At 44.0% G+C, this 1,109,244-nt stretch overlaps 117 protein-coding genes, 6 long non-coding RNA genes, 7 other non-coding genes and 1 pseudogene across 280 annotated transcripts in view; 59 read left to right on the top strand and 72 right to left on the bottom strand.

Moving 5' to 3' along the window:
- Positions 1–6,448: 6,448 nt before the first annotated feature.
- Positions 6,449–68,610, top strand: LOC100679661 (ensconsin). Of its 22 annotated transcripts, none has more exons than XM_032602263.1 (19): positions 6,449–6,627; positions 14,139–14,740; positions 15,196–15,530; positions 29,154–29,210; positions 43,723–43,791; positions 48,009–48,056; positions 48,987–49,055; positions 49,481–49,679; positions 50,615–50,961; positions 53,088–53,264; positions 54,953–55,525; positions 57,397–57,588; positions 58,465–58,766; positions 58,844–59,245; positions 59,327–59,568; positions 59,695–59,818; positions 59,879–60,246; positions 64,264–64,502; positions 64,582–68,610. In XM_032602263.1, exons 2-19 carry the CDS (start codon positions 14,397–14,399, stop codon positions 64,593–64,595), a joined length of 4,101 nt encoding a protein of 1,366 aa, XP_032458154.1. In that variant the 5' UTR covers positions 6,449–6,627; positions 14,139–14,396; the 3' UTR covers positions 64,596–68,610. The 22 variants fall into 22 exon arrangements, with proteins under 22 accessions (XP_032458154.1, XP_032458157.1, XP_032458156.1 ...); XM_032602266.1 differs by having other exon boundaries at positions 6,454–6,589; XM_032602265.1 differs by having other exon boundaries at positions 6,454–6,627; positions 14,193–14,740.
- LOC107980835 lies at positions 9,437–10,597 on the bottom strand. The gene is made up of 5 exons (XM_016983466.3): positions 10,394–10,597; positions 10,206–10,319; positions 10,054–10,124; positions 9,728–9,974; positions 9,437–9,642 (listed from the first exon to the last, which is right to left on the bottom strand). The coding sequence occupies exons 1-5, from the start codon at positions 10,444–10,446 to the stop codon at positions 9,519–9,521; spliced, it is 609 nt and encodes a 202-aa protein (XP_016838955.1). The 5' UTR covers positions 10,447–10,597; the 3' UTR covers positions 9,437–9,518.
- On the bottom strand, positions 11,972–12,902 carry LOC107980855. Its single transcript, XM_031921825.2, has 5 exons — positions 12,786–12,902; positions 12,668–12,703; positions 12,526–12,587; positions 12,208–12,454; positions 11,972–12,129 (listed from the first exon to the last, which is right to left on the bottom strand). Exons 1-5 carry the CDS (start codon positions 12,836–12,838, stop codon positions 11,991–11,993), a joined length of 537 nt encoding a protein of 178 aa, XP_031777685.1. The 5' UTR covers positions 12,839–12,902; the 3' UTR covers positions 11,972–11,990.
- Positions 19,228–20,891, bottom strand: LOC100678213. The gene is made up of 4 exons (XM_003425501.5): positions 20,638–20,891; positions 20,523–20,572; positions 20,200–20,443; positions 19,228–19,719 (listed from the first exon to the last, which is right to left on the bottom strand). The coding sequence occupies exons 1-4, from the start codon at positions 20,730–20,732 to the stop codon at positions 19,542–19,544; spliced, it is 567 nt and encodes a 188-aa protein (XP_003425549.1). The 5' UTR covers positions 20,733–20,891; the 3' UTR covers positions 19,228–19,541.
- On the bottom strand, positions 21,435–23,030 carry LOC100123346. The gene is made up of 4 exons (XM_001607536.6): positions 22,544–23,030; positions 22,422–22,471; positions 21,766–22,012; positions 21,435–21,687 (listed from the first exon to the last, which is right to left on the bottom strand). The coding sequence occupies exons 1-4, from the start codon at positions 22,645–22,647 to the stop codon at positions 21,504–21,506; spliced, it is 585 nt and encodes a 194-aa protein (XP_001607586.1). The 5' UTR covers positions 22,648–23,030; the 3' UTR covers positions 21,435–21,503.
- LOC107980851 lies at positions 23,804–25,026 on the bottom strand. The gene is made up of 5 exons (XM_016983540.2): positions 24,828–25,026; positions 24,671–24,733; positions 24,545–24,591; positions 24,222–24,465; positions 23,804–24,010 (listed from the first exon to the last, which is right to left on the bottom strand). Exons 1-5 carry the CDS (start codon positions 24,881–24,883, stop codon positions 23,857–23,859), a joined length of 564 nt encoding a protein of 187 aa, XP_016839029.1. The 5' UTR covers positions 24,884–25,026; the 3' UTR covers positions 23,804–23,856.
- LOC100678392 lies at positions 24,414–26,974 on the top strand. 2 transcript variants are annotated; one of them, XM_016983526.2, is made up of 5 exons: positions 24,414–24,475; positions 26,101–26,181; positions 26,263–26,318; positions 26,396–26,654; positions 26,731–26,902. In XM_016983526.2, the coding sequence occupies exons 1-5, from the start codon at positions 24,429–24,431 to the stop codon at positions 26,849–26,851; spliced, it is 564 nt and encodes a 187-aa protein (XP_016839015.1). In that variant the 5' UTR covers positions 24,414–24,428; the 3' UTR covers positions 26,852–26,902. The 2 variants fall into 2 exon arrangements, with proteins under 2 accessions (XP_016839015.1, XP_008202903.1); XM_008204681.4 differs by lacking the exon at positions 24,414–24,475 and adding an exon at positions 25,379–26,021 and having other exon boundaries at positions 26,731–26,974.
- Positions 29,833–31,113, bottom strand: LOC100678275. Its single transcript, XM_003425502.5, has 5 exons — positions 30,709–31,113; positions 30,570–30,629; positions 30,440–30,498; positions 30,147–30,372; positions 29,833–30,073 (listed from the first exon to the last, which is right to left on the bottom strand). Exons 1-5 carry the CDS (start codon positions 30,762–30,764, stop codon positions 29,893–29,895), a joined length of 582 nt encoding a protein of 193 aa, XP_003425550.1. The 5' UTR covers positions 30,765–31,113; the 3' UTR covers positions 29,833–29,892.
- LOC103315494 lies at positions 32,679–33,658 on the bottom strand. Its single transcript, XM_008204682.4, has 5 exons — positions 33,493–33,658; positions 33,397–33,432; positions 33,279–33,334; positions 32,946–33,201; positions 32,679–32,878 (listed from the first exon to the last, which is right to left on the bottom strand). Exons 1-5 carry the CDS (start codon positions 33,558–33,560, stop codon positions 32,755–32,757), a joined length of 540 nt encoding a protein of 179 aa, XP_008202904.1. The 5' UTR covers positions 33,561–33,658; the 3' UTR covers positions 32,679–32,754.
- LOC107980859 lies at positions 57,588–77,248 on the bottom strand. Its single transcript, XR_001728952.3, has 4 exons — positions 77,155–77,248; positions 57,959–58,089; positions 57,806–57,886; positions 57,588–57,715 (listed from the first exon to the last, which is right to left on the bottom strand). It is a non-coding gene; the product is annotated as an uncharacterized LOC107980859 (long non-coding RNA).
- Positions 76,252–92,000, top strand: LOC100123305 (histone-lysine N-methyltransferase ash1). 7 transcript variants are annotated; one of them, XM_031921798.1, is made up of 22 exons: positions 76,252–76,567; positions 78,154–78,583; positions 78,658–78,857; positions 78,933–79,250; positions 79,347–80,055; positions 80,245–80,748; positions 80,837–81,091; positions 81,202–81,524; positions 82,545–82,986; positions 83,447–83,917; positions 83,998–85,255; positions 85,422–85,988; positions 86,088–86,347; positions 86,428–87,191; positions 87,270–87,479; positions 87,553–87,974; positions 88,056–88,382; positions 88,460–88,632; positions 88,706–88,872; positions 88,956–89,165; positions 89,246–89,395; positions 89,736–92,000. In XM_031921798.1, the coding sequence occupies exons 2-21, from the start codon at positions 78,421–78,423 to the stop codon at positions 89,387–89,389; spliced, it is 7,887 nt and encodes a 2,628-aa protein (XP_031777658.1). In that variant the 5' UTR covers positions 76,252–76,567; positions 78,154–78,420; the 3' UTR covers positions 89,390–89,395; positions 89,736–92,000. The 7 variants fall into 7 exon arrangements, with proteins under 7 accessions (XP_031777658.1, XP_031777657.1, XP_031777660.1 ...); XM_031921797.2 differs by lacking the exon at positions 76,252–76,567 and adding an exon at positions 76,575–76,723; XM_031921800.1 differs by lacking the exon at positions 76,252–76,567 and adding an exon at positions 76,588–76,798.
- Positions 90,305–101,788, bottom strand: LOC100123298 (heterogeneous nuclear ribonucleoprotein U-like protein 2). 2 transcript variants are annotated; one of them, XR_511934.4, is made up of 13 exons: positions 100,934–101,788; positions 99,467–100,017; positions 98,790–99,392; positions 98,573–98,723; positions 98,204–98,488; positions 97,822–98,122; positions 97,538–97,739; positions 97,333–97,461; positions 97,086–97,260; positions 96,785–97,006; positions 96,453–96,708; positions 95,833–96,320; positions 90,305–93,815 (listed from the first exon to the last, which is right to left on the bottom strand). XR_511934.4 is itself a non-coding variant. In XM_001606872.6 (13 exons), exons 1-13 carry the CDS (start codon positions 101,085–101,087, stop codon positions 93,681–93,683), a joined length of 3,552 nt encoding a protein of 1,183 aa, XP_001606922.2. In that variant the 5' UTR covers positions 101,088–101,788; the 3' UTR covers positions 90,305–93,680. The 2 variants fall into 2 exon arrangements, 1 of the variants encoding a protein (XP_001606922.2); XM_001606872.6 differs by having other exon boundaries at positions 95,933–96,320.
- Positions 101,789–102,982: 1,194 nt separating this feature from the next.
- Positions 102,983–105,853, bottom strand: LOC100123290 (SET and MYND domain-containing protein 4). The gene is made up of 8 exons (XM_016983415.3): positions 105,664–105,853; positions 105,058–105,575; positions 104,513–104,979; positions 104,172–104,443; positions 103,889–104,089; positions 103,675–103,806; positions 103,349–103,588; positions 102,983–103,266 (listed from the first exon to the last, which is right to left on the bottom strand). The coding sequence occupies exons 2-8, from the start codon at positions 105,555–105,557 to the stop codon at positions 103,111–103,113; spliced, it is 1,968 nt and encodes a 655-aa protein (XP_016838904.2). The 5' UTR covers positions 105,558–105,575; positions 105,664–105,853; the 3' UTR covers positions 102,983–103,110.
- An 810-nt stretch (positions 105,854–106,663) lies between these two features.
- LOC100123283 (H/ACA ribonucleoprotein complex subunit 2-like protein) lies at positions 106,664–109,573 on the bottom strand. Of its 3 annotated transcripts, XR_004345332.1 has the most exons (5): positions 108,849–109,573; positions 108,576–108,691; positions 107,194–108,495; positions 107,020–107,092; positions 106,669–106,938 (listed from the first exon to the last, which is right to left on the bottom strand). XR_004345332.1 is itself a non-coding variant. In XM_008204676.4 (3 exons), the coding sequence occupies exons 1-3, from the start codon at positions 107,363–107,365 to the stop codon at positions 106,707–106,709; spliced, it is 477 nt and encodes a 158-aa protein (XP_008202898.1). In that variant the 5' UTR covers positions 107,366–108,508; the 3' UTR covers positions 106,664–106,706. The 3 variants fall into 3 exon arrangements, 1 of the variants encoding a protein (XP_008202898.1); XR_004345333.1 differs by lacking the exon at positions 108,849–109,573 and having other exon boundaries at positions 108,576–108,792; XM_008204676.4 differs by lacking the exons at positions 108,576–108,691; positions 108,849–109,573 and having other exon boundaries at positions 106,664–106,938; positions 107,194–108,508.
- An 81-nt stretch (positions 109,574–109,654) lies between these two features.
- On the bottom strand, positions 109,655–113,274 carry LOC100116524 (bifunctional purine biosynthesis protein PURH). 2 transcript variants are annotated; one of them, XM_001607463.6, is made up of 7 exons: positions 113,116–113,274; positions 112,050–112,253; positions 111,534–111,822; positions 111,061–111,412; positions 110,837–110,976; positions 110,098–110,752; positions 109,655–110,027 (listed from the first exon to the last, which is right to left on the bottom strand). In XM_001607463.6, exons 1-7 carry the CDS (start codon positions 113,132–113,134, stop codon positions 109,908–109,910), a joined length of 1,779 nt encoding a protein of 592 aa, XP_001607513.1. In that variant the 5' UTR covers positions 113,135–113,274; the 3' UTR covers positions 109,655–109,907. The 2 variants fall into 2 exon arrangements, with proteins under 2 accessions (XP_001607513.1, XP_016838908.1); XM_016983419.2 differs by lacking the exon at positions 113,116–113,274 and adding an exon at positions 112,760–113,108.
- A 104-nt stretch (positions 113,275–113,378) lies between these two features.
- On the top strand, positions 113,379–116,680 carry LOC100116488 (charged multivesicular body protein 5). 2 transcript variants are annotated; one of them, XM_008204677.4, is made up of 5 exons: positions 113,379–114,345; positions 114,547–114,713; positions 115,057–115,374; positions 115,448–115,675; positions 115,746–116,680. In XM_008204677.4, exons 2-5 carry the CDS (start codon positions 114,645–114,647, stop codon positions 115,794–115,796), a joined length of 666 nt encoding a protein of 221 aa, XP_008202899.1. In that variant the 5' UTR covers positions 113,379–114,345; positions 114,547–114,644; the 3' UTR covers positions 115,797–116,680. The 2 variants fall into 2 exon arrangements, with proteins under 2 accessions (XP_008202899.1, XP_032458171.1); XM_032602280.1 differs by having other exon boundaries at positions 114,473–114,713.
- LOC100123263 (tubulin epsilon chain) lies at positions 116,006–118,630 on the bottom strand. The gene is made up of 9 exons (XM_001606829.6): positions 118,440–118,630; positions 118,124–118,356; positions 117,934–118,049; positions 117,675–117,863; positions 117,361–117,615; positions 117,147–117,293; positions 116,924–117,073; positions 116,685–116,859; positions 116,006–116,601 (listed from the first exon to the last, which is right to left on the bottom strand). The coding sequence occupies exons 1-9, from the start codon at positions 118,462–118,464 to the stop codon at positions 116,455–116,457; spliced, it is 1,437 nt and encodes a 478-aa protein (XP_001606879.1). The 5' UTR covers positions 118,465–118,630; the 3' UTR covers positions 116,006–116,454.
- A 25-nt stretch (positions 118,631–118,655) lies between these two features.
- Positions 118,656–154,187, top strand: LOC100123215 (zinc carboxypeptidase-like). The gene is made up of 8 exons (XM_016983439.3): positions 118,656–118,744; positions 151,909–152,073; positions 152,247–152,400; positions 152,663–152,917; positions 153,041–153,392; positions 153,486–153,688; positions 153,775–153,859; positions 153,940–154,187. Exons 3-8 carry the CDS (start codon positions 152,254–152,256, stop codon positions 154,140–154,142), a joined length of 1,245 nt encoding a protein of 414 aa, XP_016838928.1. The 5' UTR covers positions 118,656–118,744; positions 151,909–152,073; positions 152,247–152,253; the 3' UTR covers positions 154,143–154,187.
- Or217 (odorant receptor 217) lies at positions 120,421–123,043 on the bottom strand. Of its 3 annotated transcripts, none has more exons than XM_016990351.3 (9): positions 122,803–123,043; positions 122,600–122,725; positions 122,413–122,526; positions 122,065–122,258; positions 121,249–121,377; positions 121,077–121,167; positions 120,862–120,998; positions 120,650–120,782; positions 120,421–120,571 (listed from the first exon to the last, which is right to left on the bottom strand). In XM_016990351.3, exons 1-9 carry the CDS (start codon positions 122,971–122,973, stop codon positions 120,515–120,517), a joined length of 1,152 nt encoding a protein of 383 aa, XP_016845840.1. In that variant the 5' UTR covers positions 122,974–123,043; the 3' UTR covers positions 120,421–120,514. The 3 variants fall into 3 exon arrangements, with proteins under 3 accessions (XP_016845840.1, XP_031777525.1, NP_001177579.1); NM_001190650.1 differs by having other exon boundaries at positions 120,515–120,571; positions 121,978–122,258; positions 122,803–122,973; XM_031921665.2 differs by lacking the exon at positions 121,249–121,377.
- Positions 123,283–126,334, bottom strand: LOC100123249 (low-density lipoprotein receptor-related protein 2-like). Its single transcript, XM_016983450.2, has 6 exons — positions 126,144–126,334; positions 125,662–126,061; positions 125,380–125,581; positions 125,044–125,305; positions 124,652–124,968; positions 123,283–124,572 (listed from the first exon to the last, which is right to left on the bottom strand). Exons 1-6 carry the CDS (start codon positions 126,211–126,213, stop codon positions 123,430–123,432), a joined length of 2,394 nt encoding a protein of 797 aa, XP_016838939.2. The 5' UTR covers positions 126,214–126,334; the 3' UTR covers positions 123,283–123,429.
- Positions 127,401–129,102, bottom strand: LOC116415959 (prolow-density lipoprotein receptor-related protein 1-like). Its single transcript, XM_031921821.1, has 2 exons — positions 128,795–129,102; positions 127,401–128,695 (listed from the first exon to the last, which is right to left on the bottom strand). Exons 1-2 carry the CDS (start codon positions 129,062–129,064, stop codon positions 127,514–127,516), a joined length of 1,452 nt encoding a protein of 483 aa, XP_031777681.1. The 5' UTR covers positions 129,065–129,102; the 3' UTR covers positions 127,401–127,513.
- Positions 128,995–130,201, bottom strand: LOC116415960. Its single transcript, XM_031921823.1, has 4 exons — positions 130,079–130,201; positions 129,424–129,967; positions 129,191–129,349; positions 128,995–129,108 (listed from the first exon to the last, which is right to left on the bottom strand). Exons 1-3 carry the CDS (start codon positions 130,146–130,148, stop codon positions 129,220–129,222), a joined length of 744 nt encoding a protein of 247 aa, XP_031777683.1. The 5' UTR covers positions 130,149–130,201; the 3' UTR covers positions 128,995–129,108; positions 129,191–129,219.
- Positions 147,480–149,443, top strand: LOC103315530 (GS homeobox 1-like). Its single transcript, XM_008204927.3, has 2 exons — positions 147,480–148,073; positions 148,162–149,443. The coding sequence occupies exons 1-2, from the start codon at positions 147,797–147,799 to the stop codon at positions 148,767–148,769; spliced, it is 885 nt and encodes a 294-aa protein (XP_008203149.1). The 5' UTR covers positions 147,480–147,796; the 3' UTR covers positions 148,770–149,443.
- A 1,648-nt stretch (positions 154,188–155,835) lies between the features above and the next one.
- On the top strand, positions 155,836–160,368 carry LOC100123205 (vascular endothelial growth factor receptor 2-like). 3 transcript variants are annotated; one of them, XM_016983401.2, is made up of 17 exons: positions 155,836–156,003; positions 156,082–156,212; positions 156,284–156,470; positions 156,618–156,772; positions 156,867–157,187; positions 157,265–157,421; positions 157,510–157,656; positions 157,722–157,892; positions 157,966–158,346; positions 158,422–158,519; positions 158,595–158,745; positions 158,850–159,074; positions 159,158–159,329; positions 159,403–159,514; positions 159,585–159,913; positions 159,996–160,101; positions 160,180–160,368. In XM_016983401.2, the coding sequence occupies exons 1-17, from the start codon at positions 155,940–155,942 to the stop codon at positions 160,285–160,287; spliced, it is 3,015 nt and encodes a 1,004-aa protein (XP_016838890.1). In that variant the 5' UTR covers positions 155,836–155,939; the 3' UTR covers positions 160,288–160,368. The 3 variants fall into 3 exon arrangements, with proteins under 3 accessions (XP_016838890.1, XP_008202896.1, XP_008202897.1); XM_008204674.3 differs by having other exon boundaries at positions 159,400–159,514; XM_008204675.2 differs by lacking the exons at positions 155,836–156,003; positions 156,082–156,212; positions 156,284–156,470 and having other exon boundaries at positions 156,675–156,772; positions 156,905–157,187; positions 159,400–159,514.
- Positions 160,369–160,480: 112 nt separating this feature from the next.
- TRNAP-UGG lies at positions 160,481–160,552 on the bottom strand. Its single transcript has one exon. It is a non-coding gene; the product is annotated as a tRNA-Pro (tRNA).
- Positions 160,553–164,847: 4,295 nt separating this feature from the next.
- Positions 164,848–164,919, top strand: TRNAP-UGG. The gene has a single exon. It is a non-coding gene; the product is annotated as a tRNA-Pro (tRNA).
- A 524-nt stretch (positions 164,920–165,443) lies between these two features.
- TRNAP-UGG lies at positions 165,444–165,515 on the top strand. Its single transcript has one exon. It is a non-coding gene; the product is annotated as a tRNA-Pro (tRNA).
- Positions 165,516–166,437: 922 nt separating this feature from the next.
- Positions 166,438–166,509, top strand: TRNAP-CGG. Its single transcript has one exon. It is a non-coding gene; the product is annotated as a tRNA-Pro (tRNA).
- A 682-nt stretch (positions 166,510–167,191) lies between these two features.
- Positions 167,192–167,263, bottom strand: TRNAP-AGG. Its single transcript has one exon. It is a non-coding gene; the product is annotated as a tRNA-Pro (tRNA).
- Positions 167,264–176,334: 9,071 nt separating this feature from the next.
- Positions 176,335–176,406, bottom strand: TRNAP-UGG. Its single transcript has one exon. It is a non-coding gene; the product is annotated as a tRNA-Pro (tRNA).
- Positions 176,407–202,861: 26,455 nt separating this feature from the next.
- Positions 202,862–259,266, bottom strand: LOC100677905. 3 transcript variants are annotated; one of them, XM_016983898.2, is made up of 10 exons: positions 258,906–259,266; positions 257,658–257,783; positions 240,141–240,454; positions 226,515–227,063; positions 225,917–226,334; positions 219,452–219,627; positions 216,011–216,266; positions 214,571–214,792; positions 212,789–212,984; positions 202,862–211,321 (listed from the first exon to the last, which is right to left on the bottom strand). In XM_016983898.2, exons 3-10 carry the CDS (start codon positions 240,414–240,416, stop codon positions 211,312–211,314), a joined length of 2,103 nt encoding a protein of 700 aa, XP_016839387.1. In that variant the 5' UTR covers positions 240,417–240,454; positions 257,658–257,783; positions 258,906–259,266; the 3' UTR covers positions 202,862–211,311. The 3 variants fall into 3 exon arrangements, with proteins under 3 accessions (XP_016839387.1, XP_031778113.1, XP_031778114.1); XM_031922253.1 differs by having other exon boundaries at positions 257,658–257,743; XM_031922254.1 differs by lacking the exon at positions 257,658–257,783 and having other exon boundaries at positions 258,821–259,266.
- LOC107980893 lies at positions 216,975–218,707 on the top strand. The gene is made up of 4 exons (XM_016983955.2): positions 216,975–217,119; positions 217,194–217,455; positions 217,516–217,986; positions 218,061–218,707. Exons 2-4 carry the CDS (start codon positions 217,221–217,223, stop codon positions 218,588–218,590), a joined length of 1,236 nt encoding a protein of 411 aa, XP_016839444.1. The 5' UTR covers positions 216,975–217,119; positions 217,194–217,220; the 3' UTR covers positions 218,591–218,707.
- On the bottom strand, positions 230,872–233,938 carry LOC116416019. Its single transcript, XM_031922257.2, has 3 exons — positions 232,951–233,938; positions 231,129–232,813; positions 230,872–231,046 (listed from the first exon to the last, which is right to left on the bottom strand). The coding sequence occupies exons 2-3, from the start codon at positions 232,208–232,210 to the stop codon at positions 230,887–230,889; spliced, it is 1,242 nt and encodes a 413-aa protein (XP_031778117.1). The 5' UTR covers positions 232,211–232,813; positions 232,951–233,938; the 3' UTR covers positions 230,872–230,886.
- LOC100677840 (translation initiation factor IF-2-like) lies at positions 247,157–248,461 on the bottom strand. Its single transcript, XM_003425497.4, has 2 exons — positions 247,852–248,461; positions 247,157–247,738 (listed from the first exon to the last, which is right to left on the bottom strand). The coding sequence occupies exons 1-2, from the start codon at positions 248,133–248,135 to the stop codon at positions 247,618–247,620; spliced, it is 405 nt and encodes a 134-aa protein (XP_003425545.1). The 5' UTR covers positions 248,136–248,461; the 3' UTR covers positions 247,157–247,617.
- LOC100123128 (probable cytochrome P450 4p3) lies at positions 248,258–267,288 on the top strand. Of its 7 annotated transcripts, none has more exons than XM_032602256.1 (14): positions 248,258–248,348; positions 248,609–248,800; positions 264,657–264,730; positions 264,848–264,954; positions 265,045–265,135; positions 265,209–265,394; positions 265,497–265,593; positions 265,685–265,784; positions 265,862–265,967; positions 266,038–266,144; positions 266,219–266,287; positions 266,348–266,516; positions 266,585–266,764; positions 266,835–267,168. In XM_032602256.1, exons 3-14 carry the CDS (start codon positions 264,658–264,660, stop codon positions 266,996–266,998), a joined length of 1,449 nt encoding a protein of 482 aa, XP_032458147.1. In that variant the 5' UTR covers positions 248,258–248,348; positions 248,609–248,800; position 264,657; the 3' UTR covers positions 266,999–267,168. The 7 variants fall into 7 exon arrangements, with proteins under 7 accessions (XP_032458147.1, XP_032458148.1, XP_008202892.1 ...); XM_032602257.1 differs by having other exon boundaries at positions 248,311–248,497; XM_008204670.3 differs by lacking the exon at positions 248,609–248,800 and having other exon boundaries at positions 248,324–248,348; positions 266,835–267,288.
- LOC100123137 (pre-B-cell leukemia transcription factor 1-like) lies at positions 260,012–262,143 on the bottom strand. The gene is made up of 3 exons (XM_001606698.5): positions 261,711–262,143; positions 261,187–261,574; positions 260,012–261,100 (listed from the first exon to the last, which is right to left on the bottom strand). Exons 1-3 carry the CDS (start codon positions 261,870–261,872, stop codon positions 260,487–260,489), a joined length of 1,164 nt encoding a protein of 387 aa, XP_001606748.2. The 5' UTR covers positions 261,873–262,143; the 3' UTR covers positions 260,012–260,486.
- Positions 267,289–268,556: 1,268 nt separating the features above from the next.
- LOC100123119 (homeobox protein extradenticle-like) lies at positions 268,557–271,435 on the bottom strand. Its single transcript, XM_031922262.1, has 5 exons — positions 271,163–271,435; positions 270,405–270,599; positions 269,980–270,325; positions 269,467–269,887; positions 268,557–269,402 (listed from the first exon to the last, which is right to left on the bottom strand). The coding sequence occupies exons 2-5, from the start codon at positions 270,511–270,513 to the stop codon at positions 269,073–269,075; spliced, it is 1,206 nt and encodes a 401-aa protein (XP_031778122.1). The 5' UTR covers positions 270,514–270,599; positions 271,163–271,435; the 3' UTR covers positions 268,557–269,072.
- A 123-nt stretch (positions 271,436–271,558) lies between these two features.
- Positions 271,559–274,806, bottom strand: LOC100123111 (origin recognition complex subunit 3). Its single transcript, XM_008204668.4, has 14 exons — positions 274,659–274,806; positions 274,407–274,535; positions 274,230–274,344; positions 273,977–274,134; positions 273,748–273,908; positions 273,563–273,671; positions 273,326–273,490; positions 273,078–273,260; positions 272,872–272,997; positions 272,510–272,800; positions 272,199–272,432; positions 272,012–272,125; positions 271,875–271,939; positions 271,559–271,797 (listed from the first exon to the last, which is right to left on the bottom strand). Exons 1-14 carry the CDS (start codon positions 274,680–274,682, stop codon positions 271,704–271,706), a joined length of 1,968 nt encoding a protein of 655 aa, XP_008202890.1. The 5' UTR covers positions 274,683–274,806; the 3' UTR covers positions 271,559–271,703.
- A 283-nt stretch (positions 274,807–275,089) lies between these two features.
- On the bottom strand, positions 275,090–281,928 carry LOC100123101. 5 transcript variants are annotated; one of them, XM_016983700.3, is made up of 11 exons: positions 281,830–281,928; positions 279,552–279,708; positions 279,414–279,467; positions 279,148–279,332; positions 278,955–279,075; positions 278,357–278,885; positions 278,073–278,278; positions 277,762–277,999; positions 277,477–277,693; positions 277,223–277,395; positions 275,090–277,139 (listed from the first exon to the last, which is right to left on the bottom strand). In XM_016983700.3, the coding sequence occupies exons 2-11, from the start codon at positions 279,683–279,685 to the stop codon at positions 277,041–277,043; spliced, it is 1,956 nt and encodes a 651-aa protein (XP_016839189.1). In that variant the 5' UTR covers positions 279,686–279,708; positions 281,830–281,928; the 3' UTR covers positions 275,090–277,040. The 5 variants fall into 5 exon arrangements, with proteins under 5 accessions (XP_016839189.1, XP_001606708.1, XP_032458144.1 ...); XM_001606658.6 differs by lacking the exon at positions 281,830–281,928 and adding an exon at positions 280,780–281,265; XM_032602253.1 differs by lacking the exon at positions 281,830–281,928 and adding an exon at positions 280,537–280,788.
- On the top strand, positions 281,285–282,372 carry LOC116738706. Its single transcript, XR_004345330.1, has 2 exons — positions 281,285–281,536; positions 281,813–282,372. It is a non-coding gene; the product is annotated as an uncharacterized LOC116738706 (long non-coding RNA).
- On the bottom strand, positions 281,562–288,257 carry LOC100123092 (probable tubulin polyglutamylase TTLL9). 2 transcript variants are annotated; one of them, XM_008204664.3, is made up of 5 exons: positions 287,924–288,253; positions 287,540–287,857; positions 287,274–287,442; positions 286,818–287,153; positions 281,562–282,141 (listed from the first exon to the last, which is right to left on the bottom strand). In XM_008204664.3, the coding sequence occupies exons 1-5, from the start codon at positions 288,041–288,043 to the stop codon at positions 281,714–281,716; spliced, it is 1,371 nt and encodes a 456-aa protein (XP_008202886.1). In that variant the 5' UTR covers positions 288,044–288,253; the 3' UTR covers positions 281,562–281,713. The 2 variants fall into 2 exon arrangements, with proteins under 2 accessions (XP_008202886.1, XP_031778116.1); XM_031922256.2 differs by lacking the exon at positions 281,562–282,141 and adding an exon at positions 286,406–286,661 and having other exon boundaries at positions 287,924–288,257.
- On the bottom strand, positions 282,218–284,314 carry LOC116416020. Of its 4 annotated transcripts, none has more exons than XM_031922258.2 (5): positions 284,185–284,314; positions 283,957–284,042; positions 283,718–283,863; positions 283,569–283,648; positions 282,218–283,488 (listed from the first exon to the last, which is right to left on the bottom strand). In XM_031922258.2, the coding sequence occupies exons 3-5, from the start codon at positions 283,812–283,814 to the stop codon at positions 282,454–282,456; spliced, it is 1,212 nt and encodes a 403-aa protein (XP_031778118.1). In that variant the 5' UTR covers positions 283,815–283,863; positions 283,957–284,042; positions 284,185–284,314; the 3' UTR covers positions 282,218–282,453. The 4 variants fall into 4 exon arrangements, with proteins under 4 accessions (XP_031778118.1, XP_031778119.1, XP_031778121.1 ...); XM_031922259.1 differs by having other exon boundaries at positions 284,136–284,313; XM_031922261.2 differs by having other exon boundaries at positions 283,569–283,627; positions 284,136–284,311.
- On the top strand, positions 285,567–286,070 carry LOC116738707. Its single transcript, XR_004345331.1, has 2 exons — positions 285,567–285,765; positions 285,844–286,070. It is a non-coding gene; the product is annotated as an uncharacterized LOC116738707 (long non-coding RNA).
- Positions 288,258–289,621: 1,364 nt separating the features above from the next.
- Positions 289,622–291,625, top strand: LOC100680410 (kelch-like protein 18). Of its 2 annotated transcripts, none has more exons than XM_016983801.3 (5): positions 289,622–289,955; positions 290,051–290,181; positions 290,382–290,888; positions 290,969–291,042; positions 291,332–291,625. In XM_016983801.3, exons 1-5 carry the CDS (start codon positions 289,839–289,841, stop codon positions 291,541–291,543), a joined length of 1,041 nt encoding a protein of 346 aa, XP_016839290.1. In that variant the 5' UTR covers positions 289,622–289,838; the 3' UTR covers positions 291,544–291,625. The 2 variants fall into 2 exon arrangements, with proteins under 2 accessions (XP_016839290.1, XP_016839295.1); XM_016983806.3 differs by having other exon boundaries at positions 289,660–289,972.
- Positions 291,626–293,051: 1,426 nt separating this feature from the next.
- LOC100680373 lies at positions 293,052–293,859 on the bottom strand. The gene is made up of 3 exons (XR_004226493.2): positions 293,615–293,859; positions 293,429–293,532; positions 293,052–293,314 (listed from the first exon to the last, which is right to left on the bottom strand). It is a non-coding gene; the product is annotated as an uncharacterized LOC100680373 (long non-coding RNA).
- Positions 293,860–294,434: 575 nt separating this feature from the next.
- On the top strand, positions 294,435–296,020 carry Cyc1l (cytochrome c-1-like). Its single transcript, NM_001134311.1, has 4 exons — positions 294,435–294,634; positions 294,700–294,922; positions 295,403–295,681; positions 295,754–296,020. The coding sequence occupies exons 1-4, from the start codon at positions 294,435–294,437 to the stop codon at positions 296,018–296,020; spliced, it is 969 nt and encodes a 322-aa protein (NP_001127783.1).
- A 378-nt stretch (positions 296,021–296,398) lies between these two features.
- Tmtc4 (transmembrane and tetratricopeptide repeat containing 4) lies at positions 296,399–299,270 on the top strand. The gene is made up of 10 exons (NM_001134310.1): positions 296,399–296,444; positions 296,526–296,751; positions 296,820–297,003; positions 297,067–297,246; positions 297,311–297,771; positions 297,864–298,247; positions 298,323–298,430; positions 298,502–298,643; positions 298,720–299,017; positions 299,131–299,270. Exons 1-10 carry the CDS (start codon positions 296,399–296,401, stop codon positions 299,268–299,270), a joined length of 2,169 nt encoding a protein of 722 aa, NP_001127782.1.
- Positions 299,042–301,573, bottom strand: LOC100680335 (snRNA-activating protein complex subunit 3). 2 transcript variants are annotated; one of them, XM_008204659.4, is made up of 5 exons: positions 300,778–301,573; positions 300,442–300,691; positions 300,097–300,366; positions 299,727–299,968; positions 299,042–299,655 (listed from the first exon to the last, which is right to left on the bottom strand). In XM_008204659.4, the coding sequence occupies exons 2-5, from the start codon at positions 300,655–300,657 to the stop codon at positions 299,289–299,291; spliced, it is 1,095 nt and encodes a 364-aa protein (XP_008202881.1). In that variant the 5' UTR covers positions 300,658–300,691; positions 300,778–301,573; the 3' UTR covers positions 299,042–299,288. The 2 variants fall into 2 exon arrangements, with proteins under 2 accessions (XP_008202881.1, XP_003425540.1); XM_003425492.5 differs by having other exon boundaries at positions 300,442–301,573.
- Positions 301,574–302,670: 1,097 nt separating this feature from the next.
- Positions 302,671–303,489, top strand: LOC100123069 (histone H1). Its single transcript, XM_016983829.2, has one exon. It carries the CDS (start codon positions 302,745–302,747, stop codon positions 303,417–303,419), a length of 675 nt encoding a protein of 224 aa, XP_016839318.1. The 5' UTR covers positions 302,671–302,744; the 3' UTR covers positions 303,420–303,489.
- A 535-nt stretch (positions 303,490–304,024) lies between these two features.
- Positions 304,025–305,240, top strand: LOC100116453 (histone H4). The gene has a single exon (XM_001607316.5). It carries the CDS (start codon positions 304,877–304,879, stop codon positions 305,186–305,188), a length of 312 nt encoding a protein of 103 aa, XP_001607366.1. The 5' UTR covers positions 304,025–304,876; the 3' UTR covers positions 305,189–305,240.
- LOC107980521 (histone H2B) lies at positions 304,159–306,177 on the bottom strand. Its single transcript, XM_016981300.3, has one exon. The coding sequence runs from the start codon at positions 306,024–306,026 to the stop codon at positions 305,652–305,654; it is 375 nt and encodes a 124-aa protein (XP_016836789.2). The 5' UTR covers positions 306,027–306,177; the 3' UTR covers positions 304,159–305,651.
- Positions 304,215–304,625, bottom strand: LOC100116419 (histone H3). The gene has a single exon (XM_001607280.5). The coding sequence runs from the start codon at positions 304,623–304,625 to the stop codon at positions 304,215–304,217; it is 411 nt and encodes a 136-aa protein (XP_001607330.1).
- Positions 306,178–306,202: 25 nt separating the features above from the next.
- Positions 306,203–306,713, top strand: LOC103315490 (histone H2A-like). The gene has a single exon (XM_008204648.3). It carries the CDS (start codon positions 306,285–306,287, stop codon positions 306,660–306,662), a length of 378 nt encoding a protein of 125 aa, XP_008202870.1. The 5' UTR covers positions 306,203–306,284; the 3' UTR covers positions 306,663–306,713.
- Positions 306,714–307,450: 737 nt separating this feature from the next.
- CYP4AB17 (cytochrome P450 4AB17) lies at positions 307,451–310,309 on the top strand. Its single transcript, NM_001170903.1, is given in 12 exon segments — positions 307,451–307,667; positions 307,738–307,844; positions 307,936–308,026; positions 308,113–308,298; positions 308,389–308,485; positions 308,559–308,658; positions 308,728–308,833; positions 308,900–309,006; positions 309,096–309,164; positions 309,255–309,423; positions 309,506–309,685; positions 309,812–310,309. Coding segments are annotated over 12 exon segments (1,533 nt in total). The 5' UTR covers positions 307,451–307,513; the 3' UTR covers positions 309,979–310,309.
- On the bottom strand, positions 310,210–315,558 carry LOC100123036 (RNA polymerase-associated protein CTR9 homolog). The gene is made up of 8 exons (XM_016983686.3): positions 315,193–315,558; positions 314,771–314,869; positions 314,459–314,698; positions 313,679–314,371; positions 313,307–313,617; positions 311,737–313,223; positions 310,849–311,644; positions 310,210–310,761 (listed from the first exon to the last, which is right to left on the bottom strand). The coding sequence occupies exons 1-8, from the start codon at positions 315,235–315,237 to the stop codon at positions 310,722–310,724; spliced, it is 3,711 nt and encodes a 1,236-aa protein (XP_016839175.2). The 5' UTR covers positions 315,238–315,558; the 3' UTR covers positions 310,210–310,721.
- Positions 315,559–315,664: 106 nt separating this feature from the next.
- LOC103315491 (SET and MYND domain-containing protein 4) lies at positions 315,665–318,633 on the top strand. The gene is made up of 6 exons (XM_008204650.4): positions 315,665–315,850; positions 315,993–316,887; positions 316,970–317,253; positions 317,341–317,535; positions 317,638–317,772; positions 317,910–318,633. The coding sequence occupies exons 2-6, from the start codon at positions 316,032–316,034 to the stop codon at positions 318,168–318,170; spliced, it is 1,731 nt and encodes a 576-aa protein (XP_008202872.1). The 5' UTR covers positions 315,665–315,850; positions 315,993–316,031; the 3' UTR covers positions 318,171–318,633.
- Positions 318,634–319,022: 389 nt separating this feature from the next.
- LOC103315492 (SET and MYND domain-containing protein DDB_G0273591) lies at positions 319,023–321,626 on the top strand. Of its 2 annotated transcripts, XM_016983743.2 has the most exons (7): positions 319,023–319,146; positions 319,260–319,335; positions 319,397–320,302; positions 320,392–320,675; positions 320,757–320,948; positions 321,031–321,165; positions 321,307–321,626. In XM_016983743.2, the coding sequence occupies exons 3-7, from the start codon at positions 319,411–319,413 to the stop codon at positions 321,568–321,570; spliced, it is 1,767 nt and encodes a 588-aa protein (XP_016839232.1). In that variant the 5' UTR covers positions 319,023–319,146; positions 319,260–319,335; positions 319,397–319,410; the 3' UTR covers positions 321,571–321,626. The 2 variants fall into 2 exon arrangements, with proteins under 2 accessions (XP_016839232.1, XP_016839234.1); XM_016983745.2 differs by lacking the exon at positions 319,023–319,146 and having other exon boundaries at positions 319,245–319,335.
- Positions 321,627–322,646: 1,020 nt separating this feature from the next.
- On the bottom strand, positions 322,647–327,695 carry LOC100123002 (solute carrier family 35 member F2). Of its 2 annotated transcripts, none has more exons than XM_031921852.1 (8): positions 327,422–327,695; positions 326,398–326,507; positions 326,135–326,328; positions 325,893–326,055; positions 325,648–325,804; positions 325,356–325,566; positions 325,130–325,257; positions 322,647–324,930 (listed from the first exon to the last, which is right to left on the bottom strand). In XM_031921852.1, exons 1-8 carry the CDS (start codon positions 327,589–327,591, stop codon positions 324,660–324,662), a joined length of 1,404 nt encoding a protein of 467 aa, XP_031777712.1. In that variant the 5' UTR covers positions 327,592–327,695; the 3' UTR covers positions 322,647–324,659. The 2 variants fall into 2 exon arrangements, with proteins under 2 accessions (XP_031777712.1, XP_031777713.1); XM_031921853.1 differs by having other exon boundaries at positions 322,647–324,915; positions 327,422–327,688.
- Positions 327,696–329,924: 2,229 nt separating this feature from the next.
- Positions 329,925–331,152, top strand: SP133 (serine protease 133). The gene is made up of 4 exons (NM_001172600.1): positions 329,925–329,984; positions 330,094–330,437; positions 330,516–330,773; positions 330,854–331,152. The coding sequence occupies exons 1-4, from the start codon at positions 329,939–329,941 to the stop codon at positions 330,998–331,000; spliced, it is 795 nt and encodes a 264-aa protein (NP_001166071.1). The 5' UTR covers positions 329,925–329,938; the 3' UTR covers positions 331,001–331,152.
- A 98-nt stretch (positions 331,153–331,250) lies between these two features.
- Positions 331,251–333,720, top strand: LOC100680187 (putative ankyrin repeat protein RF_0381). Its single transcript, XM_003425491.5, has 2 exons — positions 331,251–331,469; positions 331,587–333,720. Exon 2 carries the CDS (start codon positions 331,599–331,601, stop codon positions 333,135–333,137), a length of 1,539 nt encoding a protein of 512 aa, XP_003425539.1. The 5' UTR covers positions 331,251–331,469; positions 331,587–331,598; the 3' UTR covers positions 333,138–333,720.
- Positions 333,721–335,342: 1,622 nt separating this feature from the next.
- LOC100122956 (growth hormone secretagogue receptor type 1) lies at positions 335,343–339,838 on the bottom strand. 2 transcript variants are annotated; one of them, XM_001606516.5, is made up of 10 exons: positions 339,318–339,837; positions 339,095–339,243; positions 338,847–339,009; positions 338,659–338,767; positions 338,174–338,245; positions 336,680–338,099; positions 336,444–336,609; positions 336,227–336,353; positions 336,011–336,155; positions 335,343–335,920 (listed from the first exon to the last, which is right to left on the bottom strand). In XM_001606516.5, the coding sequence occupies exons 1-6, from the start codon at positions 339,349–339,351 to the stop codon at positions 337,601–337,603; spliced, it is 1,026 nt and encodes a 341-aa protein (XP_001606566.1). In that variant the 5' UTR covers positions 339,352–339,837; the 3' UTR covers positions 335,343–335,920; positions 336,011–336,155; positions 336,227–336,353; positions 336,444–336,609; positions 336,680–337,600. The 2 variants fall into 2 exon arrangements, with proteins under 2 accessions (XP_001606566.1, XP_031777723.1); XM_031921863.2 differs by lacking the exon at positions 338,174–338,245 and having other exon boundaries at positions 339,318–339,838.
- On the bottom strand, positions 335,744–336,811 carry LOC100122966 (farnesol dehydrogenase). Its single transcript, XM_001606527.6, has 5 exons — positions 336,680–336,811; positions 336,444–336,609; positions 336,227–336,353; positions 336,011–336,155; positions 335,744–335,920 (listed from the first exon to the last, which is right to left on the bottom strand). Exons 1-5 carry the CDS (start codon positions 336,809–336,811, stop codon positions 335,744–335,746), a joined length of 747 nt encoding a protein of 248 aa, XP_001606577.2.
- Positions 339,839–339,995: 157 nt separating the features above from the next.
- LOC100122946 (armadillo repeat-containing protein 8) lies at positions 339,996–343,298 on the bottom strand. The gene is made up of 8 exons (XM_001606503.6): positions 343,074–343,298; positions 342,860–342,933; positions 342,147–342,594; positions 341,564–342,058; positions 341,195–341,486; positions 340,591–341,114; positions 340,351–340,517; positions 339,996–340,265 (listed from the first exon to the last, which is right to left on the bottom strand). The coding sequence occupies exons 1-8, from the start codon at positions 343,098–343,100 to the stop codon at positions 340,229–340,231; spliced, it is 2,064 nt and encodes a 687-aa protein (XP_001606553.2). The 5' UTR covers positions 343,101–343,298; the 3' UTR covers positions 339,996–340,228.
- Positions 343,299–343,333: 35 nt separating this feature from the next.
- LOC100122934 (probable proline--tRNA ligase, mitochondrial) lies at positions 343,334–346,054 on the top strand. 2 transcript variants are annotated; one of them, XM_003425490.5, is made up of 5 exons: positions 343,334–344,136; positions 344,401–344,652; positions 344,732–345,175; positions 345,249–345,464; positions 345,545–346,054. In XM_003425490.5, the coding sequence occupies exons 1-5, from the start codon at positions 344,038–344,040 to the stop codon at positions 345,824–345,826; spliced, it is 1,293 nt and encodes a 430-aa protein (XP_003425538.1). In that variant the 5' UTR covers positions 343,334–344,037; the 3' UTR covers positions 345,827–346,054. The 2 variants fall into 2 exon arrangements, with proteins under 2 accessions (XP_003425538.1, XP_016839278.1); XM_016983789.3 differs by having other exon boundaries at positions 343,862–344,136; positions 344,384–344,652.
- Positions 346,055–347,029: 975 nt separating this feature from the next.
- On the top strand, positions 347,030–355,433 carry LOC100122916 (anaphase-promoting complex subunit 1). 2 transcript variants are annotated; one of them, XM_008204644.4, is made up of 22 exons: positions 347,059–347,143; positions 347,207–347,432; positions 347,630–347,767; positions 347,856–348,173; positions 348,261–348,331; positions 348,403–348,527; positions 348,607–348,876; positions 348,953–349,313; positions 349,392–349,581; positions 349,658–350,066; positions 350,149–351,105; positions 351,189–351,442; positions 351,526–351,784; positions 351,855–352,358; positions 352,429–352,633; positions 352,706–353,026; positions 353,104–353,332; positions 353,405–353,610; positions 353,677–354,016; positions 354,099–354,660; positions 354,740–354,877; positions 354,953–355,430. In XM_008204644.4, the coding sequence occupies exons 2-22, from the start codon at positions 347,409–347,411 to the stop codon at positions 355,033–355,035; spliced, it is 5,964 nt and encodes a 1,987-aa protein (XP_008202866.1). In that variant the 5' UTR covers positions 347,059–347,143; positions 347,207–347,408; the 3' UTR covers positions 355,036–355,430. The 2 variants fall into 2 exon arrangements, with proteins under 2 accessions (XP_008202865.1, XP_008202866.1); XM_008204643.4 differs by having other exon boundaries at positions 347,030–347,432; positions 354,953–355,433.
- A 191-nt stretch (positions 355,434–355,624) lies between these two features.
- On the bottom strand, positions 355,625–360,756 carry LOC100122907 (serine/threonine-protein kinase GA29083). 6 transcript variants are annotated; one of them, XM_008204630.4, is made up of 7 exons: positions 360,173–360,653; positions 358,115–358,375; positions 356,978–358,042; positions 356,721–356,898; positions 356,359–356,652; positions 356,042–356,284; positions 355,625–355,956 (listed from the first exon to the last, which is right to left on the bottom strand). In XM_008204630.4, the coding sequence occupies exons 3-7, from the start codon at positions 358,024–358,026 to the stop codon at positions 355,879–355,881; spliced, it is 1,842 nt and encodes a 613-aa protein (XP_008202852.1). In that variant the 5' UTR covers positions 358,027–358,042; positions 358,115–358,375; positions 360,173–360,653; the 3' UTR covers positions 355,625–355,878. The 6 variants fall into 6 exon arrangements, with proteins under 6 accessions (XP_008202852.1, XP_008202855.1, XP_032458104.1 ...); XM_008204633.4 differs by having other exon boundaries at positions 359,992–360,629; XM_032602213.1 differs by having other exon boundaries at positions 355,626–355,956; positions 360,567–360,756.
- A 7-nt stretch (positions 360,757–360,763) lies between these two features.
- LOC116415964 (serine/threonine-protein kinase grp) lies at positions 360,764–363,502 on the top strand. 3 transcript variants are annotated; one of them, XM_031921862.1, is made up of 8 exons: positions 360,764–361,085; positions 361,194–361,288; positions 361,759–361,982; positions 362,064–362,384; positions 362,459–362,662; positions 362,732–362,955; positions 363,055–363,186; positions 363,285–363,502. In XM_031921862.1, exons 2-8 carry the CDS (start codon positions 361,227–361,229, stop codon positions 363,468–363,470), a joined length of 1,353 nt encoding a protein of 450 aa, XP_031777722.1. In that variant the 5' UTR covers positions 360,764–361,085; positions 361,194–361,226; the 3' UTR covers positions 363,471–363,502. The 3 variants fall into 3 exon arrangements, with proteins under 3 accessions (XP_031777722.1, XP_031777721.1, XP_031777720.1); XM_031921861.1 differs by having other exon boundaries at positions 361,190–361,288; XM_031921860.2 differs by having other exon boundaries at positions 360,807–361,085; positions 361,163–361,288.
- Positions 363,173–366,102, bottom strand: Dctn2 (dynactin subunit 2). Of its 4 annotated transcripts, none has more exons than XM_031921656.2 (10): positions 365,971–366,084; positions 365,727–365,852; positions 365,405–365,476; positions 365,175–365,314; positions 364,974–365,079; positions 364,697–364,851; positions 364,363–364,609; positions 364,106–364,282; positions 363,891–363,993; positions 363,474–363,793 (listed from the first exon to the last, which is right to left on the bottom strand). In XM_031921656.2, exons 2-10 carry the CDS (start codon positions 365,760–365,762, stop codon positions 363,615–363,617), a joined length of 1,215 nt encoding a protein of 404 aa, XP_031777516.1. In that variant the 5' UTR covers positions 365,763–365,852; positions 365,971–366,084; the 3' UTR covers positions 363,474–363,614.
- A 153-nt stretch (positions 366,103–366,255) lies between these two features.
- On the bottom strand, positions 366,256–368,441 carry LOC100116349 (protein FRA10AC1). 2 transcript variants are annotated; one of them, XM_008204626.4, is made up of 5 exons: positions 367,620–367,863; positions 367,382–367,414; positions 367,135–367,294; positions 366,780–366,939; positions 366,256–366,698 (listed from the first exon to the last, which is right to left on the bottom strand). In XM_008204626.4, the coding sequence occupies exons 3-5, from the start codon at positions 367,222–367,224 to the stop codon at positions 366,442–366,444; spliced, it is 507 nt and encodes a 168-aa protein (XP_008202848.1). In that variant the 5' UTR covers positions 367,225–367,294; positions 367,382–367,414; positions 367,620–367,863; the 3' UTR covers positions 366,256–366,441. The 2 variants fall into 2 exon arrangements, with proteins under 2 accessions (XP_008202848.1, XP_031777726.1); XM_031921866.2 differs by having other exon boundaries at positions 367,382–368,441.
- Positions 367,749–369,932, top strand: LOC100122874 (DNA methyltransferase 1-associated protein 1). The gene is made up of 5 exons (XM_003425489.5): positions 367,749–368,647; positions 368,770–369,091; positions 369,161–369,317; positions 369,386–369,540; positions 369,640–369,932. Exons 1-5 carry the CDS (start codon positions 368,091–368,093, stop codon positions 369,739–369,741), a joined length of 1,293 nt encoding a protein of 430 aa, XP_003425537.1. The 5' UTR covers positions 367,749–368,090; the 3' UTR covers positions 369,742–369,932.
- A 7-nt stretch (positions 369,933–369,939) lies between these two features.
- Positions 369,940–371,572, bottom strand: LOC100122860 (mitochondrial inner membrane protease ATP23 homolog). 2 transcript variants are annotated; one of them, XM_008204625.4, is made up of 6 exons: positions 371,418–371,572; positions 371,123–371,333; positions 370,767–370,812; positions 370,618–370,699; positions 370,322–370,546; positions 369,940–370,242 (listed from the first exon to the last, which is right to left on the bottom strand). In XM_008204625.4, exons 2-6 carry the CDS (start codon positions 371,319–371,321, stop codon positions 370,039–370,041), a joined length of 756 nt encoding a protein of 251 aa, XP_008202847.1. In that variant the 5' UTR covers positions 371,322–371,333; positions 371,418–371,572; the 3' UTR covers positions 369,940–370,038. The 2 variants fall into 2 exon arrangements, with proteins under 2 accessions (XP_008202847.1, XP_032458143.1); XM_032602252.1 differs by having other exon boundaries at positions 371,123–371,572.
- Positions 371,573–371,792: 220 nt separating this feature from the next.
- LOC100122852 lies at positions 371,793–373,948 on the bottom strand. 2 transcript variants are annotated; one of them, XM_001606407.6, is made up of 5 exons: positions 373,727–373,948; positions 372,972–373,208; positions 372,682–372,870; positions 372,477–372,612; positions 371,793–372,395 (listed from the first exon to the last, which is right to left on the bottom strand). In XM_001606407.6, the coding sequence occupies exons 2-5, from the start codon at positions 373,192–373,194 to the stop codon at positions 372,257–372,259; spliced, it is 687 nt and encodes a 228-aa protein (XP_001606457.2). In that variant the 5' UTR covers positions 373,195–373,208; positions 373,727–373,948; the 3' UTR covers positions 371,793–372,256. The 2 variants fall into 2 exon arrangements, with proteins under 2 accessions (XP_001606457.2, XP_008202843.1); XM_008204621.3 differs by lacking the exon at positions 373,727–373,948 and adding an exon at positions 373,302–373,575.
- LOC100122829 (histone H2B) lies at positions 373,883–375,478 on the top strand. The gene has a single exon (XM_001607141.5). It carries the CDS (start codon positions 375,045–375,047, stop codon positions 375,417–375,419), a length of 375 nt encoding a protein of 124 aa, XP_001607191.1. The 5' UTR covers positions 373,883–375,044; the 3' UTR covers positions 375,420–375,478.
- Positions 374,005–375,657, bottom strand: LOC100122841 (histone H2A). Its single transcript, XM_001606397.6, has one exon. The coding sequence runs from the start codon at positions 374,781–374,783 to the stop codon at positions 374,388–374,390; it is 396 nt and encodes a 131-aa protein (XP_001606447.1). The 5' UTR covers positions 374,784–375,657; the 3' UTR covers positions 374,005–374,387.
- A 378-nt stretch (positions 375,658–376,035) lies between these two features.
- On the bottom strand, positions 376,036–376,648 carry LOC100122816 (histone H3). Its single transcript, XM_003425487.4, has one exon. The coding sequence runs from the start codon at positions 376,499–376,501 to the stop codon at positions 376,091–376,093; it is 411 nt and encodes a 136-aa protein (XP_003425535.1). The 5' UTR covers positions 376,502–376,648; the 3' UTR covers positions 376,036–376,090.
- Positions 376,649–376,703: 55 nt separating this feature from the next.
- Positions 376,704–377,114, top strand: LOC100116387 (histone H4). The gene has a single exon (XM_001607149.4). The coding sequence runs from the start codon at positions 376,753–376,755 to the stop codon at positions 377,062–377,064; it is 312 nt and encodes a 103-aa protein (XP_001607199.1). The 5' UTR covers positions 376,704–376,752; the 3' UTR covers positions 377,065–377,114.
- A 168-nt stretch (positions 377,115–377,282) lies between these two features.
- On the bottom strand, positions 377,283–379,213 carry LOC103315529. Its single transcript, XM_008204925.4, has 3 exons — positions 378,859–379,213; positions 377,841–378,605; positions 377,283–377,541 (listed from the first exon to the last, which is right to left on the bottom strand). The coding sequence occupies exons 2-3, from the start codon at positions 378,069–378,071 to the stop codon at positions 377,443–377,445; spliced, it is 330 nt and encodes a 109-aa protein (XP_008203147.1). The 5' UTR covers positions 378,072–378,605; positions 378,859–379,213; the 3' UTR covers positions 377,283–377,442.
- An 850-nt stretch (positions 379,214–380,063) lies between these two features.
- Positions 380,064–390,714, top strand: LOC100122792 (popeye domain-containing protein 3). 17 transcript variants are annotated; one of them, XR_004226492.2, is made up of 13 exons: positions 381,009–381,127; positions 381,209–381,364; positions 382,402–382,639; positions 383,070–383,167; positions 383,245–383,631; positions 383,710–384,071; positions 384,149–384,306; positions 384,399–384,501; positions 384,577–384,717; positions 385,204–385,390; positions 385,839–386,035; positions 387,338–387,367; positions 388,120–388,282. XR_004226492.2 is itself a non-coding variant. In XM_032602244.1 (12 exons), the coding sequence occupies exons 5-12, from the start codon at positions 383,355–383,357 to the stop codon at positions 388,185–388,187; spliced, it is 1,326 nt and encodes a 441-aa protein (XP_032458135.1). In that variant the 5' UTR covers positions 381,007–381,127; positions 381,209–381,364; positions 382,402–382,639; positions 383,070–383,167; positions 383,258–383,354; the 3' UTR covers positions 388,188–390,714. The 17 variants fall into 17 exon arrangements, 15 of the variants coding, with proteins under 15 accessions (XP_016845656.1, XP_008202837.1, XP_032458134.1 ...); XR_004345326.1 differs by lacking the exon at positions 381,209–381,364 and having other exon boundaries at positions 380,997–381,127; XM_032602244.1 differs by lacking the exon at positions 385,839–386,035 and having other exon boundaries at positions 381,007–381,127; positions 383,258–383,631; positions 388,120–390,714.
- Positions 390,715–391,966: 1,252 nt separating this feature from the next.
- Positions 391,967–393,875, bottom strand: LOC100116309. The gene is made up of 4 exons (XM_001607075.6): positions 392,972–393,875; positions 392,696–392,883; positions 392,432–392,597; positions 391,967–392,346 (listed from the first exon to the last, which is right to left on the bottom strand). Exons 1-4 carry the CDS (start codon positions 393,044–393,046, stop codon positions 392,296–392,298), a joined length of 480 nt encoding a protein of 159 aa, XP_001607125.1. The 5' UTR covers positions 393,047–393,875; the 3' UTR covers positions 391,967–392,295.
- Positions 393,864–395,753, top strand: LOC100122783 (N-acetylglucosaminyl-phosphatidylinositol de-N-acetylase). Its single transcript, XM_016990166.3, has 6 exons — positions 393,864–394,185; positions 394,476–394,821; positions 394,892–394,973; positions 395,045–395,241; positions 395,315–395,445; positions 395,516–395,753. Exons 2-6 carry the CDS (start codon positions 394,500–394,502, stop codon positions 395,660–395,662), a joined length of 879 nt encoding a protein of 292 aa, XP_016845655.1. The 5' UTR covers positions 393,864–394,185; positions 394,476–394,499; the 3' UTR covers positions 395,663–395,753.
- Positions 395,754–395,863: 110 nt separating this feature from the next.
- On the bottom strand, positions 395,864–403,337 carry LOC100122772 (neuronal membrane glycoprotein M6-a). Of its 2 annotated transcripts, none has more exons than XM_003425484.5 (4): positions 402,829–403,337; positions 399,388–399,707; positions 399,160–399,310; positions 395,864–399,076 (listed from the first exon to the last, which is right to left on the bottom strand). In XM_003425484.5, exons 1-4 carry the CDS (start codon positions 402,830–402,832, stop codon positions 398,760–398,762), a joined length of 792 nt encoding a protein of 263 aa, XP_003425532.1. In that variant the 5' UTR covers positions 402,833–403,337; the 3' UTR covers positions 395,864–398,759. The 2 variants fall into 2 exon arrangements, with proteins under 2 accessions (XP_003425532.1, XP_001606372.1); XM_001606322.6 differs by lacking the exon at positions 402,829–403,337 and adding an exon at positions 400,755–401,493.
- Positions 403,338–403,585: 248 nt separating this feature from the next.
- Positions 403,586–404,607, bottom strand: LOC103315488. Its single transcript, XM_008204609.3, has 2 exons — positions 404,384–404,607; positions 403,586–404,301 (listed from the first exon to the last, which is right to left on the bottom strand). Exons 1-2 carry the CDS (start codon positions 404,578–404,580, stop codon positions 404,106–404,108), a joined length of 393 nt encoding a protein of 130 aa, XP_008202831.2. The 5' UTR covers positions 404,581–404,607; the 3' UTR covers positions 403,586–404,105.
- A 993-nt stretch (positions 404,608–405,600) lies between these two features.
- Positions 405,601–407,165, bottom strand: LOC100679041 (protein lifeguard 2-like). 4 transcript variants are annotated; one of them, XM_032602251.1, is made up of 7 exons: positions 406,977–407,165; positions 406,639–406,889; positions 406,499–406,552; positions 406,333–406,423; positions 406,137–406,262; positions 405,926–406,075; positions 405,601–405,846 (listed from the first exon to the last, which is right to left on the bottom strand). In XM_032602251.1, exons 1-7 carry the CDS (start codon positions 407,028–407,030, stop codon positions 405,697–405,699), a joined length of 876 nt encoding a protein of 291 aa, XP_032458142.1. In that variant the 5' UTR covers positions 407,031–407,165; the 3' UTR covers positions 405,601–405,696. The 4 variants fall into 4 exon arrangements, with proteins under 4 accessions (XP_032458142.1, XP_031777724.1, XP_031777725.1 ...); XM_031921864.2 differs by having other exon boundaries at positions 405,926–406,081; positions 406,959–407,078; XM_031921865.2 differs by having other exon boundaries at positions 406,959–407,078.
- On the top strand, positions 407,116–409,615 carry LOC100122756 (ubiquitin thioesterase OTU1). Of its 2 annotated transcripts, none has more exons than XM_001606304.6 (4): positions 407,116–407,629; positions 407,803–408,255; positions 408,334–408,650; positions 408,742–409,615. In XM_001606304.6, exons 2-4 carry the CDS (start codon positions 407,859–407,861, stop codon positions 408,958–408,960), a joined length of 933 nt encoding a protein of 310 aa, XP_001606354.1. In that variant the 5' UTR covers positions 407,116–407,629; positions 407,803–407,858; the 3' UTR covers positions 408,961–409,615. The 2 variants fall into 2 exon arrangements, with proteins under 2 accessions (XP_001606354.1, XP_032458141.1); XM_032602250.1 differs by having other exon boundaries at positions 407,303–407,671.
- Positions 409,616–410,568: 953 nt separating this feature from the next.
- On the bottom strand, positions 410,569–410,650 carry TRNAS-CGA. The gene has a single exon. It is a non-coding gene; the product is annotated as a tRNA-Ser (tRNA).
- Positions 410,651–410,846: 196 nt separating this feature from the next.
- Positions 410,847–459,845, top strand: LOC100122747 (phosphatidylinositol 3-kinase regulatory subunit alpha). 3 transcript variants are annotated; one of them, XM_001606295.6, is made up of 19 exons: positions 410,847–411,376; positions 411,638–411,969; positions 412,047–412,421; positions 412,493–412,599; positions 412,879–412,974; positions 413,064–413,111; positions 438,317–438,426; positions 446,310–446,444; positions 448,216–448,477; positions 450,350–450,442; positions 450,537–450,722; positions 450,787–450,915; positions 450,999–451,203; positions 451,287–451,502; positions 451,952–452,303; positions 452,391–452,638; positions 452,722–452,898; positions 452,983–453,225; positions 453,368–459,845. In XM_001606295.6, exons 4-19 carry the CDS (start codon positions 412,515–412,517, stop codon positions 453,690–453,692), a joined length of 2,910 nt encoding a protein of 969 aa, XP_001606345.2. In that variant the 5' UTR covers positions 410,847–411,376; positions 411,638–411,969; positions 412,047–412,421; positions 412,493–412,514; the 3' UTR covers positions 453,693–459,845. The 3 variants fall into 3 exon arrangements, with proteins under 3 accessions (XP_001606345.2, XP_031778111.1, XP_031778112.1); XM_031922251.2 differs by lacking the exons at positions 410,847–411,376; positions 411,638–411,969; positions 412,047–412,421; ... (1 more) ...; positions 412,879–412,974; positions 413,064–413,111 and having other exon boundaries at positions 431,945–438,426; XM_031922252.2 differs by lacking the exons at positions 410,847–411,376; positions 411,638–411,969; positions 412,047–412,421; ... (2 more) ...; positions 413,064–413,111; positions 438,317–438,426 and adding an exon at positions 445,785–446,097.
- A 3,360-nt stretch (positions 459,846–463,205) lies between these two features.
- Positions 463,206–625,744, top strand: LOC100122716. Of its 3 annotated transcripts, XM_016981314.2 has the most exons (17): positions 463,206–463,794; positions 525,934–526,050; positions 536,558–536,728; positions 539,853–539,997; positions 580,010–580,137; positions 585,949–586,251; positions 587,644–587,826; positions 596,720–596,846; positions 597,121–597,273; positions 598,755–598,895; positions 599,623–599,828; positions 602,000–602,407; positions 604,899–604,963; positions 605,299–605,503; positions 606,253–606,398; positions 606,873–607,019; positions 619,905–625,744. In XM_016981314.2, the coding sequence occupies exons 1-17, from the start codon at positions 463,605–463,607 to the stop codon at positions 620,160–620,162; spliced, it is 3,093 nt and encodes a 1,030-aa protein (XP_016836803.1). In that variant the 5' UTR covers positions 463,206–463,604; the 3' UTR covers positions 620,163–625,744. The 3 variants fall into 3 exon arrangements, with proteins under 3 accessions (XP_016836803.1, XP_016836804.1, XP_032451675.1); XM_016981315.2 differs by lacking the exon at positions 585,949–586,251; XM_032595784.1 differs by lacking the exons at positions 463,206–463,794; positions 525,934–526,050; positions 536,558–536,728; positions 539,853–539,997; positions 580,010–580,137 and having other exon boundaries at positions 580,681–586,926.
- Positions 485,209–487,258, bottom strand: LOC103315487. Its single transcript, XR_511929.4, has 5 exons — positions 486,690–487,258; positions 486,092–486,608; positions 485,931–486,004; positions 485,680–485,849; positions 485,209–485,618 (listed from the first exon to the last, which is right to left on the bottom strand). It is a non-coding gene; the product is annotated as an uncharacterized LOC103315487 (long non-coding RNA).
- On the bottom strand, positions 535,953–538,797 carry LOC116738473. Its single transcript, XR_004344410.1, has 3 exons — positions 538,599–538,797; positions 536,556–536,711; positions 535,953–536,244 (listed from the first exon to the last, which is right to left on the bottom strand). It is a non-coding gene; the product is annotated as an uncharacterized LOC116738473 (long non-coding RNA).
- On the bottom strand, positions 592,030–594,514 carry LOC100679371. 2 transcript variants are annotated; one of them, XM_031922079.1, is made up of 4 exons: positions 594,413–594,514; positions 594,245–594,347; positions 593,470–594,153; positions 592,030–593,395 (listed from the first exon to the last, which is right to left on the bottom strand). In XM_031922079.1, exons 2-4 carry the CDS (start codon positions 594,318–594,320, stop codon positions 592,884–592,886), a joined length of 1,272 nt encoding a protein of 423 aa, XP_031777939.1. In that variant the 5' UTR covers positions 594,321–594,347; positions 594,413–594,514; the 3' UTR covers positions 592,030–592,883. The 2 variants fall into 2 exon arrangements, with proteins under 2 accessions (XP_031777939.1, XP_031777940.1); XM_031922080.2 differs by having other exon boundaries at positions 594,466–594,513.
- A 1,686-nt stretch (positions 625,745–627,430) lies between the features above and the next one.
- On the top strand, positions 627,431–633,754 carry LOC100122706 (histamine-gated chloride channel 2). Of its 3 annotated transcripts, none has more exons than XM_031922078.2 (9): positions 627,431–628,429; positions 628,495–628,570; positions 628,706–628,837; positions 630,196–630,373; positions 630,445–630,671; positions 630,750–630,836; positions 630,980–631,291; positions 631,531–631,736; positions 631,947–632,605. In XM_031922078.2, the coding sequence occupies exons 2-8, from the start codon at positions 628,497–628,499 to the stop codon at positions 631,727–631,729; spliced, it is 1,209 nt and encodes a 402-aa protein (XP_031777938.1). In that variant the 5' UTR covers positions 627,431–628,429; positions 628,495–628,496; the 3' UTR covers positions 631,730–631,736; positions 631,947–632,605. The 3 variants fall into 3 exon arrangements, with proteins under 3 accessions (XP_031777938.1, XP_008202828.2, XP_031777937.1); XM_008204606.4 differs by having other exon boundaries at positions 627,445–628,429; positions 630,750–630,832; XM_031922077.2 differs by lacking the exon at positions 628,706–628,837 and having other exon boundaries at positions 627,457–628,429; positions 630,750–630,832; positions 631,947–633,754.
- On the bottom strand, positions 632,507–716,586 carry LOC100122663 (potassium voltage-gated channel protein Shal). Of its 5 annotated transcripts, none has more exons than XM_001606223.5 (7): positions 714,599–716,586; positions 679,371–679,533; positions 663,104–663,292; positions 655,566–655,718; positions 643,331–643,414; positions 640,549–640,918; positions 637,937–638,021 (listed from the first exon to the last, which is right to left on the bottom strand). In XM_001606223.5, the coding sequence occupies exons 1-6, from the start codon at positions 715,711–715,713 to the stop codon at positions 640,772–640,774; spliced, it is 1,851 nt and encodes a 616-aa protein (XP_001606273.2). In that variant the 5' UTR covers positions 715,714–716,586; the 3' UTR covers positions 637,937–638,021; positions 640,549–640,771. The 5 variants fall into 5 exon arrangements, with proteins under 5 accessions (XP_031777936.1, XP_001606273.2, XP_016843089.1 ...); XM_016987600.2 differs by lacking the exon at positions 643,331–643,414 and adding an exon at positions 647,756–647,833 and having other exon boundaries at positions 714,599–716,585; XM_031922076.1 differs by lacking the exons at positions 640,549–640,918; positions 643,331–643,414 and adding an exon at positions 647,756–647,833 and having other exon boundaries at positions 632,507–638,021.
- A 6,464-nt stretch (positions 716,587–723,050) lies between these two features.
- LOC100122650 (rho GTPase-activating protein 190) lies at positions 723,051–739,057 on the bottom strand. 11 transcript variants are annotated; one of them, XM_031922067.1, is made up of 22 exons: positions 738,532–739,056; positions 737,048–737,300; positions 736,626–736,968; positions 735,627–736,540; positions 735,346–735,555; positions 735,007–735,018; positions 734,363–734,665; positions 733,886–734,277; positions 733,429–733,801; positions 733,088–733,354; positions 732,606–732,784; positions 732,318–732,501; positions 731,789–731,997; positions 731,054–731,388; positions 730,819–730,939; positions 730,447–730,728; positions 729,960–730,375; positions 729,591–729,876; positions 729,387–729,518; positions 729,127–729,177; positions 728,820–728,916; positions 723,051–728,660 (listed from the first exon to the last, which is right to left on the bottom strand). In XM_031922067.1, exons 3-22 carry the CDS (start codon positions 736,794–736,796, stop codon positions 728,462–728,464), a joined length of 5,133 nt encoding a protein of 1,710 aa, XP_031777927.1. In that variant the 5' UTR covers positions 736,797–736,968; positions 737,048–737,300; positions 738,532–739,056; the 3' UTR covers positions 723,051–728,461. The 11 variants fall into 11 exon arrangements, with proteins under 11 accessions (XP_031777927.1, XP_031777926.1, XP_031777932.1 ...); XM_031922066.2 differs by having other exon boundaries at positions 727,219–728,660; positions 738,426–739,056; XM_031922072.2 differs by having other exon boundaries at positions 727,219–728,660; positions 731,054–731,361.
- Positions 739,058–740,812: 1,755 nt separating this feature from the next.
- On the top strand, positions 740,813–742,258 carry Gr41 (gustatory receptor 41). The gene is made up of 4 exons (NM_001190529.1): positions 740,813–741,748; positions 741,818–741,886; positions 741,963–742,052; positions 742,142–742,258. Exons 1-4 carry the CDS (start codon positions 740,813–740,815, stop codon positions 742,256–742,258), a joined length of 1,212 nt encoding a protein of 403 aa, NP_001177458.1.
- Positions 742,259–742,685: 427 nt separating this feature from the next.
- On the top strand, positions 742,686–744,118 carry Gr42 (gustatory receptor 42). The gene is made up of 4 exons (NM_001190530.1): positions 742,686–743,618; positions 743,682–743,750; positions 743,824–743,913; positions 744,002–744,118. The coding sequence occupies exons 1-4, from the start codon at positions 742,686–742,688 to the stop codon at positions 744,116–744,118; spliced, it is 1,209 nt and encodes a 402-aa protein (NP_001177459.1).
- A 4,256-nt stretch (positions 744,119–748,374) lies between these two features.
- On the top strand, positions 748,375–750,845 carry LOC103315486 (putative ankyrin repeat protein RF_0381). The gene is made up of 2 exons (XM_031921787.1): positions 748,375–748,714; positions 748,789–750,845. Exon 2 carries the CDS (start codon positions 748,807–748,809, stop codon positions 750,781–750,783), a length of 1,977 nt encoding a protein of 658 aa, XP_031777647.1. The 5' UTR covers positions 748,375–748,714; positions 748,789–748,806; the 3' UTR covers positions 750,784–750,845.
- Positions 750,846–752,062: 1,217 nt separating this feature from the next.
- On the top strand, positions 752,063–754,983 carry LOC100116270 (tubulin alpha-1 chain). 2 transcript variants are annotated; one of them, XM_001606820.6, is made up of 4 exons: positions 752,063–752,258; positions 753,315–753,537; positions 753,620–754,503; positions 754,592–754,979. In XM_001606820.6, exons 1-4 carry the CDS (start codon positions 752,256–752,258, stop codon positions 754,832–754,834), a joined length of 1,353 nt encoding a protein of 450 aa, XP_001606870.1. In that variant the 5' UTR covers positions 752,063–752,255; the 3' UTR covers positions 754,835–754,979. The 2 variants fall into 2 exon arrangements, with proteins under 2 accessions (XP_001606870.1, XP_016843117.1); XM_016987628.3 differs by lacking the exon at positions 752,063–752,258 and adding an exon at positions 752,815–753,098 and having other exon boundaries at positions 754,592–754,983.
- LOC100122554 lies at positions 754,910–756,203 on the bottom strand. The gene is made up of 5 exons (XM_016987642.3): positions 755,598–756,203; positions 755,470–755,523; positions 755,332–755,394; positions 755,196–755,243; positions 754,910–755,111 (listed from the first exon to the last, which is right to left on the bottom strand). Exons 1-5 carry the CDS (start codon positions 755,650–755,652, stop codon positions 755,026–755,028), a joined length of 306 nt encoding a protein of 101 aa, XP_016843131.1. The 5' UTR covers positions 755,653–756,203; the 3' UTR covers positions 754,910–755,025.
- A 55-nt stretch (positions 756,204–756,258) lies between these two features.
- LOC100116238 (alanine aminotransferase 2) lies at positions 756,259–765,486 on the top strand. 2 transcript variants are annotated; one of them, XM_003425478.5, is made up of 7 exons: positions 756,259–756,364; positions 758,457–759,370; positions 763,406–763,539; positions 763,623–763,821; positions 763,907–764,351; positions 764,429–764,697; positions 764,778–765,486. In XM_003425478.5, exons 2-7 carry the CDS (start codon positions 759,029–759,031, stop codon positions 765,054–765,056), a joined length of 1,668 nt encoding a protein of 555 aa, XP_003425526.1. In that variant the 5' UTR covers positions 756,259–756,364; positions 758,457–759,028; the 3' UTR covers positions 765,057–765,486. The 2 variants fall into 2 exon arrangements, with proteins under 2 accessions (XP_003425526.1, XP_032451673.1); XM_032595782.1 differs by having other exon boundaries at positions 756,289–757,786.
- Positions 765,487–765,565: 79 nt separating this feature from the next.
- On the bottom strand, positions 765,566–772,804 carry LOC100122545 (cysteine sulfinic acid decarboxylase). Its single transcript, XM_001606103.6, has 5 exons — positions 768,758–772,804; positions 767,199–767,519; positions 766,916–767,111; positions 766,217–766,841; positions 765,566–766,137 (listed from the first exon to the last, which is right to left on the bottom strand). Exons 1-5 carry the CDS (start codon positions 769,022–769,024, stop codon positions 765,903–765,905), a joined length of 1,644 nt encoding a protein of 547 aa, XP_001606153.1. The 5' UTR covers positions 769,025–772,804; the 3' UTR covers positions 765,566–765,902.
- Positions 772,805–774,209: 1,405 nt separating this feature from the next.
- LOC100679126 (brain protein I3) lies at positions 774,210–779,183 on the bottom strand. Its single transcript, XM_031921792.2, has 3 exons — positions 776,287–779,183; positions 775,434–775,582; positions 774,210–775,348 (listed from the first exon to the last, which is right to left on the bottom strand). The coding sequence occupies exons 1-3, from the start codon at positions 776,372–776,374 to the stop codon at positions 775,217–775,219; spliced, it is 369 nt and encodes a 122-aa protein (XP_031777652.1). The 5' UTR covers positions 776,375–779,183; the 3' UTR covers positions 774,210–775,216.
- A 1,618-nt stretch (positions 779,184–780,801) lies between these two features.
- On the top strand, positions 780,802–801,629 carry LOC100122517 (high affinity cAMP-specific and IBMX-insensitive 3',5'-cyclic phosphodiesterase 8). The gene is made up of 20 exons (XM_031921786.2): positions 780,802–781,045; positions 784,506–785,097; positions 788,519–788,616; positions 796,459–796,521; positions 797,448–797,638; positions 797,814–797,873; positions 797,957–798,023; positions 798,144–798,311; positions 798,396–798,610; positions 798,765–798,919; positions 799,191–799,321; positions 799,457–799,564; positions 799,647–799,855; positions 799,936–800,214; positions 800,324–800,450; positions 800,574–800,714; positions 800,786–800,947; positions 801,050–801,179; positions 801,256–801,323; positions 801,409–801,629. Exons 2-20 carry the CDS (start codon positions 785,016–785,018, stop codon positions 801,487–801,489), a joined length of 2,535 nt encoding a protein of 844 aa, XP_031777646.1. The 5' UTR covers positions 780,802–781,045; positions 784,506–785,015; the 3' UTR covers positions 801,490–801,629.
- On the top strand, positions 814,737–816,271 carry Or4PSE (odorant receptor 4 pseudogene; annotated as a pseudogene).
- Positions 817,154–824,542, top strand: Or193 (odorant receptor 193). The gene is made up of 9 exons (NM_001190640.1): positions 817,154–817,303; positions 817,368–817,487; positions 817,565–817,679; positions 817,762–818,026; positions 823,701–823,832; positions 823,905–823,995; positions 824,074–824,210; positions 824,287–824,425; positions 824,495–824,542. Exons 1-9 carry the CDS (start codon positions 817,154–817,156, stop codon positions 824,540–824,542), a joined length of 1,197 nt encoding a protein of 398 aa, NP_001177569.1.
- LOC107982207 (kelch-like protein diablo) lies at positions 818,138–823,133 on the bottom strand. Its single transcript, XM_016990199.2, has 8 exons — positions 820,939–823,133; positions 820,618–820,742; positions 820,117–820,527; positions 819,528–820,030; positions 819,263–819,461; positions 818,959–819,190; positions 818,701–818,873; positions 818,138–818,639 (listed from the first exon to the last, which is right to left on the bottom strand). The coding sequence occupies exons 1-8, from the start codon at positions 821,089–821,091 to the stop codon at positions 818,444–818,446; spliced, it is 1,992 nt and encodes a 663-aa protein (XP_016845688.1). The 5' UTR covers positions 821,092–823,133; the 3' UTR covers positions 818,138–818,443.
- A 454-nt stretch (positions 824,543–824,996) lies between the features above and the next one.
- On the top strand, positions 824,997–827,247 carry Or194 (odorant receptor 194). Of its 2 annotated transcripts, none has more exons than XM_031921664.2 (9): positions 824,997–825,233; positions 825,320–825,439; positions 825,517–825,631; positions 825,708–825,975; positions 826,041–826,178; positions 826,287–826,377; positions 826,487–826,623; positions 826,693–826,831; positions 826,913–827,247. In XM_031921664.2, the coding sequence occupies exons 1-9, from the start codon at positions 825,090–825,092 to the stop codon at positions 826,976–826,978; spliced, it is 1,218 nt and encodes a 405-aa protein (XP_031777524.1). In that variant the 5' UTR covers positions 824,997–825,089; the 3' UTR covers positions 826,979–827,247. The 2 variants fall into 2 exon arrangements, with proteins under 2 accessions (XP_031777524.1, NP_001177570.1); NM_001190641.1 differs by having other exon boundaries at positions 825,090–825,233; positions 825,320–825,442; positions 826,913–826,978.
- On the bottom strand, positions 826,855–833,764 carry LOC116415958 (kelch-like protein 28). 5 transcript variants are annotated; one of them, XM_032595781.1, is made up of 9 exons: positions 832,811–833,388; positions 832,470–832,603; positions 831,757–832,374; positions 831,403–831,533; positions 831,141–831,324; positions 830,768–831,002; positions 830,488–830,660; positions 830,197–830,375; positions 826,855–830,132 (listed from the first exon to the last, which is right to left on the bottom strand). In XM_032595781.1, the coding sequence occupies exons 1-9, from the start codon at positions 832,976–832,978 to the stop codon at positions 830,122–830,124; spliced, it is 1,833 nt and encodes a 610-aa protein (XP_032451672.1). In that variant the 5' UTR covers positions 832,979–833,388; the 3' UTR covers positions 826,855–830,121. The 5 variants fall into 5 exon arrangements, 3 of the variants coding, with proteins under 3 accessions (XP_032451672.1, XP_031777650.1, XP_031777651.1); XR_004344408.1 differs by having other exon boundaries at positions 826,855–830,375; positions 830,488–830,677; positions 830,758–831,002; positions 832,811–833,764; XM_031921790.2 differs by having other exon boundaries at positions 830,103–830,375; positions 832,811–833,387.
- On the top strand, positions 827,645–829,571 carry Or195 (odorant receptor 195). Its single transcript, NM_001190642.1, has 9 exons — positions 827,645–827,800; positions 827,865–827,984; positions 828,064–828,178; positions 828,279–828,543; positions 828,694–828,825; positions 828,900–828,990; positions 829,068–829,204; positions 829,314–829,452; positions 829,524–829,571. Exons 1-9 carry the CDS (start codon positions 827,645–827,647, stop codon positions 829,569–829,571), a joined length of 1,203 nt encoding a protein of 400 aa, NP_001177571.1.
- A 163-nt stretch (positions 833,765–833,927) lies between the features above and the next one.
- Or196 (odorant receptor 196) lies at positions 833,928–835,691 on the top strand. Its single transcript, NM_001190643.1, has 9 exons — positions 833,928–834,095; positions 834,158–834,277; positions 834,361–834,475; positions 834,550–834,814; positions 834,883–834,993; positions 835,059–835,149; positions 835,220–835,356; positions 835,431–835,569; positions 835,641–835,691. Exons 1-9 carry the CDS (start codon positions 833,928–833,930, stop codon positions 835,689–835,691), a joined length of 1,197 nt encoding a protein of 398 aa, NP_001177572.1.
- A 1,064-nt stretch (positions 835,692–836,755) lies between these two features.
- Positions 836,756–838,577, top strand: Or5 (odorant receptor 5). Its single transcript, NM_001190502.1, has 7 exons — positions 836,756–837,103; positions 837,168–837,375; positions 837,445–837,751; positions 837,829–837,928; positions 838,110–838,220; positions 838,293–838,451; positions 838,524–838,577. The coding sequence occupies exons 1-7, from the start codon at positions 836,756–836,758 to the stop codon at positions 838,575–838,577; spliced, it is 1,287 nt and encodes a 428-aa protein (NP_001177431.1).
- Positions 838,578–838,829: 252 nt separating this feature from the next.
- LOC116415956 lies at positions 838,830–844,855 on the top strand. Of its 3 annotated transcripts, none has more exons than XM_031921781.1 (3): positions 838,830–838,935; positions 839,056–839,186; positions 839,252–844,855. In XM_031921781.1, the coding sequence occupies exon 3, from the start codon at positions 839,309–839,311 to the stop codon at positions 844,760–844,762; it is 5,454 nt and encodes a 1,817-aa protein (XP_031777641.1). In that variant the 5' UTR covers positions 838,830–838,935; positions 839,056–839,186; positions 839,252–839,308; the 3' UTR covers positions 844,763–844,855. The 3 variants fall into 3 exon arrangements, with proteins under 3 accessions (XP_031777641.1, XP_031777640.1, XP_031777642.1); XM_031921780.1 differs by having other exon boundaries at positions 838,832–838,935; positions 839,000–839,186; XM_031921782.1 differs by having other exon boundaries at positions 838,837–838,935; positions 839,113–839,186.
- LOC100122381 (Bloom syndrome protein homolog) lies at positions 844,839–850,247 on the bottom strand. Of its 3 annotated transcripts, none has more exons than XM_031921784.1 (13): positions 850,077–850,247; positions 849,769–849,806; positions 849,352–849,688; positions 848,244–849,281; positions 847,952–848,173; positions 847,508–847,869; positions 847,172–847,430; positions 846,569–846,955; positions 846,340–846,493; positions 846,090–846,277; positions 845,687–846,017; positions 845,398–845,596; positions 844,839–845,325 (listed from the first exon to the last, which is right to left on the bottom strand). In XM_031921784.1, the coding sequence occupies exons 2-13, from the start codon at positions 849,786–849,788 to the stop codon at positions 845,136–845,138; spliced, it is 3,687 nt and encodes a 1,228-aa protein (XP_031777644.1). In that variant the 5' UTR covers positions 849,789–849,806; positions 850,077–850,247; the 3' UTR covers positions 844,839–845,135. The 3 variants fall into 3 exon arrangements, with proteins under 3 accessions (XP_031777644.1, XP_031777645.1, XP_016845687.1); XM_031921785.1 differs by having other exon boundaries at positions 849,765–849,806; positions 850,081–850,246; XM_016990198.2 differs by having other exon boundaries at positions 850,081–850,246.
- A 91-nt stretch (positions 850,248–850,338) lies between these two features.
- Positions 850,339–860,776, top strand: LOC100122365 (brefeldin A-inhibited guanine nucleotide-exchange protein 1). 3 transcript variants are annotated; one of them, XM_016990191.3, is made up of 17 exons: positions 850,339–850,856; positions 851,506–851,644; positions 851,734–852,245; positions 852,327–852,970; positions 853,036–853,440; positions 853,521–853,928; positions 854,021–854,332; positions 854,573–854,814; positions 854,900–855,180; positions 855,242–855,575; positions 855,647–855,774; positions 855,859–856,327; positions 856,399–856,619; positions 856,705–856,956; positions 857,432–857,740; positions 857,825–858,101; positions 858,191–860,776. In XM_016990191.3, the coding sequence occupies exons 2-17, from the start codon at positions 851,521–851,523 to the stop codon at positions 858,730–858,732; spliced, it is 5,460 nt and encodes a 1,819-aa protein (XP_016845680.1). In that variant the 5' UTR covers positions 850,339–850,856; positions 851,506–851,520; the 3' UTR covers positions 858,733–860,776. The 3 variants fall into 3 exon arrangements, with proteins under 3 accessions (XP_016845680.1, XP_016845681.1, XP_032451671.1); XM_016990192.3 differs by having other exon boundaries at positions 850,357–850,551; XM_032595780.1 differs by having other exon boundaries at positions 850,407–850,551; positions 856,705–856,908.
- LOC100678950 (low-density lipoprotein receptor-related protein 5-like) lies at positions 858,751–863,722 on the top strand. The gene is made up of 4 exons (XM_003425476.5): positions 858,751–861,865; positions 861,927–862,176; positions 862,246–862,860; positions 862,929–863,722. Exons 1-4 carry the CDS (start codon positions 861,095–861,097, stop codon positions 863,606–863,608), a joined length of 2,316 nt encoding a protein of 771 aa, XP_003425524.3. The 5' UTR covers positions 858,751–861,094; the 3' UTR covers positions 863,609–863,722.
- Positions 863,723–864,229: 507 nt separating this feature from the next.
- Positions 864,230–867,825, bottom strand: LOC116415957. The gene is made up of 2 exons (XM_031921788.1): positions 867,700–867,825; positions 864,230–867,615 (listed from the first exon to the last, which is right to left on the bottom strand). The coding sequence occupies exon 2, from the start codon at positions 866,264–866,266 to the stop codon at positions 864,311–864,313; it is 1,956 nt and encodes a 651-aa protein (XP_031777648.1). The 5' UTR covers positions 866,267–867,615; positions 867,700–867,825; the 3' UTR covers positions 864,230–864,310.
- Positions 867,826–868,525: 700 nt separating this feature from the next.
- LOC103315481 (MYCBP-associated protein-like) lies at positions 868,526–870,838 on the top strand. The gene is made up of 3 exons (XM_016981395.2): positions 868,526–868,757; positions 868,834–869,318; positions 869,393–870,838. Exons 1-3 carry the CDS (start codon positions 868,696–868,698, stop codon positions 870,832–870,834), a joined length of 1,989 nt encoding a protein of 662 aa, XP_016836884.1. The 5' UTR covers positions 868,526–868,695; the 3' UTR covers positions 870,835–870,838.
- Positions 870,835–874,261, bottom strand: LOC103315482 (carbonic anhydrase 1-like). 10 transcript variants are annotated; one of them, XM_032595927.1, is made up of 14 exons: positions 873,923–874,033; positions 873,673–873,837; positions 873,452–873,593; positions 873,277–873,382; positions 872,915–873,017; positions 872,721–872,857; positions 872,516–872,617; positions 872,325–872,449; positions 872,111–872,245; positions 871,816–871,957; positions 871,509–871,614; positions 871,281–871,383; positions 871,076–871,212; positions 870,835–871,015 (listed from the first exon to the last, which is right to left on the bottom strand). In XM_032595927.1, exons 8-14 carry the CDS (start codon positions 872,347–872,349, stop codon positions 870,899–870,901), a joined length of 765 nt encoding a protein of 254 aa, XP_032451818.1. In that variant the 5' UTR covers positions 872,350–872,449; positions 872,516–872,617; positions 872,721–872,857; positions 872,915–873,017; positions 873,277–873,382; positions 873,452–873,593; positions 873,673–873,837; positions 873,923–874,033; the 3' UTR covers positions 870,835–870,898. The 10 variants fall into 10 exon arrangements, 4 of the variants coding, with proteins under 4 accessions (XP_032451818.1, XP_008202800.2, XP_008202799.1 ...); XM_008204578.4 differs by having other exon boundaries at positions 872,516–872,631; positions 873,923–874,011; XR_004344457.1 differs by having other exon boundaries at positions 870,984–871,015; positions 872,516–872,631; positions 873,923–874,005.
- LOC100122284 (carbonic anhydrase-like) lies at positions 874,076–876,713 on the top strand. Its single transcript, XM_031922087.2, has 5 exons — positions 874,076–874,244; positions 874,309–874,581; positions 874,652–874,887; positions 875,134–875,358; positions 875,417–876,713. Exons 1-5 carry the CDS (start codon positions 874,190–874,192, stop codon positions 875,516–875,518), a joined length of 891 nt encoding a protein of 296 aa, XP_031777947.2. The 5' UTR covers positions 874,076–874,189; the 3' UTR covers positions 875,519–876,713.
- Positions 876,714–877,664: 951 nt separating this feature from the next.
- LOC100678640 (tetraspanin-1) lies at positions 877,665–886,118 on the bottom strand. 2 transcript variants are annotated; one of them, XM_031921729.1, is made up of 9 exons: positions 885,962–886,118; positions 881,419–881,495; positions 881,140–881,352; positions 880,427–880,615; positions 879,362–879,484; positions 879,132–879,185; positions 878,966–879,058; positions 878,720–878,803; positions 877,665–878,657 (listed from the first exon to the last, which is right to left on the bottom strand). In XM_031921729.1, the coding sequence occupies exons 2-9, from the start codon at positions 881,464–881,466 to the stop codon at positions 878,595–878,597; spliced, it is 867 nt and encodes a 288-aa protein (XP_031777589.1). In that variant the 5' UTR covers positions 881,467–881,495; positions 885,962–886,118; the 3' UTR covers positions 877,665–878,594. The 2 variants fall into 2 exon arrangements, with proteins under 2 accessions (XP_031777589.1, XP_031777590.1); XM_031921730.2 differs by lacking the exon at positions 885,962–886,118 and adding an exon at positions 885,400–885,916.
- Positions 886,119–888,400: 2,282 nt separating this feature from the next.
- LOC107982088 lies at positions 888,401–890,427 on the bottom strand. The gene is made up of 2 exons (XM_031921704.1): positions 888,961–890,427; positions 888,401–888,884 (listed from the first exon to the last, which is right to left on the bottom strand). The coding sequence occupies exons 1-2, from the start codon at positions 890,411–890,413 to the stop codon at positions 888,535–888,537; spliced, it is 1,803 nt and encodes a 600-aa protein (XP_031777564.1). The 5' UTR covers positions 890,414–890,427; the 3' UTR covers positions 888,401–888,534.
- A 2,212-nt stretch (positions 890,428–892,639) lies between these two features.
- On the bottom strand, positions 892,640–894,671 carry LOC107982137. Its single transcript, XM_016989617.3, has 2 exons — positions 893,386–894,671; positions 892,640–893,301 (listed from the first exon to the last, which is right to left on the bottom strand). Exon 1 carries the CDS (start codon positions 894,648–894,650, stop codon positions 893,508–893,510), a length of 1,143 nt encoding a protein of 380 aa, XP_016845106.1. The 5' UTR covers positions 894,651–894,671; the 3' UTR covers positions 892,640–893,301; positions 893,386–893,507.
- On the bottom strand, positions 894,535–897,288 carry LOC107982092. Of its 2 annotated transcripts, XM_016989540.3 has the most exons (3): positions 897,091–897,288; positions 895,689–897,023; positions 894,535–895,625 (listed from the first exon to the last, which is right to left on the bottom strand). In XM_016989540.3, the coding sequence occupies exons 2-3, from the start codon at positions 896,972–896,974 to the stop codon at positions 895,160–895,162; spliced, it is 1,752 nt and encodes a 583-aa protein (XP_016845029.1). In that variant the 5' UTR covers positions 896,975–897,023; positions 897,091–897,288; the 3' UTR covers positions 894,535–895,159. The 2 variants fall into 2 exon arrangements, with proteins under 2 accessions (XP_016845029.1, XP_016845035.1); XM_016989546.3 differs by having other exon boundaries at positions 895,689–897,260.
- An 805-nt stretch (positions 897,289–898,093) lies between these two features.
- LOC100122201 (cadherin-99C) lies at positions 898,094–1,011,247 on the bottom strand. 2 transcript variants are annotated; one of them, XM_003425467.5, is made up of 23 exons: positions 1,010,771–1,011,247; positions 974,426–974,482; positions 947,389–947,454; positions 932,862–932,931; positions 927,544–927,609; positions 925,240–925,418; positions 924,067–924,189; positions 922,893–923,156; positions 911,790–911,939; positions 911,501–911,719; positions 911,194–911,388; positions 907,668–907,955; positions 907,269–907,586; positions 906,815–906,955; positions 905,865–906,149; positions 905,596–905,769; positions 905,178–905,519; positions 904,581–905,096; positions 904,207–904,505; positions 903,651–903,986; positions 902,204–902,434; positions 900,246–900,475; positions 898,094–900,156 (listed from the first exon to the last, which is right to left on the bottom strand). In XM_003425467.5, exons 1-23 carry the CDS (start codon positions 1,010,771–1,010,773, stop codon positions 899,852–899,854), a joined length of 4,857 nt encoding a protein of 1,618 aa, XP_003425515.2. In that variant the 5' UTR covers positions 1,010,774–1,011,247; the 3' UTR covers positions 898,094–899,851. The 2 variants fall into 2 exon arrangements, with proteins under 2 accessions (XP_003425515.2, XP_031777553.1); XM_031921693.2 differs by lacking the exon at positions 947,389–947,454.
- Positions 908,218–909,467, top strand: LOC107982143. Its single transcript, XM_016989628.3, has 4 exons — positions 908,218–908,820; positions 908,897–909,016; positions 909,081–909,152; positions 909,236–909,467. Exons 1-4 carry the CDS (start codon positions 908,760–908,762, stop codon positions 909,445–909,447), a joined length of 465 nt encoding a protein of 154 aa, XP_016845117.1. The 5' UTR covers positions 908,218–908,759; the 3' UTR covers positions 909,448–909,467.
- LOC107982118 lies at positions 913,372–917,576 on the top strand. Of its 3 annotated transcripts, none has more exons than XM_031921719.2 (4): positions 913,372–913,905; positions 913,974–916,009; positions 916,119–917,291; positions 917,362–917,576. In XM_031921719.2, the coding sequence occupies exons 3-4, from the start codon at positions 916,144–916,146 to the stop codon at positions 917,417–917,419; spliced, it is 1,206 nt and encodes a 401-aa protein (XP_031777579.1). In that variant the 5' UTR covers positions 913,372–913,905; positions 913,974–916,009; positions 916,119–916,143; the 3' UTR covers positions 917,420–917,576. The 3 variants fall into 3 exon arrangements, with proteins under 3 accessions (XP_031777579.1, XP_016845090.1, XP_016845087.1); XM_016989601.3 differs by having other exon boundaries at positions 916,085–917,291; positions 917,371–917,576; XM_016989598.3 differs by having other exon boundaries at positions 916,085–917,291.
- LOC100122183 lies at positions 930,276–931,289 on the bottom strand. Its single transcript, XM_001606475.5, has 4 exons — positions 931,161–931,289; positions 930,920–931,036; positions 930,617–930,691; positions 930,276–930,550 (listed from the first exon to the last, which is right to left on the bottom strand). Exons 1-4 carry the CDS (start codon positions 931,219–931,221, stop codon positions 930,342–930,344), a joined length of 462 nt encoding a protein of 153 aa, XP_001606525.1. The 5' UTR covers positions 931,222–931,289; the 3' UTR covers positions 930,276–930,341.
- Positions 955,715–972,921, top strand: LOC103315480 (uncharacterized protein C15orf61). Of its 7 annotated transcripts, none has more exons than XM_008204556.3 (7): positions 956,191–958,042; positions 958,112–958,594; positions 958,684–959,180; positions 959,250–959,455; positions 959,529–959,865; positions 959,945–960,360; positions 960,721–961,028. In XM_008204556.3, the coding sequence occupies exons 3-7, from the start codon at positions 959,059–959,061 to the stop codon at positions 960,780–960,782; spliced, it is 1,143 nt and encodes a 380-aa protein (XP_008202778.1). In that variant the 5' UTR covers positions 956,191–958,042; positions 958,112–958,594; positions 958,684–959,058; the 3' UTR covers positions 960,783–961,028. The 7 variants fall into 7 exon arrangements, with proteins under 7 accessions (XP_031777585.1, XP_031777584.1, XP_001605715.1 ...); XM_008204557.3 differs by having other exon boundaries at positions 956,191–958,323; positions 958,432–958,594; XM_031921725.1 differs by lacking the exons at positions 956,191–958,042; positions 958,112–958,594 and adding an exon at positions 955,715–955,943 and having other exon boundaries at positions 959,043–959,180.
- Positions 974,534–975,354, bottom strand: LOC107982146. Its single transcript, XM_016989642.2, has 3 exons — positions 975,222–975,354; positions 974,969–975,132; positions 974,534–974,905 (listed from the first exon to the last, which is right to left on the bottom strand). The coding sequence occupies exons 1-3, from the start codon at positions 975,237–975,239 to the stop codon at positions 974,644–974,646; spliced, it is 444 nt and encodes a 147-aa protein (XP_016845131.1). The 5' UTR covers positions 975,240–975,354; the 3' UTR covers positions 974,534–974,643.
- Positions 1,011,248–1,011,922: 675 nt separating the features above from the next.
- On the bottom strand, positions 1,011,923–1,014,159 carry LOC100122067 (39S ribosomal protein L1, mitochondrial). The gene is made up of 8 exons (XM_001605619.6): positions 1,013,969–1,014,159; positions 1,013,417–1,013,606; positions 1,013,146–1,013,347; positions 1,012,889–1,013,068; positions 1,012,698–1,012,812; positions 1,012,500–1,012,618; positions 1,012,257–1,012,354; positions 1,011,923–1,012,184 (listed from the first exon to the last, which is right to left on the bottom strand). The coding sequence occupies exons 1-8, from the start codon at positions 1,014,105–1,014,107 to the stop codon at positions 1,012,034–1,012,036; spliced, it is 1,194 nt and encodes a 397-aa protein (XP_001605669.5). The 5' UTR covers positions 1,014,108–1,014,159; the 3' UTR covers positions 1,011,923–1,012,033.
- Positions 1,014,160–1,014,346: 187 nt separating this feature from the next.
- Positions 1,014,347–1,109,244, top strand: part of LOC100122037 (CCR4-NOT transcription complex subunit 6-like) — a 287,898-nt gene continuing 193,000 nt past the window's right edge. The window contains exons 1-4 of one of the 3 annotated variants that reach the window (XM_031921706.2): positions 1,014,347–1,014,886; positions 1,015,507–1,015,544; positions 1,015,631–1,015,946; positions 1,016,242–1,016,417. In XM_031921706.2, the coding sequence (XP_031777566.1) occupies positions 1,015,520–1,015,544; positions 1,015,631–1,015,946; positions 1,016,242–1,016,417 (517 nt within the window). In that variant the 5' untranslated portion in view covers positions 1,014,347–1,014,886; positions 1,015,507–1,015,519. Of the gene's footprint in view, positions 1,014,887–1,015,458; positions 1,015,545–1,015,630; positions 1,015,947–1,016,241; positions 1,016,418–1,109,244 lie in introns of all 3 variants that reach the window. The other 2 variants (XM_031921707.2, XM_031921708.2) reach the window with 2 other exon arrangements.
- On the top strand, positions 1,063,924–1,070,445 carry LOC116415948. Its single transcript, XM_031921699.2, has one exon. It carries the CDS (start codon positions 1,065,253–1,065,255, stop codon positions 1,067,302–1,067,304), a length of 2,052 nt encoding a protein of 683 aa, XP_031777559.1. The 5' UTR covers positions 1,063,924–1,065,252; the 3' UTR covers positions 1,067,305–1,070,445.

Here is a 1,109,244-nt window from a genome sequence, read left to right as displayed (position 1 = left end):
GTGCGATTAATCAACGCTGCGGATGATTAACGCAAAATCGAAGGGATCCACGCACACGTGTAGTTGTGGCGGAAAAATTAATGCTCGCTTGTAGAGGACCTGCTGGTAATGGCGTTATTTTACCGTAACGCCTCGTTTAATTGATTCAGTCGTGGTCCGCATTGCAAATGTGCGTACTATGAAAAAATCATTATTGACAAGACCCTCTACTCAGACTATAGCATGCAGTCAATTAAGATGAAAAGTCGTCTTCTCGCTGTGCGTTAAATATTTTACGTCTCGAGCGGAGCTGTCTACATTTTAACGAAGAGCCTCTTAATCATCCTTTAATACTAATGAATGTTTTCCGAGGCTAATGAAACCTTCCCCTTCACAGAAGCAACACAGCCAACAAACATTTATCGTCTATCACCTCGACACAAAAACAAAACCATTTCATTAAACGAGCATTAAAGGCATCGAGTTTCAAAACAATCAAGATAGCCCAAAATCCAGCCGACGTTCTATCGAACGGAAACTGTAATCCGTCCGCCCCGACACTCCTGATGGCCAAGTTAAACGGGCATTCTTGCTAATACCCGGCAGCGGGATCGACGGTCCCCGAGGCAAAAGGTCTTTCGCGTCCAGAGCGTTTAATGAAATTCGCACCCCGTTAACCCAAGGCGACGTTGTCGGACCTTTTTGCCGGAGGCTGCAGTGACGCTGCTACGGAGTTGAATTGTCCCTGATGAGGGACTCATTTGGTTATTAGATATTTTAGGACTACTTCAGCCGATGAGGATGATATTCTTTGTATCTAGATTCTAATTAAAAATCCTATCCAGACCCATCGAAAACTTTCCTCCCCAAAACTCGCTTACCCACCAGACCGGCCCTCCGAACAATCGTCCAATCCAAAAGATTAATCCACGGCAATCGGAAACAGCCGATCACCTCCCGACCCTCGGATTAATTATCTTCCCTGACCTGGACGAAAGGAGCATTAGTCGGGTCTCCGGATATGCCGCTCGATGAGCTACTATGGATATTTTATTGCCAGCAGAGCTTCTCGAGCTTTTGTTTCCCCCGAGGAGTATCTCGGGAGAGTGAAGCGAACGCCGGGATTGAATTTCCGCGAGGACTTTTAATCCCCTTTAGCCTCAGCCGCTTGCAAGCAAACATCGCGTGAGAGAAGGGGATAAGAGGCCGCGAGATAAATATTCATTTTGTTTAGCCAAGTTCGGGCCGAGCTTTCCTTTGTTTTTAATTAATTCAGCGAGTTCGACCAGTCAGAGAGACGAAGCCATTTGCATGAATGAACACAATCGCGTGTAGGCAACTTCACCGATCGTATTTACAGTCCGAAAATACGCCGTGTTTTTATTTGGATATACTTGTATACAATCGCGTTGTAAAGCGGAAAATTCACACACGCGCTTGGGGAATCACTTTGACCGACTTTTATGCGTCTGACCCAATTGAAGTCTATGCTACAGCGGCTCATTGAAAACGTTCGACGTATTTAGCGTAATCCAGTTTCATACTCCGTAAAACTGAAACTTCCATCGCGAGATTGAACAGCCCAGAGGTCGAACGTTCGCTTCATTTGATAAGTCGAGGTATAGACTCCGAGAACAATTTTCTCTCACCGAGCTGCTATTCCTTCGCAAAATCCCGAGCGATATTTTCGTCAGTGTCTACTACTCGTTGTTTCTTCCTGAATACGAACCTGGCCGGTCCGTCATCCCGAAATAGCATCTCATTCGGGAAGAGGCTCTCGAGATAACGAAGCTCGCTTAATTTTCCTCCATTGTGTTTCTCTCGGGGGAGGCTGCAGTGGAATATCCCCATATTCTCGCGCAGCTATGATACAGATAGGCGAAGGTCAGACACATCGCGCGCGTAGACAGCGAGAAAAGAAAAGCCGATTGCCCGCGGCAGGCGCGTCCTATAAACGTCGCTTTTTCTCCCACGACGAGATTTCCTCTTCCTGGTGTTCCTCTATTCTTCTCTTGTTCTTCTCGTTCTCCATCATCGAGGATTTCAGAGGTGACATTTATACTCGTGTCCTCATGGATGAAGAATTTCGCTTGCACCAATTAGTAATGGGCTGATTAAAGAGATTTTATTTTTCTTCGTTCAAGAACACCTCGTCGTCGTCATTTTTGTTCGTACGAATTTAGCCCCCCCCCCCTCTGGAAACTTGTATAATAATATCACGTCTTTCTATCTCGCGCTCGCGCTTTTCCCTCTCATTTTTCTCGCGTCCCGCGAGGAGAAAAGGCGACAGGCGGCAAAGTGGCAGCTCCGCGACGCCGGACTAACTTTTTTCCCCACCGGCGCGCGGAAAACGAGACTTTCCCCTTTTGAGTCGCCCGAGGAGAGAACAGCGCGCGACACCACCCCAGCAATCAGCGCTATTTCTTCCTTCTTATTGACTGCGCGAGAGCCGCGCTGTACATTTTCTTCCTCGACTGCGTAAATACGCGAACTCCAGGACTCTCCTCTGCAGCTATGATTATGTCTTCAATCGCATTATTGAAAGGCCGCGCGGACGATCGATGATGTGAAAGGTAAACAGAAGACGTGGACGTCGATTGATGTTCATTCATCGAACATTACCAGCGCGACCGAAGTGCAAAGAGTAAAAATATCGAGTATAGCTCGTCTTTAAATGAATCAAGTTATCCGATGGACGAGCTCGTCTCCATTAAACATCTTCCCACTTGAATGTTTGAACGGTACGCGTCTATCCCTGAGAAGTCGGTTGATCAAGCAAATGCGAGGGTGTATCCGGAATACCAAGCTCGAGGGGATTGTATTTTTTTAAACCTCGAGTAGTATGTACTCGCCCGGCTCGCTTTTTACAGAATCTTTTATTCATGCGAAGCGCGGCCCTCTTTTGAATTATGAAGACTGTTGGAGGGGTTGTAAAAGACTGGGATAATTTTAAATTTGATACTGGTACAGCAATGGGCTTCGCGGTCGATGCCGTTTGGATCGTATAAGGCTTTTGCGCCGTTGTTGCAACAGCAGCTCCGAATCTCATGATTATTATTCAGCCGTTTAGTCTCGAAGCTTCTCTAATGGAGCTTAAAACTGTTACAAGCTCGAGTAGCTGGTCCCCAGGCTTGCCGTTATTGTTCGCCTCGCTTGGGGAGCCCTTTAACGGGACAAGTCTTAAGTTTGCTGTTGCTGAAGAAAAACACCCTAGCTTGTCATTAATATCACGTTGAGCGTCAGCTGTGTGCAATCGATACGGTCGAAGCTCTTGCTTTGAATTTTCCATACACTTACACATTCTTCATCTCAGATTTTCACTAAGTTGCCCTCAGTGCATCAGCATACAAAGGATAGACACATTTCTCGTGGAAAAAGATGTTCAGGAAACAGCTTCAATGGCCATTCATCCAGTTTTTCGAAAAAATTGAGGCCAAGTGTCGCGTGGGAGAGCGACAATATTGATTTTCGAGAAGTCGCCGGTTGAGATGAGGTGCAATTTGCAGTTCGCTCGCGCTTCGAGCAGCGAATAATTTCAAGTGCCTCGAGTGTACGACAAAACATATCAATTAAGTTTTTTCCAGACCAGCCCAAACATTACGCAACCTGCGAATGAAAAAACGTCGATAAACCCTCCGCAAGCTCCAGTACAGAAAAAACGCGATACAGCTCAAACATTCCCGGAAAAACACAAGCATACGAGTCAGCGCCAAAAAACACACACACGCGCTGGTCTTCAAGGTCAGCAGCTCCCCTCGTCGTCATCTCAAACATCGACTCGCGCGCGCGTCGCAGCGAGAAAGGCTATCGACTCCAACGGAGAGAGTAGAGTGTGGCAGCACTGCAGCATCGCGGCCAGACAAAGACACAACGGGAGCCGAATAGCGAGCTCTGTTTTCTTTTTCAAGGTCACGCGAGTTACCGCCCCTCGCGCTTATATCGCTGCTGTGCTCTACTCCCACTCCGCGATGGCATAACGCCGCGGCGAAACGGATCTGCCTCCGCTGGCGAGTTCAACCCCGTGCCACTCGCCGCTCCGGGCACCTCATCGCATGCACGATCTCTGTCTGTCGTGTTTACAGCGAGGAGTGCGCATACAGCTGCTTTCGAAAGACAGTGATGGGCTTTAATCGCCCTGCCGACTGTTTCTGGAAGTTTAACTCGGAAGTTGATTATTTTTCGTCTGCTCCGTTTGAATTTCGCGCTAATTTTCCTATAACTTGTATCATTCGACCTTTCAAAGAGAACACTCGATACGATCTGCAGCTCGAGCGGTAAATCTCAAAAGCTCATCTCTGCCGCCAGCGTCACCAATAGGCTTCTCCGCATGACAAAGAGCACACGGTACATCGACTCTCACGGATGCTCGGAGAGCAACTGGTCGATAGCTCTCGGAAGCGCATATAGAGATAGACTTTCGCACGGGCGACGCTCCGTATCACCTGTGCACGTGTGTCCTTCAAAATGGCACCCCTCTGTTTTCGCGCGCGCGCTCGGCCCACCCGTCGATGGAGCGAAAGCTCCGCTGCAGCCTGGGCGAAGATCGATCGACACCCCGCGCGAGCGCGCGCGCGCGCACCCCTAACCTATGTGTGCTATATAATATCGGGGCCGAAAGGATGATGCAGACGTTGTCGGAAGACGAAACGCTGGGATGTGCTGCCGATGCAGTTACGATGGCTTCGGACGGATCGACTGGTTTAAGGGGATGTCAGATCGAGGATTTCATTTGATTTTAGCCCGATGTTGCAGAGCGAGCGTATGGATAGGACGTTGATCTGGACGAGGGTTCTTGGGAGGATTGAAGGAGGAATTGTGGGGATCATTGTAGGCAGTTGGTAGAAGTTGTTACGATTTATTCTTATCCCACGTTTCATTACGCGATACAAATACCTTCGGGAAGAAGAAGAAGAAGTTTCGGAGCAAGGATTTCTGGAAGTAATCAGTATTCTCGCGCAGGTTAAAACGGTATTTTCAGACTCGAACAGTAATTTTAAACGTGTTTGTATGATTTAACGATCTGGAAGAGACGTTTAATAAATTCGCTTTGTTTCGAGACTCTTGTGCGATTTTGATGATTATTTTACATTCCAAATAACGAATGAATAAGGTAAAAGCGAGATGCGCACGCGTAAATGTCAATTGCGGATAAAACGGGGATAAGAGCGTTGAAATAGTCGACGTAATTAACTGAAGGGCTGGGGAAAAAGAAGAGTTCATAAAAGGAAGGAGGGTGATAAAAAATGATATTGTATAAGAAAACAAAGGGAATTGAAGACAGTGAAAAGGAGGAGTAGAAAATAATTATGGTGACAGATTTGAGAAGATAAATACGAGAAGGATTTCGGAGCAGTAAAATGTTAAACTGGGATACTGATATTTCAGCGGTGTTCCGTAGACAGACGGCTGACCATATGCAGCCGTTACTACTGCTTGCGTAACCAAATATTTGAGTGACCTTTTGGACCAATACATTATATTTAAATCTACCTTTTGCTGATAAATAACTGTATGATTGTACATTCTTTAAATTAATGATGTATTTTTTTTTGTTACAGGTAAGTGTTGCAAAAACTCAAAACCGTCACTATTGTCGCTATCTCATGCAGTAAGTAACGAACAAAGCTCATTTACAACGATTATGGAACTCGAAAAAAACACTTCCGAGAATAACACAATAAACTCCAGCTTATCGAATAACGGAATTGAACGCGGGGTTCAGAAGATAGAGAAAACTCAATTTGGCAGCGTCTCCCGTAGGGTCAACAGTCGGCTTCAAAACAGATTTCTCGCCATCGGCATCGGGGACAAAAGCTTATTCACGTATACTGTCTGATAAAAGAAAAAAGCGTCAACAACAAGTCCGTCCCACATTTCTCGAATCGTCGCATAGTGAAAATAAGTCGACTACGCGTACGAGTATCGACAACTGACGCCGACGACGGCCTGATTTTAATTACAAATATTCTAATGGAATTTCTTGATTAAAAAATGTAGCCCAGATATTTATGACGGGCTAGAGAGCGGGTTGGCATTCGAACGAGCTGCAAAAATTCCTCCATTTCAAAGGGTGATACCAGAGAGAGCATTGATGATCGATGCGCCGAACTCGCTTTGTGTTGCTCTGCCATTCCATTGTTGCACGTAAAATCAACGCGATACAACTCTCCGAAAACATCCACTCGTCCCAGAAAAAAAATTTTTTTTTCATCAAATTTGCCACCATTAATCAGTAGCAATCGTCGGCGAGGTTCGATCCATCTCGTCTCGTGGCTAAAGAGTGCGTCAGTCAAGTCTGCACTCTCGCGCATCGCTTCTTACGGCCCTGCACGTACCCTCTCTCTCCTCTTGGAAGGGGTGAAAGACTGCGGAGGGGAGGCGACGGTTGGACCGCCGCGCAGAGAGCACTACTTCCCCTGTGTTCCCCGAGAGTAGCAGCAGCAGCAGCAGCAGCAGCAGCGCTCCGGTCAGTCCTCGGCTGAATGCGGAGCGACGCGCGTCACGTTGCGCTTCCGCTGACGCAGTGTGCTGCGTTCGTTCGGTCGTGTAGAGACGTAAAAAGTGATTTTTTCCCCGCTATTTTTTAGAGGGCTACTGAGGCGAGCTAAAGGTGTCATGACTGCTGTCGTGGTTTACCCCTCTTCGATGGTAGATAGATAGATAGATCGATGCAGAGTGTGTTGTTGTTGTTGTTTGGAACAATGGCTGGAGAACAATGTTTACCCTCGCGTACACGTTCCAATTAGATTTTTATTTTTGTTTGGAGGAGTGTGGCTGTATTTACGTTTTTCCTTTTCTCCCAGCGAGATTAAAATAGCGCGGGATAGTCACCTTGAATCAGTACTAATGGTTTTTTAGCGAAATTGACCCGCTGTGCGGTTTTACCTCGCACTCCTGATGTGTTAACGTTATTCCACACGCGAACTATCAATCTTCGATTGTAGTGAGTGCAGTAACGCACATAAAGCGTCTTTTATCTCGTTTTATTCGCTGCTCTTCCGCTAGTGTGAGCAGAACGGGTGCAGTGCACAGGCGTAGAACTTTAGGTAAAAGTCAAAGTCGTACCGTCAAAGTCACGGGAATATATGACGCTAGACTAGCGCATTTGCATCTGCGTATTATATGCACGAGAAATATCGCAAAAACTAAGTAACTCGAATAAAACTAGCGTAACTATTGCACCGGAAAACTACTCGCTTAACCTCACACTTCATCAGGCGGTGTGTATGCACTCGACGTAACGCAGTAAAAGCAGCCACTTAATTATCATACCGTGGAAAGACGCTAATACTCCTTCACGCGCGAAACATTCAAAGCAGCGTCTTGCTCGGCTTTATCGCCGCATACATTACGACGACTAATATCCTCTGTAAATCTCTCTCCGGTAAACTTGTACTTTTACACGAAACATTTCGCGCGACGCAAGAAAGTATAATCCGATGATGCGTTTGCTCCGGATACGCCGTATTCGATACCGTTTGGATATAAATTTATGGAGGACATTATTTATCGTCGCTAGCTAATGAGCTATCGTCGATGTAAATTTGTCAGATCGACACCGTCGGTTGATCGTTCGATTAATGATCCGTGTGTGCGTCGGGCCCAGTTTTCGCCGGAAGTGACAGGCGCCTCGAGTTCACTGTCTGAATTATTCATCCGACAAGTTTTTGACACGTGCGGATTTGGATTTTCCGTGTTACCACGTTTCTGTGCACGAATATAGTTGCGTGTTTTTCGAGGACTCGCGAGGAAATGTTAATGTTTTATAAATAGAGCCTTGTGTTTGTGTGACGGGTTCATTTGTAACTAGTAAATGTAGCTTTGAAGTGACGGAGCGGGTGATTAATTTAAAATTCTAATTCTGCGGCGTGTAATTGAAAAGTACAGCACATGCATGAAACATTCATCAACTGGATCGGTTTGAGTAAATGAAAGCAACGTTTACCTTAGAAAAAAAAATAATAAAAATTCGTCGCACGTAAACCGATGGTAAAAATCGAAAATCACGTCAAAGTGAGCGCCAGGCTCTCGCGTGCGTGAAAAAAGAAAGCTAGACTCACGAGCGACAATGCTGAAAGCTGCCCGAATAATAGACGCCGAGAGAATACGGCTTTGCACCTCTTTTATCTTGCGCTGCCACTTGCAACGAACGATGTACAGTCTTCCCTTCTAAGCCTCGATATAAAGGGCGCTTGACGATAGTGCGATAATAAAAAACTTTGATAAATCTCTTTCGACCGCATTTGAGAAAATTAGGACACACTGATCATATACCACTCGGCACAACAAAACCGCAGTCAATACATTACACGAGGTTGATTCGGGCTCTCGAGCACTTTGTCCCCCCCCCCCCCCCCCTCGGAACTTTTTTTCACGGGGCGTTCATCGTCTCCGCTCTCGGCGAACTTTTAATTTACTTTGAACGAAAAAAAGGCGCACACGCCACACGAAAATGGCTTAGCCTTCCATATATATATATAAATATACGTACGGTACAGGCACTCTCGACCGAGTTGTGCCATTATTAGCTTTATTCGGTTAGCCTGATGGTCCGTAATGCGACTTTTTAAATGGCCAAGTGCGCCGCCGCCAACGTTGGTATAAAGTCGATACTGTAGAGGATGTCGGAAAGTTGAGAGCCAAGTTTTTATGAGATTTCGATGTAAAGCAACTAACTGAACGGTTGTGCTCCTCTTTTGAAACAATAAAATCTCGTTGAGTAATTTCCTTATGGAAAACCATACGAAAACATCTCGGACATCTTGGAACGTCGTTCGCAAACGGCCGGGAGTCTGGGAATTCACGCATTGTACGGCAAAAGCACAACGACAATGAGCCCGGTCTCGCCCAAAAACAATGGGCCGCAAAAACACTTTTCCGTAAATTACGCGCGTGAAAGCTGCGTCGGAACAATGCAAGCTCTCGCGTGCGCGCGCGACTACAGAGGAGGCATTAACGAAGCGGCGGCGACGAAAAACGTGTCAAACAGCTTTTCCGTTTTATGGCTCGACTGTCGTCCGTGGATTTCCACGTGCTTGTGGCTGCAGCGAGATAAAGAGAATTTCGCCTGGAATGATTATATTTTCACAGCGCGATTTTAATGAGAATTATAATTTTAATGAGTGGCCCGTCATGTGTCTGATGAGTGTCAATACTATGGGCATTGAGTTTTTCTTCATCTGATTTTGCTTGTCGCGAATTTAGAGTTTTTGATTTTAGTCTGATCTAGATATAAAATCGTGTCAAATAATTTGGAAAGAGTTTATGCTTCTACTTTTTCTGCTGACTGAACTGAAACCGTACGAATCCACATTTGGACCCTAGGTTTATCTTTCACGTGAAATCATCGTTTCGTAATTAAAGTGCATTTTTTTACTACTTAGCATAAAAAATCTTTAACGATTTTTTGTTATTAGACAAATTTGGAAATAATGGAAAATGAGCAAGCAAGAAAAAATTTACCGAAATATCATTACATTAGTTTATTACATTAGTTGATTGTGAGTACAATGGCAGAAATATACTTTTAATAAACATGATCATACATATGTAAAAAACGCGGCAACTGACTGAGATTTATAATTATCGGACCCATTGAAATCTAAACTAATAGTTATCTTCCTTCCAGTAGATTTGACATTTTCTAAATGTTCATCACCAGCCCTGTAATTATATAACAATTGTATTTAGCCAATAACTTGAAGAATATTTATATATGATATTTGTTCGTTTTCTACTATTGACTTACTTGAATAATCGTTTTGATTCATCCACACGATCGCCATCATAGATGCCCACGTTCAAAGCATTACTATAAGGATTCATCGTATCAACCCTACTCGATGGGCTTACAACAGCGTAATCGAATCCGTAAACATAAACATGTTTACCCTCTGGTGCTTCAATAATCCAAGAACATTGAACTGGCGAATTTTTAAATACTTTCACAATCAGGGATGCTGGGCTTTGCAAGTCAGACAAAGTTTTCCATTCGCCTACAAAATAGTAGTAATTACTGTATAAATAACTGCAACAATGATTACACTGTAGGATTGTCACTATGTTTTTACTTACAGTCACGATTTTCATGTAATTTATACACGTTACGTGAAGCCAAATCCCAAGGGCATATAGAATGATTTGAACTGAAATCATAACAATTTGCAGTAACTGATTATTTTCAAATAATGCATATCACAATGCTTTTTTGCATAGGTTAACCTCACCTTCTATCTCTTAAATCGAAGAATACCGTATGATATAAATCGCTAAAGTTTTTGGCATCGGGGCCTAGACATATCTGATATCCCCCTATCACTGGATTTCCGCACACAAAAGACCTTTAAATATCATTTTTGTTTATTATTAATCAATGAAAGATAAGTTATTTTTTACTGAAATTTGAGTTTTTTACTTTCTAATAAATGCAAGCCATAACACAAATACCAAAAGTAATTTTGAGTACATCTTGAAGAATTACGGCCAGATGATCGTTGCTCTTCGATGGAATCGCTGTACAGACTGAATTAAAATAGTGCAGAACAATATTTATACCAACGATTTATCTTTTTTTTATCAAATCATCGTCATTTCACGAAGAACGGGGTTTTTACGAGTGAAAACATTTGGAAAGTCCGCATCTTTGGCTTATGGACGTAGCTCATTATCGAATTCTTATTATTTTATCTTTATTTTTGCCTTAGATAACTATAGTAGAGACAAACTATCGCTGCGGCTTCGTTTCAATTGCTAAACCTACGAACTGAACTGTATCTTTTTTTTTATCGAATTATTTTTGTTTCGCAAGCAAAGCTAATTATATTCGAGCATTTTTACACGGTTACCAAGTGTACGACACTAATTTAAATTACATTTTTATTGATTTTTCAATTTTATTACAAACTCATTTTGATAAATATGAAATTTGAAAATCGATGTGTTGACTTTTATATACATCTGATTTCTTGTAATCCGCGGTGATAAATAAATACCTCCCAGTAGATGTGACATTTTCTAATTTTTCATCGCCAAGTCTGTAATAATATGATAAAGTATGATATCGACATATGTCTTAAGTAATATTTATTCTTCATTTTCTACTCCATCTTTTTACTCACTTGAACAGGCGTTTTGATTCATCGACTTGATTGCCATCGTAAATGCTCAAATTCAAAGCGTCATCATAGGGATAAATTTTAGAATGGTTTGTAACTCCCTTGATAGGTCTAAACTGGTAATGCACAACATCAACGTGAGCGCGCTCATTCAATCCCGCATCAATGATGTAAGAGCAATTAACTGGTAAATTGTGAACTATCTCTAACTTCAGAATACTTGTGTGATTTATAAGTCGTTTACCTGCAATCGAGTCATTATAATTACGCTACATAACATTTGCAATAATTAAGATGTGATTATGTTGCTGTTTTTACTTACAATTGGCATCAGGGTGTAATGTAGAGAAGTCAATGAAGCCTACGGTCCAATTTTTAAGATTGCTGCAATTATTTTTATTTATAGTTATTGATCACAAACAAGTATAAATGTTTTTATTGAGTTATTAATCTTACCTTTCATCCTCCAATTTAACATATTCTCCGTACACAAATGACCTTTAAATAATTTTGATTTATTTACTATCAATTAATTTAAAATAATTTTTTTTTCTATAAAAACATTCGCTTCTTACTTTTTGGCAAATAAAAGGCATAATACCACACAAAGTAATTTTGAATACATCTCGAAGAACTATAGGAAACTTGTAGAATATAGACTGCTATCGCAAAGTAGCTTCGTTGTAATTGCTTTGCACACTGAATCGAAACCGCGTACAAAACTATATTTATATGAACGACTTATCATTTTTATTACATCGTTTTCATTTCGCAAGCAGCGTGATTTTACGAGTGTACTTTGTTACCAAGTAGATGTTTGGCAGTAATATTTGGTTTTATAATTTTGACACTCATCTGAGATACTTTTAAATAATAACTTTATTGATTTCACATTAATTACAAATTCATTGACGATATATATGCAATTTGAATGTCAAGGAACTGACGCTCATATACATCTGACTTCCTGAAATCTAAGGTGATGGTTAAATTCCTTCCAGTTGATATGACATTTTCGAATTTTTTATCGCCAAGTCTGCAAAAATATAATAAATTATGACATACATACAGATGTCTCAAATTATTTTATTTTCAGCTCTAACTTTCAACTCACTTGTGCAGACGTTTCGATTCATTTACTTGATTGCCATCATAGATGTTCACATTTAAAGCGTCATCGACAAAAAAATTTTTAGATTTGTATGAGAATCCTTCAAAAGCTGTGAAAATGTAGAGCAATTCATTGATATAAACGCGCTCACCCGGTCCTGCATAAATGATCCAAGAGCAATTAACTGGCAAATTGTCCACTATATGTAAACTTAGAATACGTGTGTGATTTGATAAGATATGCTGTTTGCCTGAAACCATATCATTGTAATGAATATAGATAACATTTGCAATAGCAAAAAATGTCGCTGTGTTTACTTACAATCCAGATCAGGACGTAATATATAGGTGTCATCTCTGCCTCGAGTCGAACCAACAGGATAGCTGCAATCATTTTTATTAATTTTATAGTAATTAGTCATTGGTAAATACCAAAACGTTCTTTATTAAGCTGTTAACTTTACCCTTTATCTTCCCATTTAACATTAAATCCGTACGACCTTTAATAATACATAATGCGTTGTTTATTATTATTATCAATTAATTAATTTAAAATTAATGTTTGTTTTTATCACTACTCACTTTTTGCTGAACGATAGGCATAATAGAATCATACAAAGTAATTTCGAACACATTTTGAAGACCTATGGTCAGCTTATAGCATGTAGACTGCTATTGCGCTGTCTTCTTTGTAATCGCTTTCCACACTGGATCGAAACAGTAGGAAACTATATTTATATGAGCGGTTTATCATTTTTCAATTTTATCAATTAACCTCGTTTCGTAAGAATCGTGGTTTTTCCTAGTACAACACTGTATTACATATAAATTTATAAAAGTCAGATTTTATTTAAAATACATGGTTAATTTTTGAATATTGTTTATAAGTAAACCAAAGAAAAAATTTATTTATTCCGATTGTCAATTTATTCCATTTTAACGGGCCACCTACTATGGCAGAAGAATATTCAGTGAACAGCATCATAAAGTTTCTAATATTATTTAAAATAAGGGTGACCGATACGAAGCTGCCCTGCAGCTGAGAGGCAGTTGGCAACTTTAGGAATATTAATTATTTCTTCCCGCCTTTTTCTCTGAGCGCGTGGCGAGATTTTTAAATTTGCATGAAAATGCATCGAGTCTAGGTCGGATTTCGTCTTACTTTTTCTCTGGAATTGGTTTTGAGCTTGAATAAGAAGCTTTTCTCTCATTTTATGGAGCTGCGAAGTGTGAATTTGTGCTGAAGTAGTGAGTCGTTAAATGGTTTTTAACGTAGGAAAATTTTAAAGCCATTCGAATGTCGTGATGGTTCTTAGAATCGGTAGTTTCAATCTTAAAATAGCTAGCATCGGAAAATTGAAAGAAAAAAAAATAATCATCACTATAGTAGCGCACTTACATCCTACCGAAAGTCCACGTCTATGCAGTAAGAGACCATTTCACCGTGGTTTGTTGCGCAGCTTCGTCCGCTGGGAGACACTCGGAGAGGAAGAAAAAGCGATTATACGAGTTGTGTTCTGCGAGAATTTGCGGCTCCACACGCAAGCTTTTAGCACCGATCAACGGTCACAGCATAGCTGTGGCATAACTTTGCGTACAGGCACGCGTGGATTTTCCGAGGGGGGATCTCCCGTGGTCGCACAGACAAATTTACGGCCAGGTCTGGGTGAATGTCCGCCTGATTGTGCGATGGCTGTTTTGGCCTATAGCTGGATTATGCATTTTTCGCGAGGATTGTGCTCCTGGCCTGTTGATGGGTATTTATGGCGGCTGTAACTTTACTTGGATAAAGATGTAAGAAATGCGAGCTGGGCGTATTCTCAAGTTGTGAATTTATCGGTATAGATGGAAGCTTTATATTTGTAGTGCATAAATTATAATATTGCTATACCGTTTTAATACCACATTAGTACTGATTCAATGCTTGATTCAAAGTAATCATCGAAAAACTTCAGCTCGTCCCAGCTAGAAAATTTCGCTGATCCGTAGCTCGCGTGAACCATCGAGGATTTCAGAAAAGTGAAAAACGTGACAAAAAAAAATGCGAAAGAAAGGCCGGCGCTGTAGCGAGGCAACGTTCTTACCGATCGAGTGCCACCGCTGAAGAGGGCGCTAGCGTCGTGTCGGCCAAAGAGACTGAGCAAGAGAGAAGCAAGAGAGCTGGTTGGGTAGGGTGGCCATGGGGGTGGGGCGATGTTCTCCGAGCTGTGCAGGGAGACCCTGCGTAAGGCCGCGGTGTGCTACAGTAGCGGCCGCTCGTCTGCCAGCCCCTCGCCCTCGCCGCCTTCCTCGCCGCCGCCCTCGCCCTCCAAGGAGCCGGCCACCTCCTCGCGCTCTCACCACCACCACCATCACCACCACCAACCGCACCACCAACAACACCACCACCATCATCACCACTCGTCCGAGGCCACCATCGAGACCCGAGATGTCGGATGCTCCAGTCGAGCCCAGTCCGCGGGAGATCACCATCAACAGGACGCCGCTGGCGGCAGCCACTTCTCCAGGAGGTCGACCAGTCCTCCTGAGATTCGGGAGTACGTTATAGAGAAAATTAGTCGTTGCTCGTTCGTGGTGTATTGAGATGCCTGAGGTTTTGAGACTGGTAACTGTTTTACCGGCAGACTGCAGCGCTTTCGATAAGGGTCCTCGTACCTGTTTTATCGACTCGACAACGCTGTTTTACTCGTACCTCGCGTATCTTTTGTAGAAAGAAGGCTGCACCGAGGGCTTTCAATTTCATTAAAAAGACAGGTAAACAAAGGAGAGGGCGAACGTCTCGCATAATGAGACTCCCTCGGGGCGGTCGAACCAATAGCCTTAAAACCTCCTCTCGCGCGAACGTGCTCCGGCAATTCAATACACTTCGAGCCAGGCAAAAGAGAAAGGGAGAGAAATGGAGAGAGAGAGAGAGGGAGAGAGAGAGAGAGAGAGAGAGAGAGAGAGAGAAAAAGAGAGAGTGAGAGAGAAAAAAATGGCCAATCGAACGCAGGAAACGCGCGGCGACGCCGACGAACGTCAGCAGCGGTCGGCGCACCAGCGGCCTCGAGTCGAGGGACGGACGTAGGGCGCCTTACGCTGTCACCGTCGACTACTCGTCGTCCTCGGCTAGGGAGTCTTCTTCTCAGCAGCAGTATCATTCCCATCAGCATCATCACCAACAGTATCATCAGCATCACCAACACCACTACCAGTGCCACAGACGCGGCAGATCCGCTTCGCCGGAGATGCTACGAAGCTTCAGCTACGAGGAGCAGTCGTCGCAGCAGCATTCCCCCGGCTCCTCGCCCGAGCCCGACGACAACTCCTCCACCTCTGGCGACGAAGGTAAGCTGTCCGAGGGATTCCCCCTGGGGGCAAGCACCGTACAAGCCGATCTCGCTTTATTCCTTCGAGTTTTCGTCGCAGGACGGAATCGTCCGCCGCCGTTGGGGACTTTTCGGGAATTTCACTTCAGTGATTAAAATTATAATTATTTTCACGATTAGTAGAAAAATATAATGAAAGTGGCCGCGTACGGCTTCATATCGCAGAGGCGCCGCGCGCGGATTTCTCTGCCTCCTTATAGGTCGCAGGCTCGTGTGTCTCGCCTCCCCCTCATCTTCCTCCCGTAACTGCGGCACGTGATCGGAAGATCGACGAGGGCCGCGCGCGGATGTAGAGCCTCGCGTGACTTGAATCCCCGCGTAATCGAGTTTGCTCAAGGATTTCGAGCCGCTGCTGCATACGGTCCCATGATGCGGCGGCGGGACCTGTTTTACCCCTTGTATTTTTAATAGAACAAACGTTTACCGATGACATGCCCGCTCAGGGGTATAGGAAGAAGTTTGTTGTATCGATTTCAGCTTCTTTCGTTTGCGGAAGTATCTTTTAACACATTTATTTTTTTATTTCGTGAATCGAAAACGTGAGATATAATCATAGAATTAAATAATTATTGTGGAATTTTCGTATTTATCGTCGCCGAGTTCAAACACCTCTCCGGAGCATTAATAAGTTATTATTTGTCAAACAGTAATGGAGAAATCAATTTTCCGCTTGACAACGGCACAAAGCGTTAGCGCAATAAATAATTATCGAAATCAAATAGCTGCGGGTCATATTCCTTGCCTCGATGAAAGCTGATAAATACCGAACGCATTTCTTGACGCAACGATTTTCAGCTCGACTAAAGACAGCTGACATCATTGTTGCAACGTAATTAACAGTCGATTCGATTAAAGGTACATCAGTCGCTCGTCGTCCACTTCCCGCATCGGTTCTCGAGTGTTTTTCTTTGTTTACTCCGACTCGACTCCTCGAGGCTGCAATGTCGTATCAAAAACAAGGAATCTCGTTAACAATGCAGCTCTCAAACTTAACTTTGTTTAAGCAGCAACGCGGAGTCTTCAGAAAAACTTGAAAGTGACGCCGCTGAACTTTCGCCCTCGACTCGGCTAATTTAACGCGAAATCGTGTTACGAATTTTGAGGAAGTTTTCTTTGTAATTAAACTGGCTTTTGGTATTTATGAAATCTTGATTGTTAAAAGGCTCGAATTCTCGGAGTTGTCAGATGTAAGAACTTTTTTTCTTACTTATTCAATGCTGTTTCGGCTTGAATGGATAATCAACGTAAAGCAAGCTCACGTCAGTCTTTACTGCATGAATAAACCAGCATACAAACATCTTTCCCAAAGAAACTCTCGGGCTTTGTGCAAATCTCTAAAAAAAATATACAAACTAATAGGACGAGCTTTTTCTATACGAACAGCATTAATGCTTAATTAAAACGCTTTTAGCAAGCTAATTATCTCGTTAAATATAAAGATTTAGCCATTGGGGCGTGCATAACTTCTCTTTCTGCATCTGTAGGAAAAAGCCGCACAGAAAACAAGTTTTCGGGTCGTCAAAAATTTATTTCAAAAAAGGGGCCAATTCTAGGCGAGGATCAGGCCAGGGCACCTGTAAAAGAGACCGTCGTCTCGTTTCGCGCAAAAAAGGACGAATGGCGCAGCCCGGATTGCAGTTTCGGTCCGCTTTTGTGCCGCGCGAATCTCCGCGGAAGATTTACCTGCGCGTGAGTTCGACACTTTTTTCTTCTTCTTCTGTGCAGCAGCAGCAGCAGCTTCTCTCTTATCCCCCGCGACTTTTCTGCTCGTTTTATACTGCGGCAGTTAGCTACCTATGCTGGCTTAGAAAAGTGGGACTCGACGATTGCGGATTCTCGTGATGTATGGTATTTCCGTGTTCGACCTTCCTTTTAAAGTTGAATAAATGCGATAAAATTTCGTATCAGTGAACAACGAAAAAATGAGATTCGAAAACTCGCGAACCTTTCGTAAATTCCTATCTATATCCTGACATAAAAAAGCGAAAACAAAACCATTCCATTTTCCTCCAGCCTGTGCATCTCGCGATGTCGTGCAGGATTATAAATCACACGAGCGCTGACGACGACGCGGCGATGATCGAACGCGAATTGATTCAGCAACGGAAGAGGCCAAGAGCCTCTTTCCCTCTCTCGAGGGACTTTTGGCTCGGTGCAGTACAGGTGGCGTGACGCCGAGCAGAAAAAAATATCGCGAAAGCCGATCCTCGGGAGGTCGCGTTGCGAAGAAGCGAGAGGGAAAAAAAACTCGCAACGAAGCGCGCCTGTTTTATCTATCCGTTTTATGCATGCATGTATGCGCGAAAAAATGGGTTATGCTTTTTGCGCTTCTCTTAAGAATATTGAATGCGGACGAATATACCTTCTCCGTTGGGACATCCACCTCTTTTTTACAGCCGCATTCAAATTAAAAAAGTTCGCCGAACAATCAAGACGACGCTGTGAAATTCGCGTTTTTCGCAATCCGACGCCACTATACAAGAGCTGTAACGACGCATCGCAAAAAACAAGTAGCACTTCAGTATACGCCGCAGAAAGTTCGGACTCCATTATCGCTGCACCTCCCTGGATACGCATTTGCATAGAAAACAGGGTCTCGCGCGGTATACACAGCCAAATCAGCCGCTGTTTTGGGAGGGGCAAATACGCGGTACACATCACCGGCCACCGGCCACCGGCTTAATTGTCTCCTGTACCTGCGGCTACTTGAACCTGGCTGAACACGTATACGCGGGCTAGAGGAGATCGAGTTTTCAAGTTTCGAGGGGGCGGGAGCTTTTCCGAAGTTTGGCAAGTGCAGCGCACTTTAGTCCGGTTGTTTTTAGCTGATGGCTTTTTCGAAGCTCCGAGCGGTTTATGAATAATTTCGAAACGGCGTCGCGTGCTGATGAAGCTTTAATGGGGTTAGAAGTGTTTCTGATAAGAGGGGAAGTAAAAATAAATTCGAATGCGGATTTTCGAGTTCTATTATCTGTATAGCGCATGGCCGTAGCAATTTTATCAATAATAGATTATGCAGGACTAACGAAAATTTCTTTTTTCTGTTTCAGGTAAGTTTCCATACGTACTACGTTAATCCACTCGGAACTTCCGGAATCACGTAAGTCTGTAAAAAATTGATAGCCCGGCCCCAAGATACGCAGGAATTAATTAAACCCCGAGACAAGACCGCCACGCAACTTTTTCAATTTTCAGGAATACAATCAAACTCCAACGTAAACAAAAGGCCACGTTCTTCGGAAAACTTTCATCCTAATCCATTCAGAAGCCTCGACCCATAAAAATCCCCGGCGGGAAATTTAAATTCTTTAATCAGCTGAGTACAATAGACCGAGCGAGCGAAATGTTTGATCGAAGCGCTATCGGAGCTTTCTATTGACTGAAGCAGCTCCGGCCGACGCATCTCCGAGGCGACTCACGCAGCGCCGACGTTTCCGGCCGCGAGAGGTCGTTGCGCAACATAATTTCCAATCGATGCGTACTGCGTGGATATTATTTAATGAAGTGTCGTTTCTTCTTCCCCTTTTTCCGCCGGCTTTGCAGATCGGCCTGAATTAATTTTATCGAGCGAACGCTGCGCTGCATATTTCAATAATTTTAAATTTATATTTGGAACGCTTTTTTTGCTAACGATGATTAATAATATAAGGCTCGGATTTTTTGTGCAGTGTATTTTATTCTTATATAAAAACTCTTTCGGTTTCACGTTCACAGCACGTCGTATTATACGCGATCAACGTCTATTAAAAAGTTGCACAGCCGTATCACAAATAAATTGCTCCTAGAATTTCAGAAACTCGCGTCCTTGTATACAGCGAACTTTGATATTAAATAATGAGCGCACAACCTTCGGCTTGCTAATAGCCGTCAAAATCACAAAGCGCGGAGAGAAAGAAAGAAAAGTGTCACGACGTAACACTTATTGTGCGTAGCGGCGCACACTACGTGCTCGTTAAGAAGTTTCGTCTCTCTACGTGGCGCGAAGCAACTCCTTCATTTTTTCGACATCGAGGAACTCGTAGTTAACCAGGATCTTCTGGCTTGCGAAATCCTTGTTGTCGTGGTACTTGATCTCCACGACCATGTCCTGACTGGAGGAGATGCTCTGGACGAAGTAGCCGACCTTCTCCTGAGGCGTGACGAAGTATCTGAAAATAGGATTAGCGGATGTATTTCACTCTCGGAATTTAAATGCATTATAAAAGTCTTCTTTTTATCGCAATCGCGCTGCAAGATATGTGTTTTAGCCGCGATCAAGGCGATTTGAAAAAACTCCTTGATTTTAGTGTGAGTCATTTTCAAGGAAACCGCTTCGATAAGAGTTTACACTACACGTTACTATGAAAATCGCGAAACTAATACTAAGGACATTAAACTTGGCTTCATTTTGAAACAATGATGCGATGTATGCATAAACATCAAGTACTTAGCAGAATCATTCGCTTCGAAATATTTTTAAACTCCCGAGTCTAACGACTATTTACTCCTTCGTGCACAGTTATCGTATGCAATGATTCATCCACAATTATATCTATCCTTGATTGTTAAGCCACGAGCACTTCATGTGTTTGTTCTAACGGCTTCTCGGAAGGCTTACGTAGGATTAATAAAATAGATCAATGTCTCACCTGGTAAGCAGCTTCTTCTCCACGGCTTCTCCGCCGTCGTAGAGCGAGATGGTGCTGGTCTTGACGTCATCGTCCTTGCTGGGCTTTATCTCGTCTTCCAGGACGAACAACACCGAGATTACGTTAACCACGTGATTTTTCGGCGCGTGAAGCTTCCACGTGCACTTTTCGTCCGAGCTGGCCGAGCCTTGCTTGTAAGTGTGCTCCAGGATGCCCAGAGGTTCCGTTACTTCTTTGCCGCACTCTGTAACGATTTTTTTTTAATTTTAGAACCGAATCACAAGTAACAGTTTCATTTGTAATAAAATAAAGTTGATACTCACCATTAATGAGGCTAGTCGTTTTGTTCGCGCGTAGAGGTATGAAGATATCACTGAAAAAAGATACATTGGTTTGAATAATTAAGAAAAATCTAATTAAAAAAATAAGGATGCATACCTCTTGACGCTCTTGGCAGTGAACTGAACCCAGTATCCCTCGGATCGAGCCATGGCAACGCAAGCCAGAGCCAGGCACATAATTACTGTCCTCATCTTGCGTAGTTGCTATACACGTGAGATACGACTGAGACGAGAGCAAGACATAAAGTGTGACGGGCGAAGGACCAACACTCGATCTTTATAGCTGGTGTCTGGCTGCTCCTCTACGCACACGAGACAGACGAGCCGGTAGTGGGGTGGAATAATGATTTTTGTATGGATACGAGGAAAAACATCGGCGAAGTGTAAGTCGGATGTTAGGAGTGGGAGTTGGTAATTAATAAATCTTTTTTGCTGTTGTTGTATGTGTTGATCAAGGCTTGATATAAAAGCAAAAGAAATTTTCTCGAGTAGATGAAAGTTCGGAGACACGATGTCCGAGTTGCAAGATAGGGGAAAAACTTATTTCAAAGTAAAAAGTATGAAATGCATCGAAGAGACACCTTATCACTCTTCGCATGTATCTACTTGTAATAGATGGCTGAATTTTTCTTACCTATTCCTTTTGACACCAGGTTCTGCGAGCGTAAAAATAGTGAGTTTATTCACTCCGAAGCATAGTATTTCACGTCCAACAATAAGTAGATTAAAGCCGCAGTCGAGTAATGGATTGTCGTTTTACACGCCATTCAGGCTTGCATTTAGAAAGCTCGTTAATTAATAGCATCCATTCTTTCTCACAAATTAACTTGTAAAGGCCTTATAGAAACAAGCTTCAGGAGTTTGGGAATTGCGGCAAATAATAACTGCAAATTGTAGCGATCCAATCAATTATTTATTCGAACGAGTATTATTTTACATATCACAAAATTTAACAACTATTATCTAGTGATATTTATTGAGAAGCTCTTGCATCTTGTCAACTGGAAGGAATTCGTACTTGATTTTGATGTTCTGGGTGTCGTAGTCTATGTTGTCGTGATACTTGACCTCCACAACCATGTTTTCTTGAGAAGAAATGCTGTTGACGAAGCTCGATGATCCGTGTTCTTTGGGACTAGTATAGAACCTGAAAATACAAATTTTATCATCGTCCATCTATTTTGCTTTAAATTTTCTAAAATACGTGTAAACAGTCAATGCTTACATGGTCATGAGGCCTTTTCCGGCCTCCTCGGAATTGTACAAGAAGATTCCGCTGGTCTTGGCCGAGTCGTAGTCGCTGGGTGTATCGGTATGGGCATCCAAAAGATCAAAACCCACCGAGATGATATTGATACGATGGTTCGCCGGTGCGCGGAGTTTCCAAGTGCAGGTGGCGTCCGCAGCTACTTGACCGCGTTTGTAGACCTGCTCGAGCTGGCCGTAAGGTTTCGTCACGACGCTTCCACATTCTAAAGAGCGTGTAGTAAAGGCAACAATTTTTAAAACAACGATAACTTTTGTTGTTGAGAATATTAAGTTTGAAATCAACGATGTAAGAAAAATTGTTTTCTAATTTAGAATTGGCATGTAAACCACTAAGAAGATCTTGCGTAAGCGTAATAGCAGTATAATTAAAATGACAAAATTAGGCACTAATTATCGCGAGCTCGGCTAACTGAGTAAAAGAAACAGTAATATAGGAGCTAGTTTAAACTCAAAAAGGTTTTAGTACTAGACGCTTTCAGTCTATTACATTTAATTCTAGACATCAACTGAAGAAGATTAAAAACTCGAAACCCTCGTATTCACGCTTTCAGTGCAAAACTATGTCAAGAGCTTCTCTAATGAATTAAACAAAATAAATAACGTTGGAATTACCTTTGATGACCTCAGGATTTCCTTTTGGACGCAGCGATTCGAAAATGTGACTAAAATTTTGAATAAAAGTTAATTAATCTGCATCAAAATAATAATAAAGAGTTTGCAAAAAAGGAACTCACCTGCGAACGCTGACAGCCTGGAAATTCCAATCGTTTAATTTTGCGTGTGCTAACGTCGCGCACAACGCCACAAACAGGCAAAATAGCGAAAACTTAGTCCTCATGATGTCGGTCGACGGTGCTGTAACTATCGCGCAAACAAGAGATCGACTGTGCGCTGATACGGATTGACTCTCTATTTATAAGCCGCTGTATCTTCTTTTCCGTCGAGGCGATTCCAGTTTTGCCGGTGTTTTTTATAAGCTCGTGTTCGTGCTTTAAATGAAAAGGTCCTTGCTAATGTGAGGCGGGAGAGGCGAAGCGACACTTGAATATATTTTAACGACTCGTTCATTAAATTCTTTTTCAAAAATGTAGATATCGTATCGTTGAGTAAACCTTAATTGACGTCGTATAAGAAAACGTTGAAAATTATGGATATGCGTGGACTTTTAGGAGTCCCAGATTGAACTATTAAATTTACTGCAACCTTCATTATTGCGAGAATAACCGATATTAATTGTTAATTAAAATTGATAAAAAATTTTTTTGCAGATATTGGTAGTATTAGGATTACAGCCATAAATCTATAAGGATTTGCGACTCAGTGTCTTATCAATCTGACATGGACATTTTTTAAATAAACGTCCAGTGATTCTAATCGTTTTGTTGTTTCTTGGAACTATTAAAGCCTAATATAAAAATTATTAATTTTTCAATCAGTTATCAAAATATATTGTTGAATCCTGTTTGAAAACCATTTAAAGTTATTATTTAATCAATTTATGTAAGTTGTAGTTTTGAGATAGGCTCAATCTTAATAATTTAAAACACCTTACATGAAATCTATACATTTGCATCACTAATGAGGCGTAGATATTTCGATGCCTGGTTTTGAGGATTATACATTTAGGTTATCGCCGAGACGGGTCAACGTGGAAAAAAACAATTTAAATTTCGATTAGAAAAAATATAACTAACGTATGAGAGACCTTCATGCTTTTTTCGATTATCGGATTATGAGATAATATTATTATGGCACGTGGATAAAAAAAGTAGAGATTAAAGACTTAAACTCTTGCAAGACGTAAACAACTATAAATTTTACTTCTGTTTGTCGCCAGTGTTGATGTAAAAATAATTGGTCCAATATTCTTGTTTCTTCAAACTGGAATTACCCGTGGATATATTTTGCACTGATATTCTTTCACGCTTACGGTGCCGGTATGAAAAATATCAGAGGCAAATTCATTACGTAATTAATTGTATTATTTATAAGTCATTTAGAAAAAAGCATCATATTTTATTACAAATTTATGTAGTACATTTTAAAATTAAGGAATAAGATCTTCAACTATTGAACTTTCGACAAAACCGTATTTTATGACAGCTTCTTGGTCAATATGTCTTCCAGACTCATTGTAGGTCAAGCTAATTGTTAAATCCTGCTCACTGGATAGGCACCGATTCAAATTAGCATCACCAAACCTATCGAAAACATTGTTTAGTCGATTACATTTCGTTAATATAATATACAACATTAAAGCTATCATATATGAAAAAAAAAATAAATAAAATTCAAATATTTGAATCATCAGTATCAAGAATTACTGTTGAACTAAATTTAAAGCTACCTGCTCAATAATAACAAGGAAATCGACGTTCATTAATCATAATATAAGTCTGTTGCTCGACTCACCGAAATAATCGATTCTCCTCGGTCATATCTTTGCCGTCGAAAACCTGTATGAACGGTGCGTCATCGAATTTGCTCGCATCAGCGTTCTGCAAAGTCGTACGTGTAATCCTCAGCTGCTTCACGTAGACGTGATGGTTTTCGGGTGCGTGAATTCTCCACGTGCAGTTGACCTTGTGCATAGGATTTCGTGAAACGAAGAACTGCTCGATGGTACCAGGACCTTTGGTTATCTTGCCGCCGCAATCTAAAGAAAAGTAAAATTTTGTTCATGTGGTTTTATTTGTAAATTTTCTTAAAAATTTTGGATGTAAACCGTCGATTACCCGTGTATTGTCTTTTAACTGGTTCATCTGAGACTCTTGGACGGATCCTGAAAGTTTGTTAAATGAGATTTTTATTTTTTGAAATAGATTATAATGCGGATTTTTTCATTTCATATCATCACTCACTTTTCATTCCATTTGTATACTGATGGTTTGGAAATTCGTCTGATATATCCAGATGCCATAAACCTGCAAAATTAACGGAATTGTGCAAGGGATTCACTGTAGTGCTCTTTGCTAAATTTTTCAATTTTGAGCAAAAATGTAGTACTTCAATACAAACCTTTCATTGGACCAAAACAGAAAACAGAAAAATAATATAAATAACTTGGACTGCATTTTGTGTCGACTCTTGTCAACGAAAACCGAAAACTAACCAAAAGTTCTTACCCGTGTGCGGTATTTATAATGGATACTTAAGCTGAAAATATTTTGCCTGGAGAAATGTAACAATATGTCGTTGAATTCTACTCCGATTGTGAAAATTTAATTTTGAAACTTTGGACACACTTAATAGTCATAACGGAAAGAGTGTTATAACTATCATGAAATCTTACCGAAATATCGATATTTTCAAAGCATTGTACTTTTACGTTGATATTCAATTTATATTTTTGTTTATAATGACATTATTACATTACTTTATAACACAAGACAAAGTTATTGCATAATTAATTATTTGTTTCTTTTAGACCTAAGAACTATTTATATTCAGAAAGTTTTAAGTAGTCTTTATGGTACATAAATCCATAATACAAAATTAGCCATTTTTCTTTGACTTCAGAATAGTTGATCTTCTCATACTGAAAAACAATTGTCATATTTTGTCCGATTGAAATACCATTATCAATACTTCTGACATGTGGTGTTCGAGAATCCATTCTACAATTGCAATACAATATGCACATCATTCTAATGTTTGTCACATGATGTATTTTAGGCAAACTTACTTGTACAATAGTTTAGATAGTTCAGCTGTCCATCCATCGTAAAATTTTATATCTACCTTGCCGAAATCCCTAAAATAAAAATCATTTAATATATAATCAAAATGGAATTCCTGAACAAAAACATGGTAGCCGCAGTAGGTGCGTGTATCTTCCAAGTGTATTGAATGTATTAAATACGACCAAATAAAATAACATTTTTAATGACAGTAATTCGCTCGCAGTAAAGAGTTCCACGGATTTTCTCGCATCCACGCATATTAACTAATTTATGAAGGAATAATCTGAAAGCCACTTATCAGCATAATATTGTACGTAAATTCATGTTTATTATAAAACGAACAAGTGTAAGAAGATTCGATTGAACCGATAAACGGCTCGTATAAATACGAATTTACATTATTCCGGCTCAGTCTGAATACCAACCGTGAAGGAGTATCAGTCGACGTTGAACGTTCTCTGTGTTATCGTCTCACAATGTACTCGAAATTCTTTTGTATCGTTTTACTCTGTGTGGCGTACGGTGAAAAGTTGGTGAAATTTAAGAGTTTAATCTGATTTTCGTGGTAATAAATAACCTAATTTTTGTACGGCGAATTTCTATTGCAGAGCTTTTGTTCTTGGATTATTAGATGCTGAGGGAATCATTGGTTCTCTTGGAGATATTGATCATGAGATAGAAGATCACAGGTGAAATAAACGAAAATCTTATAATTGTTGCTAGACGTTGAAATTGTTTACAATCGTATAATAATAACGTAATGCTTCCAGTCTAACTGCAAAGTATGATAATTTAGATAGACACAACGTCGTAGCTGAAATTGAAAGTAAGTAGATCCGCATCGGTTCGATTCAGAAGTAAAAGAATGCAAAGTCAATTAAAGAACAATGAAAAAACTTTCAGTATGCGGAGGACGCTTTAATACCTTGAAGCATACTTCTGCATTCGTGCTGAACTTGAGCAAAAATCAAGCAAAACATTGCACGTGGATGGTTGAAGCTCCAGCGAATAAGCGCGTTGCTGTTTTTAATATCCAAAATGTGTTAACCTTTGATGACGATGATGATTCGAAGGGCAAAGAGCATGAAAAAGCCTTCGATGACGCACTTAATTTGAGTGTATACGATGGTGACAAAGTCAATGCTTCCAAACTCTTGTTCAGGTACGTGAGGAAACGTAATTTTTTCTTTAACTGTACAAAATTCTTTAATTAATTTTGAAATATTGTTTTTCAATAGTATCAACGATTGTGAACTACACGCTGTTTCCAGCGAAAGAAAATTGACTATTGACGTTGATTATAAGAAGTCTTCAGTATATAACTCAAGAGAGATTTTTGTGCGTTTTGGATTCATATAGACTGATGCAAATTTTTTTGAGAGTTTCATTTTGACCAGTGATATTTTTTTACTTACGAAGTTTTTGATATAATTTAATTTTTGTAATAAGATATAAAAATAAAACATATTTAACCACTTGCAAGCATATTGAATGTTTATTTTCGATCCTCTTTTGTTTCTAAATTAAATAGAATACAACAATCAATAGCAGATCGTTAAAAAATATGAGTGAGAAATGATGTTAATCAACAATAAATGGTTTTATCTCTTCACGTTGATAAAAAATCCACGACGGATCCTTTCGAAATACCCACTTCTTTTACCAAATCCATACGTAAACTCATTTCCCTTCCTTCCTGATAAACCCGAACGGCGTCAATCTAAGATAACCGCCATATCAAAATATGCGAATCGTAAACACATAAAAACTGACCCACTTCTTCTCAAACCGTGAGTAGCCGCAACATCGTCGCAAAAAATACCCCAAATAAATGTCCAAAAGCATCGAGCGCAAGAGACCATCATCGGAGATTACGCAAGCACCCTTCTATTTCTATTCCATTCGTCGCATCCGCTTCGCTTTCTCTCCCACCTGCTTTCCTCGTCGAAATTCGTCTTACAGTCGGGCTCGAGAATCGCTGACTTATTCCCCGGTACTCTTGATCGACGGCCAAGCGCAAAAATGCCAGTCAGCTGACTCGCCCGCCGGCTGCCAAATCTCGACGCGGACTTTCCGGCTATGCATTACACTCGGGGATTCTTCGCTTTCGACTCGCGTGTCTTTGCGGAGACTGCTGTGCTCGAGTGTCGTTGATCTCTAGACTTGTCTGACGTCAGGAATTTTCGGTGACCGGGGCGTGCCAGAATGCTCGAGCGGATAATCTGCATAGCCTTTGTCGATTGGATGTGAGGTGTACTGTGTTGCTGCTTTTTTGCCCTGAAATCGAGTTGCTGCGATGTATTTTGATCGTAAACTGAAAGTCGCTGTTAATTTTGTCAATATTTACTTCTAACGGTGCGTCACTTTCGCTTCACCGAACTTCCAGGTGTTATCGGGGGGAAACGAAAAAAATGGTTTACGAACAGCGAGAGACAGTTTGAAAAGTGATAATATAGCTAGTTTCGCTATAGAAGAGCCTTCATTAAAATTTTGCAATTAGTAGACCAGTCGAACCGAGACCCAATTGAATATGCTTTATTTACTATAGCGCCGCGAAACGTGAGATGTTTACATTCGAGATTCCCCGATTCGATTCATCGCATGACGCGGTACACTGCTGTACGTGACAAAAGCAGCAAAGATAGGATTCAAAGCGAGAGCCCCTGCGGGGACTTCGACAAAAGGTGAATATACCTCGCCTACTGAACTGCCATGATAAAATGGCATGTATCTTTCCGTTCTTTTTTACGCCTGGCTATTTTCCCACTGTCGTAACTATTTTATGCTGCATTAAGCAACCTTCATTTCGCAGGCTTCGAACGCAGAACCTTTTTCTTTAAACAAAATTCTGATAAGTCGCTTACTTCGCCAAGCTTTTGGTAGTTTCATTACATTTGATTTTTCAGTCCGAATTAAAGCGCAATGCTTACCTAAAAACGTTATAACGATTGCTTCGCGTGTCGAATCCCACCACAATTACTTTCTAATTTACCTCAAAAACTACTCCCCTCGCTAATTTTTCATTTTTGCTGTAAAAGTCCACGGATCAAAATTCTCCGATAAAAATTTATGATCCCAGGCCGTGAGCAAGTCTCGCGACACAACTTTGAAGAAGAAGACACGACGTCAAAGTGTCAAACGACCAACTTAATTAGACACAATCCCCTACACCCAAGCCACGGTACTAAATAATCGGAATCTCCGCGCTGATCAAAGGCCGAGTTCCGGATCGAAGTCTTCTAGCTCTCGTCTCGACTATAATGCACTCGCTGGATTATTCAGCCCCGTCGCTGTCTTTGGGTTAGCTGGAGAGTGGAGCGAGATTTCGGCGCGTTCTATTTTTTCGCGGGGCTTTTTGCGTTTTTGCATTATTTACGCGGCACAGCCGGCTCGGGATTTATTTTTGGACTGGCTGCGCTCATGCTGCGCTTTTGAGGCGGGAATTTGGAGCGGCGGGCTTTGGAAATTCGGCCTTCGTTTGAATTTTGACGTTTTTTGAGCGGATAAATTATTTCGAGGGTGTGTCGTTTAGCAGATTTGCTCGAGGAGTTATTACGGTGGGGGATATAACTGCTCGTTTTACTCTTAGGTTACGTTAGATTATTCACGGTCTTTAAGTGAGACGTAAAAAACTAATAAACCGTTTTATTTTCTGTTCCAGGTGAGTACCATTTATGTGACCCAGATCCGATGCGTATTACGAACTCATCAGCGTGTCGTAAGTATATGAGATCGTGTTAGATTTGCCTCGATGAAATCAAACAGCCTCAAAGTTATAAAGCCGTTAAGTTCAGTCTGCAAACAGATTCGGTAGCGTTGTACAGCATAAAGTTCGAATGTGTGCCGCGTAACTATAAACTTAAATGTTTAACTAGACCAGAAATAATGCATACATGCACAGTCGAAATCTGCAGCTCCTCTTGAAACTTCCTATAGCTACTCCTTCGTCTTTAAAAAAAAAAAAAAAATAGTCGGAGCTCTTTTTACCCACTGCTATAAGGTTAACAAGAAAAATTACACTCTTTACAAGTAGCCGCAAGCAAACTTCTTATAATTCAACGCCTCGGCAGAGGGAATCGCCTTTTGTAGCAGTAACAGTAGAAGCCAGCATCGAGAATCCCGGTGTCTCAAAGTGCGAAAAAGGAGCAAAAGAACTAAAGGGCAATTTTTCGAGGAAAAGCTTCGCGAGCCGAGGTATTGCGAGGTTCTGAGGAATTTATTGGGGGTGGAGCTTGAGACCGGCGGTAGAAATAAAATTTTGTTACCCTTTTCTCAAAAATCCTCCTTAGACTGGTCCATTTTTCTGGAAATTATATACTTACGAGTAAAGAATCATCGTGATCTTTTTAAATTACAAAAAATTCATTTATTTCATTTTAAGTTCTAAATACAGAGTCTCCTCAGTCGTCTTTACCACCAAGTATTTCATCCTTAATTATGTTATAGTCGTGATGGTCGATAAAGTGAAACAGGATCATTATCCTGTGATTGCTATACGTTTCACTCCTGTTATCGTGCATCATATTAATCGTCAAGTATCGTCCGTGCGAAATCGCATTGTCCAATTGGTCTTTGCCAAATCTATAGAGAAAGAATGACGCGTTTAATATTTTTAAGAGTGACATCATTGATTGAGAAAAAAGTCACGGTTTACCTGTACAATTGCTTGGACGCGTTTACTCTGTCCCCTTCGTATACATCTATAACAAGGCTGTTGTCCCGTGTGCCTCTTTCTTCGAATTTTACATCATAATTTACGGTGATTTCCTCGATGTAAACGTGATGACTACTTGGTGCGTGTATCTTCCAAGTGCATCGTCGGTTATCTTTGATGAGCAGATCGATTTTTCCCGGTGCCACTGTCAAATTTCCACCACAATCTGGATGCGAAGAAAATAAAAGATCGTTATTTTTTGAAGTTTGAATGCTGCTACAATCTAGACTTACCATTGACTTCGACGATTGTGTTTTTCTCGTAGTAATCTTGGGGCAGTAGGCGGTCTAACCTATAAAAATGAAGTATGTTTATCGAAACTGTTGAACAAGAGAATTTAAATGGTTACAGTCAAGTTTTCACCTGCTAGTCGTTTCCGAGGATCCCGCACCAACTGTCACAAGTCTGTCGCACTCCGCCAATCTAAAGATGTTCAAAATTATTAGACTTTTCTGGATTAGAGTATTTCTATTCTTCTTATAATTGTACTTTCGATAATTACCTTCCACCGGACCAGAAAACTGCGGAAAATAAAATTAAACTAAGTTTGAGATACATCGTGAACAGGAGTAGTAGACCTCGCTAACTAAGAGTACGACACAAACTGAACTATCAAAGCTTACTACGTCTAGGAAAATCCCATTTTATATTTGCGATAAGGTCCATCAGTGGCACATCAATGTCAGATAATGCTTATGACGAAATAGACCAGTCCATCATAAAAAATTAGACTCATTCCATTTATCACAAAGCTGACCTTGAATTTCAAAACACTACATTACTAATATCTCCGAAATCTTATCCATAAAACGATATTCCGAACCGATACCCCTACGACACACACTCGACACATCTCTCTCAGCATAGGCAACGGTGCGAACAGCAGCAGCAGCGACTACTGCAATCTTATCTATCGCTGAGGTCGCAATTACGCTTAAAGACGCGCGGCCTTCCATTGTGCTTCTCTCTTTCTCCCTCTCTTTTGTCACGGAACTCGGCCACACTCTCTTCCTCCCCCTCGGCTTTAAAGACACCCCTTCTTTTTGAGAGAGAGAGAGAGAGAGAGAAAGAGAGACGAGCTACTTCTTTTTTTTCCTTCAGCAACTTCTCCTTTTTCCGCGCCTCCTCTCTCTCTCTCTCTCTCTCTCTCTCTCTCTCTCTCTCTCTCTCTCTTTCTCTCGATTTCTCTGTCTCCGGGTAATTAAGAAGTGCACTTCGTTACGAAGGAGAGAACAGTCGATTGTGCGCCGGGCGAGTTCGAAAAGTCGCAAGGAATCGAGAAGCGCTTGAAGAGAGAGAAAGGGACGGAACAGTGCAAACTTCGTGCGGAAGCGAAAGTTTCCGGCGACGCGCGCAGGGCTATATTGCTTGTATATTAGTTTGCTGTTTCGGAAAGCCGGCGGGATCGAGACAGTCGATTGGAATTTTTCACTTTGAGCTTTTCATCGCGCTTGTACGCGTGGATTCCAGAAAATCACGCATAGCAAGCCATTAATCAGGATCGAAAAACATGATCCTCTCGCTTTTTGTCACCCGCCGGCAAATCGTCTCGCCCTCGCGCCATCAAGCCGTTCGCCCGGAGAAACAAGTGCTGCAGCGCAAGTAGAGGGCTGGTCTCGCGTCCGTCGCAATCTCATTGGTCGGATGGCTCGAGGCGGTCGTTACTTCGCATAGAGCGCTATCTACCACTTGTGCAGTTTTCCTCCCCCTGTGTACTGTGCTCCGATCGTACCTCGCCTCGCAACTCGTGTGTCTCTTTCTTTCCGCGATATAGCCAATGTAACCCGCTTAAAGCCACGGCGTTACCCAGATTTTTCAGCTCAAAGACTGTATACACTGATCTTTTGTCGCAAGATTTTTTTTACATCGTATACTTTTATTTGGGAATTACTCTTCTGCGTGTGCAATATTGAGGAGAATCGACGGCTTACGAACGAAAATACAAAATAATCGAATGACTATGAAAATAACACCATTGCAGGATCCCGTTTGCCGCAAAACGTCATTCTTCGCGTCACAGCCGACTTGAATTTCGAGCCTTATCGCGTTCCGCTCACATTATTCTTCGGCCCGCGCACCGCTGCCTCGGATTTTCGTTGCTTGACATGATGCCAAATGCCGTGGCGCGTGTGCGAGAGCATCAAAACCACACACGCCTCCAGCTCGACGCCAAGGCGCAGAAACACAAGCTCGTAAAATCTTGCCCTGCTGCGCGCGCTCGCCTACTTCAGGGCTGTTTTTTTTCTTTTTCGCGTCGCTCGGTGTGAGGAGAAGGGCCTGCTAACGGGCTTATGGTTAATATCCGTCTTAACAAAGACTGATGCAGACATATTCAAATCTGCGTATTTAGATATGAATGCGTCGCATCATCAGAATTATTTATCGAAACACGAGTGAGATAAATGATATGTCGCAATGATTTATCTCATTATGGAGAAGTTTTATCACGTAAGCTTCTTCCAGAACAAGCGATTCGTTTGGTTAAACTGTTTATTTAGCTTTATCATGAATTATAACAGTTTAGGAAAATAAACAACTCCAGAATCATCTACAGCGATCCAAATCTCGTACCGATACTTTGTCCAATATATTTGCCAGATTTTTCAAAGTTCAAGTCGATCGTCAAATATCGTCCTCTACTTACAACGTTGTCCAAGTATTGATCACCGAGTCTAAAAATAAATTCAATTTAATACAAATGTGATCAGTATTTCGTGTAAAAGTATCGAATTCACGTACTTGTACAGACGATTTGACTCGGTCTTCTCAGTGCCGTCATAAATGTCGTAACGAAGGTTGGGATCGTAAAGAGAGCTTTCGGGAACGTTTGAAAAATCTTCAGTAGAGGCGATATGGTTGACAACGTGAAGAACGACAATACGCTGACCTTCCGACGGTGCTTCGATCGTGTAGGTGCATTTTCGGGATGAATGGGAATACAGCTCTTCGTCAATTGCGCCTACCTCCGGAGAAAGCTTCAACGTTTGGTTGCACACTGTAAATAATTATTGTCAGATATTAATCAATTTTTTATTGAAATCCAAGAATGAAATTTGTTGTACGTCGACTTGCCTCTTTGTTGCACGCTTCCAGCAGTGCGATATAGTTCGGGATGTTCGCGCAGAGCTCTGAAATATAAATAGGCAATGCATTGAGAATGTCGTAGATAATAAAAGTGGCCAGAACTTACTCTTTATTTTGTACTAAAATCCTTTTTTCATAGATTCTGAAACATAATGTTAAAATATCAAAACCCTAAAAAGTATTAGACAATATGGACACCAACTTTGGTTCATTCGATGTCAAACTGGACGACACGCATAGTAGAACTATGCAAAATAATTTCGAGTACATCGTCGAGACAATACGAGTACGTCCAACGTCGATCGAAATGAAGACTGATCAAGAGTCCCGCTTTAATCTGTACACACACGCGTCATCATTATCGCAACTCGCTGTTTTGAAATATGCGCCGGATAAACGATGTGTAGCAATCTTTTATCTCATAATTACGTTATATATTTATTCCCAGAATATACAGTATTATAATTACTGCTCCAGAGTATAAGATCGTGACAATTAGTTGAATTTCGCTCGGAATTAACGCTACTCTTTGCGCATCTCTCGCGGCAAAGGCGTAACGCGATAACTAGTAGTCGCGCTTACTTATCCGCGCAAGCTTCGCGTCTCTTCAAACAGACATCAGACAAGATGATGCTCTGCTCGAAAGAACTGATTTTCCGAGTAGTTAGTTTGCAATTTTCTCATTAAATCCAGCCTGTCAAACCTCGAATTTCAGCTCCGGTAACACATCCGCTCCGGGAGAATTTCCAAAATTACATTTCTCATTCTCGCCAGCAATACGTATATAAAAAACAGATGCACCGCTTTACGAGCTCTCTCTCTCTCTCTCTCTCTCAGTACAAATTCCAGCCTTAAAACACAAGCCTGTACACCGCACCAAAGCGCGAGTCATAAATTCGCCATTATACAATTCGCTGCTGGCTAGAGGTGCGATCTCACACACAGTTATATATCTATAAAACGAGCGGAGGAAAGCCGAAGCCGTTTTCTTGGTCTGAAGAACCCTCTCTATTCCATCTCTCTCGAAAAAATTCCGCTGCAGGTCTCGAAGACGCCCTCAAAGAAGTCAAACATTCGCTGCTGAGATATATATGCACCTCTAGGGCCATTCCACGTCAACTGGCTCGGATATGATAAATTCTTCGAGGATAGTTGCCGCTGACTCTCTGACCCAGAAGGAGAATAGCGCTCGCTTTTCGCGCAAGCTTCAAGAGGAGTGTTATTGTTGTTTCGAGCTTTTTTCATCCTTCGCTCTCTTCCTCTCACTCTCCAGTGTTACGGAAATTCGATAAGGCTAATTATTGCCCACCTCTCTCCGAGCCAATATCATTAGCGCTAATGAGGAATATCGTTAGCGTAGGAATGCCAGAGCAATAAAGGCTCCGCTTCATTAAAATTGCTCCGAAATTGAGCTATCGCAGCGTCGTTCAAATTTTCAATTCTGTCGCAACGTTTATCCCGCTGATAATAACACAGATTAACTCGAAACGGTCTTATTCAAAAAAAGCCTTTATCCCGTCCTCTTTTAGGTCACAAGGCATATAGGATCAGGCTTATTTCGAGAGAGAAGATGTATTTTTCAGCTCAGGCCGACACATTTTTCCTTTGTTCGAGCGATGAGATGAGCCTGCATTTTTACGGGCCGTCGCCACTCGCCGCGCGCGAATATTGTATATCCATGCATTATCCCGTTGTCCGACTCTGCGAATACGAGATACGAAGAAAAGCTGCTTTCCCGATTTTCCCGACTTTATTTAAACGCACACCGTAATTAAGCTTGATCGCCGGCTCACGCACCGTTTAATCCGACGGCACCTCATTAGTGCATCGAAATTTCATTCGGGTCACAGCAGCCCGAAAACGCATCAGCGTAGTCCTCGAGACGGCAGAGCCGCGCGCGACATCAATCATCCCTTTTCGCCGGGCGTTTGCGCAGCACTCGAGCGATGCACGAACGCGCATTATGTGAAGAGTTCAACCGCGGAACAGTCGCGATTATAGAGCGTAAAGGAGATAGGCTCTTATCCAGCTTTTAGGAAAATCCTCTTCTTCTCCTGTGTACCTCTTTTTTCTCGTTTAAGCTTCGACGAGTGAGTAAACGGGTTGTACTCGTGAAACCATCAGGATTGAAATGAGCATTGTGCCAAGGGCTGTACGTGCGTGCGCTTAGCGATTTGTCGGTATACTTGAAACGTAATGAAGCAGCCAGGGGATCATGCTCTCGCTCGAATCGGGGATACTAGATATATTCTACGGACTATCACTCGAGGCCGAAATCAATTAACATTTGTTGTTTGAGGTTGAACCGTGATCGACGTTTCGAATTATTCGCTTTAAACTCGCTAGTGTGGTTTCCAACTATACATTCTCATCTTTTTAAATAAATAATTCATCAGCCACTAAAAAGGTATGCTCTTTTCATTGAGCATTGACTCAAGCAAGCTCTCGCTCCTCCGCCGCAAGGTGGCGCTGTTTCCGTGACCGCAGTACACATCGTCGTGCACACAGCGAATATACCGAGGAAAGTTTAAAACTCCGGTGCGCGCGAGTTGTTATTCTTCGAGAAATGCAAATGTGCACTAACTGGATGTATAATACCGCGCTGCTTAAAATTCAGAGGGCGAACTCGACGTGTCTCTTTCTCTTGGACTTGGAATTGCGTAAACTGCGGTATAATCGTGTTTTAAGTGCACCTTACGTACTTCCCAGCTGAAATAAAAATAAAAAGAGAATAAAAATCAAAATTGATCTCGTAAACTCTGGCTGCATCAGCCCTGTACGGAAAACTAATGAATCAAATTCAGCCTCGTATAAACCTCCTCGTCCCTCGGCCATCTCCCGACAAGACCCGCAATCAAGCCCTCCAGTCTGGCCATAATCGGCAAATAACCTCTGCAGCCCATATGCATGCATCATCCTTCGCGCGAGTTTGGTCGTGCTCCAGAGACTATATACCAACGATACTGCTTCCTCGTATGCGCATATATTTCACCGAGAGAGAGAGAGAGAGAGAGAGAGAGAGAGAGAGAGAGAGAGAGAGAGAGAGAGAGTTCGGCGAACTAGTTTTGCGGATATTTTTTTCGTCGAGTAACGTGTATAGGGGATGACGCTGTTGTGTGATTTTCCGGGATTAATGGGAGGCGATTGCGCGCAATGCGCTTCGAGTTTTATGGCAGCTAGAGCAGGACGACGACGACGGAAAAATTATGTGCCGCGGCTCTGTACGTATACAGCCTCGTTTGTTTTATCGGGAGATAAATACGTTGAACGTCGGTTGTTTGGCTGGAATTCCGGTGTCCAGGGAATGAGCGATGATGCATTGTTAAAGTCGGGGATCGGATTTGGAATTTTGTATTCGGAGCTGCGTGTGTGACTCTTCTTCTAGAGTGTAGCAACAGTTTTGGACTGGCCTTTCTCCTACCGCTTGGATTACTTCTCGGCTCTCTAGTCTCCGGCTAACGACGATAGGTGGCGCGTGGGCATTTTTCGGTTTCCCTTGTCAACTATCTGCGCGCTGACTGTAGATATAGAGGTTAGCCTCTCATGCCAAAACTGCTTTATTGGATCTGCTGCTGGGGCCGATCATACTATAACTGCAACTGATTCTCAATTTTCCGTTGACTCCTGAACATTGAGTAGTCGCATCTCAAAATATCAATCCACAGAACATGCAGGTTAACTTCAACAACAGCAGCTGCCTATGGGAGTATAACAAGTTTCATGAGCGCAGCATGTCTAGTGTGTCTCTGCAGACGGCTATTAAACGCAGTACAGCTCCGACGAGAGATGCTGAATGCAAGTCGTCGCGTCGGTCATTTATATCGCACAACCTACGAACCCTATGTGTTCCAGTTGAAAACTTTGATGACGCTCTAGGAAAATTTTTTCTTCCTTAATTTCAACACTCGACGGGCTTGTCGAGAAACAAATTCCCCGATTTTTCGCCTAATAAGCTATCTTCACGTGTTGCTGTACACGGCATTACAAGTATTGATCGCGGCAGCGGTGTCTACTCCGTCGTCGTCGCGCGGAATAATTTTGTTTCGAAGCCGATATTGATTCTGCATTAGTTGCAGTCGTATCGAAAAATTTGATATGCGTAAATGATCGCGGCGGTGATAAGCGCGAGCACTGATAGCCCGTACGATGTTATATCCGTGTTTCTTATTCGGACTGTGTACGAACGAGCGAAAAATTGCGGCGAATTTAATCTAGTATATACGTACTCGTGCGCGGAGAGACCTTACAAAAACGTTCCCGGATTTACATAAACCGGAGCTTTGGAGTAGCAACGGAGTTCGCTGGGAAAATAAATGAACCCCTGAGCCGCAGCTGGAAGAAAAACGAAAAGCGCGTCGATCGAGTTTTTCACTGATTTCCCTTGTTTGTCTCCTTGCCATAGCTCCCCTGTTTGTTTTTCACGGGAACGTCTGCTTTTTACCGGCTGAATCGTCCGCGATTGAATAATGCATTCGAGATTGGAAGGCGCCGAGTCGAGAGACTCGTGTATCATTCGTAGAAGAAGAAGTCGTCTGCAGCGCATAATATCGGAAAATTCAATCCGGGCGAGGTTTTATTGCTTGTTCAACTACCGAAAAATTAGATTCGTATTTTCAAAAAAATAAAGTTTCCAGGCAACTGGGTCAGGACCTCGTCGCGAAAACTTGCCGGGAGACGGATAGAGAAGTTGAAATCAATACTCGATGTGACGTAGCTCTCTGCAGACTTTTTTCTCGAGCTATTACTTTTGAAATCATCGAAAACCCATCGAAACTCACGCAAATTGGCCTCACTTCCACCTACTCCGGAAAGTCCGGCCTATCGAGCCTCTTGCTTTCTTTCAATCTACGCGGACGCACAGCCCTCAGCGGCCCTCGTGTCCCGCACATGCGTCGAGGCTGAAATTCCGGCGCCGAGAAAATCGAATCAGGCTGCAATTTCCGTGGCTGCAGGCTCGAGGAGGGGCCCCCGATGCAATTAGGCGCAATCACTGCAGCCGGCCCTTCGAAAAGAAAGCGGCGCTCTTGATTTTACGGGGCGCAGAGAGAGATTTCTTCTATATTGAGTTATAAAAAAACGCGACCGGCTGACGCTCGCTCTCCGATGTTTGTTTTTATGGCTTATTGATTTATCGGATTCGCTGCTGCTGGAAAGGGTGCGCGGCTGCTTTTTTTATTTTTTCAGAAGCGATTATTTTTTTTACGGTTGGTGAGAGTTTGTGATCGAACTCTTTTCGGAATGAATCTCCTCGGGGGCTGGTAACAGTCTGAGAATTCAATCGAGGCTCGAATTGGAGAAGATCGTAAACTTCCTTGAGAATAAGCGACTGCCTTGTACACCTGATTTCTGGCATAAAGCCGTCGCGAAAAGGCAGCCGTTCTCGAAATTGGCTCATGGGATGCCTTCGTAAAAGGGAGAATTCGCCGGGGAGAAACGTTGATCCGCTCGTAAACGCGCGTGCCCGGAGCGAAATATGCCAAAAACGCGCCGTCATCGGGTTTTGATCGATCTGCGTCGAGTCCTGATACACCGGAAATCGGCCCTCGGAATTTCCCGAGCGGCTAAGTGGTGGATCGCGAAATTTTCCGTTCTCGATGATGTGGCTTGTTTCGGCGTCGATGGAAATTCTTCAAGCACACACAATAAAGCCTATATCGAGAAAAGAAAGCTCACGCTTTTCCATCCGCTTATGTCAAAGCAGCCCGAGTTTGGCCAACTTTTTCCACTCCTCGGCGCTGCACTCGAGGTAACAAAAAAGGAAAAGATGACTAAGAATTCGGTGTATACGCCGTGATAAACTCGCGCGAGGAAAAAGCTCTTCAATCTTCGGCCCGCGCGCGACGTCTTCCGGGTAAAAACTCTCCACGCGATATTCCCGGCCGAGTGGTTGGTTTTTTGCCTCAATAGAGCCGCCGCAGTGAGTTTCTTCCAAGCTCGCGCTGGGAATAAATGGCCAATTCGAGTGCGGCCGCGAATGTTCTTCTTCTCGAGAACGATTTCATAAGGCAGCTATTGAAGTTGCGTAAAGGGGCGCTAATATCCGTCGTTTATTTTTCTAGATTGAAACTCCGGGCTCGGAGGACGTGCGCGTGGGCGGAAATTCAAAAGCAAACACGAGGCTTTGAGATTCAATCGAATTTCGAATTTCCCATGGTCAAACATTGGACGGGTATCGCGGGTCGTTCTTATACCGCTCCGCGTCGTTTGCCACACGCTAGAAGCGTATCCGTCACGAGAGTTGCTGCTAATCGCATCAGTTTGATTAGCCTGTGAATGCAATCGGGCGCATCCGGAGATTGGCCCTTGACGCGCGTGTGTGTGCATCGGATTGGTTCTGCGCGAGAGTATTTTTACAGGAATAATGTAGCTCGATTTTCAAAAAAAGCGCGGGAAAAGTATCAACGTCTAACGTCATTCAGGCACCGCAAGCGACATTCGAATATCTCTCGGAGAAAAGAGAGTATCTCACCTAAAAGCCGTAAATTTTCAAAGGTAAATCCGGCTTCTCGCATATACGTATAGCTTTTTTCTATCCTCGTATCGACTCGCGCGAGAGGGCCACGTGCGCTCACTTTCGACGAAAAACAATATGAGATAAAACTGGGTCTCGAGACTTATATTCTGCTACTCCTTTCCCCAGACGACGTGGATTTATATACGTTATGTGCACATAGATACGATGTATCGAGAAGTCGATAGCTATAAGTCGTAATTGCGGAAATATTTTTTCGAAAAAAAGAAGAAGACCTTACGCGGTCGTTGTGTCGGTATTACGTCAGAAGCTGCAGCTGACGTCAGTGGCAGAAGAAGCGCCGGATTTCAAACTTGCAGAAGATCTTCGACCCCACTGCAAACGACACTGATTTCGTTATTTTGATTCATACGATCGACGCTTGTAACGGCCGATTTTATGGGGGCGCGGGTTATGCGATACCCGGAGCTGCGTATCGTCCGTGAAACTGTTGTCAATTATTATTATTATTTTGTTTTTTCGCATTTGCCTGTACCGGTTGTAAAGCTTTTTGCGCGTGTTATCGTCCGTGCTGAAGTTTATAACCCGAATATACATCTGAATTTTTATATCCATTACAACTCGTGTAAGGGAGAGTCCGTTGTTTCAAAATTTATGGAGAATATGAAAAAAAAAATGTAAAGCATTTCAATAGTGGGTCAGTTCGTCACGCAATCATCTCGGAAAAATCCTTCATCAGCAATGAAACCGTCGCCCTAAACTGGACCTGCCCTTCTCATCAACTCGTAAATCCGCGTGGAAAAGTTCAAAAAGGCGACATTCATGAGTCGGAAAAGAGCGACCGCAAATGCGCGCGCCGCCGACGCGGATCACGTGACCGACGTAAATCGTCTGCTAGCGTCATTCTACATCGGTTCGCATGGCGACCGGGGCTCGTTTGCCGCTCGTTATGCAGATGAAGTGTTTTCCACGCGCGCTCGCGGCCCCTTTATACTGCTACTGGCTCTGACGTCTCACTCTCGCTGACCCGCCTTTATTTTTTTTGCACAACTTCTCACTCTCGCTCCTGCGGTGGAGCAAAAAGCCAAGGTTAGGTTGGGCTCTTACATCGCGAGTTTTTCGTTCGAATGTTCGAGCGATGGAATGTCAAGCTTACGAATTCCTGAAGGCTCTGCTAGCAAATATGACAAGATCAAAATTTGATTAATACAAGCTTCACTGTGCACAAACGGCAAAGCGCATTAGGCTGATTCCACGTGTGCAGAAATAATTAAGCGAAATATGCCAGTCGGCAATTTAGATCAAAGCCGCGCGCGACAGCCGAGATAAACGAATTAAGGAACGACCTAAACATCAAAGTTGTAGCGAACTACGAGATGTAATCCGCTCGCGTGCACCTGAATTCAATTTGACTCCCGTGTCACAGCGCTAGAGAGAGAGAGAGAGAGAGAGAGAGAGATAGAGAGAGAGAGAGAGAGAGAGAGAGAGAGAGAGAGAGAGAGAGACGTCGTCGCGGAATCAAGGCTCGAACGATTCTGGACAATAATTAATGCGCCAACCGTGTTATCTGCCTAAAATTATTGTGATTGAAGGGCTTTAAAGTTAATCCAGTTATTACGGATGTTGAAGGATAGTTTATAGCGCTGGTTCATTAGAACGGCTGCAAAACGAATTGCCATATTCCAGGAAACTCGTTGACGGCCTAAGTTTATAAATCCTCGTAAGGTCCTTTTACTGGCGAAGACTCTTTTGGATGCTGTTGGTCGTGGATCACCTAATTTGGCTCTATATTGGAGGCTATCAAGTCAGCACTTTAGTTTTATATGATTAATACACGGGGTGCTTCGATGAAACTCGAGATGACTCATCGGTTCGCCTCAAGTTTTAGCTTAACAACTTTGAGATAACGTAAGCTCTCGGAAGCTCTGACACTCGACTTCTTAGTTGAAAATCTCAGCTCACGAGAACGACTTGCTTCATCATATGTCCAAAAACAAATCCAACTAAAACCAACGGAATAAATACTCCGAAGAATCCACTCAACCGTGTATATAACGGAAGAAACACTACCTCGCAAAGCGTGGCTGCTCATAATTAGCCCCCTTTTTGTCAGCTGCAGCGTCGCGCGTCGTTATCCTCCTCCAATTCTACAGGAGCACTCGAGATTTTTTCTCACCACTTGTGTTTTCCTTTTTCGTCTTGGGCGAGGATGAAGAGCAGCAGCAGCGAAGGAACGTCTTTCAATTATTCGGCCTTGCGCGTCCCGGCAAAATTGATCGTTCAGGCGCTGCAATTTCACGGGATTCTCTTCGGCAAGTTGGGGAAAATTGAACGGGAAATTGTATGAAAGTATGTCGTTGTCGATCCTTTTCTTTTTAAGTTTCTCGCCCATTACAGAGAGAAGGTTTCGACAAAGACATATTTTTTTAACAATAATTCAATTCTTTTGAACGTACAGAAAATAACTGATGATAGTTTCGAAATAAACAGAAATCGAATACACCGCTCGCATAAGCCGATCAAAAAAAAAAAAAGATTCGAAAAATCCATTTCCATGAATAAATAAAAACAGCCGATGTATAAGCCTCATCCGCAAGATCAAACGAAACAGAAAGGAGGTCGCGCATTTGAATTCAATAAGGGCGAAATTGCGCTCTCCTCTTCCTCGCTCATACAGCTACAGCAGCACACATGACGTATATACCTGTTGCAGCGCAAAAACGAACTAACACAGAGAGAGAGAGAGAGAGAGAGAGAGAGAGAGAGAGAGACGGGGAGAATGTATATCGCTTTAACAAACTTAGCACGTCATATCCTCCCATAGAAGCGCGCACGGCTATATAGGTGCTTTTCGCAAATGAATGGAAACTAACCTATATAGACACACACGTACACATATAACGTCTAGAGAGAGGCATCTCCGGGCGCGCTCAATAAGAGCAGCCAACGTGTAAGCGGCTGCTGTACAATAACAAAGCTCCCCCACTTCATCCTCTCTCGCTCGAGTCCTTTATTCAATGTGACCTAGCGAGAGAGTTACGTCTAGGCGAAAAATTGAGCGGTATTCCGGTGTTCCTATTACTGCCGTTGGCTGCACTGCAGTTATGTAACTCGCTGTAAATAGCTTCGGGGATTTCCGCCGAGTCCTGGAATTTCCTTCCTCCTGGGATTCGACTCTGGTATGGCCTTCTTCGTTTGATGCCGAATTTCCAGCGGTACTCTGTGCCTTTTTCCGCTTCTGCTCACCTTATACCCTTAGTATTTCTGCCGATATTTCCACCTCTTATACCACTGAATATTTCCATTATTACTATCGCCATATTAATTCATATTCGTTTCCATTGGCTCTTTGTGGAAGAGAGAGAGCTTTCACGCGATTTCCGAAAATTTCCATTCCGGTCTCACAAAGAAGACCTACTCTGAAATTTCATCAAACGTGCAGATATATTCCACGCGAGGCCTCGATCAATTCACGAGTAGATTCGCGAGCATAATTCTGGGATTCCCCGGCCTGAGTCGAGGGCGATAGTCGCGCTGCAACGGATAAGCCCGTCATCGGTGTAGGATAGATATGGATGAGGCGTCTATTCATCGCGCGAGCACCGGCTGCGACATTCTGCCGGAATTAAAGCTCGGTACAGAGATGTGTGCCATAATTGGATTCTTGTTCTTTCGTCTGAATTCGCCTGAGAGTTTGCGCGTTTTTAAACAAGCAGCTGGTTCGAAAATCGAGGAAAACAGACACGTTTATACGAGGATGGGTTATGTCAAAGAGAGTCAAGAGCTCTTGGAGTGTACTCGTGGAACACCTAGAATTTCCGAAGCGTTTGACGTGAAAGGAGTTTTGCGAAAGCTTTATTTGCTTTGCACTTGGAGATAGAACGTGTACTAAGGTTTCTCACTCACGTAACCGAAAGCTTTTGACTTGACTAAGGTTTTTCCTCTGTCTCTCTGTTACAGCTGGAGCCGCTAACGACGAAAATGGCCAAAGGTCCAGCTCTGCACACAATCGTCACTCTCTTACGAAGGGTAAGTTGGCAAGATCAATAGAGCTGGCCGGTGTGCTGGAAAATGGTAGAAAGAAGTTAATTAACTCGTTCTGGAGATAAGCAGATTTCAAAAGACGAAAAACGTTGATTCGAATCTCCCGAAAAGCTCTTCTACCATTTTGCCTACTTATTAAGATGCATGGTTTGTTATACAAAAAGGATTGCGCATGATGATTCTAACGAATTTTGCTTGAACATGAGGGATATTTAGAATTTCACCGAAATAGTATATTTTCTATAGTAATATTGCAAGTATCTATATCCTTTAGAAAAATTGATCAAAAACTATGAAAAAAACCCTTAGCAACACTTCCACCCTTAGCGCTTATCGCTACTCAGAAATCCAAGGAAAAAAAGCATTTCCACGTCGACTCGGACATAAAACCGTAAGACCTCCTGAAGTGTTCATCCCTTATACGTCGAGAAACAATAATCGTCCCGCCTACTTTCTCTCTTGGGCGACGCGTCGTAAAAGCTTCGCGGCAACAAAGGTTAAGATGGAACGTGTCGTGGCATTCGGTTCACGTAGTTCTTTATCGCGTTTTTTTTCTTAGCCGCTTTCCGGAATACAAATCCACGAAAGCAGATCTGATTTTCCGGTCGGTTGAGAGACGTCCAGCTATCTTTAATTTTAAAGAAGAAAATTTGCTCACCCTTTCCGTACAGCGATACCTCGCGAAAACTATTTCCACGTCACGAATTCACGCCTCGAGCAATTGGAGAAACTCTAAGCTCGCCCAAGTAAATAATCGCGATCGATAAATCGGACCCCTCCATTTTCCTTATCTCCAGCTCGTTTCGAGCTTCTATACAAGGCTCGCCCCCTTTGCGGACGGAGAAAGAGCTTGCAATAGGTTTCGTTTTCGTTTTCGAGTACAGTCCTCCGGATGTGTACGGGAGAAAGAAGCCGATTCCGGAGGACGATAACGACGGATGTCGGCGTTTGATATCGGACGGTTCTTATTATTCTTTTGCCGCTTCGTCTTCTTCTTCTTCTTCGTTGCTTTTGTGCGAGGCTGACGAGAAGTGGAGTTTCTTTGGGCGAGATCGAGCGACTGCGAGGATAATTGTTGGAATGAGGACTCGTGGTTGTCACGTTTGATGTCTTTTACTTAGTTAAATGCGCGGCTCGAAGCTTTTTCTAAAAGCCGCTTATTCATGATTTAAATGGATTTCTGTAAGTTAAGCCGAAGCTTTTAAAGCTCCTTAAAGGAATCATTCTAATTACACTTTGAAAGAGCAACGTCTACCACGGACATATCCGAGTGGCGGAAGCTTTATTAGTTTGGATTTTCACACTTGGAAGTAAACTGGTGAGGATTTCGTTTCAACTTCCTTGCGTTTGAAATGTTGACGCCCGCTGGTAAAGTCATAAAAAGTATTTTCTCGTTTCAAGTTAAGCGAAATTCCGTCTTGATACACACGCTCGATCTTTATAGAACGCAATCACACATTTCGAAAGTTTACACGTGTTTACTAAATTTTTTATTATCCTCGGTTGTTTTCACTTTTCAATATAAAGTTTCGCAAATGCAAAGCTACGGCGCATAGAAAGTTTTAGGAATTCAAAACTTCGCAGTACGCTCGGACTTCGAACTTTTAACAATTTACAGTGACTTCTTCGGCAGTTGTTCGAAGCAATAAATTTTAACAATTCCATTGTAAAAGTAGAACTGGACGATAATTCCAATGCGAACTTTTTAAAGTCCAAAACAGAATACGTAGCGCGATGTAATCTAGTCGGCAGTAGCTTGACGTCAATTTACTGCAATATCCCTTGATCCGAGCGTCGAAATTTGACGGAAACCTTTGTAACGCGCTTTAATATCCCGGATTAATCTCTCAGTCGGTGATTCATTGTATACCAAAAATGTTCGACGGGCTTTCGCTATACAGTCAATCATCCGACGCCTACGAAGTATTTTACCCGCGTGTACAGGTGAATTTTTCGAAAACGAGATTAATAACATTCGAAGAACGAAAATTTCAACGTTGTTAACGCCAACGAACTTCCCATTATTTTTTATCTCCGAACTTCCGCGGCATAACCCAACCCCCTTAATTAAAAAGGAAAACTTGTGAAAAACTGCACATTAACGCAGTTTTACGAACAAAACGGCGTAAATTCGCGAGGCTAACGGGTCTTGATTAAGAAAATACGTTGCCATAGTTTCCACCCTCTTCCTCTACTTTTCGCCGCATTCCCGGCCGCGAGAGTTTACGCGACGACGACGCCTATAAATTACGCAGCTTACCTTCAGACTCGTCCGGGGGCGCAAATTGTAACGCGGAAGAAATGCCCGGCGAAGCTTACCAGCCGCCAGAGAGATAACATCGTCATTAGGACTAAACGTCGCTTTGATTAAAGGGCGCCGGAGAATTATACCGGCCGAGAAGCTTTTTTAAAGGATTACCGCGAATTTACCTGCGGACGAGTGTCTGCTATTGCGATGTAGTTTATTCTATTCTGCTGATCCTTGTTTAGGTAGTTGTATTTTTGTTCTGTCGTAGAGTTTTGCTTGTGTTTTTTTAAGGATAGAATTTACTCGGTAGCGTGAATTAACGGGCTGGAATTTTATCGTTGAAATATTTACAATATTACATAATTTTTAAAATATTCAATATAAGTTAAAAATTAATGCTAATTATTCCAATTTACCGAAAAAGCGATCTCGTCGAATAGCATCGAAAAGCAGGGGGGAAAAAAGCACGAAGCGACCGGTAATTGTTCGGCGAACGTGGACAATTCACAAAGTTCGAGGAAATTAAAGGGACGAGGAGGCGTAAAAAAAAACGAAAAAAGAATCCGCAAAAAGCGAAATTCCCGTTAAGTCGCCGACAATTAGCGTGACGCGTCCCCCGCAGCGGTGATACGCGCCCGGATTGAAATGGTGGGAAAAGTAAGCTAAAAAACGTTGAAGAGAGGAAAAAGCGCGAGCTAAAAATGGAGAGACGCTTTTGTCCCCGTCGTCGTCGCGATAAGAAAGTAATTAATCAGCTTGATGATATTATGCTCGTTTGGTTGTTGTAATAACGAAGTAGAACTATGCAATACGACCTAATTCTCGAGGATCGTGTTTCTTTTTTCAACTAATCGACAGGGGTCTAGACACCAGCGCTTTTTTTATTCATTCGCGCGCACAAAGCGCCGTGTTTACCTTCGCGTTGATTATCGGGCTAATTGGGTGTTATTTTTGTCGGTCTGCAACTTCCAACATTTACGAACTTTCAACTTGCACGAGTTATACGACAGTTCCAAATAACAGATTCTCGAAATCGCAGCGCGTAACTATTCATGGGAAAAGTCTGTAACACGAGCTGACGATATTTCGAAAATCGGGTTTTCAGACCGACGCCGGTTCATTTCAGACACCGCATTTGTCCCCTTGTCATTCGCAGAGAGTTCGACAACTTTCCATTCGAGAAATACAACATACTATTATGAAGCCGAAACTGTAGAGAAAACCGAGCTCCCACTTTTTCACTTCGAAACGCGGAATTTCAATCCCAAACTCCATTCGCTACGCATCGCGCAAATGAGGTTGCGTGTCGTCGACCTCACGCGAACGTCGACGCGTCTATATAATAGACTATCGCTGTCAGCTTCCAGCTGACGGCGGTGGACGTTTCATATCCGTTCTGCACTTCCGATCGATGTATCAATTCTCCGTGCCCGAACGCGTTTTACGTAAACGAATCAGTGGAGCTGATACACTCCTTCCGAATCTTCGAATCTCATATCAATCCATATGATCAAAAACGTGGTACTCGACATTTTCTTCAAAACAAAAAAAAAAAAAAATTCACGTGAAAAGGCAGAGAGATCAAAGCGAGCCTCGCGAGCTAATCAGTCGCCTCCCTTTCACGCATTCCCTCTGTCCCGGATATACGTTCAGCTATTCTCCTTGAATTCTCAATACTAACGAGCTGCGTCGAGTCATCAACTGCAGGATACGGCATTCGAGATATACCCGCTGCTATTAATAGACATCGAAAGCTGGAGGATGCACTGAATGGAGTCAAAGACTCCCTTTCAGCGCAGTGTAATGCGATTCGGATTTTTTGGCCCGTGAGATATTTGACAGGATTTTTGTTTAAGTTTGAATTAGATTAACAGCTTTTTTGTGTGTTTTTCGATACGCTGCTGCTTTCGATTGATCAAAGATTCATTTTGACGATATACTTTTATTCCTTCAGAACAAACGATGCATTGGTTTGCCCAAATTGGTTCTGACGAAGATGCAGGTAAAGATAACAATCATGTGAATGATTCCGAGATTTTTGTGGTTTTGCTCTTTTTTCATTTATAATAACGTTTGAGTTTGAAGTACTAAACCCTTTTTATACAGCTTTTGGCAGACAATTAGATTAAACATCGAATTTTTTTGACATAATAAAGTTTGCTGTGCTGTTTGTTCGATCATTTTAACGAAAATATTTACACTCTCAACTGCGATTGTTTTGTAATTCGATTTTCTTATATTTTATTACTCTTAATGGCTATGTTTTATCGAGCTTTCGAAAAAGCGAATTGAAAAGCGTCGATCGAAGCTGGAGTTGATGAAACATACAGGAAAGCTGTAGCACGGCGTCCGATTACACGCGGACTTGTACCACTTAATTTAGTGCCGTCGCCATTGCATGATTCATCAGTCGTTGCGACATCGTCGATTGTTTTCTAGTTTTCAAATTTACAGCTATACTTTAAAAACGCATGTCGCATGTCTCGTTATAATACTTAGTAACAATCTCGAACCGATCTTGCATCCCAAAAATTACCCCATATCCGCACACTCTTTGCTCGTAAAAATCCGGCTATCCTGCAAATAATGGCGGTCAAATTTTTCCGAGCAATGAAACACTCGTGTATGTATTCCAATACTCCTGCAGCGAATGCGAAGACGCATATTCTAACATTCGAATGCTCGTGTGTGTGGCTGGAATAATCGATCCCCTCGTAATTTTCGCGCATGTTTTCCTCCTCTATCTGCCTGTATAACACACGAGAATGTTCGAATTGCTTCGGTGCACGAGCCACAAATCACTCGACATATAGATAGATAGATAGAGAGAGATGTACCTATTGTGTGAAATCTTTAGCCGATGAGGTTGGATTCACGATGTTGAGATGAGAACGATCGGAATTTCTGCAAAATATGATTTGTTGTTCGGCAGATTTGAGGCGTCGCAGTAGTCAGTTCGATGAAGACTCCCTCGATGGCGATCATCCATACGAACACCAAGGTGAACACAATACATTCATTTACCATTTTTTTTTCATTTATTTTCTTGATATACCATTTTCTTTTATGCATAAGCCATTGATACATTTTAGGCACACGATAAAGTTACGTTTTCCGGGCGTAAAATTCAAAAACCATGATTATTCTTATTTCACTTAACAGTAATATATTTCAAAAGTAGCTCACTCGCTGTGTATTATAACGCAAACACGTATTCAAACATTCCGCCCTCTCGCGCGCGAACGAGCCAGCCCATCTCCATAAAAACAAAGAGCGGGCCAAGTGTGTCCTCGTAAAAAAAGAAGCCCTTTCCACTAGAGCAGCCCCGAAATCGCGAAACGACGACAATATACCGACGAAAAATAAAGAGAGGGTGAGAGAGAAAGGTAGACGTATAACTGAAGAGCCTCGTGACTCGTGTTGCAGGTCGAGAGTCGACGGGCGGCGGGGCGAGCGCAAAGGACCTGGACAGGGCGAAGCTGGTGCGCGACAGGCAGAACGAGGAGCGCCAGCGCAAGCTCGAGGAGCTGCGCCAACAGGCCCTCGCGGCCCAGAAATTCCGAGAGCAGCGCGAGGAGGAGAGGCGCAAGCGCATCGAGGAGCTCAGGACCAAGGACTACGACAGGTGAGCTGCTGTTTTTTTTTTTCAAAAAGCAAATTCAAGTTTCCGACACTATACAATATACTCGAAAGTTCGGAATAACAGAAACGGGAATGTTATGCTGTCATGCGCGTGTACAACGCGGTGTTTCCATTGTGCTGGGAAAAGTTACGGTTCGCGAGAATAACGCGATTTTTCGAATCGAAAGTTAATTAATTCACTCGGACTCGGAGGAGAGATAATTCCGGTCGGCCGAAGTCGAGTAATAAGAGCAGCCGAACAATTAAATTCGCTTAGGTATATTATATGAGCGAATTAAGTTCGCCGTGTCCGTTACAGCGTAGGGGAATGTAGGTTGCACACACACGAGTCTCTGAATTATCTTCTCGGGTCAGGCGGCATTAGTATATCGCGAAGTTTCCATCTATCGATTCTCCGCGCGCGAAACTTTTCATTTCCACACCTTTTGGTCCAGGATCGAATTTGCTCGCGCGGCGAGAAAGCCCCCCGTAACTTTTGTTTATTGCGAGCTTTTTAGTCGGTCGCCGCCGCCGCGAATTAATGGCTTCGGAAGAGAGGAGATTAAAAAAGTTTTGTTGCGGACTTTCGTCCTCTCTTCTTCGCTCTGCTCTGCAGTTTTTATGCCGTAGCGTGTATCGAGTGTACATTATGCCTTAGACTGATTCTCGTATGCGCGATTTATCGACTCGTAAAAATCTGAGAAGCCCTACGCAAAGTAATAACGCTCGCGCCTGAAAGGTTTCGCGTATCATGTCTAAAACTCTTCTCGTTGTATTATACGCGCTGTCGTGCTATAAAAATATTGATTGGATTTATACGAAAATGTTCATTGTGTTTCGCGTAACAATCGCGTTACCGAGAAGCACGATATAATAGTCTCGTGTATTGAATTTCGCGTAACAACAAAAATGAAACAATAACAATTCTAAAATTTTCAGACGAAGCCAGGTAGAGGAGCGCAAGCGGCTGATATGGGAGGCGGAGCGAGAGAGGCGCGAGGCTATCCTCCGGAAGAACCAGGAACGCGAGGCCCGGATCGAAGCGAAGCGAAAGAACGAGCGCTCGCACATCGTCTTCGCGTTCGGCAGCTCGACGCCCCGTATGCTCGAGCCCGCGGACACCGGCGGCGCGACTTTCTGGGGCACCCGACGAGCCACCTCCACGACCAACGTCATGATGTTCTCCGCGGCCCAGCCTCTGACCAGGCGCTCCTCCGAACGCGAACTCGACGGCAGCAAGAAACGCGCCACGTCCGCTGGCGGCCTCGACAGGAAACCCGGAGAAGGTCAGCCATTTCGATGTTTCTTCCCTTGTACCTCTACTCCTGAGGCCTATATACGTTTACATATGTGTTCTCTATACTCTGTTTCACTAAATCGTAAGTGTTACCTACTCGCGGTGTATATGTGTATACGAAGGACGTTCTCCAGCGGGACAACGGAGTGAGTATCGTTTTCTTTCCGGCGGAGCCGCGGGTAACTCGTTACATATATAGGATTTATACTCTTATGTATAGACATTGTAGATATTATGTTGATGTGCTCGTCGAAGGAACGATTCGGCTGTGTGTGATGAACGAGACTGTATCGTTCCCTCGAGGAGTCGAAAGAAAGTTTGTGTTATTAACGAGAGATATCAGCGTTGTTATGCGACTGACTGGTGGTGCTGTCGATTCTCTATGACTAATGTGAGTAACAATGGTATATAACATAGTATACGCATTGCAGCGAGCAAGGCGGCGCAGTTGCCAAACTTTTTCTCATGCATACATGTACATGTGTGTCATTGACCTTATGATTTTTATACGTATTATATATACCTTTTTTTGTTCTTGCTGTTACATTGAATTTTGAACGTTGATACACCCGAGCCTAGTACGGTTTTTTGAATGTCGAATGTATACTTTAAATCTTTTGAATTCGGTTATACATTTCTATTTTGAATCAGCATACGAGGTGACGTTCAACAGCGCAATTATGTCTTCCTGTTTTTTATTTTTGATGTATACTGCAGTTCGAGGCATGGTTACATTAACTCATACATGCCAGCTCTACTTCTCTCACATCCACAGAAGGAATGTCTTCGAGTCAAGAAATCATCGTTATTCTCTTTTATTTTGCTCCCGTGTACAACAGTTACATCCACAATTTCGTTCAGTAGCTCTACTATACTAATTATTTCTTTTGGCTGTGTATTAGAATCTCTCGAGGTCAAGCATAATTACACGTACTAAGCGTCCACCGCGGCAGATCAAATTAAAAAAGAGTGGAAGAACTAACTCGATGAAATTAGACTTCCTTACCGTAAATTCACCTCGAGAGATTTAGGGCTAAAACAGCGGCAAGCAGCACGCGTGTGCAGCAGCAGCGAAAAGAGCGATTACTTCGCTTGGCACACAGCGTCTTTTATTCTTTTTTCGCTCCACGTGTATACTCGGAGCACTCGATCGCAATTTTTTTTTCTTTCTCTCTCTGCTGCACGTTACTTTTCACCACCGCCAGCTACATCACCCACCATTCACCTCTTCTCTTTCTCTCTCTCTCTCTCTCTCTCTCTCTCTCTACTTTCTCTCCTCGCAATCTCTATAGCGATGGTCGATGGGTTTTCTCCCTCCCCCTTTATTTACGTTTACAGACTCGTCGGTGCTTCGTTCTTCGGGCTGCGCGGGCTCTTTATTTCTCTCTTTGCCTTATCCCTCTTGTCGTGTACACTCTTTTGGGAAATACATTTGCAAGGGGTGAGTCTGTTTTTGATGAGATTTTTTTAAGGGAGAACTGACTGCACTCTGTAGATGTGTTTCTGTACATACTCGTGACCACTAACGTACTCGGTGATGTGTGATAATACATAGGTAGGTTTGGAAGAGGTACATCCACTATGTCGTTTAACTTCTTTCACTACTCTCATGGTAATTGGCATATAAAGGATACATTTTACTAATCTATGTATATAATTCATTGTTTACTTTTCACAGAATAACTTTTCACCGAATCAAAAATATTTCTTTTGACTAACCCATGATGAATGTAAAGATTCTAATTTTTAATTATGAAAAGAAATTTTTTGATTCGAGCACGGTACCAGGGTGAAATTAGTATATTTATAACTAAAACTACATTGTGGTACTTTTGTTCAAACGTTTCACCATGGTACAAGTCTTTTGACAGGGGTTTTAGTTTCGGTTTTTTAATTTGCACATATCTCAATGGTCTAAATTTTGCTCCATTTGATTTCTCGCTTTGAAACCATCAAGCATAAACCCCTTTCGAAGGACGAGACACCAAAGATGTATACAGACTTGTAATAACTCACAGCATTCCGCTATACCAGCATAAAAGAAAAAAACACAAAAAAGCAAAGACGAGGGAAGAGTTCTGACATCGAGGCGTGTCGGCCGATTTGTTTTTACAGATATGAGAATGTCCTCGTCCATGTACGAGGTGTTCAATTGGAATTGCACTCCTGATCCCCCCTTAACTCCTGCGAAAAACAAGAGAGCCAGCCTCTCACTGCCCCCCACGACCGACATCTTCTCCATTGACGATATGTCAATGATCGATCGTCCGATGATACAGCGGGGGGCTAGCGGTGAGTCTCTCTCCTTCTCACACACACACCTACACACGAACACACGTATCAGAAGTCGACAAAAACATTGTATATCGTAAATACAGCTCTGTTTCTCTCTCTCTCTCTCTCTCTCTCTCTCTCTCTCTCTCTCTTTCTTTCACCTTACGTTACGACACGGGAATACATATCTCTTAACGTTTGTCTCTTTCTCTTTCTGTCTGTCTGGATCTTTGTCTACTTTCTACGTATGGTTAGTCGATGCCGATGCACCGTCTCTGCTGTTATTTCCAACTGATGTGGAATGCATAAATTGATGTGCATAGATGGGTAAAGGAGATGGTGCTTCGGTATTTTACGATTCTACCGTTCTGTATCTGTCTTATTCTATCGGAATGACCTGTCAATACGAATCTCTCTTTCTTTCTTCGCATATTTTTCACACTAGCACCTTTCACTTCATTCTACTATTTCGTGTGTGCTCTATTTTTATTCGCGTGATTCTTGTCAGAGGAAATAAAGATTTTGTGAATAAAAAAAAAATTCTGTCAAGGATCACTCAAGTTGATCAGCATGTGCTTCTGTCATTCATTTTCATTTGCCACTGCGGATTCGTCAATTCATGAAACGTAGGAATTGTTCTTCGTTATCAGTGTTGGTCGCTGAATACGTCGGTGGCTTTTGTTTAGCACTTTTATTTTATCTCTTTGTGCATCACTGGTTTCCTTTTTGTTTCGCTTCTTTGTGTATACGTATTACGTTCGTTAGATATCCAGAGCGATTTTTCTTTGATCGGGGCTATTTCTAGTCTTGCTGCGTACACTATTTTCGCAGTGAATTATTCTTTGTACGATTTTTATTTTGCATCAACATACTTCGACTCACGCTTATTTTATTTTATTCTTGGAGAGAACAGCTTTTCATGATAAGTCGCATATCTTCTCGAAAGCTAGTTTTATTAATTTTACGTAATTATAAATGAAGAGCTTCTCTCCGTTGCTTGTTTCGGCGAATATCATGTACATGTAATTTCGATCAAAGCTATAAGCACGTAAAAACTACTAAAAGTCGAAAATTCATGAAAATAATGTAAAATTACGATATTATGTTCATAATACGATATTGTGTTCTCCGTTTATTTGCGTTTCATCGGCTGAAAACTCATTCGCGCTTCACATTTCAGCAAATATTCACGCTGGGAATTACATGTAAATGGTAGCAAAACGTCGTTTTATTTTGTTTCGTAATCACGTGGTGCCTGTGTGTGTGTGTATTTTTATTACTTTTTCTTTTTAAAAAAGTTTGATAAATGGCTTGAAAAAGCTTGAGTGTATATCCCGCACTGTTTTTAGAGCATGCATGAGACCCCCCAGTGTTGTTGTGTCAAGAACGGGAATGATAAATTACAGTGGCTCTTCTAGAAATTCTCGAACGTAACTTATGATTTTTATTGATGAAACTACACAAAATAACTTCTTTTTTTCAAATTCAACGCGTTCAAATACAAAGAGCCATACGCATGACGTGACGCGTGAACTGTGTTGGTAGGACCACTCAGTGTATCAAAAGAAAGAGTTCTGATCTATAAGAGTCAATAGAGCATATCGCGGTTGATCCGAGCCAGCAAGCAGGGACTCGTAGAAAAACCAAGTTGTGCGATCTGAGCGAGCCTGAGTGACCAAAACGATGTGCGGTTGTTGCGTTCGCAGGTGACGATAACGACGGTACGACGCTAGGCACCCCGGGCTCGGTAGCCGCCGGCTGCGTGACGCGTTACGCAAACCGGCGTCGGACCGACCTGATGCCGACGATCCCCTCGCCGAGAGAGAGCAGCAACGGACCTATCGCCTCGGGTCGTTTATCCAGCGCCAAGTCGTTCACGCGCAGCCCAGGTAGGACATACTCGATGTCGAGGCTGGACCAGCTGGCCCAGCCCCGCAGGCGCACGCCATCCGCAGCCGCAGCGCCCTCTGCAGCCGAGAGCCTCGCAGCTTCGAGCATGAGCCGCAGCATGTCGCACCTAGCTCACGCGGCCTCCGCCGCCAAGGGGACTCCCCAGCAGGCTGGCCAACTTAAGCGCGGCGACAACTCGCGCAGTATGGGCAACCTGCCGGGTAGCTCGGCCATTGGCGGCGGTGGCGGCGGCCTGGCCCATCACCTGATGCTGCCTCGGCCCACGCGGGCCGAGCGGCTCAGGCGCAAGGCTAGGGAGCATCAGAATTACAATCAGGCAACCAATGCCGCCAGCCAACACCTCCAGGCTAACGGCTCTCAGCAGACAGGTAAGATAGGACGTCACTGTGCCTCATCCCTCAACTCGATTCGCAACGCGCACTCACCAACGCAGGAATCTCTTGTCTTTGAGCTTATTTGTCCAGTATCGCATTGCTTTTCCTACCTTTCTCGCTTTTCGCTCAATCCTCGTTTTGTTCTATACTCATTCGCTCTGCGCAACGTTGCGAGCGTAAAATCGGCAAGGTAGGAATCGCCATTGGTGTACTAACTTTGTACATTTTTACATTATACGTTCCAGTCTGAGCTACGAATGCGTTGAAGAGTGAACGGAAAACTGTTGGTCTTAGATTCTAGAGACAACCAGCACTTGTACATCCCTATGGTAGCGTAACTTATTGTCACAACCTCTTAGAATCCAAAATTAGAAACAATACGCCACCGAATCGACCGAATGCTCGAGCTAAAATTGTACAGAAATTTGTTTTTTGTCGAAGCGCGTTATACACGACCTTCTTACAATGGTGTTATTAATGAAAGCGCGCGTACAATTGAGAGGAATCCTTTTACGCTGCATATAAGCGATGCGTAAAGAGTCGGCTGAAGAAACTGGGTTCCCGGGACAAAAACGAGCAAACAGAGAGAGAAAATTTTTTTTCCCTCTTGAACGAGCGCGCGGCGAGAAATGCGGGCGCGTGCACTGCGAGTTGGGAGAGCACATACGTACTTTGCATGTTTCTTGAAAACGGGAACTTCTCTGCGAATCAATTGAGTTTATTAAAACTTGCTTATTCTTGGATGAAATGACCATGTTAAATCCGATGAACAGAGAGCTCCCGTTTTGTATATATCTATGAAAAACAAAACCGCCACTACAAAGCAGCTTTTTGGAAGACAAAGGTGATGGTAAAACGCTATTTCTTCGCTCTCGGTAAGCCGCATATTTTTACAATTCAACTAACACCAAACAAAAGACAATACAAAAAACGAGTGTATTTATTGTGCAATAACACCATAACTCACAATCTCTCACAGTTTTTCTTGAGTGTGCTGATTCCATTTTTTAACTTTGATTATTATGATTTTTTTTCGATCAAGTGAGTAACTTACGCAACATCGATGCTGATACATTTTTTTCACTTCGATTTTTTGTTTTGTTTTAATTTTGTTTTTTTTTTCTAACATTGGCAGCGTGCAGGCAAAGCTTCGGCTATTGGTGGTGGGCCTTACTAGCATATTAAGTTTGCTTTACATGCGAATAATCAATTTATAAATAATAATCTGCTTAATCTGTTTGTTTGTCATTTCACATGACGAATATACACGAGATCATTGCAAATTTGATTTCTCACTGCTTGCATACACTCTTTGATGTTTTTGTCACGAAAGACCCAAGATTATCCAAGAATTTAGAAACCTTCTTACGTATATTAGTAGCAGCTTCCCTCACGATTATTAGATTTTGAAATTATCAACGAACGTAGGCAGTAAGGAATTAAATTTTATAATATATGTATATGTGTAACATAATAATAATTAAGTGTAAATTCACGCTAACGATGATAACAAACGACATTGTTTGGCGTGGATTTTTTCAATGTAAATATATAGCATATCCCAGTGGATTATTAATTATCTTCGAGGAAACAGATTTTTGCTCGCCGTTTCAGCAAAACTTTTAAAACATGAAAAATGCATTACCTACTATCCAGCAGTCGCTAATTAATAATCCCACTGCCAATATCAACACCCAGGAGCTTGCAGCGAAACAAGTCGCTAAAAGCATCACGAATAATTAAAAAAACACTAATACCTGCAAGCTCCCCAAATGTTTCCCCGGCGACCATAAAAAAATTAAAAAAATAAGAAACCATCAAAAAAGAGGACAGTCGAGTGAGATGTACGAATGCCGGCTATGTAGGTATCCGGAGCGGCGAGGCGACGCCGAACAGTCCGTCGCGGCCCCACAGCTCGATGAGCCAGCAGAGCGGGACAAGCAGTGTGGCCAGCAGCAGTGTGAACCTGCGCCCCCGAACCGGCACCCCGAGGCGTCCAAGGCCCGCCTCAATCGCCGGCACCGGAGTCAGCGTCTCTTCCTCCGTCGAACGCAACAGTGAGCATGGCTTATTTGTCCCGCCGCCTCTATTCTTCCTTCTTCCATCGATGCACCTCATTTTTTCCGTTGAGAGATGATCTCGTCCGCTGTATATCGACGTTATCATCGCTCAGAGTAGTGGAACCTTCGGTGAAAAGACGAGAAGTGCACTTGTTCATCTTTTCTCAGAGCACTGTTTATATCTTGTTAAATAAAATTGTTGATTTGTACATACGTAATATAAATATGAAAGTAGATCGTAACGATGGCATGTCGTAAGTCTGTGTATCGATGTCTTTTTTTCTCGAAGGTTCAACTGTCAAAGGTATATGAAAAATTATATAAATAATTTTGTACTTCTTTTTGAATCAATTTTTTCTTTCTATACATGTTTTATGAAGTTATGATGATGAAAGTTTCACTTATTTTCATATATTCGCTGTAGGATCGCTGACCATCGCAATTTGTTTTTTTAATTTTTTTTTTATTCGCTTTTTCTCTTGATTAACAGTCCTCTGCCTGAAAAAATTGCACAATTAAATACCAATACATGGGAATAATTTGCTTTCATAATTTTAAGCCATGCGTAGTTTAAGTACATTGCTTTCGAAGAACGCATAATGCAGAGATTCACGTGATCGAAGAGTATCGTAAGAAAATGATGGTTTAATTTTTATAGAATAATTTTTCATGATTCACAATATGTTTGCGATGCGTGAAAGTACTGTTTTTCAAGCTTATCCAAGAAGATAAGAGACAAGTGACTCAGTAGTAACGGACGAATTCGGTCGGACATAAAAGTAAAAACAGTACTTTCAAGCCCTCTAATCAACCCCACCCCCACCTTCCATAAAACCTCTCATCAGCCAACTAACTCAACCATCGTTTCCACAGACACGACGAACGACACGAAGGCGCAGAAGGACTCGAAGCCTCCTCTGCCGAAGGTTCACAGCAGCAGCACGCCGAAGAAGCCGAGCGCGACGTCAACACCAACCTCGGCCAAGTCGGCCAGTGCCTCCACAGCTGAGCGCAAGTCCTCAGCCCCAGGCACGACGAGAAGCGCCCGAGCCTCGCCTCGGGTAACTCCCAGAGCCACGCCTCTGCAGAGTCCGGGTGTAGAGCATCCGCCCGTCTTGCAGCTTGATCCCAAGCAAAAGAGCGAGGAAAAGGAGGTGCTTGATGAGAAGCCCCAGGTTCGCTCATTGACTTGCAGATTTTTGATAATTTATATAAGCTCCGCCAACTCGCTTATTCACGAACCACTTCACAGCAGGTCAGTCAAGAGAGCAGAGTTACCGAGCCGGTGCAAGTCGAGGCCAAGAAGGAGGAGAAGCCAGAAGAGCTAGTCGCCCCCGTCAAGGAGGAGGTGGTCGAAGTTGCCCCACAAGCAGTGCTTCCTCCGGTGCAACAGCCTCAGCAGCAGCAGGAGCAGCAGCAACAAGCTCCTGCTCCAGTCGTCGAGAAGAAGGAGGAGCCAAAGGTCGAGAAGAAGTCTCCCGAGCCCGAGGCTCCCGCTTCCGGCGACCTCGAGGAGGTCTGCGACATGACCGCCTCCATGATCCAGAAGATCCGAATCACGACCGAGGAGGAGGCCAAGGCTGCCCTGGCTGAGCGCAGAAGACTCGCGAGAGAACAGGCCGAACGAGAAGCTGAACTCGAAAGACAAAGATTGGTAGGTTTCGTCTGTGTGATATGCGAAGTACTCGTTGTCCGCGAAAGGACGATTAGCGCTGACATTTTTTTTCGATTGCAGGAAGAGGAAGCTCGTTTGGAGGCCGAGAGGTTACGCGCCGAGGAGGAGGAGCAGCGCCGCCTCGAGGAAGAAACGTTGCGCCTGGCTCAGGAAGCCCGCGAGGCCGAGGAGCAGCGACTGAAGGCGGCCATCGAGGAGGCCAAGAAGCGCGAGGAGGAGGACAGGAAGCGCCGCGAGGAGGAGGCCAGACAGAAGCTCGAGAAAGAGGAGGCCGAGCGAAAGGCCAGGGAAGAGGCGGAGAAGTGAGTACAGTTGCTAGCTACCCTCTCTCTCTCTCTCTCTCTCTCTCTCTCTCTCTCTCTCTCTCTCTCTCTCTCTCTCTCTCTGCAAGAGCTTCATTAGTAATCTTTCTAATCGCGTCTTTTCAGGCAACGACTCGAAATGGTCGAGCGTCTCAAGAAGGAGGAGGAGGAGAGGAACGCCAGACGCAAGCGCGTCGAGGCTATCATGTCCAGGACTCGAGCAAAGAATCAAGCCAGCAACGCTCAGAAGGTAGAGTAAACGAGTTTTGTGCTTCGTTAACGAGGTGGTTAACCGGAATGATTTATGCAGGGCGAGGGCAACGACGGCGAAAAGTCGAAGGAGGATAGCCCCAGCGAGGAGAACAAGCCTGGACCCGGCGACAAGGCTGCCCAGGACCTCATGACGGCCAGTCTGATATCGGAGGCGACTCAGCAGCTGATAAGCAACGAGCAACGCGCTCATCATACCGATTCGAACAATTTGCTGATGGACGAGCTGCCCAGCAACAATGGCTTGCTGCGCAACGGCGGACACGCCAACGGCATCGCCGATTCCTCGGCTAAGCCACAGCAGCAGCTCCTCGATAACGAAGCCGAGGAGCTCAACGGCCACCACAACAACACGAATCACGGGAACGGCATCGACGGACAAACGATCGCACTCGACAATGCCACTGTGTAAGTATCAGCCCTCCACCCCCCAAACAACACTTATAGTCACTGGCTTCGGAAAGCCTGGCTCCCCTCCACCGATGGAATTGCGAGAGATTGAGAGACTGTGATCTGAGAGAGACGCATACGCTGACAGACGATGTAACCATCTGCGTCGTGCTCCTCCCTCAGATCGGCTGCGTCTCTGTGAGAATTAAAGATGTACGAATGCAAGGGTCGTCATGGCCTTTAAACATTTATCTGGGACTGAATGCACCGTGCCTGCGAGATTACTTTCACAAAACTACTTCATCGCGGTTATTGCGAGTAGTCACTTGAGTGAGTTTTTAAACGATGTTATTGTTAGAGAATTTTTATATAAATGAAAAACTTATAGCAAACAAGTTGAAGCAAGTTTTCGTTTTTAAGATTTATGTAGGTCGAGTAATATGTTCTTCGTTTTTTTTTGTCGTAACGTTTGTATTGGAATAATTGATCATGAGATCTGTGCTTTGAACTCACAAAACTGATGGTAGAAAAGGGAGTCACCATTGCAAACTAATTAATCAAACAATAATAAAGTTGCGTATCATGCTTCGGAATTAGATTTTAACTCTCCATACAATAAACTCTTTGGATCATTCGTTATATGCATAATACTTGAATCGAAGTAATGTAACTGCGATGGTCGTTTAATTATTTTAAATTCTGTTCTATTAATTACGATGCCATGATGTCCGTTGTGTGGGATATTCAATATTAAAATATTTGTCTGCGTGTGTTACACTTTACGCGTTATATGCTGGTAAAAGCATACTTCATTACTAATGATTACAGAAAGAATCAAATGAAATTCTTGCAAACTTTGTTCAATAATGATAGCTCACATATGTATTCCTATGCTGATCAAAGCAAGTGATTCGATATGTCGCAAACTTATCATATTATATATATATAAATTAATAATGCTCTTATTAAGGTCAGTCAGAAGCACGAAAGTTGTAAAGGCAGCGTTGCTTTTAAAAGAACGATTATTGCAGGAAAACTGTCCGGATTAAGGAAAAAACCGAGAAACGTGATAGCATTCGCAAGAACTTGAAAAATCAATTAAAAATACATATACTGCCTGTATTCTTATAAAGTTTAGCTTTGTAGCGGAGTGTGGTGAATTTCGAGAAAGCAGAGAGTCACATAAGATATGCGAATTTAATTGCATTTCAAGTACTGTACATTGCAAAAGTAGCCAGAACAGTTGACCATTTGATTATAATCACTTATCAACTATAACAGTAACAACAACTACATGATATATAACTTCGTGTGATCAAACTGCCGCTGAATCAATGGTATAATATCGAACGTATAATACACGGATTTCGTCACGAAAGATTGTATATTGCAATTGTACATTAATCGCAATCATGTATATTTTATTATTTATATTTGCTAAAGAAAGTGTGCGTTTTACTTTTTCTCTCAAGTCGAAGGTAAAACACTAGTGTTGTGCTGCTACTTTGAAAAGTAGTTGGAGAACAATGTTAACTATTATCAAAAGAATAACACTTTAAAGAAACTATTCAGAAATTATACGCTTGTCGTCTATTTATGTTAGAATTGTGCCAGTGAATGCATCATTAAAGCACTTTTATATAAGCCAATGGGTCATTTTTCTTTTTAAACGCTTAATACTAATTTAATCATTCAATTGAAAGATTAACTGAAAAAAATCTCGATTTACGTGTTAGACTAGTAGAGAAAGAAGAGTATACGAAAAATGGCCTGTCAACTGTCTCTCAAGCGATCGACTGCACATAAAAGTAACATACAAAAGTGAGAATGCTGATCCGATAGTCTTTCGACGAGGAACCGTCGAATTTAAGATTTTAAGGGAAATTCAATGTCGTACTACCATAGATAAGAATTAAAAACAGTGTACATAATGTAAAGTGATCGAAGAATAGCATAAATGCAATGAGTCATCAAAATAATTGTTCGTGATTTCATGCAAACACACAAGGGCTTACTAGAGAAATACCTATACAGCATTGATTATTTTTATCTTCATGATATACACTTATAAAAATCGAAAAACTGTGAATAACATACGTACAAAATCTTTATTAAGCTCTTTCTTTTCCACCTTAAAGCCTTTTCAAACAAAAAAGAATATAACGTGGTGCTGTTCTCCAATAGTTAGATGTCAAGTAAGATAATAAAGCTTGTTTGATCGCGACAGCACGAGCTAACGCACTCACGATTTTGTTAAATGGAGATTTTCCAGCAGCCGTCAACCTAAACACCTTCAACCACAACTTTTGAGAAAGCACAGCTTTGAACCTATGTACCTTGACACTGCCTGCCATCGATAGCATTCTTATCGACCATACATGCATGCATTATTTTTCATTACGTTGCACAGTATAGTTTCGTTTTCCTTTGTAATTATTTTGTTTATTTTACATTATATAATCAACACAACTATTACAGAGGCTTTTTTTACACTCTAACGATGTTTTAGGCTACGAACAAGTACAACTTTAACTAGAGAAATCGAAAATCGTGTCTTATAATAAGAAATGATTGTGTATTAGGTGTAATGATGGATAATGTCCCTTTACGTACTATTCTATACTCGAAATTCTACTGTGCAATGCATCTGTCATACCTTGTCCGAGTGTCAGTGTAATTCTCCTGTATCGCTTGTTTTCGTTTACATGCAGATGAATCCACTTTATGTTACATGTATTTATTCACATATACACACGTCAACTTACTGCCTACTTTTGCTGTGTACCGAAAATTCTACGGCTCGCCGTTGCCACACTTTGAATTCATCGGCGATTGGTAAATTACTTGTGATTTTCTTTAAAAAAAAATATATATATACATTTCGATATATTATACATATAATAGTCAGAAATATGCGTTGCTGCGAAAACTTTTTTTTGTAATTCTCGTAGCAGTTTTGCGTTAATTTAACGAACAGATTAATTGCTTATGACCATTTTTTTGTAAAATAATTAGGAATACGCAGAGAGACAAGTTCCTCAGTAGGTTAGTCTCGGAGTTGGTTAATGCCTATTTTTGTAAAACAGAAAACGACTTTTTGAGCTTGCGAACATGCTTTTTCATGTAGATTTAAAGTTTCTTTGAGTTTATTACGAGGTTTGAGCGTTTATTGAGTTTTATAACATTTTTCTGTTTGTTATCATACATAGTCCGAAATCCTCAATTCTACTTATCACAGTTACCTATACCTAATTTAAAGGTCTTACGGCTTAATGCTTCCGGCTGATAGTCCAATCAAATCGATGTAATTTTTAGATGATCAGACGAACTCTAAAAACATTTTAAGGATTTTTATAACAATATCAATAGCTTTAAAATGTTTTATCGTTAATAGAAAAAAAAATGAACCATGTGTTATTTCGTAGAATAGTGCATCCCTATTTTGTTTTTAATATTTTAATGCGAAACTACGTTAGTTCATGAACTTTTGTAGTTTTGCTATGCGTGATTTTCTACACAATATGCACAAAGGTGTGTTACTGTGTCGAAGGATCACACGATATCTCACATCCATATCACACTGCATCTGAAACACTATATATACTTTTTGAATGCTTTATATTTTTGTCGAAGATTTTGAGTATCCACAGTGCAATTCTGAAACTTTGTATACATCTTGTCAAGTCATTCAGTTGTGTATTCTCAGTTCCATCCTCATTTCAAACTTTACTGACTTGTTTGGTTGATCATTTATCAGTTTTTTCGACAAAAATTCAAAGACAGCTTTCATACATATCTTCGTAAGACCCCCATTATTAATTGACATACATAGACAGATATTGTCGTGACCGCTTATAATCGCCACGTAGTGCCTTATTAAAATATCAGACTTAAGAAAAATGACAGAGCGATATGATAACAATATTAGTGCATAGTTTACATCCTTTTTCTTATTTAATTTAAACCCCTTTATTATTTTGGTAATCTAGTTTGGCTTGTTTGTTATTGTTTGTCTCGTTTGGCTGGTTCTTATAGCAAGCAAAACAACGTGACCAACAACCTGTTGGATCTGTCGGAGTTTGACACTCTGAGCAATAGCAATAGCGGCCCGATTCTGCTGATGCAGCCGAGCGGCGTCGTCGAGGACAGCCTCAACTCTAATCTAAATCCAACTGCGATACCGTTCACGCCGAGCTTTGGTATGTCCAACCAGGCCAACACCAATCCCTTCCAGGACGCCTTCACCAACAACAAGCAGGACAACCAAGTACCAGGTGAGCAATCTTTTCATTCTCACTTTGCTCTTCAAAGAAATGAGTATGAATTCTAATCGAGATTCCTTTTCCTTTGCAGACCTCCTATCATAAGCTAGCCGTTAGAACGTTGCGGTGTCTACTAGAAAACGAAGATATAAAGAAGAAGACGGATCACAGGAAGAAGACGAGAGTCGAAGGGCAAAACGAACTGACGTTGCCCCAAGACGAGACGAAGCAAAGTGATACGCCCTCGTACATCTATCCTTTCTTCTTGCAAAGAAGTGTGTAAATAAAATAATGGGGGGAAGAAGCGAGAAGAGAAGTAACGAGATACCCGCTAATGAACATAGCTATTATGGTAAAATGAGAGTTGCGAGGATTCAAGAGGCGGCGCGCTTCTTTTGTTTTACGTTTTTTTTTTCTTGCGCGCGAGCGGCTGGATGATACGCGCAGGACAGTAGCCTCTCTTCGTGCGCGCGCGTGTCACGTCACTGCAGCGGAATCCGCAGGAAGTGTAAAATAATATATAATGTTAATTAATAATTAATAATGGTAAACAATAATGATTAATATTATTATTAACGCTGGTTAAGATACATACGAACGGCGAACTTAGAGATTCGTACCGTCTCTTGTAGGTTATACAAAAAAAAATGCTAACTTGATGATAATTGAGACTAACTTTTTAGTGGATCTTCTTTTTTTCTTGATTTCGGAGGGATATATACGACAGATGAATCTATATATAATATATATATCAATTTATCGCGCCTATCAAATATGGTACAGAGTTTCGTTGGATATCGTTTTTTTTTTTGCACATACGCGTTGAAACAGACCCGAAAAAAAGGCGACACCCACGCCCAGATTTTTTTATGTTTTCTGTAATGCTTTTTTGAGACAAAAAATTATGTGTTGTATGCGTTATTTATTTAAATTTTTTTAAATGTGCAATCGAGTAAGTTGTAAACTTAAATCTGTAACTAATAACAATGATGAAGACTTACTCCCATTTTTTTTATTTCTTTCAATGGCTATAAAGTGTAATTCTCGGTGTCGCTTGAGCAATCGGAATTTTGTACCAAGCCAAGCATATTCTGTTTTACAAAGGCTAAGCATTTTTTCGAGATAGCTTTGCGTTTTTTAAATTTGTTCATTCATTTTTTAATTGCATCCAATTGTAAATTTGTTCGTTTGCGTTTCGTCTATATCGTCTTTTTTTATACCGCATTATTTTGTAATTATGATAGTCACGATAATAAAAAAAATTTTTGAAGCTGTTTCATTTTAAATGTTTAGCCTCCCATGAATTGAATATATATCACAAAGGGTATAACAAAACCAATGTAAAGCATATTAAGCTTCTTCTTCCATTAAGTAATTTCTTTTTTCTTCTTTTTTCGGGGCGTGCGCTCACTAGTCAAGCGATTTTACTGTTTTTATCACACTTTGTTCAGAGACTTTAACGAGAGAAAGATTGAGTGAATGAGTGTGAAAGAAGGATGATTCGAGAAATTAAAGGAAAACCCCAATGGAGGTAGACATTCGAGCTGCATGAGAAGAGCAATCAAGGGAAAAGCTATATAACCGAGCGGAAAATTGCATGAAATAACTTCGGGTAATAATAAGCTAGATCTTCATTGTTAATCGCTATCTTCTTGAATTAAGGCAACGTGAAAGTCCACTGTTACCGACTGAGCAGAAATCCTCAAATTATCCTCTCGTTTCTTTTTATTGTAAGTGAAATTGTATTATTATGCGCAGTCAGAGTTTAACGCTACCTAGATTTCAAAACGGATTCGACGCACTTAAGTCGAACACTTTAAACGTTTGGGTGATCTGCGATACTGTAAATGAAGCCGGTAATGCGATTTTCTTTACAATGAAACGACCGTAAACAAAAATTCCCCTCGTAGAATGTGGCTCGATCGCTAACAGCGTACGTTTTTCAAAGGATAATGTAATAAATAAAGTACACGATAACACTGCGATACTGGCGATCGCACCTTCGCACAGCCATTGCATCAAAAGGGGGGTAAACTCTCACGAACACGAGCACATACGTGCAGATTGAACAGAAGTAAAAAAAGATTGTGCACTCATGTATGCACACTCACACACATACTTTTTTCCGGACGATCGTTCTGCGAGATGATTCAATATTTATTGTAATGAAAAATAAAAACGGCATCTCTTTCACCGAACCCTGCATCCCGTGTGTATTTAGCCGAAGTGAAAAGAACTCATCGACTCTCGCAATTCGGGAATTTTTTCATTCGAAATATCATGCAGATTATAATAAAAGATGTATTCGTGAAAAATTTATGGCTATATAAGCATACATGTATAAATATATATGTTTTTATCTTAGACAGTGTAAAGATTAAAAAAAAATAATAATAATAATAAAATAAAGATTAAAGTAAATACAGAAGGCATTTTAAAAGATTGGGGGCGATTGTAATTTAAAGTTGCGTTACACACGACTACCACATTATACTTGTTACGTTTAATGGCATTATGAATGTGTTACGTGAAAAATGGGTTGGAAAATTTTATTAAAGAGCAATCGAATTTATTGAAAAAGTTGTCCGCGTATGTGCCCTTTCGTTTTCCTGAATCAATCCGAATTGCAATGGCAAACAAAAAATCGCTTTTACAATATTGAGATTCAATAAAATTTTCTAACCGGCTAACATCGAGCTTGCAAGAAACGTTATACGATGCGACATAGTTGCACTGGTGCATGTCCGTTTGAGCCACGGTTTTTAGTGTTAAAAAAGCGATTCGCGTGTTATCGGCTCTACAAGGATGAAAAAGTATATATTATATCCTCACACGTTGTTTCGTTTTTAAGATTAAGTGATTGTACTGATATAAGATATGTTGGGAATTCGATCGTTCGAAGGGCGTGTTGAAGAATCGAAGCACGAATCCCGTGAAAGAGAATTGTGTGATGGTAATTTAGAAAAAAAAATTCTTTTAATTAAACGAATTCGTTCGACGTTTTGTTTACGTGTATTCATTGGATTATTCAAACGCGTATTTGACGAATATTACCGAAAAACGTTTCTCGCTCAACAGATTATGAATATAAATGGAAAGTAACGAGTACACAGCGCGATGAGTCACACCGTAAGCATAAAACAGCCATTGATATATCATTTCGCAATGTGATACACGTGGATATCGTGCGTTACACCCAGAGAACATAATACTCATCGCATACTACGAGCAAATTCGACTGTATAAACACAATTTATGTAATCGAGCGTACATAATTCTCTCCTAGGGATATAAACATTGGTGTATTAGGTGCTGAGTCATTTTTTCATAAATAATAAATGTCTGTTTCGAAAGGCATAGGGGAAACGAGCGAAGGTTCATTATGAATCACAGTCCGTTCGACTAAAATCACAGTCTCGATGTCAACTGTGGACGACAATTATACAACGTCGCATATAGACACACACGTACATTTTTGCGATAGCTCACTGTACTCTGTTTGTCTTTCCAACATCCCCGCGTGCATGAGGGCGACGTAACTGTACGCGAACAAAAAAGAGTATAACCGGACGTCGGCGTTTGAGCGAAAAAAAGGGGTATGTCCCTCCCGGCAAACATATAAAAGAAAGAGCAAATACATATGTATAAACGCAATCATTGCACTCCCACTGCCCTCGTACATGTGAAACAATTGATTGCCTTCGTCGGGTGAAATTTAATTTTCCGTTTTTGTTTGCGTATTTTTTGCTTTCAACCGACGCGTTTGGTTTTTTCGCTCCGCGAAAATAGCGGAGGGAGAAACGATACGACGATGGATAGGTATACAGACACAAAAGAGTCTCCTTCCCCCCCCCCCCGCGCATCAGGCTCGTTTTCGACTTTCATTAGCGATTCGAAATTCACATATAACAGAGAGCAATATCAATATTGTACGCGCTTGCGTTTTTCAATCCGACGTACACAGCTGTGCGAGTTTAGGGATCAGCGAATGTTGTTGCAATTGCTTTTTTTTCAATACGGCGTCGACGCGAGAACATTTAATATTACCAGACATGCCTAAAATACTTCATAATGTAAAAAACAATGCTTGTATGTAATAAATACTTAATATCAATCGTAAGCTGCGTCTCTCACGTTTATTGTTCCCCTCACCCCTATGGAACAAGCGGCATAAGTGCGTACAGGCCTCATCGGCTACTGCATCGAAAGTAGTATCACCGAGTGAATAGTCAGACCTCAGCGAGGAGCAACGACGAGGAAGAAGAAAAAAAAAATCGCTAAAAGCTCCCCGTCGAATCATTCCTGAATGTATACACGCGCGGCATAAGCGGCAACACAATAGCGCGCGAATGCTTCCGCTCTCACGCCCCGGGGCACATATTCAACATTACGACGCTTCCCCACGAGAGCTATAATTAACGGATTACTCTCGAGCCAACTCTTTTTTCCTATATGTACACACACTCGGGATCCCGATCCGATGTGCACAGACACACGCGACTCTTCGAGAGGGGAGTTACATCGTAAAATGCAAATCGCAGCCCAATCAGCTTTCAATTCGAGCGGCGTTTCATACGCGTGCTGTACACATAAGCGCCGCGAACGATTCCATTACCGTAGTAGCTTATAGAGACGGGCGGGAGGGGGGGGGGAGACGTGTAACGCGCACGGGGGTGTGCATATATTATTATACTAGCGCGCAGAGAACTGCACGCGGGTGCTAATACCCCGAGAGTCGAGTGCCAACAGCTTTGGCTTTATTCAAATCGAGCCGCAGTATATGGAGAAAACGCGTCGATAATTCAAACTCGAAATTCACCGCTGCTAAGCTTGTACGTGCGTGTGTCCCTTATTCTATGGACGAAATTGCGAGGCGCGATTTCGGCGAGACGAGCCCGAGCTGGAAAAATGTGCATCGCGCTGGGGTATGTATATGTACGTGTGTTATGTATGTAAGTATCCGATTTCGGGCGAGGGGTGTAGACTCCGTTGGGAATGATAAACTGGGAAAGTGGATGTAAGGAAGGAAAAGTTGCGGACTTTTTATAGGGACGCGATGAATGCTCGGTCTTATATTTGTCGAGCTTTCGCGCGCGATTATTCGACTGAGCTAGACTTTTTCCTCGATTTTAATATTCCGTATTGCTTTTATTTATTGTACAACGCGAAATAAGTTTTGTTTTTTTTTTTCTAGTTTATACGCAGCTTATATGACCGACCACATTTTCCCCGGACGCGCCAATTAAACGAATCCGGATAAGGGATCCGGCTGAAACTTTGCGCGCAGCGGTTTCTTGCGCCGAAGTTCCGTCCACAGTATTCAAGCCCTTCGGCCAGCCGCGAGGAGTTTCGGGAGAAACCGATAAAACTTGAAAATTTGCCCAATTAATCCTCCACCGCACGCGTTACTCGGCGAATATTACCCTCAGACTCGAAAAAGCTCGAATCAAAGAAACGAGTCTCGAAAAAAGCGCAACTTGAAACAGAGCAAAGACTACTGAGCGAATAAGCGTTATAAAGTTCGGGGCTGGCTATAGTTAAATGCCCGTAATGGGCTCGGCAAAAAGGATCGACGAGCCTCGTAACCCGCGCTCCCCATCTTCTTCCATACCTATATATACACACAGCTATACGCACTCTCTCCTTAGCTTATAAATTCGCGTCGTCGTCGTCAAGGGCGCGTTTTGCCGGCTGGCTGCTCACGCACTCTGTATAAGCTTTAAGCTGCTGCTGATGCCGGTTATATTGAATCGAAAGCGTGTTTCGCCTTTTTTCCCCTTTTGTTGCCATACTCTCCGCAGCGCACAAGGAGTCAAGTGCCCGTTACGGAACAGCTTTGTTTTTCTCGCGCCGCTGAGCTTTTCTTTTTTTCTTTTCTGCCCCGAGGATTTAATGAGCTTCCGAGTAGCGAGCGTCGCGCACGTTTTTATTTACCCCCTTTTTTTTTGTTTATACCGCTGTATAAAACGCTGTTGCTTCGTTCGAGTGTTGGAATTTCGCGGGCGAAGCTTTGATTGCGCGGAGCTTTATTACGAGATGTTTTCTTCTTCTTTTGGGGGAGTATATGTGAAACGCGAAAACGAGTGTGTAACTATCTCCGAAATACTGTTCTTTTTCATTTTTATTATATTCACTGCAGGATATAACGTGCAGAATGGCTGTGCGCGTAGAATATTCGAAAAAGGATACCTTTTAAGAAAGCGCGTTATTAAATGCGTAAGATATAGGTAAAACATCTCTCGAAAAATCCTTCAAAAGCACTCTAACGCACACGCAGGCCGAAAACGATAGAAAACGCATTCGCTCGATCGCGCTCGCGCGCACCAGTAAAACCTCTGCCCCGTCATCAAAGCCACAACATCTGCACCCCGCACCACACACACACGTTGCGAAAAAAGTGTATATAGTATACAGTCGGAGGGCGAGTATACAGCGCGCATATATCGCTAAGTGCGGCTGCAGGGCGTAATTCTCTCTCTCTCTCTCTCTCTCTCTCTCGTCATAAAGGCTCGCTCTCACTCTCACACACGCACACATGCGCGCGTCACCCCAAAGGACAAAGAGCAACCCCACATATATCTATATACGCGAGGCTCGAGGTGGGAGGAGGAGGTCATAAACCGATTCTCGCGCGGCTGAGGCATCCGACGCACTACACCTTACGCATCCCTCGTCTCTGTGTGTGTGTGTGTGTGTGCGTGTGTGTAAGAGCGTCGAAAAAGTTTTAATTGTTCTCGAACGTTTGTCTTTGCGGTTATACGCAATTCCTTCTTCTTCTTCTTCTTTTTTCGAATATTCCCGCCGAAATCGATCCGTCGACGCCGCATTAGGTATACAGTATGTATGATTGAGTGCTCTGGCGTAACTCGTAATTTTTTCCGCAATTAAGCTGCCCCGCGCTCGCATACACTCGTCGTTCTTTCATGAGCAATATCAGGAGAGAAAAAACGTTCGCGAAATAATTCATACGCGTATATCAGGCGTATATCGTGTGTGTGTGTGTGTGTGTAGCGCGCGAGAAGCCTCAATATTTCAAAAATCAATAAGCTAATGTAAGTAACGCAGTGCGCGGCGGCTCTCGATGCTCGCGCGATATGTTTTATTCATAAGAAGGAGTAAGATACACACAGACGCAATCGCAAACGTCGGATTCGCGGCGGAGCACGTAGGATTTTTTTTTTTTTTCGTCCATCTTTTTCGCTCTCACTCTCACTTCTCGCCCCTTGATACATTACTCTGCAAATACGATTTGTTTCTCCTCGACCCCTTGTCTCTCTCTCTCTCACGAGCGCGTGTGTGTATACATTATACGCGACGCCCTCCTCCTTTACCTTCGGGGGGGGGGGGGGGGGGGGGGGGAATCTCGTTCGTGCGCGTGTGTGTAAGATCAAGCCGCTATGGACTTTTTTATACCGAGTTTTCGCTCCGAGCTGAATTGCGTATTCGGCGAGCGTCGGAAATCGACAACTATTAATCAGAGACTAAGAGCCGAGGAATTATCGGCAAAGTTCCTCCGCGTTTCGGGCAGCGTAATTGACGTAAATGTATACGCGCGCGAGGGGTAGACGAAAAAAAAGAGAGAGAGAGAGAGAGAGAGAGAGAGAGAGAGAGCTCCCTCGGGTCGTCCTTAACTTTAAGTGTATCCATTGTTCCAGAATAAAGGACCCGTGGACTCGAATCTTTCCGTTATTATACGCTCTTTTTTCCTTCCTTTCTTATACGTAAAGCAAAAAAGTAGCTCTATCAAACATTCGATTTGAATTTTTTTTTTTTTTTTCTGTTTCACTGGATTGGGCATATGCTACTATACGGGGAATATTAAACGGGAAATAAAGCAGTGACATTTCAATCGCCGAGAGCGTCGCACTTGATTAGGATGCGGCGCGCGGTGAATTTTTAATTTACAACGTTAACGCCGCCCGCGCAAATTGCGCATGCGAGCAGAAGCTTCTGGGGGATGTAATCAACGCACACACACACACACACATAAAGGGCGGCTAAGAGGGCGCCATCGCAGCTTCGCTTGTCCCCTGGGCCTATCTTGCTCCTATTCTCCCCTAATTAACCAGCTGTAATTTACATATAAATTATAGCGAGTTATGGCTATGCGGAAATCGTATGCATGAGATGATTCTTATCTGTTTTCCGCGCGCGCGCGCGCGCGCGCTCGCTGTGTGTATTGTCGCTCTGAAATATATGGAAGTCCGTTTGATTTTCCGCGAGTCTTGCCAACTCTGGGGTGTCTGGACATATGGCGGCAAGTGGTTGTCGACGTTGCCACGGTGTTGTATATGTATATAAAACGGAATAGATCGGCTCTGATCAAAAGAAGCCGCTATACGAGTGGACATCAGGCCTCTCGGCGTTGGAAAACCCGAGAAAATTGCTCTCCCCCCATGTTATAACGAAGTTGATGCCTTCGGCGCTAAAAGCTCGTCGGGCGAAAAAAAAAGTGGTAGCATTAGCCTAAACGTCCTTTTTTTCCCCGGCTAAATTCCGAGCTGGCTCAAAGATTGTTATATGCGCGTATTACGCATGATTCTTCGGGACTGTATATAAGCAGGGCCAAGTGCGCACGAGGCTAATTCGAGGAAATTGTTTTCTTCCATCCGAGGGACAGCGAGTTGAAAGTTTCATCAAGAAAAAACTCTCCCCTCTTAAGAGGGTCACCGCTGCAAAGAGCCCAGAGTATAGAGGATCAAAGCAAATCCCGAATAAGCGAGCTCTAATTCAGTTTCGGCCTGAAAATTTGACGAGATCTTTCGCGTCGAGGGCTTTTCACATTTGCCCTGTGTATAATAGGAAACAGGCGAGAATTATTACGTACACTCGCAGCGGTCAATAGCTCGATATATCCGGATAATCCTCGTACTGAGGCGTCAGTAGTGCAGTGTAGAGTATCGAGTAGCGCGACGTGTTTGCAGTATCTCAAGCGTATCTCGTTTCTCCGGTTCCGAAATTGTGTAAGGTTGACGGTCCATTTCTCAGCCGGCGGCGGCAAGTCGTCCCGTATATATATTCAACGCTCGGTTTTCTTGTCTACGGCATTAGGCAGTCGCGCGGGACGAGAGACGCGTTATCCGGATTACGCGGTGTGCGAGCGCGCGGCTCTCTCTCTCTCTCTCTCTCTCTCTCTCTCTCTGCAAACTCGGCTGATCGACGAGAGCGACGGAATTGGAGAGATTTTACCTCGAGCTAAGCCGGCGGAAAATCGAGGGACGGCGACACTTTCCGAATGAAAAGCGTGTGAGAGAGAGAGAGAGAGAAGGCTGTGGGGTTTGATTAATCGTCTGATTAATCTCATCGAGTGGTTTGTCTTTCCGGATATCGGCAGACGGGGGAAACTTTGAAAAAAAAAACAAACAAGTACTCCCATCGAAATTTCATCACCCTCGCTTATGTATCTTTCTCGTTCCGAGAGCTGGCGCATCGATCAATAAGTACTTAAAATACGATTAGCAAACAGAGTCGCGCGCAAAAAGCGTCGAGAGAAAAAAAGAGCTAGAAAGAGAGCAACGCCCGGATTCTCTCTCTCTCTCTCTCTCTCTCCGGAACCACGCCTCTTTCTCGCCCCGCGCCGAGATTAATGACATTCAAATAAAGACCTTCCGCGCAGCGAGACGAGCTAGACAGTCTGCAGAGAGGGATAGCCCCGCTTTCGACAACTGTCCAAAATTTTCGTCCGCAGCGCGATCTAAATAACAATCCTCGCCATCTCACTCTCCGATAATTAAATTTCCCGAGTATCTCATTCTCTCTCTCTCTCTCTCTCTATCTCTATCTATCCTTGTATACAGCCGCTACTATCGTCATATCTCGCGCACAGCCCCTCTCTCCAGAAGTATGAGGGGGCACAATGGCGTCGTCGCCAAGAGGATCTTGTCATTGTCGAGGCAGTAGTCTTCCTACCGCCCACCACTATCTATCTCTCTCGGACTCTCAACTCCAGATCACAATAGATTTCAATTCCAATTTGTCTCTCACCCCCCACCCCACCCCACCCCACCCGCCGCGCGATGCTATGCCCTCCCTCCGTTATCCGCACACGGCTGAGCGGGAGAGTGGAGAAAAGCGACTCCTTCCGATACTTTACATTTTCAGTTGGGAAACGACTTGTCCCCCTCCTCCGCGCGGCAAATTGTCCAACCCCGAGTGTTCGAGCCACCCGCGACGGCGCGATATGCGCGTCAGGGGAAAAAACGCCGAGATTCCTTCGCGAAAAGTGTATACGACGCATGGGAGAGAGATATTTTCATGATGTTGGCAGAGGCTCGTATATCGAACGGTTTATAAGTGACTCGGCAGAGAACGTTTAATATACGACGAAAGTCGTCGGCTGACGGCCCGATGAGTTTTGGAATTTCGAGACTCCCCCTATATACGCGTTACACACACATACACACACACACACACATGCGTATACGTGTTACGTATAAGTATATCGAATGTTGACACTCGAGGCTGTTCGGGGAAATTGATATACGGGATAGGATTGACGTGCAAAATTGGAAAATCTCAAATTTAAAGTACCCGCGCGCCAGAGAGCGCATTCTCATGCTAAATCGACCGCGAGTTCGAGTATACACATATAAGCGGATAGAGATCGCGATTGACTCTGAGAACGAAAGATACGTGTATATAAACATGTAAGAGGACGTGCGGCTAATGCCGAAACGCCTCGTTGCGCGCGGCCGCAGAGTAATGCCAGTCACGCGAGAGAGACGTTCCATTGTTGAAATATCTCTCTTCTACATACATGCAAGCTTGACCCTCTCGACGCCGCGTTGTTTCCGAGAGAGAGAGAGAGGCTGTTTAACCTCTCTCCCTCGTTAATTATATCGAAAATTTCAATAGCCGACCGAGCGCGCGAATCCAATCAATTAAAGTCATGATCACCGCGCACTGATATAATACAACATCTTTCGCATCATATACAAACGCGATTTTCCCGAGAACACGCCACGCACACACGGCCGGCTGGCGAATGAATTATTAACCGTCGATACCCGCTGTTAATCCGACTAGTCGCCGCTCTCGCTCTCACTCCGTGTGTATCCCCCTCCACTATACAGGCCGCGCGCAAAAGGGGTCATAATGCCACGCACACGTCTGTATATAATCGCCACTGCCGTCGCTGCTGCGCTCTCGCTGGTCACTATTTTGCAGCGGTGTATGCGTGTATACGCGTAATACTCCCCTAGTATATCCTCTCTTCCGAAGCCGGCGTTCATTGGTAGCCGGCGCTGCATGTGTAGCGAGAAAAAAAAACCGAGAGAAACGCGTGTAACCCCTCCGGCGAGAGTTTTTCTCCTCCTCTCGATCGATGCTTCGATTTCTGCATGACGCAGGATTATGGTAAACAAAGAGCGGCTATTGACTTTCCGAGTTTTTTGCCCGTCGGTGTAATATCCTAGCTTCTCTCTCCCTCTATATCCACCTCATTAGGGATTATCCCTCTTCCTTTTTTTTTACTTCTCGGTCGCAGGTTCAGTCACACCGGTGTAGCAGCGCCGGCGGAAGATATTCGCATTTTTTTTCGTGAAAAAACACGCGCGTACGAGAGAGAGAGAGAGAGAGAGAGAGAGAGCTGGCGGTTACGTATAAGCGCGCTACACCGGCGCAGCGCCACGGCGAGTTCCATAATAAAAAACGAGCCACGAGAAGGGGAACAATAGACGAGGACGACACTCCGACCACTTTGCGCCTCTATATATATCTGCCGAGAGAGTCGCCGCGAGAAATGGTGGGGAGGGGAGCGGACAGTCTTCCTCGACGCGCCTAAAAGACACACAGCCGAGCGAGAGGACTCGCGAAACAAGTATACACATTATAGCAGATATACATCGCTGCGTGTCTATGTGGGAGTGTCCTTCGACGCAACGCGCAGACACGCACGCTTACAGAGACAAAGTGTCCGCGGCCATTTTGTGTATGCGCGCGCACTATACCTTAAAAAACACGTACGTAAAGCTCTCGCACGCACACAATCGTGACACTTGTGGAGGCTCTGCTCGCTCTCTGCGCCGCTGCTGTGCAGAGAGAGAGAGAGAGAGAGAGAGAGAGAATGCGCCGCCGCTGTAAGTATACTTGCCAGTCACAAGCAGATCGCACGCACGCGCCAGTAGTAGCGGACTTGACTCGCTATTCCGATAGTCAACGCGAGAGATATATATGTATATATAGCTATACGTAGCTGCTGTACGCGTATCAACTCGCTCTCGAGAGTAAACATTGTAAGTGCTGTACAAGTGAACAGTGATCGCGTCTATTATATACTGCACATCATAGGGGCTATACGCGCGCGCGAGGTGAGAGCGAATAAATAGAAGATTCTCGGCGAGAGAAGAAACACCGCCTCCCTCGCGCATTCCTGCGCCGCGACCGCACATACCTATATACGCCGAGAGTAAGCGAGAGAGAGAGAGAGAGAGAGAAAACGTCGATCCCAATTAGAGTGAGCAAGCGAGAGAGAGAGAGAGAAAGAGAAGTGCCTCCATGACAGGCCAGTGTGTATAAGTTTCGTGTACATAGTGTTGTCAGAGCAGCAGGAGCAACGTAAAAAAGAAGGGGCCAGATGCAGGAGGGCGCGCGCGTTCTCGTTTCGCGCCAATTTCTCTTTCTTGGCTCCCCCTAAAACGGCATACGTCGAGAGAACAGCTCTCACCTGGACACTAATAAGTACTACAGCTGCTCCGTCGGCTCGAGATCCCAATCGGTACTCCGCGAGCGTGAGTTCGGTGTGTGCCCTCTCGTTCCTCTTCCTCCTTCTCCTCCTCTCTTCGTCTGCTGCTGCCTCCTCCTCTCTCACAGTTCTTTTTTTACCGTCGCGAGTCGACATCTTTCAGAAGTGAGCTCTGTTTTGGAGCTGGAATTCATGGGCTCTTTTTGCCCTTACTCTTCGAAGCTGCTGCAGTGTTTGTTGTGTAAAAGTCGAAAAGTGAAAAAGTGTCCTCTGGTTTGTCCACTCGATGGTTTTATACATGCTGTGAGACGGCGATGATCCGACGAGTGACTTGGGGTTAGGTTGAAAGAAGTGAACTGCGTTTGTTTGTGGTGCTCTAAAAAAGATTGCGTTTCACTGTATCGGCTTGAATATTGTTGGAAGGGTTGATTCTTGTGCAGTTGTCCGTGTTTATTTTGGGTTGTAAGAGTTGCAGAATAGTAATAGAGCGATTCCACCATTCATGCTAATCCATTGTGCTCCAGCTTTCAGTTATGTAAATATTTATGTAGCTCTGGTCAATGGTTATCTTTCATTCAAAAAGAGTTTTGTTGGTTTATCACTGGACTTCAAATCACACTGTTAAACTTTGTAATTTACTCTAGAAAGCTTTGCTCTGCTGGTTGCTATGGCTAGCTTATGTGAGTTCAATATAATTCATGAACAGAATCTGTGCAATGTAACTTGTTGTAGATTCTACATTCTATGAACGCTTCATACAAATTTTCTAATCGTAAGGCTTCAACTTTATTTACATTTGTTGAAATATTGATAATCAATTGCGCATAATGTTGTGTTAGGCAATAATTACATAATATCATTTCTTATCATCAATCTGTATGTTTCAATTGAATTTTCGATTCAGTCTTCATTTAAATACTGTAGTATGTATTTTTAATTTGGTGTAAATATGAGGTATTAACAAGTGTATTTTCTTTGCAGGTATACAGTATTACCTTAGAAGAACCAGCCAATTGTTGATGATTTGTTAATGTGCAGCCAGTGAGAGTGCAATGAGACGGCAGTGCTTCATGAAAAAACATTTTTTCAAATGTTACTTTATTTTGTGAAGTTAGTGTTGAAAAGTACTGAAACCATGTTCAGTAGTGAGATGAAATTCTTGAAACTGTGAAAGCCTTTAAATTGGCATCCTAAATTTCAAGGGATGAAATTATATACGATTATAGTTCACGTCAGATAAGCCGAAACATGTCTGGTGACTCCAGCTGGAATGCCGTTATCCATCACCCATCAGAACTGGAATTACAAAGCTGGGATTGGGATGGCAATGATGGCGAACCAGAGCGTGAACTTCCCTCTACAGTTGACATGGGTGCCATCAAAGATGGTGGCAATTGGAATCCAGTCACTGGTATGCATGCCTGCAAACAAGAGTATTATGTTTCTCTGCGATAAGCTGTTGTAATTCATTTTTATTTTTTCTAGGTGTAACTACAATAAATTCAGAAGATGACTCTGATTCAGAAGAAGACAGTTCTGGCGGAAGCGATGGCAGTTGCTCTTATTCTGATTCAAATTCAGATACAGACAATGATAGCAGTGATGGTGATAGTGATTCAAATTCTGACTGTACGTCAGATCACAGCGAGCAAACGTTTTCAATTCGAGAAACAAACTTTGAGCAGGTAAAGCATATTAAAAGTCTAAAAATTGTTGTGCAATGTATTTTAATTCTTCAATAACGTTTACAAATATTTCAGGGAGGTTTAAAATTAAAAATAAGCATGAAAGTACCTAGGAAAGAAGATTTAGAAAAATTAAGACTTGACAAGGCAAGGCGTTTATTGCCTAGGAGAAATAAAAATATTTTAGTTAAGGTATCAGACTGCAGTACTGATGATTCTGATGATTCATTAAATCAAACTGTGGCACCTTATTCTCCAATCCAACAAACTTTACTGCAACAACAAGCACTGCAACAGGCAAAGCAAAAATTACAGCAGCAGCAGCAGCAAAAAGAACTGCAGCTAAAACAACAACAGTTAAAACAACAGCAGCAACAAAATCAATTGAATTCGGTAAGAAAATACAGATGACTGCTAATTGTTTTTAAATTCAAAAGTGAAGAACCTTGGTTTAATGAATATTTATCTAAATATACCAATTGCTTGCAGACCGCGCTTAAGCCAACGCCACCTCAACCAGTTTCGTTGACGCAGTCTCACCAATCTCCGCATTATTCCACACAACCACAGCAACAACATCAACCACTACTGCAGCAACAACCACCTCAACGACCGCAGCAGCCTCCACCGCTACGACAGCAACAGCCTCACCAACAGCAACCGGTCATTGCTACGGCTCCCGCGTCGCAGCCCCTGCAGGAGATCAATCAGGAAGACCTCGCAGCAATACTACCTGATCAGGAGCATGAGGATACGCCGTTCGATGGATTCGAGGACTCGGAGAGTGGTCGGCTCGTCTCGAAAGCGATCGAGCGTATGTCTCTTGGTGCGGATTCAGATTCCTCGGAGAATGTGAACGAACGCAACCCGGTGCCGGTTTATAGTTCCTCATTGCTGCAGCAGTTTGTCGAGAAGACGGCTCAGCTGTCGGAGCCACGTTGCAAGCGACGAAACGTCAAACAGCCGGTTGAGAGAAAGGCTCGTGAACCCGCGGAGTACGTTTGCACCTCGTCCAACGTCTCGCCGGATTCTGGCATCCAATCGGTCGACAATAGTCCGTTGCATCTCGTCAGCTCGGTCAGTCCGCCTCCCGCGGCAACTGCGGCTGCTACCGCGAACGCTGTCCAGTCGCCCGTACAGGCGGGTGCTGCTGGAACGAGTGCTGCTAGTGCATCGACGAGCAGTAGCAACAGCAAAGGTAAAGAAATATTAATTGTTCTAGTCAGGAAATATATTTCACGTTCAAATCGTAAAACTTTATTGGGCAATAACTGGCCGCCGTAAAGCAATGCATTTTCAAGTAACTAAGAATCTTAGTCTTTGAATAGTACGCTGTCCGCGACAAAAAATGCGATTGATGATGTCACGGCGATTTTTTGCTCTGCAGTTTCATCTACATCAGCAGCGAAGGCCAGTAGCACAACATCTTCCTTTAGCACGGTTTCAACGACCGTGACGACGACCACATCAGTGTCGGCGGCGACGGCCGCAGCGCTCGCGGCAAAATCGAAGCCAGTTGTAAACGTGGACCGAGTGCTGAATCCTCCCAAACGCAAACCCGGTAGACCAGCAAAGGTCACTTCTTCCTCGACACAACCACGTGGACCTGGTAGGCCGGCAAAACCAAAACCCCAGGAAACTATTGTGCCGGCATCTAAAAAGGAAGCAGCACAGCCGTCAGAAAAGCCGACAGTGATTACTAAAGACAGTCCGTGTTTAAAAAGAGCTAAGGTCGTTGTGTCGCAGTGTAGCAGGCCGCCTGTTAAACAGCCGCCGCCGCCGCCACGACCACCACAGCCCCAGGAAGATGATGATGATCTTGAAAGCGATGAAACGCTTGACCAGAGGTTAAAGAACAGAAAATCTGGTCTCAGAAAATCGATCGATAGTGGTAAGTAAAATACGCGTCAGTCGTTGACTTTATTTTGTATTTCATCACGGATTAACTTACGATATTTACCTACATTTTTATTTAATAGCTACAACAAAGCAGAGTACACAAGTGCATCAACCGGAAGATGCAAAAGTGTGCTTGACTCGTAAAAAGTGCCTAAGCAAACCAGCGCAAGCTTTCGTCGCCGGAAAGCGCGCTAAGGAGACAAAGTCCGAACAATCTCAAAGCAGTGAGGAGCAACTACCCGGCAAAAGAATGAGGCGGGAAAAGTCTACGAGGAAGGACGCTTCTTCCAGTACGCCTAAATTGACGAGTACGGAGCGAAGCGACGAAAACACTGGTAATAGTCTATTGATTATTCAGTTAAATACGTTGATCTAAATTATTCGCGATGTCAAGCCAATCTCCTGAATTGCAACATTAATCGTACAATCTTGTTTTTCGCTCCAGGCAAATTGGATAGTAAGAAGAGTTCAAAAGAAAACAGGCTGGACCTGACAAGTCTGAGTAAACGGCAACTACCGGCGCGAAAGACTCAACAACAGCAAGTCCAGCAGCAGCAACAACAGACACTGCCGACGTCCCGGCGAGTGCTCAAGGAAAACAAAGCTAATAAGAAGGCCACTACGACTAATAACAATAACAATAACAACGATACCAGCGACATTTTGGAGACGAATGGTGTCAGTGTCCAGGCCATCATTTCTTTGCCCGTAATCAATCCGATGAAGAGCAGCGATTCAACTGCGGATAGCGGTGGTGGCGAAAAGAAGGTGTGTACTACAACAAGATTACTAAATATTCATTTAAATGACGTCCTCACTTGTTGATTCAAGTTTATTTACACCAAAGCGATCAATGACAATCCACACGACATAATCCGAACATAGCTCGTCATCGCTCTGACAAAAGCTCCCCCAAAGCACATTCGCAGCTCTCGAGCCTCTCACGCGCACACATGTGCAGATCGAAATTTTAATTACAAGCTCGGCTTTTTCCGCTCGGTTCGCGCGTTGTGTCGCGCAAATTCTAGTGGAGCTGGGGCAACTCCTCCTTCCACTCTATCGTGGTGGTGAAATCAGCCCCCGCGGAAATTGATTAGCGCGCCCGACTAGCTTTCTCCATTAGAGAGAGGGTCGACCGCTCTAGCACCGGCGGCGATTAGGGGAGATTCCTGTATGTGTATGTGCGCGCGCGCGTGTCGCCGGCCGCTGTCTCTCATGAAAGATGCATGACACCGTGCGTTGCGCCGAGGAGACGACGAGAAGCCGGGAAATCGTTGGTTGAGAGCAAAGGTCCGCCCGCACCTACGCTATTTCCACAGCTGTCGCTACTGTTTGCTGCTAATTAATGTCACGGCCGTGTTCCGTGTACAAGGGAACCTTTTGGCCGCGGGTCGGTGTGTCTATGTGTTGGAAGTCGGAGAATTGAAGCAAAATGTCTTGGGGGCTTTTTAGCGAGTTTCCGGGAGGCCCGAAGCACGGCGATGAAATTTTTATGAACTCGCTTGTAATACGGGGATTAAGGATTTTCATTTTTAACCGGGTGATGGGGATGTCAACGTTATCTGATCGTAGTGCTTTCAGAAGCTTTAATGGAGTATGCATATAACAAATCCCGTTTCAAGATTAAATGTGAGCTTTAAGTAGATAAGCCCATTGCCAGACTACACAATTACAATTACAGTCCTAACCCTGCAGTGATACAGTATCCGATTACGCGTACAACTCAATCTTGAATTGTTTTTTAAACATTTTCATTAATTAACTCGTGTTTTATTTTGTATAACACAGTTGTCGATGGGACGTGGCTACCGACAACCGAAGCGTGCTTCGCAGCCGTCGCGTGCCGGATCGGACAGCAACGGTGCCGCCTCAGAGTCTCAATCAAAACAACAGCCACTCCATCATCACCATCATCATCATCACAAACATCGGCGACGTGTTGCTCCACCGAAAACGCCTATTCGAGTCGATCCAGCTGTGGGCCAAGAACTCGAGCGTCTCATCGACGAGTTCAGCAAGCTCTGCACACTCGGAAAACCAGGAACTACTGGCGGTGCTCTTGGAGGTAGCGGCACAAACGGGGTCAATAATGCAGCTGCAGCGGTCGCTGCCCTCGCGGCTGGTGCGCAGATGGGCGAGCTCCTATTACCCCATCAGATATTTAGGGTTAAAAAACCTGGCAAGAAACGCAAGGGTGCCGAAATTAGCCTTACAGAGGAACAGAATGCTGGTGAGTTTTCTAATTATTTTTTCATTTCTTGAAATTTCTGTCGGAAATCTTGTGATTATCTTTATCTAGTATACCGTTGAACGTTCATTCATTTACATTTATTTTATTCTAAAGATGTATAGATCATGTTTAAGAAACCATTTTTTATATTATCTGTGCTATATTAAGTGAAATTTTTTTAATTAATATGTTTTGAAACTTATTTGCATCTGAGAGTAATATTAAACATGCTGTTTTGAATACCTATTTAAAACGTGTTGTATATATTGAACATACGGCTCGTGTATCGACAGTGTCATATATTAATATTGACAACTTTTCAAAACGTAAGCTATGTATATTTAGACTTAAAATCAGTAGTATTCATACGCGTGCAATCATTGATGATCGGTTCGATGAAAACATAATGCGTTACAAATTTTGGATTCTTCTGGTAAAGTACTGATTTTTAAAATATTAGGCAAAGTCTTGAAGCGTCGTGTGAAGAAGGAGAAGACGGGCAGCAGTAGTGGAAGCTGCAGCAGTGGCAGCAACAGCAGCAACGCCAGCGTAACCGAATCTAGCAACCCGAACGAGCAGCGACTGCCGTTAAAAAAACGTCACTATCACGTATCCGGTGTAAACAGTAGCTCACAAGAGCAACCTGCTGACGGTGAGGACGGGGAAGTCGAGGAGGGTGACGAGGATGACATTGACGAGGAAGATGATGATGACGTCGAGGAAGACGAGAATGAGGTAGAGCATGAAGAAGAAGAGGAGCGCGACCAGAGTCACGTTGAGGAGTCTACCGAGACTCCTATCGAGACTCCAACTGTTCCTGCTTCTACTCCACCGAAGAACGAAGCAGAGAAAAAAGAGAGCGTGCCCCCAGTTAGCGAAAGTAAGAAGAAGGTCAAAGATGCCCTAGAAAGTACGGCTGTTGATAAAACTGGTAAGTTGGATTTATGTACTTTTTTCTTGAAATTAAAAATAAAAGAAATCTATTTAAACGTTTCAATATTACAATTTTAGAAACTGAAACCAGTGAATCGAACGCCGATAAATCGCAGAATCAACTCGATTCGCAGCCTAGGCGTAAAAAGAAAATTGTTAAAGATTTACGTGTGACGGTAACAAAATTACCCGTTGAGAATAATCACATTATCGATAAAATCGAAAAGTTGGAGAAGATGTGCGCGGGCGACAAGACATCAAAATCCAGCGCAGAAAAAATGTTGAACAAAGTTGCGAAGGTTTTATCAGAGAAAATTGACAAACCAGAAACACGCTCTTCCGATCATAATTTGCGCCCAGAGCGGACTGCTAAAAATAAGCAGTCCAAAGAAGATAAAGAAACCAGTGCAAACAAACCTACTAAGAAAGATTTGGAAGCCATTAAAGCCGGCAAAAAGGAAACCGAGACGAACAAAACCATCAAGAAAGACATTGAAGCTAATAATAGAACTGTAAAGAAAGACGTTGAAGCAAATAAGTCTACGAAAAAAGATACAGACGCCGGTATTAAAGTAACTAAGAAAGAAAGCGAATCAAATAAACCTCATAAAAAGGTCAGTCCTGATAATGCAAAATTATCCAAGAAGGACGTCGATATCAACAAGATAACTAAGAAAGATCCTGAAACTAGTAAAAAAGATTTAGACAATAAGTTAAGCATAATCAAAAACAGCGAGGTAGTTCTTCATAAAACAATTAAGCACGAGGCCATCACCACTTCTGTCACGAGCTCCACTAGTAGTTCCTTAGCCGCGATGATGATCAAGAAAAAAATCCGCCGCAGAAAGGCAATCAATCGAACGGGCTTCCCTACTCTTAAAAAGAAAAAGAAGAAGTCAATCACAACTGCCATATTGATGAAGGAAGAGTTGCAGAAGGCGGCAGTCAACAAGGTCGAGAAGAAACCAATTCTAGTGAAGACTAGTTCTGCCGAGGTGAAGAAGCCGAAGGTAGAAGCGAAAGAAACTAAAGAAAAGAAGAAATCTGAAGTTCCTGTGACTAAATCCGAAGTTCCTCCGGTAAAGGAAGCAGCAAACAAAGACGAGAATCTCGAAAGCAAAAAGTTGGGTGATGAAAAAATATTGTGCGATAACGATCATGCTAGTCTGGAGGATAATACTCAAACGTGTTCGGGACAACTTAGAGTTAGGAAAGACTTGGTGATCGAGTGTGACGGAACTAAGCCGTGTGATAAGTTATGCCCGGTGAAGTACGAAAAAATTCAGGACTCCAGGATGTACGATGAGAATGCAACTCTTGAAGAATCTCTTGAAAGGTACGTACAATATTCAGGCAAACTCAATTGAATTTTCCTAAAGTGATTCTTCATAGAAAAAATATAATTTTTTACTGATACAAAGCTGTTTACTGAAATCACCGCATTATACTAAAATGAATTGCATTACGTATCGCTCACAATTTATTATTTTCTCAATTTACAGATACAATCAGAGCCAAAAGGTCGCTGTACTAAGCGAGGAAAACGTACGCAAACTCGAGTGTGCTAACTCGCACGTAAGCGTTAAGCTCGAAGCCCATGCCTGTCTTAATAATAATAACCATCGACACAGGATACGCGGTTCGGCCAGTCCGTGCCCCCTTACAGTAAAGAATCTCAAGAGGTTGCGAAACGACTACGACACGGAGAGCGATGCGCTACCCAGTAGCGACATCGCCAGTGACGATCACGACAAACAAGCTGGAGGTTCAACGCGTTGTCGCAGGAAGCAACCTCGCTGGAAGAAGCGCTACCTGCAAGCCGGTCTTTTCTCCGATTACTTTAAAGAAGACGAACCGCGCAAGGCTTCCAGTTCCGACTCCGGAGCTAGTAAGAACAAGATGGTCTACGACCCTAACGAACATCCGCACGGTCTTCTGCCGCCACCGTATCACTGCGGCAAGTTTCTCAGACAACGCGAGATCCCGTTCCAGCTACCCTACGATCTCTGGTGGCTGCACACGCATTCTAGGCTGCCTGGCAGAGACCTGGTTCCATCTTGGAATTACAGGTAATTGTATTTTAAATTTAATTGGTGATTGTTTAAAATTTGATTTTGGTTGGAGATCAAACATTTACGATCTTTTACCTACAAAATTCAATGTTGCAGAAAAATTCGTTCGAACGTGTATTACGATGTTAAGCCAACTATGCATTACGAAGCACAAGCTTGCGAATGTAAGCCCGACGCTGGTTGTGGTGACGATTGCATTAATCGTATGGTATTCAGCGAGTGTTCGCCTCAGTTGTGCCCATGTGGTGAACGTTGCAAAAACCAGAAGATTCAGAAGCATGATTGGGCACCTGGTCTGCAACGATTCATGACAGAGTCTAAGGGCTGGGGCGTCCGTACTCATGAACCCATCAGAAGTAAGTAATTTTTAAGTTATTATTATATAATATTTTCAAAAATTACTGCAGCGTTTATATTATGATATTTTTCTTCATAGCCGGTGAATTCATCTTGGAATACGTTGGGGAGGTCGTATCCGAGCGCGAGTTTAAGACGCGGATGGCTACGCGCTACGCTAATGACACACACCACTATTGTCTACATCTTGACGGTGGCCTCGTAATTGATGGACACCGCATGGGAGGTGATGGTCGCTTCGTCAACCACTCATGTGAACCTAATTGCGAGATGCAAAAGTGGAGTGTCCATGGTTTACCACGTATGGCTCTATTTGCTCTGCGCGACATCACCGCTGGCGAAGAACTGACTTACGACTACAATTTCGCCCTGTTCAATCCATCCGAGGGACAAGAATGCAGGTGCGGTAGTGAAGGTTGTCGTGGAGTTATAGGTGGCAAGAGCCAACGAGTCGCAAGGCCTGCCCTACTGTCAAATCAGTCGTCTGGCGGCAACAGCATTAACAATAACGGCAACGTTCCTACAAGTGTCATCCCGACCATCGAAAGGCGGTCAGTGGGTCGCCCACGTAAAAACGCACGCAAGACCAATAGCATTGGTAGCGCTGCGCCTGGACACGCAGGCCAACAGTCTGGACAATCGAGTCTGCCGGCCTCTTCTAGTCGCAAAGGCGGTCTTTGCAAACGCAGAATCGGACCAGATGGAAATCCCTTACCGATGCCTCAGATCAAGCCACTCTCACATCAACAGCGCTGCTTCGTACTCGAACACCGTTGCTTTCTTGTGCGTAATATCGAAAAACTACGCAGAGGCAAACTACCTGTCTCGCAGCCTAATGCTCAGGTACGATTAATACTCTTTTCTATAGATATTTAAATCGATAAAAGCTGTTATTCTATTATGCATGAATTCTTTTTTCAGAATAAGGGTGTAGTGAAGGTTGGTGGAACTGTAGGAAGTGGAATGCAGACAGCGAAAGAAAAGGGTGTGGGTGACGTGAAAGCCAACGCCGAGGTATTTTTCACTCATCTGACTGCATTAACCAACACGGGTTCAAGAACCGTAAGAACCAGGAGGCTTGCGCAGGCGCAAGATGATCCTGAGGTTAATAAGACTGCTAAACTAGCTAAGGTAAGCCCACTTTACTTTTTAATTTATTGCAAACCTATTTCGAAATTTACAGAATCTTCCTGTTATTTTGCAGGTATTAAAAGATCTATATTCTATAATAACAAACGCGAAAGACGAAAATGATGCGCTTCTTTGCACACCCTTCATGACGCTACCGCCGAAGCGTAAATTACCTGAGTATTACGAGAAGGTTCAGGAACCGATCGACCTGACCACTATTGACCAAAATATAGACAATGGCCAGTATAAGACTGCCGAGCAGTTTGACCAAGACGTTATTAAAATGTTTGACAACAACGTGAGGTTCTTTGGTAGAACCTCTGACATTGGTATATCAGCTGCAAGATTAAGGAAACTCTATCTTGGCAGTAAGGCTGACTTCGTTATTCCAATAACTGAAGCCACAGGATTACCACCCTCGCAGGCATTCCTACCTCCCAGAGGTTCAACCGCTGGCGAGGAGGATGTTATTAGATGCATTTGCGGTTTGCATAGGTGAGTCAAACATACGCCATTTTTATTTTATATACAGCAAAATGAGGCGAAAATTTATAATTGACTTTTTATATATTACAGGGACGAAGGTTTGATGATCCAGTGCGAACGTTGCCTGGTCTGGCAGCATTGTGACTGCGTTAAAGCAGACACAAGCGCAGAGTCTTACTTGTGTGAACGATGCCAACCTCGAGTTGTAGATTACGAGATACCTCTTGAAGGCGAAGAAGAAGAAGAAGGCAAAAAGTTTTATGTCACACTGATGCGAGGAGAGCTGCAGTTGAGGACGGGGGACACAGTCTACGTGCTCAGAGATACGCCAGAGAAACACACATATAAGACAATACAAAAGTTCGATTACGAGCAGATGGACATCTTCAGAATCGAGAGATTGTGGAAAAACGATAGGTCAGATTAAATTTTATCACATCTAGCTTTTTTGATTAAAGTTTCTTGAATTAATACTCATAAAACGTTTTTTATAGTGGCGAAAGATTCGTATACGGGCATCATTATCTACGACCGCATGAGACGTATCACGAACCAACGCGTAAGTTTTATGAGAACGAGGTTGTCTGCGCGCCGCTGTACGAAGCTGTGCCTTGTGAATTAGTGGCCGGCCGATGTTGGGTTCTTGATCCGCATACATTCTGCAAAGGTATTAATCAAATGCTAAGCGATTATTCCAAGTACAACATGAATAGTTGTATTAATGATTATAACAATTTTAGGTCGCCCAGTTAACTCGAGCCCAGAGCACATATATGTATGCGAGTTTCGCGTGGATCGACAAGCTAGACTATTTACGAAAGTCGCCAAATCGCGACATCAAGTCTGCACAAAACCGTATGCTTTCGAAAGTTTTCCGCAACGTATAAAGCACTACAGGACTTATTTTGTAAATACAACTTAATATTAATATTTTCAATCGATGAAACCAATTTTTATTATCTAGCTAATTTATCCTTTGAATTTCTTTAGCCTCACAGTCTCGATGGCATTCAATCCGGAGGAAAAGGTACAAAAGATAATAAAAAGAAAAATGGCGCAGAAATTGAACATAGTGGCAACAAAACAGAATCTCGGAATAACAGTAAAGTGAATAACAAAGAACAGCAGCCACATAAACCTCGAGGACGAAGGCGACTTGTTGAAAATGCACCTATAACAACAGACATAGACTTCGATCAGGTAATAACGTGAACTTTTTAAGTATTCAGACATTTGGTGTTATGTAATGATAATACTAATCACAATGTATTTAATTTTAGAGAGAAGAAAGAAAAAAGAGACTGAATAGCATTTTGCTAAACTTACTAGACAGAATGCCAAATAAAAGCGAACCCTTGGATGTGTCAAATCTTTTAGAACGCAACAGAAGAAACCGGAAAAGGCCGGGAATACTGAATCCGTGATATTGGGTAAGTTTTGCTCATCTTTTATGATTAAATATTAGTAATTGTTTTAAAACAAAGTTTTCTTTCATGTAATTCGATTAAAAAGCAAATGTATAAATACAATTTTTAATCAAATTATTTTATTTACAAATGTTACTGTATAAATACATCCACATATTTCAATTGTTCACATCTTTTGACTAATAGCAAAACATTAGTATGATATTATGTTTTTTATATCAAATTTGTATTATAATATTTTAATATGCGTTGTTATTATGCAAGAATATAATAAAATTTCATTTACTTTTTTCGTTACTTTTCTAGATATTTTTTTTTCTAATATTTTGTTTTTGTCTTGCAGGTTATTTAAATGCATAAATGACGGCTCGGGTGGCTAAAAAGATGGAATTCAACATCGTTTATTTTTTTGCAGCCATGTCTCAAGACAGTCTGCCGAGCGCGTGATTTATAGCATTTAAAGTCTTTCTGTCGGACTCACTAGGAAAAATACGTTTCATGCAAGGAAATAAACTTTGCGAGTAGGTTAGCAAATTAAAGAAACAGCTGTGCAAAAATGTCGAAACGAATTGCGAAACTGCGATGCCACTGTTCGTGTAACAAAGAGATCAATCGCATTGTGTATGGAAAAATTGAGTTATTAGGCACACTTGCCTACTTGTAATTATATTACCTCATCGGATAATTAAAAATGATCTGATGTCTGTAAAAAGTTATACACATCCCCGAGGCGCGCGCATTAAATGAATATTTAGAGAATCGCAAAGATTTATAAGCTAATTTAAACAAATTACCCTTGGGTTCGAAAGAAAAAAAGATCTTAAACGTTCTCATTAGAGGACTGACAGACTTTTTTTGTTTCGTACAACGTACGTTATTTAATGTATATCGAAAAAATACATTTGTACAGAGTTAATTGTAAATTATTTTTATTTTTATCAAGTTAATAATCATTGTTAAAACCAGAATAGTCGATTGTACAAATTATAAAGTGCGCCCTCAAGAAGTCACGCTTAAAGTCGCGCAATATTTAGTATTATATTTTTCATAACCCTGGTGTAATTAACAAAATAGGGCATAGACACTTAATGAATGAACCGGCGGCTGATTTTTTTTTTGGTACTTGTGCATTACTTTTGTAATCAAATCGCATCGATGTAACTTCCCTGTTGTATGATAAACTTTTACATGTCAACTTCTTAACTTGTTAAAATCATATAAAAGAAGAGACATTTCAGTGTAAAGTCAAAGCGAAACATTAGATTCATCCTTTATATAGAGCCTTAACAAAATGATAAATGTCTTTTGCAGAATCAGGCATCTTATAACTGTGTCTAAGAATTTTAATTGCTTGAAGATATATTCATTTACTTTTCGTAGTTTTAGCATTTTTAGATTGCTACACAGTAAACATAATAGCATTATTGATTAGTTGATTGCTTTCAAAAATATTCACCTATAATCAATAAAAAATATCTTAAAAGCAGACGTTTATAAACAAAAATGACATTTTACATTACTTTTGCGTTTACGATTTTTGAAATGTATTTCGACATGAAATAAGTATTTTTATAAAAAAAAAAGTAAAACAGCAAGCATGTACACGAAAAAAATCATTTTTAAAATATTAATACATAAAAGGAAAATATCGTAATGTACTTAGATGTCCAACTCAGATCCCTGCGAGAAGATCTAAAATTTAGAAAAGACACTTATTGATGTCACGCTTGGACTATCCTCAAGAAATGTAAAATGATTGAATAATCCCAAACAAAAAGCTTTTGTGCTATTTACAAGCAACATTTGTACAAAGCGGGTTTTATTTTCGGTGGAATAAGAGTTCTTATACATCCCGATCCTTTAGAATCTTCAGTCTGTTTTTAACGCATAACATCGAAATGGTCTTATACCTTTTCACACCTGACAGGGCTTGTGTAGCTTTATATATGTATTATATATATATGTAGATGCGATAATGCTTTTGTACGTTTCCTCATAATGCCGCTTGTTACACACAAACTCAGTATCCGTTCTCTAGCGTTCTTCCGTTTTTTTTGCCTCCATCAAAAATCTATTATTATTATTATTATTTTTAAATCTAATTTTTGGATACTTAAAATACTATTTCACTGACATACTTTAAACGTATGCATTTATCAGAGTTTATACTTGCTAATTCATTTTTCGACCATTTCTTGCCTAGATAATTGTGTATCTACTTTTTTATTTATGACACTTTAAAGGAAGCCGTTGATTTAGGCAAAATCAAAAAATATGTGCACTCAATTATGCAAGGGATATTTTGAAAAACGAAGCGTTAAATAACTTTTGAATGATAAATTTTTCATAATTTTATTAACAAAAAAGTAAGATGAAATTTCTAAATATACCCTAAAGATTTATTGTTTTTATAATGATTTTGTTATATGCCAAGGCGCACGTAGAAAACTCCTGATTAATCACGGCGAATGTGATTACTCTTACAAAGAAATTTTTATTTCTATAATATATGTCGTTTGAAATAACTTCCAAACGCGATAACGTTGTGGTAGTAATGTGTGCTATATAATCCTAATTTAAATAAATTTTCTGGTTATTTCTTAAAAAATATTTCACATTCTTCAAAAACCTTTGTTAATTATCCTCCTAATTCTCATGTTCTCTAAAAGATATCTTTTACCGGTATTTTTGGGCGTAATGCGGCTTTGACGATGTTCAAAGGTACACATAATATTCCTTTTTGTTTTTTTTTTCACTATTTTTATAGAAGGATGATTTTTTCCAACATTCTGTACATTTACAGATCTTAACACCTAGAACTTCGTAACTAATTACTTTTACTTATAAGTCATATACGCATTTTTTAAAGAAATTTAAAAGGAAATTCTTTAAACGACTGCATACAATGTCATTGATCAGTTACTCGATAAATTTCAATTTGTTTTATCATTAGACAATATTTCCATTTTGACATTTGACGTAGGTATTATGCATATGGATATCAACATATCACTTTTGCCTTCGATTTCACGAAGTCAAGAAGGCTTAAGTCGTAGACTGAAAAAAATGTAAGAAAAGTATGAATGAAAAATAAAAATACGCAAACGCTTTGACTTGGAGGAAAAATTTATTATTTTAATTAAAAACATGAACATGTAAAAGGTAACTGATACATTCAATCTTATTTAAAAAAGGCGATGTCAAAGATATTAAATAAATGTACCTTATATTGAAATAGGGATAATTCATTTTCCTTAAAGCGAATAAATCAAACTAATTGATTTATCGCACGGTAATCATGCAGAGCAGTAAGAGAAAAACTCGAGCTATTATTTATTACCATAAAGTGAATATACGTACATGATAATTGAGCTTTTGCTTGATAAGCAGCAAATGTGTTCCGTTACAAACTGAGCTTTTTGATTTGCAAAAATTGACAAAATAGAGCAAAAAGATACACATAGTTTTTCAAGAAATTACTACGAACTCATAGTGTTTATACTTGTACCAGATTCATCATCCTGTCTCCAAGAAATCGAAAGGTTAGTACAAATTTTTACATATTTACATAAAGCTCTGCAATGTTGATGCCTGTCAGGTTCTCCAATTCATCGTATGCCCGTCGCCGTCTCGCTTATCCAAGAAAATTTCCTCATTTCCTATGTATAATAATAATAATTATATATCTTCCCAGATTAATTTACTCTTTTTTCTGTTGCTAATCCCCAGGGAATATCTTGCATCGGCCCAAAATGAAAATGCTTAATCCTGGTGCTTTCGACAGTTCCTTCCACGCATATTTTCATTCGCTATTAAACTACTCTCGACTCAGTATCATTTTGTCCTGCCTTGAATACAGTATTACGTCAATGCACTTATATATATTTTTTATATAAAAAAAGATCCTAGCCTATAACAAACTGCTATCTCTTATAGTAAAAATAAGCTTCTTCTTTCTACAATGAAAGAAACTAAAAGAAAGAGAAAAACACCGATCCGCTGTCGCTTTTATAAAGGTGCGCTCACACACAAAAATCACTCTTAGTCTCAGGTGCTCTGTCATCTCTCTTACTCGAAACCTAAGAATTCTCATCGAAAAATGCTCACATAGCGTCAAGTCACTATACAGACTCACAATACAGTGTATAATAATCGTGTATATATTTAAATGTGTGTCTTTTCGCATACATCTTAACTTTTTTCGTTTGTTTCCTCAATATTTGTGTAACGACGTATGTATCATCGAAGGCGCGAAAATTGGAATAGTAGTAATGGTTTTTTAGTCGATTCATTGCTGTTGCTGCTGTTCTTGCGATGTGGTTTGCGAAGTCGCTTGATCGGGATAAGTGTACGACGACTGCGAGTAGCCCTGCCAGTCCGAGGAGTAGTCATAGCCGTCGTTGTATGATTGCGTTGTGCTTGCCTAGAAATTAGAAACAAGAGATTATAATCAGTTCTTTGACACTTATGTGCGATCGATCGTGAGCATTATTTTTGAGAGATCGAAGATAGAATACTGATTCTTTCATTAAAAAGTTAGAAAAAAACCACACTTCTAAATCAGGATTTTATCTTCTACGACCTAATTATGATAAACACGATATGATTACTTGTTTTATGATATGAATTGAAAAATAAAGTTTTTAATATGCAATTGAGTTAAATTAAGTTATTAATTTCCCAGTTTACTGTTAATAGTTAACCAAATGAAGTTTTAGAGTAGCGTGAGACGTGATTCATTCGATAATGTGATATTAAAATATATTAATGGATACGATTCTAGATAAATTACCAAAATAATTTCATACTAAATTAGTTGACAAAAATAAATTGTTAGATAATCATGAAGTTGCTTTTTAACTTCAAATATTCTATTTTATTATAATAAATGCACTAAAAACAATAAAAACATATACCTGAAGGTATCATTTCAAACCCATATTACGAATACTTACACGGCTCAAGTGTCGATGTTAACGACATAACGAGAAAGTAATTTTTTTTTAATAACAGTATTAGCACATGGTAATAATTTTGTTGATACGTTTTGATTTAACAAAACATAATTTCGTGTCTAGAAATTAAATGTCAGAAAGTGAGGTAATATGATGTAAAAATGATATCGTATTAAATACTTTTAACAGTTAAAAGTATTTTTTAACAACAGTTTTAATTCAATTAAAAACTTAAATTAAAATTTAATTACGGTAAATTACAATACTTTTAAGTACGTTTGCAAAAAGAAAAATCGATCCATTTGATAAAACTTGACAAAATGACAATAGGGGCACCTAATTTTTTTTTGACTATGCATACTTTTAAATATTACAAAAGATTTTTGTAAAATGTATAGTATTATATTCAAGATTTCGATATCCATTAATGTAACAAGGGAAACCGGGGCCAAACAGAAATTTATTGATTGGTTTTACTCTTGCGGGAAAACACGAGGCTTGCGCGTCTTTTGATTTAATAGACACACGCCATCCTACTTTATCAAAGGCAAAAAATAATAGACTGAAGTGTTTTTACTGTGTAATATTGTAAATATTACTATATTTATTTATAAAGTATATTCATTATTTGGTCATAAAAATTTACAACATTTTATTGAATATTCAATAAACAGATATGTTCTAGTGCATTATCGATTTATAAAATTTTACAATCCGATGTTATGTAAAACCATTGAAAAATCATTGACTAAAATTTCGCCTATACTATGCACAAAATCAACTTATGTCTTATTTATTTTTATTTTGAAATCCCTTATAGATATATAGTTCAAATTAAGTAACTGATAACTAGAAAAAGGGTGTAAAATTGTATTTTCTCCAGCTTTTAATGGTTCAATTTGTGATACGACAAATATATTGAAGTTGCAACTCTACATGTACATGCTAACGCGCATCTCTACCAACACTAAATTTTACTGCGCTATTCAAACGTATATCTATTTTAAGCGTATTAAATATTTTCAACAAAAATTTATGCAAGTTAATTACATGAAATATATCAAGCTGAAGTGCGAGTTAAAACGGAAATCTCCCTCTGTTTATCGTTAATTCTTATGTTAACAACTGTTACGCTGAATTGCTTAACATTTTCCACGTATACTCACAAAGTACTAACTGTTAGTACATCGACTACTCTCACAAAACTTAAAAAACTAATCATTTTCGCAAAGATGCGCGTACATTGAGCATTACGTAACCTTTATCAACGGAATCACAACAAATAAGAAAAATTCCTAATAGGCAACAACCTTCGCGATTCTTGTAGACAAACGTACGTAAATGTATTGTTCGTAGAATTGAAATCGATAAGAGGGTGGATCATAAAATAATGTAAAATAAAAGATAGGCAAATCAGAAAAAGGGCAGTTTACAAGATACGCGGCAATTGATATATCAATTGTAGGTGTGTGTTGTTCTATATACCTTACTTTCTGTCATCCGATCTCGCAACGCTCAAACCGTCTCTCGCATGTCTCTCGCTCGCTCGCTTTCTCTCGTGTGTGATGGATTATTTTTTGCTTACGGCTTGGCCGCCGGTACCGGCCGCCGCCTGCGTCTGTCCACCGGTGCTCTGGGTGCCGGATGATGGCTGTTGCTGACTGGCGGTGCCGGTGCTGCCGGTGCTGCCTCCACCGCCTCCACCGCCACTGCCACCCCAATACGGATTGTAATACTGCGAGCCCCAGTTGTTCCAGTTTCCGTTGCCGTAGCTACCGGCAGATTGGCCGTAGCCTCCCGCAGCTCCCTGACCGTAACCCTTCCAACTGGAGGCGCCACCCCAGGCTTGCTGCTGACCACCGCTGCCCCAAGCGCCACTTTGCTGACCGGCCCAGGCTGACTGGCCACCGCCACCACCCTGCCAGCTGCCTCCCTGGTTACCCCATGCCCCACCGCTCTGGCCACCTTGGTATCTGCAACGATTAAATTCATCAAAACATTAATTTACACTTTTTCGACATACATTCGACATAGACTGTCTTAATAAACTCAAAATAAATTATATGCAATGAATTGAAATTTGCGACTTTTTTCAATAAACTTACCCCACGGCGTTCCATCCACCCGATCGGTTTCCAGACCTATTACGGTCGTTGCCTTGTCGCCTGTCGTTGGCTCCTCGGTTACCTCTGGGTGGTGGTAAGGGAGAGCCGCCGCTTCCTCGACCTCGCCAGGCACCAGGTGGACCGTAACCACCACCATGTCTCATTGGGCCTCCACGCATGCGTCCACCATCTCGCCAACCGCCACCACCTCCTCCAGAACCACCACGCCAAGCGCCACTGTTTCTTCTGTCGTTGTCTGTAAGAATCAACGAAGGATTTTTTAGACGTTTAATCCTCGTGCTATAATTATGTATTTTTTATTTAATACTTACAACCAGGGCGTCTGTTGTCACGATTGTCTCGGTTATTGCGATCCTTTTGTCCATTATCGAATCGAGATCGTTTGTTTTGTTGTTGTTGTGGACTTTGTCCATAACCAGCAGATTTGCCTTCTGTATTGTAAGTTTCGATAAGCTTCTTGCCTTCTTCTTCGCTAAGTTCTGCCCAAACAACTTCTTCAAACGATTCACCAACAGTTGGCGCATTGATGTTTGCTAAAATTATTTAATTTCATGGTATTTTCTATACCTACAGTATAAAGAAATTAGCTTAAAATCATAGAATCTAACTAACCTTTAACTTCTAAAATGGAAGATTCCCTGATTTCTTCACCATCAGCAGCTTCTTTGCGTTTAGCCATGCGTGATTTAAATTCTTCGTCCGAAGGTACCAAGATTACAGCTTTTCTATGAAACCCGTAGAAGTTTCTCATTTTACGTTTTTGCGCGGATCCATAAACATTTGCTTGCTAAATGTACATAAGTAATTAGACATTGAGTGATTGATTAAAATTATCATGCGTTAAACAGTGTTAACTTACTTGATCCAAAATATAATTTCTTCTTCTCGATGGCGCAGAGTCTAATAATTTAATAAGAGCTCGTGAGCATTTTTCCACAACATTTTCCCAACGCCCTTTGAAACTATCTTTCAATGGCAATCCATCGACCTGTAAACAAAAATAAATAGTTCTCATACTTCTACCGTATCAATACAGAATGCTTACAAAAAAATATGATATTTACATTCATTCTTTCAATGAGACTGTGCGTTCCTAGAACACTGTACATTTTTTCTGGATGTTCAGCAACGTGTTTTAAGGCCCATGAGGTTTTTCCGGAAAACGGTAAGCCACATAGCAAAATAACTTCACAGTCTCCTCTCTTTTCGGACCTGCGAGGACCTACAACTCTATCGTTGAGATCGACTTTTCCAACAGATTGATATCTAAAAATTTTAATAAAATAATTTAATAACATTTTAACTATTTTATTTTTAATCACAATATTTTAAGATGTAATAAAATTACCCTTCCAAAACATCTTTGCTCCATGGTTCTTCTTGACCAAGGTTGACTGTGAACGTACAGTTCTTACTGAGCACGTGTGGGAAGAGCGCTTTGCCTTCGAGTTCTTCTTTTTTCAAGACAAACGCAGACCCTTGATCCTCTCCGTTTACCGTGTATGACAGAGTTACATTTCCGTCAGTCTCAAAGTCGGCATAACATCCAACAACGTCGGACTTGCCAAAGGTCTTGCCATATTCAGTGAATTCCTTATTTGTTGACTTTTTAGCTGTGCCTTCAAAACCGTAAGACAACTTTTCTTCGCCTATAGAAGACAATAACGAATCGTAAATTTTTTTTTCACAATAGCCGTTGTGCTTGAATCAGATTCAGTATACAAACGTACCTAATTGAAGAGAAGTAGGAATGGTTGACCAGCCAAGCCTCAGTAAAGCTGGAATCTTCTCTTCATCAGCGGGTAAAGCTCCACTGTTGTCTCGGTGAGCAGTCTGTGCTGCTGCAGCAATATTATTGAACTCTGAATCGATTCGTGCCTCATAGTAGACGCGACCTTTATTGAAACCGTGAGAGACTCGTGCACCAGCCCACATGAAGTTAAAACCGTCACCTTGCATAGGCGAGGCAGAGAAGTAGTTGGTTGGGTTGATTACCAGGTTCAGGTCAGAGTCGTCTGTAGGAATCAAGATTTTTAGATTGCGAGTTTACTGTTCGTTACTAGAACATTTTTCATCCAGGATAAATAATGAAAACTTACACCACGACAGTAAAACAGCTGTGTCATCATAATTTGGTTCGTTTTCAGGCCTTGCAATGGGTGGAGCTCGTGGAGCGTCTTCTTGAGGACTTGGCGATCTCTTCCTTTTCCTTTCCTCTGATTTCTCGTCAGATCTTTCGTCTTTCTTGTCCTGCAAAAATGAAATATAAATAATTCAAGTCGGCGTAAACCTGAATAATGTTAAAAAAGACAGTACTTGTTCGTCTGTTTCCATTTGTTTGGCGTCATTTTCCTGATCAACTTCCATCGATTCTTCAGTGGATTTGTTTACATTTTCCTCAGAATCTGCGTCATTCTTATCGTCAGTTTTTAGCTTTTTGTTTGGACTCTCTATCGAATCTTTCTTTACAAGGCTCTGTTCCATTTTTTGTGGAGAGGAAGGTTTGACAGGACTCTGAGTAACAGCCTTAGCTGGGCTCTGAGCAGCAACTTTAGCCAGACTCTGAGCGTCAGTCTTAGCTGGGCTCTGTGCAGCAACCTTAGCAGAACTCTCAGCATCAGTCTTGGCTGGGCTCTGTGCAACTTCCTTTGTAGGACTCTCAGTATCAGTCTTGGCAGGGCTCTGCGCAGCTGCCTTTGCAGGACTCTCAGCAGCTTTTTGCGGAGTAGCAGACTTGACTGGGCTCTGAGCAGGTGCCTTGACTGGGCTTTGCATCACAGATTTAGCCGGACTAGCAGGTTTGGCTGGACTCTGATCATTGGATTTTTTACAAATATCTTCAGCAGATGTTCTGGTGATTTCTTGTGGCTTATCAGCTACATGCTTTTCTGCTTCTTTGACGGTCTCCAATCTTGTATCCTGTTGATGTAAACATTAGAATCAAGGTTTTTTTAGATATGAAAAAAATTTATAAATAAAAAAATATTAATTACCTCATTCTGTACTACACTATCTTTCTTAGGTGTAACAGGTTCAGCGTCTTTCTTGGGTGTTGTTGTAGTTACTGGTGTATCATCTTTTTTAGGAGAAGGAGCTGGGGCAGTTTCTTTTTTAGGTGAAGCTGCTGGAGCCTCTTCTTTTTTGGGAGAGGGTGCTGGAATTTCTTCTTTTTTGGGTGAGGGTGCAGGCGCAGCTTCTTTTTTTGGTGTAACTTGAGCAACATCTTTTTTGGGAGAAGCAGCAGGTGCTTCTTTCTTAGATATTTTGTCTTCCTCTACTATGGGTTCCAAAGTAGCAGCTTCGCTTACGCTTTCAGCAAGAGTCTGTTTTGCAGGAGACTGTCTACTAAGTGAAGATCTAGAACTACTCCTTCTGGTGGGAGTTTTGGCCGGAGTCACGGGTTCTCTGGACTGGCTTCTCCTCCTAGAAGACCTGCTTGGAGTCCTGGGTGGCAATTTTGCCGGCTCCTGAGACTTTGATTCCAAGTTGCTTCCGTCATCTTCACTATCAGACCCCCTTTCTGATTTTTGACTTGAGTCAGATTCTGTAAAAACAAAATTTGATATGAGCAAAGCGTACTTCTTATCACATAATATCTTATCTATTAAAAGTTGCATATTCCAGTTTTATCTCAACAAAGGCGTTATGCTTAACCTTCAAATTTTACAAGTAACAGTTTTCTTCAAAGTAAGATTGAAAATTGACTGAAAATTTTTGCGGAATAAAATCGTATTGACTGTTTGAGACCCTACATACAGAAACAACCCAACAATGAAAAGAATCCAAAATCTATATCATAAACATAGGGATAACATCCACATCTGTATCGGTCTCCGGAAAGCTTTTAACTATAAATACAATGAATAATATTACATAACTAAAAATTTGAGTAAACAGCTTTGAATCGTTGCAAGCTTGAAAATTCCCTAAGCAAACTACAATAAACTTTTAAACAAAATTATATAAAACTTTGGATAGTATGCAGCGCTTTCTTGTCTTTCAGCTCCTTTGGGACATAACTGTAAAACATCAAAACATCCTCGAACATCAATGGCTAGCAGTAAAGAATAATGAAACCAACCAATTTGTAACCGAAAGTTTTGTAAAAGCATCCATAGAAGTTTTCAAAGCAGCCCAACCCACCAAGTCCGAAACCCCATGTTCTCGCGCCCACACCCCTGAGAAAACAAACGTCGAGCCAACGCAAGCCAAAGCTCGAAACCCCGATCCCATAGGTTAAGTAGGGCATATATAGGTAGGCGCGATCGGTGCGTCTGTTTCTCTCTCTTTCTCCCTCGTTTGGCGCGAGCCGCGGCCTCGTGCTCGCTGCACCTCTTTTCGAGTCAAAAGCCGCTGCAGCAGCAGTAGCAAAACACTAGGTAAGCGTGAGAGGCGAAAAGCGAGGGAAAGGCCGCCGCCGGCGGCGTGGCTTCGGTAGAGGCGTGTAGAATGTAACTCACGGGCTGAAGCCGCTGCTCCTTTCGGCTGATCGGACGATGACTCGAGTGCCTGGCGTAGCCGCTCGACGAGAGCGGCCTTGTTACCCTTGGTGTCGAGACCGCGACTGCTCAGCTCTGCCCTAAGCTCGACGACCTTCAGCTTCGCCGGATCCATGTTGTCGTCGTCGTCTCTCTCTCTCTCTCTCTCTCTCTCCTCGATGGCGTCGACGCGCTACTGATGATCCTTGCCTGTATAATGATTCTCTAGCTTGTAATGTTCCGACTGTCCTGTCGTCGTCGTCGTCGTCGTCGTCGCCGCCGAACTGTCTGTCCGTCTGCCGCTACTAAACGCGCGCGCGCGCATACACTACTCTTTTTTTGCTGCTGCACTACTGGAACACTCTCACCGTGCATATAACGCTTCCTCACACGCACACGACGTTATATGTAATGGGAGGGGGCACCGCGCGAGATTTCCGCGTATAAGTACTTTAGCTGTAGGTATGTACAGAGACGCTGATTCTGTGCTTATTACGACGCGCCGGGAATCCCGAGAACAGTTGAGACACCAGGAGGCTCGCTCCTCTTCCGAGAGTTTATCTCGCGGGTTAACTAATGCTGACGCCGTCGTCGTCGTCCTCCTCCTCACGGCCCGGGACGTTGTATTTTCGACTGTTGGCGCGGCACACAGTGTGCGTGTGTAGCGCGTGCCCCAATATGGCGGCGACACACCACTCCAGCAGCGCCAACACGTCGGCGGCGCCGCTCACTCCGCGGCTCCCGTATTATAATAATATATAGGTATAGTATAGCGTGTGTGTGAGCTCTGTGTTGTCGTATAGAGGCGCGACGCTCTTTGGCGCGGATGCGATTTTCGTGTCGTGTACGGATCTGCGGCGTGGATATTCTATTTTCTCCTAACCGTTTTTCGAGCGCAGCGACATCTTTGGCAAATAATTCTTGTGAGGGGATTTTGAAATTTTGAATTTGGAAATGGATAAATTAATTGCTGATGTGGTATTCGCCTTCAACGAAGAGTTTATCGTTGATTACTTATTTTTCAGAGAATTGATGGATGTTTCTTCTTTATAAATAAATTCACACGCAAGCATTGTTGGGGAATCAGATTTGACTGTTCTGTAGGAACACATTTCTTATACCGATTAACAGAATAAATCACTGTTGAAAAACAGAAGTTGATAAATTTGCATTGATGGAGGAATTTCAGGTTCGGAAGGAGCAATTTTTTAACGCCGACAGGAACTCGTTATCTTCAATATTAATGTCCTTATTGATGCGTGCTTTGGCTTTTATTCATGCAAGAAATTAAACTAAAGAAAATTTAAAAAATTGTAGATTATAATGGAGCTATTTAAATTGGAGTCATCTGCGTTTTATTATCGTACCACCGAGTAGGCTCTATGACAAGTACGTTGACAGAAAATATAGGAGTGGAAAGCATTGCTTTGTACCATAACCTACAAGTACTCCACAGTAGTATGGAAGTAGTAAATATCAACATAAGAAAGCATTCTAAACAGTACCTACAGCATTTACTTACTTTTTAAAGATAGATAATAACAGTGGAAATGAAATAAATATACAAAAACACTAATTTACTCAAACCAAACAGTCGCATTACATTTTTATAATGTGTGAACCTGGTAAAAAAGAAGAATCTGACTCAGATGAAGAATTTAATGTAGAAGCTTTAGAAGAAGCAGTTGATAATCAATTTTTTAAAACCTCATTTTTTTGCGGCGAAAAAGAATCAAGTAATGTGTAATTCTTATTATGTTTGCATTTTATTATCAGCATTTTTTATAGTATTAATAAAATTTGATATTTTTTCTAGAAGATAAGAATGAAGATTTAGAAATCAACAATCTTATTTATAAAAGTTATCCCGAGGATGAGTCACAAAAGAATGAATTGACAGAATCATGTAAAACTTTCATAGCAAAAAAATTAAATGAACGACTAGATAAGTAAGTGCAGCAGAATTATAAAGAAAGTTACTTGTTAATATACTAATATTTCCAAAAATTACAGGGATATTATATTGAAAAAAAGTAAAATATCAAGTGAAAATAAGAATTGTCCTGAAAATATCAAAGGAATCAGACTTTTTAATTCATCAACAGCTATTTTGAGGAAAGACAATATTAAAGTGAATAAGCCTGTGAAAAGAAAATATGCTAGTGAATTGTGTAATCAAGAAACACATATGCTAAAATGTAAACAAGTTGCAATAAGCACAGAACATGTACTTTCTCAGAGTGATACGTCTTATTGGACAAATAGAAAACCACAAAAACAATATTCGTACAGCAAACTTGCAAATGGTACACTGGCTGAAATAAAATAATAGGAAGAAAAGTATTCATAGAAAAATATATTCATTGTCATCTAATTTTTTTTACATTTATCTGGTACCTGCAATTTCATGCCATAAATATAATCAAAAACTGTCCACAAAGTAGATATCAGTAGAGCTGTGACATATGACGGTGGGATCAAGCTTGAAGTAGCTTTTTCAATATTTCCTGACAAATAATCTAAAGTACTTAGACAGTAATGTGCATCTAAATTTTTAGTCGATTGAAATAATGGTCGTAATTTATCAAATAATTTTTGTTCAAAATCTTCATTTTCCTTCTTGACAATAGTTTTCGTCTAAAATTAAGAATATTATTAAATATAATTATAATAGAAAATTACAGTAAAAAATCTCAATAGAAATTTTGATGAACTTTTCTTACTTTATCTATTAAAATTGCTGACCACTTTTTTCTGCAAGGAGTACAATTGCAAGTGAAGTTAAATTCTTTCATTGCCAATTGTCTTTGTGACATAGGAGTTTGAAAATAACATCCTAAGTAAGAATCAAAAAGCTGCAATTGAAATATTTTAATCAAATTATAACTGGAATACTTATTAATACATACAAAAAAAAACAAATTAAAATGATATCACTTGAGTGTTCTTTTTGATAGGTTGAAGGGCATATATAATCAGGTGCATATCCTCTGTGAAGCATTTTCTGATATTTGGATCACAACTATGATTTAACATACTAGGTATGGGAGCAATGCAAGCACCTCTTGCACAACAGCGATCTTCAAGACACTGATTCAAATTTTTAGAGAATCTGCATAAGGAACTTCCTTCCATTACCTATAAAATAAAATTTCTTTACTTTGAATCAAAAATACGTTAATTTGCTAAATATTGTTTTTAAAATTAAAAAGCTTCTCACTGAATGTGTATTAATATCACTTATTTTCAAGAACTTCAACAATAGTGAACCAATAAATATTACATCTTTATTGGACAAAAGATCTTTACTTTTCATAAACTTCATATTTCTCCCAAATAATGTAGTAGATTTTGCTAGGACAATCAAACTCAGTAAAGCATGATCAATGTGTACCTTTAAAGCATCTTCTGAAGTATGATCAGATAAACTATAAATGCTCTGAAAGCGATCATTATAAAATTTTCCATTCAGAAAACCTTTGTGTAACTTACCTAGAAATTTTAGATATACCATTAACTAATTTGTATGAGAATAATTTATTTCTAATTAAAGATACTTACTGTTACAATTATCTACTAGATCTAATTCTTCTTTGAGATTTTGGATTCCTCCAGCTTCTCTAATCGCCATAACAGTTGATCTTAATGCAAGTTGCTTCCAGTAATCTCCCAACTGATCAAACATTATGTATGGAATCACAGGGCACTCAATATCATGATATTGTTGCCAAGCTTCTTGCTTACAATCCTCTGAACAGAACATACACCAGTTACAATAGTCACATGGAATGGTAGCCCATGAAGTTTTTAAGCAATGTCCACAGAATGCATGCATATTTTTTAGATTTAGACACTTGATGTAAGGTTTTATGACCATAATTATTTCTCCTGGTTTTATGTAACGATTGGCTATCAAGTGTCTACCAAACTTTTCATTATGCTGAATAGAAACAGAATCATATGGATCCGCAGCTTTCTTTGTGGCTAATATTTCTTGAATTTTAGCTTTGTCTTCTTCAACTTTTTCACTGTGTATTTGCAAAATTAAAAAGAGATCATCAATTTATAAAAAAACGTTAAATTTGTATTACATGAAAAAAACTCACCTAAAATTGAAGTCATTATTAGGAATAATATTAGAAACATTTTTCATAAGCTCTTCTTTATTTAGCGAAAGAACTTTGGTTTTGTTACCAATATCTTCAGCAGTCTCATCTTCAGCAAGAGCAGTCACACATGTTGCTTTACGCTTGAGCAGTTTCTGTTTTAAATTGCTGGAGGTAGTAATTGCCAGAGCCCTGTCTATATCCCTGATGCTTTCTTGAAATTTTTGCAGATGCAAAAGTAACGCTGATCTGTTTCCATATGCAAGAGCCAGTTCGTTAGATGCACTGGGAGCATTGGCTATACTTTCTGAATAAAATTTCCAAATATTCTCATGCATCTCGGAATTGTGGCCTTTTGCAATAAATAACTGGTTCCCATCTACTCTTGCTTTAATAGAAGCATCAGTTGACTTCATTGGTCGTTTAAACCAAGCTTTTAGAGTCATTTCTACTTTAGGCTCTGCTAAAGCTCTGATAATAGCTTGTCTCTCATTATCCATTGTTCAGTTTTATTTTACCTATTTTTAAGGAAATTGACATTTTTAATAATCATAAACATCAGAGCGATTTTTTCATCACCAACGTGAGTGAGATAAAAATTCTTACCTTATCTCGTCAGATCAAGCAAGTACTTATTTGAAACAAAGAAACGTCGATTTCTTGACCCACACGCGGTTGTGACTGCACTTCACCGGCTCACCTCACGCTCCATCAGCTCGTGTAAACCGTAATATAATATATCAAATACTTATAAGCTATACTTACCGCGGTTCTTTGCTCAGCGCAAGCTAATGTTATAACTATCTAGAGATTTTTAGTTATGGCTTCCATTGAGTTTGGTTTACGTATAGGTAAAAAAGTTGTCACTTGTTTTGACTTGTAGTGAGAAGAAAGCAAACGCAAAGGGTATTTTTACCTATACGTTTTACGTGGGTTATTTATTTTCAAAAGTAAACAGTATGAAAGTTTGCGAAAGTGAAGTTGAAGCTATTGAATCTATCTCAAGATTTATGAGACGAATATTGGTTTAGATTTTTATTATTGACATTTTGATTTTGAAGAAATGTGAAAAATCATTCTTCTGGATTTTGTCGACAATTTATAAGGTTAGTTTATAACATTATTTTATATTTTTCTAAATTATATTATACAATGTTGCACATTAAATTTTTTTATACAACAGGTATATATCTTTAATACAAATAACTCTTAGTATTATAATTAGATAGGTAGCGGGGGCATGACATATAAGAACATTTTATTCTACTTTAGTAATTTAAAACAACTTTAGAATATTATTTTAAGTGTGTATTTATTTTCTCATATAAAAAATTTTGTATATTGAAATAGAAGTTAATATACATATTTATGATTTTTCATTCAAAAAATATTAAACAGAATTGCTAATCACATTATTTGTGCATAAGCATTATTTGACGATGAGTTAATCCATCAATTTTTTCATAATATTTATGAATTTCATAATATTATGAATCTTTGCATTAAATATAATATATGAATCTTTTTATAAAAATTGAATTTTCTATAGATAGCTTGAGCTTTTTTGATTTATATAAAAAATATTTAAACTGGGTTAATACATTTGTGAGATTTAAACTTAAACAAAATAATATATTTACATGGTAAGATTACAATGGAGTTGACAATGTTTCTATAGCACCTTTAAGTTCATCATATGAATCTTTGTATTCTGCGTGTTCTTTAATTAAAACCATTAAACTGCCTCGTTTGACTCCAAGGGCATGACCGATATCTTGCCTCGATGGTGTGTAGCAGTAGGGAATGTTTTTGTTTTCACAAACGACTGGTAAATGGCACATTATCTCTATTGGGTAAACATCACCAGCAAATATAACTAATCTGTAAAAAATATTTTTTCTCAGAATTAAGTATGCTCTAATAATGAATTAACTAGTAAGTGAACATATTAAAAATTCTTACCCCGTCTCTCCTTTGCGAATGTGTTTTTGAACATCTTTTAATCCATTTCGAAGGTAACCCTTGTGTTTTGACGCTATTTATAAAATACAAATATACAATTTAACAAAGTTTTATTCTGCAAAATCTGCAATTTATTCAGAACGTCGAATAATTCAGAAATGGTCTGCTTCGTACCTTTTTTAATGAGTTTATAAATCTTTTTTGTCAACTTCTTTGGAGCCATGGGACTCGCGATCTCGTTACAGATTTTTAATTTGTCCTCGTAACTGACCTCCTTCAAGTTGGACAGATCCAAGTTCTCCTTGGTGTCGTCGTCAACTTCCATTTTTATTTTCGTCACCTCCATTATTTACAATTACGAATATTGTCAATTTGCGAAGCAACAAACCCAACACTAGAACCACGTGCGCGGTGTGCGGTAAACAAATGCACGATTTTTAGGTTAGGTATCCGTCAGAATACGAAAACGTGCGGCTATAGAAAACTGACTTGCCGATGCGTTACCGCCAACCTTAAAATGCCGCCACGATTGGTAAAAAATAAAAAAAAAGTCTCGACCATTAATTATTCTTCGTTCTGAAAAATTTCCGGAGAAGGATGATGATTATCAGGAACAACAGTCTTGTCAGCATGTGTCAACTATATAACAATATTTATTCATACTTAAATCTAACAAAAACAAAAAAAGTAAAAAGTTTTTACAGTGTGTATGTACAAAATAGCTATTACGAGTGTCTACCTTAACATATATCTATATGTAAAAATAGTGAAAGTTTATATAAATAAATTTTGAAAACAAGACCAGAGTCGATCCAACTATATGCGCTCTACACGCGTTGCGATCATTAGAATAAAGAAATCGCATTACTGCTTTGCATATTTTGTTTTTTGCATACTATAAATAGTAGGACAGTCGATAAGTTATACCCAGGAGCAAACAACATATCGCAATATCGCTGATCGAAACTATCATGCTGTCCCGGATTTGCTCGAGCGTGAATGAGGCACTTCGGAGAAAATAAAATCGATAAAAAAAAAAAATTTCTTCGGCCCCATCGCCCATAAAAAAAGTGTTGAGTGTGATAATAACGGACGTTTGCACAGCTTTAGCTCAGTATACTCATTTCGACTTGCTGGGACTGCTGGAATGTGGCTTGTCGTTGTCTTTACCGCAGAGTATATCTTTGGGCCTTTGCGTCTTGGTGGAGTCGTCGACGATGGTGAACTTCCTCTTGAAATTCGCCGAGTTTACCAGGGCTATCCAGTCCATACGCTTAATCGGGTAGCAGGAGATTGTGTTGACGACCTTGAAGTACTGAGGTGTGATCATGTTAGGCGGTGGTTTGCGGTGCAGCGAGCCATGGCCGTCGGCTTCGTTAAAGAACTTGCGGAGCTTTTGCTCCAGAGCTTTTAACGCGTTCGAACTGCTCGAACGCTGTGGTCGCCGCTCGGATAGCTCGATGGCGTCGAGTTTCACTGCGGATCGGAGAGAAAATTATTTAATTTAATTTATTGCCAGAGAGGGAGGGTGAATTTGGCATTTGTTTGTTACTCACTTGTAATGATGGTCTCATTTATGACCGAATCATCCATTGGTGATTAAATAATATGATGTGTTGAATAAAGGTACGTTTATACAGCTTCGCGACGGTTACTGCTTTCTCTTCAGTGACTGTAAAATTTAGTTACAATTGCTTTGAATCTCTTACCGATTGAAATTGACGAATAGAGATCGTGGAGAACCATTGATTTGACAGAAAAAAAAATAAAAAAGCTCTGTTTACACAAAAATGTTCGCATATACATAAAAAACGGTAAAATTTACTCACTACGTAAAAATATGCCGCAGCATTTCCTACAAAAAACGTGCCTCTTATCCAAAATCCATGTCAAGACATTTTTCTGCCTCGAAAGTGAAGACGACTTGCCTGAATACGCAATTATGTCTCTATATCTATAATTACATGAATTGCAGTAATATTGCGACACCTTACACGCTGTATACAAATTATCTCGCTACACCTAATTCCACTCTCTACACGTTTATCCGCTCGTCAACATCGGCAGAAACAATGAAAAACGCAGAAGACAAAATCTACAACGCTGAGGGACGAAAACGCGGAGGGCGCAGCAACGGCAAACTGCCTGATGAAAAAATAAAGAAAAAAAAGTTACATACGCAGAGCTGAAGTGTCGGGACGAGTCGCCAGAAGCTTGCGAAATTCGCGAATCGCGAGAAAAGCGCTCACGAATAATCCCGAGATGCGCTCTTCGATCGGTAATAATAAACTCGGCCGTTACGACACTGGCGAAATCGCCCGACTGACAGCCGTGTCGAACAGGGGAGAAAAATGCGCGTTGGACGCGAGAGAAAAATGCTGTACCGGACATATATTTTTGCCAATGAGACTCTCCTTCCTTCTTCTCATTCAAATACGAAAGCTCTTACGCGGTTGGCATGTATATAGGCATGTCTCGAGGTGAGAGGATGAGATTTTGTTGACACGTGCGAGTCGCGCCGGGATCGGCAAGGCGAGTCTCTGCAGCGATCGAGCTTGTTTACGCGGCAGATTTAATTTCTTCGGATCGTCAGAAGGATCAAGTTATTGTAGAATTGAAATAGACAAGCACCAAGTATTATGAAAAATTTCACCAGTTTCAGGCTGGTAAGCAGGTTTATTGGTGAATGTAAAAATGTATAAATCTTGTGTCACACGCTTTCAGCATGTGTGAAACAGCAACATTTCGTATATAGCGTATATAGGTGATTCATTTTAAAAATGAGTGTACAAAAATAGTATATATAACAAAATTGCATAAAGCTACAGAGATTATCAGAGTGTTTTACACATAACGATTTTGTGTATAAAAAATGACTTATGCTTTGCTTAATGGTGGAAAAGTCGGATGCCAGTGTGAGCCAAGACAATGCCGTGCTCGTTGCAAGCTTCAATCACAGCCTCGTCGTTTGTCGAGCCGGCAGGTGCGCCGATGTAACGTACGCCACTCTGTAAACAAATTTATTTTTAAAGTCAATTTTACAACGATGTAAATGTCGAAACTAGAAACGAGACTTACCAGTCTAGCCCTGTCGACGTTGTCACGGAATGGGAAGAAGGCATCACTGCTGATGGCCACGTTGTCGAGCTGCTTCGCCCAATCGTCCTTGTCAGCTTGGGTGAGCTTCTCTGGTACGACCTCGTACATAGCCGCCCATGCGCTCTCTTCCATATCGCGACCGATCGTACCATTAACGTAGTTGTCGATGGCGTTTGAGATCTCAGCGCGCTTGACGCCCTTCTTGAATTTCATTCCGGTAACCTTGGGGTGTTGACGCAGCCACCAGTTGTCGGCCTTGTCACCGGCAAGCCTGGTGCAGTGTATCCTGGACTGCTGACCGGCACCGATACCGATGACCTGTCCGTCTCTGGCGTAACAGACCGAGTTACTCTGGGTGTACTTGACGGCGATCGTGGCGACGATCAGATCACGGAGACCAGCCTCAGAAAGATTCTTGTGCTTGGTGACGATGTTGGAGAAGGTCGAACTGTTGATCTTGGCATCGTTGCGACGCTGCTCCATCGTCAGACCGAACAGAACCTTGCGTTCAATTGGCGAAGGCTCGTACGAGGGGTCGATCTGCAGTACGCAGTATCCGCCGTTCTTCTTCTTGCGGAGGACAGCCAGAGCTTCCTCGGTGTAGCCTGGCGCGATGATACCGTCAGATACCTCTCTGAAAATGTTTGAAACCATCGTTAAAATTACACAACTGATTTCGATGAAACCAAACGTAGATTTTCTTTAAATAGTTATTCACCTAGAGATGATTTTGGCAGTAGGCAAGTCGCAGGGGTCAGACAGAGCGACGAAGTCTCCGAAACTGGACATTCTGTCGGCTCCACGGGCTCTGGCGTATGCAGTAGCCAGAGGTGTCAATTGATCCGCAATGTCATCGACCTACAAGATGATTATTAATTTTATAAAATTCCGAGAAATTAGAAATTAAAAAAACAGCAGATTACAAAATCTGTATCAACACACCTGACAAAGCTTAGCGTGAACCTTATTGAGGGGAATACCAACAGCGGCACCAGCGGGACTGACGTGCTTGAAAGAGGTAGCTGCGGGCAAGCCGAGAGCCGCCTTCAGCTCCTTAACGAGCTGGTAACCGTTAAGGGCATCGCAAAGGTTGATGAAGCCGGGTGAGCCATTGACAACAGTCAGGGGCAGCTTGTCCAGAGTCGTAAAGATCTGGGCAGGCTTCTGGTGTGGGTTCATACCATAACGAAGGGACAGCTGGGATACGTTGGCGCTGTACTGACGACGGAAGTAGTCCGAGATCGCGTCGTCGTACTGGGCAGTGTGGGTGAAGGCCTTGACAGCCAGAGTCTGTCTGAAATTCGTTAAATACCGAGTTAGATAAGTACTAATATAAGTATGCATACATTTTTTGCTCTAATCGAAATAAAATTGATTATTACAATTATGCATTGAAAATTAAATGCTCAAACTACCTTGTTTGCAAAGAAGTATCCTTGTCTGCAGAATTTTGTAATTCTGAGATAACCTTTTCGTAATCATTGGGGTCACAGATAACTGTTACTCTGGAATGATTCTTGGCTGCTGCCCTCAACAACGTCACTCCACCAATATCAACGTTTTCTACGGCATCTTCGATAGTCACATCAGGCTTGGAAATGGTGTTGACAAAAGGATAGAGATTGCAAACCACAATGCGAATGTATTCAAAGTTTTGCTTGGCAAGATCAGCCTTGTCTGATTCAGTTAATCTGGCCAGGATACCTGAAATATAATTTAAATGACTTGTTTACAACTGATTAATTTCTATTTTTACTTTCTCAAGCAAACAAGACAACATGTTTCTGATGTAATATTTAATCTAATAAGAGAAATCAGTTTCATAAACCAGTAAGAAACTGTTTATGCAAACAGATATGATTTCAGGATTCAGCTTTGAAGCATCATTTTATGTCATAATAGGTATTCATAGAATAATTTGTTAAACTTACCACCATGAACTGCTGGGTGCAATGTCTTGACACGTCCACCAAGCATTTCAGGTGCACCAGTAATGTCTGAGACATCTTTGACTGGAAGTCCAGCATCTCTCAAAGATTTAGCTGTACCTCCAGATGCCACCAGAGTCAGACCAAACTCATGGAGTTTTTTGGCAAAAGGAAGGAGATTTGTTTTGTCGGAGACACTCAAGAGAGCTGAAATAATACAAACAAAATGTGTTATTATTTTCCAATATTTATCGCTATATCGTGTCTTATAAAATTCAAGTTGGAAATGAATACTCAAAAAGGGAGAATCACTTTCTTTGTAATGTAATTCATGAAAAGCTGACAGTATGATATTAGATACCACTGGATGAGACACCTTGAAAAACCAGTTTCTATAGCAATTACGTAATGAATGCAAATTTAATTCCTATGTGGTTCTGTTATGGTAGAAGGCTGTAAAGTAGCTTTACCTTAAGTTTTAAAATAAAATTCAAGTGTCAAAATGTTATTCTGGAGAATAATTTCAAAAATCAATTTGTGCATGAATCACTATCCAAAATTTCATGACAATCAAAGCTAATTAGTATATAGGAATACACTCTTATCTAGTCATCCAATGATAATTACATAACCCGCAGATATTAATTAAATTCCGCCCAAACTTATAATTAGAAACTAGCACAACAAAAATCCTCCTAAGCAAAAATACTTGCAGTATATTTTCTTGCAAGACATTTAAATTTCAAACATATATACGTAATTGCCCGCAACTTTTAGGTTAGCCCAACTCGGAACGGAAAATCCCTCAGTTTTTCACCCCGACAGTATAAAAAAACAGCGTAATCAAAACACCGAAATCTCAATCTCCCGAATATCATTCAATCTTTCGTCAATCTCCACTCAAATCACGAGATAATCTAACTGATCGTCGTGTGCCGGGAGATCCACGTCTACCTCGTGTGCTACCGCACAGAAATAGATCCCGGACCGCGGAAAATCACGGCCATTCGTAAGTTATAGTGCAAAAGAAACACAAGAGCAAGTAAGAACGGAGAAAATGCAAACATACCGAGTTTTCCGCCGGACATCGTGTCGGTTTATCGTTGTCGAACTTTTCGGAGAAGATGCGTGTCCCACGGAATCCAACAAGTGTTTGCGCGCGAGAGATAGACTGGAGTCGTACTGGAGCGGAGCCCGTGTGGTCTGATTCTAATCTCTCCTGCGAAGCAATATAGGCGTTACGAAAGATCGTATTATGCTGAGAGAGAGAGAGAGACTCCCACTCTTTTTTTCTGACGGAGGTTTTTTAAAGTCTTCTAGCTGACTATGTGATGCGTATATAGTGGAGAGAGATAAAAGCGCCGGACTGGTGTATGGAATCAGGTTTTTTGTTGGCTCTAAATGCGGATTTAGAGTCTTGCTGCTGATGAAAATCATTTATTCGCGTCATTGTGATATGAATTCGTTTTTCACCGAGTAAAGACATAATGAAAATGTTTTGAAACTATTGACTATATATCGCTTATTTTGAAACTAATCTGAGACTATGGAAAGTATTTATTTTTGTATAATCGTTAGTAAATTTTCCTTGCCCGTAAAAAGCAATTTCTTATCGAATTCAGTGCTTTTCCGAACAACAACTTTCGAACTGGAGAGAGTATTTTAGGCTCAAATCCATTACTCCGATAATGTTGGTGATTAGATAATGATTTATTATAAAATCCATGTAATATTTAGATATTTTATATTCGCAATGTTAACAAAATTGTTCATTAAATTTATAGCACGAAATTTGCATTAGGAAATACCCCATTTACCGGTATTTTTGTGAAATAATCATTTCGATCTGAAAAAAGAGAGACATCTCGATGTTTTGATACGTATTTTGCGTCAATTTCTGCGGGGGTCTTGATGCGATGAGGCGGGTCGAATGTCACGTCGTTCGTCTGATGCTTGTGTGATGTCTTTATCTGAGTAAATAAATACGTACGAAGAAGAAGTGAATATAGAGATAAGACGCTAAGCGAGTTGAATGAATTATTGAACGAGCGACTATGCCGAGTGTTATTTCGCGGGCTTATCTGCGTCTGACAATTTTTCCTGTGCATAATCCGTTATTTTCTCCTATTTCGGTCTCTGTAACACGTCAATGTCAATATCGTGTCTTTTGGAATAATATTTTCGTATCTGGGATATGTGACTTGTTATGAAGAAACGTCAAAATGTGAATATTGTGATTTCGAGAAATGTGTGAAAATTTATATTTTTTCACGCCTTTTTAAAGGATAACAAGTGAAAGGTAGGTGTTTATGATATTTTATTGATTTAATTAAAAATTTGAAGAGTAATTTTCATTTAAAAAAAATATATATATATTATTAAAATAATAAGCAATATGAATAAAAATTCAAAAACTACTTGTAAAGCCCGCGCAACATGGCTTCCGCGCATGAGCAAACGAGCCTCTGTTTTCCTCTCGAGAAATTTGACGTTTTCCTAGTCAGCAGAAGGCGAGACGCAAAATATCACGCCGTTGTCATCGAAATTCCTGTGTATCGGTCGATCAAATCCCAGTGAGTCTTTCAAGAAATCGTCAAGATGAACCGATTGTTTGGACGTGCCAAACCCAAAGAACCTCCACCAAGTATCAACGACTGCATTGCGGGGGTGAGTTTTGATTTTATTGTCTTGCTTTTTAGGTTAGCTCGCGGAATCAGGTGAATCATTCACGCCTATTTTTTTTCTTTCAAGTCTCAAGTACTTGCAGGGATTGATTACGTACTACTTATTAAGCAAAATTATAGTTTATTTCCGTTGATAGCTTCGTGTTTTTGAGTAAACCATGATGATGATTTTCCGTCGGATGAGATTTAAATGGAAGAAAGTATGAACGTTATTTACAATGGCTTTTAAGGGCATTGTTCTTGTTTTGATGCTCGTTCTTGACAATCGTCTCGATCTTATCATCTTGACTAGCGTGATTTCATTCATTTTTTTGTTCGACAATCAGGTTGATAGCAGAGCAGATTCAGCCGAGAAGAAAATTGCTCGCTTGGATGCTGAGTTGAAAAAATTCAAAGACCAGATGGCTAAAATGCGCGACGGTCCAGCCAAGAATGCTGTAAAGGCTAAGGCAATGAGAGTTTTAAAACAAAGGAAAATGTATGAAAATCAGGTAGACAATTTACGCCAACAAGCATTCAACATGGAGCAGGCTAACTATGCCACTCAGACATTGAAAGATACTCAAGCCACAGTTGTTGCCATGAAAGACGGTGTCAAGCAGATGCAGAAAGAATTCAAGAATATCAATATTGATCACATAGAGGTAAAACTACTGTTTTCTAGTAATAATTTTTCCAACTTTTGATGAATAAAACTTATGTAAAAATATTTTTTAGGATATTCAAGATGATTTGGCAGATATGTTGGAACAAGCAGATGAAGTACAGGAGGCAATGGGAAGAAGTTATGGAATGCCAGAAATTGATGATGATGAGTTGGCTGCAGAACTTGATGCTCTTGGTGATGATTTAGCTTTAGATACAGATACCTCCTACTTAGATGATGCTATTAAAGCACCCAGTGCACCTGATAAGGAACCTGGTGCAGCTTCTGTCACGAATAAGGTAAGTGCTTTTATCTGTTCATTTAAAATTTTCTATCTGTACACATCTACTAAAGTGCTATATATTTCAGGATGGAGTACTGGTGGATGAATTTGGCCTACCTCAAATACCAGCTAGTTAAAAACATCAAGTGCACTTGACTGTCTGCTTCCTTCTGTTTAGGCGATGAAATATTTCGGCGTTTCCAAAGATGCTTTGCAATTTGACGGTAACAATTCAGTCAGTCACATTAAAGAACACTTGACTTTAAGAATCAGATACCGAAGCACTTAATAGGCCAACAGCTTGCGGCTGTCGCGATTTATTAAATAAATGCGATGGATAATGACGTATTTCTTTTTTTATTAATAGAATTTATGTACATGAACTATTATTTCTTATCGTTAGTGAGGTAGTTTTGCAATTTATGAACAAAAGCTATTGATAGAAAAAATACCAGAAATGGATCACTTATAGTACAGCTGTAAATGCTTAGTTTTAATATTACATTATAAGAAAGTTCAACACTGTATTCCAAAAAACTATATGCATATAAATATGTACAACAGTTTTAAACTCGTTTGGTGATATGTGACAAAAACAAAAATTATGGAATAGTATTATATTTTTATGTTACACTGTGATTTAAAAGTTGCTTAATTTATACACAAATTATAACAAGATGTTATACTTCATTTTCAACTTTCACGATTTGTACATTTTAAAAAGTTTCTGTGTTTCAAATGTGATCCAATAATTATATAACAGTTAAAAATAACAAGTTTTAAAGCTTTTAAATATTAGTTTAACTGCAACCTAGAAATACTGACAGGGTTCTGCTTTTCAATTTTGTTATACCGCTCAAACACACTGACTATTCTCTCTCTGCTTTCAATAAAGTCTTCTTTCTCAAATTGGTCGACTCGCAAGTAATGATGAATATGAGCCTGCAATTGAAAAGCGCACGAAATAATGTAAACATTAAATTTTGCAAGATGTTTGAAATACAACTTTTTATCGTTTAAATTACCTGTTTCTTGTATAACCTATCAAATTGTTGAATAATATCTTTAAAGAGTAAAGACATTGAAGTCGAATTCATCATGCATAAAAGGGAAGCTGGATGTCCTGCAGGTGGAACTGAACATAAACCTATTTTCATTGCCTCTTTGCTCCAACTTGTAAACTTGGCTTTATTTTGAAATCTGAAAAAGATAATTATTTACTTTTGTTATGAACTAGACGGTCGGATTTGCATAAAACACTCACCTTTCGATATTTCTTCTTATATCGGTCAATGATGAATCGCCGCGATATATGTGCGCTGCACCAATGACGAGTGATCCTGATTGTAATGGATCAACCTTTATCAACTGATTATTCCTGGACCACGCGTTTGTAAATAATTCGTCTTGATATCTAAAATAACGATATATTTCAATTTGAAACAAAACGATTTTAAAATTAAAACGTAATATTACGAGGCTTTTACTTTGTGCCATTTGTTGTTGAAATTTGAGACGCAGTAAGTGCCACTGGACTGACACTGCTAAAGATATAATGTAATTGTGGGTATGCAACCAGATTTGTCGCTAATTCGTTCATGTCTGTGTTCAAACATCCAGGGAATCTTGAACCACTAAAATAACATTTTTAATTTTTAATTCTCGCATAAACGTTTTATAAAATCTTCGTTTTTTATTTACCTTGTCAAATGTAAAAGCATATTGACTATAATGCTGTTCATGTCTTGAAATGGCAAACAAGAAGCATTATACTTGGCCTGATCAACATTTTCTCTCCTGTTATTCATGTAGACATTGCACATGTCTTGAAGTGCGCGATTTTCAGCTGGAAAAACGCAGGTAGCATGTTCAATCAGTTCTCTTGTGGCCAACAATACGTTGTACGGGGCTGTGATAACATCCTGGGTACTTGCTGGATATACACAGGAGACAAATCTGTAAAAATTGATGATTAAGATAGTAATAGTAATTAAGAAAAGTAATTCTGTATGCACCTGTCAACTTGAGGGTAATAATCATCCAACAATTTCAAGGTGGCAGTCCCTAAACCAGAGCCAGTTCCTCCTCCTAATGAGTGCGTCACTAAAAAGCCATGTAGGCAATCACATTTTTCAACTGTCCGCCTTATTGTCTCTTCCAATTTGTTATGATACTCTATGCCATGAGTATAGTAACCAACTGCCCTAAAAAGCAAATGTGTCTTTAGTTCTCTCGATTAGCGGTACATTAAAATAATAACAGAAATTCAGAAACCAGTTGTTGCCAGATCCCGGATAATTTGTCACGGTGCAAGTTTGATCGAATAGATTTCTCAGAGGGCCTTGTCGAAATCTTCCAACTACACTGTCTTCCATGTCGATCAGTACTGCCTGCCAAAAGACGCATCTTTTAAAGATACCGCCAAAAGAATAAAAATAAAAATAACGAACTAAAAAATACAAACTCTAGCTTTAACCCGAGCCAACTCCAAATCGGAGACATGCTTGAAAGCAAAGTCTCCCCGATGATCCGGCACGTGAAAGAAGCTGTTAAAAGCCTCGGCGAGTTCCTTGCTGTTCCTCCCATAGTTCTTGTGAGTCTTGAGTAAATTGACAGAACCGCTGGTGGTCTGTACACCATATTCGTGCAGCACGAGCGGCCAGAAGGCCGAGCCGATTTGATTGCCGCATTGTCCAACTGCAAGATTCAGAATGTAAACAATGGGGCTTTTGGAGGTTAGGTTAGTCCCGAATGAAGAATTGTCGAAAATCGACTCTCACCTTGGACAGTGACGAACTGACTCATATTCCGATGGTTGGAGAGTATGGGTATATACGGCGAATATAAGCTAGAGATCGTTGATCTTCGAAGCAGCGACGGAAGAAGGAGGTCGAGACGTACTTAAGCACATCATTGGCGCGACGCGTGACTCACTCCGCGACTGATGACAGCCGGCTTGTTTGGTTTGTGCGGTATAAAAGTGTGCAGTGCAGTGATGTGGAGACCGAGTGAGAAATGGACGTATATGGGAGGAGGAGAGTGCAGTCAGGGACGAGTATAGATGCATTGATTATTTATCTACGACGTGAGTATAATACGCCTCGGTTTTTATTAATTTTATGTCGTTGTTGCCAATAGAGATTTTCATGATGAGTATTAGTACGAATAATTTATTCAGCATTAGCCGCGTACGCAGCACCGATTAAAAGTTATAGCGACGAGGAAAAAAAAGGTTCGCGTCGGCCTCACGGGAAACTATCGTTTATAAAAAAGTACTTTCAGAAAGTTTCATCGAACTCTAAATGACTGAATAATGCTGCCGCATAAAGGCTATTAATTCTTAATTTTTTTCTTCACACTCGACCACGCTTGAATAAAAAATTCTGAAATTTCTCTCAAAATACACTACCACCGCAGCATCTGGTGCTCCCGAAATTTCACCGATTTTCGCTAATTTCGGCATTTACGGGATTAATTCGAAGCGATATGGCGCTGCAGCTGCCGAAAGCGAGCCCCTTCAAACGTATAAGCGGCTTATGCTGATTTTTGCTCTTTTTCGGGGAAAAAAGGAGCGACAGCAACTATACGTCTAATCCGACATCCAACCGGATCGACGGATAATTTCCGTCGTATGGCTGGATAATAATGACGGGTCGGTTGCGGGAGAGTGACAATGCTCTCTCTCTCTCTCTCTCTCTCTCTCTCTCTCTCTCTCTCTCTCGCGCGCGCCTCGTGTGTCGTTGATCATTTTGCGATTGTCGGACGCATCAGACGCACGTGACCCGCGTTATAATACCTTAGCGCAATGTATTGTGTTCGTGTGAAGGGCCCTTTTCGCGAATTTTATCCGACGCGTCGTCGGGGCTGTTTTGCGAGATTTTGGGAAAGCGTTAGCGTGCGCCCTATATAGTCTCTATTGTTATAGCCGCTGTGTATTTTGTCGCGACAGGAAAGAAATTCCGTTCCACATATTGCATGTATTTTAAATAATTTTTAAAAATTTGATTATTTGTTATTGAAAGTGAATGTTACCTCATATCGTACACACACACACACACACGCAGGCCCATGTATGTACCACGTGTATTACCGCGCGTAAACCTACCCCATATTTGCTCAAACAGTCCGAGAGTCGATCGCTCCTTTCACCGCATCACGGCCGGATCTAATCCCACGATCTATGGGCTCGAATTTGTAACTCGAGTAATCTCGCGCGTAGGTATACACGCGTGTGCCCATAGCTATAATTCACGGAATTACCTCTGCGCGCGCTTCTTCGCTCTACATCCTATTTTCGCGCTTTTTTCCCGCAAACGTGTATGTGTGTGTGTGTGTGCGTGTACCTGCGAATGAATGGCTCCCGTTTATTAGATGTAAATACGATTAATATTTATCAGCCGCGGGAACATATGCGCCGCTTACCTATACACGTGTCTACGGCGATTTTGGAGATGAATATGGCTGCGAGAATTACGCGCTTTGTTAGCGCGACGAGATTTATCGCGTTCTATGCTCGGAGTTTCGGATTTTTCGAAGGCTTATTGTATATTCTCGAGGTTGACCCATTTGTTGAGATTGATTTGGCGTTTTTGCGAGGAGGTGTTACAATCTTTGGCTACGGATGAGTTTACGTTGTTTATAGTTCTTATATTACTTTGTCAGCGTCACTTTTTTTTACAAAAAAATAATTCATTCTGATTTTCAGTGCACGATGATTTTCGCGCATCTAACTTTAATTCAATTTTCGAATTTCTTTACGTATAACAATATGCTCACTATATTTATTTATTTATTTATTTAATAATTATATAGGCTATTATATAAACTATCATCGGCGATACGTCAATATGATAAATTATTCATCGTTCATTTGCAATATAACCATAGCGTATGACATCGACGTCTTGGAGACCTGAACATAACACAGTTGTATAATTATTTATAGCTTCATCTCACATATTGTACAAAGAGTAAAAAGCGCTTTACTTACAGACGCAAACTGCTGAAAATTCAACTCCGCAATACCTCCGGCGGTCAAAGTAAGGGGGATGATATTTTTTTGCATCATGAAATAAACGAGCTTCTGTCCCTTCACGGACAGATTATACCAGCAGGTTTCGCAACTACGACAATCAGAACGTACATCGGTATTTTTGCGTATAATTGCTCGGATTACGAAAATAATAATAATAATCGTTATACGCTGCTAGGAAAATTTGTTCGGTGCTGTCCGTCAGCTTCTGGGCTATCCAGTTTATGTAGAATATAAGAATTTGTATGCCGATGAAAATCACGAGACCGGTCATCTTTTCAAGCGGGTGCTTCATGCTGAAAATTAGCTGAACAACGATAAGACTAAACTCGTTATGCCTTGTTTTATCGCAAAAGTTTGATGGTATCGTTATGGTGACACTTACGTCGAACATGAGCAAAGCAATGCCCGTAACGGTACCGATCAAAAACACAAGCCAATTCATTCCGAACGAGCTCTGAAGTAACTCGACGCTACTGAAAGTTCGAAGAATATCACGATTGCATTATAAAATATAAGAGCAATGTACGCATGTATAATATAAAGCTAAATTTAACTCGATTGAAGTTCTGTGCATGCCGCAGACGTGCTTTATCTGCCGGACAACTGTTATGTCATCGACTCTTGCTATTTTCTCTCCCTTTGCGTTGATCTCAAGAGTTGAGCCAATCTTTCTCAGTCTATGCCTAGAAAGAATTTGCTATACTCTTTGAATGTTATCAATTGAAATTTGAAAATTTTTACGTATAAGTCCCTGGTAGACAATTTCCGATACGTTCTAGCGCGTAATTATACTCCGTATTATATTGTCTGCCTTGGAACAGATGATATCGGTTTTAATTATAAGTATAACATTATAAAGACGGGATTATCCTCTTTGGAGAACACAGAAGATTCGAGGTACAATTTTACCTGCTGTCAGTCCATAATAGAACTACAGTTGCCGTACCCAACCAATTAGAATTAATAATTAAGGTTCTGCAAAGCTAGTGCAAACAAAGTGTTGGTGGGTACAACCAGTTATAATAAGCATCATAATTACTACATGTGTATACAGTAAGTCTCCGAATGTCAAATGTAAAACAATGCGAGTGTGCCGAATAAAAGAGGGTGATTAGAACGGCTATTTTTATAAGCGGCAAAGTGGTGCTCGATCAATAGTGACTTTTTATCGGGGCTTTTCAAATTTTACAAAGTTTCTAGCGACTCGCTATCGTGATCACTACTACCAGGAATGTTCTGTCTTTTATAACAATAAGAGTTAGCTTTTAACTGAAATAATGTACCCCACGATATGGAACAATGCACAGATATGTTGAACGTTAAATGCTGTCATGCTATCAACGGAAAGACCGACCATCGTGGAGACGTACACTACACTGTTGCCATGGAAAAAGTAACACTCGTAATAGTATTTTTCGGCGTCTATCAGGTCGAAATAATAAGGGTGGTAAGTCCGTATACGAACTCGGCTCTCATTGCTTTCTAAAGGCATCCAACGGTCCAGTCCCAGAGGCAAATACGGAGACATGTTAAAGTAAAACGCGCCAATTGCTGCGTAGACAAACTGAAAGTCGAACACGTGTAACCACTATTATATTTACCAATCGCGCGGAGAAAAGTCGCGTGTAAAATTTATTTTCCTCTTTCTCTAGCTGTGTACATTTTATAGGCGACTTTTTCCAAGTATTTTAGTAAGAATGTACGTTAAATTTACTCACGTAAATAATGGATAGCAATCGTGCGAATTCTGAATATTCTTGTAAAATTTTTCTTTCTTCTTCATCGGTCGTAGTTCGCCAATCTTCGCCTACCTGATGATAAAGCCGTAGAATCTGCATAAAAATGAAAGAAAGTATTTGTTTTATTTTTCGTCCGTTAGCATACGGTAAGCAATGAAAAACTTACTCTTCCTTCGAATACACTGTACGTGAAGTATTTCGACGAAGCCACGGTTAGGTACAACAAACCAATCAAATCTTCAACCACGTACATTATCCTACCCTTGTGAAAGTAGTGTATGGCGCCAGCACCCTTTATAAAAATGGTTGTCGAACGATGAGTTAGCACTATTTTATAACAATCTGAAATAAAAAAGGGATAACATGTACCATCGGTATTATCAGAGACGTCATCAAAAGCGCAAAAAGAATCATCATTATAATTTTCCTTGGTCTGCTGAGCTCCGGCCACAATCCACATATTTCCAAGAGCTTTCTGTTATATTTATAATAATCCGTATAAAAAATTGCCAGAGGATTTTCTGGATCGGGTATGCCCATTTTAGAAAATCAAAAATCAAATTATCCCTACAAATCTTACAAATACAAATCAGCATAGGGAAATAAAGAAATCACCATACTCTTCTTCAGAAATCGATCCAACCGTAGTTGCGACGAATCGCATTATGTATTAATGATGACGCGCGACATATTAACTGCCCATAATTATTGCGTTATTATTTCTTCAATAATTCAGCGAGCGCAATATTATTCTTATTACGCATGCGATAGTAATGAAAATAGAAAATATTCCCTCGTACAAAGGAGATTTGGCCTAATCGAGGAAAAAAGTGGCAAACCACAACTGAATAATATTTTCGTAAGAACTTTTATTGGTTTTCTTATTATTATTATTATTATTAATACAATGCTTTACAAAAAATCAGTTTCTATCACAGACATTATGAAAAAATTCTAAATCGTAATTAATTTTCAATACTAATATCAAAATATTCACTACATTTTATGGCAGCTAGAACCATTCTCCTGAAGCTTCTGATCTGTACCACATGCACAGACTCTTTTCAACTGACTCATGGCTGCATCTTGCCTCGGTACTGCGAAGCAGAAGGATTCACAGGGTTCATCAGTGCTTACACATGGGTGGGATTCAACGTCTACCTTCCTCGCGTCCTTTGCCGAGACTTTGATGCCCACACTGTCGTGCCAAAGTTGCGAATCACGAGATAAATCGAGATTTCCTGATTCTTGCCCAGTGAGCTTGTCGAATCGCCATATCTTTATTTCATCCGCGTTAACGAGGTCAAACATGTCTTTGACGTAAACCCAATCACCGAAGATTCGAAGGGTTACCACTTTGTTCGCAGGACTCTTGAACAACCGCTTAGGACTGGTTCCATCCAGGTTGGCAAAGTTGACGTACTGGTGCGAGTCCAGCCAGAAGAGTTTATCGTCCGTGAGATCGGTCGCCAACAGAACGGAATCATTTATATTCCCGAGAATGATTTTGTTCGAGCCGTCTGTGTTCAATCTGATTACTGAACCATTTTTAAGGGACGCGTAGACGTAGCCTCTGTATGGATGTACCACCATGTGCACTGGTTCAGGAATTTCGGCCAGGTATACATCATCTGGGCTGACGTATTTTTGGATTTCATCAGAATTATTGAAGCAAAGTCTTTCAGGCCTGTCTAACTTCAATACCGTAAGTTCAGCCAGATCGTCGCTGTTGTTCGATAGCTTGGCATAGTACAGATTTTTGGTCACCCAGTCGAAAGCTAACGTTCCGGCGAATCCATTCTCGTTGGATCTCAGCGCAGGGGAATCGTGCTCGCGTCGCGTATGACAGTTGTACGATCTCACGTCACCTAAACCCAATAGACTAAACATGAACGACAGATTAGGATTTGATGTCAGTGTATCCTCTGGGAAGTGACTGTCCTCGAAAATGTCCTCTCTGTCGTGGCTTATTTCTAAAAAGCGAAAAGGTGACTGGTACAAGATACGATAAGCGGTTTCATATTTCAATTGGTTCAACAGATTTTTCGACACGGGAAATACACTGTTGTTCGCTAGCTTCGTCAGAGATGAGAAGTTCATATATTCTGGGATATAGAATTCTTCGTATACTTCTTGTACCTGTAATGGGATAACGTAAAAAAATTACTTCTGGAAAATTGAATTTATTTTATCGATATTTTTCACTCCGTTATAGTACCTCCAATTTTATGCAATCCTTGAAGTTCTCCGTTAAAAAGTAGCCTTCCTTACAAGCGCAGCCGTGGTTCGATTGGCTCTCGTCATTCGACTGTTTAATCAAACACTGATGTTGACAGCCTCCATTATCGGCTGCGCAGGGATTTTGAATAGATTGCGGGCGTGTCTCTACGGATTTAAGTCCATGCGACGACAGTAACTCCTTCCCTTCCTCGAACAATTTTATGCTGTCGTTCAAGCAAGTGCCGGTTGTGCCGTTGAGTTGACAGGTCCAGATGTTGCACTCTTTATTGATACACATGTAAAGTTTCGATGCAGCTATGAAATCGATACGATTATGAGAAAATAGCTCTATTATTACACGAGAAAACATTGTTTTTTTTTTCAACTTACATGTGTTGGCATCCGACCAGTAAAGTGTCTCGTTGTATACAGTTATGGTTAGCGGTGCCTTGGCTTCGGCAACCTTCGCTCTTCCATTTCCATCGTAATCGACGCTTTCGACCATCGCATTATTGAAATTGGCGAAAAATATTCTCTTCTTCAGGGGACTAATGGCAAATCCGAATTTTTCACGTACAGTAAAGTTTCCTAGGGATTCTACTTTACTAACGATGAGCTGCCGTGATGTCCCATCCATGTTTGCGCGGTAGATCTGCCGAATGACGAACAGTTGTAACGATTTGTTGAACAAATTCTTTCCAGTGAAATAATGATTAGTAAATTTACCTGCATTGCTTCAAGCTCTACATTAGCAGCCAAAATGAACATCAGACCTCTAGGAGAATCGACCGCTACTTCGAATGGTATAAGAGACTCGTTGTGAAAGACTGTAGCCTTATTTTGACCGTCCAAATCGAAAACGTTAATTGCTCGATTGGAAGTATCTACGATGTAAAGTTTATTTGCAACGTAATCGACAGCTAGAGACCTATACAAAATTTACAAACGCGATCAGAAGCGTCAGCTATGCTAAAATAAAACATTACATTCTAATGAATTATTTCTTACCGGGGATTCCAATTCTCCTCCTCGTGCAGCTCTTTGATTTCTCCTCTTACATCCTTGTACATTGTCAAATGGCCCTCGTTATCAACAGAACAATTGAACGGTTTCAAGATAGCTTTCCTGGACTGTCTAGTTCCTTCGGATTTATTCTGGCAGATAAAGTCCGAATCCCAAGGTACCGAGTACAGCTTGGCATTTTTTGTCCAATAGCCAAATCTTGGGCTAGTGAAGAACAGTGTCTTCGAGGGCGCGTGATAGTCTAGATTGGCTACTTTGGTTTTCGGTAACGTCACGATTCTCACCGGGTGATCAGCCGAGTGTTCGGTGACGTAGAAAAAACCGTTCCATGGACTAAACACGAAGAGTCGCTCGTCGCTGCTGTACTTGTTCGTCGTGACATTTTCTACAAAATGTAAATTCCAAAACGATTAGTGTAATTGTTATTATTACGTTTCTTGATATCTATGTTTGTATTGGTTCATTACCGTTGGATTTTGCAGCACTGATGAAAAGGCAGTTGGCAGCTACGAATAACAAAATCTTCGTGGCCTGCATTGTTGAAGCGAAACTGGTATATTATCTTCACTGAAAATTATCACACACTCGCATATAATTATTCGTAGCAGAAGTAGGAAAAACACATCTTTGAGAAGGAGCGAGTGAACCAGTCGGTCTGCGAACTTCGACTGACGATGTTTTTGTCTACTCCCGTTATATATATGCTCTGGCGGTCGGCTAACGGTACATTTCCTTGAGCATTCGTGTTGTGCTCTGCCCATCGCGAGCATCTTTTTCTTTAAACTCATCAAACAGGTTCGATGTATACTTTTCTATGTGAATTGTTATTTATTGACATTTAATATTCCAAAAAATTATGCATAACATAAGAGTTAGAGTAAACTACTGTTATTGGTATTTTTTTTTTAAATTGAGGTGCAATCAGCGATTAACAATGTTTATGACTTTTTCTTGAAAATCAGCTTTACAGATTAATCAACAGCTTACACGACGGTTTGTTCACCATAGGGAACGGTACCAACGGCTTGGGAGTTTCCGAATCCGTCAGTGTAATTGTGAAACTGGAAAAACCTTCGAATCAAAGGATACTGTGCCGTTATGGTATCAAACCAACAGACTCTTTGCAGTCAAGACGCGTAGCTTGTTGGTCCCATTTTCGTCCACGGATTTATGGATTTCCCGATTTGATATTTTTTAATAAATTTCTACACCAGCAAGTTTAAACTGTAGTAGAGGAGATAGTTAACTCGCAATAATTGCACTATTTTTAAATGGCCTCATAATAGGTACAAATAATTTATTATACAATATATGGTATTGCGTTAACCATAAAAATACAGCGAGTTTAACGAGATTCATTCAGAAAAAAGAAATACAAAATTCGAAACTTGCTTCAATCCGGTTTTTGACTTACTCGCCAAAACGAACATCAGGCCTTTGGGGGGTTCGACCAATGCTTCGCATGGTATCGTACACGGACTGGTTTTGAAAGATACATTGGCCACTTGAGGTCCACGACATTGACCGAATATCGTGCTTGTACACGAGGTATACTTTGCTACCGCTGCAACGCACTGTCAATGACCTGCAAATAAATAACTTTCTAGAAACTTTTTATTTCGTCACATTATTTAGATTGTATTTATTATTATGTATCAACAGGTAAATATTTTTCGATTATTATCAAATTTTAATAAAATGTTTTATTATTAAAAGTATTTCGCTTTTCGTGGTTACAACATATTATTTATTTCAGCAGTACTACAGATTTACGGACTACAAATTATTTATTTGATAAATATACTATCACAGACATCGGGAATAGGAAACAATCATTTTATTCATCCTCGTATTCCTCAGACTCATTTTCTGGCTCCTCGTTTTTCAGATATTGGCACTTATCATTATGTTCCAAAAGAATCTGATCCGAATCGCAAGCACAAACTTTTCGTAGTTTGCCAGAGCCTTCCTTCGACGGTACTGCGAAGCAGATTGATTCGCAACCTCCATTACTGACGGCGCATGGATTATCGTCAACGTTGACGTACTTCGCGTCTTTGTCCCTTACTTTGAAGCCCAAACTTTCACGGTACAATTGACTCTTTTTGCTTAAATCTTCTAGAGTTCCTGATGCTTTCCCTGTTACTTTGTTGAAGCGCCATAACTTTAGTTTGTCACCATTCCAGTTTTCGCCTGTTTTTTCTGTCATATAGACCCAGTTACCAAAAATTTTCATGGTCAACGTTTGGTTTATCGGATTCTTGAACAGTTGCCCAGGATCACTTCCATCTAGATTCGCGTAGTTTACGTACCCATCAGAGTCCAACCAATAGACTTTGTCTTCGCTCAAATCCGTCGCCAAAATGACGGAATTATTGACATTAGGAAAGTCTATTCTATTGGAACCATCCGTGTCCAGTCTTATGAGTGATCCATTACGGAGCGATGCGAAGATGTAACCTTTGTATGGATGTATCTCCATCGATGCAGGTTCTGGAATTTTAGCTATGCTCACGACGTGTTGACTTAGGTAGTGCGAAACCTCTTTCTGGTCCCTCACACACAATCTTCCCGGTAATTCGAATCTGAATACCAGGAGTTCAGGCTGTTCATCGCTATTGTTTGATAAATTAACGTAGTATACATTTTTAGTGATCCAATCGTAGGTCACAACTTGGGCTAATGATGAGTTTCTCGACCACACTAGATCTCGATCAGCATTTCTACAGCTATAAGACATGACATGACCCAGACCGATAAACGCGAGTGCATAATCTTGATTCTCATCAGATGTCATAGAGTCTCGTTCTCCAAATTGCTTTTCTTGAACTCTTTTGCCATTCTCATCTATTTCCAAATAGACAAAAGGCGATTGAACGAAGACGCGATTTGGTCTTTCGTATTTCAACCGGTACAACAGGTTTCTTGATATAGGGTAAATATTTTCACTGGAAAGATTCGACAGCGATGACAAGTTCATTGGGTTTTGCAGATAAAAGTCATCGTAGACATCGGTAACCTACATTTGAACAAAAAAAAAAAAAAAAAAACAATTATTGTCATGTAACATCGCATCGACATATAGAAAATTTTGAAGGTTATGAGAAGTTTCACGCACCTTAATTTTGGTACAGTTTTTAACGTTTTCCGTCAAACGATATCCCTCTCTGCAAATGCAACCTCGATCCAAGTCACCATCGACACTCGATTGCTTAAGCAAACAGTGGTGTTCACAGCCGCCATTGTCCACTTCACAAGGATTCGACTTGATTTCAGGATGCCGAATGATAGACTTGATACTGTATGATGCTAGAAGTTTTCCTTCATCGAAAACTGTAGTACTATTGTTAATGCAACTTCCATCAGTGTCGTTCATTCGACAAGCCATAATGGAACACTTAGTTCTAATGCACAAGAAAGATTCGGCCAGAGCTGCAAATGGTTTGAACACAGTTTAATTCGTTAGCTTGTAATATATAAAAGAATTCTTCGATTTTAATTTTGGCATACTTACAAGTGCCGCCGTTGGACCAAAAAATGGTATCATTGTAAGCAGTTATCGTTTCGGAAGACCAAGGCCTTATTTCGGCCATCCAGATCATAGACGCTGACGGCCGCATCGCTGGTGTCCACGATGTATATCTTGTCGCCTACGTAATCTACCGCAATCGATCTGTAATTGAGATGAATTATGAAGAATTGAGTTACAGAATCCTTTTTTTTCAAGAATAAAAAAATGGCATTTACCTGGGATTCCAATTCTCTTTTTCGTGTACAAGTTTTTTGAGTTCTGATAATTTTTTATTAAAAATCACAGATTTATTATCAAGCTTATCAACAAAGCATACCGGTTTGCCCTGCGTAGCAGCGCTAACAAGTCTATCCAGCTCGCTCATTAAGGCTACCTTATCGGCATTTTCGTCATCGTCTTCTTTGGAATCATCTTTATCAGATTGCTCCTTTTTTTCGGAATCATCTTTCATTTCAAGTCGAAGATCTTTTACCTCGGCCGTAGCTGCCGTACAAATGAAATCTGGATCCCAGGGAATAGAGGAAAGCTGGGCGTTTTTCGACCAGTAACCAACGCGTGGGTTCGTAAAGTAAAACGTCTTAGTACGCGGATGATAATCTATCGAGTTTATGTGTATGTCGGGTTTCAGCATAACATTGGTCAAGTATCCAGTTGACGGGGATGGCAGATCGGCTGTAGGAATTTTAACGAAATGAAGAAAGTGCGCACGAGATTGCAGAAAAAGCACCAGGTCGCTGCTGTTGTTAGTTGATTCTTGCTCTGGAAATTTCAAAAACAAAAAATATGCGATATTTATCACGGGAGAAATTTTGAATCAAACATCGCGAGTTCATTCGCTCTTAATGCAAAAAAAAAGTAATTTATACTCACGGGCGGATGCAGCAGTTAACAGCAGCCCAGACTTGATTAGAAGAATTAAAAATATATTTTTAAACAACATTTTCGCCTACTGCACCAAGCTCGACAAACACCAGACTTGAACTGCACAGGTTTACCCACAGTCTCCTTATATATGCTGCCGCGTTGGTAACGGTACACATCTTTGATTTCGGAATTCCCCAACGCATCGCGAAGATTACTCCCTGCACGTGAGTTGTCGACAAAGAGAAACCATTACGGACTATTAATTCATGCTGGGCAGGTGTTTTTTAAAATACTACCTAAAAATAATGACACTAATTTTGACGTGATCTTATAATAAAAGACATCAGTATTTTTTTTGTTATTCATTATTAGGTGTTATTCGCATCATAATAAGAATTTAATTATGGGACAAAAGTTAACTTTTGAAGATATGGATCATTTAGCTTCCGAGTACCGGTAATTTATAATACAATAAGTTTTTGTATAAATCATCAATATAAGAATCTCGGAGGACTGTTCAAACAACAAGAAATTCAAAATTAAAAACTTGCATGGGCCCGGTTTTCGTCTTCGCCGCCAAAACGACTATCAGGGCCGTAGGGCGAGCGAACAGCGAATCGAATATCATACGCATATAAACTGGTTTCGTTGGTCGAGGTCCATGACATTGATCGAACATTGTCCTTACGAGGAATAAATTAGCAGTATATGATTGTCGAATAAAGTAAAGTAACTTACTAAACAACATTCAAAATAAGGTTCATGAAATTTTACAAAAGTATTAAAAATTTGATTATCTGTTTGTGACAACTAAAACTATATTGTTGTTCGCATAACATGTTCGCAGAAGCTTTATTCAGGAACAATTAAATGTTCAAAAAGATCAACAATTTTTCCGTCCTCTATAATTAGTAACATTTACCAGAAAACGTGCCGAGGTATCGAAAACGCCCAATAAGTGGACTCAAAAAAACACCCGATTTACAGCATCAGGTTCGAACCTACCTGATTTTCCGTATTTTTCCGTCCTCGTTTAGTTCATGTAAGTTTGATCAACGTAAAACGTGAAAAAGTAATAAAATCAGCATACAAAAGAAGAATGAGCTCACGCAGCTCACCTACTCGGAACTGTCAAAACCCCGGGAAGATCCATCTCCTCAAAAACTCGTCTTCCCTGTCATATCCCTGATGCGCAGAGCCACACAGGGACGCTGCACGCCGTTACTCTTCATATTTCCGCCGGGCGAAAATCAAACGCGCGCGTCCTCCGCACAATGTATCTTTCGGCGTGTCATCCAATCTCGCTTTGACACTACTCTCTCGGTCGCTCTCTCGCAAAAAGCGACACCTAGTCTTCTAAACGCGGATCGAATCGACGTAAAAGCTCCGGCAATATTGCAGAGGCCTCGTGTACAATGACGACGCGACAGTCTCGAGTATAATATGCTCGCGCCCTCGAGAGCCTATTTACGAGCTTTCGACATGGTGTGTTAGTTATGGCTGCTGCTGCTGCTGCTGCTGCTGCTCGGCTCTGGTATATGAATTATCGACGGACGAGTCGCTCGAGAGGATGTGTGTTATATAAATGACACGCAGTTCGGCATCGGAAAACCATTTGGGGGCCGTAGGTATATGTGCACGTATAGAGGTTTGGTCGTCGGTTGGATTACGGGTGTCAGTGTTGCTACTTTGATGATTAAACGAGAAACTTGGCGTCTGGAGATGGAGATACGCTAACGACGCTTGCTATTTATAGTTTGCGCTGTAAATTTTCGTGTACATACGTGTAACACCGGTAGGAAATTGCCTTATTATAATTTTCTCGTTTAGATAATCAATACATAGTGTAACGAGAAATTTAACTCGATTCTGATGCGATATAAGATAATAAAAGTTTCTCGTGCATCTCTGCTCCTATAGGTATACACATAGTTTTAAAAAATCACCTGCAACCCGACACCTCACTCGCCAAAAATTGATAATCACAACAAAAGCGCGATAATGAAGTCTCCAGGAACAAAAGCCAGAGACAAATATACACAGAGTCCTATTCGGTGCTCACGGTATTATCCGTGATTTACGCGAGTTTTTCATGCCCCCGTTTCTCACCTTTTATCCTCTCATTCGTTTTACCCGCACATATTCATATCTCTCTCTCTTTCGCCCCTTTGTCTCGACGCTTCGTCTCTCTCTCTCTCTCTTTTTCCCGCTCATTTCTCCGGAGATTCACCACCGCGTACGCTCATACATATAGCCGCGCTAGCCCCCGTATTATACGTACTTATACTTTTTCTCGACTCAATGGCCTGCGAGCGACGACAATTGATTCGAAATCGCTCATTGTGAAAGTGCGACGATCGAGTGGAGGGAGCAGAGAAAAAAGGGAAAAAAAAAATTAATAACCGCTGGTTACAGAAATATCGATTCACTCGCGGTGCTATGGCCATTCACTGCTGGCGCATGTACAGTGCGTTGGTTTTATTGTCGTTTTGTGGAAAGTTGTCGCGGTTTATGGATCCGATTTAGTTTTCGGTGTCCTACTGTTATTCTACGAAAAAGTATTAAATTTTCGTATCGGCGAATCTTGAATTCCGGGAAAAAGCGGAATTAAAATTTATATGCATGCTCGCTACCACTACGCACGAAAAATTTTACATTCGCTACAGCCATATGCTTTTTCTAAAAATAATTATAAAACAGCCGTGTAACCGGCAATCAATAACATCGTAACACACTTTTCCTCTCGTCCTCTCCCTCATAAAGTTCCGAATTACGCTGACGCGCGTTCTTCCTCTTGCAAAAAATCCCGGCGGATAACTCGGTTACGATTTATGTATTGCGCTCGACTCGAGCTGCTGCTGCAGCGATATTGCATTAGCTTCGCGCGCGCGCGCACGAGTAAAAAATGTGTAATGACAGCGACGGCACAAAGTACCTCGCTGATGTATAACGAGATTAGCGTCATCCCCCGTTTGACTGACTGCCGGCTAACTAAGTCCCGAGACAGAGACGCTCCGGCGAAAGTTTAAATCGTTTATAGTAGGTATAGTGCAACTAGTGATGAAAGTTTCGGGTGAGTGTAATTGTTTCGTTTATTCGGATGTTCGTTGGTTTGATTCGAACGCGTGTGACAGTTTTTTAACAAAGTTGATTCTTACGCGCGGTCATCGTGTTACCGTTTGCTGCTACGCCGAATTGTATACTTCTAGATAAAAGAGGAACAGCAGAGAGATTACGCGATAAATTTTCAAGATTTTTCGAAATGTACAAATCCGTGGGACATATAGTATCCAACGAACTAGCGTGAAATTGAGAAAGTCGGAGTCGCCGCGAAAAAGAGAGAGAGAGAGAGAGAGAGAGAGAGAGAGAGAGAGAAAAGCAAACATAATGCGCACTGAAAAATGAGATACAGGAGCCCACTGCATAATGCACGTAACGCCGCGCGCACACCTGGAGCGAGTGGATCTCGGCTTGGTGGATCTGGCCGATTGGAAAATTGCCGTAAAATTGCGGCGAAAGCGATATTTTATTCCTTTGAGAGAGAGAGAGGGACGCGCGCGCGACACCCCGACACTCGACGCGCTCGCTCTTTAGGGCTGTTTACGCCGCTTTATGGACTCGAGCTCGTATAGGTCGAAGGTGTGTCTTTCAGCGTTGTACACGAGCCGCTGGATTATTCGTTATTCGATTTTCAATTTTGTACTTCTCCTTTTTTCGAATTCCGACTCTCTAGTCTCTGACTAGTGACGATAGGTGGCGCTCGGCCACATTCTCACTTCCCGCATCAGCTATCGGCGCGCACACTGTATGTATAGCGATACCAAAACAGGCTAATCGTTAGGTCTGCCGATGCTCGGCCTACTCGTGCTCTAACTGTTTGACCGCAGGCTTGTAGAAGATTTTTTACTGCGATCGTAGTAATTAAATCTGTATCGCTTAGTAAGTAATTTGAAACTACCGACCGACAACTATGTACATCATACAATCCGGCATCCCCTCCATCTCCACAATACCATACACTCTTCGATCGAGAGAAAAGAAAGCCGCAGCGGAGGGTGACAGCAGCAACTCCAACACACCTGGCCAAGGCGTAACAGCCGCAGTATACACGCACACACGCGCGCGCGCAAACCTTCTCATTCTTCCCCGATCGACGCCAGCGTCTTGACTTCTTTTCTGAATCGCCGCCCCGGAGTCTCTTCTTTCCTATACACGTAAGTGCTTCTCGAGCCTGAATAAAAGCGTTCCGCACGCTTTTGAGTAAATTTACTCCTCTCCGACACGCCGTCTCTCGGATGCTCGCGGCTCCCTTTTGTGCAGCTTCGATAGCTCGCGGCTGCGACGACGACGAGCATCACTCGAGGTTTGTGACAGGATTTCGGGGATTTCGAGAGTAAATTGAGCGTCACCTATAGGATATATTTTTTTTTTTTCGATATACAGATGAAAGGCAAGCTCGAAGTTTAAATACTCGCGGATGTAAAGTTTATGCGCTCGGCGGTGTCGTCAGCTTTTACGGCTCATTAAGTAAGAAGTGCGTACATAGCGTATGAAAAGGAGCTTAGTCCGCGGAAAAGTTAATTCCTTCACCGCGAAAGCGGGATTTCCAAACTTTTAGCCCCTTTTTAACTGCCCTCGCTGGTATTATAGCAAAACCGGCGATTTATCGCGCGCCAGGAGAATAAGTTGTTGCATTATCGTCGCAACTGTAGAAGAGAAGAATTCATCCGACTCTCGTGTAAACTCTCGCCTATTCCAAACCAAGTCCGCCGGCACTCGAGTAGGACATAAAAAAAAAAAAACGTACGATATACAATTGCACTCTGGAAGAGCCGCGAGTAGGAGTTTTATCGCGACGTGGACATAAAAACGCATAAACGGGGGCTACTTTAGACGGCCGCTGCTGCTGTATAAAAACCGCACAATGAAGAGAGCTCGACACGCGAGCGGAAGGAAAGAGGCGCGCAGGATGTTATAACGACGTTACGTTGCGATTTCATTGTGCCTACACGGGACCTGATTAGAAATAAGTAATAGAGCGCGTGCGGCGCGAATACTCTTCCTCCCGGCGCGCGCATCAGCCGGTTTGAAGGATAGGCGGGAACTGCGCGCGTATGTATGTAGTGGAGACTGAATAGCCGCTAGTTACTGGTCACGTGCGCTTTGTCGACTTTTCTCAGGCTCGCTCTATGCTATTAGCTGTCGTTATTGTTGCTCTATGGATACATGGGAGTTGGGCTTCTTCTTTTTTTTGTAAGTACTGCTGTGCCGAATTCAAACGGAAGGATTGCCCTGCGCGGCTGCTGAAATTGCAGTGTGCTCGTGCGGTAGATGGGAAAATAATGTAGGCTCTTTGTGCTTTACGTTATATACTGAATCATTGCATAAATATTGCTTTCGAGGAGCCAGCCGGTGTCGCCACCTGACGGCAAGACTACGAAGCCTCGGCTGATCGAAAGTACCGCCTCTCTTTCTCTCTCTCTCTCTCTCTCTCTCTCTCTCTGTGCAACTCGGCCACCTGCAGCACGCACTGCGACGTCGCTAACTCAATAATTCAGAGGGTAAGCGGAGAGCCATTAAAAAATTTAACGGTATACCTGCAAACAAAAGCCCGAGAGATTTTCAACGAGTTCCGAGCTTTTAAAACACGTGAAAACCCAACGAAATTCAAAGCCTCTTAAAATCTCGAAATCCCAACGTCAATCGCGGCGCTGAACTCTTTTCCCGAAGGCGACGACAATGAACGAAGCCGCTTTTATGCAGCTCTGGGCGCGCGGGTATAAAAAGATGTTCCACACGCGACCTGTGCGCCTATAAAGTGGCGCATGCATAGAGCGACGAGAACATTTAATAATGACCGCGTGTAAAGAGGAAGCGTAACGTCGACTTTTTAAAAGACTATACTTACGCCGAGGAACATTATGTAAGTTCGTTACAAAGCCGCTCACGTATTCGGTGCCTACGGGGAAATTCGAGAGCTGAATTTTTTTTGAAAGAGCGTTTTTGAAAATTGAATTTATAAAACCGAAAAATATACGCTTCGCGCGCTTCCGGTGACGCGGACGCATCGGCCCTGGAAAATTCAATTAAAATCCGTTGCGCGCAAAATCCCAGCCGACTGAATAATTATGCAACGAATAATACAGTAGCGCGTCACATTGTGCAAGGACAGATGGAGATTCATCGACCTGTGCAACTCTCGCGAGCGAGGAACGGGTGCGTAGTGAATTTCCCATGATAGAGGGGCTGGAGAGCAGTGTGTGTGTGTGTGCGTGTATTCGTTGGAATAGACGCCGAGTCACCGGCGCATCATTATTCGCGATCTTATTGGCTATTCGCTTCCTATATAGATCGAACGTCAAATTTAGTCTAACGCGCTGCCGTCTTTTTTCGTCCCGTCACGCGGTAATTATATCGTAGAGGGATCGTGTGTGTGTGTGTATGTGTGTGTAATATATCAACATTCAAATATTTTCCCCGTCCGCGCTTACATTTGCAATTTTACCGGACGAAGATATCTCGAAAATCCCATTAGTCTCGCTCGATCCGGCATCCATGAAAAATTCAAAACGGCGTATAATACAATATAACATTTCGAGAGTATAGGAAGAAAGCGAAACCGAGACAATCGAGACAAAGGCTTCCGCAGAGGACTTCCGGCATCATCATCATCATTATCATCGGCGGCTGGCTTCTTGCGGCGGCCGCGAGTAGAAGTGGCCAGCGATCGGATTTTCGCATTGTTCGCAGTCCCGCGCGGTATAATACTTATGGAGAGAGAGAGAGAGAGAAAAAAGAGATGCGCTTAGCGCCGCACGACGGATCTCTCTCACGACGGCGGCGCGAGCGAGCGAGAGAGTATATAAGTAACTCCGTCCGAGGGGAAAAAATGAGCATTGAGACTGGCCAACGAGCCGTGGGCTATCGCTTATAATGGGGGCCTCTTGTGCGCGTGTCAAAACAAAAATAGCCCACGCGCGAGGTATTATGGGATATATGCGAGCGAGAGAGGGATGCGCTTTCGGCGGCTTCTTCTCGATATAGCCGCTACTGTGTATATTGAGAAATTGATCCGCGTTTCCTTTCATTCTTCCTTTTTTTTTTTTTTTTTTTTGAGGCTAGCGTGTGTTTTGTTGTGGAGGATTTTTGAAGCTCTTTACTTTTCGACGATAACTCGCGTCCGAGGATTCAAAGGAATATAGAGATAATATAAATGTTTATAAAGTGAAATTTTAAAATCGATCAAATTCGTTTCATCGCATCAATTGATCGCACATATACGCTTCAGAGGATTACTCGGCCGAATGAACATCGCGGCATAAATATGTACCGACGCGTTCAAAATTATCGTAAAAATAAAGAAAATAATAAGCGCGACTGAATTTTCACTTTCAACACACCATCACTTAAAAAGCCGCTGACAGTGTCAACGGATCCATTGCATCTTCCGGAGGTGACCTTGTGTCCGCGCAATAAAGCGTCTCGATCAGCCGAGAGTCACGTATCCGCGCCGCGAAGCAGCCGGTTAAACCCTTCGGATCTTGTGTACACGTATATGTATAGCTTTTCGATAAATAAAGAATACACCGATGTTTGCTCGCATCGATTCTTTATGTGGTATCGATCGATCGTTTGTTTCCTACCCTACGATGAATTTACTTTAAAGGATTTTCAGGATCTTGATCCACGGGTTCTCCAGGCGAGACAGCGTAGCGTCCCCTGATCCGTCGCAGCCTTATTGTCAAAGACGCGACGGCCGATGCTCGATAAAAAGAAAGGGTTTTTCGGGAAAAAATTCGCCCATTATACACGCACGCGCGCATATCTCACGACCGACTAGTCAGGCTGAAAGGAGAGCCCCGTAAATCGCATTTGCCGCGTATATTACAATACGCATTCCCATGCGATGTCGGGAAAATTTTTTCCTTTATCGCCGATGATGACCATCTTTGGGGATGCTCCTTTTGTGCCGGCGCGCACTTTTCCGAGTGAAATGAGCCGCGATAATTCCCTAAACGTTTTTCCGCCGGCTACTGTGTATAAGCGCGCCTGTACGGGTATAATAGCCCATAGTGGCGGCGGCAGATTTCCTCTGAAGGGCTCAAAGGAGTGAGTGTAGTGTAGTATAGCGCTTGAAAAGCGAAGCTGGAAAATTGATTTAACTTCGTTTCCCTGCGCGCTTTAATCGACGCCCGTCATAACACGCGCTCTGGCCTTCTGACAAGTTCATCATTGTTATCGACGTTCTTTTTCTTTTATACATATTTTTCAAAATATTTCTGATCGCTTGATGAGCACATCGGCGAAGCGTTTCGCGAGGGGAAAGTTTTAATTTAACTGTCCGAAGCAGCGGAACTTTGCTGGATGATGTGCGGTGAAAAATTTTACAGTCGACGTTTTTATCTCCGAGAAACCTACCCCTTAACTAACCCCCTAAAACTTGCTGTACACGTCGAGAGAAGCGTAAAAAATATCAATCGCCGAAAAAAAACACCGATTTAAGCGCCGTAAAACACGTTCGTCCGTGCAATATAACGATAAGAAAACGCATAGGGCATATCTCTCTCTCTCTCTCTCTCTCCGTCTCGCGCGCGTAAAGTCGGATATTTTTCCCTACAGCCGCAGACGTCCGGTAAAGGAGTTATGACCTCGGTACACACACATACGAACGTATATAAAACTCCTCGGGCACATCCATCGAAAGGAGCCGCGAGAAATAAGGTCGGGCATCAGTGCTGGAGTATGTGCGCGCACATATATATAGATATAGACGATACGTAGGCTGAAGGGCAGTACTGCGCCGCGCCCTCGTCAGCTTCGATCACGAGATTCCATTCGAGAACTTTTTCCTTTTGTTCGAGAGCACCGCTTCTCCACTTTCGGCAGACACTTCGTTTTTTTCTCTCTTCGACGTCTTCGGCTTTCTTTGCGCTATTGCTCTCGTCTCCCAGCCCTTCTGTTTCCGAAAGACGAAAAGGGATAGCTCTCGTGTGTGTGTGTGTGTGTGTGTTTTCCCGATGATCGCATGCCTGGATTCCAATTAGACGATCGGACTTGATGATCGAGTTTTGACTGGTGGAGGGTATTGTTGGGGTATGTAGGGGATATGGGTTGTTTGCTGATGGGCTCGACGATGGAGATTACAATGGTTATCGAGATTTTTTTCGAAGATATACGTGACGTTATAATAAAATTCGAGGTGTACAGTATGCAGTATCGATTTTGAGATATGGATTTAGAAAAAAGGCAGACTTTGAAATGAGCTGACAATGTTCTTTTTATTTCTGAAATAATTAGTTCTTTTAGAAAAATGTTTAATAATTGATTTTACTCGAAAAGCAGAATTCCAAATCACCTGGCAATGTTTTTCGCTTTCGCTGATCGACTGGAAAAAGCGAGTACAATGACTGAAATAAATTTATTTAAAACGACTGCATCGCCATGCCATTTTTGGATTTTCAGTGAGTTCAGTTTGCTTTATTCTTGCTTATTCTCTGGACTCGCGAACATCGGTTTGCTATTATAGTAAATTAGTCAACAATGTTGCGAATACTGTATATTTTGATAAGTTTCCTCGTGATTTCCGCAGTAAGCCTAGTCCAACAAAGTTGGATAGATCACGTCGCTAATCGCATGAAAGTGGAACGTGCAACGTTTATGATACCATCGCCAAGCAAGATTTCTCCGATGTCTTCGTTAATAATGCAAACGATGATAGCTAAATTTAAATCTTGCGTAGTACATCTTGAAACGGTGTCAGGTGACTTGAAAATGTTCTTGGATTCTTGCAAGGATTTTGAAAGTCATAGGTTTGATTTAATAGGCGGTTTAAATTTTTTAACTAGAGTATCATCCGACGGTTCAAGGCCCTACGTACTGATATTTTTCATCAATAGAAACAATACATTTAATATACCATTTTTTTTAAAAACCATATGGTCCACAGCGACCATAATAGAAGTGATCGATCAGACAAGTTGCAGCAAACAATTAAGTACGTCGACTTCTATGCCAACAGCAAATAAAAGCTATGTTCACCAGTACAATCCGTTCAACGGCCATTATGAAGTTGTACCTCTGTTTGAAAATGACAAATGGTTCAATGAAAAATTGAAAAACTTACATGGACACGTTATGAGAGTTAGTTATTTGGAAGAGGTATTTGTCGCGTATCCAGCTATAGATTTTTCTGGAAATATCATACCAGATTCTCTTGAGGGTATGGATTATATGTTAATGAAAACCATAGCACAAACCTTGAATTTCACTATGAATATTATAACATTAAAAATGCCACCAAGTACGGTCGCAAAACTCATTGTTCTATCTCTAATACAGCAACGTCTCGATTTTTCCATCTCAAGTACAACTGATGACGCACTATCAGGCGTTTTGAGGGTCTTTTATCAAAGTTCTTACAACACTATAAACATGATCGTAAAGCAACATGGATATTTACACTGTACAAGTTCCTAGCGATTCGCATCAACGTACAATATCGCTACGATTTTACTCGGATTGTCAATACCCGCCGACCCGCAAAATTTGAAGGAAAAAATCCTGTTTGTCCATATTCACGAATTCGATAGAATAATTAGGAGACTACACGAAGCTGGAATGCCTAATAGTTTTTGGCTAGAGCATCATCTTAGAAATGTTTCATTAAGGAATAAAAAACTTAAGTTTGATGCTATCGATGCATTAATCCGATTGAAACTACTTATAGCACCGAGAGTGAGCGGTCACTGACATTGAGATTGATTTATTTATTGGTCATAGGCTATGCCTTCTCAACTTTTATTTTTACGATGGAAATTATTGTTAGAAATATAACAACCGCAGAAATGAGCGAACAGGTAATATTCTTTGATATTTTCCGAAACGCGAATTTCAGCGTAAGTTATTCTTTTCTTGTTTCAGGACATTCTTAAAAAAGTGTGCTAAATTTGTGCGATTTTACAAAGTGTCTATAATACAAAAATGTCGCTTTTTTGAACTCCTTGTAAGTTTAAACCGAAATAAACAAAATACTTCAAACTTCGCTCATCCACTGTCTTAGAAGTGTCGTCATGATCAAAGAAATATCATTTTCTTCGTAGCATATTGGGAGTCTGCGACTGGCTCGTATCGACTTTTCGTGAAATACTCATGAATTTTATTTATCACGAGTTTGCGAGTATGAGAGAACATTATTTCGCGCGTGGCAGCTTTCCTGCAAAAGACACTTTCCGTGGAAATATATAGGTCGAGGAAAATTGGATCAAATCTGATTATACCCATTTTATTATTTTACACGCCAATTCGAGAGCGAATTAATTGCAACGCCATTAGAGAGTATTATTCAACGCGTGGAAGCATTATATAGAATTCCCGTGTACAGTTCTATGATTTATTTGTTTTCCGATACAACACAGAGGGATTACAGGCGGCCGAAGTTTGTTCGACTGGAAGCGAATCCGCGAGTGACCAATTTTCTCAATTAAAATAATGGATCCTGTCAGAGCCGGCGTTATTGCCGCTGACAGAACGAGAATCCGAGTTTATTATTTTAGTGCCATTAGAGATATTTGAGATTTTTACGATTACTCCTCGATAACAAGAGCCGCGATGAAGATCTCGTCAAAGTTACATTTATCGAAACTTGTTCGCGGCGAATGCTTTGCATTCATCGGGTGAATGCGGATTTTGGAAACGACGAAAAACTTTTCCCCGCTATGACTTTATATTTACTTATATTCAACTTCCTTCGGAGAGAAAGGGAGATCGAGATGGTGAAACTCGACGGAAACTTCGAGCCGTTTGGACATTCGCGATCTCAGAATTTTAGCGTAACAGCAAAGTTCAGCCGCGAACGAACGAAAAAAAAAAATTAAGACGCGCGTCTACAATCGTATAATCTCCTCCGGCTGAAAAGGCGCATATCCTCTTGCATACGCTCTGTAATCCTCCGAGCAGAACGAAGGCGGTATTTTGCAATCCCGTATACACTATACATACCACCAGAACCTACCGCACCTCTCGTGTGTACCCATACACAGAGATCAGTTCATTCATTGTGCGCCACGAGGTTCGTTCACGAAAAACTCGGCTATTTCTCCGAAGCGCCGACGTTTTCACTGCTCATTCACGAGGCACTTCTTCCCCGGTGGAAAATCTTACGCAACGCACGAGGGTATATATACATGACTGTGCGCCGTACCACCCGTGGCGCGATTTTCACGAGTGATTAGTAATGGGAACTATGGCCCCCGTAAGTGAGCCCCGAGTGGCTGGTGCGCGCGAGTTTGTTATTCTTTCGTTTTGGGAGAGAAAATTCCGAAGGCGAGTATGTGCGTGAATGAAATTCTTTCGGGTTTTGTTGCAGTTACTGCGCTTTTGAAGCTTATATACACATTGTATACGCGAGCGACTTTTACGTACGATTAGTAGAGCAATTCGTGAAGATCACTCAGCAAAACGAAGAAGAGAGTCAACATATAACATTCACAGAAGATAAATCTCACGTGCGTCGAGTCCGCGGAAAATAATGAAGCCGCGACAACAAAAGACTCAGCCAGGCGCAAAGGCATCGGAATATATTAAATCCTCGATTGATTCTAATTCGATGAGATCGTCGTATACTATAAATACACGGCAGCAGCATTCCGAACCGTATGAAAAACTATTATATACCTCGGCGCAATATCAGCTCTCTCGTTTGGTCGGACCCTCGCGCAGCTGATTCGCGGATAGCGGACCCCTCCGACGGCGAAGGGGACCACGCGGACACGCCTATGAGTCTCGTCGCCGACCAATGAGACTCGCGTGTATAGTCGGATTTTGTATAATATGATAATGGACGCGCTGCGATGGGGGTATCGATTTTTAAGGAGATATTAAGTTTTGCACCAGCGAACTCTGATTTTACGAGGAAAAGCTTCGAGCTTTTCGCCAATTACTTCGATTACGCGCACCGTATACACGCATCCTTGCCTGTAACAGCAGCGTGTAATATTCCCCGGGCTTAATAACGCGCGCAAATCCCATTAAGAAGACGCCGCTAGCCCTGCGCAGTATCTCGGCGCATTAAAAATCATGGAGCTGCGCAATGCATATATATAGGTAATGCTGTGTGTCTTGTACGTCGGGAGTAGCGAGAGCTGAATAATACAATGGCCATCGGGCATATGTCGGGGCGGCTTCGACGGCCGCTGTATATGGGTTCCGCATACGCGCATGGTTTAGGGGAGAAGACAACCCCTCGACGCTTAGGGTTGAACTTGCGACTCGGTTTTTTGCCGGCTTCTCTCTCTCTCTCTCTCTCTCTCTTTCTCTCTCTCTGCGATGTGCAACTTTCACGAGGAGAGGAGAACGCGTTTTATTAGTTGCCGCGGATATATAGATGATGTTGTAATGTTGTGCTGTGCTGACGCGATGCGAAGCGAGATTTTCATTTCGAGCCGTTTCAAAGTGGAATATGAGAGGTACGGCTTATGAATTTGAATAATTATCTTTAAAATGCAAACGCTTTTTCGTTATAGTCGCGTATATAGCTATACATATACAGTCACGGTTTAGTGTATGGCCAAACAATAGGTGGCGCGTGAGTACTTCTCTCTTTCCCCAATCAGAATTTGAGCGTGGAATGTACTTATAGATGTGTGCCACCTATGCCACAACTATAATATCATTGTTGGAAGGGCCGGACCATTTGCTTGCGGCGGGCAGCTCATGCTGTAACTGCAACGGAAAGTCTATTGCTAACATCATAGCATTCTGCTAATATTCGCGCGGATAAACGGGCTCTTGTAAGGCCCCCCGTGCGAATTAGTAAAAGCTCACGGGGTAAAAAATTGATTGTTATTTGGGATAAAATACAGAACTCTGGCATATTCTTATGTTATTCTCCACAGCTCGACCTCCGAGCGGATGATATTTTATTTTCATTAGCGATAAGTTTTCCTGTCAATATTTATAAATTCGATTACGGCTCGGCCTCGCTCTCTCTCTCTCTCTCTCTCTCTCTCTCTCTCTCTCTCTCTCTCTCTCTCTCTCTCTAGAGCAAATAAAAATCAATGTTTGCTGAAAAAAAAAAAAAATCTGTACACTTTCGCGCAAATAAGTTGGAAAATAAAATCACACGCACGTATAACATTCGGCCCTTGTCAACCGGGAGGAACGCTTTGTAGTTAAAGTTTTACTCGTCATTTTAGTGCGCGCGCGCGTCCCGCCGGCTCTTCGCGTAATGAAATGTATACATCATCCCGAGGGGCTGTTTCGTCGCGGACGGCCGCCGAACGAGCCGTACGCTGATGCTCGCGGATTACCAAGATTTTCTCGTAAAAACGACGACGACGGAGATAAAGTTATATACCGAAGTGTGTGGCATCGTCAAACGTATGTGGCGAATTTGCTCGTCGCACTGATGGAACGCGCCGTTTTAGCCGAACTTTCGAACGATATAAATTGAATACTTTGCATTTTCTGTCATCAGCGAGATAAAGCTGACAGAATTATTCAACGCTATACACTATGCCGCAGCTTATGGCTCGTTTGAAATTAGTATTGATTACCGCGCGCAGAGCTATACATAATACAGCGTGTAATGCGCGTATTAGAATAACTTAGCGCTGATGAAATCGCCAATATTGAATGCGTATATAGCCGCGTCTTTGTTAACTTTAGCAACGCAATTTTCCGCCTGCGCCGGTACGATATATTTCACCGATACGCTATTTCGGACTCGTCAGCCGCCCGCGATTCGTAATAATGCTCGCGTTACGCACATTACGAGCGGTAACCCATATAATATGTCGTCGCCGAACTCGTGGGCGTGATGAATGTTTTAATTTAAGCATCGTCAGTGGTTTACTTGAATAAAAAATGAAATACGCAGAAAATAGAAAATAAAGCGCACAGCACAGCCGCGGGTAGAGCGAGAAACGGTAAAAAGGTCATCAAAGGGCCCGATCGCCCCGTAAACGTATCATGGCCGGAAGAGTCGGGGGGAAACAGGTGTAAATAGCCGACAGGGTCTCGATCGACTCGCCCACGAAAACCGCGATGAGTTTGTACATACCAGCCGCTGGTTTATACACGGCAACGATGACGAAGCCGAAAAAAACACACACGCGTGTATAACGCAGTGTAAACGTTAATTTTACGCTCTATGATTCCGCGCGCTCGTCTGCAGCCGCTTATAATATCCACAGCGATGATGAAACGGTCGAGTAGCTTTATTTTTTTCAAAATTCACAATCGAAAACGTCGGCTTGATTTTGTGAAACGTATACATATTCAGGCATATTGTAACGGTCCATCACAATCGGTCATCGTTTAATCGATTATCGCCTCATCGCGACTATCGAGCTTCTCTGTTTATTAACCGCAGAAGCTCGGGACGCCTATAGTCGTACAATCGCGGACGTTTCGTCTCACAATATATCGCTCGATCATCAACTTCTCTATGCAGCATCGACGCCGGCAGTTTAGTCGCGAGCGGCACTTTCGATAATTCAATAAACGCTGCAGTCCACGTCAAAGCCGCGCTAATGATCCGTCGTTAACGAGAGAGTGCGCGAGGCTTGCATATGTGTGGTTTTTTTATAGACAAATATCAGCATAATCGACGCGATCGCGATCGCTGCGCTTTATTTGCGGACTCGAAAATGGAAATTCTCTGATTAAGGCTCCATATCGGAATCGATAATCTACAATTTCGTTAAAAGGAAGGGGCTCCCTCCTGCGCGCGCCCCGATGACAGTCCAACCGAAACGGCAATCTCAATTTCCATTCGAAGGCGGCTGATTAAAGTATTAGCTTCATGAGCTGAATTTGGCCAGACTCGTTGGCGAAATAACGTAAAGTTTGAGATTTATTTTTATCGGAGTAAACTTAGCTCGGATTTTTCTCGATAAAAAGGCGCGATATTTTTTTCAAAAGCCTCGAGCGACTAATTTTATTCAAGCAAAAATATACGCCTCGCCCTACATATCCCTAATCTAAAAACTGCGATCGGCAGCAGAATTATCGGCTTTCCTCCTGTAAAATCCCATGGGAAAAAGAAGGAAGTAAGAAAAGAAGAAGGGAAAAAATCCCGCAGAAGCTCCGCCTTATCCTTAATTTCCCTCCTCTAATTTCATTTTCGCGAGTGCGAGGGCAGAGGAGCTCGTTAAGCTCGCGCACGAGTCGAGCCGGATAATTGCGGCCAACTCTTCTCCGACTGATTCTCAGTCAAGCGTCTGTTTGCTGTGTACAGGGAAGATGTGGGCTTTCGTTTTCTCTCTCTCTCTCTCGATCCGCCGGAAACTTCGATTTGTAGGAAGTTTGACGTTGCGCTTTGTTAGCGCGGAAAACGCGAGCTTTTTGAAATTGTTTGTAAACGGTTGCGTTATATATTGCTACATTTCAGTAAACCGGTTCATCCGATCACCGACAGATGGCAGTGCCTCGTGGAAAAGGTGGAAATTTCAAGGGAACCGAGAAAAGCGCAGATTCATTCTATATATTCGCTCTAAACTGCGGCGAAGGAAACTATAGTATATACCCACTTCTCTCTATAGTGTACACAAACAGCCAACTTACCGCACAGCATCTTGTGATTCATACCCTCTGCTTTATTCCCGACTTGAGTTTAACATCTCCGAGCGGAATTTCTTTACTCGGAGTAACGCCTATAATAGACCTATAACAGTAAGAGTCGATCAACCGATTCTCACTCCTGCACACCTACACACACAACACGAAAAATACCTTCCAGCGCATCCCTCGAGCGGAAACGCCATCAGTTCTGCGGAGGGATAATTTTTGCACGCGATATTAATCGCGATCGAATTGAACCTCGCGACGCATCATTAAACCCACTGGGCTCTTAATTGCCGCGGAAACAGCGGATAATGCATAACGCGCGCGAACTCGTTATATTACCGTAATAATACACTTACGCCACGCGAATTATACGCTCGCGCCCACCTTATGTTTTTCGCGCTGCCCTTGTAAATAGCCGAACTCCTCGACGAAATATTTTCTCGAAGGATCGACCGATCGCGCCGCTTGGCGAAACTTTTACGCACGCGATACTCATTACTCGAGAGGATTAAAAAGACGACGCGTATACGCGAAGCGAATTCACCCCAGTAGCATTACATCGAGTCGTCCTCGAGCCGGCGAAATTTATAGCCCATCCGACCCTCTCCTCGGCGGTCATTCAAGAAATCATGAGAGAGCATTGGTTCGGCATACGAAGCACGGCTAAAAGCTTCTCTCCCCCCTACCCCTGGAAAATATTAATTTCTAGCCCCGTCGAATTAGCGCAGCGGAGAACACATCCTCGAGAGAGAGAGAGAGAGAGAGAGAGAGAGAGAGAGAGAGAGCGACGTGAGTAGGGGGAAAAAAGACTCACTCTCTCTCTCTCTCTCTCTCTCTAGTCCCCCCCGATGTATATACGCGACGCGCTGTATACGGCGCGGTGCTATATAGACAGGGCGGGGCCTTGGACAAAGGGCCCCCGAAAAACCAACCCTCGACGGGGGCTACAGGGGTGGAGTCTAGCGTCTCCCCGAGTTTCTATATAGGCCTGCGGAGAGCCCGAGACGCTTCAGAACTCGGTGCATCGCCGAGCGCGCAGGATAGCCACAGACAGGCCCTTCGTTCGAGTGCGTCAGCTATACAGCAGTGCTTTTCCCCGCGAGTTTGTGCGTCGATCCTCGTGTGCGTTTACGCTTGAGTTTAGCGTAGCAAGTGAAGATGTCGCGAAGCTTCCTCGTCGACTCGCTCATCGGCAACAACTCGCCGCCGACTTACCCGCTGCCCTACTACGGCGGCCAGCTGCCCAACTACATGTTCAACTTCTTCAACCTCGGGCTCAACGCCTATCAGCAGCAGCAGCAGCAGCAGCAGCTCGCCAGGCCAGTGCCGAGGCAGCTGGGACCAGTCGTGAGTCCCGTTCAAGCGACCGCCGTCGGATTACCCAGACCAAGCCCGCCCTCGCCGGTGCACAACTCCGCCGCCGGCCGACTATCAGGTGAGAATCGCTTCCTTCTCAAAATCCTTCTTGGAAAAATCATGGCAAAATTGAAAAACTAAAGAAAACCCTCGCCACCTGCTTACAGACGCCTCAGTGCCCACTGCCGAGTCGCCGTCGCGTCGCTCGACGAGTCCGAGCTCCCCGCCGCCGTCGCGCAGCCCGAACGGCTCCGTCGTCAGCAGCATCTCCAACAGCATGAAGCGCATCCGCACGGCCTTCTCGAGCACCCAGCTGCTGGAGCTCGAGCGCGAGTTCGCGGCCAACATGTACCTGTCGCGTCTGCGGCGCATCGAGATCGCGACGAACCTGCGACTCTCGGAGAAGCAGGTGAAGATCTGGTTCCAGAACCGTCGCGTCAAGTACAAGAAGGAGGACGGCCCCGCGGGTAAAGGGCCGAACTCCAAGTGCTGCTGCCTGCGCACCTGCGGCAAGAAGAAGGACGGCAGCGGCAGCGAGAAGTGCGGCCAGGACGAGAGCGACGAGGAGAAGCAGGAGGTGAAGCCACCGGTCATCTGGAGGCAGCCCTTCGAGGAGGCACACGACCTCTCCAGAGGATGCAAGAGATCCGCCGAGGACGAGGACGAGCAGCATCAGCAGGAGGAGAAGAAACGGAGAGTCGAGAGTCCGCCGATGACCGGATTCAGACAGCTCACCTGCACCAAGTACACCGTCGACCACATCGTCAACTCGTGATTCGCGGAGTTGCTCGGGAGACTTTGACCCAGTGCTTTCTTAATGGCCTGACGACGAGGACAATTTTTGTACATATGTAAATGGCAGTTTTGTAAATAGTATGTGTATTGTATGCGGGAGAGAGTGAGGAGATGCGATGACGAGTCTGTTGTATATTTTTCCAGAGGCTATTTTCAACGACTCGGATCGATACTGCGTGTATAGTATTCGTATAAGCGACAATCAAAGTGATTTTAGATTAATAAAAGTATTTTATAATAATTAATTCATGATTACCTCACTCTACCACACCAACATCCCCTCTTACCGTATGTAACGTACTCGCGTTATACTTTTCAATCTCACGTGCAACTTCGAATACGAGGATATATTTTCAACAAAGCTGAGAGACGCGCGGAAAAAACTTCATTATTGCGAAAGCGTATAATGCAAAAGTTCTTAACATTTATCACCGGCTAACTCGGGAACGATGAAAAGTAACGGATTCGAGGCTGAAAAAATATGCAAAAGGCCATGGCTAAAGTGGACTTTGTTCAGCGAGGCACGATACACACTACGCTATAATCGTAAACGTAAAAAAGCTGGTCGGCTGCTTTACTGCGAGATGACTGTAGAAAATCGTTAAACTTTCACTAAAAGTTCGCACAAAGCTTTATTTTTTAAATACCATGAAAATGAGATAAAATTTAATTTGAGAACATAATAATCCGCTCCTTGTCCGTTAGGTAACTCGAAAAAAAAAAAACGATTAAGAAGACCTCACAGGCGCGACGTCCCTCAAAAAAATCGATCGACGCTCAACAAACGCCTCTTCAAACTCATCACACACGTCCTACAAATTATCACGTCCCATCAACTCTCGACACACGCACACACATCTCCTAGAAATCGAACGCCTCCGTCGTTACGCGCCAGAAAGATAAATATTTTTACCCAAAGAAGCATCAGGAATTCGGCCTAAATCATCCAAATCGAGAAAGTGACCTCCTCCCCCCTCCCCCCCTCGCCCCTCTGACCATCAGCAAAGTAAAAAGAATTCCAAACGAATGAATGAAACCGAAAACCGACTCGCCAGACAGCGCGTCGCCGAACAGTGTCTCGCGCGCGAAACGCCCACCTTTCTCGCGTGTGTAAAAAAAGAAGCAGCAGCAGCAGCAGTCGTGTCGCGCTAAACGTCGTTTAAACGTCGCTCGATGCTTTGTAGCTTTTCGACGAAGTCGATCCATTGAGACTCGCTCGCATGAATGAAGTGTCCGCGCCGGTGCGAGGGGCCTCGTCGTATAGGTATATATACAGCGCGGAGGGAAGAAAAAAAAAGAGAAGCAGCCCTGTAGCTGTAGTATACCGCCCGCTGGGTCTTTCGCGACACAAGTGTGCCATTGTAGGAGCGGGCAACTCTCTGCGCGACTGCCGCTGCTTAACGCCATTAACTACGTTTTACCTTAAATTTGACCGAAAGTGGAGGCCCTCTTGACAAATTTTCGAGAATTTATGAGGCCCCCGAGGCGCGCCGCTTTGCTGGTACTTGCTGGTAGGCCTTCTATATACCTTTCTCGCTGCAGCAGCAGTCTGCGATATTCTACGGGGAGGGGATGCGCTCATTCAAGAGAGGCGAAAATTTCGGAGAGAGTTTCTTTTTTTTTTTTCCTATATACGTACGAGTATTCGTCGATCTGTCGCGGGGGATCATTAGGTTCCGAGAAGCTGACTTCGTTCCTCGCTGAATCGGACTAATTTTCGTTCCCATAGGGATCCGTGTAACGGAATTCGGAGAGTGTGTTTTGCCGTTTTCGATGCACTCTCGGCGCCCCTCTTGAACTCGAGGCAGAGGAGACGCTTTTTACAGCTCGACGAGAAAAGGCTATGCGCAAAAGGGTTGGAGGAGAGACGGAAAAAGACCGGCGTATTGATTGAAATTCGTCGTCGAGTGCGTTTTTCCGGTAAATAGATGATCAGCCGGTATACGAAGCGGTCGATAGATCTCGGTTTATTGATTGATTCAAATCGAGCGTACACGAGTACGAATAAATTTATCCGCCGTTGAGATAACCGAGTGTTCGGAATGCGAGTCGTTTGCTCACTGTGAACTGAATGAGAGATAGTCCGCAATCGCGGGAGGACGGTTTTTTCGCTCTTTATTTACTAAATACAACTGATGAAAATGTTATCAACGTGTGTGGATACCTGTCGATTTAATTCAACCGGAGGTATTTCACTATTGATTAGTGCAGTTAGTCGGAACCGTGCGTTTACCGATATTTTATCCCTAACGTTGCCGTTTTAATTATACCCGACACGCTATCTTATTGATTATCGAACAAGTGACCTACGTTCATATCGCTATGAAAAATTAATTATTGCAATAAATGTTGCCGTGATTTTTATGCTGTAATTTATTCTGTCGCACATATTTACTCGAACGAATACATTTTTGTTTGCCAGACATATTTACATACAAGCTATCGGATCAAAATGAAAATTGTTTATTCTTTCTATGTGATGGACGTATACAATAAAATGTATTTTAGAGTTTATCTAAACGTTCGTTCGACTGATAAATCGATATCAAAATTCTTCGTCGAAAGAATCACTATATCAGAGGCAATAATTACAATCGAATCTTTCGATAAAGATTCCACCATTTCATTCAGTGATAAGGCGAAAGCTTAGAAACCTCTGTGCAGCTAGAATAGAATTTATAGCGATTGGTTGTCAGTTCTTTCCTTTGTCTTTGTCCGACGGAAATTGCTCTAGATACAATCGCAAGGAAAAAAAGTAAAATTCTTTCTAATGGAGTTAAAATAATCGTTTTGATTGCCAATATAATGTTGGGAAGATCAAAGTCGAAACAGGTGCTTGAATGATTAATTAATGTGGTGCGTGTGAGGTTTTTAAGGAAACGATAGATTTATCACGAGTTCGTAAATCGATGAAATGATGTAGAGAATTTTTGGTAAAATTATTGCAATAATGATCAGCAAACGTGATATATCATCGATAGTTGTATTTAATTGCAAGTTGTGAAAGTTTTTTTGTAAAAAATATATGATTTATAACACGCAATTCTATCTACTCTTATACGATTAAAGCATACACATTCTATAGAAAAAAACGTATACATAAAATATAAAAATTTCAGACAGTGTACCCATTGGCTCTTCAAATACACTCTATCTATACTACACAATACTCGATGAGGAGCGAGATTATGAATATACTTGTATATAAAAATGGAGTGGGGTGACTAAAATAAATAGGAGCTGCGCGCGATAACGGGTGTCACATCTCCGGCGTTTACCAAAGGGTAAGCATCCTAACAATTTATCAGTTCTAAATTGATTATCCAAAATTTTAAACGGTCCTACTTTTGTGTCATTGTTATTAAAGTTTTTCAATTCAATCATCAAAATACAAACGATATTTATTTGCAATTTCGACAATTTTGAGTATTCGATTCACCATTTAAATTATTTTCAGAGACAAGATGCTGCGCACCATCTTTTTCGTCGCCCTTGTGGCTCTCGCCACGGCCAAGAAGGTCACCTTCGAGGACTACAAAGTTTTCCGAGTCATTCCCTCTTCGGAAGAACAGTTGGACCTTCTGAAGCACTTGGAAGGACTCAATGAGGGCGTGAGTATTTCCGAACGTTTACTTAATCAAACAAAAGTACTCGAATTGCGCCTTTATTTCTCAATCTTTCCTTACGTGACCAGCGATTCGTATTAGATAAAACAAAGCTCGACGCGCATATCTGATCGATCGCAATCAACAGATAGTGACTCGCGGTTCTCGGTTTTTTTTTTAAATTTCACTCTTTCAGTTTTTTACCCGTACTCGAGATAACAGTAGGAAATAAAAAAAAAAAATTAATCCCAAAAAAATGGTCCCGCAGTTCTCCTTCTGGGCCGAGCCAAGCCGCGTGTTTCAGCCCGCGGACGTGATGGTCGCCCCGAGCCAGCTGGACGAGTTCACCAAGCTGATGGACGCCTCCGACATCCTCTACGAGACCTACGTCCAGGACGTGCAGAACCTAATCGACAACGAGAACCCCAAGACTCGTTCCGGCAGCTTCGGCTGGACACAGTACCACACCCTCGAGGAGATCTACGACTGGCTCGAGTCTCTCGCCAAGCAGTACCCCGGCAAGGTCTGACCTTACAAACGATCGAAGTGTAATCGTTATGTGTTTAGACGATTTCTTTTTTTTTTTCGTCGAACCGAATATCTCGATCGTTGGGTAAGAGTCGGCAAATTCTTGAAAAATTCACAGGTCGAGGTGGTGAACGCCGGCAAGACGAGCCAGGGCCGCGTGATCAAGGGCGTGAAGCTGAGCTTCGGAGCGAACAAGCCCGGAGTCTTCATCGAGGGTGGAATCCACGCCCGCGAGTGGATCTCCCCGGCGACGGTGACCTACCTGCTCAACCAGTTCCTCACCAGCAAGGACCTCAGGGTGCGCAAGCTCGCCGAGGCTCACGACTGGTACATCTTCCCCAACTTCAACCCCGACGGCTACGCTCACACCCACAATGCGAACCGCATGTGGCGTAAAACTCTGTCCAAGAACCCGGGCTCATCCTGCCTCGGAGCCGACGCCAACCGCAACTGGGACTTCCAGTGGATGAGTAAGTTCTGATCGGCGAATCTCGTGTAGCCAATAATGTAGTCAGTGCGAGGGAGAGAGAGAGAGAGAGGTTGTAACGCTTTGGGTTTATCAGGCGGTGGCGCCAGCCAGAATCCCTGCGCCGAAACTTACGCCGGAGCCGGAGCCTTCTCCGAGCCCGAGACCAAGTCCATGGCGGCTTACATCAAGTCGCTCAGCGGAAAGCTCTTCGCTTACATCTCCTTCCACAGCTACTCGCAGCTGCTTCTCTTCCCCTACGGACACACCACTAAGCACCTCGACAACCACGACGAATCCGTAAGTTTCGATCCCGTCCGCTATACTAGATATATAAAGTTACTTTGCCTTTACTCAATCGAGCCTCTTTTTATTTCCACGCGCAGAAAGCCATGGGTCTCAAGGCCATCAACGCCCTGTCCGAGAGGTACGGAACCAAGTACGTCACCGGAAACATCGCCGAGACTATCTGTGAGTAATTTTACACTGCCGTTTATTATATCTTGTAATCGTACGCTTAAAATAAAACACACTCAACTTTGCCGCTTCAGACATCGCCAGTGGCAGCTCCATGGACTGGGTAAAGGCCAACCTCAAGGTGCCAGTCTCCTTCACCTACGAGCTCCGCGACACCGGACGCCACGGCTTCATCCTCCCAGCCGACCAGATCGTTCCCAACGGCGAGGAGATCCTCGACTCCTTCTTGGCCATGTTCGACGAGGCCCTCAAGTTCGGCTACCCGAAGAAGCAGTAATTTTTTCAATAAATCGACTCGAATTTTTTTCCTCGACGAGCATAACGGCGCATTTTAATTTTACACAAAGCCCCTCCTTCCTACTCGTTGCGTTAAAAAGAAAACAAGCTTAAACAATGTACTCACGTCACGAGAGTCTCGGCTCAGTCGTCTCTCTCGAATATCAAAAGTAGCAAACCGGCGCAACGAAAATATTTCACGCTCGGACGACGACTACAACAACAACAAACAGCAGACTGTACAGCGAATCAAGTGCCGATCCTTTCCGGCCAGCTAACTAACGTCGAAGTGGCCGCGAAGAAAAGGCCGCTCTTGAAGACCTGCACAAAGTACATAATGCGAATTCCGCTAATTCTTCCGTCCGATTACCCCGGGAGTGGGCCTCGCGCGCGACATTAACATACAGTCAATGAGCTACTCCGAGCGGAAAATTTTAAAACTCGCGGCAAAGCTGCTGCGCAACGACTGATGTATATGTTTTGCGCGTCGCGGTCGAGAAAAGTTAATTAATCAGCGGCAATCCGCAAAGAAAGCAGCGACATTTCTGTTTACGCATCCACTCGATTATATACTCGAGAAGCATTCGAGCGCGAGCTGTGTACGATGTATAGCCTATGTAGCTGTGATGTGCAATGGTGAAAGGAGGCGGACGAAAGAGAGAGAGAGAGAGAAACTGAGAGAGAGTGCGCGTAGTATAAGTTTTTCGCACGAAGTTCAAAAGCGCGAAAGGCGAAGGCTGATGTGTCCTCCATAACGCTCGATTCGGCCGGGCTCGAGTGGCGCTCCATCAAAACCGGAAAAAAGCCGGCTCTCGAGAGCGATGACACATTCGAGAGCCGGACCGTTTCTCTCTATCAGTGCTATATGGGCGACGACGAGTCCGTTTTATTTTTCGAGTTCGCGGGCTCGTTGTTCGGAAAATCTGGTTCATATGAGAAAATTGTTGATTATGCCAATTCGAGAGAGCGATCGTTCTATGTATAGTCGAAAAAGCCGCGCGCTCCTCTGGCAACGAATGAATCGCTCTTTCTCTCCCTCTGCGAGCTGTATGGAGAGGACAAATTCTTTGGCGATGCAACACACAAGAACCACTCGTGGCTCCCTTTGAACTCGATTTTTTTTTGTGCATCGCGCAAACCGACGACGTGTCAGCCTGATGGATTTTAATGTTCGAATGAAACGTTCTTTATGGCGGTGGAGTACTCGCGATTCTTCGGTTGCGATTCAAGGATATTTTATACGAATAAACGAATTTCCGAATAGTTCGCCTGTATTTTTATTAAAACTTTGAAACTCGCACTATTCAATTTACTCCAATTCTGGATAATCCTGCTTTTGGTTCTTGCTTCTCGTAACTAACGTTTTATGAAATGTCGTTTGAACTATGCGAAACCAAACGAGTAAAACGCACAAAATATCAATTTTTGCATTATGAACACGTGATACGTATTTAATAGGAATACTATAAATATACTCGTTTAATATTTAATCGTTTGGCACGTGATTTTCACTGGTGAGCGCAGCGAATTTCATGAATTTCAGAGTCTCGTGTAGAAAATGTTCAGGCTTTCAAAACAATTAGCATCGGTTATCAAATTTAGACGCTCTTATCAGTAGAAATCCCATCCCACTCTCGCGGAGGAGAGCGCGATAACGGAAACGTACATCCGCGCACTGTTTCAAAAAGCCTTTCATGTAGTTGTGTTCGATATCGAGCTGCGTGCGCATTCGAAAACTTGTATACGTTTCTATTGAAATTAATTAGTAACCTAAGTATTTACTAGATATACTATAACGATGTTGACGCCATCGGGCCTGATCGTTTTTGTGAAGTGCATCGTTATTATCCACACCTTCACGGGTATCGTATATACACATTCTCCTTGCTCTCGATCCCTGAAATTTTATTAAAATACGCGCTTATTTCGCACGAGTTTAGAAGCATTCAAGCCTCGCCTAACACCCGACGTGCCAGAGCTCATCATGAACGAGGGGGAAAGTCTGGAAATAACCTGCTTGAGTTCGCGTCAGATCAAATTGTTTTATCCTCAGTACGACGTATTCAACAGGGTTAGTACCTCGATGTAAGATTTTTGTACACACTGGAAATCGCTTCAACAACGATAATAACCCTTTCGCAGACGAAGCCTTCCGCTCACCAAATCGAGTTCCAAGACGTCCTCGGTCCTGCCATGCAGTGGAAATTCCGTCGCAATAAAACGATTTTCGGCGACACCGGATGGTACGGCTGCGCGGACACGGCGGCGGAAATTTCGTCGGGGCATTACCATCATCCCAATGCGAGCTTTGTATACGTCTACGTGCAATGTGAGCATCGAATGTTTGTCATTTTTTTTCACGCACGTGATTCGTATTCGCTATCAGAGCCTCGATATAGCCTCGAGATAAAGTGGAATGCTGCGTGAAAGTTGTTTTCAACGAGACTTAATTTACACGATTTATTTTTATTTACAGCCAATGTCAGCGGATTCACCGAAGACTCGCAAGGATTCGCTTTGCCGAATCCGAAAAAGCCTATTTACGTCGACGATCGGAGCGATTTCGTCGTACCTTGTCGCGCAACGTCTCCGTATCTGAATGTGACTTTGATACGCGATAAGAGTAATGCGGTAAGTGACACGATGAGTTTATTATTCCTCGAAGAATTTACACGGGTCCAAACGTTTCTCTGTTTAAAAATACATTTCTATATCGATAATGTAGACTGTTCAAGCTGAAAATATTGTGTCTTACGATCCTAGAATCGGCTTCGTAGTGAAAAATTTTACGGTGAATAGACAGGAAAACCTCACCTGTTACGCCGCATCGTCGAACGCCGACGAGGACTTTAGCTATCGAATTTCGTACAGCGTACGGAAGAAGAACAAGACGGCTCACAAGATGCCGGAAATAGTGATATTCGGCGAATGGATGAGTCAGATTTATTTCGACGTTAACGGAGATTTGATCGTCATGTGCAAGATCCAAGCGGAAAACAAAGTCAACTGGGCTGTCACGCTCTCGACACCCACGCGCGAAGTTCGGGTATGAATGTGACGAGAAGGTTCTTTTTTTCTTCAAGTGCCTCCATAGGAAGCTATAATATGTGTAAAAATCAGTAGGGTATGCACGAGAGAAAGAAGCTTTCGGAGAGCGAAGTAGAGATCTCCTGTCAGTATCTACTGCGGGACCTCACCTACGAGAGCATGGGGATGTACACTTGCCAGTTTACCGGCCACGGAGAAGTGCTAACGACCGAGAAATACATCCACGTGCATGGTCATTGAACAAACTCCATGTACAATTTTCAGTAGGTATGCGCGGAAAAGCGACCGAGACGTTAAACGAGATTATTTTTGTCCTCCAGATAACTCGTCCATTTTAATGCTACAACTTCACGATTACGGAGCCGACGTGGTTGAGAACGATAACGTCAGTGTTATATGCATGGCAAACAACGTGAGCGCCAGTTTAAGCTGGTTGGACGTTTATATGAACCCGTTGATGAGCACTGGTGAGTAATTAGCTTCGTTCTGCGCAAAAATCACGAGACCTGGTCTGACGACGTAGAGCTTCCAGATAGGTTGAATCTCGTCGCGGTCGACGACAGCAATGATGCGGATCATTTGTACAATTATCTGAGACTGGACCTCATAAACGTGACTAAGTCGAACGAGACCATATACGTCTGCAAGTCAGTGGATGAAAGCGACGTGAACCATTACAGATATTACAATCTCGTTGTCGAAGGTTAGCGCAAGTTTAATGAATAATGATGATAACGAATCATCCTGATCTAAATCTTCTTGCGATTGATCTTCAGAGCCGGATACGGTCGGGTTCACGGACGTCAATCTGAACAACACCGAAGTGATCATAGACGATGCCAATCCGCACGAGCCTATTTTGAAATGCGGTGCTAAGGGCAGACCGAAGCCTGTGGTGACTTGGTACCAGGATGGGGTACAGCTCCAAAAAGACGAGGACAGTTCGATCGTCTCGAAGAAGGAACTGGATTTGCCCGTGCAGGAGAGAGAGGAGCACTACCAACAGTTTATCGATCAGGAGTACTTGCCAAATAACGACAACAATCCTCAAATTTTGTCGATAAAGTATCTCGTGCTGAAAGTCAGCACGAATTACACCTGCGTCGCGAAGAACAAGTTCGGCCAAGTCAAAGCCTACCAAATATTCTCCATACCAGGTACGAATCCATGCGTGATTTTTTTTTTTTAATTCCATGATATTGACTGTCGTTAATCGATCGACGTCTCCTCAGGTAAAAACGATTGGGCCCATCCGGCGATCGCCTTTTTCATTGTAATCGTCGCCATCGTGATTTGCAATTTCGGTTTCATCAAGATCCGATCTCGAACGGTAAGAAACGAACCGATGTTTTAGATCATCTTGTGAAACGTAAAAAAAAAAAAATCCGAATTTGTTCGTCTCAAGGTACGAAGAAGATGTATGCGGGAAGCAGGTCTTTTATACTTTCAAAACATCACGGACGAAGAACTTAGTCCTATAACTATGATTTACGATCAGGTGGATTTACTGCGCTACGATAAGAAGTGGGAATTCACGAGAGAAAGATTGAAATTAGGTTGTTCAAATAAAAGTATATCGCATAGAGAAGCGTATAACAACGTTTCTTCGCGGAAATCGTCGAATAATAGAAGAAAAAAAATTCATTATTTTTTCCAACAGAAAAGAAATTGGGCAGCGGAGCTTTCGGAATCGTGATAAAAGCCAAGGCGTACGGCATCAGTCCTCACGAAGCGGTCACCACGGTAGCCGTGAAAATGGTCCGCCAATACGCCGAGACTTTTCAGGTTCGAGCATTGGCCAGCGAATTAAAAATCATGATTTACCTCGGTAGACATCTCAATATTGTTAATCTGCTGGGCGCTTGCACGACTAACATTATAAAAAGTTAAATCCCTATTCTGGTAATTCGAACCGAGCGGACTTGTAGCCGAGAGTCGTTTTGAAAAATCGCTGTTATCGTTTTGCAGGAGAACTGCTGGTCATCGTGGAGTATTGCCCTTACGGAAATCTGCACGACTATCTTCTTACTCACAGAAAACAATTCATCGACCAAAGAGATAAAAAAACGGGAACGATCGACTTTTCGATAGGGCAAGTGGCGACTTTCGATGAATGCGTGTCTTGCTTGAGCGTCGAGAGGTATGGATCCCTGCTGCCCTTGAATTTACTGTTCTGAGACCATTCAACCGATGAAGCTTTATTTTCACAGCAGCGAAGAAACTCGAAATATCGAGAGTTCGCGTAAGGAGTCGCTCTGCACTCAGGATTTGTTATCCTGGGCCTTTCAAGTGGCCCGTGGCATGGAGTATCTGTCGCAGAAAAACGTACGTTGAGAAATCGATTTTAAAAATATTCACAGCTCGAGGTATTCACGCGTAACACAATCGTTCGCAGGTTTTGCACGGCGACTTGGCAGCCAGAAACATCTTGCTGACTCACAACAACGTCGTCAAAATTTGCGACTTTGGATTGGCGAAAGTAATGGAAGACGATAGTTACATGAAGAGAAGCCGTGGGCTGCTCCCGATTAAATGGATGGCGATCGAGTCCATAAGAGATCGAGTTTTTTCGGTCCACTCGGACGTTTGGTCGTTCGGTATCGTTTTGTGGGAATTTTTCACGCTGGCCCAAGTTCCCTACTGCGATATTCTTCCCGAGGTGCAGCTTCAGAAGCTTCTCAAAGGGCATCGATTGGAAAAGCCGAAATACGCGAACGGCGAAATGTAAGCAATCGTTGTGTTCTCGTGAAAATTTAAATCGATTTTGTAAATCATCGCTATGTTACTTGTATTTTTCGAAATGTAGATACAGTATAATGGTTCCCTGCTGGAACGAAGAACCTACACTCCGACCGACCTTTACAATGCTCGTTGAGCAGATTGGCGATTTGCTTCAAGATAATGTGAAATCGGTAATGATTTGTATTAAAATGATGTTTCACGTCATGGTAGTGAATTTAAAACTAAAACAAGCTTTGTCTGATTCGCAGTATTACATGGACCTGAGTACTTTGGACGAAAGTATTAAAGCTATCGATTCGAGATATCAAAATAGTTACTTTACGACAGCTCGATTTAATGTTCAGTCATCAAACTAGTATGTAAGACGTTAGACATAGTAAGAGAAATTTTAGCGCAAACTTTTGTAGAAGAGAAAATAAAATGTGAATTTTATTTAATTTCTCGTTAACTTTCTTTAAAATATGCACAAAAATGTAATTGTAAAAATGTAATTTAAGACACCTGTATGCGAGATTCGCCATGGAATTATTTAATCGAACAATAAAAAAAGGGCTCAGCCGGGATTTGAACCCGGGACCTCTCGCACCCAAAGCGAGAATCATACCCCTAGACCACTGAGCCGTATATGTATATAATTTTATATCGCTTGGGACCATCTGATTTTCACTCACTTTCTACCTTTAATGAGATGCAGAGCCGGTAGTTTGGAAAGTTCAGCGTCGCATCTATGTGCATCGACCTCTGATGGGGAGACTTGATTTTTCCATATCCTAAGAGCAAAGATGGCAATTGACGATATTATACGAAACAATGAAGTTTTATCTAGCATTTTGTCACTAAGCAGAAAGCATTTTCAAAAATACTGTATTTATCGAAAAGATTACTGCTTAATAAGTCTCTAGTTCGAATAATTCACATTTCCCGCACTTTCTTTATCTCTTAGCAGGCCGCGCGACATAAGTGTTTCAGATTTGCGCCGCGCATGCGCCCTCAGCCTCAGTCCCTTTGCAGCTCGTGTTTGTGCACGTCCGCCGTTGACGTTTGTTTATCGTTACATAAGATTCTATTCTTCTCCTATTCTCTCATCAGTTGGCTCACATCGTCACACACGTCATTGCAGTGCAGTTTACCGTAAGTAATTTATTGATATCAGAAATCTGTTCGTATAGATTACACATATCTCTGTGTCTATTTGAGAGTTTTTAATGCGGTAAAAAGTAACCTCAAAAAACCGCAAGAGAGACAGATACGTCAGAATCAGTTAGAGAATCTCTCTCCAGCTCTTGTTAAGAGCGACGTCCTTTCACGAACAAAGGAAATAAAACCCACACGTGCGTGCGTTTGGAGAAAAATTTCACGCTTCCTCCACTCACACACACACACACACACACAACGCGCCGGTCCATATATCAAAATAATAAGCATCATGTCCCGTCCATTTGTAAACAGGCCCCGACCATACATACACGCCGCCACCGTCAACACGTTCTCTTTCTCTCTCTCTCTCTCTCTCTCTCTCTCTCTCTCTCTCTCTCTCTCTCTCTCTCTCTCTCTCTCCGGCTCTGCCGAATCTGACAAATGGGCACAAAAGAGCTGCCGAAGTACCTTCATGAGTGTCACGGCCCATTCAGGAGAGAATAAAAACTCTCGCGGAATGAAACGAGCCGAAAATCCGATTTCACGTATCGACAAAAGCCTCGTGTTATTGTCGCCTCTTCTGACTTTTCCGGAAAATCATCCAAGAGAGACTCGGAACTTTCGCATAGGGACGTACACACGCTCGCGCGTTATTATTATTGTCGCTGTGGCGGCGGCGGCGGTGGCTTCTGTCGGCGGCACACTTTGTCCGACCGCTGTATGCGGCAGCGGCGCATACAATGATCGGGTTTTCTATACTCGACGCATGTATTTCTCTCCTCTCCGATTCTTATTGCCGCTGAATACTAACCCGTTTTCGTCGGCCTGTCAAATTAGAGGAACTAGACGATGCTCGTATTGCTTGCGGGAATTTTTTGATATTTTATCCTGCAGCGTTATTTTATACGCGACGTTATGAAGAGAAATATTTGCTTTTTACCAGGCGCGACGGTGTGCTCGTGAAATAAAATCAAAACAAGTTGGAGCGCATATTGCAAAAAGCTTTTCTGTGTTATCTCGAGCACAAAAGGGACTCGTGCGCGTGTTCTCTCTCTCGTCAAGCGCGCGCGTTTGAATTTTCGAAAGCATTTTTTGATAATTAAAAGATGCCTATCGTTTTTTTTCTCGTGCGAGAGATTGCATTCTGTGCTTTTTCGATTTTACTCTTCGATTGAATAATTCCGGGAAATTCGAATGAGTAACTGCGATGGTCGCTGTCGAAATTTTTTATACCAATGCGCTAAAAATACTCTCGGCATACGTATTCGTCGAAAATCCGATAGCTGAAGCATATCTTGTTCGAAACGCCTCCAGGGAACGAAATTTTTTTATCAAGTCCGCCCGACATTTCCAAAAGCATCCGAGTTTTCATATTTCCCAACATACATTCAGTCCAAAGACACATCGTAAATAATCGCGCTCGCTCGCATCTTTTTCGCCGTCGTCAGCGAAAAAAAGTGCGCATTCAACTCTCCGCAAACACACATTGCGAGTATCCCGCATCGGAGAAGCGCCGGGGCATACGTCACCGGGCTGCCGCGAATGATGTATAAACACAGCCGCGGCGCACTTCTCGGCTGCACCTTACACGCGCGCGCTCATTTTTCACGAAATCGGCACGCGCGGGCGGAGCGGACGACTACGCACAGCGTCAGCACATTGTATGCGTGCTCGACCCAGTTTTCACGGACCAGCCCCGAAAAGCCTGCGATGTTAGAGAGAGAGAGAGAGAGAGAGAGAGAGAGAGAGAGCGAGGCCGCGGAAATGATCTCGCCGAACACGCTCGCGTCCTGGATATCGGATTTCCACGAGTCATTACGCGGTCATTACGCGGCAGGTGGCGCGTCGAGCGCGCGTTTGATCTGCGCGCCTATTTAGCGCAAAGTGCGTGCGCGAGGGCACCTGTGCGTTTCTCTGCTCTACTAATCATTACTAGAGAGAGAGGGATGAGGGATCCTTACCGCAAACCTAGATGATTAGATTCGTTGAAGTTAATTAGGGGTGTGGTACTGGACCTGAGCGAGGGAGAGGTTTTCCGCCTGCCGTCGTATAAGCACTAATTTCTCGCTTATTTTGAAGAGTCATTCGAACGATTTTTTTTCGTTCGATTTAGAAATACAAAACTTACTTAAACTACAATTTTAGATTTGGTTGAGATTTCGATTGCAAAACTGCAAACATTCAGTCAACGTTGTGTGACACATTTATTCCTCGGAAAAAATGTTTCGCGGCGGCACTGTTTGCTCAACAAATCGCCTTCGACGTATACGGTTTACAGCACTGATGAAAGTTACTCCACAGCCACACTCGGCGAGTTACTCCTCCTTTGGCTTTCATTCAGGAAATTGCCTGCGGTCCGTTTCTAACTAACTGAAAAGCTGATCGACCGTGACGTAATCGACGATGGATCGTTGCGGACGCGTCCCTGGCGCACATCCGTATAACCGTTACTGCTGCTCGCGCCTTTTCCCGATGAAAAATTATATGACTCGTAATTAACCGCTCCAGGGATGGAAGATGGGGCTATATACAGAGGCGATAATGCTATGTTTACTCTAGCCGCTGCATCCTATACTGCGGCTAGCCGAGCATTCGGCCGGTTTATAGCACTGTGATGCTTCTGTTTGTGGCCAAATTGGTATCGAGGATTCGATAGTTTCTGGTAATTGGGGTACGATTGCTCGTTAGATCTGTGCAAGTTATTTACTCGATCGTGAAATCCTATATTTAGTAATTTAATTACTGCTTGCTGTGTTTTAGTTTGACATTGACGATTTTTAATGAAACGTATAGGGATCCACTCTGATGTACTTGAAACTGGGCCAAGAATATTTCTAGCTGCGGGTCCTAAATAGATAAGATTAATTAGAGTTAAGGTAGCTATTGATCCCCGTGCGAACTTGAGCTTCGAACTTTTATTAAAACCGCTGACGTTTTTTAAGATCTTTCCTGCGATCCCCGCTGCAGAGCTGTGTACAAAAGATTTACTTCAACTAAGTGAAAGTATCGCAGATTTTTTCACAGTAAACAATAGATTGCGCAGGAACTTCTGAAATATCGGATACTTCGTTATTATGACAAGCGGATGAAATTTAAATCGATAGATTTTTTTATCTCGTATAACCTGTATATTCGTTAATAATTTTAAAACCAAGATAACATTCGAGTAGTCTACAAAACTTTGCGTCACCTAAATCTAGCGACCCTATTACACAGGCAATCCACGAAGTTCAACCTCTCGTAAATTGAACGTGCAAACAAAGAGTAATGCGAGCACTCAAAAATCCGCAGAGCAGAGTATATACCGACTTTCGCGCGAGTTCCGTGGTTGAACTTTCTGATTGTGCGGTTGCTCCGATTTCAGCGCGCTGCAGATAAATAGATCTGCATGCTTTGTGAGCGTTTTTTATCGGGCTTCAAAAATCGCGCTTCTGGATCAATCATCATTTTTCGAAGCAGTAGATTTGAGACGACAAGCATTATAGATTCTTTGCTCGGGCTGTATTTGAAAATATAACCACACATCGATATATTAGATATCTATAGGCGGAACTGTATGTGCGAGTAATAATTAATTCTTCATATTGTTAAATTGTTTAATTCGAAGATTATAGTTTACTTTATAGTGTTAAGTCTAGTATTTCGATGTGGCAGCTTAGTCAAGATCTAATGTCTAGGCGTATAGCGTTGGGCTTTCCAAGCAGCCTCTGTATCTCATTAAATTTAGAAAGTAAAAGAAATCAGAAGATGCTCGCGATCGTTATAAAGTATACATATACGGCTCAGTGGTCTAGGGGTATGATTCTCGCTTTGGGTGCGAGAGGTCCCGGGTTCAAATCCCGGCTGAGCCCTTTTTTTATTTGCAAAAAACGATAGATATTGAGCTTTACGCGGGAATCTTGATTTCGCATTTCTACAATCGATGGCATAGTTTTTTACGATCTTTGCTATTATAGTACAACTCTTACTGCGACGATGTACTTTTTAAACAAGCTTGTCTTTTTACTCATTAAAAAAGATTTTTTTGTAAACCGCTTTTTGTATCCCAACCATATTCTTTTATTTCTAACTACTCTGAAGGGACATGGCGTCGGTTCTAAACACTCAACTAAATCATCTTGAGAACAATTATTAATTTTCCTCTAAGTGTTATTAAAATCTTCTTAAGTCGGAACCAAGAAAACTTAAGTCTCATTCGCTCCTTGAAATCGGAGGATCGTTTAACTAACTGGTTCCACAGCGGAAAATCCCTACTAGAGGTCGATGCATAGATACGACGCTGGACTTTTCAATCTACCGGCTCTGTATCTCATTAAAGGTAGAAAGTGAGTAAAAATCTGATTGTCCCAAGCTATATGAAATTATATACATATACGGCTCAGTGGTCTAGGGGTATGATTCTCGCTTTGGGTGCGAGAGGTCCCGGGTTCAAATCCCGGCTGAGCCCTTTTTTTATTGTTTGATTAAATAATTCCATGGCGAATCTCACATACAGGTGTCTTATATTCTATTTTAACAATGATATGTCTGTGTATATTTTAAAGAAAATAAAATAATACCACAAATGACGCGTGTCTTTTGACTTTACAAAAATACTTCATTTTTCATGCAACAATATAAGAGATATAATCATTTAATCAGATTCTGCACTCTAAAAAAAAGATATTGGTCTAAAGTAGAATTAGGCAGTATGAGTGTCCCAAACGGAAGGCCCAACAAGGTTCGGTAGTGGGGTAGGTGACACACTGCTATATATCCACCCAGTGCGCAGATTCTGCTGAAGGAAACAGAAAAGCGCACATTAGCCACCTATCATCACTAGCCAGAACTAGAGATACTAAATAAAAGATCGAGCCGAGAAGATTGTACAAAACTTTTATTTTACGACTGTATACTCAAGCTTAGAGCTACAATGACTGATTCCGCATGCTCGCAAGCCGCCAGAACAGCGGATCTATTTTCTGTATGTAATTCTAATAGAGTCCTTAAGTCAATTAAATGAACTAATCAGAAAAATCTACAAAATATTCAATATAATAGAGGAAATAAAATTTGTACAGGAATATCAGAGCAGAACTCATTTTGAAGTATGTAAGACATAGAAATTATTTTACTAGGTTAAATTTTTTTTGTAACTTGATTATTTTGTATAAAGTATTAAGCTGCAAATTAGCACTGTTAGAACACATACAAAAATTAAAATGGATTCGCAGCCTCAATAGAGTGAACAGATATCTATGAAGCTGCTAGATGTTCTACGTGCTCGGAGCTCCGGCCACATTGCTCGGAGCTCCGGCCACATTATAGACATTTATAATACTGATCCTTTAAACGAACAATTATGCAAATTGCGCTCATTGCAAATATCTGGCTCAGTGGTCTAGGGGTATGATTCTCGCTTCGGGTGCGAGAGGTCCCGGGTTCAAATCCCGGCTGAGCCCCATGGTTGTTTTTTTTCCTCCCTTATAACAATGAAGCCCACAAGACATAACGTTTACAAAATCATGTAGGCTAGTTTTGTGGCTTGTAAACTATTATATTTTTTCTTTAGAAATTGATGAAACTTAAGTGTTTCGGATTTGGAAACACAGAGTATCCTTGAAGTAAACGACAATATGCGTTCTTGACGATATATCTTTGGAGTAGAATAAAATTTTGCAATAACACATGACGTAGAAAATAGTCATTAGATCAATGTCTAATATACTATTTTTTGCGTTATTTCTTTTTACCACACGATTACTTAAAATGCATGGTTAAAAACGTCCTATACGAAATATGATTTAGGATTTGAAGTGGTTGCAAAATTATTAAATATTAAACTCAGCTAATTGATTTATAAACAAATACTCATTAAAGATTAAATATGTGAATGATAAATTAATGCATGCAGGCAGTATTCTACCTGCTGATTTCATTTGCAGTATAGGCACTTGACAGTTACAAATTAGCATATTGCATTTACAAAAATAATTTGTTTATTGTTCGTAACACAGCATAAATAAAAAATAACAAAATAAAAAATCAGAAAAATATAAAGCAGTCAAGATGCAGCCTGGATGTATTTTATACGACTCGTACTGCTTTTTCTGATTCTATTCGTATAGCAAGAATACAAAAAGTGGGTTCAGCCGGGATTTGAACCCGGGACCTCTCGCACCCTAAGCGAGAATCATACCCCTAGACCACTGAACCACATGTTTTTATATATTCATCGAACTTTTACATTGTATATCTGCGTATGCATGGAAGGCTTGAAAAGTGGGACGCCTTTCACTTCCCGAAACCTCGCTTCTCTACTCCAGTAAGCGTATAGCCTGATGCTCTTTCCTTGCTCGTACAAGGCTTCAAATACTGATGTCATCATAATTTTGCCAGAAATGTTAAGGTTTTAAAAACAGAATTATTTTCTTTACACTTTGTATCTCAACGCGATACGCCCAACCACCGCCACAAAAGCATGAATTCGTACATTGAAATAAAACGACTTCTCAGTAACCGTCTCAGTATCAATCAATTTCTAAAGGCACTGGTCGAACGAAGACGTCGCCGTTTCTCCAATTGCCATAGTCATGAATTCCAAGAGCAACTATACGTCAAACGACCAAGTTGCCCGCACAGAGTAGAATTCTCTCGACATATCGAGCCTCGCTCGTCGTTCAATCGGATGAATCCCTCACTCTAGATCCGGAAACTGCTTGTGTGTGCTGAGACAATGTACTCCATAACATAAGCTGGATCCCCTGTGCAGTCGCGGAGAGAGACAATCGCGTCGAGGGCAGGGAAAGGAAGCATTTACCCGACGACGAGCGCAGTAAACCAATTACTCAATCCAATCGAAACAACAAAACCCTTCAGGTACATTAGGAGTTTGCGCACTCTCTGAGGACTCTCTCTACTGGCTGAAGTTTGCGGAATGAGCCCTGAATGGAAATTTCAATCGCTGTTGCAATCAGCAAGCCCGTTCCCCGATCCCTACGGCTTCTAGTTCGCGATTCAAAAGCGTGTTAGGACTCCCGAGCGGTATGCACAATCATGCTCCCCAGTATAGGGGCGACTTCCCGGTTTATTGAAGGCTGCCGCCGCGGCTGCGACGACTCTGCGGCCTGTGGAAACCGCACACAATGACCCAGGGCTTTCTCGTAAGAATCTTGTCGGCGCTAACCGATTTTTCTGAATCTCAAGCTCGCTTCGAAGCCATTAGAATATGTTTCTCGTTTCACGCCGATCACGAAGCGTGTAAAAAGTCCGCGTATCGATCTCACCGATCTCCGCGGGAGATTCTCAAAAATCGGTTCGCAACCAGCCTAATTACAAAGCGATGATGCGAAAAGGTGGAGCATTAGGGCTCGATCATGACGCCAGATAGTCCGAGGCAAAGTGCCGGTGCGTCACGGAGTGGCTTTTAGTACACCGATACCGATCTCTCGTCGGTTCGCCGGGCGAATAGAGAGGCGCGAGTGAAAAGTGACAAACGCGAGATGCATCGCGTGGTAAATCTTTAAGCGAGCAGTGTCAGCAGCTTCTAATCCGCGTTTAAGGACTCTCGCAGTCGTGGGCCAAATCGCAGATAAGGTTTCCAACTTGGACGGTTAAGAGCTCATCCTCTGCAACCGGTCGCGGCTATTGCCGGATATGAAGATTTTTGGCTGTTGAGAGAGACCGTTCGAGATGATGACTCGTTTCTTTCGAAGTGTTCGGATGAAGCGGTCATGTGTACTGAATTTCGATTCATTCGTTAAGTCTAACAGCGAGGTCGTTCATGTAATAACTGTCACCAAGAATGACACGACACAGCAGCGAATTCCAGCCGAAGCCGGAACAGAGAGTAGAATTCGAAATCCGTCTCTCATCCTGGGGGCGCAATCTATCTCCCTGTAGAGCCGGTGCACTTTATCTGCGATCGTCGGACGATTAACGTCCGGATTAACTCGAGCGCGCTGGAAGATCAGCTCCCCGGAAGAGAGAGAGAGAGAGAGAGAGAGAGAGAGAGAGAGAGAGAGAGAGAGAGAGAGAGAGAGAAGGACGCCTGCGCGGCACTTAGGCACCAGCGCTATCTCAGCGTGAAAATCGAGATTTTACGATTTTCGGCGCGAACGGGGCGGTAGGTGGGATTGATTGATCGGATCTTTGTTTTGACGCGAGAGAGAGAGAGGGATCTGCTTAGCGCCGACGCGAACACGTTTTTCCCGAGGCAGGTGCTCGTAATTTTTCTCGGATTATACGTTTTCGACGTTATATACAACGATGATGCAAATTCACATCCTGTGTCAAAGTCGACCGACAATGGGGATTTTTCCTCTCGCGTAGCTCGTGTACGTCCATTCGAATGGAAATTCGGCGTCGCGTCGCGGCAAAATCTCGGCGCGTGTCTTTATACGTAACGGCTCGAGTCTGCCCTGATCCTTCCAAGAGAGAGAGAGAGAGAGAGAGAGAGAGAGATGGAAGCAGAAATTTCATTCTTCTCGCCGTATCAAGGACACCTGCTCCCTGTCAACCTATAGCCGCGCTGCGACCGGTGTCTGCTGAGAAAGAGAGAGATACTTCTACGTCGGGGCGTTATTATTTTTTCGATTACGAGATTGTAGACGCGGATTATTTTGCTTTACCGCACACATGACACTAACGCTTCTATTAGATTTTTTCGTTGAGGGAGAATTGTTTTTATAAAAAAAAGAAAATTAGAAAAGAATATGCTCATCCATCAATATCATCACCGCGACAAAAGCCGCACTTCACCCACGACAACTCGCTAAAAATCCAATCCCGTCCCAGATTATACGTGCGAAGAAGGCGTCGCTTGGTAATACAGCCGCGAATTCGATTCCCGCGTCAACAGCATTGCTTTTTCATTCTCCGCTTTCGCGCGCGCGCGGCGACCTCAAAACGCCGCGTCGTCGACAAAGAGACTCGACGATCCGGCTTAGCTTGCACTTTCTTGTTATGCGAGCTCGTGGCATTGACACGACCCGATCGCTGTGTTTTGAAATGAAGAATTTCTGCACATGTGCCTGTCGCGAATTCCTCGATGTTTGCGCTTTTGTTCGTCGATGGAGTTTTTGCTGGCGTCAGCTTTTCTTCGACGCGTCAAGTTGTATTTGGATGATTACTTTTTTTTTTTTAATTTAAGTTGTAAACGCATATTTTACAATACGTTTGCTGATCCCGAAATTCGCGAAAATACAGCATAAAGCGCTCTAATTACTCGCATTCGCGCAAGATCAGCTTAACGCTCAATAAAGCGTTTTTCGCTGTAACGCAGTCAGTTAGCGCGTGAATTTCGTCGAATTAGCGACGCAGCGTAATTTCCTCGTAATGCTTTGATGAAAATTCAATTGTCAATTCTCAGCATACGCTTGGCCACTCGCCCATGTAGCGGCGTTTGTTGTGCTCGTTTTCGCTAAAACCAACGCCGTTATAATCGCGACGATGCTTCTATGTTGTATATGCGCAAAGCGAAAACACTTGGAAACTCGTTAAAAATTTCCACGTAGAGAGAGAATCCAAGAAAGCTCGCTGAAGGGTAATTCAAAGAAAACTAAATTCCAAGAGAGGACACGGCGTTAAGGGCCCCCCTTCTCTCTCTCTTGGCAGTAATTTTCATTATCCGCTTCTTAAAAAGGATAAAGGTTGGCAAAAAGGAGCGGATTACAGAGCGAGCTATCTCGAAAACAAAGAGAAGACGCGTCCCATTCCGTATGTCCCTTTCTCGTCCTTCAATTAATTAATCGACACAAAAGTGCTTCGGTTACCAGTCTTTAAAGCGGCGAAACGAGAAAGATATGGCGCGCCGCGTTAATGAGGCATTTGCATACGATATTTCCCGAAGGACGCGAGAGTCGTTTCGGATTAATAACAAACGAAGCGGATGACAATGCGATGTAGCCTTTGTACTGTAAACACGAGAGATATTATGTCCTTTATGCTAATTCTAATGCCGCGTCGCGAGACGAATCGCTGCGCGACTCTTTCTTTCGTTGTCTTTTTTTTAGGGGCAGAGAACTGTTAGTGTTAGTTTTAATGAGGGATTTTCGCTCGGGCAAAAAACGCGCTCGTTGATAGATATAACGATGCAATTAAACCGGGTGGCTGTGGAAGCGCTCATTTTAGGTTAATTTTCAAAGTCAAGCATTGAAAGCGGAGCCGAAATGCCAGTTTCGACGGCAAAAGTTGCTTAATTGCAACGGTGACGTTGTATAGTACTCGGTTCACAGTACGTGACGAACTTTCAAAAATTCTCAACAAATCGTACCAGCAGCCCAGGCCATAACTCGCACAGGCGTCCCCGCACGATGCAGCCAACAAATCTCCCGTGCGCTTTCATCGCGCCTATATACGAATATATCCCCAGTAGCGCAGAGGATCATAATAACCGCATTTGTATTCCGGACGAATTAAAGGTACACACAGACGACAGTTGGCGCGCTTCTTCCTCCCGAGAACGTCCCGTAGGGTGCAATAAAGCCGGCGTATATATATATATATATATATATATATATATATATATATATATATATATATATATGTGTGTGTATAGACGCAAGGGCTGCTATAGCCGCGCGGCGAGCTAAGTGAGTCATGAGGGAATATATCAGAGGCGGAAAGTTGATTATTGAACGGCGAAAAAAGTGATTATAATAGGAGTCGCATTAGTCTCGCGTATGTGTTGTTGGCCAAACAGTAGCTATCATACGCGTTATGTTTTATTCAGGAGCTGCTGCGCGGACACGCTGCTGATGCCGATCGAATGCGAGTTTGCTCGAGAGATCTTACGGGAGTAATTGGATTTTTCTCTTCGAGATTTGAATGAGGGGAGTATAGTCGCTTGGAGAGAGTATCGCTGTCACGGCGTCGTTAGACGGAAGATTACTTTTCACGGAGATGCGACGATTGAAAAAAAAGGAGAGAGAGAGAGAGAGAGAGAGAGAGAGAGAGAGAGAGAGAGAGAGAACGCTATAAATGTACATAGATGGAAAATTAATCACCGGACCATAATCCCGCGTCATCGATCGAAGAAAAGCCATAAGCGCGCGGCGTAATTGCTGTCCAATCAAACGGCTCTTATATTCGTCCGGACAAAGGGGCGATTTTCCGGCGGCGAAAAATCATACACATGACGCATCTTTGAGCTTCGGCTAATCGCTCCTCTCTCCTCCCGAATCACAAATTTATTTCATCGCTCTGTCGTGCGGGGCTAATTGAATTGGGCTTCGCCGGCCCCTCGAGAAACGCCCGGAATTCTCGCATCTGCGTCCGTCTTTGTCGTCCTTCTCCCTTCGCATTCTACGAGAGGAAAAATGTCCGACCGATTCGTCGTCTGCACGTCGAGCTTGAAATGTTTTTACTCGGGCACTCGATGAATTATTATTCGAGTTCTGTATTATTCATAATTTTTGTAAAATTATACGAGATTTCAAGTCGTTACGCGACTTCTTTTATTCTCTCGATTCGAAAGTTTATTTTTCGAGCTCTCCTAATTTGGATTCAACGAACGTGAAACTCCGCCGCGGTCGGCAGATACAGGTCAAACTTAATAAAAAGCTATTTTGACTTGTTTAATAAGTTCCTTGTCTGCGAGAAAATCGATACGCTGATGCTAGATTCATCCGACTTTGCGACTCTTCTCCTCTTTCTCTCCGGACCCTGTAGCAAACTTCTCCTGATCCAAGTCGCGCGTACCTCGCATAAATTTCTAAACGTGGAATAATCAATTGCCAAGACCCCGACCCTGTTTATGAATCTTCATCTCCGATGTATACGCAATTCGTATTCCTCGATCCACCCCCGACTTTTCCGAGCGAAAGAATCGAGTTCGTTCCCTTTAACGCGTAAAGTTTTTCCAGTCGTCCATCACGCGTATATGGGTAAAACAAAATTTCACCATAATCACCGCTGCTTTTTAATCACGAGAAAGATAAGGGAAAAAAAAGCATCTTCCCAGCGGGCGTAAAAAATCGCGCCAAGTGAGAGTTCGTCCTCTCGGCGCGGGAAAGAAGAGTTCGGAGCCGAAGGGTATACGTATACGTGTGTATATATCAAAGCCAACGGCGGGGCGGATCGTTCGGCCTTGAACTTGCCGTTCCGGGGGCTGTGCGAAGGTGGTACGCGTGCTGCTGCCGGCGCCCTCAGCTCGCTCCTGTGGAAAAGCTCGACGCGCGATTGTTTGACTTTAAAGGGGATGTGAAATATTGACGCGAGATTCTATCGAGACTGTCGCGCCTGCTGCTGCTGATGGTGAGATTGAAATTAATGGGGTATTAGCTGGCCTGCAGCCTTGGATGGGTATCTGGCGAGTGAGAGATCTTCGCAGTGATTCTTCGATTTGTGTGTGGAGTGCGATCCGTTAATCAGTGTTCGAATCACTATTTAAAATCGCTCATCCTCGAGACACAACAAGCAATTCACACGCGGGTTTGGCATTTCAGCGGCTACTTTACTTCGCGGTTAAACAGACACTATATAGAGATCTCGCCATCATCGATAGCAGTTTATGCTTTTAGCGGCGCCGTATACAACGTACTCCGGAGACTTTACGCTCCGTTTTACGGTTTTGTCAGTTTCTTGGCTCAGCATCTCGGCCGACATAACGGCGCTCGACCACTAAACTCGCCCCGTCGCGCATAATGGAGACATTTTCGTAATACGAGATACGAGCGCGAAAGCGCATTTCGCGGGGGCGAATATAAAACTGCTGCTGCTTGCATTATGCGAATGCGGAAGGCTGGATTTTTAGATGTATTCGGCTTCGTATATGTGAATCTTCGAATAATTCACGGAAAAATCTTTTCTCTTCAAAAGCATACCCATTTTAATCAAGCACCTTACACGCTCGCGGCCGAGTGTTTAAGCGGCAGAGTCCGGAGAAAGGCCGAGTTTTTTTCAGCCCCGACGTTGATTAAGCCCGACGCGGGTATTGTTTCATTTCTGCAGTACATAGCAGTTTGTACAGCTGTGGCGCGCGCTACTGTTTTACCGGAAAGTGGCGGTAAAACGGAGGCTTCTTTCTTTGACAATGGCTTCGTTACAACGTCGTCCCTCGTCCGGGCGCTTTGAAAGCGGCTGCTCTCTTTTCGCTGCACTGCCCGCGGAAATTTCGTTTGCCATTTTGATTAAAGCTCCGACGCGCCTTTTTCCAGGAAATTAGCAGCGACTCGCTAATTTTTGACTGCTCCGCGTCGCCTTGATTGAGCCATTCTCTTTCATGCACTGTGTTGTATCCTTGAGGAAAAAGTACGTCCGAAAACTCCTGCGATTCGATAAAAATCCCGGGAATCGTCCCGCGAGGCAGGAATCCGAATGCCGGGGCTAGAAAATCAACTAGACGAGAGGGTATATATAGCGCGCAATTTGCTGCGATATGCGACGCGGCCAATGAATGAAAGCTCGAGAGTCCTTTTGGAACTGCTGCGCCTCGAGTCTGGCATTGCTCGGAGTCGCGCGAGAGGAAAATAAATCGGGGCCTGCGAGACGGAGGGAAAATGTACGAAAGAGGAGAGGAAAAATGTTGTAAGAGAGAGAGAGAGAGAGAGAGAGAGAGAGAGAGAGAAATGAGATACTCCCGCGAGGCGAGTTATGTGTTTCGGGCTTATCATCCAACGTTTTTATTAAAGGAACTCTTGCTTCTTTTATCTTGAGCGTATAACGGCGAAGCAGCGAGTGCTATCTCTTCGAAGCGCGTCGGTTCCGTGTCTCTTTCACACCTGCGTAATTTGCGTCGTGATAAGCAGTATTACATCTATGTTCTGCAAAAGCAATAAGATATTGTCGCTTCATTAAAAGCCGGTGACGCATTTGTCGGCAGGACTTATCTCTTCCTCTAAACGCGAAACGCCGACAATTATCCTTAGCTTTATTACTCGTACGCGTGTTCGTACACAGCGAGTTTTTAGAACGAGCCACGACTCTGCACAGTAGCCTCGTTAAAAGTATGCCCGAAGATTGCGCAACGCACACACGTCTCATCACCCGAAAGTAAGTATAAGCGTGTCGACCTTTCTCCGCATAATTCTTGGAATAATCGCGATTAAATCGCAGAATTTAACGCGTCAGCTCGATGAAATAAGGCGAGCAATCGAGCCGAGGAGAGAAAAGAAGCATTCGATTTCCCAGCGAATCTTGCGCTTATATTTCCGCCAGAAGAACAGCCAATACTCCCACAAGTCCTCTCGCTTAAGACGTTAAACGCGCACACGTGTGAGCTGCAGCGACGAAGATAGAGAGAGGGTAAAAAAAGAAAGGAGAGAAGCGGTCGCGAGAGATCGGCTGACAAAGATCGAGCGATACGTCTTTTCTTTGCTTTCTCTTTCTCTCTCTCTCTCGAGAACTCGCCTTTTGAGCATCGATCCGTCCACCTACGGCGTTATACGCGTGTGTACGAGGACACGTATATATTCGCTCTTTGCGGTGCAGGATAATGCGAAGGGTAAAAAGAAAAGCGAGAAAATGTCCCGCGTGCTGGATTTGCCAGCGCTAGATCCATCTTCATTACGTTTGGCGGCTGCTGCTGCTGTCGCACCTTTTTCGTGTGCAGAGTATTGTGGAATGAAATTAGCGAGGATCGCTCAGCTGGCTAATATGCTGATTTATCGAATTTTCACTTCATTTCTCTTTCATATCCAGTTTGTTTATAAATCACAAATTGCTAAAAGGGAAACCTCATATAGGCGTTATGAAAAATCTATTATTACACAGGACGTGCGCATCTTGGGAAATCTAACGGATTTGAATTGACGTCGCAGCAGCTTGTACATTCTTGATACCTCTATCGTGCAGCAGCAGCGAGCTCGACGACGTGACGGCCCTTCTGCACGCGCCGAAACATGCGAAAGCCTCCCCGCGGTATGGAGAGAAGCTGAGCGTTGTACGCGTGGCGCGACTGAATAACCCATGGCTTATTAAAATTGTTTTTAAATTTATCAAGTTTTGAGTTTGCGGATTGTCAATTTGACTGCGCGTACTCGGCTGAAATGTCGTCGTCCGAAGCGTGACCGCAGTGAATGTGGTATTCTAGTTCTTGAGTCTAACTGTTACGTAATTGTTATTTTGGCTAAATTTCTATATTTGTTCAGTTGTCGCATAAACGACGAAGCACGTCTAATCGATACATTCTGAAAAAATCATTGCTGCTGTACTATAGCAGAAGGTGCCTGCCTATCTGCACGTGGAATAGTAGCCTATTTTGCGAAAATATGAAAATTTTCTGAAAAATTTTGACGTCGATAGACTTTGTTGCTGTCTTGCAAAACAGCAGCGAGGAAGAAAAAAAAGGGCTCAGCCGGGATTTGAACCCGGGACCTCTCGCACCCAAAGCGAGAATCATACCCCTAGACCACTGAGCCAGACATTATTGACGTGCTTCGTAACGAACAACCTTCCGAATATTTTTTTTTACCGTTATTGCTAATGTCTTTTTCGATTTTACACTATGTGGACGATAGTAAAAAGCGAGTCCAAGAGTACCCGATGATGTGCAAAGATATCCTAACGATAGATGCATGAAACGAACTTCTGAGAAGAGCATATGGTAGCATTTTTTCACGATAATTTCTGTAAATATAGCCGTATCCGAGGTAGTAAACAATTGAAAATAGTTTAAAACAGAGCTAGTTCGAGATTTTTAGTGTTACATCAAATCGCTCTCAAAGTTACACGCACGTGTACGTCGATCATTTTTATGTCGACAATAGCGACAGATTTCTACTATACCGACCTTTGATTCAGCATTGATATCCATACATCGTATGTTTGGACGCGCGTCGCAGATACGAAGACACGCATTGATAGAGTCTATGATGCTATTGATTGCAATGTAATCAGTTTTCTATATACATTCGAATATAAAACATAAAATATTCATTAAAAAATGTTCGAGCTCGAAGTAACGAATGTTTTACGAGCAGTAAATTTAATCATACCGCACGACGTCGTCGTTAAAAATTTTTTAATGCCAATTACTCCGTATATAAAAATAATAAACAACTCGTTTTTAAAAGTAACTCTCGCTTTGCTTCTCTAAGGAAAGAGGATCAATGCTCAAAACTCGTAACTCTATATCCAAGCCTCAGCGATCACTCCCCTAAAGTTAACTCTGGCAAAGTTGCTGACTGCAGAGCCGCGTATATCCGTGTGAAGGTAAACGTTTGTATAATAGACGGTCCTCGCGCTGGCTTTGTCTCTCGCCAAGTCAGAAGTGGATTGTCAATTCCTAAGTCGTCGGGACGTGTATAGCTATACCTATATACACGCAGAGGAGAGCAGTCAAGGTGGACTAGTTAATATTGAAGATAACAGGGAAGAATACGCCATTAGCCTAGGGCTGCTGCACTGGCTCAATTTTATATGCCCTCTACCTATCCGATTCTCAACAGTTGTAGTAGTAGTGGTGTGACCCTCGGATTCGCCTTTGCGAATTCTCTCTCTCTCTCTCTCTCTCTCTCTCTCTCTCTCTCTCTCTCTCAGCGAGCAAACGGAGACGGGAATTACAATTTTCCATACTCCTGGGCTCTGCTCTACGTGTACGTCTCTCTTTCTCTCTTTTGCCGCTGTATATTCTGCAGCGGGCGAATCTCATTTCTTCTCTCCTTTATGTTTAAAGAGAGAAGACACAGCTCTCGTTTCTCTCTTCCTCCTTTGTTGCAGCGCGATTCTGATGCTCCTGTCGAGTAGGAGGAGACACTTCGTCGGTCGCCGCTGCCATTAATTTCGGAGAATTTAACGAGCTTTTCGCAATTATACGCGCCATCGAAGCGAAATCGCGTCGCAGCTTTTGAATCGTTACACGTGATTCCTCGACGAAATTCGTATCCCGCACACAGTCGATACAGAAAGAAAGCGGCTCGTTCGGGTTTCCCAAAGGCGAACAATTGCAAGCCTTTACCCGCGGACAAACAGCGAAAGTGTCACTACAAATCAAAATAAAATCCCCGCGGAGAGGTAGATCGCGATTAGCCATAGTCAAAGGAATCTGAAAATCCCATCTCCGATGCGTTCGATCGGCGCAAGTCAAACAATCGGCTGATGCGCGGGCTTTGTGGATCAGCGAGTTCCCTAATCTTTTTAGCGTCTCTCGCGACGATCACATTGTCGTCCAAGAGGAGCTGACAAGGCTAAAGCCGCGACGGTAAACACTGCGTGACACAAACGCACACGAGCTCTCTTCTACGTGTGCTCCAATATACCTGCGGCCTTTCGACCACGGCAAGCGGGAACACCGACAGCAGTGCTCTAGGTTGCCTTGCGGTGTGCGACGAGCAAAGCTGAGAGATATTCCTGGAATTCATCGTTTATTCGGATCGACTCCTATAAATTTATAGATGTAACGAATCCCGACAAACAAAAAAAAAAAAAAAATCCGATGCGAAACAGCCACACCAGAAAGAGAGATGTAGAGATTCCAAGTCTCGCAGTTACGATAAATATACGCGGGCAGCTTTTTGGCAACGGGCTGATAAGAGAACTATACCGCTCTCGGCTGCTCTTGGCATTCGAGTGCGTCGCTCTAATGGATTACGCGCAGCCGGCCAAACGCTTCTCTCTCCGACGCGCGTAAAATAGAACGCGGCCCTTTTATCAGCCCAGCTTTTCTCGCTCCGAAGCCACGAGCGTTTGTCTTTCCGTTATCGAAATTGCAGTCGCGAGACGGCTGGGAGGAGAGACTTGTGAGAGACGGGAGAGTTTTTTATACGATCGCGATGGGCGTATATTGAATCGGTACGTACGTGTCGTTAAATGATAAATTTTGAAAATAAAATGAATAATACTTCGGACGCAAAAGTCAAAAAACTCTCAGCTCCTAAATCACAGCTTATTAAGCGCGTTTCGCGTTTAAAAGTAATAACCGCCGCCCCAACAGTACACACAGTGCAGTATAGCCATGAAATCCGTTGCTCTCAAAGCAGCCGACATAAAAATCGCGGCCGAAGGGAAATAAAAGTCTCGCGATAACGTAAGCCCGCGTTACACTTTTCCCAACGAGCGGCGGCAAAGCCAAGTGGCTCAAATGGATCGTTAAAAGGAGAGCCTGCACCGGTGTATACCATAGTCTCGTCCGCCGACGTCTTCGCGGTTATTGCACGCGCGGCCCGTTGGCCTACGGCCAGTGTAGCTATACGTATGATATGGAAGCTGGGAATCATATACGGTTATAATATCGCGCCTAAACAAACTCGTCTACAGGATGTAAACGCCGTGGGGAAACGACTGCTTGGCTCCTCTTCGTCCATAAATTTTTTACGCTGATATTGCCGGCTCATTGTGGCGCTAAAGGAAGGTATACGGGATTAAGTGTATCGCTTTCGGGGATATGCTTGCACGGTTTTATATGCCGCCGTTGGAATTGGGTCGTCGGGTTTATGATTTGACGAGAGACTTGTTGGGAAGTGCAAACACACGGCTGACGCGGCCGTTTTGAATTATACCTATATACACTGTTTTTTACGCGCGTGAATTCGTTCGCGGCGAATTAAATGAAATTGAACTCGCTCTGCGCGCATGTGTGTGTGTGTGGGGGGGGGGGGGGGGACTCGGGCGATCGTTAACCGCTGAAAACATCGTCGTACTCGTCGGGCTTCTATTAACAAAAGAGATTCGCAACTAATTATATCGTTCAGCGATGGGATGCTGCTCCAGAGCCACAAAGATGAGCGCTATAGTTCGGAGTTATATTATAGCGCTGACGCATTGGCCTGTTCTCAGTGCTCGCGAAAACCTATATTTTACTTCTTGAACAATGAAAATTTACAATAAATAATGACGATCGCAAAATAATCAATAAAACTCTCCACAGCGCGCGTACATCGCACAATCGAAGCGCACACGTATAGTGCAGCGCAGGCTGTTTACTCGGGGGTAACCCTCCCCTTTTGTGTCGGAAAAGATAATGCTCGCGCGCCGCGCGTCCGTATACCGCTTCTGTATTGTGTCGGCTCGCCCATCGCCCAGGACGTGTCTGTGTGCCCAAGTACTTATCGCAATAATGCAATATAAAGATTCCATCGGGACCCACACACACACACACACACACACGCGCGGAGAGTTTTATGGCTTGTACATACGATGTTGACGCGTTATATTATTGCGTATACATACATGCGTGCGGCTGACGCGTCGCCTCCGGGGCCGTCTGCACTTTTACATTATACCCGCGTATATAGGCGCGCTTTCATCGCGATTATCGTTATTAGATGCTGGGCATTTTTCTCCTTGCTCCTCTATGAATTTTCCTCTCCGATCTCCGGCGCTATGAAAGTTTTATTGGCTTAATCGATCATCGCACGTGTGTGCGTTGAGCGAGAATTTAGGAAATTGAATGGGACGAGGAAAGCGCTTTGTTTACCTTCGTATTTGCGGGTATCGCTCCGGTTTCGGGGGGCATGATCCCGAGGAATATATTTATGGGCTGCGATATTTTTCCGGATTTCCGCGGCAGTTGGGCTTCGCTGATGCCTTATTTATCAGATATTAATCGTTGAGGGATTATACGTGTATAGCGCGTATTTATAATCGAGTGCGCGATTTAATCAACGATCGCGAACGAGCCAATAACTCTGCGGGCAACAGCCGCGCGGGGCTAGTAAAAGCTTGAGATTATATGACCCCCTCATGCGGAGTTTCATTTGAATTTGTGATTTTATATTATACGCTTTCATTGCTTCGTCGATATAAACTCGTGTGTCGTCGCGTGTGGTTTAACGTTTGCAAGTAAGCAACAAAAGTGATTTATGTGCACAAAATATCTTTCGAAAATATTGGCAACATAAGCAAAATCGTCAGCGGCCTTGACAACATAAGGAGGTCAAACTGGAGCGTTCAAGTTGCCAAGAGCGATAAACTAAGGAAATGAACGACATAATTTCCAGTCCGTATAATGGCGCAACTCGTGCAGCTCGAGCTTATATACAGCAGTTTTGAACGCGTCCTCTATATACGAGAGCAGTTGGCAATAAATCGCTATTTGCAAACCGGTCGAGAGAGTCTCCGTTTCTAATTATTATACTTTTCGAAAAGTAAAATGTAAAATATATATACTATACAGAGGTGAACAGGTCGATCTGTGTTAATTTTTTTAAATCGTACAGATCATCGTATGCAAATTTCCATAAACAGCTCTCCCCGCAAACAGAGGTCGACACTCGAGGCGATTTCTCGGCCAGAAAAAAAAAGAGAAGAAACAAGAAAGACTCCTGCGGTCGCTAGGTCAAACAAAGCCGAGGCCCTCATCTCCGCTGAGTAATTCTTGACAAATTCGTCGCGAAATTTCAATCGCTCGGCTCTACGAACCAAAGCGACAATGTGTCGCATAGCGTCTCTCTGAAGAGGAGCACTCGGTCGCGCAAGCTGCAACTGAAAGTCTCTCCTGCGAGCGCACGAGCAAATAAAAGGCTTTGGGGATCGGTAGCGGAAAAACAAGCCAGGTACCAGTGCCCATCGCACCAGTCGTCAATTTATCCTCGATCAATTGGCCGAGTGTCGCACGGCCGGTGGCCCCATAGTCTCCGGGTGTCGCTCTTCTTCCCCCCCCCCCTGCCGCTGCCTCTCTCGGAGAGAAAATTTGTTTTGCGCATTGTCCAATTTGTCAGACCGAGAGAGAGAGGAGAGAGACTGACCGCTGTGAGCGAGGGGGGGGGGGGGGGGCAGTGTCGCGCGCGCCACAATGAGGCCAAGCCAGAGGGGCTCCCTCTCTCTCTCTCTCTCTCACTCTCTGAGCCGACGACTCGGAGACTTTCCTCGCTCGGCTTTGCTCTTTTATTATTTTCTTCTGACTCTTGGTCCGCAGAGTGGATGAAAGAGTTCTGCATGCTTGCGGAGTTTGTTAACGTTTTCTACCGACGACGAGTCGACTCTCGGGAGTTTCTTGTGTGTGCCTTTTTTTTTATCTCTGATGGCCTGCGGTACAAGTTTGTTTTGGAGTATTGCTCCATGTCGTATAATTCGATCTATAGGAGCGTAAAAGAGCAAAATCAATCGTATACACAGCACGAGCCTCGTCATAGAGTGGGTGGCTGCGAGCTGACCTGCCGCAGGGCACCTGGCCGCAAAAGTCCGTTCGCGCGCGGAGCCCAGATACCTGCGGCGAGTCGTGGGCGTGACGCAATTTCAGCAGCGGCAGAGATCCTCGACCTCTCGAATCTCCCAAAACTGGCCGCATCGGCGGGTGAAGCGGATTTCGCACCGTAATTAAGGGGTATATATATATATATATATGACGTCCTCGCGCGGTATAAACATCACGAGAGTGAGAGAGGGCTTTGAAAAGCCATTTTGCCGATCGATTATCGGCCCGCAATAAATAATCCGTGTGGGAGAAAGGGGGACGCCGCTTCCGGCAGCCCGATGATATCCGACTCGCCCCTCGCGCTTAATTGGATCATTAGAAGCTTTATCGCTCGGATATTTCTTTTTGCCCCCGTGTGTGCGTGTTTTCGCTATTATCAGCTAATTATCGCGCGGTTGTACTTTCGACTTTAATTCGCGATTTCATATAAGCGTGCGGTTTTAGGAGCTTTTCATCGAAACTCCATTTAATCAAAACAAATAGCTCATCAAAAGCCCTGCTGCAGCGTACACGTGACGTTTTGATGCAGCGCGCGGTAACGTTAAACGCTGTAACTGACACGCGCGCGTTCTGTCTCCGACAGTAATTAGATCATGAATGACAGGTTGAAACAGTCGGCCGCAGGTGCCTTGATTCCCGCGCGCTGAAATTCAAGCCGATTAATCGTATTCGCATGCAGTTATGTATTTAAGTTGAAAATTTAATCAAAATGGTAAATGTTGCAGGTATGCCTTTTATTCCCCGGTTATACGCTTTTCTGCACTCATACGCTCGCAATGGCAGACACGTTCGAACAGTAACGTTACCTTTTACTGCAGCGCTTTTCCAGAGAGTAGTACCGCGCTGTAAGAATGCCAATTTTCAATTCACTGTGTAAGCTGTAAAAAATATAATTAAACCGGGAAAGTGCTTTTCTGCGAAAAACAAAAAAATAAAGTGTATATACACATAATTAATACAACAGCGGCCCTTCTGAGAAGAACATTTTTTTATCAAAAGTTCGTAAAAGATAGTCGTTCGGTATAGCGCGTAAAAAGTACACTGAAATCTCTCGATTCCTCATCCCACTCTCATCCCTTATTATACTCCTGGTCAGGGCGTAAAAAATATACGAGGCTTTTAAGGCTGTGTATAGTGCTTTGCTCGGGTTATATATATATATTACAGGATCGGAAGTTAATTGATCATTTCTGTATCGCGACGCAACGACTTCGCCAAGATCCTTTTTATAGCTGATTACGGCAGTTATATACTACTGCGCGTGTAAAGTCCGACGATTCGCTTTTTTTCGATATTGATAATCAAACTTACAACACGGCGAAGAGTAGATAAATTATAGCGTTTTTCAATTTTTCCGCGCGATCATGCGATAAACTTCTCTTCACTTTTCAGGAGCAGTGTCAAGCCTCCGAGAGTTTCGAAAACTTCTTAGCTTCCACGTCGTCGTCGTCGTCGTCGTCGTCGTCGTCTCCTGAAATGTACATAACGAAATCTCGCGCATCACGAGGCGTAAACCGTATTTTCTCTCGCAAGTTATTCCAAAAATTCGTATTTTTCACGCTTCTTCAAAACAACGTTGGACGTTTTCTCGGATTCTGAAATAAACAAAAGTTTCAGATTTTTTAACGGAAAAATAAAAATCGACCCCTGCCATATCAAAGGAACATCAAAGCCGGTTATTCTCGACACATTCGTTGATAAATTGAACGAGATGCGTCCAATCGCATTAATGAAACATTAGCTTCGACCCGCCGAATCATCGCGAGGAATTTTCGAGAGGTTAAAAGCGTACCTGAACCGCTTTCCCGTAGACTCGGCTGAGCCCCTGGAAGATTGGAGCGGACCAAGCTGCTCGGCGAGAGTCCATAGACGATACATGTGTGTGTAGAGGGACGCGAGGAAAAATCCGAGCTGCGGAAACGGTATAGAGATATACAGAAAAACGGGTAAGAATAGAGGTATCATGGGCGGTATAATAGGATTACGAAGGGGGGAGAGGATAAGAGGTGAAAATTCGCTGTGAGGTTTAAATGAAGCCGAGTTGATGAACTTTAACGTTTAATTATTTGCATTGTATAATTGTATTACATCGTAAATAGTTATCTAGCCAAAATTTCCTCCGGCCATCAGAAGACTGCCTCTTCTACGATAGAATCAAGATTGAAGCTGTGCGGACGCATCCTTTAAATTCAAATTAAATCGTTATACTTATTGAACAATTCATCAATAGTAACGACGCGCGGAAAAATAAAACGAATAACACGAGCAAGCTTCTGCTCATACTGAACATTAATAGTTGTTGACCGAAACGAACGTTTTTATCGACTTAATAGAAGCATTACACACGACTAGCTGTTTACGAACATTTTTTCTTTTTTATCAGTCACGAGCAGCCGTATCAGCCCACGACTCTATTACACAAGTCGCGCTATTCCGCCTTTACTTGTAATATAATCAATCTCCCCCAATTCCTCCGACTCGCGCAACCATATCTACCTCCGATGAAAATCCAGCTGAAATCAAGCCCACCCGCGCGCGAAGGACGTAAAATTCAAAATCAGCTCGCCCCGCTCCTGAAATTCACTGCTACACCCAGAGATTTTACGCGTTCCGTTAAAAGCACACCTAGATCTCTCTCGCTTCGCTGTGCGAGTATATACTTCTATATATAATACATAGAGGGAAAAAGGCGCGAGCGCGGCGAATTCCCGCGAGGCTTCGGTATATTATGCATGTTCTATGGGCGACGCGCACGAGTCGTATACACTGAAGCGCGCCGATATATATATATTGTCGCTTTGAGGGAAATTTGTCTGCTGGTGCCTTTGTTCGAGGGCTGCCGCTGCTCTGTGCTTCAGCTGCTACTCTGCGCTGAACACAAGAGAGCCGAGCGAGAGGGACTCGAGGGACATAATGCGTCCCAAGGAGGCGGAACATTGCGGACTACTGATTTTAATGATTTTCCAAAAGAGAGGATCGACGCGCTTCATATTTATATGTACTGTATACGAGCTCCAGGTCCCCTTTGATCTCCGGCATGACTTTCGGCTCTCGAGATGAGCTCGACTCGCTGCTCCTCGAGTCCTTAATTGTTGGGGCTGAGGCTGTCTACTCGGAAACGCGCTTTCATGTTCGCTCACTATTTATCCTACAATACGCACCACGATTGACAACTTGGACTTTAAAAAAAGGCGTAGAAATTATTCGCAGTTAAAATAACGAACAACTCAGCCAACAGCAGCAGTGAACGTAGTTCGGCAATCCTCGCTGTCAACGCCTGGAAAGAGAGCAACGTCGTTATAAAACTTTATAAACAAGAAGAGTAACGACCCAATTCTTTAAAAGGGAAAATAATTGCGAATTCAAGCCGCGAAGCTCTCTCTCTCTCTCTCTCTCTCTCTCCTCTCTCGGAATTCCCCTTTTCCCACCGAGACAAAGAGACCGAGCGCTCGCGCGCGTGTCGCCGAGGAAGAGTAGAACGGGAGCCGATTTATAAATTTTACTCCGGAGGAGCTTCTCTCTCGCAGCCTTGAGGGGCTCCGTATGCCGCTACGACGACGCTTTCCTCGAACGCCCGCGCGTGAATGGCTAAGCGCATTACGACCCAAGCGCGTGAAACTGTTCGCTTCTTCTTCTCCCTCCTCGTTTTTTCGCGCACTCGCGACTGCACTGCCTGTCAACGAACATTTCTTAAGCGGCGAAAGGTGGGGTTTAGCGCTGACGTTGGAATTCGTTTTAGTTTTAAAAGTCACAGTACGTCGAAATTTGAATATCCCGCTTATCGATCGATCGCTCCAAAGTATAATCGAATACTTCGGAGCAGTAGCCGTTTTGTGCAAAACGCGAAATTAATCAGCGTCGCGGCGGGAAATAAGAAACTTTCAGGACGCTATGGCTGTGGCATAAGAAAATTGAAGAAGGGTTTAATTGAATTGCCGAGCGCTTCTGCGCGACTGTTTCGTTTTCTGCCTTGACGTCGTTTCCTCCTTTCGAGTGTGTAAGTGACCTCTCGGTCCTTTGAGCCGCGCGCGGGATGAAAACTAATTTCGCGGCTTTTCAATAAAATTACACGAGCAAACCTACTATCGCGAAATATTCCGTTTGCGGAGAGGCGAAGCGTTTCGAGATTGAAATTGAGTTTTTTTTTTAGGAAACGAAAGTCATATCCTCTATGTTGGAAATATAAACAACTCGTGGAGTATATATTATGCGGATTTTGTCACACATTTATCTGCTCGACTGCACACAGCTTTGTACGCAGTGCAGGGCAATTTTTCCCCGAAAGCAATCTCTCCCGCAAAGCCAGCGTAAGCAGGACAAGTGTCGCGAGCAAATAGAGATTTACACCGGAGCTTCGGTATCGGGGCGACTTGGCCGAGATAGCATCCAGTGTCTCCGAATTGAAATTTAATAACTTCGGGGATGCGCCGCAGTCTCGCGTCGGCGATAAGATTTCCGCGGCGATTCCCGCGAGTATTCCGGATATTATTAGAAGTGTATCATCGAGTTACGCCGCGATGATGAGCCTCGCCGTAAGTAGGGCAAAGATCGAATTCGAAGAGCAAAAAAAAAAAAGGAAAACGTGCGGTAGAAACTTTTCAATATTCCTCGAACTAACGACAAAGTAACGCGCGCTCGCGAAAAACAACGAGGATAATACCTCTCTGTTTCCGGCCCTCTCGAGAGGAAGAACACCCACGAGCCCATTCGATGCCCATTTACAGGGGGCTGCGAAACTCCCTTCGGTTTCCGACTTGAAAGGCTCCGCGCACCGGAAACGAGGGAAAAAATTCCGAACATTGAGAGAGTGGACGCGACACTCGAAAGAGAGAGAGGGAGAGAGAGAGAGAGAGAGAGAGAGAGAGAGTGAGAGAGAGAGAGAGTCCGTCGTAAAGGTTGACAATCGCGCGCTCTGGCGACAATGATTCCATTATATAAAACTGACCGTTCGACGGGCCAGTCATTGACTGCAGCGCGTAGTAGTGTGACTTTCATTCACGAGAGCCCGAGCATTGTGCCGCTGGAGTACCTGTAACCTAGTAGTGGGGCTCGCTGGAAAAATTCAAATTTTTTCCTCTTCTCCTTCTCGTAGCCACTACAGTGCGAGCGGTGGGGGAAAGCGAAGGTCAGAAGAGAGCGTATACAGTGTGCAGCGTTCATTCATCGGGGAACATTTTTTCATGAATGAACTCTCGACTCTCTCGCCACTCGTAGTGGGCGTTCGTAGAGAGAGAGAGAGAGAGAGAGAGAGAGAGAGAGAGAGAGAGAGAGAGAGAGAGAGAGAGAGCGAGAGAGAGAGAGAGAGGCGCAGCGGGCGGCGCATCCTGAAGGACTTTTATTGTCACCAGAAGTGCTGGACGGCTGCAGTCGATCGGCTCTTCCTTCTTCCTTTTCGCGCGCGATTCCCGGTATTTATTGTGTCCGACTCTATCCCACGGCGCGAAAATTCAACGACAATTGTAATTATGTGTAACCGGAGAACCTTTATGCAAGCGGACAGAGAGAATTACTTAGCCGCGAGAGAGAGAGAGAGAGAGAGAGAGAGAGAGAGAGAGAGAGAGAGAGAGAGAGAAGTGGCTTTATGTCGTGTCTCAGGTGCACTCTCGAGTGCTGGCCTTTTATTGGACATGGGCTGAGAGAGCTCGATTGTCACCTTAAATAATTGCAGTTTGCGGTCGGTTTTTCGGAAATGTGACTTTTCCTTTGGCCTTTTCTCTCTCTCTCTCTCTCTCTCTCTCTCTCGAGACTCTCGAGAGTCGTCGACGCTGGAGAGCGGGAGGCGGAGAGTCGAGTAGTTTTTTATTGGCTATCGCGTGGGCAAATTTCAGTCGGAAAGCCGTTTCCCGGAGAAACGGGGAAACACGAGCGAGATAGCACTGGCTCATTTGTGCCTTGTATGCATATCTATTGTCTGCGAGCGTTAATGCGAGTAAAAAAAAAGTTATAAATTTTCAAAAACTCACGCCCACCAGCACTATATCAAGACAATGACTCTCGAGTACTCGACGAAGCCGGAAGCGAAGGCTAGAAAGCCGGTGAGAGAGAGAGAGAGAGAGAGAAGAAGATTACGCCGACCTCTTGAAATTACGAGAGCGTACAAAGGAGGTCGCGCGCATGGAAAATAGAGGCGAAGGAGCTCTTTTATTCGATCGCGTGCTCTGCATGAGAGAAGCTATACTCCCGCGACGCTATGCGGCAGGGAGAGGGAAAAGCTCTTGCGCGCGCCGTGGCTACAATGAGATACGGTCACACAATGCCTCGGGGCTTTCGGATTATATTATGTACGTGTGTGTGTGTTCTGTTTTTCGAGCACGGAGCTTTTTCGATTTGGAAATTTCGCGATTAAGCGAGAACAAAGCGAAATCACCGAAGCCTCTATAGAATATCTCATCAACTAGCGGAGCCGAGCAGGCAGTAAACAATCCCCCGAATCCGTACACACGCCTATCATACCCGTAAAGCTTCCGCGTCCGGCTTTACGTAACGAAGTTGCCAATACGATAGACACACACACATCTCGCACGGATTTACGACGAGCGATCATCTGCTCTCGACGCATACGTTAACGACTCGGCATTCGCACGCGCTGTAGTATTGGATTTGCATACGAGAGGCCCTTATACACAGCGGCGTATTTTCGGCGCAGGCCTCGATTCTCATTACGATGCGCCGATTAATTCCTATGGTTTGGTCGCTTGTATCGAGAGCCAGAAAATTCGGGGGGAGCTTTCAAGAGGGGCAACGCGACGCGCTATGGAAGCTCGGCTTTAAGCGGGCCGAAGTGTTAATTAGCTTGTTCTGGCAGCGAAGTTACAAAGCGCGAGTGTGTGCACGCCGGATTTTGTTCTATTGATTTAATTCGGTTGCTCGTTTTTCGGGCGAATAATGGAGTTGACTTTGATTGTTGCGACACATAATTGACATTCTTGAATATTTTACATGAAAATATAGCAGGAAATGCTCGTTTCCCGTCTCAGACTACATTATACTGTTAACCGAAGGGACCTCCAGCTTATTTATTTCGCTTAAGCTCTCTCAACTCCCTGCCCAACGGCGACAATAAGAAAGCGCGCGAATCCGCGGCGTGAAAGGTACCCCTCGCACATAAGCTCAAAGTGCCTTCGAAGCTCACATTATATAACTCGGCGCAATCGCCGCCAGTGAAATGCGCTTATCGGCATCGCACCCGAGCGACCTTTTCCACAATGGACTGACTAATCGAACAGATGCAGCTCTCGACTGCTCTACATCGGATTGTGTGTTCTGTGCTGTGTTGGGAGAGAGGACGTAGGCGGACTGAACGATGTCGGACTGTCAATAGTGCGGGCGCTCGTGCCTGTCTCGCTAAATTTAACCAATCAGTCGTCATTCATTCGGACGAGACTCGCCGGTGTAATGCTCTTGCGCATATCTAGGCTTTTTGTCGAGCTAAATTCAAGAGGCTGAGTGTCCGTCTGTATTCGCTCTAATTGTCGTGAATTCCAAACTAATTGGAATTTCCAAACTAATTCGTTGCACGAGTATACACACGCCCGCACGTTCCCGAAGACTTGGTTATACTCGACAACCGACGGATAGTCGCGGACGAGTCATCGTGAAAGGGCGAAGCGCTTTATTATTTAATAAGCCATCAGCTGCGGCGCGCAATCGAATCACGGCAATTTGATTGGGGCTCTCTGGCCCGACATCGCCCGACAATATGGTTCCGGGTAATTCGATACCGAGAGCTCGACACATGTATATCCGTCAGCGAATCTCTAAAACGCGCGAATTAATGCCTCAGCGCGACTGCAACCGCTCTTGATAACGATCTCGACTGGCACACTGATTATTAGCTTTTCGGCCGGCTGCTGCGATTCGCATAAACTCTTTTTCATACGGCGTGACTGGCTACTTTCGCCGATTAGCTCGTCACTGCAGAGACGTCTAATGGATTGAATTATCGTTATACATAGGTGCTCCGAAGTCCTTTTTTTGAAACAGCATACAGAACGGTATAACCGTCGGATTGAAGCACCTCGTCCGTAATAATCATCGCGCCTGCTATTAGACGCGCATAAATTGCGCATCTTTTTTCTCTCTCAGGCCTCGTCCCTCTCCCATTTCGAAGCAGCGGAGCATACGTCGTTTCGCGCCACGCCTACCGCAATCTCTTGCTCTTCTGGCCGTGTATACCTACCTATATACAAGGGCCGGTCTCTCTCTCTCTCTGTCTCTCGACTCGGATACCACAACCCCGACGGCGACATTTTCCCTCTCGTATACGCGTACGTTACAGTGCACGGTGTCCCGAGTCGTTTGTATTCATTTGCCACGCTTTTTTTCGCCGCTCTATGCGTATACGTATGCGCGCTTTGTTCGCTCGGGGCTCTCGAGAGACGAAATTAGCGCGTCACGTTTTCGCGATTTTTTAACCGGGGAGTTATTAATGACGACGACGGCCCGAGCGAGCCTATGGTACTGTATTTGATGGGGATTTAAAAGTTCGCGATTTCTGCTAAGAGCAAAAATCAAAGCCAAATCACACGCCCAACAGGACAGCAGTACGGGCTATAGCGCCCCACTTTCTCATCTAATTCATCGCTACAGCGCGTCATTATTATTTCGAGATAAATCTCGAATTCCCTTTGCTCGAGCGCACGCGGGCGCTGATGTACACTGCAGCACATAAGTGAATGGAGCCCGTGACCGAAGCGTCAGCTTGTAGGGCTGTAATTTAATTTGACACGCGCTCTCCTCGATCTCTACAGAGAAGCATTTATCAGTGCGGCAGCTCTGTACTACTGCTCCGTTACAATTGCCGGGCTGACGCAGTGCAGGAGCCTTATTCGGCAGATGCGAGATCCTCTCGATAAGCGACGGTGTCGACTGCTCGAAATGGGGGGGGGGGGGGGTTGTACCGGTTCTCTGTACTGCGGAGGAACTGGTGCTTCGCTTTGGCCATTATAGCGACATTCGGAAGGTGGATTTTCATTCGATCGTCGGGATATTTTGAGCTGTGGAATTTTTTGCGCCCGCGGTATACAATGAACATGACGAGCAGCAGTTTCTCGAGTTACCGGCAACGGCTCGGAGAAATATGAGTCCTCGGGAGTTGCTGAATCAAAGTGGCAAATTTCGAGATTCGGCGTCTGAGGAGCCACCTCTTCGGGCTTCATTTTAATAGAACTGGAATTAATGGCTGACTTTTTAATACAGAATTTTCATATCCCGCATATCGACCATCTCGCCGGCAGCACAATCAAAATCGATACATCGATATCTCGCGGTCACCACCGCACTCAGCTCCCCGCCAAGACTAATGACACTTAATTAAGGGATGGCTCCCGCCGACATCCGTTACTTACAGCGATCCGAGAGCTGCCGCGGATTATCGGCTCTACGTGCGGGAATATCGCGTATACGTGTGCTGTAAATTGAGCGTCGGCTTTTTTTTTCCCCCCGCGTTATTATCGTTTCGCGGTTATTGCGGTACGCTGAGGTATCCTGGAAATTTTCATTTCCGAGAGCGGCATCGTGCGGGGGCGGCTTATATTGTCTTTTTGGATGAAATTTCGCGGTTCTCAGAACTCGAAGCGGCTCGCGAATAAGGAGAAAAATCCGCGCTCGTAAAGTTCGCGAGCGGAAAAAGCGCCGCGCGCGGTATACACGCAGGCCTTAATAGGCTCTGGAAGTTTAGGAGCCGGCGAACAAAGCGGGTATACGGAGCTGAGAGTAGGTCTATCGATTCGATCACCTATCGCGTGCAGCTCTTTCTCGGCGTCGGCTTTGACCGGCGAGTATGAGATTGCTCGTCGACTGGCTGTACACTGCAGTAGCTCCTGTCAAAAGTCTAACGTTGCTCTCTGCCGCGGCGCTTTTTTCCTCCGAGGAAAATCGAATCTCGCGATCGCGCCTCGTTGGGCGGCTTTATTAGAAGCGCTTTTTTCGTAAGAAAAGGCACACTCGATGCGTAATATTTGAACAGAAAAAAAAGGGCCTCCCCCTCTCACGAGGCTCTGATCTCGTTCCTCGAGCGCGAAAGGGAGACGCAATATCTCAGAGGCGTATACGAAACATGTGATATAGCCTCGATCCACTCGACGAAGCTGCTGCTCTGCGGACCGCGTCGTGACGTCCGAGACGCTGTCGCGGCACACTCGAGGGGCTGCGCTGATGTGTTTGCCCGTCCGATAAGGGAAACTGCAGCTCCTCGTGTGCGCGGGAATCAATCATACGAAATGAGGCTTCGGCTGAGTGTTATTTTTTCCTCGGATAGGATCGACTCGGCGAGATAATTATTTATCGAAAAATATCTAGCGAGAATCGAGTTTACGCAGCGCACACGTGCTGAGCTCCTAATTTCAGCTCTCTCTCGACGGGCTTTCCGAGTGAGATTGATGCAATTACGTATCCGCGGGAGCTGCTGCTGGCGCTTTACCGATTCTTGCGCTGCTAAAGCTAACGCAAGAACACGTCGAATAACGGATATTGACTCGTGGAAGTTTGCTGAGATGTGGCTGTTGCTCGCTGGAGCACGTTTCGGGATTACGAGGATGCAAAACTCGGAAACGGCGATTATCCTTGCCCCTGAATTGCGTGTATCAAGTGCAGAGCATTGCTTCATCCGTACGGATTATTTGGTCAATTTAGCTCCGCGCCCCTGCGTAAGCCCATCCCTCTGCGGTTTTCGAAGATTGACAGCGCTCATCTCCAGATCTTCCTCCGAATACGTTCCCGGAAGGACAGATATTCTACACCCACGCGCTTATTCTCCATCCGCTTATATAATATTGAATAAAAATTCGATCGAACACGAAGCTAAAGTCGAATGACGCGCGCGCGCGCGACATCGATCAACGTATAATAACGACTCCGGCATTCCTCTCGGCTTCTTGGGAGGCGGACGACAAAGCGTCAACATCCAAATTGCCCGGTATTATCCCCAATAAATGCACAATTTCTCGAAACGAGCGACAAAGCCCTGCACACTCCGCTCATCAATAACCGTCGCAGACCACGCGCCACTGGAAGAGAAGAAATGAAAAAGAAGAAGCAGAAGAAAGACACCCCTCGAGAGAGAGAGAGAGAGAGAGAGAGAGAGAGAGAGAGAGAGAGAGAGGACCGAACACATGTCGCTCGCCTACGCGACAATAGGAGCCTCCTCGCGTTGGCTACCGGTGCAGCAGCTTCTGCTATAAATCTCGCTGCAGGAATTTCTGACAAATTTCCATCGGGGGAGGTGTCGTCGGTTTCCAGTCCAATCGGAGCTGTTCGCTCTCTGGGCCAAATTAGGCGACTCCGATAGCGCAGAGCTTCGACGAATAAACAGCTGCCTCTCGAAAAAAGCCCGCAACATATAACACGGGGACAATAAAACGCTTAGCGCACGCGTCGAACGTGTAGAGCTACACTGCACGCGCGCTCGCTACCGTTTTTATAATAGCGCGCTTCCCAGAAGTCTCGGCTCGAAAAGAACAAGACAGAGCGTAGAAGTTCTCCGCCTCCTCGCGAGTGAGCGGCGTGTAGGGAAAATCAATGTCCTGGAAAATTGCCAGGTTAGCATATACACGCTCCAAACTCTCCTGTCCTACGAAGCCTTTATGACGGTCCATTAACTTTTCTCGGCAGCGCTGCACACGCGCTCCTACGACGCGTCTTATGCGCTTCGCCGCAACTCTCGGGGCTCGATCTTCTTCTATATTCTTTTCTCTGCAGCTCGGAATTAAGTGCCGATTTTGACGCGCCGCCTGCGAGTGATCGTTTTTTTTTTCCTATCCCTTTGTCCGTTATGCCGCTGGAGACGAAGACGCGTGTGTACTGGGTTTTCGCGATACTTTTGCATCCACACGCCATTTCGGCTTGCAGCTCTCCCCCGCGCGATCTGCCCGCACCCCATGAACGCGAGAGCTGCGCTCGCTTCCAGTGGCGTGTATAGGGCCATATTAAACCGACAAGAGCCACTAGGCGCGTGTCGCGTCGTCCGCCGACAATATGCTCCCTGTTTGCACACACTCCGCGCAAAATCATCGCGCGTCGAGGGACGGGCGGGCCGATCCAAGTTAATGGCCGTGATGATCGGATCATCCGGCCGCGTTTAATTAAGGAACAAAGTCGCCGCCGCGACGATCCCCGATTCGCTTTGTGACGGATGCGTGTACTCGGAGGATGCGCGCTGCGTTAATTGCCCGGGCGGTTTCTCGAGGACACTCGAGATTCGAGAGGAGAGACGCCGAGTAGCTTCTGCGTTTTTCATCGCGCTGCGTCTGTTGAATTGTTCATTTGGCCGTGAATTCGTTCGTAGGAGATGCGGGATTTTATGGATGTGTGATAGGAGATGCGAATAAGCGTTCTTTTTTATTTTTGCAGTTTTATCAGAAATAAAGCAATGTTATGCGTTACGATTATTCATATGTCTGAAAGTATTGTAATTGGCATTTAATCGACAGTGCTTCCCTGCTTAGAAAATCACCCTGTTTGTGCTTAATTCCGCTCTTACGACGGACTATCAAGTCTAGAAGCAACAAATTTTCGTTAGTGCGGAAGGAAGAGTTACAGAAAATCGAGTTTATTGTCGCTGACTCGTCATCGGTGAATTGATTGGAAATCTTCGGAAGCTCTGGCTCAAGGTTCGAGAATGGAATTCCTGTACACGAGTTGATATTGAAATTGGAGGCAATCTTGTTATTAGCTTTGTCTTCGCCATTGTCGAACCAGTGAAACAAATCCGCTGTGGGCAACCAGTTTTTAAAGATAATCAAGCTGTTACTTATCGAGCTGACAACCTTGCTCAAGTATGACGCCTTCACGCTGCTACAGCCACTGTTTGCGGGAACTGAATTTTCTTCAGCATCTTGCATACAATCCTCTACTTGTACGCTGCGGCTTACTCTATGATATCGCTTACTGCGTGCTATCAACGAATCGTACGGCAATTCATGCTCGATAAAGCCAAAGTATTCAACCTCAGACTTGCTATCGTCTCCAATGCATAATACTTGGTCAAATTTTCCTTGCATACATCAAGGTCTAGGTCAACATAGTCACCAATCCCTTCCAGCATAAGATCCACCACTTTATTCTTATAATGATTTAATTTTCTGTTCTTACGATTATTATGAGTGAGCTTCAATTTCCAAAAAGCGTACGGGCTAAGCACAGCTCGCGACATGCGAATCTGATCGTGTTGCATGTTTGTAATCTGCGGCTTTTTCCGAACAGTTTTTTTTCGCTATGTAAGATATGTACTGAGTATTGTTGCTTGTGGTAGAATAAATTTTATCGTCACATCTGTAGTAGGATAACCCTAAATGTACCATTGAGACTTCATAATCTTTTATTTCTAAGTCGAAATAATTTTGTATTGTTTTATTTTCGAATCTGAATTGAATGCCAATATCACTGAATTTGATTGCGTTTCTATCTAAACCTTGTCTTATATCCGATTTTAAAATGATCTCTGCGCCGTCTAGCAATCTGTGTATTTCTTGTTTATAAATATTATACTTCCATACAAAAAATGACTCAATCAAGTCGCTCGGGTATCCGAATTTGACACCTACGTGCCTTTTACGGAAACTTGTTCGGTAGTTGGATTTACCACCGTCGTAATTGTCTATCTCTACTTTCAGATCTTCGATCAGCCACTACGCCAGCAGGTCTCAAGAAAATTAGAAGCGTACTTAAAACTTTTGGAACACCTAATGCAATTCTCAGAGTTAGAGCTTTCTTTAATTCTTCTTTCTGTTCCATGTTTTTGCGAATTTCTTCCATTGACTCATTTTGCTTGGCATGTGTAGGCTGAATCAATTTTTTAATATTTTCATCTATTTCAATAAATACAGTTTCCATTTCTTCTGTGATGGAATCGATATAATTTGTAGCTACGTTAATTTTTCCATCCATCTCTTTTTGATAATCACTTAGATAACTATTTTTTCTTGTTATGTTGTCAAAAGTTTTTAGTTCGTTGATGTCTTTTGCTGCCTGGTCTAAGTGCTCTCCTATATTTATAGAAAAGTCATTCGCTGCAATGTTGTTTATGCTGCAAATCTTGGTTGATATTGCTATTAACAAATAGCGTAGCACTTTTCTTTGGTCTTCTGATAATGCCCCGTTGGTATAAAGTATTTCTGCATAATCCTTCACCCTCTTTTGCAAGGATTCGTAAAAGGGTAACATTGGAAGCTCTTCGCGTAATTTATAAAACTGTTTTTCTAAGCCATACAGTTCATTTACGAATCCATACGCATCATACCTATCTATTTTATCTAAATCATCCAAAAAATTTCTTGAAAATGATTCCATTACACCATTTTTCAAATTCTCCCTCGAGTAGCTTTTATAATCATTAATGATAGTCGGCAAATAAATGTCAACTGCTGGTTTCGGCTTTTCAAAATTTTTCAGATTTTTCCCAGCAGAACCGTTTTCCCCTGGTGAGCATCGTTCAACGTTTTCGTCAATAGTATATGTATAGCTTCTTGTTATCGGGTATCCATATGCATATCCTATATCTTCATAAGAAGTTATTTTTAAGAACTGTTTTCCTCCCCTCACCCCATTGCCTCCATTTCCATCTAGTCCTTTTTCGCCTAGAGCCCATCAATCTCAATTTTCGATGCTTCTATTATTCAAAAATTTAATAGTAAAATATTTCCATTAATTCCCCCATACCCCCCTGTGCCACCATTCCCGCCATGTCCACCAATAGTAGTTGACCAGAAGTTGTATGAGACCGTGTTCATATGCTGCTAAAACCGTAAAGTTAAAATCATTTTTATGGTACTTACTAAATATGATATTCTTGTGTACCACCTGTTTCAACTGCCGTATATTCTCTTGAAGTAGATACTACTGAAAACGTCAGACGTGTTAGGTTTTCTAAAAATACCTATCTTTTTATAATGCCCATGTTCATCTTTTTCCAAGAAGTTTTCAACAAAATGTAGCAAATGTTGGTGGTAACTATCAGGGCTATTTAGTGCCATTTTTAATACATTTAATAGTTTAGCCATTTTCTATATGATTATATTATCCGTAACTAAAACTGAATTTTCACCTGCTCCAATGTGCTTATCATCAACCTTCGTTACAATCAGAGCAACGCTGTTTTTAAATTCATCCAAATTTTGTATAAGAGGACCAGCACGAAAAACTAAAAAATATAAACTCCAAAAAAAATCATTTTCATTCTCGTGATACCAATTGTAAAAACAAATTTTATGGAATCAGCTGAATCTATGATGCTTTTAATATAATAATGTAAGGGTAGTAAGGCTACGTTCCTTGTATCGCCATCCTTAAAGCCAAATCCAGGAAAATCGTAAAACGCCACGTTTTCTTCGGCATCTTCTAGCATATTTGGTATAACTGAATTAGTTGGATAAGCATTTGTTTTTGTATCATGTTCTATAACTTGAGACATTAAATCATCGTTACTCCCTGCAATAAATTGCGTAAAACTAGTTTTTCCTGAATCTACTCTTCCAATACTACATTCTTGACTCTACTATAAGTAATATTTCTTTCTTTCTCAAATAAATCTATAATATTGTCCATGTTGTTATAATCGATAGTGCAAATTTAATGTTTTCCAAAGCAATATTGCAATTCGACAAAGATAAATAATATGTATGTTTTGATGAGCACTATTTTCAATGTCCAATATTCTACAACTAGTAAGATGTATTTGAAATTAATCTATTTCTCCTAAAAAAACAAAATTTAAGTATTTTATCCTATTATTTGTTATTTTATTACATTTAAAACCACTCACGATATCATGACTTTATTTATCGATTTCTCAAAGCTTCATCACATGTGTACACAAGTTATTATTTTTATACGTATATAGATTTAACGCATCACAGTGGTGGTCACATGGTAAATTTACACCTTGAATTACTGTAACTTATAAAGCGATCGACGTTTGTACGGCAGTTTATATACCTACAAAAAATATTATAAGCGACTTACAGTATACTTGACCTTGCTTTTATTCATTAATAAAAGCAGAATTCGTTTTTCGTGCTGCAGCTTTTTCACTGCATTTAACAAACAAGTCCACTTTTCTAAACGAAAAAGTAATTATACTTACTATATATATTTCAGAATAAGTAAAATGTAGTTTCCGCTATTTAGATCTGTCGTACGTAAATTCCGAGTTGTGCGCATGACTACGATAATGTACACTGACAAGTGTACAATATATGCAGAAATACCATCGTGTATTAGTAAAAATTCTTAAACAAACAAGTATGTGAGCCATCTGCTTAACGGGAAAACTGGATCATATATTTCTTGGGAAAAAAGAATCTTGCCAATGGCAATGTAATACTTGGCTGAAACATTATCAAAATGGATGCTGAGTACATGAGAAATACACAGGATTGTATATATATATAGTACTGTCATAGTGGATAAACCCAAGCACAGATACATCAATTTCGGGTGAAAATCGAACCTTAACAGTTCTAGTAACTTTAATACCGATATTTCATTTCAGTGGATTTGGATGTTTGATAAAAGGTGCAAAAATAAATATTAATATAGTTATTGTTATAATTTATTCAACAAAAATAGCGAATCCTGTATCACAAACACTCTTGTATAATTAGCATACTCGTTTACTGACAGGATGTAATGAAGAAATATTGGCATGTACATACAATGCTTTATCAGGGACTTGAACCAACCGACGACCTTATACACCGTGGGACAACACACGCTCACGGAAAATCAATTAATTCTCCCGATTCTCGATTTTCTCGAATTTCCGCTGTATCACACCCGAGCGACCGAACAAAAAAAAATCCACCGACAGCATCGATCATCGCGAACAACGTCACTCCTCCGTACGTCCAGCATATGCTGTTTTCCATACACACGTTCGAATTAACACATCTGCATTCCCGGGCCATCTTTTCCAATATAACCAAATGGCCCGCGACTATCAACGATAACTTTTTTTCTCTCCGCGCTAAACGCCCGCCGACAATGGCTGCAACATAGAAAGAGAGAGAGAGAAGCCATCAGCCGGAGCGTGAGTTTGCGGAAAAAGAAGAACTACTGTGCGCTCGGTCATTAATACGAATTTGTCGCTGCAGTGCCGAGGCCGTCATTCGATTCACTGGAATCGAATTGAATCGACTCGATCCGCGGCCGCAATGACACGTCGCTTCTTTTTTTACCTCGTACATCCCTCCTAGCTCGACGAGTGGGTATTGTGATAGAATTCGCTTTTTTTCAGCTCTTTCTTCGTTAATAAGATTTTTTGTTCTCTCGATACACGCCGTCGCGAGGGCGAGGCAGCAGATGTAACGACGGCCCGAGGACGATTGTAATTTATGCATTAGCCTCGGCTCGCGCGTCCGTGCGTGATACCTTTCATGGCTGTCTTTTTCGTTTCTGTACAGCGAAAACGTCGATCGAGCAGCGCGAAGTTGATTAGACATATGTGCGGATCGATATGCGCAAACAAAGCGGAAACCGAATATCACTGCAGCGCGCGTTTGTCAACACCATACGCGCCGCGATCATATCGGGGGCCATTAACTCGATAGCGATGGCGCGAGTGTACGCGAATTAACGGATAAAAACGTTGTCCGCAGCTATATAGGTACTAACTACAAGAGAGCCGAAGAGAGAATAACAAAATTCCTCGCCTCGGCGTGTCTGATTGAAGCACAATATTGATATATAACGCCCATTAACGCTTGTCAGCGCGTCTCTGGTATTTTGGCCCGTGACGAACTGTCCGCTGGCACACGTGCGCGCTCTCGTTATATTGCGTACGAGGGTGACTGTACGCACTGCTTTTATGGGTTTGCATAACTTTTTCGGACCCTTACCCCTAGGACAGCCACCTATATACGGGAGCGAGACTTTCAATGCTTGTCATTGATGATTTCGCCATTCGTTTGGGATATTCATTTGGCTTTTCATTTTGCAGCCTGTAGCTGTACCTCGGGCTCGCATTAGCATGCGGATGGCGTTTTGGGTGACGTTCTTTTTTCTTTCATTGCTGCCCCTGGGTGGATGGAATCGCCGGGATCTTTGATTAATTAACGGCGATTTAAAATTAATTTTTTTTAACTGTTGCAATCGAATATGATACTTCTGCCAACTGAATATGCATGACTCGCCAGCGATCAACTCCGCCTGCAACATCTCTCCGGAGTTGCATAATATTCGAATTCACAGCGCGAGGAAATTCTAGTGTATAATTACACGCACTCGAGCCGCAAGACGGGAGAGGTTACAGAGCGAATGTCAGAAGTTCAGGACTATGAATCTAAGGATAATTTCGCAATTTTTAGCCCGTATAAAGCAGAAAGTTCGAAGCGGCTTCGAAAGTTAAGTGCGCGCATCCGAGTGTGTTTAACGCGCGCATAATACCCCCCCCGAGAGAGAGAACTTTGCCGCTACAGACGATTGCTTGCGCTCATATACTCGAATTAAACACACTCCGAGTTTTTCGCTTTACCATCAGATTCGCCGACTTAGCTCCTCAGCAGTTCGTCGAAAAAATAAACATCCTCTACAGCTTATATAATAGCAGCTATTTAAACACGATGCAGAAGCGATTCTTTCCACGAGTGCGTATAAACCTAATTAAAACCACCCCCGAGCCTGTAGCCCCCTCAGTCCCTTGCGCTACAAGCGCTATACACACCGTGCGGAGACACGAGGGTCGTTCCGCTGCTTTATAGGACGCGTGCGTATTTGTTTTGTGCGCCGCCGATAAGGGATTCTCGAAGAGAATGACGCAGGTGTGCGCCTATATATACATACGCACGACGCGCGCGCGCGACAAATTGCGCGTGAAACGAATCGGGATCTCTCTCTCTCTCTCTGCCTGTGTGTGTGTGTGTGTCTAGCTGGTGGGTGATGTAAAGGGGAGAGAGAGAGAGAGAGAGAGATGGGGAGGAAAAATTGAATTCCGCGCGCGAGCGGGAGCCGATCCGACGATTTTTTAATTAAATACGTGATTAAGCGCGATCCCCATTGTGGCGACGAAAAGAATGCGCGGATTATTCCGTAGCACAGAGAGAGAGAGAGAGAGAGATACATCGTTGGGATTGACGCGGCGCTAGTTAATTTGCACTGTTGCGGATTCGACCGATGCTGAAAAATTCGGACGGATGGGCTTTTTTTGCCCCGCGCGCGCGCGCACACCGGCCGGTAATTGGAAAGGAGATCGAGATTTATTCTGGATTCGGTGGAGAACGTGGGTACAGGGTTTCGGTTGACGGGATGGGAATTAATTAGCGTGTGGCGGTTCGCTGGGCGTATAGTGTAATCGATTCGTTATTTTGTATTAATGAGCTGGTCTCGGTCGTATTTCATATAAAATACGAAGAAACGAAATTCAACTATATCAGCTTCGATATTATAAGATTAACTGGAGCAAACTGTCCACGCGGCGCGAGCATGTTTATTTTCCTCCTCCCCTCTTCGCATCCCCCGAATCAGCAATTCTAATAGCGACTGGCGATACCGGCCCATTCACTCTTGGGACGTTTACGCGTTGCAGCGTCCCATTTGATGATTAATGATGATTTATGTGAGCGCGCCGCGAACTCACGCGGAAATTTAATTCGACTAATTAAATCTGCCGCCGAAAAAAAAAATTCGAAAAATCGAAGCCAATGGAGCGGAAAGCTTCTCGATCAAATCAGCGTCTTCTCGGAGAAATAAGAAAAAAAAAAATAGGTACACGCGAAGATCGATCTCGCGATTCCCGCGGATCTGCCCGTGCATTGTCGCGCGCGAGTATCAAAGGCGGGCCTCGAGTGCTATCTTTTATTCCGAGCGAGCGGCGGGGAATCATCAATAACGCGGCAACGGATTCGAGCTGCAGTTCAAAGTTCCCGCCGCGCCACCGTCTGGGTTAACAAGCCTCGGCTCGAGTGGCCCATTGTCGGCTCATGAATACGGAAAACACGGACGCGAGAGCGAGAATTATGATGTATCGCTCGTCGGCGAGAGAATTTCACTGTGCTGCTGTTGGAGAGAGTCGAGGGGTGGTAGTAGGTTCTGTAGAGTGGCCGGACGTTTTTTTTTTGCCTCGTTATGAACGAGCGTGCCAGGCCAAATTGCACTTTTTCGGGGTATAATGATTTCGTACTGCTGCAGTGTGTATAGCGGAGATGGCGACTGGAATGTACTGCTTCGCACGGGTGTTGGTATGAATAATTGCTTTAAGCTGCCTTTTTTGCTTCGTGGAGAGAGCTAATACAGCAGGCTAATTTAGAAGAGAATGAATATTCTACCTTGCACTTTATCTATATATAACTTCAAATTTTATGAAAAATCACACAACCTTATCAAGCGACCGATTCTTCGACCATCGATGCTACAGCTCGCTGGAAAGGGAAAAAATCGCACGTAACGGCGGCCTCGGGTCTTTCCACCTTTTTCCATTTTTTACACGCCTCCGCCCAGCCAGTCCTGCAAAATATAAAGTTCAATCTAAATGCAAATTCGAGCTACTGCCGCTAGACGGCTTCGCTTCGCGAGCAGAGCCCGCGGATGAGACGCCGGCGAAAACTTCGTCAACTCTTGGAAGGAGTGTACGTGCTTTTTCCCCGTCTCTCGCGCGGCCGCACAGCTATTGTCTTGTTGTCCGGGCAACTTTGCCCTGCGCTCGAACATGAACGTCCTCTCCTGGCTGCGATAAACGATGCCCTTCTTGCTTACCAAATGTTAAGGCTACTCATGAATATTGATTTTGAAAATTAAAGTACACGAGGGCCACGTACTTTTCAATATATCATCTTTATTCATCTCAATAATGCAACGTTGATATATAATTTAATGGTAAACGGTTATATACGTATTATATTTACATGATACATAAGTTTATAGCTCTGATTTTACATTAAACTTCTTTTATATATGTACAATAAACAGCTCGCTCTCTTACTCTCGCGCACACGTTTACATCGTTATATTACGTTTCTAAATATATTGTATAGGTATATACGAATCTAATTTTTTTTCTCAAGAATCACGTTGTTTTTATACAGACGCAGGTATTGGGACTATACGCGATTTTACAATGATGTAACTGCAAAATTTGAGTGTTTCAGTATAGTCGTAAAGTGGAAGGAACGATTTGCATAGAGTACTAGACGAAGCTTATAGTATATACCTTTTTTGTTACAATTCATGCTTGCACAAGACTATATAGATACTTTTCTTCTGTCGTCGTTATAAAAAAGATACTTTGCTATTATTCCCTATTATGACCGGACGTTATATGTCACACGGAAGCAACAATAGATGCAGGATTCTTTGAATAGGTGTATCGTTATTTACAAAAAATGTACTGTTAGATATATATTTAAAAAAACTTAAAGCAGATTATTTAACAAACTTTTTTTAGAAAATTTCCTCGACGTTGAGCACACTTGGACCCTCGCGGTATTTTTCGATTAGTGTTTTTGTACGCAAATGTTCCGACGTCTATATATTAGTGAATTTGCTAAAAATACGAATTTCGTAATAAAGGGAAAGTAAAAAATTAATGAAAATATACCTAGTGATTGAACTTTTGCGCTACACTTTACGTACTGTACGAAAGTGTATAGAACTATGATACGAAAATATTATAAAACTGTATAATGTACAAATCTATACATACATAGCTACAAATACGAATATATATGTAGTAGATTTTAATAAATTCACATACGTTAAACACTTTGACTGCGACAGAAACGAAAATTTGTGTCATATTCCATTGCATGTAAGTCAGTTGAATTATATGTCGCTAAATAATACATGTAATAATAACCTGGAAGCAAACAATTTCTGGCCACAAAATTGGCACTTTGATTTTTGCGCTGGAAATATTTCAATCGAAAACGTTGCTTCGATACAGTAAGTCGTTAAAATGTATACAATCGTAAAAATCATTCGATCTCGTTACATTTAGTTTGTTTGGTGCAGCGCGTGTAATGAAAGTCGCGTATTAAAGATCCTATCCGTCCTTTTGAATAAGTGGTTTTTTATTATTATTTTTTATATTATACATTATACTCTTCTAACTTTATACATTTTAAGCCGCAGATGACAGTAATTTCAAGAAGGCAGGTTGCTTGGAAAAGAAGCAGGTTATATTAGAATATTTGCGCTAACGAAAAGATATCATCACAGACAGAATTTCAGTTGAAATAAAAAACTGAAGATTAACAACCTTATCTAAACGTATACATAATAACAATACTTGAAACGTCTGATAAATTTAAAAGTAAAAAAATATACTTATGCACTTTTGGAGAAGGACTTACTCTTTAAAACAATAAGAGAAAGCTCGACTTATGAGAAAACTTTGAGATTTTCTTAGCGCGGAAGATAAACGACGACATATTTGAATTAAAAAGCTTTTTCTCGTTTAGAACCTTTGCAGTGCAGAAGAGACCGAGAAATTCCTTGCCATTAAATAGGTAAATGACGTAGAAAAGAAGAAATTTTCTTCTCGCTAATGTCACGAGAAAAATGGTGTTCATCCTTGCATCATTTGCAAGATGCTTATTTTTTTTCTTCTAAATCTACAGTTTTTAAAGCCTGGACCACAATATTCGCGATTCAACGCGAACAACTACCTTAATTAATAATATATTTAATCTACGATACATGGTTTTTTACATTATCTTAATGTATAATATTATATCACAATTATATAAATATAAATGCATGGAATTTTGAAACTTGTCTATAATATCCGTCATATTATATATAGTAGATCGATTCAAAAGCTTGACAGTTTTTTGTTTGTACGAAATAAAATCACTGAAATTTGGTATATATTTATGTTATCTCCACGTGCATACCTACCATTATTTATATGTATAAATGTCATTGTAGTTATTACCGATTCTTTATAATCAAAAAGTTTTATCAAACTTTATTAGTGTTTATCTACTATATACCTACAATATTTCTTAGAAGCCATGAACTACTTCGATATAAACAATTACAACCTTCTTGTAACTAAAAAACTATTCGTTCGTAAATTTGTTTATATCTTCTGAATGTTAACCCGTTTTTTAATTATAATTCATACCTTATAACATAAGTTAGTAATATTGTATTCCCTTACATATTATTCTTATAGAGTATGGATATCTAAACAACATTATGATATATTTTGTGATTAATTTTCAAACTGTGTAACGCGAGTTAATTTATTTTAATGTATACATACACACGTGATCATATAAGATAATCTTGAAAAAATACACTCCTACCACCCAGAAAATAGAATAATTGCACTGCGTTACTATATAATCGTGTTAAATAAATATCTCAGTTACATTACGACAGCACCTAATTTTCACTAGATTCGCACAGTAATTTATTATAATTAGTTACATCCGATTAGATTCTACACTTTGCGCGCATTGAGAGAAAATAATTGTCTAAATGAAACTTTTAATTCCGTGTTTGAAAATCGGTTCAACTGGAGCAATGCTCGTAAAATGTTTTTTCATCGGTTCGATTTGTAATTAAAAAGTTTACCAAAGATATAGCACATATACAAGTCGTAAGATCTTTTCAACAGAAAGTACACGCTGAAGTTGTACCGATGTTCTCACAAAAATGTCCCGACGCGAATTGTCACACTTAAGTTTGAAGAGATATCGTAATTTTTTAAAGGCTCCATGAAACAGTTTACTTCCCTCATAATCTTTCAACAAACCAATCTCCATATATCCTCTGCAACGATGTATACACGTATACTATACGTATACAGTCTTATCTGTTTAACAAGCAATCGATATATACGTCTGGCGTATACTGTTATTTAGAAGCTTGTCTGCATGAGAATAGTGGAATCGATATGAAAATAGGACATGCGAATTCGTATACCCACGTCATTGTTTCCATTTATATATGAATTGTGGGAATTCATTTTTATCATCAACGAGCTTATTTTATATACCGCTGCTTCCAGGTGATCTATTTCATTTTCGATCTCGGCACTTATTTTCTCTCAGTGCCGCAATGTATCCTATCGTTAAATTTCTTCACATTTTATACTCGTATAACATGTTTCTAAATTTCGTTGTGCCTCGCGTGATGCGATCGTTGCATCGATGTCGTGAATTTTTTCAGCCGAAAGCGTGTTAATTAAATTCAATTATTCTCGTGTACAGGATTTTTTTTTAAATAAATGCCGCCACCGCGATGCCAAACAGAGCATAAATTTTAATGCGCCAGCTTGGGTTTTAAAAATAAAATTCTGATGTGCCCTTTGGATAGTGCGCGCAATGCATATTGGGTACAATAAAATATTTTATAAACGCAGCAACAACATTTTATCTTTACGCGAACTTGCAGCAGCAGACGTGGAACGAAGAGGAAATAAAAACTCGTCCGCAATCGAACGATCGATCAGAATGGCGGCGGCCTTCGTAATTGAATTTCCGCGGTTTGAAATCGGAGCTCAATTTTGGCAGACCGACATGACTGTCTCTCTTTTTCCCGATGAAATGTTTCGTTATACGTATATATATATATATAGATTTTCAGTTCGCAATGTTGGCAATCGGTTTATCGTCCGGCCATCTATCAAAAAAATGCCTTTTTCCTCCGGTAAGTGCAAACATTCGTAAAGTTTTTTTCGCGAAAGCCATTAAAAGTTTTCGGTGAAAAACATCCACGTGTACACACTTTTATCAAAACTTCCATTATCACGACGCTGATGGTATACAGCTGAAAAACTTCCAAACATCGCGAGCAACGATTCGCTGGCAAAGCATCGCTATACACGGAATTTTACACATTATAACCTCACGTGTCTAAATATATATGTCTAATCGCAAGAGGCGCCCGCGCCATCTTGGATCGCGCGTCCGCCATTTCGTGCACTCGCGCCATTTTATGTACAACTCGCGAGCGTGCCCATTCGATACACGGGCGCGTTGCCACGTCGGCGACGAAATCATCGAAAAACGAAGAAGATTCGAAGATTTTGTCGCCTGATTTATGACCGACGTCGCGCGCGCCACCTGTATATATACGCTTTTATAATTATTAACGTTATGGACCCGTTTTCGAACCACTGCGCAGTTGCAAATGTCAAAATATAAAGTGACATGGCGAATAAATCAGTAGTTATTACCCACATTCTTACAAGACTATTCGTGAAAGACGCCGTATGTTGTTTTTTTTCTTTTCTCTAGCTTTTTTTTAGGTCGCGTTCGTTTTCTGTTTTCGATTTCGCGGAATAGCCGCAGACGGGATACCGGATTAATGAAAAGCTGTGCCTGTGCTCTACACACTACGCCTATTTTCGGCGGAATCGATACACACACACACATGTACATACACACGTACACATCCCATGCGATCCTGTACTCTATACAGCCGCTCGACGTTGAGAGGTATACGCACTTCACTCAAAGTAATGGACCTTGCGAATTGCTCGGCTGTTACGGCGCCAAGCGCCGGCAATTTCGGGAATTGCGCCTCTTTTAGTTTGAGTGATGGATCGTGCGAGCCGCCGTTTTTCTTTGTTCGAGCCACTGGGTTCGTGTTCACTGCTGCGCGAGACGTTTTAATTGAAATTATCCTGTTCTCGGTTCTGCCACCAAATTAATCATTCAAAAGATCCTTGATTTTTTGTATACTAGTAGTCGCAAAAAATAACGCTTCGTCCGTATAGAATGTATGCGTTCAAGCCTGCTAATATAAATCCACGCATAGGAGCCATATGGATTTGCCGAGATTCCTTTTTCTACTACCCCCCCCCCCCCTCGCGAGCAATTGACCTGTCTTTTGCGCGATACCGGTATACATAGAGGAGAGAAGGAAAAAGCCAGCACAAGGGACGCGGCGGCGCGACCTCAATTTTAAAGGACGATTTCATTATGAGGCGAAAATATGTATTTGAATAAACGGAATTGGTTATCTTGCTTCGAAACTAGACCTCTGATTATTTTTTTAATGAGAAAATCATCGCCGCAGGATCGCAAGGGATTATTTTTGCGTGCAGGTTTTTTTGACGAGTACATTTCGTTCTAAAGACGGATTGCTCAGGTCCCTACTGAAAACGTGTCGATATCTCTCTACAGCTTAATCGTATGTATATGTGTAGCATGACGTAACACTGCGGTATATCTAATATGCGTTATAATTATACATACTCTGTTATATATTTTCTTTTCAATGATGATTATTTGATTAACGTATGTATATTATGTATATAATATATAATTGACACTTTGTTCGCGAATACGCGCTAATTATGTATATCTAGGGACAAACCTCTTCACCCCCGCGCTCTCGGTATAGAAAAAAGTAGTCTTTGTTGCGTCGTCGATCCTGTACACTCTCGCATTTTATATATGTTATATACTTCTAGTTTTATGTGTCTCGTTAGCTCGTAATATCTTCTTCATCTTCTTCTTCTTCTTCGAGGTGGGTAAAAAAAGTATATCGAGAAAATTAGCGTAGTAGCCTACAGCGAAATTGTTCATTGCAACATAATTCATTGTATTTTATCAACCTCGGGCGACATTGCTCATAGTCAAAGAAATCGATGTCGTCTACATAGTATGTCTTTCTTATCTCGAAAATCGCCTAGATAACACAGGAGTGAACAGACAAAAGGCTCACCAACTTTTCCACGTCCATCGCTGAGAAAACGATGAAGAAAGAAGTCAATCCACTCGACAGCGACGTTTGCATGTCATTACTCGCGGCTCTTTGCTCAATCGATTTTATACATTGCGTGTATTCTATACATACTATGTGCCTCGCGCGACGAAGATGAAAAAGCTCGTGTGTCGAGAAGCTTACTCGCTACGTTCTATCCTTATATCTATATCATAAGTTATAGGAGCGTTAACAGCTGTTGCGATCTGCGCACGTGCACGTACGTACCTATATATATATACATATGGAAACGCGAAAAACATATACACAGGGCGTATATAGCTAGGAGCATTTCTCACAACCGTCTCTGCAGGCGCTGCTCTAACTCTGTAAAATATCGATTCGGGAATATTTTCAGCCCGCGAACTTTGCGGGTCGCGGTGTGTTTTCACTGTGTTGCATATTCACTTGGCGCGACGCGCACGCGATCGATCTATGCAATTCATGAAAAGTACGACTAAAAGGAAAACGCATAATGCCGTATATATTTTAATGCCATCGGCTGGAATAATGCTCGGCCGAGACGCGTACAATTGTTTCTTATCGAGTAAAAAAATCATGACGAAGCTTTGTGTGTGTCTTTGAATTATCTATACACGTAGACGGCGTACGCGTGGGCGGTTTTCTCTCGAGCGAGCGCCACACACGAATCTCTCGACTATAAAAATTCAGCGGCTTGAGAAAGAGAAAAAGAGAGAGGAAAAAGACGACGAAGAGAAAGAAAGATAGGGAGAGGATGTGCGGAGCTGCTGACACGTTTCCTTTCGCTTATTTTATTCCAGGCGTGTGTGTGCGTTGAAATTTAATTGGAACGCCGGAAGCTTTATTTGCTCGATCGATGTGTATAACGCGTGAAGGATTTTATGGATTTTTCGCTGAGTAATTCGCGAGCGAAGCTTGTCGATCGCGCAACTTTGTAAAAGTGTAATAAATTACCATTGCGTCTATTGGAGCATCAAACTAGCAGGACCATATTTCAAAGTTTGAAACAATTTCAGAGACAAATGATGCCCGGAGTGTGGGTTACGGCTTTTTGTTGTTGTTTATGCGATGAAACAATTTTCCGGTTTTCTATGTACCCAATTCCATTAAAATTTCACATCAACTTTTTCCCGAGCATCGGCTCTCACGACAGCTTTCGCTTTTCGCTTCGTGTGTTATTAATTATTTGACGAGGTGGTAATCGATGGTCTGCGTGGAAAGTCCACACATCAAAGCAAGACTCCGGTACACGGCGTATACGCGCTGTAAATGTGTAAAAAGGCCCTGTCGTTAGCGACGATCAATTAAATAACCGGTCTTTATCTAACACAGACATCGAACATTTAATGCCTCGGCGATCCGGACGAGAAAATATTCATGGACGTGTAGTGTAATTAATTACTTTGTTTCCTCCGGGTACGGCGCGTGGTGATATAATTTCCAATCAAGGTAATCATCGCGCGCGCGCGCGCGCGAGAAACATCATCATCGCTAATAACGCCCCGCGCGCGTATATAATCACACGTACACACGGCTCACCTCGGAACGTCAACAAGAATATAACAGCGAAGCAACGAACGAATAACTGTCGCATCGACCTTGCGGAGGTCACCTCACAGCCAGGGAAAAACTCGGGCTCGAGCGAAAGAAAACGTATCATCTCGTGTGCGGCGCACCCCCCCCCCCCTTCACGGCAACGCTCTCCCCCTAAAACATCGTTGACGTCCCACGCGCCAAGGAACGCTCCGCCAATCCATCCTACGGTCCGCAAAACAATCGCGAGCGCACGTAAAAACTCGGAGGAGGAGAGAAACAAAAACGTATACAGTCCTCGATATCCTTTTTCCCTCGAACGGCGAACTCGCCGAGAAACGAGTGTATATATATATACCTTCCATCAACGTAATTGCGACTACGGCCGAACCTTTCGAATGTCTAACGAAATGGCGAAATGAAAGCTTTTGCCTGCAAAGCCCCTGGCTATTGAATCGACTTAAATATATCTCTTAAGGGGTTGCGATCGCTGAAGATAATCCATCGAGTATACTCAAATTTTCGATAAACCAAGCTACTTTCGACTCGATCGGTAAAGCAGGCGGAATGTGCTCGCAGCCCCCTAAAATCTAAAATTGCTCAACTCGCATGCGCGCGTCTCGGCGAAGAAAATCAAGATGATATACCCAAAGAGCATCGCTACATTCCGTTCTCAGTGAAGCACGAGCAGCGGAGTCATCGATCAGAGCTCGATAATGTCGGGGGCGCGAAACTGCACCATGCTCGAGTACTTGCTCTCAGCCACGAGTTGCTGCTGTTGCTGTTGCTGCTGCTGCTGCTGTTGAGCCTCGGCACAGGCGAGCCTCAGAGCCTCGAGAGCCGGTGTTGACTCGCCTGGATCGTTCTCCTCCTCGTTCTCAATTTCCTCCTCCTCGTCCACCTCCTCGAGAATCTGGCCCTCGAACGCCCCCGCGGCTTTGTCGTGGCGGCGAGCGCTCGCACCACCGACTGATAAGGTCGATTTCGACGACTCGCGAAACTCTCTCTGGCGCATGGAATGTCTTGGTTATTTGTACCTGAGAACAGAGGACGATGTGCGTTTTGTGGTGAAAATTGACACTTTGAGCGGACTTTCTAACTGCTCGTTAATTACGATCTATATTTATAATTGGATCCCTTAGGGCGCGCTCTATCAACTTTCTCAACTGTTTCTTTTGGATATATCGGATGGCGTCACGCAATAGCTGTAGCTGCGGAACACTTCAACTTTGTTATCAGATAAAGTAGCCCGATATCTTGCGCGGCTCGGCTTCTTATACTTCAACGGAATTTCAAGTGGTTCAACCTTGTTATCAAAAAGTTTTCAGGACCTCGGGCGAAGTTTGACAAAAAAATGTCTAATAATTTAAAAAGTCGATTTTTCGTTGACTTTTCCTCTACGTATAATAAGTTCGATCGTTCGTCCGATAACAAAAATGAAATTTTCAGGCACTGCGCATTCGCGAAGTCGAAAGTACGCCTCCTTATCGGATCCACGAGCACGTCATCGCGTACAACAAAAGTTCACAAGTGTATTCGACTAATTAGGTTTCGAGCAATTCGCTGAATATTTTATTTCCCGTATTGCATGCGATTTTTATTCAAAGCTCGGTCGGTTAAGTATATACGTACAAACGAAAAAAATTTCACATGCATCTAGAACGCGTTAATGGCAGAAAGTATATCATTACGTATACGAAATTACAAGAAAGTCAGCTGTAATGGCCTTTTACCCCTCGACAATATATGCTTGTAGAATTATTCAAAGTATTACTCGCCAATCTCGCTTTTATTGTTTATACAACCTAGAGCAGCGGCACATACAGGAGAGAATAAAAAAGCGCTGACGTGATAAAAGCTCTCAAATCTCATTTCGTATATCGCGCGCGAGATTTGCACACTTGCATCACGAAAGCTCGCTCGTACAGTGCGCAAGCTCGACCTTTTTTTCTTCCCCGTTATAGAAATCGCGAAGGAAATATTTTCTAAATTAATTCCGCTCGCTTCGTGTATGTTTGATCAGAATTTAATTAAAACGCCGGGCTGTGTTTGCCTCTATATTACTTCCGCGCGAATGATAACAAAGCTTCTCCCCTTATTACAAGTTAATTAGCTCATGGCAAACGTAAAGATTTCCGGTATTATTTAAGAGACTTTCTATAACTATTCGTGAATTCAGAAGAACGTTTTATTGTATGTGCGCGTATCCCTTTCAAAGTCAACACGAGCCGTACGAGCGAGTAATAATCGCGATTTGCCACGATGTAGATGCGTCGGGTCGAACTAACGCGGCCGCGGAACGACGGCAGCTGCCTGAACCACACGCGTACACGGGCAAACACAAACATTGGTCCGGGTCAGCTAGTCTACACTCTGCGATTTGGATTTGCGCGAGAGAATTGTGGTGCATAATTCTGTTTGCCGATTGTTCGGTTTTGTTTATTTCAATGCAGGTGGATAGTGACGGAGAGTAATAAAGCGAAGAGGATCGTAATAAAACTCACCTCTCTGGCCAAGGACATGCTAAAATCCTGCAGAACAATAGACCCAGGCCGGTTATGAGACCGGCAAAGATGACCACGTAGACAATGAAGAGGTGAGCCAAGGAGAATATGTACAGGGTTTTGTGACACCATTGGTTGGGCTCGAAGAGGGTGGGAGCGTAGTCGGGCCATCGTATACTGAGTATCCAGTAGTTACCTGCAACAGAAAAAGTGAAAAAATTGCTTCTTTCAACTCAACGGCAATAAAGTTAACTAGATCCATCATAAAACGTTCGTAACAAGCCATCGGTATCCAGCTGATGACAAATCCGATCGACTTCGTTTTTAATTAAAAACTTGGACAATTTATCGCGCAATTTTCCGGCCCGTCGTCGCCGGAGTCCATAAAAAAAAGGAGGACGAATAAGGTCGCGGTTTATATGAAGCTCTCAGAGCGGGCGGCCGGAAAAAAATTAAAAACTGCCGAGATACCTACACACCGTATACATACCTATATATAAAACTTTTAAGCGGACTGGCGAAGCGCGGAACATCGATCGCCGAGTATGTGGCTTTGCTTAACGCCCCGACCGGCTGACACGACGCGGACGTACTCCGCTTGTAATTGGGCTCTCCCGAGTCTTTCGGCGGCGCTTTTCGATGGCCCGTATACATATATACATATTGAGAGGAAGCGAGTTACCGCTTTGCGGGTATGGAATCGCGGAGATGGAATCCCTTTTGGGGTTACGCGAAGGTCGACCTTAATGAAATTTGCTTTTTATTCATCGGGAGATTTCGAGAATAGCTTTCGGAGCAGAAAATATTCAAGGAGGACCGGAAGCCAATTCAAAATTAAAAAGTGGATGAACCACGACATACAGTTAGCCTCCGTTATATGTAACTGTCCGTCCCTTTACGGACGAGTAATTATAGCGAAATCCAGATATTCAAAATCGCCTTCCGAACCACGTTAAACCGATCCCGTCGAAAAATTCCGTCAGCGCAGACAAAAGAAAGCTCATGCGGATCGTTATAACAAGGCAAGCTGTTTGTTACGAGGCTTTTCAGTGGTAACTGCTTGTTAGCGTCAGCCGTTGGTCGGTCGCGCCTGTCGTTAGGCAACCGCCGACGCTCGAGCGCAAGCATGGAAGAGGCTCGTCAGGAACCTCCTGATACGCGCTTGTTGTTTGCTTTTGTTCCGATCATAATGGATTTTTCGTTAAACCGATATGCCGCGGAAAAAAAAAGAACAAAAGTCCCGATTTTCCCGTCCGGTCGAAAGATTGAAATTATGAGGCGGAAAACAAAGCAATCGCAGTCGCTGCGGGAAACGCAACGGCAGAGGGGGAGGGGGGGGGGATGTATAGGGCCGGCCGATTATCGACCTCGATGTATATGCGGAGAGAGGGAAATTTTCAGGGTCGAGCAGACTAGACTCTCGCGTGCGGAATAAGCCAGAGCTTCCGGTCTCCTTTCTCTCCCCCTGCCCCCTCTTCGATAAGAATCTTATCGGGCCAGTCGACGTCGAATATCGCTTTCTGCCCCTGCTGTTCATCCTCCGTACAGCTGTGTAGGGTGAAGAGGACGGCTATAAATTTTGTCAAGAGCTGAGGAGATAGGATAAAAAGCTTCCTCGGGTACGACAGGCAGAGCCCTGTGGAATTGCAATCGAAGCACGGATTTGCGAGCTTGAGCCTATGTGATATTTTCTGTTTAGATGCCATTTGGATATCGCGCTTACAAAGGTATATACGTGAAGGATGATTAATGGGGATTTTCGGAAGGAAGACGTATACTCACCAAGGACGAACCAGCCGACGAGGAAGCACGAGAGGGCTACGGAGACGAGCTTTTTGAAGGATATGTGCGACCTAGAGCTCGGCACGGTCAGCACCTCCGGTCGTCTCGATCGTATCTGCGAGTAGAGGGTCCAGAACATTCGTATGCCGCCCAGTGTGCCGCCCACTACCATGTACACCGGGATGTTCGGACCTCTCGGGCAATCCCTGATGTACTGCACACCTGCAAAAACGTTTCAGACGTGCGTGTATTTTCGTTAGTAATACCAAATGGCGAAACACTCAACGAGGCACTTGGCTTTTCCGAGCAAACAAGAGTATACGAGCTAAAATTTCAACTCGCCGCGAAACTTTTGTATTTTCCTGTTGGCATTATGTTATACGGAGAGCTACATCATCCCCGTCAAATCCGCCGGTGTAGCGTATACTCGAATGAAGTGTCCAAAGTTCACTTCAGCGCGCAGTTTCAGCTCTGTCCTATTGACTTTCCGAAGAGACTTCGAACCGGGGATTTCCTTTTCACGCGGCCGAACTGAACGAGGCGCCAAGTTCTATATGCCTCGGATCCTTTATTCGCGCGGTACTCTTTTACCGGATGCTATTACAACAAGCTCTTTCAGGCTATTTATTACATTTTCGAGCAAATATATAGGAAAATTTATAGTAGAAGCGTATTCGAGGCAGTTCTCGCGTACACGTTTAATCAACCAGCGGGATTCGATCGATGACTTTCTACGATTTCCTCGACCAAGCTTGCCAAACTGCCAGGTACTTAGACGAAGCTCGATGGTTTCCAGCAACGTCGAGCTCGTCAACTTGGCGTGTAAAGTACTACACGAGAATCTGGCTACGCGAATAATTTTCACATAACTTAATGCTAATCACGCGTTCGACCACACAAGGCTGCTGTAGCGCAAGGAGTGTCCTGGTTCGATGTCCTTTTGCCCTTTAAAGATCCCCGAGCATGCGAGCAGTTGTTTTTTTTTTTGCGCGCGTGAATCTATTTCAATTGCGGACAACGATTCGAATAACGGACGAGCTACACTTATAATAGGTCGTGCGCGCGCTCTAACGCTCATAAACAATAATGCACAATCAGATTATGTCCAGGTTTGCATGTCTAAGCTATTGACCTGAATTTCGTATAATGCAATCTTAAAATGATCAATTTGCGGCGCGTGAACTCGTTTGCATACCGATAATGCATGCTCCCAAAGTAATATGCATAAAATAGCACAGTATACAGTCGCGACTCGCTCCGAATAAGGGCCGACGAGCGATGGATTTGTATAAGAATAAATTGAGCTTGTTAAAATAAAACTGGCAAAACAAACCTCGCGCTTTCTCTCTGTCCAAACAAGGGATATATAAGGCTACGGAGAAGAGGGCAAATAGACGTCTTTCTCTCTCATTCTCTCTACGTAGACAAGTGTAGACTTACCGAGTATCAACATGAATATAGGCATCGTGGAGAGGAAGGCGAGAAAAATGGTGACGATCATGGTCTTGCTGACGACCCTCAGGGCACGGAACACAAAGTCGCAGGTGCCGTTGGCCTCGAGGTGCGCGTCCTTCAGCTGGAAGACGAGAGAACCGTAGGCGGCTACGCCCATGGGACCACCACACGAGCCGGAGCCACCTTTCTCCGCGATGCTCGTATTGCCGGCGCACAGCCGTCGCGACTCGTCGCCTGAAAACTTTAAGTCGGCTCTCTCAGTTTGAAGCCCTCGTTTTTGCATTATTAACGCGATAGCAGAGGGGTTCTCGAACGCATTTCAAACTTTGCTGGAATGTTGCTTTTTGGGCAACATGGGCAAAGTCGGTAAATTTGGCTTTATGCTATAGAGAGTTGTGCTGATCGAGACATCAATTATCAAGATTGTGTGCGCCCGTATCGAGCTCGAAGCAATTTATGCGGCGTGTATAGAGTGGGACGACGGATTAAACTGTGGCCTGTGCACACCTGACAGGGTCATCAAAATGCGTCTAGTCGCTATACAGTATACTCCCCCGAGTACCTGCACGAGAGGCGGGAAGGAGGAAGCTACGTCTCTAAGCGCCGCGAGCGTATATGACTGACATTTGCGCAAAGCGTATTAGAGCAGCTAAACTCGTCCTGGATATCGCTTCGCCTTACAGCCGGAAAGTGGAATCACGCTTAATTTCATGGTACAATTACGCTTTGTTGGATGACGTCTGCTCGGTTGTCAGCTTCCAGCAGGTCTTTTTATTCGATCAGTATATCTATACTGATCAAATCAGTACTGGTTTGAAATGCCTATACCAAGAAAACCAACGAAAGCAAATGAACCAAATGCGTCAAGCAGCTTCGCGGTTGCCGAGCTGGCTACTGCAGGAGATTTTTCGAGCGCATCAAACCGGTTCGGATAAAATGTACAAACTCTATTCTTAGCAGAAGGTGGCCTGCCTTCGATGCAGTAGCCGGTGTGCAAGCGGAGGGAAACGTTGAAGGGATCTGGCAGAGCTGCTCGCACGAACAAGTGCTGTTCTAATAATTTCCTGATTACGAGTGCAAAGATTAATACGCAAGTAAAATGATTTTTTTCAATAACCTACATTTGTTTAAACTGGGTTTCCAACGCTTCCTAATTATTCTACCGCAGAACAAGTTTGGCAAAGTGTTCGTAACCATGACAGCCGGAACGAAACTAATCGGCAGCCTAGTCCTCTTGAACTTACTTCTCGCGACATGTTCCCAAGAAGATCGGGCGTTCAAAAACGAATGGTCCGGAGAAGTTGTGCGACTGAAGAAGAGTTATCACCTCCAGCTATCCAACAACTATCCGTCTTCAGCTTGGATATTCTGGAGAAACGACGGCAAGGAGGATCATCCTTACCTCGCAGTCAAACGTTACTCTTTCGACGGTAAGCTCGATCAGTAAGAAAAAAGGTGAACTTGTCATCTCACACGAATCCGTCATTCAGGCGCACATTACGGGACCTGCGAGGTGCCGCTGAACTGCTCGACGTACACGTTGTTCTACCTGACGAGCCTCTTCTCGCTGGACAACGACACCGAGGTCTGCTCGCTGATCAAGTACCAGGGCTCCGAGATCGAGTACTCGGGCATCTACGTCATCAACATGACAGATTGCCGGCTGACGAGTGTCGAGTCGGCCCGCGACTATCACGCCGACTATCCCATATTCGCTTTCGACTACCACAGGAGCGAATTCGAGGTCTTTCATCACGCTGACAAACGCAAGCAAAGACTCTGCGACGGCGACGTCTGCAGGCAGAGCTTCGACCTGGCCAGGAGCCACATGAGCCGACCGGAACCCTTCGAGCTCTCCCGCAGGGACAGACCTCATCTATTCTACGTCGATTCGGTCGGACGTCGCTCCAGCGACGATGGTTATTACTTCGTCATCCAGTACGGCCGGCTGTACTACGGAGGTGAGTTTTCTTCGTTTTCCTCTTACCCACGTGAATATAATTCAAAACTAATTCCCCTACATGCACATCGGCAGGTATGTACGTCGTCTCGACGAGCTCCAGCGGCGAGTCTCTCGGCTCCCTGGACATCTACGAAGGCCAATGCGAGCAGTGCGCCAAGGACGTGAGCTTCGATCACAACCTGTTCGGCACCTGCTTCGTCGCGGAGAAGCACCCGGCCACGGTCAAGTGTCGCCAGATAGATCCGCGCATGAAGGTCCTGATGAATCGCACCTACGACTTTGCCCACAAGGTCCATCACCTGTCGATGCACAACGTCCGGGACGGCGGGTATGTTCTACTGGTCAGATACTGCGTTAACGAGGACTGCAAAAAGATCCGGTCCCACGTGACGAAAGCTTCTCTCGACGGGGTCGATTATGGAAGACACGTCGAGTTCCGCGTGGAGCAGGATTCCGACTGCGAGGAGTACCCCTACTTCTCCTACAAGACGACCGTCGGGTTCTTCGAGCAGAACGGAGAAGTCTGCATGATGTACAGGTGCTTCAAAAATCAGGACAATAAGCTCTATGCCAGTCACAACGTCGACGTCATGTGCTTGTAATCATCACCCGAAATCATGTAGATTAAATAAACGAACTAAAGCAGTTGTCTCAGGTACGAAAGATCAGACAAAAATGTATTCAGCTTTTCGATAAACTAAAGCGGAGTAGAGGGAAGCTATGTGCAAAGCTGGGCATTAACGTCCAGTAGCTTAACGCATAAAGAGGATGCGAGCAAGAAACGAAAAAAGTCAAAACAAGCTACAGCCCGTTTATCCCGTCGTCAAAAGACTTTAATTAATATTCATTCGGGGGCAAAGTAGCGCAGCCTCCGGAATTCATCATTAATTATACGCGTCTCGCGTTTTATCTAAGAGGTTTATCTAGATTGCCTAGACGTTTTCCATCCCCTGCTCAAGATTAAAATGGTGTTTGATTTGCTGCTTCGCTTACGCCTCCGATGCTCGCGCCATCATCGTCATTATTATGATTATCATTATCGGGCTTTGCACGTGTTGTATCGCGCGCGCGACTGAATTTCGCCGAGGTTCGCTCGCTCGAGAGTTTTATGTACACCGACGCGGTGGAAATTACTTTTGGAGATTTTCCAGCTCACTCGAGCCTTCATGAATACGAGAAGAAAGTGGGAGGATTCCTTTATCATTTTGTCTTTCGTCGGGAGAGAAAATCAGACGACGCTTGCTCCTGAAAATATAATGGAACACGAGGTGCGACAGTCTGTCTTTCCGACAAGTCGGCCTGAAATTTCGAAGAAAAAGTGGACGCATTTTTTTCAAACCTTGCCAATTTTTCGCAAATTAGTTAGAAGATCAAACGCTGAAATTCGTTAAAGACACCAATCCCCTTAACAAATCGAACTTCGACTCCATAATTCTCTGAAGAGCGAAACCTTGATCACTTACCTGTGACACGGAGCTACTGGCTCGCCTCGACGAGTCGCCCCAGGAATTGGTCGTTCCATAGCCGAGGTTCACTTGAGCTGCTGCTGTCGGAGCTGCGGTTGTTCCGCCCGATCGAACGCTTCCCGAGTTCTCTCCGCGCTGACGATACGGCGAAGTGCTTCGATTCTTCGCTGTACCTAATTAACAGAAGAGTAAAGGAGAGAAATTCAATTAGCCAGTGTCTGCTCAGATTTTTCGCTGATTTTACGTTGCCGCGGGGAAAATGTAATGTCAACTTTGCGAGAGAGATGAAAAAAGTAAATTGAGCGTTTGTGTATAAGAAGAGTGGTTGTATAACTCCGTGATATAACATTTGTTCACTTCATTCGTTGTAGAATTTTATGACTTGAATTTTTTTCGAGTGCACCACGAGTATAAGAGGTAGAATAAAAAAGAAATCACCCAATAACGAAGTTAAATCGCGATAAACTTTTAGCCGTTTGCCGAGCATTTAAAAATCACGATAACTTAATTCTCGGCTTGTGTAAATTATCAATTACAGGCCATAATTTTGATCGAAATAGCTTAAGGCCAAACAAGTCGAACTGCGAGTCCTGCTCTCGCGGTAACTCCGTTATCTCGACGCGATCGCGGTTTCAGTGAGTAACTTGTATACTTTGTTATCGCACTGCCGCATCATCCTCTCGAAAAATGCCGCGTTCCAACAAGCCCTCGCGCGACTACGCTAATAAATTTAAACTCGGTTAACCCCGCCGGGGATCAAATTTAAATTGTGGATATGGATTTTCAGATCGACGATAAAAGTGTACGAGAAGCTGTTTAAACATCGTTTTATCGCGTTCGCGCGAATAATTCCAGCAAAGGGTCGAGCTTCGATTGATAATTTCGAGTACACATATTTGAGCAGCGAAAAATAAAAACACGATATCCAGCAGGGCGCTCGAGCGTGTTTGCTTTATTTAATCCGGCGCGCACTCCGAGGATATTCGGCTGCAAACGTAAACGTCGAGGCTTTACGCGTTCGTAAATCGTAAACGCCAAGGGTGAACACACGTGTGTGTGTATGTATGTGTGTGTGTATATATATATATATATATATATATATATATATATAAAATGTATAACGTGCGAGCGCATATTTTCGCGAGAAACTGGCTGGCATTTTATCAGTCGTTACTATTTCCGCGGCAACGTTGCCGTAGAGTTGTAAATATTTTTCCACGTAATTCGCTCTTTATTCTCCTGGTTTGAAAGTTTTTCCGACGTGCCGTGGGCGCGAGAGATGACCGAAAGGCAAATCCGGCACGGCGATCGTAAAAGTAGTGACCTCTACGCGACCACCGACGCACAAGCCTCGCCAGCGGCTATAAAAACCGACGCTTTTTATGCTCAACCTGACATTTGAATTTTTTCTAATATAGCACGTTGACGTGAACATGGCAGGCTTGCCTGGACTAGAATATTCGATGATTTTAGGGTGGAAAATAAATGTTTCATTCGTTTTTGGGTTGAATATATATATATATATATATATATATATATATATATATATATATATATATATATATATATATATATATATATATATATATATATATATATATATATATATATATATATATATATATATATATATATATATATATATATATATATATATATATATATATATATATATATATATATATATATATATATATATATATATATATATATATATATATATATATATATTTGATAATCCACCAGATGCCCAAAGAACGCTTTAGTCGCTAATTAAACCGACCGAGATCATATTCCAGCCCCCGGAAAACAATTCCCACTGCGCAACAGCGAAATCGCGCCAAGAGGAATGGCCGGACTGGCTATTCCTGTGCCTCGTAAAAGCTGCGCGCGAGAGGGAGGCAGGTCGAAAATAACCTGCGTCCTGATGAATAAAAAAAGGACTTATAGCGCTGCGCAGTTACATCGGACGCGAAATTACGCTTTTCCCACCCACCGCAATCGATACTTCTCTCTCCACCCGGAAGCTTTGCGTCGACATCGTGTGCTTTGCTCTCTTATAGTCTCGCCGTAGGCCCTTCTTATCCCCGGGCGAAGAGTGTATTGAATCGACTTTTCGCAGTTGACGCGCGCATAGCTCGCGGAGTTGGGGTAATGAAGACTATGTGCGACGATGAGGGAGATATTATACGACGTCAAAGGAAACTGAATAGGAGCTTCGCCGGCCAAGGCATATGCTTATGCATTTTACATGCGACCCTGATTTCGATGCAGATGCGCGGAGCTTCGAAAATTGAATTCGATGTAGCGGATTTTATTACACGCGACTAATTACCGCACTGGCGACTTCGATCAAGAGGAGAAGGAAAATAAAAGCTGAAATTATTTCCGACCTGACCGAAGCACTTGCGCGAGTTTGGCCGAGTGAGGGAAAGAAGGTCAGGAAAAGGGGAAGACCGGATGTAAGTGACACGGGATCGCAAGCTGCGAAAGAAGCCGAATAAGAAGGGACGGAGTATCGATCGATCGATTTGTTATTCAAAGCTTTATTATGATGTTTCGAGCCGGTAGAGCGCTCACTCTATTCGGGCGTGACTTATATCACTTTGGCACTGATGCTATCAAATCCTAGCTTACATCCCTGAAAATGTTTGCTGTTATTGAAAAAAAAAAAAAAAAAAAAATGAAGGCATTCTAGAAAAAATTCAATGACTAAAACCTATACCAAACACAGTCCGCGGAATCGAAATGCAATCCATTCATCGCATCAGCAATTCAATAGGAATCCAGCGCTTCCTCCGAATAAATAAGTGCTCCGGCACGCAATTCTCATGCGGAGATCGGAGCGTTACCTAACTTAATCAAACAGCCCGCCGAACTATCTTCTTCGGTATAGTAACTCCGTATACATAATGCGATAGAGGGATCATCTCGACTGTACGTTCCCCGATAAACGACGAGGCCGATACACGCACTCGAGCCACTGCGTCGCAGACGTTGGATCGATGCCATTATCTCGTTTGCAAGTCAGGAAATATCGGCGAGACTTGAAATGAGATTGAAATTTCAAATATAATTTTCGATGAATTTTTCCTCGTTTCTGTGAGAAATATCACGGTGGAAAGATTTTCTATCGGAAAATCCGATGGATTTAATTGTACGAATTTCGTACATTTTGTGTTGTATAGCAGCCACTGGGGCCAAACGCGTTCTCTGCTCTGAGTCCATTATTCCGCGGGGAAATCGCCCAAGTGATATTCTCGCTTCCTTTCTACGTTCAATTACACGTAGGAGGACAAGCAGTTTGCGTACATTTCAGGGCAATTGAAAAGTGCTTTTTGAGTTTTTCTGATGATTGAAGAGAACTCGTAGCGTTGATAAGTAATTCCGTTCTTGAACATGATATTGCAGACATTTGAGATTTGAAAAGAATTTTAACTTCTATCTGCCTAAAGCAATGAGTCAGTCTTTGAAGACTTATCAACGCTTGCACGCATGAATGACTCCGTTGAAGCTATATATATATGCTTATCACTCGTTCTGATAGGATACTATGTATTCATTTATCTGCAAAAATAGCATAAATCGAAAATCAAGCTTAGTTAGTCTGTACACGCACTGGCAGTAGCATCGTTCGGAAGTTGTTGAAATTCAGTGTCGTTTTGAGAAAATTATTGTGCAAATTCATACGTGAATATGAAGGATTATACCGCTGTTAAATTATTGTTGGTGTTTCTGTCACATTGTAGTGCAGCCTCGTTTGGGCCTCTAACAACTATTCCTCCGCAGCCTCCGCAACATGATTGCAGCATAGCGTTAAATTTATCAAATATGAACTTTGGTCCAAAACTAAGTTCTAACTTTATCTCAAGTCCCTACATTAGAAACCTGACGCTGCAGAACAATCTTTTAGTTGGTTTTGAATATGGTACCTTCGATGGCGTGCCCAATTTGGAATATCTGGATCTTTCGCATAACAATTTGAATTTAAATAAGTTGTTTTCTTTTGGCGGACACCAGAAATTGAAAACTTTACTATTGGATTATAATAATGCCGGCGCAGATAATTCACATCCAATGACAACTCCAGATTATTACAACTATGGATATGGCACGACTGAGAATTATTACCATAACAGAAATATCAATTCAAACTTCTTACAAATCAATCTCATGGAAAAGTTTCCAGAATTGAAAGATCTTTCGCTTCGATACATCAACATGCAAAGTGCATCTAGTGGCTGGAATTATAACTTTCCCAACCTTTATCGTTTAGATATTTCGGGAAATAAGTTTCAGAAGCCAATTCATCATATTTTCGGTGATATTCTTTCTATTATAAAAAGTTTAATTCTAGTAGACACCAATTTGACAAAATTTGGAGGTTCGTCATTATTCAAAAACATACAGACCTTGAATGTAGCTCACAATAATTTCAACTTACTCAGCTACAGTGATTGCGACGACGACACTTTCTGTTTAAATAACTTCGATAATTTAGAATACTTAAATATATCCAACTGCGCAATCCGTAGTATAAATCTAGACGCCTTCAAGAGTCTTGTAAATTTACTCGAGTTAGACATGTCAGACAATCAGTTTTATCAAATACCTGATGGAGCGTTCAATAATTTGACAATATTGACGCGTTTAGATCTGAGTCGTAATAAACTCAGTGGTATACCTAAAATTTCGAATTTACCAAACTTATCAACTCTGATACTGAATGACATGAAAACTGACATGATCTCCATATTTATGGAAACTGAATTACCGAATCTGAAGAGCCTTTCTTTACAAGGCAACAATATACAGTATATCTCAGAAAAGTTTATAACTAATTTGCCAATGTTGCAAGAACTTGATTTGAGCAACAATCGCATTGAAACGCTGCCAGTATGGGAGTCACCAAACATTCTTTCTAAACTTTATTTAAATCAGAATAATATTAGAAACTTTGATAACATAACATCAGTAATAACCGACTCATTACAAATATTGGACATCGGGAATAACCCGTTAAAGAAAATCGAAGTAAAATCTTTAAAAAAATTGTCCGACGATGCAATCATTATTTTATAAACTTTTCTTTCATTAATATATTGTTATAATCCAAATAATAAAGTATGTAATCTTCGAATCAAATCATACAAATGAATGTCTATATCAAAAAATTATTTTAATTTTTATGCATAAGTTTGTAATATTAAATAAACCATCAAAAATATTCACCCTGTGCTTCTATTCATTTAAACATCTTTTCTACAGTGCAATACATTGTATTTGTGTCATTGCCTCGTACAGTGTAACGTAAAGCTATTAGATAATCGATAATATAGATCCCGAGTCACGGCACATGTTAGAACTGCGACGGGCTCATAAACTCGCAGCACTCCTCAATGGGCTCATTGAAATTACAATGAAAATATTCACCTTTGAATATGATTTAAAAAAAAAAACATATATAAGTAACAAATGCCTACAAGTTCGTTTTTGACACACCTACATTGGAATTTCGGAATGTGTATCAACAATTCTAAATCCTCAACAAACCTCCATACCAATTCGACGAAAAATCATTCTAAATATATTCAATAATTCAGCAACAAACAAGCGCACTGCCTGACAAATCTCTCAACAACCGGTAAGTAAAACGCCGAAGCTTCAATTCTCTCGGCATAAGCTGCATATATATATATATCGCGCAACAGACCAAAGGTTCGCACTCTAAGCAGCATCAAAGCCATATCAGCCTCTCAGTGGGCCGCGGGCGAAATTGGCTTGGGCGAACGTGATACGGTCGCGAAAACGTTTTGAAAGCCATATATCCCTCTGCTTCCGATCTGTATACAACCGAGCGCACTACGTGCCGGACATGTGTAAAACTTGCTCGGCCAGTCGATGAATGCACTGCTCTGCTGCAGAATTCCGCACTCTATACTCCATAGCCGCCGGTGGGACTGTTATTACGGAGTTCGGAGCGTGTCGTTCTATGAAACAAACGAGCTGCTTGTTTTATTTTGTTGATGTTTTTTGAGACGGGTCTCGAGTGTTTTTAGATTAACTGCGCTTTTTCTATGCTTAAGGTGAGATTACAGCTTCCAAGTTTCGGTTTACAACTCCTCGGTGAAGAATTTGTTTTTAGTTTCCAGGAGAAATTACGGGGGAGTTCCTTTCTACTCTCGAGGGGCCATGTGCACGCATCAACACAGCAGCGGACGCTATACTCGGTAAACTATGCTGCGTCGGGTTTATCAAAGCAATCTTTTTTCTTTGGTTAAGTATAAATTTTCTGAGAAATGAAAAAAAAAAGAAATTATAAAAAATGCCTTATGGCTGCTCAAAAATGAATGTACTCGGGCGTGAGCCGCAAATTTAATGTTAACTTTAATGTGACATCGGTTAGTATGTAGCAGTGTAACAACAATAAGCATATAACTACCCGTTGAAAAAAATACCAACCTTGATCAGCAGAAGCTCTCCTAGGATCCTGCACAGCGAATCCGGTGTTCCTCGTGATTCTCCTATGCTCCTGTCCAGCAAGACTCCCCCGAGGACTTCTGTCTAGGTCGGACCCAGGACCGATACTTCCTCGAGGACTCCTCGACGGCTCGTCCTCGGCACCACCAAGAGAACCACGATGTTCACCGGCACCGGGCATACCGATACTGCCCCGAGGTGACCTGTTGAGCTCGTGACCCGGAGCTATGGACCCTCGGGGCGATCTGTTACTCTCGGGGCAGATAGAGCCTCTGGGAGAGCGCGAGGGGTCTGGTGCTATGGAACCACGTGGAGATCGGTTCACCAACTCGGGAACGATGGAACCTCTCGGACTCTGATTTATGCATTCTGAGACTATCGAGCCACGAGGACTTCGTTCCTATGGAGTAAAGAATAAAATTTTAATTATTGAATTTCTTTATCGCAATGCCAATTGAACTTTTCATTAAACAAAGAAAGTTAATTTTTGTTATTATCGATTAAAGAATTAAAAAAATGTTACTATGCAAAAATTCCAAGATTAACCTCAAAGCACATCGTATAAAACATAATATCCCACCTTTTTATCTATGTGCATATCAAGCGGTGTAATACTCCCGCGCGGCGACCTCGCAGTGTCCGGGCAAATAGAGCCCCTCGGGCTCCTGTCGAAGTCAATATTAGCCACGCTACCCCTGGGACTCCTAGACATAGCTTCGGCTGGTACAAGCGAGTGCCTGGGACTCCTCGATCCATTTTCGGGCATCAACGACACCCTGGAACCACCTCCAGCTGCGGCGGATCCTGGCACCAGGCTACCCCTCGGACTTCGACTGTACCCGACGTCCAGTGGTACCAACGAGTTGCGTGGACTGAGCGCGCTGTCCGGGATCAGCGAATGTCTGGGACTGCGTTGAGGTCGAACTGTTGTGGGCAGGTCACCTGGTATCAGGCTGTTGCGTGGAGAACGACCTGAGGTGTCCGGGATGAGAGAACCACGGGGTGAACGGCTCACTGCGTAGTCGTCCGGGACGAGAGAGTTGCGAGAGCTTCGATTTGCCTCCGGGGCGAGACTCAGGCGAGACGCGCCGCAGTGTTCTGGATCTGGTAGGAGGCGGCGGTTGAACGTCTGAAGAAAGAGAGAGAAGTTCGTGTTACGATTCGAGTTGACTTTTCAATTCGGATCAATATTTTTACATTTTTACCAGAACAGTACCCATTTGCTGGTTCATTGTACGATTGAGATTTTCAGGAATATATGATGAATAATATCAACGATGATCAATAATCGCAGTGCGTATTTGCGCTTAAAAACATTTATTTAATCAAAGTAAAAAATAGTTACATGTATATAAAAATTTCTGCTCTTAACACTACCGCATTACGTAATATATCATTCGTATGCTTATATTAGAATTACTCGCTGTAATTACGTACTACACATAACAATTATTATTGTCGATTGGGAAACTATTTACTATTTTATTTTTTTATATGGATTCAACCATTTTGTCAAATTTTATCTCTTTATACTTATATATACAGCTATACATTTCAATTGATAATAACAAACCTATAAAAAAGTATAAATTTTATATAAGTTTCATACATTTATAAAACGGTATTTCATCAGTTTATTTTTTTTTACAATTTTTAATTTTTTACGATTTTCTTTAAATGCTATATTGAATACTTTCTTATTTCTATAGACATTGTAACAAAAATAAGTCTTTAACAGTACGTTCTCCTCACGGGCTGTCTTTACAAGCAGAGATAGCCCCTTTTAAAAGAGTCAAAATCTCGGGACTGTGCATTTTTTTCGCCACAGACAGTGCGCTATAATTGTTTATATTAGCGTCGAGAGAATTTGCTCTTCGCTCTAACAGCCACTTGATTTCCTGAAATTTCATTTTTTAAACAGCTTTTTGTGCAAAAGCGTTTCACCATAAAAATTCCGGCAGTTGACTATTATCTTCTCATCGAGTCTGCTTTTGCTCCAATCATCTACACTGAGCGTTTTTAAGACCTTCTCGACCTTATACATAAGATTCTTGCAGTCAGGTGCCTCGCCTATGTCATTGAATTTGCAAGGTAACGCTGCTCCATGCCGAAACAGATTCTAGAGCACACCTCGATAGTTATAGATCGCTGTCTGATGTGCTAAGCCGTTCCAGTAATCGGGGCTGCTCTTTGCATTCACTACTACATACGGCTCAATCTTATACAACTCCTTTAACTTCCTTAAATACTTTCTTAGGTAGTCTGGATGCTCGTCCACTAGAAAACGAGGCTTATCGCTGTGCAGGTCTTCGAACAGCAGGTGTATGCTTTTCAACATTTTGACGCATTCGTACTCCGGACGGCCACATTCAAAAGCTTGCCTGCCTTTATAGTCCTTAGCATCGAGTCTGATGCCAAGTTTCAGTAATAACTTGGCTGCAGGTAAATTGTTTACCTCCGCAGCCACGTGCAGCATTGTCCTTCCGGTCAGATCTACGGCTGAGATGTACACTTCCTTGTTATCCAAATTGAAGACAAACTCCAGCAGGCCATTGGCTGAACGATCCATTCCGTGGCAATCTTTTACGTTGATGATGAACGGGTTTTTCTCGATACAAGATTTCACACTCAGTTTCATACTCGTTGCGCTTAATTGCTTTAAAAGTATATGCGACGAGCGAAAATAGATGGCTTTTATGGTTCACATTCTTTATCTTAAAAATTGCTCCTTGATTAAGCAGCTCGGTCGCAACGTCTTTGTTACCTCTGTGGCACGCGATGTGCAATGGTGTATTCCCGTTCAAGTCTTGTGCGTTTATATCCAAGTATGGCTGATCGGGGTAAAATTTTTTGAACTTCCTACTGAATCCCATCAAAATTGATATAGCCTCGCTGTCGTTCGTATCGACAGCTACATGCAGCAATGTTTGGCCCTTAAAGTTGCGGCAGTTGAAAAAATGGCGGAATTCGCAGGAATGCAAGCTATCTGCACTTGTAGTATGATCCAGCAACTTTACATTTTGCAACATAGCAGAGAAATTATTTCCATAAAAGTATTTCTTTACCTTTTTAAGCACACCCTCGATGTTTGATTGATTAAGGGCAATATTTAGAGGTTTAACGCGATATTTATCAAAAGCGTCGAACATAGAACATGCAATAAGTGCTGTACCATATTGTTGTTACTGTACTCAACAGCGAAGTGCAACGCCGATTTGTTGTTTTCGGGCTCACGGACGTCGACGTCAGCTCCGTGAATTAGTAGAAACGTCAGCCAACCAACATCCTTGTCCTGGACAGCCTTGTGCAAACGCGGCGTACCATCGTCGTCGTAGTTTAAGTCCAGCTTTTTCTTAATCTCTTGTCGACGCTTGTCTTGGAGAGCTTCGTTGGACGGCACCTTTAATTGGATCTTACTTTGGAAGTACTTCATCAGCTCCGACTGATCTTTAGCTGAGTAGCCACATGTCTCTCTAAGTACATAGCACCAAGGGAACATTCCGTGCTTGTCCACGGTGTTGAGGAGATTGCCCCACTTCTCTACCAGATAACGCATCAAACGTGGATTTAGATTTTGTTTCAAAGCCGTACAAAGTGGATTCTCGACTTCTTGTTTGTTTACTTTGTCAAAGTCACATTGGTCCAGCAGCAGTTTAAGTATGCGCGGGTTGACGTTGAACTGGCCTAAAGCCAGATTCAGATCAGTGACACCAGAGAATCTCAGCTCTTCACTGAATTCACCATTGAAGTGTATAAGGAATTTCAGAAATCCAAAACGATTGTGCAGAAGTACATTCTTAAGAAAACCAATGTAACCTTTAGGGTAGCAATTGACAACGAAATATTCGAAACACTTCAGGTGTTTGGAATTGACGGCTGCTTTGATCGCCGAGTTGGTATGTTCCTTCAAACTTCCATTGAGCTTTCCCAGCAGAACCTTGCTCATCTCCAATCGGTCCTCGTCCTTTATGTTTTTATTAGCGTTGATGATGTCGAAGCTCGTGGAAAGAAGTTGAGACCTCACATCAGTCTCTTTATGCAGGGCTTGGAGTAAGCGATCGACTACCTCCATATCTCCTTTATCTAAAAAGTAAGTAAATAGTTTCTTGAACTCTCTGTCTGGTTCCACGCTTTCTATGACGACCTGACTTTCGTGCAATATAAATTTTTTAACTAGGGAAAAATATTCACAGAACGACTGCCCCTTATGGAGTACAAAACGTAAAACTTTTTTCTGAAATTCTCGTTTCAATCACCCTATCTTGGCACCTGCAAATTATCAACTCGCAAGCCAGGCTGCTGTTATTAGCCTCAACTGCCACGGTTAGCGCGTTCTTGCTACTGTGATCCTCAGTTGATTTCGAATTCACGAACTCGACGAGAACATCTTTTGAGCGTCCATAATAATCTATAAGGATTCTGAATATCTCCAATTTATTATTTTTCACGACATATCTCAATAACATCTGGTTCTGATCCAGATCCAAAAGTCTTCGTTGCAGCATAGCTTTAAAGCAGTTGACACAATCTTTTGTGATGATATCTTTCAGATGCTTCAAACGTTGACTCCAATTATACACTTCGAAGCAATGGACGATAGTATAAAAGAAAACCGACGACGCCACGGCAATGAGTCGCTCGATGCACTGCAAGATCGCAGATTTCATTATTTTATTATCCACATTCCTCCAGAGCCACTTGGCAACAGCGTTCTCGGCAAAAGTCAAGTGCATCAATAGATTATTCTGGTTCTTGAGCATTTGTTCATCAAACGGCTGCAGTTCATCGATATCCAAGCTTTTTCGTTCGAAACTCGTCAAGAGTCTTCTGAGCGACAAACGTTCCAACATTTGACTGCATGTTGTCGTCGAGATTGCATTTCTTGATAAAACGCTCGTAAAATTCACACACATCGCCTGGCGCAATGTATATGGGTGACGGGTTATCGCTCATCAATTTAGATTGATGAGTGTGAGCATCTTTAACTTCAACGTCGTATCGATCAGGCAATCAAGTTGCTTCTTTTCGTAGGTTTGCAATAAATTTTGAGCGCGTTTCGATAAGTCGACTTTGTCACTGTCTGGATAGCTGCGTAAGCATTTGATCATAAACCTGCAAAATATACAAAAAAACTATTATAAATTCAAAAAGATAAAAATTTGAACGAAAAATAAATTTATATTAGAAAACTAACTGAATTTTCTTCTGTGGAGTAAAAGGGTCCAGTTCGTGTACATGAGCGTTTAGTTCGTCTTCCAGCTCTGTCCGAGATTGAGATTCGCATGTAACATAGATATTGATGTTGCCACTTGATGATTGCAGCTCTTTGAGGATATCTTTTACAACCTTCTTGGAATCTTTAGATGAATAAAGTAATCTTTCTCCAAATCCGTAGACTACAAGGTCAAGTTTAAGGCTTAATTTGCCTGCGACACATGCAGCAAACATCTGCCTCTGAAGACCCTGATAACCAATCAACTCAATCAGTAAATCTATCTTGCTTCCCTTGAAACTTTGCTCCTCGAGCTTGTTAATTACGTCAGTTTTGTCTAGATGAATACCGACGACCCAGGTCAGTGCAGGAGACTCTATTAATTTTTGTTTTAATTTCTGCAAACAAGTGTTCTTGCCTGATCCCGATTCTCCGGAAATAATAACAATTCGACTCTTGCTTAGGAAAGTTTCTTGTATAAATTCAGTTTTGTAATAGGATCGCTGACGCTGGTGTTCACCGCAGACGATGACGAGATTTTCTATCAAGAGCTGCTGCAATAATTGAGGTGTGCCGACAATATTCACCAAGGCCTGCTCATCCATTAACTCAGAACATTTTAATTGACGGTCATACAAGTTTACTTGAATTTTCTGTAGCAGATCTGACTGCGACTCTTCTGTCAACTGGCTCAATATATTAACACCGTTTTTATCAATTGTATTGCACTTAAACTTGAACAAAGCATGAAGATCTTTCGTGTCTCCAATTACCACTAACTTTTTTGGATTATTTTCTGTTGCTTTTTGCACTATATCTTCTAGTTGCTGGAAGATACTATCCATTCCTTCTATTTTCTCCAAAGAGCTGATGTACTCAATCAGTAGCAGATTCGTTGACTTGAATGCTTCTATGATCGAATAGGGCTGCGAAAGGAAATCCTTCAACAGTATGCATCCTTGGGCCTTTGAATACATTTCCATATTTTCAATAATTTGTTTAACCTTTTTAATGTAAAATTCAGGACATCTGGTGTCAATAAAATTTACTTGTTTATTGTACATATTGGTTAGACATGAAGTAATAATACCAAGAGCTTCTTGATTGAATATGAATATGATATCTGAAAAACCGTGATTTATCACATTACTGGAAGTTTCTTTCACACTGGTATTTTGCCTTTTTTTCGTGGCATTCTGTCCTTTACTTTTTTTGAACTGGATGCAGTTTTTCTTTTGTGGTAGCTTTGTTTTGACATTACTGGATTTAGGAAAGTATAATAAACCGGCATTTTCGGATATCACTGACTGTTGAATCGTTAACTATGAGTTCGTGTTGAATACGTTTTCTTAGCTGAATTAAATCATCATCTTTTGGCTTTTCTTTTGCATCTAAAAAATCTTGTTTAATCACCAAGTATCCGTTCACTTCCTCAAAAACGTGTCGCGCAAGTTTATGTAAGTTTTCTTCTAAAATTTTGTTACTTCGAATAAAGATTGGTTGATTCTTTAATTTCAATGCATTACTGATTTCTGGAATAAGTTTTCCTACTAAATTACTTGGTATTTGTGAGATACTTGTATTCTTTGGTTGGTCCTCTATGCTAGTGTCAGCATTTAAAATGCTGCAGCTGATACTCTCATTAAAGTCAGTGTTCTCTTTGGTATCTGAAAAGTAATAATTGAGAATAAGACCAAATAGTCACACAGTTCCAGAACTGCTTACGTAATGCTACTTTCAATGCTACTTCAATATAAAAAACTATGAGTTTATCTCTATTTTTGTACAAATATATTGATAGTACCTGCTGGTGGGTTTATTGGAGCACCGGTCCCCACATTCATTAACTCTATCTTTGGTTTCTTTTCCTTTTCACATGGCTCGTCTGTATTTGTTCTCTTCCTTGATTTCTCTGCAACAAATAACGATAATAAGAAAATAGAATTTTTTCAAATAACACTCAATTTTAATAGCCAGAAATTATTCTCTTTGTGAAATAAAAGATTACAGTAATGCTTGAAAATTAAAGAACAAGTAACTATTTGCTCTGGCAAAACTTATTTAAATCACAGAATCCATACTATATTATACTTTAACTATTGCGTTAATATTGCGCAATCATTTCTGTCAACGTACCTCCATTATTTGTATTTACAAATGACGAAGAAAGAGGGGCATTCTGTATATGGCTGCTCGAACTCCATAAACTTGGTTGCTCTCTTGCATTATTCATGTTGCTGTAAAAATTATACACATATAAGTATCACTAAATCGAGTAATTTTTGCAATATAGACATATTCTCAGTCGCTCGCAATATAAACAACGAAAGGCAAGGAGAAAGAAACCAGTGTATTATCGATTAATCGGGATCAACATGATCTCAGGCTCGACTGGACGTCGCGGGTGCATTAAATCGCAATCGTGTTGCAAAATTGCCATAGTTTTTCGGAGTTCTTTGTTCGCGCCAGAATCAAAAGTGCATATACGCATCAAGTGGAGTTACTTACGCATTGGTAAATACAATATCCTTCTCCGAAGAAACCGACGTCCCAAGCGCATCCATTACCGCACCACATGAAGCGTATTACATCGAAAAAGCATCTATAAGATGAGTATATGCGCGTCTTCCGGATCGGCACAAAGCACGATTCACAGGGGAAGTCGCGACCTCGCTTGACTCGCGCCTTCGCACTCCCGGCGTTTCTCTTTCGCGCGGTGATTTCTACTCTATCGTGTCTTTTCTCTCTCTCTCTCTCTCTCTCTCTCTCTCTCTCTCTCTCTCTCTCTCTCTCTCTCTCTCAAAAAGGCTGTATTTATTCTGTGAAAAATGCCGAAAAACGTTAGATTACAATATAACGTCTCTAATTGAGTCATCAACGTTATCAATCTAGGCTGTAAATCATATTACAAAAAATTAATTGCACGGCTTGACACATGCCTCGATCATAAATCAAAAATGTTTGCTCAGGTGGTCGGTTTCATTAGTGGTTGAAACTACTTAGCGGAAATAGAACTTCAAACACCTGCGCATACATTATATGAAAAACAATAAAGTGCATTCGTAGGATAGCCTATACTGTTATCTTGAAAAGAACTACGCTATGCTACCTGATATTACCGTGAGACGTTTGAAATTTATTTTATTTTAGAGTGGTTCAGCTACGCTCAAGACGAGACTCAGTGAACCAATGAGAAAATTCGGATAAAGCCATCCTCTTGCATGTGCTCTGCTCATACTCATGTTGTGTGCGTGTGGAGTGGCTTGGCTCTCCTCTTTTTCCACTTTAGGCCTCCACTCTGCTGTGACTTTGTGTCGCCGCTTCTTACAGGCCTCTTCGCTGCTAAGCGTATAAGCATTTAATTTCGATTGTACGATTGTGGATGTACATTTTTTAATGTCGCGTTTAATAATCTTCGAAGTTTATCCGTAAATTCATGATTTTATTATTATCTCTTTCCTTTGCGTCGTCGCTTCTCGTTTCTACTAACTTTTATAAAATAACGAAGATATTCGCGCAACACCTGATCTATGGCATATCCTCCACAATATTATAATAATCCTAGACCGCCCGCGCACGGCTACATCGCGTATCTCCGGGAAAATACATCGGAATATAACTCGATGCCGCAGCTCTATCAGCCCGGAAGTTGGCGGGGACATTAAAATTTTAATGTAAACTAGGAATGAAGGCGCGGTTAGCGTGCTCTTGATTCTATCTCTGTCTAATAACCATAGAAAATCTACCATAAGTGTTGGGCGGCGCACTAACGTCTGCTAATATTTTATAAGCATGTAACATGTTACTAAATCCCTCAAAACTATTTTTTAATAAATATATTAATAATGCTCAATGTCGTCATCATTGATTTGAATAGTGAGTTTGAAGAAAAGTTCAGTATAAGAGTCAGTGGATTTGTCTATCATTACAATGCATTTATTTGCATTATAAAAAAGGTATACAACTGAAATTTTACACAGATACTTACTATGCTATCTAGAAAACATGTAACCTAGATGATTATGATTTAACAGTTTTCATTCATATTTTCACATCGAGGCCCATATGAATTTTTTAATTTAGCGTATCAAATTTTGCTTGTAGGCAGTTACACAGAAACTACCATCTCTAGCACATTGTATTTCTGGCTTCCAGTGTATTTTACACGAAGAAAGTGATAAGTATTTTAGCTTTTTTGTCAAGGCATTAATTAGAATTTTGACTTTTAACAGTTGTGAGAGATTTTGAGACCGATACCTGTTTTTCCATTTTAGGATTTATTCTCATTCAAAAACTAACAGGTAACTTTTCTTTAAATTCACCAAATCTTCAAACCTCACGGAGGGCGACTTTGGGCACAGAGACACAGTATATCTTCAAACTCTTTATTCTTTTAATTGAACTTCTCACTGACATTACAAAAAAAAGACTAAATAATATTCACACGCTTTATTACTACTTCAATTAGGGTTAGGGTGCCACTTTTCAATATACATGTTGTAATACTACACACTCGTGGTAATGATTAATTTTTACTAAAATTTCTTGCTAGTTATATTACATATATTTTATCTGTTATCAAGGTTTCCACATTTCATTTTAAACACCTCAAACATTTCTACCAGGGTTATGAGTTATGACTGTTTTGAGGGTTATGAATTTAAAGCGCGGTTCTGATCTCGTTGCCTAGGCAACCAATCAGAATCACGTATTAAATGCTTCACAACAAAGGCCATCATTTTTTTAAAAGAGAGAGAGAGAGAGAGAAAGAGAGAGAGAGAGAGAGAAAGAGAGAGAGAGAGAGAGAGAGAGAGAGAGAGAAGAGAGAAGAGAAGAGAGAAAAGAGAAGATAAGCATCTCGTCGAACTTCGACGGCCGATACTATATCCCGCGCGAGCACAGCTCGGTGCAATACACTTTGGACCTGCTCGAGACTCTCCGAACTATTTACTTCTCCCTCCTTGAAGACGTATGTGTGTGTTAGTCTAGAAGTTCCGCGCCGCCGCGCGTTTGCCGCGCATATGTGTGGAGGTCGTTAAAACTTGGGCAAATTTCGTTATAGGGATTAAGAGCTTCTGTCAACGTTTGATCTCATCTCGTGGATGCAGTGTAATATAGTTTGGTTTTTTTTTTAAATTCTCGGTTAGATGCGCACATTTAACGAGCTGCTTCTTATATACGGACGGTATCGGACTTTCAAAGGACGCGACGGAGACGCAGCCGCGACTTTAGTTATTGATTTTCAATTAAGACGTACAATGGAAGCTTCTCGATGCTTCGGCATTAGCCCGCTGAAGCGTATCTTATTTGTTGATGGATTTTTTAATTTTGTTAGGGCTTTGCTAGAGTATTTCATTGATTTTTTCATCTATATACTCATTATACGCTGGCGAAGGAGCTTATTGAAATGAGGACGAGATTAAAAAAAAAAGAAGTATTTCTCAGCGGATTTGCCCCTGAAGAGGTCGAACGTCAAACTGTTCGTTCGTAATATGCAGCGACGGCAAAAAACTTTTGTTATTTCAAAATCCGACAACCGCATTTTATTACTACATTACGATACGTGTGACTTAAATGGTTCTTTTTTACACGGCGCAGTTAGCTGAGCAATAGATGAACTGTAAATAAATACGGTGCAAAAAAAGACTACTTTAGTCACAGATAGGCGTGAGATAACAGCGGATTTTAGCCACACTGTGCTATAAACGTAATTTTCGACTTATTGAGTAGATTTACCGTCACGTTTAACGACGCTATTTTTTGCAAATCACAGAGAACAATAAAATCAGATTAATAGACGCATCAGTTATGCGCTACTGCCGAGACGGTATGCACATAAGAAGGATATGATAAATCGGAAAGAGCTGAAGATGTTTTTATGAAAATTGGAGCAGAGGGTAAAGTTTGTTTGTTGGAATGCAGACGGAGGCGAGGTCGTAAAAGTTTCAGTGAAAAAATCTGCGTCTAGCTTTCTCTATCTCTATGAAATACTTGGAAGATTTGTAGAATATTGCACAAAAGGACGCGTTTTCAACTGTCGCTTACATTTATATTTCATCGGATTCGAGTTTTCCCTCACGTTGGAAATCTCCGACAGAGTCTTTTGAAGCTTTTTATTGAACATTCGCGTAGTAAAATATTAAGCGCCTCTCAACCTAAAATTTTTACTCCCCTTATACGCCCTGTATATATCTGCCGTGTAAAATCCCGGAAATATCGAACTCATATTTTATCGCCGCCGTCGTCGTCGTTCTGCAAACGGATTTACAGCCAAGATTATTATTCGAATAAACTGAATTGCTACGTTCGCACATACTTTATGCCGGAGAACTTTAGAGATTATTTTCAGTTATCGTTAATTTAACAATTTGAAATAATCATCTCCAAAACAGTCGGTCGTAACTTATACGTTTCTTTTTTGTTATACGCGCTCGAGTATCGATTTTCAAGAGCCCACAAACCTTAGAATCTCAGCTGCAACACATAAAGATACAGCGGCGGCGGTGGACAGCGATGTGAAACTGTAGGATCTTTTTCCAGCTCGTAAAAATAAAACGCGCTCGTCGAACAATAGTGAAGCGTTTTAACTATTTTACACGGCCGCTAATATTGAGAGCGTACGTCTAGTTAAAGCAGATCAATTAATTTTCAATATAAATGCAAAAGCGTTTTCAAATCGCGGTAAAAAGAGCAAAGCATCGTCAGCTCGCAGTTTCGGAGGCCGCAGCACGTTATAAGGCCGTAACGGCGGATCGCGGCAATAATAGCATCGCGTTTTATTGCGAAGCCTCGGCCAGGCTCGACCGGGACACCTGCTATACCCCGTCAACTAACCGACAGTCACTGCCATATACCGGCGTTGGTGTATAGGGATAAAATGAACGACCATTTGGAGACCCGAGACGCGGGAAACACGGGAGAGTAATTTATGGTTCCGTAAAAAAAAAAAAAAAAAATTGAAATCCGCCGGGTTAACCGCGTGTAAATAGCGAGAAATGCACGAAAATTATTTCGGGTGAATTCACGACGCGTCGTTGAAAAAAGTATCTTCTACGCTCGTACTCATACTGAATTTAGCTGGTGTCTTGCACTCTAGATCTTCCCCATACGCTTCGCTATCTAATTTATTACCTAACCAGGGTACACCATATCTAGTTTACGATTTGCCCTATGCTACTCGACCGACTCGTCTTCTGTGCGCCGCGATGCTCTTGAACTCGAAATACATGCGGTTCGTTGTTTCTTCGCATGTCTTCGTTTCGAGGGATGCGATCCTCTCCAGCTGCTAATCCTTTTCCTTTGTTTAAAAAAAGGATGACTGGATGCTGTGACGGTTTGAATGGAGTTGCGCTTTTGAACTAATTCTAATCTCAAGAAAATTGAGCGCGCGTCGGATTTAGCTAGTACTGCGTATTCGATTATGTTCTTTTTTTTTATATTGGTAAGCGTAAAATTATACGTCGCGTAGAGAGCGACTTGACTGTGCGTGTGATCGAATGGATATTAAGGGGCGAAAAGGAAAATCTAACGCGAGCGAGTGTCTACTGACCAACTTACAAACGAGAGAGAATAGTCTATATAATCACTAGCGACACTTTTGTCATAAGTTTGCACTTACCTGTTGGCTGGCTGTTGTCAATATCCAGGCTATCCAATTTCTCACTGAGCGAACGAATTCGAATTTAACACATTTAGACGCATTTAGACGTTACTCAAAACGATGCGCGAAGAAAGGCCGTGTAATTTAATCGCATTCGAGGACTTACCACAACGACTGCCACTTTTAGAAAGTATTCAAATATCTACGACTTTACTCAAACAGAGTTTCCGCACTCTTGAAAAGTCTACTTGTTCATTACTTGAACTCTCTTGCAGCGCGACTCGCTGCCCTGCTCTGAGCTGCTCTATTTTCCCCTGCTAAGGATCGCTTTCACTTGTCTTGTGTATTTTTTCGAATTCTTATTACTCGTGCTTTTCTTCTAGGCCCCGGCTGGAGCATCGCACTGCATCAGCTCTTGGCGCTAGACTTATTCGTGCGGCACAATAAGTCGTACACGTGTGCGCCTTTTCTGCTTCCGCTGCAGTGTCTTGGCTTTGTACCGCGGCTGCGAGTCATTGTAATGGTCTCTTTTATGGCTGCTTTTCGGCGTCGAGCTACCTGCTGTTATTTCACGGCTGCACTTGCTCTCTGGTTGCCCATCACAAGAGAGGTATGATGGTGAACTCTATTCAATTTGAATATAGATTGCTTTATATCTTGATGTACGAGCATAGTAGATCTAAAATTTGCTTGTAATTTCGTTGAACATACGGCAAAAACGTTACAGCAGCAACTCTACCCGAGTTAGAAAGAAGATGTTCTTTACACTAGTTTACAATTTATTGAGTCAACATCGAGGTGATTCGTATACGATATTCGCGCCTCTAGTCGATATTTAAATATGCAAATCCAGCAATTTAGTAGCAGTATGGGTCATGAGAGAAGCATCGAGCACTTGTCATTATATCTCTTTCTATAACCTTGCTCTTAGAGCTTCTGGTCTTCGCTCGCTAAGTATGCGCATAATATAAATTCGAGTCGCGAAAAGAATTGATATAGTAGGTACGATGTCAGTACGGGTATGTATGAATTGTGAATGCTTGCATTATTTACGCCCCGGCTTCCGTTGCATGCACTTTGCATTCCTTTTTTCCAACAACTTTATACGTTCGTGAAATTAGTCAGTTTTGTTTGTTTTACCAAATTTTATTATTCCGCCAGTTACTGCTCAGCTAAATTCTTCGTTTTATTAAATTTTGCATTCGCGCATCCAGGCCAAAATACATCTTTCTTGTTTTATTATTTGCATGAAAAAAATTGTAACGACGTCGATAAATTGATAATAGATTAAACCAACATATTAAAATTGAAACGTAAAAAGGCATAGGTATATTCCCGAAATTCTCAAATCGGCATCGATAAACAATTTCGAACAAAAGAATAAGAAAACTCACCTCCTCCTGCGTCTCGTCCTCGGTGTCGAGCGCAATGTTGGGTACGCAGCTACCCCTCGGCGACCTTTGCCTGTCCATACCCTGCATACCGGCGAGTAAGCCACCAGTGCTTTGTATTCCGAGAAGCGCCTCCGAGGCGGGTTCGGTCGAGGCGACCGATGCCCGTCTACTTCGAGGCGCCGGTTGTCCTTGCTGACCTGCCGACGACTGAGACGGATTCGTGACGCTGCGCGACGCCCGCCTGCGCCGCGACGACGTGCTACGGTGCAGCATCATGCTCGCGGGAACATACTATCACCTCGGCTGCTACTCTTCTGCGCAACAGAGGGAGATATTTTCGATTATTTTCGATAATTTTATAAATTTGCGTCGCTTTTACTGGGCTACGTGGCAAAATTCCCTATACACGTATACTATAGCCTTCCTCGGAAGTAGCAGTTTAGTGTTGACACTGCGCGTTTAACGATCTCGATGAAAACGTGCTCGCGTTACATCAGTCGCTTTCGAGAGTTCGACAACAAGTCGGGACAAGTTTCTATTCCCCGCAGTTTCGCGCCTGTTCTATCTAAATTCTCGCACACCTACTGACGAGATTGCGCATGCGCGAGAATTTTAACGACGATTTAATTAATTATAGCCAGGACAGCCCCTAATTGAATTGCTAAATTTCTCTCTTATACATATAGGGCAATCTTCGTAACCCCCAGAAATTGTTTTCCGATAGTAGATAAGGCAACTCACGCTTCGCCATATGGATTTATCGATCGACTTTTTCAAGTACCTTCGCTTCCCCTTTCTCCTAATCAATCGTCGAACACAGTCGTTGGGAATAAAAGTATACACGCTACTCCATTATTCATACAGGCGTATACCTATACTCGTTACATTTTCTAGAAAAAATCCAACGATTCGCCCAGTATATCCGTTTACACTCGATATAGAGAGCGCGACGGATCCGCTTTTCAATTAAAATCAGTTATACGCGATTGACTTTGCGCGCAAATTATGTCTGCAGCGATGTGTCCTTTCATTCGCGTATACACGCACATAGCTCTACCTCGCTCGAATCGTCGATATCGCTAAAAACCACTTGTCTGGATTCCCGCCAATATCTGCGCTGCAGCAGCAGCAGCAGCAGCAGCTTCTCTGAATGATGTAGCTCCGATAGACCGGAAGGCGCACATAGCTGCAGTTGCGCCAAATTCAATCAGCGCCTCTGCGAGTTGGAAAACAAATTTTTTTTCTGTCGCTGATACGGGTTGTCGAGGTAGAAATACGAAGCGTACTTTTTTTTTTTTGTTCGCCAGATACTGTATACGCTCCAGCTCGTGTAGCGCGCTGATTAGAGGACTTTTTTTTCGATTTTTTTGCCGTTTGTGAACTCGCGGTGTTGCGAAAAAAAGAGAAGTGAATTTTGATTAGAAATGGGATTTAAATTGGGTGTCTACAGTCCCGTTTGGTTATGGGGTCAACAAACAGCTGCGAAAGTCAAGGTCGCGCACGTGTCATCTATATTCTCGCCATATCGTATAATACAGCCGTAAATGAAAAATTCACGACTCCGCACGAGCGTCCTTGCGTGTGTTTGCTCTATTTAGTTACGCGCAGTGTGGAAAAAAAAATTTAATTCCGTTGCACGCGCTAATAATCGAACGATAATTATCGAAAATTCTGAATAATCGATGAACCGATATACCGACCTTCGTTGAATATTTACATGAGCAAAACGCGCATAAATAAACTCAGGCGTTATTTCGACAGACCAAATCCGCCGCAAATTACCCCCAGAATGATTTCGGTCAACACGGAGAGGACCGCGCGCGTGCAACTGGTGGGCACTTGAGCGTTGATCATTTGCCTCATTACCAGTCGGGACGGCTGGCTTTTACCGAGAGCGACTGTGTATATATACATATATATATATATATATATACCCTGTACACCCCGGCGCGCAAAGAACTGCGAATCTCGGCGAAATGGAATCGCAGTGACGGGGATGCAAAGCGAGCCCCCAACTTGATTCCCCAGAATGGCATCGATTTTCTTGTAAGCCCTGATAATGCTGTTTTCGAAGTGATACCGATTTGCGGAGTGAAATCGTACAGAAACGAACATCAGCTATGATGCGAGCAGAAATCACTCGTAAAAATATAGCCTCTCAGAGCGCTCGCACGGCGTACTATAAAGCCCGATGATACAGTGCCGGTGCGGAGTGGGTACCGTATTTCTTTCTCTATCACACACACACACACACGCGGCGTACACCTCGCGCACGAAGCCATGCAATCTAGCGCTCTACGTATTCTTTTCCGCGAGATTTCTCGCGATCCGCCCATACTAGAACATGCTCGCGCGCGATAATTCATTCGTACCCCTCCTTCCGCGTCCATAACCTCTTTAGCGGTGGCGCCCTCTCTCGAGATAACGAAACGAATTGTAGGGGGCGCGCAGGGTTTCTCCGACTCTCTCATACAGCTCTAATATTACGTATGCAACGCGAGAGGCAATTACAGTTAGGAGTTCCACGGAAAGCTCCTTCGAGTAATATTACTGCGGGGAGGGGGCGCCTAGTTTCGTGACAGACGTGAAAATCGCGCTATACGTCTGGTGTACTGGAATTCTCACCTCACCCTCTCTCTCTCTCTCTCGTGTGCTCTCTTGCGCCGGGAAATTGCGCGCGACAACCGCGAGTTTCTATCAGGGATCCGGTTGTGTCGCGCCCGCCGCAGAGTTTATATTGCCTGTGATGCGGGACACGAGAGGAGAGAGATGCGGCTGTACGTTATAGTGCTTTGGTTTCGTACATGCACTCCCCGGTCCCCTTATCTAGCCTCGGGTGTATATCCCAGTAGAGCAGGGGGCGCTGATGGATATATCAGAGTTAAGGCTCGCGCGCTGTGGTCGCATCGAGCTTACACTATGTTGGAAAGTGGCGAAAATTCAAAAATCGCTCGGATTTTATGAGTGCTCCACACTTATGCTAGAAGTTCGAATTTTTAGCAGCGCCCCCACGTTACGTCTGAATAACCATTAATAATTTAAACAAACTTAAAGGTTGAAAAGTGGGTATTAGTGAGTTTCAGCAAGTGTAGCGTGTATCAAGGAATATTACAAAATTATGTTTATTAAGGTAAAAGTTTAAATTCACATTTTATTCCGTCGGACAAATTTTAAGAAGCAGTGGCCATTTTGCTAACTACAATTTGACTTTTTCCGACGAAATAAGCCGTTATTATTTAATTTTAATTGCTTAATTTTTGTTTTCAAACATTCCTTAATACTTATTGCACGTGCTGAAACTCGATTTATGATGATAAAGTTAGTCAATTAATTATAATAAACAAAAAACGTTTTCTTCGCTAGGTGGCGGGTCACTCGAGGTGTGGAGCACTCTTAATAAAGAAATAGTCGCACTCTGACCCCCTGCTACAGGTATACGAGCTAACCGAACTTAATTAACTCTTACCCGCGCGTACGACCATCTCGCTGGATTCTAAATACGTTCGTCATTCCGGATCTTTTTCTCGCGTGAATTATTTAGTCGAGTTGAATATCGACTGCTCGGTTCACAGGCACGGATCGTGGGAGGCTCGTATGACGTAGTAGTAATTTAATATCTTCCTGCACGTTTCATTGTAACAGCTCACATGCGCGAATGTAATCCGTGATACACAAAAAAAAATGCATAAAATAAAGTAATAACGTCGAGTAATCATGGCCAATCAGTTTTTCTCCGAAATTCATCGCGGGAGACGCGGGCGACTCCATCAGCGAAAGCTCTGAAGTTTCTTTCTCTCTCGCGGGGTCGAGAGAATTCCCACTATAAGGAGTATATATGCCTGGTATATAGCGTGCCAGATTAAATTTCTCCGATCCCTTGTCGAGCGCCAGCGAGGTAGAAAAGATAACGCCGAGGGAGAGCCGCAAGTTTCGATCAATGACCGAGTTCTCCTCCGAGGCATCTGTATACACATTCACAGGTGTCCCGGGTTACTTAAGCACACCGCGTTAATTCGCAAAATTTGCCCCTTGTCAATAAGAAGAAATCAGCGCGCGCGTAATGGCGCTTTCGTGCTCCCGGCCCATTATCTAATCGCGCATCAAAGCGGCTTATCGGGCGTTACATTAGTTTCGCATCGTCGGCCGTTATTTTACGATGACTTCTGTTTGACCCGTACACGCCGCGTCGCGGCTATACTCGGCGCGACGAGGGGCTATTATTGTTATTATGCCAAGGTATTTCAGTCGCGGTCTATACGTCGGAATAAAAAGATTTTATTTACGTCGCGGACGCGTTAGATCGCGTATCGAGACATTTTTCAGCGAGCGTGTTACATTTGAATATTGCGCGTGAATCGGGATTGGAAGATTAAAAGATAAAAGAACTCGCTGAAACTGTTCACGACACGGAAGATACGAGTCAATTCTGAGGAGAAGTGGTAGTAGGCTAGCCCTTTGTTTCGAAGCTAAAGCGCAGCAGCCTTAAGTAAGTGAGAAATAACTCTTTCCCTCCCGTCGATTGGAGCGAAGGAACAGCGTCGTTTATATATGTATAATTTACGGCTTAATTAGAAGAAGCGGCTGTAGATGAACCTGCGTTAACTTGGCCCTCGAGTTCTTCTTAAGTAATCCTCCTTCGCTGGCTAGAGCGACTCTCGTCTGTACATATATACTTGGACGAAACTTGGCCAATCTATTAACGCTCGCGGCGCGCGGCTTAATTCGACGACGCGATCGACGAATAGTTACCGTGAACGAGTTCGAGTCTACTGCGTTTACCGATCGATGCGTGTGCTGTTCCCTCGCGGATGAAACTGTGTTCGGGGAAACTTGAAAGAACGTTGCTGTACACGTTTCGATTAAATTCAGGGCCGATGAATCGACGTGTAATTGTATGTAGGAAGTTTTTGGCACGTAACGATGACGGAAAAGACGACGGTTTCAGTGGTGTGTGAACTATGAAAACGAGTTTACAGTCGAATCGCTCGACTGTATACCGGGTATTTATCTTTGAAATTAACGTTAAAACCTCTCCTACGTATACTGGAGAGCTTCGTTATTCTCAAGCACTTAACGATTTTCCCTTCGCAGCGACTGACGCGGCTAGCTCCCTTCGTGTGCTTCTACAACAAACCTACGTGCAAACAACATTTGGCTTAATTATTACTTATAGTGCAGAATATCTCGACGAAATTAAAAAAATGCCATTTTCATTAAAGTGTACGCCGAAGTTGAGAATACGCAATTATACATCGTTCTATTATTATACGCCATAACGGCTTCGATCAATGCTCGACGTAATTATACTCGTCGAAGTGCCCTTTTTGCAGCCCTGCATACAACTGGTCGTCTGGAATTTCCCCGTTGACAGGTAATAAAATCGTGAACGTGACGCTTTAGAAAATCAAACCGATTTGGATTTTATTGATTTAGATAATATATACCAACAAATTTGTCCACTCGACCTTAATTTCGGACTTCTGATAGACAATTTATATCCAGCAGTCTGTCAAGCGCGAGTTTACTGTTCGCCAACTATCGGGGGCCGCGCAGACCCTTATCACGAGTTTCCGAGCAAAAACCTCATGCTCCACACAGTCTCGAGAGACCAGAAGCTCGCAGTACCTATATGTATATACCTCTGTTAATTCTCTCCGACGGCTTATCTCCCCTGTCTGACGAATTATTAACGCTAATCACGTATTATTATCATCTTCGTCGCGCTGACATATTTACCATCCCTCGTACAATGCGATGTATTATGTGCTAAGTTGGCGCAGTTTTTAGGTTATAAAGTCAAACCGGAAACAATAGAACGTACGATTTCGTTGACTTACCTACTGCGAAAATCTACTTATTTGCACTGACGAACTTTATGCTCTATGTACAGCAAGCAAATGTTTGCTCGCAAAGTTTAACAAAAAAAAAAAAAAAAATTCGTCCCACAAGTCGACGCCCGACGCTGTCATTATATCGCGCCGAGGGAACCAACCGAATTTCTCGTTTTGCGTGAAATGTATTCCCCCAACGGCAGCCGCGCAGCATCAGACCGTATATCCAACAAGTGATATTGCGAAAATTGCGGCAATAATTTCCAAATGCTTCATATACCCGACTACCCCTTCAACTCTCGAGGCTCGTGGCTTGAATTCCAATAGTCCTGTTTCCTCCGCTGTAACTTGGGCTTCATTTTTCTGCCCTCGTCTGTGCGAAGAAAAATCGCTGCGAGTATAAAGCACGATTGCGCCGTGTGTCCCTTTTGTAATCCGACTAAACATGAGACGAAGTAAATGAAACGAAGGTAATTGAATTAAAACAGCGGCGAGAAGAGACGACGGCAGAGACACGTGCAGCATCGGGCGACAAATCGAGACGGATAGAAGCTCACGGCTGCGCTGATTTAAAGCTCTCTCGCGAAAAGAATAATGAAAAGACACGCCTCCGCGTTCTGGGATTATTTCATTACGACATCTTCTTGTGTAGAAGCAAAAGAAAAAGTCACTTATACAAGACAATCTCTCCTTCTCCACCGAGACGACTCCGAGTACAAAAATAATAAGCTTCGGAAAGTGAATTGTAGGTGACATAGCTATATACACACGCTCTCTGATCTACTTTTGCCTCGAAAGAACCGCAAAGTACTTAATTAGAATTACCCATCGTTGCAACGGCGAAACTCTGCCGGCGGTGAGAAGTTTTGAAGCCGGGGCGACGGACGTTATACCGACTAATGAGCTGCTTCTGTTAGCCGCAAACAGCACCTGTTGCGATATATGTGTGTAGAAGCACGCGTAGAGGGGACGTCGCTGGATAATCGATTCGAAGCGGACGTGTGTGTGTGTGTGTGGGTATGAGCGCGCTGACGCTTTTCTTTTATACTTTTGTTATTACAGGAAGTTCGGCGAGGCTAATATTTTTTCGTGAAAGAACGGTGAGTGGAATTCTTTGGAGAAGTTTTTTACAGCTCCGAAGACTTCAAATTTTTAATTGGGTGGATGGAAGTAACAAGCTCTGTGTTTGCAGTGGATGAATTACAAACTTTTAATCTTCAATTGAAATTTAGACTTTACAGTGTGCATTGGCAAATGTCACTTTTACTTTTGAACATATAATTTGTTAAACTATAGTGAACTTATTCTAACTTGACAAGATAGATGTGGAATTGCACGTATACACTTCTTAACGTAGATCAATAAATACATAAATATTCTTTTAAATAATTTAACGTAAAGCAAGACTTCTTAGAAGTAGCTACTGACTAGCTATCTATTGAATACAAATTAAAGCTTTCTTTCAGCGATGCTGTCAAAAATGATTTTGTCTGATTATAATTTATCAGGTGACATATTGAATCAAATCAATAGTGAGTTAAAAAAAAATAGTCCATTTATCATGAAATAATCGAGGTTACACTACTATACCTATACAGCATAGCTATCTTGATTCCATATGTCCCGTTAACAAGTCAAACTAAACTCTATTCGTCACTTCTAGCAGATCCACTGCTAAGGTTGGCTTGCTGGGGAGAGTTCTCCATATTCTGCTTATCAACGGCACTTCGCTTAGACGCCGGGTCGCTTATCTCGGGTGACGCCTTTCTGCAACACAAAAACGCACCTTTAATTCTTCCGTCGACAACTTTTCCACACCCATACAGCATCCACTCGGTGCAAGCATAACCACAAAAAGTATATAGCGAACGCGAACTTACCTCTTGATACCGCGCTTTTTAGAAGTCTCAGCACTCTTAGGCTTCTCTTTCTTGGCCGGTTTCGGCGACGACGGCTGTGACGGTGAACTTGGCGGCGATGCTGCTGCTGCTGCTTCTTCGCCCGGCTCGGGACTGCGTGTTCTAACCTTCGATTCGGCTTTGAGCGCAGCACGTCTCTCCTTGTTCAATCTTTGCAGCTTTGCAATATTCTCCATCATCCTCATCTTCTGCTCGTACTTTTTCTGGCTTATGAACTTGCCTCTGTAGCGAAGTGGAGGCACCATCTTGATCGATCTCGTTTGCTTGCACTGCGGTCAAAACACACGCGTCCGACTGCCGAGCCTGGAGACGGCCGACTGAGGAGCAGTATAGAAACGTTTTCGCGCGAGGACCTTCTTTGTTTATGGTGTGTGTGTGTCACGTGATGATGGCTTCGGTCGAGAAAATTCGCGGAAAAACAGTGTGCAGTGTTTGTGTTGTGCATCGACAGCGGCTAGGTATGTACGCGTTGATATTTTCGACTGAAAATTAAAGCTTGCGGCGCAGTGGAAGAGATTCGAACAGTAACGGTTTTTTTTCCGTTAAAAAAACTACGCCAAGATGGCCGACCAGACCTCTGGCGCCTAGAAAAATATAACCTCGCAAAGTAACAAAATACCTATATGCATCTTATTTCTTCCCTCTCGAGTTATTCACGGCGTCACTCGCTCGGGAAACTATGTATATTCATATTCATATCGAAACTTGGTCGCGTTAGAATCTGGCCAACTTGAAAGTGTCGCTAAATCTCCCGGGCATTAAATGGCGCACAAGAAGAAGGAAAAAGCCGCGCGGCAAACTCGCGAGGAAGGTCAAAAAGCCACAAAGCGGGAAATTCCCCATCACCGCGCCATTACTCAAGTAATTCAAGTGAAGGATTAGACCCAAGAGTTGCTGCACCAGAGAAGCGGTATATATATATATATATAGGGAAGGCTTTAAAGTTGGGGGCAGGACTTTTCCGGTTTGCGGGGCTCGGAAAAAGTTGCTCGATTTAATTTAGCGCGGTGCCCACACGGGGTGCTATGAGTTCCGCGGTCAAGGACTTCTCGCGCGGGCTCTGTGCTCTCCGGTGCTCCTGTATACATATACATATACTTGGCCAATTGAGATTGAATATGAAGAGTGCGGGGTTATATGTGTATACGCGATGCGCTGCGTTTAATTAGATGACGCGATAGTGCAGAAGAGACAATGCGGTGAAGCTGCGCTTTTTTCGCTTTAATTAAAGCCCCCCCCAGCTGATTTGAATTTACGGCGCGAGGATTGTGAGCGGATGAGTCCGAGAGTGGATTGATGCTGGTGTATAAAGGATTGGGAAACGCGATATTTGCTGCATCCCAAGTAATAATATCGATCCAAAGCGAAAAGCGTTTGAAATATTCAGCCTTATACATGATGTACAGCACAGCACATGTTTGTGTATCGGCGGCTTGAATTTTTAATTTTTCAACAGGTTCGCACACACGCACAGCCGCGTGTCTATATATTCGTCCGATAGCAATTTCAGCCGTGACAGAGCTGAGAATAATTCGACGCGACGCGGACGCGCTTGTAAGAGCTGAGCGAGAGAGGAAAACATAGAGGCGGGAAAATAGTAGTAGTTGATGCGATAATGAACATCGCTCAGCGATGTAAAGCCGGTGTATATTTCATGCGAGCATGACGACATTAGCCTGGACATAGCGAATTAGACTTTTATCCGCGGATAATGGTTGTACTTTTAATTGCGAGAATGCTATAGGTATAATTATGCGATAATGTTTGAAAAGGGAATTTTACAATAGGTCTATGTATAACTTCGATACTCCTTCCTTTTTTTTTCATACAAATCTAACAACTCGTCGGGAAATCCGCTATTGATTTCTGACAGCATTCATATATATTAAAATAAAATGTCGCTTCGATTATTCGGCAATCGATGAAGCGTCTATACGTATACGCTTGAAAATGTCTCGCTCGGACTAAAGAAAAAAAAAAAGCATCAGGAAGAATTTCGCGATAAAGTCCCCCGCCGGCTGCAGAAGCGCCAGCAATAACAGAGTCGCGTCAATATGAGAGGCGAACGCGCGACGAGGACATTTTATAGTCTGCGCTCGTAATATCCGGCATTCATGAATGAAAGATTAAAAAAAGCAATAATGGCCTCTCAGAATTTATAGAATCAAATACCAAGCAGTTCCACGGCTCGCGCAATATCACTTATATGGATAATCGTCTTTTAATGCATACGGCTCTCACTATACGAAATATTCGTGACGGGTGATCGTCTCGTTATTACAGCAGTTGTTTTTCTCTGTACTCGTGCGCAACGATAATTAGTTCGTAAATAGCCGATCGCAAATATTAATAGACCTCGTGCGCGTGCACTACGCGGATTGTCATCTTCGGAGTTGGGCTATTTACTCGCCGCATTGAAAATTGGAAATGTTTGAAGACGCGCTTTCACGATTATCGAAATTTCGCTGCACCGCCTGTGTATAATATATAACCTGCGCAGGCATATTTCCAGTTCTAATTAGCGATCAAACTATACGCATGATCGTCAATGGATATTATCAGACTGATTAAAGTGGCTTTAGCTCAACGAAATTATAGCTTCGACGATGGTAATGTGTGTACGCTCCGCGATGAGTAATTTATCCATTAAATTAAAATCGACGCTTTTAGCTGGAAATTGAGAAGAAAACATTAGGATTGGGAGCACTCAATTCCGCTTGAAATTGAGCTTGTGGTGTCGTTTAGAGAAATATAATATATCGAGGAAGACACTGAAAACTCGTCGTGAAAATGACGCGCGACGTGACGTAGCGGTAAATAAGAAAAGCCGCGGTGTGATTAGTCTCGCAGTGTCAGATCCATGAGATCGAATGACAAATGGTACACCGAAACGAGCCTCGTTTGTACAACTCGTCGGCCTGCGCATCTCGCACGACTCGTATGTTATATTACACATTTTTGATGTATGCATACGCTGACGTTCCCTCACGGAAACGTTCTTTCCCCCATCCATCCCGAAAGACACGTAAAAATTATACGGTATATACAGAGAGCCTGCATTGAAATGACGTTGAAACTTGGAAAATCCATGAATCAAGTGTGTGTGTGTGTGTCGGGCTATCAGAGAGCTGTCCGACTGCAAACTTGTACGTACTACTGTGATCCGATTGCTTTTAAAAACTCGACGTCTTTGTCTTCCTATAAAATCCCAAATCAATTCATAATCTGTTTCGGAGCTTACAAGCTCTTAACGGCTTATTAAAACTCGCCATATGTATACACGAACGATTTACTCGTGCTTTTAACATTTTTTTCCTAAAAGAAAATAATGCCTCGTACGTAAAACAGAGCATGTCTTGCAGTACTACTATACAAAGCCGTTTTCCCGCTGCGCTTTCAAAGCTCCCCTGGGTCTACGATCTCTTCCTGCTTATGTAGCACCACTAGGCAGTAATAACAAATCCGTACGAACCTTCCAACTTTCTTTCCAAAACGTCATTCTCTCTCAGGCTTTCTTTTTACTCTGAAATTCAGAACCAAAAAAAAAAAAAAAATAATACAACCATACTCTAATCGACTGCATCCAACGATGCGCACGTGCAAAAAGCACGTAAATATACAGCTCTCCGCGGATTTTACGTTCGAAGTGTAACGTTCGAAACTTTCGCGAGAGGGTTTATGTAAATTACGCGCAGCGTGTCGTCGACGTTTATTTTACGCGAGCGTCGCGATCGTAAAGCACGGGCATTACATCATCGCGCGTAAGAGCTGCTCGGCGAGATTAACGTTCGAGAGTCGTGGCTGCGTTGTCTAGCTCGATTATGGGCGGCAGCGAAGAGGAAGGGAGCGAGATTTTTCAGGAATTAGTATAAATGAATTTTCACTCAGCAGCGATTCCTCGCGGAAAGCGGAGAGTATAACGAGTCGAACCAGTTGCGGCGTCTAACCCACTACTGTCTCTCTCTCTCTCTCTCTCTCTGTCTCTGTCTCTGTCGCGCGCAAACTCCCTAATCGCTCCCCGCCCGCATTGTTTTCAAGTTACGCTCCGGGCAGCTCACCTGTTTGCCCCATTAAAACGTGCATAGCTATAACGCGCGTGAGCTATATAGGTATACGTACACAGATATATGTATACACTCAACGAGGAGCACAATGGGGCGCAGTAGATACGAGTAATCTCCTCTCTTATTCATGCACACAACTCGAGCGAGCGAAATATGAAGGAAAGCCGCAGGAACAACTGTTTATGTGCCGGCGTCTCTCTCTCTCTCTCTCTCTCTCTCTCTTACGACTCTGTTCTGTAATTTTCGAAATGAAAATGCAGTTTGCGAAACCGGCGGGGAATCTCTCTCCGGATGCGCGCGCGCGCGCGCGAGGAATTAATTTTCAGCGGATGTTTTGAAATTTAGATTTTCCCGCATACCTCGACTGCCGGGTTATTATTGCGATGGGTGCAGTGCGCGCGCGCGAGGGGGGAGGGGGATGCGATTGCGAAGTTTATCGGTAAATTATTTATTTAGGAAGTCTGCGGATTCGTAAACTTGATATTTCAACTAGATTTAAGGGGGAGTAAGTTATGCGTATATATCTTGTTTTAACTCCAAGCCACCAACTATATGCGCGTGTCATCTTGGGTTTCTCGCGAGGGAATTTACATGCGATATTATTATGTCCTCTGAAATACGCTGCCCAACACACGTATAACCGCCGAATGGATATTGCTGTCGTGGGGTTATATGCACTTTTACCGCGTATATCCCCGCAGGAACATTCTTATAGAGAGGTAAATAAGTACTTTTCTAAGTGCGCATACGTGCGAGTATACGCAACTGGAAGGGAGACCCTTTGATACTCTCGCGGTACACTCTCAGGCGAGAACGATTTTTTGCCCTTTCCTCTTCAAAGCTCGAAATACATTTTGCCGGCGGCTGACCTACTGAGCGTGCGATTGACACCGGCTTCTCGTATTTTAGTTACGAAGCTATATACGTACACTCCCGGCGCGACTAGTGCCTCAGAAGCAAAATCAATCATCTTCGCCGGTCAATGATAAAAAAATCCGTAAAAGTTTTCTCCGGCTTCTCCTCTTGACCACTTCCGGAACACCATTCGAATTCCCAGCATTCCAACCTTTCTCTCCTTCAAAAATCACGCTATAAACTCACCCCCGAAAAAATGACAGTGTCTACACTGAAGCAACGTAAAAAAGAAACCTCCGCCTACGCGCGGCAGGGGGAAAATAGTCGATTGAAAAAAAATTCGCCCATATCGGCAAGAATCTCCGCAGCGTCAGAAGCACACACCATCCACTTGCCGCAACTTTCTCTCCCGCACGTGCGTCGCAAGAAGAACTGAAGAAGAAGAAGAAGAAGAAGAAGAACTTCTCCCCCTCAGACCTATGTGTGTGTGTGTGATCTACGTAAGCGCTTTTCCTAAAATGAAATCCACTAAGGATTTTATCGAGAGACTCGCTCTCTCTCTCTCTCTCTCTCTCTCTCTCTCTCTCTCTCTCTCTTCAGCGATGATTATACTCCGCGACGTTATCGCACGCGCGGTTATCAAAATGCGGAGGTCGCAGTGGCAGTCCTTCTTTCTCTCGACGCGCGGAGATGGAGTGAGAGGAAAAAGAGGCGACGTTGTCCTCGTGGGAATTGGATTATCAGGGGGTAATATACGGAACGTCCTCGAGGAATTTCGGTTTTTTTTTCTCTCCCACGCTGAGAGAGACATTCTCGTCGGCCATCCGTATGCCGGCCCGCGCTATCGGAATTTCGCCGATGTGCTATACATGTTTTTCTCTTCTGTTCGTCCTCGACAAAGGACTGAGTTGTTTGCGGAGCCGAGAGTGTGCTTTCGACGAACCGCTCGCGATCGTGCGGATTGTAATAAGCATCGCTGGAAACAGAGAATTAACAAAAGCTGCGTATACTGAAATAATGCGACGTGCTTTTATCTTAGCATTCATCGCATACTTATACGGTCATACGTATCGGTCATCCATCAAAATAAATTCAATAATTGAATGCAATTACGAGGCCGCAACAATCGCAGAAGCGTATAGCAGCAAACTTCTCGATCTATCAAAACGCGCGCGGCCGAAAGCTCGAGCGTCACGCAAACAAGCAATTATCGTGCCTTACACCGAGCTGGAAATGAAGGAAAATGATTTTTCTCCATAACAAAGAGAGCCGCGCGCATAGCTCTCGTTGATAAGAAGCAGCAAGTTGAATGGGGGACACATCAGCCGAGAAGGTATCGCGTGGCTCTGACCAAAGGAGCCGCGCGCCGAAGAAAGAATTACTTCATTAGCTTCGTGAAAGTCGCAGGACGTTCGTCCCTCGATGAGGGGAAAGGAAATTAAGGGCTCGCGGAGGCTTTGTGCGCGCGGTGATTCTCTTTGAGATCCTCGGCTTTAATTGTTTTGACGGAACGCGATAACCGGCCGGATTTCAGCTTTATGCTTGCCGGAGCTGAGATTATTGCGCTTTTGGAACGAGCTTTCACCTCTGCGACGGCGATGGAGTGGATTATGAGAAAAAGCATACAAAATTATTAAGCTAATTCAAAGGTGATACTTCCTAATTCAGTTCAAAACCTAAAAAACGGCCATCCCCCCCAAACTAACCAAGCTATGACAACTGTTTGCACAATCAGTCTCGCTAAACGAATTTCCTTCCTTTCAGTATAACAAAGACACCGTGAGCGCGTCAACGCAGCGAAAAATTCAATTCTCTCACATTTAGACAGAAAGAGAGAGAGAGAGAGAGAGCCAAAGCGCAGCAAAAAAAGCCGCGCGCGCACGACGAAAGCTCGGCCTCTTTGTGCGGAAGGGGAAAGAAACGGCTATTGACGCGAGCTTCTGGCGCGCGAGAACCTGATGAATAGTGCACAACTCGAGCGAGTGTATATAGGGAGGGAGAACGAGCTTCGCGCGCAAGGCTCAGATTTTCTTCTGTCTTCCAAAGGCTCGCCGACACCGTTTGCTTCTCAATTTTTAACGAACTTTGCTGATGCAGTCGCGTTCTGTACTTACGTAAGGAAAAAATGCGAAAAATTTTACTCTCATTTTTCAAGAGAGAGAGAGAGAGAGAGAGAGAGAGCCGGCCTTTCTAGGTCAGCGCTCGCTTGTAATTTTTTTCAGCCGGCTTAATTAACCTTCGTATATTGACTTTGAATTAGGGGCGCAAATAAATAACGCGGTTCCAGCGCGAGCGCACTAACGTTGCTTTAAAGAGGCTATCGTTTTAGAAAACGCTTCGATAAAGTATCACGATTGCGAAATTCAAATTTTTTTTTCTCAAGTGCCATACAAATTCTTCTCTCTGTTTAGGAAACTGTACGAGCACTCAACGCACTTTTATAGACGATCGAGAGTAAAGGGTCTCTTTATTATTCCTCTATCGTTTTGCCCCGCATACTCCTCGAGAGAGAAAGTTTCTAACGAACTCGCTCTTCCAACTTGACTTTCGAGTTTCCATCAGAAAGTTGTGCATTAATCTTTTTCCAAATGAATGATTTTCTTCCCTCCCTCCGTATCGTCGCGAATTACAATGTTCGCGGAACGTCAAAAGCTAATTGAATATTCAGCGCTTGAAAGAAAAATCCATTCGTATTTCGTTGGCATAAAAAATTCTAATTATATCCAAAATTGAATCAACCGCCCAGGATTTTACGTGCCGTGATTCCATATTTAGCTATACACACTCGACGATAAACGCCCGGAAGCACGCGTATAAAACGACGCGTTTACAATCATAACGCTAAATTCTGCGCACACAGGCTTCGTTTTATAATTATACGCGTGAGAGAGACATATTCCAAATGCTGCATCTGCTTTCAGCTCGTAAACGCCCGCTCATTAAATCCGCTGTGCTATATTCATAATTCTTAACCCAATTTTCGAGACGTCGCATGCAGCGCCTAAAAACTAAGGCAAGAGTAAAAAAAAACTCGCTCGGCGACTCCTCTTATTTACCAAGAGCGCGTTGATCGCGTTTTATTTGTCAAATAAACCCAATTAACGGGCTCAAACAAATCAATCAGCATCTCGCGAGTCCTCGCGCGTATACACACATACACATACACGTGCGCAGAGAAAACAATTCGAACGTGCGAAAATAAGAGGCGGGTATTGCAAGTTCCGAAAATTGCGCTTTTTCTTTTTTAACAAACCTGTAAAAATGGCGAATTTTCCGCGCGGCCGCAGACAAACCTTTTGAAAACATTGACTGGAAAACCAATTCACTTTCCTTCTAACGAGCCAGTCCGCAGTGTCGAGCGAGTCACGCTGGGGAGGAAAAAAGGAGAGTTGAAACAAAAATTGTCGGAGAGAGAAGCTGGCTATGAGAGAGGAAAAATGAAATCCTCGCGGCAGAGAGTGAAATACCCAACGAGAAAAAGTGAGGTCAAGTCAAAGAGACAAGTGGAAGGGCGCAAAAAAGCATACCCGGAAAGAGAGAGAGAGAGAGGGGGAAAGAGAGGCTGATGCATATAATTATTTGCCCCTTTCTCAAGCTGCGCCACGCTATTTCCGCTGCGTGTAAAGTCGTTGCTGGAATGATTCTTTTTCCTCGTTATGAATTAACGACAAAAGGCTGTCCCATTATTTTTTTCTCGTAAGTTTTTCGCTAAATTCCGCGTTTCAGAAACACTGAAAATATAAACGCGCTCAGAACAAGTTTAACCAGAAAATGAAAAATCTCTTTGCCGGCTTTAAATTATAAATTCGGACTCAAGAGAAGAAACTGCGGAGCTTTCGCGAAAACAAGCTTTCCGTGTAACGAAAAGGGGCAAACGTTGCCGTGTGCACGTAGAAGTGCCGAAAAAGCTCGTTCCTGGTATAAGAAAAGAAGGAGAGTATACAAGAGAGGAAAAAAGAAAAATAGAGCGGAGAGAGGTGTATAAGCGAGCGAGAGAAAAGGCCGAAGCCTGTAACGCGAGGAGAAAGAGAGACGGTTTAATAACTTTTGTCAACGCTGACCGATCAATTTATAAACGCCGCCGCTACTGCTCGCGTTTATTGACATTCAGCGCTGATTGTGTTTCGACTATTTCAAGCCCCTATTCGCGCTCGTGCTTTTAGAATTGGTCCTCTATATACCCCGAAATTCGAAAAAATATTGGCCTGCTCTTTTTCGGGCAAGGGAAAGCTATTTTCAGTCGTCCAAACACCTTAAACGGGTTACTCTCGCCTGTTTTTTCAACGAGTGCAAAGTTTGTTCTCTCCGACGATCCCCGGGAAAAAAAGGCAGAAATCTGATAAACTCGATATACATAAAGCCAGATAAAGGTGAAGTTTCGAAAATTCCTCCGCAGGTCATACATCGGAGTCTCGAATCACATAAGCGCGACTATTACCGCGCTATAAGCGCTAAACTCATCCCTCTTATTCCCCGCGCGGTCAATCAATCCCAAATAAAACACTCGAGGGCGTCGGCGCACTGATGCATCGCTCGACACATTTATCAAGCGAAAGCAAAGGCTGTGCCCAAGAGAGAGAGAGAGCACAGACGCGCCATCAATCGCATTGTGCTACTGCTGCACCTTCCGAGAAAATAAAATCCGCGGGCGTATCACTCTTCCCTCCACATATACCTATACACACGTGCCATATTGTATACAGCTATATATATATATATATATATATATATATATATATATATATATATATATATATATATATATATATATATATATATATATATATATATATATATATATATATATATACAGGTCGTTGGGAAAAAAAGTAAATCCCTAAGACTCACCTCGGCCGGGATGAGATTTTTCCCTCGTACAGCGATGGCTGCTGCTCTCAGCGCTGTAGCTGGATGAGAGATCACTGCATCAGCAACTGCAGGTATAGTCGCGTTGTATAACTATCGGAAATTATCCTAGAGAGAGAAAGAGAGAGAGAAGAGGGTTGAGGCGTCGCACCGAGTACCCGTGAGATTGTATAATACTCGGGATCGACAGTGACCGAACGTATGTGTGAAAAAAAGCTCTGCTGCCGGCGAATTTTGCGGCTTTCGCATTTACACGTCGCAGTAGAGTTGGAAAGAAAATTGATGATAGCGGCTAATGTCTCGCGGGCTGCCGGGGCTAATGGATACGTCGAGAGGTCAAATGCCTCGTATGTATATATATATACGGCAGACCTAGTTTCTAGTTGGATCTCTATACACATTATGTGTGTGAGTGAGTGGTGTATAGAGCTTTGCGCTGTATACCTGCCGCCAGTAAGTTTCGTTATATTTTGTATACGCGGATTGAGCAGGTATCAGCGCTGTTAATTATTCACGATATGATGCACGGAATTATAGTATTATTTATTCAGCGCTCTAGTGTACCGTGTGTGAAAAGTGTATGCGTGTACTATATAATTATTTAACGAGGTTTGCGCTTTACCTTCCAATTTTTATCGATTAATGCAAAATTAATTTCAAACAAACACGTTTGATTCGCGTGTGACGTTTCAGAGGGCTGATGTTTGACTGGAATCCAGCGGAAAGCTTCTCGACTATATACTTGGAATCTCATAAATGCACACGTATTCCGTCTGTGCACTGCAGCGTATAATTCCACGCTCGCCGTACTTTTCCCGCGTATAAAACACGAGAAATAAGCGCACTTTCCCGGCCGAAGCTTGCACTTGCATTCGTGTTTGACGCTAAAACACATACACTGACAAGCTACATCGTAAACTTGTTTACCCAATATTATTCACCGTTTTTAATGCCCTGCCTGTGAGAGAGAACGTCGACGAGGAATTTCGAGCGCTTTCAATAGCTATATACAGGCGATTAACGTTCTCGTTATAATCCGTTATTATGCATCCCCCGACCGCGGGAATATCCGATAAAAGCGGCCGATTGACCGCGAACATCTCTCGAAAATTAAAATTCATTATTATTCAGCGAGAAACGATCACCTCGTACTCGCGAAAGCTCGCGTCCATACGATCTCCCGGCAGCAGCAGAGCTTTCTAAAGAACCTCCATCAGCAGCGTAATTTACCAGCTGTAACGATAATACACGCCGCACAGTAATCCCAATCCAGGTGAAATACTAGTTCACTCGCGATCGATCCTATAGTCCCTCGCGCGTCGCACTAAAAACACCGAACTCGCGCGATCGATCTCTCTCGGATCGGCGAACGAAGCTGCGCTTGACGACGACGAGTTCGCACTCGGCTTTGCCAAAACGCTCGGAGCTGTCTTTGTAGGTACGTATAGGTATAGAAGAGAGAGAGAGATGGATGGATGGATGGATGAATGGATGGATGAATGGATAGATAAATAGATAGAGAGAGAGAGAGTGCAGGAGGCGCGCGCGCCTGCTACAGGTGTTGCGGCGGCCCGAGGCTCACTGACTGCGATATATTCGCGGCCGCTTCTCGCTACGCGGCTCGAGTGCTCGTATATAGGATCGGCGCGCGACGCCGGCGCCGGCGCTCCTTTCGCGAGCGGTTGCGCGCGCTTCTGCCAGCCTCCTCTGTATATAGCTATATATGTGGCTATGCTTTGAATTGTTTTTCGAATTTTTATTTTGAAAAAAATACGTACGTCCTCGGGTAGCTGCATGAGCGGCACAGTCTACTGTAATCCTTTCCCTCGAGCGAAGCCGTAAACGAATTATTCCGACAAGTCCGTATAGGTATGGGCAAACTCGCGCAAATGTTCGAGTCGTAAATTGTCTACTTAGGATTGTACAGCGCGCCGCCTGTGCGTCTTCGATATCGACACGCCCTGCACTTTCCTCTTCGTATATACCTGCGCACGTGTAATTTTACGAATATAGAGAGTATTTTAGTGAATATAACCCGCGCGCAATCCTTCCACGGCCAAAGTTTTAATAAACGTCGAGTCCATCTCTTCCAAGTGTCCATTAGCGAACCGCATACGACTCGCGACCGTTGAACGCGATGATTGATGAAGTGACGTCAGAGTTTACTTCGATATATATATATATATAATATAATAGGCGTGTGTGTGCGTGTATTGATCACGTACACTCAGAGGCGGCGAGTGCGATAAATCATCCCGACACCTACGCACCGGCGCTTTATTGGAGGGGAGACTGGGGGTATGGCGTTGCTTTTTGAAAATGAAGAGAAATTCCTGTATTTTCGTAGGATCTTGCTGTTTATGCAATAGAAATAACAGCTAATTTCTCGACAGGCGTATACGGGCTTAAAGTTCCAAGTTCTTCAGAAAAATTACTTATGTACAATTCTGTTGTATACGAGTTGAAATTTTGCGAAGCTGCGTAAAGCTCACTTTTATATACGCACGTAAACTGAATCTAAATGAGGTGCAAGTATGAACGATCGAATGAAAAAAATATACAAAAAAAAGTATATATGTAGAATTAAAAATTTCAACTCGCACACTAATTATATCATATACACTAATTAAAAAAAGTATATACGATTGACGATTACATGCTAGAGACATACGGCTTGAAGAATTATTCAAGCTCGGCGTCGTGCCGTGTGTATGTAGAATTGGAATTGTGATAAAACTTAAAAATAATAATAATCGGCCGATGTCAAAACGGCGCGAGAGATTAAATTATGTACAATTCAGAGAGGTCGAGTCAGACGCTCGACTGTTGGCCGTAGTACGGCTGATCGTATCCCATGGCCGAGGGAGTCGTGTAGTGCGGAAGCTGGTAGTCCTGCTGGACTTTCGGGGGCATGTCGTAGGCCATGCTCGCGTGCATGCTGGCCCCCTCCTCGAGCTTTTCGGTGCTCTTCTTGTAGCGGATGCGCTTGTTGCCGAACCAGTTGGACACCTGGGATACGGTGATTTCGCACTGCCTGGCCAGTTCCTCCTTGGCCTCCTCGCTGGGGTAGGGGTTGTGCAGGTGCGAGTAGAAGTAGGCATTGAGTATCTTCGAGGCTTCTTTGCTAAAGTTGCGCCGCCTGCGCCTGGCGTCGAGGCACCGGCTGCGCAGCGTCATCACGGACTCGCAGGTCTGCTGCTTAAGCACGATCTGCACGGCCTCGAACTTCCGGTGGATCATGTCGATCGTCCGCTCGGCCTCCTCGACGCTGATCGGCCGAGTCGCGCACTGCTCGGCCAGCAGCGTCCTCACGTGCTCCTTGAAGCTCTTGCAGTGCATGTTGTACTTGGCCAGCTCCCCGTGGTACCACACCTTGACCAGCTTCAGCTTGTCGCGGTAGTCCTGGTTGCCGATTCCGTGGGGTCCTGCGACACTCGGCCGAATCGTCGTTTCAGGCAAATCGCCGTACTGCATATTATTACAGATGCGTGCGAGAGAAAGGGCTAATTACCTAACGAGGCTTCGAGTTTCGCGAGGGTGGCGCAGGTGTCGTCCAATTGAGGCTCGGCGATGCCCTCCGCGATGAGCATCTTGTCCAGCCGTATGAGCTGCTCGTTGGGCTTGTTCTCGGGCTTCTCGTCGGCGAAAAACTGCCGCTGGCCGCGTTTCCCGTAGCTCTCCTTCTTCAGATCGCACAAGACGTTGCGGAGAATCGGGAAGAGCCGGTGATTGTTCAGCGCGATCTTCTTCTCCTGCGTACCCGGCTCGGTTACGTCCTGATCCTGCGGCAACTTCCTCAGCTCCTCCAGCAGTTTTTTCAGGCTCTGCGTGTGCGGATGCATCGGGACTGGCTGATATATGGGATGCTCCATCGGCATGTTCTGCAGCGAGACCTGGTTCTATGGAGGACAAACGATCGTTACGTTTTTAAATTTACGTTCTCCGCGCGCGCGACAACTAAGACTTTCCGACGAGAATATTCCAATCCGAAATGTGCTCGATGTAAACAGCGAGGGCACAATAACAAACACTCACCATATCGTAGCACTGGTCCGAATTGATCGTCTGCATCGTCATGCTTCTGTAATCCGAGTTATTCGCGAGCTGCTGACTCTGATGATTGTAGTTCTGCATCATCGGATACGTGACGGGCTCAGCTGGCCGCAGCGCTTGCGTGATGCACCCGCTCGGATCCATCGGTCGCGGAAAACTGCTGTGTGTGTGTGTGTCTCTGTGTGACACTACGACCTACACGCACACGCTAACTTTTCGACAAGTCGATCCTCACCCTCGGACGGTTCGATGCAAATGGCTGCTCGAGCACTCGCTACCTTCAGATTTATACTCTCGGTGAGAAGCGGGCAGCTAGCGATCTCGGCCAAAATTTCGATCATCACTTGAATTTTCCCCAATCCGCGTCGTAATTTGCCCTAATATAACCCTACAGCTAGGTATGATAAGCGGATCATCCGTAGGTGGAGTACAAAGGGTTCGGCCAGTGTGTCGCCGGCGAAAGGATTAACGCGGCGGCCGAAATATATATCAGCAATCGGACGTCGGATTATAATCCGATCAGTCCGGCCATAAGTCAAATTCGCTGCCGGAGGGGGGGGGGCGGACCTATACGGTTTTGCCATTGGCTTCCTTTTGCGTCCGAGTGTACACATATGGATCTGATGATCGGTAAGTGCGGTGTACGTGTTGAAAATTTCGAAAAGGGATTATAAATTGCTGTATACGGGGAAAGCCTGATGTGCGCTCATCTCTGCATACTGCGTGTATGTCGCGTTTAAATAATAATTAGCGATGGTTTAAAATTTTTGAATAATTTATGCGTGTAAAAATCTTATAAATATTTATACATTTTCGTTAAATACTCTCGTCGCAGCTCTCTTTATAGTGTTCGAACAAATAATACAAGTTTTCTGCATATAGCGCTTCGTGACGTGTCTGTTTGTTTGTTGGTTTTTTATTTAAGAAACTATAGAAGGCTGACGATTACGGAGCTTATTCCAGGAGGAAGCAAAAAAACGGTATTTGCGTCATTTTAAATAAAGATTTAATAACCCTAAAGCGGCGTATACTTTTGCTCCATCCACAGTATTTAAATGCCTCATTCTGTTGGAATTTCACCGAGTGCAGGACGTAGGGAGGAGCAATTAAAAAAAAAAAAACGGCGTATAGGTATCGTTCAGTTTAACTTTGACGCTTTGTGAACTGGCTTCGCTTGCTTTGCTGCTGTGGCTGCGCAATTAGTGTTGATTTTAGCCTGTTTAATCCTTTTCCATCTATGCATTCGATACGGTCGTGTGGGCAGGATAATCGATGAGATACCTGGAATGTACCCTCTGCCGATTTTCGGGAATATACTCTCTCTTGTGAACGCCGCTTAAATTGTTGATAATTTTTGCAAATTTTTCTCGTGTCGCGCAATTCACTAGCTTTTTTCTTCATCTATAGAACAAGTATGGAACGCCTTGCGCAAGATCGCCATAAAGATTACCCCATCACGAGATTATGATTCCCTACTCGCGCGTGGATAATTGTTCGTGATCCAGACGACACAAAAGTATAAGCACATATTTTCTATTATTTAAACCAACTCAAACAATCTGTGCACTTTTCATACTCTCGTAGATTCTACTTTCCAGCAAAGTCTGAGCTGCTCATCGTCATGTTGAAATTTATAAATTTTTGGTTGAAAAACCTTTCTGTTGACATCTAGAGAAGCCGCTTGTATACGCTATATACTCAGAAGCTTCTGTTGTTGATATCAGTATATTTTGCGTTTATTAGTCATCAATTCGTTTCAGGAACTTGACGACTGATTCGCCGCGCGAAGGATTATTAAACATGTAAAAAAGAGTATCTTTACTGTTGAGCTCGATCATCTCTGGAACACGTGACTCGCGTCGCTTTTACCTGTACTCTGTCGCGAGCTCTGACATGGAGTTGGTCAGCGCGTATTATGCTCATACGTTTGACGACGATTATTCCGCGATCGCGTGATTATCATGACTGCTTAGCCACCTCGATTCGTCGGATAAAATCAAAGTATCACGGATGAAATTCACAGTTGATGCTCCTATAGCAATAATTGAATTGAAAAAGTTATTCCGAACGAAATTTTTATCCAAAAACAGGCGAAAGCATTTCTATTGGCAGATTATATACGAAAAATCACATACATCATTAATTTTAACTTGTTATTTTCTCCGTTGAAAAGCATAGCTCGCTATTTTTAATATTCAAGGATATAATACGCTTTCTAAAAAGTTTCCACGATCCGCAAACGTTGTTTTACGTATTTTGTTACAATATAAATTCGATTCTTATACTTGCGGTCTATCGCGGAAAAACCCACTAGCTGGATTAAGCGGCATCTACGTCTGTAATTATAATAATATAAAAAAAGGTTCGCTTATTTACTGCTTGAATTGTAATCAATTATTACTACAATTATATCACATGTATATTATACGAGCTATGACTGATGTTTCGATTTAAAATCGATTAAGCCAGTTACATAGTGCGCTCACACTATATACAATATGTGCAACTGTGTCCCCACTTTTGGCTCATTAAAAAACGCTCCAATCTATCCCTCTCTCTCTCTCTCTCTCTCTCTCTCTCTCTCTCTCTCTCTCTCTCTCTCTCTCTCTCTCACCTCAACGCCGAGATCCAGGCAAAGCGCTGCGTATTCTTTAAGACACAAATAGATATGCTTGTTATGACACCAATTAAAGATCTCGTCTTTTCGGATCGCACAGCATATACCTAATTTTTTTTTATATATATATAAAAGCCGATCCAAACGTTCTGTCATCGTTTAGTCCAAGTTTGGCGCTATTCGGATTGACATCGCGATACTCGAACGCCCAGCTTGCTCGCTGCTATGGCGCTCTTGTACTTATTACTCGTTTTCATTGTAATCGGATTAATTGCTTTTCATGTACGGGTTCGATACGGTCGCGTGGGCAGCATGGTCGCCAAGATACCAGGACCGTATCCTCTGCCCTTTCTTGGTAATTTACTCAGTTTTGCGGGTAACAGAGGTAAGTGTTTGATATTCTTGTTTTTTTTTTTAACACAAATAGACTTTTCCCAGTAGGGTCGGAGATGAAGTTAACCGATGCTGCTTCAAAGTATATTTTTTCAATTTCAATTTATAGAAGAGTTATGGAATAAATTGCGCGCTCTCATGAAAGGATGCTCTATAAAAAGAATGTGGTTTCCCACGCGCGCGTGGATCTTTATTCAGGATGCAGACGACATGGAGGTAGGTAACGTTTCTCTGAAAATTCAAATCAATTGAGTTGTTATTTTATTTTTTTTTTTTTTTCTAAACGTCAATTGCATTCTTTCGCAGGTTTTACTAACGAGTAAAGTGAACGTGAACAAAGGACAGGCATACAACCTAGCGCTAAAGTGGTTGCACACCGGACTTCTTACCAGCAAGCGTGAGTACACGTCTTAAAATAACTGTAACCTCTAATTTATTACGAAATTATTTCCAAAACGACTTACGTACAGGAGAGAAATGGACTGAACGTAGGAAAATTGTTAACACCGGCTTCCACTACAACGTAATGAAAAAGTACGTTGAGATTTCGATCGAATACACCAAGCAATTCGTGGAAGAAATTAAATCGCATGGCGATGAATGCGTTTTGAATATTCTACCGTTACTGTCGGATCTGACGCTACAAATAATTTGCGGTTAGTTAAATATAGGAAGTTTTTTTTTTTTTCATTTTAATCTTAAAATACTTCAACCGCGGCGATTCCGTGTACGATTTACGATGTTTGTTATTCCGACAGAATCGGCGCTGGGCATCAGCTTGGATAAATTAGACAATAAAGTTCTGCAAGAATACAAGGAAGCTATTCGCGAGATCGACGATATATTTGTATACAGGTATATAGGCCAAAGTTGTACTAGTCCCCGGCATAGAGAAAACATCGCTTTTTATGGGCAAAACGAGCAAATCCTTTTGACTGTTTTTCAGAGGAGCAAGACCTTACATCACGGATTGGATGATGTATTTCTTACCCCTTGGACGTAGGCAGGATCACGCTATTAAGATTCTTCACGAATTCACCGACAGGGTATTTAATTACGTTTATATTGAAAATCTCGAAGGGCAGTCGGTAAAAATGTTCGTTTCACATTGCATTCGATATAGATAATACGAGAGCGAAAGGAGTATCACGCTAATTTCCAGGAGAACCGTTCGTACCAGCATTTTGTGGACGATGTGGAGGAGAGCGCAGAAGATGATAGTTTCAAAGGTGAGCGCACACCGAGAAATCAAGTCGATTATAATATTGCGATGTGCTCATAATTATCGCGTGATTGCAGGAACTAAAAAGAGACTAGTTATGCTTGATGTATTACTATCAGCCGAACAGGACGGCCTCATAGATGAAAAGGGCATCCGTGAAGAAGTTGACTTACTTGTTCTTGCTGTAGGTATTATTGCGTTGCAAAAAATACAACTATAATATGATCAAAAAAATACGTTTATGAAAATATTTTGCAGGGCCATGATACAACTTCGATTTCGATGGTGATTATGCTGATGTTGTTAGCTGAAAATCCAGAAGCACAGGTAATTAAAACGGCTATGATTTTTATCAACAAATATACCGAGAATTAACTGTAATTCAAGGATCGAGCGCGAGCAGAAGTTATTCAAGTCTTTAGTGAAAACGGAGGCAAACTGGACATCAAGGAAATCCAAAAATTTGAATATTTAGATCGGTGTATAAAGGAAGCGATGCGGTTGTATCCAGCGATTGGTAATTTCATACGTCACCTAAATGAAGATGTTCAACTAAGTAAGGATTTCATAAGAAAAGACAAGTATTAATAATGTAATACTTTTCATACTCACTGTTGTTTTCAGAAAAGTACCTCCTACCCGCTGGAGTTGACGTGGCATTTTTCGTTTACGACCTTCATAGAGATCCCAAACACTGGCAAGAGCCGGAAAAATTCGATCCAGACCGATTTTTAGAAGAAAATGTCAAGAAGCGTCATCCATTTGCATACATGCCTTTCAGTGCTGGTCCTCGTAACTGTATCGGTAAGTTAGTTTTTTTTTTTTTTTTACTTTTTTTGCATAATTGATTGATAACGTACGAAAAAATTTTCAGGCCAGAAATTCGCTATGTTTGAGATGAAAGTAATCCTCTCTCACGTTTTATACAACTTTTATCTGGAACCTGTTGACCTTACTGCCAGTATAAGATTCGAAGTTAATGTTATACTACGTCTATCTCATCCAGTACACGTGAAATTTATTAGAAGAGATGTATAAAAATCACTTGTCGAGCAAAGTTTAACAACGATAAACGTTATACATGGTATTATGCGGCATTGTTCAGTTGAAGTGAGACGTGCTGCAGATTTGTTCTGCGTCACATAGTGTTAATTTTTCTCTATGAAAATGTGTGTATTTTCAAGAGTAATCACTTTTGTGTTTTGTTTGACTGAGTCTATTATGTGTATGATTAAAAAAATTTTAATTTAATCCTCATTTGTCCTCATGATGTTAATCGCTATTTTTTAAATTATGCTATAAATAATAAATGTAAATACACGAATGAATAATTACGTATATTTTTTCATATCCAAAATTTAAATGTCGTACGGTGAAATATCTAAATGCGTCTTTTAAACTTATTTATAGTTTATCCAAAATTGGTTTTTATTATAATAGTTATACAAGCGAATAAAGCAGCACCTCATAATATATCATAGGCAGTGTGTATCGATAGAAATTATACTGGCGAATTCGTTCCCAAATTTGGTTGCTTTCAAGGCCAACAAGTTTCAATGCCAAAATGACGAGTTAATGAAATATTACACGGCGCGAGCAAATTTATATCCCGATATACAGATATCGCGTTCAGTTCAAATTTAACGCGCGATATTCGAATAGTACTATGCATTTATTGTTAGTATTGATTTTGTCGTGTTTGCTCGTTTTTCACATATGGATTCGATATCGCCGCATAGCTAGGATAGTCAATAAAATACCTGGAAAGATTTCCCCTTCCATTTCTTGGAAATCTACTTAGCTTAGCTGGTAGCAAAGGTTAGTACTCATTATTTTTGAGAAATGTGCGGATATCGTTATAGTAATATCGTATCAGAGTGCAGCAATGATTTTTATAGCATAATATTGTGAATAAAGAAGACGAAAGTAAAATTTACACAACGCACTAAGTGACCGTTTAAAGATTAAATATAAGTACCACTTTTTTATAATGTATACAACAATTATGGACTGCTTTGCGCCAGATCACCAAAGAGTATCCCATTGCAAGATTATGGTTCCTTACCCGCATGTGGGTGCTTGTTCGTGATCCCGATGGCATAGAGGTGCAAATTGCCTTTAAAAAATCAAATATGAGTTTCCACTTTTTGAAATATTGTTGTTAATTTTGCAGGTTCTATTGACTAGCAAAGTTAATGTTAATAAAAGAGCCGTGTACGAGTGTGCCTTGCAGTACCTGTTCGCATATATACCTTTCAGTGCTGCATCCCGTAACTGTATCGGTAATTATTACATTTTTTCAAACTTTTCACATTGCCATCTCGTTCCATTTTGGTTCGAATTATTAATGCGCGATTATTTTTCAATCAGGTAAAAAATTTGCGATGCTTGAAATGAAAATAATGCTCGCCCACATATTGTACAATTTTTATCTCGAACCCGTTGATTTTCCTGCCAATGTGAAACTCGAAACCAATATTATACTGCACCTTACTCATCCGGTTCACGTAAAATTTATAAGATGAAATACAAAATGATATGATGTGCATAGACTATATTATATTGCAATGAATGGGGTGTATTAATGTAGAATAAATTTTAGCTAATTTAATTTCAGTTTTATTGTAGGCATAATTTAACGAAACGTTTTACAAAAATATATGGAACGACGTGCACATGAAACATGCAATCTTTTTATATTTATTGCACTAATTAAAGAAAACAAGCTACCCATGCTTGTATCGTCGTTTATTTTGCCATCACGTCAACGTGTCACCCACGCTCGGCAGAAAACATAGCAAAATACAATCAATTGTAATCTACATCTAAAAATTGACAACTTTTATCCATCAAGAATAAACTATACTATAGTAAAAGTCAATCTATTTATACTCATTCAAAACAGGTAACTAAACGCTCTTTGCTTGCAAATCCTTTGAAATACCCTATGTGCTATCGCTCAATGTGAAAACATGTATAATGAAACTGATTTCTTGATTTACACAGGGCATCTGACATTATCGTAATATCCCCCACCCTAACACTGCTAATCAGTCGGTAACAGTTAGGCTCGATAAACCCGAAAATGACAAACCATTCGAACCACAACATTTTATTGCGAATCGGGAGACAGTCTTTGATGATGCATAGGATCGTATCCCATTCCAGAAGCAGCGTAGGCCTGTCCAGCGCCAGGATAATTCATGTTCATAGCGTAAACCTGGTGGCCCATGTCCTGAGAGCCGACCGATGGTGCCGGTGACATAATCGGAGTTGGCGTGCCATGGCTCGAGGAGCCTCCATGATAAGGCGACGATCCGGCGGCCGCACAACTACTGGCAATCGCTGCAGCTTTCTTCGCCGCGTACAGGTTCGCCTCCTCCTGCGCCTTACCGATGTTCTTTTTATAGCGAATGCGCTTGTTGCCGAACCAGTTGGACACCTATTTGATTTTTTAAGTAGTTAGACTAGTTTAAACAAAAATAAATAAAAAAGTAAATGCACACCTGCGAAACGGTGATGTCACACTTTCTGGCCAGTTCCTCCTTGGCCTCCTCGCTGGGATACGGATTACTCAGGTGCGAGTAGAAATAGGCATTGAGTATCTCCGAGGCTTGTTTGCTAAAATTGCGTCGCTTGCGCCTGGCGTCGAGAAATCGGCTTCTCAAACTCATCACTGCCTCGCAAGTCTGCTGTTTTAATTGGATCTGGATATTGCTGAGCTTCTTCTGGATTATCTGTACGGTCTTCTCGCCCTCCTTGCTGTTGATCGGCCTGACAGCGCCTTGTTCCTTGATCAACGTCATCACGTGGTCCGTGAATACACTAGTGTCGCGCTCGCACTTCTTAAGCTCTTGGTGATACCACTGACGAATCGTGGCAAGTTTGCTGCGGTAGTCGTAGTGCTCGATCGCGCTATCGATTTGACTGTGGAATTTCGAAAATAAAAATCGTCAGAATGCTGTTCTAAACCATGTGCTATGATATATTGCATTAAAATAAAAGATAAATGAATCAACCTAGAAGCTCTAGCAGCCGCGGAACCGCCAGCTTTGTTAGGCTCGGTGACGCCCTCGGCGATGAGCATATTATCGAGTCGCATGAGTTGAGCGTCGGGTTGTAAGTCCTCCTCGTGAGTGTGTCTTAGGGAAAGTCCGGTCTTTTCCTTAAACTCGCAGAGGACGTTGAAGAGAGCCGGCATAAGCGGGTGGTTATATAATGCCCATTTGGATTCGTTAACGCTAACCGGTGAAGAGTCTATGGTCTGTGTCTGGATACTCATGACCTGCTGCAGCAGCTCGTTTATATCTTTCCGGCGACCGACGCCGTTTGACGTTCCCGACGCTTGATCCGATTGCTCTTGACCTAAAAATCATATTTGCGGATTGTAAAATCGATTTGTCACACTGCCGATCCGAGAAGCTGTTACGAAAAAGTGTCATACCATTGATGGGACCTGTAATCCTGTAGCCTCCTGCGTTTGGAATCCCATTGTCGGCAAGCAAATCACCAGAGTCTTCGGGGGAGTGAATCAGTCTTCCAGCTTCATCCATTTTTTATGTAAGTTTCTTTTTTGCCTGCACTCTCAATCCAATGCGCCGATCGCTCTCCGACTATGTCACACTGTCTCCAAGTCGAGCTGTATAAATAATCAATATATATTAGTAAATTTGCCATGGAACCGCGCATAGATAGCTTAAATTGGTTGTGATTTCGGAGAAGCGAGAGAAAACCCTGCGCGGAAGCTACAATAAATTATAAATTTTCAGACGCCTAAACGCAATAAAACTAAATTGCTACATGACTCCACAGCTGGGAAACCCGGGGGAAACGAAGCAGATCTCGAGCATACGGCGTGTTTTCGACTCTTCGAGAGAAAGTCACTCCGTATACCTGAAGGGGGGGGGGGGCGAAATCGGGAAAAAAGGGACTGCTGCGCCTCCAACGGTCGACTTTTATTGCCCCGTATAAGGGTTACCCCGCCGAGCCGAGAGGCTTCAAACTTGGACAGGTAAATACATGTCCAGACGCTCGCTGCCGTGCACTTTCGCTTTTTCGATCTTCTCTGTACACGCTTGGACGCGTGAGGCTTGTTAAAATTTAAATTCGTGATAAATAAGTTTCTTGCAAATGAAAAAAAAAAAAAAAACGTCACTTGAAAAAGAGCGATCTCAAAGCGGCTGGATAAAAAAAGTTACTCACGTGTTGCCAGCTGACGTATCCTCCGTCAAACTTCACTAAAACGCTAACAGGCGGGCAAATTATACGTTATAAACTCCACAAGAAACGAACACGCCCAGCCGATCCTGTATAAAACACTAGATATCTCGAGACTGAATCTACATGCTTAGAAGGAGGGAAGAACAACCGACAATTATGGTATACACAATCTCCCGGAGGCGCGAGCAAGACGCTGGTCCGCTTCCGAATGCGCCTCGGCTGCTGCGTTACAGTGCGCGCGAAGGGCCCCTCGCTGCATCACCCTCCCCACTCTGACTTCGGGGTCTCGAAGGGTATATAGGCGCGGAAAATCTCGCCATTTCAGAGGTTCCGGCGGGGAAGCAAGCGCTGTCGAGGCGGGAAAATTTCGTTCGAATCTTTTCTCTGTTGGAAAAATATTTTTTATTACGAACGACGATCGTACATCTATGTGTAGCGGAGTTTTTAATAAATGTACAAGCGGAGTATAAATAATGATTCAGCTTTTGGAAAGTGAGTTTTGCTGCGCGTCGCGTTATCGAACTCAAGTCAGCTTTTTAACGTGATCAGTCTTCTTTCTCGTAGTTTTGATGAAACCTAAGAATTGAAGTTCCGCCACGGCGCGTGAGAATCGATCGCTGCGGGAAAATTCGTTAAGGAGCATACATGATCGAAGATAATGTATACGCTGATCTATATTGAATTAAAAGGATACTACAATTCTGGATTAACTTCATCGTCATTTGACCTGTCATTTGGATCCACTGTTATCACGAAAGTCTAAGAGCAACGAAATATTATGAATTTGAAATGTTGAGTTGAATTCACATTTAATAATTAGTGTAGTCTTACCTGTAACCAATCGTACATATTGATCATCTTTCTCGATTCTAAATGACACTTGTACAGAATGCTTATGTCTGGATGTGTTTGGAGGATTTCACCTTCCGCAGAACAACAATCACACTGTAATGATGGTTACTGTATAATCTATTGATTAATTCATATAAAATTGATTATCTAAAAAGAAATATCTTACTTTAAGATATAAATATGGATCGCGCAATCCATTGTGAATTACAGCCTTCATCGATCCTCTTATGTAATTATGCACTATGCTTGGGTCATCGCAACAGAATATTTCGTTGAGTGGCATGTGTGCAGGACTCTTCAAGTATGGTTGAAATACCTCATTATCCAAAAACTTGATGAATTCAATTTGCATTTCTTTGTAGGGCGAACTGCGCACTTTTAGAGATGCCTGCCTTAAGCTCTGTAAAAGAGGAACATTTTGGGATGAAGACTTCGGTTTTTTTTTTGTAAAATTACTTTAGATAAAAATTTGTTAACCGTTTTAAATGCCGTACGACTAGATAATTTGATTTTCTCTGTTTCAACTTCCAAATCAAATGGCGCGACTTCAAGACTTGCACTTCGTAGCAAATCCATGTATTCCTGTAATTTATCTTTTATGTTTTCAGGAGCAGATTCATAATCATCTAGTATTCTTATGATGGATTTGATATTTGTTAATAACTCTTCTTTAGATAAAAAACCTAATAATTGTATAGCTCGTTTATATTCCTCTGTTTCACATAAATTAGTATTTCCAAAAACAGCATTTGTATAAATATTGCGAAACTAAAAAAATATTTTTGTTGAAAATATATTTACTTTCTTAAAAATTTCAATTTATGTATTTTTTCTATTACGTTTTTTCCGAAAGGAGTTGTTGGTAGTGTGACACTGACTTTGTGCAAACATCTTAATATTATCAAAAAATCACTGATATATTTGTGAAATTCATTTAATAGCTTTATTAAAATTTCCTGAAATTGCTGGAAAATTTTAAATAAAACATCTATGTGGTCACTTAATCGATATTTTGACTAATATTATTATGTGAACTAATTAATACCTTATTAGAGGCACTGTCAAACTTAGTTTTATCCATTGAGTTGAAATATCTTTCTACAGACGGAAGTGCTTTCAATTTTTTCAAGTCCTTAGGAGTCAATTGTGAAACCCGATTTTTAATACTTTCCTTATCACAACAAATCAATTTTTCGTTTTGCCCATAAAAATGCCTCCATACGCATACCTGCAATTCTTTTATTAAGTGGGCATACTTAAAAAACTCTTAATAAATCTACCATGTAAACTTACTTTATAACTTTGAAGATAACTTTTAACAGAAAAGTCATACCAGATGAATATATCAATAAGTAATTTGAATGCTCGTCCAGTTAATTTGAATGGAATGTTGGGAGCTAAAACGATACCATCCAATACATCAGAAAGACTATCTACTTGTTTTTGTGTATGAAATACCTAAAGAAAGAAACAAAAATTGAATGTTTCCATTAATGGTAGAATTTAAAATAAGAATTACAATTAACGTACTTGAATTTTCAGTTTTGATGTAGCATCATATGATAAAGATCGATGGACTACATGTAGAGTTGTTGCAACACCAAAAATTAATACAAACTTTATAGAGTTGCAATAGGAACTAAAGAGATTAAAATTAATTCAAAATTAGTTTTGTAAATTCATTGCAGGTATCTGATAAACATAAACCATATTACCTAAGAATCAGTATGAAATCATGTAATATGTTGTATGAAAAACTTTCAAAATCAGGTATAATGATGACTAGTGGAGTATTTGAAATATTGTTCTCTTGGTGCCAAGCTTGTAAAGTAAAAAAAGTACATTGACTTTTCTTTACTAACAATGAATCATCCTCCTAAAATTCATGGTCTTTCAATAAAAACAAATGCCAAAGGAGCAGTGTAAAATAAAACAGCATCTTACCGATCTTGATCCATTAATTAATTGGCAAACAACTTCATCCGTCAAATTTTTCAAAGTACTAGCATCTCTTGACCAAACAGTGGCTATATACCGGGTAATTGGTTGCAATTGTATCTCAAGTTTGTGCAACAGTAAATTATGATCAGGAAGATTGACACCTGAAACAAATTTTATTTGCCTATTCTGTACAACATTCTTTTTTATTGGAAATATTGCAGACATTCATTGAAAAATCATTAAAAAAAATACGCACCTGCCAACAGAATACCAGTTGGTATTTCATCGGTCAAGAGTGACATAGTTTTGATTTTTTCCACAAAACTTTCCAAGTCTGACAATATTTGTTTAAAAGTATCCACATTAACCCTCTAAAACAGATATTTTAATAAAAACAAAGCATAATTAATAGTAAATCATATACAAAACGTACAGTTGCAGAATTTTCAATCGCCATCCAAGTTTCTTTGAATGCCTTATACCATGGTTCGTTTATATGATCGAGATTTTTATTTTTCTTCTTTTTCTGGCCAAATTTGCGAGGTACATGGGCAAAAACACCCTGTGATGGAAAGACATTGTTATAAATCAAATGAAATAGATATTGTTCTAGCAGAAGACTGTTGATTTTTTCTGATATTATCACAAAATGAGTTCAAAGAGTTCAATTATAATGAATTAATACCTTCGATACAGACACATCTTCCATGATGGTATACTTTCAGTTCTTGTATTTTTAGCACAATTTTCTCATTTAATATAAAAAGCATGTAAACATTAAATGCAATGGAGTATGAACACAAATCACTTGAGAAATATTTAGAAACTGCGAATAATCTATTTATTCTTCTTTCAACCGTACTAGCAGTAGCGTCAGTTGCTCTTTAAAATAACAATAAGTTATCTTCTCATAGATTTTTCAATTTTAAGTATTTTTGTATCCTGTGTATAATGAACCGGCAGAGTTGCCTTCGATAATGTCAGCTGATGTGCGATCAGTGCAGTGATCACGATTTCCCGCCAAAAAGTCTGCGGTATGAAGTTGGCCGCTCAACTTTTAGGCACGAAAATGATGTCTACCAACTTATACTTTTAAATTTAAAAAAATACGCTTAATTAAGCTAAATAGTTGCGATTTATTTGTTTAAAATAAAAATTTATGGTACATATGTCGAGTTTTAGCAATAGCACATACAAATCGAAATTTGTTAAGATTTATAAAACGTGTTGGTCTTAATCACACAAATGTATGAAACAAAGATCTATGCAAATTTTTAATTAATTTTATTGTGGTACAAGTATTGACAATTATGAGCAAATTTATTCAAACACAATTTGGCACACTAGTACAAAAATATGTCTTGAACAAATTAGAGCTACTAACATCACTATATTATACTTTCTCGCCAAATATGCTTGCAATTTTAAATTAATAATTAGTATGTATCAAGATCTTTAATGTTAAAAATTTACTTGAAATTTTACAAAAAACCACGTAGAAGAATTGTATTTGTAAAAATGTAATATCTTACATCAACATTGTAATTATAAATGTCAGATATATATTGTGTAGGCTATTCTTGACATTCAAAGGCCTTAAGTCGAATCGATTACAGTTTGTAATTGTTAATAAATCGTAATTAATGGACCATAATATTAAAATTCAACGTTTTTCTCTATTAGTATTTTGTTCGTTCAGTATATATAAGTATTGAGAAATACAATGATTAAACATATAACTATATGAATGGCTGTAACCGTTATTACAGCTTTTTTTATTATCTAATTAAGAGTGTTAAACAAAATTTTATATTATTGACTGACACAGTTACAAAAGTAATCATGTGTTTTGTTCACAAATTTGAATACTGTTATTTTAAATATTTGCTGAGGTAGTACCATTCTCCTATTTCCTAATTTTAATGTACTTAAAAAATAGCTAAATAATATACAAATAACTCAATTCTGAAGTTCTTATAACCATTTCATAAACCATTTTGATATAAAAGATTTTTCGGTATTAAAGTGCTAATTTAACGTATGGCGACATTCTTACATATCATTTTCTATTCATATCACGTTTTAAAATGAATGCTTTTTTTAAATTTTGTTTTGTTATAAAAACAAAAGTCTAGTTTTTAATAGCAAAATTCATTGATACATACAGTAAACCTTCAGAAGATCTTTTTTTAATAAAATAATAGTCGAGAATGAATATTTAACTAACAAGTTCGGGGCACATTGACATGTGAATAGTGAATTTACAATATAATACTTTTGGATCTGTGTTGCAACCAGAATATTTATACATTTTTAAAAACGTAATTTTCTAAATTAATTATAAATTGAATACTAAAAGTACACAAAAAAAAATAACAAAAAGTTCGTTCTGTCTAAATGTAGGTATTATCATCAATGGCATCGATCGAATTCACTAAATGTACTTCACATTTTATACATGAAACATATATTCTGGATGTATATTGCATATTTGAAATTTTTTTAAAAACAGTTGAAAAAAACTTTGAATTCTCTAATTTCTAATCTTGCATAGAAATGTTGATAAAAACTTAATTGTCAAATATAATATCTCATTTGTTTGCCAATCACTATTCACTAACCAAATATAAACTAACATGATCGTGAATTTGTACACCTTTTAGAATAGGGATATGCATCTTTATGTTGAAACAACTGGTTTGAATCGGAACTGGCCATGCATTCAATAATTTCAATAATTCAATAATACCTGTGCTTACTGACGACTTTAACTAGTGTGAACATATTACGTTCCTTACAACAGCCTTGATAACTAGTAGAACCATAAATTATTTTTACACTTATTGCTATAAAACTTGCGCAAATGTTTGTGAATTCGGTGGTCGTTTTATGCTTTATATTTCTTAAACTCTATGTCTTTGAATTTCGGTGGTCTCAGGTCGTTTGTAATTTATGATTTGATCGTGCATAACCAGCTGATATGACTATTATCTTTCAATCTTGAGAACTATTCGAAATGATTAAATGATCAGGTGATTAAACCTTTCGTATCCTGCTTCACGTTATTTTAATCCTTGCAGTAACAGTACTTGCGCAAATGGAACAGGCTATTCTCTACACATCTTGCTTGCGAACCGTACATATTTATTCTACTGACATCTGAAATCTATACAACAAGGAGCAAGCGTGAATAAATACTTTTTAAAATTCTATAAAATATAAAAATTTATTAATATTATTAATGTATACCTTAGTCGAAAAAAGATTTTTGTCAACATCTCGCGCAACACTTGCTTCAAACAGTCCATTTCCTGGTAATGTCTTTATTTTCAACTGATACAGTTCGGTGGTAAGCTGCGTCTTGGCGCTCAATTCGGCAACAAATCCGTCGGTATCTCGAGACTTTTCGAAATGCAAGAGTCCTTTAAAAATATATAAAATTCTCAATTAGTATTATTTAAAAATTTTTCCAACTCAAATTATTCGACGATCAAGTGGTCAACCTTTCGTAGGTATCAATTTAGCCGCCCACATGACTTCTCCAACGCGAAGCTTCTCACATATGTCTCGGTGTTCTTCGGTGTATGAATTCAAAAAGCCGACAAAGTACTCTGCAGCTTCTTGAACTACATCTTGTTCTAGAGAAATTTCTTGCCACGACAAACATGCACACCAATGCGGCTCAATGAAAGCGTCTGCACAAGTTCGCTCGATGGGGATCTATAAACATAAAAAAAATAATTCAATTAATTTTGAATCTTACTGTAAATTATGTTAACGATCTTCACCTTGTCGAACAAGCTAATCCCTCGATTGCTCAGGTCTCCCTCTCTTGGTGTCTCAAACTTGAGAATGTGCTTCAATGTTGCGTGAATATCGAAGGGTGAAGTTAAGCGCTGCGTGTTGTATATAAAATTTGCGTAAGCCTGCGGATGGACCTGTTTAAACCAAGGTGGGAAGGTGAATGAAAAAAATGGCAGTCTCTCCTCCTGTTTACCCTGAAGCGTATTTCTTATATCGGCGAATCTGCATCGTAAAAGTCAACTTTTAGAACTATACAACGTTTAGATACGATGAAACAATTAAAACGCAAATCTACCTGTGTCCGTGGTCGCTCATCAGAATCAAAATAGTATTGTTCAAATGGCCAGATTCTTTGAGATCTTTTAGCCATCGCAGCAGATCGTCGTCCGCAGCACCGATGTCATTGTAAGAATCGTGCGACAATTCCCCGTGAAATCCAAAAGCGAATTTCGGTTGATCCCTATACTTGTCAAAGATAGCCTTTATATGGTTCATCATCGCCTACAAAGAAAAAAATACATTCCCGTGAAAAACTGATGTTCTCAATACGATTCACGAGAGACATAAACAGACACCTACAACGTGTCGCGGAATGCCAGCCATGCAGAACGGCTTGGAGTACTTGAAATATCCCGACGCCGCCAAATAGTAAGTTCTCATGTAGTGATCTACCGGCTGCTCGTTGAATCCCTTAAGTCTGTAGGTGAACGTGCCTATGTGATGAACGTCTTCCATGAAACCGGTCACGTAGCCAGCATCCTTGTAGTCCTTCCAGATGAGGGGATAGACGTCGACGAAGTTGGCCTTGGCTCCCATGCGTTTGCGCGTCTCCGGCAGTTCGAGCTCGATCTTGCCAGTGAGGATGGGTATGAGAGCCTGGGGAGTACCGTCGCCGACGATGTTGTAGCCCTCGAGTACGAAGCTGCCCAAGTTCTGGCGCATGTAGCGATAGGATCGCGGCAGTTTTCGCTCGAAGGTGTTGCGAGACAGCGAGTCGAAGCCGAACATCAGGACGTTCACCGGTAAAGCCGAGCGCGGCACCTTGCTCCAGCTGTAGGTCTGCTTGACTCGCGGGTCCTCTTGAACCGCTGCCAGCACGCTGTGCCATCTGAAATTCGTAATAGATTAGTATATATGCGTGTAAATACACTGAAAATAAAATGATCGCGCAACTCACTGTTTTCCAGTCTGCGATTCGCACTTTACTTCCGCATAATCACTGTGACGAAGTACGTAGAACTTATCCGTTTCAACGGTACTAGTCAGTTCGTAATTGTAGTCGTCTACCCTAAGAATTTCTGAAAGAACGAAAAACTTGGATTCGATCTTTATAATTCTTTTTTTATAAGTTTGAAAGGAACAAAAATTACCATTAAAAGCGCATGTTATTGGACCATATCGAGACTTAGCCTTCTTGTCTATAAAAAGTTTCGAGCCGTCGGCTTTCACCCAGTCTTCGGGCGAACACTGGAGTGGAGGAACATCGTGTATAAATTTCATTATCTCTGGATTCGAAATGTCCAGTTCTGGCAGTTTGCACGCGGGTACGCCATCTCTGCAAACGCGGAAAATCAACGTCATTATACCTTCGTTACGCTTATTATCCTGAATTTTTTCTCCGCTGTGCCATACTTACCCAACGTAGTGAGACTCTTCATTGGAACTTTTGATCAACTGCGATATCCGCATCCTGCAAACGTACGAGAAAAAATTTTCGTAAATGTTTCAACGATTCCGCACTCTTTTCGTGTCTCAAAATATTAGATGCACTTACAGCTTCTCGACGTTGTCGTCCTCGGCATCATTGTATCCGATTTCGAATTTGAATAGCTGAATCACGCAGACGATTAGAATGATCAAGCCCGCCAAGAGCATCAGTCGTCTGAAGTAACATGATGCTATCCGCATTGTTATTCAGTGGGGCCCTGCAACTTTAATGCGACGATAAATTGCAACGAGGTGTATCCTTTCGGTTGCCTCAATTACGCGAGTGCGAAGAGCCACGAAAAACGAAACAAAAAAATAGGTAGGCGGTCGTGATTTTTTTTACTTTATGTCACTTTTGTCAAGATAAGATTAAATTGAAATATTTTATGAAGTACCATATCAATACTATTTATACAAGAGACGAGCATTGCAGATAACAAATGCTTTATCATATTAAAAGTCTGTATGTAACATAAAGGTTCGTTACATCATTTTTTTGATTATATATAATCAAAAAAATGATGTAACGAACCTTTATGTTTCATCGATCGATAATCGTCAATAATTACACGGTACAATGCACACATAATACTGTTCCTTTTTTTAACGTGACTGCAGTGACATTTATGCGGCAAAAACATCCGTTATTTGAATGCATCACCGCAGACCGACTTCTAATCTTTATAATATACGATTCTTATGAATTGAAGCTTTCATAAAAAACAAACAAATGCAAACGTAACAATTTCCATCAAAGCTGTCCTTTCAACGAAGTCAATCATTCGCGCATTCAGCAACAAAAGATTTCAAGCACTTCGTGTCATATTAAACTTTCCCATTATCTCTTATCAACAGTTATCCAAGGACACTGTCCGCCGTATAAATAGTCCTCCCACGTACTCCAAAACGCGTTAACCGCTGCACTGGCTCGCAAAAACAAAACTAAAGCAATGCAATCATCCAGCCGACGACCAGAACGCAGGAACGTTTGCAAAATGTCAATCGCGACAGCTATGCGAGTGTGTACACACCGGCCGGAAGTAAATACCTACAACGGACATAAAAGTATACGAGTCGCACATGAGTAATGAAGGAGCCTCAAAAAAGCCGCCTGAGGAAGAAGACACGCGGAAAGTCGGCTGTCATCGCGGGACATGCACGGATCGATATCTTCTGCACGACACACTATGCGGGCTCTGCTTCGAGGTTATGTCGGCTCCTCTCAACTTCGGCGCGCGAGAAAATAAATACACTGTGTCCGTCGTTGATTTTTCTCTTTCACTGCAAACACTCACCTGTAGGATGAAAAAAAGTAGGCGGTAGAGCTGCAGGCGGCTGCTGCGGCTGCAGCTGTCGCCTCATATCGCGCGGCGATTAAGATAACGAACACGGCTCTAGCGCCTCGATGTGTATACTGCGCTAGCTCTGGTTATTTCACGGGTATGCGCGCGTATACACATGCAGCGTATGTCTGTGTATGTTGCGGCTGCTCACCCCCCCCCCCCACCTGAAAGCGCGAGTCGCGGAGCGTTGATTGTTTGCGGGCACGTGTGTGTAATTTTTCTTTGCTGCGCTCCACGAGTGCCGATTATTACGACGAGCTTATCCGCGGAGTTGCTCTTCAGCGATTCGAGAAATAATAAATATCTCAGATTTTAACAGTATTTTGTACTACACTGCACTGTATCTTGGACGGGTGTTGGTGCTATTTTTAATCTGACCTAATGCACGAGCTTAAAAGCTTGAAGAGCGTACAAGTACAGCAAGCCGATGTTTTTCACGCCCACACACAAACGCGTTCCACTTTTATGTGGGAGACGCGTATAGTGTTCTGCACTTGTGTGCGCCATACCTCTTTTGAAAAGGAACACGTAATAAGAAGTGTGTGTGTATATATATATATATATATATATATATATATATATATATATAGGGAGAGAGAGAGAGAGAGAGCAAAGCCAGCGAAGAAAGAGACGAGGAGACAAGTCTTTTACAAAGGCCCGATTGTCAAAGTGAAACGCTTATGTCAAGTCGTCAAGGAGTGCGAGCTTTGTAAGATAGAATATAAGAATCATTCTTTAACGTTTTATTTTTTTTTGTGTATTTAGTAACGTTTACTTGATAACATTGACAAGCTTTATTCGATGGTGAAATTTGCATCTTTGATTTTTGCATTAATGCCACGTGTGTTGTAATTATTTTCGTTGGAGTAAAAATATAATAGTGTTACTAAAGTGCAATCTCTCTCGCGCCAATAACAGTCAATTTCGCAGCGAGTTCCCTCAGCTGCTCGACGCGATCGTTTTTGATCCCAAGAAATATGTTTAGCCGTCGCCTCTTCCTACCATCATCAGCGTCGTCGTCGTCTTCCTGCCAGACAGGTGCATCGTTCCAGAGCAGATCAAGTCCACCCACGCGCTGCTCTCGTCCGGTGAGTCGTCGCTCGAGGTCCAGGACACTGAGGACGTCGTCTACGAGGTCGAACTTCAGTCGGAAATCCGCTGGATCCGTCGCGTTCAACGACGGCGATGCGTTCACCTCGAGCAGCCAGGGACGCAGACGCTCGTCCAGCAGTACGTCGTAACCGTAGAGCTCGAAGGAGTTGCGCAGAGGGATTATCGCGGACTGGACTGCCTGTAGACTGGCCATTATGATACCTTGAAGATGGAGTTGTTTTACATGTTATTGGGTTATCTGCGGATGGGATGCTGTTGAATAGAAATTGTGGAGATATAAGCTGTACGTTTGGTCGTTTATTTTTTGTTTGATTGGTTCGTAAAAATTTTCGCTTTGTATATAAGATTGTGATTAATATTAGTATAAAAGTTATGTGTACTAGATGGATGAGATTAATAACGAAAATAACAGCACAACCAGTGAGTAGTCGAGTCGATCGCCTTTCAAATTATACAAATAATACTTTTTACAGAATGAAAAATTTAATATTATATGTACAAATACATGAGTACTCAGTACGGGTACTCCAACCGCTTGCCGATCATCTCCTCGGTGACCTGAATCTCCTTCGATTTGATTTCAGTCTGAGTAATCTTACACGCAACGACGCACCAAAATGTACTTGACTCTTGGCCTGGTTCGAGCACTACGTTGCCCAGCCAGTACAGAGATTCGCCGCATCTAAACGGCTGACCATCTCGGTACCAGGTAAACTTCGATCCGCGACAAGTGCAGCTCGGGATGAAACCTAGACCGAAGCTGCCGTCGCAGACGCCCTGCAGCTCGTCCACGTCGTGAAGCACCACGTGATGACCGGTTTCGGCTTCGGTGCTGGGAAAATGAAAGGACCTCGACGAGTCGCTCTCGATACCGATCTGCATTAAGATCTGATCGTCCTTCTCGATTCGACTGATGCCGTAGCCGTAATCTAGGGGATCGAATTGTTCGATCGCTGGACCGTCGCCAAACTGCTCCTCCAGAAAGTAGGTGTGCAGGTCGCGCTTGCGACACTCCGTGCAGGACATCTCGCCGGAGTACTTGGACACCCGCACGTAGTGGTACAGCACGTAAATGTCGTCTCGGGGGACGTACTCGCCGTTTCTGATCTTCGTTCGTCGTCTGGCGCGAGTGAGTTTCTCTTCGGCGCAATCGATCCGACGATCGGTAAGGAAATCGTCCCTCGGAGACGTCAGGATGAACAGGTTGAGTCCGTAGGGGGTCGTATTGCGGGCCCGACAGTAGTCCCAGACGTCGCATGGCTCACCGCTGGGAAGCTCGAATTCGGAGATCACTTGGCCGTCGAACAGACCCAACTGCACATCGTACCGATCTTTCAGGGAATCGGCGAATCGCTCCGCAGCCATCTCTCTAATGCGGTCCGCTGAGTAGAAGGATGACTCGTCCAGCTTGAGTCGCCTCACGCCACCAAATGGTTTGTTCATGCGACGATATCTTTTGTCCGCTGATTCTCTGTGCAGCCAGCCGATCCGGAGTGTCTTTATTATATTCTTAGGTTTCGCTGGTTTCTCTCTTGATGGCTGGCGCACCTGAAGCAAGAAAAGACATTTTCAGACCTACGAAGAACGCTCCCCTTTACAGTTTGTTAGTTATATGTTTTAATGCACACCTGTGGATTGTTTTTAGTGCTCTCGTTCTCTATTGCATCTGATGAATCTGCCTGAGAAACTGAAACGAAATGGGTATAAACTGGGTTTGAATTATTTCCCAGTAACAATACTATATTACTGTATGTACTTCAATATTTTTGAGACTTACCATCGTTTGAAGAGACATCGTTAATTTGTACTTCAGAATGCATTATATGGTTTCTCTCAAGGATGCAATTATAAAAGTGCATTTGATTTGATTTCATTCTTCTTTGTATGATCAAATTATTTATGATGCACCGTTATAAAAATACGCTATAAAAAAATATATCAGTAAATAATTTTAGAATCGCAATATTGAAGTTAATTTTTTATTAAAAAAAAAAATATTTTTTAAATCATAAATACCTTGACAACATAGCCGCATTTTTCAAATGCTGGAAACCAGATATTTTCCTCAAGGTTGGTAACATTGCTGGATTCGCTACAAACTTCTGAAAATTCCAATGAAAACAACAAACTGTCACATGCCTACAGAGTATCATTATGAATTCTTGTTTACGAATGAAAACAAAACACATACTTACGCATAGATATAAATTGTTCTAATAGGCGAAATTCTACAAATAAATTTACCTTAATATAAATGTAGCACAGCACAGTAGATAATATTTCTGTTCTGAAGCAAAAGCTATGAAATGCACACGTTATAAGTAATCAGTCGCCATATTTAAATTCAACTGTTCAATCGATAAAACAGGTATCTACTCCATCCTTGCCGCAAGAAATGTAGTTGAAACTAAATCTAACAGGGGGCCTTAGGGATATCACACGTAAAAAGGAATAACGAGGAATAGCAGCTGACAGCCAATCAGAAGCAATCTTTAAACGGACTCATTCCTTCATGTTCTCTCCCCACCACCTCAATAAGGAACAAGTCCGTTTAACGCTTACTTCTTATTGGCTGTCAGCTGCTATTCCTTTTTACGTGTGATACCCCTTACATTCTTGCTGTTGCGTTATCAAAAGATATCTATACTTATAGATCTTTGTTGTCGGCTTATCGGCATATCACTATTTAGTTATCGTGAGAGACTTCGACAGTTTTATACTGATCTGTTTTTATGTAAATTTTATACGATATAATTTAACGCTATAACACTAACGACCGAATCATTTTGTGTCTTTAGATAATTTTCGTGAACAAGATGAATTGTGTGACGTTACAATTAAAGTATAAATACTTATAAGTATTCATTTTTAAAGCAATAATTTCTGTTATAATCTATGAGTCCAATCGTTTATGATGTGCAGGCATAGATTGATTCTTGTAAAACCTATATTTATGTGGAGCATTACAATTGCACTGCATTTGAAATCTATGATTCTACAACAGGTGAAATATTTTTCAATTTGTAGATGCAAAATATCTATATATACCCTAGTGGAAAAAAAGTAATAAATTGTAATAAATTGTAATAAAACGTAAAAAAATGTAAGAAAATGTAAGAAACTGTACGATTTGTTGGATTTCGGACTTTTTTTCTCATACGTTTCTGTACACTTTCATACATTTTCAGATTTATTAACCTTTTTTTACATTTTATTACATTTTATTACATATGTTATTTTACCGCCAAATATAGTCAATATATTATTTTAATTATTAATTTTATAATAAAGTAACAATGCATAAGAAATTGTAAGAAAAAGTAAAAGGATGTAAGCAGAAGTAAGAAAATAAAAAAGTCGCCATTTTCTTATATAATATTACGCGTACAGACAATTTTTTACATTTTGTTATACTTTTTTACGCATTGTTACATTTGTCGTTTCAAAGAAAAGACCCCCATTAAAACCTGGATCAATGGATTTGTAATAAATTTTAATAAAACGTAACAAAATGTAATAAAATGTAGAAAACTGTAATAAAACGTAAAAAATGGTACGATTTTTTACATTTTCTTATATTTTATTTTATTACATTTTTTATTTTCACTAGGGTATTACTGATATTATTGTTTAAAATGCAGAAGAATGGACGTTGACAATGATCGCAGATGGCAAATCGCCTGGTATGAGCCGAAATTATGCTGTGCAAAGACAAATTATATAAGCTTTCATCCAGAAATGGCCAGCTTGCTATGTATGTTTTCAGTTTTAAAGATAAATCCTGGACTGGATTGATAGAGAAATAACCGCACCATTCAAAAACAGGTTCTTACATGTATCATGTAGTATTATTTCGTATATCATCGTTGCCTTCATACTTTAACATTTTTTCATTTATTGCAGTAATTTTAATGTGGTTTACGCACCTGAAGATTGTTTATACATATGCGGAGCAAGTGAATTATTTGTTATGAAAAATGATTGGATATTTTTTATAGAAGCTCGCAAATGGCAGCCTGTTGCTCCAATGAAACAGTCGCGATTTTGTCCTACAATTGTTGCTTTGCAAAGATTTTTGTTACGCAATATAGGAGGTGGAAGAGATTTCCTATCAAATTGTCCAACTGTAATGACGGCGAGTAATACTATTTCGTGCATAGTAAGTAAGTTGCAACACAATCAATTTAAAAAAAATTTCTGTTTAAGACGGAAAGGTATGATCCCCTAACTAATGAGTGAAGATTTGTCTCTAACCTTAATGTTCATACAAATTCCTATTCACGATTCGGTGTGGTTGGATTAAATGGCAAGATTCATTTGCGTGGAGGGTTAATTAATCGCACAGCATCCGCGTTACTTAAATCTTACGATTTAAAAACTAATCAGTATGTACTCACTGTCATAATAATTAAATTGAAATAGATATATTTAGATTATTTTAACGTAAGAATTGTAGATAGGTATAAATATGTGCATATCTTTCAAATCACGAGAGTAGTAGAATATTTCGCGCAATATATTTCTCGAAACAGAGGGGGCGTAAAAATGGTTTTAAATAATTTTACGCGCGCCCTAACAGAAAACAGTCGACGATACACTGGTGCTATTGATATAAGCAGTTTAATTAAGGGAAGAATAAACAAGCATAAATTTTACGGGGGTCGTAATCGCGTAGACTTAGCATCCGTCGAAGTGTACGATCCTGTGAGCAATTCCTGGACCTACGGGAAACCGACGAACAAAATAAGCGATATTATCAGGGGCTGCACTTTTTCAAACATCAACTGCGATTTATAGGCGATTCAAGCTATTTTTGCAAAAAACTTATCAAGAGGCGAAGTAGGAGATTAATAAACATCCTATACTAACGAACTCACCCGCGATTCGCTTAAAAAGATCGTTCACTGTTCGAGCGCCGTGACGCTCGGTCAGGTACTCCCTGAGGCAGTTCAGAGCCCACTTTCGACCAAGACCCAAGCTCTTCTCAGCATCGTCCTTTTCCTCCTCTGTATCTCTACGTTCGCTGCTACTGAGGCACTTTCTGTTCGGTCTCAGCTGGATCGACATGTTGGTGAGATGGACCCGACTGTCGTCGATCCTTTCGAGGGAGAACTGCTCGCTGGAGAGTCGCGCGAAACCCTCGCGCGCCAACCAGACCTTCAGCGGCTGGAACGACGTCACCAGCACGTAGATTCGCAGGTCGAACTTTCGCCCTGTATTGGATTTTAACGAAAAGGTCCGTATGTAAAAAGATAATAATTAAGCCATGCTTTGAAGCGATCAGAATTAATAATAACTCCGCCGATCGCAGCGAATAATAAGCGAATAATTACCTTCGAGTAAATAGGGGTTGTCGATGTACTTTTGAACGAGGTAAGTATCCTGGCTGACGGTTGAGTTTTCAGTCTCCGAGCTATTGTTGGCAGCTGCAGCCGTGCTATGATCCTTTGCTCGCCACTCGTTCAGATCTCTCAGTCGCTGAAACAAAAATATGCCTCTGCCCTTGCGCGTTATAGAGCATCAGGCGAGAAATAAGCTTTTTTCGCAAGCGTATGCGTGAAAAGGTAAGAGCCAACCTAGCGATCGGATCGACCCATACCTGAGACCCGGAAGCGGGTTTAACGATCCAGGTTGTGCCAGGCGCGCGCCTGTACTCCTCGACGAGCATCCTGTACTCGCTGGGCAGTTCGAAGCTCGTCGGCATAGCGTCGCATAGCTCGGCTTCGCGGCTCTTGCCGGCTCTCAGCAGCAACCTCTTGTAGCGCTTCAGGTTGCGGTACAGGTAGTTCTTGCGCGTGAGCTCGCAGTGACTGAGGAAGTGGGCCACGCGCTGCTGAGGTCGTAGCGAACGGCCCTCCAGAGCCAGCCTCAGCTCGCCGGTCTCGCACCACCAGAGGTCCCAGCTCGAGTCGTCCACCTTCGCCGAGAGATTCCGACGAGTTGATGGTTTAGCGAGGAAAAGGTTAAATCGCGCGCAACTAACCTGACGCCATCCTCTGGCCTGCAGGACTCTAAGCGGAGTCGAGGGGTAGTCGCAGCGAAATTTGATCGGCTTGTGCTCGCCTCGTTTCCTTTTGTTTCGCTTCGGCGACTCAGCCTCCATTCTTCTGGCTATTCAATTTTTACTGCGAAAGCTCGACATTCGACGACTCCGTAAAAAAAAAATAAATAAAAAAAATACGTATCCTATTTGAGATTCTCGAACTTGATCTCGAACTCGATCTCGAAACAAGTGAGTGGAGTGAGTCGCGCCGAGCAAACATTGCGAATGTAAATAAACAAACTGATGGCTGGATTCAAATGCGGTTATGGGCTTAGAATGAGCGCGTACGCTCAATTTATACCGATTGTGTTCTTTGGTGTTATATATGTATTTACATATATATCTACGCACATTAAGATAAGATCAGTCGCAAAATCGTGCCAATGTTTTAGGTTTTAATTATTATTTTCTATTGTCTGCAGCTTCTGAAAATAATTTTATCTTCCTTTAATTATAAACTGTTACAAAATGTATTTTTTTTTTTTTATAAGAATTGAATCAAATATGGTTAGAACATGAAAGCTTGATAGGGACAAGCGCTATATGAAAGCTTATTTAAATAGTCGACCCGTCGGGCCTAAGAAGTTTCGTTTTTTCGCAAGGATTCGAATAGAGTGGTTAGAGTACGGAGAGTTTCAATTTTGCAGATTTGCTTAATCGTGAGTTGTTAGAACACGGAGCTTAGATCGGGATGAGAAAAGTTCTGAAGGATTTTCCAAACGTCAAAGTTTCTGCGTAAGTAATCGGGCTGGGTGGACCTTTTTATTATACCCTATCCATGAGATCCGTCGGGTCTAGAACGTTGTGTTTTTTGCAAGGAATCTAACGTGATTGATTAGAACAAGAAGGGACGATCGGGCCATCCACAGTTGAGGAAATTCTTCATAGCAACCGTCCTGATTGAGGCTACCTATTCTAACTACTCTCAATCGAATCCTTACGAAAAAATAAAACTTTTTAGGCCCGGTGGGACTCCCGGAACATGCACAAAGGGTATAATAAAGAGGTCCATCCAGCTCGATTACGCCAGCGCCTCATGGTACAGTTTCCGATCGAGGTTTCCTGTTCTAAACATATTTCACTCGATTCATTATGGAAAAACACATCTGTTAATACTTCTTTATAAATAAAAAGCCATATAATTATTTACAAAAATTATACAGAAGAAAGAAAACAATAATACAAATCCGAGACATAGGCCTGAACAACCCTAGTAATCCAAGTGCGGCGATCGTCTGATGTTTTAAACGATCCACGAGATAAACTTTTATTATAATCTTGCATAATGCATAGTGAAAGTTTATATGTCTGGCGCCTGATCCCCGTTTGGTAAGGCTGAGATTGACTTTACTTGTCACGATGATAAACCTTTGTGCTTTCCGTTCGGAATTTGAGGGTATGCTTGTTTATTCATTATTTATAAAATGCACCGTTCTCAATATAATACAATAAGATATATTTATCTCGAAGTAAAATTTTAATATATTTGACGATTCATTGATCTACTCTACTAAATCGATAAAACAGGTTGACACTCGCTTGAACTTCCTTATAATTCGCATATGGATATTGTAGTTTGTAGTTTAGTTAGCAGATCGCAGCATAATCAAAGCTAAATATACTAGAGGGCGCCACTGTAACGATCCAGAAAGATTTCTACAGAGCTTTGTCATAATGTTATCAATGTAAAGTGTAGAGGCACAGGGCGTGGATACACTGATAAACGCAATCAAGGCTTGTCAACAGTTTCAAATGTATACAAACCAGTTTTCTTGTGAAATTTACCTTTCTATTGGTTTATTTTATAACTTAGTAGTGCTATAATTATAAGTATCTTTTTCTATATTAAACCAAAATGAGTTTTATCAAGAAATTTCCTGAAATGAATAACAATGTTTACGAACGACCGGATCATTCTGCATGGTTGCAAACTATTCGTGAGCAAGATGAATTGTGTGACGTCACAATAAAAGTAAATACGCAGCATAAGTACATACAAATACGATGTATAATGTTGAGAGCGATTTCTGGTATAAAGATTTATAATTTTTATCATTTATTGCATAGGTAAGAAATAAAAAAATTCGAGCACATAAATTAGTTCTCGCAGCAACGATAAATTATTTCCATAGAATGTTTCTTGGCAACTTTGAAGAACGTATGAAAGATGTAATATCCATTGACAACTTTGACGAAGAGTAAGTAACAAATATACATTTCATACTACTCTAACCACAAAACTATAACAACTTCATTCGGCACTTTCGTATATGAAATACGTTTTGCTTTAATACCTATATGCGCTATTATAAATACAAAGAATGAATATAATTAAAGCCAAGTATCGTAAAAACAAAATATAACGATAACTTATAATATGATCTAAATATTTATCTAGAATTATGGAAGCTATCGTTACATTTTCCTACACCGGTAAAATAGCTTTTACCAAGGAAAACGCAGCGGATCTGTTGAAAGCCGCCGACTTTTTCGAGTTGACCGATGTAAAAGATAACTGCATGAAGTTTTTAAAATACAATCTTGAAACTAAAAATGTTTTCGCTATACTCCATCTTGCGAAATTAGTACCAGGATGCACTTCTTTATTAGAACGTTCGAAGACATTTATTCGACGTAATTTTCGAGAAGTGTCATTAACAGACGGTTACAGAAACATTGATATTGAATTATTAGAAAGTATACTGTCTAGAAAAGTTCCACCGATATATAATTCAGAAATAATTTTCGAAGTCATCATGAGATGGATTTCGACTGACGTCGATAGCAAAATGACTCATTTGTCAGAATTATTGCGCCATGTAAGTCTATTCGACCTTTCCAGCCAGTTCCTTATTAGTTTTTTGTTCGAAGATGAATTCAGAGATAGTGTAGGTCCCAAGCATAGGTATGTCGTGCGTTTACTTGTATATAGTATAGCCACTTTATAAATATGTTTAATCAAAATATTCAATATAAATTTTGCAGAGAAATCGTAGCTGAAGTCTTGTCAGTTTTTAACGAATTGAAACTAAACAACGATTCGAAAAATACTACAACAGGTATGTATGTATAACCTAAAAACTATTTGATATCGAATAATTAAAGATTATTTTATAATATAATAGTTATACGAACTGTCTCGCGTTCAATAGCTGCCAAAAGGCAAAAGAATTAAACTGAAAATATGTTTTCGGTTATTCATAGTTGTAGTAAAAACTCATGCATACGTTACAAAAAATATACACATATATATATTAATTAATCTATGATTTTTATGTAATTCGCATTCATTTTTTATCAAAACTATTAATTTAATTTGATTGAAATGATTAATTTATCTTATTTCAGATGAAACTAATTCATTAGATTTATATAATATGCCCGGAACATCATTAGTTAAGTTTTCGTCGATCATTGATACTGACATAGAGTTTAGAAATAACGCTACGCACTGTATAAAAACACGTTTTCATTCCATAACGGCTATGAATGAATACATGTCTAAGTCTTTCGAAGAATTACGTTTCGAAGATTATAATGCTGGACGCAATGAAGGGTAAAATACCTATAAAGATGTAGCTCAAAGTCCCTTATGATCTCAATTCGAACAAATAAAAAGAGCCACGAGTCGGAGATAATTTATTTGTGAATTTCTTTTACACGAATTACAACAACCTTTTAATTATTTCAATAATAAAGGATTCTATTTATTTAAACATAGATAAAAGAAAAATAATAAATACTGTTAAAGCTCGATTTAAGTTAAAAATCTGTATATATAATGTGGGCATTCAAATTTACGGCCTCAGTCAGCATATATTTTTGCAACTGAATGTGAATCCCTAGTATAAGTGATAATGTTTCCATACGGTGGAATGTCCCATGAGGGAATCAAAAAATCTTGTCAAGGTTCAGGTGAACATCATGATTCTAATATTGCCGCAAGGCCACGTAAGCTTTTCCAGCATATAAGTTTACTGACTCGCGTTAATATTGAATAAGAGCGCGGCTCGACAACTGCGACCACCTATTTTCGTTGTCGCGTGACGCACCACGTTTTATTGCTTCATTTTATTTCTTCGTCTCTATAGTCTTTTGATCGTCGCATTTCATTTCTCGCAGACACAACATTACCGCTATACTATGTCTCTTATTTCTCATCCGTCCTATAGGCCTGTAGACGCAGGTTATTGTACCATTACAGCTCATTACGCTGCTCTCCGACGAGAAGAGAAAATTATAGCAGAAACAATGTAAGCGCGTAATCGCATCAGAGCTTTCGCTCGCGATAATCTTCGCAACGATCCAGCTGAAATCGTGCAAGCGGTAGCATCTCTGCATAGGAGAGACAAAGGAATAAAAATGCGACACTGCAACATCAGAAGTAATTTTATTTATATCGTCGAGTGTATGCCCTGTACTTGGACGGGTGCTTACTTTTATCGTCTGCGGGTTCATCGCGCTTCAAGCGAAAAAGAGACGAATGTGTATAGAGAAGGAATTGTACGTCCCTTTGTTCGAGAAAAAAAATCACTTTCTTAACTATACTAAGTGTATGGAAGAAACGAAGAAGTTCGCAAATTAGAGTCCGATGGGCCGATATTCCTCGTGCTCGCGTGTGCGCTCGTAATTTAAGTGCCGCCAGAAAAAGCCTTACTTACTGATAAGCTGACGCTTCGATTGTTTGATCCCCTGAATTATATGGAGACAATCGTTCGTCCAAAATCCGTTTTTGCGAGTTTACGCGGCAAAGCCGAAAAGAACTTTTTGTAACTGGCGAACTTGAGCAACTGCCCCTCGCAGATAGATATTTCGAAGATAAGCGCATCGAATTAGACGCTAAGAGCAATTGATGCAAATGATCGATCGTCTTGATAGCTGATGCGCTGCATTATTTATGGGGTCATTAGCTGCTCTCGCGGAACCTGCGCATAGGCTACGAAGCTTCTTTCCGGGTAGTCGAAACGTAGACTTTGAGGATCAAAGATCGTGGACTGTGACGAGTAAAAGTTCAAGTGTCCCAATGAGGCGATTATGAAATAGTTCAGAAAAATTAATAAAAGTTTTATACTCTATTTGATACACTGCAGCAGTAAAGCGCAGAATTTATTTCATATACACACGTTTCGTCGTCAATTGTACATTATTTTTAGAAAATAGCCATATCAATTCTCCGGAACCACATGCAACTCTTTCAGTCGACGTAGTGTGCTTCAATTAGACAGGAGTATCAGGATGATTCGTGTGATCGTAGTGTACTATAGGAACGTATGAACCACGATCAGCATTTTGATGATCAACATAGCGTACTTCAGGGTAGTACGAATCACGCTGCAATTGATTGAAATGTTTGTTTACATTCATCTACTTCTTTTTTCAATACTAACTAACGTTTACTAAATTTATACATGTAATTTATATGTACAATAAGAAAAAAAATCTTACCGCGTAGCTGCTGCCACATAAGGAGATGACGATGACATCTACTGCAGCCAGTAGTAAAAAAAAACGCTGCATGATCGTTTGTTTGTCTCGTTGTAGCTTGTAAGCTTATTTTATTATTATTATTTTTTTAATCATCGTTTATAATCAATTAATATATAGATTAATTAAAACTTTGCCGTTACTTACTATTACTGTGCGTGTATGGAAAGTTTACGGATCGCTTTCTTTAATAATTCTAACTTCCTCGTCGCCGGCCAAGCGCTTTTTATAAAGCAATATATCATAATTGGGTGAGTAATTTATAAATTTTAGTTATTATTAACAGTATCGAACTTCGCTGTACGCGTTTCGATAATTAAGTAAGTTTTTGCACAGTGTGCAAAAAAAAAATGCAAACCTTTGAAAATTCTTCTTATACAATATATATATATATATATATATACAATAATTTTGACCTCGAGGCCAAAATATGATATATGGTATATAATATTTAATACGCTCGGCGAAAAGATAAGATAAGTAGATACGAGTAATTTAAAATCGCTCGAAGGTTATTTCTACAGGTTCGTCGCTAAATTGTGCTTATTATAATGCTACGCGCGTGCATGCATATATATATATGCAAATTTCATTTAAACATTCGTCGGAGTAATTTGCTGTAAAAATACGCAGGGGCTATATTATAATGTGACAGCCGAGCACGCGCTGTATGCAATCCTACAACGACGAGTCCCTTCGCTCCATTAAAAGCGTCCTTTTACTTAAGTGAAGGATATGAGCCATGAATCATCTCAAAGACTCTATATCTACGTATACGCGTCGACTTCAATCAGCCTTCAATTTCTCACGCCGAATAAAAGAAAAATAAATATAACTATACGTAGAATGGAGCGAGCGATCGTCTGCTCTTTCAGCCGATACCCCCATGGAGATCGGCAATATCGGCATGCAACTTAACCTCCACGGTATAAAAGCGCACAAAAGTTGTCTGCCCGTCATAAGCAACATGTCGAGGGCAGGCGCGTCCTGCTTATTATTTCGCAGCCGACCGGCATTTTCCGGCCCGGCGAAGCGCGTTATATTCACCTCGAGTGGCGCATCCGAAGGCAGAGCTGTGCGAGCTCGCAGGTGGCTCGGAAGAGCGACCAATACCTGCCTCGGGATCCTGACCGGAGCAGCCGCGACCGTCCTCTATGCGCTCGACAGGTATACTTCGTACGCATAATGAAAAATACGTAAAATTCGTTCTCAAAACTGAAAATATAATACAGATCGGTCTTGGAAGCGGGCCACCTGTCGGTTCACCCGGCGGATCATCCCTGGACTTTTCGCGGAGCTCTGTCCTCTCTCGACCACTCGGCGATTCGTCGTGGCTGGCAGGTCTACAAAACCGTCTGTTCCGCCTGTCACAGCATCAAGTACGTCTCCTTCAAGGATCTCGTCGACGTCTGCTTCACCGAAGAGGAAGCTCGCGACATCGCCGCCGAATACGAGGTTGCAATCGAGAAAAAAGCCGCATATCGATCAATCCTTGCCTGGTAGAAATGTTAACGGTTAATAAGCTAAGTTTTAAGACACTTAGCTAAGTTGTGGTTAACGATTTAACTAAGTAAGCGTTTAACCGTTATAAATGCATAGATATGACGCATTAACTCATGATAAAACGAAACTTTTGCTTGAAATTTGTCAAATATGACTCTTACAATCGAAAAATTGTAGAAAAATACGTTAGAATCGTAAAAAATCCAAATATTCGTAATAAGACATATATACGTTTTAATGCCAACTTAATAATAATACTGATGCGGTATTATAGATACGCATCACTAAAATATTAGCAATGTTTTAATTAATTTTTTTTTACATTAAAATTTGATAAAACTGGCCAATTAAACTTAACTTTTTGACGAATTTCAACCGTTAATTTTCTACGAGGGTTATTATACCCAGAATTCGAAAAATTAAAACGCCCAGGTCGAAGACGGCCCCGACGAGAACGGCGAGTACTCGACTCGGCCTTGCAAGCTTCCAGACCGCGTGCCCTCGCCTTACCCCAACGAAGAATCAGCTCGAGCCGCCAACAACGGCGCCTACCCCGTCGACCTCAGCTACGTGGTCAACGCTCGGCCCCGAGGCCGCGACTACGTCTTCGGCCTCCTCACCGGCTACACGGAACCACCGGCTGGCGTGGAGCTCCGAGATGGCCAGGCCTTCAATCCGTACTTCGAAGGCGGCTCCATCGGCATGGCCGAGGTTAGGTTTCGAATACATTACGCGCGATTTCACTTCAGTGATATATACGCGGATATACATTCCGTCGCGCAGATGCTGCAGGACGGTCTGGTGGACTACGACGACGGTACACCGGCCTACAAGTCGCAGATGGCCAAGGACGTGGTCGAATTCCTCGTGTGGACGTCCAATCAGGACTGGGACTGTCGGAAACTCCTCTGCTTCAAGGGCGTCTGCATTGGATTCCTACTGGTCGCTTCGATCTACCCGATTTTCAGGCAGAGGATGAACTTGCACAGAAACACCAGGATCTGCTTCGTACCGAGGAAAAAACCTTGCGAGCGGAAGGAATGCGAGTGATTTATTGTTTTAAGAAGCTCATATATCTTGGAATTTTAGTCGTTAAGTCAGCATAACTGTAATAAAAAAGTTTAGTCGATTTTTCTCATCAAGTATGTGGTTGATTTACGAAACTGTAGACTGATTCACTGAATAGGAACTTTTATTGCCTGCGGGCGACGAATATCTCGATATTGCCAATTTAACGGCAGTAAAGCGCATCAGCTGTTGATCTGGATAGCTATCAGCTGATGCGTAAATATAACCTCGGCAAAGCCCGAACGTACAAAGTAGAGATGTAGGCTTTATTCAGAGATGAAATGTATTTTTTTTCGCGCATTTTTACCGGTGAAACGTAGTTTTTAAGTTCTGCAGGAAGGATCATGTGGATTTTCAAAAATGTATAGGATTTCTAGCAGAAGCCAACCGAGCTTGGCACTTCCAGGTGAAGTTTAATAAATCAATCCCGTAAAGACGACTTTTTAGACACTCTACCATCGTAACTAAATTTTACATTTAACAACAGCTCGCAACTTAACCATCTCTGTGACATTGATCATCGTCGCATCGCTGTGCTGCTCCAGTTCTCGCTATGGTGACTTTGTATTTGATGATTCTGAGGCAATAGTCAATAACGAAGATGTTCGAGAGGCACCTTTGTATCAACTCTTTCAGAATGACTTTTGGGGCACCAAATTATCTCATAAACATAGCCACAAGTCTTACCGACCCTTGACAATTTTATCCTTCAGGTATAAATGTCAACCTTTCATTCTGCTGAGAGATACGATTGTTAACAGCGAATTTATTTATATTTCAGAATGCATTACTGGTTTAAAGGATACTTGGATCCTACCGATTTTCATGCTGTGAACATCATTTTGCACATCATTGTCTGCATTATGACCTTATTCATATTTGAAATTCTTTTGGATTGGAAGGAACCACAGATATCTTTTTGGGCTGCATTAATATTTGCTGTACACCCTGTGCATACAGAAGCGGTATGTATTATAATTGAAATATTTGCTTTTTAGTTTATTCTTGCGTAATGTTATGAATTTTAGGTTGCTGGTCTCGTGGGTAGAGCAGATGTTTTGTGTGGACTATTCATGTGGCTGTCGATATTATCGTACTATAAGTGCATTCACTCCGATTCTTTTATTATTCAGTATAACTGTATAGTGCTATGCATTATGAACAGCGCTATAGCAATGTTCTGTAAAGAGACTGGCATCACTATTCTTGTAAGTATTACATGTATAATAAAGTGATGAATTGAATATAATATATATATTAAAATTTTTGCAGGGTGTGTGCATAATTTATGATTTGATTATTGTAAACAAAGTACTGCCAACCGATATCTTAGAAGTCTTGAAACTAAGATACTCATGGAATGATGTAAAAAGATTTTATGAAATAAAATCAGCATTTGTGATCCGTATTACAGTATTAGTATTGGCTGGCGTATTACTTATCTTATTAAGATTTATAATTATGGAATTTTCAAAACCAACATTCAAGCCAGTAGACAACCCAGCGTCATTTATAGATAATCTTTATTTGCGAATTGTTAATTACAATTACGTCTATTGCTTAAATTTATGGTTGCTGATCTGTCCTGTGTGGCTATGTTTTGATTGGTCTATGGGCTGTGTACCTCTTATCAATGGTATAGATTTGAGAATTGGATTCGTTATATTGTTATGGTTATCTTTTGGAGTATTTTCTATATGCATTTTTTCTAACAGAAATTCTCAATTAATAAGGTGCGTTATTCTTTAAATCAATATTTTACACATCACATAGATATTGTCATCATTTTACCAAAACTTCAATCATAATTTTTTTTATTTTTCAGATACATTCTAATGAGCATGGCTGTGTTAATTATTCCATTTTTGCCAGCCAGTAATTTATTTTTTAAAGTTGGGTTTGTTTTGGCAGAAAGAACTTTATACATTCCTTCTGCTGGCTACTGTTTATTATTAGCTATAGGTTTAAAACAACTTTCTGCTAATGTGATGTACCCTAAGATAGTATCAGCATCCTATTGTGCCTTACTCATTGTATTCTTTGCACGTTCCTGGATGAGAAGCAGTCAGTGGAAAACAGAAACTGAATTATTTCAATCTGGATTGAATGTTTGTCCTTTGAATGCAAAAGTTCACTACAATGTGGGTAAAAACGCTGCTGATAGAGGACTCACTAACTATGCTAAGTTAAAATATGAAGAAGCTATAAAGTAAGTTACATTGAGTCATTTTTATTTATTACATTACATAGCTTCCAGATGTTACTAAAAAGTGTTATATTTTAGATTAAATCCTGACTATGCCCAGGCTATGAATAATCTAGGAAATTTATACAAAGATGAGGATGCATATGATAAAGCTGAAGAACTTTTAAGTAAAGCTGTTGAATTACAGTAAGATGACAAAATTTCACATTTCTATAATACTTATTTAAAACTTGCTAAAAGTAAAATGATATTTTTAGGAACAACTTTGCTGCAGCATGGATGAATTTGGGAATTGTACTCTCTGCGACTAACAAGTATGAAGAGGCTGAAAAGAGTTACATCACTGCTATATCACAGAGGAATACGTACCCAGATTGTTATTATAATTTAGGACTTTTGGTAATTTAAATGACCTCCAATTTTTAACTGTCATCATTTTTAGAGTCACGAAATGTATCGTTAATATTTGTTCTAGTATTTATCTAAAAAAGAGTACGACAAGGCATTTAAAGCTTGGGAAATTACGATCAAACAGAAACCACTGCATCGTCGTGCTTGGATAAATACGATTTTATTATACGATAATATGGGAAAGAGAGAAAAATCACTGGAAGTAGCAAAGAAAGCATTACTTCTTATTCCAAGAGATCCTTCAATACATTTCAACATAGGAAATATACTCGGAAAAAAAGGAAGCTTTGAAGAAGCTGAGCATCATTTTAAAATAGCAATATCTGAAGAACCTAATAATCCAAGTTATTATACTAATCTAGGTAATAATTATTTATCATAAATAATATTTTTTTTAAATATATATTTCTCAGTCTTCATATTTAAAATTAGTCTACATAGTTAACATTATTTTTATATACAATTTACTTTGCAGGAGTTTTATACCACAGATGGAAAAAATATAAAAAAGCTGAAATCATGTACAAAAAAGCCTTAATACTGAATCCACATTCACAGACTGCTAAAGAAAATTTAAATAAATTAAACAACATTAAATTAAAAACAATAATTTAAATAAAATTTTAAAAAACATCAATCTGTAAAGTTCATTTGAAGGTATTCTGTTTTAAAAGACGGTGCTTCTTTTGCTTTTACTTGCGAGACTGAAGTAGTTGGTTTCATCCTCATAGATTCAGCATGGTTTGGCTGTAACAAGTCATTGTCATATGGATATGGAAACGCCTGGAAGCTACCAATTTTTGTACCCTTGATATAGTTATATGACTTAAAACATGAGTCACAAAATAAACAAGGGTTGTGTGGCAATCTACTATTTCTTGTGGTAACCCAGGTGACGCTGTATATCCCACAGGTCATACAATAACGATTAGGCCTTGGTTTAATTCTCACTATCCTGGGATAACAATCCTTATTCAATTCTTCTGTAGCATTTACTAATCTGAAAACATAAGTTAATATTAGGTATTATAAAATGTGAAAATATGTTCAGTTGATTTTATGACACCATACCTTGCATCACTGAAGGAAATTAAGTGTTCACAGTCTCCCTGGTGTTGGTACACCCAAGGAAATCCAAATCTCAATGTAAGACTTTCTATTTTTGTGTCTTCCATTTTCGCGACCTTATATGTGCCAAAATTTCGACTCTCTGCCCATTCTCTTATAGTTTGGCTGTTATCCTTGTTATTAGGATCTCGGCAATCATTATAAAATGTGTCTTCAATAAAAAAGAAACCCGATTTGTAAACTTCCTACAAAAATATGAAACAATGTTGATGTTAAGTATATGTTAATTTATTCAGCTCAATAACTAAGAATTATTTTTTAAATACTAATTGTTTTCACAAAAATTAATATAGCAAATGCTAAATCAAAATACCTTTGCATTTTGAGTCTTTTTCCTGACTGGTGCATCACTCAAGTCTACAGAAACCGAATAATCTGAGATACACATTATTTTATCTCTTAATTTATCTAAGGTTTGAGAGCCATACAGTGCAATAACGCTGTCCAGACACAGCTTTCCCAAAGCACCTGTGCTTTGTTTGTGCCGACTGGTAAATGGCACATATACTCTAACAAAAACTAAAATGTCTTTTTCTGGCGTCAGTGATCCATTTGAATGAGGCAATGCTGATGGTTTGTAAATCTGAAACATTTCAGTACCTTTTTAATAAAGAACAAAATACAGTTCTGTCTCATTAATATAACATTTAAAACTTACAATAGGTTTTTCACTCCTATATTTGGCGTGCACTTGATGATTTTTCAACTGATTTCTGCGCATTGTATTTTTCACAGTCTTCAACTGAATACTGTCAAGAATTGATGGATCAGCTGGATCTTTGCACCACTCGTAAGAAGACTTGGACATTTTATTCAGTTCACCGTCTACTGTCAAATGGTCGATGCTGCAATGGCTATTCAGCAGCTCGTACATTTCTTCGCTCACATTACTGGCATTAGTAATAAAGCTGGAATCGTTGTGTTCATAATGCTTGTGAAATTTGGATGTAGCTATAATGTTTCTGTACTCGTCAAATTTAGAATTGATATTCACCAAACTAGAGCCTTTATAACACTGATCGTAAATTCCACGCGATGGATTTTCAGTAGTCATGATTGAAAACTTCTTTTTTAAAATAACATCACTTTATCATAAGCAGAAACATTTGTCAGAACTTGTATGTACATACTTATATAGGCTAAGAGCAGACTCAAACAGAAGACTGCAAATATTGTATAAATAAGCTACTCTGTAGTCGTTTTCCACTGCATAGATTTTGGGATATTAGTGTAGGATCGAACGTCGGAGATGACGTAGATGGGATTCCTACTCTCTCAAGGATGGGAGCCTGAGGGTTAGAAATAACAACCAGCTTCTTCGGGAATGCAACTTGTGCTTTATTATGCGACTCGCTAGTTCAAGCGCCAGAAACGTTATGCGGCTCGCAGGCCGCGACATGCGCTCGTTCGTTCTCTCTCTCTCTCTCTCTCTCTCTCTTCAACCAACATAGCGGACATCCCCACTTCTGACTTACGCAGGGCTGCCGAGGGAGCTCCCCACATTAGACAACAATCACACGCCATCTAGCGGATTAGAGCCACTTTGGTCGCCAAAACGCGGGAGTTTTGAATACATATATTATTGCAATGTAAATTACTTATAAAACTAGGTATGAACATAAACTTGAATCGTACGTCAAATAACAAGTCCAATCATACTTCAAATACAATCATACTTTATGGACTTTGGTGTTGATTGTTGGTCACCTGGCCAAAAGTGAATCGATTAGAATTTCATTAAAAACCCTCTTCTAAAATTGTCAAAAAGTTGAATAAATAAATAAACCTGAAAAAAGTTATAACAGTAGAAGATCGTATAAGAAGATACATGTATGTATAATTACCATGGTGTGTATACAATTGAACTATTTTGAAGTAACTCAGACAAAACAGTTGAATATTGGATAATTCGTCGTCGTCTTTTTATTATTTTTCTGATTATAACCAGTTATATCGTTTAAATAAGAAATTGAAATTTTAACAAAAACAGAGATTTAATATATACACAAATAAAATAAATAGATGATCAAAGTTAAAAAAAAAATGAAAAGAAAGAAAACTTCATATAAGTGGCCTATTTTTTGGATCTCCATGTTACACTTCCAAATATCAAACATTCTAATATAAATTCAACCGTGCATTTCAATTAAATATTTACTCTAAAACAGGCAGTTCACAACATTTGTAGAATAAAATTATTTTAATCTATCAATGCAAAAAACATCGTGTCTATGTATAGGTGTATATGGTATGTTGCGAGGAAAGAGAAATAACATATTGGGGACAAAATCCAATAAAATAAACATGAATAAATAGGTAATTATTTCACATTCAATGAGAATTTTAATCATTTATATTATAAACTAAAAACAATAGCAATAAAGGGTTATGGATAGTCGCCAACAGGTTTATTAATGACCCTAGATTCACTTGCATGCAGAAAACCTCCTAGTTCAATCCGACAAAATTTGACGATTGCAGCTTTATTTGTTAAAAAGTAGAGTAACGTTTCATTTGCAATGTTAATACGGTTATTAAGCTTTCATAAAAATAAGTAAATGGATATTTATGTCGATTTTTCAAATAATTATTAACAATTATGTAGCGCAATGTCACTACTCTCAAAATATACCTCATCGAAAACTTCTTATTAAATCTGTTCCACCAATGCGTGCTCGATTTTCAGCAGTTGAACATCAAAGTTCAATACTTGCACTATCGTTTATCGCTGTTCAAGATCTCCCCCGGAATGTTTATAACATTGAAATATGACAAAAAAGTTGAGAGGATGGCAAAAATGATACGGCAGACAGTGAACCGAGACTCGAACTAGCCTTCCGGGCTCTCTCTGAGGTCCGCGCTCGCAGAATAAAACAGGCGTCAATAACGGTCGAGCCATCATTCTCTGCAGTGCCGTTCCAGTAGCGACCAGCGACTTCGAGAAATAACCCACTGAGCATCATGAGCGACGCAGTAGTCGAAACAGCACCCGCTGCACCAGCGGTGGCCTCGCCGAAGAAGGTCCCAGCGGCCAAGAAGACCGGAGCAGCCAAGAAGCCGGCGAAGCCCCGCACTCATCCTCCAGCGGCCGAGATGGTCCTGGCTGCCATCACCGCTCTCAAGGACAAAAAAGGATCGTCCCTTCAAGCCATCAAGAAGTACATCGCCGCTACCTACAAGTGCGACGTTGACAAGCAGTCGACCTTTATCAGGAAGTATCTGAAGTCCGCCGTAGAAAAGAAGGTGATCGTGCAGACTAAAGGATCCGGAGCTTCCGGTAGCTTCAAGCTCGCTGGCAAAGTCGAGGGTGAGAAGAAGGTCGTGAAGAAACCTGCAGCCGCCAAGAAGCCAGCAGCGAAGAAACCAGCTGGCGAGAAGAAAGCAGCAACGAAAAAACCGGTTGCTAAAAAACCAGCGGGAGAAAAGAAAGCAGTTGCAGCTAAAAAACCAGTTGCCGCTAAGAAACCCAAAGCTGCTGAGAAGCCCAAAGCTGCCAAGACCGCCAAAGTTGCAAAATCTCCTGCAAAGTCCAAAAAGAGCGGAAAAGCCCCGGCTGCCGTGAAACCCAAGGCACCTAAACCAAAGAAGGCCGTGGCGCCCAAAGCTGCTAAACCAAAAGCTGCAGCCAAGAAGTAAACAATGAATATTCAATCGGCCCTTTTTAGGGCCCATTTTTTTCTCTATAAATCAAACGGCCCTTTTCAGGGCCATCAATATATATATTTACGTAGCTACAACTATCTAATACCTATGAATAAACCCTTATAAATGATAGTATACATCGTACTAATATTTATATCGTAGATCAACCTAAAATCTAAATGCTATTTAGAAATACGTAGATATTTCTAAATAGCTTGAACAAAATAAAAATAACCATATTCTATCAAAATAAAGCACAATGAATTTCATGTATAGTAAAATATATAATTACGCGTGATGGTTTGTGGAAATGACTTCTCGTAAGTTATAACTTGATTTACTTCTTACTTTATCATCACACATATACTATTTTACCGTGTATGAGATTTGTTGAGCTTTATTTTTAGGTGAAAACTTGACAGAAGAGTTAAAAATGCTTTAAATTTAGTATTGAGTAAAAAATTCTCTTTTAAAACAATTTAAGACAGTTTTTCCAGTTTTTTTCGTAAATATAGCAGAGATACGGAAATAATTTTATATTCTAATCTTGTTCGTCGTATGCGTATTGATAAAAAAAATTACTACGACACATACAATTTTAAGATTTTATTTAAGACGGATTATCTTTAATCAGGTTCTCGTACTTATTCTCATAGAATCGTACACAATTATATAGTTAAAAAATGAAGTAATATTTTGAAAATTAATAGAAATTCCTCGTTTAAAAATATTCGTGGCCCTAAAAAGGGCCGATTGTTATAAAGGGTAATAATAGAAAATAGAAATTAATTAAGCACGTTCCCCACGAATACGTCTCGCCAGCTGGATATCCTTAGGCATGATGGTAACGCGCTTGGCATGAATGGCGCAGAGGTTGGTGTCCTCGAAGAGACCGACAAGGTAGGCCTCGCTAGCCTCCTGCAGGGCCATCACGGCTGAACTTTGGAATCGCAGGTCGGTCTTGAAGTCCTGAGCGATTTCGCGCACAAGGCGCTGGAAGGGCAGTTTGCGGATCAGGAGCTCCGTGCTCTTCTGGTAGCGACGGATCTCGCGAAGAGCCACGGTGCCAGGCCTGTAGCGATGGGGCTTCTTCACTCCGCCGGTCGCAGGGGCGCTCTTGCGAGCGGCCTTGGTGGCGAGCTGTTTGCGAGGAGCCTTTCCTCCAGTAGACTTGCGAGCGGTCTGCTTGGTACGCGCCATCGCAGTGCAGAGATTCGTAACGTTTGACTGACGAGACGAAAATGATACTAGGCGTACGCGTGCGGCTATATTTATGCCCTCTCGAGACGCAGCTGTTCTAAAGAGCAGTAGAAGGGGAAGCTCTGTGTAGCTAGATGCTTGGAAGGGGAACTTCAGCTGCTGGTCTATAAATAGGGCCCCGGCCTCCCAAAAATGCCATCAGATCGTCGTGTTTCGTAGCTCTGTGAACGACTCTCCTGCACTAAAACAAGATGACTGGACGTGGAAAGGGAGGTAAAGGCCTGGGAAAAGGAGGAGCCAAGCGTCATCGCAAAGTATTGCGTGACAACATCCAGGGCATCACCAAGCCCGCCATCCGCCGTCTGGCCAGACGTGGTGGTGTTAAGCGTATCTCCGGACTCATCTACGAGGAAACCCGCGGAGTCCTCAAGGTCTTCCTTGAGAACGTGATCCGTGACGCTGTCACTTACACCGAGCACGCCAAGAGGAAGACAGTCACCGCCATGGATGTTGTCTACGCTCTGAAGAGACAAGGCCGAACCCTCTACGGATTTGGCGGTTAAATCATTGACCATTTTTTCATAACTCAAACCAATCGGCCCTTTTCAGGGCCAACAAGTTTTTATACGTTGGAATATACTTATCATTTAAATAATCTATTCTAATTTTTTTAACAAAAATATTTGAACGTCTACATTTAAGGTTAGAATTCGCCTATTTTAAAAATATGCGTCAGCGATTTCTTGACAATTTTGCGCTAATCTAGAAGTTATAAAATTGGATTCAAATATTCCATAGCCTAAAAAATTCGATTTCCTCGTTTACCAACTATCGCTGGTTAAATTCATTGTATTTTTTATACCAGTCTGATCATGAAAGTCAATTGAATTTTATACAAGCAGCTATTTGATGGAGTAAATTTTTTAACTTAAAAGAATTACTAATAATTTGCCTATACGTTATAATATTATGATGGCCCTGAAAAGGGCCGATTATTTAAATTGTCAAATGAGCATCGTTTCCAATTTACTTGGAGCTGGTGTACTTGGTGACGGCTTTGGTGCCTTCACTGACAGCGTGCTTGGCCAGTTCACCGGGGAGCAGAAGCCGAACGGCCGTCTGAATCTCCCGGGAGGTGATTGTCGATCTCTTGTTGTAATGGGCCAGACGCGAAGCCTCGGCGGCGATGCGCTCGAAGATGTCGTTTACAAAGCTGTTCATGATACTCATGGCCTTGCTGGAGACTCCGGTGTCGGGATGGACCTGCTTCAGCACCTTGTAGATGTAGATGGCGTAGCTCTCCTTCCTCCTCTTCTTGTGCTTCTTCTTGTCACCCTTGGTGATGTTTTTAACGGCCTTGCCGGCTTTCTTGACTGCCTTTCCGCTTGCTTTAGGAGCCATGGCGACAATGCTATTCGGTGTACGGATGTAGACTGAATGGTGTCGGGACACGTATGTCGGCGCTCTTTTATTTGGGCCGCCGCAGCTGCGCCGATCCGTTCATCTGTCGCGCTCCCCCTCTACTCCGCGAACGAGCACAATGGCTGGCTCGGCGCAGGGCCACCGGAGAGCATAAAACAACAGCGCGAGCCTGCTAAAGCACCAAATAATCTAGCGTCGTCTCTGTAGCAAGTTCTACTCTACACCCTATAACTCATCATGTCTGGACGCGGCAAAGGTGGTGGCAAAATCAAGGGCAAGTCAAAGACCCGTTCCAACAGAGCCGGACTCCAGTTCCCTGTCGGACGTATCCATCGTCTGCTGAGGAAGGGCAACTACGCCGAGCGAGTGGGCGCCGGTGCTCCGGTCTACCTGGCCGCCGTCATGGAGTACTTGGCCGCTGAGGTCCTCGAGTTGGCTGGTAATGCCGCTCGCGACAATAAGAAGACGAGAATCATTCCTCGTCACCTCCAGTTGGCCATCCGCAACGACGAAGAGCTGAACAAACTTCTTTCCGGAGTCACCATTGCCCAGGGTGGTGTCTTGCCTAATATCCAGGCAGTTCTCTTGCCTAAGAAGACTGAGAAAAGCTCTTAAATATTTAAACTTGACTCGTTGACTAAAACAATCGGCCCTTTTCAGGGCCATCAAATATTTAAAACGCATCGAATCAACTATTTTGTTTATACAAATATCGAGAAACAATAACCTTAATATAAAATGCAACTCTTATATTGCTATATACTTGCAACAGACTACGCAAGAACATCAATGTTACAATATATCGACGCTCAAAAGCAAATGATTACATCTACTAATACTACAGCAGTTCAACATTTCAACATATTTCTCGCATTTAGCATATATCCACTCTATTCTTGATCAAGGACACAAGTTTTAAAACTTTCTACGATAAAAAAAACCAGTCCAGCATCTAATAACTGTTTTACATATTCATTTTTGATCGTAGAGTATATATCATATTATAATACATGCCAATACGTCTAGAATACAAAAGGTATAGAAAATCAAATTTGAGATTGTAAAAGTGCGTTTATTCATTGTAACAGCAATAGTTCATTAGTTAAATTAAAAATCTTGGAGAAAAATGATTATCGAACTGAAAAGACTACTACAACGATGTAATAATAGTCCGCTTGAAAAACTTCGATAATTGCATAAAAATTTTTTATACTCGGCCTCATAGAGATAAACATTTTTATTCAACTTTCCGAATCCACACCATCAAGCATGGTGTGTATCTAGAGAAAGTCGACGACACTTTTAATCCAAATTGAGTCGCGGTAGAGGTCGTCGAGTTTTGAAATCCGAGACTAAATCAATGCGATATTCTGGGTAAAACTACTAGCCTGCTGATAGCGGTCAGTTGATGCGCGACCGCAGCTGCAGACTGACTTCGAATCAAACGCGATAACGAGTTTTCCATCATGACTTCAGTGTACTTAGCGTTGATTCTATTTGGCTTAGTTATTTTTCACGCATGGATCCGTTATCGTCGTATGGGCAGGATCATCGACAAAATGCCAGGAATGCGACCTTTGCCATTCCTCGGAAATATGTTAAGTTTGATGGGTGACAAAGGTTAGCGCATAAATAAGTATTAATCGAATTTTAATAATTAAATAAATAATTTTGTGTATTTCAAATTTAGATCAATTATGGAATATCATGCGTAGCCTTGCCAAAGAATACGCCATAACAAGAATATGGTTTTTCACGCGTGCGTGGGTGGCCGTTCGTGATCCAGATGACATAGAGGTGCAAATATATATATTATAGATATAATTGATAACATGATATATTTCACGGCGATAAATTTACTGTAAAAATGTGATTGGTCACGTTTCAGATACTACTTACGAACAAAGCTAATTTAAATAAAAGAGCCGTATACGAGCTAGCCTTAAAATGGCTGGAGACAGGTCTTCTCACAAGTGGTGGTGCGTAAATTTCCATATTATTTGAATAGGCCACTTCAGTTTATTCCAATTATTCAGAGAATAAAAAAATATATTCTACTGTGCAGGTGAGAAATGGGTTCACCGTCGGAAAATTGTAAATACCGGCTTCCACTTCAACATCATGAAAAAATACGTCAAGATTTCAGGCGAACATGCCGAGAAATTCATAGAGAAAATTAAATCGCACGGCGATGAATACGTTCTGGACCTTGTGCCGCTCTTTTCGGATCTGACGTTACAAATTATTTGTGGTATTTTATCCCCAGAGGCGAACGATATTTATATACTTGTCTTATTATCATTAATTTTGTATTTCATGAGTTCGTTGTATGTATGTACAGAATCAGCATTCGGCGTTGATCTCAACAAATTAGACCAGAAACTGGTTCAGCAGTACAAGGGAGCACTTCATGTCATGTATGATATGGTTATCTACAGGTAAATCACGCTTTCGGTTCGAACGATAAAGTACATTATTGAACAATTTTTTTTTTTTTTTTAATTTGTGTAGATCAACAAGACCATACATCAGAGATTGGATGATGAATTTTTTACCCATCGGCTGGAAACAGAATCGCGCTATCAACATACTTCATAATTTTACTAACAAGGTTCGTCATGGTTTTAGATAGATTTAGGTTCATTAAATATTTATCAATTAATTCAATTTTTCTAAATAGGTAATTCAAGAACGGAGAGAGTACTACAACAAGCATGCCTCAGAAAATCGGTCGTATCAAAGTTTCGTGGATGATGTTGATATCGAAAGCGATTACGTTGCTGACGGTAAGTATAACATATGATTTTCGTACTTTGATTTTAAATTGAAATATTGTCCCGAATTACTCGCAGGACGTAAAAAAAGGCTGGTCATGCTCGACGTGTTGTTATCAGCAGAAAGAGAAGGCCTCATTGACGCAAAAGGTGTCAGAGAAGAGGTGGACATATTTACGGTCGCTGTAGGTATCAGATTATACATATATACAATAGTTCATTTATGCGTATAAGCATGAATACTCGTAAAGACGCAAGAAATGAAATTTTGCAGGGTCACGATACAACCGCGGTTACAATGGCATTTATGATGATGTTGTTAGCTGAAAATCCTGAAATACAGGTAATTACAAAGTAAACAATTTATAAAAATAAAAACGAATAATAATTTTCATCGATGTAAATATATATATATATTTACCTGTAAATCGAGGATCGAGCAAGAGCGGAAGTTATAAACCACTTTGAAGAAAACGGAGGCAAACTAAATATCACGGAAATTCAAAAGTTTGAATACTTGGATCGATGCATCAAAGAAACTCTACGGCTGTATCCACCTATTTCACAATTCGTACGTTACATGGACAAAGACATTCAACTAAGTAATATTTATTTTTATAAATACTACAAAAATATATCAATAATGGGAAATGAACTGATAAATGACTGCAACAATGTTTGTAGAGAAGTACCTGATTCCCGCTGGAGTTGATGTGCTATTCTTGACTTATGATACTCAAAGGGATCCTAGACACTGGACAGAACCAGATAAGTTCGATCCAGACAGATTCTTGCCGGAAAATGCAAAAAAACGCCATCCATTTGCATATATACCATTCAGCGCTGGTCTTCGCAGCTGCATTGGTAAGAACTGTTTTTTTCCCACGTCTATGTGCGAACTTTATGCATTTATAGCTGCATTATCAGACTACTTTGCCAGTTATGTATGTACATACACTTATAAGAATTTATTAATTACAATATTTCCAGGCCAGAAATTTGCAATGCTCGAACTAAAGGCAATGCTTGCTCACATTTTATACAACTTTTACGTCAAGCCTGTTGATCTCACGGCAAATATGAAACTCGAAACGTATATTGTGTTGCAACCTTCTCATCCGGTTCACGTGAAATTCATCAGAAGAAATGTTAACTGATGCAAAATTAATTACAAAAACAAAAATACAAGCATCGAATTCACCATTTTTGGATCTATAATACGACGAGTCTGTGGATATTGAAGAAGTTTTTTTACCAAGTATATTACGTTAAATTTATTTAGTAGTAATTAGTATTACTTTGGAAAGTCTTAGGATACAAAATATTAATTGAGTGTAGATATAGTATTTTCAAGGAATAGGATTTAAACAGAATAAAAACTCAATGAATACGTTAGGAAATAAATTTTAATCCTAGCATAGTTTGCTTATTACTACATTTCAATTGTACATCTTACATATTATTAAAATAAATCAAAAGTATCAGGATAGTTGAAAAAATTTTTACAAATTTTTCTTGTATTCAATTTCAAATTCACGTATATCTCAAATTAACTAAAAAAAATTGCTGTCCATTTTTAAAAAAGTCCCATTACCGATTTCGATCCAAGCTGCGATAAAAATTAATTTTATTTTTTTTTATCTGGGAACATGATAATAGATACTTATATACGATGTCACAAAATTAACATTAGACATGTCTTATAATTAACAAATTATAAGAAACAAAGCAGTACTAGACTTTTTGTTTAATAATCTAATTAATATAAAGCAATTATTAATTTTTTTTCTTTGCGGAGAATTGAGACCAATACAAGTTGTTTTGAATCTTTCAAACTGTAAACTTCAGAATTTTGTTAAAAAATAATTCTAAAAACAATGAAAGAACATTACGTTTTGATCTAATTCGATCCACTTCTCGATCCTGATTTTGATCTGGATCTGAAAATTAAAATATATATCCATTAATACTTTTTGATTGATACTAAACTTAAGAAAATTTTTCAACTGAAATTTGTCAATACTCACCTCGATCTCGATTTTGATCTCGATTTTGATCTAGATTTTGATCTAGATTTAGATCTCGATTTTGATCTTGATTTGGATCTTGATTTAGATCTTGATTTGGATCTTGATTTGGATCTTGATTTAGATCTCGAGTGTGATCTTGATTTTGATCGGCTTCTCGACTTCGATCTTGATTTAGATCTCGAGTGTGATCTTGATTTGGATCGGCTTCTCGACTTTGATCTTGAACCTGATTTGGATCTGGACCTTGATCTTGACCTCGAGCCAGCTCTGGATCCTGAACCACTTCTAGCAGAACCAGACCTTGATCCTGACCTTGATCGGGATCTCGACCTGGACTTGGAGCGTGAGCCAGAGCGCGACCTAGATCCCGATCCTGAGCGCGAACGCGATCTTGATCTCGAGCCAGAGCGCGAGCGCGAACGCGATCTCGATCTCGAGCCTGAGCGCGATCGCGATCTCGATCCCGAGCCTGAACGCGAACGCGATCTCGATCCCGAACCTGATCGAGAGCCTGAACCTGATCTGGAACGCGATCTCGAGCGCGAGGCTCGCGAGCCTTCGGAATCTGAGGCAATGCGACGTTTGCCGCGCGGTGCACCCGAGTCACTCTCATCCCCGCTCTTGATTTTCGAGCGCTCGTTATCGCTCTCCGACTCGTCTGTGGAGATAGTTTCTTTGGAAATGATGCGGGATTTCGGCACCGAATACTCCTTGTTCGACTTCTTCGGTGATTTTTCCTTTCTGCCACCACCTTTCTTTCCGCGTTTTGACTTCGGCTTGTCATCCCCTGAACCTATGCAAGAGTAATGAAACAGTTAATGAAAATATTATTAAGGTACCGAGTAAGTAATCATTTTCTGACTTTATTAACAGCTCGATGCTTACCTCCACTCTCGTCGTCTCGCTTTCGTTTTCCTTTTCCACGAGACTTCCTCTCTTTGGGATCGCTAGACTTCTTCTTTCGTTGTTTTTTCTCGCGCGAGCTTTCTCCTTCGGCACCGTCGACCTCGTTGCCTGAGCCACCACTGTCGCTGATGTACTCCTCGGTCTTGCCTTTCTTGCCCTTCTTTCCGGTCTTTTCGTTGGGCATTTCTCCGAAGACCAGTGCGTTTTTCGTTTTTTCCACGTACTCTTGACGCTTTTGTAGCATCTGTTCCTCCTTCTGCTTCCGCATCTCCTCCATTTTGCGCTGCTCCTCCGTCTGGCGCATCTTGAACGCCTGCCTCTCCTCCTCCTGTTTTTTCCTGAGCATCTTCTCCTCCTCGTCCAGTCTTCTGGCCCTGGCGACGTGGTACTGTGCTTGAGACAGTAAATCCTGACACCTTCTGGCCTCGGCTTCAGCAACCTGCTCCATTCTGTCGCCGTGGCTACCCAAGTATTGAAAGTACTTGTGAGACAGTCCCAGCTCGTGTACCGCTTGCAGTACCGTAGTCAGCGTCGACTTTTCATCTTTCAAAATCATCGTAGCGAGTCGCTGGAGGATATAAGCTACATTGTAGAGCAGCACAGGATCTTGGGGAGCCACTCTGCGAGCCTTTAATAAAGTCAGCTTGGCTTCCTTTAATTTGCCGGCTTTCAAGTAAGCTCTCGCAAGGTATCCTAGAATTTCCACGTGATGGTACATGTAGAATTTGCGAAGGCAGTTCTCGTACATCTGTATGGCACTGACGTACTGCTTTTGTTCGACGTAGATGTGGGCAATGTTTAACCACACGTCAGGAAACTCTGCAGTAGCTTCGCGCACTTGCGCGAAAATGTCTCGGGCCTCGTTGATATAGCCTTTGTGAGCCAAGACACATCCTACGCCGTTCGTGGCCCAGATGTTTTTCGGGTCTGTTTTCAGCACCAACTTGTAGTTTGCCAGAGCTCGGTCCTGGTGACGTTTTTCCCTCTCTTTCTCCTTTCCACTTTGATGCAAGGTCTGCAGCCAGATGTTACCCAGCGCGATAAGAGAATAGGTGTCGTTGTTAGTAGACGGGTTTTTGAGGATCCTCTCAAACTTTTTCTGACCAGGACCCCATTCCTGCTTGGCCAAATGGAGATTGCCAAGCAAGGACCAGGCATCTGGGTGCTCGTTGTCGATTCTAAGAGCGTCCTTGAACCAATCAGAGGCTTCGTAGATTTGGCCCTTATCTCTGGCCATGCAACCCAGTCGCAGATAACAATCGATGTAGTTTGGGTGCTCCTTTAGTACGTCTTTGTAGAGTTTTTCAGCTTTGTCAAACATGCATTGGGCCTCGTAGACGCGAGCTAAATTGTATGTCGTCGTTACCGCTATGGAGTTGTAATAGCTTGGGTCATGTTCAGCATCGGCCTTTGAGCGCTCCAACGATTCCATCAATTTCTTTCTAGCTTCGTCGAGACATCCCAATCTAAAAATATTATTTTATTATTTTTTAAAACTTTGAAGATTGGATGATGTTCAATATTTGATAAAATATGCATAATGACATACCTATACTGCAGCGCTGCTACATTATTTAGAATTTCTGGTGGAATGTCCGCTTGAACCTTTTCATTTAATATTCGAGTCGCCGTTCCATAAGCATTAAGAGAGGCTTGTAGATCACTCTGCTCCAAGATTTGCGCGAGTTCAATCCAAGCTTCTACGTCGTCTGGATAATGTTCAGTTACTTTGCGCAGATGATTTTTCGCAATGTCCCGCTTTGACTGAGATGTAGAATTGGCGTACAATGAACCAAGAATTTTCATTGTTTCGTAGTTCTCAGGCTGAGCCTTTAAGACTTTTTCAAAACACTGCGCTGCCTGAAATAGTAGTGTACGGTAAGTAAATTTGGCATTGAGATGTATTATTAGTCAAACTTACATTCTCATTATCTCCGCGATACATGTACATCTGTCCCAATCCATAATGTGGTAACACAAAAATGGGCGAAGCAAATTGAGTTGCTTGATAGTAATACTGAAAGGCTTGATCATAATCGCCCTGAACATGGAATGATCTAGCTAGTTGGTAGCAACTCTCTGCTCGCATTGACTCATTTTCTGTATTATGAAATGCATGTAAAGCCAAGTGTTGGACTTTGTTATAATCTTTCTTAAAAAAGAAATGATTTGCCAAATGGTTCAACACCATTGGATTCGTTGAATCAATGGTATATGCCTTGGATAACATCTGTACACCAGCTTTGATACTTTCAGGATCCTGGTCATTCAGTTCCAATATTGCAAGCCCCACCAATGCTCCTACAGACTGTCCATCAAGTTGCAAAGCTCTTTCATACGCGCAGCGTGCTTTTTCATGATTATTTAGTTTCATGAAACAATGTCCCATGCCAACTCTAATATCTGCAGGGCACCGTGGATTAGTTCGCAATGCTTTCCTATAGAAAGTCAGAGCACCTCGATAATCTTTTTTATTATAAGCGATGCAGGCTTTACCAAGCAGAGATGGAATATTATTGGGAGATTGGTTCAATACAAAGTTGAACTGGGCATCAGCCTGCTCCATTTTGTCACCCTCGAGCAAACAAAAGTAGGCTCTTCCAAGCAAGTGATTCTGTAATCAAAATTTGCAAAATTCTTTGTAAAATAATCAACCAAAAATTTGGAAAAGATTTATAAAAAAAGAGAAAACGATTTTTACCTGATCATACATGATAATTTTGTCTGCTGTGGTATACAGTAAAGTAGCTTTAGTAAATAAATCTCTCTTTTTGTCCTTATTCTTTTCACGATTGGCTTCTCGGACATAGTGAGCTGCCAACATGTCCAAGGCACGCATTTGATCCTTTTCATAGTCACGGTATTCATTGTTGGCGTCAACCCTTGACGATTCAAGAATCTTGATGAAATCTTCAATTTTATGTTGCTTGTGATACTCCAGCTGAAATAAGACATTTTTCATGATTCAATTCTCTAAATAGATCATTTAAATTATCTAGAAAATGAAACTTACAGCCAAATTGACCCAAATATTGAGCTGTGCATGTTCTTGTCGTAAGATTCCCAGAACTTCATCGCCATCAGGAAGTTGGTCCAAGCACAATTCTATAACCTGTTTGAAAAATAAACAATTGTTTATTGTTATCCTATGTTACGATGATTACAAATAACAAATGCAAGTCACATTTGTCGCGTTTGCAAGGTATGCATGCAGTAACTCTAAAGAAGTTATTTAACGCAAGAATAATAGGCAAGCATATGTTAGCAAATATTTCACACCACACTCGACAGAGAGTAGCGATAAAAAAATATTACTTTGACAGATGTATAAACATATTTACAGAATTGAGGTTACGATCGCATGTTTACAATTTGGCAGCAGATGATATATAATGCCTCAAGGCGTTAGGCGATAAACTTTGGCAAAAAACTTACCTCATCGGGACTATCCCTTAACGGAATCTCAATAGATCCTGCCATTTTTCGGGAAAAACGCCGACAATGCCGCGCCGAACGTCGATCCCGGATTCCCTCGTCAACCGCCAGAAGCCAGAAGCAAAACCTGCAGAACCAGACTATATAATAAAGCCTACATACTACATATAGTATGTATATATGACTTTTAGAACGCCGTATATGCGAACGCAACACAACGTAAGCGCGGGACTTTTCAACCTGTTGCGATCTACTACCATATATTATAAGGCGCTGACTGTAATTCTTTTTTAGTTAAATTTTTGATTTCTATCAAATGAATGGTTTACTTATATGGATTAAACAATATGAAAAGTTGACTTCATATTAAATATGAGTTATGCGTACTAAGTGGCAACTTGACGGAAAAATAGTACTTATATGTATTCCTCTTTGGACAGCTGTTTAGATTTCTGCTGAGTATCAACCATCCAATGGATATTAGGCTTTAAGTATCTATATACATTCAACCGATCTGGAATTCCTAGATTTAACAGATGAAAGCAAACACATCGATCGTCATTTGTCATTAGTATTTTTGCAAGTTGCACCAGACTAGCTCCATGATTTGATTCGACTTATTACCTTTTATGACTTCAATGTTTTACTTTATAAGTACGTAAGTATCGCAAATTTTTCTTTTTCATTGCAGGTTTTTTCACTTTAAGATAAGCTTTTTTAACGAGCTATGGTTTCTTTTTTTTCTAATGGATTAGTTTATAAAATACTATATTGGTCATGAAAATTTGTTTGTTTTATAGGAGCTTTTAATCAATCAAAAAATAGAAAATAAAATAGCCATGGATCTGAAAAGCAGACTTCTTTTTGATTTTGAAGTAGCAGAGGAAGAAAAAAAGGGAAACGTTTTGAGAAAATGTTCTGCAGCATCAACAAATCTGCGTACAAGTGGAAATAAGTTATACAGAAGCAAAAATCATGATAAAAGAACTCATGAAAACATATTATCCCTATACTCAGAAAGCATCGCTTTTGCCCCAGTAGATTCTGAGGAGCTTGCTCTAGCGTATAGCAATAGATCAGCTCTGTTGTTACATTTGCATTATCCAGAAAAATCATTGATCGACATTGTCAAAGCATTGGGAATTACCAAATCAACATATTTGAGAACCAAACTCTTATCGCGAAAAGCAAAGTGTTTGGAACTCATAAAAAAGTCTGCTGATCGAGAAGATAATAGTTCTGATGAATTAAAAATTCCAACATTCACCCCATCAAAGCAACTTCCATGTGTTGCTGACTGCGTGAAAGTTGATTACAACAAGCAGTTTGGTAGGCACATGGTTGCAACTCGTGATATTGAGCCTGGTGAAGTGATTATTGCTGAGACTGGCCATGTTGTATTTCCTAGTGGAGAGCAGATGTATCTCAACTGTTCTAACTGTCTGAGATTAGCTTGGACTGGAATTCCTTGTGATTTTTGCGCTTTTGCTATTTTTTGCAGTGAGACATGCAAAAAAGAAGCTTGGAATGCATATCATGATATAGAATGCTGCATAATGTCACATGTTTTTTTAAAACATACGGAAAAATCATTTTGGACTCATGTCATGATTGTAGCTAGAATATTAATAAAAGCAGTTAAAAGAGAAGGACTGAAAAATATTTTAAGTACTGCTGAATCCATGGATAAACAAGGTATGTTTTATATTAAAATTTGTATCATCTATTTTTTGATTACTAGTTTTTTTAAATCTTATTGTTTGGATGTATTTACTAGATATTTGTGCAAAACGGGTTTGGTCGAATGATGGTTACAACTGCGCTACATTTAGATTTTGCTATAGTTTATTAAGTCACAACAATTGTATGGTGAAAGACTATGGATACATACTGAACCTTCAAGCAGAAGTTATACTGAAATTATTATACAAATATACCAGCATTTTCAATACCTTTCAGAAAAGTGATGTTAGAGAATCCAGTGATGATACAGGAATTTTTTTAACTACAAAAAAACTATTTGTCAAACTAAGAAATATTGTTAATGCCAACATTTTTGGTGTACAGTATCAGTCCTTTTATAAAAATAATTCTTTTATTTGCATTATAATCATCAAAATTAAAAATATTTCTTGGTTTTATTCCTAGTATCAGATAATTGAAGATGATCGTTATAATGATAAAAACATTATACAGCTGTCAGAACTTACTGTCAAAGGACTACTTCTAGCTCCATGCTCCAGTTTTATCAATCATAGTTGCTATCCAAACGTTAGTAAAATATTTATGCCTAAAGGGAAAATTGTAATGATGTCTGTGCTTCCTGTTAAAAAGGGTGAACAGGTACTACTTGTTTCTATTAAATTTCATTATCGCTATAATTTCGTTACAATTTTAAAATACGTTTTAGTTGTATAAAATAATTTCTATGAAATTTCATTGCAGTTGTATTGCAATTACGGAACAAATTTATCTGAAGAAACGAAAGAAAGACAATCGTATTTACAATCGAATTATTTCTTTAAATGTGAATGCCTACCTTGCAAAAACAATTGGACTTTTGAAAGCATGCGCAAAATAGTAAGAAATCTTTACAATAAATGTCGGCTATTATGCTACTAGCTTTAATTTATTTAACATCATTATGTCATTTTGATTCTCTACCTTATAATAATTTCCATCATATAAGTAAAACTAATTTTTTTGAATGATTATAGGTACCCACTTATGATCTAAATAATGATTTAAAATTTATAAAAGAGTTTAAAAAAATGTATTCAATGCGTCTTAATGGAGAATCTAAGGACTGGCCTATTGATCCAGAAGCAATCAAAGAAGCTAAAGATATCTGTAAACTGATTCAAAAGTATTTACAAAGTCACATTTTACCGCAATATTCTATGCGATATGCATTTTTCTTAGAATGCGCATTTAGAAAGCTTTACGAAGAAAAATGCAGTATACCTCATTCTTGTTAAAGTTTTTTAAAATCTTCTGATTTTTTTTATGCTTCATATTATATTTATTGAATCATTAAAAAGCCATATATAAATATGGTCTTTATACTATTATCAGCTTTATTATTTGCATTTTCTTATTCACTAATGTTTTGCTTATGTTTTAACATTATAAATATATGCTTCGCTATTTGTTTAAAGTTATGCAAATAAAATTTCAAATTTGGACTCTGTAATTATATACATAAAATACTTCTATCGGGCCTAAGTATATAAATAAATAAATAAATAAATACCAATATACCTTACCAGTTCCTCCACTTTTTACGAAATTATTAGTATGATTTATTTGGAAAACAGCTTTTGATACAGAAAAAACGTATTTATAATGAGTTATTGGCATATTTTTTTAGCTCGACCAACTATAATTGTTAAGAAAAGTCGTTTATTAATTCTAAAGTGAATAAACTTACAAAAACCACCAGTATATTGTACCTTTGTTTAAAAAAAGGTACCTAATATTATTATTTTTTCATTTCACAGTCGGATTTAAATTTTTGTATGTGTTTTGCATGTTGTTTTGTTGTAAATAAAGATAGTTGATTACTCCATATTCTGTTCATACACAAACTATTATTTCCAAGTATATAAATAAGTGAATAAAGATTAAATAATATACGTTGTTCTTTTGAAATGCTTATATTCGGGCCTGCATTTTTAATAATACATTTTCTAGAACTTTCACTTTTGGATTTTCGCGCCAGACTGATTGGCGTCAAAAACAAATGTCGCGAAGTGACAACTTGACGGAAAAATATATGCCGCAATACCTAATATTATAGGTATATAGGTATGCCGCCGGCAGGTCGGCAGGTTGACTTACACTCAGAATTGCGGTACGTATCTTGGAACATGACTCGAAAAGGATAAAAATTTGACGGCAAAGGCGTCGATCTTCATTTGTTATTCGAATAGTTTACAATTGCGCAGTCAATAGGTACTTATTTACACTATACGAAGGTACATAAGTATGTATGTACATCCATACGTACCTATGTGACAATTTCTTTCAGAAATTTTTTTTTTAAAGTTAGTGTTTGTTTCTTCCAGTACATTAGTTATTATAGAATATTGTATAACCATCATTTGTTTTTGAGTTATTGACACAGTGGTTATTTGAGCTTAGGTAAAATTATTGAATAACTTGTCTGTATTAACGATTTTTTTAAAATAGATATTCGTTTTAGATCAGTTTTTTTTTATGCAAACACAACAAACAATGGATGCACATAGCGACTTTTTAACAGTACGCAAACAGCTTTGTGACTTTGAAGTAGCAGAGGAAGAAAAAAAGGGAAACGTTTTGAGAAAATGTTCTGCAGCATCAACAAATCTGCGTACAAGTGGAAATAAGTTATACAGAAGCAAAGATCATGATAAAAGAACTCATGAAAACATATTATCCCTATACTCAGAAAGCATCGCTTTTGCCCCAGTAGATTCTGAAGAGCTTGCTCTAGCGTATAGCAATAGATCAGCTCTGTTGTTACATTTGCATTATCCAGAAAAATCATTGATCGACATTGTCAAAGCATTGGGAATTACCAAATCAACATATTTGAGAACCAAACTCTTATCGCGAAAAGCAAAGTGTTTGGAACTCATAAAAAAGTCTGCTGATCGAGAAGATAATAGTTCTGATGAATTAAAAATTCCAAAATTCACCCCATCAAAGCAACTTCCATGTGTTGCTGACTGCGTGAAAGTTGATTACAACAAGCAGTTTGGTAGGCACATGGTTGCAACTCGTGATATTGAGCCTGGTGAAGTGATTATTGCTGAGACTGGCCATGTTGTATTTCCTAGTGGAGAGCAGATGTATCTCAACTGTTCTAACTGTTTGAGATTAGCTTGGACTGGAATTCCTTGTGATTTTTGCGCTTTTGCTATTTTTTGCAGTGAGACATGCAAAAAAGAAGCTTGGAATGCATATCATGATATAGAATGCTGCATAATACCATATATTTTCTTGAAGCAAAAAGATAAATCATTATTGAGTCATATGATGATTACAGCCAGAATATTTATAACAGCTGTTAAAAGAGAAGGACTGGAACATATAATGCATACTGCTGAAGCTATAGATAATCAAGGTATGTTTGAGTTTAAGTCAGTTATGTATATTTTTAATCTTATTTCCCTCTAATTTTCTTTTTGTTTAATACATATATGTATATATTAGATATCCATGCTCAAAATGTTCGGACTACTGAAGAGTTTAATTGTACAAAATTTAAATATCTTTACAATTTATCAAGTCATGACCAAGATATAATAAGACATTATGGACATGCTCAGTACATTGAAGAAGATTATTTACTTAGCGTACTATACAAATGTACTAGCATTTTCAGTACTTTTCAGAAGATCAATTCTGATAATAAAGAATTATATGTTAAAATGTTCTCAGACATAAAGAAAATAATCATCAAGTTAAGAAATGTCGTTTCTATCAACAATTTTGGAGTACAGCAAATTTTTTCAGTTTTAATTATAACATATCTCTATTGTACGTTAAATTAAACAAGTTTGTATTTTGTTTGTCAGTATCAGATCGTTGGGGATAAAGATTCTGATTTTGATTATGATGTTCTATCAACTAATAGTATGAAAGGATTACTTCTTGCTCCATGTTCTAGTTTTATCAGTCACAGCTGTTATCCTAATGTTAGTAAAATATTCATGCCGAAAAGAAAAATGGTAATGATGACTGTGCTTCCTGTTAAAAAGGGTGAACAGGTACTCTAAATTGTATACATACACATTATGCATGTCAATACAACTGCGATTTAACTGTAAAATCAATTATTTTTCATTGCAGCTATACTGCTGTTATGGGCCATCAATAACTGAAAATGTCCAAGAAAGACAAGCATATTTACTGAAGAATTATTATTTTACTTGTGAATGCGAAGCTTGCAATAATAATTGGACATTAGAAAGTTTTAACACATTGGTAAAAGAAATTTTCATTTGAATATATTTTTATTACATATGACATACATTTACATTAATTATAATAACTCATTAAACGTGATCATTTAATGAATTCATCTTCTTTTCAATATGTTAGTAAGCTTTAATTCTGTAATTTTAGCCGCAAATTTCCGAGGTAGATAATTTCTACAAATTCGTGCAAGATTTTAACAAATTAAAATTTACTCGTATTTGTGAGGACCTGATAGAGAATTGGTCAATTGATATGGAAACAATTAAAGAAGTTGCGGAGGTATGTAAAGTGTTAAGCAAGAATTTAAAAAAACATTCTGCCCTGCTATATTCTTTTTATTATTCAATATTTTTAACAAACGCATTTATACTTCTGTACCAAGAAAAGCGCCACATACCTTATCAATGTTAAATTTAAAAAAAAATTCTGGTTTCCCATTTTTTAAACTATTATTTTAAACAAGTTTTTCTATTTTATAGATTATTTTATATAATCGTATTTATAGATCTAGACACTAATTTTTATAATCTTTTACGCATTCTGCGATTTGCTATATACTTAATACTTAATAATAATAAATTTCCTACAATTACTCTTTTTATACGACTTTTTAAAATTTTGTTAGATAACTTTTACAATAATCACATAAAATATTACAATTGCGTCAAGTTTTTTAATTTTTCTTAATATAATCGTTGAACATTAGTGAGATCCTTCGTATTTGTATAGTGTGAAAATCGTTCTAAATAAAAATGCATATGGGTACTATAGCAAGTAATCAATAATCTGCATAAAGTAATTGCTGAACTATTTTCATTTTCTAAATTTTTCATGTATTTTAATTATCTTTAATTTATTTTATTTTAAGATATTCTTTAAATTGCTTGCATAAGTAACTTAAAAGTATGCATTTTTTTCTCGTAACTTAATAGTTGTTTACTCGAAAATAACGGCTTTTAGTGCTCGAAAGCAATGTACGCCGTTGAATAATACTACTTATTTGGCACATTTTCGATCTGTATGTGTTACGAAATAGGGGAAATCTGTCATGATAATAATTTATAAGGAAAATAAAGTTATAAACTGTCAATATTTTATACTTATATTTTTAACTGTATTATATACTATTACATTATACAATTTTGGATTTATAGCAAGTATTTTGCACGTCACCTAATATAGGTATGCTGATTTAATTTTTTACATTTATGATTGCTAAAACAAAAAGTATAAGGGTACGTAACATAATTGTACGATAAAATTGTGCTTTTTTAAAACTGTAATTTTGAATCAAAACTATCAAGTTTGACAATAGGAATTTTTTTCAAAATTTTGTACTGTTATTTTGTATTTAAGTCAATATATATGTACATAAAATAATAACTATATGATTATCGAACACATTAGCGTAAAGTAATCCTTGCATATATATATATATATATATATATATATATATATATATATATATATATATATATATATATATATTTTTTTTTTTTTCCATTGTAGCAAATTTTTTTTCACTCATACGAATGATCCTGTCAATTGCTTGCAATCTCATTCTTTCAATAACTTCTATTACAAATTTAAAAAAAATTGTTTATTTTTTTTTAAACTAAGTATATGTTTTACGTTTTACGATTTCTTAATTCACGTGCATTATTGCTTTTTAACATACAATTTTAATACACATATACATATGATAGGAATTATTACAAGCATCATCATAGCAGAACTAATTTAATGATACTAATATTATATAACATTGTCGTTTCAAATAGTTTCAAAGTTTCTAGAGAAAAAATTCAGATGGTAAAGATGAATTTGTTGTTCATCGTGAAATTCCATATAGATTTTGTATAGGAATTCAAATGAATGGATAAAAATGTATTCGAAAGAAGAGCATGGTGTATAACATTAAAAATAAATTACTTCTGCTATAATTTCGGTCAATTGTTACAAATAATATCTATTATATCAGTCTTTACAAGTTTTTCTTATGCAATATAATTATAATTTAGCCCTCATCATTTTAGAGTATATTATAGTAAGTATTGGAAGTATTAATATATATATATATATATATATATATATATATATATATATATATATATATATTGTACCTACTGCCTAATCTATTCTAGAAATGTTTTACTTTTATTACGATTATAACTTACTCGAATTAGGGAGATTGAAAATTACTATTATACATGAAAGATCTATTTATCACAAACTTTCGGAGAAATAAATCATTGTCCATACTGCGATAATGATTTAGTAATCATATAAATTTTAGCTATGTTTCATTGAAAATTTCTAAAAATCATAAATTATATACACATGCAACAAAATAATCACTTGTTTGTAGCGCCATCGTTTCTTTTAAAAAATTCGTTTCCGCGTTCCATTATTTTCACAATAAGCAATTTTAGAAATGTTTCGTTTATCACAGAAATAAAGAAAAGTAATTGTCTTTCTTTTCCTTTTTAATTATAATATTTGTGATCGATACTGTTATAATTTTATTTGTTTTGTAAATACATCTTATGGCTTAGAGAAAATAAAAATTTTCATTTTAATTGTTGGCAACTTGAGTGGCATGTGAATATAAATAACCAAGTTGATTTGAATGTTTTTGAAGTACATTTGATTGATAAGTTTGCTTAATTTACTATTTACTTGAATACCTTATCACAACGTCACATTTTATTCAATCTATACATTTTACAAAGCATATATGTTGTAAATTTCAATTTGGCAATTAATTTTCAAGTTAAATTTGTATAGTATCAAAAAGTACTTTATTCCTACTAAGAAAACTGACATATTTTAGCCATGCTATTATCTTCTATAATATTAGACCTTTCTTTTGGCATTTCAATCACTAATCTATGTATTTATAAATATATATTTGCAGGTTACAAGATTTTTAGTTCATTAAAGTATAATTATAAATTAGTATAGGCAATAGCTCATTTTTAATTTTCATTTACGAGCTCATACCTACATGTGATACTGTTCTTAGATAGCAACAAACTATGCAATATTTATCTAATTTATTTCATGCGCATAATTTAGAGTTAAAAAATAAAAATAATCTTTCGCATACTGAAAAGATATAATAGCATCAACCAATTTTCTGTTTTGATCGAACCTGTGCTGCTTGAAATTTTAAATACGCGGCTCGATTTATGGATTTTCTTTAGGCCGATACAAATTACAAGTATTATAATCGTACACATAATTTCTCCGCGAGCCGCACACGCTCTTGTAATCTGCATTATTTTGTGGAATGAGAACAATTTAAAATAATCCACAGCGTTGAAAAAAATCAACTCCCACATCGTTTGATCCAAGTATAACGATCGAACTTGCGTTCGAACTGTGACCCATTTCCACACACATGCCTATATCATACGCATATACCTTTGACCAGTTGACCTTTCCGATCAGACGTAGTACCGATCGCGATCGCTGATCCTCTACCTGGGCGTGGCGCATCAGGATGACCGCATGGTGGCGCTGCCGTCGTGCAGATTCGCGTTCGATGGTATCCTTGCGGTCGATCGGCTAGGTTTCAGGTTGGCCTGGCTTCCGTAGAACGAGGTGAAGGCCGTGTCCGAGCTGACGCTCAGCGGTAACGACGTGGCGTCCATGGTCTCGCGCTCGCTTCCCAGAGTCGAGGTTCGCATGTCCAGGGTGCCACCCGAGCTTGTGGCCAGCTCAACCTCGCCGATGTCCGGATGCGCCATGTGTCTTAAAATAATGTCACTTTGTGCAGTGATGGGCAGGTTAATGCCGGCTCTCTTGCTAATGCGATTTTTTTCTTCATTGTGTATACAATATAAGCTATTTTTCTTTTCTTATTCTTAGCGATACAAGCCAAAAAGCCTCTAAGCGCGCGATGAATCACGTGATAAGGTGTGCGTGCGAGTGAGTGAGTGTGTGTGTGTATTATATGTATATGTACCTGTAATCCGGAGCTGTGGGCTCGGCGTGTTGCCTTCGCGAACCCGACGACATTGGCGTCCGCTTGATAGCGTAGATGTATATGCCGGTCATGGTCAGGATGTAAGAGAGGAAATATAACGTGTGGAACTGCAAAGCAATAGAAACAATACACTGGTATACGACACGACCTATATCCACTATATCTCTTATATAGTAGAGATTTCGATTGAAGATCGTTAACGAACCTTGTACTGGTGTATCAACATGCCGAAGAGGATATTGAAGAAATCGGCCGTGAGTAGAGCCAATTGAAGCGAGGTGGCACCGGTTTCGTACAGGACCACCGGTACCAGCGAGTAGAACACGAACTGCGTTATGCAGTAGACCACCAGGAAGGTCATTATCAGCACGTTGTCAAAGTGGAAGCTCTCGATCTGTACCCTCTCCAGAACGGCTCTGCAAGCACGGATGATCGGGGTTAATGTTAAATCGAAAGCTGTTCTCCAATCGTACGACGTATCAATGCGGATCACTTACATCTGAGAACCGCAGAGGATGGTCCCGAAGAAGCCCATCATCCCAAGGTACTCGATGATGTCGATGGACTTGACAGCGAGTTCTTGTAATACGGTGATGATCGAGAAGAGCACCGCACCTCCCAGACACAGCATGTCGCCGACCAGTTGATTTTTACCTTAACGAACGTTAAATGTTAAACCTTCCGCAAAGCGCGCGCGACACAATATAACGATCGTGAAAGTATCTCATATGGTCTCACGTACCCGTGCTGGCCATGTCCTTGTTCTCCTCGATGCCGGCCCAGACGAGACAGCCGACTCCCATGAGGCAGACCGAGACCCCGACGATGTGGACCATGCGGTACCTCACCCCCAGAACCAGACAGGACAATGCCAAGGCTACGGGTATGGCCACGCAGTCCAGCAGCTGGAATCGCGAAACGTCAGCATTGAATTCAAGACTATAAGACGGCCGGCGATGAGAGCGCGAGCATTACGATTCGTACTTGGATACTGGCGAGACTGGTAAACTGGTGGGACGAGGTGATGAGGGTATTGGCCTCGACGTCGATCAGGGCAAGGAGAAGGTACCTCCAGCCTCGAGCTCTGATGACGGAGAACAAGCCGTTCCCGGCACCTCGACAGGACATCCACGTCGTGTAGACCAGCAGCATCATCACGTAGTGCGGCAAATTTTGGGCTGTTTGAATATATCAGTACTCATGGATACACGCAAGCAATCAGAATCGAAGACGACGGAATAACTCACCCGTCGGCAGGTTTATGCGCGATGTGGCATTGATGTGGTGGTTGAGCAGCGTCATAAAGCAGAGCACGAGCGCCAGGAATTGACCCATTATTATCGCCCTCCATACCGCCCTATAGAAAATGTAGAAAACTAGGTTCACTGACATCGCCGCACAGAGTGCCACTTGCGGCTGCATATATTGTCTCTGCACACATGCGTCCGTATAAGCGCTACATACTCTCCCTTCTACACGTATATGTATATATCTACACTATTGCACCTGCAAGTGTGCAATATCGAGCCGCAAGCTCATATACGTATAGACGCGGCGCGGTAGTGAATCTGAAGAATACTTATATTGCATATATAGCGTCAGTTGCGTTAAAAGTTCTCTCTTTCGTTATTAAAAAAGACCCAATTATAGCGCGCGAGTCAAAGACGGTCATTCGCTTGTACTTTCAACGTTTTTTCATCTATATAGAAACGCTGTATCCTTCTCGTTCCTGCACAGGCTCGGCTCTACTCTCTATATGTGTATATACGACTTTTATAGTTTATTGACTCGAAACAAAGGGCATCGGAGCGTGTACGTGTGCGTGTGTGCATGGGGTGAGCGCAACAGGTATCCGGGATATTTTTATCGTTATATTTTGCGATGGAATAATGCCTCCATAATAGGAGAACAAAAGCTGCATTACGCTTGAGCGAGGCTTCACGGCTATCAGCTGGCCAGCTTATGTTGAAATGGATATTCGCGACAGTGTTTTATTTATATAGATAATTGCGTGATTACGAAAATTTAACCGATTTTCCAAAACTTATCGAAAGCAAACTGATGTATAAACTGCTGCGTGGATCGTATTCGCGTCTCAGAATTAAAAACGAAAGGGGCGAAATTTATGAAAAAAAGTCCCCAACAGCAATTTATTCGGAAAATTTCGCAGCAATTTCTCGCAAAAAGCTCCTGTGCACCACCTCGATATAACAGCCTATGCGCGAGGGTGTGTATATCTGCAGCAGCAGCCACTCCCCCTCTCCAACCTACCACTGTCCAAGTTCAGCGATGTAATTCTCGATCTTCTCGCATAGACCCCTCGGCGGTGTCCTTGGCTGTTGCTGCTGATGGTGATGCAGGTGCTGAGACGACGGCCCGTGGTGATGGTGGTGGTGATGAAAGCGCACACCCGCCGAGCTTGCGGGCACTCCCTGATGCATGCCGGCGGTGATTTAGGGTCGAGCAGCAGCACAAGCCCGGCCGCAGGCCTGAGCTAGACTGAATAGTGCGCAAGCTCCCCATTCTGACCCTCTCGCCCTCACCCTTGACTGAGAGTCTATAGCCGATGGCTGAGCTTGCGGAGATGGAGTCTGCGCGAGATGCTGGACCGGTTTTCCGACGGTCAACTGACGAGCTTGCGGGGACTTTGAATCCTGATGGAAATTTTCAGAGCTTTTTATTATATAATTTGACGAAATTTACAATTTATTTACAATTAAGATACTTGTACGATTATTCCGCCTATTTATATACATTTTTGCGTCACTATACGAACGCTCACGTATTATATATATATGTGAATCGGATCAGCATAATGTGTAGTATGATATCTGCTTATGGAGTTTGATATTCGCTGTCAGATCAACAGATTCGACGTAGTGTAATTGTACAAGATGTTGGCCTTGATATCGCTTTGATTTCGTACATTGCAAATTTCTGACCTGGAAAATTCAAGAAAAATTGCAGTTTTACATATCAGTTTATAAAGAACGGAATATAAAAGTACACGATCGTTATATAGAAATAAATATAAAATAAAGGTATCCGCAACTCACCGATACAGTTACGAGGCCCAGCGTACGGGTGACGCTTATTTACATTTATGTCTGGTTTTCCTCGAACAATTCTCGTGATATTCCTTCCTTTCTCCTACGATCTCTATTAGAAAATAGGGCAAATTCAAAAATTGTAATGTATGTCCTCGCTCCTCTGCAAAATTATACGAAGATTTTCGTTACGTCTCTATTCAGAATAAATTATTTATGTATCAATTTTATAAAGCATTACCTGTATATAAGGAAGTCATACACGAAATGAATAGCATCATTGTACTCCTCCACGACTTGGCTGTGGTTAATTAAAAATGCAACCCCCGTTTCTCCGACACACTAAATACACCCTTATATTCCATTCACACCTGGTATATGTCTCACCTGCGCGGGGCGGAATAATATATAAACTGGGTCGACCATTGACGAGTTACACTTGACCTCGACGATCCTTTCGAGAGGCCCTTCTTCAGAAGAGTCAAGATATACATGCTATATCGTGGAGTTTTTCATTTCGCTCGCCGTGTGTTGGCCGACCGTCGTGGCACTGAACTACTCCCGTCGCCTCGAATACGGAACTGCGTATCACTTCTGCGACCTCAACCAATTCAGATGCTACTTTTTTTTATGAGATTTAATTTAGCGGGAACGAATCTATGCGTATTTATGCACATGTAAGTAGGAAGTACGTTTAATGATGTTTAACCCAGAAGTGTGTATGATAATTGCTATTCGCGCATCAGCGAAGGAAAGTATAGGTCAACATCTTGGACAATGACACACATTTTGAGAAAAAAAATTTATGATTAGATGTTACGCAATACCTACCGTTAATTCGCGCAGACTTGCATCAGACGCGACCTCATCCCAGTTACCCGCACATACGACACGATAAACGCGAACTTTATACGCATTATTATAGCTTGTGTTTTTATTTATTATTATAAATTTGCAAATTTGAATATTTTAACGCTATTCGAAAATTTGCATATTTTTGATACATCACGTGCGAAAACCTTATTTTTCCGCTTAGAACAACGCGATAGTCGTCTTATCGACCGGAACAAAACGAAACGTGAATCGGCTCTCAAATTCGAGCTATAACACGCGCGTATCACTATCTAACGAGCCGTAAGTCTAATTCGCGCATAGAAAAATGCGTATTAGGTTTATCACGAAAGAAATTCGAATGGAGAAAACAAAAGCACGTTTTTCCGGCAGATAAGCCTATATCTCGCCGTGTTTACTCGTGCGTAAAATCGCATTTTATAAACCGGCGATTCCCGTGCGTCATGCGCTCATAAGGTACTTAACCAACCGAATACCTTTTCACGCACCTAATAAATTGACGAGTCTAATTTTTTTTTTCATACCTTGTAATAACATTGTTAATCGTCAGATCGTCGTACACACGCGAACTAATGAGCTATTACAGGTAATGAGGGTATATACGACTCTCGAACGTAAGGAATTCAATGTTGAGAGATTAATCGGCAGTTGTTCTCCGCGGCTTATTTGGTACACTGGATAAAAATGAATGAGCATATCCAGTATTGAAAACAGTGGGTTACTAGAACTAGCGCACACCTACTCCGCCCGCTATCTCTTACAATTAATCATTTTCCAATAAAATAGTTCAATGTCGCGCCTTGTTTAATACAACAACAAAAACGCGCATATAAAGTCTCGCAGTGAAGCTGAATCCGTACACTAATCCGCAGCTACGGACATCATCAGGATGAGTTTGGCAATCGCAGTCTGTCTGTGCTTCGGCGTTCTGGCCGGTAAGTTAATTGAGACATAGCAATTACATTTCTTTTGTTCTCTATTTTCGCTTACACTTAATTTAAAAAAAAAAAAAAAAAAAAAAAAAAACATTCAAAACCATCGCAGGTCTGAGCGGAGCAAAGCCCCAGACGCGGATAATCGGTGGCGAGACGGTCAACATCCAGGACTACCCTTACCAGATCTCGATGCGATGGACCTACGGTGTACCGAAACCGATGCACTTCTGCGGCGGTTCGATCGTCAGCCGTTACCACATCGTCACCGCGGCTCACTGCGTCGACAACAAACGCACGCCTGATATGCTCAGGTACATCAAGATCTACACCGGTACCAGCCGATCCGACTCTACCGGAGGTACCGGAAAGGCTCACACCGTCAAGAGTGTCCTCGTGCATCCGGGATACACTGGTGCCAGCACTACGTACCTCAACGACATTGCTATTGTCACGGTAGGTTTTAAATCTTGATGTGCGAGATCCCGATTGTAAGCCGGAAGAAAATGAGACAGCGATTATCGATTTTTTCAGCTGCGCGAGCCGATCGACTTCAACCAGTACCAGAAGGCGATAAACTTACCGACCCAGGACGTACATTACCGACAGGCATCCAGCGCTGTGGTTACCGGCTGGGGTAGCACGAGATCAGGTTCCCAGGACACTCCGATCAATCTGCAAAAGGCTCCGATGAGACTGATGACCAGTACCCAGTGCCAGCGCCAACTACCCTTCAACCTGAGAAACAGCCAGGTCTGCGCCATCCAAAGACACGGTGTCGGCGTCTGCACCGTAAGTTACATTGAAATACAGCAATGCTCTTTGATACACGTTTTAGAACATTTTTTGAATATTCTTTGGGCAACTTTCAGGGTGACAGCGGCGGTCCTCTGGCAGTCAATGGTGAGCTCGTCGGTGTGGCTTCGTACGTCGTCGAATGCGGCAAGGGACATCCCGACGTGTATACGAATGTTTATTCTTACGTCAACTTTATCAAGAAGGCCATCGCTTCGCCTTAACGTTGTGTATATCTCAGCTAGACTGATATTATGATATATTATTGCGAAGATTGTATATCAATATGAATTCATTTCATAGTGTTTACGTTGTTGCAGATTATTATATTATATTAATATATGAATAAAATCTTGATTTCTGGCAAATTATAAAAGAATTGAATTATTTATTATTACGCGTTTTCATGGTTATATTCATCGTATTTGAATTTGGCGCGTCTTAATGATGGCGGATCACAAATCGTCACACTTGGATCCTGCGATTGGTTCTTTCTGATGTGAATCAAACGCTATGCACATCATGATGCACATATAACCACATAACAATACATATAAGTAGAACGAACTATATATTCGCGCTTCGTATACTTACTTATATACCGTCTGTATTTATAAATACTTCTAATGAGAAACGTCTATAGACATAACCTATACTTACTTCGAATTAAAAGTTGTATTATTTATTTACTGTGTAAGTATAAGTCAACGTATAAATGTTTTAGGAGTTGGGTTATTTCGTTAACTTCTTAATTGAATATATCTATGTACATACACACAGTATAATACACGTGTTTTTTCAAATTGTTAGGATAAAATTAACATGGAGGAAGATCAAGAACCTGAGCGTAGAAGAATGGATCCTAGGGCAATACCATTGTTGTTCTCACTCAAGGGTGTGGACATTAATCAAAAAACGGATGGCGGAGAGACAATGTTGCATGTTGCTGTAAGGATGAGAGACAAAGAGGTTGCTTTTGTTCTTCTAGAAGCTGGTGCCAGTGTCAACATAAAAGATGCCGAAGGTAATACTCCTCTATCTTCTGCAATTGAAATCGAATCTTCAGATATGGTTGATCTGTTACTCAAGTACAATCCAGATTTTGATATCGATATTGTTAGAGACAAGTTTTACACGAGTTTGATGGGCTCTTCTTCTGACGATGAGAAGATTGTCAGATCCATGATTAAACATGGGTTTACGGTTAAAGAAACTGATAATTTTAGTACAACTCTACTGTGGGCCGTTGTGTTATTGGGATTAGAAGACTTTGCTATTTCCATTATTAATTACAAGACCAACTTTATGGAGTCTATCAAGGTGTGGTACCGTTCATTCCTATTGATGACTCAGCCATTCACAGAAAAGCAAACTGAGATACTAGGAATAATAACAAAAATAATAGACCATTTCTTGCCAGGACAGAAAGTTGATATGCTAGGTAACCACAATCAATTACTATTTAAAATCTTGCTATCTCAATGTGACATAGAATTGATAAATGTTAGTGTCATGAGCCTGGGAGGAAGTTTTAATGACAATGAAGAGGCAGATATAGTAGCAATAACCAAAGATGTTTTGCTGAATTGTTACGATGGAGATAATCCAATATTAGATAAATATGGCAGAACAGGACTACATTATGCAGCTAAAGTGGGTAATGTTGGAGTAATTCAAGCTTTGTTAGATATGCATTTGGATGTCAACGTCACAGATGAAGATGGTAAAACACCACTCAATTACATTCATGACAGAATAAGTGAATACTCTAAAAGTGATAACAGCAATGAGGTTATTAATAATGAAAAACACTTTGATTTAGAATTCAACTGTGACTTTACTCTATTGGATTTGAAAATTGGAGCCGTTTTGCTCATCAAGCATGTATCCAAATTGATTACATCCAACTCGTACATTACTTTAAAAAATTTGAAAACAGTTAAGTCACTCTTGACAATGATGACCAAAGATACAGAAATGGCACCATATTACCTATCGATATGTTCCTTTATCGAACAGTGTGAAGATGAAATAAACCTCATGAAGAGTCAAAAGTTGGTAGAACTTACCTACTTTGACTTTTTGAAAAAGAACTACAATCAGATTGCTTTATACACAAGAAGAAAAGAAGTGATTGAAGCTTTCCAATCAGACAATAAATTCCTAAAGGATCTGGAAATTTATGGTCCTATGTTAGAGCGCCGATTTCAAGTGAGCAATATCAGAAGAGGCCTTATTGAAAATGTTGAAAGTATAGTATTTGATATTTTGAAATGGCGGCAACTATCAATAGTGGTTGTAAGAGAAATCCTAAGTAATTTGAATAACGAAGAACTAACGTTTATTGTGCTAAACGCATAGCATGCTTTAGATTTTTTTTCAAGTTGAAATTAGAATATTAATTTCTTTCGTTGTGCATAAGACTGGCGTTGCGCGCGATTAAACGCGATAAATATTCAATGTGTCTTTAATATGTATGAACTTTATCGTTGTGTTTTGGAGTAAAAAGCACTGATTCGTTTAAAAATTTTAAAATTACCTAGATAAATTTTGAAATCACGTCTCAATAAGTTTCATTGTTTGACAAACTCAAAATAACTGTCAGGATACGAATAAATATAAGGATTACATTTTACATGTATATAGTGCCAAAGTACAAACTTAAATTAGTGAAAATTATTTGTTCACTTGCTGTTAATTTTCTTTTTACATTATTGAATGAACTGTCATTATTGATGAACTATTGAAAAGTTACATGAAAGATTGTTAATGATTTTACGACAAATTTTTCATTTAAGCTTTTGCGCAATGCCGGATTCATTCAATTAAATACGTTGCACGACATGTTTCGAAATTTCTACTATATTGTATGTAAAAAAAACTATAATAAGGCGAATTGTATTGTAATAGTAACGTTTAATAAATAACACTTTTCAACAGCAAATTATTCATCTCGAGTTTACAACTTCTTATCCATGCTTCATGCATAGAAACTGCAGTAGACAGTGCATAGTTCTATACGATGCGCGCATAATACTTTTCCGAACATGATATTCACGAAAGAAAAAAGTTAAGCAAGTTTTTGCCAGCAAAAAATATAAAATACACAGTCCTGGAAGAGAAGGTACCTCAGAAGCGTTCGTTCAGTGCTTGCACCGTCAGTTGACTTATCAGCACATGCATCGGTAAGCCGATGAGGTAGACGATGTTGTCAGCTATGTCTTGCGGCTTCAAGGCCGGAGCTGCGGTAAGATTTTTCTCTGCAAACTCGCTCATTACGTCGGTTTTCACGTATCCCGGACAGACATTCTGCAAACGCAGAGAATCGCAAGTGTTGTTTTGTCATTCAAATTTTTATAACTAGATTTATTTTTTCATAAAATAATTTTCATATTTCACCGTCACGCGAATTTTGCCAGCTCGTAATTCTTTCGCGAGAACATCGGACAAAGCCGTTACGCCAAATTTCGATGGAGAGTAAACGTTCGTTTATAACTTTACTCCGAGCAGTACAATGTTCCCATGAGATTGATGTTTATGGTATCCTCGAGCTCTTCGATAGCGGCCTCTAAAAAGGCGCCATTTAATAAATAGAACTTTTTTACGAAGAGCATGATTATGCTTACAGTACCTTCGATAGATTTCATTTTAAAGACACCCGCATTTTTGACAAAAGTAGGTGCACCGTTCCGAACGTTTCTTCAATGTGCTCGAACGCTTTGACAACGTCGAAGTACGGGTGAAACTTGCCTGGTCCCGTGACGTTCTTCATTTCGTTTTAAAAATCAATTTTAATGAGTATACGTCTTAGGTGGACAACTCCTCGTGAATTTTCAGTTTCATTATAGCTCTGCATCAGGCGCACGTTTGGAAAAAATCGTCACCTCCATTGCCCCTTTCCTCCTGGCAAGACCCACGACGATCATTCCTTGGCCGACGAGTACTTTAGCTGTGGCTAAGACAATTCCGGCTGACGCCCCCGTAACCACCGCAACTCTTCCTCTCCAATGGTCCATCTTTCGCGTTACACTTAAATTTCACGCTAACGCTTATGCTTCCCACAACCGACTCAATTCAGTTTTCTGTAGTATCTAATATAACATGCAGTTCGTATGGGAGAACAATCAATATTAAACTCTTCAATACTGATGAGTCGATCCAGGCTAGCGCGCAATATAGAAACGTAAAAAACATTGTTGTCGTTGCATACATATCTTACGGATTGGATTGTTTGTTTCGAGCAATTATATAGCTCTAGGTATTCGACTTTTCGATTCTTAGTAATATTTATAGCTATTGTAATAAATGTATATACTGAATTCTTAATTCAATTTATAAATGAATTTTTATTGCAACTTCGTTCCAGCACTTGAAACATTTTATGAACATTTTTTACTACTATTCATGCTATGACAAAAAACAGTAAACATATAGCGTGCACACGATGATCAATCAGACGCCTATTAATTAATGGTTTCAAGTTAGGTAATCAAACTGATTTGCCGACGCCTTAACATGTGTCAGAGATACGTCGACTCATTGATCAAAACGAATTACGCTCATCACTGAATGACACGATATTTTATTTTTATCCTCATTTACACGACGAGACGAAGCAAATTCCCGTCTCGTTATAATATTTTCAAGCCAAAATCATCATTCTGCAGAACACGTACATATATTACAGAGAATATAACTTATACCTTAAGATTTGTAAATCGGTTTCGTGTCGTCGATCGAGATGATCCAAAATCGTTGTCCGAACTCAGAATTATAGCATATTATCATCTATTAGACCAATTGGTAAAGCACATTTGCATACTCAAACTTGTATTTGCGGCTAATATCTTATTGTATGTACGCATAACACAATTACTCTGACAAGCTATAATTCGAAAAGAAAAAAAATTGTCTTTACTAATACAAGAAATAAATAAAATACACGACAAATAACATGACAAAGAAGATCAGAAGCGTTCGTTTAATGGCTGTACAGTAAGTTGAGTTATTTGCACTTGCATCGGCAAACCGATGAGATAAACGATGATGTCAGCTATGTCTTTCGACATCAATATCGGCATATCGGCAAGGTTACTAGTAAAATCGCCTACTATGTTGGTTTTTACGTATCCTGGACTGAGGTTCTGAAAAGTTCACACACTCTGGTAATAAATCGTTATCTAAATGCGCGCACTTCTTCATTATATATAGAATGACATTAATGTGTCTCTCACCGTCACGCGAATTTTGCCATCCCTTAGTTCTTTGGTGAGAATGTCGGACAAAGCCGTCATAGCGAATTTTGACGGAGAGTAAACGTTCGTGTACATCTTTACGCCGGGGACAAGATCGGGATCCAGAGTCTTCATTCCGGCGACGCTTTTAATGAAACGACAATCTAAGTCGAATAATAGCTTATTGTCGAACCGATAAGACAATAAATCATTTACCTGTTGATGTTTATGATGTAAGCTTCGTGGCCGGCAGCTTTCATCAATTTGATAGCTTCTTTAGCGCAGTACAAGGTTCCCATGAGATTGATGTTTATGATATCCTCGAGCTCTTCAATAGGAGTATCTAAAACAAAGAGGTCGTCGCATAAGGCTCGATGAACATACGAGCTTTTTTTAAATATCGTCGATAAAACGATTCTAATTTATTATTCACCTTCGATGGATTGCATCTTAAGGATCCCGGCGTTGTTGACGAGTACGTGCACCGTTCCGAGTGTGTTTTTTATGTGCTCGAACGCTTTGGCAACGTCGTTCTTTTTCGAAACGTCGCAGGCGTACGGGTGAAACTTGCCTGGGCCCGTGACGTTCTTCATTTCGTTCTGATGAAAGAATTTCAATAAAATATTGGTGCAGCTGAAACAGCAAGATTTTCTTGAGAAAAATCATCACCTCCATTTTGTCCCTTCTTCTGGCAAGGCCCACGACGATCATCCCTTGGCGAACGAGAGCCTCGCTGATCGACAAGCCGATTCCGGCAGATGCACCAGTGATAACAGCGACTTTTCCCCTCCAACGATCCATCTTCGAATGTTCCGACTACTGCAGAGTTATGATTCACAGAACCAACTGAATACCGGATCCGATTAAGTGGCGGTTATATAGCTGCGTTTTGTAATCATTGTCAACATATATTAGTACGAACGACAAATCTGCTGTGTAACGCGTGTATGAATTCCAGGCTCTAACTGACTGCGTCACTCTACGCGTGTGTGTACAATAAGCAGAAAAACCTTCCCTATGTGTTATCTTCGAGGCGAGATTCTTTGTTTTCAACTTTGCGCAGGTATTATTATAGTCATATCGAATAGCCGTTTTCCTTCATCGGCACGCGATGAGATGACATAATGGCATATCGTTATCGCGCGTGTATCTAACTCTTGTAAAGGTATTAAGAGAAACTTTTAAAATCTATGTAAAATCACGTAATCATCTTTATTCGATTAAATTAATCGATATATAAATATATAAGTATTACAGAATTTGATTGATAAAATTGCAGTCGTACAATTTTAACCACTATACCTATATATAGATCTGCTGCTGCCGAAGCAGTGAAATCGGAGCTTGCAAGCAGCAATTTGCTGTACTTGAACCTCGATTGAAATAGTTTAAAGTGGATAATCAATGTTGCGCAATTGGAAATAAGTCGACCAATTAACTACATTCATCATTGAGCGTTGCACAGTAGATCGTATTTACCTACAATCAAGTACAAAACGAGATAGGTTGAATATAAATAAACAAAAACAAGCCAAAAAAAAAAAAAAAAAAAATGTTCAATCAAGCACATTCACGCGTATTTATTCAAGTTTACGAGAACGCGGCCTTGAGGATCTTCAAAAATCCATTCTTAAACTTGGTCGACATGAGCGCGTAAAAAATCGGATTCAGCGCCGAGTTCAGATAGAACATGATCCTGGAGAAGTAGAGCAGGCAGTAGTAACCCTCGGCCCCGAAATTGGCCAACTCCTCCAGAGGACTGACGATCACCCAGATCATCATCGCTCGAAAGGGCAGTAGACAGATGAAGAAGGCCGAGATTACGGTGCAGAGCATCCTGATGACCTGATTCCGGTTATGCAAAGCGTGACGATTCATCTCGTGCTTGATGGCCGATCGCTTGACGAGCCGATAGACTATCACCGAGTACAGCATCGCCAGGACGATCACCGGGACGACGAAGAAGGCGCCGATCGTCGTGGCTATGTAGACGATGCTCCACTGCGCCAGGGCTTCTGTGGCGCATATCGGCACCAGCGTACCTCTGGCGTCGACCTCCAGCTTGTAAGTCACCATCAGGAGGAAAGGGCTGTTGGTGATACAGTGATAAAGTATACGATGTGTAGCTTTATTGCGGATGCGTGGATATGTGTCTATAGGTACCTGGTGCAGAAACCGGCGATGATCCAGTCCAGGATGCAGATCATGGTCGCACGGGATTTCGTGCATACATAGCTATTACGCGGATGTACGATCATTGTTATTGTACTTTTAAAATTTTTAACGAAAAATAAATTTCTCGTGTAAAAGCCGAGTACGCCAGTTTGCGCCAAAAAAAAAAAAAGAATAGTATACGCGACACTGATTATCAACTCGCGCGTGTGATTGTCACCCTCGCTACGCTCGAGCTATACAACTTTTAAACGAGTTGAGAATCACCTACTTATTCGCGCACCGTATCGCCGTGTATATACTATTTCTTCGTACGTTTTTCTTTTTTTTTTTTTTTTTAAATTGGGATTATAAATGGTAGGCATAACAATCGCGCGTAGAAATAAGCAAACTTTGAAATTGAAAAATCTATGTATGGGTAACGATGAGATAGATGAAACAAGTATAGAGAATCGTAAACTGCAATTTCGGCTTACTTGGCTTGAAGGGGCTTGCATATGGCGTAGTAGCGTTCGAAGCTTATCGCCAGTATGGTCAGTACGGATGCGTGGGCTATCGTCGACTCGATGAACGGAATGGCTTTGCCTAGAAATGACAAGATCTTTATAGTTACCTACTTTAATATTGCATCTTATTGCATTATGCATGTACTGTGTGCGCTTACACATGTGTTCACCCAACACCCAGACCTCGGGCCCGGCATTGACTTCGACGAGAATAGCTGGTGTGCACACCAGCAGCAGACAGAGATCGGCTATGCTCAGATTCACGAGGAATATGTTCGTGCTGTTTCGCATATCCTTCGCGCCTAGTATGACTATCAGCACCTGAGTTGAATCGTTTTTTTGTTGTTTTTTTGTTTTTTTTGTTTTAACGTATCTTCGTTCAGCTTCGACGAATATCTATACTCACCATCAAGTTGCCGATTATTCCGATGACCATGACGATCACGCAAATCAGCACGGACAGCACTTGCATGTAAATTGGCAGTTGGTAAAAATCGTTGACAGGCTTGGGAGTATTGGTGACTAATGTCGAAGCGAAAATCGTTACCTCGTCGCCTGTAAAGTTATAGACACAATGTTATATAGGTGTCTCGATATTTATTTAACAGAGAGAACAAGCGCAACATCACCTTCGTAATACGTTGTATCATTGAAAATAGTCATTCTCAAATCGATCGTCACATCTGGCGCAGAGAAGATCCTGATCTAATTATCCGCGCGAATCACTGTTCCAAAAATAAAACCACTTCAGCGCCGGGATATCCTCGCAGGAGTGTACACGTCACTTTCGGAGTCCTCGATTCGGCGCTCATTTAAATGCAAACTTTCACGGAAACACGCGAAAAACCAAGAGACGAACTGTTTTCCCGAAGAAAGACAATAGCGTGTAGCGTATGTAAGGGGCTGATTACGACTCGGTTCGTTGCGACTATTCTTTCGCTATATCGAGCATGCGCGAATCAGCAGGGGATCTCGATCAGGACACGGATCCTTTCTGGAATCCCTGCAGCCTTGTTTTTTTCTTCCTCTAATTTTGGATTTTCCCGCATCTCGAGAAACTCGCCGGATGAGCAGATGCGCGAAAGATTAATTAACGAAGCGACGCAAACGACGCTATGTGGATTTGCTTACAAGTTGTCGCGGAGCGCTTCGGAATATGGGTCACATACTGCGAGAGACGTACAAAAAGCTTTTCGCCGCGTATGTTTGTAACTTTGAAAACGGCAATTTGCTTATCGAAAGCCTCAATGAACTTGGGTGATACAGACATTCGGAGCAGTCGATAATGAAAACTCTTTGCATTTATATAGTTTATGCGATAAGTGGTTTTAGATTTTCTTTTATTTTACAATAAAATTTACAAACTTACTAGCAACAATTTCATGATAAGATCCACTGACTTCGAACTTATATCGTATATAATAACACGCATCGGTCTTATAATATGGGCCTTATTTATACTATTTAATAATTTAATACACGTTCTAGTAATGATTAAATATTCTGTAAACACGGTTGAGCCCCTCACTTCGTTGAATCTTCAAGCATCGAAAAACTGTGCTAAAGCCGTTTTCACCCTAAAACAGAGAACAATAAGGTAAACCGTTAATGATCGATCTACAATTCGAATCTTTTAACACAATTATCAAACTGTCAACGTACTTATCAAATAGCTGTGTGTCCTTCGTGTGTCGCAATTGCAGTAAAATCCTATATAGACCCAATTCTTTCAAACGAGCCTGACGCTGTGCCGCTCCAGCCTCCTCTCTCCAAACGAGATTGCAAACGCAAAATATTGCTGCTACTTGTAGTTTGACATTGCTATGCATCTAAAACGAATCATAAAAATTATAAGTCATTGACATACTAACTCTTACTTTAAATATAGTTAAAAATATTTACCATGTAATCCATAAGTTTCTTCAAAACATCTTCGTTTGCCATTATATGGTCTCTCGCTCGGTCTCCGTCTGCGACGTTGGCCAGAATACAAAGCGCTTGCTCTTTTACATCGGCAGGATGAACTGGATCTTCGAGAACCAAAATGACAGCTTGCATTACATGCGCCGCATGATCAGCCATGATTCGATCTATGTGAGTTTTGGTTGATAGGAGATTTCTTAATAAGCCTAACGTTTTCATCAAGACAGCCAATTCCGGATCAGCGAGTAGACGAAAAATTTGATCAGTTCCTAAACACGTTAATATCTGCGATTTTACTCTTTGCTCTGCTTGAAAAGCTACATTCATCAGAGCCCAGATTCCATTCAGTCTCAGCGCCGGGTCTGACCTTTTAGTTAAAGAGCAGAGAAGTTCGACTCCTCCGGACTCTAGAATTGGTTCCTTGCTAGGACTGAACTCTAAAAGTAAGTTACATAAAGTGCCCGATGCAACGGTTAATAGATCGTCTTCCTCATCACTTTTTCCTGAAAATTCATAAAAAGTCGTATTGAACGATAATCTACGATATTTCGCTTACGAATGAAAGTCTAAGAAATAAACGTACCATCAGATCCTTTATCCGCGCCGTGGAGCAGCTGCATCAATGGTCTCCAAACGGCGTGATCCTGGAACGTGGTTCGAAGCTGTTGAACACTTCTCGACAACGAATGAAGACACCGGACGGCTGCTAGACGGACTTTGGCACCTCCGGGATCTTGAAGACCGGAAACCACTTGCTCCATTAAATTTTCAGTTTCTATTATTCTTTTTCGAATATCCTCATCATTAGCGCCCAAGGATGCAAACGCTCTAAAAGCTGCTTGACGCATGTCTTGAGACAACGCTGCATCTTGCAACTGCGGTACGAAAGTCACATTAAGAAAATCGTAAAATTTAACAAATATCCTATTGCAGTTAAAATTACAAAGCCTACCTGGGGATTCGGCTTCAAGAACTCAGCTAACGTCGGTATCAGATGGTTACTGATGGAGGCAAGCCTTTGCAAATCGGTGTCGACTTCTGTTAAATAGGCCAAAGTTTCGGCGGCAGCAACCCTTTCTCTGGCAGGTCTGTCTTTGTGACAAAGTCGTATGAGACATGGAAGAGCCCTGTAAACGACTCTGGAATCGGTCGCCGTCAGCGCCTGGGCTCGGTGCATATACGATATACATCGAGCTGCTTCGAGCTGAATCAGAGTATTCTTATCCCTACCCATTAGTTGACCTAAAATCGTCGGTACGGATTTTCCATCCGGATCATCTGAAGTCATGGTGGCTGCGATCGTAGACGCGACCGCTGGATTCTGATAGCACATGTTTGCGAGACATGCTAACGCTGGTAGCTGAACGTCGGCTAGTGGACAATTCAATTGTGCTGCAAGGGTGTTGATCGTGCCCGCTTTTAACAGAATGTTTTGCTCGTCGTTCGTCTGTAGTAAAAATGATGATTAGAAAAAAAGAAAATATTTCAAGAGCAAACAAAAACTTTAAAACACATCTTTTAGCTGTTAACAATACCTTACAAGCCGTAGTTAATATCATTGCAACGTAAACTTGACAATTGATGGAAATATTTGACAACTGTAGAAGACGGGATACGAGTTCGGGCTCTTGAAATACTAATGAAACAGGGGCCGATGGAAGTTGAAAAATTGTTCTCAAACATCTTAAACAAGCTTCTACGAGTGAATTGCATAATTTATAATTATCGATTTTTGAAGATTCTGCTGCAGAGGTAGACAAAACTTGAAGTAATGAATTAACAACTCCTAAATCAATTAAAGCTAAAACATGTTGATCTGTTCCTTTGGCTAATGATCCCAAGGTGACTGCTGACTCTAAACGTATTCTATCATTGCACACTTCATCGGTATTACACAAAAGTTGTAAGAGCCTGGGAACCACACCTTGCGCTATCACTGATCCTTTTTGGCGATTGCTGCCAATTACTGAATTCTTCAAGCATCTGAAACAAGGTTAGTTGCAATTATGACCAGTTTTACCAAATAAAATGATATTCCATTGCATAAAATTTGTTATAAAATTTCTAAAACGTTTGAAAAATCAACGCCATCATCTTATATACCACAGCTGTTATTAAATCGTACAAGAAATCAAAGTATATGAGTTTGCTACACCTCTCAATGAAGTACATCTAACGAATGAGAAAAAAGAAATATCTAGCGAGAGATGCAATGACTGCTGTAGCTTTTGTACTATCATATACTTACATGATAGCATCAAGACATTTTTGCTGATCGGTAGAGTAAAGTTCATCAATGTAACTTCTTGAACTTTCTATATCCTGCATGAAGAAAGTACACAGTTCAGTGATTATTAAAACAGTTGACAATACCAAAATTTTAAAAGTCGAGAGCTAGTTAATTCAACATTTCAAAAACTAAGTTAAAAACATATCGCAAAACGAACGTATCATAACCTTACCATAAAAGGTTGCATCACAGATACCATAACTTATTAGTTAATCTTAAAAACTTGGACTAAATTATTAACCAGCTTAGCTGTTGTTATGTACAAAGACGTATGCCTAGACGCATGCTTCACATGGATGCGTTTTTCTCAGCTATTTGGGTATACTGTTGTACCCGAACGTTTACATATCTGGTGTCTGTCTGCAAGTTTTGCGCTCAACTAGAGTAGTACCAACTAGAACCACTGCTTCTCATGTGTAGTGTATAAGCAATTCACGGCCGGTCGGTCGTCGGACGGCCCTATAACATACAAGCCTTTCTCGACGCTCACGATGATTAGTATTTCCGAAAGTATTATGCGTTTAGGCGAGAGATGATCTTGCAGAATACGCCAAGAGTATTCTATACTTTTCATCAACAATTTTAAATAAAATATACCAAAATTGAAGGTGATATTACCCTACGTTGAATTAGCACAATTCATAAGAATGGATAGGCATACCCATAGATATCGACCAATTCGGTGTCAGGGTTGAAAGAAGTTGGACCAATCGTGATCGCGCTATACTCGTTTAGTTAAACAATTACACTGTGTTGTTATTTGTTTTTGCATATTCAAAAACAGATGAAGCATATGAGCTTTATAGTTTCGACGAAGAGGTAGAATATGTTTGTTTATTTTCTAATGTTGTTAATTCGGGTGATAAATTCATTTTTTGAATAAAAAATGACCCGGCGCGGGTATCTTGTGCATTGGGCGAACTATTTTGTAATACCAGCCCGGTATCAGCATAACCTCTCAGTGTCGTTGCAAATGCGGTTGCAATGCCTGTTAGATGTGTTAGATGGAGAGAAATATAACCTCAAAAAGGCCAACACCGAATTATGTATTATATCACCTATAATACTGAATGATAATTCATAATTTTTGATTTGTTAGGAAATAAACGCTTTAATTTATCGAAAAAAGTGTAAAAATGACGTGGGTTAACAGAGTATCTAAACTTTTTCAACCGTCGATTGTTATTCCTAAATCTAGTTTACCAAAGATAGATTTAACATCAAAAAGCTATCAGGTAAGCAAATTATACACGTTTGAAAATTAAAATTCAGAACTGCATATCGGAGCTTGTCTATTTTGTTAAATTTGCAACAGAGCTGTAAATGCAAAGTCGTTTTGCACTTCTGCATTACACGCGATATTTTAGCGACAAACTCCTATCAGCTTATCAATCGAACAGTTCGAATTTTATTAAATTATGAATAATTTTTTATAACTCAACATTTGAATACCGAAAAACTGTTATAACTAATAATATCAAGTTTTGTTAAATTTTCAGTTAATGATCAATGCAGGCATTATCAGCAACGTCGCCACGGGGATGTACGCCTTTCTACCCTTAGGTTTGCGATCCCTACAGAAACTGATAAATCTGATAGACCAAGAAATGACAGCTATCGGCGCGCAAAAGATTCTTTTACCAGTTCTAACGCAAACCAATCTCTGGCAACAAACGGCGAGGCTGAAACAAGCACAGTCCGAATTGTTTATGCTGAACGACAGACACGGCAAAGAATTTTTACTCAGTCCGGTTGGTTCAACATTTTAACGGACTTCGTTTTTTGAATACCCACATTTAATGCTTGTATTAAAATTTCGATTCTTTTTAGACTTACGAAGAGTCTATCTCGAACATGATATCTCAGGTCGGACCCTTACAGCGGAAACAGTTGCCGCTAAGACTGTACCAGACATCGAGCAAGTGGCGAGACGAAATTAAACCCCGTTTAGGTTTGTTACGCAGCAGAGAATTCATCATGAAAGATTTGTATACCTTTGATTTAGATGCCGACAGCGCGAAATGCACATACGAGGAGGTCAGCGATGCGTATAAGAAGATTTTCGAACGAATCGGTATTCCGTACAAGAAGGTGATTGCAGATACCGGAATAATCGGTGGCTCGATATCGCACGAATACCACTACGTGTCGGATATTGGCGAAGATGTTATTTTATCATGTAAAAGTTGTAAATACGAGGTAGACAAAGTGGACGAACCGAAAACTCGTTGTCCAAAGTGTGAGGAGCCGTTGATTTCCACAAACTCAATTGAGGTAATTCTGATTATTTTTTCTTTCTCAATCAGATATATGAGTAAAAAATTTACAATTGCAATTTTCGTTTCAGGTTGGTCATACGTTTCTGTTAGGCACAAAATATTCAAAGCCGCTTAAAGCAACTTTCGTAGACAGCAATTGTAAAAAGCAATTTTTAGAAATGGGCTGCTATGGTCTAGGGTTGACGCGCATTTTAGCGACGGCTATTGAAATTTTGTCGACGAATTTAGAAATAAGATGGCCTCTAGAATTAGCCCCACACAGTATTTGCGTTATTCCTCCTAAGGTAAATGAAAATCAAACAATTTTTCATTCATTACATTATTATGGGAAGTTCTAAAACCTTTCGAAAAATTTTCTTTGCAGAAAGGTAGTAAAGAAGAAGCAAAAGCACAATTAGCTTACGATGTGTATTCTACCATACAGAATTGTAATTTGGACGTTATATTTGACGACAGAGTTGATATGACAATTGGAAAACGCTTTATTGACGCTCGAAAAACGGGATATCCTGTTGTGATCATAATCGGCAAAAGTTGTCTAGCAGACAAGCCTTTAGTTGAAGTTCATAATGTATATAAAGCATCTCATGTTAACTTAGCATTAGAAAATGTTGTTGAGCATGTAAAAGGTTTGTTAAAAAAGTGATAAAAAGTATGATTCATTTTTTTTTTTTTGTATATATATTTGCAATTTTTAATAAACCTTAATTTATAATGAAATGTAATGCTTAGTATTTCGTATTAAAATTTTCTGCAGTGAAGAATTTTGTTAAAATTTAAGTAGAATAAATTCAAGTTTTTTACTGTGAGCTAAAATTGATTGTACACTTACGTAACATAACTTTTGGAATAAAAGTTTGCTAAAATAAAGAAACAATTTTTAATGTTCTTTTAAAATGACCCTTCATGAGTTCATGAGTATGAAAATCGTTATGTATATATGTACATACATGCATTTATGCAAGTATACAAGCGTCATGGTACTGAATTTTTTTTTTTTTTTTCGTGATGATTCATCATCTGATATAAAGTGATTGACTCTAAGGACATTAAGGACACTTGTGCATATAACTATTTTAAAGCTTTTAATAAAAAAGATAATAAGACACGACTATTAGAATAGAATCATATATAAAGCCGTCAAAATATGCCGTTAGTTCATGATCGAGCAGTAGAAATTTCTACTGTTTTCAAGTAAAAAAACTAATTATTTTACAATTACGGCAATGGCTTCGAAACTTTTTACCCTGTTTCTGTTAGTTTTAGTAAATATTTCGATGTATCCGGTGCTTGTTCAAGTGAGTATGGCACGCTAATATTTAATTACGATTAATAATCTTATTAAATTTATATACAAGATAATCCATGACTCATATATGTTCAAAAATACAGTCCAGCACGAGAATAGGCGCGAAGAGCCGTAAGGATAGAGAGGTATAATATGTGACCTTTACTATCTAAAAATAATAAAAATAAATTAATAAAATTTATTAATTTTTTTCATTTGCAGGATGTCTTAAAATTCATGGGCGACGTAGCGTGTTACAGTCAAACCTGTGGTGTTTAATGTATCGACTGATCAACAAACAGTAAAAGACATAAATTGAACTTATAAATATAATATGAGTGAATTGAATATCATAACATATTATATAGGTTTTCAATGCAACTCTCAAAGAACAGTTTGTAAAACATTCAAAATAAAAATAATAAAGTAATACTTACTTATATTTTTTAAATTTAGCCCTAAAATTCCTTTTAAATTACGTTCCTTCCATCTTATTATAACGTTCCGTCTCATAATTCTAATTTTTCAACCGTTCCTAGCCATATATCTATATATGCATATCTACTGCTGCAGCTGCATGCAGTAGTGTGTGTTTTGCAGCACCGGTACGGGCCGATCGCGCGGCAAATAATAATTTTCTAAAAATTATTGTGCGCAATTTAGGATATTTATGAAGTACGTTCGATTGAGTATTTAGCATCTGTCAATTAATAAAAAAATTATTATTCCATCCGATAGCTCGTCGAAAAGTTAGAAAGCTTGTTAGGATGGTTTCTCTGCATACTTCGCTTGCTAATTTAGGTTATTGAATCATGTACAAACATTATATGGATTATGTTTATTCTATCAGAAGTTCGAAATTCTCGAAACATTATTTGATTCTACTGTGTTGATAAAGATTTTATCAGATATAGCAAATCTGGATGAAATAAAGGACATAATGATTAACGCTTCAGATCCTTTGGTAAGTGCATTATTTTTCAATTCAAAGTAGTTAATAGACGTATTTTTTTTGTTAAATTTAGGTTAGAAAATTTCTTGAGTTCTGATAATTAAATGACAATAAATAATTATGAACTGTTAAATGATCATCAGTCTCAAGTTAAATTAACTGATGATCACTATCATGATAAATTTTCTTAAATTCTATTTTTGTCATAGGAGTATATTCCAAGCGGACGAGTTACAGTTTCAAAGCATCCAGAATTTCAGACGAATGAAGTGCACGAGGACAGCAATCTGTATCAATCAACTATCTCAGAGAAACTGAACAATGTCAATGCTGGATCAAAACCTTCAGTAAGTTACACAAAGTAGATTACAATTTAACTCTGATTAAACACTGACTCCAGAGAAAAAAAACTATTGTGCATTCTCTTTTTTTTAGAAAGACTTTTGGATACTCCGAGACTCTAAAAATGATCAGGAAGAAGAATTGTATTGTTCTGGAAAATTGGCTGTGTACAGCAAAGGGTGTCAAGTGGAAGATTCTTTGCAAACATCATTCTGTTGCGAAACAAATATAGTTCATGCTACGTGGTGCAAGTTCTATGTGGAAGATAAGGATCAAATTATGAAATGTAAAATAGGAAATTTACAAAAATTCTATAAGACTGCTGTAGATTGTGTGTGCTTAGTAGATTCGTACACTTTAAAAGTGTTTACAGAATTTGGAGAAAATTATTCGTCTAGTTTACAATTTAAGGTATTATTAATCAGACAGTTGAATAAGGTTATTAATCTTATAATTACGGTTTCTTATTATTCAATGAATATTTTTCACTTGATTTAGGTTTCTGCTGTATGGTCAACAAAGTATGGAATTTTATTGGAAAGATCAATTCAACCTGCTGCTCCTTACAGGTATATTTTGTGTTTGTAAAATAATTAATATCATAAAATTTTGAGAATGTTATTAATTGAAAAATTTTTAGTTCTTTTTCCAAGTTGACATTAGATAACACCAAAAATGTTTCTACAACTGAGGAACCTCATACTCCCACAGTTTATTCTTTGACACACCCCTTGGATGATATTTGTCCAGTACTTATTAAATATGGTAAATATATCATAAAAACAATATTTGAAAACTAAATAAATGGATAAACCAAAATTAATCTTTAATTTATGTCACACAGGTAATACATCATATACTTGGGATACAAGTCTACGGATACTTTTTACAAGTTCAGAACCATCATTTGCTTTTGTATTTGATGCAAAATCGGGTTTGCATTCAATTTATAAAATCAGAAAAGCATCTAAAGAAGAATGCCAAATTATAAATGCTAGTTCTGAAAATACATCTTTAATATACAATTCAATGTTTTCATCATCATTAAATCATACAAGTAATACTGCTATTGGTTTAAAAAATAGCACTTGTAGAACACACCTTAGCAATTTAGGTATGTATTAATTTAGGTACAACATTTTATAAAAAATAAATCGATTAAAAAAGTATAAATGACATAAAATTTTCAGGTACATCAAGCAGTCCTTTTCGATCTAGAGCTGCTTCATGCACAACTACAGGATCTGCTAATATTTCACTATCATCACAACACTTGTCAAGATCTCATAGTCCAATGGCTACTATATCTCGTTGTCAGTCTCCAACTAATCCAATCTTCTCAACAATGAATAATAGCTCTGGCGGCTACTTTGGACATCATAGTAGGTCTTCACACCAAACCTTATTAGCTCTCTCGGCAGGCCAATCAGATCGGAATGCAGGTCATTACAATCGACCTACCAACCAGTATTTAAACAATTCTCCAATGGGTGCAACTGTACCAGAATTATGCCTGGAACACATTTGGACAGAAAATCCAGCTTTAATCAAGTGACTATTCTTGCATAGATTACAAAACCAAGTGTTACTTTAAAAAATTTAAATAATGTTTACTATACATTTTTTTAGAGACAACAATGCTGATCATGCATCCAGAGTATTTCTCACGACGGATCTTATTGGACAAACGTATTTATGTTATTTAATACAAAATCAGTATCGTTTATATTTGGTGAGACTTGAAAAATCAAATGAACCCAATCAAATAATTATGGGAATGGTGAATACAATAACAGCGAAAGATGCTATTAGTTTACCAGTGAGTTTTTTTCAGACCTACTTAAAATTTGTAGTATTAAAAACTATTTTTTGACTTTTGTATATAATTGCTCCAGAAATTAAATATGATGGCGGTTATGGAATCAAATGGCAATATAATAATTTACTCAGGCACATCATTTATTGGAAAATTACATATACCAAACGTCGTACCAAATATTGTCGGAAATAATTATGTATTGTCAAGCGTTTACGGTCGAGACTTCTTATCTCCCTATCCAAGACGAAGTTCGCTTATTTCGCCAAACCGGCAATCAACGCCTGATGTGAAATTTGATGAAGGTGTTCACTTACTGAGTCCAGTTGGTGGCGGCGCTTATACACAATTAGATATGATAGATAATTCTTTATTTGACGGCGGGCCTGTTCAGTTAAAGAGTGCCGTTTCAAACAAATTAATCTTAGAATACGGAGATTCCAATTATGTTAAAATGACTTTGCCAACACTGAAAGGTTCTCCTCTAGGTCGGTATTACAATTATATGGTATTTTAGTGTAGAACTATTTTCTAAAGCATTAATAATTTATTTTTATCTTATTTTTGCAGTCTTGATGTGCCTTCAAACTTTAAAAAATATTCTACCTCGTGATCTTGGAATGCAGCTCTTGGTAAAATGGTATGTTGCTAGGAATGCTCCTGGGCCCGAAGACTTGAGTATTAATCAAGAATGGAATTTATTTCTAAACATATTTTTCACACTTTTTGGATACGACATCAACAAGTTGCACATAAACATGAATAATGATTTAGATCCTGCTTCTGAACATTATAGTCCAATAATTCTTTCCAAAAAGCAAAAAACCATAAACAATGGCTCCAATGATGATTGGTCTTATCTGGTAGCTTCAGAAGTCACTAGTCATGTTCAAACTTTCTTATACGATGCGATTGGATTACATAAATGGAAACATAAAGAAAATAACGATACCGTTGATGTGATGGAATCCGAAAATATTAAGTTAATCAAAGTTAACATACAGTCTCAGTTCGCTGCACATTTACCGAACATTTTGTTTTCGTTACATTTATTGTACGAAGAACTCAAACTGAGTAGCATAATGTCCGAGAGTTTGTTCTTGTTATCAAAATTGTTGTACCAATTGAGTATGGATCTAAATTTACACGTGTACAGACAACACTATTTCTCCGATTTTCCAGTATTAAGTAAAAATCAAACTGAATTTTTGGTAAACGATGCGGATACCAATAAAATTGCCATACCTTCATTTATTTCTGCTGACACGCCCAGTATATTCAAAAACCTGTACAACTTACTCACATTCTCGAATGTCACTTCTTACCCATACTTAGTGCAAGTTAATCCAACGAGTAGAAATTTGATACAGTTATTCGCCATGCTGAAAAGGCAAAAAGACATCAAGATTTTAGAATTAGATCACTTTTTTAAAACGATTAGCTCTGTCACTAACGAAGCCGAATATGTTTCTGAAAAAAGTGAGAAAGAGACAATGGAAGAAATAATTATGCATTGTCACAAAACAGGTGGATTATTATTATTATTTTTTTTTTCAATAATTTGAACACAGTTTTAAAATATATCCTAATTTTTACGCTGTTATTTATAGGGATCAATAAACAACAACTGGAGAATATGCCGTTAGGTCTGCGGTTCATTTTCAGCAACGTTATCCATCAGTGCAGAGAAAATCCACCAACGAATTGGCCAGCTTCGGTTTACGAGCTGATAGATCGGCAAGACTTAGCGGTTCTGCAGAAGAAAATATTCGACAGCTACTATCTAGATAGCACTCAAGATAAAATCGTTAAAAATAACTCTGACGACGTAGAGCACAACGATGGCATGGAATTTGATTACACGGTGAATTTCTTTTATTTCGATTTAGCATTTTTATTTTGAAAACAACTTTTATTTATTTATTTGTAAAACTAAATACAACATAGATTCTTCGACTGAGGTTCAATCTGGATCACCGAGTTCGAGAAGTTCGAAAGCTGCTCGATTCTTCGGAACCTGTTAGGATAGCTATAATTCAACGACCAGACGTTAGCGACCATGAATTCATCGTAGAACAAGAGAAATTTCTGCACGCTCTTTGCACGAGAACGATGGCTTTACCGATCGCAAGAGGAATGTTCACTTTGAGAACATCTATGCCTATGAATACCGAGCAACTGCCGATACCGAAACTCTGCCTAACAGGTAAACTGTCAAATATTGATTCTGTCATTTATACTGGACTTGAGTTTCTCAATTCCCATGTATTTTCCAGGCAAAGCACCTCCACGAGGGACTACCGTAGAGCTGACGCACATCGACGTCCCTGCCAACATGAACTTATGGCCACTGTTCCACAACGGCGTTGCCACTGGTCTGTGCATTCATCCAAGTGCTCAGAACGTTGACTCGACGTGGATAGTCTACAACAAGCAGCAGCAGGGCGAGTTCGGCATAGAGCACTCGGGCTTCCTGATGGCCCTAGGCTTGAACGGTCATCTCAAAAACCTCGCGCCGTTCAGCATGTACGAGTATCTAGTTGAATGTCACGAATCCACAAGTGTAGGTCTGCTATTAGGATTGTCAGCGACTCACAGATCTTCGATGGACGTTGCGATGACCAAGTTATTGTCTCTTCATGTGGAAACTCTGCTACCCCCGACCAGTATTGAGCTCAACGTGCAACAGAATGTGCAAGTTGCAGCACTGATGGGTGTCGGACTCGTTTATCAGGGAACGAACCATCGGCATATCGCACACGCACTACTATCCGAGATAGGTAAATTTGCATTGTTTTAAACATTGCTCAAAGTGACAACGAAGCAGATTTAACTATATCTATTTTACAGGAAGGCCTCCGGGCCCTGAAATGAAGAACTCTGTTGACAGAGAATCTTATTCATTAACAGCGGGGTTGGCGCTAGGATTAGTTGTGTTGTCCTCTGGAGGAGGCTCAGACTTGGCTAGTATTCCTGATACTCTTCACTATTACATGGTGGGAGGCAATACAAGACCCTTCAGCGGAGCTCAAAAAGATAAATACAAATCGCCAAGGTAACAATATGACGTTTCTATATCTTTTGTACTGTCAACTATTTCTCTTTTTTTGACATGATTCTGTTTTAGCTATCAGATACGGGAAGGAGATTCTATTAATATTGATGTTACGAGTCCGGGTGCAACAATGGCATTAGGATTAATGTATCTTAAAACAAACAACCACGCTGTTGCTGAATGGATGGCTGCCCCAAATACACAGTATCTTTTGGATTTTGTCAGACCAGATTTTTTGCTGCTTCGCATTTTGGCAAAGTCGTTGATTCTTTGGGATGAGATTGAACCCTCCAAGACTTGGGTATCGAGTCATGTTCCTGACATTGTAGCTAAATACAAGTTACAAAAACCTACCGCTAATATATCTGAACCAATTGATTTAGAAACTATAAAGTGAGAATAATTTACATTCTTTGGAGACAAAACTAAAATTGATGTAAATAAGGAATTTTTGTTTGTTTCTTTTTCAGTCAAGCGTATTGCAATATTATAGCTGGCGCATGCATGGCTGTCGGGCTAAAATATGCTGGAACTGAAAACATGATCGCCTTCAATACACTTTATCACTTTTTAAAGATGTTTATGACACTTTCTCATAAATCAGTAGCAGAATTGGCAGGAAAGGCCACAATAGAAACTTGTCTTAACGTTGTCTTGTTGGCGGCATCTATTGTAATGGCAGGCACAGGAAATTTAGATGTAATTTGTTTATTTCTAAGTATTATAAACAATTTTTGTTGATTGATTAATAGCTAATGCTTCTTGATTTAGATTTTAAGAGTATGCAGATATATGAGGACACGAGTTGGTCCTACAAACAGTGTAGTAACTTATGGTTCACACGTCGCTACGCACATGGCGCTTGGCTTTTTGTTTTTAGGTGGTGGGAGTTACACATTATCAAATGATCCTTCTTCAGTAGCAGCCCTTGTGATTTCTCTATTTCCGAAATTCCCTACTCACAGCAATGATAACAGGTAAGCGACATCAGTGGAGTTGTATGAAATGTTATCAACATTTGTATTTCTACATTCTTCTTTCAGATATCATTTACAAGCTCTAAGACACTTTTACGTGTTAGCCACCGAACCCAGACTGTTGTTACCAAAAGATATAGATAACAAAAAGTATTGTTACGCAAAAATCCGCTTGACTTTTCAATCTGACAGTCAAAACGAAGGCCAAAAAATCGTTCTCAAAGCCCCATGCCTTGTACCTCAATTGGATAGGTTAGATAAAATAGAATTGGATGATGATAGATATTGGAAAATTACATTTGATAAAGATCGCAATTTCGATTTACTCAAAGAAATCCTAAACGCTAACTGTGTCCTACATGTAAAACAAAGAGCTGGTTGCTTGTCCCACACGGAAGACCCACAAGTATGTATTAAATTCTTAAAAGTTGATCAAGTCTTATAGCTTTGTAGAGAATATTTTTGAATAAGAATAAATCGTATTTTAGGGTTTTCGTACATTGTTGGCTCAAACCTTAACAACAGAAGACATCATTGTTTGGACAGCCTCGCTGAAGCAAATAACATCATTCACCACGGATACAACAGTGCTAAACTTTGTCAATGGATTTTTGAAAAAAGGCGATTTGAATCATCATACGATATGCGATTCATTCTGTATGAACAAAATGCACGACAAATTAAGTTCATTATGCTGCTCAGGCATCCAAGACTCCTCTCATGAAACATCAATTAATTTCAATAACGTGAACGAAATCCCTCAAGAAATATCCGTGACTGAAAATCATTACTTACAGATTTTGATCAGCATGACGTACGAGTGCGTGATAAAAGATAAAATAAATTTTTTGCCCCTTTGGATAAGTATCTACAAGACACTTGTAACTATTGAAAAAGAGCCTACAACAAATTTGATCTGGCAGATTAAATTTTTACACTCTTTCAAGTTCTGCAATAACTTTTTCCAAGGTGTAGACAAATTGCTGAACGTAGAAAACATTCTAGCTAACAAACAGCACTTGTACCTAATAACGGATTCTTGGGAAAGCGGTTAGTACGCATTTCAAGTAACGCATCAATTGTCTAATCAATGTTTATTTTTATTTACTCGACTATTTTTTCCTCACAGATATTTCAATCATTTTGAAAAATTTGTTAAATATAGGCTGTGCAAGAACACGTATTAAAGCTTTTGAAAAGCTTTCTAGTTATATACTAAATTACAATGTTCCTTGTCAAATAGATCAGCACGTTGTCAATCCACCAGGTAATTATAAAAAATGTATATGATTTTTGATTTATTATTGAATTATTTTATTTGAAACATATCTTATTTTTGCAGAAAATCCTATCCAAGACAAAAACACGACTTGTTTGACAGCTTATGGAGCGTTTAGATTTAATTCACTATTTGGAAATCGTTAAAGACGAGTAAACATTTTTGTATATGTTGTATAATTTTTGTAAATGCAACGTAAAAGAAGAAAGGAACGACAGTATATTGAATAATCTTTTTTATAGCAAGATTATTGATCTGTGTCTTCCACTTGAAAATATTACTAGCATAAATTCGGTCTTTGATCTTGCGAAGATTTTGGCGAGCCTTTTTGGCAAAGTAGATCAAATTTAGAGGAAATTATGAATGTAAATATTATATTTAGTTTAAAGCTATTCATAACAACGTATTTTGCAACTGAAATCGCGTAACTACTACGCATCTAGCATAATACCTTAATGAATCAGTTCTTTTTTATCTGCAAATAAATGTTGTACATACATACATATATAATTTCTTAACTATAAAGATTTTTTTATAAAAACTCTTTAATCTGCTTTTCATTGTAAAAATAAAACCTACGCCCTAAGGTAATTCTAATTGAAGATCATCAGGCCTAGATATGATAGACATGATATTAGGAAGCTATTGACTAACTAAACGATTAATTGATCACTAGTAAAGTAAAATGTTAATAGGTATGCATATAAAAAAAATGTGCAAAGCGTAATACTAAAGCTCTGATTAGTAAAGTTTATTTAGCAAAATTTATCTTTTCTATAATATTTATTTTACATGAATTATACAATCGTATAATTTTGTGATATTTACAAATAAATTTTAGTATTTCATTGTGACTGCTTTTTTCAACTTCGATAGGTTTTTAAAATCTGCCAGACTAGTAAATATATTGGAGCATATTTTAAAGATTAAAAAATCAAAATATTTGTACAATTTATTGGAATATGTTTGGAAGATGTTATCTCACGCTGTTAATGATCGCTATTGCTAATTCCAACACTATTCCGATGATTTGATGGACTCTGATAATCTATTTGCTGATTTGCTTCCTGAAAAACGGTATTCATGGTTAAAAAATGGTGGTTTCACGAAAAAATCTCGAATACCTTTTATTGTGAAAGAAAAAGTACGAACCAGCAACCAAGGATGATCTAGAACGTCCTCGGCACTGAACCGAAGTTCCGGTTGCGCTTGAAGCATGTTCGATATAAGTTCCTTAGCGGATTGCGAAATGTTATCCCAATATGGCGAGGTAAATTCGTACTGTCCACAAAGAATTCGTTCGAATAATTTCTCTTGTTCATTGTCGGTAGAAACGAAAGGTGGGAACCCACACAAAAGAATGTAGAGTATTACACCTGCTGCCCAAACGTCAATCTGAAAAAGACGTGCATTTCAAAAACATTCTACGTAAATTTCTTCAAATTTACATATCAGAGTGAGTGCGATACCTTGAGACCATAGCCGACTTCCGCGAGTATCTCAGGGGCCACGTATGTCGGTGTACCGCAAATAGTATACAAAGGCTCTTGGACGACTTGTGCCAGTCCGAAGTCAGCGAGTTTGAGACAGTGTATCCGGTTTCCGTTCGTCTGAACTAAAAGATTCTCCGGCTTAACATCTCTATGGACGATTTGATGAGAATGAAGGTAGGCCAGCGCGTAGCATAGGTGACTTATCATTATGCTCGCGTCGGCCTCCGAAAACTTCGTTGCTGTGGCTATCGCGTCGAATAAATCTCCGCCCTGAAAAATAAAAAACTTGTAACGCTCGTGAACAAGCCGCTCTTCGTCGAATCTTTCATCCCGCTTACCTTAATTAACTCCATAATTAAAAATAGATGATCGTTGGTTTCTTGTTCCTCTATTAAGCTAATAATATTTGGATGGCAGACCTGACGTAGAATCGCAACCTCTCTCGCAAGCATCGACTCCTTACCTTGGCATTTGTTCTTATCAATAATCTTTAGAGCGTAGCTAGTCCCAGACGCCCTAAAACAAATCAGGCATCAAGCATCGAAATCAACAATAAGCATCAACCCATTGTCGTATTAAGTAGCCATGTACTAACTTGTGCACACACTGCCTGACGACGGCGAAATTGCCGTCGCCGATGATGTGGCCAATACTGTAGTGAAACTTGAGAGGAATGGGGAAGTTGGATGCCGAGGGACTAGGCGTCCTGGCGGACTGCAGCGTATATGAGGAGCGCTTGTCGAGTTTGTTGCGCGCGGGCATCTTTGGCATAGGTCCGTTGTGCTTCTTGATGCTGCAGTGGCCCTTGCGGAAGCCCTGCACGCACTTGGACTCCTCGAAATCCAGCTCGAAGTCCTCGTGGTTAGGCTTCTCGAGACCGTAGACGATGAATATCTCGTCCTCGTCGAAGAACTGCTCGAGCAAGGTGATCTGCTGGCCGGCCAGCGAGTAGACCTTCCTCACCGCTCCGGAGTCGAGCTTGATTACCTCGGTGATGGCTCCGAGAACGTGCTCGACACTCGGCGAGTTGCGCTTATTCAGCAGCAGCCTCACGATCTTCCGGGGCTTGGTACCGTTTCTGATGAGCGTGATAATTCTAGCTTTGACGCACAGGGGGATGCTGTTGATCTGCCTCGAGCTGATGGTCGACGAGGACGGCAGACCCGAGAGGGAGTTGCCTCGCTTGACGCTGGACGAGGAGTAGTCGACTTTCTTGAAGACCTCCCCCTGTCCCGAGACGACGTAGCACTTGCCGTCCTCGAGGTCGCTGATGTCCTGCACCTTCTTGCCGTCCATGGTGTAGATGATGCGAACCCCATTGGGCAGCGTAACGTTGGAGACGAGGGCTCGGGTCAGGTCGGCTATGAGGCTGTCGAAGCTGCGGTAGCGCTCGGGGGTGACGGCGATCACGACCCCGTTGTAGAACTTGTCGCCGTTGCGGAAGAAACGGATCCGCTTGGCTTTGCGCGTCGTCGGGAGCTTTATGTAGTTGAGGGAATGCTTTCCGTTGTTGCTGTTGTCCAGCAGGTTCTTGTTCACCAGACTCGACGGACTCATGTCCTTGCTGATGCTGTTGGTGCTCGAGTTGTTGCTGCCGCCCTCCTTCATGCACAGCACCGAGATTTGCTCGATCGTTTCTTCCATTTTTCAGCGGCTATGTCTGCAAGCAGTCGCGTTGTAAGTAATCGTCATTCCGATTAAATGCAACATTATAGACTCGAGCTATACTCACCATTTATACCTTTACGAACAAGTGCGAATTCGTCTATGTCGACCCTTGGCATCTAGTCATTTTTCAGAGCTGCGTTGCATATTTTTTCCTTAGTAAGCGGTCCGAGACTCAGAGCAGGATCTCCGCTTTAGCGAAAAGTGCCACCGCATGGGACTGCACGTTTCTGTCATTGCTTTAGGCGAGTCTCTCTCTCTCTCTCTCTCTCTCTATCCCAATATGCGAGTGTACGCTCTGGTGGATTCACTCGTCAGCTCGGCGAGTCTGTAAAATAAATTACGCTCGATTACTTTCAACAACGAAACAAAAGTGTTGCATCAATTATTCTACCAAACGAATTGGCGGAATATTTCAAATTCTTCGCGGTATCCTTCTCACGCAATACAGTAACATATATAGACGCGGTATATACACTCGACTCGATCTCCGAAGGGTGGTGAGCTCTCTCTAAGCGCGGCTATTTTCTCTTCTTTTATCCAACGCTATTGGTTTTTGCGAATCTTGCTCTATCAGTCTATCTTTGGAGTGGCTGACTCTTAGGCGCCGATTCCACGGCTCGCCCTCCGCAGACTGTCGAGAGGCTTAATGAAAGTCTCTGTGACGGAAGAATTAAACTTATAAAACTTTTGAGAAGCTAATTATTTCGCTCTTTCTTCAAATAAATTAAGATTTTTATCGCGAGAAACTTGATCTAATGAACCGAGTACGGCGAGTACTTATTGTTCAACGAAGATCGAGGCGTTTGTTCTTGTTGAGTATTAATTCGCGATAAATCGAATACCAGCCATCTATACGTATATAGTCGTCGGGGAGAGTGAGAGAATGAGTGATGAGTCAGTCAGTGAGGACTGAGGAGTAATGACTTTCGCTTTTATGTGCATATTTCGTGTGAAGATTTTCCGTCAATTCGTTATGACCATATCAGTTAATTAAATACCGTTACAATTGATTCGGAATTTTGAATTTTTAGCTGATGTGGCTGTAAGATGTTTGATTTCGTTTTTTTTTTGTTTTTTGTTTTTTTTTTGTTTTTTGTCAAACGTAGAGAAAACGAATTTATCTACGCGGTATTACTACAGCAATAAATTATAACTAAATCGTACAATTATTGACTTTTCACTAAGCCTCGAAATGATTCAAGCAGCGTGAAATAATATTTCAATTTTTTTGTAAATTAAATTTTTGCACCGACTTAGACGTTATCTGATGGCTGAGGAGGGGTTAAATTGGTCGTCGCGAGGATAAGATAAGCTTTATACATCCAACGAGTTTTTTCGATCAAAAAGGTCACTTCGAGCGTTCTTTTGAACCGTATAAAAAACGCCTTGGATGATAAAAACAAATGTTATTGTCACATGCTCACTAATATCAATAAAAATTATTACTATCTGTATATGCAAATCAGATCTAGACAGACGCAAAAAAATACCTATAGTCATTGACAACAACAACATTTTAATCTATAATGAAAAAGCAAGACTTGATAAAGACTGTAAATATATTGATGTGCTTGAACTGTTTATTCATTTTGTCAGTATATGAATCACAAGCGACTCATGACTCGCGGGTACACAGTTTGAATGATAATGCTTTTACAGGGAAAATCAGCACTAGTCAACTTTTTAATTTTTCTCACATATACATACAAATAAATGTTAAACGTAATTTTAGGAGTTAGAACAGACATTATTAATGCAGGCTTTACGGGAAAATACGTACACAGGAAAAATGCTCTCACATACAATCTAGCATGGGCGCAAAAGATCATTCAAAAGTGCATAAACTTAGACAGTTGCAAGAGTTAAATTGACTCCAAATGTTAATTTTAATCCAAAAACAGATCTGCAGGACTATCCTACTGAAAAATGTGTTGTACGTACCAACCTGCAAATTGTTCACTAATGTTTCAAAGCAGTATAACCGTGGATCAGAATTTTTGTCTTTTAAATTAGTAAACGATAGCAGAACTCTCTGCTATATCAATGAGAATCACCCTCGGAATTCGTTGCTCAAAAGGCGCTAATCAAAAAGTACTAAAACTATGTAACAAATGAGACTTACACTTCCCAAAGTCGCGCGACTAAAACTTTATCTCTGGCCGTAAGTACAGCTCAAACCGTTACGTCGATCGACTAAAAACATTGCCTTCGTCGTCCGAAGCCATTACATCGATCTGGCATTATTTTACTACAATAAATCTTTAAATCAAAGGCAATCTTCAATTCTAACCTGCAATAGTTACAACACACTCACAGACTTATAATCAATATATCAGTACTCGTATATTAAGACTTAAAAAACTATGCAACGAAGGAAGGTTTGTTAAGCAGTCGATCGGAGCAATCACTTGGGACTGACGAGTATTACAAAACCGTGAACTTTACATTGCAGTATATATTTTTGGTACCGAGAGAAACCGCAAATGCTAGCGAGAGGAAGAGAGAGAGAGACATACATGTCTCGGACATAGGTACTGTCACACTCGATAAGGGAGAGGCTGCCCGCTGCGGAGAGAATCAGCTCCCGTTCTCCCTTCCCCCCAACGTTGCGGAATTTAGAAAGGCGGAACGCGCATGGTGTATATTCTATTTGTATATATACATATAAGTATATAGGAACTCGAGGAACGGAAAGTGAAATTAAAACTGCCGAAATGATTGTATATAGGTATATGCGATATAAACGTCGACCGTTTGCGGTAAATATTTACGATTCAAGCAGAAAGTCGTTTGAATTCATAGGTGTACGACGACTATTAAAAGAATAGCATCTGATGACGAAAAAGAATGAAACGTACCGCGAGAGAAACGCATCTTCTTCGAGGTCAACAACAGTGTAGACGTAGCTTTAGGAGCTGCGAAATCAAAACTGCCGGCTGTTTGAATTAAAGTGTCATGTGGATGGCAAGGACTATACTTCAAAACGCGTTTCGCAGCCAAGAGAACAGAATGTCACGGCGTTTTAATCGTTTTGAGTGCGCTTTGTTTATGTTTACCCTTTGTTAATTTTTGTAGTTCGTTTTTTTACGAGACGACCTTTGTTTGCATACAGTGTTGGTGTTTTTTTATTTTTGTTTAGCAAGATTGTAGCAATCGACTTTTAATTGTCAACAAAGATGACAGAATTTGTTGACGGATGGCTCCTTGGACATGTATTGGGAGAAGGTGCCTTCGGAGAGTAAGTTATTTCAATTCTTTTTTTGAACATGTGATTTGCATGGAGAACAATGGGATGGAACAAAGACCTACGGAACTGTACACATGGTGTACATGATATGCAAAATCAAGGCTATTAATTGTTTCAACAAATTGAACGTCCTTATAGTCATACAATTGTACATCCAATATAATAAGTGATTTCTTGGTTTGCTGTTGCATTGAGGTCTAATGCCGGGTGCGTTGATAACTTGTGTACGTCAGGTACCACAAAAAATGTAGGTTCATCATAAGTTTTATCCTCACAATTTTTTGGAGGCAAACAAAATAAATGATGAAGTGGTACACCATTACAAAATTTTGCTAGATATTACAATGTAGAGTATAATTCTGTATCCATCCTATCGAATCCGGTTACTGCAATTTAAAATCAGACTACGATTAAACCCACATTCGATGGAGACCAAGGTCAAACAAAAATTTCTATTAAAGGGTTCGCCTCGTTATAAATAAGGCTACCTCAGAGGCAGTAGCCATGAAGATGGTGGATCTCATAAAACATCCCGACGCCCGGAATACCGTGAAAAAAGAGACCACAATCCATCGGATGCTTTCAAATCCCAATATCATACAGTACTTTGGCCAACGCAGTGAAGCAAACATGGAGTACATATTTTTGGAGTACGCGGTCGGCGGTGAACTTTTCGATCGGATAGGTAATATATTAACTGAATACAGTACAACACTCATAAAGTCGATACGGATAAATCACATAATATTGGTTGATGAATTTACAGAACCGGACCTGGGCATGTCAGTCGAGGAGGCGCGAAAGTACTTTCGTCAGTTAATTTCAGCAGTCGAATATCTGCACAGCCGTGGAATCGCTCACCGAGACCTGAAGCCAGAGAACCTTTTGCTCGATGCCAACGACAACCTGAAAGTCTCAGACTTTGGCCTGGCCACCGTCTACCGATTGCATGGAAAGGAGCGTTGCCTTGATAAAAGGTGCGGTACCCTACCCTACGTTGCTCCAGAAGTACTTGAACGTCCTTATCATGCCGAACCTGCCGATATCTGGTCGTGCGGTATAATATTGGTAGCTTTGTTGGCCGGAGGTAATTTCTTGTTTAAATCTTCTATAATGGCGCTGTACCTAAAATAAATTCGCCAATGGTCTTTGAATTTCCAGAACTACCGTGGGATGAAGCTTCCAAATCTTGTGAAGAGTATAACGCGTGGTGTAACAGCACATATCAGTCAATAACACCGTGGAAAAAGTTGGAAAAGTCGTCGATATCGATAATTAAAAAGATACTGGTGCACGCTCCGTCAGCAAGATCGACCTTGAAAGACTTAAAGAGACATCCTTGGTACAATATAGGATACAAACCAGGTGATGGTACAGACTTGTGCGATTCACCGATTTCAGGGGGCATTGATTTTTCATCGAATAATTTTTTAGATGCTCACGCGTTCCACAAAGTTGATCATTTGCAAGTGAGCAGTATGCGAGGCCAAACGATCTGTTACTCACAACCAGAGTTGCCGCCGACTGGAATCACTAGTTTGACGAATATAAAAGGGGACGAGAGATCTGGATTGTCTTTCTCGCAGCCAGTATCAGTTGAAGATTTGCTGGTTTCTAGTCAATTGCAAGCAGTCGGCACGCAAGCCAGTCAAGCGACGGTGTGTATTCATTAAATATTGGATCCCTTGACAATTAACTTCTATAAAATTGTCTTTTTTTCGTGTAAATTTTAAAATAATGGGACCATTTCTTTTCAGAACAATTTCCAAAATTTGGTTCGCCGTATGACTCGATTCTTCGTTTCCACGTCATTCGAGGATACTATCGGGATTATCGAAGAATGCTTGACCGAGAATAATTACCATCATCGTGTAAACGACTATGGAACGGTAAATATTTATTATCTAAGTGATAAATTGAATTAGTAAAAACAAATATGAATTTAGTAAAAAAATTTATTATGTATAAACAATAATATACTTTCCAGATCACGCTTTCAACAGTAGATAAAAGAAAGATGCCATTAATTATAAAAATGAATGTCATCGAAATGGATAACAAAACGCTTGTAGATTTCCGTTTATCAAAAGGATGTGGTATTGAATTTAAAAAAGTTTTTGTAGATATAAAGAAGCTGTTTAAGCACATCATTTTAAGTAATTGTAATGTATAATGCTTAAATTAAATAAAATTTTTTATTGGCCACCGGTGACCTTCAATATTTCTTTTGTATCATAACTTACATTTATTAATATAAATATATCTAGTGATTAGTTAGGTGTACATCTCATTGCGTAAAAAGAATGTTATGTAAATCTCACTTTTGCAGCTTCTTGACGCGATCATTCAAAGCAGTAATATCTTTAGCAATTATTTCCAAATTGCCAGTGAAATTTGTTTGCATTTCTTCTAATAAGATTTTATTGTTTGTTAATGATCCACTGATGTTCTGCTTTAAATCTTCTAACTCTTTTAATTGATTTGCAAATTCGGCAGCTAAAAACCAGACAAATATAATCATATGAATTTCAATGTTATTTATTTTAATCAGTAAAGGTAAATTAGTAATTAAAAACAGCAAGTTTATATTAACCTTTCCGGTGTAATGCACTCAATGACAACATTCTATCGATTGTTTGGGGCAAAATTTGCACGCAATGCTCAGATTGTTTGACTAAATCATACAATTCTGTTACCTGAAAAGCATTATTAGGAATTCAAAAGATTATACTCATCAAAGAATGCAATTAAAAATAAAGCTAGCTTGAATAAGTGCACGAATAGTTAAATTTTCTTAACAGTACTCACTACTTTTTCATGCCTTGAATCTTGTGCTGTCATTGCTTTCTTTTGTATTACGCTATCCATCTTATTAATTAAAGAGGTCACTTTATTTTCTAAAATATCTAATTGAGCACTATTTAACAAACAAGCATTTGCCATCAGTTTCTCAATAGATTTTGTAATACCTTGTGACTTTAAAATCTAAAAAAAGAACATTAAATATGATAGCATTATAAGTTCAAATAATGTGACTTGCATGAAATGATAATTTTTTTCTATACCTGAGAGCATTTTGTATTACTTTCATTAGAAATCCCTATCACATTTTCTAAATATCCGAGTCTCTTCTCTAAGTGACTTATTCGAGCAATATCTTGCACTTTTGCTTTGTCAGGATAATAAGTCATTTGATATTTTAGTGTTCCAACTTTAGCCCCATCTTGGGAAGTTACACTGGCTTCTTTACTAGGAGCACTACTTTCAATGCTATTTTTTTGCTTAAAAATTTCAATCTGGGATGTAAGCTCCCTAAAAGGAATGATACATTGATTTTTTTACAAGTGAAAAAAGAAATGAAAGAAATAAATATGATAGATGAACAATCAAACTGCTTACTTGAAACGTATTTCCTGATAATTAGTTAAATTAGTAATTGAATTTCCATTTAAAAGCTTATTAATATTCATGTCATCCAATTCTTTACCAGTAATTTCGATTTGATGAACTATGTCAGTTAAAGCTTTCAATTCTTCATTTTCTTTTGGATTTTCCTTAAAAAGTGAAAATTTTTATATTCATAAAAATTTTAACTAAATAATCACTTCCTCATAGATAACCAAAGAATAGTTATACTTTAGAACATTTGTTACAGGATATTAAATGTTGTTATTACCTTTGCATTATTAACTTGATCAATTAGTTCATGAATTTCTTGTTTTAGCCTTTCATATCTCTCAACAGGTGTTTCATCTTCATCTCTACAATAAAGTTCTTTGCCACTATTAACAAATGAAATAAATTTGTTTGAATTATTTTTCTCTTAGGTACGTAAGTTTTATTTTATTAATTTCATTAGGGAAAAAACTATATTTACCTCACATTATAACCAGTCTTTTTCTTCGATGAGATAGTATCTGAGAAGTCAACGTCCTTCGTGTTAACTCGTTTATCTTTAAATTGGTTAAAGGCATCTGTAGGATTAACATAAATTTTTTCAACTGAATTTCCATCGTCCTATACAGAAGAGACAAGTATTACTGAACAAGTTGCAACAATTATGAAACCTGCAATCCATGTTGTAATTAAATCTTTGTGAATCCTTACCTCTATATAATCCTGATTCCCCTGACCTTCAAGTGTGTCATCCGTTTCATAAATATCTGGTTGATCGTAAGCCTGAAAATTTGAAGATTTAAATTGAATTCTACTTTATTCTGCATAAATAGTTCCTTTTTGTTAATTTTGTTCTGATTATACACTGCAAACAATAATACATTGACGTCGACTTATCCATCACATTTAAGGTTCATAAAGTCTTAGATAACTTAGTATCTTTACATATTTACTAATATTTTAACCTTATTCTAACTTAGAATACTAATTAATTTACTGTCTATAATTCCAGCAAATATTTTTTATAACTTACAATTCCAGGTAGATCAGCATACTTTGGATCGATCATAATTGATACTGAAGGTCTGTATTTCTATTCGTATAACTTTTTAGCTAAGAACCAAATAACCAATGTTATGGCAAACCACGATTGAATGCCCTATAATAATCATGAATAGTTAATAATGAATAAAAGCACTGTTTCGTAAATGTAACAAAAAAATTTGAAGAGTATAAAAGGACTATTTTCAAATAAGGAATCGTATTCACAACTTTACAAGTTAGTCTAAGTAGAACTACTGTCGTGGATCTTACTGCACTGCATCAATCTTGTGTATGTAGTATATGTCTAAAGATATAAATATATATATAATGTAATGCAAAATGTATTGTGATGTCAAAATGGTCACAATGACATCGTTTTTACATGCCTATATTTAATTTCACATCAAGAGGAATAAGAAAATAGGACTGTTAGTGTGTACGAAATTTCCGCTGTTTCATGTGGCGCTATTATTCAAATACAGGCTACGTCAATTTTTGAGGGGAAATTTTAAATAAAATTTTTTTTCAATTTAGCTTTTATTATTAAATAGTTATGTTATCGATATTTTACAAATTAATGCATTAACTTTTTTAGACGCTTATGTTATAAATTAGTTGATTCAGCGTCAGACAGCGTAAATATTATATACATAAGTTAGAAACCTTTGTCTAAAATTTTTTCGAAAATTCTATGAATCTTGTTTTCAAAACAAGTCATGTAGGTAAGCATCAATTTTGTTATCAAAATTTATCTCGATTTCTTGGAAATTTTGATTTTTCCATAAATCAGATTCACTGTCCTTTTTAGACTCTACATCGTCGTTAGAATTTTTCGCACTCGACGCTAAATCCTTAGATTGATCTTGCTTTCCCGTTTTCGAATCGCCATCGTAATTTCCTTTTTTGTGAGACTTTGATCTTCTTGTGTAATTTAATTTCACGGAACATACTTCACAAAGCCCTGTAGCAATATAAAAACTGTTTTAATGTACAGCAGTTGAAAATTGTTTAATACTAAATGTTTAAGACGAGCTACACTTACTTAATTTCACTAACGTGTTGTTAGTTTTTCCGTTCTCGACATACTTGAAATTGACTTCCCAGGATTTGAGATTTTCCGTGTCAGTACACTTTCTATTACCGCATATCGATTCGCCTTTGCCAGATAAGACTTCTTTTTCAGTTCTCCAACGAAGTGCTATCTAAAATTATCAATTTTTAATAAAAAACACATTACGTTAAATGCAGTAATTTTAACGAGACGTGAAAATTATTGTGCCGCGAAAAGTGCTGCATTTACGGACCAAAGAACATAAAGATAAGTTTGCCGGAGACGGATATTATTAAACTAAGAGTATAATAACTAAAGATGAAAAAAAAACTTGGTTTTGGTTTACCTGATTGTGTTTGTAGTTCGTCAAATCTCCAATACAATATTCTTTAAAAAGATTGTCATCTGATAAAAAACTATGGTTGTGTGATGCCATTTGAATAGGTTTCAAAATTCAGACATGATCACTGATAAAAAGTAAGTATAATAGCACAATTGAAGAGAACCTTAAACATACACAGACATGTTGAGGTTATAAAACTTTCTACAAAAGTTTAAATATTAAAATGAAGCGTATATTATAAAAAAATTACCTTTTACATTATAAAAAGTACATACTCGTCAAGCTGGTGCGAAAATTTCCATAAATTACATAGAATTAACATAGCAATAGTTGATTAAGATTTATAGAAATATCTTTATTTCAGTGTATTAATTAATTATTTATACGAGCAAGTAGGTAAAACAAAATTTTTCGATTTGTTATAAACGAATGCAATAAAAGGTCAATGCAACAAATGACATTATTTTTAAAATTTATTTCCAAAATACCCTTTGTTGACGTTAACAACGTAGGACTCATTCACGATTGGCTGCAACCCCCTCGGTGAACTGCCTTGCGTTCCTTAAGTCTTATTTTATTCGCATTATATATTACGTTTGTTCCGGGTTCCTGAGATCCATATAGCTTGTTGCGGCTTTAACAAGTTGTTATGTTTTAGAGGTTAGATTAATCAGTCAAATTTGAGCCACCGCGAGAGTGGTGTTCTATTACAAAGAGCAAGATCAACTATCGACAACGATTGAAACTAATTTTAAGTGTTTACAGTGAATTGAAAAAGTTTAACGTGTTTTGTTTAATTCGGAGGTCTGATATGACGGCATTTAAAGAAGAGGTATTAAAGTGTCATTAAAAATGCATGTTTTAATAAAAAATTGTTATTGAGTACTTGTTAGGCGTGCAGTAAAATAACCTTAGGTATCCGTCCATAACACAAAAAGTTAATACATATATTCAAAACCATGACGGACGTACGAGATATTTTGGACATAGAGGCACCAGCTGCGAATGAACTCACTAAAGAGTCCATCATTGGAAGTGACAAAAGAATAAAAAAGAAATATGATTACAAAGTGCCTAAGAGACCTGAAGGAATGCACCGAGAGGTGTTTGCTCTTTTGTGCAAGGATAACAATGATGTTCCACCATTGTTTCCTACAGACACTGGTAAAGGTTACAAACAAATGAAAGCCAAACTTGGTATGAAAAAAGTAAGGTCTTGGAAATGGACTCCGTTCACTAATCCAGCAAGAACTGACGAAGCAGTCTTCCATCACTGGAGACGCGTAGCCGATGCAGGAAAAGAATACCCATTTGCCAAATTTAACAAGCAGATTCCTATTCCCACATACACCAATACAGAGTATACACAACACTTGGTTACTAGCGGATGGACAAGAGCTGAGACAGATCATTTATTTGATCTTTGTAGACGGTTTGACCTAAGATTTATTGTAATACATGACAGATGGGATCATAAAAAATATCCTGCAAGAACAGTTGAAGATTTGAAGAACAGGTTTGTTTATTATTTTTATCGTGTATCAATCAAATTCTATGTACACCAATTTATTTAACAAAAAGAAAGGTTACAAAATTTCAGAAACATAAATTTTTAAATTAGATTATATTTACTTGTAGGTATTATCAAGTTTGTGCAGCATTGAGTAAAGCCAAGCAGCAGCATGAAAAGGTTTATACCTTTGACTCTGACCATGAACGGCGAAGAAAAGAACAGCTTAAAAAACTTTTTGAGAGAACATCGGAACAAATTGAAGAAGAACAGGTGCTAATTACAGAATTAAGGAAAATAGAGCAGCGTAAAAAGGAAAGGGATAGAAAAACGCAAGACCTACAAAAATTGATAACGGCAGCAGATCAAGCAGATCCTAGGAAAAGTGACAAAAAGTCATCAAAGAAAAGTTCAACGAGACATAAGTCAGTCAACAATAGCACATCCACTGTAAGTATTTCAATATTATCAAAAATTAAGTGATGTGAATGGCAATATAATCTTTTTTTTTTGTTTTAGGTAATAAAGCTACAAGTTACAGAGCCAACAGGAATTAAGTTTCCTGATTTTAAAAATAGTGGAGTATCACTGCGTTCACAAAGAATCAAATTACCCAGTAGCTTAGGACAAAAGAAATTGAAAGGAATTGAACAAACTTTAATTGATATGAAACTTGGTAAAATCATCTTACTTTTTTATATTGTTTTTCTGAGTATAGTTTTTTAATATTCTTTAAACTTACAGATTTGAATCCTCCACCAACAGAACAAATATGTCAGCAGTTCAATGAACTGCGCAGTGATATTGTTTTACATTATGAACTAAAAGGAGCCTTAGCAACTTGTGATTATGAATTACAATCACTAAGGCATCAATATGAGGCACTCGCACCTGGAAAGGTAGAAATTAATTTTATTTTATAATTCAATGGTGCATATTGTCAACATTAAATATTAGTTCTGAATTTAATCCATTAATTGACAACAAAATATTTTTAGACGCTGATCATACCACCTATTTTGCAACCCAAAACTGAACCAGAAGTAAAAAGCGATGTTATTGATGTTGTGGGATCACCAAATGTGTCCAACCTTGTATAATTGGCAATTTCTATTTTATAACTCCTAATAATAATGTTTTGTAAGATACTATTTTTAGCTTGGCTACTATTATTTACGCAATTCCTAAATATGCTTAGTTTTCTTTTATGTATAGATATCCAAAACCCTATTTTATATGGCAAAGAGCAGCAATAAAAAAAAACTTTAATGATGTAAAGTAGAATGAAAAATTATAAATTTAGTTAATATTTTATTTCAATTTTTTTACACCACTTTTATCTACTATTTTATCTTATTAAAATATACAGATATATGTACAGTATTGACATTTATAATTCATATTCTATATTCATAACCATAAAGAGGTGCTTCAGTTAATGCCAAATTAAATTCTGGGGAGTTTCTTCGACAGCGCCTTCCAATAGGTTCTAAATCATCATAACATTTTGGAAATACTTTGTTAATAGCTTCTAAAGCTTCATCTTTAGTTACATTTTTTAAGGCTAATACTGATGTAAGAGCCTTTTGTCGTACACATTCCTAAAAGAAAATTATTTTTTAATAGTATAATATATTTAGGTATGTTTTATTTATAATTATTCATATTCATATGCATTACCTTGTGACGTTCCTTTATATTTCTTGGGGAAGCGGTTCCATAAGTCCATGCACTCAAAAAGCTACAGTGTGCAAGATTAGCTGCTCGTACTTCAGTACAAGCTAAATGATATATATTTTTAAAATCCAAATCATTCTTGCAGTAATCAAACATGTGAATCAATTCGTGTGTTAAAACTGATTGTACGTAGCCTTTTCTTTTAGCAACATTTTGGCATATAACTACCTACATGCAAAAATATATGGTGTATATATTAAATAATCTCTCTCTGATGGTCTTTTGTCTTAAAACCTTACCTGATTAAGTACTGGATCATATCCACCACTAACTTTACTATCACATACTTCACATGATATATGTCTCCGAAAGTCAAATTCACTGAAATAAAACAGAATATTTTTCAATTACCTATTTAATACCTATAAGATGCATTTTAAGAACTTACCAACCAGAGGATTTCAAAGCTCCCAACATTATTTTAACCAATGGACCTAAAATAATGTACAAAAAAATTAATTCTTAATTTTACACCATTTATTACAAGTTTTTGATACAGTGATCTCTTTTAAACTATGTGTTACAAAATCAAGATTAAAAAATGCATCATATTAAATAAATAGAGAAATAATACTAGGTCCATCATACTATGTACAAAAAAATTGATTTACATAATATCTCAATTTTTACTCAATTTGCTTATTTAAATAATTTTAATAATAATTTCTCAAGTAAATTGTATAACATGTATATAAGATCATTGCTCTATGATTAAAATGCAAATTAATTTCAAATTAGACATACTATTTCTTAGACACCAATATACATTTCTTTCACATTTTATTTTATCTAAATCTTCTTTGCCATCAAGACCAAGCATTGTTCTAAACCAGGACTTTTCATGTTTGTTTCCTCTTCTTTCAGGATACAAATCGCTATATTCCCAGTCAACTCCAGTTTTTACAGGGTTACTCTCAGAATCGTTTTTATTATCATTATTCATGTTTTATAACAACTAAGTATGTAAATGATTAAATTACTATAAACAGTGTTTTAATAAGGATAACTAAATATTATAACAGAAATAGTTTATACAAACATTTTATTGAAAATTTTCAACCTATTCTTTTACGGAAGTTCTTTTATATCTAAAATTCAGTTAATAATTTAACAAGATTACAAACGCCATAAAATGACCGAACTTAGCTCAGATAAGAAAGTAACTTAGGTTAGGTTGGAATCACATGCAGCAAAAGTGTAAGGTTTAGCCAATTATATGAAAGCTCTTTTATGATTGCGTCTCATGCTCTACCCTTTTTTGAAAAGTATGCAATTATAGATGAACAGACACACACACACACACGCATAATAGATATTTCTTTAATTTTAGTCAAATAAGAATGGAGTACTTAAATTAAACAAAAAATATTAGTTTTAAAAATCAATGCTAAAAAATGTTTTGAAAAAAATACAATTCTTTTAATGTATAAAAATTTTATTGTAAAAAATGATATGTATTATGTACATTCCAAAATTGTGGCAGGATTTAATTGAACAAATTAATAAAGTGTTTGAACATTCAGCATTATAATTTAGTTCAAACTTGATCACATACTATCCTGTGTGCTATGATTTCATTATCTTTTTTGAATTTGAAATTGATATGTATAGTAAATATTTATAAAAATTATTCTAAAAAAGTACTTGTGGGATAACTTTGAGATAAATAGTGGAAAATTACAGTATAATAACTTATATATTATGTAATATCAATACTAAATATGAGGTTCTTCTAACTATGCTCGCTCATTTACGAGTTAGTCTTCTTTAATTTCTAAAGCACAAAAGTGCATCGGCAAGAGTAAAAAAGCTCCAAAATTGGACGGATAACTGGACGGATATCCCTGGTCAAAATATTATAAAAATTGGCTTGCACATTTAGTATAACATTATGGCACCAACAGATTTCTCCTCCAAAGAGCTGAAGGGATTCTCATGTTGTTTGACAGTTCGACTTGTGCTCCATTTTATCAATAGGATATTAATAAGGTGACATACACCAGCTACAATAATAAGCCTGAAAAATGATAAGAAAGATATTTTCAATAATAGTTGTTAACTTTTCAATTTACATTATAAAAAATGAATCCTTAATTACCAAAAAGAATAACCTAATGTAGTAGCCCCCTTACTCATCCAATAATTTTCCAAATCTTCCTTTGGCAATACATTATCATACAACTTAGTGTAGAATTGTGTTAACCATGTAGATATACTGATAACACACATAATAACTGCAAAAAAAGAATGGTAATTATTTTGTCTTTTTATTCATAATAATTAATTCACTCTTGTATACTTACATGCGCTTATATTTGTCAAATAAATACCCGGCAGAGCAAAGATTTTTATCGAAGGAGTAGTGACGGCATTAGCGATAGCTAAAAATCCAGCAAGTCCTGCACACAATAGAGCAAGTGATGTTGATGCAAGAGTAGCGCACCAAAGGCTCCATGACATCAACTCTGGGTTTTTGTCAATCATTTCTGAAACTTTAATGTCACACAATTAATAAGAATTATAAACTAACATTGGGTGTAACAAGCTTAAATTCTAAAAGATCATTTTATTTGAATTAGAAAATTCATAGTACCAGTGATATCATATGGTCGCCATCCAAATGCTACATTCAGTTCTTTTTTTCCATGTAAAAGTCCAAAATACACTCGACCAGAACTGTCTAAGGGATTTTTATCTCGCCATGGTTTAGATTCAATCCAGTGATTTGTGACTAGCGATGTGCAGACTAAACTCCCACAAAATAAAGATAAAAAAAATGTTGCGAGTATTGTACATCTTTGGAAAGTATCAGACATGGTTGTCAGGAAATCTGAAAGATATAATTATATGGGTATTAATGCATTTAGAAACTGCAGATCAGCTTTAATATTTATGATCAGATTTAACGTTTAAGATGATTTACATTGAAATAAAAACCCACATGTTATTCACAATATACACAAACAAAAGTAGGATAATTAAATTATAACCTAAAATAAAGTTTTTGACGCGTTTCAGTTTGCTTCACACTATATTCAATAAGCTATTGGATTTTGTAAAGGCTATAAATTCTTTTATGTTAATAAAGCGAATCATTAAGACAATGGTTAAATTTGATTTTACATTTGTTTGAATATGACAGTATTATAAGAGCCATCATATGTTTTTCTTTATCCAAGTATCATTAAATACATACTTATATGCAGTGGTTAAAGCAAGTGAATAATTAAAAAGAATATCTATGCGTGTAACGTTCAAATAAATAATTTATGGAAAAAAAAACTTTAGAAATAACGGGAAAGTATATACACTGCAAATTATGAAATATGTTGAATGTAAATAAGTTACCTGGTTATAAGAATTTAAATAAATTATGCGAAGTAACGGCAATAATATCTGCGTTGGATAAGAAGTGCTAATGCTCCTTACACTAATTTGTTTCCGTCTTAAAAATCCACAGCCCCGCAGGTATAAATATTTACATTTCTCTTCCTATATAGGTACTTAACTGACATCTGAAGTCTTCCTTATTTTCACAATCAACGCGTACGTAACTGACAAATGGCAAGGTGACCATTAGTGACCGTAGATTCCGGTCAAGTTTCAAACAGTGACCGTCATTCTTTTTTATCGGTTATTTAAATACAATATTCAAATTTTAAATATTATTGATAACATTTACATGATGCCAGAATTGCGAAATCTTTATTATTTTTGGATAAACTGTTGATATTCTTGTTAATTATAGTATATAGTTTTGATATTGTTTTACATTTGTTGATCGTTATGTACTTATTACATCGTTGGTGTATTGTGCAATGTTATTTTCATATAAGTATGGTGATGGTCAAGGTATTTTTGATTTTAAGGATGGGAATATTGCGCAAATTAATTAATATTAATTATCAAATCGATGAATTATTAAGTAGTTGCTTTACGTTTGAAAAAAATTTGATGGCCCTGAAAAGGGCCGGTTGTGTAACATGTGTAGAATTATTTTTCAACAATTCTAATATTCTTGAGAATTGCTTTTCTTTGTTTCGGTCTTCTTTGGGAGAAGAACAGCCTGGATATTAGGCAAGACACCACCCTGGGCAATGGTGACTCCGGAAAGAAGTTTGTTCAGCTCTTCGTCGTTGCGGATGGCCAACTGGAGGTGACGAGGAATGATTCTCGTCTTCTTGTTGTCGCGAGCGGCGTTGCCAGCCAACTCGAGGACCTCAGCGGCCAAGTACTCCATGACGGCGGCCAGGTAGACCGGAGCACCGGCGCCCACTCGCTCGGCATAGTTGCCCTTCCTCAGCAGACGATGGATACGTCCGACGGGGAACTGGAGTCCAGCCCTGTTGGAGCGGGTCTTTGACTTGCCCTTGATTTTGCCACCACCTTTGCCGCGTCCAGACATGATGAGTTATAGGGAGAATAAGGTACAACTTGCTAAGCAGACGAAGCTCGTGTATCTGTTGACTCTTGCAGGCAGGAGCTACTGTTTTATGCTCTCCGGTGGCCCTGCGCCGAGCCAGCCATTGTGCTCGTTCGCGGAGTAGAGGGGGAGCGCGACAGATGAACGGATCGGCGCAGCTGCGGCGGCCCAAATAAAAGAGCGCCGACATACGTGTCCCGACACCATTCAGTCTACGTCCGTACACCGAATACCATTGTCGCCATGGCTCCTAAAGCAAGCGGAAAGGCAGTCAAGAAAGCCGGCAAGGCCGTTAAAAACATCACCAAGGGTGACAAGAAGAAGCACAAGAAGAGGAGGAAGGAGAGCTACGCCATCTACATCTACAAGGTGCTGAAGCAGGTCCATCCCGACACCGGAGTCTCCAGCAAGGCCATGAGTATCATGAACAGCTTTGTAAACGACATCTTCGAGCGCATCGCCGCCGAGGCTTCGCGTCTGGCCCATTACAACAAGAGATCGACAATCACCTCCCGGGAGATTCAGACGGCCGTTCGGCTCCTGCTCCCCGGTGAACTGGCCAAGCACGCTGTCAGTGAAGGCACCAAAGCCGTCACCAAGTACACCAGCTCCAAGTAAATTGGAAACGATGCTCATTTGACAATTTAAACAATCGGCCCTTTTCAGGGCCAACAAAATATTCCAACGTATAAACATCCTATTTAATAATTTACTACAAAATATATATATATAGTACTCTGTGTACTAATGATAAAAAACTAAATTTTTGTACAATAAATAGTAGGTTTTTAGAGAAAATTCTTAGAATCTATATAATCTTAATTTAAAGTTCAACTGAGTGCAACAAATAAAGCTTGATATTACGAAAACACCATATAGATAGATAGCTAGTTCTAAGCTTCTAAGGCTGTATTTTGGATATTATAAACTTGTAATTTTCTTACAGTTAATTCAGGCTCGAAGAGAGTAATAAGTTCGCGCGGAGGTGAGTCTCAAAACGGAGTACTACTTACAATGCCTATAAGTAGATATATATAGATCACATTATAAATTAATTATATTTAAAAAAAAATTCTTTAAATAGTCGAGTGTAATTGTGAAATCATTGTTATGTAGCTGCATACAGTAGAAGGGTAAGTAATATCATTTGATACGCTAGTGATTTGGGACAATTGACTACAAGTCATTTTAGGGATTTATGTACAATATTTGTTACTACGTAAATATTTTCTGGTGGCCCTAAAAAGGGCCGATTGTTATAAAGGGTAATAATAGAAAATAGAAATTAATTAAGCACGTTCCCCACGAATACGTCTCGCCAGCTGGATATCCTTAGGCATGATGGTAACGCGCTTGGCATGAATGGCGCAGAGGTTGGTGTCCTCGAAGAGACCGACAAGGTAGGCCTCGCTAGCCTCCTGCAGGGCCATCACGGCTGAACTTTGGAATCGCAGGTCGGTCTTGAAGTCCTGAGCGATTTCGCGCACAAGGCGCTGGAAGGGCAGTTTGCGGATCAGGAGCTCCGTGCTCTTCTGGTAGCGACGGATCTCGCGAAGAGCCACGGTGCCAGGCCTGTAGCGATGGGGCTTCTTCACTCCGCCGGTCGCAGGGGCGCTCTTGCGAGCGGCCTTGGTGGCGAGCTGTTTGCGGGGAGCCTTTCCTCCAGTAGACTTGCGAGCGGTCTGCTTGGTACGCGCCATCGCAGTGCAGAGATTCGTAACGTTTGACTGACGAGACGAAAATGATACTAGGCGTACGCGTGCGGCTATATTTATGCCCTCTCGAGACGCAGCTGTTCTAAAGAGCAGTAGAAGGGGAAGCTCTGTGTAGCTAGATGCTTGGAAGGGGAACTTCAGCTGCTGGTCTATAAATAGGGCCCCGGCCTCCAAAAAATGCCATCAGATCGTCGTGTCTCGTAGCTCTGTGAACGACTCTCCTGCACTAAAACAAGATGACTGGACGTGGAAAGGGAGGTAAAGGCCTGGGAAAAGGAGGAGCCAAGCGTCATCGCAAAGTATTGCGTGACAACATCCAGGGCATCACCAAGCCCGCCATCCGCCGTCTGGCCAGACGTGGTGGTGTTAAGCGTATCTCCGGACTCATCTACGAGGAAACACGCGGAGTCCTCAAGGTCTTCCTTGAGAACGTGATCCGTGACGCTGTCACTTATACCGAGCACGCCAAGAGGAAGACAGTCACCGCCATGGATGTTGTCTACGCTCTGAAGAGACAAGGCCGAACCCTCTACGGATTTGGCGGTTAAATCATTGACCCTTTTTTTCATAACTCAAACCAATCGGCCCTTTTCAGGGCCACCATATAATTTGAACGTTGGATCATAATTATTTAAATACCTTATCTTTTTATAATTAAATATTGCAGTTTAGATGCGGTTTAACCACCCTCTTGTAGGATGGGTATAAGTATATCTGATACAGGTATGATAATATATACCATGAATGTGAAAAAATAAATAACTGATTTAATTTAAGATTGTAGTGAGTACATTTATTAAACTATAGATTATTTATAAATTCGTACTTTATGGAAGTCGCACTGAAGAATAATAATCGTATTTCGCAAAAACTAGCTTAAATAAATTATTTAAAATGATATGCAAGCTTCATTTGTGACGCGATATTTATTCTTGCTGTTTCTTATTATTTAACTCGATCAGTTTGTGAGTGGCAAAACCAATTGGACTATATTTCCATACACCAAGTACGTAATCCCAAAATCTCTGCAAACAAAAAATTTGAGTCAATACATGAATAAAACCGACTAAACAAAGTAATAAACGAATTCTTATTTCGACTTTTGAAAAAATATGAATGGTTAAATTAAAAAATTAAGATTCCACGACTGCGAAGAACAATAATTCAAAATGAATTGTACAGATATTGGATAAAAATAGTTGTACAGCATTTTAACGTTCTTCAAAAGTTTCGAATAATTACGATAAATTGCTAGTACTTTTTACGTTTCACATATACCTACTTGAAAATGTAAGAATACAGGAAAACCATATATTTTGCATACCTTGCTGGGTTTCACGGTCGTGGTGGACTCCGGCTGTTCCGTCACTTGCTCGGCTTGTTCGGTTGTGGTTTCCTCGATAGCTTTGGCGGTAACAGCGACAGCCAAAAGCGCGACGACGCAGAAAGCGAGGAAATAGCGAGAGAACATCTTGAGATGATTTAAAACGAACTTGACAATTCGAATGATTTTCCCATCGAATGCACCATATCGCGAGTATGTTGGTATATACATTTGCACAAGTGCGACCGAAGGTTTTTCATCTCAAGGGTATAAGCAAAGAACAATACTTAGTAAACGGCTATTTCGAAATTCGTTTGAAATATATAAACATAGATATTGGAATTGAAGCTATAGGCTCGAATCGAAACAATACCTATTGCAATATGAGGTATAGTTAAAATTCAAACATGTGGCATAATTTTGATGTCAATGAAAATATTTGATTGAGCAGCAAAGTAATTTAAAAGGTTATATGTATAAATAATGTATATCACAAAAAAGACGTGTGATAAAAAAAATTTAGATAAACAAAAGATGTTTATTTTATCACCATTTTATAACAAGATAGATCTTTGCACTATTTTCGTAGAAATGTAATTATGTATACAGTCGATTTTATTTAAGCATTTATTTAACTTATTAGAAAATCGATTAATTTATGGTGTTATTAAATCCGTTGTTGATGTAGATGTCCGGATACCTGGTCGGACTTGACATAATTGGCCAAAAGAAAAAGCGATTTTGAGCTTTCAGTTCGCCATCTTCCTATAAATATAATTATAGAATGTAAATGAAGATTTCTTGTTCCGTTACTTAATTTAATCAGAAACAACTATTCAGAATGATTTGCATTATTTTTCGTCGAAAAAAATTAAAGCATTTTAACATCATAGTACAACGTACACGTTATTGTTGAAATCATATAGAGAATTTAGTAAACATGACATATATTTCCTATCACGAAATATTATTTTCAAACGTAATAACTAAAATTAGTATAAAAATTAATATTTCTTACCGCGGCGACTGATGACTGCTGATCTTCATTGGCTCCAGGCTGGTCAGCCAAAGTTACTTCCTGTGTCCTGACCATCAGGAACACGGAGAGCAGCACTATCGCGAAAAAAAGTAAAGTGTAGCGAGTGAACATGTTTTCGTGTGTTCCCAAGAAACGCATTGAAAAGCCAAGAAAGCTCGACTATTTATACAGAAAGAATCCGAACACAATGATGCGTTTCAAAGAGTCATTAGAGTGGACGAGTTTTGAAAATAATGTGCAAATGCACCGAGATAACAGATTGGCGTCGTGTTCAATTCAAGGCTGAGATATATAGTGATCGATCACTCTGAATAAGATCACTATATTTGCTTCTCTGGTCATTACGCGTAAAAATTGCTCAATATATTGTTACGCCGAAGTAACGTGTAAGGCGAGACTCGACGATCCTTTTGGAAATGAAAATCAGAAGTATTAATTTTACTATAGAGCAATAGATCGCGGCATTACGCGATTTATCACTCGCCATCGAACGATCAATGTTCTAGAGAGCTTAATCGCATTCGATCCGAGCTTCCGTCACGTAGATCGTCTCTATTGCAAGTGCGGACGTAAATAATCCAATTATAGCCGGACGCGGTTGAGTGCTTCGCTGATTCGATCTCGCGATGCATTGTCGAAGCCGTGTGTGGGTGGGTGTACACTGCAGGGTTGCTAATACGCTGCGCACAATGGTCTACCTTCCTATTTTTGCGCAATCGCTACTGTATAACCCATATTCAAGCGGTTAGCAAAAAAAAAAAAAAAATCGAGCTCTCGCCTATGCAGGAGAGTTTCTGCGGTGAAAATAAGCGACGTAGTAAAAACTATTGTCGTGATTTTGTTTGCTCGTATAAAGTTAGCGTTGCAGTTATTCGAGGAAAGAAAAATAAAGCTACTGCTTATTCCTGCACTATATAGTTACTTCCTCGAACGGGCGTCACATCAATTTACACGTGTAAGCGAGATACGAGGCAAATAAGAAGCTCGACCGCGACTGGTGTTTTTGTTTTTAGTAATATTTCAACGAATTTAAAAACTATTATAGCTCGCGATTCGCATTCGCACTGGCGTTCCTCGTACTGTTCACGGAAATAGCGACGCTCAGAGCCGACGAGAGCGAGGAATCTTCAGAAGAGAAAAGAGTGAGTAATCCTTTTAATTCATACTCGGACGATTAAATGCGCGATTCGCAGAATTTCGAAGCGGTTCTGGCTGACCTGCTGGGAGAACACCCCGAATTGTCCAAGTTGTGCTTTGGGAATGTGGTCATCTCATAGAGGAGGCCGTTCGGTCAAAGGATAACAAGGAGGTTGAAGCTTGCGTGGTGAGAAAATTCGTTGACGATTGTTGTTGGAATCGATTTTTAGGTGGATTTTCAAACGTCTGTTATGTATCTCTTTTCAGCTGTGCAAGGATTTCAAGCTGGACGACGACGATGATGACTAAAAACTGATGTAAACATCGATTGCTGTCATGTGCGTACCATTTGTCAAGAGAGAAAGAGAATATATTTTTTAATTAAAAATAGTAATATATATATAATAATAATAAGAATAATAATAGTAGTGTGAATTCTGAAATTCCTGAAATTCATTTAAAAAAACGTATTCACATCGAAATAATTCATTGAATTACACTCTCTCGTGTCCTTAACGAGCGAACATAATAATATACAGGTATATAACTGCGTACGTCTGCTCGAAAGAAAAAAGCTGAAAATTCGCAATTAGACGCGTATAAATATAGCGGATTCGCGAGAAAAGGCCATTATGCGCCATCTCCTCGAAAACCTCTCCAAAAGACCTCGCACAAAAACCGCATCAAGAGCGTACCTACAAAAATTCGCGTCGCTGCACTTGCGCGCAGTGTAGGTACCCCCCTCCAACGTCAACGACAACAAACGTCAGCGCACCCGTGTATACCTATATACGCAACATCCAATGGTTATATAGGTATATGTATGCCTATTATATCTATATATACAGTCGCGTACGCAATATATATATATATATACACACGCGACATAAACGTCATATACGAAGAGTTGAGTCAGAGAAAGAGAGAGAGAGAGAGAGAGAGAGAGAGAGAGAGAGACGCGTGCGCGCGCGCGGCGTCTTGCGGGTGGTGGATATTATAGTGCCCAGCAGCAGCTTCGCAGCTATACTCGCGTTAATAACGCAGCTAGCGGACGTCACTTTATTCCGTTCGAGGAAGCGTACGTCGAGAATTTCTGACCCGGTGACAACGCGTAAGTGTATTAAATTATACAACAACAATAACTAAGCGTACAGGGACCGAGAAAAATTTCCGTCGGCCTTTTTTCGCGCAGTATCAATCGACTCAAAGTGCCGGGGGGTGGTGGGAGCGAGACGGAAGAGCGGCGCGATTACTCAGTCGGCAGACGCCAGTGTGCGTGCGTGCAGTGCGGATCCCCATCGGCAGCTCTTTCTTATATCTTTCATTCTCTACCAGCTTTTCCGAAAAGGTATACAGCTCAAATGAATCCTTTGAACGTACGGGATATCACTTACCCGCTAACACGAGGAGAAGGTCGCGCTTTGTGAGGATCGTGAGTGCGCGGTAATACAAGTGTGTATAAACTACTTGTGCTCTGCGATATTATATATAGGTATAGTATGCACTTTGGAAGAGGGAGAGCAGAGTTCGCCGCGCATCGATTTTACACTCTCTCTCTCCCTCTCTCTCTCTCTCGCTCTTGCTCTGTCGAGTGGGCTTCGAGTCCTTTTTTTTTCCCGATTCAATCCAATCTCGCGGGGAAAGAGAAAGAGAGATTCTCTCGAGAGAGAGCTGATCCGGACGTTCCTGGAGTGGACTGGCTCTCTCTTGCGACCCTGTTTTTTTTGGGTTCAACCAAATTTCGTATACGTTTCTATCTTGTTGTGATTAATTGATTGGATTCTGCTGCCTGAATACGCAGTTTTTGCACGATGCGGCGTCTCGTTATGAGTATTGTGTAGTTTTATTGATGCAGAAATTGGTTTTTGTTTGATCGCTGCTGTTTTGGAGTGGCTGTGGAAATTGTGCAGGTGTGTGTGTGCATGTGTGGGTGAAGTAACTATTGGAAGTAGGATTCGCGAATGATCACAGCTGTACTAATGAGATTGGCTTTTATGACCTGAATTGGCTATTGGGATATCTAGGCTATCATGTCGTATGCAAAGTATCAAACATTCATGTGCACCATCATTGATGTCTTCGGTGCTATATAATTGAAGATTTCGAAAAGTAATTAAGTGATATTGATTGCAATCAAATCAAGTCCTTACAGTGCTTGGTGTTAATTACTTCTCTAAATCTAGGCTATTGTGTCATTTTCATTCATGCATTGTAATGTTAATTGACACCAGCACTGGAGTTAAATTGTTTTGCTCTATATGGCTGGCTTTCTCTCCTCATGCAAATCACTTCTCCTCGTGGGCGTTTGAAAGTTAGAGGCATCCTCCCACTTGCTCGCATGAGGTTACAACAGACAACTGCTATACCGGGACAATTCTTTTTTAGGCCTACAGTGAGTGACTGAGAAGAAGCTGGTCTTCAGATTCATTAACAGTGGACACATTGAGAAGTGGAGAGATGCTAGCAACTACTATCAAAGGAACTTATGTCTTGAATACCATTGAGGCATTGTAAAGACAAGATATTGTGTTATCTGTGCAACTGCTGAAAGTGCCATGAAGTGACACTTACACTATTATGATAAGACAGATCTGTCTGCAAGAGGATTTCTCCCGTTATAAAAGTTAGTTCCTTCTTCTTAATTTTCTAAAATATCACTAAATATTTTCATGATTCATGGATATTATTTCACAAAAATATATATTTTCACAATTATTTATCAATAATTTGTACGAATTGATTTAGCTTATCGTTTATTTTATGCCGACAAGAAATAAAAACAGATAAGATGAAAAAGACTGGTGAGTCATCTAAGATTTGTACTCTATCATTAAGTGTAATAAATGCTTGCACTCTGCACAGCCTTATACTGAAAAAGTCTTATGTCTCTTGTCTGTTTTTATGATTTTCAAGGCATTTGTTATTCAATGCTGCAGTAATATTTTTTGCCACAAATGCTATTATGAAAATCTTATTCTTTGTAGACAAAAGGAACAATTGAGTTCTTCCAGCAACTGTTGTAACACTTCTAGTAATAACAAATATTTTTCCAGGATTCAGAAATTATTGGAAGATTTTTAGGGTGCCTTAGCTTAAAGATCACCATCTGCTGCTTGGGATAAGTGATGTGAGATCTTAATCAAAGATTAAGGTAGTAGCTGTACTTTTCACTTGTACGTCAAACTTTTACCAATGTCATAAATAAAGTAACAAATTTTCTAATTACAGTGTTTTACCAAAGGATAGGGCAAGGACAAGAGCCGAGTTCAGTTTTGAAGACAACTGCCAGAGCTTGAGAGAGAGCCAACAAACTCAAAAACGCAGTTGGTGATGCGGGGATGTGGATCTGCTTCGACCATATAAGAGGCCGAGACCGAGGCAGCGGGGTCAGCTGCTGCTCCCTTTTGTTTCTCTCCCTCTTATGTTGGTGCTGCTCCCGCGATGCCGGCTTCTTTGTCGTCGCCATCGCCACCGCGGCCTCCACTGCTGTTGATACCGGCAGCCAACAGGACAGTCAGCAGATGCTCCAGTCGCCACCGGAAGTCACGCTGCCGCCACCGGCCCCGAGCACCACCGAGTGCAAGAATCTGACCGCCGCTACCACTAGCAAAGTCGGTGAGTATTCGATCACTGTATCTTCCGACACGTTTTGCCTATAATGCAGAATAGACTTCGATCCTGTTTTACTTGCAGATTCACGCCTGTCGGTGATCGAATCCGCCGATCCTAACTTGCCAATAGTGCCTCCAGCCTTTCTGAACGGAGCTCTCACTTGCCAGCCTTATCAAGGTATCTACGTTAACCACATCTACTTCCAATTGGCGAACGCCTTCTTCCTGCTGTCGCACCTGGCCCCGAGCGGCCTGCACGGCGTCCTCTATCTGAGGTGCACCCTGCTCGTCGGCTGTGCCTTCCTTGCGCTCTGGGCCTGGACGATCGTCTGCTGGCTCGACGCCGCGCTCTGGAACGCCCTCTTTGTCGTGATCAATTTCGTACACGTCTGCACGCTCCTCTACCGGCTGAGGCCGGTCAAGTTCTCCAAGGAGATTGAGGAGGTATACCTCTCATCTTTGACAGAACTATTTTCTTCCCTAAGATGGACATTTGTCATCTTGATTTTTCCCTTTTCTAGGTGTACGTTGCAGTCTTTCAGCCACTACGGGTATCTCGACACCAGTTCAAGAAAGTGTTAAGCTGTATGAAAATTATCAGGCAGCTCAAATATCAAGAAGTTTACGCGCAAGAAAAAGTTACCAAGGTCGATTCGCTATCCTTGGTACTTTCAGGAAAGTAAGTATATCAGTCTGGATGAGTCAATCGTAATAAGCCAATTGCCACGGGAATAATAAGTAGTAACTAATTGCACCTATCGCTCATAACAGATTGGTGGTATCCCAAAACGGAAAAGCACTGCACATAGTCTTTCCACATCAGTTTTTAGATTCGCCGGAGTGGTTCGGTGTTTCTACTGATGAATTTTTCCAGGTAAGATGATAATATTCTTTAGATAGAATTCGATAAAAAGAACAACAGTTTGATTCATTGAATGACGTTTTAAAGGTATCGATTACCGCCATGGAAGAGTCGAGAGTTTTACTTTGGCACCGGGATAAATTAAAATTAAGCATAATAAGCGATCAGTTTCTCCAAGCAGTCTTCGATCACATTCTCGGCAGAGACGTTGTGAAAAAACTTATGCAGGTGAGCTTGAAACTATGAGATTAGAAATATCTATGTATCTTGAGTTTGAGAACGCTGTAGATGGTGTACATGTAAATACGTTGAAATATTCTTAGATGTATATTTTTTGTCGTTTGAGGCTAAAGTTAATTCGATCATCGCTGAGCCGAATAATATATCTTCGTTTATGTTTTCTCCCGACGTAAGCTCATGTAAGATATATTTTGATAGGATTACGTGTGGTGTGAATTCTTTTACTTACACTTTTCCCAAAGCTTGTGTGACAATAATCTCAATTAGTCAAACTGAAATCGTCATTAATGTATGTATCAAACTTAAATACAATGTCACCTCATTTTTTATCACACTTTTGCATGAATAAAAAATAACATAAACGCTTCTATGCCATCATTAAAAAAATATGTTCCCGATCTTCGCAAGGTCAAATTTATATGCAATTGTTTTACTTGTGAAAATTACCTAATTTTTCTTATATTAACTTGGCAGGTGAGCGAGACCATGGCGGCGGCGAGCAGTCAGCAGCTTTTGCAGCAGCAACAACAGCAGCAGCAGCAACAGAACGGCCAGGTGATCGGTTTAAGTCACGACACCGAGCTTGACGCCAAAATGTTCGTTGTGAAGAAGACCAACGACAGCCAAGGCATCACCGCCCTCATAAGCCGTCAGCTGCAAGGTAAGAATAATGATAAATTCGAATCTTCGAATTTAATTGTTGCATGCACTGGTCGCATGTGTGAAAGTTATCAATCGATACTCACCAAATTTCTGTCATCCTATGTGGCTCTACCTTTTGGTGCTTTATTTTTCAAAATTTTCTTACTCAAAATTTATGTATATATTTCGTAAACTGTATGTGCCGCGTTGTTGAGTGCATGTGAAAATACAACTGAATGTAGGAGTAATAAAGTTTATGCTCATCCGCACACGCGCAACGAGTGCACCTTAAGTCACGTGTAAAAATTAGTATGTAGACATGTCGAGCAACAACTCTGTGTTAATGGGTGTGTGCACGCAAAATTATATAGCGCCTCTTTTATTTGTCATTAATATAATTTTCGCACCTGTTCTTTCGTTTGTTTTTGTTTCTTGTTTGCTCGTCCTCCGACAAACCCGTTCCGCAGAGGAGCGAGTGCCGCTGCTGTACTCGAGCGCCGACGTCCTGAGCAACGCCCTGCATCGTCATCCCGACCTACAGTCGCCTACTAGTCGTACACTCCTTCCGTATCCGCCCGTATGTAACAACGTCCGCTCCTTCCGGTAACCGCACGCCAAATTATCAAAACAATCGACTGGCCGCGGCAGGAGAGACATATAAGAAGTACGTACGTATGTAAAAAAACAAAGCAATCCTGAAAAGAGAGTGGGAGAAAAAGCTAAAGAGAGAAATAAGTTTATAAGATATAGGTACTTAGTTGTCGTGTCTCGGCGATGATGCACGAGAGTAAATTCGTCGACGAAGGTGAGTCTTAACTTACGTTTTAACCGGATTGTCGTGACGCGTGCACCAACGCCCTGTATGTGTGTGCATTGGTGTGTTTAATAAGCGGTGATCGCTATGATATATTTGTAATTTGTATACGTGTTTACGACACTTTCCATTGATTGCTAAAGTTTTGAGGTAAAGATTTAAGTTGTTCAATTTTTTGGCGAAAAAAAATTGTGTGACAATAAAACCGGTGCCTTGGAATTAATCTAGAGAAAATTGAGACTTTCGGGTACGTTTTTTGTCGACATCAAAGTCTAGTCTGTAACGTTATTTTGTAAATAGTTCGAAAAGTTTTTCGTCTGTCAGTATAGTAAGAGTAAGCTTATCATGGAAATGTGTTGTTGTGACTTTTAACGACTAATTTTTATAATTATATAAAGATGCATTTTATTTATTAATTAAACGAATCTTAACTCGGTGTGTTTTAAGTACAGTTTGGAGGTACTCGTTACTGGTTTATGTTTCGAGAATAAGCGTATATAACGAAGATGCAATGAATTTTAATTTTGCTAACTTATGCTGCATATATTTATGCACATGGTGCGCTGCGATAAAAATTTATTTTCTGACCATTCCGCTTGCAATATATATTGATATTTTTTGATAAATTTATCAAAGAGTATAACATTGTGATATTTAATGTCTTTATGTTTTATTTTTGCAAAAAGACTTATTCAAACGATACCATTGCAATCAAATATATCTAAATAAAGCTTTTTTTAATTAGTTCATTCTTATTGTTACCATTATTTTTAACGCAAAAGTCAATGAGTAGAGTTTTGGCGCTTTACGTTCGCAACTCAGATATATATTGCTTACGACGTTTTATAAACATTTTTTTTTTGTAAGGTAAGATATGTATACAACATGTCACACAGACACTCAAAACAACGAAAATGATTACCTAAAGGAATAATATTTTATATTGATATTTATTGATGTATAAAAAATTAAATTAACAAGCTATATTGCTGATTTTTCATGAAAATAAAAAGAAGTAATAAATCATAGAAGCGTCTATTTATTGACTTTGATTAAATAATTATATAATACTGCATAAGGCAATGTAAAATTATAACGATCATCGGGCTACTAAAGCTACACTACTGATAAACATTTCTTTTTTGTACTCAGGTTTACCTAGGATAAAATATTATTATTGTGGTAAGTTTAATAGAGAAATCAATCAAACTAATAATCATCGACATTATATCAGCATGATCATTTGTGAAGTTCATACTAAATTCGATTCTTTAAAAAAAAAATACTCTGATGCAGGAATAACGAAAGAAAAATCTCAAATACAGTCACTCTATTATACACACAGTACACATGGGTCAGTCAAAATAAGATAATGTTTTAGATTGTTCTGTATAAAAAATACTTGAGCATTATGACACTATTCAAAAGTATTGCAGGTATTTAATAAATAATTTGATTCATTTTTTGTAATGATTTGCTTCACGATTATATTATATAAATGGTAATTGTTTCCTATAAAGATCACAGATATATTCTAGTATATGTTCAATTAATTATGTATACATAAATATTAATTATTCATGTGCAAGTAGAATTGGCCATTATAATACAAGCACTTTTTGAAACATTAAAGTCCAGTTTTAGATTTGACTTACCTGATGATCACATTGCATGAAAAACTATTTCCTTACGAAAGCTGCATGCTACTTCCCCTTGAGCAAAGCTCTTTGATGTTCTAGCAAAAAGTTACTATTATTTAAAGCAGTTGCTATACATTTGATCGTTAATTTGAAAAAAATCTCAAAAGCAAAAGTATTATGCGTTTTACGAAATTCGAAAGGTCTATCAAGTTCTTCATAAAATCATTAACTTAAATCATAGAAGTTTTCTGATTTGATAAATCCGCTTGTAAAATAATTCGTTCATATTTGCAGCTTCGGGAGATCCAAATGCTTGGCGCTTAGGGAGGATTGAAGAGACTGATCACGAGACGCCTGTCTAAGGCTCTAAAGCAAAGGAAAATCATCTAGATACTCATACATATAAATGCATTCCAGAGAAAAAGTATATCCTTCACGAGTCAATAACGAAAAAATAGAAAAAAAAATTAAAGAAATCGTGTTGTGCTTGAACTGTTCATACACATTGTATAAGTTATAGTCAAGGATGAGAGAAAGAACTTGTAGCGTGAAAACCCAGTGCAATGTTTTGTGCGTACCAAACAATCGTTTCATGAGTACGAGGAATCGGAAATATATCATCGTATAAATAATTTAATGAGACGATATTTTGAAGGTTCGTTTTCAAAATGATATTGTTCGTATCGATGTTCACTAAAACCTCATTCAAAATGTATTTGTGAAACATTTATATAAAAATATTGAATTTTGATAATCATTATTGAAAAAGTATCAACAGTACTTTAAAGTAATTTATCAAAAGAAATACTGTATGTTTAATCTAAAAAGCTTTAATAGTTCTTAATATGTAGTTTTAATTGATAGTTATTTGAAACTCGTGATCTCTCGTTTTCATACTTACTAATTTAAAGAAAATTTTATTATTTTTATACAGGTATTTATCGTATGGAAATAATGAAATAATATATTTCGATATATTTTTATAAAAAAACAAAAGCTTACACATTATCAGTAATTGGAAATATTAATTTTTCTGCAATTTATATTTTGATTTGCTCATATTCACGCGTAAGAGTTAATGACTTAGCATTGTCAATATGCAAAATTTCTGTATGTATAATTGCGACTTAACATAATATGTCTTTGAATTATTTGTACGATGAGTTGCAGTTAGAAAAAATTTAATGTATCAATGGCCATTTAAAAGTGACTGAAAGCGAAAGCTAGTAATTCGCTGGAAAAAAATAAGAGTTTGCGAGCGAATGCAGTTGAACATTCTCTCAATTGATCGTATGTGATTGTTATGTGAATTCATCGCTGTAAGGTGAATTTACACGTGTATTTCACTATATTATAAAACTATAACTGAGAAGAAATATTAAGAGACATTAACCTCGCAGATACACTTGCATAAATTGATTAAGCGGAGTTAAGTGTCTTTAAAACTAGTTTGTGATGGATAATTTTTATTTATGTTAAATTTTTGTGAATTATATATAACTGGGTGCTTAAACTTATTTGACATAGATAGCTCTTTAAGTTATTTGGAAAACTTAAACATTCCCAAGGTGATATTGTTTTTATTACTAAATAAATAATACTATAATTATTGTTGTAAGTAATTAGAAGTTTAAGCAGAGAGTTATATGTATCTTTAACGACCTTTGTATAAAAAAAGAAAAAAGCAAACACAAAACTTCTACATGGGATAGAATATTATTATAAAGATACTCAGTAATGTGTTAAAGTAGCCCAATATAAAGTCCAAAGTTAAACTCGGTTTTGGGTTCGAAAATCGGCAAACATATTCGACGTCTGTTAAATGCTAGTTATTTTGAAAATCATTACATTATATTATTCGTTAATAATACCTACAAGATTTCCTCCACTGAAATTCATCTCAGACTTAGATGTTGACTGAATCTCACCTGAAGAGTTACTTTCGACCCTTGTTCAGTGACTGTTGCACAAAAACCATTTAAATTTTGATATATTGTTGTATGTACATATATATAATATATTTTATTGTAAATATCAAGAGCGTCATATGTAGCGAATAAAATGCAGATTTTTCATTCGTCGAAAAGGTAATATAATCAATGTCAATGTGAAGTGTTGACGAAAGGTTTCAGTGGAGTAAGTCTATTTTGATTTTAGCAGCAGCGGCTTGGCATGCCTGGAAACTAGAAGCGCTAAACAAACTTTCAATAAATTTATTAAAAACAGTGCCTTTATTTATCAGCTTTCAACCGTTTACGTAGTCGCCGCTCCTCCAAAAAATGTCAATATGAATTTTTGTGGTGGTAAGAATTAACTCTAGTCAGAGAATCTTCAAATGCTTACATTTGTACATATATATATTTATTAAATTGTCTTATGCTTTCTTTTTGTGACGCAATTTCGTTTTCTTATATGTTTGTTTGTATATATTGCTATATAATTATATACATATATGAAAGATATTGTAGATGTTACAAGACAACATTTTTATCACCACAAAAGACCATATTTGTTCGATTTTTTCTTCTTAAGGGGGTCTCTAATCAAGTTTTGACTAATCTGCCAATTTTTATAATTTTTCATACAAATTTCCTATTATTCATTAGGAAGCATAAGAAAACAAAATTGAATACAATACTTTTGTATTTCAAATGAACAAAACTGATCACTGATATGCTGCTTATTGGCTATAGATCTCCCTTATATAAATAATACATCTAAAAGCTCTTGTCGACTTAGCTAGTCTTATGGATATACTTTGTAAAACTCTATGGCCTGCAAAGACATGGGATTGTTTAGCTTACGACAGACATGCCATAAAACTTTGCACGCGCTTCTTTTATGTGAAAAATTTCTCTCTAACATAATAATAAAACTTTTTTGTTTCAATCGCTTGGTTTATCATGGCTACATTATTGTTTATTTTTCTTTATGGGAATCTAAGTCAATAAAAAATTCAAATTTTGCTCCAAAATATTATCGACTTATTATTTTTTGTTATACAACAAGTGATAAAAACATTCATACTTGAATACCTTTGTAGCTAAATAGCATTTGAATAAATCAAATCATAAATGAGTATAGATCTATTCACTATCTGATCAAACTCATGCATTTGAATTTTTTTCAATTATATGCAGTAAATGGGTCAGTATTATTGCAGCACGATATTTGGATTCTTTGTTGACTTTTAGACCCCTTTTAATAAAGTATGTACTCTGTACATATCTCATCGCACTCGACGCTCTTTATACAGCATGACTATGCTATTAAGTGTTACATTGTGCTTTAGCCTTTAGTATAAGTTATACTTACATAATTTTCTTATTTTTCATTCCGAAATATAAAATAATAAAATTAAAAAAACGACACCGCAGATTATTTTCAACGCCGTGATTCAAGTATAATTACTTCTTCTAAAAGCATTTATTACTACATATCGTTAAATTATTTAAAACAATCGTATAGAAGTGTTCCAGTTTCATTTTTATATTTATTTTACTTATTATAATACATATAGACTTTTGAATAGTATAGATTAATTATATAACTACATCGATATTAAACTGATAAAAGCGGAAACATTAAATTTATTTTATACTTTTATACCATAGTAAATCATATTTTTATGTAAAAATGAAATTTTGTACCTGACACAAAAATTTCATTGGTATGCAAAAATTTTACGAGATGAAAATTACTAACAAACCACAAGTCTGAATTGCAGGATTTAATTATGAAATGATATTTTACTAAAAACCATAAACTTTACTATGTTTTAGTATAGAAAAAAATGTTTGCCAAAGAAAGCTATTGCATCAAAGTCAAAAGTTTAAACTTTGAATACGAGATTTTATTTGTAAAAATCATAAAAACAGTAGATCGGTTTTTTGTAAAAAAATAGTAAAAATATACTCTCTAGCCCCCGCAATGACTCCGTAGGATAGGATTAACGTGGAGGAAGACCAAGAACCTGAGTGTAAGAGAATGAATCCAAGAACTAACTATTGCTTTTCTCACTACAAACTGGATGATGGAGAGGCAATAATGTTACATATTGCTATGAGGATGAGAGATACGGAAATTACTCCCGTTTTTCTGCAAACTGGTGCCAGCATTGTTTTGAAGTAAAACGCATTGATTTATTTAAAAATTTCGTATTGTATGTGTTTTGAAATCATGTCTAAATAAATTTCATTGTTTAGCAAACTTAACATAACTGTCAGAATATAACAGACAAAGTCAATTAGAATTACGTTTTACATATGTATTGTTCCAAAATGCAAGCTTAAATTAATGAAAATTACTTGCTCACTCGCTGTTATAACTTTTTTTTACATAATCAAATGTAACTTTTCCTCTAATGGGCTTTCAGAATCTTCAGTATAAAAACCATAAAAACAGTAGGTTTGAATTTAAAATCTATACATAGGACCAAAGTTATTTTTGTAAAAAAAGTTTTAATTTAAGTTATGGCCAACTAATTTTCTGGCGCTTTTTGCCTTCTATCGGTGTTGTAGTCTGAAATTAATATATTTATCTTCAACGTATATCTATCAGAAATCAAATTACTTATGTTTATTGAAATACTGAAACTTTGACTTACCTCTTTATCATTACATTTACGTTTTAAACCATTCTCTAATGGATTATTTCTTTCATCGGAAGAATTGGTAAGACATATTTTTTTTGGCGATATGTCTTCATTAGCTAATCTTATTTTCCTATGATCTGACTTTGTGGATGATTCGCTTTGACTAGATACAATAGACCTAAAGATTTTACAAAATTCAAATGATACAAGATTAATCAGGACAGTTCAACAATTATAATGCTGACAATCACATTGGAGTAAAATAAAAGTACTTACTCATACAAAGCCTGTTCTTCTTCTGTAGCGATAGAAATTCCCCTGCTTATTCTGAGATCGTTGAGTTTTTTTCCCAAGTGCTTTGTCCCATTGTATCGTCTTTGGGGCATTGGCAGCACAACTCTCCTGTACATCTCTATCAAATCCAACTTTTTCAGATTCTTCGCGTTTGGCAATTCTATGCACCTCTGAAATATAATAGCACAGTGCAATGTCATAAACGATTTCAGAAGAACAAGTATTGTTTGTATACACTTGCGATAACCTAAAACTTACGCTTTTCAGGATCTCAACAAGTGCTGATTCTGACAACGACTCCGGGCGTATCAGCAATTGATGGTTCGTCGACATTTGAACAATGAGTGGTATTAAGCGTTGAATTGCTTATCAACTAAGTAAATTATTTAAGTGAGTTGCAAGTGTTTGTCAGACCGACGTATATCGGCTTCGCGAGTCTTGAGAGCTCAAAGACCAGCTGATATTGGAGTTGCTTCGTTTCGGTTCACAAATTGATAAAAAAAAAATCTTGTCATATCGCTGATAGTTATAGACGAACGCTTTTTCAGTTACAAAACATGAATGGTTTTGTATATTATTTCTCTGTTATGAAGCACACTACTGGTCTGGAGCACAACAATCGCATCATGCTAAGAAATAAAATAATAGAACAGAAGACCCAACCATACTGACGTTTCCCGGTTGAATGTTGATAACGTGTTGCGGCTGCTTGATACATAGCGCGCGCGGGTGTATATAGAACCCAACCTTAATATTCAAATAGAGACAGAACAATATACTATAAAAAAAGTATGAAATATCAACACTCGTATTTCTTTACATTTTTATTTTGAAAGCCAGCTGTGCATCAAGTTTCCTGCTCGATGTTTTCAATTCGCTGATTTATTTTTTCTCGCAGTCTTGTGGAAAACTTGTCTTTGAAATTCTTGTCCTTCGCAAAAATTAACAATTATTTTTCTAAAACCCGGAAACGATATTTAAATTGCAAACAAAATACATATATCATCCGGTGAAACCAAGGTGAAACGAGAAGTAGAGTATATTATAGAGAAAAGAGGTGATTATTTTTTCTTTCTCTTTGGGTTATCAGCCCTCCGGAGGTAATGATTTTCGCACCACACAAAAGCCTCTACTGACATGTACACAAACTTTCGACCTAACTTTCTTGACGCAATATGCCAGCAGTGCCAGCTGCGAGTGCATATCAAGAGATCGCGATGGTGCGAATCCTAACCTTATGAAGCGAGCACAATAACAAGGTTCTGTGCGTTACTCCGAAGAGAAAAATGGAGCAGTTCGGCTACATGTTTCCGTCGACGTGAGACTTTCAAGATCGGCTTATCGTCGAAGTGTCAGGTGCAACAATGGCTGGACTGCAGGACTGCTTCGAGTTTACGTGACAGCCGCACCTCTCGTTCCAAGATAATTCGGCCTCGTAGTTGGGGTGTAGTGCTTAGTTGCCAAACTAGGAGGTAAATCCCGACGTCCTTGATTTTATTTTCACGTTCGGAAGTGATAGATTAGTTGCTAGTACATTTTTCACTTGGTCGACGATTAGTTTTAATTTAGTTCTTGTAAAGTTGTGTCATGTTTTGTTGACAATAATTTACTTTGTTACCACCTACTTTGTAAGCAATGGTAGAGCAAAGAAGTGACGTGAACAGATGACTGATTTTGGTGTTCTTATACCTGTTGCTTCATATGCTTGCAAATAAGAAATCTTAAATGCTTGAATACTAATCAAAATTTTAATATTTCACAGGCGTAGAGCTTCTTAGCAAAAGTCATGTCTACTGTAGTTAGTTTAGACTCGATCAATGAGTATGCCACCGAAGTGGTGAAGGATGTCATCACCTGGTGGTGGTGGTACATAACAGAAATATCATGGCAACTTCTGATAGCTGTTACGGCTTATATCTGCGTTTGCCTATTCCTTTATGCTCTATTCAAAAGAGTAGATCAGAAAGCCTGGCAGTTGCCTGGTCCACCCAGTAGGCTGCTGTTAGTCACTGCGCATCCTGATGATGAAGTCATGTTTTTTGGACCAATGATTTATTGGATAACTCAATCTAGCGCTAGTCAGATTTATCTTCTTTGCTTGACTATGGGTAAGTAAAAATAATTGTGATCAAAGTTTTAGTAAAACAATCTATTGCAAAAGTCAAATATTTCTGAAAGGTGGAGACAAGCAGAGAAAAGATGAGCTGTGGGCATGTGCAAAGAGACTGGGTATCCCTGAAGCCAATATAACTATTGTGATGTAAGTGAAGATTACACTTATCTAGTTATTAAAAAGAAGCTTAAATGTTCCTAATGAGATTAAATTGATAGGTGTACAGAATTACCTGATGATCCAAAGGTGCAATGGCCAGAAAAAGTGGTTGCTGAAAGTGTTCTGCAACATATAGAAACTTATAAAATTGATGCTGTGGTTACGTTTGATAAGCATGGTGTCAGCAGACATAGAAACCATATTTCTCTTTTTTATGCAATTGCTTCATTGTGTATAGAAAAAAAAGTACCTCCGTGTAAGCATCACATTTATATAGATCTTCTTAACAAAAAAAGGTGTTTAAAGTACACGGTAAAAATTGGTTTCAGATTGTAAATTGTACACACTTGAATCTGTAAATATGTTCCGGAAGTATACACAACTGTTAGATCTGCCCATAAGCATGCTGTCTGCATCGTATTGGTACCTGATCACGTATCAACAACGACCCTACATTCGCGTGAGTACTACTATTCACACTACTTCTTGAATTCTTAGATACATTTTTTAAATGTTTTTTTAATTTTTAGGATGCAATGAAAGCGCATGTATCGCAGTACGTGTGGTTTCGCAAATTGTATATGATGTTTTCTCGATACACTTTAATCAATACCCTCCAGGAAGTCAATATGCTTGATCTCGAGTTAGATCTTCAATTCGACGATTTTGATGACTGAAACTGTACAGATGTATGTTGAATTATTCAAATTGTATATATGAAAAAAAAATTTTACCAAAACAAAAAATAAAAAAATCTTTCAAATTTAATAACGCTAGCTACAGTTTATACAGTTTATTTTCAATAGCACTATAATATTGACGGTATTTATAGTAAATCAATCGGTAGCCATGATATCACAAAATAGTAAAAAAGCATGTTTTGAGATAAATTTTCTTTTATTATTTTTCCATCAACGCTAATTTACATTTGCTATAATACTTGCAACCCAAGTAACAAATTTATTTTGACAAACGGTCCATTGAAACCGATAAAACCTCATACCTCTCTAACAAAGCAATAGAGAGAATTCTTTAAGTTAATATATAATATATTCATATATTATTAATAATTTCATAATACTAATTCAAGTCGATATGTCGCGCTGTACTTATAACCGTAATTTTGATTCATTATACTTCTTTTAATTAGCATATCTCAGATTAGACCGTTGCGTTACAACTTATTTTGAGCGTGTCACATCTGCATTGTTACTCTTTTCTTTAGGCGTTGACATCTTTTTTTAATTTGGCACATTTGCAGAATTTTGTGCGAAGGAAAAAATCGATATTGTCAAAAGGTAAAGGTAAATACCATAAATTACTCAACATAAATTCTAAACTAATAGAATTTTGCATTTGAGATTCGTGAAAGTAAGTTTTAAAGATAGTTGAAGGATCGTTAAACCTCCGAACTAAACTTACTAAAAATCAAAGAAAAAAATTATTTAAAAAAATTTAATTTCATCTTTACAAAAGTGAAAACAGAAAAAGATACGCTTGGAAAACATGTGTTTTGTTGAACAATTAAACGCTCAGAAAAATTCAGTCGAGTTTCTCTTGGAGAGATACAATATACAGAACAGTACACAAAGTTTTGTATAGACTTAACAAATTACCCAGTACAAAGTATAGATACAAAATATTCGAAAAAATCTCGATTACGATCGAATAGACCACAAGGTTTTTTTTCATAATCATAAATTATATTCTATATGAGTCGCCGCTTCGACAATCGTATAAATCTCAAACTCGTAGAAAAATAAAAATCGAACTGATGCTTGGAATGTTCCGTCGCAAGATCCATCGGCGCCACTGGATTTTACACTTACAATTAATACTGAACACAGAAATCACGTTTTTGTGCAGTCAACGCTTATATACTTATATCATATATTTCTTTCTCTTTGCTCTTTGTGCACTCTCTTGTTTTTCTTCTTGTGGTTGTGCACAATAATAGTGCAGCGATATATTCGAAACGAAACAAAAATTATACTCGAATACAGCGAAAATTCGTTGGACGACGAAGAAAACAACCTGTCATCGAACAACAAGAATAATCTTGAATCTGTGCAACATTCGCCTTATAATGTAAATAAACGCCATTGCATTATACTTTTTAGGCGATACAATGAACTTTGAGTGAATTAAATATATGCAATTACAATAGACACGAAAACTTCAGACTTGGAAATCTTGAAAAATCCATCTCACTTTTGATTTGCTTTTTTGCCTATGCAACAGTCGATATCGATGAGAATGTTGTTCGTAAACTTTATATCAAAACGACTGATTTGGTATACATTTTAAATGATTCTAATTGATGCATCAATGGTAAGTCTTTCAAGTTTCATTGTTGTTTTTATTTTGTAATAATTTTGCATTTAGTCGACTTTTCAAAATTTCAAAGTTCATCGGCCTCGCTGAGTCGATCAGAAAATCAAACGAGACCAACCAAGTTAGGATCGTATAAAAAATAAGTTTCCTACACGGCATCCCTTTTATTTACAAAACAACAATTTTGTACTAATTTAATTTGTCTGTCAACTGTTGATTAAAAATTATAGATTTTAAGAAAACATTTTCAAAAGTGCGCGCTGTTAGTAAATCACACCGGACAATGCTCGAGAGAAATTCATTTTCTATAGAGCCTGTACTCAGTTGGCGAGCAATTGACTTTCATCACCCGTCTCAGGAGACGCAAAAGCCCTTTGTTATCGTTTGAGTGAAACGAGCAAAACTTACGTGTTGCCTTCCTCTTTTACTTTCATTCATAGTCTTTTTTTTTATCAACGATACACATTATATGGAATTGTACAGCGCAAAGCGCGATCGCAGGTTGTGACGAAATGAATAGTGCGCTCGAGAAAAATGGAAGGTAATAGCTGTCTCGGAGACACGTAAGGGAATGTGGGAGCTAAAAACACTATTTTTCTGGTCCTTGAAACTTTTAAAATAAAGCGCATAATGGAAAATTATATTATTTGAATTTCCATCAATATTAACTTTAATTTATTAGGCTTTTACGTTTTTTTTCGGCATTTGAAATACGAAATAGCTTTAGCTCCCACATGCCTTTTGGCGAGAAGAGGGTTTACTCAATCGAAGCGAAAGGGCCCTTTGTATTTCATATCTTCTTAAATTCTAATGTAAATCGACGCCCGAAACACAATAATAGTGCTATAGACATCTAAAAGAGTCGCGGATTAATGGACGGCATAGAGTGTTCCCGCAAGATCCTCCGGTCGGTTAACAAGCACTGCGACAATTAGTGACCGTCGACGGGGAGCCATAAGGAGAAATGCGCGATCAAGCGCCGCTCCTCGGACCCCCAATGAGAAATACAATAATAATAGTGCCATAATTAGATCGATCGATCGCCAAGTGGCGAGTTAACTCTCCCCGTAAGCGGACGTGGGCATGCCTGAGCGTTATTCGTTAATAATACTTTTGTCGTTTTGCTTTTGCTTCTTTCATCTTTTGTACACGAGGTGGCATCGAACTTTAAACGGGTCGAAATGAAAGTCATGTGTGCGAATTGACGTTACCTCTTGTTTTCTTTCTCTCCTGGTAAATAATATCAAAGATATCAAAAGAGAGTTTGTGGTGCAGTACGGAAGCGAGGGTAACGGAAGAATGAAGTGCTGCTCAGAGTTGCTCAGGTCCGCAATCGTCGACTCATCGGCTCTTGGAGAACGCGAGCGTCGAAAATTGGTTTGATGATGGATGCTGATGCTCTTACAGGGGATTCATAGCGAAGATCTCGCGGGCCGTATCCTAGAACCTGTCCTTGCCGCGGTGGTGGGAGCCGAGCGTGCCCATTCCAGGCTGGGGAGAATCCGGATCACCGGGGTCTTGGAGGTACTGCAACTCTTGGAGTTCCTGGAACTTCTCGTGGTCGCGAATATGCGCGTAGTTGGCTGACAGACACATCAGATAGTGTACCAAGCTCAGGATCACGAGAATTGTCGCGATCGTTGCCAGAACGAACATTATCTCGGCTTTCTCGACGTAGTCTTTGCAGAAGAGCTTAACCTCCTGCGCGCCGCAGATCTGCATTTCATCGACCTTCGTATTGTTCGGGAACATGAAGCCTATTTGGAATAAACAATGGAACAGTTTAGTTGATTCGTCATCGATTTTTGCAATCTCGAAATGCAGACTTTCTTGTACTCACTGAATTGAGTGAGATCGATGCACTGATTTAGTTCCGTGACCCGCGGGTTACTGCAGAGTAACCAGAACATGGTGAAGATGAAGGTGGTCACGACCAGGAAAGCAAAGATCAAGAGCCAAAACAGCTGCAGGATGTAGGTGATGGTCATAAACTGCAAACAAAAAATCAACGATTAAATCCAAAAACTCTCTAAGAGACAATCACTCTTAGCAACGACAGAATACTCACGACAGCACAGGAGATTCGACCTCCAACGCGAGTCCTCCAGGCGCGATAGACCTTGGTACGGGTGGCCCCAGTGGCGAGGCATCCGACGCAGAGGATCATGAAGCCGAGAGCTGACATGCTGGCGCCGATCGTCGCGAAGATCAGTTGTACCGCCTCAAGCCAGCCGAGTCGCAGACGGAAGACCTGGTCCATCATCAGGACGCTGAGGGTTGCTCCTCGGTACATCGTGCCGCAGAACACACCCACGCCCAGACAGCACATTATCGTCGCTATCAGCGTCGCGTACGGGACGCGCGCCATGCAGTCGTTGCAAAAGTTACCTGCAGAAAAGGATAAATTGGATAAGTTTGATCAACCAAATGGATATGCGATGCGGAAATGTATGTCGGATTTGATGAAAAAAAATTGGAAGCGATAGGCCAGAGGAAAATAGGTCACACTTTGATTCTTTTACTTGCCAACAGGCACACTGAATGTAGGGTGCCTATATTGAATGTGAAAGTTGCATTGCGACTTTTGCAGAAGAGAAAAAAAGAATTTTGAATTTTATGTCAGCTCTTGCAATTATCGGTCAATCATTTGTATTTTGTGTTTAACTTTCCTGGGTGTGATTATATAATCTGACTACCAAGCCAATAGTTTTATTGCCCAAACAGGAAACTTGCACAATAAAACAGTCAAATTAACTAAATTGTTGGAGAGTCTCTTCTTGCAGTCACAAGCGCGAACACTGAAAAGTCTATTTGATGCCAAGAGCCTCCTTTGTATGCATAAAGAGTTTTATTACCCTTTGGTACTTGACTATCCGATTTTTTTAAATTTATTCAAAGGAATACTAGAGTAACCTGAACTTGTTATTAAATAATTTGATTTATTAATGGCAAAAAGAAGTATTATGAAATACCTGTTACACAAACCATTTCAAAAAATATCTTTCAGCATTGATAATAGTATTCCCTATGGGCTATGAAAACGTTTTTCTCAGATAACATTGTGTACACTATGAGTTTTGTGATTAGAGTATGGCAGCGTATATATCCACATACCAGAAACCCAACTCACAGTAATAAAAAAACTAGAATGCTATGTAGAAAAATCTAAATTTTTATAAACTAGAATAATTTATTCAGTAATCAAATTTACAATATTTCCTGTTGTATTCCAAGAAAATTTGCTTTATTTTATAGCAACATAACCTCAAGAATATGATTCATACTTTCATTAAAGATTCACATTACAAACTTGATTACATGAAATCACCACAATTGATCACTAAATATTCTCAATGCGGATACGGTTTTTGTCTTTTCCCCTACCCCAAATCAGCTGATCATAAATAAACAGTGTACATATGCATGAAAACTTACTGGATTCATCATCATTTAGATAATCAGCATGTAAACTGTATTCCGAAAATCTATCAACACTGATGGCACTTGCATATTTTCGTCTTAGAGGCATTGCGCCAGCACTTGAACGATTAGATCTCTTGCCCATTATAGTAATTTTACTACAACAATAAAGTCATTCATTCACAAGCTAGAATGAAGAAGGTATTGCCAGGCTGAGACTACACGAGTAACTGGACTGTCAATAAGTAAGGAGCTCCAGTGCTGACTAATACTATACTATAGGCTTATTTCCAGGAAAGTTTGATAAGATTACACGTTATCTTTCAATGGATCATCTGCTCAGACACTTGTGTTCACACTCCTCTCCAGTTCTGCTCTCCTGGTAGCTTTTAGTACTCTTCACTCTCGAATTAATTTATTCTAATTTCACTCATTGTCAATTTGACAAGTTATTAACATTCACATCATAGTCACACAGCAAAAATCATTGATGTGGCATTTGAAGGCGTGCCATTAAAATGCAAGATAAGTAACACTGGTCTACAGGTGGTTAAGGTTGGATCACACTTGAATACACATGAAGACTGTAAGTGGAAATGCTTTGTAATATCACAAGCGGGGATACTTGATGACTACTGAACTGTATATCTGATTTAATAAAACTTTGGATTGATCTCTATTTTAGCACTGCACTAAGCGGTACTCTTTCCTCAACTAACTACTTCCTGAATGGCTGTGTGTTCATGACTCGTCCAGCAAATATGTCAGTGTGACAGATCATGATGTTAGAAGAGGGGCTAGTTAGATTCTTTCAGGAGTGGGGCAATGGTTGTATCATGTGAAATAGATGAAGTGGATTGATTGGATGATCCTCATCGTAAATCAATAGGATTAAGTTTCATTGGCCTTTCTAATCTAAAATAAGAATATAATTCGATCTAGAAGTTATCAAGGACTGATATTTTTAATCTTCCAATGTAAACACAAACCACTCCGACAGTGTTTACATGCAAATTTTTCAAAGTCTACAGATAGTGCATCTATATTCCCATCGCATGTCAAAGACAATGTAAACACAGGAGTGCAAGCAGAGTAGTTATATAAAATCTTAACAGTGAATCATTATCAAACACGATTTATGTAATACTTGAATTGAGTAATTAAGTAATTCATGTTAATTAATCCTTGAATGAAATGGCAAAGTAATTGTCGACCTACTTTTCAAGGTATAGCCAAAGTCACCTTGAACGAACTTGATAGGAAGCAAATTTACATGAAAATAAATCGCTTGCCCTGTTGTGAGAAATTCAGCAAACAATACATAGGAATGTACAAGTATATAAACATTGGCATATTACGGAACACCTGTGCTGATAGACAGGTATTCATAGACCATCATTGAAGTACCTAGAGCAGCACTTCTGTAGCTTGGAACAGAGCAAGAAGAAAGAAAAACGAGGAGAGCTCGCAGGGCATCTGTCCATTGTCAGCGAGAGCGTCGGCTACAAGACGCCGCGCTCCGGAAACCCAAATTTCATTAAATATTTAATGAAGCATCGGGCAAGTTGCCATAGTGACCCTCGAGTGCGGAGCAACAATAGACTGTCGGGCGCCCCCCAAAAAGACTCCACCTACGCGCGTCTCCCCCTCGGGAGGGAAAGAAACTATAGCAGACACATATACAAAGACGGCCCACTTTTCCCTTTGAGAAAACGCGCAAGTACTCATACGAGAGAAAGAAAGCCGTCGTCGATCGTTGAATGAAAAATCGGCGGTGAGCCGAGCATATGCTTATACGGGGTACGCGAGTTGTGCATAGCTACATATAGAGACGTAAGAAGCCCTTCGCAGAAGACGCCGTGGATCGTGCGATCGTTAGTGCACGGGCACAGGCAGAGTAGACTGCACATCGTCAGGTATCCCAGCATCACGCGCTCGGTGACCCAAAACAAAGATAGCGCGCAGAGAGGCGCCATGTATACATAGAGCGAGGGAGAGAGAGAGAGAGAAAGAGAGAGAGAGAGAAAGAGAGAGAAATGGAGTGAGGAAAGGAGGGATACACAACTGCAGCATTCCCACATGGACTCACCCATGGCCGCTGGTGTCGGGCGAGCTGCAGGTCCGGAGTAGGGTCGCGGGAGGCGGCTGCAGCTTCCCTCGGTGTCGCGGCTGCTGCTGCTGCTCGAGCTGTTGCCGCTGCTACTCTGGCGGCCTGCGGAGGAGATTACAGGCGACACTCCGGGAGCTGCTGCTGGAAGATTTCGATATAATACACAACGGACACCGAGCACGAGTCGAGTCCTGTCGAGGTGAGCTTGGCTACTGGGCGGGCAGCAGCACCTTGCGGGAAAAGGAGAGAGAGAGAGAGAGAGCGGCGCAGCGCCGCGCGTTGGGAGCTCGACGCACTCGCTTAAGCTGCAAGCGAATTAGCGAATAGGCTGCGGAGGCTTTACGTGTGTTCGTGGAAGCGCGTATGTAGGTACACGAGCCTCAATGGTTTCTGTCCTACAGTAGTGTGCAGTAGTGGATTGCGCTCGGCTGGATGGAGTACAAGAGGTGAATGAATGGACGCTGCGATCGGCTCGGCTATCTGCAGTGTGACTAAGCTATATATAGGTATGTAACACTGGCTGGTGGCCACTTGGCTGGACTGCGCGCGCGCGACTCGGAGAGGGAGAGAGAATACGGGTACCTACGTGGAAAGTGATGGAGCTGAAATGGGTCAGGTGGCTCGATGCTGGTGCTGTCTGGTCTGCGGGGCACGTGCGGATCGAAAGAAATTTTGACTCGGGCGTTGCTTGAACCTCTTCTCATAGAGGGAGGAGGGATATAAGCAACAGATGTTGTCTTGGTTCTTAATTATGATTTTATTTATTTATACGTACAATCATGTTTCTAAAACTGTATTTCAAACGGATGCATCAAACCCTTACCCATTTAGGCACTGAAAACTTAAATTTCAACCCTTTTAGCGAACAACACTTCTAAAACATTCGATTAATTGCAAAAAAATAAACAAGCGATTATAGCAACATCTCCCAGACAAACACCAGCATTAAACCCATGTAATATAATATCAGTCCCTCTTCCGTCAGCATCACGTTTCTCTCCTTAGTTTCATTATTATTGACCATCATCTTTCGATGAGTGAAAGAGGACGGCCAGATCCCTGCCTCGTAGACCCTCTGAAAGACCTCTTGGAATTTCTTCGAGTAGGGAAAGGCGTCCTTCGTGTAAATGAACAGCACCTCTTTAGAGAAGCTCACCGGGGCGACTTTGGCGAGGCGACTGCCGTCGTTGTCCAGCTGAATTTCCGTCAGGTACTCCGCGTAGATCTGCGATGTGAGGCAGATAACCGAACGGGTTTTAAGCTTCTGGATGCAGCTGATGTAGATGTCGTTGATTTGTCGGATCCGAGACTTGATCATCAGCGTTTCGGAACTGTCTTCCGGCAGATATCGAATGTAATTGCGGTTGATGAATATGTCCAGTGGCGAGTCTGCGATTTCGCGGAAACTGTCGAACTTGACCTCTTGGTGCGAGACAATGCCTTTCAAGAGACCTGAGTAGTAAGACATCGAGTATTGCATAGAGATGAAGACGAGGCTTTTTTACGTGGTTGACTACTTATCGGAACGCCGTACAGCACTTGGATGATTTCGAACACACCCGGGTTGGTGCTGAGGATACGCAGGTAAACATTGAGCCGAATGAGACTGACGGCGATGGCCGGGATGACGAAGAGACAGGTCAGGATGTTGAGGGGAATGTGGAAGCTGGTGTGAGTGACGATCGGCACAATCGCGACGAAGTCCTCGTAGTAGTGCAGACCCAGACTCATCTTGGCGCAATTCGTCTGAACGAACGATATGGCCAGCGACAGTATGTCCACGCGTTTGTGGGTGAGTTGGTCCAGAGCGTCGTTGATGATCGGCGTGTGCGCTACCGATTTCACGTTGCTCTCCACGTACTTGATGACTAAGTTTATGCGTCCTGCGATGCGATCTTCAATAGATCGAAGTAGATCCCCTCGATTTCAAGATTTTCCTCATTGTAAGAGACGTGTAGAAAAGGCTCTTGGTTGGCCACGTAAAGACTTATGGGATGTTGGTTCACATCTTCCAGTTTGTCGACGAAGAGACTGTCGTTTGGATCGCAAGGCTTTCTGATAAAGGTTTCGAAGAACAGGTTGCAGTAGAACAGTTGAGCTTCGGAGTTGTTCTTGGAATTGAACTGGACGATACTGAAGTCGAGAAACTCCTAGAATCAAGCGAAACGCGTTACGTTCTCGAAAGTTTGGATCAGTTCTTCGTCGACTGCGCCAGTGGTGAAGATCACCAGAAGAACTTTGGGCCGTATGGACTGTTGGTTAAGACTAATGAAGAACCTAAAAAATTGCGGCACGCTTTCGAGGAGGCAAGCTTTGCTGTGGTCCTGTAAAAAGATCACATGGATCGATACTCGCCAGGGATTCTTCTGGATACTCGTATAAGTGATGGTTCGATTGAAATCGGTAACGTTGAATCGGGCTACGTTGGTGATTGCGCTTGGGTTCGTCCGCACGATATTTTTCATCGCGATGTATTGTTGGCGAGATATCGAGGATTCCTTGGTTTCATTGACGAAAATGGTGACTTGGCTGGGGCTGTGATCGCGGGATAATTGGTTCGCAAGACCAGGCAGTAAACCCGTCGATCCTTTGCTGGTTACGATTCCGAAAAATGTCGACATCAGAATCGTCATACTTTGAATTCTGATACGTTCGTTTGTGAATATAGGTGAAAGTGAAGACTGGTTATCCATACACAGTATATATTGCACTATGGATTTGTTCGACTCGTTCGTCAACGTAAGGCGCAGGTACTCGTTTAACTATTTAATTCTCGCATCATTAAAATACAATAATAATTATATTAGCACGCTCGTCGATAAATTTTTCTTCGATTTTCATCGATCGTCACTCGCTGACGCTTCCCCCCAAAAGCAGTATGTATCTGTAGAGTAGAAGAACGTCGACGTAGATTTGCGTGGTCGCGTACACCACCTCGTCGGGACTCAACTCGATCGTTTTTCCACCCATCATCGTTTGCACGTCGAAGAAGAGATACTTAACCGATCGAAGAGCAATGATTAGTAAACGATATTACGTTTCGACCGATAACTCTCGATTCTTCGCGCGTATTCACCATCGAAAGTAAAAGGGTCCCCGCTATGGAAATGGCAACTTGCAGACCCCTGATGTGCGTGAAGTTCAGGACTATGATCATGATGAGCAGACCGACAGTAGCCACTAGACTCACGATCAGCATCAGTCCAGCGCGTCTCGTCAAATCGAACTGAAACTCGATTAACAGCGTCAATCGCTACTTGCTTACTTTCTACAGAAATGTAATTTACCTTCGTGCAGGCCGCGAGGAAAAAAATAACCGTCGTGACCAGGGCCGTGGCACCGGTGGCGATCAGCACAGCCTCGACCGAGTAGTGAACGGACACAAAGGCTGTCAGGTAGGACATCGAAGATGTCTGTGAGAACGAATAGGCGATAAACGCTCGGCCGATATTGCGATGGGATTTCGATTGGATATATAGGTACCAGCAGAATGAGATTTATGCCGTTGCAGGGCGCCTGACGTCTCGCGCACTCGCAGCAGGATATCGACAAGTAGGTGAACATGAAGACGGCCCTGGTTTGTAATTAGAATCGCATCATCAGAGAGTTATCGAGCATTTCGAGTCTCGTCTTCTATTGGTATGCTTACAGCGATGCTATCCATATCGACGGGTACGTCATCATTATTAGTTTGGCCTCTTCGCTGAAGTATCAAAATTCGATGTTGCGTGAATGAAATGTTCTATACGCCTACGTATGTTTTATATGCGTTGCAGGTAAAAGATTTACAAAAACATAAAAGAGCCGATGACGAGGGCTGTGAAGATCATCTGGAGCGTAAGGATGGAGAAGACCCTGCGGACGAATCTCCGACGCACGTTGAACTCCTTGAAGTCGCCGAAGTAGTCGTCGTCGTTGCCCCTGAGCTCCATCATTCGTTTGCGTCTCTGCTCCCCCAGTTGCCAACGTCTTGCCAATTCGCGGTTCTCCTTCTCGCGCTGTTCCACCATGGACTGCGTCACCCTCACGTTGTACGGGCCCTGTTTTTAATATTTATACTTTGATATTTATTTCTTTCCTTTATTTTTTTTTTTTTTATTTTAGCTCACAGAGAATAACAAAATCACATTTTTTATCTGCTGTCCCAGGACGAGTGACGGAAGCTGCGGCGGTCCGTTCATTCGGTCGTTCTTTGAAATGCTGAATTTATACAGTTAATAGATCAAAGATCAAATAGACAAAAAATTCATCGCGAACAATCACTAATTTTCAGCTTATCACACAGCGGACAGACACGTAGTGTATACATAAACAATCGTTATAGCAACGCGCGCGTATTCAATTTTGGCGCGCTTACGTCACGTGATCTTCGAAGATCCCTTACCTATACATATATAGGCCGTATATATATATATATATACACCCCACTATTTATCGCACAAAAAAGAAGACCGTAATCGGACACTTTCTTGGCGTAGATTGAGGTTACGTCGCCATTTCTTCGCGGAGCGTTCGTTTGCTCCGCATTATCTTTTCTCCTTTCAAGCATCTTATGACTCATTGTTGTTCTTGAAAATTTTTCTCTTACCGACTTTTGATGTAGCTGTATTTTTAGGATACTTTCTCGATTGATTTTCGATTTTTTCTCGAATTCGACGAGGCCAAGACGCAGTTGATTCTCTGGATACGCTCCGAGAGAAGAAAATATCGCTGTGACATGTTTAAAGTTTTAGCAGTGACCTCAGGAAATTATCTAATCAGCTGATTACTTGCACACACGGTAAATAAACACGTAGTTTTTTGCTCTGCGGTCGAGGTTTTGGTATAGTACTGTTTCTGTGCTTTCATTCATGCTTTTGTTTGGTCTTTTAATTGCCTCATTTCTTTCAGCAATAAGCTATTTCCTAGTGTAAAACGCGTTTCTACGATTCATACAAAGCATTTATTTTTTAGATATTATCGACAACGTGAAATTCTAGTTTCAAAAGAAAACAAAACGATATTACGCAATGGGAGGTTTTGTCTTAAGAGTGAAATCAAAAACAGGGCACAAGATTGTGGATAGCTTGATGCCGCAGGACACTGTAACCAAGTTGAAGAATAAATTATCCGAAGTAACTGGAGTGAAAATTGATGCTTTGCATGTGCTCAGAGGTTTTCCACCGAAACCACTTGATCTCAGTAATGGTAACACTACGCTGCAAGAAAGTGACATTACATCTGGAGAAACTCTGATTGTAGAAGAGAAACAGGTTGTGTGTAATGGTGAGCAAAGGGTTAAAGAAACTCCTAGAACTCACATCGCGGATCAAGATGATTTTGCCAACTGTCCTGGTGTTCTTATGAAGATGGTTGTTCCTGCAGATGATTCATGTCTTTTTACTAGTGTTGGATTTGTTCTCAATGGTAATGTATTGCACAATTTGGTATAAGCAAATCAAGTATAAAGAAAATGTTGCCGCAACTTCTCTGTTTATCAATTAGGAAAAGTCGATCCAAGCTGTGCACATATGATGAGAGAAATCATAGCTAATGCAGTGTCTCGTAATCCAGATGATTATTGTGAAGCAATGCTGGGTAAACCAAATCGCGAGTACTGTGAGTGGATATTGAAACCTAATTCTTGGGGTGGAGCAATTGAACTATCAATTCTTTCGAAATATTACGGTCTGGAAATTGCTGTCGTGGATAGTAGTAATGGTATCATCAATAGATTTGGTGAAGACCAACAGTATGCTACCAGAGTATTTCTCATGTTTGATGGCATTCACTACGATCCTCTGTACTTGGAACCTCTTGATGTAAGTTACTTTTGCCATAGATCCATAAATCCAATTTAAAAAATGTAAGCACCTTTGTGCGATTTTTTAGTAAACTTATCAATGTTTTCAGGGTGGCAGCATACAATCCATGTTTCCAACTAAAGATCAAGTAATTCTACACCAAGCAGCTAATCTAGCTCAAGAAGCAAAATCTAGTCATCAATACACAGACATTCAGAAATTCACGTTAAAGTGCATGATTTGTGACGTAAAGCTTAGTGGCTCTGAAGCTGCGCAGAAACATGCCAAAGAAACTGGTCACCAAAGTTTTGGCGAAGTGGTTGCTTAACGATTTTAACGATAGCACGGGAATATAAGCGGGTTTGATTTAAATTGTACAATATCTCGTTCTGAAAAAGTAGATAAAGGGACGCTACTCTATTATTTCAACGGTGATCAAATTAAAAGAACACGATCTTTGTACATACCATAAAGTGGGATAGTCTGGAGTGACGAAATTAATTGTTATATTGGGGAAGAAATATAAAGATGAGATATGTTGATATACATGAGGCCATATATACATATATATTTTAAATTACGTTGTAAGAGGCCCTTCGACATAGGTCTATAAATCTCACTTTAGTGTACAACTCTCTTCAAATGATATTACTAAAAATTAATTTTAAAAAGACTACATAATAAATTTTGCAATAAAATTAAAAAAAAATGTTCATATATTCATACACTCTATTGTATCATACGGAATTGAATTTATCGAGCGCAGTAATAAACTTGATTCAAAAGTCAAAAGATATCTTTTTTTTCTAGAAATTTGGTCATCAAACGATGAAGCACGGTTAAATCTGCGTGCCAATGTGTACCTTGAGCAAATCGATTAAGCAAATAATGTAGCAGTTCGATGTACGAAAAAAAAAACGAAACAAAGTACTGAACTCATTGCGAAAAGATTTTCTTCTTCTCAAGTGCTTCCCGAAAAAAAATGGTTTCGCTTGTACGAAATCAACGAAGAAAGAGCAAACCAGAGCCGCGAATTTGAGTTTTCTTCTTCGAGCTCTGTGTGCTACACTCGATTCAAACCAATAATTGAAACAGGTGCTATGTTCCTTGCTAAGAGTGTAGATTTGTTATTGCAGCTGAATCAATGATCGTAGCCAACATTGTTATGACTTTTTTTGCGCACGAACAGTATAATCGAGATCAAATTTTTATTTGAACAAAACTGCGACTGGATATAAGAATTTTCTTATCTGTAAAAAAGATAATTAGAGAACATGACTGATTTGCATGTGTATTGAAAAATACATTTTTGCCGCGATACGTTGCACTATTAAACATGTTAAAAGCTTTATTTTTACAATGTTCTATTAATTTTAGCAAAGTTTGTGGACACAATATTTTTTCTATATAGTCGTATGTTTTATGTATAAAGCACTCACTGCTTGCACGCATCAACAACGTCACCTTTTATTCTTTATGCATAGAGTGATACTTACGAAGCACACAATATTTAGAATATGTAAATCAATTGAAGTTCGGAGCGACCGACGAAAAATCGTTTGTGAATACACGCAATTGCAATTGTGAATATAAAAAACCGCCGAAGGTATGCACACATGCGTTTAGATTATGCTAACGACTGCATGCGTTATAAATATATGAATTATACACACTCGACTTACGCAATTAATCGTACGATAAATTTATATAGATTTATACACCTCATAGAGCATAGATACAGTATACTGTAACCCCTGATGTTATATATATATATATATATATATATATATATATATATATATATATATATATATATATAATAACGAGTCATTAAAAAATTAAAAAGCCGGTGAAAAAAGGCAGCAATGTTTTACAAAAATAGCTGCGAGTCTTTTGAATCTCTAAAAACGTAAAATCCGCTCCCAAAAAATGGAACCGCTGCGGACAGGATTCGAACCTGTGCGGGCATAGCCCATCAGATTTCGAGTCTGACTCCTTAACCACTCGGACACCGCAGCTATGCTGCAACGCATCGCAAAATCCCCTTTTCGTGCATCAACCTCCCGCAATTCCGATCAATTCGCACGGCTCGGTAAGGCAGTCGTGCTGACCTTACCGACCGAGCCTCACTATAACTGCTCTCGAGCGCGACTCGCGAGGTTATCGTTGTATGCCGTGTGCGCATATACCTATATACATACATATATATATATTAAATACGAGAAGAGAGCGGCGCAGCGTGTGTCTGGTCACTTTATCTGACGCATTTATATACATATGCGGCGGTCGGACGGGTTTTTTCATCTCTCTCTATCTCGGGAGCTGTATTATACTCGTCAGCGGATATAGGCGACGGTGAGCGCGAAATACTACTGTACTGATCGCCGTCGGGGGCCAACACGCGAGAGAGAGGCTGTATCTCGTCGAGTCTGCTCTTTCTCTTTTTTCCTGTTCCTGCTGCTCTGCTACTGCTGCATCAGTGCGCGCTGCGCGAGAGACGCAGAGTGGCGTTTTTTTACTTATATATACAAGTATACGCGTGTTCGCACTTTCGCAGTCGTTCGCGTATACACACAGCACGCACGTCATCCTCGTCGCGGTTCACCAGGTCATTTCTCGAGGCCCTGCGCATAGCTATACACTCGACTGAAGAGCGAGGCAGAGAAGGAGAAAGAGAGGAATGACTGGAGAATAGAGGACGCACGAGGAGAAGATGAAAAGCCCGAGTTCCAGAAAAGCGAGAGGTTAGTTTTTGCGCTCTTTTTTCCCTCGGCCTGTCCCCGAAACCTTCTTCCTGCTGTGCCTCTGTACTCTCCACTTGCTCGCTCTGTCTCTATTTTTGCAACTCCCGATGCGCATAACCTTTGCGACGTCGTTTCTTCCCCGGGAGCTTCATCCTTTTTTCACTTTGTTATGGAATGACGCGTGGCGTTCGAGAGCTGCTTATGCTGCTGGAGATCAGCCTTGTTGTGCTGCTATCAGAGACGTATGCCTTCTGCTTTCAGCTAGTGGATTCGGAGCAAGATTCGAGTCCTACGTCTGAATTAGAATGAGGCAGTAGGAGAGCGATGATCATTGAGAAGAACCTAGGAGTGTCGAGGAGACGGTGATGAACTCTGCAAAGAAGGAAACTACGTTTTGTATCTTGGATTGGAGGTGTACATATAGTGGAGAACTGCTTTTCTAAAAGAGGGATGATAGTTCGTTAAGTTTACTTCCTACTGAGGATTCGTCTAGCTTGTAAGCTGTTTTTGTAGAAAAAAGCCTTCGGCCAAAACTCGTACAAATCTTTACACATCATCAAGTACTATTTACTATAAAACCTGTTTGTGAGAAGGTAAGCTGCTTCGGCTTGAACGCCAAATATTTATCCAAGACAACATCTCTAATTAACTGGAACTTTTTTGCTTTCAGCTTTGTCAATATATATCGTATTCTTAAGGATTTTTACAAAGTGCTACTGGCTTGAACACTCAACTCGTAAAAAATATCAAAAGCCGATGCAAAGGTATCCAATGAAACTGAAAGCTGCCCGAGTGATCTTTACAGGAGACATTTGCCAAATGGTTACTACTGCCACTGCTGAAACGAAAGTTTGCACGTCTGTGACAATGTCGAGTTAAAAACAGGCCTACACACATCTTTTTTGTACAAAAAGTAAGAAGAGAGAGATATCTTGGATAAATTTTAAACTAGCTGTTGTAAATAAAAACGCGCCGACGCGTTGCCAAGTTTTTGTATGAAGAGAAAACATAGGGGAGAGATAATTGAGAGACGCCTTTGTACCTGGTTAGTTTTGATTCATGTTACCTCAATAATCTTATTTTCGACTGTCACTAATGATTGATATGACTTTTCAGAGGTACATCAGAGGAAGTCCTAATGCTGAAAGGAAATTCATTATCGTATCGTGACACCCATAAAGAAGAAGAATCATCATATGTAACCCTTGACAATGGACCTTTCGGTATGTATATCAGAGTGGAACGCACTCTGTTTAAATTGAGACTGCAAGACGGTCTCCAAACTATCGTACATTGTATTGCGAAACCACCGATTCTATATCAACTATAGTTTATGTGTTCCTTTATCATTATGCTTGGTACTCAAACACCAATATTAACTTATCACACCAGCATATTTTTCTAAACGGCGTAATTTATTACTTTCCTTAGCTCAGTCGTTTTAAGAAACTCTTCATTTGAATGAACGAATCGAACTAATACATTTTTTATGGTTTCCTCAGCTTATGTAGCCCAGTCAACAAACTCCGAACAGTCTACCTCGAAGAATCACGTGCTTGAGAACGTATATTTTGTTAGCCCTATATTGTGCGTCTTCTGTGAGTACATTTTACAATTCGATTTTAACAGCGAACGAAAAAGATTAGAAAAAGACTTAGATAATGACCGAATTATTATAACTTTTTAGGCGAAGATTATATTTGGGGTACGGGAAAAGTCGGCGTCAAGTGCAAAGGTAAGACCACCACTTCTCATTGTACCATGTATGTATAAAGCGCTGCATTGAGAAACAGAGAGATACTGCGCATTGGATTTGGCTCGTATCAACTTCGATATCTCTACACATGCCGAATCGGGTAGATAGAAAAAAAATTGCATCCGAAGCGGGGCCTCTCTCTTTTTCTCGATTTTCGCGCTGTGCACCGATGACTGGAATGCGCTGTTTCGATACAGCGGACGGCTTTTAAATAAAGTCCTTTCATCGGCGTACTCACACACCCGTACCGGCGAGCGTCAACGACATCATTGTGCGAACGAATCCCTTGATAAGAGATCGCAAGGAAAAAAAGCGAGCGAACGCAATCTCAAGGCTATGAACACAGCATATGTACTGCGTGCACCCAACGGTGTACCCGACGAAATGGAATATAACGAAGGTGTGAAACCACACGAGAATCGCAGCGACGTTGAAAGAAGAGCAGAATACATTGAAGGACGTGATAATTGCGCGACGATTCCGAGACAAAGAGTGAGGATGCAAGGATTACGTAATGGCCGTACACCAGCCAGCTATTTCCGCCGTCTAGGCGGCTTTTCGGCCGACGATATGTTTGTTTAGGCACCTCGTGGCGAGGCTATGCTGCTGCTGCTGCTGCAAACGTTTGCCCGGCCTCTGCGGTTCCTAATGAGCAAATGTTTGTCTTCGGCGCTACCTGAAGCCTCGGATCCGCCGTAAAATCGGAAGCTAAGATCCAGCATCCTCTTCATGATCATACCTCGCGTACAGCAACGACGAAGCGTGCGGCTATTTTTAGTGCACGCGGTCGACTGCGAAAGAGCCAACTGCGCTCGTCTCTGTGAAAATGAGCGGAATCGTTTGTAGAGAGCCGCAGGGGCAACTTACATTTTTGAGCAAGGAACCGCTTTTTTTCGTCGCTGACTAATCGAACTCGCCTCCTTGGATGATTGACGAAAGATATTATACATTGTAGCGGCGCAGCGGAAGTCATAATTATTATTAGCGACGGTGTCGAAAGACTGGTTTTAAAATTGGAAAAGCAAGTGCGATCGTACATCGAGAATCGCATTGTAACGTGCCAAGATAAATTGCAAAATCTTTCGGAGTTGAGCAACAACGGCGCGCATGGCACGCGTAATTATGAAAAATTGTTCTCTCTGGCTCGGCTCTTCGTCGTGGAATCGAGGTTTTGTTAATTTTAATAAGGGGCGCTATCCGAGTTCAATAAACCTTCTCTTTATACGTGTTACACCGAGAGCTACGGCAGCGCCGCGTTTCCAATTGATTTTCCCGAGCGCACGAGGCCGGCGAGGCTCAAATTGTGCTGTTTAATTTTTTTCTTGCGTTAACTTCTTTTGCTCGCGCGGACTAGCGAGATTAAGGCGTAGATTCTCCGAAAATTTGCATGACAGAGAGTCCACGACGGCGTGTAATGAAATGCGAAATTTCGAAAAAAGAAAAAATGTGTGTGTATATGTGTGCGCGACGCAAACAATGGATGCGGAGGACGATCTGAATTTAAAAACGCATGAGGCGCGATTATGTACGCGCGGCGTCGCTTTGTAAATTTTCCGAGCGTGGAATCTTGGAAAGGGAGTAATTATCGGTGATTCATTGATTCGGATGTCTGGTATGTGAATTTCGTGCCGGTTTTATACACACACTCACTCGGCAATCTTTTTTTTTCTTTCTATAAATAGTGCGCTCGCGCCAGACGTGACAGTGGATAATCGCGACGATCGGAAGCGAAATTCAAATCGTTTTCGCGAAATAGTGGATCGGATAATGCTTATTGCCGTGATTTGCACGTATATGCCGGCTTCCAAGAGCCCAGTGATTAAATAATCGCTCGATTGCTATTATTTAAATTTATGGGACACGCTCGCACATCGGCGTAGACATTCGATCAGTCATCTACTCTTGCTGGCGTATCAGAGTGATTAGCCGCAGAATCGACCTGTGTAAATCCAACTTTGAATAATACTTCCAAGCTCGGATTCTATCCTCGTGCACTCGAATCAAAGCCTCTTTAAAAGGAAAAGAAAACATCGAGGATACACCAAACAGTGATGGCGTAAATGCGAGCGATAACACCCCAGGTAAACAGAGCGAAAATCTCGAGTGCATCGTCCGCCTTGACAACAACAAACAGGTTGTCGTCGACGATCGAGGACAAAGGGTCGTACGGGGAGAAAAGAACCGAATTCTGAATAAGACGCACATGCAGACGGCTTGTGTGTACATTGTGCTATATATACACGCGCGCATATGCAGAGAGAGAGAGAGAGAGAGAGAGAGAGAGAGAGTGTGCAGCGCGTACTTATATAGCGTACGTAGGAAAGAAAGAAAGAAAGAAAGAGACAATGCCACAGAGAGCGTCGCCCGGGACAAAGGGCCGCAACGCGCGCGCCAGTAGCAGACGACAGGCATCCGGCGGTTGTGTGTGCCGCGCGCACTGCTGCGCCCGCGATTGACGCGCGAGGAAAGGGCTTCAAACGCAGCGTTTAACGCTTCGCCTGTTTATCACATGTACAGTACTCGACGTATATAGTAATATCCAATTGAGGGGATCTACGAGAAATTCACCTTCGGGATTCTTTGTTCACCCTTGCCGGGAGGCAAACAAACTCCGTCTCTCTTTGCCGGAAAAATTATGCCGAAGAAGCGCGTAATCCATCGGCAAACCTTCGACCCGGTCATCCGTCTTCGTATAACGTAATGTATCTGCACGCGCGACTCCTAACAAGCCATACACGCACCGATTACACAGGGGGGGGGGGAAGCTCCAAAGGGGCGAAGGCCGGGGGTAAACCCCCCCCGAGCGATGAATTCGTGCGTACGTCGTGCGGGGGGCGATTTTGGCCGAAAATTTCGAAACAAAAGAAATCAATGGGGCTCTCGCTTGCGTGTACTTGCGCTAGAGAGAGAGAGAGAGAGAGAGTATTACGTGCGCGCGTGCGACCGTTCCTCCACTTCTCTCTTTCTCTCGCGCGCTAGTGTGTAAGTATGTGTATGTGTGTGCGTGTACAGGGTTATTGCGCAAGTTCGCTCTTTTCCTACGCTGTGCTATCCGTCGATTTCAACTGTATTGTGTTACGCGCAATCGTGTGAAGCTTCTCCCGATCGAAAACCGCGATAGAGTGCTAAATACGGTCGTCCAGAAATTTTAGACCCAGATAGGACACAGAATCGATCGACGCTCTCTCTCGCTCGCGCTTTGTGTGTGCACCGGCTCTTCAAATCCATCGAGGTACAGCCCGAAATACAAACTATACGCGGACAAAGAGAGAGGGAGAGGGGGAGACCCGGAAGAGCCGAAATCTTCAGTTAGGGTCGGCGTAGTCTTCAATCTCGCTTGAAGTAAAGAAAAACGAAAGGGGCGAAGAGAGGTTCGCGCACAGGGACAAAGTGCCGGTTGTTTGCGCGCACGTGTGCGGGTGCTGCGCGCGTATATTCGCTATATGCATATACGCATATACATACGGATACGTAGAGACAGAGGAAGAGAAAATCCGAGAGGGCTCGGTCGGAAGCTGGCTGCTGGAATATAAGAGGGGGTCTCTCGCTGTTCGCGTATACATAGGTATAAGAGAGACCGGGCTGGGGCCGGCATATGATCGAACCGTCGGGAGGTTCGCCGGCTCGCCGTTACGTGGCGCCAGCGTAGCTTAGTAACACGCGCTCGGAGCCGAGAGAGCCGCGAGAGGGGAACACACTGCTGCTGCTGCTGCTGCTGCTGCTGCAGAGCTTCGGAAGAGTGTAGTCCCCCTTCACCTTGTCTCTCCCCCCTCGCCCTCCCTCTCTCTCTCTCTCTCTCTCGTCGTTCCAGTTCGTCCGCTCGTTTCTTTTTTGAAACTGTCTCTCTCTTTCTCCGCTCGTTTTTCTCCTTTTTTTCTCTCGCGCCTGGCTCCTAAAGTGCCGGGCGGAGGGGGGAACGGGTTCCTTCTCTCTCTCTCTCTCTCTCTCTCGCTGGTATCGTGCTCTTTTTTGCCTATCCTGCACTGCCGGCGCTGCTTCGATCGTCCCTCTCTGTCTCGGAGCTCGCTCAGCTGTTCAGCTCGCGACGTGCTCTCTCGCTCTTCCGCTCCCTTGCCCCCCTCGCTCTTCTCTTGCCCCTTCTCTTTCGCGATCGGCCGCTCCCTCCCCTCGCTCGCCTCGCTCTCTCGCAGCCATCGTATGATCCAGGGACGGACAATGAACTCACCGGGCCTCGCTCGATTTCAGCGCTATATACAGCTGAGCTGCTGTTGGCCTTATTATCGCTGGCTCTCGCTGCTATATACATACGACATACGGAGAGAGAAGGCGAGGAAAATCGCGCAGAGTTTTCGACTCGGTCGACGAGGATCCGCGATTTTTCTCTCTTTTTTTCTCTCTTTTCATCGCCAGGGTCAACGCTCGGGGATGAGAAAGATCGATTTTCACCGTGTAGATGCAGCTCGTGCAGGTGTCGTCGTCTCGCCTGGCAACTGCTTCCACGAAATTTCGGGGAGAAAAAAGAAGGAATCGCGAGCAGTTTCGTAATTTTCGTCGAGCCATTATGCACGGCGCTCCGCGTTTCCTCTCTCGCGGCACCAAGTCTGTGCGCGGTATAATTTCGAGCTTTCACATGTGACATGCGAAAAATCCGCTTTTGTTAGGGAAATTACAGACATTTTTCTCCTCCGATGACGGAGAATTAAACTCATTTTTTGCTGCACTCCGCGCCAGCGCACGAGTCTACTTGTACGTGCCTCCAGCTCTCGGACCACGCTATGCAGCTCTCTGATATCACGAGCTGCACACACACACACACACACTTACACAGAGCGCGAGTTTAGTTTTTAAATTTAACTCCACGCGCGGCCGCCGCCGCCGCCGCCGCCGCCGCCGCCTCTTCCTTTCTTTCTCTGGAACTGTATATGCTACAGCGTTTGAATTGCGGGTTTGTTTTACCCGTTGTATCATTTTTTATAATTGCCGTATCTTCCTCGCTGTAGTGCAAACTGGACTGTGTTACGAGGAGGTGTATTATTAGAGCGTTTAATGGAAGCAAAGGCTGCGCGAGCGGCTCGAAATTCGTCGTTTTGGCCTTTGAATTCGGCACGCATCGCACAGAGGTTTTCTTCGGAGCCTCGGAGATTTTCATCGCGAGAGAGAGAGAGAGATAGAGAGCTTTCTCCGCATTTTCGCGTTCGGACGCCGCCGGGCATGAATATTCAGACTCGCCGAGCCGATGGGACAGCGATTCGTCTTGTAACGATGTCTCTCGGTATTCTTCGTAACCTAATTACTTTCTTTGAAAACGTCTCCAGAGCGAGACCTCGGTGTCGGTAAGGCAGATCCCCGTCGAAAAGTCACCGTCCAGCCGACGAGAGCAGAGGAAAAAAACGACACGCAAAGAACAGAGCGGTGTGCACACGCGAGAAAGAGAAAAAGTGTGCCTACGCCGCGCGCGCGCGCGCATCGATTTCCTCGGCTCTCGCTCTGGCCCCAAAAAAGAGAGAGAGAGAGAGAGGGGGGGGGGGGGAGTCGCGGGTCGATTTTTCCTTTGTTCGTTCGCTCTCTCTCTCTCTCTCTCTCGCTCAGTACACGGGCACCTCCGACTCTCTCGCTCCGAAATATCCGTGAGCGCTCACGTCTCCTTCTCCGCGGGCTCTCTGTCTCCGCCCCCTCCCCTCGTTTCATAACCTCTCATGCGAATAGGTTAAACGAACGTACGTGTGTGTGTGTGCGCGCGAGCTCGGCTGCACTCTTACCTCGCGCTGTATATATACTCGGTGTTTGATTGAAGCGATTTTACGTAATGTCGTTAGAGGCTAGGCGAGCGTGTATACGCGTGTATAGCTGCCGCGTTCGATTGGCCCTTTTTTCTCTGTCTCTTTCCCTTTTCGATTTTTAACAGACTGTCGTTATGTGTGTGTGTGTGTGTGTGTGAACGAGCTGAAAAGCCTCGTATCTCTCTCTTGCAGATTCGCTTTTTGAAGACGGCCGGGGAACGCTCGCTCGTTAATTATTAGCGGCTTTGAGTTTTTCATTCCGCTCGCTGCGGCGCGTTGATGCTTTGAAAAACGAGCGCACTTTTGGGATTAAAAATAAATTTTCCAGCACGCTCATCTCCGATGAGTGCTATAGGCTTTGTGCGAGTAATCCATTCATAGGACTGTAACCGTTTTTGCTCGGATTTTCCGAGAAGAACCAATTTGCATTCGACCATAGGAGTGCGTGTATTATACGCTTGCAAATTAATCGGTTGTGTGTGGAAAAAAAGCGTCAGCTTCGCGGATTTTTTATATAGCTACATCATGCAGGAGTATTAAAAAGTTAATTAAAGCCTCCGGTCATTCGCCGCTATGATACACTCGGCCGAACGAGGTTTTTCCTGGATTTTTCGACGCATCGATAATTTCAGCCGATCGCGTTGTTTCGAAAATTCTGTGTATACACGGAGTAGGTACATAATATATCAGACGATCTTTTCGCACTGAATCAATTGGAAAGCCGAACGAGCCGCTTAACGCAGCGATAATTTGCAATTGAAGATACAAAACTCAAAGATCGAGATAAGCTGGTCCGCTGAACTTCCAATTAGACCTGAAAGTTGCGCACATCTCATCCTGCGGCATTCGTTCGAACTTTCACGACCCGTTTAGTCAGTCAACAAATTAATATCAATAGAGCACTTGAGCCTACATGTGTACATAATATAGACACACACAATACAACCTGCGCAGAAAGCGGCGCGAAACAAAGAAAAGCCCGGTAGAGCCGCTTCGGAAAATTCGATCCGCGCGCTTTATCTTCCACTGGCAGCAGCTCGACTCCGTTGATTTTTCCCTTGCTTTGTGCCCCTCGGCTCTTTTTGGATCATCAGGAGTACAGAGCCATTCCTTTCTTCTCTTTGTCCGCGCCTCGCTATTTCCTCGTCATCGCTAACAACGACGCTTCGAGCTTTCCTCGCACATTGTCTCAATCGAGGCGCGGATATCGCCGCGATTATATGCCTGAAATTAATCAGCGGCGAGTATCATCCGAAATCGTATATACATGGCATTGTCAGCCCTAAATGCTGAACCATTGAAATATCGTAAAAAGCCCGCGTCGTCATTAGTTACGTTACACGACACGCTCTTTCAATACCGTTTTCGAAATGTACGCGCGAGTCGTGTGTAGCGTCGCGCGATTATGAAAATAAATTCGTCTCCCCGATTAATAATTCAAGTCTCGACTCTTGGGAAGAAAAAAAAAGTCGTGTACATAAAAGAAAAAAAAACTATACACCTATGATTTCGCTACTCATTCCCCGCGTCCGTTAGAACCTTGGATAATTAACGAAGCTCGTCGCGGTGTATAAGGCGCGTCTCCGAGGTAAAATTGATTCCGTAAAATTGACTCCTGCGCGCACGTGCGTACGTGTCACTCGGTTCACGCCCGACGGGATATGAGTATCGTTGCCTTGGCACACGAGTGTATAAGAAAGAGAGCCTCGTGTGTAGGCGTGTTTCTCTCTGCGTCCGCGCGATGATGCCATGAATCCGGAAGCCGTAGATGAGATCGATGCCACCGTCGCCGTCCTCTGACTCTGCTGCTTTTCTCGCTTCTTATTCTCCCGCCGCCGCCGCCGCCGTGGCTGCTTCCTCTTCTCGCCTCTTTTTTTCCCTCGTTTAATAATGCTCGGGGATCGGATAATTATGATTGACGGAGACGAGAGCTTTTTTTCCACCGCCGCCGTGTTATACTCTATACTGCACGTGTGTGCGAGTATATACCGGGAATATCCGACGCCGCTATTTAAAGCTCGAGAGTAATTTTAGTGCGCGAGAACGTTTTTCGCGCGCAAGTGTCCGATGACTAATCCGAAAATTATTGCAAAGGAAAAAAGCCGAAGAAGAAGCTATTACCAGAGAGCTCGCTCTTGGTCTTTTTCCAAGCCCGAGATCGCACAATGCCACATGGGCTTCTTTTTTTCACCAGATGACGAATGATTGAAGGAGCGACTCGTCTTCTTCTTCTTCTTCTTCTTCTTCTCCGCGCGCTTTTTTCTCTCTTTCTCTCTTTCTCTCTCTCTCTCTCTCTCACTCGTCCTTTCATGTACTCTGATTGCTCGCGCTCTGTCATGCAAATTTTCGCTATTTGAGTTCGTTAAATGTCGTCGCGCAGCTCGAATTAGTTGCAGAGTGCGTTAGTGTGTGTCGAGAAATTAATTATCGAATTATCGGCACATTTGAATGACAAAAGCAAAGGCTTATTGGCTCTTCGTATGTATAAAATACCGTTTTCGAGATTAAAATATGCTCCTCTCCGCTAAGTTTCCCCGCGGCGGCGGCCGGCCGTATCTGCGGGCCGAATCGATTTTTCGAGAGGCGTAACTTTTGCCGGTAGCCGAAAAAAAGGCCAATATGAAGTCCGCGTCTCTTCTTCTTTTTTCTCTCGCTCCCTCCATCTCTCGATTTCGGGGGCTCCCACCTTGAGAGGCTTCGTCGGGTTTTCTGCGCGGCTCCTCTTTTTTCGCGTCCTTCGGGCGCGCTCGATCCTATATATACCGGCCCTTGCGCGAGAGCGAGCGCGATTCTCGGTAGCCGGGCGCATCTCCAGACGCCAAAAATTACGAGCCTCGAGTAGGAGGAGGCCTGAGGTTAGGAGGTAATGTAGGACGTTGCTTCTACTTCTTCTTCTCTTCTTCTTCTTCTTCTTCTTCTTCTTCTTCTTCTTCTTCTTTTTTAATTCGCCGGTCCCGCTGATTTCCCCGGCTATCCTCGTTAATCTTCCACCGCCGCTGCTGCTGCTGCTGCTGCTGCGTTTCTCTACCCTCGACTCTCTCCCCTTCTAATCCGAGGCTGCTTTATTTTTCTGTTTCTCATTCTCTGCGAAAGCGCTCTTTTTTCGAATGTTTAGCTACCGAGAGTTTGGTCTTTATGGGCTTGCGCATCAATTTTTTTTCCCCTTTTCGGCTCGATTTATACCAAAATCCCACGGCGACCTTTTTACGAGCTAGCTGGATAGAATTCGAGAGGTCTTTTGGCTCTTCGTCCTTTTTTTTCCTCCTGAAATTGCTGGCTCGTAAAGTTACGAAAGTGCGAATTTAGCTTTTTGCTTCATTTTCGAAGAATCTGCCGTGCACGAATTTATTACGCGCGTATTCGCGATCGCGGTTTGGATTCTGAGGCTTTTCTAATTAAAGTTCGTATAGTATATGCGATTTTCGATGGTATGCTTCTGGTAAAAAAAAAAATAATAATAAAACCCCGGTTAACCGCATTGCGGCTTTGAGCGCAGGCGATTAATGTACGTTCTTCAATTAAGATCAGACATTGTTGCGATGTAAATTTTCATCAACAGAAACGGCCGTTACATAACTCCGGCTCGCGATCTCGTTTCCTAGCCGTTAATGAATATGTCATTTGATGCAAATGCGAGAGGCTTTTTTTACGCCTCGAGTTATAATGATTCTTCTGATGGGCGATGCGAATTCTTTCGATCGCGCGCGCGCGCGCGCGCGTGTATGTGTGTTCGCCTCGTAACTTTCTCTCTTATTTCTTCTCTTTTAGCGTATCCTTTCGTCCCTCCGCGCTGTGCCGCTGTATATAGACTCCAGCAGAGCAGACGCTTTCCGATCTGTCAGTTCGATGTTCCTCTATACTACTCTCTCGTTGTGTGCCCCTTGGAATATCGAAAAAAGAAAAAGCGCGAATTCGGGTTACAACCTATATGTATATGAATTTATGGAGTCAGCTACGTGCGAGGTTAAGATTAGCAATTGACACTCGGGCCAGTTCTGAAGAGGGGAGTCTATATAAGAAGCGATAAAACTTTAAAGCCACGAGGCGGAATATAAAATTAAACTTTAATTCGTCGACAATTGAAAATAATGATCGCGGCCAATCTGCATAATGCGGTAAGACAGTGATTCAATTGACTGTGTGGCTAACGTTGAAATGTCATTACGTGCGCGCACCGGCTCTATTCAGTCGGCGAAGAAGCTCCGTCGCGACGACGAGAGGAAAATTAATTATAGTCCCGGTGAAAAACTCGGTACACATTACGCTACTAGCTTACACACACGAAATACTTTGACATATCCTCGCGAAGGTTACCCCGCGCGGTGACGTCACCGCGTGTGACTGCATCGCGCGTCTGACGTCACCACCTGAATTTTCGGCCGCAGAAAAACTCGTGGGAGTATATAGTACAATAATTCGTCTGCCTTCGAGGTGTGTGTGTGTGTGTGAGCGCGATACGCTTCGAATTTAAGAAGAAGATTAGCGCATATCGGGCTTTATTCGTATACACACACATGTGTGTGCTCGCGGCTCGTTGACAGCGGTACAGGAGCCGAGGTCGCTGGATTTAATTCAGTCGATTGAGGCCAAAGGCTACGGCGACTGTTACACGCGCGCGCGCGAGCTGCACCAGAAGAGAGAGAGAGAGAGAGAGAGAGAGAGAGAGAGAGAGAGAGAGAGAGAGAGATAGAGAGAGAGAGAGATATGGAGAGTCCCTCCTCTTATGCTCCGGCGATTGGATCAAATCAAATCGAATCAAATCGAGGACTTTTCCATCGGATTTCTATACGTATAGATTTTGCTCGAGCGTTGAATTTTGCCGGAGAGAGAAGATGATTCTACGGGCTATACGTGTACAATTAAGCGAGCCGATATAACTTCTACGAAGACGACGACGACGATGGGGATTCGTATCGTCCGGGAGACAAGAAACTTACGGCGGATTAATGCGAGTTTCTGTCCGCGAGGACGCGCGACTATATAGGACGTCCCTTCGCGCGCACTAATCAGACCTGAGCTAAGCGATCCCTCGAGCGAGAGAACCGACCAATTAGCGATGCAGCGTAGATCGCACTGAATCCTCGAATCGAGCGCGCCTAAATTAGCGGGAAAAGAAAGCAGCGATATGTAACAACGACGCGTATGTGTGTGTGTGTGTGTATGTGTGTATACTCTTTTTTGTGCGCCAACCCACGCACTCGCCTCTTTTCATCCCTCGCAGCTCTACACTCCGCTATACAACGCTTTTTTTCTCCCAATTACCGTACTCATGCGCTATTGTCATTGAACGAGTTGTGTGCCGCACCCGCTGCGCGCGTATGCGCAATGTGTGCGCGAAGACTCGTTTTCGCGGCTCTCTCGGCTTTGTATTTGCTCGACACACGCTACGCAGCCTCGACTCGTAATTTCAGCTCTTCGGAGCGCGGGAGGTTAATTTTCGCGAGGGTTATATGTACGTGGATTTTTTCGTCTCTCTCTCTCTCTCTCTCTTTTGACTCTTTGTCCAATGAATATATGGGTATGCGTTGCATCAAGGCTGCAGATACACTCTCGCGGCGCGCGATGCGAAGCCTTGATTTCCCACCGGCCTTTACTTTAATTACTTCCAAGTGTATACGTGTCAAAGAGTCTCCCAATCTTGGAGCTTCGCGTGTGCCCGCGCTCGAAAAGGAAATCGCGAGTCTTTCTCTATCCGCGTCAAAACCGAGAGAGAGATCCGAGAGAGAGAAGCTGCCTAAGCGGCGAGGAAACTTCTAATGGGACTATTGATTAATCGTCGCGCTCGAGCTCGACACTGTGTATACGTGTGTGTACCTACGCGTTAAAAGGTTTCTCTGGCTATGCGCTATGCAGTGCAGTCGAAACAGTCAGGCTAATGAGACGCGACATTGCACTCAGCGAGTCGTCGAATCTCATCCGCTGGCGCGGGTGTACATGACGTCGGCGGCGGCTAAAACTAATTGCTCGACAAAAGTTACGAAACTTGCCTTATTGCCATATATAAGCGCGTCGACGCGGCGACTCGTGCGTGTGTATCCGCAAAGTTTTATCACCGCAAGCAGAGCTTTGACGGATATCGCGCATAATATATTCGAAGACTTATATACGAAGAAGCAAACAGTCGCGCGACGATTTGTTGATGTGTGCTTTCGATTTGAAAGGATAATGCGCTCGCTATATTCCCGGAGGCTGCGCTGCATGTTATTTTGTTAAATAAACAGGATCCAAGGACGATACGTGCCTCCCATCTACAATATTCGAGAGTAATTGTTTGCGCGCACTGCGTGGAAAATAAGCGCTTTTCAGGAACAACATATTACTGCGTCAAACGCAAATGTGACCTATATACACGGGAGCAATAATAAACGTTACGCATATGCTATGCGGGAAATTCAAAAATAAAGCCGCGCATATCAGAAGCGGCGAGCGCCTCGTCGTCCAAGAAACGTGCGCGGCACGAAATCCGTCCTAATTTTTCGTCGCTCGACGCCACTGAACCCGCGACTCGAGTCAGTGGCCAGCAGCATCAGCTCTCGGTGAATTACGTAACTGTACGCGCTGGCGGAGGGCGGGCTGGGGGGGGGGGGGGCAGAGGGGGCGGATAATTATCCGAAGAGCGCGGAGCAGTGGAGGGTACTCTCCGACCTTATTTCTCGTCATCGCGTTTCTTCCTTGCTCTCCGGATTCGCGCGCGCGCGCGCGCTGCTGCTTTGTTTCCACCCCGCCGCTAGTCGCGCGGGCTATTTTTGGCGTGGACGATTTTCCGCCTCGATACGCGTGTGTGTATCGCGGAGCACGGGAAATTCGAACGCTCGAATTTTCCCGGAAAGTGTAGTTCTTTGCTCTCCGCGAGGATCGATATCGCTCGAGCTCGACTCCGTATTTACTTTTCCGGAAATATCAGGATATTTTCTAGCTATTCCCTCGGATTTCCGTGATGTGTATGAAACGTATAGGTACACACAGCCGCTTTCAGGCTCTGGGATTAAACGAAGCGCGTCTACCCGGTTTGAAACCGCGGATCAATATTGCAGATTGGTAACAAAGTTACCAAAGTAGGTAACTTTGCTTGGGCCGCTGGTATAGCCGCTGTATACTGATTAAGATAAAGTTCCCCGCGCGTGTGTGTGTGTGTGTGTAAGAAGCGATCGTGGAAAAACGCGCAACGAGAGGAGAAAGTTTCGACGACGTTTTTCGGTGCGACGTTGTCGCCGTAGAGAGAGAGAGAGAGAGAGAGAGAGAGAGAGAGAGAGAGAGAGAGAGAGAGAGAGATGTGAAGTCCGGTTGAAAATACAGCTTGTCCGAAGCTTCTACGCAGAGCCGAAATCCCGAGAAAAGGAAAATGAAGCATGCGCCGTCTGGATTTAGACGAAGAAAGCTGCGTGATTTACGCGTCTGCGCGAGTTTATAGGTGTGCGTCGCTCGTAAAACCGGCAACTTTATATTCTCGAATAGATCGTGAGCCGCTGATAATTGTACTGCCGCTGCTGCTCTGCCCGATGGGATCAGAGAGATGATTTTCGTGTCTTCGCTTCCTGGTGTCCTTGTACTTCTCTCGACTTCGTTTATTACGCGCGAGTCGCGGCTTTATACGCACAGCGAAACTAAACTAATGATTTCACTCGTGTCTGCCGCCGCTGCTGCTCGAATAAATTAATAATCGTCGACGCGCATTGTCATTGATGTGTGTACGAGAATCGAGCGCGTCAATTTCGATGGATTATTAATATAACAGAGCGTCGGCTGAATTCTCTGGCTTGTTGTACGGCTGACGTTCGTAATATTATTAATAGCAGTGCTTTGACGGTTTCACCAGTCGCCCATCCCTTCTACATCGGCTCTCTTTCTCTCTTCGTATGCCCGCTCGAGTGTGTACGAGAGGGGGAGAGATTCACCGGCTCATTAAAACGTGGGTATACACGGCTTCGATTCCTCGCGTCGAAGCGAGCTTTATTCTGCTCCACTTTTAGCAACGCGAGATACAGCCTTTGTCCCGCGTCCGAAAAAATTCTATATACAGCGAAATTATCGAGGGTGAAAATTTCATCGCGATTCGTTGGTAAATTCCTGGCGTGTACAGACGCTCGAAGAATCTCGCGCGTATGGCATCGCATCGGCTTTTTACGCAGACGCGAGTCGATAAAAACTTTCGAAAAGCCGCGCTCGCGCGCGTTCCACACGAAAACGATAGAACACACGCGCAGAGGTTCGCATCGGGAAAAAGCGGCGCCGCTCATTTTCACCGCGATCCTCGCAAGTTTTCTAACCGCGCGTCTATTATACATACGTCGAAAGACGTGTCCCGGCCGACTGGACGTACAGGATCGCGTAAACTTTATAGGCCGCGGTGCTCGGCACCTTTTTGTCTCTTTTCTGGCTAACGGTTCGCGCGCTCTCTCTTGCTCGTGTTCGACCCGATACTGATGCTGCTCCTCAATGGTGGCCGTCGTTCGACCGAGTCAGGTGGGAGGCTTTACAGGGACATCTTCGATCGTCCATTTTCCAAAAATATATATATAAGAAAAATCGACGAATATCTCGTACACGTGTAGGAACGATAAATTAGTGCAGGAAAGCATACGTTTTATTTCGATTCGAGTCACTTATCGTTACATAAATCGTTACAAAAAGGAAACTTTCAATTTACAATTCCAGCTGCAGATCCTCGCTTATCACATCTGTCAGCGGTAGTTCTCGAGTACTCGCGCGCACGTGACACTCGTCGTCGCGGCGCGAGCTACACACACAGACACCGCGTGCGGCTCGGAACGAGATTTCGCCGCGGGATAGCGCAGCAGTTTGCAATTATCGTAATTGCATTTTTTCGCCGAGCTTTTTGCCTCGACTCTCCGCGGGAGTAGACACTTTAGCATCGAGACCTCGCGCGCGCGCGCAAAGGTTAAGGCTGATGTACAAGCGAGTCATGCTTAAACGCAAGGCTCTTTTTATGCCCGCGACGTAACCTGCCACTACTCCTTTTTACAGCGCGCCTGTGATTCTTGCATTTCAGCGATTCGAGTTGATTCTCCCGTCTCGTTCGTCTGAATTCTCTGAAAAAGCTAGCGATTACCGACCGTCGGTAATCGAATCGCGGGTCTACGGGTTAATTTTGCCGTGTACGCGTGCACCGACACCGAAATTACACTCGGACGAGTCTCCCGCTCGCGTTGCAACAGCCCATACGCATACGGAATTTACCGAAGCGATTACCGACCGCGCGCACTGTGAGCCCACCTTAAAGACAGCCTCGAGGTTAGAATCGCATGATGCAACGTAATTCATCATCCCTCCCTTCCTCCTCGCCCGGCTCTCTCGCGCGCGCGAGTTTTGTGTATAAATCATACGAATGCTAATGCACTCGCGTTGTCGGGAATAACCAAAGAATCCGAGCCAGAGAGAGAGAGAGAGAGAGAGAGAGAGAGAGAGAGAGAGAGAGAGAGAGAGAGAGAGAGAGAGAGAGAGAGAGAGAGAGAGAGAGAAAGACCTCGAATTTATGCAGCGGTCCGCGAATCGCTAATTGTGCGACTGCACTTGACTATATAATACTCGTTCGCGGTTGAGGTTATGTAAAGTCGCGCGGGCATCGCAGCTCGAACGGAAAATATATCGATGACATTATGCGCGCGAGCTCGCGGGAAAAAGAATTCAAGGCCGAGCACGGCATTATCGCTCTAGAGTGAGACGTTACGAAAAGTTGGAACGTCTCTCTCTCTCTCTCACACATACTCATCGCGGGTAACCTCAACGCAAGTATACAGCTCATCAGATTTTAACCAAGCCGTGCGTACGAATTTTTACGAGCTTCCGTGTCGCTCACGCTGTATGTACACTTCCAAGGACTTCTCGACGCCCGACGACCTATATAACTATGTGCGCGTAAAAACGACTCGCGTACACGCTTCTGCATCATCCGAGTGTCCTTTTTTTCGCGTGCTCGGCAGCTCAGACGAAATTACAGCTATTGCGCTATCCATCAGACTGCAGTTATAGATTTTTTTCTTCTACACACACACACACACACACACACACACACACACACACACACACACACAGCAGTAGCAGCAATGCGAGCTTTTTCGATTGCGTTCGTTTTTAATGCATCGCGGCAGATCCGCGGTTTACATGGGTACCGTTGAAACTGTTTTCCGCGGCGCGCGCCGATCGAGAGCCGTGTGATTTACATCTTTCTCGGCTTTTTGCGCGCCCCGCGTGCTTTCGGAACGAAAGGAAAAAATCGGAGCGAGGGAGTAATCATCTGTGCACTCGTTGCTTAGTAATCCAGTTATACTCGGATACGCCAGCCGTATGCGGACTGCAAAAATTCAGATGATAATCGTACACACACACACACACACACACACGAACACACGGTAATCTCATCGTCGGGATCATTAATTGCAGAGCCTTGACCCTCGCGTACATGTATGTGTACGTATATCCCTCTCTCCCCCGCGGATGCATCCAATCGCGTCACTCGACAAGAGAGAGAGAGAGAGAGAGAGAGAGAGAGAGAGAGAGAGAGAGAGAGAGAGAGAGTTCACCTCTTCTGTATGTTATACGTCGCTGTGCAAAAATGACCGGCCGGGCTTTCGCAAGCACGTCCTTGTCGCCGATGTCGCTCGATGCGTGGGAGGAGCTCGAACAGCTTTTCCGGGAAAATTCGGAGCGACGGACGCAGATCGGAGGATTATACTTTTCGCCTGTATATTATTACGTGGTTTAGAAAAAGACCGACCAGCGAAATTAGGTCCAAGGACGAGCGCACTGGAAAAATTATGCGGCTCGAAACTCGCAGCGTTTCGGCCGCTGCATTATAGGGGGGTGTCCCATCGATTTTCTATAAAAGCTGAGGCGTATAATACAACCGTGCAATTTGCCAAACGGTCTCTCGCGGCCGTCCTCGCGCGCATTCGTGACGCAAACGGAAAACTGTTAAACACGGCCGAAACGAGAGGTCGTCCTAGTTTTACAAGAAATTCCTGGAACCGAACGCGCTGCGAGGAAAGTGCTTCGAGGAACATCGTCGGTAATTCATCGCTCGAAAACTGTCGAATTTTTTTTCAACTGTGTCTCGTCGTACGGATATACAGTCGGCCGTACATGCCCGTACATGTCGGAATAGACCGAGCCAACGGGACTCCATTCGAGTTCAGAGCTGTATACTATATAGCTGTGTGTGTGTGTGTGTTGGCGAGGCGGCTCGTTTTTCCGGCTACTTTTTCTGCCTGTAAAGTTCTGCAGCTAGTTATAGCTAGCGCGGCTCGTCTTCTTTTTTGCAGCTCGCGTACCTTCTCTTTCTCGCTCTTCTCTTTGCCCGTCGTGGTTTTATGGATTTCTCGGAACTTTTGTGCCTCATGGGCGTCCGCCTCTACTGCGAAAACAGTAGTGGTTCGTATAAGGAGGACAGATCGTTTGTGAATCTGCCACTCCTGACACTTTGTCTTTGATGCTCTCTCTCTCTCTCTCACTCTCTCTCTCTGCGCGCGTATAAATAAACGAAGACCCGTTCGATATTCAAGCTTAAAATTAGCTTCCGGTAATTAATAATACGCGCCGACTATTTTTCGCCGCATCGCAAGCCTTTTTTTACGCCTAACGAAGTTATGAATATTCTCGATCGAGAGCAGGATGACAATCAAAGCTCCCCGCAAAATGGACTCAACCCCCCGAAAAACTTTATCAAAGGCTTTCACTGCTAAAAATCATGATGCAGCGTATACCCACTCCACACACGCATACACACACGTACAGGGGAGCAGCAGACAGCGACTCCGCGCGCAGAATCCCGAACGAGGTTCGCTCGCTCGCTCGGCAGCGGGCTGACAGCTGAAATCGCGCGGCGACCTTGAACACGATCCTGCCATCGTCGCCTGCATCGATGTCGCCTCGCGCGCATGCGCGAGTCGATCAGCCGCTTAGCTGTCCCGGGGCTGCTCGTCGAGCTGCTATGCGCTGCTATTCCGCGGCTGATTGCAGCTCCCCAGAATTTTCGCCCTCGAGATTTTCCGGAGAACGCGTCGAAGCTAGAAGGATATATACATATATAGTTAGCCGACTCCGATTGCGGAAATCTCGGGCTCATTCGGATTTTCTTCGTGTACAAGCTTTTCACTCTCTCGGGCAGGCCTTGTTCCGAGGGCGACGTTGCACCCTCGGGGCAGACGGGCGCGTGCGCGCCTCCGACTGCTATACGGAGAAAAGAGTTTGCGGTGTGCCGGAAGATGAAGTTCGAGGGCTGCGGGGGAGGCCGATCCGGGCGTTGTTCGCATTTTCGGCGCGATTGGAAATCCGGCGGCGATCGAAGGGTGCGAGCTGATTCCAGGACTCGTGACTTTTCGAAAAATGCCGAACACGCGGAGACGGACGCGCGGATCGTCAGCCGATAAGCTAATGTATCCGCACCGCGACCTCGCGCAGCGCACACATGCGTTACGACTAGCGGTGGGGCTATCTTTAGCGTGAGTAAGAGAGAGAGAAAAAAGAAAGGGACCATATACTCGGGGCGGATTAGTGAAGATTTTCATTTTTAACGCTTGACGTCATATAACGCAGAACCGCCAGCATGTGCGCGTCGCGTGCGAGGCTCGAACGTTTATTTTCGTATACCATAAGCGCGAGTCTCGGTAATGATTTTTTTTCTTTCTCCTCCTCCCTCTCTCTCTCTCTCTCTCTCTCTCTCTCTCTCTCTCACTCCCGTTCTTACCGCGAAAATTGAAAGTCGCCTGCGCGGCCGTCATCGTTACGCGTCTTGGAAATTCGTGCAACGATCGGCCGAATTTTCCACCGCGCGGCATTGTCGGAAAATTATATTTAGAGCCGCGCACACCGCGCCCAGCTGCGTAAACATTCGCGCGATATTATATAGTCGGCTCGCGAGCGCTCGCTGTATGTATGTATGTGAGAAACTGCTGCAGCGAGGGAAATCGCCGCTCGGCGATCTGTCCGCGATATAGGTGTGCGTGCAGTTGCAGAGAGAGAGAGAGAGAGAGAGAGAGAGAGAGAGAGAGAGTGTGCGTGATTCGAATGGCTTTCTCGAGAGGTGCACATAGGCTTTGTCGGAGCTGCCGCTGGATTTTTCCTAGCTTGAAAGGTACCGGTGAATATCATAACTACCTCTGTACATCTGAGCGAAGTCGGTTTTGGACTGGACTCTCGCACCTCCGTATCCGCGAGCCCCAGTGCATGGATAGATTTTGTTGGGTCCGCTCGGGCCGCTCGTTCTGCGACTGCCTGACGTCAAATTCATTACAACCTATAATGTGTATACACGAGAAAAATAAAAACCGCGCCGCTGATATATCTGGCTTACACATCTATTCGAAATCTCTTCTCTTTCGCGCAGATCTATCCGCGCATATTCTAGATGCGAAAGAACTGGGCGCGACGATAAACGAGGGTGAGAAAAGCATAATTAATTCAATCACGGAGGAGGACGCGGAACGCATGGAAATCATCAGCGATGGAAAGAGCGTCGAGCGTGCGTGCGATATGATGTAAAAGTGCGCGAGGAAAATTTTCGAAATCCTCGCCGAGAGATGAAAGGACGAGGGAGAAAAAAAAATACGCGTATACAATCCTCGCGCTCTTGCATTGCGAAACTCGCACGCACTCGAGCTACGGCTTTTAACGCGGCGCGCGCTCGCCTTTTATGAATATTCAAGCGCCGCGCGCAGAGCCGCGATTTACAATATTATCGAACTGTTATAAGAAAAATGCTTTTTACCTCGCGACTCTACGTATATTCGCGCGCACGATTGGCTTGTAACTCATATAGGCGAGAAAGAGTGGGCAGGTCTTTATTGGCTCGGAGGATAATGCACATTTGCATAACTTTTAGTATTTTTTATTTACTTCGCTATGCGGGTCAAGTATTACTTTAACGCGACGATCGTTTTTTTTTTTCGTCGAAAATATATGACCGCGGTTATACATAGTATATGGTAGCATCGCGAGCGATTGCGGTGTCGATTATTATCGAAGCGTGTGGTGTACACGGTTGAAAGAGACACGGGAAAAAAAGGACGTGGTCGCGGGATGGATTCCACATACGAGCACGGGTTATCTTCCTGCGTGCGGTATATAGTGTGCCGGCAACTAGCATATTACAGATATATATCATCTGCGGTCTGTCAGATATATATCACCTGGAAAAGTCTGGGAAGAGCTTCTCGAAAAAAAAAAACTGGAAACTCGCGGCGAGCCTGCTCGATAATTTTCGAAAACGCCGGCGATCGTATGCGCGCGGCTACGAGTGTATATAAATCAAAGAGGTATTTTCGTTGCCGCCAAGAGGCTCGTATATTATACGTGTATTAGTAAATTAGCTCTCGAGCGCGATCCGAAATTTGAAGGAAAAATCCGTCCCCGATTTTCCCCGAAGCAATCTCCGCGATTGGCGGAAAACAGCCGGCGCCGTCTATTTCCGATTAGTTTAAACACCCGTCCAGTCTCTAACCAAGCCAATCTCTCGGCGACGATAACACGCACGAGCGTCCTTCCTGTGTACACAACGTCGTTTATACCTATTCCGAGTCCGAAGAATCGAGTCTTCTCGAAAACGGAGTGAGAGTATAAATTTGAAAAAATCGAGCCTCTACACGTAGACGAAAGGGTTTCGCGTCGGCATATAATTGGATTAGGAAGCCAATATCGAAGCTATTGATTGAAGCTCTCTCGCGGAGTCTAAAATTGTTCTCTCGCACGCGGCGAGACGAGTATTATTCTGAAATAACTACTTATTCGCGAAATTGTCAGCGCTTCGGAGCGAAGTCGCGCGGCAACGGCGGCGGCAGCTTTGTTGCTGTTCCGCATTTCCTCTGCTCCGCGAACGATCGTTTTTTGCCACTTCCCTCGCTCTCCCGACTTATTAATAGACGTTCTCGACGTTTGTTGTGTGTGTGTGTGCGTGTGCGTGTGTGTATGTATACGTGTAGCGAAAAACTGCACTTTTACTCAATCGCGTTTCTCCGAATTAGCCCGACATTCGTCGGATATATTCTACCTTTACTCGATCCAGCGGGGATTGAACCCACCTGTACAGCAATCGATATTTCGACGAACCCTAACGACGTCAAAGGTGGCGTGAACAAAAAAAAAAAATTCCAACTCATCCGCAGAGCCGTGGACAAAAAAAAAGTCATCTCCCTCGAAAAAAATTAGCATCCTCCCGAGGGGCGATCGTCGGCAGTGCTCGGCCTGGCTGGAGAGTCACCTATAGGGCGAGCGAGCGAGAGAGACGAATCGCGGGGGTGGGGAGCGCACAGAGTGCGAGGGCATCGGAGGGGCGGCCGGCTCTCTCTCTCTCTCTCTCTCTCTCTGTGCATCGCTCTCGGTTAGGTACCCGAGAGAAGCTTCTCGTACCGCTGTCGTCTGCTGCTGCAGCGCAACAACGTTAGGCCCGACGCAGAATGGGCTTTTTTCGAGCTGCGCGAAGTTTTCGAAATTTTCGCTCGATCCCTCCTTGCCCGATGCTTCTTTATACAGCGAGGCCTGCGGATTGATTTTCTTTTTTCTTTTCGCCTCGTCCCGGTTAGCGCACTCGGCCTCGGATCGATTCGAAAAACAAAGCCGATGCACCAGAAGGTACTGCACGGACTGCGATCCGGTGATAACCGAAATCGAACCCTAATCCGAGCGCGCCGGGGGTTTCGTCTTTCTCTCGCCCGGCGATCAGCTGTTCCGGCCGGGGATTCGTTCACGTCGTAGCTCCGGAACTGCCCGAACGCTTCGGACGACTCCGTCTCGGCAAAAAGTCGGCTCCACTTGCTCGACTCGTCATCTCGGTCTAGAGCGACTCGAAAAAGCGCTTTCTTCCTCCCAGGAACTACAGCTCGGAGGGCAGGGCGTTCTCTCGGCTTGGTTCGATACGGCCCTGGTCGCCGCTCGTTCGCGACCGGCTGGCTCACGAGGCCGGCTCTCTTGCTCTCTCCAGCCGGCAACGACGGCGGCGGCGCGCTGTGCCGTGGCTATTGACCGAAACTCTCTCTCCGTGTGCGAGTATGGCGTTCGCTCGTTGCCAAGACCGGCCGGTCAGCTGTGTGCAGTGGAAAGAGAGAGAGAGAGAGAGACGGAGACTGCGAACTGCTGCCTCGCGCCTGCGTGTACGTGAGAGGCCAGCAGCAGCAGCAGCTCTTTCTCTTTGCGAGCGTGCGCTCTGGCGATGATGACTGCTGCACACGTGCGTTCCCTCTCGTACGTGTGTGTGTGTGTGTGTGTGTGTGAGAGAGAGAGAAAGAGATCGCGCACCGCGGGTTCTAAATCCCTCGGAGCTCCGAAAAATATTCTTCGGGTCTTTTAATTCCGTGACGCCGGTTCGATATCCAGCGACGGGTTCAAAGTCCCCGACCCGGAGCAGGTAGCGTAACTTCGAATTCTGGAAAGCGCGTCGGAAGCGATGCACCTTCCTCTCGCGCCGGGACAAAGGGAATTTTCGGGAAAGCCGGTGGAAAGCTAGCAGCAGCAGCAGCGCCGCCGCGAACAGCTGAGGGGGAACGGTCGAAAGCCGGCGGAGCGCGGAGGGGAAGCAGCTAGCGCTCGCTGTTACTATACAGCAGTGTCTCTCTCTCTCTCCCGCTGTATAAAAAGCTGGCACACGGACACACACACAGAGCCAGAGTCTCTCTCTCTCTCTCTCTCTCTTCGCGCAGTAGTAACAGCCGGAGCAGTGGAGGCGGCAGAGGAGGGGCGCCCTCGCCTCGTCTCACTTTGCGCTCTCGCGCTCGCACACACGTACATGTATATAGCTATAGGGGGCTTTGTGCCGTGTGCTGCGCGATCTGGCTCTCGGCTTCTTTGTGTGAGCGCGAGCGCGGCGAGTGCGCGTGCGCGCGCGCGGCCGCTTTACTCTGCTCCGCTGCTGCTGCTGCTGCTGCTGCTGCTGCCGAGCGAGCTGGCGGCGGCGACGACCACGGCAGTTCCTCGCCTGGCGCACCGACCGACCGATCGGCCCCGCGAGCGAGCTTTTCGCGTTCTCTCTCTGCTCTGCGCTCTGTGTGCGCAGCGACGGGTGCGTGCGTGTGTGCGTGTGCGCGAAAGACACGGACACAGAGACAGAGAGCCGAGAGTCGTAGCCGGCGACAACGACGGCCATTTCGACCGCTATGAGGAGGACGGACTGAGCGAGAAGCACCCGGTGCTTATCGACCGGCGCACAGCTGCATTACAGGCAAAGACCGGCCGGGCGGCAGAACAGAGGAGATCGCCTCCCGGTGCGAGGCAGCGGAGAGACAGAGAGAGAGAGAGAGAGGAAGAGGCAGAGTCACAGCGAAATTCGAGGGAGAGAAGAAGAGTCGAGCGGCGGGCCGCACAAAGGAGAGAGGACCGGCGAAGCTTCGATCCGACCTTATCGATTTTGCGGCCCGAAAAGAAGAAGGGGAGCAGCAGCAGCAGCAGCAGCCGCGGAGAGAGGGAGGGTGTCTGTCTGTCTGTCGTGTGCGGACACCACACTACTCCTCCACGGGGAGACAGAGACTTTGCGGAAATTGAAAACCGAAGGGAAGATAGCTTAGGAGGAAATTCGAACACGGCGCGCGTGCGTGTGGAATACATTTTCGACAAGAGAGCAGAGAGCCGATTAGCGGCGACCTTGAGCCAGCCAGCCGAGCGAGCGAGCGAGCGGTAGTGGAGTCTCGCGCCGCGGGTCACCGAGCGAGTCGACTCCACATCGCGCACACAGTGAGAGAGAGGGAGAGTGAAGGATAAGGAGAGAGGACGGCGGGTCGGCTACTGGTTTTTGGCTTTCCATACAGCGGAGAGCGTGTGTGTGTGTGTGTGTGTGTAAGTGTAAGTGAGGGAGTGCTCCACACACACGGGCAGGCGCGCGATCCTAGTCTTCTCTCTCACTCGCTTACTCGGTTTTTCTGCTCGTCTAAGCGGGCGCCAAACCGGTTTCGATTCGCTTCGGATCTCTCGCCGAGGAACGAATTTACGACTCGAGGAGGAGGAGGTGGAGGTGGTGGTGGTGGAGGAGGAGGAGGAGGAGGAGGAGGAGGAGCAGCAGTAGTAGGAGCCGAGCTAAGCGATGCCCGCCGAGCGCTGCCGCTGCAGAAGAGGAGGAAGGAGCGACGAGCAGCTCTTCTCGGCCGTACTCCAGCGCCGCTGCTGACTGACCTCGCGCTCGGATATATCGGCACTACACGTGGAGGAGAGACGAGTGCGCGTGTGATGCGTGTGTGAGTGCGTGCTATGAAGAGGAAGTAGAGAGAAGAGCAGCAAAGTGCGCGCGGATAGAAGCTAACCTCAAAAGTGGAGTCGCTCAGCAGCAGTAGCAGCAGCAGCGGCAATGGCTTGCGGATCGAGCTCGGCGCCGAGGGACGCGCAGGACTCGCCGGAGAGTCTGGCCTGTGAGGTCGACCGCCGCAAAATCTAAGCCCCGCGCTCTCTCCCTCTTGGTCTATAGCCGTGTACGGGGAGCTCGATGTGCAGCAGCGAGGAGGCAGCACTACTACTACTACTAGCGGTAGGCAGTCGATCGTCCGGAAGACGAATCAGCAGTGATGAAGCAACGCAGCACCGTTGTATCGGCAGCAGCAGCAGTAGCGGCAGCAGGAGTAGCTCAGGTGCAGTCACGTAGCAACAGCGCCGCGCCCGGCTGCGACGAGCAGCAGCAGCAGCAGTCGCTCATCATCAAGCAGCAGTTCGAGAACAATGCCAGCGGCAACAATCTACTACAACCCGACGAAGGAAGCAAGCAGGCGCCGGTCAAGTCACCGGCGATGTCGCGCCTGCTAGCCGTCGACTCGGAGAATTACATGCTCCGCAAGGGCACCAGCAGTGATCAGCAGCAGCAGCAGCAGCAGCAGCAGCACCAGCAGCAGCATCGCAGCACCGCCGCCGCAGCAGCAGCAGCTGCCGCTGGTGGTATATCTATAGTTCAGCTGGCGACGAGCGCAGCACCCAACGCGCAATCGCAGCAGCAGCAGCCGAGCAATGGGCACCTCAGGCGCCAACAGCTCGTCTACAACGGGCAGAGGTCGTCTCAGCCCGTCAAACCTCAGCAGCTCAGCAACGGCTGCGCCAACTCCACCGCCGCCGACGAGGATGCGGTTATCAAGAAGAAGAGCGGAGCCAGGAGCTGCGCCAGGCTGGCCTCGTTTCACCGGCTCCTGTGCTGGTGCGACCTCGACAACGAGGAGCGGACGTCGTTGCTGGTCAACGGCAGCGGCGGCAGCAACAATAACAACAACAACAACAACAACAACTACAGCCACAATTCGGAAGGGAAGAGCAAAAAAGTGCCGGTCGAACAGAAACGCGCGCAGGATAGGTTAGCCGACGAGGAGGACGCTCGCGATATTCACGACGTTATAAAGAGTACTGAGGATAGGAATGATAACAGGGATGTCGTTGACGGTTTGCCCGCCGGTGGCGAGTCCTCCCCATTCTTCCATAATACAACATCCTCCGAGCGGTGTTGCTGTATGTGTGGTTCCGTTTGTCCCGCAGAGTGTCACGCGTGCTTCCACAACGCCTGCGCCGAGCGGGCCGCCCAGCGCCCCTGCCAATGGAGCAGGAAGGGTCACGCGCTACCTGGACAAGTCTACGATACCGAGAAGGTGAGTCTTGCACACGATAATCTTCAATTGTCTTTTTTATCCGCGCCCGAGCTGTCCGGTTCGCGCCGGTTACGATATCTCGAGAGGATACGCGAGACTCTCGCTTTTTGTGAGGCTAAGCGTCATTGTACACGCGATATTTTTTTCTTCTTCGCCGTAACAGAATTAGAAGCTCAGCGAGAACGCGGAATTCGCCGCGCCGGTTTTTATTCGCCGAAGAGAGAAACGAGCCTCGATCGGAGCACTTCACGAGAGTCTACACTCTGTATCGCGCACGAGATCGGTAAAAATCGAGCCGCGATAAGCCTTTCGAAAAATCATCGCTCGTTGATAATGTAATCGTCCTTCTTAAGGCCGCCGCGGAAAGGAAAATTTATTTATAGAGACGAGGATCTTCTTCTCCTTCTTCATTTTCTTCCGCCTCTTCCTCCTCGGACGACGGCGGCTTGATTCGATTTCACGCGTCAATCGCTAAACGAGCGAGCATATACAGCCGGATAGAGAAAGAGAGAACGACGTTAAAAACGAGATCGATACACTCTCGCGGGTCAGAAAAGTTCTCGAGATAATGCACACATGTAAAAAAACGTACGCACGCGCTCGACTCTAATTGCGACGCTTTATAAAGCGTATGCACGACTCGGCCAATTATGCAGAATTAAATCGGCCAGACGGTGAGGAACATTTTTACATAATTAGCGCGCACACGCGAGCGTCAGGTGGCGCTGCTATAGAGCGAGATATTTGATTAGATTTGTTTAATGCCTGCTGCTAGTGTGTGTGTGAGTGTGTGTGTGTGTGCGTGCACGTGTGCGCGAGAAACTCTTAATTGTGATGAATATACATCGAAACTTCATTTGGAGCTGCGCGTATACGTACACTTTAGATCGCCGGCTGATAATTCGAGCATTTAAATGCCTTTGCACACGGAACCATATCGTCGTCGTTAGTTTTCGTCATTGTTAGCGTTCGTTAATAAAGGAGTCATGACTGGTTTCGCTTATGCATAAGCGTCCAGAAGATATACGACGAGGACGGTATAGATCAATGAAAAATCGCACTCGGCTATCTTCTGTTACTTACTCCGCTCCACGCGCGAGACGACGCGGCGACACTGAAATAAATCCAGGCTAATTGTATCAAATCAGCATTAACCTCGATCGGCTCTCTCCCAGCGATTTTTCGAAAAAAAGCTCCCATTTCCAAGCTTCTTCTTCTTCGCGGATACGCGCCTGCGTCGTTTAGAGTTCAGCACAAGTGTATATAATGATGATCGTTAATACAATCAATCATCCCGCTCGCGCGTGCAATTATTGACAATGAGCGAGGTCGATCGCGTCTCCGCTGCTGCAATTGCTCTCCTCCTCGGGATCATTTTCTCTCCGGTTTCGTTTTTTTTTCGTTTCATTCACTCCGCGGTCTCTCGTTTCGAGGTTATGTCCAATTTTTTTCGGACTTTCACTCGCTGCCGCTGCTGCAGTCGTAGAGGAGGTGAAATCCGGCGCCGCGGCCTCAGAGAGTCGAAAATAATTGAAATTTAAGATGATTTATAACTACCGCGAAGTTTGAATAACGATCGTGCGCGGAGAGCGATTATATGTACAGGCTCTTCTCTCTTTTTTCTCTCTCTCGAAGAGACAAGCGCGCCGATAAATTCGAGCGAGTAATTGGAATGTAATGCCTTATTACACTCCGCCGGACGTCGAAAACGGGCTTTGATTAAAATTAATGCGGGAGGGAGAGCTTTCCAATCGATGAAATTTCCTATGCAGCGTGCATTTAACAAAAAAATCACGTGCATAAGAGCTGTCGAAGGAGCGGCACAACACACACACACACACACACACACACACACACACACACACACACACACACACACAGACGCACGTGAAACCGAGACAGCTGAGCAAACTCGCGACGGCATCGGCAATTATCGAGTGTGTACGTGTGTGTATACACGCGATTCTCGCGACGATCAATCTTATCTAAAAATAAGCGACGAACGATCTTGAAGACTGCTCCGAACTCCCACGCAATTAGGAATAAGTAGCCGCGCGGAGATTTAATATCGCGATGGCCTCTCTCGCTAGCCCGAGTGTATGCATGCTCAGAGAAGCACATGTGCGGCGTCGAGAGAAAAAAGACGGAAGAAGAGACTCCTATCTCTAAAAATGCTCTCCTGACCTTCGGAGCGCGTAACGCGCGTGCACGCGAAAAAAATCGCTCGTCGCTGCGGTGTGTGTAAGGGACGGCCGTCAACCTAACCTATAAAAGTGCTTCCCTTCTACTCTCTGCCGCTCTCGCGTATACGTATAGCCGGCGCCGCGCGCAGGTATGCGCGATTTATCGAGCGACCGAAGACCGGCTCTATACTTAAACGGATTCCCCTGGCTGCGGGCCAGGAATCGCGCGTACTTTGCGAAATTCGCGAAGAGAACTCTGATGCTCTCTGCCCGCGCGCGCGTGAGAGAGAGAGAGTGTACAGTATGTGGAGAGGATTGAAGAGAGAGAGAGAGAGAGAGAGAGAGAGAGAGGCGCGCAAACGAGGATGGAAATGCCGGGAAATAATGGGACGGTGACGATTTTTTTTCTCCCTTTATGGTTCGTTTGATTTGGCAGACCAGCGGCATCCAAATTGAGGACTCGAATATATTCGCCAATTTAAAAAAAAAAAAAAAATAATGACGAGTCTCTGCGATCGAGATCTCAAGAACGCGCCTAGAAGATATAACAGTGAATATAATGACACAGATAGATCCGACTCTCGGCGAGCTGTTACGTGTGCTCTTCGCTTCGTCCGACTGAAAATTCGTGTAAAAATCAGACCGTCTTCCACACACGGAGCGAGGCTCTTTATCGCGCGCGCTCGGGGCTTATCGGCGGCTAAATTACAATATAAGAATCAGCGTTATGAAATCCCTCAGCGCGCGCGGGTTACGTCTCTCACGCGCTCGCGGCCAATTAAAATAATCTCCCTCGTGTGTATAATAACGCATGTGCACGGAAAAAACGTCCGATATTAGATATACTTCTTCAACTGCGTCTCGAAAAGAGATAGCGATATGTGCGCGCTGTTCAACCCTTCATCTCCATTGGATTCTCATTAGCGCGCGGGCGCGAAGGGGCGATGATCCGAAACGCACGCACTCGATCGATCAATCAAGCGCACTAGCTTTAGTCCTCGCGGCAGCTGATTGCTGCAAATCCTCTCGTCGCCTCGAATGACTGGGCGAAAAAATCCCTTGATCCTCTCGGGGGCCGAGGGCTACTACCGAGCGTGTTACACATTATATATACGTGTATCGTTTCTCTTCTGCGAAGGCGATTAATTCTCTCTCTCTCTCTCTCTCTCTCTCTCTGTCTGCAGCGACGATGACGCCGTCGAACATTATCGAATCGCGCGCGCGTGTAATCGCAGCGGCGTATATATGCTCGTCCTCCTCCCTCTCCCACCTCGCACTCAGCGTATACACATATATAGACGTCTAATCTCTCACGTCGTACGTGCGCGCATGCAGCAGTCGCGCGGTCTAGCTCTTTCTCTCTGTCTCTCTCTCTCGCTTGTGCTCGTGTGTGAATTTAGACGATGACGAGACGGCGACGACGCTGCTCTACATTATGCATTATACATTCGCTCGCTCGCTGCTGCACGTGCGGACGTGCTGCGCGACGGCGATTCTTTTTGGCATCGGAGAGCAGCGACGTGCGTAGACAGAGAGGGAGAGAGAGAGAGAGAGAGAGAGAGAGAGAGAGAGAGAGAATTTTCGCTGTAAAAGACTCGTAATGGTCGGGCGGGTTATGCAAGCCGAGAGAGCAGACTTTTTCGAAATATCGCGGCGTCGTTAGATTTTTCGCGACGAGAGAAAAAATCCCGAGAGAGATGCGGCCTTATCGCGAGTCAAGAGTTCAGAGTATATGCTCTCTTTCTCTCTCGGGGAGAGAGAAATTTCGCGGCTGATCTCGAAGGGAATCCCGCGTATCGGCGCGAGGCCTAGTTTTCGAGATCGCGCGGGCGGCTAAAAATCACACGGATGAGTTAGCAAGTGTACCGGCGTCTTTTTCTGCGCCTCGAGACGAAAATACACCGCGCGAGCGAGAGACATCACTTATCTCGGGATCATCGATCGAGGCTTCGATCGAAAATACACACGTCTTGGCTTGACCGCGTTGACAAAAGTTCATTGCCAACTGCGACGCTTCGAACGCGCGGCTTCCCGCTCTTAAAAAATAGGAGAGGCAGAATTTTTATTCTTCCTTCTAATAGCCCTTTCATCATTTTAACGACCGGCTTCATAAATCTGATATCTATTTTTACCGGAGAATCCGAAGAATCCAGCTATATGCGTATACGCGCGCGAGAGAAAAAAAAAGAAGGCAAAGAAGAAGAAGAAGAAGCGAATATCCTCCGAAAAACTCGGCCGATTCGTCGTAAACGACGGCGCCTGCGGTGTCGCGACTCGAAAGAGAAAGAGAGAGAGAGAGAGAGAGAGAGAGAGAGAGCCGAGAGTCTCGGCGGCGCCTCGGAAATGGGGAAACGTCGCGTAGAAGGTCGCCCGTCCAAAGTATAGACATGAATATCAAATATTATGTGGCCCCCACCGCAACGACGCTGCTGCTTTCTCCTCTCCGTCGTCTCGTCCTCGCTTTTTCTCTCTCGCTCTCCAGATTCCCGTATATATCGCGCGCCGATCGGAGGAGGAGCCGATCTCCGCCGCTGTCTCTCTCGCCTTTTCTCGAGCTAGAGAGAGAGAGAGAGAGAGAGAGAGAGAGAGAGAGAGAGAGAGAGAGAGAGAGGGACCGAAGCTGGAATTTTCCGCTGAGACACTTTTTCACCGAGGTTTACGTTTTTTCTCGAACGCTTCGGTCGCGATTCTTACTCTCGTTTCCGAGCTCGAAAAGAGGCGCGCTTCTAAAAAAATACACGTGTAAAATATTTGCCCCGCAGCGGTAGCATGTTTTTCCCCGGATCTCCGCACGGGCCATATTTGCTTTTAATTTTCGTGCTTCGTACCAAAACAGTATCTTCCTGTGCAAACAAAGCGTGCTGCGCAAAAAAAAAATGCACACGCTCGCTCTTCTCTCCTATATACAGCGGTGAGCATATATCGATGTGTATATGGAATTCAAAGGGCCGCACGCATGTACGCAGACACGCAACGCGCGATTTCGCGAAGAACCGCAGAACTCGTCCTCACAATGATCGGCTCTCTCGGCCTCGCGCGCGCGAGCGCGACACGACCCACCGAAATAGCGTTAATGGCCCGCGCACGCCAAAAATATACATATATACAAGGCGCGCGAGCACACACGCTATATAACTCGAATTCGCTGCGTGTCTTTTCAGTCGTTTAAAATGCAAATGCGGTGCCGCCTTTTTTTCCGCCGTTTTCTGTCTGCCTTGGATTTCTTTATCTTTCTCTTTAAATAACGCCACTGATCATCTCGTGCGCTCTGTGTGTGTAGAGCGATAGTGACGATACCTGAGCTGCTGTATACACGATACGTGTGTGTATACGGGCATCATTGTTATCTCTCTCTCTCTCTCTCTCTCTCTCTCTCTCTCTCTCGATGCAATGGGTTTTTTCTCCAGAGTTCGATGACACCTCTTCTCTCGCGCGAGCACAGAAAAACCGGAGTGACTAATTAGGTCAGAGAGCGACGACGAGACGTACGGCAGCTAATCGCAGACTTTGACCTTCGGAGTAGAATTTTTTCTCTCTCCCGCGGCGAGATAAGAGAAAGAAATCATTCGATTATTCGTCAGAAATAAAATCCGCCGATCAATTATTCAATTAAAGCCTTATCGCGTAGGTGTATCTCGGCGAGATAGAGACTTGCCGATAAAGTCAGCCGAGAGGAGAAGAAAAAGAAGCTCGCGGATGATGCACGTCGTAACGCGCGCGTACCTCGTGCCGGCTGTGTGTGATAAAAAAAATCTCGCGATAATCCGCGCCTGGAATTTCGTCATCCGTCGGAGGCTCGACTGCTGCACCGCCGGGGAGACACAAAAAAGAAAGGAACCGCGTGTACATCAGTGCAAGAATTGAACGGTCACCCGATAAGACGCTTTTATCGCAGCGGATTTCGCCGAATCGAGGATTGTTAATCATACGGACGGCTGTACTCTTATCTCTCGTGTGTCTGCGGGTATTATATACTGAAAATAGTCCGGCTCTTTTTTTCGTCGATCGAATAAGAGATTCTAGATCGATCGCGTAATTCTTAATTAATATTTAGAAATCGCTTATCGACGGATCTCGTACATAGATTTTCACCTCTTTGAGCGCCCTCTAGATAAGGTTCCTCACCTTCGATTTTAACCAAACTTGCTGTAATTATTTCTTATACTACCAGTAACAATAATCCGTCTTAAAAAAAGGGATAATAGGTGTGTAAGCCGAGCACTTAGACAAGAAAGTTTGAAATTTCTCGTTTTGGGGATCGGACTTCGGCAGCGCCCTCTAAATCGAGTTCCTCATCAGGGATCATCGCCAAAACTGACATTTAGCCATTTTTTAAGCAAAATAATCATTATCCATTATTCAAAAACGACCAACTAAAAAAAAATTTTTCGTTGCTAGAAACGTTGCGAACTTCAACTACATCGCGCGCGCTCGAGTGTCCTTATCGACGCGCGCCTCTAGTCATTCGAAAAGTCTCGCGGAAGCAAGGAAGGTTCGACGCGTTGTCTCCGCTTTTATTGCGCCACATTTTTATAAAAACCATCGTTCCGCTGACTAGGCGTTGTGTGGAAAGTGCGTCGCAGAAAAATAAGAGATAGACTTCGCTAACATTCGTCGGACTGTTTCGTCACTCGACCCCCCGATACTATATTACTATATACGTTACACGTTTGGGCGCCAAATCGACGCTCGCATCACGCGGATTATCGAAGAAAGTCTCTCCTCTCCGCGTGTGCAGATAAGGCGCTTTATTAATAAATCGCGCGCCGCAGAGATAAGAATGCATTATAAAGAGAGGCTGAAGATAAGAGCGATACGGCAATAGCTGCTGCCGTTGCGCGCGCGCAGGTGTCGTCTTTTGCGAATAGCTTAATACACGCTCTGGGTTTTCCGAGAGATCTACTCGGCTCGCATAAGACGCAAAATTGCACAGTGTACAAATGTATCTATATAAGTTGTGGGGGTATAATATAACACACAAACACACATACACACGCATCACTCTCGCTGATGCGACGACTTCGGCGAGTTGGTGTAGGTTCGGTTCTCGGCCATGGTTTTTCTCTCCGCTGCCGATTACACACGCCGGCTGGGAATTCCCCCGATGGCACTAGACTCGAACGTTTTGGGGGCTCGTCTTTTAGAGTGGGGTCACAACGTGCGCGACTTCAGTTCAACTCTGACGCTCGAGGCGTTCGCGTCGTGTGCAACAAAGCGCAGCGTTTTCATCGTCGAGTGAGGAAACAGTGATACAGCTTGAGAAAAAGTTCCGAGTAAAAATTTGTGAATCGATCGGAAAACAATCAAGATGCTTTACAAAGGCTGTTCCAAATCGCGCCATCAGCCCTGTCTCGTACCCACTGCACCGAAAATGTACTTGATAACGCTTGTCAAGCCGAAGGTTTCGAAGTTCGAGCGACTGGGCAAACGGTGCGGTTGGATCGCGAAGCGCGCCGTCAGTCGGTATCGGAAAATTAATGCAAACAAGGTTCGTTTTCCTCCCTTTTTGCTGTCTTCTCGGAAAAATGAATCGCGAAAAGCTCGCAAATATTTTCGCCGTCCTATCGATCGCAACGCAGCTCGCGCAAACACACGTTCCGATTGAAACAGAAAAAAAAAATATCATCCATACCCCTGGCGCGATGTTCTACGAAGCAAATTGTTTTACATGCGTTATTCGCGCTTCTCTCTATGTTACAGCCCGTGAGTGAGTGGACATCGCTGAACGTCGTCGAGTGGATGGCGGCGTTAAACCTCTACCGATATGCCGACGTTTTCAAGTCGAAGGACATCAAGGGCAGCGATCTGCTTAACTTGGACCGCGAGAAGCTGATGGTGAGTACCTTAGACGTTCGTCTTCTTCTTTCGCCTCCGATGCACGTGACTCGCTTACACTCAGCGGCCTCGTGGACGTGCAGCGGAGTACCCATAAGTATCCAGTTATAGGCGGTTCCAAGAGATATGGAACAGAACTTCGATTTTCCTCCTGCAACGTTGACATACGGAACGAAATTACATAAAACTACCCGCCGTCGCTGCCGCCGCTGCTGAGCCGGGCGTAATTGAATATTGTGCAACCGCTTCAAATAAATTTGATACGCGGCGATAATTTTAAAATTTACCGACTCGCGATATTTCATGGATATATATATATATAGTATACGCGGACACACAGACACACATAAGCGCGCGCGCGCGCGGGTGTGTACGCATAGCTTAATCAAGTTTTCCGGTGGTGCGAGCTGCCAGCGGTATTAAATGACGCAAGAGTCGTATAATTTTTCTAGCAACGACGACACGCTCACATAAACGCTCGCGATCGCATAATAACACGAAAAATACAACGCAGAAGAGAGAGAGAGAAAAAAAAACTCACGCGCAGGTGATTCATTGAGCGATTTATATTTGCATTCGTATGGTAATCGACGATTTTTCGATCGCGATCTTATACACCGAGGGATGCGAACAATGTGTGTGTGTAATAAAATCGATTTGAATCCTATATACGGCCGCACATAGCTTCTAATTGGGTCTCCGCGACCCGCACGGTGGCGCCGTCGCGTTATTATTATTTTTTTTTGCACTTCCCGCTAAGCATCGGAATCGCGTAATTAATAATATTCAAATGGGAGTTTTATCGCCGATTTTGACTTATTTATTGCGAATCGTCTGCTGCATTATTCAGCGGCGAGCCATACGCATTTCTGGAGTTGGGAAAGAAAAAAGAGCGGCGGTGCTTAGCAAACGTAAGCGGAAAATTCGTAAATCCTCGGATTTTTCTACGACGGGGATCGCTGTAAATATAAGCGACGGGCGACAAGCGAGAAGCAATGAAGTCGTTATTGCTATATATACTTACGTAAACGCTCGCGGCAGAGTGAGAGCGAATCGATATTTTTTATTAAGGGACTGTGCCGCGCTCTCGAGCCTCGTTAACTTAACAGGTCCAATTCGTGCTCGCGCGCGAGTATAGCTGCTCGATAGCCGGCGATGAAAATGGAAAAAATAGCATTTCAAAGTGACGAACGAGCCCGTATGGGGGCGAGGTCTCTTGTACGGCCTTTTCTATCGCGAGACTCTCGATGATCAGCTCTCCTGGGCAGCACGTGTGCTCGTGTAAATCGTTTGGGAAAGGTTGACGTTTTACCGAGTGAAAGCAACGCGACAACGCATATTCGCTCGCCTGTAGACGTGGTCGAAGGGAACCGATCTGACTTTTCCTTAATTTTCCTCTGACACACTTACGCGCGCGCGAGTCGGGAGTTAATGAGTTATGGGTTTGATAGTTTGTTATCGATGAATTTTCTCGCTTTCGTTTTACACGCGGCTTCGTGTGAGAAATGTTAAATATGTATATTTCCGATATCGAAGAGCTTTGATATAAGCAATCCAAAGGCGGGATTGTTTCCGCGCCGTGTAAACGGGGGCAAATCCATTCCGGCGAACGTGACCCAATCGTAGATTTTTTCGTGACTCGAAAGCGAATTTTTATACTCTCCCCGATACCGCCGAGAGAGCCTCGTCATTATTCAGGCCTGCGCACACATATGTGTCCCGTGGAAATGATCAACAAACGAGGAATTATTTACGTTCTATCTTCTTCCAGAACATGGGCATAAAGGATGAGTTCCACCAGAAGAACATACTCGTGTGCATCGAGGAGCTGTGCCAGCCGTCGACGTCGCCACCAACGTTACCCGGTTCAGAGGCACCGTCTGCGCCTCCGTCCGAGCATCAGCAGCAGCAGCAGACAACGGCTACGTCCCAACAGCACAACCTGGTGCCGCACAGCTTCAGCGTTCTCGAGAAGTGCGACAAGTGCCATAAGTACCTCAGGGGCCTCCTGCACCAGGGCTTTCTCTGTCAAGGTGCTTATATGTTTTCTCCCGCTCGAGAGCCATAATCGAAAATCGTCGCCCGACGCGACGCCCGGTAACTCGCAATTTCCAGATCAATCAGCGCGCGAGGGGGGCCGAAGTCGATTTCCTGTCCCGAACTTTTCCACGAGGAAAATCTGCGAGAGAGAATATCTCTCTTGAAAACGTGAGGCCGTCGTCACGTGCCGTTCCGGGAGGTGGTGCGAGTTTGAAAAATTATTAAAATCGGAGTCACGTTTCGAGAACTGATCTCTCTCTCTCTCTCGTGCACGGATACTAGTTGAATTCTTTCCTCGTCGCGCAATTTGTCGCTGTATTGTGAGTGTGTAGCTTTTTGCCCGGCTGCGATTTTCCCTCCAATTCCGAAGGTCGCGATAAGGGGCGGGTCGAATAATCAGGTTTTTAAAAGTCGCTTGCTTTTGAAACCCACTCCGAAAGTTGCACCGAGCATTTCCTTCCAACGCCCCGATATAATTCATTATAGAGACAGTATACGCTAGCATAACGCTTCGAGGAAGAAAAAACAGGGCTGAAAAAGTTAGACCGGGATATTTGCATGAGCGAATTGCCGGGGCTTTTATTGCGGCTATAAACGTGCCTGAATCGCCAGAAATCGCGAGCCGCCGCGCGCGCGAGTGCACGTGACCGCGCGAAATTACATCATGAGCGAACTCGAAATTAATTCGGACACACTCTCCGTGCACTTCGACTAAAGATCATGCCAGTGCAACGTGTCGCGCTACATTACGCTCTCCCGAATCTCGGCTTTTTCCACGCTGAAATCGCCGCTCCGACGAGCCTCGCGGATTTTACGCTCGACAATGGCCTGTCGCAAAAAGGTGAGGACGAAGAGAAACGAAAAAAAGCAAGCGCTTCTAACGATCCTCTCCGCATTCCTCCGCGCGACTTTTTCCTTCTTTGCATTTGCAAGATTCTCTTTTTGTTAACTGTTATTCTCACCTACGAAATCCGAATTAAAATAAACGCGCGCCGAGAAGCGAGATTCCAGACTGTGGAGCCCGCCGTGCGAATTATCACGTGTTCGACAAAAGAAACACAGTAACACACTTATCTCTCGGCGACTTCCTCGAGAGAGAGAGAGAGAGAGAGGCCCGGAATAAAAATAAACATGAATCACTAATGGCACGAGAAAGAGAGACTTGTTTGCGCGTCTGTTTGTATACCTTCGCCCCAACCCAACTCGCACGATATAAACACGCGGTTTGTTTACCCGCAACAATCTTTCCAATTACTCGTCAGCTGTTACTCAATAAGCTCCTCGACTAATCCATGCTTATGCACGGAGAACAACGTTTACCAAGCAAAACAACGCGAGGTTGACAGACCGGCTTTATTTATTATTATTTTTCTTTAATAAACTCGCGAATATGCGGCATCTCGTGCGCCGATAATATCAATCTCGCGAGAGTACGTGACCGCGGAAGCTGCGAACGGTTTATTAGTCGGCTTTTGCCGTTTGGCGCGAGAAATCGATCGTGTTTTATACGCGGCAAAACTTCCATCTATACAAGCTCACCCGTGAATTGTCTCTTTAAACGTTGTCGTAAAAATAAAAAGAAGTGTAACATGTAATTGAGCGATCGTTATTGAGACACTTGGGAGGCGGTGAGTCAGAATTTCGGTGCAAGCGGCTTCGTGAGTCACCGGCGAAACTTGCATAAAAATTTATTGACCCATAAACAATGCTATTTTTTGAAATATTGTGAAAATTAAGGTCGTTGCTTGCCGCGATGAGAATTTCCTTCTTTTTCGTCACTGCGGCAACGGATGCGGTGGTATTATCGTACATTTTCTAACTCTTTACAAGCGTGGTTATTAATGGATGTGCCATGATGGTTTCAGATTGCGGACTGGTCGCGCACAGAACTTGCTCGGCGACGGGCCTGCCGATGCCCTGTGCACCATCGGACTCGCGAGTCAACAGATTTACTTCAGGTGAGTGTCAAATCAAAGCCGATATAAGTTACAATTAAACGAAAAAAAAAAATATATATATATATATATATAATAACAATGCTTGTAATTGCAGTGTTCGGTCTAGCGCTGTGCTCGCAATTCGATGCGACGACGCGCAGTGCGCCGCTTCTCGTCGAGAAATGCACTCGCGCCCTGGAGGAGCGCGTCGCGACCGATCCGAACCTCGACCTCTACAAGATTTACCACAGCAGTCCACCGAATGAGCAGACTCTCGAGCTCAGACAGCAGCTCAACGAAGGTAAGTTTTCAAAACACTTTTTTCACGGAACACGAATAATAATTTTCTTTATGGTACGTTGCAGATGTGCGAAGCATCGACTTAAATCTCTACACGCCACAATGCATAGCGAGCGTGCTGAAAAAATTCCTCCGAGAGCTGCCCGATCCGGTGATCCCGGTCCAGTGGTACGACAAGTTTCTGGAAGCTTCAAGTGAGTATACGCGATTCAATTATATTGAGTTGATTTATAAAGGAAAGAGCGGCACTAACCTTTGCGTGTTAATTGTACAATAGGTTCGGGTGACGAGCAGTGCGCGTCGCGGCTTAGCCAGATGGTCGCCGAGCTGCCCCAACACCACCGAAGCACGCTGCGCCACCTGATGGGTCACTTCTGCCGTATCTGTCGTCTGCAACACGCGCGAGGCTACACGGAACCGCCGACCGTACTCGTCCAGGTCCTCTGCCATCTATTTCTCAGACCGCCCTGGGAGCACATTATGTGAGTCTCCGCATTTCTTAGTTTTTTTTTTAAACCAAACGTTTTTTCGATTTTATAACGAACATTCGAATTCTCGCTTGCAGCCAAGTGGTCCACAACATCGAGGCGCACATACGCATAATGGAACTGCTACTGCTGCAGTGCGACTGGGGAGAGCGTCTACCTGAGTTTGCGAGCGCGCCTCTGCTGCCGCCGCGCAAGGTATCGAGGCCTCAGTTCCCTGTCATTGATCCTGCCACCGCGTTCGCTGGTCTCGAAGATGAGGTTAACCGCGAGCGACAAATCCTCGAGTGTCAGAGGTACGTACGCTGTATTGATAAAAGGGATTAGTAAGTAAAGGTACAAATGATAACACGGTAAAGAACGGATAACGGACGGACTTGCAACTACAAGTTTATGAGTTTTGTATACGGAGATGCTCGGGCTTGACCTTCGATAGGATTCAGAAGATAATTCTTAAACCCTTAATGCGATTTTTGAATAGAGGTCCTTTCGAAAGTTTACCTTCTTTTCCACGTCCAGCTGCCGACTTCTAGCCGCGCGTTGTTATTCGCACATCCCACTCCCACTCTCTAGCTGAAAAATTTACAAGCCCCGCAGTAATGCATTGACCGTCGACTAGAGTGTAGCAAGAACATTATTCGTACGTGAGATTTCGCAATGTCTCCTTTGCAAAAATCTTTAAAAAAAAGATGGATAAACTTTGGGAAACGCAAAAAGGTACATTGGAGCTGTTAACTATTTTCAGCAAAGAGCAGCAGTCGCAAGCATTGAGGCCACGCACGCTCCAGGAGGCTGAATGGTACTGGGGCGATATTACTCGCGACGAAGTCAACGAGAAGATGATCGATACGCCGGACGGCACCTTCCTCGTGCGCAACGCCTCCTCTAAAGGTGGTGAATACACTCTCACTTTACGTAAAGGCGGCGCAAACAAGCTCATAAAGATCTGCCACCGGGCTGGGAAGTACGGATTTTCCGAGCCCTACAACTTTAACTCGGTTATCGATCTCGTCGACCACTATCGCAACTGCTCGCTCGCCCAGTACAACGCCACCCTCGACATCAAGCTGCTCTATCCGGTCTCACGATTCCAGCAGGTTAGTTAATTACGCTAAATGCAATTTTTATCATCGAATGCCGATTATTGGCCAAGCGAATTTGCTTATTATTGTTTATTGCTTCAGGATGACGAGATTGCGAGCACCACAGACATGGCCAAAGTGATCGCTAAGTACATCGAGCTTGACAAGGATGTGACGGAGACGATGAAACAGTACCAGGAATGCTCCGACATCTACAGCCGCACGACCTATGAGGTCCAGCTCAAGCGACAGGCCCTCGAGGCCTTTTCCGAGGCTATCAAGATGTTTGAAGACCAGATGAAGCTGCAGGAAAAGTTCCAGAAGGAGGCGCAGCCACACGAAATTGCAAAGTAAGTCAATTTTTTTTTACTTTTTTTAAAACTTCTTTAAGACTTCCTTTGAGCAAAGTTGCTGACAAGGCAAATATTTTTAGTCTTTCAGATAACGCAGAGCTGTTAAAGCGTCGACTCAAATCTCTGGAAGAGAGCAAGGATCAGGTAGACGATAGTCTCAAGCAGCAGATCGCGCACAACAGGAGTCTTGAGAGGGACATGAACAAACTGAAAGTCGAAATATTCCAGCTCGTCCGCAACAAGGAAAAGCACATGGCGTACGTATTTGCAACAACAGTCACAATTTCACTGAATAAAAAATAAATGTACGTATAATAACGATGAATATTTTACTCCTGCAGCTGGTTGAAGAAAAACGGCATGAATCAGGCGAGGATTTATCAACTGTCGCAAAATCTCATATCGATCAATCGCGGCGTGAACGTCGATCTTCAGGAATTTGACGGCGAAGTGCACAGCGACGAAAAGACCTGGCTCTATCTCGACGGTTCACGTTCAGATGCTGATAGAATCCTTAAGGATAGGCCCGAAGGCACCTTCCTCGTAAGAAGGTCTACGATCGGACAATACGCCTTGTCAATCATGTAAGTATTCATTCGCTCATCAAATTCATCGTTTAATCATTACGTTACCTCGCTCTTTCAGCTTCACTCATCTATTACATGCGCTCATATCTGTATTCGTGTACTATTAAAATTTCGATTACTAAAATCAAATGATTCGCAGGTGCCAAGGAACAGTGAATCACTGCATAATCTACGCGACGGAGCGGGGTTTCGGCTTCGCCGAGCCGTATAATATCCACGAGTCACTGCGTCATCTTGTGCTCCACTATGCTCAGAACTCGCTCGAGGAGCACAACGAGTGCTTGACGACGACTCTCGCATACCCTTGCTTCGCGTCGCCAGCTGCCTTAGCCAAACTTCAAGCCCAGCGCCTAATGATGCAACAGTCCAACGCCGCGTCGCAGCAGATCCACCAGCAACAACAGCATTACCAAGCAGCGCAGCAACTCTTCGCTTCCAGCGCTGGACCTGTGCATCAGACCTAAATATTCATCGGACAGAGAAGAGCGAGAGCGAATCAGCTATTACACGCTGAGTCTTGTAACTTTCATTTCTCTTTATTTGACCGTGCATCTTATCAGCGAGCGGTTGCCACGGCAACTTGCGATTTTTCGTGGTCCGCGATTGAGTCCGTGCTTTTGTGGTTCCAATGGGCTGCGTCTTGGTGCCATAATAATCTTTGAGAAACTGTGAAACGTAGAGGCATTTTTTACGATTCGAGAAAAGTTAGGATTCAAAGGAGCGTGGGAATGATTGTCGCAAACTTTTTTGAATATCAATCTTTGGAAAAGTTTCCGCGGGACTGGAATTAACAAGCGTGATTCAGGTGTGACCCATTTGAACCACGGAGTACGTAAAGAATTTATCATCGATTTGACCCTATTCTTTTCTTTTACAAATTTCACGAGTTGTCGAAAGTTCGTCTGAGTTTAACATTGCTTTACTCAATTATTGGAAAATTATTTGTGATAGAACAACGTTACGTTGAACCGTATTGTTTTCTATGAAATAGGAGAGAATACGATCAGTCAGATAAATGAAATTCGTACGAAACTTCGAATAAGATCTTGGAGACATTGTAAAAGACAAATATTGCCGATCGAGCATCGTATTCCACCGATTTTTGAAAGCGAGTAAACAAATTCGTAAACTTCCTGCAGCGAGACAGGTGAAACAAAGATGACAAACAAGTTGTCTCTATCTTCTTTGCGAGTGCGTGGTGCACTCTTGTAATGTATATTTTTCGTTCGTTCGTTTTTTTTTCTTTTGTCGACGTTGGTCGAGCCGACCGAGAGTGAATGCGAGTCAAGCGAGACAGAAAGAGAGACGTGACGTCGTCGAGGTGATATTAACTTTTCTATAGGCGAGCCGAGCAGAAGAACGCGCGAGCTCTAGTGATATATATGTGCGTACGCGAGAGTATGCGTCGAAAAAATTAAACAAATACATAGAATATATATGAAAAACGCGCGTCGGGTACGCGCGAGAGGCTACCGTCAGACGGTACGTACACAAACACATAAACACAATCGTGCGCGACGAAGACTATAACGCGAGACGAAAAATGGAAGAGTTGGTACCCCGTCGCTACAAACGGATGCTTTTCCGTTCGATTCGCCTCTCCCTGATATTGTCGATGTGCCTGCGTTTGCACGCTCACGCGCAACAAAAGTAAACGAGACGTGTCAAACTCAAGACTTCTTCCCCACGAGATACAACGAAATACATAGAATTATATCTCGGATGACGGAGGAAGTCGAGAAACGTCGTAAGGGACGGGGCGAAGGACGAAGCTGACGAGCAAGATGGAGAGAAAGTCATGAGTGAAGAGACAGAGGAAGGAGAATTTTTTATACGTAGAATGTAAGTGCTTCCGTGCCAGGGTACGAAGAAGATTATAATAGAGATATGCGGAGGAAAGGAGGATTTTTTTTAGAAATAATTATCTGTGATTTACGAATATCCGCTGCGCGACGACGACGATAACGAAGACGAATACAAGGATCGAGAGCCAAGAGCTTGCGCGCGCAACGGATAACGGATGGATCGTTCGTTCGTTGAAACAAGAAGGGAGAACATAAAGTTTTATGCATTTAAGAAGTTAATTAAAAGAAAAAAAAGATGAATTAATGAAGAACGAGGCGAGATGAAATAATGATGAAACAAAACTATTGTGATCGGAGGGCGGATGGAGAGACAAAAATCCAGCAGTGGAGAGAAGACGATATGGATGTCGATGAAGAAGAGTGATGCTAAAATGCAACGTTCGACCGGGCGAGTAGCGGGTCTGTCCTCGGTTATGTCGAGCGAGATCTCCGCGGGCCCTCCATTAAAACAGGAAAGAATAAGAATTAAGAAAGATTAAAAATACAAAAAAAAAAATATGATGATAAAAGAAAATGAATTAATTCACATTAATCGATTATATTATATATACGGAGTTTAAAGCGTGGAGAGTTTCTTGTTTTTCTTTTGTACGCGCGCGAATGAGACGATGCAAGACAGATTAATAGAGCGAAAATGGAAAACAAAAAATGAAGAAAGAATGCAAAGCGAGTAGAAATGCGGATATGAAGATTTTGAAGAATACTATATATAAGTGGCTAAAGGATAATCCCGGTCCGCGGCGGCAAGAGATCAGCTCTAGCTTCGCGGCCGTCCTGAGCCTCCCAACATACATTACATATATATAAATATATATATATATATATACATAAATATTATATTTAAATATCGTGCTGACGCGTAGGTTATCACGTAAACTGCGTAGAGGGGAAACGAAAAAATGTCCTTTTTGTTTTTTCCTACGAGACGACAGAAAGAGCGAGAAATAGAGAGCGTTGTTACGACAGCCGGGGCTCCATGGAAGTTTCGACGCCGGGCACTGCGGCTCGTCTGCCGAAAAATCAATGGGGCGCCTTCGATATCCTTCTTTCCAACTGATTCTTCGTATCGTGTGTGTCTAAAATAATGTCCAGCAGCAGCCAGGAAACTGAAGTCGCTCGACGACGCGAATTACGGTCCACGAAAATTGTGAAAAAAACAAATGTGCTCCGCGCTATCGTGTAGGAAAATCACGGAGATCGACGGGCAAGTCGTCGCGAACTCGTTACCTCCTCGCGCGCTCGCTCTTCCGACAGCACCGGCTCCTCGAGCTAATACGTATAATTATATAGCAATCGACAGACATCGAATCGCGTGACACCACTTGAGCTTGTACTAGGAAAGAATCAAATTGACGTCCATTATGTAAGACGCGAGTCAGCATCCCGATGAGCGAGCACGCGAGGAACTTGCACTTGGCGACGACTTTTCCAGTGTGCGATCTAGGAGATGGTCGCGAGCCGCGGTCCTTGTTTTCGCTCGGCGGACCCGAGCGCCAAATCTCGCGCTTATAGAGCGGTCGATAAGTTCGAGAGAGTAGCGCACGGGCCTACCGTCGTAGTTGCAAAACTACCGCGGCGGCGACGATCTCGCGATATTATTCAAGATCGACGGCAGCACTCGGAGCGCGATAATCGTCTTGATCCTTCTTTCCATTCACGCCCCTAAAAACTCACCTAAAAACTGATATATAAATTCAGCGTCGTCATATATGTACATAGTACCCATATATAATTAACTCGGCTGTATGTGTGTTTCTCTATCTACTACGGTCCCTGTAATCCGAAGATTGAACGAATAATTATATATTCCGATTCACGTGACATATATGATTTTAGTGCATGAGAAATTTATATATGCGTTTTTCTCCTAACCCACACTTTCCCCTACAGCCGCCCTCTCCCACCTATGAGCTCGGTCGTTCCGCGCGTCGGCGCTCGAGTTGATCGGGAGTGATTGCGGTCCGCTGTCGATCAAATTGAGTCCGCGAGCGAGAGCGGTCGGGCGACACCTATGCATGTAACTCTAATAAATATGTGTGTATCGCGCAAACAAGAGTAGAAAGAGCGCAATGTAACAGGCCGTCGAGCGACGAATGCGGAAAAAATTCGTAACATTGATGGAAGAAAAATGAAAAAAAATCAAGTAATAAGATGTATAAGCGGAAAAGGCGAAAATTGACAAAAAAATCAAGTTAATACAAAAGTTAAAAGCTAAATGACGAGGAAAAAGAAGGCGAAGCGAGCAGCATGAGTGCGGCGTAGGCGAAGAAGGCATGGAAAAACAAAAGATGTTCCCGTCGTACTACTTCGAATTACGTAGGCTTATAAATAGTTAGATTTAGACTTTTTTATATCGAGATGAAAAAAAAAAACATGAAGATGCAGAAGGATTGAGAAGGACAGCCGTGAACAAGATTATTGGAGAAACAAAAAAAAGTGCTTCGAAGTGACGTGAGCGTGAGATAGGAATAAAAAAACGATGAACTAAAACAAATAAATGTGAGAGAAGGAGTTGGTGATTTCAAAATAAAAAATGATAAAAAACACACACACACACACAAACACACGTAATAGTATGCATGTGGATAAAACGACGACGTGTACCGGAGTCTATGCGTCGATTCGCGAGAGTCGCTCCTGTCGGAGGTGCGACTCGCATTGAGAGTATCAGAGAAAGAGAGAACCCGACGAACACATTATAATACGCGCGGCGACAAGAAGAAACAGGGAAAAGCAGCGATGCGGATCCGGTCGCGATGGATCGGAACGGCTCTCGCGTGTTTCCTTTTTTCTTCTTTCGAGCCGACGATAGAGAGATTGATGGGTGGTCCACGAAATTTCTTGCGAACTTTGCGAAAAATGAAAAAGGAAAAAATACGGAGGCAAAAAGAGGAGAGGCGAATATCTCTCCTCGATCCGAGCAATTGTGAAGTTGATCTCAACGCGTTAGGAGGGGAAAAATATGTTGTTTGAGCAAGCGACGATTAATTATATGCAGAAAACACGATGTATTGTAGCCGTCTTCTATCGATGTGGAGCGAACAAATAACAAAAAATGCTAAAAATTGTAGAAAAAGAAAGAGTCGCTGGAGTCGACTTGGGAAAGCTCTTCGGGCGTTCTCGCCGCATCGGGAATAATAATAATAATAATAATTATAATATAATAATAATAATAATAAATAATAAATAATGAATAATAATATCGATAACGATAAATAATAATAATTTAAAACTCATTAAGGATTGTTTAAAAGTGAGATTTTTAAATGTGACGTTTTTTAACGATGCGTTATTATATACACAGTATATATGTATGAGCATATATATATATATATATATATCTATATTTGCCGAAGACACCTTTCCCAAATTGGCTCCCTCGCGGTGCTCTGCCGTCAAATCATCGAAATTCTATCACGGAGACCATATATTATATACAAACTATATCTACATGTATGCAACAATAAAGAAAAAAATTGATGGAAATAAGCACTCGAAACAATAAAGCGAATATGGAGAACCGAGAAATTTCGAGGAGTAGTTTGGCGAGAGTGAGATCCGAAGCGTGTGCGTGTGTGAGAGAGAAAGGTAAATAACAATAAAATAGCAACAAAAAAAAAATGAGAGAAAGATGTGCGGAGTAAAGCGATCGATAGTGAAAAAAAGTGAGTGGAAGCAAAAAATATATTATATATACAAACATCTATATATTTTTACTTACTTTCGAAGCAACCTTAATCATTATTTATAATATATATACATGCATATAAATATATATGGAAGAAACAAATTTTATTATATATAAATGAAAGATATTTTAGTTCAATACTCTCGCCGAGCGACGCGTGCTCAATTCTTTGCGTTCGTCTTCTTTGTGTACCTCTTTACTTCTTTTCCTGACTTGTATCTCCTTCTTTTCAAATCAATTTTCTCTCTCTTCTTTTCTTCGGTCGGCGAGGAAATTCGCTCCGCGACGGCGCGCCCCGCCAAAAATCAATTGTTCGTCGGAAGGCTAATGAAATTGTAAAAATCAACTCTGCGAGCCAGTCTGCGTAATCGATTGTAAGCGCGCAGGGAGGCGAAAATGAATTTTCGCGTAACGCGTACAAGACAGCTGTGTACGATTTTACAATAACTGCGTATCCCGATGGAAACGGGCGCGACGTCGCGGACAGACGTGTTGACACCCGCTATATATATATATATATATATATATATACGTATAAGTTACTAAATTAGTAATTTTTAGCGGCCTGTCTGAAAGGCGTCCGGCGCGTGCGAGAGAGCGTCTGTGTAGATGTTTTTGTTCAGAGCGAAAGGCTGCAGAGTGCGAGTGCGAGAGCGAGAGAAGGGCGAAAGACGGAAAGAAAAGGAGAGAATCGAGAAGCGGAGAGGGTGGACTCTTCGGTTTTCTCTCGCGCGTCTCGTCGTCTCCTTTACTTTTTTGATGTAAGCGACGCTTCGCTGGTCGATCCAACGACGCTTGCGAGATGATATATTATCTATATTATACAATTTTTTTTCGTTTTTTTTCTTTTTTGTAATAAAACGAGGAAACCCAGTTTTGAAAGAAGCACGAACACACACACACACACACACGTTTTTATTGGTGCAATCTTTTTGCATTGTATGTAAACCCGACGTGTTGCGGCTGGGCGACGTCGCGAGGCTCTCGAGAGATAGCTCCAAGACTTAGCCCGGTCGCAATTTATACGCAATTCAGTGAATAAAAACAAAATTTCTGCTTTTTAACCAACTGTCTCTTTATTTCACATGCTTTGTCCGACTTTTCTTTCATCTGAATCGCATCCGCAGGACAGTCGCAGGCGTCGGCCAGAGGGACGCGCTCCTCTGATGTCATGGCGAGCGAAAGAGAGGGAAAGAGAGCGTGCTGTAACGAGTGTGCGACGATAAGGTCGCGCGGGAGGGATAGAATTATGAAAATGTTGCCTTAGCTTTTGTACAACGGGTGAACGAGTGCGCGAGTGTGAATTTATGCCTATGTTCGTCGTGATTTGTATAACGATATACACAAACACACAAGCCCTCTTTTTTTCGTGATCGTTCGTTGTTCTCTTGCCCTATACATGATTGTGTGCGTGAGTGCGAGGTCAAGGAGAATGCGGATCGACTGTGTATAGCGTGTGGCAAAACACGTCGAAATCTTCCCCGCTGATTTGTGCCTAATTAAATAAGGGGGAGGCAGGTTCGACGTGTTTTCAGGCGATTCGCGGTGCGGCGATGACGACGATAATGACGATGATGATAAGGGACAAGCGAGAGTGTATGCATACATGCAGATCGATACGAGTGATGTCTGTCGAGGTGCTCGCGGCGAGAGTTACTCTTTCCGGGACTCGAGAGGGAGAGACACGTGTCTCGAGGCAACCCTTAATTACCGCATAATATTTAGTAGCAATGATAACTGTAATTGTAATAACGATAACGATGTAATTGTTACGTAAGTGATAAACACGCTAATAACGATTATACGAAAATGACAAAGCTCCGTAAACTAATCGACACCGACGTATCAATTCGCATTCGAAGGAGTAATTTAACAAGGAAGTAAAAAATATTAACGCAGTGGGCTGAGATAAGCTGATGAGGAGAGACAGAGTGAGAGCACAAGAGCGCCTCGGCTCGTCAAGACCACTTCCCTCGAGCTTCGAATCGACGGAAGCGTTCTTCGCGAGCGTAGTGTGTGTGTGTGAGAGAGAGAGAGAGAGAGAGAGAGAGTGAGTGCGTCAGTGAGAGAAGCTATCGCAAAAGGAGGAGGAGAGGAAAGAAAAACAATATTATAATATTAACAAATGTATGATGTCCCACTGTGATACAACTTTTGTTTTTGCATGTAAAGTATATAATATTATTATCGCCGTAAGTACGAAGAAAATGAAAATCGTTACATGCGAGCGAGAACGAGAGAAAGACGGCAGAGGGTGCAGTGCGCAAGGCGGAGAGACGTGCGTATAAACAAAGTGAATCATGTGATCGCGCTGAGGGAGGGAGGGAGGGAGGGGGGGGGGGGCGAAAACAGTTTTTACCGAGAGAGGTGGTCGAAATTCTTTCGGAAAAGTGTAGCTTGCAACGCTCGAGTCTTTCTTATGATATCTATCTATGTTTTGCGTACCTGAATTCGAGAATATGTGCTCTATATAAGAATATAATATGCGTTGCGTTTGCGTTACTCGATTCGTTCTTTCGATTCTTGATACATTATTATATTATATAGAGAAAAATTCTGTCAAAAGCGTGTAGGACGGACTTCGAGGGTGAACAAAAAAAAAAAAAATTCTACACCAACCGAAGCGGCGTCTTCGCGTCCGTAACTCGGGCGAATCCAGCGAGCGGTCGAACGGATTCGTCCGCGTCGACGTGAAGACAATAGCGCTCATTCGATTAAAACCATTCGCCGATGCGTTTTCCTCGTTAGCGTTGCTCTTCGTCCGGGACGAAGCACACGGAAAAACACACACACACACACACTGACTTGTTTCCCGCGTATATCTTCTTTCGTAATGTCTTGTATACCAATATACTGTACCACACGTAGTGGCGATGAAAAAACAAACTAATACTAATAATAACGTAAAAGAATTATAAGCAGTGTAACGCAAAGGAAAAAGATACACGTCCATTCACACCTATACACACACACACACGCGCGCGCGCGCGCATACACAGTCGAAGTAATGTAAATGACGTAAGAGGAGCGGCGAGATTACGTATAATGCACGCGTGAGAGAGGGAAGAAATCAAAAGTGTCGAGAGAGAGAGGATCGTTTTAATTTTCGGAGGTGGCGAGGCGAGAGAGAGAGAGAGAGAATTATATTGATACGGAAAGAGAGTGCGATCGGAGAGAAAGAGAGATACACACATGTGCAAAACGCGAGCCGGAGGCGAGACCGACTGACAATCTGCGCGGCCGGGCTGGTCTCCGCTCGCGGTTTCGCCCTTTTCAACCTCGTATTATACCGTTTATTTGGTAGTGACATTCTGTAAAACCATTTATATTTGCATATGATTAATATGTTTTACTTATAAATGCCGAAACCTTGTGTAATTATTTGAACCGCCTCCCTGTCCTGATCCTGAAATCACTCTTCTATTTTTATCGAAGAATTCATGCGTTTTAAAACTTTTGGTTTCCAATATCGAGCGAATATTGCCGACATATTTGGATTTTCGGAAAAGGTAATATTTTTTTCTCAAAAATAACGTTTATTTATTTATTCATTTTTTTTTTTTTTTTAAAGCTAATATTCGTCCGCGATCTCCGTATATGACATACTCGCAAAATCGCCGCTGGCCAAGCCAAAGTCGCAGTAGAGCTATCTACAAGTCTCGCGTTACATGCATTACAGTCGCGAAGTTGAGCTCGCGGAGTTCAGCCTTAGCGAGCGCGACGATAATAATCGAGCGACACGCGCGAGGATACGTATATGCAGGTCGGCCGGCGCGACGCTGACTAATATCACTTAAGACTTACGCGGTACTATTTATCTTGTACAGCGGAGCTTATAGCGACGGTAACTTTTCCCAAGTACAACTGCGAGTGTCTATTCTTCGATGGATTATTATGGAAGGTTATTATTCGATTTTCATTATTTTGGCATTGCTCGAACATCGTTTCAGCTTGCTTTTATTTAATATTTTCATTTCTGACTCGTTCGATTGAGTTTAATTTTCATCATTAATGTTCTGCGAACAAAAGTATATCGTATCCAGGTGTACCGAGCTGTACATCTGGCTTTCGATTTTCGCATTCCAAATATCGAAAAAAGATCAACACGAACATCAGCCGATTTCGCGCGCGTACGTACATACATGCCCCAAAGTCAACAACGGACAGAACTTCGGCCTTCGCTGGCACAGCCAAAAACCTCGAGCTGCCAACCGTCTCAACCCCTGCAACCGCAGTCCGCAACCTACACACACACATATACGCGTTCCGAAACGAGGTCAGGAACTCCCTACCTGCATCACCTGGCCGAGAGAGAGAGATCGAACACACCTGAGGGGGCGCGGTTCTCCCGGAGCGCCGCTAGGGGGCGCCAGCAGTGGACGCGCGCGCTCGCGCGCGGCAGCCGGGAGGACTCGAGACCGCGCGGCGGCAGTCAACCGTCGACGGCACGCGCGACGTTTCGTCGCGGGAAAGAGAGCCGCGCGCGATCCGCCAGACCACGTGTGCCGCGGGTGTGTTTACTTACTCCTTATCGAATTCTCATACTCGTTCCGCGCGAGACCGAGCAGTGCGTTCGTTCGACCGTTCGAGTACTCAGTACAGGAAACATCGAGGTACATCATCACCGAGATTGAGGTAAAAAGAAACAGTGTCATGCGATCGTACGCTATGCGGCCGCGGCGCGACGATGCAGCGGTCAGCGAGAAAAGTGGATTGTTCTTGCTGCTGATATAATAGCAGCGGCAATAGAGTACAAGCGCATACCTGCAGCGAAGCGAAAAAACAAAGAAGAATAAACGTAGGACGCGAGGAGGTTATAAATAATGGGCTGGCCGAGAGGCGGCGAGTGGCTGACGCTGCTGATGATGCTGCTGGCCACGTGCTCGCGAGAGCTGGTGGGACGCTGCAAGGCCAGCGAGTTCCCGGAACGCGAGTGCTGCGACCCCATCTATCCGCTGCCCGAGCCCACCAGCAGGATGCCCACTTTGCCTACGCCGACCGGAGGCAAGAGCGGTGAGTACGTTTCTTTTGGTTTTTCCAACACTCGCGGCGCCCACTACTCGGAAGGACGGCTTCCCCGCGCGGAACGACAAAGTCAATACGATTTACGTTGCCTAATGTAATTGGCTACGGGAGTAGAGGACTTTCCGGAATTCGCTGTGAGTAAACCGTCTTTTTCTCGATATTGCGAGATGCGTAACATTACACTCGATAAGAGACACTCGCCGAGAAAACAGCCGAGCCATTGGCGGTAAATCGCGTATGTACGGACTGGGCTATAGTTATAACAGCGCCAGGGCTCTCTCTACACACACACACATACACACACACTAGCTATGCTGCTTTAAGTAACGCCGCTATTTTCATGCGACCTACTTTTCTTCTCCCCTAGAGATAGCCGTACACGAGTATGTTGTACACACCTTGGGTATGGACTCCTAACGAGCAGCTGCTCCGGGACTAATTCCGAGTGTCTCGCCTTCTTTTCGGCAACCGCGTCTTTGGTACACGAATTTTCATAAAATTCGACAAAATCGAACCGTTCGCGCGATCGAGATTTAGCGCATCTTAGCCCAACTCGTCCGAGACTCGTCCAAAGTCAAACTATTCAGTTGTAAGGTTGGAGAGTAACTAGTATAGCGCGCAGCAGCAGAACAAGGGCTTAGGTACAAGACTTTTTTTTCTCTCGACCACTTCTCTCCGTTAATTTCGAAATCGTGCGATTATTTAGGTTTATCGTAACAAGTCCCCGGCGCTGCTCTCGTAACTCGCTAAACTTTATCCCGCGACACATCTGAAATTAAATTTTCAAAAAGTTCTCTCTCCCAAGCGCAAGGCCGAACTTTCTCAGTTCAGCAGGTCTCGCTCTAAATACACTCGGAGAAACGAGGCTATCCCGTTGGAGAAAGAGGAATTACGTTTGATTAGGTTTTTTAATGTTCTAATATAAGCTTCGAGCGATATAACGCCGATGATTTATACATAATACCATACCAAGCCTCTCTCGAGAGGGGCGAAACAATTTCGTTTTAAAATTTACGCCGCGTCATTATAGAACGATTTCGGGCCGTAAGCAGGCTATAAAGTTATTAAGATCGCTTTTGACTGGTTCATAATCGTAATCACAAATTGTTCGTAGAACGGCTTTTTACGGCGGCTTAAGAAGATCGTTTAAAATTTACCGTAATTTTATGCTGCCACCGCCTCGCCGAGAGCTATATACCCCTAGCTTTTAAGGCTCGAATAAAATTTCGTTGTAAATTCCGTCAAGTCCGTTTTCATAATTCGCGCGATGTCGAGCGAGCGTTAATCAAATGCCTTCGCTTTACGACCCCGTATTTATAAATACAGCCTCCCGCTTTCGCGCGCGCCCGCAGCAGTCGTCGGTTTCATTTCGGATATTATACGCCGCGCATAATCGGGGTGATATTTTAAATTTGTCGCGTCTCTCTGTCAAAATCATTCGCGCAGGTCATCGCTGCCGTTAAATTAATGCTTACGGTTGGCAAAACAAATTTAATGAATTATCGCGCGCTTCCGTATTGCCGCTTTTGAATTTACTCCAACGATTAATACATCGAAATGTAAATTCACACATCTGGCGCGAAAACCGCAAACTTTCATCGCGCGCCCCTGTCAAAATTCGTTGCAAAAGCGCAAGACGGCTCGTACGTTCTCTTTTTGAAAAAATCCATCAACCAGCACACATCTGCCGGCGCTTATGAGCCCGGAATTTTATCAACTCCCTCGACGCGCGCGCGCGCGCAGCCTTCAGAAAAATAAAGCGGGGCCGAAGTGCATCGCATAAAGACACAGAGCGAGAGCTATACCGCATACTGCAGCCCCGCAATATCGCGCGTATTGCGCGCGGCAGCCCCGAGAGCAGCTTCTTATGCCGCGCCGCAGCTGAACGAGGGACTACATTACGCCGCTTATTTATCCCCCCATCCACTCAATTTTCCATCGGCGGCGCGCGCACGTGTGTCGCTCTCGGAGAGAAAGCGCACTTTTAATAAAACCCCTGCAGCAGAGATGCGCGCGGCTGCGGCTTATTCGTAGCTGCTATTCGGCCCTCTGTGGGTACGTACAACGCGGAGAGATCAGATTGTTCTAGAATTTATTCGGAGAGGATACACGTGAAATAGCCCCTATATGGCAATCGATTCCCTCTCGCGCGCGTGTCTATTTTTGAAGACAGGGCTTTCCCTCCGCTGCACTGGCGCGCGAGCCGCGATTATTGGAGATTAATTTTAGAGCGGCGTGTTTGTTTGCGCGCCGATTAGAATCGACGTATACCTATAGCCGCTCTTTCTCTCTCTTTCATTATGACGACGACGGGCTCGGCCCGAGAGCCTTTGTCCGAGTTTGTCACGCCTGGATGATTGAAAAAATTCCCGCGAGAAAGAGAGAGAGAGAGACAGACCCAAAGGGGTGTAGCAGCGTAGGTGTGTGTGAGAGAGAGAGAGAGAGAGAGAGAGAGGCTCGACGGACAGCAGACACTTGCGTCAACGGTATTTTCGGTATGTTCTTTGAGTTTCGCGGATATTTTGAGATTTTTTTACGCGGGCCGAACAAAAAATGACGTCGAAGCCACCTATCGACAGAGCGACGGTCTATTCCAGGAAGACGCGCACACATGCACAGGCTCAGCGAAGGGAGAGCTCAAGAGATTACGGATTATTAGCTAAAGGGGCAGAGAAACGAGCCCGAAGAGCAAGCAGGGCTGCGCCGCAGTGGAAAGGTAGAATTACGACTCTCCGGGAAAGAGAGAGAGAGAGAGACTCGCTAAATCCTCGAGTGTCTCTTCGTTTACGGGATTCAGCGCTTTTGCGCTCTCTCGCTTCCGATTTTCCATTTCTTTTGATAACCCGCCCACCGCGAGAGTAAGCGTTTTCTTTACTCTCCCTGGCTCTGTGTTTTTTCCCCGTGTTTTAATCGGAAAATGGTATGAACGGCAGGTTTCCGCATCGGACACTCTTGATTTTCGAAACCTATACCTATACTCCCTCTGCGAGATTGAATTTCGAAAAAGAGCCGGTTGGGGATATTAAAGCCGTATTAAGCGGTAAAAATCTGCATTTCTCGACGTATACACGCGAAATCTTTGGGAATAGCGCGAAAAAGAAACGGGAGCGAGAGAGCTGCAGCGCAGGAATTTCATGAATAATGAGCGTCAACGAGAGAAAATCCAGCACGCGATCGCGAAGAGCTTCGCGGAAAGGGGGAGAGCGTGCGAGGCGAAAATAAAGCCGCGCGTCGCGACGGGGAAATTTTTAAATGTTTTTCAAAACACAAGCTCCGAGCTGTTTTACTTTCCATCCATCCGCGAGCCTCCCCGACTATAAACACCGTCCATTAGTACTCGATTCAGTCGCTCCTCGCCCCCTGCGTGGAGCCCAAAAGAGAGAGAGAGAGAGGGGGGCGAAGGAAAAAACCTCTAAACAACGCCCGGCACTCGAGTCGGAGGGAAAAAAGTGTACGTGCGTGCGCGTTAAGTCGCGCGTTATGCCCAGCCTGGCGGCGGTGTACTTAAGGCCGAATAAAAATACCGGCGAACACTCTAATTTTCGATTCCCTCGAGGCGCCCCGTTTAAATGTGAAGCTCGGGAATGTCGAGAGGATGTTTACGCGCAGGTATGATAATACGTTCTCCGAGTCGGGGGGTGATCGAACTGTGGATTTTTTTTTTTTTTGATCTACGCGATTGTTTCTCAAAGCGAAGGAAAGAGCCGAAATCCGCCATTAAAAATCAACGCTTTTTAAGCACGCCAGGCTCTAATTCTTCTTTCATTCGCGTTTCGCGCACAAAGACGCGCCAACCGCCACTTTTCCGCTGTAATTTCAAAACAACCAACGGCAGGTCGTTGGCACGCACGGCTGTGTGTTAGTTTTATACGACTAGAACATGGCGACTATTTCTCGGCTAAATTAACGGTATAAATTGTTGCGTTTTTACGGCAATTAAGAGGTAAAAGCTCGCGTCGGTAACGAAAAGGTATTTCTCAACAACGATACCCATTACACGCCGAGGCGTAAGTATACATGTATATACATAAAAGCTCGTTCGACGCTGACGCTGCTGAGGGCGGGGAGAGAAGGAAAAGTGATCCCCGAGGCCCTGGCCGCCGTAGATCTAATCGCGAGCGTCACACGAGAATTTTCTTTTCGCGGAAACTGTATAGCCTGCGCCTGACGTGTAGCCTGTAGGTTTGATGGAGATTCTTCTTTTTTCTTCGAGACTAGATGTTCCAGATTTTCATCGAATAGTAGTTGCAAACGTAACCGATAATCGAGGATAAACAAAAGATCCGTATCACCGGGGCATACACTTGCCTCAATTTTTATCACAGAACCGACGTCGTTGCGGCGATACACGTATACGCCGTGGCTCTTTAATTCGCTGTTTGCCCAAAGGCTGCGTGTTTGATTTTTTTTTCCAGCGCGCGGCTCTTTTCCCTCTTCGTCCCGCAGCATTTTCAGCCCGTGGAATTGGTTATTGTCACGACATGCTCTTTTTAGCCGCTGTTCTTCGGGGCTCTTTTTTTGAGATCGTACTCGATGCTTTTTTCTCGCAGTTGAAGTTCGCAGGTGGAAGACTTCTTCGCAGTTCGTTAGCAATTTTTTCCTCGAAATCGGACTTTTTCCCGTCGAAGCAGCTATATCTTTCTTATAAACGGATCCTATCTCGACAAGATTTACACTCCGGCCTTTGATTTACACTCGTATACCGCGAAGTTCGCTGGGTCGCGATGTAATCTCAACGTTACATAGATTCCGTCGTGCGCATAAACAAGAGAGAAACAAGTTGGCTGGTGTGTGTAACTTTGAGATTATAAGCGTCGGTTAAAGGCGCAGGTGTAAGTAATTGATCGAACACTAAAGCTGAGCAACAACGAACTAACGCTGCGCGTATCAAAGAGAGGGGAAAAATCCGCGGTTATATTATAGTTGGAACTTTTCTCATATGTGTGCAACCAGATTCATTCTGAAACAGGTAAAAGTGTACTAGTGGCGACGTTTCATCGTACGTCAGCTTTTTTAATGACCGCCGGGCTCTCTATTTATATGCCACTTAAAAGTTCGCCGTATTCAGATTTTAATGAGAATTCTCTCAGATTTACCTCTTTCCGCGCACATGCTCGCCTCGCTGAATGCGACTTCTCGCGTGCGTTTTGAGGTTGGATATAACGCGCGTCGCGTAACGATTTGCAAACACAGTCGGCTCGCGCTTTTCTGCCCTCATTGTTTCCTTGCATCGACTAATGGCAGTGTGTTCCTCGCGGGTGACGAAATAAGTAGCGGCGACAGCTCGTAACCCGCGCGCGAAAAAACAAGGTAATTCAGCCATTGCCCCCCACCCCTCGCGGTGTAGCGGCATACACACTGCAGCTCCTGCCGGGCCGATGACGGACAAACATCGGCGTCATTGTTTGCAAATTGAAAGCAGCAGAGCAGTGGCGGCAGGCGCGATGACAATCGGACGCGATACGATTGGCAGCCTCGCTGTTGCTGTAAACAGGCGCGAGTGTAAACAGGCCCGCGCTCGCGTAACTGGATTTCCAGGAACGAAGGGGGCTGCCCCCACCCCTATCGGCGCGTTTGTTGTGTGTTGATCGAATACTGAAAGCGGGGACGTCGTCCCTCTCTCTCTCTCTCTGTATCGAGTGTGCGCTGCAATTTGTTCTCGCGTTTATACAGAGGGCGCGCGTGTGCGTATAGGCTACGTTGCTGTTTACGTATGCGCGTATATGTGCGTTATTCCGCGTCCTCGGCTCCTGTCGTCTGTGTATATGGGAGAGATCGGACTGTGTGCGCACAATGGATAAGCGCAGAAGGAGGAGAAGGTGGAGGTTATGATCGCGCGGAGCAAGAGCGGCATTGAGATCTCGCTCGTAAAGACGCAATGCCACCGCCTAGAGCCCAATCGATTGTGTGTCTCTCCGAGGACGGAAGACTGAGAGAAAGGATATGTACGGTTTGGGAGCTGACGCTTGGATTTGGGTATAGAGGGTACCGGCTGTTTGAGTGGATCGCTCTGGTTCACGTCTGGAGCTCTATCATTTTTTTCGGGTAAAGCCGGTAATTATTAAAATTGAAACTAGCTTTTCTCTGCTTTCGAATGCAGGTATCATCAAAAGCGATTGGAAATCGCATCTCCGTGATCTCGACCTCGGAAATCATCTAGTCTCGAAAATATCATTTTAAAGAACTTCCACTTCAAAAATCCGTATTTCCACAGCGCGACCTGCGTGATTCAAGCTTCCATCTCACTCCCTCTCTCTCTTTCCTTCATCACTCGCAACGACTTCCAGAGCTCGCAAAAAGGTTGCAGCAGTGTGAAAAAAGCCAGCACGTGCGGTGTAAATACGCGGCGGCGATGGCAATGAAAGCGAACAGCTCTCCCGCCGATGATTTACTTTCTGTTTGCCCCTGTGAGCGTCATGGACGTGTGCCTGCAGCAGCACAGCAGCGCGCGCGTATACGTGCCCCCCAGCATCGAGGTCACTTACGTCGCTACCGCGGCGCTGCTCCGACGTTCTGGTATTATATACAGGGCGGAGCTGTGCTGTATATAGCCGGTGCGATGCACCACGGAGTTGGTGGTTTTGTTCAACGCGCTGTAATACGGATGTGGTTGTAGCAGGTGAAAGGGAGTTTCGATTTCTTTATACAGAGTGCTGTCGTTGGCCTGTCGGCTATTGAGTTTTGTGGAAGTGATTTTCAGGGGAATTACCATCCGTAATTAGTCAAGGAGCTTCTAAATAGACGATTCTAATCCGCGATGTCACCGCCAGGTGGCGTCCTCGAATCCTCTGTACAATCGGTCGCCAACGGGATTGGAACATAGCCTCTTATTCCGCATCGGTTTCGTTCAAACCAACAAAGAATCATTGTAGATGGTCGACGGAACGAAATCTGCCAATCCAAAAGCGCAACGTCGCGTTAAAGGGGATTCCGAATTAACTACATTCCCATCGGCTTTAATTTACAGTATATAACGCGTCGCGTCGCGCGCGCCAGCTGTGCGAAAAATCCGGTCGGTCGGCCACTTATCCCTCGGAAAACGAATCGAACCGTGCCGGCACTAGCGAGCAAAATAAAAACACCGACTCACTCTCTCTCTCTCTCGCCGATGAAAAAAGGCCAGAAAGACGAATAAAGAGAGAGAGCGGGGCGTGAAAAAAAATAACGAGGAACAAACAATCTGGAACGCTAAGCGATTCCAGGCGACGGCAAATCCGATCGGAGCCCTCTCGCGTTAAATAACGGAAGAATCTCTCTGCGTAGCCGATTGTCCCCTTCTCTTCCGAATAAGCACTTGGCTCAGTCGTTTAACGCTCGGGAGGGAGATTCCTTGAATACACACACACCCGTTCAGCGCGGCGCGGCCTAAGAAAACGAGCTCGAAGAAAAGGAATGCTGTACAGCCGAAGGGAGAGTCTGTCGCCGTTGGCTTACCTTCTCGCCACGCTGGGGCTAATTACTCGCGGGCGATGAAGCGGAAGAAACCTGCATATTTCATGCTAAGCCTCTCGCAACTCGGAGTGAGATTAAGCGCCGCTTGTGTTTTCGCGCGCTGCACTTTTGGCGCGCACGCGCCACCTGGCGGCCCGACGAGGAGTTACGAGGCTGGCGCTGCCTTCGCAAATATGTGCTGTTGATTTTTCCGACCGCTAATGGCGAGGTGTTATTTTGCGCGTGTATGCACCGCGAAATTTGTTTAGGGAAATGCCGGGGATTTGCTCGACGTCGAGAGGAGGAGACGAAGTATTCTCTCGAGGCGTCGCGCCGACGACGTTGTTTTGTCGCGCGGTAGCGAGTTTTGAAGGGCTGCTGATTAAGAGATGGCACTGCGGATTCGAGGCTTCCCGCTGTTTGGGAAAACTGGCGTGTTTGCGCGATTTCTAGAAGACCTGCGGCATCTTCAAACTTATAATCTCCAACACCTCCTCTCTTTTATCGCGGCCAGTCAGCATCTCGACGTTCACGCACGCTCGCCGGCTACATATCGAAGTGGCTCTTTCGGTACACACTGCGTCTCATCTCGAATCTCCTGAATAGCGTCTCAGATTGCAATCGACGGGGATTTAGGCTGACGCGACAGCCGATCGATCCGTGAACGTATCTGATGTGCGAAGTGTATGCGCAGACGTGTGGGGGGACATGGGTATACGAGTTTTCTCGCATAAGCTGTGGAAAGTAAATAGGAGAAGAACAATGAGGCTTTGAATCCAAGCGAAGGCGGTAACGCAATCGGGCTTGATTCGTCGCGAAGAAGGAACGTCTTCCTTCAAATCCTCGAGAATGAAAGGGTATAACAAATGCGGAGCAACTTTTCGAGCGACTTCTTCTCGAAACTGTTTACTCGCTTCGAGCTGAAAATTGAAACGGACGAATTTTTCCAAAGGGCGACCTGCAGCTCCTCCTCGCCTTTTTCCGTTCCGAGCGCGCGCGCGACTCGAATCGAATTTATTCTCCCGAAAGTGATTCACATCCTCTCGTCCGCCTGTAACTTGAGCTGCATTCTCGAGCAGCTTTTTAAATTTCATTGTCAGCTCAAAAGTTTTTCTCCCCTTAAACTCTTGGATAGACGCTTTTGCTTACCGTTGCGACGAGACTCCCCTTAGAATTTCCGAACGATGCTTCGGCGCTAGTCGAAGACACGGATCTAATTGATTCGACCAGATCGCTTTTGTCGATTCCGACTCGTTCGAGTCGGTTCGTAGATACGTATTCTTTACAGATCGTGCTTTTATCTCCATCAAAACTTCCTTTTCGTCCGCGATCACTCGTCTGCGCGACGAAAACCAAAATTTAAATTACAATCTGGCAATGCCAGCCCGTGTACATGAACGTAGAGCTTGCGATGCGGCGCTAGAAATTCATCTGCAACTTCCGTGTCAAGTGGCCCGCGCGAGCTCTCTCTCTCTCTCTCTCCCTCTCTCTCTCTCTCTCTCTGACGGAAAACAGAAGTTGAGGTAAAACTTTGCACAGAAGGGGATGTCGTTGCTAAAAACACTTTTTCTATTAAGTATAACTATTTAAATAAAGCTTGTAATGAAGTTAAGTTTAATGAATCGTTCTACCGAAGAAAATTTCGACCAAACTTTTCGTTTTTCTAAAAGTTTGGAAATACAAAATACCCCGAGGCGGGGCATTACACGAGTCCCGCTAATTCCGGGGAAAATAATTGTGTCGCAGGCTCGTAATAACCGCATCTTAAGTCGAAAGCGCGTGACTAAGCAAGCCGCTTACGAACAAGACTTTACGAGAGCGATTTCATATACGGCAGTACGCAAGAGGTCGGCTGTGAAAAATCCTTCAAGTCGACGTAGGTTCATTATTGCAGCAGAGAAAGACGCTCTACTGCTCGATTTAGCCTTATAACGCACTCTGCTGAGCGTACGCGTAGTGTCGCAAATTTTGATCTTCGTCGGTCTTTGGGGCTCAAATATCAGATCAGCCAATTTAAGAAATAAAATAATAATTGTAATCTTGTTAATCACTACTAATTTGACCTTCTTAGTTTAAGAGTTACTGTAAAAATTAAAATCCTGAAAGATTGAAAAGTACATTCTTTATTGCATGGAGGTATTTCACAATAGTGTTTGCAGTAACTATATACCTTTGCACGAAATTCTGAAAAAGTCAGAGAATAAGAGGTTTACTCCTATTACTCGTGAAGGCCCGGGAATGTACGTTGGCTTTGGCGTCCCTGCGCCGAATGATTCCAAAGGGGATCCCCGTGTATTCTCGCACGGCCCGTGCGCATAGTAGATTCTATTTCCGAAAGTTACCTCAAAAGAGAATTTCACACTCGCTAACCGAAAAGGCACAACTTCTGGGCCCGGTGGGTCTGTGCAGTGTAATGCACCCGACACGGGTGAGTCAAAAGCTCGCGGCTCTTTTTTGCGGCCGTTCCCTCCTCGGAGCTGATTTACTTTTGACTGGATGATTCCAATTTTTCAGACCTTATCCGACGCGCGCCGTCTTCCCTCTTTCTGCCGTCTTCTTGTTATCCATCTGCACCCCGCGTTATCGCGCCGCTGACGCCGTCCTGCAGATTTATCGCGATCCCGTGACGTTTATGACGCTTATTTCGTTAGATGATCCAACTATGCTTTTTTTCATCTTTTTATTTTTCATCTGCACGTTTGCGTACATCGAAATTTTGTGACGATATCGTGATTTAAGAGCTTTTCTTAGAATAAAAAAAAATTTCGCGCATCAGAAACGAGAAAGCTGAAACGAATTTATGCAGAGTCGAACTTTGGAAAATACATCGGCGCGCAGAAAGAGGCTAGCATCTAGGGCGTAAAAAAGTGATGAAAACGTGAAAGGATCTAAGAACGTACGCAATGATGAAAAATACCGGTTTCGCGAGAGGAGCGCAGTAGCGGAGGAAGCCTCGAAAAATTTTCAGCGGAAAATCGCTGGAGAGAAAGAGAGTTTCGAGTGATGAATGTTATGTAAAAATACGCTCGCTCGCTCGCGAGAGAAAAAAAGCGACAGAAGACAAGATATAGCGTGCACTGCCGGCGCAGCGCGGGAGAGAGAGAGAGAGAGAAAGGAGCGAGGAAAAAGCTCGATGAAGAGGCCAGAGATCGCCGAGTTAATGAAGAGGAAGCACTCGTGTATATATATATCTGCGCGGATGCTTCCGAGTCACGGTTTCAAGAGAAAAATTTGTCAGGGAAAATTCGCGGAGATGCTGCTGCTGCTGGGAAATTATTTTTCGATAAACTTCGTCTTCTCGTTTGTTAGCTGTATACTTCGCAGGTATCCCGACGGAGGACAATTTTAGAAGGAGTGTCTCGCGCTACTGAGAATTCTCGGAAGAAAAACGAAGGACGATTTCCCGAGTCCCCTCTTAAAAAAATGATGGCCTTTGTTGTGAAGCATTTAATACGTGATTCTGATTGGTTGCTGGTTGGTTGCCTAGGCAACGAGATCAGAACCGCGCTTTAAATTCATAACCCTCAAAATCTCATAACCCTGGTAGAAATGTTTGAAGTATTTAAAATGAAATGTGAAAACCTTGATAACAGATAAAATATATGTAATATAACTAGCAAGAAATTTTAGTTAAAGTAATCATTACCAAGAGTGTGTAGTATTACAACATGTGTATTGAAAAGTGGCACCCTAACCCTATTTGAAGTAGTAATAAAGTGTGTGAATATTATTTAGTTTTTTTTTTTTTAATGTCAGTGAGAAGTTCAATTAAAAGAATGAAGAGTTTGAAGATATACTGTGTCTCTGTGACCAAAGTCGCCCTCGGTGAGGTTTGAGAGGTGAATTGAAAGAAAAGTTCAGTATCCGAGTCAGTAAGTTTAAATCTATCATTATACAATGTTCTTTGAATTGTAAAAAGGCTACTAGACAAATAAAATATGACACTGCCACTTCCTATGCTACCTAGAGATATGTAACCTAGATGATTCTGATTTAACTGTTTTCGTTCATATTTTCACATCCAGGCTCATGCGAATTTTTTAATTGAGCAGGTAAAATTTTACTTATAGCCAGTTACGCAGAAACTACTATGTCTAGCACATTGTATTTCTGGTTTCTAGCATATTTTTACATGGAGAAAGTAATAAATGTTTTGGCTTATTTGTCAAGGTATTAGGTAATTAGAATTTTGACTTTTAATAGTTGTAAGAGATTTTGAAACCGATAATTATTTAGTCGTATAGCATGAGTTTGCATTAACATCAGTGTCGGAGTCGACACTGATGTTAATCGAAATCAGAAGTTTTTCTGTTAAGGTCGATTTAACTTTAAATATCTTTTCACAATCACAAAAGAAATTTATATGCAAAATATCAGTTATCTAGACCTGTTAGTTTTTGAATGAGAAAAAATGCAAAAATGGAGAAACAGGTATCGGTCTCAAAATCTCTCACAACTGTTAAAAGTAAAAATTCTAATTAATGCCTTGACAAAAACGCTAAAATACTTATCACTTTCTTCATGTAAAAATACACTGGAAACCAGAAATACAATGTGCTAGAGATGGTAGTTTCTGTGTAACTGTTTACAAGCAAAATTTGATACGCTAAATTAAAAAATTTATATGGGCGTCGATGTGAAAATATGAATGAAAACAGTTAAATCATAATCACGTAGGTTACATGTTTTCTAGGTAGCATAGTAAGTATCTGTGTAAAATTTCAGTTGTATAGCTTTTTTATAATGCAAATAAATGGCATTGTAATGACAGACAAACCCACTGACTCTTATACTGAACTTTTCTTCAAATTCACTATTCAAACCAATGATGACGACATTGAGCATTATTAATATATTTATTAAAAAATAGTTTTGAGGGATTTAGTAACATGTTACATGCTTATAGAATATTAGCAGACATTAGTTTGCCGCCCAACACTTATGGTAGATTTTCTACCAGTGTTATTAGACATAGATAGAATCAAGAGCGCGCCTTCATTCCTAGTATTGGTAAAAACTCTAGTCGTTGCGCTCTCTGTGCTAATAATACCCGATGAAATTCTCCAGATAGCTCGGATAGCTCGAAAAACTGTCGCGCGCAAATTTCGAGGGCTATATACACTCTGCTGCTGCCGCTGCATTGCTCGAATTACCAGCACATCTCTGTTGAGAATAGTTCCGCGATGTTCCGAAAAAAAAGAATCGCCGCGATGTATTTTCGGCAGCGCGGCGGTCGGAAGTCGAATAATTCAACTTCGACTGCACTGAAAAAAAACGCGCACCAGTAATCCGTCATTGTACGAAGACTCGCCAAAATTATCGTAGAGTTCAGCAGTTTTAAAGAATCAGTTAGGTCGTTTCTGCTGGTGTCCCGCGTAAGCGACTAATTTTACGAGTCGCGACTCGCCAAAATTACCAGTGGCACACCGTTGTTCTTACTGAACAGTCGTTACAGTGGCAGAACGGTTAAAACTACCGAACTTTACAGCAGAAACGACTGTGTTTTTTTTCAGTGTGTACTCTCAATCCGAGTCCACGTGGGGCGTCCGTCTGCCTGTCGCGACAACTGACCCGAAAAAAGTGTGACCCTACTCTCGCGCGTGTGCCACTCGCAAATAGAACGTGTGCGCCGACGAGACGAGGCACGTATGTATATGTACGGGTTGCAAGTATATTTTATTCATGCAAAAGTCACACACGCTCTGATTATCGATCTCGCGAATGAGCTGGAGAGAGAGAGAGAGAGAGAGAGAGAGAGAGAGAGAGAGAGAGAGAGAGAGAGAGAGAGAGAGAGAGAGAGAGAGAGAGAGAGAGCGATAAACGTGACGGTGTAGGTACGCGCGCGACGCCTGATATATAATGGATTTTTCGAGTTAACTTTATTTCCACGAGGTTTATTATTCATTTGCAGGCAGGGCCGCCGATGATAAATTTGTCGACTTTGTTTGACGCCGCTGATACGAGATTCTAAGTGATGCAAAGTGTGGGCTATTCTATGTTTGTTAATAGCGCTTTATGTGGGTCGGAGGACCGCAAATATTTCTCTAAATTTGGAATACGCGAAATGAAGCTATAATTGCACCGCGGATGGGAGAATATTTTAATTTGGAATCGTTGAGAAATGTTTTCCCTCTATCGAAAGTAGGTCAGAGCCGGCGATCAGAGTCGATCAGAAATTCAACAATCCCACATCAGCGATGCGAGGACGAGGGCAAAAAGAACAAACCTCTCGCATACATAGTATATAGCCGCAGCGAGAAGGAGGGTTGAACGACCTCCTTTGACGCGGCCCTGCGCGCGCGCTATTATCCCATCCGCGGCCGTATAACACAGAGAACTATATGACCTCTCCTCTCTCGCCCGAAATTCGCCTACACCAGCTCCGATGAATTATTATCGCCCGCCGCGGCGTACGTACGTTATACACCCCTTTCTCGAATCAAAAATTCAAAACGCCCGCGCGTTCGGAATTTGCCCGAGCGCGAGAAAGAGGCCGGAATAACGAGAGGGAGAGAGAGAGAGAGAGAGAGAGGCGTAGTGTGTGTATATATGCCTATAGACGAGTCGACGAGGGAGAATCGATAGCACTGTGAAAAATCCATTAAGTTCAGACTCTCTGCCGGCGAGAGCCGCGTAACCTTCCGTACAGGTGTACCTCTTGTAGACTCGTACGTACTCGTATGTACGTCTGTGGCGTCGCACATTGATCTGTTCCCCTGGTCTGCAGTCGCGCATACGTATACGAGTAGTGCAGACGACGCGGCTGTGTGCAAGGTAAACGTACGCGACGAGAGGCTCCGCTGTGCTTATAGTGTGTCTCGTGGAATTGGATAATAGGCGTTATAGACGACGTTTGTTTGTTTGTTTTTTTTCGACGGAGAGATTTTAAATTGAAAGATGGAAAAATCAGATATTTTTTCTCGTGCATATCATCGTTCGCTGTGAAAAATACGGCCTCGCACGTACACAAATACGTCGGTTCGGTCACGCGGCCGACGAGTTCGAAATTCGCGCGCTCTTATGAATATTGAAATGGGATTCCTAATTGACTTGGCCTTTTGGAAGCTCGGAAAACAAAGCTGTCGCTAAAAAATTCATGAATTCCAGGAGTGTAAGCGAAGGGAACTCGTTGTAACCCCAAACAAACACGCCAGCCTTTTTCCATTCGTTGTTTCCGAGGACAATCTTTCACCTTCCAAGTTTCCTGTTACTGACCTAGATAAATTAGAGCTACACTTCCGGTGCGCCGTAGCGCGAGTAAATTTCCCGACGTGCACGCAGCTGTAAGAGCGCAGAGAATCCCTTGAAGTGCGCATCAAAATTCAAAATTGGGAAACTAAGCTGGTGGTGGGTACAATGGCGCATATACGTAAGCTCTTTAGCAGAGAGCGGGAGTCGTGCGGCGCGTTATTCCTTTCTCGAGTGCGGCCTCTGCGCGGCGAGAGAGCGGGAATCGCATTGAAATTACCTCGCTGACGTAATTTGCCTGCATCGCGTCTTCGTTCGCGGCGCGCAGAGAGTCACTTTTGCTGCAGTCGTTGGAGAATAGCTGCGAGGCTTATGCGCTAGAGTGGTTTCAGAAGTATATCGCTTATTCTGATGCGTAACGCGCAACGGAAATTCGTTCATATATATAGGAAAAAGAGATGATCGTAAAGCTCGCTAATTTAGCGTCTTCATTCGTCGCGATAAAAAGATACCCGGATGAAAGCCAGCTGTTGGCGCATGAGCTACACCAAAGTCGTCGGACGCGACGACTCAGTCAAAACAATTTCGCGGCCGGAAACCCAGAGCGACTTTTTGGATCGGGTTCAAAATCTCTCTCCCGGCGTCGTCACTGCGAGAATCTCTCGTCCCCGTATCAAAAGAGCGAGTAACCCTACAAAGGCCAATAATCCGAAAGCGTCGTTCCGCTGCTCTCTTGCGGATCGGGGGGAGAGCGAACTACGTCGCAAATGAAATTATGGCCTGGAATTGCATCGGATCGTCCTACCACTATCACTACTACTATACGTTAGCGAGAAAAGGAGAGGGAGAGAGCCATACAACCAGAGACCGAAAGACATTTCACTCGTAAGCAGCTTGGGAGAGAGAGAGAGAGAGAGAGAGAGGAGCAGGCGCCGAGCCGTTTAATTGCTCATCCAATTATCGCTATTGCGCGGCGCCGGCGCCGCCGCCGCTGCGGAATTGGGGCGATAAAAATTTCGCGCGCGATATAACCGAGAGTATCATCGCATACTAATTTTTCTACCTCATTTTTTTCTGTTGCAGGTGAGTCGATGTCTTTGAATAATCCAAGCGTCGAGCGTTTCAGTGTGTTTGGGTAAGCTTCAAGATACGCGTGCACCTTGCGCGCCCGCTACGAAATTCATGCTGTTGGCAGAGGGTCCAACATATCCGGTTGGTTCTCTCATAATTCAATCAGCGACGATCGCTCCTTGAATTCATACACGCCACCGCAGACTCGGTGTGTTACGCAGTCGATTAAAGCGTGGAATACCCGGAGCGAAAAGTTTTTATCCAGTCGTCGTCGATTCCTAACGAGGGCATTAGCCGGAGGATGAAACTTTGATAGCTCGCAGTTAAGCGCGTGAATAGAGAAGTTTGCGTCGATCACAAATCGACTCTCGACGAAAGCTGTCGCCGAAAGCTCGCTTATCAGCGCCTTAATTGTCTCGGCTCGCAACTACGAGCGCGGTGTAGACGGACGGGCGGGGTGGAGAAGGGAAAAAATACGGTCCATTAAAAACGTTGACAGAGCCACCTGACCTCCTTTCTCTCAGCTCCCTCGCGACTCTCTCTCTCTCTCTCTCTCTCTCTCTCTCTCTCTCTCTCCTCGGCCTCTTAATCCACAGCGACGACGACGCAGCTTCGGTCGTATGCTAAAAAAAGGAGAGCCGCCGCCGACCCCTCGTTAAGAAAGAGTTGCCGAGAGGGAGTAGAGCTTGATAAGTTTCGTGCTAGCAGCTATTATTTCGGCTGAAACGGTTATAATTGCTGGAGATTAAAATTATACTCGCTGTCGGCGCTGACGCCGTTAGTGTGAATCTTGAGGGGGAAAAAAGTCGATCCTTTAAGATGCCTCGTAGAGAGTCTAGCGTGTCTGCGGCCGAGTGCGTCGTTTCTGCTGATGCTACCGTGCTGCTGTAGAAGTGCAAAATGCCGTGCTATCATCGTTATTCGGGACCAATATAAACGCGCTTTAATTCCCCGGCATAATGAAATGCCACTCAACGCCGGCAAACATAGAAAAAAAAAAACTCAGCTGAACCCCAGACAAACCGGCTAGACGCGTTCAGACGCGAGCACACAATAGTTCCAAACGCGAGCTCGCCGCTTTCATAATTAAACAGTTGCGCGTTTGTTCCCGTCGCATATTGCCGCGCGGCGCTGCTCTTGACGCGCGCAACGCGTGCAGCAACAGGTGGTCGAGAAGAACAAATCGCGCTCGCGCAGGATAACGACTGCCGCAGTAGCAGCCACTGCTGCGCTACACTCTGCTCTCCCTCCGCTCTTTATTCACGGGTTATTCGATTTCGTCACTGCTTATGCCTGCGCGGCGAGGGATGATTTCGAATCTCCCGCCAATGATGTCGCTCTGGAGTATAACGAAATAAAATAAACACGTGGAAACGAGCTGGTGCGTGCAAAATCTCCAATTAGACGAAACGTAACGAGAGCGTAATTGAGCATCCATGGGGCGGGGAGTGCCTCGAACGCTAAAAAAGATATAATCTGCCTTTTGCGGCCGTTACGCCATGAAGAGGAGGCAGAAACGAGTATAGTGGCGCAGTAGTGTTAGTAGGGCACTTGGCTCAACGGATATACCTATGCGGCGGACTAACGAAGCGTCGGGCTAATCCCGAGCTCAGGGGGGTCCGGATTTTAAAAAGCTCCTCTCTCGCGCGCGCGCAAGCTCTTTTCGCCCCCTTTATTTATACATCGCGCGAGCATTGACTGCGGACGCGCGCGTTTATGTGCGGCGGATTTTTTCCTCTCCCTCGTCTCGATGGGTTCGCTCGCCAGAGCTAATTGGATTATGGCTCTTTCATCTCGTGACTGTTCCCCCACAGTACGACCCGTGTTTCGGCTTTTAGCCCGTGCTTTATTATTTTTAACTCGATCAGGGGCGGATCGAGTCAAACGAGCCAAAGAACGAATGTACAAATATGCGTAAAACGCCGCTAACAATCCCATCGAGATGGGCCGCGGAATAACCGGGCGGACTTAATTCAGCAGACTCGACCGATTCCAGCCGTCATACCGCGCACTTTCTTACTTTCTAATTAACGTCAAGGTAAACAGAGCGGAAGCCGCGGAGCAGCGAGAGCTCTCTTTCTCCTCTTCCGAGCGCGCGCGCGCGCTGCAGAGTAGCATCAGCAATCCGAAAAGAAGAAGCGAGGGAGCAGACGAATGAGCGGCCCGCAGCGGGAATCGCGCTCGAGCAAATTGGAAAATCGCCCTTTCACTAGCCCCGCCGCGTAATTAGATGCGCGAGTTTCCGCCCTTCTGCTCATAGAAAAGTCCGATCTTCTCTCTCTCTTTCTCGAGTGTACGGAGCTCGGAAAATTAATCGAGGAACGCTTCCCGCGGTACGAGTACAGTGGCTCGACTCGTTATACGCGTACACGTGCTATACGTCTTCGAAAAAGGGCAGCGGCGCCCCCTCCGGCAAAACGGTAAATTGGCGAGGGGGGTGAGCGACACTTATATAGGTTATGTAGGCATCCGCGGAGGGACTGAGTATATTTTTCGGAGCTTTCTATTAGAGAGCCGAGCTTTAATAATAAGAGCGAGGGATTATTCTTTCGACGCTCGGAGAGCACTAATGGCAGGAGCCGTAAAAAAGGAAAACTTTCGCGGCCACAAAAGTCACTCTCGGTAATTGCCGAGTTCAAAAGGAGCCGGCCGCAAGCCGTTACGTTTCAAAAGCGTCCCTCGCGCTCTGCTCGCGACACATTTTTCTAAAGTCCCTCTAAATCAGCCGTTAATCCCGTCTACGGCTCCTCCTCTCCTATACACACTCTCCTGCAGCACAACAAAACAAGTATAACACACACACACACACACACACACACTCACAGCGCCGAGCTTTCGCACAAAAGCGGCGGAGCTGCATCGGACCGCACGCCACTCGGCTGTCGCTCGCAGCAATCCGCAATCCTTAAAGAGAATAAAACTCTCGAAGCGAATAACCGAGAAAATTAAGACGCGAGGCCTCTGTAGCTACGAGTCATACTTTTTTATCGCCCGCATAAAAGGGCTCCGGGTTTACTGCTGCTACAGCTACGCGAGGCTGTAAAAAAATTTGCGCGGCCCGAACGAAACAAACTGTTGTGTGTACGGCTACGACTACGAGCGCGGCGGCTGCGTCACCGTCGCGTCATTCGGCAAACTCGAACGACTCCGCAGAGGGTATACACAGTGCGGGATGACCGTAAAATCAGCGCTGGTCGGGACGAGGGAGAGTTTGTCCTCCTTTGTGGTCGGCATCAGCGGGGGACATGCTTGCCAGAAGAGTGCTAAAACCGACGGCGGGTACCGGACGCGGCTCTGTGGCTGCTGGCGAGATTCAATTGCGCTGGACGCGTAAACCGTGTACGTACTTTCTTCGGTCTATACAGCCTGTGACGAAGTTCCGAGAGAGAGAGAGAGAGAGAGAGAGAGAGAGAGAGAGAGAGAGAGAGAGAGAGAGGGGGGGGGGTTTGTCCGCCATTGTCAGCGACGGATTGATTCGCCGGTTTTTGCATAACCTCGAACTTTTGTACGAATCCAAGAAGCAGCGCCCCCTACAATCTCGGAGAGTAGTCACTCGCGGTTTTTTATTTAAAATCGCTCTCGCGAGGCCGTAAAGGCTGCTACGCAGCGGAGCCGTAGTCTTAATGCCCAATCCGAGATGCTGCACTCGAGGAACGAGCTCCTCTCGGCATTAACCCTTGCCGAGAAAGAGGTTAATACCCGGCGGAGAAGGATCGAGTGAAGCCTCGCAGGAGGGGGATCAACGCGTCTCCGAGTCTTCGCGCGAGCTTGCGAGCGCAGCCCTTTGAGTATACAAGCGGGAGATTGATGCTGTGCTCCTGATACGCTTGCCTGCCACCGTACGGCTGACGTTTTTGACCGACGAGACATCGCAATCTGGCCGACGCGCACCCGTTAAACTGCGGCGAATTTCCCTTTTCGATGAGAGAACTGCAGAGACAGAGAGAGAGAGAGAGAGAGAGAGAGAGAGAGAGAGAGGCAATCTTAACAGACAGTTCGCGGAGCCGTTATAAAACCTGCCGTGGCGACAATCGTCGAAGCATTTATGGCAGCAGTAAAACGCACGGTTACTACTACTTGCATACGGGCACAGCAGAGCAGAGCAGAGTCGAAGAAACAAGCAGACGACTCGTCGTCGCCGGAGGCTCTCGGAGAAACGAAAACTCAGCAGCGGCAGCAACAGCAGCGAGCTTTCGTTTTGAAAAAGACGCGAAGCAGCTGCTGCCGGCCAAAGACACCGTAGTGTTCTACGCGGCGGCAGTCATAAACGTCGCTCGAGAGTCGTGCGCGAGCTCTCGAGCCAGCCCCCATCAATCTCTTACTCGAGGACAGCTCGTCGCGCGAGTTATACACAGGAATGAAATCGAGAGGAGGACGCGGAGGAAATTCGTGCCGGCGCACGTCGTAAGCGATTATTTTATCGGGCCCAGGCGATCTGCCAGTAACCACGTACTACTGCGCGCGCAACCCTTTCTCTCTCTCTCTCTCTCTCTCTCTCTCTCTCTCTTGCCGCTGCGCTTCTTCGTTTATCGACAGCTGGCCATCTGCGCTGAGCCGAGGCTCTCGAGACTCTACGTGAGCGCGAGCCCTTTTCCTACATGTGTGTGTGTGTGTGTGTGTGTGTGTGTGGGGGAGACTTCTGCTGCATATGGCCGAGAGCGGGAATAAATGTTTTCGGTCGGAGAATTTTTGGCCGCAGCCGCCGTCGTTTCCCAGGCCAAATCCCCGGCAAGTGCGCCGAATGATTTGTGCTAAGGTCCTCCGGTAATACGTAACCATTTGTTCGCGGATGGAGCGAAGCGAGCGAGCGACTGACTTTGATCCAGTTCGGCTCCTGCTGGGAGTTTAGCGATTTTTTATTCATCCGCGCGTTATATAACGCGACGAACTTCGGATCTCCGAAAGTGTCGCGACTCGCCTTGGTTACACGCGTATACAGCGAGACAGCTCGAATAAAAGAGACGGTGGGGAAGCGGAGCAGCAGCCCCCGATCGAAAGCAATTAAAAGTTGGCGTACGTCTCGTGTTCCTCGCGAGCAAGTCTGGATGCACTTTCTTGTTCGCACACGCGGTCGTTTCGAATCAACCGAGCGTGCGCAGTTTGTCTTTGGCCGAGGGTATTTTTCAGAGACGAGATGTGTGCGCGGGATATCGCCGCAAGGCAGGGAATGGAAAGATTCTCGATTTATCGCTTTGTATTCGGGACGAAACTTTTGTCCTGAGGCATGCGCCCCCCGCTTGCCTCTATACCGCCTCGTAATTTGGCATTTTTCACATTTTTCCAGCGCACTGCGCGCGAAATTACCATAGTAATGGTTTTCTGAATAATATAATCCCTAATTAACGCGCGGCGAGCGTAGATGGAGTCGAGAGCAACGAAATAACTCGATATCACGATTTCAACGAAGTATAACAAGCTTCGTTACTCCGCGGCGCGTTTGAAGGCGCGCGGCGAATTTCCAACGCGTGTAATTTATTTATACGATTCCGGTATGTGTAGTATGTACACCCGCGCAATCCGATAACCGCCACCATGATTCGGCCGGAATTTCGAAATTTTGATTTCGCTCTCTAAATATAATATGTCGTACACTGTTAAAAATCGGTGATTGAAAGTTTTTTCCAATCACGTAATTGAAAATTTCAACCACATCCTACTTAAAAATTCATTGACAATTGTTGAAAATTCAAGTACTTTTTAATAGAATCCTTGTGCGCTTAATAATGATATTGTTGTTTTAATTTCTGTTGGAAACGTGTTTAATAAACACTATTTTTATAAGAGTAATATTTATGTATTGCAGAAAAAGAATACATAGTTCAATAAATAAATATTAAATAAACAGCTTTACACAGTTACTTGCAATTAAATAGCAACGATCTCAAAAAAAGTCAAAATACTTGCTGATTATTAACGGTAGTTCGAATATTTTTATACATTCTCTCGCATGCTTAAATTAAAATCTCACTAATTATCTGGCGTATTAGGTTGTTTTAAAAGAATCCGAAAAGTTAGACAAAGCTTTAGCTAGACTAAACACGGCACTGTTGTAGGATTTTGTGCGTATTTTCTTTCCTGGAGCAGTCTTCGTTCCTATTGGAGGGTTAATTTGCAATAAAATCCTAAAACATAAATGTACCATTTATGTTCAATTTAAGAAATCTACAAATATTATATTTTTACCTTTGAATGTATTCTAGAGTTTTTTCCAAGCCTGCTGGATACTTATAACCAAAAAATATAATAACTGAAGAATGTTAATAAAATTCCATCCGAGAAATCTGAACAGTAGATTACAGTTTTTCCTTCAAGAATGATATTGCAGGTGCTTTCTGAATCGTACAATGTTTTACCTATTTGAAAAAATATATAATTATTATTTCTATTTTTTAAATATATACATTTTATAAAATTAAATAGTGCCTCCTACATACCTCTAATAATCAATCAATACAGGATGATTATTATTCGCGCAGGTTTCCAGAATAGCATCCTCATTAAGTGCGCTCTGTAATTAAAATTTGGAATGATTACTTTTATTGTTACTAAATTAAATTATTGTTGTAACAGATATTAATGTATGTAAATAACTTACATCAACGATTTTGTATAGCAGTTCTATATTTTCTTCAAAGTATAATACTAGAAGCGGAAAAATAATAGCATTTATAGGATAATTATCTTTTCTTGTTTCAGTTGCTTCTTTGCAGTCTTGAATTATATCTTTTAGTTCTTGACTTTTATTTCTTTTCAAAGTATGGCAAGTCTTCAGATACTGTCTTATCGGTTTCACTTTTTTTTTCAAGCGAGTTTTTCCATGTCGTGAGAATACATTTTCCCATCAATTTATCAGCATGTTGTATTAAACATTTGTCGTCCGTTAGAAAAGGCCACTCAGTCATAAGTAAACTAATTTCACCTGTTACGTCATTAATGCTTTTGCGCTGCATTGCATAAGTCTTGTCCATTAACTCCAAAACTTCAGGTTGGCCGTGATCAAGTCTTTCAAAAAGATCTATCAATTTAAGACGTCTTTCTTCTTGACTCTTAATATTTTCGTCTGACGGAAGGTCAGGGGCGTACTGCTGGCGAATGGGTATCCTAACCTCTACCTAATAAATCAAGCGGTTTTATGAGCTACGGGTTCAATAGCTTGAGTTTGTCACTGATTGATTCATTGCAATTATACTTACCGTAATGACATCATTGAATGTAGAACAAAACCAAAAATCCGTTACGAACAAAGCCAAACATGCACTACTTTAAAACGCTGCTGTCGAACTCGCTCGTCCGGTCAGCGGCGGCGGGCGGGCCCGACCGACGCGACATGTCGCAGCGACGACGCGCATGCGCGGTAGCGATGTCGAACCACCTATATCAATGCGTAGAACTGTCACACGGAAAGAAGTAGTGTGAGGCATGCTGAGGGACGGTGCAACTGCGCGAGCGGCGACGCGTGCCCTACCGACTCTTGCGCATCGTTTTTTCTCGTGCAAGCATGCTGAATATCAGTGCATCCCAATACACCGTGTTTAAGAGTATCAAAATCAAGATGCTCAGTCGCGCCGTCTCTCAGCGTGCGTACTTCTTTCCGTGCAGCTATTGCCCGATCCCGTTTGACGATGTTGCTCGAGATGTTATTTTACAATTCATTAATATATAGGTTACGATACACATCATTTTACATTGTTTTTATCATGTCTCATAAGTATTTAAAATGCGAATTGATGCCTAATAAAAGTTGGATACGTCAAAATTTTATAAGTTTTTTCAGTAACATGTACTTGAATTAACTTAGAAAAACCTAGCGCCGAGATATTCAATCAAAAGTTATTGAATTTAGTTTTCGATAACGCAAAATTGAATTTTCAACTACTTATTGTTGTTGAATTTTCAATCAATTTTTAACAGTGTAATGTAATATAATATGACTGAATGGCATATAAATATCAATGGGAATATTATAATACAGGAGAGTTAATTAGCGGCTCTAAATTCGACGGATTAATAACAATGATAATTATATTCTGCCGAAGTAATTGGAATATCGCATTAATACCATCCGATAAAAAAAAAACATTTCCCGCGTGCGCGGCACACAAAGAGACGTACACGCGATCGGCAATAACCCGCGACTGCAAAGGGTTAGAGCTACGGCGATCAATCAAGCGCGAGTATACACGTCACAGCGACGAAACCATTCGAGACCGCATCGCGCTAACGAATTTTGTTTACTCGACGAGGCTCGATCGCTGTATGCGCGACCACTTCGCCGTCGGGATTGGAATATCGTTGTGCGATTCTTAAATTCTCCGGTCGTTTGGTTGCGGTTTTATACAGCCGATATGGATATACCTTCTCGGATAGAATTCAGTCTTCTCCTCTATACACATCGCCCGCATCGTTGTATTAATTTCGCGAATAAAGTCAAGCCCGCCGGGGCGTTTAATTCCCTTCCGAAATAATCAGCAGCTGCAACAACGTCCTCGAGAGCCGGCACACTATACGCGTGACCCTCCTCTCTATACACACTATACGCCACTACGCGCTTGGTGTGAAAACACGGAGGGGTATTAACATGGCCGCCGCCGCCGCCGCCGCCGCAAAATTAATTATGGCATTAATTAACATTCTTCGTCGCGCAAAGTCTGGAGAGCAGCAGCTACGTATAACAGCCGCGCGACTGAAAGAGCTGCCGTCGACGACACTCTTTGTATCCTATAGCTTATTCCCTTCTCTTCTTCCGTACTTCTCGTCGCCGCAGCTTTCGCGAACAACAACAGCTGTGTATACACAGCCACCACCGCCGCCGCCGCGATTATCGACTTGTCGAGTGTGTTATAGCCGAGCTCTATATCGATTGTAATGTGCACTTAGCTCTTTTCCCCTGCCGAGTTATCGGAGGATATAAGCGTTATGATAGAGACGTTAATTCCAAAATGCTAGACTGGAAATATAACAAAACCGCAGCCGAAAGCGTGTAGGAGGGAAAAGAAAGCGAACCGGAAAGTATGAGAGATAAGCTCCTCCGCCAATGAAAAAGCTTCGGGTATACCTCCTGCGTTCGACAGTAGCGAAGTACGTCCGCACACACACACACACACACACACACACACTCGTATCTCGTCGGGCCTTTTGTGCAGTGCCCGGTTAGTTTCCGCCGAGTGTCTAATCGCGCCGCCGGCAAAGTGTCCTACCGAGCAAAAAGAAAGTAAAATCCCGAAAGAGATTCTCGAAAAAATCCCAGCCAGCCGCAAAAGAAATCATAGCAGACACGCAGGTATTGAGAGAACACAGAGCTAGAGCAAAGCCGCAACGAATACACCTCCATTCAATCGCGCGCTCTCGCAGACTTCCCCATCCATCTCGAGAGTATTTCTGCCTGGAATCCTTTCAAGATTTTCCGCCTAATTGGATCACGCTCCTCCTCCTCCTTTTTTTAATTAAACGTCCCCGCGCGCGTATTTATACCTCCGCGCTTTGATCGCGCAAAAATAAGTGGGAGTACACAGGAAGCTATATACGCGCGTCCCATCAAAGCCTCGATTTCTCGCGCCGCGGAGAAACTCCGGCGAGGTCGCGTCTAAAAATTGCAGTCTCTCTATCTCTCTCTCTCTCTCTCTCTCTCTCTCTCTCTCTCTCTCTCTCTTTCGAGAGCGCGTGACGAAGTACGCAAACTACCGGCGCTGTAGTGTGCTCCGTAGAGCGGGAGCAAGGACAGACGGAGAAGAGAGCATGCAATTCCGCGTGCCCTGCAACAATTCGCCTCGGGATTAATGGCGGGTAACCAGGAGATTTCGAGAGATCCTCCTCAAACACGCGTTTCCTCCTCCGCCTCCTCTTTCCGGCTCTTCATATCCTCTATACAGCTATACCAGCGCTGCGCACCGCTCTCTACTCTCTACACCAGCGACGAGAGAGCTGATGCAGTGTATTCCGCTTGTCCGACTCTCTCCCTCCGTTTATTTACGAGGTATTGGTAGATCTGTGCGTATGTGTGTGTGTGTGTGGGGGCGGGAGAGCGCTTAGAGTGAATTTTACCGCGTAATGGCGCGTACGCGCTTTGCGTGCGCTACTGGTGTCCGCGGTAATTGCTCGGAAACGCGAGCTCGTGCCGGTGAGAGAGAGAGAGAGAGAGAGAGAGTATACGCGCCCGAGTCGCTGGAAAATTAGCGCGTCAGCTTCGGAGGCGAGTTTGATGCTTCTTTTTTTGCGATTGACCTGCGGTATCTATTTTTGACGAGTATAGTATAGAGAATAGCGTCGTGTAATCACTCGGCGTGCATCACACTTTCGATTAATCGATCGCGACGCGCGCCGCAGCGTGAATAATAAACCGTCGAAATTTCGTGGCCCGATATAACGAGGATCTATGTGAATTTCGCCTTTTCGTTCGATCACGACGACGACGATAACGATGATGACGGCTTGTCGCTATTGCCCGCGCGATAATACGTTAATGAAGAACTAATTGATAAATGCGGCGTCCTCTGTTTGGCTGTTTGCGCGCATACACGCACGCGGAGTGTATAGAGCGGAGGGCTTCGGGTATTGATTACATTTTCTGGATTACTGTGTCATTAGCCTTTATATAATGGACGCCGTCGTCGCGTGTGCGCGTTTCGTTATCTACCTCTGTCAGTCGTCTGTTGCCGGTGTTGCTCGTTCGTTCGTTTGTTTTTATTTCCGCGCTCTCGCGAGTATGACTTTTCCGATGTTTTAATCCTGGACAATTGACGCGAGCGATGTTTCGAGCTTCGGACGGCGATTATTATCGCTCGCGCGAGAAATTAATTCCTTTTTTTTCCACGAAGATGGACACGGATCAGGATAAAACTCGACGCTCTAGTGTATCGGCGATGATGAAACACGAGCCTTTAACGAGTCGCTGCTGGGTACAAGTGCAAATGGCGTTGTTGGTTCATCGAAAATTTTAAATTAAGCGAACCACCGCGCCGAGGAATAAACCCCCATTTCCCGATAAATCCAGCGGGTTGACACATTGCTGCACTGCGATCCATCATTCTTTCAGCGCCTCGTCGTGTTCTCTGAGGCCTATCATCAAGCCTCATATCAACATCGTCGGTTCCGCTCGCGAATCTCGAGATGAGGTACGGAGTGTATCATCGTCTGTGCGCGAGAGAAATCGAGGTTTGTCAGTGCAACGGGTCCGGCGGCACGTCGCATCCGTCTTTCGCCGCAAAGCCCGGCTCTCTTACGTGATGGATACAAGGGCTCAGCTCCGCGAGACTGTGTGTACTCGATTGCCTCGCTATGCTTCGAGATGCGCGATACAGCCGGGGCGTATAGGTGAGTTCCGTCCGATGCATACCAACGGCGAGCCCGAGTTCGGAATGGATGACGCGAGGCTGGTTCATCTTCCTTCTCTCGATTTTGAGTCCGAGAACGGCCGAGCGAGGGGCGAAATATACTGCGCGGCTGTATCTGGAATTTTCTCCGACTGCTGCGCCGAGTTCTCGTACGCGAGCTGTTTAACGTATATAGTTGAGCTTTTCTACCTCTGGCTCGCGAGCTTTCGTACTTTGCATTATTTTGCCGATACTCCGCGCGCTTTTCTTCTTGAAGCGCGTGCAAAAATAATTGTGATATCGGGTTGGCATCAGTTGGAGAACGCGAATAGACATATATTTAAAGAATGTATACATATTTGAAGACGTACGGCTCGGATCGAAGATTAATTTGACGTTTGAGGAGTTGCGGTTAAAAACGTATTTTTGAATAAGCTGAGAGTTTCGACGGGACGAGCTCTGTCAATTTGCCACTTCACACTGATTCGATTATTCCGAAGCGCATACATACCCGAAAGAGGAGGGCGAACTTTTTCTCCCCCGTCTCAAAGACGAGATCCCTCTCGACGTAACCAAGCCTTGAGAGACCCGGATTGGCAATTAAAGAAGCCGCGCGGGCATCAGCATATCCCAGCAGAGGCGCATTAAGAAGCACTCAAGAAATTAGGCAGCCCCGAGATCGAACTTGACTTTTTCCTCTCGCGCGATTTTTCTTGCTTTTTCTTGGCACACCTTACGCACGGCGCAGCAGGCGCTAAACACAATGAGCTTTCTCTTCTCGGCGTTATTACCCTCGAGTCTTGCGACGACGGCAGCCGGCCCTCGACGCATTGTCTTGGCCTCTCCTCCTCCTCCTCCTCCTCCGACGTCGACGTCGTCATCGAGAGGGGCGAGCTTTTCTATTCTACGCGTGAAGAGATATGCTGCTGCTTCTTCTTCTTGTGACGCGTCGAGGGGACTAGAGGATGCTTGATTTTTCAGCGAGATGGCTTGGCGTGTTTTTTTGATAAACAATTGCGAGGCTTCATTGAGGAGTGAGAGCTGTTTTGTTGTCGGAAGCTTTGTTTCTTTTTACACTGGAATTCACTTCCTGGAATTTAAAGCGCCGACCTCGATCATTTACACGGTTTCCGCAGCAAATGCACAGAGATAAATAAAAAGTGGTATGAAATTAAAAAAAAAAAACATTCAAAAGACACGTATAAAGCTTGCGCCAACAATAGAAAACCGCAAACAGGCGGAGATGCACGCAGCGGTGCTCGTAAAGTATCGGCCGTTGGCCGAGGCTGCTGCTGCTGGCCGTGAAATTTTTACAAGCGCATCCGCCGCCGTCGGACCCGTCGCGTTTTAAATTATGGAGTGCCGGACGTTGCAGCATAGCGCCGACGATACATGTATACACCTCGAGGGTCTATTTACGAGGGTAGTGTTCTCCTGTAATTTTTTAATATTCCATATTTTTGGGTATTTTACCGGCCCCTTCAAGCCTATGTAGGTTAGATTCACAAGATAACGTCAGTATTCGCGTATCGGGACAAGGAATGTAGGTCGCAAACAGAGGTCGATGAGCGATAATCTTTACTATAGGCCCACAAGAGTCAAGAGCTGAGCGCGAGACAAGGAAACATGAACTTTCCTCGCGGAAAAGTTTACAGCGCGTCGCAAGGGAGGAGAAGGACCTTTTATTTGCGCGACAGCGCGCAGCCTCGGGGTGTTGGCTTTTCCGCGGCGAAATTTAAAGGTACGTCGTTTCGTTAAACTGTTCCCTCCAGCCCTTTTCATTTTCCGGCCGCTTGCGCTTCTAATCTTACGATTATTCCGTTCGCTCGGCCGTTCCGAGATTTTCTTCCTACTCCTACTGACGTTCCTTTTTTTACGAGGCTCTCATACACGAATTGTGGCTCCCTATCGCCGATCTTTTTATGGGGCTGTACCGTTGATTAAACGGGGGGAGCTTTTTCCCCCCTGGCTTATTACGAAGCTAATGAACAGGCTGTATTGTGTAACGAACGTGAGTTTTCACGGGAATCAACATCGTTTCGTCGAGAATGTCGGATCACGGTTACGCCAGTACAGCGGTTGCATAGCCATTTATTTCGCAAAAATATTCACGCGGCGCAAAGGATATTCCCCGATTTGCAGAAAAATATCATTTATAACACTTACGCGCGCGGGGGGTAGAAAGCTTCCGCATCGTCACCGTCGCGCGGTGTGTGTAAAATTCAAAAACACATCACAGCCCGCCGCGAGAGCTTTCCGCCGCGGATTACCGAGTTGCAAAAACTAGCGCACGTCAGAGCCGACCGACGTGAAAAAAAGCAAAAAGAAAAAAATAAACGAGTAGAGAGGGAAGGGCTTCCATATCGCTAATCCATTGCCGGCAGTCCAGCCCCGGAACTCGCGTCTGTATTATTTTATTTCGGCTCGACGTCTGCCGGCGGATCTCGTCGCGATTAATCTTGGGCCGATTCGATCTGCCGCCGCCGCAGCAGCCGACGCTTCGGCAAATGATGATTAATGGCTTCCTCGTTCCCGCCGCCGCGAATCGACCGCGAAATCTCTCTTTCATTTCTGGCTACGTGTGTTCTTTCTCCTTCCTCTTCCCTTTTCAATGCGCCTTTCCTCCGATGTTTTATTTCGTTCGTTTCGAGTCTCTGTTTTTCGGAGAGGCTGACGCTAGAGCTAGCGTTGCGTGAATTTTCCGGATTTTCGGCTGTGTTCCACGCATAGCGTCAAACTGCTCTGCATTATTGAAGTGGAACGCGGGAGTTTTGTTTTTGTTGCTTGAGAATAAATGGGTTACCGGGATTTTTCTTCGGTTCTACAATCGACTAACGATGCTGTAACTAGTGCTTCATTTTAATTAAACTGCTGAGCATAAAAATAACGAGTAATTCGATTACACGAGTCTATTCCTTCCATTTCGGTACGGCAGCCGCACTACCGTATGGTTCGATAAAAACGCCGATGACCACTATTTATAAATCCACGTCGAAAAATAAAGAACCGTTCACAGCTCGCTTGGCCAAAGAGGTAGTCGGCAGCAGTCGCTGTACGGAAAGAAGCTCTCCCGCGCCTAATCCGACTTTAAAGTTTCTGTTGTGTCAAGCGGCAAGTTTGACGGCGAAAAGGCGCCAGCTGCCGGCGACACAATGCCGTATCTTTCTCTTCCCCTTTCTCCTCTTGAATTTATCAGCGGCTTAATTATCCAAGTGTGTTTCCCGGGCGCTCAGCTGAAGGCCTATTAATTCGCGACTTCTAATTACCTCTCGTCGCTCCGGAGATTTCTCTCCGGCTATTAATCTGCTATTGCGAAGTTCGCGCCAAGTTATGAATTTTTAACGAGAGCAACTTTGCCGGACCGAAGTTCGGGCTTCTTTTTCACGCGGGCAATATGGCTTGTTTCTTTTGGCCGAGGGTAGAGACGGGATAACAGAGTCGAGGGGCTGTATTAGGCGGTCCCTGTTATTGCGTGTTAATTAGGCGAAAATTCGCGAGAGGAGAGTAGGTACTCGGCAAAGTTTGAGCGTAAAAGTTCCCGAAAGTCGGCCATACGCGGGTAACAATTCTTTGAACCGCTTCGTGTTTAACGAAAATTTTACCGGCGCGAAAATGAAAAAGCGAGAGCCTCGTCTGTCTCAAAGACACAGGAGGGTATGTACGCAGCAGTCTGAGGAAACTCTTGCCCCGGAAAAAGGAAGCAGCGAGACGGATCTCGCAAAATTTCGTAATTGAAATTCTTCGATGAAACTCGCAACGCGCTCCGATACAAAAGAAGCCGCTCAATCGTCGGGGGGCTGCAAAGCTCGCAATCCTCTATCTATCCCTCTCTTCGGCTCCTTTATTAATAAAACTCATCAGAGAGAGAGAGAGAGAGAGAGAGAGAGAGAGAGAGAGAGAGAGAGAGAGAGAGAGAGAGAGTCGATAATTTAATAAAGTGATCGGGCTGCTCAGCGCGCGGCGCGTCGGCTGTATTTTTATAATAGCTCGCTACAAAATCCGTTTTTAATACCGGCGTACACAGCTCTGCAGCGGATAATGGAATTCTTTTCTCGTCTCGGGCCATCGGATATTCAATCTCGGCGGTCTTTACGGCGCAAAATTAGCCGCGCAATTATTGATTGCGAGCGTTGCGTGTATACGGGAAGAGAGCTCGGCCGCTCGCGTAGTCATTCTTAGGATCAAAATTATACCGGAGCGAGGGAGAGAGCGCGCTGGAGGGGCCTTTAAATTTTAAATTTCCCGCCGTTAAGGGCGGCACGAAGGGCTCCTATAAACTTTCGCTTCGGCTCGCGGCAGGAGTCGTTGACTTTTCAATTACCCGCCTCGGTGCGGCGACGCCGGTAATTTTGCAGCTTCTTTTCGCCACGCCGTATTTACACTGCGGCGCGTTGAAAATTCCCCGTCGCGGTTTACGGGAATATTTCTGCGATTGCGCGTTTGAACATTCAAATAGCTCCGCCGTCAATTAAGCGCCGAGAGTCAATATTTCCCCGAGGTCAAAGAAATTCCGCTAAAAGCTCGCGGATTGTTTCAGCTCCCGGTTTGCGCAATAAAACATCTCTTTTCTTTGGTTACAGTCGGCGATTCCTAGCACACACCGCCACAAGGAGGAAAATCTCCCTGTACAGTCAGCTCTCTACGGGCATAATGCCGTCGACTCAATAAAACTCTCCTCGAGATCGTTCGACTCTTAGAGATTCTCTCAGCCGGCGAGATAAATTCTTTATGCGACTCGGCGGCAAAAAAAAAGAACCAGTCCTTCTCTCTGTCGAAAGTTCGCCGTGTGTAATACGGGTTAGCGCGTAAAGCAATTTATGAATCGCCGCTGCTGGAGATCCTCGTAAAAAATGTACGCGGCCGTCGTCCCGAAAAAGAAACTCGGCGAAATCGAGGGGCTCGTAAAAATTGATGGAAGTATATGACGAGCCCTGCGCTCGAATTCGTACCGCTCGTGTGCCCCCATCTCTCTCGCGACCAACGGACAAACTACTGTCTCAATCGGACGATACCGCGCGGATGGGCTTTCCTTTAAACTTTCTTGCGGAAAGTTTTATAAGAGATAGCGAGCTGCGGCGCTACAGCAACGTCCGTGGATGTTAATGCTATTTCCGCTTCGAGTCACGTGAAAATCACATGATTTCATGCGTTGGGACGCGATTAATCGGGCGACATCGAAACGCGCCTCTAATCGTGATTTATCACACGTATGCGGCAAAAACATGTTCCACCTTCCCTCGCTAATTGAAAAGCAAAGGGAAACTCTGTGGCGCGCCGAAGAGAAAAAAAGGAAGGCCCGATCCGAGTCCGGAACCTCTTTAGCTTCATCGCTATTCCGCTGGCGTTCGGTCGATCTGTAAAACGAAGAAGCGAAAGAGAGACGGCGAGAAGGAAGAAGGAAAAAAGGAGCAGCCATTCCTTGTGTATTTACACGGCGCGATCGAGTGACGTTGACGTATCGGTTCCGCGGTGTGCAGGGCTCTAACGAAGCGAAACAGAAGCAAAGGATAATGGATCGCGATTTTTCCGGGAGTGAATTCCGCGCGCCGATCTCTTTTTGCACCGCTGCGCCGAGGAGAAGATGGAGGATGGATTAGCAGGGGGGGGGGGGGATATCTGTTTAAAGTTGGGGATGGATTTTCAATTGAACGCATTTTTAGAGGCTTTTCAGAATCAAAAGCCAGCTGGTGCCAATACTAATCCACAACGTCAGTCAGCTCGTAACACCGAAGCCGTTGAGAATTATGAACAATCAAGCTCGCGCGATGGTTCTCCTAAAGCTCGAGAATGTGCACCGCTTACACCGCGCACAGCCCTAAAAAGCCGGCAGCGCCTTTTACCAGCCATCAGCGCGGTCTTATCTCGTACGACTGCGCACTATGCCGCATCAAATTTGCAGGTTCTCGCCGGCCGCGATAATTATCGCCCTTCCTTAATACTGATAAAATGCGAGTATAATTAATATAATATTTATCTATTAACTTGTAATCCAGAAAGCAAACTTTCAAAATTACGAGTCATTCCCCAGCCGCGAAGGCAAACATCCGATAGCGCCGCACATAACGAAATCTATTATTACAAGTTTCGAGGAAATGCAGGCTTAAAGCTCCCTATTAATCACCCAGCACGAAGCTCTCAAAACGCAACGCCCCCTTATACACACAGCCGCAACGTTATTTACACCCAACTCGGACGGATTCATGTGGAGAGAGTGAGAGAGGAAGGTAAAAATGAAAAAGAAAAAAATTCCAGGCTAAACCCGTGTGCGCGTACGTAGCCATTGTTTTCCCCTCGAGAGAGCGCAATGATCGCTGTGCGAGGTGCAGCAGCCGCTGTGCGCGCACGCGACGAATTAGGCTACACTGGCACGCGAGCCGCGTATCAATCAAAACACGGCCACTCGTGGTCGCATACCTCAAGCGTATAACGACGATCTTTGTGAATAAATCTACATATCGAGGCGGCTATCGGGGGCTGGCTGGGGAAGTCCGATTTTTTCTCGCTGCTTTTCTTCTATACCCGGCCACTTTTGCTTGTCCACACGCTTGTGGATTGTTTTTGTTTGCTCTATTTGATGGAATTTAAAGTCACCAAAATCACGCGCCATACGAACACAGTGCCAGTAGTTGAATAGCCGAAGGGCAAATAATATACCGATTTTTCAAAACGTCCACTGCTGTCCCGAGCCTGTCGATCGCAATGCGTCAAGCCCCAGGCAGCGATTTGCGGACAACGCGACCCAATAATTAACGCCGCCTGTCGCTCCCTCTCTCTCTCTCTCCCTCTCTCTCTCTCTCTCTCTCTCTCTCTCTCTCTCTATATATATATATATATATATATATATATATATATATATATATATATAGGTAGCGCGCGTGCGTTGACCAGCCCTGCGCGCTGATTAAATTGACCAATCGACGCGGCGGGCTCTTGACTGAGCGACGACGACTACCTGGCTGCACTTGCGTCTGCTGATTTGACGCTCTTTGCTCCCTTTGATTTCCTCGTCGCCGAGTCGACTGTGTGCCGACTTCATCAGACGGAATTGAATTTTTTCCCCGACGCGCTTTTTTTCTCGTTATTTGCCCTCGTCGCGCTGTACACGCCGACTGACGTTTCAGTTAATCAATCTGAGTGGCAGGTTAAACGTTATTACTTTTCGACGTTGCTGTACAGGAGAGAGAATATAATATCGTGGATACGTATATACGAAAATATCGGAGTCAACAGCCGCCCCAAAGTTTTTCGAGCATATAAGAGTCACGGCCGAAGAGGCGAAATAAGTATATAGTTTGGGCTCTCTCTTCATAATCCGTCGGAGCGAATTTCCCGCAGGCGAGAGTCCGTGCTGCGCAGCAAAAAAGTTGTTGACCCCCGGAAAGAAAAGTTATGATGAGCTCGACTCTCTCCCCTATATACACCGAAGCGGCGGCGGCGCGATTATCGAAGTTTGACTTTTTCCAAACGTGCGGCGCTTGTACGAGTGTCAATGGATTATATCGAGGGGGGACGACGTGTCGGAAATATATTCATGCGCTTTATTGCGGTGGAAAAACGTTTAAAACCCGATTTTCCCTCCGAAAATAACTTACGTTAATAGCTCGCGGTTGACACTCGCTAATCGAATTTTCCGTAACGCGTATCACGTATCCGAGTGCATTTCTCGAGGACCTCTTCGCGGGAAATTGCCTGCGCGAGCCTTTGAATTTTTTTGAAAATAAGACGAATTCGCAAAAGTTCCAGCTCGGCCAAGTTAGCCTTTGCGCGACGGGACTTCAAAGGAGCCGCAGCAACAAAGTGACGCTTGCCTCGGGAGAACGCGTCTTTTTGAATTTTATGAAGATGCAGCGGCTGCACGAATTTCAGACTCCAGACGGACGTGGACACGAATTCGTACTTTTCTCTTTCATTTCGCCTGACGTTTTCAACGCGCCTCTTGCTGTTTTTTCCAAATGTACGAGCATCATCATCATCGTCGTCATTATCAGCAGTGGCAATCGATAACATAATGCACTCTCGCCGCGGGATCGATGCTTGCGCGACATATGACGCAGCACACACATACACAGGCGGCTTACGTTCACCTTGATGAATACTGTCCGTCGAGCCGGGGTTACTCGTGAAAGCAGCTCTTTAGTGCAGCGCGCCGTCTGCACATCAACGGAACAGAGAGAGAGAGAGAGAGAGAGAGAGAGAGAGAGAGAGAGAGAGAGAGAGAGAGAAGCGAGTTTATTTTCGGGTGCATAACGCGTCTCGGACTCACAATGCCGGCGGGTTAGTCCTTGTCGCGTCAGCCGAATGGCTTTGAGTTTTGGTTGCTTTAAACAGTCGATCGCAATAATTGCAAACTTCCGAGCCGCCACCGTCTCGTGGAAATTCATTCAAGATCCAACGACATTTCCTCGAAAAGAAAAGCCGGAGAGGGAACGACGTGGCTCTCGAGACATCGCGCGCGTCATTAAAGCGGTGCTTAAGACCCGGGGTCGTGGCGTGTTTCCGGTTAAAAGGCAAACTCGTCGTGGAGCAGTTTGCAGTGTGTCTGGGCAACTTTGCCCTGGGATAATTCCGTTAGGTGCGTTGATAGTCCGGATGAGCTGCTGAGCGACTCGGGACGATTATTCGTGTGTATATCACGGACTGCTGTATAGGGGGGAAAGTTTCTTCGGGCGACGATTGACAATAGACTCTGCTTCGATTGCATTGGATGCTAGATATGCTGCAGGCCGTATATTGCGCTGGCTGCAGGCTTTCTTGGATGGCGGAGTATTGTTCCTCGTTTGAGCTATTGGCTTGCTGATGGAATTCGGCGGGTTTGATTGTTCCGATGTAAAAACATTCGGTAGTCGAGTAAAATAAGGGATCGGTTTAATGAGACGAGAGGTGGAGAGCTGGTTTGATTTGAGAGGCTAATTGATTTTAAATCGAAATTGTGTCTGCGTTTTCTATGAGTGACATTGATAAGGAGGTGGTGGTTGAGTAACGACAGTAGAGTCTATTCATATGAATGTATCCTATATATAAGACAGCTGATCTCCGACGTTTCGTTTGAATCGACTTTGACACATATAAATTGCGGTTAGAGCGAAGATTGAAATAAACTATCGACGTTTGCAACGCTCATTCGCCAAGTTGAACGATTCAAGAGCCCACAATTTTGCCACTACGACCAGCTGCACCTGGACGCATCAGGCGCGAAAATCCAAGAGCAGCCAGATACAGTCCGCAGGATTTTCCGCGCTCGAGTTGCGCGCACTTGCCGCGAGGACTTTGAAATGCAAATTTCGGAAAATTGCTCATTAGCCCAGTTGCCTGGGGAGCAGCAGCGGCAGCGTCACCGGAAGCTCGACTGACTAGTCTCTATCTCCCTCTCTCTCTCTCTCTGGCGGCAGTTCCGGGAATGATAATTAATTTCGGCCGCCTCTATCGCACTTCATCTCCGAGTTCGGCTTATCTTCGATAGTAGACGAGAGCGCGGCGGCGTATCGGCTAATTTTAGCCTACGCCTTTTTCGAGGTTTATAGGTTTCTGGGTTACGCGCTGCTGCTACTGCTGCTGCGCCCAGGTATACCCCCGGGAGGATTATGGATCATTCGTATGAGTGTATGTGTGTGTGTTATTTCCAGTATTTGCGCAGTGCAGAAATTGTACCACCCTCTCTCTCTCTCTCTCTCGACTCGCCGGATGAAATACGATTGAGGGATACCGGGCTGCATGGAGAATTCGCCCTTGTGGATTATCGCGCCGCAGTTTTTCGTTTTGCGGCCGCGTTTACGTCGATAAATCATGAGCACACATAGCCCTCCCCCTCCCGGCTCTTCTGATGTTATTTGTTATTGGTTTTTATTATGTGCTGTTCCGCAATTGCGCTGCGCGTGTTCTTGAACGGATGTGTTGTATCGTTTTTAAAGCCACAAATGCAAAACCGAATTTTATTCTTCCGCACTGTGGGTAGGTACGAGAAAAATCGACCCTAATATACCATTCGAGGAATAAGACAGCGGCTATATGCGGCCCATTGTCGCTGGGCGTTTTCATAAAGCGCTCATCATATCGGAGCTTCAAAACTTTCGCTATCGTCGGGGCAGCAAAATCGAGGGGTGTGAAAAATTGGCTGGCTTGATCGTCCCCTTAAGCGTCAAGCGCACCGCGTGATAGACGGCGAGATTTCGAGGCCTTCGCGTATCATCGATAGCCCCCCTTTCTCTCTCCCCCGCTTATACATATATATATAATATATATATATATATATATATATATATATATATATATATATATATATATATATATATATATATATATATATATATATATATATATATATATATATATACACAGATGTGTGATATATGTGTGTGTGTGTGTTCGAAGATGGACGGAAATTTCGTCGCTTAATTTCCCAATCTTCTCGGCTCCTTAGTATCCCATCAAACCGTCGGCCGTCTCCTAGTTTTCCCGGCGTCACGGTAACTAATTAGTGAGGCAGCAGCTCTCTCTATATATATAGACATATTGTTTCTCCTTTATCCCCTCCCCCTCCTCGTCGACTTCGGTTAGCCGCAGCCTCAACTATATTAACCTTTGATTGGGTCTTCGATTAATCGTCGGGGCTGTATCAATTATGCACCGGGATGATATTACCAGTTACGAGATTAATTCGACACGAGCGGTTTGAAGACACTCGTACACACCGCGTGTCTATCCGACATCAGAAGTTGGCGCGCGCAACTTTTTGCATAATTCACTCCGTGCGCCTTCTGCCGTACACGGCTCTTTAGTAGACCCGTTCGCTTGTTGAGAGATTAGACCAGCGAACTCTCTCTCTCTCTCTCTCTCTCTCTCTCTCTCTCTCTCTCTCTGTCTATCCCTTTTTTTCTTCTTTTGTTCTATCGTGACTCTCTCGGTCTCGCTCGTGATGGGCCTCTGCAGCGCCGGTACAGGGGAAGGAGAGAGAAAAAGAGACTCGTGACGTTCAGTTTCCTCGTAGCCCTCGTGCCAAACAGGGCGATTTATACGATCGACTTTTCGGCGTTTCACGAAGGGCTCTTTTTTTCCGCGGCGGCGGCTGCTGCTGCTTCGTTTTCCTCGTGTCTCGGCCAACTTAGTCCCGACGACTTCTCTATGACGGCGGGGCTGTTTTTTTTTTCAAGGCTCGTTCAGAAACGAAAATTTCAATCCTGTATGACCAGTAAGAGAAGCGAGATCGTTATCCCGGCGATACCGGCTACATCCAGAGCCGGCGTGGAATTAAAATCAGATTTGAAGCAATCTCAAGTGACGTCCAATATCTCAAGGGAGCGAGGGGCATATACAGAGCGGGAACTTTGCCTCGGCCGCCGGAACTTCCCCTCCCGACTGGCTCTCGATTCAGACGTCCCGCGCGCGTCCGCTCCATAAGAAGCGATTTCAATTAGACAACTTCGACATCTTTCAGTCAGACTCTCGTCTCGCTCCTCTTCCCCTAATGCAGATGGAACGCCGAGTTAAGAAGATCCGAGTCGTCTCGAGGAAAAAGAGAAGAAAGTCCGCGCTGCGCGCGAGTTTACCTCCTCTCCGCTTGGAAAAATACGTGGAAAAGTTGCGCGAGCCTCGAGGAGAGAGAGAGAGAGGGAGAAAAATCGCCGATAAGCCGCCGCGAATTTCGGCTCTCGAAACTTTTGAATAATTATATCCATCCCCATATATCGGCCGAGCGGCGCATCCCGCTTGGCTGGGCATCCGGAAAATTGCCACCACCACCGCCGCCTCTTCGAGTGCCTAATAATCCACCTGGGAAATTGCACTCCCGGGCGTAAAGAAGGGGGAGTACTTACAGCGAAAATCTTGGAACACTAGCGATTGCGCTCTGTACATATGATCCAGCGCCGGCTATACTGACCGTATGGGGGCGCTAGTGAGTTATCGGCCTCGCGGGATCGCGGCGCGCGCGCGAGAGAGAGAGAGAGAGAGAGAGAGAGAGAGAGAGAGCGGATTCGATTGTTGGTTAATGTATTTTTGCCCGGGGAATTTGCTTACAGCCGCAGCCGCTTCGCGCTTGTTTATTACTCGCGGTTCCCGATTATGCAGTGCGCGCTTTCGTTATTAGAACGCTTTTCGACCACGACAGTGCGTACGCGCCGCTAGGTGGCGCCCTGCTCAGCTCGGTCGATACGGGGGTTCATAATGCGTATGGCCTGGATTCGGAGTCGCCACTCAACGTCGCCGGCGCGAGATAATTAACTGGACAAGCGTGTCAGCAGTAACGAAACTTACAGCCGGCGACCCGCTAGCAACGGAGTAGAGCAGCAGCAGCAAACAATGATTGGCCCGTTAAATTGAATTTGACGATTGCGCGATGCGCCAGAGGCGCGCATACGCGTGTACGTTATACACAGTGGCAACTCGACGACAATGTCATCTCGTAAAGCCACGAGTTGAAGGGAGAGGGAGGGGAGGGGGGGGGGGCATAGCGGCTCCCGCGCGTATAATACGCCACCGGATTAACGTCGTAACGCTGGGCCCGGCAATAAAGCAGCCGTAATTATCCTTAAATCAGCCCGATATACGGAGCAGCGCGGCAATGAGCGATAATGAGCTTCCCGCCATCAGCGACGCATATTGATAACGCGCGGGAGCTCAACTCTTCAGCCCAGTACCGGCAGTGCTGCCCCCTTCCGATAATTATAGGCGACCATTAATCAAGACTGCACTGAGCCAACACACCTGAGGCGCCAACGCGAGTAGCGCTGGTTATAGTTCGATTCAAGCGGCAGTCGACAAAGGATGCGAGTTCGATGATCCTTCGTTGTGTGTCGCGCTCGCGCTTGCGGGAGTGTATGTAGGTGTGCTTATACAATGAGGGGGAGAGGGGAGAGAGATGATGATGCATCGGCAGCCGATATCACCTGCGCTTAGACGCTCTTAGGCAGCCTCGTCGGCTGCTGGATCAGTTCTGTTGTTGTTATCCGACCGGTTGCAAGGATTGAGACGACGCCGCAAGCGCGCTTGTTGCCAACGCGGAGATGGGGATTGCAAGCGGATGAACGCTGATAGCGAAGACGATTGCCGATGTCAACTCGTGCTTCGTTGAATAAGCGGCGGTTGTGGGTATATTTTTCGGGAATAAAACTGGATACTATATCAGAGGGTCATCGAATGGTTCGTTGGTTAGTTCGTTGCCGCGTCAAGCGCAAGCTTTTCATTGCGTTTGCGTCAAACCATATACTGAGTAAATTCGCGTGTGATCGAGTTTCAATTTGCGGCTCTTTGTAAACTGTTGAAACAAGCGAGCCATGTCGAAAACCGATCTCTCGAATGTCCTCATTACTATTTATCACACGCACTCACAGGCCATAATTGGAAAACGTTCTGAAAATCTCCGGAATACGTTCAGCGGAATCCCTGTACATACCTTCATCAATAAAGCAAGAATCCTCCGGTCAGCCTCTCTCGGACCCGATCCCTCGTCCATCTCCGGCAATGCGAATTATCGCGCATCTCCTCCACGGTCGCATTACCCGAGACGAATACGGTGGAGAAATCAGGCCTTCGAATCGGAGAATCTTTTGATAAGCCCCCGGGTGAAAGAGCTCCGCATTCGGTTCACGTATACCTGGCCAGAATCGAAATATTAACATCACGAACAAATCTGATTCGCTCTTCACGAGCGGCTCGTTGTGATTCAGACAAGCGATACACAATGCCTCGCGATTACGCGCGGAGAAAAGAGAGAAAAAACCGGGGTCGTTGCCATCGCGACGCATCCGAGTATCGCAATTCAATCCGGCAATACGGATCTCATAGATCAGACGTCTCTGCATCGGGGATGTTTATTACGGCTGTATCGCGGCCATTTTTCGCGGAGGAGCGGGAGGCAACAACTCATAATACTTCTTTTCCTATCTTGGTACTCGTTAACGGTTTGTTGTACGCTTTCTCCTTGTAATTTCTTCGCCGAGGACACGAGCGAGAGAGAGAGAGAGAGAGAGAGAGAGAGAGAGAGAGAGAGAGAGCAGCTAGCTGCGCAATATCGAAGTTTGGCTAATTTCTGCGAGTCCGCGCGTGATTAATTTCGCGAACAAACGTAATATCCGCCGTTTAAATTGCTCACGGAGTTGGAAGAGAGGGATTGTTCGCGAGAAAGACACTCGAGGCTCTTGGGCTAATCGGCCAGGATACTATACACGGCGTCTGGCCTCGTGTTTCGTTCAGCCTCTCTCCCTCTCTGCCCGTTCGGTGAACTTTGCACGAAATCGAGCGGCTATTTCTCTTCGGCCAGTATCGACCGCGGGGGGATGAGCTCGCATTTTTTTCGGCGGCTCGCTGAATTTTTAATCGGAGATCGCGAATCGAGCGGACGCTTATTGCTTCCGCGAGCGATGTCGTACAATTTTAATTAAGGTTTTGCGCCAAGGAGTTAAAAACGTTCTCCGCGCTCGAATAGCGTTTTTCTATCTCGGAAAACGACAGTGTGGCAAGCTAAATAAAGCTGATTTACAGCACAGCTCGTTAAATCTGCCGGTGAGAGAGAGAGAGAGAGAGAGAGAGAATTTTCACGACGGCGAGAGCACTGCAGCGGAAAGGCTGTGACCTAATTCATCGGTAATTTTTTAAGCTGCGCACAATGTATAGAAGCAAAGAGGTGGCGACCCTCTCCACAGCGATGAAATAATTTCGGAATCGGACGTCGTTCCGACGGGCGAAATGTATATAAAGATTGCGTCGAAGCTCGTTAACCGCCCGTTGAGTCGCTCACTGGGTGGTCGCTGGCGATGAAATAAGTCGAGAGCTGCGGGGCTGGTGATATTCTGGGGGCGATCGAAAGAGGGAAAATTCGCGAGAGGTCGAGTGCTGCAGCGAGAAGGAGTTTTTATAGGCGGTCGCGTTCCCGATGCGATCGTGGCTTTGTTTTATTGATGCGACTCGGTTGTATCAAAGCGCGTTATTCTCTTCACCGCCGTAAATCCCTTGTTATTTTACTCGAACGTATATTTCTTTATATACACTTTTCACTTATAATGTTCCGCTGTGTGTTTTTATTATGTCACCTTAGCTCTCGCGTTAGAATGTCGTAATGGACACATCGAGTGACTCGATTGTTCGCAGCTCTCGTGTGCACTTCAGATTGGAACACGTGTTTGTATTGTCCGCCGGACTTTCTCGCGATCGCGTGAGTTATTAAAATCAGGTCGCACTACACGTCGGTCGTTCAGTTAATTAAAACTCGTTCGAAATCCCTCCCGTTGGAAAAAATCTCCAAATCCATTCCGACGATCATTATCCGTGGAAATGACAGCTCGTTACTACCCGGCTCAAAATCGCACTGCGCACACACACAGCGATTCGTCGAGTAAAGTTCAGCCAAACTAGCGGTGCTATTCGGTCAGTAGGCAGCGGCGGCGGCGGCACCAGCCTCTAACTTACTCTATTAGCCCGAAGTAACGAGTTTTAAGTTTCCGGTAATAAATCGCTCGTTACGAAAAATCGACGCGCGCTCGAACTTTCCTCCCCGCCTCTCGCCGCGCGGAAAGTTGCAGCTGCGTATAGCCGCCGCGAAAACCTCTCGTAAACAATCGTCGCTTCTGCCGCCTCCGCTCACTTCATATACGCGTATATGTAAGGAAAAGCAGCGGCGCCGAAATAAAGGGGATCAGACAGCGCGCGCGAGAGAGAGAGAGAGAGAGAGAGAGAGAGAGAGAGAGAGAGAGAGAGAGAGAGGGGAGAGATAAAAGCAACCGGGGCGCGAGAACAAGCTTAGTCAGGTAGGAATACAATAAGGGCGAAGAAGCGCCTTCGAAGGCTCGGGCTCGTAAAAAAGGGGAAAAGCAAGTGCCTCGTAAAACGCGAGAACGCAGCTGTTAAACATTTTTTTTCCTCTCGCATGGCGCATATACGCGAGGCGTGTGTGCAGTGAGCGGCTCTGAAATCGCGACGAATCTATAGAGCGAGCACGCGAGCGCGCGGCTTGCAGTCTATATAGAGCGCAGGCTTCGCGTGCGAGTTATTCCCCGTAATTAGGTGACGTTTCTCGTTGTGCCAGCGATCGTTCTATTACACCGAGGGCTCGACCTGTGTAGCCTGACTTTCGCTTGTATTAACTCGCTCCGCTGCTTTTTGAACGATTGAAAACGTGGAGTATAAAAACAAACCTTCGATTCACGCCGAGGAAAGGTAGTACTTGAAATTCAGCGTACGCGCGCAGGCCCTTCAGAGGGCTCGGGCGAATTCTTACATGAGCGCGCCTCCTTCAACTCGGTTTCAATTTCAATGGCATAGCGCGAGAGGTCTAGAATTAAGAACGATTTAGAGATCCCCTTTAGCAGGCCGTATTCTCTCTTCCTCTCGCTCACTCCCCGGCAAATTCCTGTATTTCTAGCTGTCTCTCGACGCGCGTGTCCTCGGGTCCTCCACTTAGTTACTAAGTCCTCGAGGGATTAAAGCCGAAGCTGCCTCCTGAGCGGACAACGGGTCGTCTTCCTTCAATTTAATCGGCTGCGCCCTCTCTCTCTCTCTCTCTCTCTCTCCTTCTCTCCGCGCGAGCGTGGGAACAAGCAAAAATGTAATGAGACCTTATGCACGCGCGAGTGCGAAATTAAAACGCCGTCGAGCGCGCAATTAGGTAGTGCAAAGATTGGGGCCGAAGGAGCTGATTCTCTCGGTTTGATTTTTCTGGAAATGCATGCAGATATTCGAAATCGCTGATCGGACGAGTTATTTTTACAGTCTCTGGCAAATTTGAACCGGATCCAAACGGAATTTACAGAATGCAAGTTCTTTGCGAGTATCTCTCTTTATAACCGCGTCGATGCTGATATCAACGGACAGGCAAGAATTGGCACATGGACCGAACGGCTATTTTCAGAGGGAGGGCGAGTCCTTTTTCCAGCTTTCATCACGGTGTTAAGAATATTTCAGAGCGAGAGAGCTATATAAGCGCTCGGCTTAAAGCCGCAATTATTTTCCTAATTCGGGTTACTCGGACGCTCGGGAGCTGCATGTACACACATTCGGCACAAAATTTCGCGGCAGCTGGTGCGTGGATTTTAATAACGCGGCGTTTCGCGCGGAGCAACTTCGTTTACGGGCCTTGACTCAGTTTCGCGTTGTAAATCACGCGCGCCGGCAAAAACGGTCCCAAAAACTTGCAAAAATCACCACCAGATGGCCGAGAGCAGTGACCGCACGGCACAAATCAAGTCCGTCTCGGCGGGGCCCCGCAAAAAAGAAGGCAGCTCCCAGGAAATGCGCGGAAAATCGGGCTCCACGTCGTTCCGCATTACAATGGCGGTACAAGAGAAAAGCCAAAAATCGCCCAGCCTTATAAGCATGCATACGTGCATACACACACACACACACACGTAAGAGCGAAGGAAGAGGTGGGGGTTAGAGTGTAGTTGGAAGCGACGGCGGCGTTGGCGGCGTCGGCGGCATGTGTGCACCTGAGGTGGCCGGGAATCGATTCAGCGCGACCCGCGCCGGCTCATACACGAGAGCTATACCTACTATACGTACATCCGCAGACTCTGCCAAAGCGCTTTAGCCCCGGCGCGCGCGCGCGATAAAGGTATAGCGATTTTGCGAGAGAGCGCGCGCGTCTTGAATGCCGGAGCGATTCGCCGAATTTCGGGGAGTGAGAGAGAGGGAGAAACTCCTTAACCGGCGGCTGCTGGCCACTTTTCTTTTAAATTTGCCGCATGTTAGGATTGTGCGCGGACTGGTCTTTATGCACGCTCGAGTTGTACGAGGTCGCGAGAGCGATTTTCTCTCTACCGCTAGCTACAGCTGCGCCGATCCACCGCACGAATGCGCTTTTTGCGCCGCTCGAGAATGGGATGAATATTTCGGGACAAATTGGACGGATTGATGGCCCGGATGCACGATAGAGAGAGAGAGAGAGAGAGAGAGAGAGAGAGAGAGAGAGAGAGAGAGAGCGAGAGAGAGAGAGTCGAGGAGGTGAAGAATTCTACGAGCCCGAAGTAATAGTTTTATCGTTATATACATGATGTTATAGAGACTCGACGACGTTGCTCACGCGCGAGTGACCTTCTTGCATATTACACCGGATTTCAATTTTCGACTTAATATACCTCGCCCACTCTCGGCTTTTGTTTGCCTCGTACACGTATACGGCTTCTTTTCCGAAACGAGAGACGCTGCGCCGTTGAAGCTACTCTGCGTACCCGCCTTTATCGGATTTTTCGCGAATGTCGCTGCTGCAGCTACGTTATTATTTTCCAAGGGACTCGACTCTTTCTTTTCCCCTCACGCGAGAGAAGCCGATATACAGGCGACTAGCCCCTCCTTCGCGCTGTCCGCCGGCACCTTTATCTCGTATACGGTTAAGGCTTGTCTATGTAAATCGTTCCGACGTCTGTACACGTTTGGAAATCAAGTATTTTCAGCAAGTACGCCGGACAGATACACAATGCGTGAAATCCGATTGCGAGGGTTACATTTTCCAAACAGCGTCGGAATTTTATCCTCGACGACGACGAGCAATCGAATCGACCCGCGCGCGCATTCAACTTTCAGCCAATGGCGCACGACGGCCACGTCAAAATTGCAGTCGACGAGCAGCAGCAGCGTGAGTCTCGAGAGAGACATGGGCTTTCTCGCATCAAAGAAGAATTCGGGAAGAGGTAGAGCCTCACCTGTGTGTGTACTAGTGTGCTATACGTGTAGATGTACGGTCCCGAGGTCGGCTGCCGCGCGCGCAGCGAGTGACGCAGAGTGGCTAGTCTCTTTTACGGCGCCGGGCCGCCCTTTTCCCCTCACTCTCTCTCTCTCTCTCTCTACTTTCTTCAGTGTGTCAAGAGTGTGTACGTAAGAAGACTGCAACGGAGGACGAGCCTGGAATTAGAGGAATGAAAAATCAACGCGTGTTGTAGCGTCGATTTTACAAAAGTCCGTTAGCTGAGTTTCCGACACTCGAGTGTAATCGCGCACGATAACATCTTACCCGACTTTTTCCCCTTCGCTTCCATCAGCCGGTGATAATCTCTTCACGAGCTCGACTCTTTCGCCGCAGAGGGGGAGAATAATCCGTGTCGCCGAATATCGTCACGCAAAAAACTCGGCCGCGACTCTATTAAGCGCCGCTACTGTCTGTATAACGAAAGTGCCTCTTTTTTGCTACCTTGTAAAATCGCTTTATAGAAACGAGCGAAGCGCTCGATTGAAAAAAGCTTCATCGCGGTCATTATTACTTCAGGATCCCGATCTTTTACAAACTCGCCGAGGTCTCCGAATTCATTCTCGTAAAAATCGCCTCGCGCGCGCGCTCGTTTTCACTCGATGATTTACGGCCTCCGTGCGTCGTATTTAAAGGTTATGTTTTCGGTAGCCTACTGCTGCTACGTTGGATTTATCGTCGCGAGCCTTGACGTTTAATGCGGCGCGTTTTTTATTCTCCACGTCCGGAAAGCTTTTTTCCCTCGAAGGGCTGAGAGAGCGCTGTCTTCGGCTTACATGGATACGCCAGCGAGGCTATACACACACATGCGCGAGAGGCTCGGACTCTGCGATTAAGGGTCATTAAGATCCGCTATCGACGTTCCACGCGCGTACAACGAGGCTCCGATGTTTATCTATACCCGTGGCGATGGAGTAATATCACTTTGTTCTCCGCGTTATTTTTCAATCAGTCGCCGGCGAGCTATTTCGATTACAGCTTTCGAGGACTGATTTTATCTCTTAAGTAGTGTAGACCTGCGTACACCTGCGAATGAAATTACGAGACCGTCCACTCGCGCGACGTCAAATCCATCGTTCAGAAGAATGAAAAGCACACATCCAGCTCGTTCATCCTCGGCGACGCTATCCGCCAATCGTGTCTCCCATGTCAACCGCGCGGCGGTCATTCAAAAGACCATCAACAGCAGCGCCCCCTAGCGTTTACCCGCTATCTGGTGCGTAAAATCCCTCGTGGCGCTTGCGCGCGGCGGAAGAACCGTGTGTTCGAAGGGACCAAGAGAGAGAGAGAGAGAGAGAGAAAGAGAGTGAACGGGACAGGCAAAGATTGATTGGCCGGAGGGTTACTTTAGCACTTGTCTTCTCTCTGTTCCGGCAGGGACGTCTACAGCCGCAGCAGCACCGGATCACGTTCTGCTCTCGGGATTAGAGTCCGTTGAAGAGGAGCCGCAGATCAGACTCTTATCAGTCATTATGCCAGCGTTGCTTCCTCAGGGGGTGCGTGTGCCATTCAATTGGACGCGGTGTGTATCGACGTGTTTCGAGGGGGGATGGATGTAAAGCCGGTCGGATCGGGGATTAGAGATAGGGACAGCGATGAATTGCCGTCTTCTTTCACGCTCTCTGGATTCCTGGGGGCTTTTGTTTTCGGTGATGAAGTGGACGGAGAGAGAGAAGGCTCGGGAATTATGGAAATTCCATCTTCGAACTCGATGTAGGACAGCTTGTTCGCACATCCCTGTTTAGCAAACTTCAGAGTTTGTTTACGTGTGTGTACGCGAAGCGTCAACGTGAAGCCCTAATTGATTCCGAGAAAAGACTGTGCACCCAGTACTTTCTCGGAAAAGAAGAGGGAGAGAAATAGAGATGTATAGAGATAGAGAGGTAAAATCCACTTTGGACTGGGCAATTTATAGTGCATGAAATAATGAGCACTCGAGCGTGGGCGTAGAGAGCCAGTAATGCGTCCCCCTCCCTAAGACGGCTTATCATCCGTATATCCCTCTCTCTCTCTCTCTTCCATTGAGCTGTGCATCGGTCCGTCGTTTTTCCACGGCAGCGTTACGTATATCATCCAATTAGCCCCTGACTTCCACTTCCGCTATTCATCGACCTGCGCTCCCTCGTTTGCTTCCTCTCAGTCTGGCTTTCTTCTCTCTCTCTCTCTCTCTCTCTCTCTCTCTCTCTCTCTCCCCCCCTCTCTCCCCCTCTCTCTCTCTCTCCCCATTGCAGGTACAATACGACAAATGCATTCGGCGGATATTAGCGTCAATAGTACTACACACACAGAAGAAACAGAAGTATGGCAACTGCTGAATTAATTTTAAAGGCTGCGGGCGCGGCAAATTGCGCGCAGCGGAGCACAAAGAACAAAGTCCGTCGCGCGGCCGCGTAGTTGCCTCGGGCTGAAACTGTACAGCAGTGTTATAGGATGGAAATTCAAAGACACGCCGCAAGTGAATTATTATTTTCTACTTACCTTATTCATCCTCCTCCTTCCGAGGTCGCGCGCGTTTTCTTTCAGGATAATGGCAAGGAACGCAGCAGCGCATTTTTCTCTGTCTCGAGCAACGCAAAAGGCTGCTTGAAATTTCGAGCTCTTCGCTGGCTAAATCTTCAGTGAACTCGACGTGTAACGTGTATAAGAAGATCGAATTAAAAAATCGGCAAAGCCTGGCGCGGTGGAAAATCACTTAAGGATTCCGCATCCTTTGTGTCCAGTCTCTCATTTTTTTTTCGCGAACGTGGCGCTCTTCCGCTTCGTCGGAGTGAAAGAAAAAGGCCGTCGCGGAGATGAAAGGCCGATAGGGAGGGAAGGGTTGCACGGATGATCGGAGGCGATCGCTTTGTTCATTAACTCGGCTGAGTTACCGGTTTTGTTTGCCGAGTAATCGCGCGAGGGATATAAAAGCGCAGAGAAAAAAAAAGAGAAAGAGAGCGACCGCTTGTTTTACCGCGCCGCGCAAATATGACTGATAATGGGGTTTTAATGTCGGGCTTACCCAGTTGGAATAACGAATTCGATATCTCGTATACGTGTACTTTTTGGCGCTGTAAATTCATTAAAACGCGCTGTCGCGCGGCAGCTGCCGGCGGGAGTTTTAGAAATAAAAGCGAGAGCGTAATGTATGCGGATTACAGGGGCTTCGTGTAACTTGAAATCCGTTAATGAGTTCCGAATGCGCAGTCTCTCTGGTAGTACTAGTAGTACTACTACGCTTTAGCCTCAGTTCCTTAATGAAAGCGATAATCACGTCACTCGTTTAAACACAACCGCAAACAGCGAACTTTACAGCGAGAGAGAGAGGACCGCCTGGAGGGCTTTCATAAATTAATGAATTGCATCTCTCCGCCCTTCCTCCTATGTAACAAAATTCTGCGTTAATTACATAAAATTAGGTTCTGCCGCGGGAGTAATATTGATAACGACGGAATACGAAACTTTTTATTCCTCGTGTTATGCGCTATTCCGAAAGCGAGAAGAAGCGGAACAGTCATTTTTAAACGTGAGTTATTCTCGCGAGAGCGTCTGAAGGATCGGTGAAATATTCACGGGCGAGAAGTTTTTGACGAATCGAAGTTACAGAATTGCGCTGAAAAATTGAGCAGCGAATCGATTTCTTGAAAACAAGAGGTACATATTACGCGTTCGAACACGCGATAAAGGAACAAAAGCGTCTGCGGGCACTCGTCGTGAAATAATCAAACGAGATCTGCGCAGGAAAAGCAGGCCAGCCTAATGCGGCAATACAACACGCGTGTAGAGGAGACAAGTCGGGCCGAGGGCGGCGAATCTCGTTAGCGAAATTGGAAGGGCGAAATCCTAAGCTGGCGCTCCTCTCTCTCTCTCTCTCTCTCTCTCTCTCTCACTCTCTCTCACTCTCTACTCCGCATAGCGCACACTTGCGGTGGCACCGGTGTCTCCTACGGTATATTTACGACGGATTTACTCGAGCCGCGACTTAAATGCTGCCGCCGTGCGGCTATTGTATATAGGACCGTCAGCTGACCGCCACCTCATCAACTACGGGCAGGAGGTGGAGGACCACCGACGCTTTTTGAGAGACAAATGTCGGTTGGAGTCGGTCGAATAGCGAGAAATTTATTCGACTGCTCTGATGTTAATTTTCATATCCCACGGTCCATTCAAAATCGCGCGCCGAACAAAGCTTTTCCCTCGGCAAACACGAAGATCAATAGAATGTTTTTTATGAAAAAATAACCCTACCCTGGGGCAATATTGGCTCGCTGTAACTTGCTATTTCTCTCTCGCGCGAGCGCTTGTGTTTGTTAACTTGATTGTTTGATTATTTGATTGATTGATTGCTTTTTGTTTACTTAATTATGTCGCTGTGTTTGCTCGATCTGCGAAAAAGTGTGCGCGCGCGCATAGCCGGGGAGGCCAATTTTTCACGCAATTTTTGGCATTCCCGCGCTGCATGTACACCTTCGCTGCAGGATAGCGAAAAATAAAAATCCAGCCGACAAAAAACCGTGTGTACGCGTCGTTAAAACTCTCTCCCGCGCAAAAAAGATCGTCGTCCGCAGTTTGCTCAAGGAACGAGGAGATTCGAGTAGAAAACCCCCGCTGTGGTCAGACGCGCGCAATCCTCGATCCGGCGTCAACCTGGAGCCGAAAAACTTGCGTGAAGTAAAAATAAACGCGTATGTCCTGGATTTTCGCATAAACAGTTTTGACTCGAGGGCGATCGATTTTGCGCGACGCAGTAGTAGCAGCAGCAGGAGGAAAGTTTGGAGGCAAGGGTCCCGACGGGACAGCAGCAGCGGCGGAACTTATAGTCGAGCCTTCGTAGACTGTATACCCTAGCTCGGCGAGTTTTTCCAGGTAATGCGAAAAATACTGACTTCTTCGCGTATCCAGTCGTTTTTTTCCGACGTACGAGTTTTCCTCTGTGTCTCGGAGCCTCGCTCTCGAGTGTCTCCGCTCGCTCCGGTAATAAGCGAATTCATACGGGATCTTTGTTCTCGGCTAGTTCGTCCTAAATCGCGTGTCTCCCGTCCACTTCGTTAGAGCGAATCAGATCGATATAGGCCTCGCGAGAAAAAAATCAATAGCGCTCTCTCTTTCTCGTAAACCCTCAATTTCCAATCGTAAAAATCCATCGATCGGCCTCTGAAATATTCAGCGCAGCGCTTCATTAAAAAATACCGGACTACTCGCCGAAGAAAAACTCCGGCATCGTAGGTACACCTACACACACACACACACACACGAGTTCTCAGCGGCGCCGCGACAAATCGATCGCGCCTCGGCGGCAGCGGCTCGCAATTAAAGTCTTTCTCTCTCTCTACCTCAAGGCGATGCTTATCGCCGGCCTGCCGAAGGCGGCACGCGAATGGCTCGCAAAAAGGCGCCCGATAAAACCGGCCGGGAAAAATAATAACGACGCGAGAGTGGCGCGCGAGCGGCTGCTTTGCTTGCCGCGCGAGAGAGATAAGGGAGACCGCGCTGCACGCACGCGCCGCGCGGATTGAAAAGGGCCTTTTGGGAATCGTTCGTGTGCGCGCTCGTGATACTCGTTTTTCTTCTAATTTTTCAAACGGCTAACGAAAATGAAATAAAGCGACGAAGGCGTGTAGGTCTAGAAAACGTTACTTACGGCTTACTGCTGGAGATTCCTGGATCTCTAGTTCTCGGCAGCGGCGACAGGTGGCGCACATGCACTTTCCTGTTTTCCTCATGCAAAACTGCTCAGCGAGGCTACTTATAGCGATGTGCCACCTATGCCAGACTGCCTTCTGGACTCTGCTGTTTGAGCCACTCATGCTACAACTGCTTGAGCCGTTGCAAGTCGTGAATTCATTTTTTTTTTTAATTTTCGTACGTGAATAGTTTGACGATAGAAGACTTTTAAAGATTTTATTATAAGATAGCTTAACATTGGCGCAACGGTGAGGAGAAGCGCAGGCCATCGCCTTAACTTTTTCGTCGCCGCGCTATAATAACTATAATACAGCGAGTTACGGCGGATCGTAAAGGTAACGATTATTTCGCGTTGCCCGTAGCCGGGGACCGCACGTCCCGCGGCTAGTTATTGAAAGGAAACGAGCCGGCGGTGGTTGTAAAGCTAATAATTTGAATAACGGAGCAGAAGAATTGCCGGAGAGAAATATGTAGGAGCAGCGGGGGGCATATAGCTTATGAGAAAATCCGAAAGCCAGGGCAGATTTATCGGAAGCATAGGCTGTCCGGGTATCTCGCTTCTGCCTCTAATTTCTCACTTTATATCGAGGCAAGGAGGAGAGGAGAGGAGAGGAGAGAGAGAGAGAGAGAGAGAGAGAGAGAGAGAGAGAGAGAGAGAGAGAGAGAGAGAATAATTTCCATTTTTCACGGAGCGAACGAGCGTCAGATATTAGAGTCAAGAAAAATACGCAGCGATACGTTTTCTCTCCCTCCCGCCTCCAGTGTGTCGCGAGCGCTTCGACTCCCGTCGTCTTGTGCCTGCCGTGTATATAGCTCTCTTACGCTGTGTGTGTAGCGCGAGCAGCTTTTTTCAGATGGATTATCCTGGGGTGCATAAACCCTCGTTCCTTACTCACGGCCTCTCTTTTTCCACGCTGATTTATTCGTTGCGAGCCGAGAGACGTCGTGTTGCGCTCTGGGGGTTTTAAAGTCTGATAATGAAATCAGCAATTGATACTGTCAAGCCTCTTATTCCGAGACGTCTTGCGCGTTCGTTTATCAACGTCTCAAGTATTTTTTTTTTTTTTTTTTTAAGCAAACAGTTGAGGTATCAAAAATTTAAATCGTTGCACGATCTACGCTGTTGGTATAGCGTGTGTCACAGCAACAAAGAAAAGCTATCACACGACAGCATTCCGAGATGACTGCGACAGATAGGTCGGCTCGCGTTTTATTAGTTAAGTGTCTATTACCCGCGAAATTAAGAAGTATACCGTTATACACGCGCGCCGCAATTTTTTGCCCGCATCGATCGAGCCGCACCATATTATACTCCCGGGAATTCGTGCGCGTTATCTCTCCGCTCGGATCTAAATGATTACCTGCTCATTATCAAGCTCTTGTGTTATTAATGAACTTTCTCTCGACGAAAATCGTCCGCAGTTTTTCCCGCGCACAAATCGCCTCTGCACCGATGCTTATCTCTTCCCGTCACGCGAATCGTCGCCGATTTTTCTTCGACCGATTTTCGCGACGATCGGTATATACTTTTAATCGCAACCTTGGCCATGCTGCGATCATCGCTCGACGATAAACGTTACGTAATACGCACTTGGCGCATAAGAGTGAATACATACAAACAGCTGCTCGTTATACAGCGCTTAATCGTCGGCGCGTATACACATACTCGCGTATATGGAATGAACAGCAGCAGCAGTGGCAGTATAGCGTCTGTCCCGGTTGTGCTGCAAAATTCGCTCTAACGGTCGGTGGACACGCGCCTCTCTCTCTCTCTCTCTCTCTCGAACACCTTTACCGCAGTACGTAGCTGTAGATTTGTAGCTAACGATATATGTGTGCTCCGTCTATATAGCCGATCGTGTCTGCGCGGATACGATGCTCGTGGGAACGGACGCGTATCACTCATTCTCTCAAAAGTTGGATGATTTGTGGCTGTTCGTGAACGAATTTTCGCGTTTTTTTTTTTTTTTTGAAATTTGAGGAAAAAAGAGCCGGTCTTTTCGAATCGAGGTTGCGGATTCGTTGAATAATAAATGTACGTTTTAAAAGGATGGATAAAATAATAAAAACCTTCGAAATAGAAGATTGAAATATAGACGTCGCACACCAGACTGGTATAGACGGATGTTGCTTTTCGAGACTCCCTGAATAAATAAATACACGTTAGAAGGATTTCTCGTGTGTGAAACCCGAAAAATTAAATTTCGAAGTAGAGAGTCGAGAATAGAACCCATCCCTAATAAATCACTCAAAATCATCGAGCATAAAACCTCCATTGTGCAGCGCCTCGTACACAGGGGCGCACAAGGCGATCAAGTGCGGGCGTAAAATTTGCGCCTCCGTGCGGATAACAGATTCGCGCTCATGATCCGCTGCAGCAACAGCAGCGATGTCCCGGGCGTCGATCCGATAATTGAAAATCGCTGTAGCGCGTTGACACCTGCCCGTGATTTTCCTGCTTCCCGTAGTGCTGTTGCTCTTTTTGACGCGTCGACGGCAGTGGCGGACGGATAACCCACGTACACGCAACGCGTTTCAAGTTTCGTTTGCCGATATATAGTGTGTGTACTCGCCATGCTCACTTTGGGGCTCGTTCGCAGTAGTGTCGAATCCGCATACTGGACGATATGAGCGCAAGAGAGGATGTGCTCGTATAGTGCCCGACATGGCTATTCGCTCTGACGAGCAGTTCGCGGATGCTGATTGAAAACGACGGAGAGAGAAAGGAATGCGAGAGGGCTCGTTGTTTTGTTCTCTACATTTCTCTTATAATATTACCGAGAGGAAACGCCGATCGTTTTCGAGGAGGCCAGCGGTCACGGAATCTCAAGCATGCGCCCTCTAGCGGCGCAGCGAGCGGTGCGCCCTCTGCACGTGTATAAACTAGACCGCACGCAGCGCTCCAACTCTCCGAGCTCTTCAAAACTAATTATAGAACAATTAACGACAGCAGTGCACGGAAATGTGAATATTACACAGACCGGCGCGAGAGAGAGAGAGAGAGGGAGAGAGCGTGAGCTAGATTCGAGAGTCCGCCAAATCAATTGTACTCCACAGAACGCTGCGCGCCCTGAAGACGAATTTTCGCCGGCAAAACTCGACAATTCAAATTTAACGTAACAAATATAACTTTGCTCCCTCGCGCACAATGGGCTTTTAAATTGGAAAGGCGCGCTCGTGCTCGCGAAGAGAGAGGGAGAGAGGGAGTGAAAAAAACGAGGAGAAGCAGCGCCGGGGACTCGGAGCAGTCGGAACGAGAAAAGAGGGCGAGAGCTAGAAAAAAAGTCGGAGCCCATAGTCCAATCGTTGATTATCTGCGCGCCCGACCGCGCCTTTGAGAGAGGCAGAGAGCCGAAAAGTTCCTACACTCTGTACTCCTCGCGAAGCTATTACGCTTTCTCTCTCGTGTAGGATGTACGCAATGCGGCGGTGGCAAAGTTTTTCGGCCTCCGCAGTCGCGGGTAATTAATTGCGACCGGATTCTCTTCCCAGAACTGCGTATCAAAGGAATGCAAAGCAGCAGCGGGTTGTGTTTAAGAGCCGAGTCGCGAGAGAAGTCGGTGTCTTTGAAAACGGCTCTAATTGGCCGGTCTGTATCTTCGGTAATCGATCCTCCTCTCGGGGAGACAGACTCACACGCGCGGGCACGTCAAAAAGCCGAATGATCGAGGATGCGCTGCGCGCGCGCTGGGAAAAGGATTAAACAGACCGGAGACAAGGAAAGTCGGCGCAAAAGAGAGACGTCGAGAGAGAGAGAGAGAGAGAGAGAGAGAGAGAGAGAGAGAGAGAGAGAGAGAGAGAGATAGATAGATAGGTTCTCGCAGTAACAAAAGAAAAATGGAACGAGTGGAGGAGAAGGAGAGTGTGCAAAGGAAGAAAAAGTCAACGAGTATCGGCGAGGAAGAAAGTTTCCTTTGTTTTTATTGGCTCTCTCTCTCTCTCTCTCTCTCTCTCTTTCCCTTTGAGTTCTCCTATACCTGGCCCCCGTCTATAGCTCCTCGGACGGGGAGTACGAGGAGCGCCGGAGGAAAAATAAAAAAGAGCCAAGAGAGCAGATAGAATCGCCTCCGATTCCGGAACGCGAGCTGCTGCTGTTGCTTCTTCTTCTTCTTCTTCTCCTGCGCTCCGGTTATTGGCACGGTTGACATTGTTAATAAATACCGATAGCGAGCTGCAGGAAGCCAACCTCTTCGGAACTCGCAGTTCTCCTTTTTCCGAGATTACGCTCGCTCCTCGCTTTTAAGCTTCTTCCGCCGGAGCGTCTAATTTCGCGAGCTCTTCGCTTTACATTATATTGCGAGCCGCTACTGTTCCTGGAGGCTCATGCGCGAAATGAAAAACGAGAGCCGTGATTAAAGTGCATTACTCGCAAGCTGCAAATACAGTAAATTTGTCCCCACTGCCGCCGCTGCAGGGAGAACAAAAGGGAATTCTCGACGATGGACACACTGCTACGGCAAGGGAGAGATACGCCTGCAGCTCGCTGGACCCGTAAATTTTACAAGAGACCGAGAGTCGTAATAAGTGCTGTTGTAAGGTCACTCTGACGACGAGTGGAGAAAAGTATGAATCTTTTTTTGATTAATTTTTTTTTTTTTTGCACAACCCTCAAAATTGGAAAAACCGGTTTATCATGAATTAGAACGAAGTCGTTAGCAAGCTTAAAAGTGAATCGCGCTTAGCCTAATGACTTTAATTAACGCGATTATTAGAAGGCAGTTTGTCACCTTTGTGCATCGGCAGACCGTGCTAATACTCCGCTGCGCGCGCAAAAAGTAACTTTCCGACCATGATACAGGTCTTTGCAGCGTCAAAGTGCGCATGCATATCCCGTGAGTTTGGCGAGCCGATCGTTCGGCTAATTACTTGATTTGCCGTGCGATTAATCACCGCACGAGTAAGATGTTGCACTATACAACGCATATCGTATTAATTAAAAATCAAAACCCGTTCAATCACATGCAAACGAATCCTCTTAAAATCCACGAGTCATCTGGCTAACGACGCGCTCGATCACGCGATTCAAGCAAAGACGCCGAGCGACCGGCAAACTTTGCTCCCGCAACCAATCCCAATTAACCTATGGAGAGCGCCCTCTCTGTCCCTCGCCCCGCGTATCAAATTCGATCGATGTAAGACTTTCATTAGATTCTCTCTCTTGCTCGCGCGCGGTAGGCGAGGCTAACTCGTAATCCGAAAATTATCGAATTTTCATCGAGGCCCATTATGCCATTGGACCAATTACCCAGGGATTATTAAATTTTCCGAATTTCTCGCACTTGCGCCCGACCGAGCCGAACTTTCGAGTCTCCGTAACTGATCGCGTAATCCGATAGCCGCGATTACCCTCTGAGAAATATGCGCTCTTCCATCGACGTCTGTATACGAGCCAGCTCCCTCCGCGAGTTTTTTCGCCTTATGACTTCTTCGTGTTTTATTCGTATCGTAAAAATTTTCAGTCGGCGAAAGGCTTATAAACCGCCGCAGTATAAAGAATACTGCGGGACTCTTCCTTCCCGAAAGATCCTGAATTCAGATCGGTGTTTGCACCGGCGTGACCTGCGATGATAAAATGTATGCTATACATGTTCTTACGTATTATTTTGGGAACAAAGCTCAAGTATATAACGCTTATTTACTCGAAATTCGTTCAATGTATACCGGAAACGAAAAACTTCTCTCCCTCGATAGACTTTCCAAAAATCAATAAAAACCTCGCGCAAAGTCAACTCCGTATAGCAGAAGAAGTAGAACAAAAGCTGGAGAGCAGCTGTACAGCTCCATCGAGATATATCGCCAGTGTGTAATAAAGACCGATACCGCGGAAGGGTTTATACGCGATTCGTCGTCGGTCGGCACTTTGAGATGATTCCCAGTCCTATTGGATTTCCGCTCGCGAGTTAAGAACGGCTCTTTTGCCGCGGAATCGCATTACCTTCTCTGTTCTCGTATATCTTCATCCAACTCGGCCGTCCAGAAACGAAATTACCCATCGACAATCGACGAGACAGCCTCGCGAAAAAGTTCCTTATGAGAAGACCGAAGGGGTCACTGCTACTGGCTTCTCTTCTTCCTTTTCTCCGCTGGTTATTTCGTTGTTCTCTCGTAGAACAGATGCTCTGAGGGAGACTAATTGGATTATCGTACCCCGCCGAAAATCGCGGAAAGCACTCTCAGTTCGGAGGCTACTGACTGAGAGTTGTTGTGTGGAACGAGGTTATTGTTTTTTTTAAGACTACAACAAAAATTTGAATATAAAAGTAAATGTTTTAAACGTCAATAAAGATCTTAATTCTCGCGACAGCAAAAAAAAAGGAATAACTCGAAGCATCCTCCCACAACAGCAAGCAGTCGATAAATATAGCCCACTAGTGCCGGCATTACGAGTCAATTTCCGCGCGCGTTTAACGCACACGCAAGCTGCGATAATCCGTCGGCCAACGAGGCACTTTGGTCTAGCGCGATAATGGACAGAGCCGGGAAAAATGAAATTATTGCGTTATTACGATGGCTGCTGCGCCTGATTGCGCTTGTAGGCCTATTTAATTACTGAGCCCGTATTATCGGCGTTGTTGCCGCTGATCGTTCTCTCGTGACGGAAAACATCGTCGGCGATAATACCGGTGATTATGACGTTTGTCGAGCTTCAAATCGGAGTGATGGGCGATAAATTTGCGACTGTTGCGAGGGAGGGCTTTGAATTCGAATGCGATATTCCGAAGCTCAAAAATATTGGATTCTTTCAGATTCAGAATCTCGGCAATTCGCTTCTCGGAGAGTTGCCTTTTCTCGGCGTGATGTACATTCTTGAACGCGATATTGCTCCGCATTGTAAACTAATTTCAAAAATCTCTGCAGCAAAATGCTTCCTTGATGTACAAGCCAGAGGGTATTCGAGAAAACAAGCTTCCGGAAATTGGATTTCACGCAGCGTATAAATAAACAAACTCTCCCTTTGTGCCTGGATTTTTGCAAATAAAAGATCACATCCGTTAGTTCTCCAATTCACCATCACTTATTATTCTCGCACAAAAGCTGGTCCTACCTATAGCTGCACACATGCAACAAAAAACGAACACAGAATCGTCGCAAAAGCGGTATGAATAAAACATTCTCGATTCTCGTCTTTTGCTCTCTCACTCTCGCGGAATCTGCATCTCGTATAGTACACGCATACACAGCACGACAAGGGAAATTCGCCGACGTAACCAATGAGGCTGCTGCTGCCGGTAAAATTTTTTGCTCGACCCCCCCCCCCCCCCCGCCCACTCGTTTCTGCAAACGTACTTTTCGAAATCTCATGAATCTCAAAGGACGCTCTGGATATAATAGAGATAAAAGAGAGCTATGAAAAAAGTTTCGGCAAAAATAGATGGAAGAGGGCTTGGAAGTGCGAGGTGAGGCAGCGAATACGTAAGTACACCTGCTGATAGATCGATCGATCGTCAGGCGCACCGAGGAAGGATGACCTAGCTTGCTCGTTTTTCTTCCAAAGCTTACTTCTTAGTTTTATTTTTTCTTTCGGCTCTGTTGACTCTCGCCGCTAATTGTCTGCGGTGTCAGCTAGAAGTTTGGCGTGGTGTACCTGAAATATTCAAGACTATCGGCTACCTACGTTTGCAGATTTTCGCTGGAGTTTTTCGTTAATCAGAAAAACGATGCCGTTCGCCTGCCGGAACGCGAGAGAGGGTATAAAAAAAGCAACGACATTGCCTTGATATTTGCAAACGAAAATACAGCCCGACACTTGCCCTAATCAAGTTCCCGATCGATACGCCCAACGATCTTAACGTAGCCGCGAAAAAAAACCAATTGAAAAAAAAATACACACAGGTCGCGTGAAGCAATTGACCCCAGCTCTATTTTTGCTTGGCCCACTTTCTCGTCGATGACGACTGCAGAGGGGGTCAATCGGAGATAGCTCGATTCCCGTGTACACGTAATTTCAGGCAACAACCTTCTACCGGGAAACTTTGCGGACGCGCGCGGATGTAAGGGTTTGTAAGGGTTTCGGGGGTGTTGTCGTCGTTTGGCTAGGTTTGAGGTTGCGCGTCGCGTTCGCTTATTCGGGCCGAGTAGTTGAGGTTTCGGCGCGCATCGTTTGCAACGCGATCCCGGATTGATCCTGTTTATCGGGGAATCGGGTCGGTGCAGTCGATGCTAATGCAGACGAAGAATCCTCTCAAAGCGCCTGTATATAGCTATGTACGCGCTGGAAGCGAGGAATAAAGTTCGTAATGCCTTTGCGATAGATTTAATATCAAAAGTACAGCTTTCGAGATATTAGATCCTGAATTTTTTTTCAACGAAAACAAAATCGAGGACGAAGGAAATAACGTAATGAATATACGTGAGTGAGAAGCCATCAGGAAGCCCTCGCAATTATTCAAATTTGGTCTATACAGCGTCGCATAAAGCCAAATAATTCACAGCAACACACACGCGGGCGGCGGCAGCGTGTCGTATATTCCTTCCCGCGAATGAGTAACAATAGCCCTTCGTTTATTCATCCCGATAAACAACGAGGACAGCGGGCTTCAATAGCCGTCTGTACAAATGCAAAGAGTCCTTCAAAGATCGTAAAATAAAAAATTCCTCCTCGACTACTCGTCCCTCATACAGGAGTAATAAAACCGCACGAAAGAGACGGCGCTCGCTCGGGCGCGCTCGCGAGCGTAGAGAAAAGTGATCGATAATATTTTACGATCAGCATACAAACAGGCACATATCACTCGAAGAGAGAGAGAGAGAGAGAGAGAGATCGAGAGAGAGAAAGAGAGAGAGAGAGAGAGGGAGCAGCGCAAGCAGGAAAAGTGAAAATCGATATGTGCCACCAGCGAGCGTCGCGCGCGCGATGAGCCTCGCTATACTGCTCCGGTGTATGTATGCAAATGCTCATTGTCAATCAATATCTCTCGCTGCTGCAATCGAATATTCAAAAGCCCGCCGGCCGAGCAGCGAGGCTTTGTTTTCCATAATAACGCGCGGCCCCGGAAAATAATCTTTTTTGCGAAACAATCCTCGACTGGGGGGCTTTTAAACTGGATGCGATTCTTATCTTAACCACCAGTTACATGCGCTCTGCGCCACTCGTGTGTTTGCCCGCGTCTTTAAGTGATGAGCCGCCAAAGTGCGGAATATTCAGGTCGGCGCCGCGAGGATTACGGTTATTTTCGACGGTAACACTGCTGCGTAACAGCTCGTCGACGAGAGTGTTGCAATTTTTTTCTTGGAGCAACATTTCGTCTCTCATACTCTTTTGGCGTTCCGAGTGACGCGCCATCTAGCGGTACGTTAGTCTCGGGGTATACATTTTCAACGACAAAAAAAGAAGTCGCTTTCTCGGCAGCTTAACGGTAATTTTAACGAGCCCTACAGATACAGAGTACACTCGGATTCCCTCTCGATTTCAATCTGGCCGCGAGAGAGGAGCCACTCGCGGAGCAGTCGCTTAAAGACCGATCAGCGCTACCGATTAAAGCGGCTCTTTTTCTCACCCCGTGTAAGAATGAGAAAGAGCCCAATGAGAGGTAAGAATAAGAAGAAAAGCGCATAAAGGCGACGATCTAAGCCGAGCGAGAAAAGAAAGATAAGGCATCAATCCCGCCGCTAGAGGGCGTCGCGGTCGTTTACGATCGCGCGGGGACTCGGCCGATAAAAGGGTGCACCGCCGGTAATTAATAGCGCGTGTGCGCTGCTCGTAAAGCGCAACGGCGCGGTCGTTAAGCTCTGAATTCTTCGAAGAGCGCTGTGTGTATGTGTGTGTGGATATAAGTGGTCAATCGAATCATTATCGTCATCAGCGCTGCTGCTGCTGGCATTGATTGTTCGAGATTCTCGTGAGCGGGTGCGATGAATGATTTGGTGATAGTGCCTCCCGAGAGAAGTATGCTCATATTTGCGGCGCAGCCTGCAGGTATTCGCGCAGCACTTCACTGTGCGCTATTCAATCAGTCCCGGAGCAATGTGTATTTTCCGATAGTTGTCGTGCGCGCCTGTGTGTATCTTCCCATTGTCGAGAGCGACGCATAGTTGATTTAATAAATCAAACGCATTGATAATTGCAATCTGCGGGCGATTGATGCGGATGTGGCGGGTCGTATTGGCTTTTTTTAGACTTTTGTTGTGTATCTCTTGCTCTTCAACCATCGCGCTTTCAGTCGTAGTGGAATCGTGATGCATATCTGTTAAAAAATTGATTCGTTCGAAAGTTTCGAAGGGAATTGTCGAAAAAATAAATACGTCCATCGCTCGATCAATTAACAACGAGATCCGGCCATATCGCAGAGACGCGTGTCAATAAAGCATCGGCATTGGTTTTTCCACGTCACGCAATAATCAACGGCTGTCATTGGCACTGAAATAACCGGCTGCGGCGAAAACTCGCTGCGGAATTGATTAATTGCGTTACGTTGTTATTCTAAATTGAATTGCCGGACGAGCCATTCAATATTGCTTTTACAATACTGGCGAGCTATTATGTGAAACAGACGCATTGTGCCGGACGAGCGCGCACGTATAGTTCTCGTAATTATCGGGTTTGATTTGTTCGTGTAACGACGCGCCCAGCGTGCACGGCTGGATTTAAAATTTTTCCCCCTCGTACTGCTTTTCCGATGAATTGAGGCAAATTAGCGGGTTTGCCATACCGAGAATCGAATGAAAATTTCGCGTGCTGAGAGCTAGTAATTCGTTCTCTCTTTTCACTCTGGAGGGGTATTATAAAAAATTTTACGGGGTTGTAAAGGAGAGCGTAAAAGACGGTGTAAAAAATGAGTTTTCTCTCTCGTTTCCCAGGTTCGGACAAAACGGTGGCCATTCTCAACTGCCTGTATGCGAGGAAGCTCTGCGCCGAGCACGCCTCCTGCAGCGCCATCCTCGAGATCATACCGAGGGTCTGTGGTCCGGAACTTGGTGAGTATTCATTGTTTTTGCTAATGTCAATGAAATATTTGAGTGCATTTGTAAATTTATATTTTAACGTAGTTATTTTTATTTGTATTGCGGACGATGTATATTAGTTTCTTTCTGTGAAAATTGATAACCTTTGTAACTCGTTCATATTTTACACTGCGCAGTCGATTTTGAAATGCGATATCGGAATAACACAATATTTTATTGAAACGAATGAAAAAATCGATACGTGATACTTTGCATTTTTCTCAATGACGATCAGCTTCCATTGGCAAATTAGCTCAATCGCAGTGATATAGCATTCGAAATTTTTCGATTTGATCGAAACGACGGTATCCGTTGATTAATTCTAAAACCCTACAGTAGCTTTTCACCGGCTTCCAGTCTCCTCTCCGTTCGATAACAGCGTCGTAAAAAAGGAGCCAAAGCCCCAAGTTTAATACCCTCCGAAAGCTTGAATTTTTCAAAATCTCTCTCTCTCTCTCTCTCTCTCTCTCTCAAGAGAAGCTCTCGTCCAAAAAGAGAGCGAGCTTGCGCGCGTGAAAAGCCACTATACACTCGGCTTCGGCTGCGGCTGCGGCTACGGCTCGACTTTAAACGCCGGCGTTCCCGTGAAATCCTGCGGGAAATTCGGCCGCTGCCGAATTTCTCGTTATCTCGCGCCAGGCCGCGCGAAATCTTACGTTATTCCCGCTCGCTCGAAATTTCCGCCCCCGCGGTCTCGCGAGACTCGTAAAAGCCGCCCGCACGGTATTATTTTTTTTTTGTCTCTTTGGCCGCCGCTTTCTTTTCTTCTCTTTTCGATTTTGCAGCCGGCGGAGCTTGTACGCCGTTCCTTTTACGGCTGTCGTCGTTGGAATAATGACCGTCGCGCGATTCTATACCGCGAGAGAGAGAATGGAAAGCTATGTTTGGTCTCCGGAATCGCCGGATTTTTTCACTCGGTGTATGCGAGGTTGGGAAAGTATTTTTAGAAAACGAAAGTATGCTCTAACTATTGCGGGTGTGGCTGGCTCGCGTCGTTAAAAATTCTGCGGTTACTTTTAAGTTTTCACTGAATCAAGAACATAACGTTGATGTATTACACGTAGGAATGAAAGAAGGACGTTACATCGGACTTCGGATCCTGCCGTTCTTGTTAGTGCGTCGGTTATGATGCGGCGGCTTATGAATGCGCCGCTGCTCATTAATTTAAATAAGCTGAAGCTAATTGGTGGCCAGCAGCTCCTTGATTCTGAAGTAGCATCGCAAGCTTGCCGTAGACTTCCCGAAGAGCTTTCGGTTGTTAATAAATTCGCTAGTTGATAACTTAATGCTAAATAAATTTCAATGCATACTAATGAATGTTTAAAATGGGCTATGAAAATTTTCGAAATTTTCGTAGCCATATGTAATTAATCTAATACCTTGAAAGTTTGCCAGTAAGTCTCTAACACTGTCAGATCCAGCAGTTTTATTTGCACGAGTTAGGTCGGTCTGAATGCAAATATTCCGTCGTTTTGTTGAATTTTCATCACTTCACGTGTTTGTTTACCGAAAGGCAAATGTTGTGTATAAAATACGAGTATGGCCATAGAAGCAACCGATCGATTATACAGTTCATCTATGCGTACTTCCAAACGATCGTCCATTCCACCAAATGAAATTAATTAAACCAAGGACACACCTAACAACAGCTCACACTCGACCCAAAAAATAAACAAATCTTCTTCACACCTCATCCCCCATTCTACCTTTTTCCATGGACGCAAAAACCGAGAGCACAGCTTCGGCCATTATGTATACCTATATCGATCTATATGCATCTCTCGCCATTAATAACGGATTTATAAACTTGCGTTTAGCCGTAGAGCCACAGCCGCGGTCGTGCTGTAGCGAAACTTGATGAACGGAGGGGGTCGGTCCGCGCCGCCGCTCGAAATTTAATAACCGGCGTGCGGCTAACGGACTAGTACACTGGCTGATGCGCACAAAAGGTACAACTTGCGCGTGTTTATGGCGGCTGATCCGGCGAAATTTCGAATTTTCGGACCTCCACTACTTCCACACACTGTTTGCGTAGCGACGACGGGTTAAGTTTATTAAGCCATAATTATTACGTTCCGATATTTTTATCAATAGTTTGGTACTGACCTTCTCCCACCGCCTGAAATTTCTAGTTTTTTCTTCTTCTTCGCTAGGTGGCGCTATCTCGCTTCCCTCAACTTAACCTGTGCGCTGAACCTAGATATAGCAGTTCGTTAGCTATGCCAAAACAGCCTTTTTAAACCTGCTGCTAAGACCGCTGATGCTTTAACTGCCTTATAGTCTTCCTCTACAGAAACTGAAATTTGGTTTTTCCCTGGAAACTGTCTCACTTACCATATTTGGCGTTGATTGAAAATTTTCTTCTACCGCAAATCTTCCTTTTTTGAGGAGGCCAAAATCCTATTGCCAGAAAAACATTCGGAGCAGCGTAATTCACAGCCAATCAAAGCCAATGCGAAGCTCGTGAGCGAGAAAAAAAGCATAGCCACCCCGAAGAAAAGGCTCGTAGCGTAAAGGCTCAATTAAAGAGCGAAGCCACAGTGGCAGGGGAGTAAACGGGTAATTCATCGGCAATAAAGGCCCTCTTGTGCGCGAGCTGCTGTCAGGCGCAGCGGCAGCTCTGGCTACACCGGAAAAAGGAAGTAGCCGTTCTCGTTCGTTGCGCTGCGCAGAAATGGACGTTGTCGTCGTCCTTTTATGGATTTTTCTCTCGTTTATATTTTCTTCAAAATCGACCCTTCGATTCGCTCGCTTGATTTATTCCGACGCTCTACGCGCGTTAGCGTATTTGTTTTTTAATCGCAGCTGGGAAATTTTATTCGCGAGGACTACGCAGCTTATTTCTATATCGTTTACAAGGGATTACTCCGATCGAGGCTTGATTATATGCGCCGCGAAACAAATTGGAATTTTGCCGAAGCTCCAGAGCTTCGGAATTTCAATTACATTTATAGCTGCGGGTCTGTAGAGTTCCTTTTTTCTCTTTCTCATCTTGTTTGCAGCAGCTGATGAATACAGCTCGGAACGACCAAGTCGGGGCGAAAATTTTAATGAAAATCGTTTACGTTGAAATTTTATAAATCACATCCTTTTCCAGGAATATCAGAAGAGAACATTGCACTGTATCGATGAAAACGATCGATTCCTGGAAACAAGTGGAGGCGTATCCGTCGACGCCAATCAATCAAATTTGATAACGAAACCCCAGAAACTCGCGAGAAAATCTGAACCATGAGAGCAAAGCCATACATGTTCTACAGAGAAAGAGAATCAATTCCAAGAAACGAAAATATTTGAATTGAACGAAAGCCCAGTAGTATAACCGAAACCAGTGGAACAAGCCAGAGACGGTCAGACGGTACGGCTCTCTTTCATCTGGCAATACTAGAATAAGCCCGCGATAGCCGATCTCGCACAGCTATCCCCGGCCCAGTCTGCAGCCGCCCCGCATTCAGTGAATACGAGCGAAACGTACTAGGTGTGTGCAGGAAGGGAGAGAAAGAATATAGAGAAAGCCGAGACGGCGCCGGCTGCATATCTCGCCGCTGTAATAACGCTCCCAGTCTCGTACTCGTCGTTATACGCTAGCGGTTCTTATTAAAAGGGCTCAGATGGCACACCTTTCGAGGACACGTGTAAGTATATATACCGGCCGAGCAGACGCGGTGATAAATAAGGGGTAAACGTAAATACGCGTGCGAGACGCATTTTTCTCTCGGCGCGACGGAAATGGATGCGTTGAATCTTTTTGTTGTTAAATTTTGAATTGATAATAATTTTAAAAAAATTTGTTTTCTTGTGCCCCCTTATTGTCGTCTCTGAAACCGTTTTACCGGCATTTGGATTTGCGTTTAAGTTGGATATTTAGTGTGCGGTCGAAAAACGATTTATAACTAAAAGTTGTAAAATAACGCAACAAAAAAACATCAGTCTCACGTGTGTCTCTTAGAGTCGCCTCGAGGAATGACAGCATCACCAGTCGCTATCGCGATGCTATCCCGTGAATGCGCCAAGTTTTTGAATAAAGAGAAAACTGAAGAGCCGCTGAAGTTTGCAGGAAACGTGCAGTGAATGCCGCCGCTACGTGACTTGGCAGGATTCATTAGATATGAATTTATACGCAGTTTAAAAACAGTTCGGCAAAGTCGAAAAATTCATTTCTCGCTCATCCGATCTGCAGAGTGTACGATCAAAAAGGCCAAACTCCCAAAAAAAAAAACAACAACAACAACGGCACAGTGTAGCACAACAAGAGCTGCAGCACAGAGAACGGAAGCAGCAGTAGCAGCTCAAACTCAAAGGGAGAGCTTTGGCCGCTCGAGTGTCGAGCGTTTCTGGCGCGGCGGCTTACATTTACCCCCGGCACTTGATGCTTGCGAGCGAGACAACGCTCAGGAGGAGAATAATGAAAAGAGAGAAGAGCTTGTGCCGAGGGCTGCGCTGCTGGGTTTTTTTTTTTCGCCCAGCACGCTCGAGCTCTACTACTCTCTCGGAGTAGTCGACTCTCTCTTTCTGTGTGCTGAGAGGAAGAGAGAGAGAGAGAGAGAGGGAGAGAGAGAGAGAGAGGGTCGTGTTTTTCCGAGCCGAGGCTTCTGGAGGTGTAGCGGCGTTGTTTATTAGGCCGCTTTATTGGTCACTAAATCAGGTTGAATTCTTTTTTTTTCAGGGTTACTTGGTTTATTAAATTTTGAATTTTGAGGCGCGAGGTTTATCATCGAGGTCGGACGTGCCTTAAGGGGTTCCAAGAGTCCATTAAAAATTCATATCCCTCGTCTAAAATTTACCTACGGAGTTAGCAACTTTTGTGCAATGATGACCTACAAAGATTATGAATGACCGTGTGGTCAAAAATGGTTATTTTGCGTGCACGGCGGGTAAAGCAGTTCGGAGATAAACGAAGAAGCTTGGCCCCTCTGTACTAATCTTCTGATTAAAAGAAACACGCAAAAAGTGAAGTAATTAATTCTATGACTTTTACTACAGAGTTGGTCGTCTGAACTTTCGGAATTCTCCCAGACTGCTCGCGAAACTGCAGTCAATGCTGCGTCGTCGCAACTTTTCCGCCGCCAAGAAATCTCATGATCTTTCGCGGCAGCGAATTCGACACGCCGCAGATTAGGCGAAAAGCAAATATTTCTCTTGGCGAGTGGCCTCCAAAACTTCCAGTCGAAAGGTGTGTGTGTGTGTGTGTATATATATATGTGTACAGAAGATAGCTATAGGGAAACTCGCTTCCGACACAGCTGTTTGCCTTTGTAGTTTGCCGCGACCGCAAATGCGCGTACTTTTATACCTAGTCTGGAAAATTGTGCGGACCACTCAACTGGGCTTTTCAAGATAACTACACACTCTCTGGCATTGTCGACGCCGGAGGTATGATGATGATGGGAAGGTTAACATAACCTCCTCGACTCGATGAAAAGTTGAGGTAGCATTAATTGATTGAGAAAACGTAAAATTTTACTATTACAAAGCTTTCTCTAGCATGAAGCAAAATTACATGTAGGTTAATTGGACTGCGTCAACATTCTTCTTCATCTGTTTACACCGACCGGACTGTCACCCGTGACAAATCACGTGATCAATTCTACGATTTGCGCTAGCATACCAGGCCAATGTAAACATTCGATCCAACATGCACATGCGCGCACACACGAGCTATCAGACTCGGCCGAGTTATATCAAATAAATGCTCGCCCTCGCGAGTTAATAGAGCGAGCGTTTCGTAATTCATCGATTTGATGACTTCGTAATATCGTTAATGTTACCGAATAAGCCCGGACCGTTAATTGATATTCAGGAAATAGCCGAGCCCCCGGCGCCGATGCTCTCGTTGTTTATTGTTCCTACGTGCGGGACGACAAACTCGCGCAGATATCAAACCGACTACTGTATGCGTGTGTGGTATACGCTTCGCGTGTTTGAGCTCCGGGATCCATCATTGTCCTGAGCTTTTGGAATGCTTTGAAAAATCATTTGCCTACGTCGCGTGATTAGTCAGAACTTTTAAACGTCAAAAAAAGAAACGTCCAACGGATATGGCCAGACGCGCATCAATCAATGAATATCCATCCTCGACTCGAAGAAAGACACACACGCAGCCAATCAGAGTTCCCGTGAAACATCACAAGCCCCAACGCCCGCGGACAATTAATTAGCAGCCCCATGATTGAACAGCCGTCGTCGAGTCGATCCACTATTCATACCCGCCAGTCGTGCGTCCTTTGTTCCGTCATCACATCAACGCAGCCGCGGAAATTGCCACTTCGCGCACTGCAGCAGTGTCCTTATCGCACAGCGAGTCTATTTATGAAGCGCACACACGCCCCGCGCTTGAACTTTTTGCGCAACTCCGGTTGGGTCAATATGCAAATGCGACTGCCCTATGCACAGGCTCTAGATTATCATCTAAGAATTCATTTTATTAGCCCCGAGGTCTCGATTGTTTTCCACTCCGGACTCGTAAACGGAATCTGGTTCGAGATCGTACATCGAAGAAACTCTGATCGCAATTGGATCGGGAGAGATAGAAGTGACGCACGAGGCTAACTTTTGACGAGGTCTTGTTACTTGTTGGGGGAGAATCTATTAGCCGAAGGAAGAACTCGATTATTCGCTCGTCAATTAGACCGCTAGATTTTCCTCAAAAATCAGTGCTGCTATATTATGACGTGGATGAAAAGGTTGCTTTTGTAGAGCGAGATGAAAAGAAAGGCAAATAAAAGGAGAATAATAAAGCATCAAAAGTGGCTGAATTCCGCTCGCTGCAACATCCGACAAATGCGATAAACGTGTTTCGCCTGCGCGTAAAGCTGAAAAGCGTTAAACTCGGCCGGATGAGACTCGGGTTAAAAAGTTTATAATCGCTGGGTTTACAAAGAATATTATTCGCGCAACATGACTTTCGCCAAAAGCTCGTTTTTTTCTCCAACGTATGCGTACACTCATTGTCGTCAAGTTGCTTGGATTGACGAATCGACTGCTCGTAGAATGAGTAGGTTGAAATAAGTCACTTGCAAATGCACATATCAAACATTCTTGGAAATCATTTTTAGAACGCTTGCGCATGACGTATGAAAGCTCATGATCCAGTAAAAGAAACTCCAAAGCGGGTTTCTTTTTCAGTTCACTTGGATAATAATTACCCTCGCCTGTCCTCCCTTTCATAATTACCTACAGCGAGGATCCGTTCACACACACACACACGCGCGCGCTGGGGGGGGGGAGATCGAGTCTGGAGATAGTAGAGAAAATCCACAGTTAGATCCATTTGCCGGATGGACTCGAGGACGTCACAACGGAGCTCCAAAGCTTCGCAATCGCGCGGCCGGAATCTGCAGCGGCATTCACTGCGCGCATAGCGGCTCGCACCCTCAAACCCGTCGCTCTGCGTTGCTGGAGTCAGCCGCTAGCTATGTCAGACATGTGTACGATGTGAGAGAAAGTATTAACAGGCATTAATGTAGGCTGGAATTAATTAGGAAAATTGGCCCTTTTTCACCGAATCGATGACTTTTCACTGTGGCGACTGTGAACCTGTACAGTAGATAGTAATACAGTGATTATATTATTTCAGTTTTCACTTTGCAAGGTTATTAGGAATTGATGTGTACGTACAGATCGAGCTTTTAGTGTAAAAATGGTGCTGATTCGTGTCACCATCGAGCGATGAGTTGTCTCAAATTTTCATTGGAATAAACGTTAATCTTATAGTGACAAGTAAATGGAAGTACATCGACGTTTAAATTCGTCACGATTCCAAATGGATTTCCAGCGCATGTGTAAATCAGTAATGTGTATTAAAATCCTTTAAGATCTCTCTATCAACCCGTTGAGCGACAATTTAATGCTTAGTTAAATAATACACAAACCAGATCCCCAACTAAATTCTTAACCAAAATCCAAGTCCACTGAAACGAACAACGCTATATTCCGCAATTACTCCAATCTGTTCATCGCTCTCGCAACGCGCACATACTTTTCCACTCCCGACCAGTAGCGAACTGTCGTACAGCACAAAAGAAAGCATCAGCCTCACTCCCGTCCCGTACGCGCAACCCCTTCAAAAGTTCATCTCTACTATAGGTAGAAACAACAGCGATTCCGCAGGAGTAGTATACAGCAGCTACGAGTCGGACTGTGGCCGGCCACACGTGCATACTCTCCGTGCGTGGCAGCTGTCGGCAATGGCTGGCCTCTCGCTGTACAACTGTACGACCGCCGAGAATTCTCTCTCCATCGTTGCTGCTGCTGCCACGTGCAGCTATATGGGCGGTAAGCGGAGAGAAAGCCGAATTCAGGATACGAGAATTTTAAGCGCTATGAGATGCGCATGGGACTTGATTGCCGATCGTTTTGGATTATTAGAAGGGATTCGACTTTCTAAATTGAACGTGATGCGCAACAAAATCGAGAAAACAGCACACAGCCTCGCATCAGCTGGCTGTCGCGACCGATTAATCTGGTTCACTGCTGCCGCCACAAAAATTCGCCATTCGATCCGTAAATAAAGTCAGTGGAGTCAAAAAAAAGGCGAGCTGTTTCGACGCGTAGCGCGATTTTGGGAAAAAGCGTTGTTGCGCGGAGGTGGTTTCTGGCACTACAAAGCTTTTGTGCGGCTTTTTACGGCGCGGGAGGATTTTGGCCAGGACATACTTTTTCGGAGCAAACATAACTTTTCCACAAATTCTCTCATCGACGATATCAAGCTAACGGCATATCCCGTAGCTCAAAAAGCAGCTCCATAAATCCCCCCCCCCCTCCTCCAAAGATCTCCATCCCCTCCGCGAAAAGAATCATCACCGCACCTGTAGAGAGAAGACTCTCTCGGGCCTCGTATCTTCCTCTCTCTCCCACTCGCTCGTTCTGCATTGTCGACGAGAACAATGCTCTCTGCTCGCCTTATCGGTTTTATTTTGCGGGCCAACGCTGCGGCGCTTATTAATGGCGGCGACTCCATATCATACTTGCTTTCCGCTTTTCTTCTTCTTGCTCGTCGTTGCTCCTCCAGTTCTCAGAGTTCGGATAGAGAGTGAGAAAGAAGCTCAAACGAAAGCACGTTCGTATAGTAGGTAACGCACAGCAGATAGGGAACAAGAGCCATTAGCATAGAGCAGTCGACGATAAACCGAGGGAACAAGCTCTAATTCGGAATAACTCGCTGCTGCGCGGAGCTGCCGCAATGACGTAACGGCGGCGGCGGTAAAGCTATCCATTCGCCTGCGGCACTACGTGCAACCGTCGCTCTCCCTTTCCCTCTCGAAGCTATCAGCGAGTGCTAAGTTTGGCCAAACTTCCGGCCAACGTACGCCTGCCAATAGCAGCCGCGACTGTGCATAAGCATATATTACACGTAAGCGTTGCGTATTGTTATTTCATAAGGACGGATTCTATCTTCTCATCCCCGAAGCTAGCTGTAATTGCGAAAATTCAAAGCCAGTCCGACTTTCGCAATATCACAAAAAGTATACTCGGAGAGGTACCGGACTGCAGTATAATTAATTGCAATTTTCCAAAGAGGGGTGACCTTCTTCCGAGATGTTTCCAGTGATTATAAATACGAGCTCGTCCCTTTTTGAGGCATCCAAGTTTCAATTTTCTGCGCTCGTCTGAAGAGAACCCGGATGAAAAAATTAGATCCGACGAAGCGCACGACTCTGTGCGCAGTAAAAGCAAAACCAGTATGTAAAAGAAGAACGATACTACAATCAGCGGAGATAAAATTCCGAGACAGCCGGAAAGAAAGATTATAAGATACGGCGGAGAAGAAAGTTTCAGAGATGAAACAAACGAGAAAACAGAGGGATAAGGGCTCGCGCGCGCGAGAGGGAAATTGCAGGCGCTCGCGCGCGCGAGTGAAAAATAAAATTCCGTCCCGAGAGCGGAAGTTAATGTTTAATTTGAGATAGAGCGCTGCCGCGCGCGACGCTAAAGTTATACATACATGCGCTACCTTTTTCCCTCGCATCTCGTGCGCGCAACGGCGGCGGCGAAAGATTCATGCGCTGCCGGTGCCATAAAAGATCCATTTTCACCCGCGAAATTTTCCTGCATAGCTTGAGCTCGTAAATCTTCCATTTGACTGGTGCGCCTCCGCGGGCGTGAGATCGTTATTAGACGCGTGTGTGTGTGTGCGGAAAATCGGATTGTTCGCTCCGAGAGGCGGTGCTGAAATATTAGAGTTGATTAGTTTTTTTTTAAGCGCAGTGACCGACTCGCGCTGTAATACCGCGTACGCTTTTAGACGTTTCATTTCGATCTTTTTACGTATGTAGCTGAACGAATGAATTGAAACAATAAAATCGATGGAGGAATGAAAAAAGTAAATCGGATACTGTTCTTCGAGCGTGTTATTCTTCGATAACAGTCGTTAATAATTCGATATTAACTCAATTTCTTTCTACTGAAAAATAAAATGCAATATTGAATCGCCGCGGTGGTGAATGTTTATTTTAATTTTCATTCTCTTCTCTGCTTACAGTGGCATGTTCGACGATGACGGTGACCAAGTGCCAGGCGGCGTTGCGGAGTCTGCAGGCCTTTCAATACTTCAAGCCGACCTGTCTCTGCCGCGAGCCCCACGTCGAGCGCGAGTGTAACAAGTTCCGCGATTTCCTCTTCGATCATCCCTGCATCTACGTGGTGAAGAAAGGTAGGTTTAACATATTTATCTCATCGCGGCTAAAGTCGCCAAAATTTTTATATCGTCACCCCTCTGGCATGTATAATTCCTCGCGATAAAAGTACGCCCGGCGGGGGCTTCACACTTGACAAGAGACGTCTAGCGCGAGTTAATTAACGGCTGCCACGACGCCATTTTTGCGAAACGAGCCAGAGTTATGGCTGGCCGTGTCCTTTCTCCGGAGCTTTTTCGCCGGTACGTACGTTAAAAATTTTACAAGCGCCCCTGAGCTAAGTTATACTCAATCTAGGAGCGCCGAGTTCCAATTTCGCGGGAATAATTCGGTTGGCGCGCGTAATTTGAAATACTCGCGCTGCGCAGCCGGAGAGAGATATTAGGAGCTGCTTTCGCGTGGATTACTTTCGTTCGTTTTTTTTTTTAAATTTGCGTATAGGAACGATGAAAAATGCAATCGAACCGACGTGTTGTCGAAAAGTAGCGCGACGAGTGCGAAGAAGCCAGGAGAGCAGAAAAGAGCAAATGACGAATGCGAAAATAAATAGCCGGTGGGGTAGAGAGATAGAGACCAAACAAGTTGCGCAATTAAAGCATTTTTAATCCCCCGGCGACTTAATTGCGTTTGGCCGCCGCGGGATATAACGAAAAGTCCGAGAGCAGCCGACGTCTGTCTGTCGCGGCTATAAACTTTCGCGACTGTGGCCAAAATCCGATTATACGCGCGGCACGCCAGGCTCGAATACAAGATATATGTCGAGAGTATTATTTTACTCGCCTCGTCTTTGCTTCCACTTTTTTTTCGGAGGCAGTAGCACGAGGCGCGCTACAAGTTGCGGCTGTTGTGCGTATACGCGAGCTTTTCCCAAACGAAGCGGATTGTGCGCGCAAGTCTTGCTTTTATGACGCTTGAATGCGCTGCGGGAGTGTTGAGAATTGAATTAAAGAGTTTCGGAAACACTGCGCGGCGTTTGTCGTCGAGTCTCGTTGAATTCGGCTCGCGCGCGCGGACAGAGTTATGCTTTTCATTGGATTTTTCTTCAATTATACTGTCCCCGCGGCAGTTTTTGTTTTCATCGGGAATTCGTTGGGCGTTGCTCGAAATTACTGTTGTGTCAGTAGTCGGGTTGGCTTTTACGCCCTATACCGATTCCTCGGAAGAAAATCGGTTGATACCGATCGTTCTCCGCTAGTCCCTTTCGTACACGCGCAAATATCCAACGAAAATATTTCAGCGCAAAAACAAGCGTATGAAAAGGGGATCTTCGCCGGCAAAATCCTCGCGGTCAAAAATCAGGACGCCCGCGCGCCGGAGCAGTCGATTAATTTATTCGGCGAACGATCGGATTAGCCTATGGGTCACGCTCCCGGCGCGCTATAGGCGATTATACGCGTATCGGTAATACACTGTTTATTGAAAAGCAGATTAAAGGCTCCGGGCGCTGCGGGACTCGACCGTGAAAACATCGGCTCGACTTTGCATCTATAGGTATATAGGAAGCGTGTGTGTGTGCAGAGCCGGGACAATCGATGCGGAATGGACCGCGGCGGCGGCTCCCGGTGATCAGCGCCATTTTGCGCGACTGTATTTATGCGCCGAGGGATAAGCCGAAGATTCCGCTTGAGCGTATATGGAGCTGTCCTCCCCGCGTTGAGTTCAGCGAATTTTCGCTGGATATTTGTCGGGATTTCTCCGAGCGGTTATTTTCTCTAATGGGCCTGTATGTCATCTAGGCCGTACTTGTGTAAAAAAAAAACGAAATTATTTTTAGAGCTAACGAGAACGAGCAAAAGTGCATCGGCCGAGCATTTAACCTCTGCGAAGCTTCTCTCGCGCATATGCGCCCGCAAGACAAAAGACGTGCGGTATCTTTGACGGTCTTACCCTCGTGTGTCCTCTAGCCGTTATACAGCTCGGTTGCTCTCTTCAAGCAGTACAGCCATTGTTCGCTTCCGCTTTTGACGACGATTCGCGCGGATCATTCCCGCCGCGCCGCTGCTTCTTCTTTCCTCCGTCTGTCTGAGAGTCGTTGCTTCTTCTTCTTCTTCTTCTTTTTGGAGACCTCTTTGCGGAGAGAGAGAGAGAGAGGGGGGGGGGGGAGAGACACAAGCGCAGGTCGAAGCTCAAGGCTTTGAGTTGTCATCGATTTTGGCCCCGCAGCTCGCTTCTTTTGTCTCTCTCGAGAGATGCAGAGCTCGAGCCGTATAGGCTTAGCGAGCTTCTCGAGTGCCAGCGCGATCGTTGGGCTCTAGTAGATACCTTTGCGCCGATGTGGGTCGTGCACGCCGGATTATTGCGCTGCATGTGAGATTCGAAGAGAAATTCATTCGAAATTTTTTACCGAATACGTTGCAGACTCTTCTACCGAGTTAAACAGCTGTTTGTCAAATAGATCGCAGAGCCAACGCCTTTCTCCGCAATAAAGCCTCGCGCATCCTCCCGATAATTCTCGCTGTATATCCCCGAGCTCCCCAGCGCTCTACACGTCGCGAATGAACCCCGGCGCAGCAGCAGCTCGTTCGGCCGATAAATCGCCGAAAAAGAATAGCCCCGTGTGCTATGCCTTCCGCGAGAGAGAGAGAGAGAGAGAGAGCGACTGTTTATCGCGTCTGCGTGCAGGAATATCTCCCGGCCAATGGAATTCCGATCAGTGCAGCAGCTTCGCAAAGATTTACATCCTGCGCGCGCGAGCGCGATATTCTCGACGAGATCGCTGCCCTTTTGGATTATGGACGAGGAGCGTATGTATATAGAAGATTTGCAGTTGGCTCATGCGATTCTAACGCGTATAATTGCAGCGCGCGCGTTTAATGCACTGCTGCTTTGTTCTGCAAGATTGAATTTTATCGTTTGGATTTTGTCGGAGAGAAAACAGCTGCACACTGCACTGCTGGAATAAGAATATTTATACGTCCGAGTTGGCCCCCGCGGCTTATTCGGATGCTGCGTGTATAATGTTGCATATTACATGAGCCTCGGGATTTATAGAATGTTTTACGTTTATTTATAGCACGAGTTGCGAATTTTATGCGCGATGCCCTCCAGACGCTATATTCAGCACTTTGCTCTATTTTCATTCGCGTATATTTATACTCGTTATTCAGCTGTAATAATTGCCGTGAATTCTCGTCGTTACAGAGAAGGACCCGTACTCCGTGGAAGTTCTTCCGACGTGCAACCACGCGCTGAGCGCCTGCCAGCGCGACAAGCCCTGCGTCAAGCTCTACGACGACTTCAAGACCAACTGCAAAACGCGCGATGGCAAGTGCAAAATCGAAAACAGGTAAGTCTATACCGACGCTCTCTATCTTCAATTCTTATCTCTAATCCGAACCATCACCTGTACGTATAGACGCTTATCGCGAGGCTCACCTCCTCCAGCGTATATATCCAGAGATCGATACGGGTTATTTTTAGACCGACGCTAGCATTGACCTCTCGTGCAGCGCGCGGAACCTCGCCGCTTGCGCGTATACGTAAGTGTCAGTGACTCTCCGACGTGTATACGTGTAAGGATTATCACTTATTCATCGCCAGCTCTTTACCGTCACACCTGTCTGTCACTTGTCGGAATCGATTCGACCGCGGATTCTCGAAAAAGCTCCGAAAGTAAAAAGAAACGTCGGCTCTTCTGTGATAGAGGAAAACACTTGCATAATCACGACGGCGCAATTCGAGAATCGAGCGGCCGACATAATACGCTGCAAAAGAGGTGTGGGGGGGGGGGCGAGGGGGGTCGACCCTGCATTGCGGCATCCGAGCGCGACGCGCGATCTTCGAGCCCCCCCCTCCGCGGAAGTAGGGGGCTTGAAAACTGCATCGAGCGCTAATTGTCGCAAGCGTAAACACACAGAGAGAGAGAGAGAGAGAGAGAGAGAGAGAGAGAGAGAGAGAGAGAGCACATATAGCTTCTCTGCGCGACTCGTTTTCTCGGGATATACGGATGATCGGCGGCGTCTTTGGGAGAGACTAAAGGCCACTCTTGGCTCGACGCCGTCGGAGCTATTAGGCTTGGTAATTTTTTCGACATGAACTTCTAGGTATTATTTCCGGCTTGTTTAATACAAGTTACTTAGTGTATACGCGATTATAACCGACGCATACACGGGTTTGACAAATTACGCGCGCATGAATTTATCCCGGATATTATATGCGCGGGTCAAGTATAAAAACGGCGAGCTGGGGAGAAAAAAGCTCTCGCCTTACTCGATTGCTAATAGCGTGTTTACGAGGCGCTTTTTCAGACGGTCTACTATTCGTTCGATTTCTCGATATCGCGTGCAGTGTATTAGCGGAAAAAACTCGTGCGCCACTGCGACACTTAAAGGGGAGCATCGATTTTCACGATGACATTTTTTGAATAATTCAATCCGCGCGCCGAAGACACTGCATTATAGATCCGACAAAAAATTGACGGTATAACCGATAGCGAACGAACTTTACAATGTCCCTTCGACCCGTCACGTAGAACGGCCCTTCGTTTTTAATCTGCGAGTTTGCATTAACACTTCGCTCGAACGAGAACCGGCCGAAGTGATATAAAAGGTTTTCGCTCAAAAATTCATGCGCTGATATAGCTGATGCTTCTCTTTCTCGGGCCGGCGATGAATTTATACCAGCAGCTGACTTATTCAGCCGGCTGAATGTCAAAGCGACGTTGAATCCGTAAGCACAAAGCCATTTTTTCCGCAGCGACTCGCGTTTTTCTCTCCCCAGTACAGTGTTTACGTGTACACCCGGCGTACTTTTCCACTTTGTCACTTCCCGCTCTCGCTCTTTTCGACGTCTGCTCGAGCAGTTCCGCCTACTTCGTCGTTCCGTTTCCGCAGAGGCGTAGAGGGGAGCGGATGTCTCAAGGAGACTGGGATGTGCGAGCTTTTGTTTTCCACGCGGCCATGGGATATTTATAGGGCGATCGATTGCCGACTTGTAAGCGTAGAAGCTTGGAATAATTATAAGCATCTTCGGCGCTTCAAAGCGGCGGGAAATTTAAATTTTCAATCCACTCCCGCTCCTCTCTCCATCTCTCTGTCTAAATAAAGGTGAAAAGACGCGGAGGAGAAAATATGAAGCCGTGCGTGCAGCAAAGCTGCGCCAAGTGCTTCATCACTCTCTCGGATCCTTCAAACCGCAGCCGGGCTGAAGTCCTTTGACTCTTTTCAGAGCCGCTACTTCTTTTCCATCTCCGCGCGTCGCGCTAAAATTTCTCGCCTAAAGCGCCATTCTCGACTCGATTTCGCTTTCCTCGCGACATGATTTATGGGCTTGTCGACGTCGTCGAGATTTGTGTAATGCAATACGATGTGCACGCATATTGGTATAATTAAACTCGCGCATATAGGTACATAATCGATGCGCCGCGTCGTCGGAACGGGCTGAATAATTTTGTGGATTTAACGCGCGTTATATTTATACGCGGCGATTCGGCGGAAGCCACTTTGTGTGTGAATATTGATTCGAGCGCGTCATATGATTTGTCGTGTGAACACTCGATATCGATGAAATAACTATCATCTGTTATACTCCTCGCGGATCTGCTGGCGGGTAAATATTTTATCACCGGCGTTTAGAGCTCTGTCATGGTGAATTACGAGCGCTGTTTTTGCTTTACGATTCCATTAAATTTATTCCAGGTCGCTGGCGACCGCTCGATATGCCGCGGTTTTGTCACCTGTGTTTTTTCAAACTCATCTCACTGTAACAACGATCGAAAGCAGGTGTACAAAGCACCTGGAAGTTCTTCCAGCTAGTAAAGCAGCGCAACAATTCCTAAGCCTACAGAAGTGCTCGGTCGGCCTCACTCGCAGAATCCCAAAATCCTGGAAACTCTCGGGGCTCTGTAGGACGTCCCGAGAGGTGACGGGGTCGGATTTTCCCTGTACACACACACACACACATACACAACACGCAAGCTCCTCCTCGACACGCCGCAAGTTTCCTCTAAGTGGCTACTCGCGCGCGCCAAGTCAAGTCAACGGAGAAGAGCCGGCCCGAGAGTTAAGGGGGCCTTTCGCCTCCTCGATTAATATCCATTATCCGCGAGCGGCTTAGAGGCGCGTCCCATATACGCGAACAAACCCGGAATCGACTCGACCTACTCTGCGCAGAGAATTAGGACCTGCATCGCTCTCTGAGGGCGCCTCGACGGGATTAGCTTTATTTTCGACAACAAAGGCTAAAAAAAAACAACGAGGCTCCAAAAATCCCAGGCGGCGCAATGGAAATCCATAACAAATTCGAAGAATCACAAAGGACTCGCGTGTGATAACGAACAAAGGACTCGTTCGCGGAAAATTAGGCCATCGTGTCGAGGCGGACAGCGCGCTCGCTTGTATATTCATCCGGAAAAGTGATCACGCGTTACGGCACACGCATACGCCAAAGCAAACATTCCACATTCCGCCGGGACAAAGAAAAAGCCCCCCCCCCCCACTCCCCTCTCTCCGCGCGCACACAATGCATCGCCGCAAAGTAAATTACCCCTTTCACGTGCCGCGCGCGAGCTATGCTTATTCTTTTATCGCGCCCGCGCGAGGGCCGCAAAAAATACCGATACTCGCGCGGATACTCGATGATAATGAACTGTTTCTCTCGAGAGGACGGGCCGAGAGAGAGAGAGAGAGAGAGAGAGAGAGAGAGAGACACTCGCAGAAACGTGAAAGTTTTGCGGGAACTTTATGATAATGACCAGAGAGAGAGAGAGAGAGAGAGAGAGGAGCTCTGCGGTGGCTTGATTTAAAGGACGGTCTGAGTTATGACGCGTTTCGCGCTCTCTCTGCCGCATGCTCTTCGAGAGGCACTTTTCCGCACGCGTTTTTTTTGGGCGTTAATTTAAAAATCGAGAGATTCGATTTTTATCCATTTTGAGGGCTCGGGTGACCCGAATCCGAAACAGGCCTCACAACGGCGCCATCTCCATTCTGATTTGAATTGCCTGGCAGCGCGTATAGCGAAAAAAAACCAGCGCGTACAGCAATTACTCGAAAAACAGAGCGTTCAGCCCAACGACAATCCTCGCCATCATCTTCCCGATCAGCCTCGCTTGCGACGCCTCGAGGATCCCCTCCCTGTACACATGCATAATGCAGTAGCCAGCGCAGACCGGTAGCCTCGCCCCCCTCGAAAATTTCCCTACCACCGAGACTTCGTTAGCTCGCGGCGGCGGCAAACATTAATGACCCGCGAGAATACACCCCCATCCTCGGCCGCCTCGTCCTTTATACCTATTTTTTCACTCCGTCGCCGTGGAGATCCCTTTGTGTGCTCTTTTGTATTAATTTTCGCGCGTTATTACTTGCTGCGAGTCTTTTTTATCTCACTCTGTCCCTTCCTCTAGCGCGCGTCTTGGAAGTCTCTGTAATTGGAGGATAAAGCAAAAAAGCCGTCGATGTGGAGATTCATTTACGGCTGGCTTTGAGTCTGGCTGTGTACACTCCGGGAACAATAGAAACCGAGGAAAGCTTCCGGTGTTGGATACGATTCGTTCCGCTCGGCTTTTTCAAGGTACAAACTCCGCCTTGGATCTCGCTAGGAGCGTGATCGTCCTTTGACGTCGCGCAGCTGAATATTTAGGATTCGAAAGATCGATCCAAAGTTGGGGATAAAAATTGCTAAAATATTCGAGCGATTCGTTTCGAAAATAAAGCTCCTCGCGCGCGCACGAACGATGAGCTGAATTCGTTTGAATTGGTTTGCGCTCGAAACAATCGAGAAAGGAAATCAAATTAGCTTTGAAATACTCTTCGCTTTTGTCTGCGCGCGTGTGTATCTATTTTCCGCGGCGGCTATTTGAAAGTAAGTCAAAGAGAAAAACGGCTGAGCTCGTTCAACCGCGTTCCGTTGCGCTTGCCGCGATTCGAAGTGAACTACGGCTCGTTCGCGGGATTATTTAGTTTACTTTTTCGTCCCTTTGTTCGCACTGCTTCGAATTTTATGTACTGTTCAAATTCCAGACAATAGCAATCGACTTTGTATACTTGGACTAGTTTTATTATTAACCGCGCCGAATTCGTCTCATTCGGCAGATTCGATATCGACGCGTCTATGATTGAGAAACTTTTGCGAAGCGCCGTACTGTACGGAAATTGATCGAGGGGAAAAGCTTGTGCTTGCGCGGAAGGTGAAAAAACGACGACAAGTATTTAACTCTCCTGGCGTATAATCCTTCGGGGCCCATTGCTTTGAATTCTCCGACGCAGGTAGACTCGGTGCGCGCTTCGTCATCCCTTTATCTCTTTTTGCCGCGAGCTGCGCCTCTTGCAGAAGACGCACTTTTCACGCGTGTGTGTACGCGCTCGTGCATTGTTAGCCGAAATATTTTTCACCGACGCTTCGCTGAATTACGTCGAATAGTGTAAAATACCGCAAAAGCGCAGATGCAGAATTTAGAGTAATCGCTCCTCGCGGATTTTGAATTTTTTCTCGTGCTTGAAGTAATTTGTTCCAAATTTCACGCGTTCGACTCGAGGGCGAAAATTAGTATACAAGCGTATAATTCGCCGACGAGCAAAACGATAACTCTCGGCGGATCCTCGCCCGGGGGTACCATCGCCAGGCCATCCTTTTTAATTAAAAATTCGCACTTACACCATCGGCCGCACTCCGCGCGTCGAGAGGAGATATCCTATTCGGTAAAAGCACCGGCTATAAGGGAGCCGGATTTATAGGATGAAGGTAGAGGGAGGTGGGATTCACTTGCGCTCGCTCTCTCGGTCCCGTTCACAATTAGTCGATCTAATTACGTCTTATAATTTGACGCTTTCGCCCCTTCCATCTCCATTTCAGTCTCTCTCTCTCCCCCCCTCTCAGTCCCTATCTCTGCGCTTAATCCGATACCTTTTGTCCTTTTTCTCTCTCTCTCTCTCTTCTCTCATTATTCGAACTCGGCGGCCGGCGAGCGTATTTTTTCCTACCTTTTCGTCATTATTTTCCCCACCTCGTTCATTCTTCTCGCTCCTCTGGCTTTGTTCGATTTGCGCGCGCGGATAGCCGCTGAATGGTTATCTCTCGTTCCCCGAGTGTTTTTCGCTCTCGCACAACAATTAGGGCGGGCCGGGGCGATAAATAATCCCTTTCCGCGCCTGTGAATAATTCGGAGGGCTGGCCGTGGCGATGAGTGAATTTGGGCCCTCTTCTTTCTATCGTCCTTTCTTCCGAGCGGCGATCGATGAGAGCTGAAATCGTGCTTGCGTGGAGAGCGCTAATGAGAGAGTTCGAATTAAATATTAACCCCAATAAAAATTGGCGAAAATTCTCGCAGAATCACAGTAAACCAGAGAAATAAGAAATTACATTTGCCTTGGCCCAAAGTGCAAAACCGAGTTTCCGCGTCAACGGCAAAACAATCCCCTTTCACTTACCCGGCATCCCACTCGGCATTTCAGCGGTCAACCTACTGGTCCACTGCGTATTTACCCCCGCAGCCGAGAAAAACGAGCCCCAGAGAGTCAGAGGCCAGCTCAGATCTCTCGTCGCATCGCAAAAGAGAAAAGCCGCATCGCTTCCGTCTGTACGTATACCTCGTATACTCGCGGCAGTCGCGCGCGTGGGACCGATCGAGCGATGCGAGGGATGCTTAATCCTGCAGGCGCACGTCCCTCGCGGCCAGACCTGGCTTCGCCCCGGCAACGTCGATCGCGCGCGTGCGCGAACGAGGGTCAAGGTCGCGACCGCGCGCGAACGAGAGAGTAAGAGAGAGACTTTTTTATAGGGGCGTCTCTGCTGCTGTGCCGGGATATATAGTTGCGGAGTAGCAGCGTAAACGGGGAAACGAGGGGCTGACTCGCGTGGCTGGAATTATGATTGGGGCTTTGTGTATTATTCGGGGTTGTTTCTCGTTAGGTATAAGCAGCGAGAATTTCACGTTCGATTTGAGATTGCTGATGATACGCGCGCGTTATATACAAGGGCACGACGTTTTGCTTGATGGGATCTCGAAGTAAACGTGCCTTTACGCGTATAAGTATCTCTTTGAAAGGCCAAGGTCGTCGACAGGCTCGCTCTGCAGTTAAGTCAAAGTAAGCTCCATTAAAACTCAAAACTCAGTTCACATATCCCACAATATTGTCTTCAACCCTCGAAACCCTATGATGCTAGGATAAAGGGCCAGAAAGCGCGCGGGGATATCGCTGAATATTCAATCCGAAAATACATCCGCAAAAGACGCGCAAGCTCAAGAGACAGAGAGCATCGCGCAACCTTTGGGGAGCTTTTCGGTAGAGGCGCTTAAAAGTCGCGCGCGCGCGCGGGAGAAACAATTTTAGTCGCGAAATCCCCGGCAAGCTCGGCAATTTTCCGGGCGGTCGCGAGGAAAGCTGCGCCACCGCCAAGGCTCACCCCGTGCGGCTTCTTCTTTTATTTCTCGCGCGCGGTTTTATCCCTTTGAAACGAGCGAATTTCGCGCGGGCTGGGCTTCTTACTTTCCCCGGGATGAGCTTCGCGCGCTGGACTTAGCCGACGACGCTTTCCGCGGGGTTTTACGAGACGATTTTTCGAAAATGTATTCGATAGACTATAAGAAAGAAGCGATCAATTTCATTGTTTCAGAGTCCGATTTTTAAAATTTTTATTTTTAATGAATGAACGATTTCAGCGCGTAATTCAAGCGTAAAAATTCAGCTTTAAATGCGCAAAAATGCATTTTAGTTCAGCGTCGAAAAAAAAGCATCGACACGCCGTGAAAAAGTAAACTTGTTTCCCGCCGAAATTTCCCGTCTGACCTACTTCAATTTCACTCGCGAATGATGAATTATAAACAAAGAAGAGAGACGCTAATTAATTCGGCCGGGCGAAATAAGCAAGCGTCCGAAAAAGCGCCGCAATTTATCAAAACCAAGGAAACCAAATGTATGCACGCGGCCGTTAGCCTCTGGACGGTATAAATACCGCGTTTAAAACCAAAAATCCGAGCGTCTCTTTTAATTCCTTTCTCATGCACACAACGGTACAGAGGCGGCGCTTTATGCTCGGCGAAATCGCTCGGCCGTACTTTCACCGATTGTTCCGTACTGCCTCTTTTTTTTGCGGAGATTTGTTTCGCGCGCGCGCGCTGACCGGGAAAAAAACTCGCTGCGCAGAAACACAATAACGAAGCTGGAAAATCTTGACGGGGGGATAAGCTCATGACGAGAAGAATTTTCCGTTGCCGCCGCCGGGAGAGCTTTTATGAACGGATTTGATGACGGCTGTTTGATTGATTTTTATATTTCGTCGAAATATCGAGTTGGCATGTGTGAGCATCGTTCGGTCGTGACGCAATCGATGCAGTCGAGCGTTAATAGCATGTTCATATAGACGATCGGAAATTTGACTTTTTCCCTACACATCTTTCCTCTAGAAAGTATCGATTTTTTTTAATTAACTATCGCGTTTTGAGGGCTTCTAAAAACAACGAAGAGCAATATGGAAAATGGAAACCCCTAGATGCGTCTATATCGACATCGAGCTTGCGTTTAATGAATGAACTTTTGCACTCGGCCACTGAAAGCGTGGATTGGTTTGACCGACTGCAAGCTTTATTCGTGCTTTTACCCTGCTGTGCCAACACTTCAGATTCTGACTCGAATTTCCATCGAAGCGCAAAGATATTCTTTTTAACTGAAATAAATTGCGAGCAATGAAATAATCTACAACGACGGAGTACAGAAGGTACACAATATCCGTTAGAAATCAGAACCCATTAGCATCAAATGACTCGCTCAGCGGAGAGCGAATTTCGAAAGCTGCTCGCGCTTAAAGAGAGAGGAGTCGCGAAGCGACTGTTTTGCTCACAATTGCGGATAATCCGCTTTGCGGCGCCGCTCTCTCGCTCTTTTCTCAAAGAATAGACACACGGAGGGGGATAAAGGGACGGGAAAAAAACAGCAACAACAACAGCAGCTAAGTCAATCCCGAGAAAGCAGTCTGCGCGCTCGCGACGCGGCGCAGCATGAGAAGATAATGGACGGAATGTTTTGTGTTTATACAGAGACAAGAGCTACCGCTGCCGCGCGCGCCCTGTCTCCGGCAACAAAATGCCGCGAGCTTTAGCTCGCTTTAATTAAAAGATCTAGATAGCGTTTAAAGCGCGTGGAACGGGCTCTCTCTTTCGGCTGCATTGTTCGTTCAAATAATTTCTACGCTGTTCCGCTCCGAAATAAAGAACATTTTTTTATTCTAGATGTATAATTTTGTATTCAGGGGCGGGAGATTCTCGGTCGCGCACCGTCAAAGCTAACCCTGTAACGGATACCGTGAATTTTTCTCGTCATCGCGAGTATCTTTCAGTCTGTCCGCCCTGCGCTCATTTCGCGTTCCCCTCAAAGGAGAAAGAAGAGGGTCATGTGCCAAACTCGCAGGCGAAAATACGCGCGCCGTTCCCCGGTGGAACTTGCATTTTGTATAAAGCGCGCACTCGCGACGCTGAGTAGGCTGCCGAGGGGTCGTGTAAACGCTCAATGCTGTCCCACTTTTGCTTCTGGCTCTCTTGAAACTTTTTTTTTCTCAAACGCTATTTAATGGCTCGACAGGTCGTTGAAGGTTTCCTTTTTGGACAGGTGCGAGAGTCGTCGTGAGTCGCCTAATTCGCCCTTCATCAAGATGCGCTTGAAAGTGGAAAGAGAGATCGGAAATGGAATTACCGACGGTCGGTAAAGAAAAATAAAGACGAAGCTAGATCAAAGCGGCGCAGTTGCAAAGAGAGAACGAAGCGCATAGGCGTTGAATAACAGAGTCTGAAGTGGTCGCTCTCGAGGACGAGCGGCAAATTCAAGCCCTCCCCGGAGGAGAGAGCGGCGGACACGCGCAATTAAACGGTGCTCGGCTAAACACGCAATTACACCCGACGGCGACGAGGCGACGGGACAATGTAAGATACAGCAACAAGGGCGCCAGCTGGAGAACGACTCGTTTTCCCGCGCTCGTGCGCGCGCGAATCGAATTAATTTGACGTCCCCCGTTGGCCATCCTGGAATAAGAGAGGGGTTAGAGAGTGCGCCCCCGTGTAAATGATCGCTTAGAGCGCGCGCTCTCGAGAATCTTTCCCGACACGCCCTGAGATTGCGGCCATTATTCTGGCCTGTGTACAGCGCCTTTTGCCGAGGAAAGTTTGCCTCGCCATTCAAGTTCAAGCTGCAAGTGATGAATTGGCCCGATGCAAGTGGATCGGATATTTTGACGATCAATTAAAGAATCTCAATTAGCACGATCAAAAAAAAAATCGCTTCGACAGGAGTCGCCGGGAAAAACTTCAACGTACGGGGCTCTCGAAGCCGAAGGCAGTAAATAACAACAGCCGGGGGCTCGCTCACACATCTCTCTCTCTCTCTCTCGCGGCAGTAAATCTCGCGGCGAAATTGCCGCTAGCTCGCGCTCGCGCGCGCCACCTAGCGTCGTCGTCGTCGGCAAGAAGCGTCGCCCGTGTATTTACCGGAATTCGCCGTTTAACGATAATATACGCTGAGAAAGCTTTAATAAAGGGGCCGGGCCCCGGATAGAACAATGGCGAAGGTGATTTAAGGGCTGCGCCGGGCCGCTCGGTATATAGTTATATAGAACGGCGAGAGACAAGAAGCGATATTTCGATGGAATGTTTTTGAGAGGGTGTCGAGAGAGGCGGATGGCAGCGGTGGTATCCTTATTATTAACCACTTAACGCGCGCGGGAGGGGGACGTAGCCGGCGTAACTGCCGCGGGCGCTGTTTTATGGAGATCGCGTCCTTTAGGAGGGCTTAATGCCGCACAAACGAGAGCGCGTGGATCGTCGATAACGCGATTGGGGAAAGTGAGAGCTTCCGGAAAGTGGCCAATTAAAGATTCAGCTCGGCGGTCCTTCCCACGTACTACACCTGCATTACTGCGTCGCGACGAAATTCATTACTCCGAAAGCGAAGAATCGTCAGTCCTCGGAATATAATAATCCGCGAGTGGATGACACCGAGGTATAAAAACTACAGAGATATAACTACTCGACAATGCAATCTACATGATCCTCGAGCGCGCGGTCTACGTCACGTAGTCGCCGGGAGAGGAGAAATAAATTTTAAAGCTCGCGCGCGGATCCCGAGAACAGAGACGCGCTACTTAAGAGCCCGAGCTACTCTGGAGCTTATACACAGCCCAGTGGAAAGAGAGAATAGGTTAGCTCCGCGGAGGAAGTAGAGGAAAGAAAGCCAGCAACGACGCTCTCAGTCAGCTTAAAATGTAGCGTGCAAGTAGATAGAGTCGGGCTGCAGTCAGACGCGCGCGAGCGCGGGGTTCAGCTCTCACGAGCGTTTAAGGAGAGCCGATTCCTGCGCAAAGCCGACGACGATCGATCCTTAAACGCGTTCGGATTGCGATGCAGAAGAACGAGGCGGATAACGTGCTTTACATTCCCTCGCTGATGTGTGCGGCTTTTGATTCATCGACACTGAGCTTTTTACACATATGCACGCGCGCGCTCGGCTTCGTTTTTCGTAATACTCGGTATTGAGGCCGAGGGTTATCGAGCGAATTCTATTGCGAGCTAGAAATTCGGAGGATAATCAAAAAATCGATGAGTTTGACACGAACGGCTTCCAGCGTGCTACTCCGAAAGTAGCTCCTGCTGAAAGTAGAGCCGGGGATAATTGTTACAAGATGATTGCCCCGGGCCCGAGGATAGTTAGTAGGAAAGTTTGATGTGCCGCCTAAAAGCTGATATCGAGTGAGACTTTGTCTGTGCAAATTTTTGCGAAGGCCGTGTACACGTCAGCTCGGAGAAATCTTCATGTTCGGCTGTTCGAGTGTCCTAATAACCCAACAAGCCCAGCACGTATGATCAGCAAACATCTCCAGCGATACTCGATTTTTAAACAATCAGGTGGAAGGGCTGGTGATTGCGCCCTCTCGGAATTAATAACGAGCCGGGCTGCGGAGTTCTCTCGAGCAGTAGCGATAATAATTACAGACCTACGTCGTTCCCCCTTCCGCACACGAGCATAAAAGTCGAGCGCTTAGTCCGCCCGCGGCGCTATCGATTCCACTGCAGAATTAGAGAGAGAGAGAGAGAGAAAGAGAGAGAGAGTAGCCGCACCGCAACTATTCGATGCTTTTTCGGTGGGACGAATGACTGCTGCTGCTGCTGCTGCTGCTGCTGTGCACGATAATTAGATTTCCAGCGCCGCCGGAATTTTGCGGCAGTCGCGCGCTGCTGCTGCTACTGGATCGTCGTCGTTCGGTAAGAGAGTAAACCGGTATGCGATGGTCGGTGTAGCTATACGCGTAGTTGATTCGGGCGTGATTGGAATGCTGCTAGGCTTCGGAGCTTGCATGCCAGAATTGTGACGTAGGAAGAAGACCGTTTAATCGTCGAATCAATTTTTACCACTCCTCTGAAAATTCGATTTCGCCCCGGAATCTCGAAGCTAATGGAGAGCATACGAAAACACTGCAAAACAGCGAACGATAGGTATAGAGACGCGGAAAGAGAAAACTGCACATGCGGTATAGAGGGTGCGCAGAGAGAAAAGGCGTGCGCCAGACAGAGCGGGAGCGGCCATGCACGAGGCTAGCCGCACGTATACTGCAATGCAGTGCCCGCCGGCAGCGGAGGCCATTCAGCCCGTGCGCCAACTCGGGAAGAATCCGAGAGACCCATACCGCTCTTTCGCTTTTTTTACGCTGTACTGTACGAGCGACTGCGATCTTGCGCTTGTCTCCCAAAGCATACGTACTCGCGCAGATTCGAATGCGAGACGAGACTCGGCGCAAGTGTCGCGCGGGAACGAACGCAGGAGTTATACGACGGGGCTGATAATGTTTTGCGGTTGCGTTTAGCGAGGCTCGGGTTTATGCCGAGTAAAATATTTATCCAGCTTCGAATTCGTAAACGTCGAATGCGCGGGGATGAAAAGTTGAATTATGCATGTAGGTAAGCATTAAACATTGTTGTTGCTGATAGGATTTACGTCGGCTTCATTTTGCACTGTACACACGAAATGACTTTATATTGTGCCGATTCCATCAGTGGAGGCGAACTCACTTGATTAATTTACAATCAATCATTCCACTCCGAACAAAAACATCGCGTATCGGAATCACAGTCAATGTTTTACAGTAAGTGCAAGCTAATTATGGCTCCTTTATCGAAACGCGCATTGGCGATTCGCATATTTTAGCGAATTTATTTCCAACCCCCGATATTTCGATCTCTTACCGTTCGAAATAAACGTAGAGCGCGATGTAATTTAATAATTAAAAAAATAATCGGTAACCGTCTGCTTATCCATTCTGTTAATGTAACTCTATAATCGAGTGAACGCGCGCTTCTCACACCTCTGAAAATAAAACGACCTGATTTCCCGAGGAATATAGCAGTGGTATGTACGTAAATATAACAAGAATCTTCGAATATCCGCGCGTGAGTGAGGCCAATGTACTGCCGGCGTTGAAAATACACGTCCCGGCCGCGAATTTTAAGTCTCCATTCTCCTTTGCTCTCTCTCTCTCTCTCTCTTCCTTCAAATCGAATCGCTGGCGGAAAAAGGGGCAGCAGCCTTCGGAGACGGAACAGCGAGCTCGGGGTCAATATCCGTAATGGCCCATCCGATGCGATACCTTTCGCTCCTGCAGGAGACGACGAGGAATTAAAGTGTGTCCGACGAGAGCTCTCACGCGAACTCGTTTCCATTTGCAGCGAGTGGGCAGCATAGGTGGTCTCGTAAATTTGGCTTAATGCTCGCGGCTTCGTTAGCGCTTCTTACGCTCTTCTTCCTCGTCTCGCGCAAACGAGTCAGTGGAACAAGTCCGGGTACGGTCAGACGAGTCACTTTGCCGGTACTCTTTTTAGCTATCGCATAATTCAGTTCTCCGATCGTTGCTTTGATGAAGGAGACGACGATATCGGATTCAGGTTGGCTTGATTTTCACTGCTCGTTCGTCGGCTATAGTTACAAATGTAGCATATGTAGGATGTCATCCATTAATAACGCCTTCCGATGGCAGCTTCAGCTCCGAGTGACGAGAGAACCGATATTGAAACTCCCGATTCAAAATTACTCCTATATAGTAGAGTAATTCATCGCTGTCCACCGATTTACATCCAGACCGTTTTACACCAGCACTGGAATAGTCAACCGATAATCCCGGAGCTCAACTTAAACATTTCCCTCGCGCCCGATGATTTTTTTTTTCCTCCGACCCAACGAGCGGAACATCGCGCTCGATTTTGTCCCCGGGCTCTCAACGGTTGATTCGCGCGCGAACACGGATTTTAGGCCGTGAAGATGCTCGCGAATTCGCGGAACTAGGTCACGCGTGTGATTCTATTTGGCCCCCCTCGCGCGAGCGAGCGCGTGTTTGTTCCTATTTCCGCTGCTCTGCAGCTGCACACCGAGATTACGCGGAAAATTGGAGGATTTCGAAGGAGCGAAACACGAGCCGCGACACCCTCGCGATCGCGGAAATTAGTGGCGATGGATTTTTATCCGCCGCTCGATGCCGCTGTACGTGTGATCGATGACGATGACGATTTACGCTAATCATCGCGGAAAAAGTTTCGAAAATTCGGCCTACGCGATACGGCTCCATCTCGCGATATCGCGTCTATTCGCAAATGATCCGCGGCCCCGATACAGTGTAATATCAAAGCCCCTCGCGCTGCAGTGGCTCGATCGGCCGAGCGCGAAATTCGGCTTGCCGCTCTTGCTCTGATTAAAAGGGGGCAGCAGCAGTAGCAGCGGTTCTCGCTCTCTCTCTCTCTCTCTCTCTCTCTCTCTCTCTCTCTCTCTCTCTCTCTCTCTCTCTCTCTCTCTCTCTTATATCGATTTCCTACCTCTCAACAGACGCGCTGTTATTAAGCTTATTGGCTCACCTATCGCTTCTCCATTTGATAATCCACGAGGCGGACGAGTTATGCGGCATACGCTCGCGTTTTCGAGCTGTGCGCACATGGGAGGAAATTTATGTTTCGACGGCTGCGGATGGAGTCTATATCGCTAAAGAGAGCGGCGCGAACATTGTGTTTTTGAAAATGGTCGAACTCTTTTAAGGGTACGTTCGGCTCGATGGGTTTATGCGTGCCGTTAAAGATGCAAAAGCGACCGATATGAAATATTAAGCAGTAATTGAGTTTGATTGTAGCGTGCGCAATTGCATTTTTTATTTAAGCGTTGAATTTATAATGGAATAGTGTAAATGTACACTTTACAGCGGCGCACATCGGCACCGGTCGAATGTGGATTCGCGAATCAAAATACCGATTATCGCGAATCGAGTCCCGAGATGCAAACAAGCTCGGCTGTGAAAGACTCGAGACAAAGCTGAAAGAGATTCGGCGAATGTGAACATTGATACGAGGCGGACAAAGCCTCTCGCACGACATTTGCGATAACCGCGAATATTCTTAGCGCCGCGCGCATTTTGTCAATCTAATTTTAGGCGTAAATTAATAAACGGGCCGTGCCGTGCCGGGAGAATGTATGGTTCTCGAAAGCTGTAGTCTCGCGAGGATGGTTTCCCGGGCGGAAAATCTCTGGTTTTCAAAACCAGGAAAATGGGTCAGGAACCCGCTGACAAATATCAGGACTCGGGCCGAAAGACTGACGTGATAACAGGCGGTGGTTCGGAGGTGACGTGATCGCACAATGATCGGGGGTTTCTGCGAAATGAAACCCAGAGAAACCCCGCTAAAAGGCCTCGCTGAAAGAATAAGGTAATCGTCGTTATAATTTTTCTCATCCATTAAAATTGTGATTTCTATAACCAACGTTTCTTATTCAAATCCCAGCATTGTCCTTTACATTCATTAATACACTTAACATACATCCAATCGATTGGAACTTGATTACGGATTCATTCGCAGAAGGAGAACGTTATTCGAAACGTCAAAGATTCATGAATTTCCACACTTAGTAAATCGCTAATAGACTCGATATAGATTTTGACTGGTCTGAATATCGCATTCATAATTTGATAAATCGAGTCATCTTCTGAAGAAACTTGTCTCGCGTCGATAAAACGAATAAAAAATTCTGTCGAACTTCCATCAAAAAGTTAAAAACAAAGCACGTCCCCAGCGTTGCATCCACACGCACCGCGAGACAAACGACGTGTCGCGAGCTTTAATTTCATACTCGCATATCCGCAGCGCCCCATTTGTACAGCTGCGCAGCGCGGGAAATTTGATTTCCCGCGTGATTATTACGTTTTGTTTTTAGCCGTCGCGCTGATTAGGCCGTATTCTCGGGAAAGAGCTGCCGCCGAGCGAAATTATCATGAAGCCCTCTGCGGCCTGCTGAATGGCGTCGTTTGCGGTCGGCCACTTCGCGCTGCTGCGATTTCCAGGACCATTCTTTGTTTTGCTAATTTTTACTGTGTTTTCGCCCTGCCTTTGTCTTGCGGTCGCTGCGGTTGGTTCGCGCGTTTAAAATCATAAAGCTGTTGGAGTTTGCAGAATATAAAATTCGTCATTGATACCCGGCGAAGAAAATATGCCCCAAAGCTCTCGTGTACGCACAAAACATAGACAGTGCAGAGTGAGTGAGAGAGCGAATGCACGCGTGGCTGCTGATTAGCTACCGGCCGAGTCGGTACAAAAGCTCGACGTGCGTCGGGGCCAGGATTGCGCATTGTTGGCGTTCGAGCTCGCGGTTTTGCGGAGAGCGCGCGTCGCCCGAATAAATTCGAATAGCGCGCGGGCAGGCTGATGTAGCTCGCGGGAGTTGGCCCGAGAGAGAGAGAGAGAGAGAGAGAGAGAGAGAGAGAGAGAGAGAGAGAGAGAGAGAGAGAGAGAGAGAGAGAGAGAGAGAGTGAGATTTATCGGCCCGAGTGAGGCGGGATTACAGTGCGCGTGTATAGCCATACCGCTTGGCTGAAGGTGGAAGACTGCTTCAGGCGAGTTGTTTAGTGGCTTTTTCTTCTCGAAATCGACGTTTTTAAAAATTCAAAACGGTCGTGCACACCTCTCGGCATCTCGTCCGTATAATCATACCCAGCGCCAAGCCAGCTCTCAAACCGCCGCGGCGTGCGACAAAAGGCTGACGGAAAAACGTAGCGACGCGTCAACTCGGCTCTACGAAACAATAGCAGCGCGGAAAACACACAAACAAGTGGCTGCAGAGGGCGCTCGCGTAGCACAGCGCGTAGAGCAGTATACGAGGCCCCCGACGCGAGGGAAAACATTTGCGTTACGTTTGTTAAACATCAGAGGCCGAAATTCGTGCGCAGCAGTCGCGCGTGTCAAGCGTCTCTCTCTCTCTCTCTCTCTCTCTCTCTCTCTCTCTCTCTCTCTGTACGTTTACGCCCGCACTGTTGCCCGGCTGTTTATCCGCGTGCGACGCGATCGCTGAGCCGCCGTGTTATAGGCCGTTTCGGTTACAGCTAGTTTTAGTTGCCAGTAGCGCGCGATCGACGAAGCGCGAATTCATTTGCCCGCCGAGCGATTACGTTGTATCATCCTACGCTGTGTGTACTGAGCTTTCGAGCGGGGTTATGGTTATATAACACCAGTCGACCGCTTATTCCTCGAAGCTCCTCGCATTTTTCTAAGCACATCCCGGTGCTTCCTCTCTCCGATACACACGCCCCCGCACCTCCTCCCACACAATGTCGTTCCGAACACGTGCCTATATATACGTATAACACGAGGCGGTAGCAGCAGCGCCGATATCGGAGAATCGCGGCTGCTGCTGGCGGAGCCTCAAATTTGTCACTTTGCGCCGCTTCCGCACGCGCGCATGCATTATGCATACGATGCCCGATGCATTTTTTACCGTCCGAGGAGAGAGAAGCGAGGCATTTTTCGAGGAACCTGCGTGCGCTTGATGTAGCCGCGAGACGCGAGGAGCTTCTTCGATTGGACTTGCTTCTTCTCTCCCAGAGCGAGAGATCCAGTCCGAACGAAGCCGCGCGAGTTGTATGTTTCTGATAATCAGATTTCCTCCTCGTCTCGGGTTTTCGAATTCCCGAAGCGTTCGCGGCTTCTCAAAGCGTTGCTCGATTCCGCGCGTTGTTTGTATTTGCATTTTGATTGAAAGAAAAAGAAGAATCCACGTACACTCGTATGAATTTTGGACTGTTCGAAATTAATCAGTGGATTCATCGCGCGCGTAGTGGATCGAGGCAGACTGGACTGCTGAATAAATCGAAGCGAGCCAGAAAAGTTGGCGCGTGCATCAGCTTTTCACGAGCTCGGAGCCCGCGCCTGACGGTTTTCATCACTGTTTCACGCGGGCTGCTTTGCGCGCACTGTTTACCGCCCCCGCACGCCATGTGTCGGAGAGCTCGCGTGGAAGCAAGAATCGCGTTTTCTTCGTCGTATACCTATTACAGGGAATTATCAATCGGGCCGCGATTTATTCGGAAAAGTTAATCTTCTTCTTCTTCCTCCTCTACTTCTTCAGCAGCACGCGAGAGTCGCGCGCACGTTTGTCGCCGAGATTCCCGTAGGAAATCCAAGGTAGAGAGAAAGCGTCGACCTCGAATAATGCACTTTCGGCCGATCGAAAGTTATGAGAAAAGTTGCTCTCTCTCTCTCTCTCGTCCTTCGTGTGCGGCGAAGAGGGATTATACGGGCCGCGGCGCGCGCGTACTCCACCGGCAAACTTAATGCGTATTTTCCTCGACCCTCCACCCACTATCTATATAGAACCGCTGCTCACTGCTCTGAATTTATTCGGCTATTTTCGGAGGCTTGAAATATAGATTTTATCCTCGCTGGTGTTACTCGCACACGCGAAAGAGGAGAGGCAAAGTCGGCTGATGAGAGAAGCGCTAAAAGCTATCCTAGACGACTTTGACGTCTCGGCGGAATCCGAACTGTATGAAGAATTCAGGAGTCGCGTCTACGCGCGCGCGCGCGAGCGCAAGTTTCTCTCTCCCTTCGTCGTCGCGAGAGTTCAAAGGTGACCATAGAACAAACAGCAGCAGCAGCGAGCTCGAGGCGGGGCGGGGAAAAAAGAAGACTAGACTGAGCAGAAGAAGAGGAAGAAGAAGAAGAAGAAGCAGTCGGGAGGAGACAGACTTTAAATTGGCATTAGCCCGCTGAAAGATTCAAAAGTGTACTTAAGCTCGAATCCGTGTTTTTGTCTTTGGCAAAGAAACCAAACGACTGCTGTACGACTTGACTTCTTCTTCTTCTTCTTCTTGCTCTTTGTTCGCTTCTGCCTGTACCCGCGCGTTGTTCGATTATGCGCACACCGGGCTTTTTATCTCTCTGATGCTTTATACCGTATTGCATCGGGAGAAAAGTTTTCCCCGTTATCATTCCGTATTAAACTGGAACGAGAAAGTTTTTCGAACAAAGTTCGATCCTCGAGATTATTCGATGTCCTTTGACCTGCAGATCTTTGGTTGATGATTGAAAGCTCCGTCACTTTCGACGCGAAATCCGATCCCGCGCGGCTGAAAACGCGAATACGCATCAATTTTCCGCGCAGCGAAATTCGACGCCGGAATTAATTACTTTGTGTCAGCGCATAGTAGAGCGTATAATACGCGCGTGGCATGGTTTTTTTAATTTCGTTGTGGATTGCCTGTATTTTGCCGATACGTGTTATTGCGTGTGTGTATACGCGCGCGTGTATGTATCGGCCGTAATATCATTTCGACGCATTTCCATAAAAATCATCGTTCGTTTCGCTTTTCGCGGTAAAAGCCGGAGAGAGAGAGAGGATCCCGATCGTTCGCCGGAAAAGTGAAATGGCTCGCCGGGCTGATGAGTTTTGAAGAGAACGCTTGAACCGATGCTTTTTTTATGATTATTCGCGGGGGTAATGCCGTATACGCGCGATATTCGATTACTGATTACGTATGCCGGCTATCGATGTTTATTCGACGTAAATAAATTCTCTCCTTTTTTTACAGGTGAGTCGAGATTCCAGAATTATTTTTACACCGCGCTAACGAGTGAGTAATAATACAACAATGATATTTCATTTTTTGATGGAATGTTATGAATCAATCGCCGTGCGTTAAAAAATGCAATAAAAAGTCAGCTTTACACGCACGGAGCTTACATGCAAGTATACCGGTCCATTTAATTAATTTCCAAATCCAGCTGCAGCAGCACCCAGGGCTATCCATACGTTCGCGCTTCAATCAGCCAGTTACGGGAGAAGCTCGGCGGTGGCGGGAAATTCAAACGAGCCGCATGACTCGAGGGCGAGCTTCGCGTGCGGTATCATCCGCACGCGCTGCGTCGGCGCTCCCGAAAGCTCGACTCGAGCCTCCGGCAACGCTGCCGACTTAGCTGCAACCCTGAATATTACATAATGCAATTTCCACCTGTGCAGCCCTCTGCCCGCGTATATCTTTATCCGCACGCTTCGAAAGTATAAAAAGCTTCGTGCGTATACTATACGCGAGAAATTCTTCCGCTTTCGCGGGGGGTAAACTCGATTTGCGGATTCCGCGAAACTTTTCCTCTCTTGTTCTTTCTCTCTCTCTCTCTCTCTCTCTCTCTCTCTCTCTCTCTCTCTCTCTCTCTCTCATCCGCTTTTCGCATCAATCGGATGAAAGTCCATTGTAAGCTACTTCGGGCCGATTGAACGGAATCTGATTTCTGTAAGAAAAACATATCCCCCCGGGGGAAGAGAAGAGGAGAGGAGGGATTTTTGACCGGCGATTGCTCTTCGCTGATAAGGATGATTTTATTTGCGGGGGACTAGCTTCTATCTTCTCGCTGTATCGGCGCACTTTCTCTGGGATTTGAAATTTCGATGAATACCGCGATTGGCTCTGCGATACTGGGGGCATTAGCCGCGAAGACACCTGCTCCGTCGCGTATAGCGGTTTGTTCACTGCCGTTTTGGTTGTTCCGTTTCGATATAGAAAATTCGATCCGACCGAGCGCGGAGTATGAGAAGAGTCACGTATATAATGGAAGTAAAACATGGCTTTCTGTTTTCATATGGAACGTGAAAGCAAACTTTAATCTTCGAATGGACGCGTGCGGAAAAAGCGTCCCTTTAAGCTTTTCATGAAAAGCTGTGCGTCCGCTGCACTGTGTCTTTTAAAATTCATAAGATATTCCTTCCGCAGAGCGTAAGCACATTAATTAATCTCAAAACGCTTTTATCACGCAAAAAAACTCTCGGGCGTTGCGACTAATAGACGCAGGTGACTTTAAAATTACCATCTCGCGCTTCGTTCGTCGCAACAAAATATAACCGGCGGCATCTCTTCGCCGCTGAATAATTCATCCGATCGCCAGACGGTTTCGGCTGAATATTTAGCCGCAGCCAGAAACAAAACGGAAAGTTTGCTCTCGACTGTTCCATATTCCGCTCTCTCGCGTGTAAACGGCCATGAAATAAAATATTTGCGCCCTCTCGCTCGCTGGAAATGGCATTTCCTTCAGACGCATCGTCCAGCCGAGAAGGTTCATTTCAATTTCTTAAGTAATTGAGCCGACGGTCCTTTCTTCCATCGCCCACATTTTCTCGGATCTCAAAACAAGCTCTCGCGCGGATGAAAATTTCAGAAATAAATTAGCCATCCTCCGCGGCAACGTCGCTTGAATACCTGAGCTCTCCTGGGGGGCCGAGGAGAGAACTATAGTATACATCTGTTCTGGGACAGGCTTACGGAATGATCGCGAGCGAGAGGACAATATGGAAAAGGACGAGGCTGCTCCTGCAAGTTTGACGCGCGCGAGGGAATAAATCAAATTCCGAGTGCATCTGACGCGCGCTCAGATTGCCAAGTTTCTTGGGCCGAGCTGCCTGTGGCGCGCGAAATTGACTGGAAAGGTGACTATCGATCAGAGGAGGACGCGACCCTGCGGGCGATGGCCGAGAAGGGACGTGATACTGCTGATTCTAGGGTGTATGGTCAGGAACGATGGTGAGAGGTCGTTTTGAATTTTTCCAGATAGATCGCTTGTACGAGCGTGGATCTCTCTTTATCGAACGTATAATCCCTACTGCTAGTCGTTCACATCAGGACACACGCATGAGATGCAAAATAAACGATTTCCAGTAGCCAACTCAATTACTGTTCCTGGAAATTTCACTTTTTTATTTACAGCCTTATTATATCAGCGCACCCTCGTCAAAAGATCATCCCCCCGAGCTCGCCAGCTAATTATTTTAACGCTCGACGATCATCTCTCCCCTCTAATTCAACTGCTCCTCCGATGATCGCTTCTTTTTCGAAATCTCTCCCTATCGGGACACACGCCCACAGAGAGAAACACACGCTTCGACGGAGAGGACGGAGAACTCGGCGAGCCGAGACGATGAACGTCCGCGGAAAAGCCGATACATCGCGGAAGTGAATTCGACGAGTGGAAAAGTAGAATCGAACGTGCGCCATGACTATGTCCGAGGAGTTTCTCTCGCGCGCCGGAAGCCCATTTCCAGTGTTGCGTTGCGCGATGATTTGTTTCTTCTTCCCCGTCATCGTTGTAATCGTTTTTCCGCTCGGTTATTCTCTATCATGGGAAATGGATTATTAGCCGTCGTTGTGCTTTTTTACTTCCTCGGAGCCGATTTCCGCAGCTATCATCGACGACGATGACGAAATGACGGATGTGTGGAATGAATGAAGACGCGCTTGGCTTAACCTACTTCTTCTCCGGTATAAACTTGGAACCTCTAATGGGCCGCCGCGACGATCGATACGTCTCACAGCATCCAAAGCTCCGTGTATAAAAGCTCCGCGACGTGTGTGTGTGTGTACAGGTGGAGCTAATGCAAGGCTTTGAATTTCTCGCCGAGCGGCGAGGCTTGTTTTCAGACGATGTGACATCCTTTTCGTGCTTCGGAATAGCCCGGCTGCAGTTTTCTCGCGTATAAGAATTTCGGAAAATTCCAAGGCTATTTGGGTCTTCTTTTGAAATTCCGCCTCACTACCGATTTCCAAGCGAGATATCTCTCCACACTCGAGCCTCAAACTGAACCTGCATAATGTAGACCTGCATAAGAAGCTGATCATGCAAATTGCTCTCACCAACGCTATCGGGACAATTACCGCAATAGTAGCAATAATCAAGCGAATCGAAAGTATCCGCAGCCGCTCACACATAGTTTTCCGGCTCCACGAGCACAGCGGAGAGCCATGCAGTTACCGACAGGTCGATTAAAATAGATAGAACGAGAAGCGACCGCAGAACTGGAGCAGGTCGGACGTTTGGTGAAAAGGTTACCTAAGGACACACGTGCGCGCCTATGCGGCCATACACGTGTCCGTGTATGTGTGTTTATATTATACACTGGCATTCTTCCGACCACTGCATTCCTGCTTTGAATGGAGCGACCGTAACTCAAGCGATGTGCGCTTGTGTATAGGGGGCTTCGATCGCGATACACCCCGCGGCACACGAGGGGCGAATGGTCTATATATTTGAGAGACTAAAATATGGCTGTATGTGTGTATGTGTATGTCTGTTGTGCGGTTCTGAAACAGAAATATTACGGCCAGATGTGCGTGTATAAATATCGTCTATTCGGCGGGATGAATCGAAGAATGGCCCGGAATCTATTATTTGGTATCGCGCCGCGACGCGAGCGTAAACTCGTACGTTTCCGCGGTAAAGGGCTGTATTTATGGTCCGTCCCGGTACGCTGACTATTATGATGCGGCGTTTCGATTTATGGCTGTTTTTTGATGATCAAGTATTATAAAAACGCTGTTACACTGGTTGTGCTTGTAATATTTTCGAACTTTCAACCAGCTCGCCGATGACGATCTCAATCTCAACGAATACAAAGCCAAACCGCATCAATAGCCCAGCAGCGGACAATCCCGCACGTGCGGCCACACGAGTATATCTGCGAACGACACAATACGTACCGCGCGTGTGTGTCCCGTCCCAGCGGAAACCGACGCGACGGAAGCCCTCGGGATAATGTCAAGGGTATGGCTGCGTTGCAGTGCGCGGGCTAATGAGTCGATAATTCGACGGCCCCGATCACCTCGTCTCTCGCGCACGAATTTTACCGCCACTACTCTCTCTCTCTCTCTCTCTCTCTCTCTCGCTATAGTCCCGTATCACTTTGCGCTCTCGTGGCTTGATGATCATACAGGACGATCAACGCTTTACATCAGCAGATTGTTCAAACTCCCTTCGTGTCCACCGGTCCTCGAAATCGTTGAAGAGCTTTCTATTAAAAAACAAAACTAATTAACGCAATCTAACGCGGCAGCAAGATCGAGCACGCGGTGCGCGATTTATCCCCGCGAAATCCGTCAGTACTGGTACACACTGGGCCGCGAGTGTGTTTCCCCGTACCTTTCCATATTTCATTCAATCAGAAAGGGGAAGAAAGCAGTAGCTCTGAGAAAGCTCGCCAGCGCGCAAGAGAGAGAGAGAGAGAGAGAGAGAGAGAGAGAGAGAGAGAGCGATCCGAAAGTGTTATTTACTCGTTAATGACCTCCTCGCTCTCAGAGTCGTGATCATGATATACGAGCGCAGCTATATCCTGGCAATTCACGTCGTGTGTGCGTTCAGCCCGATGCGTTTTGTGTTTTATTGGTTTATTAATTACTCCGGCGTTATTCCACATTCGAATGAGGTTAGTATAATTATTAATTATCTGGGCTCGTTGACGAGAGCGGCGCTGAGACGAAATTGATATTCAATTGGCGAGCGTTGTACACTCTTGACATTGCGCGCGATAACGCTGATAAAATTATCGTTTCTGCGTTGTAGCCTGTTTTAGATTAACGTTGCTAATATGGCTTTCTAATTGGACGGGCAGGTTCGCGATGCAGTGTGTGGCGTGGAGGCTAAATTACCTTTACGTTACAAAATTTGATGGACAGAGCGAGTAATCGAAACACAAGCTATTGGATGTATTTTTAAGTCGAATTTTAAGCTCAATACTGAAGAAAAATTGAATTTTGCGCTGCTGCGTATAATTTGAAAATTCTATTTGGAAAATCCCGAGGAATACACCCAGAAAAAAAACCAACTCCAGCCCATTTTTCGTCCCACGATCAACGATCGAAGTCACGTGCAATATTATCTTCGTATCCCGACCGACAGCACGTCCGCTGCTAATTAAAATCGCTGCTCCGACAAAAACGGGGCCAGTATATAGCGCCGGAAAATTTCGCGCAATAAAAACAAACAAGCGAGCGAGCGAGCCTGAAAAAAAAAGAAAACACTTTTCTCCGCGCGCGGAGCTTCGTTGTTTCGGCTGCGGCCGATGAAAATGAATTATCCATCCGGTAATTTCGAGGCTGTGGGTGCCATTGCGAATTCATCGCTGTTATTACTGCGGCTCGCGGTTGCGGGTAATCTCTGCATTACGCGAGCGCGCAAAAAAGAGGTGGGTGGACGAAAACGTGGCCGTAATGAAATTTGGGGAAAAGTTAAGTTTAGTTGACCATTATTATCAAATTTGAATGTTAATTAATAAAGCAAAATGTTGCTAATATTTTAGTGATGCGTGTTTATTATACCAACACAGTATTGTTTTTAAGTTAAAAATTGTTTTTTCCATTTTTTCTTGCATTAAAACGTTTGCATGTTTTGTTACAAATATTTTGATTTTTCACAATTGCAAGATATTTTTCTATAATTTCTGGATTGTAACAGTCATTTGATAAATTTCAAGCAAATGTTCTGTTTTATCTTGAGTTAATGTGTATATCTATGCATTTATAATGTTTAAACTCTTATTTATTTAAATTGTTAACCACAACTTAGCTAAGTGGCCCAAAACTTAGCTTATTAACCGTTAATGTTTCTACCAGGGTATCGGTGAAGTGTGAAGATTGTAGTGCACTGATTGCTTGTTGGCCTAGAGCTATAAGCTTCGTGGCTTCGTTTTTATAAGATATTCCTATACAACCTATAAACTATCCGAAGCCAAATCGATAGCTCTAAAAATTAGCGTTGGTATTTAATTATCCTCCGTGCTCGAACCGAAAATAAAAAAAAGTCCTATATAATCGAAGCTTTCAATCTTTTCATTCAAGTGGCGTCCACACAGGACTGTATCCAGCACCGATCGCGATGAATAAAGCGGCCGCAGGAAAAATGTCGAGGCAGTGCACATTTTCTATGCGCGCCGGCGGAAGCCATTCGTTAATGTCCACCAGGCGACAATGGGCCGACGTCCTCTCTCTCCTTCCCTCTACATTTTCCCGCCTCTTCGATAAATAAATATTTGAACGGCTCTCGCGCGCTAGGCCACCTAAACAAGATAAATCAATTCCTATATTTCCTACTCGAGAGCTTCCGTAAAAATGACTGCTCGATTTGATTTGGCTGAAAAACACAGCTGTGCGAGAAGGAAAAGTGAAAGACACGACGGTTTGAACAATTTGACCAATTTTTTATGGTAATGAAGAATTAAGAAATATATTTTTGGAAGCATAAATAGAATTCAATTATAGTATTCGCTTTATATGAATTCCGTACTGAGAAGTAAGCTCGTCGAGCGCCTTTTCGTCTCTGCTGTCCAGGTTCAGATGCGATGAATAATCATAAGTCTTAAGTTTGAGTGACAAGAATCCGGAGGATCCCTTGGCTTGTCTGTAGATGATACCGGCACCTGAGAACAACGTAGAAGGTGTTGAGCTGATCGGTTGAACATCGATGTAGGGAACGACGTTCTGACCCACATCACTCTTCAGCGAACTCGTCATGAACGTGACTAAGGCTTTATCTTTCGTACTGACCAGGTTCACGTAATCGAATGGTAGATCGTCATCGAAGTTGATCTCTGACCTGTAAGTCATTCAGTTAACAGTTAGACCCCGTTGTCGATAAATCTATTGTAAATCTGGTGCGTTTTAACGATCTTTACCTGAAGACATCGTCTGAAGGATTAGAAAGCCAAACCGACTGACTGTCGCTGAGTTTGCCGGTTTCAAAATCGAGTGGCGTGCATCGGATTTCTAGTTTCAAAGCATCCTTATCCACTGCGAAAGGCAAACCACTTTATGGCTGTTCCAGGTGATTTTCTGGTAAACCTGATCTTTTTTTTTATATCATGGTTGAAAATATTGAACGATTTTACAGGTTGCCACCTGACGGATCGTTGATTCACGTTTTCGTTTTCGAACAAGATTCCCTGTTGGACTTGAATGTAGGACACGTAATCTTTTTAGAATTGATATGCTTTGAATAGATGACAGGTAATCTTTTAAACGGTTTACTTAAAAATTAATAATAATAAAAAATTAAATTTCAAAATATACATATAATCGCGTTTGCTATGCAGGATGCTTCCGAGCCCAGTAATTATGCCTCGAAGCAAACAAATTCCGAGTCCGTTTGTAGCTTCCGTTGTTCTACCTTTTTTTTTTGCAAATGGAATATCGAATATTAAGCATATGCTCCGCACTCAAATTAATATAGCTGCAGCTAGTGACCATCGCTAAAAAAGTGCTTCGCATCGAAGTAACGAACAGCAGGTTCGTGTAAATTAACTTTCAAAGCTGATTAATATTTCGCGAAAATTTCGTAACTTTTATTCCGCTCGCACGTGGAGTTTTTACGCGGCAGAGACCAGTGCTGGTAGCAGCGGGGCAAAGCTTTTAATTTACTTCGCGAAAATTATTTTAATTCGCAAAGTTGATCTCGTCACGCAACGAGCGTGTGCTTTTAATTAACTCGCATCTCTCTCTTCCTCGCATATCATGTACGTCGCTACGGCGTGCGAAATTATTTAAACAATTTTTTTCCCGTCAAACTTCGTGCAACGAAAATTCGCGATTGTTTGGACAGCGTCAAAAACGACATTAAAATCCGTAATGTCATGCGAAATTATATAATGTTATTTAATTCACGAATATACCGCGCGAGAGTAACGCACCGCGAGAAAGAAATTGAAAGCGATCGCCGATGAAAATGCAAATTGACCGCGACGATATATATATACGTGTATAAAGGTACGCCGCGCGGTTGGAAAAGAATTATCGTTGCGCCGGATTTCCGGGGAAATTTTTCACGGGAACTGCCTCCCGAACAAACGCGCCGCGGCTGACCTCCTCGATAATTCGCACGTGACGATGGTCATTATATCGACTGTATAGAATTTTTTAATTTTTCAATTTTTTCGACGTGGTCGTTAGTACAGGGTACATCCATAATTTAACGAACTTTTTCGCTGCTTATATATATTTTTGCTATATATTTACGGTCCCGTTCAAAAAAAACTCAGCCCACAAATCATCCCGGCGACGTTTCGACAAACCCCCGCAATCTCCTGGAGTATAAAAAAAAAAAAGAAAAACTCGACTGGTGCAGTTTCGCAGCTTACACCTACATAAAATCCTGTATCCCCGTGCGCGGATGTAGACCCTCGGCGTCTCGATAAGATTGGCCACAACAGATCAGGGCTTTTCTGGGCTAGAAGAAGAGGAGGGAAAAAAAGATAGGGACGCGCGCGCCGATGGGGAAGATTGCCGCGGCGAAACGAATGGTCGTCGAAACGTCGCCGAGATTAATGTTTATCGCTCACTCGCGAGATCTGCCCATCCGCTGCTCGTCCTCCCCGTAACGCTGATTGATTCGATGGTTTTTTGGTGCGCTATACTGCCGAGAAGCTCCTTTCTCGGGACGTCTCTCTCTCTCTCTCTCTCTCTCTCTCTCTCTCTCTCTCTCTCTCTCTCTCTCTCTTTTAATTTACAGCGACGAGTGATTATTCGGCGCATCTCACGGAGACGCATATAGCAGCTCGAGATTTTATTCATTAAACAGAGAGCTAGCCGAAAAATCAAGCCCTGACAATAAAGCGTGCGCCCGACACCAGCTCTCGCTCCTAATAAACTCATTATTCCTCTCGGAGTTACCATCAAAAGGACGCCGTCTCACCTTCGCATCCTCAAAGAGAGATCCATAATTAAATTTCCTCCTCCTGCCTCTTGCCTACTCCGCAAAGCCGCAGGAAAAGAGAGGCAACACAAAAGAATTTTTCTCACGGCACGATGTAAAGAGCCGAGCGAGAATCGATATAGTATACCGCCAGGCCGAGGAAAATGTATGTATATATAGTGTATAACGAGAGCAGCTGATTGCGCGCGAGGATTTCTCGCGGCAACTTTTTTTCCGCGCGCCGGCTTTCGATAATGGAGATTGAGTCGTTCGCCCCCGGCGTGTATAAATAGCGGCGCCGGGCCTTTATTGATAAAACTGTTTTACGATAGTGAGCTGTGCGAGTCGTTGCGAAACGATTTTTGGAAATATCGCTTGATAGAGCGTCGTTATTAGTGGGTGTCGATTCGGGCGATAAAATGAGTTCGAATTAAAAAAGCTCGCTATAGCTATGCTGGTTGTATTAAAATTCGACGAGGGGAAAAATTCGGCTGTAACGGCCGGCATTTTTTGAGACAAGCGTAGCGTGTATTATACTCCCGATGTGCGCGGATAATTTAATTAAACTGGCTTTAATGACCGTGCGTAGCTCGGATTCTCTCACTCGTCGGCACTCGAATTCTCGATTTTACACGTCGCGACTCGAATTCGCGCGGCGGTTTACTAGAGCTCATTTGAAAAGAAAAATAAATGATTTAATTTTTTGCGCTGCGCTTCGCGTCTAATGAACGTACGTCTAAGAAATGTGCTCGTGATCGAAAGAGTAATAAGTCTGTGCAGCTATAGGAGCAACGATAATTGCCATTTGAAATTCTTACGAGGCGATAATTCCAGAGTTCGCAATAAAGCAAAAGCCAAAAGTAAGAATCATTAAAAAATCACGTATCGTCCAGTAGCAGTGAAAGCTTGGCCCCGGAAGCTCTATAGGACGACCTAAAAATCCCGGAGCCGCTCTCGCTCGTTCGCTCACGGTTAATTAATTTCCACTCTCCGCTCGGCTCGCGTAAAACACATCCCGCCCCCTCCCTCGAAAGCCCGGTGTCACTCCCCCCCCCCCTCCTGCCCTCCCATCTCTTCTAGCCCTAGCACTACTACTCGGCCTCGCCGGTAATCGTGGTAATAAAGCGTCGGGGAGAGCAGCAGCGCGACAGCGGAAGCGACTATACTACGACGCCTACGCGGAATCGACGTGTCGTGTGGGAGGGCGGCGGAGGGGGGGGGGGGGATCCCGTTGGCCCGCCGCTGCTGCTGCGCTGTAATTGCGTTCGGCGAAATTCCACGTAGCGCCGTCGGCGTGATTGCCGCCGCCGAACTTGGGAGAAGGGATGTGATAGCGAGTGCTACTATACTACTGCGGCTCCGAGTTGAGGTATTACCGAGGAACTTGTTGAGAGATAGGCTGTAGAGCGGCGTTCTGAATTTTCCGTGCGGCTATAATTTTGGGCGATTTTGGCGAGGAGAGACGGCTTTTGAATTAAAGTTTTTCTTACTTGCTTGTTTTCATAATACGTGACCACTCGGGAGACTTACTACTGTGACGATCGTCAGACTACCTGTTCGTCAAATTAATATTCGATCGAACCACGCGAAAATCGAGAGACGGAGGAAAACAGTCCCCTGATTCTTCGTAGTTCCCCTCGGCAATTGCGCGCCTGTATCGCACGAAAGATCTATCGAACTGCCGGCGCACCGAGAGAGAGGCCTACCATTGCTCTTCCGCGTCTGTGATTACACGCAGAGCGCTATGCAAATCGTGGCGCAGTGCCCTTATATGAAATTCAGATATTTTCCAAAACGAAAGGGCTCACCGCGTACTTTTCGCTCTCTAATATATCGTCCCTGCCTTATTTCGCACTAGAATTGCTTCTCTCAAGGAGAGAGCTTCTAACTCGGTAAAATTTGCATTTAATTTCGCGAAGGAATTATTTTTCTTCTACCTTTATGTGTGACGAGAACCGCAATCGCAGCTAGACAAAAATTCAGTTCTGTATTTATAATTCGAAAAAAAGAAATAAAAAATACCTTCGAACACCAGCATCATGATCATCATCCCTGCATAAACAGCAGCCAGTTTAGTCGTAGCTCTCGGCCCCATCAGCGTTAGAGCAAGGTATATGCAGCCGGACAAGTCGAGAGCATCTCTCGCGCGTTACGAGTCACTCCGAATTATCTGCCCCGGCCACATTACGCAGAGGCTGGTCCAGGCTATGGCAGAATTCCGATAGAGCTGTAGCAGTGGTGTAGCCCGTGCCTTTAGTTATACCTTGCCTGATGCTACCTCTCCACTACTACGACCGTACAGGCACCTCGGATATCGTCTTGGCCAATTGATCTGCAAATTCGCACGGGCAGCTTGCGGTATCGCATACGAGAGAACGGGTACGTGTACGGACTCGGTGTTTGGGAGAGAACAACGTTTTTGCAGTTGGGAAAGAACCGAAAGAGGTTTCACAAATTTGCAAGTGTAACGAGTGCGTGTACGTAATGCGTCAACTTCAGCATTTAATCCTTTGAAAATGCTCGACTTTTTGTTCGTCTCTGCCGTCGTTTCCTCGAAATCCATCCTCGAAAGTATAATCCCTGGTGTAAAGCGACCTTTTTGCCCAACTGAACCATTCAAACTTATCGAATATTCAACGACGGGTCATACACAATATCGAGGCGATTTAAACAGCCCGCGAAGATCCGCGTCACGTGTGCCTATACGAAAAACAAACGAAAGAAGCTTACGACGAAGCGTCGACGATAAATATACAAAGAGCATACTTTCGAAATTACGAGGGATGCCGGCTGCGCATACACAGCCCTCTCGTGGGCGCGCGCGGTGGGCGCTTATTATCTCGGCGCATTTGTCAGCGAGGACTAGATTTCCGTGCGCGCTGGCGGCTGTTGATTTTCCGCGTTACGTGCTTACTTTACGTAAAGCAGCCGACAACGACTAGATGGCTTATCTTCGCTTGCATTGTTGGCTCATTTGGGTCGGTCGCGCGACGCGGCGGTCTCTCTTTTTGCTCGCGCCTGGGCGTATACAGTTGGCTACCGCGCCGTTTAATTATGAAAATGTTTATTTTCGAAATAAACGACGGTCTCAGGTGTGCAACCCAGATACGTCGCTAGCATGGATAATATTATATTCGCAGCAAAAAAAGCGGCGAGTGCGGAAGTATTTAAATTTAATATTTTCCGAGAAGAATCTCGCGAAAGCCGGATGGGTTGATTTCCTGATTTTCCTGAAGTTTTCGATTTACGACTGATGCATTTCCGGAGTAAAACGCGCTGTACGCGCGCGTCGAAATCAATCCGAAAGCAGAAGAAGAAGAATCGATCAATGCAGAGTCGAAAATAGCAGCATCGGATATCCATCCATCGCTCTCGAAAGAATCACTCCCGAGCTGGAGAGAACAGCCCCCGCACAGCTCTCGAGGGATAATAATCGTGTAACGGAGAGTCTGCGTGCACTTAACATTTTTCTCCCTCCCGGAAAAGTATCTCCCTCTACACACACACACACACACACACACGCACACACACACAGAGTGAGTGAGGGAGGAACTTGCAAGGCGCAGCGAAAGCGAACACCGCAAGTTGCCGAAGTTCGAGGCTGCTCTTTCGCAGCGGTCTATGTTTGCACGAGCTTGGCTCCCTCCTACGTACAAAGGGGGAGGAGGCAGTAGCAGAGGCTACGCTAACAGAGGACGAGAGCTCAAGGTCTTTTCCTCTCGTTTTCCGCAGTTCAGCCCGGCGTCGTTTTCCGAGGACGAGCGAGCTTCGCCACGCCGTGTGCTTTTATGCGCGAGCGAGGGCTGTCCGCCTGTCTGTTTACCAGAGGTATCAACGTCGAGATACTCGGCTTACGCGCCGGCTAATTGAATGTGTGGAAATTAATTGAAAGCTGTGTTTCATAATTATTATGAAAAATTGCGGCTCGAGTAATTAAAGCAGATCTTTTAATGAGTCACTTGATATAATTAGATCGCGGCGGAGGAGCAGCTATTATTCACGAGAATTTCGTACTTGGTCCGAGCGACGGCGGGTATCTCGTTTAAAATTATTCTTCAACACAATCGAACTCATCACATCTTCGCACTGAATTCCAGCTGGAAAGTAGGCGGATTGCAGGCGGTAATGAATCTCCCATCACAGCGGGGCCGATAACTAAAGCTCTTGGCGTTATTGCACGAGTGGAGCTGCCGCAGCGCGAAAGAACAATCGTTATGAACGCGTCATAAATTCGGCGCTTGTTTTACGCCCGAGAGAGAAAGACCGGCAAAGTACAGCTGCCCGGATAATTCTGCAATGCGGTCAAAGGTGCCCTAGCTGAGAGAGTATACGTGTGTGTGTATATAAATAGAGCCGAGAGCGAGTCTCACTCCGTTTCCGCCCCTGTGCTGCTGCTGCCGCTGTTGCTACCCCTTCTCTCTCTTTCTCTCTCTCTCTCTCTCTCTCTCTCTCTCTCTCTCTCTCTCTCTCTCTCTCGACGTGACCCTAATGTACTTCATCCAGCAGCGGCGGCGGCGGCGAGAGAGAGAGAGAGATAGTCTGTGCGGCATCAGCATTATAACGGCATCAGCCTTCGTAATTCAGCATGATAAATTCAAACAGACGCTGCTCCGCCGTATAGAAGCTCTATGCCCTCTCTGATGGTTTGTTTGCTTGCGTTGCTGCTGCTTATCGCGCGAGAGGCTCGAGTCATCGCGAATGATCGTCGCGCTTAGGCTGCCGCCGCGTCGCGATGCTACGCACGTATAATAGCAAGAGCGCTCGTTTTACCCGCCCGCGAGCGCTGTAACGGGACAATTTATCCCCGCGCGATGAAATGTTTGACGATTTTGGCTTGGCGAAATTATGTTGGAACAACGCCGACACCTTCTTTCAAAGAGAGAGGAAGGAAAACACACTCTCGATTCGAGTGGCTCCTTGCAAGCTTCGAGAGAAGTGGCTCTCTTCAGCTATCGATCTAATTTGAAATTCATATATCAGTGCCGTCGAACACAGTGCGCTGACCCCCTGCACGCGTGTACGTACTTATTACAACTCGTTCGACGTTCGTCCGAGTGAAGACATCGCGGAAAGACTCGTCGGATATATCGTGAATAACCGATGAAAGAGCGGATAAGTACCAGAGGCAAACACGAGAGCCCGGAGGGACGTGCACATCCGGAGCAGATATTGTTTGACAAGAGACTTGACCTCTCTCACGGCTATCTCCGTCAACACGCGGAAACACACACACACACACACACACGTATATAGGAGCGAAAGCCTTTGGGGGCCAACGACGGCTGTCACGCGCGCGAGGACCTCGACTCATCAAAATTCATAAGATTCGAGGGAGAGAGGCGGAACTGGCGTAGGCCTTTCTCGATTTGGCGCCCGAGTGTACACGCGCTGCATCGCGTATTTATGGGCAGCAGTCGGCTGGTGCACTTTTGCGTAAACAGGCCGGAGTTTCAATCTACGGCGTTACGCCGGCTGTTGATCTTGGCGAATTCGGTGCAGTTTCGCTTTTTTTCGACGCTCGCGCCGGTGCTTATATGGTTGTGAAAATCGTAATTTTCGAAGGCGTTAATTAACTTCGAGTGGGGAATTTTGTTATTCCCACTGTGAGAGGCCATCATCGCGAAATATCGCACGTGTAATGCTCAAGTACGCCCACGGCTGAAACTGTGATAATGCGATTCAGGAAGTGTTGCTGGCGGCGCGGCTAATAAAGTTTGTTCTCGAGACTGCATCTCGAATGTCGTTATTTTCTCCTCTTTCTCGCTGTATGCACACGAGTGCGAAATTCAAAATTCGCGCTATGAAACCTGCACCCTCTCTTTCTCGCTGATTATATCCTGTCTGAAGCTCGACGCGTCAATCTTTTAAAAGCGCACTTCACGGCCATAATTTTCCCGAGTCGCGCGCGCGTGCACACGCCGCCCGATTATTTTTTCAGCATAGTTTAAAGCGAGTACACAGCGCGCCGGCAGCATCTTATTAGAATTCTTTCCCTCCCAGTGCGCCGCGCGAGGCGACAAGTACATATACACACGCGTGCAGGCACGTAGCGCCGGCAGCGCGACGTTCTCTCTCTCTCTCTCTCTCTCCTCCGCCAGCTCGCTTGCATTCCGCTGGAAAAAGAGGAGAAAAGCCGCAGTAGCTACGGTTAGGTCAGGGTTTGCACGCGCTGCGGTTTCCGCTGTATACCTGTACACACACCACATAGATAGAGTGTAGGGTAAAAGAAGGCCTTGCCCCTCTATCGTTGCTCACCTACGGAAGTCTGCACTTATACGCTAACCGGTATATACAGTGCGCGAATGTGCGGAGAGGGAGATAGTGGGATGAATCGAGACGAGGATGTGTGGGGAGAGAGTAAGGGGGTAGCGGGAGGACGGTGTACAGGTGGAGGTGGAAGTGCACCAGGTGCTCCGACAAATTACAGCCGGAAACACGGCTTTGGCTGGGAGAATATGGAGGTACGGGAGGGGGAGAGGCAAGAAGGAGGGAGATAGAAGACCGGCTTGAATAGCTTGTTGTTGTTGTTGTTGTTGTTGTTGTTGTTACGCTGGATTCCGCGTGTAAAACGCCGTAGTCTCGAGTTCTTGGCTGTGGAGTTTGCTGCCTTTCGATTGTCCCGAGCAAGTTGAGGGAGAGAGACTCGATTGTGGGATTTCGCGAAGCTGTTTTCCTTAGACGTTAAGCCAGCCCCGTGCGCGAACAGCTACAACTTTGACGAGTATGACTAACAGATCATCATCGACTACGAGATTTACATCGAGTTTCCGTTGTTAACTTCATACTGTCTGCTCAGTCGATATGTGGCTTTGCATTTTTCGAAAAGTTACCGACGGTCGGTAATTGGTTCAAAGCTTGTTAACAGACCCTTGGAGTAAGCGCAAAGCGTATCCAGTTTGTCACGCCAACGCGCTGCATCAAACGGAATATTCCTGGCGTGATATAGAAGCGTCTCGACTCTTAAAATATAAATGTCGGAATAGAGAGCGCGAGATATGGAGAAAGGCTCGGGGAAAAACGCAAAAATAACGGACGCGTGCAGCGGCTGGAAAATGCGCAGGATCTCATCAGGCGGCAACAATGCAGCTTCCTGTGTCTTTCTCTCGCTCTCTTTCCCTTTTTGTTCGAGCCCATATAGTTGCTGGTCTGTCCCAGTGGCGTTTTGTGTGCGGCAGAGAACGTGGCGCGCAAAAAGAAAAGCGCGCACTGAGGAAAAAAACGTGTCGGTGCATAGACGCGTGCCAGGGCTGTTGCACTTGAGACCACTTTTGTCTGGCGATTCTCGGGAAATTTTTAATTCACTGCTAATGAATTACGCTGACCCTATTGTCAACACTTTTCTTGCGATACACACGACGTTAAACCAGTTATAATTCAAAGCTCTAAAATCAACTCGCTGGGCTTTTCCCTAATTTAATTCGCCCACAAAACACAGTCCCATAAACTTTCGGTGTACACCCAACAATTACGTATCCGACTAGCGCAGTCGTGCACGACTCTTTAACCAGCTCGTAACGTACATCACTAAAAGACTCGCGACTCGTACTAATTACACCGGTGGCCGTGCGCGTATACGTGTGTAAATCAAAAGTGTGGCCGGAGAAAAGAGAAAAAACATCGATGCGGCTAACCAGGCGCCGTACTCCACTCTCGAGGACTAGCAATTACACGGATCCACCAATGCGTCATTGAAAACCGCCGGGATTTTCGTCGGTAATTACAACTCGTCTCTGCTTTACCGACGAACGTACGGTAAACTCAAAACACCTGATTATATCACGATTATGTCGAGAGACCCAGTTTTTTTGTAATATAAGAGGAACGTAAACTCCTTCATAACCGTTAAATCGCCACCTCGTCGTTCGCCACTTTTTTTATGCACAATACACCCTCTTCCCCTCATAGTTTCGCTTATGATTCGTAATATCGCACGAACTCGGCTTTTACTACTGTTTCAAGGACGCCGTCTACGGCCGATAACGCCGCGTCAACCATTTCTCTGAGAGCTTTCTTGTTTATATCCCGATCTTTTTTTATGAAGCTCTCGCGCGCTCCGCCGCGTTATTCTCTTGTAAGAAGCGAGCTAAAAATGCAGCTGCTTTTTCTGTTAGAAAATGGCTTTTGAATTCGCTGGATGACGAATGTAAATCGCCCCGCGTTATCTTCGTTCCGTACGCGGACTCGAGAGTCGAATTTGATTGGTCGTCGCATCGGGGGGTATTAAAAAATCGAAAGCACTTTAGAAAGGCCGATCTTCGCCCATTGTGCCCTTTGTTCTTCGAATAGAATGGTCCGAGAGCGATGCGATTCAGTTTTTATCTCGGCTCTTTTCAGCCAACTCTCTTTGACGCAACTGTATTTATAATTAAAAATACTCTGTTTTAATGAAAATGAAACAGAGCGATGAGTGCGCTCTTCTCTCTTTAATTATAACAATAAGTATATCTTCGATGAGAAATCGATCGAGCTGTAGAAGTAGCGACGCTTTGCAGCTGCGCATAACGCGAGACACCGCCGAATTCCGGAACTCGCGTATAGGAAAAGCGTCGCTCCCGGAGTAATAAATTATTTTAATTCCGCGTCCCCCGATACGACGTTATCCTTTCTCTCTCTCTCTCTCTCTCTCTCTCTCTCTCTCTCTCTCTCTCTCTCTCTCTCTCGCTCGCGCGCTCTATACCTCCCGGGAAAACACACAGGATAGGCGTGCAGACACGAGGCGGCGAATTTAATATGCGTCGGGGTGTCGCGATGAATTCTAGTCTGCCGCAGTTTTCCCGCCTCGAAAATCAGCAACCAACAACGCCAGCAGTACAGAGCCTTCTCTACGACGGCTCTGCGAAATGAAGACGTATAATACTCTCGTGAGCTAATAACAGTCGTTGTTCGGACTTTACTGCTTTTGATGGTTTATCTACTCTTCTTTTTTTTTATCGAGAAGCAAAGGCTTCGAACAGACTGATCGATGAGTATTTCGCTGCACAATCGTAGCTTTCGTTCTCGGAGCTCACGCGAAAATAGTGCACTCGACGATATTCACCCCCCGAGTTTAATGCATTTCCGCGAAGATATGCACACGCGCCTTCGATAATTGCCAGGGGATACGCGTGCGTGCGAGCGCGTAGTTTCGCCGCGAGATAACACGTTCTTTCCTTCTCCCGTCGAACTTATCGATCTCGCAATCTGTGAGTAGTTCCTCGACTTTATTTCCTTTCCCCGGGCAACCTCAACTTCGTAATTTCAAATCGGAGTTAATTAAAGCTAAGTCATAGACAGAGACGTCTGTTGTAAAATTGTAACCGCCATATCGCGTCGTCTGGTTCACATCCAAGTGCCGCTATCGAAATTCGATCAGTCAGGGATTATTAAGCGCGCTGTATCCAGGTATAACACATAGGGGGGGGGGGGGGCGCTTCTGTCTCGTATTTCAGTGCACACAGTGGGCTTATCGGGGAAGAGTCGAGGCGTCACGCCTGTCCTAATTATGATTTCGCTTTAACGGCTAGGTAAAACGTACCGGGGGATTGTTATTGCGCGCTGGCTGGCTCTCGTATATGTTTCTCATGCAATTGGGAGCATAGTGTTTCTCGTATATTGTCATTGGCTGCTCAAAATTTGTCGTCTGCTCGAATATACGGTTTTCCATTACGAGTAGGATAATCAGTCTTGAGTGGAAAAAAACGATTTATCCTCGCTGAGCCTCAATGCTTGTCGCGCGGCGAATCGCCAATTCGCGTTTTCTGTTTGTCCATCCACCTCTTTTTTGTCCTAGAGTATATATACGCGGCCGAGCACACCTTCTCTCTCTCTCTCCACCCAGTCCAGTCCGGTTTGTTTACTTTGTTCGCGAGTTTGTGGTGTATCGATGCGACTTTACTCGCGTCATTATCACGAAATATTAATTTTCGAATTTCAATTCGCTGGACGAGTATTATTCACACGGGACTATAAAACACTCTCCCGACATCGTCAACAACACACTTCATCATAATTTTGTAACATCCGAAATTCATGTGTAAGGTCATTAGGAGCACGAAGAAAAAGAACGCGTTCGCTCACGTGCTCTCGGTAAATAAAGAGGGTCGTGGACAGAGAGCCTTGGTAAACAGAGAGTGCCTCGTGCACTCGATTGTCGGCTGTATAGTCGTGCAGGTAGAGCCGAGGCGCGAAAGGTCATCAATCGATGCGACTGTTTGTGCTCGCCGTTGGCGAGGAAATGAGATATCGCGACTTTCGATTGCTCCATTTGCCTGGATTTTGATTGCCCTCTTAAATGCAGGTGCGAGGTAAAGTGTTTTTACGACGCGGATATCAACGTGTGTACGAGAAAAGAATTTGATTCTGAAAAATTCAATCGGATAACGCGATGCCGTGCGTTTATATCCCTGCGGATCAGACTTAGCAGTCAGCAGCTCAGCCCCAAAATAGAGCTCGTCAGGTCTCACGACGGTATACCTTCCATCCGCGCCTTTCTCTATCTCCCGCTCGTCCGACTGCATTAGATACAGCTCTCGAGATTCGCCGGGACTTTAAGAGGAGAAACACGCGGCCATTACGTTGTTAAGCTTAATAGCTAATTAGAGTAAAACATCTGACAGACGTTCCTCTCCGCGCGTGTGCGCGCGCCACTTTTTCCTTAACCCCCTTCGCGAGCGGCAGTCTTTCGGACTGCTTAATGACCATTTCGCCGACGAGAGAGAGTGCGCGTTCTCGGTATGAAATTAGTTTTGAAATTGAAAGTCCAGATCCGCGTGGCTCCTCCGCGTTTTTTCCTCTCTCTTATTCCTCCGCGCTGAAAAAAAAAACGTTAAAGGGGAGAGAGGAAACTCGCGCGAGCGCAAAGTTCCGGATTTGATTGTAAAATTGATTCGAGCCCGGCTGGAAAAACTTTTTCAATATTTCTTTTTTAAAATGACCCGCTTAACTCGCATTTAAGCTTTCTTTCTCTCGCGCGTATCCTCCGTCCGTTACGGAAGACGACTGTGCGGGGATGGGAGGAGAGGCCGTTCAATTTCTTCCGCGTGAACTGAGATTGAATTTTTTTCTCCATCAATTAACGAAGAAGTCGCCTCGAGGTGCTCGATTGTGCTCGTGGTGTATTTCTTTCTAATTGAACTCGATCGCGCACGAAATTTCGCAAACGCGAAAAAAAACCGCGTCGAACGTCAACCGCATGATGGCATATTGAATGTACGAGAATCTTAATTTAGGTCAACTTCCATACCCACTATGGTCCAGTCAAAAATTTTCCCAACCAGCGACCTCGTCACTGACGCCTTGTTTAATAAACGTGTCGCACTATACGCGCAGCGGCTATCGGAAAATGCCCGAAATAATTTCGGACAGATCCCCTCGTAAAAATGAAAAAATATTTCGCAAATTGCGATCGTTCCAACGACGGCGCGATTTAATAATAACCCATTTTCGAGCTTCTGCTGTACATGTACAACACGGCTCGAAAAATATGTTCGGCCTATCGGGCGCGTGCATCTGCGACGCGATAAGGCCGAGTGCAACGCGCTTCGAAAAGTATTGTTCGTGTGAAAAAAAAAACAAACAAAAATTATAATTCGACTGTTTTTCTGCGCAGGGACGCGTGTCACGAGGCCTGGACGCAGCTGCGGCTGTCGCCGATGTTCGGCTGCATCTGTCCGGACAACGGCGCAAAGAAGCGCTGCGACCGGATATTCTCCATGGTCAATTACAATCCATGTGTCGGTGAGTTGGACCGCATTTGCGCGCGGAAGTATTTCTTTTTTTTTCATTCCATATCATGACAGAGAAAGAGACGCCGCGAGGAAGTTCATAGGCGATGCAGCCAGTGTATGCTGAACATAATATATAATATACATATTTTTTTGTTTATATATATGAATATATTTATATATTATTATCTGATTTTTTTATATATACTCTTATCGTTGTCAGTGAAGATGAATATATATTATCTTTTTTTATTCCGTTTGTTTTCTCTTCTTCAGTGTCTTGTATATACATATTATAAAGATTCTGTATGTATTGAGAAAACTGTCATGAATATCGACATACTATATACATATTACATTATATATATATATATATATATATATATATATATATATATATATATACACACTTGTTGGGATTACTTTAGTTTTATTTTTATACTTATATGTATGTATTATAAATATATATCTTTGGTAGAGTCTCGATAAATTTTGTCGAAGCATTTTTCGATTAGCGTATTATTTGCATATTATATATACATATTCGCAGAGCTTACTAGTGAACTCTTTTCGCAATTATCGTACCAAGCGGATTGATTTATAATATCCACATTATACATATGTATATTTGATTTCCTTTGTCGTCCGATCGGCCGACATTTATAGCTTTCATTTGATTTGAATGACATTCTAGTATTCCGTAACTGTATCGTAAGGCATATATACGCTTTCAATTTTAATTATTAACGCTATCGTCGTTTTAATTCTTGTATACCTAAACGAGGAGATTCCGTAGAGCAGCACATGGGGAAGAAACTTTTGTAAATAGTGCGATTATCCAGGAATATAGTTTTACGTATACAGAGATTATAGACTAAGACGTCATACTATGAAATCCCGCGGGTATCGCGTTTCGTCGTGTCCAGGCCGACTTGGTCGGATTCACTGACAAAAAAAAAAACGGCATGTAAAGCGCATAATCGATAGTTCGCGTTAAGGACAAGCGAACGTACACGAATTTTACTAATTCAATATTACCCGATTCTGTAATGAAATTAATAGATAGCGATAGCCCCGACGTCCAACTATACGAGTTTATTAATTCTGATGAATTAAACAGAGAGGTTAATGAAATTCAAATTGATTGAACGACATATAATTAACGCTTCAACGATCCAATTTGGTTAATTATCAGCCAACGTGAGCATACCTAGAAAACTAGTGTATCTTTTTCATTTACCCACGAATCGAGTACATACATCCATAGACCCGATCAACACATCACGAATGAATCGGTCGAAAAATTGAGAATATAAATTAACCAGACGATCCAAAATATACCGCGTCCCTTGATCCACCCACGCATTATTAGATCGATAGTCACATTCAATGATCCGTCATAGACGAAGCTGACGTCCGTCATAGCATTATATCCTCCCGAAATCAAGCAGGCTCCCACACATACACACACACATATGTACTTTCCTTAATTAGCATCGGAGAGAGAGCTATCGCGATCGGCAGATAAGCCGTATGCGCGCACTCGCGGTCGCGACTTTATCGATTCGACCTTAATTTCGGTTCTCTCTCTCTCTCTCTCTCTCTCTTCCCCCTCTTGCGGCGCCCGTTAATTACCCAAGAGTTTCGCCGGTGCGCGATAACCTAATAATTCATCCCTCTCCCTCTCGCTGTATGCCGCGGAATTCCGCGCTTCTTTTTTCCTTCCTCTATACCCGCACTCGTTCCTTCGATTCGGTATAATTGATGTCTTTGTCTTTGTCGAGCGCGACTCTGTGTGTGCGCCCCCTCGATTATTACAGGCTCATTGCGTGATTAGCCGCGGATTTGTGACGGCGGCTTTGTGTGTTTGAGCCGCGGAGGGATTTTGACGTCGAAGCTGGATTTGGAGGAAGAGAATGGGATGGCGCCGGGATTTACGGCCGAACGTGAAGAATGCGTCGTCGCAATTTAATTAATTAATTATCGGTATCGTTGTGGAGTAAAACGTTGGATATTAAGTCTCTTTAATGCGTTTCGAAATTCCTTGCACGGTTCCATAATTCGCATTCGCAATTGCCGACTCGAGTAGGTCGTTAAAAATTCAAGCGACTTAATCGACCATCGAGGGCTTCAGCCTTGATCAGCAAACGTAGTCCGGGCTCCTTTGTAGCCGCGCCAGCTGTAACAGCCTGAAAGTAGCTTTACGCAAATTCCTCGGAGACAAAGGCGTCGCGCGGAGGACTCGGACGTCGGGCTCGTGTTTACCCAGTCGGATACGCACTTTTCTAACAAAAACATATTTCCCCCAATCCAGAGACCAGAAGCCTCAAAATGCAAATTAACAACGATAACCGCGCACTAATTACATGCATAAAATCATCGGTGTGCATCGGAAACAGACGAGATTACAGGTATACGGTGTATTTGTCTATAGCCCGCATATTTGTCCTTAAAGTTGACCGATCGCTAACGCGACCGTCACCGACTTTGATCTCGACTACTCGGCCGAGTCCGTTTGCCGTCGACGCGAACATCAGTGAATCCGATCCTACACTGCCACGGGCTGGACTATCGCGTTTATCTCTCAAAAAGCCCCGCTGACAAGAGTCGACGCTGGAAGTTATCTTCTACGCATCGTCGAGTAGTAACGACCGAGTTCGGAACCGAGAAAAATGATTCGAGTCGTGCATGAAATCGCGTTCGCAAATCGAGCTGGGAAATCAGTTAGTGCGAAGAGGAGAGGCGTGAATGGCCGGGTTTGCCGGAAATGCGGGAACGGGTCGAGATAACGCGAAAGAGCCTACTCTTCTCTGTACGAATCGCGTGTACCGGGCGCGTATACTCGAATGCACCGGTTTGGCTATATGGAGTTTTCTGCGTGACGGCTATATTTTTGTGTGGTTTGAAATTTTCTCATTATTGATTTGAGTAACGAATACTGCCGTTTGCGAGGGTATTTCAATTTCTCAAAAATATCGAAATATTGTCTTAGAACACGCAAAACGCTAGACTACATCGCGGAATCGTAAGCAAGCTCAGTTCTCGTATAACAAAGCTCGAAAAAGGCGGGAAATTCAAATACGCGAAACCGACTAGAAAACAGCGTACCGTGAAAACTCTTCGCAGAAAGCACCATATAGCGATGGCAAGCCGAGGGTGCGCTCTCTGCATTTCGTTTACAGCCGCATATGGGCGTCGGTCGCGTCGCTTCTACAAGTGCGCGCGCGCGCGTCCTTTATTGCTCTTATTATCTGCAGCAGCAACAGCAGCAGCGGGCGACGTCGGCGGGGCCAAAGTAATTGCGAATCATGGCCCTCCTTAAGCGCATACAACGTCGCTTTATCTCTCTCCTCACACTCCCGCCTCTCTTCGCCTTTTATTGTTTTCCCGCCGCGAAAGTGCGCCGAAGCGTTGAAACGGCGATCGCCGCTAATGCGCGCCCCGCTTTTAATGCCTTCTAAGAGATTTATTCACCGGGGTTGTTTTTTTTTCTCGGCGCTGCGATGCAGGGGGTCTCATTGTTTTATCGAGTGCGAGGAGCCGAGAAAGATCTACGCTCATTATTCGGTGATTATAGTCTTTTTTTCGGTACTCGGTGATCCGGGGAGACTTTTTGAATCGAATTTCGGCGGGCTGATGAATTCGTTACGAGAGCGGGGAGCCTTCTGGCGCCAAGTCACGTTTTCGTTGCTATAATATTTAAGCGGGGAACTTTGGGGATTTTGAACTCGCTTTTGAGATCCTCCCTGACGTGTGCGTGTATAAATTTTCGATGTGAATAAATAAATCCCTTTTTTGTTCGACAGGCGAGATTATCACTTTTTGGGTTTTCTGAAAAAATTTGTAGATGTGCATTTGCGATTAAGATAAAATAAACACGTTGAATAGGTTGCTGCGATTTTATCGTAGTCAAGTAAGCGACGGGTTTCGCGCGATCGATGTATTAATAATAACGAAGAAGAAGAAGAAAGTCGAACGAAGAAGCCAAGGACGTACCAGCACCACCACTATCACCAAGCACGCTTCGGCACAAAAATTGCACAATCTTTGTATGTACCTTGCCTTACGAACTCTCTTTCGAGTACGAAAATCGGTGATTAGTTCTACGATATATTTATAAATAAATTCGTAGCTTACCTGGAATTTGATGTTTTTTTCGCTTACTAGATTCTTTTCTATATTTGATATGAATATTTATACTATACATCTCGATGTTCGAAAGTATATATTTTGATCTGCAACAGTATACTATAAATGTAGCTTTTGTGTGCTTCAAAGCTGTATCCATAAACAGATTGAAAATTTTCTGAAAAATGAGAGAGGGAGAGCCAATGAAAACAAATATCCCGATTGATCGGGCGCTGCGAACGCAATGCGCCGTTCTCCAATCATCCCGGGCAAGTAAGAGCAGTCGCGCGACGGATCGATATAACTAATCGCATCGTCCCCCGCAACGAAAAGTGAAACGGAAATTTTCGGCGCTGGCGACGGGCTTTGTCCGGTCAGGGAAGGGGGGGGGGGTTAAAGGGGGAGGCAGGGCGTCGACAGGCTGATCAATCGGGAGCATCTGGCGAAAGGAGTATAAGCGCCTCCGCCGCACCAGATTGCATTATGTCTCTCTCTCTCTCTCTCTCTCTCTCGCTCCTCACCTCCTCCGTAGGGACTACTAATTCTGCCTCCTCGATGCGTGTGTCTAGAGAGCCGAGAGGAGGAGGGGGATGAGGAATCAGGGGCAAGGTACACTGTGTGTCTGTCTGCTGCGAGACTTAGCACCGCATGCCATTATACAGCCCGCTGCACGACGCGTATGCGCCATGATACGCTGCACGAGTATGAGATATCTGTATGTGTATCGGTATGTGTGTCTATTTTATTTTCTCTCTCTCTCTCTCTCTATATGTATCTTCTGTGCACTGTACTCTATGCCTCCTCTCTCTCTCTCTCTCTCTCTCTCTCTCTCTCTCACTGTCCTTTGACGTATGTGCTTGCTGTAGAGCTGCTAGTGACTGCATTCTGATTTTTCTCTATCTCGACACGATGAACCAACCAACTCGCATTTTACTCTCCATCACATATACGTGTATCCACTCCGCGTCAAGTTTTTTTTTTCGCCGGCCGACCACACTACACGTCCTCTTGCCGTTTGCTCCCTGCAATAGCGAATCGCGGATCCGGTAGAGTCGTCCCAAAAAATCGCTCGCGACTATCGAATCAGAGCGACTGCACAGCTCGCGCGGCCTGTTTGTATACGTATCCATCGAAATCATTCGCTCGACGACTTAACAGTCGAGCGGCTGTTGTGCGCGCGCGCGCGCGAGTAAGGTGCGAGAAAGGCAGAGCGCTCGTCGGGGTTAAACGAACCGCGTGCGCGGATGCAAAATTCACGGGCGAGCGGAGCGGCGTCTGTTCGCCGGCGCGTGCAAACAGCTTCTCTTTCGAGAGAGGACGAACTCGCTGTGTATACGTACGCGCCGCGGCGCAGCGAGTCTTCTTCAGGAAATTCGGCTGCTTGCTCTTTTTCTCGTCGCGCTCTCTTTTTGCTGCGATTCCCGAGCGTAAGTTGGCAAGATTGTCGAGAACTCGCTTTATGACTCGCCGCGCGCGATCGAGCTACTTTTCGATGTTATGATTTCTCGCGGTACCACACGCCACGACCACCACAAGCATACGGCAGAACAAGCACAAGCGACGAGCCGGCCCCGCGGCGGAGAAAGTCTCTCCCCGGCGGGGCCGGCCGGCAGCTCTCCGCGAGTAGTGGAGCACACGAGACAACACACGACGACCATCCATGCGAGGGCCGGTCCTCTCTGCTTGTGTGTTTCAGAGTATCAGCCGTCCTCCGCGTCCGTGGACCTCTCGGGCACGGACTCGGCCCTGTACCCCTTCGAATCGGGCAGTAGTCGCGAGCAGGACACGAGCTTCCAGGAGATCTGGTTGCCCCCCACCAGTCAGTATCCGTATTTTCTCTTCCCGGGCACCGACGGGCCCCGGCTCTCCTCCGCCTACTACGAGCTCGATAAAGAACTCGCCACGAATCTCGAGGCCGAGCAGCAGTCGCGCTATTACGACGAGCAGCAGCAGCTGCAGCCCGGAGCCACCCTCGACAGCCTCGGGCGGCCAGCAGCCGGTAGGCCTAAGATATACGTCTATTCGCATTCGGTGCCCCCGGATCTGCGGGACTCCTCCGCCGCGATCCGGGTCTTCGAGAACAACCGCTGGCACACCCAGTGGATGCACGTCTGGCCCGAGCCGCGCCGCCGGCTGCACGACTCTTCTTCCTCCTCCCCCTCACCCCTGGCCTCTTTCACCACCGTGCCCACTCGGCTCCTCCTGCCCACCTCCTCCTCCGCTCCCTGGCACTCGTCCCGGCCCAAGCATGATCGTGACTCCAGCACAGCCACCGGTACCCGAGAGCACAAAACCAGCCAGCATGCAGTCGAGGGCGACGACCACGACGACCGGTTCGACAACCACCACCACCACCACCACCACCACCACCGTCACCAGCACCACCGGATCGATAATAAGTTCCCAGATGCACAAGCACCCGAACCACCTGCACTAGCACTACCCCCCGCGTCATCCACCACACCCAGCACGAGCGTAGACGTCCTGGGCATCGGCGGTGGGAGGAACGCGCGCTTGGGCGTGAATTACGCCCCGCGGCCGACCTACGAGCACGGGGCGGCTTACGAGCGCGTCGACGAGGAGCTCGACGGGCTCGACGAGTTCAGGCTGGCCCGGCTGCCCGTCGACCGGCTCTTCGACCTGCGCGAAGCCTTCGAGGGCTTCGTCGACTCAGGTTCGTTACCACTGACAGTTGTTTCTTCCTTCCTCTCCGGCCGCGAGGTTTTCGCTCCTCTTTGCACGATGATCTACGCGCTTGCCTGCTATTTCTCTCTGTCCTACTCTGTCTCTCGCGTAGACCGTGTCAGTCCACTGACGCGCTCTAGAGCGAGGCCGATTATACGAGTATAAGATTCGCACTCTGCACCATCTGTGTACCAGCACAAGTGCATCATCATGTACATCAACCGAGCGAAAGAATGAACTCGAGGAGCAGCGTGTTCGGGGGGGCTGTTCTGTCTCTCTCGCGCGCGTGCACGCGGGCACCGATAATGACATGTAGGTTGGGAGAGCGGAAGCGCAGCCGAGAGCTTTGACTGACTGGAGCCGTTGCGTCAGTTGCGGTCACCCGGGCTATCGATTGCAATTTGCGTGATGGAGCACGGCTCGAATTCGCCGCTAGTGCCTCTCTCCGGATGAAGCCAACTGACGCAAAGACAGAAAGTCTGACTTTTAGCTCTTTCAGCCCGCGCTGCCTGCCGCTGTACGCGAGGATATCGGAGTAGGTATTTTTGGCTTGTACGCAGCGAGCGCGACGAAGAGAGAGGGGGCCAGCATTCGTGGCTCGTCTCTGTCCTTCTCTCTCTTCCGCTTTGATAGTAGCTCGACGAGCCAGGAGGGTACGGAGAGCGAGGGCAATTTTGGTTTCAACTGTCTGGCCGTGTGCTTTCAGTGAACGTCATATCGAACGCGGACAATACGACGACGCTCCAGCTGATCGAATCGCAAGTGGAGAACCCGCTCATAGACGCGGGCCATCAGGACCTCCACGCCCTCAAGCAACTTCCCATTCCAAATGTGCACCACCACCGGGTACATCACAAACAGAAGAATCAATCCCACGAGGACCACGAAGGTAAGCCAGTTTCTCTCTCTCTCTATCTATCACTCCCTGTGCGATAATGGCGATCTCCGATACCGATGCCTTTTGCGAACGGCCGTTCGCTGTTGAGATTCTGGAATTGCGTATTGGAAACGTTGCCATTGTCCCTTATTTTCAATTTATTCGTATACGCGGCCCCACAACCCGAAACACAATTACTGCAAGAATCCGCGACAGCGGCGAGCGCGCACACTCCCGGAGGGCCTCCGAAATGTAAATGTAAAATTATTCAAATCCAGCCGGGCTAAAAATAAATCCCTCTCTCTCTCTCTCTCTCTCTCTCTCTCTCTCTCTCTCTCTCTCTCTCTCTCCCCGCTAAAATGTATCGCGTGAAAAACGCTCTCTAGATAGAGCCGTAGAAACGGTATCCAAAGTTTGGAGGCCGGAAGGAGAGCGAGAGAGCTCTGCCCTTCTCCGGATCTGCGAATTAAAGTTTGAAATCCGGCGTGCCGGGAAATAATATGCGGATACGAGCAGCAGGGGTAGGCGGTCCGCAGGAAATGAGACGCGCGAGTCGAAATTAAATTAAACTTTCGTCCGAGAGAGAGAGAGAGAGAGAGAGAGAGAGAGAGAGAGAGAGAGAGAGAGGAGAGAGAGTGAGTGAGCTTGCGATTAATCTCGAGAGCCGGAGGAGCGTAGATTTCGGCAGAGCGTCGTACGACGGATAGTTATACGTGTGTGTGTAGAGTAGAAGGCGCTACCGGTGCAGGAGTGGATGTGGAAGACGATACTATGCTATCAATTTGAAATATCTAAGCGGCCCGGGCTCCGTCGACGCCAATGAGAAGAAGAGGCGATGGGATTTGAAAAGCTGCTGCTACAGCTTCGAAATTGTTTGGAGAATTGTTTTACGGAATTGTGAGAGAGATGATTATGAGCCGTTTTCAACGGATGAATAAATAGTTGAGCAGTTTGAAAATTCATAATTAGAATATTTGGATTCGTATGGAAATCGACGCTTAAGAGGGGTTTAACCACGATAGTGAAGCAGGAACTTTGAAAGTAATCTGACGTTATTTTAATCTATTACAAAACCTATACTTAACGTTCAATGCTCAAGTACATTATCACATTAGCCTGCGATTAATTAAATGCATGCCCGTCGCAGAAGTGTCACAATTATTCAGTGCGTAAAATTAACACACCTTAACTCCGGATGAATAAGATAATTCCAACCCTCTGCTCATTAATAAAAAATGCAAGCGGACTCCGTGTGGTGCATTGATTGCTTACAGAAAATTCATAAACGGTCTCGAGACGCTCGTCCATCAGACGAAGCATCAATCTCTTAGCGCTCATCTCTAATTTTATCACCCTGGAAGACAGTGCGGGGGGAGGGAAATGAAAAAAGGCCGCTGGAGGGCGCTTCCAGCCAGAATCAATCACTTGCGAGTATAGGCGAGGCATCAGCGAGGTTAATCGGCGGATTAAAGGATAACCGAGGATAATTACTCCTCGCGCGAGCAGCTATCCCAGCTCGCGGATGCAATCAATTCGCGCGTCCGCGCGAACCTCGTTGTGTATACGGCTAGGCCCCGAGTATACCAATCGCTCTCACGGTTACAATCGTACTCGGTAATTGTACTCGACCGCCTGGAAGTGCATTAAGTTTTGTGTACCTCTACTCTTCGTGTTAATTTTCAACGCAAGAAACGCGAGTCGTAAAAAGGAAATTTACCTCGAGTATTTTGAATAGGAATATTCGCTCCACTCACCATAACATCATTATCCTGCTCTCTCCGTTTCCTCCCAGCGGAGTCAGTTCTCCAGCCGAGAGCTTTTATCTGACGCTCTTACCGGCCCCCCATTTTTTGTATCGCCTAGTCTCCCCCTCCCTCCTAATTATTTCCTTTATCTCTCGCTCTTATTCCCAGCCGCTCGGGCCCTTTCATTTACCCGTTCCGCTTCTTATCGGCTTGCATTATCGTTTTTCTAATTCCGATTGTCCTCCATTTGCCCGGTCGTTTTCCCTTCGATTTAAATCACTACGGCGAGAGCGCAGCTCGCTTATTTTCCATGAGACCTAATCTTCGCTGCCACTACAGCCGAGTCGAAATGCATTCATGCGCCGCTTCTCAATGCATGCTGCGCAATCTCGAATTCATATATTCAATTTCGCGGTGCGCGCCGAGAGAGAGGGAGAGGCTGACTGAAGTCTGAAGAAGCCAATGAATTACAATCGCTGCGGGGTCTGCGGCACGCGCGCGCGGGAATTTTCGGAGGAAAATTTTTTTCCTAGATCATCTTGGATTTATGAATTTTCGATATCGCGAGAGATGGCGCGTGAAAGAAATCATTGCGGAGGAGTTAAATATTTGAAGAAAAATTTCCAGTGTGGGATTAAAAAGAGGTCGTCCCGATTGTACACTAGGAAAATCCACACAATTCAATCGTCCAGAGGAGGTGCGAGAGAAGGAGGCGAAAATGAAACGTTAAAATCACAAGAGCTCTGGCTGGAAGGTCGTCTTAAAAAGCCTTTCGCTGTGCGAAAAGGAAAGAGGACGGAGAAGGAGAGAGAGAGAGAGAGAGAGAGAGAGAGAGAGAGAGAATCCCAAGCTGCCGCCTCAGTGCATAGAAGCTTCTCTTTCTCCTCTCCGAAGTGGCTGCAATTAACGTAATCGCGGGGGCTTAGAGGACACCACGGGGAGGCAAATCGAGGTGAAAAACGAGAGGCGAGGGGACAGCTAATATTTCCATTATCCTCAAGAGGGTCGAAGAAGGTCTGGGATCTCGAAATCGCCGCTCGTTATCGGCCCGCCTTACGCCGGGTACGAGAGAGAGAGAGAGAGAGAGAGAGAGAGAGAGAGAGAGAGAGAGAGAGAGAGAGAGAGAGAGAGAGAGAGAGAGAGAACACGGGATCGGTGGTTGCCGGGAGATTACGTATAACCGCCATGGGCTCGCGAACATATGGCGCCGGAGGACCGATTTTATACGTCGCATTTTAAGTCGAGAGCACGTGACTAAGCAAGCCGCTTATGAAATCGAAACTTTACGAGAGCGATTTTATACGGCAGTACGCAAGAGGTCGGCTGTGAAAAATCCTTTAAGTCGACGTAGGTTTATTATTGCAGCAGAGAAAGACACCCTGCTGCTCGATTTAGCCTTATAACGCACTCTGCTGAGCGTATGCATAGTGGCGCAAATTTTGATCTTCATCCGTCTTTTGCCAAATATCAGATCAATATTTACAATTCAATATTTACGCACACATTTTCTCTGTGTTTACACGGGCTTAAGACCGTCGTGATACCTATTTTGTAGGTTCAAGGCCACATTAAAAATGTGTTGCTATATTTTATGTCCCTGTATAGCAACAGTAACCTTATATTATGTTAATTTAGTTTTACTTACCTGGATTTCTACTGGAATCTGTCTCAACGAGGTTCGATCAGACGTGTTCTACTTGCCAGTAAAGATTTGGCTAGAGCTATCTTTGAATTATCAATCAATTCCAAATTCTTACAAAACTCAATACGTTGAAAAATTGGCTCACCTTGATTGACATTGTCCTCAGCTCCAGGATTCTGTCGAACTTCTTCCTCTCGGACGTTGTTGTCGACACGTCGTCTCCTCCTTCGCTGTCTCTCCTCGCTTGGTCTCCTCTGTGGTTGGTTTCGCGGCTTCTTTTATTACTGAGCCACCCGCGTAGGGTTGACTCACGAACATTGAGTCAACGCGATATTTCGCAATTCCTTATTCCTCCAAGGCAATAGTTTCTGGCTAGTGCCTTGGTTTCCTCGGAGCGGTGCTGAATTACTCTCTTCTCCTTTTGTTGACAAGCCATTTTTACGTCTTAAAAACAAAAGTTAATAGAGCTGTCGAGGCGGTTGATGCTCGAATATCGGTTTGACGGCTTAAGCACTTATTTCATACCAAAAATAAAGGGCGGGGCAGCGTGGTTTCCATAGTAAACAGGTATAGGAGTGGGTAGAGTGACGGTGGGGGGTAATCAGAGAGTTAGTGCGAGCTCGAGCCAGATGGCGCCAGTGCGCATACCAGGGTTACAACTAATGAATTACTTTTTAAATTTGATGAATTCGAAAATTAATAATTGAATCTTTTAATCATCAATTATATGGCCAATACTTAATAATTAAATATTTTAATTTACAATCGTATGGCCAATTGATCAATTATAAATAATAATATAATAATCATAATGTTATTAACTACATGTAAAAGAAGAATATACGAATTTTTAATGCCGTAAGTATATTTAAGGAATTTAATATTGAATATGAATGCTTAAACGTAATAGTACATTACGATACGTGTGACTTAAAGTTTAACACGGCGCTTAGCGCCCTCGTTACGCTCGGGTGCTAACTGTGCCGTGTAAAAAAGAACTATTTAAGTCAAGAGAATCGTATAAAATTTTATATCGCAGATTGCTAAAGTCCGCAAGTCTCACCTATTCGTGACTAAAGCAGTCCTTTTTTGCACCGTGAGGTTAGCGCACGAGCGTAGCGAGTGTGATAAACACGGTGAGAAAAAGGACTACTTTAGTCACAGATAGGCGTGACTTAACAGCGGATTTTAGCCACACTGTGCTATAAAATATATTTATTAAAGCCAGCAGTATACGGCGATCGAGGTGTGCTACGCTAAGCGTGGCTGTCCGGCGGGACAGGACGTGCTAATGGCCGGCCGTATTGAAGGTCTGGGCCGGAGAAAACCCAGGGGCCCGCAATTAGAAAAGGGACCGGTCATAAAGTGCATTCCGAAAGAAAATCCGCTCGGAAAGTGCGGTGTATAGACGACGCACACAGCGCCGGGGTTTTTTGGTTGGGACTGTTCGGACAATAGGCAATAAAATCGCTCGATACAAACGTGCGGCAACGCACGACAACGGAATCAAAAGATTAAAGCGTCTTTTCAGAAACTTGCTCCCCAGAAAATGGCGATGCGTATAGCGGCTCAATAAGTGCGATTTGCGGTGTGCGAAAAAGACTCTTCTGAAACTTCGTACATAGATTTTACTCGACAATGTTTTGTAAGTGGTTTTGTTGAACGTGTCTAGCCTCAAATTACTAAGAATTTAAGGCGATATCGATATCAACAAGTGCGCAGCAGTACGTAAGTCCTTTCTTTGCATCTAAGAATTGAGGATATTCGACGTGACAATCGCGGCGTTTACGACACAATGCCTTTCCCCCTGATTCCATTAGCCGAGTCATTTTTTCTTCTGTCATAAGCGGATCGTTCGCCGTGATAAATGCCATCTCCTCCGTCGGATTTTTCGACCAATAAACTATTTTGATCAGTAATAGTGGAATTCTTATCTTCAAATTCTGAAATGAACACAGGTGAGGAATATCCTTTTTCACTTGAAAATCACCGAAAGGATATGTGTAAACCTCGACATCTGAGACAATTTCTTCAGCGAAGTTTCGAACAATTTCATTGACTAAGTCCCAGTTTCCTTTATTTACGCTATTCCATACAGGAAATGTATTTTCGTTATAATAAATGCTCATTTGTTCAGGGCCATAAAATAAGTCGTTTTTATTGATCAAGTGTCCTCTGTCGAGATAATTGCCACCTATAAATCAGATAGGTTGATGATTTTTCATATATTTTAATATTTTATTTACTAATGTCAGAATAAAAACTTACCAGAAAAGTATGGTTTCTCGGCATTACCCATTACATTTTTAAAACGTTTTATCTGAAGTTCTCTGTCGTAGCATTGAGTATAATTAATGTTATGGTCATTAAAATGACTGTTTTTGTATTCGTATGATTCAATAAATGTAGGCCTATAATTTATTGTAGAAACTATTTTCACGTGGCCGATGAAATGATGTTTGTGACTTGGCTTAAGAAGTCTATAAACTGGTAGAAAAAGTATCGCGTTTATTGGAAATCCTGCTGTATAAACTAGCCAATCTTTCTGATTATCTTGAAAAAACCTTACAGCAGGAACAGGTTTGGTCAAACACGTTATAGAAGTTATACTACTCCATGGGGCTGACACAAACCTTTCTAAATCTCTTTTATATGCTGCATAAGCCGTTGATGAAGTCGATTCTGTAATAAAACTTGTACTAGAACCCGTACGCAGATGTTGACCTGGATGTGCACACCCGAGATGCAGTCGAACGTCTGGTTGTTTTTTATCATCTGATGAAAAGTAAAGGCAAAGCTTATCTCGATCGATCATCGGATGACGGAATTCTGGCTTATGTTCGGAGTTATAGATATATAAAAGTGGTCCAGTCCCGGAAAAAATATTGAAGACATCATTAGCATCTCTTGCGTTGGGAGTAAATTCAATTGTACATGTAGACTCGCTGTACTCTAAAATGTATAAATACGTTTTAACTTAATCAATCAAAATAAGATAATAATATTTATTCTATTTTTATTATTGAAAGTAATATCCACTCACTTATCAAGAAGAAGAGTATACAAATTATGCAAGCTTTGTTGCGTACGATAATACTGTACCAGTACTTGAGACGCATGATATTATTTATAGAACCTTTAAAGAACTAAATAAATAAATTATTTTTAATCTGCAAGAAATTATCGTAGTGTAACTAACAGGTGTAAAAACCTCTACGGCTTATAATACAGAGTGACAATTTAACCACAACGATTTATAATAACCTGCACTAAAACTTAAGTTTACTTTTCGAGTGCTCGATTGCTACTACTTGTCTAATGTAACCCGTGCATTTTATCTTTTTGATTGAAGACTCTTATAAGCAGTGTAATAGCGCGAAATCTCTTGATAACCCAGAGTTTATCTGTCTCGTTCTTGATAATTTCAATCTTTATGAACATACTGCGCCCATTCTCACAACTACACGATCATATAAGCTATTGTACATCATAGTCATGTGCATCGCGTTTATTAATAAATTCAAAAGCAAACATTTTACTCGATCGCCCAATCATATCCAGCAAAGCGCGCACAGTCAAACGCACATAACAAACAGCTCGCGGCTGAAGAAAAAAAACCTATCGAGCGCTCGGAAATGGTAATCGGGCGAAATAATGGCAAAAAGTATAATGAAAAGCAATGGAGATTCGCGGAGCAGCGACAATATAATGACGAGGCGGTTATATAAAAGGTGGCGGCTATGGATGCAAAAAAAAAAAAAAAAGAGCGAAAGAGGGAGCGCGCGAACCGGGAAAAGGAATAAATAAAACGAAAACGCAAGCGGGCCGGACGTCGAAATGGAAATGGAGCACGGCGGACGCGACAAGTGTGCGCGCGGCGCTATTGAATTTTAAAATCCGTACCCTCTGTGTAACGGCTGCCGGTCCCAAAAATCCTATTAATATTCAAAATAACTTAAGCTCTTGCAAGGGCACAATGCAGCCGCGGATTATTTAAACGTTCAGCCGCTTCGTTAAGGATACAATTTAGGACTTTAGTTGTTGCTGCGTTATACGGCCTAATGCTCTGTGTCGAGTTCAGCGTTACCTTGATACTATCCAGACACTGTTTTTCCGTGTCAAACGAAATGATAATTTCGCGGCTATTCTAAGGCTCTCGTATTTCCAAAACAACTGCAATCCAAACAGCAGCTTGCCACAGCAGCAACATATATATTTGCTGCAATGTTATTTTTCTCTCAGTGCGTAAAATCGCTTCGAATTCTAATTACTGTATTTTTAGTGCTTAACCATTCTAATATCAATTGTGTGTTAAATAGATATCCGAGAACCAAGAGTTTTCTTCCGTCAGTATACTTCGTTTATCTAATATGGAAATAAAACGCAATGAATCTTGCAGTAAGCCCTGTAGAAAATTTGCCACCTGGCGAAATCACATTAAAATAGTAGCTGTACACGCCGTAAAAAAATCAACCGTCGTCGTCTCCGCCAAGCAAATCGCCGCAGATGTACATAAAACACAGCCAAAAGAAAAGAGACAAATGGATCTACGTTAGAAGGAGAACAGAGTATACCGTTTCTGCTCGTTCATCTCAATAAAGTGCGTCGAATTTCTCGCACACCAGGGGGTCACTTCGAGACGAAGAAACGAATCGCCGCTACTGTTATAAATCGACACACGGAATCTCTGGCTCTTTTTTTCAACTCCTTATTTAGTATAGTGTTCCGGAGCTGACCTTCACCTTAGATCAAATTCGCCTGCGCGAATAAAACCTTTTATTGAGGGTAGTCAAGTACACTTGATTAGATCGTTTGTCATCCTGATGAATAGGTTGACTACTTTTTCCTTCACGACCCCCCGTTGGCCGAATGTGTAATTAATCGTAGGGTTGCATAGACGTTCAAGCGTTACCTTTTTTTTTCTTTTAATAAGTAAACTGGGCTTTCATATTTATGGATTGTCAATCGGGGATAGACGCCGAAGAAAATTGGATAACTAATTCTTTTGATTCCAAGATGCGCTGTAGTGTATTGAATTTAAATAGATTAAAATTAGCGTCTGTAAACAGATACGCCAGTCAAAACTTAATATTCGAGATCTTTTATATTTTATCATCTTCATTAGTATGTGGCATGGCGCTCTTAAAGCGCATTCCGTAAAAAGATCAGTTCAATTAATCAAAATTGGCACACATCACTGGAGGAGCAAGCAAAACAGGTTAAAAGTTTACGTTCAACTCGACTCTACCTGCAGCATCTAATTTAATAAGAATTCCAACGTGGAGTATAGTATACTTTCATCATGAACTGCTTCCTGGAAAGTACAGCATGAATAATTTAATACTTTGACCCTACGAATCGATAAACAATGGTCACTGCACTCCGAGTGTCTATAAATAAAGCGCGCAACTAAATAGTAATCAATCCGCTATACAGAATCTCAAAATTCCAGTTCACATCGAAATAGTAGCCCAGAGCTCGATTCAACCACACTGAATATGATAATTTTTGTTCTCAGTGGGCCAGGCAGCTCCGTCGTCGCAGCCGTCGGACAATGTCGTTCAGCAGCAGTCGCAGCCTCCGCCGCCACCTCCGCCGAAACTCGTCCTCTCTAGCACGTGTCATCACGCTTACTCCGCGTGCAAGTAAGTTATACACAGAATGCTGCAAGCACACGAGGGGCTGTTTTCTTCTTACTATTGATGTAGACATGTTTTGGCATTGGTTGAAATGGGTTGATTTCTTTTAAGAATTAGCTGATGTGCTTCGATTTTACGACTCTAGTGACGAGGGGTATACGCGTAAGCAATCAGGCGTTTTTCTTAAGTGAGAGAATAAACGTAAATTCAATAAAGGCACATTTTTATAGAAAAGTATGGCATAATTAAATTGCAATCAAACCATTTTTCGCGTGCACAGGAACGATCCAGACTGTAAGGCACTGCTGCAGCCGGTGCTGAGCCACTGCGACCAGTCGAGTTGCGCGCGCAACGAGTGCATGGCCGGGCTCCAGCACTTCTACAAGCAGGCCTCGCATAAGCACTCCATGGAAATAGCCTTTTGTCTTTGCAAGTGAGTGTGCAAAAATTTTTACTGCGCTCATTAAATCTGAATTAAATTTATTGCCCGGTGATGCTCGGCTAATCGAGCGCTTTCAACGCAGAGCAGTACCTTGTCATATTTAACTTAAACTCTTATTTTCTTCGAACCAATAGTCTAACGGTAACTTTCGAATAATTATGCGGATTCATCAAAGTTCCTTCTGGCGCGCTAACCCTCCACGTTAATTCCAACCTGCGAACAAACAAATCGCTTATTCCTCCGTTAGACTAGCTGAAAAAAAAGAGAGAAGTAGTCGATCCCCCGCACATCCTCGATCCAGCTCTGCAAAACAGCAGCCGCAGCTAGCAATAGTCCTGGCAGGAGAGAAAGACAAAATAGGCGAAGGACGACAAGAATTCGGCAAGGAGCTCGTGCGGGACAAATCGTTCTCCCTCTTCCTCGCGCACGAATTCCCCGAGCCGCTTAACCGTCCACCCGCTCCACCTCCTTTTTTACGGCCTCGTAAATACGCCGTTGAGCTCGTACTCTTTTTTCCGCCTCCCTTACCCTCCAGTAGCAGTAGCAGCAGCCTCTCCCCCTCCTGAGTTTACGGGTTTTAAGGTTTCTCTTTAAAGCCCTAGTGCCAGAGGGTACTTATGTTTATTGTTCCGCGATGAGAGAGAGAGAGAGAGAGAGAGAGACTCGCTGCTGCCGATTAGCCCCGCGCGCGGGAGTTACTTTTCTTTTCTTCCTTTTGCGTCGAAGCTGCAGCGGAGTATTAAAAAATCTACGCGGAAAGGTGAGATTGAATTCGAAAGAGTTTGCGGATCTCGTCGGCAGGTTTGCCGTTCGCGGTGACCCGGAAAATTTTCCATTGGCTTAGCTCTTTTTTTTCGTACGTCGCGCGAGTGCCGGTAATATTCGAAGTGAAATCGCAATGTTTTCCCAGGAATTCTCTTCCCTCGTCGGAGAGCTGATTAAACCTGCTCTGCTTGTCTCTCTCTCGTTCTCATTATTAACGCAGGGGCGCTGAAGTCGCTGATAAAACTTCTTTTACCCGCTGGCTTCTCTCTTCGCGATGCACATGTATGTGTATATTTTTTTTGCGACGACAGGGTAGCAGGTTCCATGAATAATTTTCGCGGAGAAAGCGACGCGCTGCGCTGAATGTTTCCGAGAAAAGCGTCCGTTTACGTGTATGTATTTTTTTTTTGCAAAAGCGCTTTAAAACACGCAAATGTTCCATTAAGCATACGGAAGAAAGGGGAAAGTCGCGGAAGCAAAACTTTCCTACTTATACCTGCGAGACCTCGGGCGAAGAAATTTCATACAACGGCTCGTGTACAAGTTTCGAAGACACGAAACACTGAGCCAGCGCATACGCTATAGACGGACATTGTATCATCGAATAATCGAGAATTTTAATACGGCATTCTATCGCACACAAAAGAAATTCTCGACCTTAGAATCCAATATCGAAAACAAAGCCATCGTCTTCTCTGTAATTCCAGGAAATCCGAGGGCAAGCGAGAAGAGTGTATGCTGGCTCAGGAGAAGCTACACCCGGCTTGCGCGCAGCGCGTGCCCGCCGGCGCGGAGATGCCCACCTGCGACGCCTTGGCCGAGTCTTGCCGCGAGGAGGCCTCCTGCAGGTAACCTATATACAATAAATACGTATCGCGAAGCTGCCGCGGGATGGAATTCACGGGGGCGACATTTTTTCGAACAGAAGGAAGGAAGCGGGTCAGGAGAAATATGCGACGCGGAGGATGAAATTTTTCTCGCGAGCCGCATTGCCCGAGCGGCGGCGTTCCGCGCGCTCCGCTTCCGCTTTTAATTTTCCGCTCGATTTTTAAGTAGAACGCCAAGGATATTCTGTTTCGAGCTTCTTTAGCTTCTTCCGAGCAGGCCTTCAGATCCGAGATAATGGGATGAGTGTGCGGCGTCGGATCTGTTTTATTTTTATTAGAGGGAAGTGTTAGAACGGCTCGGGCTTTTGACATGCTAAAGTAGCGAAAGAAAAGAGGGAGTCGAGATGTGCTTGAGTGTACTGAAAGAGGAGCGATATTTATTTTATGGTCGTTTTAAGCGTCCCCGGCTTCTCGCGGCGCTGTTTATTCTACTTTTCACTCCTTCGCGCTGAAAAAAAGAGCATTCATTAGTAATGAAGGGAGCGACGGATCTTGAAAATTAATTTCTTAATTATCGCGCATCAGAGCACGTGAAGCTGTCACAATTGTTCTAGTTAGTCGGGTCAGATAAATTATTTATTCCTTCCTTTATTAATGAACGTTTAGGATTATCTCTTCGCAGAAAGGCGATTTTATCAGAAAACTGTATTAGATAAGAAACTTGAGTGAAAAATCGTTTCGATTTCAGGCCAAAACTCGAGCACTACGAGCAGAACTGCGCAGTGGACAGCGTGACGAAAAAATGCGCGGGTCCAGCGCAAGGTTGTCGCAATGCGATGCTAGGTATCCTGGGTACGGAGCTGCGCTCCAACTGTGCCTGCAAAGGAGCCGACCTAGCACCCCTATACGAGTGTCTCGGCTGGCAGAGGCTTCTGTGGGTCAACCCCTGCGTAGGTGAGTACACTCAGCATGATTAAATAAAATTAAAATTTTATCTTCTCCTTTCGAATCTAAATTCGATCGTCTAGCTACGCAGACGTAACGAACGCCGGCCATCTTTCTCTTCCGCCTTGCGTTTATCTGGCCGGCTCTTTCTTTAGTGCGGATACGCTCGTAAAGCGCGGTGGCGCGCCGCAAACGAACGTCGAAGTGCATCCAGTAAAGTTGCGTGCGAGTTTCACCTGCAGTCGACCTCCACCCCTCTTTTCTTATTTTTCGTCTCGTGGCTGCTGCCTCTTCTTTGTCTGCGTTTAGAGCGCGAGAAAGAGTATGGTGTGGTTGGATTGATGCAGTTTTAAGAGCCTTGGAGAAATGCGAGGAGTAGCGTTGAGAATGTCTGGCTAAAGGCGAGGTCTATGAATTTATTTGCTATTCAAGACTTTTTTTTCGCATGTTGAAGCAAACACTTTTAAAAATTGTACATCCACTATGTCATTGTACTGCATACCTTGAAGCCATTAGGGACTGAAAGCGTAAAGAATGTTCTAGGCAGTTTCCAGGTATAAGGCTATCTTAGCCATAATGCCATTAGGCATTTACGTTATAGGAAAAGGTCAGGTACAAGTATTTTCCAGGTATAAGGTGATTAAACGTTTACGTCATTAAGAATGTTCTCAGAATCTTAGCCATAAATTAAGCATTTACGACATAGGGGTAGCTTAGGTAGAAATAATATCAATAGGGCCATTAGAAGGGTCTATCGGGGTTATAAGGGATCAGCATGCCGTATTTAATTCTAAACTATTACTCAAATATATATTTCTATTATATTCGTATCCATTTCATTATTTACACAAATAACCTCAAAATGGAATATTACGCTTTTAAGTTGAAATGGCTTTTCAATTAAAAAGAAACCATCGAAATGATCGAAGCAATCAAGCACGAACGTTTAGCTTTGACACTCTACCCTCTTGAATCAGAACAAAACAAGCAGGAGAGTAAGAATAGCACACCCATCTCACGGCCACCTTTCAAGAAGCTCTTATACTCGAATTTCACTCGAAAATGCCGTTCGCTTCTTCCCTATACGAAGAAGACCCGTACTCTCCTGTCCCTCCCTTTCTATATAGCACACACACACATAGTAACTGCACGATTGCGCAAAAAAGGAAGCAGCAGCCACGCCTATATAGGTACGAATCCGCTTCAAAAGCTTTTCCGGGAAATTAGAAAAATTCTTTTCCAAATCCCTCCGACCTATAGGAGGAAGGAAGGCGCAGCAGCCTCGCGCGGCCAGCTTTTTTTCGCTGGAAAAGTTGAAACGAGTTCGCTGCACTACGGCCGGCCGGCTGCAGTTAAACTACGTCGAAAGCTCGCGAGTCCGGCCGAAGGAAACGAGCGAAAAAAGACCACAGAAAGAGATGGGCAGAGAAAGGGCAAAAAACAGAACAGAGTGCGATCGAGGTTTCACGTCGTTCAGGCTGGCGGAAAAGGAGAAAAGGCCCTTTTCATATCGATCGGCACAAGTCAATGCTCCTTACGATACGGCCGACGTAACATTCAATTAGCCCGCCGAGATAAGTCATAGTCATTTAGATAAAAAAAGAATCGCGAGAATGGAACTCCAGATGGCGCTGACGGCAGGAGGAGCAGCAGCAGCAGCGACATAACCTACAAAAGCGCGACGGCGATGTATCAAAGAGGCCTTTGTGAGAGCGCGCGACTCCTGTGGAAAAATGTGTAGTGCGAGGCGGCGACGCAGGAGGATTCTCTCCCCTTTTCTCACGGAATTTTCAGCGATCGAGGCCCGCTATCTCGTCAATTTCATCGCTGACCTGGATACGTCGTCGTCGCGCACAAAGCGCATTGCTCTCCCATTCAGTTCTATAGGCGGACGCGAAAAATAACAAGCGCATAGTAGTAGTGTAGCAGTCCGATGTCTCTAGTGCCGCGGCTCTCTTTCTCTTTTTTTCTCCCTCTCTGTGCGGGACTGTCACTCTAGCGGACGAGTCGTTACGCTACCGGCTTTGAATCGCACTCAACTCTTATACGGCGCTTTGATAGTCCTTTTAGTTACGTTTCTTTATAACCTTTACGATCCACCTGACTGAGAGTAACCGGGTCGTTACGTGCGCATGAATGAACAACGAACGTGAAATATGAAAATGATTTCTTCATTCCAGTCGAGGCACAAAAGGACTTCCACGCACGCCGCAACAAGCACCACGGTCACGGTCGCACAACAGCGAGCCAGTCGCCGTCGTCGAGCGGGCCCACGCAACCGACCTCGGCGACACCTCGAGCTTCCCTGGTAGCAGCGACGAGCCTTGGACTCGCGGAGCAGGACACCGTGGAGAACCAGGAGGAGCCGTCGACACCCGAGCAGGAGGAGAGTCAGCTGGAGAACAACGTCATACCAGATGCAACGGTCATACAGGACACGACGCTAGAGGTCGCCACTACGGGTAGTACCGAAGCACTGACGATGAGCTCCACGACTGAAAGCACGACGACTACGACGACCACCACGACGACCACGACGCCGGCACCTACGACGCCTAGCACGACGACCACCAGTACTTTGCCACCACGTAAGTTATACTATTCCATACAAAACATCACACTGGCGAAAATAGTCTCGAGAAGCAAATTTAAAATTCATATCTCAAAATAGGAAAACCAAAAAAATCACTCGCCCCGTCGACGCCGATCGACAAACACTCGAAACTGGCGTTGCCCTTTTTTTTTATTCGACTAGCTCTCACGGTCAGCGCATTTTTCCCCGCCTTATTTCTCCTTTGCCCGCGCGGCGCCTTAATTAGCGTTACGACTGGTGCTTTTTGCGCCGCTGTGGCGTAATTTAAAGTGCCCGCGGACAATAATTTTGCGGAGACGAATATAAACGCTGATATTGCCTTGGCCACTTGGCACTCGCGTGCCCGGGTGACTGTAAAAAAGTTTGCCCGCAACGACCGGTAGAAGTACTGCCCTTAATGACGCGTATTTTAATGCGAGGCCGGAATGCCGGCGCGGTATTGAAAGAAAGTTTTTTTAACTCTCGGTTTTTCGATTGAATTTTTCAAAACTGGCCGACTGCAATTGAATCTAGTATCGAATACAGCTGAGTTCAAAAGTAGCAAATTCGGAGAAAACCCTACTAACTGGATCGAATATTTTCGGGTAAATAAATCCGTTCGTATCGACCATTATCGTGAAAAAGGAATCACCACTCGAGCAAAGTTAAACGCTGTAGAATATAGAGGCGACGACAAGCGTTAAGCAATCGAGAATCGGAGATCCGCTCGCGGCAACACTTGCCGACTAGTCGATCGTCGCGCGCGCGCTCTGCATCCGACTCGAAAATTGCGTTCGTCCGCGTCGGCAAGTCTTTTTCCGTATACCTACTTCTTCTTCCTCCTCTTCTCACCCTTTTTCCTTCGCGCTTGTCAGTTTTCCCGCTGGCACGAGTTCAATCGGCGATTGTTCCGACTTTTGAGGCTCCGCCTGGCTTTTTTATTCCTCTTTTTCTACAGCCTCGAGCTGTTGCCGCCTACTACTACTATACTACTACTACTTCCATCGAAATCGCATGATAAAATATATTTCTACAAGTGCGACTCCTCCTTTTTCCCACTGGCTCGCTGCGGTGGTAAAAGAAAAACATCGGCATATCGAGGATTAAAAGTCGTAATTTAATCTGAACTTTGCAAATTAACTTTCCTCGAATCTCGTCAGTAATTACACAGCGGAAGCTTCTATTTTTTTTTTCAGCAAACCGGACACGCAAGAAATTTCTCCGGCGCGCCCAGCAAATGTTTTCGAACTTAATGAAAATTCGTAATTTATTTTGCCTCGAAATTACAAACGTCGCGCGGTTGTTTAATTTAAAATTCTCTCCCGGAACCCTAGTAGTAGCTTTGAAAAAACTGCCTTCTTCCGGCTCCTTTCACGCTTCAGAGGGTCGCGCTCTTGGAAAATGTAGGGGGAAAAAGTAGCACACGTCGATTCAAAGGAGCTGGAAAATAGGCGCCTTTGATCGGCGACGCCTGGCGAAGTGCCGATCGCTTCTGCTGTACACTTGTGTAATGTCGCGAGGGAGAAGAGGAAGAAAAGTTTGCGCCTCTTTGGCCTTTGAATCGCCTGCTGGGAATTCATTTGTCGCGCGTCGATTTTCAGACTCTCCCTCGGGCTAGCTGCTAGGCTACGGTGTCTCTTATTGTGAGATTTTGCATTTTTGTGCAGCTTCGAGCGATTTGTCGAGTGGCCGGCTGTTTTAAAACGCTCGTCGAACTCAATGGGAGATAATTTGATTGCCAAAGGAATGCAAACTTAAATTTTGCTAGATTTCGAGGCGAGGTTAAGATGCAAGGGATCTGCAAGGGATTATTAAATTTCGGCGACTATTGAACGTTTCCTTTGGAAAATTGAAATTTTGGAGGAAAGCTAATGAAGTTACGTCAACGCTGAGATACGCTAAGTGTTAAATCTACACTAGTCGAGTAAAAGCAGACTTTAATTAGTGCTCCAAACTCTAGTAACTAATTTTCCGGTGAACACACGGGCAAATATTTAATAAAAAAGGAAAGAAAAAGTGGATAAACACCATCAGTTTTTTAATGAAAAAATAAACGTTTACCGAGCGCGAAACGGCAACACGCGTCGCCACAGAGAAAAAGAAACAGACTCGCACATACGTACTCGTGAAAAAGTGCGAAAAAAGAAGACGCAAGCAGGCAGCTGACGAGCGTCAAAAAGAGCGCGCGAAAAAGACAAACTCGAAGGTAGCAGCAGCCGCCGAATAATACTACTGCTACTAGGGGGTGGGGGGGGGGGGGGAGGGGGTGAAGCGAAAATCGGAAAAGCCACTTTCGGGGAAGGGGTAGCTCGAACAAAGCGGCGCGCGTAGGCAAACGCGAGTAAGAAAGGGAGGCGCGAGCGGAAAAAGGGGAGAGCCGGAGACGACTATACGCAAAAGTCGAAAAGAGCGCGCGCTCGCGGGGTAATACAGTATTTTCCCGGAGCGTCAAGGCTGCAGCGCTACGAATACACGCGGGACTCTCTACTCTCTATTTGCTGTTGCAGGTTTCTGCGTGGTTCAAAGGCCCAGCCAGTCGCACCAGTACATCCGCGTTGGCAAAAGCAAGCGGGTGAGTGTATATATCGTAGTTGCGAGTGCGTGCTAGGCGCTGCTACCCCCTGCGGCGCTGCTGATCTCTTTTTACAAGTCTATGCGCTGCGTAGTTGGAGGATGCGAGAGACTCGCGCTGTGTTTCTAGTCGATTTTGACATCCACTCTACACTTCAAAGATACTTCTTTGAAACAAAAAATAATTGAATTAGTTTGCTCTTATCGACCGTCGATTATATTCGCAGTGTCCGACCGTCGGTAAAACAGACAGTACTCGCACTCTCCATTCATCCGCATAAAACTGCCTACGAATGTAACTAACGAATACAGTAAAAAAATACCTCTTTCAAACAGCTGTACCGCGAGGACGAGCCAGAATGCTCGGAGCTCTGCCAGTGCGGCGAGGACGAGGTGTTGCGCTGCAACACGATCTGCGTCGAGTCATCGCCCTGCAAGACGGACTTTGCCTTCTACCATCACGCAGCACCGGCTTACCAGGCTTATCGGGGTCGCTGCCTCTGCTACAGCGGTCGCTTCATATGCATGCGGCCCTCACCCGGTAAGCGTCAGCCAGACGACTACTCTCTCGAGAGCGAAAGCTCGCCGTCGTCACCCCTTCCACCGCCGCTAATTAGTATTTATTATTCCTGCCGGCTTTTGACGCACTCGCGTTTTCCCTCCCCATTTTTTTTCAACGTCGGATTCCGATGCTCGAGCGTTTTTTTTAATTCTTTGTCTGCGGGTTTCCGGCTTTGTTCGCGAGCGCGCGCCTGAACGGTCGAGGTGGTTGGGGATTAGTCGGCTGGCTGGTTTCTCTTTTTTCTTCTCTTTTTCGTGCCGCTATGCGGAATTATGGAATTAAAGAATCCGGAAAATTTTAAAGTTCCCCATCGGATTTCTGCTACTCGCTACTGCTCCGTAAATGATGCAAGAGCGACGATACGAATCAGTATTCGCACATACGAGTTTTATTTCGGATATTAAGTTTGAAAAATTGTTCGATCTCGCACGACTGTTTGTGTACAAATCCGGCGTAAGAGCGCTGCTCGCTTCCGGAAAAATCCGTCAGCACTCTGCAGCAATGTTATTTTCGGAAAGGATTATTCCGGGAAAGGCTGCAATCAAAAATTTTAATATTCCTTTTTCCATCGGCAAAAAAGGGCGCTCCCTTCCGCGAGAATTAACGCGTCGCTTTTAATCCGAGTGATTCTAACCGATTTTTTGTTCCCTGTGTGCGCGCGCGCGCGCGTTTTTTTTTTCCATTTCGCGCTTGGTCGGACGTTTATATGCTCGTGCGTTGTTTCACAGATGCGTACAACATACCGCACGGAATCTTCATGTTCCTCGGCTACAGCGAGACTGACGAGAACCTGCTGAAGAATCACAACAATCTTACGGTGGTCGACGCAGTTTCGTCTCTCGACAGCTTCATGCGAGAGGAGGTTAATAACCAGGCAAGTAATGCAAGCGATACGGTTTTAAAGCTCACTAACGAACGAGCGATTTCGCGAGATTCATTATTCATAAAATGTTTGCATATTTAAAATCTTTCAAGAAAATGAATTTTTTATCTTGATGCATTTCAAAGCGCCTAGAAGCTCCTTTTTATCAAAATTAAAAAGCCGGAGATCAAAAGTTGAGAAGTTGCCTGTGAGTTCCTTTTTGAATAATATGTCTACGCGAAGTAACTTAATTATGTCACGAAAATAAACTTTCCAAGACACTCGAGCGTTGAAAATAGTTGTATACACTCCATATCGCGATAAAACGCGAAGCATATCTAGAATATTGAATTTGAGTAGCTTCGAAACGTAAATAAACACGGTCGATCAAAAGTTCGAGTCTCTCGACCCAGTTGCTCGATAACGCGATTCCGCAAATGCACACAACGGATTCGATAACTAAATTATATGTTCTCTCGTTCGCAGACGATATGCACGCTCTTTCTGTACAACGTAACGAAGGAGAACGTGATAGCCGTGGCTCGGCTAATGACGGACAGCACGTCGGCCAGTCCCACCAGTAGCGGCAACGCCACGTCGGCGCAAACTTTGCAGCATCTATTGCGCATCAAGGTGAGTTTGTAAAATGTTCACCGTTCTCCGTTTATGAAACTTTAATTCACTCATCTCGAACGTTGTCTCGACATCGTGCTTATCATTGAATCAATACTCTGTACAAGTCACTCGGCTAATTGAACTGTACCACTTATTGGAATTAGATTCAAGAGTCGAAGAAGCAAATAAAGCCTCTCTCACGCTCGTCCGCGGCGAAACAATAAAATCCGCGATCGAGCGGTCGGAGGTCCGAGCGCAAAATATTTCAATACGTACCGTTCGCGGTTTTTTTTCCTCTCTCCGCGCGTCACTTCGTTCGCCAATGGAAATCCCGCAGTTTTTACGTGTCATAGACTCGCGTAATTGGCACGCGAGCGAGGGAAGGTGTACAATGGTCCAGTGAAAACGAGACTAATGCTGTGAGGGCATTATTCGGTTTGCTTGTAAATGCGTGATTGGGGGATGCATTCGATTGGAAAATTGATTACTGTATATGTGTGCTTTCGATCGTGGGAGATAAAAGCTTTGGTGGATGTTTGGCATTTACGAGGTATTATATTTGCGCGAACCGAGCGTTTTTATTATTTTAAAAAGCTATCCGCGACTATTTACGTTTCTTTTTTTAATTAAATAAATCGAACTGATGTGTAATTACAAAAAAAAAAACAGAATAGTTTTTTACGGATATAAGCATACCGATATCCGTGTAAATAAAATGAAATAAAAAAGTCCTTTGCCGAATGTCGACCCTTCCTCCGAAAAAAGGACGAAGAAATTCCTCCCAGACAAGCGTCCGCAAAAGCACCTCGTCGACAAAAATTACAGCCACTCCGGCGCGTCCCTTCGACGTCGCAAAACAAATGGTCGCGACAGGAGAGCCAAGCTTCCATAAGTGGCCTCGCAGTAGCTCGCTGAAACTACAGAGACGTCGAGAAAGGGCTCGCCGTCGGTATAAGTCCGGTTGATTGGCCTCTCTCTCGCTCTCCTTCGATAGATCGAGAAAGAGAAGGGTGAGTCGTCCCGAGAGCCGCAATAGATGAAATGAACTCCTCCTAATCCCCCAGGCTGGTCGGCACAGCTCTCTCTCCTCTTGTTTCTCCTACCGGCCGGTTGCTCGTCATTTAGCTCCGACGTTCTCCTATATACGTGGACGGTGTAGAGAGTGGCGAGAGAGAGAGAGAGAGAGAGAGAGAGAGAGAGAGAGAGAGAGAGAGAGAGAGAGAGAACACGTATTAAACTGGAGGAAACACGTAGAGATACATGAGGAGATGTTGGAGGGAGGAGGGAACGATACTGCTTGCCAAAGCTCTCGAGAGATGCGCCGAGGGGATGGGAGAGAGTAAAACGTCGATTTTGAAGTTATTACGCGCGTTCGGGCGGTGTGTATGTGTCTGTCGGGGGATGTGAGTGGATGTCTTTCTTTTTTTCGAGCGAGGAAGATATCGTTTTTAATGATTCTGTAATTGGATATCTCGAGACTTTTTTATTAACGAGTTGAATGATATTTAAAAGTACATCAGCGATTCAAATAAAATTACACCGCAAATTATCACATTATACGCGTGTCACCACGTACAAGTAGAACCAGTCACGCTACAGTCAGCCGTCAGCACACACTACGTCTAACGACGCACCAAACACGTCGATTCTTTCAATTCCAACCATCATCAAACTTAATCTTAACACCCTCCTCCCACTCATCCATCATCCCTTCACCCCCGAATCGAATCAGTCCAAGCGGACGTCGTCATTAAGCTCCAACGTCGCAACTCCATCCCCCGCGTAATCCAGCAATTCGTTTCCGCGTCGCGCTTTCTCTCTCACTCTCAAACTCCGTCCTCCCCTAGAAAAAAGAGCAAACGAAAACGACGCGCGCGAAAAAAGGTATATACGACAGTCAGCCGAAGATAGAGCGGTCGAGTCGGAATATTTAAAGTACGATAAATCTCTCGCATCTGCCCCATTTCTCGCATTCGTATACGGCTATTCCCAAGGGCACACAGGCCGCGCGCGCTCTGTCATATTTATGAAGGCGCAAAAACGCAAAGTTCGCGCGCCGACTATAGCCCGAAAGTTTGCTAATATAAAGCGAGTCCCGCGTATTACGCTCGCGCGTCGCACGCTTTATTATGGAGGCTCGGTCTAGTTTTACCGGCTGGTCGACGCTTTTGTTGCTGCCGTCGTCGCCGTGCTGCTGCTTTTCGCCTTTTATTATTCCATCGCGATCGGGGGCTGCGCCATTATGCCGCCGAGACTTTTGTCTTTTTCTTAGGCAGGCATTGTTTTTGCCCGGCAGCGTTGTTCGCTAGACGATGCGCGACGCGGTTTTGCGCGAGATGTCTCGGTGATTTAGGTTACTCGGCTCGCGTTCGAGAGAGATTAATTTGAATTTCCGCTCTGAGTGCTTCGCTCGAGTAATCGAAGATATAGTGCCGCGATAGTAAATAAAAAAAAGCGTTCTATAAATAGGAACGAATTCTGCTAAGCCTTAACGCTCGTCATCGGGCCGAGAACTCATTCCAACGAAATATACGAACCTCTTCTGCGAGCAGTACATTAACGAACCCGATTCAATGACGCACAAAACAACTCTCCCACGTATAGCTCTCTAATCCCAAAGAAAGCAGGGGAAAAAACGAAGCCGGAACCTCACGCACTGGAAGCTTCGAGAGCCGAAGCGTATAATAAAACGGACGATAAGCGAAAGAGCAAAAAGGAGAGCTCCGGCGCGCAATTGGAATCGAGGGAACGAAATAAATCGAGAGCCGCGGCGGACGATAGCCGGCGAATCGAAAAAGGAGCGCGCGATTTTCTCCCGTAGATTTTCGAAGGAGAAAGAGAGAGAGAGAGAGAGAGAGAGAGAGAGAGAGAGAGAGAGAGAGAGAGAGAGAGAGAGAGAGAGAGAGAGAGAGAGAAATCGAAGGAGAAATGGCGATCTTCGCTTCGGATAACGCTCGGGGATTCGCTTGTCCCTTATATTTCCTTCGACGACGCGTTATTTTTCCGCAACTCGAAGAGTGGAAATTAAAAATAAGCCGCGAGACTGGACGGCCAAGTTGGCGAATAAATTTACATGAATCCTTCGTTATTGAGGAGCTAGACCGTGACGGAGATAAACAGAAAGTTGATTAATAAAGTTCTCGCGGAGTTTTTCCAGAGTCTGGCGACGCGGTTTGCCGGACATCGACTTCGAGTGAGAGAGAGGACTTATTTTTTCCTCGATTGCGATCGGACGAGGAAGTTACTCCTGCAACTCCGATAGATTTAATCCGAGAATCTATTTTATTCCTCGCAGCATTTAGTTCCCCACACATGCATACGCGCGGCCTATCTTCGAATTTATGAAGCTTTGCCGGGAAAGTTCGACTCGGCTTCTCCGCAGCGGCGCAAGTTTTGCGCAAGATTTCAATGGCTTCGCGACGCGCGACCGAGATCTTGGTTCGCTAATTGCCCGACACGCAGTGTGTGTATACCTTTCTCCCCCACTATCTCTCTCCTTCTTGCATTAATTAATTAGAATACAAATGAGGCGCATGAAAAGCGCAACGTGCGCCGCGTTTAATCAGGATTCCGCGCTATTTATTCATACGTACCGCGTAACCGAGAGAGAGAGAGAGAGAGAGAGAGAGAGAGCTTTCCAAAGTTTAAAATCGCAGTCGGCCGAAGGTATGCTCGGTGCACAAAGCGCCGAGCGTATACATAACGAAGTTCGATAGAGAAAAGAAACAATGAAGGCTACTGCGCTACAGATTGAATGAAAAGTCGCGGTGGAGCGTGGAGTGGGCTAGGTATATGCAAAGAGGGATCGATACTCGGGAATGCGGATATAGAAGAGGTGCGCGTGGCACCTTCATTGGCTTTGTGCCAGTAGGGCCTGCCTATCTATGTGGAACACCTGCCGCTCCACTCGCGCGCATTTGACGCTCTGCCATCTTTCGCGCTGATTTATAGACACGGCGAGCCTTGGCTCACGGCTACCGCTGCTTCTATCCTCCATGTGTATACCTGTGTGCGGCCTTTTTCGCACCGGCGGCTCGCGAAAATCACGTGATGCGCGCTCGCGAAGCTTTTTGGGCAGGCTGAATTCGAAATGTGCCATTACATTTGGTGGATTTCGAGGAAGGATAAAATTAGATTAAAACTGGTCCATCGAGGTAAATAAGCTCTGTTCCGAAAAGCAGAAACTCATCAAAGATCGTTACTCACCGAAAATGATCCTCGAGAACGTACTTCAGTCTGAAACAATCGCGATAAGCACATACAGCGACACAACGCCGTAGAGAGAGAGAGAGAGAGAGAGAGAGAGAGAGAGAGAGAGAGAGAGAGCAGAGCCTTAAGATCGGTATCTCGTTGAGCAATTACCGGTGCCGCTAGAGGCCGCCAGTGTGCAGCGCTACGGCGGCAAACTTAAAGTCACGAAGTTTGCGCGCGATTAACCGGATTCTCCGGGGCCCCTAACGACTTCCCAAGCTGCTGCTGCTGCTACTGCCGCGACGACGACCCTTTCCTCTTTCTCGCACTCTGTTTACACTCGCGGCAGCGGCGGCTCCTTTGCTCTCTTTAATCTTCGATGAAGTTATTATTACCCCACGCGCGACCGCCAGTCTGGCGTTATCAGCAAGTTACTCGCCACTGGCAGGCTTTATCGTGACCGCTTGTATAATTAATTAACTCCTTCTCCGAGCGGGGACTGCGCTGTGCAAAATTATTTTCCGATAAATTCGCTTTTTTATTTGGCCGGCTCGACGAGCCTTTGAAAAATTACCGGGACGCGTGCGTGCGTGCGCGCCTCGAGTTCAGAGCTTATCGGCAAGCTGTCTTTATTCAAACTCGGATGACAGGGGCGAAAATTATGTATTCGAAATTTAACGGTGGGATATGAACATTTAAATCAGCGCATGCATGGAGACTTCGCTCGATTTAAAATGCAAAATTTTTAATATGCTGGATTAAAATTCGGCGCCGAAATTATCAACTCGGTGTGGTGTCGCGGAATATCGATTAATCACTTGGGGTCTTGTAAATATCAGCTTGAATTGGCGGTAACCGATAGTCTCACCACCCTACGTAACTATCGTCCTCGAGGAAGTCCCCATTGGCATTCAGCTGGCGATCCGGGCCATAAATACCCGAGTACTGCACCGAAGAATAAAACAAACAAAAGACAAGTACACCCAAGCTGACATTCGTTAGGGTCTCCCTCTCTCTCTCTCTCTCTCTCTCTCTCTCTCTCTCTCTCTCTCTCTCTACTCCGTCTTATCAGTTCCTCCGTCGAAACTGGGATACATTTCCTTCTCCCACGCATCGATCCGGCCACAAGGGACAGATTATCCTCGCTGGTCTAAACGAGCTTACACGCTCAGAATATTTCGGATTCAACGTGAAATTTCAAGCTGAAGGACAATCGGAATTCACGTAGCGCAGCCAGAAACAATGAGCAGGAATTTTCGGACGAGATGCAAACGACGTCGTGATTTGATTGTAAGGAGCTGGCGATGACGGTTCGAGGATTCTTGGCCGCGAGTCGATCGGTTTTTAAGGGTCGATGATGAACGGCTTGGATCGTGAGGATGTTTGCATATTCAATGAGTTTCGAGTAGAATCGGTTAGTTACACCAAGAGATTTTTCGACGTTGAATTAGGTACGAAAAAAAAATTTCTTGAGAAATGTATCTCTTCTGTAAAAAAAAGCCGCATACTTTCAGAAACGTTCGACCTAATTCCAGCACCGCAATCCATCGAAGCAGACATTACACTCTCCTAAATGTCCGCGATCCTCTGCATCTTTAAGACACTTTCCTGCTAAGCCATAAAAACAGCGCAGCAGCAACTCCACAACGCAGCCCGTGGATAATCGCACCGACAGCGCGTCCCTGGAAAGTTAATTAAGCTCGTTCCAATAAACTTCGTGACGGGGTAGTAGTGGCTGTCTGCAGTCTATTCTCTCTCTCTCTCTCTCTCTCTCTCTCTCTCTCTCTCTCTCTCTCTCTCTCTCTCTCTCTCTCTCTCTCGATCGAACGAATTCCTTTCGCTCTTGCAGCCCAAGTTTTTTCTTTCGCTGTGTTGACGCTGCGCGGTTGCGTACATGGCGATGGCTGAGAATTCAGATAAATAGTATGACTCATTTGAATTTCAAATGTTTCAATAAGTTTATATTTTAGTGTCAGAATAGATTTTAAAATTTTTCAGAAAAGCTCTTTCGACCTTTTCTGTTCCCTTGCGGATAAAATTTGAACGCAGATGGCCGGATCCCTTGTTCTACTATTTTTCATAAATGCAGGAAAATTTGGATTGATAATTTCTGCGCATACCTTGCATGCCCTAATTAGAAGGTCCCGATAGTCACTGAAAATATAAAATTTTTTACCTTTTCAAAGATTATTCTAGTCGGTGAAAAAAAAAATACATAGAATTATTATTGACACTTAAAAAGTCACGATCTACTAAGCAGCGTACAGAATCGAGGTCGGCTCAAGTGTTTCTCGCGTCACTGCGAGCTAGAAGGTATATCGCGTAACCCGAAAGAGGGAGAGAGAGAGAGAGAGAGAGAGAGAGTGAAATGCGAAGACTACACAATCGCCTCGGCTCTTTAGCCCCAATTCGATATTGAGCCGCGCGCGCTAGTTACGTTGTTTTAATGAAGTGACGAAAATTGCTTCTCTCTTTCGCTGTTCCCGTGAATCTGCTCGAGCTTTAAACTCCGAGGCAACGCGAAGTGTTACTTAAAAATCGACCAGTTGCACATATAAAATACAGAATATCATAAATTAAGTTTCTCGTCACTCATCCTTTAAATAATTTAGTCGGTAAATAAAACTTTGTTAAAAATTCACATGAGACTAAAATGTCTTACTCCAAATACGAAGGTCAAACCAGTCGTACATATCAGCAGATCCCAATCGCATCCAGTATGAAACTCAAACAAAACAAACAGCGCCGAGGACGAAAAAGAATCCAATGAGTCAAGCGGAGTATGCACAACACCACGGAGTAACCGAGTAGTCGACGGTATACCCTTCTCATTGTCCCAATGAAGCGACGCGCGTCTTTGCGTTCTCGAGCGCAGGACAAACAAGCGGCAGAACTCAAGCCGAACAATCGGAGCTTTATGCACACAGAATCGCTGCGGTAGTCTGTAGTAGTACTTCGAGTGCGTACCGCCAGCGACCCAGAGTTTTGTTTGTGTTATTTCGATTCCGAGGGACTGCATTATATTCCTCACCTAATTTTCATGATTACCAATCGCCTCGAGAACATCGATATAGTTGTCGAGTGTACAGTCGCGAAATGATCAGCGAGAATCGGGAGCAAACTAACGAAAGAAGAAAAGGAAAAGGAACAATAACAATCCCAGCATCGGCAATTTCCCGAGCCAAGCCAATCGGCGTCCTCGTAAAAAGCCGAGCTACAAAACCGGTCTCATTTAGCACCAGGCCGTGCTATATACACGGGAGCGATTCTCCCTCGTCCGCTCGCGCACGCGTAAATTGAAGAAGGAGCGAAACAGAGAGTAACGCGAAGAAAAGAGGACGAAAAAAGAGCCTGGAACTTGATAATAGCTTCCGCAGATTTGGCCTTACGCGGATTCGCGGAAGAGGGCTCTGCGCGAGGGAGTTTCAATTTTTGCACCTCTGCGCTGCAACCTCGTTTATTTCAGCAGCAAATTTTACGAGCCGCCGACGTTTCGCGTAACTCCCAAGGAGGTGAAATGAGTCCGGCGAGTTTTTTTTCGAGCCATTAGGTTGGCGGGAATGTTAAGGCAAATTGGGGAACAGGATACGCTTGTGTAATTTTGCCACAATTAGCGGTGCAACTTTAACGAGTCCGATCCACTACGCGATATGGAATCGGGTTTCTCGGAGGTGGTGAGAACGTCGTGTCGTCGATTTTTAATTTTGCAATGAAAACCTTATCTCGCTGAACTAACCCCGTACGTTTCCACACACGTCCGCCCACGTAGACACTGTAGACCGTCTTGGTAATTTTTCAGATAAGGACGATAGATCGTTTCTTCCTAAGCAAACACAGCCCATCGCGTAGTCGGTTTCAGACGAATGACGGGACGTCATCGCGTCTCGGGTCTATACCCCCTGCGCCTGAGGAAAAATCCGCGTTGGTGGAAAACGCCGACGTCAAACGACGGCGCATGCGATTCGCGAATTACCGCACGCGTTTGCTATCGACCGCAGCCTGGCAATTAACTCTCGGTCGGACTCTCGAGCCGTTTCTGGGTTACGTTTTCTTACGATGTTTTCCTTTCGTTTGTTTTTTTTTCGCGTCGCTTCTGAAAACTGGTTCACGCAGATTTCTCTTAACCTCGTGAAATCTGTCGCGTCGGAGTATATTCTCGCGGCCTCAGCGCGGTAACCTCAATTTTACCAAAAAAAAGGCAACAACGGAAAACTTGTTGACATTGAAAGAAAATCCGGAATAATGAGCGGCGCATTGTTCGGTCGACAAAAGGAGGCGTATATTTCACAAAAAAGCGACCTTCTTAACCCTGAGAAGGGAAACTCCGTCTTGCCTGGAACGAAGAACGACGATTAATTATTAAAAGCACTGTGCTCTCTCTCTCTCTCTTTCTCTCTCTCTCTCTCTCTCTCTCTCTCTCTCTCTCTCGCGATGACGACTGTACCGGGGGGCAGCTCGTAGTCGGGGACTTTTAGAACTTCAGCTCGCGCTTGTTGTTTCCGCATTCATCTCGCCGGACAATGGCGCGCGGAATTTTTTCTCTCCCTCTCGCGCCGATCCTTAAATGAATATTCAAGAAACGCTTGAAGCAGTTAATATTTTGACCCATTTTCGTCGAGTCTCGCAGAAAATTGTCTATTAGGCTCGGGCTGGGAACGGAATGTAGGTCAGGTATAAATATTTCGGGAAACACGGCGCTGGTTGTAAACCACACGGGCTTGCCGTCTGTTTTGTTGCTGTTTTATTGTTCATGTGCTGAGCTTTTTTTTTATTCCGCCATCAGTCGGTAGCATCTGACTCTCTACCGTGCCTGGGTCGAAACCTGCGTGGGTGACTTTCAAGTGAAGCTAATAATTCCGCTTTTAAAATGCAAATCGAAAGAACGGCCTATCGCAGCTTACAAAAGAGACATCAGTGCCGAAAAGAGAGCGAAAAAAAAAATCCTGGTAACATCGACCCAACAGCGGTGGTGGAACGATACGCCGCATCAATCCCGGCGCCTAACGATCTTCCTCCCAGCCAATTTCGAAAAATCCGGTCCCAACAACTTTCCTCGGCGCTTGCCAACTCTTAAACTTTCCACCCTCTCTCTCTCTCTTCACTCAATTATCTTTTCTTTCTCTCTCTCTCTCCCTCTCTGCACCATAGCACACTATACTACACCTCCAGGGCAAAAAAGAGCCAATTAAAGGCAAGGCGAAGAAGGAGGCGAGCGCGAAAATCGCGTACACGTTACATACGGGGGCCGCCGCGCTCATTTGCATTGCGTGACCGGGCGCTTTTTTCGCGTTGCGTGCTGTCCCTTTTATGCGCGCCGGCCGCGATTTTTGCTTTTTTCCCTTTCTTTCCTGCATGTGCCACGCGATATCTGCCTTCCCTTTCTCCCCTTCCGAACGCCGCTGTTGCCGGCGTCTTTTTTGCAGTCGCAGCGGCGAAAATTCGTTCGAAAGTTTTATGAGAAGCCTGCTGCTACCGCTGGCCGAGGTCTTTGGCAGGACGCGGATAAACTGGGCTTTACAGCGAATGTTTTTGTCGCGGCGAGCTTTGTTTTTTCATTCCGCTGCAGCCGAGTCGGTTAGTTTTTCAGCGCGACAATTAGGCATTTTTCTCCCCGAAAACGTTGCCGTTTTTAATTCATGCAATTATTAGAAACGGAATTGAAGCGAGAGCGGAAAATATTCCAAGACGCTTATTAATGTACGGGGCCGGCGCGAGATTAAAATTGAAATATCGCTTTGCTTTGGCTGTCTCTCTACTTCTTTTTTCTCATTTTATTCTTCCTCTCCTCTCCGGTAGCTAACTGTAAGTTTTAATCTTTGTCTCTCTGACGCTATGGGTTTGACATCTCGGCCGAACGACTGCCGGCGCTCTCTCGCCTTTTACAGCCGCGCGTGCGGCACGCGGATGAGGAATTTCATTTTTCCCACTTTTACGGTATGCGCGCGGACACTTTTTGCCGGCCGGCGAGCGTAAATTTTTTTACTGGCCCCTCCACCCTCGATGTTTGCGATACAACTTATCATTTGGAATTTTATACGCGGACCGACCAAAGTCGGACTTTACTACTTGATTCTATATATCAATTCTCTCGTTCGAGTTAATCTCGACTCGGCGGCTCCTTTTATCCTCTTGCGGAATTTGCATGCAAATGCGCACTGTCTTAAGAACCCATTCAATTGCATTAATAAGAGTTCCCCATCTGCATTCAGTTAACGTCCCGAAGCAATTATTCTTTTAAAAGCAAAAACTTATCCGCCCCGACGGGAGCTTCCGTCCGCAGTTTTGCTGATTAAAATCTCATTCTTTTCCCGCGCTTATAAATGCCATTCAATTGTATCGCCGTATGGAAATACACCCGCTTTCATTTTCCACGAAATTTCGACTGCGCGCACAATCGCTCCTGAAACTCGCTCATTTTTCTTCACAATTCGAATCTCAAACTAGTTACACGCGCGCGCGCACCGGCTCTTAATGAAGCTACCGTGTACGTATCAAGCTACACACGGTCCTACACAAAGCCTTAATAAACGCGATATCCAGCAGCAGCAACAGTAGCAGTAGCAGTAGCAGCAGCGGTAGCACAAGCTCCTGAAAAAAAACGACTAAATACTAATTTCTGCGCAAACACGACTCGCGCAATTATAAATCACGCCTTACATGCCCTAAATTAAAACGTTCGAGTCGTCGCCGGCGTCGTCGTCTTATAATCCTCGCAATTATCCGCCATTAGCCTACATGTGCCGAGCGCTAGCTGGTGGGCGATTACGCACCTGCGCACCTGCAACACGGTGAAAACTGGACCCGTTATTAATCCTCCTTCCCTCCCCCTTGTGTGTGCAAATTAAGCGCGTTATTTATCAAGCCGGGAATTCCAGCGCGTAATTCAGCGCGCGAAAATTAAGGACCGTCGCTCTTCTCTCTCGTCTCTTTTTTTCTCTCCAGCCTCGACGAGAGTTTGGTTTTTGCCCTCTCCGCTGCGGCTTTTAGTTCGTGTGTGTGTCTTTCGTTTAGCGCCGAGGTTAATGGTCGTTTTGTTTTGTATGGGGGAGGAATTTAATCAGTGTTGATGGAAAATTTAGAGGACGAAGATCGACTGCGTGCTCTGTTTGTCGATTAGTTTGACGATAGTACAGGTAAAGCAGAGATGTTTTTTTTTCGACTTGAAAAAAGGCGTACGAAATAAAAAATTCGATAATTTTTCCGAGTTTCTTTCCTACCTATATACGAGGATTGTAAATTAGGAAAGCACTCGAGCACCGCTAATTACATCATCGCGTGAATCCAATAACATTTTAATGGTAATGCAATTGGTTCATTTCTCGCGAATCTCGGAGCGAAATGGAACATGATGAATTACAAGGCTCTCTCTCCCTCTCTCTGTTTAGCTGTTGCACGCATAAATTTCTTCGATGAAAAGCTCGTCAGTCGGATTCCCCCCGTCGGACTTTTCTCCCGCGCAATAAAATTCAAGTGCCTCCAGAATATTCCGAGCTCGTGATACTTTTTCGATTGACGTTTACGAGCGATCTGTACTTCCTTTTTTCGCCGTTCCGCGAATAACTTTCGATGTAAATATTGGTTAACGGCAGAGATTTTTCGCGGTCTAGAAATTGTTTGACGTATTTATTATTATTTTTTTTTTCAACAAATAACAGCTGCGCGTGTACCAGCGTAAGTTTGTGAAATTTTAAATACTGGGATCAAAGAGCCACTCTTTCCGAGCTCGCTACTTGCTTCAAGGGGCCGTCATTCCATTATGTAGCAAAACGCATTTGCTGTTCCGTCTTTGAGTCCGCGGGAGTGATGCTTTTAATCAGCGTCGTTAGCGTTTTCGAATTAGAGTATTTTCGCGCAAATACGCTCGAGAAGTAGAATTAACAAGCGCGTGCCATCGTTAATGCGTTAATGCAATCATTGTCTCGTTTACTTCTGCAAGAACAAAAGTGGGGTAAAAAAAGCGGGGGACCGACGAAAGTATTTAAATTGAATTTAACCCCCCAGAATGATTAAGCTCGTATTATTTACATTATTCAAATTATTGCAAGCGTGCGTTGCATTACACATCTTCATCGACGCGTTAATTTTTCGAAAATATCCAACGTGTAAATACACGTCGATTATCAGCCCGTAATCCCAGTCGACGCTAATGAATTGAAACTCGTCGGGAGTTTCGAAAAAGAAATCCTCCTCTTCCCCCTCTCGTGGCTCGTTGAATCTTTAATTTCCGGCCGCGTCGAATTTTTGCGCTGCCGATAACGAGTTTTTTATTTTAGGGGGCTGAGCCTCGCCCCCCCAAGGTCAAGGCTCGCTCTCGCGTCCCCTGCAATTTCCTGCCGAGCTCTGGCTGTTTCTCTCGGCGGCGATGCTTATTTAACGCTGGCAGAGCCGACCGTTTGGATTAAGGTGGAGCTGCAGCGCGGCAGGCAAAGCCTATTAGCGGAACGCGCGCGAGGATAATGGAAAGAGACAGCGGGGATTAGCCGATGGGATCTTTTAGCGCGTTACCGGCAAGGTGTGAGAGAAAAGGGAGTTCGTGATTTTTCTTTTGGCTTTTCCGATAACGAGCATAGCGTCGAGTATTGATGGGTCCGGGTGATTCTGAAAACTTTCTTCTCTCGGAAAATGAGTGTCCCCTTAAGGGGCTGCCTGACATACCCCCTTAAAATTAAGGAAATATGAAATACTAACCATACTATAACTTTCTGCTCTCAGGAGGAATGCGCGTCGATGCTGCAGGACCTCAGCGAGAAGATCAACAACCGGCACCAGGAGGTGCACAGTCACCCGCTGCTCTCGATCTTCAAGATGGCGGAGGTCGAGATCAAGCTGCCGCGCGCCAGTGGCGCCCTCCGCTTCGCATCCTCCTCGTCTTCCCTCGGGCTGCTGCTCGTTTGTCTTCTCGTTACCCTCAGGCTTGCCGTCTTCGCTGGACCCACTACCTCCTTCCTCTCCACCATCTCTTCGTCGTGACGCCAGGACTCGTAGAACGACTTCGGCAACGACGCAAACGCGACAACAAGAACCACCACCACCGCTGCTGCTGCTAAAGCTGCACACGTACCACGTTACTCGAGCGAATCGCTGCTGGTCGATGTCCTATGAGAATGAGGCGCGTGGTTTTGGGGGCCATTTGAGAATTGCGTTGTAGGGGGCTGCATCGACCTGTAGAGGTGGTTCGCCGATCTATCATGTTTTTTTGAGTTACTCGTTCATCGGCAGCAAAGCTCATTCCTACAGGTCTGCGTTAGGGAGCAGAGACCCCTATTTTCAATGTATGCGATGGCGCAAGTTAAAAAACCCACGCGATTTATTTTTGTAGGGGGCTACACGCGGCGCGAGAACGGTGGGTCTACGCATGCAAACACCTACGTCTGTATATACGTTAAGCTTTAATATATATAAATATATACATACACGATTTACATATATATATATATATATATATATATATATATATATATATATATATATATATATATATATATATATAAAAATACTATACATACATGTACGATTGTAGCGGGGGCGAGTGGCGCGCGACTGTTTGTACATAATTGAGCGAGAAAGAAAGGAAGCGATCTATGACGAGCGACGTAGTAGAGGTGTGTAAACCTATTAAACAGCATGTGCGCGTCGCATTGTACGCGCGCGTGAGAGCGAGATATGCATTTGATCCCTTAGCAAGGAATTTCCTAAGTTAGGCGAGAGAGTGAGAGTGAGCGCGCGCGCCTAAACGAATCGGCGATGCGGTATACGTTCGCGCCGCTGTCTCCACGCATCATATCACTGCGCGAGCGATGTGCACGACTACGTTTAGCGCTTATGTATACATATAGGTTCATAGCGGTGGCAGCCTAATTAGCGTTTAAATGCACACACAATGCAGCAAGACTGTACATATACGTGTTGCGAGGAGAGCGATTTTACGGGTGTTTATGTCTTTTCGTTCGAGAAGAAGGGGAAAGGGAGTAACGAAAGAAGGATAAGAAAAACGAAATGATAAATGCTTACCACGTTAATTGAAGGTACAAATTTGTATTAAAAGTCTTTGTATAGATTAGGTTGCCAGTGTCGAATATTCTATCAGTATTAAAGTTCCTTTGAATCGGTCGGGAACTCAAGCTTAGTCGTTGATTTCGTTAAGTTTTTCGCGGTAGTTTTACGAAGGGATACTCGTGGTACTGCTTGTTTTGTAAACGTAAGTACATATTCTATGGTATATAATACAAAAGGAGGTCTAGCCCAGTCCGTCGCTTTCCCCTGATAGAAAAATATAAGCAGGAGCTAGAATGATTCGCGCGCGATTAAATCGGGCGCTCATCGTTCCGTGTAAATCTTGACGATTCGAGTTGTAAACTGAAAATGGAAAGGAACAAAATCGTTTTTATATACGTATATATATAATCACAAGAAATGTAATCCAATTACACTAATGAAACTCGCAATAAAGTATAATGAAATTCCGTTTGTAAACACCCGCAGTATTCGAAACAATAAGAGCCTCTGAGAATGTTCTATACAAATATAAACGATAAAACATATCAAAAAAGCTGACAGAGCAGGTATACCGTCGCTTTACAGCGCGCTTGCGCACCCGCGAGTGTCTCGAATGAGAAAAAGGCGCCTGAAAACACACATCGTCTCGCGTCTGGCTTCTCTCTCTCTCTCTTTCTTCGAGAGAAAATCTTGTTTCTCTCCCTCGTTGCCCGTTACGCGCGCTGCTTATTCGCGCAAACGTGAAAGAGTATTTTTCAATCTGCTTCCTCGTCGACTTGTCGTTGCCTTGGCACTGCACCAGCGACGTTCGTTCTTCCGCGAAAGCGACGAAAGCTCGCGAGCTTCTTTGACGATCGAGTGCATAAATAGTCGCGCCCGCGCGAGAGGGCTAGACAGCGTTTATAACGATAATAACGATAACCGTAAGAATATAACGCTGCCGATAACGGCGTAGCGTGCGCGAGAACATGAAGCCGCAGGCGTTGACACCGCGATTAAACATACATGCGCCTGCACGCATACAGCAGACGCGACTTTTTCAACGCGCCGTCGTTCCTTATACTTCCTTTCTGCTCTGAAGCCCTTGCGTAGTCTTGTCGTGTGTATACTATATAGTCCCTCGCCGCTGCGGGGCAAATAAGAGTAACAGCTTCTGTCGCCGTCGTCGCTGTTCGCCGCTTCCTGGCGGTTGGTTTTTTATTTTTTTTAGACTTTAGGCGATCCGTTACTTGTGAGATTAGTCGATTAAGCGTTGAATTATGTAGATCGAAAAAAAAAAACGAAAGACAGAGAGGGAGAGAGACGAATTTCGTGCCGACGCGAGTGCATCGCTTTGGAGTCGAGGTCACGGACGCGTGCGCGCGCGCGATGCTTATTATGTTATGAAAACGAAGCACGATGTACATTAATCACACTCTGTAATCGCAGGGTTAGTTGGGCTCTGGCTAAGTACGCGTACATAAAGTTTGGCCTCGCGATTGTCTGCGCGGGTCGCTCTATATATACATATACACACACCACCGCACACGTGTAGCTATATAGATAGTTAGGTAGGAATTGTATGTAAACGCGTGTACACGTCTGCTTGGCAGATCCGCTTTCGGAGAAGATAAAAACTTCTGGATAGCGTATAGAGAACAATGGAGTGCGCCGGCTTAAACTTTGCGATTGTAAATATTGCGTTGCGTGATCGAGGAAGTGGCTTTTGGCTGATTGTTTCACGAGTTTAGGATTTTTTTATGTTCATCGATCCAATCATGTGCTTCCAAAGAAAAACTCACGACGCGTTTTCACGTTTTTGTCTCGATGCCAGAATGAAATCGAAGATTTTTTCGTTGGAAAATTAACGAGAATCGAGTGACACAGGCTCGTCGTCCCGAATCCCTGCGAATTAATACTGTCTTATCCACTTTGCACTTTTACTATATCTATTGCGACTCTCCTGCGAACGTTTCAACTAAAGGTTATAAAAATAACTGTACTCCTTTAACTTACACTTTATGATCTTGATATTATCAAACGATCTCAACTTACAACTTTTCCGTCCTTTCTAACTTGTCGTAGATTTAGATTATCGCGCACTTGAACGGCTATTGAGAAGAGCTAATGAATTTCACGCTTAACGAGAGATATTCGAATACATATCAACGCGAGACATGAAAAAAAACGAATCATATCAAGGAAACTCATTATCAAAAATATATTATACTATTATACACTTTTATAAAATACTTACGTCTTTTATCAAAAAGATAAATTGTTGTTCCACTCGAAGTGAATTTTTAAATACGATATATACAAATTTTGCATAAAATTAAAGATAATAGCGTAAAACCGATTCGACGACGAAAAATTGATGAAAAAATAAGCGAAGCTTTGATAAAAAAAGTCATCTAAAGGGTTTTTGTAGTTCCTACTGAACCACGATTTCTTACACACCCTTTTCTATAAATTGACCCACTGTAGCGGCATATAAGGAGAAAACTTTCTCACGTGGTTACGACGCGTTTTACTAAGCAAACAATTTACCCGATTCAAAATCGCGTAAATCGAGGCTCTGCGCCCAAAATACCCTCCTTACATCATCCCCTTATCGGAGCTCGATGTTCCGATAAAGCCTAACCCAAAACCCCAGTTCGGTTGAGTCACGAGCTGAATCGGTCTTTCGAATCAGCTACATGACATTGACACTGAGGCGTTGCATCGCACGCGATACACACGAGGAACGAGCCTGTGTCCTCCGTCTCTCAGCCCTACCCCCTCTCTCTATATACACTTTCCCTCATATAAACCGAATGCGTGTGTGTGCATTGTGTGACGCGGCTATCGGAAAAGCAATATTGTATAAAGTTTACGACGGCGGCGATAACGAATGTAAATTTAACAGGACGCGACCGAATGTGCAGGTGTACATAATCTCGCGTCTATGCGGATGAGGAAGAGAGACATATGTGTTGTGCGCGAGCGAATTCGGAGGAAGAAAATTAGCCTCGACACACATCCAATAAAGGCTGCGCGCGAAAGAATATCGAGTAACGATCGATTGTAAAGAGCAGAAACGCCGAAAAGGAGAGAGGGCGAGCGCCCCTTGCCAAAGCAGCTCACGTCGTCTCCTCGTTCACATACATACCTGCAAGCCGCACGAGAAACTGGGGGATGACCTCACGTAAATCTTGCATTTTCGCGGGACGCGCATCGATCACGTCGAATCGTTCTCTCCCTCCTCCGCCTCCGTCTTCTTCTTCTTCTTCTCCTTTTTCTTCTCCTCCTTCTTCTTTCCGAAAAGCGCTTCCTCGTTATATACTTACGCTCCTAGCGATAAGGCGCTTTGTGTCGTCGGCTGTCCTGTCTCGTTGCGTTTATAGACACACAGAATACACTGCTTCCGTCGCCGCGAGTCATCGTCGGATCCGTTTAAACGGGATCGTCGCCGCCTAACGTCCCTGATCGGATTATGGGAAGGCGCTGCTTTTCTCGAAGCTCGTTCACGAGGGGGCAAGAATTAGCGCGCGCGCACGTGTGTGTTTGTATTATACAGCCGGAGTTTCGTTTGTTGGAGAAAGAGATTTATAAGTACGTTGATCGTTGATCGTTGCGAGAGAGAGAGAGAGAGAGAGAGAGAGAGAGAGAGAGAGAGAGAGAGAGAGAGAGAGAGAGAGAGAGAGAGAGAGAGAGCGCGTGTATGTGGCTTGCACTGCACTGTTTTGTCGAGTGGATGATTTGGGCGTTATTTTTGTTATGTATTCAGCTGGTACACTGAAGAAGACGTTGGCTCGTTTGCAACGTTAATTTCTCGCTTTTTGTTCGGAATATATAAATATCCGTGTATCGCTTGTTCGAGACGAGCTCAATCTTCTCCAGTGTATCCACTGGCAGTCGAGTATTGTTAAATAGAATTTGTTGACGTTTCCATTAGTTTTCCAGCTTTGTTGATCAACCGGAAATAATAATAAGTGTAAAGAACGCTCCGCGAGTGGCGACTAGAGCTCATACCTTTCCAGTGTGCGCAAAGCAGAAACGACGAGCGTTCGTTGATTTATATTACAACCCTGTACAAATATTTTTTAACTCACCCGCGGATGTTTCGACACGTTGTAAAGTTTGAATCGTAGCTATGTCAACGAGAGGTTTGAAGCGAGGATGATGATGACAAGATCGGAGAGATTTCTTTAAAACTACGATGTGTACCGCGCAACTTATAAAATTGCGATGCTTCCCGCGTGAAGTTCGTTGTAACGAATGAAACACACACAGAGACACACAGATGATGAACGAGAGAGTAATACACACAGAGAGCGAATTATGCGAGGATACGGCGATACGCGAAAAAACACACACACACACACATACACACAAAGAAAATGAAATGAAAAACAAACATATCAGGGTCCCCCGAGCGCGGGGAACCAGCCAACGAGCGTTCATTCTAATTGTTTAAAGTAGCCTCTGTTGTAGTCCTAATTCTAAAGAGATAATTCTTTAAGCTCACAAGACACCCTATTTATTCATTTATAAATACATAATAAACGAAATAAATTGTTTATATAATTACCAGCTGGCGCGCCTTGTTATTTTTTGCGAAACCCGTCGGTGGAACGAGTTTTCCTCTGTTTATTCGGCAGCGTGTACCTGCTAAGCAAGCGGCTGCCGCTGCTGCTGCAATTTGGCATAATTTGCAGTGCGCTGCGTTTAATTTAGCAGAGCAACCGTAAGAATGAATACAAGAGAATGAATACAGAATCATGCTCATGACGTCATCGAGCTTTGTCCAGGAGCTTTTCAAGCGAAGACAATAAATAACAATAGGGATTTGTATTCGAAATGCAGTGAATAATTAATTTGAAAGTGACAAGTGTCTTCTACGCGCACGACGACATGATTATAACACCTTATTACTCTCTCTCTCTCTCTCTCTCTCTCTCTCTCTCTCTCTCTCTCTCTCTCTCTACAATTAACTCTCGTTTAAAATAGTTTGCACAAACCTCGGCCGACTTGCTGCTGCTGCAGCGCTGCAATAACGCAATAGGAGTATATAACGACAATAACATCGACAACAAAATCCGTCAGGCAGCTTTGTGCGCGAGCGAGAGCGCAAGGTGCGCTCAGAGAGAAAGGCCGTGTTTCTAAAAATAGAAATTCGCGAGCGAGCACGTCTGCAGTATCGTCATTAAAAATAAATGTATGGGCCACGGCGCCTCTCCAGTTTGGTGACCCGACGAGGAAACGAGGTGAAGGGTCGAGAGCTGCAGGTCGATACGAAGCTCGCAAGCTCGCGGCTGTCGGTAAGAGCTTCGTTGTGGCTCTCGAGCGCTGGTAACTCGGATTCCTGCGTTACCTGACGATGGCAAGCTGCGGAAGCACCGATTGATGGGAGCTTGCGCCGATTGGTGGCGCCATCTGGCGGAAAGCTCGGCGAAGTTTCGGGACGGTGATTCGTTCGATAATCCGTTTTCGAGCCGTGGACTGTGTAAACTGCGACGAGGGGAGCAGGACGGGGCAGTCGCCGCTAGGCGTGATAATCGCGAAATTGGCTTCTCGCCCGTAACTGTATTACTGCATCGCGAGAAAGAGAGAGCTGGAACTGTGCCTCTCGCGTGCGACAAAGCCGACGGTAAGACAGAGACTCGCGAGAGCATGATGTTCGTCTACGCGGGGATGGAACTTCGTGGGGGTTGTTGGTTGGTCAGTCAGTACGTAGTAGTCATCAGACTCGATTCTCGTTCAAATTCATTAGCCTACTCAAACAGCTTACAACGCAGCTCAGCGTCTTTCCAAACACTCCAACATCCCCAAGAGTCAAAACAATATATACAGCCCAATATGCAAATAGCTCGAAGCAGTAGGCTTCCCGACAATAGCCGCAGTTGTGACAGCGGGCGTCTCGTGCGATCGACAACAAATGCAAATGCGAGGCAGCCTTCCAAGACATTGGTACAAGGAAGAGAGAGAGAGAGAGAGAGAGAGAGAGAGAGAGAGAGAGAGAGAGTGAGAGAGAGAGAAAGGGGGGCAGCTTTCGCGATCGTGTTTGACGCGACCCCGCGGCCACACGTCGGCTTAAGTCCACTTATAGGCGTTAGCTCGCGCACCGCAACGCAACTAACTGCTCGCGAGCTAGACACTCCGACTCGGCTATGTACAGCCGAGAGCGCCGGCTTTGGAAATGTATATCTCGTAACGTTCTATAATTGACATAATACGACCTTGCCGCGCTTTTTTTTTTCGCTGTTACGCGCGAAATTGAGAAATCGAAGGACGAGCGTCTCGACGCCGATTAAGTGCTCGCTGATCAGAGCTTCGCTTTTTTTTTCTCTCGTTCCGGATCTGTCGCACGACGACGAGGCTAACGAACGCCGATGCAAGTAGTACGTACTAATATTTACACGCGTGTGTCATATCTTAAATGGAGCACATAAGCAAGTCATACAGGGCTTCTCGCGGGTGAGCGAAGGATCGATAGCTGTATGAATAACAATTATACAACGCGGTGCGTGGAGCAGCGATACACCTCTGTCGTTTAATTAACGCGAGCCGAAGCAACTGCGAACGAAATTCCAGGAAGTCTCTCTTCCCGGATCGGGCGTGTACGGGCATAAAAGTCGTTCTCTCTCTGCGATCGACTCGTCAAAGGCATATCAGCAGCCTATAGCCGTCATCCATAAATTCTCAATATCTCTGTCCCTCCCGCGATAAAGAAGTCTCCCCCAGTGTCTCTCTTACACACATACACACACACACACACATACAGCTGCACAGGGAGCCGCACGCGACGCACACGTGATCGTCGCGTCGTCGATCGGCGAATGGCATATAGCCACCCACCGCCGCCCCGATGAAAGAGTAGGGCTTAATCAGTTAGTCGATAGGGAAATTGGCTTAAAGTCACAGGGGGCTCCTGGCCTCTCTGATGCCGAGAGCGATGGATAGAGCGAGAGCACTGCGGCGCATACCTGTGCGAACGCGCCTCGTGAGTTTGCTCGATAAGCGGTGAGAGATGAGGTACAAGTGGTAGAGGCAAAAATCGGCAGAATCGGATGATTTGGAAAAGGACGCTTGGATACGGTGCTCGTTCTCTGCTTCGTTGAGAAAGAGAGAGAGAGAGAGAGAGAGAGAGAGAGAGAGAGAGAGAGAGAGAAAGAGGAGAGAAAAGCTCGGAGATGGAGACAAACTGCCGCTCGGCCGGATAGCGGACCACTGCGAGCAGAGAGAAGCGGATAAGATCGAGTAGAATGTCCAGCTGATCGGTGAGCATTGTCCTCGCGTAATGTACGATACGAGTGAGACGTTGTCGTGAAATTTATCACCGCAGGTATGAGGAGGCATTCTCTGGCGATCCTATGCTGCTACCTCTACACCCTCTTTGACATGGCAGCCTTACACTATCCGTAAGTATATATCGCATCGCTTCGGATCAGCCCTCGGCCCTCGATTAATTCTCCCTCGCATCCGTTCGCGGTGAAAAGAAACGAAGCAATGACCGATTGGCGAGTAGACATTGATTTGAAAATTTGTTCGACCAGCGACAAAGTGTGCAAGGCCGTCCTCTCCACGGAGGTCGAAGGTTGGCACTTTAAGCTCAACAGCCTAACCTCACGTACAATTCGACTTTCGGCGAGAAAACGCGGCTACCGGTTTTTTCCGAAGATCGCAAGGTAAACTGATGAGTTTTGTTTTTCTCTCTGAGCCGCGCGCTATCTTCTTATTTTTCATTCTGATTTGATTTTCGCACGAGCACTTTGATTTTGTCGATGTGATCATTTTTGCACAGTTTTTACTTTTATTTTTAACTAACGAGTTTTTTATCATTTGACATGTCTACACATCATAGAGCTGTGAAGATTTTTCTTTCATTTTCTTGAGTATTCTTTTTGCACGAGAAACGACGAGAAGAAGAAGTACGCGTACGGGTTTTTTCCTCGGAGGTCGAATTTCAGCGAGGAAGTACGCGTATGTGTTTGAAAAAAAATCCGATTGCATTTTCAATTCTTCGGATGCCAGTAGAGAGTGATCAGCTCGCAGTACATTTCGCCTGAAAAGTACGCGTACTTCTTTTCGAGTTGTGTTGGTTGCACACGAGTAAACCTGTAATTTTCTCCCGAACCACATTGACTCGTGCCAGCTCCTTGTAACGAGGACGGCAAAGGACAAAAAGACGCGATACGAATCGAGATACACATTACACCGTCGCAAATGAAAATTCCCCGATAACGACACAGCCGATAGCGATAATCGTTGCTCGTCGACGGTAATGAGTCAGTGGTGGCAGCGATGCTGGAAATCGGAACGAAAAAGCCCTCTCTCTGGTCTCTATTATTAATGCACTTTAACGACAAGTACACGGGGAGAGCAAAGAACGTTGTCGGATGAACTTTAGGGTATGCACGGCACGAAGACCTCTTATGGCTTCTTCGCCGGCTCTCTCTCTCTCTCTCTCTCTCTCTCTCTCTCTCTCTCTCTCTTTCTCTCTCTCGCGCGAGTGTCGCTCTTGCCGATATTGCTGTTTCATCGGAATCGCTAATATTCGCTTATTTACTTTGGCTGTGATATGCTCTTTCGCTGAAGCTCAATATTCGAGCAGTGAAAGCGAAAGCCTTCGATATAATCCGCGGTGAATTCGACGATTTCATTGCGTAATAACTGGCGACTCGTCTCCTGCCAGACTTATATCATAGAAATCGTACTTATTCTCGACTATATTCTCTGGCACAACCTCGATTCTCAACCCATATCGAAATTCGCGTTTTGATCCCCGAATCCAGCGGGCCGTTCATTCGATGTAATTAAGCGTTGAGACCAGGAGGGCACACTGCAGTCAGGCGGGCTTAGAATGGAATTTGCGTAATTGAAATTTAATCTCCGCTGGAATATCTAAATTTTCGGAATTTTCGCGTCTAAACAATGTATCGATTGTACACAAGCCGCGAAATATATATAGGTCACAGACATACAGAGGGCGCGTAGACGGAAGCGGGGCAATTTCCGTGAGGAAAATTCAAACGGTCTGTTGCAGAGAAATGGAAAGCGAGGACTACGGGAGGAAGGAGGTCTCGCTCTCCCTGAGGGACATCCTGCCCATAAACCCGAAGAATTACGATAAGCACAGGGCGCCCAAGTATCTGGGCCAGCCGACCATAGTCTACTTCCACGTCACCGTCCTCAGCATCGACTCCATCAACGAAGAGTCCATGGTGCGCGATTTTAACTTGGTTTCTCTCGCATAATACTTATACGTATATTATTGGTGTGGAATTCCCGGCAGACTTACGTGGCGGACATATTTCTCGCGCAAAGCTGGCGGGACTCGCGACTGAGGCTGCCGGAGAACATGTCGGAGGAGTACCGGATCCTCGACGTCGACTGGCTGCACAACATTTGGAGGCCCGACTGCTTCTTCAAGAACGCGAAGAAAGTCACGTTCCACGAGATGTCGATACCCAACCACTACCTCTGGCTCTACCACGACAAGACTCTCCTCTACATGTCCAAGTCGGTCGCTCGCGTTTCTCTCGCCGCTACATCATCCCGCACCTGATCAGCTTCCTTAAACTCGAACTTCCTTTGCAGGTTGACCCTAGTGCTGTCATGCGCCATGAAGTTCGAGTCCTACCCCCACGATACTCAAATATGCTCAATGATGATCGAGAGTTGTAAGTACGTTCCGCGAACCTTCATCCTGACATAGAGAGAGAGAGAGAGAGAGAGAGAGAGAGAGAGAGAGAGAGAGGGAGAGAGAGAGAGAGAGAGAGAGAGAGAGAGAGAGAGATATGCTGAAGCGAGAAACAAACACGTTGCAGTGTCGCACACGACGCAGGACCTGGTGTTCATTTGGAACGTGACGGACCCGCTGGTGGTCAACCCGGAGATCGAGCTGCCCCAGCTGGACATCGCCAACAACTACACGACCGACTGCACGATCGAGTACTCGACCGGCAACTTCACCTGCATCCAGATCGTCTTCAATCTGCGCCGCCGGCTCGGGTACCATCTCTTCCACACCTACATACCCTCGGCCCTCATCGTCGTCATGTCCTGGATCGCCTTCTGGATCAAGCCCGAGGCGATACCCGCCCGGGTCACCCTCGGCGTCACCTCGCTGCTCACCCTGGGTAAGAAATCATCAGGAGTGTGTGTGTGCGACGGCATATAGAGACACACGGCGCGTACACGGGAATCGCGTGAGTGAGGGGGAGACGTTGCAGGGAAGCCGTAGCAACGGCATATAGAACCGCGAGAGGCCATCGCCGCCGCGCGATTCGGAACGAATGGATTTTTTTCTCGCTTTCGGGTTAGCGGAGATCGGGTAGAAGATCAAAGTTAATAAAATAATGATGTTTCTGTGTAACAGCAACGCAGAACACGCAGTCGCAGCAGTCGCTGCCCCCGGTCTCCTACGTCAAGGCCATCGACGTGTGGATGTCGTCGTGCAGCGTCTTCGTCTTCCTCTCGCTCATGGAATTCGCCGTCGTGAACAATTACATGGGTCCGGTCGCCACAAAGGCCATGAAGGGATACTCAGACGAGGATCTCCGGGAGGCCATCGATGAATTCAAGGTATGCATCCTCGCTGCTATACACACCGCGAATTCCAAGCCCACCTCAGCTCCACCAAATTCAGCGAATTGTTTTATATGGACATTTACCAGCTAATCCATGGTGCCCCGATTAATTCTTATATTAGTTAGTCCGATATAATTTATTGTGGCGTTGGCGTATTGTTTCCTATGTGGAGAATAAATAGAGAAAAACATTTCCTGTCAACAGACGCCAATGAGGTCGGAGTCGGAGCGAAGCAGAAGCCCGGTGCGCCCGCCCACGGTGCAGTACGACACGTGCTGCGAGGGCCGCGCCACAGCCATCTACATCGACAAGGTATCGCGCTTCCTCTTCCCCTTCGCCTTCTTCATCCTCAACGTCGTCTACTGGAGCACCTTTCTCTGAGAGGGAGAGAGAGAGAGAGAGAGCGACAAACACTGCTGTACATATCGTGTACTCGAATAAGCCATGTATATTGTATCGTCGCGAGGCGTACTTACATGATAACTCTGTCAATACGATTATTAACTATATTTAGAGTTTTTTTAAGGGACTTTTAACACTAATTATATGGACATGTATAACGACACGTTGTTAGCTCTCGCAAAGGCTCCGCGTATAAGAGACAAGCCTGTAAAGATTTTTTTCAAAGGAATAAAAAGATATAAAACAGGGCTTACCTGTGTGTGTGTGTGTGTGTGTACACGACGATCGACGAAGCTGAAACGGGGAAAGGATCCTGGGGATTGGGTGGACGAAGCATATCAATGAATAAGCGCAAGGAAACGTGAATAAAGACAGTACTTTATTTTGTCATTATTTCATTCATATATTCATCTCATCGGTTCATATATGCATTGATAATAAATATACTTTTCTGTTCTGCCCTTTTTTCATTTCTCATTTTTTTCTCCCTTATATATGACGTCGTCGATAATCGTCCGTCGAGTTTAATACAATCGCGCATGCGCTTCGCCTCTCTCTCTCTCATCGATGATCGATCCACGATCGACTCGAGTACAACTCACTCGCTCTCACACATCAATCTCGCCTCGCTTTTCTCTCTTTCTCGCAAAAAACATAATAAACATCGACCCGTCCGCTCTACGCAACGTCGCGCGAGTTCTCGAGTTTTCGGCCCCCGCAATCCGCTCCGTGACCGGCGCGCAGCTCTCTCGATATATTAAATATCATCGTATATAATAAAGGGATCAACCGTCGCCGTCGTACGTTTTTTTCGTATATTATATCCGTTCTTTTTCTTTAAACTCTCGAGTAGTAGTAGTAATAGTAGTACTTCGAAAATATAGATTTTCTCTCGTTTGGTCCGAAGCCGCGGGTTACACACGTGTGTATCTCTCCCTCTTCCTTCCTGCGAGTGTGAGTACATTAGAACGAGCTCTCGTAATATTATATATCGTATAACGCGACGTCGGCGATCGGTAGCAACTTCGGACTGATTTTTCATTAATTCTCTAGTAGGTGTAGAACACGTTCACTCGCACACACACACACACACACACACGCTCTGGCTCTCTCTCTCATACGCGCAAGTACAACATTCGCTCGTCTCGTCTATGTATATATATATATATACGTATATCGCACGCAAATTATATCCTATACGGGTTCTTTATAGAGGATTTTTTCTGCTTTTTATTTTCTCTTTTGCTCTAAGGCTACGGCGCACCTCGTGCTCTCCTCCTCCGCGATAATATAATAATTTTTTCTTCGTCTTCATTCTAATATATTACTCTCCTCTCCTCACTCTCGCTTATTGTAATACTCGCTAAGACCTGTCTATACATGCGCTCGTCGGTAATTCGTCGTCGTTCTCTCTCCGCCCCCGCTAATCTACGCGAAACTTCGCTGCTGCTTCTCAACTCGTCAGTTTGTTTCTAATTTTTTCGCCTGTTTTTGTGTCTGTGTGTGTGTGTGTGTCGCGTGTCTGCTGAATGAAAAGAAAAACGATCAAACGATCGGAATTTGCGTGAAACTGTTTATTGTCAACAAAAGTGCCTCGTGCTGGAAAAAAATAAAAAAAAAAAGCGCGAGACCTGCTCGTCAAAGTTTATTTACAGACTCCCCCTGCGATACACACAATCGTTCGTCCTAAATCTGTGCTCTGTGTGCTCGCCACGGAGAGTTTGACAAAAGAGCGGTTCTCGCCCTCGAAATGTCTCCCGCGATAACGCTATGTTTTGTTTGCGTGTTTTTGTTCCTTTTTTCTCATTTGCTTAATTTCAAATACTCCTCCCTCGCACCTACGGTTAATGTGTGTATGTGTGTTTTTTGTTATCGTTATTATTAGAATTATTACAGTTATAATTATTATTCATCTCTCGCATCCTAGCTCTTATTCTCTCGTATTCACAATAGCATCTTTTCCGTTTGTTTCCTCCGCTTATTATTCATCCCTTATTCGCTCGTTTCAATCAGCCGGTGACTTTGGTCCTATTGTTCAGCTCGTGACGTTAGACTACACAACCTGCCTTCCCTCTTTACTCGTATTTTCTTATGCAAAGTACTGTGTACAATGTGTGTATGCATGGGCTCGCGCAGAAAATCAGGCTGCCAACTACCAGCTCGAAATCATAGAGGGCGATGTATAAGTATTATCGTTATTATTAATTATTAGGTAAAAAATCGATACAATTTTCACATCCGAATTGTTCCTATTGTTTGAATAGTCATGTCAGTACAGAATCGAGAGCCTACGAGTTGAACGTGTTGTCTGTGTGTGTAAGAGTACGTGTACAAGGTGTGAGCTTTGCAATAGAAAAAGAAAGAAGAAGAAAAGGTCGACTCGTTGACCCTCATCGCCGGCATCTTGACGCAGCGCCTGTGGACGGCTAGTGTCCTTTAATAGTTTACTATTTATACAAGTATATGTTTTGTGTCATTAAACCCCCCCGCAACGTGTTACACGGTTATTATATTTTCGCTTGCGTTTTCTTATCAAAACAAAAGTCGATCTCGCGACGACGACGAAACGGCGGCTGCGTCTGGCGTTGTGTTATTTTTTTTCTCGTCTTTCCGAGAATTGACTGGATTCTATTCAACGATAAGCAAAATTCGAATTCAGCTCGAACGGAAGTGCGCGACGAATTCAACGACGATAAAGGATATGTGTGTCCGACCGTACGCGGACTCGATCTACTGCGAGTCACGCCAGACGTCTCGCGATGATCTCCGTGCCGGTGATTTCGCAATTTTTCAAAATTCCCCCCATGTTTTGTGATTATTTTGTTTTTTGTCTCTGTTTATACACACACGTAAAAGTACGACATTTGTTTATTTTTTTATCTTGCTTCGAAAAAATTGGCAGTTTACGGTAGTAAAATTGAAAGACTCTTTATTTTTTTTTTTTCTTAAATCCTTCCGTGGCTCGACTCTCGCTTCGTTTTGAATTTCCCGCCTCTATTACATAGACTGCGTTAATTTTCTTCACCGATCGGTTGTTATTTTCTCCCGCTGCAGCTTCTATTTCCTCGCGCTACAAGTTTTTGAACGGTATACAGAACTACAATCACGACACCGACGATTTAATTTATTAGTGTTTTTTATTCTCGTTAAATATATATACTCTTAATTATGTACTCCCTTTTTGGTATTAGTTTGCTTATTCTGAATTTCTAGTCAATGATTTTGGACTTAGAGGTTATTAGTTAGCATCTCGTTTATTTTATTATTATTTCTTTAAACTGCCTTTCGCTTAAGTATGTATTTATATATATAAATAAGTGTAATCTGCCGCTTGCGTCGCCACTTTGTTTCACGCTTCCATTCTCGTCGTCGCTTCGCATCTTTGCTCTCGCACTTGCTTATATAATCATATACATAATTTTTCTTGTATTTATCTTTGTTACTAAGTATGCGCTACGGTTAAAGGAAAAATTTCTCGCACGCACTCAGTCATTATATACGCATATCTCGACAGCGCACTCGTGCTTCGTTACGTCTAATTGAACATCGTCGATTCATTGAGCATAAAACGACACTTAGGTAAGTATAATTCAAGTATTTATTTATTTTTCTCTCATTTATCTCTCTTAATCTGCACTCGTTTAAAAAATCGACGACGACACAGTATACTTTACTTTTTTTTCTCTCATATATCATATATCATTTATATTCATTTGATAATTCTTTATTTTCTTTACACGTTACGTAGGAATGTGGAAGAGGAAGCGAGTTTTTTTTTGTTATCTTCATTATTTAATATATAAGTAAATTAATCGTATGTATAGTATCTTTAATTCACTTTGTCTATATGTTAATTATTTCATTTATTTCACATCGTTAAGACACGAGACCGCCGACAGGGGCGACTTGCTCCGACTAGTTGGATTTTCTTCTTTCGTTTCGCGCGTCGCGGTTAATGGAGCCGAGGAAAAAAATAGCGGAGCCGAAATAATCGTATCTTTTCTTCTCGATTTAGAATTGATTCCTCGATTCATATACAAACTCTTTAACGTCGCGGGCCCACTTCGTCCACAATATCTCACGGCTCGCTCGACTTTTTTTTTCATATATTATGTACAATGTTCAACTCCTTTATTTGCCATCGTCAACCCACTCTCCGATCGTCGCCTTCGCCTTTAGTCGTGTTATACTTTGTTATCCTTTGTTATATGCGCGCTTTCCTTTAATAATCTATGTATATATGTATATCGTCGGGTTAAGCGTGTGCACATTACGCGATGCATATCGTTCTCCGCAAGTATAGAAGTCAAGTTGTAGACAGAAAAAGTCCGAGTGATTGATTTGTGGCAAGTAGGTGTATGTGTGTGAGGAAAGTGGACGTAATGATAATAACAACAGCAACAAACAGAGAGAGAAAACGTAGAGAGCGACGGACGGTCTGTATATACAGTCGTCGCGCGCTCGCCAGCCACGTAATGTGCACATGCATAACGACCCTTTCTCTCGACTTGACACACTTAGGTAGTACACAACCTCGCGCGCAGGCGCGAAGTTTGAAAGAACGAGGGCATCTTCTTACTTAATTTACAGAGGTACTTTCTCTCTCTCTCTCTCTCACACACACTCTCTTTTCGCTTTCGCACCCGCATAATCCAAATTGTTGCTGTCAGAGGCGAAGCGAGAAACTCTCTCTGTCCCTTTCATTCGGAAAGTGAATCTTGCACACGCACACGCGCAGAGACACCCTGGTTCTCGTCGCGAGAGGGTTTTTTCATCGACGCGCTGCACTCGAGAGTCAGGCGTATATGCGCGTAGATGCGTGTGCACGGCGGCGATATCTGCTACGAAAGACCGCGAAAGGCCACTATTTTACAACGGGTATATATATATATATATATATATAACGTGTTTGTTAATATTTGTATGCATCTCGTGTCTACGCTTTCGCTCTCCTTTTAACAATTCGCTACGTTTTCCATACGATATACATATTCTCTCTCGCTCTGTGAATTATTTTGCTCTGCCTTACGTTTTATTTAATTATTTTCTTTCATATTTATGTATAATACGTTTGAAATGTCGTTTATTTATGATACATTATACATTAAAAAAAAAACGAAAAAAGATAAAGAACACGATATTACTCGCCGCGCGCGCGCCGGACGATTCCGAAAAAGTTCACTATCATATAGATTTTTATATATAGCTAGCCTAGGATCGAGGAAAAAAGTGTCTCTCTCTCATCGTCCTCATCTTTGTGTATAACGTTATTTATATTACAAGGCGAAATGTGTGTTCAATTATTCATTTGTTCGTTTCACCATCTCGTCCGGAGACTCATCAGCTCATATATATATATATATATATATATATATATATATATATATATATATATATATATATATGAGCTGATGAGTCTCCATTGAAGTATATGTGTGTATATATATATATATATATATATATATATATATATATATATATATATATATATATATATATATATATATATATACACACACACACACACATATACTTCAATGTCTCGCTCGTTGACAATCGTCGTCGATGCTTACAATCAGCACCGGGAAAAAACGTCTTTTTCTCGCTCGTTTCACAACGAAGTGCATATATCATATATATAGTTTGTCCGTCGACGGTATATCTTCCTCGTCGTCTCTCTTCGTTCGTCGCGTGTGTATTCGCTCGTCCTGCGGCCGGCAAAATCTTCTCGACTTTCTGTGTGTATTTCTTGGCACTCGATACCTCTGATTCGCTCGAGTGGCGTTTTTTTCTCTTGTGTCTCTGTGTGTGTGTGTGTGTGTATTTGTGGATTTCTCTGACTGTCTGTCCGTCACTTTACGTGTGCGGCCGTCGCAGCTGGAAATACAAAGAAAAAAAATTGGCTGTCACAAGGCTTTTTCCTTCAGAGACTCGTTTCTCGAATTTTGCGATATCTGGAATATGAGATGCTGCGGAGCTTTGTTTTGGCGGATTTATCGTACATAACATATTCTACGTCAAATATAAGGACCATCGAGTTACGAAAGCTGCTGCAAGCTTTCGAAAATGCGGAATAAAAAAACTCCAATTTGCAGATCTAGATCACAGCCCAAATGCCTCGAATCGATACAGCCGTCATCAGCGATTCACAAAAGCGAATTTCGCGAAGCAATCAAGTGCGAGAGAGCTGCTCGAGTGGCATTTGACGAAAGTGAGAAAAATGCGCGTCGTTGACAATATTCAAATCCAGAGCCACCTAACCTCAATTACCCAGTCGGTCTTGACCTTCGACGATGAATTCGCGGCTCGCGTATGTATCCGAGTGATAATCTTCGTTAATCGATACCCTCAACTCGATCACCTTCTTCTTCTCCGCCCATTACATCGAAACTATCCAACGAACTCTCTCGGATGCCCAGCTCAGTTTCCTCCTCGACGTTATCCCCTTTTTTACATCTCTCTCACACACCGACGCAAAGTTTTTAAACGTTCGCGCGAGAATTCGACGTAAAGCACAGATTTCCTCCTTGCATATTCATGAAGCGCTCTCCCGGCTAGCTGACTTCCCGGAATATTTTAACGAATGCACGAGCTTTCGTAAACAACGAGAGCTTGCAACGCGCATATACGCGCAATTAGAAGATGACGCGCGACCTTGACTCGGAAGAAAGCCGAGTCTACTTGAAAATTGAAAAAGAAGAAGAAGCATAAGTCGCTTATAACCCGTCCAATTAAACGCGTTGATCAATCGGGGCTAGTATCAATTGCAAGCTATTTTCATCAAAGTAAGCTCGCGCGTGCATCAAGATCAAAGCTTAATCAGCGGAATTCAATCGAAGACACACGGCTAGCTTTGGAACGAGTCTTTGCTAATCGGCGCATCCCCGTGGCTCGAATGTAATAGAATCGACTGGCTCCGGAGATTCCGCGCACCAGCCGGGGATCAGCGAAGTTGTCCACGTTACCCACAGCGGGTAGTCGCGGAACGAGAGACGAGCGGATGATCTTTCACAAGCGATGAGGTGCGCGTGAAAGAGAAGAACCGTGCACAAAAGGATCGCCCTCCTTGGACGGGGCAGTTAGATTCCTGGAATACCCTCGGCGGGTAAAAGCTCGCGCTCCGGTATTAGCTCTCTCCCTCGTACACACACGCGCGCGCGAGCTCTCGCTCTGTAGCCCGGGGAGCGTGCGTAGAAACGCGCTGCGCCGCCCCCTTCCGCAAGCTCCCGCTTTCGCATCGATCCGCGAGCCGATAAAAGGAGCTCCGAGGCCGGGAACGAAACTCGCTCTCTATCTCTCTCTTTCTCTCTCTCTCTCTCTCTCTCTCTCGCTCGCTCGCTCGTTTTTCCGCTATGACTACACACGCTCTGTCTGTCTCTTTCTTTCACTCTGTATGTGTGTGAGAGAGAGAGAGAGAGAGAGAGAGAGAGAGAGAGAGAGGCTGTATGTACGAGCGGAGATACGTGCCTCGGAGCTTCTTTTTCCTCGGAACTCTCTTCCATAATGCCGCTCGCTCGCTGGCTTTCTCTTTTCCAGATATCGCTTTATTCTAGAAACTAAACGAGAGAGCTGCCTTCGCATCCGATTTTCTCGCATCCTTTGTGCGTCGCTAGGCGAGGGAGATAGTTAAAATTCTGGCTGTACACGCAGCTGTGTCTCCGCTTCGATCGAGAGACTACTGCGAAGACTGTATAGACATCGTCGTTCCTCGATTTACAGTGGAAAAAGGGATATGGGTATACATGTATAAAGAGCAAAGTGGAAAATCATACAAGGAGTTTACAGAGACTTCCTCAGGTATAGCGAGCAGTGGTATATGTATAAAAAAGGTCAGCAGGTGCATTGATAAAGTAAAACCATGCTATATTGTGATGGATCAAATCAAACAAAACATTCCTTATATAACAAAGTATAATATTCTGGCAGGCATGAAATGCACTTTATACTCGTGTGTCTTTTCCATTTACTTCGAAGGGGCCGGCCGTTGTCTTTCGCTTCGGCGGGATTACAATGGCAGACCCGTCCACAAGCGACACAAGGGAGCATCGGACACGAGCTACTCGAGCCACCTCAGGAAGTATATATAGTCAAGGTGGTATACACACATCGGGGACAAATGCAATGGTGTGAGCGGTGGTAAATTTTACATCGTCTTTTTATCTTCATTTCCGTTCAAATTTTCAACAAGCACAAAGCAGCTTCGTACTTACTCTGAATGGACGCGGTTCTCGCGCGCACACACACACACCATTGACACTCGACCTTGCAGTGTTGGACGCTGGTATAGCTCACGACGAGTGTAAACAGAGAGACTCTCTCGAACGAACGCGCGAGGATGCGAAGGCAGCCGAGATTCATCATCAGACGTTAGAAGAGACATTAAAGAGATGTATAGAGGGCTCACCGTTTAAGCAAGGCCTGACACGGCTGACTGTGACTTTCAGTTTTTGTTCGAGCGAGTAGAGGAGGACGGTGGTTCGGTAGTAGTTGTAGTTGTAGTAGAAGTAGTAGAAGTAGTAGTAGTTATAGTAGTAGTGGTGGTAGTGGTAGTAGTAGGTGAATCAATATCGGATAGGGGATAGTGGTGGTGGTGGTGGTGGTGTTGGTGTTTGGTCTATGAACGTGACTCAAGCAGTCTCCGATATCGTAAGCGGTGGCGGCCCACCGGAAGTACTCATGGCAGACGTGGTGGTCATGGTGGTGGTGGTGGTAGGAACCGGAAGTGGCCGTAGGGCCTGCATGTCGCAGGTGTGGGAACCGCGCTTCTTTAGGTCCTGGAACAATTGGCATTTCGGACATGTTTCAGTTCCTTTCTCCATCCACAGCTTTCTCTGCGTGCTCATCATCATCATCATCATCATCATTATCATCATCATTACCCATATCCCTAGCAATCTCTACAACCGAGCACAGCCACACACTGGTGCTGATCTCCCTGGAGGATCATCCCTTTTTTGAAAAATTCAAGCATCGCGAAGCTACATCCTCCGCGGAGACCACCACATACCCACTTTCGCTCTGATCTAAGCTCATCTCTACTGAGTAATCTCTATTCAGCATTCGCTCGTCAACACGCATTCTCGTGCTCTCCCTCTAAATTAAAAAAAAAATTAAAATTCATAGTAGTATGTAAAAATTCGCCCTGCGAAGGGAGCAGGATCTCCATCCGGGTGACGAGGCTCTCCACGACGGCCGTAAAGCACGCGGTAGCTATAGACACACGCGGCTCAGGACTAAAATCCTCCCGGGGCGCCGCGCTAGACAAACGGGCTTGCATATTTTTCACTTTCTTACACTCGAGCTTGTCCCTCTGGAGAAACCTGCTCGACTTCGCCAAAGCGAATAAAGAAGTGGAGAATTATAATAATATTTATATATGGAAAAAGAGGTAAAAAAAAAATATATATATATAATACTTATGTTTTATATATATAATATAAATATAAATATAGGGTTATATATAGAGAGAGATCGAAGCGGACTACTTTTACAAGCCACATGCGAGACATTGATCGTTTCTGATTGTCTTTGATTATCATACGGTAATAATAAGCAAGACAGAACATTAAAGCTTTGCTACGGCCATTTATCGGGAGGTTGTTATGTATAGTCCAATAATATAATAATAGTAATTAAGGGAGGAGAGACACATTACACAGATACAACAATAATTAAGACAAATATAATACTTAAGAGGTATAATACGATAAGATAATTAAATGTAAACATTCAAGATATAGTAAAAAATATTAGAGATCGAAACTACATTAATACTATTTACTATTGTAATATATCGATAATTAATTTTATAGTAATAAATAAGTTGGTATATAACAAATGTAAATCTAAATTTATACTCTACAGCTATGGATAAACATTGAGATAATACTTATATAAAAAAGGTTGAACATTCGTTTTGTTTATTATTGGCAGTATCACAACATCGACATATGTATACAATGCGTATATCATTCCACATTGGTTAGAGAGTCACTAATACTGTCTTTGTTCTGTTTCTCAAGAGAGTCAGAGACGTTCCCCTATTCTATGGAACGAGGATTTCTTCGTCTTCGTAGAATAGTACGGTGTGTAGGGGAGAGAGACTCCTAACCTAAATAAGCGTGGATACGTGTACAACAATCATCGCTTCTTCGATTATTACTGTGGTGTCAAGTTGAACAATGGAATAAAAGGTGAATTATGTTACTTAGTCAAAAAAAGCGATGCAGAGCAACGTCGAGCGAGGCATTCGATGACGTCGCGGTACATGGATGCAGAGGCAGTATAAATAGTATAAATATAAAAAAGATAATGCGCAGGCTTGATCAATCGGTAACTGTATAAAAATATAAAGTAACTATAAAAGAGAAAAAGTAAAAAAGTAGAGACCTAGGTTGTAAGAAGGTGTGATAAAACAAGGTCAAACTATAGATCCACAGTTATTGTCAGGTTTGTCTTCTTTCGTTCGAAGGATCCGACTAACGCTTGCACAACGACATGTAGAGGATGAAAGCCAGGCGAAGCTACTTTATATAGATCCTATCTCTCACAGAGGACGTATATGTGATTTCACTTTCATCGTATTCTCTCCTATTGAACGCAGTAGGTATACAGGTGTGTGTCATATAATCTGCTGGGCAACGAAGATGCTGGCACACGACAGAGTCAGATCTTCCTTGGTCCCAATCTAAAGCAGTTCTATACACTCGCTCTGAATCTTTCACTTCTGTTCTATTCGGATCCATCTAAGTTCTTGCTTTCTATGCTGCTGTGGCGGTGGTGGTAGTGGTGGTGGTGGTGGTGGTTGTGGTTGTGGTATTGGTGATGGTTAGTGGTGGTGGTGGACAATTAGCATTGAGTTTTGAAAGAGTACGTTTCTTATTGAAAACACTGAACTAGCCTTATATTCTCAGATATAATCATAAACACAATGACAATGCGACGTTGGTATATAAATCAATCATATAAAGCGTGTGTGCTCTGAATATCGATCTAGACATATCGAGATAATATACAGAACCATTAATGATCATTGGCTTTTGGAACGGCAACGGCAACGTGCTTGCACGATAATTATATATTCATATATAATAGATATATGTATGATGTAATAGAGACTTTGGTGTCGAGTTACACATTACAAGTTTAAGAATGCCTTCCTTCCCAGGAAATGCAAGGTTCTTTACCTTAGTCCTCACTTCTATACGGTCGCCGTAAACGAGCACCACTCTATCCTTGTTTTCGCTGGCGGTTAGCTGATACGATAAACTCTGCGTGTGCGATTTTTCGATTCGTTCGGTTCGTTAACAGCGTGAGCACGCGCAAGTGTTTTCGAGCCACCATCGGGTGCGCGCGGTCGCGTGTGTGGGTGTTCCCCAAACACACGTGGGTTTCGCACCATCGTCATCATCATCGTCGTCATCGTCGTCGGACGTTACGTTCAGGTGCATTGCGTTAGAGAGTAACAGAGACACACACACAGATGAGGAACAACAAGACAAGAGTCGTTGCGCGTCGTAGGTCGTCGTGTGGTCGATGTTGGTCGGTGCGGTGGTAGTAGGTCGTAGTAGGTTGTCCCAGGTTGCGGTGGTGGTGGTGATGATGCGTGGCGGCGGCGATGAGGAGGAGACCAGTGTCGGCACGTACGGAAATAGGGAAATAGAAGAATTGATTCATTCATTTGGCCGACTGTCGCACTCTTTGCTTTTCTTATATAAAGTTAGCTTCGTATTAGTGGTCTTCCCCGGAAGATTCAACAAGAACAAGAGCATCAACAACAACAACAACAACAACTGTCACGTACGTCTGTCCGTTCATTTCTCTGATAAATCGCTTTCCGCTCCTGTCAACATCCGCTTCAGCTACACACATCTCGTATCAAGTGTCTATCTCTCCCTGTGCATATAAGAAGTAGTTGTGTGCGCTACTTTGGTCGGGGGTCGTGTCACGACGATGCTAGTGGTGGTATCGGACAAGTGTCGTTGGACAGTCATACAGTGACGGACACATGAACAGTGCGCGTGACTCTCGGCGGCACAGAGAGACGGACAGACTCGGCGATCACCAACCGGCCAGAGGTGTCAGTGCCGATGCCGCTGCTGCTGCTGCTGCTGCGGACGAGAACAACAACGACAACAACAACAACAACGAGTGCGACAACAACGGTTGGTGTCGGGTTGTGGTGACGGTGGTGGTGGTGGTGGTGGTGGTGGTGGTGGTAGTAGTAGTGTCGTTAGGTCGTGGCGGTCGCGATAGTGCGCGGTTAGCTCAGAACGAGGCCTCGACTAGGTAGGTGTCGTCCGTGCCAGCCCCCCCGGCGCCGCCGCCGCCGCCCCCCGCCTGGCTGCCAGGTTGCCCGCCTCCCGTCGAGGCCTGGGCCCTCGTCGCCGGGATGTACTGACTGTACGCCTGCTGAAAAATCCACAAGCCACACAAGGCACACGCTCTACACAATTTGTCTGCTTTTTTTCAGGGGTATAGGGTTTGTTCTCTACGCTCTTGGCTGCGAGACTCGGTTGCGCGCGTCCTACGTGTATCTCTCTCTTTCTACTCGTTACATTTCTCTTTATTTTTTCTTTTCAAGCTTCGCTATTCGCCTGGATCGTTACTTCACTACCAATGTGTCCGAGAATGACGTAAGCGCGCTCTAACGGTCGCCGCGAGTCCGTCGACCGGCCGCGGCCACTACTTACTCGACTACGCTATGCACACTATCGGCCGACGGGCTGACGACGACCATATCTACGTATGGCGTGAGAGATAATGTATAATATAGATATATATATATATGTATGGCACTACTCGTATAATAATAATAATAAGATGTAATAATACGGAGGACGAGACACTTTTTAGATCGCACATAATAATTATACTCGATTTTCTTTTACAACTCAAGCATCCACTTGTCTGTGTGCGTACACGCGGTCACTTGTGATCTGAAAGCGAGCTCGTCCGAGTTATATATAATTATATGTGGCTAGACTATATATAAGAATGAAGAGTGAAATCAAGTAACGACGAAGCGGTCTAAAGAGTGTGTGTGTGTGTATAATTACTGTAGCCTACATGTATAGATGTACATCGCTAGATAGAGTGAATATAATATCTGCAGTGTGCCTGTAAGATACACATCGGTCTGACAATGACTGTAAGCCCGCGCTGATGAAAGCCCTCAATGTTTCAGCAGTCGCTAATCGAACAGCAGTGAAAATTATGTATCGTGTCTTTGTGTGTGTGTGTGTTTTCGTACTATTATACATTTAAAGCTACTTTGCTAGTTTTCTAATCAAAGGTACACATCGTTTACTTTCTCTCTAATATACGTGTACGCGTAGCTGTATAGAGGTATCGTTAATTTGGAATAGTGCGAATCAACTGCAGTGCAACCGTGTACACAAACGTGATATAATATCCAAAGTGTGCGATACTGCGCTATTTCAACTTTCTCTGCTCACCAGTCTCTAAGAAAAAAAAACTAATCAGTCACAGCTACTTCGTCTCCTCGTTAATCTCTCTCTCTCTCTCTCTCTCTCCCTCCTCTCTCTCTCTCTCTCTCTCTCTCTCTCCCTCCTCTCTCTCTCTCTCTCTCTCTCTCTCTGTCTCTCTTTTCGGCGGCTTATCGGTACAGCGTTCCCCTGATTCCAACGCTCTAATTGTTAACCCTCGGGCTTGTGCCCACGGACACATGAACTTGACGAAGAAACAAATTCACCACACCGGTAAAGCAGACGCGTCGGTATACATAAGGCGGTCGATCGATCTCGCGTATTACTCCGAGCTCGTCGGGGTGAAAAAAGAGCGAGTATACTCGCGGTAAACGATGCTCTCTCCACTGGCGCACGCGATTCCACAGGTGCCTTTGTCGAGCTCTAAATCTTGCTCGCGGCACGCGAGGTCGCTCGGCAGAGCTCCTCCGTCGACTTCGTGAATCGACTGACCGAGCGAACGTAAGGGAAGCGCAAAAACGAGCCGATAGTTCTGACCCTCATTGATCTTGACACATTTGCGGAGAGCAGAGCGAAATAGAGAGCTTCAAAGGCGAAATAATGCGCGAGGGATCTTTCTGGCGCATTATGCAATCGCTCGTATCGGCGCAGGTGATCCGTAATCGAAGCTGAATAATTGAGAGCGTGAATTATTATTCTCCCCGGTGAGCTTTCTTCCTCGCGTGTGTGTATCAGGCCTTTTCTTTCACCTACGCGCGCGTACACACGCGATAACGTGAATTGTTAAGGTGTTCGATGTCGGGCGTAAAACGAAACGACGCTTTCCGAGGGTAAAAATAGCCCGAGAGCTGTCCGGAAAATGGAATGCTCCGAGAATTTCTGCTCTGGCTGTCGACCCTCGTGCGGGAGGGGCTTTGAAATTTCGAGTAATCAAAGGAACAAAGCACGTTTCGAAACGATAATAATTTTCGTATTGCCGAGTCGAAGTACGCGGAGACAGACAGACAGAGAGAGTGAAATTCAGACGAAAGTATGCGGGAGAGAAGTGCAGTGAGAGAGAGAGAGAGAGAGAGAGAGAGAGAGAGAGAGAGAGATAGAGAGAGAGAAAAGCCCTGGAACAGTAGAGCATGGAGCTCGGTAATATGTAACGTTTTTTCGCTGACGCGTAATTCGATTTGCCGCGCTGATGGCAATCGGAGGCCGCCTCGAGCCATAGCTCACACACATACACACACAAGCTCTTGTCGGTCAGTCGCGCGCGCGCATCGAGTGTCGACATTACCTTCTTCCCCCCGCGAATTTTTTCCTTTTTGGCACGTTATTTCTTTCGTATATGTATAAGTAGTGATCGCACAGCACCATTGTATCAGTACCAATGTTCGAATGTAACATTTTTTTCTAATAATTATATATCGAGTGTATAGATACGTGAAATATGTATATCGAATCAGATATATAGAAAAATACCAACTTCTACTGAGCGGGCGGGGGAGAACAACAAGTTAGTATATAATAACACGTATAATAACGAACACAATCGACAGGTTTTCTCTTTTCATTTTAGCACATTTTATAATGTATTTACAGGTGAGTAATTAGACGAGTTTAGCGATTATTTTTACTGGGGCGGGGACAGATATAGAAAACGAGCCTAACATTTAATATATAAAATACTGATGACACTTTATTGTATACGGATAGACATTTACTTGATTGTTACTTATAAGGGAGAGGGATCGTGTGTGTGTGTGGGGGGGGGGGGTACACTGACTCGAATTCATTTATTTTTTGATCTTTGCACTCCCGGAAACTTTATAGGTCGGCCTGAAAGCTCTGCGAGACAGTCGTGAATGATTAAACAGATCTTACATTTACTGAAAATCGAGAATTAGATCGTGATGAGAGTGTGACTGACAATTGATACGAAATGAGCTACGAATGTACAAGAGATACTTAAATGGGATATCGTCAACAAATACAGAGGGCACAAGTAGTATAAGGCGAGTTGAGTCGGACACATCGTTCACACGTAAAATCTATGATGGCGAACTAGAGCTTCCAGGCCATCTCGAAAGGTATAATGAGTGTGTGTATAACACGTAAATAAGGGTCACGAGCTTTACAGGTCGGACACTCAAGATTCGATTTTGGTCTGTGTCTTGCCTGGCTTCTCGTCTGGAGCGGGAGATGAGTCTGCGTCGAGCCACCAGCGGCACCGCGCTCCTCCTTCGACTGCCTCGACTGAGGACGATTCCATCGTCATATCATGAAAGCAACTCCGTGTTATTATTCTCCTCTCCTGTCAACCCCCCTCTTTCCTCTTTCTCTATTACGCATAATATACCGTCTCGTCACGCTGTGCTTTTTTTCTGTCTCATCTCGCACGTGTACGTGTGTGTGTGGCTCCTGATGATGATGATGATTCGATATTGAACTTTTACATGCGTTAGAGAGACAGATGGGAATTGAGCCAATAGTTTATAGAGTAAATATTAAACAAGTGGCGCGATAATTACGAATTCCGCCGTCGACGCGAGGAGCTTTAGCCTGCCGCGCGCGAGCGGATCAATCAGAGTTTTATGAATAAGTGATCGATCGCGCGCGGCTGTCTCGCTCGAGTCTCTCCTGTAATCCAAATCCACTTGTTTGTATGTATACACGACCGTATATAATCAGCCAATTGCTATCACAACAGATTTACATGGTCACGTCACATAAAAATTCAACACAAAAACCATCAAGTATCACTCTGTATACGTAACATCTACGCGTTGTTTCTTTCGTTCGGAATACACTATTTTATTTTTTCAATAAATCGTCACCCGCATGCATGTATCTAGAAAAAGAGAAAAATAACAAACACTTCACACGCACACAGGTACACGTCGACAGAGAGAGACATACACACACTTGCTTAAACTTGAGGCGTGCAAGGCTATATAGAGAACGAATATAACGCATTATTATATAGGCAGCAGAAAAGACGGAACAGGAGCTCGATGCCCTGTGTTTTTTTTTCTTTCCCGTAATAATTCCTCAAAAGTATACGCCGCTTTGATATTTATTTCCGATTGATAATTCATGAAAAATCACGCGGAAGCCATCCACTACTCGCGCGTAAAGCGGACATCGGATTATTTTTAAGCTTCTCTATCGTATTGATAATCTATAAGTTTTTAAAATAAAACCGTATTTTTACTTCGATCACAAGAAATTTCCTCCGCGGCCGAGGTCGATTCTCGAAAATTGCCTTCGCCGCGCACTCGTGAAGCAAATGGCATATCGCGTCGCGGCGGACGATACCATTATAAATATAGAAACGCCGCTGCGGGGGGTGGGTATCGAGCGGCGCATGCACAACGCGGTCAATGGCACACTCCCGCGCGTATATAACTTTATTTTCCTCCCTCCTGTCCACTCTCTCGGTGTGTACACAGCCGAGTGAAAATTCAAGCGCAGCGATTGTCTATCTCCGGTCGTCGCGGTTGAATCGGCGAATATCAGGAAACGCGTCTATCTGTATTTTTACTCGCATCAGCCCTCTAATTTTCGATCTAAAATTACACAGTAGCTTTCGCTGCGTTTACCCTATATACAGGCGCGCGCGTCTGGAGCAATACTCGGCGCAATACGTCAGCAGCGCGCGCGCGACAATGTCACCGCGGCGGCGTTAACGAAATGGGACACTCCTGCGCGCATAGGCGGGAGTTTAATTCAACATCAGGGCGATCTTCGTCTTTGTCTTTGCCTCTCTGACGTTGGCTGCGGCGGCGGCTTCCTCTTCTTTTAATTAACCGGTTCGCGGCAGTCGCCGTCGCGCAATTAGTCATCGCGTATAATTAAAGCTCGTGTAATGAAATTCGCGCGACGAGGCCGCGCGCACAGGGCTCGTGGAAATAATGGAATCTCTTATTCTCGCAGCTGCAGCGCCCATGTATGACGTCGAGAGAAACAAGTAGCCATCGGCTCGTCGCGTAATGTAATGCGATGAATTTATAAATGAGGAGGAGGAGGAGGTCAATAATCGCCTAGTCCCGCTGCAAAAGGGGAGCAAAGTTCCAAGTAGTCCCGGGACGATCGATACTTATAATAAACTCGAGCGCGCGCGCGTTTTCTTTCTTTTTCCATGTCGACTATCTTCGTTCTTTGAAGTAGGATAAATTTTCTGCGCGTCAGAGCGGATTGATCGAAAGCTCGAAAACCCCCGTCGTATACGTGTGTGTAGGCCGCGCGTGAACAATTCTGCGGATAGAATAAATACAATTGTCGCGGTCCCGCGCACACTTCATACTTTTGGAATGTCCTCGTATTACCCTCTTCATCTTCGTCCTCGTATAGGCTATATTTATGTCGTAGAAATATACCGTGAATTAATAGGCGATATTTTCTCTCTGTTTCTTCTCGCTGCCCTTTTCTTTTTTTGTGTCTATGTCGTATTACTCAACATTTTCTCTGTTAGTCAAGCTGCACCTATCTGTGTACAAATTTTCTCGGAGGCCGACGTCGTTTCTCGCTCTTTATTTTATGCTTTTTTTTGCTCTTATAGTTTTATACACAAAAAGATTCGACTGTAAAATCTAACGCGATTATCGATATGTCTGGTACGAAGAGTTTATTTAATTGAAAGAATTATAGTCTCGATCGATCCTTACACTTAAACGACGTATTATTAGATTCCAAATATTGTAGACTTGCTGAAAAATCGTTATTTATTACTTTGTTTCTCGTTAATAGAATAGAGAATATACACGACCGAAGTATATGTAGACGAAATCGTGACGATAAATAGTCGACACAAACAACACGACGAAAAAAGAATTTCCAAGTGTCGTGTGTGCGTACATACGAAAAATCGATAATCGGCGAAAGATCGGTATGCGGAATATCGGAGCCTATATGCGACCGGCGATTCATCAGCGTACAATCGTCGTATAAGCTTTTCGAGGTACGAGTGGAGAAAGTGCGAGTCTGATATATCGTTATTTTTTTTTTGCATACTTTTTTTTATTGTTATTATTATTATATTTCTATCGCTTGTTTTCATCGTAAAAAGTATATTTTTCGTAGCCTACAACGTTTCTTTAATATTATTTATTTATTTATTTGCGCTAAAGACTGTAAAATCTCCGTGACGTGATAAGTACCATTTGTGACTCAGCTGTTCATCTCCTGCAGTTAAACAATGCGATTTTCTATTTACAAGACTGTGTCGCTCGGCCTATACTGTCTCTCAATTATGTCCCTGAACGAGCTCTGATTATTACATCTATTCTCCTCGCACGTGTGTCAACGTCGTCCCATCGTAGTGTCTTTTACCCTTTTTTCTGCTTTTTTTCCCTCCTCTTTGACATCTAGAGCTTTGTCCGAGTCGACGCACGACTCTGGGGCTATATCGTATATAGTAATAATAATATAAGTGTGTAAATCTCTTGTTTACTGCAATACTTTTTAATTCATATGTGCGTAATAATAATGCTTCGCTAGACAAGTCGTCGTTTTTGGTGTTGGCGAACGTGACACTCCCGCGAGTTGTGCGTCGATCCTCTCAATTGTCGATGACGATGAACAAACCTCGGTCCAGAGATATCTCGAGGCGCTTCATCGTAAGTGTCCATTTGTTTTTTTTTCAAATTTCACGCCTCGAAAGCTCGACGGACGCGAGTCCCCGCGTATGCGTATGATCGAGAAGCGTACCGGACGGCCCTCGAGTGTATATACATATATATATACTTTTCGCCCTACTTTATGTCGTTTTTATACATATTACTTTCTGCAACTTTGCGTTAGTCTCTGTGTGTGTGTAGAAAATTGATTTTTCGTTTGACTTCCCGCCGAGAAAACCGACCGGTGCGCTTCTCGCTTGCGTATAATAATATCGTCTTCGTCAGTATGTATATATATAGTAGTAGTATAGTAATAGTATAACCTAAGCGTTTGTTCACTTTATTTTCATCATCTGTTTTTTTTTTTATTTTTGTTTTCATTTTTTGTTTGATTGGCGGAACAACGACAACGCCGACGACGCAGGTGCCGAACGAGCGCGAAAAATCTTCTCCTCCACACCTCGTGCGGCGAGACGCGCATGTCATGTGCGGGCCAGAAGTCCCGTATTAATCGTCGCGTGTATAAGAGGAGAGAAATATGGATCGTAGTAGAGAGTGAAGTAAAAAGGTAGAGCATAGTCCTTATACAGAATGTATATAGAAAAAAAATATCGAGATAGGATAGAGAGAATATAGATTATATACGCAGCCACGGCCCTGGGGCTGGAAAAATTTACAGTAATAACAACATATTCTGCTCGCGAGTATGTAAAAATGGAAGACGAGGGGGGCAGGTTGGGATTATTCATTATCTTTCGAAAGTTCCTTTCTCGATCGACACGCTCCACGCGAGTGTCGTGTGAATTTTTATATCTATACATGTATCATTATTACTATTAGTATCTATCTATTAATATACAAGAGGCTTTGCGCGGGATTTTTCCGTAAGAAAAAGATATAGAACCAAGTGCCTCGACCCTGTGTCGATCGACTCCATGGGATCTTGAAGTGTTCGTGGCGCTTATACATTTAAAAAACGAAATGAAAAATTGATCCGGCCGATTCGTGTGTGTGTGCGTGTGTGTTTAAATAAGTAAGCGCCGCGAGGTTAGTCGAATCGATATAGCGCCGCGTGTATAGTCGCGGCAATTAGTTGTGCAGAAAAGAGTATAATTGAAAAAGAAAAAGCTCGCGAAAAAACGAAGCTGATTGTCAAACACACAATAGCCACGCGGTGTGTCTATTGAAATATCGCCAGAAGACGAGCCCGCTGTATGTAGGAGCTTATTAGGGGGGCAAGTTTTAATAACTCGCATAAGAATGACTCTCCATCCCGCTGCGCGAGAGAGGCGATACGATAATGGAAAACTCATTAGAGCAGTAAAAAAGTTGCGACGAGGCGCTGCTGCATCGAATTACACGAGATGGGCCGCCGGAGCTCGAGGCGGATGAATTATTGAGCTATTTATGCGTCGCGTTATTCTTAATGCCGAATGGCTTCGTCGCTGCTGCTATAGTTATTATGCGGAGATATAGGATGGGAAATTTCAATGAGAGCTTCGTATTTATTGCGTATCTGGTCGGTATAATAGGCGTAAAATCCGATTCTTTTTTCCCGCCGGATAAATTTATACAGATTCGCTGTTTGGTCGAGCGAGCGAGAGAGAGAGAGTGGCGTTCGCCGGCCCAGGCAATTTTCCCGCTAAATAATCGATTGTCGCGCGCGGTAATCTCCGCTATCGGTTATCTCTCCAGTTCATTCATTTTTAAAATGGACGAAGGCCGCTGAGCGGAAATGACGAATTTTCGACGTCGAGGACGTCATTTCCACGTGAATTCGCTCGGACTACACGTGTGACTCTCTCTCTCTCTCTCTCTCTCTCCCTCTGCCCTTCAAAATAAATGCCCACTCGAGTCGCGACGTCGGCGAAAGGTCTGATTTACGCGTGACAGCGAGCCGCTTTTTTCCTTTATATACTCGATTGTCGAACACACCTACCATCGACCAAACGTACAGCACGCGACAGCTGAATTGATTTTTGCTATTTACACGTCGTAAAAGTCTTGGCTTCGTAGACTCGAGAGACAGGGCAACCGGCTTATTTGTAGCCTACACGTCCCGCTCGCGTATTAGAGTAATAATGAGATAACGATGTTTAGGGTCAAGCAGCGGAGAACACTTCAAGATCACACAGGGTCTCATCACCTTTGAAATACCAGCCGTCAATCACAGTAAAACTTATCGGACCATATAATCCAGAACAGTCGAGTTAAAATCATACAGACTAGACGCGTATCCGAGATACGATCGTTATTTACACAAAAAGTCACGAGAATCAATAGAACACGCACATTAAATGGTAAGTTTTTTCGAGACAAAAGAGGTGTACGCGATCGCGAATCACAGGATATAAGATTTCGCTCCGGCGAGAGCTTGTAAAAGCCGTCGTTATGCGCAGGCGAATCCCCTCTCTCTCTCTCTCTCTCTCTCTCTCTCTCTCTCTCTCTCTCTCTCTCTCTCTCTCTCTCGCCTACTGTGCGCAATAATAATAACGATAACGATGATAACGCGCGCGATTTGGACTTTAATCGCCGGGCATATTGCGAGGGACGATAAATAATAACGAGAGAATCGTAAATCCGCGCGCGAGCGCGTTCCGTATAACTAATAACGTTAATAGTCATGATAATAATAATCGTAGCGCGACGACGGCGCGCGTTTATCCGGCAACGCGTATAGAAGACCTATTAACATACTGCCTATTTGTAATATAACGCTGAGTCTGCCTGCGCACACTGAAAAAACTAGATATTAAAATTTACTACATATGCAGGAAAAATTACTCTATATTATATAGTAATGGACGGTTATACTTGCTTTGTATTAAATTTTACTATCTCAGATAGTAATTTCTATACTGAAATTTAATTTTTTTTCTGGCCAATTTTACGCGCTTATTCGGATATGATTATTATTATTATTATTGATATTTAATGTTGTTAAGTGAAAGAAATAAACGAAAGAAAGAAATTTTTCTGCGGCGACGGGAGTCGAACCTGGACCTCTGGAATGGGAGTCGAGTGTGCTGACCACTTACCCAAACAGTACTGTTATGTACTAAATTTCAAATCTGATATATTAATCACATTTACTCATGAGTTAATATTAATAATAAATTGACCAAAATTAATAAATAATAGCAGCGAATGATATTTTATCATTTAATAATACCAGATAAACAAAAAATTATAGATTTTGGTCTCTGATAACTGCATAAATCAACTTTATAACCTCAAATTCTGACACACGGAGAAATTCTTAAAATAATCTTTACTATATAATGTAGTAATTTCTAGTAAACACGTAACAAATTTTAATATAAGTCTAACAATTTCTACTATGAAGTATGACCTGCCGTTACTATCTAATATAGTAATTTTTCCTACATATGTAGTAAATTTTAATATATAGTTCTCTCAGTGCATGTATACGAATTTCCATGTAATCATCCTCTTTCTTCTTCGTCATCGCCTTCTCTCTCTAACCGTTATTTATAATATACATTCGAGCTCGTGTTACTTTGGTTATTTATAAATATACCTATCCCGGTACGTGTGTATTATATACATGCGGTTTGAAATTCGGTTCAGTCGCAAGGTGCCGAGCCCTTGATAATGTGTTTTTTTTTTTGTGTGCGTGAGATAAGAGGCCACCTACTATATATTGCTCGTCTCCGTGTGAATACGCGCGTGCGCTGGACGCTTTTTGAATTTCCCGCCGAACTATTTACACGAAAAACGAAAGATTGCGCGAACCGCCAGACGATGGACCGCTAGAGTAGGCTAGTCGCGTACGGCGTCAGAATTACTCGTGCGCTTATGAGAAACGATTACGTTAACAACGATTATTATCGATCAATCCACGTATACATATAAAGAAAACTGTACAGTACGCGTTGCGCGTTCAGCGGCGTGTCGCAGGAACTGAACTCTCGCGCAGTTTTGGCAAACAAAGAGATCGCGCGAGCAGCCCTTCATCATTTAATAGTGAGAGAGCGACTCGCTCGCGGTTTGGCGTTGGGATGACACTTGCGGGCAGTGTGTATAGAGTATAGTGACTAGCATCAGCGAGCCCCGCTATCGGCGGCCGACTCGACTCGCTCTCAGACGCGCGTCTCGTTGTAGGGGCTGGAGGAGCCACCGGCGGCGCGGGATCGGTAAGACTCGTGGCCGGTTTCGCCGGGCACGCTGAACGCGACGTTGGGCACCTGCGCGGGATCGTCGTCGCCGCTGCTCGAGGCAGCGCCACCTGCCGGCTGCAGCAGCGCCCTGTGGGCCTGACTGGTGGCCGGGGCCGGCTGCTGGGCAGCAGGTGGCGCCCCAGCCTCGCTTATCGAGGTCGTCGAGGCGAGGATGCGCCGACCGCGTACCTGATAACGCTGCGGATAACAGCGACCGCAGCAGGACTGAAGAAGACCGCCCCGCGAGGCGGTACTGTGTGCCGGTGAGGTCAGGGGCGAGGGCGAGCCCGGCCTCTTGGGCGCGCCGTTGTACGGCACTTCCATCTCCACGAACTCGCGGTCCTGAAACACACACACACACAAAGGTGAGATTAGTCGGGAATTCTCGTTGGGGGATATTCAAGGGGGAATTGCACGCAATTCTAACCTCAAAATGCGAGATTTGAATTTCGCGCCAAAACGAGGGCGATGATTATAACGAGTATTAGCGTGCGATGCACTTTGTGTTGTTTTTAATTAACGCGCGGGAAAGTCGAACGGTGGACTCCGTTCGCGCTTTGTGTGTTTTCTGTTATCCGCCGGTTCAAACGTACACCACTTCTCTCCGCCGCGAGTCTGTATTTATTTTAAAGGTACGCGAGCTGACGTAAAAACAACACGGCACACACACAGAGCTGCAAGCTCCACTTTGATGCCAGCGAAACATGAAAGAACTTGGATATCGCGCGACGCGCGCTACTTTTCCGCCTGTATTTACGCGGGAAAATACACTGCCAAACGTGTAGTTTAACCTCAAACGGATTATGAGAATCGGCATTATGAATACTTTTTAAACACCGCGAGCTCACCTGAGCTTGTAGATGGGATTCTTTGATTCTTCTTCCAAATTTTGGAAGTTTCGAGAGTAAACGTTGTAATTGCATTTCTTTGTGAAAACATGTGGTCTAACAAATCGAGACGAAATACATGACAAAAATCGACGTGTCAGTGGAGTAGGTTAAATGTTGGATGCACATTTTACAGGAATGTAGGTCGATAGTCGGTTTCGAGTAAACATTCACTCGTAGAAATGACAGAAGTCACTCTAGCGCGAACAGCAGATGAGTTACGCGCACATACTATAAAAAGAGAGTATTCGTAATTTTTAGTGAAGTGCTATTTCACTCGTACGAACGTCTCTCGTAACGTCGAATCAATTAGCTCATGCTTCACGTCTGAAATTTATTCAGACCCCTATAAACACGGAGACTATAAACATCAGCATATAGTTAATAGGGGCGAAAGCAAATTCTTCACTGTCAAACCAGCGCGTTGATTTACTGCAATTTACAGTAAAATTTCAGATATTTTTCCAACTCCGAGCGCTATTCGACCCCGAAATTCCGCGCACACATAGAAAATCCGACTACAGTATATATATATATATATATATATATATATATATATATATATATATATATACCATCCTTAAACTTTTCTGCTGCAGCAGCGCCAACCGCACAGCACTATCGCGAAAAAGAACAAACCATCTCTCTCTCTCTCTCTCTCCGCTGAGAAACGAGACCAATCCCGCGGAAAGAGAGAAAAGGTGAGGGGGGGGGGGGGAGAGATTCCAGAGAAATACACAGCGGAACGGCCCTTGAAATCCGAGTATCGCATAAATTCCGCGGATCCATCCGAACTCGGCTGGAGTAAAGCAAAAAATTGCAGAGGAAAAAATCGAGGCAAGACGAAAGAGAGAGGCCGAGAGACAACGAGCTCGGCAAATACAAGCCGAGTCGAGTTTACTCGATGGCCTCTCGTTTTCAAGCGCATCGGCGAGCTTTTTTCCCCTCTGCTGTGTTTACTTACTCCATCATTCTCACGCGCGAGCGAGCGAGCCTGCTTCTCTCCTTTTACAGTCGCGCAGCCGGCTTGGTTAAAAGTATTTTCCCGCGTCTTCGAGATGGAGAAACTGCGAGGCGCGACGGACTGTAAGCTTTATCCGCTTCAGCGCGTTTTCTGCAGCGTTTGTGCGAATTATTTTCGCAAGCTTTTCGAGCTTAATGCAGCGTTATGAAGTTTGTCGAAAAATTCCATCGACTGAAAGTTAGAGGATCGATAAATGTATCGTTTAATTCGATCTCATTAATTACACCAGTTTGCCGACAATCCGTCCCATTGCGGATAACTCGTCGAAGCCCTCGGCAAAGTTTGCGACACTTTTAAAGCCCGATCAGCCGTCCCTTTCTCTTCATCCGGGTCTATCTGCGCACTCGTAGTCCCATTCACTGCTCGAGACTTGGAAAGGTCCATCTGAATCGTCTTCGATTTCCTCGGGGACTTTCTTCTGTGCGATATTGTCTCGCGAAAACAATTACTGCAGCGATCGCTCAGTGGCGCCCCCTAGCGTCCGAGCTGCACAAGCGTACAATGATTTTTCGTAGGCAGTAGAGGCAGTAGATTCGTCCGTATTTTTATTCAAACTTATTGCTCCGCAGAGAGGAAGATTGTAAACTTTCCCAGCGAGAGCTTAACGTCTTTTTGACGGAGTTACGGGCAAAAGCGTATAACAGTTTCAATAGGGCAACGATAACGTGGTGCTTAAATCGACGAGCCATCAAAGACTCGATCGAGGACCGAAGAAAATAAAATCAGGAGGAAAGCCCAGCAATCAAAGCCGCCTCGCATTCCGCAACGTACGTACAAAGTCCCAGGACGCGTGGCCTGCTCTCACACTCGCGGAACATAATCGCGACGACACCATATGAGTGAGCGGAGCTCTGTATCGACGAGCGTCCGGCACGTAGCCCCGCGGCGTGTCTGACAAATTGTTAACCCAGAAACGTGCCTGGAAAGCGGCGGAAGCCGCGATTTCACAAAGGCATATAATGTGCCTCGGTTCAAGATATCGCCGCGATACGCCCGATTGTGATAAAGGACATCACGAGCCTCCGGGTTGGACGATTGAATTCTTGGCCCGTGATTGAGGGAGTGAGAGGATCTTGATTGGACGAAATTCTCCGTGTGCACGCGTATTTTTCAAAATCGATGCTTCGACGCGATTTCGAGAGGTAGAAAAGCGTCGGGGAAATTGGCCGAGTTTGAGGCTTCTTTCAATTGTGGGAGGGAGAGAGAGAGCGAATCTATTTTGCCACGCGCGCACGACGTCTGAGAATTAATTAGGCCAAGACTGAATCCAGATTGATTAAGCACGCGGGTATAACGCTGTTAGCTCGGATTGCCGTTGTGTGGGAAAAGCGGAATCTAGTAAACTTTGTCCGCGTCTGGTTTTTTCAAATTTTTTCCGAAGATTCGATCACTGCTCGCTCCAATTCATTTTTGTTTTGCTCTGCGTTAAGATACAGAACGAATTCACGAAGTATTTATGTAGTAATAAGTCTGATGAAACCTTTCAGCTGGATATAAATCATTTATCTCCTCGGCTAATTCCAGGCAAACGTATACAGCGTCAAACGACGATCGTTATATAAGAGCAAGTATATAAACGCGCGCGCGTGTGTAGACAGAGTCGAAATTTCAATGAAAGATACATATATGTATACCGTCGCGGACAAAACTCGCAGCGACAACCTACTTTCCCGCGGCACTACTTTTTCCCATTTCAGCATTGCGTCGTTGCTGTTTTGCTTATACTGTATACAAGCGCGCGTATACACGTGAAAACTCCTCTCGTCGTCTCTTGAATTTAATATCGGACCGACGAGCAAGCGATCCACTTTCCGAAGAAAAGAGAGAGGGAGAACTTTTGTTTTGTTTCTCCGTGTTTTTCTCGTCCAGAAATTAGATTCCGTTCTGCGCTGCCTGACCGAGCGCGACTGTTACTACTCGCGAGCCCCGCGCGCGCGCGCGTAGGGAAAGTGGATTCGAGAAAGTGCATGGATGCGGGGCGGTTTTGTTTCTGGAGCAACGCTGTTTGTTGTGTATGTGTATAACTATATAGAATTGTCGCTCGAAAGTGCGAAAGATTTATATCCGTTTGTTTGATTAGAATTTTGTCGGACAGCAAACGATGCAGCAATTAAGTCGGCTTATACAGGAAACGTCAGAAGGACAGACGCAGAACAGGATAGTTTGTGTACATTAGGTAGAACAAAGAAGCAGCCGAAATTGCGGCTGTGTCACAGGATGAAAGTGAGCCTTGGAGCGATCCCTTTGTCTCTCGCTTTCATTTTTCGAATCGCTCCGCTTTGTGTGTGTGTATAACCCGACGCTCGGGTCCCTTTTAAGGCGTAAATGCAGAGACTCGTCGCAATCAAGCTCGGATTAATTTAGTTCCGAGTATTCGTGTACATCTTCCGCGGGCCTGAACCAGATATTCACACCTTCGAGAAAAGGGCCACTTGAGCCTAAAAATTTCTCGCGTCTAGCCGAGCGAATCATCGGACGATCTCATTGTTCGCGACTCGTATCGCGACGCACTTAACCCAGATATAGGCGCGCGAGGGAGAGGAGAGAGAATCGACTGGAGGTGCTCTCCAAGGGACGATTGCATGTGTGGATAAGCTTGATTCGCGGATGACGAGGTCGACAGCTTATAGTGCAGCTCGGATGAACGATGTATATTTTAAGAGAATAACAATTTTTTTTATTACAAACCCCACTACTCTCGTTCATTAAGTTCACACTGATCTTTTGTCAAAGCCTTTTAAAATCCTAAATTGGCCTCGCCTAGATCCAGAGAAGTTTCTTCGTGTCCGTAGAATTTCACGTTTACAGATAAACTCGAGCGAGTTCATTGAAATTCTAGGCGACGCCGCGGCATTAATATGTAGGAGTCTTGAAATTTTCAACAGCGTCGCATGGAAATGAACGGAAATGAAAAAGAAGCCAAGGGTGACGAAGCACTTATCGTTCGCGAGGTTTGTTTGGACAGTGGATGAAGTGCGCTACGGCTTACGACGGCATGAGAGAGGATTACGGGAGCAGGGAACTGCATTTCTTCGCCATCGCGGAGACGCTTATACTGGGTACGGGGAATCGCTTTCTTGGTTTCCGCGGAGAAAAGTCAGCGAGTATGAAAGTCGAGCTGCTGGGAAATGAAACAGGTAAACGGTTCGTTATTGGCCTTTATTAAATGCGCCAGGAACACATTTACTTTTCAGAGTATGAAAACGATTTTGCGTGTATTATCGAGTATGCATTACTCCCAGTGGGATTCGCATGTAGGTGGTAAATATCGAGGTCGGTTCAACCGAGCAGATATCTCAGTTCCACGAAGAGCAATGCAAAAATCACTCATCGATCGAATATTATGCATAAATCCACCAGCCATAGTACAAGAGGACAAGGTGCGAGACGACTCAGCTATACCTACAGAGAGAACAGCCTAGACTGCGGATTTATCAGGGCGTTGCAGCAGCGGCACAGCCACTGCCAGAGTCGCGGTTTACCACCTTCGACAACACACCCACGTATGTGTACCTGCCCCACACACGTTATACTACGTCACCAAGCCGAACGTATCAGCGGTTGGTGCCGCGTAATGTGCCCGTGACGTATGACTGCGCAAATAGGCTAAATCCGCGCTCGTGTGTGTGTGTGTGTGTGTGTGTATACCTGTGTCTCGAGGAAGCGACAGAAGCGAGTCAGACGATAAGACGCTGCTCCGGTTTCGTCCTGCGCGAGACACAAGGTGAGTCGCATGCATGTTATTTTTTCGCAAACCGGGGACGCGTGACGGTTGAATTTTGACCGATACCGGACAACAACGGCGGCGTGTATTCAGTGAACACATATTCGGAAAGACGAGAGGGGACGCGCGGTAATTCGTGCATAATGGAGTTGCGCAAGCAGCGACAGTTGACCGCTGCTCTGCACCAGTAAATTAGTGGGTCAGTGCGCGCGCGTGCGGGGCTCATCTCGTTTTACACTGAAATTGGCCCGAAAAAAGCTCTCGATTTTTGCGACAAAGTTTCTAAAATTAAACTCAACGTAGCGAGTACACAGAATGTGCACGACAAAAGCAGAGTCTAGCTTCCAATCAAAGACCACCAGCGGCGTCCAATCAGGCCAAAGCCGATCAGCCACTTGATCCTCGAGTTAAGGTCAGCGAGTTTTCGAAGGATGCACAAACAAGCGCGCCGCGCACAGGATGTGTGTACGCACCGGCGTGCAAATAAGCTAAATTTAGACGAGCTACAGTCGGTCTCGAAGGGTAAATTCGAGCTTTCGAAAGGAATGACTCTTTCATCGCGGTGGGAACAAAGCCTGTGTCTGTGTGTGTCTGAGCAACGACGGCGGGAAACAAAAGTCGGCTCATCCGTAAAAACGCCGAAGATCGAAGCGACGATGCCGACAGGATCCGATTGTGATGAACGAGCTACTACTCGACTGTAAGTACTTGAGACTCGAAGGTTTTTGTAAACGCCGTCCCAGCGAGTGATGAATGCGAAGAGCAGCTATATACATCAGAACGCGATTGTGCGATGCTCGACGGGGAAAGGTATAAGAGGCTGTCGAGCTGAGAATTTCGGGTCGTCGACTACGGAAGACGTTCTAATTTCTCAGCTTTTAGCAAGCGAGTCCAGAGGCACTAGCAGCGCATCTTTGAATCGTAGAAAGTGAGGGATATATCACGGCTCGATTACTTCGTCATCAGCAACGAAATTCCGAAAGTATCGCGCGCACCACTGATCAAACTCGCGCCGGGGCAATTAGACGGCGGTTAACCCGACAACGCACTACTCGGCTAATAGAGCCATCACTCGGAGCTATCATCGTCCCCCCGAAATTCTCTCCTTATACGATCCCTCGTAAAGTCCGCGATGATAATGGCGCCAGTGCAGAGAGCGAGCGACATATAATAACCTCTTGCGGATTCAGTCGTCATATCTCGCAAACAATCCGTCGACGACCGATGCGGAGAGAGAACATTCCCCTCTCGTTCGAATTAGTTTGTAATGAGGCCGGGACGAGAGAAGGGACGAACCGCCAGGAGGAATTGGTAGGCGTGTAACGCTGTACCATCTTAATGGGCTGGATGTTGAGCCCGGAGCGAGTTTCCACGGAGAATTTGAATTCGTCCAAGGGCATATAGTCGAGCGAAGTTCTTCGCCGTCGATGTAAGATCTCTCGCGGTCGAGTATATGTGTACAGCGTGAAATCGATAAGGGGGAAGAAAATACGCGGGTAAGCAGATACGAAAAGCGAGAGACAAAGCGCACTAAGCGAGTAGTATTTTCACGGATATGCCGAAAGAGTAGCGGTTTGTTTAGGCTCGGATTCGATGTCCTTCGGTCATCGAGAGAAAGAGAAACAGCTGCTGCTGCAGCGACGAGGAGCTTCATACTACAGAGATTGAATATCGATTCGAGAGGCGGCGGAGACCGATTATAGCGAGGGCCTAACTCGAGCCGCATTGATCGGGGGAAAGTTCGAGAAGTCGTCGTCGTTGCATCGGTTGTTCCAAGGAATCTGGGAATAAAACATCGCGGACACTTCTGCAGCTCGGAATCGGCGACCTTGAAAATTCGCGAATTCTGCTGCAATTTCCGGCCTGACCCCGATAAACTACACAGTACGTCTGTGTGTTTAATGTTTCGTGCGCGCGAATTCTCGACGTAATTTACTCGAGTTGCCGGTGTAGCTTTCGAGTGAATTAGCGGGCGATTAATCAATTTGCCGTGTGCGGCTTTGAAGGTAATTTAATCAGGGTCTTGTTTGGATACTCTGGATTTATTTTCACAGAAATCAATGTATAGCATAGAAGGAGCATAAGTACTCACCGTTGTCTTCTCGAGGCATCTCAGCAAGTGATGATGCTGCAGCTCGAAAATGTCCTCCTGCCTGTAGTTCTCGTCCGTTTCCAGGCCGCTCTCCTGAGCAGCCAGACGAGCCTCGGCAGCTTTCTTCTTGCTCACGAACGCCGCCCCGCTCGACGCCTTCGCGATCCTTATTCGCGCCAGTCTTGCTTTCTGCAAACAGAGACACACGACTCGTTATTATCATTGCATAATCTAGTGGGCAGCGGAGAATCATGGATACAGTTTCAATCGAATTCAATCCACACACACACACACACACATACAGCTCGGACAGAGTAATCTCGCGCGTCGTAATCCGCAGAGGCTCCTTGCGAAGCTCCGCAGACGAGATCACACGCGACAAGTTCCTCAGTCGGAGCGAAATCACTATGCGGTGTATGATCATCGAGCGGAACTTATGCTGCTTTGATCGCGTGTGTTACCTGACTCCATCGAATTCTCGCGCATTGATAATATTGAATGTTTGTATAAAAAAGGAAATCGATCTAGTCCGCGCATTGTGCCGTCTGTTGTTTACCCTCGTGTGTGGGTATAATATCTGTAACGAATATACGGATCGGGTTTAGGCTCCATGAATATTAACGGCGCGGTAGCTGCTGCTAGCGTATAATAATCTTTACGCCGCACCGTATCAATTTAATTACAGCCGCAACGTTCGCTGACAAACACACAACACACGGTCGTGGCGATAAACATTCGAAAACGGAATTAATTCCATCGAATGAGAGAGAAAGAGAAGCTTCCAGAGCTCGAAAATTGCGCTAAAAGCGCCGGGCGTCCGATTTTTCGTCTAAAAAAAGCTGCTCTCGTCGATATATGGCCATCTCGGCGGAGGGTAGGCTGGGAATAGCTCCGATGAAAGGCCGACGCGCGCGAGCGCAGTTTAGCGTAATGACCAGAGCGAACGCGGAATTTTTCGCTCTCTGGCAATTAAGCGCGCACCTCTCTTACTTTGACTGGAAATTGCGAGTGCGCGGCGCACGTCATCGTTGGTTTTTCTTTTTCGAAACGGCCCTTTTATTTCCGACGCGCTTTTTTGATAATGTTATGTGCGAAGGTCTGCGCTGCGTTATCTCATCAATCTTGATCCATACGGCGGACGTCCTTCGCTCCGACTTTTTAATGACTCGTTAACCTGCTTTTTTCCGGGCGCGCGCTTCGATCCTATATGTGCACGGCTTTCGCATACGCACGCACAGAGTGTGGTATACCTATAGGGATGTTCATCGCGGCCGACAATCGAATTACCCTATAACTTTATGTGTAGATTTTTTCTTTCCCCACTTCAGACGTCATATCGAGAGAACGACGGCTCAGGCGCATGTATTTATGCCTCGCCTCTACTCATTTTGGAAGCTATACATCCCCGGTATATGCAAAAGGAAGCAGCGCGCATGTCATTACCTCGCGGTTATCGGGAAAAACCACAGGGCCCGACTGGTCGTGCGTCACGTAAACAAGTGTCTACGTGCATACACCCCCGCATATCCGGCTATGCATTTACGATCCGGCTCATAATCGGCAGCTCTTTACGAGCGCCGTCGTCGATCGAGCAGCTCTGGAGAAGCTACAGAGCAGCAGCCTCGCGTTTTACGAGCATCGCGAGCAAGCAAGAGTGAATTGGCTGCTACTGCTGCTGCTGCAGCAGCGAAATCTTGGCTGCTTTTTGGGTCGAGTGTGTTGCAGGATGGAGCGAGCTGCGCAGAGGGAGAGATGTGGAACGAGTGTGAGTGTTTGTTTGGACTAGTGTGTGTATTTGCCAGGCAGATTCGAGAGATTTTTGCTGGATGTATATGGACTTGGAAATGCTTCGTTGATTAAAGCTCTCGAGCTATGTCGCTATATATTGGGTGAAAGAATAATCGGAGCCGACAATGGTGGAACTAATTTTCCCGCTTTTAAAACAATTCATCTCTCGAGCGAAACGACCTTATCAACGAGCATCTAAAGGGAAAACGAGCGCGACGGCGAATTTCGGAGACCGTAAACGAAAAAGCTCGCCGCTCGTCGTGCGGCTAATTTAACGGGCGACGCTATAAGAGCTCGTGTGTCGGTTACTGCGCGCTTCATTTGAATACGGCGACGCTGCTGCTGCGGCGGCTTGCGAAAATAATTGGAGCTGTTTTCGATACCGTTTACTGCTTCTCGGTTTAGTTTTACGCGCCGTTTTTTTCGATTCTTGACTACCTCCTATCCTGAATACGGAGTTTAATTAAACGTAAAATCATCAGCTCGATGACGCACCGGTTGCTCTGCACACACGAGGTATATACAAGAGGGAAGGACACGTATAGAGAAGCAAAGACAAAGTTGCCTCAGTCGAGCCCTCGATACGTGCACTTGGAGATTACACTTCCGAGGGATCACTTACGTATTGCGTTATTAAATTCGACGCTGCCGGCGCTGCTCTCGACGACTGCATTCTTTATTCCTATGTGAAATATTCAGGGCCGGATGGAGGAATCGCGTATACGCGAGGCGCGATATCATATGCAGAGCTTTCTCCTTCCTTTCTAATTTTTCTTTTTCGACGTCAGAAGCTGCTCTGCCATGCAACTTTAAGCGGCTTCGGTATCAATTTTTCCTTTTCACCGCTGAAGATCATCCTCTCCCATGATAATACACACAAGGAGCGCGCACGAGCTCGAGTAATTGGCCACACGCGCAATTTGCCACTCAATTTTCCGGTCAATCGCTCGAGTGCAGCGTATCGTCTCCCCCGTAAGAGGAGTAGAGCCTCTATCACACGCACACACACAGACACACACGCGCTGCAGCTATGCTAATTACATTAGACTAATTAACGGCGGCTACGCGTCCTTAGGCATCAGAGAGAGAGAGAGAGAGAGAGAGAGAGAGAGAGAGAGAGAGAGAGAGAGAGAGAGAGAGAGAGAGAGAGAGAGAGAGAGAGAGAGAGAGAGAAGCTAGTGCACGTCTCGATGCATGATAATTCATGCGTCATACAGGCGCTGATGATTCTGTGATGGCCCGCTGCTTGTACAGTCTGTTGCCGCGGATGGGCGAGCTTTGAGAGCTTATCAATGTACGCGTAAATGCGCGGAAAGGTCAGGTTGGTCGAGCTTGTTCAGGAAAAATTTCTCGTTGCTAAGTAAACTTTAATGTAGGAGAGGAGAAAGGGGAACAAATTAGAAAATTAGAAAACCCACTCGCCAGAGGGAGAGCTACGCTCGTAAAGAGAATGCATCAACAGAGTTTCGCACTCGATGCGTTAGCTCGCGCAGTATTAATTTTCGGCGCTCGCTGGTTTTAAACGCGCTTCCGGCGAATCTTCCGCTGCTTTTAAGCCGGCGCAATTATACGTGACGTGACGACTGCGCCCTGCATTATAATCCGCGGGGTATGACGGCCGTCTGATTAAGCCGTTAAGGGGTCGTTATTTTCGCGCCCTCGGGGCCTCGTCGTGGTGTTTTTTGTATATAGTAAAATTGTAAATCGCGATTTTTTTAACTTCAATCCCGAGAAAGGATATGAAGAATCCATTGTTGGTCGCTTTCTTAAAAAAAGAGCCGACGCGAGATAACGGGGATAGTATATAACGACTTTCTCTTCGGTGAAAAAATAAAATTCCCCGGCGTTGATTTCACTGCCGCGACTATAATTACATCCCGTGTAGTGCGGTTTCGTCGAATCGCGCGGTGCGTCACGATCGGAAGAAACTTTCTTTTTTCTCTCCCTAATGGCTCGTTAACCCTATTTTTATAGTCGGCATACGCGAGAGCGACTTCAAAACAATTCTGACGCGTGCCGTACACCAGCTGCTGCTCTCGAATTATTTACCCAGACGCGCGGATAATTTCGCGGCTGACTCAGAGAAAAATCGCGTGGTTCGATCGATTTCGTTCCAGAACTGACGATGATTCAGAGCGCGCGTTTCCGATCGTTCCCAGCAATTAGGCGCGACTTGCACCTGTCCCTATCAAAGCCGGAGAATCAGCTCCGCGACGTTTCCCCTCCCCCCCTCCCCCACACACACACACGTAGTAGTACAGCACGACAGCTGCAGTTGGCCTCTCTCGTTATTTTTCGCAGCCGAGTCAGCCCTGCGGGGTTAAACTCGCGCGTCGCGACAAAAGCTCCAGTAAGTACAGAGGGAGAAAGAGTCGTGTCGAGGGTTTCGCCTCCAAGAATAGCCGGCAGCTCGGGCCGACGACTTTTTGCCGCGCGACGATCGTTACTGCTACACAGCTGGCGCTGCTGGCATCGTGCAAATTCTCACTTTTTTCTGTGTCATTATTCTACACGTGGGTTTGGGCTTGTGTTCGCGCGGGTTACACAAAAATCCAATCAGTCGTCGCTTCGAGGCGCAAATATTTAACGGCGTTGTCTGCTGTGATTTTCGACGTCTGTGTCGTGAAAGCTCTGCCTTGTTTCGAGATTCGAACTGCTGATGTATTTCCCGTATTATAAATGCTCGTACGCTACGCTCTGCATATAGTGCATTATGGACGGTACACTGGAGAGTTCGAGCATGTATGCGAACCTGTAATGATGCGTGTAGGGGGACGAGGCTTTGCGGGTCGACCGATAAATGCATGTCCGAAATCATTTGGCTGCAGCACTGCAGGATGACTGATTTCTATATATCAGAGAATGATCAATCACAATGAACACTGTACCATCGCAAAATTCCGAATCCAGAAAGAAAAAAGCCGGCGGAAATCAAACAGCGAATGTAAACTGCGCCTGACATTCATTCCGCTCCTGATTGCGCACTTGACAATTCACGAGCGGCTCCTTCGCGCAAAAAATGCTCCATAATTCCCCAGCAGCTGCTGCTCGACACACACACATACTTTTTACATCGCGGCTGCAAAGTTCATCGGGCCGCTTAACTCACGTCGCCGCACGTACATACACATACACGTCGCCGCTGAATAATTCATTCGGCCGTGCACGCGTACAATACGCCGCGGCGGCCGTTACATCGGGCGTGCGCTCTTTAAATTTCATGCGACGCGATAGAGAAAATTTTTTCTCCCTTTAGAGATTTTTCGAGGAGAGAAATAAATGTATGAGACCTACAGCATTGGCTTTTTGTAATGCGATTGGTCGTCAGCGAAATTTCATAAAAGATGCATCAGCTGCATCGCGGCCTGAATTATTCAAGACGGCGTCGTTCCATCGCTCGAGAGGAAGCAGCTACTCTCTCCGAGAAAAAGCGAGAAATTGCCGTGACGAGACTAACGAATTGAATTATACTCGGGGAAAAAACTTGCCCAGTGTCGTCCTTTTCAATATAGCCCCCGACTCGTCGTCTGACCAAAGCCCGTCCCGTTTCACTGAATCGCGTTTACACGCCGACGATATAATCCCAGTAGCGCGCCCGGAGCTGTGTCCATTGAAATCGAGGCTAAAGTGCGCGCGCTCGCGATATTAATCGGGATATCTCGTTCGCTTTACGACTGCGTTTTACCCCGAACAATAGCCGAACGCGCCGTGTATGGGTGCGATAGCTTATGATCTTCCGTTGCGTGTGTGGGTGACACACTCGAAATTTCGCGGTTCGTCGATGTGCTTTATTGCCGGAAAATTTACTGCCTATAGGCATCAGGATCGCGTTCGAGCTTAAAAATATAACGATTTTTTTTTTTCGTTACGGAGAATTACCGCGTTAGCGACTGGGGAATAAATTTCTAATCCAATCGCCTGGTTTAATTGCGTCTTAAGCGCCCGGTCGCCCGCGCGCGGCGAGAATCGTTTTGTCGGCTGTCCGACCAGGACTTTTCATCGATTTTAACACTACTGCGAGGATAATTTGTTTGCGGATGGGCTCGAGTTGATTGATGAATTTGTTGTTGAAAGCGGGACGGATGAATCATTAGCTTTTTATTACTGTCATAATCAGCATGTACGGTTGATTTATCTGACGGGAGCAGTAATTCGATTTGCATAACGAGTCACCGGCTGAAAGTATAACTCCAAAACCCCGTCGATACTCGAGTATATAACTTTCATTATAGCTCGCGCGCTCGACAAACGCCTCGTTAGAAAGCCGAGTAAATCGAGTGAATCTTAATCAACTCGGCGCTTGACGAGAAGAGCGATCGAACGAATGTCGAATTGGGTCGCGCAAACTACTCCCGAGAATATTTTTTGCCTATGATAACAAATTATACTTCTATCCGCGAGTCGTCTATATCCAAGCCCACAGCCTATACGGGGAACTCCCCGGAAAAGGCGTAATTACAAGGCAGAAGCGGCTAACGAAGACTGGCGTGGATTTCGCCGCGCGCTTTGCATGAATTTACACTTTTTCGCCGTCTAGAGTTTCGCGCGATAAAGAGAGTGAATGTATATGGCGAGGATGACGGTTAAATTGCATTAGCCGCAATATCGGCCCCCAGCAGCGCTGTGTGTGTGTGTGTGTGTGTGTGTGTGTGTGTGTATGACAGCGAATCTGCATTTAGCCGTAATGTGTGCTTTGACGTATCGACTTACATTGACTTCCGAGAAATTTTCCACGACGTATTGAATTACTCGCAGCTGATTGAGAATCATTCGAGTAAAATTCCATGAAAAATGCTCGTGAGGAGGATAATACGGGCGGCGCATTGTAGTATATGCGATGCACTGGACGCGCGTCGACGCGCCGGCACTGACAGCAATCTGCATTTAACGTCGACGCTTCGCCGGCCTAATCGATGCGTCGGGCTGGGAACTATAGCTATATGTAGGCGTGTGTGCATGTATACGCTGGACTGGAATTTTCGTGCGGAGTTCATGATGAGCTGGTGCGACGAGTTTTAGTGCGCTTAGATCGCGGGAAAGAGTAGGGAAGCCTTACGATGGTTTATATTTAGAACGAAAGAGGTATGCGTGTGCGTGCACCGAATTGTTTACAGCGGCTCGACCAAATAGCTAATTGAGTCAACTAATTGATACCGGGCAAATTGAGTAAATTCAAGTCGGCGATTGCGCAGAGTTCAGAGCGCGCGACGATGCCGGAATTGGGTCAAACAATTCGAGTTACATAGCCATGTACCGTAAATAAAATAACTTTCCCCATAAGCCGAGCTCTAATTACTTTCCAATTTGCAAAATTCAATGTGCGATCCATTAAGGCGCGTTTCCCAGCGAAGGTACAGGATTTTCAATTTAGATATAGTTTCGGCGACATTTTATTCAGCATGGAGTATAGAGACATCCACGAAGGTGAGACGCACAGACACGTTGTACACGGCGAAATTATTCGCGACCCAGCTGCATAAGCCCTGCGCGCGCACGCGAGCTCCTCCATCAGTCAGAGAAATATTCAAATGAGAAAAGACGACGATTTAACTTGTAGATTCGCGTGTGCAATGTCCCCGGACTATTTCAGCCGACTATCTCGTTAATTCAATTCTCCTAGCAAGTCGTACCACCGACTCGAATTTATCAAGTTCATTCGCGAGAGACTTTCCACGAGCCTAGTAAATCGTGTGTAAGGTAGATGGACGTTTCTAGCTTGTTCTTTCTAATTCGCCGCGCGAGCAACAATCTTCCGAAACAATTCCAGCCATCCATAACGCGTGTAATTAATTAGAGCTGCTCTGTTCGCCGAGAGATCCAAATTCAAGTAGACAGAAACTCAATTATAACTTGTAATCTGCTTATCTCGTGTGCTGAACCTCGAAAAATCCAGCGCGACAAAGCTAATCACTCGCTCGCGCGATACCGTCGAGCGAACTTTCTCCTCGCGAGGTATACACGTCGTATAGCGAAATGCTCGATCCAATATGTATACGAAAGCCTGCCAGAAATATCGCTTAATTACGCCGAATTTAATGCAATTTCCGCGCAAAGATCTAGCGCGCTCTCTGGCGAAAAACGACCTCGGCGGCGGTGGCTTCAAAGAGCTTCTTTGATCAGAGCGAGCCGAGGGACTTAACCCATTTCCGCGAAAGCTCGCGTGCGCTCTCTGATATTTTTCAATCGAGCCGTACGAGCTTTTTTTTCATTCGGGCGAAGCACCGCGAGGTAAATGTATATCATACAGAGCTGCTGTCCGAGGTGCGAAGTGATAGGTGCGAGCTGTTTGTTATGCCTCGGCTCTGAGAAGGATCGATTGTGGTTTTAAGGAGATTTTCGCTCGGCGTGTCGGATGTTGATTTATAGACTCGTTTTTTCGTACTTTTCGACATTGAAATTCAAAGTTAAACAAATAATCGCTGTCCTAATAAACTCGAAATTCAGACAGAGTGTAGACGGAGCGCACAAACGCCTCTCGAAAAGCAAGCGGGAACAACAACGAGAAAAAAGTTCGCAGCCAGGCGCACACATGGCCGCATAGAAACTACGCTCTCGCGTCAGGAAATGCGAAACTCGCGCTCGCGCGCGCGCGCATAACAATCGTCCATTCAAACGGCCGCCAGTTCCATTCTCTCTCGCGCTGCATACGTGGCGAGACCTTAATAAAGCGGCCGAGCTGCATTAACGGGGGTAATTGCGGAGAGCCGAGCCGAGCACCTGTCAATGGCCTACTCTTGCCCCCCTTTTCTCTTCTTTTTCGTGTAGTCGCTGTGTTGTTGTTGTTGTTGCCGCCGCTGTTTTCCTCGTTTCGTTCGTGCTTCAACCCCGAGAATGTTTTTTAGAAAGATGATGATGATTCGAGCGGAGGTGTAATCTGGGTTGAGAGGTGTGACACGTGCTTTTCGGCGGCTGGTTTGAATTTTCTGATTGCTCGAAGCGACGTTCGTGCCTTAATTCCAAAAATATAAGCTTCAATAAAGTCAAATCCCACACCGGGACAATAAAATCCTCCCGCGTCGGCTTGAAAAAATACACGGCGGACAAAGTAAAGCGAGGATTTAGCCGTTAACTCGCAAAGAGAGAGAGAGGGGGGGGGGGAGAAGCGCAGCTGATACCGCACGGCGCGTATAACGAAGAAACGCGCGAAAGGCGCGCGTTGGCCGGCTTCCAAAGCAAATTTCGCGCTGCCCAAAGAAGAATGGCAGCGTGTCACGGATGGATAAAGCCGATATAAGCCCCTATCGCAAATAAACAGCCTGTCGTCCGTCCATCGTTATTTCCCTCCGATCCGCAGTCCATGTCTTTCTCTGTCTTATACTGCTCTGATATCGAGAGCCTCGCGGTGTCGTTGACTCTTTCGCTGCCGAGACGAGGATGTTTGGAGAGATATTTTCTCTTTTGTTTACGCCGCTTGACAGACGCTTCCTTAAGAGTCTATTAGTCGTGACGCGCAGCGGACACACTGTGTATTGAATCGCGGAAACTTTTCATTTCCCTCTGAAAAGCGAGCTAATAAGCGCGACCCATTTACTTCGGCCCGATGATTTTTTCCAGTCAAAGCGTCGAAAATAACTCAAACAGCAGCAGCATCGAGTACACAAGCGAGCAGTAAAACAAAGCACACAGCTCGAAAGTCAAAGCCTACACTCCATCGAGCGATTGAAATCCTTCTCCCGGGGGATTAGCGTCTCGCGCGCACTCGAGAGTCGAGCCGGGACTTTAACGAGCGCGCGGCAGCAGAGAAAGAAGGAAGGAAGGAAGTCGTCTGCGCTCGATATCTCGCGGGAGTGCATTTACACGAGGCTGCAGAAATCGACCTGTTACGCCGCGCTGATCGTGTGTGTGTGTGTGTGTGTGTGTGTGTGTGTGTGTGGGAGGGAGGTTAAGCCGCGTGGATTTACGCTGGGATTTCATGCCAGCGACGAATGAAAAGGTGCTGCTTTAATCGAGCTTGCGCCGCCGGAATTTCGAGTGGTGCTTTTTCCAAATTTTTTGTTTACGCTACGTAGAAGACAGAACTTTTACTACTCGATAAACGGTAGCGTTCAACAAATAATAAACGAAACTGCGGCCCTGAAAGCTCTTCTTACCCACTTCGCTCTTACTCCAAACGATCCTCAGACCGATAAATTCTCATTTCGAGCAGGCCAACGTAGCAAAGCTCGAGATCCATTTAAACGCTTCGTGCTTGCGCGCTCTAATAACCCTGCGAAAACCTCCTACATCCGTACGACTACTACTACTACTACTACTGCACCCGACGACACTTACTCTCGGCTTTCGTCGAGCGAAAGGAAGCAGCGGCAGCGGAAAGTCGCTCGGGGAAAAAAGCTCCTCGCAACTTTCCAAGCCCAACTTCTGGCGCTGCTGCTGCTGCTTTTTCATCGGGCGGAAGAGCCGTAAAAGCCAGGGGCGCAGTGTAACTAATGAAAATCGGCCTGTTCGGTAATCGATAAAGCGATTACGTCGCGGGCAAAGTTTCTCTCCAGTATATATAGCGGGACAAAACCGCGGCCGGCCTTTTAAATACCAAAGGCCGAAGCGGTGAGTGAGTGTGTGTATAACTCTTTGTTAGCCGAGCGTGTTGAGCTTAAAGCTCCTTAGCGGAGAGAGAGTACAGTAGCACTGTGCGCAAAAGCGTCTTTTGTCGGCTTGTCAATTAGCGGAGTGTGTTCGTATTGTCCGAGGGCCTCGATATTTCGATTTTTTTTCTGTTCGAGTGCGGTCTCTTCCCGCTCTTTTGTTATCAAGCTCGGAATTAAAATTCCTGCAACGCTGCTTTCAAATAAAACTTTTCTCCAACGGTTACGGCGGCTAATAGACACTTCCAAAAAAACTCGAAATCCCCGGCCGCTGAATGAATGGCTCTCGACCCAGATTTCCCTGAAAACTCCACGACCTTCACCCGGAAGCTCTCGCCGCTCAAACGAAGTCCGTTTGACGCGCCTCCGCGTGTAACTTACACACCGCAGAAAAAAGAGCGCGTCACCTCTCTCTCTCTCTCTCTCTCTCTCTCTCTCTCGCTCTCTCGCGAGATGTTTACAGCTCGTCCCCGGCGCTGCACTTTTCTTCGTCGCGATCACTTCAGAAAAAAAGAGGAGGAAGAAGAAGCTTCGTCGCCCTTTGAATCCCCTCCGGCGCGATATCTAACGAAGCACTTTGCGTCAAGCGGCATTTTTAATTTCGCTCTTTCCCGCCTTGCCTTTGTGCTCGAAAAAAGCTGCCGCCGCCGCTGCTGCTTCTTCTTCGCGGTTAGTCGCGTACATTTCGCCGATTCGAGTGCTGAGCTTTTGTCTTTGTCTCTCCCTCTCGCGAGGCTTTACAATAACGTGCGGATGAGAGACGATGGTATAATCCACTTTGTCGAGGGACTGATGCACACAGTCGCCGGCGAATCGACTTTGTCGGAAGGAGAAAATGGTTCACTTGCTTTGCCGAGGTTTTGTGCGAAAAATAAAGCGGGTCCTCTGAAGATTGACACAAGTGCCACTTTTAACGAGTCGCTTCTCTCTCTCTCTCTCTCTCTCTCTCTCTCTCTCTCTCTCTCTCTCTCTCTCTCTCGCTAGCTCAAAGGAAGCTCTAATGACGAATGCTCGCCGCACGCTTGTTGTCTGCTTTTCTAGGTTATGTTTGACGGTAGCCGAGTTGAAAGGCCGCTCGTGTGCGTTCTCACAATTGGATCGAGTTCGCGGAGTTTAGCGCATTGTTCGATTTAAACTGATGGGGTGTTGTGCCTGTATCGTTCCGCAACAAACAGCAGAAAAACTCAATCAAATTAGAAACGACACTAGTCAACAAAAATCAGCCTCGCGAAGCCCAATCTCTCCCGCAGTCGGAGTACGCGCGCACCTCCTATTCAGCCGCACACCGTCGAACCAATCTCCAGCTTCCCGGAAATTAACAAACGCGCGGCAAGAGAGAGAAAAGAGGAGAGTCGACCCACAAAAAAAGAAAGCATACCGCCGAACGGCCGAGGGCGCGCTAAAGTAATTAAAAGAGCCTCTGCGCGTCGCGCAGTATCTCATCCCAGCAGAGAAAGAGAGAGGGAGAGAGAGAGAGGCGTCGCTGAATCATTAAAAGAAGCATCGCGCGTCAGGCGAAAATTTACGAGTGATGCCACCGCAGCCGCACCGCCGCGTGTGTATAAACGAGCGCGCCGAGCAAGCAAATAATGCGTAAACTCATCGGCGTCGACCCCCTCCGCCATTAATTGGTCGAAGAAGGCTAGCGGCTATATAGCTACAGCAGCGCCATCGCACCGCAGTTCGACAACGGAAAATAAACGGAGCCGCGGTGAATTATTGCGCGCCAAGCGTGCGCGCGAGTAAACGTCGAGATTGCAAATTAATATTAGATCGCGGAGGGGAAATTATGTATCGAGGGGCTCTCTAGCTTTGAATTCGATTCTATAGGAGAGCCGAGGTGGGGGAAAGCAACGAATCGGGGGATTCCCCCGCCGAGATCTAGCGCGGGAGATTCAAAAATGCCAGCGAGATTTTTCTTTCCGCTCTAAATAATAATTCGAGACCGCACTCTTACAAAAAAAAGAGAAAAACATTCTCTCTCCCTCTGTGAATGGAGTGTCCAGTCGGCGCGATAAACACAGGCGTATTATAAAGCCTTCTGACATCGGTTGCTGTTTACACATACCTACACTTTTAACGACCGCCGCCTGCACCGCGATTCACGCGAAAAACAGTTTCCACGATACTAAGTATACGCGCGTGTCGGGCGAACGAGATAAAAGCTCCCCTTCCGCTTCTTTTTTCGTCGCTGAGAGAGCGCGCCGAGACGATAAACCAAAGGCGGCCATTCATCAAAATTATTGCGGGTAAGCCAAATATCAAAAATTGGCGCGAGCGCTCGTAAAAACGTTATCGCCGCGAGACAGACTCGACTGTATACGTGTGTGTGTGCGCGCGCGCGCGCGCGTGTGTGTGTGTGTGTAGCCGTACCACTTTCTCTCCCCTATACTGTAGCGCGCGGCGGAGCGTTTATCTGTCGCCCTTTTTTTCTCATTCCGCCTTCCCTTGACCTATTCCCTGATCGTTCGCTTCCGACTCGCCCTCCTGCGAGTTACACGCGCCATGTGTGAGCCTATATGCGAGAAATCCTTCGCGCATGCGTTACCTATACGGATATGTTTGCAGCGCAATATCAGCCCGCGTACACCTTCGCATCACATATGTAAGGCTGTTTATTCGCTGTGCCATTAGCGCGGCGGTCTGCTAATGCTGGTTTACAGTAGCTATACACAAGAGCTATAGGCTTATTGATACGCAGCGCGGCGAGCCGCCGCCGAGTAATCGAGAGTCGAACGAGGCTTTCGTATCGATGACTGATGAGAATCTGCGGTGTAAACGCAAAGATGGCTGGTCAAATTGTATTCAGTAGTAACAGCCGTATACGGCAAGACGCGGAATAGGGATGTCAAACGAAGACAAAAATAATTGGGGAAACAAAACCCCCTCGACGAAGACGATAAAGACTGCAGAAGAGGCCCAAGCGACAGAGCCAGCTTCCCTTCGGCGCGTGTATATCTGGCCTGTAAACGTTGTAAAAGGGCGCGCAGATAGGCGCTTCAGTCTCGGGCGCACATAAAAGCAGACAAAGAAAGCGGCGAACGACATGCTCGAAAGCAGCGCAAAGGTCGCGCCAGAACTCTCGAGAAAGAGAGAGAGAGAGAGAGAGAGAGAGAGAGAGAGAGAGAGAGAGAGAGAGAGATAGAGAGAGAGAGAGAGAGAGAGATAGAGAGAGAGAGAGAGAGAGAGATAGAGAGAGAGAGAGAGAGAGAGAGAGAGAGAGAGCTTATACGAGCTAACCTATAAAGGCGAAACGTCAATCTCCGCTGCGTCGGAGACATTTACAAGCCTGACCCACAGTCGTGCAATTCACGAGAGAGCTTACGCGGGAAAAGGAGAGATAGAGAAAGACGTATACATCCTTTCCAAAGCGCCCTGCACCTGCAGCAGTAGCAGCGCCCTCTATGCAAAGAGACTAAGAAGACAAATGAAACGAGCAGACGAGACTGACGGACAAATGCGACTGTGACAAGCTGCGCTGCGGTAAGTTGGTGGGGGGGGGGGAGGGGAGGGATTAGAGAAGACGGGAATAATAAAGGACGCCGCCACCGCGCAGACTCCGGCGTCTTCGAACCGGCGCGATCATTTTTTATCCCGCAACTTTGCTCACTCAATAATCGCTCCGAAAATAGAACGCGCTGAACAGCGCAGTAATTTGCACCGCTTCGCAGAACGAATTCCGAAACAAAAACTCTACCAGCAGAAGAGGGTATGCATACTCGTGGAGTTTTTCAAAGCCGCGCTTTGAGAATCGCGCTTTGTGCAAGGAAACGTTCCGGGAAAAATCCCGGAGAGAAAGAGCGAGAGAGAAAAAAAAACAAATTACCCAGAGACTCAACAAGCAACAGCAGCAGCCGAAAAGCTACTAGCAGAAGAAACGAAAGAGCGCATATAAGGTTGTTTCCCTCGCGGCGCGCGTGCGCCCCGCGCGCAGCATCGACCCGCTCGCGCGTTCCTTTTCCGTCCCTCTCTGCAAGCACGAGGTGGCTCGTAAATCACGCTTGCACAAGACGCCTATGTATATACGCTCCTCTCTCTCTCTCTCTCTCTCTCTCTCTCTCTCTCTCGGAGGCTTTTCATGAAAGACGCGCCGCGATTTCCTTCATCGCGGCTCGCGTTTCTCTCTCGATCGTGCGCGGCTTCGAAAGGTTAATGCCGCTCGCGAGGCCCGTATCGACGCGGGTGCCAATTAAGCCGAGTGCTGTTGTGTGTGTGTGTGTGTGTGTGGCTCGGATGCATGCTTTTGTCGGGATTTATCGTTTCTTATTTAGCGTATGTACAGTCGGTCCATCAGCCGATGAGCTCTATCGTGTCCTAACCTCACTTTTCACGGCTGAACTTTTAATTCCGAACAAATTGCGTTCCATCTGCGCGGATCCCGGGAAATGGACTGCACGGATCCACGCCGTAATTCACGTGGGCTTCGCTTTGTTGTGCTCACGTGACCGGAGATGGAATAGGGAGGGGGGCTTAATGATAGAGTGCGCGAAAATTCAACGCTATAAAGAATTCATCTTGGGCAGCCACGCCCCCTGGGTGCGATAATTCAAAACTTTGAGGGAGGCTAGCCACACCGCACACACAGAGCGCTGAAGGCCAGATTTAACGAGAGCACATAACCTCGAATTACCGTAGCTTTGAGCGCCGGACAAATAACGCTTCGTGTCTTGCCGAGACGTGACTATTTGATTCCTCCGTCTCATCTCTGCCCCTCTCTCTTTCAACTTTGTGCGTCCGCAACTGTGTGCGGTCAACTATTCGGTGTGCCGTGCGCGGCTCTGCGAAACTACGTGCTCCCGTCGTCCGTCGTTCGTTTTATTATTATCTTTACGTGTAAACTTAGCCTCCGTATAAACGCAGGACGCTCCGAGCGAACGATAAATTTCGACTCGCGAATTCCGCGCAGCTGTATCCCGAATATTTCAGTTGAATTTTTAACGGCGGATCCGCGTAATCGACTAGTCCCGGCCCGACAATATTTTATTGTGTCTATCAGCGCGTTACTTATTCAACCGAATAAACGATCATCCCTTTCTACAACACACAGGGGAGAGAAGGGAGAGACAGACGCGCCGTAGACTCGTGTTATCGCTCGTGACTCGACATCGCTCGACACGCTAATGCGCGTGCGATCCACTTTCTTCTCTCTCTTTTTTTCTCCTCCCGTCCTCGGCGACCCCGCGGCCGTACATACGTCTCGTGCATCTGATAGTGGTGAAATTGCGTGAAAAATTCAGCAGACAAATTTGTGTGACAAATCGAAGCTCCGTCGGACGCTCTCTCTCTCTCTCTCTCTCTCTCTCTTTCTCTCTGTTTGGCTATGGATTTATGCATAGCCCCCCGTCGACGATTCCACATACCGAGCGCGCGCTCGAACGCATTCGTTCGAGTAAATAGCGAGGAATTTTTATGAAGTTGCTCCGCGCGCGCGCGTTGAAAATTCACTTTCTCTTGCTTGTTTTTACGAGACGCGATAAAACCTGACGTTATGAGCTCGAGGGGTATAATGCTGTTCACTCGAGCCATCGAAGTGTCGTATATCCGCTAGGTCCCACTTAGCTCGCGAGATTTGTCGCGTGGTCCCCTCGTCACCTGGCGGCGGACCACCAAACTAGCGCTCGTACTTCAGCCCCGTCGTAAATCAAGCGAACGTCGGTCTTTCCCGACGTCCGATTTGCATAAAACACCGGGAAAAAAAGATACCACCCCCCTTGAATTAATATTCTCCCGATCCATTAACAACAATCACCAGTACATCCGCGTCCATCGCTCAAATAACACGCGAATTCGGTGCCCCTATATGTAGGAAAAAAAACCATTTCTCACGAGAGAAACGTAAAAAAAGGCGCGGGCACGTGTGTTAGTAAGTAGGTAAGAGAAAGATCGGGAAAACTCACCCTCTGCGCTTTCCTCTTGTCGGCTCGCTGATTCTGGTGATAAATTCGGCTGAAGTTGCTGACGATGACGGGCACGGGCAGAGCTATCACGAGCACACCGCTGAGCGAGCACACGCCGCCGACTATTTTGCCGGCTATTGTCTCCGGTACCATGTCGCCGTATCTGTGAAAACACGGCCAGAGATTAGTCCTCGAAGCTTCTTTTTATTATCCACCTGTATGGATATAGATGTGGGTCGTGTGTGGGGTATAAGGGTTTCGTGATCGAAGGGATTATCATCATCGGGGGCGAATTAAAATTTCAAATTGCCGGTAACAAGCTACTGGCGCAGCGCGCCGGGGATAAAAAAGAATTTGCGAGGAATGAAAAAATTGGGTCGAATGATATCCTATTCTGGGTGAGGTTGAAAGGTTAGCCAATAAATGTGCGGCGGCATTTCGCTGCGGCAATCGCGAGCAAAATGTTATAAATACGAGCGAAGCCCGGCAAATATTTTAAAAGGTTTCGTGTGCGCTGCTCCTCTCTTACTCTCTTTCCTCTGTGTCGTCTAAGCGCAATTGAATTTAATACAAGTTTTCAGAATTGTTGCGTGACATACTGCCGGTAGCAGCGGCGCAGATAAAAAAAGAGGAAGTAACAAGAGTCGCGAAGCGTATTTTCGAGGAATGAAATTTTCAGCGACGACGCCGCGGGACAAACGCGCTTTTTGCATACACACATCGGGCTGTCGGCTCACCTTGACATTAATACCCGCTATGCTTATTAATTAACTGTTCCAAGCTGGTCGTCGTGACGTCGCGTCTTATTATAGACTCGCGAGCGTCGGCTCTCATTCGAGATGAATTTTTCCTTCGATTAAAAAACCCACTCTCGAATTCGCGTCACGGAGCGAACGTACTGCACCTATACCCCCGTTTATTTTCATAAAACAATATAGCGGCCAAGACTATATCCGCAAAATAAAACCGCGCGCGGCTCGACATTATTTCCGCAGAGCGGAAAAGCCGAGCACAGAGTAACATATAAGCCGCAGGTCGCATTAGGTATGAAATATGGATGGCGGTATTAAAATTCAACGTCTCTCGCGTGTGACGGCCATAACAAACTGTCGGGACGAAGACCGGATTAATCGCCGCTGATTCGGTCCGCCTCTGCGACTACGTCACACGCAGGAATCTCGATGAAAAATTAATCAAAGGTATATAATGTTCGGAAGAGAGTATGCAGCGAAGCGACGGAAATTCAATTTGTGCATGGAAATCGAGAGAGCTTCTCGCGAAAACTCGCCTCGGACGTATAATTTCCTGACGGTCGGCAATAAAAGGCGCGAGCGGACCACCTGCGCAACTCGATGTAGCCCAGTTTGCACTCGTTCGAGTTTACGGCGACGAGTACCCCTATATAACGGCGGAGAGTACTTCCGCGTAGAAAGCACTCGTGCAAGCGTCGGCGTATACGAAGATCTCGATAAGCTCCTTAATAAAGTTGGGCAGGGACGTATGTCCGAGGGCTTTGCAGTTTAGATGGGTGTGTGCAGTGTGCAGTGAGCTTGTGGGACGAGTTTTTCGCAAACGAGTATATCACAACGATTTCAGTTCTAGAATAATTCTCCAAGGACATTGTCCTCTTGTACCGCAAAGCCAATACAAAAATCATACGTCTTTTCAAGCAAACATCAAAGGCTCGGAACTCGGCATCAGGCCGAAAATAAAGTTTTTACTGCACTCTCCCAAAAATGCGAAAGCAACGCGATAAAACAAATCCCAACCGCACTCTAACCAGAGCGCCAGTCGCATCAACGTCAGTCGAGTAGCTCGTTAATTCGCCTTAGTCACTGCAGCAGCCTCCGCACACAAACACACGGGCAGCAGCTCCGCCCGTACAATAGACGCCGCTACTCGCGCGCGCGCGCGCGAGAGAGAGAGAGAGAGAGCCGGGATTGATTGATCACGCCGGCAATCTTTCGCGACTGCGCTATATACCTCGTTATACCCTTTGAGCTCGCGAAGTAGGACAAATCGCGCAGTCTTGGATGGAAAGAGAGAGAGAGAGAGGGGGGGAGGGAGAGGGAGATTTCGAGAAGAGGCCAAAGTAATTACGTTGGAGATCGGCATCATCATTCTTCCTGCGTTCTCTCTCTCTCTCTCTCTCTCTCTCTCTCTCTCTCTCTCTCTCTCTCTGGCTTCGATACCTCGAGCCTGCGGATGGATGGGCCAAGTTTTCCCGGGGCATTGCGGTGCGTTCTTTTCAATGTATGCTTGCGACTGTTGACGGGGGAGGATCGATCGGGAGGTTGAAATTGAAAAGCGTCTAGTTTTCACAAAAACTGTTGCCGATTGTCCAAGTTTTCCAAACGTCAACAAAAAACCCGCACGCATCCATTTGTTCCGGTTTCCTCTCTTGACACAGAGCGCGCGTGACATATTTCAAGGGAGAGAAGACAGACGAAACAGGGGGCGAGAAGGAGCATAAGGAAAGTGAGGTGCGGACCGGAGAATAATCGAGAGCATCACGGCACTGTCTTGATCTTCGTACGCGATGACGGGGATTTCCACCGGACGCCTAATCTATATACGCTGGATTTTCTCTCGGGCGATAAGGACGAAGAAATTATGTTTGTTTTTTCCTAATATCTGTACCCATAAAAGTCTCCTTTGCCGACCGTATCTGTCAGTTGAACTTTATAACATCGGAATATATATACTTTGCGAGAGAGAGAGAGAGAGAGAGACGCGCGTGAATGCACAGTGGCGAAAGAAAACAAATGACGCGCAAGACGTCGAAGCACGGGGCAAACAGCAGGACAGCGCTAGTCTCGAGAATTTTGATGGCCGATAAAAGCGTCGTTGTCGCCGACGACGTCCGTGTAAAAATGACCGTCGGGTATACATGCGCGTGTTGAGGGAAAAGAGAAACACACGTATAGCAGATGTCCAGGAATATTTTCCCTCGACTGAATGATTTACTGCGCGCCGTTTCTTTCCACGCCTTCTCCCTCTACTCCACCCTTCGCAGCCCGGAATATTTATGGACTTTTCTTTGTCCCGCTGAATATTTCGCGCGAATATAATAAAACTTGTAATTTCGCCTTCGGGATCAGCATTTTTGAATAATCACTCCTCATTTCGCAGCGCGCGCGCGCGCGAAAGTGCTCTGAAAGTTGAAACGGCCTTCCCGGTATAATATTGAAAGTATAATCGCGCAGCTTCGAGTGGAGTAATACTCGAGCGCGAAACGGTATGTATAGCCCTAGAAAAAGAACACATTGTCGGGATAGAGAGAAAGAGGAAGAAAATCGATGAAAAAGTATATTGCGCGATGTATATATTGTTTCACGGCTGCAGGCAACGCACGTCTGCCCCGACATTAATTGAAAAATGCGATAATTGGCATGCGGCTGCCCGAGAGGGAGGGGGAGGGGGGGAGAGTCACTCTGGAATCTGATTGAACGCGGGGGGAAACAAAAGGAAATCAACAATAATAGCGGAAAATTCAACGTATAACTGACGGCACATCGACTCTTTTTTTTTCTAATTATTGTTTTTCTTTTCTTTTTACCCGTGGGTTACAATACCACCGCTCTCACGTTTGATGAGGATCTCTTTCTCTGACGCTTTAGAGGTTGATTGTTGGTTTTTTTTTTACTTCTAAAAGCTGGTAATGAAGAGTTCAGCCGTGATTTCGGTTAAGTGATTTAAGCATAGGAACAATGCGATTCAGAGGCTGAAAAGCGCAAGGTGCGAAGTTTGCTGTTGCCCATCCGGGTCAAGGGTCCGTATTATATATCAGCATGAAACGCTGTCCAACAAAAAAGCCGTCCGGTATTTACCGATTCGAACGGCCGAGCAATAATCGAGTTAGCGGACGCGCGAAAATAGGGGCTCGCGAGCTTTTCGGCAGGCGGGACGGCGCTTCGAAAAAAAGGACCCGCTGACCGACTTTTCGACGCTTTATTCACCGTGGCCGATTGTTCTATTATTCGATTTGCGCCGCGACGACTCCGGCTTTGATTAAACGCGCGCCGACTGTTTTCGATGCGTAGCTCTGCACACACACATACAAACACACAGGTTCGATCGGCGCGTCGATTGGCTGGTAAAAGGATTAGCCGTCGCAGAGAAAGTGCGGCAGCGATTTCGGCGGCAAGTCGAGCCGTGGAAAAATAGAGGCTTTTTTGCAGGATATAGGCTCGCGGAGCCGGATGTAAATGCGAGTTCTGCGATTTTCGGCGAGGCAGAGTGTTTTTTTTAGGGAGAGGGGGGCTGGTTCGTTTTGTTTGTTCGCGCAGCTTGGAATATGCAATTCTCGACGTTGTTGTTGTTTACTCGCGGTTACTTTTTTTTCGAATAAATTTCCGTTCTCCCCGCGACGACGTTCTTTGACGCATCGAAATTAGCTCGATACAGCGCAGACGCATTTGCAAATTGAAACTCGGATAATTTAATTCCACAGAGGGCCACGCGACGAACATTCCAATACCATTAGCAACAAATTCCGTAGACGGGAGAGAAGGGATAAGCTCCCGCCTCGCGGCAAAACGAATTTCGAAATTCCTCGTGAGCCGTCCCCGGAAAGGAAACAAAAGCCCACGTATACGGCCTCGGTATGCACTGGCAAACTCTCCTCCGCTCTCTCTCTCTCTCTCTCTCTCTCTCTCTCTCTCTCTCTCTCTCTCTCAAAGTGCAGTATATATATATATATATATATATAGCAGTCGGCTCCGACAAACATTTCGCCGCGAGTAATGGAAGAGTAGCGGTATACGATGAGTGGCGGCTAAAAAATCGCGGAAAAATGAGGCGACAAGCCGGGGGAAAAGAAAAAGTTTTTTCGCGATTGCGCCGCGCGCCAAGGGTAGGAGGCTAAGTGCGCCTCGTTAAGAGCTTTTCCTCATTTTCCGCGCGGCGGCAACTTTCCGAGCTTCTTCTTCGCGAAGAGAAGCTCCTTCCCTTCTTTTTTTTGTCTTTGATATACTCGGACGCGCGGCAGTTTGCGTTTTTGTATTATTGCGCGGTGCAATCGATGATCTTCGTAATCCGAGGAGAGAAAAAGCGCGTATGGATACATTGACTATATGCGTACGGCTTTCAATCGGCCGTTCAAACACGTCGATGCAGCGCGGGAAAAGTTGCCGAGCGATCGATCAAACTTTCGAGGGATTGACAGTGCGTCGGAAACGCCTCTCCAACTTCTTGGAAAATATTATTTTTCAAGCCGGCGCTGATAGTACCACGTACGGCTCTCTTTCTACACTTGACAGATTGCGATTCTGCCCGACGCTCAATCGGACCCATTCGTTCTCGTAAGGCCATACAGGAGAAGAAATAAAAGTTAGAAGACTCTGTCTTTCGAATTAATACGGAAAAACGGAAATAGACGAGCCGATTCGCGCAATTATCGTCCGAGCACCAACTGGACCGTCGCGCAGCACGAATATAAGCCGACGCATCTCTCTCTCTCTCTCTCTCTCTCTCTCTCTCTCTCACACACACACAACCTCGACCTCCTTTCCTCTTCCGTCGTCGCGCGGCAGCTTCTGGCATCGGCGTCACGATTTCGGGACTGATTACAGCCAACATCGTCGTCGCGGAAACGACGCAGACCGAGATTCGAGAAATTTTCACAACCGAGTTATTACGTATCTATAAGACACACACATAGTGTGTACACTCGAAAAGCTTAATTTTTTATCGCCGACACTGCGAGACTTTTTTACGACGCTGACGGGGGGCCGCACTAACTTTCTTTGTCGGAATCGATTACAGGGCGGAGGGGGCCGCGCGATAGTGCTTTTGGCCGTAAAACTTACTTGGCCGTAAAAATTTGATTTTCGTCGTCGTCGTCGTCGGAGCCGAGAGTTTCTCTCTCTATTTTTTCTCCCTTAATGGATATAATTTGTGCGAGAGGGATAAAGCGCCGAGAGAGAGAGAGAGAGAGAGAGAGAGAGAGAGAGAGAAGGAAGCTTCGCGATGAAAAAGCACTTTTACCGAGCGTTACATATCTCCATCGATACTACGGGAGCCAATGGCGGGATGGTACAGTGTGCTGCTGCTGCTGGACTCTGAGCGTTTTATCATGAGGATATACACGGCGCGAAGAAAGTGGGATTTTATCTTTATACCGCAGCTTATAACCAAAGAATGCACCGGAGCTTGGTTAGAGTCAAGGCGACTATCGGAAAGACGGCGACTCCACGAAGTATCGTACATAGATTTTCGTAACATATCCAACTCTGTAACCAAAGTTCGAGCCCCATCTCAAAGGGCTTAATTGAAAAGTCAAACATTCGTTTCCTCTACTTGGGCGAAAACACATTTCAGCCAGGCCAAAATAAAGTTTCACTCTTCCCCTCGTAAACACGAATTTCCCGCAGCAGCAGCGACGGCAGCCGTCGTATACTAGCCCCATTTCCCATTTTCGCTTCTTGTCGTCTTGAAGCTTCTCTTTGGCGCTGAAAAGCTCGCGCGCGCGTGTATGTCTGTATGTGTGCGTATATAAGGGTCGGCATTAGAATGCGCTCTATCTTTAGAACGCCGCGACTGCGGCCGTGGAATGCCCATTGACTGCGCGCGCAAAAGCCATCTGGTGGGGGAAGCAGCAGCGCAGCAGTGACGCGCTTCGCGCCCTCGTAAATCAGCGGGGTAAATTCGCCAGGTGCTGCAGCGGCCCAGCATCGATTTGTTTGATTTTTCGCCGACGGCTTGATTAATCTCGTTCGTATTTTGAATTTGAAAATTCGCGCGGATAAATCAAGCCGCTGTCGATGGGGTTGGAAAGCTTCGTTTCATCAGCGTCAGTAAATCAGAAATCGCTTCGGTCCCGGAGAAAAGGAGGCGAGAGTTGGCACAGCCTCTGGCCACTTGATCTCTCCAAAGCTCTCGACAAACAAAAACACCTGGCATCGGAGACTGGGCTAATAGAATAACAGTTGTTCCGCGCGCCTGGACAGAGCTCAAGCCGATAGCGATGTGAGCGGCATCGATTATATCGGCGTTATATGCGTGCGCGTCGGAATCGTGTTCTGGGAGAGTCGAATCAACGCGTCTTGGACGAGCCGTTTATAATGCAATCTTATAATCTCGGGGGAGACCGAGGGGTCAGAGGAGTTTAGGGAGAGCCGTTTGGGAAACGGAGCTTTAAATCAGAATTTTCGGGAGGAGGGTTCGAAGCCCCGTATAATTAATGCACGTCGAGCTATACCGGAAGTGCTCCCGAAGACTGTGTAGCGGCGATGATTTTCTAGTTCGACTTTAATCGCTGATAATAAAATCACGAGTATTATAGCGTCGTTATTCACGAGACGACACAACGCAGCGATTGAAACGTGACTATGGATGTACAGCCGGAATAACTTTGCATAATACTCATTATGATAACTTATTCAAACTTACGTGCCGAGAGACACTTATAAAATAACGCGACCGTTTAAGCCAACGACTCACCTGTAACACACATACACACACGCGCGAGAGAGAAAGAATTGATCCATATTCATGAGGGCCGGGTTGATGTATCGTAAAAATTATGCTAACGAGACAACTTTTAACAGGCCGTGGAAAATAGCTTCCCGCGCCGCGAAGAGAAGGAAGAAAGAGGGAAAAAAATCGCCCCGAATTTATGGCCTACGTACACGCCGTGTTTGTATCCGCTTCATATTATCACTCGCGTCCGACCCCCGTTCTAAAAGCACTTGCGTCGTTTTCCGGGGATCTGAGAAGATCAAACAAGAATACATCGCCCGCAGGAGCCGAAGAAGAGAGAGGATCTTAACGAGCGGATGCAGCGAATACAGGGTGTATTATAACGACGACGACGCAGCAGCGCCTGCGCCGAAGAGATTGCGCTTTACGACTGATAAACGCGCTTCGAGAAGAGTCGAGCTGCTGCATAGCGCTGTGTATGTGTGTACCGCGTAGCATCAGCCGAAATTACCACGGCGAGATCGGGTAAGTGCTTTTAAAGTTCACTTGGCGAGCTTTAAGAGCGAGTCCCTAGTTTTTGCGCCGGGATAGAAGAGAAAACGAGATGAACGTTATAATCGCGCGTGTTTTACGTCGTCGAATAACTCGACGGATTTGAAAATTGTATCAATCCCCTGTCGGAAGAGCTCGGAACGATTTTAACGCGATATAATCAGAGGCGTTGCAAAAACAGCGGTATTTTTAAACTCCTCTTTTTCCTCCTCTAGCAAAGTCAACAAATGCTCTGCATCAGCGTGAGAGAGAAGATAAAATCAATCGGAGTCACTAAAAATACCGATTCGTCTTTCTCTTTCTCTCGAGCGCGAGAGAAGCATCCCGCGATCGACAAAAAGCACGTGGTATTTAAAGATCCGTCATTCGTCGTCGCCGGACAGACCTGACTGACACGACCAATTCTCTTGCGCAATAATAAATCGTGAAAACTATAAAGAAGTTGATCCCGCCGCCTCGCGGTTAGAGGCTTCCGGTACGATTTGTTTTCTCACCGAGAAAGAGAGAGAGAGAGAGTTTAAAATATCCCGAGCGCTCTCCGCTCCATATAATACTCTTTCCCTACGTATAATTGCATAATGGGAAATCCGTCTGTTCCGAGAATCCGATGATTGGCATCGAGCTGTAAGCGGACATCGGATTTCGAGTGGAATTTATAATCATGTTGAGTTTTGATTATACCTATAATTTTTGCTATTATAGCGTAATTATCTCCGGTAAAGTATTGATCAGGGAATTATTCGGGGGCTGCGTTGAATAACGAAATATGCCGCGCGGTACATAAGCTCATCGATAAGATGAAAGACGTAATTGCTTTCAGTAACTAATTAGGCATCGTTATACCCGGCTTCCCTTTAATTAGAGCTTCTGATTATCATAACGTTCCGCGCGGCAAATTAAAGCGTCGCGAAATTGAAAAACGCTTCATCGAAAAGATCCCCCGACTATCTACGGCCGACGATACGCGTCCACTACTGCATCTCCATAAACTCGGGATTCAATCGTCCAATTTAAAATCAGACTGGAAAAATCGAGGCACTTAACGGCGCCGCGACGTTAATCCCGCTCTGCAGCGAGAGAATATAAAGACGCCACGTTCATCATTTTTATCGCTCGAATATTTCGAGAGCGCGAGGACTGCTCGGCAGTAAAAGACGTTATTGCAAGAGCGTCCGTCCGTTTTATCGCGCGAGCGCAACTTTCGTTATGAGAGAGAAAGAGAGAGAGGGGAGGGAAAACGCCGAGAGTTTTCCGGTTGCGTGGCAACGTTTCGTTTCTCATGATTCGATCGTTTATTCCCCATCCAGGATATGTGCGGGCGTATTATTGCATGCGGAGATGTTATAGATTATAAAATTACGTAAAGGTGTGGGGATAACAAGAGCGAATTCGTAACACGGCGGGAATCTCATTAGAGCGGGAAAATGAGACGGAGAGATTTGGCGCGATACCGCGTGGAATCGGCTAAACTCACTCGGCCCCGCTGCACTTGTACGAGTTTTCCTTGGACGCCAGTACTCTCTCTTTTTCCGCGGAGGTGTGTCTATAACGTTCATAAGTCGTCGAGTGTATTATACGAATTCAAACTGTTTGGCACTTTGTATGATCACTCTCGAGCTTGGGGCTTCCTACAAATCGACTTGGAAATCCAATGTGGCTGAAATCGAAGCGACTTCTTGCGATTAAAATCCAAGGTTGCGAATTTCGGCAGTTTGAATTTCCCGCCCTGAACAAAATTCGACCCTAAAAGCTTCGTAAAAGACTTAGCGCAAAAGTTGCCATTTTAAAAAGCCGCGATTTTCAAACCTTCAGGTGCTTCCTAGTCTCTGCCATTTCAAGACAATCCAGACAATCATCCCATGCACTATAACCGTTCAAACAACCATAACCTTCAAAGAAATCCCTCTCACTCTCGTTCACCTGAAAGCTCGAAATCCAAAGAGCCAAAAATCGCGCGAAAAAACCCAAGCGATCGGGATTCCCAAGAGGCTACCGAGAACTTCATCCATCATCGCAAGCTCATCGTCTCGTTCTCTCGAAACCGACTTCGACTGACTCGTATATAGTCCAAGACAAGCAAAGCCTCTCTCGGCAACGGCAGCCAAAGTAAATCGCGTAGAAAGTCTCGTGCGGGACGTGTATATGCATACTACAGACATATAAGCGTCACACACGCTACGCCGCGGCGGAACAGAGAGAAAAGCTCGCCACCGCGCGCGTGTTTACGTAAGTGGATGATGGTTAGAGAGAAACGTATACCACGAGGGAAGCCTCGCGAACGATTCTACGAGTCGTCTCTCTCGGGTTTTTGTCGTCGGAGCTTTGAAATGAGGAGAGCGAGCTTATTACTTCGTCAGTGTTTTCTCGAGTGTGTATTACGTGCGAAAGTTCGGCTGTCTATAACGTTTGACAGGTTTATTGGTCTGGGAGATCGGGAAGAGATAAAGCGTTCGTTCGCTTCCGTGCATAGAGATGATTTGTAGTAACGATCGTTCAATATTCGTTCGTCTAATTTTATGACTTTACGCGAATTACGATTGAATACGAAAAGTTTTATACGTATATCACTATAAAGCAGAGGAAAAATCTTCCCTCGAAACTTCTGGGAGCAGAGTGTAAAAGAACGCGGCTGGCTTAATAAGTTAAACATTGATTCTCCTCTTTCGTTAATGAAGAAACTTGCAAACGAGGCCAATTCGCTCATTCTTTTCCCTTATTAAGCTAACACGGCGCTTTCGCGCGAGCACAGATTACGCTATATGCAGACGAGCGCAAGCTCGAGTTTCGTTCGCACTTCCGTTTGTGCGCTTCGCTTGTCTTTATCCTTAAATTTGAATCATCGCGCCGGGCTTACGCGCCTTATCCATCACACGGCCTCTGCACAGAAATTATACGAGCTCGTCAGGAGCTAAAAGCGCGAATTTTTTCATCCACAAAAAAGTAGCTTGAATTTCTCGTTTACACGTTTTTTTTTTTTGCTGAGGAAGCCGAAAATCACTGGTATTACAACTTGGCACACGGTGTAGATTCGGAGTGAAATTTCGTGTACGAAAATTTATTCAAAGCTTTCTCGTGCGTCCCCTTCTTCGCGTGTCACGGTGTGATTGACGAATTCGGGCGATTAATCAAGCGGCCGCACACGTGGCTATGAAAAATTTCAGCACAGAATTCCCCCACAGTATAGTTTCAAATTAATACGGCGGTTCGGATGTGTGTGTACTTTATTAATTCTTGTCAGCTTTGCCTTTCACTCACGATGAAGTTTGAAAATGTTCATAACCTCAAAACAAAGTTTCGGAATTCGGAAAATCTTAATTAAAGATCCGACGCGCACGATATCGCATCGTCGTTAATTACCATAGAAAAGCTAACAGGCTAAATGCAGAGTCGACGACTTCATCCTCGCATAGCCAGCGGGTTCACTCTCGACGAAAATTCTAAGAGTGTAAAAGCGAAAAGAAAAGCGCGCGACGTCGTCGGAGAGAAAAAAAGTTAAGGCAAGTACCTATATAATCTTTCGGCGTGTCACGAGTAGTCAGCCCCTCTTATTTTTTCTTCCCTTTTGGCTCCTCGCGCTTGGAACTTTCGTCGCGGCGGCGGAAGCGGACTGGAAATGAGCCAGGGGGCATCCTTAAGTGCCACTGTCGTGCGGCGAATCAGACCTAACCTCAAAATGGACTTGCCACTTTCGGAATCAGATAATTTCAAACGGAGAAACGATAGAACAGTATAGATTGAGGTAACAGTTATAGCATGAGCGGTCCTTACAAGGGTAGAAGAGTAGAAAATTACCTATGCGCCGCCTATGTTCGCTCTGGGTACTAAAAGGGAGCCAGAAAGTATAAATAGCAAAGGTAAGTTATTTCACCCATATTCTATGCAGAAACGTGTATATCTCGTGTAGTCGCATGCTTCGCGATATCGACAATTAATAGCAGTCATAACACGGCTATGTTTACAAATCACCCGTTTGCATAAACGATTGATCGGCGATCATTTAAATTCCCACCTACGCTAGCTGTTTATATTTATCAACACGACTGTAAGCTTATACGCGCATAACTGTTGTAATAGCGGTTAAATCGGCGACAACTACGACTGCAAAAATAACCGCGAAATTAGCATTATCCGCAACGAGGTAGCTTGTCCGAAATTCTTCGAAACTAATTTAAACAATCGTATCTCCGGGACTCTGCGCGATACAATCGCGCGACAACTGATTACACGAGAGCCGCGCAGCTCGTGTTCCTTTATTATCGGTTCCAAGTTCCAACTGGGTCGTATAGCCGCGTTATTATGACAATGAATGCGAAACGTCCAAGTTTGTCCGCCGGGAGACTTGCGTCGCCGGATTTACTATACGTTTCCTCCAAAGTTTCGCTTCGAGTCTTCTCTTCCCCCACTCCTGTGTCTTGTGTACGTATATACGAGGCAGGCTGGATTTTTGAGGTTATGTTCGTCTTTACGAGGTATTGCTTAATGCGAGCTCCCGGTGAAAAATTAATAATCGCTGCGGATTATGGACAGTGTATAATGTAAAGTTTGCGCGATATCCAATTAGTTTCTCGACTTTACTCACGCGTCGGTTCCGATATCACACGGTATACGCGCATAACCTCAAAGCGCTCGAGATAACGTTTACTGCCGGGTATTCAAAACGACGCTCGTGTGCGAGACTCGCTATAACTTTATCACAATGGCGATTGTGCATGTGCGCGACACGTTCAACACGGCAATTAAACAACGTTTAGCTCTCCGACTAAGGGAGAGAAAGAGAGAAAAGGAGTAAAAATAAAGAAACGTCGATCAAACAAAGTAGAGAAAGAAGCTAGGAAACATATATTCCTAAAGCGCAAACTTCGCGGCCATAAAATCGTAATTCCGTTATCGCGTCAAACATTTATTTACCCAGCGGGAGCGCGTAGTATTTTCGTATATATAAAAGCCGCGCACTCGGCAAAGCCTCTAATAATAACCGGATATTTCCAAACTCGACTACAGCGCCGTCGTTGCTGCTCTCGCGGCTTCTCTCTCTCTTGCGCTCGCACGGCTATACCTAAATATCTAATTAGCCACTCGAGCCATCCTCCGATATTCCCACGGCCGATAGATGTGTACGTGTGTGTGCGTATCGATCACTGCAGGAAGACAAAGTCGATTTTACTCGCATTTTTCACGTGTTTACCAACCCGGAAGTCGGCCAAAGTACACCTAAGAGCTTATCGAGATTTTTCTGGCATAAATTTCACTAACTCGCTCGAAAAAGGCGGAATTACGAAAAACTCAACCGCACTCCGGCAATTCAATCCAAAAATGTGTATCTTTCTGGTCACCGAGTCCGAATGCAAAACACGCTCCCCGGAAGCGTTTCTACCAGAAAAATCCGAGGATTTCAATTGCCTATCCTCAAAATCGCGAACATGATAATGAAAACATAAAGAAGCACCGCAAAGAATCCACAACGCCAACAATAACCGCACGAGGCGACGCGGAAAGCCCACCACGCGAGAGCGAGAAATAGAAAAGCCAGTGACGCTAACAAACGAGTGACAGCGGCAGAAAATCTGATGCAGCGAGTCTGGAAAAATGACTGCCTAATAATAAATGCCACACCGCGTCCACCGTCACCTTCTTTTTTTCTTTCTCTCAAGCAGGCGACACGCGCGATTAACGGCGTATTTTGAAAAACCTGTTAACGGTTTATAACGCGGGCTGTTTTGTGAAATTTCGTCTTTTATATTATATGCGTGCGCGGGAGTTTATATTTGGACGAGAGATTTATGCCGCGTCAAACAATGAATCTTCGAGTTCGAGGATATACGACGATACTACACGTGTCTTTCTGAAAGATAAACAAATACGCGCTCGGGTTATTTTCGACAATAACGTGATTATGGAAATAGCTGTTGTTATATCCGGAGGAGAAGGAGGAGCGCGAAGGTGATTAATGCGGGCCGCGGGAATTTTGAAAAATCGTTATTGACCGAGGATCAACTTTATTAATGCCCGAGCCGTTGAGGAAGACGCGCGGCAATATTTTTGATGGTTATTTAATAGTCGAGCTTCGAATCGTTCTCGCTAATTCCGGCGAAATTTCACGGAGAAAACCACACAGAGGCAAACTCGCGCGTAGCAACGTAAATATCAACAGTCGTAGTCAGCCAGCGTAATTAGTCGCGTTTAAAGGCGCAGCATCTACGCGTTTAACCCTCGGCGGTGGTCTGCGCATCGATGTATATACCATCGAGCAGAAATTACTTATATATACAAGCACGTAGACGCGGAGCGTTCTATACACGTGTGTACGTATTATAATGAGAAGCGCACGATGGCGTATATTTTAAGCCGTCGGCGGTGCGCGAGAGAGATATAGAGCCAAGGTTGCGCGCGCGCCTCAGACTGTATGGAATCGAATCCACCGCTCTGTGTATACATACACCTGCGCGAAAAAAAAGTATGTATATAAGCGAGAAGAAAGCTCTGCCGCCTAACGGAGCCACTTACGTCGCTGTTCCCATTTTTCGGTCCCTCTCTCCCCCTTTGCTCGCGCAAAGGGCGCGTAATCGACGGAAGTCATCTCGCGCGCCTGCTGCTGACCTATATTTCGCCGAGCTCGCGCGAACACAGCCAGGAAGGAACGAGGACGCGCGCCGAGCTTTTTCTGTTATTGTTGTCGTAATTGAAAGAGCGCGAATGTTTATGCCCCTCCAGTCGCGCGCGCGCGCGGGGGTAAAAGGTCATTACGAAATATTATATATTCAGGGGGCGGCAGCGTCGTTGAAAAGGTTCTCTCTCGCTACGCGAGTGTGCCAGCAGCGAGTCTTATAACACAATTGCGTATCGGAGTATTGTATATACGTTATACACGCGCACACAAGCGGAGTTAATTGATTAGTTCGCGGCGAGTCGTAAACAAACGATGCGAAATTAATAAAGTCGAAAGAGTGCAGTCCGCGGATAGATAAGCGCGAGCCAAAATCAACGTCGGTTCATCATCATAGCCTTATCTCTTCCTCTCGCTCCACACACACGCACACATACGCGCGCGGGGAGTGATATGCACACGGGTTCGTTTTTGAAATTCGAATTAATCGCGGGAATCGCCAGCGCCTCGGCCAATCGAAATCGATCCCGCGTGAACGGGAGAGAAAAAGGAGAAGACACGCGTGCGCGCGCTCGCGTGTGTGTATAAATCTCCCCGAAACAACCCTCCCGTAAAAAAGACGATCGTTATTACACCCCGAAAGAGAGAGAGAAGCCGGAAATAGCTGCTGCGGGAAAATTCGGAGTGCGGCTGCGTGTTCGGTGGATATCCCGGGCGCGCGCAGAAAACAGATCGATACCCCCGCGCGTATACGTTGGCTACGCAGGTGCCGAAAGCGTCTTGCGATATTTCGACGCTGCGGAAGAAAGGAGAGAAGAGACAGAAAAGCTCTCTCTCTCTCTCTCTCTCGGGCGATTGACCCACTGCGAGGAGGGACCCACTTCAAGTATTAATTGCCATACGGGGGAGAAAGAGGCTGGCTGGGATTCGATGAATGCTTTAAAAGCCGAGGGTAGCTGGATTTTTTACGTTTAGCGCCGACAAGGTCGGCTATTTTTGAAACGACACGCGCATAACGTATCATTATTAATCCAGCGGATAGAAGCTACATACCCAAATCACTCGCTCGTCCACAGCCCTCTCCCTTTATACAGAGTCAAGCGAGATAAAAGCGTGACGCGTATATGGTAATTACAGCGATAAAGCTCGCGCGAGAAGTAAGTATCTCACTCGCGGCGATTCGTCAGATGGAGGCTCTGGATAATTAAGATCAAGCCCCCCGACAAAAAAGCTCAGCGCGTGTGTGTGTATACCTTGTATGAAGTGCCTCGAGGCGCCACTCGGCAAAGGTCGAGCGCTCGCGAGATAAGACAACCTTCGCTCGCTTTAATTCCGACAAATCTCGAATCGATCGGCCCTCTGGCATTGTGTGTTAATGCCGTGTATAGCGTCGCGCGTTGCATAAGCTTGTACACACACAGCAGGCTTTCCCGCAGTGAAGCTTTAATAAAGCATGCGATAAGAGGCCGAAAAATCGCTCGCGTCCCCCCGATGCGGAATTTATGTCGTCTGCTGCAGGCCACGTGACCGGGCGATACTAGCGCCGTAATTTACACAGCACTATGAGCGATTGTCTCGGCTTGAAAGTTTCATTCGCTGCAGGGCTGCGCGGCCTCGTTAATCTTGCAGAGCCACTTCATTTAGCCCGGGCGACTCGAAGCCGAACAACCCCTGAATATCTGATCTTGGGAGTTTGAAAAATTCGAACGCGAGCTATGCAACGGTAATTCAGATCTTACGTCTCTCGCGCGAGCTGTCTCTGGCCGAGGCAGATCTGCAGCGCTTAAGTAATTGTAGCGGAAGATCAATCGTGAACTTGAGAGAGAGAGAGAGAGAGAGAGAGAGAGAGAGAGAGAGAGAGAGAGAGAGAGAGAGAGAGAGAGAGAGAACGGCTTTGAATATGCATTAGCGAACTTTCGAATTGGCTATTAACTGATACGGAATCTCCCGCAGAGAATCAGCAGCATTGAGCAGCCTGTGTTGTGCGCGCGCTGGCCTCGAGTAAATTTCTCCCCCCGGCTGACCAGGGAGTTTCTTCGCCTATCTCTTTTTATCTCGTTTTATAAAACTCGCGGAAGATTAGCTTCGCGCGGCGCTAATCGAATTTTTAATTGCGAAAAAAGAATGTATAATTCGTCCGCGAGGTTCAAGACACACGAGTCTGTAACGAGGGGTGCAATCACAGCTTTTCAGGTGTTCGTGTCGGACAAATAGTCCGATAAGGATCGGGAATCACGCCGGACTCCGTATACATTCCGCGGATCGATCTCGCATCCTTCAAAGTCTCGCGGGCGTTGCGAGAAACGGTGCAGCGGCGCGTTAAATTGAAATATCACCCTCCGGGAGTCCGAAGATCGCCTCGATGAATTAGCATAAGCGGCCGGCGTGGAGAAAATCTGCGCGGTCGATTCCTCCCTTTTTTTTTCTCTATCTTCGTCAATTTGGAGGTTAGGAGTCGCGCGCACACGCTTCGACGAGTCAACCTCAGTCGTAAATCGCCGGATAACGATCGGGACTGGGCCGGTCAATTTTAAACGGAATCGAGCCAGTGGCGTATATCCTTCGAACCCTCCTAAAATCAACATTATCGAGTGAAAACACGTATGCTGGATTTAGTCCTCTATTATTAACTCGCGGCGAGAGCTGAGCGATTCCCGTTTTAGAATGCAAAACTAAGAATAGGCTACGCGAAATATCCTAGTGCGATTTTAATAGTTTCGAGGTTAGTTTTTACCTCCGACTAAAACGTTCGTTAGCATATCATACCCGACACATCACAGCTCCTCCTTTAAAAAGCAGTCCACTTCGAAAGCGTCTATCAATTCACACGTCAGCACAATCCCCCACGGATCGAACAGGAAAATCCGCTCCCCACAGTCGTCCGAAAACAATTGAAGCAATTAGCATAACATCCGTCGTCCGGCCACTTATATCCCGCACTAGCCTCTGCCGCGTATCTTCGCGCCATCTCGACTCCATAAATCCAAGCCCGCACAGCACGACCAGAGTTTTTCGGCCTGAGCTAAGTATCTCGACCGCGCGATCGGCTCGCGTAAATACGTTACACACCGCACGCGTCAGCATTGAAAAAGCCAGTGGTGCTTATACATAGTCGCCCTTCGCATTATACTTATATAGGCAGACACAGCGGTGGCTGCTGACGAATGGCGGGTCGTCACGCGTTCGTGCCAGTGCTACGTCATCGATAAGCATCATCGCACGCGAGACACGAATTTCCGAGGCTCGGATTTAGACTGTGAAGTGTGGAGTTGGGCAGATCCTGCACGATGCGTTGTTATTGTTGGAGGAGAGAGAGAGAGAGGTTAAGGACTGCTGCGAAATGTGACGTCGAGTTCGAAGGTTATTTGCACCGAACGAAGAGGTTATATAGGAGGCTCGAGAGCCGACGCGGAGGTTAAACGTTGCAGGTACGTGTGCATGTGAGCTTTTTTCAAAGAGTTTGAGGTCGAAGCGAGTAACTGTTACTTATCTTAGCCTGTTCTACGAATGATTAAGGGATCTTGGCTGTAGCGAAACCCAGCGTGCCAAAAGAATCACAAAAGCTAGTTTACCCTCCATAAACATATAAGAACATATAAGATGCAAACGGCCGTTCCACAAAGCACTCGCTTCCAGCCCGGTAAACAGCGCGTTTCGCAAGCCATAACCTTAAAAAGATCCAGTCCTAAAAACTCCGTAAACACTTTGGCCAACGTCCTCTCTACCTAGAACCAAACCGCATCGGTGTTTCTCTCTCCGAATTAACGACTAAAGCCCAGGGTGTGTGTCGTGTAGGAAGATTCTCCGTGCTCAGCGGAGCGCGTGTACGTGCTATAGGGCCACGCAGAATAACGTCATTAAGGACAGGAGTCGCACTGGGACTATTAACCGGCCGGCCGGGTACTGAAGCTTCAATCCTTCATGTATGTATATAGAGGGAGAGTGGCGCCGCTCATGCGTACACGGTTACGCCGATAAATCGTCGAGAGTGCGTCGCACGGGCCGAAGGGCTGAAATCGTTGAGGTCGCTTGCTGCTACTGCTGCTGCTGCTGCGGTGAGAGAGTAGCTATAATACGAGAGTGCAGCGATATAGTCTAGCCTGTGTGTAGCTCTATCGAAACGATATGTCGGATTTTTGATCGAAATTTTTTTACTGAAATATGAGCGTCACTAACTTTCTTTCAAACTTGATATTATATAAGCCACTTGGAGAAAACGTACAACTACCGCGTATAGAATATAGAGCCCGACTAATCCTCCGCAACCGAAAACGGGAAACTCGCTGGAGTCAGTGGTCAGTATAATAGTACTCCTTCCCTCTCCGCACACAACTCTCCATATCCCCGGCAAAACATCCTAAATCCTCGAAAAGTCCAATGAAATTCTTCTCCCCCTCTGGCCGTACCTCTCGCAAGCCCCCTCTCCCTCTTTAATCTCAACGCGCAAAAAGCAATTTGAGGCTGCGCGCAGCGTCGAAAAGCAATATATAGAGCTTTATCCGATTCGCGCGCCCTGGAAGCTCATGAATTTCAAATTCGCGCGGGCGACCGGAAGAGCTGTGGCGTATGTGCGCAGTACGAAGCGCAGGTGTGCGAATTGTAGATGTCGCGGTTATGCTTCTTGTATACATATATTTTAAATCAGCGGAGCAGAGTTACTCGAGCGCGATTCAAGAATTGATCTCCCGATGCAGCGGCAGAAGGAGCCAATTACGTGTAGCCGCCGCCGCCGCTGTTGTTGCCGTGGGGCCATTCACTCGAAATCGAGCGCGGCCCCGGCATTTCGTGCCTTGGTATTCGGTCAGCGCGCACGTGTATATAGCTACGCTCCACTAATGTGGTCGGCCGCGGCGGATGACCGAACTGCGTCGAGGTCGAATTAGCCGTTTCATCGAGCGGCCGGCTCTGCGGCATCGCGACGACACAATGCGAAAACAATGTCGACCCGTGTGTCCTCTCTCACTCTCGCCTCTAACTATATGCGTGATCGACTGACACTGCTTGTTATCCTACTCTATTTTATAGCCAGCTTTCGGTTGTTGGACCTGAGAAATTTCGACAGCTACTTCATCACGGTATTTTTCCAAAGTAATAGGCTCTATCTACAGTGGAGAACTTTCTCCGCACCTTATCTGCCAGCGAGACAAGCGCTGCCCCGGAAACTGCAATTTTTAATCTTCGGTTCGAAACGCGCGCGTATTACAGGGGAGACTGTAACTGCGCTAGCTCATCTTTCCGGCAAGTCTGACTGGAAACTCGAAAAGTTATATCCACCATACAACCTGGCTGGATTTCGTTCGCATCTGGTTTCTCGATTTTTATGCATGCCGTGCATACACACTAGTATTTGCATTACCAAAGTCCATTTCAATTGCCAACGATGAACCGCATGAATATGTAAGCGCCATAAGTATAAAAACTCTGGCGGAGCGAGAAAAAAGAACCGGCTGCAAAGTGTTCCGCCAACGTTGTGTTTTTCACCCGAGGCATTTCATTATAATAAGTGCGATGCACTGATAAGCCGCGCTTATCGGTGTAATTAATTCCCGAAAACCGCAAACTCCGCAGTGCACTCGCTCTGTGTGTGTGTGTGTGTGTGTGTGTGTGTGGGTGTATCTCCGATTAGCCGATAATCGATTTCCCGTAAACAGCCACTTTTTTCCCAGCAGCTCTCTCACACTCCACGCCTCTGTATGATAAATTGTTTCATTACTTCTTCCCCCGTGTACTTGGCGCGTGAATATACAGCCCAATTACGCGAGAAAATAATTTTAAACTTCCGCTCCGCCCGTGCATAACTCGCTCCTTTTTACCCGTCCGACCGTACTCGTCCTTTTCTACTGGGCCGTGTATGCATAGGTACAGGGGAACAGAGGTTACGCTCGGCGAAATCCCGAAAGAATCGAGGCCTGAAAAATGCAAGAGGCTGCCTCCGCCCCCCCCCCCCCGAAAATTTCCTTCACACACACACACGTACACACGGCTCGACCCAATTGTAGCGTATGTAACCTCGGGACGATGGGCTGTCTATATATAGAAGGGCTGGAAGCTGCAAAAAAGGACGAGAGCTTACACAAGGGGGAGAAAGAGAGAAAGAGTAGCCAATAAAACGAGGACACGGTCAGCGAGGAAGTTCGTCTCTGTGTGCAACTTGCGGAGGCACACGACGATAAGGACTCGGCCGAGTTATCGCAAGGAGAAATTATAATGTCGAAGAAGACAGGTCTGGGGAGAGAGGAAGTTCTGATGCTTACACACGTTGTAAGAAAGTTGTGGATTTTACTTTTTCGAAGGTGTTTTGGATAGCGGCCAGAGCGTGATTTTCGTGCTTTTTCGGAGCGAGCGTTATTTTATCACGAAAACGTGTCGCAAACCCGCGGCTAAAATTACACACGCCGCGCGCGACTTCGATTTTCAAAGATTCTGAATTCTTGATGAGCATGAGATCGAAACTTTTCAGCGACACCTGCAATTGTCTCGCTGCACAAACGCGTAAAGTATGTCAGAGCCCAGCGCGACACACTCCTACTCGTATTTAGCAAAGAAAAGTTACGAGAGACACGACCGCGCGTAATATGTAAAACACGCGTGAGGATGAACGAGGCCGCGAAAAAGCGTCGAGATTCCAATAATAGAATCCGTCGAGTTCCGGTGTGCAGCTCGGCCGGCCAGAGAGAACCATCAATAAGGAAAAGGAACTAAAAGCAGCGCGTAGAATCCAAAATATCCACTCGGTCTTCTCTCCGCGCGCGCGAGTATCAACTTGGCTAGTATATTACCAGTGAGAGAAGGAATCGATTTTCCGCGAGTACTTTTGCGCTGATCCGCGATTCGATTTTACATCGCGGGCCACGGAGCTAATAAAAAGCCGCTACCAGCATGTCGCAAGTGGCTTTTTGACTTTGAAAGAATATTATTCCCTGTTCGGAGAGAGAGAGAGAAAAGACGCATTGATTCCTTCGGCGAAAGAGGAAACGTCGTTGGGTTTTCGGAAGTGTAGCTTTTTGGCTCGCGCGCGGACCTCTTTTTGCGCCGGGATTGATTTTCTTATTTATATCGGTTAAAAGTTCTGATTTTTCTTCCGCGATTATCGTCATCGTTGCAAAAACTCACGTGAAGTGGACCGATCGATCGGCTAAACACTCACCTGTAACAGAAAGAAAGAACGAGAATTAATAAGCGAAAATTAAGCTCCGGACAACAACGGCAGCTATTGTGCTCGTCATCCGGCGGGCTTTCTTAAAGTCTAATCTCTTCGTCTTTCGGGCAAAAGCCATCATTCCCCGGCGAATTCATGGTTGGACTCTCGGCGAGATAAAAGACCGGGAGTCGGGTATAAAGAGAAACGGTTTCGGCGAGCATTGACCCGCGCGACCCCTGCGGGCTTTCCCGACTGTTTTCTCCTTTTCGGATTCCCCTTTTTGTGGCTGATTCGTATATAGTCGCGATTATTGTTTGAATGCACCCGCTTCTCTGATTGGTTCTCGTCATATCCGCAGGCGGGAAATTTGAAATCGAATAGAAGCTCGTACGTAAGAAATCAATCGCGACGTCGAATATAGTATATATAGAGCGAGTTGCAGAGCGCAGAGAAAAATCTCGCTGGTCGTCGGGGCGCCTTATTTCATCGGCCTTCCGGGCGGAGCGCACATAGCCGGTCGTCTGCTTGACTGACACGAAATCAATAGCTAACGAGGACGCCGCGTAGCGCCGAATAGCCCTTCTCTCGCTCTCTCTCTCTCTCTCTCTCTCTCTCTCTCTCTCTCTCTCTCTCTTTCCGCCATTTTTCGCAGCTATCTAGATCTTTTTTTGTTTGTTGTCGTTGTTATAATCTCGTTATTGCACGGCTACATCGTTGATGATGCCCGTACGATCCGACCGCGAAAGCTAACTTTCAACGCTCTTTTTGTTTAAAAAAAATGCGTTCTCAGCAGCTTACAATCCATTAATCAGAGCAGCAGCTCCATTCTTATAGCGAAATTCTTAATTAATTTCACGTGCGGAATTAAGGGGGAAAGTGAGGGGGTATTATGTCGGCTTCTTCATTAACGGCTCCTTAAGCTCTGCCAATCTCTTTGCTGTGTGGAGCAGGACTTAATTTTTCCGCTCTGTCTTTTAGCTGCCGTCGTCGTCGGAATGCTCGCACGTGAAATCCCACAAGAGGATTGGGCCAGGTGCCAAGAAAAATTCAGAGACACGAGGCGCGTATCGATGTCGCCGATATTTGGAAGGGGGAGTAGTGTATAGGTGGGTCGTACCGCAATAGGACGTGCGGTTATGCGGGTTTTTGAGAATCGTAATTGCTCCACTTGAGCAGAAGGCCAATTTAGAGATGGTAATCATTTTTCGGAATTTTCGAGATCTCGAGGACGCGTATGCGCACCTGCCGATACGGTATCGCAAGTGAGAGTGTATAAGGGGATTTTCGACGCTGCGAAAAGCGCGCAAGCTACGCCAGAGTTGTAAAAAATGTTTAGTACTCCTGCGAAGCTTTTCAGCAAAACCAATTTCATTTTTTCCACGCCGATTTCACCCGCCTTTTTCAAAATTGAAAATGAAAGAGAACCTTATCAGCCTCCCGACAGCTGTTCCACATCCAGCCGTCGAATACGCGGCTAAACTACGCGATCAGAGCTGCAAGAAAGTCGAAGAACTTCGTGGAATGAAAAAAGAGTATCAGCAGCAATGGAGGGTCGACACGACGTGCGGCTAATGAGGTCAATGCGCACAAATTAACCGGGGACACTCCCGGTTCTTTCATCATTCCTGGTTCGACGCACCCCGTTGCGCTGGACTCACCAACATTACTTTCATTAGCGTCGACTCGATCGACCTAAGTGATGTTTAACCTGACTCGTTTGTGTGCACAGAGCTTTTTACGGATTTTCCACGTTATTTGAAATCCTCTTTATGTATGGATGTTGTACATTCCGTGTATCGGCAGAAAGAGGCGGTATAGAGAGCGAGCGATATCCACAAACTCGGGTACCTATACCCGCAGTATATAAACGCTGAATCACGTTTTTTGAATACGCAAGTATACACACGGTCGCGCACAGGTGTTCCGCACGTTTTATACGGGTAGATGCTGGAATCGATATCGCCGCGAAGACCATAAAATTTTTAGTAATAAACGCGACCACACACTGTCTATTTCTATACTACTTGTAAAAAAGAAGCAAAACGATGTTTCATCCGTCGTAAAAGAAGTCTAGCTTGTATTTTCGAACGCATAAAAGAGAAGATTTTAACGCGTGAAAGCGTTGTTGAAACATATAACACGATCCCGCATACGATTCTCCCGCAGCATCAGCGAGAAACAAGGGCATAAGTCTCGCCGTGGATATAATTAATCGCAGTCATCGAGACTCGACTCCTACGCTCTCCCGTATTATATACGATTCCTTCCCCTCACGTCCAGATACGTGACCGGACTTGACCAGACGTCCTTAGGCGTGCGCTCGCCGCGGTTTTCTGACAAATCAGTCGTGCGCTAAGGCGTCGAATTAATCATTCCCAGCCGCATGTATACGTGCTGCTGAAGAAAAAACGAGAGAGAGAGAGAGAGAGAGAGAGAGAGAGAGAGAGACTCGCAGTCGAAGCTACAAATACATAGCCGAGCTGGGGAACGATCACGATTTGTCAAACGCCACTTTGAGGTTATGTTCACCGCTCCTTTTCATACCTGCGCTCTTTTCTCTTCGTTTTTCGCCTCCCTCTTCCTCCCCATTCAGAAGACACGCGCTGGCTGCTGCGTCGCCTATACACGCAGTAGATGTACGCGCGTATGGATCGGCACCTGTGTGTGCAGTGGTGTACAGCGCGTTGAAAGAGCCGTCGGGGCGTGAGCGCGCGCGCGATAAATCAAGAGAGGGAAATAAATGCGCCACGCGTACGCGCATTTTGCCCGGCTGAATGCTGCAGCACACGAGGCTTTTTTTACGGTTCCGATGACGCACGGGCCGTTCCGTGGAAAAATCCTCGCGGCACGATTTTTCAAAACTCCCGCCGCGCTGTGCTGGGTGATTACACGCTTTTTTCCCGTACTTTTTCCCAAAACTCGGTCTATTGATTTTCCCGCGTTCGAGGCGGAGAATCTTAGCGACGGCTCCGATCGCTTGCGGGATACGCTGCGCCCCCTAGCGGAGAGTAACCGGAGAATTGGCTTCGGGCCAAAGTGACGGACGCTGGGTTGGCACTGCCACCTCTTTCGTGTCAGACTCGCGAGACGAACGAGGCAAAAAAAGGAGGAAAAGAAACTCGCCGTGGTGGTCCATTAACCGAGGAGAGATGCTCCGGAGCAGAAGAGGCGGACGCGAGGCGTAAATCGAGTGCCGATCCGATCGAGCTAATATATACTTTCTCTCGATTCTCGCGCGTTATTTACGCCGAACGAGCGCGAGAGAGGTAGACTCGCGAGTTTTTAGGTTATGTTTGTTTAGCTCCGGCTATGTCGACTGCTAGTTTACAGCAATCTCGGTACTTTGATCGAACGAGTTTTCGAGAGCCGAGAGCAGCGCGTATACTAACGAAACGATATCGATAGGTTATACGTGCGGTATCGCGAAGTCGCTTCTGGCTGGCTTCGACGTATTACCATTTTATGCGTACGTCAGCGGCTCATCGTCGTCCACGTATCGGTTAGTCGTGCAGAAATTCCCGATATGCTTAAGGACTTGACTCGCGATCGCGGAATAAATCATCAAGAAAGCCGTCAAAGTGTCGCGAGGATCGCACTGCCGCCTTTTACGGCAGGCTTGACGTGTACCGTGTTTATCGCATGCGAATTTTAAATTCTGCACGAGGAAGTGTATATTCTCGCATGGACTTATCCAAATATAAGAAAAGCACATCCTTCGCGGTCTCTCGCCAGAATCGCCGCTTATAATAGGGTTATCCTTTTCGAGAGTCCCGCACTACCCTGTATACTCGTCGCGAGCGCATCTTCTGGGTAATAATTCAAGACGCTCTTCTCCAGATTTACCCAATCCGACCGACTTCAGGCGCGCCTCTTCTTTACCTCGGATTTAGACAAGGTCAAGACGTCCCCTTTAACAACTGATAAATAAGCCACGTCGACGACGACGGCGATGGCTAAGTTTGAACTTTGAATTAAGATTTCGCGCCTCCGGGGTTAGCCGCGCGTTATTTTCGCTGCGGGGCCGTAATTTTTTATGACTTCCTGGTGAGTATTTCGCCTTCGCTGGACACGGAGGAATCTAGCGAGGGCTGCTGCTGCGGATTGTTTAATCTTTTACGAGGTCTATCGACGCGCCGCGAGGCTACAGCACGTGCGGTGTAGGTGGTGTGCGTCTTTTTTTGTGACTGCCGCTGAAAATTTCAGCGAGTAGTACGCGACGCGTCGCATTCGTGGAACGGCTTTTTCGAAGGTGTGCGTCACACTTGTAAGTTATTTCTTTTGAAAAATTTTCTTGTTTTAGTTTATGGATTATTCATGGTTAGAAATCAATGGTCCGAAGAAAAGATACTATCGGATGCTTATACGTTTCTCTACCCTCGATATTCGAACATCTCGGAATATTGCTCCATATCGGAGGATCGCAATTTCGATCGCTCGAAGCATCAGGTTGAGCGTGAAATCGCGCGCAGGTATCTCCGTACCTCTATACCTGCAGTCGAGCGAATGCTCGGAAGAGTCGAGAACGAAAATCAAAATACACGCGTGACCTCCTTCGCGAAAATAACCATACAGTGTTGCAGATGCAGCGCGAGGAATTTCATTAAAACAATAAAATCTTTTTTGCGGCTTCCTCTTTCGGCCGTAAAGTAGCGCAGTAATTAAACTAAATTTTTTAACGCAGCAATTGCGCGGCCCTCGAGTAGGTATAAGCCGGGAAAGAAGAGGATTAAAAGGGTGGGGAAGGGGGAGGTGGGGGAGGTGTGGCACTTTATCGCGTGGCCCGCAACGAGATCCGCTTTCCGCGACGCGCGAAATCTATGTGGTCAGAGCAGCTCTGACGCAATTCGGTGACGGGGGTTTAGTATAATGCTGCGCTGGATATATCGTTTTTTGGATTTAAGCAGGATACTTTGCATACGCAAATAATTGAAATACACATAGAACATGTTTCTGGACGAGAATTGCTTGTACTAGGTGAAACTGATGTTTACAGCAATTATACTTGACAAACAAATACACAAGTTTCTGGAACCAAGTAAGAAATTTTCCAATTACTGTATACACACGAAGAAACGTCGAGAATTTTGAAAACAGCACATCAAGAACAACGCGGGTAAAATTGAGCAAAAGTCCGCGGATCTGATGCATCGGGCGAAATTAAGTCGTTACACTCACGCGAGCTGCAATACAAGGGGCAGCGGAAAATTAGCCGCATCCGCATGTGTTCCTATAAATACGTCTGCGCGTACGACATATCATGCCGGAGGGTCTGAGAATTTTCCACGCGTCATATGCGAGAAAAAAAATTCTTCGTCGACCTACTTTTTTTTCTTTCAAGATGTAACGCATACGTATGCTTTTGAAGTAATAAAGAGCGAACCTTTAATCCAGCGCACTTATATCATTAATAATGAAAAGACGAGGCGATTCAGCGCCGGAGAGTATATAATGGATATTAAAAAGTTCCACGGAATTATACGAAAAAAATCCCCTTAAAAGTCAAAAGTGTATCCGGTTATAAAGTTCTCTCTCCGCCTCACTCCGCGGAACAAAGCAGCGCCGGCTTATAAAGGAATCCGCCCAATCAAGTCTTATTTAAACTTCGCCGCGCGCGAGTGATAAAAGAAAAACTTGAGACTCGCTCGGCTCAAAGCGATCTACTTCCGCGCGATATCCATGCATTCGGCTATCTTTTGTTCCTCCGGCGCAGATATCGAGGCCAGCGATTATTCGCCTCTACTTCGATCAAGCCAATTATCCCCGAGGAGCAGCTTTCCCGGCGACGTTTTCTAATTGCGCGCTCGTGCATTAACCAAAAGTTTCTTTTCGATTCGAACGCGGATATATCGATTACGGGCAGCGTAGATGACGCGTGTGTACGTCCCGACAAAACATACTTTGTCCGCTCGTGCATCGCAGCGCTAATCGAGTTTCTTATAATTAATCCGAGTGTACACACGCGGCATTAGCGCGTTTCAACCGCCCGGACGCTTGCATGCTTGTGTGGCTATACAGGTATACGACGCTGAGAAAAAGCGAGCGCTTCGCTAATTGAAGCGTTTTTGCGCCTAGCGATAACAATATGCCCCGCAGGCGCTCGCGGCGCGCAATTATTGTGTGTGCTCTGCAAATTGGTGGAGAAGAAAGATTAACGCGTAATACGATTTGTTATACCAGACGTGTACCGTTATTGTTACATTGTATGTACACACACCTGCCGAGAGAGACGAGGAAGAGTCTATGCTCTCACACCGGCTGTATCGACGTTATTTTTCCTATCTTTAACCATAGCTCGACGCTGCTAATAATAATGCGGGGATGCAAAAAATGTCAAGGTGCTCACGCCGTAATTCAGTGAATTATTAAATTTAATATTGCGCGACTAAGAATATACACTCGTGTAGCTATCGATCACATTAAAGAATGCTAAAGTGCATATGCGTTATGCTCCGGGTATGCATATGGCTCTCATTCACTTCTAAATGTCAGCGAGAGCCGAGCGCGTGACATTCGTTTGATGCTCGAATGTGAAACGAAACTGAGCAAAACATCGCATTACAACCCACGAGCGGAAAAAGTCGGTCTATTTTGAATCTCCCTATATAATGGAGATGGAAAAAAACGCCGATCAGCCCACGTCCCCTCCGAACAGTAAAAAGGCGATAAAAAAAAACTCATCGATGATCGAATGAAGACTCGTGTAATTCAGCGCCTCTTCGCTATCCGCGAGAAAAATCCCATTACATCGATCGAGACTCGCAAGCCTACAGAACCATTAGAACGGGCCATTATACTCGGCGCACACGACATCGCCGGCTGTGGCCATTCTCGCGGCGTTAAGAGTATTAAGTCGAGCCTCCATATACGCGCGCGACGACCTACACGTGTAACGGCGCCGCTGCACTCAAAGAGAACATTTGCATTTCCATGCGGTATTCGCGCGCACTTTATTAATGGCTCTCCCTAGCTCGCAAGCTATAGTGTCTCGTGCGCGCATACGCCGAAGGCTTTGCTTCGCGATATCTCAATTACTCGAACTGTTTACCCGACTGGGTTGTGCCGAGAGCGAGAAAAGAGAAAATTAATATAGTCCACCCTCCGCGTATAAACTTCTTCGGATTCACCTGCTCTCGGGCAAATAAATTACTTATCTATGTACACACACACACACACACACACACACACACACACAAATGCGCCATAAGTATTCATGAGGCTCCGTCAGGCTCTCGCGCTGATGAATATTCAGCGCAACACGTAACAAGTCTCACCGTAAATTTGCACAAAGAGCCGCGCGGAACCCGCGCGATATTTGGGTTGAGGAGAGAGAGAGAGAGAGAGAGAGAGAGAGAGAGAGAGAGAGAGAGAGAGAGAGAGCGCAGCACCTTACGTATACACCTGTATATAGTAAGGAGATATGCGAGCGAAATTGCGCGCAAGGTGAGACGGCCGGAGGATTCCGAAAACGCCGCGGGCTTGGTTTCTATGTACGCTGCCGGCTTTTATACGTGGGCGTGCACAGCGCAGCGAGAATTAGGAATCTCGGGAAATAGAGCGGGAATAAAGGTTTGTATATCGATAGAGAGAGAGGGGGGGGGGGGGGAGACCGAGGAGATAAGAGAGCGGAGCGTCTCTCGATAAAAGTTGTAGGAACTCGAGCCCGCAGTTCAACGGGACACTTGGGTGTATAATGACGAGTAGTCCGATTGTCGGCGTTCATTCAGCCACCGAAACTGGCAGCTATGCTCCCGTTTGTTCCCGTTGGATATCGCTGTAGAGTATTGATTGCGCAGAAGCGACGGTTTGGTCTTCGGGAGCTCGGGGTTGCGAGAGACGTCGACTCTTCTGTATATCAATTTTCAAGTTTTGGCGCGAAATTCGAAACGAGAAGACGGTTTCCCATCTCTCGATCAAACTCTTCGCGACCTCACACTGCGCATAGATTCCCCTTATACGCACATAAACCCGCTTCTCTCGCGGCGCTTCGCGCATAATTCCGCAGAGCCCTAAGCGGAATGAGCGCACAGCGTTTTTCCCGACGGTGGCGCCACCGCAGCTGTGCGGCGTATACACATGACTTTTCGGGGCTAAACCCCTTCAACCAGCAGTATAGCAGTCTTCCCGGTATTATGGAGAAAGCGATTAAGCGTAATCGATACGTATGTGTATTGCGCGCGTATAGGTTATGTGTGCGTTGGCAGCGCTGACGGCGGGGGGGGGGGAGGGCGTTTGAGGCAATCCACTTGGCGCGATTGCTCGCAGCGCCCATATGCACACAGAGCCTAATTACTTTTCAACCTATAGTCGACCGCACAGACTATAAGCGGTTATTCGTTTTGCAGCCGCCTACGTAGAGAGATCGGTATTGTGATGCTGACGACGATGGCTGCGAGCCGTTTTGCGTATTATCATTCCGTTTGACGGAATTGCTGAACGAATTCATCGACGGCAGCTTTTATGATTGCGATCGAATATTCCGGACCTTGCGCTTCTGATCACCTTTCATAGATTATGTTCGAATTCCCTTTGCTCTTATATCCTAACGCTTACCGGTCTTAAAAATCGAAATTGACACTCGGTGATGATCATCCGTAAAGAATATAATCGAACACAGCGACAGCGGGCATTGACAGGCGGCGGGTGAAAAGTGACACTACGCGCCGGTTTTGACACACGCGCAGATCGGAATTAAGCATCGAACAGAGAACGGCGCGCATAGCGGCGCACCTGTTGCCAGTCGCTCTCTGTACCTATGCGCCGACGAGCTAACTGCATAGCGGCTCGAGTAGCCGGTCGTCTGCCTTTGTGTGCCAAAATTGTCAAGACCGTTGCCGCGTCACCTATGTATGTGTGTGACGCGCTGCGAAGCTTCGGAAAGAAGAGCGCGTCGATGGTGTATAATTTTCCCGTGAGATATTCTCTCTGTACGTCACGATCCGGTCCATTATATGGAGCTCTCGCGTGTAGGCATATCGAATCGATACTCCACCTAAATATACACCTGTAGACTCCGTTTGAAACTGTCAATTTGCGTCACGCAGCGGTAGGGCTTTTAAACTCTGCGTTCGTTTCTCGAAGCGCAATTCCAATGGTAAGTATAAGTGTAATCCTTCGGTAACAAGACGATAAATCCGAAAAGATGCGCCGCTCGACTCGCGCGGACGATATAAATCTAGTGGGAGGGAAATCCCGATGCAAAAACCGTTTGCAACACTTTCCAAGTAGTGCTCGTACACAGAGCCTCTGGAAAACTGCGCCTCGAATAAATCCTACTCGCGGGAAGTTTCGCGCCGGCCGTCACGCAATAAACGCCTGCGCGAGAAACTTAATAAAAGTGCAGTCGCGCGGATCCCGAATTCTTTACGGCCTTGGATCGCGGTGGCGACGAATTATTGGCACACGCGACTCGCGTGTGTATCTGCGCGCGGAATTTCCCGCGTTAAATGGCCTATTAAATGGCCCATCGGTCCTTGAAATAGAGCCGAATGTTATGCGTATTATCGTTACACGCTTGCCTACAGCGGTGTGCGTCTCTGTTCTTATTCCGTGAATTATTACCGCGAGAGTATAACGCCGTCGTCGAGCGATAAGTCATCGTTCTTGATCATCCGACGATTTTCCCCGATAACTCCGCATCGACGCCGATCACACGTAACCTCGTGGGGAAGCGTATCACGAGCTTGCAGGTGTACAAAATTTCATCGGCGCGTAAATCGCCGCAACGAGACGATGACGGAGCTTCGATTCGCCGGAATGATACTCTCGAGGATTTTTTGGCATTTCGCGCGAGCCACGTGTGCCAAGAGCCATTTGGCACGTCGTACGCGCCGAGGAAAGCCCTGTCGACGCATTTATTTCCGAGGCGTCGATCTCGTCTCGAGACGCGTATCAGCGCACGTGAGCGCGCGCGATTGTAATTCCGCTACGGTCATGGTTAACGACGTCTCTGTGCTGATGCTTTTCCTCCCGGCCTTCGCTGTGTATTTTTTGAGATTTGCGTCGATCTCGGTTCGAGATCGTCTACATGTGAAATGTAGGATGGATAATTTCTTGCCAAAGATGTTCACGACTTAACAACTCTAGTCCAGAGTCCATTGCAGTTATAGCATAAAAGGCCCAAGTAGCACAGGTGACACACACACACACACACTGCTATAAATATACACTTTGCGAGCAAATTCTTTCGAGGGTTTTAGGAAAGTACCTAGGCGCCACCTATCGTAGCTTGCCAGAAACTGCCGAGAATACTACGACTGATTCAGCTCGCTCGCAAAATACCGCTGGCGTGGTCGATCTTTTTTCCTCCGTACACGCGATTCTCTCGAACAGCATAACAATGGGCTATAGGCGAGCGATTGTCAGCTGTCGTTGGCCTACGCGCCTGCAGTATATAGAGCGAACAATTCAACGGACTGCGAAAGCGATCTTTTGTTGTTTACTTTTACGTTCACCAAGCTTTTTCGTACTTTTCACAGCGGTATGGCACGAACAACGTACATATCGCCTATATAAGACGGTTCTGAAACGAAGTCAGTGCGAGAGAGAGAGAGAGAGAGAGAGAGAGAGAGAGAGAGAGAGAGAGAGAGCGGACTAGGTTACCGCGAATTCAATAAACCTCCCTCTCTATCTCTTCCATCACAGGCATGCCCAATAACCCTGTACTTCGCTCTTCCCTCGAAGAATTTGATTGCACCAGTTTCTCGAGAGAGAGAGAGAGAGAGAGAGAGAGAGAGAGAGAGAGAGAGCTCTAAAAATACCCCGCCGGATCAATGGGTGCGAAAATATTTCGAGAGCGCGCGCGAGCAGCATCCGCGTAATTTTCGTTATTCGCCGAAATTTTAGCCGAGCGAAATGATAGCCAATTTACGCCTCGTACGCGCGAAACTGCAGCAGCGCGGAATTATACATCGGTGCCCGTGTGTACAGTACGCGATGAGAGCGAATTTATTTACATCAACGAGAGCACTTTTGCTCTTCTCTTTTCCTCGCGTTTAACGAGCTCGCCATTTAATTGGCAATTTCTGTCGCTACGGCGATTTTTCGAAATTGCATGCATTACTGAGCCGAATGACGTACGAGACGTCTCATCCCGGCTTCGATCGGCCTTTTTTTTCGTCGATATAAACCCTAGGCTATGTATAGACCTCTGCGACACATAGATAGATAGAGCGAGAGAGACGGTTTCCCGGTCGCGCTAATACACTTTCGAACGCACTGGAGGGGGGCAAAAAATTTCGATTATCCTGACCTGATTCCTCTAGCCCACCTCCCCTCGTCGACTCTTTCGCCGCACCAAGAGAGCGTAAAGCTCAAGAGTTATAGGTTTTCGAATCAATCTGCCTCTCTATCCTCTATCCATCTAGCTATACTCGGCCGACTGTCGTCCCTTCTCTCTCTCTCTCTCTCTCTCTCTCTCTCTCTCTCTCTCTCTCTCTCTCAGTCGATGAGCCTCGTCCTTTCCTCTCGACTCCGCGCGCGGTGTTTATTTATCGCGCTCGCGGCTGTAAAAGAAGAAGCGGGCTTTCGTCTGTTATTTAAACGATCTTTTATTTATGCGGATCGTAAAAAAAGCGCTCCGAGCTCGCAGCGGCGCAATAACACAATATAAAAACGAAGGTCGTGGCGAAGCGCGCGTTGCGTGTGTAAAAAAGAGCAGCTGCAGCAGGCCGAGGCAAATTTTGAAAACAGCATACGAAAAAAAAGACAGAGAGCGCTCGCGAGATAAACAGCTCAATTTCGCCGTTATTGCGGCTGTTATTGTTATCGTCGTCCCTGGTGGTCGCGGCTCCGCGGGATGTTTCTTTCCTCGGGCCGCGACGCGCGACGCAACGGAACTAATGCTTCAATTAACTTTCGGCTCTCTTTCTCTCTACCGCAGCCTACGGCACCGCTAATTTTACATTTTTCCTTTATACCCGCGGCAAGGGAGTCCGGTTGCATGGAAGTCGACCTATTAAAAATAGTATACAGTTTGGCTGATTTTCTCTCTTTTGGCCGCAGGTCGAGGTTATACGCTATGCGCCAGTGCGCTGCGCCGTTTTGCGATCGAGTTTTAGTTGTATTATTCTCGATGAAAATATATGCCCGCGACGACGACGACGATAGTTAGGAGCTGTGGTATTATTCGGAATTTGGAACTGGTTCAATCCGGCGCGTGTTTATATTTTCCGAAACTACCTGTATGTGTGTGTATGGCGGTAAAGGCTCAATTAGGAAGCGACGAGCAACCGCGTGCACGAGTGAGGTAGCGTATCGAAACTTTCGAAGCAAACTAGCCTATACAGACAGACACACACATACTGACGGAAAAGAGAATAGAAACAAGAGGAGGAGAAACAGCCGGAATCAGACACAGACACTGAGTCAGGCGAGCCTCGCAAGGCGAAAGGGTTAAAAATATATCCGAGCACGCAGAGACGAGGCGGCGGCACAGCATAGTAGCTTTCGCTGCCTCGCGGCGGTTTACACGGAGCCAATTACTTGAAGAGTATAAGAGCAAGACTGCTGCGCTCGCGTATAGCTAGTGAGAGAGAGAGAGAGAGTGAGAGAGAGAGAAGGTCTTCATTCAAGAGCGCATGTGTGCACAGACCTTCTTCTTCTTTTGCGACGACGACTTTTCTCTCGGATTCGACGGATACACGTACGTGGTGGAATAATGCAGATCCGAGCGCGAGATCTCTCTTTTTTTCCGAAGCGGCGGTTAGGACGTGAAAATTCAGTTATAGATGGAATTTGCGCCAAGACGTTTCTCTTTGCCCGAAGCAACAAACTCCAAGCACGGCGAATCAAAACACGCGCGCGCGACCTTTAAAAATCCACTCTCACCGCGGTTATCTCAAAAAGCAAACTCGCGCGCTGAGATATACGTTTGTTTGTTTGCCCGACACGCTCTTACCTCCCTCTCTCGCAGCGCTGAAATTTATTTCCCATACGCGGATGTACGCTTCCACGTTTCACGTAACGAACGCCTATGATTAATCGTCGCGCGCGTGCGGATACCTGTGTAAATAATTCCGCGATATTGAATTCGATCGAATCGTACATCGCCGGTTGCGTAACGAAGAAAGACTCAATGGAGCTCGCTACAGTCTACTGCGGATTAATAATTGAGTCGCGGGCGGCGATCGTTAATGCTGCTATAAGCCCGAAGGCAACGGTAATAACAATAATGCCCGCCGCGAGTGTGTAGCGAGGCTATAAACGCCGCTGTTTACTCGCGGCGCTCTATTAATTTTTCGCCGTCGAATGCAATCAAGTCAGGCAGTCCCTTTGGCTCTGTTAGCCGCGGAGCGAACTTGACCGATTTTCCCGTGCGCGCAAGCTCTTTCTCTCCTCGAGAGTGGACTTTCCTGCGGGGTCGCGCGCGCACGAGCCCCTCTCTCTCTCTCTCTCTATCTATCTCTCTCTCTCGGCTGTCTCTGACGTCAGGCCGGCGATGGGGGTTGAGCGAACGGAGAAAGCCGAGTTGATTGGCGTGTGAGTATATCTAAAGAATTGAAAATCACTCACCCCAACGTGGTCATGGTGACGATGGTGTACCAGAAGGCGGCGGGTATGGAGGTAAAGTTGGTCCCGTCGACGTTCTTCTCCGCGTAGAACATGACGGTGGCGAAGATGATGATGGCCATGGCCAGGGAGAAGACGAGGAAGCCGAGCTCGGAGGCGCAGCTCTTGAGGGTGTAGCCGAGGATGCGCAGGCCCTGCGAGTGCCTGGAGAACTTGAAGATCCTGAAGACGCGAAAGACGCGGAGGGTGACGAAGGCCCCGCTGACGTCGTCGTTGTCGGTGATGCCGAGGCCGATGTAGTACGGCAGGATGGCCACGACGTCGATGATGGACATGACCGACCTGGCGAACTTGCACCTGCTCGGCGCGGCGAAGAGCCGCAGCAGGTACTCGGCCGTGAATATCATGACGCAGGCCGTGTCGAGGCAGAAGAAGACGATCTTGTAGCGCTCGCCGCAGGAGAGGGTGCCCGCCCGGCCGGGCCGGTTGCCGCAGGGCACCGTCTCCACCACGTTCGCCAGCACGCTCACCGCGATGAAGAAGCCCGTGACGTAGTAGAAGACCAGGGCCGCCGTCGAGATGTGCGGGTTCTGGAAGGCCCGCCACATCTTCTCGCGCATGTCCGTCAGCTGCTGGAGGTTGTGGTCGCCGTTCTCGCTGAGCTTGTCGTCCATCAGCCGCTCGGCGTTCTCGCGCTTCCGGTCCCGGTAGTCCTCGTAGCAGCAGTCGCCGATTACGTCCGGCAGGATGCCGAAGAAGGCCAGCTCCTCGTCGTACGAGGTCAGGCACTCGTGCTTCGGGTAGTGCAGCTTGCCGGTCCGGTAGTAGTTCAGGATGTGCCGGAAGATGTCGGGGTCGCGGTCGAAGAAGTACTCGCGCGACTCCTCGTCGTAGAAGAACTCGCGCTCGTTCGAGCCGAGCAGCGTGTCCGGGTACTTCTCGAGGGTGTTGCGCCAGGTCTCGAAGCGCCTGCCCGACACGTTGATCAGGAGCTTCTCGTCGTCGGCCTTGCGCCGGTCCTTCGGGATCGGCGGCGGGGGCAGCGGGTGCGTGGCGATCGGCACCCACCCGATCGCCGCCGCCCGGGCGAACGGCAGCCACGCGGCCACCGACGCCATCTCCCTCCTGCTTCGCTCGCTCTGCTCTCCTCTCCTCTCTGGGCGCTCGGAGTGCTCTGGGCTCTCGCAGCCGCTCTAAGCCTCCGCCCGGCCCTCCATGCTCGTGCTCGGGTGCGTTCGCGCGCGGGTCGTCCTCCTCGGGGCCTATCTTCTTCGCACGCGCGGCAGCCAGTGGCGTCTCCCGCAGGCCTCCGGCATCTCGTCGCACTCTCGCGGGCTCCTATCGCCGGAGCGGGCTCGCCGCCTCGGGCTCGCGGGCAAGCCCGCGCTGGGGCCGCTGCGCTGCTGCGCCTCTGCGGCGGCCGGCGGCGGCGCTGCTCGCGCGAGGCATAACCTGTTCGACTCCTCGCGGCGGCCGCTGGACAACGTGCCGCGGGCGATCGATGCGCTTGCGGGCCTGCGAGGGGGCCGAGCCTAGGCGGCGAGCATCACAGCGTCCTCCTCGACGACGAGCGCTCCGCGCGCCTCGGGCCGCCGCCACCGTCGTGGTCGCGCGATCGATATACGCACGGGGGCAGCGTCGCTCGCGACAGAGGCAGAGACAGAGAGAAAGAGAGAGAGAGAGAGAGAGAGAGAGAGACGGGGAGCGCACGAGGTACGACGGCGCACGGCACTCTGCCCGACGCAACAACTAGCGCTCGCGCCGCTAGCTCGGCAGCGGCAGCATCCCCCTCGCTCTTCTTCCTCCTCCTCCTCGACGCTCTCTTCCGGGGACAACACGGCACAGCACAGGGGCTACACACGACACACGCAGCGAGAGAGAGAGAGAGACAAAGCTGGAGCACGTCGCGCAGGCGAGGGAGCGCGCGGAGCGAGCCTCGACCCGCTCGATGAGTTGGCTACTCGCGACTGCCGCGGCCGAGCTTTCGCGGGGCTCGGGAGAGAGAGAGAGAGAGCTTGCGCGCTGCTGCCTCGATCCCCCACCCCGCGCCTGCATCAGCGCTCCGTCACTCTTATACTGTATATATGTACGTCAGAGCAGCCGACGGAACGCCTGCGCTTTCCGGCCCTGCCTTCCCTGGCTGTGCGCATTTTTCGTACTTCCCGCCGCCCGGGCGCGCACGTGCAGCCTACCAACCCACAGACCCAGAGTCGCGCGTTCCCCGCACCCTCTGCAGCGGCGGCGGCGGCGGCAAAACATCGGCCCGAGAAGACTGTGGCGCAAGCTCGCCGAACGCGTCCAAATTGATTTTTACGGCGCTCCTCTCTCCGCGCCGAGCGCGTTGCCGCGGCAACGGCTCGCTCGACGCGCGCGCGCGTTCTCTCCAGTGACGTCAGAGCGCGAAGCTGCTCCCCCCCCCCCGTACTTTATCTCGCGCGCAAGCTCGAATGTGTGTGTGTGTGCCGCTGCGCGGCACGTTTCGCTTTGTTTTTCTTCGCTCCGGAGCTTGCTTTGGGAGAGTTGCTGGCTCCTTGGCTGGTTCCTGCACGGCAGCGTGTACACTGCGTGTATAGTAGGGGGGAGAGAGAGGAGGACGAAATGAGCAACAGCTTTATTTCAAAGTCCACTCCAGAGCGATGGGTCAGGAGGGTCGAGGCGGTCGCGCTGCAATTAGGCATTAGTGTCGGCGGTTGCGATGCGTTAATGTTTACGTCGGTTGTTTGGTATTCTTCATTGGGAAAGCGAAAGCTGTTGGTTTACAGTGGATTGAGCTCGGGAAAGTATCTCTTGACTGAAGTGCAGTAGCTACTGATGGCTATCACTTGCACACACAAGCCAAGACACACAACTGCGGGATTGCTCAAATTTCTCTTTCTCGTTCAAGAGATTGAATATTCCAGATTCTCAGAAACTATAACTGCGCAATACAATGAATGAACATTATAGCGGTTTGCCGGACTTCTTCAACGGTCAAATTTTAGCCGGGTTCGAGCTCGTGCTATTTTTAAGAGAAAAATTATTTTTTAAATTTTCATCGATTATAAGTTAGAAAAAAGGTACTGTAAATTTCATAAAAAATTTTGAAATAAATTTTCTCAAAAGTTCCAGTAAAACGTTAACCATTTTTTGGCCTGTGGTCGGCAAATAATGGAATTAAATAATATTGATTCTCGTTAAAAAAATGCTTCCACTCTGTGAACATGCACACTGATGAAATTAACAACTTTCCAACAGCAAGGTTATGCTAACAAAGTCGTGCATGATCTATCAAGAATATATTATGATTTGAATCATACTATATTAAGCTACTTAAAACCAAATCATATAATACACCAAGAAACATCAATACATTTCAAATAACCAATATTGTCTTCTTTCATTGTCTCGTTTAGTCTTCACTACATATTATTTTTCAAGTAAGATAACCAAACATTAAAATCGTAATAATATTTATTAAAAATAGTCGCTTTATCATAAGCTGACGCATTTCAACATCGGGAGGTTGAAAAGACGTGGTCCATGTCTTCTCAATGAAAAAAAATATTCCAGATTCATACATTCTACTGAAAATCTCTTGAAACTTGACGATATACGGTGAGGGATGTTTGAATACGTATGCTAATGTCAAACAGGCAAACTGAGGTTTAACGATTTTGAAGAACTTCTTCTTTGTCAAACTAGATTCCTGATATTTCTTCAGTTTTATCGAAACTCTGTACAGTGGAAGTATGCAAATAGCTTTATTTCGCTTAGCTACTATATCGATACACCGATCATGTTCAGTTATTTTAGTTCTTTTTCGTATTCTATCAAGGATCTGACTCTCGGTTTGAGAAAAAGTCACGTTGTATGCTAGTTTATCTGAATAAAAATCAAATCTAGACTTATAAACTTTGTCCAAAGAATTGAATTCAAATTCATCGTATACCGCTATAATATTTGTGAAAAATGCATTCAAATCAGCAAAATACTTCATTGATAGAAAAATTGCACATATCGCGACAACTCTTAGCCATGAATTTTTTGGCAGTGATCTGCTATCACATCACACTTATTGCTTTTATTAGCGCACACAATCGAAATACTCAAAAAATAAATGAACAATGCCGAGCAAGACAACATTTTATCAAAGACTTCGAAGTGATTAGATGCTCAATGCTTACTGCCGCAACTATACTGCATAATACCAACTTTCCTGAACTTTCTCAACAGTAAAATTTTATCCGGGTTCGAGCTCGTGCTATTTTTAACTGATTATAACTAAACGTGTGTACCGAAGGAAATGAACAATTTTCTAAAAGAAAGGTACGCAACTAAATTGGATAAAAAAAGTTATTGGTCTGTGCAAAACCAAGCGAGCATAAAACATTTCGCTGAAGACTGCAAAACTGTTCCGCACGTGAAAAAAGTTCGCTAACCTCCTGACACGACATCCCGGAGCGTATCACTCCATTGTAGGGGCCAATTTTGGGTCAAGACACGGCCGCTGGCTGTAAAAACACTTTGCTCTGACTTTTGCACGCGTCGCCGTCGCCGCTGCCTCTGCGCAGTCCTATATGAATTTCCAGCTCAGCTGAGACAATCAAAAAGCGCAAACGCTCGAGCTTTTCTGAAAATTTAATATTGCGTGCCCCGGCGACATTTACGCTCTACTGCTGTGCGCGAGATTAGAGTTTCCCCGAAGACCGGTTCAAATTGCTTTCACGATTTTTGAGAATTAAATTTTCCATCATAGATAATATATTCTCATCGAATTGAAGATAATAGTATCGCACCATATAAAGATCATAAAAAGCAACGCTATGTATCGTCAATTTAAGTAGAAAATTCCGAGTGCAGCAAGGCAAACGCTCATACTTGAAACCTAGAAAGGAGCGATTCCAGCTCGGTTCATCCGCAGCGATAAAACTGGCGCAGAGCCGGAGAACAGCGACTCTCCGTGTTTACATTAGACACGGTAGGGATTTTCGCGACGGAACACAAAGGAAAGGCAGAAAAAACACGCCCCCGGAGAGAGAGAGAGAGAGAGAGAGAGAAGCATTATGCCAACCACGGCAAAGTACGCGAGAGATTTTTCGAGTGCCGACGCCTGTGCTGCAGGTCTACTTTTTATTTTCGCCGCTCGCGCGAAAGTAGTGTATACAGAGCTCGCCGCGCGGCGCTAATGAACGCCGCGACTTTAGAAGAAAAAAAGCGCGCGAGGGAGAGAAAAAAATATCGCGGCCTACTGGGGTGTGCACATATGTGCAGCGCTCGCTCTCTCGTCGTGTGATCTCCTAGCTGAGAGAAAGAGCGGAGCCGGTTTCGAGAAGTCGTTTCGCTCTGAGCTCGGAATCATCATTCTTAAGAACTCGATATGAAGCAGATTTATCACGCGACCGCGAGCCGAGATTTCCTGAATAATTTGCGAGAGAAAATTCGCCCGACTCGCCAATACAACGCCGCGTGGCCCGAGGATTGATAAATGTTTCAGCCGCGCGCGCTCGTTTGCCCAGTTTAACGCGTAATTTATAGTTAGCGCGCTGCGCAGCTAGAGAGATTAAAGCTTGCAATGGGACGACACGTTCGCCCCTCCTTGTAGGCGCCGTTATTCCTTTTCACTTGCGCACGGTCTGCGGCTTTTCCATCCTTTTTTTCTCTTGTGGCTTCTCGCGAGCTTTCCGCAAAAAAGTTGCTCGAGCTTGCGGGAATCGTGCAGGGCGGCGAAATAAGCGCGGAAAATTTCTTCGAGGTAGATGGAAATGCTGCGCGCGCGGCTTTGGAACGGAAACGCGACAAGTGTCGGAGTTTTCTTGCTCAGGAGCTGACTTGCTGCCTATGATAATTATACTACCATACTGGTGTGTTTGAACTTTCGCTGGGGTGATTCGAGAACTCAGGAAACGCGCTGGATATGATTAATGAATACGAAAATAATAGAAAGGAAGAGGTGCGATGACGCATTGCCAGGTGAAATTGCTTTGAGAAAAAAGTGTATCAAAGGCATAGCACGTAGAGTTTTAAAATTATAGAGGAATAATGGATTTGTTTATTTTTCACACCGATATAAAATAAAGCTACAGGGTATTAGATTTGAACACTTTTTAACTTCCATAGGGCTTAAAGAGAACAATAAAATATGCTAAAATACGTAGATCCAGTCTTCAGGAAGCGCCTACTAAGGGTCGAACCATCACCCCGAACCAGAGGCTGTAAATCGCGTGTTTCTTAGGGTTTACTGGGCGTTCCCGATACCTTTGCACGTTTTCTCGAGAACCTAACCACCATAGGCTTAAAGGGGACGGAAAAACACGTAAAAATAGGTAGGGCAGATGTTCGGCCAGTTTCTGCTAAAGGCCGAAGCATCGGCCCGAACCGGAGGCTGTGATTCGCGTGTTTCTTGGGGTTGTAATTATCACCTCGAGCCGGACCTCTACAATAGCTCATCACGGAAGACGATTAGAGCTTTGATTCTGTTCAAGCAAGATAGTTATCGCCTAGCCTAAATAATAACGCATTAAAGACTATCTCTTGAAAAATATCGCCTCACACCTCTTATCTTCCTAGCGGGAATCCAATTTCCGCTCGGCTTTTTTCTCGCTCAAAGACGTCTAGTCGCACGCGCGCGCAGAGATGTCCCACCTAAAATAGAACAAATGCAGCCTGCGGCAGCGTAGCGTCAGTAGTTATACCGATACACCGAGTAGTTCTCATCGAGATACTCGCAGCCGGAAGAGCAGCGATAACAGTCGCCACCGTCGTCGTCGCTGCCGCTGCACAGTCAGTGCACACCCGCGGAAGAGCTGAAAGTACAGCGTGCAGCAGATAATTCACCGGCTACGTATATGTATACGGCTGACTTGGACGGGATGTTACTACTGCGAGAATCGATTGCGCGCGCAGATACGACACACGGCGAGGTCTTCGCGCGCCGTAGCAGCTAAATTGAGTCACGCTCTCTCTCTCTCTCTCTCTCTCTATCTCTCTCTCCCTCTCTCTCACTCTCTCTCTCTCTCTTCTGCTCCCCCTCTCCATTCGTTACGCCGTCGACTACTGCTTTATTAGAAATCTAATAATAGCTCGGCTCATGCCTACGACTGACTCTCTCTCTTTCTCTCTCTCTCTCTCTCTCTCTCTCTCTCTCTCTCTCTCTCTCTCTCTCTCTCTCTCTCTCTGCGCTGATAGTGCTACTACTACTACTACATCCTTCGTCCTCGGAGAAGCTCCTGGGGTGAGCTTTTATCAATGTAGGTATATATAGTGTGCCCTTTCGTCAGTTTTTTGAGCGATCTGCTAGGCTATTTTAGACGTTTACCGAGGGAGGAAAAATTTGCATGCGCGATTGCCGGAGGATATTGGTGCCTCGAATATCGAAGGCTCTTTCGCCACCTTTGTTCGAACGCCTAATTTGAATTTTTGTTGAAACTACGTTGCAACAATTATAACACGCATCCGCGAATCACGCGCCTAAGAGTTACAAAGAAAACTCGCTTAAAAGAGCTGACTTTAAAAAAAATAGAACAATTAAATTTAACAAGACCGACGTCGGGATAGACCTCGTCGTCCGGAACGCGCGCGCTTCAAAAATCATTATGTTTTCTTTTTATTACGGCGAAAGCTCCGCGTGAGGAACTTCGGATTTATTAGACATTCAAGCGCTCGTACTTTTTTCCTGACACTGCGGAATATTTTCCTAAACGTATCTGTGATTGAGACAATTTTCTATGAATCGTGAAATACTAGGCGTAACTTTATTCATCCTCCGAACGTATTTCTTTATTTGAAAATTCGCTCGAATCTGATCGCTGAATCTCAACCAGACACTATTATCGATGCGAAAGATATAGTTTGTACATAATCGAGCGTCATTAGACCAAAGTAAACGAGCTGCCCAGGGTAGTCAGGGGCACATTGAAACCGAATTCGAAATCAGCCGAGTCGCGAACTCTTGACCGATTCCCCAATTAACTCGTACACACTGCAGCAGCGGAGCCGGAAAGCAAATGATGAGAGACCCGACGAATTTCGACCATCGAAACTTTTCGAAAACGTCGCGCGTCCACGCCGGCATCAAAGATTTGATGGACCAAGTCAAATTATACTTTCACTGCGCGAGAGCCCGTAAGTTTTGATAGAGTCGTAATTCTCGACTCGGCTGCGCCCAAGGGACGTACGAGAGTCTTTGACTGTTGATTCTTCGTTTTCGGAAAAAATTTTTCAGCTTCAACGTCGTTTTCGATAAACGTAATTTAAATTTGTCATGCGCATGGTGTGATCGTAATACATTACTTACAATAACTTAAATAATTCACTCAGGAATAAATCTGTGTCAGTTAACCATTTTACGCGTGATGCAGTTCAGTCCGATGGAATAAAATGTAACGAAATACTTCGTATGAAATAAGCCGTAATTCCAGCATAAAATGAATGCGGGTCAAAGGGAATACGAGAGCAGGTAGAACAAACAACACGATCATTGAAATTGTACATAAAGACGATTTTTATTTTTAAATACTTCTTGGACACCAATACTTTTTTGTTTTGTGTTTCTCTCACCATTCATTCGTTCTCTTGCTCTCGATCTCACTTTCATATTGCAAACCACTTTTATGAGCAAGCGCGCGTTTATCCGTCTTTTTCCGTATGCATTAACGTACTCGCCCCGCTGAACTGCGACGTTTCGATCATTCGAAAATTGTGTCAAAGTTTTTGCGTTATATTGTAGCGCATGTGGACAAACGGAAAAAGCGACACGATTTGAATTGTAAGCTGAACGAAACGTCGCAGTCGTCTCTCGTCTATTACCAACGCTTACTTGCACTGTTTTTTTTTGTCCTATGATTTTGCAATGTTCGAAACTCAAGAGTTCATTAAAAAATACTAATTCTATGACGTTAAATAATTTGCCAAAATTCTATATCGAGTTGCCTAGTTTCTTGCCTAATGAGGTTCGAAAGATAATAATGTACTATATTTTAAAAAGTTCATCTCAAAAAATACTCAAAACCTGCAAAATCACATTACTGCGTAAATTATTCGTTCAAATCCTCCCAAAGCATATACGCGCGCTGACGAGGCAAATTGGCCATCGTTTAATTTCCCTGCTCTGATTCGCTCACATATACGCAATATATTATCGGCTTTCACTGTTAATCTTCGTTTTCATCAACTTCTCTTGGAAAAACCGTGATATACATATTAAGGGCGGCGGAACGCAAGCAACAATATATACACATGAAAAAGCTCCATTGTTTTCTTTTTGTTATTTTGCTTCATTTGAATTACGATTAAACTTCCTCCTTTTCCATTTCTCTTCCTTACTTTCTCTCTCTCTCTCTCTCTCTCTCTCTCTCTCTCTCTCTCTCTCTCTCTCTCTCTCTCTCTCTTTTAATGCGGCTGAGTGTCGCGCGAGGGACGCCGGAGATTCGCTCTCCGCACGTTTTGCTCTTATCTCATTTTTCTTTACACAAATTGACTGATTTTCAACTTTCGTGCACACATACGCTACAATCTTAGCATTTTTTTGTCGGACTATTTTCCTTTTTTTTTTCTTTTTAATATATTGACACTGTTAGGCGACTTGGATATTTGGCTTTTACAATGCTTTCTATTCGGTACATGTAAAAAATTGGAAAACTTTTGTTCGAACGCAAAAAAGGTTATACAAAATGCTTGTGGAAAAAGGTGTCTTACAAATATCTTTACAAGACTTTCCTCGTTTAATTTACGCTTTTCTTTGTATTACTTACAGTCTAAATACGAAAATTCCGCTGACATTACAATATTGCAACATTGATTCGATTATTTGAATTTTCGATATAAGTAGAAATTTCTTCTTTGCTCATTGATTAATACCATAATTTAGGGTGCTTGCGTAAAAAAATCTCACAAAGGCAATTTCCGCAACGAGTATGTGTCATGCTGCTGAGTTTACATAACTCAATTTTACTCATTATCGAAATGGACAAATCGTCAATACAACTAATCAAGCGACAGTACAATTAATTCACACTGACGAATAAATTTACAATGCAAGGTATAAAAAAAATGTTTACGATGCAAGAGCGCCCATATACGCAATAATCAACTACAAATGTTTAATTTTCGTCGCACCGAAAATTTCTCGTCCTTTCCCCGATACTCTTGTGCACATAAATAATTGCATATATATACATACACATAAATTAGCTCTGTATCTCATTCATGCGCCTCTACGCTCGTTTAATTTTATGTTATTTTCCTTTTTACTCGGATAAAGTTTGCCGGCTCGCTCGCGCTTACACTCGTCGCAACCTTGTTTTCTCCCGTATTTTTTTCTATATCTGCCGTTGTGTTTTTTATGTCTGCCATTCGTCTATACAGAGACGGAAAAAGTGCTTTACTTTTTGTTTTATAAATGCAATGTAAGTTTATTTTAGTTGTCTAAAAATCGTCGCTCGAGGAATAAAGCAACTGATTGTGCGCAATCTCGATTTTCGAATTTCGATTCATTGTTTTATTTTCAGCTTACTCTGTTCTTTCTCTTTTTCTATCTCTTTCGCTTACATTCTTTTGTTCATGCGCTCGTTATAAGGAAATTCTGGCGCCTCAAAACTGGTCCGATTCGATTTCGATTTCTGCATTCTCAACAAATAAAGCTTAGCAATTTTTTGTCAAGGTACGAAAGAACGTAAAGTATAGCATGAAAAATGGAAGCAACTGCTTGCTTTGCGCGACAAAGACTATATTTTATGAAAAGAAGCTCGCGGTGCCTGAGTCCAGAGTGCGTTTTATCCATCGAGAGTCTGCTAGTATATATCTTTTGATTTTCTTACATTAGCAACACTTACAAAGTTTCGATTACACTACGATAGTATATTGCTTGAAAAATGGATGTCCAAAGATTCGGCTAAATGGTTGAAAATGGTTTAGATTTCTCTCTTACAAGAAATATTAGTTCTTATCAGTATCTTAGTTTAAAATTGGTATTTGATTTCTTTAAAAAATTTCAAAGGTAAACATCTCTAAAAGTGCGTGCAAACTAGTTTACGAAGCTAGTTTCAAAAAGTTGGAATTACTAGATGGATCTAGATTTATTGAGCGGCTACTTTGGCACCTGTATATTACGAGTATCTCTCTAGAAACGGGTACAAACAAAGTAAAACCCTCAAAAATCCACCTCACAAAAATAGCACATATGTTATGTTTCTTTAAAGAAGGCTAGTGAGACTCTCGCTCTTTCTCGCACTAACAATAACGCCTCTGGACTCGTCTCTGACCGAATTCGTGTCGGAGCAGTTTCTCAGAGCGTCTCATTTCAAATACACAAAAAACTTCCATCTCCACTTTAGTACAGACATTTAGGCCCACATTAATACGTCTCGATCGACGGTTCACGTTGAACGGAAATGAAAGGGATTTAATAAACCTAAATAAATAATCTCTATCGCCGACCATTAACGCACCAATCATGTCAAATTGACGTTCAATAGGAATAGAGATAGTGATACTAACACGAATACAATTTTCGCTGCTTCGCCAATGGCCGACAATCGGGACGCATGTATATAATATATGTATATGTCGGTGACGAAAGAATTCGAACCGTCGAAGGCCCTTCGAAAAAACGCTACACCTTATTACAATCGCTTTTTGCAAAATCTCGCGAGTAAAAAAGCACTAACGAGTTGTAATCTCGTTTTTCCTTTAGCGGGGATAAGTATATTTATTAGCGCGTCTCCAGTGGAGAAACCGAGTGAAATCACATGTTCCAATTAAAACGTAATAATAATAATCGTAATAATAATGACAATTATATTCTCTCTATATAAGACCGAATCAGATAATTCAGCAATTTTTTAAAATAATTCCTGTTCTGTTAAGTGTTAATGATACAAAACTCATCTAAAAGTTATTATTTCACTATTGTTAAAAGAATTATGTATATATAATAGCGATGTTATCAAAATATCGATCGATGAAACAAAAAATATCCGAGTGCAACTCGTTTTTGTTCCTTTATTCGTGTGAACAGTAGTTTGTACAATTCTTATTTATAATATATTTGTAAACGCACGCTAAGAAACTAAAATAAATTATGAAAAAAACGACTTTTAATACACTATAACACACATGTGATTCGCGAATTAATTTATACAAATCTTCAAAAATTAGCTAACTAAAGGTTTTAAATTAAAACTAAAAATATGGAAAAAAAACATAAAGAATAAAATTCTTGCCTAAAAATGTTAGACAAAAGAAAAAAATAATAAAAACAATGAAAGATAATCAGTACATATTCTCACTCTTATCCTCGGATTCCCTTTCTTAATCTTACAAGACTCACGCAGTATGGTTAAGAAAAAGATGATATCGATCTATCCCACTAGTATACACAAAAGTTTCATTATGCAAAAAACTGCGTTTGAATGGGAATTGATCTTCTCTTAGGCTTCCGTTAATCGCGTATTACATTTATTATTTTATTTATTTCTTGCTTTCTTTCTCACTCTCCTGCCGACATTTATGTGTAAATGTTACGTACGAATGTATAAAATCTCGCGTTCGCGGAGGTCATCGTTAATCGCTGAGTTATACTTATTCTTTGCCTCTTTTTATTTAACGCTATGAAAAACTTTATTCTTATATTTTTTCCTTATGACACAGACACACTTGATTTTTTTTTTTTTGCTTTTTCGTTATCTCGTTCGGCTTTACTTCGACTGGATATTATGTGTAAAAAGTGTAAATACATTGATGGCGCAGGTATAGGTTGCAAAATTCGAGATAGGATTTTCACGTACCGAGAAATATAATTAGAAAAAAATGAATAAAGTCAAATAAGAGTTTCCACATCCTATACACGTGAACGCATTTCAAATATCTTTCGAGCATTAGCTGAATAAGCTTTAATTTTCTCTAGATATCGAATTATATTTTTTATTTATTCATTTTATATGATTATGTTTCTCAGTAAAACCAAAAAACTGGAATGAGAACGAGAAATCCCGCATGAGAGACGATCTTTGAAAAAGACTAAAAAAAAATTGAAAGAAGTAGACACCGAACAAAATGGAAATACTTGACTTGACCATCAGACGTAACGATACATTTTTAATACTCCTTAGGTACGAGTTGTTTGCGAGTATATAAACTCTCCCTTTCTTTCTTTCTTGTAAAAAGTGAGAATGCTCAATTAGGATCCTATCTTTTTCTCTCTCGCGATCACTTGACATGGCACTAACTAACTTTTTGTCTCTTCTCACATTATGGAATGATTATGGCTCGATTTTTTCCGTTTTAAAATTACAATATAAGCGTCGTTTCGTTTCATTGTTATTCACTCTCGCTCACGTTCACTGCGTCTTGTAGCTTGTGCGAAACCATATTCAAGGAAAACCATCGCCGTCAGCGTTTCGGTCGGTACAAAGCAACATCGACTTGGGTGCATTATTTATTTATTCAATTACTTTTTTTGTTAAGTTTCCTTTGTATTTTTGTTTTGTTTTTAAATTTATTTTTCTTTGCGCTCTTGACGAACGATGGCTAAAATATATACCTAATAAATACACAACCGCCGTTTTCGTTTGACATCGCAAAAAAAGGAGAAAGTCGAAACACTTTCTCCTACCTAGGATTTCGCTTAGAGCCTGACTTGCACCACATCCAATGCAAGCCTTAGAAAAATTCATCCCTTCTCGTCTACACTGGACTCTAGATTATGGAAAAGGCTAATCGTATCGCGCAAGAGATAAAGAGTTCGAACGGAATATCTCTACGAATTACAAACTAAGCTTTTTGAGACCTTGGTTTGTGTGTCAGTGGGATAATTCTCTTCCTTTGTTTCTGGGATGAAACTGTTTGTTCGTGCGTTCTGGGAGTAAAGCTGGCGTTGTCGTCATTCGTCGCTCAGACCATGACTATGGCTTCCTTTCCACAGAATAGGAATGGGTACTGGTCGATCATCGTCTGCACAACGTCCTCGAGGTAGGGTCGCATTGCCTCGAACCTGCCGAGGTCATTGAACTCGATAGGCAGTAGAGTCGGCCACCAGCAGATCGCCAGATTTTTGCTGTCCATACTGTTTAGCTTGCAGTTTTCGGCGACTCTGCGTAAGTTCGAGCAAAGAGTAGGTTTAAATATCGTAAAAAATGAAAAACTTTATGTATTATTATACCATCGAGAATAAGTATCTGAAATTATTACTTCTAGTTATCAAGTATAACATATTGTACATATTGACAATTAACGTTTAATTGGTACTCACTTGACAAAATGTTGGAATATAAATTTGAGCACATCGAAGTTGATGGAATTCAGTTTGGTCAGCATCATGCGGAGAGCCAGGAGTCTGCCGCTTCGATCTAAAACGCAGCGTTCGCAGAGGAAAGTGGGGAAACAGATAAGAGAAACAATACATTATTACAACACCGAAAGCCAATCAGCGCCAAAATTCAATGTATAATCGTATAATAAGTAATAATAAGTAATAACAATTACTATCGTAAAAAACTGTGTGTGCGTGTGTGTATGTGTGTATGTATAACCACGCTAAGATCAAAGAAAAAACCAACCTTCCATATTCATGCATGTCGCGGACATCGGTTTGCTGATACCACGTGCACCTTTAGATTAAACAAACATAAAAATAATGGTAAAAGTAAATAAATATGTCTTCTATATAAGTATACAAATATATATTTTTAAGTGAAGGTATTGAAAAAAAAAAAATGTTTGGCAAACTAGCGTCTTGCTAATTAGAATAAATAATGCATACCGCAAAACAGCCTAATATTGTTAGCTATTGTGTGATGAACAAGGAAAAAAGACTCACCCGATATGTCCTCAAGTTGGCTCATACTCTCCTTGTCAATAAGAGGTGGGAGCCTCTTGGAAAAGAAGTCTTTGAGTGCCGTCGCCACGGCGTTTACAGGAATATCCAATGAATGTATATCAACATTCCCGTCTAAAAAATGTATGAAGTAAGTTAAACGAAATCTTTGATAAGATGTTAATGAAATCAATAAGTGATAAGTACCTTCTTCGAATTTCTGGAAAAGTAATTCAACGTGAGCACGATTACCTGGCACCCTATAGATGCCCTCAGAATCGAGGCCTTCTTCCTCGATAAATTTAACGCATTTTTCAAGGAACAATGGTATCGGATTTGTCTCGCTCTGAGCAAAGTCCTCGATAAGTGTCTGAGGCATTGGTTGTAGAGACATGTTGACACCGCCTGATCCGCCCTTTGTCTGTTTCGTCTTCTCTTGCTTCTTCTTTTCACGTTCGCGCTCTTTTTCAGCATGCCTCTTTAATTTCTCTTCCTACAATAGTAAATGATTGAATTAAACATTCAAAATAATTGTGTACTTTTAAAATAGCGCGTTTCCAAATATCTCCGTTATACCTTGAGTCTCCGCTTCTCAATCTTTTCATCTTCCTTGGCCTTCTGCTTGTCGCGTTTACGAGTAAGCTTATCCTGACTGTCTTTGTTCTTGGTTAGCAAACCAAAGCTCGGCGAGTTGATCTCCCGCGGAGAGGACACGTCAAGACTGGATTCGTCGTCTGGCATACTTGTGAAGTTGTTTTCGACAAGAGTACGCTGCTGTTTCGATGTCATAGTATTAAACATCTCCTGTGTCATGTGCTTAAGATTAAAGGGATGCTGGAAACTTTGAGCTAGATGAGCCTGGGGCGGCAGCGAGTTTCCAAACTTCTTGCGAAGATTGGCTGCTGGATGTTTATTGGTATGAATCTTCGTCCGGGTCCTCCAGGGTTGATCCTGATCGCTCGATTCCGAGGTATCCGGACTCTCGCTCGAAACTAAAGATTCAAACATTTTTTTTATTATTATTTTGTATTTTACTTTCATTTAATAAAATTAAAAACTGTACCTCTCTCAGTAGGATCTACGCGCCAGTTCTTGTCATCCTTCATGCTGTAGTTGAGCCCGACGATGCCGTCGCCAAAGTTACCCATACCTCCGCCGCTTCCTGGCATGCCAACCAGAGACGGAACCTTTGGCGTTGCCACAGGTATGGCGGTGCGCTTCTTGCGCGTACGCTTGTGCGACGAGGTCTTTTTATTGTTTGCCTTGCCAAGTGCTTCGGCCACCCTTTGGCGCTCCAGTGAACTCCATTCCGAGTCCGAATCACTGTAGGCCGTTGATGGAGAGTCTGTGCAATTTTAAAGTTTAATTTGCAGATTAATTTGATTTTCTACAAAGCAATGGTATAAGACTAATCAAATATGAATCTCGAACTTACAAGGCTGTCCCTTTTCTCTCCTGTGTCTAAGCTTAGACTTATTGTTAATGGAATCGTGCACCAGAGTGTAGACGTAGTCGCCCTCGTAATGCGGATATATGTTCGGCACGACATCCTTGACCTGAAACAACATTTTAAGAAATACAATATAATTAAACATACATTCATAATAAAGACTATAAAACAAAAAAGTATAAAGATGAATGCCAACGAAAAAACAAAAAAAAATCATTACCGCCATTCCCCTCACCTGGGCGTACTCAGAGCCGAGATCTACCATCTCCGGGGTAGCGAGAGGCGCGTGGCCCATGCTCATCTTGCCATGCTCATCCTTCTCACCTATCGCCATCCGCGATATCACGTCCGTAACGTTCGAGAAATCTTTGAGGTTGATCTTGCCAGGCTGCTTGAGGGTCTGACTGTTACCCTTGGGCCTAGACTTGGTTTGGGATATGTGGCGGCGACCCGTTGTGAACGACCGGTGCGGATAGTTGTTCGTCACGCCGTCTTGCTGCTGATGCATGAATGTCTCCTTCACCCAGCCTGAAACCGTGCGAAAGTGCTTCATTGCTTTTCGCAGACGGGTGGAAAAATAACAAAGTCTCGTTGTGGTTAGAATGATCTTTGATATTACTGTCTTATGGATTTGATTATAGTTCACACGGTTTCCTGTACGTGCCGGAAACAGTTATTTTTATACTTAATAGCTAAATTTTAAAGTAAAGATAAATTTAATGCTGCTCAAACGTTTTGAATGCTAAAAGTGTTCATATACAGTTATGGAAAAGTGTGTCTGTCTAGAACAAAAATATCAAAGCTTGAAGAAACAGGTGCTTCTTCGGGAATCCGAAGACATAGTTTAACACAGTTCCCAGATAAATATTAAAAAAATGAAAAACACCCGTATCTGTGAACAAATGAAAAATGAGGGATGTGGAAGAAGGATCGTGCATCATGGATTCTCGCGTACCAGACAGCTTGCTTGTAATGTCGCCACCTCTGCCGAAATCGCGGTCCCGCTCCTCTCTGTGATAGTCTACTTGGCTGTAAATGTCGCTGTCGTCGCTCGGCGTTGCTCGATTGTCGACGAAGTGCTCGTTTAGTCCGGTCTCGCCTAACTCTCCATCGGGAGTTAGCTGCTCGTAAGACTCCGAGCCGCTCCTGAAAGTTACCGACATACTGCTTCACATTAGATGAGAGACATTACAATGAGAGAGAAAGAGAAAGGTAGATAGATAGAGAGACGGGCTAAGCAAAAAATCTTCAACTATAAATCCTCAGAATTATTTTCTTTAGACGATCGTTCAATAAAATTAAAATGAATCTATTTTTTTGACAAACATACTATCCAAAAAGTCCCGAGGTGCATTTCGAAACGCAAAAGTTGACAAAAGGACACTAATTTAACTGCAGTTTTATAAAAGGAGCAGAAAAAGAGAAAGCATTGGACAAACGTTATTAGAGAGACCAAGGAAGAGAGCTCTTTCCGACTGACTTACCCATCGTCGGGTGTTTGCAAATGGTAGCTCTCGTGTCTTGGTGGTGGCATGGGGTGAAGTGCGGAATACTCGAGGGTGCCCTCGCCACTATCGTTGAGATTGCCCGGTTCCTCCATGTTAAATGCCTGCTCGATTTCAGGCTTCTTCTCCCACACTTCCTTGAAGAACGGCGTGTAGAAGGCAGCTGCAAGAAATCGTTTAATCATAATTGCAATTCAACCATCATCATAGATGTCTGTCAAATAGACAAATCTGAAGCGAAAAATTATGAAAGGAACGGTATCTCACTTTTTTGTTGGCACGATGAGGATGAGGTCATAAAGTGCGCTTGGAGTTTATCGGCCGTGGCGTTTCCTTCAGTGATGAGATGATGGCTGAGGTCATTGGTGAAGAAGGCATTTGCGCCTCCCGTATCGGTGACCGCCATTATCTGGATTGGCAGGTTTGGAATGTTGTGCGAAAATGCGCTAAAAAATTCGATATGAGTGAGAAGATATTACGTATTTTCAAGCTGAATTTTTGCATTATTCTTTATTAGTTTATGAAAGATGATTGTGCATGCAATTATGATACGATGAATTGCTAAACAGTTAAGTATCTACTGCAATATCCTTTATATTGAAAACAAATGGCTGAACAAAATCAAAGTTATTAACTCTAAAATAAAGAATATTTAGTCTACTATATAAGTATCGTCTATTAAAGAATAATTTATGATAAACAACATCGATAACAGTCACAATGAATGAGAAAATGGTCTTGGCATTTACAAAATTCGGGCGTACTTGAGTGTAGCCAAAGAGGCTTTCCTCTTGGTCGAATATACGAGAATAAAGCCATGAACAAGCTCATCTCTGAAAGCATTGGCCCCGTGAAAACTGGATATCGTCACTTCAACACGTCGTTTTGAGTCGCCAAGGAACGTTTCGAGTACTATTGAGCGCTCGCTGCTTAAGAAGCAACACTGATGACTTAATAGTGGTGCTAATACGTTTTCTACCGAGTAAGGATCACCGCAGAACATACACATTATTATTCTGAAACAAGAAAATATTGATTATGCATTATCCCAAATATTTAAATTACACTAATGCGTGTAAGGTAAATCAACCTTATATCTGGCTCCAAACACTCGATGACACTTTGGTAAATATTTAAAAAGCCTGCACGATGGTTTATTGCCTGGACGAGCTGCTGTAGCGCATCCTTCACGAGGGATGTTGGAAATCTCTTGTCTTGTTCCAGATCTTCAACTGCAACGTCGATGAAAGGACATTGTAAACTATCAGCGAGATTTTGGCCCTCCTCGCGGAGTCTCATAGCTTCCAACTCGTCTATCACGCCGTCAGGAACAAATATAATAACGATTGGTAGACCCTGAAACGGTAGCCGATCTTCTTGTTCGAGATTCGAAAGCAGTGTTTTTTCAAGCGAAGAGCGCACGTACTCGAAGGTGTCCTCGTTTGAGTAAATACAGAATGATCCTACGCAAAGGTTAATCTCTCGTTATTGAGATGCATGCGGCATAATGAGACAGAAAAATGTTTAAATAAAATTACGAATCTCACCGTGCGGCATAAAATCGGAGGTGGTAAACGAATTGTGAGGCAGCCCGACATCGCCATCAATGACACGATAGCCCAGAGTGTACAACTGACAATCAATCTCGACTTCGTCATCCTCGGTTTGCGAACGGATCTCACGAGCAAACTCCTCACTTAATCCACTGTTGCCTAATATAACAAGATTCAGCTGGTTATTCTCCGAAGTCAGCTGCCACTGACTACTGTGGTTCCACGAGGACGGTCTATGAGCTTTGGTACTCAGGATTCTCTCGATCAGGGCGTCCATGCAGTTAGGGAAGGCCGGGCAGTGCTCGCGGATGGGACAGTGTACGAAGCCCAGATGCTGGAAGAGCATCAGCTTTCTGTCTTGATCCAGTCTATCCAAGGCTTTATATCTGAAAGACAAGGCAGAGGGAAGAATGAAAAACTTTTCTTAAACGTGCATCGCTGTTGAGTTGTCGAAATAAAAGCCAAGCTTACCTAAAATCGTCGAGCAGGGCATCGGTGATCTCTTTGATATCGTCCTGAGTAATTGTGCCCGTAGGAGCAATGCTCTTGTAGTGATAAAAGAGATCTGCATGCTCCAGTAGCAATTCCTGAAAATTGTGTCTGGCCTTATCGGTGATCTCCTTCTGGTGCTGCTCATATATCTCCTGACAGTCATGGTGAGAGAGCGCCTCGAAACACTCGCGACCCATGAACAGAACTCGGACTTCCGACAACTGCTTGCCTGGAGTGACGTAGCCCGTCTCCTCCAGTAACTGTTTGAACTGCTTTTTCCACCTGAGAATGCGTGCGATAAGATCACTTTGCTCTTAAAGACTAGCCATTTTCTTTGAATCACACACACACGTAGCATGTAACAACATTACTTTTATGTTTTGCATCTGCTTTGAAAGCCAGAAAAGTCAATGTAGATACATGCTGCATATTGACATTGTAAAATATGATGGAATGGTTTGATATTTTTGAAAGAGTATTCTTATTATTTAATACATGTCATTCTAAAGGCAAGTTTGTGTATGATAAATCAGTCCACTCCCAATGCGAGCTTAAATAAGCCCCAGTGCAGAAAGAAAACCCAGTACTAAGTAACTAATAGCAATAAAGTAGCGTGTAATTACCTTTTTGGAAGTCTGCAAAAAGAAAGGCGCCACCCAGAATAAAGCAAAAAGCATTAGTACGCCGCACATGTATTCGATCGCTGGCATTAACGCGTCGACCTTAACCTCACGCGATAAAATTCTCATCGATCGGAAGTGGTGACCGACTGAAATTTTATCGCGTGTCGGCGAGGAACCACGCAAAATTAACGAAATAATTGTTAGTAAAAACTAAGACAGTACATCCTAAAATCTATATGCGCCAACGCAAAAGTTTATACGTAAAATTATATTCGCATTGAAATATATTGTCGGCAGCAGGCTAAAAAAAAAAGAAAAATCGCAGCGCCCAAAACTCACTCGAGTCGACGCTGCTCTTGTTGCAGAGCATTGACGTGATTCTTGAAGACGGTCTCTGCCTCCGGTGTCTCGAGCACGTCGTAAGGTATTTTAGATGTGTTGTTCTCGCCGAAATCGTAGTCGATCCAGGGTATGTCCTCCGGACACTCGTAGAAATATCGGTCAAAGTCTGGATGTTCTTTGATGTACTGTTGCACGTTTGACCATTCTCTGTAAATATAAAATTTGTTAACTACGATTCCCAAAGTTTCGTTAAAAAAAGAGTGCAAGTCCACACTTACTCGTTGATAAGATTAGATACATCGGGACAGATCTCGTGCAATATGTCCGGCAGCATATCGAGGTACCCCTGTATCTTCTTGGCGATCTGCTCGTCTTTAAGTTTTTTGATGTGCCTGCGGAAAAGCCGCTGAGTCGCATCGATGCCAAAGAGCTCGACGAAGGTAGTGAACTCTCTGTGCTGGGCGAGCTTCTTCGAGGACTGTGACCAAATTGCTCTGTAATCTTGCACGTGCATGCGGATAAGCCTCTGCAAAGACTCAGTGGAGGCGTCCATGAGTTCCTTGCGCTGTCGCGCTGCCTCCGAGAAAGCGATGACCTTGCTACGCAGCTTGGTCTTATCAATTAGCTGGGCAAGGGTCATGAAGGCCAAGTCGACATTGATATTCTCGTGGGCGCTAGTTTCAACCATCAGAATCGAACCTTTGTACTCCTTGCGCATGAGCAGCTTCTCCGCTTCCTTGACGTACTGCTCGTTCGCGTCATCGTTCTTTGTGGTTACCAGTACTATAGGCTTCTTTGCTTTCATCAAATTGTTTAGAATGTTTGCCACGATGTCGACCTGTTTCTCTATCGAGCGATTCGGCACGACGCTTACGTCGAACACGCACAGAAAACCGTCAATGTTCATCTTGCCGTCTGGTAAAACCTTCTGCTCGTACTCCTTTTCGATACCCAGTTGATTCTTGCATATATACATGAGTTTTTCGGCGCTGGTGATTTTGGTGGAGGCGCACCTTTTGGCATATGGCTCCATTTTTCCACCCTTGAAAGGCTGGAACGAGGCATCGTCGATGAATTCCGTGTGCTCTATTACCTGGAACTGGAAGTCGGCTGAGCCGTCCTCCGTCGGCTTGACCACTTCACCCCAGTACAAAAAGTGATCGTTGTTCACCACGCGACCGCTAAAGTCCGACTGTAAAGTATGTCAAATTTCAATTTAGGAAATCACATTTTCAGCCCAGTGTACACATTTTAGCAGTATAAGAACAAATACATACCTGTGAGAGTACTGAGATATGATCGACGCTGTAGTCATCGCTGAGCGATCGCATAAAGCGGTTGCACAGGCAGGACTTGCCGACGCCGACCTGGCCCTTGTCCTTCTCCGTGCCCGAGAGCCCAACCACCGCCACGTTGATGCACTTTACGTTATCGTTCTTGCGTGCCATTTTTTTATCTTGCGCTTTTTCTTATTACCCTCTGAATCACGGTGAAGCAAAAAGCGAAAAATGTCGCGATTTTACGCGTCTATTCGAACCTAACAGGTGCTGCTTCTCCTTAGATCCTGGTCAAAGGCTCCTGAGTTCTTCGGGCTTTGGTCATCGCTGCATTGCTCAAAAACTATGTGCAAGAAGAATTGTGATTGTAGATTTCGGCTGTGACTTGTGTGTTAGTTAATAGAAAGATAGTAAAAAAATACCCTTGAGAGCTTCAATAGATTCCTTTGGTAACATCCTTGTGGAGACAGCGAGGAGACTTTGTCGTCTTGTACAGCTTTGATTTTCAAAGCTGAACTTAATAATGACATCACAGTCAAGCGAACAGGTGCACTTTAGTTTCGTACAAAAGGTTTTTTTGAGGCATTGGGTAATACAAATTTATTGGAGTGGATATCACATTTAGTTGAATCTTTGAGCACAGCGATGATGTTTCTCTGGAATGGCACTGAGTATCTGAAATACATAAGAGATACAGCTGATATAAATAGGGTAATCAATTAAAATTCAAGTTGATCAAATGATTCTTAATAATTGGATAAAGTCTGTTTCACATTGCTCAGTTCCAGGAGGATTCCACTCTGTGGACTACGGAAATAAAGAAGTTGTAACTTTTTTATAACCCTTGAAGAGTTGGTCTCTCATTGGCTGGTAAAAGGAATTTTAATGTCCACAAAGAGATGACATTTTTTTAATGAATCCATAAAAGGCCTATTGTATTCCACTATTGATGCAATGAATAAAACTTTTTACATCAACAATGTAAGACCATTCAACTTTGAAATTGAATACTGCCATTATACGAGAGCCTTCTTTTTTTAATCAATTTATTTTCACAATGAAAAATATCCCAATAAAAGTGAGACAATGTATATCTCTTGAAAATCAATACTCACAAAATACACCGTCATACTTGAACTAATAATAATAACAGGGACTAAAAATAATTTATTGACACTGGAGACATACCAGGCACTCATAATAAACCATCATCAATTAGTGAGCCCCTTCTAATTGCTCACCTTCATCCTTGCTAATACACACCTGAAAATTTCATTCTACAGTGTGCCAGTTACACGCCACTCTAATACCAATATAATTGAAAACGTTCTGAACTTGAAAATGGAGTGTCGTAAGTGGCTTGGCACATTTCATTCGCGATAGAGTAATTTCATATTTATGATCCTGTAACTAGTACTCCTGCACGATCGGTATCTATCTACAATGGGTAAAAATGCTATTCATAGCGAGATGAAAATCTGTTCTATCAACACACAAAGTAAATTACATCAGCGTGCAACTCAGCAAGGAATGCCCACGCAAATGAACAATGAGTCAGCGAGGCATCTGCAATAATCAAAACACAACACTGAATCACCGTCAACACAACAATGCTCCAGAGAAACCTGTGCAAGTCCCCGGTCATCACTCCAACAACCAGCCTATCCATCCAGCAGCATATAGGAATCAGTCCCACAGCTCCGGAGCTCAGCTATCCATCGGCGACCTCCAGCTGTCTGTCAACCCCCAGCCCACTCCTCGAGAACAGTAAATAAGCAGACATGCACAATGGATACCTACCCCAAAGCAGCACACTCTAACACACGCAAGATCCCACACAAACGCACAGTCGGCCGCACAAAGGATCGAAGCGAGAGTATATCGCGCAGGAAGGGACGCCTCGTACCTCGTGTCCGCGCGGAGAGCCTGGCTCTCGACCTCCCGGAGCTTGATTCCCAGCAGCAGCAGCCGGCGCTCTCTCTCACTCTCTCTCCGCTTTCTCTGGCGTCTTCGCTATACGTTTCGGAGCAGCGCCGCTCGGCCCGTGTCGCGCTTCGTCTGCGTTGTATAGCCGCGCACTGGTCGACGCGTCCACCCTCAGCGTTCGCTTCTCCTCTCGGGATGAATAGTCCTCGGTGTGGGCTGTCCCCAGGGCGGCTCTCCGCTGGCTCTTCTCCGACGCTGCGTCAAGTGGCGGCGGCACTGCCTGCTGCAGCTCGCACAGGAGCCATCTTTGATGTGTCTGGCTGGCTGCTAGTCTGGTCTGTCCCCAGTGTGCCTCGCTCTGTGTACCTACAGCACTTGGCAGTGTGTGTGTGTGTGTGTGTGTATACGCAAGCTATAGCTATACGTGCGCACAGCGAGACTAGAGAGTGTAGAGCACGTCCTGTCTCGCTCGCTCTTCTATCCTCCTATCGCGTATCCTGGGTGCGGGCGGCTCGCATGCGCTGTCACCGCTGTGTGTCTCGTGTATATATATATATATATATATATATATATATATATATGACGTGCGTATTGTATGTATACGTACTACGGCCGATGCGCGAATTTCAAGCGGTGTTCACACTCGCGCACGTAACGAGTGAATGGGCCCGAGTCGTTTGAGGTTAGATTGGTGCGGGCGTCAGTGCTCGAGGCGCGAGATTCGAATATTGACTTTTGGGGATCTGGATTTGAGTTTTGTGATCGGCAAACGTTTTTGACGCATCAGCCTGTGGGAGTTGTGACAAAAACTCTCGATAAAAATGTGTTGTAGAGATAAATGAATAAAGGATAAATAAAAGGGACCTCACAACGGGTAAAGTGCGTTCATGTTGTCCCTTCATTTTATGGGTTGGGGATTGGCCAAGTCAGCGTTGGCGTAGCGGAATCAACCAATTCCAAGCTACTTAATACATTTCTGATTTTCCATTGGGCGAGTTGTGCGGCCGTCGATCCTTGACCATGGCATAAGGAGCGCGAAATTTGAAAATTTTATCGATTATCTCTGCAGGCTGATTGCAATGTAAAAATAATACGTGAAATCCTTGCAAACTTTTCAACACACATCTTCGATATCCATGTGAAGCAACGGTATATACGTTGTGTATAAGTATGTGTATAATCAACTGTAAATCACGACATCGACACGCACATGATTTATTACCCCATTTTTGCATCACGTCCCAATGCGTTAATACAGACAACGTTTAGAGCGCGATTTCGTTCAAACTTAAAAGCAAAAAAAAAAAAAAAATTATTCAGTACGCGAAGGTTTGGCCGAGCACATAAATTATTACGCAGCACAGAGAGTGCGTGGTATAGAGTAGCCGTGCGCGCGGCCACGCAGGCGATACGCGGAACAAGTCAACCGAACGAAAGTAGTGTATGACCATGTATGGGTGGACTCGATCCATTCGCGCATGACGACACACGCGTCGTTGTACATAATGCCGTGCCCGTATGTATACCTATACCTATGCACACCTCCAATGATCTCGGCATCAATCACCATTATCATTATTACAGCCTTACTCGTGGACGATTTTTTTTTCTCGCGGATACGCGTGGGCGCCAGCGTATGGATGTGTATCAATTTTGTATTTTGACGCGCTGACGCGCGTTGGCGAGACGGTTTTGCGCCTTGCGTATACAAACCCGCTCGTTTGCGTTTTTAAAAAGCTTTGGAGATTTTTGTAATGCATACGCAAAGGCGTTTGGAACTGATACACGGTTATGCGGTATCGTGTTATAATTCACGATCATTCATAACGTGATTTTGTTCGATCCAAAAATGACTCCGCCTGCAGCAAACAAGTCTGCACTTCGGTATTTTATTTGAATCTGCTCATTTAAAAATGTAGGTAACCCGAACCGTGGCAATAGAGTCTATGCCTATAAATCGAAACGCCGCAACGATTTACTGATTATTATTTCAGTGAAAGTCAAAACATTTATTTGAACTGACTACGCTCATAGTCGTGTCTATGATCAATTAACGTTCGAAGTTGCAATTTTGTATTGATTTAATTCAGACAAGGCTTGACGTTACAAGTGAAACATGCATGTTTTCAGCAGAGCTGTTTATAAAATAGTCTAGGCTCGGCGAGTCCAGGATACAAAGCGGTTGCGTCGTAGTACGTCTTGTTATCGATACAAGGAACGAGTAAAAAGTACATAACAAAACTTAATATAGGCCTAACGAAATGTTCCTTAAATGTCTGTTCTACGCTTTTCAATTTCTTGGTACAGCTCCTATAACTATCAAAGCTTTGGGCACGAAGAAAAACAAAGCTTGTCACTTTTTATTCGTGTCTTCAAGGCTAGGAATATTGCATAACTGTATTCTTCTATGCATATCGTTACCTACCATATACTTAATGATCGAAGATATCTTGGCTAGGAGCTTCTTAAGGAAAAAAACAAATTTAGAATTAGTAATTGATGGTGTTTGTGCAATTTACGTTGTCGTTCCTGCCTTCGCATTTCTGCTCAAAATCTCTATCAGTGCGGAGAAAGCGATAATGATAATCAACAAACTCAATGTTATCTATCAAAAACGGAAGATCGAATTTAAGAAAGAGAGCCCGCCTGTCCTACTGCTTAGGCCAGTCAAGATAATTGTTTTTACGAATGTCGTCCCGTTAATCATTGGCTGTTTCGTTAGCGGTCAGCATCACATTTCAAACCTTCTGCCCCTACCGTCTTTTCTAACATACCAGATGACTTTCATGCAGTACACTCTAATTTTAAAGCTTCTTCATTACTTGTATCAATCTACTAATACCGAATTACAATCGGTCCTGAGATCCAAAGTTCCCATATTCATAGTTCATAATCGATTTTTGGGAATTGACTCCCAAAGGATTTCAAATAAGATCGAACTACTGCGCGAGATTCACGTACTTTTGTGCCACCTTTCAAAGGAAGTATCCGATTTTTACGCGCTGCCAATGTTTTTTTGCATTTCAAACAAGTTTTTGATATTGGTACAGTATTTCTACTATGCAGCCGCCATCCTGTCAGACAAGCAGGAAACAGCGACACAGTATGAAATTTTGATATTAACCATATGGTTTACGATTGTAGAGGCTCTCTCGCTAGTGGTTCTTGCTAGGGTTGCAGGACTCGTGGTTAAGGAGGTGAGAAATACGATAAAAATTTTGATTATTTTTGTGCGCATTGTATTTTTTTTTTTTTTTTTCTCACAGAGTAGGAGAACTGGTGAGATCGTTGGTGGATTGATAGCAGAATGTCCGAATAAACTGATTTTAAAACAAGTATGCCACATTGACTGTTTATGGCAAAGATATTCTGTAAAAAATATCTGGAACCCTATTTTTTTTTATTTTTCAGCTGAATGGATTTTTTTGTCATTTACTGCTCGTGCAAGTAGATTTCAACGTGTACAACCTTTATCAAATTAATGAGCCTCTATTGACGTCGGTGCGTATCACACGTTATATTGTGATGTATCAAATTAGAAACGTCATTTCAATTGATTTTAATATTATAACCCACTGTGTTATTTTTAGTTCACAAGCTACATTACAACGTACATAGTTATACTATTACAATTCAAAGGAATTAGCTGTCCTAGCGACTCTACAGATCACACAGAAAATGTGTCTACTCCACCATCTGTAAACTGAGCAATGAATTGAGGACTAATATATATTTCCAATTATAACCTTCTATAAAACTCGCCTAATTTACCAAGTGTAATCGTAACAATAGAATCATCTATAAATCGAAACGCCGCAACATTTACTGATTATTATTTCAGTGAAAGTCAAAACATTTATTTGCACTGACTACGCTTATAGTCATGTCTTTGAGCAATTAACGTTCACAGTTGCAATTTTGTATTGATTTAGTTCATGCAAGGCTTGGCGTAACTAGTGAAACATAAATATTTTCAGCATAGCTGTTTATAAAATAGTCTAGGCTTGGCGAGTCCAGGATACAAAGCAGTTGCCTCGTAGTGCATTTGGTTGTTGATACAACTAATGAGTAAAAAGAGTTTTCCAAAAGAAGAATATTACGCTGTGCATCATAAAACTCAATACACCTGACGAGATGTTTCTTAAATGTTTGTTCTACGCTTTCAAGCTTTTTGGTATAGCTCCTATGGCTATCAAAGCTTTAACCTCGAAGAAAAACAAAGCTTGTCATTTTTTATTCGTGTCTTCAAGGCTAGGAATATTACATAACTGTATTCTTCTATGCATATCGATATCTACGATATACTTTATAATCGATGATACTTTGTCCAGGAGCCTCTTTACGGATAAATCAAATTTAGAATTAGTACTCGATACTGCGTGTGGAATTTGCGTTGCCCTTACTTCCGTCGTAATTTTGCTCAAAATGTCTATTAACAGGGAGAAAGCGATAATCATAATCAATAAACTCAATATTATCTATCAACGGAAGGTCGAATCTGACAAAAAGAACCCGTCCATTCTGCTTGTTGGATCAGTAAAGATAATTATTTTTTCTATTTTTATTCCGACGATCTTTGCCGCTATCGCTCTCGGGCTGGAACAATCTTCAATTTTGATAAGTTGCCTTCCTTTTACAACATACCAGATGACCATAATACAGTACACTCTAATTTTAAAGCTTCTTCATTACTTGTATCAATCTACTAATACCGAATTACAATCGGTCCTGACATCCAAAGTTCCCATATCCATAGTTCAGAATCGACTTTTAGGTATGGACACTCAAAGGGTTTCAACTAAGATCGAACTACTGCGTGAGATTCACGTAGTTCTGAGCCACCTTTCAAATGAAGTATCCGGTTTTTACGCGCTGCCAATGTTTTTTTGCATTTCGAATAAGTTTCTAGTATTAATACAATATTGCTACTATATAGCCACCGTCCTGTCACATAAACAGGATACAACGGGACAGTATGAAATTATTTTACATTGTATGTCGTTTTCAACTGTAGAGGCACTCTCGATAGTGTATCTTACTAGAGCTGCAGGACTCGTAGTTACGGAGGTGAGAAATGCAATATAAAATTTTGATTATTTTTTGTACGCATAGTAATTTTTTTTCTTACAGAGTAAGAGAACTGGAGAGATCGTTAGTCAATTAATAGTAGATTGTCCAAATAAACTGGTTTTAAAACAAGTATGAAACATGTACTTTTTATGGCAAACACGTGTAAAAAATATCTTGGAACACTTTTTCTTTTATTTTTTAGCTGAATGGATTTTTTAGTTACTTATTGCAGGTGCAAGTCGATTTCAGCGTGTTCAATCTTTATCAGATTAATGAGTCTCTGTTAACGTCGGTTCGTATAACATGTTATACTGTGATGTATCACGTTAGAATCATTATTTTATTGATATTAGTATCATAACCCACTGTGTTGTTTCTAGATCACAAGCTACATTACAACGTACATGGTTATCCTATTGCAATTTAAAGAAACCAGCTGTCGTAGCGGCTCTACAGAGCACACAGAAAATATGTCTACTCCACCATCTGTAGACTGAGCAATCAATTAAGAAGTAATATATGTTTCGCACGGCAACATCTATAATTATGAAATTCCGTAAAACTTTATTAGAATTAATTTAAGTTTTTTTTATTACTATATAACTATCGTCTTTGGAATTATAAATCAGTTAAAAACATGTAACTTTTATTGATTATTGGTCTTGTTTCCGCGCAAAACACAGGTATAATGTCCACAAGCGTATATGTCTACAACCTGAATATACTTTTTCTGCCAATGTGTTTGTAATTTGGTTTGCAATTGGAGACAGAATCACCCAAAGTATAATATAATAATAAAAAAATTGTATTTTATAATTGCATATATTTATTGCTAATCATACTTTTTTTTATATTTTTACATATTTTTTAATTAAAAATTAGGCCAAACTTTTGGTTGGTGCTGGAATTGTGCTAGACATCTTGTTATCTTCCTCAGATACAGCGTCATCACCTTCTTTCTTAGACACAACGATATCACCATCCTCTATAGATGTAATTTTCAAGCCTATTCCATTGTCCGAACCAACTCTTCCTTTGCGACCGCCTAGATAGAAGCCACCCTTTGAAGCACTTTCTCCGCCAACGTTGATTTCGAAACCGCTTTGTCCACCCCATTTAAGTCCAAACTCGCCTAATTTACCAAGGCCGATCCCAAAACCGCCCTGGCTGCCAACGCCGACTTCTAAACCCCCTCCGAATTCTCCTTGTGCTTTATGCTATCCTTCGATGTCAACAGAACCTTGGTGATTACCAGGACTGCTTTCATGTTGCCATTGAGTTCCGCCTGATCCAGAAGCATGGTTGGTGTTGCCAGCCTGACCACCGAATCCTCCTTGTGCGCTATGATGGTTTTCGATGGAAACAGAGCCTTGATGTACACCAACTCATCAGCCTTGATTCTGCCATTGAGCACCGCCTGACTCAGATGCGTAGTTGGTGTTGTCAACGTGGCCTTCAAATCCTCCCTGTGCGCTATGGTGTCCTTAGATGTTAATCGAGCCCTGATGTTTGCCAGATTTGCTGCCTTCATTCTGCCATTGAGCATCACCTGATCCAGAAGCATGATTGATGTTGCTAATCTTACCCCCGAATCCTCCCTGTGAGGTATGAGTGTTGTGATGGCTACTTTCATGATAGGAGCCTCCTTTGATCAGTCCACCAGCATTAAACCCGAACTCAGCGTCGACATTTCCCTGTCCACCGATGCTTGTCTGTCCACCAAATGTACTAGAGCCCTTATTTTTGGTACTATCGTTAATCTGTACTCCATAACCAGCTTGTGCTCCGTGCTCTTTGTGAACGTTTCCACCTAAATTGATCTGTCCTTTTAGTTCAGCAATTGGTTTAGCTATAGTCATTGATATGATTGTGACCAACAAAGTCAGAAGAATCTATGAATAAAAACGAAATATATTAGATCATACTGTTTATAAAAAAATAATTTGCTACTTCCTAATATCTTAAGAGTTATATTTTTAATCGTTTACTTTTAAAGTGTAAAAATTATCATTGAAATTCCGACAAAGTGCTATTTTAATGGCTTATGATAAATATTGGAGTGATTCTTAATGGTTGGCTACTTACCATGTTTGATGCCATTGCGGTTTCACTGTACTGCAGAGCTGTATGCAATTCAATTACTTCTCACACCTTTTATACCTATCGAATTGTAATATATTCCAAAATCTTGTTTATATGACCTGTCTTATCGAAATGGAGAATATTGAAACAAATTTGTTTAACTGGCAGGACGAACTTATGACTTTATAAGATAAAAGATATAATTATAATGTAAATGGTAACCCACATAATTTCAATCGAACATCTAACATTCATGTATTAATTATTACAAAAGTCGCCTTGACCTACATAAAAATCGGTTATGTTAAGATCAAACAAACTTTTATCAAGCAGACGAAGAGTTAAATAAACATTGTCTACAAGTCTGAGAATACAAACAATTTTGGCGCTTTTATTGGCAATACTTCTCGATATAAAAGGCTACGATCGTAATTGATCAAAATACTGCTGTATTTTGCTTAGCATTATAATGGCGGTTAGATTTGTAAGTTTTCGCACAAAACTGATGAGTGAAATACTCTTTATAAATGTCCTACTGATATTAATTAGTCGAACAAAAATTAAGTTAAATATTTCTATTTCAGATTTTTTTAACTGTGACAGTCATATTTTCCACGGCATCTGGTGGGATCATCATTGGTGCTGCTACCGACAATGACAAAGGAAGCAATCATAACCGCATAAATTATAGTAAAATTGATGTAAATGGTGTAATTGGTGGTACTCCTTATAACGTGCATTTAAACAAAAATAATGACCAAATACATAGTGGACGGTACGTTCAAGACAGTCTTCATAGTATTTCATGGCAAAGTGATATAACCAACGCAATTCCGAATCACGATCAAAACTCGACTAACACAAACGGTGGGTCTTTCAGTCAACAATATCATAGTAATTATGAAAAACAAGCTACTTCTAATAGCGTATATTGGGAAAGTCACTTAAGTTCCTCTGGCCAAGGAAAAATAGATTTCGGAATAAATGTTGACAAGCAACTTGGTCATGTTCAAAGCAAAACTAATGATAATAATAAATACCAAAATGATATTCATTTTAGTGAGAATAAAATTGTTCAGCACCAGAGCTCGGAGTTTAGTCAGAACTAATTGAATTTTGGCGGACAAGGAAAGATGGAGGTTGATTATGAAATAAATACTCAAGGGCAACTTAGTCATGGTCAAAGCAAAACCAATGACAATGATAAATACCAAAATGATATTCATTTTATTGAGAGTAAAAATATTCAGCACCAGAGCTCTGGCTTTCGTCAGAGCCAATCGAATTCCGGCGGACAAGTAAAAATGGACGTTGATTTTGAAATAAATACTGACAACCAACTCAGTCAAGGACAAGCTGAAGCTAGTGACATGAATACATACCAAGCTAAAGGAGAGATTAACAACAAGGAGCAATTTAATATAGATTCAAACCAAGATACCATGCATAAAATTGGCTATAACTTCGTAAGAGTAATAAGCATCATAGTCATGAAAACTCAGATAGCATTTCTTGGCAAATAGTACATCACGATACGTGTGACTTAAATGGTTCTCTTTTACACGGCGCAGTTAGCACCCGAGCGTAGCGAGGGCGCTAAGCGCCGTGTAAAACTGAACCATTTAAGTCAAGAGTATCGTATAAAATTTTATAGCACAGACTACTAAAATCCGCAAGTCTCGCCTATTCGTGACTAAAGTAGTCCTTATTTGCACCGTGAGCGAGTGTGATAAACACGGTGCAAAAAAGGACTACTTTAGTCACAGATAGGCGTGACTTAACAGCGTATTTTAGCCACACTGTTCTATAAATAATAGTAAAGTAAATTCTAAACATCAGGGTTCTGATGATAGAAGTAGTTCGACTCAGAAAAAACTTGAAAGCAATAAAAAATACGATTGCAGTGGTCTTGACGGATTTGGTGGTAGCACAATTGTTGTCACCTGTGAAGATATCGAACATCTTGCTCTTGGACCTATCCAAGATGAAGGAAAAATTGAACAGTTTTGGATTCAAAGCTAATGGACATGTAAGTGGAACTCTAGTTATACTTACGAACAAGAAAATGCTAATGGTAACTTCTATAATGTTGGAACAAGTAGTAACTTTGCATGTGAAATAGGCAGTGGGTATGGCAGTTATGAGATGCAAACTAATAGTAATGTGAAAACTGGTCATCAAGAATCAGGCATCGTGCACCAGCATAATGGCGATGTTCAAGCTGGATTTGAAGTTGGAATCGGTGGACAAGCCGGCTTTGGAATTGGTTTTGGTGGACAAAGTGGTTTTGGATTTGGCATCAATAAGGAAAGCGGGATTGGTTTTAGTCTCGGTGAACACAATAATTTTGGAATAAAAATTGGCGGTCAAGCAGGTTTATCTAGTGGATTTAAATTTGGAGGCCGTAGAGGAAGAATAGGTTCGGATAAGAAAAGTAATGATACTGAACCAAAAGTAAGACCGAGCAGCCCATCTGATTTAATTAGAAAATCTCATTAAATATAATGTTTTTATTGCAATGTTGTTTATATTTGTTTGAGTAATAAGAAAAAATAATTTAAATAAATGTCGCTTTTTAAAGTCGAATGGATTTTCGAATTATTTGCTGCACAGGAAGATGTGTTTTCCAGCATTTTTTGTATTCTTTCCATAAAATATTGATTTTTTTATATTCTTACACGCTATTATAATCATTTCTTCCACTATTGCAATGCACTATTGCAATCAACTTGAATACCAACAATAATTGTCGAAATCCTCTAAAGATTCGTTTTTTTGAGTGAGCAGTTGTAAACACTGCTCTCTAAATTCAACCGGGAAAGCTAATTTCTAAAAATAACTTGCGAACGACCAGACGCTGTCGCAGAACCCTGCCATCCACACGCAAGTATATGAATATACTTTCTTCAAATCCAGTGTAAAAAGAGCCACGTCAGGAAAAACTACGAATAAATGTGCTAATATTCTATTCATAAATTAAAATATAATATAGATTAATACAGTAACATTTGGTACGTATTAATATAAAAACATGTACTCAGCATACATTCAAAAACAATGTTTTAACATTTTAAATAACTTCTAGATTCACTTAACACATAAAATGCCGACAGAAGAAGATGAAATTCTTTACTGTGGAAAGTATACTTACCGCTCGAAAGAAGTGATCCAATGGATCAGAAGTGGAAACGATGATCATGTATCGAAACTCAACTTTATCATTGAAGAAGCTTTAAAGACCGAAAGTTTTAGTACAGTAAAATTTTTACTATCTAATGGTTACAAAGTTGTCCCTTTGAATAAGCTTAAACAGACTGCACTTCATCTCTCGGTTTTTTACGATTCTCCAGACGACATAATCAGTGCACTTTTTAAAAACTGTGATACTAGTAAAAATCACGCAGATAAGGACGGACTTACTTACTTCCACATCGCCTGTATTGCAGGAAACGTCAGTGTAGCCGAAGGGTTTATAAAACAAGATGTCGACATCAATCTCAAGTGTCATTCCTCTGGATTCACAGCATTGCATTTCGCAGTCACACATGGAAGAACCAAGATAGTGGAATTACTTTTGAAAAATAGAGTCGATGTCGAGGCTACCGATTCGGAAGGTAGAAATGCGCTTCATGTAGCATGTGGAAATTCTAAGCGTTACTGTGAATTAATAGCGAACGTTTTCATAAAAAATCGTGACAAAGGTGCCGTTGAGAATGAGAATACGGAGTCGCAGATTGTCGAGCTGCTGGTAAAAGGAAGCTCCGACGTGAACAAACAGGATCAACAGGGTAACACGCCGGTTTTCAAAATTTTTCAAAACGATCAGTATGAAAAGCTGCGTAGCATAAGAAGATTAAAAAATTATATCTATTATGATAAGAGGTATCGGTTAATAGTCAATGAATTGAGAAAAAAGCAAAAGAAAAAGCTCGAAATTCTTCTGCAGAATAGTGTGGATCTAAAAGTTTGCAATAAAAATGGTGAGACGGTTTTACACTGGATGATCGAACGACTCAAGCCTCTCAGATGGCCTAAAGACTTTTCCGACATGTGCTTCGATGACAGTGTGAATTCAGAAATGTTAGAACTGCTTTTAAAGCAAGGTACACTCGATGCTAATGCAAAGAACAACGAGAACAAGACTCCTCTGCAGCAAGCGATTTCCGTCATGAGCCTCGATATCGTCAAAGTTCTATTGCGCTACATTTCGATGTTCGAAAGTTTAAAATTTGATTTTCATTATCCGAATATATATCCTTGTCTAGAGGTCGTGGAAAATGTCATAGAAATAGTGACCGAGCTCACGAAAAAAGGATTCTGCTTGAGTTTACAAGCTGATTTACCTATATTGAAGTTTTTCACCTATAATCACCAGGATTGCGATTATGAGGATAATGCCGACATCAATCGCCATCACAAGTTGATGAATCTCTTACAAATTGGCACTACGTTAGGTATCCGAAAAGTTTTTTCCGAAATGTGGAGACGCAAAGTTATCAACAAAGTGTATCTAGGTCTCGGAGTGTACTTGAAGCAATTGGAATACGCCAATATATGGGTAGACAAGGAGAATATGACTTTGATAAAGGCCATAACGCAGGATTGTAAAATAAGGCCTCAATGGGTCGAAGATTGTCAAGAAGAGGTGTTGTTAATGAAGAAAACTATGCTGGGCGAACAAGTATCGTTGCATGACGTTATGGAGATGAATCCTGATGAAATATATGAGCATTTGAAGAATGGGAATTACAAACAAATCCTACGCTCTCCTGACTTCGGAAAGTTCAACTGTTACGAAGATATAATAAAGGGACACTTCGCTAAGGGGCTGATGAGGCAATACTTGTTGGAATCAACTTGCGATTACTTGAGATTAGCCGTTGCTTTCGGATTTCCGGACCTTTGCTGCGAAAACATCCTAAACCATTTGAGTAACGAAGATATGTGCAATTTTTGTTTCGCAACTGTTGTACCTGCAGATAGCGACGAAGAAAATGATAAACTGACTTCGTTGTACGTGAAATATTATATGGAGCAATTGAGAAAAAAACAAGCAAGCAGGCGTAAAGAAGCACTCTAATTTGTAAAGTAAAATGAATTTGTTTCATCGTAATAAAAAATTTGCACACCTTGTCATTGAAACGATTCCCGTCTACAAATCACGCGCACAGACCCAACAGGCGCTCAAACCCAAACCTTCTCTCTCTCGAATTTCTCCGTAACCGCAGCCACGTAATAGTTCAAGCCCCAAAAGATCCACGATGCAGAACTAATCGATGCTGCATCAGTTGCACTATACCGTTGCTTCCAGCTCGCGCCTTACGATATATCGGCCGAGGCCGTTGATCTTTCGCTCCAGCTATATATGTATGCGTGTACACGGTGCATACACTCCGTTGGCTTTTCGCGAGATCTCGCGCCGAAGTAAGGAGATACGCGCTTGCTATATCTAGCGCACCGAGCGCAGCGTAACAGTTTGCTGGAGCAACGCGAGACCGGCGCAGCCTACTTCGATAGCGGGCCTGTATATGGCAGAGATTTTCCGAGTACGAGGCAAGGACGACTTCTCCGCATTGATTTTGCCCGTATAAAATAGCATCCACAGCGATGATGTAGCGTCTTTGTAGTGTTTCAGAAATTACACGAATTTGCCAGCAGATCAAAATTCACCACATCTATACATCAAAATAGCCGCAGCTAGGAAGCCTGCTCGACCGAAAGTACAAAATTAACGGCCGAGCGCGCGTGTACTACTCTTCGGCTCTCTGGTATAGGTGCGCCGCTTTCTAAATTTGGTATAGCGCGCTACAGCTGCATCGGCGTCGCCTGGAGAAGAAGTCGTCGTCGTCACCGTCTCGGCAAAGCTTCTCGCGGCTTTTATTATTTGTACTGCGAGAATAGCACAGACGCTCGCTGCTGCGATCCTTGAATGCATGAAAATTCGAGCCAGACGACAGCGCAAATAGATCTCGCACTTTGCGCATCAGCGCTGAGTTTAACGCTGGAATTCGTCGAATTAGGCTCTCGATCTCTCGCCTCGTTTTTCATGGCTATTTACGAGCAGAGCGACGTTTTAAAAGGCGATCTACTCTCTCAAATTCAAACAAAACAATGTCTCATCCTCCAGCGAAGCCTTCCTCTCCAAACCCACACAGTATACACGCTATAATCCGATCGAAGCTATCGACCATAGAGAGACGCCCATACACATCCCATAACGCGTTTAACGAAGCGTTGCGGAGGCCACGGAGAGCTGCTCGGCGTGTGGGAAGCGCTTCCTCTCTCTCCCGCTCGCTCTCCATCCAGCTCTCGAATCTCGCGCTCTCCTGTGTGCAGTGTGCGTGCTATATATGTGCCTCGTATTTGGCGCGCCTGCGCTATACACTCTCTCCAAGCCGAGGCTATAAAGGATCCCTGCACGCCGCGGACTCGCCTTAAAGCGCTGGAATCGTTTGGAGAAGCTACATCGCCAGCTTCGCTGAAACGAACTCCTGTTCCATATACATATCGTCATTGCTCTCTGCTGTCCTTTGACTTTCCTCGACTTCCAAAATGGTGAGTGTTTTCGACTTTTATTTGGGTTTTTGGATGGGGGGGGGAGGTTATGGTCTACTATTTCGAGGGTTTAGGGGTTAGAGTGCCGGCGTCTAGCACGTGGTGAGATGAGATTTACGTCGAGCGACGTATTCCGAAACTGTCCAACTATGATCGTTTACTTAATTATGAACATTTGAAGCAGCTCAGATTATCATCATCCGTTTATTAATGACTATAAACTTAGCGGTTAGTTCTCGTCAAGGTAAAAATAATCTTGGTTAGAGAAAAAGAAAGAAGAATCAATTCACGAGCGAAAATTCCAACACCGACGCGATAACGCAAACTTCTCCGAATCCGATAAGGCCAACTTATTCGATTAGGCCAGAATAGCGCAGGTATATAGTCCGTGTGTAAAAAGTTTCCAAGTGGCAAATCTCGGCAGCAGACACGCCGGCAGGCAAGATCAATATACTCGTCTCGCGCGTTACGCTCCCCCTAACGCTGTGCGCGAGCAATACATGTATACAGCCTCGCAAATATTAATCAAGCATATAATCGCCGAGATTATCAGCTTATTCAAGCTAGAATGCATCGTCGGAGCATCTATACAGCCGATGCGTTTGTTTATACTTATCGATGCGCGCGCCGCGTCCGGGGGCACGAAAATAGAGCAGCGAGCGCGAATTATAATCGTATATCTAAGTTTGGTAAAAATAGACTGTTTAATAAACGCGCGAGCCGCGACAGTGCGATCCTAATTTTCCGTCGCTTCACAAGTCGCGCGAGACGCGTTATCTCGCTCGTTCGACCGACAAAATGAGTATGTTCAGCGGCTTCATGACGAGATTCGCCAGTAAAGTAAGTTTTCATCGCTCGATATTCACGATCCCTATGCTCTAACGAAGCCAATGTCAAAGTGACTAGTGCGCGGTGTCGAAGATGTGCAAACGCTCGTGACGTCACGTTGTTGTCTAGCTGGCGTCCTCTGAAGTGTATACGACTCTGTGACACATAAAGAAACGTCGAGTAGGTAGTTGAAATCTATTTCAACGTTTTTTTTTCTCTTCGTTTCAGCGTGAGTGTATCTCCGTTCACGTCGGCCAAGCCGGAGTCCAGATCGGTAATGCCTGCTGGGAACTCTACTGCCTGGAGCATGGCATCCAGCCGGACGGTCAGATGCCCTCCGACAAGATGATGGGCGGTGGCGACGACAGCTTCAACACCTTCTTCAGCGAGACCGGGGCTGGCAAGCATGTGCCCAGGGCCGTCTTCGTCGATCTCGAGCCCACCGTCGTCGGTACGTCTCGCTTTGTTCTACTTTGATTCTATCGAGATCGAATGAATTTTGGATGCTAAAGCTTTTTTCAATGACTTTCCAGACGAGGTCCGAACCGGAACGTACCGTCAGCTCTTCCACCCGGAGCAACTGATCACCGGCAAGGAAGACGCAGCCAACAACTACGCTCGTGGTCACTACACGATCGGCAAGGAGATCGTCGACCTGGTGCTCGATCGCATCCGTAAACTAGCTGATCAGTGCACCGGTCTCCAGGGCTTCCTCATCTTCCATTCGTTCGGCGGTGGTACCGGCTCCGGTTTTACCTCCCTCTTGATGGAACGTCTCTCGGTCGACTACGGCAAGAAGTCCAAGCTCGAGTTCGCCATCTATCCAGCGCCCCAGGTCTCCACTGCTGTGGTCGAGCCCTACAACTCGATCCTCACCACCCACACGACCCTCGAGCACTCGGACTGCGCGTTCATGGTCGACAACGAGGCCATCTACGACATCTGCCGGCGCAACCTAGACATCGAGCGTCCGACCTACACCAACCTGAACCGACTGATCGGCCAGATCGTCTCCTCCATCACGGCCTCTCTGCGATTCGACGGAGCCCTGAACGTCGATCTTACCGAGTTCCAGACCAACTTGGTGCCCTACCCCAGGATCCACTTCCCCCTGGTCACCTATGCCCCAGTCATCTCCGCCGAGAAGGCTTACCACGAGCAGCTGTCCGTAGCCGAGATCACCAACGCCTGCTTCGAACCAGCCAACCAGATGGTCAAGTGCGATCCTCGTCACGGAAAGTACATGGCCTGCTGCATGCTGTACAGGGGTGACGTCGTGCCCAAGGACGTCAACGCTGCGATCGCTACCATCAAGACCAAGAGGACCATCCAGTTCGTCGACTGGTGTCCCACCGGATTCAAGGTCGGCATCAACTACCAGCCGCCCACCGTCGTTCCTGGTGGTGACTTGGCCAAGGTGAGGAAACCTTTTTTTTCAAATAAAATAAAAAATCACGAACGTGTCGTAAAACAGTAGGTAATTAAAATTTAATGACTCGTTCCAGGTACAACGCGCTGTCTGCATGTTGTCGAACACGACAGCGATTGCCGAGGCCTGGGCCAGGTTGGACCACAAGTTCGATCTGATGTACGCCAAGCGCGCCTTCGTGCACTGGTACGTCGGCGAGGGTATGGAGGAGGGTGAGTTCTCCGAGGCTCGTGAAGATTTGGCAGCCCTGGAGAAGGACTACGAGGAGGTCGGCATGGATTCAGTCGAGGGCGAGGGAGAAGGCGCGGAAGAGTATTAGTAGAGTTATCATTGAAGGGAAGAGTTGGAATTTCATTTTAAAGAAGTTGAACTCAAAGGATGATAAGCGTTTTGATAAACTTTTGTAACGATTGATACATTATTTGCTATGTATTATTCCGAAAAATATATTACACTTTTTACTGCGCACATTTTTGCATTTTACGTCTTTGAAAACTAAAAACAATCTTTTCAATCCATCCAAGAGTAATCAAGGACCGTAGGTAGTTTCCCGTCATCATCTGGTTTAGGGTTTTGGTGTCTTTTGCTAACCTCTTCTATAAAAGAAATTTTAAGAGTTTTTTTAAACTATCACGTAGATTTTACAGGTAGAAAAATAAATGCGAATCCCTATACGTTACCTATGCAACTATCCGAGCAGAATTTCGAAAGACTGCCTTTAAGATATCCTGTAATCCAAATATTGTTTCAAACTTGATCATTTTCGAAAAAATATATATTTTTATGTGCCTTTTTGGATTGTAAAAAATTACTCACGTGAACCACAAGTAGTCTTTATGCAGTTGCGAATATGTGCTTCTTTACTCAAATCGTTGACGTCTAGAAATATTTAACGCGATCATTAGTTTATCGACTTTCCCTATTCTTTTGAGTCACAAATCAATATATCCTCACCATTGCAAGTAACGTATTTACATCTTTGTAGGATTTCAGTTTCTAAATTCCGGTCTTAAAATGAAAGTTTTCATTGCATTAAAGGAGAAAAATGCACCGTCAATAAATTAATAATAGTATTTGAATACCTGCGGAAATCAGAACCAAACACGTGGAAAACAGTAGAAAAACGATGGACCTCATGTTGCTTTGTAAAATACTATAAGCCTGGAAATTTGGTTGTTTTAACACAAACTGTATCGGTTTCTACTGAGACTTGTCTCTTATAATTTTTCTAACCGTCGTAAATATGTATCTAAGCCATGAGCTATTCTGTAGATCGTGACTATCAAAGTGATAAGAGTAGGCAAGCGTTGTTGGTGATAAATTTTTTAGTCATAAACAGAAAATATTCGAGTATTTTTTGTTCATGGTGATATTTTTGTAGAAAAAAACTGCAAGCTAAGACCCAATTTTTTTTTTTAATTCTTAGCAACCTTGAAAGTGCCTAAGCACGTGTCGAAGAAAGTCCATTAGAAAATAATAAATACATCGAAGATTTGCACTCGATGAACCCTTATCACTCCCCCGAGTCCAAAGCTCGTTTTCCATAGATTACTGATCTGCATACTCTGCATCTCCGTCATCCTCGACGTCAGCGAATACTGTCATCTCTAGCTCGAAAGTTAAAAAACCCGCCCCACTATAATACACGAATTTCGCAAGAGTTGGAACGGAGTCGCGCTCGCGACTGAAAATAACCTCGGGTGGGGGCGATCGAGCGCGGAAAATCTCTCGCCCGCGTGCGATATAGACGCATAACCACCAGCCCCAAGGCTCGCGAGAGCGGCATTCGCGTGCGAACCGTCACGTGGCGCGGGAGAGCTGTACTGCTGGTGTCTGTTTTCTTTTTCGAGTAAGTGATAGTTCGTTATTCATTAATTCTTCTCGTGTATTGTAAGTGGAGATTGGTTGTCATCATAAGTGCTGCGGTCTGATCGTTGGGGAAAGAGGGATGGAAAGTTTTGTGGGGAACGTTGTGACTGCAGGATGATCGGTATGTAAACAAATTGTCGGCAAGTCAAGACTCGTAAAGTGAAAGAAAATGGTGAGAGAATTTCACGCGAAGCAGAACGTTTTCTCACTGTTTTGTCGATAATGAGAGCGAAGATCGCATGGCCCGCTGCCATTGTGCAGGCGCCAATGCACTGCAGCTTCAAGGCTTCAGCTGCCTGCATACCAGCTTACTTCGAGCTGACGGATACACATTATAGAGCTTTAACATTGCGAGCCGAATTAGTGGTTCAGTGGAAATAGTTCAACTTGTTTTTTGAACTAAAAAATTATTTTTCTCGAAAATACAATTTTTGAAAAAATAAACTATTTTGGTCTTTCGGTTGAAACACTTTATTTTTACTCAATGATTTTCGACAAAGCCACTGTGTAAACAGGCTACTTATTTTTAAAACTTTACTATATAGAAGTCGAATAGGTTACATAAATCTCCTTTCTAAGCTAATTCGAACGCTGAAACTTACATTCTTCAGCTGTAGCCGATTAATTAATCGTATCGTAAGTAGGCGTCTCTCAATCTTAATTGTTGTTATCGCTAGAATTACATAAATCCGATCGCGCGAGACTGCGCCCACGCGCGAAGGTGATAAAAGCGAGACGGAGAGTTATTCTTATATTTAGGAAACTTTAAAGCTCGCGCGTGTAGCTTCGGAAATTGTTTGTGATTCCCCAATTATCGGCTATTACTGACCGCTTGTGGTTATCGTGCAAATTTTATCATTAAAAGAAAGTCGAATCAGCTGAAAAAAGAGTTTTGCAAGCATGTACCGATATCAAAATTGCATTCATTTACGACGATAGTATTGAATTTTCATTTGGACTCGTACAAGCGAGTAAATAAACAGTTTCGTAAACTCATCTTCAAAATGTACATTTTCTCACGACGAGTTTGAATAAATCAATGTCATAACACACCAGCCGAATAGATAAGCGCAATTTACAGACGCTACAATAACACATATAATAGCTAAATCTCGGATCTAATAATACGTTTAATACTCTCGGACGACGTTGGATATCATCGTGAAAAAGTGTGTGGAAATCTTATCGAGCCGACGTGCCGGCAGACTGACAGAAGTGATTAGCGCAGCACTTTTCCTTGTACAGTGCGCGAACTTGTGATCCGTTCTAACACTCGACCTCAATCTGGAGGCTGCCGACGGCTTGTGTGCCAAAAGTTATCGCGTTAGAAGCTTGATTTGTACAACTTCTAACTCACCGCCAGTGACCAGACGTGATAACAGATTTAGTTGAGGAGTTTTGCGTAAGTTTTGCTTCGCTTCGAATACGGGTAAAAAAAAATGGTTTGATATACAGCGTCTCTTATCGTGTTAAGTTCGCAGTACAACATTTTTAGTTTATATACGCGTCTCATATGCGTTCGTTATGTAAACGGTTTAAAACTGTCGGCATAAATTCTTGTAACACATACTGACGAACGTCAGCTACATTATACTTACACGGAATTGATATTTAAATGCATCGCTATGTTTGTTAATCTAATTGCAAGTAATTCTCGAGTAATCAAGACGTGTCTTTCCACTAAACTGTCTTACTTAGCGAAAATGAAAGATGAATCATTTTCACCGGACTCGGCAAAATGTCACGCGCTCAAAATGTACGCTGTGTAACTAAATCTCGATTTAGCATTAGTTCGCGAAATTTCAGCTCTGTATTATATAACCCGTGTTTCTTTAGAGCTATACGGTTCCTCCGCAATTTTTGCGGACGTCTTCGGGTATTTTAGTTTCACGGTCTCTGGCGGTCATTTACATATCACATTGTGTGTGTGTGGGTATGTTTACATCTAAGTCGGTGGCGACTCGCCGGGTATACGAATCAGCTGACAGCCTCGAGCGGCTCACTATATCCATGCGTTCGAAAACTTGCATATTTTGCACAATAACAATACGCTGCTTATCTATTGTTTACAGGTATCCAAGGGGCCGTTCGAATCTCCCGCGCTCGGGATAAATCCCGTCAAGAGAGGTTAGAGCAGAGCAGCAGCAAAAAGCGCCGGCGCCACGGATACCCCTTATAAATCCTCGATAAATCCCACATTAAAAACCTCCCGCCCACGTAAAAACGGCGCAAAACCGTGACACCCGATAATCCAAGCCAAACCTAACCTCCTCTACTTACCAAAATAATCAAGATCACTCACTCACGCCGACTAGACCTTTGAATCTCTATCTCACAAACACACACACACACACCCACTCGAAATCTCGTGTATATAGGTAACACACATAGTCGATGAAAAAGGAGGGAGACTGCGTGCGCCGTACCTCGTCCAGTAGAGCAGTGCTGTCCCCGCGCATCAGCTCGATACTCTCCCGCACATACCGCGCAGTATCTTCAACCACTACCTCCGGGCATCAGTAGAGCTGCCAGTGTCAACACACTTCCCAAAAACTCTCGCCCCACTGCCTTTTCTCGGCGAGAAACCTAACCTCCAAGCTATTATCCAACATCTCGCACATCCGAAGCGAGGAGGATCTCAGCTATGTCGTCGTCGCGTTCGCGTCTCCTTCTGCAGCGCCGTAGCGGCGGTAATGGCCCGTCAGCTCGCAACTTCAGCTGCCTTGTCGGCGGGGAGAGTACGGCAACTACTACAACAACTCGCCGCGCCGCCAGCAGTGCGTCATCGGCAGCAGCGCGCCGCGGTGCTACCAGTCTGCTCAGAGCGATGACGGGCAGCACGACCGGTGTCCGGGAGCAGTCCTCTGGACAGCCCCAACGTATTCTAACCGAGGACAATGTGTTCGAGAACCTCGTCAAGATGGAGTACGCGGTCAGGGGACCGCTGCTCATTCGCGCCCTGGAGATAGAGAAGGAGTTGCAGAAGGTGAGAGAGGAATAAGCGTTTCTATTGTGATGGGCTTTTTTTTCTCTTTTAGGGGGGTCGCGTGTACGTATGTGTATATGGGAAAGGAAGCGAGCGCGATTATGGCGAAGACTCGGCAACCAAACGCGCGTCTCAAAAATTCTTTCGTGTATACTTACACTTTTTCGTAGTTTTCGGGGCATACTTTTGCTTTTTCTTCCGGTTAGGTTAGAATTTTGGAAAAAGTGAGAATGAACGAATTTTTTCAGCAAAACACCGCCCGCCGCGATAATAAAGCCTCGCGAGATCCAGATGGCAGATATCTATAATCCAATATTCGCTCGTTGATTGTACAACATCGCGAAACATTACTCGGCTTTCCGCAACACGTTGCAAGCTTTCTCCAAATGCAAATCTCGGCTGACAACAAAAAGTAACCCGAGTGAATCTTTCTATTTGTTCTCTCTCTCTCTCTCTCTTTCTCTCAGTCTGTTTACTTTTCGGACCAAACCAGCCGTAGGAGCGTCGCGAAGAGGAAAAATCAGCTGTCGTTCGTTGCGCAGGATATTAATAGTATATACGTTATTCGCACTGGATGGCTCGTGTTGTGCGTCTCTCTCTCTGTGTTTGCTTGTCGATGTTATGTATAGAGGCATCGTGGACTACTGCTATACAGTCGTGACCGTGATACAGGACGTCTTCCATCACGCAAATGTGTCACGAAAGACATTTCTCTTGGATAAGAGGAAGCGGAAAAATTGCCTACGTCAAAGGGCACGGCGACATCGATTTTCCCGCGCGAAAGTGTGTACGTGACTCGTTTCGCCGGGGGTTGATCGATTCTTAGCATATTTCTATGACCATAGACCGAACTTGATTTTGATTTTGTTTTTTTTTCTTCGCTGGGATACATACTCGAAAAATGCCTACTCACACGGATCTTTTCGTTCGTCTGTAGGAGATTTATTGTTCTTAAAGACCGACGCGCGCGTGTGTGTGTGTGTGTAGTTGCGGATATACAGTGGAGGTATTGTGAGGGGAATCGTGCCTGCAGGCGATTAGATAATTGAGGTCGCTTGTTTGTTTTAATTTGCAGAATTGCTTTCCCAGCTGGCTATCTCCCTTTTTCTAATTTTTCACACAGTCGTCGTGGCGATAAGTTTAATTAAATTGATAACTCCAACACTGTTCCTAATGAAAATGTGAAAAACGTTTCTCACTGCTGCGATGAATACGAATCTAATGACGAACGGACTCGATCAGTGCGATGCGATTCTAAAAACGCGGCGTACATGCGTCCCGGCTTGAATCTCGAAAAGCGCAGATGACGTCACTGTGTAGTTTTCAGCTGTGCGCATCATCGTCGTCTGGTATAAATTTTTAGAAAATCGAGTTTCATCCTGGATTTCACTCGTGTACATCGTGTATCTATACTCGGGCGACTGCGGAGGATCAGAGTCTCGCGCTTGGTTGCAAAACTTGAGATATGCACACATATTTTAAAATATGGAAATTTTCCGGTATGCATGTATCGACCAGTTTGGAAGCATGTTTACGACCGATTTTGCAACGTCAGCGTGTAGACGAAACGTTGACTCTCAAAATAGCTTCTATATTGTCGAGTCCAAAAATTAAATCCTTGCTCGGTTTTTGAAAGATTCCACGTAGATTGGAAGCGAAAAAATTACTATTATTAAACAATCGCTCGATAACGAGTTGTATGCGCCGGCAGATATAGATTTTTCAAAAGTTTAACTTGCGCTGTGAAACTTAAACATTCGCACTATGTGCATCTGAATAAGTCATATGACAGCAACTTTTGAATCGATATTTCATCTCCTCTTCCTATTATACGTATAATATAAAGAAGAAAGCTGTTTTTAACTATCTCGTTATCTCCAAGAAATTTTTCGTCGCAACGATAACGAAACGTCTGCCACTCGTAGATCAAAAAACTCGAAAGATAAGATTGCGCTCCAGTACTGTTGATTCGGCTTCTCGAACAGGTTCGACTCGTCCTGATGCACAAAGTGTAGACCCTTTCGCGCATACGTATGCGATGGTTAAACGAACTTTCATGGGTCAACGAACCTCCAAACTCGCTTCTTTGCGCATGTGACCAGCTTCGCGAGCTACACGCCTTTCTCATCGTCGTATCGATCAGAGTACCTGCTAGCAATTGGTAAACAAACGAACTTTTCGACAAAATTCCTCGGCATGTATAATCAGCCGGTGATAAAGCAAATTCCAGACGCGGAAGTTTATACGCGAGAGAGTCTTTCGCCGCGAAGCGAGGCGTATCTTTAGACGCAAGGTCGACATTCCGGTCTGCAGTTCTACAACCGCGTCTTCTGCTGCACCTCTCTATAGAGCGATGCTAATTACAAACTTCGCAATCGCGCGCGCGGTTTTTTTTTAACGAGCTGATAATGTGCGAGTTATGGCATATTAGAGGCAACCTTCGCTCGCTTACGCGCGTGGCTCTTTTTTTTAAGGTCAGGTTTGATGCGTTAAGTTATTCGTGGCATTTCTGATTAGGCAGTTGGATTTTGAAAAAAAAAAATGAAAATTGAATCGAAAAAACATTATCCAAGTGGAATGGCCTTCGTTCGATCAATCGCGCGGCGCGAGTTTATGCATTCCAGCGGAAAAGTAAAAAAAAAACGACGCGATGCTCGTAACGAGCGCAATTGCACTCGAAGCACAATAGAGCCAATAAACGAATGGCGTTGTCGTAAATAAATCGCAAGGATATATAATTGTATCACACGGTTATATATGTATGTACATAACAGAGCCTCTTTCTCGTCAATTGCTCCAATTGAATCGACGATATGCTGCACGTCCTTGTAAGCTACACTAAAACCGTTATACAGAGACTATAGTTGTCTTTTTTTTGCAAATCTTTCCTCGAAGATTACATCTTAGTCGGGAAGAAGTGTGATCTGTGTCTACCTCTATGCGCGCTGTTTGTTTCTACTTAATTTATCGCCACTGATTTAGAAACTTCCGCCGAAAAGAGCTGTTACGACATTTTTTTTTCTGGAAACAAGTGAATTATGACTCTATTATCCGAAATTGGGCATAAATCTCGTTATTACGCAACTTATTCGACACACACGCATTACCGAAGAATTTTCGCGTGACAAGTAATCCACATCTTTGTCGTAGGTTTAGTTGGATTTTTATTTTCGTGTAAAAAACAAAAATTCTTGCTAGTTAAAAAATCGCAATAGACTGAAACGTGATTCAGATGCAGAAGGAAATAGAACGAGAGATAAAAAAGCAGCGTTGTATAGCGCTAGAAAAAAGCGGCTCTTTTGAATTCCGCCGACAATGCATCAGCTCCGGACGTCACCTTCGCAGTTCGCGAATTACAAATTGCCCGCATCCGGTTCTGTACGGATCTGTCTAATTTTGCCTATGATCACATGTCTGTATTAATGCAAATATGGTATCTTGTTAAGAAAATTGTCAATTGAAACAAGTTTTATATTTGTAGATATAAAAGACCGACTCCTTTTCAATATTCACGTTCGTATGTCACGTATATAATGGAATCAATACACGCTACGATTGATACACCACCAGCTTTGTTTGCATATAGTACGCAGAATTATTAATATCATCTGTAATTGCATCCTCGGCGCGCCATCGCAACACGATCTTCCTCGTTTCCTCGTTTACTCGCATTTTCGCTCTATTACGAAACAGCGCCCGACAATTGATATCTAGCTGTGCCAAAGCTGCACGCGGAAGCACAAACTAAATAATATGATTTCCAAAAGAATAATAATCAACTCAAGTGCCCAAGCCAATCAAGTTCCTTCATCGCGAAAGTGTATAAAGAACCGCCGATGATTCCTCGGTCGCGTGCCGGCACTGAAAACCGAACCTGTTGCTCGGCGCCGACGGTCTCTCTCTCTTTTAAGGTAGCGATACCGGCGCGCGTGTATAAGCTCGCATGCATGAGTGAAGCCTCTTTGGTGAAACCGAATACGCAGGCCGCAGTGGGTAGTCCTCTCTTAACCGATACATTGTTTCTCGACGTTGCAGGGAGCCAAGAAGCCGTTCAAGGAGGTGATCAAGGCGAACGTCGGAGATGCTCACGCTATGGGACAGAAGCCCATCACTTTCCTCAGGCAGGTCCTCGCCATCGCGCTTTATCCGGAGCTTATGCAGGATCCTAGGTATTATTTTTAATCCTGAGTGGAGAAAGTTTTACCGTATTAAAGTGGTCGATTTTGACAATAAGGCTTAATTAACATCGCAGGTACCCCGACGATGCTAAGGAAAGAGCAAGGACGATACTCGAGGGCTGCAAGGGCTTCAGCGTGGGTTCGTACTCGGAGTCGGCTGGTGTCGAGGTGATCAGAAAACACGCGGCCAAGTACATCATGGACCGCGACGGTGGCATTCCCAGTGACTACAGAAACATCATCCTGTCGAACGGAGCGTCGGACAGTATTAAGGTGATTCGAATTATTTTCAATTCTTCCATTGAAGGTGACTTCTTGTTGTTGAAAATGATTAATTTACCAAACGCTCTCTCCACAGGCATTCCTGAAGCTGTTCAACGAGCATATCAACGGCAAGCCGTCAGGAGTTATGGTCCCGATCCCGCAGTACCCATTATACTCGGCGACAATAGCCGAGTTTGGGCTGCATCAGATAGGCTACTACCTCAACGAAGACAATAAGTGGTCGCTGGATATCAGCGAACTCGAGCGATCCTTTGGCGAGGCTCAACGTCACAGCAACCCACGAGTCCTCGTTGTCATAAACCCTGGTAACCCAACTGGGCAGGTGCTCTCGCGCGAGAATATCGAGGATGTCATCAGGTTCGCATACAAGAACCGACTGTTCCTCCTGGCTGACGAGGTTTACCAGGACAATATCTATCACAAGGACTGCTGCTTCCATTCGTTTAAGAAAGTCACCAACGAGATGGGCGAACCCTACGCGAGCATGGAACTCGCTTCCTTCATGTCGGTTTCGAAAGGTTCGTGGGATGACTCAAAACGGAAATTCTAAAACCATCTTAATGCGGGCTGTAATCCATGGTGTATTTTGCTACAGGTTACATGGGTGAGTGCGGTCTGCGTGGAGGTTACGGTGAGATCGTCAACATGGACCCGAAGGTCATGGCCATCTTGATGAAGTCCATCTCGGCGACGCTGTGTCCGACCGTCGTAGGCCAGGCTGCGATGGATGTAGTCGTCAACCCTCCGAGGAATGGAGAACCTTCCTACAAACAGTTCATGAACGAGAAACAAACTACACTGGCATCTCTGGCTGAGAGGTCGCAACTCGTAGTCGACACTCTCAACGCCATTCCCGGTTTCCATGTAAGTGTAGAACTAATTTGTCTTTTAAAAATTTACGAATGTCAAGTGAAATCTTTTTAAATGATGTGTCTTGTTTGCAGGCAAATCCAGCTATGGGTGCCATGTATGTTTTCCCGAGAGTCGACTTGCCGGAGAAGGCTATCAAAGCAGCGAAAGCGGCTGGCCAGGTGCCCGATGTCTTCTACGCCTTCAAGTTGCTCGAATCTACCGGCATCTGCGTTATTCCGGGCTCTGGTTTCGGCCAGCGCCCCGGCACATATCACTTCAGAACAACGATACTGCCGCAGAAGGAAAAGATCAAGACTATGCTCAACAGCCTCAAGGAATTCCACCTAAAGTTCCTTCAAGAGTACAGTTAGGCTGGATGTTAATTAATTTTTTTAGTACGTAAGTCGGAGCCGATATGCGATGAGAAATGTAAAAGGTGATCAAATGATAAAGTTTTGCGCTTTAAAATTCGATAATAATGATAATAATAACGAATAAACCAAACTGTAACCCAATGAGTACACTATTGTGTTTGTACACTGTTTGAGAAATGTACTACTATTACTACTATGTACGAGTAGCGTCATTTCGCACAGATGCAGCGAGCCTGCTCATCGTTCTTTACCTACATACGCCTTTTTTACACGGTTTTTTGCAGATCGCTAGTTTTAATTATTTATTATTATTGAGCTTAGTGGATTTGTAAATAATACAAGAGCTGTCTGTATCAAAGTTGTTGACGTTATTCATGTATGTATACTCTTCTGAACTGTATGAATTAAATTTTTCAACAAAACTCAATATGCGGACGTATATCCATTTATTAGTCTATCGATTTATCACAGTGGAAAAGGGTCAGGGTAATAAAGCGAAACACGTATTTAGATTTTTTTCACTTTTTCGTAATTTTTTTTCTTGTGTTATTCAATTTAATCAACATATGTATGATTTATGATACAATAACTATGCAACAACAAGCTTTAAAATTACTGAATACTTTTGCTACCGTAATTAAAATTACGCAAGCTAAATGAATCCAATCAATAATCATCGAAATTTCAACTGGATTTTCCATAAAGCTTAAAAAAATACTTTTTGCGCCCAAACGATCATAGTCGCTCTCAGCTCTCTTCGTTATCCTCTTATTTTACAATTATTACATAAGGTCACTTATTACAGCATTTAGGTATGCTTAACAAAATCTACATCAGTCCATTTCACAGATCTTCCGATAACCTCTCGATCTCCTCGACGAAAAAGTGCATGTCCGCCTCGGTGAGGCCGGAATTCTGCAGCACAAGTCTGAAGAAATTAGCCTGTTCTCGAATGGGCTGGTACGTGATCAGCATCGATCCTGTCTTTACCATTCTTTCCTTGACTAACGGTGCAACTTTGTGCAGCGCCTGGAACAAGTCTTGGCCGTTCAGGTGTCTCTTCGAAGGCGGTACATACCTGCGCACAAGTAAACGATCATAAGCATACAGTTAACCATTATTTATGGTTTTACAAAGCGCGGAAAATTCAAACCTACCTGAAGCAGACGTTGGTGCACTCAGGCTCGAACAGCAGTTGCCAGCCGGGTCTGTTTCTGATGATTCCAACGAAGTACCTGGACAGTTGGAAAACTCTGTCGACGTGTTTCTCCAGACCATCGGTGCCCTTGGCCTTCCACATGAGCCAGAATTTCAAAACATCGGCTCTCCTACCGCACTGCACGTGCTTGTCTCCGAAGTCGTAACTCGTGTCGTAAAATTTGTCCTGCTGGAAGAGGTACGTAGCTTTGCATCCATGAGCCGATTGCAGTAGGCCCTTGTGTCTGGTGAGAAGCGTCGAGCACTGCTGTGGCGCGGCGAGAAGCTTGTGCGGATTCCAGGTGACGCTGTCCGCCAGTTCGACGCCATCCAGGAGGTGCCGGTGTTTTGGAGAGACCAAGGCACCACCACCCCAGGCCGCGTCCACATGGAACCACATGTTGTGCTCGCGACACAACTCGGCGATCGAACGCAAAGGATCGAACGCGCCCAGAACTGTGGTACCGGCGGTGGCTGAAACCATCAAGGGACGTGCGCCTTCCTGGATAGCTCGGTCAATCTGGGCGCGTAGGTCGGATACGCACATCTTGCCGGACTCGTCGACTTTCACGCTGTACACGTTGGCTGCAATGGAACATATCAATGTCAATGTCGTCCAAAAAAAAATCGGATTCTTTGGTCGACCACAAGAAACTCACCGATGCCGATGCCGAGGAAAGCCGCAAGTTTTTTCACGGAATAGTGCGCGTCCTCGGAAGTAAAGACCACGAGCCTCGGAACTGCGGTCAGTCCCTGCTCCTTGACGATCGGGAACATCCAGTGCCTGGCTAAGTTGATGGCGTAGCCGTTGGCCATCGAGCCGCCCGGACAAAAAATTCCGTCACCTTCGCCGTTCTATGAAAAACACGACACAATATAATTACTCTGTACCAACCATATACTTAACACGAACTTGATTTTTTTAAAGGATAATGTACATGCCTGCCAACCGACGATAGCTCGCATCTCCTTGAGCACAGCCTCCTCCATGAGAGAGAAAACGGGGGAGACCTCGTAGGTGTAAACCGATGGATTGAGGGCATCGGTGAGCCACTGGCCAACGAGACCGTAAGGATCAACGCTCGAGTACAGCTGGTTGACAAAGTGCGGGTGACCGGTTTTGACGCTGTAGCGAATCACCGAATCCAGCAGACGAAGCAGCGCCTCGTGGGATTCCCCGGTTTTTCTCGGTGGAAGGTCGATCTTCGATGGTAGCGTTGCCGGCTCGATCCACTCCACCACGCGGTTCTTCCTCGATGTGCCCTGGTGACGTAGAAGGATAATGTTTTTAAAAAAATTCTCGCATAATCTTGAAAATTAAGTGAAATGTTTCCTCAAGGAAGAATTCGCCGGCAGAGACGTCACAGGCGCTGCTTTTCGGTCAGGTTTTTCGCAAATCGTTAACGCGGTAAAACGATCCCGACAATGCACCGATCAGACGAGGGTTAAAAGTAAATGTCATTTCCATAAACAGTCTGAGATTGGCAAACAACAATTCGTCCGGGTATAGTGTCATACCAATCGGCCGCATGAAAAGCCTAGCTTAACGAGGGCATAAAACATTGGCGAGTCAGGTGAACCAAACGATCGACAAAGCGGCGGGGGAAGCGAATTTCTGAATTGATAAATTAGATCGGAAATTCCGATGTCGTGCAGGGCGAATATTGAATAATGCTCGACAGGGATTCCGATCTCAAATTACCGCTCAAACGAGCAAGCGTAATTATTGTGTTGCGTACTTACCGACCGGTTTTCCGGCGACGATTTTACATACTTATGCGCCAGTTTTTTTTTTGCCGATCTACAGCCAGAAAAAAAACTGGCAGCGATAGCGATTTTTGAATATCAATTATGGATCGGTTCACGGTATGGTGTTGCGGATTTAAAAACCGGTGGCCGCAAAAAATCGCGCTAATTGTTCCGCATTTATTATTTTTGCCTGTATACACTGATTACCCAGCTGCAGTAGGACAGGTAATACTAACGGAACCTACTGTACGGAATCCGGAGGAAAAAAAGTGGAAAGTCAAAGGCTGCGAGTTTCTCCGTGAATAATATACATATAGCAATTATAGTTGATTTACCCACAGAGGTAGGCTCAACTCTATGAGGGCAAGGACGCGCTCGCATTTTCTATGCGCTCTGTGGTCATTAATGAGCCTATTACCGACACCACGAGATGATGATCGGTAATTATCGGTCGGGTAATATGCATCGCGCTAATATCGTATCTTGGACGTGATGGGATATATTTTTGCGCGACTTTGAGCTGATTGTAATCTTTGCATCGTACAGATGCAGGCAAGTACTTTTACGACCATAGTGATTAAGGCTATTGTTTAGGATTTCAAATAATGCAGAACATTTTTCTACAAGGTTCCGTGACGCTCATTGCCAACGACTCTCATTATCAACAGATTTCTTGAAAAAACATTCCTCCTACAATACGGTAACACGACAATACTAGTCGTTATAAACGAATTAAAAAAAAAGAAACCCACCTTAAAAACAGCCTCCCTGAGGATCATCTCCACGGCGTCCCGTATGAACTTCTCGTGACTCTCCCTTCCCGGCAGACTGCAGAAGAATCCCTCCTCGTTGAAGTTGTCCATGGCATAGCCCTCGTCGCTGTCCTCTCCAATCTGATGAGCCTCCTCTTCCCTCTCGTAGTCCAGCCGCGAGTGCTTCTCCGAGTCAGCCGATCTTGGTCTCTCCAGAGCCTCGATCGCACTGCCCTCCTGCAGCTGCGTCTCCTCGTGGGCCGGCATGACGATGCGATTATGTCGCGAGTATCGTTTTTCGTTCTAAATGTGTGTTTCTGTGTCGAACAATTCGAAACGCGCTGCTGGACTGTCGATCTCTATCTGGGCGACCGCGCGCGGACTCGGCCACCTTTATACATACGCGCGCGCGCGAAAGTGCAAGGACAAGAGATGCTGTGCGCTCGCGTAAGTGTACTCTGTATATGATCGGCGATTCTTGAGATTTCCTGTTGCCTCGCCGGGTTTACTACCGATCTCTCATTCACTACTCGGAAAATCGGTTTTGTGGCCAAGTTGTATGTACACGCGACTTTATTGTTTGTTAGCAAACAACATGGATCGCCGTCGAATCGCGATGATGGAAGAACAAGGTTCATTGTGACACGGTTAAAATTCGAAGTGATCGGTGTGCACTTGACTTTGTGTGCCGAAGATCGGTAGAACGAACGGAACGAACAAAGCGGCGTTTCGGTTTTTTTAATCGTCCCTTTCGCTATTTTCACACTGACACAAGCTCCGTTCTAAAATAAGAGCACCATATACGCGTTGTTGTAGACACGACGTCGTTCGAAGGGACCACATCATATCCTTCAGCTGCGGATCGGGCCGCTCACCCCGGAATTACACGCGATCGCGAAGTGCGACCCACTGAGTTTTTTCATTCTCGACCTTCACACGTTTCATTTTCCCTTTGTCTTCTCCAATTACACGTGTATCGATCGTACGCGTCATTTTCGAAAGATTCGCGACTTTTCCGCGAATGACCTTCGATGCGCTGCTTTATCGAAAGATTTTCTAATCGCGATCGTTGTTACGTTTTTCTTTTTTTTTTCTCTCTCTCTCTCGACTCCCCGCGAGTAGTTGCGCAGTTTATCACCGATTACATTATGCGGCGCGAGTTTCCGGCTTACTATAGTCATGTCGCTATTTTTTTCTTGAGGCAGTCTTCGGTTGTACACTTTGTTTCCTTGGATCTGGCTGACTTCGTCTTCAGAGTGCAGTCGTGGATTCGACCTTTCGACGGAGCTCGTGGTGGTTGTGGTTTTTAACAAAAAAAGAAGTAATTAGTAGGTGCGATTGAGACGGTTGATTTTGGGGGGTGTTTAATCAGAAATAAGGTGGAGGCTTTTATTATCATGTTCTAAGGTTTTTTTTTCGAAATCGTGACGTTAGCTAGCTAAGAAGAGATTAATGCATCAATTGATTGATTTTCGTTACCGTTACGCGCGTGAAAAAATCTTCCTGTTGGCTATTAAACTTTTTATGGGTCTTACAGTGTACTAATACAGCTATCCTCACTGTGGCGGGTACTTCACTTTTTTTTTATGAAAATCGCATTTTCATTGTCTGTATTGTACTTTTTGAATTATACGTTGTCATGAAAAATGTATCGTACCACTTTATCGTCACTTTCAAGTTCTGCCGAGATCGTTATGTTTTTGCATGCACAACTTATTTGTTATTCTACGACCGTCAATGTACATAGTTAAGTTATTCTTTTGATCATCGTGTGATCTTTATGCATCTAAATGCCGACTTATTGGAATTTCATGCGTGCTCTGTAGGTCATCACTTTTTTACACTCAGAGTTTTGTCTATACACTACACTTTTATATCCAATTCAACAGAACAAACTAATTTTTTCACTAATTTTTACTTGTATCGTCTTTTTTATTTCAGTTTATACTGTTACTTATATACTCTCAGCGATCCGTTAACTATACTGTTCGACATAGTCCGACTGTTATCACTGTTACATCATGTCATTGACGTTAGTACTCTCGTCTTCGAATTGATACGCTATGAAAAAAGCGACTTTTTTCGTAACACCTCACGCGGATGCACGCTTATTCAGCTCTTTTTGCCATCGTCATTGATATTCTCACGGCTTAGCATATATGTTGATGAAATATTCGCGGGAGACTGTACGAGACTATCGAGTTGTTATTATACACAACCGAGGAGAGAATTAACCGCGCGGTCGATCATTAGCCGGTCGCGTGATGCCATTCATGCGGGACACTCGCTCATTCATTCGCGCAAGTACGACGCTGTACGTTCTTTCCTTAGTCTCTTTCTCTTTGTTTACCTTTCGCGGGAGTAAGCTTCGGTTGTTTGTGTTTCTTTGTAGATTGTATAAACGTCAGTGATTTTTAAGCGAACGGGTTTCAGAGCATGATGAGATATGTGTATATATGGGGCTGTTAATTAATTTAATTCAACGGATTTTAATTGTTAGAGCCAGTTTGATATTGACTGCATATATTACTACTCTTTTACTACTTCCTTATTGTTCGATCGTTTCTCTCAATTTTTGAAAGGAACTCCTACGGTTTTGAAACCCTTTCCCAGTTTCACGGTCGTCAATGCGCGCTGCTGGAAAAATTGCATACCTCAATCGTTAAATATGATTTATCGGCTTCTGAATCAGAACAACAAAAAATTCGTAATGTGTTTGTTCAAGTAATTGATCGACATACTTGCTTAAGTAGCCTGTCAAACTTGGAATCTTAATTTAAGAATCCCAATGACAAAGTGCTCTCGCAAAAAGTTCAATTCAGTCCTATTTTTAAACATATCATACGAGCAAAAAAAAAGATTGCTCATATCGCACAATACCTTTAAAGTTCACTTTATTTAAAAATTCATTTAATTTAATCAAACTTGTTAAATATACCACAACTTTTTACTAAAAGCAATTATCTATATTCATATAATGCACAGTGCATTATCCGCTTCTTGAATTTATGAGATAGGCGCGTTTAATCTGGATTTTTAATGTTTGCTAGGCGACCTTGTCAAGCATCTATTGTTGCGATTACATATTACTTGGGTCAACTACGTGGGGTTATCAACATCATAGTTTTGTGACGTAATGGGTGTGTTTTTCACTTAATCTATCACGTATGATCTAGAAAAATCAATTATGCATTTTAATGCCAACTTGAACCTCATATCTACCTATGATAAAAAAGGCTATATCTAATTCAAACGACCATTTCATTAGCAGCTTTTACCCCTCTTTTTACATAGGAGCTTATGTAGTTTTTTCGTTTTCATCATCGATATATCATTTAAATTTCCCCAAAACACAGCCATATTATTTCTTTGACTTCTTGTAAATGTCTACCTAATGACTACGTCTAATTTTGGTACAAATCAGATTCTATCACCTACACAGTTTCCTGCAAAACTATCCTCATCTCATACGTAGTTCGTAATTATCATTGATATTTATCAATCTCTCGTGTGTACTTGTCACGCTTAATTCGCCTACATGATTAAACATGTAAAGTATCATAACCTGGGTTTTTCTTGTAAAATCTTTTCCTCGATAAAAACCGTTTCGTATAGCATTAATTAATTACACCTACATAATATATCTTTGCACGAATTAAAATAACCCAATACGTCATGTCATTACTCGCAGCAATAAAATAAGGTGCATAAATCGGCCCTCAGATTTTATGGATTTTATTTCAAACGGGTAATGAAGAAAGTATATGGCATTGCGGAAAGCCTTCGCGCTCGCTTGGACATTCCCAGGCTCTCGCATTGTCGGTATATAGGTGTATACACACTTCAACTCGTCTTTTTTTTTGCCGACATCGGCGTGACTTCCCCACGCGAAGACCTTGTCATTATTCCGGTTTGTTTTTCGTTCTGGATAGAGGAATTTTTGGGGCTTCGGTTTTCAAGTGCACTTGCACGGAGCGAGCGTGTAATTTTTTAATTGGTGGATATATTTACTTCAGATAACTGTATGTCTATAGTTAAAAATTGTTCTGTTCGCTTATATTTATATATATATATATATATATATATATATATATATATATATATATATATATATATATATATATATATATATATATATATATGTATATATATCACATGCTTATTAATAAGACTTGTTTGTTATGTGGTTGTGATTTTACATCATAATATTCAAAAGTAATTATTCGAGTTGCTCTTGCGTATAGGCATTTGTGCATTGCAAACAGCAACAATTTTTTTAAAAACTAAAAATGTTTTATTAAGTCAAGAGATAATATCGTTTGTCATGCAGAAAATGATATCACAGAAAAGCAGGACACTTGGCAAAGTTGTAATTAAAGTTCTGATTATTTACATCGAAAGAATTTCTTGAATAAGACTAAAATGTGGAAAGAGTTTATAAGCATGAATTTAAACAACAAATCGAAAAAAAGGTATAATACCTAGTAATTATTGATATCATTTTTTAATCTAGTCACATTATAAAGTTTGAGAATACAGAATACAAGTACACATAACTGAGCTTAAAATATTCATAGAAAAATGTGAAACGAGAAAATGAGAAAAGAAAATAGACGAGAAACGTGTATTTACTGCAAGAAAAATGTATAATAAATTCAATAGTCAAGAAAATATATGTATATTTACTATGTATCAAAAAAGTTGACATGACTATAAACGTGTGTGTTATTATGGAAGTTTGTATAGGTATATATAAGTAGACAAACATTTTTTTGTGATAAAAACTCACATAGCACGAACATTCATAATACGTTCTTGAGCTTTGTTGTTATATTTACAAAAGAATACAAGTAAAAAAATTGAGCTTGATTTGTACTTTTAAGAAATACACTAAGCAAAAATTACGTTATTTTTTTAAAAGGTGTATACATAGAGTTAAGAGATAAAACAACTTTAATGATAACGTGCATGTAGAAGAAAAAAAGTTTAAATTGTGATATGTTAGTGTATACATTATTTTATTTTACGACTTGTGCAACTAGTTCGTGGATAAGAAATATATAAGAAATATATAAACTGCAATCCTTTAAAACTTGCCGAAGTATACGTGTAATATAATAGCTTGGAAAAGTTTATAAAGTAATTTTATATTTTTCAACAGATAAAATAAAATAATACTTTTGGAGACCTACGGCATACGTGGGTTATAAAAAGTTCATTGTCCCAGGGTGCTAAAGAGAATAATGGGTAAGCCTTTTCTATTCCACATGTGATATTTGGCACAGATTTTTTTAATTATATCTGTGATTGAGTTTAAGAATAGAAGGTTACTTTTTACGAAAGAAAGAAAATATTACGAAAAGCTCATACATGTACGATTCTTTCATAAAGAAAAAACTTGATCAAATGAATATAATTCAGTTGATGCAAAATTATACAAATATAGAAACCATTTTCTTTTCACTACCTTATCATATATTTTCAAAATCTATGTAAACATTGCTCATATAAATTCTGTCTTATAAATAATTTCTATAGTAAACTGCGCGTAATAAATTACGCATGCATTAACAATTTAACAACTCATGTCTAACAAAGTATTATTAAAAAGTCTTATAAAACTTCATTTTTCACATTGTATTTTACAAATAAGTAATCTAGTTTAAATATAATAGTACTTTTTTCAACGGAGTTCGTAGGATTTCAACTAAATATTTCAAAACTTGTTAAAAACAATTTTTTGCTGAAACACCATATAAGTTTTGAACAAATTTTTAATAACAGTAAAAACATGATTTTTTCACATAAAAAACTAATCGTTCTTTGGAAAAACGTTGCTTTAAAAGCAAGAAAGAACAGATTAATCTTAACATAAATGCAGATTAAAAAGTTATCACAATAGCGATAGAAGTAGATATCAGCTCTAACTATAGAAGTGAATTCTTTAAATCAGTAGGTGAACATATAAGTGTAGTGTAGAATCTAAGTAAAATATAATTATTATACATATTCTATGTTTACCAGGCTGAAACTACTGCAAAAAAACAATCACTTACGCTATACTTTTTACTCTTCAGTCCCGTAAAAATACCTTACTTAATGGAATACTTAGTATAAAATATATCTTATTTTCAATCTTTGATTGACTTTTGCATAGTTTAACTTAAATTTTATGTTTAAAGCTATTTGAATCATTGATTTTTTTAACATCTCTTAACTCTGACGGTTGTTAAGGTGAATTATTTTGATAAACTCAGACAGAGAACTACCTAAGAAAGGTTTTCAACAGATTGAATTTTCCGAAACGTGTTTGTTAATGAGATTCTCCGTTTTTTGTTTATCTTACCAATTCAGATTTGAGACATGTTAAATTTTGTCGTTTTTGTTCGAAAAGTTTCGTTTTTTTTTAAGTTTATCTTCAACAGCCTTTTAATTAAATATCAATTTTTAAGCCCTATATCAGCCAAAGTAGGCACCACAATTAGAGCAACGTCGATTTTTCAATAGCAAGCAACAAAGGATTCCAAGGGGGAAAAAGAAGATAGCACAAAAAATCCCTAGACAAGTGTAGTCATCCTCCAATACTCCAACCTGCAATATTGTGCACAAATTTTTATTATAGTACTCAGTGGTTATGCAAGTAGTATATGCTAGTTAAGTGTAATTTATATATTACCCGACATGCTGGACAAGCACCAACAAGGATGATTTCAGGAACAATCACTGTTGTGGAATGTGTCGCGCCATAGTTGCTTGGTTGAAAACTCTGGTACTGAGGCTCTGATGTTGGATAATATCCAGGTGGTGGCTGCCATGATGCATTTCCTTTAAATTAAAACAAAAAATTTCTGTAATACTCATAACTAGTTTCTTTTTCTTACAATAAAAGTCAAACCAGTCTGCAATATCTTTTCTATCTAATCAAAAATCAGATAGAAGTGACCATCTACAACAAGCTGTATAATTCAATGGAAGAATCAACGACAAATCCAGTCACTTAGTAATTACCAGCAGTTGTATAATCAGTGTTTGCATTAGCCAGGAGAGCAACTTTCAATGGATTAACATCTCGCCTTTGAAATTTCAATACGTTACAGCGATTTTCGCAATAGTAACTTTACACACAGCCTATACTCTACAGGACAAGCGTCTCGCGTTACAAGACTTTAACTTGAAAAAACGTAGCTAATGGAATTGACCTGAAAAGCTCGCAAGCCTCGCAGCTTTTCTTCGATACAAGTGCATCCCTCGAATTTATTATCGCGAATTGCGTCGGACTTCTGGCAAACCACTTATACGTCCCAGATTCTCGCGACAGCAAACTAACTTATAGCTTGGAGTCAGCAGCGAAGCCAAGTCACGACACATCATCGTATCCCGAAAAACCGATCGACTCAGTGTCGACGTAAACAAACGCCGTTATCGTTGCAGAAAAAAGAAAACAAATTAAAACGAACGGAGCAAGTGCGATTGTCCTGACTTAACCTCACTTATTCATTTGGGCGGAAAAAACAGATTATTCTACTAACCTTGAGGCGGTGGAGGTGGCGGTGGAGGCGTTGGCGTGTAGGGCGGTGGCTTGTCTCCTTGCTGGTGCAGCAACGAGTTCTTCTCCATAATCCTTGAGTTTGTTGTTGTTTTGAAAAAGTCCCTTTTCTCCTTTAGCGACGCAGTTGCTCCGAAAGTGTCCGCGGACCAGCTGATCGGCAGCGCAGATGACGGGGAGATGGAAGTGGGTAAAGGAACGGTGGTAAATGACGAATCATCTCATCTTTATCTTTTGGGAATTGAGCAACTCGCCCGGAGGGGGCGCTGAGATACTTAAACTTGTAGCGGGAAATTTAAAATATTTTCTCTTTAAATTACTAAAGAAAAAAAAATTTAAAAGAAATGACTCTACATCCATCATGGAATAATTGTTGAAGAAATAAAACAGGATTCGCTTGCTCTCTGACAATTGTGGTGCCTCACTTCGACGATATACCATTACACGCGTTTATAACCAGCTTCGCTCTTAAAACCTGCTCGCGCGAATGAAAAAAAAGGAAGTAATATGACGTTTCGTGTTGCGTCGTTGCGAATCCAGTCTCTCTTATTTGCAGTGTATATCGTGCATTTTTTAAATCTCTTTTTTCCAGAACGTATCGTCACACTGTCAACTGATTCCTTATCGTATCTTCATTGCCGCCAAGTCAAGCACGCGCCCTATCGCGCATAATTCAGCCGAAGCCGTTCGCAAATAATGTCGGTTTCGTAATTTCTTTTTAATCCCTCCTGTTCACTTGATCGAAAGAAGTGTGTGCGTCTTCTCTGTCTACTTTCCCTTGCGATTCGCTTTAAATTCGAACGGATTATAAAAACATATAGTGTACGCACGTATGCGTAGGCGGTGTACGATGAATATGCGCTTTATCGAAGGGAAAAGAATCTCTTTATCGTTATTTTATTAGGGCAATGCTTGTAACGGCCGAGTGAAAATCAATTATCGCCTCTCGCCTTATCCTACTCGGCTTACAAAGGCTATACAAACGAATCCTTTCGTAACTGCGCATATCGGTTTAATAAAGTCGTCGCGTCCGATACTCGACTCGTCTCGACGAGAATAAAAAAAAAATAAAAAAAACGGGGGACGTGGCCGGTCTCGAAAAGTCCACGCCGATAATCGATCACTCCTGCGATCTTCGTGTTTTCGCGCTTTTTTCGTTCGGCTTGCAGGGAACAGCTGATTTCTGTTACGTGTACTATACCGTCTAGTCCTCTGTCACTTGTGTCTATATTTTCTACGTATGTACAGGCAGATCTCGATACAGGGATGAAAGAACGCCGGCAGATTTCGCGACGGCGACGTTCCCCCTTGACCCAGTTTCAATTCTCTCGAGTCGCTGGCCCCCAAGTCATCGCACTCTCGGCGCGCGCAATGCCGAATCGCGAATATAACGACTCTCGGCTTTGTGTGCTGGGTATATTTTTGCCCTGTGACTTTTTTTTCGGAGGTCCGACCGATTAGCTCGGGTTCGGAGAATTATTTCGGGAGTGGAAAGTTCGAGAGGGGAAGGTTGCTGAGTTTTTGCGAAAAGCTGGCTTGCAGAGGGATTTTCGTTTTTGCTTTTTTGTGCATTTTTCTTTTCTTTTAGTGAAGGCCGGAGGTAGCTTTGGCTGTGGGTTGTTTCGTGGAAGGTCAGCTCTTTTGACCGGTTGGAAGAATCTGCTGGAATTTAAAGCTCTTTTATATGTGATATTTTTCATCACTGACATAGCTTTTAAACTCAGGCATCAGATTCGTTTACAGATTCTTTATACCGAATCAATATATTTCAAGTCGAACGAAATTTGTCACGCCTTGACTAATTTGTTCGCTATTCGGAGCTTCGGCCCATTACATAAAAATACTTATCGCAACTACTCGGTTGTCCGGCTAGTCCCCGAATTTTCCACTTCAACACTCTATACATTGATTAACGAAGTTCGTCGCACCGATTAGATTATCCAATTCGTTCCTTATTTTTTTATTGAACTTATCTCTCGATAAAGATCTATATCTCGGTAAAATCATCAGCTAACACTCGAGAAGTTTCCGGCAAAGCGAAAACGTACAAAAGAGCCGCTGCCATCGCCACTTTCATTGCCAAGCGATATCCCTAAATAACGCTCGACTTTTACTTTTTTGTCTTATGAATGGAGAATCAAAATTCTATTGGAAGTGTATCACGCGCTTTACTGAAATCGTTGTGTCCGGGCATTTCAAAAGATAAGCACGCGGTACACCTGACGCGAATCCGCAAATTACGCTCGTGACGCAACGTCGCTACACAGCGGCCAGACTTGATGACATTCTTTCACTCTCTCTCTCTCTTTCTCGCTCGCTTTGATGACTTTTTTTCAAAGTATATTTTGGCGGGGCTTAATGTTAAAGGTGTTGGGGAAAGCTAAAAGTGCCTAATTTTTACTTATCTTTTGTTTCCTCAAATACGCTTGTACGTTATTTTCTTTTCGAATTTACTATGATCCTTTATAATCCTAATGTGGCATCTACAGGGCAGCAAATAATACCTATTGTACTTAACTTGGGGACTTCATTCGCAAAGTATTATTATTTTTTACCTTTCTTTCTCCATTACGGTATACTTTGCCTTTTAGAGTTTGTTAACTTTTGCGCTTTTCCTCTGTTCGTCGTATATTCTTATCAGAGAAATACTTTGTTACGCTGAGCCTTTATTTAGGGCGAAGAAAAGGCACGTATAGTATACCTAATTTTGACATGGTTTCCCTTTCTCATACTTTTCTTATACGAGTCCGCCTGGCTTCGAGTAAAACTTTTTCGGTGTATACTTAGATTTTATTCGCGGTGAGAAAATTTTCCTGGATATTCTCGTCACGCTTTTATGGTCAATTCTTTTACACATTCGATACCAGGGAAGGGAAGAGCATACAGTACCCACATTTGACTCGTCTTTTGCTCTCAATCATCATATTTTCCCTATACCTAACTTCTCGTCTCTCGTATTTTCAATTACATTACATAAACGCTCATCCCAACTATTCTCTTCTCTTAGCGGGGCGTCTGCCTACTCGCATCGGTTTCAATTTAAAACAAATTACTCCGCCTCTGTTATTACTCTTCCTCCTCGCGCACGCAGTCCTCGCTCAGACTCTGCCACAAAACCTGTTATTTACTACTCGACACTCTATACCGTATTTTTCCTGATTGTTTCGCGCTTCTCCAGCCTGGAAACACCAAAAGAATTCAATCCTATCGGCCTGTCCTTTTGTCTCCATTCAAAGCATTCTCCCCGACTTCTCCTTTATCTCCTTATCTCTCATTGTCTTTCGCTCATTTGTCGCCGTTCTTTATCTGTCGCTATCTTGCGGGGCCAGCTTATAAGTTTTACGCGCAATCGCACTCTCGCCGTGTGTAGTTTACTTTTACTTTACTCTTTGTTTTTCGCGCGCTCTCCTTTTCTTCTCTCGTATGCGTATTATTCCATCTCTCTTTGCCGCTCTCCTTTATCGCGCATATTTTCTAAATTATTAAGCCAAACACGCGCGAGCGCTTCTTTCCCGCGTTTCGAGATTTCTCATACGCCTTGTGCTATATTCCTCAGCTTTTGTCGTTCGACTTCCTTTTTTCCCGACCCTTTATATCTAACCGCGTGTGTATACCTGTCGATTCTGTTTTTTTCTTTCGGTATCAGAAAATTATTTTCGTAATGATTGGAACGGGGCATGCACCTATATTAACCAACTTTGTTATTTTGCAACCTTCACAATTATGTTTACTAATTATCGGCTAATTATCGGAAATATTTTTCGCATCATTCACCGAAATTCTCTCACACGCAATTGCACCTGTGCAACGTAATTTTGACGTAATTGTATCGACGGTTTTATCTCTCGAACTTTTTCCTCCTTCGATCACGCTCACTCGGCTTTTGAGTTTGTACATCCTACTCCTTCGTTGCGAATACCTCAGTTTATTATTGTTTCGCTGACCGATACCGCACACATTGATTATTTTACCGATCTCTCGACGCTTAGTGCATTCGAACGCGTTACTTCTTTACTTCAATAACTCGACGAGGCGTAAATTCAGGGCATCTATTGCAGCCTACCTATAATAGATTAGATCGATAACGCGATCGAATCTCATCGTCTTTAAAAAACGTCCAGCAGTGCAAACACCTGTCGTTCTAGTAACGGAGAGAATCGATTGCTCTCAATATCCTATACAATGTTCTCCAGCGATACATTCGCACATAATCTTGCGATCCCTAATCTTGCCCAATAAACGCACTCGAAAAGCCACTACACATAACTGAGTCGAAAAAGCGAAAAAAAAGAAAAAAAATCAAACCGATATGTCGCATACGATCTTCCAATCCACACGTACGCGTATATACATATCGCGGCACATGGTTCACTCTCTCGCGACACAGTCGCGCACTCACACGCGTACACACAGACAGCATAGCAGCGGCGGCGGCGGCGGCGGCGGCAGCGACGGCCTCTTACTCGCCGCCGTAAAACGCAATCTCCCGGCGGCTGGTCTGGCAGTCGACGTAAAAAGTCTCCGGCGCGATGACACTCGGTATGTGCCGCTCGCCGAGCCATACGCAGCAGCAGTAGCAGTTCTGATCGGTATATAGCGCGATCGGTATTCGTTTATTGTACAACGCACACTCAGTATATACTCAGTGATCGGTTTCTCATTCTATCTCGCGTGTGATCGCGCTGTGTTGTGATCGGTATGTTATGTAGCACGTGTGTGTGTGCACAAGAGTGAGGAAATCGGTAAGTGTTTTCAGCAGTTGTGCGCTTCGAGAGGATGCGTAGTCTTTTTCTCTGAGTAAACAAGTTTTTTCACTCCCTCTCTCTCTCTCGATCTCGTGAACGCTCTGTTCTCGGAGGTGCTAAGTGCGCCTGCATTTTTTCCGATGGAAATCGACAGAACGTCGTGCTTCGTGATGCGGCGAGTTGTTGGGAAAATATAAAAATACGCGTCGTGAGGGAGCGTGCGGTAAACAGCGGTGCAGTATAGGAGTTCGTCTATACCAGTGCTGTTCGGCTGGAATTTTGCAAGAACCTCTCTCGTGCAATAGTGAAATCTCGAGCGTGTGGAATCGATGTGTATAGGGATCAGGCGGTGATAAAAAAGGAAATCGTGCGAGACGTCGTTATTTTCATTATTTTCCAAACTCGACGACGACTAATGAGCGACTAACCGCTCGTTTTCACTCTCATAATCTACGATCCTCGTGCCCGCGAGAGAGGAGACAATTATCATTCTACGAGTCGGTAATTCGAATTTGTGAGAAAAGCCAAGCTCGATTCGAGGTGTCGCAATTTCTTTAAAATCGTCCGTTTACAACTGCGCCGATTCTCCTTTCTTATATTTGATTTCTCATATTTACCCATATAGGTATACACTATAGCCCACTTGGGCGTCTGATCGGTTTCGGAATTTTCCACTGTACCTTAGTTTATACGTTACATTCGTATAATACACTAAATCGAGCAGCAACAACATCGACGCTCATCGATCACAGCGATGAACGCGATTTGAATTTTGTTCGACAACAAGCCAACGGCTGCGAGCGGCGTTTTACTTTTTTTTCGACGCGCAAGCTCGAAAATAGAGACGAAAAAAGCTTTTATCAACTGGAAGCGGACTAAGTAGCAGCGGATAAGAAGTTCAGCAAGAAGCGAAAAACGCGAGGCGTAAGAAGAGACGAACGCGTATATAGTAGATAAAGAAAGCCGCGACAAGACGTGCGGTATGACGCTTAAAGCGCGCGAGGATAACGTGAATCAGTATGTGCGAGCTGCGAGAGGTGTATTTATGCTGATTCGGGAAACCGGACGACCGAGTAATATTTTGCGGAGGAGAAGGATTTTTATTTCGAAAATGAAAAATACGCTTCCTGCCTCTCAAAAACGTAAACACGCGTAACAGTCGACGTCGTGCTTACATTGTTCTACGCAGCTACAGAAAACTATTAGTTATAAGCAACCGGTATAGGTATAATTGTGGAAACAAGCATTTCTTCTCGGAATCGCGTCGTGCAATTCCTTTGTCCAAACATTAACAGCCGAATAATGAGGCGACAAAAATTTTCCACAGATTTTGCGAGAAAGAGAAGAGACAAATCAATCAGATCAAAGGCTTATACGCGTATAGTAAGCCTATAATACGCAGCTTTATAAATACCCTCGCCATCTCTGGTCAAAATCAAGCTACGCTCAAGGCGCGCGCGCGCGCGATTCGCTCGATTAAAGCGAAAAAACACACGCACACAGGCAGAGAAGCTGCAAAAAGCGCGGAATGCGCGCGCGCGCGCAACGCCTTTTTTCCAACGGATCTCTCTCTCTCTCTCTCTCTCTCTCGCCGCTTTTAAAAATACGAGCGCGCGCGCGCTTTTTTCCCTACTTCGTTTTATTATCCCTCGCGGATTCGCGTAAGAAGCAGGCATATATGCTTTATGACTAAAAACGCTTTGTTTTTCCCGCGCGCGCGAACGGACGTGGTTTTCAAACGAAGCTTCGCGGAGTGTATTCTAGGGAGTGTGGATGGCTCGCTTCTAAATTGAAAGGGGAAAAACAATTAACCGTTTGATGGACGATAAATCGAGCCTAACGAATCAATAGACTTTACAACTTCATTTTTCCAAATGGCTCTGTTTTCCTCGGCGACAAAAAAACAAAGCTCTCGCGTGTGTCGTCGCGCGAAAATGCTATGTGCGGCCGATTCGTTATGAAAATAGAAAGAGAGAGAGAGAGGCCGTTCGGTGCACTGTAAACAAAGGCTTAAACGTCGGCATAACTCGTGAATCATGAATAAAAGACGTGACTCGCTCGGCGTAAAATAATTTTACATAAGAGAGTGTCGATGTCGGAAGATACGCCGCAGACTACTTTTTACGACGATTTTCTGTGTGTATCGTAAGCTCGAAGATCCTGAAATCTTCGAATATTGCACGTCTTGCGCAACGGAGGACAATACGTCTATATCTTACGTAAAAGTGGCTCGGAACAATTACTAAGTAATTTTCAATGCTCTTGGCAAGAGAGACAAGGGAGAAATACATAATGATACTTTCGAAACGCTGCACCTTTTCGCCTAAAGCTCGGGAGGTTTTTTCGCCTCTTTTTCTTTTTCTCGCTCTGCGGGACGGCAGCTGTGCTGCACCTGCGCGACGGGATTTCTGCGCTCTCGAGAGCACTTTTGCGATTGCTGCAGCTTTCGGTTTCGTGTGATAGTCGACCAGCTGACTGAGGGATTTTTATTTCTTATGATCTTTTGGTTATTAAACGGGCGCTTGCGGCAATATTTTCGATAATTCATCTTCCCTAATGATATTTACGGTACAATATATTTTAAACCCAATAATGTATCATCGTATTTTCTTACTGCAAATTTTAATATACTTGACAGTTTTCTGACGCTGTCCGGTATCAAAGTCACGCTGACATTTCTCTGCGATATCTTACTCTCTCCTTACATACCTATAGCGAGTTATATCGCGCATATTTTCTCGCATATTTCTTATATTGTACGCCTAAATTCACACGCAATTGCTTTGGAGATAACGCCTGACTGCGTAATTTTGACGTAATTATGAATATGTGAGTTATTCGGACACTTTTAGCCTTGTATACTATCAACTTTTCTGAATGATCGTTTTGATTATTACTTTGAGACCTATTATTTTGCTGGATATAAAATGCTCGATTCCCTAACGAACATCAAGTGTATAAGTAGGTATTTCAAAAATGCCATTTACACCATAAACATGCTGTAAATTCAAACACGAAATTCACATTGTTAAGTTTCGCAGCACAAGACACATCGTTATTAATAAGGTATTATATAGTTAAAGGTTGCGAAAAATGTGGTGTTTTTTAAAAAAAGACTATTCAGGGCTTGAGCTAAATAAATCTATCGTCTATATACGCGCTATTGTAAAATTCATCATGAAAGCCGCACGTGTAACGTAGCTGGGTTTTTAACGGCAGAAAATAATTTGATTTCGAAACAAGAGGTTTCACGCGTAACCCAATTTCGATCCTCCTGTCTCTTTTTTTTTGTATTCTTTTCTCTCTCCCGCGAGGAATAATTTAAAAGTGGCCCGCGTGATATTTGATAGCCGATAGCCTGAGTGAGTTTGTCCGTGAAAAAAAAGAAAAATTCACTCATGTTTCATCGATACTCGTTACTTTAGATCTTTAAAAAGAATGTCTTTTTTTGTTTCAGGAGGAATTCGTCAATCGGAGTGGCAACTCTCGAGGAGATTCAGTGCAATTTGAAGGCGTTTAAAGTGATGTAAAAATATGGAAGATTGTTTGTGAAAGTATAAAAGTTCTGTGATCAACGCTCTTTGTCTACTTGTACAAATGTTATGTGTGATATTTACAAGCTAAAATTAGTGCAATATACATCTTTTTTATACAAACTTACGAAACACTAAATCGACAGATTAAAAACAGTGCAATATCATTCGAGTGATAAAAGCTTTGCAATAAAAGTGATAAATTTCAATCGATTAATCTACTGCCACCTATAAATTCTCAATCAGCTCGCCGAGGAAGCGCAGATATCACCGCGAGCCTCGGGAAATCGCAAAAGCGCGCGAGAGTCGTCATCCATAATCATCGAGTCAAGTTTTCAGAGGACTTCACGAGGAAGAAAAAGTTCTTCGGGTAATGCTAATCATATGCGAGCGAATTATCGTAAGCGATAATCCGCGGAACTAATGGGAAATCCATGTCATCCGTCAGGGGCAGATTTAGCTTTTCGAATGACGATGGAGACGAACTACAGACAAGCTTACGGTCCCTCTTCAATGGTGAGTTTGAAAAAATTGCTTCTAGCCTAAATATTAGCTTTGAATTATTTCGATGCGATAACGGTTCTAAAGTGTCATACTTTATCGCAACAGTTGTAGGCTTTCGTTTTTGTATGTATTATCGTAGACTAACCTCTTTTCCATATTGACTTTTCCAATGATTTTCGTAGACTTTTTTCTTTTCTCCTGAGGTTCCGCTATCTGACCTTTTTCTATATACATCAATTATTCTACCGACTTTCCTCCGCGCAGTGTTTGAGAAAGAATTTTTCCTTATTCTTCTATGCTTTTGGGGTTTCGATACATTTTTTATGTTTATGCAATGTGTCATCACTTTTGATTCTTTTGTTTTTGTTCTTATTTTATGATATCTAATTCTACCTTTACTATTCATTCAATACTTTATTATGCTACGATCTTTAAAATTCTGGTCCTATTTTCTTAAACATTTAAAATTTATTTCTTTAAATTTCTTCGTTTCGAAATAAACAAAAGTTGTGATTTTGGGGGATAAGAGAGGCCCCAACCTACGCCTCTCTTTAGTGAGATATCATCCGTGTTTTATTCGCTGGCCGTAAGCTTTACTCAAGTAAATATTGAGGTGTCTTACTATAAGTAAAACGTACTTCCAACTCGTATATCTCTCCTTCTTCCTACAGGGGATTAAACACCTATCGATATAAAGAAAATTCGTTATTCAGTTAATTCAATAATTCTTCGTAATAGTAAATTTATTGACTGCCTATAGACAATTTTAGAGTTATATCTTTTATTTTTTATATTGTATTTACTAGGATTCCTAGTTGTGACTTTTAATTTTTTGTTAGCCTACATTCTTCGAACGTGCTTTTATTCTATTGTCTTCGGTGTTTTTTCATATTAAAGGGTGCACGTTTTCTTTCCATATCTTCTATTTTAAACTTTATGTCTATATCAATCATACATCCATTTCATCTCCCCACCTACTACTTTTAAAAATATTACCTTTACATCCAATTTCAGCGCGATTGTCAATAGCATGGATATTCCTAGCCAATGTTAGCCTTTCATTTCTACATAGAATAGAAAATTATAAATTGCTGTCCATTACTTTTTTTCTATATCGACAATTCCTCACTCATTTCTATCTAGAAACTATAAATATTTTATGAATATTTAATAATAAGGAGAGGGCAATGAATAGTACATCGACATTTCAATTGACCTTCAGTATAATAAGTACGTTTACTACGTCATTAGCGCTTTTATTCTTTTTTATTATTTATTTAATGTATGCACTTATCCAATTCTCCTTTTTCTCTCACACCCACCAATACCTTTTATACTCTCACAATACTAACTATCCATTTAGACGTTTTACTAATCGTCAACAACATTTTCCAAATTCTGATAAATCAACCTGATGGTTTAAAAAAGTTGCACCTATACATCACCTTCGAAAAGGAAGATTTATCGCATGCCAAAGGACGGGGTAAAAAGTGAATTAATTTTGATCACGCGTACGATCAAGATTCAAAGTGTAAGACCTTACGTGTATAGGTATTCGTGCATTTATATAAGACAATGGCTTACGAAAACGACGATCTACGTGCTTCGCGTGGCAAATTCGAATCTCTGACAATGGGTATTTCTTCGGAAGAAGGTCGATTTTCACAAGCATTCGAAATATCAGGGTTCCTAACAATTCTCAATTAAAACACCCGACATCGCTCCCTACATCCTAATAGATCAACTTTCCATTCAACCTTTCCTGTCCTCCGTACGACTAGCTTACATCACAGCGGCTTTTCCGTATGCCAAAAACGAGCTCTAACCATTACAAAGACCGGGACGTTGAGAAACTCTGAAATCGAACTGCATCAGAAGCTCGCGTATACGTATGCGTAAAGAAGAGTCGTGAGTGGTATTGGGCCAGTAGCGACGAGGCGTCGCGTCGCGTCGCGCACGACTCAAATTAAAAGGCCTTTTTTACTATCACTTCCAAATGAATGTAGCACACGGTTAGTATGTGTGAGCGCGCGACGCGTGCGCTTGGAAAAATTCATCGAGAGCTCGAATCGCGACTATTTTTATGTTAGCGCCTGTGGTTTTGGAGGCCGATTTGGAAAAACTTGCGTCGCACACGGTTTGTGCTGTGTCGATGGGATTTATTGAGTTTTCGCTGTTTTGTGTTTGCGCAGGAGATTGTTGATAATTAATAATTGAGAATTATTATACTGGTTATTTTTAGTACACATCGAATAGTTTCTGCTGCTCGGGAACAAACGATTGTATACGTATAGGGTTTGTTGTTCATTCGAGTATTCAATAGGGAGACTCAAAGGCGCGTCTCGTTTCTCTCAATTAACCTAGACTTATCTGTAGCTTGCTACGGCACGTTTTCTTGTTTACTCTCAATTGAACAATTATGTTTGACCAATTTACCATCTAGCTTGTCAATTTCTAACTGTCTCTTTAACCTTAACTTAATTTTTGTAGCATCTCTATGATTCTTAATTTATTTATTTATCTAGTATCACATGATTTCAATAGGCATTAATGTGTAATTCTTATCCCTAATTCTTGTACAAGTACCCAATATTTCCTATACTATAATATGTGTTTATTTGTTTATAAAATAAGTCAATATGTTGACATTAGATTCCATTAAAGCAACTATAACGATCTCTTTATACTATATATTATTATTATAACCACTTATTATACGATTAATGCGGGTATGGATTAGATCTAATCTTTCCCTCGATAAATTGAATAAGTTTAAAGCATACATCCCCATTTTCCAAACGTGCAAAAATCAGCGATAAACTACTTGTTTAAACTTTGAAGATTCAATATGATATCGCATATTTTATCTACTTTCTTCGATAGAACTAACGATTTCTTTACTATGTGTTGCTTATATAGCTATTTATTTCAAGCTATCGTATAGGGGCTAAGGGCATTTCTAATTCGATATTAGGATTATTTTTCGACATTCCGAATTTCATTTTACTCTTGCATTAGACTGCATTTATTTTTAGCATTTATAAAACTTATAATTATGTTATTTTTCCACGCTTTTTATGACCTTTACTTTTGGTGAGAGTAAGGGAGTCTAAAACTAATATCAACCATGAGCGGTTTGTTTATTCGTGAACGTTATAATTCGCCTATTCGCTTCAATGTAAATAATAACTTCTTCGTCATATCCTTTGTACTAACCTTCTATACTTTGATTTTGTTTACAGAACGCATGATAATGTGTTTGAATTTTGCTCTATTTGTCTCCAACGTTTATATAAATTAACTATTATAATTAATTATTTTAAGATAGGGTATGTGGAGATGAAAGCGTTCAAATTTTATATACTCTTCTTCAGTGTATCATTCTCGATTCAGTTTTTAGTACAACATTGTACGATTGTCGTTTATGTTTTAGGACACGACCCTAACTACAATGATTCATCCAACTCACAAGACGAAAAACATTACATGGGGCACAGAAATTCGATTGAAGATGTGGACCTGCATCAAGTTGTAAGTAAATATTATTTATTATTTGTGTTTAAAATTCATAAAGGTTTCTACATAGTTACGCTTATGCATAAGTGAAGGTCGTGTATGCACTGTGCATATGGGAAAGGTATGACGTCTTTGCGTATTTAGAATAAAAACCTCGATTGTAAATACAAATCATTCAATCGTATAAAAATCAGAAACTATCTTTAGTTGCCCTTTTCTCTACGATTCTTAATTTTTTTTTAGTATTTCCCTTGGGTCTACGAACATTTCTATGAAAGCTTCATTATATTTCTTTGTTTGATTGTTGTTTTACAATTCTACTTTTTTAGAACGATAATTTGATTCAAATCACAATCCTACATCAATATAGTTACGTGATTTTTTTCGCAAACATACTTCGTCTCCTACAATTTCTTTATTGTGATTTTATCTGTTATCTACATACCCAATCGTATCGCAAGGTTTCTAATAGAAAGTCAAGACTGTCAGAGGTGAACCGCATAATGGGACAAGTATCGCGTAAATGTACCTTCTGAAAATAAGTTCAAGGATTCCTTTTCTTTACTTCTGGGGCAAAAGTTTAAACTCGAGCTATCTCTCACTGCTGATCTGTATTGTACTTCGTTTTCTTATTCAGCTCTCGAAAGTCTGGACGAGTTATTCTTACGATTATATCGAGTCATCAGAGTCTTTCCTCATCATTTCACGAAATGCACGAGATTTAACATTTCTTTTCTTCATCTCTCAACGTCTGACATTACTTAGTCATGCAACTGTTTCATATTCAAAGTAGATGCTTATATTTTTGCTACTTATTCTAGTTCATAAATTTGTCTTGCGTTTGTTTTTTCAGTCAGTGCTCTGGCTATATAAGAAATATTTTAATGCACCTTTTAGATACGTTTAAATGTCACGATTTTTGTTTAATTCAAATCGATCTTACAATCTCTACAATCCAAGGATAAGCCTATTTCCATCGCCCTCTCTGCTATTCTTTGTTTGTTATATCTAATATATGTTTTGTTATCGTTCTTAATCACATAATTTTTCCCAATTAATTCTCTCTTATTTTTAGAGCTTTCTCAAACTTCTGCGCAATCCCTTGGAATTCGAATATATCATTTGCGTTCAAGTTTCTTACACCTTTAACACCCACTATAAAAGTCTATTGCTGTTTCTATAAATCATCGAGCTTATACTCGTGTAAAGAAGCCTTTCTTATTTTTAGTATTATATTCGTCACTCTCACTCTACTCTATCTCAGTAGGATTATACTGGATTATTTATGTCTATTCGTCATACATATACTTATTACCTATCAGAATTTTTTTTTTCAAAGGCTATAGCCGGGTTACTATGGTGAAATGGCCCCCTTGGAAAATGTATATATGTTATATACCATTCGATGGGGGATAAAAAAAAACTCCCATAGCCAAATTTTTAGCTCTCTGCCTAGTGCGCATGCGCAGTAACGTCGATAAACGTGTTTTTTTGATTTTATTTTTTTCTGAAGTCCCTATAGGATAAAAATTTGTTTAAAAATTCACATTGGTGTATTTTTATGTCATGAATAACTGCAATTTTTTTGGGATTACATAACCTCAAATATCGGATCTAAAAAAATTATTAAAGTTTTCAATCGATATTTTGACCCCCTTGTTTTTGAGGTGCAACTTTTTAAGTAGACTTTTTGTGTACTTTTTCCCGTTCTTTACGATGGCACAAACGTTTTTTCCTTAAAAATCGTGGCACAACTCGATTTGAGCCAAAAACTGATTTTTTTGCCATTTTTTCACGTTTTTAGCTGGTTATGTTACAATTTAGTTACTAAAGTGACTCCTTTTGAGTAGTTTTGCATATCTTCCCATGAAAACATAATCAAATGAAATATTTTGTTCGCTCCAAGCCGTATTTTTTATATTATCTTACGTTTTCAATGATGGTCTTATCAGAATTTGAGGTAATAAAGGGTTTCTCTCTATATATAAAAAGAATATCGCCTCTGTCAGTGTCTGCTTTTCTCTTTAACCTAAAAATGCCCTCATTTGAGTGATTTAACGCCGAAAAAGGCCATTTTTGGTACCATGTAACCCAAAACTAACCTAAAAATGTCATAATGCAAGGGTTTTCACGCAAAAAAGCCTGTTTTTAGCTAAACATAGCCTTGAAATCGATCGTTTGAGGGTACTTTTGGCGTCTTGTGGTCTTAAAAAGGCCATATTTGGCTTATCTGCCTCTACTTAATTGATTATTCAAAATCTATTGACAGTAATAATTATCAGGTAAAAAGGAATTGAAGTTAAGTATGTTCAATTCGTACAAAGTATAATTTATTATCTTCATAGGCTATTTAAAATAAATTATGGAACGTATACAAGTAGCTTTTTAAAAATAACGAATGTTCACAATAGAAAAATGATTCACTCATCATTGTCACTATCTTCATCAATACACACTTCAATTTGATCATTAAGAAACATTTTAGACAGAATTTCAGCTGGTCGTATGATTTTTGATAAATATCTTCCATGTGAAAGATAATAGATTATGGCAGCAATATGCGCACAACATCCTATAGTACGGTTACCGTTAGGACAATCACAACAGTGTCTTAAGATGCTAGAATAACCAATACCATTTGGTTTATACTCAACGAAACATTTGTATTGTTTTCTGTTAATATGTCTGGATTGAACTTCAAGTTTGAGAATATTGTTAGTCTCTTTTGAATATCCAATCATCAAATTATTATCTGCGTCAAGCATTTCCGCTAAGTAAGATATTGTCTGTTTAAGCTGATATGTTCCTGTAAACAGAATTTTCAAATCTTTTATTGTTAATTCAGGAAAGTCTGGTAAATCATCCGAAGTTATTATTTTAAATGGTAGTTTCCGACGACTCCATCTTTTGTCTGCTACTAAAACTGCTAATGTATTTTCAACATTTTTTCTAGATTGCATAGCACTAAATATTTCATCTTGCATGTCTTCATCAGAATCTAGGCGTTTGCCAAACAAGTTATTTAAGTAGCAAGAAATTTTACAATAAGATCCAGTATTTTTCACCATTTTATTATCAAGTTTGTGATCTAATAACCTATATTTTTTCTTTTGAACTCCGTGCACTGCTTCAACAACCCATCGCAGTTTTGTCGTCAATCTTGTTTCATTTGATTCTTGCGTAGAAAGTTGAGATTTTGAACCTTTGAGTGCAGGCATCAAAACAATATAACCCATATTTTCTAATTTTTGTTTAATGTCCCTGAAACCTCTATCCAGTATAAAAATGTCCCCTTGGCGAAGAAGTTTCTGTAAAATATTCTGCTTCTCTTCCAATATTTCAATCAGTATTGTAGCATCATTTTTATTTGCAAGATATGGACCTAACTGGTCAACAACATAACCATTAGTAGTACATATAGTAAATGGTTTAGTCAGAGGAACTTTTTTTTGGCCTGAATAAGATTTTCTTTGGTACTCGTTATTAGAGCTTTTTTCATGCCTTATATAAGTACCATCAGCAATCAAAATAAGTTGTTTACCAGGATGTAATTTCTTTGCCATATTAGAAGTTTGATTTTCAATCAATTCATTTCTGTCTACATTTTCTAATCCAAAGTGTTTTGGTAGTAAATCTTTTTCGAAAGATAATAATACTGATTGACAAAAACGAGATACTTGTTGTTCGCTTTCAATGTCAAATATTGTAGAGATGAGCGAGTTAGAATTCCCAGAGCGCATTTTGAATAAAAATACGACAATGGCTTGTGTCGCTGTCCTTACACAGGAATTCTTCAGAGAAGTGAGTTGATCTTTAAGATAATTAATATTTTCCCACGTTAATCCCGTAAAAACTTTCAAATTTTTTTCAGGCATGGAAAATTCAGCTACTGTATCTAATAAAGTTTCGTCTGCTTTCATTGATAATTGACTCAAAAATTGTAGTAATTCATCAATATATACCGTACTTGTAGTGGAAAAAATATTAATTTTATTTAGTTCATCTTCATAAAATCTTTTTTTAATTAAATGTGTGCAACAGCATCTATTGCCATGTGGAATAAAAACATTCATTTTACTATAAACTTGAATTCGGGCCTCTAAAGGAACTAATATATTATTAGTCTGTTTTTGGTACCCACAAACAAAGCAATATTTATGTGCCGCAATCGTCCTTTGAATAAGTAATTCCGTGGTTGCTCGTACTTTTTGTTCCTTTATTGTGTATACAGATGATTGTGTACTTTCCTGAGATGATGAAGTGACAGTTAGCTGAGAAAATGATTCAGAAACATTTGAATCTTGAGACGAAGCAGTTGCTGGAACATTAACCTTTTTAGGTTTAGAGCTTGATATGTATTTGGCTAATCGCTTTCTACATGAATCACAAATTACATCATGGATGTAAATATCTTTATTTGATAATTGTTTAGCATATTCGATTTCAACTTCAGATTTGATTTCCTTTTCTCGACCAATTGATTTTCTAATATAAATATTACACATGGCACATCTTCGATCATCGCGTTTCCTGATGTTATCTGACTCTTCATTACTATTAGATGCCATATTTATTTAACCATTAGACAAGAAGATCACTTCTGAAATAATAAAATATAAATATTTTACAATACATTTAAAAATGCTGTTAGTTAGTTTTTAAAAATCTAAAAAAATTGTTTGCCTTTTTTTAAATTAAAAACTAGAACGAATAATAAATATTACAAAAATATTATAATCTAAGTTCTTGTATAATCCAGTTTTCTCAGTAGCTTTACATGAAAAGTAAAAAAATAATATTGCCTAGTAAAAGTGAAATAAGTTGTATTTCATTTATAAGTTTTTTAAGCAAATAATTTTTGTTTGTCATAAAAACTGTATTGAAGTGCTTGCACCTAGTGATTTTATAAAATCAACAAACCTATGAAATTATTATATTCAATTTGTTTTTTTGTAAAAATATGTTCTTGTATCTAGACATGAATAATAGTGTATTTTAAAATAAATAAATAATGTTGTTTTTAATGATGTTTCATATACGTATGTGTTTAAAGCATAGGTTAGCTTGTGTTTACTTTATTCATTTTACATTTTTTTAACTTAAAAGTTAATTGACAATTAATAAGTTCGCATCCTATTAGTTCTATTTTTCATTTTTATTATTTCTCATGTATTGTTTTTATGTAAAACCAAATATTTTTTCTCATCTCATAATAATTAACTATAGTAAAAATCACATCATATATAGTCATATGCAGATATTTATGTGCATTTTTTATTAATTTGACAGTATTTTATACATAAACAAATTAATTATTGTTCAAGACTTTCTATATTTTATCAATTTAATCATACTTGTATAATTAATATACCGCATTACATCAAAACATGCAACTCATCAATCGTCAAATCCGTTTCTAGCAAAAGTTTATTGTCATATTTTATTCAAATGCTTTTCCTTCTTAATTTTATTTAGTTAATAGTTTCAACAACTTTATGTTTAACTAATTTCTCATTTTACTTTATGTGATTAGCCTAAATTGGTTAAGTTAAATAGATAAAGACTCGTTCCCCTTACATGCATTGTACGTATATCTATATCTATAGGATTGAAAATTCATTTTTATTAATTACTTTTTTGTTAGCTTATTGATTTAAAATCTGATTGCTATTTTTGTTTTAGGATAAGATCGGATCTTTATGCGAGTACTAAAACAGTTTATAATTTAATGTTGGTTTAAACTTTTGATTTTATGCAAGAATTTAATAACGTACACAACATGTTTTTCTTATTTAGCGTATAAAAAGGTCTAATAATTTTCTGTTATTATTATTACATTATTATATTATTATATTATATTATTATATTATTATATCTTATTATTATATTACTATATTATCTGTCATTATTTTTGATACAATTACTCTTAATACTACAGAATTTATAATAAAAATTTTATTTTTCTACCCATTAATAAGTCTTACTCTGCATATACCGGTAAAATACAAGTGTATTTATTATAAATACATGGGAGATTTTTTATTTATCAGTAGGTTGGTTACAGTATTTTTTTCAAAACTCAAAGTGTCGGCATAAAAATAACATTTTAGATATTAATAATAGGTTTTGATTTTAAAGAAGTTATTTAACAAAATATTAATTTATTGTGTAATATGTATTAGAAATACATATAACCCTAATATCAAAGCATATAATCTGTGATGTCAAAACTTTTGAAAAACTTTGTTAAATCTTCATTTTTTTAAAAGATATGTAAAATATATAGTACTCACTTTAAATATACAAGATTGTTAGTTTTGAAGTAAACAGCAGAAAGATTTAAAGTAGCCGCGTCAGCCTTCGGTTCCAACAAACTCCAATGTATTTGAAAATAAATACTTAACTACTTTATTATTTTTTCTAGTATTGCTATCAATTATCAGTCAAAAGCCGAAATAGTAAAAAGAAAAATCGAAACAATTTTTATTTGCTAGATTTTAATTTACTTTAAAAGTTATAAACTTATACTAACAGCGTTTTCACCATTCACTTGTATTAGTATATTATGGAGAAAGTACAATTGAGTCCGTCGTCCCGTACCGACCTCGGGACATACCGTCTGAAATAAGCTGTTTTTACGGGATTGGCTAATTCTGTACCGTCGATTGGGTTATCGAACAGAATTAGCCAATAATATAAAAGTGACTTATTTCAGACGGTATGTCCCGGGGTCGGTACGGGACGGGACGGGACGTATTGTACTTTCTCCCTTATATAGACAATTGTAAGAAAAAAAAAAATTAGTTTTGAAAAAAACAATGTTGGCCATTGGTTTGCGCATCGTTTAATTAATTAAGAAATCAAAATACTTTATTTGTTTATGCTCCTGGTAATTCTTAATTTTATGATTGACCATTCACTACGCAGATCGTTTGCATTGCAGCCGCCGCGTCAACCGCGCGGCCAAGCATAACCTTTTATTATAAATAAAAATAAACAATAAACAAAAAAGTGCGACAGAGACAATACTTTCGACCAATCACAGAACGTTTAAAAAGAACATAACATTAGCCATCAGTTTTATAATAAGGTGATATCACAATTCTGATAAGACCATCATTGAAAACGTAAGATAATATAAAAAATACGGCTTGGAGCGAACAAAATATTTCATTTGATTATGTTTTCATGGGAAGATATGCAAAACTACTCAAAAGGAGTCACTTTAGTAACTAAATTGTAACATAACCAGCTAAAAACGTGAAAAAATGGCAAAAAAATCAGTTTTTGGCTCAAATCGAGTTGTGCCACGATTTTTAAGGAAAAAACGTTTGTGCCATCGTAAAGAACGGGAAAAAGTACACAAAAAGTCTACTTAAAAAGTTGCACCTCAAAAACAAGGGGGTCAAAATATCGATTGAAAACTTTAATAATTTTTTTAGATCCGATATTTGAGGTTATGTAATCCCAAAAAAATTGCAGTTATTCATGACATAAAAATACACCAATGTGAATTTTTAAACAAATTTTTATCCTATAGGGACTTCAGAAAAAAATAAAATCAAAAAAACACGTTTATCGACGTTACTGCGCATGCGCACTAGGCAGAGAGCTAAAAATTTGGCTATGGGAGTTTTTTTTTATCCCCCCTCGAATGGTATATAACATATATACATTTTCCAAGGGGGCCATTTCACCATAGTAACCCGGCTATAGCCTTTGTAGGTATTTTCCTATCGACGCACAAGAATTTTTATATTTATAAGATATTAATTTTTTGATGAAACTTAGTATAATAACCATCAAAATAAAGCTTTTTATTATTAGCATCATTATATAATGTTTATTTTCATTTAGAAGGGACCAAGTGATGTCGGGTGCAATTGGCTGACAAGCAGTATAACTTCGGACAATGTCAAAGTAAGACAAATAAAAAATTATTAAAAAAAATTTATAACACGTTTTCCTTAGATATAGAACATAGAATTAGGATGTATAACTATTTGCATTAGTCAATTTTTTTCAAGACATAGAATGAATAGGAATAAGGATAATTTTATTATTTTCGTTTAAAATTTGGATCAGGTTAAAATAACTACTATAAACGAGTTTAAAAGAAAATTATCAAAGTAAGTTAAAAGTCAATTTTTGTCATTTATCGAGCTTACGTAAAAGAACATCTTCATTACAAGAAACTTACATAACAAAGTTATGTTTTAATTCATTCTCTGAAATAAAAAAAGTTCAATCAGCATTACAAGTATCACGGCGACAATAACAATAATTAAAAACGTGTGAAAGTACGATCAATTTATCAAGACAGCAAACTATTGTAATAAACTTTTGTGGCTCATTATAAATTCTTGTCATATAATTATTGTACATTTGCTATCGGTTTTTTGTACATATATTATATTATATGATATGTACCATTCGCGCTCCTACTTTGGACCTAACTACTTTCAGTATTTCCCTATCTAAATTTGTTGTCGTAGAGTATCATACTGGTGTTTTATCTAATAAACTACGCCACTGTTTATTGCAATAAGTACTAACACAATAGAATATCAAAACTTTTCTAAATTGTCTATTATTGCCGCCAGAAACTTGTGTTGCATTGAAACTATTTACTACAAATCAAACAATTATTTTGGAATTGAAAATAAATTATTTTATCTATGTAAAACTTATTTTTTATATAGAATATTTATTCACATCAAATAGGCAATAATTTTAAAGTCGCTGTATTATTTCAAAATATTAAAAAATCAAGTAGAGTGAAGAAATAGTCGAAGAATCATAGATAGTAAAATAAGTCTAATATAAAAAAATAAATATATTTACAGATATTATTGGTATTTCCGCGAGATGATAGACAGTCAGAAGTGTTGGGATTGGCGGCTCAAAGACTGGGATGGCAAATTTCGGAAGCGCGAGACGTCGAAGAGGCGCTTGACCTTTTTCAGACTCATAGTCACGATGTCGTAATTATCGATCGGAGAGGACTGCATTGTCAGCAAGCAGACGACATTTGCAGGTTAATCTTTTATTTTCTTAAGAGTTCCTATACACACTGCTAGAGATTATGTAATAGAATTTTGATAATGATTACTGTATGAATATTTCTCTTAATGTTCAGTTTATTTTTGTAATCATCAAAGGTAATATTATACTTTAAATGATTTGATTTTCAAATTGTTTTCTTGTTTTAGGGCCCTGAACAATACGCATTATAATCGAACATCTGTAATTATAGCACTCGTTAAGAGATCGTGAGTATACCAATCCTTGTTTAAATCATTTATTTATGCATAAATAATTGTTTTATTTGAAAAATAAACTCATTATTTTGCAGAATTTTCGTCTCGTCTGATCAAGATGAAATCGCAACTTTGCAAATACTCGACGCTGGTTTTAATAGGGTAAATAATTTGGATTAAAACTATTGCTTAGGTTTCGCATCAATTACGAAATCTCTAGCCAACGCGTAATACCTAAATATCTAAAAGTTTCTATTAAAATTAATTCGCAATTTTCTCAAGGCACTTATAGAGTGTTCGAGCAAGGAAATGCTAATGAACGAGCTCATTGGGATCTACGCGAACGAGGTGCGACCTAAACTGCAGCTGGCAGCCGCTCATTCCCTATATTTGGCTGTGCATAGGTGTCGAGACATGGTACACGTAACTAACGATCGGCATTTGATTCAGGTATCTCTAATAAGACATGGCCCTATATAATAATGCAGTATCGATTACCTAAATTTGTCAAATACTTATTTGGGCTTTTTTCAGTTCGCGAATGAAGTAAGTGAAAAATTGCTCGGATGGAAACCAGATGATCTAATTAATAAAAATCTCACCGAACTCGTGACCTGCGAAAATTTTACGCGGATGAATCAGCAATTGCAAAAGGGTCGAGAATTTCATGGCAATATGAACTGTAAAAGGAAATCCAACGAGACTATTACTATTAGCTCTCGGATTATACCCTTTTGCGCCTACGGCAGGTATATGAAATATCTTATTATTTCTATCGTAGTGATTTCTTGAAACACTATATTTAACTTATCTCTTTTCTTATTTATCTTAAAACTATATCAGTCGTAGTATATTTTTCTATTGATTTTATTCAGCAGATACTAACTGTTTTTCCAACCGTAGGAGGCCTACGCATTATATTTACATTTACGATACCACGTATTTGCTGGAGAACATTGACGTGACATCAGCCCTGCCTAATCCAGTTGCGCATTTACATCCTAGAGGAAGTTCGCATTCGTTACGCTCCTTTGACGTTGGATCTATCGGTAGTGATCGTAAGTCAATCCTACTATCCAATTTACGCCTATCCAAAATATAACCAATTGTTCCTTGATTCTTTACTATTATTTCAAGCTTGGTATGATCATTTTTTACTTCTCTGATTATGTTTCAAAGATATTTTAACTTTTTATACATTTTAAAATGGGTCTAATCTTTATTTATCATAGCATTCACTATAACCTAGAGAATATTTAATATTCTATACCACGGATTCTTTATCTGAAATACTTCTATAATAGTAACTAACAATTTCAACCTTTATAGTGCAAAGGAGATGCAGCGTGGCAAAAATACACAATTTACCTCTTGAAGCACCAATCACAAAAGTTATAACGCTCCTGACAACTGCAATGACAGAGGCCGTTAGCCCAGATGTCGCTATGCAAATTGACAAAGTATGTAAAACAATGTATTAATATATTTTAGTATTTCTTTTTAATCAGTGAAAAAAATTATATTAGCAATGTAAGTTGATTGTCTAAATTTTTTGAAAAATACGATCAAGAACAATTCTGATACTTCGCTTACAGGCCATAGAGATTTTGAAAACAACGGAACTTTACGCTCCCTACGTCCGCGAGGCTGACGAACTCTTCAACGACCCTGTCACGTCCGATCTCATAGGGGCTCTCATTTCCGTAAGTAGAATAAATATGCTTTATATCAATTGAGAATCTATTGCTTAACAAGCGTTATATTCTACGAATTTCTTTAAACCAGGCACCTCAGTACTCACGCGACTCGCGGAGGTCATCGAACGACTCGTCGGGGCGCGTATCACAGGTACAGCGGATTTTACACCAGCAGACGCCAGCGTCCAAAGCGGCGGGTAAGGGTATCAGGGCTCCCCGAGAAATCGAGATTCTATTGGAAAATTGCATGGACTGGGACTTTGACATTTTTAAACTTGAAACTATGTCTGGTAGGAGGTGAGTTATTTTTGTTTCGTTATTTTCAGATTTTAGTGTCTATTTTTAAATTACCGATTCAACACAAATTATTGTCTTAGACCTCTATACTATTTGGGAATGAACGTGATGAACCACTACAGTGTACCTGCGCGTCTGAGTTGTGACGAACGCACCTTGCAAAATTGGCTGACCGTTATCGAGGTTAACTACAACGCGCAAAATAGCTACCACAATTCGACCCATGCAGCCGATGTTCTCCAAGCGATTGCCCGGTTTATGCGTTCCGAGAGACTCAAACTACTACTCGACCCACTCGACGAGGTCGCCGCACTTATTGCTGCTGCTGCGCACGACATTGATCATCCCGGAAAGTCCAGGTGATATTTTATGATTTTTCAAATCATTTTCAGAAATATAATTTGCAACACCATCGAAATTATCAAAGAATTAATGATTTCGCTAACAGTACTCATTTTTTTATTGCAGTCAATTCCTTTGTAATGCAGGAAACAAACTGGCTATTCTGTACAATGATCTTTCTGTACTCGAATCTCATCATGCCGCATTAACGTTCAGATTAACGCTATCTGACGACGATGTCAATATTTTTAAGGTAAGCCCCCTGTGTTTATTTTACTTATCAAACGATTTCTAATTCTATTGAACAGCTTTATTGATATCGTATTTGACCTTTACCTTCATTAATTTATTTTCCTATCTCTCTTTTTTCCCGCAGAATTTAGATAGAGAAACTTATAAAATGATAAGGCAAAATATCATCGACATGATTTTGGCAACCGAGATGACCAAACACTTTGAGCACTTGGCCAAATTCGTCAACGTGTGCAGTATACGAACGGAGGAATCGCAATCCGAGGTAAATATTTTAATAAAAATTACGTTTTTCAAATACAAGAGATTGTTAGCGTTATAACGTATTTGTTATAGCCTTTTACGGATCCAGTCGACTCGTCAGTGCTCCTACTACCAGAAAACGTATCTCTTGTTAAAAGAATGATGATCAAGTGCGCGGATGTTTCTAATCCTACCCGGCCCTTAAAGTTCTGCATAGAATGGACTAAACGAATAGCGGAAGAGTATTTTAGACAGGTACTTTGATGAAAAAAAATTTATTCAACAGACTATTTAAAGTTTGCAAGAAATATATATAAGAAATCATGTTCAGCAAATAAATATTAAATGTTTTTTCAGACTGACGAAGAGAAGAGAAGAAAATTACCCGTCGTAATGCCGATGTTTGATCGATCTACCTGTTCGATTCCAAAATCTCAAATTGGATTTGTGGATTACATAATCAACGACATGATGGAAGCTTGGGACGGTAATTTTTGTACCTTATTTTCAATCTTCGATTCGTGTTTAATTCGGATTTCTGAATGTTTAATTAATATTTTCAGCATTTATCGATTTGCCAGAAATGATCAATTACATGAAACAGAATTACGAGACATGGAAAGAATACAACGTGCGTACCAATTTATATTCAAAACATTCAATTAAAAAAAAAGAAACACTAAATTTGATTAATATAAATTTTATACTTTTTGTAGGAACGTGGAATCTCGACCCTGCAGGATGTTGAAACGCTGCAGCAGTCTCCAGAATTACAAATACCTCAATCTGCTCAATGAAGCATGTAAATTTTCATCTTCATTTATCGTATTAATTAATGCAGCTCTTCTAATTATTAGATAGTGTATAGAAAATAAGATTTAAACAATTTAAGTACAATATAACTTGACAATCGAATAAAGAATAATTTTGAACAAGAAAATAAAATCGTTCTAATTTTTGCTATACCATAGAGTCTAACAAATGATAAGTAATTTATCATGTGTAATAAGAATAAGCAAATTATGGTGTTTTAGATACACAATATTACCTTTTTGAAAACTATTAATTGCATTAAAATAATAACAAAAAAGACATCAGAAAAAATCTTAACATACCGTCTTTTCCTGTCATTTGTTTACTACATCACCTGTGGTTAATAGACAAAATGCATTTGATAGAAAAACTCATTATTTTTTGATTGTTTTTTTTTTTATTTATTATGATCTTGTTTTTTTCCATAAACAGTTCTACAAAACGCTTCTCTCTTTCTGGATTTTTAATACATCCATTTTCTGTCGTTTTTACTCCTTACATATAATTTTATACCAATTAACGGACTTTTGTAATAAGAAAGAGAAAACAAAATTTTTTTTGTATAGTTCATTTTTTTATTGTTTATCACTGTATATTTTTTTGCGATCTTTAGATAAACAATCAATTACAGATGTTTTTCTGCAGGTCTACAGAGATGTTATTACGTATCCCGCCATCATACATTTTATATCATCCTCCCCGATCTACAGTTTGTATCGTTTTTTCGCGTATTCGCTTCTTTATATCATCTTCAATTAAGCAATTTACCGTTGTTGGATTGCTCACTGCCATAGTATAGCGTATTTGCATCAGTTAAGATTCTGCTCAAGAGACATCTAAACTCGTGGATATTGTATATTCAGTTATATCATGCTTGATTCATCAAATTACCAAGTTACAGACCCCCTAATCGGTTCAACTTACACCTAAGCATCATCATCTTTTACTTCTCCGACGCAGTCGTCATTGAATATCAATTAGAATTATTGTTTGTCGATTCCCTTTTCTTACTACTAATCTTAAGTAATATTAAGAGAGTGTAATGCGATCATATCTATATAAACATGCATAAATTGTCAGACATTAAATCTTGCTTTTCATTCGTTATAAGTTTGTTTCATTGTTGGATAATACAACGTTGATGGAAAAGTAATTGGGTGTACCTTACTTTTGCTTATTAATTCTTAGACACTCATTACAAGTTGTTACGACGTTTTTTTCTCTTATTACGGTGATAGTTAATTACGCAAATCCTTATAATCTAGATTATAATGCCACTCTGTCTTAGCATACGTGATCATTCCTATCAAATGTACCACAAACTCTATTATATGTGTACTTGCAATAGATGTAGTTCTTATCTGCCTAGCCCTACTTCCGCTAAATTCACGCATTTCCCTTAATGCTCGACATTAAATAGTTAACGGCTTTCGATTTAATAGGATAAGATTAACGTTTACGTTACGATTAACGACCGTTCTTTTATTTCTTTCTTCATTTAATTCGATCTTATTTTTCTTAAAATTTCACCAGGTCCAAAAAATGTTAGCCTAAGTTATTTTCTTATGAAATAACGCTTAGCCCTAACACAGATAACAGGAGTACGAAATATTTAGCTCATAGTTCGATAGAACGAAAATGTCATAGTGGTGTGATTTAATCTTGTTTGCTTATAATATGATGTTTATTATTAATTTATATTTATTTTTATGTATTCGTTACACATACGTTTAAAAATTAAAAGGGATATGCTGATCGCTAACGATGGAAGGATCTGACGTTAAAAGGATGGTCTAATTCCTAAAGGAATTGGGTATTAGGTAAGAACGTAGTACGGTATGTGGCTACTTAGTACGTGAATGGGAATATTTAATTGATAGTGCCCGTAAATAAGAACGTATAGTAACATTCGTGCTTAAGTGGATTGATAATTCAAAAGCTATCATGGACAGTTACCTTGTTAAGACAGCAAAATCTGATTTTTTACTCTAAGAGGAAAATCTGGGTGCTTTATTATTTTTTTTTTGTGTTGATATTAATATTATGTTATTTTAAGGTAGCCTTTAGATGGTTGTTAAATGTACCTATATAAGATTCAGATTTTTAAGAATCAGCAAGGAAATTACTATTCAAAGTTCATCAAGATTATTATTAAATCTGCGAATGCAATTTCTTCCTTGCGAACAATTCATATTAGGATTTTAGTTTTCGACTATTGGATGACATTTAGTGATTATTTAATACATATTACGCTGTTCAACACTTAAATTAATGCTTAATTATTTGTTAAATTTTTAACTTGCAGATTAGTTTCGGTTTTATTTATTACGGAATTATTACTTTTAGTTGCTTCATTTTTCCATTCGAATTGTTTTTTACACATATCGACATAAATGAATAAAATCTAGAAACTATAAATTTGGAATTTCTTTACTCTAAGCTTATGCATTAGCTAGTTAAAATTAATATTGATAATTGTACTCAATATCGCTATACGCAAATTTGGAAATATGGAAATCAGCATATATAGATTGTCAAATAAAAGCGAACTACTACATATCATCAAAATGTTTAACTACCCTAATTTCGGGTTTGCTCGTTTTTGTTCCCTTTCACCCTACGATCATGACCATTACTGGTTAGGGTACTTTTTTCTTTATCGCCTTCTTCATTCTTCTCAGTTTCAAGTTCTTAACAAGCTCGTAAATGGTTATGCACTGATCGCGAAATATCTCCTCTACCTAACCTTTAATCCTATCTTTTTAAAGATGGTCCTTACATGTAACCTAAGCTGCTACTTAACATTTTAAGATAGAGATACCAAGTATTCATCGAAATCTTAGTTATGCATAATCTTAAATGGTATTATAGATTATATGCAACCTTGACTTATTATGAATAGCCAATACTCTGTACCTTAAGATTAGAAAGAACGTTAAGCTTGCAACGGCTAATAAATGCAGCTGCTCTAAATGTACGATTGATCAATAGTTTTGAATTATAAATGTGTGCGTTTGCTGGTATTATTCAATTTTAAAAATGTATAGAAAGAAAAAAAATTAGAAAAATAAAAATCAAGATCAAACTTAGAAGTCGATATCAAGATAACGTTCCTTGTTAGCACTGTGTTATTTACTTTTAAAGTATTCCCATACCAAGTATCTTAAGATATAGCTACTAAATATTCATCGCATTAATCTGGATTGTACATAACCTTAAGGAACTAGATTACGCTTAATCGTGATGTGTATACTATGAATATTCCTATTTATTATCTTAAGATTCATAAAGAACGCCAAGCTTGTGCGACTACATCAGAATTAATGTAAAAAAAACGCGTTTATAAGTCTAATTCAATTAATGAGAAAAAACTAAGCATTATTTCAAATAATTATATAAAAATAAAAAAAAACACAAAACAAAAATTACAAAAGCATTGTAAAAAAGTGCAATTCCAAAGTTTTCTATTATCAAATACGTATATTGTACCGAAGATTACCGTAAGATGTTTATTACTTGGCGAGATTATTGTTATTTTCTACACCATTTAATTGGGCGGTTTGAGCTTTGACGTACACTTATTTTGATGTTAAAATGGTCTTTTATACTCTCTTTGAATGCGGATGCAGTCGCTTTCGCCTATCAGTATGATCTCCGTGTATTCAAATAATTTATTTGAGTGAAAATTTCCTATTTCCTTAGGATAATTGACTCTTTAATAACCTTTTGAATGCCGGAGAGACTTCACAACGAATACACGCCTGACATCTTGATTATTTTTAGTTGTTTTAATCTTAAATCGTAATTATTTGTCAAAGAACTGTTTTACTTAAAGCGTAATTTATTTTAAATTATTTAAAATTTCATCTCGTTGTTAAAGCGCTTCTTGATCGACATTGTCTCCGGGAGGTATAATGTGAAGCCAAGTAACTAGTTAGTTACTGTACACTTCACATTATGCCTCGCGAAGACGACTCTAACACGTTCAGCGACCTATCAAGCCGTTAATAATTACAGGAAGTTTCAATATTTTACAGCAAATTGATATTAAATTCGTGTATTTGTTTTTAACCAGAATAGAAATGGTTGTGGTACGACAATACAAAAATTGTTCTTACAATTTAACTCTTTTGCAACCCTAAGACTTCAGGAAGCTCCGCGTGAAATACGTATAGAAATGGTAAGTATCGATGTGTGCGTGAAGTTTGTGAGCGGCGCTAAGTTTGCAACAGCGCTACGAAATTCTTTTATGGCTCAAATACGTCACTCGCTTACTCACTTAATAACTATATATCAAGTTGTTATGCTTATGTTAATAATAAGAAGCGGACTTGGACCGCAAAAGAGTTAAAAACACCTACTTTCAATATGTTGGATATAAGCTTTTCAAATATGATGGTCGAAGCCGTGGCCTAGCATTATTTCATTAGCCCAAAGTTATTATTGGTTTTACACCCAGCGTTTGTTATACCTCCAGTATTATTTAATAACTCTTAAAAACCTTAATGTTTTGCTTTAAAAATGACTTCTTAAACTCGCATTACATTCTCTTATACAACCTCAAACATTAGATTTAATAATTATAATTGATGACTTAGATAAGTATGCATATATTAAAAATAATGTATAGATTAATTAAATATTACTTTCTTAAGGAACGAAGCAATGCTCAAAGAGCAACTATCCCATGACTTTTACGATTCGTAAAAGTCATGGGATAGTCGCTATCTTCGAACTGCTCTTCTTTGAAAAAGAAATCAAAAAAAGAAAATATTTTAGACCCTGTACTTTCCTAAATTAATTTAATAAAAACAAATAAAAAAAAAACTTATTTGGACAACAAATCAGATGAAAAATATATGTTGGAAATAATACAAATAAACTGCGGTCTGAGTTAAATAAATATTACAAGACAACAAAGACAGATCAGAACAAACTAATTCACAAAATTATATAAATATACAGCTCTATGGTATAGACGATTGTTTAGAGCGTAACTTGGTAATTTACGGGATCGGCTATTGCTTAATCGTATAGACCTATGTATATATACTTAGTATGATAGAGATGTTGATTACATACTTGTTTTATTTTCGCGAAATTGTTTAAAGATGCGCAAAATTTGTTGTGTTTTAGTATAAAAAAAGATTTGCCTCGAAAAAAGTGTTTGCGAATTCTACAATAAGACAAGTGGTAAATATATCAAACTCTGTTGTATATCTCCTTTTTATACTCGTTAAAGGCTCCTAATCACACATTTAAAGGACATCAGAAACGTTCGGTTTACAAGCACTAGAACCGTATATATCTAAAGGAATCACAGCTCGACGATCGCTGCTTCGATCAGAATTCAAAACTTATGCGCACTCATACAACGAGCATCAACTCGTATTTTTCTTTGTATTTGTCCAACAAATTTATCTCTCATACTCTCGTGTTGTACATAAAAGAAAGTATTGTAGGTTCGCGTACGTGCCCTATCTCAGTCTTAGCAGGGGCTAAGCAAAGGCAAAATTACGGTGGAAGTTTTTGCTGCTGTGCTTTGAATTTCGGAAAAATATTAGATGCGATGTTAAATAAGTTTTACTTTGGTTGTAATATTTATTTGTAACATTCGTCGGTGTTCACGCCCGGGGCGCCCCCGCCCCCTTGAGGGGCGCCGTATATCAATACCGTTAAGAAGCTAGATTTTCTCGCGTATATGCTATTTAAAAAATATATATATTTAAGATATAACAATTACGAATTATAATACTAATTATAGTTTTTCTTTTTGTAAAGAATAATAAGTCACCCCTTTAGTTCCGATACTAAAGGCGAGGATGGCGATAGAACGTACAAAAATTAAGATTTGTTCTCACTTTTCAAAAAAGTTTCGCATAGGCCAAACCTATGTAGTATTCGCTCTTGATGGCAAAGTTTAGAAGAAAAGCCCTCGAGTCGCAAAAACAAAAGTAATTAAACGTTGTGACCCACTTGCATGTACGTGCGTCTTCTTGCAGAAACAGGTCTCACACAAGTAGGCACGCCTAAGAACTACATTTTTCCGGTTTATGACTTTGTACAAAAGAAAAAGCAAAAGTCAGACGTTTTAATTACATGAAGCTCGTGTCGGAAGAAATCTTACAACTCGATCTTTCAAGATACACTAGGCGATCTATAACAAGTTAGGTATTCAAGTTTATAAAGTTACACATAAAAAAGAAGGCTGTTTAGCTTTCGATATCGACAATCGGTAAGATAGGTGTCTTCTTCAAGTTGTTCAAAATCTCATATACTGCGACTGATCGACAGATTAGCGCTTAGCCTAAATCTTATTAACGCAATCTCAAGGCTTCACCTACTACTGGCCTAACCAACCGATCTCAATGCGTGTTTTTACTTTTACTTCTCATACGTGCTAGAGTAGATGGGTCATCTGCCTAAACCTACTGAACTGTAGATTCAAATTCTGAAGCTCACGCAGAGTCAAATATGGTGTTCTTCTCGATAAATTAACGCTGTTGAGTAACTCTTAAATCATACTTAGAAGGTTGATTTTGCGTTTCGTTTTGCTACTGATTGCTAATCCTGAAGCCTCCTCGACCGAGGCGTCCGAAGACGCCCGGCGACAGTTAAGAAAATTTCGTAGTTGCGTGTCAAATAGCCTCGCTTACCATTTAAATCGATCGGCAGGTAAATCAACCAGGTTTTTGGGATCTCTTCTCATAACTCGACTGTTACGTTTTACTTTTGTTTGCTATGATTTAGGTATCTTCTAAAATAGCGTGGCGCGGTAGACTTTAAAAGAGGATGTGTTTCCAAGTTGAGTAATTAATGCGACGCTAAATCAAAAACAGAGAAAACAAATTTTCAAGTACTGACATTTTTACAATTTAACTTCATAACTTAATGTATATGTTTATAACTATTTTGCATTAATGCTAACTTGTTAGTTTAACATTTTTCGCATAGGCTTAATCGTTAAGAGCTTAGAATGCTGTATGAGTGTAATAAAGAGGCTCTTCGGAATATTTTTGCAAAAAAAGTCCAAAATGGTAAGACTGTAATGGTCTTTAAAGCAATGTGTATATTTTAAACTATTCTTGCGATTGCAAACAAATTTTTGGACATTGCAGAACCTCGTTTATTACGAAAAGCACTCGTAATTTCTTAAAAATCTCGACTATCTTAAAATTTTTTTATTATTTTACAAATTTCAGCGACTTAACGCCACGCTTACCTATTTCATTGGATTGTCGATTGTGAGATCCTAAACCAAAGACATTACATCAAAGGTGCAATGAGCAAAGTTTTACGACCATAACCCCGTAGGGTGCTCTGAAAATATAAAAAATAACGATTCGAAATATTCCGATTTGGAGCTGGTTATTAACTTATATTACGGAACCCTTTTGCTATTAGGTGAAAGAAACTATGGGAATAAAATGTCACTTACACCGAATAAAAAGAATTTATATTTTTCTCTCAACAAACGGAAAAGATCGATTGAGTCCTAAATTTTCTTAGTAGTCACTGGTTTTACTATTCACTAGCCTAGTCAATTTTTACTGGAAACAAACCGTCCCTACTAACACTTGGAGATTAAAGTGGATTAAAAAATTGAAATGGAGTACAAATGCCGATTAAAGTTGATCAAATTAACCTATTCTAATCGGCATTTGTGCTTCATTTTATTATTTCAATCCGTTATAATCTCCAACTGTTGGCAGGTATATGAATTTATGGACATTTAACCACTCAAATAATAACAACGTTTGTGCCTAGTACTAGTAGCTTTTACTGCGCGAACGTGTCGTGATTGTTTCAATCATTAGTGGCAGTAGTGAATAAAAAAAAATACGCCGCTCAACGTTGTGACCCGCCCACCTAGAACGAAGCCGGTCGGCTCTTCCTACTACTTGCTCATCCCAAACAAAAACAACGTTTCGAGCCGCCGAAGTTGATTCAGCGGTCAAGGTCGCTTTAAAAAAACTCGCCGACTCTGCCCCCACCATCGCGATAAAAACTGTTTACGCAAGAGGAGAGTGAAAAAAGTCAGTGGATTACTCACGGTTTAGTGCTGCACGGCCCACAGCCCGTCTGCCCTCAGTCTACATTGTCCCAGTTGAGTTGTCGTCCAGGAAGTGGAAACTACGTCGTCGAGCGACGATGAGAGTTGGAGGGGGGTAGTCAAGATTCTCTGCTGTCCTTCCTCAGTAACGGTGCGTTTACGAATGCGCCGCAGCCGGGCTGCCGCGTCCCTTATATAGCCGAGCGCGCCGCCAGCGCCGCTGGCTCAGCTTCTCGAACGTTCTAGAGCAACGTCCTTTATGTTTACGTGCCGGTGCGCAGATGCATCGTTGGCCGGGAATATCCCGTTCCCAGGCCTCGGCGAGCCACAATGGGATCGCATAATTCGCCGGGCCGCGAATTTCAAGGCTCGAGGGGGTAAAAAGGGCCTACTTCGCTGGAAATTCCCGGCGTCTGGCGCGGTTGATGTTTTGACGGCGCAAAAGCGCTGCGGCGCAGTAGAGCTCGCCGGAGTATTGATCGCCGCCCGTCCCGGCATCACCTCCTCTCTCTCTCAGCTGCACGTATAGAAAACGGACGAGCGTTCTGGCACGTTCGCCCGGGCTCCAGTGGCTTCGCGCGGCTATATCTGTATCTCTTCCCTTCTCGCCGGTCGCTGCGACTTTTTCTCTCTGCGCGTTGGTATCGCGATATACAAGTGTGCATACTTATACTAACGCACTGCAGAGGAGGCGGCCGAAACTGTAGGAGCCAGTATGCCGTAACCGCGACGTAAAAACGCAGCTGGACAGGAAGGGGGGAAGGCAAGAGAGAGAGAGAGAGAGAGAGAGAGTAGAAGGGAATTCCCATGGCAAGGTCAGAGCGGACGAGGCGAAAACAACACCGCCGGCGACAACTGCGCAACACTGCAACCGTCGAGCCGCCGGTTGTTGTCGAGGACCGAGTCGAGGATGAGCCCTTGGGACTCTGGAGACACGTGGGCTGGGCAGACGCCTTCGTCCTGCTGATAGCGAGTCCGCTGATGATCAACACCTGCACCGGTGCCTTCGTCCTCGGGCTGTGCTACTTCCTCGGTTCCACCATCCGGCAGGACGAGCCCAAGTCTTGCTGCGAGTCGTAGATCGTTTTGCCGCAACGTCGCAAAACGCTTGTAGGCTTTCCCCTCGCTCCGCAACAACGGACAAAATGGCGAGTTCTGTCTTGTGTTTCGTAGAGAGTTGACAGCTGTTATATGAGCGAGTTGCTTTTTATTGTAGAGCCGCTATTGAACGATCGTATTGGGGCGTGTAATGGAATTGTATTATACCCGCTTTGTACAAAGTTTGCTTTCGTGCAGAGGCTCTGTACCGTTGAGTCGTAACGTCGATGAAAAACAATTTGAAATATCGCATAACCAGCAAAATCCAATGAATGCTCGATTCGAGTAACCGATTTACGCGCGCAAGCTAAAAGCTTTAACAAGATGAAATTGAAAAGGCAGTTTAAAAACAACGTAAATTTACGAAGCGCGTTTTTCAACCATCCTTCTCATCGATTCTCAGCTCCTCTCGTTGAAAATGCGACGAAAACTGCTAAAAATACAATGATACATTAGCAGACAAAACAGCGATTATTGCAGTTCAAAAATAAAACTTGCATAACCGATCAATAAACAGACGGTTCGCGCACTTTCCTGCGGCTCTAGAGCAAAAATAGCCGCAATCACACACCGAGGAGCGTTGAAAAACTCTCGGGAATCGCGATTAAAACAAGAGGCTATAGTAGGCTGACGTGACATAAGAAACTGATGAAAATGTACGCTAATCAAAAGTAGCGACGCGCTAGACTTATACGCGTGAGTCACTTATAGGAGTTTGTTCCTTGTTGGGCGATAATAGACATGAAGTGTGATGTAGGTCAGTGCAGCTGTTATTTTTAACTTGCGTCGCGGAAGCGCCGGCACTTTTGTTTTTTTTTTTACTCCCGGCGAAGTACACGGCGCAGTGCGCGTGACAACAAAAAGGAGGAAAATTCCAGCGTGGTACCTCGGGCTTGTTTACATTCCTATTTGCAGGTTGTTTACGAGGACCGTTACAAAGTAACGAGCTGCTATTTTTAATGGGATTGAAAATGTCGGTAGATGGATAATGCTCCAATGAGTTATCGAGAAAAGCTGAATGTTTGCAACGAACAAGTGCCAATTTTGTATTTATTTATTCCAGCGGTATCCTGGGTCTATTGCGATGGTATTGTAAACGCGAAACGAATAAAAAACGTATGTATTTCAAAAAGCCGTTGCGTTTCTTTTCACCCTGACAACAAAACAGCTCTGAAAGTAAATACTGCAAGATAAAAACGGACAGAGGCAAGCTCGAAACGCGAACTTTTGTTTCACAGACTCGTCGGATTAGATACTACAACGCTGGCTGATGCTTTTGTAAAATTAAACAAGTTCTCTCTCTCTCTCTCTCTCTCTCTCTCTCTCTCTCTCTCTCTCTCTCTCTCTCTCTCTCTCTGTGCCGCGCGATTCTGCTGCGCACTACTATACACGATGGGAAAGTCCAACTTCACCCTCGAAAGCGGCAGTGAGTCAAAAACCCTCTCCAAAGGACTCTGCCTTCAGAATTTAATTATAGGATTGTTATTATTGCGACTCTTTTGTTAGCGAATGTTAATAGTAGAATCGTTTGCTTTGATCAATGCCGTAACGCGCAGATTCTGCAAAAGTCACGTAAGCACTGGCTAAAATTAAAGCGGCTACAATCGATAAGAGCTTCCTGTGTGTATGAATGAAAAGCTGGAAAAAGCTTCTACCTCTCGATGATTTAGCTGGATAACAAATTTCAAATTGAAAAATGTAGTTTTGAACCGTCTTTTACCAAAAAGGTATACGCCCACTTGAAACTCCGGCTTCTGCGTTCTATACGATCAATACAAAAATGCGTGTCACGCGAAGCTGAAAAGTCCAAAGGATTATTGCGCGGAAATAATATTTCATAAGTTTTTCCGTCTAGCAGCGATATTACGACGTAAAAGTGCACTTGCATTTCTGGAACGACGCAGAAACCGGCAGCTGCTCCGCCCGATCAATAATGGAGCAAATTAAGGCGCAAAAGGAACCAACCCTTTTGCATTGCAGAAATGCCGGTCACAGGCTTTGTGCTATTGCGCAATCCGACGTCCTTTTGTGTCAGGCCAGTCCTTCCATTGTTGCGAATGACATTTGTACTTATTACGTAATATCAGGAAAGAGCCTTTGCCGGTTATGAATCGCCTTTGGAATATGGTTTTTTACAGCGGAAGTTTCGTAAAATCTACAGTATTTTACAGTCGTTGAAGTTGTATGATAAAAAAATGAGACATCGTTTCTTTATGTCCGTCATTATACTTGTTCTTGCTAGAAACGAAATGTTCTTAAATTTATGCTTATACTTAGTTAATAACTTACCTCGAGTTTTCATGGCCTCTTTTATTTTTACATTAGCAATCAAATCATCTTGAATAATCGAATGGCAATCATATGATCGCATCAATCGATAGATTTTATTAGCGTTATTACAATGCTAAACGATCGGTTGTTTGCCTACATCTTGAATTTTCTTAAATTCTACGGAATATTTTGTGAAAATTGGTAGCAAATCTTACTGCTCCTTCCCCTTTAATACAACTCTCGGCGTCAAAATAGACGCGCATAACGCAGTGCATACATATGAACTATAAATAACCCAGCTGTTCAGCGGAGACAACGCATAAACCTTACTTATTCAAAGTCCATCCCAACATCTGAAAAAAACCATCAAAGCTCCTTTCATAAATCTCGATGCATAAAGCTATAAAACGTCAGCGGTAACATCGCCACTCCCACGTACGATTTCTCTAGAAAAATAAACGCAACCAATCCCGACAACTCGCACAACCTCCAGCCGGAGACTTTGTGTGCGAAAAATCAAGGCTCAACCTCGTGGTTCATCCATATAAACATCGGCGTTGGAAAACGCCGGTAAATATTCTGGGTCAATCTTTGGGAGTGTACGCCGGGTCGAGTCGAGAAAATTCGTCGCAGTTCCATCATGGCTGCACCGGTTGCCGGGAGCTGCAGTCGCGCCACCAGCCACTGCAGCCGTTGTTGGGCTGAACTACGACGTGCGAGAGAGATGAGTCGTGTGGATTTATCGTTGGTGGGACGGTGAAGTTGCGGGCTTACCGTCGGTTAGGTTGGTTAGACAGGGAACTGCGGCGAGCCAGATGGTGTTTTATCGATTTGACGGCGGCTCGTAGTTTCTGGAATGTTGGAGATGCTTCTACGGATTGGATTTTTATTCTTTGATTTAGAAATGGATCAGTTGTTTTGCGGATATGATCGGATTTCTGTTGAATGAGCTGCCATTGTTTCGACCGAAATTTTTTTCCAGGAGCTTCTTGTGCAACTTACATCTACTTTACAGAGTTAAGGCAAAGATAATCAGCATTTTATAGCCCTGAAAAAGTTTACAACTTTAAATTTCTTTCCATGCCACGAGTCCTGCAGCTTTCACTGTAACGATGAATATTTAAAAACCCGCATCGTCGGTACAATGTTTCTCTAAGAAAAGAACGCACAAACACCCATAATTACCGTACAACATTTTTTTCCATACCTGCGCAAACCAGTAATTAAACTCAACCCCATCTTCCATAGAGCTCGTGAAACATAAATTGGAAAACTTCCTCGCGGACTTCACAATAAAGCCGCCGGACAAAAAAAGCATCGCAGCGAGCTTCATCGAGAACCGATGTTACGCTTACCTCGACAGATGAATATTTGATCCCTGCGATACACCAGGGAAGGAAGATACAGCAACCGAAGGCTGTAATTAAACTTTCTTCCGATATCCATTCCGCGAAGGGTTTAAAAGCGTACGCGTGACGATGAATAAATGATCTAGTAAAGCTCGCGTTAGATGCGCCGTATCCGTAATTAAAACTTGCGGATAATAGTACGCGATTCGTAGAATACTTTGTTTATCTAGATAAACTATGGGAATTTTCGCGAGATGGGTACTGGTATTACGAGCAAAGTTTGAGCTGTGATTATGGTAGCGGATGACGATGTCGAGAGGATAGATACCATCTACGGTAGATCCGACACTGGGAAAAGATGTGGTCTGAGCTTGAACTAAGGGTGTAAAGTGAAAATAGAAGATTTTTGCGTATAATCTTCAAAAATAAAAATTGGAACGAGTATGAGCACGCAGTGCAAATGAGTCGCTACTTCCTGCGATCGATCGGTCTCTGGTCGTCCTCCTCCAGTCGATCGCAAGCCTATCTCCACAAGTTTCTCAACCTTCTCCTCATCGTGATCACCTATCTCCTGATAATGTTCATCCTGGTACCGTGTGCTCTGCACACCTTCATCGAAGAACCAAACATGGCGATTAAGATGAAGCTCATCGGACCCATGAGCTTCGCCCTCATGGCCGTGACCAAGTACGCCTCGCTCACGCAGAGGACCGCCGAAATAGCCCAGTGCTTTCGGCACGTCGAGGAGGACTGGGAGAACGGCTGCGCTATGGAGAAGAAGGTGAAGATTGAAAACAAAATGTATCAATAAATGAATTGTGTAAAACAGCGTGTGGTTGCGGTGATTTATCGTCACGCGAAAATCGGCCGATCCCTCTCGATCTTCTCGGGTATCTTCATGTACGGAGGTGGAATCTTCTACCACGGAATCATGCCCATGGCTGCCGTGCAGACCTTCTCCGCCAGTATCGACAATTCGCTGTCTTTGAATACGTCATCGGTTTTGGAAGTGGCCAAGAAGCCTCGGATCCTCACCTTTCCTACCTACAACGCCTGGCTGAACATCGAAATCAGCCCAATCTACGAGATCGTTTATCTGCTGCAGTGTTTCTCCGGCTTCGTTCTGGATACCGTAACCGTGGGTACCTGCAGCCTTGCCGCTGTCTTTGTGACCCATACCTGCGCCCAGTTGGAGCTTGTTATGATGCTGATTCGGAGGTACATCGACGGCGACGTTGGTCCAGACGATGTGCCCTATCCCAAGGATGCGACGACCCGAGAGGCCAGGCTCGCTGTCATTGTCACGAGGCACATCAGAGCGCTCAAGTTTGCCTTTTTCTGATTTTGGAATTGATGCTTACGTTACGTATTATATATTTAATTGTACGATACGTAGATTTGCAGCTCGAGTCGAGAAGTACCTGAATGGGATTTGCTTCGTGGAGTTCATCGGCTGCACCATGAACATCTGTTTCATAGGATACTATTGCCTAACCGTGTGAGGAGCGAGTTAACGATTCTTCCGATAGAATAAAAATGATGTCTTTTTACTAAAATGTAAGCTTTACAGGAATGGGAGCGGAAGGAACCGATAAGCACGACGACGTACTTCATACTTCTTGCGCCGTTCACGACCAATATCTTGTGAGCAGGTAAGAACGTAGTTTAAAACTGTATCTGTAACTGTAGCTTTGCTAATGAGTTTTTCCAAATAAGTGCACAAGAGTCGGCTCGATTTACCACACTATCGACTGGTACAATCTGCCTGGAAAAAGCGCCTCCGATCTGTTTTTCATAATAGCCGTCTCTCGATATCCTGCCAAGCTGACGGCTGGAAAGTTTGTTGATTTGAGACTCGTTACCTTTTCCAACGTGAGTTTCGGTGATTAAACGATTTTTATTAAACGAGTGTGATTATATTGACGAAATAATGTTTTGCAGGTGATGAAGTCAGCGTTCACATATTTTAATCTGATTAGGATAGTGATAATATGATCTCTAAAGATAGTCAAAAAATGGTTATCCAATATTTGAATAGATTTTGACGTTGATATGTATTAAATACTGTAGTTTTATAAAAATATACACGAAAAATGTATTTGTATTATATTTTATGATAAGAAAAGATAATATTTTCTCAATGTCTTCTTTCCAGGAAAGCTCTAGCAACTAACGTATCAAATGAACCCTTCGAATATCGAGTATAAAAATAAATCCCACGTGTCTCTGTCTGCGGTAACATTTTCGCCGAGCATTGTATATGCTTTCTTCCATCATCGTATATTTAAGTCCACGCTTGACAAAAAAGGAAGTGTCTATACCCTTTCAGAATACACACGCGCATCGCATACGTAATTGCTACAAATGCGCTTTTTGCGTCGTAAATACGATACTATGTTTGTCAAAGTTTTTTCACCGCTACGACGAATTATCAACCCAGTGAATGTTGCAGTGGACGAAGATGCGTAGTCTACAAAATTATTTTTCTTTTTTTACACTAACTGAACGTATAGAGCCACGAGTAAAAACGTGAATGAATTTACGGGTATATCTCGCGTACGTGCGCTTAAAGACAATTACTGCTTCGTGAATAAAAAAAGGGGGTTCGTGATCAATTCCCTATCAGGAATTCTGCCCACCGTCTCTGCCCTATCCGGAAATAAACTAACATGGGATAGCGGACTCTCACTATTGTTTCCATAGACAGTTGTTTTTTGAAGTTTAGAAGATGCGCATGAGGCTTAGCAAAGATTAGATCATTTGGGTGTAATGCCTATATTATTCTTCGAATTTCGCGTTATTGGATGTAAATTTATTGGAAGCATGCTTTATCGCATGTAATCCTCGATAAACAAAAACTGCAGTTTATATATAAAGATGGAAGACAATGTGCTTGACGGACCCTACTACGTTTACTGCAAAAACTATTTGAGCTCCTTCGGGACGTGGCCACTACAGAGCTATAAAAAAAAAGTGCTGCTTCGCACGTTAATGTATTTGGGCTGCAGTTCGGCTCTTATTCCACACGTGAGTGCGTTCGTATAATATTTGTGTTGGATGCGCTTCAAAAATACGATTTTTGTCTTTTCAGGTTACCAAAGCATACGAACTACGCAACCATCTCGAATACTTTTTTCTCTGTATTCCTAGCATCATTTTTTACGTCCAAGTGTTGACGAAAATTTCCTGCATGATACTCAATGAGGACAAAGTTACTTTAGATTCATTTTTTTCAATTTTAGAAATGAAGTCCATTTTATTTTCATAAGAACTATATATTCATTGCAGTGCAAAGAATTGATCAAACAAATCAAGAGTGATTTCCAAAGCTACACGGGAGATAACCTAAGGATTCTCAACGAGTATGCGGAACAAGCGCGAAAAGTTAATCATGTCTATATCTGTGCGTAACTGTGCTTTTTTCTGAAAAGGACACTTTCAGTGTCGCATTAGAGCTTAGTATCGATTGCGTTATGTTTTCGCAGATTACTTCATGGGTACAGTAGTGGTATACAACACGTCGGCTTTCGTGCCGCTGCTGCTGGATCTTCTCGTACCTCTGAACGAGACACGCCCGCGTCCCGTACTCAGACTCATGAAATACAACATCCAGCGGATTGAGAACAATTTTTTCGTTACGACGCTGCATGGCTTCGTACTCAACATCCTCGGCATGATGCTTATTATGGGCTTCGATACACTGCTGCTAAACTGTTCACAGCATGCTTGTGCCCTATTTCAAATCGTAATGTGAGTTTTGTTGCGTATTATAGCTGTACTTTTTGGTTTGACGATGCTGCTTTTGGATGGAAATTCACGAAGGAAATGGCGGTTGGGACATTCGTAATGAAGCGGAACGAATTTGAGAAATGTAATTCTTTAATAGTTTCGTAGAAGAGTACTACTGTCATATAAAAAATACAAGGATTCTATTAGCTTCAATACTGGCTTAGTAGCACTTTACATCGTACCAAATAATGTATAACTCTTAAAATCTAAGTAGAAAATATTAATGCATAGTTAAGATGAACGTATACAGTGATTAATGATTTCTTCTCAATTTTTTTATGGAGTCTTATAAAGTTGAATTCGATGTTATTTGTGCAGGATTTACAGGATAATGAATCCCATAAATGTTCCACTGCACCTTTTACGAATTCAGATCTATTACAAAAGGCTCCCGGTCACGTGAATATTCGTATTAACGCCTCTTCTTTCCCTACATGACCAACGATTTTCTCTGGGATCGTATACCTCGACCCAAGCTTCACCGCGAGCTCCTCCGATGGCCCAAAGTTTTCCTAAGTATGCAACAACCAAAAACTGCTTTCTCCCTTTGTTCATACTCTCGACGGTTGACCATCTGCGAGAATACAAAAAATTAAATTTTACCATTTTCATTAAAAGTAGATGTATTTACATACGTTCTCAGTCTTGGATCAAACATCTCAACGACATTCAGAGCATTTGGATGATGCCATCCTCCACAAACGTAAATTTTTCCATTCAGCACTGCTGCAGCGCAGCTCGAACGTTTTGTTTTCATTCTTGCCGGGAGTATGGTCCATTCTTGCGTTCGGAGATTGTATACTTCAACCTAGAAAATCGTCAGGGCGTTAAATTGCAACGAATTCACAAATGATTTGTTAAAAAGACTTTAAATCAATGAGAACGCCACAGACCGTATCCAAATAAACATCGTCCGATCTGGTACGACGTCCTACTCCGCCTATTGCATAAATGCAATCTTCAAAAACTACAACAGCCGGAGCACATCTTCGTTCTCTCATCGGTGATATCAGTTCCCATGCTCTACGACTGACAGAGTATCTTTCAACTGAATTAGTAATTTCATCACCCGTCCAGCCACCGCATACGTACAAATATGTGTTCAAGGATACTGCACCGCTTTCCCTAAAATATCATTTGTCAAGATGGTATCAATAAGCTATGAAATAAATTATGAATAAAAATATGTTAGTAAACCTTCGCTTTATTATCATTGGCTGCAATTCATTCCAAGCGTTTCTACCGGGCTTGAAAACTGCAACACTCCAAAGGTGGAGTTCGCTTCTCCTCATTACCTTAAACCCGCCGAATTTGTACAATTTACCCTTGTACCCAGTACAACTAAACCAATTTAGCATATTTTCATTTTCTGCCATTTGAATGGATGACCACGTATCTGGTAAGTAATTATTAAAAATTAGAAATTATCAAATTGAGGAAGAAAATTTTTTTTGTGTCTTACTTGTTTCAGGCTCATAAATTTCAATAACCCGAGATTGTTCCAAACTCAATACATATATCTTTCTCGAGTTATTATTAAGTGATATTCCAAGTGTAGGACTACCAGGGGCGTCATCTGCAATAGGTGCTATATTGGAGTACTCGTCTGCTTCATTTTCCGAACTATTCTGGTCTAAACTATTTTCTGTAATCACATCGTCGTTTATTAATAATTCGGTTTTCACAATATCAGATGTTGTCGTTGTATTTCCTTGTAAGTTATTGACAATTTCTTCTGGAATTCTTGTCATTGTATTGCGAGGAACCCTATCTCGCGACGATTCCCCCGATGATTGATAACCAACGTCGTGTTCCAAATGTTCTCCTCGATTTGCTGAATTTTCGACGTTTAGATTATTAGTTGAGCTCTCTGATTGTGCGTTGGCTTCAGCACTGTTCCGATTTGTTAAGCTTAACTGTTTCACTAATTGAAATCTTCTCGAATGTACTTCAAAAACTATTTCTCTATAAAATAAAATAAAAAAAATAATAATCTTATCCGCTGTCTTGTATATTTAAATAATTATAGATGCCTGAACGTCAAATCTTACTTGTGTTTGAAACCAATAGAATATTCGTCTTGAAACAAAAAGCCGTCTATATCATCGGAACTCAAGTCGCTCAATGGAACCAAGTTAAGTAAATTTAGTACTTGGGTATTTCTTTGATCATAGTTATGATTAATCCATCTCGTTGCAGCATTGAAAATCAATTTCGTACTAACTTCCGCTTGAAGACTCAATATAGCGGTTTTCCAAAATTCATAGTCAAGATCGAGATATTCCTTTTTTAAAGTAGTGTTTTCAAAATCGTTTCGCATCAATTCTATTAAAAAAACTCTACATGAGTCGTGTACGCGATTTGTTTTAAGGATCGCGGCAGCTTTTAAAATGCTGAACGCGTTGTTCTCATTCACTTTCATCTCTCCTGTGTAGGCGTAGGTAATAAAAGTATTCATGATCCTGCAATAACCAAATTATGTTTTACATATTTGTGAATCCGACATTTAACGTTTTTCTTTTATTTAATTAATATCAAATAAATCTACAAACTCCGGATCATCGATGTCTACTTCTACTTCTGATTCGTTATCTTGTGCACTTCGAAACAGTTCGTCGAAATAACCGATGGAATTTGCAAGAATCAATTTGTGGACGCGAAAAATTCGTCCTCCTGCCTAAAAATAATGTATTATTCAAATATGCAGCTTTATAATGCAAATGAACAGATTAATAGAATCAATTATTAATGAATAAAATCGTAGAAGATGTGTTGCAGTTAAACGCAAAAAGCGACCGATACTAGATTAGACTCTTGTCATTTATTTTACTTGTTTATTACACTATAATAATATATTGACAAACATTAATTACCTTGATGCTTACATCCTTCAAATGTTCACAAAACATGAAATCTCTTAACGACGTAAAATGATCGGTTGGTTTAATGAGTAAATTTGTATTATTTTCGCTATTATTTTCATTTTTTATCAAATTTTGACTTGTACTAGTTTCAGTATTTGCCATTTGTAAGGACACAAGCGCACATACAACCGTCGAACTTTTAGGTTATGATTGCAAGTCTGGCGTAGTTTTTTTAAAAAGCCGCTGGGAAAAACCCGCAATAAAGCTACGTTGCCCCACCCGTCGCACATGGTTTTGCACTTCGCTGCGACAGTGATATCATAGTGTTTGGCGGGATCGCGCATGCGCATTTGAAGTTTGATGACGTGGGAAAAATGGGAGGTGCGGCGAAAATTCAAAATTATATTTCTGCAGGAACGAACGGTCATCGCCAATTTTCAACGGTAACAAAGAAAAAGACTGCGACTATAGAAGTAACGATCAAACTAAATTCATGCGTGTGATTTCATCAATATTTGAAGCTTAAATGCTTATTGATAACTCTATCTCTCGATATCGTTATCAATAATGATACGAATACTTTTCATGCATCGATGACTATTATTATCCGATTCGATTTAGGTGTAGAAAATATTTTCAACATAAATGCTAGAATCAATAAAACTGACTTTCGTTCGTGTAAATGACGGGTAATTTAATAAGCTAATGAAAAAGAATTAATATTTAGACTTTTCTACATAATGCTGCCAGTACAACAAATATTTTTCGCCGCTCGGTAACAGTACAAATATTTTCACTTCCTGAACACAAAGCAATATAAATTTTAATAATAATAATAAGTAAAAATAGCTATACAACAGTTTTGCTTATAATAATGAAGCACTCGTTTCTCGTGGTTTTGATAATTTGCTGTATGCATCAAATCAGTATGGCGAAATGGTCTGATTCTGTAATTAAAAAAATCGTGGAAATTAATCCGTATATGATATTTTTCAATATAGATCATGTATCATCCTTTCTTTTTAAAATTTTTTGAAGATATTAAGACATTACTACAAAAAATTCCAGCGATCATGTTTAATAGCAAGCTGTTATCATTTAAAGATCGACGTGCATATTTAAGTGGTATCGTACGCTTTACAATAAGTGATAAAAAGTTACATATCGTTCTAAGCGAAATTCAAGTAGAAAATGGCGATGAAGAACAGGAGGATCTGCCAAATCGTTTTTTAAAATATTATATAGTAAATCATCGTATAAACGAACAAGAGCGAGATGTTTGCTCATCGTCTCCGCAGATAAACCTCTGCCGGAGAGTTACACGAATTCGATCCTATACAAAAGTTGGAACAATCAGTTCTTGGATTTTACGATGCTCAACGTAATTAAAAATTCCAAGTCTTCTGATGTTGAGCTGGTAAAACTTTTCTACAATCCTTTTCAGAAACTTTTCGGAATGGAATCATAGTTCTGAACTTTTTCTTGATAAACTAAAAAACATGAATGGATATCCTCTGAAAGTGCCTGTCTTTCAATTGCCACCGTATTTAAATTTAAACAAAAATAGTGATGGGTCCATAAGAAATGTAAATGGAATGCATTACGGATTCTTTTCTACTTTATCAAACTTTTGCAACTTTTCCATAAAAATTATTGCCGAGTGCAAAGCGACCAATAATACTACCTTTAGAGCAGTTTTGCACAATTTGTTGCATAAAAACGAAGTTAATTTGTTACCAGTTCCTCAATACACCGTCATTTTCGGAAACCAATCTATTACCGAAACTAGCTTTCCGGTGGACTTCGTTAGTTTCATTGCTTTGGTTCCCGTTCAACCTTACAATCTTTTTATTTTGCCACATTCCCTATTTTTTAATCTACTTACGGTACTTACCATGTACGCCATAATCATTATCACAATTCGTCTTCTGAAATTTGACATAAAATACTGGAGTCCAATATTCATTATAGAAATGCTACTAAGCGTTCCTGTGCTGAAACACCGCGAAATGTGACTTAACGAATCGTTTTCATCAGCATAGTTTTTGTATCGTTCACGTATACGAACGATGTTTTTCTTAAGTTGATGGACATCAAAGTAGTAAGTGACTCGAAAAATTTCGATACTTACAAGGAATTGAGCGATTCAGGATTAGATATTTACATTGAAACCCCAGGTTACGATAGTCTATTACCATCGTACGACAAACGAGCTAAGCGAATTATATCAAAAATGAAAAAATTATCACAAATGAATGAGTGTGTTAACAAGTTAATTTTAAAGAAAAATTGTATATGTCTAGTCTCGGAACTACACGGCGAATTGCTATTACAATCGTATGGAGCGTATGATGCTAAGCCAATTTTGAAGAAGTCTAATCTCAAAATCTTCTTTAGTTACGTATCGTTCCATTAATAAAAAGCCTCGCCATACGTTAGGAGATTAAATGAGATTTTGATCAGAATAGTCGAATCTGGCATTCCCAAAATGTGCATGGGCGTCAATTTATCAAAGGGATACGAATCACACAGTCGTCGAAGAGACGAATAACATTTCGACCATACAGTTTTACAATATGTACTCGCTGTGGGATACGGCATAAGTTTTGTAGTTTTTACCTGGAATTCGTTTACGGTAAATTCAATAAGAGTACGTAATCGCATAACAGTCACACGTTCGCTTTCTAAACTATTAAAATGACAACCTGCCAAATGCAAATCATCTGCAGTGTCGCCTTAGTTTGTAAGATATTCTCACGTGATTTTCACAGAACTGAGCTAAAAGATACTATTGACAAGCATAAGATCGAAGCCACTTCAGATACCGCAAAGGATACCAATTCTCGAGATGTATTCTACCAAGAAGTCGTCAAGGTTATTATCAAACACAAGCACGCCATAGAGTTGAGTGTCTTTATTTTTAATTCCTCTACTGTCTTATAACTGTCAGTTTTTTCATATTCATTGCTCTACAGATTCGTGGATCTCGTAGAGTCGATTTATGCGATGGCTAACCTCCTCGTCATCGGCATAACATTGGGCTCGATAACATTAGCGGAATTCGAAGTACGAACGTAGTTTTGTGTAACTTGCATCCAATTTATGGAGATGTATGCTTACGATGATGATTTCTTTCTTTCGCAGACTGTGCAGCATAAGGACAATCACGAGATTGCGTTCAGGTACGCGATTTTCACCAGCGGTGAACTACTCCATATTCTCTTTCATAACTATCCTGGACAAAGGATCAAGGATCACAGCTTAATGGTTTACCAGTCGTGGTAGAAATAATAGAATCTCTTTTGATTATGTCCCGTTTTAAATGTATTTTTTCATTCAATCAACATTTGACTTCAGCTACAACTGCGAGTGGTACAGGGAGGGCATAACCGACGAGTGTAAGAAGCTTTTGAGCTTCATGATGCTGCGGAGTCAGAAGCCGAGCTGCTTGACTGGTGGTGGACTTTACGTTTTGGGATTGGAAAACTATGCAACGGTGAGATTTGAGGAAAAAAAAATGTTATTTTACGGTCGACTAACGAGCACGAATCTCTTCCTTTTTCAGATTCTCAAAGCATCCCTGTCGTACTTCACTTTCCTGTCATCCGTGTGAACGGCACATCTCAGAAATGTTCTGTCGAAAAGTATTCCATGTAAAATTATAAAAAGAAAAATAGCTCAAAGAAGATATAAGAGAATCAATGTGTACACATCCTATACTTAGTTTCGCTAAAGTGTGTGAAATTTGTAAGTAAACCACGCTTGTACAGACTAAAAGACTTGCAAAGAAAAACACTATTTTTATTGACCAGAGTCCAGAAATTACTTGTGCGACACAGTAGCACTTATCGCCAATTCTCGACCCCTCCCAAGCAATTGCACGGTACAGCGCTGGGGTGCTATTAGATCGCCTCGTGAATAAAACAGGACTGTAATCCATAGATTCGATATCACCCGATAGCATACGGCGTTGTGATTAATTTTGCACCGCATCTAATAGTTGTAATCATGCGTGAGCCGTAGGCTTAATGCGCACTTACGCGTGATATCCGTACGTCATCGTTGCCAGTGTCTTCGAGGGTTGCAATGGTGGTACACGCGTAAGTAGAATTTTCTGGGAATAAACTTTCCGATACAATCAATGAAGAGGTCAGAAAGCCATGGATATCATCAATGGACCAGACTTCGTGTACAGCAGGATCTGCCTCAGGCCATTCGGGCTTTGGCCGTTTCAGGACCCCAAGAGCAAACTCATATCTCGTGTCATCACCCTGATGGCCGTCTCGACCGTTTTGATACCTCACGTATGAAACTGTGTATCGATTGATTCTGTAAGCTGCGATAAAAGCACGCATCTTATTGTACGAAATTCTCTGTTTTTTCACACCAGATCATGAAGACGTATGAGTTTCGAAACGACTTTCACATCTTGCTAATGTGCATCCCGAGTCTGCTGTACTATGCGCATTATATAACCAAGTTCCTCTATATCGCCTTCCGCGAAGAAAAGGTCGTTGACTGATTGTTAATGTCGTTATACTTTCGAGGTGAAGTATGAAGATTCTAATAACTCGATTGCTTGTGCAGTTTAGAAACGTATTGGAGCGCATAAAGGATGACTTCGTGACGTTCAGAGGTGAGAGTCTAAATCACCTTACCAACTATTCGGAGGAGGCCAGAAAATTTAACACCTTCTACATGAGTAAGCTCCACGTATAAAAAAAAGAAATTTAACTTTTAACGTATGAGATTTGAATTCATTGTGATATTTCGCGCAGTGTACCTGTGCTCGACGGTGGTCATCTACAACGTCACAGCTTTCATACCTCACATGCTGGACTTCGTTTTTCCTTTGGAAAATGCTACTCGACCGCGTCACGCCGCCCGGCTCGTCAAGTACAACATTCACCAAATCGACAACAATTTTTACTTCGTGCTGATACACGGGATGATTTTCGACGTCGTAGCCATCGCCATAATCATCGGGTTCGATGCGTTGTTCATCAATTGCGCTCAACATGCCTGTGCTCTCTTCAAGATTGTCGTGTGCGTTGTTTTTATTAAAATCAACTAAGATAATTGCAGCAGGTTTACAACGATGTAATTTACAGCGTGGAATTGCGCAAGTCTACTAAATTGGATGAAAAAATGAGCAATTCTGCATCTGATTTGGTTACGTTGCAGTGTCGTCAAGACATCTTCTACGCGAAGCTCGTCAGGACCATCATCGCCCACAAGCACGCTATAGAGTTTAGTGGAAGTAAATTATGAGTAACAAACATGATTTTTTTCTCGCTAAGCTTCTTTTGCAAATTACTTATTATAGTTACACGGCTTTTTTATTTCGGCATCGACAGGTTTACGGACAATTTGGAGTCAACTTACGCCTTGGTCAACTTCCTCATGATCGGCATAGCCGTTGCGACGATAACGTTGACGGAGTTTGAGGTGAGTTGAGTTCACAAAGAAATCAGTAGTTATCCGCGGGATTAGTCGGACAACATTTTCTGCTCTACTAACTGTCGTTATGCACTTTTTAATCGCGCTCACGATGCAGACAATCGTTCACGTCAACGAAGTTGACATAATGTGCCGATTCGCATTTTTCTCCGGTGGCGAGCTGATCAGCATGCTTTATCAGAATTGGCCTGGACAGAGGATTAAGGATCACAGCTTGCGCGTTCATGCGTCATGGTACGTCAGGACTAATGTTCACGCGAAGAAGCAGTCTTTGAATAATCACCTGGCACATTTTGATTTTAGCTTCGAATGCGAATGGTACAGGGAGGATGTATCTTACAAGAGTAAGAGATTGCTGATGTTTATGATGTTGAAAAGTGAGGTACCAAGTGCCTTGACGGCGGGAAAATTGTTTATTCTAGATCTACAGAATTACGTCAAAGTGAGAGAAACAAAAGCTCAATCTTACTCATATCAATTTGATTATTATTTGGTTATTCTATTAGCGTTTTTATATTTACAGATCTTTAAGGCATCGCTCTCCTATTTCGCGTTCCTATCATCAGTCGCTAAAGTGTCCTCAAACTGAATACGTAACTACTTGTTCGATAATATATTTATTTTGTAATGCTATTTTGAAATAATTATATTTTTATAACACATACATAAAAAATACCATTAACGACGCTTATAAATTGGAGCAAAAACAGAGTTGTCTGAGAACAAAATAAAATGTAATATTTATAAAACGTCTATAACAAAATGTATAGACAGTCACAAAAAATGTCTCAACAGTGGGTTCCTTATACTTTACAGTCGAGCGTTAATAGAATTCTCGGCGGCGAGCAAAAACTGTTATTTCCAACTGTACTCTTTATTTACTTTCCCTCATTTTCCTTGCCATGAATTCCCGAACACTAACTGCACATATAGCTATAAAAGTATAAAACGTGAATTAATTTATGAGTATATATCTCACGTACCGACGCGTAAAGACAATTATCGCTTCGTGAATAAAAAAAAGGCGCTTCGTGGTCGATTCTCTATCAGGGATTCTACTCGCCGCCTCGGCCTTTCCAACGACAGTTGTTTTTTCAAGTTTTGCAGATGCACACAAGGCAAAGATTAGTAGATAAAATTACGGCTTGATTTTGGTGTTATTCTTCTTCGAATTCCGCGTTATTTGATGTAAATTTATTGGAAGCATGCTTTGTCGCATGTAATCCTCGAGAAAAAAACTGCAGCTAATCAAACTATGAAGATGAAAGACAACGTGCTTGACGGACCCTACTACGTTTACAGCAAAAACAACTTGAGCCCCTTTGGGATGTGGCCATTACAGAGCTATAAAAAAAAGGTGCTGCTTCGTACGTTAATATATTTGGGCTGCAATTCGGTTTTTATTCCTCACGTGAGTGTGTTCGTACAATGTTTGCATCACTCGCGCTTTGAAAATAATATTTTTGTCTTTTCAGGTTTGCAAAGCATATGAAGTACGTAATAATTTCCAATACTTTTTTATCTGTATTCCTAGCGTTATTTTTTACATCCACGTGATGCTAAAAATGGCCTGTATGATACTCAACGAAGATAAAGTTACTTAATTTAGATTCATGTTTTTGCAATTTTAGAGATGATGCCCATTTTTTTACTGACAAACTATATTTATTGCAGTGCAAAGAATTGTTTAAACAAATCAAGAATGATTTCGAAATTTATACAGGCGAGAGCTTGAGGATTCTTAACAAGTACGCTGAACAAGCACGTAAAGTTAATCGTGTCTATGTCTGTGCGTAACTGTTTTCTTTTCTTCTAAAAAGGGCACCTATATCGTGTCTATCTTTCTACCACTTGTGAAGAAAGTTGTTGCGTTTGTTATTCTTTCTCAGATTACTTCATGGGTACAATAGTGGCATACAACACGTTGGCGTTCATGCCGTTGTTCCTGGATTTTCTCGTACCTCTGAATGAGACACGACCACGTATCATAACTAAACATATGAAATACAACATCAAGCGGATTGAGAACAATTATTTCGTTACGACGCTGCACGGCTACGTATTCAACATTCTCGGCATGATGGTCGTTGTAGGCTTTGACTCGCTGCTGCTAAGTTATACACAGCATGCTTGTGCCCTATTTCAAGTCGTGAGGTGAATTTCGTCGCGTATAATAACCGAAAATTTATCCCTGGTAGAAAAAGGCCGATATAAAATGGCATCTAATATGAGACATATCAATCGTATAGTCTATTTCTGCAGTGTCGCATTAGTTAGTAAAATATATTCACACGACTTTCACAGAAATGAGCTGAAAGATACCATCGACAAGCATGAGATCGAAGTCACTTCACATGCCGCAAAGGATGCTAATTCTCGAGATGTGTTCTACCAAGAGGTCGTCAAGGTCATTATCAAGCACAAGCACGCCATAGAGTTGAGTATCGTCCTTTCTAATTCCTGTACTGTCCTATAACTGTCTGTTTTCTCATACTTATTCCTCGTCACAGATTCGCGGATCTCGTAGAGTCGACTTATGCAGTGACTAACCTCCTCGTCATCGGCATAACATTAGGCTTTATAACATTGGTAGAATTTGAAGTACGTAATTTTGTGTAACTTGCATCCAGCTGATTGAGATGTATATACTTACGATGGAGATTTTTTTTCTCACGCAGACTGTGCAGCATAAGGATAACCGCGCATTGGGGATCAGGTTCGCAATCATCACGATTGTTGAGCTACTCCATATTCTCTTTCATAACTATCCTGGACAAAGGATCAAGGATCACAGCTTGAGGGTTCATCAGTCGTGGTAAGAATTTGCAATAAACCGTTCGTAATTTCCACAAAAATGATTGAACCTCCTCTGATCATGCCCCGTTTTGAATTTGTTTATAAATTCAATCAACATTTGACTCTAGCTATGACTGCGAGTGGTACAGGGAGGGCATAACCGACGAGTGCAAGAAGCTTTTGAGCTTCATGATGCTGCGGAGTCAGAAGCCGAGTTGCTTGACTGGTGGTGGACTTTACGTTCTGGGAATGGAAAACTATGCAACGGTGCGATTTTGGAAAAAAGAAAACTGTTATTGTACGGTCGACTAACGAGCACGGATCTCTTCCTTTTTCAGATTCTCAAAGCATCCCTGTCGTACTTCACTTTCCTGTCATCCGTGTGAACGGCACATCTCATAAAAGCTCTGCCGAAAAGTATTCCATGTAGATTTATAAAACAAATAGTTGAATGGATTGCATGACAAGAAAATTAATGTTTGTTTTCTTGTTTCTTCACCACTAACAGCCTCTCGGGCCCAATAGCCAGTAGCCTTCCACCACCTTTATGAGGAAGTAGTACTCAATCCTATTATCCTCACTCTTATCCTTTCTTTAGAAATGGAATAATGTTTCGAAAAACTTGAAGAAATAAGTGAAGTAGTATACAAAGAAATAGTATATTTTGTAACCAGAAGAGAAGTTGCCATCCTTTCCTTGTTGCACGCTGTGCAATTTTTGAAAAGTACAGGTAAAGGCTTTTTTTATGTATGTAGACTAAATGTCAAGTTGAGCATTTTGATTTGTACATAACTATTTTTGAAATGAGGAACTTTCCATTCACTTTAGATGCATTAAATAGGGCCTTCATTTTGTTCCCAGCTGAATTTGCATAGTCTATTGACCATTAAAGCTAAGATTCATTTGGTAGAACGATCTTGGTATACTTTCTCGCTTTTATTCAATACCTTCAGTAATATTTTTTTTTAATTAAACAACCAGTAATATACATTGGATTCGTCTTCAACTTACATTTCGTATTTACGTATGACCAACTATTTTTATAGAAATCGTACACCTCTACTGACGAATCAGAAGTAGCATCTAGTTGTTCTTCCTTAGAACATCCACCAATAGCCCAAAGTTTTCCATGAATTTCAACAACCAAAAACTGTTCCCTCGCTTTATTCATAGGTTTTACAGTTTTCCACCTGCGAAAATATATACCAAATTTAGCTAATATAGTGTTCCATTTTGATTTTACGGTGCCTCCTTGAATGTGATTAATTGTTTATTGTAATAATGAAAATTAGAGGATCGAACCTTTTAAGTTTGGTATCAAACATTTCCACAAAATTTAGAGCTTTTTCATTATACCATCCGCCACAAACGTAAATTTTTTCGTTCAACACTGCTGCTGCACAAGTCGAACGCTTATTTTCCATTCTTTCTTCAAACTTCGACCACTTGTTCGTTTTAATATCATACACTTCAATCTGTAACATCATTTATGCTGCATTAAATTTAAACGAATTTTTTGCTCAATCTTAAAAAAATGGCTTGCTACAAAGAACTCTTAAATCAACTAATAACTTTCGCAAACCGTATCCAAATAAACATCTTCTGAGTCGCTTCCACGTCCCCGTCCGCCTATTACGTAGATGTGATCGTCAAAAACTATGACAGCAGGAGCGCAACGCTCCTCTATCATGGGTGACATAACTTCCCATTGTTTACTTTCCAAAGAATATCTTTCAACACTATTAATAATTTTGTTGTCAATATCATAACCGCCAAATGCGTACAAAAAGCCTTCAACAAAAACTGCACCGCAAAACCTAAAATTTTATAATTTTATTAATTATTGAACTATAAACACACACACACATATATATATATATATATATATATATATATATATATATATATATATATATATGTAAGTTGAATAGATATAGATTGTATAGAAAACCAACTTTCGTGCAATGTTCATCTTGCACAACTTTTCCCAAATTTTAGTTTTGAAATCGTAAACTTTGACGACTGCCGATAGCTCCTGATTTTTTTTCCTCGGTCGTTGAAATTTGTAGAATTTATCTTCGTTAACAATAACTAAATAAAAATCGCCGTAATTTTCTTTTCTGACAACAGACCACTCGTCTAATGAAATAATAAATGTTTTTATTGCTTTTTGTATGAATTGATAAAGATAGCATAATATTAAGTGAAGGTTCTTACTTCTTTTGGGATCGTATTCTACAATCGAAGTCGACTTCGCTTGAACTGTCGCTATCACAATAATTTGTTTATCCTCAGTCTTGTTAATCGTTGATTGGAAGTGTCTTGAATGCAATTCATAAGCTAAAGGTCTAAAAGAAGAAAAAATATATTACGCGAGTGCACCTACTTTTTGCGCATGCTCTTTCTGATTGTGGTAATTTTAGATATACTAGTGCGGTAGAGCTGATTCTCGCACGAGTGTTGAGTTGTCGCTTGAACGAAGCGAGAGTGCAACAAACACAAGTGCGTAAAGAATCTTCTTCTACGCACGCGTATCGAACGCTGCTTTATGATAAGGAATTCTAATCTTACCGAAAATAATGGCCGATACAATTGTTCTCTTCGTGATACAAATAACGATTTATGTAATCAGCGCTTAAATTACTCATATCAATCAAATCTAGTAACTTCGCTAGATCAGTCTCTCTGTTTTCATAGTCTATCGTGACCCATTTCATAATACCATTAAAAATAATCGCTGTATTATTGTTTAATGCGTAAATTGACAGTACGCTTCTCAATGATTTAAAATCAAGATCACGAAAAATGTCTTTTTCATATAAAGAACGATTTATGAAATCAGCAGGTAATTCTTTAATCAGACCAAGTAATTTTCCTAATTTATTTTTTCGGTTGCTATAGTCGTGAGTAACCCATTTTATTATAAAATTGTAAATTGACTTTGTATTTACGCGTAATTTTGGATTTGAAAATAAATTTTCCAAAGATTCAATGTCGAGATCAATAAAAACATTCGTCTGCGATACGCCTTTAAAATCTACTTGCATCAATTGTCCTATAAAATCATAACAATCAGTAACTAGATTATCTACTTTTAGAACTTTGGCAGCTTTTAATGTATTAAATACATTTTTTTTAGTCAGATGTAATTCTTTTGAGTTAGTGTATTCAATAATATTTGGCATGACTCTAAAAAAATAAACAACGTATGAATTATAAGAATATTTTTCATGTCGAACGTTGTACAAACTTTCTCAAAAAATGTAATCGAAATATGTACAAACTTTAAATCAATATCTTCTTTTATTATTATGATTTTGGTTTTCATATTTTTGTAGTCATCTGTTGCGAAAATCTCGATGAAATAAGGTATAAACAAAATTCTGTATGAATGAACATCGATTTTTTGGTTCTTCGCCTACAAAAAATGACTCATGATACAAACATTGATTGAAAAAAAATTAAAACGTGAAATAGCCACCGTATCAATTTGCGGAAAAAAAATAAATTAAGCGCATTGTACCGCTTTTGCTTCAAATTTTTCATAGAATTCCGTTTTCTAAGATATTATTATATTCAGAGAATTAAACTCTATTGATTTTTAGTAATTGTGTCGATAAATTACCTTGATTGTTACGTCCTTTGAATTTTGAAAGGCAGCGTTAAAAGTATGAGGATCTCGCATAGTAATATCATGGCTTTGTTGTGTAGATTTACTTCTTGTATCATTACCGTTTTCTTTTGCAATGTCTGCGGAATTTTGGTCAACACCAGGCGCTTGAGAATGTCTCATTTTCAAATTTAACACAAACTCACAGAGATTTGGCAAACTTTTAGGTTAAATAGGCTAACCGGACGTTCGCGCAAATATAGCTGTCGGGGAAAACCCCCAATATAAAGCGGCGTGCTGCCCCGCCCATATCGCACATGTTGCTTTCTGCAGTCCCATGCAGTAACGATTCGCGAACAGTGTGTGGCGCGTCCACGCATGCGCCCGAGATCATTGAAAAAGTCAGAATGAGAATTTCGTAAAAAGTTGCCGCCTGCAGCACAAGACTGGGAACGCGCGAACTTTGAATTGAGCGACGATGTAATCGTGAAAAAAATTGCAAATCGTGATTTGCTAGTGCATTTGCTTACATATCGAGATCGAGCTTGACGTCTATGAAATTTGTGAATTCCCTAATATCAGATTAGCAGTATAGTTTCGTAGCTTTCTTATTTTTACGTCATAGTGCGCACAGATTTAGTTATCAGGAAGATTTTTCTTTTATGCTAAACTTATAGAACCACGTTAAACTATGAGATATAGTATCAAAATATAGTCGCTGATTTCTCCATTTCAATTTTGCAATACCTTATAATATTGCTTACGTTTTTCCGTAGACTTGAGAACTTAGTTGCTTCTCGTCCAACAACACACAATATCGTCCGAGATAATACACGTTCTTCTTTCTAAATTCTTCATTCAAAACAACCCATAATTTGCTAGAGGAACATAAGTGTCGCTGCTACATCAATCTACACATAAATATGTAACACTGCACGACACATAGTAGCAACGATTACACAGCACAATTATCCATAAATAAAAAAAAGTATACACCTGTACAGGGGACAATCGGCGCAATGATGAATAATCTCCTTACGCAACGGGGAACATTTTTTCTTACTTCTTCGCGGTTCTTGCTGCGATACAACTGAACTCACTTGTCACGATGGTATATACGGGAAATTCTAAAATGGCATACGCGGAAGAGCCCAGAGAAAACATTCTGGAATCTTCGACCTTCCTCTACAGCAAAAGCTCTCTCCGAGTTTTCGGACTGTGGCCTTATCAGGAGCCAAAACAGAGGCTCATTTGTCGGACTTCTACAGCAGTGCTGATCGGATCTTTACTGATTCCCACCGTAATGAAGCCCGCAATATCACTGCGATAATTGGCTGTGACCTATAACATATATAATTCCAGATTTGCATTGTGCTCGAACAGTGGCGCAACTTCGATTACGTCGTTTTGGGTCTGCCTTCTTTTCTCTACTACGTGGAATTCGTCACCAAGTACATGTACTTGGCTGCCAATCAAAAAAAGGTTTTTCGAGTATATTCGATGATGGTTTTATGGTTTTTTTTATGCATTAAGATTTTCGTGACGGTATATGCATTACGCGACAGTTGGAGCAAATTTTCGGCCACATCAAGAACGACTTCGATACACGAAAGGACAGAAAGTTGGAGATTCTGAAGGATTACGCGACGGAGACTAGGCTTTTCAACCACATTTATGCCGGTGAGTTTATATCGCGGTAAGAGGTTCACATCCTTCGAAATGACGATAAATAATTGTTTGGCCAAACCGCTTAGCATATTTGATCATAGTGGTCGTGATGTTCAACCTTTCGTTCTACCAGCCTCATTTTCTGGACCTCATCATGCCGCTGAACGAGTCACGTCCGAGGCCGATACCACGATTGGCCAGGTACTACGTAACCTCGCTGGACGAGAGTTTCAACTTTGTGGTCCTTCACGGTTTGGTCATAGACTGGTACAGCATGATATTCTTCCTCGGACATGATACCCTCTTGGTCAACTGCGCTCAGCACGCCTGCGCGCTTTTCAAAATCGTCATGTAAATTTTACTTGCGCCAGCACTTAGTAACGTAATTTTTCGATATAGTTCATTTACCTTTGTTACAGAAACGATATTCAAGATTGTCTGGTGGTCCAGAAAAATGACAAAGCTGATGATGAAGATCAGTTCTACCGAAGAATCTCAAACACTATCGATCTGCACAAATGGGCTTTGGAGTTTAGTAAACGTTTCATTGAAATTTTTTAATTCGAATACTAATCTTTACTCTTTCAATTTATAGATACACAGCAATGGTGGATAAGATGTATATGTACGTCAATTTATGCATCATCGGCGTCTCTTTGCTGGCTATAACGCTGTCGCAGTATCAAGTAAATGTTGTATACGTGTAGAATAAGCTCTGTACCCATATTTACGAAGTTAGCGTAAACTATGTTGCAGACTGCCATACATCTGGATAACACCGACTTGGTGATAAGGTATTCATTCTTCTCGATTGGTGAATTGGTTCACATCCTGTACTTCAACTGGCCCGGTCAGAGGATCCGAGATCACAGCTTATCAATCTATCAAGCATGGTAAGTATAATCACGACTCTTACAGCTTAGAAACTTAATGGCCGCATCACTTGAGCCAATGCTCAACATTGCAGTTACAACTGCGAATGGTATCGAGATGACATTTCCTATAGGTGCAAGAAACTACTGAAACTGATGATGGCCAGGAGCCAATTGCCTTCGAATTTGAGCGCTGGTAAGCTGTACGTTCTTGGCTACGAGAACTTTGCTCAGGTAAAAAATCGGACTCTGAATTGTAAGCCGCTTGAAAATCGCAGAGCTCCTTTAACTTTCTCAATTTCTAGGTGTTGAAGGCTTCGCTGTCTTTCTTTACAGTGCTGTTATCGGTAAATTGACAACGCCCGCTTCGACTACGAAAAACATGCATTCCTCTATTGCAAAAATTGAATATTTACATGTATTTTCATAAGGAAAGATCTGAAGTTTATATATTTTTTAACCGTGTACCTATATTTAAAGAATATAAGTAACGACTTGCAGGTGATTATAGAGATTTAATGTCTACTTTCCAAGCTGGATTACCCGGAACATAGCTGGCTGCGTTCTCTTCGCCATCGCAATTGATTCTCATAGATTTATGGCGGTCTTTCCTGTAACCATGTCTATGACTATTTGGAGATCGTCATGTCGCTAGTACAAAGTTTTGTGTTCAACAACGAGGATAAAACCGTTTACGCATCAATTACGTGAGATCATCTAGCGACATCTTTGCGTGATAACTATGACACAAGGTTTAAAATTGATGAATGAAAAATATCCATAATTATAACGAATCAAACTAAATATTCTTTTTTGAGTGCAGTGTTATCTTCGCCCTACCTCAACTGAATATATTTCTCAGCTATATGTATACATGAGCGATAAAAACGCGTACCGTAGGTAAAATTACACTCGTTATACTTTTTCAACAGTCACGAAACCTATTATGAATACTTAAAAATCCATGCACTCGCGAAACGTTTCGCAAACTGAGATACTCCCAAAGGCAGACGAAACAGCGGCTTCAACAATCATGACTCTTTGATGGGCGAAAAAACTCCAGATCGATTCGGCGCGTAATTTACAGCAGTTGTGGGCTTACACCCTAATAAACAATGTATCTCCGCTTTTGACGGAAATAGATTTAAGTGCCGAGTTTCTTGTGCCCCTTTTGCGTCGCGATATTATTCCAGGTCGGAGCAGTAGACCGTGTTTCCCTTGAGTTGTCTCATTATTCGGAACAGAAAGACGGCGGTAACATACCAGTAGAATGAACAGATTTGTTTTCCAGCGCGCACAGTTATGGAAAACAGTAGCCCTTGCTTCGTTAAGTTTGTTTTAAAAAATCGACAAATCGGTATTTTTTAATATGGCGAACCTTCTGTTCGCCCGCTGAGTTTTTCGACAATAAAACAGACTAATGCTCGGCGAAAAATCCCACTACGCGGTGCAGCTTAACCGACTCTTTCTAACGCCGATCGGTGTTTGGCCGATCGGTCGAGATGCGCCTCTGGTTCAGCGTTTGCTTAAGCGCCTGGCGATAATCGGCTGTTACTTGCTGATGAGCTATCTGCTCGTACCAACGGCCCTGCATACCTTTCTAGAGGAGCCCGACCCCGCCATCAAGCTCAAACTCATCGGACCCATGAGTTTCCATCTGATGGCGATCGGCAAGTACGTTTCGCTCGTCGGCAGAACTGAGGAGATTTCCGCTTGCTTCGAACACGTCGAGGAGGACTGGAAGATGTACAGCGACAAGAATGCGAAGGTGAGATGGTTTACAGCAATAAGAAGTCTATGATTAAAAGAAACGATGTAATGTGCGCCTACAGCCAGAGCTCGAAATGATGAAGAGAAACGCGAAGATTGGGAGATTTCTCATTTATCTCTGCGCTGCCTTCATGTACGGCGGTGGCTTCTTCTACCACATGATAATGCCCCTGTCAGTTGGCAGACTGGTCACCAAACAAGTCAGGGCTGAACGGTACTTACAGCTTGTGGCAGAAAATGCCAGCACGGATAACATCGACGTTGAGCCTGGTAAACCGTAGTATTGAAAATTATCGCTTTTCATCCTTTGTCAACCTTTAATGGTCGTCATGTTTGCAGTACGAGTATTGTCCTATCCGATCTACGGACTACTTGCCAAGCTGGATTACGTGACCTTGTTGCTGGTTCAATTCGTGGCTGGTTTCGTCCTTTACACCATCACGATTGCGTCTTGTAGTCTGGCAGCAGTATTCGCCAACCATGTCTGCGGCCAATTGGAGATCGTCATGTCGCTGTTACGGGACTTCGTGCATGACAACGAAGATAATCCTCGTATTTACGCCTTAGCCGATGACGCTGCTACTGTTGAACGTTCCAGGAGTGACAAATTCGCGGAAATTGTCCAGCGACATCTTCGAGCGCTCAAGTACGATAGAGTTTAAAATGCTGTTCATTTTCTAGTTTTTAGACGATTGCTTTATTAAACATTTTTTTTTTTGCTAGCTTCGCATCGAGAGTGGAGAAAAATCTGAACGCTATCTGCTTTGTAGAGTTCATCGGTTGCACGCTGAATATATGCTTCCTCGAGTATTACTTTATCACGGTGTGGTTAAAACGCAAGATTTATCCATAGATTTTGCGGGGGTACTAAACTTCTTTCCTTGTGTTCAAATCTGGTTTGTCGACCTTACGCAATGTAACGCAAAAGTAAATTGGAACGAAAATGAAAGAAGTATAAAATCCCCTTACGGATAAGAGGTACTGAACTCTATCTTCTGTTTCAGGAATGGGAAAATCAAAATACTGTGAGCACGATGACGTACTGCATTCTTCTTATATCCTTTATCTTCAATATTTTCATATTCTGCTACATCGGTGAACTTCTTACTGAACAGGTGTGGTATTTTACTTTGATCACAAAGGTAAAAATTTGTAACGATATAAGGTTTTAATTTTCTCCTGATTAGAGTAAAAAGATAGGCGAGGTAACGTATGCGATCAACTGGTACACGTTGTCAGGTAAAAGAGCAGTAGACCTAATCATGATCATCATGATCGCAAGCTGTTATCCAGCCAGAATAACGGCTGGGAAAATGGTGAATCTATCTTTGGGAAGCTTTTGTAACGTAAGTTTCTTGAGAAAATATATTTGAATCTTGTGAGATACTTTAGAGCATTGACGTAGTATAAAATTTAAGGTGATAAAAACATCAGCTACCTATTTGAATTTACTGAGGACTATGATGCTATAAAGAACTGATTTTTGAAAAGAACCGATTTAAAAGTGGGGAAAAGGAATTTTTTTTTTAAATCTGTATATGTAAGCAATACGGCAATAGAATTATTCTTACAAAAAATTATCTCGTATGACTACTGCGCACTATTTATCATCGTCACATAAAATTTAATTTTAAATTTAACGACTTGTTTTTTGCAAATCAACTATAAAATGACAGCTTTTGAAAGAAAAAATACCGTTCACTTTTCTTAACGAATTGTAATGTTCTTACATTCTACTTACTTTGCTTAATTGTGTGACAAATATTTGAATATTTTTATCATCACCGTTATAGAGTTCATTTAGGAAACCATCAACCAATTGCTGGAAAGGTGAATATAAACTAATTTTAAAGTTTACCGGCCATCCATAAAATGGAGAGTATATCAATTTTAGAACAATCACAATGAATGCATAATATTTTGTAATACGACTGTCTTGAAAATACTTAGAAAACAAGTAAATCGTGGTTTCATTGAAAAATCAACTAGATTATGTGTTCATCACAGGTCTGAAAAACAGCAAAATTAAATCTTCTTAATTGACACTGACAGTCTGTCAGCAAAGCTTTTCAATATTCAGGGTAAGTTCTGGCGATTAAATAGCGACTTGTACACTTCATTTTTTAATGCGAAAATTACATTTCAGATTTACGTAAACTTGATTCAATTAGTTTATTTTTATCATAAAGTTATAAATTACAAAATGTCGAATCCGACAGAAATGGTTCGTTGGAAAGCAAAAAGAGGAAAAAAGGGATTAGAAAATAAAATAAGCGATATTTTAAATTTGATAGAAAAAGAAAAGAATATTAGGTACAGCGGAATGAAGAATGCGATACTCATACTGGGTAGTGTAAGATCGAAAAAAAGGAACTTTACACAATTCATTGCTAAAAACAGCAAATCCTCAAGCAGAAAATCCAGGAAAAACACTGCTATGAATAGAGATACAATTCTGCCGATTTTGATAGAAGATACCGATCATAATGTTACCTTTGTCGACTGTCCCGCATTTAACGACGATGCAGTACATGACATAACAGGGACTTATTTTATTAAAAATATAATTGACTCTTCCGAATCTTTAAAATTGGTTTTTACAATCAATCATTCTGCCGTTAAAAACAACGAAGAAGATGCAAATTTTTCTTTATTACTTAACCATGCCATTAAATTGGTTAAAAATCTAGATAAATTCAAGAACAGCATGGCTCTTATAGTAACAAACGTTACTGAAGTTGGTAATGCAGAAATAGCGAACATCGCTAACGTATTACATAACCGGAAACAAAATCTTCAGAATATCGCAGCGAAGCAATTTCTCGATAACTTGTTAATCACAGATGAAGGTGGAAATTTCGCAAGAATCGGTATTTTTAAAAAAGTTAAGAAATACTCAGAAACTAACAAAAACTCATTGAAAGCTATTTTGCACGACAATCTGAAGTTTAGTACATGGAATGAAAGTGATTTTGCATACACTATACCTTTGGTTTCAAATAACCACATTATACCTGATTTAATTGAAAAAATTAACGAAAATGTAGTCTTGGATATTAAAAATATGGGACAAGAGATAAAAAATCACTACTATAAGCAAGAAAAAGCATCTCTTGATATACATGATTTGCATACGAAATTCGTTGAAGGAAATCATACGTTTTCAACGACAAAAGCAGCCGGCATGCAATGCACAAACACACAGTGTTTAACAAACAAAATTACTCAAAACGTAATAAGTCTAGGTATCAATAACTTGAATCATGATTTTTCGTCGATCGCACATTATGAGAAATTTCTCGAGTTCATTAAATCTGTGAAAAATAATACAAATACAATCAGGCCTAAACAATGGAGTGAAGGATTAACGAATATGATTACCTATTTAAATGATTCAAGTAGATGGTATCAATTTTTAGTACTCTTAGAAGACGCTTTATCAGTATATGATGTACAAAAATATATAAATGCTAATAGAAGTAGTTTGGTAAGCCTAAAATTATTATTTGATGAAGAGAAGAAAGAAGGTATGGCAGACAACAATATTAATGATATTTTGGATACATTGAAAACGATTTTTGAAGGGATACTCGGCAAAGATGAAAGATTTGGACCTCTTTTTAATGCATTCAGTGACGCAAAAAATGTAAAGTTAAGTCAATCCAAAACTAAGTTTTTAAACTTGATTTTAGATACATCATTGAGATCTAATGTAAGTATATCTTGCGATGACAATCAAGGAGTAATCAAAGGAAAATACGTGATGCTTAGCAGTATCTCCAGTAACGGCTGTGAGCGTTCAAAGTCCATCGAAATATTTGCGTTGCATTCGATTTATATAGACACTGATATAGACAGGATAGGTGACGAAGTACAGCTATTCATTATAGCTCCAAGGTGGGAGGTCATTGCATTCCGGAATAAAACCTTTACTGACGATGTGTTTGGACACAACTCCGCGATTGTAGAGAGAGACAGTTACCGTTATATATACCTTTCTGGTAAAGTCACGAAAACCCGTGGCAATAAAAGTTCACAAAGTAATAAACAAACCAGCATACCCAAGGAATTAATAGCAGGAAATTTCATAGGCCTCAGCCAAAGCGTTAAGAACAATGAATATCTCAAAATAATCGCTGATGGTGGAATAATTTATGACTCGTCGCAAATGCCCTGTAGAGTTCGGGCTCTTCTTGACTTTTCAAACAACAACAATTACGACCAATCGGTGTTTAATAACACATGTAAAATTACATATGAACATCAATCATATTCAACAGGTAGGTGTACTCTGCATCCAAAAAATTGTTATAGTCCTAGAGACATCCCTGATGGAGATATTCTATTTATCATGTTGGAAGAACAGCCTGGTGTTAAGATAAATAATACAAATGGCGAAATAGGATACTCTGGAAATGACTGCAGAGAAGGACAAAATGAAGGAATGAATGAAAATTGCGTGGAAATTGATTTCGAACGTTATTATGGTGGTTCAGAGAAATGGTCATTAATTGAATATGGTTACTACGCATTCTTTTTTCGTACATACTCAACCGACTTTGACAAGCTAAAGTCAAATTCTATGGTTGCTTCTCATTTACCCATAGTTATCAACCATTATAAAAGTTATATCCGAGAAAATTTAATTTACGATATCAGCAATCCCTTGACGAGAAAATTTCTAAACGAAATAGATGAATATGATTTTTACACTACATTAGACTTTGTAAACGAACTTAAAGATTTAGAAGAGCAGTTTTATGATTTGCATAAAGAAGTTTCCTTATTGCCTTTTTATCAATCGTTACTGAATAGAGTACAACGTTACGCTGAGAAGCTTGAAAAATCTGGAGGATTGGAAAGCGATAGAAAGAAGATATTAAACTACATATGCACAGCAATTTTAAGCAAAATCAACAGCGTAAACAACGACGTGGTTAACGATTTCTCTAGAAATTTGCCGTCGTACTTCGACGAAGCGATCGATAAAATAAACAAAATTCAAAATTATCTCGATGTTACAATAAGATATAGTCACTATGAAAATTATCAGCAACAGATTAAAAATAAAATAACCGAAGTTGTCAAAATAATTGAAACTGAAATCATACCAGAACTGAACAGTATATTCCCAGACATAGAAGAGAAAATCGAATCGATGATTTCAGAGACGCTTCAAAAGATAGAAGAGATGAAAGAACAAAGGGAAGTTTTGGTAAAAAAAAGAGAGGAATTGGCAAGTGCATTAAAGTTGAGGTATGTCGGCCTTTCTCTAAAAATTTTTGCTATGTTTCTCGGGTTTTTGGGTCCAATGGGAGCTGTAGCGGGAGCAGTCATAGGAGGAAGCACTATGGTTGGAGAATCATTACTTTTGGACGATCCGGGTTCATTAGGGATCGATAAAACAGTCACACTGCCTGGGGCGGTAAAGAATTCCATAACAAGAATAACGGATGAATACAAAAAAAAAGAAACGGCCTACAAAAGAAAATTGTATAAAGCTGAAGAAGAAATGAAAAAATATTCCGACGATCCATCTTCGGAGCCATCGCCTACCATGAACGAAATACGTGATAAAATTTCCGCCACTAAGGTAAAATACGAGAATGTGGATAAGAATGGAATAGCTCTTGATAAAAAATCAATAGATCTAAAACAAAAGTACAAAACCGAGCTGGCTGAATTGCTTGAGCAAAAGAAGACTCTATTAGAAGCGGAAAAAGCTACTTCGGTGATAAAAGTTGATAGAAAATTGAACATTATAACGCACATTCAAGGCATAGTCGGTATTGCTGAGATCGCTGTTGACACATACAGCAAAATTAAAAATAATCAGGCAAAAATTAACAGTGTCAACGATGCCTTGGCGCAAGTCGATGCGAGCATAGGAGCAATGAAAAATTATGAAACAGAAATATATAAGGTCATAATGCCAATCGGTAAGAAGATAGAAGAAAATGTCAACAATACGTTAAAAAATTTAGCTGGTTTGTCGCAAGCAGCTATCACTCTCAGTGGATGGCGATTGAAAAATTCGCTTAAAGATAGCCAGATCCAACTGCAAGAGAAGACGGAAGGATACAGTGTACAAAAAAGCCTGAGTTACTGCTTGGAAAAGTTGCAGTATAGTATGTCCGTAGTCCTTGAGATGTACACTCATATACAGCGCTACGAAGAAACTAAAAAATTGGCCGACTTTATCGCAAATATCCACCTTCGGAAGTCCAAAGACATCGTGATAAATAATCCGGATTTGAATACTGCACTTGCACAGCTGAAGTTCATCACCCAATCCAATCTTATTCTGGACAAGTATGAGAATTCTGTAAACGCTTTCCAACAACATGTCTTCCCACTTGCAGATTATTATCTGGCAAACGTTCATTTGCCACCAATACACAAACCAAACGAATTGAACAATTCTGTCGATACTATTGAAGAGATTATTGGCGAATTGAAAACAAGCATAAATAAATACGAAAATGGAAGAAACCCACACTTCATCCATAAGTACAGCGATACAGAATTCGGCTGCGACAGTCCTTGGTCACCATTTTTCGTCTGGAAGTTTGATAAGAATAAACCTGACATACACAAACTACTCGAGGGTAAAGAGATACTTCTGAAGTCTGACGTGAGACAAGGTATCAATCAGAACGCAATAAAATTCAATAAAATTGGCATTCGATTTATATTGGCTAACGAAGCAAAGCAAGCTGGCTTGAACGGGTTATTACAGAAGTTTAGAATCACAATGAAACATCTAGGCACGTCTTACTATAGATGCAACGATAAATTTTATAAGATCACGACCAAGGATACTGATGTTATTTCATACGTTTTTAAAACGAACTGCAGCGAAAGGCCACACCGTCCCAATAGAATATACGATGATATAGCTATACATGAACCAGTACTCAGTCCATATGCATTGTGGAGTGTACAGCTCACCGAAGACGGTGGCGATTTCAATTTGTTATCGGAGTATAAAAATGAAGAACTCGATCTGGAATTGCATGGAAAGGGTGAATATATGGACTTGAATCTGACAATATGCCAAGGTAATTTGAATAAATATTACGAAGAGGACGATACTGTCTCTGAAATGAATTTCGTTGATATAAGCGAACGCGCTAAACGGAACAAGCGGGCGCGTTCTGTCAGAAGACGTCGAAGCATCCAGGAAAATTTGTCGATTCAAGATATTGACAGAAATTCGATTGCTACGAATGACGGATGCAGTAATGTAAAATCGTCGTTTATAAATAAATTCTTCAATATCATCGGCAACAGCTTGATGCTATTAAAATATTGGATGCCAGAAAATGATGCGTCTCAGTGGTTTGCCAATTATAACGAAAATGCCAATAATGAAAAACAACATTTTAATTATCACAATGAGATGATACCATCGATTATTCAATCTTGGCAAAAGGAGTTACCGAATGGTGCTGCCAACGATGAATCACCAAACATCGAGAAAATTACGAATGATTATTTATTCTGTACTAATTCCAATTTATTTTTGCTAGATTCGTTGATTCGTTGGAAAAATGGAACTAAGCACAAGCAGCGATATTGTATAATGAGAAATGATTTTAATGCAGAGCATGCACAACAGCTCACTTATGCAGGATATGCACTTGGAGATAGTTAATCTATTGAAATAATATGTTAATATAATATATGATTGCTTTTATTAAATTCTTGTACAGAATCAGAAGAAAAATAAATACGTTTCATTTTTTAATTATTATTATGAATTTCTCCATATCACATGTAGCTACACTTTATACAAATTCAATACTACCGATATAAAATTAAAAAAAAAAAAACTAATGTATTAACTTGGACTTTTTTGTTACTAGAACATTGTGAGAACAACTTTCTTTATATAAATTAAAACATTACAAAACATAACATTTAAAACAGTAATTATATTTATAAGTATTGTTTACTTATACCTATAACGTTCATACATGAGCTGAATATTAGAATAATATTAATGCTCACAATCCTATACAAAAATACTAACGTTTTTTAGTGAATTCGCATAACCCTGGACCTTTATTGCTATTGGATGACGAGTTATTTTGACCTTTGTTTCCTTTATTAGTATTAGTAGACTTCTTTTTTGAAGTACTATTTGACTTACTATTCCACGTCTTATTATTAGCTCTATTTTCGATTTTTATAAATGAAGAGATATTTGTACTGTTGCTAAAAACAGACAGCTGTTACGGCAAACTATTTTCACGCTACTGAATAATAAATTATAATCATTTCACTTACCTTGTTATAGGAGCTTTGGTAGTGGCCGAGGTAGCGTTTTTTCTAAAATTATTCTTAAACCTTTTATTTTGTCTGTAACCACGACTTTTGGTTCGCTTATTACTCTGACCAATTGATCCAGTTTTAAAATTCATTCTTTCGTAGTCATCTTCGTTATCGGAAATCACAGGATTGTTAAGCTCTTCTTCTATAAGCAATTCTAAAATAACATTAAAATTAAAATTATCCATTATTTATAAAACGTGATACAAAATACTTGATTGATTGATTATTAACTCCTTCAACAAACCTTTTTTCTCCTGGGCATACTTTTGGGTAACGTCGAGTAGCGCCTTGCCGTACTTTTCAAAGTTGGCCTCAGTAACGTGAGGAATCTTGAGCATAGCCTCTCTATCGCATGGCAGTTGTTGGCTCATTACACGGAGTGCAACGACGTTCATGATCGAGTTGGCCGAGACGTCAAGGGCACCCGCGATGCCGTTCACAATCTCAAGGAGCTCATTGTAGCAACGCTGTTCCAGATCCTTTAGCTCAACATTAATGACAGCCGACATCTGACTCGTCGTTGAAGTCTTTTTCGGTTGTATTTTCTCTGGAGGTTTCTTCTTTTGCAGGTACAGCTAAAGAAAATTTCATCAAAATAATGCAAGCAAGAATATAAAACATAATCTCTTCATAAACATGAATCTCACCTTAATGTTATTTTGCGATAGAATCTCTTTGGCACGCAATCCTGGAGCAAGGTAGGCACAGACTATGCCGTGATTTGGTTCCAAATTCTCACATAAAAAACCTTGGATTACCAAATTGTGCAGGATCCTCTCGATTTCGTATTTCGTCAGTGAATGACCAAGACCATACCACTCATGATAAGTATTTCCTAAAAAAATGTTACTATAAATAAATGCTAGAATAAAATATTCAAAATTGTAATTAACAAACCTAATTTGTAACTTATGTCAGAGACATTGGAACCTTTATAAATGTCGACCACTTGCAGCGCCGTAACATTGTTTTGCTTTACTCGATGCAACTCCTGAATTAATCTTACAAGTGCTTTTGCATCTTTTGTCACGTCTAAATTAAAGAACTGGTCCTGTAACATCACAAAGTTTATATTAAAATAGCCTTTTCACTAATTATTTTATTTTTCCAAGCAGTATTCACTCACGTAGATTAGGCAATTATCGCAAGTAGTCTCCATATTAGCAATGCAAAGCTGGCGATCAAACATCTCTCCGAAATAATTAAGCTGTAGTGCCCGCCTACAGTCGGCCATGTTTTCGCAAAAATGAACAATCTTAAAGAGATTATCAAGATGGGTCTTGAGAGCTTCCTTGTTTGCGTACTCGTTGCTCTCCATCATGGTGCGGTATCGGTGCATGTCGCTATAGTTGTAAAGTAGAATGCAATCGGCGGGTTCGCCATCGCGACCAGCTCTGCCGCTTTCCTGGTAGTAGCCCTCGATCGACTTGGGCATTGTTGCATGGATTACGTAGCGCACGTTTGGTTTGTCGATGCCCATCCCGAAAGCTATCGTCGCACAGATCACCTTTACCTGATAATCAAATTTTAAGGATTTCAGAAAATAAGTGTACAGTTTTACCGACGTCTGATCACATCCTCACATACTCTACTTATTAGTGTAATATGCTTTTTACATGAAACTTCCGATTTTAGTTTCAATATATGATTAAGATAATTTAATTTTTTTTTAGCTGATAATTCAAATCATCATTCAAAAAAAGCGTAATAAGGAGTTGAGTTATATCACCTTCTCGGAAACCCACTGAATCTGTCTGTCGGTCCGCACTTTGTCGTCAAGTCCAGCATGATAACTCAGCGCCTGGATCCCTTCTTTTTTCAGAGCTTCAGCGAGATTATCGCAATCGTTTCTCGAGAAGCAGTAAATAATACCGCAGTCATTTGGAAATTTGGTCTTAATTAAATCTAGAACCAGCTGATATGGATATTTCGACTTTCTCAATGTAACTGTATAGCGAAGGTTTGGCCGATTAAAGCTTGATATAAACCTGTAACAATAATAATAAATTCAATAATGCAAAATCATGATCGAATTAAAAAACATTAAAAAATACTAGCAAATTACCACTTAGGTGACTGAAGATGCAGCTGGTGCAGAATATCGCTGCGGACCCTCTGCGTAGCCGTAGCAGTAAGGGCGATAATCGGCACCCCAGGAAATCGTTCTCTCAGCATACTTAATTTCTTATAATCCGGCCTAAAGTCATGGCCCCATTGACTCACGCAATGCACCTCATCGATCACGAATCGGGCGAGTTTACCGTCACGGTAAAGCCTCAACAGACTATCACAGAATTTGGTCGACTTGGATATCTTCTCAGGAGTGACATAGAGCAGTTTCAGGTTTGACTCTGTGTTATACAACTTACGATACACTCCGTTCATCTGCTCGTTGCTAAGGTCACCAGTAAGATACAGCGCTGATATCTGTAAAATTATTTAAAAGCATCGAGTATAAGTATACGAAAAATTAGATTTCATGATTTAAAAAAAAGGCTTATAATTTTACGTCTAAAGACAGCAATTTTTGAGTCTGATCGACGATGAGACTCCTCAGGGGCGAAATAACGATGGTCACCCCTGGCGCAAGAAGAGCTGGAAGCTGATAGCACAGCGACTTCCCACCTCCGGTTGGCATAAGCACGAAGCAGTCGTGGCCCAGGATCACGGCATTTATCGCTGGTAACTGGTTGGGTCTGAACTGGTGAAGACCGAATCGTGTTTTGAAAACCTATCGAAAATGAAGTATTTTTGTTTTTTTATAAAAATTAAGTAGATTATAAGTAAACAAATTGTCATACATGCAACATTTCTTGAGAATGAGGGAAATTCAGATTGTTAAACTCGCCACTTATGCCGTCGTTTTTCACATCTCCAATGAACTTTACGACCGATGAATTGTAATTGAACTCTTCGCTGACCGGCGGTTTCGTAAGCTCTGATACGTCCGGTAATGTTTTTAGCAGTTCTTCTGTATCAGGACTTTCTTCCAGTAGTTTCATTAGCTCGTTCTCATTGCTATCTTCTAGGCGATTTTGTAAATCATCATTATCGAAACCAACTTCAAAATCACCTTCGGAATCTGCCAACTTGGTCAGGAAATCGTTGGGATCGACTTTTATAATATCTTCGGTTCTAACAGCCGCGCAGTGCTTTATCTGCTTCACATTATTAATCACGCAACCGGCTTCCGTATTTTCTACATTGGATGTTACCGTGGAAGTCGCAAGTGTTCCGATTTTATTTACCGACATCCTTGTTTTATCATTATTCCTCTCCATTAACAGTTTTTTCGAAACGTTCACCACTGGAGGTACCGCGCCTTTTGACATTGGTTTTTTAAGTTGGAAAGTACTCTTCTTTTTCTGGGCAACAATGGTAGGATCTTCTGCGCTTCCGGTTGAAATTTTTGGAAACGAGAATAGCTTTGATTTGCGCAAGTCATTATTGCTCACGTCCTTAACAAGATCGGGAATTGCCGTGGATTTTTTTAAATCGTCCTCCAAAACTTCGTCGTTGTTGTCGAGTTTGACGTCGTCAAATGACTGCTTTGAAGAATTTATGCTTATAGCATCGGCAGATATGCTTGTATTTTGACTTTTTTCGACGTTTGATTGCTCCTCGTAGATCTTTAACATCTTCCTGCTAGTCTGTCGGATTCTTGCTTTTAAGTTTTGATTTAAGATTTTCAACTGCTGATATACCCGCGGATCATAGCCGGGAAATTTCGTCAATATTTGTTCGGGAATGTTATTTAAAGCCGTGAAAAATTTATCGCTTATGTCGGCCTGAATCTCATGTAATTTCATTTTATGTGATTGTAGCTCTTCTTTGGAATGCTGAAAGCAATTGTTCATTCAATAATATTATCTTATATTTACTAATTTTGTGATTAGTGTTGGAACCTACCCCTGACGAATTTGATAGCAATGGATTTGTTTTTATTGATTCCATCCATTCGGTTAGCTTAGAATCAAAGCCTAAAGGTTTTAAATTAACTAAAGAATCATCTGTTTCAATTAAATCTAACTTTGGTTTTGTTCCATTTGGACTGCCGCATTTTGATTTTTCAGCTAACAGTCTATTTCTCTTTGGAGTTTTAGGACTGACTGTAGTTGAACGTTTTAAAGATAGTCTCCCAGGAGTTCTTTTTAGAGATTCAATGTTTATGTTTGAATCAGGCTTCTTTGTGCTTTCCATGTTCGTTTGAAAATTTATCAAACCCAGAAGTTTATCTTGATTTGATCTATAATTATAAAATAAAATAATTTAATTGAACTTTTTGTATACTATTGTCAAATAAAAAAAAAAATGATTTTGACCTACATGTCAGTTTCAAAGTTCATAATGGACGTGTGCCATGTCTGAAAAGATATAAGAATTAGACTGATGTGGAAATTAATGACATTCCCAAATAGTAAATCTGTAAACATTAGTTAGTGTAACGAGTTTTGTGTGTATTTAATAAGGATATATATATATATATATATATATATATATATCAATACATAAATATTCACGTACAAACAAACAACACATTTATTAAAGTATTATTGAAACTCGACGTCGCACGACAATGTTTACAAAATTCACAATATCTGCACAAGAAGTATAAAATCATTTCAATACTTTACTTACGATATCGCGGGAGCGTCATTAGCTGAAAATCAATCCATACATTGCAACGAAAACACATTCTGAAACCCACAGGTTCACCTTGTGCGTACAAACTTTCCGAACTCCGAAGTAACGTCTTCCCCAATGTCAACAAACGGCTCCCTTATATTTAAAATCCCGGAACAATGCCGAACCTGCAACAACCTGTTTATATTCACCTGTCAGCTTCAAAATCGCCTTTGCTTTCCGCCTCGAAGATGGCGTCTGAGTCGGTCAACACAACCTAACCTCCAAATCGTTCGACGACGGCCAACCATCAAAGTCACCGTCCAGACGACTATGTAACTGATACACGTATATAAGAGGGCGGCTGGGCAGCTCTGTGTGCGCTGCGCGAGAAAGAGGGAGAGAAAGTCTCCTCGTCATCGTTTTCCCCGGAAGAGAGTGTGAGGGAGAGAAAGAAATCTGTCGTTGTCGTCGCCGCTGCCGTCGGTGGGTTACATCCACGTCCGCACCCGTGTCCCCCCTCTGTGTTCTCGTGCACCGCCCCCATGTGTCCCCGAACCAGGATGCAGTCATCGTTGTCCTGATCAACCGTCCTACGTATGAGAAGTTCGCGAAGGGCATAGACGAGAGCGATCAATCCCAGGATGGCCCTCGGCTGCTCGTCTACCTGAGAGCGGATTCCCCGGGCTCGATACATTCTAACCTGCTGCTTCTGCTGTCCTGGTTTCTCCCCCGCAACTGTCTGCTTTCTCCGAAGCGGAGAATTGAAGGCAGCCTGGACTTGAATCCTGGTGATTGTTCTTTTTTTTGTGCCACACTTGCTTTGCGAGATGCCTGGAGAGAGTTGTTCCGAGTGATGACAAATGCCAGAGCTAGCAATGAGTGATTAGTGCTAGTCTCGGTGCTTTTGATGTTTGCTTAGTTAGATCTTTTACAAGAACTTGTTGATCTTTGTATAGCTTTTGTGATTTTTAGGCATTTCTCCTGCTCTTATCTGGAAAATACACGTAATAAGTTTTGACAGCTGGTTTCTTATTGCAGGTGTCAGTTCTGTGCTTGTAGTTTTGCGTATTTCTTGTTGCACCAGTAAATTTATGCGTATCTTTTGATAATATTATACATTATCTTTACCTAAAACCTATATTGACTTTTCTTTTCAATGTTGCTATCAAAAAATTTTCATTGATAGCATAATTTTCATCATTTGTACGTTGATAAATATAGTTAATTATTTTAGTTAATAATATCCAGTAAATGTTACCTAATATGATTCGTAGTTTGTACCCTTTATACATTAGTATATGTTTTATTTATATTTTGTATGTCCTTGTAAGAATATTAGAAATCATAACCTCAATATTGAACATATATAGATTAATGAAAGACATATTTGATACACCAAGCTTAATTTAATTTGCTCATTATATTGCTTGCTTTCAGGTGCCTCTGACGACGATGCGAAATAATTCAAAAACCAGAGAGATGTTTATCGTGCGAGCTTTGGAAAAAATACTTGCTGACCGAGATGTCAAGCGTTCTCATCTCTCTCAGCTCAGGCGAGCCTGTGAGGCAGCTCTTGGTATGTTTTTTTTATATATTCGATTGTTCAATATTTCAATTTTTCAAATTAATACAAAGTACCAATCATAGAAAAACTATTATTTACAGAGGATCTTCATAATGAAATCAAAGAAAGTCCAAATAATCAAGGTGAAGAAGCTCCGTCAAATGCTCTACCACAGCCCAAGAGCGACTCCAATTTCATCAGTGCAGAAAAGTATTTCCTGCCATTTGAGCTGGCATGTCAGAGCAAGTCTCCCCGAATAGTAGTGACTTCTCTGGACTGTTTGCAGAAGCTCATAGCTTATGGTCATCTCACAGGCAGTATTCCAGATTCTACTGACCCTAATAAGCTTTTGATAGTTCGCATAGTCGAAACTATATGCAGTTGCTTCATGGGCCCACAGACAGATGAAGGTGTTCAGCTACAAATCATTAAGGCTTTATTGACTGTTATGACAAGTCAGCATGTCGAAGTTCACGAGGGAACTGTACTCCTAACAATAAGAACTGTTTATAATGTTTATTTAGCATCTAGAAATTTAGTTAATCAAACAACTGCTCGGGCAACCCTAACTCAGATGATCAATGTCATCTTTGCACGGATGGAAACTCAAGCTGTAAGATAACCATTGTCTAGATGCATTATTTATTGATTTACACATTTAATATTCATAAACTATGATTTTTTTCAATTTAAGGAGGAAGAAAGTTTGAAGCCTGAGCCTGAGCCACAGAACACATCAATCTCTGTGATCCCTGAAGCTGAAAGTGAAGTTATGTTGAATCAAAATCCAGATACAGTAGTCCAGAACAATCCAGATGCACCTGACATACCATCACAGTCACTGGACCAAGATGCACCTGTGATGGAAGAAGAACAACCTCCTCCTCCAGCTGAACCAGTAGCAGACACCGCTAGTGAATCTCAACTGATAGTGCGCTCGATGCTCGATGACGTGATAAACAGGATCGTACCAATCGATGAACAGCCAGAGTTGCCTGAAACAACAATCATTGAACCAGTTCCCACGACTGAACCAGAGCAGCAGCCACAGCAACAGCTACAGCAGCCGTCAACAGAAGCAGAGCAGCAACCGCCAGCCACTCCTACGACACCCACGGCACCGATTCCACCCTTGACTCCTACGACGGAAGAACAACAACAGCAGCAACAATCAGCTAATAGCCCCGTCGATGAAACGCAGGATGAAGCGGTGGCTGAGAGCGATAATATGGTCACGGCCAAATTTACACACGTACTTCAAAAAGATGCATTTTTAGTTTTTCGGGCCTTATGCAAGCTGTCCATGAAACCTCTACCTGATGGAACTCCAGACCCTAAGTAATTATTTAGGAAACTACTTTTTGAATTTTATTCAATTTATCTAACACACGTATTTTTTATAGATCGCACGAGTTAAGATCGAAAATACTCTCACTGCAGCTGCTACTCGGTATACTACAAAACGCAGGACCGATCTTGCGCTCCAATGAGATGTTTGTGATCGCGATTAAGCAATATTTGTGTGTTGCTTTATCAAAGAACGGCGTGTCTTCGGTACCTGAGGTTTTCGAACTATCGCTCGCCCTATTTCTTGTTCTGCTTGCTCGCTTCAAGGTTCACCTCAAAATGCAAATTGAGGTGTTTTTCAAAGAGATCTTCATGAACATCCTTGAGACGTCGAGTAGCTCGTTTGAGCACAAGTGGATGGTCATTCATGCGTTAACGCGCATCTGTGCTGACGCTCAGAGTGTTGTCGATATATATGTCAACTACGACTGTGATCTCGCTGCTGCTAATCTGTTTGAAAGGTGGGTGTCTGCAAAATATTTTTGGGCAGATTGAGTTAACGAATATAAACAATTTCAAACGCCTGAATTTTCATTTTCAGGCTAGTGAACGACCTGTCGAAGATAGCGCAAGGAAGGCAAGCCCTTGAACTAGGTGCTTCACCGAACCAAGAGAAGTCGATGCGCATCCGAGGACTCGAGTGCTTAGTATCAATTCTAAAATGCATGGTCGAGTGGAGTCGCGATTTGTACGTAAACCCCTCTGCGGGTGCAGAGCAGCAAATCCTACCTGCGGAGCCACCTGACCCACCTCTCGACTCTGCTTCAACCAATTCTGCAAGCGGTGGTGGTAATGGAAATGGAAATCGACTTCTACCAAGATATGGTAGCGCTGGTAGTCTATCATCGGCCAATTCAAGTCTTGTGGGTAACAAAGAGGTACCTGACTCACCCGAGCAGTACGAAGTGCAAAAACAGCAAAAAGAAGTCTGGGAAACTGGTATCGAAATGTGCGTGGCTTTTGCCGGTTATATTTCTTATTAAAATTATTATGGACAGAAATATATCAAATATTAAAATAACATAATTTACTTGCTTGCAGATTCAATCGGAAACCAAGCAAAGGTGTGCAATACCTGCAGGAGCAAGGCCTGTTAGGGGCAACGGTGGATCATGTTGCACGTTGGCTTCACGTAGACGATCGGCTGGACAAGACAGCGATCGGTGACTTTCTTGGTGACCACAATCACAATCAGGTCATGTACAATTATATCGATCAGATGGACTTTGCGGATCGTGACCTTGTCACCGCCCTACGCTATTTCCTTGAGGGCTTCAGACTACCCGGAGAGGCTCAAAAGATCGACCGACTAATGGAGAAGTTCGCTAGTCGATACTGCGAGTGCAATCCCAAGTGAGTTTACTATTTTGAAAAATGTTATACTTTCAGCAAACTGTGTAGACGTGCAATAAAATTACCTAATTGTAATGCATGCTGATTAGATATTTAAAAGCCTAAAAATAGTTGCCAACTACTGAAAGTTTTTAAAAGTTTGATTATTTGTTCAAAGAAAGCTAAAAGTAACCTGTAAATAATTTTTTTTTCCATTTACGTAAGAATTACTTAACATTCAACTCATTTTATTATCCATAGCAATGGCCTTTTCACGAGTGCCGATACCGCTTACATACTCGGTTTCTCGATAATAATGTTGACTACTGACCTTCACTCGCCGCAAGTGAAAAATAAAATGACCAAGGAACAGTACATTAAATTGAATAGGCGAATAAGCGACAACGAAGATTTGCCCGAGGAATACCTCTCGAAAATTTACGATGAAATAGCGGGCAATGAAATCAAAATGAAATCAAATCCAAACAGACCCGGAAAACAAGGTAAACGTTCTTTACAAGAATTTAAATAGATTATATTAAAAGTCATATAAAAAACGTAAATGGCATGGTTTGGTTCAACTTACAGTAATATCGAGCGAAAAGAAACGTCGCTTGCTCTGGAATATGGAGATGGAGGTGATATCGACGGCTGCTAAGAACCTGATGGAGTCTGTGAGTCACGTGCAGGCGCCTTTCACTACAGCTAAACACCTGGAGCACGTACGACCGATGTTCAAAATCGCGTGGACTCCATTCCTTGCTGCGTTCAGTGTCGGCCTGCAGGACTGTGATGATCCAGAGATAGCCTCACTCTGTCTCGATGGCATTCGCTGTGCCATTCGCATTGCTTGCATTTTCCACATGACGGTAATTATAAATGAAAGAGTAGGCAAATTTATACGCTGATCGATATTTTGTGATTTTACAGTTGGAAAGGGACGCTTATGTGCAAGCACTGGCAAGGTTTACCCTTTTGACAGCCAACTCGCCCATCACAGAAATGAAGGCAAAGAACATCGACACGATCAAAACTCTGATCACGGTAGCACACACTGACGGCAACTACCTCGGCAGTTCGTGGCTCGACGTTGTCAAATGCATCTCACAACTTGAGCTCGCCCAACTCATTGGCACTGGCGTTAGACCTCAACTTCTTGGACCGCCATCCAAGCCACACTTTCCATCGCCTCTCGCTAATTTTACTAACCTCACTCATAACAATTCGCATCAATCCAATGGGCTCAATCTCAGTTCGCTCGATCGTGAGTACACATACTTTGAGAATGTAATTTTTTGTAGACAAGCGTCTCCATCTCTTACATTTTGACTTTAGCGAGCGTGAAAGAGTCTATTGGTGAAACGAGTTCGCAAAGCGTAGTTGTAGCTGTCGATAGGATTTTCACTGGCTCGACGAGGCTTGACGGTGATGCTATCGTTGAATTCGTAAAAGCTCTGTGTCAGGTATGTAACACACAAATAATTGCCCATACATCAGCGAAAGAAAAAGTCATCGTGGTCACATCGAAAATTGTTCGATTTACGCAGGTTTCATTAGAAGAGCTGGCACATCCAACGCAGCCGCGTATGTTCTCTCTGACAAAAATTGTTGAGATCTCGTACTACAACATGGGACGTATCCGTCTCCAATGGTCACGAATTTGGCAAGTGATAGGTGAGCACTTCGACCGGGTCGGGTGCAGTCCTCGACAGGACATTGCCTTCTTCGCAGTAGATTCATTGCGTCAGCTTGCAACCAAGTTCATCGAGAAGGGAGAGTTTGCCAACTTTCGCTTCCAGAAGGACTTCCTTAGGCCATTTGAGCACATCATGAAGAAGAATCGTTCGCCTGTTATTCGAGACATGGTAGTCCGCTGCGTCGCCCAGATTGTACACTCGCAGGCACCCAACATAAGGTCGGGTTGGAAGAACATTTTCAGCGTGTTCCATCATGCGGCTGGTGACAGGGATGAGGCCGTCGTCGAGCTCGCGTTCTCCATGACTGGCAAAATTATAAGTGAGTATCATTTAAATTGTGAATGCAAATAAAAAGGAAAATCGTGATTTTGCATCGAGTTTGTTTTACAGATGAATTATACGCAGAAGACTTCAGCATCATGGTGGACTCGTTCCAAGATGCGGTCAAGTGCCTGAGCGAGTTTGCGTGCAACGCCTCGTTCCCTGACACTAGCATGGAGGCCATAAGACTGATACGCGCTTGTGCCTCCTACATTGATGCGAATCCGCAGCTCTTTGCCGAGGGTATGATGGACGACAACGGAATGGTCTCCGAAGAAGATAGAGCCTGGGTACTGGAAAATCTCATAGCTTTTAAAATTTTCGCATTTATTAAAGGTTGAAGCTCAATTTACTAATAAACTTGAATCGAAACAGGTAAGGGGTTGGTTCCCGTTGCTGTTCGAGCTGTCCTGCGTAGTGAGCCGGTGTAAGCTTGACGTGAGAACACGTGCGCTCACTGTTCTTTTCGACGTAGTCAAGACGCACGGCGCTTCATTCAAGCCGCATTGGTGGAAGGACCTGTTCCAAGTTCTTTTCCGCATCTTCGACAATATGAAGCTACCAGAACAACACACGGAGGTGAATGATCAGAATTTAAACGAGGACGGATCCGCGCACAACGTAACGGTTAATTTTTTTCTTTTTTTTCGTTTGAACGAGTTTGGTTTGATTTTTTATTTGCTTTTTCGTTGCTTTTTTTGAACGATGCTTTTTAAGTGAATGCCGCGAGGTTTGAACTTAAAAATTGAATGAAAAACTCAGTCATACGATTCCTGGAAATTCATGTTTTTTTTAATTTTTAAAGGAATGTTTCTGGGAGTTATATTTTTCAAAATTCCTTCACTTCTTTTTTTATTATAATTTTCATCGGGTTTTGCTTGGATTCACCCTTGAATGCGATACAGATCCATTGCTTGTACCGCTCGATGATCGAAAATGCTTACTTATGCAAGTACCTTTTGCTTTATTAATATTATTTTTGTATCATTCCAATAAATGGTCATGAATGAAGTAAGCATTTCTCATCGAGTAATGAAAGCGAAACAATTTAATGTATTCCTGCTAACCGGCTATTGCCGCTCCGTGAACTTGAAATCTACAGAAAGCTGAATGGATGACAACAACGTGCAACCATGCACTTTACGCTATAGTAGACGTGTTCTCGCAGTTCTACGACACTCTAGGCCCTCTACTTCTTGAACAGTTATACGCTCAGCTTCTCTGGTGCGTGCAGCAGGATAATGAGCAGCTTGCGCGTTCTGGCACGAATTGCCTTGAGAATCTTGTTATCAGCAATGGTATCAAGTTTGACAAGGACACCTGGAACAAGACAACGCGCTGCGTGCTCAATATTTTCACCAGCACCTTACCCACGGATTTACTCACCTGGAAACCTCAACCATCCAATAAAGTACATACTCTTTTATTTACTTATTGGCCTAGATTTTAAATGTGCTTTATATTCATTATATTTGTATGTTATTTTTAAAAAAAGGAGTCGGACCTAGACGTCATAACAGGCGATGCTGATTCACACATCGGAATTCTAAAACGCAGTAATAGTAGCCAGAGTCTTTCAGCGGTAGAAACGACGCGTGTCAAAATATTCGCAGCTCTGCTCATCAAATGCGTTGTCCAACTTGAGCTTATCCAGACTATCGATAATGTCGTTTTTTATCCGGCCACTTCGAGGAAAGAGGATCAGGAAAACCTTGCTGCAGCACAGGCTGACATGTTAAACAGCAAATCTGAAATCGGTGTCATCGGAACAGGTTAATAATTCTATGCATTATAATTAAAGACTAGGAGTGAAAAGAAAAAAAATTCTTTAAGTTAACAAGAAATTTGTTGTCTAATATAGGTGGCGACCAGCAAAAGGAGGAGCAAGGCATGTATTGTGCGCTGCCAGCTTCGCATCTACTGCAACTAGTCGACTGTCTATTAGCATCGCATCGCTTCGCCAAAAGCTTTAATTCAAATCACGAGCAACGCAATATACTGTGGAAAGCGGGCTTTCGAGGCAACGTTAAGCCAAACTTACTCAAACAGGAAACCCAATCCTTGGCTTGCGCTCTGCGTATTCTGTTTAAGATGTACAGCGACGAATCACACCGTACAGACTGGAACTTAGTCGAGTCGCGACTAGTTGAAGTCGCTTCTGAAGCCCTCGATTACTTTTTGAGTTTGTCGAGCGAGGCGCATCGTGAGGCCTGGACACCGATTCTCCTATTACTGCTAGCTCGTATCCTCAAGATGCCTGACTCAAGGTTTGCGGTACACGCCTCCAGCGCCTATGCAGCGCTCTGCGAAATCATGTGTTTCGACCTCAAACCCGAACTCAGGTCCGCTCTCAGGAGATTCTTCCTAAGGATTGGCCCGGTATTCAGGATTACACAACAGTAACGGCCTGCTCATCTCTAATCGTACGCGAACTGATGTTATGAGTTGCTGCGAGGTTGTGTATATGTGATGAGATAAAGTTTTTCATTTATTTATGCTGCAAGCTTGTAGCGAGTTTTGTTTCTAACTCTTTTGGGAGTGATGGTTTTGTAAATTATTCGAATACTGTTTTGTATATAAGTGTAAGGATAAATCGTTGAGTACACATAGAAGATAATTTTCGATTGCTGTTCTTGTCTAGTATAAGCTACGACACTGAGCTTAATATGCATTTGCTTTTGTTGTAGTGAAGGTTATTTGGAAAAAATTTCGTGGTTGTTATAAATGCGTTTGATTAATGTCGTACGAATTTCATAAAAGATAGCTTGCGGCATATATAATCAAAAAACTTTCGTTTGGAACCTATGAAACTGGTCGCCGCTTTTTGTATTTGTCGACTAGAAATGGATTGTTTCGATATGACGTGGAATTCGAATCTGAAGTTACGATAGTTTTATGATTGCAAGAATAAGCTATTGGTTGTACAGTGTGATAGAATTAATAAATGCAAATAGTAACATTTCATCGAGTCTTCATTAATGAAATCGTGAATATGATGTTCGAAAAATGTGCTTAAAGTATTCATAAACGGAAATTTTATTCGTGTAAGCAAAAATAACGAGATGACTATTTATACAAATAAATGAAATAGCTTTGAAATACAAGAAATTTAATTTTCATGCGTAGCTTTTCAGAATTTACAATACACACATTTTAATTAATGTCTTAATTTGTGGTTACTTTTTTCTATCTTATGTAAATACAATGGTGGTAATAACCTCTACACAAGCATTCATCACATCGCCAACTTACCTTAGCTGTACAGCCAATGCAGTTTCAAAAGGGCAGGAACCAATCTTATGCTCTTTATTCCTAAATATATGAGCAGTTTTAACGCCCTATGTTGACTAAAATCTAATAGATTGCAAAAGCAAAATTATCTTCTATTAGAAGAGACTAAAATCTATGAACTATACTAATTTTAACTTTAAGCAAAGCAAATCCATCCTAATAACCGTTACTTGCTAGTGGTAAACTTTTGATTCACGTATTTTGTTTCTTACCAGCAGTGCCACAGAAGTATATATATATATATATTTAGTTACAAGCGTACGTGCACGGTGATACAAATTAATTTATAGGTCATATTATTATAAAACTTAAATATAATGCATAAAATGATTCTTGTATAATTTAATCAAATTCAAGCTTTGAACTTGTATTGAGTTTTGCGTCGGCATTATTTGATCAATCTATGGTTAGTGCGATATTTTTTCAAAAAATGCTGCGTTAAATAGACGAGTGATCAATAACCGAACGTATGTTTGATCTAGCATGATAATGATCTAGCATGATATACTGTAAAAATGTATTTATTGTATCGCAGGAATGAATTGTAAATATTGTGCGTTTTTCATATTTATCACGTTTTCGAAGTATTTAATACAAAAGTATTTTTTTCCAAAATTGAAAACTTTTTCGTGATAAAAATTTTATGTATTTATGTTTACAATCAACATGAAATGTTGTTAAGAGAAAAATTTCCTTAGTGTGTGTACGATCACATAAATTGAGTATTGAAAACGTCGGAGCAAACCGTACATAGCTATTTAACGGACTTTTATTTTCGCGCAGAGTTGATTGATCGAATGCTTAGTCATAAAGCCGATGCCCTTTATAAATGATTTCTTCATTACCGTTCAGCTGTGCGAGAGTCGACTGAAACGCAATATCCTCAAGATCGTTGATTTCACTTCTATTTTATTCGTAGGAATTGAGTAGCAGTTTTTTTGTTATACGTAGCATGTACAGTGAATGACTTACATAAGTATGAAACAAATTATATCAACTTATAAATACTATACATACACACGCGAATGCACGACAAAGCGCTCGCGCGTTCGATAATGTATCATATATTCGTACTCGATTACCCGATTGTCCACGCTCAAGTGGACCATATTTGTTTTTATAGATGGTACAATTTTAATAAACGCTATAGTCACAATTGTCATCGTTTCTCTATGTTTTTGCATTCCGCTTCTACATCTGTTTTTGCGAATGTAGTGTAGCTGCAGCCTCACCGAGCCGTCGAGACGAGACAAGCGCGCTACATTACGTAACAAAAGAAACAAACAGAAAGCGACTAACAGCCTAACAAGGGAAGAATATTCAGCGCAATGGTCCACAAATTGCAGCGGGAGCGTCGCTTTCCAGCGACATTGACGCGAGCTCAACTAAAAAGATTGCTCCATTCTTCCCGTCCGGGTATGCTCGGCATTAAGCTATTACACGAACGAGCGCGCGCGAGAGCGCTTTGCAGTATATGGGCCACATCGGAAACTCCGCGTGTCATGCAGACCCGTGCATTCAGCACTCGGCGAGCGAGTCGACCTCTTGCATTCTCCAAAGACTTTTGAAAATGCAGCAGGTACCGAAAACCGCGTATCTGCTATTGCTGCTGCTTCTGTGGACAGTTGCCGGATGCGACGCTGCGCTCTCTATTCTGTTCAACGCGAAGAACGGAGCGGTGTACCATGTGCCGGTCAACCTGGAGAATCGACTGGAGACGCCGATCGCGGTGTCCAACACTACGATTCCAACGACGCACTGTCAGGGCGACGGGAGCCTGGGTCGGGCCAACATCGTCGACCTGGACTACGACGAGTCGCGACAGCGCGTCCTCTGGATGTCCTGGAACGAGAGGCTCTACTCGTCCCAGTTACCGATCTCCAACGCGACTGGTGGCAACCGATCGGACGAGTTGCTTTTCTGGTACGACTACTACGACTACGTGCAGTTCAGCAGAAGGCGTATCGCTTGGGACCCGGTGGGCGAGAAGCTCTACTCCGTGGACACGTTCTGGAACCCGACGGTTGAAGTAGTGGACCTGACCGGCAAGCACAGGTCCATCATCCTGGCGTTCGGGACTACCGGCAAGTGGAAGGACTACGTGTTCGAGGGCAAGATGCCAGCGGACGTGGAGAAGGATGCCTTCGTCGCGATGACGGCGAAGCAGGAACTACCGATGGATCTCGTACTGGATCCCGGGACCGGAGTCATGTTCATCAGGACCAACGACAGCTGGTCCAGTAGAGTAAGTACCGACTTCGCGATGAGTTTGAAGAACGAGTTGGCTAAATCCGATTCTGCTGCAGATCCACCGAGCTAACATGGACGGAACGTCGCTGAAGCTTCTGATCACCGATGCCGGGAAGATTGTGGACGACAGCTGCAGGATCGACGTCGATCGCGTCAACAAGAGAATATACTGGAACGATCGGGAGAAGGGTAGCATCGAAAGCGCCGATTACGACGGCAACCGACGTCTCACCGTCGTCAAAGCGGCCAATCCCGTCGCCCTTGCGGTTGACGGAAACGTCCTCGTCTGGTCACAGAACACAACTGGTGCGTAAATATCGTAATGCAAGTTTTGATTATCAGAGAACATCCTGTCTGACTATTCTCGTTTCGCAGATCCATCGCTGCGGGGCCACCTGAGCGTCTGCAAGCTCACCGACAACACCTGCGACCCGGACGAGATCCGCGACACTAGCCTGTCGGGCATAAACGACGTTCCCTACAAGCTCAAAGCCGTCCCAGATCAGGCCCAACAAATCGCAAACCCTTGCTCGACGAACAACGGCAACTGCCAGCAGATCTGTCTCCTGAAGCCCTCGACCGACCCGATCAAGCCGAACCCTAGCCACGGCTGCGGCTGCAAGATCGGCTACCGACTGAGCGCGAATTCGCGCGACTGCGAGCCGATCCTCCGGTACCTCGTCTACGAGAGCGACAACTACCTGCGCGCCAGGAGTCTCGAGCCTCTCGAGCGAGACAACGAGACGCGACCCTACGCCCTCTTCCCGTCGCAGGTTGTCGACAATGTCGTCGCGCGGGACCAGCTCGTCGCGATCGACTACGATCCCAAAGCCGACAAGATGCTCGTTCTGGGCTGCAAAACCTTGAAGCAGATAGACTTGGACGACAATTTGAGGGGATGCTGGCGCGTGGCCAGAAATAGTTCGGATTGCTACAAGCACATGGCCTACGACTGGGAGTCCGGAAAGGTGTACACCACCAAGGTCAAGGGTAAGGCTGCATGAAATGTAGACGATAAAAAGCGCTTTCTCTCGATTACTTCAATCATTAATTCTCAGGAATGAACGGCGAGTACGAGCTGGGCGTCGTGGACGTTCCCTCGGGCTTCAGGCGTTTCGGGATCGTGGTTCCGGCTATCCTGCGCAGCATCGACCGACCACTGTCTCTCGTGGTGCACCCGAAGACCGGCTACCTGTACCTGCTAACCTTCAGCAACGCTACCAACGCTTCGGTGGTCAGCCGCATGAACGTCGGTGGTCTCGACTACATCGTCCTGACGATCGCCGAGGCCCTGGATGCTCGAGGCCTGGCTGTCGACTCGCTTAACGACCGTCTCTACTGGTTCGCCGAGTCTGGCCGCGTAGGACACTCCGACCTCGGAGGCAACGACGTCAAGGTACTACCGGTCGAGGCTCCCGTGCTCATGCCCGACTCAATTCTCGTCGACCGGGACTGGCTGTACGTCAAGAACGAGACGAGCATCTGGCGAATGAACAAGAAGACCGGCGCGGACGTTAGTTGCCTAGTGCCCGAGGTCAAAGTGAGCCAGCATTATCACGCGAAGCTCAAGTCGACGATGAGCGTCGTCGCGAGATCCCCTGGTAGCTTTTCTTACGGCGACGACTACCAGATAACCAAGTCGGCCTGCAAGGTATACTGCGCCTATCAGGAGTTCGCGCAGTACAACGCAACCTTGGATGAAAAATTTTGCAAGTGCCCGAATTTGAAATCGGATTAGTTTTTCATTGTATTACGCGTTATGAGAATAAGTCCGAAAATTGTTGAGTATTTATATCGCCTGTCATTTATTTATACGTTGCATATTTAATAAAAAGAATTCAAATACGTAAAACATATTTTTTGCCGTTAGAAATACATTTATTTGAAATCGTGTACGTGCAATAGTAGATTACCATACGTGTGACTTAAATGGTTCTTTTTTACACGGCGCAGTTAGCACCCGAGCGTAGCGAGGTGTAAAACTGAACCATTTAAGTCAAGAGTATCGTATTAGTATATTATGACACTGTTGTGGGAGGTGTTTTTCTACCTTGCTCGATTTTCGCACTCGCTTCGCTCGTGCGAAAAACCTCGAAAATCGAGCAAGGTAGAAAAACACCTCCCACAACAGTCTCATACGATATTTTATAGCACAACAACCTCAAAATCGACAATAAAGTTGTAATTTTGAGGTTAGCGTGCTATAAAAATTTTTTATAGCACAGACTGCTAAAATCCGCAAGTCTCGCCTATTCGTGACTTAACAGCGAATTTTAGCCACACTGTTCTATAAACGTTCTTTTCGGTAGATAACGCGCAAAACTAGTCAAGAGTCAGGTGCGATGTTTTAAACAAATTGTAAGTTTTTGCCATTTATTCAAACACACGGAGTATATAAGTGAATCATACATTTTTTTAAAATTATATAGACCATATGCTATCAGTTATCTTCGTACAGGTATCCTCTGTATGCCAGATTGTGTGCATACCCTGCATCAACGAAATCGTTCCTCAGCGTACTCTGTCGCTGCTTGTGTTTCATTCCGTTTTTCCACCGAATCAGTGAATCTAGCAATAGTAAATTAGCGTTATTACATAGCAAATTCGCATCCGAAATACTCTCGACGTTCGGTGTACTCTTATCTCCTGACTCATTTGGTAACCCTTTTTGCGAGAACTGATCATCCAACACAAGCTTCATATCCATATGATGATATTCATTGACAACATGTTGCTTTTTGGTATCTACATTGTCGTTGTAATCAACAAACCACTGGGGCAGCTCGTTTTCAGGCTTCCAGTATTTCAACATCATCAAACCGCTGCCGATAAAACTGAAGAAAGTATTTATAAATGACGATTTCGCATTACTGCATGCACCACTTGTGGCAACGGAACGTTGGCCCAAATCTTCGATCGAGTCCTCATCAAGTACAACACTACGACGTGACCTAGTGTTCCTAGGTGTAATTTCATCAGAAAATATCTCCTCGCGGTAGCTAAGATTAACCAACTTAACGTCAGCAATACGATCATCTACTTCGTAATACTTGTCCATATTTTCACTGCATAATTTTCCCTTCTCTTCAGATTTCTCGAGTTCGTAGTACATGGCCTTCCCCACTAACTTTAAATCCATTTCTTCATCTTTGTATGCATCGAAATTGACACCATTGGCGATATTTATCTGTACACTCCATGTGGTATATGGACTGAGTGAAGGTCCATTATCAGCTAAATCGTGGTAGATGGCGTTTGGGTCAATCTTAGTTGCATTGCAATCTTTATGAAAATAATAATCAATATCAACCGTTTCTTTAGTTGCGATCGTGTAATACTTGTCACCGCATTTGTAGTGAGAATTTCCGTGATGTTTCATTTTTATTTGCGAACCATGCATCAAGTCGTCGAAGTGATTTTGCTTCGCTCTATTAGTCAATCTAAAGCGAATGCCAACATCGTAGAATTTGATTGCGTTTTTATTGATACCACGTCTTACTTCAGATTCTAATTTTACCTCTTTACCTTCAAGCAACTTCTTTATATCATTTTTATTTTTTTCGTACTTCCATTCAAAAAATGCTGTGCTTCCACAACCGAATATTCCACCATTGTGTTTCTTAAAATGATTCGTATTTCGACCTAGTACGTAGTCTCTAAGACCCTCTCGTAATTTTTCTAGTGATCTCACAACACCATGCGCTGTACTGTCAATATCATTATATTGGAGATATTTTGGTATGTAAATATCTTTTAAATAAGAGTCAGCGAAGGGAAACACATGTTGCTTGAATGCTTTAATAGAGTTATCATACTTACGTAAAGTGATACCTCTGTGTATGATAAACTCTAATTCTTGCAAAGCATATTTGTAGTCTTTATCCGCTATCTGAATTCCATCTGACGTGCTAAGATTAATATTTGCAATGAATTTGGCAAATTCTTGGGACTCTTTGTAAGATTGAATTTGTGTATTTATGCTAATCATCCGTCCCATGAGATTCTCTAAATCATTAATGCAGTGAGTTAAATTACTGTTTATCTCTTTGAAATCATCTGTATAATCGACAAATTTGAGCTTCGCTTTTTCCAGCATCGTCTTTATCTCCTCCTCAGCTGCAATAAGCGATATTTTTGATAAACCTGCTAAACTTTTTATCGCAGAGTTCACATTTTGTTTTACATTCTGACTTAATGGCATTACAGTATTGAATTTATCGTTTTTCAATTGCTTGTATGCTATGATTTTTATATCATCTACATGTATTAAATTATCGACGTTATTAATCCTAGTTGTATCCTCTGAAAGTTTTGCATACAAATCAACGCCTAATTCATCCATATCGATCACAGTCTGAATGTGATTTACTATTCTTAATTTTTTCTCAAATTGCATGTCTTTTCGAGTGTTCTCTGCGTTTTTATTACTCTTTAGTTCGTTATCTAAGATCTCGTTCTCGTTCTTCACTAAGTCGCTCAATTCCTTTTTAATATTAGCCCTACGATCCAACGATGCTTTATCATAATTTTGATTCTTATCTTCTTCGTCTAATTTTTTACGGGATTCGTGAATTTTTTCTCTTATAGTTGTTAATTCTTTACCATTCGAATCCTTGAATTCTCTTTCTGACACCCTTAAATCGTCTTCAATTTCAAATAATCTCTCTTTAAATAACTTTTGCTGTGTCCTGTACGCTTCTCTTATTCTGTCAACTGATTTTATTACTGTAGAAGATAGTACAGCTGGTATATTTACACCTTCTGGAGTTAGGTGGTAATAAACTAGGAATTCAGTGATCCCGACGACACCTTGAACAGCAACTGCTGCTACAATTCCTAAAGGACCGAGAAAAGTCAGGGCAGCCGATGCTATTTTTATAATACCTGATGCCCACCTGAACCAATACAAGTGATTTAATCTCTCTTTGGCTGCCTCGTGTTTCTTTTTGTCTTCTATAGCCTGATCTATCTTAGCAGTTGTCTCAGAAATCAATAACTGAATATTTTTTTCTATTTTAGAAATAATCGGGTCTATTCCTTTGATAAGTTTGTTAGCGATAATATCCTCAGCTTCTTCAACTTTGCTTTGGATTTGGTCCTGATAATTTTCATAGGAATCATCTTTTCTTATTTCATTTATCTGGTTAATTTAATCGTTCAAATAGCTGGCTAGATTTCTGGAATAATCGTTGTATACATCATCCTTAATACCGCGAATCTTACTTAAAACTGCTAAATAAAGATATCTCAATACTTCTTTGTTATCTCCATTCAATTCTCCAGAACTTTGTAATTTGTATACATAACGTTCTATTCTATTTAACATTGACTCGTAAAAAGGTAGAAATGAAATTTTCTCCTTCAAATTGTAATACTGTTCTTCCAAACTTTTAAATTCATTGACAAAGTCCAGCGTATTGTAAAAATCATTCATGTCTAATTCATCTAGAAATTTTCTCTGCGACAGCTTCTTTAAAGAATAAGCTAAATTCTCTCTCACGTACCTTTTATAATTATTTATAACACTCGGCACTTGAGTAGTAATTGCAATTCTTGGATGAAAAGTATAAGTATACCCACCTGGAACAGGCTCTGATGTATTGCTGTCCCAAGTAACACACATGGATCGCATGAACCTAACGTCAACACAATTCTCATTGATTTGCCCATTTTGTCCTCTGCATCCATTTCTGGACAGTCTTACTTCTTTCTGCGAACTGTTAGTCTTGAAATTCGACTGATTTTCTGTATCGGAATCACATCATTTGGTAAATAGTTTATGAATAATATGAAAAATCAATAACATTTGATGATATCTTCTGTACATACCTTAATTTTAATTTGTAAGTATTTATGCACTAAGAAAAATGAATAGCACTACTTCAAAATTTCAACAACTACACGGAGATGATGATGTAAGTCTTAGAAAATGTTAGTTCTACATAGAATTTTTTTACAAACTGCGTTATCACACCAAACAATGAGAATATATACTTATTTTAAGTAATTAATAGTTTAATTTTATTTTGTTAGCCCCAATCGAAGTTTTACACGTCAATAAAGAGTATACGTTTGCGGCACATTTTTCACGTTCGCGCATTTTTTATCGTGAAAGTCAGCTAAGATTCTACTTGAATATATCATTTCAGTTTTCACCTACAGCATAAGAATTTTTAAAATAATGTATTACATTCTAAGAAAAATTTAGTTTAACTTATTAGTCCTTCACCTAGTAAAGGATAATACCGAAAAGTTTAATAAAATTAAAATATTCATTTATGCTTGCAATACATAATAAAAACTTGCTTCGAAGTATCTCAAAAAATCTTGGATTATTAAACATTGAATTGGCAATTTCTATGGATAAGATCTTTAATTAGGGCTTATAGGCAGGATATGGGACGTTGAATAGATAATGAACGGAATAAATAAAGAAATTAAGTTGTTTCAGGTGAATTTTAAAATCGTAAAATGTATTTTATGATTTTAAAATATACGTAGAAATAACTTTATGACTTTTTCAAATATTCAGTTTTGGAACTAAACACCATTCAGTACCTACGACGCTAAGATATTAAAATATAAATTATATGGCTATATTCTTGAGTATTTCAGACGTTTCTTTCATCTCAGGTAACTTGCACAACTAAATGTCAGTCTTATAGAAGAATAAAATTCAGCCATTTAAAATTAAATTGCTTCTAAAAAGTCATGAATGTTTTAATTTTATTTTTATTATTGGTATTATTATTTTTTTTTTGTACAAATTTGGACATCTTCTATACCTATCTATATATAAAGCAATAAGAGTAATAGCATACTTACATGACCACAAATTGTGTAGAATACCTACATACTGGAATGTTGCTATTTGACAGCACCACATGGTGAAAACAGCTATTATGTAACCTCAAAGTAAATTACTATACTCTTGAAAACATTTCATTCTATAATGGACCGCAGTCGAAGGTTCCACGTCAACAGCAATAAACACTCCGAGGCAACCTCCAAGCTCCGAAGCCAAGACCGCGTGCCTCTAAAACCGTGCTCATCATTTCCGAGTGAACCTCCAGCAGAGGAAGACCGACGTCTAGCGAACTGGCGACGATGGCTGTCGGACCGCCAACGTCTCGAGCAGCGCCTAAAGCGACGACCTCAAGATCTAGCATTGAATGCCCACGAGAAGGTTCGCCCACGAAATGAGACGCGATGTCTCTTGGAAGCTGCTGGGAAGACCGAGATCACGAGTCAGGACCGGTACCGAGGTAATCCGGCTTTCTGGAGGACAGCCGAGAGATTGGGAACCGAAGATGAGGGAGTTTATGTGCAAATGGACAGAGCTGCGAGGAATATTCCTCCAGATCTGACGAGAGTCGCTCTACCCGAGATGATTAGGAGGGAAAAGAGATTGCTGAACTCACATCTGGATGGGGTGGAAATCGGTTATTGTAAATGAAAGAATCCTCTGTTTGTATTTTAATATCCTTGAATGATTTTTTTTCATTGCAAATATATCTTTCAGTGAAATCAAAGTGGGAGTGCGGAGACTACTTGCGAAAGCGTACAACCGAGCTCAAGAGAGAACTGCAGTTACTCGAACCTAAAAAACCAGAATTGGACAGTCTGGTAGTCGTGGGAAAGAAATTTGGATGTGGTGACCAGGAACAGACATTCGTCAGAACTCCAGTGATAACAATCACTCCGCCAGAGAAACGTAAAAACCTCCTCAGCGATCCAGACAGCAGAATAGTCCTCAAGATTCAAGACAGAGAGTTTGCGCTGGAAAACAGCCGCCACTTCGAGAAGCTGACGCGAGAACAGACTGAGGAGTTGCGAGAGTCTGGAAATGTTCTCGATGAGAATAAGTACGCATTCTCGGTATATGATAGCGTCTACGCCTATAGGATCTTGCCCAAGAAAACTAAAACTATCACCTGGAGCTTGAACTTTCAAAGCATGGGTGACGAGTTGTGCGAGAGAAGACTCGTCCTCGAAAACAAGGGCGTGCAAACGGTTAGTCTAGACTGGCGAAACGCGACTCCTGAATTTCTGCCGTTTTCCGTTGGCCCCAAGTTTGAATCTCGACGTTTCTTCTTTAACAAAAACCGCGTGACGATCTTACCCGGTCAGAAGATCGAGATCCCCATCTGGTTCCGCTCTGAGAAAGCCCTCGTGGCCACGGAAACATGGAGAATCCTAGTTGAACCGAAGGTTTATCCTGGAGCACTTCGCTTGCGGCTGTGGGCGACCTCTAGCGGCGAAAAACTGAGACTTCGCGAAGAAAAAGATTCGGAAGCTTTGAGATGTCATATAAGACGTCGCGTTTGCATCTCTGCGATTAGAGATATTTTGGAGGAATTGCTACTGGCAGCAACTAGCGACAGAATAATAGACAGTGTACCCTACAACATGTACTTTTTGGAGTCGGACATATTTCAAGCTAGAAACCCTACCTACTTCTACCATTTCGTTCTCGTGGAAGAATTCAAAAAGATGTACGAGGACACTATATCGGAAGAAGGTTTGAAAGACTGGAACCTGTCTCTGGAGGACCTGCGTTTGAATCTTCGAAGAATCGAGGATTCGAACTTGCGTCGTTCGCTGCTGATTCGCTTTCAACAACTCTGTGATCAGTGTCTTCGTCGATCTTATATCTACGATCGACCGGTTTGCTCAAAAGAGAAGATGACATATTGGCTGCTATGCGCTTTCTTCAACGAGTTCGAGGTCGAGAGTGACTTCACGATTAACCGATGCTGCTCGACAATTGTCACCGATAATACCGAAGAGGAGGAGACGCTCGAGAAAGAAATGGGAAGCGAAATTCTTATTACTGCTGAGAATCTATTGGTCTATCGAGAAGTCTTCTACGTAAGAATCCATTGCCTACTGTGCGACACTGTCAACCGAATCTGCGCCGCTATCGACACACATGACTACTTCAATAAAGATTCGAATCGTTGATAATCTCTGTGCGCATCTTTTTTATTTCTTCCAAATTAGCGATACACCAAAGACCATTTGAATTTCATTCGCAGCAGGGAAACACTTTGTAAATCCTTCGGTCTCCAAGAAGTTGAAGTTTGCGTCCGTTCGATTTGATTTCTCTGCCTTTCGCATCTTGTAATTTCCGAAACTCGGCCACCTTGAACAGGAGAAAGTTTTGAGCATTCTCTTTTTCATTAAAAGATATCCAATGGCCAACCTGATCCGAGCGAATCGACATAACGTTGGGAAACACGATCCAGAGAGCGCACTCGGGAAAATCGCCCTTGTTGTAGGAGCCATGATAGAAGTAATAGTAGTCGCAGCGAACCGCCTCTCGCATCCAGCACAGAGAATCTGCAAATCATAACACAAAAAGTGTACAAGTGTAAACAAAAACAGACGATTCAATAAACGCTTCTCACTAGCGGGAATCTTGGTTGTCGCTCCGAAGCTGACGACGTCCTCCAAATTATCGGTGATTTTCTCGAGCATAGAATGGCTTCGGCAATACTTCCCGTCCTTCACCTATAAATACATCATTGGCGATCATAAATCAGTCTGTTTGATCTCAGAATGCATTCAACGAATTCGAATATTTCATCTCGTTCGCGAAAGTAACGACGACAAAAGAATTGATACTGGTCAATCACCATAAATAAATAGGCCAGTATGCAGAGTCCGTCCGCGTGTTTCAAACACTCGTCGAAAGTCCGATACTTTCGATTCCAATGCACCACGTGCGCCTCCATTGAGAACCTGCTCGACACAAATGTACACAGGGGCTCGGATTAAAAATACATTTGCGAGACTGCGAGCCTCTATGAATACAAATCAAACATCAGGTCGATATACTACTAAATGTATACTTTAGCGTAACAATTTCAATTCGTATAAGCGGGATTTACGCATTTCAATTTTAGATCATCGATTAATGATATTGGTACGCATTGTCTTTACCAGGTGGAGTTGATTGTGTGTTCGGAGCCGCAACAGTCATCCTCGGCCCAGTGAAAGTGAGCATTGTGAAACTCGTACTCGTCGTTTAAAGGGCCGCACTTTACGATCGACGGAATTCGCTCTCCACTCAGCTCTATCACGGCTGAAATGCATCGATATTTCACGCGGATAGAGTAAATAATCCGTTTTTCATCAGAGAGTTCGTTCATTTGAAGCTATTTCAGAGATCTTTGTACATCCAAATTGAGCGATTCGCGATACGGAAATCAATATTTCATTCGGATAGGCTGAATACCGTGATCCCCGTTGTTCGTTAAAGTCGCTTCTCCGTCGTTCAGCCAATGCCCGATCAATGTCAGAGGCGGCAAATATTTCAGTCGCGCGACGTCGTCACGAAGGTCGATTGGCGATTGTCTTTTTCTCGACAAAGCTAAACGTGATAATGAAAATTTGATCGCATTATCGAGAGGAGCATTGAATGATTTTGACGAAAGAGTCACAGGCGTTACTTTTCAGTTGATTCTCCGTTGCCATTGTGCGATACTACAAAGTTTTTATTATTGGATGAATTTCGAACCACGACCACTTTGGATTTCGTATTCCCTAACTCTTGAATTTTGCTCGACTATTCCGACTATAAGGTTAGGCAAAGCTTTTTTTCATTTTACACCAGCACAAACAAAAGACGGAAAAAACATACGGCAATCAATATTCGGTAGCGAGGTAAACTTTCCTCTCGTGAATTTTCTGCTGCGATCTAAAGTTACGAAGGATCCGCTCGCCCTGGCTGTTATAAATATCCCTGAAAGCATTTGCCTGTAATAATGAAAAATGCAGTGCGTTTCAGGAGAAATTTATCGTACTTACATTTTTATCGATCGAGAAGTAAATTTCTTCGCGCTTACCTGTCTCGCCGAAATTTTAACCGAGCGCGGTATGACGATCCAAGTGACGCACTCCGTGTACGGAGGTGTGCTTAGGGATCCGTTGTAAGTGTAATAGCCTGGCTTTGAACACGCATCGGCCATCCAGTTCAGACAACCTGGACGTTTACAAATTTGATTGCAGCTGTATTGCTGTATATGAGAAATAAGGATACCTGGTGGCAATTCAACGCTTCGATCTGGAATTTTAATTCGGGACAAGTTGTCGGCGATGCAAGCGAAATCCGGATTGTCGACCATACCCTGACAGCCGATCACCTAAAACAATGTCTGCTGGAATACTTGTGGAATCATTAAATTGAGTACACGAGATTCCGACGAATAAAACTCTAATAAAACTTATGCAATCCTATGTAAGCTTCGCGTAACGAGATCCAGCGCAAACGTTTTGATTGAAGAAAGATTTCAACGCAACAATTTAAAAAAAACAAATCTCACGTGCAAACATATTTTCAACAGATATTCCGAACGAATCGGGAATATTGATTCCCGTAAAAACTAGAGCATCAAAATATACCTGGAATAAAAACGCAACAACAGCAATGCCGTCGTCTCTCTCGTAGCACTTGTCCGGAGAACCGTAGCTCGTATTCCAGTGCACCGCTTGGGCTTCCATGGAAAACCTCTCGATAAAACGACTGATTAAATTCGACAATATAACTCGGCTTGAAAAAAGTTTAATTTTCGCATACCACACGCCGTCGACGGAGTGTTCGGCACCTCGTGCGTCGCTCGGACCCCATCGAAATTGCAGCTCGCCGAATCGATACTCGTCCGACTGCAATGGCCCACCTCTGACTATTGGTTCTCGGCCCTCGGGGAACTCGATTTTCACTGCGTGACGCAGGTGTTATTTTCAAATACTGAACATTCGTCAAGCTAGTGACCATTTGCGTGAAACGTAAACGATTACCCGTGTTTCCAGTGTTGGTCATCTTGGCGCAAGATTTGGAGGATAGGTGTCCCTGGAGTACGAGCGGTGGAAAGTTTTGGTGCAGCGTGTACATCGGGCTCAAATCGACCGGTGACTGCTTCCAGCTGGGTAGTCCAGTCGTCGACGTCCACATCGTTTCATCCTCTTTAAAATCAATTTCGGCCTGAATAAATGAATGGGTAATCGCAGTATCGCGCTCGACCCTCATGTTGACAAGCCCTGTACCCACTTTTTTTCGTTTTCTTCGACATCGCGACTCGAGGGTGGATCGGACTTGATAATTTTGGGTTATTGCTTCTCGTCGTTGAGGCCAAACACGTGTTTGAAATTTCGAGTGCGCAGTGAAGTTGATCTTCTCGAGAGAAGATGCGCAGCCAACGTCATTGTTTTGAACGAAATGAGGCGGATCGAGTGTGCGTTTTGAAAATTTCGAGTCGACTTATTCCAGGCATACAAGTCCCGGGAATTTTTCAAATATTGCAGTACTGAGCAAGCGATGGAATTCTCGCTTCCGGAATTTTTCATTTTCTGCGGCAGCACCATTCTCATAGGTAAATGGAAAGCAACCCATTGTAATCGGCGACAGTAAACAATGATTCGCAACACCTTCAAAAGCGATGCTCCTGATGGAGGTGCTGGACTGGTCGTGTCTCATGGCGTCCCTGGACTGTCCGGAAGCCAAAGCCGTCGCCCAGCCGTTTCTCTACGGCGATGCCAGTGGCGTCGAGTCCTGGAGCTGTGCTTACCCCGAAGCTCGCGGTCGCGAACAGTCGCCCATAAACATCGTCACTCGCGAAGCCACAGTTCTAGCGCCAGCTAAACCGCTGAAGTGGCAAGGGTATCGGGACGAGCCACTCGGCGCCAGTCTGCTCAATGACGGAAACACCGGTGACCGTGAAACTCCCACTCTGTGTATTCAAAATCGTAATTTCTAAAGCTCCTGCTTTCGTCTCGCCAGTCGTGCTGTTCGGCTTCTGGTCTTGCGGGACTCGACCTCAACTGTCAGGTGGTCCTCTGTCCTGTGCTTACGAATTTCGCTCGGCGGCCTTTCGTTGGGGGCCATCGGATGACGAGGGTAGCGAGCACAGCCTCGACTACGTTCGCTACCCTATGGAACTCCAGGTTCTTCACGCCAAACCTGGCCTCGAGTGCAAAGCTCGCGATTCGCTGGCTATAGTCTCCTACTTTTTCCAGGTTCGTTTCACGTCGATTTCAACATTCTTTATTTCATTCGGTAGATATAGATAGAAAGAGAGGCTTGTTGCGCGCTCGAGCAAATGTTTATTCAAGAGATACGACGGTTTCATTAAATTTCGAAGGCAAACAGCGTCGACTGCTGGCTATCAAATATTTGTCCATTATATTCATTTGCATGGGTCCCTCTAGTTCGTTTCGCCCACAGTATCGCGTCATCGCATAAAAGAAAGGAAATCCTTGCAGATAACCAACGTCGACAATCCCTACCTGGACCACGTGGTGCAGAACCTCTGGCGAATCACGAGTCCGGGTGCAAACTACCACGTGCCGGCATTTCCTCTCGAGTGGCTGTTCCCGAGCTTCGAACGCAGATACTACTCGTACTCAGGCTCGCTGACCCAACCGCCCTGCAGCCAGGTCGCGACTTGGATCATTCAGCCCGAACCTTTGGCCATCTCCACGGCTCAGGTGAGACCTCGTGGTTGGTTGTCTCTTGAATTTACTGATGGGAATTTCGTTCGCGCAGATGGCGAAGTTCCGACAGATCTGCTCGGTGGAAGGTCCGATTCTGTCGAACTCGAGGCCGGTTCAGAAGCTCAACGACCGTGAGGTTTTCTACTACGCTTGAGTAAACGAGAAGCCGAGAGGGTTTAATACTCCACAGAGAACAATATATCTTTATTTGCACATAATTTTTTACATTTTCGTACGGTTAAGACGGGGCGAGGCCGCTTCGGCGCCCGTCGCTTGGCACAGTTTTTTTATTCTCTAATTTACATCACATATTCTATGAGTAGATACACACACATGGACGACTCGTTTGACACCTCTCTCGTGGACGACGTCACTGTCTCTTTATTTTCTATCCTTATATTTTGCATGTACTTTTATACTTTTCGTCTCTTATATTCTGCTTTTATATAATATCTGTTGCTCTTTTTTATATAATATATTCGTTTTCATCTTATATCCTCGACAAATAAAAACGTGGAATATATATTTATGTATATATGCGCTTATATACTTTTACAAAAAATACATGGTAATTTGTAAATGCAACGAATATCCTTTGCGAGCTGAGAACAGTCAGTATGAAAAATAACATCGCTTCGCGACTCGTATCATAGATTCATGAATATATATTGTTTTTTTCACACATACGTCTTCTCCTCGATTCGCATACAATCGTAATGCTTATCACTCTCGTTGGTTTGCAATTTTGCTGTCAATGTATGAGCACGAATTTTCTTATTTACAACGAAGATCGAGAAGATCTTTGGATATATTTTTTTTCCTCTCTGAAAAGCCGACTCGCCGCTAAAAAATATATTGAAAATCAGGCTTTATTACAAGTTCGATCAAGTGCCGTACGAAGCTTCAAAAGCAGCTCATCGCTTACTGAACAACTGATATTACAAATATACGCGGTGAACGAACTGACATCCTTTTTAATACGGTTAACGTATATTTTGTTACATCCTAAACAATATTATACGAATATAATCATATCGTCTTAACTATATATAAGTTTCAATATTATACCTTATTCGTGTGCGACAGAACTTCTACCACGGTAACAAATTTTTTTTTCTCATAACTCTGTTGGTTATGTAAACAATGCTTGAATACATTTAAAAACGAGTTTCCTTTCGAGGTCGCATAATGTATAATGTAATAATATTAACGATTAAAACTCTTATTCAATGAATACATACTTTAGGAGATACGATCATGATTATAGAATTCGTGCTTTTTTCTTCGTGAATGCTTTTATTGTTGTCGTGAAACACTTTTCTTACAATACTAGGAGGCAAAGTTGAAAATTTTCCTTTTAAAAATGATCAAGTCGTGTCGGAATGTTTTGTATATAGGTCTAAAAACACGTTAAAACATATTATTTATACAGTAAATTCATTAGATTAGGTTGCCTTTTTTTCTTCGATATAAAAAAAATCTAAAAAATCTCGAAGTCGATATCGTGTAAAATTTTCAAGTTCATATCAACTTTGATCAACGAAACTTCCGGTTGGTCAAACTTTCATGTATTGTCACATGCGTATCTCCTTTGTCGTTTATTTTTAATATTCGTATATGTAACACTTATAATTTGTTGGCCTCTTAACTATATAAAACGAGTTATATGTATATATTATAATTTCGTTATTACGTATACCCCTATAATAAATTATCTAAACAGTCTTAAACGAATTCTAAATCTTCTCAAGCCAAAAACTTCATGATAATTATAATGTGTATTAGTTATTGAATACTTCTCAATTTCGTACAATGGCTCTTATATCGACTAGATAAATATCATTCCAGTGTGTTATCCAAATCAATATTGTCGAACTTGGCAAAAGTATCATTATACGCAATAATAAATATCGTAAGTGAGAAAAAGGCGAATTCGAGTGCACAACGTTCCAATAACTGCGCTTATTATACCGGCAATGCATTAAACGATACCGTCGAATAAAGACTACAATAAGGTAATTTATTCGGTAATAATCATCATATATCATGAGCATCCACCGAGTGTCCACTTTCGATCGCGATCATACAAACTCGCGAATAAATATCGAATTTCTCTCACGTCCGCCTCGTATCGTCCGCGGGAATAACCTCGAGCTTTCAATTTTCTCTCGAAATAGAAGAGTGAGGAACTTCGCTCGGACGACACGAGACGAAGAGCTATATATATATATATATATATATATATATATATATATATATATATATATATATATATATATATATATATATATATATATATATATATATATATATATACCGACATTATTAACATTCCCTTGGCGAGATTGCACTCATACACGGCTATCTACGAGGCGACGCGGCGCCTCTGAACACAATAAGAGACTCCGATATAATCTCGCAACTTTATACACAGCGTCTTATATCGTGTATTTGACGAAATCCAAAAATGAAGCGCGCTTCTTATCTTTGAGGGTGACCTAGAATCTTCGACTATTTGAATGAATATTTTAAAGAAAAACGTCTATACACTTTTATAGGCATGTTGCGGCTCATTACTCAAACCTTTAGTCGAGGAAAAAAAGACGAATGTACCACATCATATTTTTGGATTACGTCATTTACGCACGTATACCAGCTATATATTTATATACTTAACTTAAGCTCAACGAAAACGTATAGAGCGGTGTCGACGAATTTCCACGCAGCCTCGCGCGTCTGTGACTTTCTCCGACGTTAGATCCGCAACAGAGTTTAGAATATATAATGGAGTGTTGTACAGACAAGTCTTGTGCGAACAGCTCGTGACTCGTTCGAAAAGTCCTCCTCATAGGCTTTGCGTCGGTTGTCGTCCTCTCGCGTTATCCTTCGAATTCTAAGCATTAATTGACCACATTTCGTTTGTACAGCCAAATCGAAAGCCAATATAACCGCAACCGACAGTAAGCGAACAAAAGAAAACAAATAAATAAATAAACGTGGCGCGTGCACGCTCGACGCGACCGCTCGCTATGTTACAAGTAGTAGAGCCGAGAAGACACAATAGACACGGAATGACGACTGTACAGAGTGCATGTATATCAGGGGCTCATCGTTCAGTGGCGCTGGCTCGAGGCTGTGCGCCGGCAGCTAGTCTACCTGACGCTGCCCTGGCGGTTGTAGTCGCGGCGAGTGCTGGTGCCGCCGCTGCCGCGGCTGGCTCGACGGCTCTGTTATCCGCTGGGAGCGTCGCCGACGGACTTGCACAGGAAGGCCGATGTGATTATGCCGAAAGCCTGTAAGCGATCGTGATTTTGAGAACGATATAACGTGCAAAAGTTTCCTCGACTAAACCCACCTGAGCTCCAGCGACGGCCAATCCGAAGAGAATGAGGGTGAGGCTCTCGTACTGGAACCAGCTCCTGACTTTGCCGAGGCAGCCCTGAAACGAGGCGACGAAATATTTTAAGAATCTCGAGACATAAGAGTCTCTCTCACATATCGATTCCCAAGCGAGCGCTCGTCCCATCAGGCAGATTTGATCGATCTCCCCTCTTTCAGGCCCTTCTTTGCCCCGCTAAAGAAGAAAGATTATTCGGCTCACCTCCTTATGCCTGAATCCCGTGTGTAGCGACGGGTCGAGGGATTGACAGGCCGACTCGTCCTTCGGCTGGGGATACAGCCAGGGTTTTTCGTTCTGAAACAGAGCCGCGCATTCGATTACTCCGCTGTATATCAAGTTTTCCTATCAGTATAGCTATCCTACTCACGTTTTTGTAAAACACCCGGGAAATCACGCTCATCGGGCTTCCAGTGTTTTTCGCCTAAGAGAGAAGCCCACTTGTTAGTTCGTCGAAATAGAACAGAGGAAAAACTCGCGCGTTCCGAGTATAACGAACGGGCGTTAATTAAAGAGCTACTGCGGAGCTTCGAAACGATAAAAAATGAAGAAGGAATAGAGGATAAGAGAGTGTAGAGGTTCGACTTTTCAATCGCTCACCTCGGTATCCTTGAGCACGCAGCAGGTGAGCGGCACCTGTCGCCTCGTGGCCGAGATGTGGTTGTCCCTCCACCAGGCGGTGCCGTTAAAGTCGGTGTCGTTGTAGATACCGCAGCAATTGAACTGGAAAATGCAGAATATACGACGCGTGATTTCTCTCTACCCCTCTTCCCGTTTTTTTCCTTTCAGACGCCCCAGAGAAATCGATATACGAGAGCGTGCGAAGTGGCGTATTGCAAATGACGACGGAGAAGACCGCTTGAACTTTTCCCGTCTTCAGAGACGTCGATCGATCTGCCAATACTTGTTCGGAGTCGCGAGTTTTTATAAAAAAATTCATCGTTTCCATAAAAGCGCGAACGACCGCTCTGTTAATCAAATCCTTTCAAAGCGAGCGAAGATAACTTTCCAGTAGCACTGTCGGAGTTTGGTCAGCCGAGAATCATGCGCGCTGTCTAATTTTACATTTTGCCCCTGGAAATAGATGCAGCTAATGGCTCGCGAGCTATCGATTATCGGTTTTCCAGAATTTATACCGCGAGGCGTTACACAGGAAGAGACGAGAAGGGGGAAAAGGGTAATTGATCGATGCGCGGTTTAAAAATACGCGCGCGCGTTTATTATTGTTTTCGATCAGTCGAGCGAGAAGAGCATTCGAGAGGTGAACCGAGAGTGAAAACTGCCCTCGAAACGTGGACACAACAACCGATGCATTCATCGTGTAACTTTGCTTATCAAAGTTCCGCGGAGAGACTCTAGAGATACGCGGCCGCAACAAAGATCGGATTGTTCCGAAGTGTGCTCTTAAACAATCTGAGAAACTGATTTTCTCGAAAAACGATTTTTCCATAACGAACAGATAATCCGCCAGGACGCTCTCGGATAATCCGAAAAAATATCGATACGCCTTTAATGATCGAAAATTCCGATACATTGCGCTTCGACGAGAGCGATATCTCATTTCCGCGCTGCAGACACTGTAAACACACAGAGAGAGAGAGAGAGAGAGAGAGAGAGAGAGAGAGAGAGAGAGAGAGAGAGAGAGAGACGTGGCATAGAACGAACCTTGTACTGGGCGTAGTCGAGGCTGTGGCTAAAGTCGACGTCGCTGCTGGTGTCGTCGTGGCCGTAGTGCTCGGAGAGACGTTCGCGCAGCCGCGGCTCCAGGCCCGTCATCACCCGGTAGGTCACTATGCCGAGGACCACCGCCGTCACTATCTCCGCCACTATCAGCGCTATCAGCATGCTCATGTACTGCGGACAGATGGGATACGGGCTTGTTAAAACTTGAGACTTGAGTCGATTAATAATTCGGCTGGATTTTGTCACTAGAGTATACTTTTCGATGAATTTTGCGAGAACGCAGCCCTGTTATTTCCGTTTACGCTATTGTGCATATCCAGGCTTGAATCATACCCGAATCAAAGCCCGACAGAACGAAGCCACGATACGCTCGTCATACTGACATCAGCTGAGCATCGCGAATTAGCCTAGCCCCGCGTAGTCGATTGATAGCGTCGGAACGAAGTCGAGCGATAGAGAAAGCTGCAACGCTGACTCGTTCAGCGACTACGGGCAGATACGTACACACACACACACACACACACCCATACGCCCGGACGAGCTCTAGCGTATCCGGGCTCGAACAGGTGTGCGCGCAGGGCAGAAAGAGCCGAGCGTAAGGATCGATATAGGCCGTGCCGCGCGCGCGGCGAGCGCCTCTTTGGCTAATGAAAACCGGCCGAGTGCAGGCTCTTGTTCCGATCATATATACTCACGATGGCGAGGATGCACTGGCTGCCGTGAAGCGCAGCCCGACAGCCGAAGAATCCGACGGTGAGGACGGTGAGGCCGAGGCCAAGGAGACCGTAGGCCACGAAATAGATGGTCTCGCTCGGCGCGGCGTCCGCAGCGTACAGGTTCAGCAGGTGGCCCTTGGTCGGGTCCATCAGCAGCCAAGCGCCTATCACCATCACCATGCAACCTGCCAACTGCGCCAGGAGTTATTGTAATTATTATCATTCGAATCGTAAAATTAACTCGGAGTCTGCGCTTACCCATATCAGCAGGTTGAAAGTAAACAGCGCCGCCTTCAGGTACTTCATCCCGTGAGTGCTCCCGGTTACTCCTGAATCTGCAATGAATTAAATATATACTCTGAATTTCATTGTTTTCCTCGGAATAAGCGGCATCGATCCTTCCGACGATTCGGCAGCAAAGGCTCGTGCGGACCGGCGTCACGTAGTCGTCCGTTATAAGCTACCTACTCTCCTCGAGCTGCTAACTGCTAAAGCCTTTGAAGTTGCCCAGCCGTCCGCGAGAAACCGAGCGACCGAAACATCCGTGAGACGGACGCTCTATGATTAAAGTTTAATTAAAGCGAAAGCGATCCTTCGAAGCTTCTTTTCGCTCGTGGAAAAATCCTGACGCTTTTAGAGACGGGATTCCTGAATTTCCCGCGAATCGATCGCTTATCGATTTTGCCTGTTCGTAAATAAAGCTCCCCAAAATTAAACGGTTCAAAGATCGCGTTTGGGTCGCGTGTATTCCGAAAATTGACCTAGCCCATTTTCTGCTGCACTCTCGCGATTGAGAGTATTTCAGTCCAAGTAAATCGATACACCTGTTTTTTTAAAACCCGGACCAATCTCTTTATACGGCCAGGAGCTACGCTGTGTATATACACATCGCTCGTAAAGCGAACTTTGAGGTCTTTTTATATAACACACGCTATGATAATGCGCGGCGCACTGAGAGAGAGAGAGAGAAAAAGAGGGTTTCATTTTAGACTCGCGTTATTTGCGAGCGATCTCGCTATATTTAAAGATGTATTCCGGGATGTCGTGTACGGATTCAATAAACGATAGAAATTCCACGATATATTGGCGGCGTAAAAGCCGAAAAATACGTTTTTAATTAAAAAGTCTGATGGACTTTCCGTACACGCAGGCTGCCGATACGACGCAATGGAATAACGCTCGGGCAGCGAGTGACCTCATAAAAATAATAAACTATAATATAACGAAATTCGCTCCCCTTTTACGCTGACAACTAATCTGCCAAAATCGAATGCAATAATGTACACTAGCCTATACCGAATGAAAAATTGGAAAATAATTACCTTCACTCAGTTATCGGACAAATAGCTACGCGGGGGATTTCACTCGAATGACCAACTGTTTCACGGAACGATAGTTTAATAAACTAAAGGGAAACTTAATTAAAATTCGAAAAACGTGCGGACCGGAGCGTTGATTAAACACAAATTCCATATCGAGGTCTTTATTAAAAAAAGAAGGATGGATTTTCCGGATGGCGAGAACGAGATTGCATTAGGCTAATGAAAATTTTTCGATTCGGCGATATTAATTTCCCGTTGAGCTATTCATCCGACCGCGATAACTTCCGAACCGGCGTTTTATTAGAAAAGTATAGAAGGCGCAGACGGAATAAGTATGATTTTTTGACTAGAGAGTAAATACTGAGCAAGGAGGGGAAAAATATGAGAAACGCAATAATCGTAGACGTTAAGCCGTCGGGGTGAGGCAAGTGGGTTCCGCCATTATACATCCGCGCGACTCAATAATTCATCAAGTCCGCAAACTTCTCGCGGCAGCGATTAGTAACTTCAGATAAAGTGTCGCGGTCGGATTCAATATTCATCGGAGTTATAATAATGCAGGCGGTTCGTTAGGCGAAAGTTCGCTGCAGGTAGTAAATTGACTGACGTGTGTAATTTTCGATAAGCCGCGCGGGCGGCTCGTGATCGGAATCGAGCTTTATTCGACTTCAGTCGAGCTAATCGCGAACGTGTTTTCTCAGCCTGTTTCCACTCGATCCTGAAGCACCAGTTGTGCATCTGTTTCTGTACACCAGAAAGCTCGGCAAACAAAGGACTGCTTAATTAAAAAACTTTCGGATCTCTTGGCTCGACTCGCAAACTCTTCCCGCGCAAATGAAAGCTGCGGCCACGTGCGAGTGCCGCGCGTGAGTTTAGCAAGTTTCTTTCTCGAATAATTACGACGAAGCGGACAAAGCATTAATACAGGGAGAAACTTGTACTTCCTATCCTGCGTCTCGCGAACGTCTCATTATTTATACGAAAATAGTCAGGAGCGTGAAAGTGGAAACTTGCGCGAGTGTGTTCATAATCCGTAATTAAATTCTGAGAAACTCGATTAGCTGCAGCTGATTTCGCCGAGAGTACAGGAATGAGAAAAGTCCATTCGCGGCGTAGGATTATAATGACGAAGACTAAAATTACGCGAGAGAGAGAGAGAGAGAGAGAGAGAGAGAGAGAGAGAGAGAGAGAGAGAGAGAGAGAGAGAGAGAAAGGTGAGACGCGCCGCGGAGGTGAAAAATGAAACACAAGTCCACCATCCACTTCTCGGCTCTTTAGTTAAGCGGCGAGAGAGTTGAGCGCGTTTTACGCCGGCGAGGGGTGGAAGAAACCTCTCTATACAGATGTAATCTTAATAACGCTGAAATTTCATTACGACGATTGAATAGTCGAAAACTTCTCGCAGACGTGTTCCACAAACAAACTTCCCCGCGAGGATAAATCCATACACAGTATTGTGAATCTCGAGAAAACGACTCGATACAACTCAGCGATTCCCCGAACTTTTGAGGCGTTACAACGTGCGCGCAATAATAAAACGCGCGAGCCGTCGATCTCGAAAAGCTCCGCGCGAGAACACAGCCGCGAATCCGCGAGGTTAAATTTTATCTAGTGGAAAATTCGGTTACCGCGCGCGCGCGTATCTTCGCGTGCGCGTGTGATACTTATTTTTACGCGCTGACGCATGCATTCGCGGGGGCCGTGGAGCTATTGTCTACGATTTATTCGCGGCGAGCACGGCTCTGTGATTTGGGTCAAAAGTGTGCGAGCTCTGAATCCTGCCGCGCGAGTCCTTTGACAAATGAATTTCGAAAAAGTCGCGTCCGCTGAGGTAATTCCATTTTTGAATTCCATCGTAGCGCGAGAATGAATTTTGGGACACTGCGTTTTTTCCTTTTTCTTCGAGCGAAAGGTGCATCAAAGCGAGCAGACGAGGAAGATGCCGTGCGGGCAAAAACGGGAATAAAGAGCGTCAAAGTTTACAGGTGGTTGTTATGGCCGTAAGCTATGTACATCGGCGGTACGATAACAACAATGACCGAGCCCTGCCTCGGTTAAAAATAATAACGAAACAGTCGGCCGAGCGTGTAACTCGTCTATATAATAATACACGATAAGCTCGACACTAATTGATGCACGGCTTCTTTCATGCGCCCTTAACGCGAGAGAGCCAGCTCGTGGCGCGACTCGGGAAACGTTTAATTAACGGCAACCGAAAAAGGCGCTCCATATTCTCGCTCGGGGCTAAATTGAGGCTGTCACTTAAAATACACCCCGACAATAGACAAACCGATGTTCACAGGTGGTTGGTTTGCGACTTTATATAGAGCCAGCTCCTCTGGCGTCTTGACATCTTTCTCGAGAGAGAGAGAGAGAGAGAGAGAGAGAGAGAGAGAGAGAGAGAGAGCTGACGGAAGCTGCTGAACAATTGCGACTTGAAGGAATCGATAATGAGGCGAAGAAACGTGTATGGAGTGTGCTGTTTCGTATTAAGCTTTCGGGGCTCAGAACGTCCCTCGAGCTTTGATTTCGGAACAAAGAAACTTTCGGTCGCGCGGCGGGTGTCTTTGATTTTCGCCCATCATAACTTTTTCCGGACTTCCCCCAACTTCCACACATCCATACTCGACCGATTTAATCTTCGGAGTACACGCCTCGCCGGACAGCAAAAGAGCGAGGGATACAGGAAAGCGAGAACATCGAAATCCAGATTTTCATTCCGTACGAAAGAGCTCGTTGCTTACGTTCTCAAAACGGATTTCTCTCTCTCTCTCTCTCTCTCTCTCTCTCTCTCTCTCTCTCTCTCTCTCTCTCTCTCTCTCTCTCTACTTAACAGTCGGCAAAAACAGCACTTTAATCATAGTCCCGGACGACCTATACCTCGTGCACATAAACACACACAGACACACATACGTACGTGTACAACAGCAGCTGGAAATTAGCGAGTCTAATTAAGCGCCGACGAGTGTCTCGGGCACTTGGGCGAAACTTTAATAGATTAAAACAGTCGGGCCGCTTTCTCACGGCCCGCGATCAATTAGATCGCGTAATTAGGGGAACACCCGATCCGCGCAGCGTTAATCGAGAGCAACTACACACATACACACACACACACACAGAGTTCTCTGCGTGCGTACACGGTTTGTGCGACTCGAATTCGGGCTCGTTTCACTGCACTCGACGCGCTGGCCAGCTACCTGTGGAGAGAGAGAGAGAGAGCCTCGTATATAGCCCGCACTGAAATCTGTTGCGTCAGAGCGAGCTCAGAGGACGTGTGTGTGTGTATTGTTGTGCTGCCCTGATCGGAATCTCAATGGCCTCTCTCAGCACGGAGAATCACACCGCCAAGAGATCTTCCTACGGTCCTCCATGGCACACGACTCCGACATCGATCCACACGAGAGCCAACCCGCGAGAGAGAGAGAGAGAGAGAGCGAGAGGGAAAAAGTAAATCACTCTTTCCATGGATTGATACCTACATCTCGCGAGAATCTCGTCATCTGGCCATCTCTCGAAATCAGCCGCGGTTCGACGAGTCGAGCTTGAGAGAAGATGTATGGGCTACGCGCGCGGAGACGAGCGAGAAACGGAGCGAGACGCGGAGCGTTCGGTACTCGCTGACGTACTGGCGGTAGACTCCGCGTCTCCGATCCGGGTTCGCGCGAGCTTTTCCCTCCCTCTCTCTCTCTCTCTCTCTCTCTCTCTCTCACTCCGGCGGGTACAGCGCGCGCGCATCGGGACGATGATGGGGAGAGGGATGCTGCTCTCCGCGCTAGGCTTCTTGCCATTGTTTTGCTCTCGGTTTTTTCCTCTTGGTTCCATGGATATACGCGTGTTTTTTTCTCCTCCTCGATCGATGCGACGCTCGAGTTTGATACCCCGAGTTCAAATGATCGCGGGATCAACAAAAGCGTGGTTTACGCTACCTGCACGGCTTAACTCTTTCCTCGTTCGAGGGATTAAGCGGTTTCGCTGTGGTTTTCCTCGCGGTCTATCGCTCGGGGCGAATTTCCCGGATAACTCGAACGTAAAAATAGCCACGACGCGTTTATAAACAGCCTGATGAATACGTACACAGGAGTAGAAGAACAAAAATTTTCGACTAATTGCCTCGTTTGCAGCGCTCTCTGTTCTTGCCGGGGAAAATGCTGTAGCCCAGCAGCGCTATTGTTCTCTCTTTCCCTCGTGCGCGCGAGCGGAGATACTTTTTTCTCTCCGTGGAAAAAGTTTCGCGTCGCTCGGACGACTCGCCCTTTTTTTTCTCTCTCTCTCTCTCTTTGCGTTGTCGAGCGCGTGCGTGCTACGAGATACGACGATATCGAGCTGCGTTTTTTCTTTCAAATCATACGCGCGCTTCGACGTCTTCTATTGCACAGCTCGCGCTTTCCGACTCGATGCTTCGGAGCGATCGCTGATAATTCGCTTTCATAGCTGTTTGCCTGAAAAATTTCGCTCCCCATTCAGACTCGTACGCGCGCGCTCGTTTTCTCGCTCCCTTTTTTTCTTTCTTTCCCTCTTTCTTCGTCAACTGTTTCTATTTTTAGACGCGCCATATGCTTCTCGTTTGATTCTCCAACTTCGCCTTTATTCCCTTTGCCCTTTCTTCGACTGCCCGCGCGCGTCGCTCTTTATTTTTCCATGTTTTCTCTTTCGCATTTGCCCCCCTTTCACTTGCTCTCTCTTCTCTCTCTCTCTCTCTCTCTCTCTCTCTCTCTCTCTCTCTCTCTCTCTCTCTCTCTCCACTGCTATTCGACGATCTCTTTTCCTTTTCCTTTTTTTCTCCGTTACGAGTGCGCGAATCGAGGATTTTATTCATCCCGAGTGTTCTATTTATACTTTGAAATCAAAAACTCGAATCCGGGATAACTGCAGCTCTCAACGGTGGCGTCTGACTAAACACTCGGCGCTACTACTGAAACAGAAATCTCGGCTCGATAAACACTCGTCCTCCTCGAAATTCAAATTACGGAATGTATGCTTAAGTTTACTAAAGCTTTAACTATATACGATGCATTGAAACCTGACAAAATAGCCAAAAGCAATACACACAGAGAAAAGAGAAGAACCTTGGGGATAAGAATCCTCCCCCGAGCATCCATAGGAGCAATAGCAGAGCCAGCACGTGCCTAATATCGAGAGCCATATCGGACGAATGAAGATATCGGACGAGCCGACAGTGCGCGTCTGCGTCTGCGACAATCTGTTGCGCGGGAGGGTGTGTAGCGGGGGCGACCGGCGTGTGCGCGTCACCGTCGACCTTCCCTTCAGGGGGGTAGCGCACGCGGTCGACCCCTCGGCAGCTACCGCTGCGCTGCTGCTGCTACTGCTCTCGTCGGGAACTGTGTCAACGGGCGGCGCCGAGTCGAGCTCGATGTATTGAATAAACGCGTGACGCCGCTGTTCTTTCTGCTGACAAAAAGTCACGTTTTGCGGGTTGTATAGAGCTTGGTTGGTTATAGCGGGTGAAAATTTAATTGGCGCGTTGATTACCCAAGCTCAACTGATGGGCAAACAATATTATCGAAGGGAGCTATTGGCACCGCTTTATTATGGAGCTGAGCGAGAACCTTGTGTTGGAGTGCAATAACGATGTTTTTAATAGCTTGTGTATTTCTATTGATGTATGCCCTCTGCGTGTAGTCCCAGAAGGAAGTTATTACACACAGCATCGACATAAAAATAACTGCGTCCATATTCGACCTCAAGCTACATTGCTTACTTTGCATTAACGAGGGTATAATATACTACTTGGTCAATCATAAATAGAAATGGCAAAAGTTCCCTCTGTGTACACTCGGATGGCTGGATATCTAGATCTGCGTATAAAGATAAAAGTTTCAAAGGACATTTTTTCATGCCGCGGCGGAATGTCAGCCGCTATTTATTTCAAAGTAGATCGTTGCGTGTGTGTTTTTTTTTTTTACTCAAAAGCTTTACTTTATTCTGCTCTCACATGCGTATATACCAAAGAATACACAATCCTCGTTTTATCGAGGCAACGCGAAAACACGATATTTCTCTACTATTTACAGGGAAAAGCCTCCGCCCACGTCTACTTGGAGCAGGCGCAGTATCGCTTGCAGGCCAACTCAGCCATTAGCGATAAGCAGCCGAGCACGTAACCGGCGGAAAGCACGGCGTAGAGCTGCATCAGGAAGATGTTCTCTTTGATGGGTTTGCGCCGCGCGAAATCCGACTGCTTGACGGTGTACTGCTGGGCGATGTCCCAACTGTCGGAGATGCCGGACTCGACGATCCTCTGGACCAGCTCGTCGAAGCGCCGAGCGAACGGCGAGGCTCTTTCGAATGCGAAAGCTGCCATGTCGTCGTACAAAGAGGGTCGGGCCACTTTCGTCGTCACGATGCCGTCCTCGTTTATGAACATCTTCGCCACGTAGGCTCCTGTCGACGTTATACGTTTGCTTTCAAATGACATCGTTGTGAAGCGGGAGAGGTGTGACTATGATCATATACTGACCTGCACTGTGGGGTGTGATGCACATGCAGCTCTTGTTATCGACCATCCGATAGATGCACTGGAAGATATCCGCAACGGGAAAGGTCTTTTTCTTGAGCTTCTGGATGACTTCCTCGTCGTTGTTGCCGTAAGTTTGCTCGATGATGAAGTCCAGGGTGTAGATCGGTAGTGCCGATTCCGCGATTTCCTCCAGCGACTTAAACGCCACCTCTCCCTTCAGCAACCTGATGTCCATGATCTTGGTGAGCGCGTCGATCGAGTACTTCATCGACAGCATGATCAGACTGAAGTAGACGATCTTCTCCACCATCTTCTTCGGTGACGGTCTGGGTACCGTGACTCCTAGCAAAATCTGAAAGATCTTGCAGACCTCCCAGTACTTTTTGGGAAAACGCAGCAGCCTCTGCGCAGCTTCGTACACCACAACGATCAGCGCGAAGACCGGTACGAAACAGATCACGTCGAGGGGGATATCGATCTTGGCAATCGGCAAGATCGGTACGATGAACACGTAGTTGGTGTTAAGAAAGAGCCTACCTAGCTGCAAACGATCGCAGAAGTCGTACACGATGGAGCGCACGTTGAAGGGGAAGCTGAGCATGTCGATCTCGGCGTTGCCAAGTCGTTGGAAGATCGGTGGGAAGTTGGCGTGAAGCACCGTGTGCTCCATACCGGTCACGAACGTGGTCGTGAAGTTCAGACTCTCTCTGAAGATCTGGCAGTACTTGAAGGACATACCGTCGAGGTCGACTACTTCGCCTTCGGAGTTGCGCTTTATGTAGAGATACGGCTGGAGTTCGATGGCCGGGATCTTCAGAGCGTAGCCGTGGAGGTTGTCAAGCTTGTAGGGAAAGAGATCGGTTCTGGGAGCCAGGAGTCTCTTGCGAAAGTTCTTTGTGAACGGGTTGTAATCGTATAGTATTGGCGACTCACCTGGAGTCACTATTGCGACGGTGAAATCTAGAAACTTTAGTGACCAGGCGTAGATGAGCAGGTTGCTCCAGTTGTCCAGAGATGAGGTCTCCTCGCTGTAGCAAACGATCAGACAGTTCGGTCTTGCTGAAATCGGCGACACCCGGACAGTAGTATTTAATGTGCTCTCGAGATTCTTCAGGTAGTCACCAGTTTCATCCCGATTCACCAAGAAGACGTACAAAGTTGAGAAGGTGGGATGCCGCAAGATCGGCAGAGATAACGATCGATTGTCCTTATCGATCATCATTTTGCTTAAATCGATGGAAATTGTAGGTACTTTGGGCATCAGTCGGTTACAGAAAGCATCACTGTACGATCTGGCTGATTTGCTTCCAAAAAGAACTACATTGTTCGTTTTCAAGTCAGATACGATGCGGTTGACTAGGGAAGCAAAGAGATCGTTTTTCAACGAGTCAACCGATCGTTCGTTACTCATGCTGAGTATTACCATGATCAAGCAGGCGGTGCAAATCCACATGGTCTTCCTAATTAAAGCATCTAGAAGTTTGAATCACATTTAATTACATTTGCAAACATTGAAAATAAACAAAGCAGATACGTACGTCAATAATTTCTCTGTATATTTCCGCAAGCTTCAACAGCTTCAGCATTTGAACGTAATTTTGTCGCCGGTTTGAAAAAACTATCAAAGCGCGTTTATTCATTTTTTACTAGATTACAGGAGTCTTTAATAATCTCCTCGCGAGAAAAAATTAACCATCGCTGACGCGGAACGAGAATCTAGTCGTAGTTTCGGCTAGCGAGGAGTTGGAAGTCGAGACACGTGTCGTCAAGCTGTCGGCGAGAACGACCAGGATTTTCCCTGGAAGGCTCAATCACACCTGTCACAGTCGAGAGCCAGAAACGTCCGGCGTTTGTTTATCTTCAGTCACTTTAGGAAGTAAAGTATACAGTCTGATTTTCGACGGAAAAAATGTTGTCAACTGTATTTATCCGAGTTTAACGATTGTTTACGTTACAGACTTAAAAATGCTTTAGCTTTATCGTCAAATCTTTATATGTACTTCGTGTTAAATTTATTTTCAACAACGTGATCATGTATTTTGTTTAGTGCGAAAAACGTTGTGTAGTTAGTAATAATAAGAAACTAGTACATTAATTAATATTATCGCGTGAACGTGAAATATTGTTTATGAAGAGTATAGCTGATCGTGTGCATATGACGCATAAAACGTGCGTCAAGTACCTACACACAAAGTGCCTCTTCATGCGGGCAATTACATAGATATAGTAGACGAGTAGTAGAGGTTTGTTTACATTCTGTTCGGGTTATGTAAGAGCGGGAAGGGGAATTTTGAATATCGCACCGTAGCGCGGCGAGCGCTGCAGCGAGAGCGGTCGAGCGCATGCGCGCGCTGATGTGGGCCTCTCCCGTTTGCGCGGGCTCCGGCGCGCGGGAGCACGTGGAGTTCAGTTCTGACAGCTGCTCTCGAGTAGTGAGTTGACACTTTGCGCTTTTGTACTTGCGATTGCAAAAGCCTCTTTGTAAATTGCTTACGATTAGAATCGTCATCATCGTCCTTTTCAGGACGATCGACACTCTTTATCGTATCACCGTGCGTTGCGTAGTGTGTGTGCATTTTGCGCGCGATGTGCGGATTGTGTGAATTCTTCGAGTGTTGGGATTTCGGCCACGTGCGAGCTTCCTCGCCGTGTCGATCTCCACCCGGCGATTACTACCTACGCGGCAGAGCTGAAAAGGCCTGCCCGTGGTCCAGGATTGGTTCCCTCGAGACGTCGAGGTGTCCTGCGACCGAGGAAGGTGCATCCCACCAACGTGCGGCCGGGGCTTTACGTCGCGCCGTCCACGTCTCGTTCTGCGAATAAGTTAGGAGAGCTCTCCAGCGTGCGAAAGGTACCTCGCGGCGATAGGATTAAGTTACTTGCGTTTCTTTCTCTGTTGTTATTTATAGTAGAGTCTCTCTTTTTTTGTATAAGCGTACATTGTAATTGCGTTTCTCTCTTTTTGTTTAGCCTATCCTAGAGTCACTTTTCTTTGTATAATTTCCTTATTTCTAAAATAAAGCTATAGGCTTGGCCCGGCTTTTCTCTCTACTCCGTGAGAGTTTTTACGCCAAGTTGTCTTTTTTCTCCCGCGAAATTCATTGTGTTTTGCGTTGATTTATTCATCCAAACTTCCCTCACTCATACCACCATTTTAATTATATATATATATATATATATATATATATATATATATATATATATATATATATATATATATATATATATATATATATATATATATATATATATATATATATATAATATATATATATATATATATATATATATATATATATATATATATATATATATATATATATATATATATATATATATCATTTGAACCAGCGATTGTGTATTGACTTATCGGATACTCTTGGGTGTGTCAGGTCCAAAATAAAGGACAGTGTAGCCGAAAAAAAGCCAACGCCCAGTATTGCCAAGATTTCGGGTAAGAAAATGCTTTGATCGTCGCTGACTTTTAATATCGCATTTTTTTTAACTCTATTATTGTAGTTTATTTGAGGTCGGCTCCGTTAGTAACCGAGCAGTGAGTAAATTGTTTGTGAAACGTGCTCATTAGCGCAATCAAGTAGATTATTCTATTTATTGCGCCGTGCTTGCATTGCGCTTACAGCGTTCGGCTCACTTTTTAATAGTATTGATGAAAATAGCTGCACTACTGCACAAATTAATCATTTATTTATTTAATTCGTAAGATTTATTTAATGACATAAGACATTTTAATATGAGATCAAACAATGTGTTCTTTTAAATAAGTAACAACAATATTTACTTCATCTTTCGTCTGAGATAGAACTCGTACGCGAAGTACACAATAAACTCTCCGAGGAATGCTATAAACGCTAGCAAGTACCCCCTGGACAATATCATCTCCATTCTGGCTCGGAAATCAGACTTGGTCACTTCAGTGTCAGCAACGACCTCCACCGCCTTCTCCATCTCGGTCTTATCGTACTCATTTTCGGGTTGCCAAGTACTCATGATGCTGTGAATAAAAATCAATCGCATGTATAGATCCAAGCGGTACACCATCGGGCTAGAGGCCACGTGGACGGAGGTCAGGATGTCGTTGAACAATTGGAACTCGCCGAAGGTCAAGAACTGTAATCTGTTAGGCGTTCTCCATCGTCTACCCAGGTTGTAGCGAATTATGGACATGCCGTATTCTTTCGTTACGACGCAGCCCACTTTCCGAGTTCCATGGATCATACGCATGCATTGCATCAGGTTGCGGAAGGTTCTAGGTCGAGGTCCTAGTTACTTAATCAGATCTTTGTTGTCCAGGTAGATGTCGTTGTAAAAGTTTTCGTTAACCTGAACAGATTGCGTACAACAATTTTGAAAGGTTAGTAAAGTAAAATAGGTTTCACACTGTTACACGACATAAAAATAACTGACCATTATACTGATGTTTGCTTGTAGCACCTGTTCAATGCTGTGGAATCGACAGTTGCGCCATTTCATTTTGTTGTTCAGCAGATTCGAGAACATGTCAGTCGAGTAGGACAACGACAGCAGTATCAGGCGAAGTACACGATTCTTTGGGCCGTTTGACTAGGGAGTTTGGGCGAACTGCTACCTAACAAAACCTGGACAAGGTTGATAGTTCTCCAGCTTCCAGATGACGAAATAGTAGTAAACCTCAAGACATGGGCCGTCATGACGAAGCAAAGACTCAATATGTAAACGTCAAGGAAACCAGGGTTTTCGCTCCGAAGCACTTGGATGTTCGGTAGCAGTAGACCGTAGCTTACCTGGTAAGATTCACGAGATCTGATGAGCTTTCGACTCAACTGCTGGTTCGAGCTCATCGACAGCGGAAGCATGCTCATGTTGACACGAGCATCTGCCGGTAGCTTGAATAAAACTCTTGTTCTGTTGGCAGATTCGAGATCATCCAGATCTTCAACGAATTCAAGAGTGAAATTCATGCGTTTGGCGATCTCTTTGTATACGAAAGGACTAAGGCCATCAATTTCTTTTGTTATCCCACGTCGACTTCGTCGCACGACAATGAAGGGCGGCTCGTGAATTATAGGCACAAAGATTTTCGTGCCGTGCATGTTGCGTAATTTATCCGAAAAAATATGGATATTGACGTCGAGGTATTCTCGGTGAAAGAGATCTGTGAACGGGTTATAGTAGAAGATCAAAGGATGAGGTTCATGGATGGACGAGAGAATAGAGAAGTCGAGAAATTTGTAGGCAAACCAAACGTAACGCAAAAGATGTTCTATCTCGAGTTGGTCAAAAGTTCCAGCGTCAATCTGTACTAGCAGACACCTTGGACGTTCCGATGTAGGAGAAAGATTGGCTATTGTATTGACCAAGTTGTGTAACTGATAGATATTGGTCTTGGTATAGAAGATCATGTGCATGGTGGTCGTTCTTGGCTCACGTATGGCTGATAAATGTGAAAAAGGATTATCACTGGTGATAAGAAATCTGGCTAGATCAATGATGATAGTTGGAACTTCGTGCAACGCTTTTGAAAGAATAGGGTTGTGAATGAAAGAGGTGGTATTGAGGAAGATTGTTAATTCGTGATAACTGCGATCGATAAAGAGTTGCTTTATTGATGAAAAGACCAAATTGTGTATTACAGCATTGGTGACCGGACTACTGAAAGCGATTATCAGTACTACCCAGTGTTTTGCAAGCATGATATCGTCTGATCCGTTTATCTTCTAACTTAACAATTCACAAAAGATTTACTATTATTTTAACAAAGTGTTTGGTACACCTGGCAAAAATGTGGTATTGCTATGCTAGACCGAGACTGAAACTAAATTCTTTCGTAAGCAAATAACGAGAAAATTGATTTTAACTGATTGAGCTAATTTGCGTAAGTGCTTCAGAGTAGAAACATTCCCACGAATTTTGCCATTAATCGCAGAATCAAAACTAAAGTTATTACCAAATTATTCCCACCCCTTGTTCATGCGGTTCCCGGAAACAAGATTACGAAAGTGACTTAATACTGAATAATAAAACGATGAATTGATTACCTCATCGACACGATATGTATAATATAGGAACCAATTAATTAGAATACACCCAATGGATGAGCAATAATTAAAATTGCTTAACACTTAAATAATGAACAAAGACGTAACTTTTAATTCCAAGAGCTTATCACAAAGCAACACAGCGGAAGCCAACGCAGATTGTTTCACCTTTGCCGAACTTTCTCGCGTCTCCACAGAAACGCGACCACGAGTTCCACGACGAAAACGACACAAGCAACACCGCAACCACAACCAGCCACAGCAATCATTTCCGTCAGTAGTAGATCTTTGACCTCCGCCTCATCCGTACCTTCGCCAACCGATCTATTGAACTTTTGGTTTGTTTTCCAGGCGTAAACGAGACCCGACTCGTATGTCCTCCGCTCGATTCTCTCTATTCGCTCGACGAAGGGCGAACCGCTCTCGTAGAAGTAGGTCGACTTATCCGGGTACAACGAAACCTTCGCTAATTTCATGACTCTGCCGCCGTTTCTTCGTTTTTTCGAAAAGGCATTTTTCTCGGCCACTGTAAACTCGCCGTGTATGTTAGGCGTGATGCAGATCGAGGATTTGCGGTCAACTAGATTTCTGATGCAGTCATCAAAGTTGCCATAGATCTCTGGCTTCATCCTTGAAAAATGGAAGGAAAATTTTGTCACTGAAGATTAGATTAAACTACATCAGTGGACTTACCTCAAGTTATTAAACACCTCGTCGGATCTCGAGTACACCTGATTCAGAAATAGCTTGCTCATGTACACTGGCACATGGGATTTCACAATCTCATCGAAGCTTTCGAACGGTTTCTCGCCCATTTCCACGCTAAAGCCAGTTAACATCGCGATGGTGTCACCAGAATACTTCATCGACACCAGCACCAGACTCAGGTACACGATTCTCTGTCCACAATTACTTGGCTGTTTTTTTGCCAGAGCCACGCCTAGCAGTAGCTGGTACACGTCGATGATTCGCCACTGGCTCAAAGGAAACCTCAAGATTCCAGCTATCAGAACGAAGCAGAGCATGATCACGACGAAGCAGGCGAGGTAGATCAGGATCTGTATTGGACCTCTGAGCTTGGTTTCACTGATTATCGGAACGATCAGTACAAACTTTTCGTCGCTGAAGAATCGGCCGACTATGAAGCTGCGATTGCTAAGGCTGTTTACCAGGACAGGCACCATAGACATGCGTGCACCAGTGGATTCGTAAGTGTCGAATATGCCATCCAAAGTGATGTTTTGTTTGAGTATGGGCGTTATTAAGGTGAAGTTGAGCTTCTCGGAGAGGGTCTTCAGAAAAAAGTAACTAGAACCCTCGATGCTTTTCACTTTTCTAGTTGCTTGATCGTGGTTTATGAAGATATACGGAGGCCGATAAGCTACAGGGACGAGGAAACCGAAGCCTTGCATGTCGTGAAGCTTGTCGGGGAAGACGACAGAGTCCAGAGGAGATGCTGAGAAGATCCTGGTGAACGGGTTGTAACTGAGGATCACAGACTCGCCGTTGACTCTCATCTTGACGATCGAGAAATCTAGGAACTTCAAATGCCAGGCGTAGATCAAGATTTCTTCTAAAGCCCAGTCATCATTATCAGTTGAGCTGTGGAAGAAGGCTAGACACTTGGGTCTCGTGGATACCGGTGCGACTTGGACGATCAAGTGCAAGACTTCGTACAGTCGTTTTTTATAGAATTCAACATCCAAATCGTCATGGAGAAAGATGTAGAGTTTAGAATTTTCTGATTGTCGAAGAACTTGCGATGCACTTCTCAACTTTTGAGAATCAATACATAGTGTCGGAAAGCTATTCAATATATTTCTTAGGATCGAGTTTCCTTTTTCTGGCAAATGATTAGTCAAGATGGTCACCTGGTGAAGATCCGAATTGGGCCATATTTGAGCAACGTCGATGTCTGCTGACGCAATTTTACATGGTATGTAGATCAATACTATCCAGTAGTAGGCGGACTTCCTCATAGTAATGCAACGCAAGTGTGTCTACATTGTGGGTGACGAGAAACTCTAACTGGAAAAAACGATGATTATCAACTAACACTGTAGGATGAATACTATGAGCTACAATTAATATTCACCGAATTTCCGACACTTTTACGATTGCAATAAATTTCCATGTTATCGCCCACGACTATAAATAAATAACAAATTGCCATTCTGCGTATGGATTTTATTATCGCAGTAAATATTTTAGTAACTTGATATAAAAAAAACGTTACAAAAGACTAGTTTATTCCAGCGGTGTAATATAGTGACTAACACCGAGACAACCATACTGTAACGACGTTGCCTACACTTATGTAACGCTAATTGCCCGACCACAATATATCTAATCGATATCCGACGATAACGCAGCATTTTTTTAGATCATCTACTAAGTGTCCATTACTTGGAAACGAAAGGGGCAGAATTAAAGCCACAGCAAAGGACTACTTTGACAAATGAATTATTTCGTCATATCCTCGGATAATGTGCATGAATTTATAATTTATGTATTCAAAACAGCTAGCTATCGATTCAATTTTGTGTACTTTATGTGGTTCAGAAATAACGGTACACGAGAAATTGAGTAGTTAACTCACAATAATTAAGAACTGCTGAGCGTACGTTGCGCAGTATTTATTCAATAACGTGGATTCCCATTCGTACTTACATAAAACTGCAAATGCAAACAGACGTACAATGCATTCCAAATGGATGTAGACGTCATATGATGATTAAAAAAGATATTCTTTGAGAGAAACCTACTTCCAATGCTGAGTGAGAATTCTGGAATATTCCGAAGTACGCATCTTTGTGCACGGTATTTTCAAGATTAAAGCTGATAAATATCGACGGAAAGGATTTTACGATGAAACTACTTTTTCACGAAGTCAGTACAAACATAGGTTTGGAAAACAATTTCTTTTCTTTTCTACTTCTGTAATGAAATCTTCAACACCTTGCATTACCTTGGCGACATAAAATAATCATGAAAATTTTACTGGCACTGTAGCTTCTTCCGAATTGAATTTCCCTGCAGTCGTATCAAGAGAATTTGGCATTTTGAGTAGGGAGATGAATGAATATTATCAACATCAGTTAATAATATAATAAATTTATTATTACGTGTTTAACAAGATATTTTTACAAATAATTTTCGCACTTCATTATTCTGGATGAACATTTCAATATTCGCGAAAAATCAAGGGAAAACAACGCTACATATAAAAAGCTTACATAAGTAATCTATTGACAGTAAATACGGATCAAGTATGACTAAAGGCACTTTCCCTGGCCGACCGATTAAAAAAAGACGAAGATAGAAGAAAGGAGTTGCTATTATTGTCAGTGGGATTAAGTCATCAAATGAGATTCTCGGAAAGAAAATAGGGAATCAATATTTTCCGTATGATTCCACCATTCAACTGATATAAAGTAGGTACATAAAAAATCTATTATACACTTGTTAAATTAAGGTATTATTAATATAGCTATCATAAGGTCAATAAATCTGAAATAAAGACATTTGATTTACACAATTCGTTCGTATAAAAAATATATATCGACGCCTAGATATCTACGGCGACTCAAGAATCAAGCGATCGATCCAGGTGAAATACAGTAATTATTTTAGTACAAATAACGGGTAAGAATAATTTACAATTGGGTAACTAAAGATCACTTGATTCTTAAGATAACTCACGTAACTTTCCTTATTTCTTACAATAAAGGATCCACCGACTGAATTCGATAAAACATAGATAAAAACTTATGTATAATATGTTTACAGCTAAAATTTACAAACGCCAAATTCTGCTTGACTTTATCATCTAACACCATGAAAGTAACAATCAATATTTTCGCTAAAAATATTAATTAATGTACGTTAGATAAAGTGCTATATATTTACGGTAGCGATAATTACAGTGAATTCGTTAGCGTAATTAGACACGCATCAACATAAATAATCAAGTCGATCGATGCATTGTGTGCATATGCAGATACGACGTCATTCTGTTCGAGGAAATACACGAAATTCGACTCACCATATACAGACATACACATGCGAACATTTAATTTTCTCTCTTCACCTCGCATTACTTTACATTGGACGGTCGGGGCTGCAAATGAATTTTCTACTAGAGCAAACTCGGTGAAATGCAAATAACACTCGTACTTGCTGACTTTTATCTCTCACAAAAGAATCCTTTCGTCAATATAACCGTTCTCTTTATTCGTAAAAAATTGTATAAGAAAATATTTTTGACGCAATACGAATGAAATGTGCGTCTTTAAATTATTAATATTAATGAATAGATTGGTGGCAGTTGATTATTACATTTCCATCGTACTCATCCTAGGTAAAAAAATCATATCGTATGTTAAATAAATTGTAATTGGCAGGTTTGCTGTCTTTTTTCTCCTGATTAACGTTAAAAAAGACAACAAGCATTCTTAAAAGTATTCGATTAAAGTAAAATTACATCAACTTTTTCGATACAAAAGTTCGTTGCGTTCGATTTAGTCAATCACGTTGATAAGTACTAATAAAGTCAGTAGAGTCGTTATAATCCAATACCATATCAATAATACAAGTAATCAACAACATTTACAACTTTTGAGGCTTAGCTACTTATACTTAAAATCTTTCATAGATATCTTCTCTTGATTATGCAATTTTGCTCTCTACCTCAAGTCTTCGCATTTACGAGTATATGAATAATCCGTAAGTAACTTTGTTTCTTCTCGCTGAATCTCTTACAGCAGTGGTCACTATGAAAAAAAAAACACTCTCCACTGTCTTAAAAAAATCACACGCGCACTCGCGGAGTCATCTCGTCTAGAACGACGAGAAAATTATAACTCGGTGGTGGTCTCGACGGGGCTCTGCTCGCCGAGGTACGTAAAGCCGAGATGCGAGTAGTCCTTCCTCTCCCTGAAGATGACGTTATCGTTCGACGGACTTGCACTGAGTAGGTCGTGGTTGTAGAGCGGATTCAGCACAGGAGTATCTCGGTTGTTGCCGGGGGGAACCGACTGGCCGCCGCTATTGGACTGACCCTTGCGTCTTAGCGAATGCGCTCCGTGCGAGTCGTGGTTTCCGACGATGCTCGAGGCTCGAGCCGTTGTCGCCGCCTCTGAGGACACCGGGCTTTGTTGACCTAAACAAACGAGGAACCGTTCGATCAGTTCACAGAGTACAACATTGTGGATGAAAGTTAGAGTAGAAAAAAGAGAAATAAAAGCTCACCCGTGCTCTCGCCGTTCTCCTTGGTGATATAGCTGACGTTGTCCAAGCTAAAAGCGTGGTTCTTGTTGCTGAAGTCCAGCTGTAGATCATTGTAGCTGTCGTTGTCGTCGACGGGTACACTCATCTGCAGCACCTGCGTCTCGTACTCTTTGAGGTTGGGCTCGACGTAGACTGGGTCGTAGCGTGGCACCACGTACATGCGCTGCATGCGCTCCTTGTACGCCTTGTACCTGTAAACACGGAGCTGTTATGTATTCTCGGCATCGATTAGCGCGGCTTGTTGAATATTTCATGCATCGCGATTAAACGCCTCAATTTCAGCTAGATTTATGAGAGAGAAACTTTTTCAGCAAAGTACATTTTTACAGATGTTTACATAAGAGCGTGTACTGCTCGCTTTTTTTACGATCAATTAGTCGCACAAGTTACGTGCATCAGCTTCCGGATGCACTGCCAGCTGAAATTGCTCGCGAAATAATTAAAATCCGCGCGAGCGCGTTATCCAACGCACGCGCCACTTCCAATCCCGAGTAAAGATATTTCAAAGAGCGGCTTCACGCCTGACGTATTTCCGATAATTATTTCGCGGCCTTGCCAACTAATCCCCAAATCAAACCAATCGAAATCAATGCACATTCCCAGGTATAAAGGCTATACATATATTCGTACACTCTCGCATCAACTCTAAGCATCACGTCCTTTCAGCCGAACGAAATCCGCTCTCCGCTAAGAGCACGTAGCTCATAATTCGCTTTCACCCGCGGCGGCGCAAATTCACTTTTCGCGCCGCGCGTAATGCGTCGAAACGAGGAAGAGATGGAGAGAGCGAAAGCGAGACGCGAGGAATCCGAAAAATGTGGAATTAGCGCGACGACGTACCGCCGTTGTTCTCGAGCAAGTTTAGTATTGAGCGAAGGAATGCCAGTACGGTTGCTTAGGCTAATGCGCTGAAATTGACATTTACTTCGTTGCCTTGGGAATGCTTTGCTCGTTTTTGGAAAATCGCTGTACCGTTGCGCAAGTAGTCTGCTTTACATAAGTTTCGATGCTTAGAACAGTACGTGCATCGGAAGCTAGTTTCGGATGTGTTAATTTCTGCAACGATTACACTCGAGAGGAAAAGAATCAGATTATAATTGAAATAATGAAGACAGCGGTGGAAGTGAGTAACGAGTTTAGAAATTCCAAAGTGAGTCGCTGCGCTGATCTCGGCTGGCAGCCAATTATTATTCCGAGACTCTTTCCTTTCACAATTTTTCACGTACGCGCGTGCGTTCGCGTTTTCCTAATCTAATCACTCGCAATCAGTGCGAAATTACAGCCAATGAACGGCTCGATTTTAACAATGTAATCACGACGATTCGCAACAAAGCAGTGAAGATTTTAATTTTGCACCTATTTTGTCGTTATTGAATAGTCGCTTCGTTGCGAAGGAAAAGAGAGATGCACTTTCTACGCAGAGACGTCGTATATTTCACTTTTTCTGTACAGCGAACTTTGAATAAACAAGGGAGTACGTTAATGTTCTGACTCTGTGCGCGTGCAGTAGAGTTTTTTCGCTTATCGACGCTAACCGAGTTTCACCTTGACTAGTGCGTGCTTTATATGACTAGTTGTAAAAACTGCGCTGCGCGGAATAACAACAGGCTCGTGAATTTCTGTATACCAGCGAAGGAGAATTTTTGATAAAATCATACATAAAGTTGAAACAATAAAGGCCGCAATTCGCAGTAAAATGTTTAACTAACCAAGTTAACTTTCAATGGTAATTCGTGTTTCACGCCTGCCAACACTTTTACGCGTGATTTTCTTGTATTTCTTTTTCCGTGAGGTGCAATATAATACAGTTCACTGTGGCATGGACACTTATATGCACATTTCTTTTTTATTTCTGCACAGAACGACGACACTAACTCAATCCATTATGCACTCGTTAGACGACGCTTGCCCGAACTCACCTGGACCAGGAGACGCAGATGTAGATGATACCAGCGATTCCGAGGACGAGTATGACGAAGGCGATAATGATAAGGGCGTAGGGGAAGACCTCGCCGCTGAAGGCGACAGCGGTGTGCGTACGCGCCGGTTCCGGCTCCATGACTGGCGCGTGAATGTCGACGGCCGTCGCCCGCAACAGCGGCGACAGATCGTAAGTGATGTTCGACATCGCCGGCCTGTCCAGTATTAGCCTGCAAAGAAAAGGAAAAGCGCCTTTCTTTAGTCACTCTATGGTGGGGCAGTGTGTGAGAGGTGCTGTGCGTGCGTGAAAAATTTCGCTGTATTGGGGAGTCAGGAAAAAATGTGAAGCGTGCCAGCGTTTATCTAGTTTTTTAAATAGTGTATTTTCAAATGTCTATCCGAGTGACACACATGCATAAATTTATCCATCTGTAAATATTTGTTCAATTGGACGTAACGTGGTATCTTAATAAGCTATACTGTATAGGCGAACGCGAGGGTATTTGATAACGGCGTTGTAACTGTGTCAAAGTGATTCCTCGACGGCAATTAGAATAGTCAAATTGTCTTTTAAGGAGCGAAAGTGTTTTTGAACTCGACAAGTAATTAGTTCGAAAATCGGTACTCGAGGCAGTTGGATTTTTCGCGGTACGTGTCTCCTTGCGTAACGTTTCCAATCTGTTCGGATCTGGTAAAAAATGATCACCGTCGGAAACAACTTCATTCGTACAGCGAGTACATTCCAGAACTCCTCTCTCATTAACGAATTTTACGATCGTATAAAACCGAAAGTTCGCGAGAAGCAGCGTTCGGAAAAGTCCGCTCGTATAATCCACGCATAACCTGATACTTTATACGCACTTTCAAAACTCTAGTACTCGAAAAGAACACAAAACATCTCGGTAAACAAACCCGCGTATGAGCGAGAAAAAAACTCCTTTCTTTCGTGAAGGTACATACACTCATTCACGTATACCCACACGAGAGCGCTGTCGATAATCGCGGTAGCTTATCCAGTTTCTAGGTCGATTTCTAATGCGCCGCAAAGCGATAAACTCCTTAACGAGCGAGTTTCTGCCCCACACTCACGACGTCAGCTATCGCTTTCTATGAGCTGCTGCTGCTGCTGCAACGCGCGCGTTTGCTTTCGAAAAACTTCGAGCGCAGCTCAGGTGCATACCGGCTTGTGGGTCTACACAGGTTCGTGGCTTTGACGGGATACGTAGATGGGAACGTCGAGATGTGGATTTCGTATTTGCTGGAGTTTTCAATTGGATTAAATGGGATTTGTTTGATGAATGCATTTCGTGCTCTCAAGGACTTTGGCTTTCAGGAAAATTATAAAATAAATTACGAAATGTTTCTATGATTACAGCGAAATTTTTTAAAGAAAAGATTCAATTTGGAAAATGTACAAATAGTTGATAAAGTAATTAAAAAACTCACCTGTGCAATAGGCTGCTATTCCTGAGCAGAATTTTCTCGCTCTCAGGATCGATCGCATAGAACCAGATATCGGAATCATGGTGTCGCACATCTATGGTATTATTCACTGAAAGCGATCTTCGGGAGTCGATCTTTTCAATCTCAATAAGCAGGCCAGTCTTATCTTTGATAACACGAGCAATCTTCGCCCGATCCTTTTGTAATGACTCTGGAGAGGCGTTTTCTATCGTCAAGATAAGGAAATTGTCCGGCCCAACGAGGTTCACAATCACCGGTGCCTCAACCACGTTGGAGTTGTTCGTAGAGTTCGGATTGTCCTTCGCTTGGACGATAAACCTGGACAGAAATGTAGTTGTATTAACACTGTTATTATTATTTTTTTTTTTTAAGTGAGTAGTTTGAACCGCAGAGATAACGTAAGTGACATGTATCCATTGTTGGCCTTGATTTCGCAATCTATAGTTAATGGTATTAGGTGATGCAGTGTGGCGAATGTTGCAAAAAATAACTAAATTTTTATTCAGCTTTAGAAGCAAACGTAAAATATAAGATTTACCTAAACGGCAGTTCCCGCGGTTCGACAGTATCGAAATTGGATGTGGTACGTATGATGCCAGAGGTGGGGTCAATGGCAAAGAAGTCGCTAGCTCGATTGTGCTCGTTGTCAAAGACCAGTGAAAATTCAAGCTTGCCGTACTTGCCGTTGTCCTTATCGTGAGCCTTGACTTCGAGCACCGTTGAATCGAAATGAGCAGCTAGTGGGACATTCGCGAAATATCGGTCTTTCGTCAGATTAGCCTGAGGAAACATAAACTCTGGCTTGTTGTCATTTACATCCACTACCTGAATCTTTACCTAAATACGAAAAAGAATTGAATGAAGTAAACAAAATTACTTAATTAAAAACAGAAAGCTCGGAATAATCATTACCATCGTAATGTTCCTTCCACTCTTAATTAGTCCAGCGGCAGCTTGCAGTCTAATCTTGATCTGGTAGCTTTCAGTGCTCTCGAAATCTAGCTCAGGTTTCTCGAGCCACAACGCGCAGTTCTTCTCCTCCGTGATATTCGCCCTGAATAGTCTCTCCTCGTTGCCCTCGTAAATCTCGCAGTCGAGCAGCGAGGCATCCCTCGAGCTTGCGTTGATCACGCTGAGGACCTTGATCAACGTGCCAGCAGGTGCATCCTCCGGCACGTCCACATTGTACGAGTCTTCGGCGAAGCCTAGACCAGCCTCTGACGGTGGGCCGGCCACGTGACGCACGTAAACTGGTACTGTGGTGACCGAGGAAAGCTGCGGGTCGCCCATATCGTAGGCGCGCACGTCTACCTGGAACTCCGTATCCGTGACCTTACGCAAGTCGTCCCGCACGCGAAGAACACCACTGTCTGGGTCGATCACGAAGTACTTGCCAGCGATACCGCGGCCTATTACGTCGTAGCGCACCTGTGAATTTGAAAAACACGAATTAGAAAACTAGATTGTTCGAAAAGTCTAGTAGTTTCTTTGTTAGAATGATAATCTGACCTGATTTCCAGGTGCAGTGCCGTCGGAATCTGTGGCGATAAGATTTACTACACTGGCGCCGATAGGCACGTTGTCGTCGAGAGTAACAGGCCTAGGTACCATCGTGAACACGGGTGGGATGTCGTTGACATCCTGGACGTTAATGACAACACGCGTCGTGGCACCCGGTAAACTGCTCGTATTCTCTTCAGTGCCGACTATCAGAATGTGTTGAGTCTCGCGTTCGTAGTCTAGGCCACGGATCGTCTTGATAATTCCAGTCTTCGGATCGATGCTGAATAGGTCCGTATCACCCTGCTTTATCACGTACGTCACCTGCTTTTTGCTATCCGGATCGTCAGCCTTTAAAATATGAAAAATTTTGTTAATTAACGGATAATTTTTTTTTTTAATTGGATGTTAAAATAATTGTCCATACCATAACATGAGTGACCATGTAGTCAGGTACGTTTTCTTTGACGCTAGCTTCGTAACTGCTTTGGTGGAAAATAGGCACCTCGTCTTCAACGTCGATGACGCGCACCGTTACTGTCGCCGTAGCCAGCCTGGGGTCCGGTGCTCCATCGCGAGCCGTTACGACAAACTTGTATTCCTATAAAATAAAAGCACACGTATTTATATCACATGATGCAATGAATAATTTATCAAGCAGTTAAATAACAGTAATAATAGTAAAGAAATACTAACGTGATTCTGCTCGTAGTCAAGAGCAAGCTTGGTAAGTACATCGCCTGTCTCGGGGTCGACGGTAAAGGGAATGTCGTCCGGTGCGAAGTAGGTAATCTCAGCGTTGATGCCCTCATCAGCGTCCTCGGCATGCACTCGACCGATCAGCTTGCGCGCTTCACCCTCTTTTACCGAAAATTCATAAGGCAGACCTTCGAACTCAGGATTCTTGTCGTTGATGTCCGTCACCTTAATGTTCACAGTACACGTGCTGGACAGTCCGCCGGTATCCTCCGCTTTGATAATCTGAAAAAGATGCGTAAATAAAGAAAAGGTTCTTTTGCTTTTAAAACGCAAATTTTTCCTTGAAATAGCTGTTTTAATAATCTCTGAGCTCGAATATCACTAATTTTAGCAAAAATGTTTACTCGCATTCAACGTAAACGACTTGCTGTTGCCTCTACATTCTAATCTCTGCAAAATAAACGCTTTATCAATATGCAAACTACGACGCGCGGAGCATAAATATTGACAGTGCGTTATCTCATATATAATACAGCGCTTCCGGAAAATTGATAATAGTATCTTCCAACGGCAAAAAACGATCTTGTAATTTCAGATAATCGATTGTTGCAGAGGAAAGTCAAAAAGAAATAATCGAACATGACTATAGCAGGGCCCATCGCAGGCAAATGATTATTATTTAATGAGGGCTCGACGCATTCTTGCATAATAAACGTATCGCATTACAAGATGATTATCAATCTTCCTTAACGATGTCCACAGGAAGCCGATAGTTTAGTATATCAACACTTTCAGAGTATATCCTGCAGATTCCATACAACGAGTTAACTGAATCGGTACATGAATTATTTGCCCATTGATAAGTAAGCAAAGACCACTGCAAGAATATCGATTCACCCAAACATACACATAATGTACTGGCATCAGAGAGCAGAACCACAACTTACCAGCTGATAGCGCGTGAGATCCTCCCTGTCGAGCTTCCTTATAACGGTAATGACGCCAGACTTGTCGCCGATCGCAAACTGCCGGAGGTCGTTACCAGAGACGATGGAGTACGAAACGGGATCGTTTTCCGGATCGACGGCCTGCGGAACAGAAAGAATCGCGAGTTATTAACACTGTCACTGGCGCGCTCGCCTATGCATTAGCATCTCTGCGCTGGCTGATTGATTTTAGAAGGAAGTCTTCTCGTTTTTTGCACACTTCTTAATGGATGTACACTGTATAACTATGTCGGGCGAGAAATTGAGTCGCTTTTTGTATTCAAAGCAGATGGACTCTGAAGTCGCTCGAGGGAAATGAGGAGGAATGCCACTCGAGAAATGGGATTCTTCGGTAAGGAGGTACGGGTGCATTTTGAAGATTAGTTCTCATCTCAGTTATTCAATAGACACTCACGATAATGGTAGCGACGGTGGAGTTGATGGAAGCTCCCTCGCTGACTTGTACCTCGTAGACCTGCTGCTGGAAAACAGGACTGCGGGTATTGGGTCCGGGTATGACATTGACTTCGACGATGGTCTGCGAGTACTTTCCGCCGTTGTCGGTCGCCTGGACAGTGATACTGTACTGCTCGCCAGCGTTGAGTTTACCCACGGACTCGATCAGACCACTCTTCGGGTCAATCTTGAACTTTTGCAATCCGTTGTTCGACACGTGGTAGATGCTGTAGGTGATCTCTGCGTTCGGCCCATCGTCGTTGTCCGTCGCTTCGACCTAATAACGATCGGTTTCATTAGTTACAAATTCAAGCTTATCTCTATGAATACAAATGCTTTAAAAAATCGTAAACAATACCTTGATGACTTCGCGTTTCGTCTCGCCAGCCTGAACGGTGATGGGCGGTGTCATGGGCAGCATGGGTGCATTGTCGTTGACGTCGTTGAGAGTGACCACGAAGGAAAGCGGCGACGAGGCAGCGAGTCCGCTGCGCTCGCGAGCTACTACCTGGAATCTGAAACGACCGGGGCTCGGAGGATCCCGATCCAGGTTCTCTTCGTTCACCACTAGAGTGCCGGCCTTGTCGATCGAGAAGAACGTCGTCGTCAGCTCGAACGTGTACTCCGGCTTCGGGTCCTCAGCTCCCTTTGGAACATAATAAAGACAGAAATTACTTTACAATTTATTACAGTACTCCCGTCGATTAAGATGATGATATCAACAACCCATTAAAAAAGCAAAAGTACTCGCATTCCTTCCACTAGTAAAAAGGAAATAAAATAATCCACGTCCGCATTAAATGAAATCAATGATCCTTTTAAAGCGCGCTGCAGTCAGGAGGAGAGGCTAATAAAATTCAGCCGCAGTGCGATAAACCTCGGGCGTATGAAGAGCGAGATCTTATTTGCGCTGTAATGTCGGCGCACGGATACGCCCGCGGTGCGGAAGTCGCGATGGAAAAAAGAGAGCCGAGAGAGAAACGAACTGTATATATCGGCGTTTCGTGATTTCGCGAAAAATCGGGCTTATCACGCCGGCTTTGATTTCAACCAGAGATCTTGGGTTTAATTAAAAAATATGGATTTTGCGATGTTATTAATTGAGTTTATCGCGTTCTTTTCTGTTTGATTTATCGCATTATTAGTTTTTCATCATTCTACGAATCGCAGATAATCTGGTATAAAAATAGTGAATGATCGTATCGTCGATATATTATTGAAGTTTATAATCTCAAGAGACCGATTTTATTGACATGATACGATGGATAAAGATTAATTTGAGCTTTGATCATAAACTTACTTTATCTACCGCTCTCATAGCTATCGGGGTTATATCGATGGTTTAGACCGAATTTTGAACGGGTTTATCGGACCTAATATATAAGCCAGTGCATAAAAAACGTTAAGAGCTATTCACTTCCGTGTCGTTCGACTGATCGCATGAGGTGAAATGTTCGCATTAAGAATCGCAGTTGTGTTTGCACTGTGTTTTCTATTATCCATCGAATCAGGTGAGAAAGTATATTTCTTTCAAAATCTTATTATAATTATTAGTTTTTGGCGCATAAGTTACGTGTTCTTTTTCAGTGCTTTCTGTCAGGCAATGCTTCAAGTGCGATTCCCAAGATGACTTCGAATGCGCATCGAATCCAAAACAAGATAAGTTTGTAGATAATTGCTCGAATTATCGTGTGCAAGATTCGCCAGGTAACGAAATTATTATTTCCATACATTCATGTATAATGCTCAACATTATTCTGTATAATTATAGGCGACTCGGATATTATAGATTCCAAGGGAAACCGAAGCATTGCAGAGTACGTCTGTAAAAAACTCGTATGGTGTAAGCGCTGTCAAAATCTTATACGGAAACTTAAACAAAATTTAGAAACAGCAGCTTGAAAAATGCCATTTTATCATTTTCAGTAACCCGTAATGGTCCCAACAAGACGTCGATAAGGGTGATGACTAGAAGTTGTGCTCGTAGAGGCAGCTGCCATGCACCTTTGAAAATGGCCGACGTACTCGAAAGCTGCGACGAGTGTGGTACCCATTTATGCAATTCGTCTATCATCAACACTGGATTTTACGGTTTCATTATATCGACAGCGATGCTTTTGTATTTTGGGAAGAAATAAAATTACGTGTTTTCATCATCAACGATTGATATTAAAGACGTACCAAAAAGTCCTTCGTTTAAATATAACAGATAAGAAATATCAAACATCCACGCCTGCCTCTCAAACCTTCCGCCCACCTTGAAATTTTATTAAATCAGTATCCTTCGCCGTAGTTTCTTTTTAATTTAACGAGAAACTCGTGCAGCAAAGTCGGTTATATTCTCAAATACCAAATTAATTACCTCCGTCACGGCCATTAGTCTTGGTAATTGAAGCGAAATAGCAACAAAATTCAATAATTCGAAAATAAAAAAAAACGCAACCATACAATTCACGCTGTAAGCTTCATCCTCTCAAAGGCTCAAGCGCGGACACCGGCAAGCAATTCCGAGTCGCATAATCTGGTCGTTCTCGCGCTGCGAATCGGTAGCAATCGCATTCGAGTCGACGCAGCAGTTAACCCACTTGCTCTCCACCGAAATATGCCCGTGTACAATGGGCCATCGCGAATTATCCGAGTCTCGGCAATTCTTGCCTGATTTACGAGCTTTATCGGCCGACCTCGCTTCCTCCACTTTTACTGGCGCGGCTTCTTCGCTTCCTCGTTAATTTTCGGAGCCATCTACGCGAACGTGTGTGTGTTGAGAGCAGAGGACTTATTTACGGAAAACACTGGAGCGTCGAAATTTTTTCGAGGTTTAATGCCGAGAGTTATGGCCGATGCTGACGCTGCGAGTTAAGTCGGGCGGTCGTAGGAGCGTAAATTGTTTGTCTTCTTAAGTTTGATCGATGACGACTGTATTCGTTTTCAACAACTTTTTTCTGACAAGTGCTTGAATTATGAAATTCTTGATTGAACTTGTGAAACAAGCACGGTAGATGTAATTTATTTCACGACAAAGGGCTTCACGTCGCGTTCCTTCGACACAAAAGGGAGATACCGAGAAATCGAATAAAGAGAATCCTTTTTACCCATTTCCATCGTTATACGTAGATACCTGGTGCGCGATTCTGGAAAAATGTTATTCCACTTGCCAATGACGCACGTGAAAACCCCAACGGATTTGTAGGAAAAAAAGTAATAATCCACATGGTTATATTCGCGAAGCATCGAAAATAGTTTCACCGCCGTCCAAAGAATAATTACTCTTTAATTTCGGACTTACGATTTCTGTATCATACCATGAACAATCAATTTACCCTCGAAACGCGGGGCAATCTCGAGACGCAATCGATTTCGTTTCGCACGTTCGAAAACACGATCGACCTTGTTTTTACAAACGGCCCGCTGCACTGGCGCGAGTGAGAGAGAGCTTTCAATTTATTTTGTAATATGCTCGGTCATTTGTAGACGGTATTAATGACGCGATTCGTTCGATGGAGAAAGATCGGGCCTAATTTTCCACACCCAGTTGAGCTACGCCGAGGGATAATTGCACACGTTCCTTGCAATTATCATCAATAACAATGAACATCATATAGTTATCGGTTATCGGGCTTGATTAGAGCGCCGAAGAATTTCTGCAATCCATATCTAAATCCCATTTCAAGTTTCCGCTGTAAATAATCCGATTTTTCATCCGCTTCAAGATAACAGTGGACAATGTGTGACATTGCCGGACGACCTTGACCTTGCAGTTATTGTATAATAGATTATAACTCGTAATCTGAACGCTTCGCGTTATCGAATGAGATAAACGTCTATTAGAGCCGTGATCGTATCTGTTGATAAGTAGGTATAAGGAAATCCGAAAATAAACTCACGAGATCAGCGTCGGAGACGGACAGAACGATAGGGTTGCCGGCGGCGTCGGTGACCTTGGTACCAACAGGCGCGTTTTCGTCAACGTAGCCCTCGATCGACGATGCTGAGATGACTGGAGGATTGCTGTCGACCGGTTTCACGGTGATGCTCAGCTTGGCCGTTGCGGACCGCTCGGCTTCCGAGTCCTCCACCGCCTTGAATGAAAATTTTCATTATAAAACATTCTTTTATATTTATGTTATAGAAGAGAAGCTTAGCCGTTCCAAAAAAGGCGAAAAAAGAACAGACAACGGAAGCATAAATCACCTTGATGATGATGTCGAACTTCTTGGTGACGGTCGTGTCGACAGCGCGGATCTGCTTGACGGCGCCAGTGCTCGGGTTGATCTCGAAGAAGTCCCTGTAATTTCCGGGGCTTCCGCTGAGAAAAGAGTAGCGAATCGGCGCGTTGATGCTGTCCATATCCACCGCTTGAATCTTCTCCGGCGAGATGTTCAGGATGCCGGAGAGGACACCGCTCGAAACCTGCATAATAAGCATAGTTCACAGTCAATACGTATTAAACCGACAAGAAAGCTCGAGATAGTGCACTCACCGAGGCCGAGTATTCCGGATTGATGCAGGCGCCGTTGAGCAGCATACAGCCCTTGTAGATGAAGCTGGGGTCCTGGTCATCGTCGTCGCGGATGTTCACCGTCAGGGTCGTCGTCGAGGTGAAGCGCTCCGTGGATCTCTGCGCTCGGTCCTGCAACGGGAGAAAAACGAGTATTTTACAACGGCTCATACAGTTGCGTATGTTCTCACGAGCAACTATCCCTAGTTCAGCCAATAATTTTAAACAGACGCCAAAAACGATCAGCCGTAGAATTCGATTCGCTTTCACCGTAATATTCGGTGCGCGCAGCCATTAACGAGCGGAAAAAGAAAGGAGCCGAAGACATCGAGCGAAATAAAGAGATCGAAATCGAATAATCCCGCGCGGAGCCGCGCGCGCGCATCGAGGAGGCTAATGCCATGTTATTTGGCGGAGGCATTAACGCAGATTTCATCGCGACCCCCTTGCGAGAGAAAGAGCGAGGGCAATCTCGGATTGATTTCGCTCTCTCGAAATGGGATGGATGTAGAGACGCCGATCGTATAATACAATTCGACGGCGTCTTACACTGCTGCGTGAGAGAGTCGCTATCGTGAGTTTTCGCGCGGATTTAGAGAAAAGCGTTTTTGCATATGTAATTATCGGTTTGTATACAGGGCGGATTTTACGCGTGGGAAGCCTGAATTATCGTTCGAAAATGTGATTAGTGGTGTATCGTTCGCTCCATAAAATCATCGGGGTTTAACGTATAAGCCTAAATTACATCGACGGAGTGAATTACCGCAGTGATATAATTAACGCGAGCGAATAATTAACAATCGATGCAGCGCAACCACGCGCGAAAATTTATGCGCGCTGTAATTTTAAATTTAAAATCGTCTCGCGAATATAAGCCTCGTCGGTTATAATATTGTAATTTATAATTCTAAATAAACACATCTCTGCCTTTAATAAAGCAAGTCATTCAATTTCGCGAAAAGTGAAACCCAGAAGGCCGTAGTACAGACGAGCTATTCGTATGAAGCCCGAGCCGGCGAACTTAATTATCGTTTTATTGCTGAGTGCCCGGAGCAGCTTCGACGACGCTTTTATGCGAGACCCTCCGTATGCAAGAATATTCGATACATTCAATCATCCACCTGATTATTGAGAAATTTTCCGAAGGGCTCTCCAAGAGATTCTTTGTACCGGAGAATCCCGAGGAGAATATGTCCGCTGAATTTTCCTCGAATTCGCGCTCTCAGTTTTTTTTTCACTTCACTTCGCTCTCGTCTTATATCGATGATGAAAATTTCGAGAAGCGCGCGTGCGATTGTGCAACGCGGGTCGCTTTGAATGATCGTCGAGATCATCCATTGTTCCCTGGCTATGGAGATATATCGATTATTTTCATTCGTTCGTTATACCGACTCATCTTCGACTTCGAGCTACGTCATATCGGCGCTTCTCGCTTTCGTGAACAATGGCCGATTGCTGGCTCAGGTGAGTAGCTTTAATAGCGCGATAAATTTTATTTTTGTACACTATTCGAATCACTTTCACGAGCTTTCATTATCCTTTGTTTCGAGGAGGGGCATTTTTCATTCCTCGCTTTTCGCGCCGCAAATACACTCGTAGATTTCTCGATCGTTGCCGCGATTGCTTATTTACTTTTGAAACGCGGTGACCGGCTCGCGAATAAGCGATACGATCTTAATAGGCGCATAAATTCGAAAGCAAGAGGGCAATTCGCTTGCCAGTGCATTGGCAAAGTTTTCGAGGGTAGAGCAATCGACGCAGGCGATAAATTTGCGAAGAAAAAACTTTGTTTTTCTCGCGAGCGCATCTCGATACACAAAGTCGCGGAGCTTCGGGCTTTTCGCACGAAAAGTTTCGCCGTTGGCGGGAAATTTCGAAATAATCATCTTTACTTCATAATTCTGCTGAAGATGACAGTAATAAAAGTAGCCACGAAAGCTCCAAGACGGTGGCGCGTATCTACAGTGACGTCCGTCTTCGATAAGTTCGAATTTATCGTACAGCCTCTCATATACATATACATATAATGAATCTGTTATGATAAGACTTTAGTCGAATCTGTACCACCGAAGCGGACGTTCTCTCGCGAGTGTAGAAGGTAACTAGGAAAATCTAAATCGATACATTTACATCAGTCTTCTTTCAAAATCTCTTTCACCCCCTCAGGGACCAGGTTATTCAACAATGGCGAGACTGAAATCAATTATCGTCATTTGCACCATACTATGCTGCCTCCACCAACCGATCCACGCTTTTAATGACACAAGATCATTTCACGCCTTAACTGAAACTGAATATGTGTTTGTGAGTTCGAAAGATCGCGTCTTCGCCGTTAGTTTGGAAAAAAACATCCTCTTGTTTATTGCGGTCGATGGTGGTAACGAATCCAACATGTGCTCTCTTTTGAGTTCGCCGATAGAAATGTCTTCGAATAGAAAACAATTGAAAACTTTGGGCAACGGTAAGATCGTCATATCCGCCGAAACAGGGAAGGAAGAACATTTGGGAGGAAAAGTGCACTCCTTCATAATTGTCGATCCCCTTGATTGTTCGAGCCTCGTGGAATTTAAAGCGTTCGGTGGTGTAGTAGTACCCTACCAAGACAGCTTCGATATCATCCACTGGAGCTATATGTTGAAACCGCAGCGCCGAAACGATAGAGGCAAGTTGATCAGGCTAGAAAAACGATTTAACCAACGAATTAACTCCGACCAATACACCAACGTGCAGGCCATCAAACTATTCGATGATTCAGAGGGATATTATTCTGAAAGCGAAAGAAAACTGAGAAAACTTGACCCGCAGCTAGAACAAGAACGACACTATCCACTGAATTATGTTGAGGAAAAAGTATCAATTGACTACGGCAGAGCTACAGTGTGCCATCGGACTAGTGAAAAAGGCCTCGTATGCGATTTACTTGATAAATATTTGGACGTTATAACCACTGTCGAGTTGAACGAGCTGCCCAAGGCACGCTTTCATACGGTGAACAACCTACCAGATGGTCGCGCCATTGTCATACGATCAACCCACATTCCTGACATCGAAACATTTCATGGAACTATCATCAACGCAGATGGAAGTATTGCGATGACCGAGGCTATTCTGGGACAAACAATACACGAGGCGAAAGTGCACGCATTCGTACATAGCAGTGGTGAATTTTGTATTGTGGTATTTGGTAAAAATTCGAACGAAGGACGTATGTTTACAAGTGCTCCAAGTCGGACCGTTTTAAGTCAGTGCATTGATATCGGCAATTGACTTGTTTACAAAAGATTGGCTCAATACGTATCATAGATCTAGGTGAACAGTTAAATTCGAATGGAATCAATTGCAATGTGATGATTTGATATGTGATATCTAAACCAGTTTATTGTAATATTTATCACAAGAATGATATAATAAAAAAAGAAATTTACTAACAACATATATATGTATAATTTAGGATGGAATATACTATGCCGCATCATTGGTTTTTCCCGCGAAAACACGTCTTTACTCGTCGAGACAAATACACGCAGACGTTATTAAATTGCAGAATTCCCAATTTTATAAGAGCGCTGTGTAATACCTATATATAATGCTTCTCTTCTTTGGAATGGTAGTATCACTGCTGTGAGTTTCGTCACCATCTCGCTTAGATATGAAAGTCTGGCAATTAATCTTCAGTAGTTTTTTTAAAAATAGTCAAAATTATTTTCGAGTGGTATTACATTCAAAAACGGTTAAATTCGAGATGGATTCAATTAAATTGAGTCATCGAGCGAACCGCTGTAGTTTTAATACAGTAACATGCGTTGACAAAGCTACCAGCTCTCCAAGGGCGTGTCGTCATTTGGTAACACATCATTAGTATACACATAGTGATATTCTTATCCATTACAGAAATTCCGCTGCGGTGGGGCTTTCCGTCTATATTTAAGTAGGTCACTATCTTACGAAGATACGCAAATCTCTGGTAGTTAGTCTTTAGAAGCATTTGGACCAACGAAGAAGACGTTTCTTTCGTTTGTTAATACGGAGCTTTTCTATCGGGAGTTTTAATACTTTTTATGATCTACAATTTGTTTACGACTTTTTAATGAAATGTAACGTATATTTAAATTTTGTTAATAAAAAAATTGGAAAAGTGAAATGTACGGATGAAAATCTGATCTGAGCGAGATTCTGGTCCATCCCTTCGTTTGTCGTGGAGAGTGAGTTAATTTCAATTGTTCAAACTATAACAATATTTAGTATAATGTTTAATTAACCACCGAATGTGTTTTTAGACATCTTTATTTATAAAGAATCTTAATTGTCCAGAAAGGCAATTATCATCAGTTCGAAAATGGCGGAGACAAAAGGAACCTTCATCATTTGTATCGTACTGTACTTAAACCTGCAAATACAAGCTTATACGGTGACAAAGGAGTATGCAGGTAGATATACCAATGAAGCTGGAATTATAACTCTAGTTGCGGAATCGAAGGGTCGTCTATTCAGCATTGGTTTTGAGAATGACACTATCATCATGGTAGCGATCGATGGAGGCAAGGATTCATACATTTGCTGGGTCCCAGCTAGGACAATAGACAACTACTCGGCTAATAAAATTGCGAGCACTCTGGGCAATGGTAAGATCGTCATGTCAGCTCACGTGGGAAAAGTCGAACACCTGCGAGGACCGGTTTGTTCATACGTCGTCATCGATCCGCTCGATTGTTCGGGCCTCGTGGAATTCAAATCGTTCTGTGGTAGAATAGTGCCCTACTACGACAGTTTTGAAATTGTCTTCTGGAATTGGCGCCAGCGCAATGACGATTTAAAACCACATCGCTACACGGATAAGGGACGCTTGATTAAACTGAAGAATCCTATTGTGCAGAAAATAGGGTCGGATACGTTTGACGTGACTACCATCAGGCCCTTTGATCCATCAGGGGGTTATTTTTACTGGGCTCGAGAAACTTTGGGCCACGAGGCAACCATAGAATATCTTGACTCGGGAATGGAAATGAATCAGTGGGTGAATGTAGCTTACCAAAGTAGAGAGTCAACATCTATGGATCACGGCAGAGTTACCCACTGCTACAGTAACTACGAAGTTTCTGACTATCAACATGTCTGCAAGTTTATGAATATCTATTTGCAAGACCAAATGAATGTCACTTTGCCCCAACTGAACAAATCAAGGATTCACACCGTGACAAACCTGCCGTTTGGTGACGTGGTCGTCGTACGAGAAATCGAAGATTCTAAAGAAAGTAATTTCTACGTGAATATTATCAGAGCCGATGGAAGCGTTCTGGATTCTGAGTTGATAATGACGCATGATACTTACGTTTTCGAGGGTAAAGGATTCGTGCTTAGTGACAGCGGAGAGTTTTGTCTTGTGAGCAACGGTAAAGGCTCCAAGAGTCGTTCCCCGGAAGAAAGGAAGTTAAATGAACTTGTGATCCACACTAAATGCATTGACGTACTCCAGTACACGGACAGGTGGTTTACGGGTTTTTTCAGTTTATGAAATAAAATTATAGTATGGCAGAATATTTATGTATAAAATTAGTGTTTTTAGGTCCTTGCTAAAGGTTTCTAGAGCGGAAGAAACTTCAATGCTCCCTTGAGAAGTGCATTCAAAATATTTTCTCGTATGCCCGCAAAGAAGGCGCTACTTATTTTTGTGTAACCAATGATACTTTCGTTGAGTATCGTAATTTGCTCAATTAATTTACAAGATCTGCATTATAGGCAAAATAAATTCAATTCGAATGACTACTTTAATTTACATTTTTCTGAATATTACCTATACAAGATCCGCTCAATCCTACCTAAAAAAAATAATCTCTGAATTATAGAACAATTTCAAAAAGTGCACCTAACTCATAGTAATGCCAACGCTGTTCCTGTCTGTACAATATTCCCAAGTAAGAATACACCAAAAACCTCTCAACGATTCTCCTCCGAAAAATCACAAACTCCAGCCGTAACATTCCTTCGAATCTTCCGAGAAAGGCAGCCCAGCACAGTGTCCGCCTCGAAAGAGCACTTCCGCGCAAGACTTATAACAGCAGCGGCAGCAACAACAACAGCGACATATCGTCGGCCGATCGTTCGGTCTTATCAAGCGAAGGCGTAACCCGCATACCTACCGCGCGCGCGAGACTCTCAGGGGAGGCGTAATTGAGGAGTGCGCGCGCATTGTGCAGATAGAACGGGAGGAAAAAGTGCTAATGCACCGCTGCGCTTTGGGAAAGGAGAGATAAGCCGGCTTTTTGTTTGCCATATCATAACAGGGACTTTCTTCGGACGTGGATTATGTGGCCTTTTCAAACGGCGCGAGCCGATAAATCGTGGAAGGAAGTTAAAAGTCCCGGCTCTGAAATTCGTTATAGAATAGGCTGCTGTATATGGACTGTTGCGCGTGCTTTGCAACTTGGTATCCAGTGTTTTTACGTGCGCGAAATTGAGCAAAAACTCGGAAACGGACTTATAAATTTGTTTAAGAGATAGTAAAAGTTGCCGCCTCGACGGCAATGAATAATCTCGAGACTTTACGCATTAGTACGACTATAAACCTCGTTTCTGCGGCTTTGCATAAATTACCGGCCTTTTCCAAAAAGCATTTATCAAATAAATACTAACTTTTAATGCGCTCCTTAAAACTAATTAATATGTTTAAATAACCGCGACGGCGCGCTTGAAAAATACCCGCGCTACACCGTAGACTCAAATCCTTTCATAAAGGAAAGCTGCTGCACGGTAGCGGTAAACCGCTCGAATGGCAACAACATTCGATCAGTTAAATAAAATACATTGGCTCCGTAAATAAAAAAAAAACGTTATAACGGTTCGGCCGATGGAACTCGAGATAAGGCGGGAAAATTCAAAACTCATCACAGCGAACAAAGCAAAAAGCAATCGTCGATTTTCTCCTTTCAGCGATACAATTCGAGCAAAAAATCCCTCGTTTCAGCTGCCAACTCCGTGCAGTAATTAATCCAATTATGAGACAGCCGCGGCGTAATGCCACTCGGCAACACTTTCTCTCTCGAGCCGCGACAACGACGCCGTATTGTAATGGCACAAAGAGCGACTCGCTCGATCCATTGTCGTTCGGGTGTAAGAAGGGTAGTCGCATTACTCGGTCGAGAAATCGCGAGCGCGTCATTACGAGGCTCTTGTGTATACTGGAGAGTTCATTTATGGATTCCGATAGCTGTTATCCGCCGGTGTGTACGGATATAGGACTAGCACACTTGAATGTGAATTTTCTCGAGCGTGAGAAATGTCTCGAAGCTGTTATCAGCCGTGGCTCGCGACTTAGAAAGGAGTATTGCAATTTTTATCGCTTCACGTTTCGTAAGTGGCTCTATGTAGGAATCGATGATGTAAAGCCATCGAGATTATCAGAAGCTCGATTGCAGAAGTGTTGAATTTAAAGCGAGTCCGATAAATAACGCGCCTTTCTATGCTCTAACGATCAAGTTACCGACCGCGAGTCGATCAAGCAATTAGCGCGCAACGAACAATGGCAATGGAAGGTGTTTACCGTGTCATCCTATTATGCGACAAATTGTAGGTACATAACGTTCGCTTTGCCGGCGTTATATATACAAGCCATTGAATAGTTTGGCTCGGGAGCTTTTAGAAGATAAATATACAACAGCGCTAGTTAATTCGACATGCGTAACGTTTGTTTGACGAGTGCGGCCAGCCGTAAACGTACATGGATACACAAGTGAATGGCAGTAGAAGCGTCTAACGACTATTCGATACAAGTAAATAGTCAGAATGAAGCATGCGTAATACTAATTGGAGTTATTATAAAATTCGTCGAGCTGACCAACTCTGCCGAACTCAAATTTCAACTGAGCTAAAATGTGTATACGGCTCACGCTGCACTTTCACGAATCTTGTCATCTCTCATACTCAAAATCGCGTTGACAGTTTTATCTACGTTTCCGCTTCTATATATTCTCGAATTAAGCTTTAAGTATTATAAATCAAAAGTATTTATTATTAATTCAAATAAGCAAATATCGTACGTTATGTCTACATATGGCTACGAGTCGTTTATTACAAAAGCATACAACGCTCCGCTAGGCATTAGCACCTACTTCTGATCCCCACTAATGCGCTACGCACATTTCCCGGTTCTCCATCTCCATCCTCGTCATTACAGCCCACTCGTATCCGCTCTCTACATCCCAACGGTAGCAAAAAACAAATATACGCATATAATGTCTGCGATCGGATTGACCAGAGTTGCCACATTAGCGAGAGAGAGAGAGAGAGAGAGAGAGAGAGAGAGAGAGAGAGAGAGAGAGAGAGAGAGAGAGAGATACTCTATATCGTTGGCTCAACCACAGAAGGCAAAACAAATGACGCGTAAATCGCACAGGCATTATCACTAGCGGAATTGCGTCCAATTTCCTCAATCAGTGTGCGAAACATCGTAAGAAAGCCTTTACAACGTTTTCCATTGGCTTTCAAGGGACGTATCGTATGTTTTTACTCTAAAGCTATTATAGGAAAATCTGACCACGATAAGCGTATGGGTATAGTACGGAGTTTTTTACAGAAAGTCACACAAGGTCGAAAATCTCGTCGAAGCATTTTACGTTTGTGATTTAGCGCTGCAATTACCAGGCAAGGGATTATAAAATCAATAGCAATGCTTTCTCACATCGTCCCCAGCTCATTACATTTTTACACTCGTTCGTTCACACAGAGCTATATATACCCTGACGCTCATTAAGGTATCGATCAGTTATGAATTATTCAACGCGGTGTCGTCGCCGAGATTAACAAAAAAAAAAATGTTTATGCGCCCCAATGAACATTTACCGAACTTACTCTTCGACGCTGCACGGAAACCAAAATAACGCTCAGTGCTTTCGCGTGTTTATTAGAGGCTCTGGACAGGTTTCGAAAGCATGATTTGCTTTTTGAACGACGGTAAATTGGAATGTTGTTTTTTCTGCTTGTGCTTGTTTTATTATATAACGAGGGCTTAGTTTACGCGCGTGACTTAGGATGGGTAGATGTCTTGCTCGATAAGTTGAACCAGGAGTGGAGACCTTTTCAGGTTATGGTAATGAGGGATAGTTCTTATGGTAGTTTCTCCGAAGAAAATGTTCTATTCAGAAAAGTAACAGCAAGGTTACCAGTGATCGCTGTCGAATTGTCAAAAGTCACAAACGCAAGTCTATTCGCAATTTCCAGAAGCACGACCGTCTGCGTAATAGTCGAAATGTCGCAAGATCTCCAAGATGACGTTCGCTTCGAACTAGTTAGGAACAGTATCGATTTTATCGTCCGATTATCGCCGTCATCTGCTCGACCAAGATGCCTGATGTTGAGTGTCAAGAAAAGCTATCAGTCTGTGAATTTATTCGAAAAAATGTCGGTGTACGCGTGGTCTTTAAAATTTTTGGACTTCGCCATCATCAGCATCGATTCCGAAAATACGATCAGAGTATTTACGTACTATCCATTTACCAAGAGATTGGCATCTCATCCAAAATTGTTTCCAGATAAGCTCAGGGACATGAATAAGTACGAACTCAAGGTACCATTCATTCACTCATCGCCGTACATGCGACAGAAACAAAATGGCACCTACGTCGGAACGGAGTATAGCATCGCCCAATTTCTATCCGAATTTCTGAATTTCAAACTTAGTGTTCTCGACTACAACTCTGGTTATCCGGCTCTGAAACATTCCGTCAAAGACTTAGAGGACAGCCAGTTAAACTTTCTGCCGTTCACCATGTTTCTTGGTCACCCTTTGACTTGGAATAACACTAAAGTAGAGAAGGGGGTGGTAGTCGCTTTCGACAACTTCTGCGCACTAGTGTCACCTTTAGCAACCGAAGCACAGGTAGATTTGCCCATTGGAGTTCTGCTATCATTTCTCGTCAGCATGGGTAGCATACTCGTGATAGTCCTCGCAGTTAACCGTCTCAAGATCATGAAACAGAACCATAATACTTTTACCATATGTCAACTGATTCTACAAAAGTCTTTGGTTCGGCTGCCGGAGAGTATCAGAGATAGGATAATCTTTTTCTTCATTATGATACTATCGATGACGTACTTCGAAGACATCTATGCAAGATTGACGGAACTTGGATTAAAGAACATACCAACACCTCTATCTAGTTTCGAAGACATCGACAGATCTGGACTGACGCCCTACATCGCTGAGGGTATCTTCAAATGGATGTTTGATGATTCCGATGCTGATAATCAGACCTCGGTCGAAACTGTCAAGCGGAAAACTCGAACGGCCGATGCAAACTCTTGCATCAAGTAAGCAAATCAATATACTATGTTAAATGTACCTATGTCACCTTTCTTTGAAATAATCTTCTGTTTCAAGATACATCATCGAAGGACAACGCGTAATTTGCTTCGTATTCGAATCCAAGGGCAAAATGTATGCCCAGAATAACACGAATCTAGATGGTACCTCTAATATCAGAATAGCCGATTTCAAAGTCGTCGTCAACGGGAAGAATTTCGTGTTCGAAAACGCATCGCCGTACGTTGAAAAGTTCAATCAAGTTATAGAAAAACTTCTGGAGGCCAACCTGGTGGACCACTGGAACCGTTATAATGTACTGACCAAAACGCCCGATTACTTTATGAGCGAGAACAATTTACTCATAATGGAAATGGTTTGCATTTTCGTCTTCGGATTTATAGCTTCTACAATGGCCTTTTTCGCGGAACTGGCGTGGAATTATTACAGACAAAATAAGCAAGCCAGCTCTGTAGTAACGTTATAATATAGGGCGAGTCGAATATCGCGTATCCGCAATTCTGAATTTTTGAAATGGTTGATTTTGTTTTCCTACTTTATGAATTCAATTAGCAGCTGCGCGCATTCGCTATGTAAATTTCAAAGCTATATCCAAAATAAAATTATCCTAATTGGACGCAAGCTTTTCGTTTTCTCCGTCGACCCATAATGGATACCCATACATGAATATTAAATAGGCTTTCGCATTAACAAGTTTGTCCAGATTTAATAACGTTCCTGAAAACACTACCCGCTAATAATATTCTCAAGGCCGACTTGAAATCACTCACCGAAGCAAGAATGGTAACGAAGTAGCGCTGCGTCCTCTCGTAGTCGAGGGTGCGGTTGACGGTGACCTGTCCCTGGTGAGGTAAGTTGATGCTGAAGTAGCCGTAGCCATCAGCGGTGGTGATGCGGTCTCGACCGACGCCATCGCTGTTCCCGATACCGGTACCATCGCCAGGGGCTATCGAGTACTCGACCAGACCATTGACACCCGCGTCGGCATCCGTTGCCACCACGTTCTTGAATATCGTCGAACCCACCGGCGTGAGCTGCGGATAAATTGAAGAGTTAATTTTTCTAATAAGAAACTCGTCGATTTACATCGGTGCCCGATGCTTACTGAATTAATGATTCTACCCTTATCACCTTCATCTCTCGTACACTTCCCAACGCGCGTAATATGATTTAACGACGAACACGCGCCGCGTCGTCCTTTGAAGGCGGAAACGCGGCCTAATCAGCTCTCAATAAACATTTCCACTTGATTCGTTACATCACTTCGGCGGACGTCTAGGAATCTCGCGAATTCGCGCATAAATCCAGGCGATAACGCGGATTCCCGAGACTCGGCCGTAAATCCGAAGATTAGAGCCTTCCGTATATTCAATTCGCTCGCTTCTCGTCTTGCGGCTCTCTCGAATTTATCGCGCTAGTGCGAGTAAAGTACCGCGCGGACTCGGTAATTAGCGCCGGTGTTCTTGAAAACGGTATGATACATCGAGCGAATAAGAAGAACACGGCACAATAAGCGGATCAGTGTATCGTTCGGATAATCGCGGAGGGAATAATGGAAGCGCGCGACTGGACATTATCGTTTCCTATGCATTATCCGGTAATGGATCGGCCTCTTTTTTTCATATTCGGTCGGGATTCGACGGCATATTGTTGCTGGGCGACGCAGGTCTTTCCTCTTTTTCAGTTCAGCGTAATCGTTATCGACCGGACGTTAAGCCGATGCGTCGCGTAATCGCGAGGAAGCTATTGAAATTTGCGAAATTAGCGGATGATTTTACGGGCTCGCTCGGCGAGCCTGCTTATTTGCCACTGTAATACGGCTCGTAACGGTCCGAAAGCATGAAGCTTTATACGTCGGGCTTTATTGATTTTAAACGACGCGCGCTTTAGGATATCGACTCCCTGATGATCAGGCTTATGCGACTGTCAACTGGTAATACTCACCTCGGGAACCGTAGTCTCGTAGGGCGTGTTGATGAACTTGGGCGCGTTGTCGTTAACGTCAGAGACCCTGACGATCACCGGGATCTTGCGGTTGCTGCGCGTCGCTCGCACAGTGCAGCTTAGCTGAAAATTATTCGTGAAAAAAAAAAAAATTAAAATTAAAACCAAGTCCTTGAAAAAAATATTTGCAGCGCAGATGTGGGAGGACAGCGTCGGTGCTTTGTGTGATTTTAAAACGTTTCACGATACGATGACGATTTCGCGGAAAATATCCGTCGTTCCGCGCTTTTCTCGGGAAAAAAGTTCATTCTGTTTACTCAGGATATAACGGTTACAATGCCGGAGCCATTATATTATATTTCCGCGAGAACGGGCTTCGCGATACGGGTTTTTCAGTGGGTGAATTCTTCGAAAAACATACGAGATTTACTGTAGTCGATGCATTTTATGTATAATGTTCCTCGCGACTGATTCATTTTTCCATCTCACATCGTATCTGCGCTGGTGAACGAGAAAAAACCGCAGAACTTTCACTGTGTAACTCGGCTAATCGTAAAAGTGGTATCGCCATGCACGAGTCCAAAGCTACACTCGTAACGCTCGTCGAAAAGAATACTTATCATTTTTCTCGCCGTAAATTTTCACCTCCGAGCGCAAAAAAATCGTCCCAATCGTCCGATCGTCGTTACGTAAACGGAAATGTCCAAGACCGTATAAGGCCGGGCCGCACTTCATTTCCATATCGACACGCGCGCGTATAGCTCGTGCTCTCTCTAGTCGCGATGACCCGGGAAGATTGGGACGGAATTCTCGTGCGAAAATCACCCGCAGCTGACTTTCCATCTCTAAAATCCGATGCAGGAATTCCGAAAATTATTCTAGTTTTTGGCAATTGAAAATAAGCCGAGAGTCGATTTATTACGCGAGGGTGCTCTGGGCAGTTTAATATCCCATCGCCGGCTGATCGAGTTGCCCGTCCCGTTGCCAAGTCAAAACGGCGATGACTGGAAGGGACTGCGCAGACACGGACAGTGGGATTCCATTGTATCGGACGATTTATCTCCATTATGCAGCGTGGGTCGTTGGCGAGGGAGCCTTGGCAATCGTTATTGAAATATTCGCGTAAAGTCGGAGGAGCTCGAGAGTGTAGGAAAAAACAAAAAGAGAACTCACCTGGAAGACGACGTGCGAGAGATTCTCATCGTCCCTGTCGAGAGGCCTGAGCAGTTTGAGCTTCTTGCCGTCGAGGGTGAAGAGCGGCTGAGACCCAGTGGCGGTCAGATCGAGGATCGTCTCGTTGCGGGGATCGCCGATCACCGGCAACTCGGCCGGCACCGTTTCCTGATCGATAGCTGCGAGCAGAACAAGAATCCAGCTGTTAGACTCGAGGCGCGCGGGATAATATGCTCCTTTCGCACGCTGCTACTGCACCGCCGAGCTTCTCTGATTTTATTGCGCGGAAGTTGTTTCGCTGGGAAGAGAGGCGTGCGCTGGTACCAAGATCGGCGGTATTTTATTTTATTTTCCTAAATCATCCCACTGCACACGAGTGCATTACGCCTGGCATTAGCGAGCCGAAATCCTCCATCAGTCTCGAGCTTTGAGAGGACCTCGTCGTCGGGCTTTGACGCGACGCGATCGCAGCGGCTCGCAATAATTCAAGCACCTAATCTGGCACGTAAGCTTCGGGAAAACGTCACAGAGGAAGAAGAGAGAGAGAGACCGCTCCTCGACTCCCGCGTGTACGAGCGCGCGCAGCTCTCTCTCTCTCTCTCTCTCTCTCTCTCTCTCTCTCTCTCTCTCTCTCTCTCTCTCTCTCTCTCTCTCTCTGCTGTCGGCCGGGAACAAGAAGAGGCTAACTACAATGCAATTAGGGCCTCGAGGAATGCCTCTTTGAAGTCTACTCGAGGTGAGTTATGTGGGCGCTTACAACGCACGGGAAGAAGGGTAACACTCGCTTGTCGACTATACTGTTATCTTGTAAACACGTGCCGGGGATTAGGAGTGCTTCGGAATATTTTGATCCGCGAATCGAGCGATTCGACTCGGTGAAAGAATGCCTGTGTCTCCCGCCGGGAAAAAGCGCAGAAATGTCGTGTGGCGCAACGAGAACATCGTGTAACCGGCAGACGGAGATGTCGCGTACCTGGAGGAGCTACAGCGTCCGCTAGAAACCGCGCGCAAATTAAAAAGCCGAGAAAAAGGGCGGCATACTGCGGCGAAAAGCCGTTGTTCGCGCGAATTCCCCGCGACGGCCATGTGTACGAGTATACTCCGGCTAATGGATTTCCGCGAAGCTTTGGGGCTTTGAAGAATTTTTTATTTTTTCATTCAGTAATTTCCCTCCGCGCGTCGGAATAAAGCAAAGCGCCTCGCTACAATACATACGAAGTTTCTCTGGCTCGGTGTCATTCCACTTTACGTTATTTTCGGGCGCTATCTCGGCATCATCGGGCTGACTCGCTCTCGCACGTAGCCCTTTCTTCTCCCGGGCGAAATTGAGTTGCACGTGGAGTGAACAAAGACGCGCGCAAGCGCAAGCGAGCCTCGGCGCAGTACCGCATGCATTATGCATGTCAGATTCACTGGAGAGACAGAGAAGGTATGTAGCGTAGATACGTTTAGTTAGAGGAGGAAAGTATATACGCCGGCCGATCGAGATAGCGGCTGCGCGCGAGGATCGCCCCCCGCGTGTGTGTGTGTGTGAATTTCGACGTATATTTCCTCTCGCTTTTTGCGGCGCAGGGACCCAGCTTTTCGGAAAAATACAGCGCGTTCCGTAACTCGCTGCTGCTACTGCTGCTGTCCCGAAAACGCAAAAACTTTAACGCGGCGGCGCGAAACTTTTTCCAAGCTTAATTCTTCCACGTTATGTTTTGCGCGCGGCGTTGTTGTGTTGCGCGAGCTAGCTAGCCGCGAGAGTTTTTATTAGCTCGAATAATAGCCGACATAAGAGTCGTAAAGGACGTTATTTTGCGCAACAGCGCGCGATTAGGGATTCAAATGTATTCGCGAGCGGTGCAAGAAACAGCCGTGCATTATACATACAAGTTTAAAATTTCGAGCGTTTAGCGGCTCGACGAAACATATGCGCTATTAGCAGCTGTAAAGTGTATGCCGGCAGCGCACGAGTCTATAGGGCTCAGTGGAGTGGAAGCTTCGAAATCGAAGAGGACGATATATCTATATGCACAGAGGGAGAGAGGCTCGTGTTTGCACAGACTGTCGCGGACAAGCCGAGGCGGATAGGCATCGATGAATGCACAATCGCGTCGTGTGACTCTGTCTGCGTGGCGTTTCGACGGAAAATTGGTGGATCGTAGATTTGGATTTTTAGTCCAAGCCAGTTTGTCGTTAGCTTTTGGGGGAGCATTTTGATTAAAAGAAGCCCAAAAATACTCTCGACCCTGAGGTCGATCTTGATACCAGCGCGCTTTCGGAGTTAAAAAATAAACGAGCATATTTCGTTGTACTCACAGTCTCCTCTGCTCTCCTCGATGTCCAGAATGATATTCGATTGGTCGATCTCCAGCTCGCACAGTCCTGCAGCAAAGAGTAAAATTTTATTATTATTAACCAACTCTCTCGATTGCAATAATAAACAAGACAATTCTGCCATATCCCGAAAGACCGATCTACGAACCAAAAATCGAGAATCCCGCCCATTCGATCGCCAGCTCATATATTATTCATCAAGTCGTATCGTAAAACCGTCGGAGCTGGCACTATACGGAGTCGGCAATAAAATTGAACGCCTCTCGTGTAATGAGGAAACGAGGGGTGTGCAAACTTATAGGCTCGCGCGTCCGCGTGTAATTATCGCGGAGCTCCGTCGGAGGTGTTAATTCCCCTCTTTTCCATAAACATTCATTTAATAGCTAGATCCGCGCGACGCGAGCTCATAGCTCTCGGCGCCGCTTTAATCGCGCGTGCGCAGCGAGCTTTGTGATTGACTTTGATCGCGGAGGCGTGCGATGTGCTCTCCAGCTCGAAAAAAAAAAAATATATAAACTCGTGTACATCTAGATCCGGTCGATTCCTCAAAGCTCGTCCAGAGTCGCCTACTCCCTCTCGGCTTCAAAACGGTGGCTAACTCGGCGAAGATCGATACCCCCTAATCACGGCTCTAATACCCCGCAGCTTCGAGAGGCGTGTTCCGAGGCTCTGCGGAGATGTAGCCGCAGACACGCTCGAGGCTGCGGTGCACCTGCCCCGATTGAAAAATCGGGAGACGGGTATGCGCGCCTCGAGCTGTGTACGCGTTCCTGCGCTATATGTAGATTCTTCGAGGGGGAGGAGGAAGAGCCGGGCGTTTTGATAGGATAATTAGATTGCGAGAAGCCTTCTATGTGTGATGTGGTAGGTGGATAATGTACGCGGGGAGCAGCTCGCTCGGCTTTTTCTTGTCGGGCTAATAGAATATTACGCGCGCAAATTTTTCCTTTCGAAAATACGACGCTAGATTGTTCGCGGAGATAGCTGTTATTATTCGTTTCCGAGGGGAAAAAATGCCGGTCTCTCTCTCCCTCGGCTGCAAGCCACAATCTACCCGCTCAATTAGAGACACCGCTCGCTCGCGAATATTCACACACAATTACGCGATCGGTGCAGTACACACGGCGAGAGTTGCGCAACGCGAGAACTCAGCCGATCCACGCCCCGATCACTTGCGCATTTGGCGGAATCAACCCAATTACAGATGTACATAAGCCCGTGCGCGCGCGCGTGCAATCGACAAAGTGCCGATAATTCATACGCTCGCGCGCGGGGAGAAGAAGCCGAATAAAATAAAACCGACCGATTCGAGCTCGATACGTCGAGGATCGCGATCGACGATTGGGAAATCGTGCGCCGGATTCGTCGGAGCCATGGGAATTTGCCGGCGACAGAATAGTGCCGCGATTTCCACGTTCGCGGACTATTGTCGGGCGAGATTCGGTCTCGCGGAGCAAAATGACGAAAGCCGCACGCGTCTCAATTCCTGCATCCGATCCGGCGGCATTTACATAATATGCCCTCTTAATCCACGAGCGCACAGTGTCTCGAACAAAAGCGCGAGCCTCGAGCGGCGTTCGTCCACTTATCTCTCACCTCGTTCCTTCGGCGTGTGTTAGAGGCCTTAGAAAGTGCCGCGCTGCTCCCATGACTGTTTAGAAAGCACCCACTACTAGGCGCGCGACGTTGTGTACGTGCGGGGGTCAGGCCACGGATCGCGCGGCCCATATCTCGCGCCGCCGCCGCCGCCACCGCTCACCCGTCGATTTCAGCTGAGGTCGAGCTCGCGAGCGCATAGGACAAAGACGTTCTTGATGAGCTTTCGAGAGTGTGTTATATACGGTATACAGCGTGCGGAGATCGCTTATTCGGAGTGTAAAACGGTACGTGCCATACTTAGTGCTCGCGCATACTTATGGAAGTGTAGGTAACATCTATACGTCTTTCTTATCGATACAGGTGCGAACGCGCAACAATCTTTCACGACTGATCGCAGCGACGTTATTGAATTTGACGTTATATATAATTGATCGCTGACGGATAAGCGATTGGCTCCGATAAATACAAAGATTAGATGTGAAAAATACGTTTGCAATGAGGTAATTCAGCGAAAATAGTCGGAAATTCATCTCTATTTTGAAACGGAGGCGATTCGAGAAAATGATTCCACTCTCGAATATCCCCCGCCGAACTCGCTTCCCCATAATAATTGCGGCGCGTTCTATTAATGCATAATGCATGATTATATACCCATACATTTATGAAAATCTACGCGCTCAATGGTAATTCCATTTGTGGCTCGTAAATTACGCCGCTGCTCTGCGCTACTGCTACAGTTTTCCTATTTCTCTCGCGCGGGCATGTACGTGCGGGTTACACATACTCGCGGAGGCCAGATCTCTTCTGACTCGAGAGCCGGTGATTTACTCGAGAAAGTAAGCTTATATACGCGCGCACTGGTGGCGAAAGCGAAAAAGTCCCTTGGAATATTCGAGTGTGACGCAATGACAAGTGTGCGAAAGCTTTGGACTGAAATAACCGTTTGTTTCGCTAAATTCTGCCGAAGCTAGCTGCTTGCCCCCCTTTTTCCGTCTCGCGGAACGTATACAGTAGACACGGTCTCTCAAATTGATCGCTTCGGGCTTCGAGAGATTTGAATTTGCAATTTCCCTGTTTACCAGCTATATGGCGAAAAATAAGTACTACACTACTGATTTGCATTCGATTTTGTTTATTAATTTTTTTTATAAAACAAACGTCGAACAAAACGTGAGGCTTTATCATTTCCAATATACAAAGATCATTGCTAAGCAAATTGTCAAACTGTAGAATCCAACGCTGATAACCGATGATGAATTACATAAATCACTTGTGCATATGTCACAACTATTAAGTGTAATGCCGGAGGATACTTTTTGTTCACAGGCGTTCTTTGGTGCACATGCCCGCACCACTTGCTTTATAGTTTTATTTCCAGGTAGATCATTCGCTAAAACAATAAAATAACCTCATGGTATACGCATTTTTTACGCCATACATTTTTTGTAACACTTACACACTGTAGCTTTAGCACAGGCCCAATCAACGGCTTCATTATCCCTGCCATTGAAAATCCTCATACTATCTATGCCTGATAAAATATATTTATTAATTTATAATACGACAATATAAACGTGTTTCAAGAATAAAAAACAAATTTCTTCAAAATATTTTTCCATCAAAAGAATGAAAATATTTGTAAGAGCCTTGTGCAAAATCCCTACTAACATAATTTTCATGTTAGATGCCAAAGAAAAGAAAAGTAATGTAAGCAGAATAACGTAATAAAAGTACTACGTTAGATTATAAATTAACTAACCTTGTCTAAAAGTCAAATTTTTGCAATCCATGACAAATTTATCTTGTTCGGGATTCAGTACACAATCAACGTCTACCAAAGAAGTACAGCCATAGCATTTCTCAACCTTGGAAAATACTGTAACCATATAGACATTTCAGAGTTCAGTAAATTAAGAATACTTATATATCAAGTTCGAGATTAATACAATTTTAGCTGTATTGTGTGCTTTTTGACTTAAGTATTACATGATATTTTTTACCTGAATCGATGGAAAACAAGAAACATAACGCAATTACAATCACACTCTTTGAAACGGACATTTTAACGTCAACCGTAGGTATAGTGATCAACTCAACGACACAATTATAAATAAGCCTAGCCGTTGCAAAGGTTTCAAATTTATAGTCGATGAGATAATCTCATATCTGCGATAATAGATATCAATAAGTTTATCGCCAGGGCTACATAAATGTATTTTCCATCAGTTAATTAAAGTCGATTTTCGAATTTTTCTTATTAACATTTTATTACTTATTTTCATCACATTTTTATAAATATAAACTCTACACATTACTTTATCGCGATACGATCTGCCACAGTATTTGTCTGTCAGTCGAGAAACGATTTTAAATTAAGATAAAGTTTGAATACAATCATCACTTCTTGACACCTTTAAACGCAAACAAAATTGAAATTCACTATTTCCAAAAAATAAAGAGTAATATTAAAGAGATTATCACGCCGTAAAATCCAGCGCTAATAACTGTCGACGAATTGCACAAATCATAAGTGCATACATCACAAGTTTTAATCGCTGTTATATTTAATGCAGGATAAGACGTTTTTGTATCACAGGTATCTTTAACTCCACATCCCCGAGCCACTAACGTCGTGGTTTTATTTCCGACTAAAGACATGGCTAAAACAATAAAGTAACGTATTTGTAGAGCTATTACATAACTTTTCTAACAGAGTACCTTATTTTTGTAATACTCACTTATTACAGCTTTAACGCAGGTGTATTCGATACTATTACTAGACTCACGTTCGCTGCTATTAATCATCTTCAAATTACCTGAGGGCAACAAAATAATGTTTCATATAATGGTCGCCACAACTGGGGATTCAATTCATTTTTTGCAGAAAGAAAAACAAATCATTACCTAGAAAACCTCCGATGAAATCATCCGTACAGTTCACGACAAATTTTTCTTGATTGGCATTCAATGAGCAATCGTAATTCATTTCGGAGAAGCACTTGTAGCATTTTTCGACTTTCGAAAACGCTAGAACAAAACATTATCAGTGTGTAAAGTTATGAGAATCCTGGTACTTTCAAATTTACGCAGCTAATACCTGAAAAGGTTGTACTTTCTTACCTAAATCGGCGCAGGATAAGAAACACAAAGCAAAGACGATAACACTCCTTGAATAAAACATTTTGTCACGGTACAGTAAATGATGAGCAATTTCAGCGTCCAAATCCAATTAAAACAATCAAAAAGTACGTTTATCGTCAAAACATAAAAGAATCGCTGTCTAGTGAACCACTTTGACAGGCTGTCAGACTTGACTCCTCACAAGGCTTTACCGTATTGTCCTTCTGCCTTGTAGTTTCAGACGACACTATTGGAGATCAACAGACTCGAGCTTCGGCAAGCCCTGTAGCTCCAGCGACTGAACAAATCGGTGTGTGAATTTGAGAAAGATTACAGAATATTGTGTAAACATGTTTGGCGTGAATATTTGAATTTAATCGATAACGTCGATGCTCGTAAACGGTTAGCAGTGTTTTTGTTTTCACTCACTGTTCGCCGATGTTAGCGTTAAAGCCATTGTTTGTACTTAACTTTTAATTTTCATCCTACTTTATATTATAAAAAAAGTCTTGGAATATGGCAGAATTAAAAATATATTCGAATCAAATTATTTACTCTACAGTAGACATAAACAAACTCACCTTTGGATGCCACTATATTTGGTAAGAGAGCGATGCACAGCATGCCAAGTAAGCACCTCGTCCGGAATGTCTGAAAAGTCAAAAATCATAAATTATATATAAAAAATAAAAAATAACAAATAATAAATAAGTAACTTGGAATAATAAACGAGACTCGCGTATAGCATATCGTTAGAGAAGAAAAGCCGGCTGCGGTACTCGGAAAAAAGCGGAGGGAGGAGGAAAAGGTACGAAATTACCGGCTGCGTGTGAGAAACGCGCCCCGGGCCGCCGGGAGATGCGCTACCCCGATAGCATTGTCTTTGCGCCGCGACTTTTTCGATTCGCCGCAGAGCAGCCGCGAGAGATATAATACGCGGAGGAATATTAGCATAGGCTGTGATGCTACGCGGCTACCATCGCTGTGGGTAGTCGAGGGTATTAGTGTGTACTCCATATTAGCTGTATAGGAAATTCCCCGCGAGACCTTTGCGCAAAAATATATTTGGAATTCGCGCGAGCAAATACTCAACGCTGGTTTTTAAAGGAAAATTCTCGAATAAGCCAGCATTAAATTTCGAGGCCGAAGATGTGCTCGTTTGATTTTGCCAAAGCTCTAAAATATCATCCCGCCATCGTCCAAAGCTTCGGTAAAACGCTCTCTGCGGTCAGACCAAAAGCCGTCGAAACTCTAGCCGCGCTCTTATCGAGGCTGAAATGCGCGAATATAGAGCGAGGCCACACACCACCGGGCCATCATCGAGGCTGATTGCGCTCGTCGAAAGACATAACCGTATGGTAAGCTTAGTCGGTTCCTCTATCCCAGCCTACGTGTGACTAAAAATTTTGATAAATAAAGCATGTTGCGCCCTTCATTATTTGCAGAAAATCCAGAAATTGAATTTCTGGATTCCCATAGGGGCAGAGGTTTCGGCTGGCACCATCACAACGGTACAGGTCGGGCGTGATAACAGGTCGCAAATTTCCCGGCAAAAACGGCGTCGGCTGCGCGCAACATTTGCCTGGTGCTTCGGAGGCTTAGCCGCATTGGGCTCAACTCGCCAATTGCCAGCTCGTTTGATCTCCCGTGTGTGCGTCGTTGTTGGGCTAAATATGCTAATGTTTCCGTGACTGTTTGCGCGCGCGATGGGAGCTACGCGGATGAATATTGATGATTTTGTTGGGTCGCTTGTTAGGGCGGGAAAATTAAATTCGCAAGTTGGCTGTTTATGAGCTGCCGCTGGGAATTAACGTAATTGAATGGCTGGTTAACACTGCAACTATTACCGCGGTGGGCGCTCGCCATGCACGTGTCAAGGTAATTCCGGAGATAGGGAATAAGTAGTTCGATAACGATCCCGAGCTACCGCCTATGTTGTATACGTGGTTGCGAAACTCCGGAGCTTCTCAGAAGAGATAACAATTAAGACGAGTCCGTTTAATCCATCGATCATAACTAACGAGCAGCGCGGCTACACACCGTCGTTTCGCGGAATACGTCGCCAAGGGCAACAAAAGCTCGTCGGGAGAATAATAAGAAATAGAATCACATCGCTGATAAGTTTCTCGGCCCAGCGACACGCAAGCTCCCTCCCTCTCTCTCTCTCTCTCTCTCTCTCTCTCTCTCTCTCTCTCTCTCTCTCCCGATAAATCATCCTTCAAGGCATTGTTCCGTGCGAATTCGAAAGGCGATGACGAATGCCTTTCTCGCGAGGCGACGCCGCGCCGAGGCATGCACCTGAGGGAGAAGCAGCCACGAGGAAATAGAGAATGCGTCGTCGTCGCGTGGGCGCGCGCTTCTGCTGCCGAGCTATTGTGCAGTGCTGCGGCGGAGATCGTTTTTATTTTCACGCTGCGTCGACGGACCTCTGAAAATAAATCGTTCTCCAAACTTCCCTTCCGCCAGAAGCTGAAGCGGTAGCAATCTGCCTTATTAATCTGTCGAGGCATGGCTCTCTCGCGGTCGCCTATCTGACTCGGAAGCGAATCAGCGGTCTCACCTTACGAAAGCCGCTCTCTCTCTCTCGGCGGCGTTATAGGTTGCAGTTGTTCGTGATGCATGTACGCCGGGCGCATGGCCGGCCCGTGATAAGCTCGGGATTTACGAGGTTCGCCGCCGACGATCTTCCGCACACACACACAGACACGTTGAGAAGGGGTTGACTCGCCGGGGCAATTGAAAGTGACTTCTCGGCGATTTCTGTTGAATCAGCGGTGCGAAGTAAAACGAGATCTCGCATAAACGGCGCAGTCATCGTTGCAATAACGCCGGGGCATTAGTTGAAATAAGCGCTCGCATTATGCGAAAGCAACCTGCTGTTCTCCATTGTGCCACGTGTATCGTCTAAGTAGATCAGAGCCGAGCGAGTATAATATCTCAATGTTCTCGAGCGGTGCGTGCGCGCGTTATTTTCCTCCCGCGGAGCCCGAGATCTGGAGCCCCATTATCTCTCCGATCTAGACTCGATGTCGCCTGCTTTGTTCTCACAAAGGGTCAACCCTTTGTTTGTCTTGAGCGCTCGTTTTTTTTTTTTTTATTAGTATGCGTGCGTGAACCTACTTCTAATTAACTGCGTCATGTCGCGTGATCGAACGGTTGCATACAGATATAGTTGCTCGTTCGCCGGCTGCCATCATCACCTCGTTGAAAAGCCCGCCTTACCAGGAGAAATCAATTCCGCCGATTTTCAACGCTCGCTAATTAACGAGCTAATCACCGAAGCCACCCGAGCACAAGCGAGGAAAAGCGGCGAGCAAACAGGAGGAAGCGTAGAAGTTGCACCGGTACGCATACTTCGAGGTCGCGCGCGTTCGCCAAGGGCAGGTGCGTCATTTTGCTCCTCTTCTTCGTCAGCTTCGTTCCGGAGCTGCCGCGGCAGATATGCATATTATACGTGAGCTATGCGTGCGCAACGACGTCAGCACGATACACGCTTACGCGTGGATCATATCGTGGATGGAAAACTTGGATGGGTTTACGAACTTTCGGGATGACGCATTCGTTATTCATGGAAACAACACAACTTTCTATCCCTTGTCGATATTTCGAAAGGTGCGATATTAAGAAAATCTCTCATAAAAATCATAATGGAAAACTCAACGATTTTCCAAGCTCAATCGGAGCAGAAGCGTAAAACATCATTAACCGATGCGCACCTGCGTTATCCGCGCCGGGCATAATTAATAGCCCATCGCGCATAAACCACGTCGTCCCTGCAGCCGGCAACATCGAGAAAAGAGAAGTTAAAATCGATAGCCCCCGCGCTCGGGCTTAGGTCCATTGTAGCGAGTCGCGAGGCTCCGCGCGGCGCGGGGAGCCTGTTTACGAGGCTGCACGTCGATCTTTACGAGGGGCCTCCGCTCGGCGTCAATTGTGAGGCCACCTTAAAGCCTTCTCTCTCTCTCTCGCTCTCTCTCTCTCTCTCTCTCTCTCTCTCTCTCTCGCTCTCTCTCTCTCTCTCTCTCTCTCGCTCTCTCTCTCTCTCTCTCTCTCTCTCTCTCTCTCTTGCAGCCGGGTGAAAAAAGCGCCGAGGGAGCTCGGCATAATGACCGGCTCGTAAAGCGAACAACGCATCGCGCTCGCTTCTGAGAATGTTGCATAATTGGTGCGGACGAGCAGCGGCGCAGCAACGGTATACAGTATAGCTCGTTTCGACCGATGCGGACTCGCGGTCACGGAAGAACTGCACCGGCCGCTGCACCTGTCACGCTAGACCGACTCCCGAGTCTTCGCCTTTTTATTTTCTCCTGCACGTGCTGCTGCGCGAATGATCAGCCCGCCGGTGTGTGAGGCGCGACTCCGAATATATTCGCCGCTGAGGTGCGCGTACGCGCAATGCAAGCAAAACGCGTACACACGGTCGGCGGTGAGAGCAGGCCCCGCTCGATAATCGACGTCCAGGGGCCGTCATTTTTTCCGGGCGGCGGAATGCGCACCCGCGTTGCTGGGGATTATTTATCGCTCATTATGTGCGGCCGCGCGCGGAGAGCCTCGCCACCCTAGAGAGAATCTTGTGCGAAGGAATCGACAGCGCGATCGGCAGCTCGATAAGAATCGCGCGCCTGCCACCGCCTACGATTTATCAAGAGAATCTGTGCTGGCTGCTTCCGAGTTGAGATATGGAGAGAGGCTAGGTTTTCGTGAATTTCACCCGTAAAAATCCTTCCTTCGCGTTGTGCGTTTCTCATAACCCCCCGCGCGAGCGGTAACAATCGGTTAAGCCTTCTCGCGCGCCGATTTTAGTACGTAGATCGCAGCCGGCGATAGGGGCAGCGCAAAAATATCCTCCGCTCCGGGAAAACAATCGCGCGCGCGCGCGCATACCGCGAGGCTCCCCCCCGTCGCTAATTAATGCGCGTCCGCGAGTCGCCCTCTATGGGAAAACCTGCCGATCAGCACCGGTATGTCTCCCGCGCGTGCGCGTACAGTATGCATACGCGTTACGTCTGCGTTTCGCCGATGATCCGATTAGATTTTTCGCGCCGCTGTGTATTAAAGCCTTATGAATGTACTAGCGAGAGAGGAGGAGAGAAAGCGCGGGATGATTTAGCGGCGCAGCGACTTAATGCTCACGAGCGAGCTTGGAATTTCTCGATTTATGGATTAGAAGAGAGCGGTTTTCCAAGCGCAGGGCGTGTATATTATGCATTTACATGATCCGAAATTGTGGCTATTGCCGCGGCTGTACGTGTGATTCCGATGCCGATAGCGGGCTTTATGTTCGCGGACTATAGCGCCCCACACGTGTGTACGTGTTTACGGCGTTATGTATTATAGAGCTGGACGTTAGTCATACGCGCGCGCGAAGAACGTTTTGGCGCGGGAAAGGTATATGGCTTACGTACAGAGAGTTGCGATTTGGGGATTCTAATCAAAACCTATACCCCGTGCCGATGCTATCTTATTATAAATGTACAATGCGATCTCGCGAATGTATGCCGGTTCCTTGTTCTCCGCGCATTATGATGATCGTGCGCGCAGCCTTTCCGCGAGAGCGAGCTTCCTGCGCCTCCAAAAGGAAACATAAATACGAGCGTAATTGCATACGTGCAAGCTCTACAGTTACCGCACTAGATCAAAATTTATTTATAGACTATATAGAAAATATAGCGGCCGATGTAATAACGATATAGCGTTGTCACACTCGCATGCCTATAGCAGTGATCCCGTTAGACGCAAATTACATAAACAGATTGCATAAATCTTCTCGCGAAGCAGGAAGTGTCTCCAGCGGCGAAGTATACAGGCGCGACGATTTCGCGCGCAGGTAGTTCGAGAATCGATCCACATCGGCGATCGGCTAAATCGCCGCTTGTTCCGCTCCCGTAGTCCAGAAAGAGACCGCCGCCGCTGCCGCCGTTTCCGAAGGCGTTGGAAATTCTCCGCCGCGAATCTTTCTCTCTCGAGTGAGAGAGACTTTCTAAATCCTCAATCACCAAACATTACCATAACTATGACCGCATTCGCGTCCTCGTTCGTAATTTCATTCCGAGCTGGGATTATTAATTGGAAGCTTTCGCGCGCATACTGTGCATCGTCGTTGTGCAACGAAGAGAGAAGGACAGGGGAATTTTACGGCTCGAATGTCAAGGCCGCGCGCTCGAAAGCTTTCAGAGCGAGGAGCGACGCCGACGATACTCCATACTCCTTTGTCCTTCTATACTTTCGCCGCAAAGACTCCGAGAAAAGCTGATGCTACCTTTTCGAGTCGCCCGATTAAAACAACGCTGCAATTTCTTAACAACAACGCGTTTGAGTTGCTCCGGTTAATGAACGCTCGGAGGAAGTGACCGAGTAACAACTGGCGTGTCGGCTGCATCGTAGCTGCACTGCTTTACACAGTACACGAACGGGTGTATACAGAGATACGGCCTATCTCTACGGCTGCTACGTCCGAATATGATTTACGCGCGGCCGCCGCCACTTCCTGGCCAAGTTCTGCACGGATGCGTCGCCGATGATCTTTATGCGCTTCCGGCGAGGAAGTTTTTTTTACTCCTCTGCGCGGATTTCGGAGCCGTAATTGCTATACGAGTGCGTCGGGCTTTTCGAGTGAAAAATTTTTCAGTCGCGTTGCTCTAATAAGCGTTAAATAATCGATACGGGCTTACACGTAAGAGTCCAGCCTAAAAGGTCTCGTGATACTATAGCGGGAATTTACGGTAACGCCGATGAAAATTTGCACGGGATTCCGATGCCCGCGCAGTAACGGGGCGCAGTTAAGTCTAGAATTCACTGCGCGGAGACGGCTTTTAACGACGAGCGAGCGAGCGGCAAATGAAATCAACTCGCGCACCACATGTGTAGGTGGGAACTATACCCGAGATAGCGAAATGATTTTGCGCGATTATACAAATGCTATTCTGTATCACGCGTACATAATACACTACTCCGTACGACGTCCCGTCGCGTTCGCCGAGCTAGTAATTTAACCATGCGCCATTTCTTATACGCTAAGAGCCGCGCGCGACTGAAGGAAGAAAAAAATGGAGAAACGTTCCCCCTGCGGACCGAAACTCGCTAAGCAGCTTTCTAGCCTTAGACTCGCGCACACCCCTGGAATAAGGAGGAGGAAAAAAGAGGAGCGAACCGCTCCCGAGAGCGCGCGAAAAATTCAGACACGGTAACCATGCGGAAGGAGCGGAAGAAAGACAGCGTGTGCGTATACGCTGCGAGAGTTAAAACGGTCCGCGAATTCTCACGGGGATCTCCGAGCTACGTACGTACAGCAGCGAAGGAAGAGATTTCGTGCCTCGCGGGGCTCGAGCTCACGACTCCGGCGCGCAGGAATTCCAGGTGAATTTTCCGGCTGGAACTTTCTGCTGATCTAGAAGTGGCCTAGCTTTCGATCACTCGTTACCGGCCGACCTCGTGCGTGCTTTTCGAATGTAATTTGAAATTCAAATCGACGCGGAGGTTATTTCTGCGCTATCGAGCGGTTTGTTTGTTACTCGCCGCGAAAAAAAGAGAGAGTGAGGCATCGCGCTCTAAAACTAACTAAACAAACTCCGAAACAACTGCCTCGCGCAGCATCACAACTGACAGAAACGGATGCTCGAGACACAAACGGCACAGTTAAGGCAACTCCGCTAGTGCGTCTGGTCTAACGGATTTTCCCGTGAGAATGTGCTCGGACGCGCGCGTTTTTCCGCTTTTTTAGTTTACTGCCGCGACTTCTTCGTTACCAGCGTTCCGAGGCGTCGTAAAGGGTATTACCGCGGACTGGGGGTATTTCGCTCGAAAAAGTGTTTTTAAAGGAGCGACGCCTGTTTATTTTACGCGGATTAAGTGTGTATATTACGCGAGATAAACTGCAGGGCACGGTATCGATATTACGCGCGCGGTTTCACATTATACGCTCGAATGAGAAAAAGCGGCTCTACGTGCTGGAACTGCTATATAAACGCCGCCCTCTCTCATGTGACTCACCTTAAAATCCTAGGTGTCGTCGTAACTTTATAGTCGGTGAAAGGGCAGCTATAAAAGTTGGAATATGACTTTTAAAGGCCGATCCATCGAATCTATACAGCCGCTGCTGGTTTTACGGCGCGGGAGTCGGGGTGTGTGACGCAAGCTCCTTTTTTGCGCCCCGCAGATAATGCAATGAAATTTTACTCCCGTACTAAGTAGACGATAAAAAGTTGCAGAATGGAAGCTAGATACATTGCCGAATATTGACTTATCGCTCGCGTCATTGTCTTTCATTGGAAACGGCCGAAGCCGGCGGATGAGCCGTAAGCTTTTACGATTATGCTTCTCTCCCTCTCTTTCTGGTACCTCGCGCTCCGTGTTCGTGCATCTGCCGATTTTATTATACGCGCTCTACTTTTCCCCCGCTACATTGAAAAGTCCTTGGGGCTGAGTTATACGAGCCTGGGCGCAAGGAAATGCGCTACTTCTTCGACGACGACTCGAATTTTCGCGCGTTGACAATGATCAGTTCCGCTGAATTCCCTCCTGCGTAATTTTCGCGGAAACGGCGCTTTAATAAAGCAGCACTCGCGTATAGACCGATCCATGACTTTCGTCCTTCGAGCTATTTTAATTAACTTGTCACGATCGCCTCTCTCGTAACTCCCTTCATTAATGAGCCCTAATGAGGAAATTTTCCGCGAAAATTCGTTATTAATCGCTGCTTACCGGCGAAATTACGAGCTTGCATAACAGAGCTGCGAAAAAAGTCTGCGACAAAAGCTCGCGCGGCAACAAATCGAAAACTCGTGAGAAGACCCGAGGGAGTATAGCTGTACACACGTTATACAACCTCGAGTAAGCACTGCAGACTGTATGGCTTTCCAACTGGGCCGCGAGTGTCTCCGAAGCCTAATTACGCGCGTTGAGCGATTTCCGCAGGTGCGAACAGTCGCACGCTGTCCGGCTGCAGCGGAGCGTTTGACGGGCGACTGACCCGCGGGAGGGGGGCGGCAATTTGCGACTTTGATTTCGCGCGAAGCCTCCGTAGGGAGGTGATTATCGTCGACCTGTGTGAAACCCATAATGCGTCTTACACGTGGGGGAAAGTGAACGCGCGGCTTTTTGTGTTTCTTGAGTTTTAATTCGATCGAAGCGAGTGTTCATGCGCGCTTATTAAATAATCCACGGCGATTAGCTGCGTCACGCGGATTGAGAAGTTTGTTCGCGCGAGCACTTTCTCGAAATTTTTCCAAAGTTTCATAAAGACGGCTCGAACCGACCGAACCGCCGATTTTATCGCGTAGCGCTTGCGTAACCAAACGAAATTTATCTCTGCCAGAATAAAGTCCGCCGGCGGGAACACAACGGCCGCTCGGGAATCCAGTTCTCCCAGGAAGCCATTGCACCGGGAAGGAAATTCGCGACAGCTGATCCGCGGGATTTATGAAGCGCCGATTAATTAAGCATCGCGCGCAGTACACACTCGCGCGTTTAACCAGCTGCCGCTATGTGTACCCGTGGAGTACGTGCTCGGCGCTAATTGTCTACGTCTATTCTCGCGCCACTTTTTCGGCGGCGTTTCAACACCTCGAGTCTGACACACTCGACTTTGTACGATACCGCAAGGCAGAATAGGTGTTGGTTTTAATTTTGAAATGCGTCAGCGAGACGCTGCACGCAATTATACGATTCGTTCTGGGGAAAAATCGAGACGGGCAGACGAGAGCTGAATTATTCGTTCTCGACGTTATTGGGACGGTTTCAATTATGAGTGTTATATAGCGGAGCGACGCGCACACTCGACTGCGCGATCTCGTTAACGCGCCAAACAATGACGGAATTACTTTCCGCCGTCTATACGTTCTATAAATATTCGAGCGGGTCGTCATAAACACACACGCGCTCGCGCGTCCAAGTTAATGAAGCTCCGCCTCTCTCTCTCTTTCTTTCTGCGTATACTCCAAGTCGAAAACAATCGATCTGGAGTATACAATGGAGTACTATGGAAGCTGTAGGACACTTCCGCGAAGACATCCACTCTGAATTTTTTAAGCCGAGAAAGAGATGGTTCCCATGGCGATCGTCGAGAAGATGCAAAGCGACGCCGCTTTTTCCGCGCAATCCAATCGTCGGAGAATGAGCGGAGCAGTCGAGCGAGTAATCTGTCCTGTCTCTCGTTCTTCTTCTCACGGGCGGTTCGCCGCCGGAAGTGATTTTTTCGCGCTGCACACAGTTTGATTTGTTGCGGAGCGTCGAGTGCACGAATTTCGCGATAAAAGCGTTGGAGTATAATATTATAAAGTTAGAGGAAACGTCCGAGTTGCGAGAGAGGGAGACATGGCGAGTGAGTTTTGTTAAAACGTGGTATCTCGGGTGTACGCTTCAAATATAGTGATGTTCATTTCGGTTATCGATGCGAGTACGTGTTTACAGGACAGAGGACATGAAAACTCCGAACACGAGCGGTATACAACGTGTATAGAGCCAGTCGTGCGGGGAAAATTCGAAACTCTCGTTATAAACTCGCATCGATTTCGCGGACACACGTATAAGTAATTACGCGCGGAGCAGCGCCAAGCCGAATTGGCCGTCTCCGAAGGTATTTTTCTCGGATTCGACAAGCGGAAAACGAACGATTTGTTTTTGAATGGAAACTTTGGACGGCGTCCCGAATCGTCTTACATATATGTTCCAACTCTTATCGGGCCGATGTAGTTTTTACATCGATTCAGAAGATGCGGCGGTACGACGTTCATTGGTCGCTCGGCAAACGCAAAGATAGGTCAGTCGCAGGTCCGTATAAATGATGAAACGCTCGGGCGTGCCAGGAGGGCAAAGAAAAACAAGTGCGCTCGCGAATGGCCGCAACTATAGGAAATTCGACTAGTTTACACAGCGAGCATCGAGTTTGCGCAGCCCGTTTTTAACGCCTCGATAAATTCGCCGGTATTCGAGTTGTGTTTGCCCGCTGCGTTGATTGAATGGACGTTGCTCATTAAGGACCGATGAGCTGATGTGCTATTGCGTATCGTTGGAACTGGGTGAGAATATAAAAGCGATTCCGCATTCGCGAAATACTCGGTTTGATCGAACTCGACAGTTGCGACAAGAAGAAGAGGAAGAAAGAAGCCATAGTCATCACGACTGCGGAGCCAGTAGCGCATCGGAGAAAGTCGCAGGCGACTTCCGAGACTGAATTCACGATCCTAATAAATCAGCCACTTGAGAGACTGCGCGCAGCCGTGTATTCCGCGAAAAACTGAAACAAGGCGATTGGAAAGGGAGAAAAAGCGACGTATTCGTTTGAGTAACGAATCAAAGGCCGCGCTCGCGTGAGATTAATGTTTGATGGAACATCGGCGCGGCGCGTGTGTCCTGAAAATTTCACGGGGCGTATACGTATTTTGGGAAAACGGGTCGCGTTACGAATTGATTCGCATATACTTGCAGACGTCGAATCTTTCGAGCAGGCGAGGAATGAATTTTCAAAGCCGATGTTTTAAATGTTCATCGCCGTTGCGGCATCGATCCGAGCCGATCGTGCATTCACGCGACCGAATTGCATTGCTTGCCAGCATAATATACTCGACACTCGGCAAAACAATGGGTCGAATATGACGCGCGATACACATCTTTCACTTCAACAGTTACACGCAGTTGTAAAAGCCATCTCCGCACCTGCAGTCGGGGCGTAAACCCCAGACATCTCATCGGCGCACATATCTGCATACTCGGCTCGCGCGCAAATAACACACGCCTATGCGAGCTACGGGTACAGCACCGGAGAAAGGTGTCGCTAGAGAGGAAAGAGCGGAGGAGAAGAAAGAGGAGAGCAGAGTCGTTTAAAGGCTAACGGTACGATTTATACGAGCGCACGTAACGGGTTCCTATTGTTACTCGCGGAAGCTGCGCGCGAGATGGCCTATGGCTCTCGCTTATACGCGTGTGGGACTCGTATACCTGGTCGGGCTGCGTCATCGCCCGAATAACGCTGTCAAAATATGCTTACCCCGACGTAAATCCAGTTCGATGTTGCGAACTACGAAAAATCCAGCGAACGCATTTTCACCTGCAGCATTTCCGAAACGACCCGTGTACCTCTACTCGACCTCCCGTCTACGAGAGCAGCACAGTCCACTGAGCAAACTGTTCGCATACCTACATACCTGTACACCAGACACCCACATACTATGCACGCGCTCGTCGCGTATAACTGTAAAGACGAAGCTCGAAAAGGGAAGTGCAATCCGGGTGTATATCGAGTGGCGAATCGTGAGCGGCAGGTGGATTACCTACATACGCGGAATGCGATAGCCTTCGACGACGAGACGCACACATACACGCGCGCGGTATTATCGAGAGAAACGCTCGAGCACAGGGAAAGTTGTCTATCGAACGCCGATTTTCCCGAGAAAATTCGACTATTATCCGGAAATTATGCCGGAGACGCGTTGAATATCCCTCCGACGTATGCAACTGGGACAGCCGCGAGCGCCGCGTTTTCCCTCGACGGACAATGAAAGTTTGCGCAGGGAGAAGCTAAGCAGAGAAAACGCGCGGAGATAAAACGGCGATTCGTTAGCGCTACACTCGAGGAGGGCCATTATTACAGCGAGGTATGCTAGGATATCGTACTATTAAAATAGCTATACACGGCTTGGAAAGCATACACAAGAGTCGGGCAAAAAGCAGCAGGGGTGTAAAAGCCGTTTATTTAGGCTCGACGCGATATCCGCGTAATTCGCCCGGCATTTTAACGCGGCTACTACGTGCATTTTAGTCAATTTAACGACTTTTTCAAACGGCTTCTCTCAACCAGGAGAATAATGAGAGAGAATGGATGGATTTTTCGAAACGTGAAACAGCCCATAATACGCGTGCTCGCGCTACAAAAGGCATCGGAAAGCGGGAAGGCCACACGTGCAGTGCGAGCTTTCAGAGCTCTCTCGACAATAGATTCGTCGGCTCGATATGCGATTCACGCGAAATTATGCGCCGACGGTCAGTCATTGTGACGCCCAGGCTATAGTGTTGAAAACGGCGCGAATGGAGATGTTTGCGCCGATGAATGAAATCGCTCGATTGCCGAAGGTTGAGTAAATCAAAAGCTTCCCAGTCGCTATACGGCCCGTGTCTTTCGGTTAATGAGGGTGCAGTGAGAAAGGGCTGCAGCTGGCACGTGTATGTCGCGCGAAAACTAAGCACATACACGCGGGGACTAATCCTTAACCTAATTCCGGCCTCGTATAGGCGTGCATGCATAAACGCGCGCAGCAGCGGAGGTGTCGGTGTAGCCCATGACGGAAGCTTTGTATATCCGAGAGATTACGCGCGTGTAATCGAATGAGAGAACAAGCCAATCTCGCTGTTTAATCATTCGAATGTGTGCCTCCCCCCGAATTAGGCTAATGTGCCCACTGGGTTATTATACGCTTATAGTCTGCTGCGCTCCATTATATACCCGCCCACACGTGTCTTATTGTTTTACGAGTCGAGCGGCCGTTACAGGGATTTTTTTTTTACACCGCAACGAATTTTCAGAAATTTACTCGTCTTCCGATTTTCGCACAGGCCGAAATTCCGCGAGAATTACGAATACAGCTATACATATAACGCAGCTGCTGCTGAACAAAGGCTCGCTGCGCACATTGTACATAACGTACTTTAGAGCCGTTTTGCGAGTCAACACAGACACACACACAGGGTTCGCTCTTTTGCGCGGCGATTTGGCACGTGCCCGGCTACTCTCGGCGCGATATGCGTATAATAAGCGCGCCCTGACGATTATGCGGTCTGCGCGGGGCCGAGGCTGGCTCGTCCACACAATGTACGTATGGACCTGTAGCGGAGAAAGCGACCTCGATGCGCCGGCCCACGCGTGTACAAGCCGTGAAATTTTCCCGAGCTCTTAGGTCTAATCCGCCTAAATTTTGTGTTTTCAAAGGGACAATGCTGTAAAACTCGAATTGAATGCGCTTCCATGGAAAATTTATCATTTTTGGAAAACGCGCTGTACATCCCTATACCCCCAGAACAAAGGGTCTTCATTACAAAGGAATTTTTCGCCGAGGTTGATATTTATTCGCGAAGCCAAAAGGCGCAAATACAGCCCCGACTTAAACAAGTGTGGAAAACGCTCGGGGCGGCACATTGCGGTGTAGCTGCGCCGTCAATTACACTCACACGTATTTATAAACAAAGAGCGAAGCGTGCGTGCAAAAATGCCGCTGGAAATTTTGCACAACGCTTGCACACCTCTCACGGATCCTTTTTCCACAGATTTCGCGGTTTTTCTTGCGGCCATTTTAAAATAGTTTCGGGATACTTCGAAGCGTTTTAAATTTTACCTCCGCGCTCTCTGATTCTCTGGATGCGGCTACTGCGAAATGAGCTAATTTCACCTGGAATGATAGAGCCCGCTGAAATGTGCCACTTGAAATTTTATTATAATAATAGAAGGGGGTAACCGACGTTTTGAAAATATTTTCTGACGTTAATCGCGTGGCGGGTCAAGTGTTACGCAAATTACACGCGAATGTTATTTAACCATTTCAAAGTAGGAGCGCATTCTTAACCCGGTTTTTCTCGGACGATAAGAATAAAATTACACAAGGGTACATGTCGAAGACTCGAAAGTTCGTCATCGCTAGTCATCGTCAAAGCATCGACTCCGGAAAATTCATCACGACGCGGGGGAGAGAGATGGAGAGGGAGGACGGAATGCGGCGTCTTCCCAAAGAACGCAGAAAGCTTTTCGCCTCGGGCCTTTCATTTTGCGTTCCGTAGAGTAGAGGATAGCTCTCTCTCCCTCTCACTCCTCGGCGCGCGCGCGCGCGTCGCATTCTTATCCTGATATGCAAATATCTCTCCTCCTCGTCCCCAGCTCCGTCTGAAATATGTGTCCTCTTAATGCGCGCACTCCACTTTCCTAAACCGCGAGACGGCCTCCTGTTTACGGTCGTGCAGGGTGTCTTTTTTCTAGAGAAAATATGGCGTAAGTGAAATTCGACGGATTGTTTCAGACGATTTTGGAATTGTTGCTTTAGCTGTGACGCCAATGCGAACTTTTAGCTCTTCATAGCGGAAAGTTGATTGAATATCTCCGGGAAAAAAGTGGGTACATAATCTACTTACGCTTGCCATCTCTCTGCACGCCGAGGACGTCGCGGCAGGGCTTGAGTTCCTTCGCTTCTCACAGCTCTGAAATCAGAAAGCGAAATTCGAGAAATAAATCCAGCGAAGTACGAAACCTCTATCGTTATATAACTATAGGAACTTGCATAAAAGCCACGATCTGAGAGCACGAACAAAAATGCAGCAGCAGCCGAGAGAAAAATCCTCCACGTACAAGCGTGTCGATCCCCTTTAACGTCAACCCGCCGCGCACAATGTGACTCTTGCACCTACACCGCGGGCAAAAAGCGACGCGTCGCGATACCATCTTGCGCGCGACACACCGAACAACCTTTTCCCCTCGAAAAACGGCGGCGAATCGAGTCGAGCAAAAATTCGTCTCTCCGTGAGCGCTATTTGTTTAGAGCCGCGCGGAGGCAGGCATTGTCCGGTGGGCAAATAAAGTACTGCGTCGCGATCGCGATCGGCGCACTAAATCCTTCAGAGACGCTGTCAGGAACACGTGGTCGGTAGCAGGACACTCTGCAGAGAGGTTCCTTCTGTAGTACACGTACGCGTAGGCATGTAAACTTGACGGCTGCAGCCGTCGCGCGTGGGCGATAGTTATCGATCGATAATGTTCACTGACGAGAGAGTCTAATCGTGGATCTGGGATTTCTGGAGTTTTTCTTTAATCGGGGGAGCTCTGAAACGTTGCGAAATTCAGTACACACGCTTTTATCTCAAAAATAAAACAAAATCCGAGCCGTCGGCGCAAAATAAAGACATCCACTAAACCGCTCCGAATTTAGCCGTAGCGATAATCGGGTCCAGTTCGACAGCTCGCAATAGTGCGTGTCTCTGTCATAATCGTCGCGCAATTAGCGATAAACGACGTCATTCCCAACCTTCATTTACCGTAAATCGAAATACCGCGAAGCCACACCTGGCCATAGACACGCTCTCCTCGTCGTTAGCGATATACAGCTGAGCGCAATTAAGATGTAATTGCTAGTGCGAGTGCAGCGGAGAGCAAAAATGAGAATAAACGTCGAATGTCAACCGTCTGCTGCAGGAATTCCAGCCGGCAATCTCACGCCTCGTGCGCTGAACTCGCTTTGCTTACGTACACTGCACCAGAACTGTTAATAGTAGCGGAGTAGTTAAGGACGTAAACAAACTTAATTAGGCGCGAATTCGCTGTAGCACTGGCGATAATCGAACCTCTTTCTTCATTCGTGTATTGTGTGTGGTCATCGAGTGAACAATTTTGTCTCGCGAGCAGAAGATTTTCTGTGAAATCCGATGCACCGGCTGCAGCAGCGATGCTAATGAGGCGTGGACCGTCACGCACCGGATTCCGGAGCCGCGAGAGACGTGCCCTTCGATGCTTTCTCTCGGCAGGACACGGAAAAAACGGGCGCGACTGCCTCAACCTGTGCTATATACTCTCTCTGCGGCGGACACTTTGTTTGCGAGGGCCGTCATACGCGCATTCTTTCTCCTGGTGCAGTATGTTCTTCGAAGTTTGATCGTTGAGTGAAAAATTATTTCGTCGAAATTTTGCGCGTACAGCTGAGGTGTAAACAACGTATATGTAGAGTTGAAAGTGATAATTTAAAGAAAGAAAAATAAACGAGGGAGGAGCTGAAATGAGGGGTTTTGGGAGTCGTCCAGGCAGTAAACTCTTTCTCACGGACGCGCTCGCGCAAGACGCAACAAATTACCGAATTCATGAGCACTCGTTTTCGTCGAACGTTTCGCTCTTCCTCTTTTTGTTTCTCCTCTCCCTGCGCTGCGCGGATAGTGTGAAGCCTGCGGCACTTTTAGCTCTCGTGGGCATTTGTTTCGGCGACTGCTCGACCTAGTACAAACGTTTCAGCTGTTTAATTTAGTTATCGCTGAAGCTATGTGCGTGTGCGCACATCTCACCGGATTATTCCGCGGAATCGACGAGCGTCGGATTCAATTTCTTAATGTCGCAGTGGATAAATCCCTCCTTATATTCGAGGATTACTAAAGCTGTTTATGTGTATGATAAATTCTATCGCGTCGACAGCCGTCGTTAATACCCTAATGCATGCGCTGTATTTTAAAACGTTACGCGCTCGCGTAACCCTCGCTTATATTAATTAAATAACCCAGAGACATAACGCACAATTTAAGAGCAAAGAGGCGTAAACCTACTTCCGAACAAAAGTTTCCGGGACTCCTTGACCCCGCCGCGCGACGCTCACTCGCAATTTACATCTAAATAAGTTGTTACTTTAAACGCGCGCGCGCGCCGTCGTCGGCTAGGCGCGCGAGGAAAGAAAGACGAAAGCCGCTGCAAAAAGCGCCCGAGATTTTAATTGGGTCTCATCAACGAGTGCGCGTAGTACGTGTGCAGTAGTAGCTATGCCCGAAATTAAAATTAAAATTCAAGCGCGCGGACTTTTGAAAAAGGAGCTCGAACCTCCTCGTAAAAACTCGGCGAGTATTGTACCGAGACAGGGATGAAGAACGTTCCTTTTTGTACATGGCTCCCGAGGAGAAAACTCCGCGAAGATACGAGCGGCGAAAGGACTGTTCGCGATTGAAAGACGCAAGAGAGAGGAAAGGGAGAGCGCACTGCAATCAACTGCACGCGACACTGCGCGCGGCCGGAAAGACGGACATTTTTCAGCCGCATCGTCGATGATTTTTCAGGGGGATGTATACGTCGCTTTACGAGCCATTACGTTAATGAGAAGGCGAGAGAGAGAGAGAGAGAGAGAGAGAGAGAGGGCTTTTATTGTTTTTGCCGCTCGCACTGGACCGCGCTGGGGCAGGTATTACGCTTGGCTGTTAAATTTTATGGGACAGAGAGCGGTGAGATGAGAGAGAGAGACGGAGACTTATGCGCACTGTCATGGGAAACTGGGCTGCGAAACTGCTCGAGTTCTCGGGACAGAAAGGAATGGGATTTGCATTGATTTTGAGAACCCGAGAAAGAATAAGTGTAGGAGTGGTGGTGGGGGAGCATCAATGATGAATCAAAACGTTATCTGATGGGCGATATAAAAAATTTATTTCGTCGCTGACATGACATCGAATTTATTTTCACTCGCAATCGGATAATAAATACACAGAGTACTTGGCAAGAGAACATCGAGCGAAAAACCGGGAAAATTTCAAATTGATTAATGAAATTCATCCGTATATTCATTGTAGTTCACGCGAGTTTCGCCTCAGCGGCGTGTGCTTGTTTTTCCTCGATAACGAGATTTCGCGATGATGGATGGCCGTTGCGCGAACTGCACTTTTTCACCGCGTGTATAAATAACGCCGACATTTGGCATTTCGCGCTGCAGTTGATAAAGTTATAATTGGCCGGCCCCGTCTGCTCGCTCGCGAGTCGGACACACGAGGGATTAGTTCTGTACTAAGCGCGGGCACAATTGCGTTAAACGAACAAAAGACGCTGAGATTAACTATGTACACATCGCGTCACGTCACTTATTCAGTATTTATTATCGGCAGTCGGCCAGGCCGCCGGCTCAGCAGCAGCTCGACGAGGAAAGCCATGACCGACGAGCCGTATCCGTAGAGCATAATCAATACTAGCTGTCTTCTGAGACTGTTGCTGTTGTAGGTGTTCAGATTTCTCCTCTTGCCCTCGAGGCAGGTGCTTCAGCTCTCGTTCCCAAAACTCGAAGATCCCGAAGTCGATGAAGCTCTGCAAGAGCCGGTTGAACTTGTCGACGTACGGTGAGCCCTTTTCGAAGTAGAGGGCCATCCGGACGCTCAGAAACTCAAAGTCGCTCAATCTCACCAGGGGGCAGCCGTCGGACTTCTCGTTGCTCTTTACGTACCAGCTGGCGCGGTACTTGGTGGTGAAGCAGACGGCCTTCTCGTTGTTCGCGACCGAGTCGAAGCAGTTCTGGATCCGCTTGATTATCTTCAGACGGGACGCGAGAGCCTGGTAGGACGAGTCGCGCTCGCGAGGATCCAACTGCCAGTCCTTGAATTACATGATGTGATAGCCATCGTTGATCTTCGGGGTGTAGCCAGATTTGATCACGTCCTCGGCTGTGGACAGGGGCAATTCGAAAGACTTGGTGTGAAAGAAATGACGTGGTTCTCGGTGATCTTGGCGAAGATGTCGGAAAAGTGCGTCAGCGACAGAACTATCACGCAGAAGAAGACGATGCGCTCGCTGGACCTCTGAGGAGGCTTGTACCACTGACCCAGTGACAAGGTGATCACCACGAAGTAGCCGAAACTGTCCGGCTGCAGCTTCAGGAACGATATTTTTCTGAGGACATAGCCCAGCCCGATAAAGATGAACATGCTGCAGATGGTGATGAGGAAGCGGGCAAGCCCGTCGAGGACCTTCTTCTTCTGGATGATGGCAGAGATGGAGACGGATACGCCGAAGTTGTCGTAGATGTAAGCTTTGCTCTTTTCGATATTCTCTTCCTTGAGGGCGCTGCTCGTCGGGTACAGGGGGATCGGTAGCATGTCGAACTCGTTATTGCTCAGGGCGATGACTGACTTGCGTATCATCTCTCCAAGTCTCACGGAGTTTTTGTGCACTAGATATTCGATTTTCAACGAACCTATGGGCATCTTCTCGATGATGATGATGTTTATGGCGTAGTTCAGAGCCTTGGCGTAATCTCGAATCAGGTCTATACCAGATTCACTGAAGGTAAACTTCTTGTTCTCTACGGCGACGTCCATGAACGGCGGCATGTAGATGAAGGGAACTCTCATCGCGTAGCCCTTTATATCTGTAAGCTTGTCAGGAAAGAGTTGTGTATCCGAGGCGTAGTCTTCTTGGTCATAGTTTAACGCGAAAGGATTGTACCTGTGGACGTCCGCATTACACGCCGAGTCCAGCCTCACAATGGAGAAGTCTAGGAAGCGCTTGTGCCAAGCATAGTGTAAAACTGGCTGCAGCCACTTCTGAGGAATTGATTCGGACCTCAGTTAGACCAGTAGACATCTCGGTCTCATGGTTCTGGCTGACAAACTGATGAGAAAGTCTATGAGATATTGAAGCTGGCGCAGGTGAATGTTCTCGGTATAGAAGATTCTGGACAGCAGCACGAGATAGATGGTAGACCTTCTTGGATAGCCGAAAGCTGGCATCGACAGCATTGAGGCGCCACCGGTCGTATTGATCTTCGCGAGATCGATCAGAGCTGACGGCAACGTCGTCGATAGCTGATGAACCACTAGGTCTTCTTCGATGGAGTTGGTCACCGAACTGTTGCGAATTACCGTGAGCTGATATGGTTGTAGCTGCTGAATATGGCTGACCAGAGTTTCTATCCAGTCCTCTTTGGCAGTTACGAGTACTTGTTTATTGACGATTGATACGAGGAAACACAGGATTGCGAACATTTTGGGAAACCGAAGTAAACTGAAGCTCGTCGATCCTGGCGATTTCGATAGAACTGTGCGTAGGAAGGGATCGTTTAAAATACGATAATTATACGGGTGATTGATGTTCGTCCAGCGATGAATGTAGGTTTTAAATTAAGGCATTAGCGGGCAGAGCGATTAGCGAGCACTTATCTGATCTATATAGTACAATGAACTGCAGAATAAAATTATGAATTTCAAGCTTCAATACGCTACATTTATTCAGATAATTTGTTCACAAAAAAAGCCTTATCATGTAGAACATTCGAAAATATAAATACATGTATTATGAGCATTAATTAATTTAACGCTTATATATACCGATTTATTTTTGAATTTTATACAAGAATAAACTTCTATAAAGCCTTCAGATATAAAAAAAGTGGTCGATCAGCAGTCAGTGCCATGGCGTTTACAGGTGAATCTGAAAAGCTTTGAACAGTCAAAGTGTTTGTACAGCAACTCAAAAAGAAAAATCATGGCTGACATTGCATAGCCGTACACCATGATCATGAATAATTTGTTCAGAAGATGACGTTGGTTGATGATGTTCAACTCTCCCTTAACATCGTCATAACAGACGTTTCTCTTCGTAAGTTTTTCCTGCCAGGTATTCTTGATCCTACTGTCGATCACTTTCTGGACCATCTGGTTGAACTTTTCGACAAACGGCGAGCCCTTTTCGAAATACAAAGCTCGGCCTATGCTGAAGAACTCAAACTCGTGGAACCTTAATTTTGGACAGCCGTCTTTTCTGACGTTGGTATCTAGAAACCATATCGCAGCACTGTCCAGCATAAAACAGGCATTCTTTTCTCTCTTAAAAATCTGTTTCACACACTTTTCCGGGCTCTTGACGATCACAAGCTTGGATTTGAGGGTGTCGAAGAACTCGTCGATGTTGTCAAAGTACACACTGTGCAGTCTATCGGAGATATGGGGAATCAATCCAGATGCAACGACGTCACTGGACGTGGCCAAGGGAACTTCCAGATCCTTTACTTGGATTTCAGTAATCTTGGCGACTATGTTGGAGAAGTAGCACAGCGACAGAAAAACCATCACGATGAAGATCCTGGAAGCGGCATCGCGAGGTTGCTTGGTAGTCTGGCTCAACGTCACGCGAATGATCTCGCGTATGCCTAGGTTCATGAATCCCAGGCAACGCGTTAGGCTGACGAATGCGATCAGTGGACAAATTTCGAGTACTAAGTAGATGAGCGTGGTGAAGGAGCCAGGCGTCTCGTGGATCACTGTGGTGATCACCATGACACCTAGTTTCTCGGAGAATTATGTCTTTCTACGCTCTACCTCGTTCCATGCTAGTTCGAAGTCCATGTCGTATAGAGGTATTGGAAGGAGATGATAATCGCTCTGGCTCAGACTGTCCAGCTGTCGTTTTATAATAGTATCGCCTAAATAAAAAAATGCTAGTGTGAGCCCTTAATAATAGTACATTACGCAGTACAGAAATCAACGTACGTTTTCTGGTATTATCAAGGTCCAAGCATGTAATAACAGGAAATTGCCGATTGTTGACAACTTTTAATGTGAAATTGAGCACACCTCCAAAGAAGCGCAGGCCGGAGATACCGCTTCCTTCGTAGACGAGGCTCTGGTACACTGTCTCCGCCGACATGTAGGGCGGCATATCGAGGAAGGGTGCCTTTATCACGTACCCATGCATGTTGTACAGTTTATCGGGGAAGATGCTAGTCGCGTTGGTAAACTCCTCGTTATTCTGAGTTTGAGTGAACGAATTGTAGTGAAATACGTCTGCCTTACAATCCAGTCTCAACAGGATGATGGAAAAATCGAGGAACTTCTTGAACCAGGCGTAACATCGGATTCAACCAATTTCGCGAAATCGAGTCCGGTTCGAGGTAGACAAGCAAAGTTCTGGGCCTAATGGTCCTAGGCGATAGGTTGACCAGGAGATCTAATAGAACCTGAAGCTGACGCAGGTGGATGTTTTCCATGTAGAAGAGCTGGGTGAGCAGTACCAGATAGAAGTTGCGGAACTTTCGAGAGGTCGACGAGTACGGTGGGCTATATAGGGATGATCCGCCGCAGGATTCGCTCATCCGTGACACTTTGCGTCGCAGAAGTATTGCAGAAAATCGTGATTTGGTAGAGATCCACTCGATGAATTCGTTGAAGCAGATTTGTGATAAGAGCGTTGTCTACATCGGCTTTGACGTGTACGATTCGCTCGATATTTAAAATAATTGTGACGTAAAAGAAAACGAACATTCTGTTACAAGAACTCGCAACGGAATTATTTTGGCTGCATGTTGCTTGCGCCCGGTTATGCGTTATCGAATTTTTCGAACATTTCTCGTCGACTTTGCTTGACTGCGGATAGATTGTTAATTTATGGGACGATAATTACGAGTTTTGTTCGATTCACTTGGGACAAGAGCTGATCCATTATTCTTTATTTAAATAGCGGCGAGAGCTGATTATTTCTTTTCATGCTCCTCTTGTTGGTAGAGGCAAGCGAAAGAAACAATCAATCACGTATACGCTCTCATATTTATACGAGTTATCAATCAAATCACTTCGTACGCTCGGACCTCAATGTTTACACGTCATTTCGATTGAGTTCAGCTATTGCGAGCACAACAAATATACTAACAATTTTTTTATTTCCATATTCACTTTTTCTTCGATTATTATAAAAAAAATCTTTGTTTTGAACTCAAAAAAAATATTATTTTACTTTTAGAATTCAAAATAACAATTAACTATTATTATTTTTTGAAAATTCATTGAAAAAAATGTTATTCATCGACTCTTGCACTTTCATTTTCTTCCAAGCGTGCATCCAAGGTCTTCGCGTACGCGCTATATCTATATATACCTACGAACACCTGGGATCGAATGACGCGACGCTGCGCGCATGCGCACAGCAGCTAAACGCGGCAGTATATCTATATAGCGAAGCGTCACTCTGGCGGAGGCGCATCATCTAAGATGGCGAACAGCTGTGAGACGCGTACACGTGGTTTATGTTTGTGACAGTATTATTTGCTATAGTTTAAGTGATCCGCCGTCTTTTTCGACCTCAACTGTCGTGCTTTAAATTTGTCTGTGATAGAGAGCAATAATCCAGTGTTAAAATGCGAAGATAGCTACGAGTTGTGTGCAAAGAATAATAATATTTGGGAAAATAAGAGAAAAACGTACGTACACTCTGAAATATTTTATTTTCTATGTGTTTACAATTCAAAAATTTTGACAGTAAGAGTTTCGATGCATACAAGTTCTGAAAACTTGCATACATCGAAACGCAAAAGTAATTGAAAAAATTATATAATTGTTTGATTCGTAAATAAAAAAAAAGGCAAAAAAGAGGCTTTTAGTTAGAAAATTAATTTTCCCAATAATTTAAAAATACAAACTCGTAAATTCTAAAATATTTTCATTGACTTTTCTCGAAGTTAAAAATAAAAACTCGTGAATTCGAATATATTTCTCAAGACTTGAAGAGAACTACTCTAGAAGCAGAGCACTACATCGTTTCCAAAAAAGTCGAGTAGTCGGAAAGTCCATTGAATTAAAAACAACCAAACAAAAATACGCGCAAGCAGACGCTCGAACAAAGGCTATGCAGCCCCATAACCCTCGCGACGCTCTAAAACGCGATGCAAATGCAGCTCCGGCCTTGGCGGAGCAGCCGAGGTACTTCGCTCCGCTTGGCGACCTTATCTCGAGGGCAAGAAGCGCCTCTGCACTACTGGCCCCGAGCGCTCCGCTGCAGCCCGCAGCCATATAACCAAGAAACAGTCTCTCTCTCTCGGATGCGTTTTTCCGCGACGCGCCGCCGAGGGAGAGATAACTGCGCGCGCGCTCGATCTTCTTCTTTCGCGGGCTATGAGTTTATTTATAAGCGGAAACTGTGGCGACTCCGAGGCGACGCTCTTCTTGTATGGTGTAGTAAAAAGTTTGTATTGTCCGGGATTTTCCAGCTGACATCAGATAAGAGGTACACATTTTTTCGCGGTAAAAAATACTTCGGAGAATCATTAACGAGGGGTTGCTCTCCACCTCGAGATTCATATTCATATACGGCTTCGTACGTATAATATGCGGTGTGTCATGCATATGAAACGAGTCTTCGTAATATTTTCCGAGCGACGATGCAAAGGAAAGCGCGGGAGGACTCGTTGGCCGACGTCATTAAACCGCGCGCGTACGCAGATATATTTGCATAAAAGAAAGTTCGAGCTTTTCCGCGGAAACATGCAAAACACGGTTCGCGGGTATTTCCGCCCATCCTCCGGACTACGCATTCGAGGTTCTGAAAATTTTTCGCGTGGTTTGCAACCGGTTGACGTAACTTATTCGACTTTCACACACCGTAAAAAAAACTCGCTCGCCGATCTTGCACTCGTCACAGCCATCGACATTCCAGTCTACTCGTCCTCCATAATTCAAGGCATCTCCAGCCGAAGTTCGGAACTCCGCAGACGATGGCTATTTGCATTGAATGCCATAACTTATCGCATCACTTGTGCAGTTCCTGAAAACCGTTCGCGCGCCTATAACAGTCGCTCGATGCATCTTGATTAATAACTAGGAAGCACACAGCGCCACAGCACGGCTCTCGATCCTGTCCCTCTCATGCTCGCGCGTCTCTTCGCTATGATTTATCCGATACGCGCCGCGCTCGAGTGTGTACAGCCGAGTGTCTGCGGGTTTTTCTTCTCAATTTATCAACGAAAACGGCGCGCGAAGGGTAGTATAAAAAGAATGTAATACCATAGAATTTCGCGGTTGCGCTTTTTCCACACCGACGCGCAAAAATGGAGCAGCTCGGCGATGCGCGCATTGTTGCGTGCCGGCATTTTCATTCCATCCGGCGAGAGATGAAAAATATTATACGACGACGACGAAAGCGAAGGGGGGAGAAAAGAGTTCGAGGTCGGTGCGCTCGCGCTACTGCTACTGCTGTTGTGTGGATTTTTAACTCTTTCTCTCTCTCTCTTTTACGGGGCTAAATGTATTCCGTGCGAACGTGATTTTTTCGGGAGAGGTCGTTTTTAGAATGGAGAATTTTTTTCGCGAATGCGTTCGACTGCGAATCGTACAATAGCAGTGAAGCTGGTCGATAGTTCGCGCGTTGACGTGGTTACCGAAACTCTCACACGCGCTGGTTAGCTGGTAACCTCGAAAAGCCGACCTACCGCGGCGCGAAGAAGCGATGTAACTCGTAAGTGTGTCGTGGACCGGATCGTGTACGAGTGCTTTTCAATCACGTGAGAAATTAAAGGCTCGATGAGTGCGCAGACTTTTCATTAAATTAACGAACGGCGTTGCGAATCGGTATAACAATCAATAACACCTGCAGTGGAATAAAATAAAAGCGGCTTCGGAGGCACATTACCGGGAAACTGCAATTAACGAAAACAGTCGCCGTTTCCGGGCTCGTCCAACTGGAAAACGCACCTCTGTGATACAGCTCCCGCGCGCTTACGACGTATTCACTCGAGCGAATCGGCAAAGAGAATAGACCCCGAGTCGGCAGGGGGTGTATTTAAACGGGCTCCATAGCAGATTCGAGTATTTGTTCTATTCACATGCAAATGAAACGACGTAATCCGGGACAATAAGTCCATCATCGTGCAGAGATTAAAGGAGCTCATACAGTCCACGGTTTTGTTTTTCAAGCTCGCTCGAGGAAATATTTAACGTCTCTCTGTGCAAACAACGAGATCCAAACGCTATACGTACTCGGGAGAAAAAGTTCTCTCTTTCCCTGAGTGTAATTAGAGAGGGCGGGTGCGGAAAGGTTCGATTCATCGGGGAAATAATATCGTCGTATAATTGCTGAGTAAGCGATGGTTAACGATCTCGGCGAAAAGCCGATATGCACCGTGTAATTATGTCTTTGAATTGCTGCCAGTATGTCCTTTATTCCAGACGGAGCAGCTCCTCCCCCACACCGACGCCCATAAACTTCATTAGCGCGCGATGACGAGTGCATTACGAATTTGCGCTGCGGACTTATAGGATTATAGACTCCGCCCACACTGTGCACTTATTAGCTCTTGACCGACGATCCCTTGAGGACGGCGTTGCTAATTAGAGCGAGAACTGCTTCCGTAGCTCTGCGTTTCGGAATTCGAATTTAGTGGAGCTCCGTCACTTGCAACGCTGAGACTTTCTCTCTCGGTATCGTCCGAAGCTCGCGAAAAGTTTGAAAGGGACGTCGCTCGTACGGCACGCAGGCGCTTTGATCGGCGAGAAGCAATATCCTAACTTCTGACTGAAATAAACAGGCAGCCTTCGGCAACGATGGACCCCGAACACGAGCAAAAGGAGGAGATCAGCGCGGAATTCGCCCTCCACGACGCGATGGACTGTATCTTGCAATATCTCAACACGAGGGATCTGTGCCGAGCGGCGCAAGTCTCCAGGTAGGTGTCCTGCACTAACGGTGTATCGAAAGTCAAATTTACACTGTTTACATGCGGGAATTTTCGCAGGGCTTGGAACGAGGCTGTGAAATTGGAGTTCTCCAGGCGCGGTCCAGAGATAGTCCGGCTACCGGACACCTACGACTCAAGACTGACCAACGCCAATGGGCCGAAGTTCTTCGCGTCCAATGAACTGAGGTCCAAGCCCGAGTTTACTCTGATGTTGTGCGGACCTACGCCCCGTACCCGGATATACTTGAACGTCGAGACAAGCTGTAAGTAGGGAAACGTGTGGCGATGTTCTTGAAACTCTGGAAACATTCAGGCTGATTATTCTCTTGCGCGCAGTGATGACCGCGTACAAGCCTCATTTACCGGGTCGTTTGATGATCATCGCCGTGGACGCGGCGATGCTGGACGCAGAAGAGATCAAAAGCTGCCCGCGGAGTATGTCGGCTGAATTTGCCAAGACCAACGGTATCGTCGCCTTCTTGCTGCCGAAATTCCGACAAGTCCAGATAAAGGTTGGCTTCTGCGCGTCTCACACGGACCGGCCCAGCAAGAGAGCCAAAAGGGTCGTCCACTCCATCATGCCGGACGACTGGAACAGCGAGTCCACGATACTGCTTTTTGGCAGGATCTACTACACCATCCACGAGCACGTGCTCTCCACCATAAAAAAAAAGTGGGTCGGGCGCCATCGGCGGAACGTTGCAGCGGACTCATCACACACGGCTAATCATCTGGATTTCACGTTCTTTCAGGTTCAAACCGAACTCGTACACAGTCTGGGGCGGATCAACGTCGGATTACATCAAGATAATCGACTGCTTGGGCGACGAGTATCCGTCCTACATGGGCATGGAGGGCTGCGTCGCCATCAATTTCTCGGGTATCGAAAGGCACTCGGCCGTCATCGCAATGAACCAAAGGGTATCAGGGTTCGAAAGCGATGTGGCCGAGTTCGCGAAAGGACTGAAGCCGAAGCTCAAACGATGCAACAAGGGTCTGATCTGCGGACCCCGAAACAGTGTACACGAACACTGGACACGTTTCCGCGAGAAATGCAACTATACAATTTGGATGAACATCGTCAAGAAGTACTTTCCGAATGTAACTTTCATGGGCTTCTTCAACGTAAGCGACCTTCATTATATCGGGATGAATACTGGACAGGACGGTGAGTTGAGATTTTTAGGTTATGTTCGCTGCAAAATGCGCGCGTCGACCGAATTCTATCGGGAAAGCGTAGAATTCGGCGAGAATTTAATATCGCTTCGAGTTTCGTCAAATATAAGTGTGATTAATATTGCGTAGAATCCAATTTAAATAAATTTTACTTTCAGTCTTGAGCAACAATGCGTAAAGATATTCCAGTATTTGATAACGCGCGCGCGCGCCTCGAATACTTCCTTTAGGCCATACATAGACTTTAATTAGCAGAGCGGATTCATTATATAATCAGAAATAAGCGCCACTCATGGCACACAGCGTAATTGCTATGTACAATAAACATTTTTCTCCGTTTTCGTTCTTTCAGATGCCGATCAGAAGATGCTGCACGAACTGGCCGTGTCGATATTGATTTTAACCCACGACTAAGGAGCGCTTAGTCAGACTGATTTACATTAATTTTTAACGCCGGCTTGTCCGCGGCCTGCCACCGAATTGTACATATTATTATTATCATGTATTTAGGAGAGAAACTGTTTGTACACGATCTCCTTTTATTGCCATTTTATCGACTTTGTGACAATTGTAAAGGACCTGACCTAGTTGCAATATTATAGTTTCTACGTTTTGACGACATCACATTAGAGAAATAAAAGCGTTTTATACAATACAGCACTTTCGAGAGCGCATTCTTTCATTCCTCTCCGCGACACCCAGCGACATTCCAGGAGCACTTATCCCCGCGAGGCATCCGAAGCCATCAGTCGGGTCGTCACTTTGCAGCGTCCTCGCGAACTCGGAGCATACAAACAGCTCTCGCGCGGCGTCGATCGAAGGATCAAAGTGCTGTGTGTTGGCAACTAAGTCTCTGCCGCTGCACCTACAGGGAAATCAAAGCCGGACGATGTTGAGAGGAGCTGCTGTTACTGATGGCTCGCGCTAAGGAGGCTCCGATCAAGGGGGGCAGTATTGAAGCGAGCGAGGCTCATTACTGGCACTTTCGGAAGCGGAGGAGTTCGCGAAGCGATGATTAGCTTCGTGCGACGCTGTGCGCGTCAGACTGGACGTAGTTCGCTGATAGTTTCGCCGGTTTTCAGGAAAGGATTCGACTTTGTTCTCGCGCGTGTTTGGAGTTACGTATGGACTTTTACTTCTGTTGGGTAACTCGATATTTATTCGCGCGATTATTCAAGGCGTTTTTTTTTGTTAAATTTGTGGCTTTTCGAAAACTGTTCTTATCTCTCCGCTAAACCAGCTAGCGTATCGAGGAGAAATTGATATACCGTCGCATTAGAAAGTGTCCGTGTACAGTTTACGCTCCATGCGGGTCCGCGTTAAGTATACAACTGATAGTAAAGAAATTAGTCGTGAGAAAAATAAGTTGAAATAAAAGCCTCGCCAGTGAGACGAAAAAAATCGAGATCCGACACGACGTCTACCTTTTGACATCAAATCGAAATTTTTCCAATGCGTACACTTCCAGTTCCACTTCTCAGAGCACGCCTGCATTGACAACTCATTCCGCAAGCTCTCTCTCTCTCTCTCTCTCTCCCGACCGTGAAACTAGTTCTCTCGAGTCCCTTTTTTGCGCGTAGGCAGCGCAGCCCACGCGAAGACGGACGTTTCCTGGTGGCGATCGGCTGACGTTAAATCTCTTTAATTATGATAAATAAACGAGAGAGCCCCTGCACGTCGATAGCGCGACGAGGCTTCCGAGGAGTGTAGATCTGGTTTGCTTCGCGGATTCTTCTTTCACGCAGCCAGTCGTTTGATGAGTCGACTCGGTTGCCAGGTGGATTCCGAGTTGGTAAACACGTTGTCTTTTTATTTTTTTATCGAATCGCTAACGCCATAACTGTACTCGTCAAGAAGTCATCTCCCATACGGAAAGTAAAATTTCGCGATATCGAGTCACCTTTTTCCGCACACGTCACGGGCAGCGCACGTCATCGCGTAACACACACGAGTTCGACGAACTCTCCCGCGAGAGCACCTTGCTCGCGGAGCGGACAATTCAGGCGTCTTTCGCGCTACGGTTTCGGAGAAGAGCCTTGCTTAGAAAGTGTAAAACAGCTCGGAAGCTTCGAATTCGCCTGTTGGCATAAAAATTCACTGGATATACTCGCCCACACACAAGAGTCGGGTGAAAAGCTCCTCGCTGAGAGATAGGAAGGAAGCAGCGGGAGGAAACACAAGCAATGGATAGACGGAGAGCGAAGAATGACTCTCCCTTTCCCTCTCGTGCCCTCGTCAGCGTTTAAAGGATGGATGGAGAGCTCGCGCAAACTTTTCAGTCGTCGTTACCGTCCATCCAGCCGCGGATTGATGATCGTCCGCTCGGAAGGAATGGCCTGACGTAGCTATGCGGGGAACGCGATTTTTGTGGCTTTGATTGTTTACTGCGCCGCGATTGATTAGACTCGTTCCGTACTCACGTGTGGCTGTCGATGTGCGGATGGATTTTTCAGTGGACTCACCTTAAAGGAAAAATAAAAATTATTAGGATAACGCAGTCGAATCGGATGATGAATGAGAAACGATTAATTGTTATTTCCGCAGAGTCGTTCGAGATGGCGATCGATTAAATTTCTAAAAGCCTCTGTTATCGAACTTTTTCTTTTATCGCTTTCATAAAAGTTTCATCGAGACTCTTTTCTATCATAAAGTAGCATCAACAAGCCGATATTGGAACTCAAAGATTTTTCAATTAAAAAATTTATTTCGCCTCACGTTTACCGGTCTAAGATTTCAAAGGAGATCGATCAATCTCTCGCCAACCCGGCTTTCGTCGAGAGCGTAAAAGGGCTCGCCCGACTGTTATACTTAGCCGCGGATAATTGGGTTCGCGGCTATAGTGCTGTGTATACTCGCGGCAATTAATTAAGGATCTCCGCTACTGCCGCGCGACCATAACGGCACGCGCCGAATTAACGCCGAGAGATGATGAGATCGCCGTCTTTTTATTTTCTCCCCAAGGCCGTTAAATTCCGACGGAACGAGGTGCGGAGGTACGGTCGTGGGTGCGACGTGATAAACGCGCGAGACGTAATCGAATTGTATTTATATTTCGCACTAATTCGTTATTACTCTGGAGGGAGAAAAAGAAAGGAGTCAAGTGCATTACTGGCTGGAGAGATAAAAAAATAAAACACTGCCTGCGCACAAGTTTTTTCAGATCTGCCCGTACAACACACAGCCCGCGAGAGTTGGCCTATCGAGGAGCGCGATCCGTAATTACGATATAGACCTATACATGTATCTCCCCTCGCCGCTACCTAATTGCGGACTTTTGAGAGAATATTCCCGGGGTGGGCGTGGCGGTAGCTGCTGCAGCTCTCGCGTTCATTGATTATCATAAGCTCGATGATTAAGGTATATGGGCGAGCGCGCGTTTTTTCGCTCTCTTTTTGTTCTCGGCTGTTTGTCCAGGCTATATGGGACGCTCGGGCTCTCGTTTCAGAGCTGATTGATACGTCGGAGAGTTTTCATCGCCACACGCATAACGATTCGATTTTTTTCTCTCGGCCAGCTTTAATCACTGGAAATTACCCGCGCTCCGATTGCAGGCCTCGATATTCGTAAAATTTTATCGCTGATTTGACTGAGCTGTGGTAAGACCGCTACACATGTCACTACGTACAGACACGGAGCGGGCAACCAGTTCTCCGTGTGCGCTGATGAGCTGCCAGAGGTCGGCGCACTCGGCGTTTATGGCAGCCGGCGGCGCTCTCGCCTCGTGATTCACGAGAACGCGCCAACAGGTGCGGGACACATCACGACGCCGAGGCTTTTCGTGCGTCTAATTGGCGCCGGGGACTAGCCGATAGTTGAACGCGATACACATAACGTAATGTATAAAGTGCTCTGTGGGAAGGATGACGTTTTAAAGTTAATTCGATATTTATCCAGTAGTCGAGGGAGAGAGCTGGAATATATCGAATTATGTCGATGAATCGCAGGGGGAAATTTGAGTAATCACGGTGTTTAACATAACGTTTCCCAACAAAGGCTCTTCGGCTTCGCCGATCAATCGGAGGCGGCTTTTATGCGCTTGTGTAATCATAATCGACGAAAACATCACGTTTTCGCTGAGAGAGCGCACTTACGATCCGAGTCTTGTTGCAGGTGATGAGTTAATGGGAGGATAAAAACGCGGACGAGCGAACAAGACCCGCCGACTCGCGTACTCTTCGCCGATATGGCTTTTCAATAAGCCCCGACGAGATGGTATACAATGAATTTCGAAATGTCTCTATCATAGCCCGCTGCTATGCTGGCGCGAAATTTCCGGCAAATCGAGAGGGCATAAATAAAGCGAAAGCCGTCCCACGAATATAACGACGCTCATAAAGGTGTCCTGAATTATTGAACACCTACTATTTGCTAATGCAGACCTCCTCCGCCGTAAACCTCACATTTACATGACCGCGCGCAGACGTTTGAACTCTTCGCCGCTGCAGCGATAAATCCCAGCCCTTTCACGGCGACCTGGCATCGACTCAAGAGGTCAATCGCATTCCTCGGGCTCACGCAGTCGTGCGCGCGCGCAGATGGGGGTTTTCGTGTCAAGCGCACGATGCTCGAAAGTTATACGGGAGTTTTACGGGCCCCGCTGCGGTTTTGACTTCATACACACGCCGATTAGAGCTTTCGCTTCTCGCTGCGGTATCGACACCGCTGTGTACTTACGCGTTTGTCACCGCAGCGATCGAGAGGAGAAACCCACTCGCGCAAAATCAACAGCACCGAGCGCTTGTGAAAAACCTCTCCGACAAATTAATCGGGGGATCAAGAGAGGAACGAGATGCGCAGTGAGAGTAGAGAGCTCAGTCATGTGCATATCTCGGCGAGTCTCGAGAGCAAACACGAGCTGCGCAGGAAACAATGCAGCCGATAGGCTCTTTTGCAATGGAGCTGGCGCTTTAGGAGCGGCCGCGGATTACGTATGCGAAGGCAAATAGCGCGAGCGCCGCACTCGAAACGCGAGGGAGAGAGGAAGGGAGAAAGTCGTAAACTGCGGTCTATCTGTGTGTGGCTATACTACTCCGCTTTGTCTTGGCTTCATTCGATAGTATTAGAGCGTTGGAGCGTTTTTCGGATCTTGGAAGTCGCACTCGACGAGTACACTTTCGAATTTCTGCGGGATGCGATGAATGCGAATCACTCGCTCTTGATGAACTGTCAGATTTTCGAAGTTCGAGTCATTCGACGGACGAGATAGCGATGATTTCATCGCGGACAGAAAACAAGTTCCTAGCCTGTCTTCACTTTTACAATCGCGAAGCTGCTAAGAATGAAGGAGAAAAAACGACTTTCCGACGCAACTATTAATGTCCGCCTGAATCATAATACAGCTCGTAACTCAAGCTTCGCGTGATTGGCAAGTGTCTTATTGGCCGGAGGAGTCAATATTCCGCAATGATCGCAGGAAGTCGGAGGTGGTAAACGAGCGACGAAACGTCTAATTTCGCTCTCGAGCGTTGAGAATTGCTAATTGCCTTGCAACACACAGAGAGACAATAGTGTAATAACTCATCGATCATCACGTGTATATTCATCGTCGAACGTGTAAACATTTCCTTCGCACTTCCGCAGAGTCGAAAATCCCAGAAGACGCATCCCGGAAGCGAGTGAAATCGAGCTGCACTACTGGATAACAACGTAATATCGCGAAAACGTTTCCTCAATCAAGGCCTAGCCACTACACCACTACCTGTTGTGTGCGAGTGTGAGATAAGCAATAACACCGCGGAGGGAAGCATCGGAAGCCGCTCACTGCACTTATACTGTTCCGAGGGATTTTAATTCGACGCCGCGTGGGAGTGTGCGTGTGGCTGCGGAAAAATCGTGGGCCGCGCGAGTGAGTGTGTGTGTGTGTATTACAAGTTATCAGAGGCGAGTGATTTGGGTCGCAGCGGTAATTTCCCGGCGGCAAAGTGCAGCTTGTGCACAATGGCCGCGCGCCGAGATGGATTGGCGCGCGTCAAAAGCGGCGGTCGAACTTATTATTGCGAGAGCTGCTGTTGCTGCTGGATTGCCTCTTAATCACTCCGACTATGCACTACTGCAGCTGGGAAATCGATTTCGCCCTGCGCGCGAAGGCGGTGGACGTTTCGCGAGAGATTATAACTGGGTTACGTATACGATGATCTTCGCCGACCTCGTCGGGCGGCGAGATCGTTAAGACGGAATTTCAAAGGGGGGCGCAAGTGAATTTGGATGTGCGCGAAATTGCGGGTTCGGCGCTAAGTCTATACTACGGCCGGTGAATTGTAAGTGTCATGAACGAGGAATTCGTCGATTTGGGCGTATGATTATTAGTTGTACACAGTTTCGCGAAATTGTAGCGCGAGGATTTCTCAATCGATTTTAGGCGATCGCGTTACAAAACTTTTAACGATATTTATACTGCTCTGTAGGGAGAGAGAAAAAGCCGTTGCATAATGGGATAAATTATACACCCGGCTGCCTTACAAGGACTATTATATACCGACGAATATCATATAAGTAAACGTCGAGCTTTCTACGCTACGGATATGTAAGCCGTTATTTTTTTCCCCTGAAACCTCCATCGCCTTGCGCGGCATTATTAACGATCTAATTATCCATCCTAATAAGATCATTATTCGATTGTACTCAGCTGGCTACAAAACTATTGCGTAATCGCGACGTCGTGAGAAACTGCGATACAGTTCGGGAGAGACGAGAAAGTTATGAAAAGTAGCTACCTCCTCCCAATGACGCAACGATCAATTAAAGCCGTTAACAGTACATCGATAATCAGGAAAAACAATGAGGGAAGAGCGACGGAGCAGCTTCTTATATATCCAGATAATCGCAAAAGCGAATCGTGAGCCGGTGCACTGCTCGATTCCCGTTACACATCCAGCGTAGGATGTCCTCGCGAATTCCACGCGCTCGTACATGCATGCATGCTTGCGCCGTATATTTCCATGCGCTCACGGGTATATAATGAGCGCCGGCACGCGAGAGAAAAATTTTCTCCCCGAGTATAACATCGAAATTTCGTTTTCGGACGTCGTAAACGAAGCGAGACCTGCTGCATATAGCTATAGGCATCAGTATAATGAACGACGTATTGATGGACGATCGAGTGCCTCTAGTTAGCGCGCGTCAGGCGAGTACATCAAGATCCGCGGCGCGTCTGCTTGATTAATTGGAAGTTGCAGCGGCCGCGCGGTGTTTCCTCTTCCCGATCTTCCTGCTCGAGTTTTTCGCCGTTTTGTTTCGCCTCTTCGTGTCTATCGATCCCCTCCACGAGTCGAAAGACAGCTCGGAGCAAGAAGATCCGAGTAATTGATGATAGCGCGCGCGAGTTGTGTACGCGCAGAGGGTATATCGGGAAATTCCTCCGCGATGCAGGGAATTTGGATTAATGGATGCAGATTGTTTTTCCCGGGCTATGGAGAGGAAACTAGACGATGATCGGCGAAGAAGAGCAGATTGAGTTATAAGGGATAAGGAAGGGCGCAAGCTATATACATTATCGCGTCGACCACAAAGCAGCTCCGCCGTCGCTGCGGGCTGCGGTAGCTCGCTGAAAAATCGAATCTCCCGTTAACGGATGACTAACCGCATTTCTCAACCGCTCCGCGCAACCGTCTTGAAAGTTTCAGCGGCTGCATCTTCTTACATTATCGCGCGGATGAAAATATAAACTATATACAACTGGCGTCGTTAGCCTCGATAAATCCAAATCGCTCGACGAACAGGTCAATCACCCCTGAAAGTACGATTCCACGAGAAAAAAAAGGAAAAATCTCGGCATCGTCAACAATTACATCACGAGAAGCGCACCGAGCGCATGCGTCCCAGCCGACAATCCCGCGCGGCTGACCCCGTTAGTGAGCGCAGTACTTATCGGGCGGACGCACACGCCGCGGCGGGAGCGTGAATTATACACGCGCGCAGGTATACGTTTCTCGCGAGTGCATATATCGCGCGGTCAAGGTTCCCCAGGAAAGAGAGAGAAAGAGAGGCAGAGCGTCGCCCGTGCGTACGCGCGAATTCCAAGAGCGAAAGAGGATTCATTCGATGCGATCAGCTGTCCCAGTCGGCCGGGCGCAGGCGCGCGATCCGACGGCGCTGCGGGTGAGTTTTTGGCGCGTATGTTTGAATTTCATCGCGAGTGTACACGGCTATTTTTAGAACGGATGGCTCTGGTAATGCAAAGCTATAAATAACCGAGCGCAATTAGAGAGCCGGGCGGCAATAAACGGAAGCCGCTCCGAACATAGTGACCGGCCGCGATAAAATCTCGAGTAGCGAGAAGAAAGGAAAAAAATGCCGCGATTTCAATACACACACACGCGCGCGGACAGTCGAGAAAGCAGTAGTTCCACCAGGCCCCTCGTAAAGCACGCGTAATAAAGCTTATCGGCGTATAAATTTGCTGGCGAAACGATCTGCGCTCGGAAATAAAGTCGCGCTCGAGCGTCGCAAAAAGGAGCTCTGGCTCTCGCTCGTCGCCTCGTCGTCGGGGCTTATCTCTCGTCATTTTCATAACCGTAAATCAAGTCGCGAGAGTAAGAAAATGAAAGATGCGACGACGCCGGCGTAATTAAGCCCTGCGCTATATACCTGCATAGGACGTGCTTCGAGTCGAGAGCTGCCCTGCTGGACAATGGGGATTCGAGTCTTACGCGGGAATCGATCCCCGTAACGGCGCGCGAATTCGCATTCGAATCCCTGCAACAGCACACGAGGCGCCAAAAAATCCGGATGACTAATGCATCTGTTTACGATCGCCGACACCTCGCGGATAAAAGTCTCAGCTCTCTCTCTCTCTCTCTCTCTCTCTCTCTCTCTCTCTCTCTCTCTCTCTCTCTCTCTCTCTCTCTCTCTCTCCTAGGCAAATTAACATCCCAACACCTGCGCCTCTCTCCGGCAACTCGATTACCGGATAATGTAATTAATGCGGCGATTATTCACGCGTCCCCCCGCTCGCGACGGAAAAATCCCCTCTCCCATAGCGCGCGGCGTCCTATCCGTCTTGCGCATCCTGAAATTACATCCTTTTTAATCGTGTGTACATATAACATACTCTCCCGGCACGTATAGGCGAAGGGCGGCGAAAAAGATATTTTCATTATTAGCCGGTGATTTATAGGCAATGCCGACCTTGCCGCGGCGACCTTTTTTTCGAAGCGACCGCAAGTGTGTATGTGTAGATAGGGGCACGTACGGCCGGTGATTAAAATCGCGTCGAAGTTATTTTTCTCGAGGGACTAACCGTAACGAGACTCGCGCGCGCGTAATTCAATTTCAAAGGTACTTTTTGCTCTCTTCTATATATACATGCGCCGAGAGAGAGATGAGATGCGCGCGCGATAGAAAATTCCGGTGCGCCGGTTCGTTATGCGATGACGAGACGTTGATGAGCTGGGCGTTGTTTGTGGGTATCTCCTCGCCTTGCGCGCACGTTACATATTTGGCGCGACCGGAGATGTACACACTACAGTTTTTTTTTTAAAGGATCGATCGATCGGCCGGCCGATTATCGAAGATCGGTAGCACCTTGATTTGACTGCAGCTGGAGGAGGTGTAACGGGATTGCAGTTTTTTTTATTAACAATAACGAGCAGTACGCGGAAACAAAAGGGCGACACAATGGACCAACGCCTCGTATTGTTGTGAGCCTTTCTTTATGTATACGCGTGTCTTGTACACAAGTGTTATACACATACATAAGAGTATCGAGCCTTTCTAAACTGGGCACGCGCGAAATGTCAAGGTTAGCCCCTCGAATATTATCGCTGCGCTAACGTGTTTATGTCGCGAGAGGCGTTGGCGAGTCCGGCCAGCTGCGAGTCGCCGATAAGAGATTAGCTACGAGCTGGTGGGTGAACCTTCTGCGTTTTTTTTATAGTCAACCCGGCAAAAAACGCGTTTTAGCATACTCGATCACCGCGGGCAGAGAAAGCCCGAAGATTTACGAGCGCGTGTAATCGTCGAGGATTCAGTAGAGTACAATTGCGCAAGAAAAACGGGGAAAAACGAGCATTTTCCACTTTACAGATGCTCTTCCGAATGACAATGGGCAGTTTAAACTGCGGGAGAACATTATATTCCATTATCCCCGCTTATTTTATTAGCGCCGCCGCACGACGCACAATAATTGTTTTAGCTATAGCTCGAGAAGAAACAATGAGCGTAAAATATGTACGTTTTTGTTTTCCAGGACCGCAGCAGCCAACGCTATGACAGGTTTACGCGCTGCGCTGGTCACCGGGAGGAGTAGCTTGGCTTCGCGAGGCTACGCGACGAAGCCGCTGTCCTCGGAGGTACGTACGTGCATTTTTAATTTCGATACGTCGCCAGGCACGAAGTCGCCGGCTGTGGTAATGACTTGTCGCCGGCTAATGCTATACCGGGCACGTACGGCTGAACCTAACGGACCCACGCCTCCGAAGTGACATTTTGCATGTGTAGCTATATTCCTCGGCTAATGTTAATAATATGCTGATAACGACGTGATGCGCCGACCGACCGAGCGTATAATAGATATGTGCATTTATGTAACGACCGGTCGCGCATTGAAATCCCCGTGCGCCAGCGAGACCATTACATCGCGGCTGGAATTTCAAATCGACGCCGAACAATAACTCGAGCTTTTTTCTCTCTCCCTCCCACTTTCTTCGCCGGTCGCAGCTGCAGTTTTTACGGCGCGGATAACAAGAGTAGAGTATTTCTTTGTGCCAATCAGGGGGAGTGATATTTCAAAATTAATTGTATATCCGCGCTATGGTCTTTTCGGGCGACGTTGTGTAATTCCATCATCGATTCCGTCGCTCGTAAAGCGAGCTTTGTTTCGTTCTCGCGCTACGACCACGCGATTTCGGAGCCGCGAGCGCGGTAAATTATATCCCCGTATATGAATTAGCGCCGCGTCGTCCAGGCGCCGTAATTCATCCGCACATCCGAGGGGCGGAAGCGAAAATAATTGACGCCACCTGTCGTGGCTTCGAGCTTTTTTTCTGAAACTCGATACTGACAGCCTGTAGGTGTGGGCTAGTCGTCCTTTTTGCACGTGAAAATTCTCGAACGTACATTGCGGTTTCTCAAACAGAACTTACGCAAGCTCAATTAAAAGCGCGACACACCGGTATGAAGTATCGCTTTTTCCATCACAATATCGCATGCCTCCATGTAAGTGGTCTTGTGCAACAAACAGGTGCTAACGAGCTACCTCGAGCAGACCGGCGAGCCGCCCTGGACCTCGTACTTCGTGCGCTACAGGGACGTACGCAACGACCAGTTCGCCATGTCGCACTTCAACTGGCCGGTCGGCCAGAGCAACTACCACGTGCTGCGCACCGGCTGCTTTCCCTACATCAAGTACCACTGCAGCAGGAGGCCGCACCGGGACCTCAAGATAGAGGACGGCTTCTTCAGACTGATCAAGATGCTCAATCTAGGTGACTCGCGAATTGTTTCGTTTTATTTATTTACTTTTCTTTCATAGTGCACTGACAGGCCGCGTAGCTTTTACTAGCGCCGATGTTCGACATCGATAATACTTAATAAGAGCTATTCGCGAGTCGAGCGGAAAAAATCTGCGAGAATCGGGGACGCTAATGAGAAAAACGAACGAGCTGATAAGAACCGGACTAACAGGATACAATCACGGGATATTTTTAACGCTCTCGGCTCTTGTAATGCTATACTCTCTCTCTTTTCGAAAAAACACCTTTCTAAAGAAACCAAAAGTTCGACTTTTTGCCCGTTATTGTATAAATTAAGTATCCCATATACAGACTCTTTTCACTCGCTTAATTCTTGCGCTCCACTCGAGTTTTTACTCCGCGCGCAGGGAGATTAAAAATTGAAAGGGGAAATGTACGAGGAGCAATATCGGCGAATAAAAGGAACAAGGCTCTTGCAATTCATTCAAGCGCCAAACGATCCTCTTTGAAAGGCTCCTCGTGCGCGCCAAGTCTTTTCGGCGCAGTCCAGCCGTGACGCCGTTAAATTCTATTTCGGATTCTTTCGAGCGTCTCTCGCGCGCGGCCTCTTTACGACGTCGCCTCCTACACCCTTTGGCGCTTTTTTTTTCATCCTTAGTGAGTCGTTAAGTTTATTTATGCAATTTGAGAGTCGTCAAAACATCGTTTCACTTTATTCGCGTTATTAATACTCTCGAGCGCTGTAATTGCGCGGAGAAAATTTACATGCAAAAGCAGCCTCGCATCTTCGGTGCTTGGATTTTGTTTCGTGACTCATCTTGAGCCTGGCGCGATTGTAAGGAACGCAGAGACATATGAATTGCTAATAGGGAAACGTTTCGAGTATTTAAATCGTCGCTGGTCGACTCGCGCACAACTTTTATTAATCGTCTCTTCTTTGGGTTGCAGGTCTGCCAACCTTGATGTACGGCTTAGCGGCGACAATACTGATTCGGCATTCGGAAGTGGTGAAAACGCCTAGTGGCGATGTGACCATATTCTTTCTGCTGCCCGAAGATAAAGGCTCGCAGTATTGAGCTGAAGAAGTTGTTATTTTTATTTTATATCGATTGTTGTATACGGAATAAACGATGTACAGAAGATTTTGTCTATCCTCCATTCATTTGAACAGTAATAAAAGTCGAAGGAGTGTCGGAGGAGAAAAATCGAAACGTCATCTCTCAAAAACACACAGTTCTCTACGTAATTACATATGACACGTAGGAGCATCTCTAATAAAGTATTATCGGAGCATTAATCAGCGTCTAGAGCGACTGACTTTCACTACTTACATTCTGAGAGCAGCATCTATAATTAGCCCAACCCATTCCTTTCAAAATCATCCGCGAGATTTTAGAATCGTTCGTACAGCGACGACCTAACCTCAAAATAAGAGGAAAATCCAATCACGCACATAATTATATTCGCTCAGCCATTAGGCCATTAGGGAAGGGAGTGAAAAGTCGCACAATCAACGATAGCAGCGATAAATAAATCGAGAGGCTCGAGTAATTTTTCGCTAACGACAGTTTTATCGCTCGACTATTAAACGAACCGGCTATCGCCGTCCATATTCTAATTAGTCAGGCGCGTATGCGTATGAGACACTTCTTGTACAAAACGCATGTATAAAACGCGAGATGCGACCATTCAACGCTCTTTTCGCCGCGCTGCATGATAATGTCGCGTATTAATTATACGGGAAAACTCGTGTGTACACCCTGTTACAGATTACGTCGCCCGATTGGAGGTTAGGTTCGAGAAGCTTGTTTATACATCTCGGCTAGAAGCGACAGACGCCCACCGCTTGTTTCGCGGCGATAAGACTGACGTTTATTGAGGATGTCGCCGAGGATGTCGCCGACTCCGAGGAGCGGCTATGGAAAATCACGCGAAACCGAGTTCGACCTTAAAATCGCCAAGGTGTAATTAAGATTCTTCGCGTAGGAAAGGCTAATTGAATGGACGATTCTTTCTTTCGTCCACTATGAGACTAGAAAACGGTACTGGACAATTATATTTCAAGAGTGAACGAGCTGCACTTAAGTTAATTGAATCGTAATACGTGTATTTGACGCAAAACCAACTTTTTATAGGTACCAGGGCTAAGTGACTCGCTGATGTTTTTACAAGTCGTCGTCATTCCTTGATGACCGCCAATAACATTAAAATGTTTTCCGTGCCCGTTTAGACACGATTTATACGCGTGAAAATAAATAAAATAATTGCGGAAGAAACTTTGCCTGTTTTCTTTTCCGTTCGATAGAATTCGACGTGCTTGGTCCATTAGAACTAAAAATACTCGAGGGATATAACGTTATTTACAAGAAAATTATCGAGTCGATACGAAAGTGTTGACTGGTTAATTTATGCTAAACTACGAAAAGACATTACGAGGCGTGCATTTAGACAGCTTCCGCGTTTCACATTAGCAGGCTCGAAATTGAAATTATCTGAAATCCGCTTGATGCTGATCGAACTATAACGCGTGTCACAGCTTTAAGTATTAAGTACCACCTTCCGTTTTATTAATTTATATGAGAAAGTTAAAAAGTGTTTTTCGACCATTTACGGCTGAAAACGAAGAGAAGTATACGCGCCACTCACCGTTTTTGTTGTCCTCGGTAACGCACTCGTCGCGGGACTGGCCCACCTTGCGCAAGCCTGAAAACAAAAATTCAAATACACGTAAGTACAAAAGTCCAAAATGTCCAAAGTAAATAAATATGGAAACATGTAAATGTTTATAAATAAACTTAAACAATCACGTCGTTCTATTTTTATTAATTCACCATATGGTTTGAATACAGAAAATATGAGTAAATTTAGTGATTGGGTCTTATAAGCGGTTTCCAATAGTTGGTCCTTGATTTAGCGAATTCGTGATTTCGTAAAATCATCCGATAACGAAAAATTTCCCAAATCAATATTAAGAGGGATAGCAACATTCCTATTACCAGAAGTGCAAATATTGGCAGAACACTGTAAACCGTGGTAGGCTCGTAATTATCTTCCAAATTATAATTGACACGATCGTTTCTTCGTCTTAAAATCTGCAGTAAACCATAGGATTGCATTTTTTGCAAGCTGGAATCAAGTATGTTACAAAACGATATTTTTCAACCAAGACATCCTTTAGAATCTACTTACAATACATTAAAGTAATACGTGTACGGGCTATGCTTTCTGTAAGCAATTGATAGGCTCATAAGAGAAGCTTCATCAAATGACACTAGTTCACAGCCGAGCTTGATATGATTACTATTGAGGGTGAAGTCTTCTAAAAAGACCACAGTTTTTTCTCTTTTGCATCCCTGATTAAAATTTAAGAAAATTATAAGACGTTTAGATATCAGATGTTTTCTATACTGTTTGTACGTAATTACGAAAGAGCTCTGATCACCATATCTATAGCTTGCATGACGGAAGTTGGAAGCTCTTCATCCTTCAGCAGAAATTTTTTCAGATTCGCATTTTTCGGATTCTAAAATATTCTAATGTTAGAATTTTTTTAGAAATGAACACAGTGATATCAAAAATTTGTCATGAGGTATTTAATACGTGCATTAAAATAATCGTAATCACTTGTATCTTTGATGACTGCTATTTTATAAGTTCCATCCTTTATAAACTCATCAATGGAATTAAATGGCAAAGAATGTTTAAAAATCGTTAGATAACTCGTAAGGATTCCTGAGTATACAGAAGAAATTATAAATGACAAGATGTACAAAGAAAAATACACGATTCGTAATGATGAAAAATCTGAAAAATCTAATCAACTTTCATTAATGCAGCCTAATTTTATTGTTATAACTGAAATATTAAAATGCAATAATGTTTACTTGTTAAAGGCATTTTACAAAAAATGCTAAGCACATCTAAATAAGAATCTGGAAGAGTTTTCAAGTAAGCATGCCGCATTTTTCTTGTGTCCCCGCTCAATATCCTTTCATGCAAGATAATGTATCCGATCAGCATTGGTACTGTAATAGTAATCACTAGTAAAATAATAGCGCATTTTTTTCCAACAGCCTGAAAATAATGTAATAATTAAATTTTGTAACCTTGTAACGCAATCTTTGTATAAATATATGAATTATACTTTAAAATACATTGACCAGTGAAGTACATTCTCGTTAGGTTTTTTTATGTAATATTTTGATGGCAATACTAGGATGGGCAACGAAAAGTCGACAACATCAAGCCTGTCGTCAGTCATGGCGAATTCGCTAACTCCGATATCCGTTTCATTATTTTTTAATTTCTCTATTATCCCATTCCATTTTTTGGATACAGGATCGTAATGCCCATAAAAATGCTCCGGTTCTTGACGCACTCGCTCAAAGTGACTGACATTAACCATTAATTCTAGCAAATCATTGACATAGCCAGATGTTGCACTCTATAACACGTTTGAATGGTTACCATACGATGAATCGAAGGTAGTCAATACATCGTCTTTATTGTACCTTTAATCTCGTAGTGCGTATTGGGACACCTTCTAGGCTCCTGCGTTCGTAGAATCCTAAATCACTGAACTTTGTAAAATTTTCAGCATCCCAAATTGCATAGTCAATAAGTTGAGTTTTATCTGGGAACAAGGAATACCATTCTCTTATAAGAAGTGCACCGCTTGAATCCGGATTGTTGCAAACCACCATCATTTTCACGTTGAATACCAGATTGAAGTAATTCTTAACAGGTTTCTCACATATATCCAGCAAGAACTTATTGTTGGTTTTAAATATCACTAGCCACACGTAAGAGTTGACGGGTCTCTCTTGGGGTCTTGCGTTTGTAAAATTTACAAACTTGTCGAAATCATCGTGCGATTCGATAATGATAATGTAAGTCGGTTTGACAATTTTGTGGTAGTAACGGTCTATTGCTTCATCGAGTTCATCGATTTGTATGATCATTGAATACACACACTTATCAGATAGGACTCTTGTGTATTCTAGTGCCCGATAACTATTTTCAGTGACTGTTTAAGTAACGACAATGTTATTGAAAAAGAAAATATATATGTCATAGCAATTATAAGAGAACTTACAATCATTGGTATCACTCATACTTATGATGTAACTTAACGTTTGATAACGTAAGATAATTGCAAGGATAAATCCAGCAAGACTACGTTCAGATTTCACAAGCGATGCAAGAAGTAAATTTAAAAATATAATCGAAAAATAAGCAAGGGAAATTTTCATTGTGATGATATGATATTTTTTACAAAAGTTTCGTTCCTGAAACGGTCAATATCGGACTGCGAAGCAGGGACAGTCGAGCTCAAAAATGAAATTGTTCACTTGCTTAATGCAGAATAATAATAGTCATATCTACAAACACAGCTATCGCGAACTTTAAAGCCTTCAAATGCGGACAGTGCATTTGTGTTATTGCAGGCTTTTTGATACTTACGCCATAACTCTCTGTAGAACATTGTTTTATTTCCCACGCAAGCCACATCAAACTCACATATGTATTTACAGTTACAGCATCACTTAAGGAATCTTATACGACTCCGCTGAGCATTTACCTATTCTGTCGCCTGGTATAATTCATATGCCGACTGTGCAACGGTATACAAATTATATTCCATCCGGACACGCGTGACTATTCATCGGATTTTTCCGCGAGAAAATCAATCGTAGCCACAACACCCAACCCTCACTCAACGCTGACTCCGGTGACATCGGACTAAAACACAGCCTGATAAATAGCTCCGACGCGAAATTTTCTTCAAAAGCCTCCCAACCACACGCCTTTGCTATGGTCCCCCCTGTCACTCACTCGACCAAATAAAAATAAAACCCTCAAAGAAAAATCCCCTCCATTTATACACGGAGCGTCAACGCAATAACAATAACAACAACGCATACGGAATTCGCTTGGCAGACAAAGGAACAATCGCGATTCCAAGAGGTACTCGCGCGCAATTTTTCCACTCGTTGCCGATCGATCGTTGAGCAAGCGTCGCGCTTTCTTTGTGCACCGTCTCGAGGCGCGACACGCTCTCTGATTTACGATCGCAGTAAAAACGACCTTTTTCAAAATCCGCACACGCGCCCTGGAGTTTGAATAAGTATAACCTTCGGCCGCCGCGCAGGTACCGCAGTGCGATATGGCGGTGAAAGCAGTCAGATCGCGATCGCTGATACGATGCCGAGCTGCTCAATGTCACGTCGTCGATGCAGGATTCGACCGTTTGATTTCTCAGCTGCCGAGCGGAGTGTAACATATGTTTGGAGAAATTCAGCTATATAGGAGAACGAATAAAAGGACCGTCAGATCTCCAACTGTTATATCACTTCCATAAATAGGCGCGCACGAGAGCTTTTCCTCATTGCATAAATCGCTCAAAAACTCGTTTCTTGAATCAATAACCTCGGCATCTAAAAATACCACAGCGGCAGCTTTACGAACTCCGAACGATTATAAAACTTCGCTCGGCCAGTTCTCTCTCTGGCTGCAGTTCTCGCGCGGCTCATCGAGGACGAGTATAAGTACAGTCGAGCGGTCAAAGGATCAGCGAGTGTATTTACGCCTGGCGGAAGCTGCGCGCACGAGAGGCGATAGCTCTACTACTGTGCCATTACGGCTATTCAGCACTGCGCCGAGATATTTAATGCTACACGCGCGCGAGCGTGAATAAAGGCGGGAGCTTAAATCTGCCTGCTCGTAATGAAGGCTACTTACGAGTAATTTATATCGGGGGGAGAGCAAACAGCGAGTCGAGTGATTTGCGTGGCATCGATGGGTGACACTCTCGCGACGGAGCATTGTTCTTCGATCGGCGGATAAAAATTATAAAAAGCATCAAAAGGAGTATTCAATCGTGTTAATTACAGACTCGAGAGCAGCCTGGGAATCGTTGAGCGGTTGGCAGAATCGAATTTCTTTCGGGAGAGTCGATCTCACAGAAGAGTTTACTCGGAGCAAACTTCCGCGTGTGGTCGTCTCTCGTCGGTGGCTTTGTTCGCGCGTGGTGCAATTGGCTCAGGTCGACTTCCGCGAGCCGTGATAAGAGGGGGACAGGACTGTGTAATAATAGTCGTCGAGATGACTAAAGGGAGCGCGGGTGGAATCGACCTCTCGCAGTCTGTCATGATCACTTTCACCCGTACTGCTTTGAGTATACTTTCACTGTGGCCTGACTCCTGGCTTATCGTGTGATTTTTCGACCGTTTATGCTATTACTTCATTTTGATCGGAAGCCACGAGTAGAGTATCCGAAGAATCTATATGTACTTTCGCGCAAGTGTAAGCCAGAAGTTAGTAATCCTCTTTTCAACGCGCAACGGGGAGAAGTATAGAGGAATAAACCAATCCAGTTTGCCCGGACTCGGCAGACGAGTCGTGTCGTCTTCGGATAGCCATCGACGACGAGGACGTTCCTCGTGAAAACGGGGAAAACTCGTTTACTAGGGTGTGCGCGCGAGAAAACAAGAGATGAAAGTCGAGCGAGGATAAAGGTTTGTGATTAATTATCTCTGAAATGGATACGCGCGTAATAAAAGCTTTCGACCTGATGAATATGCAAAAATCCACCATGCGCGCATTTTTTCGCACCAATTGAATGCTGGTGTAATGATCAATAGCAATGCTAGGTGGCGCCAGGATCGATTTCAATTTCGAACATATTTTTCTATCTTCGTTTACGGTTCACAGATTAATTTCTGGAAAAATCCCTTCGTTACAGGATCGTTACTCGTTTTCAAAATATATTTAAAAAAAATAATTAACTTCCCGATATAACGAGTGTAAAGCGCGACATAACAAGGTTTGAAAAAATATAACCCAAACAGAGTGACGAATAGTTTCGAAAAATCGAACCTCATATACCTATCCATACACAGCGCGTCTTCGCCGGACTTGTTTACTGTCTCTCCCCCTCTATAACATCCGCATCCTTCTCTCGGCGATGACGACGACGCGACGAGGTGCGAACTCGCTCGCTCGCGCCGCGAATAATTAAGAAAAGTGCAACTGGTCGCGCGGCGACCGGCTTTCCCCATTTTTGTCGCTCCACTCGTCCTTTTCTACCGATTCCACTCGTTACACGCGCCGAGGGATTATAGAAGCGCGTCGCGCTGCAAATGAAAGAACAAAAGTCAGCGCTCTTTCTCTCGCTCTGAGAAATGATAATGTTCGTCGGCTCGCTTTCTTATCGTTTAATCGGAATTACTTTCCAGCTCCAGATGATCTATCGTTTTATTACCGCGGCTAAAGTCTGCTCCTCTATTTTCAACGTTTATGCCTTTCTGAAGCTTCTCGACTTTGCGCTTGTTTACCTGTGCGTGACCGCATGTATGTGTGTGTAGACTCTGGGTATGCGATTTTGAAATATTAATTTAGAGCGTATGTACTTCTTATCGAGATTCACGCGGAGCTTATGTATCGGAAATTACATCTGCATAAATTTTGAAGAAAATGGGGGATTCGCAGGTACACTTATCTCGTTGCTCGCGTTCAGGAAGTAATGTATCACTCCTGATCCGAAGTGAAAATTCACTCGTATACTTGTTTTACCGCTTCGACTATAGAATTTATGCAAATTAGCGCCGGGCCAGTTCAACGACCATCGATCAAGAATCAAGGAGGACTACTCGGATCTAATGACGTAATACATCATAGGAGATTATCGATCGACGATGATCTTGGCTGTATCGGGGATCTACGTGAAATTATGATAATTTCGTGAATTGATACATGAAATCACGCTGTCGAGTTGTCGTACATCTTGACAAAACGATCGCCCGATAATTATCGCATCTGTGTATATACTTTTCGTATTAATCAGTTAGCATAAGCATAACGTCCGGAATTAATGTACGTGTACCCCGTTCTGTTATAAGTACAAACTGGTATATCTACGGCTGATGCATTTTCGGTCTATTAATAAGCGCACGCATATCCGATGCGAGATATATAAGGCGATTAACTCTCGGAGTTCGAAAACAAATCCTACGCCATATACAGCTGAGCTTCTGATTTTCTAATAAGGCTTGAGTTTAATGAAAATTAAAAAGGGATCGTGAGCCTTTCGCTTCGTTAGGATCCTCCGTCGATTAATTAAATGCAAACTCGAGGGGGAAAAAGGACCGACTACGGCATTTAAACTGCTTAGCCTAAAAATCAATGTGATTCACTCACAGGCACGCATCCTCGGCAGTGGCAAACACATACCGGTTTTCTCTATCTCTCGCCCATGCGTGTGCGTCGGAGCCGGCAAAAACGAAGCTTTGGAGGAGCCAACGACTGCTCTCTCGCCAAGACCCGTAAAGGACACACGCGTGTGCTCGAGTTACGGTGCGATATCGCTCGAGATAAATCAACTCGTTAGGGTAAATTATAAGCGCGGCACCGAATATTCACAAACGGCCGCGATTTAGCATCCGTGGATCTCGTCTTTTTCGTGGACGTCCCTAATGACTCGGTCGTTTACAAACCGGCGGAGGTAGGTGCGCGTCCTCTAATAGAATTAATTTTTTCATCAGCAGCGTCTGCCCACCGACATCACGCACGATGAGTGTAAGATCCTTCATTGTTCCTATATTAAGCAGAATTTGCATGGTCGCCGATGCGCAGCGCGGGGCCGGGATGCAAATAGCCTCTTCTCCCTCGCGTGGAATTCAATTAACTCTAAGCAGTGTCGCTCGCGGACAAACCCCCCGATAATAATGCAAATCAAGCAGCTGCGCATGGAGGCAACTATATGTGCGAGTGCACGCGATGAGCTCGCAGCGATAATCTAAAAGTCCGACGCCCATCAATGAATCCTCTCCCCCTCCGTCTTATCCTCTCGCGCCGCGAATTATATAGGTGTGTGTGTGTGCGCGCGCATGTGTGTGTGTGTAGGCTACAGGCGCGAGAAGCGATAATTGCGCGAGTCGATAAAACACAGAGCTGATAAGCCATCGCGTCGTCCATCAGCAGCTCTCCCTCTTTCTCTCTCACACACACGCCCCGGCGATCGTCGCGCTCATTTCAGCGTAATGCTCGCGTTTTACTTTTCCCGCAAGGAGGCTTTTATGTAGAATTCGATACATCGATTAGCGCGATAATGAGATACAATATGTACAAGTCGCTCGAATCGATTGTTACTTAATGGGCCACTTAGGCAACTTATCGCGGCGCGCGATAAGCCCGCGCTGGATTATGAGTGTATGATTTATACTTGCTGCTGCTGCATTGAACGAGATCTACGGAAGCATTAGTCCAGCGGTTTCGCAACTCACCTGAAACAAAAGAAAGAAAAAAATTGCAGTTAGATCAGCGAACACACATCGCGGGGCATAATAGAATAGCGCGTATCTGTCCGTCCCGTCAAACCCACCTCCCGTAGCTAAGACGATAATTATATGCATCCCCGCAGATAGGAAATCCCCGGGATCACCTGCCCCCGCGTGACCGAACAACACGAGTCTTCGGCACCTCTTATCTCGCCGTCGTAGGCGCGAGAGCAGAGACGATCGGTTAACGACCAGCCTGTCGCCGCCGTCGTTGTTGTTATTGTCACGACGTCAACCGATAGATTGGCCAGAGCGGCAGAGAGCACAGCAGAGCCGCCTTCGCGCGATGGCCTATCTCCAGCATTCTTTTCATTCTCTCTTTGTGCGCTTCTCGGTAGAACACAGCCGCCTCGTGTACTCGGATTTGCTCCTCGTTCCCACAAGCGTACGGCTGAATTGTACGCGTCCTCGTTTTTGGTTCTGGTCGAGAATTTGGGTCTAGCGCCCCCTAGCGGCGAGGTCAATTCCATACCTAGCTGAAAATTAATTCTTTCTCCGTCTGGATTAATGGCTGCTAATCGCTAGTGCCCATACAATATCTCCAGCGCGACAAACCATTAATACACAAAGTATTTCCGCGTTACATCAAGTCGCGCGGACGTAGCGCTTACAGTATCAACCGCCGTTAATTACCGCTACGGTAAAAAGCGGTCGGACGCTAATTCAAAAGCTACTCTCTCTCTCTCTCTCTCTCTCTCTCTCTCTCTCTCTCTCTCTCTCTCTATCTATCTAATAGCGCTGCAGCGGCTCGGCGGATCCGAGCATGCCCGAGATTACCGAGATCGAGGAAGACGAAGAATCCGCGAGCAAGAGATCGAGGTCTTTGCGCGCGCTCATTACCACGCCGCTACCTGCAGTGCTGCGCTCGAAGGAGCATTATTATCCGCATTACCTCACTCGACTCCCAGACGCTTTATCAGTTATTACGAGCGCTGATCGGTTCGAAAAACTGTACAGCGCATCGACTGCACCGTTTTAATCATTCCAACTCGTTCGTAATTGCATTTTGAGAAACGAACGGATTACGTTGCGCAGCTAATTTCGAGCTTTGCAGTGTCCAAAGTGCAATAATCGAGTCAAGGTCCAGCGAGAAGGTAATAATTCCTCAATAACATTTCTTTCCTGCAGCGGCAGCATCCGCTGATCCCGAAAAAATTCAGAACCCGTATATACCTACGTCACGCGCGATAATTAAGCACCGAACGCTGCGCAGTCGGGCCGCATATTCGCGTGATTCATGCGCGCGGAGGTTCGGCGTCGGACGAGCCGCGCGCTCGGCGAGCATCGGTTGAATTACGCACGAGAGGAGGCCCGTGTCCCGCGGACAATGTCGGCACGCCGTGATGAAGTTATAATGCACTTCGTCGTTCAATCTTGCAAACGCTAGCTGCGCATGCACGGGCTAACGGTGATAGAACGTCCGTGTCTCCGGTCGAGGCCTTGACGAATTTCATTTGGATGTAGGTATTTTTCAATACTCGGCTATATCGCGTGTCGTTTCCGGTCTTCATTTATATCAATAGCTGCATCGCGCTCTGTCCGTCCGTCTGTGTGTGTGTGTGTGTGTGTGTGTGTGTGTAAAACTGATCGCCTTATCGATTTCAAGCGCGGTATGCCGAGTCGCCTTTCCCGATCGATATTTAACTGCGAGAGCACGTACAGAACTGAGAAACGCCGCCGTCGCGGCCGAGCACTTATTTCACGTCGTTAGAAGGCTTGTAAGTGAATGTAAGCTTGTCATAAAATTATGTTTCTTACGCTCGCGTTCCTTTTACGACATATATCTCGATCTATCCTATAGGTTTATCACGCACCGCTTCTTTTCAATAAAGCGCACTGGTTCGTTAATTTTTTATCACAACTGCAAATATGATACCCGAGTAAATCCCTCTGACGCGTGCACTTTGATGCATACATACACGCAAGTCAACAAAGATTACATCCCCTCGGACTCGAAAAGTCCTTCCGGCACCGAGGGCAGCAGCGAGTTGTTAAGGCAGCACGTGTGCGCGCAGGAATATGATTACAAACGAACGGACGCTACTCCGCGCGAGAGACTAATCCTTGGGGTGTCAGGTGTTGAGAGGATGTATGTGTATATGCTTTCGCATTTGCGTATATACACTATACTTGCACAGGCTTTTGACCTGCCCAACGGATTTAGAGGTTAGCCAGCGTCGTTTTGCCGGGAATTTCTTGAGAGAAGAGTTAAGTAGGTTTGCTTGGCCAGCGAAGTTTGTTCGCTGGCAGGTAGATTAAGCATTTCGTGTTGACTTTGGTCTACATGGAAACTTCATAACGTATATTAAACATGAGAGGGTTGCTTACACGTTTGGTAATTTCAAATTTCGTTTATCTGATTTCGTATGTAATTAGGGGTGGACCTTCGTGAGAGATATGATCTCGTATTACTACAGTAGGATGAGACCTACATTTTGAACGAATAATATCTAATTGTATCGAATTCACAGATAAAGGTATATTTGAAGAATGTCATCGCTAGAAACGTATAATCACGCAATGAGATTTTAATCGAATCTAATAGTCACAAAAAACATTTGGATGTACTCTTTTTGAGCACTTTTAGTGTATAGTTATGGTCAGTCATGTTAGCCAGCAAAATCAACATTTCGAAGATCGATGTAATAATTATTTACTTATTGATATTTTCGAAAGAAGTTGAGTGTCACATTATTACAATGGAGGAAAAATTTTGGATGGATTCTTGGCTACAACCAATACTCGAAGGAATGCATCCTCATCAATTGAAAATTTTTCTAAACACTATCCATCACACCATTACTCCTAAAGAAGAATTTTTAATAGAAAGTATAACACAGTATGTTCCTGCAGTTAAGATTGATTTGATGACTGCTAATGCATCTCTTCTCGATTCTCAAAATTACCGAGACCAATCGATCATTACATTGCAACACTCTAGACGATGTGATCAAGAGAATATCAGTACTGGAATATTACATTTTCTGAATTTTTACGACAAATTGAAATCAATAGCTCAACGTCCAAAGTGTCTGTACATAATTTTGTACGAAGAGGCGTGTTTAGCAAATGTGGATGAGAACATTTTCGTGTCCGCGTAGGCGAAAAAGTTTCTAGACTTTTCTATACTCACCGTAGGTCCGAATAAACAAGCTTTTGTATACTCCTACAACCCGTTTTACAAGGCTCTTAGAAAAGCCAGGGTGTGGTAAATGACACCAAATTAAAATATGCCTACAACTACGACATTCTATCAACGGCTTTGGAAGCTATGAATTTTTCAATCACGTTCCTGAGTAAATCAGAGCCAAACGACACTCTGCACATTTCCGTGTTGAAGGCCTTCAAACAGGTTCAGACTGGCGAAGTTAACATGATGATACTGCCCACCGTACTGTCGACTGCGTACACCATGAACAACACGCTTTATCTACCGCTGAAGCAAACTTGCATGAGGTACGCCACTTTTATGCCGATCACAACGTCAACGAAATTGAACACACCCTGGAGAATCATCGTGAGTGTTCTGATCATTCCAGTCATCTACGTGATACTCAATTTCATGACGAATCTCGTGAAGGTCAGGACTTTCAATATGGAGATCTTCAATATTTTTCAAATTCTCCTTGGTTACAGCGTCAGAGTACGTTTCGTCAACTTGTTCGAAAAGATAATCTTCATGTTCATGGCTTTCTTGTCCATCGCATACTCGAACGAACTGGTGTCAGTTCTGATGACGATGCAGGTGGCATACGACAATCTGGAATTCAACTCGATCTAAGAGATCGACGAATCTGGTTTTCGGTTATTCACGAGCGAGGTAGACTCCAAAATTCTGTTCGAAAAGAACGAGGAAAAGTATTACCAAAATCTCAAAACCAAGACGACCATAGTTCACGAGAAGGCCGAGTGCATAAAGGTCGTGATGGAGAACGAAAACGCCATTTGTGTGCAGTCTATAATCAAGTCGCTGCTGGAAATGCGAGAGCACAAGAAAAACGCCAATCGCACGAGTTTTGTGAAAATAGCCAAGCCGAGTTTCGCTTGCGAAACCATCGCATACGCGTTCGAAAGAGCATCGCCCTACATCGAAAGATTCGACGAAATTTTCCTGCGAATACACGAGTCTGAAATCTACAGCTATTTGAATCGAGAAGACGGCCGTTCTTTCAAGCAAGAGTTTCGGCAACCAAACATCGTGGACAATGACGTGTTCGTTAACAACGTCATCACGATTCTATGCGGCGGATTCGTCGTTTCTTTGACTGTGTTCCTCTTCGAATTATTTGGAGGTACACTATTGAAGAACCTAAATTCCTGGTTCAATTTCAACCATTATTCCGGATCGCCACGAGACGTGAACTCGTATTAGCTAACGCGCCGTATTTTTCTCCAATGGAAGAATGCATTTACCGCTTGACTCGATGTTGCCATCAAGAGCAGAAGAAAAAAATCCACAGCATCTCCTTTCAATAAAGCGCTCGCACGCGAGATCCGAATCTCTCCTCGAGAGCACACACATACACAGTCCAGAAACGGAGCAGTGGCAATTATAATGAAGCAGTTGAAGCGGCGGAGCGTCGGCCTATCTCCTCGGCACTTTCGATCATAAGTGGCTTATCGGCGCACTCGAGTCGTCGACAAGAAAAAAAGGGCTCACGCCCACGAGTGGCTCCGATCACAATGGCTCGGAGGAGGCCGTACATACACGCGCTTTATAATCGGACTACCGTTAGTCTGTTGCTGCTGTGCTGTTGTTGTTATACGAGGTATCGTCGTCGTCGTCGTCGTCGAGGGCATTGTCAAAAGAAAGCGCCTTTTATAGCGATTGAAAACAGGCTTCCAGCTTGTCTAATCGGATGTGGATATGACGAACGGGACACGCCAGGATAAAGAGGCTGTATAACGTTCTACGGTATTTACGGGACGATGATTTGCAATATCGATGTAAATATCCTCGTATCATGTTTTATAAGAGTGAATAATAAATTAATGGAAAACAGAACCAACAAAGTGTATTTATAACATCACAACACCCACGGGCGATATCCCTTCGTCCATTGTCGCCTAATAACGCGTTTCCCCCTTTCGCACACGCGTGCACGCGCTAATTAGTCCCGCGTGCGCGCGCGCGAAAATCGCCATATACAGGGTGTGAAAGCACGTCCGCCGGATCCTTTGAGTCCTTTGTGCGAAAAATCGCGATCTTCCTCCGCAGCGTCGATACTGTAACAACCGGCTAATGGATTCGCTATCGACTCTCTTCACGGACTATCGCGCACAGCTCGGCGCTTATCCGCGCGGCGTCGGGATAACAAAGTCGCCGCTGCATTCCGGGCTTCCGGAGGGATAAAAGCTGGCCGTTTTTCCGATTTATTATTTCGGCTCGCCTGCAGCCGATAAGTCCGCGTAGAAAGAGCGATACCGATTTTTCGCTCGCGAATTCAGCTCGTTATCGCGAAAAAACGCTCTGCGCGCTCTCGATACAATTTCAATCGATGATTGCTTCCTCGTCGATGCCTATTCGCAGCGCGGCGATAATAGTAATAAATCGCACAGTCGCATTAAAAGCCCGTGTTCGACATGCTGGCGTCCGGGCAAAAATCTCCCGCCAGGCCACATCCGCGTCCGTGCACACTTGCGGTTCTCTCCCTTCGTGCAATCAGAGAGAGCCGTGTGCGCGCTGCAGGTATATTTCGATTCTCCGAACACGCGTTTCATCACGTCTGCATACTTTCTCCCTCTCTCTCTCTCTCTCTCTCTCTCTCTCTCTCTCTCTCTATCGGGTACCTGCATGCACATATGCATGAGTAGGAAACACTCCAAGTGCTTGTACGCGCTCGTACACAGCTCGTCTGAAAAGTCGAGCGACTACCGTTATTTTGAGGTTATGTTCGCTCGCGAGGGGGAAGTTCGATCGGGTGGCGTTCAACGACTCTGCAGCGGCGCGAGGTTAATCCGATTCGCACGGGGGGACTAATTGCCGTCCGATGTCGTCGGAACGGATTGAACTGCAGCGCTGTTGTTCCGTCGCACGGCTGGTGCAGTGTGTAATGGGCGCGCGCTGAGCTCTGAATTGCCGGTACGATTACTTAGATCGGGACGAGATTCGGCAGGTGTGGAATGGGCTACGAATAAGCGAGGCTTTCAGAGACAAAAATACTATTATTTGAAAATTGTTTTTCACAGCGCTTCAATCAAGCCAACACCAGTGCAACACATAAAGTCTTCCGGACAGGTGGCGACTCGAGGCAACTGCGAACCCGCAGAAAAGACACTAGACACCGCAGTTTTCTCTCGGCTGATTTCATTCATGCGTAAATTCACGCTATACGTGCAGTGCTCAGATCCCATCGCGTTATTCCTTGTACTCAGCTCCCTGTACACTCCTATACTCCTCGACATTGTGTGGGCGAGAGAGAAAGAGCTCTTACTACGTTTTACGGAAACGAGATTTTAACGAGACGCGCGGTTATATGGTCTGCGAAGATGAGGTGGGAGCGATACGTATTATATAGCCGATCTAGACGGCTATACGTCGTTAGGAACATTATACCGTCTAATTACGTTATGCAGCGTAATAAATACGTATAAATTAATTTTAATATCGAAAAAAACGAGATGACTCGATATCAGAGCCAAGCGTTCCCACGGCGACTCTGTCAAAGTTACAACGACCAGTCAGCAGTAAGATAATCCTCGGCACCTTCATTACACGCTCCGCGAACACGCGAGAAGAGTCGGAAAGCATCGAGAGAGCGATTACCAGCAGTTTATAGATACAGGGCGTCGTCGTCGCTAAATGCCCACTGCCATTACGGACAACGTCTCCGATCGGATAGCCAAATTCGGGCTCCGCTTATAGTTTGACTCGAACTGCGCAATCCTCACACCGGGTGCACCTCGAGTTTATTCGTACACATTACACAAACAGCTGATCGATGTCTCCGACGGCTATATGAAAATTTTCCGAGTTGATTACAGACTACACACAGCCGAGAGAGATGGCACGCATTATTAATGCTTCGCTTTTTCTTGCGCGGCCCGACGCATTAAACGAAACCGGCGCATTATCTCGCCTACTTCCCCGCGACATAATAAAGCACCGCGCAGCCGAGGCTTTATCTCGCCTATAAAAAAAATTTAATTTCCTCCCCGAGAGAGTGAGACTGGCTCGCTCTCGCGCACACGTATACGTATCGCCGGGGCAATATAACGCGCATTCCCACACACGGCTGCTTTCCTCGTTCCCGTCTAATTTTATATACGCCAGCCATTCCGGGGATTCCCCGGATTGGACTGCAGCAGCGATTCATTGAACGAGCTAATGCACACGTCCTCCGCGCATTCCGCCTGACTTTGTTTCGGATCCGCCCTTTTATCCGCACACGCAAGAGGGACAATGCCGGCAGTATAGACGCATCGGAAGGGAATCTCGGCCCGGGAAAAACGATAGCAGGTTCTCACTGACTTTACGTTGCGCGGCAACTCCTCCGCAGTGTGCCGTTGCATAAATTTGATACAGACAATGGCTGGAGCTGCGGCTTTTTTCGCGAAGAGAATGCGTTTCATATACTCTCTGAACAAGTGCGGCAGTGGCGGAGTCTCTCCGATGATGTAAATCGTCAGCTTTCGTCATAGCTATTTCGAGAGGCATAAGGGTATATAGGAACTCGCACTCGGCGTTAATCCGCGCACGGCCGCGAGTGTGATAAACAGCTCGCGAATGCAAATTGACCGGGAGGCGAGTAATGCGCGCGCGATACGCCCGCGCGCGCGCGCAGATGTGAAAAATAGCGCTGCACGAGGACAAGCGCAGGAATGTGGCACGTGTGCACGCTCTCGCTTGAGAGGATCATTGGATTGTCGAGCTGGTTGCTAAAAATTCTCGTAATAACTCCGGAATGTCTCGCGCGACTCAGGGAGATTATCAGTAACGCGCTTTGACATCGAATAAACCGCTAATTTCAAAGTTGGAAAAAGCGTCGCAACAGGTGCAAACCAATTTCCAAACTTGGCCACGTCATCCGCGCGAGTGTACGCATGCAAGGTTCCCGACGCGCCGAAATCCATTACGAAACAATAATCGACTCCGAAAAGAGTTGGGACAAGGACGGGAGCTGGTAAAAAGAAAGCACGCGAAAAGCGAAGACGAGTCCCGGATCCTCTCGTTCGCATTATAAAGTCGGCGGCGCGGTGTCGCCTCCGAGTCGAAAACTTTCCTCGGAAGCGAACGGGCGAGAAACTCGGACACGAAGAAGCTCTCTCGAAGAAGAGAAGAAAAAGTCAAGACGAACAAGTGCGTGTGGATATAGGAACCGGGAGAGAATATTCATGAGCTGCAGGCCCGTATACGACAATGTTCATTAATACCATTTGTCACGCGATTTAGCCCGGCAAACTGCGTACACGCGAAACCGCGAGGCTCCCACGAGAGACGCTGCTGCTGCTGCTGCTGCAGTCGATTTATGTAACACCAGCGTACAGTGTCGGCTGAAAGTTTTTCGGTGTAGCGGCGAATCAAGAGAGAACGAAATCGATTCGAAACTCAATATAACGATATCGAAGTCGATCATTCGCGCGTAACCCTATACACGGATGACTTTTCGCGATCTCTCGAATAAATAGAAACGCAACACCCCGACCGGCTGGCCTTATACCTTCTTGTTTTACCGAGAACACAAATGTCGCGGCGGAGGTTATTTCCGAGCGGGAAAAAAATCGAAAGTATCGCCTTCCGGCGAGCCTCAATATGTTAATCATCCGCAGGCAATAACGACGACTGTATGGCGCGGATCCATCTCGAGTGATTTACGCCTTAGAAAGTGGACACCTTCTCTCGGGCTTTATATAATCGAAAGCTTCCAGAGAAAAAAAAACTCAACCGCGAAATTTTTCGAGCGAACTGTATCCGCGCGCGTCTGAAGCTTCCCGCGTTAATTGGGTCGACGCATCTCTCGCACACACGTGAGAAGTTCGCACGCGGCGCGCGGAGGAAATTTAACGCGTTGCGTCACGACGCACATTTCCACAGCCGGATTTGTGAGCCCGACGGCGGCAGGCTTTCAGGCGGATGACTTTCTTTTCGGAAGCCGTAATTCGAGAGACGTATCGTCTAGTAGGGCGGGTTATGTGTCTATTAGGATGAAAATTGGATCGAGCCTGCTGGATAATTGAAAGGGAAGAAAAAGGAGGAGGAGGAAAACTAGTCTATAAGGAATGCGCATCAGTGAGGAGAAAAGTTGGGCGGACGGTCGAGAGCCATTTGAATTCTGCTTATTTGTCGGGGAAACTCTCTCAGCTGCAGCGCGGTCCTTTCATTCGCTGGAAAGTTTCGCTCTCGAGTCATTCCCGAGTCGGCGTGTAAATAAGGAAACGTATTGTACGCGTTAATTTTTCCCTACCCGAATTATCAGTTCGACCGAGAGACGTAGTCGACTCTCTCGCGCGATACTGCGGTTCTTGCGGCCCGGGAGAAAGCTACCGGAGGACAAAATTTCTTACGACCTGCGATAAAGTTTGTTTGGCTTCGGCGTGTCGGGCGTTTAATATCGAGTTTTCTCTTCGCATTTCGTCGGGATCGTACTGCCGCAACCTTTTTGCTAATCGAGTTAAGCTACCTCCCGCAAAAACGGAATTGAGTCATTACGACTGCTCTCTGCGCTCGAAGCTTATCAATCTTCCCGGATACATCGCCGCGAAAAAACAAAAAAAATTCTTCACTTTTATCAACTCGGCCCGCGCGCACGCGAGGAGATTTACGAAGGAAAAGTTGCCTCGGTGCGGTCACTCGTTCGAGATTATAAACGCTTATACATACCGCGGCGCGGCGGTCAAGAAATTAAGGAAGATTTCGGTTGTAAAGTTGGCCAACGAGTTTATCGCCGGCTCGAATTGCGCACTCGAGCAATTAAGGAAAAATTATCGCCGCTTTAAATGTGTGCTCAGCGAAATTTGTCGGGTATATCACGCGCAACATAGTTTCGCGGGGGAGACCGATCGTAATCAAATTCAGCCGCGAAGGGAGTATTTATTTCGCCGCTGTGACTTTGGAGATTTGTCATGGACTCCGCGGAGGGGGTGAAATTCCTTATCAATCGCGGCTATTAGCGGGCCGCAATAAGCGCGCTCGTAAAACGCGAGCCCCGGGAGGAGAGTCGTACTACGGCGTGAGATGAAATGTGGAAATACGTGAAATTGCTCGAAGTGTCCTTCGCTTAATGATCCGCGTCGCGCTTACGAAAACAGGTTCGTAAGAATAATCTCTCCAGCGGATACACAGTGAGACGTATCGCCGAGGGCGGCGTCGGGAAGCTCTTACGCGCGTACACAGGCTACTGCAAGGAGCGAGAGCTCGCTCTCGAAAACACGATGATGGATCATCCCCGGCGCTTCGGCCTCGAGGCGAGAAGATACTTTTTGAGAAAGCTGGAGAAAAATCCTGGCTTCTTCTTACAGCCTCTAAGCAAGTCTCGTTTGATCCCCTGGCTATTTGCATACGAAGCGCAGATTAGCCTAATCGCGGATTAAATTTATCACTCGCGTGAGATAGCTGCGCCTTAACGCGAATGAAGCCGAAGGCCGAGTACTCCACTACATCTCTCGAGGTGTCAAAAGCTCAAACTCGAAACAAAGCCGGCGATCCCTCACGTACCAGCTGCGGCACGAAGCTACACTCGAATGCGCGGCACGCGCGACTCGCCCTGTCGCATAATTATACGTCTCTGCTGTCTGCTTTATTCAAAAAGTTCGTGTAATGCTTCTTACGCCTGACAGTACGTATATTCCTGAACTCTGCTGCGCGCGCAGAGAAATGAGCGAGAGGCTTAGGCGCGCGAGGCTTAGGGAACAAAAGTCTGAAGTTTTTTTTAAGAAAGGAGAGCTCTTTTATAGCCCTACTACTTTTTCTCGCTCGCTCCAGTTTCGGGCCGGTCTCTCTGCTGAATTTATTTACGAAGATGTGGGAAGTTAATCGAAGAATAAACAAAAATGAACCGTTAGAATCGACGCCCATCAGCATTCCGTCGCAGGATCGGAATATATTATTCCGGCGTTTTTTGCTCGTCGCGCGCGACCGATTAACGCCGATCGGCTAATTGGTCGACGCTCTTTGACTTCGAGAGATTTTCGTTGGTTTGTAACGGTGAAGTACCACTTGAAAAACGAAAGCGGAACTCGTATTTTCGTTTCATTCGTACGTACACTACTATTGCACAACGGTACAGGCGCGAAAGTGCGTTGATAAAAAAACATAAGCTCCATTTATATGCGCGACAGGGCCGGAGCTTTGTTGAACTATTCCACTCTGCGGCAAATGAAAAAAGTGCTTTTACTATGCATTGTGTGAATTTTATTTCATTCGCGCGGGCCGAGAGCGCGGTGTATTGCCGGAACGTGTGTAGAGAGGCGAACGAACTTAAAATTTTTGTAAAATTCATGCAGCTCTCTGCATACCGATGCTCGAATCGTTTTCACAAAACTGATACACTTTTCTTGGAAATCGGATCCAATTAATATCCAATTGGCATCTTTGTTCTTACCAATGCTGCATAGCCAGAGCTTGCATGTTACGCGCAAATTAAAGGAAAAATCGAAGTAGGCAATCACGCGGGGAAACCTCCGAACAAACCTCCGTAATTAACCGTCGAAATCGAATCATCGCGGAGGAAAGTGAGCCAGCGGAATCCAAATTCACCTCCGCAATGCGGGCCGCCCCGATCGGGTGTAATAATTTCCGTCTAAATGCAAATACCCTCGGCCGCAGCAGTCGAGAGAGAAGTTATCTCGGCGTCTTTTTTGCCCGCACGCGGGAAAGCGGAGCACTCGATTACGCTCCTGCGGTCCAGCGGGTGCGTGTAATTAACGGTACGCATGCGCGACCGTCGGGCTTATAATAAAGTTCTTTGCGGATTTCTCTCTCTCGCGAGTCGAATCGGCGATAACGGCGAGCGCAATCGAATTCCATTTGAAATTTTAATAACAATAAAAGAAACGCGGCGCATCCCACCCGAGAGAGAGAGAGAGAGAGAGAGAGAGAGAGAGAGAGAGAGAGTGAGAGAGAGAGAGTAAACATCTTGTCGGCTTGATCATCGCCGCCGCGGCGTAATCATCGTCCGCAGCTCGTCGCAATCATAATCATCGTCGGAGAGAGAGCTCCGCGAGTAGGTATAAATATATCCACACACACGTGCACGAACGATCGTAAAATCCTGCAAGCGTACAAGAATATCCCTCTAATCTGCCGCGCCTCGTTTTTGCGCACATCTCCACATAAATAAGAAGCCCGGAGTCATCCTCGGGTCCGTCCCTTTCGTTTTTCCATGCAGCGACGAGGAAGCATCAGCGAAAGGTTGCAGCTGCCGTCGCTCCGCGGCGATTCTCCACGCTAACGAGTCTATTACGTCAGCGGTCGGGTTAGTTACGCCGCTGACTCTCGCGACGAGGCGTCGTCCGTCGAGGAAGTGAACTCGATTGTGGTCTCGGATTTTGAATTTCCCGCGCTCAAGCATCGTTAATCTTGGAATTACAACTTTTCCGGCCGCTGCGATCTCTCACTTTCATATAAAAGCTGCTGGAATGAGAGGCGAAAAGTTGAATCCTGCTGTATACAAGAAGCGGGGAAATCCGATGAATAGCCCGGACGCGTCGCGCGAGGGCACAAAGCCGGAGATTAATCTTCGCGCTGCGGCAGGTGGCGCACTGGATCCGATCCTCCCACTCGACTCGCACAAAAGTGGGGCAGGAGGGATACGCGTGTGCGCGTTTTTTCGAGCTCGGAGGAACGACGTCGAAGCTTAACCTTCTTTTTCAATCGTCCGCCGAGCTTATTACCTTCAGCATTGATTGATTCTCGGCTCTGTCGCAAATTATCCTAAAAAATACCCCGGTCACATCCAAAGACACGCGCGGGTCCATTTCCACGTACGACGTCTCTCGGAATACGGATTCTTCTTCTCCGCTCCAGTGTCACACAATTGGATTACGAGAATTCCGAAAACCACTTGCTCGTAAAACTCCGAAATACAAAAACGGGAACAAAGCCATCCCGAACGAACCGTGCGGGCCAGAAAAGAAAGCGGAAAGCACGCCTCGCTTACAAGCGAGAGAAGAAGCCGAGCGAGGCGCGCGAGGGGTCTTTGGACTCGCGTGTGACTGCAAATATGAGGGGGAAGGGGGGGGGGAGCGTTAGTCGCACCTGGCTCGCTCGACTGTACCTGCCGTTCGAAGCCCTCGTCCTTCCTTCCATTGTCAGCGAGATCTTTCTCTCCGAATGACACCGGCCTCCGCGTTACGCCCCTGCTACAAGTGCCTCTACTTGGCTTCCGTCGCTCGCCGTCTGCTAGAAACGACCTTTTTTTGCCAAGGATGTAATATCCTTCCTTCGAATCGCTGGAGGATGGCTTTCGTTAAACATTCACGCATACTCTGTAGCGATTCTCTTTGACGCTGGAGATGCGACGCGCAAAAGTTTCAACGTCCCCGAGGTGATTATCAAACTTTTCCCGATACACCCGGTGCACCTGCGCGTACAAGTTATCAGCGGCAGCCGTCCGAAACCGAATGAAACTTTCCCGCCGCCTACATTGGGGCGAGCTATAGATCAAGGCACGCGAGTTTATAACTCAGGATCTTACGCGCGCGGGCGAGAACGTAAGCTGCAACGAGTCCGAGAAATCGCGAGGAGCATTTAGCAGACATGCAATATTTCTTCCCCCAGCTCGTGTGTGCGCATACCCATATTGTATACAGTAGAGGCATTAGCTCCTCTTCTCGCGTGCGCACAAGCGGCCTCTTCTTGCCTATTCATCCCGGCGCTCGGCGGCATGAAAAGTGCGCGGAAATTCCGGGCTTTGTGCTCCCACTATATGCGCGGGAAGGAAGCCGCTCGCATTTTCTTCGAGTTTCGAAGAGGGTCTCCGTTTTCGGCCTAACGAGAAACCACCGCGATTTTCGAACGCATATAATGATACAGCACACACGAGGAGGCGCAAACGAAGCGCGACGATGAAAAACAAAGAGCTGCTTGCAGCGCGGCTCTGCCTCTTTGAAATTCCGCGCACGGTGAGCGTACATATGCGCGCGTACGAGGAATATAATTACAATATCATATAGGCGCGCGAGTGTAAGTGCCGACTCACCGCTCTGCCGCGGAGGGTAATCGTAAATCCGCATTAACCGGACATTAGAACGGCGTGTAATCGTCAAAATTACAGCGGCCGGCATTAATCAGAGGCTCTCTGTGTACTGCAGGCGCGAGGGACGAGTAAAGAGTCGCGGCGTTCGTTGTTCCGAAGCTCGTAATTTCAATTAGACACCACGAGCGAGCGAGAGAGAAAAAGAGAGAGGATTATCCGACTTGCTTTTCGAATCCGGAGGTGGCTCGAGCGCACTTATCACCGTCCGGAGATCGATTATCGGCACCGAAGGTCCACTGAGCCATCGAATTCGCGACCGGCTCGTAAATCTCCGATCGGACACGCAGCGACGATCCAGAAGCCTACGCGCTCATAAACGCGAGGCGATCCGCAAAAATCGCGGTTCGTTCGCCTGCAGCTTGTACACAGCTGCACGAGTGCATGGAGTCGTAAACGTCACGCACGCTTCGATCGATGCGTATCGCGCTCTTACGCGTGGGTGTGGTGTGTTTGTCGAGGAAAGGGACTTTTTCGAAACGATGACGTTGTAAACTAGTTTTTTTCTCGGAAAATTGATTGGATATACGAATTACGAGATAAGTCAGCAGGATATTTCATGCTGCTGGTCCCCGACGAGAAACAGTCCATCCTCGGAATATTAATTTTCGGCGAATTAATCTCTGCGTGAATTTACGGACGTCGATCAAACGCGCATTTCAGGATGAAATAATTTATTCACCGCGCGACTGCACGCGTGACTAATGCTGATTTCGTCGTCAGTTGTGCATATAATTATAGAGATCGACCACTGGTATTTCAATTCCACGCCGGAAAGTCAAGCAAATTACACACACACCGAGACGCGTTAAACTCAGGGCGGTTAGCAATAATTAAAATTAGCCACGGCGACACGCTTATTATTTTCACTTTTTGCGAGAACTCTCGCTAGAATCTCGTGTCAAGAGGGGCCTTTCCGCCGAGCGGAGAGAATCGGAGCGATGCGAGCGGGAAAAAACGCCCGGAACGTCGTAATTCTGCCGGCAGACGTCGACGTAGGTGGTCTCGGCTGCGGGTCTTGACTTTTTCGTGGGTGCTCGACTTGAGTATTCGGTACGAGTGATTTTCAAGTATAGATATAGCGCGATCTCTAGCTACGAGACGTATCGAAAAATGAAAAAAAAAAAAAAATAAATAAAAACGCTATTAAAACTCGATTTAAATCGGAGCTAGCCTCCCGCGCCGTGCGTCAAAACAATAATCTCGAAAAACCTCCCACAGTTTCCGGTATGCTACGAGCCATAAAGCCTCCCGCTGTGCGAACAGGTTGCCGCCGCACCGAGAGATCGTTCCTTTCCGACTGATCACGTTTCGGAGGCTATACCTCACCCACGGAGAGACGTAACACACATAGCAGCGGCATCATATCGGCAAAAGCCCCTCAGCACGCGGAGTCATTGCACTCTCGGCTTCTCCATTCGCAATTCGCGCCTCAAGGCCGCTTGCAGGGGATTACTGGCGAATTCGATGATTCGAGGATATGCGCGCGCCGATTTCGGCAGTGCGATGATGCAGGTATAGACGCAATGGTATTATCGAGCGGAAGCAGCAGCCGGTGAATACGAGCCTCGTAAAGTCGCCTTTTTTCTCCGCAGCTGGCATGCCGTTCTCTCCGAGTATCCGCATCCCATATTCCCGGAAAGATAAAAACGCTGGCGATTATACTTGTGCTAAACGCCGGGGCGAAATTGAAAATTTTTCGCCTCGCGGCACTCGTAAATCATCGGAGCCCTCGAACTACGCGGTAAAAACTCGACGACAATAAGCGCCTAATTAACGCGCGCTCGTTATATAGTTATACACCCGAGTGCGGTAACGCGCGCGCGTTAGTAGGTCAAGCCCGTGTGCGCGCGAAAGGCTGTGTCTATATTTATGTGTGGTCCCGCGAACTCGTGACTGCGCGAGCGAGAGCAAATCGCTGCGGATAACCGATCGCTCACGATTTTCCAAAGCCACGTGTGATGCGGCTTCCCTACATAGTATGCGGTGAATGTGCCACTTTCGGAGCCGAACCATCACGGCGCCGATTATATTCTTTGGGGAATATCGGGAAAGCCGAAGCGATGTCGCGAAAGGGGAAAGCATCGTTTTCCGTTTGCGCGCGATGATGGTGTTTTACGCGAGTGAAAGGAGAGATGCTACCGAGATCGGCTCTGCTTATGAATCCGAAGGTTATAAGGCGGAGAGAGAGAGAGGAGAGTTGAGATTGTCTCACAAAAAGTGGCTAATTATACGAGAGACTTGCGCAATGTTCGTCGCTCGATTATTATCGACGGAGCATTACACCTTCTCGGTCGTGACTAATTTCGACGGTGATTTTGCGAAAAATCGATTTTTTCAAGAATAGTAGGATACCGCACTCACATCATGTACTTTCACGCTGTGCATCAGAGGTGCGTATACGTACCTGGAACAGAGAAAAAACGGGGAAAAATTAGAAACCACTTTTCTCGAGAATCGGGCAGTAATAAACGGCAGATTCATTGCTTCTCCGCAAAAAATCGGCATTTCATAAAAATAACCGGAGAATCAGAGCATCATGAATTTCTCCTCTCTGATCGCTCAGCGTGAAACTCGCCGAGAGTCGATTTCGTTTATGTATCAACGCTTACAAACACGCGATGATGCAGTTCCGCGTCGCCGAAAAACCGATTGAGTCGTCCTTATACGAGAGAGCGCGGTCGGGTATAATTTCTCAATATTTATCCGTCAAACTCGTTGGCCACGCGCACTTACGGTCATTACAAATAGAACAAACACGTCCATCATACGAGTGAATAACACGTCGTTCCCCGCCGAAAAATTCTACGAATTCCTACAACACTCATCGCTGGCCCATCCCACACACACGAAATCGAGCATCAGCGGAGAGTCGCGCATATAACGGTCGTCGCCACCGCTGTTGCTGCTGGCCTCCTTTTCATTCTCCGGCGCGTTCTGCTCTGTGTGTGTACACGTATACGGACCTTTCGATTCTCGCTCTCCTGCATAACTGTACATAGCCCCCGAGAGAGAGAAAGAGAGAGAGAGAGAGAGAGAGAGAGAGAGAGAGGGCTCTGCGTGTGTGTACGCGCCGAAAAAGCTGGGAGAGATGAGAAACCGGTGAGCTGAGAGGAAGAGACCGGTTGAGATCGTCGCGTTGTCGATTTCTTTCGATGCAGGTGATACACGTGCCGTAGTTAGATGAGCCGACGGGTAACGAAGTAGCCCGGCTCTTATCTGCCTGCCCCATCGCGATACGTGAAGGAGGAGAAAGTGAGATTATTAGTGTGTTATTGTTTAACGAATCAATATAAGCACAAAGGGACATCTGAATGGGGATCGGTTAGCGGTATACTCGCTGTCGGACTTGTTTTTACAATAGCTTCCTTATGCTCCGCGCTGCATATGCGCACAATAAGCGTCCCACACGGCGATTCAGACTCGGTGTGTTCTCATGGTATAGAGAGAGAGAGAGAGAGAGAGAGAGAGAGAGAGAGAGAGAGAGAATAGGGCAGACGTGTACGGCGGGGAATTATAACATTTGCCAGACGCGTGTATGGACAATTAGAGCGTATGAGCTTTCGAAGCGACTCACGCTCTCGTATATGGCGTTTAATTTAATGCCGAGAAAGGTTTCATAAGCCAAGGTTAGGTGTATCGTTGCTAAACTGCATTCGTGACTCGGTCACAATTCACCGAGTCCTCCTCGTCGTCGTGAATACTTTATCGCGCTTTCATACGGTTCCTCACGTGCGTTGGGTAAGATCTAGATGCTGTGCACGCTTATGATACTGTGTATTCTAGATAGAGCGACGTGCAGACGAAAAATTATTTTCGAGGGAAAGAAGGGCCGTTACGACAGAAGGCGTTACGTATGTAGATTTATGTATAGGCCTGTTGAGAGGAAATAATTGAATTATAAGAGCGTCTCGGAGCAGGAAATCCACGTTGCACGAGCGCTGCTCCAGTAACGTCACTCCTTCGTCGGCGGTTAACCTCGAGACCGGCTTTTTTATCTTTTGCTCCTTTTCCCGCCGCGCGGCTGACTTCTTCACCTCGCTCGGCCCGTTAAGTCGCCGCCTTCGGAACTCTCCAGAAGTTTTATACACACTGCACTCGGCTCTCGGCTGCGTGTGTCGAGTGTAAAAAGTTCCGCGGAGCTGTCTGGACAATCGACCGAACGGAAAATTAAACTGTCGCGCGTCGCCGGAAGCCGGAGATTTGCGAGCCGAAAGGGACTCTGAGAGCTCTGAGCGAGAGCAGAATGAAAATCGATGCCGGTCCACGTGCGCGACACACAACCTATAATTTTCCGCGAGATTGGCTCGGCTCTAGGCTCTTCAATCTCCGGACGCGGGCACGTCTTTGATATCTCGCGATCTTACAAATGTTGGGATTGGAAGACAGAGAGAGAGAGATAGAGAGATCGTTTTGGCGGATTAAACGCGCGTTCCGCTATTATTTATCGGGAAATTATTCAGGAGCGAGTGTCGAAGAAGTTTCGAGCCGCGCGGGAAAACAAGGCAGTGCGTCAAGAGAAGAGGAGGTAAGATTTAACGGCAGCCATCGGATTTACATATTATCTCAAAGTTGAAACCGCGTCCGAAAAATATTTTCCCGAGAGCCGTAGAAATTTCGCGGACAGCGCTTAATTCTCTTGCGAGCGTCGTAACAGTAAAAGTCGCGAGAGGGACGATTGCAACTCATCAAGTCGATCGAACGTCTGCCGCGGCACTAAAAATCCTGTTTTTGAACTCCCCTGATGTGAGAGAGAGAGAGAGAGAGAGAGAGAGAGAGAGAGAGACCGGAAATTCCACTCGAGAAAGCTACTGCGTTTGTCCGGAGAAGTATATTTTTGCTTGCGTGTGTGCAGCCGAGTTTTTGCGACTCTCGAGCTAATCGGAATTAATGCAGTCAGTTGGCATTAGAATGAGCGAGTATTTAGCGTACGTTTACTCGATTTGCAATGAAAATACGGCGCAGAGGCGAAAGTTTCAAGCCAGCTCACGTGGTTTGCCGAGTCGAAGTCGGACAGTTTTTAATTACGCGGGCTTGCAGTCAAAAGGAGAATAAGAACTTTTTTCGAGCCACGGCCGTGACAGAGAGCGAGCGGGAAAATTGAATTTTTATTGGAGAGATCCGTCGATGATAGCGGCACAATTAAAAAGTTTAATTGCCAGAGCTCGCGAAACAGGATATTTACGGCGCGCTGCAACTTTCTTCTTCAAACTCTCTCGAAACGCGAGCGAGCGAGCCGTCATTGTTCCGGAAACGGACAATGCGCCGCGCGGCTGATTTGATTTCGCGAAAAGTAATTCAAGCTCCGCCGTGTCACACGTTCTTCGCGCGGTATATCGCGTCCAGTTTCGTCCGAAAATACTTTCTCTCTGCGCAGCAGTGACTCGAAAGCGGCACGTGAGAAAATCAAAAAGGCAAAGCTCATCCTCTCTATGTCCGAAGAGCAAACGAGGCGGAAAACAAGGGGCCGAGAGGAAGATGACGCGCTCCAGCACCTCGTAGTCAAAACATACTTTTTCTCTCTCTCTCTCTCTCTCTCTCTCTCTCTCTCTCTCTCTCTCTGTGTATATTTTATAAGCTGAATACATGCATATAATACAGAGAGATAAACCGCCGGCTACGGACACTACTCGGCTCTCGGATCAAGAAAAAAATGCCGACGATGAGGAGCGTGAGTGTGTGTGTGTGTATAAGAAGAAGAGCAAGACAAACGATGAGAAGCGCGAGATAAGGCGCTGCACCTGCGCGCTGCATCAGCTGTCGGTGTATAGCGCGCGCTCGAAACGTATAACGGGCCGTCTCTCGCTGCTCTCGCCCCCCGTGTTACTTGTGTGTTATAAATACGGCGAGAGACTTGCGAATTTTTTTTTCCCCGAAATCGCGTAATTGGGCCTATTTTTACAGCCGTGTATACATCGTACATATGGGTTCACTTTTACGAGACGGCAGTAATTAGGCGGGCAATCATACCGTTATCCGCAAATTACTCAATTTTTTCGCCACTCAAGCGCGCGACTCGCAATAAACGTTTATCCAGCTCGCTCGGGCCATTAATTCTCGTTACCAGCTTAGTTCTCATGCTAATTCACGAGAAGAGAGCGGAAGCCGCGGAGAGCCGTGTAATGAAAAGTCGAACCGATCGGAATTAGAAAACTAATCGAAGGCCGCTCTCGATCGACTCGCACGTACGGGCACTTATACGTTGCACACACGCGCGCGAGTATATGCGGGCGAGAAAAAATTAACGAAAAATAATGGTATCGACCCACTTGGTGCTAGTAACGCCGACAAATCGACGATTTATTCTTCGCGCGGCTCTTGCGGACGCCAACGTTATCTTGAATTTAGATCACTCTATTAGGCGCTGAAATTTGCACAAGAGGAAATTTTTTCCCCGAAAGACTAGAGCTGGCTTTGCGAATCTTATCTGCTCTGTTGTTCGCACAGGTGCGATTTTGGAAAAGTTGAGAGATAGAAGCGATACCTTCCATATCACATACTTTCTAACACACTTGTTACTCTCTTGGATTCCGGAATTTCCACGGCGAGTAAAATTACGCGAGTACAGAGGCCTGGTCGCGTGCAGCGGGCACTTTACAGAAGCGCCGGATGAGCCGGTGTAATCACGATAATTCTTTGCGGGAACGTCTCTACTCGCCGGTAGAGGGGAAATCCGAGAAAACGAACGCGGAGAGGAGGAAATTGAAAAAGCAGAGAGACGTACCGTGTGTGTAGAAAATACTGGATTTACATTAGCCGACGGGAGGAACTAGTTTTCCAACGCTGTCGTCGTCGCGTGACCCTATTTTTTGCGAAGGGTAATTAAAAAAAAGCGCATAATACCCAATAATATAATCGTGAGAGACACCGCGCGAACGTCTCAGCTCTCTCCGTCATTATCGAATGATGCAGGATCCGCTGGATTACACTTAATGGGCTCGTTATATGCAGCCGTTGCGTAATGACAGTGTCTCGCGCGCGTACTCGAATCGGAAATCGCAGAAGCAGCGAGTATATTACAGCGTGACACGAGCGGAACAGCTTCGCGACGAAAAACAATGAGAGCATACGCGCCGACGTCTGAATCGCCCCAGCAGCTCATTACTCGCGCCGCGAGAGACGCGCGAGCGCAAGAAAACGGAAAAACGGACCTGCCTCCGCCGCATGGGCGGCGATCTTTATTAAATGAGCCGCTCGTTATACGCTGAGGACGGCTCGGCGCTTTTTGCCCCCGCCGGCGGGGATAAGAAGGAGGGAAGGAAAGCTACGTGAATTGAGATTTTAGGAGTCATAGTATAAAACGTACAATGTCATCGATTAGCGCGGAAACGCGGAGAAATAATTAAACGCGCGGAATTAAGACCGGTCGTAAAGAGTCGAATGAGCATCGGTCAGCCGGTTTCTCCGATTACCGTAAAGCGGAGTTTAACGACTTTACCGCGGATCGATGCTTCTTATACGCGGCCCGCGGGATGTGCATTAAAAGGAGTGTCAGTCGACGCTAAAACCGAACGAGTAGGGAATTCGGAGCGCGATAAAATTTTTACGCCGAGAAAGCGCCGCGAGTTGAGTGCAAAAAAGTAACGCGGATAATACGATCCTAGAATTTATACTTGACCCATCGCGGCGTAAGACGGTTATACGATCGTACTGTAAAAGAAGCTCTAGAGCGCGTGAATTTTAACGCCACTTTTTGTCCAAATCCTCGATGCATTCGCTCGTTGATTATACGCCATTCGTTTGCGATCGTCGATTAAAACCCGAACCGATGCTCCTAACCTCGAAAAAGCCTATCCGAGAGGTGAGCGGAAATCCTAACTGTACAGGTGAGCCGCGCAAAAATCAGCGAGGATAAGCTTCGACGCAAATAATAGGCTTAGCGGAACGCTAAAATGGGACGCGGCAGAGGTGAAACGCGCGCAAGAAGGCGATAAGGAGTTCGGCTGTTTTGCGTGAGTCTCTTTGGTGTTGCTGGAGATGGCCGATAGAGAATATTACCAGCGACGCATTGTCTCGGCAGAGCCGATTTCGAACGCGATCGAAGCTAAAAGCGCTTGGTAAAAAAGTAAATAAACAACCCAGGCGCATTAACGGCGGCAAAAAGCTCAACGGCTCCAGTGAGCAAACTCGGCGCAAAAAGCCGAGCTCTCTTCTCTCTCTCTCTCTCTCTCTCTCTCTCTCTCTCTCTCTCGCCAAATAAAAATGTCCGCGGCGCAGCCTCTCAGCAGTCATTAACGGCCATTTACATCTCGCTACATCGAGTGACGCGTCTATATGTGTGTCTATACCGAGAAAACTCGCAGCTTTTAACGAATGCGCGCGACGAGGGCAGGGGAGAAAAACTTGCAGCGCTCGCGCTCTCCAAGAAACAAAAGCGTCCCCCGCTTTTTCCGCGGGGACAATTAATTAGAAGCCGCGAGAGGCGGCTCTCGATTTCCAGGAGGAAGTATATTTCCCTTTAGGTCCGCGCATAAATACAGAACTGGTCCTGCATAGTTGTGAAACGAGATGCGCAAAAACGCGGAGAGAGAGAGAGAGAGAGAGAGAGAGAGAGAGAGAGAGAGAGAGAGAGAGAGAGAGAGACGGTAGTTCACCTCGAGTCGAGTGACTGTATAAGTATGTGGTGCGGGGAGTTTCGCAGGCGACGACACGTGTAGTTTTGTTTTCTGCGGGGAAGCCGAGGCGCGACTTTCTTTGAAGGGAGAGCCGTATTTGCATATTGGGCAGGTTTGCGCGTCCGCGTGTGCATGTGTGTGTAAGAGGACTCCTTTTTGCCGCTGGTCTCGATTCAGCCGCTGTTGCGGCTTTGCGGACTGTGCCAACTGCGCGCGCGTGTGTTTTGAGAGCTGTGCAGGTGCAGAAATGAGCTCTCGAGAGGCATTGTGGCTTCTTGGTCCTTTGCTGCGCGCGAAGCTCCTATTTCTCGGGCGCTTTTGAAAGGGGAGCTGATTTTTGCAGGTTTTCTTTGATCTGTGTCAGTGTGCTACGGGACAGAATTATTTTCGACTCGACGCAGTGCAAACACGAACGTACACGAGGCGCATTAACGACGATGACTCGTGTACGCAGCCGCGGCTGCCTTGAAAATGATCGATTTTACGGGCGCAGAAGTAAGAGTGAAAAAGAGAGCGCGACAGATATGAATCATTGATTTCGAAGAGCGCATTAGCGTCGCGGAGTCATCGAAAATCCCCAACCGCACCGACAGTCGTGACACACACACACAATATAATACGTAATGAAATCAGCGTGTCCCGAAGTATGACGTTGCGTAACCTCGCCGCGACCTAACCTACAAATGCCGTAGCCTCAAAAACGCATTCTGCTGACACAAGCGAGCTGTACGTACGCGATAATAACAATAATAATAACGAGCATAAGCAGAAAGAGAAAAACGCGGGACAACACGCGCGCTTGCGTTCCACATCGTCATGCCCATTGTTTATGACTTTCTAATGGCCCACAGCGTCACCGCCGGCATCCGCGCACGCATAACCTATAACGCCGCTTACGTACAAGCGGAGAGACGTCCAGCAGCTCCTATCTGAAGATTCGATCGGGATGAGACTCTCTCTCTCTCTCTCTCGGAGAGTTCTATATATCTATTGATAATTATCGCTGTGCACCGCGGAGAGAGAGAGAGAGAGAGAGAGAGAGAGAGAGAGAGAGAGAAGCAATTTACGCATTCGAATGGTCTCGCGGGTAATTGCTGCTCTCACTCGCGCACATGCCAACGCCCGCGGACGGGGATCGCGGTGCGCTTGGCTCATGTGTGGAGCATCCGATTTCGCTCGTTGATATCGATCTCCCCCTCTAGTATACTCGATTCTGGCGGATCTATACCGAGACAATTAGCCGCTAGGTGGCGATCTTCCGTCAGAGACGAAAAGCATCGCCATGTACGGAGGCGATTTTTTAGTCAGCCTACGCGAACGTCCCATTACCATACATCCCACGGACGAGTTTTTCGAATATCGCGAATCAGGCGTCCTATAAACAAGCCTCTCACTCGGCTCTCAAAGTGTACAACGCGCAGGCGCGTTAACGCACCTATGCATAGATGCATGCGCTGCAAAGAGTGAGCGCGAGCACAAGCCAGTTTATTTCAGCGCTGTGACAGAATCCATTTTAGATTTTTCCATCTGGCAAAACCCACTCTCTCGACGCGCAAGTGTGTGTGTGTGAGGCCAGTGCAGCGCTCGGTAAAAAATCGGCCTTTTTCGCAGCGGCTATAATAATTCACTTGCGGGGAATGGCTGCTGCTGCTGCCTCCCCCTCCTCCGAAAAAACGACGACGTCTACACGCGCGAACTCGACTCGCGACGTATACAATATCGCATATAGGCTGCCGATAGCGATCGACAAATTCCAACGACGGTGTAAGTACGCTATGTAGCTGCCTTTCATTTCGCGTGTAGCCTTTAATACTATTAGAAGCTGCTGCGCGTACACGTGAGCGCGTTGTATATTGAAACTCCACTCCAGAAATATCAACCGCGAGCGCAGTTGCGATCGATCAAGAATGAACTTGCGGCGGACCGGCGCAATTAGCGAAAGCCGTCACGTACAGCACCGGAAAACTGTGGCGGCGAGTTTTCCCATTTACGCGTCAGACGCGCGTACAAGCAATAAATAACTAATTGAGGAACAGGCGGGATTGAAGGACACCTTTCGGAACTGCATAGTATACTCGAGCGGGAGGATTGATGGCGAAGAATCGCGACTTTCGAGAGGAGACTCCGTGCGTGAGAGAATGGAAAACTGTTGATGGATGTTTTATGAATACACACCGCGTACGAGTATGCCTGGGGAAAATCTGCCTGTGTCTACGCCGTAAATTATAGCCAAACGAGCTCTAATAGAAAATCCTAACAACGAGTTTTCTCGCATACCTAATGCGCTTCCATATCGGGAGCCGTAACTCTTCTCTCTCTCTCTCTCTCTCTCTCTCTCTCTCTCTCTCGGCCGCCATCACCGCGTGTGAGGTTAATGAATTATCAATCTCTCCCCGCGCGACTAATACGTTAGATAAACCAACGATTATTTTCTCCGAGTCAGCTTGTATGCACTGCCGAGAAAAAAAAAGAATCGCGCAGAGGGCGCTCGCGCGAAAGCGCGTATTCATCGTTACACCTGCGCTGAAAAACAATATCCACACAGTGATACGAGAAAGTACATACGTATATCGGTTCGATTAAAACCTGAGCTATATCAAAATTACGCGTATGCCGTAGCAGCACAAAGGCACAAGTCGCGAGTCGATGAACTGTGAAATGTATTCAATTAAAATCGCGAGCGATTGATTTCGAGCGACGCGAGGAACATACTTATCGGGGCTCGACTATTCGCTTAATTAGACCAAGTTCGGAGATTAATCGCTATTTTTCGATCAAACAAAAATATGGGGAAAAACGACGCGGGACTCATTAATCCGAATATATAAGTAAGTTGTACGTAACGCGTATGTGGGCTGGCGCGTGGAAAATTGGAACTGGATTGTCGTGGAAAAAATCCCTCTCCGTACATAAACGTTCGGATTTCAATCTCGGCGAGGTGTAGAAGCATAAGAAAAACTCGCTCCGCGCAGCGAACAATCTAATTTTCATAAATTAGATCGACAGGCGTAATGACGATTGTTTGAATATGCTAATCCGCGGAGAAAAATCATATCGCTGTGTATAATAAAGAAGATACGCCGCAAAATTCATTCCATTTCACTCGCGCGACCGTTCCCTCGTTATCCGACTTTTCCGATCGCGCCGCGTACTCTTATACATATTTATGAGGTGAAATATTCAATTAACGCCGCACTTTTTGCGCCCCTCGATCTCCCCTCTCGGCAATCAGCGCTCTTATTCTAACGCCGCACGAGTATTTCAAAAAGCTTCAAAACACTCCTCATCGTACTGGATCCTCGGAATTTCGCAAATTTCCCCAGCGCCATTAAAAGTCCGCGCGCGAACAGTAGTATCTCTTCTGGGCAGCTAGGCCGGCGCAATTTCGAGCGCGCGTAAAAATGCAAACCTCAAGACATTATGCACCGTTGAAACTCGCGAAATTCCCGGCATATTGTTGTTGCCTGGAAACGCCGCTCTCCATAAACGTATAAGGCTGTAGAGGTCGAAGACGTTAAGTCGAATATTCGTTGGACGATAAGGAGTAGTAGTTATTGGAGGATCTTCATTTGGAGCTCATTGAATTAAGACACAGTATTGTGTTGTCGAGACAGTTCGCTCGCGTGAGGGGATTAAGGCTGTCGGCTTCGAGTCGAATTAAGAACGGTAAATTATTCATACGCAGATTTCAGGGGATATTCACGCGAGCGCGAGAGTAGGGGCTCTACGATATTACGGCAGACATATCCCATTCGGGTAATGGATTAGCGACACTCCCGTATAATGCCTGCGAGAGGCACACATATGCTAAAATACACGTATAGGAGTGCTCAAAAAGGACATGCTGTTCCGGCGAAGGTTACGAATCTCAATCTAAATCTGGATCTCGATCTCCGCTGCTTTGTTGCTTTCTTTTTATTTAAAGACTCTACTGCGCCCATCCTGTCGTTTCTTCTTTTCTTCTCTCTCTCTCTCTCTCTCTCCCTCTCTCTCTCTCTCTCTCTCTCGCTCTCTTTCTCCTGCGCGTGTGTTTACTTTCTCTCTTTTTCCCTCCTCTTCTCCCTTTTGTCTCTCCTCGCTCGTACACCTATATACTTGTATATGCTGTACGGCATGCTCCTCTATTTTCATTTCGTCCCTCGTTGCACCTGTCCGCGCGCGTTGTTTTTTTCGCGCTCGAATTTCGTTCGCGCGTGCTTATACGCAAATCGATCGAAAACAGCTGAAACTACCGCGTAAACATCTCGCACATAGGTACAAGCCTCCATCTCGATTTGCGGCAACATAACACACCGAGAGTAGACAACGGCCGACGAGCAAAAACTCCGTAATCTCGCGATTTAGCCCTGAAAAAGTCCTCTCGATTCGCCACACGGTAAACATTTGCTCGACTCGTCTTCCGCGTCCTTCTCTCGCCGCGCATATTCCCGGTATGTAACTCTCTGCTCTCCGTGTGCGTGTGTGCGTGTTATAAGAGCGAGTCCGCTCGCTATCCGTCTCTCGCATAACGCGAGTCTTCGCCGCGGGCGTCTCTTTGCCCTCGTATGTGGATACAGATATATATCTGCGCGCTGTGTATCCATATAATATATACAAGGCTTCGCTGCTACGACGATGCAAATCTCCGAATGCTCGCGCGCCCGGATGATGTTTCGCTCGGGGAATGTATGCCGCGCGCGGCGGTTATGTACGCCGGGCAGTGACGCGCGATCGGACGATTGTCGTGTTGTTTTTGTTTACTAGTGATACTTGATATTTTTAATCAATAAATAAGTCTCTATTCTTCGCAGGATCTTATACAAGCATTTCGGGCCTATTCTGAATGGGAAAACACGCGTGTCAATACTACTTACATATTTGCATAACACACCCATCGCAGCAGCCGAATAGAAGAGCCTCGTGACGGGCGCATCTGGAAGCAGGTGTCGATGAACTCTCGCGCGAGCGTGTTTTCCTACACCAGCCGCGCGCGCATGATTCCTCTATTTTCTAGTATTTGCGTTTTCGGTAAACGTTTCGACATCGTCTATACACACACGTAACTTCCAGCGCAGCTGCACAGTCATCATCCTCCGCGAGAAACGGGCCGAAAACGTCGCGAAATCAATTACGCCGATCGATGCAATCGCCATCATCATCATCATCACACGGCTCTCTCGCATAATGCATCAATTAAGGCAAAACAACCTCGCACTTCCGTATCCGGCGCTGCAGCTTTCTATAATACACACTGCACCGGGCGCGAGTGATTTCAATGCCTCGGATGTTTACCGAGCCGTTAAAAGTGCCAGTTGCAAACCGCGCGCGCTGCAGTGCAAAGAGAGACGAGTCGATGACCGAGAAAGCATAAAGAAGGTATAAGTAATCGCGCGGCGCTGCAACGGCCGTAAAAGTCTCATTTGAATGTTTTAATCGAACAAGCGCCGGTTCAACTTGAACGGGAGAGACACACGCATATCGTAAGTATATTGCTACGAGGTTGCACACGAGTAACTTTTTTCGTCCAGGCGCGATCGGTGCGCGACTTCCTGTTTTTCGAGCGATGAGGCGGCGTTTTTTCCCTCACTCCGCGCAGCCGCTGCAGCTCAAAGCAAACACACGCACGTAACGAGTGAAAAAGTCGTGATGCTCGATCTCCGCACGTGCTGCTTATCCGTCGTGCAGTTAGTTGACTTACACGCTCGTGTATTACGAAAGATTCGATTCGAACGCCAGTAGCTCGTAACGGACTTTTTCGAGAACAACAGGTGCGCCCGGTACAGGCTTTTTTCGCCCGAGCCGGCGATTCCCGGAAAGAAGTGTAAACAGGAACGCGAAGACACTGTGTGTATATAAATATAAGCTCACCATGGCTGCCGGCGACGTTCGCTGCGGCTCGGAACCTAGCGTGGGTCGAGGAGGATCGGCGAGACCGGCACATCCAGAGCGCGGAAGCGCAGATGAAGGAGCTCAGAAGCAGTAGCAGCGTCGACTCATATCACGCTCGCACTCGTACCTTTCTCTGTCACTTTTTTTTTCTCTCTCTCTCTCTCGATATACAGCAGCGCGTTACTCACACTGATGGAAGAACCAAACTGGAAATAACAACACGCACTTCATCGGTCGCGCGCACAGATTCAACACAGCTGCGCTCTGCACCTAACCTCTCGACACGTCCGTATAGCTGGTGAGATAAACCTTGTACACAGAGAGTTTTCGACTCGGCTGAAAATTCGAATGTATACGTGTGAGAGAGAAACGTCTCTCGCGGCCGCGCACTATACCGAACCTGGCGAACACGCCGAGCGACTGGCGGCCGGACCGGCAGGTAGGCTCGGTTCACAGTCCCCCTGCTGCTGAAGCGCCGTGCAGGAGAAAGAGTGGAGAGAGGGAACGCCGCCGCCGCTCAGGCTGACGTCTCTTACCTGTTGTGCTGCTACTACTTCGGAATCTTATTCTCACTCGCGGATGCTGTCCGTATGTTGGGTATGTGTATGTGGAGCTCTAGGCGAGGCTTTGACGCAACAGCCGATTTTTCGGACTGGAGTTGCTTTATTTTTAGGCATACTTAGGGACCGAGAGCAAATTTTATTTTTCTTTAAATACCAACAATTTTTCATCGCGACTGTGCATTTTTATGCGCGGTGCATAAAAGATGACGGGCCTCGCGCATATGTTTACCGAGGTTATTAAAATGCGACGGTGCAATCCATAAATTCAAATTTTAAGATTAACCAAAAGTATGAGGAGGGAAAAAGAAAAAACTCGTTTCGCCCATGAAAGAAAAATAATTGCCGGGCGAAGGATCAAAAGGACCGCGATCCGCTCGGTAAGTATATCTACCGACCAAAGTCATTGCCCTCGACATGCAAAATCTCCATCGTTATTTAAGGAGCGCGTTAATCAATATCAATTATTCTTCTCGCGAAACGACCAATTTTATCCTCGTAAGCGACTTTTTGCTGAAAATGTTGTACAGAATTACCTCAGTCGAAGGACATTTGTAAAAAGAAAGAACAGTTTCGAATTGTTCAACGAAAAATTTTATAACAGAACCAACATTACAAGATATTGTATATACTTTTTTTATAAAACGCTCTTTTCCTACGTACAATAGACGAATGCAAATGTTCAAGCGGCTACAGGAACTGCGACCTCTTCTTCATCATCGTATTCGTCGTCTTCGCCTTTTTCAGTTTGCTTGACTTCTGGCTCCTCTTCAATATACAGTTTATCGTCGATTTTGAATTTTTCGAGAGAGGGTGGGCATATTATTCGAAGTCTAAGGAAAAAAGGAATTTTTAATCGATGAATAATACATGTTTGTAAACATGTTGAAAAATGCAAAATGTACCTCGTGATAAAGGGACCTGGCCTTTTTGGTTTGGCTGACAGAATGGAATCGATCGCCGATCGCAGATTATCTTCTAAATGCTCGGTTTCCATTGATAACTGAAATGAAAAAAACCTTTTTATTCAACATCCAACTTTTTTATAAAAAAACTGAAATAGAAATTTATGTCTTGAATTTAATTACTACTATGTAGTAAAACCATAGTTCGTTCTAAGATAATATATCGTAATCTTTTGTTAATACCTTTCCAATTGGAACTTCTGCAACACCATATTCTGGAAAATGTTCGTAAGGTTTTGCAGTGTACTTAATTCCGTGAAGATGTAAGTGAACTATGCTTTTTATGTCCATGCCCAGAGTACCTAAAAATTAATGTAACTAGTGAGTAAATTTGTCAATAATTCATTTACAAATAGATAAAAGGTTGTTGTTAAATTTTACTATTTTTTATATTTGGATATTTCTTCTTTAATAAGCCTCTAAGAGTTAAAACCTCAGGCATCATGGAAGGATGAGCAACAACTGTATCATAATTATGTATCGATATCTCTCCACTCTGAAATTAATATATTTAAGTAAACATACGTTTTTTGAGTGAATTTGTAGAAAAAAAAGTTCTTTTAGTTCAGTACCAATATGAGTTTTATTATATCCGATCCTCCAGCTAAAACAGCACCTGCATCCAAGGCTGCCGCTACATCTTCTTCCGCTTTGCAAAAAGCTAAAAGTCTTCTTTCTTCGCCATGGTCAAAATGATGTTTTACAGGAACTATTTTGTTAAAAGTTCCTACAGGCTTTGTCTTTTTGACACCCTGGAATGGAAAAAAAAATTGGAATGAACTTTTTAATCACATACATTGAAGTCTCTAGCTTAGTTATTTCAACAAACCGTCAAATTTAGTTCCGCATTGACGCAAACTATAGAATCTGGAGCATCATACATTGTTGGATGAAAATATTCTCTATGATTCTGAATAGCTTCTGCAAATGAATAAACTTTCCATCGAAAATATCTCATATAGAAGACGTCATCTACCGCTACAGGTTTAGTGTGTTCATTGGTAATCATTGCATCAGGCTTGATAATGTTACTGAAAAAAATGTCAACAATTAAAAGCTACCGGTTTTAAATATTCAACAGATAAATCAAACAAACATACATTTTTTTGGATCGCCTGACTTTCTCTTCAAAAGTCAACTTCTTAACTTCCACTTTGACTTTCTTCTTCTTTGCCTTTTCCCTTGTACCTTTTCTGGCAGCATAGTGTCGAACTTGAGACAGTACTCCAGGGAAAATGCCGGAATAGACACCAAACCTGTGGATGGTATTAATACTGCTCAGAATGATACCTGCAATAATAAATGTTTAAAATTAGAACTTTATTATTCTATTTCATAAAATAAGTAAATCAATAAATAAATCATGCATTATGTAGCTTAGGTTTCCAATTTTTAAAATATGTATTTTGTTATATTTTCTATTTAATGCAAAGTAAAGAAACAATTTAAAATGTAGTTTTTTGTTAGCCTCTCTTGTAGGTTAGAACAACACAAAACAGTGCCGTATTATTAACGTCTCTCTCGGCACTGGTTGATTTTTGCACAAGTCGAAAGTGCAAATGAAAACATATCTTTCGTCAAATAATGTTGATCTTACACACCGTAAACTAAGAGTAATCATGTTTTACACTCAACAAATCATAAAAACTCACCTCCCGAGGCTGCCATTTTTACGAGCATGTTTTGAAAGACGAGGTCGAGCAAGTTGGTAGCTCTGACAATATTCCGCGAAAGATTTAAAAATAAAAAGTGCTCGCTGTTATATAGCGAAGTGAGTAAAAATATACTCATCCTTTGACTTTTTATTAAATTTACATAGATATATTGACAATTCTAACAGCCAATTCTAACGCCATTTAATTCAACTATATCCTACCCTTGTTTTAAAGTAAAAGCAAAAATCCTTGAAGAATAAACTGGATCGCGCGGGACGGTCACAAAACTTGAACCCGTTCTCCCGACTGCAGTCCAGCAACGGTCTCAATAACGAACCGTGAATTCCACGCAATTACGCTGGTCTGGCCTGTAACAACACATCATGATGTGATAATTATAGTTAGAAGGATTTAGGCGATTCTTCCAATATACGCATATGATATATCACATATCCCGCAATTATCGCCACCATATAGTTTCAGAAGTCAGAACGTTCCTAAACCCGAGGCAAATTCAGCGCGTTTCGGAACGCTTTGAAATCGGGCGGCCAAGTTTCGGAATACGCCCAGCAGGCAGCAGCGCAATTCGCGGAGAGCGAGCGAGAGCTTCAGCTTCTATCTTGCGCCGCGAGCGAGAGAGAGAGAGTCGTGGTGTCAAGTGCGAAGCTACTCTGCGTTCCGAAGAGAGAGACTGGCCTCCCGGATAGTTTGTTTACGCGAAAGATTCGCTGAGAGAGCGGCGCAACGCGCTTCCGCGAGAGACTCAATCTGTGTAGTAGTCCGTTACAACCGCCGCGCGTTGTTATTGTTGTTCAGCTGCCCGCGTCGGTTATTATCCAGCACCAGCGGCGAGAGAAACACGGCCGGACACAACCTCTCAAGCGTCCGAACCTGCTCGCCGAGAGGTAGATGAAGGTTCGTAGCCTCTCTCCTTCTCTTTCGCACTCATTTTCTCTCTGCTGCTCTCACTCTGGCATATCCGCGCTCTTTCCGCTCGCCCGATGCTCCTGGAGCCCTCACCGGAGTCGCTCTAGAGGAAACCCCATCCGCGCGCGAGGCTCTGATGGCCGAATCCTCGGCAGAGGTCAGGCATTGTTGACACAGCAGAGCCCCGCGCGCGGGCAGGGGTTCACTGAACTCGGAGCTGGGGTTGTGCCGTGATATGCTTGTCCCACTTGTATACCCCACTTGTATACCCCACTTGTATCCCAGCTGAGCCCACAACCACTGCTGCTCCATCTCAGGGTCTGAGTGCTTCTGCGTGCATCGGAGTGACATGCTCCCTTCCCACCATGGCTCCCCAAGCAGTGTCTCTTGGTCTCCGCTGTCCCATGCCTGCTGCGATCCAGCTCCTGAGGTCCATCCTTTCTCCCAGTACCGCCGAATCCCTGTGTGCTGCCCGTCCCAAACACTCCGCTGTCCTGCGTAGAGGTTAGTTTTTGCTTGCATGATTGTCAAACACAAACACAGACCTGGCTTTCAATCAGAGTGCGGACTCACTGGCAAAACTCAAACTCAAACTTTGCTTCACCCAGCTTGCTTCCAAATATGCATAAAAACTTCAGCCCTGGTGGTAAGTACATGATTTTTTTTTGTGGCGAAACCTTCGACATACATCATCATTACCTGCATTGTAATCTTTTGGTTTGTCTTTTAAAGGATACAGTATGTCCCGAAATCATAAGGACAAGTATGAAAGCAGCAACCCGCGTCGTACGCACACCATTATGTCCACGGAGGACGCGAACTCTGGGAAGAAATCTTATTGGCCGGAGTTGGAGATAACAGGCAGCATAAGGAATCTAAGCCCAAATGTGTGGCAGTTGACCCATCTTACTGCGCTGTATCTCAACGACAACAGCTTGCAGAGGATACCATCAGAGATTGGTCGCTTGGTCAATCTGAGAGCTCTGGATCTCAGCAGCAACAAGCTTCGCAGTCTGCCTGCAGAGCTGGGGGATCTCATCTACCTCAAGTAAGCTTTAGCACTGTAATCTCTTCCATTGATGTGCAGTGCATAAGATGTATTCGAAATTTTATCAAAATCAAGTCACAGACTATCATTGAAAGCCAATATTATGAATATGACAATTGCTGGCTTAAAAAAATATACTTTGACTGAGAATATAAACAAAAACATTTCGCAAAAAGTTTTTTGCCCTGCATATCAATGCTCTACACTCAATAACAAGATAGGCAGTAATCTACAGCTATTATCACTGTGATCACAGAACTGTATAATAACATTGTTTCTTTTGTGCTCATTTCAGAGAGTTGTTGTTGAACCAGAATTTTCTCCGCGTGTTACCGTATGAGTTAGGAAAGTTATTCCAGTTACAAGTGCTAGGACTTCATGGAAATCCACTCAGCAAGGACGTTATGACGCTGTATGGTGAACCATCAGGAACCCACAAGCTGCTTTCGTATATGCTGGACAACTTACAAGGTAGGTCTCTACAATATGCAATTCACTTAATTTTGCTTCAAGCAATACGTCTATCCAGCACTCAGCCATCGAATCTCCTAACTTAATGCCGCATTGTTTTTGTTAGAGAGTTTCATTGAATAATGTCCACTAATTGCTAAATCTTGTTTGCAAATGATCCATCCTTTTAAATAAGTTATTAACGTGTAATTTTTCCGAGGTTTACCATAGGAAACGTTTATTTTTATGATACTGAATCTTGGTTGATTTTAAAAAAAGAGGCAAGCACAAAAACTTGCACTCGGCAACTAACAACAGGCTGTTCTTCATTAATGATTTACTAAAGATCCCTTTGGTCTATGTATAATATTGTACTCTTATCAAAGGATTTATCTCTGTGGCTAGCTAACAGTGCGTTCTACAGGTCTTTGCAAAATAACTTTATTGCAAGGTTCCACTTTTCATTATTGATTTAAAAAAACATAAGCCGGTAACGCAGGGATCTATTTTATTGACGGGTGGCATCGACCGTGTTTGTCGGTATTTCCATGAGAGGTCGCGACCGGTTCCATTTTGAAACTATTGAAGATAGCTTCTTATTTTCAGTGATAATTAAAGGCGTTTAGGCAAAAGATATAATTAAGTAGTCTAAACACTTATTGCAAGTTATACTTTATCATTTCAGGTGTCCTTAATTTCGAATTCCTTTGGCAATTAGCTTCCGTACTTAGCCATAAGATAGAGTTTAAGAAGTTAAATTAAGCTCATAAATTAAAAGTTATGAATATTATTTTTTTAAACTACTTATCTTATTTAAATTCTAAAAAGTGTTGATGTGATACAAAAAAGATTGTTGTACCTGTTAATAGAATTTATGTTTTGGAGTAGATGTAATCTATCCTTAGTTAATTTTAATTTTAAAGTAGTGATCGTGATATCTTTAATCTTAATTTAAACGCCTAAAATAATAGTGTAAGCTAGTCATTATAAATTTAAATTTAATAAAAAAAAATTCTCTGTACATTGTCGTTCGAGGAATGCTCAGCTGTAAAATCTAGTTGTTATCATAGCATCTAAATTATGCAAAACTTGTATAAACTGCTCAGTATAATGAATAATAAAGTGAGACTGGAAAATCCTTTCTCGTTAGTATTTAAATTGACGTTAAAAATAATCGTTATTGTTACAAATGTCGAATAAAATCAGCATCACAAAATTTTCATTTTCTTCCTAACGAATTATTTAGTTCGCTATATTAATAATTCATCATACCTGTCACAAACAGTGCGTTGTACTATAATCAAAGTAAGTACCGATATTATTCGTGTCATGTATATTCTGTATATAATATTCGGCCATTGAGTGGTCCCAATTATACATTCCAAAATTATTTGAAAACATCTTCGCAAAGTTCGAAAAGGGAAAAGAGCAAAAAAATCAAATTTAGCAAGAGCCCTACGCGAAATCGGGGTCAGGTGGGTGTGTCGGGGCTGGCCGTGGGTGGACGCGAGGGAGGCATTTTGCAATTATACGTACACGCGCAAGCGGCTATATTATATCCTCCAAGCGGCCGGAGGCTCTTCCCATCGATTGTAGCTACATATTTCCGGTCACTCTCTTATTGGTATGTATCTCTTCCTCCTTACACACTTTTCTCGCCCGGTCTGCCTTTCTATATGGTTTCTTCTTTATTCCCACTTCTTTTGTAGATCTGATCGGCGCTCGTGAATTATTGGATATCATGCGGAAGGGTATAACTGTATAATCGTTGCCTCTTGTTCGTTGTGTAAGAGCTTGAGAACCTTTTGTGCTTCGAGAGGAGGCTTGCGATTCTCTTACGACTGGAAAGTTGGATGATAATGCAAATTTCCTGGATTCGTATAAACCTATTCTCGAATCCATGAAAAAATAAAAACGCGTTTCTCTATGTAAACACAGCCGCGCTGACTCGTTCGGCAGCTGTTCCTGCAACTTTTACCTTTTCTCTCCAATCTCGTACGGCCGCGACGCTAAAATCCAAAAATCAGGTTAAGCACATGCCGCATTCGAGAGAGATTGAGTACTCATAGTTTCTGCCCTCATTTTTATCAGCGCAGCTCTCCTCCAGCATAGTCACTTTCTATACCGGAATACAAATTTTCTCCGCTTATCGCTTTGACTGCCGACTATACAAGCGTTCTATTTTCTTCCATTTCTATTACAATATTGATGAAACATTTCATACCCGCATATCGCGACAACGACTGCATTCGTATTTCCGATTTCGAAAACGCCGAGTGCGGAACACTCGATCCTTCACGCAGGCATGAGAGTCGGATGTGGGTCACACACACACACACACATGACTCGCGTCTGCGGAAGAGTCGCGCGCGATTAGAAAGCCGGGATAAATCCGCGGATCTCTCTCTCTCTCTCTCTCTCTCTCTCTCTCTCTCTCTCTCTCTCTCTCTCTCTCTCTCTCTCGAGTTTCAGCCCTTTCCAATGCACTCTCGCGCACTTTGACGACGTCGGAGGGGAGAGAAACTGTCGCTTATATGATCGCGGAAGAGTCGGCTGTACGCGACGCGAGCTTAACGAGATTTTCCCTCCGGAGATAGTTTTGACTGACGCTCGATGACACTTGCGTTCGTGCTTTCCCAAACTAACGATTAGCCTTCAGTTGCGTATTTTTTCATTGCTTCCTCCTCTACGGAAGACTTGCTGATGGCAACAGTTTTAGCCTTTTGAAGCTGTTAGAAACTCGCTGCAAAGTTCACGCGAGTGGAAAGCCTCGTAATTTCAGGAAAAGCCAGATTTCTTTTTGATCTCGGGTCCTTTCTTCATGCAGCTCGTTCTGTTTCAAGCCTACATATTGTAAAAAATAGACGCTTTACTAGATCGTTCCGAGCGAATTAGCGCCACACCGCATCGTGGTTTTTCCCGCTGCAAAATAGGCCAACCTCGCACACGGACGCACACCAACCTGCACACAAAGCCGAGAACCAAAAAGCAGCGAACCCTTGTCGGTCGGCAAAGTGAGAGCGCGAGTGAAAGGCCCTTTCGCGCGGTGTAGCGAGAGATAAAAAGAAAGAGGCAAAAGCAGGAATCGCACTTGCTCCCAATTACGCTCTCGCGCGCGCGTGCGAGGAGAAAGTGTGGGTATACCCACTGCTTCGCTCCTCGCTCGGAATAATGCTGATGAGCTCGAAGGGGAACGCGGCTCTCTTTTCCCTGCCGTCTTCGAAATTCTCGATGCTCGATTATACTCGCGCACGTATGAGTTGGTTTAAATCGCATTTGAAAAAATCCGGTTACACATCGAGCACGCGAAACGCTCGTACCCGGAAGACACGAGAATAAGCGCCTTATCGCTTCCTCTTCGCGCCTCTTTCACTTTCCTTCCTCTGGATATCCAGTCGCAGACTTGACATTCCGCGCGGCTGTCATCGACGACGTTATAGGCAGCCGCTTTTCCGCTCTCGTGTGCAGCTCGAACGTGGGAACGCTCCGGCTACACGTATACTTGCATGACAGCGAATTTTACCAATTTAAATTTCGAGCTCGCGATAATATCTCCTTATCGGGTTTTCCGATGTACAAAGCTCGCACGAGTGCAGAATCGATGAAAAATTTTCCAAAGTCGCAGGCTCATATAGGATATACAGCAACCTAGAAATTTCGTAAATTCAAAATCGCTTCTCGAAAGCCGGCAATCATGAACGCCTCGAAACACACACAAACCCATGCTATAGGCATGAGTACATAACAATGCGGCTCGTTCAAACGCTATAACAGTACATGACGCCGCTGCAGAGGAATAAAAGCGCGGGTTGCACAACCTGCCGACCATTAAAATCATAAAGCTCTTATCTATCGTCGAGCCGATTAAATTTGAAATGCGAAATCGTCGATAGTCCCCGTTGTACGTATACATATACTCGCCTACTACGAAAAAAGAGTCACGTGCGGTTAAAAGGTTAAGTGGCTTGTATAGAAGCGGCTAACTTTCTCTCGGCGTTTGTGTGAAAACTTGTGGGTCAGCTTAGAAAACGCTGCTGATGTGGGCTTATTATACACCCGGTCGTACGTGTGGCTGACTCCTCTGTTTAATTTCGACGTATTTATAGAACGTATAGACACGAGGACTAGGTTTATACGCACGTGCGAGACTGCGGCATGTGAAATTTGCAAATTTCGCAGCTGCACGGACCGCGTAATTGCCGGTCGCGCTTTCTATACGATGTACACAAACACTCGCTGCTCAGCTGCTCTTTGATTTACGCGGATGATAAGTGTGCCTCTTGATTTTTTACGGCGTCTATCGTGCGATTTCTTGTTTTATGCACGTTGAATTTCCATCCATTAGTCGCTGGATTCTAATTCCCCCGTTTCGACTTTTTACGGGCGTAGAAACTTTTCTAATGGCTTTTATAGCTCTTTCGTCTTATATTTCAGGAGATTGCACGGAGCAAACAAAACACGCGCATAAAAAATAATACTCTGTGCACGTTCCGACTTGGGGTTTACTCTGAGATCGCGCAATAAAACGAGTGAAGCGTTGTCCGCTAATCGATGGACCTCGACGCGAAAAGCCCAAAGACTTTTAGCACGTTTTCTCGTAAATCTAACCTACATAGACTTAAAGACGACGGAAAAATACGCAAATCCAGGTAGGTCTGTACCACCGCCGAAGGGACAAAGCATCGGCTTGAACCGGAGGCTGTAATTCGCGTGATTCTTGGGGTTCACTTTTTGGGCATTCTCGGTACCTTGGCACATTTTCTCGTTAATCTAACCTGCACAGGCTTGAAGGGGACGGAACAATACGCAAAATCAGGTAAGCTAGAACTTTGGGCAGTTCCTGCTAAGGGTCGAAGCATCAGCCCGAACCGGAGGCTGTAATTCGTGTATTTCTTCGGGCTTAATTTTCGAATGATTGTTTCTTAGATTGCGATTTGACGCAATATCTCTCATATTTTTGCGACAAATTTACGTTTAATAATCCAGATCTGGCAAATGCGATTCCCACAGTTGCCAGTTCACGGATGCAAACTAGACACACGAGCGTCTCGAGACACACGTCATTTTAAATTTCTTCTTTCTTCGAGCTTCCGTCCCTCGACTGCAATAATACTCGAGAACGAGTGGCTCTGAGTCGTTCCGGGCGAACGTTAAACAAAAAGAACTCGAGGAGGAAGAAGAGCGAGAGAGACAGAGCGAGAAAAAAAAGGAGTCTTTTTATGCGAGAGCTGTAACCCCGGAACGTGCCTACTCGCGTTACTATAACCCACACACTCGTGGCGAGCGCGCACCTGAAACGACTCATGCAGACACAATGAGCTTCTCTCTCTCTCTCTCTCTCTCTCCCGCTTCATCTTTTTCTTCTTGCGCGCGCGCGCGCGTGCATTAAGCTCGCGTCACGTTTGCCCGGTTCACTTTCTACGGCAACTCGCTCTCGAAGATGAAAGCGCATAGTCGCTTGTTTAACAGCGCAGTATTACCAGGAGAACTTCCGAAAATACACAAAGCGCGATGAAAATTCCAAACACGGCTGGACGCGCGATTAATTACACAAGCGGAGATCGGAGAGTCGCGATAATCCAAAGTACCGCAATCGATTCCCGGAAAGCCGCGCGGCGCATCCTCGGCGACGCATTAACGTCACACACACACAGGCCGGGAGAGTGTATCCTTGCGCGATGATGCAGTATCGTAATACGCTGCAGACACTTTTCTCCTTGTTTTCCCCGTGATGGCCGGGCGGACGTGCACATTGTGCGCACGTCGTCGCTTGACGAGCTTCGACGATGCGGCGACGTCTTTACAACCGGACGACGACTTGAATGCAAATTGCCTGAGAGGGAGAAAGAGAGAGAGAGAGAGTTAAGGATAAGTCATCGCATGTGAGCAGGCGTCTCTCGAATTCGAGGGATGCTTACGTGTCTTTTCGAGCGGCTCTGATGGACGCGTACCTGGAAAGGCTCCGTTGTCACTATTGTCTCTAAATTCATAAGGGCGTCAGCTCGGCTGTTGGTATTTTTCTCTATTGTATAGACGCAATGTTAATCTAGTTACGCCACGGAGTTGGTGTTTACGCGAGGCGCGGATAACTTTTCTCGCTCGACTCTCTTGTTTTCATCTCTTAAATTTCCCGCTCGACTATTCCGTATTGACTTTGCCGCTGGTGCTTCTCGCCGTCTCGAGATTCACCAGAGCGTTCGGCTAATCCAATTGTACTTTCCATCTCGCGAGGGCTGGCTTTTTCATCTGCAAAAATCGTACGACCGACAATCTGGAAAAGTAAAACTCGCGGCAGGTACAAGCTACCCTAAACTTTATCGAGAGATGGAACAGAGAGAAGTAGCGTCGCGGATAAAAGTTTCCTCCTGCGGCTGTATAGCGGAAAAGAAGAATCGCCTTCGGGTCGTCGGAGAGTTATATCGTCGCTCGCGGGAAAGAAGCTCTCGAGACAACGCTAAACTCTTGCTCCTCGCGCGCTCGCGATTAATGACCGCCGAGCGATAAGACTCGACAGATTTAGCTCGTATAGCACTGCGAACGTGTTCTCTTCGGATTTTCAATTTCGAAAATGCATTTTTTCTCCTACCCACCTTCGGGCGCGTCGACCTGGAAGGTATCTGAAAATATCTGCAAAAAATGCATCGCACCCACGACACTGCGCACACACACACACACGCACACAGAGACAGAGAGTATTATATGGAACGAGTCTCGTTCGCGAAAAGGAACACACACAACTTTCACCTCTCGAGGGAGAGGCCGCGCGCGCGAAAAAACCGAAGAGAATATAACGAAACGCGCGTGTGCATAGCAGGATTTCATCGGATCGCTCTCGGGAATACGAAAGTCGAAGCGCTGCGGCTGCTCTTTATAATTGAGCTCACGAGCTGCGCCGGAGCCGCTTTCGATGTGTGTACGCGATGACTTTCGAGTCTAGCTTTTATACACAGCGTTCGAGCGCGGAATTATTTATACTCGAAAAGCTAATTAAGTCGCTCGGCTACTTTCGTTTTTGCGAACGGGATAGATCGCGCGAAGGAGGTTACAGCCGAGTGTGTCCGCGTTATTTTGAACATGCCGCTCTTGACCTTGGACGCTCGGCGCGATTGACCGAGTTCGAGTTCTTCTTTTTTTTTATTTTTATCGCGTCTGGTTGGAAATTTCGGGTGCCGTTTGAAGTCGTTTACTCGGCGCACGCGGGGCATTTTTGAGAATCAGGAAAAATTGAAAGTAAATAAGGATCTGAGTTCGTCCTTCGGAACTGGAATACGATACGTGGCGACTCGTAAATAACCGGCTACTGGCATTATAATATCAGAGGGGCGCGATCGATATAAATACGCGGCTTTATTGCGTCGTCGTCCCTCTCAAAATCAATCGGAATAATCGCGGGTCCCGCCATACGTGCCAATGCAAATTCATGCGGGTTATGCGCGTATAACGTGACAGGCGACAGATAGTCCCGAGCGATAACAGATCGATAACGCATATGTATTGAGAAAAGTGCAGCGGCGTGGGTCGTCGCGCGAAAATGTCTTTTTTGATTGTAAATACGCGATTCATTCGGAAACGAGACGTACTCGACGTATCGAAGTCGAGTGTTCGCTCTGTCGACATCAACATCAGAAAAGTAATCACTCGGGACAGGTTATTACTCTCGTAACATTCATAAATCCCGCAAATTCCAAACAGTAATAAGCCCTAATCTCGCGAGACTAAACCTGCCGACTTTCTCACTGTTTTCCGGCGTGCGTATACGCATAAGAAAGGAGAGAGTCGCGCGCTCGTGCTGTGCGGTCGGGGACTCGTTAACGCGATTGCCGGAAAATCCCGACTGCGTAATCAGTCGGCGCGTCATTCTGCGGGTAGACAGTGTGACGCTGTGTACAGGCCTATAACGGAGCCCGTTTCTTCTTGCAAAATCGCAGGCGCGCGTCGTCGAGTGTCGCGGCTGCGACACCGTTCCGACTAGATCATTATTCTCGCGAGTGAGCGGACGAGGCTCTCGAGGGTTATTTCAGCTGTTGTATAAGTTGCAAAGTTCACTGAATCCTTGAGACGATGCCTCATCAATACCGATTTTTTTTAATTGCAAAATTTTTAGCTCGGCTTCGAAAGAAACCTCGGCAAAACCGTTCGTCATCTGACATAACGACCCCAATATTCGCTCATTGAAGCTCGGGCTATACACAGCCACAAAGCGGCTATACTGTATATGATGTCCCGTACACATAAAATCCTCCTTCGAGAAGACGACGCCGCTGCGGCGAATCGATCTCCTCATCGTTATATAAGCTTCGCTTCGCCGTGTAGCTCGTCTCCTCCGCGCACAGTGTATACACATACCGAAGGCAAAAACGAGAGGAGGCGCGTATCAACGAGGCCATCGGTGATATTAAATTTTTCAGCGCTCGACGCTCATTGTGCGCGATGAGGAGCAGAGAAGGGCGCGACACATTTCGAGAGAGAGAGATACTATGTTTGCAAACGTGATTTCTTATTCCGGGAGGTCATGCTGAGATTGCACTGTGGAGGTAATTGTGTTGGGAAATACAAGTAGGTTTGTTGGGCGGATTATGCGTATTGCCTTTGTGCTTGCCTTCCGCATCGGCCATCGGGCGCCGATCGAATTGTTTTATTTTTCGAGCCTCTGCCGTGGCTGTGGATTATGAATAAAGGCTCTTATTAGCGGAGGATCGCACTTCGATTCCAGAGCAAAACGCGCTCGAGTATCGTCGAAAAGTAGAGTCACGCTCTCCGGCAAGCAATATCGATCGATCACGGCGCATCAAATTTTTCTCTCTCTCTCTCTCTCTCTCTCTCTCTCTCTCTCTCTTCTCGATCCCCTTTGTTTTTTTACCGCTCAGCGACCTCCTCACTTTCTCTCGTCCTTCGCGCGCTCTTTTCTCTTTCGACGTTCCAGTTTCGATTCGTGCATACAGGTCTCGCTGGCCCATTTCCTTTTCAACGCCGTAAAAAGTTTTTTCATCGTCGCAAGAGAGAGGATATACAGCAGCAACGGGGCAGCAGGCGGCAGTACTTTTTCTAAATGCGCCGGCTGTAAAGTTTTTAAGAGTCACTCGAGGGGAGCAGCTCTCGAGTTTTGATGGATACGACTGCGAGACGTGTTGTTTTCTCTCCTAAGCTTGACTCGGTGCTAGCTCCTTTTATTATACGGAGAGGAGCTTCCTTCTTGCTGCTGTGTATGGACCAAATCATCCGGCTAACAACCAAGAGAGATCTTGTTTCCACCTTCTTTCGGCGAAGGCCTCATTTGCATTCGTCGAGAGTTATTAGATACCTGTTTGATTTTTTTCGCAAAGGACTGTATCGGGGGTTTACTATACGTGAGCGTAACTCATCGCCTCAATTTGAATGTCGTAACGCGTAGTCTGGCAGTCGTATTTGCTTTTGAGAGCTCCGATCGCGCCTGGTTTACCGCGCGCTTGAATATTTTTCAGATTCCCGGTTTTCGGATGGAATTCGAGTCTCCTCGCGCAAGATATGGGTCACTGAATTTTAAGTTGGCCCGAAGATGTTTCGCGCATTGATTCTTCGATTTCTCTACTCTAATAAAACCTCGGGGCTTAACTCTTTACACGACCTTAGGCACCGCGCGCACAGAAACTTTCGGTGGAAATTCAAGAAGCTTTTCCTCTCTCCAGGATGAGTCGTGAATTTATTTTTAAAAAGCAGCTTCCTGCATCCTTTCGGCGCCTATTGAACGTCTCGTTTCTGCAGGCACGTTCCGCGCAACTCGGTCAACAAACCGTCGGCCTTCTAAAAAAAATCGCACTCACCGTACAGCTATCGAGAGGTCGTTATTCTTTCCTTCCAAGTGCGGCGAGGCTATATAATACACAGAAGTACTCGCAGTAAAATCCCGCATCAGCTTTCGATCTCGCGCGTTACGGCTAAACTCTACGGATGGTAATCCCTCGCTGCAGCCTTTCTCTTTCGATCCGCTTCCATCCTCGTACGCGATTGTTCGATTAACCCGCGGCTGCTTCTCCTATGTACGTATAAGTATTCGTTTCTCGCGCGCGCGGCGTCTTTGCTCGCAGCTCTTATTCTCGCGTGATGCCGAGATATTTTTCCCGGCGCTACCGGTATCCGCGTCATCTTTTTTCCCCCCCGATGCCCTTTGTGGGAATACAGTAGGCGGGGATTTTTGACTCCTCGTAATCTGATGATGCAAAACTCGGCGCGAGTGTCTTCGGCAGCTCTCACGTCTCGTCTCTCACTCTTTCTCGGCAGCGACGCGGCGCAAGAAGCCGTCGAGCGAATCGGAGATAACGACGGCACTCGCCATTCACTCGACCGAAGGGGAGCCGATCGACCGCCAGTCAAGTGCGCTAGCTGCTGCGCTGCCGCCCGCGTTATGTATATACAGAGATATGCGCACACCTACAGGTGTTATCTATCTCCGGCGAGCTGCGATTATTAACCTGCTCGACGCGTTCCCACGGCGCTCTCCTCGCGCATAGGGCGCTGGGTTACGTTCGCTTGCGTCATCCCGTTTGCAGGCTTGCAACAGGCTATGCTCGTTATGGTATTCTTTTTCACACGTATACATAAGACACTCGCGCACCAGAGAGGGATATAGCTGTTCCGCGGCAGGGTCACGAACGAATTTCCAGGATGCGCGAATTTTGATACATCGCAACGCCGTGTTAGACTAAGGCTGAAAGTTCTATCAAGATAATGGCCGCAATTAACCTACTTCTCGCCGGCGAAAAATCCTCGACGAGGGCAACTTCTCTCTCTCTCGCTCTCCCCCTTATATACAAAGTGAATTTTAAAGCGTCATTAAAGCCATTTTGTATATTATACCCGAGACCTGCGCGTGATGTATTATATATGGCGGATAACAGTTTCCCATACTATACGTGTATAATAATACGAGCGCGTTAAGGATTTTTCAGAAAATTTCAATTTGCGCTATCGCGAACGTAACTTTTTTCTTATTATACCGCGCACGCGGTTATATTACTGCGCGTAACGATGCAACCTACTGACCGATCTAATAACGGCGCATGTACCCTTCCTCGCTGATATGCCACTCGATTAATAATGCCCGACTGCGCCGGACTCGTCCTCGGCGGAAGTCAGCGGCGGCTAAGGTCGAAACTGAACTTTAGCGCAACTTCAAGAGCAGAGCAGTAGCCTGTCAATTTGGGTCAGTCGTTCTTTTCCATTAGGCTTTTGCAGCGAGTTTCGCAATTGCGCGACTTCCTTAACAAAGGGAGTAAAACCGCCGCGCGCCAAATACGAGAGAGGGAGAGAGACGAGCCTCCGGGCTAAACGAGTAAATGGCTTTTCCGCGTGAAATTTAATTACGGAAGTGAGCAGCGCGTCTTTTTGCCCCCGCTGTCTCTAGCTCTCCCGGCACTTTTGTTCGCGCCAGTCTCACTCTCTCTCCCAGCAGCAGCAGCAGCAGCGGCGGCTTTAATGTAGTCCTCTCACGAAGGGCTGCTGCTGCTACTGTTGCGGATTTATCGAGTGAGACTGGCGTGTTTCTCTCTGCGGGAGGTTTTCCGGTTAGCTGCGGGAGCGACGTGTATAAGTGCGGTCGGATTGAAGGGCGAATTTTCCCAGATGTGGATTACGTGTTCTTGCGGATGAGAGCTTTGCAACTGGGAGATTATTGAATAACGAATTTGGCACTTACGGCAGTGCTGACGGGGAGCGTTGCCTTGATTCAGTTTAGCTCCGTGTCCGAATTGCGTTATTCGCGAATTAGTCCTTAAAAAATAAAGAAGACAATCCAGGAGATGCTATCCCTATAAAAGTTTAGCGAATAAATACTCCCTCTCCGCCGCCCACAATCGCGCTCTCGCATTATGCAAAAAGTTGCGTGCTCCGCGTACCTTCTCGTTAGATTGCGACGCCATCTGAAAGCCGCGCGAGTATATTGCGCCGTTGCGGGCTGGATATTGTTCTGCTTTGGCCTCACGTGTACAGGAGAACGTTTAATATTTGGATACAGCGGAGGTGTAGGAAAAAAGCGGTCTATTTTCGGCAAAAACGCGGCTCGCGTCCTCTCCTCGTCGTCCTCGAAAAATCCGCAATTTTTTCCAGAATCATCGCGGACCGTGTCTAATTAGCATTACACGTAATTATAGCCTTTGAGGCCGAAATTCAGCGCTCTCGAAAACTCTCAGCACTCTGCGCCGGTAAATTAGCGCCGTGTGTGCCGTATATAATTTCGAGCAACGCCGAGTGTTTTTCTTAAACGCTCGATTTTTCACGCGGAACGCTATTCTTTAGCGGTAGAGTTGTAAAAATAGCCCGCGACGATTTTGAGGCCAGAGCCGCCGTCATTGAGCACATTTCATTTCGGCTCTGGCTGTTGCACTCGTGCGTTCGCTTTGAGAAGCATAATCGTTTAAAGCAGCTTGACAGTACATTTTATTATCAACGAATGAATATTCCCACCCGCTACTGTCCCACATGTAATTCCCGGGCAGCACGAATAATTATGCAAACGACTCGTCTCCTCTTCCTCCTCTCGTGTTGCCGCTGCAAATTCAATATTTCAAACCAGCGTCGGCTACCGGCTGTACACATTTATTTTTGCGAGAGCTCTCTTGGCTGCGCGCGCGACGACCAAAAAGAAACATTGACCCACATTTTATCGATGTAAATTTCGCAAGAGCGCTCGCCGCTGGTTCATATTTATCTGAACCCGCATTCGACACAGTCGTTAGAGAGCTGTGTGCCTCTAGAGTTTGACGACCGTTTGCATACAAACCGTTAACGATCGTTTATCCGGCTTATCTTTTATATCCGACAGAGTCGATTGAAACGCTCACAATAAAATCCCCGATCGCCGCCCAATTATTCCCAGGAATCACTCCGGCGTTTCATTAACTCCTGCGCGAGCGTCATCCCCGAAAAAAGCAGTCGAAGCACCGGCTGCTGCAGCAGCAAACGTAAAAGCCGCGCGACAAAAAGGCTCGTCGGCGGAAAAAAGGTAAAGGCTGCAACGCGGCGGCGTCCCGTTGATCGTTCCGATAGCTTTGTTTTACTACGTTTCGAATTTTTAGCCTCGAATGGGGGAAGTCCGCGGGAGAGAGAAAGAGAAAGAGAGAGAGAGAGAGAGAGAGAGAGAGAGAGAGAGAGAGAGAGAGAGAGAGAGAGAGAGAGAGAGAAGAAAAAAGCATTAGTTTTACATAGTCACTGAGCAGCAAAGTCAAGAGTCATCGAGCCCATCGGTCGAGATTAAACACAAGCGGCTTTGAGCCGCGATGCGAATCTCTCTTTCACGAGTCTCTCTCTCTCTCTCTCTCTTACTCTCTCGGGTTTACGCGCCGACTGTTAGGGAGAAAGAGAGCAGCATCTCATCGACGAACGTGACTTTCAAGCAGCAACGCGGCTGCCGCCACTACTGCCGGATTATGCTGCTGCGGAGCCGAGATAACTCTTCTTCTCTCTCTCTCTGTCTCACGGGTTATTGCCGGTGAACCTATTTATTCCTCTTTTTTAACTTGCATTGCTGAGCCGAGTATTTGATGGTTTTGTCTCAGTCCTTTTTTAATCGATTTTCAGTCGTCAATCTAAAACAAGAGCAAATCTTAAAATCAATAACGAGAGAGCCCCGTCGATATTATCCCGGCGCGGTGAGGCTACTACAAGCACTCGGCGCGTTGCGGATCATTGTTTTATAACGTCGTTAACCCCCTTCTCGCTCGATTATGATACGACGATCCTTGCGGCGTCGGTCTAACCGGCAGCTTTTGGCCCCGATGAGCGCACTAACTCACGTCCTCGCAATTTCCCGTGCTACCTCCCCCCCCCTCCTCTCGTAAAGTACGACCGACACTTGTTAGCCGCTCTTTCTTACTATCCGCTTTCTCCTCGACTGCTGCTGCTGTGCGAATAGGTAGTTTCGCGGACGAGAATCGTGATGCCTGTTAGGATAGAACGACACCGCATACGAGCTGCCACAGTAGGTTTCGTTACTTCTTTTCTCATTACCGATGGTCGGTAACGCGCAAAAAACTCGGCAGGATAATTATACCAGACTGCGGGACCTTGGAGAATTAATCGAATGCACTTGCGCCTCTCGACCGAATGAATAAATCATCCCTGAATCATCGGCTAGCGGACATTAACGACGACGCGCCTATGATCCTTTTTACCGACCGCACGCATTTCCTCGCAATCAAGCCGAGAAGCGAGAGTAAAAACTGCGAGCATTCCAGGTGAGCGGGCATTCCTTCCGCAAACTATCGGCTAGAAAAAGTCGCTTCTACCAAACATCCATCAGTTTCCGGTCGCTTCTCGACTCATCTCTCCCTCATGCTCTCTCGTACCGACGATATCTGGGTCACGCGGGACGCAGAGTCTAACGAGCGCGAAAAGACACGCGCATAAATCATCTCTCTCTCTCTCTCTCTCTCTCTCCGGCGCCCAAATCCGCGGAGGGATAGATGTGGGATATTAGAAAGACCGAGAGAGCGTGAAAAAGGAGCTGTTGAGATGCTCTGTGTAACGGTTTTACGTGCTCGGCGGTCGATGCTGTGTCCGGTAACAGACGTTATAAGCGGATTCCGCGCGAGCCTTGGCCTCCGGAACGAATCGAATTTCGCGCGCGGGGTCTCCTTCTCTCCCGATACTTGTTCTATATTTGCATAACTGGGACGGTGTATACGTACCAGCGCACCGTCAAATTAATTATTATTTTTGGTCGATCCACGTTCCACACAGGGTTCGATGGGGCATTGTTTATTCAGCGTCGCTCAATGATGGTCGTTTGAAATTTCGCAACGGCGTATACGCCGGCTGGCGAATTAATTTCCAGCATCAGAAGAGCCTTCGTTATTCCAGAGACGCGGCGCGGTGGTCAGTTCGTTTGGAAACGCGTCGGGGGGATTGGCCGGTAGTTGCGGCCTCGTGTGTCGATTGTATTGCGCTTATCAATTAATATTACAGTGCGCGCAGCAGTGGAGGTCGATGTGTTCCCCTGCTGAATATTGCGCCGGGCAAATGAAGGGCCGCCCGGTTGTTATTGACGTCGCACCCTGAATATTTCCGCGAAAACTGTCCGACCACGCGCTGGCTGTTATGTGGAGAAAAATCGATGCGCGCCGGGCTTAATGGCGATGGCGCGGAAGTACCGAGTATTTACGGAAAATAAGGATTTTTTAATCAAACTCATCGGAGGCTCGAGCTCCGCGTAAATAATGCATCGATTTCGTTCGCGGCAGCCAATATTGCGCCAACGATGATGGTCCGTTATTAATTTTTTTCTCTCGGCCGCTCGCGATATTAACGATCCCTGCTGCTATTCTAATCCCGCGACTTGATCGGCGGCTTTCGGTTTTCATTCTCCGCCGGACCGGAGCACCTGATGCGTAATAAGATGCGCATCGCGGCTCCGTAAAGAGATACTGCCGGCCCGGAGAATTAGCGTGAAACGAGAGAGACTCCGCATCAGGTCGTTCGATTGTTATTTTACCGCTGGCGGAGTGACATTTTGAGGTTGCGCGGGGCATAATAGTTTCTGTATAGACTGCAGCGCGCTGAAATTTCCCACAGCGTCAGAACTCTGCACTGACAGCGGCGGCGGCGGCAGCAGCTTAACAACCCGTACTTTAACTTACAAGCGATCTCGCTCGGGTGAATTCTTTTGGCGCATAGGTGCACGTACGCGAGTCAGCTGTTGAGCTCTGGCTTCTTATGAAAATTTCGTGTAGACAGACATCGCGGGGGGAAGGCTTGTAGCAACATCGGCTGCTACTTGTCTTCCCATAACGGATGTTCTGATTGTGTTTCAGGGCAGCAGCAGCAGCGCTAGCAGCTCTCCCCGGCAGTTCACATCTAAATCGCATGTTCGAAGCAATTAACTCGCGATTGACCTTTCGACTGCAGCGATTCAGCGGCTCTCTCTCACTAAGTTCCGCGGTCGTCGCTTGGCTCCGTTTGAATTACCGTTTTTCATATGCGGGCACCAGTTAGCCTCCATCTCTCTTTCTCTCTCTCCCAGCTTTCTTATGTATATTCATGGCTGGCCCTTTTTTCCCCAACAGCTGCTCATGAAAACGCCACTCGGCAATCGCGCGGATGCATCGAGCGTAGCCTGTGTTCGAACTCCTGTCTTCGCTGGAATGCTCAACGCTGAAAATTTAACCTCCACATTCCGTTGACCCAGAAATTTCGGGCGATATACGCCGGAAAAATGCGCAGCTTCTCTTTCCCCACGAGGAAGACGATATTGGCAGCTATATCTGGCCGCTTCTTGTTCGACCTCGTTGTAATCGGCGCTTCGATCGTGGCAACGATTCGCCTGCAACGATCGTGTCCGAATCGATGTGTATTATCGTCCATCTGCTCGATTCCGATGCTGCTGCACGTACCTATCTCTGTGTGTGTGTGTGTGTGTGTGTGTGTGTAAACGCGAGAGACGAGCAGCTACTCATGCATATTCATGCGACGACGTCGACGACGACTATCAACCGCGAGAAACACTTTTCGACGCGTGTGAACGCGCGGGGGAGGCTCTCGGATTTTGCAGGTCAACGAGGGATTACATTTCTTTTTGCTGCTACACTGTGCTGGATGATCGCACGAATTTTTTTTTATTTCTGGACATCGATCGAAAGTTCCTATACACGTGCACGCTTCGGTGCGTTCGAACAAGAAGACTCGAATTCCCGATGCAGGCGGTATACCGTTACGACTTCTTTTACTGTCGTTTATGCTGGTTTTCGAAAATACGAAACCAGTTTTTGTATCGAGATCTTCCTCCGATGTGATTTGGTTATGCGCCGACGGTTCGAAAGTACTCGACTTCGAGCAAATATCGCGACGGAGGGTTGTTAACCCGGGAATGAAAATACACTCCCATCAGCCGTCGCGAATATCAATTTATCGCGGCATTTAGCGGAAAAAGTCTCCCGGGAAACACAAGCCTCGTCCGCGGGGCAGTGAAACAGAGAGCTCTTCGCGGAGCCGACTACAGTTACCCCATAAACCGATCGTCCGCAAATCAAGACCGACGAGCTCGCGAACCGTTATGTCAGCTCGTCGCGTCTAAAATTTTCCGACATTTTCAATGCGACATAAAGCGCAGCCATCCAAAGCGAAGAGCCGTAAGCCCTCTCCCTCTTTCTCCTGCTTCAGCTCTGGAGAAAAATCGCGGGAAAGACAAGCCGGTGCGTTATTGTATTTCTCTCCGGAGCAGCTCTCCGCGCGGTATAAATCACGGGGGGCCCGATACTCTCGCTGTTGTTTCCAGGCTCACACCTGCGTTTCCGCTCAGTCGTCATCGGCAGAGAGATGACGGCTTGTACCGTTGCTGCAGTGGCCAGGCCTGTAGTCGATCGCGAGGCGAGGAAAAATCGACGATGTTATAGAGTACAAAAGCCGAGCTTTTAGTGCGACGAAGCCCTTTGACCTGCTCGCACGCGCGGACAACTCGCGTCGCGTCTTTACGAGGTTCCCTCGTCCGATGAGAATTTATACGCCGCGCGACTTTATCGAGCGTCTAGCCTACTCGGCTTTTGGCGGGCTTTGACATGCAAAGCAGCGACTGCTTTCTTCGCGCGCGACCTGCAGACGTCGACATATTAGACGCGGGATGACGATTCATAACTTTTACGCGAGGCGTTTAAATTTTTTCTCCAACATTTTCAAAAATCCAGTGCTTCTACATCCGCACACGCGGTAGAAATAACGCAAGTATACAGTCGGCCGTCATCGCGACAATCGATCGTCCAGCAGCTCCCCGCACACAGGCGGTAGCAGTCCATCATGGAGCAACGTCTATTAGCGCAAAAACGGAATACTTGCGACGTCAAGAGGCGAAACCGCAAAAAGCCGCAGATCCAGCGGACCGCCGATGTACAAGTATTTGCTGTAGAAGTATCGAGTAGCCGCCGACTATGACAGCGGTCACACAGCAGCACAGCGGAGGGCAATTCGTCGCTTTGAGAGCTGCTCCTGCAGCGGAGAGAATCAAAGGGATCGGCTCACGCGCGGTTATTGATTTTGCACTGCAGAAACTTTCGCTCCGAGTATAAATAACGAGATTATCCCTAAAGCAGAGGCTACAGCCAAGGAAGGAGGAATTCCCGCGGGGGAATCTAAAAATTAAAAACTCTCTCCATTGGAGACCGCCCGAACAAATAGCGCGACTCCCTCCCTAATTCCCCCCGCTTTCATCGCGCTAATTGAAAAGGGAAGAGGGACAAAAAACAGTAGCTGCTGCCGCCGCTGCTGCTAGCTCCGCGAAAAAGAAACAATCCGGAGCGCAGAAATTGTGCTGCCGCCGCCGCTGCACTAGTGAAAGACACGAAATTGTATTGTATATTATGTAGAAAGTTAAGCCCAGCCGGCGCCGCCGCCGCTACACTCGCATCCCGAAAGGAGACTCTGAAATATTCAAATGCGCGCGAGCGCTCGTGCATAGAGAAAAGAAAAATCTCTGAAGTGAAGGGGAGCGAACTCGGGGCAAATTTTCAGCTCTCGAGTAAAAATTTAACATTCCCCGCTCTATTGTCTGTCCATTAATTATACCGATTCTCTCATCCGCATTATATCAGTAACAGTATCGATGATTTTTTCTGTTTCAGGTAAGCGCCACTTCCGAGTAAAGCCATCGTCGCTGCTGTGCTGTAACGGTGAGCTGAGTCCTGTATATATAATACACTCGGAATTACATAGCGAATAAGATCGCGCTCGCGCGCGCGAATACATTTTCGTGGGAAAGAGAGTAGAGTCGAGGCTGACTAAATCGCTCGCGGGCTTTTTCTCTCTCTTCCTTCTCCTGCTGCTCTTTTTGTCATTTAGATATCAGCCGCGCTGACAGTTTTGACCGACGCTCCACTTTTAACGGTCCGCGCGTCGCGCTCTCGTTGACGTTAACGGATAATTGATTCCCATGCGCGCTATCTGCGCTGTTTGTTTTCTTTTTACGGCATTTTTCTCTCAGCGCTGCTTTTTTCCCAAAGCCGATGACTCGTAGAAAGAATTGATCTTCGGCGTGATTAGGATATACGCGGTGGGAAGAATCTTAATCGAAACTGTATTTCGGCAGTCCGGGAAAATTATTCCATCGGAAGTTGGCAACCCACTTACCGAGAGCTCACTGGATTATATATTAAAGCATGCAAATCAGCCGAGAGACGCGGACGAGCGAGCGGAGTACTGCAGCAGCGCGGGCACATTTACATGCGCGCGTCTCTCTCTCTCTCTCTCTCTCTCTCTCTCTCTCTCTCTCTCTCTCTCTGTCTCTCTCGAACTTTATGCAAACAGTGGATCGGCCAGCTGCGCACCGCGTTTTTCCCCGCGAACTTTCCAAAGAAAGTCCCGCGGAAATTCGTTAAAAAGCGCGCTAATGGCGACCTCGACTGAAATTTTCCGTGTGTATACAGTGGCGGCCGCCTCCGCACGAAAAACTATATGGCTAGAAAGTAACGTTGCGCGCGGCCTCTTTCCTCGATTTTCGACTCTATATACCGCTAATCTCTCTCTTCGGAGTATAGCCATACGTCTCTCGATTTTTTCAAATTCGCGCGTTAAAGTTACTGAGGGAAAGTGCGATGGCTCGAGTTTCATTTCCACCGCTGCGACGACCCTCGATCCCGTCCTCCTCCTCGTCGTCGTCGTCAGCCACGATTACATGCTAATGAATTTTCGCTCTATTCGGAGAAAGCTGCAGCAGCGCGGCCCCTTAATTGCGGTCGATCCTTGACATTGATACGGCGATTATTAGCGGATTAAGGAGCTGAAAGAGGCGCGCGAGGCTTTCCACCGCGGCGAGAAACAACGCCGCGAGCTGGGGAATTGGAGGCGTCCGAGATGTAATCACGCGCGCTTTGAGGCGAAATTGGGTTTTGGGCTCGCGACCCTTTTTTTCTTCCTTCTTTCCTCTACTCCTTCTTATTAATTTGCGCCGCTTGTTAGACCGCGCGCCGGAGAGAAAGTCTCGGATTAGGTGCTCATTGTTTCGCGCGAATTTTTGCCTTATCGGCGTCTTTTCTTAATTAACGCTGTACACTTTTGCATAATGATATCGAGGGAGCGAGGGAAAAATACAATAACCTATACGTACACTGCGGCACGCGCCTGGGATATAATGACGTAACGGTGCTTTATGCGCGTTTAGCGCTAAAGTGCTCTCGTAACTTTTCCCTCGCTGCTCCCTTTTCTATAAGCGATACTCTACCGCGAAAGCTGCATTAATCCATTGCGAAACGACGCTATGTCTGTATACGATAAATCCCATAGCTAGGGCAAAAACTCCGAGGTTTCCCAACGCCGAGTCCATTGTCCGTATCGTTTGCATAGACATCCCGTGCACGTTCGGACGAGCATTTGAGGAAAAAGTGCTCATACGCTTGGAAAACGCGCGCGGCAAGAGCGAAGGAGCTGAGGCCCGGAGGCGTTCTAGCGAAAGGATTCCGAGAAGAGCTGCGCGAGCAGTTTAAGCCGCGAGAATATGTATAAAGAAAAGATAACAGCGCCGTTTCCACGTATATACGCGCTCGTTAAATTCAGCAATAAAGCGCGCGCGCGCGCGCGCGGCTTCCCACGCTTTTGTTTGCTTTGGATATTATTTTAAAGTTTATTCCTAACTCGCTGCTCCAGACGTAATGCGTAATTGCCGCGGCCGAATAAGAAACTTGGAAATCCAGCGGGAAATGAAAGGATGGTTAATCTATACGATAGTCCAGCGCGGCAGCGCTCGTTCGAAGTTTTTCTCGTAATCAGGTTAATAATGCGCCGACTGGCCGTTTCACCGATGAATTATACTTGTTTAACCGCTCGGAGCTGCGCTCATTAAATTAACTATGGCAGCCGCGGGAACTCAATGTGTGCGGAATATTGTAACGCAAAGTCTGAGTAAAGCCTCCCTCGATATAATTCATTTCGTTATTATTCGTGTAGCCGCTTTGGATTAAATACACATTCGTGTAGCCGCTACTTCCGCCTCGGAAAAGTTTCCGACCGTAAAAAGCTCGTCGACGGCGGCGACAGTAAAAGCAGCGACGAGTGTCGGTCGTCGGGGAAAATACATAAGAAGAGACGTGCGGCAGTAAAAATCCGAATCCGAACTCGCGGACGCGCGAAATTCGAAACTTTAATGCGGCTGTTCGCTGGAAAAAGGGCGACGCGCGGGGGAATAAAATAGCGCCGCGGGTGTACATAGCCAAATCTTTGACCAAAAGTTTATGTCCTTAGCCGTATCCCCTTCCCGCAAGATACCGAATCCACCGCTAACTCGAACAAGGAGAGAGAGAGAGAGAGAGAGAGAGAGAGGGGGGGGGCAGAGAGCTGCGGGGAAAAAGAAGAGTCAACCGCGTCTTCCTACTTTTCTCTCTCTCGCTGCGGGCTCGTCCTTGTTTTACGGTTTCACGCCTCGAAGCGTGTCTTTGTTTGTACTTGGCGCCTGCGAGGAAGAAGTGGAGCGAGCTTTTCGGTGTGTGTGTGTGTGTATAGTCGATCGGCCGCGGAGCGAAAGAAAAACACGATTATGCTCGAGCGAGTTTCGCGCGGATAGACGCTTGCGGTTACGCTCAATTTTGTCCCCTCTATACTATCATGATTTGAATCCTTGATTTCCGTTCGAGCAAATTAGAGCCGAGGATCGGAGATTTGCGCGCCTGGAAAAATAACAGCAGCGCCCCGGAGAGCACGATCTCCATAGCGCACGGCGCGGCAATATAATATCTCGGCCGGAGATATCGGCTGCAATATCTCTGCCGGTCGAAAAAAGAGGAGAGCGCGTGCCCGGAAAATCCGATAGCCGCCGCTGGACTTTTCCAATTAGACCTGCAGCTATCTCCGAACTCGCGAGTAGACGTGCAGATCCGTATCCCCGCTCGGCGGTATTCGACGAGAAAAAATCCACGCCGATTTCCGAATCGGAGAAAGTACGACCCAGATCTCCTCGGCGATTTTTTCGGTAAGCACAAGCGTTTTCACTTTATCAGCTGCGATTTATCTATTGCGTAAGCGGCGGCAGCTTCATTAGCGATGCGGCTAACCAGGCCAGAGTCTGCACTTGACCCACTTGCGAGTCGAAGAAGAGGAGAGGAAAAACGCTCGCGAGAGAAAGTGTCGTCGTCGTCGCCGCGCTCTCCACTATGCAAAGAGAGACTCGTGAGTGTCCGCGTGTATACGTATGGAGGGGGGGGGGCAGCTCGCGAGAGAGAGAGAGAGAGAGAGAGAGAGAGAGAGAGAGAGAGAGAGAGCAAGAAAGGAGGCGAGCAGGACAAAGGACGGAAGTGTAACGCTGAGGCGAGGAACACGCGTAAAAGCCGCCGATATTACATTTATAGCCCGTGTTCGGCAGCGCGGAATATACACGCGAACGCGGTCAGTGGGCCGATTGCCGGAGGAGAAAGTTGTGAGCCGAGAGCGCGGAGCGGAGAAGATCCTTTGTTCGCACTTTACGCGCCGATGGAAATGGAGCAGACTACTACTGCGGAGCTTTTGTTATCGGGCCGCGCTGGGCTGGAGAGCTTGTCTGCGAGAAATGGACTAGCTGTTTTTTCGGCTTGATTAGCCACTTATCTTCCTCCTCCTCCTCTTCTTCTTTTCTCTCGCTGAGCTTGGACTCGTTTTGACGACAGTGACACTTTCTCCCGAATAGATACGCTGCGGAGAAAGTAGTCTACGGACGCGATTTTCTCCGTCGTTCGAACGAGGGCACGACGTATCTCAGCCGCGCGTATCCGCGGAATCAAAGGGCAAACATTCGGTCGGCGGATGGAGGCAAAGTATATCCTGAGGGCGATGCTTTAGTCGACCCGCCGAGCGTGTAATTCGTAATTGCAGCTCTGCATGCTTTTTTTCATCGTAAATAATACACGCAGTTTTTCAGAATTTTCGAGTCGTCACAAAAAGCTCGGCGCAGGTGGATATCTAACTTTTTGTACACATCGCGCGGCTGAATATGTTTAAGGCCGCGCGTTCGTTCCGCTCCAATAATTTTTTTCCATCGGAGCAGCAGCGCTGCAACAACCTCCACTCATAATTCCATTAGCTCGTCGGGAAACATATGTACGTACATAAATCACTGCATAGGCTCTCACTCCGTGTGTATACATCTAGAACTCGGTCACCGCATGCGCGAACCCTTAACTCTCTCACGCACCGCTGCTGCAGGTGAATGATTACACTGTGTGTGCGGAGGAGAAGCTGGAATTACAATGAAAAATACGCGGTCTAAATAAGGAGAGGAGTACAGACAAAGGGAAAGGAGGCTAGTGCGGTTGCGCTCAGCAGCCTAGGCTTATTTATATAGTATAGTTTGGCGAAGAAGGAGAATCGAAAGTGTTTGCGCGGATTGACGTACGGCGACGAAGTTCGCGCTCGTTACCCAGAGTTGCCTGAGCACGAGGTCGTGCGCGAGCGTTTCGAGCGAGTTCGCGAGTTCAGCGCTGTTGTTGCATCGTCTAGTGCAGCGGCGAAAGTGAAAGTTGCGAAATTGAAAACGTTTTGAAAATCAGCTTAGCTATCTCGAAGAGAGGCGGTATAATTGACTTCCATATGCGCACACGTTATATCCCGCTTCCGTTTTTCCCTCTCACTCCTTCTCTTTATCGTCCTCCTCTTTCGCTTTCCTTCGTCCTCCTTTCCCAGAGCGCGAGGGCGACTCACGCAGTGCAGCATAGTAGGTCGTCGCATGCTACGAGCGCATTAATTCGCGGAGGAAGAGCGCATTTATTAGCTGCTCTCTTGGGGGAAAAACGACGACGTGCGGCTTTATTGTTCGCGACGTGAAATTTCGAGGGGATATGCGCTCGCGCCGCATCGACGGATCTGTATTTAGGGAATTCAGGAGCGTGGGATTCCCCGGTGATGATTTACTACATATAACTTTTTTTACATTTACTGCTATAAATAACACTCGCACTCGGAATTGGAGCAAAAATGAAGGGAAAATATAAAAGGAACGACGGCCATTTCTTTATCGACTTTCACATCCATTCGCAGGATATCACTCTCTCGCGCGCGCAGAGCCTACAGCTCGGCTTTCTTTATGTATATAGGAAGCGCTCGCGCGGTTTCTTTATATTCCTCGAGTCTCTCGGATACTTATAGACTGTATAGACGTTCTCTGGTGCACCTCCTATTTCCTCAACTCTACCAGAGGCATACGAGGTTAAGTGGGAATTCGGACGATTGGTACTGCGTTTCTCCCGCTCGAAATTAGCTCGAAGATACGCGATGCGAATTGCGCTCGCCTTTTGTGGATTTGATACTTTTGATGGCAGCCAGTGTATACATTGGCTATATAAAGCTGGTATATGCATAAAGTCGGCTCCTTTGGCCTCTTTGACGACGTCTGCGGCTCCTTCTACCGCATAAATCGACGAGTTTCCGGCGCGCTTTGCCATTTCCCGCGGGATAGGCTGAGAGAGGGAGAGACGAGACTTTCCAGTTTTTTCTATTAAAAATGCACTTTGATTTCGAGCTACTCTCTTTCGACGCAAAGCTCCTCCACTGTACCTATAGGACTTGGCCCCGGGTTATCGAATTTCGCGAGATGCTCCACTTGGAATATTCTTTCTTTGCTTTGTGCTCCGCGCGCGGGCCGATGGGGAATTCGCTCGATCCGCTCGCGTGAGTCTTTAATAACCCCGGCAAATATCTCCGGCAAAGCTGACCCCGAAACCTAGACTGCCTACTATGTCATTTTCGCAAGCGAGCGACGATTTCCCGGAGCGATAAGAATGAGACAGCGTGATGTGTGTGTGTGTGTGTGTGTGTGTGTGTGTGTGTCGCAAGATTCCTTCTCGCGGGGGACCTCGTTTTTTCGTCGCCGCGCACGTATATTATATGACGAAAGCTGCGAGAGAACAATGGGCTCCGCGAATTAAGAGCTTGGGAAGAAGGTCGGGTCGGGACGCGAAATAATCTACCTGCGGGGATCGCGACTCTTCGAGGCGTTTGACGAACGTTGGCCCACTCTTTTTTCGCCAATTCACAATAACCCGCTTCGCGACGAGAAAATGTATAAGGAGGAGCAATTGCTTAGGACTGCGTGTAATCCAGCGAGCGAGAGAGACCCACTCACAGAGAGTCGTCGTCGTCCCCCCAACGAATTTCACGTGTGTGCTCTCGCATAGCAGAGAGAGAGAGAGAGAGAGAGAGAGAGAGAGAGAGAGAGAGAGAGAGAGAGAGAGAGAGAGAGAGAGAGAGAGAGAGAGCAGATCTTTTGTGTCGCTGCAGGTCTTTGAGCCGAACATAAAGAGAGGCAGGGCCGTAATGCGCGCAAAACGCGCCAAAGCCAAGAAGGGAGAGAGAAAAAATCGGGTCGCGTATACCTCTCTGAGAACATTCGTTTAGAAGCCAGTCCATTTACTTCGGGGCAACGGTGGCTGCATCTCGTAATAGCTTCCCCCCGCCCATTGTGCAGCTCGTGGCCCGAATCCTTCTTCTCCGTCCAGCTCCCTTTCCTTCTGCCGCAGCTCGCCGGGAAAGAAACGTCCGGACGAGCGAACGAATTGCACGATTCCCTTAAGTTATTAGGCTGTACGTACTGCTCCCCGTGCATGTGTCTGCATGAGTAGCCGGTGCACTTTATAATTGCCGAGACCTGTTCCGCAGTGTGTACGGGCCGGTATCGATTGAGTAATGCCGATTCCGAGTGATCAATTTACGATGTTTATGCAAAGGAGCAGTTACGGTCTCGGATTGAGTCGGAGATACACCATGTACTCGATTCCGTTGATTTTTCATAATCTGCACTCGGAGCATAATTCCACGGTCAAAAATATCGCGTCGAGAGCATTCCGATTATTCGCGAAGCAGCAGAAGCGAGAAGAATTCGACCATCGCTATATAGAGCGAGAATTTTTCGCAAACCCTCCCCCCCCCCGCGACCCTCATGTTTATCGCTAGCACGCCGCGAGACTCTCGTCTCGGATGCCATACCAACTGTATACAGGATCGCGTCGTCCACGGCGAATGCGCGCATCCTTTCCGAAAATTTGTACCGCCGGCATTTCCCGGAGTCCCATTTATTATTCAGGGGCCACACTTCGTATACATGCATGCGAGTTTCCTTCTCTCCCCGGGCCGTTTGATGAAAATTCAATGAATCCGGCGGGCTTTTTCCTAAGAAAGCAATCTGCATTCATGGAGCGCCGGGAAAAAATCCGTGTATACTAATCACCGAGAGAATGAGAGAAGAATCTTGACCGCAGCCGAAATTCTCCTCCTCCTGCCCTTCTGGCGCAACTCCTTTATTTCCCGTCGTCGAGATGAGGGGAGCAGGAAAAAGAAAAGAGCAGTAAACTAGAGGCGAGCCTATTGTTCCCCGAAGAGCTTTTGATTTCGCGCGTCGATGGGCTCCTCGAGAGCCGGGATTCCGCGTGTTGCGTGTAGACGTTCGCACGCGAGTACGTACTTGCGCGCTTGAAAATCCTCGATTGGAGCAGGAAGCCCTCGAGGGCTTATTATTCCTTCTGTCGGCCGACGAGGCTTTTTTCTCTCGAGAGGAGTGGGTCTGCCGCAATTTCGCCGCGCGCCATTTGGAACGAAAAGAGCTAATCACAAGCATCTCGAACGCGCGCACGCACGTCGAAAATTACCGGAGATCCACATCGCGACGACGTATTTAATTAATCGTCATAATTAATTTTTTGTCATCAACCAGCCGGTGTAAGTATAACGTAATCGACGAAGCGTCGAAGCTAATGCCGAACCATTTCCTGCTATCCCCGAGAAATTAGCAAACTATTTTTCCCGCGAATCGATACACAGCCACATCTTCTCGCTCTCTGCGCGCAATTAGCCGAGGGAAAACGCGCTCGATATTCGCAGCACTCCGCTCGTTTGAAGTTAACTTCGCTTATAATGTACTTTGGCTCGATAATCGTCGGAACAGGTTCCGCCGGTTTTCCGCGCCGATGAAAATCGCCCGCTGAACTTCGAGCACTTGCACTTCGGGCCATAATTTACAATAATCTGCGCACGACGACTTGTAAGCTGCGGGATTTACGAAGTTCGACTCGCGATTATTTTGTTGCTCTCGCGGAGTTATTTAAAGGCGAGAGCTAGGACGCTGCAGCCGTTTAATGAGTGGGCATAGCGGAGGTGACTCGCGCAGGACGGCGATTAGTCAGGATTATGTCCAGGGTAGATCGGGAAAAAATAATCGATCCCCGAAGAGGATTTCCAGTCGTTTTCTGTTCTTGACACCTGATAAGGCCTGAAAAATTTATGCAACATTCTCAGCGGGTACCTCGCGCGCTTGCAGGTGTCGAAAGCGCTGAAAAATGTCGTGAATTTTCGAAATTGCTCAACTTATGCTCGCCACACTAATGACGAAATCTAATAGCGAGATATTACGGCCGCACACGGGTGTTAATGATGAAACGTAACAGTTCCAGGAGGACCTTAGGAAAATAATGCGTGTTATTATGGTATTTACTTTGGAGCGCACAGTAGTGCAGAGTCACACAGCGTTTAGAATATTATCTCCGGCTCTCTCTCTCTCCACAGTGTAACAGAAGATTACCATCTGTATTATTTAAGTGGATACGACTTCGGACACAGCGAGAGTATAGACGCACACCGGCGGCGGACACCCTAATCGTTTTATCGCGAGCATCTAAATTTATAATCTTACGCTCGCCCAATTACGTGTCGCAACTCAGCAGTTTCGGAACCTACCCTTCACTTTGGCCATACCCTGCAATTTGCGTCGTTACGTAAAGGCATAATCCGATATTCTTTGTCTCTATACCTATCTTGCCAGTCCGGTTATTATCAGTCGACGAAATCGTCCCGAAAAAAACGAGATAGAGAGAATATAACGTTAGTCGCGGCTGCGTCACTTATTAGCATGCGTTTTCGATAAAGTTCACGAAGGAGCGAAATTACCTCGAAATGATACACCCTTGCTACACACGGCGTCCCGTTACACCGCGACGGTAAACTTCCGAGTCGTCAATTTCGAGCGAATGCAGCGCAGAGAGAGTCGCGCATCTGGCCCCTTGCGCAACGGATCTCACGTCCGGTGCAATTATTTTCTGCACGATATGAAGCTCGGGACAGAGAGAGAGAGAGCGAGAGAGAGAGAGAGAGAGAGAGAGAGAGAGAGAGAGAGAGAAAGATGAGGGTGGAGATATAATTTCGGAGGTGGCGTACGCGCGCACCGGAATTTTTTTCCGTTAGGGATGGAAGGTTATTAAGAAATGCTTCGCTAATTTCAGAGCCTCGACGAAATTATATCGCCCGCTTATTACGAGGCGGGTTTTTCCGTCTTAAGCCGCGAACAAATGTTTGCTGAAATGAGCAACGATGCTATTCTTGTTTCGAGTGGGATGCGACGCGTTACTTTCCGGGCTGCATACGAGCAAACTGGTTCGCTCTCGTAATAGCCGCGCGCGAGATTTCAGCGTTTCAGTCATTCGATATTAGCTATCGGCTCGACAAACTGGAATGTGTACATCGCTCGATACGCGGTTATCCAGCCGCCTCGTCATTTTTTCACGCGACCCCTTAATTACTGCACCGTGCCCTCGTTTTTAGCTTATTTTTTCACGAAAAAACTACGCCATTCCACCCCCTGCCTCTGTGTATACTAAAAAATGCAATCAACGTCGCGCAGCAGGAGTTATGCGCGCGCAGCCCATTAAAGCAGGACAGGACGAGCTGCGCATTAACAGTCGTGGAATCGGGCGACACTCAGTGCATAGCAGCGTGGCCAGGTTGACGATTATGATATTTTTGACGCCCCCTCGCTCATTATCGGAGCTTTCTACTCCGGCGCTGTTATCGTGAGCTTTTACGAGGCAATGCTTTTAGCCCCCGGAGCTCCCGTGTCGTTTTTTAGAGGGGCATGTTTAGTGCGGCGTGCAGAGCAGCGCGTATACCTTTATAGGCTCGCGGTGTATAATGTATGTTTGCCGCGGATTATTCGCGTTTGATTAACGCTTTATCGCTGCTCAAAGTTACAGAAGAATACGCGCTATTATCGCTGTGGCGCGGCGCGCGGACTGGAATATCGATTTCTGTAGAATCACGAATCGCGAGTACCGAATCCGCAGCTATAACGCGCCGCGCTCGCTCTCGACTCTCGGCAATAATTGATTCCTCGTGCGGCTTCTCATGGGGTCCGTTCACCTGCCCCGCTCGAATAATTCAGCCCGATGAATCATTTACGGCACCGGCGCTGCCGTTCGTGCTAATAACGCATTTATGCGCCGACTCGTTCCTTCTATGATTGATCGCTCCTGAGAGCGCGTCAACGTTTCGAGCTCGAGTGTTTGACTTTTGGCTCCTTTTTCTCGCTGATAATCGATCGGAGCGAGTTCGTGAGCGGTTTGCGCTTTCCAGGATCGAACACCGAGGTGATCGATAGATTCCCTCTGGAGACAAGTGAGCGTAAACACAGGCCGATCACAAAAATTCAAGCGGTATCGCGTCCTTTTAATCGTCCCGTCTTCTCTTCTCAAAGCATATTTCCCCCCGTTCGTGCATATTGAGATACAGCCGTCGACCGACGCGTGACTCGCATGCCTGCTCGCTATTGTTTTCGTCCGCCCCTCTTTCTCTCTGTAGCTCCCTCCTGCTTTATTCGGAGAAGAAGGAGCAGCTCACGAGTATCGCGTGTTTTTCGGCGACGGCATAATACGCAAAACAGGAAAGAGACCCGAGCTTTTCACGAGCCGATGCACACATGCCCGCCCGACAGGATATGCGCGCGCGTAATCGCTTCCAGGGAGTGTATACTTTGTTGGACTATTATACGAACGTTGAATAATAAAAAAAGAACATCGCGAAATTCGCTGGTTTATAACCGAGAGAACGAAGTCTCGTGCTAATGGAATCTGTCAAAAGCATCGATCTATGAAAACGCGAGAGCCGTTATACGTATATAAACCTGGGGAAAAAGCCATCGGCGTGGTTTAATTGTTATTTCCGTAATAGGATTTCAAAAACGCGCTCGGCCGAGCGTGTGATTGTAATTTTTCCTGTCGCTCACGATATACTTTCAGAAAGGTATAGGCACACGCTACTGCAGCGGAGAGCCGACGAGGGATCGATAGCGAGGCAGTAAAAATCATTAATGAAAAAAATGTTTAACGTCCGCGCGCGCGCAGTGTCGTTCTCCTCTCGCGAAATCGATCAGCTGTAAACGTTACCGCGATACTAAATCTCCCGGTTATCAATATCGCCGTCGGGGGGAGAGAGACAGAGAAAGAGAGAGAACCGCGACGCTTCCTACATCATCGCACGCAGTGGTGGTATATAGGCTCGGCCCGCGAGGTGCGGTTTCCTCGTTCCTGCCGACAATCATCGTCGCTCCCGAGCGGAGGTAGAAAAAACAAAAGGACGTTTGCTGTAACGGGTTGAGTCGTATGACCACCTACGCGTACGACGGCCTCCTACGGTTACTGCTGTCAACGGCGGCTTACCCTCGCGATAATTAATACGCGCCGACGTGACTTATCTCTCCGTGTGTGTGTGTGATGCAGTTGCGCGTCTGTCTCTGGCTCGGGTTGCCAAGCAGTCGCTGATTATTTTTTACTTCGTCGAATTTTTTTCACTTAACAAGTATGAGTTCGCTCGCGAGCCTAGCGGTACAGGAGGATCTTGAAAAATTTGCGAAAACTCCGAGTTTTAATTAACTTTCGCAACCTTTGTACGAGCAAATTAATTGTCGACTATACCCCACTTTCGAGTTCAAAATGTAACTTGCTTACTTATCCCGATTCATCATTCGTGCCACCGGCGGATACGCTAATAACTTACAGAAATAACGTCGTCGGAAAAATAAACTCTCGAGCCGCGAGACGTCGTGCTTTTTACTCTCAGCGTAAAACAGCTCTAAATACAACGATCTCTCGGCTCGGAGCGCATAAATCAGCACGGAGAACGATTTATAAGCTCGTATCAGATAAGCCAGTCATTAACGTTCGGTAATTATACCGACAAAGTCTTTTTCTCCACTCCGGAGCTGACTCTCACGCGTCAAAAAGAAACGCTTCCTCCTGAGTATCTTATCGTTCCACACGCGGATATTAGAAAATGTTCGCGCGCGGCACCCGTTAAGCACATACCTTGTAACACTCGCTTCATGAATTTTATCTCGGCCTGCGTAAACACACTCATGAATATGCCCGAGACTAATTAAACGCCGGCCCGAGATCGATCTTGTAAAAAGCAACTCCAAAACTGTCTCCGCACTTCGATTTTCAAAACAAACAGTCGACTCAATTATACCGCGGGAGAGTGTATCGCGCGCAGAAATCCGCTGTTTGCTCGGTCGCTCGCGTCGCGCCGTGTTTGCCTTTCATTTGCGCGACTGCGAGAATATGGAAAAAATCGCGGGTACAACGAGAAAGAGAGTGGTGTACGTGCAAGGCCGTCACAGAATTTCGAGGCTCTCTCTCTCTCTTTCTTTCTCTCGTGAGAACTCCGCAGGTACACACAAACAGAGAGGAGCTTTGTTTTTTAGCTCGAGGGCACGGGCACGTACAGAGAGCCAACGACATTCCAGGCGCGCGTCGGAGAGACGAAGAAGAAGACGAGCGAAGAAAACAACATCGCGAGAGCTGAGGCTTGGGATTAGTATTGCCGATGCATCGCTCGATGCACCGCCTCGTCTCTCGGAGCCGGGGACGATGATTGACAATACTGGTATTTTGTTTACTTTTCGGTCCGAGAGCTTGTGTGAGCCGATGCATTGTTTGCCGTGTGTGCAGCACGCGCGGTGGAGAGGGTTGAAATTTTAAAACGATCGCTCGATTGTAATTCAAAGGCAGAGGCGCGCGTCAGGAAAGTTCGGATGTGTATAACGCCGCCGGATCGTAAAGCGGATGAAATTCCCGTTGGAATATCCAATTGGCCTGGTAGAGAGCACGTCTGGAATACTACGTCAGAGCCGCCTTATTAAACTTGACATTCAATTCACAAGTCGAATTCCTCGGGAGAATATAAGTGAGACTCAAATATAGACTCTCTCACTTTCTGTTACTCGCGCTCTTGGAAACTGGAGCAGATCCGCCGCTCGGCTCCTCTCTATTACGGAGGACTTTGCTTTCAATCGACTGTGCCTTAATTTATCTTTTCCAACGGAGAATCGTCTTCTATACTTTAATGTGATTAGCTCCTATACGCGCCGCCGGATGGGACTTTATCCGCACTTGGAGCATCGCGAGAGAAACGAGTATCGCAAAATTATAGTGGCTCATCGATAACTCGAAATAATTTATTTCTAATTCCTCTGACCACATATACGAAGGCTCCACCCCCGCACGGCGATCATCAATAAATTATCTCGTTTATTTTAATTCGATATATAGCTCAAAGCTACAGCAGCTGCTGCTTTTTTCCTTCCAAAGAATTCCGCTCAAAGGAATCGAACACATGCAGGGGGGAATAAATCGAACGCTCTCCCGGGTTCTCTCTCTCTCTCTCTCTCTCTCTCTCTCTCTCTCTCTCTCTCTCTCTCTCTCTCTCTCTCTCTCTCTCGTCCCTCTCTTTTTACCGTCGGCGGCTCTCGGAATTTCGCGCAAACAGCGCAGCTCGTTTTTCTCTCTATCACTGCTCTCTTTTTAATTAACGATGCAGCAGCGGCAGCAGCGATGGTGGTCCGCTTTTCCGGAGCCGCCGCTCAAAGTGGCATTGATGAAAAATGCGACGAGCCGCACCGAATCTGCCTTTCATCGACACTCCTCCATCCCCTCCTGCCGTAGCTATATTGTATATATACGCGAGCGACTCTTGACGAGCCGAATGGAAATAACCGTTAAAGTGTGTCATTGACTCACTTTTTCAGCGCGAGATATAGGCTTCTATAAATTTTTTCCTCGCGTCTCCTCGGGTATTATTTTAATGCGCCGATGCGTGTCGCTGCTGCTGGTATACGCGCATTCGAGCGAAACACTCGATTAAAAATAAATTCGAATAAATCACGTACACGAGCTGTTCTGCGGCGACGTAAGCACCGAAATATCTCTCGCTCGGTACTTCCTACACAAAAAGCTCGTAAATTACACTCCCGGCCGCTCTTTGTTTGTCCTCGCGCGGCGTGTTATGAATCCGTCTTCCTTCTCTCCGTGGCGCTGATTCCTCGCATCAGCCCCCATCGGAATGCAAATGGCTGGATTTTCATTACGAACTGTTTTTTTCGTCTGGGATGATAAACAGTTTCCTGGAAATTTCCAGAAAGGGTGTGCGCATACCCCATCGAGAGCAAATAAAAAAAGATCGAATATGAGTCTCGAACAAAGAAACGGCGCGCGAGTTTCCCGTCAAATCCGTAAACGATGGCCATAATATCGCTCTGATTTATGCGACATCCCTCGTCTTTACCCCGAAAAAGGCTCGTCCTCGATTATGGAATATGTAAAATCTACACACGTACTTTCTCTCTCTCTCTCTGCATCAGGCACACACCCCTACTCCCCATTAATCTCTGTCTCCTTTGTCCCTTCTTTTTCATCGCGCGTGGGGTTCGGACGTTAGGCGCGCACCTACGAGCGCTGGATTCGGCGAAACGACGGCGTTTGAGAAATTTCGGGAGATTAAATTACACGCTCGTCCCTTCGAGTCTATCTTTCTCGCTCTCTCTCTCTCTAATGCGAATCTCGTTTCGGGGAAAAAGCAGCTGGCTGCGCTTTTTAATATATCTGCCAGCTCGCTAGATTTGAAGTTTTAATAAAACGACGAGATGATTCTTTTATTTTTAATTTTCTCCTGTCTCATCAGACTTTATTAAGAGAGCGAGCAACTCTGAATCGCGCGTCTAATTTCAATAAGCGCATTCGCTCCAGAAAAAAAAAAGAAACTCGACGTAAAGCACTGTGCACTAGCCGGGGAAAAAAGGAGTCGCGTCTCGACTTTCGTCGGGAGACAAAAGAAGCAGAGAGGAGAGGAGCGGCTCCACTCGCTCGCGATAAGTATTATGTATGTCTCTCTCTCGCGTGCGCTCGAGCATTGTCGAGTCGTCCACCTGCACTTTCCCTTTTGCCACTCGACTCGCTCCTTCGATCCTATCTCCAAGCAGTCGAGGGACTGGCTCCGGCGCGCTTATTGTCGCAGGCGACAATACCTTGGCGCAACTTTGTTTTCGAAGCAGCAGCAGGGTTCTCGTTGCTGCAGATGGTGCAGTCGTCAAAGGATCCTCTCTGTGTCTGGCGCTCGTCAAACGTTCCGTTTTTTCGTTTGAGGGGTAGATCGTTGAATCGAGCATTGGGGCCTTTGAGGCCACGTGCGGGCTCGCGCTGCGAAGTAATTGCATCCCGAAACTAAACGAGTATAATCAGAACGAATCATAATAATATACAAAGGGCTACACGCGCTGGAAAACCGCCAGAAAATTCGCGGCCGCGCATAAACTCGGAATCAAAATAACCGTAAAGAAGGGAAGATAATCTCGCGCCCGTTCTATCCCGGATACCTCCTGAACTTTTTCACTTGGCCGCGGTGCAGTCCGAGTCCGCCAGTCTGGGTTACACGCATATATATAGAGCTGCTGCGCGGACTTCCTTTTTTGTCAGAGCTCACTTTCATTAAACTTATTCCTTTTTACCGCGCGGGCTGCAGCAGCAGCGTCGGAGAACCAGTATGGCCCGAGTTTTCAAAACTAACTTTCTTCCTCTGCGGCTGCAGAGATACTCGACCAGTTTCCGCGCGTATCGCCTCGTTATCGATCTTCCCCTTTTGCTATCGCAGAGACGAGGATATTTTTGCGGGAAAACCGATCAAACACCGGCGCGTGACACACGAGACAAGACAAGACGCGCGTAAGTGCGTCATTCTCGCGGGACAAATCGCGCGCGCGCAATAAAATCGTCCCCCGGCCGACAAGACGTGGCGCGTAGCTGCACAGCATCGTCGATACGCATCTGTATACGTAACGCGTAGCGAGAGATCCTAATCCCCGCTTGCATCTGACGTCGCCCGTAGCATGTGTGCGCTCCGTTATATCCTGCCGTACTTATACATACACTTCTCTGCCGGCGTTGTGTGCTGCTGCTGCTGCACGTCGTCGATCCTCGGCGTGATACGGCCTGTCACGACGCGACGCGCTCGATCTTCTATCTTCCTCTCTCTCCGCGGCGTGTTATAGCCGTGTTTCCGACTTGTCGTTACCTCAGCCGCGGCGCGCACACACACACGCGGGCGATATACGTCTAATTTAGAGGGCAAAATCGCCGCCACATTCATAGAAAAAAACACAATGAAGAGAGAGAACGACTTCCTCGTTCCGAAAACAAAAATCCATAGCACACAACCGGTCATCGCAACGCGTGCGATGCATAATGATAGGCTCGATGCTCCCTCTTCCCCCCTGACGTACACGTGCAATTACCCGCGCATTGTGGCGTCTGTTTACTTTGGACCTGCGTCACGCGTGAATCGTGAGAAAAACGACGGAGCCGGTAATTAAACTCTCTCTCTCTCTCTCTCTCTCTCTCTCTCTCTCTCGCGCGCGCGCGCGCGCGCGCATCGTTTTCATTTGCGGAAGAAGAGTCGCTGAATAGTCGTATAGGTGACTGCCTGAGAAACGCGATTGTGGCGTGTATACTGGTTCTGTACTCGTTCGAAAATTTCATGACGCTTACGTACAAATAAATCAATATCGGACATAGTGGAGAAGCTAATTAAATCGCGCAAACGCGTGCAGCAGCGATAGTCGCCGAGACTCGACTGGTACTCTCGAGTCCTTTATTTCCTCTCTTAAATATATAAAGTCGAACGATTTCCTCTCGACTCGAGAAATAGACGCGACTGTAATCCACTTTATTCTCTCTCTCCAGTATTTGCCTGCGCGTTCGCTGTCATCGTCGATACTCTCTTCTCTCTCTCTCTCTCTCTCTCTCTCTCTCTCTCTCTCTCTCTCTCTCTCTCTCTCTTTTATTCCTACGTTTTCGCCGTCCCGTGAAAATCGCTTTATGCTTTCGATCGCGTTTATCTCGCTCGTCCAGTACTGCGCGACTTGGCTCTTTTTTCTCGCTCGCTCGAGTTATACGGTCGATGCATTATTCACGGACTATACTCGCGCGCGGCTGTGTCTTTGATCGCCCGAAAGGGGCTTGTTATAATACTTTCCAGCAGCAGCAGCAGCAGTAGCGGAGGCAGCGTTAGAGTAAAATCTCCCGAATGTATATTCTATTTATTAAAATTCACGGCGACGCGGCCAACTTCCTGCCGCGCTACTACTACGGCTCTTTGCGCCGCTGCGCAGCCTGAAAATGAAAGTGCGCTTAGCAATAGGATCACGTATGGAGCAAATGAGCTCCTTCTGTGCGCTTAAATACAAAATATAAAGTACTCGCGAATGAGACTCGATTTTAACTTTCGTATAAACTTCGTCCCTCATGCATTGCGTCGTATACTCCGAACTGCATCTCTCTGGGGGACCCCGTCTTATTAATACGTTATTCTTCGCTTCTAAGTAAAATAATTAAGTGCGCGGGAATCAACGGCCTGAAAAATCGCAGAAACTTTCTCCTTTAGAAAGCCAAACAGGTAGCATCACGCGGTCACGCACCGACGGCTCGAAAATCCGCTAATTACAAAGTTTACGTGTAAAGCTTCACAATTCGGGACGCATCGGTGCAAAATTTGACGTTATAGGTATATATAGCCGCGCGCGTCGTTACGTATTCTCGGCACTGGCCATCGGACACCGGTATAGCCGTACGCGTGCGCGCAAACTTTCCAACAAGAAAGTTCGATGAAATTAGCCTACTTGACTTTTCATTAATTCAATAGCGGCTTGCGAGTATCGACTCTCGCACTGCAGTCGGACGAGTTCCGCCGCATACAGGAGTGATAATATAATTAAAGCGGTTCTCGTTATACAGCTCTATTATAGCCAATTTTTCGACTAATTACGTCTCCTTTTATTTCTGTTGCAGGTAAGAGACGTGCGTTATTCATCACCGCCAGGTGATAAGTATTCATGCGGGTGTATCTATAGGCTTGTTCGCTCGATGGTAAGTACGTGGAATAATGTTCCACCGGCATCTCTTACGTCGTACCGCGTGTAAAAAGTGTAGGCAATAAACGAAGTTGGCTCATTATTTATTTACTATGCATACGCGGATAATCTCGCGCGACTCGGCTCTCGCCTTTTATTATTAGAGCCGTAAAACGATGCAACGTTTTTACGGCTGAATTATAATTCGATCTCGCGCAAACTTACGATTAAAATGCTTGGCCGATTTTTTCCGATAGAGCTCAACAGCTCGTAAAATTGCCTTACGGCGCCCATCCGGTCGAGTTTAAAAGAGCAGCTCGACATTGTTTCGAGCGGAACCCGCCTAAATTTAAGCACCTCGAAATAAACCGATCGAGCCGGTGAAACTCGGCGACAGTTACGCCCGCCGGTGCAAAATACGGGAATCCAAAGATCCACGCTCGCGACTGTTCCATAAAAAGCTCTCGCGCATTTCCTCTATGCGCGTTCTAGGTATATACGTGTACGCTCGAAGCTTTATCGCGGCCTGTAACGCGTGGCTTTATTGAAGTATAAAGTAGCATAAGACACACTCGAAAAGCCTGCCCCTCGTCGGTCCGCATATGACGCCTTTTTTGCGTTATTAAATTCCGCGCCGTGTCGTTAAAGCCCGGCAGCGGCGGCGGCGGTGCGAAATTCAAGTTTCCCTCCCCGCACGTATACACTATGGGTGTACATAAAATCAAAGCCCCCCTCGATATTTACAGCCGCTCGCGCTCTCTTTATTTCTCCGCCGCCGACGCCGCTCTCGTCGCGCGTTTACGAGTTAACGGTGTATATAAAAGGCCGCTCCGCAGAGCCTGATTAAAGCTGTAAATCCATAAGGCGGCGATCGAGCGAAAAAATCGATCTTCCGTATAGAAGCTAGAGAGAAAGAGAGAGAGAGAGAGAGAGAGAGAGAGAGAGAGAGAGAAAGAGAGAGAGAGAGAGAGAGAGAGAGAGAGAGAGAAAGAGAGAGAGAGAGAGAGAGAGAAGTCGATTCGGCAAAATAGCGTAAATTACGGGCGGTGAACCGCAGGAGAAAAGTCATGCGTCGATCCGAAAACGATATTCGCTCTGCGGTGCATGCGTGTGTGCGGTTTAACAGTCGCCTTTTTGCTCGCATATACCAGCCGGAGGAATTACGGCGCAATACGCGCGAGCGAAGGCTTTACTGCGCGCACGCGGCCGATATTACAACGCCCTCACTAACGGCTTTCCATTAATGCCGCCCTTCCTCCTCTCTCCCCGGCCGGCTCACACACAAAACGAAGGGGATAAAACAGCGGGACGAGTGTGACAGATGCAGCAGCGTGCGCCGGAAGTTCCGCGGCGAGCAAAAGCTATTTTAATCATCGCAAATGCCTTTCTTGTCTGGACTGGCCGAAACGATCCATCTATATCCGCGCTCTGGCCCCCGTTTAATCGCGTCTCTATATACCTTGCGGCTTCAGCCAGTCATCGTCGTCGTCTTCTTCTTCCTCTCGAGGGCCGTAATTAAAAATTCCAGTTTGTCGTCGTCGTCGTCGTGCTCCGGAACAATCGCCGGCTTCCTTCCTTCCTTCCTTCCTCGTTCTTTTTCAGCTGCTGTACCTACGAATTCCGCAGTCGCGCAGCTACTCAAAGGAGATTCTGCAAGTGAAAAGATCGTCGCTTTGCAGCCGCTACGAAAAAAAGAGAGGAACGGGGGGATGAAAGGTGAGAGAGAGAGAGAGAGAGAGAGAGAGAGAGAGAGAGAGAGAGAGAGAGAGAGAGAGAGAGACGACGACTGCTTCCTTCCTTTGTTGTAGCTGGAAGTCGGGCTCGCTCTGGTACAAAAGGAGGTCGTCGAGTCGATTTAATCGAGCAGAGGCTAATATCTCTCGTTGAGCCGCGATGGCGTGTCGATGATTCTTTCCTTACTTTTATACCGCCGTGGTATAGACACCGATGGAACTGCGGGCCAGCACGGACGGAAGCTGGGTGTACTACTACGGCAACCTGGAACGAGAATTATTTCGGCGGAACACGCGCAGGCATTTGAGCTCGGGCTGATCGCGATTAATCATAAGTGGAACTCGTAAAAGCTGCAGGTAGACGTCGTAGGCTTTTTTTTCTCTCGGCTCTCTATTTTCAATTTCGACGACAATCAATCACACACGATACATAAAATACACACACAGCGAACAGGCGACGAGAGCCCAGACCGCCGCGTGTGTACACTGCCAAAGAGAGATACGCGTCGAATCTCCATCTATATAATAGCTATATATACATCGCGTGGTTCTCTCTCTCGAAATGGATCGAAACGAACGCGAACACGAGTCGAGCATCGGCTATGATCGATTGGCAGGCGGCAGCAGCTGTGTCGTGCCGGGGAAACGTTTCGCGGGAAATAAAGCCTCTTCCGAAAAGGTAACGAAACGGCTTATCGTGTCAGGCACTCGTTAGGGTGCGGGTTTTACGTGCCCCACACTCCCCGCATGTATAGCTACGTATACGAGAAGGTCGGAAGTGGTCTCGAGCCGGGGGCCAGATAAGCGAGGCGTTTCGATCTTTTTTAGGAAATGAGCCGCGCGCGCGAGCACTGATTTTATTGTATGGCCTGTTATAGGGGATTTGCCGCTCGACAGATAATTGCTTAATCTCCGAGGTGATCGCGAGCGATTGTTTTCCCTCCAAGCACACCGGCTCATGGGAACCGGCTTGTCCGATAGACGAAGCGCATTTCACAAACGCGTCAGAATTCGCGTCCCAGCGCGGAAAATATTGTTTCGAGAGAGAAGAAGCCGGAGAGTCACGTCATCGAACGGAAGCCGCCTGATCCGAGGCAAAGTGCTTATTGCGCGAGCGATAGATATTGTGAGAGAAAGAGAAAAGGGCAGAAAGAATGCGAGAGAACACTCGAGAGCGTCATCGACTATTTATCTCTTGAATCCTTTGTCCCACGCTCCCTTTCGCACAGCTCGCGCGACCTACTGTCCTTTGGAGATAAGATAAAAGACTCGCGAGTAGTTTCGTCAAGGTGGCACACGCCAGAGAGATATGGATCTGACGCCAGCGTATAAATAACAAAAATTCTAAATGCCCGCTAGTGAAAAATTCAAGCGCCCGGTGTCCTCCAGCTTTTCCGGTCGCCGCCGCACATGCAAACGATCGTCTCTCTCGCGAACATCCTATAACATAAAGGTGCGAGGGGAGGACGGAGACACTCAGACGATCGTCCCCAGGCGATCCCCGCCGGAATCACGACGGGGAGAGAGCAGCTCGTGTTCTCGCTTTTACGAGGGACGCGAAAAACTTTGACGCCGCGACGAATTCTGTTTATTTTATACGGTACGTTAAAAGTGCATTATTGAGTTGAAGTACTGTATGTGTATTGCAATGCTCCGTTTAACGATTATCGAAAAAGGCGAGTGCAAGCGTTGTGTGTGGAAAAACGCTGGAGGTTCTCTCTATCGAATGGCTCGCTTGTTTACCTGCTCTACTTCTCGAACTTAATTACAGCATCGATCCGCCGCGGCGCGATTAAAAATGCAATTATTATAATTTTTGATTAAAGACTCTGTACAGACTCGAAATAGCTATTCGCCGCCGAAACGTTCTCCTTCGCGGATAACGATCGAGCAAATCTTTATCGACAGTAATTAGCTATCCGGCAAGAAAATCTGACGTAGCCGGCGCATCGTAGCGAATAAAAAGTCATCTAATGAGTATCACCGGAGAATTCCTTAGCGGCGAGACGCGTTTAGCAGGAAATCATCTCGGATTCTGAAGCGTCCGGCGCGGCAGTTTAAAGACGCGGTATTTTTCTTTCGTCGGCACTCTGTATACTCTGTATACTCCGTTTCCTCGTCGGCCATAACGAACTCGCATCGATCGCGCATTTCGAATGCCTGGGATTCCGTTTGTTATTATATCATTTCTCTATTAGATTATGACCGACTAGCTCGCAGCTTTTATGTAAGAACTCGAACACGTTCTGAAACATCGATTTATTTTTCTCTCTCTCGCCGCGCGTGCGTATCGAGGAATTTTACGATACAGAGGGAGCCTTTCTTTAGCCTAGTTCAGCCGATCGCCTTTTTCTTTGATTCCTCGAGATTTTATTCGCTCATTTTTTATACGGCCCCGGAAACTTTCCACGCGCCCGACGAACTTCCCGAATTCGCTTCCGACTACTTTACTCTCGGGACGATAAGAAAAACGTCGTCCGCCTGGACGAGGAACTTATTTACATTATCTACAAGTAAATACGCATCCGTGATTTCTGCAGAGCAATGCATAGCCTAATATTTACACCTGATAACCGACGACTCCGCGCCACATCATCGTCCTCCCCTTTTTGCGCCCTTTCCATTCCAGTTTCTGTTTACCCTCTGATTCTCTCTCGGGCTCATCTATCCATCAGCGAGCACCAGCACGTTATTTGTATTCGTTTACTCGCCGCCGAGCTTTTTTCTCCTCCCGGCGAAGGGATACACGGAGTGCGAGTCCCGAGGGCGAGATCGATCGGTTTTTCGCCGCCCGTTACCGCTGCCTTTTTTCCACCAAGAGTATACATATACATGCTGATGTTTGAGCCGGCTGTAATTGAATTCCCATCTTGGATCGACTTCCGGAGCACAGGGGCGCGGTATTTTCGATGCTGGAGTTTTTCAGTCGTCGCGCGTCTATTTTGAGAAGACTGCATTGTTTGCGCTGCGAAAGATTGATTTTTTTCCATGAAAGTTTGATTGGTCGGCACAATATTTGCTTTCGGCCAACCGGCTGCTGGCTCCGCGCATCGAAACTTTCGTTCGAACGAGGTAAATATTACAGGAGAGCAGTGCGCGGAAGGCATTGTTGGCTCCAATAAATACACAGCGATATCACATTCCACGCGTACACTGTCGTTTTCAATTTCGTCGAGAAAATATATATATATATATATATATATATATATATAAATCGTGGCGATTTTTTCCACCACTTTCTCGGATTTATGCGATCGACTTTTACGCCCTTTTTTATTAGTTGCCCGAGACGACGGCGGATGAGCTATGAGCAACTCGCCTGTAAACATTTAATGCTGTCCGATGTCAGATAAGAACGTCCAGTCCCTCTCGCGTACTCTGTTCCTGCCATCCTTTTTTCGCAGCGTCGCCGGATTACGCCTGGTGTACGTGTTTAATGCGACATTTCGTATAATCATATATCCGCCTCGCTCCATATTTTCCGCTCGGCCTTTGCTAATAATACCAACAGTGGAGTAATTGAATTCGATGACGGAATGCATTTCGAGAATTGGAAGAAAGTAATCCGAGTGTGTACACACACATACCTAAGTAACGCGTCTCGGGACGTAAACAAATCACTGCAGCGGAGTTGATTAGCGCCTCGAGGCGAGCTCGCTCTCTCTCTCTCGAATCACCGCGTGAGTGGAGAGCATCTGCTACGAAAGTAGCCAGCCCTCGTTCTCCCGCGCATGTTTGAGATGCTTCATGCATCCCTTGACGCGCAAATGCTCTCCGGGGAAGTTTGCCCCTACTCGTACGTACATACCTGTACACGTATCACTCCTAGGGGCCGAGATGAAATTTGACTCGCCCTCCTCCCCACGTCGTTATATACTCGAGAAGGCAAACTCACCCGAGATCCCCGACGCGCTGCTGCTGCCAAGTTCCGAGTGTGTGAGCTCGTCTATTCGGGCGGACGTGTACGCGAGAGCTGAAGCTAAACGACGTTAACTCGCAGATACGCGTGCCCTATTACCTGAAAAATTTTCATCGGAGTTGGGTATCGACAGTTTTTGGGCTGAAGCGAGCCGAGGCTTGATCGATGGACGCATGAACGTTCAAGTGCAATGCCCCGCGCGTAGCCGTAACAGTACCCACACCCCAGCCCCAGCCCACCAACGCCCATTCAGAGCCACGCAACAACTGGCCGTTGTTGTGTTCTCCTGCAGAGAAACTTAGACCATTCATTCCCCGCCAGCCGAGATTACTCCGTTATACCTCCTCCCACAAAGCCACACATACACACTTGTTCGGCGAAACTATAGCCTCCCGCGTTTGCCAATCAGTTGAGTAATATTCCTTCAGGGATCCGCGAGTCCGTATAGTAGCGGCATCGGCTACACCCTTGCACGCACCGCCGCCGTCTAGTTTCTCTCGCTCCGTATTCAGCGCATAACTGCGGCATCATATCCGAGCGACTGGTTCGAAAGAACTGGAACCATTTTGGTATGATCGTCGCATAATACAGTTATAGAAAATCCGTGAAACCAGAGGACTGCTGCGTTGATCTGGTTATTCAAATTCGACGTGTCCGCGGCGGGAGAAAGTCGTTACTCACTCTGCTTTCCTGCAGTACTGGCTATTCTGGCGAGATCCTCCGCACAGCGCGTTCACCTGTTCGACCGGCGATAATAAATACGAACCGGCACTCGTAGGTGGCTCGTTATTTTCAAAGCTTCCTACGCAAATGCTTGGCCTCGATTCCCTCATGATTAGCCAGTCAGGAAAAAAGCCGCGACGGTAAAGTTTCCTCGGGATAATCTCGCAGGATCTATACGAGATTTTCGTACATTTATGCGAGCGCAACGTGGAAATAGCCTCGGCCGAAGCGCTCGGTTTCATAAGCCGCGCGCGGAACGTGTCAGCAGATCGAATTCGATATTAAGAACGCGAGCTGTACGCGTCGCGCGGAATCATTTGAATAACCCATTACCGCAAATTACGGCACCGGCTAAACCCGACATCCATACGCTCTCCCGAGAGGTATGTCGTAACCGCGAATGTCTCTCTCTCTCTCTCTCTCTCTCTCTCTCTCTCTCTCTCTCCCCTTGCGCGAGAATTCCAGCCGAGTGTAACCCAATAATAATCAAATTTTTTGCTCCGCTTTCGCAGGTATAAGAGACGCTTTTTAAATACCTCGTCGCGGAGGAGAACCGGTTCAGCCGCGCGGTGACATTCTCAGTGCCGATCGGAGGTAATGAAAATGAGACTTGACGTTGAACTTTTTAGACCACTGCTATAATTCTATACTGCTATATCGTCCCACGTGATTTACAATACGCGCTTATTCCACCGGCTGTGTTTAAAGCGTGCGCGACGAGCGATTAACCTCGCGGCATCGAAATTCAATAAACAGTCGGCTACGGAGACGAGGACAATGGCTGCTTCCAGACGAACAACGCGGCCTCGCCTTTGTCCTACTCTTTGGTTTGTTTTAGCTCCGCGGGGAGTCGTGCTCTCATGCTTATTCGAATTGGCTCGCCGCGCGGCAAAAACGGCGCTGCGAACCGATTGGTAATGTTAGCGGTTAATAGGTTCGTTGCTTCCACAGCGGAGAAACTACTTCTTTCGTCGCTTGCGTTATACAGCTGCCAGATTAACTACTTATTCGCTGCGCTCAGTCGAGCGTGATATTTATGGGTTAATAAGTCGATGCGATGCGAAGTCGATGATTAATTCCAATCAAAATACGATCGCGTATAGAGGAATTATGAGACGAGACCTGTACCTACCTACATCCAGCAGCTCTGGAGACTTTTGATTTACTTCCGGCTTTTCCAGTTCGAGATCTCTTTCTCTTCGTCTACTTTTACTTCTTGAGAGAGAGAGCAGGGGTTATTGCGAAAAGTTTCGGCCTGAGGATTTTCAAGTTTTCGATGATTTTTACGTCCGCGGCTTAGGAGATCTTGAACCGACGGCAAACTATCTTATTGCCTTCGAACATTCGAATTCGCGGCTGTGCGGAGCAAAGTTCATTCAAACCCCATGAGCTCTCTCACACGTCGCGTCATTCATCGACCGAAACCAGCTGCGTGCGCGCGTGCCAGCTTCTCTCCCTTCTATTTTCATTTCCAGTACATATACGTCGCCGCACAGCAGCAGCAGCTTTTTTTTCATCCCCGCGAGAGTCCGACGTGCCGGCGGACGCCAATGAATACAGAATGAAATGAATACGAAATGAGGGGATTTGGCCAACTTTCGCCGCTCGCGTTGTTTTTCGCCGATGTTTGCTCTACGACTACGTGTATACGCATAGGTATGCTTGTGTACACACGGATATGGAAGAAGAACCGTCGCTCGAGAGCGAGGGTTATTCGAGTGGCGCTTGGAAAAACATTAGGGTGAGCTTTTTTCTGGGTTACCGGTTGCAGGTCGCCGTCTGTTGATCGCGGGGCTCTGGAATAATATTTTCCAATTTCGGTTATTAATATTCCAGCCGCTGCGACTTTTTCACGCGGAATGTAGGTACACACGCGAATTCGAAATTCCTGTGTATGCGCGAATGCAAAATCGGCGGCGTGTACATGGTTACGCAGAAAAGGACGAACGGAAGCGCACAATAAAACAGCCGCCCGCGTACGCGGCAAGTGAGGCACATAAACATCCGAGAACAGCAGTATACCGCGCGTGTACCGCACTTAGAAGGACATTTTCACTTAGCCATGTAAATTTCGCTGCATTTTCTAATTCCGAGCGAGCGAGAAGCTTCCGGCCTGTTGTGTATGCTCAATGATCATGTATCTAAGAAGGATTTATACGCGGCGACCATTGGCCGCAGACAGTCGTGGGCGCGAATTCCCTTCTCTCTACCCCTGCATTAGCCGGTGATTTCGATTTATGACCAATGTTATCGGGCCTCCGGACGTCGCTACAACCTAATTCGGATTACACTTGTAGATTATAGACTGACCCGCAATGAATGCCTGCGCCCGCATTATACACACACACAGCACACAAGGCCAATTTTGCATCTTTACGCTGATGCCGGGGCTTTAGAGAGTCGTAAACGCGAGTTTATTCCGCCGCTCTCACTAGCTCACTCGCTTTTATTAGGGGCTTTTTAGCCTTTTATTATGCGCGAGCGGAGCTCGGCTAGCTGCGCCGTATTGTTGTTGCTACCGCGCGTTTTGATTCTCGCGTTGCAACGAAAGATTGAATTTTCGCGCAATCGTTGTACACCGTAACGATCGTCAGTTTCGCTTTCGTTTCTCGAACAATTATGATTTTACCATCGCGCGAGCGCGCGAGCTAATTCGGATTACACTTGCAGATTAGTGCCTGGTAATGAAACGGTTCCACTTTTCGCTCGGCTGGAGTCAAGCTGGTTTTCCATGTTGTAAAACTCGCTGCCCACACGACCTTGTTTGTTTTTTCTCTTTCTCTCTTTCTCTCTCTCTCTCTCTCTCTCTCTCTCTCTCTCTCTCTCTTTCTCTCTCTCTCTCTCGTTGCCACGGATCGCTCGCGTCGTAATAATTTACCCCGAGCGAGCGCTATTTGATTCGGAAAAAAGGGCTAGTTTATCGCGCGTTTTTCCGAAACCCTTGACGAGGGAGAGATTCCGCTCGGAATATCGGACGTCGATGTTCGAGGCGGCTAAAAGCGATAGGTGCGAGAAGAATAGGGGGATACGGAGGAGAACGATGGCCGAGCAAATGACGCGTGTGCTCTTGACGGCGTTTTTCGAGGGGGATGAAGGATCGCGCTTCCTTTTTCCCGCGCGCGTATGGAAAGACAGGGATTCATATGCGGACGGCTCGCCTAATTCTTCAGGAGGGCTCCGATATCGAAGGAACATTTTTTTCCTCCTTGGCAAAATTCATCTCGATGATTGATCAAATCGTGTATACTCGGGAGCAATAAGATTGTTTCGCGCAAATCGAAGATCGAGAGCTGAGCGATTCTTTTTCACTCGGGAGAGAAAATTACGCATGTGCGCGTGTCTTTCACGGGTGAGCAGTTCGCGCTGCTGGAAACCCCGTGGGTCGCTGAAAAACGAGCGTCTCATGATTTATGTTCGGTCCCGCTGGCTTTTACCGCTGTCCGCTCGTCTCGTTTTTTTTCCTCTCGCCAGGGGAGGTGGGGGCGAAAGTTTTCGCGCTAGAAGTGGCTGTATTCCGCGTGAAATTCCGAAGAAACGGCGTGCTTCGGTCTGCGGAGTGAAAAATTTCTCAGTCCCTGACACGGCGTTCGTTACGAGCTTGCGTTACGAAAGCAGACTCTTTTCAAAACTATGCGATGCATCCGTTGATCAAACACGGCTGATGGTAGCGATCAGTAGTATCAGACGGACACGTTCGGACGGATGATAGATTCTCGGCGCAGCGAACGAATGAATTTTAAAGCCGAGAGTCATCAACCGAGAAAAAAAAATATTGGTTCAGCTTCCAAAGAAAAAATTAGTGTCACGCTGACTGTCCTCACTCCCCTAAAGCCGCGGTAATAAAGAGAGCTGCAGCGAGTCGCGTATAGGCATGTAGGAAGGCTTATCGACTCGTTTCAGTCAGAAGATGAAGCGGGCGTATGCCGACGAGCCACACCAAGAAACTCGCTTCCTCTCTCTGTCGCTCTCTCGCCGTGGGCAATTGATGACTCGGCCGACCCACTTTCGACGCGCGGCCCAGATGCGAGGGCGTCCGCGTTTGATCCGCTCGTTCTCCCCTCTCCCCTCCCTTCCTCACTTTCTCTTCTCTCTCTTCTCTCTCTCTCTCTCTCTCTCTCTCTCTCTCTCTCTCTCTCTCTCTAGCTGCTACACAGCCGCAGATGCGGGATTGTTTCGGACTCCAGAGATGCATGGCTCTCGATACGTTAGCTTTATCGAGAGAATTACGCTGATTTATATCGCGGCCGGAGCTAAAAGTCGATGCAGCCGCGAGCGGGAAATTTATCGGCGCTGAGCGCCGAGCTCTCGAGACTTGTGTTTTCCTTTTTTTCCTTTCGAGAGCATCTATGAATAATATCGACGATGATGAGCAAGTTTTTCTTAGCAGCCACTGTTGCTGCCGCTGCCGCCGCTTGGGTTACTTTTTCTCGCTGCAGTAGAGGCCGCTTTTATCTCCGGGCGAGACTCGAAATGATTTAGCTGTTGCGTGCATACGAACGAGAGCCGAGAAGAGAGAGAATTGGATCGGGTGTTTTTTTCGTCGACGGCGAGTCAACAATCCCACCTTCTGTTTTTTTTCCTGTCCAAGAAAACGCCGCAGCAGGTGTTGCCCGGCAAAAAATCAATTTTAATCTCGAGCCATTCACACAGCCGTCGAGAGATTGATTTAGCGGAGAAAGCGAACGGCCGATAAATCACGTTTATCCGCGCAGGCATTAGTGTACTATACGGCGAGGAGAAAAATCTCGCCGTGCGTCTCATTATAGCCGGCGTGTAATTTGATTCCCGCCGAGCACGAGAATAAGCAGGACAACAGCCGCGAAAAAAGCGTAATCACAGGCTCGCCGGCTAATCAGAAGCCTCTCGTGCTCAAAACAAACGTATCATCAGACGTCGGAGGGAGAGCGCGATAACAATCGAAAGCGCCGCTGCCGAAAGCCGGCGCTGCTGCGGCTGCATCCACAGCAGACGAAATAAACATTCGCGCGCGCCATCTCTCCCGTCTCGCCGCCCCCACCCTCTCGGCCGCGTAACGCGTCAGCGGAAGGAAAGCCTCGCGTATTTGGAGTACGATGTCGAGCCGCCGCGAGGAGAAACGCGCGCGCGGTCCCCCCACCGAGAGAGAGAGAGAGAGAGAGAGAGAGAGAGCGGGCTGCGTAGTGGGGGACAGAGAGAGAGAGAGAGAGAGAGAGAGAGAGAGCGCCTGGAGTAGAGTGGTGGGGGGAGCGTCGGCGGCTCGCGCGCAGCAGACAGGCGGTGCGCCAGTGTCGCTCCGGCCGCTGGCACGTTTGGTCGCTGCCGCAACATAGCCAAAAGAGCGATCTGTCCGTCTGCTTCCCTCTTTCGCGGAAGAGTCGTTCTCCGTGTCCGAGTGTCGTCGCGCGGCTCGTCTCTCACCCGTCCCTCAAGTGGAGATGGGCTAAGGCAGAGCATCGTTGAGTGAGCCAGTGCCCCGCGTTTGTGTGATGTGACACGGAGTTGTTGTTCCACGGAGCGAAGAGGTAGCCCCAGCAGCTACAAGCCGAGTGAAGTTGCAAAGCAAAAGTGAAGCAGCAGCAGGAGAGCGCGCAGCTCAAGATGAGTCCAGCCTCACAGGGAGCCCTCGAGGTGGAGCGCTACATCGGCAGCTGCCTCATCTCCTCGACCGGCAGAGCCGCCTCGGGCCTCCAGAAGCCCTTGCTCGCCTCGTCCGGCTGCCGCAAGCAGGACCTGCAGCAGCAGCAGCCGCAGAGTCAGCAGCTCCGAAACTCGAAGCAGCAATGCCAGCAGAGCCAGTTCGGAGCGGTGGGCACCTGGGCCGGCGGCGCGCCGCTGATATCCATGGCCTCGAACCCGCGGCGCAGTCAGCGCTCGCCCCCGAGCCAGCAACAGCAACAGCAGCAGCTGCAGCAACAGCTTAACGACCAGCGGGTGCCGCTCGCGAGGCTGGCCGTGCACACGCAGGGCGCGCCGCTGATACTGTCCACCGGCCGCTTCCACAACGGCGGCAACGCTCGCGCCAAGATCCCCAACGGCGCCGCCGCGATCGCCAACTGCGTGGCCGGTCTGACGGTCGGCAGCGCCGGCAGCGTATCGGCCAACCTGGCCAGGTGTCAGCCGCCGCCGAGGCTCAACAAGGCCGGCTCGGTCACGACCGGCGAGCAGAAGAAGCCGCAGCAGCAGTCGACGGGCGCGAAGGACGCGGGCGGCAAGGAGGCGACGACGACCAACATCGACTCGCTGAGCATCGCCAGCGACGAGAGCTCCGGCTCGAACAACTCGGAGAACAGCCTGCCCCGCATCATCAAGCCCCGCAAGCGGAGAAAGAAGGACCGAAAACCACCGCCGGTGGTCAGCGGCGGCAGCGCTGTGGTCGGCGGCGTGGCGACTGCCGCCGGCCCCAACCCCGCGAGCGACGTCAAAACTGCGGACGAGGGACTGCAGCAGAGCCCCTCGATGCCCGGCAGCAACGCCGCGGCCATCGAGCAGCAGATGAAGCCCTACCAGGCGTACGACGGCGGCGCGCGCTACGTCAACGGCGACGGCTACTACAAGGGCCAGCGGAGGCCGATCAACGCTAACAACAGCGGCTACGGCCGAGTCAACAACTCGTCGGCGAGCTCCACGACCTCGAACAGCGCCGTCAACGCGCAGAGTCAGGAGGTCGTCGACACGAGGCAGCGCGGCAACAACTATTCGCAGCAACAACAGCAGCAGCAGCACCGACACGTGCAGGTGAAAGTGCTCGACGACAACCGGAACGTCATCCTGCCAGTTCCGGTCTGCCAGGCGAAGGCCGGCTATCTTAGGCACAATCACCATAACGGCGGCAACGCGCGCTTCCTGCACGACTACAACGAGCCGGTGACGCTGGCCTGCCACCAGGAGCACAGCCCGCCCAGCGGCGGCCCCATCGACGAGTGCCTGCAGCAGCAGCAGCAGTGCCGCTACTGCGACCCGGCCACCCTCGTCTGGGACGTCAGCGAGCAGAACGGCTTCCCCTACCTGCAGGGCCACCAGTCCTCGGACTTCCACCACCACCACCACCACCACCACCACCGCTACTCGCAGCTGCCGGCCGCCGTCTTCCTGACCCGGCCGTTCATCTGCCAGGAGGGCCACCACGTGTTCGACGTCGCCGACAACCCCTGCCAGCTGAGACTCAGGCCGGCCGAGGGTCTGCGCCGCAGCTGGAGCGACCCCAGCAGCTACTTCAGCAACGGCGAGATGCCCGGCGGCGGCGAGCTGCTGCCGAACCGCGACGTGGGCGTGATCGGCGACCGGGGCCAGTCCGGCACCGAGTCGGCCCTGAAGGGCAGCTGGCGCGGCGACGCCTCGGCCGCGACGCCCTCGAGCCAGAACTCCAGCCTCCAGTCGTCCTCGTCGCCGCTGAGCAGCGGCCCCGGGAGCCCGGGATTGCAGGGCCCGCTGGAGGTCAGCACCGAGATCGTGACCTCGCCGAACGGGCACCGCGACCTCGAGATCAAGTTCTACTCGTCCTCGCCGACGACGAGCTCCTACGACTGCAGCTCCGACGAGCTCAAGACCTTCGCCTTCCCCGACGACGAGGAGCTCAGCGACGACATCTGGAGCTACCACGAGTCCAAGCTCCAGCAGGATTTCCGCACGCTCCTGCAGGCCGAGGAGTGATGCCACGGCTGCGGCTGCCACTGCTCCGCATGTCCCACTGTGCAGTTCGCGAGTGTTACACGACTATGCTAAAATGTGTTTGTTCTTATCTGTGACTGAACCGAAAGACAGCGAGCGGCGCACTCTCGAGTTATAAATATATCTGTATCCACATATGAAAAGCGCGCGAGCGGAGCGACGAGAGATGGCCGAGACACGTTTCATTTTCGTTCTTTTTTTCTCTCTCTTATATGCGGCTAGTAATACACCGGCGCGATTTTCTCGCTGCTCCGCAAACGCGCTCTAGCACAGGTCAACGTATGTATAAGCAGAAGCTATATAGCGCAGGAAAAGGTAGTTTCCGATTTCGCTAAGTCACGAACGTCCGTTTGCCGTCGAAATACGAACCGCGAGAGGTGACGACACTCACACTTACGCTTTAGCCAATATTGGACTAAGAGTATAATATAGATCCACACTCTCACATACGTACACACGAAAACGAACACGGAGAAATCGACGGCAAACCGACGTCGCCTCGCGATTTCGAGTTTCCCCGGCGCGCGAGGAAACCGGTCGCCACGCGTATGATGTATATGTATACACGACACAAGACACACACACACACACGATAAATATAAATATATGTTATTATTATGATAATTATTACCGATTAACATTATTGTCGACGACTCGAGAGAAAGAGAGAGGGGCTTGCTAATCGGCCCTCGCCTCTCGAGGACGAGCACTCGATTCCACTTGCGTTCCTTGAACTGCGCGGCCTGAGAGAGAGAGAGAGAGAGAGAGAGAGAGAGCAGAGATGTCGTGAAATTTTTCCGAAAGAGCGAAAGAGAGAAACGATAATACTAATAATCGCTCGGCGATATAGTCGGGGGGAAAAGAATCGGCTCTAATTGCACTCGTAAAATAACAACGACTCCGGAGCGCGCGCGTTTCTCTCGGCTCGCTCGCCGAGGGAAATCGCCGAATAGCTATAGATATACAATACCCGTGCATCTGGCGCATACACACGTGCGCACGTGTGAGAGAGAGAGAGAGAGAGAGAGAGAGAGAGAGAGAGAGAGAGAGAGAGAGAGAGAGAGAGAGAGAGAGAAAGAAAGAGAGAGACGGACAGAGAAAGAGCTAATATTTCCTTTTCCACGAGCGCGCCGGAGGCGGCCTCTTTTTGCGCTCGAATTTCGTCGCACAGCGTGTACACACTATACGTATATTTATAGGAGACTTTCTCTTCCGGCCCGAGTTTTCTGATTGCACCGACACGCTCGCGCACAATTGTAGACGAGCGATTCTATTGTCTCTCGAGCGAGAGCGCGCTGTATCGCGTGACACGAAATTTTTGACACAATTATACCTAACGAAATTGTTTGTCGCGTTAGCGGATTGCGATATAGGTAACAAAAAGTAAAAAACGGAGTTTCGCAAAAGCCCGCACAGCAGATTCGACGCAGCACGGAGAGTCGGCACAGCTGCACGCGTGACTGGAGCGCGATTCGATTCGCGGCTGCGGAACGGCACGTTTTCTCGTGCGATCGGCGCCGATCGATTAGGCGACGTTTAGGATTAAAAGCGACGATTGCGAAAGCGAGCACATGCATGTGTACACACAACGAGATCGGCTCTTTTTTCTCCTTCCCCTCGGTTATATTGCCGGTGTATACACGCGGCCTACTGTTGCGCGGAAATTCGGAATCGCGATAACGTCGGTGTTAGCGTGTGTGTGTAGGAAACGCGAGAAGTAGGTTAGAGCGCTATAGGGGAGAAATGAGAAATTCAGTATGTGTGTGATTTTATTGCGCTCGCGCGATCGTTGCGGTTTTATGTATATACTTACTTTGGAAACGGCGCGAAAGAGAAGGGAAATTGTGCAGCCGGGGCCTCATTTGCCCGCTCGCGAATAACGATGAATTGATGTATGGTAATTCGAAGAGTCGACTCGGTCGGGATTTATTCCGTCGCTGTTGCGTGTGTATCCGTTTTTCAAATTTTATCTTCCTCGTCGTGAAATTTCACTTTTTTTTTCGTTTTAACGCGCGCGTCGTAAACTCGAAATCCGGAAATCGCATAAAAAAAGGAACAACTTTATCGAATTCTCAAACTTCGGGTCGATTTCTCAAGCAATAGCGCGTTATCGATTACACGTGTACGAGCATTAATTATTCCCGTTCGCTCTTCGTTTGTCCGCCTACATACACGGACACACGCGCGCGCGCGAATACACTTCTCCCTCTCGATTGCGACGATTTCGAGGCCGGATATCGGGGAGGAACTGTGATATCGATGGGTCAACGAGCTGTATGGTTATATTCTCTCTTTCTCTCTTAGCCGCACGACGGCGACTGTGTATAGGTGCGCGTACATCCGACGACAACGGCTCTGGTAGAAGAAGAGGAAAAGGCGGCTCCGTAATTTATTTATTGTAATAACACTGTGTGTATCGCGAATCGTCCCTGCGACAACTCTGTAACATATACGATATAGACGCGAGACGAAGTAAGGAAATTTTCAAAGAGCCGCTGCAGCGCTTCGAGCAAAAGTGAAAGTCCGCCTGGCGATCGAACTTTATTCGATGTCCATGTGTATACGTATGTGTATAGCGCGGGTTTTCACTTTTCGCTGATGCCCCGTCGTGCAGCTGTGGAGAACGATTTTAGTCAAATGTGTAATAATAGCGCGCGCGAAGCGCTCGTCTCGCGTCGCAGACACGCTGATGTATTTATTCACGATCTCGGAAAACTTAATTTATTCGCAGCGAGACGAGCTTTTCGTGTTCAGCTCTCGCGAGCCCCGGCGACGACGTGTGTACAATTGTAATCGACGAGCGGCCTACGCCGCGAGAGGGGAAAAACTCGATGACGTGTATTGTAGCGGACCGCGATCGAATTATCGAGCGCGCACTTCGATCGTGGCCCCGACGAAGCTTCGAGGTCTCTCACTCTCTGTTCTATTCGTCGTTTTTCTTCCTCTCTCGCGAAACGCAGCCCTCCCCGTGTACCCCTGCTCTTCGATTTCGTGATTACTATGTACATTGCTAGTGCGTGCGATATGCGTCGTCGACACGCTCTGCTCTCGACCGGTATGATGATGGTGATGATGATGAGTGAAGTGAACTATGAAAATAAAGCGTACTGTTTGTAAATGCAATTCTCGTCTCTCTTTACTCGCCCCTTTCCTCCTGCATCCCATGTCTACATCATAGTTATAGCAATTACAATTTTTGTTCGATTCGCTATCCGTTTTTTTTAATACAGAGTATTGCACTCCTCGAGCTGCGAGCAGATGGAAGCAACGAACCTCGAGTAACCTCTCGCTCCCCCGGAATCGATAATCCCCCTCGTCGCCGCCAAGAAGCAGACTGCGGAGGGACGACACGATCGTCAGCCAACTGTGTGCCCCACAGCTTTTCAGAAGTCGCTCCGGAATATGAATCTCCGCACTCGCTCAAGGTTATGCTCGCGCGAGGGGAAGCAGTCGATCGACATTCCCGCGCGCTCGAGTCGACTCTTTGATCTCCGGTAATGAAAACGTCGAGATTTCTCCTTTCGAGAGTTTCGCCGCGCGCATTTAAAATTGCGTTCGAGATTAGAAATTCAGCGGCAGTCAAAACCACGCGATTCGGCAATTTCCATTTCGTTCTCGACGGCGCATGTATATAAGAGATCTCGAGAGGGGGGACTATAGCTCTAATGAAAAGCCGCGCGGCGCTCTCTTATTTTCTCGTACTTAAAGGGCTTTAATCCGGAGAGCCTAGTCGCGCGCGATCATCGCCGGCTACTCCGGTCGATTCTTCCGAATGGTCCCTCGACACGCACGCGCAGCCAGTAAAGGAAAAAAGATAATTGCACGCGCTCACCCCGGTGGATATTGCGTAGCTCGTTTTTGTAACTTTTTTTCCTCGGAATACTCTCGATGATTGAAAAGGAGATAAGATCTTCGCGCGTTTTCGTTGATTAATTTCGTTCTCTTTTTTCGCCGGCTCGAACAATTATCGGCGATTAATCACGCGGCGTATCGATTCCTCTCGCTGGAAAAAAACTCGCGAAAGCCATTATACATCGCCGGGCAGTATACACGCGTCCATGTGTCACAGCGAACACACGTGGAGGAGAAAGATCGGCGATAAATCTTCATCGCACAAAGAGCATCTACTCTCGCGCAATTTCACTCGTACAGAGCTCCATCTCTACCTCGAAAAAGTAGCGCGAGCCTCTCTACTTTTCGCGCGTAGCGGCATAAATTTCGCGCTCGCGAGCGCGAGAGAAAGAGAGAGAGAGAGTCTATAATACAGCTCGGAGCGGTGCTAAGAAGGGCCGCCGCCGCAGCGATCGGCTCGCTCGGTTTTGTGCCGCGTAACGGAACAATGTCATTACCGCTGACGTCAGAAAGAGCCGTCGTTCAATTATTATTATCTCTTATCTAGCGGCACTTTCAGCCTTCTGCTGCTGCTGCTGCCGCCGCTGAAAGAGAAGGCAAGCGCGAGCCTCCCCGGATGAGACGGACGGACACGAGGGGCGGCTTAATCGACGTGACCCGGTCTCTCTCTCTCTCGAGTCTCTCGCGCGCGCGCTTGCTGTATACTCCCGGGCACAAGTGCCCGCGGATCCGAAGAGGTGACGGATCCTCTCTCTCTCTCTCTCTCTCTCTCTCTCTCTCTCTCTCTCTCTCTCGGCTCTGTGCACAACGTGAGCATCGCAGCCGTATAATAGCCGACAGATGCATCGGCCGCGCGGCGATGCTTTTATTATTCCGACCCCCGACGGCTGGATTGGAATTTTTAGTGAGACGGTCGCCAAGATTGATCATTATTTTTCATAGGAGCCGCGCATACACGGCCGCGGCCGATTGATTGCATCGAATTGAAACGTCCGAGTGTTTACGTTTCGATGTATCTTTGACCGTTCGGCTTCGTTAATTCAGGTCGCAGAAACGGCGATGGAAACTTTCGCTCCTTGCTCAAGCAGCGGAGAAAAAGCGGAGGAGGGAAAAAAGGGTCCGAAACTGCGGTTATCGGCTGGTGAAAACCTAAACTCGGAGTATCGGTCGAAAGCGCACTTTCTCGCAATCTCGAAATCTCGCAAAATTTACGAGCGAGAGACTATCTCTCTGCAGTCGGAGAAAATCGCAAGTGCGAAAGCGCAGCAGGCGTGTCGCTATAGTGGAGAGACACGAGCGGAAACCACTCCTTTTTCCAGATGCACCGCCGCCGTCCCATTCATAATCCCCGGGCCGTGTATACACCAGCCGGCGCGCCACACGCGAGGATAGGCGTATACACCTCGCACGCGGTTAATAGGCTGGAATTAACATGCGCGAGAGCGCGACGCTGATTAATGTTCCTCCGTCGCTCCCATCGATATATTCCTCTTTGTCTCTCCTCGCCTCGCTGTTTCTACGTTATCTTCTCCTTTTTACTCCCAGAAAATCGGTTCAAAGTCGCGCGAGCTCGAATTGAAAGTTAACGAGCGCGGAAAAATATCGAATCTCGAGCGAGAGCTCGCGGCAGTCGTAAAATTCAGCGCAGCCCATCAGCGTAAATAACCGCGAGAGCGTCGCAGCCATCGTTGATTCAATTAAAAGAGCGAGACGGCGAACGAGTCGTCGTCGTCGTCGTTGCGTATGTGGCCGCGGCCGGCCCAACCGGTCTCGCCTGTTCCTTATATTTTCATTGAGAGCCGGCGCGGTGCTACTGCAGCTTCTGTGTGAGTGTGTGTTTCCCTCTCGTCGTACACATCCGTCAGGAGATTTCCTTATTTCGGTTCGTTTTTGCCGATTTTTTCGCGTGCTCGCTCGCGCATCGATCTCGCGGTGGGTCTTTCTTGCTTCCCCATCCCACAACGGCTTCTTCAGTCGCTCGCGCGCATACCGAATCTCCTCTTCTCGCAATTAATCCTGCGCGAACGCCTCCTCTAAACGCTCGGGAGTAAAATATACAGAGCTCGAGCAACGAGTCTGTCTAGGCGAGCGGAGGATAGAGAGGAAAAAAAGAGTCGCGGCTGCACGTGCACCGCTAATCGCCGGATGCCGAATCCAGTTTGCCGATCGCCGGCAGCATAATTAAGCGCCGCACGCAGACTCGCTCGCTCGCTGTACTTTCGCTACCGCAGAGCGAGTGATGCATATATCGGGTTGTCGTTTTGCCGCTCCATAGACACACTACTCTGGCTCGGCTCACTCTCGATTTCTCTCTGCAGCGCTTCTTTTGCTCCCGGATAGCTCGCCTGATTGATTAAGCCTATGCATATAAAGTGCGAATAAGCTCTTCTCTAATCGCCGGCCATCAGAGGCCAATCTTCTGGGCGAGGCGGTTTAAAAAAGAAATATGCGGATGAAATGCGGCGCGTAAGCCGCGGGAAATTTCCGATATCAAAACAATCGAATTCTCCTGCTCAGCGAGCCAAACCGCGCGCGTCAGCAATAAAACACAGCAGCAACAGACCAGTCGTCTGCAAAAAGCGAGGAGAATCGCTCTTTCTGGCAGTGCGCGGCCTTTTTCGCCGAGTAGACGCTGTGGCAGCTGCCAAGCAGACACACTGGTATCGATCTGGCCAACGGTTTTCAACGACGCTGCGAAATATGTAGGCTCTGTATAGCGAAATTTATTTCCTCGCGATATTATTTCAAGAACTCGAGTAATTCGATTCGATACACCGAGTGCACTACGTAAGTGAATTACGCCGTAGGGGTAATTGGTAAACTTTGACCGACGTATACGGAGAAATAGACAGGGCCGACGTGGAAAGTTCTCCGAGCTTGCAAGTTACACGAGAGCGTTGTTTTCGAGACCGCGCGGCGCCCCTCTGATCCCGGGCGATTCTTCGACGGCATCAAAGTCGCGTTAAAGGGCGTCGCTTACGAGTAGGCCACGTGCAGCTTGCAGTCGAAATCTCAAAGTCATTTCCGGCGAGGTAGCTATATATACGTACACGGCTTGAGAGCGGAGAAGTCGTGCGTTAACCACACTCCATTAATTCCGTAACGCGAGTTTACATGCGCGCTCGAGTTTCCACGATATGTCGATGTCGTACGACGCATAGCGTGTAGCTGATGCCGCTGTTGTTACACTCGCTGGTTCTGCGCGCCTCGGAGGGATAAAACGGTGCGCGCGCGAGCAGCGAAATTAAATTGTTCCTCGAGGCGGCGAACGCACACCGGCTTTAATCAACTTTGCTGCGACGTATTCTACTGCGAATACTCGAGAGCGTTTTATCTCGGTTTCCAGCAGAGGTCCTTCGTCTTCATCGGGCTCTTATGCCTCATCATGCGCTGAAACTTCTTCGTACGTGCATAACCCACAGCCGAGCGTGAAAACGGCGACGAGCTGCATTTCGCAATGAGAATCGCGTGAATATTATAAGCAAGTCTCGGGATTTTACAGTTACGCAAAATCCATAGAGCCGATGTACAGCAAGCCTCCCACGTCCAATTTACAAATCGCTCCCACTTTAAGGAGCGTGCGAGCTGCCATAAACAGCCCACGAGAGAGAGAGAGAGAGAGAGAGAGAGAGAGAGAGAGAGAGAGAGAGAGAGATCAGAGTATCTCGCTTTACCCCTACTTCAGCGCTCTTACAATTGACTCGTCGCTTGCGCTCGCGGCCAAGAGATGCCTATCGCGGCATCCTTAGGAATCATTGCGCGCTGCGCCGGCGTACAATCGTAAAACGCAGCCCCGGCCATCAAGATTCGGTCCCGGCGATAGTGCGCCGCGCGAGCAGTTCATACCTACGCCGAGATATTATGTCTTCTGGGCACTATTGCCCGCTCGCGCGCACACATATGCGGCCATTGTACAGCCTGATGCTGCTGCTGTGGATTACTACGTGCAGCTGTGTGTCCCGGCTTTGTTCGCAGTGTGCTTTTTCAGACGAGTCTCCGTATCGACTGCTAGATTGTCCTTAAATTTCGGTCGGATAACCAGTTTTCCGAGAGCGCGCTGCTCCGATTTTATTTCCGCGCGGCGGGGACCGGTTCTAATCCCGTCGAAGCTGCGACGACGGCCCTCAAAAGGAGCTGCAGCAGTGTATAGACAGAGAGGAGAAAAAGAAACCGAGAAGGAAGTATAGGTCGAGGCGGATTTACGAGGCCGAAAACGCGTGTACCGCGGGAAGCGAGCTTTGTTCCTTATCCCCGAATCATCGCGCTGCTCGGCGACGACATCTCTAGAGTTTTGACGTGCCCGCGCGTGTACATCCTCGCGTACACGAGCTCGCTCGGATATATGCGGACGGATCGGAGCGAGATAAGATTTATCGAGCCGCGCGGCGACAGACACGTGCACTTGCCGAGCGCTAGCTATAGCTGTGCTCTGTACGTATATACAATTTTTATCAGCTGATGGGAGAACAGCCCGCCGCGCGCGCTCGTGTACGTACAAAGCTCGGCGGGGAATTAAAATATCCATAAAACCGCTCGTAAATCCTCGGCGATCAGCCATTAGCTCTCGCTCCGGCATTATGTAGATAAAATTTACTTCTATGCCCGGGCTTGCAACATCATCGCGGGCTGCAACAATAGAGCAATAAACGCTAACCGCGCCTCCTCAGCTCTCCGACTTCTCCTCACGAAATTTTTCTTTCTGTTGCAGGTACGTACTCAGCGACTGTTCCCAGGAATTTCTAGAATGCACACTTACGAGCAGCGGGAGGGATATCGCGGTGAGTGTAAACAATTGGATCTCTCGAGAAGCGCACGCCTTCTAATTTTAAATACGGGCTTGTCGGAATCAATCTCTGACGCGCGCGCGAGTCGACCAGGCAGAGGAGAAGGAAAGAATGCAGTCTCTCTCTCTCTCTCTCTCCGGGGGAGAGAAGAAGTGGGTTAAAATCGTGCTCCACGGCTCTCTGAAAGCCGACGGGAAACCCGGTACTTATCTGGCCCTCCGCTTTTATCTTGCCTTTCTCGCGCAGCGCGAGTCGTCGCTTTCAGAATTTCAGAAAGAGCTGCGCGGTGCTGAAAAAAATCACGCGCGTGGATTTTCCGGAAACTGCCAGCGGAGCTTCACGTAAAAACGAGTATTGTGTGCACTTTTTAACAACGAGAATCGAAGTCGCGCGAGCGTGAAAATTCCAAGGTATAATTGGCGATCGTCATTGTCACGCCGAAGTTGGTCAGGTGCGACGTCGCAGCCCTTGCAATAAAATAAAGATCGCTCGCGACGCAGCGTATACACGCGAGGGGGACAACTCGCAATTAGCCGATACTTGTAATTAAACAAAAGCTACATCGACGCTCGGCGCCGAATAATAATCACCCCGCTCGAACTTCCTCTCGTACAGTGGCACAGCAGCAACGGGAGAAAAAAGGACGACTCCTCGACTCCTCGACGACGACGACCCTTTTCATTAACGAGCGCGCTAACGAAGCGTTTTGGAGCTGCTGGATTTCGGTGGAGAGTCGGCCCCGATCGCGGGAAATTCGATAAGGCCTGCGCTCTCGTTAACTTAAAGCCCCCTCGAAAAGGCTCGCTGGAAATTTTCCGAAAACCATACACGCGTCTTTCTACTCTCGGAGCGTAACGAACGTCGGGGTGCATTTCACGCCCCGCGCGCGACGCGCGTCACTCCCCGCGTATTTACGCAGGCCGATTCGGCAAACAAAGCGAAAGCTATGCATAACAGCCCCAGCAGCGCTTCAAGTCGAAATAATTCAAATGTGCCCGTCCGAACGAGAATCGCGCGACGGCGGTATATAGAAGCAGCCCGCAAACGAAGTTACGCAAGAGTCAGCCCGCATAAAGCCAGAGAGTCCGCCGCGACTCTCGTTTTTGAACGGACGAGCCTGCCGACTGCGTTTAATCTCGCGATAACATTGATTAACGCGGAGGGTTAACTCTCTCCCTCTCGCTCGCTCGCTCTTCCTCTTTCGGCTTTGTCCTCTCCAATTTTCACTCGGTTTCACCTGCGCGAAACGAAATCCAGAGCCGTAGATTAGCGCGTTTTTCGCCTTCGCTCTATACTCGTCTCGCTCCTTTTTTTCCCGGTCGCTCCCAATTGAATTCCCCCCAGCCCGGGCGCGCTGTACGCTGCAAACTCTCCCGCGAATGGAATCCGGCGCCTCGACCCCCCTTTGTTTTCTCGCCGGAATTTCATTCGCTGACTGTAGTTTTTTTACGCCTCGGCGCCGATTTGTAAATAAGAGTAGAGCGATGCTGAAATTTCGCTTCTGTTTTCATGGCTCGTCGTTCGATAACGTGAAGGGGATAAACGAGGCACATAATAAAAGCCGATTAAACTCCGTCCGAGCCGAAAATGGACAATAAGCCGCTACTGCGCAGCAGCAGCTACGGAGGCGATTAATTCGCCGACTTCGCGGGCTTCCGATAATCCACTTGAGAGAAACTTATTCTGGATAGACGTCCGCTACGCGTCTTCGTCTCGTGCGTCGACGTCCTTGTTGAGAAGAAGGAGTTTATCGCTCGAACTGATTTCCTCTCTGCGAAACAAGGGCGATTCCATTAGCGACGAAGACCGATGACTCAAATCAGTCGCACACAATAAGCGAAGGCCGATGCGCACTTGGTATTCCGCAGGCAAAGCCGCTCGGCGAAAAACTCGACGACCCTAATGCACCTTAAAGGGCCGAAATTTTTCCGTCCTGCGCGTCGTCACCTGCCCCGTGGGAATATTAATTCCGAGACAAGCTCTTCTCTCTCTCTCCCTCCGCTGCTCCTCATTGTTTTTGCCGACGAATGTATGCCTCGCGGAGAAGGTGAGCCTTGTGTACAACGCGTTGTTGTCCTTGGGGCCGGTTATATTTTGTGCCGCGTCTCGACCTCAGGGAGGAGAGAAGCCTTAGGAGGCTGACCCGCGAGAGAACGAGCTGCTGCTTCTCTTTTTTCACTGCTTCTTTTGTCTTGCGGGTAGTTTCTGCTCGGGCATTATTGGGCTTTCAAAGCGGCATATGCGCCGCCGCGTTTTTACTTTAAGTCGCTGCGCGAGCGCGGACTCAAAGACGACGGCTGAAGAATGGAGAGAACCGTTTGAAATTTTAGCCGACAGTGTATTCTTCTTCCACGAGGTCGAAAAGTTTTAGCTACAACATTTCTGGCATTTTCAATTTCGCCGAATACAACCGAGATGGATGAATCCCTCGGTAATCATCATCGAGCTCCGAATTGCAGCCGAAAATAAAGCCAAATTTCAGCATGCGCACACGTCCACACCCCCGCAGTATTTCTCGCCGCCGCAGCAGCAGCTCGGTGGTAGCCAATATTTTCATCATGCCGTCGCGTCGGTGTCCCGGGTAAAAACCTCATATCGGCGGTCGTGTCATTCCCCTCTGGCTCAACTGCGGCAGCTGCTGCTATGCTGCCACTGCACGATTGCCGTCGAGCGCGCGCGAGCACAAGAGAGAGAGAGAGAGAGAGAGAGAGAGAGAGAGAGAGAGAGAGAGAGAGAGAGAGAGCTTGATAAAGCCCAGACAGCACTGCTGTCACGTGCCGTTGACGCGGACCCGCGCGATGTCGCTTCTCGTTAAGGCGACTCCGGCTACTATGCCCCGAGACGATGTTATGTGTATAATATAGAGGGCGCTGCTGCTGCAGGTGGCTCGTTTCAGGGGAAGGAAGACTTGCGATTGATTTTCATCCCAACGCTGCAGCTCTTCTGTGTTTAAAAAAAAAACAGGCTGTAATTACAGCGTGCATTTAGAGTATACGAGATCGCTCAAAGGCAATCGTTCGAATTTCTCTTGCGCGCGCGCAATCGTCGTCGGGAATGTTTGATCGTTTGATACGCGCACAGCGTCAAAGTACCTTTTTCTCCGCGGCAGGTGCAGTACGCAGCATCGGCCCCCGTAATTAGAGTAAAATAAAAGCTCGTCGCTCCCCTTTTGCCAGGTGCAGCGCATCGGAGCCTCGTCGCGAAAATTCGAATACCGCTTGTTTGATAAACGCCCCGTTGCCGTAGGCGCCGATAGCTTTCTCTCTTCGTTTATTTTCCCTACTTAATTCTCCTTTTTCTCGCAGCGCATCGGAGCAGGGAGCGGCATCAGCATTAGTTTACGAGCAAATATTTGGAATTAATTACGAGAGGCATATCGCTCTAGATATTTGAGTTGGCCGCAACTTTTAGTTTTACGCACACACGAGCGAGTAAACCGTCTCCGCTATATATGAGAGTCTCTCTCTCTCTCTCTCTCTCTCTCTCTCTCTCTCTCTCTCTCTCTCTTTTTAATGCCGGCCGCCACGCGAAAATTCCGCCCGAAGCGAACTGCAAACTCCCGATAAATTCCCGGTCTACGTTCGGCGTTACTCTCGCCTCCGGCGGACAACAAAGCTGGCGTGTGAATGGGGGGTACTGCCCCCTGCGCTCGAACCTCGTGTACACACACCGAGTCTCTGGGTGGTCCGCCAGAGGGACATTAGTGGATAAGGAGGCGCGAATGCGCGACGATAATTATTGCGTGCGAGAGGGAGGGAGGAGGGGACCGATGGCGGCGGAGCTCTAAATAATCATTAGCAGTGTCGTTAGCTCGGCTAAATGATAGTTGATTGTAACGAATGGCGCGGCTGCGGGCACTGCGATCGCGGACAGGTGTGGAGAACTCGAAATTCGTCGACGGTAACCTTGAACCCGTGCAGCGAAGGGTGCGCGAGTGGTCCTCCCGTGGCAAAAACTGCCCGCGAATACAAAGAGCCGAGAGTATAGAGCAGAGAAGTCGAGCTAGAAACAAAGCTTCGGGCAAGGAGAAAAAGCTGCGCGCGGCATTGCGTGCGCTCGTCTTGTAAACGCTGCTCGCTGAGAGAGAGAGAGAGAGAGAGAGAGAGAGAGAGAGAGAGAGAGAGAGAGAGAGGAAGATCCGCAACCCCGAGGGGTTCAGCCTGCCAGGTGTGTATTTGTATGGATGAAGGTCGCATGCATAAAGTGGCATCGATGCTCGAGCCCGAGCGGAATGGGATTATGCGCGTGTTAGCGTAATTGCGATTTAATGGTCGAACGCGCGCGCTCGTTTCTCTGTATAGAGCCGAGGGGAGGGAGAGAACGAGAGAGACACAGCTCGCGCGAGCGAGCCTTGCGGAGCGATCAGCTCCTTCCCGTGATGTAAGTGGACTGAAGTACAGCGTCGATTTTTTCCCTCCTCCGAATAAGCGACCTGGAATTCGCTTCGGATTTCGCGCGCGTCAGTGCGGTGCAATAATCCGCGAGGAGCTGACAAATTAGACCGCGCGCCTGCATTATCCGCTGAATTATGTCACCCAGGCTCTCTGGCCTGGTCAAAAAGCGCCAAATTCACTTACGCTCGGCTGAGCTAATCCCTGGAAATCCATGCGCGAAAATCGAGCCAGTGCTGGTGGTACATCGTCCACGTGATCGGATCATCGGTCAATCCATTATGACGCGAGCCGAAAACCGCGCGCGCGGCACTATGTCGCGACCAAAAGTATATGATCCGCACTGCTGCCTCGGCTGAATCTCTAAGCTAGCTGGCGAATATCGCGAATTTCAAGCGAGTCACTTTTGTACGCTGCAGCGTTTCGATCAAAACAACGCAGGCAGCGGAGACTTTCGCGAGTTTGCTTTTCGCGCTGGTGTACAATGGTGTATGCACCACGAGGAGAGCCCCATGGGCGTGGATATAAAGCTCTTCAGCCCGGCGAACAATGCGCCCGGCCTACACAATGAAATTACAAACCCCGCCGCGCGCGACGAGCTCTCTCTTTCTCTCTCTCTCTCTCTCTCTCTCTCTCTCTCTCTCTCTCTCTCTCTCTCTCGCCGACTATAAGATATTATTAATAAAGCGCCACCGGTCTCGTATCTCTCTTATTATCTCTTATTCGTGTCGGCGGCGTGTTTGCTCTGCAGCGCGCAAAAATCCCGCCGGCTCTGGAATTTGCCCGCTCTTTTTCGTACGCGCGCACAGAACGCGTTCGTATTATTAAACTCTGAAGTGGCTATTATGCGTGCGCGCTCTTTAACGTCAAGTCTGCGCTGCAGCTAGCTCTCTCGCGGAGGGCGTAAATCCGGTAAGAGAGTAATTTCATTGTTTTCAGGGAAAGCTCTCTCTCTTTCTCTCTCTCTCTCTCTCTCTCTCTCTCTCTCTCTCTCTCGCGGATGGCTTCTTAATAAGCACGTCTTTCTTCTCGTACTGCGAGCCAGCGCCCCCTGGATAGGAGTGGATAAAGGAGTTGCCGACGGCGAGAGACAAAAGGAGGTATCATCGGGTAAACGAGACTCGGCACACACACATACACACACACCGCGCGAGCGGCTCTCGCGAGACACGTGTTACGCGGCAGAGAGATAGCCGCAGTCGCGATCCGATCGAATCGATGTTACAACCGGTTTTCGAGAGGCGATCGCCCTCCGGACCGGACGGCTCTTTTGTTCGCTTTGCTCCGTAGTTTGCACCTGATTAGCCAGGTGTATTGCTGTACGTATATTTCTCTCCGGCGATGGATGAATGGACTCGTGTGCGAGATGACTTCGAGATGCTCCTCTTCTCGCAAAAAGTTTGTCTATCGCCGAGGAAAATTAGAGAATCGGGAGTTTACTCGGGACTTTTTCTCCGGTTTCTTCCATTGCCTCGGTTCGCGTCGTTCCAGTCCCTCGCAACTCCCCGAACACCTTAGCCAACCAAGTTTAGCCGGGCGAACTTTCAGCTGCGAGCTCACCAGCAGTTCAAGTAAAACGAATTTAACTTTCACCGGCCAATAGCGTTGACCTTATTTCCGCAAATAACGGCTAAGCGAAATTATTTCCAATTGAATCCTGCCTGCCCGTCCCGTGTGTGTTTGTGTGTCGAACGTGTACACAGATCGATTATTCTGTTGGAAACCGCAATACAGTACACAGCGCGTTCCTTTAATTTTCCAAGAACAAACCGACCCTCAACCCGAAGATCGAGATAAAGCAGACGCCTTATTTTCTCCCGGCCAAACACTCGCCAGACCGCCAAAAAACGCTGCATATAGGTACCGCAACCAAACGAGTCTCGAGCGGGAAAACAGATCACTTAGCTAGATTGAACCCGAGCTTTAATTCTCTTCCAGCGAGTTTATCGGTCCAAGGTCATTCGGTATATTAAGTGGAATGCAAACAACGCATCAGCCGTCTATATGGTTTCCTCTTCATTATTGCCTGTTTTTCTAAAATAATAGCCAACAGCTGAGTCTACAAACGATAGCTCACGAGGTCAATCGTCTGGCGCGCAGTTTACGCCGTATCTTCAATTATCTCGGTAGGAAGCGACGCACGTTCTCTGCGCGACTTGGTGTCATCGCCGCTCAGCCTTTAATACAGAACATGCGCCGGTTTACGGCACATCTGCCGCCGCAAAGGGCTAACGGCACTTGTCCCTTATCTCATAACGTCTTTCTCTCTCTCTCTCTCTCTCTCTCTCGCTCTCTCTCTCTCTCTCTCACACACTCTCTCTCTCTCTGTTTCTGTGTCCGCACTTCCATTCCGGTTAGCAGTCGCACGGCTCTACGACTGTTGTTATTGCGTGTATTTTTTCTTCAACTTGGCTCGTTCCGCGCAGCGAGTGTATATATTTTTGGCAGACTGCCTGTCGCCGCGCGCGGCAGTTGGCTCGGAAAAATGAAAGAATTTTGAAAAGACTACCCATGTGCGGATAGTTTTTTTTTCTAGGAATAACGCTGTTGACGATTTTTTTTGTTGTTATGGAGATCGAAAACCAATATCCCATGGCTGTGCGGCGCGTGGAAATTCTTCGCTTTTACAGCGAAAATCATCTCTCGCCCGGGGGCGAAAAATGCCAGCCCACCGAATTCCTGTCGCTGACAAGCCGGTTTTTCAGCCGTTTGTACGTTGCTGAAATCCTCCCTCTTGAAAAACAAACTCACCAGCGCTGCGAAAAAAGTCGAAAATGAAAAGCGGACCGCGGGAAAATAACCACGCGGCTAAACTTTTTCGTTTTATGCGCTATGTACTTCGGCTATCGTTCTACGCGTGGGAGGAAAGGCCGAAATTGGATGAAAAAGCTGCAAAGGGAAGCGGATGGTTGGCGGCTTTTTGTTTGGATACATCGCATGGCAAAGCTACGCGTTTACGCGATAATGGCCCTTTTTCCGACGGCAATCGCTCGATACGCGTACAGAGGGGTTTTGAATTTTTTCAAGCCTCCGAAGGCTAATTAAATTTTTTACTGCCTTTATAAACAAAAACGAGCTGAAGATAGCTTGAAAATAAAAAAGAAAATAGCAATTTCCTCGGCGAAAACGGGTCGCAAAGACTCGAGAGAGACGAAGCCAAGGGCTTGGGCGTCGCTGCTGTTCCGCAAATTGCCGCGTGACTCCGGCGAGCTCGGAAAAATTGCGAATATATACACGAGAGAGCTGGCTCTGCTATGCTGACCCTTGGGCTCAGCGCCGGACGGAAAAGTGGGTCAGCCGCGGATGTAAGTAATCGCCGCCGCGCGACGCCGTGATGAAGAAGCGGCTTTCTTTCCCCTTATCTGGCTCAGGATTTCTTTCCCTGTATACGTAAAAAATTCGCGGACCTTTAGTGGCTGGGCAACCGCGCCCGCATCAGCGTTCGGATCGATTCGCGTTGTGTGTATTCTAGTAATAAGCCTGTGTGCCCGTGGAATAATCGATAGCAGTATAGCTGCCACAATGGAGCTGCGGAACGGGAGAAACACGCCGAATTTACTCGGCCGAAAGTGTTTCCTAATTGAAAGTTAGGTCGTCGGTAAACTAGAGGAAACTGGCTTAAATACCGGCGTCGGACATAATACTGCTATTTTCTCCTCTCTCTCTCTCTCTCTCTCTCTCTCTCTCTCTCTCTCTCTCTCTCTCTCTCTCTCTCTCTCTCTCGGCTCTTTCGAGCGCGCTCCCCTTATCGCGTTTAGCGGACGTTGCTCTGCTCGAGCCCCGATTACGTGATCGGGGAGAAAATCGTTTTTTAAAAGCCATTTAATGTAACTGGAAGCGCTGCCGCGTATACTGGCTTCTTCCACTGCGCTATACCGCTGTTTCCGCCGAGTTTATATAAAGCAGAGCTTGAGACCGCTCTTTCACGTGAGATTCGTTATTTTGAGCTAACGACATTTTGCTGTCTCTTCGTTAGATCGTTTTGTACAATCAAAAGAGCCATATTACTCTCTCGAAAAAAAAAACTGTCGCCATTGAAGCCAACGATCGCGTGAAACCTTATAGTAACCCGGAGCGTTCGGCGAAATTAGGAAAAATTGATTTTCCTGTCAACGCGGCGGCGGCGGCGCTTTGCTGCATTTGCATCACAAAACCTTTTGTCGTGCGCTCGCGGGCATTGTGCTCCGGCGGCGATCGATAGGCCCTGTGCGCGCATTATCGCTTCATTCCTGGATTGAATTTCTGTGTGCCAGGCGCCGCCCAACTACTCCTCTCATCCGCTCGTTTCCCCTGTTTGCCCGTGGATTATCATTTATCCATGGTTACGCGCTCGCTCCTCTCTCACCTGCGGAGCCGATGCTCGAATTATCCGCCGCGCACTGCTGCCGAAGTGCGCTGGTGGTTCGAGGAATTTCCGAAGTTCGGAGGAGAGAAGATTACGCTCGACGTTTTCAAATCGTAAAACTCGGTACGAGAGCGGATAACGCGATGCAAAACAGAGAACTCGGGCACAGTTTCGAGTTACGCAAGCGGCGGCTGCAGCTTACGTAAGCTCTCGCTGCACACGCAGTCGGGCGTAATTATTCGCACCGAAAAACGATACCCGCCGAGTGTATAACGTTACGTATCAGACTATGGAGCGATTTTTTCTTCCTTCTCTGCTACAGACCAAGTGTCACACCGGCATCTCGATACGTCCTTCCCTTCATATCAGCCCCGTTCCGCGGCTGGGAGCGATTCCGAGTCGCCAAAATGGCCGCGGCGAGCGATTCCGGGGATTCCCCGCGCTGTGTGTGTGTGTGTGTGTTACACAGCGGAAGGGACGGGGAGAATAGGCCACGGGATTCCGGACTGCTGGCCGCGCGTCCTGAGGGGGATTACGCTCCGCCATCAGGCAGTTCGAATCTATACGGCCATCTCAGCTCTCTCCCCCGGCTCTGCCCGCCCTCTAATTTAGAGACGGGTCATCGTTGGCAGTGGCCGTTTCGGGACGACTGTCCCGGGAATTATCATCCCAAGGCGGCTTCCAGAACGATGATTTCGAGGCGCGAAAATAAGGATACTTCTTTTTTATCGACAGGCGTCAGTCCTGTGACCTAGTTATACAGGCTCGGTTTCGCTAATATGCACATACACATAGAGTAGTCCAACCTTCGCAACGATCGATTTCCCGTCACCTCGACATTAGCCTCTCGGCCAGCCGTGTGTAATCCCAAGAGTAGAAGCATCTAAACTCGAGTCTTTAAATAACCCGAGACCAGCCGCACATCACCATGAATAATCCAGCCCTCGACTCTACCGAGTCAATCGCGACTCGTTTAAAAATGCATCTCGCGAGCCGCACACGGCCGTCCCACGTAACGCGCCGATCGATCGGCGTTAACGCTGTATTAACAGCCCGCGTGTGCACTACCAGTACGCGACGAAGAAGTCCGAGAAGCGATACATCATCGCGACGCGTAGTATAAGCAGTAGCAGCTCTTTGTCGGGGCTAGTTATATGTATACTGGTTCTCCGGTTTATCGCTGTAACACTGCCCACCACTTCCTCTTGTTCCGCGCGGACGAGTTTACGCGAAGCGCTTTATCGTCCAGAATTCTTTTGTCCGACTGCTGCCTCACACTGTCCGCGTAGCTGTAAAAGCTACGCGCGTTTCTCGTATCTCAAAACGCTCCTGATATTTAGCCCGCTCGCAAAGTACTGTTAAGCAGTCGCTCTCCGAGATTAAACATACGCAGACGTGTGCATGTACACACGAGCTCCGACGATCGATCCAGCTGTACACGAAATTAATCAGGCCCGTGTATGCGCTCGAAATCGCGGCGGTCCGCGTGTACTGGTTTCGAGGTTAAGTGCCCTCTGCCGCTCTCTCTCGTGTTTACCAAAATCTGCGTGATGATGCAATTTACAAGGACGGCCGGCGACGACAGTGCCGATTAACCTGACCGAGAGTGAGAGAGAGAAAGAGAGAGAGAGAGAGAGAGAGAGAGAGAGAGAGAGAGAGAGAGAAGGTGTCGTGATGGCTCTTTTTTCAGCACCGACGACGAGGAAAAAATTTGACGTATTTATCAAATTACACGGATCGGTCCTGCCGTTATACTCACGCGGGCTTTCGGCGAGGTACTGTTACGCACTCGGTGAATTTTCTCTGCTCAAAAAGGCAAAACAGGCCATTAAAATCAAAACGCGCACAATTACTTTATCACGCGTGCAGGCAGCTGCGAGGCACTTAATCGCGAGAGTCCCGATTAGATCGCAACGCATTCGCATATCTCCGCGCGAGGGGATAAAAGGGGCAAAAGAGCGCGAGCGAGAAAAGAAAGGCAGAGGAGTAAAGCCTGGATTTCTTTCGCCTCCGATAACTCGACGGCAGCGGCGGGTTATGCGCTCTCGCGTCGTCGGGCTGCTGCGATTCCTCGCGCGACTGCCGCCCCAAGCTGTATACGCTGTAATTGAGTGGTTTGCATCTCAGCCTCGCCTGGCGAGAAATAACCTGAGAGAAACGAGAGAGAGCTGCGATGTCGGCTGCTTTTCTTTACCCTTTTTCCTTGCAGCTCTCCCATTCATGGAAAGTGGAGGTTGGTTCAGGTTTTTTCTCCTCCCCGGGCGAAATTATCGCGCTGCGGAGTCTTGCGTTGCCTGCTAACCTCAAAATTCATATGCAAGCCGAGAGGGGATTGTGGGGCATTGAGTTGTAGCGCGCATGTAGCTTGTGATTTCGCATGAGGTTTGCTTCTTCGATGGCTGCGCCGGTTCGCGGAATGCCAATTCCCTCGTTACGGCATAAACGGCTTCTCGCACTCGCTTGTGTGCGAGATTTATTCTCGAAAATGGAGTCGAATAATATTCGACGAGAGGAGACACGTGTCCGCGTATATAGTACTTGCTGCATCGCACACGCGAGCCCGAGAGAGAGAGAGAGAGAGAGAGAGAGAGAGAGAGAGAGAGAGAGAGAGAGAGAGACATTGATTGAACAGGGAGCACTTGCCCTCGCATACCAGGCTAATGCCACTAAATTACAGACGAGACGAGGGGCTCGCTAGCTCGCAACTTTGTAAAACAGCCGGAGAAGCTCAACCTCCGTCGACTGCAATTAAAGAGCCTGAATCCAAGCGGCGCACGCGCGCGATAACCTAGCCGCTAGATGTATGAGAGCCATATTTTCGGTCGCGCGCGGCCGGAGGCTCTCTTTCTCTCTTGCGCGCGCTGCAGCGGTACGGAGAAATAGGTCATGGCTTTTCGCGAGATGCGGTTCTCTATGTTATATGCAGCCACGTTAATTACGTAATCTCGTTGTAATCTCGCCCGTCGGCGGCGTCGTCGAGGAGCTCGTCTCAGCTGATATGCGTCGTCGTCGCGATAACGATCACAGCCCGCCGGACAAATTTCCTCCCGCTGACCGAGATGGCCATCGCTACTTCGTCCACTGCGCGAAAAACGTTACCTCTAATTCTCAAGTAAGAGCCTCAGCTCTCATTATCCTAACAGCTCCAAAGGAAGGAGAAATCGACGTTTAATGAAAGTTTGCCCAAAGGAGTGCCGTTAATCGGATGCGTAATTAAACGGGCCGGCTGAAAAGGCCGCGAGGAGCTGCGCATCTTCTCGCCGGAAATGAAAAGTCCACTTGGCGCGCTATGCCTCATTGTTCCCCGATCGTTCGAGACGTAATAAACTCGATTACGGCGCGCGCGTCAATCCGTGCAATTTATTTCTCGCGACTCCTTAGCCATAATCCCCGTCTATAACATCGCCACGGCGGATCGATCGGTCTCTCGGCTTGGAATTCCAAATTTCCGATCGACCCCCATTGTGTCCGCGCGCGCGTCATCTGCAGTCCTCATTAATTAGCTTCCTCGCGTTCGATTACGTGTTGATTACGCATCCTCTCGCCGCGGCTATCTCTCGTTTCATCCCGCGTGTACTATTGGTCGGACGATCGCGTTATACGCGCGGATTATTAAGTTTGCCGGATTTGCGCTGTAAGCGTCAGATTACGCACTACCGCGATAATCGACGATCGAACGTTTCGAGGTAACCACTTTTCAGGGACTCCACTTGATCGACGTCAAACTGGCTGAGGGTTTTTTTTTTTATTACTGCGCGTGTCGCACGTGCGGATCTCGTGAAAGTTTTATTAATTGAACATAACGCGCGCCGGAGCGCGTCAGCTGTCGCGGTGCTTCGAGCTGGCTGTATCCCCTTGGGAGTTAAACTCTGTACACGGCTTGCGCGCAGGTGGCAGTAAAAAGTGTCACGCAGTAGTTTAATATTTGAGCGCGATGCGTATCGCTCGAGTCGGGTGTATCGATTCCAGCGTAGAAATTGACTTGGCGCCTACTGGATTAGCTGTAAATAGTAAAGTACGGCCCCTCTGGATCGATAACGATTTTTCAATGACGCTGCTCGTTCATTGTGACGCACCGCATCCTACGCATATCGGCTGCGATGATAAATGCCATTAGCCACGCAGCCGGTTGGAAAGATGATACAATGCAAATCCCAAGACGGACGCGTGATAAATATTTCTTCTAATGCGCCGGCTCCTCTCGCGAGAACTTGTGCACACTCACATCCGTGCGGCCGACGCCCAGTCGAGGGAAGAAAACAAACCGACCTCTATGTACGAGGCGCGCGCGCGATTACGATGCAAAAGCGGTGGCATCGATGCCGTGATTTCGCGTTCGTCCAATTACCCAGGCTCTCTCGGAACACTGATGAAGAAGGCCAGTACGGCGGCGCACTCGCGGACACGCGGCACTCGGACGACCACCGCCGCAGCCGCTCGAGACGCGGCCTATTCAATTATACTTCCATTCGCGCGTGCGCGCGCGTGTATGAATGGACTGTCGATTTATGCCGATCGCGATTGTGCCGGACCTTTTTCGGACCGACGCACGCGGAGATCGCCTCCGAGGCGTCGATTAAGAAAGCCTCGGCCGCTGCAGCCGAGCTCGTTTCCAGATGGACAATTTCGATAGCGCGCGAATGACTCGTGTTTCGCGCTCTATCTCTGCGCGCGAGAGAGAAAGATAGGCGATTGGTCTTCTTTTTTGACGCTGCTGCCATTGTGGGCTGGCGTCGTCATTATTGATTCAGCACCGAGGAAGAAGTAGGATATGGAGAAGCATCTGTTTTATCGATCGAGTCACAATTCGATCTGCCGGGATTCGATTCGCGTTATTGAATGCGGGATCGCGTGGCGTCTACACGCCGCTGTTCTTTTCGATTCCTAGAATAATTACGCTGAAATTGAATCCGAAGATTGCGCGCGCAACCGCTAGAGGGCGTATACCAGGAAGACGCTGCGTACAATTGGATCTCCAGATCGCGCTTTTCGCGGATCAGCCGCTAATCAATCGAGGGATACACTGCACTGCGCTCTTTGTCGCGCGCGCGTCTCGCCGTTTATTCGCGCTGGAGGCTACGCGCACCTCCGAGATCGCGGAATATCGCATGTCGTGCGAGCGGCTTTATCCCCGAGGACGGAATTAATAGTCCCGGGGCCGTAAACCGAGCAGCAGAAGCAGCAGTAGACTCCCCTGATAAAACGATAATAAAGCCTGATGAGGTACCCTTGCTATACGTATGTCCCGCGGTCGTTACTTCTCGCGCTCTCTCTCTCTCTCTCTCGCGATCATCTCTCTTACTTACGTACTATCCGCTCTCCATACTGATGCCACTGCGTTGTTTAACTTTGTTTTCGAAAAACCGCCAGGGATACTTCTTGCCTTTAATCGCCCCCGACTTAACGACAAGTTTGCGCTCTGCTCTGATTGCGGATGCGTCGACGAGCTTTGCGCGAAATTGAAATCGTTTTACGGCTCATTTTAATTAGACTCGTGCGAGTAAACACGCTGTACGTCGCTACGATGTATATACAGCAGCTATGCCCTTCTATCGCGTTTGGAAATAAACATCGCGCGAGCAAAAAGCGGTGGTCGCCCGGAGCCGTGTCCCGCAATCCCGAAAGACAACTGCTTGTTAAAACTTGGTCCGCCGTCTCCGGCGTGCGAGTGCAAAGTTGCGAAATTCGCGCGGAGTACCTTAGCTCCCCGACGACGACGACGTGTACCGACGAGCAGCTCCGAAGTTTCGCTGCACGCGCCCAAGTTATTCCGCAATCTGGTTATCCCCCGCGAACGCAAGATTGCGCGGAAATAGCCCGGAGATCGTCGCCGCGCGCTGCGTCCATTATGTATACCTCCTATCGCACGCATCTTTCTCGTACGAATGGCGAGTATTAACGCACCTGCAAAGTTGCGATATCGCCAAGAATTAGAAGCGTCGCTATTCGATTCGAGAGCCGACGGCTATTTGCGAGCAAAAGTCGTACCGCTGTAACTATAGCCATTACGGCACTTGACCCCCCCCCCCCCCACCCAGCTCGTAGAATTAAATTTTAATACACTACTGCAGCTGCAGCAACTGTAGGTAGTCACGGTAACAGCGCTGCGAAGTTGGAAAGTTCCTCAAAGTAGCGAAGTCGCTTTGCATAATTAATCTCGGCGTTTCGACAGCTCTCTCTCTCTCTCTCTCTCTCTCTCTCTCTCTCTCTCTCTCTCTCTCTCTCTCTCTCTCTCTGCCGGAGCAGCCAAAGCAATTTCGCTCGAAATTTCGAAGAGCGCGCCTTTTTCCGACCCTCTCTCGTACCGACGCACACGCGATCGGCGAGAGGAATGCGCCGTCGTTGTTGCGCCCGTTGTTTCCCTCGAGCGCGCGAACAGCCGAAACGGGGTCGGACCGCGACCTCTGACACTCTCGGGGGTACCTCACGTTACACGCGCAGATTGAATTTTCCCCGCGCGCACTGCTGCACGAGACCGACGTGTTCTGCGTGCGCCTCCTCGGCTATGTGGGTTAATTTGGAGAGTCGAGTGCCGTAAATGCTCCCGATGATTCGGTTTGTTTTGTGATGTTTTTACAGCAAAAATAGTTATTTTACTATAAGCAATATTGTTCTAAACAAGTTCTTACTTTTTCTGTTTCAGGTACGTCGCTTTGGAAAAATTGGCAGCGCACACAAGACCTGTTCTCCCATTCAGCGCGTTTCCACATATTTATACGTATCGGCCGACGGATCCGATGATCGATGTTGCTCACGTACGCGATTCCGCGGTTAATGGCTGGGGATCGACACCGACGCGCCAATACCGATCCCGATTAATCTTATCCCCGCTACCGCCGCGTGTGTTGTACGTACGAGTACGTCGATAATGGATCGATCGCTCGCTGGTATCTCGGCTCGCTTTTTTTTCTCATTCGCGCTTCTTAGATCTCGGCGCTTTTTTCCCGCATAAACACGCGACTGCTTTTTTATCGCCCTCGTGAATCACGATGCGTTGATTGTGATGATCGGATCTAACGATCTTCGCTGCGGACAACGTGAAAAAAGACGTTAACGATCAAACTACGCCGACGACGACGTCTTCTTCAAAACGTACGCGCGGCGATCGTAAATCATGCGCGTATCGATCTGCATACGAATAGCTAATCAGGCTTAATTTGCACGCAAGCTACGCAGCTGAAAAGCTGCCGGAAACAAAGTCGCCGACTCATCGATCAGAGAAGTATCAAAAAGTGCGAGTTGCGTGCGCACGCGCGGAGCGGAATTCAAATGTGCGCGCGATTAAATCGTTCGAAAGTGCGAGCAGCCTTTTCAATTACCCGCCCCGAGAGATATCCCACTGGCTCTCGCGTGGCGCGTGACAGGGCGGTCCGGTCTCCTCTTCGAGCGACAGGTGAGTTACGCCAAGGCGTAGCCCCTGATTATTGCGCCGGGACGTGAGCTACTCTCTCGCAGGGCATCAGACTGCTGCTGGCTTTCGCGCGCGTATACGTGCGTTATTCCTGATACACCGATGCCGCGGACTGACCCGTGGTTATATGCGCGAGCTTCCAACTGGCTATTAACTGGGAGGATTGTGTTGCTGGGATTATGCTGTTCTGTAGTCGCCTTCTCGGGAGCAGGTGAGTGGCTGGCTTGGATTTGTTTATGCGTCGATTCGGAAGAAGTTTATCTCGTTACAACTCGTACAAACGGCCAAAAATGGCGCGCGCAGGTGTTCCCAAATCGCTCGCCCGAAAGAGTTGGAGCTTTTTTCCTCCCCGCACCGCATATAGCGGTAGAAGCGAAAAACCGGGTTATCGAGAGAAACGGTTGCGGTGGTATAAAGGCTGTACGTGTGTGTACCGCTGCAGGTGGGTAAAAACTTTCGGGTCTGCTTTTATTGATTTATTTTGAAAAATGCCGCGGGAGAGAGCTTTGCTCGCGGCTGAAATATCGCTCTCGCGCTGGAATTCGATGTTCTCTCGTTCGGCTAGTCGTCCATTATAAATAAACTTTTTGACATCATTTGCGGCGAAAATACGAGCGATATATCGAGGTATTTTCACTTCCGTTGCGGTATTATCCCCCGGAAATTCGCGCATCGACTAGCAGTCGATTTTCCGACAGTTATTTTTTTCCTCCCACGCGACGAATTAACGAACGTCAAGTGCTCATCGAAACGTGAAAATCGATGACGGCGTCGAAATTTCGCGTGTATAGTGTACATAAATCTGCGTCATATACAGCGAATTTCGTATTTCGGATATTCTATACCAATATAACTGCGCGTCGAACAGGAATACGCTATGGACATGCGCATGTACGTTTGAAAATTTGATGGCTCGCCAATTCGGAGGGAAATATCAATTTTAGGATTGCGCTGCACTCGATGGAAACGTTACCGAATGTAGCAGTTAAATCAAAGCTGATATCCCGCCGGATCTTTTCGAGCGAATAGCGAAACCTACTAGTGGATTATTTGCCGCGTAAAAATAAAAAGAGTATAGTATAGGTGTACTTATATACAGAGACGTTAGGGTTAGTCGGCGCGGGGCTCGCAAAAACTGATTAGACGCTGCTCGCTTTAATGGTTAACGCGCTCGAGTTTACGTCCTCTCTATTTACGAGCTAGTAGTCTCGATCGAAGGCTGCAGTATCCTTACACTCTTTCGCTTGATTAATTGCTTAGAAGCGAGCCAAGGCGTTTCCAGAGGGTGCTGGGAGCGATTGCTTTAATTGCTCCACTTTGAGATTTCCGCTGACGAATTGCGCGAGCCACTTTGAATTTCGAATGAAGGAGCTATACTATGCACATACAGCACAAAATATTACATTATCATATAATACACCGTAATGGTATGCTGCCACGTTAAACAGCGCAATAAAGATGGAATGGAAAGATTCAATAAAACACGTTTACGTGGGAATCGCGAATAACGAGATAAAGGCAGAGCGGGTATTAATCTCATCGTAATAAAAAGCTTGAAAAATTTACCCATTTTACGACCCTAATAGCATGGTTTTTGTCACTCCCTATATATTTCACTCTGACGCGCAAAGCAAGTTCATAATCAAAGTTAAATCTTCGTTCGGGGACCGAGGGTTTCATAATCCATAATCTCAACGCGCGCAGCAGCTAAGGCCGAGTAAGTTTCGGCGAAACAATGATAGCCGCTCCGTATAATTTCTGTAATGAAACTGCGGAACTGGAGTACACAGGCTGCAGAGAGAGAGAGAGAGAGAGAGAGAGAGAGAGAGAGAGAGAGAGAGAGAGAGAGAGACGCAAGAACGTTTTCGCCGGCCTAACTTCCGAATAGTTACGCCGAGTTCGAACTTTCAGCGAGTCATCGCCGCCGCCGCCGCCGCTGCATTCAATCTGGAGAATGCGCTGCTTGAGCCGAACTTGCTTCGGCTGAGACCTCCTCTGTGTGCTGGTGTAGCGGCGTGTGTGTATATGGCTTTTACCTGTTTACTTTATCGCGAGCTACAACGTCTCTTTGCTTTAGCGTTCTTAATTGTTTTCCAACAAGACGTGTCGCGCTGATGGATTGCTTTTCGGATTTCAGGTCGGCTCGTGTTTGACCCGAATCGCCCCTCGGGTTTTTTCATTCTCGAAACGTCGATTACGTCACCGCGGCAACGATATTAATCCAAATAACGATAGTCGAATTATTTAGCCGCTAATCCAGTCCGATTACGGGTGCGACAAATATCGGGATTCCTGCGAAATTCCCGACGCGGTGGACGGTCCCGCAGTTATTCGAACATAGTTTTCTCCCCTTAAGTTGGATGACATAACGCAGGGGGCTAGCTCCGCGTCGCAATAACCGCGAGAAACTGTATCGAACTTCCGTGTATAGGCCTTCGCGAAACTTTTATATTACGGAGGCCTGATAACCGGCCGGGGATATATATTATGGAGACGACGGCGGCGCTGGGGCTGAATTCCTTTGCTGTATTATAGATGTGAGCCGGCCGAAGGGGGAACTGCCTGCCGGATAATTATTTTCTCTCGTCGGACGACACGCGGTCCCCTTTATTACTAAAGTTCCGCGAGCTTTTTGCCCCGCATATGTCTGTGTGTGTATGTGTTTTTTTTTGTAGCTTCCGATGATTAAGATTCTCTTTTTGCGACGCTAAAGTGCCTCTTCAGTGAAATTACTGATCAAAAATATGATACAGTGATCGGCCGATAGGAAACTCTCTCGCGCGCGCGCGTCTCGTAAAATATTCACGCACATAATTAATAACGGAATATCCGAAGCGCGATTTTTCCTTTAGCAGATGGAAATACACGCTTTTGTGATTTTTAAAATTCTCTTTCTTGCCCGCGCGTGGTATAAAGTACGGCTAATTTATTATCCCCTAATTCATTTGGATCTTTTTCGAGAGCGCGCGCGCGCACAAGAGAAACTTTCATGGGAAAAGTCTCGTAATCTTATTATACTATCGCATAAATTGTGCGATACCGAGAGAGAAAGAGAGAGAGAGAGAGAGAGAGAGAGAGAGAGAGAGAGAGAGAGAGAGAGAGAGAGAGCCCAGATAAAATCTTCTTTCGCCTACTCACGCGTACGCGTGTATACGTGAACACAGATATTTATCAAAATTATCAAAATTATCTCATTATGCCGCCGGATTAATATCGCGAGGTATTGCGTGATTTACGCAAAGGGAGAGATAATCGGAGAACGTTTAACGGAGAGATTCAATGAGCTTCGTCATAGCACACGCGCACTCGTTTTCCATCTCGATTGTACGCAGCGGCCGAGGGTCTTTGGCCCGGTTAATATTGCAAGAGCCACTTACATATTGATGAAGCCGAGTGCGAGCGGCCGCGGAGAAGTTTCGCAAGGTTGTAGCCATACACGAGCTTATAATCCCGGCGTTCGGCCCATTGCCGAATTCAATTCACGTAAAACTCTCCACTCGCGCCGCGGCGGCGAGTGCTAATATTAACCGGGAGCGCGCTACCAGCTCGCGATCCGCTCCCTCAATAATTCAACGCGCGAGCCCGCATACAACTATACGCGTCCCTTCGTTAGCTCGCCCCTTCGCCCCCCCCCCTCTCTATAATTCGCGAGACAAAGTTGGCCGTGCGGGCTGCGCTTCGAGATAGTTGGCCTTATTTGGGAAAAGCGCGTGCCGATGGCGTATAGTTCGACGTGCCGCTCGGGTGTATCACACTCGAGTTGCTGAGTGTTCGGAACTGGTATGCGATGCATGCGCCACCGCGTTACATATCGCGATTCGTACGTTATGTTCTCAAAAACGCGGCGTGGTCCTGCACGCGATATTCATGCAGAGGGGGGAAGCCTAACTGCCGGAGATGAGGGCTTGTATAATAAATGCAGCTCGCTCGGAGCCGCGGGTGGGGAAATATCTTCTTGCCGGCCATTACTCATTAAGGAAGCCGGAACGTCGCGAGAGCGGCGCGCTCCGTAATCCCGGGAGTCGGGCCCAGCTATATAGCACCGCGCTAGCTGCTCTACCCTTGAGGCGCGAATTAGTGCCGCAGCCCTCCCTCCCTCCCGAGTAAGAGAGCGAAGTTGCGCGTTTAGCGTCTCTGCGGCAGCACTGCGCGCGCGGATAGCCCCGGAGGGCCGGCACAGCGGCTTCCGCTGCGCAAGTCGCCACTGGCTATAGTATACGGTCTTCGAGGGGCTGGGATTCTCTTTGAAGTGGACGGCTGCTATGAGCTCGCTTGAGGAAAAGTTCAGCTTTGAGGGTTATTGATTGTGACGATGATGGATTTACCGATGGAATTGCGCAGTCGGATAGGCGTTTGATTATCTCTCTCGTAATTAGCCGCGACCGATCGAAGCCGAAAGCCAGCCTGTGACTTTTCTCACTTTCAATTGAAAAATCGACGGTCGAGTCCGAAGTTGATTCATCTCGAAGCAATTAAGCGAATTCACTTCGGCTCTTCCAGCAGCAGCAGCGAGACTCCACAGGTATACGAGCTGCGGCGCAGTAGGCCATCCGTCTTCGTTGCCGGACAAACTCATCCGGCTTGTTTGTCCCTGAAGACGGATAACGACCGGCGCACTCTGAGGCGCGGGCGCGCTTTATATCCCTTTCCGCTATTAATTTCGCGACGAGTGAAACAAATTCTCCGCCCCGAAAAATTCATCTCCGCAAAGGGGCCGGGATTAATTTTCCAAAACGTCCGAATTAATTCTTATCCGCGGGCCCTTTCACAACCCCGGGCACGCGATTCTTTGTGTACGTGCTCTCTTTTCAATTTTCCGCAGTCGGCGACGTTAAGCGGAGCCTTTACTGCTGTTGACGTTTAAAATTGCTCTCTGTTCCGACTGCCGAAACTTTGCTCGAGCGACTCTTTCTCTCGCGATCCGTCAAGATTTCATATTCCGCGCCGCGCGCCCTTCCCCCCTCCTCTCCTCCTGCGAAACTTATGCAGAAGTATATACACGGGGTAAACAAGAAGAAACTCTTGCCAGCAGATGCGAGAACTTTTCGGACGGATATATTCCGGTGTAGCGCAGATCATAAAATCCGCAGCGGCAGTATAATTGAATCCAGCGCAGTGATTTTCCCGCGACCGGATTCCTCCGCTGCTAATCGATGGCAGTCCGAGAGCGGAGGGCAAAAAAGATGCAATTCAACCGCGATTCCTAGCCATTATCACCCAGCTCTGCGCGAGCAAGAAGTGCCGCCACACCTTCGCGGAAAGCCCTTTAGCCGAGAGAGAGAGAGAGAGAGAGAGAGAGAGAGAGAGAGAGAGAGAGAGAGAGAGAGAGAGAGAGTGAAATTTATCGAGCGTAGGCGACCATCCAGATTCCTGCGGGAACGACAAAGATGGGTTCATCTTGCAAGCGACTTTAAAATTCCGACGTTTCTCGGAAAAGTGGATCTCGTTCTGTTATGCACAGACACGCGAGTTCGCGGAAGCTGATTTGCCTGGATAAATTTGCCCGCACGGTGTACTCGACTCCGCGCGCACCCACGGCTATAGCGCTTGGCGCGGATTTCACGTGTTCCCGGAGATGCCGATAACGAGCCATCCAAGCGGCGCAAAAAGCGACGACGATAATAACGCGAGAGACCGCACAATCGGCGGGAGAAAATGGCGAAAATCAGCTACTGAGAAAGTGGCCAGTCGGCGGTGGTAAAAAGGGGCGAGGCAGTTACGTGAAAGCAGCGACTACAGTCTTCCGCTTCTCTCTCTCTCTCTCTTTCGCGCGAGAGCGCAAACGGCGCCGCCTTATACTTATGCGCTATTCGAGATGACGGCGTCTGCTGCTGCTACTTTGCATTTCCGAATGATATTTGCATTTTTGTCGCGGCGCTACTATAATGCCATTGTGTCGCGCGTTTGTTTCTGTAATTGTGTTCCGGGTTTTCGATTGCGGAAGAGAAACCGGTCGTCCTCGTCGCCCCTGTTTATGCTTCTTCTCTGTCCCTCCCTCTTCGCGCTCGATTGCGTGATTCCGAAGAATAGCGATTTTCAGTTAGCGCGCGCGGCACCCTGTTTTTGAACATCTCAATGCCGCATTCAAGACGTTCAATGCTGAATAATAAACTTTGCTGCTTATGCCCGATGGTCATTGTGCCCGGACTCGTGTATAACGCGAGTGAATCTCACGAGTTCTGGCCAACGGCCGTTTCGGGGTTAATAATCGGGGCCGCGATAAATCCCAGTTAGCCGAAAGGGAAAGGCAGTGAGAGAGAGAGGGAGAGAGCGGACTAAGTTATCTCCAAAAAGTTTTTAATTGAGCAATTAAAACGCCTCGTAGATCAAAACCCAAAAACTGGGAGAATTATAAGCGCGCTGGGGTCCAGTGCTGCAGTTAATTTCGGACGCGAATTCAACTCGCGCGTTCTCGTCTTATTCAATCGGCAGTGGCCGAAAACCGCAATCAATTATCGCACTCTCTTCGATGGGACTTGTTCTACTTCCTCCTGTCGCGAAATCTCGCAAGGTCGATCGCACTCGGGAGGGAAAAGTTTCGGGAAACTTAACCAGCCACAATAACGGTAAATCCGAAAGAGTTAACCTATACGCTTCGGAGAAACTTCCGTCGCATCGGAAAAGTTCCTTCCCCCCCTCCGGAAAATCCCTCGGTAATTAAGGTAGGAAAACTGGAACGGGTAGATAAATCGGCTTCGGCCTCCGATGCAACTTTCCTCTCTCTTCGATTCTCCTTCTCGTGTATCCGTTGAACTATATCGAGGATGGAAAGATTTCAAAGCGGAACACAAAAAGCGCGGCGGTAAAATATTCAAAAAGTCCGGCGTGCTTTGTATTGCGCGCATTATGCGAACAGCGCGGGAAAAGCGCCGCCGCCTCTAATCTCTCTGGATTTGGCGCGACGCTGGGGCAATAAAAGCGTGCGTAAGTGCCGGAGGAAAAAAGAGCCAGCGCAAGAAAGCGGGTAAATAACGCACGAGTACTCGGGATATGCAAAGTAGATTATTACGCCGCGCTGTCGCCCTTTATCCTCCCGGGAAAAACCGTAGCGTCTGCAGAGCAGAGCAGAAAGAGAGTAACTCGGGCGTTCCTATCATTTTCAGCTTTTTTTTCGCGCGACCGATTATCCCCCGTATATTTTTTCCGCGAACGCGATTCCGCTTGTTTTCCTTCTCGGGAGCCGTGGAAGTACTTCGACTCGGTCAATAGTGCGTCGCCGGAAATTCGGTGACCCGGTTGTAGTTCGCCGTTCCAAGTGCGCGTGGAGAGCAATAAAACTAGATTTTCTTAGCGGATTTAATAACCGCGGCTTATTAAATTACCTTGCGCAAGCCGATTACGAAAATTTTTACGACTCGGAAAATTCTTATGGATACAACGCGCTCCAGATCTCTCGGAGAATCGAGCCTACTTGTAAGCATGCACTGATGCGCTTCAATACTACATATCTCGAGTGGCATGAGCGTGTTTTCGGAGGAAGCGAAATTACAGCGCACCACATCGGGATTCTCCAGAAATAACACGTGCAGTTCGAGCAGGGCTCTCCGCTAATTTCATTAAATTCTCAGCGCGGCTGCAGCCATTCTTAAAAGCGAAAACGTTTCTTATATTCCCATACATACACGTCGGGCTACAGCTCTCGTTCTCGCTCTTTATATCCCCGACGCTTCGGTTGTAGTCGCCCTCTGCTCCTCGGAGCCATTGTTTCTTTATCAAGCTGCGAGTCGTCGTAGCTCGGCTAACGCAATTATTTTCCGTTGTTGTTTCAGGTATAAGCGCTGCGAGCTGCCGCGGCGCGATGTTCATTCCGCGCGCACGCGACGAGCTGTGAGTAATCGCGCGGCGTAATCCACTTGGCGCCTCGCTGACTCTCCCGGCTAGCCCTCTATTTTTTCTGCGTCTTATGTTTCTCGCTCATGAGACTGGCGTAAAGCTTTTTTAATTAGCTCGATTTTGGCGCGGAGAAGAATCTTCGAGCTCAAAGGCGGTTATGGGTACGCTAATTCCTCTTTGAATACGGTAAAAATACAAAACGCAGAGGCGCGCACAATAAGCGAAAGCTCGAGTTTTTTTCGAAAAGTAGCAGCCGACCCGGGTATTCTTCTCGCGGTCCTCGGAGCGCGAGCGCAAAACGGATCGCAAGTACAGTTATTCGCTTAGAGATGAAAAAGAGTGAAGGACGCGATGCAGGAGAGAGAAAAACATGGGGTCAAAAGAAGCGGCCTTTTCAGAGCCAACGCTGCGTTAAAAATCTTGCTTCGCCTGCGCGCTCTCGGCTCCCTCTCTTTTGGACCGGCGAACAACGAGTTTCTTCTAATGACCAATTACCGGGGGCTCTCGCCATACGCTGCTCTGCTGTAGCTCCGCGCGTTGGTCGGTTTGTTAGCTTGACGGGAAAAATAGTGGAAAAATAGTGGCTCATGGAATAAAGAGCGTGGCGTCCCGGAAGAAAGAGAGCGGCGGAGGAAGAAGTACGGCCGAAGAGCTGCTCTCGTTGGCACATCCAAAATTAACGACGAGTCACACTGCTAATATCGTCTCTCGGCAGCCTCTACTCCCGCGATAATACTAGCTGTAATCAAGCATTCACGCGCGCCGCCGCTCGAATTTAATTAGCGTAGACGAGCGGCGCTCCGGGGTGACAGCGCGGCTGCGTTATTGATGAAGCTATTCCCTCAGCCTCGACTTCTTCCCGAGAACGTATTCCGTCTTCCGGATTAAGCGCGGCGGCTGCGGCAGTGAGGCAAAATTGAAGCCCGTGTAACTGCGCCTATTATCATACTCGTTTCGTGAAATGTTTAACAGATGGCAGGAGGGCTGTGCATCTGCGTCTGGGACAACGGCTCGGAAATTGAATGGAAGCCTCTCGGCGGCGGCGTAATGGCAGCTAGTTTTTGTTAATGCCGGTTTACCTCGCGAATCGGATAATGTCGGAATGGGAAATGAAGTGCATTACGCGCGTTTAGGATTCTCTTTGGCTTATTGCAGTCGCGGGACACGCTCTCTCCAGGTGTAATCCCTAATAGGATCTCTCTCTCTCTCTCTCTCTCTCTCTCTCTCTCTCTCTCTCTCTCTCCACCTCCTCCTCGCCGTTCCTGGTAATTTTCAAGAAACGGCCTTTTCATTATTATTGCCCGTTTAATGCCGTCGGCCATTACGCTCTGGCGAGTGGGAGGAACGGGGCGCGAAATTTAATTTATTCAGCACTGAATTCACCATATCCCTCCGCGATAATCATACGCGATTCTTCGCGCGGAGTTTCCGTTGTTACTTACTCGCTCATAAATCCGCCTTCGTCGCTCCGCTCGTTAATTAAATCCAGCGAAACCGAATCGGCCGGGCTCTCGTAAAATCTGCGTGCATCCTTTGTTATTGCTCCCCTCCGTCCTAATACCGCATTGTCTCTCGGTGTGCGCAACTTCATAAGGGCCAGTGCAGCTTTTTCCCCTAATGTGTACCGCTAGGCGCGCTCGTGAGCTCGCGCGCGGCCAGCAATTAAGTTCAGCGGTAGCCAGCTCTCCGGTTTCGGCCGATATGACAAATTTGCCCATTGTCATCCCCCCCCCCCCCCCAGGCTGATATATTCCCGCGAGCGCGGTGCAGGTGCAGCGGAGCGCCACTTCCGTCTGCTGCTGGGGGGCTGCTCTTATCACGAGGAGCTCACGAGGGCCGCAGTCACGATGGGCCGCGCGGCGGTCTCGGAAGGGGGGAGCGTAGGTAGTCGTGCCCGCGGCATCGGCTCTTTGACCGCTCGCTTCCCCCGCTCCATTGTGCAGCTCTCGACCGTTCATTCTTTCCCTTTCCCTTATTCCGGTTACACGTCGTGAGCCCGCGCGCGGCGGCCTCCACGTCACGGTCGCCTTAATCTGCATAACCCCGAGTCTGCTGAGTGCCGTTAGCGAGCTGGTGCGCGCGCGGATCCGGCCGTTAAGCGAGGAGTCAGTCGGTCGGACGTGTCTGCGGGAGAGATAGAGAGAGAGAGAGAGAGAGAGAGAGAGAGAGAGAGAGAGAGAGAGAGAGAGAGAGAGAGAGAGAGAGCGGCTCGCTGCAGCGGGGGCAAAAAGCAGGTTGATACGCGCGCTAAGCTAATACACTGCAGCGCAGGGTTGACGGACTCTTCTCCGGTTTCAGCTCCCGTCCTTTCTTCGGCTAATGCGCCTCGATCGACGCTGAGAAACCGAGTTCCGCGGCTGCGGGGGCCTCTTCTATCGGGTTTCATCGTCTTAGGACCCGCGCGGTGGCGAGTTTCGGGGTCAGGTTTCGATCGCCGCCGCCGCGGCGGAGGAAGTTCGATTGTCGATTCGCTCTCTATCTCTCTCCCCGGATGTGCCGGGGGATATAATGTGTCGTCATTGTATATTCATGATAGGATCGTTTTATCGGCCGAGGATCTCTCCAGGAATGCCGCTGGAGTCTTTCGCGCGCAGACTCCATATACCACGATCGCTGAGACAAATAATTCCGATTCGGCGCATAGGGGCCAGATCGAGGTGAATTTCCATATAGAGAGTCCATAGTTATACGTACGTATCGAAGCCGCTCATTAATTATACGCATCGGGAGCGAAGCTAGGCCACAGTCGCTCGATCTGCTCGCTTCGATCATTAGAAATCGCGAGGAGCGTGTACGCGTCGCCGCTTCGTTCTCGTTTCGCGGGCTTCTCTAATCCTCGTTCGGCAGCCTATGACACAATGAGGCTCTCGCGAGAACGCGCGGGGGGCACCGATCGATCCCGAGCGCGCAGGTACATGATGTACAAGATAGGGGCACAGTAGAGGAGAGGGAGCGAGGGCAAATAGCAGAAGCCGACTCTGACCTGGATTCGGCGGTCAAAGAATCCGAGCCAGCTATGACGACGATACTGGCCATCTCCACGTCAAGCCCCGCTGCTGTCGTGACGAGCCGCTTCTCTGCCAGCCTGCGAAGCTGAGGACTTTTCGGTTATATTGTCCTGGTGCATCGCTGCTTGGAGAACAACTCCGAAACACAGTTAGGGAAAGAGAACGAGGTGCACACGTTATTTCGATGCATGCCGCTCGCTAATTAGCGGCCCGACCAATTAGCCGGGACTCGTGTAACGTTTGCACGCCGCCGTGGCGGAGCTTTTCAAAGGCTCGTGATCGCGTTCGCGCCGCATTGTAAAACCAGAGCTTTTTCTTGCAGAATAAAGCTCGTTAGTCGGATAACTCGCGTTACGTCGTTTCATTTTCGGCTAGGAATAGATGCATAATTGAAACGGGGAGAGCTGCAGGCGAAACGATCTGTCCCATTCGTCCGGCGGGTCGTTGCGCACAAGTGGCCCCCGAAGCCATAGGTCGTAATAATCCAATAACGCGCGCGGAACCTGTATACAGCAAACGTCAAACTGGTCAAGCAATTACCCCGAATGCGCTTGCGTTACGAAGCTCGCGGGGTTAAAATTCGGCGAATCGCACAGGAGTGTGTCTTCGTGCTCGAAAATGCATTCACCGCGTGCATTTCTGTATCGTGCGCAGCGTGTCGGGTCACGATCCATCGGCTCCGCGCGGGCATCTTCGGGGATTAACGAAGCACGATGCGACTTTCGAAATAATTCAGTTAATCACGACACACACGGACTAACTCAGTCGTGCCGTGTGCGGTGATCTTGTCTGTCTCTCTTCTCTCGTGTATGTCTTCATCTTCACATTCACCCGCAGAGCATCGACTGCACGTGTCCGAGTCTCTTTGATGTCCTAGTCAGCGCACCGCAGCAGCAGCTGCAGAGCCTTTGACGAGCTTAAACGTGTCGGTTATCTCAAGCGTCTGAATTTTATCAAATCCTGCTGGTATTACACTCTCGACTCGTGTATATTTCCGCGGATAACGTACACGTTTCTGCGCGGATGTTTACACTCGGTATACCGCGAGGGTAATCCAAAAAAGATGTGCTACACATATCGAGCATCTCGCCGAGACACTCCTAATTATATTCCGCGCAGTACCTGAACCGGTCCCCTACACTCGCTCTCTCGCGCCTCGGAATTAATTGAAAATCGCAATATAAAGAGACGCCACTAATTAAATCGCGACACGTCCTTCGAGCTGGACTCCGAGAGAGTATATCTTCCTCTCGCGCGGATTTCCACCTGCGGATTATTGCGCGGTCGCATCGGCGATGGCTGAAGGGCGGGAAATTTATGGCCTCGCGTTACGCGAGAGTTACCGCGTTATAATTAATAGTTCGAAGCGGGAATAATTGCTTTTTATTCGACGCGCAGCTCGTCGTCCTGGAAGCTTCTCTCTTTTCTCAGCTCTCGGCGGCGGATATGTCTGCAGTGTTTCCCCGGCGCTGGAATAGGAGTCGCGTCTCCGAGGCAGTTTTTGCCGACTAAGCTGTTCCCGCACTGCTATGGCTACGCGAGCTTGTTGCCAACGCGCACGGAGCGTTATTTGCCGTTGACGTAAAAACCGATAAGTACCTGTCAACTTTAAATTGGGTTGTGTTTGCGTACAGCCGCTATCCGGGAGTGTACGCGTGCGTGTTTTCGAATTAGTGTTACAGGTATATTCGGCGGGAAAATTGAAATAGCCATCTCGCGAGATAAACACATCGGGATGGGTATATACTTCCGAGGAATCTGAAACTGCACTAATTCCTGCGCATAGCCGACCGCTAGCTCGAAACAATTTCCCACACCCCGAGCGTTTATCCGCCTCGCGGATCGAACTCGGCGGCGCATTAACCTCGCAATCCGCTCGCGCGCGCGATTTCATTGTCTTATCCCGGCGTAATAGGCGCGCAATATTAAGAGTCCAATTAGACGCTCGTTTTTCATCCGGCTTAATACAAACGCCGCCACTATCGCGGAAGAGCTGCACCACCGCGAGCTAACTGCGCGAGTTCGAACTTTATTTCCGGGGCTGCTAATATACTCTATACTGTACTCGTTTACATAGCACACACTCTCGAGAGAGGCGTTGATTGCGCCGAAGATTTTCGGTTTCCAATAATTTTACGCTGTACACGTAGTTCGCAGCGTATGTCGCGAAGCCCTTACACGCAGCGGCGATATGTTCTCCCATCTCATAAGCTCGCGCCGGTGTATCTCGATATCGAGCGTTAGAGACCCGCCGGTTCTGAACGACAACGCGCGACATCGAGAGCCGAGAGTCGTTAATGTCCCCCCTCCATCTGTATACACGTATACACTATATAATACACAGCACAGCAGTCGCGTTTTACGTCCCCTCTGCTTTCGGGGGCCGTTACGTCGTTTAATGCACACGCGTACCTCGGGATATACACACGCGCTGTCGTCTTCATTTCAATCGTGTCCCAGCGGACGCTTACGATCGACGCCCACGTGAGAGCAAAAGTTACATGCATCGAGCCGAGACTTCCTGAAGATACTCGTTGCGAGCACACGTGCGTTTTCGCTCTTTTATTGTTCCTCCGAGCGAGAGCACGATGTGGGTAGCTCGTCGGCGGACTGATTTCGGTACCGTTACTTTTTATTCTCATCCGGCAAGAACGATCCGCGGGAAATTCGATTTCGCTCGAAAGTCTCTTGTCGGATAAATTATGAAAATCGAAATACGGATATCGAATCACGACGCGTGACTGCAATAATAAGCCGAGAGAAAGAGAGATGAGTCAATATAGCCGTCCGCATTTTAGCGAATGCACGAGAGAGGCGCGATTTACCCTCTCGCTCTCTCTCGCCGGCTGAAAAAGAATTTACGAGCGAATAATTTCGGGTGGAATGGCGCCCGCGCCGCTGTGCTTTTGTGTGCGCTTGCGATGCGACACTTTTATTGCGCGGAATATTTGCGGGAGATATTGCAGCGAATATGGGCTCGATTAAGGCCGAGTCTTAAATTTTTTCCCCGCGCCCCGGAAATTTTATCTCGCCGTGCTGAAATGCTATTAATGAGGATACGTTTTTACCTTTCTTCATCGTCGTTAACATCGTAGCCTTTTAATCTCGCGCGTTATGATTTATAGCCCGTCCGACAGAGGCGTACTTATTTCGTAAATACAGGATGTATTACGGCAAGTATTATGGCACTCTGGATAAATTCGTCGAAGGTGTAAAGTGGACGCGGAAAAAGCGCGGCTAAACCTTTGAACACCGTTACGCGCGCGCGTTTAACGACGCTGCGAAACGACCCACTTGCTTAGCGCTACAGTCGGTTAATAATCCATAAAACTTGATTGCATGCCATGTGGAAGCACTTCGATATGAGGGACGAATGAAAAACCTCTGAATGCATCGAGTTTCTCGGTCGACGCATGCATCGACTTAGCCGAAACTCCCCGATGGAAGGCGGTTTATCCCTGGTATCAAGTGGTTATACACTAGCTGAGAACCAACTATACAGCGCCTGCTATGCAATATGGGCTGTGTAGCAACACGGCAGCTCCTTGGGGAGGTATAATAAGACGCGGATTAAGCCGGATGACGAGGGGCGAGCCTTTGTAGGCTCTGACTGATCACCCCGGCTTAAGTTTTAATAAGCAGCGGACGGAGCCTATCGCGCGTGTATTGAAATAGTTTTACGGGCCCCCTGAAAGGCCGAGTTTGTTTTGATCGATCGCGGTTAAGAATTTCATCTCGTGACGCGTGTAATTTTCTCAGTCTGCGCTGCAGTGTAAGCCGATATTCCGCGAGTGCGGAGTACAACACACCAGCAGGAAGCGACATCGCGTTACCGAACACGCCGCCGCGTGGGCGCGTAACGTAACGCACTGGCATATCACTTACCTCTGACGAACAGCCGAAGCGACAAAGTCGAGTAGAACGAGATTTACCATAGGTACAGTACGCGCTGCGCCTTCTATTTTCCTTCCATTTCGCGGCATTGTGCTCGCGCGGCTGCTGCAGGTGTTTATGGAAACTGCCGAGCGCGTACACGAAGGAGCTTGATAAGGTTGCGCGCTCGAGTGTACCTGTGGCGCCTCTGAGCACGGCGGCTTATCGTGTACGGGAACTGCTGCTGCTGCGCACGTGCTTTCGTCGAGTGCCCTCGCTCCGTGTACACATCTATAGCTGGATCTCGTATACGCGGAATGTACGCGCGAGATGATGAATGGGCGGGTTAATTAAGCGGAGTTCTTTGATAACTCGGGATCGCAAAACGAACTTCTCGGCGAAAGTTCGTTTTGCGATCAGCGGGTAAGAAGCTCTCGATTTTGTTGGACGGATGAAAGTACCTCGCAACAATAGTTATAAAAGATATTAAAATTAAGTAATGCAATTATCGACCGTCGGTAATTTTCGACAAATTCCGCATTTACTCTCCTCAAAATTAAATATAAATCATCAAGCGACAGCGACGCAGCTGCATTGTTCTCAAACGAAACATGATTCGTTCTTTCTCTCTTTAATTCCAACTCATTGATTGCCCTCGAATTGCCCGGGAAATGAAATTTCCGAAGACCATCACCAGCGCCGCCGGCCTGTACAAAAGGACAAAGTCGAAATATAATGAAACGCGCGTTTCCGCGTTTTTCTCTCTGTTTGACCTGATAATAATCAGTGCGGGTAAAATGAATAATAATCGAGCGCGCGTTTACGCTCGAATTCGCAGCGTCCGCTACTTTCGCCGCGTTGGACCTGTAACGATGTTTAATGTTTCATTTATTGCAACAAAATCCGCACGAACTGGGTGACGGTCGAATTTTTATTGGTACATATTTTTCGAGAGCTGGTCAACACGATTAAAGTAATGATAACGGAAATACGCGTGTGTTTACCTACTCCCACAGACGAGCGGAAAGGTTATTTATTCACATCGATCATCAAACGAGAGTTTTTAACAGTAACTTTTCTCTCCTGCAGTAGCGGGGAAAAAGAGCCGATAAAAAGCGCGAAGCTCGTTCCTAGGTACCCGTATAAACGTGCCTAATATATAGCCAGCCAGCTCATGGCTGAAGCGTTCAACCTAGATTAATTAACCTTTTGCCTTTCACCTTCGACACGGCCTGGAGCGAGAGCAAAAAGCCATTTCGTCCCGATAAACGGCAGCTTTTCCCGCGGACCATAACGGGCTAATGCTCGCGCACGCGTCGCCATCAATAAAACGCCTAGAGGGAAATCAAAAAGGGCCGCCCTGTTCTCTCGGCCGTATCGACGCTGCGCGCTCGCACGACAATAACAATGCCCTCGTAAATCTCGGACCCGCGAGCCTCCGCAATTTTTCCCGACTCTCTCTCTCTCTCTCTCTCTCTCTCTCTCTCTCTCTACGCCCCTTTCCTAGTCCGTATATTCTATGCGTTGTACGCGCATACGCTTTTCTATCTTTATCTCCCGCTCCTTTCGCAGAGTTATTGAAAAAAGGGATGCGAGAGTATGATAACGCGCGGTTTTGCATCCGAACGAGAGCGAAGTCGAAGATTGCCCGAGCCGACTGCGGACTCGTAAATCATAATCATCGCGCACACGCCGTGTAATTAAGCCGATATATGCCGTCCGCTAACCGAGTTCATCTCTCTTTGCTGCGGAACTCCGATAGAGGAATTTTAATATTGCCGCGCATTGTTTATTTATAGTCCTCGTAAATTATTTTTTATTGGATATGCCTCTCTGTTGGATCTCCCGATAGAGAATACCGGACGTTCGTTAAGTAGAAAAGTTCGGGTATGGCAAGACGCGCGTTTTGAAAAGAAACCATAAATACTATACTATTTTAGGATAAGCCAACGATCGTGTTCCTCTCGGGAGAAAGCGCGCTACCGCCGCGGGTTTTACGATTGTTAGAGAGAGAGAGAGAGAGAGAGAGAGAGAGAGAGAGAGAGAGAGAGAGAGAGAGAGAGAGAGAGAGAGAGAGAGAGAGAGAGAGAGAGAGAGAGAGTATCGCTCGGGTATCTCTCGCGCCGATGGAAATGATCGATGGCTTCTGGTTTTATGGCTCGGCGGAGATTTTTACGATGCTCGAGCACGAGATTATCATTATTATATTTATAAGGGGCCGAGGAGTGGCTAATGAAGTCGTAAAAATCTTAACGATTCAATGTTTACGATTTTTTCTGAAGAGTCACCGATAACTTTATATATTGATTTAGTTGCGATCGATAACGCTAGCTCTCCTTCCGCGCACAATCGAGCGGCCGATTCATCACTGGAAAATTATTCCACACCGCACCGGCTGTAAGATTCCAAATAAATCAAGTCGAAT

This window comes from Nasonia vitripennis, chromosome 1, assembly GCF_009193385.2.
Source record: "Nasonia vitripennis strain AsymCx chromosome 1, Nvit_psr_1.1, whole genome shotgun sequence".
In the NCBI taxonomy this organism is placed as follows: domain Eukaryota; kingdom Metazoa; phylum Arthropoda; class Insecta; order Hymenoptera; family Pteromalidae; genus Nasonia; species Nasonia vitripennis.
The sequence above is the reverse complement of the archived record's forward strand: the minus strand, read 5'-3'. Positions and strand labels throughout refer to the sequence as shown.

Excerpts from the sequence above, each read along its gene's own strand:
- LOC107980835 (XM_016983466.3), bottom strand. The coding sequence starts at position 10,446 with ATGTACTCAAAATTACTTTTGGTATTTGTGTTATGGCTTGCATTTATT. Across the intron at positions 10,320-10,393 it reads TGGCTTGCATTTATTAGAAA|GTCTTTTGTGTGCGGAAATC; the intron begins GTAAAAAACTCA and ends TGATATTTAAAG. Across the intron at positions 10,125-10,205 it reads TTCGATTTAAGAGATAGAAG|TTCAAATCATTCTATATGCC; the intron begins GTGAGGTTAACC and ends TTATGATTTCAG.
- LOC107980855 (XM_031921825.2), bottom strand. The coding sequence starts at position 12,838 with ATGTGTTCGAAATTACTTTGTATGATTCTATTATGCCTATCGTTCAGC. Across the intron at positions 12,704-12,785 it reads TGCCTATCGTTCAGCAAAAA|GTCGTACGGATTTAATGTTA; the intron begins GTGAGTAGTGAT and ends GTATTATTAAAG. Across the intron at positions 12,130-12,207 it reads GAATCGAAACGTCTGCACAA|ACTTGGCGATAAAAAATTCG; the intron begins GTGAGTTGAAAG and ends ATATTTTTGCAG.
- LOC100679661 (XM_032602263.1), top strand. The coding sequence starts at position 14,397 with ATGTTCTCCGAGCTGTGCAGGGAGACCCTGCGTAAGGCCGCGGTGTGC. Across the intron at positions 43,792-48,008 it reads TCGTCACTCTCTTACGAAGG|AACAAACGATGCATTGGTTT; the intron begins GTAAGTTGGCAA and ends TTATTCCTTCAG. Across the intron at positions 55,526-57,396 it reads TAACGGCTCTCAGCAGACAG|GTATCCGGAGCGGCGAGGCG; the intron begins GTAAGATAGGAC and ends CCGGCTATGTAG.
- LOC100678213 (XM_003425501.5), bottom strand. The coding sequence starts at position 20,732 with ATGAGGACAGTAATTATGTGCCTGGCTCTGGCTTGCGTTGCCATGGCT. Across the intron at positions 20,573-20,637 it reads ACTGCCAAGAGCGTCAAGAG|TGATATCTTCATACCTCTAC; the intron begins GTATGCATCCTT and ends ATCTTTTTTCAG. Across the intron at positions 19,720-20,199 it reads GAGAAGAAGCTGCTTACCAG|ATACTTCGTCACGCCTCAGG; the intron begins GTGAGACATTGA and ends TCCTATTTTCAG.
- LOC100123346 (XM_001607536.6), bottom strand. The coding sequence starts at position 22,647 with ATGAGGACTAAGTTTTCGCTATTTTGCCTGTTTGTGGCGTTGTGCGCG. Across the intron at positions 22,472-22,543 it reads CAGGCTGTCAGCGTTCGCAG|TCACATTTTCGAATCGCTGC; the intron begins GTGAGTTCCTTT and ends TCAAAATTTTAG. Across the intron at positions 22,013-22,421 it reads AAATCCTGAGGTCATCAAAG|AATGTGGAAGCGTCGTGACG; the intron begins GTAATTCCAACG and ends CACGCTCTTTAG.
- LOC107980851 (XM_016983540.2), bottom strand. The coding sequence starts at position 24,883 with ATGCAGTCCAAGTTATTTATATTATTTTTCTGTTTTCTGTTTTGGTCC. Across the intron at positions 24,592-24,670 it reads GTATACAAATGGAATGAAAA|GATCCGTCCAAGAGTCTCAG; the intron begins GTGAGTGATGAT and ends ACAAACTTTCAG. Across the intron at positions 24,011-24,221 it reads GAGGAGAATCGATTATTTCG|GTTTGGTGATGCTAATTTGA; the intron begins GTGAGTCGAGCA and ends TGTTTTCGATAG.
- LOC100678392 (XM_008204681.4), top strand. The coding sequence starts at position 25,969 with ATGTACTCGAAATTCTTTTGTATCGTTTTACTCTGTGTGGCGTACGGT. Across the intron at positions 26,022-26,100 it reads TGTGTGGCGTACGGTGAAAA|AGCTTTTGTTCTTGGATTAT; the intron begins GTTGGTGAAATT and ends TTTCTATTGCAG. Across the intron at positions 26,182-26,262 it reads CATGAGATAGAAGATCACAG|TCTAACTGCAAAGTATGATA; the intron begins GTGAAATAAACG and ends TAATGCTTCCAG.
- LOC100678275 (XM_003425502.5), bottom strand. The coding sequence starts at position 30,764 with ATGTATCTCAAACTTAGTTTAATTTTATTTTCCGCAGTTTTCTGGTCC. Across the intron at positions 30,373-30,439 it reads CACAATCGTCGAAGTCAATG|ATTGTGGTGGAAATTTGACA; the intron begins GTAAGTCTAGAT and ends CTTCGCATCCAG. Across the intron at positions 30,074-30,146 it reads GCGTCCAAGCAATTGTACAG|ATTTGGCAAAGACCAATTGG; the intron begins GTAAACCGTGAC and ends CTTTCTCTATAG.
- LOC103315494 (XM_008204682.4), bottom strand. The coding sequence starts at position 33,560 with ATGTACTCGAAATTATTTTGCATAGTTCTACTATGCGTGTCGTCCAGT. Across the intron at positions 33,433-33,492 it reads TTGACATCGAATGAACCAAA|AATCTATGAAAAAAGGATTT; the intron begins GTTGGTGTCCAT and ends ATTATGTTTCAG. Across the intron at positions 33,202-33,278 it reads TGGAAGCGTGCAACAAAGAG|TGTGCAACCAAACGTTGAAG; the intron begins GCAAGTCGACGT and ends AATTATTTACAG.
- LOC100123305 (XM_031921798.1), top strand. The coding sequence starts at position 78,421 with ATGTCTGGTGACTCCAGCTGGAATGCCGTTATCCATCACCCATCAGAA. Across the intron at positions 80,749-80,836 it reads CAGAAAATCGATCGATAGTG|CTACAACAAAGCAGAGTACA; the intron begins GTAAGTAAAATA and ends TTTATTTAATAG. Across the intron at positions 87,192-87,269 it reads TCTCGCAGCCTAATGCTCAG|AATAAGGGTGTAGTGAAGGT; the intron begins GTACGATTAATA and ends TTCTTTTTTCAG.
- LOC100123298 (XM_001606872.6), bottom strand. The coding sequence starts at position 101,087 with ATGGATCCGGCGAAGCTGAAGGTCGTCGAGCTTAGGGCAGAGCTGAGC. Across the intron at positions 98,123-98,203 it reads TCCTACTTCTCTTCAATTAG|GCGAAGAAAAGTTGTCTTAC; the intron begins GTACGTTTGTAT and ends TGTCTTCTATAG. Across the intron at positions 96,321-96,452 it reads GGTGGATGGAACGCCGTGGG|ATACCAAGGTGGCCAGAGCG; the intron begins GTAAGTTTATTG and ends TAATCGTTGCAG.
- LOC100123290 (XM_016983415.3), bottom strand. The coding sequence starts at position 105,557 with ATGGATAATGAGAGACAAGCTATTATCAGAGCTTTAGCAGAGCCTAAA. Across the intron at positions 103,807-103,888 it reads CTATCAAAAAGAACACTCAA|CTTTTTGATTCTTACTTAGG; the intron begins GTGATATCATTT and ends TTTCAATTGCAG. Across the intron at positions 103,267-103,348 it reads TTTATGGCATGAAATTGCAG|CCAGTGTACCATTTGCAAGT; the intron begins GTACCAGATAAA and ends ATTTTATTTCAG.
- LOC100123283 (XM_008204676.4), bottom strand. The coding sequence starts at position 107,365 with ATGGAGGTGACGAAAATAAAAATGGAAGTTGACGACGACACCAAGGAG. Across the intron at positions 107,093-107,193 it reads TTATAAACTCATTAAAAAAG|CGTCAAAACACAAGGGTTAC; the intron begins GTACGAAGCAGA and ends TTTTATAAATAG. Across the intron at positions 106,939-107,019 it reads ATTCGCAAAGGAGAGACGGG|ATTAGTTATATTTGCTGGTG; the intron begins GTAAGAATTTTT and ends TATTTTTTACAG.
- LOC100116524 (XM_016983419.2), bottom strand. The coding sequence starts at position 112,781 with ATGTCTTGCAAGAAAATATACT. Across the intron at positions 110,977-111,060 it reads TTCACGCTAAGCTTTGTCAG|GTCGATGACATTGCGGATCA; the intron begins GTGTGTTGATAC and ends ATCATCTTGTAG. Across the intron at positions 110,028-110,097 it reads ACGTCGACAGGGCTAGACTG|AGTGGCGTACGTTACATCGG; the intron begins GTAAGTCTCGTT and ends ATTTGTTTACAG.
- LOC100116488 (XM_008204677.4), top strand. The coding sequence starts at position 114,645 with ATGAACCGATTGTTTGGACGTGCCAAACCCAAAGAACCTCCACCAAGT. Across the intron at positions 114,714-115,056 it reads TCAACGACTGCATTGCGGGG|GTTGATAGCAGAGCAGATTC; the intron begins GTGAGTTTTGAT and ends TTCGACAATCAG. Across the intron at positions 115,676-115,745 it reads CAGCTTCTGTCACGAATAAG|GATGGAGTACTGGTGGATGA; the intron begins GTAAGTGCTTTT and ends TATATATTTCAG.
- LOC100123263 (XM_001606829.6), bottom strand. The coding sequence starts at position 118,464 with ATGAGTCAGTTCGTCACTGTCCAAG. Across the intron at positions 117,616-117,674 it reads TATTACCCTCAAGTTGACAG|ATTTGTCTCCTGTGTATATC; the intron begins GTGCATACAGAA and ends CAATTTTTACAG. Across the intron at positions 117,074-117,146 it reads TCAACAACAAATGGCACAAA|ATATCAAGACGAATTATTTA; the intron begins GTAAAAGCCTCG and ends TCGTTATTTTAG.
- Or217 (NM_001190650.1), bottom strand. The coding sequence starts at position 122,973 with ATGGGCATACCCGATCCAGAAAATCCTCTGGCAATTTTTTATACGGAT. Across the intron at positions 122,527-122,599 it reads ACAGTGTATTCGAAGGAAGA|ATTCTACGGCTTTATCATCA; the intron begins GTAAGTTTTTCA and ends ATTTTTATGCAG. Across the intron at positions 120,783-120,861 it reads GAACAAATTTTCCTAGCAGC|TTGCGAAACCTGCTGGTATA; the intron begins GTATAACGATTA and ends TGATTGTCGTAG.
- LOC100123249 (XM_016983450.2), bottom strand. The coding sequence starts at position 126,213 with ATGCAGGCCACGAAGATTTTGTTATTCGTAGCTGCCAACTGCCTTTTC. Across the intron at positions 124,969-125,043 it reads CTGGTCGGATGCCAACACAT|CTGCATCGAAACTTTACATG; the intron begins GTAAGTTGAAAA and ends TCGATTTCATAG. Across the intron at positions 124,573-124,651 it reads AGGATTGCATAAAATTGGAG|GTACAAGAAGTATACGAAGA; the intron begins GTACTATAACGG and ends ATCCCATTACAG.
- LOC116415959 (XM_031921821.1), bottom strand. The coding sequence starts at position 129,064 with ATGGCTTGTCGAATGAACGACACTGATGGAAGTTGCATTAACAATAGT. Across the intron at positions 128,696-128,794 it reads AAAACTGTACCAAAATTAAG|GTTACCGATGTCTACGATGA; the intron begins GTGCGTGAAACT and ends GTTCAAATGTAG.
- LOC116415960 (XM_031921823.1), bottom strand. The coding sequence starts at position 130,148 with ATGTTGTTTAAAAATATATTTTTAATTCTTCTAATCAAGTCTGGGCTG. Across the intron at positions 129,968-130,078 it reads GTTAACTGCTGCATCCGCCC|AGCAAGAATCAACTAACAAC; the intron begins GTGAGTATAAAT and ends TGAAATTTCCAG. Across the intron at positions 129,350-129,423 it reads AAAGAGAATTGGAATCCCAG|ATCGATTGCGGTAGATTACG; the intron begins GTAAATGCCATT and ends TCTCAATTACAG.
- LOC103315530 (XM_008204927.3), top strand. The coding sequence starts at position 147,797 with ATGTCGCGAAGCTTCCTCGTCGACTCGCTCATCGGCAACAACTCGCCG. Across the intron at positions 148,074-148,161 it reads CGCCGCCGGCCGACTATCAG|ACGCCTCAGTGCCCACTGCC; the intron begins GTGAGAATCGCT and ends ACCTGCTTACAG.
- LOC100123215 (XM_016983439.3), top strand. The coding sequence starts at position 152,254 with ATGCTGCGCACCATCTTTTTCGTCGCCCTTGTGGCTCTCGCCACGGCC. Across the intron at positions 153,393-153,485 it reads CTGGGACTTCCAGTGGATGA|GCGGTGGCGCCAGCCAGAAT; the intron begins GTAAGTTCTGAT and ends TGGGTTTATCAG. Across the intron at positions 153,860-153,939 it reads AAACATCGCCGAGACTATCT|ACATCGCCAGTGGCAGCTCC; the intron begins GTGAGTAATTTT and ends TTGCCGCTTCAG.
- LOC100123205 (XM_008204674.3), top strand. The coding sequence starts at position 155,940 with ATGTTGACGCCATCGGGCCTGATCGTTTTTGTGAAGTGCATCGTTATT. Across the intron at positions 158,347-158,421 it reads CCAAATATTCTCCATACCAG|GTAAAAACGATTGGGCCCAT; the intron begins GTACGAATCCAT and ends ACGTCTCCTCAG. Across the intron at positions 159,075-159,157 it reads CACGACTAACATTATAAAAA|GAGAACTGCTGGTCATCGTG; the intron begins GTTAAATCCCTA and ends ATCGTTTTGCAG.
- LOC107980893 (XM_016983955.2), top strand. The coding sequence starts at position 217,221 with ATGACAGCCGGAACGAAACTAATCGGCAGCCTAGTCCTCTTGAACTTA. Across the intron at positions 217,456-217,515 it reads CAAACGTTACTCTTTCGACG|GCGCACATTACGGGACCTGC; the intron begins GTAAGCTCGATC and ends TCCGTCATTCAG. Across the intron at positions 217,987-218,060 it reads CGGCCGGCTGTACTACGGAG|GTATGTACGTCGTCTCGACG; the intron begins GTGAGTTTTCTT and ends GCACATCGGCAG.
- LOC116416019 (XM_031922257.2), bottom strand. The coding sequence starts at position 232,210 with ATGTACAATAAACAAGTAAATTTTATTGACACCAGATGTCCTGAATTT. Across the intron at positions 231,047-231,128 it reads ACTCCACAGAAGAAAATTCA|GTTTATGATCAAATGCTTAC; the intron begins GTTAGTTTTCTA and ends TATATTTTGCAG.
- LOC100677905 (XM_031922254.1), bottom strand. The coding sequence starts at position 240,416 with ATGATGCTGCACCGTAGCACGTCGTCGCGGCGCAGGCGGGCGTCGCGC. Across the intron at positions 226,335-226,514 it reads ATATGCACATAGATAAAAAG|GAACGAAGTCCTCGTGGCTC; the intron begins GTGGGATATTAT and ends TTTACTCCATAG. Across the intron at positions 214,793-216,010 it reads TATATTCATGTTGATACTCG|GTGTGCAGTACATCAGGGAT; the intron begins GTAAGTCTACAC and ends ACGTTTTTGCAG.
- LOC100677840 (XM_003425497.4), bottom strand. The coding sequence starts at position 248,135 with ATGGTGCCTCCACTTCGCTACAGAGGCAAGTTCATAAGCCAGAAAAAG. Across the intron at positions 247,739-247,851 it reads AAAAAGCGCGGTATCAAGAG|AAAGGCGTCACCCGAGATAA; the intron begins GTAAGTTCGCGT and ends TTTGTGTTGCAG.
- LOC100123137 (XM_001606698.5), bottom strand. The coding sequence starts at position 261,872 with ATGGATCCGAGCGGGTGCATCACGCAAGCGCTGCGGCCAGCTGAGCCC. Across the intron at positions 261,575-261,710 it reads CGGACCAGTGCTACGATATG|AACCAGGTCTCGCTGCAGAA; the intron begins GTGAGTGTTTGT and ends TGTCCTCCATAG. Across the intron at positions 261,101-261,186 it reads GAAACTCGAAGCCTCGTTAG|GACCCCACGGAATCGGCAAC; the intron begins GTAATTAGCCCT and ends CGAGTGTCGCAG.
- LOC100123128 (XM_008204669.4), top strand. The coding sequence starts at position 264,571 with ATGGCGCTCTTGTACTTATTACTCGTTTTCATTGTAATCGGATTAATT. Across the intron at positions 266,517-266,584 it reads AAATGAAGATGTTCAACTAA|AAAAGTACCTCCTACCCGCT; the intron begins GTAAGGATTTCA and ends TGTTGTTTTCAG. Across the intron at positions 266,765-266,834 it reads TGGTCCTCGTAACTGTATCG|GCCAGAAATTCGCTATGTTT; the intron begins GTAAGTTAGTTT and ends AAAAATTTTCAG.
- LOC100123119 (XM_031922262.1), bottom strand. The coding sequence starts at position 270,513 with ATGGATGAAGCTGGAAGACTGATTCACTCCCCCGAAGACTCTGGTGAT. Across the intron at positions 270,326-270,404 it reads GATTACAGGTCCCATCAATG|GTCAAGAGCAATCGGATCAA; the intron begins GTATGACACTTT and ends TATGATTTTTAG. Across the intron at positions 269,403-269,466 it reads GTGACATCACCGTTTCGCAG|GTGTCCAACTGGTTCGGCAA; the intron begins GTGTGCATTTAC and ends AAAATCAAATAG.
- LOC100123111 (XM_008204668.4), bottom strand. The coding sequence starts at position 274,682 with ATGGAAGATGTGTCTGTATCGAAG. Across the intron at positions 274,345-274,406 it reads CGATTGAAAATTCTGCAACT|AGGGTTAATGTGGATACTTT; the intron begins GTACGTTTTGTA and ends TATCTGTTTTAG. Across the intron at positions 272,433-272,509 it reads GTCGTACGGCATTTAAAACG|AGCTTAAGGCAGGCATCTCT; the intron begins GTTAACAAATTT and ends CCTCTTTTACAG.
- LOC100123101 (XM_016983700.3), bottom strand. The coding sequence starts at position 279,685 with ATGCGGATAGCATCATGTTACTTCAGACGACTGATGCTCTTGGCGGGC. Across the intron at positions 279,468-279,551 it reads GACGACAACGTCGAGAAGCT|GATGCGGATATCGCAGTTGA; the intron begins GTAAGTGCATCT and ends GTACGTTTGCAG. Across the intron at positions 277,140-277,222 it reads AAAATCTTTTTTCGACTAAG|ATTTCAGATGTCAGTAGAAT; the intron begins GTATACATTAAT and ends CTTGTTGTATAG.
- LOC116416020 (XM_031922258.2), bottom strand. The coding sequence starts at position 283,814 with ATGAAATCAAATCAAATGCACTTTTATAATTGCATCCTTGAGAGAAAC. Across the intron at positions 283,649-283,717 it reads CGATGTCTCTTCAAACGATG|TTTATACCCATTTCGTTTCA; the intron begins GTAAGTCTCAAA and ends ATTCAAACCCAG. Across the intron at positions 283,489-283,568 it reads GCACTAAAAACAATCCACAG|GTGCGCCAGCCATCAAGAGA; the intron begins GTGTGCATTAAA and ends TTCTTGCTTCAG.
- LOC100123092 (XM_008204664.3), bottom strand. The coding sequence starts at position 288,043 with ATGGAGGCTGAGTCGCCGAAGCGAAACAAAAGGAAACGAGGCGAGCAC. Across the intron at positions 287,858-287,923 it reads AGGCCAGAGGATGGCGTCAG|GTGGACGACTCGAGCTGGGA; the intron begins GTTAGTTGCGCG and ends CTCTCGGCGAAG. Across the intron at positions 287,443-287,539 it reads AACCCGCTTCCGGGTCTCAG|GGCAGAGGCATATTTTTGTT; the intron begins GTATGGGTCGAT and ends ATAACGCGCAAG.
- LOC100680410 (XM_016983801.3), top strand. The coding sequence starts at position 289,839 with ATGAGTTTTATCAAGAAATTTCCTGAAATGAATAACAATGTTTACGAA. Across the intron at positions 290,182-290,381 it reads ATTGACAACTTTGACGAAGA|AATTATGGAAGCTATCGTTA; the intron begins GTAAGTAACAAA and ends ATATTTATCTAG. Across the intron at positions 291,043-291,331 it reads TTCGAAAAATACTACAACAG|ATGAAACTAATTCATTAGAT; the intron begins GTATGTATGTAT and ends ATCTTATTTCAG.
- Cyc1l (NM_001134311.1), top strand. The coding sequence starts at position 294,435 with ATGTCGAGGGCAGGCGCGTCCTGCTTATTATTTCGCAGCCGACCGGCA. Across the intron at positions 294,635-294,699 it reads GTCCTCTATGCGCTCGACAG|ATCGGTCTTGGAAGCGGGCC; the intron begins GTATACTTCGTA and ends AATATAATACAG. Across the intron at positions 295,682-295,753 it reads GCTCCATCGGCATGGCCGAG|ATGCTGCAGGACGGTCTGGT; the intron begins GTTAGGTTTCGA and ends TCCGTCGCGCAG.
- Tmtc4 (NM_001134310.1), top strand. The coding sequence starts at position 296,399 with ATGTATAGGATTTCTAGCAGAAGCCAACCGAGCTTGGCACTTCCAG. Across the intron at positions 297,772-297,863 it reads AGAAATTCTCAATTAATAAG|ATACATTCTAATGAGCATGG; the intron begins GTGCGTTATTCT and ends TTTATTTTTCAG. Across the intron at positions 298,644-298,719 it reads ATTATAATTTAGGACTTTTG|TATTTATCTAAAAAAGAGTA; the intron begins GTAATTTAAATG and ends TATTTGTTCTAG.
- LOC100680335 (XM_003425492.5), bottom strand. The coding sequence starts at position 300,837 with ATGACTACTGAAAATCCATCGCGTGGAATTTACGATCAGTGTTATAAA. Across the intron at positions 299,969-300,096 it reads AAAAGACTCAAAATGCAAAG|GAAGTTTACAAATCGGGTTT; the intron begins GTATTTTGATTT and ends ATATTTTTGTAG. Across the intron at positions 299,656-299,726 it reads ATTTCCTTCAGTGATGCAAG|ATTAGTAAATGCTACAGAAG; the intron begins GTATGGTGTCAT and ends TTATGTTTTCAG.
- LOC100123069 (XM_016983829.2), top strand. The coding sequence starts at position 302,745 with ATGAGCGACGCAGTAGTCGAAACAGCACCCGCTGCACCAGCGGTGGCC.
- LOC100116419 (XM_001607280.5), bottom strand. The coding sequence starts at position 304,625 with ATGGCGCGTACCAAGCAGACCGCTCGCAAGTCTACTGGAGGAAAGGCT.
- LOC100116453 (XM_001607316.5), top strand. The coding sequence starts at position 304,877 with ATGACTGGACGTGGAAAGGGAGGTAAAGGCCTGGGAAAAGGAGGAGCC.
- LOC107980521 (XM_016981300.3), bottom strand. The coding sequence starts at position 306,026 with ATGGCTCCTAAAGCAAGCGGAAAGGCAGTCAAGAAAGCCGGCAAGGCC.
- LOC103315490 (XM_008204648.3), top strand. The coding sequence starts at position 306,285 with ATGTCTGGACGCGGCAAAGGTGGTGGCAAAATCAAGGGCAAGTCAAAG.
- LOC100123036 (XM_016983686.3), bottom strand. The coding sequence starts at position 315,237 with ATGGCAGGATCTATTGAGATTCCGTTAAGGGATAGTCCCGATGAG. Across the intron at positions 314,699-314,770 it reads ATATTTGGGTCAATTTGGCT|CTGGAGTATCACAAGCAACA; the intron begins GTAAGTTTCATT and ends GTCTTATTTCAG. Across the intron at positions 310,762-310,848 it reads AGATCAAAATCGAGATCGAG|ATCCAGATCAAAATCAGGAT; the intron begins GTGAGTATTGAC and ends TTTAATTTTCAG.
- LOC103315491 (XM_008204650.4), top strand. The coding sequence starts at position 316,032 with ATGGATCTGAAAAGCAGACTTCTTTTTGATTTTGAAGTAGCAGAGGAA. Across the intron at positions 316,888-316,969 it reads TGAATCCATGGATAAACAAG|ATATTTGTGCAAAACGGGTT; the intron begins GTATGTTTTATA and ends TGTATTTACTAG. Across the intron at positions 317,536-317,637 it reads CTGTTAAAAAGGGTGAACAG|TTGTATTGCAATTACGGAAC; the intron begins GTACTACTTGTT and ends ATTTCATTGCAG.
- LOC103315492 (XM_016983743.2), top strand. The coding sequence starts at position 319,411 with ATGCAAACACAACAAACAATGGATGCACATAGCGACTTTTTAACAGTA. Across the intron at positions 320,949-321,030 it reads CTGTTAAAAAGGGTGAACAG|CTATACTGCTGTTATGGGCC; the intron begins GTACTCTAAATT and ends TTTTCATTGCAG. Across the intron at positions 321,166-321,306 it reads TAGAAAGTTTTAACACATTG|CCGCAAATTTCCGAGGTAGA; the intron begins GTAAAAGAAATT and ends CTGTAATTTTAG.
- LOC100123002 (XM_031921852.1), bottom strand. The coding sequence starts at position 327,591 with ATGCATCAGGGAGTGCCCGCAAGCTCGGCGGGTGTGCGCTTTCATCAC. Across the intron at positions 326,508-327,421 it reads ATCGCTGAACTTGGACAGTG|GGCGGTATGGAGGGCGATAA; the intron begins GTAGGTTGGAGA and ends CATTTTCTATAG. Across the intron at positions 326,056-326,134 it reads CCAGTCTCGCCAGTATCCAA|CTGCTGGACTGCGTGGCCAT; the intron begins GTACGAATCGTA and ends TCGCGATTCCAG.
- SP133 (NM_001172600.1), top strand. The coding sequence starts at position 329,939 with ATGAGTTTGGCAATCGCAGTCTGTCTGTGCTTCGGCGTTCTGGCCG. Across the intron at positions 329,985-330,093 it reads GTGCTTCGGCGTTCTGGCCG|GTCTGAGCGGAGCAAAGCCC; the intron begins GTAAGTTAATTG and ends AAACCATCGCAG. Across the intron at positions 330,438-330,515 it reads ACGACATTGCTATTGTCACG|CTGCGCGAGCCGATCGACTT; the intron begins GTAGGTTTTAAA and ends CGATTTTTTCAG.
- LOC100680187 (XM_003425491.5), top strand. The coding sequence starts at position 331,599 with ATGGAGGAAGATCAAGAACCTGAGCGTAGAAGAATGGATCCTAGGGCA.
- LOC100122966 (XM_001606527.6), bottom strand. The coding sequence starts at position 336,811 with ATGGATCGTTGGAGGGGAAAAGTCGCTGTTATCACTGGTGCATCTGCC. Across the intron at positions 336,610-336,679 it reads GAAGAAGGGACAAAATGGAG|AACGAAATGAAGAACGTCAC; the intron begins GTGATGATTTTT and ends TTCTTTCATCAG. Across the intron at positions 335,921-336,010 it reads ATGGCAAAATTCGCGTGACG|AACCTCAGTCCAGGATACGT; the intron begins GTGAGAGACACA and ends TGAACTTTTCAG.
- LOC100122956 (XM_001606516.5), bottom strand. The coding sequence starts at position 339,351 with ATGACTATTTTCAATGATACAACGTATTACGAAG. Across the intron at positions 339,010-339,094 it reads GAATAATCGGCAACTTGATG|GTGCTGATAGTCATACTAGG; the intron begins GTGAGTATAGAT and ends GATTCAACTCAG. Across the intron at positions 338,768-338,846 it reads GGTGTTGGGTGAACACATGT|GCAAAGCCATTCCGTTCATC; the intron begins GTAAGCGCACAC and ends TGTCATTTCTAG.
- LOC100122946 (XM_001606503.6), bottom strand. The coding sequence starts at position 343,100 with ATGGTATCTGTGATGCAACCTTTTATG. Across the intron at positions 342,059-342,146 it reads TATTAACTACGGCTTGTAAG|ACGAACGACGAGCAAAACAT; the intron begins GTATTGTTAACA and ends TTTTTACTACAG. Across the intron at positions 340,266-340,350 it reads GACACACAGCTATTTGATAA|GGTGAAAACGGCTTTAGCAC; the intron begins GTACGTTGACAG and ends TCTCTGTTTTAG.
- LOC100122934 (XM_003425490.5), top strand. The coding sequence starts at position 344,038 with ATGACGTGGGTTAACAGAGTATCTAAACTTTTTCAACCGTCGATTGTT. Across the intron at positions 344,653-344,731 it reads AAGAATTTTTACTCAGTCCG|ACTTACGAAGAGTCTATCTC; the intron begins GTTGGTTCAACA and ends GATTCTTTTTAG. Across the intron at positions 345,176-345,248 it reads TTTCCACAAACTCAATTGAG|GTTGGTCATACGTTTCTGTT; the intron begins GTAATTCTGATT and ends TTTTCGTTTCAG.
- LOC100122916 (XM_008204643.4), top strand. The coding sequence starts at position 347,409 with ATGATTAACGCTTCAGATCCTTTG. Across the intron at positions 353,027-353,103 it reads ATTGATTTAGAAACTATAAA|TCAAGCGTATTGCAATATTA; the intron begins GTGAGAATAATT and ends TTTCTTTTTCAG. Across the intron at positions 353,611-353,676 it reads ACTCACAGCAATGATAACAG|ATATCATTTACAAGCTCTAA; the intron begins GTAAGCGACATC and ends TTCTTCTTTCAG.
- LOC100122907 (XM_032602213.1), bottom strand. The coding sequence starts at position 358,026 with ATGGAAGAAACGATCGAGCAAATCTCGGTGCTGTGCATGAAGGAGGGC. Across the intron at positions 356,899-356,977 it reads GTCAGGCAGTGTGTGCACAA|GGCGTCTGGGACTAGCTACG; the intron begins GTTAGTACATGG and ends GATTTGTTTTAG. Across the intron at positions 356,653-356,720 it reads TAATTATGGAGTTAATTAAG|GGCGGAGATTTATTCGACGC; the intron begins GTAAGCGGGATG and ends TTTATTTTTCAG.
- LOC116415964 (XM_031921862.1), top strand. The coding sequence starts at position 361,227 with ATGACAGAATTTGTTGACGGATGGCTCCTTGGACATGTATTGGGAGAA. Across the intron at positions 362,663-362,731 it reads CAATATAGGATACAAACCAG|ATGCTCACGCGTTCCACAAA; the intron begins GTGATGGTACAG and ends ATAATTTTTTAG. Across the intron at positions 362,956-363,054 it reads CGCAAGCCAGTCAAGCGACG|AACAATTTCCAAAATTTGGT; the intron begins GTGTGTATTCAT and ends ATTTCTTTTCAG.
- Dctn2 (XM_031921656.2), bottom strand. The coding sequence starts at position 365,762 with ATGATCGATCCAAAGTATGCTGATCTACCTGGAATT. Across the intron at positions 364,610-364,696 it reads TATCAGGAAATACGTTTCAA|GGAGCTTACATCCCAGATTG; the intron begins GTAAGCAGTTTG and ends CATTCCTTTTAG. Across the intron at positions 363,994-364,105 it reads ATTCAAGGCATGAAAAAGTA|GTAACAGAATTGTATGATTT; the intron begins GTGAGTACTGTT and ends AATGCTTTTCAG.
- LOC100116349 (XM_031921866.2), bottom strand. The coding sequence starts at position 367,224 with ATGGCATCACACAACCATAGTTTTTTATCAGATGACAATCTTTTTAAA. Across the intron at positions 366,940-367,134 it reads CGAACTACAAACACAATCAG|ATAGCACTTCGTTGGAGAAC; the intron begins GTAAACCAAAAC and ends TGATAATTTTAG. Across the intron at positions 366,699-366,779 it reads CAACACGTTAGTGAAATTAA|GGCTTTGTGAAGTATGTTCC; the intron begins GTAAGTGTAGCT and ends ATATTGCTACAG.
- LOC100122874 (XM_003425489.5), top strand. The coding sequence starts at position 368,091 with ATGACGGACGTACGAGATATTTTGGACATAGAGGCACCAGCTGCGAAT. Across the intron at positions 368,648-368,769 it reads GTTGAAGATTTGAAGAACAG|GTATTATCAAGTTTGTGCAG; the intron begins GTTTGTTTATTA and ends ATTTACTTGTAG. Across the intron at positions 369,318-369,385 it reads TTTAATTGATATGAAACTTG|ATTTGAATCCTCCACCAACA; the intron begins GTAAAATCATCT and ends TTAAACTTACAG.
- LOC100122860 (XM_032602252.1), bottom strand. The coding sequence starts at position 371,321 with ATGAATAATGATAATAAAAACGATTCTGAGAGTAACCCTGTAAAAACT. Across the intron at positions 370,813-371,122 it reads ATATTGGTGTCTAAGAAATA|GTCCATTGGTTAAAATAATG; the intron begins GTATGTCTAATT and ends ACATTATTTTAG. Across the intron at positions 370,547-370,617 it reads ATGATCCAGTACTTAATCAG|GTAGTTATATGCCAAAATGT; the intron begins GTAAGGTTTTAA and ends TTTTGCATGTAG.
- LOC100122852 (XM_001606407.6), bottom strand. The coding sequence starts at position 373,194 with ATGTCTGATACTTTCCAAAGATGTACAATACTCGCAACATTTTTTTTA. Across the intron at positions 372,613-372,681 it reads TTTGACAAATATAAGCGCAT|TTATTATGTGTGTTATCAGT; the intron begins GTAAGTATACAA and ends CTTTTTTTGCAG. Across the intron at positions 372,396-372,476 it reads ACATTAGGTTATTCTTTTTG|GCTTATTATTGTAGCTGGTG; the intron begins GTAATTAAGGAT and ends ATCATTTTTCAG.
- LOC100122841 (XM_001606397.6), bottom strand. The coding sequence starts at position 374,783 with ATGTCTGGACGCGGCAAAGGTGGTGGCAAAATCAAGGGCAAGTCAAAG.
- LOC100122829 (XM_001607141.5), top strand. The coding sequence starts at position 375,045 with ATGGCTCCTAAAGCAAGCGGAAAGGCAGTCAAGAAAGCCGGCAAGGCC.
- LOC100122816 (XM_003425487.4), bottom strand. The coding sequence starts at position 376,501 with ATGGCGCGTACCAAGCAGACCGCTCGCAAGTCTACTGGAGGAAAGGCT.
- LOC100116387 (XM_001607149.4), top strand. The coding sequence starts at position 376,753 with ATGACTGGACGTGGAAAGGGAGGTAAAGGCCTGGGAAAAGGAGGAGCC.
- LOC103315529 (XM_008204925.4), bottom strand. The coding sequence starts at position 378,071 with ATGTATATACCAACATACTCGCGATATGGTGCATTCGATGGGAAAATC. Across the intron at positions 377,542-377,840 it reads CGACCGTGAAACCCAGCAAG|AGATTTTGGGATTACGTACT; the intron begins GTATGCAAAATA and ends TTTTGTTTGCAG.
- LOC100122792 (XM_016990167.3), top strand. The coding sequence starts at position 383,355 with ATGTGGATCTGCTTCGACCATATAAGAGGCCGAGACCGAGGCAGCGGG. Across the intron at positions 384,072-384,148 it reads TCTCCAAGGAGATTGAGGAG|GTGTACGTTGCAGTCTTTCA; the intron begins GTATACCTCTCA and ends TCCCTTTTCTAG. Across the intron at positions 384,718-385,203 it reads TTGTGAAAAAACTTATGCAG|GTGAGCGAGACCATGGCGGC; the intron begins GTGAGCTTGAAA and ends TTAACTTGGCAG.
- LOC100116309 (XM_001607075.6), bottom strand. The coding sequence starts at position 393,046 with ATGTCGACGAACCATCAATTGCTGATACGCCCGGAGTCGTTGTCAGAA. Across the intron at positions 392,884-392,971 it reads TTGTTGAGATCCTGAAAAGC|AGGTGCATAGAATTGCCAAA; the intron begins GTAAGTTTTAGG and ends ATTATATTTCAG. Across the intron at positions 392,347-392,431 it reads GTAAATGTAATGATAAAGAG|ACTACAACACCGATAGAAGG; the intron begins GTAAGTCAAAGT and ends TATTAATTTCAG.
- LOC100122783 (XM_016990166.3), top strand. The coding sequence starts at position 394,500 with ATGTCTACTGTAGTTAGTTTAGACTCGATCAATGAGTATGCCACCGAA. Across the intron at positions 394,974-395,044 it reads GCCAATATAACTATTGTGAT|GTGTACAGAATTACCTGATG; the intron begins GTAAGTGAAGAT and ends TTAAATTGATAG. Across the intron at positions 395,446-395,515 it reads AACAACGACCCTACATTCGC|GATGCAATGAAAGCGCATGT; the intron begins GTGAGTACTACT and ends TTTAATTTTTAG.
- LOC100122772 (XM_001606322.6), bottom strand. The coding sequence starts at position 400,884 with ATGGGCAAGAGATCTAATCGTTCAAGTGCTGGCGCAATGCCTCTAAGA. Across the intron at positions 399,708-400,754 it reads TCTAAATGATGATGAATCCA|GTAACTTTTGCAACGACTGC; the intron begins GTAAGTTTTCAT and ends CCTTTTCTGCAG. Across the intron at positions 399,311-399,387 it reads GTCGAATCTCCTGTGCTGTC|TTTATGACCATCACCTACAT; the intron begins GTGAGTATTCTG and ends TTTTGTTTGCAG.
- LOC103315488 (XM_008204609.3), bottom strand. The coding sequence starts at position 404,580 with ATGAGTCTGGGTCTGCACTACTACGAGGACTTCGTCGCGATTGTGCCG. Across the intron at positions 404,302-404,383 it reads TTCGAAATCATCCAAGTGCT|GTCTCTTGAAAGGCATTGTC; the intron begins GTACGGCGTTCC and ends CTTACTACTCAG.
- LOC100679041 (XM_031921864.2), bottom strand. The coding sequence starts at position 407,030 with ATGAACGGACCGCCGCAGCTTCCGTCACTCGTCCTGGGACAGCAGATA. Across the intron at positions 406,553-406,638 it reads ATCGGCTCTTTTATGTTTTT|CGAAGAGGCCAAACTAATAA; the intron begins GTAAATCTTTTA and ends TTGATACTTCAG. Across the intron at positions 406,263-406,332 it reads GCATAAATCTCATTCTGCTG|ACATCTTCGATGTCCTACCT; the intron begins GTACCTATATAT and ends TCGTTCTCACAG.
- LOC100122756 (XM_001606304.6), top strand. The coding sequence starts at position 407,859 with ATGGGAGGTTTTGTCTTAAGAGTGAAATCAAAAACAGGGCACAAGATT. Across the intron at positions 408,256-408,333 it reads TGTTGGATTTGTTCTCAATG|GAAAAGTCGATCCAAGCTGT; the intron begins GTAATGTATTGC and ends TTTATCAATTAG. Across the intron at positions 408,651-408,741 it reads TGTACTTGGAACCTCTTGAT|GGTGGCAGCATACAATCCAT; the intron begins GTAAGTTACTTT and ends CAATGTTTTCAG.
- LOC100122747 (XM_031922251.2), top strand. The coding sequence starts at position 437,368 with ATGAAGCAACGCAGCACCGTTGTATCGGCAGCAGCAGCAGTAGCGGCA. Across the intron at positions 451,204-451,286 it reads CCGCCCTGGGAGCACATTAT|CCAAGTGGTCCACAACATCG; the intron begins GTGAGTCTCCGC and ends TCTCGCTTGCAG. Across the intron at positions 452,899-452,982 it reads AACAAGGAAAAGCACATGGC|CTGGTTGAAGAAAAACGGCA; the intron begins GTACGTATTTGC and ends TTACTCCTGCAG.
- LOC100122716 (XM_032595784.1), top strand. The coding sequence starts at position 585,750 with ATGATTTCTCGCGGTACCACACGCCACGACCACCACAAGCATACGGCA. Across the intron at positions 598,896-599,622 it reads CGCGAGGAGGCCTCCTGCAG|GCCAAAACTCGAGCACTACG; the intron begins GTAACCTATATA and ends TTTCGATTTCAG. Across the intron at positions 599,829-601,999 it reads GTGGGTCAACCCCTGCGTAG|TCGAGGCACAAAAGGACTTC; the intron begins GTGAGTACACTC and ends TCTTCATTCCAG.
- LOC100679371 (XM_031922079.1), bottom strand. The coding sequence starts at position 594,320 with ATGCGTCTCAAGTACTGGTACAGTATTATCGTACGCAACAAAGCTTGC. Across the intron at positions 594,154-594,244 it reads TATACTCTTCTTCTTGATAA|AGTACAGCGAGTCTACATGT; the intron begins GTGAGTGGATAT and ends TATACATTTTAG. Across the intron at positions 593,396-593,469 it reads CGAGAAACCATACTTTTCTG|GTGGCAATTATCTCGACAGA; the intron begins GTAAGTTTTTAT and ends TCTGATTTATAG.
- LOC100122706 (XM_008204606.4), top strand. The coding sequence starts at position 628,497 with ATGAGGAGGCATTCTCTGGCGATCCTATGCTGCTACCTCTACACCCTC. Across the intron at positions 630,374-630,444 it reads CCATCAACGAAGAGTCCATG|ACTTACGTGGCGGACATATT; the intron begins GTGCGCGATTTT and ends AATTCCCGGCAG. Across the intron at positions 630,833-630,979 it reads CTCAATGATGATCGAGAGTT|TGTCGCACACGACGCAGGAC; the intron begins GTAAGTACGTTC and ends AACACGTTGCAG.
- LOC100122663 (XM_001606223.5), bottom strand. The coding sequence starts at position 715,713 with ATGGCGTCGGTGGCCGCGTGGCTGCCGTTCGCCCGGGCGGCGGCGATC. Across the intron at positions 679,534-714,598 it reads GTCACCATGACCACGTTGGG|ATACGGCGACATGGTACCGG; the intron begins GTGAGTGATTTT and ends GTGTTTTCACAG. Across the intron at positions 640,919-643,330 it reads GTATAGAAGTGAGGACTAAG|GACCTAAAGAAGCGCGGTTC; the intron begins GTAAAGAACCTT and ends CAATTGTTCCAG.
- LOC100122650 (XM_031922067.1), bottom strand. The coding sequence starts at position 736,796 with ATGGCACGCAAGAACGATAACGTAAAGTGCATCAACGTGGCGGTGGTT. Across the intron at positions 736,541-736,625 it reads ATATCTCAGTACTCTCACAG|TCGGACTTTAGCGGTCGCGT; the intron begins GTATGTATTTGT and ends CATACTTTACAG. Across the intron at positions 734,278-734,362 it reads GCCCTGCTCGACGATTTTAG|ATATAAAGCCTTGGATAGAC; the intron begins GTAAGCTTGGCT and ends CTTGTCTTTCAG.
- Gr41 (NM_001190529.1), top strand. The coding sequence starts at position 740,813 with ATGTTCCTTAAATGTCTGTTCTACGCTTTTCAATTTCTTGGTACAGCT. Across the intron at positions 741,749-741,817 it reads CAGGACTCGTGGTTAAGGAG|AGTAGGAGAACTGGTGAGAT; the intron begins GTGAGAAATACG and ends TTTTTCTCACAG. Across the intron at positions 742,053-742,141 it reads ATGAGCCTCTATTGACGTCG|TTCACAAGCTACATTACAAC; the intron begins GTGCGTATCACA and ends TGTTATTTTTAG.
- Gr42 (NM_001190530.1), top strand. The coding sequence starts at position 742,686 with ATGTTTCTTAAATGTTTGTTCTACGCTTTCAAGCTTTTTGGTATAGCT. Across the intron at positions 743,619-743,681 it reads CAGGACTCGTAGTTACGGAG|AGTAAGAGAACTGGAGAGAT; the intron begins GTGAGAAATGCA and ends TTTTTCTTACAG. Across the intron at positions 743,751-743,823 it reads ATAAACTGGTTTTAAAACAA|CTGAATGGATTTTTTAGTTA; the intron begins GTATGAAACATG and ends TTTATTTTTTAG.
- LOC103315486 (XM_031921787.1), top strand. The coding sequence starts at position 748,807 with ATGCCGACAGAAGAAGATGAAATTCTTTACTGTGGAAAGTATACTTAC.
- LOC100116270 (XM_016987628.3), top strand. The coding sequence starts at position 753,057 with ATGAGTATGTTCAGCGGCTTCATGACGAGATTCGCCAGTAAA. Across the intron at positions 753,538-753,619 it reads TCTCGAGCCCACCGTCGTCG|ACGAGGTCCGAACCGGAACG; the intron begins GTACGTCTCGCT and ends ATGACTTTCCAG. Across the intron at positions 754,504-754,591 it reads CTGGTGGTGACTTGGCCAAG|GTACAACGCGCTGTCTGCAT; the intron begins GTGAGGAAACCT and ends GACTCGTTCCAG.
- LOC100122554 (XM_016987642.3), bottom strand. The coding sequence starts at position 755,652 with ATGAGGTCCATCGTTTTTCTACTGTTTTCCACGTGTTTGGTTCTGATT. Across the intron at positions 755,395-755,469 it reads TAAATACGTTACTTGCAATG|ACGTCAACGATTTGAGTAAA; the intron begins GTGAGGATATAT and ends AAATATTTCTAG. Across the intron at positions 755,244-755,331 it reads AAAGACTACTTGTGGTTCAC|GATATCTTAAAGGCAGTCTT; the intron begins GTGAGTAATTTT and ends TTTGGATTACAG.
- LOC100116238 (XM_003425478.5), top strand. The coding sequence starts at position 759,029 with ATGTCGTCGTCGCGTTCGCGTCTCCTTCTGCAGCGCCGTAGCGGCGGT. Across the intron at positions 763,540-763,622 it reads GAGCTTATGCAGGATCCTAG|GTACCCCGACGATGCTAAGG; the intron begins GTATTATTTTTA and ends TTAACATCGCAG. Across the intron at positions 764,698-764,777 it reads ACGCCATTCCCGGTTTCCAT|GCAAATCCAGCTATGGGTGC; the intron begins GTAAGTGTAGAA and ends TCTTGTTTGCAG.
- LOC100122545 (XM_001606103.6), bottom strand. The coding sequence starts at position 769,024 with ATGCCGGCCCACGAGGAGACGCAGCTGCAGGAGGGCAGTGCGATCGAG. Across the intron at positions 767,112-767,198 it reads GAGCTATCGTCGGTTGGCAG|AACGGCGAAGGTGACGGAAT; the intron begins GCATGTACATTA and ends TGTTTTTCATAG. Across the intron at positions 766,138-766,216 it reads TGCACCAACGTCTGCTTCAG|GTATGTACCGCCTTCGAAGA; the intron begins GTAGGTTTGAAT and ends ACTTGTGCGCAG.
- LOC100679126 (XM_031921792.2), bottom strand. The coding sequence starts at position 776,374 with ATGGAGAAGAACTCGTTGCTGCACCAGCAAGGAGACAAGCCACCGCCC. Across the intron at positions 775,583-776,286 it reads GCCACCTCCACCGCCTCAAG|GAAATGCATCATGGCAGCCA; the intron begins GTTAGTAGAATA and ends TTTAATTTAAAG. Across the intron at positions 775,349-775,433 it reads GTGCTTGTCCAGCATGTCGG|GTTGGAGTATTGGAGGATGA; the intron begins GTAATATATAAA and ends ACAATATTGCAG.
- LOC100122517 (XM_031921786.2), top strand. The coding sequence starts at position 785,016 with ATGTCATCCGTCAGGGGCAGATTTAGCTTTTCGAATGACGATGGAGAC. Across the intron at positions 785,098-788,518 it reads CTTACGGTCCCTCTTCAATG|GACACGACCCTAACTACAAT; the intron begins GTGAGTTTGAAA and ends TTTATGTTTTAG. Across the intron at positions 788,617-796,458 it reads ATGTGGACCTGCATCAAGTT|AAGGGACCAAGTGATGTCGG; the intron begins GTAAGTAAATAT and ends ATTTTCATTTAG.
- Or193 (NM_001190640.1), top strand. The coding sequence starts at position 817,154 with ATGGAAGACAATGTGCTTGACGGACCCTACTACGTTTACTGCAAAAAC. Across the intron at positions 817,680-817,761 it reads AGTTAATCATGTCTATATCT|ATTACTTCATGGGTACAGTA; the intron begins GTGCGTAACTGT and ends ATGTTTTCGCAG. Across the intron at positions 824,211-824,286 it reads TTAATGGTTTACCAGTCGTG|CTACAACTGCGAGTGGTACA; the intron begins GTAGAAATAATA and ends ATTTGACTTCAG.
- LOC107982207 (XM_016990199.2), bottom strand. The coding sequence starts at position 821,091 with ATGGCAAATACTGAAACTAGTACAAGTCAAAATTTGATAAAAAATGAA. Across the intron at positions 820,031-820,116 it reads TCTATTGGTTTCAAACACAA|AGAAATAGTTTTTGAAGTAC; the intron begins GTAAGATTTGAC and ends TTTATTTTATAG. Across the intron at positions 818,640-818,700 it reads TTTGATCCAAGACTGAGAAC|ATGGTCAACCGTCGAGAGTA; the intron begins GTATGTAAATAC and ends GTATTCTCGCAG.
- Or194 (NM_001190641.1), top strand. The coding sequence starts at position 825,090 with ATGGATATCATCAATGGACCAGACTTCGTGTACAGCAGGATCTGCCTC. Across the intron at positions 825,976-826,040 it reads GCTCTCTTCAAGATTGTCGT|CGTGGAATTGCGCAAGTCTA; the intron begins GTGCGTTGTTTT and ends TGTAATTTACAG. Across the intron at positions 826,624-826,692 it reads TTGCGCGTTCATGCGTCATG|CTTCGAATGCGAATGGTACA; the intron begins GTACGTCAGGAC and ends TTTTGATTTTAG.
- Or195 (NM_001190642.1), top strand. The coding sequence starts at position 827,645 with ATGAAGATGAAAGACAACGTGCTTGACGGACCCTACTACGTTTACAGC. Across the intron at positions 828,826-828,899 it reads AAGCACAAGCACGCCATAGA|ATTCGCGGATCTCGTAGAGT; the intron begins GTTGAGTATCGT and ends TCCTCGTCACAG. Across the intron at positions 828,991-829,067 it reads TAACATTGGTAGAATTTGAA|ACTGTGCAGCATAAGGATAA; the intron begins GTACGTAATTTT and ends TTTCTCACGCAG.
- LOC116415958 (XM_031921790.2), bottom strand. The coding sequence starts at position 832,978 with ATGAGACATTCTCAAGCGCCTGGTGTTGACCAAAATTCCGCAGACATT. Across the intron at positions 832,375-832,469 it reads AAAGAAGATATTGATTTAAA|AGTCATGCCAAATATTATTG; the intron begins GTTTGTACATAT and ends TTATTTTTTTAG. Across the intron at positions 830,376-830,487 it reads TTTGATACCAAACTTAAAAG|GTGGAAAACTGTAAAACCTA; the intron begins GTTCGATCCTCT and ends ATATTTTCGCAG.
- Or196 (NM_001190643.1), top strand. The coding sequence starts at position 833,928 with ATGGCATACGCGGAAGAGCCCAGAGAAAACATTCTGGAATCTTCGACC. Across the intron at positions 834,476-834,549 it reads TTTCAACCACATTTATGCCG|CATATTTGATCATAGTGGTC; the intron begins GTGAGTTTATAT and ends CAAACCGCTTAG. Across the intron at positions 834,815-834,882 it reads GCGCTTTTCAAAATCGTCAT|AAACGATATTCAAGATTGTC; the intron begins GTAAATTTTACT and ends CCTTTGTTACAG.
- Or5 (NM_001190502.1), top strand. The coding sequence starts at position 836,756 with ATGCTCGGCGAAAAATCCCACTACGCGGTGCAGCTTAACCGACTCTTT. Across the intron at positions 837,376-837,444 it reads TAACATCGACGTTGAGCCTG|TACGAGTATTGTCCTATCCG; the intron begins GTAAACCGTAGT and ends TCATGTTTGCAG. Across the intron at positions 837,929-838,109 it reads TCGAGTATTACTTTATCACG|GAATGGGAAAATCAAAATAC; the intron begins GTGTGGTTAAAA and ends CTTCTGTTTCAG.
- LOC116415956 (XM_031921781.1), top strand. The coding sequence starts at position 839,309 with ATGTCGAATCCGACAGAAATGGTTCGTTGGAAAGCAAAAAGAGGAAAA.
- LOC100122381 (XM_031921784.1), bottom strand. The coding sequence starts at position 849,788 with ATGAACTTTGAAACTGACAT. Across the intron at positions 847,870-847,951 it reads AAAAATTGCTGTCTTTAGAC|ATATCAGCGCTGTATCTTAC; the intron begins GTAAAATTATAA and ends ATAATTTTACAG. Across the intron at positions 845,597-845,686 it reads GTATGCCCAGGAGAAAAAAG|AATTGCTTATAGAAGAAGAG; the intron begins GTTTGTTGAAGG and ends ATGTTATTTTAG.
- LOC100122365 (XM_016990191.3), top strand. The coding sequence starts at position 851,521 with ATGCGAAATAATTCAAAAACCAGAGAGATGTTTATCGTGCGAGCTTTG. Across the intron at positions 852,971-853,035 it reads GATGGAACTCCAGACCCTAA|ATCGCACGAGTTAAGATCGA; the intron begins GTAATTATTTAG and ends TATTTTTTATAG. Across the intron at positions 856,328-856,398 it reads CATGACTGGCAAAATTATAA|ATGAATTATACGCAGAAGAC; the intron begins GTGAGTATCATT and ends TTTGTTTTACAG.
- LOC100678950 (XM_003425476.5), top strand. The coding sequence starts at position 861,095 with ATGGGCCACATCGGAAACTCCGCGTGTCATGCAGACCCGTGCATTCAG. Across the intron at positions 861,866-861,926 it reads ACGACAGCTGGTCCAGTAGA|ATCCACCGAGCTAACATGGA; the intron begins GTAAGTACCGAC and ends ATTCTGCTGCAG. Across the intron at positions 862,177-862,245 it reads CTGGTCACAGAACACAACTG|ATCCATCGCTGCGGGGCCAC; the intron begins GTGCGTAAATAT and ends CTCGTTTCGCAG.
- LOC116415957 (XM_031921788.1), bottom strand. The coding sequence starts at position 866,266 with ATGCAATTTGAGAAAAAATTAAGAATAGTAAATCACATTCAGACTGTG.
- LOC103315481 (XM_016981395.2), top strand. The coding sequence starts at position 868,696 with ATGACCACAAATTGTGTAGAATACCTACATACTGGAATGTTGCTATTT. Across the intron at positions 868,758-868,833 it reads CTATTTGACAGCACCACATG|TCGAAGGTTCCACGTCAACA; the intron begins GTGAAAACAGCT and ends AATGGACCGCAG. Across the intron at positions 869,319-869,392 it reads TGGGGTGGAAATCGGTTATT|TGAAATCAAAGTGGGAGTGC; the intron begins GTAAATGAAAGA and ends TATATCTTTCAG.
- LOC103315482 (XM_008204577.3), bottom strand. The coding sequence starts at position 873,944 with ATGTCGAAGAAAACGAAAAAAA. Across the intron at positions 873,398-873,451 it reads CACTCCGTCGACGGCGTGTG|TCGTTTTATCGAGAGGTTTT; the intron begins GTATGCGAAAAT and ends GAATTTAATCAG. Across the intron at positions 872,632-872,720 it reads TTAAAATTTCGGCGAGACAG|GCAAATGCTTTCAGGGATAT; the intron begins GTAAGCGCGAAG and ends TCATTATTACAG.
- LOC100122284 (XM_031922087.2), top strand. The coding sequence starts at position 874,190 with ATGGAATTCTCGCTTCCGGAATTTTTCATTTTCTGCGGCAGCACCATT. Across the intron at positions 874,245-874,308 it reads CGGCAGCACCATTCTCATAG|CGATGCTCCTGATGGAGGTG; the intron begins GTAAATGGAAAG and ends CACCTTCAAAAG. Across the intron at positions 874,888-875,133 it reads TAGTCTCCTACTTTTTCCAG|ATAACCAACGTCGACAATCC; the intron begins GTTCGTTTCACG and ends AAATCCTTGCAG.
- LOC100678640 (XM_031921729.1), bottom strand. The coding sequence starts at position 881,466 with ATGAAGTACCTGAAGGCGGCGCTGTTTACTTTCAACCTGCTGATATGG. Across the intron at positions 881,353-881,418 it reads CTTTCAACCTGCTGATATGG|TTGGCAGGTTGCATGGTGAT; the intron begins GTAAGCGCAGAC and ends CTCCTGGCGCAG. Across the intron at positions 879,059-879,131 it reads CCCGGGTGTTTTACAAAAAC|AACGAAAAACCCTGGCTGTA; the intron begins GTGAGTAGGATA and ends GCTCTGTTTCAG.
- LOC107982088 (XM_031921704.1), bottom strand. The coding sequence starts at position 890,413 with ATGTGGATTTGCACCGCCTGCTTGATCATGGTAATACTCAGCATGAGT. Across the intron at positions 888,885-888,960 it reads CATCACACCCCACAGTGCAG|GAGCCTACGTGGCGAAGATG; the intron begins GTCAGTATATGA and ends TAACGTCGACAG.
- LOC107982137 (XM_016989617.3), bottom strand. The coding sequence starts at position 894,650 with ATGCTTGCAAAACACTGGGTAGTACTGATAATCGCTTTCAGTAGTCCG.
- LOC107982092 (XM_016989540.3), bottom strand. The coding sequence starts at position 896,974 with ATGAGGAAGTCCGCCTACTACTGGATAGTATTGATCTACATACCATGT. Across the intron at positions 895,626-895,688 it reads GAGGTGTTTAATAACTTGAG|GATGAAGCCAGAGATCTATG; the intron begins GTAAGTCCACTG and ends CCATTTTTCAAG.
- LOC107982143 (XM_016989628.3), top strand. The coding sequence starts at position 908,760 with ATGTTCGCATTAAGAATCGCAGTTGTGTTTGCACTGTGTTTTCTATTA. Across the intron at positions 908,821-908,896 it reads TCTATTATCCATCGAATCAG|TGCTTTCTGTCAGGCAATGC; the intron begins GTGAGAAAGTAT and ends GTTCTTTTTCAG. Across the intron at positions 909,153-909,235 it reads CTGTAAAAAACTCGTATGGT|TAACCCGTAATGGTCCCAAC; the intron begins GTAAGCGCTGTC and ends TATCATTTTCAG.
- LOC107982118 (XM_031921719.2), top strand. The coding sequence starts at position 916,144 with ATGGCGGAGACAAAAGGAACCTTCATCATTTGTATCGTACTGTACTTA. Across the intron at positions 917,292-917,361 it reads GTACTCCAGTACACGGACAG|TGTTTTTAGGTCCTTGCTAA; the intron begins GTGGTTTACGGG and ends GTATAAAATTAG.
- LOC100122183 (XM_001606475.5), bottom strand. The coding sequence starts at position 931,221 with ATGTCCGTTTCAAAGAGTGTGATTGTAATTGCGTTATGTTTCTTGTTT. Across the intron at positions 931,037-931,160 it reads CTTGTTTTCCATCGATTCAG|TATTTTCCAAGGTTGAGAAA; the intron begins GTAAAAAATATC and ends ATATGGTTACAG. Across the intron at positions 930,692-930,919 it reads AAATTTGACTTTTAGACAAG|GCATAGATAGTATGAGGATT; the intron begins GTTAGTTAATTT and ends ATATTTTATCAG.
- LOC103315480 (XM_031921725.1), top strand. The coding sequence starts at position 959,059 with ATGGACCCCGAACACGAGCAAAAGGAGGAGATCAGCGCGGAATTCGCC. Across the intron at positions 959,456-959,528 it reads CTTGAACGTCGAGACAAGCT|TGATGACCGCGTACAAGCCT; the intron begins GTAAGTAGGGAA and ends TCTTGCGCGCAG. Across the intron at positions 959,866-959,944 it reads CTCTCCACCATAAAAAAAAA|GTTCAAACCGAACTCGTACA; the intron begins GTGGGTCGGGCG and ends ACGTTCTTTCAG.
- LOC107982146 (XM_016989642.2), bottom strand. Across the intron at positions 974,906-974,968 it reads ACGTATTACTTTAATGTATT|CTTGCAAAAAATGCAATCCT; the intron begins GTAAGTAGATTC and ends ACTTGATTCCAG.
- LOC100122201 (XM_003425467.5), bottom strand. Across the intron at positions 932,932-947,388 it reads CGTGCAGAGAGATGGCAAGC|ACATTCCGGACGAGGTGCTT; the intron begins GTAAGTAGATTA and ends TTGACTTTTCAG. Across the intron at positions 906,150-906,814 it reads ATCTCACGCGCTATCAGCTG|ATTATCAAAGCGGAGGATAC; the intron begins GTAAGTTGTGGT and ends CATCTTTTTCAG.
- LOC100122067 (XM_001605619.6), bottom strand. The coding sequence starts at position 1,014,107 with ATGAGTATATTTTTACTCACTTCGCTATATAACAGCGAGCACTTTTTA. Across the intron at positions 1,012,813-1,012,888 it reads ATATAATAAAACTCATATTG|AGTGGAGAGATATCGATACA; the intron begins GTACTGAACTAA and ends TATTAATTTCAG. Across the intron at positions 1,012,355-1,012,499 it reads CAGAAGTTCCAATTGGAAAG|TTATCAATGGAAACCGAGCA; the intron begins GTATTAACAAAA and ends TTTTCATTTCAG.
- LOC116415948 (XM_031921699.2), top strand. The coding sequence starts at position 1,065,253 with ATGAGTCCAGCCTCACAGGGAGCCCTCGAGGTGGAGCGCTACATCGGC.